The sequence below is a fragment of the Heptranchias perlo genome, chromosome 7 (assembly GCF_035084215.1).
Source record: "Heptranchias perlo isolate sHepPer1 chromosome 7, sHepPer1.hap1, whole genome shotgun sequence".
NCBI lineage: Eukaryota > Metazoa > Chordata > Chondrichthyes > Hexanchiformes > Hexanchidae > Heptranchias > Heptranchias perlo.
In genome coordinates this window covers 88227526-89380958 of record NC_090331.1, presented here as the reverse complement: position 1 = coordinate 89380958, position 1153433 = coordinate 88227526, and the positions used below count along the sequence as shown (strand labels likewise).

Here is a 1153433-nt window from a genome sequence, read left to right as displayed (position 1 = left end):
ACCATTTCGTTCCGGGTGGGCCTGTGATGTGGAGTTGAGGGGGAAGGATGGAGCGGGGGGGTGGGGGAGGGGCGTTAGGGAAGAGACTGTGTCCTCGACACCCGGCCAGAGGGAAGCTCAGCTCACAAGTTTCTATTTCTATGTGGGATTTAGAGGGAAGAATCCCAGAGCTCCCATGGAATTGGGAGATTTGGGATTTGCTCTCAGCTTCTTGGGATATTCATACAACTCCCTTTATCCCAAATCATTTCCACGGGTTGTAAATACAGCCGGCATTTATTGCCCATCCCGGGTTGCCCTTGAGAAGGTGATGGTTGGGCCTTCTTGAGATGGCCAATAAATGCCAGCCGTCCATTCCCATTTCCAAACATTTGGGGGGAAATTATTGTTTGTACGTTCGCTCTCACCTCCCTCAGCATTCTGGGACGTATACCACCCGGGTCTGGTGCCATTCCTACTTTTATTCTCATTAGTTTTATTAATTACAGGGTTGCCTTTTTCAATATCGATCTCTTGTAGTAGCTTTTTCCTACCCTGCTCAATTCTACTTTCACCGTCTTTCGTAAAAACGCAAACATTTCTCCCATTGCCTCACTCAAGTATCAGATGGCCTCTTGAGTGGCCCCACCCTTTCTCTGGCTATCTTTTTACTTACGTGCTTATAAAAGCCCTCACTATTTCCCTTTGACGTTGACCATGAATCACTTCTCATACTTAGTTTTTGGACACTAAGGGAATCGAGGGCTATAGGGATTGGGCAGGAAAGTGGAGTTGAGGTAGAAGATCAGCCATGATCTTATTGAATGGCGGAGCAGGCTCGAGGGTCCATATGGCCTACTCCTGCTCCTATTTCTTATGTTCTTATGTTCTCCTTACTAGCCTTCATAACCCCCCTTTTTGTTTCCTTTTAATATTTATCATAATTTTCTTTATATATTTATCATGGGCCTCTTTTTTAAAACTTACTTCGACCCTAACCATTGTATCATCTGGAGACCCCCCCCCACGACCCTGCCTCTGACACACCACCATTAATCCTGTCAGAATGTGTTTAACCTGTACCGTAACCAGTACTTATTTAGACATCTTCCATTGCTGTTCGCCATTCATTTCCACCCCCCCCCCACAAGCAATCAGTCAGGGTTCATTCACTGAAGTCAGCTAAATTCCCTCCTTCCTCTTTATCTATTTATGATGTGGAGATGCCGGTGATGGACTGGGGTTGACAATTGTAAACAATTTTACAACACCAAGTTATAGTCCAGCAATTTTATTTTAAATTCACAAGCTTTCGGAGGCTACCTCCTTCCTCAGGTGAACGATTTCCACATCGTTCACCTGAGGAAGGAGGAAGCCTCCGAAAGCTTGTGAATTTAAAATAAAATTGCTGGACTATAACTTGGTGTTGTAAAATTCTTTACAATTTATCTATTTAGGTTATGGTCACTATGATGTTTCAGGACTTTTCACCATTTTACCAGGGTGTAATTTAATTATGCTTTTAAGTTCAATTTTGCTCTCATGAAATTAGATTTTCAGAATAGCAGCACGGTGAGAATGCAGATCAGAGGGCAGATGAAGTGTCTTTCTAGGTACCTGAGACAATGAAGGTTCATTTACAATAAAAACCATCCCACTGAGCAATCCCGTCCTGGAGACTGGAATGTCTTATCCTATTGAGCTCCTCAGGAGTTAGTTTATGGATCAGCCACCTGGACAATTGGCAGCTTCACTGGCCAACCCCTGGGCGGGTGGGTCGGTGTTCAAGGTTTCAACTTCCTGTCAAGAGAAGAAACAAGAGAAAAAAGGAAGCACAGGTCCTGGGTAAGATCCAACAAGGCTGCTAGGTGAGGCGAGGAGGAGGTTAGCCTCACTTAAGAAGAAAGCCTACCTAGGCTTAGATAGCTGGACAGATTTCAGAGTAAAGGCTTTCCAAGAAAAGTTGGCTTTTTAGCTCACTAAGAGAGCTACGTGTGCTGTATTTGATTTAGTTGTTACAGGCGGGAGGATACAGAATCATCATCCAAGATTTACTTCAAATATTTCTCTACTTATTCACTTAACAATTGCAAAATAAACTAATTTGTGGATTCGGATTCAATCTCATGGTGTTTAATTAGTGCACCCTTCAAAAGCTTGGAGAAACGCACATAACACACACACGTACAGAGAATGATGGTGTGCAGTCCGTATAGCAAGGTGGGGGGGGTCCCACTCTTACATTTGTAGGTCACCACTATTATGCAGCTAGATATCAGGCGGGGAAAATAAGATCCTAATCCTGGACTAATAATCCGGAGTCATGAGTTCAAATCCCGCCACGGCAGCTGGGGAATTTAAATTGAATTAATTAAATTCAATTAATTAAATAAAAATCTGGAATTAAATACTAGTATCAGTAATGGTGGCCATGAAACTACCGGATTGTTGTAAAAACCCATCTGGTTCACTAATGTCCTTTAGGGAAGGAAACCTGCCGTCCTTACCCGGTCTGGCCTATATGTGACTCCAGACCCACAGCAATGTGGTTGATTCTTAATTGCTCTCTGAAATGGCCTAGCAAGCCACTCAGTTGTAAAATCTCGCTACTAAAAGTCACCACACGGACTGCAGTGGTTCAAGAAGGCGGCTCACCACCACCTTCTCAAGGGCAATTAGGGATGGGCAATAAATGCTGGCCTCACCAGCGACGTCCACATCCCATGAATGAATTAAAAAAACCAAGGGATGTGGGGTCTCCTAATGGGAGAGGTCAGTGATGCCTAACCTGAGAGAATATCTAATGCACACCTGAAATTTGCAATGGTCACTATTTCCCCAATTACTCACTTGCCCTCCTTCATTATCCAGAGCCAGATCTGTCCCTTCGTTAGACACACAACATGAAGCAATCCTGAAAACATTCGAACGACCCTCTCCATCTGGACCGCAAACTTTAGTCTTAATCCAGTCTACCTGAGGACAGTTAACGTCCCTGATTATTGCAGCTCTTACTGCTGCAGAGATTGCTTCCAAATTTCATGCTCAATTTCTATCCCATTATTCGATAAAATAGTTATAACACAGTAACAGATTCCTTATTATTTCTGGCCTCTACCAAGACTGCCACCTCACAGTCAATGAGAATATTCCTTCCTATGACTGTCATCAGATAATAAGATTATCCCTCCTCTCTTTCCACCCTCTTCTCCATGAAATGTTTAGTCTTGCCCCATCAGAAACCACCAGATGTCGAATGCTCCACCATCGTGCCCCTCCATTCCAACCAGTGCCTCTATTTCCCCAGATTTATTTCCAATTCTCTTCACATATAAATATTGAAACCCTAATGCATTCAAAACTTCTCAGAATACTGTTCACTACTATTCTGTTATGTATGGCTTCTCCTCAGCCTCTACCAGCCCTAAGGTATGTCTGCATTACCTCCCGTTGAAGTTACTATGACTGTTTTTACCCCTTTGCTACATTTATTCTTAACCCCTCCCCCATGTGCTTTACAATTTGCACTTCACCCCTTCCCCCACCTCAGAACTCATCCCAATTTGTTAGAAATCTGAAACCCTCCCTTCTGTACCATCGATCAAGCAAGTGTTCCTGCTTTTTAATCCAATATCTAACTCCTCAAACCGCCATTGCAGGTACACCATCCTGATCTTCCTTGTGTCAGAGGTTCCAACATGGACAACAAAATCAGCCCGCATACTCTCCCTTTCCAGAATCTTCTCTACTGGCACCTCCTGCAATGGGCATCCCAGGAACCCCGTCCCACACCCCTCCCCCTCCCTTGCCACCTTCCAGAAACTTCAGCACATAATCCAGGCTGACACTCCCGGTGAGGGAGTGCTGCACAGTTGGAGGTGCCGACTTTCGGAGGAGATGTTAAACCGAGGCCCCGTCTGCCCTCTCAGGTGGACGTTAAAGATCCCATAGCACTGTTCAAAGATGAGCCGAAGAGCTCTCCCTGGCGTCCTGGACGATATTTATCCCTCAACCAATTGAACTAATTGAAGCTGCTGAGCGCAGAATTGATTTATATTTGCCTGACAGTCAGGAGTCCGAGCCCTTTGGGAGCACTATCAGAGCCCCCCACCCCGTGTGGGATCCACGTCATTGTCTCTCCCTCTCTTTGTGCACCACTTGCTATCTAACTTTTCCTCATTGCAGTTTTTGAACGGAGAGATAATCTTCACCGACTTGCTTTGTGCGGTGTGATTTAGAAAAGAAAGAAAACCATAGCTGGAGAAACTGGGATTCAAAGGGATCGGAATTATTTTGAGTTATTTACTTTTCTTTGTGGTTTTGCTGGACGGATAATCATAGTTTCCACAGGGAAAAATGACATCACATCCTGTGTTATTAAAGGATTTTTTTTGTGTATTGTTTTTCACAGCCCAGAAAAAGTATTTAATCTTTGGTGTCTGTCTGTTTCTGTTTTGGTCCTTGTTCTATTTTTGGTTTTCAGCCCTCCCTATTGAGCAATTCAGTAAACTTCATCCAGTCATCTTCATTCCTGTGGGTCCCAACTGAAGATCCATAATCTTGACATTCTAAAATTCCCTCTACACATAAGTGTGGACTTGAACTGTTTGATGTGGCAGAACTGGTCAGTGCCTCCTCGAACCTTTTAATCTAGTTCTGTAAGAAACTGTTTTGGCGGAGTTTGTCTATGATTTAAAAAAAAGACTTGTGTTTATATACCACCTCTCCCAGAGCGAGTTACTGCGAATGTGGCAGCTATTTAGCACAAAGCAAGATCCCACAAACAGCAATGAGATGAAGGACCAGTTCTTTTTTTATTGGGTGAAGTTGGTCGAGGGAGGAATGGTGATTTTTTTTTCCATATTTAATGTCCAGCTGAACAGGCTTAATGTCTCACCTAAAGACAGCCCCTTCCTCAGCACTGCACTGGAGTTCAGCCTGGATTGTGTGCTCAAGTCCTGGAGTAGGGCCTGAACCCACAACCTGCTGGGTCAGAGGTGAGAGCGTTACCTTAAGCTCGAATACTGTAACGTCTTCAAGTATTGTCTAATAGACATTGCCCCCACTCCAGGGACTTGAGCACAAAATCTAGGCTGACACCCTAGTGTACTGAGGGAGTGCAGCACTGTCTTTTCTCATTTGAGACATTAAATCAAGGCCCCGTCTGCCCTCACAGGTGAATGTAAAACATTCCATGGCGTTATTGGAAGAAGAGCAGGGGAGTTCTCCCCGCTGTCCTGGCCAATATTTGTCCCTCAACCAACATCACTAAAAAACATTACCTCATTGCTGTTTGTGGGATCTTGCTGTGCACAAATTGGCTGCTGCGTTTCCTACATTACAACAGTGACTACACTTCAGAAAGTACTACATTGGTTGTAAAGTGCTTTAGGACATCCTAAGGTGGTGAAAGGCGCTATATAAATGCAAGTTCTTTCCTTCTGTTTACTTGCAGCTCGACGTTTAAACAGGGAAAGTTGCTGTCTTATCCTGGTGGAACTTATCTGGTTGTGATTACAAAACCACCAGCAGATTTTGTTATGTAATGTAGTGACTCTTAGATTGGAACCAGGCTAAAACTACAAACAAGAAAGTCCGATCTTCGATAATGACGGAGCTTAAAAACTGTGTGAAGTGAACTTTTTTTTGAACATGAGTATATTTCATTGCTTGGAAAAATACCAAGGTATGTTTTTTTGGACAGCCAGGATGGTGGGATTATTGAGAGACCACATAGCAGTCGACAATTCCACTCCATCAGGGGGGCTGGAACTGACCTCCCTCCAATTTGGAACACATGGGAATGAAAACTAGAACATTCCCAACGTTTGGCAACATATATTTTAATCCATTTGTTGCATACACACAATTAAACCCACACGAACTGCCCAGCCACAAGCCAAAATATGGTATATCGCAAATCCCGGGGGTTTAAAATGATTTCTTTAATAACACATTTATGAATTGCACATTTGTCACAAGATGACATCAAACGTAGCTGCTTTTTTCGATTCCATATTGAACTTCCCTTCTTCTGGTGGACTCCTACTTTTCTATATAAGAATATATGTCTGGACACAGGACAACGTAAGGGCTGTTCAGAATGAAATTAAAAGCTTGATGTGAAATTCTGAAAAAAAAGTAGGAAGTAGCTACAAGGGAACAGCACTTGTTGCCTGTGAATCGTTTGAGCGTTTAACCCATTACCCGTCTGACTGAGAAGGTCTCAAGTTATAATGTGGGGTTTTTCTAAAAATATATATATAATTTCAGTGGATTATGGTTTAATCACAGTTAATCATGGTTGTTTTATGTTGTCAATAGGGCTCATTTAGATTCCAGTGCATTAAAAAGGGGAAGGAACGAGATGGCAAAGGAGATAGATATGCCATTTCAGAATGAGTTATTTGGACTTCAATCACTGTCCACTTCAAAGTGCTGGAAAACACACTAAAAAGTGTCAAACAATCTAATTTTTCAGGGGAGGGGGGCATGCTCCTAGACCCATGTCCCTAGAAATAAATTTTGAGCTAACAGAACGCACTTCCCCCCCTTCGAAAATTAATTGCAAAAATTCATTTTGGGAGTTTTTTGTCTTTTTCCTGATAATATAAGATGGAACAGTCGATGGAGGTGCAGCTTAAGTCATGTCCCGCTGCACTCGCACTGGAACTGAACCTTGTACTCTGAGGCACCTGCCTGACTTTACAGAACCAAGGCAGGTAAATGGAGTTAAGATACAGATCAGCCACGATCTGATTGAATGGCGGAACAGGTTCGAGGGGCTGAATGGCCTACTCCTGTTCCTATATTCCTCCAGTCATGAGCTGTCCGTTAAACTCTTATTGATCATTAATGTCAATCCTTATATTTCCCCCATGGATGCTGACATATATATATATATATATATATAGATGGTGACCACCTCTACTATCGATGGAGTGCCCTCCTTTCCTGATTACTCCAAAGGGCCTTGATCACATAAACAAATTCAAAAAAAGGTTAAGTTATAAACAGTTATAAAAAAAAGGCATCGTGTCTTTCACCCACCAACAAGTTAATGGTCCACATCACATATCACAGCAGTACACCGTTAGTAAACAATCAGGAAAGACTGAACAGGCTGGGGCTCTTTTCTTTAGAAAAGAGAAGGCTGAAGGGGTCACCTAATAAAGGTCTTTAAAATTATGAAAGGGTTTGATAGAATAGACGTAGAGAAGATGTTTCTACTTGTGGGGGAGACCAGAACTAGGGGCCATAAATATAACATAGTCACTAATAAATCCAATAATTCTTTACCCAGAGAGTGGTTAGACTGTAGAACTCGTTACCACAAAGAGTAGTTGAGGCGAATAGGATTGATGCATTTAAGGGGAATCTAGATAAGTACATGAGGGAGAAAGGAATAGAAGAATATGTAGATAGGATGAGATGAAGTCGGGAGGGAGGAGGCTCGTGTGGAGCATAAACATCAGTGTGTTTCTGTGCTGTAAATTCTATGTAATTCTATGTAATATTTTAAATATGGAAATCTCAATGTAATTTATTTAAATCAAATGAATGTCATCAACCCTTCTGCTCCACTTTTATCTCCAAACCTTGGCAACGCCAAAGGAATGCTCAATAAAACCAGTTAATGTATTCATATCAAAGAACATTCTCCTCATCTCAAAAAAGCAGTTGTAACGAGTCTTGTGAAGATATATCTTCATAGGTGCATTGCCAGTTCACGAATGGATGGGTGTTTTCAGAATGCCAACCCTAAATGTACATGTATGAGTGTGTGTGTATGTGAGTGTGTGTGTGAGTGTGAGTGAGTGTGTGTGTATGAGTGTGAGTGTGTGTGTGTATGAGTGTGTGTGTATGAGTGTGAGTATGGGAGTGTGTGTGTGTATGAGTGTGTGTGTATGAGTGTGTGCATATGTGAGTGTATGTATGTGAGTGTGTGTGCGTGTGTGTATGAGTGTGTGTGTATGAGTGTGTGTGTATGTGAGTGTATGAGTGTGTGTGTATGTGAGTGTATGAGTGTGTGTGTATGAGTGTGTGTGTATGTGAGTGTATGAGTGTGTGTGTGTATGAGTGTGTGTGTATGAGTGTGTGTGTGTGCATATGTGAATGTGTGTATGTGAGTGTGAGTGTGTGTGTGTGTATGAGTGTGTGCGTATGAGTGTGTGTATGTGAGTGTGTGTGCGTGTGTGTATGAGTGTGTGTGTATGAGTATGTATGTACGTGAGTGTGTGCATGAGTATGTGTGTATGAGTGTGTGTGTATGAGTGTGTGTGTATGAGTGTGTGTGTATGAGTGTGTGTGAGTGTGTGTGTGTATGAGTGTGTGTGTATGAGTGTGTGTGAGTGTGTATGTGAGTGTGTGTGAGTGTGTGTGAGTGTCTGTGTGTATGAGTGTGTGTGTGTGAGTGTGTGTGTGTATGAGTGTGTGTGTATGAGTGTGTGTGTATGAGTGTGTATGAGTGTGTGTGTATGAGTGTGTGTATGTGAGTGTATGAGTGTGTGTGTATGTGAGTGTATGAGTGTGTGTGTATGAGTGTGTGTGTATGTGAGTGTATGAGTGTGTGTGTGTATGAGTGTGTGTGTATGAGTGTGTGTGTGTGCATATGTGAATGTGTGTATGTGAGTGTGAGAGTGTGTGTGTGTATGAGTGTGTGCGTATGAGTGTGTGTATGTGAGTGTGTGTGCGTGTGTGTATGAGTGTGTGTGTATGAGTATGTATGTACGTGAGTGTGTGCATGAGTATGTGTGTATGAGTGTGTGTGTATGAGTGTGTGTGTATGAGTGTGTGTGAGTGTGTGTGTGTATGAGTGTGTGTGTATGAGTGTGTGTGAGTGTGTATGTGAGTGTGTGTGAGTGTGTGTGAGTGTCTGTGTGTATGAGTGTGTGTGTGTGAGTGTGTGTGTGTATGAGTGTGTGTGTATGAGTGTGTGTGTATGAGTGTGTGTGAGTGTGTATATGTGTGTGTGTGAGTGTGTATGTGTGTGTGTGTATGAGTGTCTGTGTGTATGAGTGTGTGTGTGTGTATGAGTGTGTGTGTATGAGTGTGTGTGAGTGTGTATATGTGTGTGTGTGAGTGTGTATGTGTGTGTGTGTATGAGTGTCTGTGTGTATGAGTGTGTGTGTATGTGAGTGTGTGTATGTGAGTGTGTGTGTATGAGTGCGTGTGTGTTTGAGTGTGTGTGTATGAATGTATGTGTGTGAGTGTGTGAGTGTGTGTGTGTTTGAGTGTGTGTGTATGAATGTATGTGTATGAGTGTGTGAGTGTGTGTGTGTTTGAGTGTGTGTATGTGAGTGTGTGTGTGTTTGAGTGCGTGTGTATGAATGTATGTGTATGAGTATGTGTATGTGAGTGTGTGTGTTTGAGTGTGTGTGTATGGGAGAGTGTGTGTGTATGTGAGTGTGTGTATTTTAGTGTGTATGTGAGTGTGTGTGTATGAGTGTGTGTGTGTTTGAGTGTGTGTGTATTAATGTGTGTGTACGTGAGTGTGTGTGTATGAGTGTGTGTGTTTGAGTGTGTGTGTGTGTGTGAGTGTGTGTGTGTGTATGAGTGTGTGTATGAGTGTGTGTGTGCGTATGAGTGTGTGTATGTGTGTGTGTATGTGAGTGTGTGTGTGTATGTGTGTGTATGTGTGTGTGTGTATGTGCGTGTGCATATGTGTATGTGTGTGTGTATGTGTGTGTGGTTTGAATGAGCTATCCAATTATTCCCACTGCCCAGCTCTTTCCCAAAGCCCTCCACTTTTTTCCTTTTCAAGTAAATATCCAATTCGGTTTTGAAAGTTACTATTCAATCTGTTTCCACCATGCTTTCGGGCAAAGCATTCCAGATCAGAACAACTCACTGCATAAAAAATGTCTCCTCATCTCCCCTCTGCTTCTTTTGCCAATTGCCTTCAATCTATATCCTCTGGTTACCGACCCTCCTGGCAGTAGAAACAGTTTCTCCTTGTTTACTCTATCAAAACTCACGGTTTTGAACACCTCTCTTAAATCTCTCCGTAACCTTCTCTGCTCTAAAGGGAACAACCCCAGCTTCTCCAGTCTCTCCACATAACAGAAGTCCCTCACCCCTGGTAAATCTCCTCTGCACCCTGTCCACATGTATGTTTTCTCTCATGTCCTGGCGATTACAACTGCACACACGTTCCACGTGAGTAGAAAGGGTATTTTAAAATAATGACATTTTAGAAACTCTCGTTTCCCTGCCCCCTCCCCCCTCCTACCCCGCCCACCCCTCCCCCACCACCCCCACCCCGCAAAGTGTAAACGTTCCCGAAACTAAGGGGGAAAAGAACAAGAAGTTACTGGATTCTAGTGATGGAGATTTATGACCATAAATGGAAGCAGAGTAGAGCGAGGGATACTTGATTTCAAGCACCTCCAGCAGTGAGAATCAGAGCCAGTATCAACGGGAATCTCGGAAGCTCTCACACGGGCAATTGAGAGGTGGCCTTTTCTTCATAATAGAAGCACAAAAGTTAAACGGGGCTTAACAGTGTTCGTCCTGTAAGGTAAATATTTCAAACAAAGGCCGACTGTCCCATCAGTCATAAAGACTGGGCTATTTACACCAATTTTCGTTTCCATGGCAGCCCATTCCAGGGATCTCTGCATCTGCTCAAAGGACATGAATAAGCTGTGGCTCAGTCGTAACACTCTTACTTTCTGACTCCAGTAATTCCAGTAACTTGAGCACAAAAATCTAGGCTGACACGTCAGTGTAGTACTGAGGGAGTGGGCAGAAGCCGAGGCCCCATCTGTCCCCTCAGGTGAATGTAAAAGACCCCAAGGCACTATTTGAAGAAGAGCAGGGGGGGTCTTCCTGGTGTCCTGGCTAATATTTATCCCTCGAACAATTCCACCAAAAACGATTAATTGGTCATTTATCTTTGGGGGACCTGCTGCGTTTCCTATATTACATCACTATACAACAGTGACTGCACTTCAGAAGTGTTTCATTGGCTTTCATTGCTTTGGGATGCCCTGAGGTCGTGGAAGGTGGCTCTATAAATGAAGAAAGACACAGAAACTCCATTTTAACTCCCTCCATCACCTGACGGAAGCTATTTAAAATGGAACATGGTCTTTAACCACTCCACTCCGCCCTTTCCCACCCCAATCTGGCCAATTCCAATTTTAAATTGCAGGCAGCAAAGACGCCCGCCCCGAGCAATGATCCTCTGGCCCCCACAAGCAAACCATGGGCCATCCCTGTCCCGGGTTTCTCCCCCTCCCCCCCCCCCCCACTTCCACCTTTGATGGGCGCACCAATAGACCTACCTTGTCCCGCCTGAATCTCCGCTCCCGCCCCTCAACCGGGATTCCTGCAGGTTCAGGCGGGAGTCCGATCTCCGCGGGCCTCAGCGTGGGAGCGTCTCGCTTGTCCTGCCCCCCACCCCACTCTCTCCACGCACTGATCCTGCCCCCTGTTAACATTGAGCCCTGAATCTCACTCACACAAGCAAGGAAGTTATGCAAAACCTTTATAAATCACTGGTTAGGCCTCAGCTGGAGTATTGTGTCCAATTCTGGGCACTGCACTTTAGGAAGGATGTGAAGGCCTTAGCGAGGGTGCAGAGGAGATTTACTAGAATGGTACCAGGGATGAGGGACTTCAGTTATGTGGAGAGACTGGAGAAGCTGGGGTTGTTCTCCTTAGAACAGAGAGGGTTAAGGGGAGATTTGATAGAGGTGGTCAAAATTATGACGGGGTGTTGATAGACTAAATAAGGAGAAACTGTTTCCAGTAGCAGGAGGGTCGGTAACCAGAGGACACAGATTTAAGGTAATTGGCAGAAGAACCAGAGAGGAGATGAGGAGAATTTCTTCATGCATTGAGTTATGATCTGGAATGCGCTGCCTGAAAGGGTGGTGGAAGCAGATTCAATAATAACTTTCAAAAGGGAATTGGATAAATACTTAAAAAGGAAAAATTTTGCAGGGTGATGGGGAAAGAGCAGGGAGGTGAGACTGATTGAATAGCTTTTTCAAAGAGCTGGCACAGGCACGATGGGCTGAATGGCTTCCTTCTGATTCTATGACAAATAACTCTGCTGCCACAGCCTGCAGAAGTAAATCTGAACATGTTTTCATTTCTCTTGGGTTTATCTCGTGACCTATTGGTGCGGTGCACAGAGCTGTACTTTTATGAGGTGGCCATCCACTGGTCCAGGATGGACACGGCCTGGGAAAGTGGGGGGGGTGGCGGTAGGGGTGCAGGGTCACTCTGGCCGCGCACCTCTCTGCCGCGGTCTTGACTGTGCCCGGGTGGCCCTGGAAAGGTAGCAATCTGTGGCCTCCACTTGGGGCCTAACACGCCAGGTGGGCACGGCTGGGTATAAAGTCTTTGGTGGGCACCGGAAATAATATTATAATTTAGTTTTATAAGTTTCTCTTTCTTTTGTTCAAAGTTATTCAAGAGAAAGTTAAAAAAAGATCTGAGAACGTTGATCTTTGATCAGTCTGTCACCGTTGCTCCACATTGGGCAGCTGATTTACTGATTGTCCACCTGAGGTTTAACCTTGTCTGAAGACAACATCAACATTTTTTTCTATCCTCAGTTCCTCAAACAACACCAGGTTCGGGAGAAAAAGGAGGAGATTCCACCGTTTCTCAGATGGAAGTAGTTAGTTGTCTTGCCTTGTTCTCTGGAATCATGTCCATGATGAAGCAATGTCCCAGCGGACAAGTGACAGTGGATTAGAGGAGCATGAACACGAGATTGGGCTTTAACGCACTCACTGTTCGAGGAGGCAGCAGACACTGTGCCCAGGATAACGTACACAGCATACTAACTATGCCCATGATCTGCTCAGCATACCAAATATCACGGTTTGAAACAAAACACTCCAGTGCTGCTGTGATTGAACCAGAATGTTAAATATCACAATGAATTCTCCTAAAATGTCCTCTTCCCGCCTGTTAATGTAACTTGTCATCATCTACAAACTTTGACAGCACCTCCCAAACCACCGAGAAGGACAAGGGCAGCAGGCGCATGGGAACACCCTCACCTTCCAGTTCCCCTCCAAGTCACACACCATCCCGACTTGGAAATATAATCCCTGTTCCTTCATCGTCACTGGATCAAAATCTTGGAACTCCCTTCCTAACAGCACTGTGGGAGAACCTTCACCACACGGACTGCAGCGGTTCAAGAAGGCGGCTCACCACCACCTTCTCAAGGGCAATTAGGGATGGGCAATAAATGCTGGCCTCGCCAGCGACACCCACGTCCCGAGAATTAATTTAAAAAAACTTAAACATTCTTAATACCTTCGCTGAGATGGTTGGTGTTATGGACAGAAATCTAAGTAGTGGACTCCTGCCGCCTGCTGTACAGCTCACTGTAGAAAGGAGAATCAGGTGGGGTGTATAACTGGTGGCTGATCCACTGCCGACAGTTTTTAAGAACATAAGAAATAGGAGCAGGAGTAGGCCACATGGCCCCTCGAGCCTGCTCCGCCATTCAATCAGATCAAGGCTGATCTTCAACCTCAACTCCATTTTCCCGCCTGATCCCCACATCCCTTGATTCCCCTAGAGACCAAAAATCTATCTATCTCAGCCTTGAATATATTCAACGACTCAGCATCCACAGCCCTCCGGGGTAGAGAATTCCAAAGATTCACAACCCTCTGAGTGAAGAAATTCCTCCTCATCTCAGTCTTGAATGGCCGACCCCTTATCCTGCGACTATGCCCCCTAGTTCTAGACTCTCTAGCCAGGGGAAACAATCTCTCGGCATCTACCCTGTCAAGCCCCCTCAGATTCATTCTTCTAAACTCCAGAGGGTATAGGCCCATTCTACTTAATCTCTCCTCATAGGACAATCCTCTCATCCCAGGAGTTAATCTAGTGAACCTTCATTGCACTGCCTCTAAGGCAAGTATATCCTTCCTTAGATAAGGAGACCAAAACTGTATGCAGTACTCCAGGTGTGGTCTCACCAAAGCCCAGTACAACTGTAGTAAGACTTCCTCACTCTTGTACACCAACCATCTTGCAATAAAGGTCAACATACCATTTGTTTTCCAAATTTTCTGTTGTACCTGCATACTAACTTTTTGTGTTTCTTGTACGAGGACACCCAAATCTCTCTGGACACCAGCATTTAATAGTTTCTCACCATTTAAAAATATTCTGTTTTTCTATTCTTCCTACCACATTTCCCCACATTATACTCCATCTGCCACCTTCTTGCCCACTCACTTAATGCGGGTGATTTTAGGGGGCAATTGTGGGTGCGTTGAGGGCGGGGAGGCTCTGAAAATCGTGGAAATCCTTTCAGGTTCAGGTTCAGAACTGGCTCCAACCCGCCGACTTCCGAGTTTCCCAGGGACCCACCTGTGTGCGCGCGAGCGACCCCAAAACGAATGTCCCTCTGGCAATTAAAGCCGGCGGGATGACAGTTAAAGAGCCAAATGTACCTCATTGAGGTACTTAGGGCACTTTACCTGTGATAGATGAAGTAATTAGAACGATTTTAAACTTACCTGGGCGGCTTGCCCAACGCTTCTGATTCAGGTCTGGTGAAACTGTTCCGATGTCCGATGTCTCCCTCTCCGATCTAATAATGGATTCCAGCATTTTCCCAACTACTGATGTCAGGCTAACTGGCCTGTAGTTCCCTGTTTTCTTTCTCCCTCCTTTCTTGAATAGTGAGGTTACATTTGCTGCCTTCCAATCCACTGGGACTGTTCTAGAATCTAGGGAATTTTGGAAGATCAAAACCAATGCATCCACTATCTCTGCTGCCACCTCTTTTAGAACCCTAGGATGTAGGCCATCAGGTCCAGGAGATTTGTTGGCTTTTAGTCCCATTAGTTTGTCCAGTACTTTTTCTCTAGTGATATTAATTGTTTTAAGTTCCTCGCTTTCATTTATCCCTTGGTTCCCCATTATTTTTGGTATGCTTTATGTGCCTTCTACTGTGTTTTCTGCAGGAATTGGGTTAGTGTATTGTGTACAGTTCTGGTTTCCATCTCACCAAAAGAATTTCGAGGCACTGGAGAAGGTGCAAAAAAGGATGATACTAGAACAGAGAGGTTATACTTATCAGGAAAGACTGAACAGGCTGGGCTCTTCTCTCTAGAAAAGAGAAGGCTGAGGGATGACCTGATAGAGGTCTTTAAAATTTTGAAGGGATTCAATAGGGTAGACATAGAGAAGATGTTTCTACTTGCAGGGAAGGCCAGAACTAGGGGCTATAAATATAAGATAATCACTAATAAATCCATTAGGGAATTCAGGAGAAACTTCTTTACCCAGAGAGTGGTTAGAATGTGGAACTCACTGCCACAAGGAGCAGTTGAGGCGAATAGTATAGACACATTTAAGGGGAAACTAGGTAAGTACATGAGGGAGAAGGGAATAAAAAGATATGCTGATAGGGTTAGATGAAAAGGGGTGGGAGGAGGCTCGTGTGCAGCATATACCAGTTGGTATATGGCCTGTTTCTGTGCTGTACATTGTAATTCTTTGTAATTCTCTGTTCTAACGGAATCGATCCAGGATACCGACTGTAGCACGGAATCGATCCAGGATACCGACTGTAGCACGGAATCGAACCAGGATACCGACTGTAGCACGGAATGGATCCAGGATACCGACTGTAGCACGGAATCGATCCAGGATACCGACTGTAGCACGGAATCGATCCAGGATACCGACTGTAGCACGGAATGGATCCAGGATACCGACTGTAGCACGGAATCGATCCAGGATACCGACTGTAGCACGGAATCGATCCAGGATACCGACTGTAGCACGGAATGGATCCAGGATACCGACTGTAGCACAGAATGGATCCAGGATACCGACTGTAGCACGGAATCGATCCAGGATACCGACTGTAGCACGGAATCGATCCAGGATACCGACTGTAGCACGGAATGGATCCAGGATACCGACTGTAGCACGGAATCGATCCAGGATACCGACTGTAGCACGGAATCGATCCAGGATACCGACTGTAGCACGGAATCGATCCAGGATACCGACTGTAGCATGGAATCGATCCAGGATACCGCCTGTAGCACGGAATCGATCCAGGATACCGACTGTAGCACGGAATGGATCCAGGATACCGACTGTAGCACGGAATGGATCCAGGATACCGACTGTAGCACGGAATGGATCCAGGATACCGACTGTAGCACGGAATCGATCCAGGATACTGACTATAGCACGGAATGGATCCAGGATACTGACTATAGCACGGAATCGATCCAGGATACTGACTGTAGCACGGAATCGATCCAGGATACTGACTGTAGCATGGAATCGATCCAGGATACCGACTGTAGCACGGAATCGATCCAGGATACCGACTGTAGCACGGAATCGATCCAGGATACCGACTGTAGCACGGAATCGATCCAGGATACTGACTGTAGTACTCTCGCAATGCTTGTGTGGTTTTTAAAGTGTGTCACGTGTCATTCTCTGATCACGTATCAAACTAAATCTTCTAAATATTCCTCATCGGGCGAGGAAATGATCCAGTTCAGATGCGATGCCCTCCATGACCAACAAGTCAGGTTTGTGGGCTGAATGGCCACTTGGGCAAGATACTGAAAGAAAGAGTTGCATTTATGCAGCGCCTTTCATAACCTCAGGACATCCCAAAGCACTTTACAGCCAATGAAGTACCAATCAGTCTTCACCAAGCAGGTCCCACGAAGAGCGGATGAGGGACAATGTCAGTTAATCTCCTGGCATTGAACTTTTCAACCTTGGCGGGAGGCATCTGAGAGGCGGTGGTGGTGGGGGGGGGGGGGGGGGGGTAATTTTAACTTAAGTGGCTGAGCGGGAATCCCATGGGATCAAGTGGAACGCCGATTGTAAACCCCTCCCAATATTACTCTCCAGTGACTGTAATGGAGAATAAAATTGGGCTGGGTGCAAAACCAGCATTGCACTCGATCCCAATGGGTGGGTTAGGTTATAATTGTTTTTTAGTGGTATATAAGATAAAGAGAATGGAGAAGGTAAAGCTGGAATACTCATTGAAATTAAATAGCTGGAGTAGGAGACGGGACACAGATTCAAACTAGTAAAAGGTAAATGTAAGGCCGCTAACAAGAAATTCTTCTTCACACGAAGAGTGAAGATCTGGAGTGGGCAAAACCATTGGACTCTGCAATGGGGCCACTTTGGGGTCTTTCTGAATAGTTACTTAAAATGGGCTGAATGGTCTTCCTCGTCCATAAGTATCTTCTGATTAGGCAAAGAGGGACCATGGTTCCCTGAGCCAGAGTTAGCACCTCCAACAATACAGCGCAGAAGGGCGCTTGGTGGATTAAGCTCTTAAATCTCAGTGTTGGGGTTTGGAAAAGAGTCTGAAATAAATATACGCCGAGACTGCAGAAATGAGAAGATATTTTGGATGCCCTCATGACGTGAATCATCATCAGCCAAGAGGCCTGATCCAAAAACTGTCCACCAACCTCCTGGAGAAGCAGTTATTGTCTCTCTGATGCTTCCTCCTTCTCAGAGCTGAGGTTAAGCGACTGCCCCATAACACCACATCCAAGATCGAAGAGTCAGTGCATGGAGCACCATAGACCTGACACTCAACATGTCCAACCAATGGAGAGGAGCAATCAAGAAAGCCAATAGAATGTTGAACTACACATTCTACACAGCCAAAACATGTTCATTATAAGTCAGGGGGAAGCCCTGACCAATCTGAATGGTCAGACCACACCTCGAGTTCTTGCTTCTAGTGTCTCGATTCTGTGCCCTTCCACGCCAGGGAACAGCGTTCAGTTGCTTCAGCACATTGTGCCATCGTAATGACAGCGAGGGCCAGTTACCTATCAAGTCCCACCCTACAGACGGTATTGGGGTGGGAGACCAGTGTGCTCACCAGTAAGTATTGATTGTGCTACTTGGACAGACTTTTAGATAGTAAGTGAGAGCTGGGCAATCTGAATGGGATCTCACAAACGATGAAGGGGTGAGGTTGAGAGTTTATAACTGAAAGGAAACACTTCCCATCTGGGCCTGAGGTTGAGCTGAGGAACTCTTCTGTTGCTGCCAGTTTCTCATTAAAAAGACGTTTATTACAGAGGGGAAATGTGTATCTATTACACTGCACTGGAACAGCATACATTATAAATGCAGGAACTACATGGTTAGGACATCAAAGGGAGAAGATTCCTCAGGGGTTCCGCTTGTCTCCCATTGTAATTCCATAACACTAGGAAATAAGAATCCCAGAAACTCAACCAAAACAAAAACAATTAGCTAATGGGAACTGGCTGGTGCAGTGAATTAGTACACTACCCTTTACCATCTGGGTTCAAATCCAATCCACACTGATAGGATGTAAGTCTCTTGTCTCAATGCTGAGAGTCAGTCTGAGACTGTCTCAATCCAGATGCCTGTGGGCCTGAGTCCACAGCACACAACTTCAAATTTGGCAATAATTAGAGTCAAATTGGTTGTATCGTTCAGAAAGGCCGCAAGGTTGGTTGATGTGGAGATGGAAATGCTACTCAGATGCAGTAGGGGATGTTTTAAAATGAGGTTTCGATAGATGGTTGTTGTGAAAGATTTATCCTATGTTTAGGCCATACTGTACCTGGCCTGGGGATGCTGAATGGAGCTACGTATTTTAACCCATGCCGTACTAACACTGGGATTGAAGAGCAGAATGTTTTCAAATCTCCGGCACAGACCCTGACAACCACAGACTCTGCTAAACCCTCGCTCACCGAGGAACACAGCAACAGGAGGAGGCCATTCAGCCCCTCGAGCCTGCTCTGCCATCCAATTAGATCAGGGCTAATCTGTATCTTAACTCAGTCTACCTGCTTTGATTCTGCAACCTTTAACACCCTTACCCAACAAAAATCTATCAATCTCAGTTTTGAAATTTTCAATTGACCCCCAGCCTCAACAGCTTTTAGGGGGAGAGAGTTCCAGATTTCCACTCCCCTTTGTGTGAAGAAGTGCTTCCTGACATCACCCCTGAACCACCTACCTCTAATTTTAAGGTTATGCCCCCTTGTTCCGGACTCCCCCACCAGAGGAAATAGTTTCTCTCCATCTTCCCTATCAAATCCTTTAATCATCTTAAACACCTCAATCAGATTTCCCCTCCATCATTTCTGGCAATCCCCACCTTTAGTTGTGTCCACCCAAACCTGGGTAGGCGTATCATGGTTGCATGCAAATTATGGAAATACATTGTACGATGTAGGTCCATCATTTGTGTGTGTTAGCAATGGACATGTTAAAAAAGACCCCGCCGGTTTTGGGTAGGTGTCCCTGCTGCCTGCTCAGGTGAGCAGGTGAAAATCACGGCAGGTCAGCTCCCAGCGGCTCCAGGGCAGCGAAGTGACCGGGGCGATTCTAATTGCCCACCAGGCCTGGTTTCCGCCAGGCGGCTAGGATTCAAATCCCCCCCACCCCCCTTGCCCCCGCCATGTCTTCTATTCACAGTATACTTAACAGCCTTTCTCTACCTGGTCGGCCCTTTATTTCTGCTTCATAAAACACACAACCTCAGTTCTCTGTCTGTGTCAATCCAGTCGTGTACTTTACTATGTTAATTTCTTGAACTCTTGAACTCTACCGAACCCGCGACCTCCAACACCTAGAAGGACAAGGGCAGCTGGTGCATGGGAACAACATCATCTCCAAGCTGCCCTCCGAGTCACACACCACCCTGACTTGGAAATATATCGCCGTTCCTTCATCGTCGCTGGGTCAAAATCCTGGAACTCCCTCCCTAACAGCACTGTGGGAGAACCTTCACCACACGGACTGCAGCGGTTCAAGAAGGCGGCTCACCACCACCTTCTCAAGGGCAATTAGGGATGGGCAACAAATGCCGGCCTTGCCAGCGACGCCCACATCCCAAAAATGATTTTTTTTTTTAAAGTTACACAGACCGAATCCAGATGCTTGACTGCTCTAATGTGCGCACTGTGCAATAATCACTGAAGCCGGTCTAGAGTTTGTCCTTGGCATTGAGAGACAAGGACCAACTTGTGAAGAACAAGGCACAATGGTTGACAGGATTGCATCCTTACATCCTTCTCCCTGAGGCCCACAATTGACTCAGACTGTTGAGTGAACTTCAGGCATCTTCACAACGACCACACTGTGACTTTAATTAGTGTGAATCTGAACAACTCCGAAGCCCGGCTCCCTCCGTCCGCTTGGCTTTGATACTTACATCCAGCTTATTACTGATTAAGCAAATGACAACCCTCTGGGACATTCCTGAATTGATTTCTCCAGAGGCAAAATGCGGGGGAGTTCAAATCAGACTGAGGAGGACTGACCTCCTTTATAAATCGTGGAAAGATTGGTTTACAGGAAACAGATCGCTCCCACTTATTGAATCAAACATTCCCGATATATTTTTCCAAGTATAGATCTTTTATTTTTCTCGTTTCTATCCAAGAGCTTATTTTTTCCATTCCTTCCCCTCATTAAAAAATCAGACTCTGCCACACGAGGCCCTTGAGGTTCAACAGCACGATTTCAGAGGTTTCTTCCTCCTTCAGTGAGAGTCACATTTTGTCATTACTAATGAGTGAACTTAACCAATTTCTATGATGGGTTTTCACTGGTTTTGCCATCTGTCATATCCCTTTTGTGACCCTGCTAATTCCGAATAGCCCACAACAACAACAACAACAACAACAACAACATCCATTTATACAGCACCTTTAATGTAGTAAAACATCCCAAGGTAATTCACAGGAACATAATCAGACAGAATCTGACACCGAGCCACATAAGGAGATATTAGGACAAGTGACCGAAAGCTTGGACAAAGAGGTAGGTTTTAAGGAGCATCTTAAAGGAAGAGAGAGGCAAAGAGGTTTAGGGAGGGGAATTCCAGGGCTCAGGGCCTGGGCAGCTGAAGGCACGGCCGCCAATGGTGGAGCGATGAGAATCAGGGATGGGAATTGGAGGAACGCCGAGGTCTCGTTAGGAACCACGCTTGATTTCAACTGAATGATCTTTCTCGTGCTGGTTACTAGGTCTTCTTGTTACTATTTCTTCCTCCCCCTTCACTCGTAAACATCCTTGAACTTCACATTTTCTCTCCCCATCCCCTGCCATTTTGGTTCCTCAGTTCTTTGTCCCAATTTTCTCCCTTGGTCTTCTCCAGCACTGCTCAAGGTGTTTGGAGGACTGCTCCAAATTGGAGGCAAACTGTACCCAATGGCAAGCCGATTGTTATAGGCCTGAACCCATTGATAGAACTGTGGGAAGTTAACTCCTCAGCAAATGAAAACCCCAGCATAGCCGCATTGCCAGTTCATGAATAGATGGATGTCTTTGGAATGCCGACACTAAATGTGTATGTGTGTGTGTGCTTATATATGTGCGTGTCGTGTGTATGCATGTGTGTGTGTGTGTGTATATGTGTTGTGGTTTGAAAGAGCTATCCAATTAGTCCCACTCCCCTGCTCTTTCCCCATAGCTCTCCAATTTTTTCCTTTTCAAGTATTTATCCAATTCTGTTTTGAAAGTCATTATTGAATCTGCTTCCATCACCCTTTCAGGCAGTGCATTCCAGATCACAACAACTTGATGCATAAAAAATGTCTCTTCTCCCCTCTGGTTCTTTTGCCAATTATCTTAAATCTGTGTCCTCTGGTTACCAATCCTCCTGACACTAGAAACGGTTTCTCCTTATTTACTCTATCAAAACCCCTTCTAATTTTGAACACCTCTATTAAATATCCCCTTAACACTTCTCTGCTCTAAGGAGAACAATTCCAGCTTCTCCAGTCTCTCCACACAACTGAAGTCCCTCATTGCTTACTGAAATTTATTTAAATATTGTTGCATGAAATCTGGGGCCTGATGAGGCCGAGGCATCAAACGGGTATAAATTCTCCCAGCGCACAAAACGTAACAGACCGCTGAGATTCCAGGCCAGTGGGCAAGGGGCCTGCTCTCAATTTATGCAGCCCCTTCCCTTTACCTGTGGTGTAACTGCTCTCCTGACAGGAGTTTCCCCCACTGAGTTAGGGGCATACAGAATGAAGGACAGAGGCAGATGGACAGACAGAAATATTGAATGAGAGGGACGTAGGTAGGTGGGTGAGATAGACTGTGGTATATAGAGGGAGGGATAGAGAGGGGGAGGGAGAGGTACAGAGAGACGGACAAAGACATATAGAGAGACAAACAGAAATATTGAACGACTGATAAAGGGAGGGAGTGATAGAGACAGACGAGGAATATAGACAGTCAGAGATATATAGAAAAAGAGCCAAACAGATGCATAGAGGGCAAACCAAGACATTTAGAGGCAGATAATGTGATGGCAAGTACCCAAAGCACCAATCAGCATCAGGCTCTGGTTCCCCATATTATCTGTCGGCCTTCTATGGACTCCATGGTGCGCTGTGATTCACCAAAACATTTGTGATGCTCAGAACCAGCACGTGCTTGGCCCAAATATGACACTAGAATAACTCCTTTATTCTTCTTCTTCCAATAGTGTCACAGGATCTTTTACATCCACCTAAGAGGGCAGACAGGGCCTCAGTTTAACATCTCAAACAGCAATGACCAGATCATTTTTTAGTGATATTGGTTGAGAGATAAGTATTGACCACAGCACCAGGGAGAACTCTGCCTGTTCTTCTTTGAATAGTGTCATGGGATCTTTTATGTCCACCAGAGAGCACAGTCAGGGCTTCAGTTTAACATCTCATCCGAAAGACCGCACCTCTGACAGTGTAGCACTCCCTCAGTATTGTATTGGAAGTATCAGCCTGGATTTTGTGCTCAAATCTCTGGAGGGGGGACTTGAACCTAGAGATTGTTTAGGCTCAGAGACGAGAGTGCTACCCACTGAGCCACAGCTGACACTTAAAGCATTGCCACAGAGTTACAGATAGAGAGGCAGACATCTGCAGAATGTAAATGGACCTGCAGACTGGCAGTGACCCAAATTGTTAATTTTTCACACAATAAAAATCTAAATGTAGACTAAAAAAACCCACTTCAGTGTGCAAATCTTCTCATTTGTACATGTTTATGATGAATTTTTTTATTGAGGCATTCATCATATGGAAATATCTCAATACTCTTCAGTAATGTATTCAGTTTCGAGAATAGCTGTATTCCTTTACAATGACTTTATTAAGACAGTATTTCAAATCTACAAGGAAAACAATCATTTGCGTCCTCACGGGAGGCTCAGTAATCTTGAGTCACTGCCATTATTCACCAACAGGCCATAAAAACTCGTCAACAACCGGAACTCAAAGAAGGCCCACTTGACAGAAGTCCCTACCCAAGGCCTGAAACACCTCCCAGGAGGGGAGGTGCGCCAGCAGTAGTGATCCACCCAAAACCAGGCAAGGACAGTGACCCCTCCCCATACCATCCAACAGGACTGCTAGTCCTCGCAGCCATTCACAAGATAGGAACAGGAGTAGTCCATTCAGCCCCTCGAGCCTGTCCCGCCATTCAATTAGATCATGGCTTACCTGTATCTTAACTCCGTCTACCCGTCTTGGTTCCATATCTTTTAATAACTTTACCTAACAAAAATCTATCAAATCACAGTTTGGAAATTTTCAGTTGACCCCCAGCCTCAACAGCTTTTTCGGGGGGAGAGAGTTCCAGATTTCCACTCCCCTTTGTGTGAAGAAGTGAACGGCTTAGCTCTAATTTTAAGATTATGCCCCCTTGTTCTGGACTCCCCCACCAGGGGAAATAGTTTCTCTCGATCAAATCCTTCAATCATCTTAAACACCTCGATTAGATCACCCCTTAACCTTCTATACTCACGGGAATACAAGCCTAGTCTATGCAACCTGTCCTCATCATTTAAACTAAATAAGTTGCCTCAAACACACACACTGTTGTCAGCACAGCCACAGACGATTACAAGAAAGTTCACGTGTCGATGTAGTCCACCATTGAGTGCTTGAATGTACGATGGCATCACAAAAATTCCGTACACCACCAAGTGGTAGGACACGAGTCCACACCCACTATTTCCCACTTGTTGAGCGGTGGGATACCATCTCAGCCAAGTGGGCACCTTGATCAACCTCTCGCCACTGACCGGGCCCGTACGCATGGTACGGGCACAAGATTCAGTGAGGTTAAATACCCAGACCACAAGTGGGGAATGTGCACCATGTAGTGTGCACCATAAGATATGGTGTGGTCACCATGTTTGTGTGTCGTGCACGATAGATGTGAAATGCCCACCACAGATATAAATTGTGCATCACAGACAAGACTTAGCCATCATGGATGTGTAACCGTACCATAGACATTCAAATATATATCATAGATGTGCCGTATATATATATATTTATATATATGTGTGTGTGTGAGATGTACACCATATAATACAACGTGTATTCCAGAGAAAGAAATGTGCCCAGTGCTGTACCTCTTCCAACCAACCTTGCTTATGATGCCCTCAAACTTGAAAAACTTTGGCCGGGAATTTCCTCGGAGCTGCTTCCGCTCTGTCACCGTAACTTCAGAGGAAGTGCGACAGAAACCCCATGTAAACAGGGGCAACACCTTAAGAGGAAACTGGCTGTTTACATACACTGTTTTGTGACAATAAAAAGTTGAGTGGGGGGCTGGGTGGCACTCTGGGACCTGGGTTCATATCCAGCCCACATCGATGGGAGGAATACTGATTTTATGGGTCCTATGTAACATGGGTTTGAATGTCTCAACCCAGCTCAAATGGGTTGAGTTCATTCCTTGACCTGGTACACACAGACTGGGAAGCTCCCTGGTTGAAATCTTGGCCATGCTGAGTCAGCTGATCTTAGCCAGCATGCTAGTTGAATTGTGTCCGGGCTCGGGAGGGAAAAAAATGGGACAAGGCTCCTGCTCCTGTTTGCTGTCCAGTGACTCATGCTGGTAACACCTCCAAACCCACAACCTCCACCACCTAGAAGGACAAGAGCAGCAGGCACATGGGAACAACGCCACCTGCATGTTCCTCTCCAAGTCACACACCATCCTGACTTGGAAATATATCGCCGTTCCTTCATCGTCGCTGGGTCAAAATCCTGGAACTCCCTACCTAACAGCACTGTGGGAGAACCTTCACCACACGGACTGCAGCGGTTCAAGAAGGCGGCTCACCACCACCTTCTCAAGGGCAACTAAGGATGAACAATAAATACTGGCCTCGCCAGCCATGCCCATATCCCAAGAATGAAGTAAAAAAAACTTGACGTTGAGATGACAGCATCAAGCTTGGCTTTGGTGCCTCCTTGATTAGATGGTCTTCCAACAGTCACTGTCCAGACCTCACCGATGAAGGCGGCCACTTGGATAAGGTATCTAAAGAGCTGCCGGTGCCTGTGGAACTGGACGGCTGCATGATTTCAGAAGGGGAGAGGAGAGAACATTGAGGGGGAAGGGGGGAAGGGAGCCAGATTTCAGAGAGACGTGAGGGGGATTTGACTATCAGCATTGCACCCAAAGAAGAACAAAAAGAAATAAAATATTGTAACAATAAAGACGTAAAAAAAAAAAAATAAGTAGAGGTACTGGGTCATCTGATGCTAATTCCCGTTCAAAAAACAAAAAACGTTGAAAGCTGTGAACTGCATCAGCTGAACCACTGCCAATTAACACTATTACAAAACCAGTATTCAAAAAGTGAGCATTTATTCTCACATTTCTTTAATTGTTGTTTTTTTAAGTCTTACTGGCTGGCTCAGCCTTTCCAGGCTTGGCGTCTGTTTCTTGCAATGGATGGTGGTGGGTTAAACAACTGGGCCCACTTTAAGAAGAAGTCCAGTGGAGGCCAGTGTCCAGAAAACTGTACCTTGAAACAATCTCCTTCTCACCTCGAAATACAGCCTTTGTCATTCAGTGTTTCCTTATACCTCTCATCCCATGACCCTCAACTAGAAAGAAAAATGTATTTTGCACCCCTCCCCCCAACCCCACGTCGGGAAAAACCCTGTCCGGAATGTCAACGCACTGTATATTAAATAATAATAGATAAAGTCCTCTGACATCAACAGACACTGCATAGGCCTCAAGACAGTGTCCAATAAAACGCTCTCTTCTGTCACAGACAGGAGACGTGTGAATACTACTTTGCCGTAGCTAATAGATCGCGCTTGTCCAAAGGCACTCTGCATATAGTCCATAGTTTCTTTTAAGCTCTGCTTAAATGGTTGAAGCTTGCTTCTCGCCAACGAACAATAAAGCTGTGGGCCTCGTTTTTCAATTTGGCCGACTAGCCCCCGAAGATAAAATTGTGACATCGGCCATCTTGAATTCTCCTGCGGTTTGGGACCCAGCAAACTGTTGTGGGCCTCAACTATTGGGTCAGCGATATGAAGGACAAAAAAATAACACGAGGAAGCTGCACGGCGCAGCATCACGGCCAGTTTGAAGGAGATAAGACTTCCCTTCACAGCACGGAACAGAATAACCCTTGTCATGGTCTCTGGAAGTAATGCCAATATGAAGCCTTAGTTGGCCTACTTTTACTTCATCCCAAAGTTCACAGTCAGGGCAGTAATGATGGCTCGTATCCTTGGGGTAATAGTCAAGTTAAGGCTCTTTAGTGCTGACTGCAAGAGGTTCTTAAATATCCTCCTCATTTAACTGGGGGAAAGTGTGACTGGTTCTGAATACACCAGAATGAAAATGGTTAAGATTTAAAGGCAATTCCCTACTTACTGCATCCTCTTGTTTGTTGCTTTCAAGTTACTGATAATAAAAAAGGCCTTTATCTATTTCCGTTATGATCATGCCTCTGAGCAGCATTTCTGCTGGTTCATCTTCACTTTGTGTTTGATCCCGTCGTACAGTTCAAAGTTGTAGTTCTCCAGGGTTGTGGAGCTCCGGCTTGAAAGGCCGGCATAGGAGCAGGTGCAATACAGTAAGAGCCCGGCACACACTGCCCCAAGAAGAACTCCTACGGAGCTCATGACGATGATAGTAACCAGAATTGGGTCCAGGGAGTAGAGCCAGTTCTTGTCTTTTCCAGTTGTTGGCGTGACTGACATCCCATCGGAGGGCACCACTGTACTTGAGTCTTCATCTTTCCCTGCATTCAAGTCAGATCCCACATCTGCAATCAATAAAAGTAATCGTTAAATCATTGCATTATATAGAAGACTGCTTTATACCTGAGTTTACACCCAATTTTGGTACAACTTGTATACTATCCAATAATGTGTACCATCCACAGGACGTACTGCAGCAACTCACCAAGGCTTCTTCAACAGCACTTCCCAAACCCGCGACCTCTACCACCTAGAAGGACAAGAGCAGCAGGCACACGGGAACAACACCACCTGCATGTTCCCCTCCAAATCACACACCATCCCAACTTGGAAATATATCGCCATTCCTTCATCGTCGCTGGGTCAAAATCCTGGCACTCCCTCCCTAACAGCACTGTGGGAGAACCTTCACCACACGGACTGCAGTTCAAGAAGAAGGCTCACCACCACCTTCTCAAGGGCAACTAGGGATGGGCAATAAATTAAAATTGCTAGTGACGCCCACATCCCAAGATTGAACAAGAAAAATTAAAGGTTAAAATTGCACCAAAATCTCCACTCTGCTTTCTTGTCTTTCACACCCTGTCTGTGATTCTGATGTTACCCTCATTCTTCTCTCTGACCAGGCAAATGAAGAATAACAGCTCCACAACAGAGGGGGAAACGATTCAGAAGAAGACTTTATCCAAATGGAAGGAACAATGAAGCGGGGGCATGTCACCCTGATCTATCTGAGAAGCTATGTGTGCAGCAAGGATCAGATTGGGCAGGGAGGACATCACCCAGGTATGAAGTCATTAGCTGTGGATCTCTTCACTGCTTCTGTGATTCCCCCCAGTCTACCTGCTCATAGGTGCCAGCTGTGGCTCAGTGGGTAGCACTCTCGCCTCCGAGTCGGAAGGTTCAAGTTCCACTCCAGGGACCTGAGTACGAATATCTAGGCTGAGACTCCAGTGCAGTACTCAGGGAGTGCTGCATTGTCGCAGGTGCTGCCTTTGGGATGAGACGTTAAACCGAGGCTCTGTCTGCCCTCTCAAGTGGATGTAATAGAATCCATGGCACTATTTCCAAGAAGAGCAGGGGAGTTCTTCCTGGTCAATATTTATCCCTCAACCAACAGTGACTACACTTCAAAAGTACTTCATTGACTGTAAAGTGCATTGGGATGTCCTGAGGTCATGAAAGACATGATATGAACGCAAGTCTTTCTTTCAAATTGACACTTGTGTAAAAACCCACTAGGTGGATCTTAAGATTGCTATTTAGAAAAATAAAAGCAGATAGAGTCTCAAAATCTGTTTACCTTTGTTGTAAATATAAGTGTTGGGTTCCTCATTGGGTTTGAATTGGGTCCCTTCAGCATCACTAGAGATCATTTCTCTCCCTGTAACAGAAATAGGGAAATAGAAGATTAAGTCAGGGTCAAGGTACGGCACATAAGCATTGCTACGGAAGAAAAGTCCAGTCTCCCATTTATGTTGTAACTCCTGACCGATTTTATGGGCACAGAGGGTGTTAAATAGCTGACATGTCCCAGTGACCCACGTTTTAAAGAGAGCATGTGTAAGTCAAATGAAATAGCCTGCTTTATCGATATTATCTGTGACCTTTAGTGTTTTTGAAGACCTTGATACAATCTTTTCCCCAATAAAAGAAAGTTCAACTCTGTGGAGGAACAGGAGGAGGCCATTCAGCCCCTCGAGCCTGTTCCACCATCCAATTAGATCATGGCTGATCTGAATCTCAACTCCATTTACCGCCTTGGTTCCATATCCCTCAATACCCTTAACTAACGAAAATGGGGACTGTGACATGTCTTTCCTCGTGACTCCCATTGCTAAGTTCTGGAATGCTCCGTGTCACTCCGTTCCTCAATCCTTTTCCAATGTATCGATGTCCTTTTGAAGGTAGGACCTTCAATTGTGAGCTGGAAAGCACGTGGGTGCAAATTCACAGGTTTGCCGTTGATGGACGCAGGGCCTTGTGTGTTAATGTGCGTTAGATAAGCTCAGTCCTGGGAGGATCTCTTGAGAACATGGGCCAAAATAATGCACCATTCATTTAATCATCAAATTACTACACATCAACACATACTCAGTGCATGAGTAAGCTCCAACACACTGAGTAATGTCACACCCTTGCATATTAGGTCAGAACTACGCAGCAAATGTGGTCTTGCCAGTGATTGAGGCGTCAGAATAACCTACTCCTGTTCATGGTCAAATACACTTGAGATGCATTCCCAAGGGCTTGGATTAGAGTTGTCGATAGCAGCTTCAGATTGACTGGAACCCTTCACCGACCCACAGACGGATCCTTTTCCTTCTCCACCCTTTGCTAGTGGACACCCCTCCGTGGTGTGCATAACACACACATCTGTTTTCCTGTCTCAAAATGCATTATTTTTGCATTTATCCACATTAAAATCCATCTGCCATTTCTCAGCCCATCTGCTTGATTGGGCCCGATCTCCTTGAATGCTGTTTATCTCCTCAATATTTAACACCCGGCCTTACATATAGCATGGTCTCATCGGCCAATGTGACAATACTGTTATAAGCAGTATTCTCTTGTTAATGAGTAGTGTAAACTTTACAATGTCTCCTGTTCTGATCTGTGTCGGGCCCTCTGGCCAGTCCCTCCACCACCTCAAAGTCACCCTTACAGTGGCCATCGTTAACACAATTGCAAGCTGGGAAGCACGTGGGTGCAAATTCGCAGGTTTGCCGTTGATGGACGCAGGGCCTTGTGTGTTAATGTGCGAGGAACTCTTGAGAACATGGGCCTAAATAATGCACCATTCATTTAACCATCAGTAGGCTCCAACACACTGAGTAACGTCACACCCTTGTGTATTAGGTCAGTCTGATCAGCTGAATTTGCACACATTTTGTACATGTAAAGATTCCCGCCTCTTCCCTTCCCCCAAAATTGGTAAGATACAGGCTCAGCCTCTATGATCTGCCGTCCAGGATCGTAGTAACGCCACTATGGGACAATACCTGTCGGAGGGCTGTCAGTTCCCATCAGGGAAAGAAATTGGAAGGGAAATTTCAGGCCGCACTTCCAGTGGACAGTGTCAAGTTACAGCGGCAAGGCCCTGGGATCAGTCCACCATCACGGCTGAGGGGGACACACGTTGCTGGAAGCTTTAGATAGGACAAGGTGAAAGAAAAGAATAATGAAGTAACTTAGTTAGGCCTCAGCTGGAGTTTTGTATCTAATTCTGGGCACCACATTTTAGGAAGGATGTCAAGGCCTTAGAGTGGGTGCAGAGGAGATTTACTCGAATGGTACCAGGGATGAGGGACTTCAGTTATGTGGGGAGATTGGAGAAGCTGGGGTTGTTCTCCTCAGAGCAGAGAAGGTTAAGGGCAGATTTAATAGAGGTGTTCAAAGTTACGAAGGGTTTTGATAGAGTAAATAAGGAGAAACTGTTTCCACTGGCAGAAGGGTCGGTAACCAGATGTCTTCAGGGAAGTGAGGGGAGAACATTTGGCGACCTCAGGATGTCCAAGGCGCTTCACAGCCAATGAAATGCTTTTGAAGTCTTGTAATGTAGGCAAAAGTACTTTAAATTCTGCACATATTCTTTGTGTTTAAACAATTAAAAACGCAGAAGTAATCCGTTTAAAATATTTGGAACAGTGGTACAGTAACGACAATCCAAAATGATACGGCTACAAAATGGCCGCCATGGTTAGTGGCATCATTGTGATCGAAACAGGAGTCCCCCCAAGGTTCCCCACACTGAGCACCTTCCACTAAATGCGGACCTGTAGCTCCGCGACTGGCGGCCTACGATAAGCGAGAGGGAGTTCTCCTGGCAGGAACAGGACACTGGAGTTTCCTGTGCCTGAGATGTTATTCCAGGTGGATCCTGTTGCTCTGATACTTCGCTGGACAGAGAGGAGTTAGTCAAATGTTTTTTTGGAAGGGCATGACAAGGGGAAGAGTGTGTGGGTTTGCCAAGAAATTCTACACTTGGATCAGGATTTCCGTGCCATGGGAACAAGTTGGAATGTTGCACAGGAGTTCCGTACCTGAGTCGGGAATTTTGTACAATGGGAACAAGTGGGAATGGTACACAGGAATTCCGTACCTGAGTCAGGATTTTTGGACAATGGGAACGGCGCATGGGAATTCAGATTTTTGTACAACAGGACCAACTGGGAATGGTACTTGGGAATTTCATGGCTGGGTTGGGATTTCTGTCCAACGCGATGGGATGAATAAATGAATGAGCAAGATAGAGTAGGTCTCGAGCATTGGCTCAGAGTAAGTAGAGTGAACCGAACGCAATTGGTATGTGGTCCATTTAATGATACCTGCTCCAACCTTTCAGGAGCCCACGTGGAGGACCCGAGGGAGGGGGAGATGGGGCAAGATTTATTTCCCAGGCCCGTAACTTCAAAGAGATTTTACACAGAAAGTCTTTTGTATAAAAAAATAGCATCTTTATTCCATTCCACACAGTACATCTCCAGGGCGGTCCATTTACATTCAGAACGCAACAAGCAGAGAGCTCCCTCGGTGGGTGCTAGCTGGTCCGAGTATTCGATGAGCCATGGTGCAGTGTACAGACCACCCCACTGTAACATTCACATTTACAAGCACGTAACAGTCAAACCGCATGAGCCCAATGCACTCAAAAGGACACAAGTGGCGGGGGGGGGGGGGGTGATGGATGCAGCATGGGGACAGGGGGAGGGGTCGGCATGCCGATCGCACACTGACTGCGGAGATTTTGGGGAGAAATCAAAATCCCAAATGGCTAAGATCCACGTTAAAAGGGGCACTTAACGTCACGGTTTTTGCAAATCCTCCCACTCCAAGCTACCCATTACACAGGCACCATTCAATTCTCCCTTTTTCTAAACAAAAATATAGCTTTGCAATGCCGTCCCTCTAAATGTTTGCTTGAAGACCAAGTGCCAAAGCATTTGAATGAGGGAAAGCCCAGTTAAAGAGATTGCCAGCCAGTGATATTAGCCTTGGCTCAGTGGGTAGCACTCTCGCCTCTGAGGCAGAAGGTTGTGGGTTTAAGTTCCACTCCAGAGACTTGAACACAAAATCTAAGCTGACCCTTCAGTGCAGTACTGAGGGAGTGCTGCACAGTCGGAGGTGGCGTCTTTTGGATGAGATGTTAGACCGAGGTGGACGTCTCAGGTGGATGTAAAAGATCCCACAACACTATTTCAAAGAAGAGCAGGGGAGTTCTCCCCAGCGTCCTGGCCAATATTTATCCCTCGACCAACATCACTGAAAACAGATTATCTGGTCATTATCACATTGCTGTTTGTGGGATCTTGCTGTGCACAATTCGGCTGCTGTGTTTCCTACATTACAACTGTGACCACCTTTTAAAAGTACTTAATTGGCTGCAAAGCGCTTTGGGACGTCCTGAGCTCGTCAAAGGCGCTATATAAATGCAAGTTCTTTCTTTTTCTTCTATTGCAGCCGACTGGCCTTTGCACCATCTCCTCGTTGGGCAGGAGGCCCTGAGGCTGCTCCTGAGGGCAGCAGACGGGATACATGCACTCATCCAGCTTCACTCGAGCGGAGAGACTGGGCATCTATAAAACACACCAAGTATCCGTCATGCCTCTGGGGTTTTTTTTCTCCCTCCAGCTTTTACTGTGCACCATTTACAAGGTTGAACACGGAGGACGGGACGGTGGGGGGGGGCTGGATTATCAATCAGTGGTAACAAGCTTAGCAACATCCAAGATTCTTGATTGGCTGGCCAGCAGTCCTTGCCTCCTGGTGACAGGTTTTTAATTGGAGGACGAGCTTGTAAGTTCTTCACACAGTCAACAATATTAGAGCAGAGAATCACCAGACTGAGGGAAAACTCCACATTCCAGATTAAATAACACTCTAGAAGAGCAAGCTCCACATTTTTAAAATTTCAACAGAAAACGGAAAACATGAAATTGCTTACCTAAAAAAAACATGATAAAAGTGACTATTTAAAGGGGAGTGATCGTCACGGCAAAAAGTGCTTGGCATTTTTATTTGCCAACAAAGACACACGATGCAATGACCGGACTCACACTGAAGACCATCGTTGCATCACTTGACTGCTGCATTACTTTTCACGAAGAGAGAGCCCCATTAATGGCCGTCGTGAGTGATCTAATAATACTGGAGTAGGACATAGGAACAGGAGGAGGCCATTCAGCCCCTCGAGCCTGTCCCGCAGTTCAATTAGATCATAGCTCATCTGTATCTGAACTCCATTTACCTGCCTCGATTCCATATTCATTAATACCCTTACCTAACAAAAATCTATCTGAGTTTTGAAATTTTCAATTGACCCCCAGCCTCAACAGCTTTTTGGGGGAGAGAGTTCCAGATTCCCACTCCCCTTTGTGTGAAGAAGTGCTTCCTGACATCACCCCTGAACGGCCTAGCTCTAATTTTAAGATTATGCCCCCTTGTTCTGGACTCTCCCACCAGAGGAAATAGTTTCTCTCCATTTACCCTAGCAAATCCTTTCATCATCTTAAACACTTCAATTAGATCACCCCTTAATCTTCTATACTCAAGGGAATACAAGCCCAGTCTATGCAACCTGTCCTCATCATTTAGGCCCAAGGGAAAAGACAGTATGAGGCAGGAACTGACTATGAGGTTACGAGTCGAAAATCAATGTTTGGATAACTGCTTGCGACATTCTTCCATCTGCTCTTCTAGCAGAGGCTAACTAATTAGCTTAAAGGCCGCATTAAAATAGCAGCGAGAGGAATGTCACACAAATGCGTTAAACATCATCCACTGGGATTGCCAGCAGGAAACTACAGGCTCTGGTGAACGATCGAGCAGCTTTTATGTTGGAATTAGGGGTCTCAGAATTAATGAACATGTTCAGCTCTCTTGTGGTGCTTCAATCAGCTCTCTGTTTCTCCATCCCAGCATAAACCCCTTCCAGATCGAACACTGCAGCCTGACATTTGAATCTAGTGTTATAATTAACTCTGCTCTCCCATTCCAGCAAAAAACCTGCTTTAAAAATTACACTCCACCCTTATGTAATGCGTTATCTATTTAGCCCCTATCCCAGCATTGGGGCTGGTCAGTCATTAATAGCAGGCTCTCCATTCACTGACTAACTATCTGTTAGCTGTGGTTTAGTGGGTAGCCTCTATATTGTTAATAGGTTGTGAGGTTCAAGTCCCACTCCTGAGACTTGAGCATAAAATTCAGGCTGATATTTCCTGGTGCAGTACTCAGGGAGTGCTGAACTGTCAGAAGGTGCTTTCATTCAGATGAGATGTTAAACTGAGGCCCTGTCTGCCCTCTCAGATGGATATAGAAAATTGCATGGCACTATTTTGAAGAAGAGCAGCAGAGTTCTCCCAAGCGTCCTGGCCAATATTTATCCCCCAACCAACATCACTAAAAGCGGATGATCTGGTCATCGTCACGTTGCTGTTTGTGGGACCTTGCTGTGCACAAATATCTGCCGTGTTTCTTACATCGCAACAATGACTAAACTTCAAGAGTATTTTGTCGGCTGTAAAGCACTTTGGGACGTCCTGAGGTTGTGAAAGGCTCTATATAAATGCAAGTCTTTCTTTCTTTTTAACACCCTGTACTTGCCTCATCAGCTTCCTGGCCTCTTCTTCTGTAACCACATCTTGATCCTACACAGCAGGGTCATGTGAATGAATAAAGGCAACAACCAATCACAGAGCTGCGATGGAGCCCCGTGTCATTGGTAGCCCCTCACACTCCCCACATTTTGCAATCCTTCAGGGAAATTTTCCTCCAGTCCTTTTGTGCTCCCAGCATCTGTTTCGTACACACTAGTGCCTGGAGTAAAGCATGCCCGGAATATTCCATCAGGAACAAGCTATGAAGAGCCTTTAATTGTCCCTGGGATAACAAGGTGTAACATTCACTGTTTTTCTTTATCTACAGCACACTTCTGTTTTCAAATTAAAATAATGTAAAAAATATAACTTTTGCGATCGCCCCACGAGGAAAATGGATGCAAAAGATGGTCACAGCTACTGACCAGAAACTTGTTAGGTCGACTGGCCTGTCACTCAAGCCTGCCTGCCACGGTTGGGTTGAGTTTTTTGGGGTGGTTTTTAGTCAGAGATGGAAAACCTCTTGACAACAGAGCGTTCCATTGTGAAGGAGGGAGAAGAACGAAAAAATCCCAAGATGCTTCACTCGAAGCACAACCCCTCACCCCCTGATTGGAACCAGTTGTGGAGAATTCCACAGACTAGACCAGAGGAGGCTCTTGAGAAATGAGGAACCCCCACACACAGCAAAAGACAAGATTTGCCTGGACCCACGCAGTCTTGTTCCTTGGGCTGTGAGTAACTCAGGTGATTAAAGTTACTGGAAAAGTCCATCAGTATCTATCAAGCTTCCTAAGCAAAGTCGACACGATACAGTGATGCACATTCAGGTCGACCAACTCTCCTGCACTGGGGAGAGGGGGAAGTCTTTGACCTCAGGACCCTGACCTCATGCTTGTGTGGACAGAGCTGGTAATTCTTAGCAACCGGCTTGCTTCTGTGCACTACAGAGCGAGAGAAAACACAAGGCAACTCAATGGACGTGGAGCTTTGCCAGCATGCACAGCGCCAGTGAAAGCTCTCTATTAAATCCACAGGGCCTGCAGATTCACCACCACTTGCTTCCTCCCAATCTCGAGCAGGACGGGGCAAAACAGGGGAAACACTTGGAAATTCTAACGGCAGACTGAGAAGAAAGAAGGAGCAATACAGAAAAGGGAGAGAAAGATGGGGAAAAGATGCCAATCAATCATTAGTAATCAATGATGTCTCAGGGAATAAGAACATAAGAAATAGGAGCAGGAGTAGGCCAATCAGCCCCTCGAATGTGGCTCACGACTACAAAATCTCAGCACCTAGGATTTGTCAACAGCTCAGTTCCTCACGTCAGAATCTGTTAAAACGTGTTGATAAAAGAAATGATAAATACCCCAGATAGCTGAAAATGTGAAAGAGCAACAGAAAACGGTGGAGAGAGCGAGCAGGCCAGATGACCTTTCCAGTGTAGCAGACCCTAACTAAGAACTTCTGAAGAAAGGTTCATAATGTTGTTATTTCTTGTGTCAACAAAACAAAATGATCTCAAGATCGACTTGAACGCTCTGCACATGGGACGAATCCATGGAAATAGAGCTGAATGAAAAGGAGGGGCTACAGTGGGGTCGCCAACCCTCCAGGATTGTCCTGGAGTCTCCAGGAATTGAAGATTAATCTCCGGCACGTTACTGCGAGCGAAAACCCCAGAGAAAAATCACAGGGGCGTTAAAAAAATGGTGTTCTTTAAAAAAAAATTTGAATACTTTCATTTATTAGTTACAAAACTTTGGAGATGGGGGAGAAAAGGCAGTTTGATTGGGCGGGGCGGTTGGAGGCGGGAGATCATGTAATGAAACCTCGAGCAATACGTCCGACCAATGTTGGCAACCCTGGGGTAAGCCCGCGACCTGGATGGAATATGATTCCAGTAGAGAGGTTTGGTGGGTGATTGACATTTACACAATTGGTAGACAAACAAGAAATTTAAAGTACACACACACAAAAAAGGTGTTTAGTATGAACATCTTATATCCTAGTGGAGAATGATAAATGTGCCATTTACATGCTCTCTATCACTGGGGCTTTTCCTTGCCACCTGTCTGGATCTGTGTAGACTAATGGATAGAGATTGTTTGTTATGATTAATCAACAACTCCATTATTGTTGTACCAGGCGATTACCAGGATGGTAGAAGGCCAACTAGATGGACCTTGGTCTTTTTTCCTCTAACAATTCCTATGTACTCCAATGAAGCAGTACAGTTAGGAAGGTTTGTCCACAATGCAAATATGATCTGGGATTCTCCCGGCTAGATTGGGAGAATTGTTGGGTATATACTTACTGCTGTCCCTTTAACTTTTTTCTTAACACTTCAAGCTTTCAGTGCTGTTGGTCAGGGGCAGGCTAGGGCCCAATCCTCCTCATCTTCAGTGACACCACATATCGAAAGTGCTGCCCATGGCTGCTCTGAACCATCCATGATATCACCGGAGCACTGCGATATCACCGGAGCACTGCGATATCACCGGAGCACTGCGATATCACCGGAACACTGTGAAATCACCAGAGCACTGCGATATCACCGGAGCACTGCGATATCACCGGAGCACTGCGATAACACTGGAGCACTGCGATATCACCGGAGCACTGCGATATCACCGGAGCACTGCGATAACACTGGAGCACTGCGATATCACCGGAGCACTGCAATATCACCGGAGCACTGTGAAATCACCGGAGCGCTGCGATATCACCGGAGCACTGCGATATCACCGGAGCACTGCGATATCACCGGAGCACTGCGATATCACTGGAGCACTGTGATATCACCGGAGCACTGCGATAACACTGGAGCACTGGGATATCACCGGAGCGCTGCGATATCACCGGAGCACAGGGATATCACCGGAGCACTGCGATATCACCAGAGCGCTGCGATAACACCGGAGCACTGCGATATCACCGGAGCACTGCGATGTCACCGGAGCACTGCGATATCACCGGAGCACTGTGATAACACCGGAGCACGGCGATATCACCGGAGCACTGCGATAACACCGGAGCACTGCGATGTCATCGGAGCACTGCGATATCACCGGAGCACTGCGATATCACCGGAGCACTGCGATAACACCGGAGCACTGCGATAACACCGGAGCACAGGGATATCACCGGAGCACTGAGATGTCACCGGAGCACTGCGATAACACCGGAGCACTGCGATAACACCGGAGCACGGCGATATCACCGGAGCACTGCGATATCACCGGAGCACTGCGATAACACCGGAGCGCTGCGATAACACCGGAGCACAGGGATATCACCGGAGCACTGCGATGTCACCGGAGCACTGCGATGTCACCGGAGCACTGCGATGTCACCGGAGCACTGCGATGTCACCGGAGCACTGTGATAACACCGGAGCACCGGGAGATCGAATCGGGCCAGGACCTACTCCGTTAATGGTAGGGCGTTGGGGAGAGTTATAGAACAAAGAGATCTAGGAGTACAGGTTCATAGCTCCTTGAAAGTGGAGTCACAGGTGGATAGGGTGGTGAAGAAGGCATTCGGCATGCTTGGTTTCATTGGTCAGAACATTGAATGCAGGAGTTGGGATGTCTTGTTGAAGTTGTACAGGGCATTGGTGAGGCCACACTTGGAGTACTGTGTACAGTTCTGGTCACCCTATTATAGAAAGGATATTATTAAACTAGAAAGAGTGCAGAAAAGATTTACTAGGATGCTACCGGGACTTGATGGTTTGACTTATAGGGAGAGGTTGGATAGACTGGGACTTTTTTCCCTGGAGAGTAGGAGATTTAGGGGTGATCTTATAGAAGTCTATAAAATAATGAGGGGCATAGATAAGGTAGATAGTCAAAATCTTTTCCCAAAGGTAGGGGAGTCTATAACGAGGGGACATAGATTTAAGGTGAGAGGGGAGAGATACAAAAGGGTCCAGAGGGGCAATTTTTTCACTCAAAGGGTGGTGAGTGTCTGAAACGAGCTGCCAGAGGCAGTAGTAGAGGCGGGTACAATTTTGTCTTTTAAAAAGCATTTGGACATTTACATGGGTAAGATGGGTATAGAGGGATATGGGCCAAGTGCAGGCAATTGGGACTAGCTTAGTGGTATAAACTGGGCGACATGGACATGTTGGGCCGAAGGGCCTGTTTCCATGTTGTAACTTCTATGATTCTATGATTCACTGCGATATCACTGGAGCACTTCGATAACACCGGAGCACCGTGATAACACCGGAGCACTGCGATATCACCGGAGCACTGCGATATCACCGGAGCACTGCGATATCACCGGAGCACCGTGATATTACCGGAGCACTGCGATATCACCGGAGCACCGTGATAACACCGGAGCACCGTGATAACACCGGAGCACCGTGATAACACCGGAGCACTGCGATATCACCGGAGCACTGCGATATCACCGGAGCACTGCGATATCACCGGAGCACCGTGATATTACCGGAGCACTGCGATATCACCGGAGCACCGTGATAACACCGGAGCACCGTGATAACACCGGAACACCGTGATAACACCGGAGCACTGCGATATCACCGGAGCACTGTGATATCACCGGAGCACTGTGATAACACCGGAGTACTGTGATGTCACTGGAGCACTGCCATAACACCGGAGCACTGTGATACCACCGGAGCACTGCGATATCACCGGAGCACCGTGATAACACCGGAGCACCGCGATATCACCGGAGCACTGCGATATCACCGGAGCACTGTGATATCACCGGAGCACCGTGATAACACCGGAGCACCGCGATATCACCGGAGCACTGCGATAACACCGGAGCACTGCGATATCACCGGAGCACTGCGATATCACCGGAGCACTGCGATATCACCGGAGCACCGTGATATTACCGGAGCACTGCGATATCACCGGAGCACCGTGATAACACCGGAGCACCGTGATAACACCGGAACACCGTGATAACACCGGAGCACTGCGATATCACCGGAGCACTGTGATAACACCGGAGTACTGTGATGTCACTGGAGCACTGCCATAACACCGGAGCACTGTGATACCACCGGAGCACTGCGATATCACCGGAGCACCGTGATAACACCGGAGCACCGCGATATCACCGGAGCACTGCGATATCACCGGAGCACTGTGATATCACCGGAGCACCGTGATAACACCGGAGCACTGCGATAACACCGGAGCACTGCGATATCACCGGAGTACTGTGATAACACCGGAGCACTGTGATATCACCGGAGCACTGCGATAACACCGGAGCACTGCGATATCACCGGAGCACTGCGATATCACCGGAGCACTGTGATATCACCGGAGCACCGTGATAACACCGGAGCACTGCGATAACACCGGAGCACTGCGATATCACCGGAGTACTGTGATAACACCGGAGCACTGTGATATCACCGGAGCACTGCGATATCACCGGAGCACTGTGATATCACCGGAGCACTGCGATAACACCGGAGCACTGCGATATCACCGGAGCACTGCGATATCACCGGAGCACTTCGATATCACCGGAGCACTGTGATAACACCGGAGCACCGTGATAACACCGGAGCACCGTGATAACACCGGAGCACCGTGATAACACCGGAGCACTGCAATAACACCGGAGCACCGTGATAACACCGGAGCACCGTGATAACACCAGAGCACTGCGATAACACCGGAGCACTGCGATATCACCGGAGCACTGCGATATCACCGGAGCACCGTGATAACACCGGAGTACTGTGATGTCACTGGAGCACTGCAATAACACCGGAGCACAGCGATATCACCGGAGCACCGTGATAACACCGGAGCACTGCGATATCACCGGAGCACTGCGATATCACCGGAGCACTGCGATATCACCGGAGCACCGTGATAACACCGGAGCACTGCGATATCACCGGAGCACTGCGATATCACCGGAGCACTGTGATATCACCGGAGCACCGTGATAACACCGGAGCACCGCGATATCACCGGAGCACTGCGATAACACCGGAGCACTGCGATATCACCGGAGCACTGCGATATCACCGGAGCACTGCGATAACACCGGAGCACTGCGATATCACCGGAGCACTGCGATAACACCGGAGCACTGCGATATCACCGGAGCACTGCGATAACACCGGAGCACTGCGATATCACCGGAGCACTGCGATGTCACCGGAGCACTGCGATATCACCGGAGCACTGCGATAACACCGGAGCACTGCGATAACACCGGAGCACTGCGATATCACCGGAGCACTGCGATGTCACCGGAGCACTGCGATATCACCGGAGCACTGCGATAACACCGGAGCACCGTGATAACACCGGAGCACTGCGATATCACCGGAGCACCGTGATAACACCGGAGCACTGCGATAACACCGGAGTACTGTGATAACACCGGAGCACTGTGATATCACCGGAGCACCGTGATATCACCGGAGCACTGCGATATCACCGGAGCACTGCGATAACACCGGAGCACCGTGATAACACCGGAGCACTGTGATATCACCGGAGCACCGTGATAACACCGGAGCACTGTGATGTCACCAGAGCACTATGATGTCACCAGAGCACTGTGATGTCACCAGAGCATTATGATGACACCAGAGCACTGCGATATTACCAGAGCACTGTGATGTCATCGGAGTACTGTGATGTCACCAGAGCACTGTGATGTCACCAGAGCACTGTGATGTCACCAGAGCACTATGATGTCACCAGAGTACTGTGATGTCACCAGAGCACTATGATGTCACCAGAGTACTGTGATGTCACCAGAGCACTATGATGTCACCAGAGCACTGTGATGTCACCAGAGCACTATGATGTCACCAGAGCACTATGATGTCACCAGAGCACTATGATGTCATCGGAGTACTGTGATGTCACTGGAGCACTGTGATATCACCAGAGTGCTGTGATGTCACCGGAGCACTGTGATATCACCAGAGTGCTGTGATGTCACCGGAGCTCTGTGATATCACTGGAGCGCTGTGATGTCACCGGAGCTCTGTGATATCACTGGAGCGCTGTGATGTCATGGAACGGGGGCAATCTACTCAAAATGGCTGCCTTTGCACAGCAGTTTTAAAGGTATATGATCCTTGTGGAAAAAAAATGTGCCTTGGTAAACATTTCTTTGCATTCAGGAGGAAGTGCTGTAGGTGCAATGGCACCATATGCAAGTAGTGTGAGATGTCCTTAGAACGTGGAAGCTTAAGGGGAGATTTATTACAGGTGTTCAAAATTATGAGGGGATTTGATAAGAGTAAATAATGAGAAATTGTTTCCACTGGCAGGAGGGTCGGTAACCAGAGGGCATCATTTTCCAATCCTCACTGGATACAGGCGTGGTGCTGGAGGATTGGAGGACTGCTAACATTGTACCATTGTTTAAAATGAGAGAGAGGGTAGACCGAGTAATTACAGGCCAGTCAATCTAACCTCAGTGGTGTGCAAATTATTGGAACTACTTCTGAGGGACAGGATAAACTGTCACTTAGAAAGACATGGATTAATCAAGGACAGTCAGCACGGGTTTGTTAAGGGGAGGTCGTGTCTGATTAATTGATTACATTTTTTGAGGAGGTAACAAGGAGGGTCGATGAGGGTAGTGCATTTGATGTAGTCTACATAGATTTTAGCAAAGTTTTTGACAAGGTCCCACATGGCAGACTGATCAAAAAAGTACAAGCCCATGGGATCCAAGGAAGATTGACAAGTTGGATCCAAAATTGGCTCAGTGGCAGGAAGCAAAGGGTAATGGTCGATGGGTGTTTTTGTGACTGGAAGGCTGTTTCCAGTCGGGTTCTGCAAGGCTCAGTACCGGGTCCCTTGCTTTTTGTAGTACATATTAATGATTTGGACTTAAATGTAGGAGGCATGATTAAGAAGTTTGCAGAAGTGTGAGGTAATGCATTTGGGGAGGGTAAACAAGGCAAGGGAGTACACAATAAATGGGAGGATACTGTGAGGTGTAGAGGAAGTGAGGGACCTTGGAGTGCATGTCCACAGATCCCTGAAGGTAGCAGGACAGGTCGATAAGGTGGTTAAGAAGGCATATGGAATACTTTCCTTTATTAGTCGAGGCATAAAATATAAGAGCATGGAGGTTATGCTAGAACTGTATAAATCACTAGTTAGGCCACAGCTTGAGTACTGTGTACTGTTCTGGTCACCACATTACAGGAAGGATGTAATTGCACTTGAGAGAGTACAAAGGAGATTTACAAGGATGTTGCCAGGACTGGAGAATTTTAGCTATGAGGAAAGATTGGATTGGCTGGGGTTGTTTTCTTTGGAACAGAGGAGGCTGAGGGGTGATTTAATTGAGGTGTACAAAATTATGAAGGGCCTGGATAGAGTGGATAGGAAGGATTATTTCCGTTAGCAGAGAGGTCAATAACCAGGGGGCATAGATTTAAAGTGATTGGTAGAAGGATTAGAGGGGAGCTGAGGAAAAAATTTTTCACCCAGAGGGTGGTGGGGGTCTGGAACTCACTGCCTGAAAGGGTGGTAGAGGCAGAAACCCTCAACTCATTTAAAAAGTACTTGGATATGCACTTCAAGTGCCGTAACCTACAAGGCTACGGACCAAGTGCTGGAAAGTAGGATTAGGCTGGGTTTCACTTTTTCAGCCGGCACGGACATGATGGGCCAAATGGCCTCCTTCTGTGCTGTAAATTTTCTATGATTTCTATGGTTCTATGACACAGATTTAAGGTAATTGGCAAAAGAACCAGAGGGGAGATGAGGAGAATTTTTTTTACACAGCAAGTTGTAATGATCTCGAATACATGGTATGAAAGGGTGGTGGAAGCAGATTCAATAATAACTTTCAAAAGGGAACTGGATATATAACATGAAAAGGAAAATGTGCAGGTCTGTGGGGAAGAGTAGGGGAGTGGGACTAATTGGATATTTCATTCAAAGAGCTGGCACAGGCACAATGGGCCAAATGGCCTCCATCTGTTCTGTAAGATTCCATGACCAGTGCGGTGATACGCACATTATAGTTCAGCACCTCCTGTGTTAGCTAAAAAAAAAGGTTTGCCAAACACTTTTTCATGAAGACAGTGCCTCTTTCACACAACAATAATGGAGGACTGAGGAACAGAAGCAAATGAACCAGTCATTTTAGCCTTCGTTGGAAAGTAAAATCATGCGGGGTGTGAGGAAAAGAAAGACTGACTTGCATTTATATAGCACCTTTCACAACCTCAGGACGTCCCAAAGCACTTTACACCCAATGAAGTATTTTTGAAGTGTAGTCACTGTTGTAATGTAGGAAACACGGCAGCCAATTTGTGCACAGCAAGATCCCACAAACAATGTGATAATGACCAGATCACCTGTTTTTAGTGATGTTGGTTGAGGGATAAATATTGGCCAGGACACCGGGGAGAACTCCCCTGCTCTTCTTCGAAATAGTGCCATGGGATTTTTTACAATCACCTCAGAGGGCAGATGGGGCCTTGGTTTAACATCTCATCTGAAAGATGGCACCTCCGACAGTGCAGCACTCCCTCAGTACTGCACTGGAGTGTCAGCCTGGATATTGTGCTCAAGTCTCTTGGGTGGGACTCACTGAGCCACGGCTGATGGGTGGGCAATCTGACTGCCTGGGTTTCGGTCAAAATTCTCCCTTCTCTAACGCCGACGATGATGTAGTAATTGTCAACGAGTTTATACGCTAAGAAAATGAATAAATGTGACATTTGGATTAAGACTGCTTCACAAAGCACGTTTCCAAGTGAAGGATCACCCACTTACTGATCGCTGGGCACATCATTAACAGCTTTTGTCACTGGATGGCGATGTCACGCTGCTCGCTGCAGACTCAAATTACACGGGAAATAAGGAGCTCTGAGCATTTGAAATTCTTTTCTTTCTCCTCTCCCCCGGAGTATGTGATTACAATTAGCACAGGGCGAACTCCTCTTCTGACTAATCACCGGCAAAATCCTGTTTCAATCAAATCTTTCCAAAGACCTTCTTCATGTTGACACTTATTTTTAGTGAGAAGTGGCAATCAGTGTGACATCATCATCTGGTGACAAAAGGCTACTAAATGATGTCGCCAAGGCAGCAAATGGCTGCTCTCAGCAAGCAGAAAACAACCACTTTTTAAGAGGAGACTTTTATGTGAGTGCGTGTATGTGTGTGTATATGTGTGTGTGTCTGTGCGAGCATATGTGGTGTGTGTGTGTGTGTGTGTGAGTGTGTGTGAATGAGGGATGTTAAGAGCTGGAGAATGAAGTCCTTTCCCATCTCAGGCACCAAGTATCAGCATTAAGTACTCTTGGGTCAGATGCACAGCCAACTGTGGAATTAAGATGCCTCTGCTCTGGTCCAAACCTCCCTTCTTGAGGAAGGTGGGAACAGAAGTAGGCCATTCAGCCCCTCGAGCCTGTTCTGTCATTCAATTAGATCATGGTTGACCTATATCTTAACTTCATTTACCCACCTTGACTCCATGTCCCTTAATACCCTTACCTAACAAAAATCTCAGTTTTGAAATTTTCAATTGACCCCCAGCCTCAACAGCTTTTTGGGGGAGAGAGTTCCAGATTTCCACTCCCCTTTGTGTGAAGAAGTGATTCCTGACATCACCCCTGAACGGCCTAGCTCTAATTTTAAGGTTATGTCCCCTTGTTCTGGACTCTCTCACCAGAGGAAATAGTTTCTCTCTATCTACCCTATCAAATCCTTTAATCATCTTAAACACCTCAATTAGATCACCCCTCAATCTTTTATATTCAAGGGAATACAAGCCTAGTCTATGCAACCCTGTCCTCGTAATTTAACCCTTTTAGCCCGGTATCATTCTAGTGAATCTGCGCTGCACCCCCTCCAAGGCCAATATATCCTTCCTGAGGTGCGGTGCCCAGGACTGAATGCAGTATTCTAAATGGGGTCTAACCAGTCTAACTGTGACATAACACCCACCCCTTAGTATCCCAGTCCCACTGAGGCTGTGACATTTTTTACATTAGTCTCCTATGGCCTTTCTGAGTGAGAATGGTCAATTTGGCAATCAGTGTACTGTGAGCCCTACAGATTATAAGATGGATTGAGATAACTGAAACTCATATCATGTAGGACCCTGATACCCAACACGGGGCGGGGGGGGGGGGAGGGGTGGAGCCTTACATTCCATCAATTTGGGCAGGATTCAAACAAATGTTTCAGACCACGTGCCAACCCACTTTGCCACTTAATGCTCTCTTTATGATCCAAAACAGTTAAATAAATTTCTTTCCTACAGAACCTCCAAGAACTCTGCGTTGCTCCTAACATCTCCTTCTTTGGCTCAGTGTGGATTTTCGTCTGATTACGCTCCTGTGAATCGCCTTGGGACGTTTTACCATGTTAAAGGCACTGTATAAATGCAAGTTGTTGTTTCCAATCAGATACCAGTGAAAAGTAATCATGGGGGAACGAGTAATCTCAAAAGAAACATTGAAGATTTAATCTGTCTTGTGGAAGGTGCTGGACCCTGAATCAAGGAGATCAAATAGGTCCAAAGGCCTTTATCTGATCCTACCTTGTGTTAATGTATGATGGAGAGTTGGAATTTTGCCTAGTTTACGGAACTTTACTGAGGAGATTAAATGAAAGACTCCATGATAGAGCAGGACAGACACGGTCTGTGGGTGAATAGGCTTTTCTTGTCTTGTGCTTTGCTACATTTGTGACTGGATTTTAAAATCTGATGAAGACATGTTTCAGATGGTTGGGGAAGATACACCTTCTTTCAGCTTCTCACGGAAAAAATAACAGAAAAATTTCATCTGTCCTATTTTAAGAATGTTCTGGAACGCAGAGATACGTTTGGCAGGTGTGTTCATTTGGCTCCTCAATTAGTACACAATTCAGCTTGATTTGCCTTTCAAAGATGTAATTTTCAGAACAATAAAGTGTGGGATAGACCTATTTTCAAAAATGAAACACGTTCTTTCACATTCACGGCAATTAAACGTGAATTATTGTCGCCCACAACACTCGAGTCCAAGTGTCATGTTTACCATACTTCCCTAGGGGAAAAACAAACTGAAACACCCCTCTCGGCCAGGAGCCAGCTGCTTTAATTTTGGCCCAGTATTTTTTTCTAGCAGTAGGGTTTCACTTTTTAAACAAAACTTGACAAACTGTTCCCAAAAAATATTTTACCGTGGTGCCTCACTAAATTGCATGCTGGGTTACCTCAGTTGTTTGAAGGACCAATTCCAAAATGGCCGCCCTGCCAATGTCAGGTCAGTACAATTAACAGATTTGCTCGGGCAGGATTTGGACATTGAATTGCTCAAATCCACTGAACTATTGCCGTACAGCTCCCCTGGACACGGAGACCTTCAGAAAGAAAGAGGCATTTACATAAGCAGCTCATCACGTCGCTCTGAAGCATCTCAGAGTGCTTTGAGTCGAATGAACTGCTTGCTTGCAAGCAGACTGTTGTCACGCAGGCAAAGTCGGTGCACAGCAAGATCCCACAAACAGCAATGAGATGACTGACCAGTTAAACTGTTTTTTTTTTTTTTGGTGTTGGACGTGGGAGGAGTGTTGGCTGGGAGACCAAGAACCACAATGCGGTTCCTTCTTCTTTCTGGTTGAAAGGTCTTTTTTCAACTGCCAATGTTAGAAAGCCGGAGTGGGTAGTTTGTAAAGGTTAGAGAAAGATCAAGACAGAAAGAGAGAATAAACACAGACAAACATGGAAGCCAGCATGTATTGCCTAGAACTATTCCACTTTAAAGCAACCATTTTGCCCGACCATCATTAAATGAAGTTTCAACCTGCCAGAAAAAAAGACCTTACTGGGCACTGTGACGGACTTCCTCGCATTTTTAAAAAATATTTCTGTGTTTGTGTGTCAAAAATCATGACTTGTCGATTTCTTTCCCACCCAGAATTACGTAAAGATATCAACAAATACAATCTTCACAAGCCGCTGCTTCCCGGAGAAACGCAGAAGGACCCCCTTCCTGGGCTGTTCTTCCAGTTTGCCTCGTACACTACCGCGAGGAGATCTTGCACAACCAATTCTCTCAGAAGAAGGGGAAGAAAATATGAAAAGACACGCAATGCGTGAGATCGTCACTTTTTTTTTTCTATTTATAATCCACAGGTGCGATGTTGAGTAGAGAGAGAACTAATAATAATAGCAGGTGTTCCCATGGCGATTGCAGTGGAGAGTGCAAGTAGAGCCAGCGATACCATTAACGTTTTCGATTGGTTTTTGTGTGTGTTTTTTTATTGCTAGCCGTGTGTTCTCTCAACAGTTTGAGCTGTAATCTTCCTTTCCAATTTTTATAGTAAGACCGGGCTCCACTCCCGTGACATAGCCGTTGGGGAACTGGACGTTTTTGAAATTGACCGAGTGAAGGCTCTTCTTGGCTGCAAATCCGTAGCGTTGGCGATACAGCACCATGCCCAGAGAGATACAGAGCAGCACTATCAGAGCACCTCCTCCAGCCATTATGTAATACCAGTAATTGGGGATGGGTTGCGCTGACACGGACTCCACTGTGGGTTCGCTCCCCGCAGGGCGTTCCCCTGGTGGAGAGACACAAAATAGCGCTGGGACGAGTCTCATTGATTGACAAGAACATGCTCAGCGGGCACGGTGCATCATGGGAGTATGCGTTCACCATCAACTGGATCCCTGCCCTCCCATCAGGCCTTGACGTGGAAACGCAAGGACAGGTGTAGGGTCGAGATTTAGAAGGATGAGTTCCCGCTATGTCGTGGCGATCTGATACCGCACGTGCTCGTTTTGTGTTTGCTGATGTATCAAAGGCGACAAATGCCACCCAGCCAATCCGATCAATCAAAATGGCCACCCTGGACTCGGCCTAGTTTCTACAGTGATGGCTGCAGTGAGGCAGGGAATCACCCAGAGTCCACCACAATCAAAACAGGAAGAGGGGTGGGGAGGAGGGGGGGGAGGGGAGCAGGATCCCATGATGCACCGTGGCTTGACTTTTTTTTGCAAGTGTGTGATGTGATGAATGACATTATAAAAAACACATCATCACTTACAACGACAAACTAAAGAGCAGTCAATCTACAGGTCATTTTATGAGATCAGATGCACAACTTTTAACACGATTGATTAAATAAAATGCAATTGGACAATCAATTTGGTTCTGGCATGCTAAAAGAAACCTTAAATGCTGAAACTATGCTGTGACACAACGAGCGTGAAAACACTTGGCGTGTTTCTCTGAATTTCCTCTCTTTGCTACTTTAGAGGAGATGTTAACCTGTTTAAAATAAATGGGAAATGGGTTAATCCTCTGTAAAAAAATATAACGAAGAGAGAAATTCCAGACCAATATGTCAAGTGCTCATCCCACAGAGTAATTTGAGGGCCTTCCTACTTTCTCAGCCCTCAAACTTCCAAATTATTGTTTGTCCTTTCAATTTTGTTGGACACCTAATCAAACCACCTGATACCTGTCCAGACAAATGCCAACTATTGATTTGTTGTGATCATCAGCATAGGTTGCAGGACGTTCACAGTGAAGATTTTTAATTATTGGCCCAAGGTTTCCTCGGTGTTGTTGGAGCTTAATCAATTCAGTCCATTTCAATCTTGACTTTCTAAAGGCCCACATTAATCGACCAAATTGTGCTAAAGTAATCACCATTCAACAAGCCTGAAGATAAGAAATCTCGGAAATCAGTGGGAACCTCCATTGTATGCAGAAACTCCCCTTATAGTACCCCACGTTTCCATATAGCTACGTATCTCTACCTGACCATTTTTTCTGATTATAGATGTCTAGCAGCCCCACATCTAGTACAACAAACTCACCTGTAGGTGTATCTCTAGTGTGGATCCCAGGAAAGGCACTGATGGGTTCTGCAAATAAAATGTAACAATTGTTAACTCTCTGAATACACTGCAACACTTTACCACAGTCTTGCCTCTTTGGTCCACACAACAGCAACATCTTGCATTTATTTAGCATCTTTAATGTAGTGAAACATCCCAAGGCTTCACTGGAGCGTTATCAGACAAAAATTGACACTGAGCTACAAAAGGAGAGGTGATCAAAAGCTTGATCAAAGAGGTAGGTTTTAAGGAGCGTTTTAAAGGAGGAGAGGAAAACCAAGTAGAGAGGCGGAGAGGTTTAGAGAGGCAATTCCAGAGTTCAGGGCTAGGTTGCTGAAGGCACGGCCGCCAATGAAGGGGCGAAGGGAGTGGGGGATGTACAAGAGGCCAGAATTCGAGCAGTGCAGAGATCTCGGAGGTTGTGGGGCTGGAGGAGGTTACAGAGTTAGGGAGGGGCGAGGCCATGGAGGGATTTGAACACAAGGATGAGAATTTTAAATTTGAGGTGTTGCTGGAACGGGAGCCAGTGTGGGTCAGCGAGCACAGGGGTGATGAGTGAACGGGACTTGGTGCGAGTTAGGATACGGGCAGCAGAGCTTTGGATGAGCTCAAGTTTACGGACTTTTTATTGGGCTGGCAAATTAGTGCCAGGTACAAAATGTCTATATTTTTTTTAAAATCCGTTTCCTTACTCCTGGCCTTTTTATTTCTCTCAGCTGGGGTTCCTCGGTTTGGGGACCTAGAACTGGCCTCTCATTACCCAACGGGCAAAGGAGAGGAGAGAGAGAGAAACATAAACAGCCGTGGGCTCCTGCTCTTGGTCACCATTTGCTTGGTCACTGCTGGAAGGTGCCCAAGGGCGGGCGTTGGATGAAAAAGAGGTCCGGGCTCCTGCTGAGGTTGAATTTCCCATCAGCATTCACTGTCTAGGCTCACACTTGAAGAATGGCCACCTTGGCTTCTGCTCCCTGCGGAACCACATCACAGTTCGTGTCAGCAACCTCATGGCAGAATAGTTTGTGCTCCAACTATGCAACAGTTCTATCTCGTCCTCTTCCCAAACACCGTTCTATCCTAAGATCCCCAATACAGAGCATAAGGCCTGCCACCATCACTAAAGGTTGCAATAGGGCAGGCATCCCTAGAAGGAGCATGTTGCAGAGTTCTTCATCATATTATGGAGATGAAAACCAGAAGTAAAGAGAAGAGCAAAAGATAGTGCATGAGATGGATGGATGTCCCATCACATGATGCAGAACTCCTGGGAATGACCTCAGAAGAGAGGTACTAATCAGCCAAGGATGGGGAGCATGAAGAGGCATGTGTTAGTCCTAGCTCATGCATAAATGAGTAGACAAATTTCTCGATAAGTTAACTTACATCCTTCACACCCACTAATCTTATTAAAAATGTTCAGATTTCCCTTTCTTACTCTTTCCGTCCTTCTTCATGTGTCGATATCGGCCTAAAGTTAAAGAGTGAGATTCCATGGAAATAATAATCTGCAGATGACGGGAATGTGGTACTTACGGATGCATTGGTCAAGGGACACATGTGATGCTATGGCGATGTCATCAATCGCGAGATTTCCACTAGCACCACTTCCTCCGATGCCTTCAATGATGACCTAGGAGCAGAGGGTCAACAGGAAAATGGCGTGTAAGAAACAGAGGAGCATTTACCATCAAAGCCTCTGGGAGGCAGAGAGGAATTGGCATTGTTCCGTAGCTGCAACATAGGCGACATGTTACCTGATAGTCAATGTTATATCCTGGTAGGATGATCTTTCCCTCTTTCCACTTGTTCCCCTGATCTCCCCTCAGTGACCACAGCATCACTTCGTCTGTTCTCTTCCTCAGCAGCACCTGTAAGGTGCCAATGTTGGCACCTCGCATTCGGTACCAGAACACCATACAACGGTGACTGTTAATGGGTGGCACCATGGGACTAAGCAGCCTGGCATGCTGTCCTTCCACCATCTTGTTGGCTTCAATGTGCAAGTAATTCCATTTATCTGAAAAAGGAGAGATATAAAGGGTTCCTGAGATGGAGGCTCTCTTATAACTAGCTCAACACTTGACCAGAAGGACTCCCATTGAATCCAAGCCAACCCCACAAATCAAATCAGAAACATTACCCACTCTGGGTCAAACATGCCAGCCAGAAATCCTTTCTCCTCACTGAAAAGATCGCAGGTTACCCAAACTTTATTTTAAGGGTAAATAACATACAGAGCGGTGTTAGTCGTAGCCAGCAACCCATTAAGGATTTAACTCTCAGTAACCCTTGGGGATTTTGTGGCAAAGCTGGATCAGCACTGGGACCTGGAATTGAATCAAGCCCAGACTGATGGGATGGATTCCTACTGTGTCTGCTGGCTGGAATAGTTATGTGAAGTTAACGCTGACCCTAACTTGACTGTCTGTTGGTTTTTATCTGTCTCAGCTATAAAGGTTAGTGAACCGTGCACTCTGCACTCTTCCATCTCCACACAGATGGTTTGTATTGGCCCACCTGCCCATTTGTTCCTTCCCTAAACCTCTAATCCTCTCTACCTCTCTCTCCTTCTTTAAGATGCTCCTTAAAACCTACTTCTTTGACCAAGCTTTTGGCCACCTGTCCTAATATCTCATTATGTGGCTCGGTGTCAAATTTTGTTTGATAATCGCTCCTGTGAAGCACCTTGGGACTTTTTACTATGTTAAAGGTGCTATATAAATGCAAGTTGCTGTTGTTGTTGCCTCATCTAGCGATGCTCCTCTTTACCCGCCTCTTGACCTTTGACACTAGTTTGACAATCTCACTTGAGGCCACATTATTGGCCGGTGTGAGAAATGGAGAAGACACACATGGTGCGGTGAGATTTGCTCTTCAATCACTGAAGTCAAGGTTCGTTCATTGGGTAGAAGAGAGGGAGCTTCACTCCCATCGAAGGGTGCTGCTCTTGACTACAGAGTGCTTGATCGCGGCACCTTGTCTCTGAAAATGGGCAAGTGTCCAATTCTAGTGCTGATATCTCTCACATTAATGAGAAAATCAGGAAACATCTCAAAATGAAGAGATAAATTCTGGCTGTACTTGAATAACAAATGAGTTGCTTGGCTGAACATAGCATCACTGATCATGACAGTAATCCCTAAAATAAACTCAAACAAACAGCAAAAAAAATTACTGTACTTTTATCATTGCAAGTAATGCATAGAATCATAGAATCTTACAGTACAGAAGGAGGCCATTCAGCCCGTTGTGCCTGTGCTGGCTCTTTGAACGAGCTGTCCAATTAGTCCCATCCCCCTACTCTTTCTCCATAAAATTCTTCCTTTGCAAGTTCAAGTTTCAAGTTTTCAAATTTTTCCTTTTCATGTATTTATCTAATTTCTCTTTGAAAGTTACTATTGAATCTGCTTCCACCGCCCTTTCAGGCAGTGCATTCCAGATCATTACAACTTGTCCCTTGAAAGAAATTCTCTTCATTTCCCCCCTGGTTCTTTTGTGAATTATCTTAATTCTGTGTCCTCTGGTTACCGGCCCTCCTGCCAATTGGAAACAGTTTCTCCTACTTTACTCTATCAAAACCCTCCATAATTTTGAAAAGCCTCTATTAAAGCTCCCCTTCACTTTCACAATCCCAGCTTCTCCAGTCTCTCCACAGATCCTATGCTGCTACATAGAATCCTGAAACACTAGCTGGTGTTGCTGACAGAATCTGGGGTGTGGTTGTGATATTGAGCAGCTGAGATGGAACGGTGTTAACCGGGCCTGTCCCTTTAAATGGTGCGATTCAGGTACTTCTTGTGGAGAAATGGGCTAAGAAGGCACATCCTGAGATCAACTGGAAACAAATCGAGGATTGGCGTTTGAGCAGAGCGGTAGCTGATAGTAAACCCTGCAGAACCTGCCCTCGGCAATGGGTCAGATTGTCAAAAAGTCAGAAAAACAGCAGGAAGTGACTGGTTTTCTTTCTCTTTTTTTTCTAACTGATGGTAGCAGATTGACTGCCCGTTATACACCCTGCCTGATTACACTGAAAATCATCGACATTTGAGCTGCCAACACTATTCTTTACGTAACGTACCAATAGAGACACACAGAGCCCGCCTCGGTTTATAGGATCTCTCAGGAGGATTGCAAATATTACACAATTATTCAATGCCCCTAGGATTTTTCTCCCGGGTTTTTGCTCGCAGCAGTGCCCTGGAGATTAATCTTTAATTCCTGGAGACTCCAGGACAATCCTGGAGGGTTGGCAACCCTATTTGTACATCCTCCTTCAAGTGGCACTCACCTATCCTCTCTGTGTTAAAAAAAACTGATTCCTCTCCTGCTCCTTGAGAGAGCGAGGGACTGTATGGGCTGCTTCTACACTCAGTGTCTGTGCTGCAATTTCCGCGAGCCATAAACAGATGTGTAACAACAGCCCCAGGAGTGACTGGGCCTCTGATTTTCCAATGCTATTCTCGCTCTCTGCACAGAGGTGCCTGGCCTTTGTTTGACAGCTTTCCCCTGACTGCACGCTCTACGATAGGGAACTTGCTGCGTGGAATACTGCGAATACGGCCATGTTCTGGCATAACTCCATTTCATAGTTGTCTCTTAAAGGGGAAGTAACATTCAGATTTACTTTAAATAAAAGATACTAACGGTCCGAGATTCAACAACAACTTGCATTTATATAGCGCCTTTAACATAGTGAAACGTCCCAAGGCGCTTCACAGGAGTGTTATCAGACAAAATTTGACATAAGGAGATATTAGGACAGGCGACCAAAAGCTTGGTCAAAGAGGTAGGTTTTAAGGACCGTCTTAAAGGAGGGGAGTGAGGTAGGGAGGGAACTCCAGAGCTTAGGGCCTAGGCAGTTGAAGGCACGGCCCCCAATGGTGTTGCGATGAAAATTAGGGATGCGCAAGAGGCCAGAACTGGAGGAGCACAGAGATCTCGGAGGGTTGTAGGGCTGGAGGAGGTTACAGAGATAGGGAGCGGCGAGGCTAGGAGGGATTTGAACACAGATTCAACCTGTAAGTCCGTGACTATGCCATGGTAGGAGCACTTAAGTTGGCCTCAGTGCCTCAGGGCTTGGGAGCGGAAAATTCAGCCAGACTTCCTGTTCCTGATCTCTTTCCAATGATGCTGGTGTAAGATGTACACGCTTGTAGGTCAGACAAGGACAGGATTGGGCTCAGCTGTGCTGCTTCCCCCACGCATTAGTGGAAAAGCCAACCGTCACTCACACTTCAAGAAAGTCAACCTGGGTGAGGTCAGAGGGCAACAGGCAACAGTTGAACTGTTGTCCAATATGAGTCATGAACTCAGGAAGGCCACATGTAAAACAGAACGACAAACAGAAACTAGGTAAACACGGAGGAAGAATGGAACTCCAGGTGAAGATAACTCCTTCCTCATTTTAATGCCATTTTACATTGACTTACCCGCGTTGTAGTCCTGGTTCAGTCCTACATCTTCGGACTTGGAGCTCCCAGAGTGGACCATCCACCTGGACGAGGCTGAAGGGTCATGTGACCATCCACAAAGCTCATTTTCTCGTGAGTCCCCAAAACTGCAGTTGAAGTCTTCGATGCTGGAGTTGATTTCTGTGCAGCGGGAAATCCATTTCTGATCAGGAAACATACTCATTCATTTTCTTTCTCCCCCTCCCCTCTTTAAGGTTCCATCCTTTTCCCCACAGCACTGCTGGGGAAGTGAGGCCTGGAAGGCGGACAATGATATTGGTATGCCAGATACCAATAGGCCCACCAGAAGAGCTTGACAAGACCTACCCCATCGCTTTTTTGCCATATTAATCTTCTCTTGCTGCCTACCGAGAGGAACAAGACAGATTAGAACGGCCATGGATTTATACGTTGATTGTTAGCACTGGGGAGGGGGAACATTTTCCCGCTCTGTGTACCCAGTGCAGCAATCCCAGGTCAGGTAGAAGGCAGTCAACTGGAGAGTAAAGCTCCCTCTACTCTACTCCAACAATGCATCTTAGTCCAACCTCAGAAAAGCACCTCCCTCCCCCCCCAAAAACTGCATTTTCACACCCACAATCTTTATGGCTTCTTTTGAATGAGTGCCAAATTCGAGTTGGTTTTGTCCTGTGGGCACCCTGCCCTCTAGGAACTGGTTTGAGGCTGCCCAGGAAAATTTCAAATGGAACCCTTACAACTTTCAGAGAGTGGAAACTTTCAACCAGGTCTCAAGATACAAAAGTACAATCTACTAACTAATCAATTAGCTTCTCGCGCCCATTTGTTTTATGATTAATTACTAAATAAAATGGAGAGAATCAAACCCTGCGCCGGGTTTTGTGGTCACTTCAATGCTGTTTGGGAAATATCTTAAGGTCAAACCTTTAAGCAGAGAGTCTCACCATCAGGAGCCCTTCTAAAGAACCAGACTCTCCAACGAGGCACCTTTTAAAAGGGAACGTAATCAAGAGGAGTCCTTAATGGTGAGACCACCTCTTTCAAAGAGGTCCTGGTCTCAGATAGAATTCATTTGTCAAAATTTAAGCGCGTCCTTTCATCCAACCCATATTTTCCTTAATAGCTATTGCACGTGCAATGCCTTCTAAATGTTTGCAAATACCTTTACATCAATCTTTAAGGTTTGACCTTAAATATACAACAGTGATCAAGCAATTATTACAGGATGTCTTGCATACAGATCTGATTAAAACAAACAGGGTCCATGCTTATGCATTGCGTATAAGTCAATAAAATACGATTTAGTCATTTGAAAGAGAGAAAAAGAGAGAGAAAAAAAAACAATGTTCAGCAGAAAAAAAAAGGGTGCAAGAGGGCAGACAGAAAGGTGTGAAATAGAATTTGAGAAGTAATACTCACGGAATGTGAGAGAGAGAGAAACCGTGGCAAAGCTCACTGCCTCCTGCTGTCACCATGGAAACAGGGACAGGAAAGGCAAGTATGGAGGAAAGAGATGCTGAACCTGAGTGATCTTGAGCTGGGGAGGGCCTCATCTAGTCAGCAACAAGATGAGAAAGTGGCGAGAGATGGAGTTAGTACAGAGAAAAATAAAAAGCCTTGAAGGAGAAAGGAACTAATCAAACCACAGACTGTCTCTTCACACCCACCAAGGACAGCTCTGCTCTAATAACTAATGGAGATAAGAGCCGAGAGAGTCAAATATTCACACCAAGTCGGGTTTTGAATCTAAGATCTTGCTTTTAACGGGGATGTGCCACCTTGCAGGAACATCTTGCAAGACAACTCACCCCATTTTGTATTATTTTTGAATTAACTAACTCGCCCACCCTCACTTCTAATATTTCAGGTCGTTCCTGCTTTCCGTCCCTGAGAGCAGTGATTCACGCTGGGTACAGTTCCACAGGCACTAACCTTTTTTTTAAAAGCAACCCAAACATTTGTAAAGGTATCTGACAGACATCTAGGTGGCCTATTAGACCCTGTGTTAGAGAGGAAGTAGTGCTGTCAATCTCCGGAAAACTGCACTACTTAAAAAAGGGGTAATGGAGTCACTCAAGTCTCTCTCACACTCCAGGCGAGTTCATTTATAGTTGTGGACACCAGAATTTCTCAGGAGAACACAAACTAAATTTACAGCACTTGACCGTTGACACTTGACCTCGTCTCAGTTATTTATTTAATCCCATAAGTTGTGTAGGTCTCACTACTTTCAAGTGCACTTTTGTTTGTGCACATTGTGTTGCGTTTTGAAGAACTTGAAAGCTGCTTTTTTTTGGAGGTGGCACTAACTGTGATTTATTTGTCTACTGGTCAGAAATCACAACCTTAGTTCTATTGACGCATCCACCAATGACAATTGATACACGGTTGAGTAAAACTGAAGGTTCTGGTTAACTACTCAAAAGCCGTCAGCTCAAGTCTGGCTACAAATGCAAAAAGTGTAGGCTACACACTCAGACTTGGCGTGAGACCACTCGAGTCATTCAGGATACCGCACAATGTGTCTGGGCCAATGATTCTCTCAATTGGATTACTGAGTCAGTGATTCTCTGGGATGACAGAATTATTGGCTAGAGTTTCTCTAGATTTTTAGCCTAGTGTTTTTTTAGATTGGCTATATTATTGGACTAGTGTTCCTCTGGGTTTTCTGGGTTATTGGCTAGTGTGTCCCTGAATTGACTGGGTTTTTGGGCCCAGTGTTTCAGTGGGTTTGTTGGGCTATTGGGCCCAGTGTTTCAGTGGGTTTGTTGGGCTATTGGGCCCAGTGTTTCAGTGGGTTTGTTGGGCTATTGGGCCCAGTGTTTCAGTGGGTTTGTTGGGCTATTGGGTCCAGTGTTTCAGTGGGTTTGTTGGGCTATTGGGCCCAGTGTTTCTCTGGGTTTGTTGGGCTATTGGGCCCAGTGTTTCTCTGGGTTTGTTGGGCTATTGGGCCCAGTGTTTCTCTGGGTTTGTTGGGCTATTGGGCCCAGTGTTTCAGTGGGTTTGTCGGGCTATTGGGCCCAGTGTTTCTCTGGGTTTGTTGGGCTATTGGGCCCAGTGTTTCTCTGGGTTTGTTGGGCTATTGGGCCCAGTGTTTCAGTGGGTTTGTTTGGCTATTGGGTCCAGTGTTTCTCTGGGTTTGTTGGGCTATTGGGCCCAGTGTTTCAGTGGGTTTGTCGGGCTATTGGGTCCAGTGTTTCAGTGGGTTTGTTGGGCTATTGGGCCCAGTGTTTCTCTGGGTTTGTTTGGCTATTGGGTCCAGTGTTTCTCTGGGTTTGTTGGGCTATTGGGCCCAGTGTTTCAGTGGGTTTGTCGGGCTATTGGGTCCAGTGTTTCTCTGGGTTTGTTGGGCTATTGGGTCCAGTGTTTCAGTGGGTTTGTTGAGCTATTGGGTCCAGTGTTTCTCTGGGTTTGTTGGGCTATTGGGTCCAGTGTTTCTCTGGGTTTGTTGGGCTATTGGGTCCAGTGTTTCTCTGGGTTTGTTGGGCTATTGGGCCCAGTGTTTCTCTGGGTTTGTTGGGCTATTGGGCCCAGTGTTTCAGTGGGTTTGTTGGGCTATTGGGTCCAGTGTTTCAGTGGGTTTGTCGGGCTATTGGGTCCAGTGTTTCTCTGGGTTTGTTGGGCTATTGGGTCCAGTGTTTCTCTGGGTTTGTTGGGCTATTGGGCCCAGTGTTTCTCTGGGTTTGTTGGGCTATTGGGTCCAGTGTTTCTCTGGGTTTGTTGGGCTATTGGGCCCAGTGTTTCTCTGGGTTTGTTGGGCTATTGGGCCCAGTGTTTCTCTGGGTTTGTTGGGCTATTGGGCCCAGTGTTTCTCTGGGTTTGTTGGGCTATTGGGCCCAGTGTTTCTCTGGGTTTGTTGGGCTATTGGGCCCAGTGTTTCAGTGGGTTTGTTGGGCTATTGGGTCCAGTGTTTCCCTGGGTTTGTTGGGCTATTGGGTCCAGTGTTTCTCTGGGCTTGTTGGGCTATTGGGTCCAGTGTTTCCCTGGGTTTGTTGGGCTATTGGGCCCAGTGTTTCAGTGGGTTTGTTGGGCTATTGGGCCCAGTGTTTCTCTGGGTTTGTTGGGCTATTGGGTCCAGTATTTCTCTGGGTTGGTTGGGCTATTGGGCCCAGTGTTTCTCTGGGTTTGTTGGGCTATTGGGTCCAGTGTTTCTCTGGGTTTGTTGGGCTATTGGGCCCAGTGTTTCAGCGGGTTTGTTGGGCTATTGGGCCCAGTGTTTCAGTGGGTTTGTTGGGCTATTGGGCCCAGTGTTTCAGTGGGTTTGTCGGGCTATTGGGCCCAGTGTTTCTCTGGGTTTGTTGGGCTATTGGATCCAGTGTTTCAGTGGGTTTGTCGGGCTATTGGGCCCAGTGTTTCTCTGGGTTTGTTGGGCTATTGGGCCCAGTGTTTCTCTGGGTTGGTTGGGCTATTGGGTCCAGTGTTTCTCTGGGTTTGTTGGGCTATTGGGTCCAGTGTTTCAGTGGGTTTGTCGGGCTATTGGGTCCAGTGTTTCAGTGGGTTTGTTGGGCTATTGGGCCCAGTGTTTCAGTGGGTTTGTCGTGCTATTGGGTCCAGTGTTTCAGTGGGTTTGTTGGGCTATTGGGTCCAGTGTTTCAGTGGGTTTGTTGGGCTATTGGGTCCAGTGTTTCAGTGGGTTTGTCGGGCTATTGGGTCCAGTGTTTCAGTGGATCATTGGCCAATGTTTCTCTGGATTATTGATCCATTATTTCTCTGGATTATTGGCCCATTATTTCTCTAGATTATTGGTCCAGTGTTTCTCTGGGTTATTTGTTATTGTCTCCCTGGTTTGTTTGGGTTACTTGCCCAGTGTTTCTCTGGATTATTGGCCAGTGTTTCTCTGGGTTGGTTGGGTTATTTGCTATTGCTTCCCTGGTTTGGTTGGGTTGCTTGCCCATTTCTCTGGATTACTGGGCACTGTTCCTCTCGATTATTGGCCCAGTCTTTCTCTGGGGTAGTTGGGTTATTGGCTCATTGTTTCTCTGGATATTGGCCAGTGTTTCGCTGGATTATTGGCCAGTATTTCACTGGATTATTGGCCGATTGTTGCTCTGGGTTGATTGGATTATAGGCCCAGTGTTTCTCTGGATTATTGGCTCATTGTTTCTCTGGATAATTGGTCATTGTTTCTCTGGGTTATTGGCCTGCATTTCTCTGAATTATTCACCATTGTTTCTCCGGATTATTGGCCAGTGTTTCTCTGGATTATTGGCCTGTGTTTCTCTGGGTTATTGGCCCATTGTTTCTCTGGATTATTGGCCTGTGTTTCTCTGGATCATTGTCAGTATTTCTCTGGATTATTAGCCCAGTGTTTCTCTGGGTTGGTTGGGTTATTAGCCATTATCTGTCTGAGTTGGTTCCGTGTTGGCCCATTGTTTCTCTGGATTATTGTCCAGTTTTTCTCTGGTTTGGTTGGTTAATTGGGCCCATTGTTTCTCTGGGTTGGTTGGGTTATTGGCCCAGTGTCTCTCTGGGTTGGTTGGGTTATTCACCAGTGTTTCCCTAGTTTGTGGGTTACTTGCTCAATGTTTCTCTGGATTATTGGGCAGTGTTTCTCTGGATTATTGGCCCATTGTTTCTCTGAATTATTGGCCAGGGTTTCTCTGGATTATTGGCCCATTGTTTCTCTGGATTATTGGCCCATTGTTTTTCTGGATTATTGGCCCATTGTTTCTCTGGATTATTGGTCAGTGTTTCTCTGGATTATTGGGCAGTGTTTTTCTGGATTATTGGCCCATTGTTTCTCTGAATTATTGGCTCGTTGATTATCTGGATTATTGGCCCATTGTTTCTCTGGATTATTGGTCAGTGTTTCTCTGGATTATTGGGCAGTGTTTTTCTGGATTATTGGCCCATTGTTTTTCTGGATTATTGGCTCGTTGATTATCTGGATTATCGGCCCATTGTATCACTGGATTATTGGCTAGTGTTTCTCTGGATTATTGGCCTATTGTATCACTGGATTATTGGCTCGTTGATTATCTGGATTATTGGCCCATTGTATCACTGGATTATTGGGCAGTGTTTCTCCGAATTATTGGCCAGTGTTTCTCTGGATTATTGGCCCATTGTTTCTCTGAATTATTGGCCAATGTTTCTCTGGATTATTGGCCCATTGTTTCTCCGGATTATTAGCCAGTGTTTCTCTGGATTATTGGCCCATTGTTTCTCCGGATTATTGGTCAGTGTTTCTCTGGATTATTGGGCAGTGTTTTTCTGGATTATTGGGCAGTGTTTTTCTGGATTATTGGCCCATTGTTTCTCTGGATTATTGGCCCATTGTTTCTCTGAATTATTGGTCAGTGTTTCTCTGGATTATTGGGCAGTGTTTTTCTGGATTATTGGGCAGTGTTTTTCTGGATTATTGGCTCATTGTTTCTCTGGATTATTGGGCAGTGTTTTTCTGGATTATTGGGAAGTGTTTTTCTGGATTATTGGCCCATTGTTTCTCTGGATTATTGGCCCATTGTTTCTCTGGATTATTGGCCCATTGTTTCTCTGAATTATTGGCCCATTGTTTCTCTGGATTATTGGCCCATTGTTTCTCTGGATTATTGGCCCATTGTTTCTCTGGATTATTGGCCCATTGTTTCTCTGGATTATTGGCCCATTGTTTCTCTGGATTATTGGGCAGTGTTTCTCTGGATTATTGGCCCATTGTTTCTCTGAATTATTGGCCCATTGTTTCTCTGGATTATTGGGCAGTGTTTTTCTGAATTATTGGGCAGTGTTTTTCTGGATTATTGGCCCATTGTTTCTCTGGATTATTGGTCAGTGTTTCTCTGGATTATTGGCTCGTTGATTATCTGGATTATTGGCCCATTGTTTTTCTGGATTATTGGCTCATTGATTATCTGGATTATTGGCCCATTTTATCACAGGATTATTGGCTAGTGTTTCTCTGGATTATTGGCCCATTGTATCACTGGATTATTGGCTAGTGTTTCTCTGGATTATTGGCCAGTGTTTTGCTGGATTATTGGCCCATTGTTTCTCTGGATTATTGGGCAGTGTTTCTCTGGATTATTGGCCCATTGTTTCGCTGGATTATTGGCCCATTGTTTCTCTGGATTATTGGCTCGTGTTTCTCTGGATTATAGGCCAGGGTTTCTCTGGATTATAGGCCCATTGTTTCTCTGGATTATTGACTCGTGTTTCTCTGGATTATTGGCCCATTGTTTCTCTGAATTATTGGGCAGTGTTTCTCTGGATTATTGGCTCGTGTTTCTCTGGATTATTGGCTAGTGTTTCTCTGGATTATTGGCTCGTGTTTCTCTGGATTATTGGCCCATTGTTTCTCTGAATTATTGGGCAGTGTTTCTCTGGATTATTGGCCCATTGTTTCTCTGGATTATTGGCTAGTGTTTCTCTGGATTATAGACCAGGGTTTCTCTGGATTATTGGCCCATTGTTTCTCTGGATTATTGGCTCAGTGTTTCTCTGGATTATTGGGCAGTGTTTCTCTGGATTATTGGCTCAGTGTTTCTCTGGATTATTGGCTAGTGTTTCTCTGGATTATTGGGTAGTGTTTCTCTGGATTATTGGCCCAGTGTTTACCTGACAAAAATGTTTTTCTGTAGACTGCAGCAAGAACAGCAATAATGAATGTAACTAGGAGAGGATCACATTCCTCATTTTCCTTTTCTATTTTTCTGGCATCTCCTCAAAATAGTTGAAGCTAATGAATTTATAACGAATGAAAAGCCGCAATTGTTTTTATGTTGCGAAGCTCACATGCCACTTAACTTACCAGGGACATTAGGGCTGACCAAGCAGGCAGGGTCGTCCTCATCGACACAGGGGGCCTCCGTGACATTCTCTCCACCCCACTGCGTGGACACGATGGTTGCAGCAGAAGTGGTGGTTGCTGGAAGGATAAAGTAGTTCCATTGAGGTCACACACCAAATTGGTAATTTAATGTCACATCACTTGACAATGTGCTACCTTGCACTGGAGGGTATACAATGGAGTGCAGCAGGTTAAAAAGATGTGCTATAATGGCTAAAGGGATAAAGAGGATTAGACCTTGCAGTTCTACAGCACCTTATCATGTCCTCAAGCCATCTCAAAGCACTTCACAACCAATTAATTACTTTTGCTAAAGGAGATGGGGTGTGGTGAACGGGTAGGAAGGGAGGAACTAAAGCAGCCTGCTGTTTTGATTCACAAATCAATAGCAACTTGCATTTATATAGTCCCCTTAACGTAGTAAAATATCCCAAGGTGTTTCACGGGAGCGTTATCAGAGAAAAAATTGACACAGAGCCAAAGGAGGAGATATTACGAGAGGTGACCAAAATCTTCGTCAAAGAGGGAGGTTTAAAGGAGAGTCTTAAAGGAGGAGAGAGAGGTTGAGAGGTCTAGGGAGGGAATTCCAGCACTTAGGCCCTAGACAGCTGAAGGGACAGCCACCAGTGGTGAGGCGAAGGGAATGGGGGATGCACAGGAGGCCAGAATTGGGAGGAACGCAGAGTTCTCAGAGGGTTGTAGGGCTGCAGAAGGTTACATCATTGGAGGAATATGGACTTCAGTGCATCAATATCTGCTGACACGGACCAATAGGATTTCACATTTTGCTTAACCTTTCTGAGACTGCATTTTATATAAAACTTTGCTTTGATATTATATTCATTTACATTAGAAACAGCTCCTGGACACATTGACAAATTGTCTTTACTTTGTAACTGAGAGAAATGAGTGCAAATCCATTCCATACAAATTCGCAAGTTATGAAAACAGACCTTCAAAAATGCAAATATTACCAGGAGACAATTATTCCACACACACACACACTCAAAATAAAATCTGTGACCAATTTAGAACACAATGAACTCTGTAAAACATCTAAATTTATTAAAAACAAAATGATGCCTGGTCTGTGTCTCAACTTAAAGACATGAAGGGAGCAGAGATTAAAATGACCAGTTAGTATTCTGGATAATGTTTACTATTTCATATTGGAACAAGGTTATTATAAATATGAATGAATCTCTCTTTTTTTCTTGGTCCAACTTGGCATGCATTCAAAAATTGTCTGAAGCAAATCATTTCTTGATCACAGTAGCTTTTTAAAATGCCTCAGAAGCTTTGCACTAAATCACTGCTAAAAGCAAACTCCTGCCAGTTTCCCAGAATATCTGATCCAATTGATCTGGGTTCAGTAACGCGCATTACACCTAATAAAGCAGTGAGAGAAAAAAAAACTACACAAGATTCAGCTGGCTGATTGAAAGAGCACATAACCTAGCCTGAAACTCCCAGTGCAGTACTGAGGGAGTGCTGCACTGTTGGAGGTGCCGTCTTTTAGCTGAGACATTAAACCAAAGCCCTGTCTGCCCCCTCAGGTGGATGTAAAAGATCCCACAGCACTATTTTGAAGAAGAGCAGGGGAGTTCTCCCCGGTGTCCTGGTCAATATTTATCCCCCAGCCAACATCACTAATACAAATTATCCGGTCATTATCACATTGCTGTTTGTGGGATCTTGCTGTGCGCAAATTGGTTGCCGTGTTTCCTACATTACAACAGTGACTACACTTCAAAAATACTTCATTGACTGTAAAGCACTTTGGGATGTCCTGAGGATGTGAAAGGCGCTATATAAATGCAAGTTCTTTCTTTTAATGTATTTCCATGGTAGAAACACATAAAATAAATATAGAAAATGGTTCCTTATCCAACAGTCTGCAAACCTGTTGACACCAATTAAGTTCCCACATTTGACCAAAGTACAGTTCCACATCCCACAGTTGTGATTGATTGACAGCACCAATAGTAAACAGTCATTGTCAGGTCTAGCAGATTAATTTTTTAAAAAATTCTTAAATAGGATCAGTTGGTGTTTTGTTCCAGTTTCTGGTTAGTTTGGGAAGTTCTTCAAAGCTGTGGCGGAATTTACAGCTTCAATTCGGATCCGCTGTACATTGACCGTCAAGTTGAATCTTGTGGTTAAAAAGGGTCAAAGGGCATCGTCGCTCCAGTCAACTGGCTCAAGTCAACTGGACAATCACTGATAGGTCCCACTGAATTACAACAGTGACTACACTTCTCAAAGTATTTCATTGGCTGTGAAGCACCTTGGGATGTCCTGAGTTTGGGAAAGGCCCTATATAAATGCAAGTTCATTCTTTAAATACGGTGGGAATAATTTCTGCAACTTGTCCACCTGCTCGGCACAAGGTAGAGCTAAGGAGACAACATACTTGAGTGCAGCAGAGAGGAATGCGTTCGGTGTTGCCTCACAGCTATAGTGCCAATAATGGACTCCAATGGGGGTTAAAGAGAGGAATTACATAGAATTTACAGCACAGAAACAGGCCATTCGGCCCAACAGGTCTATGCCAGCGTTTATGCTCCACACGAGCCTCCTCCCACCCTATTTCATCTCACCCTATCAGCATATCCTTCTATTCCTTTCACCTTCATGTGTTTATCTATCTTCCCTTTAAATGCATCTATGCTATTCGCCTCAACCACTCCATGTGGCCGTGTGTTCCACATTCCAACCACTCTCTGAGTAAAGAAGTTTCTCCTGAATTCCCTGTTGGATTTATTAGTGACTATCTTATATTTATGGCCCCTAGTTCTGATCTCCCTCACAAGTGGAAACATCTTCTCTACATCTACCATATCAAAACTCTTCATAATTTTAAAGACCTCTATCAGGTCTAGAGAAAAGAGCCCCAGCCTGTTGAGCCTTTCCTGACAATTATACCCTCTCAGTTCTGGTATCGTCCTTGTAAATCTGTTTTGCACTTTCTCCAGGGCTTCTATAATAGAGAAGAGAGGACTGTCTCAGTCTAGGTCCAGTCCTGAGTACTGAGCAGACACAATGCCCCTTTAAACGGGCTGGTTTGTGCAGGCTCTTAGTAACATTGCAAGATAGAGGACTCTTCAGTGGTAGAGCTCTCCAATTTGACTGGGGTGGAGGGAGTCGGGGTGGGGGGGGTGCAGGGGAGAGGGGAAGTTGAGGGAGGAAAGGATTAGAGAAAAAGGCAGTTAGATTGGTTCCACCACACAGATAATAACCTCCTACTCACCATTGCCGCCAAACAGGGAGCAGGCTGTGGCCTAGTCCTCTACTGACTATCGAAGGAATCTTGATTGTGAAGTGGTGAGGAGGGGGGGTGGGGACGGAGGGGGAGAGGAGGCCGCAGATGTGAACTAATGAGTGAGGATAAAAATAAATAAAAACAAACGGGGGGGAGGAAAAAAGGATGGAAGCTGATGGGGGGGAGAGGGTCACTCCAAGAGCTATTACTGGAGTCTCCCATTCAACCTCATATGCTGTTGGGCACTGTAACCATGAGCAGATGGCTGGGACATTTGTGCTGAAGGCTAATTGAATGAGACCACAAGGCATTGTGCGTGTGGTGTCGCATTCACATCCGTGCGCACGGATAAACAAACTGCCCTCCCAGCTGCTCCAGCGCGGTTCCCTTGTGAGGAAGCTTAGCCTGTTACAATGCCCCTTCAACACTCCGCTTTGCAGACTGCGCAGTGGGAAAACTGGCCCGAGGGGAGGGGAGGGGGGTGTCGGGTAGGTAAGGCTGATGGTTGGGTTGGGGGAGCGTGGGGTGGAGAGGGCTTGTTCGTGGAATGACTTAATCCACCTCTCCGTGGCTGATTAAGAACAGATCCTTTCACTTGACGACTTCCTGCACTGGGAACTTAAAGGCCAAGTATTTGAGATGTGGTTTTAGTAAGTACTTCCCCACACCCAAACATCTGGTGAACAGCCCCAGGCCTAAACTGCCTTTTAAAAGTTAAAAAAAAATGACAATTAGCAATTCATAAAGCAGTTAGTTGAACTGCAAACACAAATTACAGAGTTCAAGACACCCTCTTGCTCACTGAGTCCATCTCCGCCATATTTCAAACCGTCAAGAGATTAATTTCACACAATCCCTTTGAAAAGTCTTTACATTGATCAAAAAATAAACCCCACATCTGGGTTATTTCATAAGAATCATTAAACATTTTGAAGCATTTTTCACAAGATTGCTTGGAGTAAAGAGGGACAAAATATCGTGCGTGTGTGTGCAGAGTGAGGCATGGAGGCACCCACAAGTAAACCAAGCCCACAAGACATGCGAGTGAGTGAACAAGTGTGCATCTGGAAGTGGCACAGTGTATGTAGGGCTGTGTGCAAGTAGGAGAGTGAGACTGTGTAGGAATCGGAGGGCGAGGCTGAAAGAGAGAGAGGCCACGTAAGTATTACAGTGTGACTGAGTGAGTGGGAAAGTAAGACAAGTTTAAGAGAAAGAATGAGTGTGAGCACGAGAGAGAACACGATGGTCAGTGAGTGAGATTGTGTGTGTGTGTGAGTACTATAGTGAGTGAGATTGTGTGTGTGTGAGTACTATAGTGCGTGAGATTGTGTGTGAGTGTGAGTACTATAGTGAGTGAGATTGTGTGTGGGTGTGAGTACTATTGTGAGTGAGATTGTGTGAGTGTGAGTATTATAGTGAGTGAGATTGTGTGTGAGTGTGAGTACTATAGTGAGTGAAGTTGTGTGTGGGTGTGAGTACTATAGTGAGTGAGATTGTGTGTGGGTGTGAGTACTATTGTGAGTGAGATTGTGTGAGTGTGAATATTATAGTGAGTGAGATTGTGTGTGAGTGTGAGTACTATAGTGAGTGAGGTTGTGTGAGTGTGAGTACTATAGTGAGTGAGGTTGTGTGAGTGTGAGTACTATAGTGAGTGAGACTGTGTGAGTGTGAGTACTATAGTGAATGAGGTTGTGTGAGTGTGAGTACAATAGTGAGTGAGGTTGTGTGAGTGTGAGTATTATAGTGAGTGAGGTTGTGTGAGTGTGAGTACTATAGTGAGTGAGGTTGTGTGAGTGTGAGTACTATAGTGAGTGAGATTGTGAGTGTGAGTCCTATAGTGAGTGAGGTTGCATGAGTGTGAGTACTATAGTGAGTGAGGTTGTGTGTGAGTGTGAGTACTATAATGAGTGAGGTTGTGTGTGAGTGTGAGTACTATAGTGAGTGAGATTGTGTGTGTGTGAGTACTATAGTGAGTGATATTGTGTGAGTGTGATTACTATAGTGAGTGAGATTGTGTGAGAGTGAGTACTATAGTGAGAGGTTATGTGAGTGTGAGTACTATAGTGAGTGAGACTGTGTGAGTGTGAGTACTATAGTGAGTGAGACTGTGTGAGTGTGAGTACTATAGTGAGTGAGACTGTGTGAGTGTGAGTACTAGAGTGAGTGAGACTGTGTGAGTGTGAGTACTATAGTGCGTGAGGTTGTGTGAGTGTGAGTACTATAGTGAATGAGACTGTGTGAGTGAGACTGTGTGAGTGTGAGTACTGTAGTCAGTGAGGTTGTGTGAGTGTGAGTGCTATAGTGAGTGAGACTGTGCGAGTGTGAGTACTATAGTGAGTGAGACTGTGCGAGTGTGAGTACTATAGTGAGTGAGACTGTGCGAGTGTGAGTACTATAGTGAGTGAGGTTGTGTGTGTGAGTACTATAGTGAGTGAGACTATGTGAGTGTGAGTGCTATAGTGAGACTGTGTGTGAGTGTAAGTACTATAGTGAGTGAGGTTGTGTGAGTGTGAGTACTATAGTGAGTGAGGTTGTGTGAGTGTGAGTACTATAGTGAGTGAGGTTGTGTGAGTGTGAGTACTATAGTGAGTGAGACTGTGTGAGTGTGAGTGCTATAGTGAGTGAGACTGTGTGTGAGTGTGAGTACCATGGTGAGTGAGGTTGCGTGAGTGTGAGTACTATAGTGAGTGAGGTTGTGTGAGTGTGAGTACTATAGTGAGTGAGACTGTGTGAGTGCGAGGACTATAGTGAGTGAGACTGTGTGAGTGTGAGTGCTATAGTGAGACTGTGTGTGAGTGTAAGTACTATAGTGAGTGAGGTTGTGTGAGTGTGAGTACTATAGTGAGTGAGGTTGTGTGAGTGTGAGTCCTATAGTGAGTGAGGTTGCATGAGTGTGAGTACTATAGTGAGTGAGGTTGTGTGTGAGTGTGAGTACTATAATGAGTGAGGTTGTGTGTGAGTGTGAGTACTATAGTGAGTGAGATTGTGTGTGTGTGAGTACTATAGTGAGTGATATTGTGTGAGTGTGATTACTATAGTGAGTGAGATTGTGAGTGTGAGTCCTATAGTGAGTGAGGTTGCATGAGTGTGAGTACTATAGTGAGTGAGGTTGTGTGTGAGTGTGAGTACTATAATGAGTGAGTTTGTGTGTGAGTGTGAGTACTATAGTGAGTGAGATTGTGTGTGTGTGAGTACTATAGTGAGTGATATTGTGTGAGTGTGATTACTATAGTGAGTGAGATTGTGTGAGTGTGAGTACTATAGTGAGAGGTTATGTGAGTGTGAGTACTATAGTGAGTGAGACTGTGTGAGTGTGAGTACTATAGTGAGTGAGACTGTGTGAGTGTGAGTACTATAGTGAGTGAGACTGTGTGAGTGTGAGTACTAGAGTGAGTGAGACTGTGTGAGTGTGAGTAATATAGTGAGTGAGGTTGTGTGAGTGTGAGTACTATAGTGAATGAGACTGTGTGAGTGAGACTGTGTGAGTGTGAGTACTGTAGTCAGTGAGGTTGTGTGAGTGTGAGTGCTATAGTGAGTGAGACTGTGTGAGTGTGAGTACTATAGTGAGTGAGACTGTGCGAGTGTGAGTACTATAGTGAGTGAGACTGTGCGAGTGTGAGTACTATAGTGAGTGAGGTTGTGTGTGTGAGTACTATAGTGAGTGAGACTGTGTGAGTGAGTACTATAGTGAGTGAGGTTGTGTGAGTGAGACTGTGTGAGTGTGAGTACTGTAGTCAGTGAGGTTGTGTGAGTGTGAGTACTATAGTGAGTGAGGTTGTGTGTGTGAGTACTATAGTGAGTGAGACTGTGTGAGTGAGACTGTGTGAGTGTGAGTACTGTAGTCAGTGAGGTTGTGTGAGTGTGAGTACTATAGTGAGTGAGGTTGTGTGTGTGAGTACTATAGTGAGTGAGACTGTGTGAGTGAGACTGTGTGAGTGTGAGTACTGTAGTCAGTGAGGTTGTGTGAGTGTGAGTACTATAGTGAGTGAGACTGTGTGAGTGCGAGTACTATAGTGAGTGAGACTGTGTGAGTGTGAGTGCTATAGTGAGACTGTGTGTGAGTGTAAGTACTATAGTGAGTGAGGTTGTGTGAGTGTGAGTACTATAGTGAGTGAGGTTGTGTGAGTGTGAGTACTATAGTGAGTGAGACTGTGTGAGTGTGAGTGCTATAGTGAGTGAGACTGTGTGTGAGTGTGAGTACCATGGTGAGTGAGGTTGTGTGAGTGTGAGTACTATAGTGAGTGAGGTTGTGTGAGTGCGAGTACTATAGTGAGTGAGACTGTATGAGTGTGAGTGCTATAGTGAGTGAGGTTGTGTGAGTGTGAGTACCATGGTGAGTGAGGTTGTGTGAGTGTGAGTACTATAGTGAGTGAGGTTGTGTGAGTGTGAGTACTATAGTGAGTGAGACTGTGTGAGTGCGAGTACTATAGTGAGTGAGACTGTGTGAGTGTGAGTGCTATAGTGAGACTGTGTGTGAGTGTAAGTACTATAGTGAGTGAGGTTGTGTGAGTGTGAGTACTATAGTGAGTGAGGTTGTGTGAGTGCGAGTACTATAGTGAGTGAGACTGTGTGAGTGTGAGTGCTATAGTGAGTGAGGTTGTGTGAGTGTGAGTACCATGGTGAGTGAGGTTGTGTGAGTGTGAGTACTATAGTGAGTGAGGTTGTGTGAGTGCGAGTACTATAGTGAGTGAGACTGTATGAGTGTGAGTGCTATAGTGAGTGAGGTTGTGTGAGTGTGAGTACCATGGTGAGTGAGGTTGTGTGAGTGTGAGTACTATAGTGAGTGAGACTGTGTGAGTGTGAGTGCTATAGTGAGACTGTGTGTGAGTGTGAGTACCATGGTGAGTGAATGAGATTTTGTGCAAGAGAACTAGATTGTATAAGAGAGAATATTTGTATGAGTGAGTGAGACTGTGAATGAGTCAGAGTACATGAATGTCAATGAGATTTTGTGAATGCGTGACTGATAGCAATCGAGATTCTTGTCATCTTACATAGATGAAATCTGTCAAAGTTGCGAAATGTAATTTGCGAGTAAACGTGAGGTGTCTTTGATCTTGGCAGTGCCACTTTGCCAGGCAATTACAATTATCCGTTGCTCCGTTGTGGGCAGAAACTAAATACACACACACAGTGTGCGTTCATTCAGGGAGCGGAACTCACTATGGTTCTGATGACAGTTTTCGGAACGCACATACCCATTAAATCACAGCCCTGCAGCTCGAAACGCATTCCGATTCCGGCAGGAGACCATCTCTCCGGATAGACTCGGATATATCGCGCAGGCACAGGATCGAACCGCCGGATCTCTGGAGTGTCGTAGTTCATGTTCCCTTCAAACATCTAAGGAAGGGGAAGAGAGGCAGATGAAGGAAAAATGATCAAGAACCACCGCGGGTATCTATACAACACAAGAGACACTGCAAACCTGACACCTCTATTGAATTATACAGGGCAATTGGTAGATGCTTGGGTTGTAAAGAAAGACTTGCATTTATATAGCGCCTTTCAGAACCTCAGCATGTCCCAAAGCACTTTACAGTCAATCAAATACTTTTGAAGTGTAGTCACTGTTGTAATATGGGAAACGCGGTGGCCAATTTGAGCACAGCAAGATCCCACAAACAGCAGTGTTATAATGACCAGATAATCTGATTTAATGATGTTGGTTGAGGGATAAATATTGGCCAGGACACAGGGGAGAACTCTGCTCTTCCTCAAAATAGTGCCATGGGATCTTTTACGTCCACCTGAGAGGGCAGATGGGGCCTCGGTTTAACTTCTCATCCAAAAGCTGGCACCTCCGACAGTGCAGCACTCCCTCAGTACCGCACTGGGAGTGTCAGCCTGGATTTGTGCTCGAGTCTCTGCAGTGGAGCTTGAAACCTTCTGACTCAGACGCAAGAGTGCTACCCACAGAGCCACGACTGACACTTGTAGGCTCACATCCACCAGAACAAAGAGGATGACCATCTCTTCTACCTTATGGCTGATAAGGGTCCAAAGCAAGGTTACCTTTGGACAACTTCAACGCACTTGTGTTCACAGTGCAAATGCACCTCATACCCCTACCCCCTCTCCCTGTTTCAACACCAACAAACTTAATTCAGCAAACTCACTCAGAAATGCCATTAAACTATGTTTTGCAAAATGGGAAAGACAAGCTGAGGCATAAAGTATGTGTGACAGTCAATGGTCTATGATGCATCTTATAGAGGTGTCAACCGTGTGTAGCACTCTCACCTCCAAGCCAGAAGGTTGTGGATTAAGTCTCACTCCAGAGACTTAAGCACAAAATCTGGGCTGACACTCCCAGTGCAGTACTGAGGGAGTGCTGCACTGTCAGAGGTGCCGTCTTTCGGATGAGGCGTTAAACAGATGCCTCGTCTACTCTCTCAGGTGGACGTAACAGATCCTACGGCACTATTTTGAAGAAGAGCAGGGGAGTTCTCCCCAGTGTCCTGACCAATACTTAACCCTCAACCAACATCACGAAAACAAATTATCTGGTCATTATCACACTGCTGTTTTTGTGGGATCTTGCTGTGTGCAAATTGCCTGCTGCGTTTCCTACATTATAACAGTGACTACACTTCAAAAGTACTTCATTGGCTGTAAAGCGCTTTAGGACATCTTGAGGTCGTGAAAGGCGCTATATAAATGCAAGTCTTTCCTTCTTAAAAGCTCGTGAAGGAGCTGCAAATGTTATAACATGCTTTGGATATTGTACTTGCTGTGTAACCCTTAGCTAGAAGTTGGAAATTAAGTAAAATGAAAACAAATTCAGTAAATTATTAATTAGCACTAGGCCTTTTCCTTTCATTGTCTGATAATGTAGAACATCTTTCTTTGATGTGAAGAACCTTTGGTTTCTTCCCATTTGATTTTCCCCCTATTTCTCCCTTGGCTGTGTCCTTCTTGTACCACAGCCTCCCAGTTCCAATCATCTCCATCTATACCCTCTTATCAGCACAACCTCCAGACACAGCACCTCGACACCACTGTTGTGAGATTCTAAAGACAGCTGTCACTGTCCCCTTTTGTGTTACACAGACTTTAAAACCCGGCACATTAGTTAAATTTTTAGTCAGCAGTGAGAATCACTCAGGTTAAAATTTCAAGTCGCTTCTTCACTCAATGCTCAAATTACTTTTAAATTAATTTAATTATGAAGCGTTTTGATAGTGTAGATAGGGAGAAACTGTTTCCACTGGCAGGAGGGTCGGTAACCAGAGGACACAGATTTAAGATAATTAGCAAAAGAACCAGGGGGGAGATGAGGGGAATCTTTTTTACACAGCGAGTTGCTACGCACTGTCTGAAAGGGCGGTGGAAGCAGATTCAATAATAACTTTCAAAGGGGAATTGGATATATACTTGAAAAGGGAAAATTTGTCGGGCTATGGGGAAAGAGCAGGGGACTAATTGGATAGCTCTTTCAAGGAGCCAGCACAGGCATGATAGGCCGAATGGCCTCCTTCTGTGCTGTAAGATTCTATAACAGTGCAGAAACGGGCAGCTAAAGGGCAGCTTATCTCAAAGTCCCTTTAGCTCTCACGGTTTGACCCTCCCCCCTCAGCCGGGAGGCCTCAGTGCATAAATGAGCTGTATGGTATGATAAGTCACAAGGACAGTCCCGTGTTCCATCTCTGGTCTGTGCTGAGTTAGTTGATCGCAGCTAAAGTGATGGCCATTAGATGCCATATTTGACTTTGGTATTGTCAGGCTAAGGAAAAATAAATCAGTTAAGGTCCCCACTCCTATTCCTATCCAGTGATCACCAGCTGGAAAGTGTGTTGGCATCCAGTGAAGGGAGGGTCATGCTTAGCTGTGAAGGCACCTGTGGTCGAATAGTACGTCAACACTCACTGTCCGGATGGGAAAATGCCAGCTAAGGTTCCCACTCCCGATTCTATCCAGCGAGCCCAGCTGGAAAGCACGTGGGGTATCGGATAAGGGCAGGATCGCGCTTAGCTGCGTCAACCCCTGTGGTCGAATAGCTCGCCAAAACTCACTGTCTCTAAGACTTGCATATTAGACCATTCATTTTGTGTGAGATACTGGAGAACTGCTGCCATCTGTGGAACCAGTTCCCCCCTCTACCCTTAGCACTTTCAGGAAAGCAAGGAAGATGATTGCAATTACTTTCTCGGAGTGGGTATTGACACCACGGTGTCAACCAATGAGTTGGAGGTGGGGCAGGACTCACCGCAGACTCTAGTTTACTGCAGAGTCTATTCAAACAGAGTCCCTATGCACTACAGCAAACAGAGTCTATTCAGAGTCCCTATGCACTACAGCAAACAGAGTCTATTCAAACAGAGTCCCTATGCACTACAGCAAACAGAGTCTATTCAAACAGAGTCCCTATGCACTACAGCAAACAGAGTCTATTCAAACAGAGTCCCTATGCACTACAGCAAACAGAGACGATTTACTCAGCAACAGAGACGATTTACTCAGCAAACAGAGTCTATTCAAACAGAGTCTCTATGCACTACAGCAAACAAAGACTATTTACTCAGCAAACAGAGTTTATTTATTCAGCAAAGTCTAATTAAACATAGTCTCTAGGCATACAGCAGAGTCCATTTACCCAGCAAACCTTGTCTATTTAAACAGTCTCTACCTTCTAAAGCAAATAGAGTCTATTTACTCAGCAAACAGAGTCTATTTAAATAGACTCTCTATGAATTACAGCAAACAAACTCAAGACGGACAGTCTCCCCACGAAAGCAGGATTATTTCTCCAGCAAAATGCAGTGAGTGGAGGATAGTTAAATAATACAAATGATGTGTGTAAAATCAATCCCAGTCACTCACAGCAGTGCGGTCTCCAGGCGTGATTGACAGGGGAATTACCCAATCATCTCCATTCTGGCCAGGAATAGTGGTGTCACTATATGCAGCCTTATTTTTTTAAATGGGGATTTAAATATTCCATTTGTCGGTCAACCTTACTGAGCCCAAATACACTTTTAAAAATGAAACAAAATGAACAGGCTGTACCTTGTGCCGTGTTCCTCCTGATTCCTTCACGAACGTCCAGTTGACTCCGTTCATGCTGTAGGCCAATTTAAACTTCCGCACGAAAGCCTTGTTCTCCCCTGCCGTCCCGCCGTCCCCCACCGATGCTCCTCGCGCCCCCTGGATGATGATGGCGCTGACGGTCTTCGGGACGGGCAGGGCCACCTGGAGCCACTCTGTGCCAGGAGGAGGGTGGGGCTGCCGTGGGTACCAGCCGGAGCGGCTGGCAACCAGACGGGCACTGCCCGGCAACCAATGATAGTCCCTCGTGGAGGAGGCCGTGATCTGCGAGTCGGGGATGAGTCCGGAGAGCATTCCCAGCGTATCGGAGCAAGGCGCATCTGTTAGAAGAGAGAGAGTCAACACGTGGTATTGGGGATACCTTTTACTGGAACTTAAGAGGCCTATGTGGTCTGCACAGGCACGGCCAAATCTCCAACCAAACTACAGATATAAATCACTTCTAATCATGCCCCACTGTCCTTGCCACCACCCTCCCCACTTCTGTAACCTCCTCTTGCCCTACATCCCTCTGAGATCTCTGCGCTCCTCCAATTCTGACCTCTTGACCATCCCTGATTTGAATCGCTCCACCATAGGCAGCCGTGCCTTCAGCTGCCCAGGCCCTAAGCTCTACAGTTCCCTCCCTAACCCTCTCCGCCTTTCTACCTCCACGCTCTTCTGTCTCCACACAGATGGATTGCATCAGCCCACCTGCCCATTTGTTCCCTCCCTAAACCTCTCTACCTCTCTCTCCTCCTTTAAGACGCTCTTTAAAACCCACCTCAACTGTCCTAATATCTCCTTATGTGGTTCGGTGTCAAATTCTGTCTGATGATGCTCCTGTGAAGAACCTTGGGACGTTTTACTACACTAAAGGCGCTATATAAATGCAAGTTCTTTCTTTCTTAGTCAGGCTCCCTATTGGAAAAGTCCCCGTGTGAATGCCGAGTGAGCACAGGATGGGATTTGGCTGTGAGACCATTCACAGTTGAAGGGCCATCTAGTCTCAGGTGAGCGACGGCCCTTGGATGAGATACAATACCAGAACCCCTCGAAGGAGACGACATATTCGGGAGAGAAAGGGGATGACAGAAAATCAGCGGGGAGAATAAAAATGGCAAAAGAAACAAAAGAATATCACGGTCTATTTAAAATCCTGTCTGGGTCACAACATTTCATTGCACATTAGCTTTGCATTAATGAGGAACCAACTGCCACAGTGCAGGCCATTAACTCGTCTTGACGTTTGCTTTCCTGGTTGAAGGGTAGAGGGGGGGGAGACATACTTGTAATCTGGCAGCCGTAGAGCTCGAAACGCATCGATATTCCATTTGTCCAGACCTGAGGCCTAATCCGAACAAAGCGAGCCAGGACAGGTGGGGTCAGTGTGTTCAGGACCACCTCATTACCATCCGTGTTGGCTGGAAATAACTAGGGAAAGAAATCGCTACTTTAGTCAAAGGTTAACACGTGCGTGGATTTGTTTAAAGCTGCCTCTTGTCATCCCTTAATCTCTCCTCTCCCAGTTCTAAATGTGCTGCTGCTACTCTAAACCAGAAATAATGCAAGAAGCCAGATTTTCAGCTAGTTAGCGATCAGGAGTGGAAACTTTGGCTGATTTTACCCTGTCCCTAATCCAGTGAATCCCAGTCGCAGACCCTTAGCTGCTAACACTAGGCACGGTCAGCTTACCCAGCACATGGTGTTCCTGGTACTGGAACATTCGAGTGTGGGGAAGTTGTTGTTGGCAAAATTCTTGCACGAATACTTAACTCACTCAGCTCAAATATCTCTCTCCGCTAATTTAAACAGGTTAACGTCTCGATTAAAATGTCAGAGAATGTAACTCTGACTCTCTAAATAGATTATGTTTTAATAACTCTGTGCATCTCTGTGCACCTATCCATACGTGTGCATGCATCTGTGTTCGTGCGTGTGTATTTGTGTATGTATCTGTCTGTATTTGTGTATGTGTCTATATGAGTGTTTGTTCCTATATATGTGCACGTGCATGTATGTGTGTGCCTGTATATGTGTGCATGTGTGTGTGTGTGTCTGTATATGTGAGCTTGTATGTGTGTGTCTGTATATATGTGCATGTATGTGTGTGCACATGTGTGTGCAGATGAATGTGCATGTGGGTGCCCGTATGCATGTGCGTGCATGTGGGTGCACAGATGTGTTTGCATGTATGTGTATGTGTGTGCCCATATGTGTGTGCACGTATGCATTTGCATGTATGTGTATGCCTGTATGTGTGCGCACTTATGTATGTGTGTGCACTTGTATGTTATCTCAGCAGCCTCACTCACTCAAACTAATGTTGCTGCTCGGAGGCAGGAGTGAGTGGGTAATCCTTCGTCTTGACCACCTGCGCATTCAGCATCACCTGGGCAAAGTGCAGAAAGGAAAATGTGCCGGGGAGAATCACAAGCCGGTTACAGAGACCGCTGGAGTTTCCTTCCGTTACTTTCAATAGAAGGAATATCAGGCAGGTCCTGTTAACTGACCTGTGAAACAAACATGGACCCTAAACGGGAGCAGCAAACAAATTTAAAAGTTTGAGGTACGGCCTGTACAAATCTTGCAGGAGGGATAAAAAGAAGGGGCCCACTGGGAGAAATACAAGATATCGCAGAAACACAGTAAAAAAAAGGTGGGATGGATTAATCAGGTGAGCTAAATGGCCTTCCTCGTCTGTAACTATCTTGTGATCTTGCGAGTGGCTGATGCTCTGCTGCTTACAAGTGGATGGCGGATTTCGGACACTGTGCTCGAACAAATCCTGACATGATCGCAGCCTCTGATAATGAGCCTTTGTTTAGTTCACCCCCTCACCCCACTCCGCCCAGGTGACAAATATCCAAGCACACAGGGTCCAGGAGCAGGCCGTGATGGTCCGACCATCACTCTCAAGATGTTGCATGTCACCTCATGCAATGTGTAAGGGGTGTCCTGCCCTGTCAACCCATGCCCTGTCAGAGTTCAGCTTGCAATCTGAAAGAAGGAGGCCTACAGTCAATATAGATCGGTGAGCACAGAGGTGATGGGTGAACAGGGCTTGGTGCGAGTTAGGATACAGGCAACAGAGCTTTGGATGACCTGACGATTACAGAGGGTGGAAGGTCAGAGGACGGCCAGAAGACCATTGGAATTTTAACCGCTGGCCTGCTCTGTCCCCCTCCCAGCGGGGGCAGTTAAAATTCCACCCCCCTACCCCCACCCCCACAGCCTCCCTTCTAAAAACAGGTTCCTCGGAATGACAACTGGGGAGTTTATGCCCGGGGTGGCAAGTTGAAAATCTGCCGCTTAATCTTCAAACAGCTGAAGGTCATAGCACCGGTGAGTTGCCGAAATGTGGGGCACGAGTCTTTTGGCTGCCGTGAATATTCACCGCAGGGAGAAGCTGAGGAATTACAGCCGGTGGTCCCAGTTAAAATAAAAACTCTGCTCCGCTTTGAAGGAGCAGTTAATTTAGGCTGGATCTTAGCAAGACCGGCGAATATAAATGGACTAATTATGCATTTGAATGCCGCTGGAACTGATGGATTTCACTTACAACTCTAACCTTTACAGCACAGTGCCTCTGGGATCAAAAGAATTTTGAGGCTATCTGCTGGAACATTAGTCTTATTCAAGCTAGAACAGGACTGCAGTTACCCAGCAGCAGAGTTTTAGTGCAAGGAGATTTACTGACTTTTCTTTTTGGTTTAAAGTGTAACTAGAATTTGACGTGCTGGAATTTTCCATTAAAGGGGGCCCGTGCTTGTCCTCCTCGCACAGCACCCTTGCTCAGCTTTTATTCCTTGTAACCGGCCTTGGCTTTAACCCCCAAAAGCCCTGATACATTTGATCATTGCCATTGTTTCTCTGCGTGTTGAGTGATTGATTCCTGATGCCTCTTCGGTCTGAGCTCTGGAAGTACCTTGGAGGTTTAGTGTCGTCCAGTCATATATTCAAATCACCATAGGCAAGTCTATTTAAACAGAAGGGAGCCTGCCAGTAGGATTCCTAGTTAAAAAGAGGTGATCTCACCATCCGGACCCCCATTTAAAGGAATGATCCCACCATCTGGACCCCCATTTAAAGGAATGATCCCACCATCCGGACCCCCATTTAAAGGAATGATCCCAACATCCAGACCCCCATTTAAAGGAATGATCCCACCATCCGGACCCCCATTTAAAGGAATGATCCCAACATCCGGACCCCCATTTAAAGGAATGATCCCACCATCCGGACCCCCATTTAAAGGAATGATCCCACCATCCGGACCCCCATTTACTGAATAATATGTTATGATGATTTAATGGACTGTGGTGGGGGTGCGGGGGGGTGACGTTAGAATATTTCATTCTTGGAGACTGGCTGAGGAAGGTACTTTTCCTGTGTTTGGATTCTTGAATTTATATTTTGCAAGACAAGAGCTTTGAAGTGATGATTCAGCGATGCCTATCCATTTAAGTCGTTTAGTGCCTCTCATTCTTGTCTAGCCTGGGCCAGTCTAAATATAGTACAGGCTATTAATTCGGCTCCATGGGATTGGAGGTTGAAGTTTGCCACAGGGACCTATTTTTCAAGAGCACCTGCAGAAGCCAAGAGGTGTCAATGAAAACTGTGTCCTGAAGGAAACCTTCCTGCCGCATGTACAGAAGGTCCCCAGTTACAAGTTACCTGTGTTATTTCCATAAAACATCGCAAAGCATGCGCCAGAAAGCTTATTCAGCATCTGGCCTGATTCTTTCTTCAGGATCTTGTCCCAAGTCGTGTCTCAACTGGCAGTGTACTGATTTTATTTTTAAAATGACCTCTTCATATTCTACACTGCTCCCCCGCCCCGCCAACCCCCCCTCCGCTCCCACCTCCCCAACTCACAGATGTCTCAATCCAATTCACCTTAGCTAATTTCCGTACAAATCTCTACATCTCTCTCTTCCAATCCCATCCCACATATTGCAGTATAAATGGGTTGTCCACTAAATGCAACCTGGTTTCTTTAAATTAGGGTTGAGAAATGTTGGCAGGTTTGAGAGTATAGAATCCAAGCCAGACATTCCAAGGTGAGCAAGAGGAAACACTTACATTTATATAGCACCTTATCAATTCTCTCACAACTATTTCAAGCCCAATAAAATTCTGTAAGGATTGTTGTTATGTAGGCAAGCATGGCGGCCATTTTGCACGGCAATATAGTTAGGGTTGCCAACCCTCCAGGATTCCCTTGGAATCTCCAGGAATTAAAGTCTAATCTCCAAGGCGCTGCTGCGAGCAAAAACCCAGGAGAACAATCATAGGGGCTTTAAAAAGGAGTGTTTTTAAAAAGTTTTCTTTGAATACTTTTGTTTGCTACTTATAAAAATTTCGGACAAGGGAGAAAAAGGCTGTTTGACTGATTAATTCAATCGAGTATCAAAGAGTCTGTTCCCATTCCAATTGGCCGTGGGAGGGCCCTGAGCCTGACGGATGGACCAATGGCAGGAGTACGGGGGGGCGGGGCAGCTCCAGGCGGGAGGTCATGTGATGAAACCTCCAGGAATATGCCCAACCAGAGTTGGCAACCCTATGTCTCCCCCATGTGTAGCATTAGTTGTTCACAGAGTATTGAAAGGCCAGATGCATTCATGGGAGGAGGAGAGGGGAGTGGGGGAGGGGGGGAACCATCAGTCAGGGCACGTCCCCCGCCCCAGGTGGTCTCACTCGGTGTCGGGAACATTCTGTGCGACCAGCGGTATGAATAACCAGTGGAGTCTATTCATCAAACAGGTTGTTAGAGGTCACTTATGGGCTCTTTAGTTTCCCTTTGCTTAAACAATTGCAGCAATAACCCTGCTCTCTCCGTTCAATTTAATTGTGATGAATGGAGAACTGCTTTACCGATACATTTTAATGCCCTCTTTACAATACGGCAGTACATTGGAATTCTATACTTGAATCAGTGTAAATGCAGAATTAACAAGCCTCAAGATGACATGGGGATTAGAAGCAATCTCCCCCTCTTCCCCTGCAGAGTAACAGATGTAAGTGGAAGAGACTCCCAGGATTAGCCTTGATTGATTCATTCCTTCACATAAGAGCTGGGCTCCCTGCCCAGAGCAGAGAGGACCCAGGGTTGAGTAGGCTGATCCCTGTATGGGGCGCTACAGTACTCATTATCAGTGCTTCTAGGCTAGGGATGGGAGAGTCAGCCAGGATTCCCGCACCTGATAGCTACCTAGTGGAAGTGTGCGCAAGAAGGTGTTAGCTGAGATTAGAATCAGGTTTGATTATGATGCCCCCCACAGTGGATTAGCTTGACAACATTCACTGTCAAGGCTCTCACGTGAATAATGGTTACTTAAGTAAGTTGCTGTACCCATGACCTGCATGACAACCAGTAGTCAATGCCTCCAAGGGGCTGTCACTGATCAAGAGACTCGAGTAACTGTAAACTGGACAGTAAGTTCTCACTGATCAAGAGACTCGAGTAACTGTAAACTGGACAGTAAGTTCTCACTGATGAAGAGACTCGGTGAGCACTACCGAACACAGTGGGCATTAGGTAGAAAATAATTTTGTTTTAATGAGGCTTCATATCAAGAAATGAGGACCAGGAACCAGAAAAGCTGGTAGCACAGGTCCCAACCATCAGGTTCAAACGCCCTCTCCAGGATGTCCTGTTACACAGGCGTGCTTGTCAGATTCCAGCCAGGTCACTAGAGGGAGCTGCAGGAAGTGCTTTCCACTCCTAGTGATGACGGTTCTTGTGCAGTCATCTCTCTCAGTGGCTTCTCTCCAACCAAGTACAAAATTAACTCCTGAGGATTGCTTTGGAAGAGTAAGTAAGATAATGCTTCAAGTTGAATAGCCCCTCATCACATCGGAAACATGTCAAAGGCCTTCACACTATGAGCTACTTTAGAGTGCATTGACTGTTGCTACATAGGCAAATGCAGCAACCATTCTGTGGCAGCACCATCCCATAAACAGCAATGAGATGAATGACCAGTCAATCTGCTTTTAGCGATCATGGTTGAGGAAGGAATATTAATCAGGTCTTTTGAGGCAGATAGGGCCATGGCTTCGTATCTCATTCGACAGTCAGATTTCTTATGTAGCCCTTGAGTTCTGGACCATAGCTGGCCTGTTTTAGTCAACACATATCTCACACGGCCACCGTGCTCAGTGACACGTTGCCTTTTGTCAGCCGTGGCTCAGTGGGTAGCACTCTTGCCTCTGAGTGGGTTCAAGTCCCGCTCCAAAGACTTGAGCACAAAACCTAGGCTGAAACTCCAGTGTAGTAACTGAGGGAGTGCTGGACTGTCGGAGGTGTCCTCTTTAGGATGAGACGTTAAACCGAGACCCCGTCTACCCTCTCAGGTGTATGTAAAAGATCCCACAGCACTATTGAAGAAGAGTAGGGGAGTTCTCCCTGGAATCCTGGCCAATATTTATCACTCAACCAATATTCACTAAAAAACAGAAGATCTGGTCATTATCACATTGCTGTTTGTGGGAACTTGCTGTGCACAAATTGGCTGCCGTGTTTCCTACATTACAACAGTGACTACACTTCAAAAGCACTTTGGGTCGTCCTGAGGTCGTGAAAGGCACTCTATAAATGCAAGTTCTTTCTTTGTTATTGCTTCACTGGGCCAAAAGAAACGATTTTAACTTTCTTAGGGCTGAATAGGTTACTCAGGTTTTGTGTTTTAAACGTGGGGCTCTGTACCTTTAAACAGTCACCCAGCACCCCTCCCCCAACATCCCCACAACCCGCTACCTCTGTGATTTCCAGTAATTCAAACACTCGTCCTTCATTACTGCTCCGTGTACTTTACAGCTTCAAGGAAAGATTCGTCATGTCCCAAGTGTTTATTCTGAAGGCTACAATTTGCGAAGGTCAGTCAGTTTACATCCTCTCCCCTCTCCCAACTCAGCCTTCAGGCACTAAGACACCTGGGTGTGGACCAGAGGTGGACATCTGTATTAGTGAAATCAGAATCTACTGCCCAGGTTAGAGCAATCAGCCCCTGACATTACATCCTGCTGTCAGCAATCACGGCACAGGCAGGATGGGCCAAATGGCCTCCCTCCTGTGCTGTACCCACCATGAGATAGATTCTTGACAATGGGTGGGGGTGGCGGGAAGAGAAAGGAAGAGGAAAAAGAATGAGAGTAAAAAGGATAGAGAAAGAAAGAAGGAAGGAAAGAAAGCGAGAGAAGGGCAAACAAAAGGGAGGACTGTGAAAAGAAGTCGATTAGTCATTTTTATCCTAATTGTTTGGATACGACAAGGAATTGATCTTTAGGAGCTGTCTCTACACTGACTGGGGTCACTTTCTTCTTCAACAGAAAATGAGTAACTCGAGTAACTAAATTGGACGGGGAATTCTCACTTGTAGAACCGCGCGTTGTAGAACCCACCTGATTTCCATCCTATTTCCGTGTGCCAGTAGTGTTTGAAAGCAACCCCCTTTTCTCATTCCATTGGTATACTCCCCCCTTTTCTCATTCCATTGATATACTCCCCCCACTTTTCTCATTCCATTGATATACTCCCCCCACTTTTCTCATTCCATTGGTATACTCCCCCCTTTTCTCATTCCATTGATATACTCCCCCCACTTTTCTCATTCCATTGGTATACTCCCCCCTTTTCTCATTCCATTGATATACTCCCCCCACATTTCTCTTTCCATTGGTATACTCCCCCCTTTTCTCATTCCATTGGTATACTCCCCCCTTTTCTCATTCCATTGGTATACTCCCCCCTTTTCTCATTCCATTGATATACTCCCCCCACTTTTCTCATTCCATTGATATACTCCCCCCTTTTCTCATTCCATTGATATACTCCCCCCTTTTCTCATTCCATTGATATACTCCCCCCTTTTCTCATTCCATTGGTATACTCCCCCCTTTTCTCTTTCCATTGGTATACTCCCCCCTTTTCTCATTCCATTGGTATACTCCCCCCTTTTCTCATTCCATTGGTATACTCCCCCCTTTTCTCATTCCATTGATATACTCCCCCCACTTTTCTCATTCCATTGATATACTCCCCCCTTTTCTCATTCCATTGATATACTCCCCCCACTTTTCTCATTCCATTGATATACTCCCCCCACATTTCTCTTTCCATTGGTATACTCCCCCCTTTTCTCATTCCATTGGTATACTCCCCCCTTTTCTCATTCCATTGGTATACTCCCCCCTTTTCTCATTCCATTGATATACTCCCCCCTTTTCTCATTCCATTGATATACTCCCCCCTTTTCTCATTCCATTGGTATACTCCCCCTTTTCTCATTCCATTGGTATACTCCCCCCTTTTCTCATTCCATTGATATACTCCCCCCTTTTCTCATTCCATTGGTATACTCCCCCCTTTTCTCATTCCATTGATATACTCCCCCCTTTTCTCATTCCATTGGTATACTCCCCCCTTTTCTCATTCCATTGGTATACTCCCCCCTTTTCTCATTCCATTGATATACTCCCCCCACTTTTCTCATTCCATTGATATACTCCCCCCTTTTCTCATTCCATTGATATACTCCCCCCTTTTCTCATTCCATTGGTATACTCCCCCCTTTTCTCATTCCATTGATATACTCCCCCCACTTTTCTCATTCCATTGGTATACTCCCCCCACTTTTCTCATTCCATTGATATACTCCCCCCTTTTCTCATTCCATTGGTATACTCCCCCCTTTTCTCATTCCATTGGTATACTCCCCCCTTTTCTCATTCCATTGGTATACTCCCCCCACTTTTCTCATTCCATTGGTATACTCCCCCCTTTTCTCATTCCATTGATATACTCCCCCCACTTTTCTCATTCCATTGGTATACTCCCCCCTTTTCTCATTCCATTGATATACTCCCCCCACTTTTCTCATTCCATTGGTATACTCCCCCCTTTTCTCATTCCATTGGTATACTCCCCCCTTTTCTCATTCCATTGATATACTCCCCCCTTTTCTCATTCCATTGGTATACTCCCCCCTTTTCTCATTCCATTGATATACTCCCCCCTTTTCTCATTCCATTGATATACTCCCCCCTTTTCTCATTCCATTGATATACTCCCCCCTTTTCACATTTCATTGGTATACTCCCCCCTTTTCTCATTCCATTGATATACTCCCCCCTTTTCTCATTCCATTGATATACTCCCCCCTTTTCTCATTCCATTGGTATACTCCCCCCTTTTCTCATTCCATTGATATACTCCCCCCTTTTCTCATTCCATTGATATACTCCCCCCTTTTCTCAGTCCATTGATATACTCCCCCCTTTTCACATTTCATTGATATACTCCCCCCTTTTCTCATTCCATTGGTATACTCCCCCCTTTTCTCATTCCATTGATATACTCCCCCCTTTTCTCATTCCATTGATATACTCCCCCCTTTTCACATTTCATTGGTATACTCCCCCCTTTTCTCATTCCATTGGTATACTCCCCCCTTTTCTCATTCCATTGATATACTCCCCCCTTTTCTCATTCCATTGATATACTCCCCCCTTTTCACATTCCATTGGTATACTCCCCCCTTTTCTCATTCCATTGGTATACTCCCCCCTTTTCTCATTCCATTGGTATACTCCCCCCTTTTCTCATTCCATTGGTATACTCCCCCCTTTTCTCATTCCATTGATATACTCCCCCCTTTTCTCATTCCATTGATATACTCCCCCCTTTTCACATTTCATTGGTATACTCCCCCCTTTTCTCATTCCATTGGTATACTCCCCCCTTTTCTCATTCCATTGATATACTCCCCCCTTTTCTCATTCCATTGATATACTCCCCCCTTTTCACATTTCATTGGTATACTCCCCCCTTTTCTCATTCCATTGGTATACTCCCCCCTTTTCTCATTCCATTGATATACTCCCCCCTTTTCTCATTCCAGTGATATACTCCCCTTTGATTGCCAGCCGTTAAAGTGATCACAGTGAGTGTTTATAATTCAGGCAAGTTTATCTCTTCAGGGAAGTGTTAACAAGCTACTGGGCAATCTATCAGCAAGGAGTTTGAGGTGCTGAAGCTGGAGTTACTATGTTGGGGCAGGGAGCCAGCACAGTCACTGATCCATTGCCTAAGTATTTCCTGGAGCAAAGTTGGATATTACAAAAAAATAATCAACTTCGAAAAGTAACAAGGAAGAAGAAAAATAAAGAGTGCTCAGTAACTGTCACGTCCTGACTTTAAAATCAACTCCTTCCGGCAAAAAGGCAGCCGATAAAGGCACAGGTGCTTCCGAATCGCAAACATAAAACAAGGTTTTATGTCATGTCTCAGGCCCACTCCCAGCATTCAATTCCGTCACTGGGCGAGTTTCAGAGCATGAGAGGAGTGCACCGGGAGGGAGACACTGCGAGGGAGCTGGATTATTACAGACACTGAGGGAGCTGGATTGTTACAGACACTGAGGGAGCTGGATTGTCACAGACACGGAGGGAGCTGGATTGTTACAGACACTGAGGGAGCTGGATTGTTACAGACACTGAGGGAGCTGGATTGTTACAGACACTGCGAGGGAGCTGGATTGTCACAGGCATGGAGGGAGCTGGATTGTTACAGACACTGAGGGAGCTGGATTGTTACAGACACTGGGAGGGAGCTGGATTGTCACAGACACGGAGGGAGCTGCATTGTTACAGACACTGCGAGGGAGCTGGATTGTTACAGACACTGAGGGAGCTGGATTGTTACAGACACTGAGGGAGCTGGATTGTTACAGACACTGGGAGGGAGCTGGATTGTCACAGACACTGGGAGGGAGCTGGCTTGTCACAGACACTGCGAGGGAGCTGGATTGTTACAGACACTGCGAGGGAGCTGGATTGTCACAGACACTGGGAGGGAGCTGGATTGTTACAGCACACTGCGAGGGAGCTGGATTGTTACAGACACTGGGAGGGAGCTGGATTGTTACAGACACTGCGAGGGAGCTGGATTGTTACAGACACTGCGAGGGAGCTGGATTGTTACAGACACTGGGAGGGAGCTGGATTGTTACAGACACTGGGAGGGAGCTGGATTGTTACAGACACTGGGAGGGAGCTGGATTGTTACAGACACTGAGGGAGCTGGATTGTTACAGACACTGGGAGGGAGCTGGATTGTCACAGACACTGGGAGGGAGCTGGATTGTTACAGACACTGAGGGAGCTGGATTGTTACAGACACTGGGAGGGAGCTGGATTGTCACAGACACTGGGAGGGAGCTGGATTGTTACAGACACTGGGAGGGAGCTGGATTGTTCCAGACACTGTGAGGGAGCTGGATTGTTACAGACACTGGGAGGGAGCTGGATTGTTACAGACACTGAGGGAGCTGGATTGTCACAGACACTGAGGGAGCTGGATTGTTACAGACACTGGGAGGGAGCTGGATTGTCACAGACACTGGGAGGGAGCTGCATTGTTACAGACACTGAGGGAGCTGCATTGTTACAGACACTGAGGGAGCTGGATTGTCACAGACACTGGGAGGGAGCTGGATTGTTACAGACACTGGGAGGGAGCTGGATTGTCACAGACACTGGGAGGGAGCTGGATTGTTACAGACACTGGGAGGGAGCTGGATTGTTACAGACACTGGGAGGGAGCTGGATTGTCACAGACACTGCGAGGGAGCTGGATTGTTCCAGACACTGCGAGGGAGCTGGATTGTTACAGACACTGGGAGGGAGCTGGATTGTTCCAGACACTGCGAGGGAGCTGGATTGTTACAGACACTGGGAGGGAGCTGGATTGTTACAGACACTGGGAGGGAGCTGGATTGTTTCAGTCTCAGTACAGATAAAGACTGGCCAGGACACGAGGGAGAATTCTCCCGCTCATTTTCATAATAGTACTGTGGGACCTTTTACATCCACCTGAGAGGGCAGACCAGGCCTCGGTTCAACATCTCATCTGAAAGACAGTGCAGCGCTCCCTCAGTACTGACCCTCCGACAGTGCAGCGCTCCCTCAGTACTGACCCTCCGACAGTGCAGCGCTCCCTCAGTACTGACCCTCCGACAGTGCAGCGCTCCCTCAGTACTGACCCTCCGACAGTGCAGCGCTCCCTCAGTACTGACCCTCCGACAGTGCAGCGCTCCCTCAGTACTGACCCTCCGACAGTGCAGCGCTCCCTCAGTACTGACCCTCCGACAGTGCAGCGCTCCCTCAGTACTGACCCTCCGACAGTGCAGCGCTCCCTCAGTACTGCAGTGAGAACCAGTGAGTGGCTGCAGGGAGGTCACTTGTGCGAAATGAATGTTCCCTCAACCATCATCACTAAAATAGATGATCTGGTCATTATCACATTGCTGTGTGTGGGACCTTGCTGTGTGTGAATTGACTGCGGCGTGTCCTACATTACAACAGTGAACAAACTTCAAAAAAGCACTTATATTGTCTGTAAACGCTTTGGGACATCCTGAGGTCGTGAAAGGCGCCATATAAATGCAAATTCATTCTTTCTTTTGCTCGCTGTTGGTGGTTGCTGTTTCTTTCCTCCAAAGTCTCAACTGTCACAACATTATGACGTTGCCTCCCCAGCTGACAACTGCACATCAACAATAAAGCATGGTTCCCTTGGAGACAGCGGTGCCCACCCACAGGAAGCCCTGCTCTGAGAGTAATTGACCCAGCTGCCACTACCTGATCAGAGACTGTTATTACACGGAGCCTGGAGCAGGCCTCCTCTCCCTCCTCCCACCACCCCCACCCCAAACCCCAACCCCAATCCCAACCCTCCGTGACACTCCGCAAACTCCCGGCTTACTGCTGAATTCCCTCAAGTACCCTGACACTGAGCTGATACCCGGGCCTCCCAGATAACAATAGAGGGGGGTGGGGGTTAACTGAGAGAGTGGCATGTTGACAGGATTGATGCTGTAAGTGGGAATGTGAGAAAAGGGGCAGGTTTAGGGTCAGCACACCAAGTACTAACTTTCACATCCCTCAAACCATTTACTGAGCTCTATTTGGGCAAAGAAATCCACCTTGTCTTGACAAAAGATCGGCAGCACCAGCTTCTAATTCCTTCTTTCACTGCTGTGTTTTGATGATTGTAATTTAATCTGTGACCCTTCAGACCCAAGGAAAAATCTCATTAACAGCACTTTTCTCAAAAAGCAAACGGTTAAAAAGAATTCTAGCAAACTTTCCACATCCTTTTTATCTATTTATTTTTAATTTTCAAAAATTATTTTTGTTTCAGTGGTGAATGCTCATTGCAGGTACTGGTCTGTTGTTCCAGGCTCTCATGGAATAAGGGAGCTGGACCAACATCAGTAGAGATACAGTCAGTAACACAGGGAGCTGGAGGAGGGGATACTGAACGACAGTGTGAGGGAGCTGGACCAACATCAGTAGAGATACAGTCAGTAACACAGGGAGCTGGAGGAGGGGATACTGAGTGACAGTGTGAGGGAGCTGGATTAATATCAATAGAGATACAGTCAGTAACACAGGGAGCTGGAGGAGGGGATACTGAGCGACAGTGTGAGGGAGCTGGATTAATATCAATAGAGATACAGTCAGTAATACAGGGAGCTGGAGGAGGGGATACTGAGCGACAGTGTGAGGGAGCTGGACCAACATCAGTAGAGATACAGTCAGTAACACAGGGAGCTGGAGGAGGGGATACTGAGTGACAGTGTGAGGGAGCTGGATTAATATCAATAGAGATACAGTCAGTAATACAGGGAGCTGGAGGAGGGGATACTGAGCGACAGTGTGTGGGAGCTGGATTAATATCAATAGAGATACAGTCAGTAACACAGGGAGCTAGAGGAGGGGATACTGAGCGACAGTGTGAGGGAGCTGGATTAATATCAGTAGAGATACAGTCAGTAACACAGGGAGCTGGAGGAGGGGATACTGAGCGACAGTGTGAGGGAGCTGGATTAATATCAATAGAGATACAGTCAGTAACACAGGGAGCTGGAGGAGGGGATACTGAGCGACAGTGTGAGGGAGCTGGATTAATATCAATAGAGATACAGTCAGTAACACAGGGAGCTGGAGGAGGGGATACTGAGCGACAGTGTGAGGGAGCTGGATTAATATCAATAGAGATACAGTCAGTAACACAGGGAGCTGGAGGAGGGGATACTGAGCGACAGTGTGAGGGAGCTGGATTAATATCAATAGAGATACAGTCAGTAACACAGGGAGCTGGAGGAGGGGATACTGAGTGACAGTGTGAGGGAGCTGGATTAATATCAATAGAGATACAGTCAGTAACACAGGGAGCTGGAGGAGGGGATACTGAGCGACAGTGTGAGGGAGCTGGATTAATATCAATAGAGATACAGTCAGTAACACAGGGAGCTGGAGGAGGGGATACTGAGCGACAGTGTGAGGGAGCTGGATTAATATCAGTAGAGATACAGTCAGTAACACAGGGAGCTGGAGGAGGGGATACTGAGCGACAGTGTGAGGGAGCTGGATTAATATCAATAGGCCTATATTCACAAGAGTTTAGAAGAATGAGAGGTGATCTCATCGAAACATATAAAATTCTAACAGGACTAGACAGACTAGATGCAGGGAGGATGTTCCCGATGGCTGGGGAGTCCGGAACCAGGGGGTCACAATGGGAACAGGGTACTGAGTTAGACGATCAACCATGATCATTTTGAATGGCGGAGCAGGCCCGAAGGGCCGAATGGCCGACTCTTGTTCCTATTTTCTATGATTCTATGATTCTATGAGTAGTGATACAGTCAGTAAGAGGATGCAGGGGAGAGGGGTTACCGAGTGACAGTGTGAGGGAGCTGGATCAACATCAGTAGAGATATAGTCAGTAATAGGGTGCTGTGGGGAGCGGTTACTGAATGACAGTCTGAGAAAGTTTACATGTACAGGCACGTGTATATTGAAACAGTATAGATTTGATTGATGTTTTTGTCTCTCTTGATAAAACTACACATGTCTGTTCGGTGTGGATAGCTGAGATAGGGAGCTCAGGGAATCCCTAAAGAAATTACTGTGAACCAGCTTATTCATGGTTCCATAACTGACCGCCAATATAACAAAGGCTCCATCGCACTCAAACAATTACTTAAGCACTGGGTGGGGCAAAGTTTGGCACACGGTCCCATCACCTCTGGAACCTACATCTGCACCCGCCGCAGAGCGACAGATGAGAGTTCCCTCTCTCCAATTGGCTGTGTGGGGTGATCCATCCCTCCGTGCTTGTGCCATGTGGAGCAGTACCGGAGGAAATTTGAGGCCTAGGTCTAAAAGAAAAAGGAGATGTGTTCCAGTCCCCTCCCACGTCCTGAAGTGCCGGCTCAGCAAAAATGTCAAAGGTCAGAGCCGTCATGGGAATGTAGGAACAGGACTAGGCCATTCAGCCCCTCAAGCCTGTTCCGCCATTCAATTAGATCATGGCTGCTCTGTTTCTTAACTCCCGTCTACCCACCATGGTTCCATATCCCTTAATACTCTTACATAATGAAAATCTATCAGCCATTACCTTGTGGTTCTTCCCTTGTCGATAGGTCATCCAGTCCTCTCCATTAGAGCTCACCTCCAGCTTGTAGGTGCTAACAAAGTAAGTCTTGGACGTATCTACGGAGATTGCCCCCTGAGTGGCAACGCCAGTCAGGATTTTCAGTATCCCAAGGTCCACCTGCAGCAAGAAGAGGAGGAGAAGAAAACCATACTTTTAAAACAAAACAACACCTTTTCCCAAAAGTCAAATTAATTTAGGCATTTTGTTCTTCAAAAGCAGTTAATGGCCCCAGTCTTGGAGTCCAAGGCTGGGGGATGAACAACAACAACAACTTGCATTTATATAGCGCCTTTAATGTAGTCGTAAAACATCCCAAGTTGCATCACAGGAGCGTTATCAGACAAAATTTGACACCGAGCCACATAAGGAGATATTAGGGCAGGTGACCAAAAGCTTGGTCAAAGAGGTAGGTTTTAAGGAGAGATTGGTGGAAAGGTTTAGAGAGGGAATTCCAGAACTTAGGGCCTGGATGGCTGAAGGCACAATTGCCATTGGTGGATCGATGAAAATCGGCGATGAGCAAGAGGCCAGAATTGGAGGAACGCAGAAATCTTGGAGGGTTGTAGGGCTGGAGGAGGTTACAGAGATAGGGAAGGGTGAGGTTATAGAGGAATTTGAAAATGAAGGGGTACTATTACCTTTCTCTGCTCAAACTTTGCACTTTATCTGAATAATGACAAAGCTTGAATCGCTTTCTTGCCCCTGCTCCCCAATCAATCAAACCAACTACTTGTAAGGTCTTTAAAGTAACTCCTTCAAAACAAAAACGTTCCGGGGTTGATTACTTTAGTCTAGCGAAGGCTCGAGGCCTTCAGAAGGCTGCAAAGACACTTGGGCCGGGTCTTAATGGTGTGGGTTCCGCCAGCCTGAGGCCTTTCAAGGGCCTAAAGGGAGAAATCCCCAGGCTAGCCCAGGAACTCCCCCTGACATGCTGCCTTGATATGGCGAGTGGTGGGCAGGAGATCCACTCCGAGCCCTCCCCCCCACCAACCACCAGGATTTAAAAGGGATGGTCAAAATGGGGTAAAATCCTGGTGGGACTGGGTTGCGTCATATTCCCCCCCCATCCCCCCCCCGGGGGCTGAAATCAGGCTTCTGCCTTCTCCAGCTCCAAGAATTTGGGGGCCCTAGCGATTGTGAGATGGGGCAATGGTGGCACAGCCCATGCCATCTAGCTGTGCAGTCTTCCCCATTCCCCCCATCCCCCCGCTAACTCCAGTACTAAAGATGGAGGAAGATTATCCACACGCAGCGATGGGCAGTTAACGAGGCTGCAACTGGTTTAAAAATGATCTTCGCCATGATAGCCGAGAGCAGGAGTGCCACATGTCAGAATGTGAAAATGTAATGAATCCATCAGGAGCCAAAATGCTTACTCAGATAATCATTAGCAAACTGCCTCAGACGGACCACTCAAGCAAGACAGGACCTGAGCCCCGTTCCATAATTTAATCAATTCATCACCTGCTTGCTTAGTGCCGCATAAACAATTTTGTTTTAAATGCTGGTTGGGGGAGGGGTGGGATGTTAAACTTTTATCAAACTGAGGCAGTAACACTGCCCTTCCCGTGCATCTCATTCGTAAAGCCGCTCCTTTCTCTCTTGCCGTTAACCCTCAAAAGGTTCTGTATTCGAGATTGGGATACAGGTACATGAGTTAATTTGAGACGTGACATTTGGTAAGTGTAACATGCTTGGGAGGAACAGGTGACTTTGGACCTGTGGTTCCCTGAGCTCTCCACCACTGGGGCTTTTCCTCACCTTGTCCGGGTCTGTTGTAGACTCATTAACAGAGATTGATTGCTATGATTAGTCTATAACTCCATTATCATTGTATCATGCGGCTACCAGGATGGTATAAGGCCAACTCATTGGACATTGGTCTTTTCTCGCCCAGCAATTCCTGTGTTCCTATCAGTTCCTGACAAGCAGAATAAATTAGGACAAGCTCTGCTGGATCTGTGGTAAAACCAGAGCAAAGTTAACTGGTCTCTGTCCGGTTTGTAGGGTATTACATAGAATGCACTTAAAATTTACAGCACAGAATCAGGCTATGCCGGTGTTTATGCTCCACCTAAGCCTCCTCCCACCCTACTTTATTTAAACCTATCAGCATACCCTTCTATTCCTTTCTCCCTCATGTGTTTATCTAGCTTCCCCTTAACTGCATCTATGCTATTCACCTCAATTACTCCATGTGGTAACGAGTTCCACATTCTAATCACTCCCTGGGTAAAGAAGCTTCTCCTGAATTCCCTGTTGAATTTATTAGTGACTGTCTTCTATTTATGGCCCCTAGTTTTGGACTCCCCACAAGTGGAAACATCTTCTCTACATCTACCCTATCGAACCCCTAAACTCTGGAATTCCCTCCCTAAATCTCTCTACCTCTCTCTCCTCCTTTAAAACACTCCTTAAAACCGACCTCTCACCTGTCCTAATATCTCCATATGTGGCTCGATGTGAAATTTTGACTGATTACGCTCCTGTGAAGCTCCTTGGGATGTTTTACTCTATTAAAGGCACTACATAAATGCCAGTTGTTGTTGTTGAGTGTGTAACTGTCAGCAGAGGACAACACGAGCCTGGAAGTGATGCACTACATGGTTGAATAGTCTACCAACAATCACTGTGCAGGCACGGACTTTGTGTAATGGCCACTTCGGCTTCGTGCTGCATCACTAGAGCAGTATCCTGACACATTCAGGAGCAATCGGCTAAATTAATTTTAAAGAACACCTAAAGTTTAGTTTGTTTGCACCTTCAGCCAGTGTGACAGATTCGTGTTTAACCACACTTGCTGTTTCTCTGTATTCATAGGTTTTTTGCAGTCATTAGGCCTAAACTTCCATAATTCTCAGTGCCCTTAACAATCTACCGTCACTAGAGTGTGAATTCCTCTCACATCTTTTTTTTAAATTCATTCTCGGGATGTGGGTATTGCCGCCATTTATTGCCCACCCCTCAGTTGCCCTTGAGAAGGTGGTGGTGAGCCGCCTTCTTTTTGAACCGCTGGAGTCCGTGTGGTGAAGGTTCTCACACAGCTGTTGGGTCTGGAGTTCCAGGATTTTGACCCAGTGACGATGAAGGAACGGCGATATATTTCCAAGTCGGGATGGTGTGTGACTTGGAGGGGAACATGCAGGTGGTGTTGTTCCCATGTGCCTGCTGCTCTTGTCCTTCGAGGTGCTAGAGGTCGCGGGTTTGGGAGGTGCTGTCGAAGGAGCCTTGGCGAGTTGCTGCAGTGCATCCTGTGGATGGTACACGCTGCAGCCACGGTGCGCCGGTGGTGGAGGGACTGAATATTTAAGGCCCCAAGAGGGTCTGGGAGAAGCACGGGTTCACTGCCGCCATTTTTACTCTGCTCGCGACCAATCGCATTGTCCGTTTCTCATCAATTCGGGTGTATGGACTGCGAGCAGTTGTCGGGTCCCGGTGACTCACGGTGGTCCTGAATAGACAATATGAAGGGTGTTTGGGGGGGGGGGGGAGGCGGGAGAGGGGGGATGATGGGTGGGGGTGGAGAATAGGGTTGCCAACTCTGGTTGACTGTATTCCTGGAGGTTTGATCACATGACCTCCTGCCTCCAGCCGCCCCATTCCCACCCTTGGTTACCCAACAGGTCCTCGCAGTGCATCACTTTCCTACGACAATCAAAAAGTGAATAGAGTCTTCATTTCCCGATTCAATGATTCTTGACTGTCAGTCGAACAGCCTTTTTTCTCATGTCCAATATTTTTCTAACTAGTGAACAAAAATGTTCAAAGAAACTTTTTTTAGAAGCACAATTTTTTTAATGCCCGTATGATTTTTCTCCAGGTTTGCTCGCAGCAGTGTCCTGGAGATTAATCTTTAATTCCTGGAGACTCCAGGCCAATCCTGGAGGGGAAAGGAAGAGCAGAGAGAAGGTCTACCTGGTGCTACGACTCTCCCTGCCTCAGAATATTGTAATGACAATGAAATCAATAAGAGAGTGAATTCATTCAAACAATTCACTCAGTTTAAAAGCTGCCATCAATCCATTGCCAGTTAGAGCTAAATGCACTGTCGGCATTCCTGAGCACCATTGGCAAATGAAAGGGGATCAATGTTAATTCAGGTGCAGTTTAATAGATAAAACGTCCCACTTTCAGCCGGAGAGAAATTCAGGAGATCTTACTAAGACTGTTCATTAACCTGTAGCTTTTCTCGGCATGGAAGCATCAGTACAGTTGTTCGTGGTGTGTTAAGGTAAAGGAAGAAAGAAGGTGGTTTATACAGCACCTTTCATGGCCTCAGGACATCCCATAGCGCAACACGGCCAATGAAGTACTTTTGAGGTGATATCACTGTCGTAATGTACGAAACATGGCAGCCAATTTTCACACAGCAAGGTCCCACAAACAGCAGTGTGATAATGACCAGATAATCTGATCATTGTCTGATCATTGACTCCGAGGTGAGAATGCTACCAACGGCTGACAGCTTTTCCAACATGATCAAAAGTTAATTACCTCTGTGGGGTGTTGATGTGCTGGGATGGTTTAGAAGTGGACTCTTATCATTCTGATTGGGAACTCGGTGTGTGGGGAATTGCACAATCAGAGGGCGGGGAGCATTTAAGGAGGGTCTGAATGGATGTGATGGTCTCACTCCACAGGAGAGGGAAAAAGAGATGGGAAAAACAGTCAGTCAAAAATGACTGAGCGAGAAAGAGAGCAAAACTGAGCACTACAGGGGAGGCCCACTTCAAAAATGATGAATGGTTATCCTGGCTAGCCCTCTGATTGTTATAAGGCCACCTTCACTTTCGGGCCCACCTTTGACGAGGCCTCCAATGGCCAATCTTTCACTGGGGACTTTGTACCCCCCAAAAAAACGATGGCAGCACTGATTAGGCAGCCAGCAACCCTTTGATAGCTGCTGGTACCCAACATCCCTAGCCCCCAACATGCAAGTTCAGACATTTTGGGCACAGGCCGATGAGCAATATCCGCCCCTCTATCTGAACCCTACAGGCACATTTTGGCATCCTGCTCAACAGCCTGTTTCTAGTTTGGGATTCTTGACATACCTGGATCCACTCCCTGATCGTGTCCTCGTTAGGTGTCCAACCATTGATGTGGTAATTGAGTCGTCCTTGGCTTGCTTCCCAGTTTCCCAGAGAATAGGATGACGAAGCAGAGATCTGCATATTGCTGATCTGACCAGACTCCATTCCCAGCGGGCCATTGCACTGATAGGCTAGAAATACAATGGAACATATTAACGAGTTGTAACCTTTGACCCGGTGTGCAGCTAAAGTTGGGCTTTCACAAGGCAGCTGGATTGGTTAGAAATGCTTGAAGGATACTGAAAGGCTATTGGTAAATTATGGACAGCATGTCAGATGTTTGACAGTGATATACAAGGAGGTAAATGAATCAACAGGTATTCATTGTACCACATTTGTATTCACACTACAACGACAACAACCTGCATTTATATAGCACCTTTAACATAGTAAAACATCCCAAGGCGCTTCACATTTGACACCGAGCCACATAAGGAGATATTAGGGTAGGTGACCAAAAGCTTGGTCAAAGAGGTAGGTTTTAAGGAGCGTCTTAAAGGAGGAGAGAGGCGGAGAGGTTTAAGGAGGGAATTCCAGAGCTTAGGGCCTGGGCAACTAAAGGCACGGCCGCCAATGGTGGAGCGACGAAAATCGAGGATACGCAAGAGGCCAGAATTAGAGGAGCGCAGAGATCTCGGAGGGTTGTAGGGCTGGAGGAGGTTACAGAGATAGGGAGGGGCGAGGCCATGGAGGGAATTGAAAACAAGGATGAGAATTTTAAAATCGAGGCATTGCCGGACCGGGAGCCAATGTAGGTCAGTGAGCACAGGGGTGATAGGTGAACGGGACTTGGTGCAAACGGGACTAGGTAACATTATTAATTATTGAAGCTTGTTTCGAGTTGGATGCTGGGTTTGTGTCAGCGTTACTCTTCCCCAGCTTCTAAGGAGCAAAGTTAGTGAATGATAAAAGTGACCGGATAATTCGGGCAGGAGTGTTGCTCTCGCTGAAGGTGTGGCAGGTGTTGCAGTGAGACCGAACGTTGTGGGGTAGAAATTCGGCTCGGGGTGGCATCATAAAGTTGGCGGGGTCCCGCTGGCCATACACTTCAACAGAACTGAATATCGAGCGGGGCGTATAGCGAGCGGCTGATGCGATGTCATCCGCTTGACGCTGCCGCCCCAAGACGAATTTCTACCCCCCCCCCCCCCCCCGCCCCTGGGCGTGTCTGCATGTTACAGAGAAGCGGCGCATGTTACAAGTTAAAGATGGGCCGATTGGCCTCTTTCTGTACAGTTTGATTCTATGAAGACGGCAATTCAATAGGAATTGCTCAGATCGTGACATAAACTCCTTCACTCCGCAGAGTTTGTATTTGCAATAAAAGTCAGGGATGAGAAAAGGCCATTCGGCCCCTCTTTCTAGCACAGAGGTGTCCAAACCACAGCCTGCGGGCCAGATGTGGCTCCACCAAGCCTCGGAAATGTGGCCCTGGTAGCTCGGGCTCATATCTCTTATTGGCTGGTTTGTGCTGTCGGAATCTTGTGGGTCTGAAGGGCTTGGGCATGGGTCTGTCTTTAAACCCTGATGCACAGCAACAAAATCTGTTCATATTCGCAGCTCAAGGTGTGTGCAAGTTGACAGGACCATGCGTTGCTGGGAATTTCCTGCGGGAGCCCTCCCGATCGGCCCCTTTAACTGTGGTGGGAGATCGTCCAAAACCCCATTCATGTGGGATGGATCAGGCCATCGGATGTGGGATTGGCCAAAACCCCATCCCCATCTGGGATTTCTGCCGAAGTTACGCCAGGAAATCGGGAGAACCGCAATAAAATTCCTAGTGTACATGTGCCCCTCACATCCCGAGACTCCATTTGCAGCCACAAAGACAAAGCCTCGAGATACTATCCTCTGGTATATTAACTCCAGAATATTGCCTGCTTTGGTATCTATTCGAAACATTTAACGTTCCTTCAGTAAAGAAAGTTGAAGCCTGAGATTGAATTACTGCCTTAACTTTGGCAACATCCAATGTTATTTTTAATATGCAGAGGTCAATCAACTAGTTATACCCTGTTAACATTAAACTGGTGACTCTCCCGTGGCACTGCTCACTGCAGGTCAGGTGACGCACTGCCTTATCACAACAGGTGGGTCACATGATGAAGTGCGCGCGTATTATTCTGCTGCTGAGGCAGAGCTGTGTTAAAATTGGCCTGCCCCCATTGAAGGCAACAGAGTCTTAATTACTGTAAAGCCTGAGGTCAATCAGAGGTTAATTGCCACTCATGAGAGAAGTTTGCAGAGTCACAAATTTCTCGTGCCAGGTCAGAAGAAACCAGCGTAAAATTACTGGCTTTTTAAAAAATACTTTTGATGCTCTGTGCAAGTCTAAAATGTGATGGTCATTCACTAGTCACAAGTCTTGCACATATATAGGTAGACGTATTTATCAGGTAGTGCCTTGGGGGAAAGGGAGACGGAAGGAGACTCACTGGCCAGGTGCTGAACCAACACTGTCCTATTGGCTCAAGAGATACAACTGTGACAAGATATATGGGGTTTGCATGTATACTGGACCCAACAGCCTCCGAATATTGCACCAATGTGACATTTTCATGTCCCATACCAGCCATCCTTGCGAAATCGCTAAGTGAGGCCATCAATTTAGTGTTCATTAGGGTCCAGTTAGGTTGAAGTTTGTGCTATGGACCATCATTGGGTAGGAACTGAATTGAGTCTCGTTATAAATTCATTTCGCTTGAGGCCCTTATCATCGTGTCTGAACTTGAAGGTGAAAGGTCAATCCAGTGAGCCCTGCAGGTCACCCATTCCCCCGTGAAGCTCCAGATCCTACTTACAGTCTGAAGTTTCTTTCATTGTGATGTTGTACTCGGCAAAGAAGCCGTCTTTAGCCACGGCCATATCCGTGTGGAAGGTGAGCGACATGATTCCAGTATCAGAACGGATCACCGCTGGGATCTTTGAACCACAATAGCGTCCAATCAGAGGGCTCACTGCGAGGGAGGAGAAGAAATTCAGAGGAAATGTTTGAAATTGGAGCAGGTTCCAAAAGGCATTTCCTTTCCAATTTGAAACCTTCTCTAAAAACTAAAACATGCCGGATACACACAGCAGCTTGAACAGATAAACACATCCACATTTCAAGTGCGATCCTTCGAGGGCAACTCAATCTTCGGCATTTCTCTCGGTTCAGAGTTTGTGTTTGGAGGGCGGAGAGAGGTGACATTGAGTTCCTGCTCCACAAGAACCAAAATACAATACTGACTTCAAAAGTCAAAGAAAGAGCAAATTGAGGGAATCTCCGGGGCATTGTTAAAGAGGGAATCTCACCATCAGGGTCTTTGTTAAAGAGGGAATCTCACCATCAGGGTCTCTGTTAAAGAGGGACTGTCACCATCAGGGTCTCTGTTAAAGAGGGAATCTCACCATCAGGGTCTTTGTTAAAGAGGGAATCTCATCATCAGGGTCTCTGTTAAAGAGGGAATCTCACCATCAGGGTCTCTGTTAAAGAGGGAATCTCACCATCAGCGTCTCTGTTAAAGAGGGAATCTCACCATCAGGGTCTCTGTTAAAGAGGGAATCTCACCATCAGGGTCTCTGTTAAAGAGGGAATCTCACCATCAGGGTCTCTGTTAAAGAGGGAATCTCACCATCAGGGTCTCTGTTAAAGAGGGAATCTCACCATCAGGATCTCTGTTAAAGAGGGAATCTCACCATCAGGGTCTCTGTTAAAGAGGGAATCTCACCATCAGGGTCTCTGTTAAAGAGGGAATCTCACCATCAGGGTCTCTGTTAAAGAGGGAATCTCACCATCAGGGTCTCTGTTAAAGAGGGAATCTCACCGTCAGGGTCTCTGTTAAAGAGGGAATCTCACCATCAGGGTCTCTGTTGAAGAGGGAATCTCATTATCAGGGTCTCTGTTAAAGAGGGACTCTCACCATCAGGGTCTCTGTTAAAGAGGGAATCTCACCATCAGGGTCTCTGTTAAAGAGGGAATCTCACCATCAGGGTCTCTGTTAAAGAGGGAATCTCACCATCAGGGTCTCTGATAAAGAGGGAATCTCACCATCAGGGTCTCTGTCAAAGAGGGAATCTCACCATCAGGGTCTCTGTTAAAGAGGGAATCTCACCATCAGGGTCTCTGTTAAAGAGGGAATCTCATCATCAGGGTCTTTGTTAAAGAGGGACTCTCACCATCAGGGTCTCTGTTAAATAGGGAATCTCACCATCAGGGTCTCTGTTAAAGAGGGAATCTCACCATCAGGGTCTCTGTTAAAGAGGGAATCTCATCATCAGGGTCTCTGTTAAAGAGGGAATCTCACCATCAGGGTCTCTGTTAAAGAGGGAATCTCACCATCAGGGTCTCTGTTAAAGAGGGAATCTCATCATCAGGGTCTTTGTTAAATAGGGAATCTCATTATCAGGGTCTCTGTTAAAGAGGGAATCCCACCATCAGGGTCTTTGTTAAAGAGGGAATCTCATCATCAGCGTCTCTGTTAAAGAGGGAATCTCACCATCAGGGTCTTTGTTAAAGAGGGAATCTCACCATCAGGGTCTCTGTTAAAGAGGGAATCTCACCATCAGGGTCTTTGTGAAAGAGGGACTCTCACCATCAGCGTCTCTGTTAAAGAGGGAATCTCACCATCAGGGTCTTTGTTAAAGAGGGAATCTCATCATCAGCGTCTCTGTTAAAGAGGGAATCTCACCATCAGGGTCTTTGTTAAAGAGGGAATCTCACCATCAGGGTCTCTGTTAAAGAAGGAATCTCACCATCAGGGTCTCTGTTAAAGAGGGAATCTCACCATCAGGGTCTCTGTTAAAGAGGGAATCTCACCATCAGGGTCTCTGTTAAAGAGGGAATCTCACCGTCAGGGTCTCTGTTAAAGAGGGAATCTCACCATCAGGGTCTCTGTTAAAGAGGGAATCTCATCATCAGGGTCTTTTTTAAAGAGGGAATCTCACCATCAGGGTCTCTGTTAAAGAGGGAATCTCACCATCAGGGTCTCTGTTAAAGAGGGAATCTCATCATCAGGGTCTTTGTTAAAGAGGGAATCTCACCATCAGGGTCTTTGTTAAAGAGGGAATCTCATCATCAGGGTCTCTGTTAAAGAGGGAATCTCATCATCAGGGTCTTTGTTAAAGAGGGACTCTCACCATCAGGGTCTCTGTTAAATAGGGAATCTCACCATCAGGGTCTCTGTTAAAGAGGGAATCTCACCATCAGGGTCTCTGTTAAAGAGGGAATCTCATCATCAGGGTCTCTGTTAAAGAGGGAATCTCACCATCAGGGTCTCTGTTAAAGAGGGAATCTCACCATCAGGGTCTCCGTTAAAGAGGGAATCTCATCATCAGGGTCTTTGTTAAATAGGGAATCTCATTATCAGGGTCTCTGTTAAAGAGGGAATCCCACCATCAGGGTCTTTGTTAAAGAGGGAATCTCATCATCAGCGTCTCTGTTAAAGAGGGAATCTCACCATCAGGGTCTTTGTTAAAGAGGGAATCTCACCATCAGGGTCTCTGTTAAAGAGGGAATCTCACCATCAGGGTCTTTGTGAAAGAGGGACTCTCACCATCAGCGTCTCTGTTAAAGAGGGAATCTCACCATCAGGGTCTTTGTTAAAGAGGGAATCTCATCATCAGCGTCTCTGTTAAAGAGGGAATCTCACCATCAGGGTCTTTGTTAAAGAGGGAATCTCACCATCAGGGTCTCTGTTAAAGAAGGAATCTCACCATCAGGGTCTCTGTTAAAGAGGGAATCTCACCATCAGGGTCTTTGTTAAAGAGGGAATCTCACCATCAGGGTCTCTGTTAAAGAGGGAATCTCACCATCAGGGTCTCTGTTAAAGAGGGAATCTCACCGTCAGGGTCTCTGTTAAAGAGGGAATCTCACCATCAGGGTCTCTGTTAAAGAGGGAATCTCATCATCAGGGTCTTTTTTAAAGAGGGAATCTCACCATCAGGGTCTCTGTTAAAGAGGGAATCTCACCATCAGGGTCTCTGTTAAAGAGGGAATCTCATCATCAGGGTCTTTGTTAAAGAGGGAATCTCACCATCAGGGTCTTTGTTAAAGAGGGAATCTCATCATCAGGGTCTCTGTTAAAGAGGGAATCTCATCATCAGGGTCTTTTTTAAAGAGGGAATCTCACCATCAGGGTCTCTGTTAAAGAGGGAATCTCACCATCAGGGTCTCTGTTAAAGAGGGACTCTCACCATCAGGGTCTCTGTTAAAGAGGGACTGTCACCATCAGGGTCTTTGTTAAAGAGGGAATCTCACCATCAGGGTCTTTGTTAAAGAGGGAATCTCATCATCAGGGTCTCTGTTAAAGAGGGAATCTCATCATCAGGGTCTCTGTTAAAGAGGGAATCTCATCATCAGGGTCTCTGTTAAAGAGGGAATCTCATCATCAGGGTCTTTGTTAAAGAGGGACTCTCACCATCAGCGTCTCTGTTAAAGAGGGAATCTCACCATCAGGGTCTCTGTTAAAGAAGGAATCTCACCATCAGGGTCTTTGTTAAAGAGGGAATCTCATCATTAGGGTCTTTGTTAAAGAGGGAATCTCACCATCAGGGTCTTTGTTAAAGAGGGAATCTCATCATCAGGGTCTCTGTTAAAGAGGGAATCTCACCATCAGGGTCTTTGTTAAAGAGGGAATCTCACCGTCAGGGTCTCTGTTAAAGAGGGAATCTCACCATCAGGGTCTCTGTTAAAGAGGGAATCTCACCATCAGGGTCTCTGTTAAAGAGGGAATCTCACCGTCAGGGTCTCTGTTAAAGAGGGAATCTCATCATCAGGGTCTTTGTTAAAGAGGGACTCTCACCATCAGCGTCTCTGTTAAAGAGGGAATCTCACCATCAGGGTCTTTGTTAAAGAGGGAATCTCATCATCAGCGTCTCTGTTAAAGAGGGAATCTCACCATCAGGGTCTTTGTTAAAGAGGGAATCTCACCATCAGGGTCTCTGTTAAAGAAGGAATCTCACCATCAGGGTCTCTGTTAAAGAGGGAATCTCACCATCAGGGTCTTTGTTAAAGAGGGAATCTCACCATCAGGGTCTCTGTTAAAGAGGGAATCTCACCATCAGGGTCTCTGTTAAAGAGGGAATCTCACCGTCAGGGTCTCTGTTAAAGAGGGAATCTCACCATCAGGGTCTCTGTTAAAGAGGGAATCTCATCATCAGGGTCTTTTTTAAAGAGGGAATCTCACCATCAGGGTCTCTGTTAAAGAGGGAATCTCACCATCAGGGTCTCTGTTAAAGAGGGAATCTCACCATCAGGGTCTCTGTTAAAGAGGGAATCTCATCATCAGGGTCTTTGTTAAAGAGGGAATCTCACCATCAGGGTCTTTGTTAAAGAGGGAATCTCATCATCAGGGTCTCTGTTAAAGAGGGAATCTCATCATCAGGGTCTTTTTTAAAGAGGGAATCTCACCATCAGGGTCTCTGTTAAAGAGGGAATCTCACCATCAGGGTCTCTGTTAAAGAGGGACTCTCACCATCAGGGTCTCTGTTAAAGAGGGACTGTCACCATCAGGGTCTTTGTTAAAGAGGGAATCTCACCATCAGGGTCTTTGTTAAAGAGGGAATCTCATCATCAGGGTCTCTGTTAAAGAGGGAATCTCATCATCAGGGTCTCTGTTCAAGAGGGAATCTCATCATCAGGGTCTCTGTTAAAGAGGGAATCTCATCATCAGGGTCTTTGTTAAAGAGGGACTCTCACCATCAGCGTCTCTGTTAAAGAGGGAATCTCACCATCAGGGTCTCTGTTAAAGAAGGAATCTCACCATCAGGGTCTTTGTTAAAGAGGGAATCTCATCATTAGGGTCTTTGTTAAAGAGGGAATCTCACCATCAGGGTCTTTGTTAAAGAGGGAATCTCATCATCAGGGTCTCTGTTAAAGAGGGAATCTCACCATCAGGGTCTTTGTTAAAGAGGGAATCTCACCATCAGGGTCTCTGTTAAAGAGGGAATCTCACCATCAGGGTCTCTGTTAAAGAGGGAATCTCACCGTCAGGGTCTCTGTTAAAGAGGGAATCTCATCATCAGGGTCTTTGTTAAAGAGGGACTCTCACCATCAGGGTCTCTGTTAAAGAGGGAATCTCATCATCAGGGTCTCTGTTAAAGAGGGAATCTCACCATCAGGGTCTCTGTTAAAGAGGGAATCTCATCATCAGGGTCTTTGTTAAATAGGGAATCTCACCATCAGGGTCTTTGTTAAAGAGGGACTCTCACCATCAGGGTCTTTGTTAAAGAGGGAATCTCATCATCAGGGTCTTTGTTAAAGAGGGAATCTCACCATCAGGGTCTTTGTTAAAGAGGGACTCTCACCATCAGGGTCTTTGTTAAATAGGGAATCTCACCGTCAGGGTCTCTGTTAAAGAGGGAATCTCACCATCAGGGTCTTTGTTAAAGAGGGACTCTCACCATCAGGGTCTTTGTTAAATAGGGAATCTCACCGTCAGGGTCTCTGTTAAAGAGGGAATCTCACCATCAGGGTCTCTGTTAAAGAGGGAATCTCATCATCAGGGTCTTTGTTAAAGAGGGAATCTCACCATCAGGGTCTCTGTTAAAGAGGGACTCTCACCATCAGGGTCTTTGTTAAATAGGGAATCTCACCATCAGGGTCTCTGTTAAAGAGGGACTCTCACCATCAGGGTCTTTGTTAAAGAGGGAATCTCATCATCAGGGTCTTTGTTAAATAGGGAATCTCACCGTCAGGGTCCTTGTCACTGAAACAGATTATCTGGTCATTATCACATTATTTGTGGGATCTTGCTGTGTGTAAATTGGCTGCTGCATTTCCTACATTACAACAATGACTACACTTCAAAAATACTTCATTGGCTGTGAATCGCTTTGGGATGTCCTGAGATCGTGAAAGGCGCTATATAAATGCAAGTCTTTCTTTCTGTTGAGTGAGATTCTGCTCAAGGAGCGGAATCTCGAGATTTTGGACTTGCTCACTGGTTGAGATCGGTCCAGACTGTAGTGATTAGCCCACAGGGTGTTTCAGGGATTGTTTCTCTGGAGTGGATCATGTTTGTTCAGGGCCCCCTTTCCTGTGGCAAAGTTTCTTTACAAGACCAAAGAAAAAAAAATGAGGAAAAATTTGTTTTCGGAGACAAAATGGTTTCTAACAGTGACAGAACATTCCAGAGCTTCTGTACATCACAGGGCCACTGAGCGGCTCTGCCCTTCCCTGACATCTTGGTGAAAGGTAGGATTTATGTCAGCCCAATCGTAGGTTGCCAACCCTCCAGGATAGTCCTGAGGTCTCCAGGAATGAAAGATTAATCTCCTGGACACTGCTATGAGCAACGCCTGGAAGAAAAATCATTGTGGTATGAAAAAATTGTGGGTTTTTTTCATTTACTTTGTTTGTTAGTTATAAAAATTATTGGAAATGGGAAAAAAAGGCTGTTTGACTGGGTGGGGCAGTTGGAGGCGGGAGGTCAAGTGATGGAACCTCCAAGAATACGTCCAACCAGAGTTGGCAACCCTGCCCCAATCCAATGCCCGACTTAAATCTTAGAAAAGCATTCAGTTAAAAAAAACCACTGGGGGGTATTGGGTCAAAAGGTGACAGAACAAAGATTTTAAAAGTTAAATATTTAACAGAAGAAAATGAAGAGGTTTAGGTGAGCGATACAACATTTGGTCCCATTTCACCGAAAGGCAGTTGGCCTTGCAAATCTCCATGGCAACCCTTACCATCTGGAAGGCCGTCCCAGACATCGAGACGGTCGTATCTGCAGTCTGCTGGTCCGATCTGCAGGGGGTCATACTCCAGGTCAAAGGTCAGCATAGTGAGGGTCACCTCTGACCTGGGCGGTGCCAGAATGATGTAAGTGCAGTACAGATTGTGCGGGTATTTGTCGGGAAATCTGGGAGACTCGATCGTGCCACTGGGACCAGTGAAGTTCCTGGAGCAATCATCGGACCCTGCAAAGGGAAAAAGGTAGTGAGACAGCCAGTCAGAATGGCATTGTACCCAGTGTAAACAGGGCATGAACTCTGGCGCTTCCCAATAGACCCTGGGTCATTGCTTCCCGCACTCTAACTGCATCAGCACTGCCCTAACACTAAGGAACAATAGGACACTCTGGCCAGGTCACCAAGTTCAAATGTCCAGTTAAATAACTGAGAGACAATGACCTTCCTTATAATGGGCAAAAGATCAATGAGTGAACCATCATAGATCGCAACCTTGAAGACGTAATCACGCCCACATATTTTGCTCCAGAATTTTAACTTATTTATTCATTCTTGGGGTGTGGGCGTTGCTGGCAAGGCCAGCATTTATTGCCCATCCCTAGTTACCCTTGAGAAGGTGGTGGTGAGCCGCCTTCTTGAACCGCTGCAGTCCGTGTGTTGAAGGTTCTCTCACAGTGCTGTTAGGAAGGGAGTTCCAGGATTTTGACCCAGCAACGATGAAGGAACGGCGATATATTTCCAAGTCGGGATAGTGTGTGATTGGAGGGGAACTTGGAGGTGATGGTGTTCCCATGCACCTGCTACCCTTGTCCAGAGGGAATTCCAGAGCTTAAGGCCTAGGCAGCTGAAGGCACGGCCGCCAATGGTGGAGCGATGAACATCGGGGATGTGCAAGAGGCAAGAATTGGAGGAGCGCAGAGATCTCGGAGGGTTGTAGGGCTGGGGGAGGTCACAGATAGATGGAGGGGTGAGGCCATGGAGGGATTTGAACACACGGACGAGAATTTTAAAATCGAGCCACAAGTTAAATACAAAAGGCATCTGCCTGGGAGGCTCTACCTGCCCTGCAATCTTGTGTCTCACAGATTCCTCACAACACAAGAGTCTGTCCCATTATCACACCCTATCACTGTAATTGGCACTGACCCCTAGGGACTTACAGTTAAGTGTGTTTGAGTTGAACCATCACATAACACAAAGGAATGGTACACATCATAAATAACAGCAGCTGGCCTGGATCATGTGTTACAAGGAGTAATGCAATCTCCAACAGTTCAGATGACTTATAAACCTACTCGAGTTTCAGGCTTAAGGCCTGGATGTCATTCGACAAACTTTTGTTTTTTCTTTTGACAAACCGTCTCGATTGTGTTACAGCTCTGAAATCAACTCCAGGCCGGCTGTTAATCTGTACACTTGAAAGCAATACCCTCAGACTGCCCGCACAGACTGTTTTACCTCTCTGATTCATTACATCACCAAAGAAAAGGCAGAAGTATTTCCAAACGAGATCACTTTATTTACAAAAAGCCCTCACGCTCTGGAGGCACTGCTCCCAAGCTCTCAGTAGCTTGTGCTATATACATAGAAATGCACGGGTAATTGCTCAGCCTGTTCACCAGATGGTGCCGTTCTAGAACTCAGGGTTGCCAACACTCCAGGATTGGCCTGGAGTCTCCAGGAATTAAAGATTAATCTCCAGGACGCTGCTGTGAGCGACCCGGGAGAAAAATCATAGGGATATTAATAAACGTGCATTTTTTTTTCATTTGCTTTGAAGGCTTTTGTTTATTAGTTATAAAAGTATTGAAGATGGGGAAAAAGGCTGTTTGACTGACAGTCAAGAATCATCCAATTGGGTAACAAAGGGCGTGATTTTAGCTCGGAGCCGGGAACCCAGCGCGTCCGTAGATATTCGCGTGGGGAACCCGGAAACCAAATGGGTGCGTCACAATCTGTGAACGCAACTCAACTGAAGGTAAGTATTTGTGCTTCCGGGTTTCCCACATGCCAGGCAGCCAGACTGACGGGATGGCTGCCTGGTGGGACTGAAAGGTACCATGAAGCAGAAGGGGGGTGCGGGAGGGAGGGAGAGAAAGATCGTGGGCCATGGAAGAAATCAGAGGGGTGGGGGGAGGTGGACGACATCGGGTGGGCCTTGGAGAAGATCGGGGGGGGAGGGAGGTCCAGCATCGGGGGGTCGGCCAATTGTGGGGTCATGTCATGCCAGGTGAGCTTGTTGGGCCTGGATGAAGCACTCCTGCTCCTCCTGGCCCCCCAGCAGTGCAATAAGGGCACTCACCTCATGGATCCGGCCCTTACAGCCTGCTTTCACCTGACGTGAATCAGAAGAAATGGGAAACCCGAACAGATAAGGTAAAAATCATTTGTAATGCACAAAAAATTAAGTGCCTCAACAATCACAATGAGGTACATTGTCCCTTTAAGTATCGACCCGCTGGCTTTAAGTCGGAGCGGGACTTCCGGGTTTCTGTTGTGCAAGCGCATCCAAACGCGACTGGGTCAAACCCGGAAGATGTAGTCTCGCTCCAAAAACAAACCATTTCTACTGCCCAACCAACCCCCAACCCACCCGTTCTTGGGGGTTAACATTACCCCTAAAGAGTCTGTTCACTTTCCAATTGTCCGTGGGAGGGCGGGGCCCTGTGAAGATGGACGTGTCAGGCGACCAATAGCGGGAGGGTGGGTGGCGGGGCGGTTTTTGGTCATGTGATGAAACCTACAGGAATACGTCCAACCAGAGTTGGCAAGCAACACTACTAAGAATACAGAGAATATGACTGGGCAAGCAACTATCGCAATGATAGCCCCGGGGCTAACTCAGCAACAAGTGGAGAGATGGGCACACAAACTGGCCTGGAGGAACAGGCTCGAGGGGCTGAATGGGCCGTCTCCTGATTCTTTGACACACTCACAGCTCGAGCAAGCTTAGGAATTCCGGAAACCTGAGCGGGCTCTTTTAAGCTGACACCAGGCCTCTTCTTGGAATTTGTATCTTAAGCTAGTTGCCTCGCAGTACAGACCACCAAGAATGGGATTCTGACTGGGCTTGTTTGTGCGTGGGTCCCTCCCTTGACAACAGAAAAGGCCCAAGGCCAGAATGGGGACATTTTGCATTCATAACTTTTGAGTAACTGTACATGCACGCAGCCACAACATAAGGAGCATTTTTGCAATGTAAACAGGCCGTCAAAATAAAATGAGACCCCCCCCCCCTTCAGAAAGCATTTGTTAGTTATTAGCTCACGAAGAGGGTGGAAAAAGATCAGCCAGGGTTCCTGCTGCTGATCCCTGTCCAGTGACCGTTGCTGAAGTGTGCTTGTGTGGGTAGTGGATGAGGACAACAACAACTTACATTTATAACATAGTAAGATGTCCCACAGGAGACTTATCAGACAAAATTTGACACCGGGCCACATAAGGAGATATTAGGACAGATGACCAAAAGCTTGGTCAAAGAGGTAGGTTTTCAGCAGCGCCTTAAGGAGGAGAGAGAGGTAGAGAGGCGGAGAGGTTTAGGGGACAAATTCCAGAGCTTGGGCCCTAGGCAGCTGAAGGCACGGCCGCCAATGGGGCAGCGATGAAAATCAGGGATGCACAAGAGGCCAGAATTGGAGGAGTGCACAGATCTCAGAGGGTTGCAGGGCTGGAGGAGGTTACAGGGATAGGGAGGGGTGAGGCCATGGAGGGATTTGAACACGAGGGCGAGATCCTTAAATTCGAGGTGTTGCAGGACTGGGAGCCAATGTAGGTCAGCGAGCACAGGGGTGATGGGCGAACAGGACTTGGTGTGAGTTAGGACAGGATTAGGCTCGGTTGTGATGCTTCCCATGATAGAATAGCCTGTTGACATTTTCTGTGCAACTTCACACTTGGTCAAATGGCGGCCTTGGCTGGGTCCTGGAGGGGCGAGGGCTGCTGGTGACCCTTCACTGTTCTCTAGTCAGAGTCAGCACCCTCACGAGACAAACAGAGGAGACTGGAGGAGGGGAAGGGTTTACGCCATAATCTTTTCACATGTTATTGTAAAAAAATGTGGATTTGGCTTGAAAATTGCAAAGAACATTCGAGATGTCAAGGGATAAATGTGGGATCTCTCCTCCCTCACTCCGTCTTTCTGTCTCTCCAAATCTCTCTCTCTCTATATATATATATATATGTGTCTCTCTCTCACACTCTCTCTGACTTTATATTTTTCTCTCTCTCTCGCTCTCTCTTGCTGCCTCTCTGAATCTCTTTGATTTTCTCTCTATCATTCTGTCTCTCTGTATATAATCTGTTTCTCTCTCGCTCTGCCTTGCTGCCACCCTCCCTCTCTGTCTCTGACTTTATATCTTTCAGCCTCTCCATATGTATCTGTCTCTCTCTCTCCCCCCATGTCTGTCTCTCTCTCACTCCATCTGCCTTTCTGTCTCAGTCTCACTCTCTCTGTCTTTCCATCTCTTGCTCTTTTGGGTTGAATCAGAGCAGGGAAAAGTTTAGACATAAACATCTATTGATATTTCTTGGCTGCTGACTGCCTGCAGAATGTAAACACAGAAGTACAGAAAGTTGTAAGAGGAAGAAGCATGAGGTGAGATGGGTCACAAATCATCCACCCTCTCAGATCTCTGTTGCACTGATAAATAAACAGAAGCTTCATTCTTGGCCCAGAATCAACCAATAAACAAACCAATGGCAAGTAAAATCAGCACTCTGTAAATTCTCAAGGCCACTCCAGTTTGTTATTGCCTCTCACAGCATGCTGAGCTTTCCAAAAGTTTTCTGCCTGTTACCTCCCCCTCGGCCCCCAACCCTTCTTCCCCTCCCGTCCTGAAAGTGCTCACTCCTTACCCGGGTACAGTAGGGTTGCCAACCCTCCAGGATTGTCCTGGAGTCTCCAGGAGTTGAGGGTTAATCTCCAGGACACTGCTGCGAGCAAAAACCCCGGAGAAAAATCATTGGGGCCTTGAACAAAGTTGTGATTTTTCCATTTTCTTTGAACTCTTTCATTTATTAGTTATCAAAATATTGGAGATGGGGGAAAAAAAGGCTGTTTCATTAACAGTCAAGGTTAATCCAATCGGGTAACAAAGAGTCTGTTCCTTTTCTGATTGATGTGGAGATGCCGGTGATGGACTGGGGTTGACAATTGTAAACAATTTTACAACACCAAGTTATAGTCCAGCAATTTTATTTTAAATTCACAAGCTTTCGGAGGCTACCTCCTTCCTCAGGTGAACGATGGGAAGGCAGTGCGCCTGGGGGATGGACTAATAGCAGGAGTGTGGGGGCAGAGTGCTTTGAGGTGGGAGGTCATGTGATGAAACTTCCAGGAATACACCCAACCAGAGTTGGCAACCCTAGGGTACAGTCCCCATGGGCACCTGTTGCCCTCTGCCACCTGGCCACTGTTCATGCGCGAGCCTCAATCGTGGCAGTGTATAACTGAGGCAAGCAGACCAGGAAGGCCCAGAGTCGCCAACTCTGGTTGGACGTATTCTTGGAGGTGTGGTCACATGATCACCCCCTCCCCCACAACACACACACACTCCCGTCATTGGTCGCCCGACCCTTCGACAACACACCACTGTCCCACATTGATTGGATGATTCGTGACGGTCGCCCCCATGTCTGATATTTTTATAACCAATAAACAAAAGTGTTCAAAGAAAATTTTAAAAAACACAATTTTATTTAATGTCCCTATGGTTTTTCTCCTGGGATTTTCCTCGAAGCAGTGACCTGGAGACTCCAGGACAATCCTGGAGGGTTGGCGGCCCTAGGAAGGCCCCATTTTTGACCTGCCTAAATTAGCCCCTCCCAGCAAGACCCATTACAACTCTCAGCAACCTTGGACAAGGGAGTGCTGGTTGCCATTCGCTTTGCACAGTGCCTCCCGCTGGAGCCTCAGTGATGCTGTTTCAGACTCTGGACGTCCCCAGCGGTGTGCTCTTGGGTGTAGTCGAATGGCCACCTCAGAATTAGAAGTTGCATAGACGAGGCTTGTATTCCCTCGAGTATAGAAGGTTAAGGGGGGATCTGATTGAGATGTTTAAGATGATTAAAGGATTTGATAGGGTAGATGGAGAGAAACTATTTCCTCTGGTGGGGGAGTCCAGAACAAGGGGGCATAACCTCAAAATTAGAGCTGGGCCGTTCAGGGGTGATGTCAGAAAGCACTTCTTCACACAAAGGGGAGTGGAAATCTGGAACTCTCTCCCTCAAAAAGCTGTTGAGGCTGGGGGTCAATTGAAAATTTCAAAACTGAGATTGCTAGATTTTCGTTAAGGGTATTAAGGGAAACGGAACCAAGGTGGGTAGATGGAGTTAAGATACAAAACAACCATGATCTAACTGAAGGGTGGAACAGGCTCAAGGGGCTGAATGGCCTCCTCCTGTTCCTACCCAAGTCAGATCTTCACAGGCCAGTCGAAATGTGAGGGGCGCAACTTATGCGAGAGGTGTCGCGGAGAATGAGCTCCCCCCTGCTACAAATTCCCACCTTTCAGGAACTGTACAGCACGGGCGGGGGATGGGGAGGGAAGAGTGAAAATCTCCTCCAAGGTCTATGAGAGAGGGATTTACTATTTCACTCCAGCTAGCAGAGAGGAAGCCTCCCCTTCATGATTAGTGTGTGTCTAGGGGGTTTACTGTGTTGCCTCTGGAGCCTCTGGATCCGTCTTACTGTGAACGTTCTGCTCATTCAAAATGGTGTTTGCCAAAAAAAAGCCACTGGAAGTAGGTGTGACAAACACAAAGTTCAAGAATTATATGTATAAATATTTAAATTACATACTTTCCACACAAACACGATTCTGCGTGAAAGGAACGTAAGACCAACCTGTTCTAAAGATCTCGTAACGCAGTGAGAATCCCGCCCCCTGATGTGCGTAGTCCGACACGAACTTGATGTAAAGCACGGAGCCAGAAGAGACAATGGATGAGGGGGCGATGTTCCCACAGTGCTTGCCCAGCAGGTCCGCGCTCTCCCCGTCTCCGTCGCGGATTTCAATGTAGTCGTACCTAATGAAAAGGGGAAGGAGAGCACGGTAAGCCATACACAGCGTGAGGCAGTCCACCGCGCTGGCGTTCTGCGCAAAGGACACCCGCCATTTTCTCACTGAGAAGACAACAGGCAGCCATTTTGATTCTGGGCGGTGATGTGAAATGGGCGATGACTATTCACCATCTCTCAATGTCTCCTTTCCATCGACTTCAATCAAATGAAAGCCGGGAGAGACGTATGACGGGCGACTGATCCGATATCGCCCGTTTGACACAATCGCCCAAAGTCAAAATGGCCCCCAACACGCTCAGCTCCATCGATTCATCTTCCCTCGAGGAGCCTTCCTCGATCTGGGAATTCTTAAGGAATTTCCTCTTTTTTTTACTCATTCTCAGGATGTGGGCGTCGCTGGCGAGGCCAGCATTTATTGCCCATCCCTAATTGCCCTCGAGAAGGTGGTGGTGAGCCGCCTTCTTGAACCGCTGCAGTCCGTGTGGTGACGGTTCTCCCACAGTGCTGTTAGGAAGGGAGTTCCAGGATTTTGACCCAGTGACGATGAAGGAACGACGATATATTTCCAAGTCGGGATGGTGCGTGACTCGAAGGGGAACGTGCAGGTGGTGTTGTTCCCATGTGCCTGCTGCCCTTGTCCTTCTGGGTGGTGGAGGTGGTGGGTTTAGGAGGTGTATAGCTGTATATTTGCAGAGTTGATGATATTTGTATTTTGGCTGTCAGTATGTGATTGGACATTATGATGACAGATCCGGCCTCCTTTGCTGCTCAGTGTAGTACCGCATCACATCTTATGGTAATATTGAACCACAAAGAGCAGGAAAATCCTCGGCTCAGTCCCTAGTCCATACCGTTGGCTGATCTCAGCTGGGGCAGCAGTGTTTCTAGGTCAGGAAGGATCAAAATCAACCTCCGGATCGCTATCCAGTGACCCCTCCCCACCCAACTGGACCGTTCACGTATGTGGGATGTCAGGGAAAGACATGATCGGGCTCGGCAGTGATGCCCTCCACTGTCGAATAGCTTGCCCACACAACAAAGCTGAGGATCAAGTGTCAACCGTGGCTCAGTTGGTAGCACTCTCGCCTCTGAGTTAGAAGGTTGTGGATTCAAGTCCCACTCCAGAGACTTGAGCACAAAATCCAGTCTGACACTCTGAGGGAGTGCTGCACTGTCAGAGGTGCCGTCTTTTGGATGAGATGTTAAACCAAGGCCCTGTCAGCCCTCTCAGGTGAATGTAAATGATTTCATGGCACTATTTTGAAGAAGAGCATGAGAGTTCTCCCCAGTGTCCTGGCCAATATTTATCCCTCAACCAACATTGAAATCAGATTATCTGGTCATTTATTTCATTGCTGTTTGCGGGATCTTGCTGTGCTCAAAATGGCTGCCGCGTTTCCTATAACATTGACTACACTTCAAAAGTACTTCATTGGCTGTAAATTACTTTGGAGCATCCTGAGGTTGTGAAAAGCGCAGTATAAATGCAAGTCGTCCTTTCTCGCATGTGGAGAACACTCACTTGGGAACAGTTCCAATGTCCCCATGGCAACAAACCTCCAGTTAGGAGTCAGTACCTTCGGAAAAGGAAAGGCAGGAAAAACATGGGAAACGTCTAGGTTTCCTTTCTGCCGATAGATGCTGACTGTCCGTGTTCCAAGAACCCATCTCAGATTGAAAGCTACTCCAGGCACACCTGAAGGCAATGGTTGCCCGGTTAGAGAGTGAACCGGGCGAATGGAGGAAAGACTGACCTTTCTGAGCAGGGCCGCAGATCGAGCTGAGTCCTTTGATTGGCCCCATTGCTGATTTTTAAAGGATTTTTTGAGACCCTTTATGGGCTGGCTTTCAATGCAAGCCCACATGCTCGGTGTGGGATTGATGGCATTGGCACTATCGCTTCCGGCCTTAAAGGGAATTGACCAATAAATGTTTGCCAGAATATTCCGTGAGCAATACACAGTAAAACTGTTAAATTTCAGAGCGAGCGCTTGATCATTTTTTCGCTGATCCTTGCGTTCACATCTCTCCATGGCCTCGCCCCTCTCTATCTCTGTAACCTCCTCCATCCCCACAACCCTCCGAGATCTCTGCGCTCCTCCAATTCTGGCCTCTTGCGCATCCCCGATTTCCATCGCCCCACCATTGGCGGCCGTGCCTTCAGCTGCCTGGGCCCTAAGCTCTGAAACTCCCCCCCTAAACCTCTCCGCCTCTCTCTCCTCCTTTAAGATTCCCCTTAAAACCTACCTCTATGACCAAGCTTTTGGTCACCTGTCCTAATGTCTCCTTACGTAGCTCGGTGTTAAATGTTGATAACTCTCCTGTGAAGCGTCTTGGGACGTTTTACTACGTTAAAAGCGCTGTATAAATGCACGTTGTTGTTTTTGCTGTGTGACAGGCTATTTTAAAGCGGAGACATGTAACACTGACACTGCTGTCCCACTACAGGAACTGACTGTCCTTTCACTCGATAAAGAAGGTACAGTACCCTCCTGAAGGTCAGGTCCTTTCTGTCTCCCCCACCCCGCACCCCACCTCCCAACATAGGTCATCTTCTTTTGAGACTGAGCGTCAGATCAGGATGAATAGGGAATGTGACAGTTACATTCTCAATCTCATCCCGGGACAGGAAGCCTGAATCACAAGCCCCCTGCAGGCACACTTTGCGGTCAATAAACCCTTCCCCTCTCAGCAAGCACGCCTCACAAGGATAGTCACCTGCTGTAGGCTTAAATTACATAGAGTTACATAGAATGTACAGCACAAAAACAGGCCATTCGGCCCAATAGGCTCCACACGAACCCCCTCCCTCCCTTCTTCATCTAACCCTATCAACTTTCTATTCCTTTCCCCCTCATGTGCTTATCAAGCTTCCCCTTAAATGGTGGATTCACGAAAATAGAGCTGCTATGGCTAGCAAAACAGAGGAGCAGTTTGTGCTGAGGGAGTGCTGCACTGTCAGAGGTGCCGTCTCTCAGATGTCTGTCTGCCCTCTCAGGTGGATGTAAAAGATCTCACTGCACCATTCAAAGAAAAGCAGGGAGTTCTCCCCGGTGTCCTGGCCAATATTTATCCCTCAACCAACATCACTAAAACAGATTATCTGGTCATTATTTCATTGCTGTTTGTGGGATCTTGCTATGTGCAAATTGGCTGTCGCCTTTCCTACATTACAACAGTGACTGTACTTCAAAAGCACTTCATTGGCTGTAAATGGATTTGGGAGGTCCTGAGGTCGTGAAAGGCGCTATATAAATGTAAGTTCTTTTATACTGAGGGTGACAAGTACCTTGGGCACTTTAGACTGTCATTGATCCTGGGATTATGGGGAACCTGAGGTGTAATTCGCAACTCCCGCCAGCAGAGGACAGCAGAGACAAGTCAGTGTAACTCGGCTCTTGTCAGCTGGACTCTTACAGTCACATCCAATGGCGACTTGTGTGTGGGCCAATTTCCAACACAGTTAGAAACATACTTAATAGTTATACTAACGGGGCAGTTTATGGTGATAAAAGAGGTCAAAAGCACTTCTCTGAAATGTTGGACCCAGCTTCATTCATTAACCCAGCCTGGGCCGACTACTTCTTTTGGACATCGTTTCAACACACGCACTAAGCTGGGATGCGTTTGACTTCCCCTCTATCTGTTTCACACTGTCACTCCAGCCACACCTCACCCACGTGTAGGGTTCCCAACTCTGGTTGGACGTATTCCTGGAGGTTTCACCACTTGACCGCCTCCCTCCAATTGCCCCGCCCCCACATTCCCGCCATTGGTCGCCCGACATGTCCATCCTCGCGGTGCCCCACCTTCCCACACCCATCGGAAAGTGAACTGACTCTTCATTACCCGATTCTCACGGTGATTCTTCACCGTCAATTAACAGCCTTTTTCTCCCTGCCCGATATTTTTATATCTAATAAACAAAAGTGTTCAAAGAAATTTTTTTTTAAAAACACAATTTTTTTTAATGCCCCTATGATTTTTCTCCTGGGTTTTTTGCTCGCAGCAGTGTCCAGGAGATTAATCTTTAATTCCTGGAGACTCCAGGACATTCCTGGAGAGTTGGCAGCCCTACACATATGGCCACACAAGTGTGTGAAGCCAGTGAGCTATTCGTCCCAGGAGAATGTCATGAGCAAGCCTGACCCTGCACTGAGCTGACATCTTATCCACACATTGCAGGAGTCACTAGATAGCGATCGAGAGCAGGAACCCTGGCTGGTTTTCCTGCTCCCTTGCCCAGGGAGGCTTTGAGGTCAATTTTAGTACCCATCAGCTGTGGCACAGTGGGTAGCCCTCTCACCTCTGAGTCAGAAAGTTATGAGTTCAAGTCCCACTCCAAAGCACAAAATCCGTGCTCACACTCCAGTGCTGGAGGTGTTGTCTTTCAGATGAGATGTTAAACCGAGGCCCTGTCTGTCCTCTCAGGTAGGACATAAGAGATTCAATGACACTTTTTTGAAGAAGAGCAGGGGAGTTAACCTGGTCATTATTTCATTGCTGTTTGTGGGATCTTGCTGTGCACAAATTGGCTGCCGCATTTCCTACATTACAACAGTGACTACACTTCAAAAATACTTCATTGGGACGTCCTGAGGTCGAAAAGACGCTTTATAAATGCAAGTTCTTTCTTTCTTTCATTTATCAAAACCTAGCTGAGGTCATCTGACTGGGCACAGGCTGGGAATTGAATGCTCTGCAAGGCCCCAGTGCCACACCAGATGGTGCATGTTCCCACTGATCTATGTCCCCCAGGGGCTTGTTCATAAACACTGCCATGACAAGGGCGGTCGCAGATCTCAAGACAATAGCTCCTGGAGGTTAATGGGCCCCACCGGAATGTAACTGTACACTCTTGATTACAATTCGATAGTCACACGATTTTAGAATCGAGGAGTCAGATTAAACAATGAACAGAGCCACATAAAGAAAGAAAGAACTTGCATTTATATAGCACCTTTCATGATCTCAGGGCATCCCAAAGCGCTTTTCAATGCCAATGATTCACTTTTGAAGTGTAGTCACTGTTGTAATGTAGAAAACACAGCAGCCAATTCGCACACAGCAAGATCCCACAGATAGCAATGTGATAATGACCAGATAATCTGTTTTTAGTGATGTTGGTTGAGGGATAAATATTGGCCAGGACACCGGGCGGGGAGAACTCCCCTGCTCTTCTTCGAAATAGTGCCATAGGATCTTTTGCATCCACCTGAGAGGGCAGACGGGGCCTCAGTTTAACATCTCAACTGAAAGACAGCTCCTTCTGACAGTGCAGCATTCCCTCAATACTGCACTGGGCATGTCAACCTAGATTTTGTGCTCAAGTCTCTGGAGTGGGACTTGAACGTGCAACTTTCTAACTCAGAGGTGAGAGTACTGCCAAATCAACAGCAATGTTGTGGTGGAGAGGGCAATATGGATGACTAAACTATTTGCTTAACATCACTGCCATCTAATCTGCCCCTCCCAATTATTGGAAAGCCCAGGATTTTTGCAGATCCCTTCAGCCAACATTTTTTTCTTCAAAAAAAAACCCACAATTTACTTTCAAGAAAATGAACGTCACTCAGGGGGGCGGGGGTGAATGAAGTTAAGTGTTTCTCAGGCTGTGAGCGATTACAGCACATTTCCTGGCAGTCGGTTTGGGTAAAGTTGATATGTTGCAAGAGAGATTCAGACAGACAGGGTCTCATGTACTGGTTCCACAGCTGTGAAAATCAGCTGGAGGGGGTGCAGTGCAGATTCACCAGAATGATACCAGGGCTAAAAGGGTTAAATTATGAGGCCAGGTTGCATAGACCAGGCTTGTATTCCCTTGAGTTTAGAAGATTAAGGGGTGATCTAATTGAGGTGTTTAAGATGATTGAAGGATTTGATAGGGTGGATGGAGAGAAACTATTTCCTCTGGTGGGGGAGTCCAGAACAAGGAGGCATAATCTTAAAATACGAGCTAGGCCGTTCAGGAGTGATGTCAGGAAGCACTTCTTCACACAAAGGGTAGTGGAAATCTGGAACTCTCTCTCCAAAAAGCTTTTGAGGCTGAGGGTCAATTGAAAATTTCAAAACTAAGATTGATAGATTTTTGCTAGGTAAGGGTATTAAAGGTTACGGAACCAAGACAGGTAAATGGAGTTAAGATACAGATCAGCCATGATCTAATTGAATGGTGGGACAGGCTCAAGGGGCTGAATGGCCTCCTCCTTTTCCTACTCAAGTCAGATCTTCACAGCCCACTCGAAATGTGAGGGGCGCAACTTACCCAATAGGTGTGGCTGAGAATGAGTTCCCCCCCGCTACAAATTCCTGCCTTTCAGGAAACAGTACAGCATGGGGTGGGGAGAGAGTGAAAATCTTCTCCAAGGCCTATGAGAAATTTGCTACTTCACTACAGTTAGCACAGAGGAAGCCTCCTCCTGGTGATTAGTGTATGTCTAGGGGGTTTACTCTGGGGGCTCTGGGCGTATCAAACTGCTCATTCAAAATGGTGTTTGCTATAAAATACCGCTGGAAATGGGTGTGACAAACACAAAGAAATTTTGAATTCAAGAATTTTTATATATGACATAGATATTTACGGCATAGAAACAGGCCATTCACCCAACTGCTTTTTGCCCTGTTTATGCTCCACACGAGTCTCCTCCCACCCTACTTCATCTCACCCTATCAACATATCCTTCTGATCCTTTCTCCCTCATGATTCCCCTTAAATGTATCTATACTATTCACCTCAACCACTCCACGTGGTAACAAATTCCACCTTGTAACCACTCTCTGGTTAAAGGAGTTTCTTCTGAATTCCTTATTGGGTTTATTAGTGACTCTTAATAGTAGTTTTGGATTCCCCACAAGTGGAAACATCGTCTCTACATCTATATATATAGATAGGTAGATACTTTACACACAAGTCCGATTCCATGTTGGTTAAGTTTGTTAACTGTTACCTGCAGTCATGCTTTTCAAGTTCAAAGTGTGGGTTAAAGTTCAGCAGAATCTTCTGGTGGCTCTCAGGTGCGTGAATGACCCACTCACACCTCTGGTGCGCCGTGTAGTCTTGTGGGTATCCGGGAGACGTGATGTAACCCGCTTCTCTTGCGTTTAAACGTTTCCCGCAAGGCGTTTCTACAAGAGAAGGAACAGTTACTACTGTCGCCAGTGAGGAGATTCATGCCTTGAAATGAAACGCTTCGAATATTAGCGTTTGACCACTGTTTTAACGACTCTCTTATTTAACTGAACAGAACATCCCAGATTGGGTTGGCTACTGTTGGGAGGGAGGTTAGAGGAAGTGGCCAAAGGCACTGTGAAGAGGTGCATTTTAAGCGGGATTTTAAATTACATAGAATTTACAGCACAGAAACAGGCCATTCGGCCCAACTGGTCTGTGCCGGTGTTTATGCTCCACACAAGCCTCTTCCTACCTTACTTCATCTCATCCTATCAGCATATCCTTCTATTCCTTTCTCCCTCATGAACTTATCTAGCTTCCCCTTAAAGGCATCTATGCTATTCACCTCAACTACTCCATGTGGTAGCAAGTTCCACATTCTAACCACTCTCTGGTTAAAGAAGTTTCTCCTGAATTCCCTATTGGATTTATTAGTGACTGTCTTATATTTCTGGTCCCTAGTTTTGGTCTCCCTCACAAGTGGAAACATTTTCTCTACGTCTACCCTATCAAACCCCTTCATAATTTTAAAGACCCAGATCAGGTCACCTCTCAGTCTTCTCTTTTCTAGAGGAAAGAGCCCCAGCCTGTACAATCTTCCCTGATAGTTATAACCTCTCAGTTCTGGTATCATCCTTGTAAATTTTTTGCACCTTCTCCAGTGCCTCTATATATTTTTTATAATTTGGAGACCAGAACTGTTCACAGTGCTCCAAGTGTGGTCTAATCAAGGTTCTATACAAGTTTAACATAACTTCCCTGCTTTTCAATCCTATCCCTCGAGAAATGAACCCCAGTCCTTTGTTTACTTTTTTACGGCTTGTTAACCTGCATCGCTACTTTTAGTGATTTGTGTATCTGTACCCCCAGATCCCCCTGCTCCTCTATCCCATGTGGACTCTTATTTTCCAAGCAGTATGTGACCACCTTGTTCCTCCTACCAAAATGCACCACCTCACACTTATCTATATTGAAATTTATTTTCCATTGACACGTCCATTCGGCAAGTTTATTAATGTCTTAAAGGCAGGAGGAGATGTACAAGGTGGAGCTGTTGAGGGGGAAGAGTTTCATCGTGTCAGGGTGGGAAGGCCAAAGGCGCTAGAACAGAGCGGTGTCACCCATGGCTCACTGGCAGCACTCTCACCTTCTGAGTCAGCAAGTTGTGGGTTCGAGTCCCGCTCCAGAGACTTGAGCACAAAATCTAGGCTGATCATTCCCAGTGCAGCACTGAGGGAGCACTGCACTGTTGAAGGTGTCATCTTTCAGATGAGATGTTAAACTGAGGCCTAGTCTGCCATCTTAGATAAAAGATCCAATAGCACTATTTTGAAGAAGAGCAGGGGAGTTCTCCCCGGTGCCCTGGCCAATGTTTATCATTAAAACAGGTTATCTGCTCATTATCACATCGCTGTTTGTGGGATCTTGCTGTGCGCAAATTGGCTGCTGCGTTTCCTACATTACAACAGTGACTATACTTCAAAATTACTTCATTGGCTACAAACTTTTGGGACATCCTGAGGTGGTGAAAGGCGCTATATAAATGCAAGTCTTTCTTTCTTAAAAGGGAAGTGGATGAACATTTGAGAAAAAAGAATTGAAAGGGGGATGGGGAAAGGGCAGGGCATTAGGACGAAGCTCTTTCAAAGAGCTGGCACAGCCATGATGGGCTGAACGGCCTCCATCCATGCTGGAAAGTCTATGATTCCACAAAGGGAGCTGGTGTTGGGGTGGTCAATGCATAGCTGCTGTTCTCCCGTGATCACAACTGAACAAATGCCAACGTAAAGGAATTGGAGCACATTAGATCTACAGAAACCAGTGACCGACTACAAACCCAAACTGGGGGAGAGGGACGTGGAGAGGTCAGTCTGCCTGGAACGGAATAACACAAAAAGTATTTAAAAAACTGCCTCTTAAGTGAAAGGCCACGACAGAATATTTCCATGAAGTTTACTCTCAGAAAACAATGCATTTCCCTTCAATCGCAGTCCACAGTGAACGGGGCCCTGTGTTCACCTTTGCAAATGCTAATCTTTTTCAGTGAGGGTCTCTGCCTGTGTCAATGTTAACACCTCATTATTCATTAGCAGGCCTGCTGCAGCCTGTGTAAATGTCACACTCCCGTGTTCCTTAAAGGGCACGTTGCCACAGCAACGCCTCTCTTACAAGACACCGCCCCGCGTCTATACACAGGAGGACACACGGTCTGTGATGTGACGATATTGCGGCACCTGCTGACCGGTTGCCGTCATTCTACTATTTTCATTTTATGTTTCTCCGAGATCTCTGCGTTCCTCCAATTCTGGCCTCTTGCGCGTTCCCCACTCCCTTCGCCCCACCATTGACGGCCGTGCCTTCAGCTACCCAGGCTCTAGGCTCTGAAATTCCCTCCCTAAACCTCTCCACCTGTCTCCCATCCTTGAAGACGCTCCTTAAAACCTACCTCTTTGACCAAGCTTTTGCTCACCTGACTAATATCCCATTATGTGTCTCGGTGTCAAATGTTATCCTAATGAGACGTTAAACCAAAGCTCCATCTGCCCTCTCAGGTGGACATAAAAGATCCCATGGCACTATTTCGAAAAAGAGCAGGGGAGTTCTCCCCGGTGTCCTGGCCAAAATTTATCCATCAACCAACGTCATTAAAACAGATTAATTGGTCATTATCACATTGCTCTTTGTGGGACCTTGCTGTATACAAATTATCTACCGTGTTTCCTACATTACAACAGTGACTACATCTCCACATCATGACATTCAAAAGTACTCCATTGGTTGTAAAGCACTTTGGGTCGTCCTGGGGTCGTGAAAGGTGCTATATAAATGCAAGTTCTTTTTTTAAAATTAGTGATCTGGAGTAGGAACTCCTGTTCCTAATCTGGAGAGGAGCAGGCTGGGCTCAGTTGTGACACTTTCCTGCTTCCCTCACGGTTCCTTGACCTCTGGGCGCTCATCGTCAAAGGTCACAAAGAGTGATTAATGGCAACTGGGACGTATGACCTTCAGGGCCGACTGTTACTCCCCTATCAAAACCCTAACTCAGACCAGGCCGGGGATTCGAACCTTGGATTTTCTCAAGTCTCCTCTGACAGGATTGTCCTGGAGTCTCCAGGAATTAAAGATTGATCTCCCGCATACTGCCAGGAGAAAAATCATAGTGGCATTAAGAAAAAAAATGCTGTGTCACTTTTTAATTTGCTTTGAAGACTTTTGTTTATTAGTTATAAAATTATTGGGAGATGGGAGGAAAATAAAAGGGTTGTTAGACTAGGTGAGGCGGTTGGAGTTCACGGAGGCAACCCTAGTCTGACTCGGCTACTGACTGGGTGAACACGCCCAGCCAGCCTGGGAGCTCCGTCCTATTAGATCAGGACTGACGCACTTCCTACAGCCTCCTGTTTGCGCCTTGGCTCGTACTGTACGCAGACTCCGCGAATGTGCACTTAAGAGGGAAAGAGATTGGTTTCACATTTCAAAATCTGATGAGCTCAGCTCAGCCACCAGTTGCTCTTTGCTGTCTGCAGCTATTCTTCCTGGAACACTCAGTATGTGATGGGCAGATTCCAGTGCCGCCCCCTTCACTGGGGTTGCCAACTTTGGTTGGTCGTGTTTCCGGAAGGTTTCCTCACATGACTTCCCGCCATTGGTCGCCTAAAACGTTCATTCTCGCTGCTCACCGCCTCCCCCACCAATTGGAAAGCAAACAGACTCTGGATGATTCTGGACTGTCAGTCAAACTGCCTTTTTTCCCATTTCCAATACTTTTACAACTAATAAACAAAAGTGTTTAAAGAAAATGAAAAAAAAAACTTATTTTTTAATGCCCCTACGATTTTTTTCCAGGTGTCGCTCACAGGAATGTCCTTGAGATTAATCTTCAATTCCCGGAGACTCCAGGACAATCCTGGAGGGTTGGTGACCCCACCCTGCACCCCCAACACTTTAATAGGGCAGTTTCACTGGTGCTGAGGATCATGGGTAGGATCAAGTGCCATTCCTGAAGTCAGATGTGAAAGGAGTTCGTCACTCCAGGTGTGTGACGATCAGACACTTGGATTTGCTTTAAACTCACCACGATGCTTTGAACTGTAGCTTGCCTGCTGAGCACCAATTGTGACATTTAAATGAAGATCAAAAGTAAATGCAAAAGAGTCACTTACTTGTCCTTCCTCACTGCGAATTTTGTTTAAAATTAAAAGTGATCCTGTGAAGCACTTCTCATCCCAGGTGGTTCCACCTGTCCTTATCCTGCTCCTGGGGTTTCCAACCCTCCAGGATTGGCCTGGAATTAAAGATTAATCTCCAGGACACTGCTGCGAGCAAAAACCCAGGAGAAAAATCATAGGGGCATTAAAAAAAATTGTGTTTTTAAAAAACTTTCTTTGAACACTTTTGTTTTCTCGTTATAAAAATATTGGACGTGGGAAATGGTGCTGTTTGACTGACTGTCAAAAATCAACCAATCGGGAAATGAAGACTCTGTTCGCTTTCTGATTGGTGTGGGAAGACGAGGTTCTGTGAGGATGGATATGTCGGGCGACCAATGATGAGAGTGTGGGAGTGGGGCAGTTGGAGGCAGGAATACGTCTGACCAGAGTTGGCAACCCTAATCCCGACTGCGGGTCAGGCACAATTATAGACCCGCCCTGACCTTTCTCCTTATATTCCAAAATGCTTGGGATACAAGACCGGGCTGCAAGGGGGGCACAAAATTGCTTCTGAAGACCCCCTCAGCCAATGTGCAGACAAACACGGCCCTGGCAGAGCAGCAGGGACACTCTTCTCTAGCAATGCCGCCTTCTGACCTGCCAAGTCCACCCTGACAGGATATCAGTGGGGCCTGGGTTGGGCTGGTGAGTCTGTGTCCTGATGTTTACATTGCCATGAATGAAAATTCACTGAAAACTTTTAATAACTGATACCTGCTCCTCACGAGACAACAGGGTCTGGGACAACAGGACTTCTGTATTAAATGCCACGGTTTTGGTGTCTGGTTTAAGTTTTTGGACGGCCCAGTCTGAAATCAGATTGTCCGACTAAAACCAGACAGGTGGCAATCCCTAACTTTTTAAAAATTCGTTCACGGGATGTGGGCGTCGCTGGCAAGGCCGGCATTTATTGCCCATCCCTAATTGCCCTTGAGAAGGTGGTGGTGAGCCGCCTTCTTGAACCGCTGCAGTCCGTGTGGTGACGGTTCTCCCACAGTGCTGTTAGGAAGGGAGTTCCAGGATTTTGACCCAGCGACAATGAAGGAACGGCGATATATTTCCAAGTCGGGATGGTGTGTGACTTGGAGGGGAATGTGCAGGTGGTGTTGTTCCCATGCGCCTGCTGCCCTTGTCCTTCTAGGTGGTAGAGGTCGCGGGTTTGGGAGGTGCTGTCGAAGAAGCCTTGGCGAGTTGCTGCAGTGCATCCTGTGGATGGTACACACTGCAGCCACAGTGCGCCGGTGGTGAAGGGAGTGAATGTTTAGGGTGGTGGATGGGGTGCCAATCAAGCGGGCTGCTTTATCTTGGATGGTGTCGAGCTTCTTGAGTGTTGTTGGAGCTGCACTCATCCAGGCAAGTGGAGAGTATTCCATCACACTCCTGACTTGTGCCTTGTAGATGGTGGAAAGGCTTTGGGGAGTCAGGAGGTGAGTCACTCGCCGCAGAATACCCAGCCTCTGACCTGCTCTGAACTACATCTATTAGCATTAAAAAATGTTTACATTTCAGGTAGTTTAAAAATATGTGACTGTTGGACGGTGGTGGAGGGAGTTATAGTGTGTCTCACCACCCTGTACCTAAACTGTCAGTATCCGATGGACAGTGATGGAGGGAGTTATACTGCATCTCACCACTCTGTACCTAACCTATCAGTATCTGATGGGCAGTGATAGAGGGAGTTATACTGTATCTCACCACCCTGTACCTAAACTATCAGTATCTGATGGGCATTGATGGAGGGAGTTATACTGTATCTCACCACCCTGTACCTACCAAATGGCCAAGATGGGTCAGGAACAAAACTAATGGCAGGTGATTGGTGGATATGAGCAAGCACTATACCCTTCCATTGTAGCCCCTATAGAATAAAAGTATCCGTCACATTGAATTGCCCACCTCAATCCATATCAACGGGCAGTGTAGAGGGATCTTCATTCAGAGCCGAACTCACACTCTGCCTGATTTGGTAACACGTGCTGGGGCACTGTGGAAGGACATTAACTCTGCACATGGCTCAAGCTGTGAAGAAGCTACTTGCATTTATACGGTGCCATTCACAACATGAGCACATCCCAAAGTGCTTCACAGCCAATGAAGCATTGTCACTATTGTAACATAGGGAAATGCAGCAGCCAATCTGCACACAAGTAGCAGTGTGATAGTGAGCAGATGATATATTTTAGTGATAAATATTGGTCAGGACACCAGGGAGAACTCCTCTGCTCTTCTTCAAACAGTGTCGTGGAATCTTTTACATCCACCTGAGAGGGGCCTCGGTTTCACGTCTCATCTGAAAGACAGCACCTCCAACAGTGCAGTACTCCCTCAGTGCTGCACTGGAATGTCAGCCTGGATTATGTGATCAAGTCTCTGGAGTGGGACAATGAACCCACATCCTTCTGACTCAGAGGCGAGAGTGCTACCCACTGAGCCAAGTAGCTGATCTCGTTATGCTTTCTGTGGCAGTGAGTAGATTCCAACCAGCACTGCACCAATTTGTGAGTATTTGATGCTGGCAATGGGTATGAAAAATGGAAATACGTTATCCCTCATCTCACGAGTACAAAAAGAAACCTCCATAAAAGCAAGGCGAAAAAAATGTTTTAAAAAAAAGGCCTATTGAAAAGTGCATTGTTTCCAGAATCTCGAGGATCGATGTGATAGCGTTTTATTTATGATGCTGATAACTGTGTGTATCTTAGCTGAATGCAAACCAGCCTATCTCTGCATCGGCTTCATAGATAAGGGAGTTGAGCGATGACAGGAAGCATTTATGTGCTAAACAGCGTCCTTTAAACACAGAAAGGCCTTCTGTCCTCAGCGAGCTGTCTTGATGTAGAGATTGGCTTGCTGCAATCTGTGCCAGAATGGGCAGAGTTCAGGCAAGTGAGACACCATCAGCTCATTAAAACTCGATATTGTTCGCTGAGGCCCGCCTCTCTTCTTCTGAACCACAGGGGCCTGTGGTTATCTGTGTCTCCCTCCACGCTCCCCACCACCCCCCCCCCCCCTCATCCCCACCCGTCTGCTGTTCCTAGGAACCAATAAGCCTGACAGTAGGCCTTTGGCCGTGTTTTCACCCAGCAACAACTTGCATTGATATAGCGCCTTTAACATAGTAAAACATCCCAAGGTGCTTCACAGGAGCGTAATCAGACCAAAAGCTTGGTCAAAGAGGTAGGTTTTAAGGAGTGTCTAAAAGGAGGAGAGAGAGACGGAGAGGTTTAGGGAGGGAACTCCAGAGCTTAGGGCCCAGGCAGCTGAAGGCACGGCCGCCAATGGTGGAGTGATTAAAATCAGGGATGCACAAGAGGCCAGAAGTAGAGGAGCTCAGAGACATCGGAGGGTTGTAGGGTTGGAGGAGGTTACAGAGATAGGGAGGGGAGAGGCCATGGAGGGATTTGAAAACAAGGATGAGAATTTTAAATTTGAGACGTTGCAAGAAACTGGGCTAAAAATCAAAACAACTTTTTTGATGGGTAACTAAAAATGAGTAATAGACACCGATGATTTGTGTCATGTGATCTCAGCGCTCACAGTCGCACGCCTATGTATGGGTAATTTAATCTCCTTGTGCATTTGCTTGTAAAACGGTAAGAGAAAAAACAAAGTGTGTTAGTGCTGTGCGCTTTGGAGAGGAGAGCTGTCTTTGTGGTCAGCTCGACCAATCGGAATGATTAATCCAGGCCAGCAGAAGAAAGCAAACCCAACCAATGACGAGCAGCTCCAACAGGGCATGTCATGGCAACAGGGGAAGCAGCACCCAACCATGGTCTGGACAGAGAGCAGTGGGCGGGTCTGGGTGGAGAGCGGGGTGGGGGGGGTGGGTGGGGAGGGAGAGCGGTGGGGGGGGGTGTCTGGATGGAGAGTGGGGGGGGGGGTTCTGGACGGACCGGGGGGCAGGGGTTCTGGTGTGTCTTGTTGTGCGAGTCAACCTTCGCAGCAATCACTCTATTGAAGTCAAAGTACCGTCCTTCCTTTCTCGATTGGGTGGATTACAGGCCTCCCCTCCTTTCTGCCCCTCGATTGGGTGGATTATGGGCCTCCCCTCCTCTCTGCCCCTCGATTGGGTGGTTTACAGGCCTCCTCTCCTCTCTGCCCCTCGATTGGGTGGATTACAGGCCTCCTCTCCTCTCTGCCCCTGGATTGGGTGGATTACAGGCTTCCCCTCCTCTCTGCCCCTCGATTGGGTGGATTACAGGCCTCCTCTCCTCTCTGCCCCTCGATTGGGTGGTTTACAGGCCTCCCCTCCTCTCTGCCCCTCGATTGGGTGGATTACAGGCTTCCCCTCCTCTCTGCCCCTCGATTGAGTGGATTACAGGCTTCCCCTCCTCTCTGCCCCTCGATTGGGTGGATTACAGGCCTCCCCTCCTCTCTGCCCCTCGATTGAGTGGATTACAGGCCTCCCCTCCTCTCTGCCCCTCGATTGGGTGAATGACGGGCCTCCCCTCCTCTCTGCCCCTCGATTGGGTGAATGACGGGCCTCCCCTCCTCTCTGCCCCTCGATTGGGTGAATGACGGGCCTCCCCTCCTCTCTGCCCCTCGATTGGGTGAATGACAGGCCTCCCCTCCTCTCTGCCCCTCGATTGGGTGAATGACAGGCCTCCCCTCCTCTCTGCCCCTCGATTGGGTGGATGACAGGCCTCCCCTCCTCTCTGCCCCTCGATTGGGTGGATTACGGGCCTCCCCTCCTCTCTGCCCCTCGATTGGGTGAATGACGGGCCTCCCCTCCTCTCTGCCCCTCGATTGGGTGAATGACGGGCCTCCCCTCCTCTCTGCCCCTCGATTGGGTGAATGACGGGCCTCCCCTCCTCTCTGCCCCTCGATTGGGTGAATGACAGGCCTCCCCTCCTCTCTGCCCCTCGATTGGGTGGATGACAGGCCTCCCCTCCTCTCTGCCCCTCGATTGGGTGGATTACAGGCCTCCCCTCCTCTCTGCCCCTCGATTGGGTGAATGACGGGCCTCCCCTCCTCTCTGCCCCTCGATTGGGTGAATGACGGGCCTCCCCTCCTCTCTAGGGTTGCCTACGCTGCTGGAACAAATTCCGGGAGGCTTCTTCAGATGACCTCCCAACTCCAACCGCCCCCCTCCCCCCACTGGTTGCCCAACACGTCCCACCTCACGGGGCACCGCCTTCCTCCACCAACTGAAAAGCGAACAGTCCCTTAATTACCCGACTGGATGATTCTGACTGTCAGTCACACCAGCTCCTTTTCCATCTCCAATATTTTTTGTATCTATTAAACGAAAGTGTTCAATGAAAATGAATGAATCGCAATTTTTGCTCACAGCAGTGATTGGGAGATTAATCTTTAAATCCTGGAGACTCCAGGCCAATCCTGGAGGGTTGGCAACCTTATTCCTCTCTGCCCCATTTGCCTCGGTTGAGAAGATCCCAGGCCTGCTCTCCCCTCTAACTCTCTTGCCTACGTTCTGTAGGGAATATTTCCCAGTTCTTGGAAGTGATTCCTGGCAGGATTATGTGGGGAGACACAATATGTGCTCTTGTCACAATAGCAGGAAAAGCAGGCAGCGTCCAACAACAGTGACTAAACTTCAAATAGTACTTCATTGGCTGTAAAGCGCTTTGGGGCGTCCTGAGGTCATGAAATGCGCTGTATAAATGCAAGTCTTTCTTTTCTTTCTTTTTATTTCTAATTAGGCTGTCTGCATTCTTACATTTAAAGCAAAGGGGCAAGAGAGGATCTTCCACAGGACTGTGTTCATGGATGGATGGTAAAGACAGATAGCACCACATTAAGAGTGATTTATGATGCTTTATATATGCATATTGCAAACAAAATCATTGGGTTGAATTTAAGATTCGTCGAAATGCCAATCTTAAATAATTATTAAAAAGAATATTGCTGAGGCAGCACATCTGCGTCATGTGACCGCACAGTCGCAGCATCTGGAAAACCCATCTGTTTAGAAGCCCCTCAAAGGAAGCTCGGCCTCTGTCCTTTCAGAAATGTACATCAGGCACCAGAGCTACCACACATAACTCAGTCACAGCCCAAACATCAGCAGCAGAGAGCCCCGGGTTCACTGTACCTTACTCACCCCCGAGTGGGGAAGGAAGACACAAGATACTCACTCCAGACAGGGGAAACGGTGCTGAGACCTCACTGCAGACAGGGGAAACGGTGCTGAGATCTCACTACAGACAGGGGAAACGGTGCTGAGGTCTCACTGCAGACAGGGGAAACGGTGCTGAGACCTCACTACAGACAGGGGAAACGGTGCTGAGACCTCACTGCAGACAGGGGAAACGGTGCTGAGACCTCACTACAGACAGGGGAAACGGTGCTGAGACCTCACTGCAGACAGGGGAAACGGTGCTGAGACCTCACTACAGACAGGGGAAACGGTGCTGAGACCTCACTACAGACAGGGGAAACGGTGCTGAGACCTCACTGCAGACAGGGGAAACGGTGCTGAGACCTCACTACAGACAGGGGAAACGGTGCTGAGACCTCACTGCAGACAGGGGAAACGGTGCTGAGGTCTCACTACAGACAGGGGAAACGGTGCTGAGATCTCACTGCAGACAGGGGAAACGGTGCTGAGACCTCACTACAGACAGGGGAAACGGTGCTGAGACCTCACTACAGACAGGGGAAACGGTGCTGAGACCTCACTACAGACAGGGGAAACGGTGCTGAGATCTCACTACAGACAGGGGAAACGGTGCTGAGACCTCACTACAGACAGGGGAAACGGTGCTGAGACCTCACTACAGACAGGGGAAACGGTGCTGAGATCTCACTACAGACAGGGGAAACGGTGCTGAGGTCTCACTACAGACAGGGGAAACGGTGCTGAGATCTCACTGCAGACAGGGGAAACGGTGCTGAGACCTCACTACAGACAGGGGAAACAGTGCTGAGATCTCACTACAGACTGGGGAAACGGTGCTGAGACCTCACTACAGACAGGGGAAACGGTGCTGAGACCTCACTACAGACAGGGGAAACGGTGCTGAGACCTCACTACAGACAGGGGAAACGGTGCTGAGACCTCACTACAGACAGGGGAAACGGTGCTGAGATCTCACTACAGACAGGGGAAACGGTGCTGAGACCTCACTACAGACAGGGGAAACGGTGCTGAGACCTCACTACAGACAGGGGAAACGGTGCTGAGACCTCACTACAGACAGGGGAAACGGTGCTGAGACCTCACTACAGACAGGGGAAACGGTGCTGAGATCTCACTGCAGACTGGGGAAACGGTGCTGAGACCTCACTACAGACAGGGGAAACGGTGCTGAGGTCTCACTACAGACAGGGGAAACGGTGCTGAGGTCTCACTGCAGACAGGGGAAACGGTGCTGAGACCTCACTACAGACAGGGGAAACGGTGCTGAGGTCTCACTGCAGACAGGGGAAACGGTGCTGAGGTCTCACTGCAGACAGGGGAAACGGTGCTGAGGTCTCACTACAGACAGGGGAAACGGTGCTGAGGTCTCACTGCAGACAGGGGAAACGGTGCTGAGACCTCACTACAGACAGGGGAAACGGTGCTGAGGTCTCACTGCAGACAGGGGAAACGGTGCTGAGGTCTCACTGCAGACAGGGGAAACGGTGCTGAGGTCTCACTACAGACAGGGGAAACGGTGCTGAGGTCTCACTGCAGACAGGGGAAACGGTGCTGAGACCTCACTACAGACAGGGGAAACGGTGCTGAGACCTCACTACAGACAGGGGAAACGGTGCTGAGATCTCACTACAGACAGGGGAAACGGTGCTGAGGTCTCACTGCAGACAGGGGAAACGGTGCTGAGACCTCACTACAGACAGGGGAAACGGTGCTGAGATCTCACTACAGACAGGGGAAACGGTGCTGAGATCTCACTACAGACAGGGGAAACGGTGCTGAGATCTCACTACAGACAGGGGAAACGGTGCTGAGACCTCACTACAGACAGGGGAAACGGTGCTGAGATCTCACTACAGACTGGGGAAACGGTGCTGAGACCTCACTACAGACAGGGATATCAGTGCTGAGATCTCACTGCAGACAGGGATATCAGTGCTGAGATCTCACTACAGACAGGGCTATCAGTGCTGAGATCTCACTACAGACAGGGATATCAGTGCTGAGATCTCACTACAGACAGGGATATCAGTGCTGAGATCTCACTACAGACAGGGCTATCAGTACGGAGATCTCACTACAGACAGGGATATCAGTGCTGAGATCTCACTACAGACAGAAGTATGAGTACTGAGGGGCTCACTACAGACAGGGCTATCAGTGCTGTGGAGCTCACTACAGACAGGGAATCATAGAATCATATAGCACAGAAGGAGGCCATTCAGCCCATTGTGCTAGTGCCAGCTCTTTGAAAGAGCTGTCCAATTAGTCCCACTCCACTGATCTTTTCTGTAGCTCTGTAAATGTTTCCATTTCAAGTATTTATCCAATTCCCTTTTGAAAGTTACCACTGAATCTGCTTCCACCACTCTTTCAGGGAATGCATTCCAGATCATAACAACTCGCTGCTTAAAAACAATTCTCTTCATCTCCCCCCTGGTTCTTTTGCCAATTATTTTAAAACCGTGTCCACTGGTTACTGACTGTTCTGCCACTGGAAACAGTTCCTCCCTATCTACTCTATCAAAACCCTTCATAATTTTGAACACCTCTATTAAATCTCCCCTTAACCTTCTCTGCTCTCAGGAGAACAATCCCATCTTCTCCAGTCTCTCTACATAACTGAAGTTCCAGAAAGATGTATCTGATCAGACAAACGCATGCTCTCCTCCCTTAAGTAAGTGGAGCTTAAGTTGTCTTTAAATTGACCGCTGCAGTCAAACCCTGTCCCGCACATGTTATTCACTCCCCCAGGAATTCACACTGAAATGTTTGCACAACTTTTCCGATGCTCAGCTGCTCGTAACTGTGATGGAAGATTTGACAAAAATGTATAAATGGTTTCAGATGGCCCCAACTCACGGTCTGCTCTTATTTTGTTACATGCTTGAACTCAGAGACATCGCGCAGAACATTATTGGCAAAGGGGCTGACAGTAGGTGATGAAGACTGCTCAAAGGGAACAAGTGCTTATTGAACAACAAAAAACTCGCAGTTATACAGCGCCTATAACGTAGTAAAATGTCCCAAGGTGCATCACAAGAGCATAATCGGACTAAACAATTGACAGAGAAGCAAAGAAGGAGATATTAGGACGGGTGACCAAACGCTTTGTCAAAGAGGTGGGTTTTAAGGAGTGTCTTAAAGGAAGAGAGAGAGGTGGAGAGGTGTAGGGAGGGATTTCCAGAGCTTAGGACCTAGGCAGCCGAAGGTACGGCCGCCAATGGTGGAGGGAAGGAAGTGGGGGATGCACGACAGGTTAACAGTGGTTAGTTAAAGGGGCAGTGTCCTCGAACCGTGCTTGGCCAACTTTTTCTCTTTCGCTTTTTAAGAATCGAGCGGCATTCCCGTCACGAAATGGGTCGCACACAGGTCATGCATTTCGACTTGGCACGGCACTGAAATGCTGGCCATGTAGAACCCCAACCAGAAACATTATGACAATTTTGGCGTCCACAAAAAAAGAAAAAAAAACGGAGGGGGGAGACCTTTGGAATGAGCCGGGTAACGGGAGAGAACGAGTCAGGCAAGGACCAAGAAACACTTTGAGAGATTTTCCGTTTCTACTCACTCATCGAGCAAGAACTCTCCCAGTACTGTTAGATTCATTAGAACAAGGAAAAGGATGTTGGTTTGGGAACAGAAAACATTTCAGAAGGAATTTCTAAAAAAAACACATAGAAATTACAATTTAAGAAGTTGGAGCTGGATAACTGTGTATCAATGTGTTCTAATCATTCATAATGAATGACGGGGAGATGAGGATGCTTTTACTCAGTGAGTTGTTATGATCTGGAACGCACTGCCTGAAAGGGTGGTGGAAACAGGTTCAATAATAACTTTCAAAAGGGAATTGAATGTATACATGAAGGGCAAAATTTGCAGGGCTAAGGGGAAAAAGCAGGAGAGTGGGACTAATTGGATATCGCTTTCAAAGAGCCGGCATAGGCACAGTGGGCCGAATGGCCTCCTCCTGTGCTGTATCATTTCATGATGTTGATAGTTTACAAACATATGAAAATGACGGGCAGGAAAAGACCAACTGGTCCATCAAGCCTGCCCCACACTCATGCTGGCTGGAGCATCGTGACTAGACATTTCCCACCCCGCACTCCCCCCATTCCCCCCCCCCCCACCAGCCCCCGCCATGTAATCTCCTGGGAGAGGCAAAAAAAACAGAGAAAAACCCAGGGCCAATAAGGGTAAAAATAATCTGGAAAATTCCTCTCCGATCTTAAATATGATTGTAAATTTAACTAATAACAACAGAGTTAGGCCTATTTCAAGACTCTGGTAAGATTCACCCATCCTCCCCCAACCCCCTCCACCCAACTGCTGTTCCATTGGGGAGAGGCTGGTCGCTGAATGTTGCCAAGGTATTCAACCGTGGGGGGCACCACAGTCAGCTCTGATCCTCTGCCCCTCCAAGAAAAAGTGGCAACACCCGCCTCGGCTGAGAGCAACCGATGAGGGAAAGGACCTGGGCCCTTCCTGGTCTTTATCACACTGTCAGGGGAGCCCAAATGAGTTTAAGAGGGAGTCCAACTTGGCAGTCGACAAGTACTTTTTTTTGAAGAAGAAGTTTCCCCAACCTGGATCTGGACTGACATCACACAGGCTGGAGACAGACTGCAGCAGCTGTTAGAATGAAATATGTTTGTTTTCTCCTCGGGAAGGTGAAAGCATTTGCTTGATGGAAACTCCCAGACATCTTAAGAAGACTTCAAAGTAAAACCATGTGGATTTGGGAGTTTTAGCGAGGGACTGACTGCAGGAAGAGCCCCATAATTCATGTGGAGAATCTGCTGGCTGACATGGGAGAGGCTTTCAGCACTATCCAAAGGGGTTTCAGAAAAAGGCCCACGGCAGTGCCAACTGTGGCTCAGTTGGTAGCACTCTCACCTCTGAGTCAAAAGATCATAGGTTCAAGCCCCAACTCCAGAGACTAGAGTACATAATCCAGGCTGACACTCCCAGTGCAGTACTGAGGGAGCACAGCACTGTGAGAGTAGTGCTGTCTATCAGATGAGCTGCTAACACCAAGTCCCCGCCTGCCCTCTTAGGTGCTCTCTGGGACTATCAGAGCGACTGCTCTTCCTATCCAGATGAATTAGGGTCTTGGCAATATTAAAACCACCTCAGAACCCAAGGATATATCGGAAGACATTTGCATTCTTGGATGAATGTGACTGGTTCCCTTGTTCATGCAAAGTTATTCCCTGCACACTAAAGGAGTAGGGGTACAATTCTAATATTGGAAGATGGATAAAATCACACAGTACAGAAGAAGGCCATTTGGTCTATTATGCCGGCTCTTTGAAAGAGCTATCCAATCAGTCCCACTCCCTGCTCTTTCCCCATAGCCTAGCATTTTTTTCCTTTTCACGTATTTATACAATTCCCTTTTGAAAGTTATTATTGAATCTGCTTCCACCGCCCTTTCAGGCAGTGAATTCCAAATCAAAATAACTCACTGAGTAAAGAAATTTCTCCTCATCTCCCCTCTGCTTCTTTTGCCAATTATCTTAAATCTGTGTCCTCTGGTTACCGACCCTCCCACCAGTGGAAACAGTTCCACCCTATCGACTCGATCAAAACCCCACAGAATTTTGAACATCTCTATTAAATCTCCCTTTAACCTTCAAGCAGATTTAACAGTGTAAACACCTGGTCCCGGCTCACAGACACAGGTCTCCCTGAACACGAAACTGACACAGGACCAAACCAGCTTAAGACAAAGATAAACAATTCTACTGTTTACCCCCCTACCCCCACCACCACATTCTCTTCTGAAGGCTAGTTCTGGAATAAGGCTTCTCCACCCATCTGTACCTCACACAAGTGGCCATTCTTCGGGTATTTAACCTAGACGGCGAGTGACAGGCAGCTATTCGACTGATGCTGCCCTCACACTTTCCACTCGAGCAGTCGCTGGCAATCAGGGCTGATTATTCCCCTCCCTAGCCTATGTCAATTGTAACAACCCCCTAACTCCCCCTCAATTAGCTCGTTACAGGCTGGGGATCGCACCTGGGACTTTCCTGATCTGTATGGTTCAGTAGCATATTGTGTAGTGAATTTATTAGTTAAAGTATCAGGGGAGCCTCTCACTGATTGTTTAAATATAACTTTGAGTTACAGTTACCTATATATTAAAAAAAGGGGGATCCTTTTCACTTGTTTTGACCCTGGACGCTACAACAACAACTTGCATTTATATAGCGCCTTTAACGTAGTAAAACGTCCCAAGACACTTCACTGCAACATTATCAGACAAAATTTGACACTGAGTCACATAAGGAGATATTAGGACAGGTGACCAAAAGCTTGGTCAAAGAGGTCGGTTTTAAGGAGCGTCTTAAAGGAGGAGAGAGAGATGGAGAAGTTTAGGAAGGGAATTTCAGACCTTAGTGCCTAGGCACGGCCGCCAATGGTGGGGTGATGAAAATCAGGGATGCCCAAGAGGCCAGAATTGGAGGAGCGCAGAGATCTCGGAGGGTTGTAGGGCTGGAGGAGGTTACAGAGAAAGGGAGGGGCGAGGCCACGGGGGGATTTGAAAACAAGAATGTCATCTTGTGACATCGCAATCTTGGACTGCTCACCAATGGACATCATTTTGCCCAGTGTTAAGTTGCTGTTCCATTTTATGAACAAACCAGTGTGCTGAAGGAGGATTCTGCAGATTTCAATAGCAGCGGGGGGCAAAGTTAAGAGGCCGACGTAAAATCCTGGAGGATTAGTAAATCTGAGTCTGTGCTTTGTGATGTTACTTAGCAGCACTCTCCCTTCCACTGCCCACAGACGTCTGTTAGCAAGCCACAGTAAGCACTACTTGCTTGTGGCTCCCCGCAGTGGCTGAGTGGGCAACTACAATGCTAGATGTAATACTGAGCCATACAGATCAGGAGGTCCAGGTTCAATTTGTGCTGGGTTAGTTGATCTCAGCTTGGGTGGAGTGGATGCTACAGTGGACCTTGGTGTCGTTAGGCTAGGAGGTGGGTGGGGGAAGGTCGGGGGGGGCGGGGAATATCATCCAGTGATCCTGCTCTTGATCGCCACCCGGTGACACCTTCTGGGATGTGCATGTGTTGGACATTGCATTGGACCAGGCTGTGATGCCTCCACAACCGAGCAGCCTCTTAATGCTCACCCTCAAGGTTCAGGCACGAAGAGTGGACATTTGGCCCGAGTATCAGAGGATGGACGGTCATTGCCTTTTGAACCGGGTGAATCGGCGCCTTCGGGAGAGATGGGGAGAAAGATGGTCAGTCTCCATTAAGTGTTGGTTTCCGGGAGTGTCTGAACACAGATTTATGCACCGCACCCGATAGTTAAAAGAAGAAGTCTGCTTTACTTTAAATAGAGACTAAAGAATCCCGCCCTTTTTGTTGGGCGAATCTGACTTCAGACAAAGCTCGTCCATTCAGCAGGACAGCGTCCCTGCCCCCGCAGGTGACCCGATTTCCCCGTTTCCATGGTGCGAGGTGTAAAACCAAACATAATAAACTAACTGCCTCACCATATTTGGCATCGTACTTGACCCTGGATAACGTTGGACTGGCAGAGTCCAACTACCAAATAACATGTCAGGCAGGCCGTAGAGAGAACTATGGCCTTGTTCCCATGGCCACATTGTTCGTACTTAAAACACTTCTCTTATTTATTGCAGCTAATAACTGATTTCCAATCGCTTCCAGGAGTCCCAGTGATCTGATCTTTTAAATTGGGCGTTTGTTCTATTATAGGAATATAGGAACTGGAGTAGGCCATTCAGCCCTTCAAGCCTGTTCCACCATTCAATTAGATCATGGCTGATCTGTATCTTAACTCCATCTATCCTCCTTGCTGCCGTAACCCTTAATACCCTTGCCTAACAAAAATCTGTCAATCTCAGTTTTGAAATTTTCAATTGACCCCCAGCCTCAACAGCTTTTTTGGGGAGAGAGTTCCAGATTTTCATTACCCTTTGTGTGAAGAAGTGTTTCCTTCATTGTGTTGAAAAAGTTCCCAAGATACAGGGGTTTTCAAGCCTTCGCTGATACAACTTTCCTCCTTTTTAAAAGGCACCGTGTGGTGCCACAAGGTTGGAGTCAGGTACTGTGTTCCCCACTGCAGAAAGCCCTGCCAACACTCACTGCCTAAGCTCATACATAAAGAACGAAAGACTTGCATTTATAAAGTGTCTTTCACAACCTCAGGACATCCCAAAGCACTTTACAGCCAATGAAGTACTTTTGAAGTGTAGCCACCCGTTGTGATGTAGGAAACATGGCAGCCAATTTACACACAGCAAGGTCCCACAAACAGTGACAATGACCAGATAATTGTTTTTTTTAGTGATACTGGTCAAGGGATAAATATTGACCAGATCACTGGGTAAAACTCACCTGTTTTTCTTCAATATGGTGTCTTGGGCTCTTTTAAGTCCACCTGAAAGGGCAGACAGGGCCTCGGTTTAATGTTGCATCTGAAAGACGGCACCTCCAACAGTGCAGCACTGGGAGTATTGGCCTAGATTATGAGCTCAAGTCTCTGGAACCCACAATCTTTCTGACTCAGAGGTGAGAGTGCTACCCACTGAAAGATCATGAAAGAAACCCAGGGGTCATTTTTTTTCGAATAATTATGTTTGATTGGGCTGCAGGCTGGGAAGATGCTTGGATGTGACTCTGGCAAAGAGTCCTGTGGCCACAGAAGGATTTCCAAAACTGCAGACAGGTCGGCTATAGTTTTAAAAAGGAAAACAACTTACTGATCCCAATCTCTCCAGTGGTTACACTAGACTCACACACTATCGAATGACCATCAAACACATACACTGATCACTGCTGTGTGTGTGTGTGTGTGTGTGTGTGTCGGGGGGGAGAGGGAAAAGGAAGAGCAGGAAATGCTGCAATTAGAATCAGACAGTTTATACCATCCTGATTACAGCCCATTTGTTCAGGATCTGTTATTAACCGGCTTTCTGGGTCATTTGAATTTAAGACTGGAGTCATCAATGGCGTCATATACCATATTGACTCATATATAAGCCTCATCAGTTTGTGTTGTGGGTGCAGCTTATAGTGAAGTTTTTTTTCCTTGAAAGGGAAATACAGTGGCTAAAGTTTGGGGTGTGGCCTAAAGGCAGGGTGACTAACTTGTGCGTCAATATAACTCATTAAATTTGCATTGTAATGTGCTGGACCCCAATTTAAAAATTATTTCCTCACGATAATGAGCAGCTAGCACCATTCATTTGCCCAGCATCCCGTGCCTCCAACAACACTGAAGAAGCTCGACCTCATCCTTGATTGTCACCCCATTCACCACCATAAACATTCACTGCCTTCACCACCGGCGTACCGTGGCTGCAGTGTGCACCATCCACAGGATGCACTGCAGCAACTCGCCAAGACTTCTTCGACAGCGCCTCCCCAACCTGTGACCTCTACCACCCGGAAGGACAAGGGCAGCAGGCACATGGGAACAACACCACCTGCACGTTCCCCTCCAAGTCACACACCATCCAGACTTGGAAATATATCGCCGTTCCTCCATCGTCGCTGGGTCAAAATCCTGAAACTCCCTTCCTAACAGCACTGTGGGAGAACCTTCACCACACGGACACACATTATCCCTCAACCAACATCACTAAAACAGATTACCTGGTCATTATCACATTGCTGTTTGTGGGACCTTGCTGTGCACAACTTGGCTGCCAAATTTCCTACATTACAACAGTGACTATATTTCATAAGTACTTATATTGGCTGTAAAATGCTTTGAGACGTCCTGAGGTTATGAAAGGCACTATATAAATACAAGTCTGTCTTTCTAAGTTTTTCTTTATTATGGCAGCATAGAGCAAGCTTTAATCTGTGTCCGGCCTGTGCTATAACAGACCTGAGAGAACTTGGTGCCGACACTGAGTGTGAAAGTGTCTCATTTTGATGGGCCGGAGACTAAGCTTAAAAAATGCACTGATCCTGAGCCATGAACCCACTCACTTAGGCACAGCTCCCAGCAAATGACTGGTTTCGCACCAAAATATCCCTGTGCAGTTTTAAACATTTCCTTTGTAAACTAAACACAGCCCAAAAAAGGTAGCGGATCATTTCATCATTAGTGAGGAAATAGAGAGAGAGAAAAGAAGTCTCTTGTTTCATAACTTCTTTTTATTCACTGTTAAATTACACTGGAAGAAAAACAGCACCACCCTTCCATCGATAGCCCACCACTCCCAGGGTGGGGCAAATGCTGAGGGAGGTCTGCACAGCACTGGCAGGGATGGTAGCAAGTTGCCTGCTACGCTAAGGGTAACGACCTGCTCGGGCACTCCATGCTCTCTGAGTCAGAAGGTTGGTGGCTTCAGGTCCCAATCTAGAGACTTGGGCACAAAATCTAGGCCGACACTCCAGTGCAACACAGAGGGAGTGCCGTACTGTCAGAGGTGCCATCTTTCCAATGAGACGTTAAACCTGTCTGCCCTCTCAGGTGGACGTAAAAGATCCCATGGCACTATTCGAAGAAGAGCAGGGGAGTCCTCCAACATCACTAAAGCAGATTATCTGGTCATTATCACATTGCTGTTTGTGGGAGCTTGCTGTGAGCAAATTGGCTGCCATGTCTCCTTGCATTACAGCAGTGACTACACTTCAAAAGTACCTAATTGGCTGTAAAATTCTTTGGGATATCCTGAGGTCATGAAAGGTGCCATATAAATGCAAGTCTTTCTTTCTTATACGAAGAAACCTAACTGCAGCCTCCAGTGCAGGGCACCAGTAAGCTAGAAAAGAGTGAAGATGGTGTGAATCAGGAAGTGGTGATTAGGCACCACCAAGCGTGAGTTTTAAGAGCCTGAATAAAGGTAGGAAAAGTTAGAGGGAGGTAAGGAGCTCCACCGTTCTGTGACCCTGGGAAAGAAACAATGTGCGATGAGACTTGATTTCAAGGTGACAATGCACGGCGGATTAAGAATGCAAAGAACAGGGTAGCTGGAGCTTAGAAGGAACAAGAGAAGAAAATCCAGGGAAGCTAGTGCAGGTGAAACTACTGCCTAATGCTTATGAAGTGGTATCAGAGCTGAAGCAACTATCACATTAACTAAGAGGCGAATCCTCAAGGAACGCATGATGCCAACATGGAATGCACAAGAGTGACCAAACCACAGAGATGGATGGAAGGATACTCTCTAATTTAGGTTATGAATCACCTGGAAATGGAACTTCTTGGAATATTACAAATTAAGCGTGTTAATGATCTCATGTGCTACAGTTTATAAAGAGAACAGGGCATGCCATTGTTCAAGATGATGTCTGTATTTCTCCATGAATGCCAGTTTCCAGGCACATTAACAGGAGAGAACTCTGGCCTATGCTTAATCTTTGGATGCTAAAATGGACAACTCACCATGATGTCCTACACACTGTACAAGTGCTCACACAGCATCTCCACAGATACAAAGAACACATACACGACTATCCCCTTGGTTAAGCCACTGAGTAGCTGAGCCATACAGACCAGAAGGTCTCAGGGTAGATCGCTGGTCTATGATAAGTTGGTCTCAGCCACCATGAAACTGGCATGCTATAGTTGGCCTTGACACCCAAGGGCCAGAGAGAGGAAAATCAACAGATCGTCCAGCTCCAGTGACTGCTACTGGAAAGTGCCTTTGTATGTCAGGTGAGTACAGAATCAGTGATGCTTCCCTTGATTAGACTGACTACACTCACTATTTCCATTGTTTCCATATACAATGCATTCACCTCCTCCATACACTCACTGTATCCATCTCCTCCATATACACTGTATCTATCTCCTCCATACACACACTGTATCAATCTCCTCTTCTCTGTACACACATTGTATCCATCTCCTCCATATACACAGCATCCATTTCCTCCATATATACTGTATGCATCTCCTACATACACACATAGCATCCATATACACACTGCGTCCATCTCCTCCATACACATTGTGTCCATCTCCTCCATACACACTGTATCCATCTCCTCCATACACACTGTATCCATCTCCTCCATACACATTGTATCCATCTCCTCCATACACACTGTATCCATCTCCTCCATACACACTGCGTCCATCTCCTCCATACTCACTGTGTCCATCTCCTCCATACACACTGTATCCATCTCCTCCATAAACTCACTGTATCCATCTCCATCATACACACTGTATCCAACTCCATCATACACACTGTGTCCATCCCATCATACACACTGTATCCATCTCCTCCATATCCACACTGTATCCATCTCTGTATCCATCTCGTCCATACACACTATATCAATCTCCTCTCCTCCATACCCACACTGTATCAATCTCCTCTTCTCCATACACACATTGTATCCATCTCCATCATACACACTGTGTCCATCTCCTCCATACACACTGTGTCCATCTCCTCCATACACACTGTGTCCATCTCCTCCATACACACTGTGTCCATCTCCTCCATACACACTGTGTCCATCTCCTCCATACACACTGTGTCCATCTCCTCCATACACACTGTGTCCATCTCCTCCATACTCACTGTGTCCATCTCCTCCATACACACTGTGTCCATCCCATCATACACATTGTATCCATCTCCTCCATACACACTGCGTCCATCTCCTCCATACACACTGTGTCCATCTCCTCCATACACACTGTGTCCATCTCCTCCATACACACTGTGTCCATCTCCTCCATACACACTGTGTCCATCCCATCATACACATTGTATCCATCTCCATCATACACACTGTATCCATCTCCTCCATACACACTGCGTCCATCTCCTCCATACACACTGTGTCCATCTCCTCCATACACACTGTATCCATCTCCTCCATACACACTGTGTCCATCTCCTCCATACACACTGTGTCCATCTCCTCCATACACACTGTGTCCATCTCCTCCATACACACTGTATCCATCTCCTCCATACACACTGTATCCATCTCCTCCATACACATTGTATCCATCTCCTCCATACACATTGTATCCATCTCCTCCATACACACTGTGTCCATCTCCTCCATACACACTGTGTCCATCTCCTCCATACACACTGTGTCCATCTCCTCCATACACACTGTGTCCATCTCCTCCATACACACTGTGTCCATCTCCTCCATACACACTGTGTCCATCTCCTCCATACACACTGTGTCCATCCCATCATACACATTGTATCCATCTCCATCATACACACTGTATCCATCTCCTCCATACACACTGCGTCCATCTCCTCCATACACACTGTGTCCATCTCCTCCATACACACTGTGTCCATCTCCTCCATACACATTGTATCCATCTCCTCCATACACATTGTATCCATCTCCTCCATACACACTGTGTCCATCTCCTCCATACACACTGTGTCCATCTCCTCCATACACACTGTGTCCATCTCCTCCATACACACTGTGTCCATCTCCTCCATACACACTGTGTCCATCTCCTCCATACACACTGTGTCCATCCCATCATACACATTGTATCCATCTCCATCATACACACTGTATCCATCTCCTCCATACACACTGTGTCCATCTCCTCCATACACACTGTGTCCATCCCATCATACACATTGTATCCATCTCCATCATACACACTGTATCCATCTCCTCCATACACACTGTGTCCATCTCCTCCATACACACTGTGTCCATCCCATCATACACATTGTATCCATCTCCATCATACACACTGTATCCATCTCCTCCATACACACTGCGTCCATCTCCTCCATACACACTGTGTCCATCTCCTCCATACACACTGCGTCCATCTCCTCCATACACACTGTGTCCATCTCCTCCATACACACTGTATCCATCTCCTCCATACACACTGTGTCCATCTCCTCCATACACACTGTGTCCATCTCCTCCATACACACTGTGTCCATCTCCTCCATACACACTGTATCCATCTCCTCCATACACATTGTATCCATCTCCTCCATACACATTGTATCCATCTCCTCCATACACACTGTGTCCATCTCCTCCATACACATTGTATCCATCTCCTCCATACACACTGCGTCCATCTCCTCCATACACACTGTGTCCATCTCCTCCATACACACTGTGTCCATCTCCTCCATACACACTGTGTCCATCCCATCATACACATTGTATCCATCTCCATCATACACATTGTATCCATCTCCTCCATACACACTGCGTCCATCTCCTCCATACACACTGTGTCCATCTCCTCCATACACACTGTGTCCATCTCCTCCATACACACTGTGTCCATCCCATCATATACACTTTATCCATCTCCTCCATACACACTGTGTCCATCTCCTCCATACACACTGTGTCCATCCCATCATACACATTGTATCCATCTCCATCATACACATTGTATCCATCTCCTCCATACACACTGCGTCCATCTCCTCCATACACACTGTGTCCATCTCCTCCATACACACTGTGTCCATCTCCTCCATACACACTGTGTCCATCTCCTCCATACACACTGTATCCATCTCCTCCATACACACTGTGTCCATCTCCTCCATACACACTGTGTCCATCTCCTCCATACACTCTGTATCCATCTCCTCCATACACACTGTGTCCATCTCCTCCATACACACTGTATCCATCTCCTCCATACACACTGTGTCCATCTCCTCCATACACACTGTGTCCATCTCCTCCATACACACTGTGTCCATCTCCTCCATACACATTGTATCCATCTCCATCATACACATTGTATCCATCTCCTCCATACACATTGTATCCATCTCCTCCATACACACTGTGTCCATCTCCTCCATACACACTGTGTCCATCTCCTCCATACACATTGTATCCATCTCCATCATACACATTGTATCCATCTCCTCCATACACACTGTGTCCATCTCCTCCATACACACTGTGTCCATCTCCTCCATACACACTGTGTCCATCTCCTCCATACACATTGTATCCATCTCCATCATACACATTGTATCCATCTCCTCCATACACACTGTGTCCATCTCCTCCATACACACTGTGTCCATCTCCTCCATACACATTGTATCCATCTCCATCATACACATTGTATCCATCTCCTCCATACACATTGTATCCATCTCCTCCATACACACTGTGTCCATCTCCTCCATACACACTGTGTCCATCTCCTCCATACACACTGTGTCCATCTCCTCCATACACATTGTATCCATCTCCATCATACACATTGTATCCATCTCCTCCATACACACTGTGTCCATCTCCTCCATACACACACTATATCCATCTCCTCCATACACACTGTATCCATCTCCTCCATACACACACTATATCCATCTCCTCCATACACACTGTATCCATCTCCTTCATACACACTGTATCCATCTCCATCATATACACTTTATCCATCTCCTCCATACACACACTGAATCCATCTCATGTAGGCCAGACAGGGTAAGGACAACGGGCCTCCTTCCCTAAAGGACAGGAGGGCACCAGTTGGAGTTTTTACCACAATCCGAGAGCTTCATGGTCACCTATATTGGTTTTTACAATTTTTTAAAAAACTTAATTCAAATTCTCACGGGCTGATTTGAACTCAATACCCTGCCTGCACCCATCTGTCCAGTTTACTGTTGATTTCTCCACACTGGCTTCTGAAGTCAGAACCCGTGTAAATACTTGAGATGGCGCCGTTTAGGACCACACCAAAAGGTCGGAGTTAGCAATTGCAATATTAGTGGATTTAGAACTTATATTTTGAAAGACGAATGTGCTACGAGGCGATCAACTCTGAGGGATAGCGGGGATAGTTGTTTAAAAATGCCTACAATGGTGAAAAATACACGGACCTGTTGACCACTGCCCTGGTTAGACAGACAGGTGTACCTGTGAGATACCTTCACTCAAAGCCTGGAGATCCTATCTGCTTTCTGGACACGCGGATTAGAAATTAAATTAAACAAATTAAATTTCCCAGGCGCCAGTTAAGTTTTGTTAGATCTCAAACTGAACCAGCCTTCCAAATGCAAAGACAGGTAGATGGGACGTGAGTGGATTTAATGCATTAAAGTACAAATGAAGTTCAGAGGAGCAACGCACAGAGTTGTGTGTGTGAAGGACGGATATTAACGGGGGCTGGAACCAGTGTCTGGAACCGAACAGGGCTGGAACCCCGGGATGGTCAGTCTGGCGCTGGAACCCCGGGGATGGTCAGTCTGGCGCTGGAACCCCGGGATGGTCAGTCTGGCGCTGGAACCCGGGGATGGTCAGTCTGGCGCTGGAACCCCGGGCTGGTCAGTCTGGCGCTGGAACCCGGGGATGGTCAGTCTGGCGCTGGAACCCGGGGATGGTCAATCTGGCGCTGGAACCCCGGGCTGGTCAGTCTGGCGCTGGAACCCGGGGATGGTCAGTCTGGCGCTGGAACCCGGGGATGGTCAATCTGGCGCTGGAACCCGGGGATGGTCAGTCTGGGGCTGGAACCCGGGGATGGTCAGTCTGGGGCTGGAACCCGGGGATGGTCAGTCTGGGGCTGGAACCCAGGGATGGTCAGTCTGGGGCTGGAACCCAGGGATGGTCAGTCTGGCGCTGGAACCCCGGACTGGTCAGTCTGGCGCTGGAACCCCGGGATGGTCAATCTGGCGCTGGAACCCCGGGATGGTCAATCTGGCGCTGGAACCCCGGGATGGTCAATCTGGGGCTGGAACCCAGGGATGGTCAGTCTGGCGCTGGAACCCCGGGATGGTCAATCTGGCGCTGGAACCCCGGGATGGTCAATCTGGGGCTGGAACCCAGGGATGGTCAGTCTGGCGCTGGAACCCCGGACTGGTCAGTCTGGCGCTGGAACCCGGGGATGGTCAGTCTGGCGCTGGAACCCCGGACTGGTCAGTCTGGCGCTGGAACCCGGGGATGGTCAGTCTGGCGCTGGAACCTCTGACTGGTCAGTCTGGTGCTGGAACCTCGGACTGGTCAGTCTGGCACTGGAACCTCGGACTGGTCAGTCTGGCGCTGGAACCCCGGACTGGTCAGTCTCTCGGCTGGTCCCCGGGACGGTCACTCTCCCGGCTGGTTGGTCGGACTCTGCTCTTGGGGGCTGTGAGTGGTCGGAAGGGGCGCTGCTGCATCAGGATTGAGAGCGGGGAACGGTGACACTAACAGGCCGGGCGGGGAGAAGGAGCTCAGTCGCTGCACTGGAACAGGGGCATTTCTGTCCCTTTACACCGAGCTGGAGGAGGGGGGGGGGGGGAGGGATCCCAGTAATATTGGGATTAAAGAATGAATAGACGATTGGAACAGATTTAGACCCGGATTAAACATCATTGCCCGAAATAGCCGTGAGGGCGACCAATATCTGTTACAACAGACTGGTATCTCTGTGTGAAACTAACCTCACCGAGCCCCCGCTCCCCGACACACCGAGCCCCCGCTCCCCGACACACCGAGCCCCCGCTCCCCGACACACCGAGCCCCCGATAGCTCGTTCGGTACCGCGGTGCTCCGGTTCGATGAAAGAGCCACGGACACGGAAAGAATGTGAGATGTTCTTACTCATAACTTCCATCTCCCAACTCACCAACTGTACGTGATAGTGAAGTGAAGAACAGAACAGAGAGACAGAGTGAGAGACTGACGGACAGATAGAGACAGGGAGAGAGAGAGAGACAGACACAGAAAGAGAGACAGTGAGAGAGAAAGACATACAGAGTCAGAGAGAGAGTCAGACAGATTGTGAGAGGCAGAGAGAGAGAAACACAGACAGTGAGAGACGGAGAGGCAGTCAGAAAGATAGCGAGAGAAACAGGCTGATTGACAGAGACGAGAGACAGACAGATGGGCAGAGACACACAGAAAGAGAGATGGAGACAGGGAGAGACAGACAGTGAGAGAGAGAGTGAAAGAGAGTGAGAGTGAGTCAGAGAGAGCGAGACAGAGACACACACAGAGTCAGAGAGTGAGACAGAGACAGACAGAGAGAGGGGGCCGGGAGCCAGTCTCTTAGTTTTCCAACCCATTTATTCCCAAAATAAAATTCTGCGAAATTGGATTTTTTTTTCCTCATAAGAGGGAAACGTTGCCTTGTGCCGCCGGCCCATTCCTCCTCCTCCCTTCTTCAAGTCGCTTCTACCTGTAGCAGGAAACCAAGTCCCGCTCCCCTCTCCCGGGCTCGCCCGTGAAACAGTTACAAACACCGCCGACACGGACCGAGCTGTCCAGAAACGCATCTTGTTGTTTTGGATTTGAAGAGTCGGGGTAACCGCCCGTCTGATTTCTTTCCTATTCTGTTTTCTCTCTTTAAAAAACGCTTTTTATTTAATCCAGATGTGTTCTTAACACCCGCCAAATTCCACATCTGCCGCTTCTCTTTCTAGAGGTCGGCAGGGAGGGAACAGAAACGCTTTTATAGTAATGAAAAAAATTATAATGTGGTAATTTGTATAAACTCCTAATAAACACCTGATACCAGAATCCTGTGAAGTAGCGAATAGGAGACATTAAATGGTACAGAAGGAGAATTATTAAACATTAAATCCTTTCCCTGTTTGCAGGAACTCCTTTCAGTCGTGGAAAGTTTTTTTTTTGGGGGGGGGGGAGGAGGAGGAAATCATTCCTTACCGTTCTGTCCAACGCCAAGTTTGAAAAAGCAACAGCAAGTGATCCAAAGGAGCACGGTGGAGCCCATTTCCCCGAACATCTCCTGTCCTCGCCTCCCTCGCAAGCTCCTGTTTCCCCGGAGGGGCAGTTGTTTGTTTTGTAAATTCCACTTCTGATCTCTCCTGGTATAATTTTGTCCCGTTATGTTCCGTGCGCTCCCGGGCTGTCTCCTTGTCCCACTGTGCTGAGGTGAGCGATTTATCTCTCTCACACGCTTCTCTCTCCTCCTGCCTCTCGTCTTTTCTTTCCAGGCTACAATTTCTCTCTCTCTTCAAAAACAATTACAGAACGAAAAATGTGTCCTCTTGTCTTTAAGCCTGGGATGGTGTCACTTCCTCTCTGATAGCCGGTTTGAAGGTTTCCTGTCTCTCTCTCTCTCCCTGTTACATCCTTGGGGATGATCTAACACCAAATAAAACGCAGTCCAAACAACAAGGAAACACTCCCAAAGCTCTCAATAACAGAGAGAGACACAGAGAGACCCTACAAGTGGGGCTGGGTCGACAGTGCTACTGAAATTGACTGCACCTTTATAAATACAGAGTCCTCAGGAAACAACTCGCTCTCATCCACACAAACCTCCTTAAAACTCAGCTCTCAAGTACCAAAATAGACTCGGATTTCACAAGTTGAGAGAGTGAGAGAGAGTTCTCCCCTGAAAAGTGCGGTGCCCCACTTTTGTATTTCTTGGGGAGCGTTAACAGATCTATCGCATCTGCTCTCCTGCTCCTCTAAGCGCTCTCTCTCTCTCTCTCTTGCCTCTTCCCTTCCTTCCCTCGGACTGTTCTGCACGCATGGGGATGGCGAAAGCATAAAAAAAAACGGGGACTATCGCATTACACGCACACGCCCTCCCAGAGCCGCGATTAAAGCGAGCCCGACTATTACCGAGCAGAAAAATACGCTCCGGGTCACACACACCCACACCCACAATAAGAATCGTCACCCCTACACTTAAAAAAACCTGACCAAAATCTTCTAATAAAGTGGGTTTTTTCTGCCTTTAGCAAAGGATTCAGACCGCGAGGACTCACGTTTTTTGTGCAACAATTTGAATTTATTTTGTGTGTTTGCAGGTATTTGTTGTGCTTTTTTTTTGCAATAACACGCTCCCATTATCAGTAATAAAGTGACATAAAAGTTATTTGATTCCACACGGCAGGGGAGACGCAACAGACCGATCTCAGGAATCGGCCAATTTACACAGCAATTTCCATCATGTTCAGCGGCGAATCAAGATTCCTTTTTCTTTTCACAGGGGCTTTTGTAGCACAACGAGAGAAACTCGGATTGTAAAATGTGTTTCCGTTCAAATATATCAATAATTTAGGGATTAAAACACTTCGCGATCAAGTTAGTAGAAAAAGCTCTAAGTAAAAGGCAAACGCTGTACACTCACACACTACATACATATATGTATACATTCTCTATCTCTATATATATTTTCTCTCACTATATATTTTTCTCTATATATACGCACACACATCTCTCACTATATATATATACATACACATTTTAACTATATAAATACACATTCACGCTCTCACTATATATACACATTATATATACGCACATTCTTGCTATATGTACACACATTCTCTCGCTCGCTATAGGTATATATACACACATTCTCACTATATATACACATTCTTCGTATATATACATATTCTCTCTATATATTCTCTTGCTATATATACATTCTCTCACTATATACACACATTCTCTTATGATATACACACATTCTCACTATATATACTCTCACCATATACATACAAATATTCTCACTATACATACATACACATGCTCTCACTATGTATATGTACATTCTCAGACTAGTATAAATGCATTTAAGTGGAAGCTAGATAAACACATGAGGGAGAAAGGAATAGAAGGAAATGCTGATAGGGTTAGATGAAGAGGAGTGGGAGGAGACTCGTGTGGAGCATAAACACCAGCATGGACCAGTTGGGCCGAATGGCCAGTTTCTGTGCTGTACATTCTATGTAATATACATTCTCTCTCACTATATATATACATTCTTTATGTATACAAACATTCTCCCTCTCCCGCTATATATAAAAATACATTCTCACTATATATATATATATATATTCTCTCGTTATATATCTATATACATACAGATTCCCTCTCTCGCAGCATTATATATATCACAGAGAGAGGGGGCTATGCAATGCTGTACTGCCGTGCAACTGATGAAAGCGATCCTTATGCCGTGACATATGTAATCCGTGAGAAAAGGACGTCGCCGCGAACTGTATTCCTCACCAGAGTCACCCGCTAGAAACCGTGAAGCAAATCCCCAGTCAATGGTCCTGCGCGGATCAATTGGTCTGCGTTTCTCGAAATGCCCATTTGTTTATATTTTTGGGGATGGGAAGAGAGAGCGCGAAGAGTTAAAACAGAGAAACCGGCGCGTTGTGTGGCCTCGTGGATTTTTATTTTTTTTAAAAACATACACTGGGTCCCACCTTCTCCAGGGACAGTCCGGGAGCTACTAACTGGCGGGGCTCTCTTTCCGGCTCTCTCCTGGGCGGCGCTGGGAGGCAGATGGACCATGGGAGGCATCACACTATCCATCTCACGGTCGCAGTTACTGCGCAAACCGACCTGTTTAATGCAAACCCCAAGTCGATGTGTTTAAATAATTCCGGGTGGCACGTTCTGCCGTCGTGATGTTTTATTTGAACTCAATATTGCCAATATTAGTAGTGGCCTATGGACAGTGTGATATTCTCGCCCACATCTAAATCTCTCAGTGATGTAATCTCGCACTACACGGTAAACTGACCGAGGCCTGGAGCTGCTGGGGGTCTTAAAGGGACGTTCACCTGTAAATGGGGAATTTAAATAAAAACACAAAGATTTGCAAATGTACTGGTGCTCTGTAAATGGGTAGCCCATAATAACAAACGGAGATGTAAACTGTAGTTATACCCACCGATTTGGTACTGGATTTAATGCAAAACAGTTGTACACCTAGAATTAAACGGACAGTTTACCGTGATATACCTGGATTATAACACAGTGATATACCTGGACTATTTCACCGTGATTTACCTGGACTATAACACAGTGATTTACCTGGACTATAACACTGTGATATACCTGGACTATAACACCGTGATTTACCTGGACTATAACACAGTGATATACCTGGACTATAACACAGTGATTTACCTGGACTATAACACAGTGATTTACCTGGACTATAACACTGTGATATACCTGGACTATAACACCGTGATTTACCTGGACTATAACACTGTGATTTACCTGGACTATAACACAGTGATTTACCTGGACTATAACACAGTGATTTACCTGGACTATAACACAGTGATTTATCTGGACTATAACACCGTGATTTACCTGGACTATAACACCGTGATTTACCTGGACTATAACACAGTGATTTACCTGGACTATAACACAGTGATTTACCTGGACTATAACACCGTGATTTACCTGGACTATAACACCGTGATTTACCTGGACTATTACACAGTAATTTACCTGGACTATAACACAGTGATTTACCTGGACTATAACACCGTGATATACCTGGACTATAACACAGTGATTTACCTGGACTATAACACTGTGATATACCTGGACTATAACACCATGATTTACCTGGAGTATAACACCGTGATATACCTGGACTATAACACAGTGATTTACCTGGACTATAACACTGTGATATACCTGGACTATAACACAGTGATTTACCTGGACTATAACACTGTGATATACCTGGACTATAACACAGTGATTTACCTGGACTATAACACTGTGATATACCTGGACTATAACACAGTGATTTACCTGGACTATTTCACCGTGATATACCTGGACTATTTCACCGTGATATACCTGGACTATTTCACCGTGATTTACCTGGACTATAACACCGTGATATACCTGGACTATAACACCGTGATTTACCTGGACTATTTCACCGTGATTTACCTGGACTATAACACCGTGATATACCTGGACTATAACACCGTGATATACCTGGACTATAACACCGTGATTTACCTGGACTATAACACCGTGATTTACCTGGACTATAACACAGTGATTTACCTGAACTATTAAACCGTGATATACCTGAACTATTACACCGTGATTTACCTGGACTATAACACCGTGATTTACCTGGACTATAACACAGTGATTTACCTGAACTATTAAACCGTGATATACCTGAACTATTACACCGTGATATACCTGAACTATTACACCGTGATTTACCTGGACTATAACACCGTGATATACCTGGACTATTACACCGTGATTTACCTGGACTATAACACAGTGATTTACCTGAACTATTAAACCGTGATATACCTGAACTATTACACCGTGATTTACCTGGACTATTAAACCATGATATACCTGGACTATTACACAGTGATTTACCTGGACTATAACATAGTGATTTACCTGGACTATTAAACCGTGATATACCTGGACTATAACACCATGATTTACCTGGACTATAACACTGTGATATACCTGAACTATTAAACCGTGATATACCTGAACTATTACACCGTGATTTAACTGGACTATTACACCGTGATTTACCTGGACTATAACACCGTGATTTACCTGGACTATAACACAGTGATTTACCTGAACTATTAAACCGTGATATACCTGAACTATTACACCGTGATTTACCTGGACTATTAAACCATGATATACCTGGACTATTACACAGTGATTTACCTGGACTATAACATAGTGATTTACCTGGACTATTAAACCGTGATATACCTGGACTATAACACCGTGATTTACCTGGACTATTTCACCGTGATATACCTGGACTATAACATAGTGATTTACCTGGACTATAACACAGTGATATACCTGGACTATAACACTGTGATATACCTGGACTATAACACCGTGATTTACCTGGACTATAACACTGTGATATACCTGCGCTATAACACCGTGATTTACCTGGACTATTACACAGTGATTTACCTGGACTATAACACCGTGATATACCTGGACTATAACACCGTGATTTACCTGGACTATAACACCGTGATTTACCTGGACTATTAAACCGTGATATACCCGGACTATTACACCGTGATTTACCTGGACTATAACACAGTGATTTACCTGGACTATTACACCGTGATTTACCTGGACTATTACACCGTGATATACATGGACTATAACACAGTGATATACCTGGACTATAACACCGTGATTTACCTGGACTATTACACAGTGATTTACCTGGACTATAACACCGTGATATACCTGGACTATAACACCGTGATTTACCTGGACTATAACACCGTGATATACCTGGACTATTACACAGTGATTTACCTGGAGTATAACACCGTGATATACCTGGACCATAACACCGTGATTTACCTGGACTACAACACAGTGATATACCTGGACTATTACACCGTGATTTACCTGGACTATAACATAGTGATTCACCTGGACTATTACACCGTGATATGCCTGCACTATTACACCGTGATATAACTGGACTATAACAGAGTGATTTACCTGGACTATAACACAGTGATATACCTGGACTATTTCACCATGATATACCTGGACTATAACACAATGATTTACCTGGACTATTTCACTGTGATATACCTGGACTATAACACAGTGATAGAATCATAGAATCATAGAAGTTTACAACATGGAAACAGGCCCTTTGGCCCAACATGTCCATGTCGCCCAGTTTATACCACTAAGCTAGTCCCAATTGCCTGCACTTGGCCCATATCCCTCGATACCCATCTTACCCATGTAACTGTCCAAATGCTTTTTAAAAGACAAAATTGTACCCGCCTCTACTACTGCCTCTGGCAGCTCATTCCAGACACTCACCACCCTTTGAGTGAAAAAATTGCCCCTCTGGACCCTTTTGTATCTCTCCCCTCTCACCTTAAATCTATGTCCCCTCGTTATGGACTCCCCTACCTTTGGGAAAAGATTTTGACTATCTACCTTATCTATGTCCCTCATTATTTTATAGACTTCTATAAGATCACCCCGAAACCTCCTACTCTCCAGGGAAAAAAGTCTCAGCCTATCCAACCTCTCCCTATAAGTCAAACCATCAAGTCCCGGTAGCATCCTAGTAAATCTTTTCTGCACTCTTTCCAGTTTAATAATATCCTTTCTATAATAGGGTGATCCGAACTGTACACAGTATTCCAAGTGTGGCCTAACTAATGTCTTGTACAACTTCAACAAGACATCCCAACTCCTGTATTCAATGTTCTGACCAATGAAACCAAGCATGCTGAATGCCTTCTTCACCACCCTATCCACCTGTGACTCCACTTTCAAGGAGCTATGAACCTGTACTCCTAGATCTCTTTGTTCTATAACTCTCCCCAACGCCCTACCATTAACGGAGTAGGGCCTGGCTCGATTTGATCTACCAAAATGAATCACCTCACATTTATCTAAATTAAACTCCATCTGCCATTCATCGGCCCACTGGCCCAATTTATCAAGATCCCGTTGCAATCCTAGATAACCTTCTTCACTGTCCACAATGCCACCAATCTTGGTGTCATCTGCAAACTTACTAACCATGCCTCCTAAATTCTCATCCAAATCATTAATATAAATAACAAATAACAGCGGACCCAGCACCGATCCCTGAGGCACACCTCTGGTCACAGGCCTCCAGTTTGAAAAACAACCCTCTACAACCACCCTCTGTCTTCTGCCGTCAATCCAATTTTGTATCCAATTTGCTACCTCACCTTGGATCCCGTGAGATCTAACCTTATGTAACAACCTACCATGCGGTACCTTGTCAAAGGCTTTGCTAAAGTCCATGTAGACCACGTCTACTGCACAGCCCTCATCTATCTTCTTGGTTACCCCTTCAAAAAACTCAATCAAATTTGTGAGACATGATTTTCCTCTCACAAAACCATGCTGACTGTTCCTAATTTGTCCCTGCCTCTCCAAATGCCTGTAGATCCTGTCTCTCAGAATACCCTCTAACAACTTACCCACTACAGATGTCAGGCTCACCGGTCTGTAGTTCCCAGGCTTTTCCCTGCCACCCTTCTTAAACAAAGGCACAACATTTGCTACCCTCCAATCTTCAGGCACCTCACCTGTAGCTGTCGATGATTCAAATACCTCTGCTAGGGGACCCGCAATTTCCTCCCTAACCTCCCATAATGTACTGGGATACATTTCATCAGGTCCCGGAGATTTATCTACCTTGATGCGCGTTAAGACTTCCAGCACCTCCCTCTCTGTAATATGTACACTCCTCAAGACATCACTATTTATTTCCCCAAGTTCCCTAACATCCATGCCTTTCTCAACCGTAAATACCGATGCGAAATAGTCATTTAGGATCTCACCCATCTCTAGTGGTTCCGCACATAGATGACCTTGTTGATCCTTAAGTGGCCCTACTCGCTCCCTAGTTACTCTTTTGCCCTTTATGTATTTGTAGAAGCTCTTTGGATTCACCTTTGCCTTATCTGCCAAAGCAATCTCATATCCCCTTTTTGCCCTCCTGATTTCTCTCTTAACTCTACTCCGGCAATCTCTATACTCTTCAAGGGATCCACTTGATCCCAGCTGCCTATGCATGTCATATGCCTCCTTCTTCTTTCTGACTAGGGCCTCAATCTCCCGAGTCATCCAAGGTTCCCTACTTCTACCAGCCTTGCCCTTCACTTTATAAGGAATGTGCTTACCCTGAACCCTGGTTAACACACCTTTGAAGGCCTCCCACTTACCAGACGTCCCTTTGCCTGCCAACAGACTCTCACAATCAACTTCTGAAAGTTCCTGTCTAATACCATCAAAATTGGCCTTTCCCCAATTTAGAATTTTAACTTCTGGGCCAGACCTATCCTTCTCCATAGCTATCCTAATGGAATTATGATCACTGGTCCCAAAGTGATCCCTCACTTACACTTCTGTCACCTGCCCTTCCTTATTTCCCAAGAGGAGGTCAAGTTTTACCCCCTCTCTAGTCGGGCCATCCACATACTGAATGAGAAATTCCTCCTGAATACACTCAACAAATTTCTCTCCATGCAAGCCCCTAATGCTATGGCTGTCCCAGTCAATGTTGGGAAAGTTAAAGTCCCCGACTATTACCACCCTATTTTTCTTGCAGCTGTCTGTAATCTCCTTACATATTTGCTCCTCAATTTCCCGTTGACTATTTGGGGGTCTGTAGTACAATCCTATCAACGTGATCTCTCCCTTCTTATTTTTCAGTTCTACCCATATAGACTCAGTGGGCGAACCCTCGGATATATCCTCTCTCACTACTGCCGTGATGTTCTCCCTAATCAAGAACGCAACTCCTCCTCCTCTCTTACCTCCTGCTCTATCTTTCCTATAGCATCTGTACCCTGGAACATTGAGCTGCCAGTCCTGCCCCTCCCTTAGCCATGTTTCAGTAATAGCTATAACATCCCAGTCCCATGTGCCCATCCATGCCCTGAGTTCATCTGCCTTGCCCATCAGACTTCTTGCATTGAAATAAATGCAGTTTAATCTAGACTTCCCTTGGTCTTTGCCCTGCTTTCTCAGACCATCTGTCCGGTCATGTTTTGTACACTCTCCCTTACTGCCTTTTGTTTCTGTCACCACTTTACTTCCCACTGCATTGGTTCCCATCCCCCTGCCACTTTAGTTTAAACCCTCCCCAACAGCACTAGCAAACACTCCCCCTCGGACATTGGTTCCAGTCCTGCCCAGATGCAGACCATCCAATTTGTATTGGTCCCACCTCCCCCAGAACCGGTTCCAATGTCCCAGGAATTTGAATCCCTCCCTCTTGCACCATCTCTCAAGCCACGTATTCATCCTAGCTATCCTGTCATTCCTACTCTGACTAGCCCGTGGCACTGGTAGCAATCCTGAGATTACTACCTTTGAGGTCCTACTTTTTAGTTTAACTCCTAACTCCCTAAATTCAGCTTTTAGGACCTCATCCTGTTTTTTACCTATATCGTTGGTACCTATATGCACCACGACAACTGGCTGTTCACCCTCCCCCTCCAGAATGTTCTGCAGCCGCTCCGAGACATCCCTGACCCTTGCACCAGGGAGGCAACATACCATCCTGGAGTCTCGGTTGCGTCCGCAGAAATATACAGTGATATACCTGGACTATAACACCGTGATATACCTGGACTATTTCACCGTGATATACCTGGACTATAACATAGTGATTTACCTGGACTATTTCACCGTGATATACCTGGACTATAACACCGTGATATACCTGGACTATAACACCGTGATATACCTGGACTATAACACAGTGATATACCTGGACTATAACACAGTGATATACCTGGACTATAACACCGTGATATACCTGGACTATTTCACCATGATATACCTGGACTATAACACAGTGATTTACCTGGACTATAACACCGTGATATACCTGGACTATTTCACCGTGATATACCTGGACTATAACACAGTGATTTACCTGGACTATAACACCATGATATACCTGGACTATTAAACCATGATATACCTGGACTATAACACCGTGATATACCTGGACTATAACACCGTGATATACCTGGACTATTACACCGTGATATACCTGGACTATAACACCGTGATATACCTGGACTATTACACCGTGATATACCTGGACTATAACACCGTGATATACCTGGACTATAACACCGTGATATACCTGGAATGGAGGCTCCTACATTGCTTCACTCCAGAGGTCAGATAAGAAAGAACAATGGCCATAATGGATCCACCTTTCCCCTTCAGTTTTTGCCCGTTTTAAGGGCACTAACTTGCTGAGGTGTATCTCCTTTTCTATTCTCTCCCCCACCCCGTATCCTTTCCTGAAGTCAATGATTGGCGCTGGGGCAGTACAGGCTCTACCCTACTTGTCGCTACCACACCCAGGGTGGCCATTCTCTCCATGTGTGAGAAGGGCACTGGACCATGGGGAGGCATTACAGTCAGGTCCCATCCTGCCCTCACTCGGTGTGTACACAGGCATGTCCTTCAGCATCCAATGGATATGGGTAGGGAAGCGGAAATCCTATCCCCACCCCCCTCTCCTCCACTGCCTGGGGTATCTACGGCCACTTGTAGCTCCTCTACTCATGCCTGATCGTCCTTTACTAATGGAACCATAGCACAAGTGGAGTTATTTTTAAATGCATCATCAATTATATATATATTAAAAACGATCTAACTTCCTTCTCCCCCTTTTGAGAATTTCAGGCCAATGTTCCATTTCAACAAGTATTTTTTATATATAAACAGTTTGGGTGGATTAACTTTCATAGAAACTTAGGTTACCTCTCTGCTTTATATATAAAGTGATTCACATACCCCTCATCACCCCCACCCCCCACCCCCATCCTGCCCCGGCTAATGCAAAAACAGGAAATGCTGGAAATAGGCAGTGGGTCAAGTAACAACTGTAAATAGATCAGTAGAAGTGTCCGGTATAGCCCACCCTGTACAGGAGCTGGCCGACGGCTGCGTATTTCCAGCATCTTTTGTTATTACATCAGATTTCCAGCAGTTTTTTAAAAAGAAATATTTTATTGGGATATATCAGGCAATGAGAACCCAACGATTTCACATACCCGTATATCAATAGGATCAAAAATTTCACTCCCCCAAGGGAAAAAAAAGTGTTCTTTTGTCAACTGCCACTTAAAGGCCCATCAGAAACTCCAAGAACTAGGATTCAGGCCCTTGGGAGACAATGAGAAGGATGTTTCTCAGATTAATTTATAAATATCATACACCGGAGTCTGGCTAAAATCAGCTTCATACCAAATAAAATATTGCAGGAAATCAAATATACTCCGAGCTAATCCTGATCCTTTCAATGATTGGCTTCTATTGGCTGTTCCACCAATTGATATTACCCCAAAATTAAATACAGAGCAGGGGAGTTCTCCCCGGTGTCCTGGCCAATATTTATCCCCCAACCAACACCACTAAAAAACAGATTATTTGGTCATTATCACATTGCTGTTTGTGGGATCTTGCTGTGCACAAATTGGCCGCTGTGTTTCCTGCATTACAACAGTGACTACATGTCAAGAAGTACTTAATTGGCTGTAAAGCACTTTGGGGCGTCCAGAGATCATGAAAGGCACCAATACACTTTATATCAGTCTTCACTAGAGAAGAGGATGCTGCCAATGTAACAGTAAAAAGGGGGGTAGTAGCGATATTGGAGAGGATAAAAATAGATAGAGAGGAGGTATTTAAAAGATTGGCAGAACTCAAAGTAGAAAAGTCACCCGGTCCAGATGGGATGTATCCCAGGTTATTGAGGGAAACAAGGGTGGAAATTACGGAGGCTCTGGCCACAATCTTTCAATCCTCCTTAGATATGGGACAGTGCCAGAAGACTGGAGGATTGCAAATGTTACACCCCTGTTCAAAAAAGGGGAGAGGGATAAACCCGGCAATTACAGGCCAGACTGCCTAGTGTCGGTGGTGGGGAAACTTTTAGAGATAATAATTCAGGACAAAATTAATTGGCATTTGGAAAAGTATGGGCTAATAAATGAAAGTCAGCACAGATTTGTTAAAGGAAAATCGTGTTTACCTAACTTGATTGAGTTCTTTAATGAAGTAATGGAGATGGTTGATGAGGGTAGTACGGTTGATGTGCCTATGGACCTTCAAAAGGCATTTGATAAAGTACCAAATAATAGACTTGTTAGCAAAATTAAAGCCCATGGGATTAAAGGGACAGTGGCAGCATGGATACAAAATTGGCTAGGGGACAGAAAGCAGAGAGTAGTGGTGAATAGTTGTTTTTCGGACTGGAGGAAGGTATACAGTGATGTTCCCCAGGGGTTGGTACTAGGACCATTGCTCTTTTTGATATATATTAATGACCTGGACTTGGGTATACAGGGTTAATTTCAAAGTTTGCAGATGACACGAAACTCAGAAATATGGTAAACAATGTGGAGGATAGTAACAGACTTCAGGAGGACACAGACAGACTGGTGAAATGGGCAGACACATGGCAGCTGAAATTTAACACAGAGAAGTGTGAAATGATGCATTTTGGTAGGAAGAATGAGGAGCGGCAATATAAACTAAATGGTACAATTTTAAAGGGGGGTGCAGGAACAGAAAGAGCAGGGGTGTATGTACACAAATCTTTAAAGGTGGCAGGATAAGTTGAGAAGGCTGTCAAAAAAGCATATGGGATCCTGGTCTTTATCAATAGAGGCACAGAGTACAAAAGCAAGGAAGTTATGCTAAACCTTTATAAAACACTGGTTAGGCTTCAGCTGGAGTACTGTGTTCAATTCTGGGCACTACACTTTAGGAAAGATGTCAAGGCCATGTAGAGGGTGCAGAAGAGATTTACTAGAATGGTACCAGGGATGAAAGACTTCAGTTATGTGGAGAGACTGGAGAAGCTGGGATTGTTCTCCTTGGAACAGAGAAGGTTAAGGGGAGATTTGATAGAGGTATTCAAAATCATGAACAGTTTTGACAGAGTAAATAAGGAGAAACTGTTTCCAGTGGCAGAAGGGTCGGTAACCAGAGGACACAGATTTAGAGTGATCGGCAAAAGAGTCAGAGGCGACATGAGGAAACATTTTTTTAAGCAGTGAGTTGTGATGATCTGGAATGCACTGCCTGAAAGGGTGGTGGAAGCAGATTCAATAGTAACTTTCAAAAGGGAATTAGATAAATACTTGAAGGGGAAAAAATTACATGGTTATGGGGAAAGCGCAGAAGAATGGGACTAATTGGTTAGCTCTTTCAAAGAGCCGGCACACGCACGGTGGGCCAAATGGCCTCCTCCTGTGCAGTACCTACTATGATATGATACTATGATAAATGCAAGTCCTTCTTTTTATTGGATATTTCTGGGTGCAGTTACAGCACAGTTAAGCTAATGGCGAGGGTACTATTAGATGTGACAATTCTGTGGATCGATTCTTGGGACCAGCACCGAAAATGTGGGTCTGTTGCTGGGATAAGGGAACTGGTTTTAGCAAACACGGAGGGCCAGAGATCGGACACCCTCTCCCACTAAGGGTATTCTAGGAGGGGCCTAGTGGGAACACGGAGCCTAGGAGATAACTTTGGTGCATCACATTGATATAAATCCATTCCAAGCCTTCTGGGTAGTTTATATAGAGGATATCACTGAATGACAAATAATCCAATCAAAGTTGATCTGCTCGATTGGGTATAGAGAACACTGGATTATGGTCCTTCTATCTTAAGATCGTCTTTTACTGGGAGGCCAACTCTCCAACAACAGGACGACTGCCCTTGTAGATATTACAGGGATGACTAGACCAAAACTTTTCCCAATGTTGGAATGCGACTGGGTTTAGCATCTGTTGCTTCATTGGTGGACAAATCCTAAATGAGAACACCAAAATGTGTTGATAGGACATAGGCCAGATGTGTTTAAAATTAGGAGAGGGTGGGACAGGATAGATAGAAGCAAACTGTTTCCAGTAGTTGAGGGATCTCGAAGGAGGGACCACAGATACAATATTTAAATGTAAGCGATTTAGAACAGAGGGCAGGAGAAACTTCTTTAAACGCAGATAGATGTGAGGCTGTGGCATTCACTTCCAGAGTTAGTGGACGAGACTGAAACTATGGATCAAGATTAGATTGGATAGGTGGATGAAGGAAAACGAGTTGAAAGGATATGAGAAAAGAATTAAAGAAAGACTTACATTTATACAGCACCTTTCCTGACCTCAGGACGGCTCAAAGTGCTTTACAGCCAATGAAGTACTTTTAAAGTGTAGTTACTGTTGTAATTAGGAAATGCCAATTTGCACACAGCAAGATCCCACAAACAGCAATGAGATAATGACCAGATAATCTGTTTTTGGTGATGTTGGTTGAGGGATAAATATTGGCCAGGACACCTCATATGAGAGCAGTGTGTAGGACTACTTTATGCGGATAAGGCCTAGTTGGGTCGAATGGCCTTGTTTTCCTGTTGTATATATTCCCACCTATCTATTTCCAGGGGTAGCTTGAGATATAGGCGAATTACTGGGTGCATTCATTTCAATTACACGTGGTCCATCCAGAATATTGAGTGGCAGGGTCAGCAGTTCAATGACAGGGGTTCAAATGAAATGAGAAGCTGTGAGAGCACGGTGTCAATCCTGAGATTACAGTCTCCAATTCACTCAGAGCGACTAGGTCCCTTTTATAGTTACGCACATACTCAGGATAAGGCATATTTCACAATAACCTTCCTCTCCCCTTTCCCCTGTATACATGCCCATCAGTTGCTGTATTTTCATGGTTCACTCCAGGCTAAACAACGCAAACCCCAAGAACACCAGTCTGTAATTTGAGACTTCCAGTGTTAAAATGATTAGTTTTGGACTTGTCCATTGCACAGAGATTCATGTATACATAGAATTACATTGAATTAACAGCACAGAAATAAGCCATTCTGCCCAACTGGTCTATGCCTCCCTCCCACCTCTTCTTCTAACCCTATCAGCATATCCTTCTATTCCTTTCTCCCTCACGTGTTTATCTAGCTTCCCCTTAAATGCATCAATGTTATTCGCCTCAACTACTCCTTGTGGCAGTGAGTTCCACATTCTAACCACTCTCTGGGTAAAGAAGTTTCTCCTGAATTCCCTATTGGATTTATTAGTGACTATCTTATATTTCTGACCCCTAGTTCTGGTCTCCCCAACAAGTGGAAACATTTTCTCTACATCTACCCTATTGAACCCTTTCATAATTTTAAAGACCTCTATCAGGTCACCCCTCAGCCTTCTCTTTCCTAGAGAAAAGAACTCCAGCCTGTTCAGTCTCTCCTGATTTATCAAACCAGTATTATTAGAAATGGGTTAATTAAAACGGTTTTTAATCTTGCCGTGTGTGAACTAAGATTGGAACTCTGAACCTTCCTTGCTCATGTTCAGACACAGGATGGAGGAAGAGAGTCCATTATCTTTGATAAACTGTTTGAACTCCCAGTAAATAGTGTGATTAATTGGCGGGATAAAGATTGCTACTAATATTCTGGCTCCTTTCATTTACACTGTAGGTGCTTTGGGCCCCCCACTCCGTTACTTTATTTGGAGTAAATAAGATCGCAATGTGGACCTTATCTGTCGCTAGAATGGAGAGGGGGGGAAGGGGGCTTCTTAACAAAAGGAGCGTTGTAAAGGAAATATTTAGAAGGCATTCTGGCTTCAGTGTAGTGTGAGAGACAATGTCACAATATACCCGTACCCTGCTGTTATCTCACACTGCCGACTGAGAGAAAACAAGGGGCCTCCTTTGTTGATCTTATCTCTGGATGATCAGATAAGACACGACTCACCATCAAACACCTTTCCACATACTACCAGAGAGCTCAGTTTCTCACGATCTGTGCAAGGGCCGGATCCCTCACTCGTTTATTTAAAGCAACTTTCTCTGGAAGACGATATATCAAACTCAGCAGATCAATCGTGTTTATTTCGTCATGCCAAGGGGTTCTCTCTATTTCACAGCTGAAGAATGTAAGGTACAAATGGAGGGGAAAACCCTATCAACATATACTTTATAACTTGTACGCATCATCCCCATCCAAAATAAAATCTCCGAAATGTCCCAGTCCCCACTCTATTTAAATACTTTGCCTGTGTACTGCTGAGTGAATATAACTGCGTAATTATCTTTGTGTAAAATTACAATCTCACGTAATGAAAAACAACCATAGTCACAGTGTTTACTGTGATACCTCCTTCAGAGACAAGGTTTATGATTTATTCAGTTAATTAGACTCTTGCTTTGCAGAATACAAATATTTCTGGTGACAGTAACATTAATGAATATCGATATATAGAAATAGTGTGTTACAGCATTTAGGGAAAGCCAACAGCTATACACAATGCTTTTACATTTTTAAATCATTATTATTGTTACATGCACTCAGCCAGAGTAGGCCCCATTGAGTTGACATCGAATATCAGATTAGTGACTCTTGCTAAATAATCCCCCAGCCCTCTCTGTCCCATGACTAGCTGGTGCTATTCACAGAACCGTACAGCATAGAAGGAGGCCATTCGGCCCATTGTGCCTGTGCTGGCTCTTTGAAAGAGCTATCCAAATAGTCCCGCTCCCCTGCTTTTTCCCCATAACCCTGTGGATTTTTCCCTTTCATCCAATTCCCTTTGGAAAGTTTTAATTGAATCTGCTTCCACCACCCTTTGAGGCAGTGAATTCCAGATCATAACAACTCATTACATAAACAAATATATTTAATTGTTGTAAGTCAATGCACTCTGTTGTATAATTTATAATATGAAATACAATAGTCTTTTATTTAAAGTGGGAGCCTTCATGTTTAGGATAAGGGATGGTAGAAAGACAGACCATTTCATCTCAGTGGCCCCGCGATGCCTTCCCAACCAAACTGTGGGTCATTGCTCCATTTGTTTGGCAAACCAAAGAGAAAGGATTAAAAGAACATTTTTTTTGTTTAACCGCGGTGCCTTTTTAAAAATTGACTAAAAGAAACTTTACACTTGGTTGCGGCTCTGTTCAGTAAAGAGTTGGGGGAACATCAGGGGAGATTCCAGGATTTGGAAGGGGAGGGAAAGGAGGAATAACCTACGTCAATAAAGGTTGGTCAGAGTGGGACCCACTGCAGTTGGGTGGGGATTCCCTTCGCCCTCCATGCCAGTGTAGGCCCCATCTCAATATACAAGCAGATATTGTGCTGTAACACAGGTGTCAGCCATGGACCAGTGGTACCACTCTCACCTCTGAATCAGAAGGTTTTGGTTCAAGTCCCATTCCAGAGACTTGAGCACAAAATCTAGGCCGACAGTGCAGTACTGATGAAGTACTGCACTGTCAGAGGTGCTGTCTTTTGGATGAGATATTAAACCGAGGCCTTGTTTGCCCCCTCAGGTGGGCGTAAAAGATGGCCACTTCAGCATATATGCAGAGGTCTGTTCTGCCAGCTAATTTCTTTTTTTATTTTAGGAGAATGCAGGTGGGAACTGCGTCCTAAAAGAATTCCATTCAAAGTTCATAAAATTCTCAGGAAGCTCAATATCGTGCCAAGTGCCTTGGCACTTTTAATTTGTGGCTGATTTCTGGAGACCGGTGGCTATGAGCAAGCTCCCAGTACCTTCCTAAACCTCTCCACCTCTCTGCCTCTCCCTCCTCCTCTAAAATGCTCCTTAAAACCTATCTTTTTGACCAAGCTTTTGGTCACCTGTCCTAATATCTCCTTATGGGGCTCGGTGTCAAATTTTATCTGATAACTGCTCCTGTGAAGCACCTTGGGATGTTTTACTATGTTAAAGGTGCTATATAAATGCAAGTTGTTGTTGTAAATGACTAAATCCTTATCCCAGCAACAGACTTCCATTCTTTCCTTCAGTATAAAAGCAGCTTAATGATGTGGCTTTGTAACAGACATATGTTATAAGCAGTTTTTGCAAACTCAAGATGGTGTAAGGTAGCCTCTGGGAGGATGGGTGGGGTTTCTCACAGTACTTGGACCTGATATTACTGGATTAATACACGCCTAAAACTGCTTCCCAGTGATTAAAAATTGCAAAGTAACCACACCCTTAATGTGGCTGTCTTGTCGTAAGTCAACAACGCAAAAGTATGAAGAGTTCTCCTGAGGCATTGCGCTGACTGCGTCATGCTGGGCTAAATATTGATAGTACTGGTATTATGGCCTATCACCCACATGGCCCTTATCTTTGAGATACTGCAGGCATCGCACTGGTACAATGCTGAGAGTGAACAATCCATGCTGAGCTGTTCGAATGCCAGTTCGAAAAACAGCTCCTACTGGGTCCAGTAGACCCAAGAACCGAGCTTTTCAAATCACTTTTGCCCCCACTTCAACTCCCAGTACCTCAGGGCCCACAAACGAACGTTGCCATTTAGCAGACAAATTCATTTACAATGCTTTTTTTTTAACACACAGGTGACTGCAAAAACAGCCAGAATCATATATGTGTCCTAAAAGAAGCAAATAAAACTTCACAAGCAAGCAATGGGGTCAACTGAACTCCTTCAATGCACCAATGCCCCTTTTGAATTACGTAAAGTGGTCCCAGAGAAGATGTGCTCCAATAGAAAAAAAGGACTTGTATTTACACAGCACCGTTCACCACCTCAGGAAGTCCCAAAGTGCTTTGCAGAAAAATGAAGTACTTTTGAAATGTAGTCACTGTTGTAATGTAGGAAACGCAGCAGCCAATTTATGCACAGCAAGATCCCACAAACAGCAATGTGATAATGACCAGATAATCTGTTTCAGTGATGTTGGTTGAGGGATAAATATTGGCCAGAACATCAGGGAGAACTCCCCTGCTTTTCTTCTAAATAGTGTCATGGGATCTTTTACCGAGAGGGCAGACGGGGCTTTGGTGTAACATCTCCCCCCGAAAGAGGGATTTGACTTTTGTGCAGCCTTCTCACCTTATTTACTTCTCTTTCTAATGCCGTTCCTCAAAGGGCTTCGTTTTAACTGGTGTCACAACAACAGGTTACCAGGCCAATGAAAATGTGAACCTCTGATGCTGGGTCTGTAAAGGTCTGGCCATTTATATCACTTGTAAACAATTTTACAACACCAAGTTATAGTCCAGCAATTTTATTTTAAATTCACAAGCTTTCGGAGACTTCCTCCTTCCTCAGGTAAATGTTCAGGAGCTCCTTGAAGCCTACGCATTTATACATATAGAACAATACATGGTGTTTACAGAATGCCCCTGCAACTGCCCGTTGCCAAGGCAATCACCGTGTTCAGACAGAGAGGTGTCACCTGCAGAACCCCCGAATACACATTCAACAAAAATATAATGGGTCATTTTTAATATAATGGGTCATTTGCTGGCTTTCTCTGCCTTCCGGATGTTTCTGCCTCTCTCTGTTTTTTTTTCCTGTTTGTTTTTTTGTTGAATGTGTATTCGGGGGTTCTGCAGGTGACACCTCTCAGTCTGAACACGGTGATTGCCTTGGCAACAGGCAGTTGCAGGGGCATTCTGTAAACACCATGTATTGTTCTATATGTATAAATGCGTAGGCTTCAAGGAGCTCCTGAACATTTACCTGAGGAAGGAGGAAGTCTCCGAAAGCTTGTGAATTTAAAATAAAATTGCTGGACTATAACTTGGTGTTGTAAAATTGTTTACAATTGTCAACCCCAGTCCATCACCGGCATCTCCATATCATTTATATCACAGTGTAGTTGATGGTAGGAGTTCCAGGCACTCGGAATTAACTATATTTATTTAATGTAAAGCTGCCTGAAGAGAGTGTGTTCAGTTGGGACAGAGCACAGGGGTTAACTTGGTTGGGAAACCAAACACCAACATTATGGTCTTTGGGACATGGTCTATAGCAAGGGACCCTCCATAACTGCCATCTTTGTCACAAGAACGCAGACAGTAGCCTTTTGACTTCATCTTCCTTAAAGAAACAATGTATATGGAACATCTCCTCCTCACACACACACAAACACACATGTACAAACCAACTTGCATTTCTACAGCACCTTTAACATAGTAAAATGCCCCAAGGCGCTTCTCAGGAGCGTTATCAAACAAAATTTAACACCGAGCCACATAAGGAGATATTAAGGCAGATGACCAAAAGCTTGGTCAAAGAGATAGGTTTTAAGGAGCGTCTTAAAGGAGGAGAAAGAGAAGTAGAGAGGCAGACAGGTTTAGGGAGGGAATTCCAGAGCTTAGGGCCGAGGCAGCTGAAGGCACGGCCGCCAATGGTGGAGCGATGAAAATCGAGGATGCGCAAGAGGCAAGAATTGGAGGTGGGCAGAGATCTCGGAGGGTTTTTTTTAATTCATTCATGATGTAGGCATCACTGGTAAGGCCAGCATTTATTGCCCATTCCTAATTGCCCATGAGAAGGTGGTGGTGAGCTGCCTTCTTGAACCGCTGCAGTCCATGTGGTGAAGGTTCTCTCACAGTGCTGTTACGTAGGGAGTTCCAGGATTTTGACCCAGCGACAATGAAGGAAGGCAATATATTTCCAAATCGGGATGGTGTGTGACTTGGAGGGGAACGTGCAGGTGGTGTTGTTGTCATGCACCTGCTGCCCTTGTCCTTCTCGTTGGTAGAGGTCACGGGTTTGGGAGGTGCTGTCGAAGAAGCCTTGGCGAGTTGCTGCAGTGCATCCTGTGGATGGTATGCACTGCAGCCACAGTGCGCCGGTAGTGAAGTGAGTGAATGTTTAGGGTGGTGGATGGGGTGCCAATCAAGCGGGCTGCTTTGTCCTGGATGGTGTCGAGCTTCTTGAGTGTTGTTGGAGCTGCACACATTCCATCACACTCCTGACTTGTGCCTTGTAGATGGTGGAAAGGCTTTGGGGAGTCAGGTGATGAGTCACTCTCCGCAGAATACCCAGCCTCTGACCTGCTTTTGTAGCCACAGTATTTATGTGGCTGGTCCAGTTAAGTTTCTGCTCAATGGTGACCCCCAGGGTTTTGATGGTGGGGGATTTGGCCATGGTAATTCTGTTGAATGTCAAGGGGAGGTGGTTAGACTCTCTCTTGTTGGAGATGGTCATTGTCTGGCAGGAATGTTACTTGCCACTTATCAGCCCAAGCCTGGATGTTGTCCAGGTCTTGCTGCATGCGGGCACGAACTGCTTCAGTTGAGGGGTGCGAATGGAACTGAACACTGTACAATCATCAGCGAACATCCTCATTTCTGACCTTATGATGGGGAGAAGGTCATTGATGAAGCAGCTGAAGATGGTTGGGCCTAGGACACTGCCCTGAGGAACTCCTGCAGCAATGTCCTGGGGCTGAGATGATTGGCCTCCAACAACCACTACTATCTTCCTTTGTGCTAGGTATGTCTCCAGCCACTGGAGAGTTTTCCACCTGATTCCCATTGACTTCAATTTTACTAGGGCTCCTTGGTGCCACACTCGGTCAAATGCTGCCTTGATGTCAAGAGCAGTCACTCTCACCTCACCTCTGGAATTCAGCTCTTCTGTCCATGTTTGGACCAAGGCTGTAATGAGGTCTGGAGCTGAGTGGTCCTGTTGGAACCCAAGCTGAGCATCGGTGAGCAGGTTATTGGTGAGTAAGTGCCGCTTGATAGCACTGTCGACGACACCTTCCATCACTTTGCTGATGATCGAGAGTAGACTGATGGGGCAGTAATTGGTCGGATTGGATTGGGTTTTAGGGCTGGAGGAGGTTACAGAGATAGGGAGGGGCGAGGCCATGGAGGGATTTGAAAACAAGGATGAGAATTTTAAAATTGAGGCGTTCCCAGACCGGGATCCAATGTAGGTCAGCGAGCACAGGGGTGATGGGAGAACGAGACTTGGTGCGAGTTGCGATACGGGCAGCAAAGTTTTGGATGAGCTCAAGTTTATGGAGGGTGGAAGATGGGAGGCTTGCTGGAGAGCAATGGAATAGTCAAGTCTAGAGATAACAAAGGCACGGATGAGGGTGTCAGCAGCAGATGAGCTGCGGCAGGGGCAGAGGTGGGTGATGTTACGGAGGTGGGAATAGGCGGTCTTGGTGATGGAGAGGATATGTGGTCGGAACCTCATCTCAGGGTCAACTAGGATGCCAAGGATGCGAGCAGTCTGGTTCAGCCTCACACAGGGAGGTAGGTGGAGTCGGTGGCTAGGGAACGGAGTTTGTGATGGGGACCAAAGACAATGGCTTCGGTCTTCCCAATATTTAGTTGGAGGAAATTTTTGCTCGTCCAGTACTGGATGTCGGACAAGCAGCGTGACAAATGAGAGTCAGTGGAGGGGTCGAGGGAGGTGGTGGTGAGGTAGAGCTGGGTGTCGTCAGCGTACATGTCGAATCTGGCATCGTGTTTGCGGATAATGTCGCCAAGGGGCAGCAAGTAGTCGAGAAACCATTAAGTCAGTGAGTAATGAAGCCAGCCTGATCAGGAAAGTCCCTGGTTTGATCCCTGGTTTATCCTGAGCTAGCTGAACTCAGCGGGGGGAGGGGGGTGGTAATACATTTGGCTTCAGCACTCCTGCATTAGGAAGGGGAGAATTGGGCAGGAATCTTGTAACATTTTATAACCCTGCCGCTTTTATTTCGTATAAATATTAATCCTTGCCCCTTGCCCTCAACCAGAAAAATAATGTTGTAACCACTCTCCCCCCACCCCCCCACCAGCCTCCCCCCTCCTCCCCCCACCCTCTCAAAACACTCAATTGAATGAAAACTGCTTTTCTTCTCTGGCACGGCCAAGAGTTCACACTAGGAGGTAATGAACACTGTACACTAAGAACAGTAATCTCTCAAAGTGTAACAATAAAAGGTCAGGACTTTCAGTCTAAGCTAATGGATTTGATACTGTTAACACCCAGTGTGCAATTTGCTGCAAGAGATGTCCAGCAGTTTTCTAGCATTTCTACTGTAGAGGGGTCAAGTCAGCCTATGCGGCATAGAATACTGGCTTCTTTCACACACAGCAAGTTGCTTTTGCTAATTTTTCTTGAGGAGGTGGGAGAAGGGAAAGGTTATTTTTAAGAAAGCGATGTGGCTGATCTGTGTGCCAGTAGTCACAATTACCACTGTATAGATATATATAGCCCCATTGTACTAGTGTCAGTCCTGGCTCAGTTAATCACATTCTCGCCTCTGAGTCAGAAGGTTGTGGGTTTAAGTCCCACTCCAGAGACTTGAGCACGTAATCTAGGCTGACACTCCCAGTGCAGTACTGTCGGAGGTGCCGTCTTTCGGATGAGATGTTAAACCAAGCCTCCTCCCACCCTACTTCATCTAACCCTTTCAGCATATCCTTCTATTCCTTTCTCCCTCATGTGTTTATCTAACTTCCTTTTAAAGGCATCTATGCTATTCACCTCAACTACTCCTTGTGGTAGCATGTTCCACATTCTAACCACTCTCTGGTAAAGGAGTTTCTCCTGAATTACTTATTGGATTTATTAGTGACTATCTTCTATTTCATGGCCCCTAGTTTTGGTCTCCCCCACAAGTGGAAACATCTTCGTCACGTCTACCCTATCAAACCCCTTCTTAATTTTAAAGACCTCTATTAGGTCACCCCTCAGTCTTCTCTTTTTAAAGAGAAGAGCCCCAGTGTGTTCAGTCTTTCCTGATGGTTATATTCTGCAGTGTATCTCGATGGTTGCTTTTTGTAAATGTGATTATTCATTGGAAATTTGCACTCTTGGGGACTGGATATCCCAGTGGATGAGCATCCTCCCCTTTCAGCTCTGGGACCTCATCTTGAATTCACCCCTAGACTCATGGGATGGAAGTTTCCATGGGCTCCATTGCAAAATAAATCTGGAGAGCCTCAACTATCGAGTTTCTAGCAGATCTGGTCCCAAAATTGCCCTAATTTGGCACTAAATTGGGAATCCCCCTCTGCAAGATCATAAAGTATAGGGGGATTGAAATGTTACCCTGGTGCTTTGTTGGAGTTTTATTCCATATCTAACTGTGCCATACCAGACTGGGAGGGTTTGCTGACTCTTGGTGCCCAGAGTTGAACTAAGTTCTATTTTGCAGCACCACGCCCTCAATGTGAACGCAATGATAGCATGGAAAGAAATATCAGCCAAGACCAGCATTTACTTGGAGAGAGGATTAAAAAAGAAGCATCCGCTGGACTTAAAAGTTTGTTGACATAGAAGACACACCAAGCCTGCATTTGATGCAGAAGGTAATGGGGAAGTAATCAGTAGGGATTGAGTTGGATTGCGTCGTATGGGTGGAAAGTCAAAGAAAAGCCTGCGGGCAGTCATAAAACTGGGGCAGGCACCAGAAACCTTCAAAATCGGTGAAATGTGAAGAGTTGGAGCTTTTTTTAAAATCAAGTCTTCCTGACGGCCAACCTTAGCAAAAAGAAAGAAAAGAAAGACTTGCATTTATATAGCGCCTTTCATGACCTTAGGATGTCCCAAAGTGCTTTACAGCCATGGAAGTACTTAAGAAATGTAGTCACTGTTGTGATGTAGGAAACGTGGCAGCCAATTTGCTCACAGAAAGCTCCCACAAACAGCAATGTGATAATGACCAGATAATCTGTTTTAGTGATGTTGGTTGAGGGATAAATATTGGTCAGGACACCAGGGAGAACTCCCCTGCTCTTCTTCGAAATGGGATCTTTTATATCCTCCTGAGAGGGTGGACGGGGCCTCAGTTTAACGTCTTATCCAAAAGACGGCACCTCCAACAGTGCAGCACTCCCTCAGTACTGCACTGGAGTGTCAGCCTAGGTTTTGTGCTCAAGTCTCTGGTGGAACTTGAATCCCCAACCTTCTGACTCAGAGACAAGAGAGCTACCACTGATCTGGCAAGTTTACATTGGGGCCGGCACCAGCACTCCCCCTAAGGTCAAGATAAAAGCAATTTAAAAACTAAGACCGATTATACGCAAATCACGATTTAGTTAGTCACAATTTAATTTTAGGAATGTGATACATCAATGTAAGTTTATGTCTTTTGAACAAAAATCAGTTAGATCTGAGATGCCCGGTAGTCACAGCTTGAAATATTGAACTACAAGACGACTTCAAATATCTACAAGATGTTCAGAGGAGAATATTGTTCCTTTTTTAAAACTCAGAGAGAGAGAAAAGCCTGCCGCCAGAACTGAGGCATTTTTGGCACATGGTGTCTGAGTAATTACTTTGGAAATGTACCTCATTCCCTTTATCAAGTTGCTGATCAGAATTTCCTTGCTGAAGACAGCTGACTTCTTAATCCAGCCTCAGCCTCTGTGTCGAAAATAAATAAAGTGTAGCAGCTCGCACCTGGGAGGGAGGATTACAGTTAAAACCAGATGTCTGCGGGAGATGGTAGCTGCACAGTATTGTGTCTCCTGGAGCTGAAGGTTTGTTTCACAGCATTTATTTATATAATCAAAAAAAGTTGCTGTGAGGAATTTCTTGTGAGTAGTTGTTTGTGTATCCTAAGTTCCTTTAGACCCCTATATTTTCTGATATTGTGCCCATGTTATGCATGCTGCACTTACTTTCTGTTTTTTTCTTCCTTCACCATTGGATTCCCATTGTTCTCTTTCACCCCACATTCTCTCCACCACGAAGACCACCTACTCCCACCTCCGTAATATCGCCCGTCTCCACCCCTGCCTCAGCCCATCTGCTGCTCAAACCCTCATCCATGCTTTTATTACCTGACACTCAACTATTCTAATGCTCTCCTGGCCGGCCTCCCATCTTACACCCTCCATAAACTTGAGCTCATCCAAAACTCTGCTGCCTGTATCCTAACTCGCACCAAGTCCCATTCACCCATCACCCTTGTGCTCGCTGACCTACATCGGCTCCCGGTCCTGCAACATCTCAAATTTAAAATTCTCATCCTTGTTTTCAAATCCCTCTATGGCCTCACCCCTCCCTACCTCTGTAACCTCCTCCAGCCCTACACCCTCCAAAAATTCTGCGGTCCTCCAATTCTAGCCTCTTGTGCATCCCCGACTTCAGTTGTCCGACTCCATCTCTCTCTCTCCAGCCACTATCTGAGGCTGAACCAGACTGTTTGCAACCTAAGTGTCCCATTTGATCTAGAGATGAGCTTCCAATCCCATATCCTCTCCATCACCAAGACCACCTACATGGAGCTCGCTGACATCGCCCGTCTCCATCCCTGCCTCAGCTCACCTGCTGCTGAAACCCTCAACCATGCCTTTGTTAGATCCAGACTCAATTATTCCAAAGATCTCCTGGCCTCTTGCGCAGCCTCGATTTTAATCACTCCACCATTGACGGCCGTGCCTTTAGCTGCCTCGGCCCTAAGCTCTGGAATTCCCTCCTTAAACTTCTCCGCCTCTGTATCTCTCTTAAAGCCTACCTCTTTGACCAAGCTTTTAGCCATCTGTCCTAGTATAGCTCGGTGTCAAATTTTGTTTGATAATTGCTCCCGAGAAGCGCCATGGGGCTTTTTAGTACATTAATGGCGCGTTATAAATGCAAGTTATTGTTGTTGTTGAGACTTCTTTCCCTTTATCCCCTATCCATCCTGCAATGACAGTCGAGTATCTGTTATGTGTGGGATTATGGGTAAAAGAACTGAACCCTAACATTCAGTGTTTCCCAAATTTAGGTCACAACTGACCTTCCCCTGAGCTGCCCACTTCACCTTTTTCAGTTGCTCTCAGGATGTGGGTGACACTGGCGAAGAAGCATTTATTGCCCATCCCTAGGCAATGACCTTTTCCCTTTGGTTTCCTGAAAGCTCTTGTAAAGAGGAATCATCATCATCATAGTCTACAATTCAAACTTAGTCACATACTTTAGTTGTGAAAATATATGTGGTGGAGGGAACGTGCCAGTGCCAGAATGAAAGGAATATTAATATACTGTTCATTGTACACCTATTCTCCATACTCCCCCTCCCTAAATAATTGCAAATGGAAAAGAAAAAAGAAAGCCTTGCATTTATATAGCACCTTTCACGATCTCAGGATGTCCCAAAACATTTACAGCTAATGATGTACTTTTGAAATGTAGGAAACACAACAGCCAACAAGGTTCCACAGACAACAATGTGATTATGACCAGATAATCTGATTTTTAGTAATGTTGGTTGAGGGATTGATAGTGACCAGGACAGCAGGGAGAACTCCCCTGCTCTTCTTCGAAATAGTACAATGGGATCTTTTATGTCCACCCAAGACTTGGTTTAATATCTCATCCAAAAGACGGCATCTTCGACAATGCAGCATTCCCTCAGTATTGCACTGGAGTGTCAGCCTAGATTTTGTGCTCAAGTGTTTGGAGGGGACTTGAATCCACAACCTTCTGACTCAGAGGCAAGTGTTCTACCAACTGAGCCACGACTGACACCATGGAGTATTCTGGACTCATTATTTCAAATAGAAAAACAGAATATTTTTTAAGTGTTGAGAGAGATTTGGGGGTCCTCGTACTAGAAACACAAAAAGTTAGCATGCAGGTACAGCAAGCAATTAGGAAGGCAAATGGTATGATTGTCTTTATTGCAAGGGGATCGGAGTATAAAAGTAAGGAAGTCTTACTACAATTGTACAGAGCTTTGGTGAGACCTCATCTGGAGTACTGTGTACAGTTTTGGCCTCCTTAGATACAGTGCAACGAAGGTTCATTAGATTGATTTCTGGGATGAGAGGATTGTCCTATGAGCAGAGATTGAGTAGAATGGGCCTATACTCTCTGGAGTTTAGAAGAATGAGAGGTGATCTCATTGAAACAGACAAGATTCTGAGGGGGCTTGACAGGGTAGATGCTGAGAGGTTGTTTGCCCTGGCTGGAGAGTCTAGAACTAGGGGGCATAATCTCAGGATAAGGGGTCAGCCATTTAAGACTGAGATGAGGAGGAATTTCTCCACTCAGAGGGATGTGACTCTTTGGACTTCTCTACCCCAGAGGGCTGCGGATGCTGAGGCGTTGAGCATATTCAAGGCTGAGATCGATAGATTTTTGGCCTCTATGGGAATCAAGGGATATGGGGATTGGGCGGGAAAGTGGAGTTGAGGTTGAAGATCAACCATGATCTGAGTGAATGACGGAGCAGCTCGAGGGGCCCTATGGCCTACTCCTGCTCTTATTTCTTATGTTCTTATGTATTTGTCCTTCCCTTCCCTCCCCTCCCCTCCCCCAAAGACCACATCGAACTCTACAAAAAATCCTGCTTCGTTCCCCCTCCCCACTGCTCAGTCTTCACACGATTCAGAGCCCTTTAAGAGTAAAATTTCAGCTGTTTCCTGAAAAGTGTGTCACTCAAACATTGGTTTTCTGAAGGTCAAATATGATTTGCACTATTCCAGATCCCCTGTAAAAGGAAAGTCTTTTTTTTGACTGAGATTTCAGACAATCTTCAACATTGTACACTGCACACTCAATTCAATGCTTGTTGTATGTTTTATGTTTGTAAGGAAAAGGTTTTGTGTCCATTTCTCTCTGGTATAATACTGTGAATGGGATTTGCTGTCCGCAATGTTCTATATATTGCCAAACTGTCTCCTGTTGGGTGGGAAGGATGAAAAATAGTTCTAAAAAAAACTGTTTATTTTAATAGCCTGCACACACCTGGGCCCAAACAATATAAATTCATGAAGCAATAAAACTACCTTCTCGCTGGAGCAGGCCACTAGCAGGAACTAAGCAGCTTTCACCAGATTGCCCACACGAATTCAAACACAGGCCTCAGGCTCCACCAATGGCACATAGTAAAAAAGAAATAAAGAAAGAAAGGCTTGCATCTTACAGTGCCTTTCATGACCTCAGGACATCCCAAAGCGCTTTACAGCCAATGAAGTATTTTGAAGTGTAGTCACTGTTGTAATGTAGGGAAATGCGGCAGCCAATTTGTGCACAGCAAGCTCCCACAAACAGCAATATGATAATGGGCTGGATCAGGGCATCTCGTGGCATACGCCATTAGTTCGACTTTTTCCTGCACCCTTCAACTTGAATTTTTTTTGCGCCGTAACTTGCTGGAACTGCGAGCTGATAATAGCGCGGCAAGGGCAATGGGGCATCTGGGACCTCAGTGAATGACAGGAACAACAGTGTATCTCCTTAAACAATGAGATTTAAGGATTAAGAAAGAAACAGAGGAAGGATGGAGAAGGAGGGTGATTTAGAGTCAAATCAGGTACAGAAAGAGACATGAAAAGAGGGAAAGAAAGATTGGGTTAAGAGAGAGAGGAGAAAAGAGAAAGAAAGGAAAAGTAAAACAAAAAATTTAAAACTTAAAATTTGACATTTTCAAAATCTCTAACAACTATTTACTACCTGCAGGAATGAGACTCAACAGTTTAAATTGTTTCCTTTCTGGGCCAGAGAGCTTGATTGGCATTGCATTAACAATTGTCACCTCATTAAAAAGGTACTTACGCTGTTTAGCTCCAGCCCTAATTTTCTGCGGCAAGTTTAATGGGCAATTAATGTGAAAATCCAACAAGTTCTTAAAAATAACATGGAGGCTATGAGCGAGATGCCATTTGTGTGAAGCAAACGGTCAGAGCGGCGTAATCGACCAGCAAGTTCTGGAGATTCGCAACTCACGCTGTATCGCTGAAACCCCGATTTGCGCATTAATAGCGGCAAGCGACCAGGTAATCTGTTTTAGTGATGTTAGTTGAGGGACAAATATTGGCCAGGAAACTGGGGAGAACTCCCCTGCTCTTCTTTGAAATACTGCCACGGGATCTTTTACATCTCATCCGAGAGACTGTATCTCCGACAGTGCAGCACTCCCTCAGTACTGCACTGGGAATATCAGCCTAGATTTTGTGCCCAAGTCTCTGGAGTGGGACTTAAACCCACAACCCCATCTACCCCGTCTGCCCTCTCAGGTGGATGTAAAAGATCCCCTGGTGTTATTTCGAAGATAAGCAGGGGAGTTCTCCCCCAATGTCATGGCCAATATTTATCCCTCAACCAACATCACTAAAACAGATTATCTGGTCATTATCACATTGCTGTTTGTGGGAGCTTTCTGTGAGCAAATTGGCTGCCATGTTTCCTACATCACAACAGTGACTACATTTCTTAAGTACTTCCATGGCTGTAAAGCACTTTGGGACATCCTGAGGTCATGAAAGGCGCTATATAAATGCAAGTCTTTCTTTTCTTTCTTTTTGCTAAGGTTGGCCGTCAGGAAGACTTGATTTTAAAAAAAGCTCCAACTCTTCACATTTCACCGATTTTGAAGGTTTCTGGTGCCTGCCCCAGTTTTATGACTGCCCGCAGGCTTTTCTTTGACTTTCCACCCATACGACGCAATCCAACTCAATCCCTACTGATTACTTCCCCATTACCTTCTGCATCAAATGCAGGCTTGGTGTGTCTTCTATGTCAACAAACTTTTAAGTCCAGCGGATGCTTCTTTTTTAATCCTCTCTCCAAGTAAATGCTGGTCTTGGCTGATATTTCTTTCCATGCTATCATTGCGTTCACATTGAGGGCGTGGTGCTGCAAAATAGAACTTAGTTCAACTCTGGGCACCAAGAGTCAGCAAACCCTCCCAGTCTGGTATGGCACAGTTAGATATGGAATAAAACTCCAACAAAGTAAATTAAGCCCAAGGCTCAGAGAAATATGATCTATTGCACCAGGGTAACATTTCAATCCCCCTATACTTTATGATCTTGCAGAGGGGGATTCCCAATTTAGTGCCAAATTAGGGCAGTTTTGAGACCAGATCTGCTAGAAACTCGATAGTTGAGGCTCTCCAGATTTATTTCTCAATGGAGCCCATGGAAACTTCCATCCCATGAGTCTAGGGGCGAATTCAAGATGAGGTCCCAGAGCTGAAAGGGGAGGATGCTCATCCACTGGGATATCCAGTCCCCAAGAGTGCAAATTTCCAATGAATAATCACATTTACAAAATGCAACCATAGAGATACACTGCAGAATATAACCATCAGGAAAGACTGAACACACTGGGGCTCTTTTCTTTAAAAAGAGATGGCTGAGGGGTGACCTAATAGAGGTCTTTAAAATTAAGAAGGGGTTTGATAGGGTAGACGTGACGAAGATGTTTCCACTTGTGGGGGAGACCAAAACTAGGGGCCATGAAATAGAAGATAGTCACTAATAAATCCAATAAGTAATTCAGGAGAAACTTCTTTACCAGAGAGTGGTTAGAATGTGGAACTCGCTACCACAAGGAGTAGTTGAGGTGAATAGCATAGGTGCCTTTAAGGGAAAGCTAGATAAACACATGAGGGAGAAAGGAATAGAAGGGTATGCTGATAGGGTTAGATGAAGTAGGGTGGGAGGAGGCTTGGTTTAACATCTCATCCGAAAGACGGTACCTCCGACAGTACTGCACTGGGAGTGTCAGCCTAGATTATGTGCTCAAGTCCCTGGAGTGGGACTTAAACCCACAAGCTTCAGACTCAGAGATGAGAGGGCTACCACCTAGCCACGGCTGACACAAACTCCATAAACTCCCCCTGCCGTCAAAACCATTCTTTTTGACCAAGCTTTTGGTGAACTCTCCCACTGGGGCTTTGGAATCAGTTCTTTTTATTTTGTTTTTCCCTCTGTGAAGTATCTTGGGACATTTTTCCATGTTAAAGGTGCTACATAAATTTAAGCTGTTGTAAAGCTCAGAGACATGTTTCATGCGTGTGAGGAGCACTGTATAAACTTAAGTTGCTGTTGTACTACTGTGCAGGCGAATGCAGGGCAAGTCTGAGCTGTGCCTTGCTAAGTGTGGGTGGAGTGCTCTGTTAAACCCACTGAGAATAGCCACAAAGAGACTGAATACTTATTAATATATAATTGATTCAATCTTTTTTTGTCCTTTTCTCTCGACAACAAAACAGAGAGATTGCATCTTTGCAGCTCAAGAGACAACACAATGAACTAATTAGCTTCTGCATTTTTCAGGCTTGTGAGAAGCCACAGCTCTGGTTACAAAGCACTGAGGCGGGTGATGCGAACTTGAGATTCACTCTTAATATCATCAACAAGGCAGCTTTCTCCCCAACTCCACGCACCTCCAATTTCCCTTCAAACAGGAGATCAATGTTAGGTTGTTCAAGGAGAATACTGTAAACTGAAATCAATGATGGATTTGCCCAACATGTGCTGGGAGATGGTTCCTTTATTGCTGCTCTTGGTAACATGAGGCTGCACTTGCTTTGTTTCATTAAAGCATGCGGTGCTTCCTGGCTGCGAGAAAGGAAGGATAAAATAGTAACTGAAGGAGTGTCCAGTGCACAGAGCTGTCAAGGCCAATTACTGTCTTATATTGCACCAAGACTGGGGAAAAGCTTAGGGATGCTGACTACGGTTAACGTCTTAACTGTTAAAATTGTGCTACATCCAGCTAAGCCACTAGGGGATGCTGTGCATTTCTGACACAAGCCATTTACTGGAAAGTTGAGTCCTTGTTCGTCCCTCGTCACCACCCCCCCCCCCACTTTTGTTTTCATGTCAAGCTGTGCGATGACGTTCTTCATTTGAAGAGACAGCCTCATTAACCTGGATCATTTGAAGTGTAAAATATCACACTGTCACAGGAGGGTCTTGCATCCTTGTTTAAGGCACTTCAGTGAAGAGCTGCTTTACACTGGGTTCCTGTTAACTGAGAGGCTGCTTGCTTTCTCTTCTACATAAGTGACAAGGGAAACTACTTGGGCACAAGTTTACTGCATGTCTGTTTTTTTGACTGGGCAGTCCGTTTTCTGAATGAAGTCCACAGAAGTTTCTTGAATGTAAATCGCACATCAGAAGTCAATTGTTTTTAAACAGAAGCTATTGCTTTTTATTTTTTTTGCATTTCACGATGTGGAGAAATCAGCTTTTAAAATCAATTGGTTTTCAGCAGCAATGGTTTTCAGCAGAGTGGGAGGAGGCTCGCGTGGAATATAAACACCGGGATGAACCAGTTGGGCCGAATGGCCTGTTTCTGTGCTGTAAATTCTATGTAATAACGAAAACCTCACAGTGCCAACCTCCACCTTCTTTCTGCTTTGCTTTATCTCGAGTCATGTTTGGATTTGGACTTGAGCAAAAGTGAGAACCTCACCTCAAATCTTTTTCCATTACACACAGTACAGTAGGTGGTAATGGTTGCAAAGGCATTTGTGCACCCAGAATTTACAGTGGCAGGGTGGAGTGGGGAAATCAAATGGAATGCTTTCCAGGGTAAGGTTGGTCAAATGGACTTTGGCTAAGGCTTGCATATTTGCTGACTGTTCATTGATTTTCACCCATCGCTCCTACGCTCGCTGACCTACATTGGCTCCCGGTCCACCAACGCATCAAATTTAAAATTCTCATCCTCGTGTTCAAATCCCTCCGTGGCCTCACCCCTCCCTATCTCTGTAACCTCCTGCAGCCCTACAAACCTCAGAGAACTCTGCATTCGCCCACTTCCATGGCCCCACCATTGGTCGCTGTGCCTTCGGCCCTAAACTGTGGAATTCCCTCTCCAAACCTCTCCGCCTCTCTCTCCTCCTTTAAGATGCTGCTTGAAACCTACACCCTTCATCTGTCCTAAAGTCTCTTTCTTTGGCTTGGTGTCAATTTTTGTCTGATTATGCTCTTGTGAAGCGCCTTGGGACGTTTTACCGCATTAAAGGCGCTATATAAATGCACATCGTTGTTGGATATCATTCATGCAGTCCCATTTTCCACTTTTACTGCCAGTTTAGGAAAGTCTCCATTACTTTGTTTCCTGTGTTTGCTTTCAATCGTCAGTTTTGCAAAAAAAAAAATCTTGTTTTGAGAGTGACCTCTTCTCAGTTATTCTCTGGAATTATCCTGTGAGAACATTCCCTGCCCTCGCTGAAAGTCAAATTGGAAGAAAAAAGATTTGAGGAACAAAATCAATGAGTATATTTCCACACAGGGGTATTTTGACCCCATTTGACTATACTCTGAGCACAGGTATGTTGAGAGGAGAATAAAATCTGATTTCATTCACATAGCAGCGAAGTAGGTTGAGAAGAAAGACTTGCATTTATATAGCACCTTTCATGATCTCAGGCCATCCCAAAGTGCTTTACAGCCAATTTTGTACTTTTTAAAAAAAAAGTGTAATCACTGTTGTAACGTAGGAAATGTGGCAGCAAATTTGCGCACAGCAAGGTCCCACAAACAGCAGATAAATCTGTTTATAGCGACGTTGGTCGAGGGATTAATATTGGCCAGAACACCAGGGGAAACTCGTCTGCTCTTCTTTGAAATTGTGCAATGGGATCTTTTATGTCCACCTGAGAGGGCAGACAGGGCCTCGGTTTAACATCTCATCCGAAAGATCATCTTAATCACAGTCAGTCACAATCACTCTGCATATTTTCCAGTTGGAGGGGGCGTGGGAGGAAGCAGTGCTATATCCTTAATTTCTGTTGCGGCTAAAAATCAATGCTTCTGGTAGTTTATGCAATTAAATATTACCCTGCAGTATATTACCCTGCAGTATATCACCCTGCAGTATATCACCCTGCAGTATATCACCCTGCCCCCTTCCCTGTGTTTTTTGTTGATATAAAGGTGGTCCAGAAGACTTCAAACCAGTTTTCTTCCAGAGCAACTGGACTGACAGACAAGACAGTGAGTCAATCATGTGCGTCACTGTGTCAACACACCTCCCCGGGACACGGTCAGACAGCAGAGGAGTGATGGGAGGGAATGCTTTACTTACAGTCTGCTCAGCTGCCTGCAGTTAAATGGTTGCCCTGCTGGGCTGGGAGGAGTACGACTGTGCTTGACATTAATAGAGGAAAAGTTTTTGAAAGAAATTATATTTTTAATTGGCAGACTGTTGGTGGTAGAGATGCAATGTTGCTGATCCGACCTCCGAGCAAGGCCAATTAAGGAATACTGCTCCTTAAAGATGCCACCTCCTGACATGTCCATGGTCACAGAGAAATTAACCAGGTAGTACCCAAAGCAGAATGAACCAACACTTGATCATGTCAAAGCAATTGCTTTTATAGAACGTGTGTGTGGGAAAAAAATAACCCAGTCTGTTAATTAATAATAAATGTTTATAAAAGAGAAAACAGAAGCACACGAGAGCCGGGAGAAGGATTCTCAAAATCAATTCTAGCCCAAAAAATAATCTGTAATCCCGTTACATTTTTGGTTTTGTTGTTGAAATGCTCCAGCAGCTCTCAAGGTTGTCGTTAACATCGCAATTGTTACCTGCCAGGACTAGTACAAAATTTCAGTATTCAGACAGCCTTTAGAAGGTGCTCACCTATCATCATCATGGTGCAGTGGTGTTTTGAGCCCCTCGATGAAATGCCAACAAATAATGAATATCCAGAAGTGATTTACAAGGCAACGGTCACACTGAGAGGGGGTTTAGATAATACAATAATGTTTTAACCGTCAACTGAAACCATTTATTAGCTTATGGATTTGTGGTCACTCTGGGCTATCCATTGCTCTTTACCTTCAAAATAACAACACCTCAGTTAGATTCCAGGCTCTTTCTGAACGGAAACAGAAAGTCAGTCAACATCTGCAGAAAGAAAAGTCAGGTTGACATTTTGGGCAGAACCCTTCGTCAGAAACTTCTGAGGCCTTTGGTTAGATTACTTGTTCCTGATTATCCATTATTCTCTGTTTCAACTCTCCCTCTCTTGAGCGCTGCACTCTCAGACGTTCAACCGAAGTCAGTTTGCCCCCAACTGAGAAGAGCTTTGCGAGATCCTTAAACTGGGTGTCCATCACCACTTCGTCGCGCAGGCGACAATGGAGAGCTCACCGATTGTCTGAGCCCAGGTCACACTTTCAAAAAGCTGCAGAACACCCAACACACAAGGTAGTAGCTCGGAAAAGGAGTGTCAGCAGCTGCACTGGACTCTGTTTGTATCTGGGCACTGGCGGTAACTGAACCTAGAAGACAGGGCCCAACCGGTGCTCTTGTCCTCTGGATCATCTCCCCCAGCCTCAGCTCACCAAGCAGGAGGGGATGGAGCTCAGAGCTAGAGCACTTGCTTCACATATACAAGGTACAGGGTTCAAACCCTGGCATCTCCACACAGATATTTACCATAGATGGTGATTGAAGTGGAGACCATGTCAACATTTAATAATAAGACAGATAGTTGTAGGAAAGAGAGGGTAAAGGGATATGGGAACAGGGCAGGCACATGGGACTAAGACTGCTGTTCATGTGGCAGATAAAACACCAAAACAGTCCAGTTGGGCTGAAAGGCCCATTTCCATGTTGTAATTCTATGCAGATATAATACAGGGGGTTGCATAGACTAGGCTTGTATTCCCTTGAATATAGAAGATTAAGTGGTTGATCTAACTGAGGTGTTCAAGATGATTAAAGAATTTGATAGGGTAGATAGAGAGAAATATTTCCTCTGGTGGGAGAATCCAGAACAAGGGGGCATGACCATACAATTATAGTGAGGTGATGTCAGGAAGCACTTCTTCACACAAAGGGGAGTGGAAATCCCCTTTGTGTGAAGAAAGGGGATTTTCACTCCCCTCTCCCCCAAAAAGCTGTTGAGGCTGGGGATCAATTGAAAATTTCAAAACTGAGGTTGACAGATTTTTGTTTGGCAAAGGTATTGAAGGATATGGGACCAAGACAGGTAAATGGAGTTGAGATACAGATCAGCCATGATCAAATTGAATGGCAGAACAGGCTTGAGGGGCTGAATGGCCTACTCCTATTCCTATGATGTAGCCAGCTTTTGTGCTTATGCCAAATCCATCCAAAGCAGCCACAAATTTGATTACAGCCATCTATCCCCTCCCTCTCCCTCTCAATGCAGTGATTTAACTGCAGAAAACCACACGAATGAGATTCTAGAATGCTGAAACCACAAGCAATGGACTCCTAGTTAATCGGGGCTGTCGGGTCATCATAAAAAGATATCCAATCACAGACTGAAAGCTTCTAATGAACATAAATTGTTCCACTGCTGCACCATTCAAAGACCAATCAAATTGTCATGAAAACCTGTGCAATATGCCGAGGGAATGGATTCTCAAGTGGATGTTTTGTCACTTACAGAGAGCAATCACTGACTGCTGTGGGGGGGAGGGAGGTAAGAAAGCATTTCTCCCCCTCCCCTTTTCTACCAATTTTCTTGCCGCCTCCTCCTCTTGGTAAATTTCCACAGGTACCTGTCACGTCACCTCAGTGGCCATTCCTCATGTGTGGACCAAAACGCTGAGTGACGGAGGGCTATTGAACCATGGGGGAGAGGGGGGTTGACGTAGGGTGGGGGAAACATCAGCCAAACCTAATCTACCCTCACCAAACATGGCACGGGGATGGGAGCGTGAGAAGGGAGGCGAGGGTAGCTGGGTAACTTATCAGTAGCTGGAAGTCTAGCTGATTGTTCCCCTTTCCATACCCAGAGGTACCCTATCACCTCCCTGGGCAAGGCAGCACATACTGGCCATTGGATGTGGGACATTCCAAGTTCGTATGGCTCAGTCACACACCGCATAAAACTCACTTGAACTGTTAGCGTTGATGGGAGAGTGCGGTTAGCAACCCTTTGCCATCAGATCCTAATGTTGCCCTACTTGACACTAACTGAAATTACAGAGAGATCTGGGAGTTCATTTTTTTTCTCTCGAGTGCAGAATGCTTATTGAGATAGGGAAAACGCGTTTTCTATTTAATTACTGGTGAAAACCCGTTTTTAATTAAATTTAATTACAAAAGCCCTCTTAAATTGACATTTCTAGACTTCCTATATATTTGAAGCCAGCTGTGTGACATCATTACGTGGTGACAGGAAGCTGTTAATCTCTAGAACACACTAAATGGCATCTCTTAGCGGATGGAGAGCAGGCTTTGAGACTAGTTTTTGCTCTGAAATCACAAATTATATCTTGCTAAGAACCAGATATTGGAGGAGTATTTGACATATTAAAAGGGAAATTATGACTGGTCTGTGGAGAGATAATAAATTGAACAGCTGGGGATGAATAGGATGGGGAATGACGTCATGTGCAAGAGATGCAGAAGGAATTTTTATCTCGTGATGTTGCCAATAATGGAAACTGCTTTCTTGTGAGATTATAATATAATGGTGTGTGTTATAATACAAGTGGATTAACAACAAACATTGCCCAATCATCGCATCTTATAAGCTGGTCAAAATCTCTTGTTGCATTCATCACATCTTGTGTTGGTTAATACCTAAAAGAGCATCATTAAACAGGTAAGGTTAGCGTCACAATGCTAGAGTCTGTACCATGCTGGTTCTGAAAAGCTTTTCTCAACTCTTAGACTCTTGGTCATTTCAGCCTTGACTTGGCACTCAGACCGTCACTATAATGTACATTCCTTCACAAAACAGTTCAAGGTTGTCCCACATTTCTGAATGGAGGGACATCACAACGTGTAGCAAGCGAATACATGGAGAATACCTGGGAATCATTGCACGGTGATGATTGAATCAAGGGTTCAGATAAATGTCCCTTTGCTGGTTTATAATACTCAACTGAAGCTCGCGATTAAATTACTGCTCTGAAATTCCTGCCCCGGAATATTCCGTTAATATATTTAGAATGCGTGCTGGTTTTAATTTTATACAGGGCTCGATTCCCTTGCAGCTTCACCGTACTGGCTGCATGTTGACATTCGCAAAGAGGATTAATAATCGTGTTTTCTCGACTGCAGGCTTATTGGGAAAGGATCTGTGGATCTTTACTGGGGACAGTGTGTCCCCAGTGTATGGTCGATCTCAGTCAGATTCTCTCTCCTGCGACATTTGTAAACCTGATCACGGTGAAGGCAGTTCAATGATTTATTTTCATACTTGATTAGCGACACAGATAACTATTCATCGAGGGAGGCAAGATGATCATTTTTATCTGACTGGGGGAAGACCTTTTTTTAATAAAACATATTAGATGAACTTAGTCGAATTCAGATGTAGAATAAAGCAATTTCTTCCCCCCGTAAGTGATATTTTAACCTCTGCGAGACAGAGGGAGAGACCAGCAGTGGAAGACCATGTCTGTTGACATATTGCCTTTGTGCGTTAGCACAACGTTTTTGCATCGTCTCGCTGGCTTACGGCTAGACAGCTGCCGTCATGCCGTTCTTTTGTCTGGGGTCTTGGTGCCCATTATCCTGGTAGGGGTACCTGAATCGGTCCGGGCTGCTCTCCCGGTATGCCCTTTTGCCTTGGTCGTGATAGCGAGGCATTTTAAAAGTCTGTGTCGGGGAGGGTGGCACGTCGTGCCTGTGGGGTCCCTTGTTCTGGGCTGGTGGATTGTATGCAGCTTCCCGCAGTCTGGCATTGCTCAGGTAGTCTGGGATCCTGGGATCCAGGCGGCTGTCAGCAGTGCTCCGAGGATAATTCCCTCGATGCAGGTATCCTGCGGCGTGATGCTGGGCTCCCAGATACCGGGGTGGGTCTCGGTCACCGTAGGAGGCTCGCAGCTGGTATTCATCCGGATTCCCGGGAAAATGCCTAGAAAGAAAAAAAGCAATATTTACTTATAGCTGCATATAGTGACACCACTATTCTCGGCCAGAATGGAGATGATTGGGTAATTCCCCCGTCAAAAACGGTTGGAGTGAGTGACTGAGATTGATTTTACGTACATAATTTGTATTATGTAATCATCCTCCACGCACTGTATTTTGCTGGAGAAATAATCCTGCTTTTGTCGGGAGACAGTTGGTCATGAGTTCACTTTGCTGTAATTCGTAGAGACTCAGTTTAAACAGACTCTGTTTGCTGTAGTTCGTAGAGACTCTTTTTAAATCGACTGTTTGCTGTAAAATAGGCTGCTTGCCGTAAGCCCTGCCCCGCCTCCAATTCATTGGCTGACACATTGGTGTCAATAGACACCACTTATTTTTGATGCTTTATCCGTGGTAGGGGATGTCAGTGTTGGGGATGAACATTTCACCAGTTGTTGCGTTCAATGTCAGCACCAGAAGGTTGTGGGTTCAAATCCCACTCCAGGGACTTGAGCACAAAATCTAGGCTGACATTCCAGTGAAGTACTGAGGGAGTGCTGCACTGTCAGAGGTGCCGTATTTCAGATGAGACATTAATCCAAGGTCCCTTCTGCCCTCTCAGGTGGACGTAAAAGATCCCATGGGGCGATTTCGAAAAAGAGCAGGGGAGTTCTCCCTGGTTTTTGGCCAATATTTATCCCACAACTAACATCACTAATGAAAAATAAACTAAAGTTTATTTGGTCATTATCACATCGCTGTTTGTGGGACCTTGCTGTGCACAAATTGGCTGCTGCATTTCCTACATTACAACAGTGGCTACACTTCAAAAGTATTTCATTGGCTGTAAAGCGCTTTAAGGCATCCTGAAGTCATGAAAGGTGATATATAAATGCAAGTCTTTCTTTCTTCTTTCAAGCACTCCCAGGTCAAAGTATAATACAGTCTGCCTGCAGGTTAAATCTCTACCTACATTGCCACAGCAACATATTCCAACCACCACCTTAGAAAAACATCTCTTTCTGTACGTGTTATGACGTTTTAATTCCGCCCAACAGCTGCTGGGCAATCTTGACTGCATCTGGCAAATTTGGCAGCAACTAATGCAAAATGATTTTGTGGCATTTGGAAGGGAGTGAGAGCTTTCTACATATTACAATCACCTGCAACTTCTGCAGGTGAAAAATGCTTAATTTAGTTTCCATCTCCTAGTCCTGACCACCTGACTCAGAGTCCCATACAGTTGTTACACTCCTTTCCTGAAGGTGCTCTCTAAAACCTCAATTCCCCCCTTGACCAGTTTTGTTTCAATCCTCAAGAAGCAGACTCAATGTCCTGTGCAATTCTTCTCTCCTCCACTCCTGAAAGCAACGGCTCAAACGCAGGGGTTGAACTGCACGGCTGCACAGGCCTTTAGCATTTCTCCTGAATCGTCACTCTTTGCCTGCGTGTCCAGACAGCAACTTGGCATGGAAGGGCAGCCACAACAGAGCCAGATCCCGATCCCAATCTTGCCTGATATCGACACATACGAACCTTGGCTACATAATCAGGGTGACCCACGGCAGTAGCAAATTTGGGGTATTTTCCCCCCACCCCAAAAAAATTTCAGCTAATCCTGCAGTATTATTTTCTAAAGAGTATTTTGAATAAAATGTACTTCCAACACTTGGTCCGTGAGATCTCCTGGACTGGTTTTGATCGGTTGAGGGGGCCGGAGAGCAATTTTCCAGAGTATTCTTTCCCTTATTGGCCCTGGGTTTTCCTCTATTTTTTTGCCTCTCCCTGGAGATTACATAACGGGGGGGGGGGGGGGGGGGGAAAGAAGTGTTTAGTCATGAAGCTCCGGCCATCATGGTGTGTGGGGCAGGCCTGATGGGCCAGCTGGTCTTTACCTGCCTGACCATTTCCTATGTTCGTATAACTACCTCCCCAACACACATTCTCCTTTCCCTTTACAGCTAGCTGTATGTACACAATCAGATAAGCGACCCAAGCTGGTGTTGCAACAATGTTTAACATTTCTTTCTCATTCTCCGAAAATTTCAATAAAGGAGCTTTAAATAAAAAGCCTGTTGAATAGCTGATTTGGTTGCTGTCTTTCCCATTCCCAAGCCAGCTCCAGGAGCTTTCCGGGGTTGGGAGGGCAGGGCAAATCTCCATGGGAGTAAAACAATGATTCAATTAAACGAAAACTGAGAGATTATTTGGGACAGAATACCACGAGTTACTGAAATGTTGCACCGTTCTGTGAATTTCTCCAATTCACTCTCCCTTTTGTTTGAAGTTGTTACACGGTAGAAAAAGTGTTTGGAATCTGTTAGATGATTCCTACAAGTACAGGGCCAATTTGGGACTCTAACTACCCCTCCCCCATTCCTCCCCCACTTCCCCAGCTAATGGTGAAAGACTGCTGAGTACATAACTGAAGTCAGAGGTGGAAGGATTAACAATTGTCTTAAGCGAGAGAGGTTTCTGAAGCTGGGTGTGAGATGAGGTAATAGGGACGCTTTATACTGCATTTGTTTTTAAAATGGCGATATAATTGTAGCAGAAGTCCCGTGACATTGCTCACAGTGAGTTGAGGATACATTGTTTTACAACTAAGTGTGACAGGGAAAGTGTTACAGGAAGCGAATGTGATAGGAAGTGTACACTACACAAGGCATATATATATATATACATACACACATACAAATACATATAGATCTATATACACACACATCATGCCAGGACATCGTACTGCAAAAAGTGAGCCATTGATTGCAGCAACCACAGAAACCTTCATCTTCATCAACTGCAGATACAGATAGAAATAGATAGATAAATAGATGTATATATATATAAGATAGATGTATCAGTTGATGAAGATGAAGGTTTTGTGCTTGCTGCAATCACTGGCTCACTTTTCTTTTCCCTACACTATGTCCTGGCATGACAATCTATTATTGTAATGTCTCTGAAGGATGTTGTTTTCTCAATTCCTTCTGTTACATTTCCTACAGCAGATGTGATTCTTTGCAGAGTATGACAAACAACTGATCTATCATTTTGCCGTAGGATTTTTAAAAAAAAACTTTTAACATTTAGGTTTTTGAATACATGATTAAACCTCCATTTGTCATTGAAGTGCCCTGTTTAGAGGGGTGCTGAACTTTCCTCTCTTCCAGTCGATACCTCTGGTTTAGCTGTTTGGCCTGCGGTCCAGCAAGGAAATGGTTCTCACTATATGAACAGCTGGGGCCTCACCCACATGACTCACAACACACCTGCATGCTCCCTTGCTGTGACCGCTCCCTCTTACATAGAATTACACAGAACGTATAGCACAGAAACAGGACATTCGACCCAACTGGTCTATGCTGGTGTTTATGCTCCACATGAGCCTCTTTCTACCCCTCTTCATCTAACCCCTATCAGCATATCCTTCTATTGCTTTCTTAGCTTCTCCTTAAATGCATCTATGCTGTTCACCTCAACTAATCCTTGCAGTAGCAAGTTCCACATTCTAACCACTCCCTGGGTAAAGAAGTTTCTTCTGAATTCCGTATTGGATTTATTAATGACTATCTTATATTTCAGGTACGGGTACAGTCTAGCCACATTCCCACGAGGCAGAAAGGTAGGGCAACTAACGCCAGAGCTCCCTGAATGACAAAAGAGATAGTGAGTAAGATGAAATGGAAAAAAGGGGCGTATGACAGATGTCAGGTTGATAACACAAGTGAGAACCAGGCAGAATATAGAAAGTTCAGAGGAGAAGTGAGAAAGGAAATAAGAGGGGCAAAGAGAGAGTATGAGAATAGACTGGTGGCCAACATAAAAGGGAATCCAAAAGTCTTCTACAGGCATGTAAACAATAAATAGGTGGTAATAGGAGAGGTGGGGTCAATTAAGGAACATAAAAGAGATCTACTCATGGAGGCAGAGGGGATGGCTGAGGTACTAAATGAGTACTTTGCATCTGTCTTTACCAAGGAAGAAAATGCTGCCAGAGTCTCAGTAAAGGAAGATATAGTTGAGATTCTGGATGGGCTAAAAATTAATAAAGAGGTACTTGAAAGGCTAGCTGTACTTAAAGTAGATAAGTCACCCGGTCCAAATGGGATGCATCCTAGGTTGCTAAGGGAAGTAAGGGTAGAAATTGCAGAGGTACTGGCCATAATCTTCCAAACATCCGTAGATACAGGGGTGGTGCCAGAAGACTGGAGAATTGCAAATGTTACACTCTTGTTCAAAAAAGGGTGTAAGGATAAACCCAACAACTACAGGCCAGTCAGTTTAACTTTTAGAAACGATAATCCAGGACAGAATTAACAGTCACTTGGACGAGTGTGAATTGATTAGGGAAAGCCAGCATGGATTTGTTGAAGGCAAATCATGTTTAACTAACCTGATAAGAGTTTTTTGATGAGGTAACAGAGAGGGTAGATGACAGTAATGCAGTTGATGTGGTGTATATGGACTTTCAAAAGGCATTTGATAAAGTGCCGCATGGTAGGCTTATAATCAAGATTGAGGTCCATGGACTAAAGGGGGCAGTAGCAACATGGATACAAAATTGGCTAAGTGACAGGAAACAGAGCGTAGTGGTGAACAGTTGTTTTTCGGACAGGAGGGAGGGTGTTCCCCAGGGGTTGGTGCTGGGACTACTGCTTTTCTTGATATATATTAATGACTTGGACTTGGGTGTACAGGGCACAATTTCAAAATTTGCAGATGACACAAAACTTGGAAGGGTAGTAAACAGTGAGGAGGATAGTGATAGACTTCAAGAGGATATAGACAAGCTGGTGGCATGGGCGGACACGAGGCAGATGAAATTTAACACAGAAAAATGAGAAGTGATACATTTTGGCAGGAAGAATTAGGAGAGGCAACATAAACCAGAGGAAACAACTCTAAAAGGGGCACAGGAACAGAGAGATCTGGGGGGTATATGTGCACAAATCGTTGAAGGTGGCAGGGCAGATTGAGAAAGCGGTTAAAAAAGCATACGGGATCCTGGGCTTTACAAATAGAGGCATAGAGTACAAAAGTATGGAAGTCATGATGAACCTTTATAAAACACTGGTTCGGCCACAACTGGAGTATTGTGTCCAGTTCTGAGCACCGCACCTAAGGAAAGATATGAAGGCCTTAGAGAGTGGGCAGAAGAGATTTACTAGAATGATTCCAGGGATGAGACTTTAGTTATGTGGATAGATTGGAGAAGCTGGGGTTGTTCTCCTTGGAACAGAGACGGTTGAGAGGAGATTTGATAGAGGTATTCAAAATCATGAAGGGTCTAGACAGAGTAAATAGAGGGAAACTGTTCCCATTGGCAGAAGGGTCAAGAACCAGAGGACATAGATTTAAGGTAATTGGCAAAAGAACCAAAGGTGACACGAGGAAAGACTTTTTACACAGCGAGTAGTTAGGATCTGGAATGCACTGCCCGAGGGGGTGGTGGAGGCAGATTCAATCATGGCCTTCAAAAGGGAACTGCTTAAGTACTTGAAAGGAAAAAATTTGCAGAGCTATGGGGATAGGACGGGGGTTGGGACTAGCTGTGCTGCTCTTGCATGGAGCTGGCGTGCACTCGATGGGCCGAATGGCCTCCTTCCGTGCTGTGACCTTTCTATGATTCTATGATTCTAAGATTTATGGCCTCTAGTTTTGATCTCCCTATGAGTGGAAACATCTTCTCTACGTCTACCCCATCAAACCCTTTCATAATCTTAAAGACCTCTTTCTGGTTACCCCTCAGCCTTCTTTTTTCTAGAGAAAAGAGTCCCAGCCTGTTCAATCTTTCTTGATAGCTATAACCGCTCAGTTCGGGTATCATTCTTGTGAATCTTTTTTGCACTTTCCCCAGTGTCTCTATATCCTTTCTATAATATGGAGACCAGAACTGTGCACGGTATTCCAAGAGTGGTCTAACCAGGGTTCTACACAAGTTTAACATAACTTCTCGACTTTTCAAATCTATCCCTCTAGAAATGAACCCCAGTGCTTGGTTTCCATTTTTTATTGACTCACGAAGCTGTGTCTCTACTTTTAGTGATTTGTGTATCTGTACCCTTAGATCCCTTTACTCCTCCACCCCATTTAGACTCTTATATTGAAATTAATTTGACAATTACACACCCAATCTGCAAGTTTGTTAACATTTTCTTGTATTTTGTTGCAGTTCTCATCAGTATTAACTATACCCCACAATTTGGTGTCGTCCGCCAATTTTGAAATTGTACTTCCGATTCCAGAGTCCAAATTGTTTATGTAAATGGTGAACAGCAATGGTCTCAGCACCCGATCCCTGTGGATCACCACTTCCCACCTTCTCTTTTCTGGAGAAACTTGCATGATGGCTCATTGGGTTTTATCCAGTGAGGAGCTGAGATGTATAGACCAATCTAGTCCCAGGTTCAATCCCTAGTAAGCTATCTTATCGCAGCCAGGGCAATTGTAAGGTTGCAACAATTGGCTTTAGCAGTAAGAGTGGTAATGATAGTTTGATTGTAGTGTCAGCATCAGCTATTGGTGCCAATATTGAGGGTCAGTGCTTCATTGGAAGGGTATTCATAGAAAGGCACTAAATCCTCATTAATACAGGATTAAAGAATGAAAGTAGAAAGAAAGACTTGCATTTATATACTTCCTTTCACGACCTCAGAACATCCCAAAGCACTTTACAGAAGTACTTTTGAAGTGTAGTCACTGTTGTAATGTAGGAAGTGCAGCAGCCAATTTGCGCACATAAAGGTCCCACAAACAGCAATGTGATAATGACCAGATAATCTGTTTTTTTTATGTTGATTGAGGGATAAATGTTGGCCACCATCCTGCTCTACTTCAAAATAGTGCCATGGGATCTTTCACATCCACCTGAGGGCCTCGGTTTAAAGTCTCATCCGAAAGACGGCACCTCTGACAGTGCAGCACTACCTCAGTACTGCACTGCTAGTGTCAGCCTAGACTAATAATCTACAGTTGCTACAAGTAGAGCATGTACAAAATTCCTGTTATTTGCCCTGAGTAGACATGATTTTCTGTGGCAGAATAATTCAACGAAAGGCCTGTGTTTACAGAGCACTTGATCACATCTGTTGCAGTTCACAGTCAGTGAATGACTATGAACTGCAACAACTGCTGCTATGCAAGAAAATGCAGCAGCCATTTTATACCCAGCAAGATTCCACAAACAGCAATGAGATGAACGACCACTTCATCTTTTTAGTGTCGGATGAAGTAATGTTGCCTAGGACTTTGGGAGAACTCCTCACTCTTCTTCAATGTCAACTGGAACCAGGGGAATGGGCAGACAGAATGTTGATCCATCTGAAGGGCTGTATTTATGACAAGTGCTTCCTCAATCCTGCACTGGACTGTCAGCCTAAGATTATTACGCTCAAGTCCTGGAATGGGGTTTGAACTCACAAATGGTTATCTATCTGGGCTGCTGGGACATAATTGGGAGACACGACAGGGCAGAAATTGCTTGGAAAAGAACAGTGAGCTCAGTAGCACTCACTGTTGTTAGTGGTGAAATCGAGGAGCAAGTTCCTGCGTTCACACAGGCGCAGTGAAACGCAGAAATCCGGAACTTGCTCCTAGTGGTTCGCCGGTGATATGACAGCTTCGAATTAAGGTATATCGCCGGCTGCAATCAGTGAAATCATTGAAAAAGCCTCAACTTGCTCATCTGCCCAACTTGAAAGTGATTAATATCGCCACAAAATAGGTACGTTCAAAAATATAGGTCTAAACTAAGTTTTAACAGCACGGGAAGTCTTAATGATTGCAAAACAACTAAAAATTAACTTTTAAAAATGTGAAGTCTCATTACTCCTTATTTTAGTAATTTTTGGTCATTAAAATTTTTTGTTTTAAAAAATTTTTTTTTTTTAAAAAAAAACCTTTCCCTCTGTCTCTTTTCTTTAATTCAATTATTTTTTACCCTCTCTTTTCTTTGGCTATTTATAACTTTTTTTTACAATGATGTTAGTGTTGTATCTTTCACTTCCTGGTCTTTATGTTGCAGCTTACAGAAACAGTTTTGCAGCATGTCAAAAATGCTGTAACCTGATTGGTCGAGGGGACTGCGTGATCCTTTCACTTCTCCCATGGATCCTAGCCTCGCCGGAGCCAACGCTGGGCTCTTCTCCGCTTCCTAGTAGAGGAACTGCACCCAGTAAAGACTGCGGTAAGTTAGTGGGTTAGTATGAATCTATGGAGCGGCGGGCACTGTTGGTTCGCTACTCCGAGCAATTTCTGGGCCAACAACTTGCATTTAAGTAGCACCTGTAAGGTAGTAAAACGTCCCAAGGTGCTTCAAAGGAGCGTCATCAGACAAAATTTGACACCAATCCACATAAGGAGATATCAGGACAGATGACCAAAAGCTTGGTCAAAGAGTTGGGTTTTAAGGAGCGTCTTAAAGGTGGAGGAGAACGGTAGAGACGCGGAGAGGTTTAGGGAGGGAATTCCAGAGCTTAGGGCCTAGGCAGTGGAAGGCACGGCCGCCAATGGTGGGGCGATGAAAATTGAGGATGCACGAGAGGCCAGAATTGGAGGAGCGCAGAGATCTCGGAGGGTTCTAGGGCTGGAGGAGGTTACTGAGATAGGGAGGGGTGAGGCCATGAAGGGATTTGAACATAAGGACGAGAATTTTAAATTTGACTGCACAGAGTTAACAGTGTCTGAACAGTAGTTGTACAAGGATGCTGTACCGGTGTTCGTGCGTGTGCGTAGGCAGAGAGCTGGCATTGTGCATTATAAGGTAGGAGCTTGGCAGAAGCCCCAGGCCCTTTCAAAGGATAAGCCAAGATGAATTAGTAATATTCTTTCAATTCATTTAGCTGCAGTCAATAGCTGTGAAATCAGATAACGCTGCAATTTAATCCAATCATTGGCAATCTTGCACATAGCAATCTTGTGGACCACCCCTCCCCCAGTAATTGCTGCTCACCACCTCGTATGTCACCACTTTCCACTTGCAATATCTCCATCAGCAATACTAACTCTGGACTGCTCATATGATTTTTTAATATTTTAATCACATAATATATATTTTATAAACATTATAACTCTATTAGTCAATCTCCTGACAATGCACACAGAGAGTCAAGACCAAATGTGGTGAAGCGGAGTTAGAGTTACAGGGTGTTGGGGTGGGGGGGGGGGTGCCAGGGAAGAGTAATTGGAGCAGGGCACTTGCACAATTCCACCCCCATTTTAAAGTCATGTCCTTATTTTTAAATTTTCATTATAAACTCCTAGGTCCACGTTTATAATGGAAACTACCTATGTAAACTGGTCACGCTGTAATTGTGCCCTCCTGCCAGGGGTGGCGCTGTAACACTTCAATAGGAATGAGTTATTACGGCCTGACAAGATTTTCTGTTACTTGACGTCAGCAAGCAGAAAATTCTGAGCCATTTCCAAGATTGAGAGTGAAAATGCAGCTGTTCCTGGGCCCAATGGTGGAATAGAAGCTGATGGGATTTGCAGGGTCAGCTCTGTGTAACATATATGATAATGTCTACTATGTCCTATGTTATAGATGAAAAAAAAAATCAATGCTGGAAGTACATAATAATTCTGGCATTCTAGCAGACCTACTGTGCATTTCCAGTTTATATTTAACATTGCTAGCATTTGTATTCCCCCCCATTCCCTCTTTAGCCTTTGTATTTTAGTTACATTGCTTTACTTGTAAAAGTTACCTCGGATAGAATTCATACGATCTTGCTTTACCCTTCTATATTAAAAAAAAGAACTACTTTCAAGTGTACATTGGTAATCCTAATTAATGGACTTTAGAATTCGCAAGCCTTGCCAACAGTTGTAAACAGCAAGTTCTGGCATACTCTGTGAATGGCCAGTCTTGTTGTCAATGATATTTTAAAAAAAATCTGGGGCTCAATTTTAAACTTAAATTGCGGGTGCATTGGGGGCTGCGAAAATTGCAAAAATGCAGAGCAGGTTCGGACACCGGCTCCAATTTGCCGGCTTCCGAGTTCCCCACAGACGTACCTGTGTGCGCGCGGGCTTCCCGAATCTGGAAATCCCGCCGGCAATTAAAGCCGGTGGGACGATCGTTAAAGAACCAAATGTACCTCATTGAGGTACTTAAGGCACTTTACTTGTGACATAATAGGTAGTTGGAAGATTTGTAACTTACCTGGGCAGCTTTCCCACGGCTTCCAATTCACGCCCGAAACCAGGCGTGAAGGGCCGGATCAGGCAAAATTAAACAAAATTAATTAAATAAAAAACCACTGCACGAAGGTAAAACACAATGTACCTTTCCATCCTGCTCTGACGTCTCCCTCTCCGATCTCCCCCGCTTCCCCCCGATCTTCCCCTTTTCCGCCCCAGATCTTCCGCCCCCGATCTTCCCCCCCCCCCCCCCACCCCCACCCCCGATCTTCTGTTCCAGCACCGGATGACGTCTCGCTCTCTCTCTTTCCCTCCCCCCCTCAGCTCTCCCCCTCGGCGTTTCAGCTCCAGTCGGCAGCCAGCCTGTCAATCAGGGGCTGCCGGGCGTGAATCCCAGAAAGAACTTTAAGCACCATCAATTACATCGCGATCGCGTCAGAAGCGGTAAGTTTTTTTTTTAATTCGTGTTTGCCACGCGCAGCTTCACCACCCCCCCACCCCCGCTGCCAACCCACCACCGTTTCCAAATTGAGCCCCTGGTGTATTATGCATGCATCCAACTTAGTGCTAAAAATAATACAACTGCCCACCGTTCCCAAGCCTAACTAACCTGCAGAGCCCAGGGTCAAACACTGCCTTGACCTGCATTGCTCCCATTGCAGGCAGCCTGAGGCGATACTTTCCTCCCGCAGCCACCCTGCAATCAGGATTCGCAGTGACTTCATAAACTATGTATGGGAATGTTTATTCCCGTAATACCAGAACCGAGGAATTATAACTATCAGGAAAGACTGAACAGGCTGGGGTTCTTTTCTCTAGCAAAGAGAAGGCTGAGGGGTGACCTAATAGAGGTCTTTAAAATTACGATGGGTTTTCACAGGGTAGATGTGGAGAAGATGTTTCTGGAGGGGGGAGGTGGGGAGGAGTCCAAAACAGGGGACCATAGACAGTCACTAATAAATCCAATAATGCATTCAGGAGAAACTTATTTACCCAGAGAATGGTTAGGATGAGGAACTTGCTGCCACATGGAGTAGTTGTGGCAAATAGCATAGACACATTTAAGGGGAAGTTAGATAAACACAAGAGGGAGAAAGGAATAGAAGGTCATGCTGACAGGATTAGATGAAGTAGAGGAGGAGGAGGAGGTTTGTGCGGAGCATAAACACTGGCACAGACCCCGAGTTGGGCTGTACTGTAAATTCTATGCAAATACACCTCATAAGATATATATGTGAATGCACCTTTGATTGTATAATGGTTTCAGAAGTACACTTACGTGTATAACAGCTTCATAACATGTGTGTGAATGTACACCTATATTTACATAAAAATGCATCTGTACTTTGTTGAGTATCCAGTTATAAAAGAGATTAAAGATTTTCTGGGGGAAGCATGCCCGGGTACTCAATTTCGTCCTTTCAACGTGTGCATTTCCCTCTTCAGGCTTTTATATAACAATGTTTTTATCGCCCATGTAAGTGAAGGAAACGTTGGGTATGCCTACATAGTACATCACAAAAGCCCATGTAATTGCTTTCTTTCACACGTCATTGGCTGACAATCGGGGCTGTTCTTGAGTTCTGTTTCTTGGGGGCTGTTGGTCAGCTTTTGTTACTTTTCTACTTTGGCATGTGGGTTACTGATACAAATGAATAGAATACTGCTGAATAAAATACTGATTTTCTTTTGGCACTGTTACGACTACTACTATTAGCATCAATACTATTGGCAACATGAATAGTGAATACAGAATCAGTCTCATGCTTCCCACGACGGGCATGCAGACCCTTAAAGATTCCTGTCGCAATCGGCAACTGAAAATAGCATTTTCAACTATGTAAAAAATAAACCCATTCTGAATCAGTTCTTACTGGCCTATCTCCAAACTCATTCCTTCACATTCAGACCAGTCTGGTCCCTGACCCTCAGTGTGTGTCAACTGTGGCTCAGTGATAGCACTCTCACCTCTGAGTCAGAAGGTCGTGGGTTCAAGTTCCACTCTAGAGACTTGAGCACAAAATCTAGGCTGACACTCCAGTGCTGTAGTGAGGGATTGCTGCACTATCGGAGATGCCATCTTTCGGATGAGATGTTAAACTGACGTCTGCCCTCTCGGGTGAACATAAAATATCCCGTGGCACGATTTTGAAGAGCAGTGGAATTCTCCCCGGTGTCCTGGACAATATTTATCCCTCAACCAACATCACTAAAACAGATTATCTGGTCATTATCACACTTCTTTTTGTGAGACCTTGCTGCGTGCAAATTGACTGCTGCGTTTTCCACACTACAACAATGACTGCACTACAAAAAAAAAAGTACTTCATTGGCTGTAAAGCACATTGGGACATCCTGAGGTCGTGAAAGGCGCTGTATAAATGCAAGTCTTTCTTCTGTTCCCAAGACCATTATAAATACAATTAGTCTAAAGAAAATCTCAATAACCCCATGCGAATGGACTGATAATTATTTTCAGCCATCCCTGCACACAACTATCTGTCACAACAACTGAAAGAACACAACATCAAATTAAACAGTGATGAGAATGCAAGGGGCCACAGTTTCAAACTGGAGTCAGGCAGTTCTTCACACAGATGCCTGGGGTTTCCTCCGCATTTGCACCCAGAGACACCCGTAATCTGGGCGCAAACCAATTACGTGGCTTGAAAGGTCACGGAAGTTTGGCCATAAGTGAGTTACGAGCATAATTACAACGCAATCAAATTTCCTCCATCTTTTACACCCGTCTATCAAACCCTTTGCTGTATCAAATCTCCGCCCACAAAAGCTGGCCACACCCCCGACTCACAAATGCAAGTATCCTCCAATCGAGCTTGTTCAGTGGGGTCTCTCAACATAATGACCAGATTTTCTAGCACAGCTGGAATCAAAGTCATTTTTCTGATGTTTTTTCTTCAGTTATCCTCACTTGAGACCTACTCTGTATTTTCTGTTTCTTTGAATGGATTTTTATAGCACAAGTCACATTCAGAATTGAAAAGCAGGTTCCTACACATGCTGTGCCTGATAGGCGTGAATGTTAGCTAAATGAGTTGAAACTTAAATTTTCACACTTAAAAGAACTATATTGGCGTGAGTTTGGCGCTTTCTTTGGGCTCCCATTATTTCCGCTGATTTATGCCCATTTTAAGTTTGGGCGTATGCTATTGAGATTACGAGGATTCTTGGGCGTAAATTGGCATTCACATTGGGCACATGTTCTGGTCTAACTTCCCGGTCATGCCCAAAGAGGAAACTGGAGGCCCAAGGATGACCAATACATGGAATGGACTTCGTAGTGAAGTCATGGAGGCAAAACCCCTCGAATCATTTAAGGGATAGTTGGATGTCACGATGAGGGTGGGGGACTATAAGTTATTTCCTTGAGCTCGGATGACCTAAATGGCTGCCAGGTTTGTATCTATACGTGATTCCATTTTTGTGTCCGTAAAGCACATGTCTCCAGCCTGAGAAAACAGAATAAGGAAAACTATTCCTTTCAACTTCACCTGAGGCACGTTATACTCACCATGGTGATGGTGCCTATCAGCAAAAGAAAATGAAATTTTAACTTTATGCAGAGAACACACTGCAAGTTCAAAAACGCTCGAATGTTCTTTGGTATGCCAATAGTTTGTCAATAGGGACTTCAGCTCTGCGGAGAAACTAGAGAAGCTGGGGTTGTTCTCCTTAGAGCAAAAAAGGTTAAGGGGCGATTTAATAAAGGTGTGCAAAATTATGAGGAGTTCTGATAGAGTAGATAGGGAGAAACTTTTTCCACTGGCAGGTGGGTCGGTAACCAGAGGACACAGATTTAAGGTGACTGGCCAAAGAACCAGCGGGGGAGACGAGGAGACTTTTTTTTTTAAACACAGCAATTTGATATAATTTGGAATGCACGGCCTGAAAGGCTGCTGGAAGCAGATTCAATAGTAACTTTCAAAACAGAATTGGATATATACTTGAAAAGGAAAAATTTGTGGGGAAAGGGCAGGGGAGTGGGACGAATTGGATAGCTCTTTCAAAGAGCCGGCACAGGCATGATGCACCGAATGGCCTCCTTCTGTGCTGTATGATTCTAGTGAGCTTTCCAATGGCATCACACACATTTTTAAATCTGCGGGTGAAATTTAGTACTTGAAGGGTTAACATTGCCTTCTTTGAGCGTTTAGATACAATCCATCTTAAGCCTGCCAATTCGAGTAACCCTTCTAAAACGTTATGTGCAGCACATTATAGTGACTTAAGGCAAGGGAGGAGGAAGAGGGTTTAAAAACACTTTTAAAAAAAAAACTTCTTTGTCGCAAAACGTAATGCCCAATCAAAAATTCTCATTTTGCAAAATAATTATTAAGATTTGCAATGGTGCCATTAAGTGTTAATTTATTCACACAAAATAAGCTCCAGGCTCAACAAGACCAGCTTTTCATGCATTGAAAGGAAACAAAAAAATACTCAAGGATGTTGATTAAATGAGTGGGAGTGAGTTTATTTGACTGATTCTGAGGGGTCAGAGAAAAACAGCTTGTGTGAGGTGCTCTCACCGTACATAGAACAGTTTCAATTGCAATGTTTAAACTGTAATGATCTTTCGAGCAGAGGAAATGAAGCACACCCTGCAACTTGTGTTCATCCACTGAGGCAGATCATTTATTAAAGATCACGGCTATTGTGGAAACCGAATGTAAAATAGAAACACGGCCCGCGCAGAGAAGAGCAGGCTCCTGTGGAGAGCGGAACGGGGAGTGGGAATTAGATCACAGCTGGCCAGAGCAGGGAGCGAAGATCAGATCAAAGCCTCTGCCAGGCTGGGGAATGGGGTGCACAGCTCGAGCCAGAGCGGGCATTAAGAGTGCAGGCTGCCTGGATCTGGGAGTGGGCCGAAGGCCAGGAGTGGGCCACATCCTAGGCCCCAGCCACTAGCGCAGCGTGGATCAGACTGAAATAGGGTTGGCAATCCTCTAGGATTGCCCTGGGACGTCAGTGATGAAACCTCCAGGAATACGTCCAACCAGAGTTGGCAACCCTAGACTAAAACCTCCCACTACCCCTCACCAGAGTGCAACCTTAGCTGATTTTCCAAATCTGACAATTACCAAAACAGCGCTGTTCAAACTCGGTCCACTCAAAATCTTTACGAGAATGGAGGTGACAGCTGAAACCCATTGCCTGCAATTCCTGTACCACTTGAGAACTCCAGGGCACTTCAGGTGTCCTGGGTGACCATATCTGCAGGAAGTGTCTCCGGATGCTCGAGCTCGAGCTCAGACTTTCTGAGCTTGAGGTGCGGCTGGAATCACTGCAGGGCATACGGGAGGCTGAGAATTTCCTGGATCATACGTTCCAAGAGGTGGTCACCCCGCAGCCATAAACAGTTCAGGACAGTAAGTGGGTGGCCATCTGGCAGGGTAGGAAGAGGCAGCCAGTGCAGAAATCCTCCGGGAGTGTGTCGCTCACTAACTGGTTTTCAGTATTGAATACCAGTGAGGGTGATATCACCTCGAAGGAGTGCAGTCTGGAGCATGGCACAATGGAGCAAAGGACTGCACGGGGTGGGGGGGGGGCACAGCGAAGTGAAGGAATGCAGCAGTTACAGGGGATTCAATAGTCGGGGGGACAGACATGCGTTTCTGCAACCGCCGACTTGAGTCCCGCATGGTGTGTTGCCTCCCTAGTGCCAGGGTAAAGGACATCACTGAAGGGGTGCAGAACATTTTGAGGAGGGAAGAGGAACAGCCAGAAGTCGTGGTCCATGTGGGAACAAATGACATAGGAAGGAAAGGGGTTGTAGTACTGCAGTCAGAGTTTCAGGGGCTAGGGAGAACGTTAAAAAGCAGGACCTCAAAGGTATTGGATGACAAAAGAGATATAAGAGTAAGATGAAGCAGAGAAAAGGGGCGTATGACAGATGTCAGGTTGATAACACAAGTGAGAACCAGGCAGAATATAGAAAGTTCAGAGGGGAAGTGAGAAAGGAAATAAGAGGGGCAAAGAGAGAGCATGAGGATAGACTGGCGGCCAACATAAAAAGGGAATCCAAAAGTCTTCTGTGGGCATGTAAACAATAAACAGGTAGTTAGAGGATGGGTGGGGCTGATTAGGGTCCAAAAAGGAGGTCTACTCATGGAGGCAGAGGGGATGGCCGAGGTACTAAATGAGTACTTTGCATCTGTTTTTACCAAGGAAGAAAATGCTGCCAGAGTCTCAGTAAAGGAAGATATAGTTGAGATTCTGGATGGGCTGAAAATTGATAGAGGAGGTACTAGAAAGGCTGGCTGTACTTAAATTAGATGGTCCAGATGGGATGCATCCTAGGTTGCTGAGGGAAGGGTGGAAATTGCAGAGATACTGGCCATAATCTTCCAAACATCCTTAGATACGGGGGTGGTGCCAGAGGACTGGAGAATTGCAAATGTTACATCCTTGTTCAAAGAAGAAAGTAAAGATAAACCCAGCAACTACAGGCCAGTCAGTTTAACCTCGGTAGTGGGGAAACTTTTAGAAATGATAATCCGGGACAGAATTAGCAGTCATTTGGACAAGTGCGGATTGATTAGGGAAAGCCAGCACGGATTTGTTAAAGGCAAATTGTGTTCAACTAACTTGATAGAGTTTTTTGATGAGGTAACAGAGAGGGTAGATGAGGGCAATGCAGTTGATGTGGTGTATATGGACTTTGAAAAGGCATTTGATAAAGTGCCGCATAATAGGTTTGTCATCAAGATTGAAGCCCATGGAATAAAGGGGGCAGTAGCAGCATGGATACAGGAATCAGAGAGTAGTGATGAACGGCTGTTTTTCAGACTGGAGGGAGGTGTACAGTGGTGTTCCCCAGGGGTCGGTACGAGGACCACTGCTTTTCTTGATATATATTAATGACTTGGACTTGGGTGTACAGGGCACAATTTCAAAATCTGCAGATGACACAAATCTTGGAAGAGTAGTGAACAGTGAGAAGGATAGTGATAGGTTTCAAGGGGACATAGACAGGCTGATGGCATGAGCGGACACCTGGCAGGTGAAATTTAATACAGAAAAATGCGAAGTGATACAGGAGAGGCAATATAAACTAGAGGGCACATTTCTAAAAGGGGTGCAGGAACAGAGAGATCTGGGGTTATATGTGCACAAATCGTTGAAGGTGATAGGGCAGGTTGAGAAACCGGTTAAAAAAGCATATGGGATCCTGGGCTTTATATAGAGGCATAGAGGACAAAAGCAAGGAAGTCATAATGAACCTTTATAAAACACTGGTTTGGCCACAACTGGAGTACTGTGTGCAGTTCTGGGCACTGCACTTTAGGAAAGATGTGAAGGCCTTAGAGATGGTGCAGAAGAGATTTACTAGAATGATTCCAGGGATGAGGGACTTTAGTTACGTGGATAGACTGGAGAAGCTGGGGTTGTTCTCCTTGGAACAGAGACAGTTGCAAGGAGATTTGATAGAGGTATTCAAAATCATGAAGGGTCTAGACAGAGTAGATAGAGAGAAGCTGCTCCCATTGGTGGAAGGGACAAGAACCAGAGGGCATAAATTTAAGGTGATTGGCAAAAGAACTAAAGGTGGCATGAGGAAAAACTTCTTTACACAGTGAGTGGTTAGGATCTGGAATGCACTGCCTGAGGGGGTGGTGGAGGCAGATTCAATCATGGCCTTCAAAAGGGAACTGGATAAGTACTTGAAAGGAAAAAATTTGCAGGGCTACAGGGATAGTGCGGGGGAGTGGGACTAGCTGGATTGCTCTTGCATACAGCCGGCCCAGACTTGATGGGCTGAATGGCCTCCTTCCATTCTGTAACATTTCTATGATTCTAGTAATCTCTGGATTACTCGCAATGCCACGCACTAGTAAGTATAGGAATTGTAGGATAAGATAGGTTCATGTGTGGCTGGGGAAATGGTGCAGGAGGGAAGGCTTCAGATTCCTGGGGCATTGGAACCAGCTCTGGGGCAGGAGGGTGATGTTCAAGGTGGACAGGTTGCACCTCAACAGAGCTGGGACCAAGTTCTCGTGGGGAAGTTAACTAGTGGTGTGGAGGAGGGTTTAAGCTAATTTGGCAGGGAGATGGGCACCAGGATGAAACATTACATAAAGTTGTACAGAGGACTGGGAGAGACAAATAGCAGTGGAGTAAATAATAGTTGAGAAATAGGAGGGATCATTTAGGGGACAATTGAGAGGCCGTCAAAGATGAGTTTAGAGTGCATACACTTAAATGCATGGAGTGTGGTAAATAAGGTTAGTGAGCTGCAGCCATAAGTCACCACATGGGACTATGATATAGTGGCAATAAAAGAGATCTGGCTCAAAGAAGCAGAGAATTGGGTACTTGATATTCCTGGCTACAAAGTATTCAGGAAAGATAGGGAAGGAAAGAAAGAATGGAGGGGGGTGGCAGTATTGATCAAAGAAACTATTATAGCACTGGAAAGGGTGATGTAGTTGAGGGGTCAAAGACAGAATCTATTTGGTTAGAATTAAGGAACAATAGAGGAGCTATTACGCTACTGGGCGTATACTATAGGCCACCAAATAGGGGGAAGAAGATAGAGGAAAACATTTTCAGACAAATTACAGAAAGATGCAAGAACTATAGAGTAGTGATAATGAGGGACTTCAATTATCCCAACATAGATTGGGATAGTAACAATGTTAAGGGCAAAGAGGGGGAGGAATTCCTGAAATATATACAAGAGAATTTTCTTGATCAGTGTGTTTCCAGCCCAATGAGGAAGGAAGCCTCTAGATCTGAGTCCAGTTCTGGGGAATGAGGTGGAACAAGTGAAGTATGTTTCAGTGGGGGAGCATTTGGGGAACAGTGATCATAATATCATTAGGCTTAGAATAGTTATGGAAAAGGACAGGGAAAAATCAAGCATAGAAATACTTAACTGGAGGAGGGCTAATTTCAGTGAGCTAAAAAGGGATATTGCCCAGGTGGATTGGAATCAAAAATTGGTAGGCAAAACAGTAATTGAACAATGGGAGGCCTTCAAGAAGGAGATGGTTTGAGTACAGAGTAGACACATTCTCATGAGGGGGAAAGGAAGGGCATTCAAAGCTAAAGCTCCCTGGATGACTAAACATATAGAGATTAAAATGAAACAGAAAAAAAGAGGCTTATGAAAAATGTAAGTTTCATAATATAGCAGAGAACCATGCTGGATACAGAAAGTACAGAGGAGATCTAAAAAAGGAAATAGCAGGGGCAAAGAGAATGAGAATAGATTAGCGGCTAACATAAAAGAGAACAGAAGTGACTTTTGTAAGTGTATAAACTGTAAAAGGGTAGTCAAAGGAAGGGCGGACCGATGAGGGTCAAAAAAGATCATCTTGTGGAGGCAGAGGTACTAAATGAATATTTCACATCGGTCTTTACGAGAGAAGAGGATGCTGCCAATGTAGCTGAAAAGCAAGAGGTAGTGGAGATATTGGACAGGATAAAAATAGATAAAGAGGAGGTACTTAAAAGGTTGGCAATACTCAAAATAGAAAAGTCACCTGGGATGTATCATATATAAAAATAAAATATATATATACACACATATGTATATACTATATACATATATACACATACACACACATATATACACATACACACATATATACACATACACACATATATAATATTAAATGATACTATGCCAATATTATGTGGCAACTACAGAAATAAGAAAAACACTTGTAACATTGCCAGGCTGCACTAGAGCAATAAATATACATCTATTGATGTGTTGTGCTTATCTTCAACTCGTGCACACAGGTTTAAAAAGACAGACTGGATGCTGGCCTCTCAAGCTGTGGGTCTACTCTGGGGAGAGGATCCGGGCTGAATGCTGCGTTAATGAAACAGTCCTCATACACAGGATGAGCTGCTTTCCTGTTACTATGGCACCCAGCATCGCTGTGGATTGATGGCTGAGGATCTGTGTTGCTAGGATTTCGCTGCCATCACGACAGGGGTATGACAGGATGATGCAGCTGGCAAAGATACTATTCTCAGCCACTGCCCTCCATCTCTGGGGGGATCAGGGTTCAAAGCACCAGGCAGAAAGAGGACTGAGATAAAGTCCTGAGTTCCATCAATGGCCCTGGATGGAATTTGTCCAGTGTTTATTTCATTCTTATTGACCATCAATCAAAGACTGTTAAAGGAGAAAGTAACTCTGTGTATGTTGAAGGGGTAGACAGCCTAAGGGGCAAGTGTTTTGCCTGTTAAAGGGGTAGATAACTCTGGGACCAGAGGTGAGTGCAGTCATTCTTATACAGAAACGACAACAACTTGCATTTATATAGCGCCTTTAATGTAGTAAAACGTCCCAAGGCGCTTCACAGGAGCGATATCAAACAAAATTTGACACCGAGCCGCAAAAGGAGATATTAGGACAGATGACCAAAAGCTTAGTCAAAGAGGTAGGTTTTAAGGAGCATCTTAAAGGAGGAGAGAGAGGTAGAGAGGTTTAAGGAGGGACTTCCAGAGCTTTGGACCGAGGCAGCTGAGGGCACGGCCGCCCATGGTCAGGCGAAGGAAATCGGGGATGCACAAGAGCCCAGGATTAGAGGAGGGCAGACGTCTCGGAGGGTTATAGTGGTAGGTAATTCTAGGGGTTTGTTGTAGGGCTTGACAATTGAGAGTGGTGGGGGGGGGGGGGGGGGGTGGTGAAGAGGTAGAGTACTGTTCAGTACTTACCCTGAGATATATCACAAGTAGCTAATGCATTTGACATTGAAGAAGGTAAAAATTACCGTCAAAGATATTATCGTACAAATGGTGTGTGTGCGCACTCACGTATCAGCCATAGCTCAATGGGTAGCACTCTCGCATGTGAGTTAGAAGGTTGTGGGTTCAAGTCCCACTCCAGAGACTTGAGCACAAAATCCAGGCTGACACTCCCAGTGCAGTACTGAGGGAGTGCTTCACTGTTGGAGGTGCCAAATTTAAGATGAGACGTTAAATCAAGGCCCCGTTTGCCCTCCCAGGTGGACATAAAAGATCCCATGGCACTATTTCGAAGAAAAGCAGGGGAGTTCTCCCTGGTGTCCTGGTCAATATCTATCCCTCAATCAACATCACTAAAACAGATTATCAGGTCATTGCTGATTGTGGGACCTTGCCGTGCGCAAATTGGTTGCTGCATTTCCTACATTACGTGGCGATGCCGGTGATGGACAAATGTAAGGAATCTTACAACACCAGATTATAGTCCAACAATTTTATTTTAAAATCACAAGCTTTCGGAGATTATCTCCTTCATCAGGTGAATGAGTGAAAGGTTCTCAAATCGCATATCTTATATTAGGCTGGGACACGATCACACCAATCAAAAGGTGTCGTTGTTGTTCAAACAGGCCAGTCACGGAGAACAGCACGTCCCAGTACACTGGATATACATTGTGTCAATTACACAGACACAGAGAAAGAGACCCAAATGGCAGAGAGAGAGAGAGAGAGAATATTAAAAACCGATAACTTTTTTTTCCCTTTTGCTGGTGGGGTTACGTGTAGTGTGACATGAACCCAAGATCCCGGTTGAGGTCGTCCTCATGGATGCGGAACTTGGCTATCAACTTCTGCAAGTTCGAGCACGACTTCTTCAATACACAGGACCTCCAACCAACGCTATACACCAGATACATCGACGACATTTTCTTCCTATGGACCCAGGGCGAAGAATCACTGAAGAGACTATACGATAACATCAACAAGTTCCATCCCACCATCAAACTCACCATGGACTACTCCTCAGAATCGGTTTCTTTCTTGGACACACAAATCTCCATCAAAGACGGGCACCTCAGCACCTCATTCTACCGCAAGCCCACGGACACCACACGATGCTCCACTTTTCCAGCTTCCACCCTAACCACGTCAAAGAGGCCATCCCCTATGGACAGGCCCTGCGAATACACAGGGTCTGCTCAGACGAGGAGGAACGCGATGGACACCTACAGACGCTGAAAGACTCCCTCGTAAGAACGGGATATGACGCTCGACTTGCCGATCGACAGTTCCGACGGGCCACAGCGAAGAATCGCATAGACCTCCTCAGAAGACAAACACGGGACGCAACCAACAGAGTGCCCTTCGTCGTCCAGTACTTCCCCGGAGCGGAGAAACTACACCATGTTCTCCGCAGCCTTCAACATGTCGTCAATGATGATGAACACTTCGCTAAGGCCATCTCCACACCTCCACTACTCGCCTTCAAACAGCCACCCAACCTCAAACAGACCATCGTTCGCAGCAAATTACCTAGCTTTCAGGAGAACAGCGTCCACGACACCACACAACCCTGCTACGGCAACCTCTGCAAGACATGCCAGATCATCGACACAGATACCGCCATCACACGAGAGGACACCACCCACCAGGTACATGGTTCATACTCCTGTGACTCGGCCAACGTTGTCTACCTCATACGTTGCAAGAAAGGATGCCCCGGAGCATGGTACATTGGAGAGACCATGCAGACACTGCGACAACAGATGAACGGATACCGCGCAACAATCGCCAGACAGGAGGGTTCCCTCCCAGTGGGGGAACACTTCAGCAGTCAGGGACATTCAGCCACCGATCTTCAGGTAAGCGTTCTCCAAGGCGGCCTTCGAGACACACGACAACGCAAAATCGTCGAGCAGAAATTGATAGCCAAGTTCCGCACCCACGAGGACGGCCTCAACCGGGATCTTGGGTTCATGTCACGCTACACGTAACCCCACCAGCAAAAGGGAAAAAAAAGTTATCGGTTTTTAATATTCTCTCTCTGCCATTTGGGTCTCTTTCTCTCTGTCTGTATAATTGACACAATGTATATCCAGTGTACTGGGACGTACTGTTCTCCGTGACTGGCCTGTTTGAATAACAACGACACCTTTTGATTGGTGTGATGCTGTCCCAACATAGTATAAGATATGCGATTTGAGAACCTTTCACTCATTCACCTGACGAAGGGGATAATCTCCGAAAGCTTGTGATTTTAAAATAAAATTGTTGGACTATAATCTGGTGTTGTAAGATTCCTTATATTTCCTACATTACAACAGTGACTACACTTCAAAAGTACTTTGTAAAAAGTGTAAAGCGCTTTGCGACATCCTGAGGTTGTGAAAGGTCCTATATAAATGCAAGTCTTTTCTTTTTCTTTTGTTCCTAGTATGAAAGTAACGATATGTTGTTTTGCTGCATGACATACAAGTCTCCATTACTGAACCTCAGTATAAAGCCTCTCATCAGACGGCACTGCTGTCTCTTCTGCTTTCTGATGAGTTCTTGACCCCTATTATCTTGACAACGCACCAAATTTTTCAATTAATAAAATTAAGAGGCAAACAAAAATGGAAAAGCGGTGGCATTATTCTTTGACCTATATGCAATCATCATGTGACGTTTCTGCCTGATAACAGAATCTCAAACGTCTGTTAGAAAGACAGAAACTCTTTTGTTAGAACAAGACAAATGGTTCAAGACAGACCATTCAGATGCACAGCTTTCTCTTTCACAGTTATCAGCCGTCCCTCAATGATCTCATTATTTTAAGTCAATTTTCTAAAACAAAAAAATAAACAGTGTGTGACTGCATCGATCAGCCACGGATTCCCTTACTCTCAAGGGTTTGTTCATGAAAAATTGTTTTATTTTTCATTGCTACCCAAAGGTTTATATTTAAGTATTTTAACATTGATAGCATTCTCTTGCTGCTGGTCACCATCTTTCATTTTCTACCTGGACTAAGCACACAATAAGGATTTAGTTTTCAAGACGGGCACGGTGCATGCTCGATGTTGGTCAATGACGGTCGCTCCGTCTGACAGCGGTCAATGCCGATCCTCCGTCCGACAGCGGTCAATGCCGGTCGCTCCGTCCGACAGCGGACAATGCCGGTCGCTCCGTCCGACAGCGGTCAACGCCGGTCGCTCCGTCCGACAGCGGTCAATGACGGTCGCTCCGTCCGACAGCGGTCAATGCCGGTCGCTCCGTCCGACAGCGGTCAATGACGGTCGCTCCGTCCGACAGCGGACAATGACGGTCGCTCCGTCCGACAGCGGACAATGACGGTCGCTCCGTCCGACAGCGGTCAATGCCGGTCGCTCCGTCCGACAGCGGTCAATGCCGGTCGCTCCGTCCGACAGCGGTCAATGCCGGTCGCTCCGTCCGACAGCGGTCAATGACGGTCGCTCCGTCCGACAGCGGTCAATGACGGTCGCTCCGTCCGACAGCGGTCAATGACGGTCGCTCCGTCCGACAGCGGACAATGCCGGTCGCTCCGTCCGACAGCGGTCAATGCCGGTCGCTCCGTCCGACAGCGGTCAATGACGGTCGCTCCGTCCGACAGCGGTCAATGCCGGTCGCTCCGTCCGACAGCGGTCAATGCCGGTCGCTCCGTCCGACAGCGGTCAATGCCGGTCGCTCCGTCCGACAGCGGTCAATGCCGGTCGCTCCGTCCGACAGCGGACAATGCCGGTCGCTCCGTCCGACAGCGGTCAATGCCGGTCGCTCCGTCCGACAGCGGTCAATGCCGGTCGCTCCGTCCGACAGCGGTCAATGCCGGTCGCTCCGTCCGACAGCGGACAATGCCGGTCGCTCCGTCCGACAGCGGTCAATGCCGGTCGCTCCGTCCGACAGCGGTCAATGCCGGTCGCTCCGTCCGACAGCGGACAACGCCGGTCGCTCCGTCCGACAGCGGACAACGCCGGTCGCTCCGTCCGACAGCGGACAAGGCCGGTCGATGGGCCGAATGGCCTCCTCTGTGCTGTACCTACTCTGATATGATAATATGAATCATGTGCAGTATATCTGAGAATGGCCAATGCTGATCTATGATGTGTGCTATATCTGAGAGTGGTCTTTTTGATATATATTAATGCCCTGGACTTGGGTAAAGGCGGTAAAATTTCAAAGTTTGCAGATGACACGAAACTCAGAAATGTAGTAAACAATGTGGAGGGTAGTAACAGACTTCAGGAGGACACAGACAGACTGGTGAAATGGGCAGACACGTGGCAGATGATAGTTAACGCAGAGAAGTGTGAAGTGATGCATTTTGGTAGGGAGAATGAGGACAGGCAATATAAACTAAATGGTACAATTCTGAAGGGGATGCAGGAACAGAGAGACCTGGGGGTTCACATATACAAATCTTTGAAGGTGCAGAACAAGTTGAGAAGACTGTTAAAAAAGCATAAGGGATTTGGTGCTTTATAAATAGAGGCATAGATTACAAAAGTAAGGAAGTTATGCTAAACCTTTATAAGACACTGGTTAGGCCTCAGCTGGAGTACTGTGTTCAATTCTGGGCACCACACTTTAGGAAGGGTGTCAAGGCCTTAGAGAGGGTGCAGAAGAGATTTACTAGAATGGTACCAGGGATGAGGGACTTCAGTTATGTGGAGAGACTGGAGAAGCTGGGGTTGTTCTCCTTAGATTAGAGAAGGTTAACGGGAGATTTGATAGAGGTGTTCAAAATCATGAACAGTTTTGGCAGAGCAAATAAGGAGAAACTGTTTCCAGTGGCAGAAGGGTCAGTGACCAGAGGACACAGATTTAAGGTGATCAGCAAAAGAGCCAGAGGCGACATGAGGAAACCTTTTTTTTTAAACGCAGTTGTAATGATTTGGAATACGCTGCCTGAAAGGGTGGTGGAAGCAGATTCAATAGTAACTTTCAAAAGGGAATTGGATAAATACTTGAAGGGAAAAAAATTTACAGGGCTGCGGGGGAAAAGCAGGGAGGTGGGCCTAATCAGATAGCTCTTTCAAAGAGCTGGCACGGGCACGATGGGCCAAATGGCCTCCTCTGTGCTGTACCTACTCTGATATGATAATATGAATCATGTGCAGTATATCTGAGAATGGCCAATGCTCATCTGTGATGTGTGCTATATCTGAGAGTGGTCAATGATGTGTGCCACCTGTATACACCATAAACCTCTATGTATAGAATCACTCTCACTTTTGCTGTTGGTATGGGAACTCCGTTTAGAATGCAGTTAAGGAATCTGCTCTTTGTGGGACTTGGTGAAGGTTAGTGGCTTGTCACCTCTGGGATCTGGGTTTGAAGGGAGATTTGTTTTTTGATGAAATGAGTCCATCAGGTGCCAGGCTTGGCTCAAAATGTCCACGAACTAGCTCTTTGCTTCAGAGAGGAGCCGAGCCTGGCCACTGAGGGAAAAGCACCAGGTCAGGGGTCATTTCCTACTCCTGGATACAAAGGGGCTGACAATCCAGTTCATTTCCTTCCAATTTACATATTAATAAAAAATCTAGACCGACACTTCAGTGCAGTGCTGTCAGAAGTGCCATCTTTCGAATAAGACATTAAACCGAGACCCCATCTGGCCTCTCAGGAGGACGTAAAAGATCTCACGGCACTATTTCGAAGAAGAGCAAGAGAATTCTCCCTGGTGTCCTTATCCAATATTAATCCCTCAACCAACATCACTGAAACAGATCTTATCATTATCACGTTGATTTGTGGGACCTTGCTGTATGCATATTGGCTGCTGCCTTTCCTAGAATTATAACAGTGACTACACTTCAAAAGTGCTTCATTGGCTGTAAAGCATTTTGGGACATCCTGAGATTGTGAAAGGCGCTATATAAATACAAGTCTTCCTTTTTAATTGGTTGGTCTATATTTATAGCAACACATTGCCATAATTAAACCTGGTAAAGATTTAGTGATTTTATGTCTGTGCTGGTTAGTGCTGGGTTTTTAAAATAATTACAGCAACCCTCTCCCCATTTATTATCCACGCTCTCCTGAAGACAATGACTCATGATGGTGGTGGAAGCAGATTCAATAGTAACTTTCAAAAGAGAATTGGAAAAATACTTGAAGGGAAAAAGTTTGCAAGACCATGGGGAAAGAGCAGGAGAGTGGGATTAATTGGATAGCTCTACCAAAGAGCCGGCACAGGCACGATAAGCCGAATGGCCTCCTTCTGTGCCGTATCATACAATGATGCTATGATAATGGGATACGGGTTCCATGGACATCAGTAGCCCTCTGGTTTCATTCACTGATCAGCAAGCCACAGGGACACCATTCGGGAGAACTTGTACCTCCTCTCATGTGTCACGGTGACTCATGCTGGGGTTCAGTTGCTTGGGTTTCAATGGCACTTCATCCAAGTGGCCATTCCTCGTTCGTGAGCCAGAAGGATGAGTGCCAGCAAGCTGTTCCACCATGGGATGCATCACTGCAGACACAAAATCCTGTCCTAACGCGATGTCAACACACGTTCACTGGATGGCAATCAGAATCGAACATTCGGATTATTTGTTTGCTCCCTCCCTAACCCAGGGGCACCGAAACCAATTTTGGCAGCTTTGGTGCTGCCATGTCAGAGATCAGCTACCTCAGCACGGAACATGGGACCTTCCTGATCTCCAAGGGCGGTACCACCTCATGTGGTGCATTTACTCGAAAATTCGTCATGGGTTTTTCAATTTCTTGACCACTATCAGAAGGATGTACTTAGATGGTTTCGGCTCTTACCTTAAATAGCATTGACTTCAGTTAAGAGAGCTGAATGAGATTACATTTACGATAAGCAGACCCTCAATCCAGAAATCTGACCGGTTGTAAATTAGGTTGGTTCAATTCTGAAGCTGGTGAAGACCAGTGAACCAGACGAAGATGGACAGAGTCCATCCTCTGCATTGTCAGAGTGACGTAGCCTAGGTATTCATCCTCTGTAAAATGCAATTGGGCGGCAACGCAAGAGTTTCTGGCACGCAAGCGGCTGTACCTGAACATTCTGGAACAATCTGGAAATTCACGAGGAACACCAGCTGCAAAGTTTCCCGCACCAAGTTCTGCTGCCCATGAACCCTCCCTCAGACAGGGCCTGTCACCTGTCCCTTTCATACAGAAGTTCGAATTGCAAGTTAACCATCATTCACTGAGGTTATCGGTACGCGCAGCGGAACAGAACAATGGCACGACGGCCTAACCCCCACTTTGCTTCTGCTCCACATACATCCCATTCTTTGGGCCTTCTTGTGATTTCAAGGTTAAAAAAAAAATTAACATACACCACAATCGCCTTTGGCTTTATTATGTTGTGTTACCTAACCAATCCAGGCTGAAACTCCAGCGCAGTGCTGAGGGAGTGCTGCACTGTCGGAGGTGCTGTCTTTTAGATGAGACGTTAAACTGAGGCCCCATCTGTCCTCTCAGGTGGAGGTAAAAGATTCCACGGCGCTATTTCGAAGAAAAGCAGTGGAGTTCTTCCCAGTCTCGTGGTCAATATTTATCCCTCAAACAGCATCACTAAAAACAGATTATCCTGTCATTATCTTATTGCTGTTTGTGGGACCTTGCTGTGCACAAATCGACTCCGGACCCCACGAAATCTCATGGCATTATGTCAAACATGAGCAAGGAAACCTCCTGCTGATTACCACCTACCGTCCTCCCTCAGCTGATGACTCAGTCCTCCTCCATGTTGAGCACCACTTGGAGGAAGCATTGAGGGTAGCAAGGGCACAGAATGTACTCTGGGGTCTTCAATGTCCATCACCAAGAGTGGCTCAGTAGCACCACTACTGACCGAGCTGGCTGAGTCCTGAAGGATATAGCTGCCAGACTGCGCCTGCGGCAGCTGGTGAGCGAACCAACACGAGGGAAAAACTTACTTGACCTCGTCCTCACCAATCTACCTGTTGCAGATGCATCTGTCCATGACAGTATTGGTTGGAGTGACCACCGCACAGTCCTCGTGGAGATGAAGTCCCATCTTCACACTGAGGACACCATCCAACGTGTTGTGTGGCACTACCACCTTGCTAAAGGAGATAGATTCAGAACAGATCTAGCTGCTCAAAACTGGGCATCCATGAGGCGCTGTGGGCCATCAGCAGCAGCAGAATTGTATTCCAGCACAATCTGTAATCTCATGGCCCGGCATATTCCTCACTCTACCATTACCAACAAGCCAGGGGATCAATCCTGGTTCAATGAGGAGTGTAGAAGAGCACGCCAGGAGCAACACCAGGCGTACCTAAAAATGAGGTGCCAACCTGGTGAAGCTACAACTCAGGACTACATGCATGCTAAACAGCGGAAGCAACATGCTATAGACAGAGCTAAGCGATTCCACAACCAATGGATCAGATCAAAGCTCTGCAGTCCTGCCACATCCAGTCGTGAATGGTGATGGACAATTAAACAACTAACGGGAGGAGGAGGCTCTGTAAACATCCCCATCCTCAATGATGGTGGAGTCCAGCACGTGAGTGCAGAAGACAAGGCTGTAGCGTTTGCAACCATCTTCAGCCAGAAGTGCCGAGTGGATGATCCATCTCGGCCTCCTCCCGATATCCCCACCATCACAGAAGCCAGACTTCAGCCAATTCGATTCACTCCACGTGATATCAAGAAATGGCTAAGTGCACTGGATACAACAAAGACAACATCCCGGCTGTAGTACTGAAGATTTGAGCTCCAGAACTAGCCGCACCTCTAGCCAAACTGTTCCAGTACTGGCATCTACCCGACAATGTGGAAAATTGCCCAGGTATGCCCTGCCCACAAAAAGCAGGACAAATCCAATCTGGCCAATTACCGCCCCATCAGTCTACTCTCAATCATCAGCAAAGTGATGGAAGGTGTCGTCGACAGTGCTATCAAGCGGCACTTACTCACCAATAACCTGTTCACCGATGCTCAGTTTGGGTTCTGCCAGGACCACTCGGCTCCAGACCTCATTACAGCGTTGGTCCAAACATGCACAAAAGAGCTGAATTCCAGAGGTGAGGTGAGAGTGACTGCCCTTGACATCAAGGCAGCATTTGACCGAGTGTGGCACCAATGAGCCCTAGTAAAATTGAAGTCAATGGGAATCGGGGGAAAACTCTCCAGTGGCTGGAGTCGTACCTAGCACAAAGGAAGATGGTAATGGTTGTTGGAGGCCAATCATCTCAGCCCCAGGACATTGCTGCAGGAGTTCCTCAGGGCAGTGTCCTAGGCCCAACCATCTTCAGCTGCTTCATCAATGACCTTCCCTCCATCATAAGGTCAGAAATGGGGATGTTCGCTGATGATTGCACAGTGTTCAGTTCATTCGCAACCTCTCAAATAATGAAGAAGTCTGTGCCTGCAAGCAGCAAGACCTGGACAACATCCTGGCTTGGGCTGATAAGTGGCAAGTAACATTCTCACCAGACAAGTGCCAGGCAATGACCATCTCCAACAAGAGAGAGTCTAACCACCTCCCCTTGACATTCAACAGCATTACCATCACCGAATCCCCCACCATCAACATACTGGGGATCATCACTGATCAGAAACTTAACTGGACCAGCCACATTAATACTGTGGCTATAAGAGCAGGTCAGAGGCTCAGTATTCTGTGGTGAGTGACTCACCTCCTGACTCCCCAAAGCCTTTCCACCATCTACAAGGCACTCGTCAGGAGTGTGAAGGAATACTCTCCACTTGCCTGGATGAGTGCAGCTCCAACAACACTCAAGAAGCTCGACACCATCCAGGACAAAGCAGCCCGCTTGGTTGGCATCCCATCCACCGCCTTAAACATTCACTCCCTTCACCACCGGCTCACCAGGGATGCAGTGTGTACCATCTACAGAATGCATTGCAGCAACTCGCCAAGGTTTCTTCGACAGCACCTCCTAAACCTGCGACCTCTACCACCTAAAAGGACAAGGGCAGCAGGCAATTGGGAACAACACCACCTGCACATTCCCCTCCAAGTCACACACCATCCCGACTTGGAAATATAGCGCCGTTCCTTCATCGTCGTTGGGTCAAAATCCTGGAACTCCCTCCCTAACAGCAATGTGGGAGAACCTTCACCACACGGACTGCAGCGGTTCAAGAAGGCGGCTCACCACCACCTTCTCAAGGGCAATTAGGGATGGGCAATAAATGCTGGCCTCGCCAGCGATGCCCACATCCCATGAATGAATAAAAAAAAAATTGGCTGCCATAGTTCCTACATTGCAAGTGACTACACTTCAAAAATACTTTGTTAGCTGTGAAATGCTTTGGGACGTCCTGAGGTCCTGAAAAGTACTATATAAATGCGAACTCTTTCTTTCTTTACTTTCTCCCCTCAAATAGCGTTATTTTAGTGAGTTATACAAGGAAGTATATGTGCATCTTAGGTGATGAACGATGCAGAATAGCAGGCACGCTGCTTTTAAGCTACGTGCCATGAGCGGATAGGGTCCTGTACAGCGATACTTCTTCACTCTTGGACTGGGTTACTGTTTGGCAGAGTGATGGTCTTTTCTTAAATTGTTCTCTGTCCTAATTGTTTACAACTGTTTCATGGTTTAAAATGAACGACGAAGAGTAGCATGATACAAAATTCTGGGAAAGAGAAGATATCTGGAAGCGATTACTAGGCAGTAATCTCGAGGAGCGGTTCAATGACGCCTTAAACCATTAGATCGAAGCCCGAATTACTTCATTGGCTGTAAAGCACTTTGGGACGTCCCGAGGTTGTGAAAGGTGCTATATAAATGCAAGTCTTTCTTTCTATCTTTTTTATCCTAGCTTTAAAATATTAATAAAAGAGAGAGAAAATGTAGCTACGTTTCCTATGTAAGGGCATGTGTGCAAGCTGTCAAGTCTCCAAGCTTGACTCTATCGAGTGGTTTTTATCATAACTTAAACCACTTAAAAGAATCCTCAATTATTAAAATAAATTCCTGTCTCAATGCTGAGTGACGTATCTTTACGTATAAAATTAATTTTTCACAGCTGTAGATTGTATATATGTTAAATAAATAATTCTGTAAACACCTCACAAGTCAATGTCAGATTAGGGCAGCTGTGTTATGTTTGAAACTTTATCTTGGAAAAGTTAGCTAATTAAGAGGATTTCTGTCAAAGTGTATCACTGAAAGGATTCGGAGGACACTGGATACCTTCAAGTCAAACAGTCCGAGTCTCACACTCACTGAGTTACCAGCTGGCTGCTGCTCTTTCGGAGGGGACGTTAAACCAAGGCCCCTTCTGCCTGTTTCAATGGTTGTAGAGGATCCCACAGCGCCAAAGAAGGGCAAGAGTGTCCTTCTGGTTTCCCGGCCAACATTCCTACCATACACAACACCATCAAAAAAAACCCAGCAGATTACAACCATTCATCTCATTTGCTGTTTGTGGGATCTCGCTGTGCAAATCGACAACTTCAAAAAGTTAATCGATTGGTTGTGAAGCACTGTGGGGTGTCCTGAGGATGTGATAAGGGGGGAATGTACAAATAAACATTCTTCTTTCCTTCCCCACCTGGCATAGATCAGTGACACACTGAGTACTGATTTGGGAGCACAAAACCTTACTGGGATTCCAATGTTCCGTGTTGTGACTTTAAACTTGACTGCACTTATGTTTCAGCCGTGGCTCAGTGACAGCACTCTCACCTCTGAGTAAGAAGTCGTGGGTTCAAGTCGCACTCCAGAGATTTGAGCACTCTGGTGCAGTACTGAGGGAGTGCTAAACTGTCGGAGGTGCCGTCTCTCGGATGAGACGTTAAACCAAGGCCCCGTTTGCCCTCTCAGGTGGTCGTAATAGATCCCGCGGCACTATTCAAATAACAGCAGGGGAGTTCTCCCCGGTGTCCTGGCCAATATTTATCCCTCAACCAAAACGGATTACCCTGCTGTGCGCAAATTGCAACATTGCAAAAGTGACTACGCTTTGAAAGTACTTCATTGGCTGTAAAGTGTTTTGGCATGTCCTGAGGTCGTGAAAGACGCTATATAAATGCAAGTTCGTTCTTTCTTTTACCTCTGCCAGGGAACTAAATGGGAGAGAGAGAGCGTGAGAACATGTGCAGCTGCAAACTTCGCTGCTCACCAACTTGAAACCAGCATTCGTGGCAAGCTAACACATGTGTTTTTGTTTTTAAATGTTAAAATAAAATCATATTATTTTATTTCGAGGATTTTTGGTGATTGAATCCTTAGTAGCACTGATTATACCACCAACAGCGAATTGAAGTATATGCTTTTCTTTTTAAGATAAGAGTTTGTCTTTAGCCTTTAAAGTTCAGCCCCAATTTCCTGAGATAAGCATTCCACAGTAACATAGCTTAACATTATTTCCCCACAAATCCCCTAAGCTCAGTAACCCCATGAAAAATACGCATACTTCCTTCCCCTGCTTACAGCCCTTTGACTTTCTTTGGTAAGCCTACCCAGTTTGAAACATCTGTTTTCTCGGGTTTGTGCGAGAGTGGCGAGACAGATTATAATTCACTTGGCCGTGCTCAAGGTGAAATTTACATTACCTACACTGAAGGTTCCTCCCTCCCCCCAGATAGCTCAGGGACACAGCACGGAGCTCCTTTAAAATGGCCATTGGTGGGGGGGTGGGGGGTGGGGGGCTGCTCCTCAACCTTTGTGGGAAAATTGAGGACTATTTTATACTATCATTGGCTGGCAGACTGAATATGACAACGGGAACCCACTCTAACATTCGTCAGGTCCTGAGGAAACACCATCAGCAACTCTTGCAGCCCCACTTGCACCCTTCTCTCCCCATCATTCAATGGGGGATCGGGGACACAAACCTCAAAATGTCCACTGTTGAGCACTATTAAGTGGCTTGCAAGTTGCTGTATCACAGGTGCCTATAAAGGAATGTAAACAAGCAGCTGTTTGTTTCCTACATTACAACAGTGACTACACTTCAAAAGTACTTAATTGGCTGCAAAGCGCTTTGGGATGTCCCGAGGTCATGAAAAGCTCTATACAAAACTAATTGTAGAATCATAGAAAGGTTACAGCACAGAAGGAGGCCATTCCGCCCCTCGAGTCCGTGCAGCTCTATGCAAGAGCAATCCAGCTAGTCCCACTCCCCCGCCCTATCCCTGTAGCCCTGCAAATTTTTTCCCTTCAAGTACTTATCTAGTTCCCTTCTGAAGGCCATGATTGAATCTGCGTTCACCACCCCCTTGGGCAGTGCATTCCAGATCCTAACAACTCGCTGTGTAAAAAAGTTTTTCCTCATGTCACCTTTGGTTCTTTTGCCAATCACCTTAAATCTGTGTCCTTTGGTTCTTGACCCTTCCGCCAATGGGAACAATTTCTCTCTATCTACTCTGACTCGACCCTCCATGATTTTGAATACCTCTATCAAATCGCCTCGAAACCGTCTCTGTACAAAGGAGAATAACCCCAGATTCTCCACTCTATCCACGTAACTAAAGTCCCTCATCCCTGGAATCATCCTAGTAAATCTCTTCTGCACCCTCTATAATGTCTTCATATCATTCGTAATGTGCGGCGCCCAGAACTGGACACAATACTCCAGTTGTGGCCGAACCAGTGTTTTATAAAGGTTCATCATGACTTCCATATTTTTGTACTCTATGCCTCTATTTATAAAGCCCAGGATCCTGTATGCTTTTTTAACCACTTTCTCAAACTGCCCTGTCACCTTCAACGATTTGTGCATGTATACCCCCAGATCTCTCTGTTCCTGTACCCCTTTTAGAATTGTGCCCTCTAGTATATATTGTCTCTCCTCGATCTTCCTACTGAAATGTATCACTTCACATTTTTCTGTGTTAAATTTCATCTGGCACGTGTCCGCCCAAGCCACCAGCCTGCCTATATCCTCTTGAAGTCTATCACTATCCTCCTCACTGTTTACTACCCTTCCAAGTTTTGTGTCATCTGCAAATTTTGAAATTGTGCCCTGTATACCCAAGTCCATGTCATTAATATATATCAAGAAAAGCAGTGGTCCCAGCACCGACCCCTGGGGAACACTGCTGTACACCTCCCTCCAGTCCGATAAACAACCGTTCACCACTACACTCTGTTTCCTGTTACTTAGCCAATTTTGTATCCATGTTGCTACTGCCCCCTTTGTTCCATGGGCCTCAATCTTGATGATAAGCCTACCATGCTGCACTTTATCAAATGCCTTTTTAAAGTCCATATACACCACATCAACTGCATTGCTCTCATCTACCCTCTCTGTTACCTCATCAAAAAACTCTATCAGGTTAGTTAAACACAATTTGCCTTTAACAAAACTGTGCTGGCTTTCCCTAATCAATCCACACTCGTCCAAGTGGCTGTTAATTCTGTCCCAGATTATCATTTCTAAAAGTTTCCCCACCACTGAGGTTAAACTGACTAGCATATAGTTGCTGGGTTTATCCTTACACCCTTTTTTGAACAAGGGTGTAACATTTGCAATTCTCCAGTCCTCTGGCACCACCCCAGTATCTACGGATGTTTGGAAGATTATGACCAGTACCTCCGCAATTTCCACCCTTACTTCCCTCAGCAACCTAGGATGGATCCCATCCGGACCAGGTGACTTATCTACTTTAAGTGCAGGTAGCCTTTCTAGTACCTCTTCTTTATCAATTTTTAGCCATTCCAGTATCTCAATTATATCTTCCTTTACCGAGACTCTGGCTGCATCTTCTTCCTTGGTAAAGACAGATGCAAAGTACTCATTTAGTACCTCGGCCATCCCCTCTGCCTCGTTGAGTAGATCTCCTTTATGGTCCCTAATTGGCCCCACCCCTCCTCTTACTACCCGTTTACTGTTTACATGCCTGTGAAAGAGTTTTGGATTCCCTTTTATCTTGGCTGCCAGTCTATTCTCATACTCTGTCTTTGCCCCTCTTATTTCCTTTTTCACTTACCCTCTGAATTTTCTATATTCTGCCTACTTGAAGTGTTTAAGATGATTTGATAGGGTAGATGGAGAGAAACTATTTCCTCTGGTGGGGGAGTCTATAACAAGGGGGCATAACCTTAAAATTAGAGTTAGTCCGTTCAGGGGTGATGTCAGGAAGCACTTCTTCACACAAAGGGGAGTGGAAATCTGAAACTCCCTCCCCACAAAAAGCTGTTGAGGCTGGGGATCAATGAAAATGTCAAAACTGAGATAGATAGATTTTTTTTTTATTAAGCTAAGTGTATTAAGGGTTACAGAACCAAGGCAGGTGGATGGAGTTAAGATACAGATCAGCCATGATCTAACTGAATGGCGGAACAGGCTTGAGGGGCCAAATGGCCTACTCCTGTTCTTATGTTCCACACGCAACTAATGCTCACTTGGGCGAGTTATTGAAAGGCCACCAACATCCTTGAATCTATACATCAATTCATTTAGCTTGTTGGGGGGAGGGAAGAAGGTGGAAAGAAAGGAGAGGGAGGGAAAATATAAATCAGATGAGGAGAGGAGAGTAGAATATTAACATGTCAATGGAGCTACCTCACCACGAGAAACGGAGGCAGAAGAGGCTGAGGGGAAATGGCATCACAAATAAGGCTGACTCGATTCTCACCTGGCATCCATTCATACACAATTCCACCAGAGCCCACTGGATAACATTCAGGAGCTGGACTCTTGATTGATTTCTCCCCCCCCCCCCCATCGCCCAGGGCTATTGCTGCAAGTGTAGTGGCCCTTTAGGTGCCTTGGCTTAGCTCCGCAAACTCTGCATGTTCTTGGGTTCTGGCTGGCCTGTACCACACTACCTGATGCATTTACCCACTCAAGCCATTGGGAGGAGGGCCTGTCATGTTGACACTTTAAAAACATGCAAAAATCTCAGCTCCAATGTACAATGGCACACTATGCCCCAATAATACATACTGTGTTAGGAAATACTTTTGCTATTTTGAGATTTACTTAATGCAACAAAGCCATACAGTGAAACCTGGATTATGGAGATCAGCTTTCAAACCTGGGTCCTTAATGCACTGAACACAGAATTTCCTTTGCAAGCTATTAAATAAACACATATTTCCTGTCGTATAATATTTGCTGGAACAAGTTTGTGTGTGTGTGTTTGTACTTATCAAGGTGAGGGATTGCCGGGCAGGGAAATGGAACACATTCTTCCTTGTAGTCTGTGACAGTATTGAGCAATCCCTGGACGGATATATATATGGGTTATGTAAAATTCATAACTCCTTCTACACTGTCCCTACAGTGCACCTTTGCCCCAACCCCAAGGATCACTCTCTGTATTGTGTCACTTTGATATTCTCACATCAGGCAAGTCATACGGACTCACTGAAGGAAGCTGCCTAATTAGTGCCAAATTATGGGCTGTTTGAGGCTGTGCACTGAGATCCACGAGGAACTGAAGTTAACGCTGCCCAAACCCTTGGGAGGCTAAACAGCTGTCAAGGAGAAATGACTTGCCGACTAATCAGTTTGGAACAGATTCAAATCCAGGTCCAAGAGCAGAAAGAACAAAATTCTAATGTGTTGCACCATTCAGCTCTCCACTTCCGTGAAATTTTACAAAACAGAAATAATGTTTAAAAGAATTTAGATCACCGCCCATATTGATTTGCGTTGCAATGGCAGATGTACCATTGGAATCCTCAAAAGACCTTTTAATTCCCCTTTTATGCTACTGGGGCAGTTTCCATTATGTTGCATTTCAGTGGTGTGGCACTGACCTGTTCACAGGTTCAGCTGCTCAGAATCTCAGACGAGAGTGAGAAAGGAAGAAAGAGAAAAAGGGAAAGAGAAAAAGGGAGGAAGAAAGAAAGAGAGAAAGAAAGGAAGGCAGACAGACTTGCATTTATATAGCACTTTTCATGACCTCAGGATGTCCCAAAATGCTTTACAGCAAATGAAATACTTTTGAAGGGTAGTCACTGTTGTAATGTAGGAAACGTGGCAGACAATTTGTGCACAGCAAACTCCCACAAACATCAATGTGATAATGACGAGATAATCTGTTTTTTAAATGACGTTGGTTGAGGAATAAGTATTGGCCGGGACACTGGGGAGAACTCCCCTGCCCTTCTTTCAAATAGTGCTGTGGGATCTTTTACGATGATGGAAAATGTTTTGTTTTGCTGCTAGTGACACCACTCAGTCAGGGGTATCAGGTGACGCCCCCAAAAGTAGAGGGTTTTGCTGCTCGTGTCAGAAAGATCGCTCCTGCTGTTGGAAGCAGCCCTGCGGTATAAAGGGGGCAATGTGTAGCTAATCCACGGTGACAAATATCGCAATTTTGAATGGAAACCCTTTCAAACTGTAAGTCTAGGAGGAAAGAAATCAAAGTTGCTGGAAAATAAATGTTGTGTGTTTTTTTTTTGCTCTGCTACAGTTTAAGCCTCGACAAGTGATACCGACAAAATCGGCAACACGCAAGGATTCATTACAGCATAGTGCCCAAGAGCGGTTTAGTACAATTTATGTTGCACTAATATATGAAAATGACGAGCAGGAAAAGACCAGCTGGTCCATCAAGCCTGCCCCCAACTCACGATGGTCGGAGCATCATGACTGGACACTTCCTTACACCTGTCGCCGTCCCCTGCATCCCCCCCCCCGCCCTGACCCCCCCTACAGCAACAGCCATGGAATCTCCTGGGAGAGGCAGAAGAGAAACACCTAGGGCCAATAAGAAAGAAGAACGCATTTATACTGTGCTTTTCATGACCTCAGGACATCCCAAAGCACTTCACAGCCAATTAAGTACTTTTGAAGTGTAGTCACAAAATGCAGCAGCCAAGGTCCCACAAACAGCAATGATATTATGACCAGATAATCTGTTTTTAATTATGTTGGTTGAGGGATAAATATTGGCCAGGACACCAGGGAGAACTCCCCTGCTCTTCTTCGAAATAGCGCAATGGGATCTTTTACGTCCACCTGCGAGGGCGGATGGGACCTCGGTTCAATGTCTCATCTGAAAGACAATGGGCTCAATTTTAGGGGGCAATTGCAGGCGCCGAAAATCGCGGAAATCCTGTTCGGGTTCGGAAGCTGGCTCCAATCCGGCAACTTCCGAGTTTCTAAGGGATGCACCTGTGTGCGCGCAGGCAACCCAAAACTGGAAGTCCCGCCGGCAATTAAAGCCGGCAGGATGACAGTTAAAGAGCCAAATGTACCTCATTGAGGTACTTAAAGCATTTTATCTGTGACAGATTAAGTGATTGTAACGATTTTTAACTTACCTGGGTGGGTTGCCCATTGCTTCTGAATCACGCTTGGTGAAACCAGGCAATAAGGGCCGGATCAGGGAAAAAGAAACTAAATAAATTAAATAAAAAACCACAGACGGAAGTTAAAACACAAAATGAACCTACCTTTGCACCCTGGTCTGATGTCCGATGTCTCCCTCCCCGATATCCCGCTCTTCACCCCCCGCTCTCTCCCCCTCTCCCTTCCCCGATCTTCCACTCTCCCCCCCCATGATCTTCCGCTCTCTTCCCCCCCACCGATCTTCCGCTCTCCCCCCCCCCACGATCTTCCGCTCTCTTCCCCCCCACCGATCTTCCGCTCTCCCCCCCCCCACGATCTTCCACTCTCGCCGCCCCCCCGATCTTCCGCTCTCCGCCGCCCCCCCGATCTTCCGCTCTCCCCCCCCCCACCGATCTTCCACTCTCCCCCCCCCACCCCAACCTTCCGCTCTCCCCCCCCCACGATCTTCCACTCTCCCCCCCCCCCCCCAATCTTCCACTCTCCCCCCCCCCCAATCTTCCACTCTCCCCCCCCGAATCTTCCACTCTCCCCCCCCCCCAATCTTCCACTCTCCCCCCCCCCCCCCCCAATCTTCCACTCTCCCCCCCCCCCCCCAATCTTCCACTCTCCCCCCCCCCCCAATCTTCCACTCTCCGCCCCCGATCTTCCACTCTCGCCGCCCCCCCGATCTTCCACTCTCCCCCCACCCCAATCTTCCACTCTCCCCCCACCCCAATCTTCCACTCTCCCCCCCCCCCCCCGATCTTCCACTCTCGCCGCCCCCCCGATCTTCCACTCTCCCCCCACCCCAATCTTCCACTCTCCCCCCACCCCAATCTTCCACTCTCCCCCCCCCCCCCCAATCTTCCACTCTCCCCCCCCCCCCAATCTTCCACTCTCCCCCCCCCCAATCTTCCACTCTCCCCCCACCCCAATCTTCCACTCTCCCCCCCCCCCCCCAATCTTCCACTCTCCCCCCCCCCCCAATCTTCCACTCTCCCCCCGCCCAATCTTCCACTCTCCCCCCCCCCCCAATCTTCCACTCTCCCCCCACCCCCCAATCTTCCACTCTCCCCCCCCCCCCAATCTTCCACTCTCGCCGCCCCCCCGATCTTCCACTCTCCCCCCCCCCCCAATCTTCCACTCTCCGCCCCCGATCTTCCACTCTCGCCGCCCCCCCGATCTTCCACTCTGCCCCACCCCCCCGATCTTCCACTCTGCCCCCCCCCCGTTCTTCCACTCTCGCCGCCCCCCCCCCACCCCGATCTTCCACTCTCGCCGCCCCCCCGATCTTCCACTCTCGCCGCCCCCCCGATCTTCCACTCTCCCCCCACCCCCGATCTTCCACTCTGCCCCACCCCCCCGATCTTCCACTCTGCCCCCCCCCCCCCCGTTCTTCCACTCTCGCCGCCCCCCCCCCCCGTTCTTCCACTCTCGCCGCCCCCCCCACCCCGATCTTCCACTCTCGCCGCCCCCCCCCCCCCCGATCTTCCACTCTCAGACTGGCTGCCGGGCGCAAAACCCAGAGAGGAAGTTAATCATCAGCAATCACTATGCAATTGCGTCGGAAATGATAAGTTTTGTTCATGCGGATTTGCCATGCGCACCTTCACCCCCCCCCCCCCCCGCCCCGCTACCAACCCGCCACCATTGCAAATAGACTCCAATATCTCCAACAATGCAGCTCTCCCTCAGTAGTGGCACTGGGAGCGTCAGTCTAGACTATGTGGTTACATTTCTGGAGTGGGATTCGAACCCACAACCTTCTGACTCAGAGGCAAGAGTCCTGCCAACTGAGCCACGACTAACACCTAATAAGGGGAAAAATACTCTGTAAAATTCCTATCTGACCTCCTCAGGCGATCGAAACCAGTCCAGGAGATCGAGTGGACCAACGTAATTATACCTACATAAATGCTGTGGTTTTTGTTGCAACAGAGAAAAACAGTGCTAAATACTTTTCCAAAAATACAATGCCCTGTAATTTATATGATAACCTTCTCAGCTGTGATAAAAGCTGGTTAATTAAGACAGGTCAATATGGTCAGTTGAGATGACCAGAAGATCAGATTTCACATTATACCGGGACAGAAGTGCAGAGGTTACTGAAAGCAGCGTTGCAATGGCAGCCAAGCTTCAGGCAAGTCTGGCGATTTGAAGGAATTTGTTTACCACAGAGTGCAGACTCCCAGCAAGAGCAGTTAATGCTGCATCAACCAACTGGTTTAAAAAGCTGGATGAATAACTGGTTAGGAACAGGATGAGAACTGTAAGTACAGATAGAGATAATGGGCCCTGAGCCACTGGGTTCTTGGGAATATCAAGCCAAAGAAAGCAACCAATCAAGGAAGAATCATGTAGGATGAAAAGTTAGCGAAGCAATTTGATTTATTTTTAAGGTCTTAACAAACCCCTTGTTTAGAAGACTAAATGGGCTAGGTAGACTCTATTTATAGTGGGATTATATATAGCCTTTTTAATTGGCTTGATGGGCCAAATGGCTTTTTCGCTCTTCATGCTTTTTTGTTTTCTTGCATCACATCATATAATGTGGCTTTGCACAACGAATTGCAGGACATTGTTATTGGTGCAGGTCGCCTTACCTTGGTAGTGTGGTGTAGTGATGTTCCAGCTCTTCAAACCGGGGGCGACCATTTGGCCCTTTTACAGGAGCTTGTATCTGCAAACAAATGCAAGGAATATTAATGACAATACCCGACAGTATGTAGCATGACATCAGCTATGATTGTTTGATCAACATTCCTGCAAATAAATAAATCATCTAACCAATTCAACCTAGCTATCTAATCAATTCAGTTCAACCGATCCAGGCAACCAGGCAAAGTAGTCAGCTTGCCAAGTAACCAAACCCACTTAAACCACCTCAATCCTGCTTACCTTGCCAGCTAACTAAATCCAGTCAGCTCGCCAACCCATCAGCCCAACCCATCTTATCCTATGAGTAAACCCAGTCTTCACCAGTTAGCTATTCAAGCAATGAATCCAATTCAATGCACCGTGGCTGCAGTGTGTACTATCTACAGGATGCACTGCAGCAACTCGCCAAGGCTTCTTCGGCAGCACCTCCCAAACCCACGACCTCCACCAACTAGAAGAACAAGGGCAGCAGGCGCATGGGAACACCATCACCTAAGCTCCCCTCAAATCACACACCATCCCAACTTGGACATACATCGTCGGCTGGTCAAAATCCTGGAACTCCCTAACTAACAGCATTGTGGAAGCACCTTCACCACATGATCTGCAGCAGTTCAAGAAGGTGGCTCACCACCACCTTCTCAAGGGCAACTGATGATGGGCAATAAATGCCGGCCTTGCCAGTGACACTCACATCCCGAGAATGAATTTTTAAAAAATCCAACCCAGCCCAACTTAGTCACTTGGTCACCCAACCAACCCAACCCAGTCATCCAGCCAACAAATCCAATCACTCAATCAATTCAGCTCAATTGGCCATCCAACCCACAACAAAACATAAGTAGTTTTCCTCATCATTTGAATGTAGATGTATTTTTGAAGGTGGTGGACACTTTGGAGCAACTATGCACACTGTGATAGGGTGACAAGACAAGGCTTTGATTCCCACTGTAGAAAATCTACTTAACTACCCACAAGGAGAGCTATCACGCAGCCACTCACTGAATGCTGGTTCAGAGCAGGATAGGCAAAGCCTGGAACAGGTTGTCTACCCCTTTTCTATTAGATAGGCTCAAAGACCTTGGTTTATTTACTTCTGAGCAGCCTAGACTTAAAGGTGACCTGATAGAGGTCTATAATATAATTAAAGGGCTGGATAGTGTTCCTATTGATAGATTATTCTAGTTTAACGGATTGGGGAGGACCGGGGACACGAGTTTAAACTTTGCAAGGGTAGGAATGGACTGGATGTTAGGCGGTTCTTCTTTTACCCAACAGTCGTGAGGTTTTGGAAAACGTCGCCGGCTGGTGTGGTGTGTGCTGACTCTCTGCCTTCAAGAGGGAGCTGGGCCGGTTCTTGACTGGGGCAGCGATCGCATCATATAGAAGGTAAGTGTCTTTATAGATAACACTTGGTCCATGTGATCTCCTGGATTGGTTTTGAACGTCTGGGGTGGGGTGGGGGGTCGGAGAGGAATTTTCCAGAGTATTTTTTCCCTTATTGGCCCTGGGTTTTTCTGTCCCTTTCAGGAGATTACATGGCTGCGAGGGGCAGGGGGGGGGGTGGGGTGGTGGTAAGGAAGTGTTTAGTCATGATGCTCTAGGCATCGCAGTGTGCGGCAGGCTTGATGAACCAGCTGGTCTTTTCCTGCCCATCAATTTTGTATGTTTGTATTACAGTTGGTGAATGGTCTGGGAGAGAAGTATGGGGAGAGGGGGAGAAGATGATAAATACCTTCAACTTAAAATTTTCACTCGTGTTAAACATGAATTGGAGCTTCTTCCTAGTTAGTATGCATATTTTAATTAATTGTTTCTGTCTATGTGCACTGCTCTTTGGAAGCTAATAATACTGGGTTTCAAAAAGTAAGATACTGCTAACTTTTTGAACTATTTGGGGTCGGGTGGGAAGGTGGAGTTGAGGTCGAAGATCAGCCATGTTCTTATTGAATGGCCTACTCCTGCTCCTATTTCTTATGTTCTTATGTAATTGAGTAACTATTTTGTTACTGAGGCTTTTATTTTAAAAAAAACTTAGTGTCTTATTTAATCTTTGGAACCAAATAGATGTTGTAGTTGGCCAGAAAATTTTAAAAAGTCATAAGTTTAATCTCATAACTTTCAGCTATGTTTTAACCATCTAACCAATCCAACAACCCAATGCAGGCAACCAAGCACCAAGCCAAACTATTCATGGCACGTATACTCTGCTCTTGCAGGAAGGAAACTAGAAAGCAGTGTGACTGGGTCAACTGCACATAATTGGAGAGGAGGAACACAGGAACAGGAGTAGGCTATTCAGCCCCTCGAGCATGTTCCGCCATTCAATTAGATCACGGCTTATCTGTATCTTAACTCCATTTACCTTAGTCCCGTAACTGTTAATATTCTTGCTTAACAAAAGTCTAGTTTTAAAATTTTCAATTGACAACAGCTTTTTGGGAGAAGGGTGTCCAGATTTCCACTATCCTTTGTGTGAAAGGAGGGGAAACTATCTTGTCCCATCGACTATAAATGAACATCTAGAAGAAGAATAACCTCAATGGTACTCTGGGCTTGCCACAGGAAGTGGCACAGATGAATTTCCTAGCCACAGTTGTGAAGAAGTACAAAATGACACAACCAAGTGACAGAACCATCTGCATAATACTGACACCAGCAGGCTCAGCTCAATGAGAAGTAATTAAAGAGTGGCTTGTAAATACGAGACAGTTACATACACACGAACATACGAATTAAGAGCAGGAGTGGGCCATTCAGCCCCTCGAGCTTGCTCTGCCATTTGATACGATCATGGCTGATCTGATTGTGACCTCAACCCTACTTTCCTGTCTACCTACTATAACCTTTGACTCCCTTGTTAATCAGGAATCTATCTAACTCAGCCTTAAAAATATTCAATCCACCGCTCTCTGGGGAAGGGAGTTCCACAGACTCATGACCCTCAGAGAAAAAATGTCTCCTCGTCTCCGTCTTAAATGGGAGACCCCTTATTTTTAAACTGTGGCCCCTAGTTCTAGTCTCCACACAAGGAGAAACAGCCTCTCAGCATCTAACCCTTCTAGTCCTCTCAGGATCTTACATGTTTCAATAAGATCACCTCTCATTCTTCTAAACTCCAGTGTATACAGGCCCAACTTGTCCAGCCTTTCCTTATAAGATAACCCCCACATTCCAGGAATAAGTCGAATGAACTTTCTCTGAACTGCCTCCAAAGCAATTATGTCCTTTCTTAAATAAGGAGACCAAAACTGCATGCAGTCTTCCAGGTGTGGTCTCACCAATGCCCAGTACAACTGTAGCAAAACATCTCTACTTTTATATTCCATTCCCCTTGCAATAAATGCTGTACCTGCATACTAACTTTTTGTGATTCATGTACTAGGACACCCAGATCCCTCTGTACCTCAGAGTTCTGCAATCTCCATTTAAATAATATACTGCTTTTCTATTCCTCCTGCCAAAGTGGACAAGTTCACATTTTCCCACATTATACTCCATCTCCCAAATCTTTGCCCACTCACTTAACCTGTCTATATCCCGTTGCAGACTCCTTATGTCCTCTTCACAGCTTACTTTCCTACCTACCTTTGTGTCATCTCCAAATTTAGCAACCATACATTTGGTCCCTTCATCCGAGTCATTGATATAGATTGTAAATAGTTGAGGCCCAAGCACTGATCCCTGTGGCACTCCACTCGTTACATCTTGCCAACCTGAAAATGATCCGTTTATGCCTACTCTCTATTTCCTGTTAGCTAACCAATCCTTTATCCATGCTAATATGTTACCCCCTACACCATGAGCTTTTATTTTGTGTAGTAGCTTTTGATACGGCACCTTGTCTAAAGCCTTTTGGAAATCCAAGTACACCACATCCACAGGATCCCCTTTATCCACGTTGCTTGTTACTTCCTCAAAGGACGCTAATAAATTAGTCAAACATGATTTCCCTTTCACAAAGTCGTGCTGACTCTGCCTGATTGCATTGAGATTTTCTAAGTGCCCTGCTATAACCTCCTTAATAATAGATTCTAGCATTTTCTCTATGACAGATGTTAAGCTAACTGGCCTGTAGTTTTCTGCTTTCTGTCTCCCTCCTTTCTTGAATAGAGGAGTTATATTTGCTATTTTCCAATCTGATGGGACCTTTCCAGAATCTAGGGAATTTTGGAAAATTAATACCAATGCATCTAATATCTCTGCAGCCACTTCTTTTAAGACCCTAGGATGAAGTCCGTCAGGACCTGGGGACTTGTCAGCTTTTAGTTCTAATAATTTTTTCAGAACCCTTTCCCCTGTGATTGTAAATGTTTTAAGTTCCTCCCTCCCTTTCACCTGTTGATTCTCAATTATTTCTGGCATGATATTTGTATCCTCTACAGTGAAGACGGATACAAAATATCTGTTCAATTCTTTCGCCATTTCCTTATTCTCCATTATTAATTCCCCAGGCTCACTCTCTAGAGGACCAACGCTCACTTTACTTTTTAAATACCTGTAAAAACTCTTACTATCTGTTTTTCTAGTTTACAGTTGTCTGTTACACACAGTCACCGTGTTCACATTGCTAACTGGAGGCTCCCTGGCACACTCGCTCTGGTGAACAGTTTGCGATTTGAAGGATGGTAGCATAAGATTGCTTGTTGTTAATATTATCAACTGAGAGATCAAAGATTCGCTCTAACATCAGACCAAGCCTGCACTCAGTGCTTTTTGGAACTTACAGCAGGAATGCTTGGGGGAGGCAGGGTTTCTGTGCCAAGTGATTCTGGAGTTCGAGGCTATATCAGAATCACTCAAGACACAAAGTCAGCAGTAAAAATGGGTTGGAAGGAACATGCAATGTCCCAAGAAACCAAAGTTGGGGATCTTGACAGAAGACCAGTGCTGGTAGATTTGGTTATCATCACTTGTAATTTAACTTATGGACTGGGGTGGCCTCAGTTGATCCTATTGATTTTAGTAAGAAAAATAAAGAAAAATGCAAACAGTGCAAATAATAATATAAACTATGAATTATGAAGAGCTTATGCGCTGCGATTGATTTTCTTTTAAACATGAAAGAGATTTTGAATTATCATATAAAATAACTATTGAACGGACCTCTCCTGCTCTTACTGATTTTAATTGAAGAAGTGGGTAAGAACTAATTAAGCAATTATTTAGATGCAATGTATGCAGTGTCAGATTTAAAGGTCGGCAGTAAAATTAATTGTGTCAGGTGAGTGCTCAGTGCCAATGCATTTACTCTATAAATCTATTGAAGAATCACATGAAGCTTGGATTGGCTTGGAGCACAATTCTTCAAATTTTACTTCAAAATGTTTGATATATCCATAACTGTAAATAAAAAGATTGATTAATAACAGTCTCAGCACTTTTCTTTTGGGGAAATTACTCATCTCAATGCTATGGCCTATTTCTCTCGTTTACTTGTATGGGCAATAATGGCCTTTGGCCGTTTCCATTAATTAAGTTAATTAATTGATTGTGGGTGGACAATAACCTGAAGGGAGAAATTATTTTTTCTCATCAATTTTCTCCCCATCTCTTATGAGGACAGATTGCATTAACTTGGAAGGGAGTGCTGCACTGTTGGAGGTGCCGTCTTTTGGATGAGATGCTAAACCTCTTGGGAGGATGTAAAAGATCCCATGGCACTATTTCGAAGAAGAGAAGGTACTTAAAATATTAGTAGTACTCAATGTAAAAAGTCACTCCGTTCAGGTGGGATGCATCCTAGGTTATTGAGGGAAGTAAGGGTGGAAATTGCCGAGGCTCTGGCCACAATCTTCCAATCCTCCCTAGATATGGGGATGGTGCCAGAGGATTGGAAGATTGCAATTGTTACACCCCTGTTCAAAAAAGCGGAGAGGGACAAACCTGGCAATTACAGGGACAGGATAAACCATCACTTAGAAAGGCACGGATTAATCAAGGGCAGTCAGCACGGATTTGTTAAGGGGAGGTCGTGTCTGGCTAACTTTTGACAAGGTCCCACATGGCAGACTGGTCAAAAAAGTACAAGCCTATGGGATCCGAGGGAAAGTGGCGAGTTGGATCCAAAATTGGCTCAGTGGCAGGAAGCAAAGGTTAGTGGTCGACGGGTGTTTTTGTGATTGGAAGGCTGTTTCTAGTCGGGTTCTGCAGGGCTCAGTGCTAGGTCCCTTGCTTTTTGTGGTATGTATTAATGATTTGGACTTAAATGTAGGAGGCATGGTTAAGAAGTTTGCAGATGATATAAAAATTGGCCGTGTGGTTGATAGTGAGGAGGAAAGCTGTAGGCTGCAGGAAGATATCAATGGACTGGTCAGGTGGGCAGAAAAGTGGCAAATGGAATTCAATCCAGAGAAGTGTGAGGTAATGCTTTTGGGGAGGGCAAATAAGGCAAGGGAATATACAATAAATGGAAGGATACTGAGAGGTGTGGAGGAAGTGAGGGACCTTGGAGTGCATGTCCACAGATCCATGAAGGTAGCAGGACAGGTAGATAAGGTGGTTAAGAAGGCATACGGGATACTTTCCTTTATTCGCCGAGGCATAGAACATAAGAGCAGGGAGGTTATGCTGAAACTGTATAAAACACTAGTTAGGCCACAGCTTGAGTACTGCGCACAGTTCTGGTCACCACATTACAGGAAAGATGCAATTGCACTAGAGAGGGTACAGAGGAGATTTACAAGGATGTTGCCAGGACTGGAGAATTTTAGCTATGAGGAAAGATTGGATTGGCTGGGGTTGTTTTCTTTGGAACAGAAGAGGCTGAGGGGAGATTTAATTGAGGTGTACAAAATTATGAAGGGCCTGGATAGAGTGGATAGGAAGGATCTATTTCCCTTAGCAGAGAGGTCAATAACCAGGGGGCATAGATTTAAAGTGATTGGTAGAAGGATTAGAGGGGAGCTGAGGAAAAATTTTTTCACCCAGAGGGTGGTGGGGGTCTGGAACCCACTGCCTGAAAGGGTGGTAGAGGCAGAAACCCTCAACTCATTTAAAAAGTACTTGGATATGCACTTGAAGTGCCGTAACCTACAAGGCTACGGACCAAGTACTGGAAAGTGGGATTAGGCCGGCTGGCTCATTTTTGGTCGGTGCGGACACGATGGGCTGAATGGCCTCCTTCTGTGCTATAAATTTTCTATGATTCTATACAGGCCAGTCAGCCTAAGGTCGGTGGTGGGGAAACTTTCAGAGACAATAATCCAGGACAAAAATAATTGGCACTTGGAAAAGTATGGGCTAATAAATGAAAGTCAACACAGATTTATTAAAGGGAAATTGTGTTTGACTAACTTGATTGAGTTCTTTGATGAAGTAACGGAAAGGTTTGATGAGGGTAGTGCGGTTGATGTGTATACGGATTTTCAAAAGGCATTTGATGAAGTACCACATAATAGACTTGTTAGCAAACTTAAAACCCATGGGATTAAAGGGACAGTGGCAGCAAGGATACAAAATTGGCTAAGTGACAAAAAGCAGAGATTAGTGGTGAACAGTTGTTTTTCAGACTGGAGGAAGGTATACAGTGGTGTTCCCCAGGGGTCAGTACTGGGACCACTGCTCTTTTTGATAAATATTAATGACCTGGACTTGGGTATGGTTTCACAGTTTACAGATGAGGCTAAACTCGGAAATGTAGTAAACAATGTGGAGGATAGCCACAGACTTCAGGAGGCCATGGATAGACTGGTGAAAGGGGCATACACATGGCAGATGAAATTTAATGCAGAGAAGTGTGAAGTAATACATTTTGGTAGGAAGAATGAGGAAAGGCAATATAAACTAAACAGTACAATTTTAAAGGGAGTGCAGGAACTGAGAGACCTGGGGGTGTATGTACAAAGTCTTTGAAGGTGACAGGACAAATTGAGAAGGCGGTTAAAAAGGCACATGGAATCCTGGGCTTTATTAATAGAGGCATAGAGTACAAATGCAAGGAAGTTATGCTAAACATAAATGCAAGTTCTTTCTTTTATTTTCCGGTAAATCTACTACTGCCCGCTCAACAAAATAGTGCCTTTGATGCCACGTGACATGCTGCACCATTACAGATAGATACTGAAATATACTGGGCCCTATAAAATCATACGTCTCTACTCCAAGCCTTGTTAATTGGTCAACTTCAACACATGACAGAACTGGTTTCAAAAACAAAGGTATACAAATTAGTATCAACTTCAACAAGGTGGCAGTCTTGGTGATCTGGCAATTTAGTTGCTGATAGTCAGATTCATGAGGTGTGACTGCGTGCGTGTTACATAACTGCGACCGCTGATATCAAACCATCATCATGGCTGACTTTTATTCTCCAGTTAACCCCTATCCTGCTAGTAGAACTGAAATGAATCAATCTTTTCTTGGGTGTCGCCTGCTCCCTTCATCAGAACCCATTTTTGCTTACTGCTTTGCACTACCTGCCTTACCACAAGATCATACATGACTGATGATATCACCATCATCCTCACATAAAACTACTCTCCGCTTTATGAGAATCTCATTTAAATAATGAAAACGTGACAGTAAAGCAACTGTTATGTAAAAGGCTGAGCTATATGGCCATGGTCTGTGATGCTTTTTGAATTAATTCTTGGGATATGGGCACTGCGAGCAAGGCCGGCATTTATTGCCCATCCCTTGTTGCCCTTGAGAAGGTGGTGGTGAGCCTACTTCTTTTTGAACCACTGCAGTCCGTGTGGTGAAGGTTCTCCCACAATGCTGTTAGGTAGGGAGTTCCAGAATTTTGACCCAGTGACGATAAAGGAACGGCGATATATTTCTAAGTCGGGAAGGTGTGTGACTTGGAGGAGAACTTGGAGGTACTCGGATTCCCATGTGCCTGCTGCCCTCGTCCTTCTTGGTGGTAGAGGTCACGGATTTGGGAGGTGCTGTCGAAAAGGCATCTCCCAAAGAGTGGGGATTCCACCCCTCCTTCGGAGCCTGGCGGCTAAAACACTGGGCACTGGTCCCGCTCCTTCTCTTTGCGTTTCCGGCCCCGAATGGCAGAACTTTTGTGAGAATGCGAGTTCCTGCCTCAGTATACAGAGCTGGCAATCTGGACCATTAGCACTGGATGCGTGCAAAGGGGAGGTGGAGGGCATGTCCAAGTGCATTAGCCGGACTTGGGTACGAGCAGATGGAGGGGAAATAGATGCCAAGGGGTGGCAGTAGAATTAATGGCAAGAGGAAGAGTGCAGAATGCATAGCAAAGGGGGAAATGGGAGGGGAGAGGACAATTGGAAATTGCAAAGGGGAAAAGAGAGGGGGAATGAAAGGTAGTGATAAGGAGAGGGAATAGGGAAAATAAAGGGGTAAATGGCATGCAAATATAATATTTACCTATCATTTGGGTGTAGGGGTTAGGAGGAGGTGCTTTTCTCACAAATATGCAAGAGATTAAAGATCTTACCCAGGAGTATTCCTTGAAAACAGATTCTTTAGAACTTTTATTTGTTTGGTAAAAGACTTCGACACCCAGTATGGTTTAGTCATTTATAGTTTTATAGATTTATAGTTTCTGTCTAAGGTTTGAATATTGGATTCTGAATTGAAGGGGTAGAACACACTTAGAAGCAATTTTGATCGAAAGCTATATATTGTTTAGGTATTTATCATTATATCACCAAGATATTGAATATGACACACAGATGATTGTGGAGGAGATCGAGCTGAACGGAATGATATTGGTGTGAAATTGGGCTTGAAAAGTTAGTCACAGTGGAGGTAGCATTAAACTTTATGTTTAAGAAATTCTGATTGGGAGTGAATGGTGCAGTAGGTTAGCACATGATTTTTCTTCATCTCAGGGATCCTGGCTCAAAGCTAGCCCGGACTGATGGGGTGAAAGTGTCTTCTCTAGGCCTGACGGTGGTTGTACCATGGAAATGGGTATGGACAGTCAAACCACTTGCCAGTAGGTACAAGCCCATAGCATGAGTAGGCACTAATCTGACAGTCAGAACAGCCAAAGGACTGGTTGGTGTGGGAAATAGAAAATTCACATTGATGCATGAGGGAATGTTTCTTGGATGTTGAGAATAAGCGCACTGCTGGAGCAGTGTAGAGGAATGTTTACTCTGCAACTAACCTGTACAATAATATTTTACTTGAGAATGCTAAATGCCAACACAAGTGCCAGGGGTGGAAAATACTCCATTTCCCAGTGCTGACAATCTTCACCTCAATGAATGGAAAATTCTACTTTAATAACACTCCAATCATGTGAATATGAAAGTGGGTATTATCTTGCAGTATACCCACCTGTCTGTGCGTATCAAGAAAAGAGAACGAAAGGAGATATATGTCACCATGGCCTGCTTGTCCAATCTCCAGTATTGGATGAGCTGCAGTTTCCTCCAGTTAAACATTGGGAAGACCAAAGCCATCATGTTCAGTGCCCACCTTAATCTCCGTATCTCCACCACCAACTCCATAATCCTCCTCGGTCAGTGTCTCGGTTAAACTAGACTGTTTGCAACCTCGACATCTTACTCAACCCTGAGCTGAGCTTCCAACCCCATATTCTCTCCATCACAAAGACTGCCTATCATAGAATCATAGAGCACAGAAAGAGGCCATTCGGCCCATCGTGCCTGTGTCGGCTCTTTGAAAGAGCTACTAATTAGTCCCACTCACTTGCTCTTATCACATAGCCCTGCAAATTTCTTCTTTTCAAGTATATATACAATTTCCTTTTGAAAATTACTATTGAATCTGCTTCCACCACTATCCGGTAGTGCATTCCAGATCACAACAACTCGCTGCATAAAAACATTTCTCCTCCTTTCCCCTCTGATTTATCCTCAGTTTTCCCTGATGCCTACTTCCATCTTCATTACATTGCCCACATCTGTCCCTACCTTCAGGCCATCTACTACTGAAACTCTCATCCATGCCTTTGACACCTCCAGATGCGACTATTCCCATGTTCAGCCTCCCACCTTCCACCCTCCATAAACTTCAGCTTGTCCCAAATTCTGCTGCCCTTTTCCTATCCCACTCAAGTCCCTCACCCATCATGCCTCGCTGACCTACACTCGTTTACCCTTGTGTTTAAATGTTCCCACGACCTCACTCCTATCCCTGTGACCTTTTCCTATCCCACTCAAGTCCCACTCACCCATCATGCCTCGCTGACCTACACTCGTTTACCCTTGTGTTTAAATGTTCCCACGACCTCACTCCTATCCCTGTGACCTTTTCCAATGTTACACTGTTCCCACACCCCCCACCCCCGAATTCTCCGTTCCTCTAACTCCGGCCTCTTGATCATCTCCAACTCTCTTCGCCCCACCACTGGCAGCCACGCCTTCAGTTGCCTAGACCCCGTGCTCTGGAATTCCCTCCCTAAACTCCTTCACCTTTCCACCACTCTCTCCTCTTTTAAGATCCTCTGTAAAACCCACTCATCGCTCCTAATATCTCCCCCTTTGGCTCGGCATCATTTTTTGTTCCCCTATGCCTCTGTGATGTGCCTGGGGACATTTTTCTATTCTAAAGGTGCTACACAACAACAACTTGCACTTATACAGCACCTTTAACGTAGTAAAACGTCTCAAGGCACTTCACAGGAGCATTATCAAACAAGATTTGACCCTGAGCCACAGAAGGGATATTAGGACTGGTGACTAAAAGCTTGGTCAAAGAGGTAGGTTTTAAAGAGTGTCTTACAGGAGGAGAGGTGGAGCTGTGGCGAGGTTTAGGGAGGGAATTGCAGAGCTTAGGGCCTAAGCAGCTGAAGGCACAGCCGCCAATGGTGAAGCGAAGGAAATCAGGGATGCGCAAGAGGCCAGAATTGGAGGAGTGCAGAGATCTCGGAGGGCTGCTGGGCTGATATAAATGCAAGTTGTAGTTGCTGATGAAAATCAGGCCTAAGCTCCCTTAAGGCCTCAGTTTGTAACTCTATTGCCTGGTGTGGTACTGAGACATCCCAGGTTCAATCCCTGGTCTAGGTTGAACTAGGTACTCTAACAGAGGCAGCAGTGGAGGCAGTCCAGTTTGGCACAATGGCCTGGGTCAGGAAAAGAATATAGAACAGCCAGGGCTCCCATTACCAGCTAGCCCATGTGCGTGGATGTCAGGTGAGGGGAAGATCATGTTTAGCTACGGTACCTTCCGTGGTCAAATAGCCTGCTGGAAGTCCCTGTCAAGCTTCACACATGACAAATGGTTGGCCACGTGAGCAAGTTACCAAAAGGCTATTTTCAGCAGAGAGAGAAACAAAAGAGAGGGGAAAAAAATCCACTTTGCATTAAAACAGTAAAGGCAATTTTAGAATCATACAGCACAGAAGGAGGCCATTTGGCCCATCGTGCCTATGCTGGTTCTTTGAAAGAGCTATCCAATCAGCCCCACTCCCCTGCTCTTTCCCCATAGTCAAGGAAATTTCTCCTTTTCAAGTATTTATCCAATTCCCTTTTGAAAGATACTAATGAATCTTCTTCCACCACTCTTTCAGGCAATTCATTCCAAATCATAATAACTCGCCGTGCAAAAAATTTCTCATCTTCCCCATGGCTTTTTTGTCAATTACCTTAAATCTGTGTCCTCGGGTTACCGACCCTCCTACCAGTGGAAACAGTTTCTCCTGATTTACTCTATCAAAACCCTTCATGATTTTGAACACCTCTATTAAATCTCTCATTAATCTTCTCTGCTTGCAGGAGAACAATCTCAGCTTCTCTAGTCTCTCCACACGATCAAAAAAAGTGGTCTAAGACTTTTTTTATAAAAACTGAAGGAATTGTTGGAACTCTGAACCAGAACATTTACCAGCAGCAAAATCTATTTATGAAGGCTCACGACCCTCCTCATGAGGGAGGCCCTGCATCCTTTCGTCCTCCAGTTCTTTCCTCTTGCTGTCCCTGGTGGACCTAGTACTTCCTGCATCTGAAGACGACAGTGTCGGGCAGGCAGCTCCCATGCCAACGCCACGAGGTGCGGCTTCCATTTATCTCAAGCAGGGAAAAGCCTGACCTTTGCTTGCTGCCTCCCCACAGCACTGCAGCTGTCATCAGGAACTCACAGTACATAAAATTACGTAGAGTCTACAGCACAAAAACAGGCCATTCGGCCCAACTGGTCCATGCCTGCGTTTATGCTCCACACGAGCCTCCTCCGACCCCTCACCATCTCACCTTATCAGCATAATCTTCTATTCCTTTCTCCCTCATGTGTTTATCCAGCTTCCCTCTAAATGCATCTATGCTATTCGCCTCAACCACACAAACAAAAAGTCACAGTGTGTGTTTTTGAAGAAAGTAAATGAGTGCTGTTGCACTGAAGGTTTCAGGGGAGGGATAATGGCCCCGAAAATAATGGGGAGGTGGGGAGGGAGAGGGAGAGGCAGGGTACGGGGCGTTTCCCGAATCCTGGGAAACCCGGCCCACAGCTGTTAAAACTCAAAGTCTGTAAAAAAAAAAAATCTCAGGCACGCAGCCTCATTAAAATATTTAAATGATGGGCGCGCCTCTGGAGAGCAGGTTAGTTGCCCACCCCCGACCTGGCTCTGTTAAAACCGGAAGTGGAGGTGGGTTGGGGTCAGGTTTTCGATTTTTAAAATTTTAACCCCCTCCCCCGCCCATCCTGGGGTGTTAAAATTGTCCCCAATAGGTGGGTTAATAAATAAATGGAAGTTTTTCTCCTTCCATACATTTGTCCCTCTATCTCAAATCGCAGACTCGATCCCCAGGAACCAGCTCTGCTTGCTCTCACTTCCTGCTGCTTGCTGGGTGGCAAGCAGCTTAATCCAATAATTCCATACTGTGCTCCTGTTACTAGACTTCCCGGTTTCCACAAATAAGCTCCAGATTTAGCGTTTCCTCCCTACTCGTCCCCAAATCCTTCTCTCCCTCCCCACAGTTAAAAAGAAAAACCAATTTACTGACATGTGCACAGAAACAAACATCACTCCATTACAAACCACCCCTAAAATTCTGAGGTCAAAGTTCGGCAGAGCTTAGACAAGAGGGCTTCTGTGAATATTTTTCAACGCGACCTGCCAGCGTCCAGAACAATGGCCTCTTTCTGCACACTCACACGCCCTGACTGAAGGCTGTAACGCCATTCAGTGGAATATTTCAAGCCTCTTCTCAAAACAAATATAACCACGGGACACTCCCGCTTGGACCGGGTTTGCTACAATTCGCACTGGGACTACTCTTTCAGAGAGATACAATGCTCGACAAGTGTGGCGGCTGAACCTGAAAGCCCCTGTTCCCTGTTTGACAATGGGCTGACTGTGTAGAGGGATAATTAGGAAAACGCTGCGCCAATCCAAATTAAACTCCCTGCCACTGTTGCGTACGCCCAGCAGGCTTGGCACGTTCCTCAGAACCCTCAGTGCTGTGCGTGTGAAGGCAATTCTTGAATGTCTCTGACTACAGCAGCTCCAGATTGACTAATGACCTCTCAGATGTTTTAGGTATGTCGGAAACCACCATCAATAGACAAAGAGACCAAAGCAGGGCTGTCTGCACAGTGTCAGATATCACTCCCTAAACATGCCCACTGCTAACGACAGAGCCGTAACACCAATAGCCTCCCTGTTTTAAAGAGAGCATGTCAGAATTGGAGCCCCTCCTCTCTTAAAGAACGTCTCAATATCAAGATACTTTCCTTCTGGGTGAAGGCTATACAAAAGGTTAGTAATAGACACTTTTACTGCATAGAACGGATCTCTCATGCTCTCTTGCAACTTCCTTGCCATCCCAAGTACTTTTTAGTGTTTGCTAGAACAGTCCCTGCAGCAAACTATTTTAAGAGACTCAGGATCTCAGTCGAGACTCTAATCAAAACAAGTCCAACTCTTACTACACCAATGAATACATTATCAGACTCTATATCTTCTATGATGCCTTTCACACCTCAAGATGCTGAAGACTAAATAAAGGTTACTGTGTCGAGCCCAACAACTGTGCCACTTAACCACGGGCTGGTTTATAATGGTCAGATTTTAAAAAGATAAACGTGAGTCTCTTGAAGGTTTCTTCATAAGCCAGTCTTATTCACAAGCACTCCAGTATCTGCAGGTCCAGTCACACTTCCCCAACTTGCAACAGAAATCTTTTCAAGTGCTAATTGAAATGGATACTGGTACAGACAGGAATCACTGATGCCCATGCTCACAAGGTTAAACTGTGCACAATATAGATGGATAAGTACATGGCCGAATCTACATCCCTCTCTCTCTCTTATAGGCATGCACACAGACACACTACAGAATTCATATTGCATAAACAAAATACACATGGTTACAATACCCCCCATAACATTAAGTAAAACCTAGTATCACTAAAGTTCAAATGGTGTGCTGCTCAGCATTAAAATCACGATTCAATTCCGGGAGCCTATCGTCTATCACCGTGTCCACGATACTGAACTCTGCGAAAAGGACAGTATTAATATATAGAAGAATAGAAAATAAGGTGGAATGTGTTTCCAGAGTGCAATGTATCTTGGGGATCGGATGCAATTGATAAGCCATTCACGCATTGTTCCCATGGTTTATGTTATTTTCTGAAACTCAATGGTCCAGATTTTGCTGGAGCGGGGCATCTCGTGTCATGCCCCGTTAGTTAGATTTGTTCGCGCACATTTAGGTTTTAAAATTTTTTGCCCACAAAGTTGCTGGAAGTCTGAGCTGATAACGGTGTGGTGAGGGAAACATGGTATCTGGGACCTTAGTGAACAATGGGACAAACAGTCCATCTCCCTAATCAATGGATTGAGAAATAAATGGAGGAAGGACTGAGAAGGAGGGTGAATTAAAGTGGGTGAATTCAATATTAAATCAGGTACAGAAAGAGAAATAAAGAGAGGGAAAGAAAGATTGGATTGAGAGAGAGAAAGAAAAGACAAAAAGGAAAAGTAGGAAAAAATATTTAAAATTTAAAACTTGACATTTTTAAAATCTCCAAAAACAATTCACAACCCGAATGATTGAGACTCCACACTTACAGTTGTTCACTTTCTGGGCGAGAGGTTGATTGGCAGTCATTAACAATTATCACATTGTTAAAAGGGTACTTACGCTGTTAATTACTAGACTTAACTTTGTGTGGCAAGTTTAATGGGCATTAATGTGCAAGTACAACTTCATGAAACTCATGGGGAGGTTGAGGGCGAGCTGCCTTTTTCGCAACGCGAACAGCAGAGCGGCGTAAATCGGCCAGCAACTTGTGGCAATTTGCAATGCCGGTTTGCGCATTAATAATGGCGTGTATCGTTCAGATGCCGTTATTATTTCAGCATAAAGTGGTCCTATGTGTTCTTTTTGTCCAGTAACACACTCCAGCTTGCATGCTATCTTATGGTACATCTCGTGCGGTGCATGTTATCTCATTTCCACATAGATTACTGATACCATACCAGTTGATCTCCTGTGGTGTTTCCACTCAGGGAGTGAACACCGAGTGCTGTTTTCAGGTTGAGTGGGGTCAGAGTACAGGGGGGCAGGGGATGGATTAATTGGACCAGGGCTGAGGGAGGGCTGTCATATTGGAGGCCAGAAGAGACCAGAGGAGGGAACGTAAGGTGGGGTGGGAGGATGACAAAATAAAATGGGGTTTGAGGCCGGGGGGGGGAGGGGAGTAGGGAAGGGTTAGAGGATCTTGGGTAGGGGTAGGTAAGAGGGAACATAGAGCAGGGTTAGAGGTTTCAGAAAGGGAGAGCTGGGTTCGAGATTTGGGGAAGGGGGAAGGTGGAGCAGGGTTAGAGGCTGGGGCAGGGTGACAGGCAGAGCAGATTAGAGGCTGGGGAGGGGGGGGGGGTGGGGAGGGATAGAGTATGGTTAGAGCCTGGTTGGGGGGTGGGGGTAGGGGTTTGTGTTAAATAGGAAGAGTTTAGCTCTAAGGGGCTCCAGTCATTTCCTTCAGGAGGGGAAAGTTGAAGTGTGAAAGGGTTGGAAGGAGGAAAGAAGAGAAGGAAAGCAGTAAAAATGCAAAAGTAAACAAATGATTTTGAATTAAGAAAGAGGAAATGAAAAAAGTACAGCTCATGTTTGATTACACAGTATTTTCATTAATGTTGTAAATTTTTAATTAGCAAGGTTTCAGTAGTGCTTTGAAGGTGAGATATCATTTAAATATGGCAAATTAAAAATTGATTTTTTTTTGTTTGTTATCGGGATGTGTGCGCCGCTGGCAAAGCCACATTCATTGCCCTTTTCCTTGAACCGATGCGTTCCGAATGGTGACGGTGCTCCCACAACAGAGTTAGGTAGGGAATGATTCAATTATTTGAAGGGTTCAGTTTGTTCAGTGCAAATGTTATTTTGGAAATGTCCATTTTCTATAACATTTAATTGCACAGCAAAATGCCTACAGCTTGCATGCATGGAAACAATGGGAAAGTGGGAGGCCTTGTTTTGCCAAACACAGAAGTACAGCAGGAAACTATTATGTCGGGGAGCAGGCCAACAGGCCTTGGAAGCGGCATCTGAAGAGCAGGTAAGGATTGAACTGGGGAGTAGGCGAAGGTGCCTAATGGGAATAACGCCAAGGTCCCTGTTCCTATGTTTCAGCTGAATGCTTAAGAACCCATGATATTATTTGGAGAAGAGCACAGGCTTTTCTGGTGCCCTGGACAACGTGCTTCCTTTAAGCATCAACAAAGAAATCAACTGGTTATTCCTCTAATTGTGAGATCTTACTGTGCAACAAATTGGTTGCCGTGTTAGCCCAGATCACAACAATCACTCCACTTCAAAGCAATTTGTTGAACATGAAACATTTGGGGATTATTTGCCCATCTGAAAAATGCGAAGTCATAATATTGGGGGTAATTTTAACGTAACCCGCCCAGCGGACTTCAATGAAGAGTAAAATCGGGTGGGGTGTAAAACGGGTGGCCAACCCCATCCTGTCAGTTTCCCACTGGGCGGATTAGATTAAAATGACCTCCCCCCCCAACAAAATCACTCTGATGGGCACAAACTGCACCAAAGTAAGACGGCAGCTCTTCATTCCCCTGTCCCTTGTGTAAAGAAAGAAAGAAAGACTTGCTTTTCATGACCTCAGGATGTCCCCAAAGCGCTTTACAGCCAATGAAGAACTGTTCAAGTGCAGTCTCTAATGTAATGTAATGTAGGAAACGCAGCAGCCAATTTGTGCACAGCAAGGTCCCACAAATAGCAATGAGATATGGTTGAGGGATAAATATTGGCCAGGGCATTGGGGAGAACTCACCTGCTTTTCTTCCAATAGTACCGTGGGATCTTTTACACCCAATTGAGAAGGTAGACGGGTCCTTGGTTTAACATCTCATCTGAAAGATGGCACCTCCGACAGTGCAGCACTCCCTCAGCACTGCACTGAAATGTCAGCCTGGATTATAGGAACATAGGAACAGGAGTTGGCCATTCAGCCCCTCGTGCCTGCTCCGCCATTTGATAAAATCATGGCTGATCTGTGATCTAACTCCATATACCTGCCTTTGGCCCATATCCCTTAATACCTTTGGTTGCCAAAAAGCTATCTATCTCAGATTTAAATTTAGCAATTGAGCTGGTATCAATTACCGTTTGCGGAAGAGAGTTCCAAACTTCTACCACCCTTTGTGTGTAGAAATGTTTTCTAATCTCGCTCCTGATAGGTCTGGCTCTAATTTTTAGACTGTGCCCCCTAGTCCTAGAATCCCAACCAGCAGAAATAGTTTCTCTCTATCCACCCTATCCATTCCCCTTAATATCTTATAAACTACGATCAGATCACCCCCTAACCTTCGAAATTCAATTTGTGTAATCTCTCCTCGTAACTTAACCCTTGAAGTCCGGGTATCATTCTTGCACTCCCTCCAAGGCCAATATGTCCTTCCGAAGGTACGGTGCCCAGAACTGCTCACAGTACTCCAGGTGTGGTCTAACCAGGGTTTTGTGTAGCTGCAGCATGACATCTGCCCGCTTGTACTCCAGTCCTCGAGATATAAAGGCCAGCATTCCATTAGCCTGAGTGATTATTTTCTGCACCTGTTCATGACACTTCAATGATCTATGTACCTGAACCCCTAAGTCCCTTTGGACATCCACTGTTTTCAACTTTTTACCATTTAGAAAGTACCCTGTTCAATCCTTTTTTGATCCAAAGTGGATGACCTCACATTTGTCTACATTGAATTCCATTTGCCACAGTTTTGCCCATTCACCTAATCTATCAATATCGCTTTGTAATTTTATGTTTTTATCCACACTGCTTACAATGCCACCAATCTTTGTGTCATTGGCAAACTTAGATATGAGACTTTCTATGCCTTCATCTAAGTCGTTAATAAATATTGTGAATAATTGAGGCCCCAAGACAGATCCCTGCAGAACTCCACTAGTCACATCCTGCCAATGTGAGTACCTACCCATTATCCCTTCTCTCTGTCGCCTTTCGCTCAGCCAACTTTCTAACCAAGTCCGTACTTTTCCCTCGATTTCATGGGCTTCTATCTTAGCTAACAGTCTCTTATGTGGGACCTTATCAAATGCCTTCTGGAAGTCCATATAAATAACATCCATTGACATTCCCCTGTCCACTACTTTAGTCACCTCTTCAAAAAATTCAATCAGGTTTGTCAGGCACGACCTACCTTTCACAAATCCATGCTGGCTCTCTCTGATTAACTGAAAATTCTCGAGGTGTTCAGTCACCCTATCCTTAATAAAAGACTCCAGCATTTTCCCCACAACAGATGTTAGGCTAACTGGTCTATAATTCCCCGGTTTCCCTCTCTCTCCTTCCTTAAAAAGTGGAGTGATGTGCAATTTTCCAATCTAGAGGGACAGTTCCTGAATCTAGAGAACTTTGAAAGATTATAGTTAGGGCGTCTGCAATATTCTCACCTACTTCCATTAAAATCCTGGGATAGAAACCATCTGGTCCTGGGGATTTGTCACTCTTTAGTGCTATTATTTTCTTCATTACTGTTGCTTTACTTATGTTAATTTTATTGAGTCCCTGTCCCCGGTTCAATATTAGTTTTCTTGGGATTTCCGGCATGCTATCCTCTTTTTCTACTGTAAATACTGACGCAAAGTAATTGTTCAACATGTCCGCCATTTCCCCATTGTCAATGACAATATCCCCACTTTCAGTTTTTAAGGGGCCAACACTGCTCCTGACCACCCTCTTTTTCCTAATATAACTATAAAATTTCTTCGTATTGGTTTTGATATCCCTTGCAAGTTTCTTTTCATACTCTCTTTTTGTAGCTCTTACTATCTGTTTTGTGACCCTCTGTTGGTCTTCGTATCTTTTCCATTTGCCCATGTGCCATTTTTTGCCTTTTTGTATGCCCTTTCCTTATGTCTTATACTGTCCCTTACCTCTTTAGTTGTCCATGGCTTTTTTTTTGGCAAGTAGAATTCTTGTGGTTCAAGTCTCTGTGGGACTTGAACCTACGACCTTCTGACTCGAAGGCAGGAGTGCTACCAACTGAGCCAAGGCACGCATCTATTAGTAGGAGGTTGTCCTGTCCTCTAATACTTATCCATACTCTGCATCGGCTTCCACTTTCCGATTCATTGCTCTCCCACCAGGCTGCCCCACCACATTTACTGCTTAATTCTATATTTTCTTTTGTCATGGTGTTCATGAAAGCTAATGTACTTATTCAACTGGCATAGGTGAGTGGCACAGACTTATATCCATGTACCCAATTACTGCCTCTTTCATTTTATATTTGTGAGCAATTCCAGGGGTGATCCACTGGTTTTTAAAAAGATAACTGTTGTTAAGGGGAGATTTAACAGAGGTCCTTAAAGGATGAAAGTCTCCTTTCACTCATCCTCCCTCTGCTGACTATGGGGATTCGATGCAAAATTAGTTGAAGACAGTCTGATGGGATGGGGTCCTCATCACAAAACAGTCACTAAATTGGCAATCTGAGAGAGAGAGAGAGAGAACTCGAGAATGGTTACGGTGGGCAATGGACAATGACATAATTGTGCAGTATGGGTGCTCACCTAAGGTTGGAGTTAAGGCATGTTATTGCAGTAGGGTAGGGCAGAAGGAGTTTTGCTCAGCATCAAAAGCCCCTTGTATATCCGACCTGACAGTGCCCAATTCTGCTGAATGGAACTTGATGAGCACGAAAAGTGATCGAAGAGAGAAAACTGAGGTAACTCTTACAATAATATTTATAATATTTAGCTGACCTACATAAACTGCCGGTCCGGCAATGCCTCGATTTTAAAATTCTCATCCTTGTGTTCAAATCCATCCATGGCCTCTCCCCTCCTTATCTCTGTAACCGACTCCATAGAAACATAGAAAATAGGAGCAGGAGTAGGATATTCGGCCCTTCGAGTCTGCTCCACCATTCAATATGATCATGGCTGATCCTCTATCTCAATACCATATTCCCACTCTCTCCCCATACCCCTCGATGCCTTTTGTGTCTAGAAATCTATCTAGCTCCTTCTTAAATATATTCAGTGACTTGGGCTCCACAGCCTTCTGTGGTAGAGAATTCCACAGGTTCACCACCCTCTGAGTGAAGGAATTTCTCCTCATCTTAGTCCTAAATGTCCTACCCCATATCCTGAGACTGTGACCTCTCGTTCTGGAACACCCAGCCAGGGGAAACATCCTCCCTGCATCCAGTCTGTCTAGCCCTGTCAGAATTTTATATGTTTCAATGAGATCCCCTCTCATTCTTCTGAACTAGAGTGAATACAGGCTGACTCGACCCAATCTCTCCTCATATGACAGTCCAGCTACCCCAGGGATCAGTCTGGTGAACCTTCGCTGCACTCCCTCTATGGCATGTATATCCTTTCTTAGGTAAGGAGACCAAAACTGCACACAATACTCCAGGTGTGGTCTCACCATGGCCCTGTATAACTGCAGTAAGACATCCTTGCTCCTATACTCAAACCCTCTTGCAATGAAGGCCAACATACCATTTGCCTTCCTAACTACTTGCTGCACCTGCATGATTGCTTTCAGTGACTGGTGTACAAGGACATCCAGGTCCCTTTGCACGTCAACATTTCCCAATCTATCACCATTTAAATAATACTCTGCCTTTCTGTTTTTCCTTCCGAAGTGGATAACTTCACATTTATCCACATTATACTGCATCTGCCATGTATTTGCCCACTCACTCAACTTGTCTAAATCGTCTTGAAGCCTCTTTGCATCCTTCTCACAACTCACGATCCCACCTAGTTTTGTGTCATCAGCAAACTTGGAAATATTACATTTGATTCCTTCATCCAAATCATTGATATATATTGTGAATAGCTGGGGCCCAAGCACCGATCCCTGCGGTACCCCACTAGTCACTGCCTACCACCCCGAAAAAGACCCATTTATTCCTACTCTCTGTTTCCTGTCTGTTAACCAATTTTCAATCCATGCCAGTATATTACACTCAATCCTATGTGCTTTATTTTTGCACACTAACCTCTTATGTAGGACTTTATCAAAGGCCTTCTGAAAATCCAAATAAACCACATCCACTGGTTCTCCCTTATCTATTCTACCAGTTACATCCTCAAAAAAGTCCAGTAAGTTTGTCAAACACAATTTCCCTTTCATAAATCCATGTTGACTTTGTCTAATCCCGTGGATATTTTCTAAGTGTCCTGTTATCACATCCTTTATAATAGACTCTAGCATTCCCCTACTACAGATGTTAGGCTAACCAATCTGCAGTTCCCTGTTTTCTTTCTCCCTCCTTTTTTAAGAAGTGGGGTTACATTTGCCACCTTCCAATCTGCAGGAACTGTTCCATAATCTATAGAATTTTGGAAGATGACAATTAATGCATCCATTATTTCCATCTTTTAGTACTCTGGGATGCAGATTATCAGGCCCTGGGGATTTATTGGCTTTCAGTCCCATTAATTTCTCCAGCACTTTTTTTTTTACTAATACTAATTTCCTTTAATTCCTCCTTCTCACTAGTCCTTTGGTTCCCTAGCATTTCTGGGAAGCTATTTGTAATGAAGACAGAACCAAAGTATTTGTTTAATTGCTCTGCCAGCCCTACAACCCTCTGAGAACTCTGCGATCCTCCAATTCTGGCCTCTTGTGTATCCCCCAATTTCCTTTGACCCCACCATTGGTGGCTGTGTCCCTTCAGCAGTGTAGGCCTTAAGCTCTGGAATTCCCTCCCTAACCCTCTCTACCTCTCTCTTCTTTTAAGATGCTCCCTAAAACCTACCTCTTTGACCAAGCTTTTGGTCACTTAATATCTTAATATCTCCATATGTGGCTTGGTGTCAAATTTTGTTTGATAATGCTCTTGTGAAGTTCGTTGGGATGCTTTACTAAGTTAAAGGTGTTGTATAAATGAAAGTAGTTGTTGTTATAACGACAACTGCACGCACATGAATCTGTATGTAGACATTTTACATTTAATTGATCATTCGCTACTAATATTCTAATCATCCTTGTGGAAATTTAAATGAAAATGAAGTAAAGGTACACAGACGGTTGAGTGTAGCACTTTCTAATTGGCTTGAGATCATTCGGCTTCCCTAAAGCAGCCTGCATAAATCTGATCTGATAAAGACCCGCATCCCGAGAGGCCAGGCCAGCTAGAGTTACTATAACTATCCACAGTAGTTTCTGGAGTGATTACAAGGAACTGTAATCCTTAAAAGGATAACAAAAACTCATTAAGCTTTTGGCAGTGGCATGCATATGATTGAGAATGTGGCACATTAAGACAGAGACTCCATTTGGTGCACTGTATTATAAGCATGTTTGCCACAATTCATGTGGGAAGAAATGTACATAAGTATGTGTCAACAGTGGAGAAATTACCTATTGTATCTCTTGATTTATGTTGTCAGCTGAACTCATTATAAACTTGCAATGTTGAGAATAGGGTTGACAACTCTCCAGGATTGCCCCGGAGTCTCCAGGAATTAAAGATTAATCTCCAGGACATTGCTGCGAGCAACACCAGAGATAAATCATGGGTGGGCAATAAAAAATTATGTTTTTAAAAAAAACAAATATGGGAGATGGAAAAAAAATGCTGTTTGACTGACAGTCAAGTGTTATCCAATTGGGTAATGAAGAGTCTGTTCGCTTTACGATTGGAATGGGAAGGCGGGGCACCATGAGAATGGGCATCTCAGGTGACCAATGGCGGGAGTGTGGGGGCAGGGCAGTTGGAGGGAGGAGGTCATGTGATGAAATCTCCAGGAATATGCCCAACCAGAGTTGGCAATCCTAGTTGAGAATGGTCATCACTTGTATAAAAGTGGTTTCTCTTCATAGTTGGAGAGAGAGGGGAGAGATAGAAAGGGGGAAGGGTGAGACAGATTGGAGAGAGGCATGCAAACAGAAAGCAAGCTGCTTTTAAAGCAGCATTGATCTTTCTGACCTCTCACCAAGTCTGGATATTTGTGTTATTTTGTTAATCTTCTCCCCTCCTCTTTTGAAGGCGCCAACTCTTGAGGTATAGTTTCACTGACGCTGGTTGAACTCCTGTACCTCACCCAAGTAACCATTCTTCACACGTGGGCCTCAGCACAGAAGTGCTCCCAGAGCGCTTCACAGCCAATTAAGTACTTTTTCAAGTGTAGTCACTGTTGTAATGTAGGACACACGGCAGCCAACTTGCGCACAGCAAGGTCCCACAAACAGCAATGAGATAATGACCCTATAATCTGTTTTTAGTTATGTTGGTTGAGGGATAAATATTGACCAGGACACTGAGGAGAACTCCCTTCACCTTCTTCGAATAGTGCCACGGGATCTTTCGCATCCACCTGAGGTAGCAGACGGGGCCTCAGTTTAATGTCTCATTCAAAAGGCGGTGCTTCCAACAGTGCAGCACTCCCTCAGTACTGTACTGGAGTATCTGACTCAGAGGCAAGAGTGCTAATCACTGAGCCATGGATGCATCATTGTGAGAACTGCACACACCAGCTGTCGATGTTTTAACCCGACAATCAACTCATGTGAGCCTGCTTGCATTTCACAAGAAAATTAAGCATTTTACCGTGGGATTGGCCATAGAATCACAGAATGGTTACAGCACGGAAGGAGGCCATTCGGCCCTTCGAGTCTCTGCAAGAGAATCCAGCTAGTCCCACTCCCCTGCCCTATCCCTGTAACCCTACAAATGTTTTCCCTTCAAGTACTTATCCAATTCCCTTTTGAAAACCACGATTGAATCTGCCTCCACCACCCCCTCAGGCAATGCATTCCAGATCAATCAGTGTAAAAAACTTTTTCCTCATATCGCCTTTGGTTCTTTTGCCAATCACCTTAAATCTATGTCCTCTGGTTCTTGACCCTTCCGCCAATGGGAACAGTTTCTCTCTATCTACTCTGTCTAGACCCTTCATGATTTTGAATATCTCTATCAAATCTCCTCTCAACCTTCTCTGCTATAAGGAGAACAACCCCAGCCTCTCCAGTCTATCCACGTAACTGAAGTCCCTCATCCCTGGAATCATTCTAGTAAATCTCTTCTGCACCCTCTCTAACGCCTTCACATCTCTCCTAAAGTGTGGTGCTCAGAACTGGACACAATACTCCAGTTGTGGCCAAATCAGTGTTTTATAAAGGTTCATCATAACCTCCTTGCTTTTGTACTCTATGCCTCTCTTTATGAAGCCCAGGATCCCGTATGCTTTTTTAACCGCTTTCTCAACCTGCCCTGCCACCTTCAACGATTTGTGCACAAAAACCCCCAGATCTCCCTGTTCCTGTAAATAGTTGAGGCCCAAGCACTGATCCCTGTGGCACTCCACTCGTTACATCATGCCAACCTGAAAATGACCCATTTATGCCTACTCTGTTTCCTGTTAGCTAACCAATCCTTTATCCCTGCTAATATGTTACCACCTACACCATGAGCTCTTATTTTGTGTAGTAGCCTTTGATACGGCACCTTTTCAAAAGCCTGTTGGAAATCCAAGTACACCACATCCACAGGATCCCCTTTATCCATGTTGCTTGTTATTTCCTCAAAGAACTCTAATAAATTAGGCAAACACAATTTCCCTTTCACAAAACCGTGTTGACTCTGCCTGATTGCATTGAGATTTTCTAAGTGCCCTGCTATAACCTCCTTAATAATAGATTCTAGCATTTTCCCTATGACAGATGTCAAGCTAACTGGCCTGTAGTTTCCTGCTTTCTGTCTCCCCCCTTTCTTGAATAGAGGAGTTATATTTGCTATTTTCCAATCTGATGGGACCCTTCCAGAATCTAGGGAATTTTAGAAAATTAATACCAATGCATCCAATATCTCTGCAGCCACTTCTTTTAAGACCCTAGGATGAAGTCCGTCAGGACCTGGGGACTTGTCAGCTTTTAGTTCTAATATTTTTTTCAGAACCCTTTCCCTGGTGATTGTAAATGTTTTAAGTTCCTCCCTTCCTTTCACCTCTTGATTCAGAATTATTTCTGGCATGTTATTTGTATCCTCTACAGTGAAGACAGATGCAAAATATCTGTTCAATCCATCCACCATTTCCTTATTCTCCATTATTAATTCCATAGACTCACTCTCTGGAGGACCAACGCTCACTTTACTTACTATTTTCCTTTTTAAATACCTGTAGAAACTCTTACTATCTGTTTTTATATTTCTAGCTAGCTTTCTCTCTCTAGTTTTCTAAAAGTTTCCTCACCACCGAGGTTAAACTGACTGGCCTGCAGTTACTGGGTTTATCCCTATATGCTTTTTTGAACAAGAGTATAACATTTGCAATTCTCCAGTCCTCTGGCACCACCCCCGTGTCTACGGATGATTGGAAGATTATGGCCAGTACCTCCGTAATTTCCACCCTTACTTCCCTTAGCAACCTAGAATGTATCCCATCCGGACCAGGTGACTTATCTACTTTAAGTACAGCTAGCCTTTCCAGTACCTCCTCTATCAATTTTTAGCCCATCCAGTATCTCAACTACCTCCTCTTTTACTGTGACTTTGGCAGCATCTTCGTCCTTGGTAAAGATAGATGCAAAGTACTCATTTAGTACCTCATCCATGCCCTCTGCCTCCAAGCATAGATCTCATTTTTGGTCCCTAATCAGTCCCACCCCTCCTCTTACTATCCGTTTACTATTTACATGCCGATAGAAGACTTTCAGATTCCCTTTTAGGTTAGCAGCCAGTCTATTCTCATACTCTCTCTCTTTGCCTCTCATTTCCTTTTTTGCTTCACCTCTGTCCTTTCTATATCCAGCCTGGTTCTCACTTGTATTATCAGCCTATTATCTGTCATATGCCCTTTTTTTCTGCTTCATCTTCCAAGGAGCTCTGGCTTTAGTTGCCGTACCTTTCTCCCTCATGGGAATGTACCTAGACTGTACCTGAACCATCTCCTCTTTAAATGCCGCCCATTGTTCAATTACAGTTTTGCCTGCCAGTCTTTGATTCCAATTTACCCGGGCCAGATCCGGTCTCATCCCACTGAAATGGGCCCTCCTCCAATTGAGTATTTTTACTTTAGAGTGGTCCTTGTCCTTTTTCATAGCTAATCTAAACCTTATGATACTATGATCGCTGTTCCCTAAATGTTCCCCCACTGACACTTGCTCCATGTGGCTCGTCTCATTCCCAGAACCGAGTCCAGCAATGCCTCCTTCCTCATTGGGCTGGAAATTGTGCTGGTCAAGAAAGTTCTCCTGAACACACTTGAAAAATTCCTCCCCCTCTGTGTCCATTACACTATTACTATCCCAGTCTATATTAGGATAGTTGAAGTCTCCCGTCATCATTACTCTATGGCTCTTGCACATTTCTGTAATTTCCCTGCAAATTTGCTCCTCTATATCCTTCCCACTAGTTGGTGGCCTGTAGAATACACCCAGTAGTGTAATGACACCTCTACTGTTTCTTAACTCGAACCAAATAAATTCTGACCTTGACCCTCCAGGACATCCTCTCTCTCCAGCAGTGCAATATTACCCTTAATCAATACTGCCACCCACCCCCTCTCTTTCCTTCCCTATCTTTCCTGAACATCGTGTATCCAGGAATATTTAGCACCCAATCCCGCCCTTTTTTGAGCCAGGTCTCCGTTATTGCCACAACATCATATTCTCATGTGGCTAATTGCGCCTGCAGCTCACCAACCTTGTTTACCACACTTCGTGCATTAGACTTTCCACTCAAAAAATGTAAAAACCTAGACACGTAAGGGCAAGTTGCTGAAAGTGCGAGCTGATAATGTCGCAGCGAGGCAAACAAGGCATCTTGGACCTGAGTGAACAGGACAAGCAACTGTGTATCTCCTTAAACAATCAGATTGAAGGATTGAGAAATAAACAGCGCAAGGACTGAGAATGAAGCATAAATTAGAGTGGGTGAATTCAATGTCAAATCAGGTACAGAAAGAGAAATAAAGAGAGGGGAAGAAAGATTGGGTTGAGAGATAGAGAAAAAAAGACAAAGGAAAAATAACAATTAACACCTGAACACTTGTAATAGTTAATTTTTAGCACCAGAGAGGCTGATTCGCAGTATTTAATACTTATCACGTCATTAAAAGGGCACTTACACTTGAAATGATAAGACTTAACTTTCTATGGCGAGTTTAGTTCGTATCTACCACGCAAATACAGGAACTTCACGCCATTCAATGTATTTCAATGGTGAGGCAGACAGACGTTTTCGCGAAGCTAATGGCGGAGCGATGCAACTCGGACAGCAACTTTTGGATACCTGCGTTTGACCACGCATCTGTCCCTCACCTGAAGTTGCTGCATTAGCCTCACTATCATTTTGATAGAAAATTCTGGCCCAATAGTTAAATCAAAGAATGAACACAAAAGAATAGAAAGATTTAAGGGTAATTGAAAACTACCTCCGTGATGCTTCTACAGTAGCGATCGCAATGAGAAACACCAAGTAAATTCAACTGATTCAACAAAAACATCATCGATATACAACAACAACTTGCATTTATATAGCGCCTTTAACATGGTAAAACATCCCAAGACACTTCACAGAAACGTTATCAAACAAAATTTCACACCGAGCCACATAAGGAGATATTAGGATAGGTGACTAAAAGCTTGGTCAAAGAGGTAGGTTTTAAGGAGTGTCCTAAAGGAAGAGAGAGAGATAGAGAGGCGGAGAGGTTTGGGGAGGGAATTCCAGAGCTTAGGGCCCAGGCAGCTGAAGGCACGGCCGCCAATGGTGGAGCAATTAAAATCAGGGATGTGCAAGAGGCCAAAATTGGAGGAGCGCAGAGTCTTCGGTGGGTCGTAGGGTTGGAGGAGGTTACAGAGATAGGGAGGGGCGAAGCCATGGAGGGATTTGAAAACAAGGATGAGAATTTTAAATTCGAGGTGTTGCCGGACCAGGAGCCAACGTAGGTCAGCAAGCACAGGGGTGATGGGTGAACGGGACTTGGTGCAAGTTAGTTTACGGGCAGCAGAGTTTTGGATGAGCTCAAGTTTATGGAGGGTAGAAGATGGGAGGCCATAACTTCATAGATATGATTATATGAAATATAAGTAACTTCTAACTAAAGTTTTCGTACAATTTTATTATTTTCATAACTTGCTTGGTATTGTAAAAAGTAATAATTAAAATCAAATCTCATTCAATTCACAGACTCACACACCCCACTGTGGAAACCCAGCTTTGGGGAGGTGAGGCTCAGTCCTCAAGGAGAAGCACACGTTATACAACAGCGCACAACACGGGCTGACATGAACTGCCCCTTTCCCAACGGCCAGGTTGGTCCACCCAGGGTTTGCGGATGGTGGCTCCTCTCCATCCTTCCCTCCTTCAGTCACTGGAGACCAAGTCACATTTAAAGGGCACGTTCCCTTCTCACCCTGCTCTTACTAATCCTGATGGGCGGATCACGAATGTTGCAGGCTGGACTGGTTAGTAGACAGAGAAGAGAGTTGAATGTCTCAGATAGGGAATATGCGCTCCATGCCGTAACTTCGCTGGAAGCCCGAGGTCATGGGGCGGGATCAGCTATGAAGAGATTCCAGGCCGATTCGAAGAGGCGGAGAATGGCTGAGACAGCCTACTCAAGCATGTATGATGGGGGGAGGGGGCGGGAATCGCAAGTCGGGACAGCTGAGGCGAGCAGGCGTGAGTTTCTTCAATCTGTGGATGTAAAGTACCTTTCTCTCGGGTCGCTAGCAGCAGTGCCGAGGAGAGCAACCCTCAGTTCAAGGTGCAAACAAGATTTACAAGCATGATACCAGAACTGAGAGGTTATAACTATCAGGAAAGACTGAACAAGCTCTTTTCTCTAGAAAAAAGAAGGTTGATGGGTGACCTAATTTAAAATGCTAATTAAAATTATGAAGGCGTTCGATAGGGTTGACGTAGAGGGGATGTTTCCACTTGTGGGGAAGTCCAAAACTAGAAGTTATAAATATAAGATAGTCACTAATAAATTTAATAAGGAATTCAGGAGAAACTTCTTTACCCAGAGAGTGGTTAGAATGTGGAACTTGCTACCACATGGAGTGGAGGATATGTTGATAGGGTGAGATGAAGTAGGGTGGGAGGAGACTCTTGTGGAGCATAAACACCGGCATAGGCCAGTTGGGCTGAAAGGCCTGTTTCTGTGCGGTAAAGTCTACATAATTCTGGGAAATTCTCGGACAGTCTTGGAAGAAGGGTTGGCAACCGTAGTGGAAAGATCAAATTGTCAAGTTTGGTGAAAGCAGAGTTGGCAGGAAAATAAAGTAGAGTCAAAAGCTGCCTCACTAACATGGTAACTGAATTTATTTGGAGCAGGAATTCTTGTATTTAATAATATTTAATCCCTACTTATGTCATGTGACACAATCCTGGTTTTGATTTTAAATCCAGCCCCACAAACTCACACTTCCCTCACTTGAACTACAATCACAAACAAAATTAAATTTCTCCAGAAAGTTTCTTTATTAAATTTTCAAGTGTTTCTCCCGAGAGTTAGTTTTTATTGCCTCTGTTAATAAGGGACAGTTAATCAGGACATTGCTTTGCTGCTTTGTCTTTGTGCAGTGTCCTGACCAATATTTATTCCTCAACCAACACCCAAAAATAGATTCTCTAGTTATTATCACATTGCTGTTCGTGGGGCCTTGCTGTGCGCAAATTGGCTGCTGTGTTTCTTACATTACAAGTGACTACACTTCAAAAGTATTTTGTTGGCTGTAAAGCGCTTTGGGAAATCATAAGGTTATTAAAGGTGCTATATAAATGCAAGTCTTTCTTTCTTCTTCCTTAATACTCAATTCATATCATTTACATTGATCTTTTACACATTAAACTAATTTATAAATCTAACCTCCACCACTCCCCTTTGCACACTCTGAACTCCACAGTGGGTCCGGTGCAGAGTAGCGGCGGGCAAGACAATTGCCCCCAACCCCGACACATTTCCCAAAGTAGGGGTCATTCCCCATACGTGGTAGGCTCCTGGCAGATTCCCGCTGGCACAAGGCAACGCCCTAAGGAAAACGCTAGCCGTGTAAGGTTGCCAATGGTCCCTGGAGTCTCCAGGAATTAAAGATTGATCTCCAGGACATTGCTGCAAGCAACACGTCGAGAAAAATCATAGGGGCATTAAAAAAAATGGTGAGTTTTTTTCCCATTTTCTTTGAACACTTTTGTTTAATAGTTATAAAAATATTCGTGCTGGGGGAAAAAAGGGCCCTTTCACCAGGCAGGGTCGCTGGAGGCAAGTGGTATGTGTGATGAAACCTCCAGGAATACAGTCAATCAGAGTTGGGAACCCCAGGGCAGTGCACGAAGTGGGATCACCGCTGCAGTATCACAAGAGGCAGGAGGAGCGGCGAATCTTCACCGGAAGTGCGAACCGCGCAGGCAAGGGACCGTCTCTCCAGGGTCGCGAGGAGCAAGCGGCTGGGAGACCAAACGCTCGTTCCGGGAGACTCCCGAGCAAAACGGGAGGGTCGGCAACATGAACTGTTCCAGGCTGACTGTTACTGAGAAGCGCAGTTCCAGGTCTGTTTATTTGGGGTTTAATCCTCAAAAGACGTTATGTATAAAATCAATAAGCTACTGAACGGCAGCTTTTAAGAACTTTATATTTTCTTCAAAAGAACTTTCTGGAACGTGTCTCGCTGCTGTCTTATGTGAATTCTTGTTTTCTTCGCCACGAGTTGCAGCCAGCTTTTTGAGATGCAATTAGGATATCCCCAGGTTTTGGAAGTAAAATAGGGAGAGGGGTTGGATTAGCGAGAAGTTTAACTTAATTTTTAAAAAATTACATAGAGATTCTTATATTTAGAAGTTTATTTCAACACCATTGCACATGGGGTGAATACGTGGCCTGCTTGTACATGAGTTCGGTGCCTTGTGATGTTTGGTCACTTTGAAAACTGTTGTCAATTTGCTTCTACACTTGTGGTGAAGGTCTCTTCATTACTGTGCGAGTGAGAGAGAGAGAGAGAAAGTGGGAGAGTAGGAACTTGAACGTCAGCGGGCTCTAAGCTGTCAATATCCACACGAGAACACGAACAGCGACATTAATAAATCAATAAGAGCATAACATATTGAAAACCCTCAGACTAGAGGTCATCAGTCAGGTCCATGTGAGCGCATGAAATTCAGCTCCAATGCCTGTTCTGGCCAGCCATGTTTTGTTCACTTCAGTTTTTTTTTTCTTCTTAATGACTACAGTGGGCAATAGTTTTCATTTCCAGTATAAGAAAATAAACCTTTCTGGCAGGTTCAAAAAGAGTAATGTGTGTTTCAAGGTTTTAAAAACAGAAAAGGTTTGAAATGCACAGCAAGCTGATTAGAATCACAGAAAGTTACGGCAGAGAAGGAAGCCATTCGGCCCATCGTGTCCATGCCGGCCGAAAAAGGGCTATCCGACTTAATCCAACTTTCCAGCACTAGGTCCGTAGCCCTGTAGGTTACAGCACTTCAAGCACTTTTTAAATGAGTTGAGGGTTTCTGCCTGTACCATCCTTTCAGGCAGTGAGTTCCAGATCCCCACCACCCTCTGGATGAAAAAATTTCTCCTCAGCTCCCCTCTAATCCTTCTACCAATTACTTTAATATCTATGCTCCCTGGTCATTGACCTCTCTGCTAAGGGAGAAAGGTCATCCCTATCCACCCTAACTAATCCTGTCATAATTTTATATACCTCAATTAAATCTCCCCTCAGCCTCCTTTGTTCCAAAGAAAACAACCTCAGCCTATCCAATCTTTCCTCATAGCTAGAATTCTCCAGCCCTGGCAACATCCTCGTAAATCTCCTCTGTACCCTCTCTAATGCAATCACATCTCTCCTGTAACATGGTGACCAGGACTATACACAGTACTCAAGCTGTGGCCTAACCAATGTTTTATACAATTCTAGCATAACCTCCCTGCTCTTATATTCTATGCCTCGGCTAATAAGGGAAAGTATTCCATATGCCTTTTTAACCACCTTATCTACCTGTCCTGCTACCTTCAGGGATCTGTGGACATGCACTCCAAGGTCCCTTTGTTCCTCTACATCTCTCAGTATCCTCCCATTTATTGTGTATTAGTGGCTGAAAGGGACAAATTCACATTTTGGCTGATTCTTCAGCAGAACTGTTTTAAGGTTTTAACGATTGAGACAAACCCTTATCTATGCTGAAGTTACTTAAAAACAAAAAAAAAATTATTTACAATAGTGCAGTCATTATTCTCGCAAACCAGGTAACCCCTCACCTGAATCTGGGCTGCCACCAGGACAGCAGTTAGGGGCAGTTTTATTTTTATCTTAGACATAGGGAGGATGTTTCCACTTGTGGGGGAGTCCAAAACTAGGGGCCAGAAATATAAGATAGTCACTAATAAATCCAGTAAGGAATTCAGGAGAAACTTCTTTACCCAGAGAATGGTGAGAATGTGGATCTTGTTACCACAAGGAGTAGTTGAGGCGAATAGCATAGATGCATTTAATGGGAAGCTAGATAAACACATGACGGAGAAAGGAATAGAAGGATATGTTGATAGGTTGACATGAAGTAGGGTGGCAGGGGGCTTGTGTGGATCATAAACACCGATATAGGCCAGTAGGGCTGAACGGTGAGTTTAGAATGCCCTGTTGGTTTGGGATTATTGAAGGTGCATAGTGTAAAAGATTTCTGATCACGAATTAACATGGTGGTGTATGGGGTTAGATTCCTGATGAAAGTATCCGGACCCAGTAAAGTTGCACTGAATTTTGTTCAACTGCTTCATTTTCATCTTTAAAATATTATTTCGGCTTTAAAAGCAGAAGTACAATGTAAGAAAAAGAAAGACTTGCATTTATATTGCATCTTTCATGACATCAGAACGTCCCAAAGTGCTTTGCAACCAATGATGTACTTTTTTGGAGTGTAGTCACTGTCGTAACATAGGAGATGCGGGAGTCAATTTGCGCACAAGGTTCAACAAACAGCAATGAGATCATGGCCAAGTAATCTGTTTTTAGTTGTTGGTTGAGGGATAAATATTGGCCCAGGACAACGGGAAGAACTCCCCTGCTCTTCTTCGAAACAATGCCATGAGATCTTTTACAGCCACCTGAGAGGGCAGACGGAATCTCGGTTTAACATTTCACCTGAAAGACGGCACCTCCGACAGTGCAGCACTCCCTCAATACTGCACTGGGAGTGTCAGCCGAGATTATGTACTCAAGTCTCTGGAGTGGGAGTTGATCCCACAACCTTCAGACTCAGAAGTGAGTGTGCTACTCACTGAGCCATGGCTGACAGCTCGGCTCCAAAATATTAGAAAATGCACTAAAGTGTGAAACGTTAACATTTCTGGGGAAGGCGAGACTCTGGAATCCTCCAAAAAATAAATCTCATTAATCACATCCCTTTCCTTCAGTCTTCTCTAAATCCAGTACTGCTGCAAATGACACTTTTGTACTTAGGGTTTTTTTGCGTCATAACATATATTTTAAGTCATGTGACAAGCCTGCGCCCCGCTGCACTTTCAGTTTAACTCCTTGGGCACGATTTTGACCCCGAGCCCGGGAAGGGGGCAAGGTGTCAAATTGTGGAAGTACGGGATTCCCGGACGTGTGTACGATTTTGACTTAAGGATATCTTTTAATTATTTTGTTGGTTTGCCATCCGACTGACCAGGCTGGCCGCAGTCGGATGGGAGAGCAGCCAGGGAGAGGACGTATTCAGGTAAGTCTTTGATTGTATGGAATGGGGGGGGGGGGCATGGGGGGCATGGGGGAGTCAGTCATGGGGGAGGGATCGGGGGTCAGTCATGTGGCTGGGGTGGTGTGGGATTGGGGGTCATCGCGGGGGTCCGCGATCGTTGGGTGTCGGGATCGGGGGTCATCGCAGGGGTCCGCGATCGTTGTGGGGGGGGGGGGTGCGGGGGTCGGAGGTCCATGATCATTGGGGGAGGTTGTTGTGGGTAGGCTTGTTGGGCCTGGGGGAAGCACTCTTGCTCCTCCGGGTCCACAAGCTATGCCAGAAAGGCACTTACCTGTTAGTTTCAGGCCTTCTTGCCTTCTTTTACGTGGCGTAAAAGAGAAGGCCCAGGAATCCCGGCCCCCAGGGGTTGAAATTGGAAACTCTGCAAAAATGAAGGCCCGCAGCTTTCTTGTAAGATTTTAATCACTAACCCGCCTCCTGGGAGCGGGTTGATCACCCGCCCCTCGTCCCGCCTCTATGAAAACCGGAAGTGGGCGGGTTGGAGGCGGATCTGAAATGTTTGCGATTTTGAATGCCCCCCTTCCTCCCCGTCCCCAACCAACCTGTTTATCAATGTTAAAATCTCGCCCCTTGTGTTCACGTCATTGAGCTTATATTCAGGTCCGTTTCTGAGCGATCAGCTTTTTTTTAAATGAAGCTAATGGCAAGCTTTTTCTAGTTTCCTAAATTGACATATATGCCAGTCTAGGCACTGTCCTCTGCTGGCATCAGGAAGAATGAATTTGCATTTTTATAGCGCCTTTCACGACCTCAGGTCGTTACATCCAACGAAGCACTTTTGAAGCATAGTCACTGTTGTAATGTAGGAAACGCAGTGGCCAATTTGCCCACAGCAGAGTCCCACAAACAACAATGAGATAAATGGCCAGATCATCTGTTTTTAGTGATGCTGGTTGAAGGATAAATATTGGCCAGGACACCGGGGAGAACTCCCCTGCTCCTCTTTGAAATAGCGCCATGGGATCTTTTACGTCCACCTGAGGGGGCAGACGGGGCCTCGGTTTAACGTCTCATCTGAAAGACGGCACCTCCAACAGCGCAGTACTCCCTCAGTACTTCACTGGAGGCGTCAGCCTAGATTATGTGCTCAAGTCTCTGGAGAGGGGTTGAACCCACGACCTTCAGACTCTGAGGCCAGAGTGCTACAGGGAACAAGAGACTATCAGGATATGTGTGGAAGTGGCCAGAGTGTGACTGTTTCTTCCTTCACCTTCCCCCATGGTGGCCTGAGCAAGAGAAGGTACTTGCAGCAGGTAGGCGCTAACGAGCCTGTAAGATCTAGGATACAAACACCTTATGTTGCAACTCCGACGTGCTGCGGTCGAAGGGCTTGTTCAGAATCCAGTTATAGACTGGAACTTTGAAAGAGAATGACTCTGAAAGATAAATTGATTCTTTTCTCATGTGCAGGGGGAGGATTGAAGAACGGCACATACAATCTCAAATATAGATTAAGATGGCACATCATGTCATGCATATTGATTATACATAGAGTTGCAACTTTGACTGTGCAGTGACCCCTGCGATGCTCATTTGAATGTATAATCCATTTACACATAATGTGAAGGCTATCTAACCCATTTAAACGCACTTAACTGCATGCCGGATAATGCGACGGGCAAAACACAGCTGATGCCAGATGCACCAGACTGTGGAGTCCTATGACATGCACAGTGCAATCCAAATGTGATCACCGTAAGGGACAAGGACATTTGAATTTCAGATCTTGGTGTTGCAATTTGGATTTTAAAAAATCATTCCACTTAATTATTGATGAATTTACAGAACACAAGTCTGAAAACATCATCACGTTACTCCTTTTCTCCTCTCCCCCCATCCCAGTCCATGGCCATGTCATTATCAAATGCAAACGTTTATGGGAAATTAGCTTTTCTCTGCTACAAACTCTAACTTTGTCTACATGGCAGGGATAGGGTCACTGAGAGCCTTGCTGCACTGCGTACTGTTAGATAAACTATCTATTTGCGCCGTCCTGTTGTTCAAATGATCATGTGGAGAAAGCTTCATCTAAATGAAAAATCACATTTCTACAGATGGAGTAACATATTGCAAGGCAGCTGTGACTGATTTACAGCTTAAAAAAAAACTTATTTTAAAATTCAACACATCCCCTTTCAGGTAAAAGGGACCATTAAACCAATTATGTCCCCAACAACCATGCATGGCATTATGGTTATTTGTACCGATGGAGGTGTCAGCCATGGCTCAGAGGCAGCACTCTTGCAACCTCGTCAGAAAGTTGTGGGTTTAAGTCCCATTCCAGAGACTTGAGCTCAAAATCCAGACTGATACTGCCAGTGAAGTATTGAGGGAGTGCTGCACTGACGGAGGTGCCATCTTTCAGTCCTCCCTATCCACTCCATCCAGTCCCATCATAATTTTATATACCTCAATTAAATCTCCCCTCACCTCCTTTGTTCCAAAGAAAACAACACCAGCCTATCCAATTTTTCCTCATAGCTAAAATTCTCCAGCCCTGGCAACATCTTCATAAATCTCCTCTGTACCCTCTCTAGTGCAATCACATCTTCCCAGTAATGTGGTGACCAGAACTGTACACAGTACTCAAGCTGTGGCCTAACCAATGTTTTATACAGTTCCAGCATAACCTCCCTGCTCTTATATTCTATACGCTCTTATATGCCTCGGCTATATGCCTTTTTAACCACCTTATCTACCTGTCCTGCTACCTTCAGAGATCTGTGGACATGTACTCCAAGGTCCCTTTGTTCCTCTACACCTCTCAGTATCCTCCCATTTATTGTGTACTCCCTTGCCTTGTTTGCCTTCCCCAAATGCATTACCTCACACTTCTCTGGATTGAATTCCATTTGTCACTTTTCTGCCCATCTGACTAGTCCATTGATATCTTCCTGCAGTCTACAGCTTTCCTCCTCACTATCAACCACATGGCCAATCTTTGTATCATCTGCAAACTTCCTGATCAAGCCCCCCACTTTCAAGTCCAAATCATTAATACATACCACAAAAAGCAAGGGACCCGGTACTGAGCCTTGCGGGACCCCACTGGAAACAGCCTTCCAGTCACATAAACACCCATCGACCATTACCCTTTGCTTCCTGCCACTGAGCCAATTTTGAATCCAACTAGCCACTTTCCCTTAGGTCCCATGGGCTTTTACTTTTTTGACCAATCTGCCATGTGGGACCTTGTCAAAAGTCTTGCTAAAATCCATGTACACTACATCAAATGCGTTACCCTCATCGACCCTCCTTGTTACCTGCTCAAAAAATTCAATCAGGTTAGTCAGATACGCCCTTCCCATAACAAATCCATGCTGACTGTCCTTGATTAATCCGTGCCTTTCTAAATGATGATTTATGCTGTCCCTCAGAATCGATTCCAATAATTTGCCTAACACCGAGGTTAGCCCGACTGGCCTATAATTACTCGGTCTCTCTCTTTCTCCCTTTTTAAACAACGGTACAACGTTAGCAGTCCTCCAATCCTCCGACGCCACGCCTGTAGCCAGGGAGGTTTGGAAAATGATGGTCAGAGCCTCCGCTATTTCCTCCCTTGGTTCTCTTAACATTTCATTTCATCCGGGCATGGCAATTTATCTACTTTCAAAGATGCTAATCCTCTTAATACTTCCTCTCTCACTATGTTTATCCCATCCAATATTTCACACTCCTCCTCCTTAACTACAATCTCTGCATTGTCCCCCACTTTTGTGAAGACAGATGCAAAGTATTCATTAAGAACCACACCCACATCTTCCGCCTCCACACATAAGTTACCTTTTTGGTCTCTAATAGGCCCTATTCTTTCCTTAGTTATCCTTTTGCTCTTTACGTATTTGTGAAACATTTTTGGGTTTTCCTTAATTTTACTTGCCAGTATTTTTTTCATGCCCTCTCTTTGCTTTCCTAATTTCACCCTGCACTTTCTATACTCTTCTAGGCTTTCTGCAGTATTCAGTTCTCCCCGGTGTTATTTTTTTCAAAATATACTTTATTTCATAGAATTTAAGGATACCCACTGTTCAATGTAAATATCACAATTCAAATTCCAGTACAATTCAAACCAAAACACCACAGATTGTACACAAAGCGATCTCATTATTACAATTCAAACACAGTATTTCTTATGACTCATGGTGTACAATACAAGGTGGGGTGGCCTTACCCCATACAGCCTTTGCGTAGGTCGCACCGCGCCTCAGTGCTTCCCGCAGCACGTCCTCCTGAACCTTGGAGTGTGCCAGTCGGCAACACTCGGTCACGGACAGCTCCTTCAGCTGGAAGACCAGCAGGTTTCGGGTAGACCAGAGGGCCTCCTTCACTGAGTTGATGGTCTTCCAGCCGCAGGCGATATCTGTCTCGGTGTGCGTCCCGGGGAACAGCTGATAGAGCACAGCGTCCTGTGTTACTGAACTGTTGGGGATGAACCGGGACAGATACCAACACATCTCTCTCCACACCCTCTGCGCAAAGGGGCAGCCCATCAGGAGGTGGAAGATGGTCTTCTCCCCGCCACAGCCTCGAGGGCAGCTCGCGGAGGCGCTGAGGTTCCGTGCCTGTTGGAACGACCGCACTAGGAGGGCCTTTCTCACCACCATCCAGGCAATATCCTGGTGCCTGTTGGTCAGCTCCGGCAACAAGAAGTTCTGCCAAATGGCATCGATCGTGTGGTCGGGGAAGAAACCGATCGAGTCCACCCTCTCAGTTCCTTGCAGGACTCTGGGAATGTTTCGTGTTGACCACTGTCTGACGGCCTTGTTGTCGAAGGGGTTCCTCGTCAGGAACTTCTCCACCTGGGACAGGTTGGGGTGGGTGGGGTGGTGGGGGAACGGTCCAGCTGGAGGGGACGTCCTGCGCCTGCTGGGCAGCTGAAAGCATGGCCGCCAATGGTGGACCGATTAAAATCGGGGATGCGCAAGAGGCAAGAATTGGAGGAGTGCAGAGATCTCGGAGGATTGTAGGGCTAGAGGAGGTTACAGAGATAGGGAGGGACGAGGCCATGGAAGAATTTGAAAACAAGGATAAGAATTTTAAAATCGAGGCGTTCCCAGACCGGGAGCCAATGTAGGTCAGCGAGCACAGGGGTGATGGGAGAACGGGACTTGGTGCGAGTTAGGATACAGGCAGCAGAGTTTTGGATGAGCTCAAGTTTATGGAGGGTGGAGGATGGGAGGCCGGCCAGGAGATCATTGGAACAGTCGAGTCTAGAGGTAACAAAGGCATGGATGAGGGTTTCACCAGCAAATCAGTTGAGGCAGGGACGGAGACGGACAACGTTACGGAGGTAGAAGTAGGCGGTCTTGGTGATGGAGTGGATATGTGGTCGGAAGCTCATCTCAGGGTCAAATAGGAGGTCAAGGTTGCGAACGGTCTGGTTCACCCTTACACAGTGGCCAGGTAGGGGGATGGAGCCGGTGGCTGGGGAACGGAGTTTGCGGCGGGGACCAAAGAGAATGGCTTCGGTCTTCCCAATAACCCAAACCATTTAAGCAGGACATCCATTGAAATAACCCAATTAGTGTGCAAAATTTTGACTTCTGGGATTATTGCGCATGAAGTGTCATTTTTGTTCAACATAAATATATTTTAAAAAATATGCACTTCACTCATACAATATCATAGGTGAGGAAGCACAACTATTTCTTCCCAAAATATACGGAGCACTTAAAATGCTTGAATTGATGTTAACGTAAATAGTTAATGGTTATTGCATTTTGGCTGATATAAGTGACTACGCATTTTAAATGTGGACGTTTTAAGTGGTAGGGGCTGTATATATATATACTCCCAATAGAACGTCACGTTTGTGCAATGGGCCAGATCTGTCTTCATTTCTAAGTCAGCGCAGCCTTTATTCTGTGGTGCCAAAGAGATCAATTGTGGTCACTGCACCATCTCACTGTAGTGAAATCAGTCTCATGCCTGGAACTCGAGGACTTCAATTAGTTTCACAAACTCGCATATCGCTGTTGCACAAAGTTTGCTTATTTTTCAAACTCCTCAAACGCATGTTCAGAATTATTTTTTGTTTCGTGACCAATTGAAGCTCGCAGCATTTTAATTCGACTAAATTTCTCAGTCTTACGGAAACAGGGCCGTGGTCTGCCAAATATCAATTATTTTGAGATGCACAAGTCGCTTATTAAGGACTGGAATTTAAAGTTCAGCCTTCAAAATTGGCAGCAGGTTGAAACAGCAATGGAATGCTGAAAAATGCAGCCAAGAACTTGGTTTAAGTTTACATTCCATATGCATCCATTATATTCATTAGTGATGGATCAGACTCATACACCAAGTGGGCAAGCAAAGAAGGTAGTTTGGATGCACTCATATAGAAAGAATGAAAGATTTGCATTTATATGGTACCTTTAATGACCTCAGGAATTCCCAAAGCGCTTTATAGCCAATGAAGTACTTTTTGAACTGTAGTCACTGTTCTAATAAGCATACAACATGGCAAAGATTACTGGTAAGCCCGAAGATTGGGAAAACTTTAAAAACCAGCAAAGGAGGACGAAAAGAATAATAAAGAGGGAGAAAATAAATTATGAGAGTAAACTAGCAAGAAAAATAAAAACTGACAGTAAAAGCTTCTACAAGTATATAAAAAGGAAGAGGGTAGCTAAAGTAAACATTGGTCCCTTAGAGGATGAGACTGGGGAAATAATAATGGAAAACAAGGAAATGGTTGAGGAATTGAACAGATATTTTGCATCTGACTTCACAGTAGAAGATACTAATAATATACCAATAATAGTAGAAAATCAAGGGGCAAAGGGGAGGGAAGAACTAAAAACAATCACTATCACTAGGGAAAAAGTACTAGGTAAACTAATGGGTCTAAAGGCTGACAAGTCCCCTGGACCTGATGGCTTGCATCCGAGGGTCTTAAAGGAAGTGGCTACAGAGATAGTGAATGCATTGGTTGTAATCTTCCAGAATTCACTAGATTCTGGAAAGGTCCCAGAGGATTGGAAAACCGCAAACGTAACACCCCTATTCAAGAAGGGAGTGAGACAGAAAGCAGGTAACTATAGACCAGTTAGCCTAACATCTGTCATTGGGAAAATGCTAGAATCCATTATTATGGAAGTAGTAGCAGGACATTTGGAGACTCATAATACAATCAAGGAGAGTCAACATGATTTTATGAAGGGGAAATCATGTCTGACAAATTTGGCAGATGGAATATAATGAGGGAAAATGTGAAGTCATCCAGTTTGGGAGGAAAAATAAAAAAGCAAAATATTATTTGAATGGAGAAATACTACAAAATGCTGCGATACAGAGGGATCTGGGTGTCCTCGTACACGAAACACAAAAAGTCAACATACAAGTGCAGCAGGTAATCCGGAAGGCAAATGGAATATTGGCCTTTATTTCTAGGGGGATGGAGTATAAAAGCAGGGAAGTCATGCTACAACTGTACAGGGTGCTGGTAGACCACACCTGGAATACTGCGTACAGTTCTGGTGCCCTTATTTAAGGAAGGACATACTTGCATTGGAAGCAGTTCAGAGCAGGCTCACTAGGTTGATTCTGGGTATAGAAGGGTTGTCTTATGAGGAAAGATTCAACAGGTTGGGTCTATACTCATTGGAGTTTAGAAGAATGAGAGGAGATCTTATTGAAACATACAAGATTCTGAGGGGACTCGATAGGGTAGATGCTGAGAGGATGTTACCCCTCATGGGGGAATGTAAAACTAGGGGGCATAGTCTCAGAATAAGGGGTCGCCCGTTTAAGATGGAAATTAGGAGGAATTTCTTCTCCCAGAGGGTCGTGAATCTTTGGAATTCTTTACCCCAAAAAGCTGTGGAGGCTGAGTCATTGAATCCATTCAAGGCTGAGTTAGACAAATTTTTGATCAGCAAGGGAGTCAAAGGATATGGGGGAAAAGGCAGGAAAGTGGAGTTGAGGTAAAAATCAGATCAGCCATGATCTCAATGAATGGTGGCGCAGGTTCGAGGGGCTGAATGGCCTACTCCTGCTCCTATCTCTTATAGTCTTATGGTCTAATATAGGAAACGTGGCAGCCAATTTGAGTACAGCAAAATCCCACAAACAGCAATGTGATAATGACCAGATAATCATTTTTTTAAAAAATGATGTTGGTTGAGGGCTAAATATTGGCCAGGACACCAGGGAGAACTCCCCTACTCTTCTTCGAAAGAATGCCACGGGATCATTTATGTCCACCTGCGAGGGCAGACGTCTCGGTTTAATGTCTTGTCCAAAAGATGGCACCTCTGACATTGCAACCTCAGTATGGCACTGGAGTGTCAGCCTCGACTTTGTACTCAAGTCTCTGGAGTGGGACTTGAACCTACGACCTGCTGACTCTGGGGAGAGAGTGCCATCATTGAGCCACAGCTGACACTTGTGGTCACTTCTGCTCTGCAGTGACCAAAAGTCTCAATATAACTCAAGTTTTCACCTGAATCCTTGGAGGAGGCTGTCTCGCACTGTTTGAGTTGACACCATATGGAAAATAATGGGGCATTATATTCCCTTATACGGTATTTAAAAATGAAAGTTTCAAGTGTGTGGGAGCTTCCATTCACCTCTGAATCAGAAGATCGTGGGTTCAAGCCCCACCCTTGAGCACATAATCCAGGCTGACAATCCAGTGCAGTACTGAGGGAGTGTTGCACAGTCGGAGGTGCCGCCTTTCGGATGGGACGTTGAGCAGAGTTAAATCATTGTTTAGGCCTCAGCTGGAATATTCTGTCCAATTCTGGGCACCACACTTTAGGACGGATGTCACGGCATTGGAGAGAGTGCAGAGGAGATTTACCAGAATGGTACCAGGGATGAGGGACTTCAGTTATGTGGAGAGACTGGAGAAGCTGGGATTGTTCTATTAGAGCAGAGACGATTAAGGAAAGATTTAATAGAGGTGTTCAAAATTATGAAGGGTTTTGATAGAGTAAATAAGGAGAAACTGGCAGGAGGGTCAGTAACCAGAGGACACAGATTTAAAATAATTGGCAAAAGAACCAGAGGGGAGATGAGGAGGATTTCTTCATGCAGCGAGTTGTTATGACCTGGAATGCGCTGCCTGAAAGGGTGGGTGAAAGCAGAAAAATTCCCTTCGAAAGGGAATTGGATATATACTTGAAAAGGAAAAATTTGCAGGGCAATGGGGAAAGAGCAGGGATGTGGGACTAACTGAATAGCCCTTTCAAAGATCCGGCATAGGACATAAGAACACAAGAAACAAAAGAAATAGGAGCAGAAATAGGCCATCCGGCCCCTCGAGCCTGCTCCGTCATTCAACAAGATCATGGCTGATCTTCTACCTCAACGCCATTTTCCTGCACCATCCCCATATCCCTTGATGCCTTTAATATCTAGAAATCTATCGATCTCTGTTTTGAATGTAGTCAGTGACTGAGCCTCCACAGCCCTCTGGGGGTAGAGAATTCCAAAGATTCACCACGCTTTGAGTGAAGAAATTTCTCCTCATCTCAGTCCTAAATGGCCTACCCTTTATTCTGAGACTGTGACCCCTAGTTCTAGACTCCCCAGCCAGAGGAAACATCCTCCCTGCATCTACTCCGTTGAGAGCTGTAAGAATTTTGTATGTTTCAATGAGATCATCTCTCATTCTTCTAAACTCCAGAGAATACAGGCCTCGTCTACTCGATCTCTCCTCATACGACAATCCTGCCATCCCAGGAATCAGTCTGGTGAACCTTTGTTGCACTCCCAATGGGCCATATGGCCTCCTTCTGTGCCGCATGATTCCGTGATTCTATGTTCACAGCCGACAAAGTGGATACCTTTAAGCCTGGAATGAATCTTGGTCATGAAGATGAAAGAAAAATGTGCCAACTCACTTTGCAACCCAGTCCCTGAGACACTCTCTACATGATAGTCAGGATTATGGAGGCATTTAAGTGATTACTGTTCCTCTTTGTAGGTTCAAATTAAGATAGGTTTTGTTTTGCACTAAAAGAGAGTTTTATCACCTTAAGAGGAAACTTTCCCATGGTACTCATCTGATCTAGGATTGACAATGACCGTGGCTATTTACAGTGCACCTTGGGCACAGTTTTCTGAATGGGTCAACAACTTGGATTTATTTATACAGCTTATGTAATCTGATAAGAGGAATGGCTTGACACAGAAGTGAAAGCAGCTGATGAGGAAGAGCTCAAACTTTTTTTTGCTGTTGAAAGGGAATAAGCAGCCTGTTCTGAAACACAGGGACACTAAAATAGAAGCAAGACTTGGCCTAGAAAGTCCTGGGACACTTTCAGAATGAAAAAGGATTTGGGTGTATTTACAAAACAGGAACTCTTCTTAACATACATTATTATTATTGTGGCACTTGACCAATCTCACACCCACTTCCCCAACCCTTCAATCTCACACCCACTTCCCCAACCCTCCAATCTCACACCCACTTCCCCAACCCTCCAATCTCACACCCACTTCCCCAACCCTCCAATCTCACACCCACTTCCCCAACCCTCCAATCTCACACCCACTTCCCCAACCCTCCAATCTCACAACCACTTCCCCAACCCTCCAATCTCACACCCACGTCCCCAACCCTCCAATCTCACACCCACTTCCCCAACCCTTCAATCTCACACCCACTTCCCCAACCCTCCAATCTCACACCCACTTCCCCAACCCTCCAATCTCACACCCACTTCCCCAACCCTCCAATCTCACACCCACTTCCCCAACCCTCCAATCTCACACCCACTTCACCATCCCTCCAATCTCACACCCACTTCCCCAACCCTCCAGTGAACGGTCACAGGTGAAGGTGCTACCCACTGAGCCACAATGACATCTTAGGGAAGTAAACATTCGTAGACCTGTTTGCATTATGGCTAAGCCCTGTTCATTTCAATTCTCCCCCCCACCCCCACTAATGTTCCTTCCTTACTCCACCACTCCTGAAGGCAGAAATGCATGCTGGAGAAATGCTACTAGGGCAGTGGGACTGTTCCAGTACCTCAACCAACTTTCCACTCTTGTGTGAGCCTGAATGGTGACTGTCAGGGGCATACTGGATTGTGGAGGGATATCACAACTATGTCCAATGCTTCCTCAATCCATAGCCGCGTGCTCATGCTTCCAGCTGGATCATCAGTAGTGGGGAGGGCACAGACCACGGGATCAAAACTGGAACTTTCCTGGTCTATACAGCCCAATTCCACATCACTCACACGTAGGAACAGGAGTTGGCCATTCAGCTCCCTCGAGCCTGTTTTGTGCCATTCAATGAGAGATTGATAGGTTTTGTTGGATAAGGGTATTAAGGGATATGGAACCAAGGTGGGTAAATGGAGTTGAGATAGAGATCAACCAAGATCTAGTTGAATGGCGGAACAGACTCGAGGGGCTGAATGTTCCTATGTTCCTTCCTAATAAGATCATAGCTGATCAATGACCATTTGGGCAAGGTACTGGGGGGGCTTTAGGTCCCCGTGGGACAGTGCCCCAGCATGAGTCAGCACATTGTACAAAGAAGGGAGCAAATAAAATCAGTGGTCAATTTGGACCGGGAACGTCCGTGCTCAATTGGCATCCACCTGACGAGTATTTGGGAAGCAAGCAACTTGCACACAATCCGGTTTTCACATACGCCATTCAAACCCACCGCAGACGGAGTTGAAACCAAACCCACACCATTGTGGCACAATAAATATTATTCCATAAATGGTCCTGCACTTCACTAAGAATTCAATCTGACCAGCCTCGCTGTTCTCTACACAAAGCCCAACAAATGGTAATGTCAAATCTCTCTGAATGGCCCCTCTCCAAAAAGAAAATTATTTAAATTCACACTGAACGCCTATGTCCATGTGCCCCACCTCCATGTGTAGCATGCAAATTATAATTCCAATTTACCCTGTATGTCCTTCCCTTCTCTCCCATCTCCTCGCCCAGTTAGGGTTGCCAACTCTAGTTGGACATATGCCTGAAGGTTTCATCATATGACCTCCTGCCACCAACTGCCCCGCCCCCAGTCTCCCGCCATTGGTCACCTGACATGTCCATCCTCACGGTGCACCACCTTCCCACGCCAATCAGAAAGTGAATAGACTCTTCATAACCCAATTGGATGATTCTTCACTGGCAGTCAATAGCCTTTTTCCCCCATGTCTGATATTTTTATAACTAATAAACAAAAGTGTTCAAAGAATTTTTTTAAAAAAAAACAATTTTTAATTGCCATGATTTTTCTCCCGGGTTGCTCGCAGCAGTGTCCTGGAGATTAGTCTTTAATTCCTGGAATCTCCAGGGCAATCCTGGAGGGTTGGCAACCCTACTCCCAGTAGAATAGTTCAATCAGTTAATGGTGGTCCACAGTGAAGGCCCTTTCAGCTTGTGCCACTACAAAGAAAGAAAGGAACTTGCACTCACATCACACCTCATCACTGCTCTCGGAAACCAAAGTCCCAAAGTGCTTCACACACAATGAATCATTTCGAAGCACAGTCACTGTTGTTAGGTAGGAGCACATGCCGGCCATTTTGTGCACAGAAAATGTCCCACAAACAGCAATGAGGTGAACAGTCAGTTAAACCGTTTATCCTGTTTCAGGATCTAAGTGGCGTGCAGGCAATGTGTGTGCCAGAAATGTAAACATCGATTAAGAACACATTTTAATCATAGACAAAGGGAGGAGAAAAAAACCCCGCAAGGTCCTAGACACCTGGAGCTCACTGTAAATTGGTCAAGGTCCTAGACACCTGGAGCTCACTGTAAATTGGTCAAGGTTCTTTCCTCTCTTCTTGACACCACCCAGCACAAAGTGAACGGTCACAGGACTCCGAGAATCTAGCAACACTTGGCACAACACACTTCCTGGTCGGAAATCTTGAATAAGCCCTCTATTCACAGTTACAATAAATAAAAAAAACACTGAACATATAGTCTTTGAACACGTGGCAGGGATATGTAAGTTTAGCATAATTTTCAAGGGTCCCTCATTCCCTCCCAGAGAATAAAAAATGATGAAGCTCGAGCAGAGCACTTGTGGAAACTATCATGAGTTTCCACAAGGTGTTAACGCTCTTTGCTGCACAAGAAAGGAATGCTGAACTTTAGGTCAAAACAATTTTGGGATTTTAGAAAATTTCTGACTGAAATCTTGTGGTTTTGGTAAACCCCCAGTTTCTGCAAATGCCATTTCTTAATCAGTGGATTAGCAAGCTGTGTTGGATGTAAGCCGTGGCTCAGTTGGTAGCACTCTCGCCTCTGAGTCAGAAAGGCTTGGGTTCAAGTCCCATTCCAGAGACTTGAGCACAAAATCTAGGCTGACACTCCCAGTGCGTTACTGAGGGAGTGCTGCACTGTCGGAGGTGCTGTCTTTCGGATGAGACATAAAACCAAAGCCCTGTCTGCCCTCTCAGGTGGACGTGAAAGATCCCATGGCACTATTTGATGAACAGCAGGGGAGTTCTCTGCGGTGTCCTAGCCAATATCCATCCCTCAACCAACATCACTAAAAAACAGATTTTCTGGTCGTAATCATATCACTGTTTGTGGGACCTTGCTATGCGCAAATTGGCTGCCGTGTTTCTCTACATTACAACAGTGGCTACACTTAAACAAGTACTTAATTGGCTGTAAGGCACTTTGGGACGTCCTGAAGGCATGAAAGTCGCTGTATAACTGCAAGTTTTTCTTTTTTCTTTCAAGACCCTGCATTTCACCCTGTGCAGATTTCCGATGTATTACTAGTCCAGTGAACCTGTTGCTCATGTACAGCAAGCTGGTTGCCATGCACTTCAGTCCCTGGCGATGAGAAAGCAGCTGTGCCGGGAGGCCCCATAATATCCACTTTTATTGACAGATTGGTTTCAGGAATGAGGTTGTGGGTTTGGAGACTCACTCGAGTGCGAGTCATAAATTTAGCTTCGAATTGGAAGGGGGATATAATGCTGCACGTAACTCACAATGTCCCCTGACCTGGGAACATCTGAAATAAAAAGTCAACGTTTTGAAGAAAGAACTTTCGTTAGAACTGAGCTCTGAAAAGCTCACTTCCTGACTTGCAAACATTGCAACAGTGACTGCAACCAACATCACTGAAAAAAAAAGATTATCCGGTCATAATCACATTGCTGTTTGTGGGACCTTGCTGTGCACAAATTGGCTGCTGCCGTTTCTCTACATTACAACAGTGACTACACTTCAAAAAAGTACTTTGTTGGCTGTAAAGAGCTTTGGGACGTCCTGAGGTCGTGAAAGGCGTTATAGAAATAAAAGTCTTTTTTTTGGAAGAAGGGTCTCTACCTAAGATGTTAACCTGAATTGATGCTGACGGACCTGCGATGTAAATTTTGCCACTTAATGGTTTTAGTATTTCCTGTTTTATTTCCGATTTTCAGCCTTCACCGGGAATGCTTTATGCAGACACTTAAAGCTGCACCATCACTTTCAAAATCACCATGTCCAAGAAGCTCCTGCTCAACATCTGTAAATGGTGATGCAGCACCTCCACCACACGCTTGTTGGTTACAAATTGATGGGGAGAGGGTAAGTTGCCTCAACAGATGACAAATCCCTTTTCTCAAGTCTCACAATCAAGCTGCACACCGCAATAAAAATCACTGACCGTGGAAGCTAAAGGAGGTTGGGGGGGGGGGGCGGCTTTTTTTTTCGCTAATGATCTTACAGGTCTCACTAATTAAACCCTCTTTTACTTGTGCATTTCTTCACACAAAGGGTAGTGGCAATCTGGAACTCCCTCCCCTAAAAAGCTGTTGAGGCTGGGGGTCAATTGAAAATTCACAAACTGAGATTGATATAATTTTGTTAGGCAAGGCTATTAAGGGATATGGAACCAAGGCATGTAAATGGAGTTGAGATACAGATCAGCCATGATTTAATTGAATTGCGGAACAGGCTCAAGGGCTGAATGGCCCTAGGTTCCTAAAATTCCCTAATGAATTTATATGCACTAGGGTGCCAAGTTGCTGCTACTAGGACGCTCATTCGTTCTTCAGCCTAAGGCTGGAGCTGCGGGTTCCAGAGTGAGTTGGCTTTTCAATGACAGCAATATGATATAAAAGTATCACTTTTCATTGCATGAATTTATTTTGGTTTGACGTTATTTGATGTGAGCAGACGGGCAGCAGATGCATTAACTTGGATTAGCCACTAGACATAAACCAAGCGCGCACGCACACGTCCGCACACACACACCATTCCTCCTCAGAACAAAAATATACCAAAAACAAAGAGTATGCTTTCTCTTGGTTGCCTCCAAGCTTAAGAAAAACAAATCTCTGCCCCTCCCCCAGCTCAAATGTAAGGTTCCAGCTCCAACAGGCACAAGGACCATTTAAAGGTCTTTGTTAAAGGGGAACTCCGGTTATTTCATCAAACTAACTGATCGTCACTCACTAACTACCACCACACTTTTCCATTATAGCGTGACTGTCACTCATTGACTAACATTACATCTCCAGTTATAATGGGGCTGTCACCGAACAGGCCAAAGTTATACCTCCCCTTATAGTGGAATTGCCACTCAATGACCAACAGTACAACACCTGTTGCATTGGCCCTCAAGTGGAAAAGTAAATAGATTTTTTTAAAAATAGGAACAGAGGTAGTCATATAACTTGCATTGCCCAGCAGGCTAAGGTTACTATGGAAGTCAACTGTTTCAATTGCAATACAGAAGAATAAGAGTCACACAAAAGAATGGTTCTGTGGCAATGGGACCTGGACTTCTGATCATACCTAGCTCGGTGATTTCATCGTAATTGGTAGCACAACCTAAACTACTCACAAAGTGCTAATCAACAACAGGCATGACTCTATGACATTCTATGACCAATGTCAACAATGGGTAAATGAATAGGTTGAATAAATGAGGGGATAAACTACCGGGCTGTTGTTCTATTCATAGTTTGATACCATAAAGTGTCTTCCTGGAAGCAGAATTCAGTTCTTTTGAAAAACATTGGTAGCACAGAGACCATGTTGATACAACAAGGAACTTACACACCCACTAATCCACAGTACGAGGGATATTATACTCAGGATGTAACCCGACTTTCTTCCTTATTTATTTAATTTCCACGCACAAATGAATTATGTAAAGTTACTCAGAAGAGGCGGAAAGCTCCATGGCTAGATGCTGAGGTTGGCTTGCAGCATCTCAGCTTTGAGGTGTCAGCCGTGGTACAGTGCCAGCACTCTCACCTCTGAGTCAGAAGGTTGTGTGTTCAAGTCCCACTCCACAGACTTGAGTACATAATCTAGGCTGGCACTTCTGAGCAGTACCAAGGGAGGGCTGCACTGTTGGAGGTGCTGTCTTTAGCATGGGACGTTAAACCGAGGCCCCGTCTGCCCTCTCAGGTGGACGTGAAAGATTCCATGGCACTCTTTCAAAGAAGAGCAGGGGAGTTCTCCCCGGTGTCCTGGCCAATATTAATCCCTCAACCAACATCACTAAAACAGATTATCTGGTCATTCTCACATTGCTTTTTGTGGGATCTTGCTGTGCGCACGTTTGCTGCCATGTTCCCCTACATTACAACAGTGACTACACTTCAAAAGTACCTAATTGGCTGTAAAGTGCTTTGGGGCATCCTGAGATCGTGAAAGGCGCTGTATGAATGTAAATTTTTTCTTTTTTTCACAGCACCAAAATATTTGTTATCATGAGATGTCAAATCAAAGCAATAGTACTTTGGAAAAGCATGTAAATTACCTCTAGCTCTTTTTTCGTAGGTAGCTTTGTGAGAAACCATCTCACCCTGCGGAGTCTGTATCCAATGAATCAGACATTCACCGCAAGCCCTGCTGCTTAACCTGGAACTGGTAGGCACTTCTGGAAATCATGTGCAGCCTGTGAAAAATGCAAAAACTTTCCACAGGCATCAGTCACTTGAAAGGATTCATAGAGCAATGCACAGATCTTGAAACCGAACACCTCCATGGGCCAAAGTCAAGGACGAATCAACCAACACAAAGACACAGTCAACTGGAGTCTCAATCAATCAGCTTAAGCGTGAAAACAATAAATCATGCTTCAAAAACAGAAGTCAATGCCAATGACAGCGAAGCTGAAAATTAGTCCTTAGTTTGAAAGTGCAAAACAAAACCGGAATGTAAGGGTAGAAGTGCGAACTAATAAGGTAAAAAAAAATACCAAATATTGATGGTGAATTGTGCTGTGTTGACAACAAAGCGACTCTTGCTAATTGCAGGAGGAAAAAAATGCCCGGGATACTTTTTGAAGAACAAAGCCCAATACCCTTTAGCGGGGGGGGAGGACAACCACAAGATCACGATGGCTCCTGCATGGAGCCAAGCTTTGAGTGGCTTCTATATAGTGGGCCCCCCCGCAAATACTGATACGCTCCTGGGGATTGCCTGTAAATACTGATACACTCCTGGGAACTTCCTGTCCTCACTTCCAAAATACAGTATCAGCAACCTAACTGCATAAAATGTTTTTTTTATTATTACTATACAGCAACAGAAGTAATGTGCTAACATGTGAACAAATATGGAAACATATGGAGTGCAGAACTCTCAAGACACTGCTCACAACACAAGATATGTCAGCTCAACACGGACAAAGATCTGATGGCCTTGCATACACCCTATGGTCTATGGAGCACAGTTTGAAAATTAAACTTGAAGGGAGTTTTCCCTTGTTTGAATGATGCCCTATTCATTTGTCTGTGGGGGTTAAGGAAAAATTATTGCTTCTAGCACATTAGCAGGGCACGGGCTTTTATGGTGAAGAAAAAGATCAATTTTGTATTGAAAAACACTTAAGGAATTCCATTTTATACTAACGACAGTGGACAGTTGTGGATAAAGTTTCAATACTGCACTTCTGACACGTTTTCCTGGAGATTCCGCTCTAAGTTCAAACAAGCATATTTACTTACTATCTGGTCACTCTTGATGGCTACACTACTGACCATTAGATCTACACTGGTATTTTTTTCCCCGGGTAGTGCCCATACTACACTGACGATGCAATGAACTCTAATCTTTTACCCCAGCGATTAAGTACCACTGCTTTAGCCATTCACCCTAATGATAACTTCACCAACTATAATGACTGCCATTAACAGGAGCTGTTACGACCTTTCTGCTCACTCCAAAGCCCAGCTATCAAGAAAATGCCAGCCTGACGTCAGTCTCTGGAGATGTAATTATTCACCACCCAGTGTTTTGGTCAGAACAGTCTAAAATTTCTTTTAGGTTGTCAGCTCATGGTTTGTCTGGAAGAGAATGAGGGTTACAAATCTCCCATTGGGCTGCTTAGAGGCACAGTGGGCTGGTACATTCACATACCATGCCAAAGAGGGGTAGGAAGAGGCTGGTGGTTCATTCCAACGAGCCCTCACACTATTAACTCCTGGCCTTGACTGTGCCAGAAGGGAATGCACTAAGAGGTGACTAGAAAGGATAGGAAAAGAAAAGGATTTGAATTTATATTACACATCCTCAGTGTGTCCCAAAGCATTTCACAGCCAATGGGTTACTTTTGAAGCGCATTCCTGTTACGTAGGCAAACACGGCAGCCAAGGCCCCATGAACAGCAATGAGACTTGTGAAACTATTTTAATGATATTGGTTGAGGGATAAATATTGGACAGAACTACCCTGCTCCTCTTCAAAATAGTGCCATGGGATCTATTATGTTCATCTGAGGGGGCAGACTAGGTCTTGGTGTAAAATCTCATCCAAAAGACGGCACCTCCGACAGTGCAGCACTCCCTCAGAACTGCACTGGAGTCAGCCTAGATTATGTGCTCAAGTCTCTGGAATGGGGCTTGAATCCGCGACCTTCTGACTCACAGGCGAAAGATGGGAGTGAGGAGAAGAAAGGTCACTGCAAACTGTTCTTGGGCATCTCAGTCATTGATTATAAAGCAACGGACATCAATTCCTCACTGCATATCAGTTGCCCAAACCCTTTCTGTGGGGGAATGAAGCATGGCATAGTGGAGTATCCTACAAAAGAAAAAATTAAAAACTATCACAATAATAAAGATAAAACCTGTCCAATCATTTTGCCGCTGATTAGGAATTGTTACAACATGGTAGGTCGAGCACAACTTAGCTTCCCATGGGAATAAGGAACATTTACTCAAAAGGTGTCACCCATCACCCGTGCTCCCTGTCAGACAACGCCTCGATTTTAAAATTCTCACCCTGGAGCTCAAATCTCTCCATGCCCTTGCCCTGTCCCTATCTCTGTAACCTCCTCCAGCTCTACAACTCTCCAAAAACTCTGTGTTCCTCCAATTCTGGCTTCTTGTACATCCCCGATTTCCATCGCTCCATTATTGACGGCCGTGCCTTCAGTTGCCTAGGCCCTAAGCTCTGGAATTTCCTCCCTAAACCGCCCCTCCTTAAAATCTACCTTTGACCAAGCGTTTGGTCACCTGTCCGAATAACTCCTTATGTGGCTCGGTGTCAAATTTTGTCTGATAACGCTCCTGTGAAGCGTCTTGGGACGTTTTACTATGTTAAAGGCTCTGTATAAATGCAAGTTGTTGTCAAGACACAAATTGGAACTTCATAGCAAATAACAAAATACTCAGACAACAGAGATGGCTTGTGATCAGTCTGAAAACTGATTCAATCCACCAGCTACAATAGCAGGAAGCAGGCATGTTCTAAGGAAATCCCTTGGCTGATGTCACTGGAACGCACCATCATCATTGTTTTATTCGGGAACTAACAGGGTTCCATTGTGGAAACCTTGAGAAGTATTTTTTCTTTTTTAAAATTAAACTTCTTGGAGGGAAAGAAAAATTAAAAAGCGGGCCTCACTCGCTCAGAAGTATGTAGTTGATGCTCACAGTAATTACTCCCACAATTTATTTTTTCCCGTTAAAGAGCAGTACAACTTGAATGCCACAGCACACTTGGGTAAATGCCTGGTACCATAGATAACGTGGATATGGGTACAAAAAGAAAGAAAGACTCTCATTCCTATAGAGCATTTCACGATCTCAGGACGTCCCAAAGCGCTTTACAGCCAATTAAGTACTTTTGAACTGTAATCACTGTTGTAATGTAGGAAATGCGGCAGCCAATTTGTGCACAGCAAGGTCCCACAAACAGCGGTGTGATAATGACCAGGTAATCTGTTTTAGTGATGTTGGTTGAGGGATAAATATTGGCCAGGACACCGGGGAGAACTCCCCTGGTCTTCTTTGAAATAGTGCCGTGGGATCTTTTACGTCTATCTGAGAGGGCCTCGGCTTAACATCTCATCCAAAAGATAGGGCTGCAGGGTTTCAACCCGCTAAGTCGCCCAACTCACCTGTGCTGCTGTGAGGACTATTTAGACCAATATGTGGACTGAAGTGATTCCTGAAGAAACAATCTCATTAACAATCCGCAGTAATAAAATCATTAATCATTAATATTTAGATACTAAATATCTAGTATTTAGATAGTAATCTAAATACTATTTAGAATAATTAAAACAACTTAGCGAGGGAGTCGAGTGGGAAGGAAGCCGACTGGCTAGTTTATGCACCAAGTAAATGCTTCTTCAGCTGTGACATTTGGCTGGATCTGGGATACTGACTTTTCCAATAGCCGCCATTAATAACTTAACAGCAGGACCCACAGGTAAAGCATACATCCCCTCCAAATGTCTGATTTGTATCTATTTTCCCTACACCCTCCCCCATTAAGATTAAATGCTCCACTTTCATACAGTGCTGCATCTCACCGCCTGGTAAAGATCTAGTGAAACTCATCCAACCAAGGCAGGCCAGGTTGAGTGACGATCAGCATCACAACTTTTCAATTGTTAGCCAACATCCTGCGCTACTATAGATCCTGGGGCCTTCTCACAACAACATTTGTTATAGGGTATTGTAGCGTAGTGGTTATGTTGCTGGACGAGTAATTCAGAGGCTTGGACTAATAATCCAGAGAACATGAGTTCAAATCTCACCAAGGCTGTGTGAGAATTTGAATACAGTTAAACAAATCTGTAAAAGTGACCATGAAGCTATCGGATTGTTGTGAAAACCCAATTGGTTCATTAATGTCCTTTCGGGAAGGAAACTTCCCCTCTTTACCCGGTCTGGCCTATATGTGACTTCAGTCCCATACTAACATGGTTGACTCTTTCTTAGCCTCTGAAGCAGCCAAGCAAGGAAGTCAGTTGTATCAAAATCAGGGCAACTAGGGATTGGCAATAAATACCGCCTTTGCCAGCTATGCCCACATCCCAAGAATGAATATTTTTTTAAAAATTTGTCATCGATACTTAATACAAATCTAATTGTCACTTCAGATGTAAACTCCCATGATTTTTATGTTTTAGTCTTTCAAATTATACCTTCACTCCCTCCATTCTTTGAAAAATACCATTTCTGTCATTTCCACCTGGAGTAGGGTTGCCAACTCTCCAGTATTGGCCTGGAGTCTCCAGGAATTGAAGATTAATCTCCTGGAAACTGCGGCAAGCAACATAGGAGAAAGATCAAAGGGGCAATAAAAAAGTGTTTCTTTTCCATTTTCTTTGAACACTTCCATTTATTAGTGATGAAAAATATTGCAGCTGGGGGAAAAAAAGGCTGTTTCACTAACAGTAAAGAATCATCCAATCGGGTAATGAAGACCCTGTTCACTTCCCAATTGGCATGGGAAGGAGGGGTGGATGTGTTGGCCGACCAGTGTGGGGGTGGGGCAGTTGGAGGCAGGAGACCATGTGATGAAACCTTCAGGAATACATCCAACCAGAGTTGGCAACCCTAACTTGGAGATGCACAGAAGTGATGCAGATTAATGCTCTCTTCTTCTTTTAATGGGTGGATAGAATCCCTGATTGCAGTACAGGCTCTTGTCTCTCCCCCCTTCTCCCTACCCTTGACCAAGATCAGAAATGCACTGCTCCAACATGTCTGAGGAGCAAACACTTATTGTCCCACCCAACTTGCACAGAATGCCAACATGCCACGCAGCGTTAGCCTTTCACACTTTTGGTTCGAAGCCATGTATTCTATTAACAAAATACAATTAATTGAACGTGTGTTTTTTTGGTATAATCTTCCTGTCACCTCCACCCTCTATCAGTCAAATGGAAAGGGATGCCATCTCTGGTTGGACATATTCCTGGAGGTTACATCACATGGCCTCCAGTCTCCAACCACCCCGCCCGGTCAAATGACCCTTTTTCCCACCTCCAATATTTTTATAACTAATAAATAAATAACTAATAATTCAAAGAAAATACAAAAAACACACAATTCTGTTTTAATAGCCTAATGATTTTTCTCCAGAATTGCTGAAAGCAGTGCCCAGGAGATTAGTCTTCAATTCCTGGAGACTTCAGCACAATCCTGGAGGGTCAGAGACCCTACTCCGCAGCGAGGAATTAGTCACAGTGTCACTCCACAACACTGTGGTCATTTATATAGAAGCACACTGGGTTCTGAAACCACCCGACTGTTAACTTGCTGAAGTGATCGTGAGAAGGTAGATCAGCTGCTGTTTGTTTTCTTGGTGTCTGGGAAGCTGCATTTCTTTTTCTCGCTCAGTAAACCAAAATAAACTCATTTGAACTGCCTCCCCTGTACTTGGAGAGGTATGAAGTCCCTTATGGGGATAAACAAAAGTGCAACGCGGGACTCCCATATGCTAAATAAATCTAAAGTTAATGCACATAAAGAACATGGAGAAAGAATACAAAATTTTTCACCCAGGTATCAAAATAACCATCCAGCTGGGACAAGCCAAGAAAACATATGCTGGCACAAGTAAATATTTATTGCTGCCTACCACTGGCCAAAATGCATGAGAGATGTGCTATTCAGCTTTCAACATGCCCAGAAAGCACACATTCAAGACAGCTGTGATTGATATCAGTGCAGCTGGGATTTAACGGTTTAGGCCACTGCGGGTCTCTACCTTGCTTTGGATGTCTGGTCAGCTGCACCAGAGACAGGTCCGGTTGGACCGGGTGAAGGGCAGGTTTATTTACGGGGAATTAAATAGAAGACACCACCCCCCTCACCGAAAACTCACGCGACGAGACTTACCCAAGGTGGTTCGTAGTCACCAGGCCGCCACCTGCCTTCATGCTCTTCATAAGATGGAATGGCACCCTCCCTTCGGGCTTGATGGTACTCCTTCCTCAGTTGGTGGACTCGCTCGAAGTTAGTGGGTCTTGCACTGCATATAAGAAATGGGACAGGATTAGGTGTTAAGCCTTCTCACCTCAACTGTTACAGGCAACGCAATGACTCAGTGTTAACAATCACGGATGATTTTTTTTACACACATTTGGGACTTTTGGCTTCCAAATCAGATTTCTTTTCCGAATGCTACAACAGCCTACTCCCCACGACTGCTCGTATAAACTGCTTCAAAATTGGTACGAATAAATATTTCCTCCTATTAACGGTGCACCATTATATAGGGAGAAGGGCAGAATGATGTAATCGAGTCAACTCTAGGATTTGGTGCCATGAACATAGCATTTCCCATCACAGGTCAACATGGCAGCCCGAGAGAAGAGTCTCTTTGGAGCAGGTTGTTTCAGAAACTCATCCATCCCTTTTAATACTCCTTGGACAACTAAACTGACCCCACTTCTCTCAAAAAGAGAAGACCAAGAGGTGACCTGATGGTAGTCTTTAAAATTATGAAGGAGTTCGATAGGGTTCATGTAGAGAAAATATTTCCACTTGTAGGGGAGTCCAAAACTAGAAGTCATAAATATAAGACAGTCACGAATAAATCCAATATGGAATTCAGGAGTAACTTCTTTACCCAGAGAGTGGTTAGAAACATATCAGAAACATAGAAAATAGGAGCAAGAGTAGGCCATTCGGCCCTTCGGGCCTGCTCCGCCATTCAAAATGATCATGGCTGATCGTCTGACTCAGTACTGCTTTTTCCCCATATCCCTTGACCCCTTTAGCATTAGAATGTGGAACTCGGTACCACATGGAGTGGTTGAGGCAAACAGCATAGATGCATTTTAGGGGAAGCTTGATTAGGGTAAAAGGAATAGATGGATATTTCGATAGGGCGAGATGAAGTAAATAGAGTGGGAGGAGGCCCATGTGAAGCATAAACACCAAATGGCCTGTTTCTGTGCTATAAATTCTTTGTAATTCTATGTTAAGAGATGTCAATTCCTCTTCAAAGGAGGCAGTGTTCTGAGCTCCCTGATGGCTTAGCAGGTAAATGCACTGCACAGTACAGTACTAAGCCACACCAACCAGAAGGTGCCAGGTTTGATTCCCCAGTCTGTGCAGGAGTTGGTTACCTCAGCTGGGCAGCAGTTGGGGTCTTGTAATTGGCCTCACCGCCCCTGGGCTAGGAAGTGGGGACAGGGGGTAAATTCAACTATGGTTTCTATCCAATGAGGTGTGCATTCGTCAAAGAGGTAGGTTTTAAGCAACGTCTTAAAGGAGGAGGAAGAGGTTTAGGGAGAGAATTCCAGAGCTTAGGGGCTAGGCAGCTGAAGGCACGGCACAGCACGGCCAATGGGGGGGGTGGGTGCGTGAAGGAAGTGGGGGGATGCACAAGAGGCCCAAGTTGGAGCATCGCAGAGATCTCAGAGGGTTGTAGGGCTGGAGGAGGTTACAGAGATAGGGAGGAGCGAGACCATGGAAGGATTTGAACACAAAGATGAGAATTTTAAAATTGAGGCGATTGGTGCACCTTCCTCTATGTGAAGTAACTTTACGTTGTACTGTAAGATACTATCCCTTTTAAATTACAATACAGTGTAGCTTCACCCAATGATTGAATTTTTCTGCCATGAAATCACATCCTATTCACTATCAGTGTACAGATCTCAGGAACAAAGCTCAACTTTTCAAAGGATAATCCTGATCTAAGGATATCTGTCCGCACAACAACAGTCGTTTCACTTCAAAGTAAAGAGACGTTTTGGGACATTTCTGATAGACAACAACTTGCACTTCTACAGCGCATTTCATGTAGAAAATGTCTTGAGGCACTTCACAAAGGAAGGGAATTGAGAGAGGTGACCAAAAGCTTCGTAAAAGCAGGGTTTTAAAGTTGGGGAGAGAAACAGAAAGGAAGAGAATTTCAGAGATGCAGTTCTGGAGAAAAGGGTCGAGAGAGTGGACATTGCGCCACCATTCTGACAAAAAAGTGTCAGCGTGGCTCAGTGGCACTCTTGCCTCTGAGTCAGAAGGTTGTGGGTTCAAGTCCCACTCCAGAGACTTGAACACAAAATCTAGGCTGACACTCCAGTGCAGTACTGAGGGAGTGCTGCACTGTCGGAGGTGCCGTTAAACTGTCATCTCAGGTGGACTTAAAAGATTCCATGGCACTATTCGAAGAAAAGTAGGGGAGTTTTCTTCGATGTCCTGGACAATATTTACATTCAACCAACATCACTAAAACAGATTATCTGATTATCACATTGCTATTTGTGGAACCTTTCTGTGCATAAGTTGGCTGCTGCATTTCCTACATTACAACAGTGACTACACTTCAAAAAAGTATTTAATTGGCTGTCAAGCGCTTTGGGATGTCCTGAGGTCGTGAAAGGAGCTATATAAATGCAAGTCTTTCATTCTTTTTCATTGATTTGCTAGTCTTCAGGTTTTTATTTTATTAAGTAGATAGTTTAATTGTAGAAATTCTGAACTGTTCTGTATCTCGTGTCACATTCAGTATTCAGAATTAAACGATTATCACTTCCAGAGGCATTGTTTTGTGGAAAATACCAGCATATTCAGGAGCGGAAATAATAAATGAGTTTGTGCTGAATGCTGAAGATAGACCCAAAAATAACAAGGCCTTTTCTTATTTGCACTGCCCATAGGAACAAAGGTTCAACTCTAGTTTCTTAGCAAGCCAGTCACGGGCTCAGCAAGATTCAGGTATGACTTGTGGCCTTTTCTACTACAGGCTTTGCAGTTTTCAGATTTCATAGATGTTGTAATTCAAAGCACAGTGTTTACGCCTCACATCACATCACCCCTGCCACCAATCCAAACAATGGAAACCAAATTCACCAGAGACCACTGAGACAAGCCTACATACCAGATCAGGTCTCACTCCACTTAGGAGATGCCAAACAAGGAACGTCCTTAACCCCTAACCGTGTGGAGTACTACTCAAAAGTACGCAACTGACTAAAATATAGACAGACAGATATATAGCTAGAAAGATATAGATATTTATATATATATATATATATATATATATATTTTAGTCATAAAAATGAGCATGTTACAGTATTTGGAATCTGTCACCAATTTCATATCAAGTTCATCTTTTGTCTCAGTCTATTTGCTTTGGCCAACATCAGAATGGCTTTTCCAAGCTACCCTCCAGCATTTGGCCTTGGGCCCAGTGTGTCCTTTAACCATCTTCTTTTAGGCCTCAGGGTCTTCCCCCACTCCAACATTGGGTGTTAGGCCTCTGTTCAAGCTCCACTCCCTCCTAACCTTAAGTTCCATTCCACCCCAGCCCACCCCATATCCAGCCTAGCCTACCCCTTCAGTTTCTCTCTCAAATGTGCACATTTCAGTGTTTCAACTTCAGAATCATTCAGGGCCATGGTTCCACCACGAACGGGAATGCCTTCTAGTACGGGGTCAAGGTGCATTCAAAGGTCAGGCCCAAGCCCCCTGCTTCTTCCCACGGCAGACACTGGCACCCCAGTCACTCTCTGAGGGCGAGCGAGAAGGGGGGGAGGTGGGGAGGGCGAGCGAGGAAGGGGGGGGCGAGCGAGGAAGGGGGGGGCGAGCGAGGAAGGGGGGGCGAGCGAGGAAGGGGGGGGCGAGCGAGGAAGGGGGGGGCGAGCGAGGAAGGGGGGGGCGAGCGAGGAAGGGGGGGGCGAGCGAGGAAGGGGGGGGCGAGCGAGGAAGGGGGGGGCGAGCGAGGAAGGGGGGGGCGAGCGAGGAAGGGGGGGGCGAGCGAGGAAGGGGGGGGCGAGCGAGGAAGGGGGGGGCGAGCGAGGAAGGGGGGGGGCGAGCGAGGAAGGGGGGGGCGAGCGAGGAAGGGGGGGGCGAGCGAGGAAAGGGGGGGGCGAGCGAGGAAGGGGGGGGCGAGCGAGGAAGGGGGGGGGCGAGCGAGGAAGGGGGGGGCGAGCGAGGAAGGGGGGGGCGAGCGAGGAAGGGGGGGGCGAGCGAGGAAGGGGGGGGCGAGCGAGGAAGGGGGGGGCGAGCGAGGAGGGGGGGGGGCGAGCGAGGAAGGGGGGGCGAGTGCTTATGAGATAGAGTGAGAACGTGAGAGTCGGGGACAAACAGATAAACAAATGAAAGTGTGAGAGTTATATAAAGAGAGAGAGAGAACAGAAGACAAACAGGGAGAGAGAGGAGAGAGAACACTAGAAAATGAGGGAAAAGCAGAGGGCCAGTTACAGGAAGAGACAAACTCTTTACTTTTGTTTTCACCTGCAAGCACCGTTACAGGAGGCCAACAACTAAATGGAAATGCACAGGACCGGAAGACACCACTGCAGCTCAGCTGTTCCAGAAATATTTGACAGTACGCTCTGTCATCTCTGTGCATGTGTAGGTAAAGGCATTTATTATATTAAAAAAAAATGATTGCCACAGCTTCAAACCCAGGCCTGTCAAATACAGCTAGGAGGCAAATTCAAAAATAAATAGTTGTACGAATTGCAGTAGCTGACCAGTTAAGATAGCAGACATGAAGAGGAAAATAAGATACACACCACATAAAACAGCCATTACCCTCCACAGCCAATTACATGAATGGTAACCCTGATCACAGCATATCGAAATGTAAAACATCTGTTTTATAGAATTTTTAATAAAGCCACATTCATCACGGTAAGTACAAGCAATTGTTTTTTCAAATGCTTGGGACAGAAGGCATTTCTGTCATTATTACTTGCAGCCAAACCATGTCACGCATTTTTAATTTAGAATAGATGACCTCGAGCTACAATGACGGGGGTTCTTGCAGGCAGCCTTCTGTACATTTATTATCAGAAAGCAATTGCTGATACTCTGCAGTGCCCGGGACAACAGGAAGAGTTATGCAGGAGGGCATCTATTTCAAAGTTACAGTCTGACACAACTTGCTGTTAATTAGCTTCAAATAAACTCGCATTTATTTCCTCACGATCACCCCCAGATATTTCGTTCTCAGATGGGGGTAGGAGCAAAGGGCCATTATTGCAGGCAAATAGTTAGAAGTGTAATATCCGTGGGATACGCCAGGAGGGAATTACCTATGGAATACTGAATATGGTGGAGTGATTTACCTTTGGAATACTGAATATATTATAGTTAGTTACCTGTGGAATACTGAATATGGTGGAGTGAGTTACCTGTGGATAACTGAATATATTGTAGTTAGTTACCTGTGGACTACAAAATAAGGTGGAGTGAGTTACCTGTGGAATACAGAATATATTGTAGCGTGTTGCCTGTGGAATACTGAATGAGCTGGAGTGAGTTACCTGTAGAATCCTGCATATATAGTAGTGAATTACCTATGGACTACAAAATAAGGTGGAGGGAATTACCTGTAGAATACTGGATAGGGTGGAGGGAGTTACCTGTGGAATACTGAATATGGTGGAGTGTGCTACTTGTAGAATCCTTAATATATTGTAGTGAGTTATCTGTGCAATATTAAATAAGGCGGAGGGAAATACCTGTGGAATACTAAATAAGATGGAGTGTGTTATCCGTGGAATACTGAATATGGTGGAGTGGGTTACCTGTGGAATACTGAATATATTACAGTGAGTTACCTGTGGAATACTGAGTAAGGTGGAGTGAGTTACCTGTGGAATATTGAATATATTATAGTGAGTTACCTGAATAAGGTGGAGGGAGTTACCTGTAGAATACTGAATATGTGGAGTGACTTACCTGTAGAAGCTGAATCTATTGCAGTTAGTTAGCTGTGAAATACTAAATAAGGCGGAGGGAGATACATGTGGAATACTAAATAAGGTGGAGTGTGTTACCTATTGAATACTGAATAGGCTGGAGTGAGTTACCTGTAGAATACCAAAGATGATAGGGTTAGTTACCTATGAAATACTGTATAGGATGGAGTGAGTTCCCTGTAGAATACCGAATATGGTGGAGATAGCTGTGGCATGCTAAATAAGGTGTAGTGCGTTACCTGTGGAATACTGAATATGGTGGAGGTGGTTATCTGTGGATAACTGAATATGGTGGAGTGAGTTACATGTGGAATACCGAATATATTGTAGTGAGTTACTTGTGGAATACCGAATATGGTGGCTGGAGTTACCTGTAGAAAACTGAATAGGGTGGAGTGAGTTACCTGTGGAATACCGAATATATCGTAGTGATTTACCTGTGGAATACAGAATAGGGTGGAGTGTGATAACTGTAGAACACTGAATAGGGTGGAGTGAGTTACATGTATAATACTGAATAGGGTGGAGTGAGTTACATGTATAATACTGAATAGGGTGGAGTGAGTTACCTGTATAATACTGAATAGGGTGGAGTGAGTTACCTGTATAATACTGAATAGGGTGGAGTGAGTTACATGTATAATACTGAATAGGGTGGAGTGATTTACCTGTATAATACTGAATAGGGTGGAGTGAGTTACCTGTATAATACTGAATAGGGTGGAGTGAGTTACCTGTATAATACTGAATAGGGTGGAGTGAGTTACCTGTATAATACTGAATAGGGTGGAGTGAGTTACCTGTATAATACTGAATAGGGTGGAGTGAGTTACCTGTATAATACTGAATAGGGTGGAGTGAGTTACCTGTATAATACTGAATAGGGTGGAGTGAGTTACCTGTATAATACTGAATAGGGTGGAGTGAGTTACCTGTATAATACTGAATAGGGTGGAGTGAGTTACCTGTGGAATACTAAATATGGTGGAGTGAGTTACCTGTATAATACTGAATAGGGTGGAGTGAGTTACCTGTATAATACTGAATAGGGTGGAGTGAGTTACCTGTATAATACTGAATAGGGTGGAGTGAGTTACCTGTATAATACTGAATAGGGTGGAGTGAGTTACCTGTATAATACTGAATAGGGTGGAGTGAGTTACCTGTGGAATACTAAATATGGTGGAGTGAGTTACCTGTATAATACTGAATAGGGTGGAGTGAGTTACCTGTATAATACTGAATAGGGTGGAGTGAGTTACCTGTGGAATACTAAATATGGTGGAGCTAGTTGTGTGTGGAATGTGTTACTTGTGGAATAGTGAATATATTATAGAGTTACTTGTGGAATACTGAGTAAGGTGGAGGGATTACTTGTAGAATACTGAATATGGTGGAGTGTGTTACCTGTGGAATACTGAATATATTGTAGTGAGTTACCTGCAGAATACGGAATAGGGTGGAGTGTGTTACCTGTAGAATACTGAATAAGGTGGAGGGAGTTACCTATGGAATAGTGAAAACAGTGGAGTGAGTTACCGACATGATACTGAACGAGGCGGAGTGTGTTACCTGTGGAATACTAAATATGGTGGACTGTGTTATCTGTAGAATACTGAATATCGTGGAGTGTGTTACCTGTAGAATACTGAATATCATGGTGAGTTACCTGTAGAATACTGAATATCGTGGAGTGTGTTACCTGTAGAATACTGAATATCATGGTGAGTTACCTGTAGAATACTGAATATCGTGGAGTGAGTTACCTGTAGAATACTGAATATCATGGTGAGTTACCTGTAGAATACTGAATATCGTGGAGTGTGTTACCTGTAGAATACTGAATATCGTGGAGTGTGTTACCTGTGGAATACTGAATATCGTGGTGAGTTACCTGTAGAATACTGAATATCGTGGAGTGTGTTACCTGTAGAATACTGAATATCGTGGAGTGTGTTACCTGTAGAATACTGAATATCGTGGAGTGTGTTACCTGTAGAATACTGAATATCGTGGTGAGTTACCTGTAGAATACTGAATATCGTGGAGTGAGTTACCTGTGGAATACTGAATATCGTGGAGTGTGTTACCTGTGGAATACTGAATATCGTGGAGTGAGTTACCTGTAGAATACTGAATATCATGGTGAGTTACCTGTAGAATACTGAATATCGTGGAGTGTGTTACCTGTAGAATACTGAATATCGTGGAGTGTGTTACCTGTAGAATACTGAATATCGTGGAGTGTGTTACCTGTAGAATACTGAATATCGTGGTGAGTTACCTGTAGAATACTGAATATCGTGGAGTGAGTTACCTGTGGAATACTGAATATCGTGGAGTGTGTTACCTGTGGAATACTGAATATCGTGGAGTGTGTTACCTGTAGAATACTGAATATCGTGGAGTGTGTTACCTGTAGAATACTGAATATCGTGGAGTGTGTTACCTGTAGAATACTGAATATCGTGGTGAGTTACCTGTAGAATACTGAATATCGTGGAGTGAGTTACCTGTGGAATACTGAATATCGTGGAGTGTGTTACCTGTGGAATACTGAATATCGTGGAGTGTGTTACCTGTAGAATACTGAATATCGTGGAGTGAGTTACCTGTAGAATACTGAATATCGTGGAGTGAGTTACCTGTGGAATACTGAATATCGTGGAGTGAGTTACCTGTAGAATACTGAATATCATGGTGAGTTACCTGTAGAATACTGAATATCGTGGAGTGAGTTACCTGTGGAATACTGAATATCGTGGAGTGTGTTACCTATAGAATACTGAATATTGTGGAGTGAGTTACCTGTAGAATACTGAATATATTGTAGTGAGTTACCTGTGGAATACTGAATATATTGTAGTGAGTTACCTGTGGAATACTGAATATCGTGGAGTGAGTTACCTGTAGAATACTGAATATCGTGGAGCGTGTTACCTGTAGAATACTGAATATCATGGTGAGTTACCTGTAGAATACTGAATATCGTGGAGTGAGTTACCTGTGGAATACTGAATATCGTGGAGTGTGTTACCTATAGAATACTGAATATTGTGGAGTGAGTTACCTGTAGAATACTGAATATATTGTAGTGAGTTACCTGTGGAATACTGAATATATTGTAGTGAGTTACCTGTGGAATACTGAATATCGTGGAGTGAGTTACCTGTAGAATACTGAATATCGTGGAGTGAGTTACCTGTAGAATACTGAATATCGTGGAGTGTGTTACCTGTAGAATACTGAATATCGTGGAGTGAGTTACCTGTAGAATACTGAATATCGTGGAGTGTGTTACCTGTAGAATACTGAATATCGTGGAGTGAGTTACCTGTAGAATACTGAATATCGTGGAGCGTGTTACCTGTGGAATACTGAATATCGTGGAGTGAGTTACCTGTGGAATACTGAATATCGTGGAGTGAGTTACCTGTGGAATACTGAATATCGTGGAGTGAGTTACCTGTGGAATACTGAATAGGGTGGAGTGAGTTACCTGTAGAATACGGAATAGGGTGGAGTGAGTTACCTGTAGAATACTGAATAGGGTGGAGTGATTTACCTGTGGAATATTGAATAGAGTGGAGTGAGTTACCTGCAAAGTACTTAACCTGGTGGAGTTTGTTTCCTGTGAAATCAGAATATACCAATGTAGGAACAGGTGTAGGCTATTCAGCATCTCGAGCCTGTTCCACAATTCAATTAGATCATGGCTGATCTGTATCTTAACTCCATCGACCACCCTTGGTTCAGTAACCCTTAATACCCTTGCTATCAATCTATCAATCTCAGTTTTGAAATTTTCAATTGACCCCCAGCCTCAACAGCTTTTTGAGGGAGAGAGTTCCAGATTTCCACTCCCCTTTGTGTGAAGAAGTGCTTTCTGACATCACCTCTCAACGGTCTAGCTCTAATTTTAAGGTTATGCCCCATTGTTCTGGCCTCTCCCATCATTGGCGGCTGTGCCTTCAGCTGCCTAGGCCCTAAGCTCTGGAATTCCCCTCCCTAAACAACTCTGCCTCTCTCTCCTCCTTTAAGTTGCTGCTTAAAACCCACTTTTTTGACCAAGTTTTTGGTCACCTATCCTAATATCACCTTATGTGGCTTGGTGTCAAATTGTGTTTACTAACACTCCCGTGATGCGCCTTGGGACATTTTACAACGTTAATGATGTTACATAAATGCAAGTTGTTGTTAGTGGCAATAAAATTGAACCAATGTTCTTTGCTTTTTAGATTATGTTCACTGTAGATTCCAAAACACTGGAAAATGTACAGGTCAAAAATTTAATTTTGATATGGGTCATTTGCCAGAACCCCCGCTCCAGAAAAAAAAAGCTTGTGCCTTCAACACCTGTCTGTCCCTTCAGGCTTCTGTGTACTTCTGGTTTATTCACTCCGAGTTAAGAAATGTTGTTTATACCCACAGCTTAAGTTACTGTCCCACTGCAATTTCAGTGTAATTATTTGTTTGCACATGCCAGCGGCTTGCATTCAGGACTGTTTTTGCGTTGCCAGCATCTATTGAAGCTGCTGGTCAACTTCTGATCTTTTGCTAGGTTGGCATCTAGGAGGCACAACGGAATAGCACACGAGGCTCGTTGCTGGGTATGTACTGGGACACAGTTTCCATTTTTACTGTGCCCTACAGGAAGCATATTTAACATCACGGCACATCGAGAAGCCTGATCCATGGTGTAACTCTGGCACATTGACTCAGAGCAAATAACCTACCTGAGGCGCACACTATGTGCACCTCCCACAATACTAACTTGGAATGCTGCAGCCTGCCGAACACAACCTCCGCACTGAAACGGAGCTCCGCAGTAATTTGTGATCCTATTTCACGGACATTATGCCTTGAAAAGCACCATCATCGGCCTGCGACATGAATCCACGCACGACTGTCAAGTCTGATCCAAACTAGGCGTCGAGAGGGCACTGAACAAAAGCCACAGGGACACCAGGGGTGCATTAAGATAAGAAATTTAATAACTAATTGTAATGAAGTAACTAGAGGAGAAAGGGGCAGAAAATAGTATCTGCTGTCCTGGAGGGACAGGTCAGAGCGACATCCAGTAACTAAACTTCAAGCACCAAGCTGTAAAGATGGGATTATAGGGATAACATACGCTCCGTGTCACAAAAATATCTGAAGCCAAAGAAAATAGGCTGTCATGAATCTTTTAAGTGTAATAGAACTCCATTAGCTAAAGCTTGGGAGATAATTACGCCTGCCATTTTGATTAAGTAGGCACAAACAGCACTGACTAACAACACTATCAATATTAAATTAGATTTGAGCCAGTGTCTGACTGCTTGAGTGTTCAGTCTCTACTCTGCAGAGTGAAATGAACTGTGCTCTGCAATAAATTATCTTTCGCCGTCGTGCTTATTTATTGAATATATTTAAAAGCAGTAAACCAGGAAGATGAAGCATCTCATTCTATCGGCATGCTGCACTGCACAAAGTTTATATAAGCATTATTTTTCATGTTTTAAGTTATTTGGCATTTCTTTGTTTTCTTTCCCTTTTTCATATCCCTTTGCAGCACAGACCCAAGGCCTCGGCCAAAGTTACTGTATAGTCAGGTCAGCATGAGGGGCACGTGCACAGCTCAAGCAGAGTGAGAGGACTGCAAGGACTTCCCCTTTCCTTTCTTGCAGCAATGTACTCCACCTCTTCTCCGTACAACAACAAGTTGCATTTATATAGCGTCTGTATCATAGTAAAAACATCCTGTGGCGCTTCACAGGAGCGTTATCAATCAAAATTAGACACTGAGCCAAAGAAGGAGATATTAGGACAAGTGACCAAAAGCTTGGTCAAAGAGATGGGTTTTAAGCAGCTCCACTCACCTTCCCAATAACACAGAACAGGTCAGAAACCTGGCCTCTGCCAACTCACATCCAACCATTCTGCGACACTTCACCTCATTGGACAACTTATTTTCACCCCAATCTTTCATCCACACCACCACCCCCCCGCCCCCCGCCCCCCTCTTCTGAAGGCGCCAGCTCTCGCTATGGTAGGCAGGATTCCACGAATTCCAGCAGCCCTCCAGGACTTCATCCGAGTGGCCGGCCTTCGTGGGTGAGCTAATAAAGTAATTGAGCAACTGGGCCACGTAGGCCGGGAAATACCAGGGTTGATGTCCTCAGGTGCCTGATCTCAACTGGGACAGTGGCAGGGGTGACAATTTGCCAGGAAGTGAAAAATCATGGGGGGGGTTTCTGCTCCTGCTTGCTATCCAGTGGCTCTTTCTGGAAAGTGCTTGAGGGGACATCAGTCGGGGCGCAGGATTGGGCGCGACTGTAATTCCTCATTGAGTGCGAAAAGCTTAACGATGCTTACGCATGAAGGGCGATCACTCGATGACTGGTGCCTGCAAAATGCTACGCTGGCAATAGAATCATTAAATCCGATAGCACAGTGGGAGGCTGTTCTGCCCATGCCGGATCTTTGAAAGAGCTATCCGATTAGTCCCACTTGCCTGCTCTTTCCCCATAGCCCTGCAAATATTTCCTTTTCAAAGTATTTATCCAATTCCCTTTTGAAATTTACTATTGAATCTGCTTCCACCACCCTTCAGACAGTGCATTCCAGATCATAACAACTCGATGCATTAGAGAAAAATTCTCCTCCTCTTGCCTCTGGTTCTTTTGCCAATGATCTTAAATCTGTGTCCTCTGGTTACCGACCCTCAATAGATTGTGGCTTCTGAAGTGGAAGGTTAATATTTAGAAAAATATATGAATAAAATAAATCTTGAGGTCTCCGTCAGCATTTAAACACTAAAACGTAAACAAAAAGAAAGTTTTGCTTTCAATTTACTGCCAGTAAACAACTTTTGTGTATTACTCAATCTCTATTTTGTAATATCGTTACTGGAAATCTGTAGAGTTTGCTTTTCTGCAGCTGCAATATGAGTTTAAAAAAAGAGGTGGAGATTTAAGAAAGCTGAAAATGCACTCTGGTGACTTTAGTGTTAGCAGCAATCTTGTGACTTCCTCCAGCTTTCTCAGTTCCATTACCAGAAGTCCGCACTTCACGTGGCTTCAAGAGACCTTCTGAGTAATCAAATGGCCTCTGCGGCTTGCGGAACGTACACAGGCTTTTCAACCATGGGAAAGACCAAAAACAACAGTTCCTGCAAATGTCTCAGCAGTCACTGGGACCAATTTGGCCAGACAGATGGGAGCCAGATGAGTCAGCTGATTTCTGCTGGGTTGTTGCACGTTGTGCTGTTTTGTTGTGGGAAAAGGGGTGGGAGAGAAGGGAAAGATCTAACTTACCCTGTGTTGAGGTCACGGGACAGTATTTGGTGCTAAAAATAATGCCAAGAGGAGGTCATTCCTTCTCTGTCTACCACTGGTGTAGAAAGATACTCGTGAGTGGGGAGTTGGCCACACACTAGGGGCTCGATATTAGGAGGGCTGCGGGTTCACGGCGGCGGGGGGGGGGGGGGTAACACGCCCGGTGAAATCAGTCTGCCCCCCACGCGATCGCAGCCTAATTGGATCCACTGACCTGGTCTTCCGGGTTCCCCACTGCTGATCTGCGCGTCGGGGGGGCTGCGCATGCGCAGTAAGGTCTGTCAGCTGGAGGAGCTCTATTTAAAGGGGCAGTCCTCCACTGACAGATGCTGCAACAAATAGGAAAAATTACAGCATGGAGCAGCCCAGGGGGAAGGCTGCTCCCAGTTTAATGATGCCTCACTCCAGGTATCATTGGATGGGGTGAGGAGGAGGGGGAGGACAGAGATCTTCCCCCCGGCGGGCGGGAGGAAGCGGCCTGCCTCTGCCACCAGGAAGGCCTGGCTCAAGGTGGCAGAGGAGGTCTCCTGCACCACCAACATATCGCCCACCTGCATACAGTGCAGGAGGCGCTGCAATGACCTAAGTAGGTCAGCCAAAGTGAGCACATTTACTCATTCCCCTACACTCCGTCTGCCACATCACCGCCTCCACCCCACATCTCCTTCTGCACTGCCAACACTACTCTGTCACATCACCCCTCACACCCACTCAAAGCTCATCCTCACCTTACCTGCACTTACTCACCTCGCCAGTACTCATCCCACCACTACCACTCAACCCAATCCTCATACAGTCTCATGGCTCTATCTCATACTCACCCTCTCATGCATCTCTTTCACGGTCAGCCTCACTCAACCTGCCACTACCTGTGCTGCAGCCACTGGGCATGCATCACATATGTGCAGTAGGAAGCGTAAGGCAAACGTGTTGTGAGCATGAAGGGGATGCACAAGGGTGTTTGAGGGTTTGTCATGGTTTTTACTTATATTTAATTTCTGACCAACTCACATTACATATTATATTGGCACCACTACTGCCACGTCTTTGCAAATCTTGTCTGGTTTGTGCAATAATGCCCTTTCCTGAGGATCACTATGAAGACCCACACCTAATGCCACCCATTGTGTCACTGCAGAGTGGGTGTAGGTGTATTTGCAGGGCTCTTTTGTGCAGACGACTGAGAGACGTCGGCGATGTCCCCGGTTGCACCCTGGAAGGATGCGGAGGAGAAGTTGTTGAGGGCAGTGGTGACTTTGACAGCGACAGGTAAGAAGATGGTGCTCGGGCCAGCCGGGAGCAGCTCAGCATGAAAGAGGCTGCAGATGTCCACGACTACATGTCGAGTGACTCTGAGCCTCCATGTGCACTGCTGCTCAGAGAGGTCCAGGAAGCTGAGCCTCGGTCTGTGGACCCTGTGGCGAGGGTAGTGCCCTCTGCGAAGCATCTCTCTCTGCGGTTGCCCTCCCTCCTGCCTTGCAGGTGGATGTGTCACAGCACTGTGTTGTGGAGCTCCATGTGTCAGAGGTGGACGGCGTGGCCGGCGAGGCTGGTGATGCTGTTCACCCTCCGAGGAGGTCATGACTGCAGCTACGGCGGCCCCCAGGAAGATGTACATCTGAGGGGGTCCGCAAGGTAGGTACATGTCTCTGGACCCCGGGGTAAGTGTGCAAGTTGGTGAATTTAATTGTCAGGAGGAGGGTGGTGGAGGCCAAGTGACAGAGTGGCCTCCTGCAATGAGTGAGGGTCTCCCCCCCCCCCCCACCTGTCAAATGGACCTTTGCAGCTGCCACTGGCTGACAGCTGCAACACGTCCATTTCAACTAGGAGTGTTTCCCCCAGTACGGGAAACAGTCCCAGTTGTTTCTAAAATCCCACCCCTCCTGACATATTCCCTTAATCAGGTCTGTTAATGACCTGAAATAGCACAATAAATACTCTCAAATGGCACCCCGCTGGCTTTAATTGCCTGCGGGAGTCCCACCTGCGGGGGCTGCGCGCGCACACCAGCGCGTCTGTGGGGAACCTGGAAATGGGCGGGTTGGAGCCGGGCTCCCGACCCGCTCCGGGATTCCCCAATTTTCAGAGCTCCCCGCCAGGAGCGCACCCGATAGCGGGTGCTAATATCGGGCCCTAGATCTCCAACCTGCTGGGTGGAATTGCAAAGTGCTTCTCTTTGGTTGAGGACAGAGGGATACCTAGTTCATTAGATAAGATCATCCAAGATAGTTCAAACATCTTCTAACAGTTGGCTGAGGCTGAACCAGACTGTTCGCAACCTTGGCGTCCTATTTAACCCTGAGCTGAGCTTCTGACCCCATATCCTCTCCATCAGCAAGACCATCACATACTTCCACCTCTGTAACATCACCCGTCTCTGCCCCTACCTCAGCTTATCCGCTGCTGATACCCTCGTCCACGCCTTTGTTAACTCCAGGCTCAACTATTCCATTGCTCTCCTGGTCGGCCTCCCACCTTGCACCCTCCGTAAACTTGAGCTCATCCAAAACTCTGTTGCCCGTTTCTTAACTCGCACCAAGTCCCATTCTCCCATCACCCGGTGCTCGCTGACCTACATTTGCTCCCAGTCCAGGAACGTCCCGATTTTAAAATTCTCATCCTTGTTTTCAAATCCCCCCATGGCCTTGCCCCTCCCTATCTCTGTAACCTCATCCAGCCCTACAACACTCCGAGATCTTTGCACTACTCCAATTCTAGACTCTTTTGCATGCCCGATTTTCATCACTCCACTACTAGCAGCCATGCCTTCAGCTGTCTTGGCCCTAAGCTCTGGAATTCCCTCCCTAAATCTCTCCACTTCTCCCTCCTCCTTTAAGACGCTCCTTAAAATCTACCTCTTTGACCAACCTTTTGGTCACCTGTCCTAATATCTCCTCATATAGCTCGGTGTCAAATTTTGTCCAATGACGCTCCTGTGAAGCGCTTGGACACGTTTTACTACGTTGCAGGTGCTATATATTTCGCAAGTTGCTGTCTAGAGCAGAGTTAGCGGAGGTCTGGGAGCAAGTTGCCTACGCATGCAGCCGGGGGGGGGTGGGTGGGGGTGAAGGGACGGACAGGTAGGCAGGCAGAGGGGGTAGACTCCAAGGGGCTTGGTGGTAGAGGGAGTAAAGTTTAAGTCTGGAGAAATTATACAGTAAAAGAATGAACACAGTACAAAATGGGGTGTGGGAAACTTAGTACTGTAAAATCAAAATCTGAATAAACCAGTAAACTCTGGCAGCATTGCACTAATAATTGTTATTGAGTTCCTCAGGGCAGTGTCTTAAGCCCAACCATCTTCAGCTGCTTCATCAATGACCTTCCCCCCATCATAAGATCAGGAATGGGGATGTTCTCTGATGATTGCACAGTGTTCAGTTCCATTCGCAACCCCTCAGATAATGAAGCAGTCCGTGCCTGCATGCAGCAAGATCTGGACAACATCCAGGCTTGGGCTGATAAGTGGCAAGTAACATTCGCGCCACACGAGTGCCAGGCAATGACCATCTCCAACAAGAGAGAGTCTAACCACCTCCCTTGACATTCAACGGCATTACCATCGCCGAATCCCCCATCATCAACATCCTGGAGGTAACTACTGACCAGAAACTTAACTGGACCAGCCACATAAATACTGTGGCTACAAGAGCAGGTCGGAGGCTGGGTCTTCTGTGGCGAGTGACTCACCTTCTGACTCCCCAAAGCTTTACCACCATCTACAAGGCACAAGTCAGGAGTATGATGGAATACTCTCCACTTGCCTGGATGAGTGCAGCTCCAACAACACTCAAGAAGCTCGACACCATCCAGGGCAAAGCAGCCCGCTTGATTGGCACCTCATCCACCACCGGCGCACAGTGGCTGTAGTGTGTACCATTCACAAGATGCACTGCAGCAACTCGACGAGGCTTCTTCCACAGCACCTCCCAAAACCACGGCCTCTACCACCGAGAAGGACAAGGGCAGCCAGGTGCATGGGAACACCACCACCTGCACGTTCCCCTCCAAGTCACACACCATCCTGACTTGGAAATATATCACCGATTCTTCATCGTCGCTGGGTCAAAATCCTGGAACTCTCTACCTAACAGGACTGTGGGAGAACCTTCACCAAACGGACTGCAGCGGTTCAAGAAGGCGGCTCACCACCACCTTCTCAAGGACAATTAGGGATGGGCAAAAAATGCAGGCCTTGCCTACAATGACCACATCCCATGCATGAATAAAAAAAAATGTTCTGTTTAGGGCTCCCAAATGGATTTATTTTCCACAAAATGCAAACAAACTTAGTGAGCTGTTCAAGAGAATTAGATTAGTTTTATCCCACCCATGAATTCCTTGAATTTCAACCCTTTCCAATGGGAACAGGCCTGTTCCATTCTGTTAGCTACATAGTAGGCCCTGCACTTCTTAACCAAGCCAAAGTTCTTAACATTGGGCAAACTTCCTCCTGGTAACGGGTCACTGTGTCCCTGGAGGCGAACATCTGGAATGGGGCGTCCCGATTGTACAAGATAATGGTGGTGGGATCTAGACAATTAATTTAAATGGCAGGTTTAGAATCATAGAAATTTAAGGCACAGAAGGAGGCCATTTGGCCCATCATGTCTGTGCCAGCCAAAAAAGTGCCATCCAGCCTAATCCCACTTTCCAGCTCTTGGTCCGTAGCCTTGTAGGTTGTGGCACCTCAAGTGCATATCCAAGCACCTTTTAAATGCGATGAGGCTTTCTGCCTTTTCCAACCTTCCAGGCAGTGAGTTCCAGACCCCCACCACCCTCTGGGTAAAAAATAAATTCCTCAGCTCCCCTCTAATCCTTCTACCAATTACTTTATATCGTGCCCCCTGGTTATTGACCTCTCCGCTAAGGGAAATAGGTCATTCCTATCCACTCTATCCAGGCCCCTCATAATTTTATATACCTCAATTAAATCCCTCCACAGCCTCCTCTGTTCCAAAGAATACAACCCCAGCCTATCCAATCTTTCCTCATAGCAAAAATTCTCCAGTCCTGGCAACATCCTCGTAAATCTCCTCTGTACCCTCTCTACTGCAATCACATCGTTCCTGTAATGTGGTGACCAGAACTGTACGCTGTACTCAAGCTGTGGCCTAACTAGTGTTTTATACAGTTCTAGCATAACCTCCCTGCTCTTATATTCTATACCTCGGCTATAAAGGAAAGTATCCCGTATGCCGCCTTAACCATCTTATGTACCTATCCTGCTACCTTTAGGGATATGTGGACATGCACTCCAAGGTCCCTCGGTTCCTCCTTTCAATACCCTCCCATTTATTGTGTATTCCCTTGCCTTGATTGACCTTCCCAAATGCATTACCTCAAACTTCTCCGGATTGAATTCCATTTGCCACTTTTCTGCCCACCTGACCAATCCATTGATATCTTCCTGCAGTCTACAGCTTTCCTCCTCACTATCAACCACAGGGCCAATTTTTGTATCATCTGCAAACTTCTTAACCATCCCCCCTACAGTTAAGTCTAAATCATTGATATATACCGAATTGAAACCATTCACTGGAACGAGAACTATTTTCCTATTCAGCTGGCTCGTATTATGTCTGAGTGGCGTGACCGCATATCACACACACAACACCTGGACCACACGGAAAGATCAATGGTCCTGGGGGTTGGGGGTCAGGAAAGCAGAGGCCATTAATAAATTGGCTTGGATGCTGAGATTGTGCTGTCTCATGGATAGTGCTGCATTTTCCTCTTAGGAAATTAATTAACCGATTGATAGGCAATTTTAGCCAAACCCAGATTATTTCAGGCCCAATTCCGACTCGACTATTCCAATGCTCTCCTGGCCAGCCTCTCGCCTTGCACCTTACATAAACTTGAGCTCATCCAAAACACTGCTGCCCGTATCCTAACGCGCCCCACGTCCAGTTCACCCATCACCCCTGTGCTCGCTGATCTACACTGGTTCCTGGTCCATCAACGCCTCAATTTTAAAATTCTCATCCTTGTTTTCAAATTCCTCCATGGCCTCACCCCTCCCTATCTCTGTAAACTCTTCCTACCCTACAACCCTCCGAGATCTCTGCACACCTCCAATTCTGGCCTCTTGCGCATCCCCGATCCATCATTGGCGGCTGTGCCTTCAGCTGCCTAGGTCCTAAGCTCTGGAATTCCCGCCCTAAACCTCTCTGCTTCTCCGCCTCTCTCTCCTCCTTTAAGACGCTCTTTAAAAACTACCTCTTTGACCAAGCTTTTGGTCACCTGTCCTAATATCTCCTTATGTGGCTCGGTGTCAAATTTTTGGTGTCAAATTTTGTTTGATAACGCTCCTGTGAAGCGCCTTAAGATGGTTTACTATGATAAAGGTGCTGTATAAATGCAAGTTGTTGTTTTGAGCCTTCACAGGTAGAAGTGAGCCAGCATCCAGACCCAGGCATAGGGGCAACTCCACTCCAGTCAACAACACTGACAACGCATGCACGTTTCACAAGATCTGGTTGTGCAGGCAGATGGTGAGGGGGGTGGGGGCTGCGGGTCCTAGGACCATCCCTGTAAACCCCACGAATGGGGTGGAGAATGAAGAGTTGGACATGGCTGACTTAAGAAAGTCATAGCAATCCCAAGACTCCGTTGTCCGTTTAATTTTCCTGCTTTAGTTTTTAAAAGATTGGACTGCATTCAGCAGGCAGTTTTGTTGAGACATGAAGAATTCTTGCGTGAGATTACCAAATCAATGCAAGTAAGACTCGTTTATTGCTCAACAATGCATTTCATGTTTACACCGATTTTTCCAGGATTTATAGTTGCCGTACAATGCACTGATTGCTTTCTAATTAAATATTTAACAAATAAAATTGCTCCCGCTCAGTAAATTGTCCCACTTGTGTCATTTAGATCCCCCTCTGAGCAGGCATTACAATTTTGATTACATTTCCCTAATTCCCTTTTAAAAACATACAAGGTTTGAAAAAACAAACTTCTTTTTGTAGATACAGTGGGCTATGCATACTTTAAAATCTTGTAAATAAAATGATTCCTCAAAGGAACACTTTTTTTTTGTTATAAATACCCCAAATTTCAATAAATACTGCAGGTTCTCCACTTATCTGGTTCGTGAAATTCAATGAGCAGATATTTACACTTCATTTATATTGAAAACAATTTGAAAGAAATGCATTTAGTGAGTGCTTTCAAGGCATTTCATCTCCTCTCTTTAATTATCTTCACTCAATGCATCATTCCTCAGCCAAGTGGACATAAAGCTGCCCTACTGCCAGGTCTCTGCTATTATCTCTCTTGATTCAGTAGTCAGTCATAAAGGATCCTGAGTGAGATTAGGAACAGTTAAGCACACACAGAAGGAAAAAAAAGACTTGCATTTATATAACGCCTTTCACGACCTCAGGACGTCCCAAAGTGCTTTATAGCCAATGAAGTATTTTTTGAAGCGTAATCACTGTTGTAATGTAGGAAACGCTGCAGCCAATTTGCGCACAGCAAGGTCCCACAAACAGCAATGAGATAATGACCAGATAATCTGTTTTAGTGATGTTGGTTGATAGATAAATATTGGTCAGGACACCGGGGAGAACTCCCCTGCTTTTCTTCAAAGGGTGCAGTGGGATCTTTTACATCCACCCTGGGGCCTTAGTTTAATGTCTCATCTGAAAGATGGCATTTCCGATGGTGCAGCATTCCCTCAGTACTGCATTGGGAGTGTCAGCCTAGATAATGGGCTCAAGTCTCTGGAATGGGACTTGAAGCCACAACCACAACATTGAAGAAGTAATTATCCGCCCCTTCCACAAATTAAATCCATGCTCATAGCTGCTGACTTGTGCGAAACATTGATGGAACAGGACTGACAGGGGGACCTGTTTCAGCAGTGGCGTGCATTCATCAAAATCAGCAGATTCAAAGTCTTTGCATTGCAGGGAGCTGCCCATCAGTCACTGTGGTTTTCCGCAGCATGAGCAATGCGAATTTGACGATTTAACTGGCTGCAAATATAGACAAGTGGGCCAACTAGCCTGACACTCCAGTGCATTACTGAGGGAGATCTGCATTGTCGAAGGTGCCGTCTTTCAGATGAGGCATTAAACCGAGGCCCCATTAGCCCTCTCAGGTGGACGTAAAAGATCCCACGGCACTGTGTCGAGGAAGAGCAGTGTCCTGACAATATTTATCCTTCAACCAACGTAGATTATCTGGTTATTATCTCGTTGCTGTTTATAGGACCTTGTTGTGCGTAAATTGTCTGCTGCATTTCTTACAGCAGTGACAAAATTTCAAAAAGTACTTCATTGGGTGTAAAGCGCTTTGGGATGTCCTGATGTCGTGAAAGGCGCAGTATAAATCCATTCTTGCATTGCTGCGGCAAATTCCAGCAACGAGCCCCCCACCCATTGCTGGGACAATATCAAGAATGTTGTCATTTCCATTTTTTTTCCCCCAAAGTGGGACATACTTTGCAATATTTAGCATCAGAACATATCCAGTACCACTTTTATATTACTACAAAATTAATAATGCTTAATACTATAATATAAATTTTACAATAATTCATAGTTTAATACCTTTTCCTTGCTTACTTGCCTGTAATAATTTTGGGATCAGGATGCTACTTCTTCACTCACACACTGCACTGCTGATCTGCTCCAATTGCCCTGGCCTTGGTCAGGTCAGGACAGGCTCATTGCTGGAACAGGTGGGCAGAGACCCAGTTTAATCCCAGTTAACCTGACAGGACCAACCTCCCTGCCCTCCAGGAAGCTGTGAAGGTCGAAGGTGCACCAGGAGAGCTGCAAATTTGCACTGTCCGATTTAACTGATTAACAAGTTCTGGTAAAGAGCAACACTCCAATTGAGGCAAAGCCAACCATCTCAAACTGGGGTGCACTGGGGGGAGCTTCTATATCCATCCTTTCACTTACTCTACCCATTTTTTTTCCACAGGAAAAGATCTGCATGATGTCTCTCTACCCCCAAAGATAAATCAACACAGCTCTGGCATGTCTACATAACATTTCACCCTCCGTTATTTATCTTTGATGGGATGCCTGCCTATATTGGCATGGCAATTCCATGGTCCGCATAACTCAGGGACTATTATATTCCATTTCAATACCAGTCTGAGATACGAAAGAAATAATGGGCCCTGAAATTGCTCGTAAAATAATGGTGAGCCTAACAGCGCTCACCGTTATTAATGGGCAAATTGAACAACAAGTTCCAGCGACCGCCCATGTGCAGTCAAATGCGGAAATCCAGAACTTGCTCTTCTTGATTCACTGGTGATATGAAAGCTTTGCGTTGAAGGGACCTCGCAAGCTGCAATCAATGGACCAGTGCCAACTTGCTCTCCTGCCCGGCTAGAAACTAACTAAATCTCCCAACAAAAAAGGTATGCTGAGTTTTTTAGGTCTAAACTAAGTTTTAACAGCGTGGTAAGTATCAATGGCTGCCAAACAATCTCTCTCGCACTGAAAATTAACTCTTAAAAATGTGGCGTCTCATTACTCCTGATTTTAATAGTTTTTGGATGTTTAAAAAAAACTTTTAAATTAAAAAGTTAAAAAATTTTTTTAAACTTTTGCTTTCTGTCTCTTTTATCTTGGTCTTTAAATCTTACCCTCTCTTTATTTCGCTTTCTCTGTCTCATTTTATTGTACAATAACTAACCTTATCGGGCACTTCCTGGTTTTTAATCTGGTTTTTCAATTGAGTTTCACTTCCTGGTTCTCGCAGCGTGACTTGTTTCAAGCTGATTGGTTGAGGGGGCATAGTGATCCTTTCCCCACTCCCACAGCCCGGGAAAGAACGCTGCTGTTTTTTGAACTCGAATTTCAAGGAATTTGCCGCCAAAAAGAACACGGTAAACTTAGTTGGGTGAATTTAAATCTCATGAGCGGCGAGCACTGTTGGTTCGCTGCTCAGAGCAATTTACGGACCAATGAGTAAGGCTGCAAGATACATTCGAGTATAATTCATAGTTTAATCCATCTATAGAATCCTCAAACCCATTCCTCGCTGACGTGGGGAATCGTGGGAACAAATCCATGCCCTACCATCTTAAGAACATAAGAAATAGGAGCAGGAGTAGGCCATCCGGCCCCTCAAGCCTGCTCCACCATTCAACAAGATCATGGCTGATCTTTTATGTCAACACCATTTTCCTGCACCATCCCCATATCCCTTGATGACTTTAATATCTTGAAATCTGTCGATCTCTGTTTTGAATGTACTCAATGACTGAGCCTCCACAGCCCTCTGGGTTTGAGAATTCTAAAGATTCACCACCCTCTGAGTGAAGAAATTTCTCCTCATCTCAGTCCCAAATGGCCTATCCCTTATTCTGAGACTATGACCCCTGGTTCTAGACTCCCCAGCCAGGCGAAACATCCTTCTTGCATCTATCCTGTCGAGCCCTGTAAGAATTTTGTATGTTTCAATGAGATCACCTCTCATTCTTCCAAACTCTAGAGAATACAGGCCTGGTCTACTCAATCTCTCTCCATATGACAATTCCACTATCCCAGGAATCAGTCTGGTGAACCTTCGTTGCACTCCCTCTATGGCAAGTATATCCTTTCTTAGGTAAGGAGATCAAAATTGTACACAATACTCCAGGTGCGGTCTCACCAAGGCCCTATATAATTGCAGTAAGACATCTTTACTCCTGCATTCAAATCCTCTTGTAATAAAGGCCAACATACCATTTGCCTTCCTAATTGCTTGCTGCACCTGCATGTTAGCTTTCAGTGACTCATGTACAAGGACACCCAGGTCCTTTTGAACATTTCCCAATCTCTCACCATTTAAAAAATACTCTGCATTTCTGTTTTTCCTACCAAAGTGGATAACTTCATATTTTTCCACATTATATTCCATCTGCCATGTTCTTGCCCACTCACTTAGCCTGTCTATATCCCCTTGAAGCCTCTTTGCATCCTCCTCACAACTCACATTCCCACCTAGTTTTGTGTCATCAGCAAACTTGGAAATATTACATTTGGTCCCCTCATCCAAATCATTGATATATATTATGAATAGCTGGGGCCCAAGCACCGATCACTGCGGTACCCCACTAGTCACAGTCTGCCACCCCGAAAAAGGCCCGTTTATTCCTACTCTCTTGTGAGCAATATGCTAAAACACCGATAAGCCTCACTATACTACGGTGCCTAATCTAGACTGATACTTCAGTGTCATAGTGATGGAATGCTGCATTGTCAGAAGTGCCACTTTTCGGATGAGATGTTAAACCGAGGCCCTGTCAGCCCTCTCAGGTGGACGTAAAAGATCCTATGGCACTTTCCAAGGAACAGCAGGGGAGCTCTCCCGTGGTCCTGGCCAATATTCTGCCCTCAAACACCACCACCAGAACTGGTCATTTATCTCACTGCTGTTTGTGGGATCTTGCTGTGCATACATTGGCTGCCCCATTTGCCTACAGAACAACAGTGACTAGACTTCAAAAGTAATTAATTGGCTGTCAACTACTCTGGGATGTGGTAGGCATTATATAAATACTAGTTCTTTCTTTACCCTTTAGTGCAATTGATAGATTTTATTCTGTTACAAACGCAGCTAATAGCACAGACAGGGAGGTGTAGCTGAACAATACCAGAGGTTCTTAAAGCAAAAGCAGCAGATGGTGGAAAGCTAAGCAAAAAGAGAAATTGCTGGAAATACTCAGCAAGTCAGGCAGTATTTGTGGTGTGAACAGACAAGTTAACGTTCCAGGAAAGGACCATTCAAAGGGTCCACAACTGAAACATTAACTCCTCAATGCTCGAGGTTGATCCGCCAATCACTCTGATAATGACAAAGTCCCGAAGGACCTATCTAGAAGGGAACACTCCTTTAAGGGTTAAAACAAAAGGCAACTCCCAGGCAAGATTTGTGTATGCACTTCAGTTATGTGGAGAGATCAGAGAAGCTGGGAGTGTTCTCCTTAGAGCAGAAAAGGTTAAGGGGAGGTTTAATAGCTGTTCAAAATTACAAATGGTTTTGATAGAGCAAATAGGGAGAAACTGTTTCCACTGGCAGGAGGGTCGGTAACCAGAGGACACAGATTTAAGGTAACTGGCAAAAGAACCAGAGAGAAGATAAGAAGAAATCTGTTTACACAGCGAGTTGTTATGATCTGGAATGCACTGCCTGAAAGGGTGGTGGAAGCAGATTCAATAGTAACTTTCAAAAGGGATTTGGATATATACTTGAATAGGAAAAATTTGCAGGGCTGTGGGGAAAGAGCAGGGGGGAGTGGGACTAATTGAATTGCTGTCAAACAGCCGGCAGACACAGCCGGGAGGCCAAATGGCCTCCTTCGGTGCTGTGTGATCCTATGATTCTTAAGAGAATATAAATAAATCGTATCTTAAGCTTATTCACAGTTACTGCCGTTTTGGTTCAGGACAGTGGACATAGGAAACATTCAAATCTAGAAGTCTTTCTGTTCAAAAACCCAACAAAAATGCAGACATTAGTAAAGCATGTTTTATGGAAAAAAACATGGTGCTGGCAGCTTTAATGGGCATTAGATTAGACATTTGGAAAATCCTATTATAGATTTGTCACCAAAAAACACTTATGCTTTTAATTATTGCCAAACACACTGCAAGAAATATCATTTGTTGTCATGACATTGGGACTTCTGCTACTAAAGATATCATCTGATGTCAGGGAGGAGTGTGACAAGGACAGCGATTAGTGCAGCTGCCACAAAGCACCACATTTTCACAAGTACTCACACGGAAAGTGTTAGAGACAAGGCAACAAACGCACAAGGTAAAAATAAAAACAGAAAATGCTGTAAACACTCAGCACGTCAGGCAGTATCTGTGGAGGGAGAGAGACAGAGTTAATGTTTCAGATCGATAGCCTTTCATCAGAACTGAAAGAAGTTAAGAGACTTAACAGATTTTATGATGTGGAGATGCCGGTGATGGACTGGGGTTGACAATTGTAAACAATTTTACAACACCAAGTTATAGTCCAACAATTTTATTTTAAAATCCACAAGCTTTCGGAGGCTTCACCTGAGGAAGGAGGAAGCCTCCGAAAGCTTGTGGATTTTAAAATAAAATTGTTGGACTATAACTTGGTGTTGTAAAATTGTTTACAATTAACAGATTTCAAGCAGGTGCAGAGCCAGGGAAAAGGCAGTGGGGGGGGCGGGGGAGACCAAAAGGCTGTGATAGGGTGGAGTGCAGGAGCGATTAAATGACAAAAGGGACGATGGTGAAACACAAAAGCGGGTGGTAATGGGACAAGTAAAGAAACAAAAGATAGGGCCAGAGGAGGCGTAAATGGTTGCAGCAGAACTATTACCAGCACCTGTTGTCAAAGAAAATGGGAGTGGTGGTTATGATCTAAAGTTGTTGAATTCAACGTTGAGGCCCGAAGGCTGTAAAGTGCCTAATCGAAAGATGATTGGATCAGTGTAGGAGGCAGAGGACAGAGAGGTCAGAGCAGGAGTGGATGGAGAATTAAAGTGGCAAGTGACTGGAAGCTCAGGGTCACAGCTTGCGGACTGAACGGAGGTGTTCAGCAAAGTGATCACCCAATCTGCGTTTGGTCTCCCCGATGTAAAAATGTAAGTTTCATAGAGAACTAATCAATCTCTCCCTACGCAAACACACAGAAAAGGATGTTTTGTACTTGTCACTCCTCTACGCCCAGCAGGTCAGTCAGCATCGGCATAGAAAATAGACATGTTAACGCTATCTGCTGAGTTTGTCCTATTGGAATTTTATGGGCCTGGAGGTTTGGAAAGGGCTGTTCTTAACATTTGGTGGTTAAATTCTAAAGCAGAACACTTTAATATTCAAAGCTTGAGATAGATCCAAGCTAATGGGAGCAGGGATATAACTTTATTACTGGCCCCACGGTACCATATGAATTCAAAAGCTTGGACATCCCTATGCTAAAGCACACTCTTAAATAGGATTAAGTGTCAGAAAGCATTCAACAATCTCTCACATGCACAGAAAAAGAAATGCACTCACTAACAAAGGGCAAATGCCCAGTATCAGTAAACAGTCAGATACACACAGTAATGAGGCACAACAAACACACACACACAGTAACAACACAACACACAGTAACAACACAACACACACGGAGAACCCTTCCACAGTGTATTCTGTGTGATCCTTATTCAAAACTCTTGTTATTCTCCATCAGCTATTTTTCTAGAGGTGACTGACCGGCATTGTGACAACTTCCATAGCAGAAACTAATTAAATTAACAACACTAATCTCACCAGTGAGACACAGATCTGACATGAACTAGGTTTGCAACTTAACAAAAACCCAAAAATGTTTTAATAGATATTGATATTCATTGCTTAGACACCTTGCACTTCAATCCTACTTGGAAGACCTAAACTAAGATTGCAAACGCCAAGATATTCCTCATGGATTATCTTTGAAAAAATACAAGGCAAATTGACAATTGCTCTCTTTCCCCTCCCCACCCCCAATCATAAAAAAGATATTCTTCAAAATGACAGGCCTTCTCAGGAAACAAACAAAACTGAACAGAACAGACTCTGCTCTGTGGACAAATGTTGACCCAACTGTAATTGGATGACCACTGCCCATGAATACGGGCCCACAATATTGTCCCACCATGTCAAAATTCCTTGACAGACAAAGGATAATCTCTCAGATTCTCACCATCTGGCAAAGACAGAAAGAAACAAAAGGACTTCCATTTATATAACACCATTCAAAACCTCAGGAAGTCCCAAAGCGCTTTAGAGCCAGTGAAGTGTAGTCACCGTTGTAATGTAGGAAACACGGCATCCAATTTGCACACAGCAAGATCCCACAAACAGCAATGAGATAATGACCACACAATCTGTTTTAGTGACCATGATGTGGAGATGCCGGTGATGGACTGGGGTGGACAAATATAAGGAATCTTACAACACCAGGTTATAGTCCAACAGTTTTATTTGAAAATCACAAGCTTTCGGAGCTTACCTCCTTTGTCAGGTAAGCTCCGAAAGCTTGTGATTTTCAAATAAAACTGTTGGACTATAACCTGGTGTTGTAAGATTCCTTACATTTGTTTTAGTGACGTTGGTTGAGGGATCAATATTGGCCAGAACACCGGGGAGAGCTCCCCTGCTCTTCTTCAAAACAGTGCCATGGGATCTTTTACGTCCACCAGAGACGACAGACGGGGCCTCGGTTTAATGTCCCATCCGAAAGATGGCACCACTGACGGTGCAGCACTCCCTTGGTGCTGCACTGGGAGTGTCAGCTGAGATTACATGCCTAAGTCTCTGGAGTGGGGCTTGAACCCACGACCCTCTGACTCAGAGGTAAGTGTGTTATCACTGAGCCACGGCTGACACATTTACTCCATTCCCCAACAAAAAAGACTCAGTCCCTCCAAGTTATTGAACATTGTACACGATTACTTTCTGCAAGCGTCCGGCAGCCTGTAGGACCATCTCAAGTAGCTGTTTTCCAGTTTTTTCAATCGAAAGATAGAATATTACAGCGCAGAGGGCCTATCTTGCCTGTGCCGGCTCTCTAAAAGAGCTATCCAATTACTCCCACTCCCCTGCTTTTTCCCCATAGCCTTGCAATTTTCTCCCCTTCAAATATTTATCCAATTCCCTTTTGAAAGTAACTATTGAATCTGCTTCCACACTGAATTGTTTCACTTAAAAATTAAAGAGTTAAAGCAACAACTTGCATTTATATAGCACCTTTAACGTAGTAAAACGTCCCAAGGCATTTCACAGTAGTGTTATCAAACAAAAATGTGACACCGAGCCACACAGGGAGATATTAGGACAGGTGACCAAAGGGTAAGTCAAAGAGGTAGGTTTTAAGGAGCGTCTTAAAGGAGGAGAGAGAGGTAGAGGGGTTCAGGGAAAGAATTCCAGAGCTTAGGGCCTAGGTGGAAGGAACATGGAGATTTTGATAGTGAAAGGAAGGTCTGACCCTTGACTGGTGGGTCACTGGTGCCCCTGTAACTGTCTGAAATTAGGTGCAAATTAAACACATTCCACAGAAGGGCAGTGTAATCTAAACCGACGGTGATGTGAGGTGTGTGCAGGCCTTCAACCAGAGGTGCCGCGGGTATAAACAAGCTGTCACAGGAGGTTAGGGAGAGGACCAGCAGGCTGGCTGGCTGGCTGACTGGCAGCGAAGGGCTTTTCAATAGAAGCAGAGACCGCGCCAGCCAACACGCACCTCGGCAGCACACTCTCTGCAAACCGGAGCTGCCGAGCGTAAAAACATATCTCTACATATCGTAAATTACAATTTTAAAATTAGAAACTTTTCTTCCGTTCACATTATAAAATCGCGGCAAGAATCGCATGAGTAGCATAAGTTTAATCTCTTATTTTCATCCTAACTCGCATCAAGTCCCGTTCGCCCATCACTCCTGTGCTCGTTGACTAAATTGGCTCCTGCCTCGGTTTTAAAATTCTCATCCCTGTTTTCAAATCCCTCTATGGCCTCGCCATTCCTATCTCTGTGACCTCCAACAGCCCTACAACCCTCCAAGATCTCTATGCTCCTCCAATTCTGGCCTCTTGTGCATCCCCGATGCTCATCGCTCCACCATTGGCGGCCGTGTCTTCAGCTGCCTAGGTCCCCAGCTCTGGAATTCACTCCCGAAACCCCTACCCCTTTCCATCTCTCTCTGCTCCTTGAAGATGCTCCTTAAAACCTACCTCTTTGACCAAGCTTTTGGTCACCTGTCCAAATATCTCTTGTGGCTCTGTGTCAAGTTTTGTCTGATCACAATCCTGTGAAGGGCCTTGGGATGTTTTACTATGTTAAAGGTGTTATATAAATGCAAGTTGTTGTTATTTTTGATATAAATGGTCACTCAAAACTCAGAGCCCCACCATTAGGCCTGATGAAATTTTTCCCAAAATTTTTTTTATTCATTCATGTGATGTGGGCCTCGCTGGCAAGGCCAGCATTTATTGCCCGTCCCTAATTGCCCTTCGGAAGGTGGTGCTGAGCCGTCTTCTTGAACCGCTGCAGTCCGTGTGGTGAAAGTCCTTCCACAATACTGTTAGGAAGGGAGTTCCAGGATTTTGATTCAGCGACGATGAAGGAACGGCGATATATTTCCAAGTCGGGATGGTGTGTGACTTGGAGGGGAACGTCCAGGTGGTGCTGTTCCCATGTGCCTGCTGCCCTTGTCCTTCTAGGTGGCAGAGGTCGCGGGTTTGGGAGGTGCTGTCGAAGAAGCCTTGGCGAGTTGCTGCACTGCATCCTGTGGATGGTACACACTGCAGCCATGGTGCACCAGTGGTGAAGGGAGTGAATGTTTAGGTTGGTGGATGGGGTGCCAATCAAGCAGGCTGCTTTGTCCTGGATGGTGTCGAGCTTCTTGAGTGTTATTGGAGCTACACTCATCCAAGCAAATGGAGAGTATTCCATCACACTCCTTACTTGTGCCTTGTAGATGGTGGAAAGGCTTTGGGGAGTCAGGAGGTGAGTCACTCGCTGTAGAATACCCAGCCTCTGACCTGCTCTCGTAGCCACAGTATTTATATGGCTGGTCCAGTTAAGTTTCTGGTCAATGGTGACCCCCAGGATGTTGATCGTGGAGGATTTGGCGATGGTAATGCTGTTGAATGTCAAGGGGAGGTGGTTAGATTCTCTCTTGTTGGAGATGGTCATTGCCTGGCACTTGTCTGGCAAGAATGTTACTTGCCACTTATCAGCCCAAGCCTGGATGTTGTCCAGGTCTTGCTGCATGTGGGCTCGGACTGCTTCATTATCTGAGGGGTTGCGAGTGGAACTGAACACTGTGCAATCATCAGCGAACATCCCCATTTCTGACCTTATGATGGAGGGAAGGTCATTGATGAAGCAGCTGAAGATGGTTGGGCCTAGGACACTGCCCTGAGGAACTCCTGCAGCAATGTCCTGGGGCTGAGATGATTGGCCTCCAACAACCACTACCATCTTCTTTTGTGCTAGGTATGACTCCAGCCACTGGAGAGTTTTCCTCCGACTTCAATTTTATTAAGGCTCCTTGGTGCCACACTCGGTCAAATACTGCCTTGATGTCAAGGGCAGTCACTCTCACCTCACCTCTGGAATTCAGCTCTTTTGTCCATGTTTGAACCGAGGCTGTGATGAGGTCTGGAGCCGAGTGGTCCTGGCGGAACCCAAACTGAGCATCAGTGAGCAGATTATTGGTAAGTGCTGCTTGACAGCACTGTCGACGACACCTTCCGTCACTTTGCTGATGTTTGAGAGTAGACTGATGGGGCGGTAATTGGCCAGATTGGATTTGTCCTGCTTTTTGTGGATAGGACATACCTGGGCAATTTTCCACATTTTCGGGTAGATGCCAGTGTTGTAGCTGTACTGGAACAGCTTGGCTAAAGGCGCGGCTAGTTCTGGAGCACAAGTTTTCAGCACTACAGCCGGGATGTTGTCGGGGCCCATAGCCTTTGCTGTATCCAGTGAACTCAGCCGTTTCTTGATATCACGTGGAGTGAATCGAATTGGCTGAAGACTGGCTTCTGTGATGGTGGGGATATCGGGAGGAGGCCGAGATGGATTATCTATTCGGCACTTCTGGCTGAAGATGGTTGCAAACGCTTGTCGTTTGCACTCACGTGCTGGGCTCCGCCATCATTGAGGATGGGGATGTTTACAGAGCCTCCTCCTCCCGTTAGTTGTCCACCACCATTCACGACTGGATGTGGCAGGGCTGCAGAGCTTTGATCTGATCCGTTAGTTGTGGAATCGCTTAGCTCTGTCTATAGCATGTTGCCTCCGCTGTTTAGCATGCATGTCGTTCTGAGTTGTAGCTTCACCAGGTTGGCACCTCATTTTTAGGTACGCCTGGTGCTGCTCCTGGCATGCTCTTCTACACTCCTCATTGAACCAGGGTTGATCCCTTGGCTTGTTGGTAATGGTAGAGTGAGGAATATGCTGGGCCATGAGGTTACAGATTGTGCTGGAATACAATTCTGCTGCTGCTGATGGCCCACAGCGCCTCATGGATGCCCAGTTTTGGATTCTGAATCTATCCCATTTAGCACGGTGACAGTGCCACACAATACCCTCAGGCAATGCCTCAGGCCGAGTTATGATTTTACTGCTACTAGCAGCACTCCACGACCTCACCCCAGGCCATTCTTCACCTAACCATAGACAGTGATCGTCAGCGGGATTCTCAACCGTGGAAGACAGCGATGGACAAGGAGTCTGACAGCAGAGTGGTAGAGCTGGGTATCATCAACGTACATGTGAAAATTGACCCCGTGTCTGCAGATGATGTCGCTGAGGGGAAACAAGTAGATGAAGACAAGGACAGAGCAAAGGACAGATCCCTGGGGGAGTCCTGAAGTACTGGTCAAAGAGCTGGAAGAGAAGCAATCGTTGGAGATGCTCTGGCTACGATCGGATAAGTAAGAGTGGAACCAAGTGAGGGCTGTCCTACCGAGCTGGACAATGGAAGAGAAGTGTTGGAAGAGGATGGTGTGGTTGGCTGTGTTAAAGGTTAAGAAGGGATAATGCACCATAGTCACAGTCACAATGTTGTTTATGACTTTGGTTGGGGACATTTTGGTACTATGGGAGGAGTGGAAACTTGACTGGAGAGATTCAAACAGGCCATTGCTGGAGAGAATTTGGGCACAAGTTTGGGAGACAACACTTTCAAGGACTTGAGAGGAAAGGGAGGTTGGAGATAGGGTGGTAGTTTGCAAAAACAGATGAGTTGAGGGTAGACTTTTTGAGGAGATGTGATGATATCTGTTTTGAACCATTTACAATGACAGCTAGCATCAGGGCCAGGAATGCACATTTGGTAGTCAGCAGTTTAGTGGGAGTAAGGTCAAAGGAGCAGGAGGTGGTCTCATGGATAACATGAGCTCAGAGAGGGTATGGGTGAGAAACTAGAAAGAGAGAGATGGAGGGTCACAGCTAGAGCGAGAGGGGAGGAGGGGTCCAAGGGGAGGTTTAGCTTGGTGGGGAAGGGAAGCAGCAGAGGCAGCTGAAGAGAAGTTCATCAGCTCCTCACATTAATCACTGGAGACGAGGGTGAAGAAGGCAGGGGAGAGGGGTTTAAGGATACAGCAATATATTTATCAGCTGAACCATTGGGGACCTTCACAGTGTTGCTTTGTGACTGTCAATGCAGGTGCTCACTTTAGAATGCCTACCAGAGGCTCCCTCCTCCTCCCCATAACTGCAATGGCTCAACATGAAAATGTCGGGAGAAGGCACTCAGCACAGAGGCAAATTGCATTATTTAAATGTCTTATAAACTATCTATTTTCTAGAACTCTAACTCAAGAAAAAAAACCTTTTTAAAAGGTTTAATTCTTTTCTTGAAAAAGTAGCAAAATTGTTCTAATTTTCTTAGAAGTAAAGGCGTATTGCCGTGGTTACGAATGTACATTCCACATATCTTTCCTCTCATTGCAGAGCTTCCAACTCACTCTTATTTTGTATACTTCGCACCAAATGGAATAAAAAAAGGTTTGGGATAACCAAAAGTCGTGAGCTTGGCTCTGCCTCATACCTTCAGCCTTCACTTTCATAAAATTCCCCTGGAAAAGGTTGGAATGTCTTTAAATTACACTAAACAAGTTAAGCCAACACAGCAAGACCCAGTCTCTCTCCTTCAGCTACACTCTACAGTGTAACTTACAGAAGGGGAGGGGGAAGGAATTTGCACTTACACAACACTTTATCACACCCCTCAGTAAATGCAAGTGCGGTCAACTATATATTCTATAACCTTGCACAGCTAAATAGGACTCTCAAAAATAACCGTACACGGATGACTCCAGGTATATCTAAGTCAAGCAGTGAATTGCAAACCACTTCCCCAGTCAGCCCGATGATCAAGTGGACCAAATCGCTTCCTATTGATTCCTCTTACGCACATAAATACCAATTGCCGGCATTTTATGCGGACAGTCAACATTTTGGACCCAGTGATTGCCTGACCACATTTGTGGGCAATAAAATCAGTGGGCAAACATCCTGCTCTTCGCAGTGGTCACTTTACGAGCTACCGTGCTCCATCCTACAACGTTTGCCACTTTGCCCCCGCTACCACTCCATGCTCCAGATTACATTGCTGCTATTTTAGTTGGAGAACAAACTCTGCTGCATGTTGAAAGAAATAAAGACGGGAGCCTGAAGTGACACTGAAGAAACGTGATCATTCAACCTGTACTAAATTATAAAATAAGCTTTAACCCCTGACCCATTTGTGGGACCTTGCTGTGCGCAAATTAGTTGCCCTATTTCCTACATTACAACGGTGACTACACTTCAAAAAGTACATTGGCTGTAAAGCACTTTGGGACGACCTGAGGTCATGAAAGATGCTATATAAATGCAAATATTTCTTTCTTATAGATTATGTGGGAAGGCTCAGACTTTTTTTTCTCTTACCCTCCCTGCTCAATAATCCAGCACCATATGCCATGCATCATTTCCTGACTAGTAAGGAAAGCTAGCCTCTGTCAATGGCCCTCCAGGAGTCTGACCTTATAACACATGGGAAAACAGCAAGAGGAGCACCTGTGTACTATCTGTATGTAAATATGTACATACATATTAGAGCTCTCAATCTCAGTTGGGGCCTCACTGCGGGTGGGGGGGTGGAAGAGAGGTGTGGAAGGGAAAGAGAGGAGATATGTAAGGACAGGGGCATTTCCCTACCACGATGGAGCAAAAAAGAAAATGAATCAGTCAAGCACCACTGCTGACTTGTATATCCTAGCAGTCAGTTACTGAGCAGTTCTGGTAAGAGCTGGCTGTCTGGAAGATGCAGCAATCCTCTTGTTTTGGGAAGGATGGAGTGCAATAATTTTATAAAGGAAGGGAAAATACAAGGGATGACACGGGCACTATAAATGGCTTCAGTGCCAATGGGCTTGGGGAGAGGGGAAGGGGAAGGGGAGGGGTCTGTATTGAGGAACTGCCAGGATTCTCGCTCCTGAGCAGTGGTGGAAAGTGTACACGTGTTGATGTCTGGTGACAGCAGGCTCACCTTCAGCTCTCATGCTTCCCATGGGTTGAACGAAAACTAATCAAAAAAGGAATGTTGGTCTTTATCTCAAGGCGGCTGAATGCAAGGGTGTGGAAGTGATGCTTCAGTTGTACAGAGCCTTGGTCAGATCCCATCTGGAGTACTGTGTTCAGTTCTGGGGACCGCACCTCATGGAGGGGGTTCAGCATAGATTAACCAGAATGATACCAGGGGTTAAAGGGTTAAATTTTGAGGACAGTTTGCATAAACTTGGCTTGTATTCCCTTGAGTTTATAAGGTTGAGGGGTGATCTAATGGAGGTATTCAAAATGATTAAGGGATTCGATAGGGTAGATGCAAAGAAACTATTTCCTCTGGTGGGACAGTCCAGAACAAAGAAGCATCATCTTAAAATTAGAGCTTGACTATTTAGGAGTGAAATCAGGATGCACTTCTTCACACAAAGGGTAGCAGAAATCTGGAATTATTTCCCCCAAAAGGCAATGGGTGGTGAGTCAATTGAAATTTCCAAGACTAAGATTGATAGATTTTTGTTAGGTAAAGGTATCAAGGGATATGGAGTGAAAGTAGGTAGATTGGACTGAAGTGCAGATCAGCCATGATCTAACTGAATGGCAGAACAGGCTCAAAGGACTAAATGGCATACTCCTGTTCCTTTGTTTCCATGACAGACACGCTGTCTAAACTCACGCACAACGTTTAGGAGAGCTGCTGGGTCTGTACCCCAGCCTGAGTCACAGTCCTTGAGCCCCAGGAGCATAAAGGAAAATAGAAAAAGGGAGAAAACTGGGGGGGGACGGGGGGAGGTGGGAAAGATGGATAGTAATTATTATTAGAAAGATGTCGCACAGAGAGCCAATCTAATGCAACCCCTCATTGATTTCAATGCAAGCCATTTGCAAAAGTAATGAGGGAGGTGGCAGGAAATATGGTGTAGCATCATATTGCCATGATTTTATGACAGCAGCTACTCCATGCAGTTGTTACAATTAATCAAATTGATCCCTTAGTGCAAGTTTAGAAATGGCGAAGGATTGGCTATAGCCAAATTTTTGCTGATGGGTGATATTTTTATGATCCGATGTCGTGCTGAATCTATTACTTTCAAATTCTATAAGCATTCCTTGATTTGCCACCCGTGACTAACAGATGAAATTATAACCAAAGTCGTTCTAATGTAATGTATAGTTTAATTATCAATACTATAAAGTTCTATGTAGCGGAATGAAAGAATGATGTTGGTTACTTACTGATTAATGGGCTTCATAAAGCAGTAAACTCACCTGATGAGTAATTAAATAATGGAAATAGTGTGCATTATCTATCATCTGAAGTAACACATCTATGCAGCTCACTTATGTGTATTCATTTAGAAATTATATGCAGGAATTTTCTATCTAGTCAGTGAGGTACAGATAATATATATGAAGGAGAAAGGGGGTTGGGATAGCATGCTTCAACAACAACTTGCATTTATACAGCACCTTTAACATAGTAAAACGTCCCAAGGGGCGTCACAGGAACGTTATCAAACAAGACTTGACACCAAGCTATATAAGGAGATATTCGGCCAGGTGACCAAAAGCTTGGTCAAAGAGGTAGGTTCTAAGGAGTGTCTTAAAGGAGGAGAGATAGGTAGAGAGGTTTAGGGAGGCAATTCCAGAGCTTCGGGCCTAGACAGGTGAAGGCATGGCCGCCAATGGTGGGGCAATGAAAATCGAGGGTGCACAAGTGGTCAGAGTTGGAGGATCGCAGAGAACTTAGAGGGTTGTAGGGCTGGAGGAGGTTACAGAGATAGGAAGGGGTGAGGCCATGGAGAGATTTGAAAACAAGGATGAGAATTTTAGAATCGAGGCGTTGCAGGACCTGGAGCCAATGTAGGTCAGCGAGCACTTCAGGGGCTGGTTGTGTGGTGGCTATGGTACTGGGTGATCCTACCATGCCAAGGTGTGAAACTGGAATCGATAAAACTGGTAATTTGTGCACTGTTACCATAAAAACCCAAATGGTTCACTAATGTCCTGCAGGAAAGAGGACCCTACAAAGTCTGGCCTATAGGAGACTCTAGTCCACTCTATGCGGTTCACTCTTAATGCCCTCTGAAGTGACCTACCAAACCATTCACAGAATTACATAGAATATACAGCATAGAAGCAAGCCATTTGGCACAATTAGTCCTTGCCGGTGTTTATGCTGCATACAAGCCTCCTCCCACTTGATTTCATCTAACCCTATCAACGAATCCTTCTTTTTCTTTCTCACTCGTGTATATCTAGCTTCTCCTTAACTGCATCGACGCTATTCGCCTCAAATGCGCCTTGTGGTAGTGAGTTCCACATTCTAACCACTCTCTGTGTAAAGAAATTTCTCCTGAATTCCCTATTGGATCTATTAGTGACTATCTTATATTTATGGCCCCCAGTTTTGGTCTCCCCCACAAGTGGAAACATCTTCTCTACGCCTACCCTATCAAACCCTTTCATAATCTTAAAGACCTTTGTCGGGTCACCTCTCAGCCTTCTCTGAGGTTGTAAAAACAATCACTACAAAAATAGCCCACGACCACCCTCTCAGGGCAGTAGGGATGGGTAATCAATGCAGCCTTGTCAGCATCACCCACATCACGAAAACAAAAAAACTAATCTTTTCAGCCTGGGACCTAGTTCAAATCCACCTTAAGGCTAACAGGGTGACGGTCTTCTAACTCTGCTGGCTGTAAGAGTCCGTATATGAAGAAATTAGTTTGAGCAGTTCTTAAGTGGCTGTAACTGCACAGCACAAAATTCCTCAAATTTGGCGTCACATTGGCAATCTCATCTGGAGAGGCCACATGGGTGTTTGGATTAAAAAAACAGAAAAAAACTGAACATATCTGTCTTACTGCATTCCTCAGGAAAGTCTCAAAGTGAAAAAGATTTGCATTTATATAGCGCCTTTCACTACCTCAGGACGTCCCAACGGGCTTTACAATCCAAGTACTTTTGAAGTCTAGTCACTGTTGTAAAATAGGAAACGCTGCAGCCAATTTGTACACAGCAAGATCCCACAAACAGCAGTGAGGTAATGTCCAGATAATCTGTTTTAGTGATGTTGGTTGAGGGATAAATATTGGCCAGGACACCAGGGAGAACTCCCAGGCTCTTCTTCGAAATAGTGCCGTGGAATCTTTTGCATCCATCCGAGGGGGCAAACGGGGCCTCGAATTAACATCTCATCTGAAAGATGGCACCTCCTCAGTACTGCACTTGAATGTCAGCCTAGATTTTGTACTCAAGCCTTGAAGCGACTTGAACTCACGACCTTCTGACTCAGAGGCTAGAGTGCTACCCACTGAGCCACAGCTGACGCTCAATTACTTTTACATGCAGTGAATTCTGTAATGTAAGCAAAACATAATGAAAGATGTCACACCACTACAGTAAAAAAAAATCATCTTTTGATGTTGCTGCTAAATTTCATTGTTAGGGCATGCCGTGTGGGTGAGTTCTTGATGGTGCTCCAAAGTGGTAAAGTGTTCCATCTCCCAGTCAAGAACAACAACAATAATTTGTATTTATGTAGAGCCTTTAACGTAGTAAAACGTCCAAAGGCGCTTCACAGAAGCGTTAGCAGACAAAATTTGAGTTATCAGACAAAATTTGACACCAAGGCACATAAGGAGATATTAGGACAGGTGACCAAAAGCTTGATCAAAGAGGTAGGTTTTAAGGAGCATCTTAAAGGAGGAGAGAAAAGCGGAGAGGTTTAGGGAGGGAATTCCAGAGCTTCGGGTCTAGACAGCTGAAGGCACTGTCATCAATGGTAGGCGATGGAAATTGGGGATGCACAAGGGGCCAGAATTGGACGAACACAGAGTTTTTGGAGGGCTGTAGGAGGTTACAGAACGAGGGAGAGGCGAGGCCATGGAGGGATGTGAACAGTCCTAACATCCCTCACCTTATTAAGCAAAAAAAAAAATCACCAAAAATATTAGTAATGTTACACCCAGCAAGACAGGAGGATAGGTTTTCTGATAAAACAAGCCTGGTGCGCAGCCTCACCCGCTGGAGTGAAAATTGGGAAACCACGTGCACACAGCTCATAATATCCTGGCCGTTTATTTTAAATTGTCAGAAAATCATGGGCTGTGCATTTGTGATTTTCTGATTATGCACTCCAATTTGCCCAGGCTCTGAGTTGGGGATCACGCAATCAGAAAGTTTACCTTCAAGGGCATTCTCTAAAATTCCTCACTTTCTGAGAGGTAACCCATTATCACCCTAGTGTGGTCTATCTGGTGTAGAAGCAGCCTCTCCTTTTCTTACAACCGTAAACTTAATGACAGATATGGCAAGCTCAAGTAGTAGAACTCTTGATGGGAAAGCTCTGCATTCTAGATCATAACAACTCACCGAGTATCTTAAATCTGTCCCCTCTGGTTACCGACCCTCCTGACAGTGGAAATAGTTTCTCTTTATTTACTTTATCGAAACCCTTTATAATTTTGAACACCTCTATTAAATCTCCCCTTATCCTTCTCTGCTCCTCCAGTATCTAGACATAACTGAAACCCCTCATCCCTGGTACTAATTCTAGTGAATTTCTTCTGCACCCTCTCCAAGGCCTTGACGTCCTTTCTAAAGTGCGGTGCCCAGAATTGGACCCAATACTCCAGCTGAGGCCTAACCAGTGATATTTGAAGGTTTACCATAACTTTCTTGCCTCCATTTATAAAGTCACAGATCCAGTATGATTTTTTAACAGCTTTATCAACTAATAAAAGGAAAAGATATATATAGAGAGAGAAAGAGGGAGAGAGAGAGAGAGAGAAAAAGACAGAGAAATATGAGAGAAGTGAGATAAATATGTTAGCCATTTGTACGTGGTCCAAGTGATGGACTCCGCTTGTTAATTTTTAATGGTGTTTGTATTTTGGCATGAGATGATGCTTTTCATATTCTGCTCAGGATTGAAAATCTCATGCCTTGGATTTGTCCAATATTGACAGCACTGTATAAAAAGTAAATGATAGAGGCTGTGGCCAAGGGCACAACACACTCAGGCTTTGCATGGCTCTTACAAACTGCCTGAAGCTACGTTCTCCTGGCTTATGACATTGTTGCAACTCTACGAGTATCGCAACATGATCCCAGATGTCAGTTCCGGGTTTATTGGGAGATTAACCCATAGCAGTACGTTCTTCAGTTCACTCTTCCTGGGCGGGCAGAGGCTGGCCAAACTGCATGTGTACTGTACATGTGCACAAACGAATTAAAATCCGTTAAGGCCATCTTCTGACCAGCCAGATGTAGTATTAATAGCATGGGAAACAATTTCTTAACCTATCAAAGAGACATGGGGGATTTTTGTTAGCAACGGGAATTGTACCAATGCCTCACAGTTCTAGATAGTAAGTGCATGCTCAGACAGAAACTCTCAAAAGGTAAGACACGTACCACCATAAGATTAACTGAGAGAAAAGAGGATAACAAACAAGACAACAACAATAGCAATTTGCATTTATATAGCGCCTTTAACATTGTAAAGGTCCCAAGGTGCTTCACAGGAGCATTATCTGACAGCTAGCCACATGAGGGGATATCAGGGCAGGTGATCAAAAGCTTGGTCAAAGAGGTAGATTTTATGGAGCATCTTAAAGAAGGAGAGAGAGGTAGAGAGGCGGTGGGGTTTAGGGAGGGAATTCCAGAGCTCAGGGCCTAGACAGCAGAAGACACGACCGACAACGGAGGGTCAAAGAAAATCAGGAATGCTCAAGAGGTCAGTGCCAGATTATTAGGTGAGCTACGGTGAGTGATATCAAGAGTACAGGTGGGTAACAGGGAGTTGTCACGTTATTTAAAATTATGATGCCGCTATGGAAAATTATCTTGCAAAAGATAGGGGGGGGAAAAATAACTTTAAAGGAAGCAGAGAAAGGGCACACCTGATTGCTGGTTGAGCAAATGCACCATGGTGCAAGGCATCGAATCATGCAGATCAGGAAGGTCCCAGGTTCAATCCCTGATCTGTGCCAACTTGTCTGATCTCCGCAGGGATAACAGTGGGTGCACAATTGGCTGTTGGGTCCCTGTGCTGGGTAAGGGGGAATATCCAGGATTGGTGTCCAGTGACTCCCCTGCTAGAAAATGAACATGTAGACTTCAGGTGAGGCAAAGATCATTCCTGTGGGCGAATAATTGATCTACACTCATTATCCAGATTCACAGTAGAGAGTGAACTGGGAAAGGGACCCTAGGGTAGTCAGCGCTGCTGGAGTCGTTGCCCAAAATGACCTTCACTTTGAAAGAGGAGGTGAGAGATGTTGTATAAGAAATCACACTGAAGAAAAAATATTGTGGTTATAACCATAGGCGATAGCTCATAATCTAGGCTTCAGCACCACCACCTCCCACCATAGTGTTTAACAATTAAGTATTGAGATATTATGCGTCCAGAGTTTTTATGGTTCAATTCATAAATGGACTGTGAAGAGCCACCTAAGCACAGCTGTCAAACTAGAGTCCAATTGAAGGGAGCAAATTATCCCTAAGTTATGATGAAATGCACAACCCAAAGAGTGCAAATGAGGCACTACCATTACTGTGCCAGCTCCATCATTATAAAAGAGACATTGCTTCTCACAGGAAAGCTCTAATGATTTACAGTTAAGTGATTCATAAACCCTCACAGCACCACATGCTGGATTTAATTATTTAAAACAAAAAAAGATAAACTGAAAGGAGATGGGCTCTCCAGCTGCTGGATGCCAATGTGACCTTTGGATTTCTCATAGATTTAAAGTTATATTCCTCTCTGAAGAAGTCACTTTTAAAGTATTCCTCCAACCATCAGGCTCCCCTTTAAAGAATGACTCCACCCATTGGGCTCCCCTTTAAAAGATGACTCCACCCAATGGGCTCCCCTTTAAAGGATGACTCCACCCAATGGGCTCCCCTTTAAAGGATGACTCCACACAATGGGCTCCCCTTTAAAGGATGACTCCACCCAATGGGCTCCCCTTTAAAGGATGACTCCATCCAATGGGCTCCCCTTTAAAGGATGACTCCACCCAATGGGCTCCCCTTTAAAGGATGACTCCACCCAATGGGCTCCCCTTTAAAGGATGACTCCACCCAATGGGCTCCCCTTTAAAGAGGAAATCTTACCATTGGGGCAACTTTTATAAATAAAGTTTTCTTCCCCTTTTTTTTCTTCTCCTAAGATGATAAGTCTTGGTGGGACGCAGATCCACCAACACCACCTGTCCCCTGCTGCCTCACGAAATGCCCATTCTTCAAGTGTGAGCCAAGGCCATAGGTTTTTAAAAAGGTCCCTGACCCTAAGAAGTCTGAAGAGGATTACAGGGGACCCCAGGGTCATCTGACTTCGATCTGTTTATACTCAGATTTCAGTATTTGGCAACTTTACAGCACATTATTTCTGCTGCTGCATGCTAATAATAAAAAAATTAAATTATGCAATGAACTGTTTCCACTGGCAGGAGGGTTTGTAACCAGAGGACACGGATTTAAAATAATTGGCAAAGAATCCAGGGGGGAGATGAGGAGATTTTTTTTAACGCAACGAGTTGTTATGATCTGGAATGCACTGCCTGAAAGGGTGGTGGAAGCAGATTCAATAGTAACTCAAAAGGGAATTGGATCTCTACCTAAAAAGGAAAAATTTGCAGGGCTACGAAGAAAGACCAGAGGAGTGCGACTAACTGGATAGTTCTTTCAGAGAGCCGGCAGAGGCCGAATGGCCTCCTGCCAAGGATGATACCAGAACTCATCAGGAAAGGTTTAACAGGCTGGGGCTCTTTTTAGAAAAGAGATGACCAAGGAGTGACCTGATAGAGGTCCTTAAGATAATGATAGGGCTTGATAGGATAGACAGAGAAAATGTTTCTACTTGTGGGGGAGTCCAAAACTAGAGGTCATAAATATAAAATAGTCGCTAATAAATCCAATAGGTAATTCAGGAGAAACTTCTTTACCCAAAGAGTGGTAAGAATGTGGAACTCACTGCCACAAGGAGTTGTCGAGGTAAATAGCGTAGATGCACTTAAGGTGAAGCTAGATAAGCACATGAGGGAGAAAGGAATAGAAGGATATCCTGATAGGGTTAGATGAAATAGGGAGGGAGGAGGCTCGCGTGGAGCATAAACGCCGGCATTGACCTGTTAGGCCGAATGGCCTGTTTCTGAGCTGTACTTTCGATGTATGATTCTATGATTCTACTATACTGCTGTTTGACTTTTGGCAGCTGACATTGTCCTTTGAGATTAAGGTGAGGGGGGGTCCCTGGGAGTGCAACAATATTGGCAAGGAGCTCCCCAACATGGAAAAGGTTTGAAAAACACTGCAACAAGCTGCATTGTTGGGGACATCACGCTTGAGCCTGAGCCTGACACTGTGGTCTTACAGCGTGCTTGCACACATTCTCTTTCCGAACACTGAAGCCAATCATAGCATCCCAACCTCCGCCTTGCTCGAGACCAGCTAACACAGCACAGACCAGAGATCGAACATGGGATGTTGTGGTCTGTAGGGGCCGCCTGCCAGTGATCAAGGTTCCTTTTTAAGAATGAGTCTCGTCAAGAGGGCCTGTTTATAGGTACTCAGCTTCGGGGCCCCTTGTTAAAGAGACAATGAAACATCCTAAAAATGGAGATTAATAAACAAAGTCGAAAATTCATTAAAAAATTGAAAATTATAAAAACGTACAGTGGAAAACCTTCTTGGATAAATTCTGTTACCATGCCTCCCTAGATGAGACTGACTGATGGAGTCTGACTGACAAATGATTTGATGAAATGAATGAAGCAGGAAGCTCAAGTACAGTTACAGTACACAATCAGCTTGATGCAAAGCTGTCAGCCGTGGCTCAATGGTAGCACTCTTGCCTCGGAGTCAGAAGGTCATGGGTTCAAGTCACACTCAAGGGACTGGAGCACATAATCCAAGCTGACACTCCCAGTGCAGTACTGAGGGAGTGCTAAATTGTCAGACGTGCCGTCTTTCGCATGAGACGTTAAACTGAGGCTCCATCTGCCCTCTCAGATGGACACAGAAGATCCCACGGCACTATTCGAAGAAGAGCGGGGAACTTATCCACGGTGTCCTGGACAATATTTTTCCCTCAACCAACATCACTAAAAAAACAGATGATCTGGTCATCATCACATTGCTGTTTATGGGAACTTGCCGCCCGCAAATTGGCTACAGCATTTCCTGTATTACAACAGCGACTACACTTCAAAACTACTTAATTGGCTGTAAAGTGCTTTGGGACATCCTGAGGTTGTGGAAGGCGTTATAAAAATGCAAGTCTTTCTTTCTCTTTGAACTCTTGGGCCCGGAGATTCCTCCTGATTTGCGTACAGATCAATCTGGGTGGAAACCTGTCAACAGCGTAAAAGATTGCAGAAATTTGGGCATAAATGAGTTACGCCTGCGATTACAATACGCCCAAGTATCCGCCATCTTTTACGTCCATCCATTCAATCCCTCACCCGAGCAAGTCCCCGCCCACAAAACTGACCACGCCCCCAGGAAGGAAACGCGCGTTTCCTCCAATTGCGCTTGTTCTGGGGTGGGGAGTTCATTGAATTGATTTGATATTGACTCAAAGACCTCCTGAACCCAAAGATCATGCTGCGTTCTTAGCCTCTGACCTGAGCCTGACTTCACAATTTACACAAAATAATTATGTACATAAATTGTAATCCTGAAAATGACTGCAGCCTGCAGATGAATTGCAATGGATGCCGTTGAAGATTAATTAATTGAATGGATGGACAGTAACCCGAAGTGGGAAATAATTTTTTTCTTGCCAATTTTCTCTTCTCCTCAGGTTGCATAAACTTGGTTTCTATTCCCTTGAGTTTAGACGGTTGAGGTCTTTAAAATGATAAAGGGATTCGATAAATGATAAAAAATCAGAGGCGACATGAGGAATTTTTTTTTACGCAGTGAGTTGTTATGATCTGGAATGAAAGGGTGGTAGAAGCAGATTCAATAGTAACTTTCAAAAGGGAATTGGATAAATACTTGAAGGGGAAAAATTTGCAGGGCCATAGGGAAAGGGCAGGGAAGTGGGACTAATTGGATAGCTCTTACAAAGAGCCAGCACAGGCACAATTGTCCGAATGATCTCCTCCAATGCTGTATGATTCTATGATAGGGTAGATACAGAAAACACTATTGTTGGGAGAATCTTGAACAAGGGGCCACAATCTCAAAATTCAAGTTGGGTCAAATGGCAGTGAAATCAGGAAGCACTTTTTCACACAAAGGGTAGTGGAAATCTGGAACTCTCTCTCCAAAAGGGTGTGGACGCTGGGACAATTGACATTTTCAAGGCTGAGATTAATAGATTTTTGTTAGGTAAGGGTATCAAGGGATGTGGAGCAAAGGCAGGTAAATGAGGTGGAGGTACAGATCAGCCATGATCTAATTAAATGGCAGAACATGCTCGATGGGCCGCATGGCCTACTCCAGATCCTACGTTCCTTAAGACGTTGAATTCCGCTGGCTATGATTCCATGGGTGCTCGACTTCATCCTGTACCTTGTCCCTGTGTAAGCCTAAACAATGAGTGTAAACAGGCCATTCAACTGTGGGACTGTCACAGCCGAAACCAATCCTGTTTTCACTTGACATCGCCATACGATCACTCCCGATTCCTGATGGAAGTGCACAAGTGCGGCAATCCTAGGTGATGTTCCTCTCCGTGGCCCAGTTGCACTAATGGCACTGAAGTGCGCACTACTGCCACCACAGTTGAGATCAGAGTAGGAACCAAACCTGGGACCTCCTAGTCCGAATGGCTCAGTTACGCACTGTTCGTATCAACTGAGCACCACAGAGCAAAGGGAAGTGTATTTATTAAAAGGTTCAGTCAATGTATTGGGTTTAAAGGCATCCTCAAGGCACATGTAAATTATGTCAAAAAAACCCAATAAAAATGCCATTAAATCCATCTCTCCTGAGTCATCCCCTCAAACCAGATTTTATATGATAATGATAGCCTCTTGCAAATAATTCAGTGCTAAGGGGAGTGATTGCAAGGCTCCAGCAGTCTACCAAAGACTGTTCTGAGGAAATAATTCAGATGGGTAACCAGTGTAGATATGACCTGCACATAGTGCAAGTTTTTTTTTGACACCAGGAGCTAAACACATGAGACAAACACCAGACTCGTTTGGATTTCTGGCAAGTGCTATTTGAAAGCAAAGTCAGATGGAATACTAAACAAGTTTTAGGACTGGAAGCACCTCTTCCACTCATCTGTGAGGACTACATTTCACTGCCAAGATTACCTAAGAGCTTCAGTTTAAGGGGGCAGTAATTTCAAGAATGCTACCACTGAGCCAAGGTGTCAGCCGTGGCTTAGTTGATGGGACTCTTGCCTTTGAGTCAGAAGATTGAACTCCAGAAACTTGAACACACAATCCAGGCCAACCCTCCAGTGCAGTACTGATGGAGGTGCTGTTAAACGGAAGCCCCTTCTTCCCTCTCAGGCGGACGTAAAAGATCCCATGACACTATTTTGAAGAAGTACCGGTGAGTTCTCCTCAGTGTCCTGGCCAATATTTATCCCTCAATCAACATCACTAAAAAAAAAAGATTATCTGGTCATTATCACTTTGCTGTTTGTGGGACCTTGCTGTGCGCAAATTGGCTGCCACTTTTCCTACATTACAACAATGACTACACTTCAAAAAGTGCTTCATTGGCTGTAAAGCACTTTGGGACATTCTGAGGTTGTGAAAGGTGCTATATAAATGAAAATCTTTCTTTCAGGAGTTTTACTTTATTATAACCTATGTGGGAGTGTTATACCTTTGTAAAACAATAGCACATCATCATACCGGACAGCGTTACACAGATATTGTGGGACGCGGACAGAGAATGGGGAAAGGCCAACTTTACTAAACTGAGAAGTGATTTAGCAGAAGTAAACTGGAAACAGCTACTTGAAGGTAAATCAGTGTCAGAGCAGTGGGAGACATTCAAAGGGGTGATTCAAGGGGTTCAGGGTAAACATGTTCCCACAAAGAAAAAGGGAGGGGTTGCCAAATCTAGAGCCCCCTGGATGTCAAGAAGCATTCAGGGTAAGATAAGGCAGAAAAAGAAAACCTATGATAGACACCGGGAACTCAATACTACGGAAAGCTTAGAGGAGTATGCAAAGTGCAGGGTTGAAGTTAAAAAGTAAATTAGGAAAGCAAAGAGAGGGCACGAAAAAATATTAGCAGGCAAAATCAAAGAAAATCCAAAGATGTTTTATAAATACATTAAGAGCAAGAGGATAACTAAGGAAAGAGTAGGGCCTATCAGAGACCAAAAAGGTAAATTATGTGTGGAGGCGGAGGATGTGGGTATGGTTCTTAATGAATACTTTGCATCTGTCTTCACAAAGGAGAGGGATGATGCAGGGATTGAAGTTAAGGAGGAGGAGTGTGAAATATTGGACGGGATAAACATAGTGAGAGAGGAAGCATTAAGGGGATGAGCATCTTTGAAAGTGGATAAATCACCATGGCCGGATGAAATGTATCCCAGGCTGTTAAAAGAAGCCCAGGAGGAAATAGCGGAGGCTTTAACAATCAATTTCCAAACTTCACTGGATACAGGCGTAGTGCCAGAGGATTGGAGGACTGCTAACATTGTCCCGTTGAAAAGGAGCGAAGGATAGACCTTTTTTTTAAATTCGTTCATGGGATGTGGGCGACGCCCATCCCTAATTGCCCTTGAGAAGGTGGTGGTGAGCCGCCTTCTTGAACCGCTGCAGTCCGTGTGGTGAAGGTTCTCCCACAGTGCTGTTAGGAAGGGAGTGCCAGGATTTTGACTCAGCGACAATGAAGGATCGGCGATATATTTCCAAGTCGGGATGGTGCGTGAATTGGAGGGGAACGTGCAGGTGTGTTGTTCCCATGTACCTGCTGCTCTTGTCCTTCTAGGTGGTAGAGGTCGCGGGTTTGGGAGGTGCTGTCGAAGAAGCTTTGGCAAGTTGCTGCAGTGCATCCTGTAGATGGTACACACTGCAGCCACTGTGCGCTGGTGGTGAAGAGAGTGAATGTTTAGGGTGGTGGATGGGGTGCCAATCAAGCAGGCTGCTTTGTCCTGGATGGTGTCGAGCTTCTTCAGTGTTGTTGGAGCTGCACTCATCCAAGCAAGTGGAGAGTATTCCATCACACTCCTGAATTGCGCCTTGTAGATGGTGGAAAGGCTTTGGGGAGTCAGGAGGTGAGTCACTCGCCGCGGAATACCCAGCCTCTGACCTGCTCTTGTAGCTACAGTATTTATGTGGCTGGTCCTGTTAAGTTTCTGGTCAATGGTGACCCCCAGGATGTTGATGGTGGGGGATTCGGCGATGGTAATTCCGTTGAATGTCAAGGAGAGGTGGTTAGACTCTCTCTTGTTGGAGATGGTAATTGCCTGGCACTTGTCTGGCGCGAATGTTACTTGCCACTTATGAGCCCAAGCCTGGATGTTGTCCGGGTCTTGCTGCATGCGGGCTCGGACTGCTTGATTATTTGAGGGATTGAGAAAGGAACTGAACACTGTGCAATCATCAGCGAACATCCCCATTTCTGACCTTATGATGGAGGGAAGGTCATTGATGAAGCAGCTGAAGACGGTTGGGCCTAGGACACTGCCCTGAAGAACTTCTGCAGCAATGCCCTGGGGCTGAGATGATTGGCCTCCAACAACCACCACCATCTTCCTTTGTGCTAGCTATGACTCCAGCCACTGGAGAGTTTTCCACCTGATTCCCATTGACTTCAATTTTACTAGGGATCCTTGGTGCCACACTCGGTCAAATGCTGCCTTGATGTCAAGGGCAGTCACTCTCACCTCACCTCTGGAATTCAGCTCTTTTGTCCATGTTTGGACCAAGGCTGTAATGAGGTCTGGAGACGAGTGGTCCTGGCGGAACCCAAACTGAGCATCGGTGAGCAGGTTATTGGTGAGTAAGTGCCGCTTGATAGCACTGTCGATGACACCTTCCATCACTTTGCTGATGATTGAGAGTAGACTGATGGGGCGGTAATTGCCCGGATTGGATTTGTCCTGCTTTTTGTGGACAGGACATACCTGGGCAATTTTCCACATTCTCGGGTAGATGCCAATGTTGTAGCAGTACTGGAACAGCTTGGCTGGAGGCGCAGCTAATTCTGGAGCACAAGTCTTCAGCACGACAGCCGGGGTGTTGTCGGGGCCCATAGCCTTTGCTGTATCCAGTGCACTCAGCCGTTTCTTGATATCACGTGGAGTGAATCGAATTGGCTGAAGACTGGCTTCTGTGATGGTGGGGATATCGGGAGGAGGCTGAGATGGATCATCCACTCGGCACTTCTGGCTGAAGATGGTTGCAAACGCTTCAGCCTTGTCTTTTGCACTCACGTGCTGGACTCTGCCATCTTTGAGGATGGGGATGTTTACAGAGCCTCCTCCTCCCATTAGTTGTTTAATTGTCCACAACCATTCACGACTGGATGTGGCAGGACTGCAGAGCTTTGATCTGATCTGTTGGTTGTGGAATCATTTAGCTCTGTCTATAGCATGTTGCTTCCGCTGTTTAGCATGCATGTAGTCCTGAGTTGTAGCTTTGCCAGGTTGGCAACTCATTTTTAGGTCCGCCTGGTGCTGCTCCTGGCATGCTCTTCCACACTCCTCATTGAACCAGGGTTGATCCCCTGGCTTGTTGGTAATGGTAGAGTGAGGAATATGCCTGGCCATGAGGTTACAGATTGTGCTGGAATACAATTCTGCTGCTGCTGATGGCCCACAGCACCTCATGGATGCCCAGTTTTGAGCTGCTAGATCTGTTCTGAATCTATCCCATTTAGCACGGTGGTAGTGCCATACAACACGTTGGATGGTGTACCTCATTGCGAAGACGGGACTTTGTCTCCATGAGGACTGTGCGGTGGTCACAGACGGAGTAATTACAGGCCAGACAGCCTAACCTCGGTGGTGGGCAAATTATTGGAATCAATTCTGAGGGACAGGATAAACTGTCACTTCGAAAGGCACGGACCAATCAAGGACAGTCAGCACGGGTTTGTTAAGGGGAGGTCGTGTCTGACTAACTTGACTGAATTTTTTGAGGAGCTGACAAGGAGGATTGATGAGGGTAGCGCAATTGATGTAGTCTACATGGATTTTAGCAAGGCTTTTGACAAGGTCCCACATGGCAGATTGGTCAAAGATGTAAAGGCCCATGAGATCCAAGGGAATGTGGCAAAATGAATCCAAAATTGGCTCAGTGGCATGAAGCAAAGGGTAATGGTCGACGGGTGTTTTTGCGGCTGGAAGGCTGTTTCCAGTGGGGTGCCACCGGGCTGGGTACTAGGTCCCTTGCTTTTTGTGGTATACATTAACGATTTGGACTTAAACGTAGGGGGCATGATTAAGAAATTTGCAGATGACACAAAGATAGGCCGTGTGGTTGATAGTGAGGAGGAAAGCTGTAGACTGCAGGAAGATGTCAACAGACTGGTCAGATGGGCAGAAAAGTGGCAAATGGAGTTCAATCCGGAGAAGTGTGAGGTAATGCATTTGGGGAGAGCAAACAAGGCAAGGGAATACACAATAAATGGGAGGATACTGAGAGATGTAGAGGAAGTGAGGGACCTTGGAGTGCATGTCCACAGATCCCTGAAGGACAGGTAGATAAGGTGGTTAAGAAGGCATATGGAATGCTTTCCCTTATTAGCCGAGGCATAGACTATAAAAGCAGGGATGTTATGCTAGAACTGTATAAAACACTAGTTAGATCACAGCTTGAGTACTGCGCACAGTTCTGGTCACCACATTACAGAAAGGATATAATTGCACTGGAGAGGGTGCAGAGGAGATTTACGAGAACATTGCCAGGACTGGAGAATTTTAGCTATGATGGCAGATTGGATTGGCTGGGGTTGTTTTCCTTGGAACAGAGTAGGCTGAGGGGTGATTTGATTGAGGTGTACAAAATTATGAGGGACCTAGATAGAGTGGATAGGAAGGACCTATTTCCCTTAGCAGAGGGGTCAATAACCAGGAGGCATAGATTTAAAGTGATTGGTAGAAGGATTAGAGTGGAAATGAGGAAAAGTTTTTTCACCCAGAGGGTGGTGGGGGTCTGGAACTCACTGCTTGAGAGGGTGGTAGAGGCAGAAACCCTCAACTCATTTAAAAAATACCTGGATGTGCACCTGAAGAGCCGTGATCTGCAGGGCTGCGGACCAAAGGCCGGAAAGTGGGATTCGGCACGGACACGATGGGCCGAATGGTCTCCTTCTGTGCCATAATTTTCTATGATTCTGACCAAAAGGTGACATGAGGAAAAACTTTTTTAAGCAGTGAGTAATTATGATCTGGAATGCGCTGCCTGAAAGGGTAATGGAAGCAGACCCGATCATGGCTTTCAAAAAGGAATTGGATAAATACTTGAAGGGATTGCTCTTACAAAGAACAACAAGGGCTCGATGGCCTCCTTCTGTGCTGTAACCATTCTATGATTCTAATGCTATAATGCAATAAAGCAGCATGTATCATTTCTTTGCAAAAATCATGACAACTGACCCCATTAATGATCTGCAAAGCTTCACAGAAAACTCTTTAGCTACAACGCTGAGGAAAACTCAAAAGCCAAACTATACAAGCAAACCCAAATGAGAAGTATGATTCAGGGCTGAAAGTAAACATGTGAGGATCAGAAAATTCACAGTTTAAGACATCTACTGAATTCCGTCTAAGTCACAGCCATCATTGTTTATTCATAACGTGTTAAGAACAAGCCGCATCATATAGTCAAGTAAAAATTCAAAAAGTAGATCGAATCACCCCAGCTTACATCACATGGTCGGAGTCCATGCAATTAAATGGAGGCTGCACAATGGATAGTCAAAAAAAAAGAGCTTCCCAATGACTCAGTGGTCAACTGCATTGTCATAGAGTCATAGAGTTATACAGCACGGATAGAGGCCCTTCGGCCCATCGTGTCCGCGCCGGCCATCAGCCCTGTCTACTCTCATCCCATATTCCAGCATTTGGTCCGTAGCCTTGTATGCTATGGCATTTCAAGTGCTCATCCAAATGCTTCTTGAATGTTGTGAGGGTTCCTGCCTCCACAACCCTTTCAGGCAGTGAGTTCCAGACTCCAACCACCCTCTGGGTGAAAAAGTTCTTTCTCAAATCCCCTCTAAACCTCCCGCCTTTTACCTTGAATCTATGTCCCCTTGTTATAGTACCCTCAACGAAGGGAAAAAGCTCCTTAGTATCCATCCTATCTGTGCCCCTCATAATTTTGTACACCTCAATCATGTCCCCCCTCAGCCTCCTCTGCTCCAAGGAAAACAAACCCAATCTTCCCAGTCTCTCTTCATAGCTGAAGCGCTCCAGCCCTGGTAACATCCTGGTGAATCTCCTCTGCACCCTCTCCAAAGGTTATATGGCATTGAGTCTTGCTGACTGGGAAGGTCCCAGGTTCCTCGTCTGCGATGGTCCACCAACACCTTAGCTTTAAAATACTTAACCTCGTGTTCAAATCCCTCCATGGCCTCGCCCCTCCCGATCTCTGTAATCTCCTTCAACCCTACAACCATCCAAGATCTCTGTGTTCCTCCAATTCTGGCCTTTTGCGCATTCCCACTCCCTTCGCCCCCACCATTGGCGGCCGTGCCTTCAACCGTCTAGGCCCTGAGCTCTGGAATTCCCTCCCCAAAACTCTGCCTCTCCTCCATTAAGAGGCTGCTTAAAACCTACTTCTTTGACCAAGCATTTGGTCACCCGTCCTACTGTCTCCTTCTTTAGCTCGGTGTCAATCTTTGTCTGATTACGCTCCTGTGAAGCGCCTTGAGACATTTTACTACGTTAAAGGTGCTGTATAAAGGCAAGTTGTTGTGGTGAGTTAGATGATGTCAGTCAGTGATGATGGCGATAGGCCGATAGCCTGCTGATACATACTGTCTGGGATCCAACATGAAGAATGACTAATTAATTGAGGTACTGTAGGGGTGTTGGAGTTCCTAGAATGTACCGTAGCATGCGGCAGTGGCTTCAGGAGAGAAGGGGAGAAAATGGGGGTGGCGCAAATAAACTGAGTGCTATAAACCAAAAAATCTCGAGCGGTTCAGGTGCTCATAATATTTGCCATACCATAAATGATTTATACAACAAGCCCTTATATCATTCTCGCGACATGCCGAGAAAAGCTGACACAATCTGACACAATTTTGCTCCATTGGCATCACTCTTGCCTATGAGCAGGTTGTGGGTTCGAACCCCACTCTATACTCCAGCACATAATCTGGGCTAACAATTCAAGGCAGTACTGAGGGTGAGATGCATTGTCGGAGGTGCCAAACTTTGGATGAGGCTTTAAACCAGGGCACTATTTGAAGAAGAGCGTGGAGTTCTCCTGGTGTCCTGGCCAACATTCCTCCTTCATTTAAGCACTACCAAAAGCAGATCAGACAACTCATTACCATTTGTGGAACCTCACTATGCAAAATAGCTGCCACATTTGCCCCATAAAAGTGACTGAAATTCAAAAGTAAATTTATTGCACACAAAGCACTTTGGGGTGTCCTGAGAGACACAAGGAGCCGTTACAGGAATGCAAATTTTCTCTTTCTTAAAAATAATATTGTTCTTTGTTATTACTTTGAATATTTTTATCGTGCTCTGATGCTGTGTGGATGTGCAATGGCTCATTTACAAGACAGTAAATCACTGATTAGACCTCAGCTAGAGTATTATATCCAATTCTGGGCACCACCCTTTAGGAAGGATGTCACGGCCTTGGTGAGGGTGTAGAGGAGATTTTCGAGAACGATACCAGGGATGAGGGTCTTCAGTTATGTGGAGAGACGAGAAAAGCTGGGATTATTCTCCTCAGAGCAGAAAAGGTTATGGGGAGATTCAATAGAGGTGTTCACAATTATGAAAGGTTTTGATAGAGTAGAAAAGGAGAAATTGTTTCCACTGGCAGGAGGGTCAATAACCAGAGGACATAGATTTAAAATAACTGGCAAAAATGACAGGGGGAGATGAGGAGAAATGTTTTTACTCAACGAGTTATGATGATCTGGTATGCACTGCCTGAAAGGGTGGAGGGAGCAGATTCAATAGTAACATTCAAAAAGGAATTGGATGTCTACCTAAAAATTAAAAATTTGCAGAGCTACGGGGAAAGAGCAGGGGGGTAGGATTAATTGGTAGCACTTTCAGAGAGCTGGCACAGGCATGATAGGCCGAATGGCCGCCTTCTGTGCTGTATGATTCTATAACCTCATCAACATGCTCATGAGAGCAAACAAAGGGCCCCAGTTTGGGAACAGACTACATGGACAGCCAAAGTTGAAACTTTAATGACAAAGTCACAATGCAGACAAACAGTGGGAGGAGGCAAAAGGGAGAGTGCAACAGTGGGTATGTTGCAAATTGGTATTTTTTGTTGAATATGCCACCTAAAAATGCAAATTTGCAATATGGAGGGCGAGTGTCCATTAAAAAGAAGTCCAAAGGGCTTGAATTCTGCTGGCAGGGATTGTCGTACAAATGGTAGCCGGGGGTGGTGGGGAGAGGGGAGCCTTGTGCTGGGGGATTTTCCTTCTCTCCACCCATCTGAGCACCTCTTCCCGGGGCCACCGTGTGAAAGCAGTAGTAACTGTCTTGAGGGGTCCCCATGGAGGGAGAGGGCCTTGTAGCGGCCTCCTGTCCCTCCATCCTGTCCCCAATGACTTACTAATTGAAAGACCCCCGTTTCAGCTGAGGCCTTTGATGGGCCTTGGTTTCGATCTTGGGGGCACCTCAGCCCCTTTAAGGCCCCTCTGGAACCACATCATTGCCAGAGATTCCTCCTTTGCTCTGGCGGGCTTCATCGTGAAGGTGGGGATCCTGCCGGGAGCCCGCCATGCATATCTAATAGGCCCGACTTCCATCTGTTTCTCCACACCCGCCCCAGCCTTGAAAATAGGTCAAGGCTGGGGCGGGTGTGGAGGGACAGATGGAAGTCGGGCCTTGTTGGAGCTCCACCCCAAAGAGGACAATCTCCTCGTAGCTTGTGGTCCATTCCACCATGTATAAAAAGGATTTTGGTTTTGGGATGGTTTGGGTTGCACGTCCAGCCTAAGTGAACCCAACATATTTGTTCTGTGGTTTAAACATACAAATTGTTTTTTTTAATTATATACACCCTAGGGAGTCCTTTAATCTAACGACTAACTTTGGATCCAACTTTTGATTGAATCAAGTCGTTTGTTGCAGGAGATTTGGCTGCTTGAGCAGGCAAAAGTGGGAAGTTTTGAAAGTTTGCACATCAGGCTGTTTATTTTTTTTATTATTTGAACCAAGGAGACCTGTAGAGGAGGCTGAGAGAGCATGGGGGCCGAGGAGGTATAGATTGAATTCAGCATCCTAAAACCCTTGCGGGGTTTAATTTTTGCAACACTTCATTTTCAGCGCTCTCGCCTGTCCAAATAACCAGATGTGTGGTTGCAAGCAGAGACTTAAAAACGTACGGGTTTATTCAGCTGGCAGGCAGTCTGCCACATTGTGAACTCTGTGTTCAACCTCTGATTAGAGTGCTATTGTGCTGGGAAGCTGGGATTGTGCAGAAGAAGCCTTGGGGATCAAGCAAAGTCACCAACTCTGGTTGGACCTATTCCTGGAGGTTTCATCACATGAACTCCTGCCTCCAACCGTCCCACCCCCACACTCCCACCACTGGTCGCCCGACATGCCCACCCTCATGGTGCACCGCCTCCCCATACCAATCGGAAAGTGAACAGACTCTTTGTTACCCGATTGGGTGATTCTTGGCTGTCAGTCACACAGCCTTTTCCCCCACGTTTTATAACTAATAAAAAGTGTTCAAAGATTTTTTTTTTAAAAAGCACAATTTTTTTTATTGCCTCGATGAGTTTTCTCCCGGGTTGGTCTCAGCAGTGTCAGAGAGAATAGTTTTTAATTGCTGGGTTGGCACCCCGAGGATCAAGAGACGAACTACAAATCAGAATGAAGTTGGAGATGGGGGAAAATTTATACAATGGCAGAACCTTTGTCCAAACATAGGCTTTAGAAAAAACAGCATCACTTTGATCCAGGGCTTCAAGATTTCACACTGACAAAAGTGTTCCCACCCCTTCTATTGATGTCTGCACCCAGCCTGGTTAACTGAACCTGAATAAGGACAATGCTATTAAGAAGCAGAGATCTTCAGGTGATTCTGTTTCTTTGCCTGTCAGCTAACAGTGAACTCTGTGCATTTGCTGTGTAATGAGTTCTGGAATTAAATATTCGCCACAAGCAATTAGCAGATAATTATCCAGCTGGTATAGACAGTACTCTTCGAAATGGGACGTGCTGCTACCACCAATAATCCCAAATTAAGGAAATGTGTTTCTCCCATCAACAGTTAACTAAGTATCCGTTCAGAGAGGCAACAAACAGGCTCTGTGGAGTTTAAAGATAATCATCTCATCCACAAACAATCTGAACAGATAAGAACTCAATTCCAGTAAAATGGAAAGAGGTGGAATTGGTGCTTGATCATGACTGAATGGGCAGTGAAGATGACAAGAGAACGATAGGATTCCTTCACTCCATCTCTCAAGTCCATCAGATGATGCTTTTTTCTCGAGTGTTCATTATGCACAGAAATCCACTTCAGTTACATTCCACAAATCAGTTCTGACAAGAGCTCTCATTCACCTGAATAAAGGTTTCAGTTTCCTGGGATTAACCTTCTAACGAGATGAGACAACAACTGCCCCGGCACTGCCCCGTCCAAGACCTCGCTTGGGTGAGATGATTTGTTGCTTTGATTTAAATTACAAATTTTTTCACCTGGTACGAGAGGATTTATTTGCAGAAGCTAAAACAGGCGGCACTTGTCAGAAACCATCAGCTGGAACTAATCAGGGTGAGAACCTCGCATAGGGGTTGGCATAGATGACTGAATGAGTCCTGAAAGAGAAGGAACTCACTTACATATTTCTTACGTTAAATAACGATTATGAATTATTACATAGAATTAACAGCACAGAAACAGGCCATTCGGCCCAACTGGTCTATTCCGGTGTTTATGCTCCACACGAGCCTCCTCCCCCACTACTTCATCTAACCCTATCAGCATATCCTTCTGTTCCTTTCTCCCTCGTGTACAGGATCTGTGTTAACAGAATGGGAATCACCCCACCCCGCTCCTGTCTCCACTCTTAATTGAGAGTGAACTCTCCCCATAATCAAACCCATTTTTTTTCCCTGGACCTCATGCTGATTGTTTCCTGCCAATGCCATTCTGAGCTGGTCACAATATGCGTCATTATCTCACCGTCCTCTCCCTTTGCTATGGGAAGCACCCCTTTCCCCTATAATTGGTACCTGCCCACAGTGAAATGGCTGAGAATGGGACTGTATTTCAGTCTCAAGGGGACTGGAATACAAAGGGGAGGATGATATTTAAAGCTCTGGTTAGACCCCATTTAGAGTACTGCGTTCAGTTCTGGGCACCGCACCTCAGGAAAACATAGAAAATAGGAGCAGGAGTAGGTCATTCGGCCCTTCAAGCCTGCTCCGCCATTCAATGTGATCATTTTTTTTTATTCGTTCATAGGATGTGGGCATCGCTGGCGAGGCCGGCATTTATTGCCCATCCCGCAATGCCCTCGAGAAGGTGGTAGTGAGCCACCTTCTTGAACCGCTGCAGTCCGTGTGGTGAAGGTTCTCCCACAGTGCTGTTAGGGAGTTCCAGGATTTTGACCCAGCGACGATGAAGGAACAGCGATATATTTCCAAGTTGGGATGGTGTGTGACTTGGAGGGGAACGCGCAGGTGGTGTTCTTCCCATGTAACTGCTGCTCTTGTCCTTCTAGGTGGCAGAGGTCAGGGGTTTGGGAGGTGCTGTCGAAGAAGCCTTGGCGAGTTGCTGCAGTGCATCCTGTGGATGGTACACACTGCAGCCACTGTGCGCTGGGCTGCTATGTCCTGGATGGTGTAGAGCTTCTTGAGTGGTGTTGGAGCTGCAATCATCCAGGCAAGTGGAGAGTATTCCATCACACTCCTAACTTGTGCCTTGTAGATAGTGGAAAGGCTTTGGGGAGTCAGGAGGTGAATCACTCGCCACAGAATACCCAGCCTCTGACCTGCTCTTGTAGCCACAGTATTTATATGGCTGGTCCAGTTAAGTTTCTGGTCAATGGTGACCCCCAGGATGTTGATGGTGAGGGATTCGACAATGGTAATGCCGTTAAATATCAAGGGGACGTGGTTAGACTCTCTCTTGTTGGAGATGGTCATTGCCTGGCACTTGTCTGGCACGAATGTTACTTGCCACTTATGAGCCCAAGCCTGGATGTTGTCCAGGACTTGCTGCATGTGGGCAAGGACTGCTTCATTATTTGAGGGGTTGCGAAAGGAACTGAACACTTTGCAATCATCAGCGAACATCCCCATTTCTGATCTTATGATGGAGGGGAGGTCATTGATGAAGCAGCTAAAGATGGTTGGGCCAAGGTCACTGCCCTGAGGAACTCCTGCAGCAATGCCCTGGGGCTGAAATGAATGGCCTCCAACAACCACTACCATCTTCCTTTGTGCTAGGTATGACTCCAGCCACTGGAGAGTTTTCCACCTGATTCCCATTGACTTCAATTTTACTAGGGTTCCTTGGTGCCACACTCGGTCAAATGTTGCCTTCATGTCAAGGGCAGTCACTCTCACCTCACCTCTGGAATTCAGCTCTTTTGTCACGTTTGGACCAAGGCTATAATGAGGTCTGGAGATGAGTGGTCCTGGCGGAACCCAAACTGAGCATCGGTGAGCAGGTTATTGGTGAGTAAGTGCCGCTTGATAGCACTGTCGATGACACCTTCCATCACTTTGCTGATGATTGAGAGTAGACTGATGGGACAGTAATTGGCCGGATTGGATTTGTCCTGCTTTTTGTGGACAGGACATACCTGGGCAATTTTCCACATTGTCAGGTAGATGCCTGTGTTGTAGCTGTACTGGAACAGCTTGGCTAAAGGCGTGACTAGTTCTGGAGCACAAGTCCTACACTACAGCCGGGGTGTTGTCGGGGTCCATAACCTTTGCTGTATCCAGTGCACTCAGTTGTTTCTTGATATCACGTGGAGTGAATCGAATTGGCTGAAGACTGGCTCCTGTGATGGTGGGGATATCGTGGCTGATCGTCTAACTCAATACGATATTCCTGCCCTCTCCCCATACCCCTTGATGCCTTTTGTGTCTAGAAATCTATCTAGCTCCTTCTTAAAAATATTCAGAGACTTGACCTCCACAGCCTCCTGTGGTAGAGAATTCCACAGGTTCACCACCCTCTGAGTGAAGAAATTTCTCCTCATCTCAGTCCTAAATGTCCTACCCCATATCCTGAGACTGTGACCCCTCGTACTGGAACCCAGCCAGGGGAAACATCCTCCCTGCATCCAGCCTGTCTAGCCCTGTCAGAATTTTATATATTTCAATGAGATCCCCTCTCATTCTTCTAAACTCGAGTGAATACAGGCCAAGTTGACCCAATCTCTCCTCATACGACAGTCCTGCCATCCCAGGAATCAGTCTGATGAACCTTCGCTGCACTCCCTCTATGGCAAGTATATCCTTTCTTAGGTAAGGAGACCAAAACTGCACACAATACTCCAGGTGTGGTCTCACCAAGGCCCTGTATAACTGCAGTAAGACATCCTTGCTCTGCACTCAAATCCTCTTGCAATGAAGGCCAACATACCATTTGCCTTCCTAACTACTTGCTGCACCTGCATGTTTGCTTTCAGTGACTGGTGTACAAGGACACCCAGGTCCCTTTGTACATGAACATCGCCCAATCTATCACCATTTAAATAATACGCTGCCTTTCTGTTTTTCCTTCCGAAGTGGATAACTTCACATTTATCCATATTATACTGCATCTGCCATATATTTGCCCACTCACTCAACTTGTCTAAATCGCCTTGAAGCCTCTTTGCATCCTCCTCACAACTCACGATCCCACCTAGTTTTGTGATGTCAGCAAACTTGCAAATATTACATTTGGTGCCCTCATTCAAATCATTGATATATATTGTTAATAGCTGGGGCCCAAGCACCGATCCCTGCGGTACCCCACTAGTTACTGCCTGCAACCCCGAAAAAGACCCATTTATTCCTACTCTCTGTTTCCTGTCTCTTAACCAATTTTCAATCCATGCCAGTATATTACCCCCAATCCCATGTGCTTTAATTTTGCACACTAACCTCTTATGTGGGACTTTATCAAAGGCCTTCTGAAAATCCAAATAAACCACATCCATTGGTTCTCCCTTATCTATTCTACCAGTTACATCCTCAAAAAACTCCAGTAGGTTTGTCAAACATGATTTCCCTTTCATAAATCCATGTTGACTTTGTCTAATCCCAATGATATTTTCTAAGTGCCCTGTTATCACATTCTTTATAACAGACTCTAGCATTTTCCCTACTACTGATGTTAGGCTAACTGGTCTGTAGTTCCCGGTTTTCGCTCTCCCTCCTTTTTTAAATAGTGGGGTTACATTTGCCATCCTCCAATCTGCAGGAACTGTTCCATAAACTATAGAATTTTGGATGATGACAATCAGGAAGGATATATTGGCCTTGAAGAGTGTGCAGCGCAGATTCACCAGAATGATACTGGGGCTAAAATGGTTAAATTATGAGGACAGGTTGTATAAACTATGATTGTATTCCCTTGACTATAGAAGATTAAGGGGTGCAGAAGAGATTTACTGGAATAGTACCAGGGACGTGGGACTTCAGTTATGTGGAGAGATTGGAGGGATAGAACAGAGAAGGTTAAGGAGAGATTTGATAGAGGTGTTCAAAATCAAGAACGGTTTTGATAAGAGTAAATAAGGAGAAACTGTTTCTGTTGGCAGAAGGTTTGGTAATCAGAGGACACAGATTTAAGGTGATCAGCAAAAGAGCCAGAGGCGACATGAGGAAATTTATTTTAAGCAGAGAGTTAGAATGATCTGGAATGCACTGCCTGAAAGGGTGGTGGAAGCAGATTCAATAGTAACTCAAAAGAGAATTAGATAAATACTTGAAGGGAAAAAAATTACAGGGCTATGGGGAAAGAGCAGGGGAATGGAGCTAATTGGATAGCTCTTTCAAAGAGCTGGCACAGGCACAATGCGCCGAATGGCCTCCTCCTGTGCTGTACCTACTATGATACCATGATCTAATTGAGGTGTTTAAGATGATTAATGGAGTTGATAGGGTAGATAGAGAGAAACTATTTCCTCTGGTGGGGGAGTCCAGAACAAGGGGGCATAACCTTAAAATTAGAGCTAGGTGATTAGTGGTGATGTCAGGAAGCACTTCTTCACACAAAGGGTGGTGGAAATCTAGAACTCTCTCCCCCAAAAAGCTCCAGAGGCTGGGGGTCAATTGCAAATTTCAAAACTGAGATTGATAGATTTTTGTTAGGCATTAAGGGATACAGAGCAAAGGCAGGTAAATGGAGTTCAGATACAGAGCAGCCATGATCTAATTGAATGGCAGAACAGGCTCGAGGGACTGAATAGCCTACTCCTGTTCCTATGTTCCTGAGCCAGTAGATTTAACGATTATACTTACGTTCTGCGCTGCCACTTTTACTTTAACTATTTTACTAAACAGCACGTCTCATGAGATTAGGAATCTTCTTTTAAAATTGAACCAGCTACAGAGAATGATGACTAGCTTCAGCAATCCTTTTGGTTTGCCATTGCTATTTTTGTATATTGGTGATATCACCATAAAAACTTGCTTGGATGGGTTGCAAATGCCTGGAAGCTGATTTGATACTGGTCGAGATGTTTAGCAATTAATGTGGCAAGCTTCGATGGTGCTGTTATTTCAATTACATTTAACAGTTCGGCCTCTTCACACTATTTCAAAGTCACTTATCTCAGGTATTCTCTGAGCCAAGATACATAAAGAACAGGCATTTCAAATGTCGGAAATAAAATGACTGCATATTAGATCATGCAATCTTGTCAAGTTAAAACAAAACTACGAATGTTAAGCTGTGTTTCTCTTTCAGATGTTGTCCGACCTGCTGTGCACTTTCAACATCATCTGTTTTATATACTACAGAAACTCATAATAATAGAGCTCCTTTAATGAAGGAAAATGTCTCAAGCTGCTTTACAGAGGAGAAAAGGAGCAGGTGCTGAGCCTTTGTGGGAAGGACAGGAGGCAAGCTTTGTCAAAGAAGAGAAGAACTTGCATTTATGTAGCGCCTTTCACACCCTCAGGATGTCCCAAAGTGCTTTACAGCCAATTACGTACTTTTTGAAGTGTAGTCACTGTTGTAATGTAGGAAATGTGGCAGCCAATTTGCACACAGCAAGCTCCCACAAACAGCAATGATAATTTGTTGATTGTGGGATAAATAGTGGCCAGGATACTGGGGAGAACTCCCCTGCTCCTCTTCAAATAGTGCCATGGAATCTTTCACATCCACCTGTAAGGACAGACGGGGCCTCGGTTTAACGTCTCATCTGAAAGACGGTACCTCCAGCAGTGCAGCACTCCCTCAGTATTGCACTGAAGTGTCAGCTTGGATTACGTGCTCCAGTCTCGAGAGTGAGACTTGAACGCACAACCTTCTGACTCAGAGGTGAGAGTGCTACTAACTGAGCCACAGCTGACACCCTGACAAATAAGTTTTAACAATGGAGTTGTAATGGAGAGGCAGAAGAACTTGGGTAGACAAGAGTTGCAGAGTAGGGCTGAGGAAGCTGAAGCCTCTGTTACTGAAGGTGAAGTAGGGCGAAGGGAATGCATGGAGGCCAGAGTGGGAGGACTAAACAAATGTGGATTGTTATATAAGGCTGGAAAAAGTTGGTTGGAATGATATAATCCCATCAAGTAGGTGTACAATTTAAAATGTATTTCAATAAAAACTTGGATCAATTTTTTAAAAATTCATTCTTGGGATGTGGGCATTGATGGTATTTATTGCCCAACCCTCGTTGCCCTCAGAAGGTACGGAGGAACATAGGAACAGGAGTAGGCCATTCAGCTCCTTGAGCCTGCTCCACCATTTGATAAGATCATGGCTGATCTGTGATCTAACTCCACATACCGGCCTTTGGCCCATATCCCTTAATACCTTTAGTTGCCAAAAAGCTATCGATCTCACATTTAAATTTAGCAATTGAGCCAGCACCATGCATGTAGAAATGTTTTCTAATCTCACCCCTGAAAGGTCTGGCTCTAATTTTTAGACTGTGCCCCCTACTCCTAGAATCCCCAACCAGCGGAAATAGTTTCTCTCAATCCACTCGATCTGTTCCCCTGAATATCTAATAAACTTCGATCAGATCACCCCTTAACCTTCGAAACTCTGGAGAATACAACCCCAGTTTGTGTAATCTCTCCTCGTAACTTAACCCTTGAAGTCCGGGTATCATTCCAATAAACCTACGCTGCACTCCCTCCAAGGCCAATATGTCCTTCCGAAGGTGCGGTGCCCAGAACTGCTCACAGTACTCCAGGTGCAGTCTAACCAGGTTTTTGTACAGCTGCAGCATAACTTCTGCCCCCTTGTACTTCAGTCCTCGAGATATAAAGGCCAGCATTCCATTAGCCTTATTGATTATTTTCTGCACCTGTTCATGACACTTCAATGATCTATGTACCTGAACCCCTAAGTCCCTTTGGACATCCACTGTTTTTAACGTTTTACCATTTAGAAAGTACCCTGTTCTATCCTTTTTTGATCCAAAGTGGATGACCTCACATTTGTCGACATTGAATTCCATTTGCCACAGTTTTGCCCATTCACCTAATCTATCAATACCCCTTTGTAATTTTATGTTTTCATCTACACTGCTTACAATGCCACCAAACTTTGTGTCATCGGCAAACTTAGATATGAGACTTTCTATGCCTTCATCTAAGTCGTTAATAAATATTGTGAATAATTGAGGCCCCAAGACAGATCCCTGCGGGACTCCACTAGTCACATCCTGCCAATGTGAGTACCTACCCATTATCCCTACTCTCTGTTGCCTTTCACTCAGCCAACTTCCTAACCAAGTCCGTACTTTTCCCTCGATTCCATGGGCTTCTATCTTAGCTAACAGTCTCTTATGTGGGACCTTATCAAATGCCTTCTGGAAGTCCATATAAATAACATCCATTGACATTCCCCTGTCCACTACTTTAGTCACCTCTTCAAAAAATTCAATCAGGTTTGTCAGGCACGACCTACCTTTCACAAATCCATGCTGGCTCTCCCTGATTAACTGAAAATTCTCAAGGTGTTCAGTCACCCTATCCTCAATTATAGACTCCAGCATTATCCCCAGCAAATTCAATTAATTAAATAAAAATCTGGAATTAAAATACTAGTATCAGTAATGGTGGCCATGAAACTACCGGATTGTCGTAAAAACCCATCTGGTTCACTAATGTCCTTTAGGGAAGGAAACCTGCTGTCCTTACCCGGTCTGGCCGATATGTGACTCCAGACCCACAGCAATGTGGTTGATTCTTAATTGCCCTCTGAAATGGCCTAGCAAGCCACTCAGTTGTAAAATCTCGCTACGAAAAGTCATAATACGAATAAAACCGGACGGACCACCCGGCATCGGACCACTAGGCACCGGACACGACAACGGCAAAAAACCAAGCCCAGTCGACCCTGCAAAGTCCTCCTCACTAACATCTGGGGACTTGTGCCAAAATTGGGAGAGCTGTCCCACAGACATAGCCATACTCACAGAATCATACCTTTCAGCCAACGTCACAGACTCTTCCATCACCATCCCTGGGTATGTCCTGTCCCACCGGCAGGACAGACCCACCAGAGGTGGCGGGACACTGATATACAGTCAGGAGGGAGTGGCCCTGGGAGTCCTCAACATTGACTCTGGACCCCATGAAATCTCATGGCATCAGGTCAAACATGGGCAAGGAAACCTCCTGCTGATTACCACCAACCGCCCTCCCTCAGCTGATGAATCAGTCCTCCTCCATGTTGAGCACCACTTGAAGGAAGCACTGAGGGTAGCAAGGGCACAAAACGTACTCTGGGTGGGGGACTTCAATGTCCATCACCAAGAGTGGCTCGGTAGCACCACTACTGACCGAGCTGGCCGAGTCCTGAAGGACATAGCTGCCAGACTGGGCCTGCAGCAGCTGGTGAGCGAACCAACACGAGGGAAAAACTTAGTTGACCTCGTCCTCACCAATCTACCTGTCGCAAATGCATCTGTCCATGACAGTATTGGTAGGAGTGACCACCGCACAGTCCCGTCTTCGCACTGAGGATACCATCCAACGTGTTGTGTGGCGCTACCACCGTGCTAAATGGGATAGATTCAGAACAGATCTAGCAGCTCAAAACTGGGCATCCATGAGGCGCTGTGGGTCATCAGCAGCAGCAGAATTGTATTCCAGCACAATCTGTAACCTCATGGCCCGGCATATTCCTCACTCTACCATTACCAACAAGCCAGGGGATCAACCCTGGTTCAATGAGGAGTGTGGAAGAGCATGCCAGGAGCAGCACCAGGCGTACCTAAAAATTAGATGCCAACCTGGTGAAGCTACAACTCAGGACTACATATATGCTAAACAGCGGAAGCAACATGCTATAGACAGAGCGAAGCGATTCCACAACCAACGGATCAGATCAAAGCTCTGCAGTCCTGCCACATCCAGTAGTGAATGGTGGTGGACAATTAAGCAACTAACAGGAGGAGGAGGCTCTGCAAACATCCCCATCCTCAATGATGGCGGAGTCCAGCACATGAGTGCAAAAGACAAGGCTGAAGTGTTTGCAACCATCTTCAGCCAGAAGTGCCGAGTGGATGATCCATCTTGGCCTCCTCCCGATATCCCCACCATCACAGAAGCCAGTCTTCAGCCAATTCGATTCACTCCACGTGATATCAAGAAACGGCTGAGTTCACTGGATACAGCAAAGGCTATGGGCCCCGACAACATCCCGGCTGTAGTGCTGAAGACTTGTGCTCCAGAACTAGCTGAGCCTCTAGCCAAGCTGTTCCAGTAAAGCGACAACACTGGCCTCTACCCGACAATGTGGAAAATTGCCCAGGTATGTCCTGTCCACAAAAAGCAGGACAAATCCAATCTGGCCAATTACCGCCCCATCAGTCTACTTTCAATCATCAGCAAAGTGATGGAAGGCGTCATCGACAGTACTATCAAGCAGCACTTACTCACCAATAACCTGCTCACCGATGCTCAGTTTGGGTTCCGTCAGGACCACTCGGCTCCAGACCTCATTACAGCCTTAGTCCAAACATGGACAAAAGAGCTGAATTCCAGAGGTGAGGTGAGAGTGACTGCCCTTGACATCAAGGCAGCATTTGACCGAGTGTGGCACCAAGGAGCCCTAGTGAAATTGAAGTCAATGGGAATCAGGGGGAAAACTCTCCAGTGGTTGGAGTCCAACCAGCACAAGGAAGATGGTAGTGGTTGTTGGAGGCCAAACTTCTCAGCCCCAGGACATTGCTGCAGGAGTTCCTCAGGGCAGTGTCCAAGGCCCAACCATCTTCAGCTGCTTCATCAATGACCTTCCCTCCATCATAAGGTCAGAAATGGAGATGTTCGCTGTTGATTGCACAGTGTTCAGTTCCATTCGCAACCCCTCAAATAATCAAGCAGTCCTTGCCTGCATGCAGCAAGACCTGGACAACATCCAGGCTTGGGCTCATAAGTGGCAAGTAACATTCGCGCCAGATAAGTGCCAGTCAATGACCATCTCCAACAAGAAAGAGTCTAACCACGTCCCCTTGACATTTAACGGCATTACCATCGTCGAATCCCCCACCATCAACATCCTGGGGGTCACCATTGACCAGAAACTTAACTGGACCAGCCATATAAATACTGTGGCTACAAGAGCAGGTCAGAGGCGGGGTATTCTACGGCGAGTGACTCACCTCCTGACTCCCCAAAGCCTTTCCACCATCTACAAGGCACAAGTCAGGAGTGTGATGGAATACTCTTCACTTGCCTGGATGAGTGCAGCTCCAACAACACTCAAAAAGCTTGACACCATTCAAGATAAAGCAGCCCGCTTGATTGGCACCCCATCCACCACCCTAAACATTCACTCCCTTCACCACTGGCGCACCGTGGCTGCAGTGTGTACCATCCACAGGATGCACTGCAGCAACTCGCCAAGGCTTCTTCGACAGCACCTCCCAAACCCGCGACCTCTACAACCCAGAAGGACAAGAGCAGCAGGCACATGGCAACAACACCACCTGCATGTTCCCCTCCAAGTCACACACTATCCCGACTTGGAAATATATCGCCGTTCCTTCATCGTCGCTGGGTCAAAATCCTGGAACTCCCTTCCCAACAGCATTGTGGGAGAACCGTCACCACACAGACTGCAGTGGTTCAAGAAGGCGGCTCACCACCACCTTCTCAAGGGCAATTAGGGATGGGCAATAAATGCCGGCCTCGCCTGCAACGCCCACATCCCATGAACGAATAATAAAAAAAAAGGTGTTCGGCTAACTGGTCTATAATTCCCTGGTTTCCCTCTCTCTCCTTTCTTAAAAAGCGGAGTGCCATGTGCAATTTTCCAATCTCGAGTGTCAGTTCCTGAATCTAGAGAACTTTGAAAGATTACAGTTAGGGCATCTGCAATGTGCTCACCTATTTCCTTTAAAACCCTGGGATGGAAACCATCTGGTCCTGGGGATTTGTCACTCTTTAGTGCTATAATTTTCTTCATTACTGTTGTTTTACTTATGTTAATTTTATTTAGTCCCTGTCCCCCATTCAATATTAGTTTTCTTGGGATTTCTGGCATGCTATCCACTTTTTCGACTGTAAATACTGATGCAAAGTAATTATTCAACACGTTCGCCATTTCCCCATTGAAGGTAGTGGTGGGCCACCTTCTGGAACTGCCAGTAGTAGTTTGAGACAACTGAGTGGTTTGCTAAGCCTTGTCAGAGGCTAGTTAAGAGTCAACCATGTTGGTGTGGATTCACATATAGGCCAGACGGCAGGTTTCCCTCCCTAAAGAACATTAGTGAGCCAACTGGGTTTTTACAACAATCCAACAACTTCGTGGTCACTTTTTACTGATATCAGTTTTATTTTTTATTTCCAAATTTTTAAAAACGGATTCAAATTCTCAAACTATTACGATGGGATTTGAACTCACGATCTCTGGATTATTAGTCCAGACCTCTGGATTACTCATCCAGTAACATAACCATTGTATGACTGTAGCTATATCCAATGTGTTCAGTGGGCATTTTGTATTTATGAATAATATTTACAGCCATTTATTTTTGTACTAATGCAATTAAGATACCATCCATTAAACATAAATACAAACGCCCAAGAAAAGAATGTAATAAAACCTCAAGGCTCGAGTTGTATTGTTCTATCATTCTCAAAGTAAAACTTGTATCTTAAGTACTCAAGGTATCAGCTGTGGTCGAGTGCTCTCTTAGCTGGAGGCAAAAGATCCCGTGGCACTATATCGAAGAAGAGCAGGGGAGTTCTCCCCATTTCCTGGCCAATATTTATCCCTCAACCAACATTGCTAAACCAGATCATATGGTCATTATCACATTGCTGTTTTTGGGACTTTGTTGTGTGCAAATTGGCTGCCGCGTTTCCCACATTACAACAGTGACTACACTTCAAAAAGTACTTAATTGGCTGTAAAGTGCTTTGGGACGTCCTGAGGTTGTGAAAGGCGCTGTATAAATGCAAGTCCTTTCTTTCTTGCACTGCAATGGGAGTTCGGGGCAGTCAATACAATACGAGATCTATATTTATTAGGTAACTGGTAAGTTTTAATGTTTCAATAAAAATTCTGATTTATTTTGGTATGCCAAGGCAATGGGATGACACAAGGCTCTACCTTACACTATGAAATTCCAGAATTTTCTGTTGTACGTTTTCTTTTTGTTGAGTTTTTCTGATCAGGGCTTTCTGAAGTGTTTCAAGATAGTCTTGATTGTAGCACTGTGATCTTGTACGCAGCAACTGATTATAATTAAGTAAGTACTGATATTTTAAACCGTTACATCAACTATTTCAGCTAAAATAATAAAGAAAAAAGAAAAAGAAAGACAGACTTGCATTTATATAGTGCCTTTCATGACCTCAGGCCATCCCAAGGAGAAAAATCATAGCTGCATTAAAAAAATTATGGGGGTAAATTTGTTTTTTTCCTGATAGTGTAAATGAGGCTATATCGAATTGGACGCCCGTTATACACTTCTCCCGATTTTTGTTTCCTAATGAAAACTGAATACACTATTGCCAAATGTTAAAATTACCCTCTGTGTGGTTTTTTTTCATTTTCTTTAAACACTTTTGCTCATTAGTTCTAAAAATACTGGAGATGGGAACAAAGGCTGTTTGGGCGGAGCGGTTGGAAGCAGGGGGTGTCATGTGATGAAACGCCGAGGAATACGTCCAACCAGAGTTGACAATCCTCGTAGCAATGAGTGGGGCCAAGTTGCGATGGAGGTGTTCAGTTGGGGAGGTACGAGAGACTGGGACAGAGGGGTGGGAGCAGCAGAGAAAGGGCAGAGTGCAGGACAAAGAGGATGAGGGTGGAGAAGCAGGAGAACGTAGGTCTGGGCCAGCAGTCATTTGGTGTGCATAGTGGAGATGGGAGAACAAATAAGAACATAAGAAATAGAAAGAGTACGCCACACGACCCCTTGAGGCTGCTCCGTCATTCACTAAGATCACGGCTGATCTTCTTTCTCAACTCCACTTTCCCGCCCTATCCCCATATCCCTGGACTCCCTTAGAGTCCAAAAATCTAGTGATCTCAGTCTTGAATATAATCAATGACTGAGCACCCACAGCCCTTGGGATAGAGAATTCCAAAGATTCACAACCCTCAGTGAAGAAATTTCTCCTCATCTCAGTCCTAAATGGCTGCCCCCTTAACCTGAGACTATGCCCCTAGTTCTAGACTCTCCAGCCAGGGAAAACAGCTACTCAGCATCTACTCAAGGGCAATTAGGGATGGGCAATAAATGCTGGCCTCGCCAGCGATGCCCACATCCCATGAACGATAAAAAAAAGTGTCAAGCCCTCTCAGAATCTTACATGTTTCAATGAGATCATCTCTCATTCTTCTAAACTCCAGACAGTATAGGCCCATTCTACTCAATCTCTTCTCATAGGACAACCCTCTCATCCCAAGAATCAATTTAGTGAACCTTCGTTGTACTGCCTCTAAGGCAAGTATATCCTTCCTTAGGTAAGGAGACCAAAACTGCATACAGAACTCCAGTTGAGGTCTCACCAAAGCCCTATACAATTGAAGCAAGACTTTCTTATTCTTGTACTCCAACCCCCTTGCAATAAAGGCCAACGTACCATTTGCCTTCCTAATTGCTTGCTGTACCTGTATGTTAACTTTGTATTTTGTGTTTAAGGACACCCAAATCCCTCTGAAGATCAACACTTAAAAGTTTCTCACCATTTAAAAATATTCTGTTTTTCTACTCCTCCTACCAAAGAGAATAACCTCACATTTCCCCACATTATACTCCATCTGCCACCTTCTTGCCCACTCAATTAATCTGTCTGTATCCCTTTGCAGACTCTTTGTAACCTCCTCACAGCTTACTTTCCCACCTAGCTTTGTATCGTCTGCAAACTTGGATACATTGCACTCAGTCCCTTCATCTAAGTCACTAATATAGATTGTAAATAGCTGAGGCCCAAGCACTGATCCTTACGGCACCCCACTGGTTACAGCCTGCCAACCTGAAAATGACCCGTTTATTCCTATTCTCTGTCTGTTAACCAATCCTCTATCCATGCTAATATATTACCACCATGAGCCCTTATCTTGTGTAACAACTTTTTGTGTAGCACTTTATCAAATGCCTTTTGAAAATCCAAATATACTACATCCACTGGTTCCCCTTTATCTACCCTGCTAGTTACATCCTCAAAAAAACTCTAATAGATTCATCAAATACTATTTCCCTTTCATAAAACCATGTTGACTCCGCCGAATCATATTATGATTTTCTAAGAATCCCGTTACAACGTTCTTAATAATAGATTCCAGCATTTCCCTACTACTGATGTCAGGCTAACTGGCCTTTAGGTCCCTGTTTTCTCTCTCCCTTCTTTCTTGAATAGCCGTGTTACATTTGCTACCTTCCAATCCATTGGGACCATTCTAGATCACAACCAACGCATCCACCATCTCTGCAGCCACTTCTTTTAGAACCTTAGGATGTAGGCCATCGGGTCCAGGGGAATTGTCGGCTTTTAGTCCCATTAATTTCTCCAGTACTTTTTCTTTACTAATATTAATTACTTTAAGTTCCTCACTCTTATTAGCCCCTTGGTTCCCCACTATTTCTGGTATGTTTGTTGTGTCTTCTACTGTGAAGACAGAAACAAAACATTTGTTTAACGTCTCTGCCATTCCTCATTCCCCATTATAATTTCTCCTGTCTCAGCCTCGAAGGGACCCATGTTTACTTTCTCTACTCTCTTCCTTTTTACATACTTATAGAAGCTCTTACAATCTGTTTTTATATTTCTTGCTAAGTTTACTCTCATTCTATTTTCTCCCTCTTTAACAACTTTTTGGTCATCCTTTGCTGGTTTCTAAAATTCTCCCAATCCTCAGGCTTACTACTCCTCTTGGCAACATTATAAACCTCTTCTTTTAATCGAATACTATCCTTAACTTCTTTAGTTAGCCAGGGATGGATCACTTTTCCCGTGGAGTTTTTATTCCCCAATGGAATGTATATTCGCTGAGAATTATGAAATATTTCTTTAAATGTTCGCCATTGCTTATCTACAGTCATATCTTTAAATCTAATTTCCCAAACAACCTTAGCCAACTCGCCCCTCATACCCATGTAATTAGCTTTGTTTAAGTTTAAGACTCTAGTTTCGGACTTAAGTACGTCATTCTCGAACTCAATGTGAAATTCTATCATATTATGATCACTCTGCCCAAGAGGATCCCTTACTATGAGATTACTAATTAACCCTCTCTCATCACGCAAGACAAGATCTAAAATAGCCTGTACCCTGGTTGGTTCCACAACATATTGTTCTAGGAAACTGTCTAAATGCATTCTATGAACTCGTCCTTCAAACTGCTTTTGCCAATTTGATTTGCCCAGTCTATATGATAATTAAAGTCCCCCACGACTGTTGCATTACCCTTGTTACAAGCCCCTCTTATTTCTTGAATACTCTGTCCAACAGTATAACTACTTTTAGGGGGCCTATAAACTATCCCACCAGTGTTTTCTGCCCCTTGTTATTTCTTATCTCCACCCATACTGATTCTACCTCCTGATCTTCCGAGCCAATATCTTTTCTCACTATTGTCTTCATGTCACTCTTTATTATCAGGCTATTCCCCCTCCTTTTTCATTTTGTCTGTCTTTTTGAAAAGTTAAGTACCCTGGAATATTTTGTTACCAACCTTGGTCACCTTGCAACCACATCTCAGTAATGGCTACCAGATCAAACCCATTTATCTCTATTTGTGCCATTAATTTTCTATCTTGTTATGAATGCTTCATGCATTCAGATAAAGCACCTTTAATTTTAACTTTTTACTATTTTTCTCTGCTTTGACCTTATTCACTGATGTACTATTACCGTTAAACTCTCTGTCCCTTCCTGACACACTCCACTTATCTTTACCCAAATCGCTACACTGCTCGATGGCCTCAACTTTTCTCTTTAGATTTATAAATTTATCCTTACCGGAACCTTCCCCCCTCCCCCCTTTTTAAATTTAAAGCCCTATCTACCGCCCTAGTTATTCAGTTCACCAGCACACTGGTCCCAGCCTGGTTTAAGTGGAACCCGTCCCAATGGAACAGCTCCCTCTTTCCCCAGTACTGATGCCAGTGCCCCATGAATCAAAACCCCTGTCTCCCACACCACTCTATGAGCCACGCATTTAACTCTCTGATCTGTTTGTCCCGATGCCAATTTGCATGTGGCTCAGGTAGCAATCCAGAGATTACCACCTTTGAGGTTCTGCTTATTAATTTGGACCCCAGCTCCTCAAACTCCCTCAGCAGAACCTCATTCCTAATTCTACCTATGTTGTTGGTTCCTACGTGGACCACGATAACTGGATCCTCCACCTCATGCTCCAAGTTCTTCTGCAGTCACAAGGAGATATCCTTAACCCTGGTACCGGGCAGGCAACACAGCCTTTGAGACTCACGGTTGCAGCTGCAGAGAACAGTATCTATCCCCCGACTATATTATCCCCTACCACTATCACATTCCTTTTTACTCCCCCCCATTTGAATGGCCTCCTGTACCACGCCGTGGTCAATTTTCCCATAATCTCTGCAGTCTTTGTTCTCATCCAAGCAGGTAGCAAGTACCTCGTACCTGTTGGACAAGGTCAAAGGCTGAGGCTCCTCCACCAATGCATCCTGGGTCCCTTTACCTGCCTGACTCACAGTCACATCCACCTGTCCCTTACCACTGACCAAATCGAAACCACTACTTAACCTAAGGGGTGTGACTGCCTCAAGGTATCCAGATAACTCTCCCCCTCCCTGATGCATTTCAATGTTTGCAGCTCGGACTCCAGCTCAACAACTCTGAACCGAAGTTCCTCGAGTTGCAGACACTTGCTGCAGATGTGCTTGCTCGGGATCTCGCTGGTCTCCACCAACTCCCACATGCTGCAGTTACGACACACCACCTGCTCTGCCATCCCTATCTAACCCTGTTTTATATATTAATAAGAACATAAGAAATAGGAGCAGGAGTAGGCCAATCGGCCCCGCGAGCCTGCTCCGCCATTCAATAAGATCATGGCTGATCTGATCCTAACCTCAAATTTAAATTCATGTCCAATTTCCTGCCCGGTCCCCGTAACCCCTAATTCCCTTTACTTCTAGGAAACTGTCTATTTCTGTTTTAAATTTATTCAATGATGTAGCTTCCTGGGGCAGCAAATTCCACAGACCTACTACCCTCTGAGTGAAGAAGTTTCTCCTCATCTCAGTTTTGAAAGAGCCGCCCCTTATTCTAAGATTATGCCCCCTAGTTCTAGTTTCACCCATCCTTGGGAACATCCTTACCGCATCCACCCGATCAAGCCCCTTCACAATCTTATATGTTTCAATAAGATCGCCTCTCATTCTTCTGAACTCCAATGAGTAGAGTCCCAATCTACTCAACCTCTCCTCATATGTCCGCCCCCTCATCCCCGGGATTAACCGAGTGAACCTTCTTTGTACTGCCTCGAGAGCAAGTATGTCTTTTCTTAAGTATGGACACCAAAACTGCATGCAGTATTCCAGGTGCGGTCTCACCAATACCTTATATAACTGCAGCAATACCTCCCTGTTTTTATATTCTATCCCCCAGCAATAAAAGCCAACATTTCGTTGGCCTTCTTGATCACCTGCTGCACCTGCATACTAACTTTTTGATTTTCTTGCACTAGGACCCCCAGATCCCTTTGTACTGCAGTACTTTCCAGTTTCTCGCCATTAAGATAATAACTTGCTCTCTGATTTTTCCTGCCAAAGTGCATAACCTCACATTTTCCAATATTGTATTGCATCTGCCAAATCTCCACCCAATCACCCAGCCTGTCTATATCCCCTTTTAGGTTTTTTATGTCCTCCTCACTCTCTACTTTCCCTCCCATCTTTGTATCATCTGCAAACTTTGATATATTACACTCGGTCCCCTCCTCCAAATCGTTAATATAGATTGTAAAGAGTTGGGGACCCAGCACCGACCCCTGCGGAACACCACTGGCTACTGGTTGCCAGTCCGAGAATGAACCGTTTATCCCAACTCTCTGCTTCCTGTTAGATAACCAATCCTCCACCCATGCCAGAATATTACCCCCAATCCAGTGATTCTTTATCTTGAGCAATAATCTTTTATGTGGCATCTTGTCGAATGCCTTCTGGAAGTCTAAATACACTACGTCCACTGGTTCCCCTTTATCCACCCTGTACGTTATATCCTCAAAGAACTCGAGCAAATTTGTCAGACATGACTTCCCCTTCGTAAAGCCATGCTGACTTTGTCCTATTAAATTATGTTTATCCAAATGTTCTGCTACGGTCTCCTTAATAATAGACTCCAAAATTTTACCCACCACAGATGTTAGGCTAACTGGTCTATAATTTCCAGCCTTCTGCCTACTACCCTTTTTAAATAAGGGTGTTACATTAGCAGTTTTCCAATCTGCCGGGACCTTTGCCGAGTCCAGAGAATTTTGGAAAATTATTACCAAAGCATCCACAATCCCTACTGCCACTTCCCTCAAGACCCTTGGATGTAAGCCATCAGGTCCAGGGGATTTATCCGCCTTGAGTCCCATTAATTTACTGAGTACCAATTCCTTAGTGATTTTAATCGTATTTAGCTCCTCCCCCTCCTCGAGCCCCCTGTTTGTCCAGTGTTGGGATATTCTTAGTGTCCTCTACCGTAAAGACTGAAACAAAATATTTGTTCAGCATTTTTGCCATCTCCACCATTAATTTCCCGGTCTCATCCTCTAAGGGACCTACGTTTGCCTTAGCCACCCTTATTCTTTTTATATAACTGTAGAAACTCTTGCTATCTGTTTTTATATTTTTTGCTAATTTATTTTCATAATCTATCTTCCCTTTCTTAATCAATCCTTTTGTTACTTTTTGCTGTCTTTTGAAGACTTCCCAATCTTCTATCCTCCCACTCAGCTTGGCTACCTTATATGTCCTTGTTTTTAGTCGGATACTATCCTTAATTTCTTTACTTAGCCACGGATGGCTGTCATTTCTTTTACACCCTTTTTTCCTCAGTGGAGTATATTCTTTTTGAAAGTTGTAAAATAACTCCTTAAATGAACACCACTGCTCATGTACCGTCTTACCATTTAATCTATTTTCCCAGTCCACTTTAATCAATTCCGCTCTCATACCATCATAGTCTCCTTTATTCAAGCTCAGTACGCTTGTTTGAGAACCAACCTTCTCACCCTCTAATTGGATATGGAATGTAACCATGTTACGGTCACTCATTCCAAGGGGATCCTTAACTAGGACATTATTAATTAATCCTGGCTCATTACAAAGGACCAGGTCCAAGGTTGCTTGCCCCCTTGTAGGATCAGTTACGTACTGCTCAAGAAATCCATCCCTAATACACTCAATAAACTCTTCCTCAAGGCTGCCCTGCCCAATTTGATTTGTCCAGTTAATATGATAGTTAAAATCCCCCATAATTGTAGCTGTTCCCTTATTACATGCCCCGACTATTTCCTGATTAATACTTCTTCCAGCAGAGTTGCAACTATTAGGAGGCCTATATACTACGCCCACCAGTGTTTTTTTCCCCTTATTATTCCTTATCTCCACCCAAACTGTTTCATTATCCTGATCCTTTGTCCCAATATCATTTCTCTGTATTACAGTGATTCCTTCCTTTATCAACATAGCCACCCCACCTCCCCTTCCTTCCTGCCTGTCCTTCCTGATTGTTAAATACCCTGGCATATTTAATTCCCAGTCATTGTCACCCTGCAGCCATGTTTCTGTAATGGCCACAAGATCATACCCATACATAGTTATTTGTGCCGTTAACTCGTCCATTTTGTTACGAATGCTGCGTGCATTCAGATAAAGAACTTTCAAATATGTTTTGTGACACTTAGTTCCTGCTTTTTCCTTTTTTAACACTTTACCTTTTACTCCATACCTTCTGTCCCTTCCTGACACGCTTTCCTCTGTCTCCCTGCTCAGGTTCCTAACCCCCTGCCACAGCTTTGATGCTGGGTTAATCGCCTTACGCCTTCTAGTTTTTATTTTATCTGTCGTGCCTAAAGTACACTTTCTTTCCGCTGCTCAACACTTTTCCCTTTCACTTGTTCTTGAACAACCGTTTGTACTATTTGTATTGTAGATTTCCCCAGGGTCTTCCCCTCTCTTGTTGCTCTCAACTTTATTCCCTTCTGACTCCCCGCTCAGGTTCCCATCCCCCTGCCGCTCTAGTTTAAACCTTCCCCAACAGCACTAGCAAACACCCCTGCGAGGACATTGGTCCCGGTCCTGCTCGGGTGTAACCCGTCACGCTTGTACAGGTCCCACCTTCCCCAGAACCGGTCCCAATGTCCCAGGAATCTAGATCCTTCCCTCCTACACCATCCCTGCAGCCACGCATTCATCCTGTCTATTCTCCTGAGATCACTACCTTTGAATTCCTGCTTTTAAATTTATCTCCTAACTACTTAAATTCACCTTGCAGGACCTCATCCCTTTTTTTAACCTATGTCGTTGGTACCAATATGGACCACGACTACTGGCTGTTCAACCTCCCCCTCCAGAATGCCCTGCAGCCGCTCCGTGACATCCCTGACTTTAATTACTTAAAGTTTTTATTCACTCGATATTTTTAGTTTTATTAACTAATTAGTTTATCTAGTTTCAGTTATTAATTTAATAAAGTAATAGCAAGTTATAATTTCCCAGTTCTTTGTTTAAACCACTGTCCTAGCTTGGAGAGCAAAAAAATGGTAATACTCACCACCAATCACCTATCTGCTGTCCTGTGACGTCACGCTTTGATTATTCTTTTATTTGTTTTTTTTTGTTTTTGATTTCACCCTTTTATAGGGAGTGGTTCCTAGGCCTCCCGCTCAGGTCCGCTCTCTCGCGCTACTGTTTTAAGTATTGGCGGGCTTTTTAACAATGACGGGCATCGCAAAAAGCTTGGTCCAAATATCACCAAGACTCAACACGCTTTCCACCCAGAGTCACTGGCTAGTGATCAGGGAACCCAGGCTGAGTTACCTTCTCTAGCCCAGGAGAGCAGAGGCCAATGGCAACGCTGCCCAGTGAAATCAGGTAGCTCAGCACAGAGCAGAGCTTGGTACCTCCTGGTCTTGATACATTGGGCAGTGTCTGCACTCATCAGACCATTGAAGGAGATTATTACACAAATTCTGATGTACGAGAACAAGGGGGGAAAAATAGCTTCCGTGAAAAACATGCTCAAGGCATAATTTCCACTAAGTGACTGTTTAATTATGATACTTTAAAAAGAAACTAAAATCCAGCACTGAAGTCATTCATTACATTACAATATTCCATTTACAGTAACTCCTGAGAAGGTTTCTTAGCTATGGTTAGTACACATTTATTTAGGACACTTGGCTAGATTGTTGCCCTGCCTGCTGCAATTATAGGCAACTGATGTCACTGAGGGCTTGCAGTTGCTCGGACAACCCTTCCCCATCTTCTCACAACATTGGTTTCATTGATCAGGCAGGGGAGGCAAACTTTACATTGGAATGTGGAGTCCGCATAATTTACACACTATTATTGGCAAGAAGAGAGTAACAGTGGGAAGTCACCAGGAGGCTTAAATAAGTGACTACAGACAAGCTGACCAGAAGCATTGCAGAAACGCTCACACTGATTACATGTGTTGGAACAGTAAGCAATGTAATAAACAGAATGACTTCACTGTTGGGAGATTAGTTCTGTTTAATACTGTGCTGAATGATTTGCGGTGGGGATGATGGGGTCGGCTGCAGCATTAAAAAAGAACTCGCATTTATATACCGCCTTTCACGACCTCAGGACATCCCAAAGCGTTTTACAGCCAATTAAGTACTTTTTGAAGTGTCGTCACTGTTGTAATGTAGGAAATGTGACAGCCAGTTTATGCACAGCAAGGTCCCACAAACAGCAATGTGATAATGACCAGATAATCTGTGTTTAGGCATTGGTTGAGGGATAAAACTGGGACTGGGATGATCTGATTTTCCAGGTAACAGGGAACAGTTGTATTTGATCTGAGGATTCCGCAGGATGAGGGGCTTGTATTCAGGCTTCTGTTAATCCTCTGAACCCTGCCACTAGCCGGGTGTGTGAATGTGGCCTGATGAGTTTCCCTCGGGCTTTCCTTCCCTTCCAATCCGGGCACTCAGCTTCTGCTTGGCTGAGAACAAGAACTCAGGATGTGAGGAATTGCAGGTACAAATCCAATTCCTACCAACTCAACACACAACTCTTGGCATAATTTTCCACCAAAATTCTCCCCACTCGCATCGGGATATTGAATTCTTGCTGGGCTACAGTTCCACAGGCATTAGTGATGTTCTGGTACTTCCGTCAACTGGCCATTCTTCATTTGTGGGACTGCATAGAAAGTGTCGTCAAGTTATACTTCCATATATGGCATCACTGCTGAGCCTGATCCTGTCTGCACCTGACTTCCACACGCACGGTGTCCGCCGTGGCTCAGTGGGGCAGCACTCTCACCTCTGAGTCAGAAGGTTGTGAGTTCAAGTCACGCTCCAGAGACTTGAGCACAAAATCTAGGCTGACTCTCCAGTGCAGTACTGAGGGAGTGCTGCCCTGACGGAGATGCCATCTTTCGGATGAGACATTAAACTGAGGCCCCGTCTGCCCTCTCGGGGACGTAAAATATCTCATGGCACCATTCAAAGAGGAGCTGGGGAGTTCCGGCCAATATTTATCCCTCAACCAACATAATTAAAACAGGTCATTATCATATTGCTGTGTGCGGGACCTTGCTGTGTGCAAATTGGCTGCCGCATTTCTTACATTACAACAGCGACTTCACTTCAAGAAGTGATTGCAAAGCACTTTGGAACGTCCTGAGGTCATAAAAGGCGCTACACAAATGCAAGACTTTCTTTTCTTTTCTCTTGCACTTTCCATATGGATTGCTGGACAGAGATCAGGAGCAGAAACCTTGGCAAACCTTTCCTTCCCTAACCCAGGGCACAGAGGTCAATTGTAACGGCTCTCAGCTGAGGTCAGCTAACTCAGCAGAGACCTGAGATCGAAGCCAAGACATGTCTGGTCTGCACTGACACAGGTGCACATTGCCTCAACCAGTTGTGCCATCCAGAAGTCCCAATTCATGGTAGATTTTTGAAATACAGCACATTGTTATTTTTTAAGTAGAGAGATCCTCCAAAAGAGTTAAAAGCAAACCTAATAATGGAGATATCTTAAAGGAAATATCTTACTTAGCTGCAAGCTTTAATAAGGTTACTAAGTAATTCATCTTTGGTTAATGCAGCCTTTCATTTCCTGTTACCAGCATGGCTGTATTCTTAAAATTTAGTGAAGTTTACTTTTGCACTGATAAGCATGTTGCTAGGCAGCAGAAAACCCAGTGTCTTGAGAAGCTGAGGCAATGCTTTTTTTTCTTCCCGGGGAGGCTATTTAATTGCCTTGATGGGAAACAAATGACAAGGTTACTCAGGAGTATAGAAAGCCACTTCAGGCACAGAAACATGGCTCAGTCCACAGTGCCAGATGAAGGATCACACTCTCCATCTCTCTTAAATGAACCATGATAAATCTGTAAAAGGCACTCCAGCCAGAGATGTGCTGAATTTCCCAGTAATTTGTCCACTTCACAATCCTGAATGATTAGTAGCACTCCCTCAACTTAAGTCCATGCCTATTGCATTACAGAAATGGCTAGTGATTTCTGGAAGAAAAGAAATGCATTGACCAACACCCACCTCCCTTCATTATTACCAGAAAGATGCACACTCGCTCCACACTAGGGTTGCCAACCCTCCAGGAATTCCTGGAGACACCAGGAAGTGAAGATTAATCTCCAGAACATTGCTGGGAGCAAAAGCCCGGGAGAAAAATCATAGGGGCATTAAAAAAAAATTATTTCAACACCTTTGTTTATTATTTAAAAAATGATGGAGTTGGGAAAGAAAAGGAAGTTTGACTGACATTCCAGAATCATCCAATCAGGTAATGAAGAGTCTGTTCACTTTTCAATTGGTATGGGAAGGCCGTGAGGATGGACATGTTGGATGACCAATGGCGGGAGTGTGGGGCGGGGCAGCTGGACAGAGGAGGTCATGTGATGAAACCTCCAGGAATGTGTCTACCTCGAGTTGGCAACCTGACTGAACATTACCGAACAAATGTCATGCCGCAAAATATTTTTTAAAAAATATAACTGTTGATATCAATTTAAATTCTGCTCTTCCCCCCTCGCTCCTTTCTTTAAACAAAAAGATAATACTATCAATCAGCCGTCTTACATTTAGTCAAGGAACAAGCTCAAATGTTGGTCCAAAAGTTGAGGTCTATCATGAAGTTGATAATCCCATGAGAGATTACTGACCCAATATGTGATTTTTGCAATTTAGGGCAGATTTTGGACATAAATGACTTGAGCGGATTATGGCCAATCTGCCAGAGATCATGAAGCTTCATTCCAAATTAGTTATGTCCTCGTTTGTTTTTTTTAGATTTGTATTTTGTACACTGGGTGCCGGCATGGAGAACTCCCAGTTTGTTCATATCATGAGTTAGTTGCAGATTATAGCTCTCCCTGCTCTACTCTCGCAATATGCCTCAAGCCCAGCCTAAAAAGAGCAACCCCCTAAAGCACCCATGCCAATGTCAGGCATGGCTCAGTGGTAGCACTCTCGCCTCTGAGTCAGAAGGTTGTGAGTTCAAGTCCCACTTCAGGGACTTGAGCACAAAATCTAGGCTGACACTCCCAGTGCAGCCATGAGGGAGTGCTGCATTGTCGGAGGTGCCGTCTTTCGGATGAGATGTTAAACCAAGGCCCCGACTGCCCTCTCAGGTGGATGTAGAAGATCCCATGGCACTATTTTGAAAGAAGTGCAGGGGAGTTCTCCCGGGTGTCCTGGCCAATATTTATCCTTCAACCAACACCACTAAAATGCAGATTTTCTGGACATTATCATATTGCTGTTTGTGGAACCTTGCTGAGCGCAAATTGGCTGCTGCGTTTCCTACAGTACAACAGTGACTACACTTTAAAAGTGTTTCATCTGGTTGTAAAGCGCTTTGGGATGTCCAGAAGTAGTGAAAGGCACTGTATAAATGCAAGTTATTTCTTTCTTTCTTTGCATTTTCCACACCAACCTTTTGAATCCAACCTGCCAATTTAGATACTGCCACATTGTACCGATAAAGCCACATATGCCCGACACTGATGTTCCGCTCTAATTACTCAGCAAAAAGAGTTGAAAATTGCAATTCTACTTTTGATAACTTCTTCTAACTGCTGTACAATTTTTAATGCCTCTGGAATGGGAAATATTGCTGCAAGAAAGTGGTGTTTCTTCAAAAAAAAAACTTGATTTCCTAAGAACAGGAAAAGGTCGTTAGGCCCATTCCTTTTTCATAGATCAACCCTTTTCATCACATCACACTACCCCTTCCCAGAAATGCATCAAATTTCCTACATAGGAAATCAGGAAATATTGAGCAGGTTGGGGCTCTTTTCTCTAGAAAAGAGAAGACTGAGGGGTGACCTCATAGAGGTCTTTAAGATTATGAAATGGTTTGATAGTGTAGACGTAGAGAAGATGTTTTAACTTGTGGGTGAATCCAAAACTAGGGGCCATAAATATAAGATAGTCACTAATAAATCCAATTGGGAATTCTGGAGAAACGTCTTTACCCAGAGAGTGGTTAGAATGTGGAACTCGCTACCACAGGGAACAGTTGAGGCGAATAACATAAATACATTTAAGGGAAAGCTAGATAAACATATGAGAGAGAAAGGAATAGAAGGAAATGCTGATAAGGTTAGATGAATATGGATGGGAAGAGGCTTGTGTGGAGCATAAACACCGGCATGGACCAGTTGGGCCAAATAGTCTGTTTCTGTGCTGTAAATTTTATGTAATTCTATGTAGTTTTATTATTATTTGTGTGAAGAAGATCTGCCTGAATTTCTTTCTTACTCCTAACTTGCCAATTTTTAAACTGGTAGTGCCTGGTATTTCCACCGTTCACTGCAATTAATAAGGTTCCTCGATCAGTTTTGTCAGTTCCCTTCATAACCTTGAAAAATTTACTTAGATCATCTTAAGGTCTCCTCTTTTGCAAAGAAAAATAAGCCTGATTTTCTTAAACATTCCTCATTCTGTAAATTTCTGATCCCAGGTTCTTTTGATGGTTACCTCTGACCCCCTTGAGGGCATGAATATTTGTTTCTATTGCTCTCAGGATGTGGGTGACGAAGGCAAGGCCGTATTTATTGTGGCCCAGCTGCCCTGAGGTGGTGGGTGTTGGGCCACCTTTTCACTTCAAAGTGATTGCTTTTACAGCTGAGCAGTTTGTTCAGCCGTTTCACAAAGCATCAAGAGGCACCACGAGGTGTGGAAATAGAGTCACATGTAGGGGTGGCAGGTTCCTTACACTGAAGGAACCAGTTGGTTTCTTAGCGACAATCAGTCAGCTTTCATGGTCATACTTTCTGGTGCCAGCCCACAAATTACCAGATTTATTGGGTTCAATTTCACAACCTACCATCTTGGGATATGAACTCAAGACCTCTGGGTTGCTAGTCCAGTACCATAGCCAGTAATACTGCTGTGTGCATATCCTTCCATTCATAAAGTGACCAGAACTGTAAACACTATTTCAGTTGGGGGGGTCTCAGAAATGCCTCATACAGGATCAACATGGCCTCTTTTGATTTGTATTCTGTTCTTGTGTTAATGCAACCCCACAACTGATTTGCCTTTTTTAATTGCAAGTAAGAATTTTATCGAGCATATCTCCTAGATGTCTTTTATGCTGTATTGCTGTATTCAACACATATGTCCTCTTTCGGTTCTTTGCTCCCTTGCTAATTATTTTACACTAATTGATATTAAATTGCGTCTTTCACTTTTTGATCCCGTTACTTAAAAAAAAAAATCAAAATCCTTATTTAACTTTGTATTGCTCCTATTATTTTGGTATCATCTGAAAACTTGGGAGATTTTGTTTACTACACCAGCATCCAAATCATCAATGCTTATTAAAAATTGCAAGGGGCCCACAATTAATCCTTTAAACACCCTTGTATCTTCTTTCCGGCCCAAAAAGCTCCCATTTACAGGAACCTACTGTTTCCTGTATTTAAGCCAATTTTCCATACATCATCTCCGATGCCTAACTCCTTAGCTTAGCAATTAATTGCCAACATAGAACCACAGAATCAAAAGCTCTCTGAAAATTCCAAGATATTTTCTTTGCATTTCCTATGTCTACTAGGTCATTAATGTTTGCTTAAAAACTCTCAGGTTAATTAAACATGTCCTTCCCTTCCTGAATCCATGCTGACAATTCTTTAATAAAAGTTACACCTCCCCAAGCATTCACGCACTAAAATTCACAAGATTGTTTCAAAGATTTTCCTACAACAGGTGTTAAAACTTACTGGCCTATTGTCTAAAGTTGTGTCCCTGGACCCTTTTTAAATAATCAGGTTACGTTAGCTGTTTTTCAACCTTCAGAAATTTCTCAAATTTGGCAAGTATCTGTTTCACCAATTTCAGATCCCATTTCCTTTAAGACTCCTGAGTGCAAGTTGTCTGGACTCGGCACTTTGTCTATTTTAAGAGCATCTAACCCTTTTCTAATTACATTCAACATTACTTTCATACTGTCTGGCTACTCCTGTGCTATTCCTGGAAATACTTAGGTCACATTCCCTCCTCTTCCTGGATAACAATACTTTTTTTTCTTTATCCCTGGATTCCAGATTCCCACCATCATTTTTCAGTGGATCAATATTTTATTTCACTCTTCGTTGCTGTGTAGATATACTTTTAAAATAAAACCTTTACCTTGGCTAAGTAACAACTATTCATGAATGTTTTGTTGCAGAAATCTCAGGATCGCCTTTGACTTGAGTTCAGCATAGACCACAGATCAAATCTGGTCTATTTGGCTCATTACCACACCAACAGTGTATTTACCCAATGCTACTCATCTGAATGGGTCCCTGCCACACCAACATTGCACTTACCCAATGAACCTTCAGGGACCTACTTCAAAACACTGACAGGAAATAGTTTCCTGGAAATTTTTTTATCATAGAACATTACAAAATAGAGATTAGAAAAATGTGAAGATTACATAGAATTATATAGAATCTACAGCACAGAAACAGACCTTTCGGCCCAACAGGTCCATGCCAGTGTTTATGTTCCACACGGGCCTCCTTCCATTCCAATTACCTATTCCCACGATGCTCCCATGTCCCTCTATTCCCTTCTCCCTCATGTATGCAGCAAATCTCTCCATATACGTTGTCAATGCTATCTATCTGGACTGCACTGCCTGAAAGGGCAGTGGAAGCAGATTCAACAGTAACTTTCAAAAGGAAATTGGATAAATACTTGAAAGGGAGAAATTTTCAGGGCTATGGGGAAAGAGCAGGGGGAGTGGGACTAATTGGATAGCTCTTTCAAAGAGCCAGCACAGGCACGATGGGCCAAATAGCCTCCTTCTGTGCTGTACAGTTCTATGATTCTACTTCAACCATTTCATGTGGCAGCGAGTTCCACATTCTCACCACTCTCTTGTGTAAAAAAATTCTTACTAAATTCTTTATTTGATCTGTTAGTGGCTGTCTTATATTCATGTCCCCTGTTTCAGGACTCACCCACAAGTTTCTCTAGATCTACCCGATCAAACTCCTTCATAATTGTAAAGATTTACACAATAAATCTCAACTCATAGTCTCTGAAAAGACAGCATCAATAAGACAGTCTGGTTTTATTTATCTCTCACTCATCTCATTAGACCTCATGAGAAAGTCTGGGATGAATCCAACTGTAAAGGCATTTTTTGGCATTAAAACAGGCATGGTTTTCTTCATTCTAAAACTGATTGCATTTTGGGACAGAGCTACAGATAGCACAGCGAAGAAGTGGATGGTTCAATTTATGTAGTAAATCTGCACAGAATAATCAAATGCACATACAAACTACTTACATACACTCGAGCCATTCAGAGCTTGGCTAGACCACACTTAGAGTATTGTGCACAGTTCTGGTCTCCATATTATAAAAAAGATATGGAGGCACTGGAGAAGGTGCAAAAAAAATTTATAAGGATGATACCAGAACGGAGAGGATATACCTATCTTAAAGTCTGAAAGACTGGGGCTCTTTCCTCCAGAAAAGAGAAGGCTGAGGGGTGACCTAATAGAGGTCTTTAAAATTATGAAGGGGTTTGGTAAGATAGATGTAGACAAGGTGTTTCCACTTGTGGGGGAGATCAGAACTGGAGGCCATAAATATAAGATAGTCACCAATAAATCCAATAGGGAATTCAGGAGAAAAATCTTTACCTAAAGAGTGGTAAGAATGTGGAACTCGCTACCACAAGAGGTAGTTGAGGTAAATAGCAGACACATTTAAGGGGAAGCTAGATAAACATGAGGGAGAAAGGACATGCTGTTAGGGTTAGATAAAGAAGGGTGGGAGGAGGCTCACGTGAAGCATAAACGCCAGCACAGACCAGGGCTGAATGGCCTGCTTCTGTTCTGTAAATTATAGAATCATAGAATGGTTACAACACAGAAGGAGGTCATTCAGCTCGTCAAGCCTGTACCGGCTCTCTGCAAGAGCAATCCAGCTAGTCCCACTCCCCCGCCCTTTAATTTTTTTTCCTTCAAATACTTATCCAATTCCCTTTTGAAAGCCACGATTGAATCCACCTCCACCAACCTTTCTGGCAGTGCATTCCAGATCATAACCACTCGCTGCTTAAAAAAGCTTTTCCTCATGTCGCCTTTGGTTCTTTTGCTAATTACCTTAAATCTGTGCCCTCTGGTTCTTGACCTTTCCGCTAATGGGAACAGCTTTCTACTCTACTCTACTGTCTAGACCCCTCATGATTTTGAACACCTCTATCAAATCTCCTCTCAACCTTCTCTGCTCTAAGGAGAACAACCCCAGCTTCTCCGGTCTATCCAGGTAACTGAAGTCCGTCATCCCTGGAACCATTCTAGTAAATCTGTCCTGCACCCTCTCTAAGGCCTTCACATCCTTCCTAAAGTGCGGTGCCCAGAACTGGACACAATACACCAGTTGTGGCCAAACCAGTGTTTTATAAAGGTTCACCATAACTTCATTGCTTTTGTATTCTATGCCTCTATTTATAAAGGCCAGGATACTGTATGCTTTTTTAACTGCTTTCTCAACCTGCCCTGCTACCTTCAGCAATTTATGGACATAAACCCCCAGATCTCTCTGTTCCTGCACCCATTTCAGAATTGTACCCTTTAGTTTATATTGCCTCTCTTCATCCTTCCTACCAAAATGTATCACTTCACACTTCTCTGTGTTAAATTTCATCTGCCATGTGTCTGCCCATTCCACCAGCCTGTGTATGTCCTCTTGAAGTCTATCATTATCCTCCTCACTGTTCACCACACCTGCAAGTTTTGTGAGATCTGCAAATTTTGAAATTGTGCCCTGTATACCCAAGTCATTAATATATATCAAGAAATGCAGTGGTCCCAGTACTGACCCCTGGGGAACACCACTGCATAACTTCCTCCAGTCCAACCACTACTGTTTCCTGGCACGTAGCCAATTTCATATCTGTGCTGCCATTGCCCCTTTTATTCCATGGGCTTCAATGCCTTTTGGAAGTCTATATACACATCAACTGCATTGCCCTCATCAAAAAACTCAATCAAGTTAATTTAACACGATTTGCCTTTAACAAATTCGTGCTGGCTTTCCTTAATTAATCCACACTTCTCCAAGTGACTGTTAATTTTGTCGCAGATTATCGTTTCTAAAAGTTTCCTCACCACCAAGGTTTTTTTTATTCATTCATGGGATGTGGGCGTCGCTAGCAAGGTCAGCATTTATTGCCCATCCCTAATGGATAAGGTTAAACTGACTGACCTGTAGTTGCTGGGTTTATCCTTACATCCTTTTTTGAACAAGGGTGTAACATTTGCAATTCTCCAGTCCTCTGGCACCACCCCCCGTATCTAAGGATGATTGGAAGATTATGGCCAGTACCTCTGCAATTTCCACCCTTACTTTCCTATATTCTATGTAATACTACAGATAAGGCACTTTCACACTACAGGAATGCATTCACAAGACACCCAATGCTCCCTCCATAGTATAAAGGCGATACCATTCTGGGAGCCAACAGGAAGTCTCAAAACTATGGGTCTAAGAATGTTCTCTTAGATTAACAGAGCTGGCATCTGTGAAGTACATAGAGGGAGCTAGTCTCCACATTACACAGCAGAGTCCTGCAATGCTACAGAGACCAACTCTTGGTTCCCAGCCGAAAAACAGCACAGCAGTCTTGAAACATGATTTTGGAAAAAGTGCAAAAGTAAAGGCTTTAGGTGTCAACACCTTTTACACCTCACCCTATGGATTCTGGTGAGTATAAATTAATCATACTGCAGAAAGACACCATTTGTACTACTATGCAGGCAGGCAGCCATGGGGTAATTTGTTCATTAGTTAATAAATATGTCCAAGGATATAAGCTCTAAATTGAACTGGATATTTGAACTGAATGTGGCCCAGAAGAGTAGCTAGGAGTTCCACAGAGAGGCAAGACATTGGTTTTCTCCTGTTAAAATTCCCAACTCTCCTACATTGAGTTCCCAAAGTCAACTGACTACTTGGAAGAAGAAACGAGAGACATCTCTAAAATTCTCTCTAAGGGGATAGAGAGAAAAAGAATTATGCAGGACAAGTCAAATTGCTACCCTTCAGTGCCACACTTCCCAGGTTGTGATTTAAGTCCTACACACAACTTCAGTGCACAAACTAGGTTGCACTCAAATAGAATACAGAGGGAATGCTACATCATCAGAAGTGCCATCCTTTGGATGAGACATTACATCAAGGTCCTATCTGCCTGCTCAGGTGGACATTAACGATCCCATGGCACTAGGAGCAACAAAGAGCTCTCCCATTATCCTGACCAACATTCCTCCCTCAACCAAAACCAATAATAAAAAAACAGAACAGCCAGTTATTCATCTCATTGTCTACTTGTGGGATATTTGCCTCCATAACAACAGTCTTTGCACTAAGAAAGTAATTCCTTGTGTGAAGCACTTTGGGATATTTTATCAACCTGATGAAGTGTTATATAAGTGCAAGCTTTTTTTCTTTCTTATCCAGCCAGAGAATAGCACAGACACTGGAAGCAGGATACCCACAATCGTCCTCAGTGAATGAAAAAAAAGTACACAAATAAGAAGGATAAAGTAAAAACACCTGCATCAATCTATATTTCGTCAGTTCAAATAAATTCACATGAATATTAATATACTTCATTTGAACTTGGTGTGGTTTGGCACCAATCACATTGACACCATACTTTGTACAAAACAAAAAGCAGAAACCAGTGCAAATTGCATTAGCTTTAAGGATTTCCATTGTCCTAATTTCATTTGTCTGGATCTAAAACAGATGTCGTTCATCTCTGGTGGGTTATACGATCAAAGCCGTAAGATGGAAAATTAAAGCAACCGAATACATGCAGTTTCTGAAAGTCCAATTGATCGAGTTGACAGAGCAAGAGATGAAGACGACAGTAGAGTGAAAGAGGAAGGGCTTCAATCCTTACTAGATTTTTAATCACAGCTGTTTAGATCACATTTGGGAACCAAGGCTTCTTCCAGCTAAATGTCACCAAACTGCAGCCACCCTCTTTGGCTCCCGCTGACCCCTCCGTCCCACTGACCTCGATCCTTTCTGCATTTTGGGTTGCCCCCTCAGGCTAAGCTCATACGGGCGACACTGCGACCTTCTGCTCAATCCTGAGATCAGCTTCCTCTCCCGCATCCGATAAGTCACCAAGAGCATTTTCTTTCACCCGAGACATTACTTTCCTCTGACCCGCCACTCCCTCTCCGCTATTGAAACTCGTATCTGTGTCTTTATCACCTCAAGGACAGACTTTGCCAATTATTTCTTCACCGCCCTCCCTGCTTCTACCTTCCGTTAACTGCAAGTAGTCCAGGACACTACAGTCAATTTCTTATTTGGTGTCAGCCATGGCTCAGTGGGTGGCACTCTTGAGTGCAAAATCCAGTTTGCACTTCAGTGCAGTACTGAGGTAGTACTGACGGAGGTGTCGTCTTTTGGATAAGACATTAAACTGAGGCCCCGTCTGCCTTCTCAGGTAGACATAAAGGTGCAGGGGAGTTCTCCCCAGTGTTCTGGCCAATACCTATCCCTCAACCAACATCAATAAAACAGACGATCTGGTCTTTTCTCTTATTGCTGTTTGTGGGACCTTGCTGTGCAAATTGGTTGCCGCGTTTCCTACATTACAACAATCACTACACTTCAAAAGTACTTAATTGGCTGTAAAGTGCTTTGGGACATCCTGAGGTTGTGAAAGGCGCTATATAAATGCGAGTTCTTTCTTTCTTTTTACTCGAGAAACACTATAGATATGGAAGTAGTTGTTCCAATTTCTGAACACTGATGCAAAATGTATCACTGCGTGTGCATGCTCTGGAGTTCCCTCCCTAAATCTCTTCGCCTGTTCACCTCTCTCTTCTCCTTTAAAGCACTCCATAAAGCCTACCGTCAGCTGTCCTAATGCCTCCTTCTTTGGCTTGGTGTCAAATTTTATTTGATGATGCTCCTGTGAAGTGCCTTGGGACGTTTTACTACATTAAAGGCACTGTATAAAGGCAAGTTGTTGTTGCATGTACACACGTCAGGTGAGAATAGGACCAGACTCAACTGTGATGCCCATTGTTGCTGAACGGCCTTTCAACACTTGCTGCCTAGGTTCATAAAGGAAGATTGGAAGCAGTGCAACTCTACCCCGGCATGAGTCAGTGCACTTAGCGGAAAAGGGTGAACAACTGGGTCATGGGAGGAAGAAACAAAATGCTGCTACAGTCCTGAAGGAGTTAAACACGCTGTAGTGCAGCTGCCAAGGGCTTTCAGCCTAACCTATGCTCTGTTAAAAGTCTTGAGCTACAAAAAAGGTTAAATATATCCAACTGATTGATAAATGACCTACCACAGTAGCACGTAATTGCCCAGATGCTCCACTGAGTGTCCCGGGGGCTTGGATAAGTTAATTTTGTGAGACCTAAACCCTTTACATTTCCTTTTGTTTTACAGTAGTTGAGAGCCAAAGGCAAGCGATTTTTTTGTACTTTGTCAGCTGGCTGTCTACATGGAAAGGTGATCCATCCAAGTGAAGTGGCATTCCCATCGGCATCCAAATGCTATTACTCAATCAGATTCCATCACTGGTCGCCATTTCAATCTGTCTCATGACCTGCAGAATAGCACATGAAGTGTGCCAGCATATGTAGATAACACATGCACGGCTCACATGCAATGCAGAAGAAAATGCAATTCCACTTGAAGTAATGACCAAAATACTACTGGTTTCACCAGTTAACACGATCTCAGACACGGATTTATACCACAACGTCTCTCAGGTCCTCTTAAGTTACTAACAGGGAAAGAGGGCATGGATTAAAGCCACTTGTCCAAGGGCAGGGTGTTGTTTGCATGTTCACTCACATTGCTACCGATCTATATACGACAACACAAGTACCAGATTAAGTCTCCCGTGCAACTGATGCCTTGTTTTAAATTGCAGAGTAGCTTCCACTAAAAACAAATGCTTCTGGTTCTCTGCTCATTCTGTTAACTCTTGCACTCTCTCAATGCTCTCCTGGCTGGCCTCCCATCATCCAACCTCCGTAAACTTCAGCTCACCCAAAACTCTGCTGCCCGTATCCTAACTCGCACCAAGTCCCATTCACCTATCACCCTTGTGCTCGCTGACCTACACTGGCAACTGGTCTAGCAATGCCTCAAAATGAAAACTCTCATCCGTGTGCTCAAATCCCTCCATGGCCTTGCCCGTCCCTATCTCTGTAACTTCTTCCAGCCCCAACCCTCTGAGAACCCCGCGCTCCTACTATTCTGGCCTCTTGCGCATCCCCGATTTCCTTCACTCCACCATTGGCGGCCGTGACTTCAGCTGTCTAGGCCCAAAGCTCTGGAATTCCCTCCCTAAACCTCTCCATATCTCTAAGTCTCTCTCCTCCTTAAAACCTACCTCTTTGACCAAACCATTCTAATATTTCCATGTGTGGCTCAGTGTCAAATTTTACTTGATAGGACTCCTGTGAAGCACCTTGGGATGTTTTATTATGTTAAAGTCGCTATATAAATGCAAGCTGTTGTTGTGCTGTGGATTTCAGAGCAATAGTGGCAACACAGGAGCAGTTGTTCAAAAGTCACGAACATATCTTCCAAGTACCTGGCCACAAACATTCCTTGTGCAAGGGCAACGACGCAAAGAACAGATTGCTTGTCTGTGCATTCAGATTGAACGCTCAATTCGCCTACTGTCAGAACAAAATGGCAGCACGTGGCACTTATTTAAGTGTCAGCCATGGCTCAGTGAGTAGCACTCCCAACCTCTGAGTCAGGAGGTTTTGGGTTCATGTCCCACTCGAGACTTGAGCAAAAATCTAGGCTGACATTCCAGTGTAGTATTGAGGGAGTGCTGCACTGTTGGAGGTGCCGTCTTTCGGATGAGATGTTAAACCGAGGCCCAGACTGCCCTCTCAGCTGGACGTAAAAGATCCCTTGGCACTATTCGAAAAAGTGCAGGGGAGTTCTCCCCAGTGTCCCGGCCAATGTTTATTACTCACTTTTGTCAATCTGGAAAGTTTACTCTGGAAAATGGCACGAACTGCGTAAGAGCCGCATGTTGAGCGGCGGCAATGTGTTAAACCAATGTAAGAGCAACGATTAATGGGCGCAAATGCAAACAACAAAGTAAAAGAAAAGAAAGACTTTCATTTATACAGCGCCTATTATGACCTCAGGACATCCCAAAGTGCCTTACAGCCAATGAAGTATTTCGAAATGTAGTCACTGTTGTAATTGTAAGAAATGAGTCAGCCAATTTGCACACAAGGTCCCACAAACATCAGTGAGACGGTGACCAGATAATCTGCTTTAGTGGTGCTTATTGAGGGATAAATATTGGCCAGGACATGGAGAGAACTCCCCTGCTCTTCTTCGAAATAGTGCCTTAGGATCTTTTACGTGCACCTAAGAGGGCAGACATGGCCTCAGTTTAACGTCTTATCTGAAAGCACCCCCTCAGTACAGCCTAGATTTTGAGCTCAAGTCCCTGAGGTGAGATTGCTACCAACTGAGCCAAGGCTGACATCGATAATCAAACCCCACCCCCGTCCTTCCTTCTTTCCCCATAAAAATAAACTGAAACGAACAGAGGATAGGTTATATAAAAGGACAGATAATACATTTCAGAGCCACGGGTGGATCTCACTGGGCTTTGTTTTTATGATGCCGAAATTACATCTCAGCCAACAACTAGTTAAAATTACAAAGGATGTGAAGAGTTTGATAGTCAAGATATGAAAAAAAGTACAAGTAACACCACCTACAATGCAAATTTGATCCACACACTAATCTCACTTTAGTATAGAATTGCAATTACATAGAATTTACAGCACAGAAACAGGACATTCGGCCCAATAGGTCTGCGCCAGTGTTTATGTTCCACACAAGCCTCCTCCCACCCTACTTCATCGAACCCTGTCAAAATATCCTTCTATTCCTTACTTCCTTGTGTACTTATTGAGCTTCCCCTTAAATGCAGCTATGTTATTCGCCTCAATCACTCCAGGTGGTAGCAAGTTCCACATTCTCACTAACTTGTCAAACAACTCCTTATTCACTCCAGTAAATCCCAGTGAGCCAAACACTTTCTCTCAACTGCCAATGTGCAGAACTTCCATTTCAGGAACAACACTGAAATAATCCAAGTGTAAAAGGCTCTCAGATTATGTGCGTTTTAATTTCTCACTCACTGTACAGGGTCAGTCTAACGGTCACCTTTCAGATATGCACACACCCCCTTCATTGTGATATTGATAAGAAAATAAATTTCTTGGAACACCAAAAATTATTTTTCAGTATGAACAGCTCATCCCATTAACTGAGAAATGCACACATTTTCTCCCACTAAACATGCTCTTTCTTGTCACTTAACAAAGTTGTGTGCTTAGTAGCCATAACTGTAGTGATAGAAAAATTGGGAGAAATCATGCAATATACTGCCTGACAATGCACGATAGCGCAAAATGCCAATATTGAACAGGAAAGCTCTTTCCGTCCAGACCCGCCCACACGGAAAAAAAATTCTTAAAAAAATTCAAAATGCAGATTGGGCTGCACCACGATTAAATGTGTCAAATATGGGGGCATATTTCCTCTAGGTTATTTGTTAGCAAAGTTTCTAAACACATTTCTGATCTTGCTGCAAGTGGAGAGAGGAAACTTCCCCCACCCACCCTATATGTATCATATGGGCTTTACTCTCAATTTGTGATGGACAGAATCCCATTTATCTTTTGTTCTATGTGTTACAGATAATTGTTTTGTACAATATAAAGTCTTTGATGGGTTTTCTAGGGCAACGGAAAGAATGATCTCCCCCACAGGGAAAGGAAGGAGGCTGCCCATTCTGGCTTTTATTGCATACTTTTTAGACTTTATATAAAAAAACAGGTAATTTTTAAGAAGTACATTGGTGGTCAAATGTGCTATGTCATGAAATAATAAGAAGTTTAGTATCTACTGGTCCCTCACAAAGGGAAGCTCACAATCTCTTGACAGTACCATTAAATCATGCTCCTATTTCTTAAGAGGGAGCAAGAGGGAGTAGGCAAAGCGCATCCAAATGGAGTAGGGGGAAAAAAAATTGGATGCGAGTCACCCTCGGGTGTCAGTGTACCTGCTTGTGGCTTACTACAAAACAGTATTGGTAGAGATCAGGTCTGGATGGAGAGCAGTGGGGGGGGGGGGGCAGACTGATGAGTCAACGTTCTCAGCAATCACTCTGATGAAGTCAAAGTTCCACTCGCAACTGCTGGACAAAAGCCTGTAAATTCTGCATTTTACGATTGGAGCAATGGTCACCAGCTCACGATAGGCAGATGAAAGTACAAATATAGGAGACTAGCTCCATGCATTTACGCTGCTGAAACCGGCAGCTTGATTCTGAACCACATTTTTGTGGGCTTATGCTGCGGTTGATTCTCTGCAGGTCCTGCTACTGGGGATGCCAACCCTCCAGAAGTAAAGATGAGTCTTCTGGACACTACCGCGAGCAACCCAGGATAAAAATCATAGGGGCATTAAAATAAATTGTATGTTTTCTTCATTTTCTTTGAACACTTTCATTCATTCGTTATAAAAATATTGGAGACGGGGTGAAAAAGACTGTTTGGCCAGGCGGGGCGGTTGGAGGCAGGACATATGATGAAACCTCCAGGAATATGTCCAGAGTGGGTGACTTATACTTAAACTTGGCAGTGCAGCCAACGGTGGGAGAACTGGGCATGTGCAGTTGGCCGCCCTCCCCAAAAGTGAAAGCACAGGACCTTAAAGAGAGGTTGCAAATAATAATGTGGGGTCCTTGAACAAAAATCTTCCAGTCACTGTACAAATGATTGAATAAGCTCCACCACTGGTCCAAGCATTACACTTCCTGATGAACTAGTTATCAGGATGCGACTGTACTAAATCAACTTTATTTTCCTTGTATGATTGAGACCAGCCTGTGAAAACAAATGGAGCCAGGGATCAGAGGCCTGGCTACAAAAAAAAATTTACAGCAATTCCTTCAGTGTAGAATGTACATTTGCACAACTATTTATATTAGAGCCGCGAGGGCACTGTTTAAGGTAGGGTTCTGGATTCTGTTCAATGCTTTGAAGCATCAGGTCCCTGTATAACTGGGGTATAGCCCAAGTGATGAAAATCAGTGCACCGGGAAGCGACTGAGATCAGTCAAGTCAAGGTCATAATGAACAGCAGCAGGAGGAGGAGGAGGAGGAGGAGGAGGAGGAAGATTGGTGGGGGGAAGAGAAGGGAAAAACGAGAGAGAGAGAAAACTGGGCCAGAACAGAAGCTTCAAAGTCAAGATTGAAGCTTTGAAAGTGAGCAGAACAAGCAAAACTTTTGAGACTTTACAGGTCTGATTTTTTTTTAAACATGCTCCATATCCTTAAGAACTGCCACTAAATTTTGCAGTCAGATCACAGACACCCGAGCCTTAAATGCAATTAGCACACAGTTAAGTTCAGGCAAAACATTTAAAGAGTAAAAGCCAATTATGCTACAAAGCTAGGAACTTTCTTGAACTTCGAGGCTTTTCCACTGCTGTCAGCCGTGGCTCAGTGGGTAGCCCTCTCGCCTCTGAGTCAGAAGGTTGTGGGTTTAAGTCCCGCTACAGAGACTTGAGCAGAAAATCCAGGCTGACACTCCCAGTGTAGTACTGGGGGAGTGCTGCACTGTCAGAGGTGCTGTCTTTTGGACGAGATCTTAAACCGAGGCCCTGTCTCACGGCACTATTTCCGAGAAGAGCAGAGGAGTTCTCCCCGATGTCCTGGGAATATTTATCCCTCCCATCACTAAAACAGATTATCTGGTCATTATCGCATTGCTGTTTGTGGGACCTTGCTGTGCGCAAATTGGCTGCCGCGTTTCCTACATTACAACAGTGACCAAAAAGTACTTAATTGACTGTAAAGCGCTTTGGGACGTCCTGAGAGCGTGAAAGGTGCTTTATAAATGCAAATCTTTCTTTCTTGCCGCCTCCGTCTGTTGCTGCAGCGGCAGTCCTGCTGTTCCCATTGCGGCACAGGCGGGCTTCCTCTCGGAGAGGGGAATCCCCCTCAAGAACCCATCCTATATGCCAAATAATTCTATTTCCCCCAAATTTACTTCTTTAGTCTCCTGAAGATAATATCCCATGTTTGGGTATGGCTTGTCCACGATTGCTTGCCCAAGTGTTCACTCTTCAGTCTTAGGCCTGGATGGTGAGTATTTACAGACTATTCAAAGTGGGAGGGGCTAGAGATGAGGCAGATTGTGTCCACACAGGTGCATACTTCCAACAGGGATCGCCGGCCGGACAGCCATCGGTAGCGGAGCCCAGCATGGTTCTTCGCCTCTACAACCCCAGGGACGAGAGGACCCTGTGTAAAAACCCCACCACCTGAGATCAGCTAGCTCAATATGAGTAAACATCTACAAAAGAAGAAATTTACTGGGAGGAAACAAGAGATAAAATACATGCAGATAGATAAACAGATGTGAATGCCAATTCTTTGGTGACATTTTGAATTTTCATCTTGTTCTTGAGTCAATTCTTTAAGCACATGCACGAGAAATTGGTCTGGTTTACAAAGCTCTTGGGTGTCACCACCAACATCCAAAGGACAAGTTAATAGTGAAGACACAAAGCATACATGTCAAGTGAACACTATTAGCAGGGATATCCCGATTACCTGTCAGGAGGGGGAGGCCGCTGCTTGTTGATCTTGGCGTACAATCCATCCAGGTTCTCCTGCTCTGCTCCCAAGTCTCGAGGCGGGTTTATCGGGTGCAGCTGTGGGGAAGGAGGCTTGAATCCACCGGGCGGCGTGGGTGGCTCCCGGAAGTGGTTCACCCTGGCATAGTTGGGGTCCATGTCATCGTCTTCAATGTCAGGCACCGAGAGTCCAGTGGACGACGGCAGCTGATCATACCGTTCTCTCGCCTGCCTCTCTCTCAGCTCCTGGTGCTTGGCTTCAATCCTAGAAGTACAGAGGCACATGACATCAAATTAGAGATTAAAAACTAATTTGAAGTCCTACTGTGATGCCCTCGAGACTATCTCAGAGAAGATCTTGATTTTCTGGAGCATGCAAATACTGTCAAGAGCACGCACAATTTCCCTACTTAAATTTACCCTAATCAGTTCACAGCTGTTGAAAATTGAAGCGAAACATGGTATAATGTGGGAAATTTGGAATAATGGGCGCCTAACGTTGTTACACAAGGCAGAAAATCTACCTTATGGTTCAAACAAGGTCCTTCAGTGTTCAAGTGTCAGTTGTGGCTCAGTGGGTCGTGCTCTCGCCTCTGAGTCAGAAGGTTGTTGGTTTTAGTCCCACTCCAGGGACTTGAGCCCAAAATCCAGTCTGACATTCCACTGCAGTACTAAGGGAGTACTACACTGTCGGAGGTGCGTCTTTCGGATGAGACGTTAAACCAAGGCCATGTCTGCCCTCTCAGCTGGACGTAAAAGATCCCATGGCACTATTGGCCAAGCCTCATGGCCAATAATTACCCCTCAAACAACATGAATTTTTAAAAATCTGATCATTATCTCATTGCTGTTTGTGGGACCTTGCTGTGCGCAAATTGGCACTGTGTTTCCTTTTTACAACAGTGACTACACTTTAAAAGTACTTTGGCATGTCCTGAGATCATGAAAGGCACTATATAAATGCAAATTCTCCCTTTCTTTATGATACATTGCTGCCTTGAAACACTTTTTTTTGTTCTTTATACATCCTATAGTAAAAAGATGCCTCCTGGAATAAATCTCTATTCACAGGAGATAACAATCAACACCAACAAGGCAGGCGGGATTGCGGCAGCAAATGAGCCAAAAATCGAGCAGCTGGGCCTTCTGCCTTCTCTCCGCCCTGATCTCCATTTCGCCCGCTGCCCCTTCCCTGCCTGATGTATGTAGATTTTGCTCCGATCTGCCCCTCTTACTGCTGCTCCCTGGGACTATCTAGTGAAAGTTGGCAGTAGGCCCGGGTAGCAGCAGTAGAATCATAGAATGGTTACAGCAAAGAAGGAGGCCATTCGGCCCATCGAGCCCCTTATTTTGTAAAAGGAGGGAGAGGCCCAAGTAGAGGCCTTCTCTCTCATTCAGTCACCATACCCTTATCATTATCCCTGCTGAGGCGTACAAAGCTGGGGGACTTCCTTCATCTTCAAAGCTCTTCCACCCATTCGAGGTCCCTTGCCGCCTCTTGTGCTGCTGCTGCAGTGGCAGTCCTGCTGTAGCAGAGCCTCATTTCCCTCAGCGGCACTGGCGGGCTTCCTCTTGTAGGTGGGAATTCCGCCCGACACCCCCAGGAGCCCACTGTACATGCCAAATGTCCCCTGACCCAAGAAAATGTGTTGCGCTCAGGGCGGAGTTGGAAGGACAAGTAGAAGTCGTGCCCTACCAGCACTCTGCCCCAAAGAGGAGATTCCCACCAGGATGCTTTATTTCACCGTTTGATTTCAGGACCTGCTGTGACCCGTGGGTACAAATTACTTTTCTTTTCTCACCAACCTAGAGTCTGACATGCACAGAAACGCATCGCCACACTTAGGAGTCTCCAAACCAAATTACTGAGAAATCTACGTAAGTAAAGTTTCTATCTTTTTAAAAAAATCATTCTTGGGATGTGGGCATAGCTAGCAGGGCCAGCATTTATTGCCCATCCCTAATTGCCCTCGAGAAGGTGGTGGTGAGCCGCCTTCTTGAACCGCTGCAGTCCGTGTGGTGAAGGTTCTCCCACAGTGCTGTTTGGTAGGGAGTTCCAGGATTTTGACCCAGCGACGATGAAGGAACGGTGATATATCTCCAAGTCAAGATGGTGTGTGACTTGGAGAGGAACTTGGATGTGATGGTGTTCCAATGTGTCTGCTGCCTTTGTTTTTCTAGGTGGTAGAGGGAACGGGTTTGGGAGGTGCTGCCGAAGAAGCCTTGGCAAGTTGCTGCTGTAGATAATACACACTGCAGCCACGGTGTATCGGTGGTAGAGGGAGTGGACGGTTGTGGATGGGCTGCCGATCAAGCAGATTGGCCGACTCATCTGCCCAATATGGAACACACTTACCTAACCTCAAAGACTTTAGGAGCAGGTTAGCAGCAGCCAACGTGTAGGGATCCCCAAGGTCACACAAGGGCACTACTGGAGTTGAACTGGCTACAACAGTGCACTCTACCAGCACAGAGCACTAGTGAACTTCCTGCTGCTTGTTCAGTTCAGACCACGCTATCCATTACATTACCATTTTTTAGGGTGATTTGGAGCCGAGTGAGGAAGAATCTCAGCCTTCAGTGACAGGTTCCATCAATGAGATAGGCTGGCACGGTCAATCGACAGCATTAGAGTACTGCAACATGCCTAGCTCAAGTATCAGATTACCCAGAGGACTGACATGGTTCAAATCCCACCTCCCCAAGGGGGATTAGTCACTAGTTATTAATTTAGACAGCTGGCAACCATGGCATTGAGCTTCCGCTATATGGACAGCAGGTATCAGAAACTCTTCCCAAGCAGCACAACTCAATACAAAATGTGAGCGTCCATTGCCACTATCCTCCTGATCACAAGATGGAGGCACATCATACCCAAGACACTGGTCCACCAGTTGGAGATCTGGAGCCTCTTTGTAGCCTTGTGTTCACGTACCAGCCCCCAGGTAATGTCTTCCAGCAGCTGCTATTTTAAGAGTTTTCTCATCATTTAAGTGACAGTCAACTGCTTGCACCAAAAATGGATGAACCTACACAGGGCAGCTTTGTGACGTGCCAGCCACCTTGATGTTCTGGATGAAGTCCATCACCACAAGCCAGATTTATTTGCCACTCATCACTTAATCCAGGTCCTCTTGTTAAGGGGCTCTGGCAAACAGTTGTGCCTCCAGGAAGCAGACTCCCCTTCCAGTTTGCTAAGTGATGGATCTATGTAGGCTGCAGTTCTACTTCCCTCCAAGTGCTTCCCATTTTGCCACAAACCTATCTGGCAGCTTGGTCCAGGGATCTCACATATGGGCCAAATGAAGCCCTGCTGTGACATGCCTTGGAGCTCCAAACATTGACAGAGAACTGTTCAGATATATGTTTCATATGGCAAATTCTTAAAAAGCACTGGAAGTTGGCTGGTCATTGAAGACACAGACATAGAACTTATAGCACAGAAACAGGCCATTCGACCCAACAGGTCTATGCTGGTGTTTATGCTCCACAGAGACCCCATTCTCAGCACAGTTGTGTCCAAGCCAAAGGTATAATCCATTAGAACCTCCAAGCATCAATTAGAGGTTTACGTACAGAAATCACTAAAAGCTAGTGGGCAGGTATTAAAAATAATTGAAAAGACTAATGGAATGTTGGCCTTTATCTCAAGAGGTCTGGAATACAAAGGGGTGGAAATTATGTTACAGTTATATAAAGCTCTGGTTAGACCCCATTTAGTGTACTGTGTTCAGTTTTGGCACTGCACCTTAGGAAGGATATATTGGCCTTAGAGGGGGAACAGCCAGAATGATACCAGGGAAAAACAGGTTAAATGATGAGGACAGGTTGCATAGACTCAGCTTGTATTCCCTTGAGTGTAGAAGGTTAAGGGGTAATCAAATTGAGGTGTTTAAAATGATTAAAGGAGTTGATAGGGTAGATAGAGAGAAACTATTCCCTCTGGTGGGGGAGTCCAGAACAAGGAGACATAACTTTAAAATTAGAGCTTGGCCGTTCAGGGGTGATGTCAGGAAGAACTTCTTCACACAAAGGGTAGTGGAAATCTGGAAAACTCTCTCCCAAAAAGCTGTTGAGGCTGGGGGTCAATTGAAAATTTCAAAACTTTGATGTTAGGAAAGGGTAATAAGGGTTACGGAACCAAGGTGGGTGGATGGAGTTAAGATACAGATCATCCATGATCTAACTGAATGGTGGAACAGGGTCGAGGGGGAGAATGGTCTACTCCTGTTCCTATTAATCAACAACTAGCGCAGCCCTTTGTATTTTCCAATCAATACTTTTGATAACCCTTCTAGACCCATGCAAAGACATGTACCTCACTTATGGGCAGCTACTTTTGCACAGGACTACTGCAGACCAACTTGGGTCAGGAATCAGGTTACTACAGAGGGGTCCCTTGGTTTTGAGCTTCCATTGCCAGGCAGGCCACCTTGGAGCCACCTCAACTGCAAACAGACCATTATATTGATTTTGGAGCTGGATTATACATCCTGGATAAAGTCCAGTATGGATTATGTGCAATTAAGTATTTAATCAGTTGCTCCTGGATAATGTGTGAAACAAGATGACAGGATTTTGGCTGCACTACCTACCCTGTCCTTGCATATCATTCAATAGATGATAGAACTGAGAAAAATGGTTCCACATATCCCACCCTCCTAAATTCAGATACACCCGGAAATGTGTAGCCAACTCTTCCCCGTCCCCTCCTAAATGCCCAACTTCTGATGGGATATAGTTCTTGGGTGTTGGCCAGCTATCCAAGTGGTCATTTGTGAGTCTAGGCAGAGAGTGTTGGGAGGCTACTAGACTGAGGAATAGGCCCTGTTCTTAGCTGGCATCTATACCACATGCACTTTCCAACAGCATTAACGATCAGAGGGGGGGCTGATTTTTTTTCTCCCTACCACAAAATAGGAAAGAAAGAACTTGTATTTATATTGTACCTTTCATGACCTCAGGACATCCCAAAGCGCTTAACAGCCAATGAAGTGCTTTTGAAGTGTAGTCACTTGTAATGTCGGAAACAGGGCAGCCAATTTTCACACAGCAAGGTCCCACAAACAGCAATGTGATAATGACCAGATAATTTGTTTTTTTTAAAAAAGTGATGTTGGTTGAGGGATAAATATTGGCCAGAACTTCCCTGCTGTTCCTCGAAACATACCATGGGATCTTCTAGGTCCAATGAGGGAGCTGACGGGCTTCGGTTTAGCGTCTCATCCAAAAAATGGCACCTCTGACAGTGCAGCACTTCCTCAGTACTGCACTAGACTGTCGGCCTGGATTTTGTGCTCAAATCTCTAGTGAGACTTGAACCCACAACCTTCTGACTCAGGAGAGTGTGCTACCAACTAAGCCATGGCAAACTCAAAGCTGAGGCCAATTGTAACTTCCGTAGTGTTGTCTTGGCTCAAATATAACGCAAGTTCAGTGAGACTTGCCTGAATACTGGGCAAATGTGACTTTTCAGGTGGGTTCAGTTCCTGGATAAGCCAGAAACAGCCTGCCTTGTAATGATTTCAATGCATTTTCTCATTAAATCTAAGATTTTAAAAAGTACTGCAGCAGCAGATGAGGCACTACACCATCTCTATATATTAAAAAAATCAAATATTTCAAGAGACAACTATATCACTTTAAAACTTAAATATTTCCTCTCAAGGTTTCTGGTAGCTTTAAGTAATAAAACTTTGTACATAGTGAGGTTTCAAATTAAGTTGATAAGATTGCACATATTTACAGTCAGCTCAATTAAGGTTATGTGCCCTTTGAGGATGTTCTCTCTGGAGCTCCCCCTTCAGGATTGGAAGTTTTGAAGTTTTAAACTCATGAACAAGGGATGAAGAAGAGTTGCAGCAATTACAGTGGATGAGTGGGAGAAAGTTGGGCAAGAGTGAGACTGAGGGTAATGGTCATCAGAAGAGGAAGAGTGTGTGTGAGAAATACTATCAGCAGAGGAAGAGAGATTGAGCAGATAGATGATTGATGTGGGATGAAAAGACAATGCTTTAGAACTTGTGCCAATCAGTCATGGAAAATAAACCTCAAAATTCTTCTATATAAAAGTATTCACTTCTATTCTGCTGTGAACTATTTACCACAAGAAGTCCAAGGAAGGGAATCTTGTTCAGTGACTAACATGTTGCTCTCCATCTTCACAGATCCAAGTATGAGTGATGGTAGACGGCACAAACTGAATTTGCTTTGGCAATCGCAATATGCTCCTTGGCAGATGATTTCAGAGTGCTCAAGTGGCCCAAGTTTACAGCTAGCTTCATTCAACCTTTGGACCGAGAAATTGAAGAATGCAAATTGAAGACCAGCACAATTATCTCATGACTCATTTTGCCCATGAGTAGAAGTTGTACGTGTGGAAATAACCATGTAAGCATGGGGGATTTTCAAACAGCACCCAATGAGAATTTATCTCACACCAACCATGGAGGAGTTAACATTGATGCAGCAGCGCCAATCATTGTCATTGCTTTTCCTTTGCTACATTTTATTTGTTCAGTGGAAGGCTTTCTTTAAAAGAAAAACATTGGTCGGGATTTGTACGACTCTCAAAGTCATAATTCGCTTGCGATTCGGTGACAGCCTCGGCTCAGTGGTAGCACTCTCGCCTCTGAGTCAGAAGATTATGGGTTCAAATTTCACCCGAGGCTAGAGAACAAATATCTAGGCTGACATTCCAGTGCAGTACTGCACCGTTGGTGGTGTGTCTTTCGTATGAAACGTTAAACCGAGGCACCTTCTGTTGTCCTCTAACTCTGGCTTCCATGCATTCCCCTCTCCCTAAGCCAGCTTCAATAGCAGTCTTCAGCCACCTCGGCCTTACTCAAACTCTTGTCTACCTAGCCAAGCTCTTGTGCCTCTCCACTACAACTCGACCCTTAAAACACGTGTCACAGGTGTCAGCCTTGGCTCAGTGGGAGCACGCGCATCTGAGTCAGAAGGATGTGGGTTCAAGTCCCACTCCAGAGACTTGAACACATAATCTAGGGAGCACTGCACTATCGGAGGTGCCGTCGCTCAGATGAGATGTTAAACCGAAGTCCCGTCTGCCCTCTCAGGTGGACGTAAAAGATCTCATGGCACTATTTCGAAGAACGGGGGAGTTCTCCCCAGTGCCCTGGCCAATATTTATCCATCAATCAACATCACTAAAAACAGATTATCTGGTCATCATCTCATTGCTGTTTGTGGGACCTTGCTGGTGCGCAAATTGGCTGCCACGTTTCCTACATTACAACAGTAACTGCACTTCAAAAGTACTTCATTGGCTGTATAAAGCTTTGGGATGTCCTAAAGTCACAAAAGGCGCTATATAAATGCAAGTCTTTCTTTTCATCTCCCTCCTACACCAACCAGAGGCTTGGCTATACATACTCCAAAGACCCCAGCCTCCAGGTACTCGAATAACAGATTTCAGCTACGACAGACTCCACTCAGAACTTAGCCATACCTCAGCCAAAATGATCTCTGTCCCTTACACATTTCAATCAGTGATGCTTGCCCCCATTTACTCAAATAACAGACCCCAGCCCTCACCTACTCTACTCAGAGACCCTAGTCTCCACTGAGTAGTACAACGACCTCTGGCCCAACCTATTCCAATCAAATACTCTGGCCCCATTAGCCATCAGATACTTGACCCCCATCTACTCCAGCTAGATACTACAGATCCCCAAAACAACAATGTAAAAAAAAAGTGTCAATGTCTTTCACAGAAGGTATCTAGAAAAGAGACACAGCCAGAAAAGGAGAGATTAACCTTGGTCGAAGAGATGGGAAGTTATTTACCTCCAAAAAAGGAGAGTGAAGGGTTTATGAAGGGAATTCAAGACAGTTGGATTCAGGTGACTGAAGACTTTTCCACCTACTCCAAACAGAAACCTCTCACACTCTTCCCCCGCCCCCCACCACATGCTCCAGAGAACCTGACCGTCACCCATTCCAATGAACAGAATTACTGCTATTCACCTTAGCAGACTCCCTAAAATAAGAAAAAATGCAGTAACTAAGTTCAAGCCTCTGCTCTCTTCAGGCCTTACATTTCTGAGCAAATAGTAGCCTCAGTGCCCAAATTCAGTAAACTTTCACCCTGCTATTGTCACTAATGGTTAAGTGTCAAAAGAACCACAACTTCATAAAACAACTGACCACAATTATTGAAAACATACTGAAATATTATGAACATGAGAAACTGGAGCACAACATAAAATGTATATAAATTAGAAGAATGACTTCTGAGTTGCTGTAGCTCATCACCGAGCAGACAGATTGTAAATGTAATACAGAACACATTCCATTCCCTGGGATGGTCATCTGTTAATGATCACCCCTACATAGGGTTGCAAAGCACAATAACTTTTAGTTAGTCATTGTTTGAATTCCTGAGCCTCGGAAGAGAGTGTTATTTTTATAGTTGCAACAACAGTCTAACATGAAGCACATGTCAACTGTCAAGAAAGGAAAAACTGACACAAGTGTGCTGACCAAAATATAAAATAAAATTATTCCCCCCAACCAGCAATTTAAAATCCTTTGCCCAACATTTCTCTGGACTTCGAGAAATGGGCCACCGAAATTAATAAAATTAAGTAGAGAGAATGTTTAAGCATCAAAGTATCAATCTAATCTTTCCCAGCTCTACTAGCACCAAAAGTGGCTGACAACTTTCAGACGGAACAAAGTTGCAAGATCAAAGAGAATAAACGCATGATGTTTAGAAACAGGCAAGTGAACAAATAAAAAGTCTGGATGTCTTTTACGAGCACCGCAAACTCATTCCATTCCTCTATGCACGATAAGATTTCATGTTTTACTCCTATTGCTCATACTTGGAATAGCTCTGTTCTTTCTGAAGCACAGATTCATGATTTTGTATGAATTGTAATTGTCATCTTTAAAATTTATCATTTGTGACGTTCTTAACTTTAATACTACAACCATGCCCTACCCTCTCTCCTACGACATGGAACGTCAGGTGGCTCTCTCAAAAAATGCCTTTCTAACTAAAGACAATGATCATGGGGCAGTAGTTTACAGTGACTAAATTAGTCAAATTCTGTTTCTATTCCATGGGATTCTGGGATTGTTACCAGTGTTTTGGAGAATGCATTACCCACTACAATCCATTTTTCCTTGAAAGCTGCAAAGCAGCAGCTCTGACTATAATACATTCATGAAGGTTACATTGCATGCATTTCTAAGCTGTTTATTTTAGAACATCAGTTGAGGTCCCACTGCTATCTAATTTGCATTAACAGTCTAATTATCTAATTTAATTAGAGTAACTGAAGGGTTCTTTATATTCAACATGATTTTCCCAGTTTGCTCCTTTCTTTGTAAGATACTGACTTGTGGTGGGGGCTACTGTTCCAATAGGTACGAGCCGCCCTCTGCTATCTCCCCAGAATACCCGCTCTTTGAGGGTAAGTCCTCTCATCGAGTTGAAGGGGGCTGGTAGCATCACAGATGTTTGCACATGCATATTCTCCAATAGGAGCCACTGGATAGCAATGAGGAGCAGGTACGTGAGCTGCTTTTTCTCTTCCCTAGACTAGGAGGTGCTGAAGATAATTCCAACATTGCTACTGCTACCTTGGGTCAGATTGACATAACTCAGAACAGAATGGGGATGGAATCTGGGACCTTTGTGGTGTGTAGTAGTGAGCCTCTGGAATACATTGCCGGCTGGTGTGGTGGGTGCTGACTCTCCGATAGGGAGCTGGATCGGTTCTTGACTGGGGCAGAGATCACATCATATAGAAAGTAAGTGTCTTTATAGATAAAACTTGGTCCATGTGATCTCCTGGACTGGTTTTGATTGCCTGAGGGGGTTGGAGAGGAATTTTCCAGAGTATTTTTTCCCTTATTGGCCCTGGGTTTTTTCTGTTTTTTGCCTCTCCCAGGAAATTGCATGGCTGCAGTGGGCGGTGGCGGGGGGGGGGGGGGGGCGGCGGGGAGTGGAAAGAAATATTTAGTCACGGTGCTCTAGCTATCATGTGTGTGGGGCAGGCTTGATGGACCAGCTGGTCTTTTCCTGCCCATCAACTTCGTATGGCTCACACCAGGCAATGCTGTTAACAACTAAACAATCGGGGAAACCTGGGTTCAGAATAGGTGGTTTACCCACTAAACCACAGGGGGAAACTTGGTTCCTAATCAGAGTAAGGTGATGATCCTGGTTGCTTATTATTGAGTGGATGGGGGGGGGGGGGGCAGGGATAGATAATTAAAGCAGGTGGAAACAGGTTGACATTCACAGTGTCAAAGAGGCTAATATGGGGGATCCCAGAGTAAGCCAAAAAATCAGGGTTCTAATCGGGGAGGAAACCGATTCCTAATCATGATTGATGGGATCTGCAGTGCCTAATTAGCTACGGGTCACTACTTTAACTCAGAAAAGATGATCAATGAAGCTGAGAGTGTCCATGGGGAAATAAAACGAACTTCTGTGGTTTAATTACCTTTCAGAATGAGAACTACATTGTGAGGGAGGATAAGTGTTTACACTGAACTATTCTTCGACAGCACCTCCCAATATGTACCTTGCAAGATGGACAAGGTACATATTTCATCTATATAAAAGGGGAGGGGGCGATGGAAAGGGGGGAATGATGAAAAGGAGGGCTGCATTCCCTGTCACCTCTCTGGAGCTGTGTCCTGGATACAAATGGAGTCACTGAGCACGCGCCCTTGACATTGATGCACATGCTGGCAGTAGGAGTACCAACATCAGTATGAGATCACCTCATGGCTTGTTCTCATTATATCTTTTAACAATCGTTGGTAATGTACAGTAAAAAAAAACAAAATGTGATAAACCTTTTTTACCAAAGCAAAACCTAAGCGATGCTGTTCACTTATACCGAAACCATTCTTTATTTGGCTGGGGAGCACTTGATGCTGATACTGCACACAAAGAAACAAAAAAGTTCCATCCTTTTGCACTGGCATCCATCATCTTGAACTGCATTAAATATTCAACAAAGAAAAATGTTTCGCAGTTCTAAACTAAAAGAAATTACTTTGGGAGCCAGTAATAAATGTGGTCAGGCTTTTGACAGCAATATTGAAAATAGCTGCTGGTATTTAAATAAAATAATGGAATTCCTAAATACTGACCTTGCAGAATTTATAATGAACTTTGAAATAATAACACACTTCTCAAAATGACTGGAGCATTTTATAGAAAGCGCACTGTGTAGATTTGACAGGCAACAGCTCTGTGGTAGGAGGCTAAAGAAAAACAAATCTTCAACACCCACAGAAAGAAAAAAGGAATGAGTTTCAAAAACAGCTTGAGCTTTGTTTGAACATACTCTGGCACGGTTTCACAGCAGCGATGACGAAGACATCGGTTGGTCAAATTCGAGCTCCTTCCTTAACCGACAATTGAGCTAACGTGCACTTCTGGCTTTGTTTGTATCAAACAAGAAATGCTGACTCTTGCACTCGTGTCAGTGACTCATACGGATAATCTAAACATGCTTGATTCCCTTTTGATCACATCATTCCCTCTCAGTGTGTGAAAAAGGATTTCATGCGGGGGTTGAGATGACCAAGTGTTTACACTGGGCTTTATGTGGTGAAATGTCTGCAGAGCTGTTGCTATCTATATAAAGCGTGCTGCATAAGGAGAACCATGCCAAGTCCAGCTGGTCCTCAATGTCTGGCCTGGGGCATGAGATTGATTGTTGAATTCAAGGCTTGTCCGATAACCTCCTCGTGCCTTAACATGGCGGGTATTTGAAGTTTGATGGTCGTAACAGATGATCTTCCAAATTTTACATGCCATTTTTATTTACCATAACAGAAAGGGCAATGTAGCATTGCACTGTACTTAACAGGCAGTCTGCAGACAAGTGTCCCGATATCTGTACGGAATATTCTGCCTCTCTCCGACATTTTTTTTTAAAAAAGGAAAGGTCTAAAAATTCATTAATTTTACGGAACAGAAAAAGACAATGTGTAATTTTAATTCACAATCATCGCTCTGAGAGACCAATGCAACGCACTTTCCCCTCCCTCTTCCCACTCATCTTCAGCTGATCCTTGCTGGATTGTACCCCACAGTATCTCACCCAAGATAAAATTCATCATGTATGAGCCCAGATGATGTGTGTCATTAGACTATTACCACCATGGGGACATCAAAGTTAAACCCAGTTCTGTCCTCACAATTTACATACAACTTGGGGCAGAGTTTCTGCTTTGGGCGTAATCAGGGAATTGCACCCAAAGTGCGCCTGAAATTGCGCTGGTTAGGTTACAGTTCAAGTTGCTGCTAAAATGTATTCGCATAATCACAAACATTAAATCTTCCATCAGCCAGCGCAATCGGGCAGCGTAATAGAAAGTAATGCTTTTTGTTTCATTGCATTAAAAAATATTCATTGATTTAAGAGTGCTAACCTGGTCCAGTTTTATCAATACAGCTGAAAATGGGTTTATCACAAAAAATAAGCATTTTTAATAAGGAAGGATCCTCCAACTGTGAGTAATCTAATTTTATATTGCTGAAAATGACATAAAGAAAACTAAACTGAACCATTTACTGGTTTCATTTATGTACACTAGTCAGTTTCTTAGCAGATTAAATATTTTTTGATATGTAAAAACTTTTAAAACGTACCTATGAGAATGAAAATGAGTGTAACTTGAAGAGCCTTCCATAACCAGCGCAATTGGCAAAAGCTCACAATGTTGATCTCGGGGTGTGGCCAATCCGGGCGAATGGATTCTTAAAGCAGCATTAAAAGACCACGGAAAACATGAAAGTCAGTGGTTTTGGGCGTAACTCGTGTTTAAAATTGCCTGATCTTTTGCGCTGATTGCGCTGGAATCTGGGCGCAAAACTAGAAGAAATAAGTGGAAACTCTACCTTTTTTTAAAATTTGTTCATGGGATGTGGGCGTTGCTGACAAGGCCAGCATTTATTGCCCATCCCTAATTGCCCTAGAGAAGATGGTGGTGAGCCACCTTCTTGAACCGCTGCAGTCCGTTTGGTGAAGTTTCTCCCACAGTGCTATTGGGTAGGGAGTTTCGGGATTTTGACCCAGTGACGATAAAGGAACGGCGATATATTTCCAAGTCTGGATGGTGTGTGACTTGGAGGGGAACGTGCAGGTGGTGTTCTTCCCATGTGCCTGCTGCCCTTGTCCTTCTAGGTGGTAGAGCTTGCGGGTTTGGGAGGTGCTGTCGAAGAGGCCTTGGCGAGTTGCTGCACTGCATCCTGTAGATGGTACACGCTGAAGCCACGCTGCGCCAGTGGTGAAGGGAGTGAATGTTTAGGGTGGGCTGCTTTGTCCTGGATGGTGTCGAGCTTCTTCAGTGTTGTTGGAGCTGCACTCATCCAAGCAAGTGGAGAGTATTTCATCATACTTCTGACTTGTGCCTTGTAGATGGCGGAAAGGATTTGGGGGGTCAGGAGGTGAGTCACTTGCCACAGAATACCCAGCCTCTGACCTGCTCTTGTAGCCACAGTATTTATATGGCTGGTCCAGTTATGTTTCTAGTCAGTGGTGACCCCCAGGATGTCGATGGTGGGGGATTCGGCGATGGTAATGCCATTGAATGTCAAGGGGAGGTGGTTAGGCTCTCTCTTGTTGGAGATGGTCATTGCCTGGCACTTGTCTGGCGCAAATGTTACTTGCCACTTATCAGCCCAAGACTGGATATTGTCCAGGTCTTGCTGCATGCGGGCAAGGACTGCTTCATTATCTGAGGGGTTGCGAATGGAACTGAACACTGTGCAATCATCAGCGAACATCCCCATTTCTGACCTTATGATGGAGGGAAGGTCATTGATGAAGCAGCTGAAGATGGTTGGGCCAAGGACACTGCCTTGAGGAATTTCTGCAGCAATGTTCTGGGGGTGAGATGATTGGCCTCCAACAACCACTGCCATCTTCCTTTGTGCTAGGTATGACTCCAGCCACTGGAGAGTTTTCCCCGATTCCCATTGACTTCAATTTTACTAGGGTTCCTTGGTGCCACACTCGGTCAAATGCTGCCTTGATGTCAAGGGCAGTCACTCTCACCTCACCTCTGGAATTCAGCTCTTTGGTCCATGGTTGGACCAAGGCTGTAATGAGGTCTGGAGCTGAGTGGTCCTGGCGGAACCCAAACTGAGCATTGGTGAGCACGTTATTGGTGAATAAGTGCTGCTTGATAGCACTGTCGACGACACCTTCCATTACTTTGCTGATGATTGAGTGTAGACTGATGGGGCGGTAATTGGCCGGATTGGATTTGTCCTGCTTTTTGTGGACAGGACATACCTAGGCAATTTTCCACATTGTCGGGTAGATGCCAGTGTTGTAGCTGTACTGGAATAGTTTGGCTAGAGGCGCAGCTAGTTCTGGAGCACAAGTCTTCAGCACGACAGACTGGATGTTATCGGGGCCCATAGCCTTTGCTGTATCCAGTGCACTCAGCCGATTCTTGATATCACGTGGAGAGAATCGAATTGGCTGAAGACTGGCTTCTGTGATGGTGAGGATATCGGGAGGATATACCCACCAAGAGGTTTCACAAGAGATGAAATGGATAGCAAACAATACAAGAGGAGCAGTGACCAAAGGTGTGGTTGAACAGATAGGTTTTGAGGAATGGAAAGAGAGGCAACAAGGTGGGATGAGCTTAGGGAGAGTTGGGCCAAGATGATTGATGACTCTGCCGCTGATGGTGCAGCAGGGGAAGGAAGAAAGACAAAGAGAGAAAGAAAAAAGAAAACGAGAAAGAAAAAGAAATGTGCAGAAAGATGAAAAGAAAGACGTGCATTTATATAGTGCCTTTCACAACCTCAGGATGTCCTAAAGCGCTTTACAGCCAGTGAAGTACTTTTGGAGTGTGATCACTGTTGTAAGGTAGGAAACGCGGCAGCCAATTTGCGCACAGCAAGGTCCCACAAACAGCAATGAGATACTTGATTAGATGATCTGTTTTAGTGATGTTGGTCGAGGGACACTGGGAGAACTCCCCTGCTCTTCTTCAAATAGTGCCATGGGATCTTTTATGTCCACCTGAGAGGGCAGATGGGGCCTCGGTTTAACATCTCATCTGACAGACGGCACCTCCAACAGTGCAGTGCTCCCTAGTTTATGTGTTCAAGTGTCTGGAGTGAGACTTGAACCCACATTCTTCTGACTCAGGTGAGAGTGCTCCCACTGATCCAAGGCTGACTCCTGACAAATGTGAATTAAGAGTCAAGTTGTCGTGGAGAGGCACAAGAGTTTGGGTAGGTGAACAAGAGTTTCAGAGTAAGGTCGAGGTGGCTGAAGACCCTGCTATTGAAGGTGGCGTAGGGAAAGGGGAATGCATGGAAGCCAGAGTTGGACAGCAGAAGGTGCCTTGGTTTAACGTCTCATACAAAAAACACACTACCAACAGTGCAGCACTCCCTCAGCACTGCATTGGAGTGTTAGCCTAGATTTTGCGCTTAAGCCTCTGGAATGGGACCTGAACCCACAACCTATTGACTCAGAGGCGAAAGTGCTACCACTGAGCCACAGTTGACACCTCAGGTCAGAGAGGGATGCACAAGAGCTCAGCATTAAACGACAGCAGCTGGAACATAGGGCTGAAGGAAGTTGCAGAGTTAGGGATTGGAGGGGCCATAGACAGATTTGTAAGTAAGGGTGAGGATTTTGCATTTGATGTGTTGGAAGATTAGCGATGGGCAAGTGGGACTTGGTGTGGTACAGAATGAAGGTGGCAGGGTTTTGGACAAGTTGAGGCTTGTTTAGAATGTAGCATGGGAGACCATTGGAGAAGTCAAGTAATAACAACGACAACTTGCATTTATATAGTGCTTTTAACATAGTAAAACATCCCAAGGCACTTCACAGAAGCATTATCAAACAAAATCTGACATGATCCACATCAGAAGATATTAGGACAGGTGACCAAACACTTGGTCAAAGAAGGAGGTTTTAAGGAGTGTCTTAAAGGAGGAGAGAGGTAGAGAGGCAGTGGGGTTTAGGGAGGGAATTCCAGAGCTTGAGGCCCCATTCAGCTGAAGTGTGGATAAAGGTTTCAGCAGTGATGAAGATGAGGTAAACAAGGTAAACAAGGGAATCAGGGTGACGACATCTGGACTCCAATTGGATAACTTTCCCAGACACTTCCACCAATCCCATATCAGCTTGATTGATACCAAGAATATGTAGTGTGGGAAGCTTTAGCAATGAAGCTGTGTAGTATCAGTCCCTGGTTTGATGCATTGAAGCAATAGCACATTGTCACACCTCATCAATATCATCATTTATTTGATGCCTCAGTGTTATACAGCAACCTTGTGTACACAAGAGTACATAACAGTTATTAAAAAGTGACAAATTTCCCAACAGCTCATGAAAAAAAAATGTACTGAATTAACATTAGAATTCTTAGCAAAAGTATAAATTATTCAACCCATCTACTCTTTCTATTTAGAATGCTACAGCATTTTAAGCTATAGTACTTATTTGTTTTCCCTGCCCATTGTATTTTAAATCGCTCCATCATTGGCGGCTGTGCCTTCAGCTGTCCAGGCCCTAAGCTCTGGAATTCCATCCCTAAATCTCTCCCTCCTCCTTTAAGACTCTCCTTAAAACCTACCTCTTTGACCAAGCTTTTGGTCACCAGTCCTAATATCTTCTTATTGTCAAATTTTGTCTGATAACGCTCCAGTGAAGTGCCTTGGGACATTTTACTGCGTTAAAGGCTCTATAAATGCAAGTTGCTATTGTTGTATTGTCCAACCCTAAATCCTGGATTCTAGCTACGAACAGAAGAATGCATCTGTGACACCTGTTCTCCTCTGGCCTCAGTAGCCAAATATACTATGTGGCGCAGTAGTGAGCCATGCAGACCAGACCTCCAAGTTTGATTCCTGGTCTGTTGGAAGCTAGCTGACCTCAGTTGTGGCAGTGGTGGGGCATTACAATTGGACTCAATGGGACCAATTTTAATTTTAGGCACATAACACAACCTGCCCATTGTTACCGCCATGAGGTCTGAGCCATTTCAAGGGCTGGGCCATTTTGAGGCCCGAGACTCATTTGCATGTGATCTAAATGGGTTTTCTCTTAATCTTACCTTTTAAGATTTTAGCTTTAAGATGGAATAAAAATGCAGACTACAGTTTCATTATGGGATGTGACATTTCTCCACTGTGTAACCACACTCCTGGGAGTTCTGAATTAAAGAAGGCAACTCTCAGTGTAAGTATTGTTAATATTGAAGGGCAATGTGACTCAAGAGACAAGTACAGTGAGTGTTACGAACAGTTAAGTACTGTGAATATTAAGTACCCATCCAAGTATTTCCCCCCACAACCAAACATACAAAATTGATCTGAAAGTGGCATTTTCTATCCTGCAAGTCTTTCATTTGTTGAATGAGCATCAGTGGAAGAGTCATTAACCCTGGGCAATTCAGCAATTGTGAATTAATAAGAACTACTGAAGCAGACCCAGTGTGGGTCAATTGTACCTTCACTGATATTAATTCAGCTCCCTCATGCTGTTAACCTCCCCCTAGCCAGCACCACGTTAATGACTTTATCTCTAATGATATTAAGCCATCTTCCTCATACTGTCAGACTCCTCCCATCTATGCCCATGTTAATGGCTTCATCTCTATTGATATTAACCCAATGTCCTCACACTGTTGGGACTGTTAGGAGTAATTCCTCCAGCAACATGCATTGACAAATACACCTCCACTGATATGAGTCCTTTAACTGTGGGACTCCATAGTTCCTTCAAACTAGTTTGCCCGATGCCATCATTTAAACAAACACTTTGTAAAAATACAAATCTACTGGAAATCAGAAACAAAAGCAGGTTAACATTAATATTTTTTTGAAATTGTTTAATTATAATCCAGCCAACACTACCTTTAAATCTGCACGGCAACACCAGAACCATCTTGAATTTCTTAAAAATGTCCTTACATGAACAAAAAGACAGATGGAAAGAATTTACTCTGGCATTTTGCAGCATCTAGATAAAGCCTTTTGTGAATTTATACCCTTTTATTTAAGTGTGTGGACAGATCTGCAAATTAGAGATCTGTCTACGGATCTGAAGGATGACATGATCTTTTCCTGCCAAACAGGAACTCCAGACAGTTTACAGAGCATATCCTCTCTCTCTCTCTACTAAATAAACAATTCCATACAGTTGCATAATAACCCTTAACCTGCTTAGCAAACAGCAAATCTGTACAATTGCACAGTGAGTAACCCTTACTCTGCCCACAAAGCAACCACTGTGTAAATTCAACCTCATCTTGCTGAACAGCAACACCATACAGTTGGGCAGTGAGTAACTCAGACCCTGCTAAATAAAGACAACTTCAATTTATATAGCTCCAATAAATAAACAAACGTCCCAGGGCTTTGCATACGAGTGGGCTGTGCAGTAATTGGAGAACGAGGGGAGTTGACCAAAAAACACATGCAAAGTGATTGGTTTTGAGGGGGCTTTTTAGGACAGGGAAGGAAGTAGCAAGTCACAGAGATTCAAGGAGGGAGTTCCAAAGAAGAAGACCGAGACAATTCTGCCACTAAGTGAGGAAAACTACAGCCGGGGAGGGGAGGAAGGGGAGAGATGGACAGTAGGCCAGAGTTGGAGAACAATGCTGGGAAAGGGTTGACTAGGTTTGGAGAGGGAGGATGGGTCATGAATGGATTCGTAGATGAAGACAAGGATTTTGAATTAGGCGCTCTAGCGACTGGGAACCAGTGGAGGTTGGCAAGGGTAGGGGTGATAAAATTATTGGGGGGAAGGGAGGAGAAAACAGGATAAAATTAGAGGTGGGGTGGGGAACGGGATAAAATTAGTGGGGGGGGGGTGTGGGTGGAAATGTACAAAAACCAACAAACATTTACTAAACCGTGTAGGGATTTGTGAGTTTGAACCCTGACAAAAGTGTTGGCGAAATGAGGTTCATCAGCGTAAGTGTCAGCTGTGGCTCAGTGCTAGCACTCTTGCCTCGGAGTCAGAAGGTTACGGGCTCAAGGCCCACTTGAGACTTGAGCACATAAACTAGGCTGTCAGTACAGTGCTGAAGGAACGCTGGAGATGCCGGCCTTCAGATAAGACGTTAAACTGAGGCCCCGTCTGCCCTCTCAGGTGGACGTAAAAGATCCCATGGCACTATTCGAAGAAGAGCAGGGGAGTTCTCCCCTGTGTCCTGACCAATATTTATCACAACTAGCATCATTTTAAAAACAACTTACCTGGTCATTATCACGTTGCTGTTTGTGGGACCTTGCTGTGCCCAAATTGGCTGCCGTATTTCCTGCATTACAACAGTGACTACATTTCAAAAAAGTACTTAATTGGCTGTGAAGCGCTTTGGAACGTCCTGAGATCGTGAAAGACACTATAGAAATACAAATCTTTCTTTAGCCAGTCCACTAAGTGCAAACTGAGCACATGTTTAACTCTTCTCACTCCTTGTTTGGTATATATGCCACGTGTCTTGCACCATCCCACTATTCTGCTAGGCACTGAAGATTCTTTGTGGAGCTAACTCCACAGCAGTCTCCTCCTCCTCCCAAAAACATCAGGCAGCATCTGCACTTCCTATCGGTCTGTATGTCATAGTTATCTCATTGCACACAGGATAATGAACAGAGATATGGAACAATACGATGCACACTAAATATAGAGCTTTTCTGTAATCAGACAAATGATATGAACCATTTGCCGTTTCCATTGAATTCAATTACAAAAGGCATTAAGTGGCCCGGCTATTTGGGGCAATTCAATAAGCTTTTCGCACCTGGTTAAAGTGCGACTAAGTGCTGTTAACTATTTACCTGAGGAGCTGAGTGCCTCTGAGGGCTGTCCATCTCCTTTATCTGTTTTCAATGCTCCAGGAACAGCTGATTGAAGCTGCCCCAAGTCTCCACTCTCCGGCTGCCGTGGTTGTTAATTGTGCGAACAGCCGACGGGAGGCTTCGAGCAGCTTCAATCAGCTGTTGGCTAAATACAGGAGATCTGTTGGTTCCCGATTTTGGATCGATTTAGTATCATGCAATTCAGTCCCCACCACTTTTAAACGAGATTAGGGATCCTAGATCCTTACCTCTTCAAAACCTTAGGCACTAGGGAGTCCGATGGATTTAGCGTCCACCGCATTTTGCAGACAAATCATGTTAGCATGAACACGCCCGCTATATGCAGTGGGCACAGTACAAGCAAATCTCTTGCTGCACTGCTCATGTTAAATCAGAGGACGAACATTTTGTAAGGGCAGGAATATGACGCCATATAAAACATAGAGAGGGTGAATGTCCGCAGGGGTTTCACCAGATCGTCCTGACGTAACTTCAGCACGAGCAGTATTCATGCTGTCTTTTTTTTCCAGGGGTTTCCGCAGCTCTTCCGCCGAAGTTACAATCTGGGGAATCCCATAGGGAAATTAACCCACAATTCATTGCTTTTCTGCTAGGCGTATGTGTCTCTTTAAGGCCAACAGAGTTTAATTGCTATTAAATAAACAAAGTTCAGAGAGGTATCAATTAAGAAGCTGCAGACATTCTGACTCTGGTGTTTTGTATTTCTGAAGAGTTCTTTTGTTTCCTTATAACATTTTTTTTTGAAGTATAACAGAAATTTTAGTGCAACACAAGGGTTGACAAGGAAGTGCGACGGACAGGAGACAGTCTATATTTGTAATATCAATATACAATTTACACAGTAGTAACGATATTTACTGCATTATTTCCCATTAATTGTCAATTAGGAACATAGGAACAGGAGTAAACCATTCAGCCCCTCGTGCCTGCTCCGCCATTTGATAAGATCATGGCTGATCTGTGATCCAGCTCCATATACCTGCCTTTGGCCCATAATCCTTAATACCTTTGGTTGCCAAAAAGCTATCTATCTCAGATTTAAATTTAGCAATTGAGCTAGTATCAATTGCCGTTTGCAGAAGAGAGTTCCAAATTTCTACCACCCTTTGTGTGTAGAAATGTTTTCTAATCTTGCTCCTGAAAGGTCTGGCTCTAATTTTTAGACTGTGCCCCCTACTCCTAAAATCCCCAACCAGCAGAAATAGTTTCTCTCTATCCACCCTATCTGTTCCCCTTAATATCTTTTAAACTTCGATCAGATCACCCCTTAACCTATTTAGGTTTTGTATAGCTGCAGCATAACTTCTGCCCCCTTGTACTCTAGTCCTCTAGATATATAGGCCAGCATTCCATTAGCCTTATTGATTATTTTCTGCACCTTTTCATGACACTTCAATGATCTATGTACCTGAACCCCTAGGTCCCTTTGGACATCTACTGTTTTTAACTTTTTACCATTTACAAAGTACCCTGTTCTATCCTTTTTTGATCCAAAGTGGATGACCTCACATTTGTCTACACTGAATTCCATTTGCCACAGTTTTGCTCATTCATCTAATCTATCAATATCCCTTTGTAATTTTATGTTTTCATCTACACTGCTTACAATGCCACCAATCTTTGTGTCATCGGCAAACTTAGATATGAGACTTTCTATGCCTTCATCTAAGTCGTTAATAAATATTGTGAATAATTGAAGCCCCAAGACAGATCCCTGCGGGACTCCACTAGTCACATCCTGCCAATGTGAGTACCTACCCATTATCCCTACTCTCTGTCGCCTTTCGCTCAGCCAAATTCCTAACCAAGTCCGTACTTTTCCCTCGATTCCATGGGCTTCTATCTTAGCTAACAGTCTCTTATGTGGGACCTTATCAAATGCCTTCTGGAAGTCCATATAAATAACATCCATTGACATTCCCCTGTCCACTACTTTAGTCACCTCTTCAAAAAATTCAATCAGGTTTGTCAGGCACGACCTACCTTTCACAAATCCATGCTGGCTCTCTCTGATTAACTGAAAATTCTCGAGGTGTTCAGTCACCCTATCCTTAATTATAGACTCCAGCAATTTCCCCACAACAGATGTTAGGCTAACTGGTCTATAATTCCCTGGTTTCCCTCTCTCTCCTTTCTTAAAAAGCGGAGTGACATGTGCAATTTTCCAATCTAGAGGGACAGTTCCTGAATCTAGAGAACTTTGAAAGATTATAGTTAGGTCATCAGATATTTTTTAAAATTATAATCCTTATTTTTAGTGTTTCAGAAGAACTTAACATATATGTAGGGAACTACAGTGACGGTGCAGATGTACTTTAAATCAACTCAGCCAATTCCTGGGTCAGTGCATGGATACTGGTGATTGGAAGGTCATGTTAGACTTTTAGGGAATTACACAGAATGAACAACACAGAAACAGGCCATTCACCCCCACTGGTCTATGCCGGTGTTTCTGCTCCACAATATTTTGCTTGAATGATAAGCAGGCAATTGGGCAAAGCACTAGAGAGCTGCTGATGCCCATGGAACTGTACCCCGGAATGAAGCAGTGCCTTCAGGAGGTAAAGAGTGAAAGTCAAGGGGGGGGAAGAATAAAAAGCTTCTGAATATGTTGCACATGTAATTTCTCTTCAGCCTTGTACTTCTACCTCACGCATTCTCTGTGTGAATCAACTAGCCGACTGCATCCATCACAAAATGTGGAATGGGTGTGTATAACTACATTATTCCACCTCGCGCTCACAGAGACTATAACTGCAGGCCATCATCCCTGCAAAGTTGTGGGATCTTTGTAAACCACTGCGATTACTCAAAATGAGCAGTGGGACACTAGATTTTGGAGGGATTTAGTGCAGCTGAAAGAGGTAACTACATTACTAATGCACTCGGCTGGGCTGTGAAGTTGATGTAAATTTAGTGGATCTTTTTGGGAGTCTTGGACATACCTTTTGTCTGCGGTGCTGCTACTATATAAATGCGTCTCTTATGCAAAGCACGGGTCTCCTAAGCATGTGCTTTTATCACCATCAAATTCTTTAATTTAAAGATATGCCATTACTCATATCATTCACAGGAATTTTTCATTTAAAAAAAAATCCCTTGCAGTCCGTTTGAGTGTCTTGAATGTGTGCCATGTAATCACTTATTGAAGTTGGCTGCTATTGCGTTTTTAGCAATTAAATAAAAGCTTCAATAAATAATGTGAAAGGTAATAAAGTCCAATAGCCTCTTCAGTCTCTTAGGATATAGATTCAATGGATTTTATTTTACATTCATTCGAGTTCTATGAGAAAAAAGTAAGACATATTTATCCCCCGAAGCAACATTCTCAACTATCAAAAGCATATGTTCCATCTTAACTCTCAGCCAGCCAAAGAGCCCTCCTCATAAAAGACAAAATCCATTTCCAATCTTTTATGAAGGGCAGAGGAAACAATTTGCATCTTCAACTTCTCTCCTCCTCTTGTATGGACACAAGACTGAGGTTTTCCAAACAAACCACACAACTGCTCTGCGGGAGGTAAGAATTCATGCTGCTTCGAGAAAGAAAGAGAGAGAGAGGGCGAGAGAGAGAGAGAGAGAGAGATTGGTCTGGTTGGGATATTAAAACCAGCAGCAGTATTACATAAATCAGTGTAATACTGCAAGAACGGAAAGGACAGGATGCATGATGACAGCCACTATTCCACAGCCACTACATTTCTAATCCTGATTGTGCTTTTTAAGGAAGACGCAGGGCAAGAACGTGGGGTGATATGAGAACTTATTACCCTGACTGCTCTTGCACACCAACAGACAGCTGGCTGAAGAGCGAGACCTGGGACCAGGTTGTCTATCCAAATTCTTTGGGGGGACATCTGTGTGTCTGGGTGGGGGCAGGAAGGTTTGGAACCTAGTAATGGGTAGTTAAATAACTTTAGGGCAAAAATTCTAGTGGCCCAAATCTGGGCATCCATGAGGCACCGATTGCCATCAGCAGTAGTGGAATTGCATGCTACCAGAATCTGCAACCTCATGGCCCAGCACATCCCTCACCCCATGAACACCATCAAGACAGGAGGCGTACCTCGGTTCAGTGCAGAGTGTAGGAGGACATGCCAGGAGCAGTACCAAATATACCTTAGAATGAGTGAACCTCATGAAGCTGCTACACAACACTACCTTCATGCTTAACAGCAAAAGCAGAGATAAGTATTCCCACAATCAAACCATTAGAGCAAAGGTCTGTAGCCCTACCACATCCAATTGACAATGGTGGTGGGCAACCAAGCAACTAACAGGGCAAGGAAGCTACATGAACATCCCCATCCTCACCCCTGGTGGAGCCCAGCACGAGTACAAGAGACAAGGCTGAAGTCTATGCAAGTGTCGTCAGTCAAAAGTGCCGAATGGACGATCCTACTTGGCCTTTTCCACGGGTCCCCACCATCATAGGTACCAGTGTCCAGCCAATATGGTTCACTCCACATGACATTAAGAAGTGGCCGAGTGAACCAGACATAGCAAAGGCTTTACATAGGGTCTACTGCACAGAAACAGGCCATTAGGCCCAACTGGTCGAAGCCAGTGTTTATGTTCTACATAAGCTTCCTCTCACTCCTGTTCAGAGAACCCAATCAGCATATCCTTCTATTCCCTTCAACCTCATGTGCTTATCTAGCTCCACGTAAATGTATCTATGCTATTTGCCTGAACTACTCCTTGTGGTAGCGAGTTCCACATTCTTACCACTCTTTGGGTAAAGAAGTTTCTCCTGAATTCCTTATTGGATTTATTAGTGACTGTCTTATATTTATGGTCCCGAGTTCTGGTCTCCCCCACAAGCGGAATCTTCTCTACATCTATCCTATCGACCCCTTAATAATTTTAAAGACCTCTATCAGGTCGTCCCTCAGCCTTCTCTTCTCTAGATAAAAGAGGCTCAGCCTGTTCAGCCTTTCCTGATAAGTATATCCTCTCAGTTCTGGTATCATCCTTGTGAATCTTTTTTGCACGTTCCCCAGTGCCTCTATATCCTTTTTATAATATGGAGACTAGAACTGTTCACAGTACTTCAAGTGTGGTCTAACTAAGGTTCTATACAAGTTTAACATAACTTTTCTGCTTTTCCATTCTATCCCTCTAGAAATGAACCCCAGTGCTTGGTTTACTTTTTTATGGCTTTATTAGCATGCATCGCTATTTTTAGTGATTTGTATATCTGTACCCCTAGTTCCCTTTGCTCCTCTACACCATTTAGACTATTATCCAAGCAGTATGTATCCTCCTTATTCTTCCTACCAAAACATAACACCGCACAACTATCCATATTGAAATTCATTTGCCAATTACACGCCCATTCTTCAAGTTTATTAATATCTTCTTGTATTTTGTCGCAGTCTTCCTTAGTATTTACTACACCCCCAATTTGGTGTCGTCCACAAATTTTGAAATTGTACTTCCAATTCTCAAGTCCAAATCATTTGTGTAAATTGTGAACAACAGTGGTCCCAGCACCATTCCTTGTGGACCACCATTTCCTACCTTTTGCCATTCTGAGGAGGTACCTTTCACCCCTACTCTCTGTTTTCTGTTTTGTAGCCAGCTTGCTATCCATTCTGCTACTTGTCCCCTGACTCCACATGCTCTGACCTTAGTCATGAGTCTACTTTGCGGTACCTTATCCAAGGCCTTTTGAAAATCCAAATATATTACAGCTACTACATTACCCTTGTCTACTCTTCCAATTACTTCTTCAAAGAATTCAATAAGGTTGGTCAAGCATGATTTTACCTTTTGAAATCCATGCTGACTAGTTTATTATTATATTTTCGGTTTTAGTTGTTTCTGTATTACATCTTTGAGTGAAGATTTTATCTTTTATAACCGACATTAAGCTAACTGGTCTATAAGTTCTCCAGACTTGTTCTAAGTCCCTTTTCAAACATAGGAATCACATTAGCTGTCCACCAGTCCTCTGGCACTATTCCCTTTTCTAATGAATTTTTATGTATTTGTAATAGTGGCTCTGCTATCTCTTCCCTAACCTCTTTTAATATGCGCGGATGCAATCCATCCGGATCAGGGGTCTTAAACTCTCCAAGTTTGATTAGTTTATCAATTATCTCCACCCTTTCTATCTTAAATGTCTTCATATCTTTTTTGATATCTTCTTCCAATTTCATGTCCACCTTGTTAGTCTCCCTGGTAAATACTGAGGCAAAGAAACTATTCAATATTGCTGCCATTTTGCTGTCGTTACCTGTGAGTTTTTTGAGTGCATCCCTTAGTGGCCCTATACTTATCCTGATTTTTCTTTTGTTATTTATGCATCTGTAAATCACTTTACTATTCCTTTTTATATTCCTTGATAATTTAATTTTGTTGTTTCTCTTGGCTTTCTTAATTGTTTTATTGATTTCTTTCCTAACCTCTTCGTATTCCCTTTTTGTCATCCTCTCCTTTATTGTCTATATATTTAGAGTGTGCCTTTTTCTTTAGTTTCAATTTTGCCCTTATCTCTTTATTCATCCATGATGTTTCATTATTGGCTGGTTTGTTCTTGTTTTTTGGTAGAATATATTTCTCCTGAACTCTATTGATCACTGTTTTAAATATTTCTTACTGCTGTGTACCTCTTGTCTGTCAACATTTTTTCCAGTTTACCTTCCCGAGTTCCAATCTCATCTCCTCAAAATTAGCTTTTTTCCAATCTTTGGGCTCTGGCAACATCCCCAGGCTCTAGTGCTGAAGAACTGTGCACCAGAGCAAGCCGTTCCCCTAGCCAAGCTGTTCCAGGCCAGCTAGGACACTGGCACCTACTCGACAATGTGGAAGTTTGCCCAGATATGTTCCATCTACAAAAAACAGGACAAATCTAACCTGGCAAATTACTGCCCTATCAGGTTCCTCTCAATCATCAGTGAAGTGATGGAAGGAGTCATCCATAGTGCCATCACGTAACACCTACTCAGCAATAACCTCCTCACTGATACTCAGTTTGGGTTCTGCAAGAAATATTCCACTCCAGACCTCATCACAGCTTTGGTCTAGACATAGACTCAAGAGCTGAATGTCAGAGGGGAGGTGAGAGTAGCTGCCCTTGACATCAAGGCAGCATTCTACCAAATGTGGCACCAAGAGGCTCCAGCAAAACTGAAGTCAAAGGGGTCAAAGGGAAAACTCTCCAATGGTTGGAGTCATACCTGACACAAAGAAAGATGATCGTAGTTGTTAGGAGGCCAATCATCACAGCCCCAGGACATCACTGCAGGAGTTCCTCAGGAAAATGTCCTTGGCCCAACCATGTTCAGCTGCTTCATTAATGACAGTCCCTCCATCATAAAATCAGATGTAAGGTTGTTCTCTGACAATTCAACAGTGTTCAGCTCCATTCACAACTCCTCTGATAATGAAGCAGCCTATATCAGCCTGCAGCAGGACTGGATAATATCCAGACTTGGGCTGAAAAGTGGAAGTAACATTTGTGCGACATTAAGTGCCAGGCAATGACCATCTCAATTAAGAGAAAGCCCAGCCACCTCCCCACGTCCTTCAATGGCCCCACCATTACAGAGTCCTCTACCATTAATATCCTGGGGGGGTCACCTTTGACCAGAAACTGAACTGGACCAGCCATATAAACACCGTGGCTACAGGATCAGGACAGAGGCTTGTTACTCTGCGATGAATGGCTCACCTCCTGACTCTCCAAATCCTCTCCACCATCTATAAGGCTCAAGTCAGGAGTATGATGGAATACTCATCACTCTCCTGGATGGGTACAGCCGCAACAAGAAGCTTGACACCATCCAGGACAGCGCTGTTCACTTGATTGGTGCCCTTGCCACTGAAGTTAATATTCACCAATTCCACCAAAGTGGTTGCTGTAGGCATGATCTACAAGATGCACTGCAGCAACTCACCAAGGTTACTTCAACAGCACTGCCCTCCCCTGCAAGCTCCACCACCAGGAATAAGAGCAGCAATGTTGTGCGAACACCATCACCTCCACGTTCCCCTTCAAGTTACTCACTATCTTCATTTGGTCATTCCTTCATCGTTTTCTGGGTCAGAATCCTGGGATTTCCTACCTAACACTATTGTCACCGCAAGGACTGCAGGGGTTCAAGGAGAAGACCCAACACCACCTTCTTAGGACAACTATGCAATAAATCCGGCCTTGGCCACATCACCCATATCCCAAAAACAAATTTTTAAATATCGTAGCCAGGGTTAGATACAGCCTCATTCATTTCCTGTTCCATCATAAATGACTTACAAATTGATCAAATCAGCACTGGCAGGAGCTGCGGAATATGGTAATTACATAGAATTTACAGCACAGAAACAAGCCATTCGGCCCAACTGGTTCATGTCGGTGTTTATGCTTTACACAAGCTGCCTCCCACCCCACTTAAGTTCACCCTATCAGCATATCCTTCTATTCCTTTCTCCCTCATATGTTTATCTAGCTTCCCCTTAAATGCACCTATGCTATTCGCCTCAACGACAGATAAGGAAAAATGCACATTAGGGACAAAAATCTAAAGTTTCACTTTGAATGCATTTCGGAATTTATTGATACCAAATTTAATTTCAATTACGTATCATAAATTCAGAAGCAAGTATTGGTATTTGACCATGTGAAGCTGGTGTCAGAGAGGTCGACCCTACATGTAACATGACGATGAATACCAATGAAATTAGTTGTAAACAATTTTACAACACCAAGTTATAGTCCAACGATTTTATTTTTAATCCCACAAGCTTTCGGGGGCTTTCCCCTTCCTCAGGCGGTGTGGAAGGGGAAAGCCCCCGAAAGCTTGTGGGATTAAAAATAAAATCGTTGGACTATAACTTGGTGTTGTAAAATTGTTTACAATTGTTAACCCCAGTCCATCACCGGCATCTCCACATAATGAAATTAGTGGTCAAAGACACATCAAACATTTTACCATTGATTCATCTTATAAATTTTATAAAGCCTGTTATGATAAATCTTGACATTTAGTTGAAGAATGCCTTTAACAGCTTTTGATCTTACCCAGAACAATTCTACAGTGCTTTTGCTTATTTTAAAAGCTTCTACTGACATTTCAGAAACAAAGAATTCTCAAATATCAATCCATCATTAGCTGCATATTAAGGGAATACCATTGGGAGCCATACATAAGGTTGGGCACAATTATTCATAACCAGCACTGACCAACAAAAGGTGGATTCAGTAGCAATCGAAAGCTGTGCTTTAGGACCAGATTTTACCAGAGTCTGATTCAATGAAAGCGGGGTTTGAACCAACATATTAAAAAAAACCCTGCAAAGATCCAGGTTAATTAGAAGGTGCTTTGATTCATCATGTTTGGATTTGTTGGGGTTTAAGGAGATGAGCGTTGTCAGATGAGGAAAGTTCAGCAGTCTTTCTTGGGGAGGGGGGATTCTGAAACTGCCCTGGAGAGATTATACTGTGTGATGGAATTGGAAGTTTATTTCAGGATTCTACCATTGTTCCAATCCACAAACAAAGGAGAGAGGAGAATCCAGCCCAGTATGGATAAAACAAGGTACAAAATGCAAGTGTGGTCTACTATATATTCTACAACCTGTCGAGCCAAATGGGACTCTCAAAAATAACAGTACACAGATGACTCCAGATATATCTAAGCCAGGCAGTGTAAGCAGTGTAGATGAAAACATAAAATTACAAAGGGATATTGATAGATTAGGTGAATGGACAAAACTGTGGCAAATGGAATTCAATGCAGACAAATGTGAGGTCATCCACTTTGGATCAAAAAAGGATAGAACAGGGTACTTTCTAAATGGTAAAAAGTTAAGAACAGTGGATGTCCAAAGGGACTTAGGGGTTCAGGTACATAGATCATTGAAGTGTCATGAACAGGTGCAGAAAATAATCAATAAGGCTAATGGAATGCTGGCCTTTATATCGAGAGGACTGGAGTACAAGGGGGCAGAAGTTATGCTGCAGCTATACAAAACCCTGGTCAGTCCGTACCTGGAGTACTGTGAGCAGTTCTGGGCACCGCAGCTTCAGAAGGACATATTGGCCTTGGAGGGAGTGCAGCGTAGGTTTACTAGAATGATACCCGGACTTCAAGGGTTAAGATCAGAGGAGAGATTCCACAAATTGGGGTTGTATTCTCTCGAGTTTAGAAGGTTAAGGGGTGATCTGATCGAAGTTTATAAGATATTAAGGGGAACAGATAGGGTGGATAGAGAGAAACTATTTCCGCTGGTTGGGGATTCTAGGAGAAGGAGGCACAGTCTAAAAATTAGAGCCAGACCTTTCAGGAGTGAGATTAGAAAACATTTCTACACACAAAGGGTGGTAGAAGTTTGGAACTCTCTTCCGCAAATGGCAATTGATACAAGCTCAATTGCTAAATTTAAATCTGAGATAGATAGCTTTTTGGCAACCAAAGGTATTAAGGGATATGGGCCAAAGGCAGGTATATGGAGTTAGATCACAGATCAGCCATGATCTTATCAAATGGCGGAGCAGGCACGAGGGGCTGAATGGCCTACTCCTGTTCCTATGAGCTAAGCGATTCCACATCCAATGGATCAGATCAAAGCTCTGCAGTCCTGCCACATCCAGAGGTGAATGGTGGTGGACAATTAAACAACTAACGGGAGGAGGAGGTTCTGCACACATCCCCATCCTCAATGAAGGCGGAATCCAGCACGTGAGTGCAAAAGACAAGGCTGAAGCGTTTGCAACCATCTTCAGCCAGAAGTGCCGAGTGGATGATCTATCTCGGCCTCCTCCCGATATCCCCACCATCACAGAAGCCAGTCTTCAGCCAATTCGATTCACTCCACGTGATATCAAGAAACGGCTGAGTGCACTGGATACAGCAAAGGCTATGGGCCCCGACAACATCCCGGCTGTAGTGCTGAAGACTTGTGCTCCAGAACGAGCTACACCTCTAGCCAAGCTGTTCCAGTACAGCTACAACACTGGCCTCTACCCGACAATGTGGAAAATTGCTCAGGTATGTCCTGTCCACAAAAAGCAGGACAAATCCAATCCGGCCAATTACCGTCCCATCAGTCTACTATCAATCATCAGCAAAGTGATGGAAGGTGTCGTCGACAGTGCTATCAAGCAGCACTTACTCACCAATAGCCTGCTCACCGATGCTCAGTTTGGGTTCTGCCAGGACCACTCGGCTCCAGGCTTCATTACAGCCTTGGTCCAAACATGGACAAAAGAGCTGAATTCCAGAGGTGAGGTGAGAGTGACTGCCCTTGACATCAAGGCAGCATTTGACCGAGTGTAGCATGAAGGAGCCCTAGTGAAATTGAAGTCAATGGGAATCAGGGGGAAAACTCTCCAGTGGCTGGAGTCATACCTAGCACAAAGGAAGATGGTAGTGGTTGTTGGAGGCCAATCATCTCACCCCCAGGGCATTGCTGCAGGAGTTCCTCAGGGCAGTGACCTAGGCCCAACCATCTTCAGCTGCTTCATCAATGACCTTCCCTCCGTCATATGGTCAGAAATGGGGATGTTCGCTGATGATTGCACAGTGTTCAGTTCCATTCGCAACCCCTCAAATAATGAAGCAGTCCAAGCCTGCATGCAGCAAGACCTGGACAACATCCAGGCTTGGGCTCATAAGTGGCAAGTAACATTCGCACCAGACAAGTGCCAGGCAATGACCATTTCCAACAAGAGAATGTCTAACCACCTCCCCTTGACATTCAACGGCATCACCATCGCCAAATCCCCCACCATCAATATCCTGGGGGTCACCATTGACCAGAAACTTAACTGGACCAGCCACATAAATACTGTGGCTACAAGAGCAGGTCAGAGGCTGGGTATTCTGCGGCGAGTGACTCACCTCCTGACTCCCCAAAGCCTTTCCATCATCTACAAGGCACAAGTCAGGAGGGTGATGGAATACTCTCCACTTGCCTGGATGAGTGCAGCTCCAACAACACTCAAGAAGCTCGATACAATCCAGGACAAAGCAGCCCGCGTGATTGGTACCCCATCCACCACCCTACACATTCACCCCCTTCACCACCAGCGCACAGTGATTGCAGTGTGTACCATCCACAGGATGCATTGCAGCAACTCGCCAAGGCTTCTTCGACAGCACCTCCCAAACTCGCGACCTCTACCACCTGGAAGGACAAGAGCAGCAGGTACATGGGAACAACACCACCTGCACGTTCCCCTCCAAGTCACACACCATCCCGACTTGGAAATATATTGTCGTTGGGTCAAAATCCTGGAACTCCCTTCCTAACAGCACTGTGGGAGAACCTTCACCACATAAACTGCTGCGGTTCAAGAAGGCGGCTCACCACCACCTTCTCAAGGGAAATTAGGGATGGGCAATAAATGCCGGCCTCGCCAGCGACGCCCACATCCCATGGAACGAATAAAAAAAAATGTTCCTAATTGCAAACCACTTCCCCACATAAATACCAATTGCCGGCATTTTATGCAAACAGTCAACATTTTGGACCCAGTGATTGCCTGTCTATATTTGTGGGCAATAAAATCAGTGGGCAAACATCCTGCTCTTTGCAGTGGTCACTTTACGAGCTACCGTGCTCCGTCCTACAACGTTTGCCACTGCTCCCGCTACCACTCCAAGTCCCTCACTTTTCTGCTGTTCCTCCTACCAACTGCTGTGCCTTGTGCTCAGACCTCTCCTTTCCCTTTTCCTCTTGCCACTCTGAGCATCCCAACCACCAATTCCTTCCAGTTCTTTTCCCATTTCGCACTTCCTCCAAGTGTATCCAACCTCAAACACACGGAATACTCATGCATTCCTGCCTTTTGCCCTTGCCATCTCCCTCCAACCATCTTACACGAGTGACCCATTAAGTTTTGCAGTAAATCACTGATTAGCCCTCAGCTGGAGTGCCGTGTCCAATTCTGGGCAGCACACTTTAGGAAGGAGAGGCCTCGGAAATGGTGTGGAGGAGGTTTACGAGAATGGTACCAGGAATCAGGGACTTTTAAAAAAAATATTCATTCATGGGATGTGGGCAAGGCCAGCATTTATTGCCCATCCCTAATTGTCCTGGAGAAGGTGGTGGTGAGCCGCCTTCTTGAACCGCTGCAGTCCGTGTGGTGAAGGTTCTCCCACAGTGCTGTTGGGTAGGGAGTTCCAGGATTTTGACCCAGCGATGATGAAGGAACGGTGATATATTTCCAAGTCGGGATGGTGTGTGACTTGGAGGGGAACGTGCAGGTGGGTGTTGTTCCAATGCGCCTGCTGCCCTTGTCCTTCTCGGTGGTCGAGGTCACGGGTTTGGGAGGTGCTGTCGAAGAAGCTTTGGCGAGTTGCTGCACTGCATCCTGTGGATGGTACACACTGCAGCCACGGTGCGCGGTGGTGAAGGGAGTGAATGTTTAGGGTGGTGGATGGGGTATTAATCAAGTGGGCTGCTTTGTCCTGGATGTTGTCGAGCTTCTTGAGTGTTGTTGGAACTGCACTCATCCAGGCAAATGGAGAGTATTCCATCACACTCCTGACTTGAGCCTTGTAGATGGTGGAAAGGCTTTGGGGAGTCAGGAGGTGAGCCTCTGACCTGCTCTTGTAACCACAGTATTTATGTGGCTGGTCCAGTTATGTTTCTGGTCAATGGTGACCCCCAGGATGTTGATGGTGTGGGATTCGACAATGGTAATGCCGTTGAATGTCAAGGGGAGGTGGTTAGACTCTCACTTGTTGGAAATGGTCATTGTCCGGCACTTGTCTGGCGCGAATATTACTTGCCACTTACCAGCTCAAGCCTGGATGTTGTCCAGGTCTTGCTGCATGCGGGCTCGGACTGCTTCATTATCTGAGGGGTTGCGAATGGAACTGAACACTGTGCAATCATCAGCAAACATCCCCATTTCTGACCTTATGATGGAGGGAAGTTTTGTGGAGAGACTAGAGAAGCTGGGATTGTTCTTAGAGCAGAGAAAGTTAAGGGGAGATTTAATAGAGGTGTTCAAAATTATGAAGGGCTTTGATAGAATAAATAAGGTGAAACTGTTTCCAGTGACAGGAGGGTTGGTAACCAGAGGACACAGATTTAAGGTAATTGGCAAAAGAATAAAGGGGAGATGAGGAGAATATTTTTATGCAACGAGCTCTGATCTGGAATACACTGCCTGAAAGGGCGGTGGAAGCTGATTCAATAGTAACTTTCAAAAGGGAATTGGATAAATACTTGAAAAGGAAAAATGTGCAGGGCTATGGGGAAAGAGCAGGGGGAGTGAGACTAATTGGATAGCTCTTTCAAAGAGCTGGCACGGGCATGATGGCCGTAAGATGCTGTAAGATTCTATGAAAGAAAACAGAAAAGACAAACAAGGAAAAGGGGAGAGAGAACCAGAAGAGAAATATGTGCAATCAGAAGAGAAGAGAAAAAAAGATGTTTGAATAAAGAGACAGGTAAGTGAGAGAACATATCCTCTAACCTACCATGAGTAACTCTACAGGACATTTCATACATACAGGTAATTTAAAACACTTTAGAAAAAAAACTTTTTAATTGAAATCATGAGTCCTGAGGCATTCAGTGTTTCATTATGCAATAATCCCTGTGACAGGAACATTACCCACTGGAACAGAGTTAGATTTCACTCACTGTAATTTACTCCAGATTTGAAAGCCTGTTTTACTGTATCTATGTATATATGTGCATACAATCACACACACATTCTGTAACTCTAGGTTCTGAAGTCTGATACTGTGCGTGACCTCATTGTCTCCTGTGAACTGCAAAAGGCTGTTAATTGCCTTTGGATAGTCTGATGAAAATTACATTAAAGTATATAAATGCTTTCTTATAAATCTGAATTAAATATAGATGTGCAGTTTAAAAAAAACTCGTTGTTGCAATTAGCTTTTTCTGTATGCAACTTAAAATATGTGCACGTGGTATTAAATGTAGTTGAAAAATATTAACAGCTGCTCTAGTAATAACTGGTTAATTATTTCCTCCAGTTAGAGAATGGCTCTGAATTCAGATTGACAGAAAGCACTTAAATATTAATTTCCAAACTATTTGCGTGATATGTTTGTATAGTTGATTAAATGGTAGAAAGATTCCGCCCTATGCTGTGTGCCATGGTGTTAATGCTCTCTAATATATATAAGTGTATATCGGTGTGCGGATATTACACAGTGTGCTGAGAGTTCGGTAAGTGTGGGAGTTTGGTGAAGTGGGGGAAGGAGGTGCTGCTTTGCCTTGCTTTTCCAAACTTTTCCTGCAGAGCGGTACTGGACCTGAGAGTAGAAGACTGAGATTGTGGAATAAAAGCAGCAACAGACCTGCACCAAGAGACAACTACTGTGCGACATCACAGGGACTTAACTCCTGGACCTAAGATAAATAAGAAGCAAAAAGTAATCCAAGTGGGACGTCACCAAGGAAGAGGTAAGTGATTGGCTGGTGAGTATTTTCCTGCTGAATTTGTCTAAGGTTAGAGTTTGTGGATTCTCTGGTCTCTGTTGTGTAGTGGGGGACTGCTGTTCAGCAAGGGCCCTTGAGTATACCTTTTTAATTGAAGTGAAATTGGTGGGATTCATTTAATTTGAATTAATTAGTTAAAGGGTAAGTCATGTCAGGACAGCCCAGCCCCGTGTTATGCTCTTCCTGCTCTATGTGGGAAATCAGGGACCCTTCCGGTGTCCCTGACGACCATGTGTGCGGGAAATGTATCCAGCTGCAGCTACTGACAAACCGCATTGCGGCACTGGAGCTGCGGATGGATTCATTAAGGAGCATTCGCGATGCTGAGAACGTCGTGGATAGCACGTTTAGTGAGATGGTCACACCGCAGGTAAAGGTTGTACAGGCAGGAAGTAATTGGGTGACCACCAGGCAGAGTAAGAGGAGCAGGCAGGCAGTGCAGGGGTCCCCTGTGGCCGTCCCCCTCTCAAACAAATATACCGCTTTGGATATTGTTGAGGGGGATGACATATCAGGGGAAGGCAGCAGCAGCCAACTTCCTGGCACCAGGGGTAGCTCTGCTGCACAGGCTGGGAGGAAAAAGAGTGGAAGAGCTATAGTGGTAGGGGATTCTATCGTAAGGGGAACAGACAGGCGTTTCTGTGGCCGTAAACGTGACTCCAGGATGGTTTGTTGCCTCCCTGGTGCCAGGGTCATGGATGTCACTGAGCGGCTACAGGGCATTCTCAAGGGGGAGGGTGAGCAGGCAGAGGTCCTGGTCCACATTGGGACCAACGACATAGGTAGGAAGGGAGATGAGGTCCTGCATCAAGAATTTAGGGAGCTAGGTAGCAGATTAAAGAGCAGGACCTCAAAGGTTGTAATCTCTGGATTACTCCCAGTGCCACGGGCTAGTGAGTATAGAAATAGGAGGATAGAACAGATGAATGCGTGGCTAAAGAGTTGGTGCAGGAGGGAGGGTTTCAGTTTCCTGGATCACTGGGCCTGCTTCTGGGGAAGGTGGGACTTGTACAAGTCGGACGGGTTGCACCTGAACCAGAGCGGGACAAATATCCTTGCGGGGAGGTTTGCTAGCACTGTTGGGGGGGGTTTAAACTAACTTGGCAGGGGGATGGGATACAGAGTGGAGCTACAATAGGGGGTGATGTGCAGCCAAATATAGAGAAAAAAACAAGTCAGCTTGGAAGACAGGGCAAATATGTGAGGGCAAGGCTGGATGGCATCTATTTTAATGCAAGGAGTCTTGCGAATAAGGTGGATGAACTGAAGGTGTTGATAAACACATGGGAGTATGATATTGTTGCTGTCACAGAGACATGGTTGAGGGAGGGGCAAGACTGGCAGCTCAATATTCCGGGGTACAGAATCTTCAGGCGAGACAGAGGGGGAGGTATAAGAGGAGGGGGGGTCGCAATATTAATTAAAGAATCAATTACTGCCATAAGGAGGGATGATATATTAGCAGGTTCCTCTAATGAGGCCATATGGGTGGAGCTTAAAAACAAAAAGGGGGCAAGCACTTTGATGGGAGTGTACTATAGGCCCCCAAACAGTCAGGGGGAGATAGAGGAACAGATATGTAGGCAAATCTCAGAAAATTGTGCAAATAATAGGGTAATAATAGTGGGGGATTTCAACTTCCCCAATATTAACTGGGATACTCAGAGTGTAAAAGGCTTAGAGGGTACAAAATTCTTAACGTGCATCCAGGAGAGCTTTTTGAGCCAGCATGTAGAAAGTCCTACAAGAGAGGGGGCGGTACTGGACCTAATTCTAGGGAATGTGGCCGGCCAAGTGGAAGAAGTGCTAGTAGGTGAGCACTTTGGTGACAGTGACCATAATTCGGTGAGATTTAAGGTGGTCATGGAAAAGGACAGGGAGGGGCCGGAAATAAAGGTTCTAAATTGGGGGAAGGCCGATTTTAATAGGATAAGGCAGGATCTGGCCAAAATGGACTGGGATCAGCAGCTTGTAGGAAAATCCGCATCGGAGCAATGGAAGTCTTTCAGAAGGGAGATTGAGACCATACAATGGCAACATGTTCCCGTAAAGGTCAAGGGTGGTTCCAAGAACTCCAGGGAACCTTGGATGTCAGGGGATATACGAGAATGGATTTGGAAAAAAAGGAGGGCTTTTGGCAGATACAAAAGGCTAAAGACGGAGGAAGCCCTAGAGGAGTACAAAAAGTGCAGGGGGATACTTAAAAAAAGAAATTAGGAGATCAAGGAGGGGCCATGAAATAACACTGGCGAGCAAAATAAAGGAAAATCCTAAGATGTTTTATAAGTATATTAAGGGTAAGAGGATGACTAGGGAAAAAATAGGGCCCATTAGGGACAAAAATGGCAATCTGTGTGTGGAGCCGGCAGATGTAGGAGGGGTTCTAAATGAATTTTTTGCATCTGTTTTCACTATGGAGAAGGACGATGTAGACATAGAAATACGGCAGGGGGACTGTGATATACTCGAACATATTAACATCGAGCGGGAGGAGGTATTGGCGGTTTTAGCAGGCCTAAAAATGGATAAATACCCAGGCCCGGACGAAATGTATCCCAGGCTACTGTGTGAGGCAAAGGAGGAGATTGCGGGGGCTCTGACACATATATTCAGAACCTCTCTGGCCACAGGGGATGTGCCAGAGGACTGGAGAACCGCTAATGTAGTACCATTATTTAAGAAGGGGAGTAGGGAAAAACCGGGGAACTACAGGCCAGTGAGCCTAACATCAGTGGTAGGAAAATTATTGGAAAAAATTCTGAAGGACAAAATTAGTCTCCACTTGGAGAAGCAAGGATTAATCAGGGATAGTCAACATGGCTTTGTCAAGGGAAGATCATGTCTGACTAATTTGATTGAATTTTTTGAGGGGGTGACTAGGCGTGTGGATGAGGGTAACGCAGTGGATGTGGTATACATGGATTTCAGTAAGGCCTTCGATAAAGTCCCCCACAGGAGACTGGTCAAGAAGGTACGAGCCCATGGAATCCAGGGTGCCTTGGCACTTTGGATACAAAACTGGCTTAGTGGCAGAAGGCAGAGGGTGATGGTCGAAGGTTGTTTTTGTGACTGGAAGCCTGTGGCCAGTGGGGTACCACAGGGATCGGTGCTGGGTCCCTTGCTGTTTGTGGTCTACATTAATGACTTGGATATGAATGTAAAAGGTATGATCAGTAAGTTCGCTGATGATACAAAAATTGGTAGGGTGGTAAATAGCGAGGAGGATAGCCTCAGTCTGCAGGACGATATAGATGGGTTGGTCAGATGGGCGGAACAGTGGCAAATGGAATTTAACCCGGAAAAGTGCGAGGTGATGCACTTTGGAGGGACTAACAAGGCAAGGGAATACACAATGAATGGGAGGACCCTAGGCAAGACAGAGGGTCAGAGGGATCTTGGTGTGCAAGTTCACAGATCCCTGAAGGCGGCGGAACAGGTAGATAAGGTGGTAAAGAAGGCATATGGGATACTTGCCTTTATTAGCCGAGGCATAGAATACAAGAGCAAGGAGGTTATGATGGAGCTGTATAAAACACTGGTTAGGCCACAGCTGGAGTACTGTGTGCAGTTCTGGTCGCCACACTACAGGAAGGATGTGATTGCTTTGGAGAGGGTGCAGAGGAGATTCACCAGGATGTTACCAGGGCTGGAGAGCTTCAGCTATGAAGAGAGACTGGGAAGATTGGGTTTGTTTTCCTTGGAGCAGAGGAGGCTGAGGGGGTACATGATTGAGGTGTACAAAATTATGAGGGGGCACAGATAGGATGGATACTAAGGAGCTTTTTCCCTTCGTTGAGGGTTCTATAACAAGGGGACATAGATTCAAGGTAAAAGGCGGGAGGTTTAGAGGGGATTTGAGAAAGAACTTTTTCACCCAGAGGGTGGTTGGAGTCTGGAACTCACTGCCTGAAAGGGTTGTGGAGGCAGGAACCCTCACAACATTCAAGAAGCATTTGGATGAGCACTTGAAATGCCATAGCATACAAGGCTACGGACCAAATGCTGGAATATGGGATTAGAGTAGACAGGGCTTGATGGCCGGCGCGGACACGATGGGCCGAAGGGCCTCTATCCGTGCTGTATAACTCTATGACTCTAAGTGATGTAATATGGAGCATCACAAAGTGAAAACATTTCCGGTATTACTGGGCTTTCCAATGTAGTCGCTGCTGTGACCCCTTTTCCAGGTCACGCTATCCAAACTACTGCCATCTCAGAAGATTGAGACCCTCACAATGGAGTGGATAGTTTCATAGCCACTCAGAAGCTCGGTTGGTAGCACTCTCGATTCTGAATCAGAAGGATGTGGGTTCAAGTCCCACTCCAGGGACTTATGCAAAAAAAATCTAGGCCGACAGTTCCAGTGCAGTGCTGCATTGTCGGAGGTGTGGATGAGACATTAAACCGAGGCCCCGTCTGTCCTCTCTTGTGGACTTCGAAATAATGCCGTGGGATTTTTATGAAGAGCAGGGGAGTTCTCCCCGGTGTCCTGGCCAATATTTATCCCTCAATCAACATCATTAAAATACAAGATCTGGTCATTATCACAATGCTGTTTGTCGGACCTTGCTGTGCGCAAATTGGCTGTCCCGTTTCCTACATTACAACAGTGAATACATTAATTGACTGTACTTAATTGACTGTAAAGCGCTTTAGGATATCCTGGGGTCATGAAAGGCAAAATATAAATGCAAGTCTCTCTCTTTTTTATTGCATATAGTTTATCCTGCAAGTTGGACACTCCAGATATTTTGAGGCTATGAAAGAAAAACTGAAGGATTATAATGTCCACAGAAATCACGGGTGCAAAGTCATCAAAACCATGTCATGTTAAAGCCAGATGTGATGACAGCACCCCAACCATCCATTCCACCCGGTTTCTTGCTCTTTTGCACTTTTCCCCATCATACAACCAACCCACCTCAAACCCAGAAAGACAGAGACCTAAAACCTGAAAAAAACACAGGAGAAAAAACAGGTGACAGGACAAGTTGAACAAGCTGTTAAAATATATAGAGTACAAAAACAAAGAAGTAATGCTAAACCTTTATAAATTACTGGTTAGGCCTCAGCTGGAGTAATGTGACCAATTCTGGGCACTATATTTTAGGAAGGACTTCAAGGTCTTAGAGAGGGTGCAGAGGAGATTTACTAGAATGGTACCAGGGATGAGGGACCTCAGTTATGTGGAGAGACAAGACAAACCTCTCTCTTTCTCTCATCTTCTGATTGCAGATCTTTTCTCTTCTGGTTCTCTTTCCTCTTTTCATTGAAAGAGCTATCCAATTGGTTGCACTCACCTGCTCTTTCCCCATATCCCTGTGCATTTTTACTTTTCAATTAAATAGATAAGTGTGAGGTATTATACTTTGGTAAGAAGAATAAGGGGGCCACATACTGCTTGGATAATAAGAGTCTAATAAGGGGAAGAGGAGCAGAGGGATCGGGGGGGGTGGGGGGCACAAATACACAAATCACTAAAAGTAGCGACAGGTTAATAAGGTCATAAAAAAAGCATTTTTTTTTTTATTCGTTCACGGGATGTGGGCGTCGCTGGCAAGGCCGGCATTTATTGCCCATCCCTAATTGCCCTCGAGAAGGTGGTGGTGAGCCGCCTTCTTGAACCGCTGCAGTCCGTGTGGAGATGCCGGTGATGGACTGGGGTGGACAAATGTAAGGAATCTTACAACACCAGGTTATAGTCCAACAAATTTATTTTAAAATCACAAGCTTTCGGAGATTATCCCCTGACGAAAGCTTGTGATTTTAAAATAAATTTGTTGGACTATAACCTGGTGTTGTAAGATTCCTTACATAAAAAAAGCAAACCAAGCTCTTGGGTTCATTTCTAGAGGGATAGAATTGAAAAGCAGAGAAGTTATGTTAAACTTGTATAGAATCTTGGTTAGACCACACTTGGAGTACAGTGTACAGTTCTGGTCTCCATATTACAAAAAGGATATAGAGGCATTGGAGAAGGTACAAAAAGGACTTACTAGGATGATACCAGAACTGAGAGGTTACAACCATCAGGAAAGATCGAGCAGGCTGGAGCTCTTTTCTCTAGTAAAGAGAAGACTGAGGGGTGACTTGATCGAGGTGTTTAAGATTGTGAAAGGGTTTGATAAGGTAGACGTGAAGATGTTTCCACTTGCAGGGGAGACCAGAACTAGGGGTCATAAAAATAAGACAGCCACTAATAAATCCAATAGGGAACGCAGGAGAATCTCCTTTACCCAGAGTGGTTAGAATGTGGAACTCGCTCCCACAAGGAGTAGTTGTGGTGACTAGCATAGATACATTTAAGGGGAAGCTAGATAAAGGAATAGGAAAAAAGGAATAGAAGGGTATGCTGATAGGGTTAGATGAAATAGGGATGGAGGAGGCTCGTGTGGAACATAAATACTGGCATGGGCCTGTTGGGCCGAATGACCTGTTTCTGTACTGTACATTCTATGTAATTCTATGTAAGTAGATATCCAATTCCCTTTTTGAAAGTTACTATTGAATCGGCTTCCACCACCCTTTCAGGCAGTGCATTCCATTGTGTTTACCTCACAAACCTGGGTTCAACCAAAAAAAGCAATGTCTTGTCAGGAAACTGAAAGACTTACAAGTTTTAGCAATTTTAGTGATTTTCTAGGAGATACACGCACATCATAAAAAAAACTAGAAAATGACTTCAGCGCTGATTCAATCTCAGATTTAAAATGATGTTCTGAAACGCTGCTGTGCTTTTACCGTTTAAGGCATCTGAAAGCACTGAAGAAATTACGGCTTTACAACTCATTCCAAAGTAACTCCTGTTCCATACATAAACAACTTGATCAGATCAATCTCAATACAATTCTCTCTCAAATACTTTTATTTTCCTTTAGCTGAATTTATTTTACCAAAAACTCCAAGCATTACTCTATACGCAGAGGTCTTTTAGTAAGATCTTCCTCCTCTCTAGGCTAGTGTAAGTAAATTACGTGTGTCTGAATAGCTCCAACGCATATAGCAGGCTGGGGCGTGGCGAACTTCAAAATGGGCCACGAGCCAATCTGAAGCCACCTGACTAAGAAACCGTGGTACAGGTGGAGAGAAAAACCCAACAATAAATTACAGTTAAGTTCATCATTTTCTCCTATTAAAGGAGATAGTATTCTGAATAAAATGCATTTCCCCTTGGCATATCTTCCCATTTAATTCTGCCATCTTGGGGACAAAAGTCATTTCAAAGAGCAAGTTTCACAACCTATACTCCTTTACAAAGAAAATACCGTAATGAAAATTCTTCCAGCCCCTGTCCTTCAGTGTTCCCCCTTCTCGTGACATCTGTGACTCATGCTGACTCCTGTTCTATGGATACCGACAGGGTTCTCACACTTTACCCAAGTAGCCATTTTTCCTTTGTGAGCCTGAACAGTATGTGTCAACTAACCATTCAATCAAGGGGGGGACGGGGGACGGGGGGACATTCGGAGCTGAGCCCGATCCCATCCTCGTCCAATATCCACACCCAGTAGAGGACACGGAATAATTGGAACCCACCAAGTCACTGGATGAATCCCTGACTGGCATCCTTTTATCCCCCGTGTTTCGGTTGATCTCTACTTCATATTTTTTCTTTTGAATAGTGAGTGGTGACTATATCATCTGGGAAACTGGCTAGGAAGAGCGACTGAGCTCGACAGAGTGAGGGAGCTAAACTGCCACTAGTGGATAAAAATTATCCCAAGATACTTCAGTAATTGAGTCATAAGAACATAAGAACATAAGAAATTGGAGCAGGAGTAGGCCAATCGGCCCCTCGAGCCTGCTCCGCCATTCAATAAGATCATGGCTGATCTGATCCCAACCACAAATCTAAAGAACATAAGAAGTCGGAGCAGGACCCGGCCACATAGCCCCTGGGCTATGGAACTCATTAATCTGCACCCTGATATTGTTGGGCTCAATAACCTAACTGAGCAGGTTCACATAGTATTAGCACTCACTGATCAAAGTGTTTTAAAAATTCCAACTGTATCAAAAGCCCATTTCTTCATGAGGATAAAAATTCCCCAGAAAAAATGGTCAACAATTTCTGTTGATGTGAACTTGTTCAATCCCATTCTCTTATGGCTATAACTTCGAATGCAGTACAAAATGGTTAAAACAAGGAATAGATACTCACTTTGTTGTTTGGATACTTGTACAGGACTTGCTCAAACCATTTTTTCCCTACCTCTTCGTGACACATACCGATTCAACGGGATGTGGAAGAATGTACTAATCTGACCATCTCTATCCCTCAACCAAAACAGATTATCATTTCATTGACCCCATTGCTGTTTGTGGAACCATGAATGTATAAATTGGGTGCCACATTTGCCTACATAACAGTGACTGCACTTCAAAAATACTTCACTGGCTGTGAAGCGCTTTGGGACTTCCTGAGGACATGAAAGGCGTGATATAAATCCAAGTCAGTCTTGAATGTGTCAATTGAGTCCACCATCACTGCTGTAGATGGCAATCTGTTCCATATGTTAACTCGTGGAGTTACTCCTTAAAAATATCCAAGCTGTGAATGTATGACTTACTTCACGTTTTCCTTAATCGGATCAGTTTCAGAACCAAGAAGACAAGTCTGCTCCAACCTTCACTTGTGATATTTGCCATGCCATGACTCAGACACAAACTATCAACAGTGATGATTTTCTCACTGTGAAAACAACTTCACAACTTGGGCTTGTAACCTTCAAACTTAACAAGCCCTACGATGTCTTGGTAGCTTTGGAGCACTAGAGGACCATCATGCCTGACGTACGATACATCAATGTATCGATAAAATATGACACTCCACTTAATTACTAAAAGGACCATTTAAATGAGGCCTGGGCTTGCTGTCCTCCAAATTTTAAACAGGAAAAAATCTTATCTTTTATTTTGGTTAAAACTTTATCCAGTTACAGTAATTATGTTGAGTGATTTGGATGATATTGGAAATGTTTATGAACAGTACAAGATCTCCCAAGACTGAGTTATTGCTTGCACTTGGCCAACATTTTGATTCTTTTATACATATCCATGCACTTATATCCTACCTGTCACGTTCTTCTTTCATTCTCTCCAGCTCTTCCTCGTTCAGGACATCACTCTTCTGTTTAGTCTTTTGTTCCTTCCCTTTTTCTTCCTTCTTTTTACCAAACCTGTTTAAAAAGGTAACAATAATGCTTATTCAAAAAAAAAATCATAGGAACAAATGTAGAGCTGTTGGACTTACTATCTATTATTACAGCTCCTAGATTCGTTGACAACACACAATATTTTCAGTTTTGCTATTTGTTAGCCCCAATTTTTCTCCTCTCCTGTAGGCAGTAACTCATGTTCAGATATGGACCACAGGTGTTGGCACTCGTCTGGTACCTCATATGCACGTGCTGGACAATGGGCGTCAGCAGGCTGCTAGAGTGAAGGGGCAATGCAGCCAAGCCTGATCCAATCTCTACCTGACGTCCAACAGAGTGTGCTTCCAAGAGAGGTTGCCTGACAGCAATTAGGGGCAGGACTTCTTCTCCCTAACCCAGGAGCTCAGAGGCTAATCATATCACCCACACCACTGTCTCGACCGAAGTAAGCTAATTTAACATATACCAGGAATCAAACTTGGATCTTCTTGGTCAATAAGGATAAGCTAGTCACTTTCTCCAATCCATGCTCCCACATATGCTTAGAAAGTGTTGGAACCCATTCATCTACACAGGTATCGAATCTGAGTCCCATCCTATTCGCATTCGACATACACACAAGCTCACCTTCCAGCGGGGACTCATCTGGTACCAATTAGAATAGGGAACCTTGATGTTTTAGCTCCGTAAACCAGGAGCATTGAAGCCAATTATAGTGTCTCCAACATCACCCTTGACTGAGTCCAACTAACTCGGCACTGACCTGGAATTGAACTTAGAAAACTTCCTGTTCTGTGGCCTGGATCATACCACACAGTGCATTTACTTAGTGAGCCCAACAGTGTTCAGGGATCATTAATTATATGATCTAGAAGAGATTTTTGGTTAAAGCTATAATATGAATCCCAGCTCAGGATTGTTAAGGGTTAATATGTAAGTTGCAGCATCCATACGGTCACCTTGACAGATGAAGGCAGACTGGGGACCATTGGGACATTGAGGGGATTAGTATATTAATGAGCTCTCCTGAATGTTAATGAGTCAGCCATTGAAACGGTTACCCTTGACAATCATAGATAGATAATCACATTTCAGATACTTCCAATAGGCATTCCGACATGAGATGCTAAGTGAGATTGTAATTATGCAACCTGGGATTCCACTCTTGGGCAAGCAGAGGCTGAGCCCTGGATAGGGAGAGGGTCAGAGGTCAGTGCCCGCTATCAGACAAAATTTGCATTTATATAGCGCCTTTAATGCAGAAAAATGCTTCAAAGTATTTCTCAGTGGCGTAATTTAAAGTGATTGGCAAAAGAACCAAAGGTGACATGAGGAAAAACTTTTTTTTACATAGCGAGTGGTTAGGATCTGGACTGCACTGCCCAAGGAGGTGGTGGAGACAGATTCAATCATGGCCATCAGAAGGGAACTGGATAAGTACTTGAAAGGAAAAAAATTACAGGGCTACGGGGATAGGGCAGGGGAGTGGGACTAGCTAGATTGCGCTTGCATAGAGCCAGCGCGGACTCGACAGGCCGAATGGCCTCCTTCCGTGCTGTAACCTTTCTATGATTCTAATCAGAAAACATCCCTATTGGTAATGAACAGCTTGTCCTCTGACTCACTGTGAGCAACACTATGGGAGATCTGTTAGTATCATTCAATCAACAGCATAACACTATTGTAAGTGGACCATTCACCGCTATCTATATGTTATCCTCAGCGTCCCTGCACTGAGTTCTGATAAATTACCCTAGTGATGAATGATGTGGATTAGGTAAAAGGCAATCGTACTGTTGTGTAAAATGAACACTACCTTTCACGCTACACTTTGACAAACATGGAACATAGCTGGAAGTGTCAGTAGATGACTCATTTACATTACAGATCTGAAGGACTAATAATGTTAGCAGCAAGATCGGCTAATTGAATACGATGCATATGCTCGAGCAGATGATATCATGCAGCCCAAAATCTCTCAGCTTCACGCTGTCACTGTACAGTTATGTTGGGCATTAACAAAATTCATTTCAATGGATCTGTCAACGTCTGTGCAACCTTCAATGAGACATAGGCAGCCAAAATCTATCTGGCAAGGTCTCCATTTACAATGTTTGCAAACACAGCAATGTTCATTGATACAGTGGTGACAATGATGAGATCAACAATTGCAACTGCCCCAAGATTTTTTATATATATATTTTCTCCTGTCTTGCAATCAGAGGCAACTTTTTTTTTATTCGTTCATGGGATGTGGGCGTCGCTGGCAAGGCCATCAATTATTGCCCATCCCTAATTGCCCTCGAGAAGGTGGTGGTGAGCCGCCTTCTTGAACTGCTGCAGTCCATGGGGTGACGGTTCTCCCACTGTGCTGTGAGGAAGGGAGTTCCAGGATTTTGACCCAGCGACGATGAAGGAACGGCGATATATTTCCAAGTCGGGATGGTGTGTGACTTGGAGGGGAACCTGCAGGTGGTGTTGTTCCCATGTACCTGCTGCTCGTCCTTCGAGGTGGTAGAGGTCGCGGGTTTGGGAGGTGCTGTCGAAGAAGCCTTGGCGAGTTGCTGCAGTGCATCCTGTGGATGGTACACACTGCAGCCACTGTGCGCCGGTGGTGAAGGGAGTGAACGTTTAGGGTGGTGGATGGGGTGCCAATCATGCAGGCTGCTTTGTCCTGGATTGTGTCGAGCTTCTTGAGTGTTGTTGGAGCTGCACTCATCCAAGCAAGTGGAGAGTATTCCATCACACTCCTGACTTGTGCCTTGTAGATGGTGGAAAGGCTTTGGGGAGTCAGGAGGTGAGTCACTCGCCGCAGAATACCCAGCCTCTAACCTGCTCTTGTAGCCACAGTATTTATATGGTTGGTCCAGTTAAGTTTCTGGTCAATGGTGACCCCCAGGATGTTGATGGTGGGGGATTCGGCGATGGTAATGCCATTGAATGTCAAGGGGAGGTGGTTAGACTCTCTCTTGTTGGAGATGGTCATTGCCTGGCACTTAAATGGCAAGTAATATTTGCGCCAGACATGAGCCCAAGCCTGGATGTTGTTCAGGTCTTGCTGCATGCGAGCTCGGACTGCTTCATTATTTGAGGGGTTGCAAATGGAACTGAATACTGTGCAATCATCAGCGAACATCCCCATTTCCGACCTTATGATGGAGGGAAGGTCATTGATGAAGCAGCTGAAAATGATTGGGCCTAGGACACTGCCCTGAGGAACTCCTGCAGCAATGCCCTGGGGGTGAGATGATTGGCCTCCAACAACCACTACCATCTTCCTTTGTGCTAGGTATGACTCCAGCCACTGGAGAGCTTTCCCCCTGATTCACATTGACTTCAATTTTACTCGGGCTCCTTGGTGCCACACTCGGTCAAATGCTGCTTTGATGTCAAGGGCAGTCATTCTCACCTCACCTCTGGAATTCAGCTCTTTTGTCCATGTTTGGACCAAGGCTGTAATGAGGTCTGGAGTCGAGTGGTCCTGGTGGAACCCAAATTGAGCATCGGTGGGCAGGTTATTGGTGAGTAAGTGCCGCTTGAAAGCACTGTCGACGACACCTTCCATCACTTTGCTGATGATCGAGAGTAGTCTGATGGGGCGGTAATTGGCCGGATTGGATTTGTCCTGCTTTTTGTGGTCAGGACATACCTGGGCAATTTTACACATTGTCGGGTAGATGCCAGTGTTGTAGCTGTACTTGAACAGCTTGGCTAGAGGCGCAGCTAGTTCTGGAGCACAAGTCTTCAGCACTACAGCCGGGATGTTGTCGGGGCCCATAGCCTTTGCTGTATCCAGTGCACTCAGCCATTTCTTGATATCACGTGGAGTGAATCGAATTGGCTGAAGACTGGCTTCTGTGATGGTGGGGTTATCGGGAGGAGGCCGAGATGGATCATCCACTCGGCACTTCTGGCTGAAGATGGTTGCAAACGCTTCAGCCTTGTCTTTTGCACTCACGTGCTGGACTCCGCCATTATTGAGGATGGGGATGTTTGCAGAGCCTCCTCCTCCCGTTAGTTGTTTAATTGTCCACCACCTTTCACAACTGGATGTGGCAGGACTGCAGAGCTTTGATCTGATCCGTTGGTTGTGGAATCGCTTAGCTCTGTCTATAGCATGTTGCTTCCGCTGTTTAGCATGCAAGCAGTCCTGAGTTGTAGCTTCACCAGGTTGGCACCTCATTTTTAGGTATGCCTGGTGCTGCTCCTGGCATGCTCTTCTACACTCCTCATTGAACCAGGGTTGATCCCCTGGCTTGTTGGTATTGGTAGAGTGAGGAATATGCCGGGCCATGAGGCTACAGATTGTGCTGAAATACAATTCTGCTGCTGCTGATGGCCCACAGCGCCTCATGGATGCCCAGCTTTGAGCTGCTAGATCTGTTCCGAATCTATCCCATTTAGCACGGTGGTAGTGCCACACAACACGTTGGATGGTATCCTCAGTGCAAAGACGGGACTTCATCTCCATGAGGACTATGCGGTGGTCACTCCTACCAATACTGTCATGGACAGATGCATTTGCGACAGGTAGATTGGTGAGGTCAAGTAAGTTTTTCCCTCGTGTTGGTTCGCTCACCACCTGTCACAGGCCCAGTCTGGCAGCTATGTCCTTCAGGACTCAGCCAGCTCGGTCAGTAGTGGTGCTACCGAGCCACTCTTGGTGATGGACATTGAAGTCCCCCACCCAGATTACATTCTGTGCCCTTACTACCCTCAGTGCTTCCTCCAAGTGGTGCTCAACATGGAGGAGGATTGATTCATCAGCTGAGGGAGGACGGTTGGTGGTAATCAGGAGGTTTCCTTGCCCGTATTTGACCTGATGCCATGAGATTTCATGGGGTCCAGAGTCAATGTTGAGGACTCCCAGGGCCACTCTCTCCTGATTGTATATCACTGTACCGCCACCTCTGGTCGCTCTGTCCTGCCGGTGGGACAGGACATACCCAGGGATGGTGATAGAAGAGTCCAGGACGTTGGCTGGAAGGTGTGATTCTGTGAGTATGGCTATGTCAGGCTGTTGCTTGACTAGTCTGTGGGACAGCTCTCCCAATTTTAGCACAAGCCCCCAGATGTTAGTGAGGAGGACTTTGCAGGGTCGACTGGGCTTGGTTTGCCTTTGTCGTGTCCAGTGCCTAGTGGTCCGATGCCGGGTGGTCCGTCCGGTTTTATTCTTATTGTGACTTTTTTTAGCGAGATTTTACAACTGAGTGGCTTGCTAGGCCATTTCAGAGGGCAATTAAGAATCAACCACATTGCTGTGGGTCTGGAGTCACATATAGGCCAGACCGGGTAAGGACGGCAGGTTTCCTTGGTAAATGAGGTGTTAGAATCCTGTTACACAGATGCTGCAGGAGGACAATAAGATATGCCCTCACCAGAATTCATGAAATCATAAAGCACAGGAGGCCATTCAGCCCATCGTGCCTGTGCCGGATCTTTGAAAGAGCTATCAATTCGTCCCACTCCCCTGCTCTTTTCCCAAATGTCTGCAGATTATTGCTTTTCAAGTATATATGCAATTCCCTTTTGAAAGTTACTATTGAATCTGCTTCCACCACCCTTTCAGGCAGTGCATTCCAGATCATAACAACTCGCTGCGTAAAAACAATTTCTCCTCATCTCACCTCTGTTTCTTGTGCCAATTACCGTAAATGTGTCCCCTCTAGTTACCAGTGGAAACAGTTTGTCCTTATTTACACTATCAAAACCCATCATGATTTTGAACACCTGTATTTAATCTCCCCATAACCTTCTCTGCTTTAAAGAGAACAATCCCAGCTTCTCCAGTCTCTCCACAGTACTGTCTCCCTCAGATTGATCACAGTGTAAGAGTGTAATATGGCGTTTGAACACACAGCCTCTGTACTGGAACAGAGGACTGACAGCCAAGCATGAGGCTGAACAGCTAAGCTTTATTTCCAATGTGCCTGTTTTAAACAAATGAGCAACATTAGTGCAACAAAGAAAAATGTGTTGTTGGCAGGGGTCTACACCGTCTCAAACAGTGTTCCATTTCCCAAAGCTAACATCACTCAACTAGAACAGGACACACACACACATCATATAAAAAAAAGAGACACATACATGACAGTATATTTATACTTTTGCCACAGTGCGAAGCTATCACTTTCCCATCTGCTTTCATTAACAAATTCTACATCAGCTCTGAACTGCTACTGTAGCTGAATTAATTGCAAATGCACACGGTACATTTATTAAAAGTTAAAATTGCCATTTCTCAGTGGCGAGTGAAATTATTCCGCACTTCCAATTTTTTTTTTTTTTTTTTAACGGTCCCGCTTAAACATGCAAAGTGAAAGTTAATTAGCACAATTTCAGTCAACACGATTTCCCTGGCCGACAAAAGCATCATTTTCACACTAAGAAGTGCTGCAACAAAGCATGCTCTGATGCATTATATTAGTGCTATCATATTAGTGAAAATAGGAATTTGATAACACTTATTTTTCAAAAAAAAGTTCCAAATTGTAAAACCTGATTGAGCTATTTGTTCAAATGTGCATGATTTTGAGGTTTCTCAGATCAGTTAAGCAACCTGCATTCCATGGTTCATGAGTGCGCAGAAGGGCACTCGGTTTTGAGGGGTAATGTAAGTGGCGTTATGCTGTTGCTGGGTGCAGAGCAATGAGCTTTATTTCTCAGTGTTGTTATTTTTACTTACAGCACCAATGCAAAAATAACTCAACTAAGGACCGCGAGAACACGGACAGACTGTACTGCGCCCGAACCAGTGCAACGGAGCTCCCAGTGGCAGACAGCTCGTGGCCCCTTGAGCAGGTTCTGTAGCATTGCTTCAATCGGTTACCCCGGCATTCAGGAGCTGAACATTTTAACATTTGAGGACAGTCTATTCTATGTTCTTTGCCAAGGGCACAGACAACTTTTTATCAAAAAAGGAAAGCAACCATAGAATCTTACAGCACAGAAGGAGGCCATTCGGCCCATCGTGCCGGCTCTTTGAAAGAGCTATCCAATTGGTCCCACTCCTCCTGCTCTTCCCCCATAGTCCTGCAAATTTTTTCCTTTTCAGGTATTTATCTAATTCCCTTTTGAAAGTTACTGTTGAACTTGCTTCCACCACCCTTTCAGGCAGTGCATTCCAAATCACAACAACTCGCTGCGTAAAAAAATTTCTCCTCTTCTCTCCTCAGGAAAATATACACCGCACCCCAGTGAGAAATGTAGAAAATACACACTGCACCCAGTGAGAAATGTAGAAAATATACACTGCACTTCACTAAGAAACAAAAAATATACAGTCTATCTACTTTCTTTCTGTTAAAAAAGCCATTTTTACAAAGAGTGGCATGGATTGTTAACGGTTTAACTGTCTCCAAATGTCACGCACCTGGGGAGATAATACAGCTGTTACAGACACAGAGACAGACACACTGACAGGAAAAAGAATTTTTAGCAGTTGAGAACTTATAAATTGGGAAAGAAAGCAGGGCTAGCAATGCCAAAATTAGCTAAATGTTGCCTTGCCTTGGCAAGAATTTATTTTTGCATGACAGTAACCCTTACTGCTGGAAGTGGCTGATTCAGCACTTGTTACATCGGAGATATAGATGGATGTTGTCGCAAGTCTGTCCATTACCTCACAACCGGAAGGAGCCTCTGTCGTAAATTTAGAGTGGCTGATGGTCAGCTTGGAGTTGTAATACGATTAATAAGTGAGCCAGGCTTTTTAAGCAATAAAAGTTCAGATTAGTTTAGGCGTTAATGAATAACGTGCACCATATTAAAGACACAAGAGGGAAGCTTGCCATCTTGGCAGTAATTAATGAGACCTGGGTGTTATTTTAGTGACAGGAGTTTTAGAGCTTGGAGACTGTGCCGTCCCAGAGCAACCAGACAGCAGTGAGCTGGCTGACTTAAGGAATGTGCGTGACAGTGAAAAGCAGGTGACAAGAGAAGGCAGTATTTGAATTTGTAACACTCAGTTGAAGGCAGAACTCTGTGGACTCACTTTCTTTCCAGGTAAAAGAAAGAAAGAATTGCATTTATATAGCACCTTTCACAACCTCAGGAGGTCCCAAAGCGCTTTACAGCCAATGAACTACTTTTTGAAGTGTCGTCACTATTGTGACGTAGGAAACAGCAACCAATTTGTGCACAGCAAGGTCTCACAAACAGCAATGTGATAATGACAAGATAATCTGTTTAGTGATGTTGGTTGAGTGATAAATATCGGCCAAGACACCTGCTCTTCTTCGAAATATTGCCACGGGATCTTTCACGTGCACCCAAGAGGGCAGACACTATTTTGAACAGCAGAGGAGGTCTCCCCATGTCCTAGCCAATATTTATCCCTCAATCAACATCACTAAATCATATTATCTGGTCACAATGCTGTTTGTGGGACCTTGCTGTGCACAAATTGGCTGCCGTGTTTCCTATATTACAATAGCAACTACACTTCAAAAGCACTTTGGGACCTCTACATTTCTCATCCTAAAGACAGTACCTCCGACGGTGCAGCACTCCCTCAGTACTGCACTGAAGTGGCAGCCTGGATTATGCGCTCAAGTCTTCGGAATGGGACTTGATCCCACAACCTTCCGACTCAGAGGCGAGAGTGCTACCACTGAGCCACAGCTGACAGCTAATGAGCTGTAGAATCCTGTTCAGGGCTGGTCTATTTCACCAAATACATGCATGTAAGTGCTCAATGAGGCAAGGTGGAGGAAGTTTTACTCTGTCGTATGTGAAAGTGTTTGATAGGACAGCAGGGAGGGGCTTTATTCTGCATCTAACCTTATGTTGTTTCTGTCCTGGAGTGCTTGGTGTGGGAGTTTAGAGGCAGCTTTATCCTGTGTATAATCTATGCTGAAACTGGTCTGGGAGTGCCTGATAGGGCAGTGCTGAGAGAACATTACCCACACAAGAAGTGCCTCATTTTTGTTTTGATGCCTCTTGAGACAGTCCTCTTGAGAACAAGTAGATGATCATTTGGGTGGATTTGTCTTACCACTGTGGGACACAATGATCCAGCACATTTACACACTGCCATTGGAACACCAATTACAAATAGGTGCAAAGATGTGTGTTGGACAGCTCAAAGAAACCAGCACATAATCATTATTCCATAATAGTGCTGTCAAACTGTTTCCTTAGTGTGCTAAAAGTTACTAATACCGTTCATTCACCACTACACAGAACCAATCATCCTGAGAAGGATTGGTGGTTATGGACAAAATACGGACATGAAGTAGGCAGTGATCCATGAAGCAATGTAGAATAGATAACAAGGGTTACAAGGCTGTAATTCAATCGCGTGTTTCTGATGGTTAACATACAGAAGAGACAGCAAGGAGTGATTACAAGTCTACTATCTAATCAAAGGGCTCAAAAGGCAGCTTAAATTGTGAGACAGAAGCTGTGTTTGTGAATTGTTTTAGCCTCTTGATTAAATTAAGGACTTGTAACACACTCCATTATTCTCTGCATAATAATATACAGAAGCTATGGGATTCCCCTCAATGATACCACCTCTGGTACAATAACATATGCACAAGCAGGATTTGTCTCTTGGTCACTAACCACCATGACATTTATGCTGACATAAGGAACAAAAATGGGGGAAAAAAAGCATGTGTTCTACTGATTATGAAGACAATCTGGAGTACGTTACCAGGCAGTAATGCATCAATAGGCTAGGATTATGCGATTGCAGTTTCTGGTGTCATCTAACCTGCCAATGCATTACAGACTTGTAACATGCTTCACACTGTGCATTATCCTATATATAATCCATTTAAACCTCTCAATTAGATTCCAGCTTGTAACTTGATTTTGGGTATCCATTCTATTCTACTGTGCAGGTATATATAACCACCTGAACCCCTTGATTAAATTCCAGCCTGTAACTATTCTATATATAATCCACCTTAGCCATTCTATTGGATCCCAACTCATACCCTACTTCCAGGTATCCATTATATTCTAAATACATGGCAACTGAACCCCTTGATTAGATTCCAGACTGCAACTCGATCCTGAGTATCCATTTCATATTCTATATATGCCGCCTGAACCCCTCGATTAAATTCTACTGAGGTATCCATTATTCTATATATAAACCTTCTGAATCCCCTCGATTAGATTCCAGCCTGTAACTCACTCCCGGGTATCTGTAATTCTATATATGAACCACCTGAACCCCTTGATTAGATTCCAGCCTGTAACTCACTCCCGGGTATCTGTATTTCTATATGTAAACCACCTGAATCCCCTCGATCAGATTACAGCCTGTAATTCACCCCAGGTATCCATTATTTTATATATGGATCATCTGAATCCTAACTCCTACGTATCCATAAATTTCTAAACAACTCATGCCCGGGTATATCATTCTGTAAATATACATTTCATCACCTTTTAAAACCATTGTTAATTACAGACAATTTTAAAAATACTAACACTGTTCAATTTCTAAGGCACATTTCAGGACACTGTCAAATCTTAATAGAATTTGCCAGGAGAATTAACATTTTTTTAAAAATCACTGACAGTCACAGCACAGATCATCCCTCGATCAAGTGGCATGAAAAAGAATGAACTTGCATTTATATAGGGCCTTTTGTGACCTCAGGAAAGCTTTGCAGCAATTTAAGTACTTTTGAGGTGTGGTCACTGTTGTAATATGGGAATGGTGATAGTTCAAGACAACAAACCTTTACTGCACACTGTTATGAGGGTGGGAAAATCACCAGTCGCCACTGTTAACTTGCGGTTTTATTTTTGTGTCAGCTGACTTTGCTCAAATTCAAGCCAAGAAGGATCCTTAAACAAATCCAGCTACTACAAACTCTTAGTTCACACATTTAAAAGAAAAAGTATTTTACTTTCTCTGCTTTCTTTCGTCACCTGATGGGCATATGCCACCCCATGCAAAGGGCCAGGCAACCTGATCTCAGACTTGCACTGTATCCGGCTGTTAAAAGATGTAAAGCTGGGCCTTGGGAACAGGCTGCTGGCTCCTGCAGTGGACGCCGATTCGCTGAATCTCTTCAAGCGAGAGCTGAACCTGTTTCTGGCTGGGGCGGAGATCACCTCGTACAGAAGGTAGGTGCATAGAATTCAGCGTCAGAGTGATCTCCCGGATTAGTTTCAATTGCCAAAGGAATTTCACAGATTTTCCCCCCCAAATTGGCCTGGGTTTTTAATCTGGTTTTTCGCTTCTCCCAGGAATATCACATATCACATGGTTTCGGGTGGGGTGGGGAGCGTATATATTGCGATGCACATGGTATCGCGAGTTGTGTGAGAAAGGCTGAATGGGCCCGAGGGTCTTTTCTTGTCCATCATTGCTCGTATGTTCGTATTAGAACTCCTCCCATTTTGCTCGTTCACTTTGACGAGGGACCCAGTCTTCACACGGTGCCAGAAACTTATCAGGTCAGCGATTTTATTTTTTCCCCCCATGCCAATTGTTTCCCCCCTCCTTTCCTGAAGGCATTGTCTGCTTGTTGAGTACCTTCCAGCACTTCACCCAAGTGGCCATTATTCACATACCGGCCCGAGACATTCAATGTCAGCAGGAAATCTGACCACAGGAGCCATCAGGGCGGCCCAAATCTGACCACAGGAGCCATCAGGGCGGCCCAAATCTGACCACAGGAGCCATCAGGGCGGCCCAAATCTGACCACAGGAGCCATCAGGGCGGCCCAAATCTGACCACAGGAGCCATCAGGGCGGCCCAAATCTGACCACAGGAGCCATCAGGGCGGCCCAAATCTGTTCTCACCCAACGTGCACGCACTTTTCAGCACGTTATTAGATATAAGAACATAAGAAATGGGAGCAGGAGTAGGCCATACGGCCCCTTGAGACTGCTCCGTCATTCAATAAGATCATGGCTGATCTTAGACCTCAACTCCACTTTCTCGCCCAATCCCCATATCCCTTGATTCCCCGAAGAGTCCAAAAATCTATCCATCTCAGCCTTGAATATACTCAATGACTCAGCATCGACAGCCCTCGGGGTAGAGAATTCCAAAGATTCACAACCCTCTGAGTGAAGAAATTTCTCCTCATCTCAGTCTTAAATGGCCGACCCCTTATCCTGCGACTATGAAGTGTTGTGCTCCAGAACTAGCTGCGGCTCTAGCCAAGCTGTTCAAGTACAGCTACAACACTGGCATCTACCCGACAATGTGGAAAATTGCCCAGGTATGTCCTGTCCACAAAAAGCAGGACAAATCCAATCCAGCCAATTACCGCCCCATCAGTCTACTCTCAATCATCAACAAAGTGATGGAAGGTGTCGTCGACAGTGCTATCAAATAACCTGCTCACTGATGTTCAGTTTGGGTTCCGCCAGGACCACTCGGCTCCAGACCTCATTACAACCTTGGTCCAAACACGGACAAAAGAGCTGAATTCCAGAAGTGAGGTGAGAGTGACTGCCCTTGACATCAAGGCAGCATTTGACCAAGTGTGGCACCAAGGAGCCCTAGTAAAATTGAAGTCAATGGGAATCAGGGGGAAAACTCTCCAGTGGCTGGAGTCATACCTAACACAAAGGAAGATGGTAGTGGTTGCTGGAGGCCAATCATCTCAGCCCCTGGGCATTGCTGCAGGAGTTCATCAGGGCAGTGTCCTAGGCCCAACCATCTTCAGCTGCTTCATCAAATGGCCTTCCCTCCATCATAAGGTCAGAAATGGGGATGTTCGCTGATGATTGCACAGTGTTCAGTTCCAGTCACAACCCCTCAAATAATGAAACAGTCCGAGCTCGCATGCAGCAAGACCTGGACAACATCCAGGCTTGGGCTCATAAGTGGCAAGTAACATTCGCTCCAGATAAGTGCCAGGCAATGACCATCTCCAACAAGAGAGAGTCTAACCACCTCCCCTTGACATTCAACGGCATTACCATCGCCGAATCCCCCACCATCAATATCCTGGGGGTCACCATTGACCAGAAACTTAACTGGACCAGCCACATAAATACTGTGGCTACGAGAGCACGTCAGAGGCTGGGTATTCTGCAGCGAGTGACTCACCTCCTGACTCCCCAAAGCCTTTCCACCATCTACAAGGCACAAGTCAGGAGTGTGATGGAATACTCTCCACTTGCTTGGATGAGTGCAGCTCCAACAACACTCAAGAAGCTCGACATCATCCAAGATAAAGCAGCCCGCTTGATTAGCACCCCATCCACCACCCTAAACATTCACGCCCTTCACCACCGGCGCACAGTGGCTACAGTGTGCACCATCTACAGGATGTACTGCAGCAACTCACCAAGGCTTCTTCGACAGCACCTCCCAAACCCGCGACCTCTACCACCCAGAAGGACAAGAGTAGCAGGCAAATGGGAACAACACCACCTGCACGTTCCCCTCCAAGTCACACACCATCCCGACTTGGAAATATATCGCCGTTCCTTCATCGTCGCTGGGTCAAAATCCTGGAACTCCCTTCCTAACAGCACAGTGGGAGAACCGTCACCACACGGACTGCAGCGGTTCAAGAAGGTGGCTCACCACCACCTTCTCAAGGGCAATTAGGGATGGGCAATAATTGCCGGCCTCGCCAGCGATGCCCACATCCCATGAACGAATAAAAAAAAATGTCACCTAGTCCTAGACTCTCCAGCAGGGGAAATAATCTCTCAGCATTTATATTGATCTGGATTGGGATTTTTCCTCTTCAATAATGAAAGGGCTAATTGTAGAGCACAAAATCTAGGCTGACACTCCCAGTGCAGTACTGAGGGAGAGCTGCACTGGTGGAGCTGTCTTTCGGATGAGACGTTAAATTCAGATGTCTGCTTTCTCAGGTGGATGCAAAACATGCCATGACACTATTCAAAGAAAAGCAGAGGATACCCCCAGGGTCCTGGCCAATATTTATCCCTTAACCAACATCACTGAAACAGATTATCTGGTCATTATCTCGCTGCTGTTTGTGGGAGCTTGCTGCGCGCAAATTGGCTGCCGCGTTTCCTTCATTACAACAGTAACTGCACTTCAAAAAAAGTACTTCATTGGCTGTGAAGCGCTTTGGGACATCCTGAGGTTTTGAAAGGCGTTATATAAATGAAAGTCTTTCTTGATAACAGAACACTTGGAGGGCATTAACCGGATTGGACAAAGTCAGCATGGGTTTATGAAAGGGCTTAACAAATCTACTGGAGTTTTTTGAGGATGTAACTAGTAGAATAGATAGGGGAGAACCAGTGGATGTGGTGTATTTGGATTTTCAGAAGGCTTTTGATAAGGTCCCACACAAGAGGTTAGTGTGCAAAATTAAAGCACATGGGATTGGGAGGAATATACTGGCATGGATTGAGAATTGGTTGACAGACAGGAAACAGAGAGTAGGAATAAGCGGGACTTTTTCCGGGTGGCAGGCAGTGACTAGTGGGGTACCGCAGGGATCGGTGCTTGGGCCCCAGCTATTCACAATATATATCAATGATTTGGATGAGGGAACTGAATGTAACATTTCTAAGTTTGCAGACGACACAAAGCTGGGGTGGAATGCGAGCTGTGAGGAGGATGCAAAGAGGCTCCAATGTGATTTAGACAAGTTGGGTGAGTGGGCAAGAACATGGCAGATGCAGTATAACGTGGATAAATGTGAGGTTATCCACTTTGGTTGTAAAAACAGAAAGGCAGATTATCTGAATGGTGATAGATTGGGAAAAGGGGAGGTGCAACGAGACCTGGGTGTCCTTGCACACCAGTCGCTGAAAGCGAGCATTCAGGTGCAGCAAGCAGTTAGGAAGGCGAATGGTATGTTGGCCTTCATTGCAAGAGGATTTGAGTACAGCAGCAGGGATGTCTTACTGCAGTTATACAGGGTCTTGGTGAGACCACATCTGGAGTATTGTGTGCAGTTTTGGTCTCCTTATCTGAGGAAGGATGTCCTTGCCATGGAGGGAGTGCAACGAACTGATTCCTGGGATGGCAGGACTGACGTTTGAGGAGAGATTGGGTCGACTAGGCTGATATTCACTATAGTTTAGAAGAATGAGAGGTGACCTCATCGAAACATATAAAATTCTAACAGGACTAGACAGACTAGATGCAGGGAGGATGTTCCCGATGGCTGGGGAGTCCAGAATCAGGGGTCACAGTCTCAGGATACGGGGAATGCCATTTAGAACCGAGATGAGGAGAAATTTCTTCACTCAGAGGGTGGTGAACCTGTGGAATTCTCTACCACAGTGGAGGCCAAGTCATCAGATGTATTCAAGAAGGAGATAGATATATTTCTTAATGCTAAAGGGATCAAGGGATATGGGGAAAAAGCGGGAACAGGGTACTGAGTAAGACGATCAGCCATGATCATTTTGAATGGCGGAGCAGGCCCAAAGGGCCGAATGGACTACTCTTGCTCCTATTTTTCTATATTTTTTCTATGTTTCTTTCATTACTAACTTGGCTGAGACCAGTTAACTCTCAAGAATTGGGGATCAAGCCACACCACACAGGCACATAGTGATGAATTGGATCAAATTCATCATAAATACCTCGTTGTTTACTGAACGCGCATTGCGATTTTCCGGATATCGCACATTCCCATATTTGAAAATGGACAGTGACATTATCCTGGCCACTACCGGGAACTATTGAAAATTGGAAGTTGGCTGTGCAGTGCGTTCACCCACTGAAGCTATATGGGTCAGGACGTTTCCAGGTTTGATCATGCAGTCTGTGCCGAGTTTGGTGATCTCAGTTCGAGTGCTGGTGGGAATGCTGAAATTGACCTCAGTGCCGCTGTGCTAAGGACAGAAGAAAAATAAAACAACAGCATTCCTGCTCCTGACTACTACGCGGTGGCCCTTGCTGGAAAGCGAACTTTAGGCCACGGATCAGCCTGGGCTATGATGCCCGCCACATGTTTGCACATCTCATGGTCATCTAAGCTCACGCATAAAGAATGGCAGCTTCAGCAAGGGGCAAGGCGGAGAAAAATGGAGAAGGTTGGAAGGGATACCAGTATGAATAAAACATATGTTGTGACAACCGCAATAACCTGACTGCACAAGCTTGTAAAGAAAGAACAAAGAACTTAAATTTACATCGTGCCTTTCATGACCTCAGGACATCCCAAAGCACTTCAAAACCAATGAATTACTTTTGAAGTGTAGTTGCTGTTGTAATGTAGTAATAACCAATTTTGAGTGCAGGGACTGATGAAGGGCTGTTTCAATGTGCAATGTATGGGCCGAATGATTTATAAAACTTCTATCAATCTTATTGACTTCAACGGAAAACAAAGGAGTTGGGGGTATATTTTGCCCTTGGTGAAAAGTTGAAAAAAAAGAGTTTTTGTTTAATTTTACACCGAGAGCAAAATATGCCCAGTGGTTTTTTAAAAGAACAAAATAAAACAGTAACAGGTACCAATCTGCACTGGAGGAATGCTATACTCGAGCACAATAAGTTTCACGATTCAATGTTCTTTTCCATAACTAGCCTTTCTCATTCGAATCAAATGTCAAGTTGCGCTGCAGGTTTTTTTTTGCAATGAAATGTCCCAGATGCCAGCTCTCTGACACGACCCTGGAAACAACATGCTGCAGCCAGCTGAGGGGAAAAACACTTATCAGGGAGTCCTGCTTCCTGTGGCTTAGACAAGATAAATGGCACACACAAGAAAACCTCAGGCACGCTCACAAGTTTGTCATTCGTAGGGATGTGGGAGCAAAAACACTAGACTTGAGCCGAAAGAACAGCTGCGCCCTCTTACATTTCCTTCATCCCTTTGTACCGAAAGGTCCGCTCATTCACAGCCCATGACCTCCGCTGAGGAACAGTAAGAAATTAAAATTCTTCATAAATCATCCACCAACACTCTCGAAAAATCTGAAGCTCTGTTATTTTTCTTCCAAACCCCCAAAAGTCAGGGGACATTAAACCCATGGCGAGGAATGCCAGTAATGTACACACTCGGATCACTGTGTGCTCCATTGCCATGGCAACTCTCAGCACTCAAAGTTGGAACCAAGGCCCCTAGAAATAATAATTTTAATTACAGAATTTCCTCTCAATGCTTAATTCATTTACTGAATTAATTATTTTCAAATTAAATATTGAAAAATTGATCTTAGTTGTAATGGTACTCCTTACCCCTTTTAGCACTTGGAATGATTGTAATGATGCTGTAACGCCACACAATGCTATAATCCCGGCTCTCTCCAAACACCTAGGCAGCAGAGTTTTAGGGCAGCTTTCGGAAACCTCAGGAAATTCTCCACCCCCATGCAAAGGTATATCCCATTATACGGAGAATACAGTGTGGCTATGAGTGTGTTACAAGGCTGTTTAATCAGAGCTGGTGACATTGGCAAATCCTAGTTAGGAGATTAAGCCATGAGCCACATACTCGAGGCATCCACTCGCACTAAAAAGGGTCAATCTGCATGCATCACCTGGGCTGCCGCAGACAGCCAAGTGGCGCTCGAGTATTATTATTCATCTCCCTTATTTTACCCTTTCCTCGTCCTTCTCTTCTGTTCTCCCTCTCCCTTTTTATGTACTTTCCTCTCTTTTCCCTGGCTGTTGGGTTTGCTTTCTCACACTATTAACACTACAGAAACCACAGACAGCTATCTCCTGTGTGAAGTTCCCACCAAATGAAGCAGAGTTGGCAGGCCTGTGCTTTACACCACAGTGGAGCAGATATATCATAGACCCTCCGAGAATAACGCTCAAACAATTTCTATATACATTTAAACCCAGAGAACGCATTACAGGCTCTAACCGCATGATACCCAACCATCACAATACATGCAGCTTCACACTGGGTATTGTGCTGGAATGATCCCACTGGAAATTCACCATAGCTCATATCTACCACTGAGCTTTTCCTGTGTGGTCCTCAATCAGTGTCACAGCCGGGTGGAATTCTTAAAGCCCCGACCAGCGAGCTGCATAGGGACTGGCGTCCACACCTCACTTGTTTCAGTCAAAAGTGGCCCGATGTTGAATTTGGCTTGGGGCCTCTCGCCGATGCCTTCAGGTGCGTGCTCAGGCTGCACTGTCCATTTGGCACCCGAATCTGGCCTGATTTGAATTTCTGCCAAACCTGAAAATTCAGAACCAGTCCATTTAAGAACTACTCCATTTATAGGAGCAAAAAAAAAATAGCACCAGCTAACAAAATCCCTAGGGACAATGCAGAGAAGAGTCACAAGGCAATCCTTAGTGACAGAGGCCTAAATCACTGCAAAAACTTGGACTTTTCAACCTCTAAAGTGACCAGAAGGAGATCTGTAGGGGTCTCCAAGATAGTGGACAATATAGAAAAAAGGTAAATTCAAAACATTACTTCAAGTTAAATCATAGGACAAAGTGCACAGGTTCAAACAGCTGAAAGACAAATTTGGGACTGCTGCCAATAAGTTATTCACTCACAAAGTGATCAACTTGGGTAGGGTAATAGAGAGAAAGACCCTGTAATTAATTAAGAAATAGTGGGGTGATGGGGGGAACTGTCAGTCCTTCATTCATATCTATCTTGTGACCTACAGTTCAATGTGGTTTGTCGCAAGACTGGAACTTCTCACCATTCATTTTGATTGTGCTGAATTCCTGATAAGAGCCAGCTGGTCTTCTCACCTTGTTTGTTTAGCTGCAGTGCACCCTCGTTCAACCTAAACCTGGTCTATCAGCAAATACAAACGGGAGCTGAAGTGACTATAATAATTACAAGCTCAGTAGATCCAAAACTTAAGAAAATTTACCCCTTGGGTTTTTACAATTCTGATTTGTATAAATTGTTGCTTCCCCTCCAGTTAAATGTTGATGGACTCTACCTCTGAATTTGTATTAATCCAGAAACGTCGCCAGTACTTGTGATCTTCCCTCACATACACTAAAGTGTTTCTCCCCCCCTTCTCATTTAAAATTATTTTGAGTCACATTTGACATGGTTTAAAGCAATATGGCAGTACAAGTATTTATTACAAAAATCACCCCAAGGAAGGTCGTTATAGGGAGTGGCAAAGATTACCATGATTTTCTACCCTCTTGCATGGTGAAATTGGCCTGCACGATGAATAGTACAAGAAAGACTTGCATTTATATAACGCCTTTCAAGACCATAAGTCGTCCCTAAACACTTTAAAGCAAATGAAGTACTTTTGAAGTGTAGTCACTGTTGTAATGTAGCAAACATGGCAGCCAATTTGCACAAGGCAATCCTTAGTGACAGAGGCCTAAATCACTGCAAAAACTTGGACTTTTCAAAGTCCCACAAACAGCAATGCGATAATGACTGGATAATCTGTTTTTTTTTAAAGTGGTGTTTGTTGAGGGATTAATATTGGCCAGGATACCGGGGAGAACTCCCCTGCCCTTCTTCATAATAGTGCCATGGGATCTTTGACGTCCACCTGAGAGGGCAGATGGGGCCTCGGTTTAACGTCTCATCCGACAGATGTCACCTCCAACAGTGCAGCACTCCCTCAGTACTGGCACTGAAGTGTCAGCCTGGATTTTGTGTTAGATTTCCCGATTCAACAGGAGGTGCCTTTGGAATGCTTAAACTTGTAATCTGCTCTCCAGTTGAGCACACAGGTAAGGTGCAAGTTCATCTTTAACCTTCTGTTTTGCAATTTGCCTTCTTAATCAATGCTAATCAACCATCAAATGAAGTCTTAGAATTTTGCAATAACCTAATGATAAACAGTGAAAATAATCTGGTACATCACCTTGCTTTAATAGCACACATGGGTCTGGCTGCAGGAAATTCTGAATTCAGTGCATCAGCTACCATATAAAATTTGCTTTTCACTTTATTACTGCTCCGCGTTTTACTTTGTTTGACTTCAAAGCACATGAAGAGAAAATTACCGCAATGTGCGAAGTCTCAATCTGATTAGTGATGGTGGATCGGTTAGCATCTGATTGAAAGAGCAAGTACATTCACAGTGAGAACGTTCTATTTACTGCTCATAGGAATTTGACCCAAGGTGATCTATTGGAAGGCAAGGTTCTCCAATTGTCCCTTGCATTGGCCTGGATGCAGAATGGTACAGATAAGTGGCCTAGGAGCAGGCCATCTGCTTGCTCTTACACAGTGATGTGTGGCACAGGATCCAAGGGGAAAGGAGAGATGTGAAAAAGAAAAGAAAATAAGAAAACGGATGATGGGATAAAGCAACAACAACTTGCATTTACATAGCGTTTTTAACTTCGTAAAATGTCGCAAGGCGCTTCAAAGAAGTGTTATCAGACAGGTCCTAAGGAAATAGTAGGACAGGTGACCAAAAGCTTGGTCAAAGAGGTAGTTCTTAAGGAGTATCTTAAAGGAGGAGAGAGAGGTAGAGAGGTTTAGGGAGGGAATTCCAGAGCTTAGGGCCTAGGCAGCTGAAGGCACGACCACCAGTAGTGCGGCAAAGGAAATCGGGGGTGCACAAGAGGCCAGAATTGGAGGAACGCAGAGATCTCGGAGTGATGTAGGGCTGGAGGTTACAGAGATAGGGAGGAGTGAGGCCATGGACGGAGATGAACACAGGGATGAGAATTTTAAAATTGAGGCGTTGCCGGACCGGGAGCCAATGTAGGTCAGTGAACACAGGGGTTAAAAACAGCAAGTTAAAAACAGTGGAGTTCCGGAATGCAAAACACTGCTTTTTATCATCACTGATGTGAAAGGTTCCCCTCAGAGAACGAGAACGCCTGCCACGTAAAATGTAAGATGAACTGTGCAGCCTTCGCTGGAGCATCACGACATCCTGAGTTGCATCCGATTACACACCTAAAATTCTACCTTGACCTCAGAATTAATACAAGGTGCTAGACTGCCTGTAGGGACATCACTTCATAATTCAAGTCCTTAAAAGCACCAACCTGATGGGCTCTTAGGTAGAATAACATCAAGGCACTTTGTCCATGTAACCATAAATGTGCATGTTTGCCATCATGGTAAATAAATAAGTGGCATTTACATCCTCCCTAAGTACAGATATACACATCAAAGAAAGAAAGAACTTGCACTTATACAGTGCCTTTCACAAACTCAGGATGTCCCAAAGTGCTTTTGAGCCAATTAAGTATTTTTTGAAGTGTAGTCACTGTTGTAATGTAGGAAACGTGGCAGCCAATTTGCTCACAGCAAGGACCCACAAACAGCAAGGTGATAATAACCAGATAATCTGTTTTAATGATGTTGATTGAAAGATAAATATTGGCCAGGACACTGGGGAAAACTCCCCGATTTTCTTCGAAATAACGCCACAGGTTTTTTTTAGGTCCACCTGAGGGGCAGACGGGGCCTCGGTTTAATGTCTCATCTGATAGACGGCACCTCCCACAGTGCAGCACTCCTTCAGTACTGCACTGGAGTGTTAGCCTAGATGTAGGTTAACAATCTTCTTGCAAATTCATTGAAGACACTGTTGTATGAAGCCATATGAGGCAGAAAGAGACACAGATGGGAGACCAGAGGTGAGAGGAGAATCACTGAGCAGACCACATGCTTTTTCCCCCAAATAACTTTTCATGATCTGCAATTTAAAAAATTAACAAAAAGCTTTATTGAATTTAATTTTCCTGCTACCGAATACTTTCAGCCAGATTGGTGGTAAAAGGGAATGGAATGTTTTAATAATTGCTGAAAACAGGAACCTTGACTCCTGCATTCAAGAGATTAAACCAAAGTGATAGTCTACAGAATGCTAATATCTGTGCTTTAATTTCCTATATCCACTGATATTGTTAACTATAGTACAACAACAGTGCAGCACACCTCATGCGCTGAGCTAACAGCGAATATTACGTTAACGAGAGAGCACAGAGCTCAAACGGGGTACAGGGAAGAATTCAATGAAAGCAAAGAGCGCATACACTTCAGGTACTGCCATAAATTGCCTTTATACTGGCAGTAAAGACAGCACAGACTTGGAGTTCCGAGAGATTTATTTACTGAGGGAAAATTGCATGGATTCTGGCGATTGATAAAGAACGGTTTGGATTCTGACTATTGACAAGGGATAGATTTAGATTCTGACTATTGGTAGAGATGGGTTTAGATTCTAGCTATTGACAGAGAATTTGCAACTAGGAATTTGGTGAGTGTGGGAATGAGGAGCTAAGTGATTTAAACTAAGGGATAATAAACTAATATCAACTTTTAAAACTTGAATAAAAAATACATAACATTTTTAAAAAGACTAAATAATTACTAATTATTTTGAAATCAAGTTAAATCCATTTACTAAACATAATCTAGATCTCAAGTGATTCTATTAATCCTAGAAATAAATTACTGATTAAATAAATAAAAACTAGAAATGGCAGTACAGGGTGTTTGTCAGGACTATAACATGTGGGAGTTTGTGGACAGCGAGACTGCGAGATTGCCACATCTGCAGTAAATGTTTATGCCTAGAGACACTTCTGCTCAGAGTCTTTGAGCTGGAGTGCGAGTTAGAGACAGTCTAACACATAAGGGAGGGGGAAGTAGAGAAGGAGGTCCTGCAGACACTGGTCCTGTCCAACAGGTACCAGGTACTTGATATCTGTGAGGATAAGAGTGCAGGCTGCAGGGAGAATGCCCAGAATGCTTACCATGCTGCACGAAGCAGTCCAAGGATGGGAGGAGCAGAATAAAAAGATTGTAGTCATAGGGATTTCCATAATCGGGGGATAGATAGCGTCCTCTGCAGTTACAACCGAGAGTTCAGGAAGGTGTATTGTCTACCTGGTGCAAGGATACAGGACGTTTTGAAGCAACTGGAGAGCAACATGGAAAGGCCGGGGTGGGGGGGGGGGGGGTGGTGGAATCCAGTTGTCGTGGTCCATGTCAGCACCAACAACATATGGAAGAACAAGGAGGAGGCCCTGCTAAAAGAATATCAGAAGCTAGTAACTAAATTAAAAAGCAGGACCTCACTGGTGATAATCTCAGGTTTATTACCCGAGCCACGTGTTATTTGGCATAGGGATAGGCAGATCAGGAAGGTGGCTGAAAGAGTGGTGTGATAAAGAGGGGTTCCATTTCATGGGACACTGGCACCAGTACCGGGACAGGAAGGAGCTGTACCGCTGGGACGGGCTCCACATGAACCGGAATGGAACCAGAGTCCAAGTGGAAAGGATAAATAGGGCGGTGCATAAGGCTTTAAACTAGCAAGATGGGGGGAAGGATCTGGTAGCAATAACAAAAGCTTAAAGATAAAAGAAACAGGAGACGAGTGTAAAGGTCAGACCAGGGTAAGGAATAAAGATATAAACGGCCAAGGAACAAATACGGTTAAAAAACAGAAGTATAAAAGGAATGTGTGAGAGGAACTATTAACGATGAATTAAACTGCCTGAACAGCAATGTACACGGGAACTGGAGGTAATAATCCATAGCGAGAAACCAGATGTAGTGGGAATAAGTGAAACATGGCTACTTAAAGAACAGGACTGGCAACTAAATATTGCAGGTTATAACATAATCAGAAAGGATAGGGAATGAAGAAGGAGGGGTAGAGTAAGCTGTACTTATTAGAGATAACATAATGGTAGTAGAAAAAAGGGGCATAATTAACAGAATCCATATGAATTGAAATACAAGACAAGAAGGTATCGATCGCGCCAGTGGGGATATACTACAGACCACTTAATAGTGGAAAGGAGGTGGAGGAAGAAATATGTAAGCAAATATGTGAAATGAGTAAAGGACATAGAATAATAATCATGGGAGATTTTAACTATCCCCAAATGAACTGGCAAGAGGTAGGTAAAGGGGTACAGGGAATGGAGTTTTTACAATGTGTGCAGGATTCATTTCTTACCCAGTATGTGAAAAGCCCAAGAGAGGAAGTACTGCTGGATCTAGTAATGGGAAATGAACCAGAACAGATAAGAGAAATAAACATAGGGAAACATCTAGGCAAGATAAAGATTGAGAAGGACATAAGTAAGACAAAGACCAAAGTAATAAATTGGAAAAAAGCTGATTTTCAGGGGATGAGAATGGAACTAGGGAAAATAAACTGGAAAAATTTACTGATAAACAAAGAAATGGAACAGCAGTGGGAAACATTTAAAACAGGGATCAATAGAGTCCAGGAGAAATATATCCCTCTAAAAAGAACAAACTAGCCAGTAACACACTATGGATGAATAAAGAAATAAGGGTAAAATTGAAACTGAAGAAAAAGGCATACACTAAGTACATAGACAACAAAGGAGAGGATGGTAAAAGGGAATACAAAAAGGTTAGGAAAAATTTTAAAAAACAATTAGGGAGGCAAAGACAAACTACGAAATTAAATTATCAAGGTATATAAAAAGAAATAGTAAAGTATTCTACAGGCACTTAAATAACAAAAGAAAAATCAGGATAGGGATAGGACCACTATCTCACAGGTAATGACAGCGAAATGGCAGAAATATCAAATAATTACTTTGCCTCAGTATTTACCAGGGAGACTAACGTGGTGGGCATGACATTAGAAGAAGCGATCAAAAAAGATATAGACATTTAAGACAGAAAGGGAGAGATAATTGATAAACTAATCAGACTTAGAGAGAATAAAACCACTGGTCTGGATGGATTGCATCTGCACATATTAAACGACGTTAGGGAAGGGATAGCAGAGGCACCATTACATATATATAAAAATTCATTAGAAAAGGAAATAGTACCAGAGGACTGGCAGACAGCTAATGTGATTCCTATATATAAACGGGGAGGTAGAACCAGTCCAGGGAACTATAGACCAATTAGCTTAATGTCACTGGTAGGAAAGATAATGGAATCCTTACTCTAAGATGTAATGGAAAAACATCTAGAAACCGAAAATATAATAAAGAATAGTCAGCAGGGATTTCAAAAGGGAAGGTCATGTTTGACCAACTTTATTGAATTCTTTGAAGAAGTAACAGAAAGAGTAGACAAGGGTAATGGAGTAGCTGTAATATATTTGGATTTTCAAAAGGCCTTTGATAAGGTACAACATAGTAGACTCATGACTAAGGTCAGAGCATGTGGAGTCAGGGGACAAGTAGCAGAATGGAAAGCAAGCTGGCTACAAAACAGAAAACAGAGAGTAGGGCTTAAGGGTAACTACTCAGACTGGCGAAAAGTGGGAAGTGGTGTTCCACAAGGATCGGTGCTGGGACCACTGTTGTTCACCATTTACATAAACGATTTGGACTCGGGAATCGGAAGTACAATTTAAAAATTTGGGAAAACATCAAATTGGTAGCTATAGTTAATACAGAGGAGGACTGCGACAAAAATCCAGAAAGACATTAATAAACTTGCAGAGTGGGTGTGTAATTGGCAAATGAATTTCAATATAGATAAGTGTGAGGTCTTACATTTTGGCAGGAAGAATATGGGGGCCACAAACTGCTTGGATAATAAGAGTCTAAATGGGGTAGAGGAGCAGAGGAATCTGGGGGTACAGATACACAATGCAGGTTAATAAGGCCATAAAAATAGCAAACCAGGTGTTGGGTTCATTTCTAGAGGGATAGAATTGAAAAGCAGAAGTTATGTTAAACTGGTACAGAACTTTGGTTCGACCACACTTGGAGTACAGTGAACAGTTCTGTTCTCCATATAAAACGGATATAGAGGTACCGGAGAAGATGCACAAAAGATTTACTTGGATGATACCAGAACTGAGAGGTTATAGCTATCATCGTCGCTGGGTCAAAATCCTGGAACTCCCTTCCTAACAGCACTGTGGGAGAACCTTCACCACCCGGACTGCAGCAGTTCAAGAAGGTGGCTCACCACCACCTTCTCAAGGACAATTAGGGATGGGCAATAAATGTTGGCCTCGCCAGCGATGCCCACATCCCGTGAAAGAATAAAAAAAAGAAATATTGAGCAGGCTGGGGCTCTTTTCTCTAGAAAAGAGAAGGCTGAGTGGTGACCTGATGGAGGTCTTTAAGATTCTGAAAGAATTTGATAGGGTAGATGTAGAGAAGATGTTTCCATTTGCGGGGGAGACCAGGTCTAGGGGAGGGAGAAAGGAATAGAAGAATATCCTGATAGGATTAGATGAAGTAGGGAGGGAGGAGGCTCGTGTGGAGCATAAACACTGGCATGGACCTGTTGGGCTGAATTCCTGTGCTGTACATTCTATGTAATTCTATGTAAGATAGGTTTAGATTCTGGCTATTGATAGAGATGAGCTTACTTATGAAAGTTGCATGCAGATTTTTTTTTAAACTGACATGTTCACTGCTTGTATGTAATCTAGAATAATTACTTTTCTGCTCAAAATTTTGTCTTTTTCAATTCGATAATGGACCAGTTTGTTTCCGATTATAAAAGTGAGCCACGACCCATCTGTACCAATGTTTGCCAATATACACATGCAGCCACCACAGCATACAACAACTTGCATTTATATAGTGCCTTTAACATAGTAAAACACCCCAAGGCACTTCATAGGAGCGTAATCAAACAAAATTTGACACCGAGCCACATAAGGAGATATTAGGACTGGTGATCAAAAACTTGGTCAAAGAGGTAGGTTTTAAGGACGTCTTAAAGGAGGAGAGAAAGGAAGAGCGGCTAGGTCTAGGGAGGGAATTTCAGAACTTAGGGCCTAGGTAGCTGAAGGCACAACCGCCAATCATGGAGCGATGAAAATCGGGGATGCGCAAGAGGCCAGAATTGGAGTGCTGTTGGAGGTTACAGAGATGGGAAGGGCGAGGCCATGGAGGGATTTGAAAACAAGGATGAGAATTTTAAATTCGAGGCATTGTTGGACCGGAAGCCAATGTAGGTCAGTGAGCACAAGGGTGATGGGTGAATGGGACTTGCCCCCCCAATTCTTTTATGGCACGAGCTGCAATCTGGAATAACGCTCCCTCTGCTTTACCTCAGAAAAGCACTTTCATGATTGCACAATTGTCATTCTTTTCCATCTCCCAGTCATCTCTTAAGTGAGACTATTAAAAAAATTCATTCTAGGGTTATGGGTGATGCTAGCATCGGGATGACTGTCAAATCAGTACTAATTGCACCAGATTCAGTGAATTCTTATGCTAGAGACTGGCGCCAGCTGGGAACTGGGCTAACATCACTGGACTCTTGTGTCCAGCATAATGGCAAATACTCAAATCCATAATAAGCATCAAATCAGAATTGGATTTAGGAATTTCAGGATGGTAATGATGAAACGTTCCTCAGCAAATACCAGACATGCAATTGAATACATAGAACACAAAGAATTTACAGCACAGAAACAAGCACAGTGTTTATACTTCACACGAGCCTCCTTCCACTCCATTTACTTCATCTTACTCCATCATATATCCTTCTATTCCCTTCTCCCTCATGTACTTATCTAGCTTCCCCTTAAATGCATCTATGTTGTTCGCCTCCACCAATCCATGTGGTAGCAAGTTCCACATTCTAACCACTCTCTGAATAAAGAAGTTTCTCCTGAATTCCTTATTGGATTTATTAGTGACTATCTTATATTTATGGCCCATAGTTTCGGACTCCCTACATCTACCCTATTGAATAATTGGAAAGTGCCATTTCAAATCATATGTGTTAGATTCCAGTTTGCAGCAAACATCAATATGCATTCAAGGTGTTAGAAAGATTTCTAACTCTGCCATGCTTGCAACTCAAATGGCATGATTTGGCAGCTGGAGAAATATCAAAAACGTATATGGGGGAAGCCTTAAAAATGAAGACAAAATTAAATTCCAAAGCAAGAAAAAGACAACAAAGGAAACAAGGGGGGAGGATGTGATAGTTTCTAATTTGTTCTGGTCATGTTGTGTAACCGCGTCGTTTAGAAATTATAGTTCAGTAATATTGATTGATTCACTGACTTAAGCAGCCTTTCAGTTTCAATGGTCTATTTCCATATACATAGGCAACTCAATGGCTAAAATTCCTATTTTGTACACTTAAAAATCACTAACAGTAACCAATCCATATCCAGACCATGAATTTAATGGTTAATGCGATTCAGTTAAGCATTGAATTTAAACATTTCAAACCATCTTTCCACTCTAGACAATTCCAACAGATCCAATCCCTTACCATTTGCTAACAATTTATAAAATGTCATTGGGTCAAACACCTTCCTATTCACTCCAACTGCAGGCGATTCCAAGGAGCCAAACTCACTCAGTGTACAGAATTACTGATCCAAATACAACACCGATGCAAGTGTAAAATGTTATATTATCTAGTTCTTAATGTTAAGTGCATTAAACACAGCAAATCCTGTGCCAAATTCCACTAAAGACAGCCAGAGCACACTCTGGAAGTCTAATCTCTTATGTAAAATATTCTTTGTTAAGTGCTTTTCATTATTTTTTGTTGCTGAATAAGTGATTAAATGGGCTGCATTTCAAAGATTTGCCATGTGGGCAAATGTAATCTTTAGTTCATAGAATCCCTGATCCAAGCATAAAATTTCTTGGCAAACTGTTTATGCTGCTAAGTCAGGATTTGACTGCATCAGCAAATTTGTCGTTTAAGCAAATGGTTACCCTAGGGCCCGATTTATTCCCAACTTCAGAGCTGGTGCAGCCATTACAATTTATGGGATTCTGACATTACTTTTTTTGGGGTCTTCTGACATATTGCATAAAACAATACAGGCAAGGTAATGAACAACCCAAAATCTCACTTCAACATCAGAACAGTTGTCTTGTAGTATATTACACGAGTGCTACACAATTGACAGGTTCATTTGATGGTGCAAACTGCAAAAGCCCAGCCTGAGTGATTTATATACAGAATAAAAACCTTGCATTTATATAGTGCCTTTCAGGCTGAAACGTCTCAAAGCACTTCACAGAACGAATTACTTTTTGAAGTGCAGTAACTGTGCTCACTGACCTATATTGTCTCCCGGTTCGGCAACACCTCGAATTTAAAATTCTCATCCTTGTGTTCAAATCCCTCTCTGGCCTGGCCCCATCCTATCTCTGTAACCTCTTCCAGCCCTATAATCCTCTGAGATCTCCGTGCTCCTCCAATTCTGGTCTCTTATGCATCCCCAATTTCCATCGCCCCACCATTGGCGACTGTCCCATCAGCTGTCTAGGCCCTAAGCTCTGGAATTCTAGTTATAAAATTCTCCGCCTTGCCTCCTTTAAGATGCTCCTTAAAACCTACCTCTTTGACCAACCTGTCCTAATATCTCTCTATATGGCTCAGTGTCAAATTTTTGTCTGATAACCTTCATAATCTTCCAAACATCCTTAGATGCAGGGGTGGTGCCAGAGGATTGGAGAATTGCAAATGTTACATCCTTGTTCAAAAAAGGGTTTAAGGATAAACCCAGCAACTACAGGCCAGTCAGTTTAATCTCGGTAGTGGGGAAACTTTTAGAAATGATAATCCAGGACAAAATTAACAATCACTTGGACAAGTGTGGATTAATAAAGGAAAGTCAGCACGGATTGGTTAAAGCCAAATTGTGTTCAACCAACTTGATAGAGTTTTTTGATGAGATAACAGAGAGGGTTGACGAGGGCAATGCGGTTGATGTGGTGTATATGGACTTCCAAAAGGCGTTTGATAAAGTGCCACATAATAGGCTTGTCATCAAAGTTGAAACCCATGGAATAAAAGGGTCAGTGGCAGCATGTATACAAAATTGGCTCAGTAATAGGAAACAGAGTAGTGGTGAACTGTTGTTTTTCAGACTGGAGGGAGGTAGGTATACAGTGGTGTTCCCCAGGGGTCAGTACTAGGACCACTGCTTTTTTTGATATATATTAATGACTTGGATTTGGGTGTACAGGGCACAATTTCAAAATTTGTAGATGATACAAAACTTGGAAGAGTAGTGAACAGTGAGGAGGACAGTGATAGACTTCAAGAGGACAGACAAGCTAGTGGAATGGGCAGACATGTGGCAGATGAAATTCAACGCAGAAAAGTGTGAAGTGATGCATTTCGGTAGGAAGAACGAGGAGAGGCAATATAAACTAAAGAGTACAATTCTAAAGTGGGTGCAGGAACAGAGAGATCTGGGAGTATATGTGCACAAATCGTTGAAGGTGGCAGGGCAGGTTGAGAAAGCGGTTAAGGAAGCATACAGGATCCTGGGCTTTATAAATAGAGGCATAGAGTACAAAGGCAAGGCAGTTATGATGAACCTTTACAAAACACTGGTTCGGCCACAACTGGAGTTTTGTGTCCAGTTCTGGGCACTGCACTTTAGGAAGGATGTGAATGCCTTAGAGAGGGTGCAGAAGAGATTTACTAGAATGGTTCCAGAGATGAGGGACTTCAGTTACATGCATAGACTGGAGAAGCTGGGATTGTTCTCCTTGGAGCAGAGAAGGTTGCGAGGAGACTGGATAGAGGTATTCAAAATCATGAAGGGTCTAGACAGAGTAGACAGAGAGAAACTGTTCCCATTAACGGAAGGGTCAAGAACCAGAGGACACAGATTTAAGGTGATTGGCAAAAGAACCAAAGGTGACATGAGGAAAAACTTTTTTACACAGCGAGTGGTTAGGATTTGGAATGCACTGCCTCCTCCAATATGTTGCTGGAAGCTCCAGGAAAGAAGTTAAGATGTGGAAAATAATTCTTCAATAAATATAGGCATTGTGGAACGTGATGCAGCTGATACTTGTCCAAGACACCAGTTGGATACATCCCCATATAATTGATCTTCAACTGTTAGGACAATGGAAGCTCTCAAATCATGAATGGAAAACCTCCATCGTGTTCTTCAATTGAGCAGCCTGTAACTGAGGTGTTTAAAAAGGAGGTGCTTACTTGAGAAGTAAAGGTATTAAGGGACAGGGAATGGATATGGAATCGGGATTAAAAAAAGAGCTGCCATATTGAAGGATCCTGATCAAGCCACAAACATGAGAATAGGTCTCAAATGGTTTATTGATATCTTTCGTATCCCGAGATGCATTATGGCCTATTGAAAAACACCCCCAGTTGTGTTAAAACAAATTTTGGGGTTCTGTTTTAGTTGGATATGCATCTCTTGTGATTGAATCAAACTGTAGTGGTGGTGGTACCCTCGTGATTCAGTCTGTAAAGTTTTATTTCACAGGAGGGAAATAAAGTTACTCTATTTAATTTCTTTGGCACACTCCTACACAACAACAACAACAACATGCATTTATATATAGCGCCATCAACGTAGTAAAACATCCAAAAGGCCCTTCACAGGAGCGTTATCATAGAATGGTTACAGCACGGTAACCTTGGAGTGCATGTCCACAGATCCCTGAAGGTAGCAGGACAGGTAGAAAAGGTGGTTAAGAAGGCATTCGGGATACTTTCCCTTATTAGCCAAAGCCTAGAATATAAGAGCAGGGAGGTTATGCTAGAACTGTATAAAACACTAGTTAGGCCACAGCTTGAGTACAGCGTAAAGTTCTGGTCACCACATTACAGGAAGGATGTGATTGCACTAGAGAGGATACAGAGGAGATTTACGAGGATGTTGCCAGGGCTGGAGAACTTTAGCTATGAGAAAAGATTGGATTGGCTGGGGTTGTTTTCTTTGGAACAAAGGAGGCTGAGGGGAGATTTAATTGAGGTATATAAAATTATGACGGGACTAGATAGATAGGGAGGACCTATTTCCCTTAGCAGAGGGGTCAATGACCAGGGGGCATAGATTTAAAGTAATTGGTAGAAGGATTAGAGGGGAGCTGAGGAGAAATTTTTTCACCCAGAGGGTGGTAGGGGTTTGGAACTCACTGCCTGAGAGGGTGGGAGAGGCAGAAACCCTCAACTCATTTAAAAAGTACTTTGATAAGCGCTTGAAGTGCTGTAACCTACAGGGCTACGGACCAAGCGCTGGAAAGTGGGATTAAGCTGGATAGCTCTTTTTCGGCCGGCACGGACACGATGGGCCGAATGACCTCCTTCTGTGCTGTAACTTTCTATGATTGTATGATTAGGCCAAATGCTCTACTCCTGTTCCTATGAAGAAGGGAGATGCTCATATCTGTCTCTCCAGGTTGACACTGCATCTCTCTTTTTCCATCAATGCACCAACATGTAAGATGGCACAAAACAATGAAATTGACAGTTATGCAGTTACCATGAACCATTCTGAGAGCAGGGTTTATGATAATATCGATTGGCTTTTAACACATTCCAACATGCATTATTCTATATACAAGTATTTACGAAGGTCATTTTCCCTGTAACGTTCAATGAAGGAAAAGTCCACACTACTGTAGTTTGAGTCACATTTTGTAGAAAGTGTATATGTTTGCAGAGAAAAACATAGGAATGTGAATGACAAGGAAGCAAAACATCATGGAATCAGGGTCACCAGAACCCTTTGACATTATCCTACAAGTAACACAGCGGTAGTTAAGTGTCACCCTCCATCTATTATGAACAGGATGTGCTGTTCCACTGTAACATGCAAAGAAACAAGATCCAAAATCATATTACACAACAGCCCAAGTCATATGGCTTGATCACAACAGCCTGCCACACATGACTGTCCATTGCGATGCTCACCAACAGCAAAAACAAAGGCCAAGGAGGAATAAACTTTCCCTCCATGTACTCTGCCTGTGCTTGCATATTGTGGAAAAAAAAGTTGCAGTGCATTTCTGTACCAGTCGAGTATCCTCTACATCACCTCAGCCTCTTGAAGCATTAATACTTTCGAATACAGTCTTAGCTCCATTAATCTGTATGTGAAGCACTCCAACCTATTTCTCTCTATCTAATGGACTGCAAGCTATGTTACACATTCCTAGCTATCTGTTCCTCTCTATGCAATGCACTCCAAGCTATCCACTATGCTCTACGTAAAGCATTTCTAACTATGTTGTCCTCTACGTGACACACTCCTTGCTATCACTTCTCTTCATGTAATGATTTCCTAGCTATCTATTGCCCTCTGTATAAAATCTTTGTCGCCATCTGGTACCCTGTATGTGAGGCATGGTTACAACTTGAGCAACATCCCAATACTCTATCCAAGCACACTGCAAAATTCAGCTTCCATAAGCAAACCCATTCTACCTATGATCTGAAGCTTGAGCTTATGCATGAAATATCTGGGATAGCTTTGCCACAAGGTGAGCATTGGAAAGAAAGAAAGACTTGCATTCACATAGCGCCTTTCACGACCTCAGGACTTCTCAAAGCGCTTTACAGCCAATGAAGTACTTTTTGAAGTGTGGTCATTGTTGTAATGTACGAAACGCGGCAGACAATTTGCACACAGCAAGGTCCCACAAACAGCAATGTGATAATGACTGGATAATCTGTTTTAATGGTGTTGGTTGAGGGATAAATATTGGCCAGGACAGCGGGGAGAACGCCCCTGCTCTTCTTCAAAATATTGCCATGGGATCTTTCATAGCCACGTCTCATCTGAAAGACGGCTCCTCTGACAGTACAGCACTCCATCAGTACTGCACTGAAGTGTCAGCCTTAATTTTGTGCTCAAGTCTCTGGAGTGACCTTCTGACTCTTCTGCAGTTGGGGCACACATCGGAAATAATGCGGCAAGCCCACTGTGTTCTCCTGACTCTCTACCAACCAGCAGTAAACGCCATATGACAAATGAAGTAATTTGGATGCGAAACTAATTTATATTTATTTAAAATTATATAGAGGCAAGAATAAATCACCAGATTTTTTTTTTAAAACTGCAGTTTCTTTATCCTCTCTTACTTGAAAAAATTTCTTGCTCTAACCAAAATAACAAAAGATTTTTGGAGGTGCTTTGAACCCAAATGCACTCATGGAGGCCTGCCTCATCACAGCAACCTGTACGTGTAATGGAACTGCATTGACCGATCTAATCGTCAGCAGCTGTCACGTTTGTTTCCACCTTGCACTGCCTCGGGAGACAGAACTGTCCATCAAAAATCAGGAGACACACACACACACACACACACACACACACACACACACTTGCAGGAGGTAGATAGAATGGCATTTGCTTTAATCGGAGATGCTAGATTCCGATAAAATGTGCACCCGACCAGCTTTGCAAACACAAAGCTTACTTTCCAATAGTTCCATCATTAGAGATGCAGATAGCACTTCTCCCTCCATAGCAACCTTATGTAACACGTCACTCGCCAAATCAATGTGGACATGATGAGGGACTGTTTGAAGACAAATAGGTAAACAAAGGGCAGAATCTTTATGTAATTTGTATGTTCTCTCTGTCACAGATATGTCCCCCAGAAAACAGTCACAGAACCTGTTTGAATTGTTAGTAGACATAGCTACAAGTGCCTGTAAGAAAAAGAGAATCTTAAGAACTGGAACATTTCATTGCAATCTGTTACCCTATGTAACACACTCCCTGGTGATCTGTAACCTCTTAATCTTCACTTCCAGTGAGAAAGGACATACTCCTCAGAACCTTTCTTCACAGATCAGTGCTGTAAAGAAGGCTGACCACCACCTTCTCAAGGGCAATTAAGGATGGGCAATAAATGCTGGCTTTGCTAGCGACGTCCATAGCCCGAGAGTGAGTTTTTTTTTACAAAACTGGAGTCGTCTAAGTTGTCCTTCTCTGAGTCCTTTTTTTCCTGTTTTCTGTAAATAAAAGATAGAATTCCACACGCAATGTGTTTAATAATATCTGCTTTCAAGATATAGGCACACTATATCTTGAAAGCAGATATTATTAAACACATTGCGTGTGGAATTCTATCTTTTATTTACAGAAAACAGGAAAAAATTTCTATCACAGTGTCAGACAAAGGTTACAATGGAGTGAGCCAAGAGTGTCAGCCGTGTAACACACAGATGAAGTACATTTTCAGTTTGTGTCTTTCCCCCTTCTCCTCCAACCCAAGGGGGAATCCAAAACTAGACTGAGAGGTGACCTGATAGAGGTCTTTAAAATTATGAAGGGGTTCAATAAGGTACACATAGAGAAGATGTTTCTACTTGTGGGGGAGTCTAAAACTAGGGGTCATAAATATAAGATAGTAACTAATAAATCCAATAAGGATTTCAGGAAAAAGGATTTCAGGAAAAACTTCCTTACGTAGAGAGTGGTTAGAATGTGGAACTTGCTACTACATGGAGTAGTTGAGGCAGATAGCATCAATGCATTTCAGGGGAAGCTAGATAAGTACATGATTGAGAAAGGAATAGAAGGATATGTTGATAGGGTGAGATGAAATAAGGTGGAAGGAGGCTTATGTGAAGCATTAATACCGGCATACACCAGTTTGGCCGAATGGCCTGTTTCTGTGCTGTAAATTCTGCTTCATTCTATATAAGACACCTTTCCAAGCCTAGAAGCAAAGCAGGTAACCAACTGCAGGCAGTCTGTAACAAGCCATGCGGGGAAACTCCTCAGAACCAACCATTCAGCACTCCATTCTGACACTTTTTCGAAGGTCGAGGATTCACTGAGAGTGGATTAATCTTACAATCCTTTATTCCATCATGCAGGTTCAACAACACTTAATTAGTGACGAAGTTTAATAAAACTTACTACTAAGCTACCGCCATACATCTGTGTTCGTCACCATGTTGGTGAATGAGTAGCAGAACTTGAAAGTTTAAAGATTGGTTTGAAAACTTTGACTTGCTGTGAAGAATACAACCTGGAAGCCTGACATTTATTTTGGTGGTTTTCAGTTATTTGTAACAGGGTAAAATTGTAACCCTACATAAAGTAGAGCTGCAACAGGCACCCATTAACCACAATAACAGTAACAACTGAGTTCATGCAGGGTGTCTGGATCACTGACCAGACCTGTTCTGGTACATAGATCAATGGTGATGTTACATGCTGAAGGAATACCGCATGTTTGAAATTAGAGACATATGGAGGGAATGAGACAGTACCAGTGAGGAAATAAAAAAGACTTCTGCTTATATAGCATTTAATCGAGAGAGAACGAGAGAAAGAGAAAGGAGAGGGCGGGCGGGCGAGAAAACAAGAACAAGAGAATGAGAGGATGCATGCAAATAGGTGCAGTACAGAATAAGAGAGCTATAAAGACAGGCATACAGAAGAAACAGAAAAACAATTCAAAGAAAGAGGTGCAGACGCAGAGAGGAAAGACACATACAACTTAACAAAGCTAAATAGAATATCTTGCGAGAAAAGCAAATATACAGAAACACACACAGCCACGAAGAGGGGGAAGGAAGAGATAGAGCTAGAGGGAAAGGCACATTGATCAGAGAAAGATGAAGAAACACACAGAAAATGGGTTCCATAGCCTGATATAGACAGAACATAACAGAATGGGATGAAGAGACATTCAGATATAACCCAGCTTGTCACGTTAAGAAAATTAAAAAGCAGGCACTGTTTGAAAAGAAATACTCGCAGCTTCAACACATTAGGGTGGAAGCTGCTTTTTGTTCCAAACACAGAGCTCAAACAACAAATATATTTGCTGGGTCATTTCTGACCCAAGACCCTGAAATTACTTTTCAAGTAGAGCCACACCGCAGAGATCCCCTGCAGGAAGAACAACAAATAAATAAATCACACAAAATAATCCCAGTCCGTCAGCTTCTCTTCTGCTGTCTGATGTGCTCATTAAAGGGTGTAAAGAGCAAGGCACAGCTGTAGCTATTTAGCTGCAAGAGATGCAACCAAAGGAAATGATGGCAGTTCAGAGAGTTAGTGAAATGTAAAAGGATTATTAACGTGTTTGAACTCCTTTTGTCCGCGGCTGGGTAATGATTCGGGGTCTGGTACTGCAACGCGGTTTTTATCTTTCCATGTCTCCATGTGTTTATTTCTAACTTTCAGAGCGTCTCTTGAGAGAATGTGCTAACGGACAGATCCGTTAATTAGCTGCAGCAAGTCCCCCTCCAGGGGCTGCAGGAAGAATAAAAGAACAGGAAATGTTTAGAAGGCAAACTGATCACAAACACTCTCCTCCCCTTCGCCCACCGTCATAATAATAAAATCCTGTAGCCGTTAATTGCACATAGATTTTCTTCCTAAGATTCCGTGTATCTTTATGCTCATCAAGGTGAGGGTTGAAAATGCCGTGGAGTGAACTTATCTTGCACCTAGGTTTAGTGACGGACATTATGCTTCAAGCAACACATGGGCTTAGACATAAATCCCTCAACCCCGTTTCATTTTCAGTTTCCACTGGACTCCGTCAGCAAGACTGGAGACTCAATTACTGCCATAATCTAAAAGGTGCCTTTTTTCTTCTTCCGGAGGACTTGTGATAACTGGGAACCTGACTTGGGTTGACACCCTCCCACCCCAACTCATTTCACTTGGGACCTTTAAAACTATCAAGAGAGATGACCGTCGTCTATTTTGTCTCAGCTGGATATAAAAGGCTCACGGAGGTGAAAGGTCAGTGCGCTAACTACCTCAGCTCCACGGGACTTTGCATTGTCCCTGTCTTTTATTAGCCAGCACAGAGGAACGAACGCAAAGGTAAATCACAACCTAGTTTGATTGTGTTAGAGAGATAGGCTTTACAGGACACAGTAGCCTCGATATTAATGGGTCGTGGTGGCCGGGAAACCCTGAAATGCGGGCAACGCGGAGGTCCTGCCGGATTTAACAGATTGAGAAGCTGGCCGTCTGGGGCGGGAGGGCCTGTGCTGGTAATGGAGTGAGGGAAGGAGAGGTCGCGGGGCGGGGGCCGGAGGTCGTGGGGCAAGGGGTCGTGGGGGCAGGAGGTCACGGGGCAGTGGGGGGGGGGCAAATCGTGTCAGGTTTGCTCGTGGGGCCGAGGGAAGGACTCCTGCTCCTCCTGGCCCACAAGCAGTGCTGGAAAAACACTTACCTGCCGGACGTCCTGCCATTCTCGCCTCCCTTCAGCTGCCGGGTTTCCTGAGCCAAGAGAAACCCAGACTGCAGCCGTTAAATGTAAAAGTCAGTTAAAATTTCAGACCTGCAGCCTCATTAACATGTTTGAATAAATGGCCTACCTGTGGAGAGCAGGTTAGTTGCCCACCCCCCCAACCCACCTCCGTTAGAACTAGAATTCGGGTTTCAGATTTTAAAAATTTTAAACCCCCACCCCTCACCCTGGGGGGATTAAAAATCCCCCACAATGTGTTTTGTGTTCATAACAATCTCATATCATAGAATTCAGCCCATCGTGCCTGTGCTGGCTCTTTGAAAGAGCAATCCAATTAGTCCCACTCCCCTGTTCATTCCCCATAGCCCTGCAAATTCTTTCCTTTTCAAGTATTTATCCAATTTCTTTTTGAAAGTTACTATTGAAATTGCTTCCACCACCCTTACCACTCATAACAACTCGCTGCGTTAAACTCATCTCCCCTCTGGTTCTTTTGCCAATTACCTTAAATCGGTGTCCACTGGTTATTGACCCTCCTGCCACTGGAAACAGTTTCTCCCTCTCTACTCTATCAAAACCCTTCATGATTTTGAACACCTCGAACAAAATCTTCCCTGAACCTTCTCTGTTCTAAGGAGAACAATCCCAGCTTCTCCAGTCTCTCCACATAACTGACGTCCCTCATCCCTGGTACCATTTTAGTAAATCTCCTCTGCACCCTCTCCAGGGCCTTGACATCCTCGTCATATATGGGGAACTACATGCCTTGTTGAAAGTGAAGTGAATTTCACTCCAGCGAACTCCGCTTACCTCCATGTCTGCACACTCGTGTAAAGGGTCCACAGGCTTTTCCATTGGTTTAATGGTGGGGAGGGGAGCATGGCTGGTATCTGGGCTCAGTACATCACCTATAATCTTTCTCTTGTGCTTTCAGGCAACAAGAGGCTTCAAATCAACAATGGGAAGTCAACAAATTGGGGCTCACCTGTCACACCGTGCATATAACCTGAATTTAGAAAGTCTGGGTCTGTTCTTGGAATGGCTCGGGTTTGATCCTTGGTTAAGAACACAAAAAAAACCAGGGCAAGGAAAGACCAGCCTGTTGGCCCTACTCCATTCAGAGTCCACATATGATTGTTCTTTCATGGACTCTTCCCCACACTATCTGCTGATCCCCAACTTTTAACAGACACTAATTTGCTTTTGCAACCTGCTTGAAACAAGTAGTATTATTAAACATCTCTATAACTATTATGTACCATCATCACCTTCACTGACAGTAGGGGCCCAAAACTTAACTTCAGCATCCCACATGGGTGATAGAGGGTGGGGCGGGTGAGACAGAGAGGAAGAAGGAGAAAAATAGCCAAGATTCCGCTCCTGATTATTATCCTATGTTTACGGCTGGAAGGTGCAGACATCAGATGGGACAGGGTTGGGATCTACTGTGATCTCCCTTCGCATCATATGGCAAAATAGTCAGCCAACACTCGCTGTCTAGATTCATGCATAAATAACAGTCACTTGGGAAAGGTATTGGAGGCAGCTGATGGCCGTGCAACCATGATGTTTATCTTATCATGACCGACAATGGCTGCAACAAATTGATGTCAACAACGTTCCTGATCTCTGAGTCCACCATGTGACAAACAAAGAAAAGAAAAAAGACTTGCATTTATATAGCGCCTTTCACGACCACAGGATGTCCTAAAGCGCTTTACAACCAATGAAGTATCATAATCATAGTATCATAGTAGGTACAGCACAGGAGGGGGCCATTTGGCCCTTCGTGTCTGTGCTTGCTCTTTGAAAGAGCTATCCAATTAGTCCCATTCCCCTGCTCTTTCCCCAGAACCCTGTAAATGTTTCCCTTCAAGTATTTATCCAATTCCCTTTTGAAAGTTATGATTGAATCTGCTTCCACCACCCTTTCAGGCAGTGCATTCCCGATCATTACAACTTGCTGCGAAAAAATGTTTCCTCATGTCGCCTCTGGCTCTTTTGCCGATCACCTTAGATCTGTCTCTTCTGGTAACCGACCCTTCTGCCATTGAAACAGTTTCTCTTTGTTTGCTCTATCAAAATTGTTCATGATCTTGAACATTTCCATCAAATCTCCCTTTAACCTTCCCTGTTCTAACTACTTTTGAAGTGTACTCACTGATATGATGCAGGAAATGTGGCAGCCAATTTGCGCAAAGCAAGGTCCCACAAACAGCAATGTGATAATGACCAGATAATCTGGTTTATCGGGTGTTGGTTGAGGGATAAATATTGGCCAGGACACCGGGGAGAACTCCCCTGCTCTTCTTCAAAATAATGCCACGAGATCTTTTACATCTACCTGTAAGGGCAGACAGGGCCTCGGTTTAACGTTTCATCTGAAAGACAGCACCTCCAGGAGCGCAGCGCTCCCTCAGTACTGCATTGGGACTGTCAGCCTGGATGATGTGTTCAAGTCTCTGGAGTGAGACTTGAACCCACAATCTTCTGACTCAGAGGCGAGAGCGCTACCGATTGAGCCACAGCTGACATGCACTCTGTATACAATAGATTGTTCAGAGGCTAGATTCGCTTTTAATTTGTTATTTTCTTCTTCCCCCCTCTTTTCTGTTTGATCACCTAAAAGCCACTCTTCAATTGAGCTCCGAGGCTCCTCTTCCACATTGCATGCCATTCCATGAGGTTTTTAAGCTAGGCTGTCCCAGGTTTGGATGAGATGCAGCAGCCCTTCAGCTTGCCTTTCACAGCATCCATGATACACATTCACTGGACGCCCCGTGTTAACTCACAAACCCGCAACCTCCACCACCCAGAAGGACAAGGGCAGCAGGCGCATGGGAACACCATCACCTCCAGGTTCCCCTCCAAGTCACACACCATCCCAACTTAGGCATATAACCGCCGTTCCTTCATCATCGCTGGGTCAAATTCCTGGAACTCCCTACTGAACAGCACTGTGTGAGCACCTTCACTACTCGGACTGCAGCGGTTCAAGGCGGCGGCTCGCCTTCTCAAAGGCAACTAGGGACAGGCAATAAATGTCAGCCTTGCCAGCGCCGCCCATATCCAGAGAATGAATTTTTGAAACTGTATACTTGGGATGTTTTTCTATGCTGCTTGAATGCAAGTTGCTGTTATCTCTGGGCAAGCCACCGACTCAAGGGGAGGGTAGAAAAAAAATGTGTAATCACAACGCGTTTATAAGAAGATACACCGCAGACAGTGAATTAGCATCTTAAGTAAGGCCAAAAGAGACTCACCAGGAAACCACACAAATGCAAGCAACAGAAGACAGTTCAGCAAGGTCACGGTGATTATTATAGTGCAGATAATGTGACAATGCGTCTGGAAGAAGCAACTATTGATATAATAATGGGCACTTTCCCCTGCTTTCAACTGGAAGATAATGAACGTGAGTAACCTTTGTCTATTGGTGACAAGATCTCAATACAACCACATTGTCAAGCAGTGGCAAAATTCTTTAATAATTGAAGTTATTTACTTTTAGTGCAGTGACCTATTTACCGATCAGGCTTTGACTGAATTCACTGATTACAAGGAGGCTCACGCTAAGTTGTGAGGGGATATACAAAATGTATTGGATCAATAACTGAAAGACAGATCCTGCAGCTTTCATGAAAATGTCATAATTTCTTCTGTGGTAATTAAGAGAGACCATTCCCTCTACGTACTCCTACACAGGTTTGATTGGTTAGTAACTGCCTGCATTTCCCCAATATAAACATCAATATATATCTTCCTTCCTTCCTCTCACGCTATGCCACTCACCTTTTCCCTGGCCATAAGAGCATGCTTCTATCTTTTCCTTTGCCACATTTTAAGATAATTAGCAAAAGAACCAGGGGAGAGATGAGGAGAATAATTTTTATTTAAAAACGCAGTGAGTTGTCACGATCTGGAATACATTGCTTGAAAGAGTGGTGGAAGCAGATTCAACAGTAACTTTCAAAAGGGAATTGGATAAATACTTGAAAAGGAAAAAAATGCAGGGCAATGGGGAGAGCAGAGGAGTGGGACTGATTGGATAGCTCTTTCAAAGAGCCGGCACAAGCAAGATGGGCTGAATGGCCTCCTTCTGTGCTGTGTGATTCTTGAGCTAGCCTCTGATGAAAGTAACCCCATCCTCATCTGATGTTACCCCATCCATTCCTCTATGGGAAGGAGCTGGTCTTTGCTAGGTGAATTTCATCCCCTCTCCCTTGTCCCCAATGGAGACCCGGCCACTATCAGAAGCCCATTGTTTTGGCAAGGGGTGGGGTTCATAACACACTTTCAGACAGTCGGACCTTTGTACAATGAACCCACACTTTTCTTTAAAACTGAAACCTTTGAAGGCCAACCGTGAGTGTTTTTTCTCTTCTCCCACTTAGTTGATCAGAATATCTCAGCCTGTGAGATTATTTACTCCGAGTACAGTGTATCACTTACATGCAGTCTTAATTAGCTTTAATGCACAATAAACAGATGCTGTCTTTTTAAAAATAAAGATCAAGGCAAAAATTGATCACATCAAGGGAAGTCGAGCACTAAAAGGAAATTGATCAGACTTCTTTTAGAAACACCCTCCCCCTAAAAAACTTTAATGGAAGATATTTTTGATGTACATGGTCTTAAAGTGGACTCTAGCATTCGATTGATCACGGCCGCATCCATTTCATGCAGTCGTTGAGGGAAATAGCACAGGATACACATTAGGAAACCCAGCTTCTTCCATAAGCGAAACAAAAAAATAAATAAAAAGACATTTTAGGAAATACAGCTGACATTCCACATTATCTCTAAACTCCAGGCACACACCATATTACACAGTTCTTACTTCCCCATATTAATATTGGCTAGACTGAGGGGACATCCTATTCAGTACCTACCAGTAACTGGAAACCTTCTTCTCCACTATTCACTCAGGCGGAGCTGGACAGTATTCAGCAACAGTTCACACTCCACATCCAGTCTATCATCAAGATGCCTACTTTTACACCTTTACATCATCGTTCATTTTCATCACTAACTCGCCCCTACCGCTGCCAAAATCCTCATCCATGCCTTCATCACCTCTTGGCTTGATTTCTTCAACACTGTCCTCGCTGGCATCCCAAGCTCTCCTTTACATAAAACATAACTCTTCCAGAAGTTGAACGCTCATATTCTATCCTGCACTCCTATCAACCCTGTCCTCACCAACCACCATTAGCTCCACAAACAATAAATATTTCAACTTTAGGATCCTCATCTTCAAATTCCACCAAGGCTTCATTCTTCCTCCTCTTCTCCAACACTATCCCAATACGAACCCTCCGCTCTTCCAAATTGATTTATTGTGCCTCCCTCCCTGCCCTCCTTTTCACTACTGATGCCAGAGTCTTCAGCATCACACATCTGCAGTGCGGAACTTGCTCCCAAAATCAATCCACCTTCCCCCTCTCCTCCCATTTTAAAAAGTCTCCTCAAAATCTATCTGATTGACTGTGCTTTCTGCCATCTCCCCTAACTGCCTCCCTTTTCCCGCTCAGGTACCTGGCAAGTTACCTTAGGAGATTACAACAACATAATGGTGCCTGTAACATGAGAAATGTCTCGAGGAATTTCACAATGGACGTAGCTAGAGAATGCCAAGTCATGGGAGGATAGATTTGACAGGGTAACCGAAAGCGCGGTCAAAAAGATGGGTTTTGAGTAGACTTTTGATCAAGAGAAAGAATAGGAAAGTGGAAGAGTTTAGGGAAGTAGTTCCAGAGGGTAGTGCCAAGGCAGCTAAAGGCTCTACCATGATAGGGGAGGAGTGGGAGGAAGGAATGTAGAAAAGGCCAGAGTTAGAGGACCCAAGTATGGGAAGGGATACAAGGCTGGTGAAGGTTGCAAACATAGGGTGGGTCAAGGCCAGGGAAGGAATTCAAGTCGAGGACGAGGCTCTTAAATTTAATGTGCTGGGGGGGGGGGGGGGGGGGGGGTCATGGAGCCAATGCAGCTCAGGCAAGGATGTGTGTGATGGGTGTAAGTGGTGAATGGGACTTCATGAAGGATAGGATATGGGCTGCTGCATTTTGGGCATGTTGAGGCTTATCGAATGTGGAAGATGGGAGACCAGAAAGGATTGCCTCAGAATGATCAAGCCTAGACACCAGAAAAGCATGGTTAAGGGTTTCAATGGTGGTGAGGCTGATGTGGAAGCGGAGATGAAAGACAGCAGTCTTTGTGGTTGGGGGGGGGGGGGGGGGCGAGGGGGGAAATGGACAAAACGTGGAGCTTGAAACTCAGCTTTAAATCAAACAGGACATCAAGGTTTCACAGAGTCTGATTCTGCCTGAGTGAGTGACTGAGGTGGAGATGGAGTCAATGACAAGGGAAAAGTCATGCATAAGCTGTTTTCCCCATTTGAAACCTATTTCATTGCCTTGTAAAAGCACATATTATACATACCCCATACATGGCAATCTTCTCATGGACATGATTAATTACTGAATAAGCTTGGTCTCATCACTACACTCCATCCCAGCTTTTCATCATACTATAAAACTATAGCATGCAAGTTAACAAGGCCATAAAAAATTCAAACATAGCACTGGGGTTCATTTCTGGAGAAATAGAATTGAAAAGCAGAGACGTTATGTTAAAATTGTATTGAACCTTGGTTAGACCACATTTGGAGTACTGTGCACAGTTCTGGTCTCTACATTACAAAAAGATATAGAGGCACTGGAGAAGGTGCAAGAAAGATTTACAAGGAAGATACCAGAACTGAGAGGTTATAACTATCAGGGAAGACTGTACAGGCTGGGGCTCTTTTCTCTACAAAAGAGAAGGCTGAGGGGTGACCTGATCGAGGTCTTTAAGATTATGAAAGGGTTCGATAGGGTAGACGTAGAGAAGATGTTTCCACTTGTGAGGGAGACCAAAACTAGGGGCTATAAATATAAGATAGTCACTAATAAATCCAATATGCAATTCAGGAGAAACCTCTTTAACCAGAGAGTGGTTAGAATGTGGAGCTCGCTACCACACGGAGTAGATGAGGTGAATAGCATAGATGCATTTAAGGGGAAGCTAGACAAGTACATGAGGGAGAAAGGAATAGAAGGATATGCTGATAGGGTTGGATGAAATAGGGTGGGAGGAGGCTCATTTGGAGCATAAACACCGCATAGACCAGTTGGGCCAAATGGCCTGTTTCTGTGCTGTAAATTCTACATAATTCTCTGCATCTGAACACCGCTGTTTAGCGTACAGACGTAATTTAGTGCTGCATTCCGCTTTCTCCATTTTATTCATATTTTACAGTACAGTAACTTATCAGTAAATCTGACTCGGGCCACTAATTCAAGTGTCAGTTGTTTCCATTTTATGTTGCAGCTTGTCGACAGCCGTTAATTAAAGGCAAGTATTTGGTAATGAGACAATTTAAGGGAAAAACTACAAGCTGTTAATGGGCAAATCAGAGTGTTGAAACTATTTCTCTCAGAATCCAACACCAAAGAACAGCTAATTAATTCCATGTAACTATCATCATTGACAGTTAACAAACTGATCAGTATTCATTTGACTTATCCCCATTCATCCCAAGGCTCATAAACTTCATTTCATTCCACCCAATTAGATGCAATCATAACCCTCGTGTGAGTAACATACGCCCCACAGCTTAAATAATGTGGGCCTGAAGAGCTGCATAGCCAGTTCAACAAGTACCAAGGCATTAGAGCCTTCAGAACCTTTTGGGTAATTAGCACGTGTCTCCCATCACAGTTACATAACCCAACGAACAGGAAGGCTGAATGCCAGTTACATTTAAATTCATTAAATGGGTATCTAGTTTAATTGGGTAGTGCTGGAAGCTCTGACTGAAAGTGAAAGTCAACCAAAAAGGAAATAATATCGAAGTTACTTCTTTCTCCCCTCATTTTGTAGGCCGTCCCCCTCCCCTGTGCCCATTTTGTTCTCCAGTTGACTCTGTGTATGCTTGTGGTCTGTTGCCAAGTATAAAGCAAACTGGTTACTGAGACACACGGGTGTGGCCTCAGGTTACCAACTCTGGTTGGACGTGTTCCGTGAGGTTTCATCACATGACCTCCAACTACCCCTACCCCTGCCCCCCCCTCCCCCCTCCCCCCTCCCCCCTCCCCCAACGTTCCTGCCATTGGGCATCCAGCACATCCATCATCACGGCGGACCGCCTTCCCAGCCAATAGGAAAGTGAATAGACTCCTTGTTACCCGATGGATGATTCTGGACTGTCAGTCAAACAGCCTTTTCTCACCCATCTCCAAATTTTATAGAACTAACAAAAAAAAGTATTCAAAGAAAAATTATAAAACACATTTCTAATGGGTACAATTCTAATGGGTGCTTTATAAATAGAGGCAGAGAGTACAAAAGCAAGGAAGCTATGATGAGCCTTTATAAAACACTGGTTCGGCCACAACTGGAGTATTGTGTCCAATTCTGGGCACTGCACTTTAGGAAGGATGTGAAGGCCTTAGAGAGGGTGCAGAAGAGATTTACTAGAACGGTTCCAGGGCTGAGGGACTTAGGTTACTTGGATAGACTGGAGAAGGTGGGGTTGTTCTCCTTGGAACAGAGAAGGTTGAGAGGAGATTTGATAGAATTGTTCAAAATCATGAGGGGTCTAGACAAAGTAGAAAGAGAGAAACTTTTCCCATTGGCGGAAGGGTCGTGAACCAGAGGACACAGATTTAAGGTGACTGGCAAAAGAACCGAAGGTGACATGAGGAAAAACTTTTTTACGCAGCGAGTGGTTATGATCTGGAATGCACTGCCTGAGGGGGTGGTGGAGGCAGATTCAATCGCTGCTTTCAAAAGGGAATTGGGTAAGTACTTGAAGGGAAAAAAATCTGCAGAGTAAAGGGGAAAGGGCCGGGGAGTGGGGACTAACTGGATTGCTCTGGCAGAGAGCTGGCATGAGATCAATGGGCCGAATGGCCTCCTTCCGTGTTGTAACTATTCTATGATTTGTTTTTTTTTAAATACATCAACAATTTTTCAATCTCTCAGCCATGTCTGAGAGATTGATCTGTAATTCCTGGAGACTCCAGGACAATCCTGAAGGGTTAGCAACCCTAGTGTTGCCCAGACTGACCTACCCCTCCCTATAGAAAACTGCACAAGCTCTGCTTAGTGCTTTTCCCTTCCATTTGCCACTTCTCCAATCAGGCCAAAATTGGTTGCTCACTACATGAAGGAAATCCATCGCCCATCATTTAACTCCACTACCCTGTGCCAGGTAGGTAGCTGAGCTCAGGAATCTGGGCTTGCAATTGTGTTTCATACAACCATACTATGACGATTAAGAGAAATTAGATTTTTCTATTCCTTCTAATTTTCTGGTCACCGCACCTTCGGAAGGACATATTGGCCTTGGAGGGAGTGCAGTGTGGGTTTACTAGAATGATACCCGGACTTCAAGGGTTAAGTTACGAGGAGAGATTACACAAATTGGGGTTGTATTCTCTGGAGTTTCGAAGGTTAAGGGGTGATCTGATCGAAGTTTATAAGATATTAAGGGGAACAGATAGGGTGGATAGAGAGAAACTATTTCCGCTGGTTGGGAATTCTAGGAGTAGGGGCACAGTCTAAAAATTAGAGCCAGACCTTTCAGGAGCGAGATTAGAAAACATTTCTACACACAAAGGGTGGTAGAAGTTTGGAACTCTCTTCAGCAAACGGCAATTGATACTAGCTCAATTGCTAAATTTAAATCTGAGATAGATAGCTTTTTGGCAACCAAAGGTATTAAGGGATATGGGCCAAAGGCAGGTATATGGAGTTAGATCACAGATCAGCCATGATCTTATCAAATGGCGGAGCAGGCACGAGGGGCTGAATGGCCTACTCCTGTTCCTATGTTCTTTCGCTCCTCCCTACCTCTGCCCACCTGCATTTTTTTTTTAAAAGTCCCTTTTCCTGCATTCCAAATGTTCTCCAGCTGGGAGGAGGGAGCCGACAGCGCAGAACCCTATTCAGAATTGAATTCCACCATCCGCCCGACGAAGGAGGAAGCCTCCGAAAGCTTGTGGAATTTAATTTAAAATAAATTTGTTGGACTATAACTTGGTGTTGTAAAATTGTTTACAACTATTCTGAATTGATTCATGAGAAGCCTTGAAGGATTGTCCTCCCGTTCGATAGCACTCTTGCCTCTAAGACAGAAGGTTGTGGGTTCCCACTCCAGACACTTGAGTGCAAAAACTAGGCTGATGCTCCAGTGCAGTACTGAGGGAGTGCTGCACTGTCAGAGATGCTGTCTTTCGGATGAGACATTAAACCCTTTCAGGTGGATGTAAAAGATCCCATGGCATTATTTCGAAGAGGGGCAGGGGAGTTCTCCCCGGTGTCCTGGCCAATATTTATCCCTCAACCAACATCACTAAAACAGATTATCTGGTCATTATCACATTGCTGTTTTGCTGTGCTCAAATTAGCTGCTGCGTTTCCTACATTACAACAGTGACTACACTTCAAAAGTACTTTATTAGCTGTTAATCGTTTTGGGACATCCTGAGGTCGTGAAAGGTGCTGTATCAATGAAAGTCTTTCGAGTCCTTCTTTTTCGACTACATCAACTGAAATCAGCTAAGGCTATATTTCAAATCTGGGTCTTCTTGGTCTGCACAGTTTTGTACCACAGCTCGCGGTGTATTGCAACAATCCTTCTGAACTGGGTCCAGCTTTCTACAATGAGAGTGCACGAGCTGACACACATGAGCTGCTTCAAGCGTCGTTTCACTGCCAGACAAAACATATCAAAAGCAGAACATAAGAAAATAGAAGGTTGAACACCAGGTGCGAGGATTTGCCACAGACCAGGGCATTGCAATGCACTAGGCCACCAAGTGGTCAGACGTGGATGTTCACCACAATCTTCACCCAGTTGAGTTCCCAATTTTTGCCTTATCATCAGAAGGCACGACCAAAGGTGAAGGGCTTTCCCGTGGGGTATCAGGGAACCTAATACCCCTCTGGCCTATGTGCTAAAGGAGAGGGAATGGAGTGTGGCACAGGGGAATCTATAGATGGCAACAAAAAAAAGATTGTGATGAGAGATACAAGTAAAAATGATTTGGTTGAAAAGCTCATTTTTTAAAATCACAATTTTTTAATACATCAAGTTTAGGCCTACTTAACCTTCTTGCCACCTACAACCACCCCTGGAAACATACCTGAGCACTTCCCATAATTATCTTCAGGTGCAAGGGCTTTCTCAGAGCAATACTTCATCTTAAAACAAAAATATAGGCATGAAGAGAGGAAACAACCTCCAAAGGGGGCTGTATAATGCCGAGATCAGACTCAGTACATTAACAAAATGTAAAACTCACACACGAGGGAGTCGTACACTTCAAGCATAAAAAAAAACTAGAGGAAAGCTATAAAAACCAAGCAGCAACAGACAACAGCTCCAGTGCAATACATCAGCATCAGGTTAGGAAACAAAATTACTCGATTATTGCAAAAGAACACATCTCTGCAGCAAAAGCAGGTGAGGCAGAGGAATCAAACTCAACTCGATATATTATCTTTCACTAGGTTACATGTATAATTACTTCATCATTCAGCACTGAGCTCTGGTCTTCACCAATGAGGTCTCCATTTGACTTCAAGGAAATGTGTGCAAGCAGCACACTCACATTTTATCATTTTGAACAGTCCCCAAAGCGTCTCATGCAATTAATTATTTTGAATTGCAGTGACTGTTGGGTAAGTAAAACCAACAGCTGTTCTGCCTCAGCAGCGTCACACCAACGGCAATGGGATGAGGAATGTGGGTCAGGACTCCAGGAGAATACCCTGCTTTTATTACCTTCAGACTCGACTATTCCAATGCACGCCTGGTTGGCCCTCCCATCTTCCACCCTCCGTAAACCGGAACTCAACCAAAACTCAGCTGCCCGTATCCTAACTCGCACCAAGTCCCGTTCACCTATCACCCCTGTGCTCGCTGACCTACGTTGGCTCCCGGTTCAGCAACGCCTCAAATTTAAAGTTCTTATCCTTGTGTTCAAATCCCAACATCGCCTCGCCCCTCCTTATATTGGTAACCTCTTTGAGCCCTACAACCTTGTGAGAACTCTGCGTTCCTCCAACTCTGGCCTCTTGCGCATCCCTGTTTTTCTTCACACCATCATTGGCGGACGTATAGCATTAGGCCCTAAATTCTGGAATTCCCTCCCTAAATCTCTCCACTTCTCTCTCCTCCTTTATGATGCTTCATAAAACTTACCTCTTTGACCAAGCTTTTGGTCACCTGTCCTAATATCTCCCTATGTGGCTCGGTATCAATTTTTGTCTGATAACGCTCCTGTGAAGCGCCTTGGGATGTTTCACTATGTTAAAGATGCTATATAAATGCAAGTTGTTGTTGCTTTAGTTTGAATAATACGGTGTGATCTTTAGTGTGTTTAGAAGGCAGGCAAGGCCTTCCTTTTAAGGTCTTTTTACCTAAAAGATGGCACTTCAGACAATGTAGCATTACTTACGTATAGCATTGGATCATCAGTCGAAAATATGAGCTCAAGCCTTGGTATGGGACTCGAACTCCAAAACTTCTAATCCACAGGCAAGAGTGACAAGTTGAAACTACTTCTTACTGTTTCACGGCACAGAGAGTCGCGGGTCGTTTCTAGTTAACATTGCCAATCACCCTCTGGCACCTTGACCAAATGACCATTATTAGCACGTGTCTTGACAGTTAGCACCAGCAGGCTATTCAGCTATGGCAGGAAGCAGGGGACAATACAGCCAAGCCTAATCCTGTTTTTACCTGATGTTCACACACGTGCAATTTCAGCAGAGGTTGCTGCAAGCTAGCAAGAGCAAGGACCCTGGTGGATCTTAGAAACAAAGGGACAGGAGTAGACCATTCAGCACCTCAAGCCTGTTCTGCCATTCAATTAGATCATGGCTGATCGGTACCTCAACTCCATTTACCCGCCTTTGTTCTATATCCCTTGATACCCTTATCAAACAAAAATCTAATAACGTCAGTCTTGAAAATTTCACTTGTTCCCCAGCATCCACAGCCTTTTGGGGGAAGGGTTTTCCAGATTTCCACTATCCTCTGGGTGAAAAAGTGCCTCCTGATTTCACTCCTGTATGGCCTTGTTCTAATTTTAAGATTATGCGCCCTTGTTCTGGATTCCACCACCAGAGGAAATAGTTTCTCTGTATCTACCTCGAATCCCTTAATCATTTTAAACACTACAATTAGATCGCTCCTCAAGCTTCTAAAGTCAAGGAAATACAAGTTTATTCAACCTGTCCTTATAATCTAGCCCTTTAAGGCTTGGTATCATTCTGGTGAATCTGTATTATATCCCTTCCTAGGCCAATGTATATTTCCTGAGGTTCGGTGCCCAGGACTGAACACAGTACTCCAGATGGGGCCTGACTTAAGGCTCTGTATTACTGAAGCATAACTTCCTCACATTTGAATTCCAATCTCCCTCTTCCTAATCCAAGGACGGATCCAAGGCAAGTTGCAGCAGCCCTTCTGAGATCAGCCAACTCAGCACAAAGCAACGATTGAACCTGGAATCATAGAATCTTACAGCACAGAGGCCATTCGGCCCATTGTGCCCGTGACGGCTCTTTGAAAGAGCTAGCCGCTCCCCTGCTCTTTCCCCATAGCCCTGCAAATTTGAAAGCTATGATTGAATCTGCTTCCACCAACGTTTCAGGCAGTGCATTCCAGGTCATAACAACTCGCTGCGTAATTTTTTTTCCTCCTCATCTCCCCTCTGGTTCTTTTGCCAATTATCTTAAATCTGTGTCCTTGGTTACCGACCCTTCTACCAATGGAAACTGTTTCTCCCTATCCACTCGATCAAAACCCTTCATAATTTTGAACACCTCGATCCCCATAACTTTCTCTGTTCTAAGGAGAACAATCTCAGCTTCTCCAGTCTCTCCACATAACTGAAGTCCCTCATCCCTGGTACCATTCTGGTAAATCTCCTCCGCACCCTCTCCAAGGCCTTGACATCCGTCCTAAAGTGTGGTGCCCAGAATTGGGCACAATACTCCAGCTGAGGCCTAACCAGTGATTTATAAAGGTTTAGCTTAACCTGGGACCTTGTTAGTCTGTATAATTTTGTTGCTCATCTGATGAACTTGCTGAGTCATTGGGGGGGGGAGTGCTTAGATGTACATTACAGACTGGAAACACGTTCCCAGGTTCAGATGACATTTATAAAACATTCAAATTTTACGGCCATTATTTATACCATCACACCTCGGGTATATTAATGCCTTGCAACACACTCACAGCCACTTAATTCATAACTTGTAGGAAAAGTCATATTTCAACAGATTTTGCACATGATTGTTTTCTTTTCTTTATGAAAACTCAGAGCAGAATCTCAGTGCCTAAGTATCATCATATTTTAAGCAATAACTGCCTGTCATCTCCACACTATTATTTTAACATTTGCCTTGGGATTCCTGACAATCCTGGTGGTGGTGTTCTTCAAAGGAGGCCAGAAATGGAAAAAAAAACACACCAGTTAAATGAGAATGCATGCATTGTATACTCCTACAGATCTGTTACACTATTCCTCCTCCCCAACTTTCTCTCTTCAAGGAGGCGAGTCCTGCTGGTTCCACAAGGCAGTCCTGATACAAATGGTTATTGTTATGTGTGAGAGCCTGGACAGTTGAGCGTCAACAACTATCGTATCGTAAAGGGCGCGGGGAGAAGAGACACAATAAGAGTTGAGCCCAATCCCAACAGTCGCACTTTCTGGCAGAAGTTACTGGATGCGGATCAGAAGCGGAAATCCTTGCTGATGTTTCTCTTCCTTATCCCCGAGGTGCTGAGCTGAACTGCAGTACGGACATGGGATTGAACCTGGGACCTTCTTGGTCTGCGTGGCTCAACGCCACATCTTGTGATACATATATCCACTGAGCAAAGAAAAAAACAATGAACTTGCATTTATACAGCGCCTTTCACGTCCGCAGGAAACCAATTAAGTACTTTTGAAATGCAGTCACTCTTTTATAATGTAGGAAACGCGGTAGCCAATTTGTGCACAGCAAGCTCCCACAAACAGCAATGAGATAATGACCAGTAAATCTGTTTTTATAGTGATTAGTTGAGGGATAAATATCGGCCAGGGAGAACTCCCCAGCTGCTCTTCAAAATAGTGCTATGGGATCTCTTATGTCCAGCTGAGGGGGCAGACGGGGCCTCGGTTTATCGTCTCATCCAAAAGAGGGCACTTCCTCAGTCCTGAACTGGAATGTCAACCTAGACTACATGCTCAAGTCTCTGGAGTGGGACTTGAGAGCATTCAGCAGAACTATAACAGGTACATTTTAAAGAGATATAATACAAAGCCATACAGACCAAAAGGTCCCAAGTTCAATTCTTAGCCTGTGATGAGTCAGCTGATCTCAGCCAAGGTGGAAGTAGAGGAGCTGCAATTGGCCTCAGCGTCCTAGTGCTAGGAAGGATGGAATGTTATCTCGCATCATTGAACTGGAAAAGGAGAGCGTGGATGTCATAGGAGAAGGCCTTGACTGTGAAGCCTTCCACAGTCAAATAGCATGCCTAACCAAGAACCAATGTCTTCATGAGACGAAAGGGATAGACGGAGACAAAAAAGCTTGGGGTAGCAGTGTGGGGGAACTGGAGCGCCACTGTACTGTGCTGTGGGTTTGGCAAGATGTAAATTCATAATTACCCGCATCCAGACACGGGCAGCTCGTGTTTTCAGTCTAACGCAGAGTGGAGGTCAGGCATTTACCCCACATGGCTGGCTGACCGGCAGTGACAGAGACCAGGAAGCAAGTTGCCCGCATGCCCACCAACCTGCTCAGCCAAGAAATGCTGAGTGGGATGGATTTGAGAATTACATTTCATGGTATCTACATGCAATGGTTCTTTTTTTTTAAACCGAGTTGACCCATCGAAGAGGCTCCTTTTACCCTCTGAGGACCAAAAGCCCTTTTGCACCCACAGTAAAACAGACTGCATTGATCATATATTTGAGTTGACCCAGAGAATACTGTAATTACACAGCTGCAGAAATATTCCGTAGTTCTGCAGTATTTTACTCTAAATTTACTTGATCAAAGATGACAGCTTCAGACTGGAGGCTTATTCATTTAACACAGCAGTTTTTTTGACCCCTCTTATCCACTTGAGCTCATCATGCATAACCACAGCAGGTGTGCTAATCCCCTGTCTGCCCCATTACCTCAGTGACACAAACAAGCCACAGTTGTTTCTATCATAGTGCCTGTAGCCTTCCATGGCACCGTCTGCTTGCAAAGAGCAATATTTTCTTACAATCCTACTTAAAAGGGGAGACAAATGGACAAAATCCTGGAAGAATTTTGTTAGTAAGTTACTGGATAATAAATAAGAGGGCAGTGGCTCTACTGTCATCCTTCACTCTCAATTATGCACTCAATTACAACAACAACTTGCATTTATATATAGCCTTTAATGCAGTGAAACGTCCCAAGTCGCTTCACAGGAGCATTATCAGATAAAATTTGACACCGAGCCACATACGGAGATATTAGGACAGGTGAGTAAACGCTTGGTCAAAGAGGTAGGTTTGAAGGAGCGTCTTAAAAGAGAAGAGAGAGAGGTGGAGAGGCGGAGAGAGGGCAGTCTAGAGCTTAGGGCTTAGATAGCTTAGACCAATGGTGGGGTGATGGAAATCCAAAGAGGCCAGAATTGGAGGAATCTCAGAGGGTTGTAGGAGGTTACAGAGATAGGGAGGGGCGATGCTATGGAGGGATTTGAACACAAGGATGTGAATTTTTAAATCTAAGCGTTGCCGGACCGGGAGCCAATGTAGAGGTGATGGGTGAACGGTTCGCCCCAAACCCCACACTTGCTTCCAACTCCTCTCCCTCCCCATAGGAATTTTGTTACACAGTCCATACATTGTTTGACCAGAAATACTGTCTGAAATCTTCCTGTGAAGGTAAGTCCATGGATGGCAGCATCAGTAAACATAGCTTTTCCGCTTTGCACCGACTGAGGGTGTATAGCTTTTGGGTGCGGCAAGGGTTTTTGATCACAACCATTCCATTGCTGGACAACTTTCATTCTCTACATGGTTACTGTTCTAACTAAAAAAACTGCAAATGTTGGAAACATTCAGCTGGTCAGCCACCATCTGTGGAGAGAACACGGACGAACTAACATTTCAGGTGCAACCCTTGATCAAAACTGTTTTGACGAAGAGTTATATCTGAAATGTTAACTTGTCTGTTCTCTCCACAGATGGTGATTGACCTACAGATGGCCACTGTCTTAGCCACCTTTCATAGCAGTGTTGCTAAAAGGTAGAAGGGTTGGTAACCAGATACCCTGCTCCTCCGTAAGCTTCGTGGGAACGGCATCTCACCGGCTGACTCACCGTTAAAATGAATACAACGGCGTGAAGTTCCTGCACTGACCTGATGGAGACGAAGTAATCTCGCCAAAAAAAGGTATGTCACATTTTTAAAATCTAAGCACATTTTTAACAGCGTGGTAAATCTTAATGACTGCCAAACAACCTCTCTGGCACTGAACATTAACTTTTACAAGTGTGGAATCTCATTCCTTCACATTTGAATTGTTGTTGGACAACAACAATTGAAATTTTAATTTTTAAAACTTTTTCTTTGTCTCTTTTATCTGTCTTTTAATTCAATCTTTCTTTCCCTCTCATTATTTCACTTTCTGTACCTGATTTGACATTGAACTCACTATTCCAACATACACTTCCTGGTTCTGACTGCGCTGCTTGTTACCATGCTTCGATCTGATTGGTTAAGGTGATAGACAGTTGCTTGCCCCGTTCACACAGGTCCCAGATGCCCAGGAGAGGGCACCGTGCTGGATTGAGAGCCCCACGAGAGGAACTTGCCGTGTAAAAGCCCATGAAAAGTCCTTGGGCCAATGCAAGTCCCGCTCGTTTGCTGCTCAGAGCAAAATCCAGTCCATTTTCTTTTGGAAGCAATAATATTTTTATGTGCAGCGTTTTGAATCTACTTCACCTATCAGACAAAGCAGAATTTATTTAAAAGAAAGAATAGAATTCATGCCAAAAAATAAAGCAAATAGAAGTAAAATATTCCTGCACCAAATAGTCTTTTGGTCAGATGGCAAAAGAACCTCACTGGACTCTCCTGAGCCCAAGTTAACTTCTGACCTCAAACAGAACTATGTCTTATCTCTACCTGGGCTGGATTTAAATTCACTCCTTCGAAGTGAAATGTGAAAGGTGTGTCAGCTGTGGCTCGGTGGATAGCACTGTTGCCTCAGAAGGGGTTCAAGTCCCACTTCAGAGACTTGAGCACAAAATCTAGGTTGACAATCCAGTGCAGTACTGAGGGAGTGCTGCATCGTCAGGGGGTGCCGTCCTTCGGATAAGATGTTAAACCGAGGCCCCGTCTGCCCTCTCAGGTGGACATAAAAGAGCCCATGACACTAGAGTTCTCCCAGTATCCTGGCCAATATTTATCCTTCAACCAACACCTAAAATAGATAATCTGGTAATTTATTTCTTTGCTGTTTGTCAGAGCTGGCTGTGCCCAAATTGGCTGCCGCATTTCCTACATTACAACAGTCACTACACTTCATTCAAAAGTACTTCATTCAAAAGTACTTCATTCAAAAGTACTTCATTGGCTTTAAAGCGCTTTGGGACGCCCTGAGGTCTGAAAGGCATCACTATAAATGCCAAGTTCTTTCTTTCATTGCATTAGCCAATCATTCCCCCCGCCCCCTGCTCCTATCACAAAGGGGAGGCCTTCATTCCATCAGTGTGGCCTGAATCTAGTGTATCAAGAGCAAAAACTTCTTTTGAATCAGAAGTTCTCCATCCACTGAAATAATCCCGCCCCCCCCCTCCCGAACAAGCCTAACTGAACCAATCCAAGGGCATTCTTCCCAGGCATTAGTTTAAAAGCCAAGTATTCATATTTCAATGTATTTTAGGCTGCGCCAGGGTTTGTAAGGCTAGATTAAATTTTATTTAGGATATAAGTGGTGCTGGGCAGGGGTTGAGGTACAGAAGTACACAGAGATTGTAGAACAGCCTATTTGATTTTTTCACTGTCATAGTAATTCTGCTGTATGAAGCTGATGAAAGTATCTTTGAGATTTGTGTAGGCGGATTCGTATGTTGCTTCCTGCTCTATGTCTGTCTGCTCCACCACTCACTAAGAATGGTACACACTGCCAAACTATTAGTCAAAAAGGCTGCAGTCGTCACAATTATTCATGGAGAACCTTTTAAACGTTATTACTCGAAGGGTTATGCGACAGGGCGAGCCACTTTACTTTGCTATTAGATGAAGGAAGATGGGACATCATCAGGGGCAACCCGATGAATTGATATGAACTTTAGTACAAGCTAAAATTGAAAAAAGTCAAAATAGAACCGCTTGGAAAATGCTACTCCCTGATGGATGCTAAACCAGCTGCAATGTAAACTCCAACATGGAGGCACAGCAACAAAGTCTCCCAAATGGGATGTTATTGAAGCAGAGGATGTCCCAAAACTCCCGTCTGAGGTGAAAATGCCCCAAAAAAATTAACATTCATTCACTGTTCATAGTTTACTCACTTAACCTACATATCCACAGGACATTTCTGCATCTGTCCTGTTCCAAGTTGCATGAGAAATCTTTGTGATTGGTTCAATGCTTCCAGCATTTGTGATTGCTGCCTGTAGTGTTATTTCTGAATGGTTCAGACATATGAACAACCTTAACTGATCACACTCTACCAAAAAAATTCTGTGCAAATAGGCAGAACACTATTTAATACCTAAGTTTCAGGGCTTTTTAAAAAAAAAAGTTAATAAGCTGCCCACAGAACTGAATTATAGCTAAGTTTGATATCCCAATCCATCTGTTCCTGGTTCCACCTGTCCATTCTCTCTGGTTCTTACTCTTCCCTCTTCAGCTGTGGCTCAGTAGGTAGCACACTCACCTCTGAGTCAGAAGGTTGTGGGTTCAAGACCCACTGAGCACATAATCTAGGCTGACACTCCAGTGTAGTACTGAGGGAGCCCTGCTTTGTAAACCAAGGTCCCGTTTGCCCTCTCAGGATGTCCCAAAGTGCTTTGCAGCCAATTAAGTACTTTTTTTTGTGGAAGTGTTATCATTATTGTAATGTAGGAAACATCAGAGAGAGCCAGCATGGATTTGTGAAAGGTAGGTCGTGCCTGACAAACCTGATTGAATTTTTTGAAGAGGTGACTAAAGTAGTGGACAGGGGAATGTCAATGGATGTTATTTATATGGACTTCCAGAAGGCATTTGATAAGGTCCCACGTAAGAGACTGTTAGCTAAGATAGAAGCCCATGGAATCGAGGGAAAAGTACGGACTTGGTTAGGAAGTTGGCTGAGCGAAAGGCGACAGAGAGTCGGGATAATGGGTAGGTACACACATTTTCAGGATGTGACTAGTGGAGTCCCGCAGGGATCTGTCTTGGGGCCTCAATTATTCACAATATTTATTAACGACTTAGATGAAGGCATAGAAAGTCTCATATCTAAGTTTGCCGATGACACAAAGATTGGTGGCATTGTAAGCAGTGTAGATGAAAACATAAAATTACAAAGCGATATTGATAGATTAGGTGAATGGGCAAAACTGTGGCAAATGGAATTCAATGTAGACAAATGTGAGGTCATCCACTTTGGATCAAAAAAGGATAGAACAGGGTACTTTGTAAATGGTAAAAAGTTAAAAACAGTGGATGTCCAAAGGGACTTAGGGGTTCAGGTACATAGATCATTGAAGTGTCATGAGCAGGTGCAGAAAATAATCAAGAAGGCTAATGGACTATTGGCCTTTATATCCAGAGGACTAGAGTACAAGGGGGCAGAAGTTATGCTGCAGCTATACAAAACCCTGGTTAGACCGCACCTGGAGTACTGTGAGCAGTTCTGGGCACCGCACCTTTGGAAGGACATATTGGCCTTGGAGGGAGTGCAGCGTAGGTTTACTCGAATGATACCCGGACTTCAAGGGTTAAGTTACGAGGAGAGATTACACAAACTGGGGTTGTATTCTCTAGAGTTTCGAAGGTTAAGGGGTGATCTGATCGAAGTTTATAAGATATTAAGGGGAACAGATAGGGTGGATAGAGAGAAACTATTTCCGCTGGTTGGGGATTTTAGGAGTCGGGGGCACAGTCTAAAAATTAGAGCCAGATCTTTCAGGAGCGAGATTAGAAAACATTTCTACACACAAAGGGTGGTAGAAGTTCGGAACTCTCTTCCGCAAACGGTAATTGATACCAGCTCAATTGCTAAATTTAAATGTGAGATAGCTTTTTGGCAACTAAAGCTATTAAGGGATGTGGGCCAACGGCAGGTACATGGAGTTAGATCACAGATCAGCCATGATCTTATCAAATGGCGGAGCAGGCACGAGGGGCTGAATGGCCTACTCCTGTTCCTATGGCAGCCAATTTTGCGCACAGCAATGAAATAATGACCATATAATCTGTTTTTTGTTAGTAGTGATGATTGAGGGATAAATACTGGCCTGGTATCTTTTACATCCTCCTGAAAGGGCAGACGGGGCCTCAGTTTAATGTCTCATCCGAGAGACGGCACCTCCGACAGTACAGCACTCCCTCAGTACTGCACTGGAGTGTCAGCCTAGATCTTGTGCTCATGTCTCTGGAGTGGGACTTGAACCCACATCCTTCTGACACAGAGGCCTCACTTCTCCCTATCTCTAATCTCCTCCAGCCCTACAACCCTCCGAGAGCTCTTGCACATCCCTGATTTCCTTTAACCCAACATTAGCGGTCGTGCCTTCAGCTGCCTCGGCCCTAAGCTCTGGAATGCCCTCCCTAAACCTCTCTCTTCTCCTTTAAGTCGCTCCTTAAAGTCGCTCCTTAAAACCTAGCTCTTTGACCGAGCTTTTGGTCACCTGTCCTAATATCTCTATGTGGCTCGGTGTCAAATCTTGCCTGATATGCTCGTGAAGAACCGTGGGACCTTGGCTCTATATAAATGCAAGTTTTTGTTGTTTGAAACTCCAACAGTAGGAGTTCCTGATCTCAACAATGAGTGGGAGATTACCCTCTACATAGACGGACTGAACACGGAAAAAAAATTAGGGGGGAAAATCACTCCCAGGGCTGCAGATGCAATGAAGTACCATTTGTAATAGGCCTGAATCAGGCAAAGCTGCCTGTCTGAGAAGTAATTGATATGGGGATAGCACAGGGCAAAACAGGCGAAAATAATAAATATGCTTTTGAAGAAAATATGCAATATTTATACTCAAACCGGTGCAGAGACAAGCTGTCCAGAGGTTTGCCTGTCCAGAACTAAGCTAAAGCATATGTGTATTAGCTTCCCAAAAAAATCTCAGCTCTTTGCTGCCGTTTCTCTCACCGTAGCTGGTTTCATGCTTCAACTATGTGTCTGACATTCTGTTTTCTTTCTAAAACTTCGTAATTTCTCGGTTGCTGTTGCAGTTGAGTGTTTATTGCAAACAGTGCAGATTTTCCATTAATTCAGATACTTCTTACTGGCAAATTGTGTTTTTTCAATTGCCATCTTCTCCCCCTCCATCCACCCACCAATAAACTAACATTTCCATTTAATTTTATGAGAATACCTGTGTGTATACCAGCCCACAGCATTCAATCGTTTCAAGTTAGAAAGCCAGCATGGAATATAGTTAATTATTCTTGTATTGCCACACATACTGGGACATCAAAACTGCTCCCAATTAAGGGATCACTTTCATGAGTTTATTGGAAATAGGTTTATGGCGTGTGGCAGGCAGGATGAAAGGTTGCCTGCACGTTTAACATGTGGCATCTGCAGGGACACAATTAGCATCAAGTGCGAGATGGACCAGGACTGAGTGACCCAGGAGTGATTGATGCAGCGGGAAAAATGGTGCTTTACCCTGCATCTAACAAATGGTATAAGTGGCCTACAAGTGATTGATGGGAACAGAACAGGAGAACTTTAGCCTGCATCTAACCTTGCTGTTGGTGATCTGGGAGTCGTTAATGGAATGGAGTTTTGCCCTGTATCTAACTCGTGGGGTAAGTAACATATGACTGACTGATGAAGCCCAACAGGGAGCTATACTCTGAACCTTTGAATGATTATGGGTGACTTGGGACGGATTGGCATGGCTGTATAAAAGGGGGTTACCCTACTTCTAAACCATGCGATACCTGGCAAAAAGAGTGTTTGAAGAAGCACCGTGGAGAGAGGTTAACCATGCATTTAGACCTATAGTGTAAATGACTTGGGAGCAGACAATTAAGAGAGCATTAACCCCGCATCTAGCCGGGCCTGGGAGTGAATAACACGGCATTGCAATGAGAACTTAAAACTGTTCATCTAATCCTCATTAATGTTGAGGGGGCAGTAGTGAAGAGGGGAGTTTTATACCCACGTGAGATTGCTTTATTTTCATGAATAATTTTCATATTTCATGGGCGTAAAATTATATCACTTTCTAACTACTGGTATAATTTTTCCTTTGAACAGTCACTTGAATAGAAATGTTCAAAACAAACATTTTAAAACCCACACCACACAAAAGCCTAATTAGCACTCTCACTGCCTCTTGCTGTATTCAAACGAGACCTCAAAGGAATACAGTGCACCATAATATCCATCTGATTAGTTTCTTTACCCAATTAATTTTACCCAGTTCTTTACTAGATTAATTTTTTTTAAAGATATGGTATAAGCACAATGCATTACATAATGACAGGTGGGATATGATTTATATCCCATTAGAGGCACTGACCATAACTCATAAGCAAGTTACCAGGTACTCTCTAACTACTCTGCACCTAAATCACGCTATACCTGATCTGGGAGTGCTCAGTCCTGACAAAAATAGGAAGCGGTTCCATTCCCAATTGAGGGATCACTTTCATGTGTTTAATGGAAATAGGTTTATGATGTGCAGCGGGCAGGATGAAAGGTTGCCTGTACGTTTAACATGTGGTATCTGCAGGGACACAATTAGCATCAAATGCGAGATTGAACAAGGAAGGGGGAATGAACATGGAAATTGAGCGAAACCACTGCTTGGTGAAGAAATAAAGAATAGTCGGGGAAGGGGTGTTCCTTAAAATGTTCCAGCCTGTTCAGGGCCAGCTTGTGACCACTCGCATGGATTATTTCTTCTTTGGAAGTCCAGGGAATAGTAAATTCTGAATCTGTCGATAGGGAATCGGTGAAAAATGTATATGTTTGTAGACACTTTCCCCACTACTGAGCCAATTGATTGGGGAGGGAAACCACTCACACTTTTCCAGGACAGTGCTATCTTCACTTGGCCTTATCTATAACATCCTTATAGATTCCAATCTTTGGCATCATAGAGCACAGGAGGCGGCCATTGGGCCCACCATGCCTGTACCAGCTCTTTGAAAGAGCTAACAGATTAGTCCCACTCCCTCTGGTCTTTTCCAATAGCCCTGCAAATTTTTTCTTTTCAAGTATTTAAAGTTACTATTGAATCTGCTTCCACCACCCTTTCGGGCAGTGCATTCCAGATCATAACAACTCGCTGCGTAAAAAAATTTCTCCTCATCTCCCCTCATCACGTTTTCCTAAATCCCCATCTCTACCTTGGGATAATCTTTCAAATGGTCATCACTACCCAATGCCCTATTCTAGTTAATCCCAAACCATGATTCCATTTAAAAAAAATTAAAACTCAGATGCCTCATTACATGCAATCACAAGCTACAGGTGTTTTTGGTTTATGTATATATACGCAAGTACGAATATAAGAAAATGACGGGAAGGAAAAGACCAGCTGGTTCATCAGGCCCACCCCAAGCTCATGCTGGCTGGAGCACCATGACTAAACACTTCTGTAGCCCCCCTCGCAGCCATGTGATTTCTTGGGAGAGGCAAAACCAGAGAAAAACCCAGCCACACATTCACAGTATCGCACCAAAAAGTTAAAAAAATTGAAACAAAGCAGCCAAGTCTCTAATTCCGGAGCACTTGAAAATTTTTAAAATCCATTTCATTTTCTTCAAATCCAATCCATTTTCCAAAAAAGAAATGATCAATCCTTTTTCTAATTCTCTGACCCAGTGTCTAAAGTAAAATTTCTAGCAAAGTGGGAAACAATCCCTAGCTCAGAAATTATGGGCTAAGAACAGTCCATTTACGGTCCCCCCAAAGGAATTTCCTTCCCATTAATTACTTCTCCCTCTTAAAGCAGTCTGCTTTAATTTTCCACCACAGACAGTATTAAACTCTCGTTTTTTTCCCTAAATTAGAAGCAGAATGCTATCTCCCTTGCTCATCCCCAAGGCGGTATTTTCAACATGTGCGGGAGGAGGACACTGTTTTGCTGGGCACTCCTGTCCAGCTGTGTTCTGACCCATTTCCTGTCAACGTGCTGTGAAGGGGCTCACTATCCTGTCCCTCGCTCTCTGACTCCGAGTGCCAGACCTGAAAGACCGGAGCACAGAGGCAGCAGCAACTGGGTTTTGCAGGACGACTCGCCGAATGTTTCCTCTCAAAACGATTTCGGAAGGTTTAAGTAGCCTCGGGGATGCGTGTGCGTGTGATATGCCTGGGTATTTAACATCCTCGCGCAAAGTTCTGTAACAGCCAGCTAGAACTTCTCACGTCCAAACCCACTTCTCGCACCCAGACCTGGGGGTGGTCACAATGTACAAACAACAAAACCCATGAGGTAAATTTCAATGTATGATTAGAGGTGGTTTGAATGAACGAGGAACAGGCTGTGTAACCTTTCCCACTGACCACATGAGGTCACATCCATGCACATGTCAGAATGGGAAAGAATTATGAATAAAATGTTTTCATTAGTTAATTATTAAAAATTATATCCATTTTGAATTTATATTTCTCCTTCTCTCACTTTCTGCCCCTCCTCATCCATGCCAACCATGACCGTTGAGAGTCAGCAGCTACCCAGGGGACTGTTATGTCTCCTGCCAATCTGGAACTCTCTTCCCCCAAAAAGCTGTTGAGGCTGGGGGTCAATTGAAGATTTCAAAACAGAAACTGATGGATGTTTGTTAGGCAAGGATATTAAGGTGGGAAGATGGAGTTAAGATACAGATCAACCCCCATGATCCAACTGTATGACCGTACAGGCTCATGGGGCTGAATGGCCTACTCCTGTTCCTATGACAGTGCCTCCAGCCTCCAGGAAGTTAATGAGCTGATTTGAGCACAGTGATTTCACTAGTTGATCCTGGACTGCCCTGACCACAACTGGGAATTTGCAATGTGGGAGAAGTCCCAGGCATGAATCTATGCCCTGCCGTTCGGTGGCAAAATGCAAACCTTGGCTCAGTGGGTAGCACTCCCGCCTGTGTGTCAGAAGGTTGCGGGTTCAAGTCCCACTCCAGAGGCTTGAACACATAATCTAGGTTGACACTTCAGTGAAGTACTGAGGGAGTGCTTCACTGTCAGAGGCCCCTTCTGCCCTTTCAAGTGGACGTAAAAATCCCATGGCACTATTTGAAGAAGAGCTGGGGAGTTCTCCCAGGTGTCCTGGTCAACATTTATCCCTCAACCAACACCTAAAACAGATGATCTGGTCATTACCTTATTGCTGTTTGTGGGACCTTGCTGTGTGCAAATTGGCTGCCCTGTTTCCTACATTACAACAACGACTACACTTCAAAAAGTACTTCATTGGCTGTAAAGCACTTTGAGGCATCCTGAGGTTGTGAAAGACGCTATAAAAATGCCAGTTCTTTCTTTTTCTTACATTGGTATGCCACCATTTTAATTTGTATATATTTCAAAGGTTTCTTATCATCTCTTTTTGTGCCACCTCCACTTTCCTCATTTCTTCATCCACTCCCACGTCTCAAATTTCACGCGCCTCTCTTGTGTTTTAATAAAAGGATTCTGTTTTACTGTAATTACTCACAGAACAGAGGAAAGCTATAAAAGTCATCACAGGATAACTGTAATTAGCATAACGGCCAGCAGTTATTGCCGCGACCTGACACAATCATTTATCGGTACCACCAGATAGATTATGGCCTCATTAAGGTCGCCGTGTATTGACTGTTAATGTTTGAGGAAAGGTTGGTGTCACAAATTCTGTTCTGAGTTAATTCTTTTCTTCCCCCATTAAATTACCAGTCGGGGGGAAAAAAAATTGAAAGACAGCACTTTTTTTTTGAAAATGCCACTTGATGAATTTCAGCATCTTCTTGTAATACTTGTTTCAGCCGTGGCTCAGTGGGTAGCACTCTTGCCTCTTGAGTCAGAAGGTTGTGGGTTCAAGTCCCACTCCAGAGACTTGAGCACAAAGTTGACACTGACACTCGAGGGCAGTAAAGAAAAAGAAAGACTTGCATTTATACAGCACCTTTCACGACCTCAGGACATCCCAAAGCGCTTTACAGCCAATGAAGTACTTTTGGAGTGTAGTCATTGTTGTAATGTAGGAAACGCGGCAGCCAATTTGCACATAGCAAGGTCCCACAAACAGCAATCTGATAATGATCAGATCACCTGTTTTAGTGATGTTGGTTGAGGGATAAACGTTGGCCAGGACACCGGGGAAAATTCCCCTGCTCGTCTTCGAAATGGGATCTTTTACATCTAGCTGAGGGGGCAGACGGGACCTCGTTTTAACGTCTCATCTGAAAAGCGGCACCTCCGACAGTGCAGCACTCCCCCAGTACTGCACTGGAGTGTGTGCACTATTCAGAAGAGTTTTTTCTTAAACGAGAAAGAGTCCCCATAGAAAACCTTCCCCTTTCCTGCAATGATATATCGAGACAAGTTTGCATGATTGCAGAGTTTGATCGATTCTCAGAATACAGACGACATGGGTACTCGTACTTTATAACATTACGACCAACATTTGAAATTTGATGAAGATTGGCTGGTGTTTTATAGAAAGTGCCCAAGAGGCTAAGTTTTAATGGCAACAAGGCAACAAAATACAAATGTACGTTTTCACTAGTCAGCACTGCAGTTTAACCAGGGAGATGCAGAACTCCACATGTCAACGCCCAAGTAACACATTCCAGTCTTTACATTTTTTTTTTAAATGGTCATAAAGAATATTTTGTTTTTAAAGTAGATAGGGAGAAACTGTTTCCACTAGCAAGAGGGTCGGTAACCAAAGGACACAGATTTAAGATAATTGGCAAAAAAGCCAGAGGGGAGATGAGAATTTTTTTTTAATGCAGCATTATGGTGATCTGGAATGGATTGCCTGAAAGGGCGGTGGAAGCAGATTCAATAGTGACTTTCAAAAGGGAATTGGATAAATACTTGGAAAGGAAAAAATCGCAGGGCCACGGGAAAAGAGCAGGGGATTGGGACTAATTGGAAAGCTCTTTCAAAGAGCCGGCACAGGCACAATGGGCTGAATGGCCTCCTTCTGTATTGTATGATTCTATGAATACCAAAAGTAAACCTGCGTAGGCCAATATTTGCTTTGTATTCAAATGAAAGTCATGAGCCAAGCTCAATTTTAAACCTGGGAATTTAAGACGAGTGGAAACATTTTGCCAGATAAACCAATAGGAATAGAAAAATAAAAAAAATATTAGCATACATTAGTAAATGGCTGGTTGTGCAAGAACCCTCCCTCACCCCTTGGTTGGCTTTATGCCACAGGAGAAGGAATGCTTATAAAAGATGAATGCTGTAGGTTTGGGGAACATGGGGAAAAATCTCTGTCACTCCTGGGTTTTCAATGAAGAGAATGCTTGAACAAAACCATTTGCACCTCTTCCTGCACTGTAATAGCTTTGACATTTCAAACAGGGGGACTGCCAGCAGAGTTTGGATTAAGTTTATAGAGAGGTAGTCATTTCTGTAAAATGTCGGTGAGTGTTTTTGCGGTGGAGTGGGGTGGGGTGGGGTGGGGTGGGGGAGGGGGGAGAGGAGTCGGTAAGTCACTGAACGGAACAGCAAAGAAGTCATTTATGGAAATCACAGGGTGAAGTTCAAAACGATTTCAGTCCAAGAAAGCCTTTACCTAAAGGCTGAACTATTTAGAGAACTTAATTCATAAAATAGACAAAACCGCAGGTACAGCTAGGAAAAAATTGCCCCTCAGGCTCGGAGTGGATTCCAAGTTATTATTACTTCAGTGTGCTTCCTTGCTCACACAGTTCATTAGTAATGAAGCTGGTGAAGCAGACATTTCAATTGATTTTTAAAAAATAATAATTTTGGTGAATTTCTCGTGCTCATCATCAACAACAACTTACATTTATATAGCGCCTTTAACGTAGTAAAGCATCTCAAGGCGCTTCACAGGAATGTAATCAGCCAAAAATTTGACACCGAGCCACATAAGGAGATATCAGGTCAGGTGACCTAAAGCTTGGTCAAAGAGGTAGGTTTTAAGGATTGACTTATGGGAGTAAAGAGAGGTGGAGAGACAGAGGGGTTTAGGGAGGGAATTCCACAGCTTAGGGCCTAGGCAGCTGAAGGCATGGTCATGGTGGAGCAATGAAAATCGGGGATGCGCAGGAGGCCAGAATTGGAGGAGGGCAGAGATCTCAGAGGGTTGTTGGGCTGGAGGAGATCACAGGGATAGGGAGGGGCGATTAAGTGAAACAGAACACTTTCCATTTGAGACATGCAAGACCCAATTTTAATGTAATGCGCCTGGCAGGAGGAGGCAGACACCAGTTTTGCCCCCCTTTGTTGATTGAAGTCGGAGAGTAAAATCGGGTGGGGTGTAAAACGGGCGCCCGACCTGAACCCGCCTCATTCACACCGGGTGGGTTAGTTTAAAATTGGGGTTATGGTGTCAGAATCGAGCGTTGCCAGGTCAGGCATGACTACATGCACAGAAAAGCTCCTTCTGCTCTTCCCCGAAATGATTTGGCCCAGCTTCAAAGGAGCACCACCAGCACAAATGTGACATTTTCATTTCTGACACCAGCCATTCATGTGAAATTACCAAGTTAGCTCCAGTTTAGTACCATGTGTTCAAGCCCTCCCAAAACTTGGCAGACCACTGCTCAAACTGATTTTGTGTAGGGCCTTTGCACAGGAAACTTTTATCTAATCAGTTGGAGCTGGATTCAAAAACCAGATGCAAGAACACTGTCTAACACATCTTACCACATGGTCCTCACTTTCACAAAGCAACTTCATCTGGACAAATTAAATCCATACGCCGTGGTCCTGGACGAGTGAACTCTGCATCGAGGTTAGAAGCAGCACTGCGGGGACGCCAATCATCTTTCCATCCTTGGGTTCAAACCATGTTTTACACTCCAAACAAACTCCTTTGACAGGGGAGGGGGGAAAAGGAGTATTTTCTGAGGAAAGTGTCATTGATGGCAAAGAATAAAGATAAACCTGTATCTACATAGAAACCTAGATTTTCATCCCCGAGTAGAAGTTAGGGAGGAGTGCAGTTTGCACCCACACGATGTGGTGAGGTGATCCGATCCTGCCAACAGTTTCAGGAGTCTAGGGGAAGCGGGAATGACTCTAATTTGGGCACCATCTATTGGCAGGGCAGGAACTGGCACACTGCTGAATGACTTAAAGGTCTTCAGCAGTTTCAAGGGCTGGGGGTACAGCGAAACGGATTTATAGCAGAGCAGAAGGCTCTAGTGGAGCAAGTTCTCCGATGCAGCTCTGGAAGTGCTGCTGGAAGAAGTCAGGCAAAGGAGGGAGGCCCAATTCGGCATAATGTCCCGGGAGGGACAGACATACCAACAGACAGGCAGGGGCAGGGCGAGCCTGCGCGCGCGCGCTGGAGGGGCAGGGCACGCGGGAAGGGAAGGGGGGAGAGAGAGAGAGGGGGTGAGAGAGAAGTAGAGCAAGCACTGTGACAGGTTTCACTACCTATGAGTAAGCATGTCAAACCCTGGGGAGGGAGGCCATGCAGGGCGCCACAGATAGAAGGACAGATGCCAGCTGCAGATTTGTCATGAAGCTCTGCTTCTCTTCCTTCCAATCCCTCCATACTCCACCGTGACAAAACTGATGTTATTTTTGACTAGTTTTTAGCAACTGTTTCTTTTAAACTCAGTCACTCAGTCAGGGCAGGGCGAGCGTGCGCGCACGCGCGCGTGCTGGAGGGGCATGGCACGCGGGAAGGGAAGTGGGGGTGGTGGGGAAGAGAGAGAGGGAGAGAGAGAGAAGTGGAGCAGCCAGTTAGACCAGCATGTGCACCAGGTCTGTCCCAATTACGAAGCAGGGTTTGTTGTTTGTTTACCCAGGTACGTAACTGTCAGCTCACCTAGTTCTCAAGGCAAGGAGAGTCACTCCAGAAGGTCTGGGGAGTTGGAACTCATTGGGAGTAATCTAACATAGAACAGCCAAAATAAGCTAGGGTAAGAAGGTTAGAAAAGATCCAATAAACATTACCCCCAGATTATCCATCGGAAAATTATATCCTGAAATAGGCACAGGTCAGGAGTGTGACGGAATACTCTCCACTTGCCTGGATGAGTGCAGCTCCAACAACACTCAAGAAGCTTGACACCATCCGGGACAAAGCAGCCTGCTTGATTTGCACCCCATCCACCACCCTAAACATTCACTCCCTTCACCACCGGTGCACTGTGGCTGCTGTGTGTACCATCCACAGGATGCAGTGCAGCAACTCGCCAAGGCTTCTTCGACAGCACCTCCCAAACCCGCGACCTCTACCACCTAGAAGGACAAGGGCAGCAGGCACATGGGAACAACACCACCTGCACGTTCCCCTCCAAGTCACACACCATCCTGACTTGGAAATATATCGCTGTTCCTTCATCATTGCTGGGTCAAAATCCTGGAACTCCCTACCTAACAGCACTGTGGGAGAACTGTCACCACACGGACTGCAGCGGTTCAAGGCGGCGGCTCACCACTACCTTCTCAAGGGCAATTAGGGATGGGCAATAAATGCCGGCCTCGCCAGCGACGCCCACATCCCATGAACGAATTAAAAAAAGAAACCTTTCTGAGGCTCCTTTCACTCAGTGACATCTGAATTCTGGTACTCAACAGCCCATTCTGATTGTTCTTCCTCCCAAAGAATCAGGTCCAAGCCCCAGGGCATCCAGCCATGCCAGCACTTCACAACATGTGCCATCACCCAGGGGAATGAGTAAGGAAGAAAGAAAAATTTGCATTTACATAGCACCTTTCACGATCTCAGTACGTCCCAAAACACTTTACAGGTAATGTAAAGTATCCAGACTGATACTCCAGTGCAGTACTGAGGGAGTACTGCACTGTCAGTGGGTCAGTATTGAGGGAGTGCTGCACGGTCGGAGGTGCCGTCTTTCGGATGAGACGTTAAACCGAAGCCCCATCTGCCCTCTCAGGTGAACGTAAAAGATCCCACTGGCCAATATTTATCCTTCAACCAACATCACTAAAAAACACATTATCTGGTCATTATCACATTGCTATTTATGGTATCTTGCTGTGTGCAAATTGGCTGCCGCGATACCCTACATTACAACAGTAAGTACATTTCAAATGAAGTACTACATTGGCTATAAAGCACTTTGGGACATCCTGAAGTTGTGAAAGGCAGTACGTAATTGCAAGTTCTTTCTTTCTTTTATCAGACCCGCTGATGGATTTGGTCTTTGTGCAGCATGTGTCCTAAATCTGTGATGGCTTCCTTTGGAAAGCCAAGCCTTGAGAGGCACTGTGACTCAATCATATGGATGTAGAAGTGCTTCTAACTGTATGCTTAGATGTTGTATTGCTCACTTACCTGTTCTCCTCCTCTTCCTCCCAGAAACAAGTGTAGAGGAGAATTCCTGGGGAATTACTAATTGAAAAACAATTGTGCACCACCTGAAGAGAGGTGGGGTAAAAGACAGTCCCTCAACACATGCATGGCAAGTAGTTGGCAACAGCAAAAAAAAAAGAAAAAAAGATTTTAACTGCACCTGTTAAAATAAAATTTTGGCCATTAAAAATTGGGACTGGTGCTACAGTGGCAGAGATCCTGTATTATGGATGTTGTTCTCATTCCCCACTGCCTCATTGACCAGTGTCTGATTTTGTAGCATCACTGGAAAATCTAGGCTAGTGGAGAGTGATAAGAAGCAAATGCGACCCATATGCCTTTGTCTATAATTTGGTCTGCCCGAAAAAGAGGCCGTTTTTGAAGATTTCTCAATCTGCCCATTACCTCCCTCCACCTTCATTTTCTCCCCATGTCTCCTGAAGATGGAGAGTTATGATGAAGTGAAGTCCACAAGCCTGGCCAACCTCCGAGGATCTGATCCAAGTAGCTCTCTTTCATCATGGATATTCATGTATAGTGGACATCACGGCCAAACTCAATCTTGTTCTTCCGAAACATCCACATACATGCATTTTCCAATGGGGGTCACTGGGGAATAAATCAGGAAACTTCAGCTGCCCGTATCCTAACTTGCACCAAGTCCATTTACCCATCACCCCTATACTCGCTGACCTATATGGGCTCCCGATCTAGCAATGCCCCAAATTTAAAATTCACATCCTTGTTTTCAAATCCCTCCATGGCCTCTCCCCTCCCTATCTCTGTAACCTCCTCCAACCCTACAACACTCCGAGAACTCTGCACTCCTCCAATTCTGGCCACTTGCACACCCTCGATTTTAATCGCTCCACCAGTGGCAGCTGTGCCTTCAGCTGCCTAGGCCATAAGCTCTGGAATTCCCTCCCTAACCATCTCTGCCTCGCTACCCCTCTCTCCTCCTTAAAACTACCTCTTTGATCAAGCTTTTAGTCGCAATTCCTACTATCTCCTTATATGGCTCGGTGTCAAATTTTGCCTGATAACAATCCTGTGAACAGCCTTGGGATGTTTCAGTACGTTAAATGTAAGTTGTTATTGTTGAATGGAAACCCATTAATTTCCCCCTTCCCAGCTGGAACTTCCAAGTCAAAATGTAGCATATCCACTAGCAAGCAGGTTCAGAATTGCTCAGCACGAGGTCAGGATCGATCCGTGGGCCTCCAGCACCCAAGACTTTTTAAAAAATCATAAAGGGCCGCCTTACTGCCAGAAAACCTGGGTGAGCTAGTGGAAAACCAGCTGGGTGGAGACTCTTAACAGCCAGTCTAGAGAAACTTGCACAAAGTTCTGTGTTACCAGAATGGGTTGGTTTCACGAACTCTCAAATCCAAAGGTCTCGGAGCCCAAATTCCAAATGTGGGTACTTGATCACCAATAAACACCTGAAGGCACAAATGTCTTTCATATCTATAAAACCTTTTACAGCTCAACAGATCAATGCTGATATCACCATCATCATCAAACCCATACCAATTCTAACCTTGTATCAGAATTATGGGGAAAAGCTCCTGTTTATCCTATAGCATTAGCTGGAAGTTAGAACATATAGGAACATAGCAACAGGAGTAGGCCATTCAGCCCTTTGAGCCTGTTCCACCATTCAATTAGATCATGTCTTATCAGTATCTTAACTCGATCTACCCGCCTTGGTTCCCTAACCATTAATACCCTTACCCAACAAAAATCTATCAATCTCAGTTTTGAAATTTTCAATTGTCCCCCAGCCACAACAGCTTTTTGGGAGAGCGAGTTCCAGATTCCCATTATCCTTTGTATGAAGTAGTGCTTTCTGATATCACCCTGAACAGTATAAATTAGGCCATAAAATGTATAAAACCAGGTCAGTTCATGCACTGATAATTCCATTAAATACCTAAGCATTGCTCCGAATCCTTTCTTCTTAGCTTTCTTTTCTTGACTCTCATTTTCTTTCTTCTTCTCTTTGTCTTTCACTTTTCCTTTTGTTTTCACCTTCTTTTTCTTGTCTTTCTTCTTTTTCTCTTTCTTTGTCTTACCATCTGAACTCTCCACGTCCTCAAGCTCCGCGGTCCCTTGTAATGCGGATTCACTGCCTGGAGTCTCATGGCCTGACTGGGAGCTGTCTTCAGAATCCGCTGCAGTAGATTAAAAAAATACATAGACATGTTAAAAAAAAAAATCATCAGTGCATAGCCGTTTGTATTTTTTTCCTTTGAGGATAAGAACGCTTTTTTAAAAAAGTGTATTTTTCCACTCTTCTCCAGTTCTCCCATCACTTGCATCATTCTCCATCCAACACATATTGAGAGGCAAACTCCTCTTAAGCTTCTTCCACCAATGTTCTGAAACGAATTACTAGGAATGAGTGAGAGTAATGTAGGGTAATTAATTTTTCTCCAATTTTCCTATTTATGAGTGTGAAGGTTGTGGGTTCAAATCCCACTCCAGCGACTTGAGCGCAATATCCAGTGCGGTACTGAGGGAGTGCTGCACTGTCGGAGGTGCCGTCTTTTGGATGAGGCATTAAACAGAGGCCCTGTCTGCACTCGCAGATGGACACAAGAGATCCCATAGCACTATTTTGAAGATGATCAGGGGAGTTCTCCCCGGTATCCTAGCAAATATTTATCCCTCAACCAACATAATTAAAAAACAGATTATCTGGGTCATCAAATTGCTGTTTGTGGGAGCTTGCTACGCGCAAAATGCACATCAGCTCCAGACCCGATTTTTGGTAAGGAAACAAAGGGGAATTTCAGGGGGTGGGGGTGCCCCTCAAATTTGGCAAGGATTTTTTTTTAAAAACTGATTCACCACCCAAACAAAACACAAATTTATTGATGGAAATTTGTAAAAAAAACTGTTTGACGGTCCCCAAGTATTTTTCATAACAGAGCAGCATTTTGCGACCTCTCCCCTCAATACTTGCTATTTTGTGGTAATGGTTATTGTCCGTACCCTGTTTAAATAATTTAAGGATTAGTAATGGAAGGGCATTGACATGGGATTTGTATTTCCACAATAAGCTTTACTTGGCCTCACAAGTGGGAATAAAACTCCTATTTCCTTGTCATCCAGAATGTTTTCTGTTTATAATAGCTGTTGAAGCTTTATAAATAAGTAATTGGGTTTGTTTATATTTTATTTTAAAGAGGAGTATTACAAACGCAGAGGGACATTTAATATTCCCATTTATGTCATGTGAGCTACCGGTCACCTCTCTTCAGAGGGACCTGCCGTAAATGGCCTTAAAGTAGGCATTAGCAACAGAATTTATGCAATTCCTATCATCGACAGGTCACAGCGCTAATATGAGCCTGCAGTTCTGTAACTTGAGGACGCATCAGAAATTCCAACGGCTTTTGTTTTTAAATCATTAATTGGAAAGAAAATCCACTGCCTCAGTTCCACAGCTATTAGCACATCTGCGCCCATGAGGGGCTGTATACGTGACTGAGAAGCCAAGGCAGGGCACATTTGATTACTGGACAGGTAGTCTTTGAGGGAGAATCTAGTGGACAGGTGCAAAAAAATTATTTAAAAGGCTAATAGAATATTGGTCTTTATCTCAAGGGGACTGGAATAGAAATGGGTGGAAGTTATGTTGCAGCTGTACAAAGCTCTGGTTAGACTCCATTTAGAGCACCGTGTTCAGTTCTGGGCATTGTACCTCAGGAAGGACATATTGGCCTTCGAGGGGGTGCAGCACAGATTCACCAGGATGATACCCGGGCTAAAGGGTTAAATTATGAAGCCAGGTTGCATAGACTAGGCTTGTATTCCCTCGTGTAAAAAAGATTAAGAGGTGATCTAATTGAGGTGTTTATTAAAGGATTCGATAGGGTAGACAGACAGAAACTATTTCCTCTGGCGGGGGAGTCCAGAACAAGGGAAGCATAACCTGTAAATTAGAGCTAGGCTGTTCAGGGGTGATGTCAGGAAGCACTTCTTCACACAAAGGGTAGTGGGAATCTGGAACACTCTCCCCCAAAAAGTTGTTGAGGAAGGCGGTCAATTGAAAATTTCAAAACTGGGATTGATAGGGTTTTAAGTAAGGGTATTAAGAGTTACGGAACCAAGGTGGGTGAATAGAGTTAAGATACAGATCAGCCATGATCTAATTGAATGGTGGAACAGGGTCAAGGGGGTGAATGGCCTACTCCTGCTCCTATGTTCCCATGGATTGGGTCGCTGCACCAATCTGCGGTAACAAGCAGCCAACAGAAAGCGCAGAACTAGCCGTGTTTTTCTTTTTTTTTATATCACGAGGAAAGGACTCAGGAGAATCATAAACGGCACCAAGAAAAAAAAATCATTGTATATTAGCTCTGCTCCGAAAAATTAATTTGCTGTGACCTTGTCTATAGATGAAAAAAATGAATTTAATAATAGCAATGTGGAGTTGGAGTCATTGTGTCTGTCACATAAACAAATGTTGGCTATTACACCACAAGCGGTTTATTATAGGAGTGATTTTCATGAATATTGAAAACCTACAACTCAAAGAAATGAAACTGCTCATGAGATACCAGTTTCTTCTCATGCGTGAAATAAGCCAGTAATCAACTGCTAGCGATATGAGGGAGGAAAGGAATGGTAAGATAAACCATCTCTATAACTCTGTCTTCAGTGACCCAAAGTGTCTTTATGATATATACACTTGCCACCTCAATAACATAAAGATTTGGCTCTGCAACTGAAAAATAGTTTTCATGTTACAATATATCTAGTGAATGATAGACAAATTAATCACTAGAATAATACAGGAACTGCAAACAGTCCCCAATAAACCCCTGAGCCTGACCCCAGTCATATCCTGCAACCATTGTCACAAACCATTTCCCCAACATTCACCCTAGCCCTAAACTGCAAATTATTAATACCAGTATTCAAACTTACACAGTCTCTAATCACATTGAAATGTCTGAAAGTGTTTCACATGGTGAATTGTTTTTGGAGTGCTGTCACTGTTGTTATGTAGGCAAACATGGCAGCCAATTCTGCACCACCAACATCCCACAAACAATGAGGTGAACGACCAGACAATTCTCTCCTCACCCAGCAGTAGTGTTCAGGAAGGAATGTTTAAGCAGGGTACTGGGAGAATAATAGAATGATACAGCACAGAAGGAGGCCATTTAGCCCATTGTGCCTGTGCTGGTTCTTTGAAAGAGCTATCAATTAGTCCCACTCCCCCGTTCTTTCCCCATCGCCCTTTAAATTCTTCCTTTTCAAGTATATCCAATTCCCTTTTGAAAGTTACTATTGAATCTGCTTCCATCACTTTCAAGCAATGGGTTCCAGATCATAACAATTCACTGAGTAAAAAAAATTCTTCTAATTTCCCACCTGGCTTTTTTGCCAATTATCTTAAATCTGTGTCCTCCGGTTACTGACCTTCCTGCCAGTAGAAACAGTTTCTCCCGATCTACCCTATCGAAACCTCTCATAATTTTGAACACCTCTATTAAATCTCCACTTAACCTTCTTTGCTCTAAGGAGAACAATTCCAGCTTCTCTAGTCTCTCTACATAACTGAATTCCCTCATCACTGGTACCATTCTGGTAAATACCTTTTGCTCCCTCTCCAAGGCCTTGACATCCTTTCTAAAGTGTGGTGCCCAGATTGGACATAACACTCTAGCCAAGGTCTAACTAGTGATTTATAAAGGTTCACCATCACTTCCTTGCTTTTGTACTGTATGCCTCTATTAATAAACTCAAGTGTCCAATATGCTTTATTAGTAGCCGTGTCGACGTGTCCTGACACCTTCAAAGATTTGTGTAAGTGAACCCCCAGGTCTCTCTATTCCTGCACCCACTTTACAATTTTAACATTTAGTTTATATTGCCTCTCATCATTTTCCTTCCAAAATGCATCAACAAGCTCTCTTCTCTTATTCGAACAGTGGCATTGGATCGTTTAACACCCACCAGAACAGACAAACCGGACCATGGTTTAACGTCTCATTCCCTTTCAATTTTACCTTGCTCTAAATAGACTGATTGAATGATCCTGTTGGTTGAATCTCAAGCACAGTCTCTGCACCAGCTCTAGATACATGCCATTGTTAAGTATGGCAATTTCAAATGAAGATGGACAACAAGATAATAAAAAGTTTGAAGCTTAGTGGAGAAATGCTGAATACTGAGTTTTAATAGGGACATGTTGTATTCCAATTTCATAATCCATTCCAACATTTTTGTGATTGCAATCATGTTTTATAATCCTTCATTACAACAAAAAAGTAATGGGCTAAGAGTGATGACCTGGGAGCACCAGAGAAAGGAAAAGCAAATGTGAGATTGTCAGGAAGATTTGAGAGGATGAGATGGCAAGTGCACCTGGAAATCTGGGACTCTCTTCCCCCAAAAAGCTGTTGTGGCTGGGGGGGGGGGGTCAATTGAAAATGTCAAAACTGAGATTGATAGATTTTTGTTAAGTGTTATGGATCCAAGGTGGATAAATGGAGTTAAGAAACAGATCAGCCATGATCTAACTGAATGGCAGAGCAGGCTTGAGGGGCTGAATGGCCTCTTCCTGAATGATGGAGTCTGTGTAATGAGGAGTATGAACAGAAACCTATGCTGTGGTTTTCATTAATTACAAAATCAATTTGCTGTCACAATTTAGGAAGCATGCTGCTAAAGAAAGTTTATGATCTAAGGTGTTAAGTTTTCCTACGTTAAAGGGTTGCTGATCTATAATCTGACACCCCAAAGGTAAACAAGATACAGTGCATTAAGAGTCAGATTTGATGTTCAAGTAAAGGAACTAGAAAGGTGACAAAATGGTCTACTGCCTTCCTGTCAGTTTGGGAACCTCATTGGAACAACCTCAGCTGGCATCATGGACCATGAAGAGGCCAAGGGAAAACATACAGGGGGGAAAAAAATCCTAGGATTCTTTTTCTACAATGTGAAACCAGCCCAAAATAAAACATTCAAACCATTAAAAAAAAGTGTGCATCACAGAATACTTACCATCGTCTGGAATTTCTGGTCCATCATAGGACTTGTCAATTGCAGCCCTGAAGCTCTCGTTGCAACCCCGACCTCGGACCATGTGAGGTCGGGGTCGATGGAAGGGAAGCTCGTTCTTCCTGACCTCAGCAACGGCTGTTTGCAAACTCTCAAGAGAGCTAGACTTCTTCAAGCCCAGCATGGGGCCGACATCTTTCCCCGAGGAATCTGGTTGGGAAAAAAAAGGATACTGAACATGTGACCCAAGATAGAGTGTCTATTGACAGCACTGTGTCAGCCAAGGAGTTGGAGGCAGGGCAGGGCTCACAGCAAATAGTCTATTTTTACAGCAAACAAAGTATTTTTACTCAGCAAACAAGAGTCTATTTAAACAGAGCACTACAGTAAACAGTCTGTAGTCTATTTAAAGAGAGTCTCTATGAACTACAACAAACAGAACTCATGACCGAAACTACAACAACATCTCCCGATAAAAGCAGGTTGATTTCTCAAGCAAAATGCAGTGAATGGAAGATAGTTGCATACAAATTATGTGCATAAAATCAATCCCAGTCTCCAGGTATCTTTTGGATGAGACGAGGTCCCGTCTGCCCTCTGAGGTGGACACAAAAGATCCCATGGCACTATTTCAAAGAAGAGCAGGGGACTTCTTCCCGGTGTCCTGGCCAATATTTATCCCTCAATCAACACCACTAAAACAGATTGCCTGGTCATTATCACATTGCTGTTTGTGGGAGTTTGCTGTGGGTAATTTGGTTGTCGTGTTTCCTACATTACAACATTGCCTACACTTCAAATGTACTTAATTGGCTATAAAGTGCTTTGGGACTGCCGGAAACCAAGAAAAGACACACTAGCCTCCAACTGGTCAGTAGGCAACAGTAGGTAACACAAGGTGGGGTACCATAGCCATCTTAATTTCAGAACCAGTCCGTTTTTAGTTAGCTGATCTCAGCTGGAACAGTAGGGTGGGAGTGGGGGGGGGGGGGGAGAATTTCCCATTCCTGATTGTTACCTAGTGACCATTGCTGGAAAGTTTATACACGTGGACAGGACTTGGCTGTGATGCTTTCCATGCTGGAATAACCTGCCAACACTCGCACACTAAGGAAAGTCACTTGGGTGATGCAACTCGGGGTGTGCCCCCATGGAACCATAAGCTGGTATGAGTAAGAACGGTTTAGGAGGGATGGTGGGAGATGGGAGATTGCACAAAAACACAAAACATAGGGGAAAACTGTTTTTTATTCTGTTTTGTCCTTTTAGCACAACATGTATAAAATAAAGAAAACTTTTTTGAAATATTGTAAATGTGGTATATCAGGTTAAACACGAAGATTTTGGGACTAATCTATTTATTCCAGCAGTCAGCAGCATCAAAGAACATCTCTACCAGAGATTAAGTCTGTAGCAAATTAAATGAACATATAATTATACTGCGGTTTACTGAGGTTAGTCAATAAAATAGTCTACCCCAGTCTACAAATCGTGATATAGGACAGCAACAATCATACACAGATTGCAAGACACTTTAGCTGCTTGTCACAGCTCGGGAATAATGATCCACTATCCACTCCATTAGAGAAGCCTACAGAAACTGTAATTACATATAGGTTTAGTGTTGCCCATCTTAGTGAGTTATTCCTACTCACTCCTTTCTCTCTGTCCTGTTAATACAACACTTATTACTTGGTGGGTGGGGAGTTATATGTCTTTGTCGCCAGCAAAATCCCTGATAATTCGACGAGGAAGAGCTGGATGGCATGAGCACACATTTGGAAGCTGACCCCACTGTCGTGGGGGGATAGCATGTAAACAAAGGGAGGTGACTACGCAAACAGAAGAGGAAAAGCCTTCAGTGGCAATGTAACATCTGCACTGTAACAGGTAAGAAAGAGTCCTGGTGCAAATGTTTCTAGAAAATTGCATAAAATTTCGAGACCAGTAGATAGACAGGTGTAGACCCTTACCAATGTAAACACAGACAGACTCACAACATAATTAATGCTACATGGTCTCCGGTATAGGTATTAGCCGATGAGTCAGAAGGTTGTGGGTTCAAGTCCGACTCCAGAGACTTGAGCGCAAAATCGAGGCTGATACCCTAGTACAGCTTTTTAAAAAATATATATACAAATAAACTTTGCTGAGTTTTTCCCCCTTCTCCCCATCTTTAGGTTTTCACCTTTTTGCTTTTGTTCCCCCTTTTAGCTCTGCATTCCCAGCACCCCCGCCTCCTCCTGAGGAAATTCCCAGTTAAGGACCAACTTAAGAATGAAAGCTCTGGGAACAGAACAACAGGCAAGTCCCAGCCTCCTGAAAAAGGGGATTGTGCAGGAGAACATTGTTTGGGCTATTGGAAGATGGAATCATAGGTAACTTGTTGAACTTTTTCCAGAACTGTTGAATTTTTTGTGTGTATTTATCATATCGTACAAAAAATGTTTTAAGAGCGTATGGATAGATGGGATAACTAACATAGCCGCTTAAAGGACTTGTAATTTCTCTCTCTCGCTCCCTCCCCCCGATGCAATTGGCACCTTTTTTCGTGAATGGGAATATTTTGAGAGATTGCAGAATACATGTGTATATGTGTTTTCTGATTGGTTGCTTTTGAGCGAGTCAAATTTGAGCCAGTCAGCATGCTTCACGGACCGTGGGCACATCAGACGCACACATTTTAATTAACTCGATGTACGCTGCAGAACAGTTTAAACCTACAGTAAGATTATTGACATTCTTCGCAGAGGCATTTGGCCATTGAAAATAGTGGGAACGGATCTTGCTGGAAAAAGAACAGCGTGTTAACGACGCACGCCATTATTAACGTGCAAACCGGGCAGCAAGTTCCGGGGATCGAGAGATACGCCATGAGTTGTGAATCTCCAGAATTTGCTGGTCAATTTACGCCACACTGCCATTTGCTACACACAAAATGCATCTCACTCTTAGCCCTCCCATTATTTTTAATAACTTGTTGAATTTGCACATTAATTACCCATTAAACGCGTCACAGAAAATTTAGTCTGGTAATTAGCAGCATAAGTACCTTTTTAACGAAGTTATAATTGTTAATGCAATGCCAATCAACCTCTCTGGCCCAAAAAGGGAACGATTTAAACTGTGGCATCTCATTCCTTTAGGTGGTAAATTGTTCTTAAAGATTTAACAAATGTCAAATTTAAAATTATTGCATTTATTTCTTACTTTTCCTTTGTCTCTTTATTCTCTCTCTCTTAACCCAATCTTTCTTTCCCTCTCTTCATTGCTCTTTCTGTACCGGATTGGACTCTAATTCACCCCCCTTCTCAGTCGCTCCTCTGTTTCTTTCTCAATCCTTAAATGTCATTGGTTAATGAGATGGACTGTTAGTCTCACTGAGGTCCCAGATGCCCCATTGCCCTCACCGCACCATTATCACTCGCACTTCCAGCAAGCTACAGCGCAAAGAATTTTTGAGCTGAAGGGTGCAGTAAAAAGTCTAATTAACGGGACACCCTGCAAGATGCCCCACTCCAGCAAGATCCGGCCCATTACTGCAGAACTAAACTAAGGGAGGGAATGTATAGTGCGATTTTAAATTTCCTGCAGAAATGAGAGCTTTGCCCACTCAAAGTTTATAATACACAAATATAATCAATTCTACAGTAATTTAACATTGGTGACAGTTGTAATTTTTTTTTTGCCCCTTCTGTGTCCCACAAAAGACAATCAATGGCCAGGATGCTCCATCCAGTCACTGTGCAACGATGTTTTCACCAAAGGTTAAACAATCACTGAAACTTTATCTGAATTTAATCTGTAATTTATTACCAACACATAACATAGGCAGTATAATACACATTTAAACTTCATAATAACTTCCCCAAAAATAAGTACATTTTGTTATGTAACTTTTCCTTAAACTCTTGTTGTAATATTCCACCATCTCCCTTCCTGAAGGTTCCTTTACTATAATCGAAGTTTCACACAGAAATTGAGAAGATGGAGATAAAAAGTCACTCAAATAAATGTCAATTACTTTCCTTTACAATCATCACCATGCAGTCAATACTCCCTTATCTCCTCCACAATGTCCTAATGCTCGTTCATATAAACAGGAAAAAATGGCAAGTTATTTTTCCCCTCTCTGAAAGTTGCTGATTGATTCACTTAGCTGGCTGATTTCTATAAAATTCTTGGAGAGGATATATGACAGAGTAGGAGCAGGAGCAAGCAGAAGGGGAAGGGAGCGCGCGCGCAAAGTGGGGCACGGCGAGGCGGGGGAGATTGACAGGGGGAACAAGGGGTGGGGCGGTAAGTGGGGGCAAGGGGGGAGGGGGAGTCGAAGGAGGCGGGGAAGAAAGAGTGATAGAAAAAAAATTGGAAAAATAGGAAGAGAGAAAGAATAAGTGAAAGAAAGAATGAAAAAGAGGGAAGGGAATAAGCAAGGATGAAAGACAGAGTAATTAAGTAATAGTGAGACTGGCTGTTAGAAAGTGCAGTAAGACCGGGAGATAGGAACCGAAGGAATTGGCAGGGCTTGGGATAAGGAGGGGGCGAATAAGTCAGAGAGACAAGAGTTTCACTCACATTTGTGCTCTGGTATCACACAGTCAGCCTCACTGGTTTTAGAATAACTGCCAAGTCAAAAGAAACTTTCTCTCCCCCCCCCCCACCACCCTCCACCATCGACCATCGAAAAATCTATAAAACTTGATGAATACTTAAGTAAGTAATCGATACCTGGAAGAATTACAACATGGTTATATCAGAAACATCATCTGAATCCTAGTAATGAGACCACAGATTTGTTATTTCATTGTATCTAATATAAAAATACAGATACCCCAAAGCTCACATTCAGCTCTGTGCTTTTTTTGCAGCCTGTATTCATTGACGATTTTCACACAATTGCTCAGAGCTGGACAAGTAATAAATTACTGGGAAATAACGCACCTGGTATAGATTAGGCAGAAACACGATCACTTTGGGTTATGTACACATTAAGAAAGTACTGCTTCTTTTCCTTTTCTTCTGGCCATAGCATTGATGACAGTGGGTCAACTGAAGACAGAGCTGACCTGGACAAGACACCACCACAGAGCTAAACAACTCCAAACGAAACAAACATTTAGCATCAGGAGTCATGAACTTAGTCGTCGCTGGTTCCAAATCCTGGAACTCCCTCCCTAACAGCACTGTGGGAGAACCTTCACCATACGGACTGCAACGGATCAAGAAGAAGCCTCACCACCACCTTCTCAAGGGCAACTGGGGTTGGGCAATAAATGCCGGCTTTGCCATATCACAAGAATTTTAACAAATGGCCTAAGTCAGTAAAATTAGCTTCTTAGTGCAGAGTGAAAGTTGGGAATGAAAGTGGGAAACTAACTCATATACATCTCTTAGATAATTTTTCCTTTCATTGGCAATCAAACAAACATTGATGGAACACATGAGCACTACTCCTAGTGCAAGGAATCAACTGAGTTTGGCATTGAGCTATGAAATGGATTCCCCGTGCAATCCAATGCATTAAAAAGGATGGACCACCCACAGGGAGAGAAGAAAAAAACCCAAGCAATAAAGGTGAATGTCTTTCAAGTGGCTGTGGAGTTTGACTCAAAACCAAAATCGGTACCTGCTCAACTGTGAGCCACATTGTCCACAGACTTCTGGGGGAAGGGGGATATTCTGTACTCAGCAGGGGACAATGGAAAAGCAGAGCAATGCAGATGATTTACATTCCAGCCTCAAAAAAAAAACCCAAATCATGTCTTATTTAGCACTAACACGTCTTGGAAACCTTATCCCTCTTTGTGCTGGGATTGAACTTGGCGACATTTCAAAACCCGTTGAAAATCAACACTGAACAACAATAACTTTGAACATATGTTGGTGTGGAACAGATGTCTGCCATAACAAGTTCCACAGTCGCTTTGGGCAGCACAAAACTTATGAGGAAGGCTAACAGGCACAGATGTTTGAGGGGTTTTGTTATTCTCATCGCAGCACTTGCTTTAAGTTAATCGCAAAACCGTTAACAATCGCACGTGTGCTGGTGCTTGTGACGCACAGAATCGTGGAATGATAGAAACCCTTGGGCTTCTGCCTGCAATTCTTCACACGCTGAGTTTACAATCCTGGCAATGGGAATAGGAGAAGGCCCCCAATGCAACAGGCAAGTACAGAGCGGGATTTAAAAAAAACAGCAGATAAGCTCTACACAATGTCAACAATTTTACAACACCAAGTTATAGTCCAGCAATTTTATTTTAAATTTTACACAATGTCAGCTGTGGCTCACTGGGTGGCATTCTCGCCTTTGAGACAGAAGGTTGTGGATTCAAATCCCACTCCAGATATTTAAACACAAAATCTAGGCTGACATTCAGTGCAGTACTGAGGGAGTGCTGCACTGTCGGAGGTGCTGTTTTTTGGATGAAACATTAAACCGTGTGCCTTCTCAGGTGGATGTAAAAGATCCCACGGCACTATTTCAAAGAAGAGCAGGGGAGTTCTCCCTGGTGTCCTAGCCAATGTTCACCCCCCAACCAACTCCACTAAAAACAGATTATCTAGTCATTATCACATTGCTGTGCGCAAATTGGCTGCTGTGTTTCCTATACTACAACAATGACTACACTTCAAAAATTCTTCATTGGCTGTTAAGCGCTTTTGGACGTCCTGCGGCCGTGAAAGGCGCTATATAAATGCAAGTTGTTATTTAATAGAAAAAACACACTGAAAACTTATCAGGCCACATTTACACACCCGGCTAGTGGCAGGTTTCAAAGGATTGTCAGAGGCCTGAACACATGTCCCTCATCCTGCAGAGTCCTCGGGTGAAATCAGATTGTCCCAGTCCCAGTATTATCCCTCGACCAATGTCTAAATACAGATTATGCGGTCATTGACACATTGCTGTTTGTGGGACCTTGCTGTGCACTGTTGTAATGCATTTCTTCCATTACAACAGTGACAACACTTCAAAAAAATTTATTGCTCTTAATCTGATAAGGCCTGTGTACCATCAGAAACGATACCAGCCTTCCATGAGTGTGCCAAAACACAAATAAACTAGGAAAATCCAGCTTTACTGTCTGTAAGCATAATTTACTTAAGGAGGTACTTTCACCATCAGGAAATCAGTTAAAAGGAAAAAACAGCTTATTAATAATTAATAAGATTCACATTCCTTTGTTTTGTTCCATCCATTCATGAATAATTTTTGCTTAGGTAATAAAGCTGATGATATCAGGGAACTGGCTTAAAGGCTTACTGAGTCTATTGGTGTAAAGGAACTGAATTATCATCAGTCTGGGAGTCATTAACCTCAGCATCAGTGGTGTGTGTTAATTCAGCTTCCTTACAATTTCGGCTCAATAACCCAGAAAATGTCATCAACCCTTGCTCTTTAAATAACAATGAACCAAAATGAACTAAACAAAAGGATGTGAGAGATGATTAGAATTTGTGCTGAATGGTTGAGTTTTCAGAAGAATTTTTATGACAAGGATTCTCTTTTCATTCCCCAATCTCTCTTCAATGGCTCCCTCATCATCACCACACATCTTTCTTCAGTTAAATGGCGAGCTAACCAGGATTGTGAACATCTTCATGCCATTAACAAGAGTCATGATTCAAGTAGATTAAGCTGATCGATATTAATTCTTCCTCCTCCTCTTCCTCAAAGAGAGAATATTCTGCTTCTGCATGGCTTCCCTGCCTACCCCTCAAAACTCAAGAAATGCACCCAAACTGAGGCAACTAAAGCCAGGCAAACCTTCTGATTGGGAGTTCAATGCACAAGCACTGTAGCCGATTAACTACCCCGCAGCATGAAGAAGTAGTTTTATTATTTAAAAAAAATCAAACCACAAAACTTTTAATGAGACAGCTGTGTTGTTTCAGTCATGCAGTTCCCTTATATTGCCTTGCAACTTGAGTCTTCTTTGAGAAGTAGGTGTCAGCTGAGGCTCAGTGCTAGAACTCATGCTTCTGAGTCAGAAGGTCGTGGGTTCAAGTCCCATTCCACAGACTTGAGCACAAAATCTAGGCTGACACTCCAGTGCAGTAGTGAGGGAGTGCTACACTGTTGGAGGTGCTGTCTTTCGGATGAAACGTTAAACCGTCTGCCCCTTCAGGTGGACGTAAAAGATCTCATGGCACTATTTCAAAGAAGAGCAGGGGAGTTCTTCCCCCGGTGACCTGGCCAATATTTATCCCCCAACCAACATCACTAAAAAAAAATTATCTGGTCATTATTACATTGCTGTTTGTGAGACCTTGCTGTGTGCAAATTGGCTGCCACATTACCTACATTGCAAGAGTGACTACACTTGAAAAGTACTTCAATGGCTGTAATGCGCATTGGGACGTCCTGAGATCATGAAAGGCGCTATATAAGTGCATGTCTTTCTTTCTTTCACTGGGGAATTTTACAACACAAGGCACATAAAGGAGATTCCTAGCACCCTGTTGCTTTCCTGCATCCGAAATTGTTTTTAAGCTTCTTTCTCCTTCATCACCAAGCCTGCTGAATCAGGAATTTGTCCCAGTAGCTTTTTTTTTTGACTGAGATTACATTTACGGCACCTGCTGACAATTTCTTCCATAAGAATAAGGAAACGGTTAGTCCTTGGAGAGTTTAGAAGAGAGGATTTATTACAGTGTGCAATGGGAATGGTTTAATGCATTCTCTCGCTTCTCTATTTTATAAAAAATGTGCAACAACAACTGGGTAAAGCTAGAGATAAAAAGAATATTAGCAGGGCATATGTCTCAAAAGACAAAGCCTGGTGATCGCCAGAAACACGAGAAATTGTGCCGATCAGGCTAATAGATTTCAATATGTTTCAGCTACCCTCGTTCAGCAAATGATGACCAGCTCCTTCATTTAGATAACAACTTTGCTGAACACCTGTTTGCCACACATGGCACACACCATCCCGACTTGGACATGTATCACCGTTCCTTCACTGTCGCTGGGTCTAAATCCTGGAACTCCCTACTGAACAGCACCTTCACCACATGGACTGCAATGGCGTCTCACCATCACCTTCTCAAGGGCAACTAGGGATGGGCAATAATTGCCCGCCTTGCTAGCGACACCCATATCTCGAGAATTAATATATTAAAAAAAAACGCTTGCCACTTTAATTCCTCCATTAACTGTTCCCAATCTGACTTGTCTGCCATTGGCCTTGCACACTGTTCCAATGAAGTCCAATGCAAATTTCAGGAACAATATCTCATCTTTCTCCTAGGCACCCGCAACCCTCCGGTCTAAACATCGACTTCAGACTAAGCTATAGACTCGTTTTCAATTTCATACTTGACCCCCAAGATTTCCATCTCTTCCTTTTCCTTCAGGCCTTTCAATTTTTAGCTATTCACTTGGCCTTTTGTTTCTTTAATGTCTTATTTCTGAATCATGAAAGGCGCTATATAAATGCAAGTCTTTCTTTTACTGGGGAATCTTACTATTAATTCACTGACATGGTCTGTTACATCATTCCATTGATGCTTCCTTTCTCTGGTCGCTTTTTTTAATATACATTCCCTCCTTTTTCTGAGCATCATAACATGTCTATTCATTTTCGTTCTGAAGAAGAGTGCACATCAGTGATGTTAACACTGTTCTCGCCACAGATGCTGATTAACCTGATGTGTTTCTGCTTTTTCCTGCCTTTGTATTGTTGATACAAAGCTTAGAGCTCCAGGTAGTGACACTGTTTGGAAAGAGAACTCAAGGCACAGGAGAAGCAGTGCATGAAGCTCCGTTGCTGGTAATCTGTGCTGATACAGAATTTTGGCTCTTTTGTTCTGGGGAAATACTGAAGCTTAATGACTAGCAACTTTTATATAAAAAAAATTGCTGCTTAGTCATTATGAGTTTGAAAATTCATTCTTAAGATATGAGCGTCGCTGGCAAGGCCAGCATTTATTGCCCATCCCTGGGTGCCCTTGAGAAGGTGGTGGTGAGCCTTCTTCTTGAACCGCTGCAGTCCGTGTGGTGAAGGTTCTCTCACAGTGCTGTTAGGAAGGGAGTTCCAGGATTTTGATCCAGTGACGATGCAGGAACGGCGATCAAATCGGGGTGGTCTGTGACTTGGAGGGGAACTTGGGGGCGATGGTGTTCCCATGCACCTGCTGCCCTTGTCCTCCTCGATGGTACAGGTCATGGTTTTAGGAAGTTGCCTGAGCTGTATTGTTTTAAGGGGTGCACTCTGGCATGAAGTAAGCCACTTTCATCAAGTGCAAAGGCTTTGGACAGAGTTCAGCAGCATGCTGAACATTGGGTACATACAGGTTTTTTAATAAAAAATCAAGACTACTAATAATGCCGATTAGGCTTGTTCCTTTTAAAGGACTGCCATTCTCCCATTCATGTCATCTTGGCCCTTTTTTGCTCAGCAACAAATGGATGTGTCAGCTGTGGTTCAGTGGGTAGCAATCAGGCCTCTGAGTCAGAAGGCCATGGGGTCAAGTCCCACTCCAGAGACTTGAGCACAAAATCTAAACTGACACTCCCAGTGCAGTACTGAGGGAGTGCTGCACTGTTGGAGGTGCCGTCTTTCGGATGAGACTTTAAACTGAGGCCCCATCTGCCCTCTCATGTGGACATATGGCACCTTTCGAAGAAGAGCAGGGGAGTAGTATCCGTGTCAATATTTATCCCTCAACCAACAGCACTAAAAACAGATTATCTGGTCATTATCATATTGCTGTTTGTGGGACCTTGCTATGCACAAATTGGCTGCTGCATTTTCTACATTACAACAGTGACTACGCTTCAATGGCTGTGAAGTGCTTTGAAACATCCTGAGATCATGAAAGCAGTTATATAAATGCAAGACTTTCCTTTATTTACTAAGCCAAGGAGCTGAACATAGTACTGAAAAGTGTGTTTACTTCCCTGACACAGTAGAAATGGGTGCACAACAACGCAGTCAATCTTTCTTGAGTGTTACTGACTTGGGTCTTCCCAGCGCTGAAGCCAGCACACTATTCACCTGCCTACTCTCCAACTCTGTCTATATCTTCCTGCACCAGTCCAGTCACGACTCACCTAGAGGTGATGAGTTAAGCACTCTGTGGACGATAGTGTCATCGGAAATGAAGCTGATTGTTGCTGAGCCTCTGAAGAGATCAGCGATGAGCTTTTATTGCAGTTGGAAACTGTTTGGGTAACTTTATGACTAGCTTACCAAATACAATTCTTCTGCTGTGAGCCATTCCAGTGTGAGCTAGGGCTGTAATTTATGATGAGAAGCTGGCTTTTTTAATGTGCTATTTAAAACCTGCAATACTTTCCTCGATGCAGTTAGGGCTGGCATGATTAAGAAACCAATAAAATAAAAATGTGCTTTATTTTTTTTTGAAATGTTAGGTCTTGAGCACAAAACAAAATTCCTTCACAATTGCTTCATGCAACTCATTATTTTAACAAGTGTTGTGCAAAATGAATGCAGCCAGGGGCGGTGGAGACTGTCTGGGAAGGTCAAGCAGTCTTCTAAATGTATCTGACGACTGTTTCTCAGTGTGAAGTGCGTTATTGCAGAGGTGTCAAACTTGAGAGAAAAATATTAATTCTTTTCATCATAAAGTTTACAGCCACAGTCAAAGGCAACCTGCAGAGATAGGATTCACACTGTCAACTAGCACAAGTTCGACTTTGTTGCATTTATATCAATCTCAGCTCTAGTCAATCAAAAGACAACAGCTCGTCTTGTAACATAGCAGTTTGAGAACTTAATTCATTGCCAAAAATGTAGATCATGTGATTAGGCTTAGGACATACAGGAATCAGTCACTAAACACAAGGTCACCTGATGAGAATTTAACCAGCGCTATGATTATTTAGTTCCTGTAATGTAATTTAGGATACGTTTACATAATAGCGAAGGTATCAGCTGACAAAATAAGAGTGTTGCATCTCATACTAACTCGTGCAAAAGAAAAGCTCAACACACTTGCCCCTCCCTATCTCTGTTACCTCCTCCAGCCCGACAACCCTCCGAGACCACTGCGCTCCTCCAATTCTGGCCTTTTGTGCATCGATTTTCATCACTCCACCATTGGCGGCCGTGCCTTCAGCTGTCTAGCTCTGGAATTCTCTCCCTAAGCCTCGCCGCCTCTCTCTCCTCCTTTAAGACGCTCCTTAAAACCTACCTCTTTCCTGGCTTAACATCTCCTTACACGGCACGGTGTCAAATTTTGTTTGATATCACTCCTGTCAAGAGCCTTGGGACATCTTACTATGTTAAAGGCGGTATATATATGCAAGTTGTCGTTGTTGATGCTCCGTTAGAAAAGAAAGCTTTTTTAAAAAAATAATTGAGCCTGCAAAAGAAAGAACTTGTATTTATATAGCACCTTATTGTATCACTCAGGACATCCCAGAGCACGTCACATCCAATCATTTACTTTTTGAGGTACAGTTCCTGTTGTTATGCAGGCAAATGCAGCAGCCATTTTTCACAACCCAGAGTCCCACAAAGAGCAATGAGATGAATGACCAGTTAATCTGTTTTTGGTGGTGTTGGTTGAAGGACACCAGGACAATTCCCTGCTCGACTTCAAATAGTGTCGTAGGATCTTTCACAACCACCTGAACAGATGGCTGGGGCCTCCTTAATATCTCTTCTGAAGGAGGGCACCTCTGACAATGCAGCACACTCAGTTGCACTGAAGTGCCAGCTAGATTATGTGCTCAAGTTCTAAAGCAAGGCTTGATCCCACAAACTTCTGACTCAGAGGTGAGAATGAAACCAATTGAGATAAGCTAACACTGAACTGTAGCCTTGACAGAAATGCATTCAATCCCAAAACAAAAGATCCTGGGTTAGAATCATAGCTTCAGATTTCATTTAAACTCACATGCCTACATTACTCTACCTGAAAGAAAGAGTGACCAGGAGCATTAGCCTTACCCTGCAGAATAAGCAGTTACACAGTGAGTAATCCTTCAACCCTTACCACCCTATTGAATAAACAGAAAATGCACAGACACACATCCAATAATCCTTACCTTGCTGAATAAACAGCAATTCCATTCAATTAAAAGCCCTCACCTTACTGAATAAACAGCAATTGCATATAACTACATAGTGAGTTACTACAGACAGAGTGACTGAGCACTTGGATAAATATGAGCTGATCAGAGAGAGCCAGCGCGGATTTGTAAAGGATAAGTCATGTCTAATGAATCTAGTTGAATTTTTTGAGGAGGTAACTGACATGGTAGATAACAGAGTGTCTATGAATGTTACTTATGTGGAATGTCTTATTGAATGTCTTCTGGAAGTCCATATAAGAGAATGTTACCAAAAATGAGAGCGCATGGAATTAGAAGCAAACTATTGGCTTGGATATGAAATTGGTTAGGAGGTAGGAGATAGAGAGTAGGGATAATGGGTATCTACACAAATTGGCAGGTTGTGACTAGTGGTGTCCCCCAGGGATCTATACTGGGGCCTCAGCTTTTCATTATATTTGTAAATGATTTGGATGAAGGAATAGAGAGCCGTACATCTAAGTTTGCTGATGACACTAAGTTAGGTGGCACAGTAAATAGTGTAGATGGGAGCAGAAAGCTGCAAAGGGACATTCATAGATTAAGTGAGTGGGCAAAACTGTGGCAGATGGAGTTTAATGTGGGGAGGTGCAAGGCCATCCACTTTGAACCTAAGATAGATCAAAGTATTTTTTTTAAATGGTGAGAAGCTAGGAACTGTGGATAAGCAGAGAGATTTAGTGGTCCAAGTACAGAAATCACTAAAAGCTAATAGACAGGTACAAAAAATTAATTAAAAATGGAATGTTGGCCTTTATCTCAAGGGGGCTGGAATACAAAAAGTTATATCACAGCTGTACAGAGCTCTGGTTAGACCCCATCTGTAGAACTGCATTCAGTTCTCGGCACCATATCCCGCGAAGGATTATACTGGTCTTGGAAGTGGTGCAGCTCTGTTTCACCAGAATGATACCAGGGCTAAAAAGGTTAAATTATGAGGACAGGTTGCATAGACTAGGCTTGTATTCCCTTGAATATAGAAGATCATGGGGTGATCTAATTAAAGTGATTAAGATGATCAAAGGAGTTGATAGAGTAGACAGAGAGAAACTATTTCCTCTGGTGGGGGAGTCCAGAACAAGGGGGCATAACCTTAAAATTAGAGCTAAGCCATTCAGGGGTAATGTCAGAAAACATTTCTTCACACAAAAATAATGGAAATCTAGAACTCTTCCCACCCGCACCCCCCTCCCCCCCAAAAAAAGCTGTTGAGGCTGGGGGTCAATTGAAAATTTCAAAACTGAGATTGATAGATTTTTGTTGGGCAAGAGTATTAAGGCTTACAGAACCAAGGTGGAGTGGATGGAGTTAAGATATAGGTCAGCCATGATCTAATTGTATAGATGTAAACAATTTTACAACACCAAGTTATAGTCCAGCAATTTTATTTTAAATTCACAAGCTTTCGGAGGCTTCCTCCTTCCTCAGGTGAACGTTTGTTGGAAAACGTTCACCTGAGGAAGGAGGAAGCCTCCGAAAGCTTGTGAATTTAAAATAAAATTGCTGGACTATAACTTGGTGTTGTAAAATTGTTTACAATTGTCAACCCCAGTCCATCACCGGCATCTCCACATCATAATTGTATAGTGGAACAGATTCGAGGGACTGAATGGCCTACTCCTGATCCTATGTTCCAATGAGTAATCCTTACCCTGCTGAATAACAACAATTTACATTTATATAGCGCCTTTAATGTAGGAAAACGTCCCCAGGCATTTCGCAGGAACACAAGACAAAAATTAGGGCAGGTGACTAAAAGCTTGGTCACAAAAGTAAATGGAATTCCAGAGCTTAGGGCCTAAATGGCTAAAGGCATGGCCTCCTATGGTGGGCGATGTACAAGAAGCTGGAGGAGCTCAGATTTCTCAGAGGGTTGTAGGGCTGGAGGAGGATAGAGATAGGGAGGGGCAAGGCCATGGAGGGATTTGAACACAAGGATGAGAACTTTAAAATTGAGGCATTGCTGGACCAATGTAGATCAGCGAGCGCAGGGGTGATGGGTGAACGGGACTTGGTGCGAGTTAGGATACGGGCAGCAGAGTTTTGGATGAGCTCAAGTTTATGGAGAGTGGGAGGCCATCCAGGAGAGCATTGGAATAGTCCAGTCTGAAGGTAACAAAAGCATGGATGAGAGTTTCAGCAGCAAATGAGTTGAAGCAGGTGTATAGACAAAAGTCTTTGTGATGGAGAATAAACAGGAACTCTAGTTATTCAGCAAATGAACCATACTCCATTCAATAAACAAGAACGCCACACAGTCACCCTTACCTGGATGAATACACAGAATCCACATAATTACACACTAAAAAATACGCTGATAAACAGGAACCCCACGCACAGTGAGTAATCCTTGTCCTGATGACTGCAGGGGAACTCCACATGACTGCACAATACATGCAGTGATGAGCACTTTAAAATACTGAAGAACTGAAAATAGACTTCAACTTTGTTATTCTTGACATGGGGCATGATTTGTTTAAAGCTTTCAAACTCCCATCATTAACCAGTGAAAAATACGCCTTTACTTAATGCCAGAACTTACGAGATTGCTCCCTGTAGGACACTGCAGCTGTAAGATGCATCAATTTGATGCAAATTGAACCCACAGACCAGATGTAAATAAGGGCCGACTGCAGTATACCATACTGGCAAGAATAAAAAGGAAGGGGAAGTAAGCCTTCTATTTCTCAATAATTTGATATTCATGTTCTGAAGCACTCGTTAATTTTGGGTTGAAACGAAGGCTTTCTAGCTCACATCATGATCAAATTTATTCCGTCGCACTGTACATTATTCACAATGATAATCATTCATTAGCGTCTGATTTAATCATAGGACAGGCACAAGGCTCAGTTTTGATTGGCTTGCAATGGTCTATTTTTTTTTTGAGGTCCAGTCAACATCAGGCAAATTGAACGCAGAGCTCAGAGCCCAAAGCATCAACTCGAATTTGCAGCAGAGATTAAAAAAAACCCCAGGCAATTTTATTATGTCAATAAAATACAAGAAAATGAATAATTAGCAATAATGTAGCTGGCTTATATTGCAGTTGCTGGCACTGACAACTATATTACTTGAGCCTTTAATATTATAACTGCACCATGATTACACCAAGGGATATTCTGTCTCCACAGTAGCAAGCAAGATTTTTTTTTGAAAATGTTTAAACTTACAAAATCCTTTCGCTTTACTTAAGAAAACTATAAATGAATTGGGCTGAAAATAATAGGTTTCCTCATCAGAAGTTATTAAACTTTCATGTAAAATAAAAGCCCTTTCACTTTCTGAAGTGCACACTTTCTGTCACTAAAATAAGTCTTGTTGATAAGCTTTTAATGATCTATGTTATGCAGTAGGGAGAGAATAGAAGGCAACAACACCAACTTGCAGTTATATAGCGTCTTTAATGCAGTTAGCCTGACATCAGATGTCGGGAAAATGCTGGAATCCATTATTAAGAATGTGGTAACAGGTTACTTAGAAAATCATATGATTAGGCAGAGTCAACATGGTTTTATGAAAGGGAAATCATGTTTGACAAATTTAGAGTTTTTTGAGGATGTAACTAGCAGGGTAGATAAAGGGGAACCAGTGGATGTTGTACATTTGGATTTTTAAAAGGCATTCGATAAGGTGCCACACAAAAGATTGTTACATAAGATAAGTGCTCATGGGGTTGGGGGTAATATATTAGTATGGATAGAAGATTGGTTAAAGGACAGAAAACAGAGAGGAGGGATAAACGGGTCATTTTCAGGTTGGCAGGCTGTAACTAGTGGGGTACCACAAGGATCAGCGCTTGGGCCTCAGCTATTTACAATCTATATTAATGACTTAGGTGAAGGGACCGAGTGTAATGTATCCAAGTTTACTGACTATACAAAGCTAGGTGGGATAGTAAGCTGTGAGGAGGACACAGGGTCTGCAGATTAAGTCAGTGGGCAAGAAGGTGGCAGGTGGAGTATAATGTGGGGAAATGTGAGGTTATTCACTTTGGTAAGAATAATAGAAAAACAGAATATTTTTTAAATGGCGAGAAACTATTAAATGTTGGTGTCCAAAGAGATTTGGGTGTCCTGGTACAAGAAACACAAAAAGTTAGTATGCAGGTACAGAAGGCAATTAGGAAAACAAATGGCATGTTGGCCTTTATTGCAAGGGGGTTGGAGTACAAGAGTAAGGAAGTCTTACTACAGTTGTTCAGGGCTTTAGTGAGACCTCACCTGGAGTATTGCATACAGTTTTGGTCTCCTTATCTAAGGCAGGATATACTTGCCTTGGAGGCGGTACAACGAAGGTTCACCAGATTAATTCCTGGGATGAGAGGGTTGTCCATGAGGAGAGGTTGAGTAGAATGGGCCTATTCTGTCTGAAGTTTAGAAGAATGAGAGGTGATCTCATTGAAACATAAAATTATTAGGGGGCTTAACAGGGTAGATGCCGAGAGATTGTTTCCCCTAGCTGGAGAGTCTAGAACTAGGGGGCATAGTCGCAGGATAAGGGGTTGGCCATTCAAGACTGAGATGAGGAGGAATTTCTTCACTCAGAGGGTTGTGAATCTTTGGAATTCTCCACCTCAGAGGGCTGTGGATGCTCAGTCATTGAATATATTCAAGCTGAGATGGATAGATTTTTGGACTCTGGGGGAATCAAGGGATATGGGATCGGGCGGTTTAAGAAGGCGGCTCACCACCACCTTCTCAAGGGCAATTATTAGAGATGGGCAATAAATGCCGGCCTTGCCAGGGACGCCCACATCCCATGAACGAATTTTTAAAAAGTGGAGTTGAGGTCGAAGCCATGATCTGACTGAATGGCGGAGCAGGCTTGAGGGGCCAAATGGCCTACTCCTGCTTATATTTCTTATGTTCTTATGTGGTAAAACATCCCAAGGTGCTACACAGGAGCGTTATCAGACAAAATTTGACACCGAACCCCGTAAGGAGATATTAAGACAGGCTTGGTTAAAGAGGTAAGTTTTAAAGAGCGACTTAAAGGAGGAGAGGGGGATAGAGAGGCAGAGAGGTTTAGGGAGAGAATTCCAGAGCTTAGAGCCCAGGCAGCTGAAGGCACGGCTGTCAATGGTGAAGTGATGAAAATTGAACACTAACATTTAGTAGTGCAAGAGGCCAGAATTGGAGGAACGCGGAGATCTCGGAAGGTTGTAGGGCTGGAGGAGATTAGAGATAGGGAGAAGTGAGGCCACAGAGGGATTTGAAAACAAGGATGAGAATTTTTTTTAAATCGAAGCATTGTCAAACCTGGAGCCAATGTAGGTCAGCAAGCACATGGGTGATGGGTGTACGGGGCTTAGTGCAAGTTAGGATGCGGGCAGCAGAGCTTTGGATGAGCTCAAGTTTACAGACAGTGCAATTACCCAGGGCATTGGTAGACCCAAGGAATGGTATGACCGAAGTAGGGGGTAGAAAGTGGCAACCGTCAACAATTCCTCAATGTCAGCCACACCAGCAAGTGGAGATTAGATGTTTCATAACAGCGAGGGGGGACAAAAACTTATTTAAAAACGTAATCAGCACTAAACCATAGAAATGTCCCTAGCTACTCCCTATACCGTGCTCAGCTAGTTAACCTCAGCTGGCATGGTAGTTGTTGCTGGGAGTGAATGCTACACTTGACCTCAGCATCCAGAGAGAGGGTTCCTATTCTATCAATATCCAGTGACCCCCTGCTGCAAAGGGCAAGGGTGTGAACATTGGTTGAGGACAGCAGCAAGGCTCCTTTCCCCACAACTGCCTACAATCACTGTGGAGGCTCTTACAAGAAGATTGGCCGCAGCTACCCTAACGGTCCAGTGAGTAACTGATCACAGAAAGGACTCCGATTTGATTGTGCAGAATTAACTGATCTCAACTAGGCAGCAGTGAAGATGATACAATTGGTCTTGGGGGTCGCTAGGTTAGGCTGGCGGGGAGCCGGGAGAGTAGCAAGGTTCCCAATCTTGAATGCTGGCCTCTGACCCATGCTGGAAGGGCACCCTCATGGCCAAGACTTTGTTTGCTTGTGATTGTTGGCCAATACTCAGTCAAGGTTCACACGTGTATAACGGTCGTTTGGGTGAGGTACTTCAGGGTGACCTGCAATTCTGGAACCTCATCCAGCAGGGAGTCAAACCTTCAAGAGAGAAGGTAAGGGTAGAAAACTGTCAAGAAAAGAAACAAAATGGCGGCCACTTAGCCAATGCAAGCCTTTCAGCAACTGCACAACCAGCAAGAGTCAGCACCTCTTGGCACGAAATTAAGAGAAACAAATCAGCTATCTGGTCACCACTGAATGGCTCTAATGCAATTGCTAGCAGTCATATTGTTTTAAAGCAACACCAGCACAGGACTGCGTACACTGGTTAACTGAATGTGATCCTGGCCAGGAAACAGAGAAGTGGTGGTGGGGAAGGGAAGCGCCTGAATGAAAAAAAATGGAGGTAAAGGAGAAAACAAGAAGAGAACTGATTGAAAGGTACAACCTGCCCGTAGATTGACATCCTACACCATGGAGTGGCAAGATTGTAGTCCCTCATAATCCTCCATATAATTTTCAGCTTGGGGGGGGTGGGGAGTCACAGAATTATGGGGAATGCGGGAATGCAAATAATGCTGAATAATCCAGAAGGAGGGAAAATCTCAGACTGAGCCAACACGCAATGATATTATAATTCACATTTAAAAAAAAATAAAACTGTAGTTTTTTTTTTAAAAACACGAGATGTAATGGTCCAGATTTTGCTGGAGCGGGGCACCTTGTGTTGTGTCCCGTTTGCTAAACTTGTTCGTGCATGATTATGTTTTAACATTTTTTGCCCACAAAGTTGCTGGAAGTCTGAGCTGATAACGGTGTGGTGAGGGAAACATGGTATCTGGGACCTTAGTGAACAATGGGACAAACAGTTTATCCCCTTAATCAATGGGGTTTAAGGATTGAGAAATAAACAGAGGAAGGACTGAGAAGGAGGGTGAATTAGAGTGGGTGAATTCAATATCAAATCAGGTACAGCAAGAGAAATAGAGAGAGGGAAAGAAAGATTGGATTGAGAGAGAAAAAACGAGACAGAAAGGAAAAGTAAGAAAAAAAATTAAAGAAATTAAAATTTGACATTTTTAAAATCTCCGAAACCAATTCACAACTTGAAGGAATAAGACTCCACACTTATAATTGTTCACTTTCAGGGCAAGAGAGGTTGATTGGTAGTCATTAACAATCATCATGCCATTAAAAAGGTACTTATGCTGTTAATTACTTGACTTAACTTTGTGGCGCATTTAATGGGCAATTAATGTGCAAATGCAGCAATTTCATGAAAATCAAGGGGCGGTTAAGCGCGCGATGTTGTTTTCACAAAGCTAACGGCGGAGCGGGGCAAATTGTCCAGCAACTTGTGGCGATTCGTAATTCATGGGGTGTCTCTTCCTCGCCACAAGTTGCTGGCTGCATTAATAACGGCGTGCGTCGTTCAGGGATGAGGGGGTTATCTTATGAAGAAAGGTTGGAGGAGTTGTGCCTGTATACACTGGAGTTTAGAAGAATGAGAGATGATCTTATTGAAACATGCAATCCTGAGAGGATGTTTCCCCTTGTGGAAGAGACTAGAACTAGGGGCCACAGTTTAAAAATAAGGGGTCTCCCATTTAAGACAGAGATGAGGAGAATTTTTTTCTCTGAGGGTCACGAGTCTGTGGAACTCCCTTCCCCAGAGAGCAGTGGAGGCAGGGTCATTGAATATTTTTAAGGCTGAGTTAGATAGATTCCTGATTAACAAGGGAGTCAAAGGTTATAGTAGGTAGATGGGAAAGTAGGGTTGAGGTCATAATCAGATCAGCCATGATTTTATCAAATGGCAGAGCAAGTTTGAGGGGCCGAATGGCCTACTCCTGCTCTTAATAACGTATGTTGATATGTAGATACTATTATTGTTTCAGCAAAATCTGGCCCAGTAAATCTCAGCCTGGCAAGATATTTGAATTAAATAATTCTGACAAGAATGAGATTCCCACTCTCAATTCTAATGGAAGATGCAACAGTGAGTCTTATTCTATTTGTCTTTGCAGTCTGTACAGTCTTGGGAGTTGGAACTTACGAAACATCCATGTAACAGTATCGCACGACCCAACAGCTTTACAGTCCTATTAGAAAGGTCCAACTGACAGCAGCATGCAATCCGTACAGAGTATTGGTCCAACAGTTTAATCATCCCCTTCCTCCCCCACCAACAGGCTCCACTCCATCAACTGCTGACAGATGCATGTGTCAACCGATTAGTACCCAAGGAACCTCAGCGGATCCTGACACAGGGGTGCAGCAAATCCAGCAGCAAGATTCAAAATAAATTACATTTCTACAGTGCTTACTGCGAAACATTGAGACACGGCAGAGAGCTTTACAGGACAGTGGATGGCATAGAGTTTACAGCACAGAAATAGGCCATTCGGCCCAACCGGTCTATGCCGGTGTTTATGCTCCACAAGATGACACTGAGCAAATGGCAGAAAGGGAAGAGGGTCAGGAGGGAAACACAGTCAAAAAGGATCTTAAGGAGGCTTTTGAAGGCAGGAAGGTGTTGCGGCAGAGATACTGAGAGGAGGAGGGTAGGGCCATGGCTCCTCATTCATTTCGTTTAGATCGTAATTTAGAGAAGAATTGCATATGCCCACATATAAAGAGACCCACACATTAAAATAGCCCCCATCCCCCCAAAATATCGCTAACTCTAGTACAATGAGAGCCGACGTTTCAAAGCTTCTATCCTCCAAAATGTTCCCCTTCGTCTCGGCTGCCATTTCTCATCTGTTCATCCTCATTTCACTCAGCACATTCCCATCCACTGTTGCTCTGCTCTCCCACTGGTGTGATGCATAAAACAGCAGCGCTCTCCCTTCAGAGTTGAGCCCTTACAGAGGTAGCATACAATGATTTGACAGAAATAGATGCAACAGTGCCTCTATGAAAATGTTGGCCCCAGTAAAACATGTAGAAACAGAAGGCTCTAGTGTCCATGTAAGATTTAACGAACTCTGTTCAGCACTGCATCTTCAGCAGTAGAATCCATGAAAACGAAACTCAGTTTACCTGGACATCCGCCTCATCTCTCGTCCCTTATGCTTTAGCCCGACAATACACTTCTTTCTCCACTTGGCTCTTTTTCGACGAGGATTGCTCCCCCTCCCTCCCTCCTAAAAGCACTGGCCCTTGCCAGGGAATAGTTCCAATGGCTACTGGCAGCAACCGGTACCTGGCCCAATTAGCCAGCATCTATGTGTGAGTCCAGCCAATGTATGCCAGCAGCTTATTCAAACATGGGGTGGGGGTGGGGGGAGAACATTATGATTACGCCTGTAACTGTGTGCATTCTACAATGCACTATTTGGGAAGTGGGAACCTTAGCTTGGTGACCGTCAAGTTAAATGTGGCACCCGAATTTCACTCCTTGATTAAGGTCACCTTACTCAGCATAGATCATGGTGCTTTCCTGGTCTAATTGGCTCAGCACCATGCTTCACACCTAACAGCACTCCAGTCACACAGTCTAGTCTAAAATAGCTTGTTGAAAAACATCCCATTAAGGAGCTAAAAGAACATTTTAAAAATGTGCTGCATTCCCTGAGCAAATTAGGTAATTTTGCATTAAGAATAAATTTGGTTAATATGAAAAATATTTGAAGGCAATTGCAATTTTTTTTCAAAAATCATGACCAGCTGGGCAGAGCCAAGCAGAGTAACAGCTGAAATCCTTGTGTTTTACGGCCACAAGGGGGGTAAAAATGATATTAGCAACAGAACGAGAAGCAGCAGCAACCACAACTATCCCTCTCCCACAGGTCTGGCTGTACAAAGACGCAAGAAAGGCATATGACTTCCCTCGTGTTTGGGAAAAGCTCCAAGAAAAGCTCCAACAGTCCAGTACATACACAGCACGTTAAACACATTAGTGTACCTTTTTCTGGATGGGTTGCGTTATACAGGCCATACATAATTTAGATATAAAGAATGAACTTGCATTTATATAGTGCCTTTCACGACCTCAGGGCACCCCAAAGTGCTTTACAGTTAATGAAATACTTTTGAAGTGTAGTCACTGTTGTAATATAGGAAACAGGCAGCCAATTTGCACACAGCAAGATCCCACAAACAGCAATGTGATAATGACCAGATCATCTGTTTTTATGTGTTGGCTGAGGGATAAATATTGGCCAGGAAGCCAGGGACAACTCCCCTGCTCTTCTTCGAAATAGTGCCATGGGATTTTTTACATCCACCTGAGAGGGTAAGGGCGGGGCTTCAGTTTAACATCTCATCTGAAAAATTGCAGCTCCAGCAGTGCAGCCCTCCCTCAGTACTGCGCTGGAATGTCTGCCTAGATTTTGTGCTCAAGTCTCTGGAGTGAAACTCGAACCTACAACCTTCTGACATCAGCAAGAATGCTACCCACTGAGCCACGGCTGTCACAACGATGAATCATAAAATGATTGACAGAATTAGATCTAAGATTGGTACAAAAACGATATGCAGCCAGCAGACGCACAATACAATTTAAATCCCAGGGCTCCTCATGCATTCTGTTTATATCACTTTCAGTTTATATCGCAATTTAGAACAGATAAGAGAAGTAAGCGTAGGGGAACATCTAGGCAATAGAGATAATACAATAAGGTTTAAAATAATGATTGAGAAAGACACAAGTAAGACAAAGACCAAAGTAATAGACTGGAAAAAAGATAATTTTGAGGGGGTGAGAATGGAACTAGGGCAGGTAAACTAGAAAAACATTTTGACAGACAATGAAATAGAACAGCAGTGAGTATTATTTAAAACAGTGATAGAGTGCTCAGGAGAAATATATTCCTCTAAAAAGCAAGAACAAACTAGCCAATAATGAAGCACTATGGATGAATAAAGAGATAAGGATAAAATTGAAACTAAAGAAAAAGGCCCACTCTACGTACATAGGGAAACAGTCAAAAAACAATTAGGAAAGAAAAGAGGAACTATGAGATTAAATTATCAAGGAATATAAAAAGAAATAATAAAGTATTCTACAGACACATAAATGACAAAAGAAAAATCAGAGTAGGGATAGGGCCACGAAGGGATACACACGATAAACTCACAGGTAACGACAGCAAAATAGCAGAAATATTGACTAGTTACTTTGCCTCCGTATTTACCAGGGAGAATAACAAGGTGGGCAGGACGTCAGGAGAGGTCGAAAAATATATTAAAACATTTAAGATAGAAAGGGGTGAGATAAATAAAAAACTAACTAAACTTAGGTTCAAGAAGGTGGCTCACCACCACCTTCTCAAGGGCAATTAGGAATGGGCAATAAATGCTGGCCTTGCCAGCGAAGCCCACATCCCATGAACGAATAAAAAAAAGACCGTGGACCAGATGGATTGCATCTGTGGATATTAAAAGTTAGGGAAGAGATAGCAGAGGCACTATTACATAGATATAAAAATTCACTAGAAAAGGGAATAGTGCCAGAGGACTGGCTGATAGCTAATGTGATTCCTATATTTAAAAAGGAAGATGGAACAAGTCCAGGGAATTATAGACCAGTTAACTTAATGTTGGTGATAGGAAAGATAATGGAATCTTTACTCAAAAATGTAATGGAAAGACATCTAGAGAACAAAAATATAATAAAGAATAGTCAGCACAGATTTCAGAAGGGAAGGTCATGCATGAGCAACCTTATTGAATTCTTTGGAGAAGTATCAAAGAGTTGCCAGGGTAATGCAGTAGATGGAATATATTAGGATTTTCAAAAGGCCTGTAGACTCATGGCTAAGATTAGAGCATGTGGAGTCAGGGGATAGTTCGCAGAATGGATAGCAAGTTGGCTACAAAACAGAAAACAGGGAGTAGGGGTTAAGGGTAGCTACTCAGACTGGCAAAAGGTGGGAAGTGGTGTTTCATAGGGAACGGTGCTGGGGCCAATGTTGTTCACAATTTACATTACGATTTGGATTCAAGAACCGGAAGTACAATTTCAAAATTTGCAGACAACACCAAATTGGGGGGTATAATTAATACAAAGGAAGAATGCGTCAAAATGCAAGAGGACATTAATAAACTTGCAAAATGGGTGTGTAATTGGCAAATTAATTTCAATAAGTGTGCGATGGTGCATTTTGGTAGGAAGAATGAGGAGGCCACATACTGCTTCACTAATAAGAGTCTAAACAGGATAATGAAGCAAAGAGATCTGGGGGTACAGATACGCAAATCACTAAAAGTAGCGACGCAGGTTAATGAGGCCATAAAAAAGGCAAATCAAGCACTGGGGTTCATTTCTGGAGGGAAAGAAATGAGAAGCAAAGAAGTTATATGTTAAACTTGTATAGAACCTTGGTTAGACCACACAGAGTATTGTGCGCAGTTCTGGTCTCTACATTATAAAGGCATTGGAGAGGGTGCAAAAAAGATTCACAAGGATGATACCAGAACTGAGAGGATATACTTATCAGGAAAGATTGAACAGGCTGGAACTCTTTTCTCTAGAAAAGAGAAGGCTGAGGGTTGATCTGGTAGAGGTCTTTATGATAATGATATGGTTTGATAGGATAGACGTGGAGAAAATGTTTCCACCTGTGGATGAGTCCAAAACTAGAGGTCATAAATATAAAATAGTTGCTAATTTAGAGAATTCAGGAGAAACGCCTTTACCCAAAGAGTGGTTAGTATGTGGAACGTGCTACTACAAGGATTGGTTGAGGCAAATAACAGATTAATTTAAGGGGAAGCTAGATAAGCACGAGGGAGAAAGAAATAGAAAGGTATCCTGATAGGGTTAGATGAAGTAGGGAGGGAGGAAGCTCATATGGAGGATAAATGCCGGCATAGACCAGTTGGGCCGAATGGCCTGTTTGTGCTGTAGTTTCGATGTAACTCGATATAACTATTGTATATGCACAAATATAAGGGGACCCACATGTCGAAAGCTCCACCCAAATTATTGCTAATCTCGTACAAGATGACAGTTAATATTACATTGAATTTACAGCACAGAAACGGGCCATTCGGCCTAACTGGTCTGTGCCGGTGTTTATGCTCCACACGAGCCTCTACCTCATCTAACCCTATCAGCATAGCCTTCCATTCCTTGGTCCCTCATGTACTTATCTAGTTTCCCCTTAAATGCATCTATGCTATTCACCTCAACTACTCCTTGTGGTAGTGAGTTCCATATTCTAACCACTATCTAGTAAAGAAGTTTCTCCTAAATTCTTTACTGGATTTATTAGTGACTATTTTATATTTATGACCCCTAGTTTTGGTCTCTGCCACAAGTGGAAACAACATCTCTACGTCTACCTTATCAAATCCCTTCATAATTTTAAAGACCTCTATCAGGTCATCCCTCAGCCTTTTCTTTTCCAGAGAAAAGACCCCCAGTCTGTTCAGTCTTTCCTGATATTAGAAAGTTTCTGCCAAAATGTTTCCCCTTCATGTCGGCTGGCATGAGTTGATGCATTTCTTGTCACTTCTTCCTCATTTAACCCAGCACATCTCTATCCACTGTTGCTCTGTCTCCCCAGTGGTCTGATAATTAAACAGCAACTCCCTTCAGAGTTCAGCCCTGCCTGGAGCCAATCTGGAACACTCTCGCTGTATCAACCCTCCATGCATTATCTCCGATTTCAAATCGGCAGTGAAGTCAACAGCCTGGAGTGAAAGCTGCCATTAAAATGACACGGTCCTGAAGGAGCAGAGTGGAGTAAACAGCTGAAAGGAGCGCACTGGCCATCTCAAGTCTCACTCATTTGGACTGAACGTCGCACATTTTGGCTTAAATACATCTCATTCTTAGAAGTAAATAAAAGCTGTATGTTGAAACTGGTTTGCCATTGGTATCACTCTCTTTGATCATAAAGCTGATTGCTGCTATTCCCCAGTGTTGACCATTTTATCACGCATATTGATACCATCTCCATGGAATCAGAATCATTTTCATATTTTGTGGAGACTGTGCCACAGTAATCATAGAATCATACAGCACAGAAGGAAGCCATTCGGCCCATCGTGCCTTTGCCGGCTCTTTGAAAGAGCTATCCAAATAGTCCCACTCCCCGCTGCTCTTTCCCCTTAGCTCTGCAAATTTTTCCTTTTCAAGCATATTTCCAATTCCCTTTTGAAAGTTACAATTGAATCTGCTTCCACCACCCTTTCAGGCAGCGCATTCCAAATCATACTCGCACGTAAAAAAATTCTCATCTCCCTCCTGCTTCTTTTGCCAGTTATCTTAAATCTGTGTCTTCTGGTTACTGACCCTCCTGCCAGTGGAAACAGTTCCTCCCTATCTACTCTATCAAAACCTCTCATAATTTTGAACACCTCTATCACATCTCCCCTTAATCTCCTCTGCTCTAAGGAGAACAATCCCAACTTCTCTTGTCTCTCCACATAACTGAAGTTCCTCATCCCTGGTATCATTCTAGTAAATCTCATCTGCACCCTCTGCAAGGCCTGGACATCCTTATGAAAAGGTTAAAAGTACAGAATGAAGAAATGGTACAGGATTCCTAGAATTATAACAGTGGTGATGTATAAACTAACCTCTTAGCAACAAGTTCAGGGACAGCACACTTTCTACCCATCAGTAGGTCTACCACACGTACACAATTAATGTCAATAATGTCAACAGTGCTAAATTTCTGCTGAGAGCAAGCTATTCCAATTCTTCACTGCATCTCAACTTAATAAAATTAAGTTGAATGATTTGGCCCATTCATCAAAGGTGAAATTTTGAGCCACTAACTTAAGTTTATTTTTAAATCTTACTGCAATGAAGTGCGTTCTACATATTGCTCTTATTAACCCTTCCATACAACAACAACTACTTGCATTTATATGGCGTCTTTAACATAGTAAAACGTCCCAAGGCGCGTTATAGGAGTGTTATTAAACAAAATTTGACACCGAGCCATTTAAGGAGATATTAGGACAGGTGACCAAGAGCTTGGTCGAAGAGCTAGATTTTAAGGAATGTCTTATAGGAGGAGCGAGAGATAGCGATGCGAAGAGATTTAGGGAGGGAATTCCAGAGCTTAGGGCCTAGGCAGCTGAAGGCATGGCCGTCAATGGTGGAGCCATTAAAATTGGGGATGTGCAAGAGGCAAGAATTGGAGGAGCACAGAGAACACGGAAGGTTATAGGGCTGGAGGAGGTTGCAGAGATAGGGAGGAGCGAGGCCATGGAGGGATTTGAAAACAAAGATGAGAATTTTAAAATTGAGGTGTTCCCAGACCGGGAATCAATGTAGGTCAGCGAGTACAGGGGAGATGGGAGACCGAGACTTGGTGCGAGTTACGATGAGGGCAGCAGAGTTTTGGATGAGCTCACGTTTATGGAGGGTGGAAGATGGGAGGCCAGCCAGGAGAGCACTGGAATAGTCAAGTCTAGTGGTAACAAAGGCGTGAATGAGGGTTTCAGCAGCAGATGAGCTGAGTTAGGGATGGAGACAGGCGATGTTACGGAGGTGGAAATAGGCGGCCTCAACAAGACAGGAGCAGGTTCATCAGTACCTGACTCCCTGCATTCCAAACAGTTCCAAGCAAAATTGGCAATTGGGGTCCTATTTACGTCCATATTAAAACGGGCCTATCGCCCGAAACAGACGGACACCCAGCAGTAGGCCCCTTTCAAAATGGAGCCAGCTACATCTCCACTGTTAAGGGGTGGTAAGGCTACCGACCCCATTTTGAGGCCATTACCGCCTTGTTAACCCCAGGCGACAGCAGTGAATATCAACACCAACATGTTGCTTACTCTTTACACAAAGAACTTCCCAACATCAGTCCTAAATTTACCTTTTGTTAGGGATCAATTTCAAGACTTTTTTTTTGCAGGAAGGCGAGCTGAGATCAGTGGTAGCACTCTCACCTCTCAGGTCAGAGGTCGAGCATTCAAGCCCCACTTCAGGACTTGAGCAAATAATCTAGTGCCGATCTGAGAGAGTGCTGCATTGTCAGGTCTTTCAGATGAGATATTTAACTGAGGTCCAGTCCAGTGGACATAAATGGCTTTACTCAAAGAAGAGCAGAGGAGTTATCTCAGTGTCCCGACCAACATTTGTCCCTCAACTAATACCACTAAAAAATAGATCAATTGATCATCTCATTGCTGTTTACTAGATGTTGCTATGCGCAAATTGGCTGCCGTGTTTGTCTACATAACAGTGGCTACATTTCAAAAATACTTCATTGGCTGTGAAGTGCTTTGGAATGTCCTTAGGTCATGAAAGAGACTACATAAATTTAGTTTCTTTCTTTCATATCCAGGGCTTGAAAACCTCTTTATATGACTTGGGACCAGAGCATGACAACAACAGCAACTTGCATTTATATAGCCTCTTTAACGTAGTAAATCATCCCAAAGCACTTCACAGGAGTGTTAACAAACAAAATTTGACACCAAGCCACATCAGGAGATATTAGGCCAGGTGATCAAAAGTTTGGTCAAAGTGGTAGGTTTTAAGGAGGGTCTTAAAGAAGGAGAAAGAGGTAGAGAACGGCGAGGTTTAGGGAGAGAATTCAGGAAGTTAGGGCCGAGACAGCTAAACGCATGGCCGGCAATGGTGGGTGAAGAAAATCCTCAATTCTATTCATTTGAAGTTGCTTAATTCGAATTATCTAATAATTTAAATTTGCTACATTAAATTACATTGCTTAATTTGAATTATTGGATAATCAATTTCTTTCACCCCCCATAAAATTTGAATTATCAGGAACAGGCTGTACTTAGTTTAAGCACAATTTCCTTTGTCTTGTACTTATCTACATAGCAAATATATTTGGCTATATTTAGTATCCTGAGGTCGTGAAAGCTTCTATATAAATGGAATTTTTTTTCTTTCTTTATAGTCTATTTAAGAACGTAAGAAATAGGAGCAGGAGTAGGCCAAACGGCCCCTCGAGCCTGCTCCACCATTCAATAAGATCAAGGCTGATCTTCTACCTCAACTCCACTTTCCCGCCCTCCATCGTTCTCAGTCTTGAATATATTCAACGACTAAGTATCCACAGCCCTCTGGAGTAGAGAATTCCAAAGATTCACAACACTCTGAGTGAAGAAATTTTTCCTCATCTCAGTCCTAAATGACCGACCCCTTATCTTGAGACTATGACCTTGAATTCTAGTCTCTCCATCCAGGGGAAACTGCCTCTTAGCATCTACACTGTCAAGCACTCTAAGAATTTTATATGTTTCAGTGAGATCACCTCTCATTCTTCTAAACTCCAAAGAACATAGGCCCATTCTACCCAATCTCTCCTCATAGGTCAACCCTCTCATCCCAGAAATCAACACAGTGAACCTTTGTTGCACCCTCTCTAAGGCAAGTATATCCTTCCTTAGGTAAGGACACCAAAACTGTACACAGTACTCCAGGTGTGCTCTCACCAGAGCCCTATATAATTGCAGCTAGATCTCCTTACTCTTATACTCCAACCCCCTTGCAATAAAGGCCAACATACTATTTGCCTTCCTAATTGCTTGTTGTACTTGCATGTTAACTTTGTGATTCAGGTACAAGGACACCCAAATCCCTCTGACTACCAATATTTCTTATTCTCTCACCTCTTAAAAAAATATTCTGCTTTTCTATTCTTCCTACCAAAGTGGATAATTTCACATTTCCCCACATAATACTCCATCTGCTACCTTCTCGCCCACTCACTTAACCTGTCTATATCATTTGCAGCCTCTTTGCGTTCTCCTCACAGCTTACTTTCCCACCTAGCTTTGTATCGTCAGCAAACTTGGATACATTACACTCGATCCCCTCATCTAAGTCATTGATATATATTGTAAACAGCTAAGGCCCAAGCACCGATTTGCCTCAAAGCAGGAGCAAAATGTTTGAAATTTTTCAAGTAAGTTTTTTTTTAAGTATATATGTTTTAGTAGTGCAACGTTATTATCGTAATAAAGTTTCTCTGGACCCTGATTTGGACTATTAGGGAATTTTTCCAGTATCGCAGCGTTTCAAGTTGAAATCTTTAAAACCAAGAAATGGCTGACCAATGAGTACAGATTTCCCTGGAGCTGCCAGCAGTCTAAAGGTTACAAGCAAATGCCTAAAAGCAGCTTACCAAACGCTGTAACAGATTAACCCAGCAACAAATGTGTCACTTTATTGGCACGTAGCCCTCTCCCTTTCCCAAACTGTACACTCGGGGCCCCAAGCTATTGGCAACGCAAAAGGGCACATTATTGGGAACAGCAGTTTCAAAAATGTAAACCCCTCATCAGACTGGTTGCCAAGTTCAAGGTAACCCATTACAGAATGTGCTTCATACGGAGTAATTGCATCAATATTAATGGTGGAAGCATGAATTGCTGTTCAGTGGTGGGGGTGGGGGGGCACCTTTTTTTGTTGTTTGTACTGGAAACTCTTGCTTTCACTGGAGAAATTGACAGCAACTTGTCTTTTTGTAACTTCATATCGAAGCCATCTTTAACTCCATTGCTGAAGAGTTAGCACTAGTGTTGGGACAGCAGAAACCTTCATCCAACAGACTACATAAATGTCAATCAGATGCCTAAGAAGGTGTTGGTTTTTAACCTTCCTATTTCTCATACTTCGACGTTGGCTTGCACCAGCAAGAGAATGATGAAAAAAAATCCTACATCTCATCATTTTTAAAAAAAACACCTTTCTTTTATTTTCTATCTTCATTGACTGTGAAGCGCTTTGGGACGAACTGAGGTCATGAAAGGCACTGTATAAATGAAAGATTTTCTGTCTCTCTCGCTTTCTGTCCCTCTTTTGAATTGATTATGAAGGGGATCATTTTGGAGCATATTGTAGTGCAAAATTGAACCCAACAAGGTTTTTGGCAAGAGAACTCTTACAGTTTCAAGACATGGCTGTTGCTGAACGAGAGAAGCAGCTGGTGATTATCTGATTGAGCCTCAGTACCTTCCAACTCGTATTTCCCGTCCTGTCTCCCCTCCTTTTGCAGCCACTGCAAGATGTCAGGGATGTACATACCTAGATACACCTCTTCAACCCAACAATTCATGACGTCAATTTAATTCCACTGTCTCAACACAAATCTCCTTTGCACAAGTATGTGAAAAGGAGCCTTTACATTACTGCGCTGTGTTGGAAGAACTTTTATCTTCATGTCTCCCTTTGTAAAGACCTCCCTGGCACTTGAAATGCAGAATAAAAGGGGAATTATAAACACAATGATCCCTGATGCTGACTTCTGTTTATCTGATGGTGTGTGTATATATATATATATATATATATATATATATAAATAACTAAGACCTAAATCAGATTATCTGGTCGTTTACCTCATTGCTTCTTTGTGGGACCTTGCCGTGCGCAAATTGGCTGCCGTGTTTCCGACATTACAACAGTGACTACATTGGCTGTAGAGTGCTTCGAAATGTCTTGAGATCATGAAAGGTGCAATATAAATGCAAGTCTTTCTTTCTGTTGTAAATACCACAGGTGTGACTGACCATGAACAAGGGGCCTAGTCACAGGAAAGCAAGAGTGCTCCTGACAGACTTTCCCATCCAGCCCGAAGACAGGAGCACTCTGCTGCTATCAGCATCCCCAGCTATAAATGCCCGAGGACAGGTTGTAATTTCGAGCATCAGGTGAAGCTGGGATTTGAACTCTTGCGTTTGAACTTTGGGTTCAAAGCCCAAACAATAAAACTACTGGTGCATCTGGTTTGCTCCCTTGCTTTCAGTTCCAAATTGAAAGGGGCGAGATCACTGTATTGAGGAACTTTCAAACCAGGCTCAATCCTTAGAAGAGCCTGCTTTGAAAAGAAAATCCACTAAAGCTCTGTCAAGCCAGCTGCCATGCTAAATCAACAACACATTTCACCAGCATCAGTATCCCTTTAAGAAAGCTAAAATAACAAAATAAATGGGCAGATTTGTCAAGGTTCGACATCTGAAAAAATGTACAGCTGCTGGAAGAAAGCTGCTTGAGTGCCTTAATGGGGTGCAGTTTTCTGTTAATAAAAATGCGCAACTGTTAATCTGGAAGCGAAGACTAAATGACTGACTTTTTCCCTATTGGAAAGTCAAAGTGTAGAAGCACGTCAAAAAAAAAAACAGCTGGAACTGCTGAACAAGAGGCTGTTGCCATCTCCTGAACGACTGCATTCCGCACACACGCTGCCAAACATTAAGGTCTAATCTATCACGGGGAAGCTAGAGGAATCACCGGCATTAATAACAACGCTCTTCGCTCACAGGGATGGATTGGGTAACTGAATCCAGCTGCTGCTCACATACTGATCTAATTCCAATTCTTTTAGGTTTCCCTAACAAGACGTATTTCTGGAAAATACAGAATGGATGGCAGCAGGGAGTGAATTACAAGGCTGTAATCTAATTGAAGTGAGTTCAGATGGCATTGTAATCTGCAAGAGTGAAGCTTCAGCGCGGGTAATGAACCTCACCTGAACATATAACGATTAAATTGCTGCCCAGATATCCCTCCCAGCTTTCAGTTTTCTTCAACAAAAAAAATATACACTGGATAATGTAAAACAACAATTATATTTGTAATTCTTATGGTTTCCAGCTGAGCTATTCCTCATTTTTAACACATTCTGGGTCTCTGGGGTAAACGGACTCCTGAAAATCGACTCTCACTGAAGGATTCTACAGGACAGTTCCATCGAACGATAACACTCGAAGCGTTTGGCAGACACTGAAACAGAGGTCCCAGTGCTGGATCTCTGAATGGACTAAACACATTGACAGCAATGCTACTGAACAGATGTGCTGCAAGGGGATTCCCCCCCTACCCCATCTTGGCGTGTCCGTGAGATCACAGTGTGTTCACAGTGAGATAAACGGAATGCCTAGCTCCAAAACAGAGCCCAGCAAATGCAAGAAAGTATTCTGAAGAGTAAAACTGAAAAGCTAAATTATTGATGCAAGCGCACTGAAATAGCTTGCAGTTACATAGAATTAAATTCCATAGAATTTTACAGCACAGAAAACAGGCCATTCGGCCTAACTGGTCTATGCCGGTGTTTATGCTCCATACAAGCCTCCTCCCACCCTACTTCATCTCACCCTATCAACATATCCTTCTATTACATCCTCCCTCATGCGTTTATCTAGCTTCCCCTTAAATGCATTTATGCTATTCGCCTCAACTACTCCATGTGCTAGCAAGTATTAATGGCACTGGAGAAGGTGCAAAAAAAAAATTCATAAGGATGATACCAAAACTGAAAAGATTTTAACTACTAGGAAAGACTGAACAGGCTGGGGCCATTTCTCTAGCAAGAGGAGGCTGAGGGGTGACCTGATAGAGGTCTTCAAAATTATGAAGGGGTTCAATAGGGTAGACATCGTGAAGATGTTTCCACTTGTGGGGGAGACCAAAACTAGGAGTCATAAAGATAGTCACTAATAAATCCAATAGGGAATTCAGGAGAAACTTCTTTACCCAGAGAGTGGTGAGAAAGTGGAACTCGCTACAAGGAGTAATTGAGACGAATAGCATAGATGCATTTAAGGGGAAACTAGATAAACGTGAGGGAGAAAGGAATAGAAAGATATGCTGATAGGGTTAGATGAAGAGGGGTGGGGAGGAGGCTCATGTGGAGCATAAACACCAGCATGGACCAGTTGGGCCGAATGGCCTGTTTATTTGCTATAAATTCTATGCATTGGTGAAAGTTTCCTCCGGTGGTATTTCTAATAAAATCATAATGCATCTTGAAAGCCCACATCAATCAGACCAATTCTTCCCACTACATTAACATAAGCTAGAAGGTAAGATGCCCCCTTCCTTCCTAAAAGTGTATTATAATTACCCACACCACAGGAAGCCTCACTTCACGTCGTCATTTCATGGTGCAGAACCCATGGTCATAATCACGGTTGGAGGTCACCTGTGTGGGATGTTTGCACCTGGCTCACGTCCAACCTCATTGTTGGTACAAATGAATCATATAAGTTACGAATAAACTGGGACTTGGTAAATAATTCCTTCCTTCTGAGGCTTTTACTTATATTAAAATTGAACTTCCGACTGTTTCATGGACCAAATTAAGAATTGTCGCGCACTCCAGTTAAGTATATTATGATTTTACCTTTGCAAATAAATTAGGCGCTTATCATGAGATGTTATCCATGTGTAAAAATAAATCTATATAAAGTATGAAATACAAAAAAAACTGTTTGGCAAAATGAGTTTTTATGTTTGCAAAACAGGACAGGTTAACAGTATGATACCTATACTGGCTGAACTTCAGTCAGGAACTAATAATTACAAGAGTGTCGGCACCTTTTTGGGTAGGGAATTTTAATCGCTCTGTTCTGGAAGTCGAGTATCATTTTTGCATCACCCACAAGCAACACAACATGAAGTACGCTTATAAATAGATTAAAAACAGAAAAAGCTTGCCTAACAAAGTTACAGGGACAGTGATGTCCCTTTGATAGATTACGCTGTGCACTGATGAGAATGGGGAATATGGATCGCAACGTGATGCGCTATTAAATGGATATTACTGCCTCAATGGGGAGTTTGTGGCAGGATCACTTCCTAAAACAGCCTGATCCAAAATCTCAGCTGCTTCATCCTCATGTCGATCACCATGGGAAGTTTGTTCTGCAGCACAGATTTTTTAATTTTGCTAACGATTTTTCTATTTCCTTGAGGAACATGCTGGGGAGGAGGAATAATCTCGAATTAAATTAATAGTTTTTTTTTAAAACAGCAGAGGTGATGAAACACAAGTTACGTTACTGAGCTATCCTCTCACTTATTAACCTGGCAGATAATCTTTCGATAGTTCATTTAACACTTTTTAGCAAAAAAGCTTCAACAGACACGGATTGGGAGCCGATTTTGGCTCTAAGAAAATAACCACTTAACAGGTGCTCAAACAGACCATAATCAGCAATGATGCCACAACAAGGCACACCATCACAAGTCATAGCACAGTCTTCTGCAGAAGGAAGAATTATGTACCATAAAATCTGATGTAAAAGGTGCATCCCCTTTTTCACACTCGCATTGCCCTCCCCTCAAAAGACAAAACACTAAGTTAACGAGGTTCACATACACAAATCTTTGACGGTGGCAGGATATGTCAATAAGGCTGTTAAAAAAGCATATGGGATCCTGGGCACAGATGTAAGATAATTGGCAAAAAAGCTAGGAGGCAGATGAGGAGAATTTTTTTTGCACAACAAATTGTAATGACCTGGAATGCACTCCCTGAAAGGGTGGTGGAAACAGATTCAATAGTAACTTTCAAAAGGGAATTGAATATATACTTGAAAAGGAAAAATTTGCAGGGCTATGGGGAAAAAGCAGGGGAGTGGGACTAATTGGACTGCCCTCTCAAAGAGCCGGCACAGGCACGATGGGCCGAATGGCCTCCTTCTGTGCTGTGAGATTCTATCATTCTCTGCCCCAATATTAAGGAAAAAAATCTGACTGGAGGTTCAACTTACTCACCAGATTTTATGGGAAACAAAAAAACATTTCACAAAATTAAAAAAAAAATGAAGTGGGATGATGAATCAGGCTGATTTCGTGTGAACGTAGAGTAACCCAAACATTGAACCGATGGGAATGAATTTCTGCAAGAGAAACCTCCGAACATCTTACCGTATTGGTACATTGCCAGAGATCCAACGTTGCTTTCATCTGCCACTGCAACACACAAAGAAAAAATCATTTTTAAAATTCCCTCGGATTTCAATTGTTGGACTAAATGAACAGGCAATGGTACTCGCTCATTAATTTCCCTGCCACCTTCTACTTTTGCCTTCAGCCGTGGCTCAGTGGGTAGCACTCTCGCCGCTGAGTCAGAAGATCATGGGTTCAAGTCCCACTCCAGAGACTTGAGCACAAAATCTAGTCTGACCCTAGTACTGAGGGAGTGCTGTACAGTCGGAGGTGCCGTCTTTCGGATGAGACGTAAAACTGAGGTACCATCTGCCCTTTCAGGTGTAAAAGATTCCATGGCACTATTTCGAAGAGAAGCAGGGGAGTTCTCCCCAGTGTCCTGGCCAATATTTATCCCTCAACCAACATCACTTTAAAAAAAGAGATAATCTGGTCATTATCACATTGTTCTTTATGGGACCTTGCTGTGTGCAAATTGCCTACTACGTTTCATACATTTCAACAGTGACTACACTTCAAAAAAAAGTACTTCAGTGGCTTTAGGAAGTCCTGAGGTTTTGAAAGGTGCTATATAAATGCAAGTCTTTATTTTTTTCTTTCCTTCATGTTCTGCATCCCCCCCCCCCCCTCCATTCTAATAGCCCCCCATGTTTCGAATGCCTGATTCCATTACACCATGTCTCCAAGTGCCATCAACCCTTATTCCCCATTAACTCCAATCATCATCTTGCTCACTCCATGCTCCTTATATTTCACCTGTGCGCACCTTTGGCCACCCTACCAAAGTTGCATCTCAAATTTTCCCTATTTCTGGCCACAGTCTTACTGCTTCCACAGCAAGACAAGTATTCAAGGAACAATACTGGAAAGTGGCCAGTCACAGTTTCCCAAACATTATCTTTTATTAATCAACCAGTCATCTTTCTGATCGACTGGCCATTTTCACCATTGGAAAGGAAGGGAGGCAAATGGGTCAGGCTGGGCCTTCCCTTAAAGGTTCCAGGTGACCAATAACAGCAGCTGGGTACACCCAATCATCTGCTAATATTGAGTCTTTTGGGCAAACTAGACACAGCTTTTACACTTGTGCATAGCACACATACTTAAATATTAATATAAACAAACAAGTTCAGCGATATATATGTTAATCAGAACAAGTAACAGGTAACTTCATGAATTATTCAGTGTCTACAGATTACATTTTCACCTTGCTGCAGTGTTATTTAACACTGTTAAATGAGAAATTGTGTTTTGCAATTGCAACACAACATTCGGGGAACTGCTGTCAGGAAGGTTTAAAACTGCACACTGGACTCATGGATTCAACTATAAGCTCTCAAGTTCTTTGTTTTTGGTCTTCTTCCACTTTCATAGCATTACATAGAATTTACAGCACAGAAACAGGCCATTCGACCCAACTGGTCTATGCCGCTGTTTATGTTCTACACGAGCCTCCTTCCACCCTACTTCATCTAACCTCATCATCATAATCTTCTATTCCTTTCTCCCTCATGTACTTATCTAGCTTCCCCTTAAATGCATCTATGCTATTTACTACCATAGCATGTCACAGTACAGAAGGCGGCCATTCTGCCCATCGTGTCAGCTCTTTGAAAGAGCTATCCAATTATTCCCACCACTCCATGTGGTAGCAAGTTCCACATTCTAACGACTCTTTGGGTAAAGAAGTTTCTCCTGAATGCCTCATCTGATTCAGTAGTGACTATCTTATATTTATGACTCCTAGTTTTGGACTCCCCCACAAGTGGAAACATCTTCTCTACGTCTACCCTATCAAACCCCTTCATAATTTTGAAGACCTCCATCAGGTCACCCCTCAGCCTTCTCTTTTCTAGAGATAAGAGCTCTAGACTGCTCAGTCTTTCCTGATAGTTATAAGCTCTCAGTTCTGGTATAATTCTTGCAAATCTTTTTGCATCTTCTCCAGTGCCTCTATATACTTTTTGTAATATGAAGACCAGAACTGTGCACAGTATTCAAAGTGTGGTCTAACCAAGGTTCTATAGAAGTTTAACATAACTTCTGTGCTTTTCAAATCTATTCCTTTCGTTCCCTTCCCTTCTGAAAGCTGTGGCTGTTATCTGGACTATCACTTAAAATTGCCATTCTACACGCAAGACAGTGATTCTTGACTATGGACACCATCAAGCCTGACATTGTCCCCGCTCCATGTCCACGGGTGGATGTGAATAGGGATCAGGAACAAGAACCCAAGCTGATTTTTCTCTTGCCTAACATTGGGGTACCACCACAGCTGAATCAACTAGATCAGCACAGACAGCACATCGAGTCTGAAATTTTCCTAGTCACTAAATTCTGACAATTTTGAAGCACTAAATATCAATCACTAGTTCAAGAGATGGCTGAAAAGGCTGGGCCTCACGCTGCTTGCGTGGGTCTGTACAGGCACTGTGTATAGCTGAAATCTCATCGCAAGGAAGCTGCTCAGAGCTAAAGTTTCTGCTGATTCACTTTTACAACCCACAATGTTAAACTGACTAATTAGCATCTCCCTAAAATTCAACAGGCTGATAACAGAGAAAAATATTTTCTTTGCCCTGTCGGTGCTTTCAAGATAATGGGTGAATGCTAAACAGTGGAGGAGAGAAGAAGGAAAGTGTGAAACAAGGCAAAATGAGACAAATGATATCAACAGCTGCAAATCAAAATGGCAATGGTCTTATCAACCCCAATGAACAACAACATGCATTTATATAGTGTCTTTAAGGTAGTGAAACATCCCAAAGCGCGTCACAGGAGCGTTATCATTCGAAAATTGACACCGAGCCACAAAAGGAGGTATTAGGACAGATGACCAAAAGCTTGGTCAAAGAGATAAGAGTTTAAGGAGTGTCGTGAAGAAAGAGAGAGAGGTAGAGCGCCGGAGAGGTTTAGGGAGGGAATTCCAGAGCTCAGGGCCCGACAGCTGAAGGTACGGCTGCCAATGGGTGGGGCAAGGAAACCGGGGATGCGCAAGAAACCAGAATTGGAGGAACGCAGTGTTCTGTGAGGGTTGCAGAGCTGAAGGAGTTTACAGAGATGGGGAGGTGCGCAGCCATGAAGGGATTTGAACACACGGATGAGAATTTTAAATTCGAGGTGTTGTCGGACCGGGAGCCAACGTAGGTCAGTGAGCACAGGGATGATGGGTGAATGGACTTGGAGCTATTACATATGTTCGACCTGACTCCCCTAATTGCACATTGGTTAAAAGCATTGCATGCAATAGGACTAAGTCATGCAAATCAGAAGGTCACAGCTGAGTTAAGTAACATCAGCTCGGGGAGCAACAGGTGGTTTCAGTGTACTTGGCACCGAGGAGTGGTAGTACGAAAGAGAGGTTATCACCAGTGCAACTATACACCAACAGTATCACCAACTTCAGGTGAAAAAAGAGAAATTGAGGAGAGAAAGGAAAATATAAAGAAACTCATCTGTCAAATGATTGAGCCAACCTTACTGGAACAGGGCATCTTGCAGCATGCGCTATTACTTAAGACTTTTTCCTGCACCCTTCAGCACGAAAACTTTTTGCGCCATAACTTGCTGGAAGCTGATAATGGCGCAGCGAGGGCAATGGGGTATCTGGGACCTGAGTGAACAACGGGACCAACAGTGTATCTCCTTAACCAATGAGATTAAAGGATTGAGAAAGAAACAGTGGAGCGACTGAGAAGCAAATAGGGTGAATTAGAGTCAAATCAGGAACAGAAAGAGAAATAAAGAGAGGGAAAGAAAGATTGGATTGAGAGAGAAAAAAAGGGACAGAAAGGAAAAGTAAGAAAAAAAATTTACAACATTATTAAAATCTCTAACAATTTACTATATGCAGGAATTAAATTGAACAGTTCCCTTTCTGGGCCAGAGAGGTTGATTGACATTGCATTTATCATGTAGTTAACAAAACAGTTGGGAATCCCCATTTCATTATTTTCTCCCCTCTTCATGCTACATGCCATTATCCAGGCATATCCCAGAATAGGAACAGCACAAAAGAGGCCTAGGGCGACTTGGTCAGTTCTCCCAACTCATTTGTACTGATGTATTTCACATGCAGTGGTTAAAATAGAATTTGTTAAGAAGGGGGTACTCCTCCTATTTGTGCAAGGGGGGAGACAAAGAATTGTTGGCGTAAACCCATAACAGATCACCCCTCAATTTGGCATATTCACCGAGTATAGATTTTCTCTGTAAAACTAAATTAAGCCAATCATGAAATAAGCTCACCCGACTTTTCAAGATCACCCATAACCCCCAAGCCCAATCCTCAGACCTACGGTAACTCGAGAGATCTCAGTCCATTTATTTGGCGACATCTGCAGCAACAAGATCCAGAACAAGGCCAGCGGAAGGGCTTGGCAGCAACAATCTTTTAGAAGCCACCAAGTTGCTGAAGAAAACAGCCACAGTTCCCCGTAACCTCACCAGCCAAACTCAAACTGTGCAGCCCCACCTACTTAGTATAGATTTACTTCAGCTGAGAATTTACTTTTAACTGGAAGGACTGAATATCTGATCATGCAGAGATGATTAATTATCCTTTATTTAATGTTTGCTGTAAATCTAAATTTCTACATGCAATAAAGTGCTGGGACTGGTTTATAAACCAGAAATAAAGGAGTTCAGGGTCATTGCTGTTCCGGGAAATAATTACCACCCAAACTGATATAGAATATTAATATTAAAACCTAATTTTAACTCAGTGAACTATGTAGCCACCATGTAGTTAACACAAACTGAGTGGGTAAGATGATGTATCAAACAGAGCGTGGGAAATATTCGATTAATTTAAAACATATTATAGATTGGCATAGGCATTACTGAATACAAAGTTTAAAAATCCATATTGTGCTGCAGTCGTTTATAAATTATCGATGTGAGTGGGACATTGGTACTCTTCCACCCTCCGTAAACTTGAGCTCATCCAAAACTCTGCTGCCCATATCCTAACTCGCACCAAGTCCCGTTCACCCATCATCCCTGTGCTCGCTGACCTACATTGGCTCCTGGTCCAGCAACACCTCAAATTTAAAATTCTCATCCTTATTTTCAAATCCCTCCATGGCCTTGCCCCTCCCTATTATCTGTAACCTCCTCCAGCCCTACAATCCTGAGGTCTCTGCGCTCCTCCAATTCTGGCCTCTTGCGTATCCCCGATTTCCTTCACCCCTCTGTTGGCTGCCGTGCCTTCAGCTGTCTCATCCATAAGCTCCAGAATTCCCTCCCTAAACGTCTCCGTCCCTCCAACTCTCTCTCCTCCTTTAGAACGCTCCTCTTTGACCAAGCTTTTGGTCACCTGTCCTAATATCTCCTTGTGTGGCTCGGTGTCAAATTTTGTTTGGTAACGCTCCTGTGAAGCCCCTTGAGACTTTTTACGATGTTAAAGGTGCTATATAAATGCAAGCTGTTATAGAAAACAGTTCGGCATGTTAAAACTCAGTCATGCTGCATCATAGAGCAGTGGTGGTACAGTTCACATATATGACTTCCTGCATTCGGAGCTGCTGGTGTTAGCTGCACATGTGTAGGAAGCTGAGCAGAAGTCAGGCAGTTCCACACATGGAGGGAGGGAAAACCGGAGCATCTGTCATGCCCAAATTACTCTCTCACACGAGCCTCTCACTGGAAAGATAATGCAGGAACTTTGGCTGAGACCTGACCAGTAAGTTGAACAACCCATCCTTTTGGACAAGGCTTAGCATGAGCTATTGGAAGAGCAGAGTGATAGGGAAAAATATAAACCAGGAACAAAAAAAAGGGCAATTTTAACCTAATCCATTCGTTGGTGAAACTGATGGGATCAGGTGCATCAATAAAGTCAATGGAGAGTAATATTGGGTGGAGTGAAAAACCTGTTCTACCCGATCCTGTGGGTTTCCCACCTGACGAGTTAGGTTAAAATTGCCCCCAGACTCGCACAACGTGTCGCTTGCGCATCCAGACTGAACAACCCTGTTTGACTACTATTTGTTCTGGGTTCTCTCTAGTCAATTGGCTGCTTGTCGCCTAATATTTATTACCACCATTTTCACTTTTTGTTTTTTTTTTAAATCTGCAATTTTAAGATTGGATTTTACAAGAGTGTCACTATCACTGGCACTTCTGAGCACATAGGGGCCAATTCAAATTTTCGGAGCTTGCAAGTCAGAAAATTCCAATGGCAAAGCTCCTTCTAAACACTATGGTATGCATTTAGTAGCCGCAAACATTTCTGTATCAAATTGGACACGGAATATCGAATGAACTGCTTGCCCCAGTTTTGAGGTTTTGCACAGAGGGGTAATTTTCCTTTTTTTTACTCTTAACCAGGCACTCACTTGAAAGAAATGATTAGGAGAAAGCACTAGGTCATAAATCAATACCCAACTGCAAGAGTTCAATTGGAGAGTGCTGCCATAATGACTTGTAGCCATTATCCAAAATTCCAGCCCCTTGAACTAGACACTTGAACTTCCAAAGGAATGCCCCTGAACTACTCGATTTAAACGCTCTGAGTGGAGAAGAAAAAAACGGAAAGAAACCCGTGCGTTTAAAAAAAGAACAGATGTACAAACAGGGTCACAAAGCCAGTTATGCTCTTTCTTTAAAAAAATACTGTTAAAAACTAAATGTTTTCCTGTGCCTCGGTTGCATTTCCTTCAAGTATTTATATATCTAATTAAAAAAAAATTCAATGTGCAATTGAATCCACCTCAGAAAGGACATATTGGCCTTGGAGGGGATGTAGTGCAGATTCACTAGAAAGATACCAGGGCTAAAAGGGTTAAATGGCCGAACAGGCTCGTGGGGCTGAATGGCCTATTCTTATGTTCTTAATTCTCTCCCGCCCCCATTTATCTCTGCTGACCCTTTCTTTTTCTGAAAGGGGTACAGTTCTCACGGATATCAGCACATCCTCTAGGACCTCGCCCATCAAATAGAGTTACATCTATATTAACGATTTGGAGGAGGGGACCGAGTGCAACATATCAAAATTTGCAGATGATACAAAGATGGGAGGGAAAGTAGAGAGTGAGGAGGACATAAAAAACCTGCAGGGGGATATAGACAGGCTGGGTGAGTGGGCGGAGATTTGGCAGATGCAATATAATATTGGAAAATGTGAGGTTATGCACTTTGGCAGGAAAAATCAGACAGCAAGTTATTTTCTTAATGGCGAGAGACTGGAAAGTACTGCAGTACAAAGGGATCTGGGGGTCCGAGTGCAAGAAAATCAAAAAGTTGGTATGCAGGTGCAGCAGGTGATCAAGAAAGCCAACGGAATGTTGGCTTTTATTGCTAGGGGGATAGAATATAAAAACAGGGAGGTATTGCTGCAGTTATATAAGGTATTGGTGAGACCGCACCTGGAATACTGCATACAGTTTTGGTCTCCATACTTAAGAAAAGACATACTTGCTCTCGAGGCAGTACAAAGAAGGTTCACTTGGTTAATCCTGGGGATGAGGGGGCGGACATATGAGGAGAGGTTGAGTAGATTGGGACTCTACTCATTGGAGTTCAGAAGAATGAGAGGCGATCTTATTGAAACATATAAGATTGTGAAGGGGCTTGATCTGGTGGATGCAGTAAGGATGTTCCCAAAGATGGGTGAAACTAGAACTAGGGGGCATAATCTTAGAATAAGGGGCTGCTCTTTCAAAACTGAGATGAGGAGAAACTTCTTCACTCAGAGGGTGGTAGGTCTGTGGAATTTGCTGCCCCAGGAAGCTGTGGAAGCTACATCATTAGATAAATTTAAAACAGAAATAGACAGTTTTCTAGAAGTAAAGGGAATTAGGGGTTACGGGGAGCGGGCAGGAAATTGGACATGAAGCTGAGTTCGGATCGGTCAAGGCCCTGTGGGTGGCGGAGAGGGCCCAGGGGCTGTGTGGCCGGGTCCTGCTCCTATTTCTTGTGTCCTTTAGATTTGTGGTTGGGATCAGATCAGCCATGATCTTATTGAATGGCGGAGCAGGCTCGAGGGGCCGATTGGCCTACTCCTGCTCCAATTTCTTATGTTCTTATGTTCTTATGTACATCGAAACTACAGCACAGAAACAGACCATTCGGCCCAACTGGTATTTGCCGTGTTTATGCTCCACACGAGCCTCCTCCCTCCCTATTTCATCTAACCCTATCAGCATATCCTTCTATTCCGTTCTCCTTCATGTGTTTATCTAGCTTCACCTTAAATGCATCTATGCTATTTGCCTAGATCACTCCTTGTGGTAGCACATTCCACATTCTTACCATTCTCTGGGTAAAGAAGTTTCTGCTGAATTCCCTGTTGGATTTATTAGCGACTATTTTATATTTATGACCTCTAGTTTTGCATTCCCCTACGTTTGAAACATTTTCTCTGCATCTACCCTATCAAATCCTTTCATTGTCTTAAAGACCTCTATCAGGTCACCCCTCAGCCTTCTCTTTTCTAGAGAAAAGAGTCCCAGTTTGTTCAGCCTTTCCTGATAAGTATATCCTCTCAGTTCTGGTATCATCCTTATGAATCTTTTTTGCACACTCTCCAATGCCTCTATACCTAGTACATAGTATGGAGACCAGAACTGTGCACTGTACTCCAAGTGTGGTCTAACCAAGGTTCTCTACAAGTTTAACATAACTTCTCTGCTTTTCAATTCTATTCCTCTAGAATGAACCCAGTGCTTGATTTACCTTTTTTATGACCTTATTAACCTGCATCGCTACTTTTAGTGATTTGTGTATCTGTACCCCGAAATCCCTTTGCTCCTTTATCCCATTCAGACTCCTATTATTCAAACAGTATGTGGCCTCCTTATTCTTCCTACAAAAATGCACCATCTCACACTTACCTATATTGAAATTCATTTGCCAATTAAATGCCCATCCTGCAAGTTTATTGATGTTCCCTTGCATTTTGACGCATTCCTCCTTTACATTAACTACACCCCCCAATTTGGCATCATCCGATCAACTTTAAAATCACAATGGAACTTGCTGGCTCTACTCCTGATGCAGCCAGGACCTGCCTGTTTATTTGCTCCCCTGTGCCAGCAAGCACAGTGTATGCTGAACAGAACATCAACATGTCTGATTATGTTGGGAATGGGAACAGGCAGGGTTCTCCGATGATTTTGACAAGCTTTGGCAGCACCTCCCGAACCCGCACCTAGAAGGACAAGGGCCGCAGGTGCGTGGGAACACCATCACCTCTAAGTTCCCCTCCAAGTCACACACCATCTCGACTTGGATATATATCTTCATTCCTTCATCTTCGCTGGTCAAAGTCCTGGAACTTCCTACCTAACAGCATTGTGGGAGCACCTTCACCACACGGACTGCAGTAGTTCAAGGCGGCGGCTCACTACCACCTTCTCAAGGGTAACTAGGGACAGGCAATAAATTCAGGCCTTGCCAGCAACGCCCACATCCCCAAAATTAATTTTAAGAAAGGACAGCTCCAACTGGGATTGTTCTCCTTAGAGCAGAGAAGATTAAAGGGAGATTTAATAGAGGTGTTCAAAATAATGAGGGATTTTGATAGAGCAAATAATGAGAAACTGTTTCCACTGGCTGGAGGGTCGGCAACCAGAGGACATAGATTGAAGATAATTGGCAAAAAAGTCAGTTGTTCTGATCTGGAATGCACTGACTGAAAGGATGGTGGAAGCAGATTCAATAGTAACTTTCAAAAGGGAATTTGATAGTTACCTAAAAAGGAAAAATTTGCAGGGCTATAGGGAAGGCACAGGGAAGTGGAACTAATTGGATAGCTCTTTCAAAGAGCCGCCACAGGCAAGATGGGCCAAATGGCCTCCTTCTGTGCTTTATGATTCCATTAAAAAGGTCATCACTACAATGTATGATTTTAAACTTCTTTGAGAGATTAAATCGGGGGATGGACAACGAGGTATATATTAGAATCTGACCATAATGTCCATTTTAAATAACATTTTTTTGCATTAGCATAGCAAGCAGTGGTTTTGGCTTCTAGGTTCTGTCCAGTATGAGGATTGCCCATTATAATCACGTTCAATGTAAATAGAGCTCTCTAAATTCACAAGGTAATTACAGGGAATCAGCTTTTGCAGATTATATGAATTGTGGCTGCATTTGGAAGGAAGGAAGCTGAGAATCTGCCACTCAAAAGGTTAAAGCGGCAATGTGCAATGCGAACTGGGATGGAAGACCACAAATTATCCCAATAATTCACATCTCACAATTACTTCTCAACGCCATCCTCCATTTCCTAATCTTGCAGGGTTGCCATCTCACTGGAATTATCCTTTTTTTCTAAACTAAGACCTTATGCACTTGATGAAACCAATTGGTCGCCCTCAAGAAATTCCCTGCCATTGGCCAGACAAAAATCAACAAGAATTTTTATTTCATGTATTATCTGCCAGATCCCAAGTGCTTGGCAAAAGGAATGGGAAGAGAGGCAGTGTGGATTATTCTGTGAACAACCATAAGCTGCATTATGACCCAGCAGCATGCAACTCTATAGACTTGCTCAGTAGCTGCTTTTATATTGTGTTGTAGATGCAAGCTGCAAACCAAAAGTAAACTTGCCCAGATTCCTCAAGGTCAACAGCTGGGAAGACCCATTCTATCTACTGTAACCATCTGGTGGTCTTCGCAAATGGAAGATTTCATTTTAGGTTATAGGCAGCTGCGCGTGACCGGCAAGTTAGGGCCGGTACTACTAGCAGAGGCTCCGCCATTGGCGGCCGTGTTTTCAGCTACCTAGGCCCTAAGCTCTGGAATTCTATCCCTAAACCCCTCTCTCCTCATTTAAGACGTTCCTTAAAACCTACCTTTGACCAAGTGTTCTAATATCTCTTTATGTGGCTCGGTGTCAAATTTTGTCTGAGTATGTTCCTGTGAAGCCTTGGAAAGGTTTATTACGTTTAATGCGCTATATAGATGCAAATTGTTGTTGTCTTGTACAGCCAGTTTGCAGTACTTAATTTGTATTAAAGGCACCATTCAGCATGGAGTCGAGTGGTAATAAGTGCGAGCGGGAAGCATGATGGGAATCTTGCCAGGTTGGTGCAGTTAAACCTCCAAAATATGGAGCTCACTCATCATCACCCAGTTTTACTCCCCTGTGGATCATGAACAATCTCAGTTCGCAGTGATATCAATGCAGCCTCTCTCCATCTTCAATCAATGTCACTTCAGTGTTACTTTTAACCATCATTAACACTACTTTGATGTTATTAAGACCACAGTATAAATTACCAGAAAGCTACAGACAGCAAAGAGAGCACAAGGATCTAATTTAATTCTGGGGGTTCAGATGACATCTATAATCCACTCAGTTTTGACACATTAAATGACAATAGGGTGCAAACTATTTTTAATTTATCTCTGCTATATTCTGTTTATTTTAATTGGTTTGTGAGTGACAGGTTGGACACTTAGCCCTTACCCAAATCCATGCTCTTCGAACCGCTGATTTTGCCGGAAGACTGCCGCTTGACAGCGTTGCTGGGCTGACTTTCTGCAGTTCCAGCCATAGGCCTCTGTTGCAGCAACCGCAAAGCAGAATTGAGCTCAGGGCTGTGGAGAGCGCGAGAGAGGCAGAACAAAACAATATATCATTTTTTTTTAAAAAAGACACACATAATTGATAAACTTTTATCTCTCCACAGTTATTACATAGAATTAACAGCACAGAAACAGGCCATTCGGCCCAACTGGTCTATGTCGGTGTTTATGCTCCACACGAGCCTCCTCCCTCCCTGCTTCATCTCACCCTATCAGCATATCCTTCCATTCCTTTCTTCTACATGTACTTATCGAGCTTCTTCTTAAATGCATCTATGCTATTTGTCTCAACTACTCCTTGAGGCAAGTTCCACATTCTAACCATGCTCTGCGTAAAGAAGTTTCTCCAACAAACCTCATATCAGATGGCACCACTGTGGTGTCTATACACAGCACACGTGGGCCATAGTGCAGGACATTCATTGTTGGAGTGTATCGATAGTTATACTGTCAGCCGTGGCTGAGTGATAGCGCTATCGCCTCGGAGTCAGAAGGTTGTGGGTTCAAATCCCACTCCAGGAACTTCAGCGCATAATCCAGGGAGAAAATTAATGAAAGAAATGCCTGGCATATGTGCTATTATCAATAATAACAATCGCAGAGATGAAATAGATACTCAAATGATGCCCAGTGTCACGGGAGTTGGGCTATTGCTCTGGGATGTTTCTGACATTCAAAGGTACATTTCTAAGGATGCCCAAAACCAACCTCACAGCATAAATTATTAACACACAATCTAGAATACTTCCAGAAACACAACAGCGTATTAGTCACTCTGCAGAGACTTCAGATTGCGTGACATGGCTCATGACTGGTGTTTATTTCACTAATTTTCTCCCTCCTCAATTTTACCCCATTAAAGAGTGAATGACGACTTCGAAAGCAAACCTTCACCAATTATCAATATTTCACCCTGTGTCAAATTCTTAACTGCTTTCTTCTAAGCATTTGTGGCCAATATTTATCCCTCAAACAATGTCACTACAACAAATTATCTGGTCGTTATTACACTGCTGTTTGTGGGACCTTGCTGTGCGCAAACTGGCTGCCGCGTTTCCTGCATTACAACAGTGACAACACTTCAAAAGTACTTCATTGGCTGTAAAGTGCTTTGGAATATCCTGAGGTCATGAAAGGCACTATATAAATACAAGTTCTTTCTTTCTTCTAAAAGTGTGAGGATGCAAATTAACATCAGTAGCGATTCAGTCAGTACCTCCACCAATTTTCAACTTCAGCTACGTGCGTTACCAAGTTAACAAGTAGGGCTAATTTCTGGTTACGAACCTCTTATCTTCACGGAAAGACCACATTTTGTACACACCCGCGGCCTCCTCTTCATCTGGATGTGGCGGAACTGGAGGTGGAGTTTCAACCTCTCCCTCATCATTCGCTGAAAACATTACCAAACAAGACTGTCAAATAGTATACTGAAAACTGCAAGAAGCAATTTCACCGATTGGATTCTACACAATGGGAGTGAATGATGAGTGGATCAGTTCAATGGAGCAGGATGCTTTCAGTAAAAAGGGAGACACAAAATAATAGGTGTATGATCCTCACTGCTTGCACACATTGCACCATCCAAGAGGCTGGTGTCCAGAAAGTGCTTTGCCTTGAAAATCTCTTATCCCAAAATACCACTGTGGAAGGCTACAGGAGTAACAAAATGGAAAGAAATGGCCATGATCTTGAAAAACTTGGTTCCATCAGAACAACTTGTAGGCACTGACCTCGAACGAAAACAGTGACGTACCCTAAATCGAGTGAGAAGCTAGGGGTGGCAGAGAATGGTGACAATATGACCAAGTGGAAGCTGAGGAATAACCTCAGCTTCCACTTGGTCATATTGAGTGTGCAGAGCCTAGGCAAACACTTGAACCCTGACCTGATGCAGTGCCCCCTGTCAATATCCTGTGCTCTTGCGAGATAAATAACAACACTAGATCCTGGCTGGGTTTATGGTGCAATAAGCTATGATGATGATGATGATTGGAGTTCTGTGCTTGGTAAGGGAATGTGCTGCTGTGGAGTTCTCTATGTGAGGTTCACCTACATAACAGTGACTGCACTTCAAAAAGCAACTCATTGATCGTGAAGCATTTTAGGACATTCTGAGAACATGAAGCAACGGTATATAAATGCAAGCTCTTTCTTTACTTTCTTGCTGAATATCTGAAGCAGATATGGGTGAGAGAAGTAAGGGTGTAATTTACTCTAGGGCTCAGGATCTATGATGATGAGGACCGCAAGGAGTGGAGCAGCCTAGAAAAAAAGATAGGTTTTCTGGAGCTGAGAACTTGTTAAGTTTTCCGATATCCAACAGTGTGTCTCAACCGTAAACCTCAAAATGGGTGGTGGGGGTAAGAGAAAGAGAGAAGCAAAAAACACATAGGGAAGTCAAGCTGGTTTGGTCTTATGCCACTGTGCAGCCAGCAGAATGTGACTTGTAGATGCCTGGAAGCAAGGCTGCCTCTTTCAACAATCTGGTGATGGTGAGATAGTGCTGCAAGTTTGCTCTGTCCCTGAGGTTTGCCGATTGTTTTTGGAGGCACACCTCACCTCCCCTCAAAGTGCAAAGATAGGAACATAAGGAATGCAATAAAGCATGGAAGATGATGCAGCCATCTGGGCCAGCGAGCACGCTCCTTCCACAAGCTTCGTACAATCTACCCTTACCCTTGCCTCTACCCAACCTATTCTATTTCCAAGGAAAGGTCCTTGCGAGAATCTCCCTACCTTCATCCAAAGTCCAGAAATGTATGTAACCCTACATGCTACATCACATCCTTGACTGGCTACTTTTCTTAGCATATCATTTCTGTTGTCTCGGCAGCTCAGGAACGATGGTCTGACTGGGACCAGAAAGTTAACAAGTGTATGGAACCACAGATGCAAATTGTATCCAGCAATTTAACAACTTGCACCACCTATAAATGTTCCTCTTTATAAAACATTGGCCCGGAATTTGCTCCAAAAATAATGGAGAGCCGAACAGCGCTCACCGTTGTTTAAGGGCAAATGGAAGAGCAACTTCCGGCGAGGGCACATGTGCAGTCAAAGGCGGAAATATGGAAGTTGCTCTAGGAGATGCCCTGCTCCTCCAAAAGTTTTGCGGGAAGATGATCTCGCTGGTGAAATGAACGGACCAGCAAGAAATTGCTCTCCTGCCCAGCTGGAAACTAACTAATCTACACAGAAAAAGGTATGCTCAGTTTTTAGGTCTAAGCTAACTTTTAAGTACTAATAACTGACAAAAAACCTCTCTGGCACTGAAAATTAACTTTTAAAAATGTGGAGTCTCATTCCTTCCGATTTTAATTGTTGTTGGACATTTAAAAAAAATTAAAATTTTTGTGTTTTTTTGCTTTTTCTTTGTCTCTCTTATCTCTGTCTTTCAATTCAATATTTCTTACCCTCTCTTTATTTCACTTTATCTAACTTATTATATAATTGAATTAACGGTTGTGGCTTTCACTTCCTGGTTCTGACTGCGCGGCTTGTCAAGCATGCTTCAATCTGATTGGTTGAGTGGACAGAGCGATCCTTTCCCCGCTCACGGATTCCCAGGAGAGGACCCTGCACTTTTTGCAGCTCACCATTAGAGGAAATTCCCGCACTAAAGCCCGTGGATCATTTGTGGGTAAGTTTAAATCTAATGAGTGGTGGGCACCGTTCGTTCGCCGCTCAGAGCAAATTCCGGGCCATTGTATTTTAATCCAGGCATTAATTATTCAGATAATACTTTAATGTATCTTAAACTTGCAGTATAGGAATAGGAGTAGGCCATTCAGCCCCTCAAGCCTGTTCTGCCATGCAATTAGATCATGACTGATCTGTATCTTAATTCCATTTACCCGCCTTGGTTCCGTAACCCTTAATACCTTACCTATCAAAAATCTATCAATCTCAGTTTTGAAATGGGGGAAGAGGGTTCCAGATTTCCACTCCCCTTTGTGTGAAGAAGTGCTTCCTGACATCACCCCTGAATGACCCAACTCTAATTTCAATTGGACTCCCTCACCAGAGAAATAGGGTGGATAGAGAGAAACTATCAAATCCTTTAAACACCTCAAGTAGATCATCCCGTAATCTTCTATACTCAAGGGAATACAAGCCTAGCCTATGCATAATTTACCCCATTGGTTAAATAAATTACCTGTTGTCACCCTCTCTCGGGCACTAGGTGATTGGGTACGCCACTGGCTGGCACCATTACTGCTGCGAGCGTTGTGTGTCTGCACACCACCAACCTCCAGACGATCCTGAAAACACAAAACACATTTGTCAGGCTTTAATCAACTCACGTAGAGCAAATGTTTACTCAACATTGCTGTCTTTCTGACTAAACCTTTCTTGTATCCAACATTCATAATGTAAAAATTTGGCAACTGATAAATTACAACAGCATACGGACCAAGAGTGCCATTTTTCAAAGTCAGGAGAAGCCCCCAAAAGGCTGAGACACCTGGAGCTCACTTTATCAAGCAGATAGCATTGCGTTTCCATGGCAATTTTTAAGACCAGATTGCTGACTGTTGGATTCAAGAACTCAAGAAATGTTTTAAAAAATCTCTTCAAGAATGTCATTCAATGCATTGCTGAGCGTGTCCTCTCTTGATCCTCACTCCCCCTACGTGCTGGTACAGCGATACGTCTTAAGTTAATCTCAACAGGGAGGCACGCACTCTCATGAAACATGACAAGGAAATCCCAGTTCATTTTTATTTTAAGAAATTTTTTCTACTTGCTTCCTCGTGCTCTTCTGAAGATTCGGACACTTTAATGGACGGAGAATCCCAGGTTGGTGAGTGTGTAGCTGGAAAGCCTGGACCACTGCAGGTGCTAGCAAACCTCTGCTACCTCACCTGAACGGCCATTTTTTGCGTGTGAACCTAGACAGTGAATGTCAGCAATTCATTCAATCAGCTATGTCCAATCCCTCACCAATGCTCACCAATTTTCACATCGGTGTCACTGCGTTACAATTAGTGGGAATTTTAATCGATTTCCCTTTCCCGACCCGGGGCGGGGGGAATATCACAATTTCTGTCCCAGTTGAGATCAACTACCTCAGCACAGACCTGGAGCCAAACCGCTGAGTCAGCTGTGGCTCAATTGGTAGCACTCTCGCCTCTGTGTCAGAAGGTTGTGGGCTCAAGTCCCACTCCAGAGATTTGAGCACACAATCCAGGCTAACACTCCAGTGCAATTCTGAGGGGGTGCTGCACTGTCGGAGGTGCCGTCTTTTGGATGAGATATTAAACCGAGGTCCCGTCTGCCCTCTCAGGTGGAGTCCTGCAAGTTTAATTTGGTGTACAAGATTATACAAGGACCAATCAGCGGGAGCCAGCGTCACAACAACATTATTAAACCCGCTTTATAGTCCTCTTGCTTTGGAATTGAATCCATATCTCTCTACTCAGTTAAATTGATCTGTTTCCTTGTGCATGTGTCAACCAGGTTGATGCCAAGTGCCAACAAATCCCGTTAATTACCACTAATCGGTATAAATTACATTTATCTCTCAGTCGCAATCTCCTAGTTTTCTTGATTTGGCATATAAATAAATTCCTTAGGCCCACTCCCATCATGACGCCCTTCGTTTAATAACCTGCTGTAATTCAATTTCTGGTCTGACAGATGCAAAGCTGCCATTTGAGCAGGTTATCAGAGGCTACCGGCACTGATGGAGTTATACCCCAAGCACAAATCAATGGCTGCGGGGGGTTGGTGAAAAGTGGCAATTCATCTGTAGTATTAAAAAAAAACGACACTACATTAACTTCGACTGAAGTTATCTGAATTCACATGTACCCAAACAGAGTCAATTAATTCAGTTTTACAAGGATTCTGCATATTCTCTCCAGCCTATAAGGATCATTAAACTCAGCTTTTATTGCCAATTTAAAAACTCTGGTATTTTCACTCTGTGCCAATCACCCTGGCTGACATCACTGAAGTACGTCTGCTTTGCTGGTCAGACCCCACACGAAGCACCTACAGAGCTCCATGGACGAGTCCTATTCAGCTCAAAACTGGCAGACCATTGGAAATAAAAAAAACAAAGAGATACATACCAGAGACCAACCCACAGCAATATCTACCATTCATCGCACTTACTCCCAAGCAGTGAGTGTTAGAATGGGTCAGAGCTTGCTGGCCGATTTGCGCCGCTCCCCCGTCAGCCTGGTGAAAACCGGAGTTCACCCTCAACCTCACCGTGAGTCAAGAAATTGCTGCATTTGCGCTGTAAATACAAATTAAACTCGCCGGAGAAAGTTAAGGTTGGTATTTAATGGCATAAGGCCCCTATTAATGAAGAGATTTATGCTCCTGCAATGTCACTCAACCTCTCCAGCCCAGAAAGGGAACAACTGAAACTGTGCAGTCTCACTCCTGCAGTTTGTAAATTGTTCTTAGAGATTTGTTTTAAATTTTGAATTTTTTCTTCTTACTTTTCCTGTGTCTCCTTTTTCTCTCGCTCTTAATCCAACCTTCCTTTCCCCCCTCTCTATTTCTGTATCTAATTTGACACCAATTAACCCTATTGCCTTCTCTGTCGTTAACTCTGTTCCTTTCTCTATCCTTAAATTTCATCGTTAAGGAGATACACTGCTGGTTGCATCATTCACCAAGGTCCCAGGTGCCCTGTTGCTCACATTTCCAGCAATTTGCAGCACACAATTAATTGGAACTGAAGGGTAAGCGATAAAATCTAACCCACACCGCTCACCGCAAGATGCCCCACTCCAGCAAACTCTGGGTCAATGTGTTTTATGAGATTTTGCTATAAGAGAGGGAGGCATAAACAATTTGCTTATATCAAAGACTAAACACACCAGGACACGTTAGAATGAGGAGCTAACTCCAGGGAACAGGAAAGAATTAGCTTTTCTTTTATTTTAAAACTAAGCACAAGCACTGTGTGACCAATTATGATCCATCGCAAGGTTCTCAAGTGAGTTTAAAAAAAAATTATTCCAGTTATTCCCACTACCCAATAATCAAAACTTTTGTCCTGTTCCATCACTGGTCAATAAACATAAAGCTCGGTCACACGGGTGACCTTCAGTTCAACCCACAATCACTTGGTCAAAAACATCGTGGTCCACGCCCAAGTGATTATTCACGGGTGTTGCTGCTGGAATGCTGGGAACGAAGCACGAGGTCAGAAAAGATGTTGAAAATAGAATCTTGCAGCACAGGAGGAGGCCGCCCATCGGCTCATCTTGACTGTGCTGGCTCTCTGAAAGAGTTACCAATTAGTCCCACTCCCCTGCTCTTCTTCCACAGCCTTGAAAATGTCTCATTTTAGTATATATCCAGTTCCCTTTGGAAAGTTACTATTGAATCTGCTTTCACCATCCTTTCAGGATGTGCATTCCAGATCATAACAATTCGCTGACTAAAAAAAAAATACCACCTCCCTGGATTTTTTGCCAATTATCTTAAATCTGTGTCCTCTGGTTGAATAAAAAGGGAATTTTTTTCTTTTAAATGAAGAAAAACATCCAGTCCAACGGTCAGATCTCATTGAAAGTTAAGATGCTGTGTGCGACTTCACTCTTCTGTATCAGTCTTGTTGGGGATTCCTTTGCGAAAGCCTTTCTGGAATATTTTTATCGCATTGAAGCATTACCGCTTGCAATTTTCTTCTCCCTTTCCTCCAACCCCCACAATTTCCGTCTTGTCTCTCCTGAAGGCGGTAACATGTGATCGGGTATGGTTGCATGGGCATTGGCAGTCAGCATCACCCAGTCTTCATGTGGCAGCCCAGACAGTAACTCTGGCTGACCTTTTCGCTTACGAAGCCCAGAGGCAAACAGCAGCATTCCTCGTGACACCATGCTTGAGATCAGTTATCTCGGTATGACCGGGAACTGAACTGGGACCTTCCCAGTCTGCATGCTTCGGTACCACCCCCCAGGCAGTGTCTTTAGAAGCTACACCATAGAAGGGAAACAATTCACTAATGACGTTATGGTAATTGCTGTATCATCACAGCAACATCTTTGCGAAAACCCTACGCAACTTACCAGCCTCAAGTATTTCAAGCAACAAAATCTGTATACTTCTGAACTTTGGTAGCTAAATGGTTGGCAGCCTTGCAGCATAAATAGATGATATGCCAATAAGCAAGCATTTCACTGGGAAATACCACCCACACAACACCCTCATAACTCTGCCACCTGCAAGTTATATGAGATCATCCTCACTAGTGAAACCTAAAAAGAATTACATAGATTTAACAGCACAGAAACAGGCCATTCGGCCCAACTGGTCCATGCCAATGTTTGTGCTTCACACAAGCCTCCTCCCACCCTACCTCATCAAATTCTATCAGTATAACCTTCTATTCCTTTCTCCCTTATCTACTTATTTAGCTTCTCCTTAAATGCATCTATACTATTCGCCTCAACTACTCCTTGTGGTAGCAAGTTCCACATTCTAACCACTCTGGGTAAAGAAGTTCCTCCTGAATTCGCTATTGGATTTATTAGTGACTATCTTATATTTATGGCCCCTACTTTTGGAGTTCCCCACAAGTTGAAACATTTTCTCCACATCTACCCTGTCAAACCCTTTCATAATCTTAAAGACCTCTATCAGGTCACCTCTCAGCCTTCTCTTTTCTAGAGAAAAGGGCCCCAGCCTGTCTAGCCTTTCCTGACAAGAATATCCTCTCAGTTTTGGTATCATCCTTGTGAATCTTTTTTGCACCTTCTCCAGTGCCTCTATATCTTTTTTTATAAATGGAGACCAGAATTGTGCACAGTACTCCAAGTGTGGTCTAACCAAGATTCTATACAAGTTTAACATAACTTTGCTGCTTCTCAATTCTATCCCTCTAGAGCTGAACCTCAGTGCTTGGTTTGCTTTTTAAAAATTGGCATATTAACCTGTGAAGCTACTTTTAGTGATTTGTATATCTGTACCCCAAGGTCCCTTTGCTCCTCTATCCCATTCAGACCCTTATTATTCAAGCAATATGTGACCTCTTTATTCTTCCTAGCTGGGGCACATGTTCCATAATTCCGCCCATCTTTCGCAGAAACCACTAGCCTTGCCAGTAACCCTTGGTGCACACCACATCCATACAAGAATTAGCAACTGTGTTGCTTTTACGGCAAGATTAACAAGCAATATTCTGCAGCAGTTTATGGGTGGGGGGGATGGGGCAGAAATTATTTGTACTGTATAAAATTCCCACCACTATAAAGTCGGATTTATCAATAATACCTGTTTTTTTTGGTGTCAATTGGCAAAATTTATGGCTCCCTTCGGTGAAAAGTAAAGCAAATTGGTGCTATTTTAATTAATTTCCCAGGAGACCAACGCCTACCGTTTTTCAGTGCTAAATCCTGCTTCCCTCTCCCAGGAACGGATCCGTAGACCCACATGAATCGAAATGGCACCAACAGAAAAGCAGCTCAAGGTTGCGTGTCATAAAGACTTACTGCTCTTCGCGATGATAGGTAATTCCAGTGAATCCATTAGACGCTGCTTATTACCTCATTTAGTGACTACATTAGCAAGATCTGAGCTAGAAATGAAAGTATCCCATTTTTCACTTTATTCCAAGGAATCTGATTCAATGGTCCATTGCATTCTTTCACCTCTACTTCATTATATTTACGGCTTAAATTTTACAACTTTTTTTTTTGCTTGATAGAGAAATCAAGGACACATTTTTCAAAGCTGCAGAGGAAATTCAGCACTGGGAAGGTTTCAGTTATTTAACCTCCAGAGCAGCACAGGGATTTTGCAGTGCAGAGATGACAGAAGCAGGAAGATTTCCAAACGATAGAAATCAGAAGGGAAAATAAAGTAAAAAAAAGACAGTATTCCAAGTTTCTAATATTCCTAGGGAAATAGTTCATGGCTTCAAGGCCAGAGATGAATCCACCAGCATCAATAAGCTTAACTTCTTGTTGCTATTTTGGTGCACTGCTGTCTGGGCTGTATAGGCCCTAAGCTCTGGAATTCTTTCCCTAAACCTCTCACTCCTCATTTAAGATGCTCTTTAAAATCTACCTCTTCGACCAAGGTTTTGGTCACGTGTCCTAATATCTCTTTGTGGCTCGGTGTCAAATTTTGTCTGATTTACACTCCTGTAAAGTGCTTTAGGACATTTTTCTACGTTAAACTCGCTATATAAATGCGAGTTGTAGTTGCTGCTGTATTTAAAGAAAGAATAGTTTCTGCTATCTAAGAAACAACCCAAATACCAAAGCCAGCCAAAGCCTCCTTAGGCAATAATCTGTTCACCTCAACATTTGTTCATATTTTTATTATTCTAAAAATATTTCTATTGTACAGTTTCCTGTTGGTTTAAGTTGTGATGTGCAGACTTGTCTGAAATGTGAAGTTTCATTCTGTTACTGGTAAATTGTTGTAATGAAGCAGATTATTGCAAGAAGTGACGTATGTGCCAGCTTGGATCTAAATGGGGTCAAATGTTAAATATGGGCAAACAAAGTATTTGATAAACAACTACTACTTGCGTTTATATAGTGCCTTCAACGTAAAAAGAAATGTCCCAAGGTGTTTCACAGATAGGTGTATGGAACTAGGTTGCTGAGCCAGGAAAATTAGAGTGTAAGAGGAGTGACCAAAAGCTTGGCCAAAGGAATGGGTTTTGTGCAGTACTTTTTTTTAAACAAGGAGAGATGGAATTTATGTGTGAGAACAAGGATTTTATATTTAACATATTGGGGGCGATGAGGTCATCAGTCAATGATTACATGAGTGTTGTGCAATCAGGGATTGGTGCAAGGCAGGATAGACGTAGCAGAGTTTAGAGCTTATTGAGAGTGAAGAATGAGAGGCCAACTCCTCCTCCTGCAGCTCTTGGCTCTTCCTAGCTGGTGGTAAAGGCTGGTCCCCCATAATGGCGAAGCCGTGGAGCATGCAACAGATGACCACAAATCTGGTTACCCGCTAAGGAATGTACTGCAAAGCTCCTCCAGAACAGCCCAGGAATAGGAAGCGTTATTTGAGCACGTCGATTGTTTGCTCGATGATGCATCTTGTGGCAGCATGACTGTCATTGTAGGCCTGTTCTCCAGCTGTGCACAGGTTCCTAACAGGAGTCATGAGCCACGTCTGGAGAGGATAGCCGTTGTTGCCCAATAGACAGCCTGTAATTTGCGGGCCTGGTTGGAATAAAGGCGGCAGAGAGAACCGGCACAGGATGAGAGAGTCATGAATGCTGCCAGGATAGCGGGCTTAGATCTGTGGTCCCAACCAGCTGTACGTTGAGGGAGTGAAATCCCTTTCGATTGATAAAGATACCAGGCTGGTGATAGGGAGCATGCATGGCAATCTGTGTGCACTCAATGGCACTTTGCACCCTGGGGAGGCCTGCCTTATGGAAAATGACTCCCCCAGATGGTTGGGTTAATGCAACTGAGCATCATCTCAGCAAAGCATGGGGGCAGCAGGAGCACCAGCTATTATAGCTAGTTTAAAAAATAATAATTTAACCAGATTGTTAGTGGCAGAATCACAACATTAGCAATTCCACCAGCAGCTCTGCCAAATTAAAACATTACTCCTTTAAATGGTGTTCAGATACTTCCAAGCAATCCCGAGCAATAAGTATTGTCTTTCCAATTTGTAATTCCCTGTTTGCTGGGAGACAGAAGGCTCATTACGTTAAGAGGGAGAAAAAAAAATGAAATTTGTCTACTAAATAAGAACACTGAACAAGTTAAAGCATCTTTTCCAAAGGCTTTTATTCCATTAAGGCAAACTATTACTAAATTAAAACGCTGCCCAATGGGAGAATGGAAATGTGCAGAGCCAAGCAAGAGCACACTCACTTAAAATTCCTCATCATTCTCTGATAAATTACACGAATCAATACGATAGCGGCAAATCGGTACTCGCCCTAATTAAAGTATCTGGCTTGTAGAACAGATCAGTCACTGCCCTTTGCATTACTGTCTAAACCAATAAAACCGTAAAAGATTGTTTAATGGTGTAAGCTTCACAGACGGAGCTTGTGACGTAACTATAAAAGGTTGCAGTTTGCTCCCCCGACGCCACCGCCATCTGACGAACTGACCATCGGACATAAAAATACGTGCTTGATATAAAAAAAGAACTTTTATATTCACTCCTTAATGCAGAAAATGCAATAAATGAAAAGTCACAGGTGCATACAGACCAACATGGTCCGGACTATAAAATACTATCAAAACAAAACAAAAATCTCTGCGATTAGATTTTTGGCTCAAGTTTCCATTTAAAAAAAAATTGGAATCCAGGAGTTATCAACTAGAAAGGAGAATGGTTATTACATCTGGAGAAATTAGATAACGCAACAAAATATTAAAATGATAATAATGTACTACAGCACCCCAATTGAAACATCAACACCATGAAGACGTGAATCATTTGAAAAAGGTTTTTTAAGCTGCAATTTAATTTATTGTACCTCGCCAAACACCTGTTCATTCTACTGAGCCAGGAGTGAGCAGTGGCTTGAAAATAATTATCCCCAGTATAAGATTATGACATTTAAACTATGAAGTAAATGCTGTTTTAAAAAAAAACCACGTATTTACATGCAGCACTTTAGTTTACCCCCTACCTAAGCCCCTGTCCCAAGGTGCCATCTCCACCAATCAATTTTTGTTGTTGCCAGGTGGACCAGGCCAATTCGCACTACATGGATTCTGGTTTCTAGGAAGGTCTTTCACTGCGTTGACGTCACCTCCTGCTCCCAGGACAGTGCCATCTCTCACTATCTAATGAGTGAGCATCTCGATACAACTTTTTAAAATATGTCACATCAATCCTCAATTGTCCAGAGGGGTGAAATGTGGGGAGCCTGTGTGGGGTGGGGTATGTACAGTAAACGGTCTTGAGTTGACCCTCACGCGTTTTACTGCGGATGATCTTGAGACAATAGGGCGAATACACGATTAAAAACAACTTGCATTTATACAAGGGGAGGTGCAACGAGACCTGGGTGTCCTTGCACATCAGTCGCTGAAAGCAAGCATTCAGGTGCAGCAGGCAGTTAGGAAGGCGAATGGTATGTTGGCCTTCATTGCAAGAGGATTTGAGTACAGGAGCACGGATGTCTTACTGCAGTTATACAGGGCCTTGGTGAGACCACATCTGGAGCATCGTGCGCAGTTTTGGTCTCCTTATCTGAGGAAGGACGTCCTTGCCATGGAGGGAGTGCAACGAAGGTTTACCAGACTGATTCCTGGGATGGCAGGACTGACATATGAGGAGAGATTGGGTCGACAAGGCCTATATTCACTAGAGTTTAAAAGAATGAAAGGTGATCTCATCGAAACATATAAAATTCTAACAGGACTAGACAGACTAGATGCAGGGAGGATGTCCCCGATGGCTGGGGAGTCCGGAACCAGGGGTCACAGTCTCAGGATACGGGTATGATTTAGAACCGAGATGAGGAGAAATTTCTTCACTCAGAGGGTGGTGAACCTATGGAATTCTCTACCACAGAAGACAGTGGAGGCCAAGTCATTAGACCTCATTACAGCCTTGGTCCAAACATGGACAAAAGAGCTGAATTCCAGAGGTGAGGTGAGAGTGACTGCCCTTGACATCAAGGCAGCATTTGACCGAGTGTGGCACCAAGGAGATAGATATATTTCTTAATGCTAAAGGGATCAAGGAATATGGGGAAAAAGCGGGAACAGGGTACTGAGTTAGACGATCAGCCATGATCATTTTGAATGGCGGAGCAGGCCCGAAGGGCCGAATGGCCTACTCTTGCTCCTATTTTCTATGTTTCTATAACGCCTTTAAAAGTAAGAGCGATCAGGAAGAGCATTTGCTGTGTACATTCAAGTCAAGAGCCTACCTCTTGGTGTTTCTCCATCCTCCTGGCCACCATCACCTGGATCATTCCACGGATGTTTCCCTCCATTGACATGGATCGTCGTAATGTTTCCAAGGCCTCATGGTTAGATTTCTCCAGCAGTTGCTCGCCATTCACTGCAATCAGCTGATCGTTCGTCCGTAGGCGCCCATCCTGAAAAAGGAATTATACCAAATCCATGTGGCAATAATTTTGTCCCTGAATTTCCAGCTCAATTCAACAACAACTTGAATTTATATAGCGCCTTTAATGTTATAAAAATGTCCCAAACCCTTTACAGGAGCGTGATCAAACAAAATATGACACCGGGCTACATAACGAGATATTAGGACAGGTGACCAAAAGCTTGGACGAAGAGGTAGGTTTTACGGAGCATCTTGAAGGGGGAGAGACAGCTGAAGAGACGGAAAAGTTTAGGGAGGGAATTCCAGATCTTAGGGCCCAGACAGCTGAAGGCATGGCCATCACTGGTGGAGCAAAGGAAATCAGGGTTGCACAAGGGGCCAGAATTGGAGGAATGCAGAGTTCTCGAAGGGTTGGAAGAGGTTACAGAGATAGGGAGCAGCGAGTCCATTAAGGGATTTGAAAACAAGGATGAGAATCTGAAATTCGGGGTGTTGCTGGACCATTCCCATTCCTTCCACAGACCATGTATGATATATCCAAAAATGGCCTCCATCCTACCCTGTAAATGTCATGAAGAAAACTGCTTCAGTAAATATTTCCTGATCCCCAAAAGATCATCAAGACAAATTCCAGGATATCCATTGATGCTCAGTTTGGGTTCCACCAGGACCGTTCGGCTCCAGACCTCATTACAGCCTTGGTCCAAACATGGACAAAAGAGCTGAATTCCAGAGGTGAGGTGAGAGTGACTGCCCTTGACATCAAGGCAGCATTTGACCGAGTGTGGCACCAAGGAGCCCTAGTAAAATTGAAGTCAATGGGAATCAGGGGGAAAACTCTCCAGTGGCTGGAGTCATACCTAGCACAAAAGAAGATGGTAGTGGTTGTTGGAGGCCAATCATCTCAGCCCCAGGACATTGCTGCAGGAGTTCCTCAGGGTAGTGTCCTAGGCCAAACCATCTTCAGCTGCTTCATCAATGACCTTCCCCTCCAGCATAAGGTCAGAAATGGGGATGTTCGCTGATGATTGCACAGTGTTCAGTTCCATTTGGAACCCCTCAGATGATGAAGCAGTCCGTGCCCGCATGCAGCAAGATCTGGACAACATCCAGGCTTGGGCTGATAAGTGGCAAGTAACATTCGTGCCAGACAAGTGCCAGGCAATGACCATCTCCAACAAGAGAGAGTCCAACCACCTCCCCTTGATATTCAACAGCATTACCATTGTTGAATACCTCACCATCAACATCCTGGGGGTCACCGCTGACCAGAAACTTAACTGGACCAGCCACATAAATACTGTGGCTACAAGAGCAGGTCAGAGGCTGGGTATTCTGCGGCGAGTGACTCACCTCCTGACTCCCCAAAGCCTTTCCGCCATCTACAAGGCACAAGTCAGGAGTGTGATGGAATACTCTCCATTTGCCTGGATGAGTGCAGCTCCAACAACACTCAAGAAGCCCAACACCATCCAGGACAAAGCAGCCCGCTTGATTGGTACCCCATCCACCACCCTAAACATTCACTCCCTTCACCACTGGCGCACTGTGGCTGCAGTGTGTACCATCCACAGGATGCACTGCAGCAACTCGCCAAGGCTTCTTCGACAGCACCTCCCAAACACGTGATCTCTACCACCTAGAAGGACAAGAGCAGCAGACACATGGGAACACCACCACCTGCACGTTCCCCTCCAAGTCACACACCATCCCGACTTGGAAATATATCACCGTTCCTTCATTGTCGCTGGGTCAAAATCCTGGAATTCCCTACCTAACAGCACTGTGGGAGAACCTTCACCACACGGACTGCAGCGGTTCAAGAAGGCAGCTCACCACCACCTTCTCAAGGGCAATTAGGGATGGGCAATAAAAGCTAGCCTTGCCAGCGATGCCCACATCCCATGAACGAATAAAAAAAAATTAATCTCCAGCCAACTGCATTACCTTGAAAGCTGCCCCTCCATGAAGAATGGCTTTGATGAATATGCCGAGGTCAGCCCCAGTCTCTTTGGATTTGTTCCCTTTAAGGCTGATGCCCAATCCAGCAGAGCCAGAGTCGTTGAGTGGGATCTCGAAGGTCAGGTGTTCCTTTTTATCGTCTGCTGGGAGATTACAGATCTGTTCCCCCTTCTGAAACAAAATAAATCCATCAGGTAACTACAGAACTAATATCAACCCTACAGTTTACTGTCACGACTTTGAGAGATTTCAAGGATAGGCACCCAGCCTGCTGGTTTTAAAATTTTAAGCTTGTGCTGAGAACATAGATTTGGTTGCACTTTCATTCCAAGGTTGTGGGCTCATGTCCCACTCCAGAGACTTGAGCACATAATCTAGGCCGACGCTCTAGTGCAATACTGAGGGAGTGCTGCACTGTTGGAGGTGTCGTCTTTTGGATGAGACGGTAAACAGAGGCCCCGTCTGCCTTCTCAGGTGGATGTGAACGATGGCACGACACTATTCGAAGAAGAGCAGTGTCCTGGCCAATATTTATCCCTCAACCAACATCACTAAAAAATGAGACTATCTGGACATTATCACATTGCTGTTTGTGGGACCTTGCTGTGTGCAAATTGCCTGCCACATTTCCTACATTACAACATTGACTACACTTCAAACGTACTTCATTGGCTGTAAAGCACTTTGGGACATCCTGAGGTTGCGAAAGATGCTAAATAAACACAAGTCTTTCTTTCTTTCTTAAGCCCGATTCAAAAAACAGTTTTGTTTTATTATTAAGTTTGCAATTTCTAAAATTTCTAAATTGTGGTAACAGATTTTTATAACCACAAGAGAGAATAAAAGATACCCAAGAATGAAACCATCATAATACCTAGGCAAGATTACAAGGAGAATAACAAACAGATCTGTCCTCACATATGAACTTTCAAGTAACTATGAGCAGCACGACCCCGGCTGCTTTCCCCCCCTTCTACCCCAGGGACACTAATGCCAATTGTATAAGCCCTAGTGACATTCTGGTTGAGATCTCTTAGCTCATCACAGATAGGTACCAACTAGTTTGTGTAGCTTAGTAAAACAACTGCTAGGATAGCAACAGAACTCTTCAGTTCTCCATTTTCAACAGATACATCTGCTGGCCAAGTCAACAATACCAAAGAAAGCTTAAACGTTTGCACCAATGTCAAATATGCTCTTGGATAGATCGTATTAGGTGGGAGGGGGCTCATGTGGAGCAGAAACACTGGCATGGACCAGATGAGCCAAATGGCCCGCTTCTGTTCTGTAATTTCTATGTAATTCTATGTAATAAGACTTTCTACATTGCAGTACTGCTTCTAAACGAAAAAGAGAAATATAAAAATGGCTTCTGCTCATTTTAAAAAAAGGTAACTCACTTCTGAGAGTTGATTACATCACAACATTAGTACGGTAACGAAGACTGTGGCTTTATAGTATTTCTCCGTCAATTGAGAGTATACGTTTTACTACGTTAAAAGGCGCTATATAAATGCAAGGGCTTTACCAAGCAGGGGAGTTTAGTGGGTATTATTGACAGTTTCTCTGGTTTAATACGATAGCCACCAGTCATCAGGGAGAAAAATAGAGAATTCGAAAGCTTTTCTGGCTGGCGAAGAGCCAAGCTTAATTTACAGATACTAATTGCAAAGATAAACTGTTAAACACAGATCTATGTGAAACAGAGTTTATGCATTTAGAAGGAGAAGTCATTCAAGATTTAAGACAGATGCAAGACTGCATACCAGCATTAAAATGCTGTGCATCTACTGCCAGAAAACACAACCCACATATAACTACAAAGTTAAGTGCGAATCAAGCTGAAGTGTTTTCTTGCACAAATACCAAACATGAATCCCGCATGAGCCGGCAGCAATCTCAGGATAAACTGGTCGGATTTATTACAGGTGGTCACCAGGATAATTGGATTGAATAAAAAAAATAGCCCCGCGCGTTGGCATCCTGTAGCACTTCAATACTAATAAACCCAATATAGAAAACATCTTCTGGCTTCAAGCCCCCACTCCAGGATTTGAGCACTATCTAGGCTGACTCTTAGTGCAGCACTCCCTCAATACTGCATGGTCGGAGGTGCTAATAGAACAGGGAGGCTAGGTGATGCACATTGTGCCTTCACCTCTGTGATCTGGGTTTTAATCGAGACCCAAGCATATTTCAAATGGAACCCATACAGCCAGAGGAGACAGCGGAGACTTTGATCCCATTAGTGTCGCTGTATTAAAACCCAAGTCACAGAGACGAAAGTGTAACTTGCAAACTGACTGCGGCACCTCGTCTCTCTGTCCACATTAGATTCTGATTAAGGTGAATCTGGGCCAGCAATGAGCAGTGGAGAGACATTTCACCTGATGGTGCGAGAAAAATCAGAAGTCGGTCACAAAACAAAGCCACACTCTCACAAGCCGTAATAGTCAGCTGAAGATGGCATTTTTAAAATTCGTTCATGGGATGTGGGCGTCACTGGCAAGGCCAGCATTTATTGCCTATCCCTAACTGCCCATGAGAAGGTGGTGGTGAGCCGCCTTCTTGAACCATTGCAGTCCATGTGGTGAAGGTTCTCCCACAGTGCTGTTGGGTAGGGAGTTCCAGGAATTTGACCCAGCGACGAAGAAGGAACAGTGATATATTTCCAAGTTGGGGTGGTGTGTGACTTGGAGGGAAATGTGCAGGTGGTGGTGTTCCCATGTGTCTGCTGCTCTTGTCCTTCTAGGTGGTGGAGGTCATGGGTTTGGGAGGTGCTGTCGAAGTAACCTTGGTGAGTTGCTGCAGTGCATACTGTGGATGGTACACACTGCAGCAATGTGTGCCAATGGTGAAGGGAGTGAATGTTTAGGGTGGTGGATGGGGTGCCAATCAAGCGGACTGCTTTGTCCTGGATGGTGTTGGGCTTCTTGAGTGTTGTTGGAGCTGCACTCATCCAGGCAAGTGGCGGAAAGGCTCTGGGGAGTCAGGAGGTGAGTCACTCGCCACAGAATACCCAGCCTCTGACCTGCTCTTGTAGCCACACTATGTGTGCGGCTGATCCAGTTAAGTTTTGGTCAATGGTGACCCCCCAGGATGTTGATGGTGGGGGATTCGACGAAGGTAATGCTGTTGAATGTCAAGGGGAGGTGGTTAGACTCTCTCTTGTTGGAGATGGTCATTGCCTGGCACTTATCTGGCGCAAATGTTACTTGCCACTTATTAGCCCAAGCCTGGATGTTGTCCAGGTCTTGCTGCATGCGGGCACGGACTGCTTCATTATCTGAGGGGTTGCGAATGGAACTGAACACTGTGCAATCATCAGCGAACATCCCCATTTCTGACCTTATGATGGAGGGAAGGTCATTGATGAAGCAGCTGAAGATGGTTGGGCCTAGGACACTGTCCTGAGGAACTCCTGCAGCAATGTCCTGGGGCTGAGATGATTGGCCTCCAACAACCACTGCCATCTTCCTTTGTGCTAGGTATGACTCCAGCCACTGGAGAATTTTCCCCGATTCCCATTGACTTCAATTTTACTAGGGCTCCTTGGTGCCACACTCGGTCAAATGCTGCCTTGATGTCAAGGGCAGTCACTCTCACCTCACCTCTGGAATTTAGCTCTTTTGTCCATGTTTGGACCAAGGCTGTAATGAGGTCTGGAGCCGAGTGGTCCTGGCGGAACCCAAACTGAGCATCGGTGAGCAGGTTATTGGTGAGTAAGTGCTGCTTGATAGCACTATCGACGACACCTTCCATCACTTTGCTGATGATTGAGTAGACTGATGGGGCGGTCATTGGCCGAATTGGATTTGTCCAGCTTTGTGTGGCCAGGACATACCTGGCAATTTTCCACATTGTCGGGTAGATGTCAGTGTTGTAGCTGTGCTGGAACAGTTTGGCTAGAAATGCGGCTAGTTCTGGAGCACAAGACTTCAGCACTACAGCCGGGATGTTGTAGGATGGATACAGGATTGGGAGTGCAAGTCACCAATCTCAGTTGAATCTTCAGGCTGTAGTACAATACGCAGCCCTGGTAGAATTGCACTTCCTGGTGGATGAATCTCCGAGAACTGTGCGCTCCTCCAATTCTGGCCTCTTGCACATCCACCACTTCCTTCACCCCACCATCGGCGGCTGTGCCTTCAGCTGTCTAGGTCCTAAGCTCTAGAATTCCCTCCCTAAACCTCTCTGTCTCTCTCTCCTCCTTTAAGTCACTCCTAAAACCTACCTCTTTGACCAAGCTTTGGATCATCTGTCCTAATAACTCCCTATGTGGCTCGGTGTCAAATTTTGTTCGATAATGCTTCTGTTAAGTGCCCTGGGATGCTTTACTATGTTAAAAGGTGCTGTATAATTGCAAGTTGTTGATGTTGTTGAATACTGTGCAAGCATGGTTAGAAAACACAAAAGAAGTCCATGGTTCAAGTCATACCCCACCTTCAGGGCGAGTACTAAGTAAGAATTGAACTGCTTGAGCTCCAGGGCTAAATATCACTTACTCACCCCTCACCACCCAGCCTACTAAATAGGTGAATTGGCACATGAAAGCAAGATTAGGAGAAGATTATATTTTCTTTAAGTCAGTACACTTGGGAGCATCCAGGATAATTAATGGATACCAGGGATCTGAGGAAAAGCTGAGGAAGTTGGGTCCGTTCTAGTCTGAAAAATACTTCAAGCTGACCTAATGGAAATTTTCAGATTATGAAGGGAAGTGATAAAGTTGATTCAGCGTAGTTGTTTCCTATAGCACTGAGGGACACAAATTATGAACTATGAAGTTAGGAGTAGGTAAGGAAGTCAAATGATACTTTTTTTTCTTTGCCCAAAAGATCATGAGTTGTGGTATAAGCTACTGGGGAAGGGCAATGAAGCAAACAATGTAAATTGGCTCAAAAGGCAAAAGCATGAGTTTCTGGAGAGAGAAGGATTGAGGGATATAGTTGGGGTTGTACATTTTTCACGGGTTAGATTTGTTGCGTGGAGTCTAAAGTCAACAAGACCACATGAAATTGGTCAAATTTTAGTGCATCACAGCAGGCAGCTCTCGCTTAGTTAAGCTAGGTCAGCATTCTTGTCTAGTTTAGTAACACAACATATGGAGCATTCAATCACTGCTATCGAGAGAACTCCTTAATACTTAATTTTCAACAGATATATCTGCTGGCCAAGTCAACAATACTAAAGAAAGCTTAAGTGTTTGGACCAATGTTAAGCACTCTTAGATAGATCGCAGTAAGACTTTCCAGATTGCAGCACTGTTCCCAAACAAAAGAGGGAAATAGAAAACATGGCTTCCATTCATTTAAAAAAAGGATAATTCAGGCCTCAGAGTTAAATGCAACAACACGACATTAGTACAATAAAGACAAATGCAGCCTTAAGGTACTTTCCCAGTGAATCTTGAAACTTGCAAAGCCATTTACAAAACCTCAAGTGCTGGCCTCCACTCCTCACTTCACCTGATGGCACAGACAAGTCAACAACTGGCCAGGCAAAGGGGAATCCCAACTGCAATCCTTCGTCTCCTCACAGAACGTCAATGTACTGCCCTATTGAGCCAATGGCCGAATTAATCATAGCAGGAAAAATTCAGCCAGATGGTGCTACCTCAATTGATGTACAATTGGGAATTCTGCTCACTCTGGTGTCTATGAAATTTTATTATTTATTGTGAAGTTTAATAAAAGAAAATTGCTGTATCCTGTTTGGCAGATCATCTAGCTGTAAAAATAAAGAAATAAGATTTTCATCCAACATCCCCTTCTAGCTCTCCAGTGGTCTCACAAATTGGAAATTCTTACAAATAGAACCAATGCTGAATCAGTGACAATGAACATTGTGGATTTTGGAGGACAGTGTAACAAAAAGGACAATTTTAACAGGATGCTGAAAAGTTTTTGTTTGAAGCAAGAACGGTTAGCCATTTTGCCCAAAATACTTGAGAAAAAAAATAATCTGTCTTTCCCCAGACAACTGACCTATCACTAAACTCCTGACTATCACAAGGTCACTTTCAATTAAGCAAAAAACAGCTTTCTTCAGATAAGACTTTATTTACAAGAGGATACACAAAGCCCACATTAAAACTCTTGCTTTTACTAAACACATGTGTCATTAGCAACCATGGTACTGTAAATCTTCCTAGCAGGTAAGGCTTCTATGTCTCATAAAATAAAACCTGCATGCTATCATTTGTGCTTTTGAAGATTACAACTAATGTCAATGTGCTGTAATACACCAGGAAATGGTCAAACATTTTTATTTCAGCTGTTGAGTGTCAGATTCTTGCCTCACCAGACTTGTAACTCAAAATTTTAAACACAGTGTACGTTGAGTAAAGTATATTTATTCACAATGCATCAGCTATTTATATAAACAGAAATAAAATCTCAAGTAGTTTGTTTAAAACTCATCTTTAATGGTTCCCCAGTGTTCAGTAATAGCGGGAAAGATTATTTAAAAAGTTAGGCTCCCTCATGCATTACGTATCATTTATCAACTAACAGGTCATCTCAGGGGAGGGGGGTGTCTCCTCCCAAGTTTCAGCCAGCCATAGAATGTGGAGAGGGGGGGTGGGTGGGGGAAATTTTGCATGGTTATGTCAGGTGTTAGATGTCAGCTGTGGCTCAGTGGTAGCACTCTCGCTGCCGAATCAGCAGATTCAAGCCCCACTCCAGAGACTTGAGCACATAATCTCAGCTGACACTCCAGCGCGGTACTGAGGGAGTACTGCACTGTTGGAGGTGCCGTCTTTCAGCCAAGACGTTAAACCGAGACCCCGTCTGCCCTCTCAGGTGGTCATAAAAGATCCCATGGCACTACTGCGCAGAAGAGTTCTCCCCAGTATTTATCCCACAACCAACATCATTGAAACAGATTATTTCGTCATTATCACATTGCTATTTGTGGGACCTTTCTGTGCATAAATTGGCTGTCGCATTTCCTACATTACCACAATGACGACACGTCAAAAGTACTTCATTGGCTGTAAAGCGCTCTGGGGACTCGAGGTTGTGAAAGGCGCTGTGCAAATGCAAATTCTTTCTTTCTTGTTTTTTCTCCTTGGCTAGAAAATGCACCTTCACTGTACTGACCTGCAAGAAAATGTTAACTCAACCGGTGTGTAATCGGGGGGGAGATAGAACCCACATCTCAATGAAACCACGTCACTGCACTGCAATGCCTCAATACCATTTAAGGCACTTAATGTGTTTTCAAAATGAATGCATCTTAAATGTGACCGCTCTTATTTTGCAGCACTGCTTGCTTTTTCCTTTAAGCGACAGGGTAACGAAAAGCATCAGACCACACGATGTAATTTTGATATCCACATAAAGTCGCGCCTTTTTTAAGACTCAGACGAGACAGAATTTGTTAAAACTGTTTAGACTTCGCACGTCAATTTAAATGGATTTGTTTACTTTGGATTTGTTCTCCAAAAAGGCGCTGCGCTGTTACTTGCGAGATTTACAAGGATCTGAGACAGCTGATGCTGACGAACAGATTGTTTTTGTCATTCACAGTTGTCTGAACCAGTTGAAAGGTATCCGGCGTTAAAAGAATTTTTTGGGGAAAAAAAAACCTGTCAATCTCCTTGGGGAGCAGGGGCAGGAAGCTGCGTTTGTATAACACGTCGGGACCTTTTGGTACCTGCACATTGCCCTCGACTGCATCCCTGTCAAAATATCTCAACTGAGCTGCCTGGCCTTGTCTGACTGTTGCAGACCGATAAGAAACCGGGGGTCCCCGGAGTCCCATTTCCAGCCAGGAATTGGAGGCGGTATCCTGGAGACTTGATATTCAGTAAAGGAAATCAGTCAATTATACTCCGCTTCCATTACTTTTGGCACTCCGCACAGGGGTTACGCTCCACTAGGTGACTGTTGGAGTCATGCCATGGCCTCTGTTGTCTTCCAGCCATAGGGGTGGAGTTACAGTGCAAGGGTCAACCTCTCACCCTTGCTAGCACAGCAGGGCCAACCCATTGGCAACTTGTCAATGGCTATTTTCGGCTCTTCAATGTCTCAACTTCAAACAGCTCGGCTATGACTTTATGTCTTCGCACACTGTGAAATTCTTTCAGGATCAGAGAGACCCATTGCCTCATTATCACAAGGGGATAACAGTTTCCCTCAGAGCCGTTAAGAACAGGCACATTTGGCCTGCAAATCATTTATCTGGGGGGGTATGTCTTCCAGACTGTAGAACAAGCCAAAAAAATAAACTTGCTTCACACCTCTTCAGCACAGAATTTGATCACAGCTTTCTAGTTACACAGAAAATCAGTGGGTCACTTGGGAGAAGAATACAAAGCAGTAATCTGATCAGGAGCTTCAGAGGACATCCTAAACTGCAACAGTCAATCTCAAGCAGTTTAAAAGCTAACATGAGATTACAAGCTTGAGAAATCAATCCGGGATAGTTTTAGTTTTGGGTAAGTATTTTTTTTGGCATCCAAAGAGAAAATGAGAGAAATGCCGACAGCCACTGTATATCATTCATGTATAATGGTAAATTTGTCCTCTGTAAACTTGAGCTCATCCAAAATTCTGCTGCTCATATCTTAACTCGCACCAAGTCCCAATCACCCGTGCTCGCTGACCTATATTGGCTCCTGGTCCGGCAACATCTCGATTTTAAAATTCTCATCCTCGTGTTCAAATCCCTCCACAGCCTCGCCCCTCCCCATCTCTGTGATCCCTTCCAGCTCTACAACTCTCCAAGATCTCTATGTTCCCCCAATTCTGGCCTCTTGCGCATCCCCAATTTCCTTTGCTTCATCATTGGTGGCCGTGCCTTCAGCTGCCAAGTCCCTAGGCTCTGGAATTCCCTCCCTAAACCTCTCTGCCTCGCTCTCCACCTTTAAGATGCTCCTTAAAACCAAACCCTTATTCTTATAACCCTCAAACCCTCTAAACTAGATATTCATCCAGCTCCATATTACAAGTGTAAAGCAACCCAGTATTGACTGCTTTAAGTGGGAGCCTATCCCACTTACCTATTACTCCATGGTGAAAATTAACATGCTTCTAAATCCAGGTTCAAAGCCTGGAAATGAGAATTGAAAAGTGAGGAGGCTATCTACACTGAAGACTTCTGCTATGACAACAATTGTAAGCACATTGAATCCAGTACCCTGAAAACTGAATTTGCTTATCTGTCCTTGACATCACACCCTGTCTGGCTCGCATTCCTATGGGAAAATTTAGCAACACATTTTCTCAATATATTTCCAGTTATGCAAATAACGGTGAATTAAATTAGTTAAATCTCACCTGGAAAATGATTTCATTACTTAGTCCAAAGTGGCAAACGGGAGTCAAATCAACAAAATACTAATCGGGTTAACATGCTCCCACTTGCGTCGTGAATTTACAAGAGAATTCCCTTTTAGCAAAATATTGCAAATGCTGGAAATCTGAAACTAAAATAGAAAATGATGGAAACACAGAGCAGGTCAGTCAGCAACTGGGGAAAGAACAGACACATTTACATTTTAGATGCCGACCCTTCTTCAGAACGGGAAAAATAAGAGGTGGTCAGAGGTAGAGAGATACCTAGATACATGTACCGAGATACATGCAGAGATTGATGGAGAGATAGTGATATATATCAGATTCATGAGTGGAATGATATAAAAAAATCACCTCAGTCAAGTAACAGACAAAGCTTTAGGATGTTAAAGAAACAAAGGTGCATAAATAGCTGTGGAAGCAAGAAGCTTGGGGGAAATGGGAGAGATGGAAAACATGGAAGACCTGAGGGTCAGTAGTGAAATTGAAAATGATATCACTAAAGTCTGAAGTTACTGAAGTCAATGCTCAGACCAAAAGGTTACAGGGGGCCTAGGAGGAAGATGAGCTATTGTTCCCGAAGCTTGCATTGAGCGTCAACGATACAGTGACAAGACATCCAATGACAAGAGTGCTCAGAGTGGGAATGGGAGGGGGACTTAAAAGTGGCACAGCTCAGGTAGCTCGGGGTTGCACTTATGGAGAAGTGCAGACAGAGTTTTCAGCAAAGCAGTCAACTAATTTGTATTTTCCCCCACTGTAGAGGAGAGTGCACAGTGAACAACATTTAGCAGCTTTGTTTATTCTGAATCCTATGAAGTCAAGAGTCCCAGCACTGACACTCCTGACTGCATGCGCCAATTGCTGACTGTTAATCAACATGCTGCCATCAGCCAGAATCCCCACAGGCCACAAGTCCAGCAGTTTCAATAGGTTTTTTTTTTAGGAACCTAGGGTTTAGCTCCTTCAGGTGCAGTTCAAAGAAGTTTTTGGAAAACATCCATGCGTGTGTCAGCACATGCACATAATCCCCTCCAGCCTTTTTCAGCTCCCTATCTGCATCACCCAGGTCCTGCTGAATGTACATGAAGTGCAGCCAGACAGGAAACAGGAAATATTTTTCTACTGCCACCATTTGTTTTCTTCGACCTGTTAGCCGTAGTGTAAACAGGACAGTTTCATCAAGTCAGAGGTCACTTTCCAATGCGAGTATGCAGCATGAACAAGGCAAACACCCAATGGAAGGAAGAGTGGCACGTACACAGGAGACTTGTAATGCAAAAGATATCTTTTGAAGATCTATATAATTTTTCATTCCAAGTGCCATTAAAAAGCACTTTGGGACGTCCCGAACTTGTTTGGTCACTGTTGTAATGTAGGAAACGTGACAACCAATGATAATGACCACATAATCTTCAGCTGTTGGTTGAGGCATAAATATTGGCAAGGACACCAGGGAGATCTCTCCTGCTCTTCTTCGAATTAGCACCACGGGATTTTTTACGTCCCTCCAAGAGGGCAGACGGGCCTCGGTTTAACGTCTCATCTGAAATATGGCACCTCCGACAATGCAGCACTCCCTCAGTACTTCACTGGAGTGTCAGCCTAGATTTTGTGCTCAAGTCCCTGGAGTGGGATTTGAACCCACAACCTTCTGACTCCAAGGCGAGCCATGGGTGACACTCCATTAATGAATGCTGCCTGCCACCAATACCATTGCTAATGTAGTTGCATGACAAGAATTTTGTTTGATTTGTACCTTTCTGGACTACCTACCCCCAGCAGCATAACTGAGAACGTCAAGAATCATGGGAGGCACTGTGCCACTCTGAGGATCAATTTCTTCTCCTCTACCTCATGTTTTCTTCCTTCCTCTCCTGAAGGCATTAACTCAAGTTATGATGTGGCTCCAAGAGGGTCAGCAGGGAAGTACTGCAGGCAAGGACTTTAAACAACAACTTGCATTTATATAGCATCATTAACATAATAAAACATCCCAAGGTGCTTCACAGGAGTGTTATCAGACAAAATTTGACACCGAGCCACGTATGGAGATATTGGGACAGGTGATCAAAAGCTTGGCCAAAGAGGTAGGTTTGAAGGAGCATCTTAAGGGAGGAGAGAGAGGTAGCGAGGCAGAGGGATTTAGGGAAGGAATTCCAGAGCTTAGGGCCTAGACAGCTGAAGGTACGGCCACCAATGGTGGATTGGTGAAAATCAGGGATGCGCAAAAGGCGAGAATTTGAGGAGCGCAGAGATCTCGGCGGATTGTCGGGCTGCAGGAGGTTACAGAGAGAGGATGGGGCAAGGCCATGGAGATATTTGAAAACATACAAGACTTAGTTCAGGTGTTCCATATGATAGTTTCACTTGAATTTCATTTACATAGTTAGAAACCTCTACTCAAAGAGGCTTGAAAAATTGGGTCTTTTTTGTTAGAACACAGATTATAGGGCAATATGGCAAAAGTGTTTAAAATTATGGAATGATGGGACAGGGCAGATAGAAGCAAACTGTTTCCAGTAGTTGAGGGGTCAAGAACAAAGGGCCATAGATACAAGATTAAATGCAAGAGATTGAGAACAAAAGGCAGGAGAAACTTCTTATACACAGTATTGCAAGGCTGTGGAATTCACTTCCAGGGTTAATGGCCGAGGCAGAAACTATGTCAACATTCAAGATTAGATTAGATTGGATAGGTGGATGAAGGAAAAGGGGTGAAAGGGATAAGGGACCAGGGCTGGTAAATGTGATTAGGACTATTTGTTCATGTGGAGGGTAAACATCAACAAGGACTGGTTGGGCGAAATTGTCTGTTTCCTTGTTATAAGTTCTATGCATTTGCTCCCAAGGGGCTTTGCAGAAGTTAAGAGACTGAATGGAGGATAGATTATGAAGTGTGACTGAAAGCCTCGTTAGAAAGATGGATTAGAAAAGGTTTTAAAAGGAGGGAGAGAGGAGCGGAGAGATGAAGAGGAGTGTGGTGGAATACTCTCCACTTGCCTGGATGAGTGCAGCTCCAACAACTCAAGAAGCTCGAAACCATCCAGGACAAAGCAGCCCGCTTGATTGGCACCCCATCCACCACCCTAAACATTCACTCCCTTCACCACCGGCGCACAGTAGCTGCAGTGTGTACCATCTACAAGATGCACTGCAGCAACTCACCAAGACTTCTTCGACAGCACCTCCCAAACCCACGACCTCTACCACCTAGAAGGACAAGTGCAGCAGGTACATGGGAACAACACCACCTACACGTTCCCCTCCAAGTCACACACCATCCCAACTTGGAAATATATTGCCGTTCCTTCATCGTCGCTGGGTCAAAATCCTGGAACTCCCTTCCTAACAGCACTGTGGGAGAACCTTCACCACACGGACTGCAGCGGTTCAAGAAGGCGGCTCACCACCACCTTCTCAAGGGCAATTAGGGATGGGCAATAAATGCCGGCCTCGCCAGCGACGCCCACATCCCATGAATGATTAAAAAAAAGAGGTTTAGGAAGGAAGTTCCAGAGATTAGGGCCAAGACAGCTGAAGGCTCGGCCACCAATGGTGGAGGGAAAGGATAGAGTCATGCACAAAGGAAACAGTAATAATTGTGAAATTTGCACAGTGCAAGAAAAACAAGGCCCTCCCCACTGAAAAGAAAGTTACTCCCAACCACCGGATTGGACAGCAGAACAAGAGTCCACATCCACCCATCCCCACCCTAAGCAGAATATTGTTCCTCCCACACCCTCATTAAGCCGCACTTTAGACCTTTTCCCACTGAGTGGAATTCCCCCTTCTACGCACCACCACTGTGAAGATTTTCAGAAAGTTTACCCCCTATCTAATGAGCAACATCTGGTGTAACCCATGACCCTTGTCCTTGCTGTCCCCTCAATGAAGCAGTATTTGACCCTCGCACTAAGCAGTACTTCAGTCCCATTTCCCACCGAGCAGCATCAAGACCCCCAAAATCATGTGTATACATACGTACCTCAGCCCTGATTCTTCATTCCCTCCTCCCCTCCACCACACTGACCTGCTTTTTTTTAAGCTTTACAGCCTTTCCCCAGCTCCTCACAAGGAGCATTTCAGTCCTTGCTCCTCTCCCCTACTCTGCAGCAAATTTACTCCTGGTCCACTGCATATTCTCGTCCATGCTGCATGGAAACTGCCCTGGGAAACTGGCTTCCTCCATCACTGCCAATCACCCAAATATTCTCCACCCCGTCTTGCACCTCATCACCATTCCCCTGTCTCATTGTCTTCACTCTCCCTTCTCTCCCATCCACTCCCTCCATCTCCATGCCCTAACAGCTTCTCCCATCCTCCTATTACCTCCTTATCCCCTGTCCCCATTGCCCTCCCTCTCCTCTTCACCCCTCTCTGTCCACCTCCTCCCCTCGTCACTTTCTCTCCATCTCCCTTCCCCCTCTTCTCTCCATTCCCACCCCCCTTCGCCATTTGAGTCTAGTTATCCAAATGACCTGAATACTGCACTGCCCTTGACTCTCTGTCTACAATGCATGGAAGATTGATCAGTGTTGCAAATTTTGTAATGCACTTGTCGCATATCAGGTAAAACACATGCAAATTTCTGTTTTGCACTTAAAAAAAAATATAAAAATAAAGGCGGCCGTTCTTTTTCTTCTAGTTTGAGAAATTTCCCAATGACAGACTATATCCTCTAACATGCCCAAAGACAACTGGTTTCTAAAAAGCCAGGATGCCACTATTTCCAGTGGCAGAAGGGTCAGTAACGAGAGGACACAGATTTAAGGTGATTGGCAAAAGAACCAGAGGAGACATGTGCGAATTTTTTTTTTAAACGCAGTGAGTTGTTATGATCTGGAATGCTCTGCCTGAAAGGGTGGTGGAAGCAGATTCAATAGCAACTTTCAAAAGGGAATTGGATAAATTCTTGAAGGGAAAAAATTACAGGACTATGGGGAGAGTGCAGGGGAGTGGGGCTAATTGGATAGCTCTTTCAAAGAGCCGGCGCAGGCACGTTGGGCCGAATGGCCTCTTTCTGTGCTGTACCACTATGATACTATTTCTGATTTGTCAAGGGCATATGCTGTGTCATTCTATGATTCTATGAAGACCTTGTGGACTTAGAGATATAGGGTTACACATGGTTACACCTTCGTGGCAGAATAATACATTTTGCGCTGCATGGTATAATTCTCCTGCCTCTTTCAACTCACAGTAAGTAACGTCATGAGGGATCTGCTAGTTTTTATTAAATTCTTCACTTTCAGAAAACGGAGGTTTTCAAAATCTGCTTGCAACGAAAGGAGGCAGTGAAAGTTATTCCAGTCATTAAGTTGTTCACTGGGAAGTCTCTTAATGATTATTTCTGCTAGATGTACACATACATCCCAAAAGATCACAAGAACGAAGAGTAGAATTAGTGAAGCCAAATTGTCCAGTGAATCCTATTCCTTCCTCAGACAAATGCATAGTCCTTCACCGCGGTGTTAGCCGTGGCCCAGTGGCAGCGCTCTCGCCCGAGTCAGAAGGTCGTGGGTTTAAGTCCCACTCGAGACTTGAACACATAATCTAGACTGCAGTACTGAGGGAGTGCTGCACTGTTGGAGGTGCCGTCTTTTGGATGAGACATGAAACTGAGGCCCCGTCTGCCCTCTCAGGTGGACGCAAAAGATCCCACGACAATATTTCGATGAAGAGCAGGAGAGTTCTCCTCAGTGCCCTGGCCAATATTTATCCCCCAACCAACATCACTAAAACAGATCTTCTGATCATTATCACAATGCTGTTTGTGGGACCTTGCTGTGTGCAAATTGGCTGCTGCGTTTCCCACATTACAACGGTGACTTCAAAAGTACCTCATTGGCTGTAAAGTGCTTTGGGATGTCCTGAGCTCATGAAAGGCTCTATATGAATGCAAGTCTTTCTTTTTATCATGGTCTCCAGCAAACTTGTTTAATCTCCTGAGGGAAAGTTCCTCACAGTCTCTCCCTTCCTGCCAAAAAGGTTTATCAAGCAAAATTCCAGAATACCTATCCAACCTTACATCCCACATTACACGTTCTTGATCACATTTTAGTACTTCCAGCAATTTAAGAACCATCATGTTCCACACTGCATTCAATTATCTCTGCCCTTTATAACTTTCAATCATGCTCCTAACCAGATTTTAATCTGCCTTTTCTTTTAAAAAAAAGAGCATTAATTGCCACAGTACCAACTGCTTTATCAGAAACTCTATTTACACGTTCACTTATTGACTAAATACTCCCACTTGGGACATAGAAATACAAACCCAAGATCAATATTCATCACCGCCCCTTACTTTTCACCACTGTATGCTTCAATGTTGTTGACGTGGGTAAACAAACCAAAATTTACATTTATCTAAAGTGGTCTTCATGTGGCAGGATCTTAGAAGTGCTTTTCAAAAGTTAAAGGAGGAGCCCAAACAGGAATAAAGGGAGGGCAGGTAGGTGGGCAAAGGCATGGTTAAAGAGGTAGGTTTTTAAGGAGGCTTCTGGAGGCATGAAGAGAGGTAAACAAGGCAAAATACATGATTTTGGAAAAAAATTCCAGAGGGCTGGGGCACAGAAGCTGTAAGAATAGCCTCCAGTGAAGGTGTGGAGATGCCGGTGATGGACTGGGGTTGACAATTGTAAACAATTTTACAACACCAAGTTATAGTCCAGCAATTTTATTTTAAATTCACAAGCTTTCGGAGGCTTCCTCCTTCGTCAGGTGAACGATGTGAAGGGGCAGGGAATAAACAGCAATCCAAAGTCTGAACAGAGGGTCTTGACTGAGTTGGTAAAGCCATGGAAGGACACGAAAGGGAAAATGGGATCTTGAAATCAATTCACAGGGGCATTGGGATTAATGAAAGCTTGCAGATGGGGAGGAGAGATGCATGTGCAGACAAGAACTCAGTAAACAGAGTTCTGGAATAAATGTTCTCTTGGCTGGCCTCCCACCTTGCACCTTCCATCTACGTGAGCTCGTGCAAAGCTCTGCTGCCTATATCCTAACTTGGACCAAGTCCTGTTCACCCATCACCCCTGTGCTCACTGACCTTCGTTGGCTCATCCACGTTTTCAATTCCCTCCATAGCCTCACCCCTCCCTATCTCTGCAACCTCTGCCAGCCCTACAACCCTCAGAGATCTCCGTACTCCTCCAATTCTGGCCTCTTACCCATCCCCAATTTTCATCGCTGCATCATTGGCGGCCATGCCTTCAGCTGCCTAGGCCCGAAGCTCTGGAATTCCCTTCCCAAACCTTTCCGCTTCTCTACCTCTCTCTCCTCCTTTAAGATGCTCCTTAAAACCTGCCTCTTTGACCAAGCTTTTGGTCACCTGTCCTAATATCTCTTTATGGGACTCGGTGTCAAATTTTGTTTGATAATGCTCCCGTGAAGCACCTTGGGACGTTTTACTACATTAAAAGCGCTACATAAATGCAAGTTGTTGTTGGTAATTCCATTAAGGGTAGTATGTGCACACAGCTGCGGAATGATAAAGCTTTAGATGAATGGACCAAAATATTTGAGGACTTCTTGCAAGAAAACAATACAGTGGCCAACGTGTGCAGGCGTCGATCATGTCAAACCAACGGTTGGTGGGGGTTGGGGGTAAGGAGGAGACTCTGCCACCTTCCCTCTCATTAAAGCAGCGCTGATCCTTTCCGCTGGCTGACAAGAGGGCTATTCAACGAAAGGCTTTTGTTTTACGGTTGTCAGTGATAATTCGACAGCCCAGGAAGATGGTAATTAATTATCCTTTAATGGCCCACCCCACACAATATGTTTGAGAAAGCAAAGCATTAAAAAGCCGTTGTGTGTCCTCAGAATCCCTTTAACATCAGTTACAAAGAATTGGGATTAACTTAATATCCTTTTCTTTGTTTTGATCTGTTTCTATAGTCTTAATTTTCTTTTGGTTCATCTCACTATTTAAATAGCAATCTTCAATAAGATCAACAGGAATGGGGGAGGAACTGGATGGAAGACAGCCCGACAGTGTGAGGAAACTGAATTAGCGCGCGCGCACGCAGTTGAAATGCATGAGCGCAAAAGGTGCCCTTGTGTTATTAATTCTGCAAATGTAAGCACGTTGAAGCTGAATTGTCAGGTTCATTTCTCCTCAATGCTTTGTTTTTAAGAACACAAGGAGTACTCATTCATGGAAAAAAAAACCTCTCTCAAGCGTATACACAGAAATAATAGATCAACCCACAAGTTACAACTATTGTATCTAAAACTGACAAAACTTTATTAATGCACAACAAATCATACATGTTTCTATATCACAAGAAAGAAGCACAGTCTCAGTAGTTACTATTTATGAGTGAAAGATAAAAGTAGCCGTACATGGTTAGAAATGAATGTCTTGTCTGTATTAAAAGTTGTGCGTGTATAATGATGAATAATGAATAATGCATGATATATGATACAGCGTATGAGTCTGATGATCCAAAGTGGAGGGGGATGAATGGGCAGCGCGCGTAGGTGCATGATTGTAGACTTCAAAAGCAACAACTTGCATTCATTAAGAGTCTTTAACGTAGTAAAACGTCCCAAGGCACTTCGCAGGAGCATTATTAAACAAAATTTGACACCGAGCCACATAAGGAGATATTAGAACAGGTGACCAAAAGCTTGGTCAAAGAGGTAGGTTTTAAGGAACGTCTTAAAGGAGGAGAGAGGTAGAGAAGCGGAGAGGTTTAGGGAGGGAATTCCAGAGCTTAGGGCCTAGACAGCGGAAGGTACAGCTGCCAACGGTGGAGCAATGAAAATCGGGGATGCGCAGGAGTTCCATGCGATATTAAGTGGTCAGCTTGGCCAAGTCAGATTCCAAAACCAAAATCAGAAACCTGGTCATGGTGGTTCCCTGCGAATTTCACCCTACAGTCAGCCCCAGAAATGTATTAAAAATGGAGCTAAGCGCTATAAAACAGCTCTCCTATCAGCTCCACATATCCCACTGCAATCCTGCCTCCCACTTGCCCCTTCCTACCATCAGATCCTACCTGCTTCCCATAATTTATGGATGTACACACTCGGATGACACATTCTTGCCAACCAAACATCAACTGATCAATCCTCTGCTATTGCAGGACATAATCCAACAAAGCAGTCTTTGAGACATCAACAGGTGTGGATAGCAGATTGAGGGCTGCAGAACCCAATGTAATTTCAATCAGTCCTTAATTGATGTCACTTCCTTAATAAACTCAATATAAATTACAGACCCTCCCTCCTTCACTGGGGATATCTGCATGTGCCGCAAGGACAGAGTGCCCGTGCATCCAAACAGGTTTGGGCAAGCTTCAGTGTTTTATTTTAAATAAAGGTCATTCTCTTAATTGACCTCTGCCGGGGCAACAGCCAGGCTGCATTCCAGGGAATGTGGGGAATAAGAGCCCGAACTCCTGATCGCCATCCCTTAACTCCTGATGTGAAGTGTGCATATCTGGACACATGAGAGGAAAGAATCAAGCCCCAATGTGATGACCTCCATGGTCAAATAGCATGCCAACACTCCAGCTAGGGTCGCACATGAAGATTGGCCACCAGCACAAGATACCAGACTGCTGCCAGTGCTTTAAAAGAAAGAGGAAGGGAGAAGACGACAGGAGAAAATTAGGGCGGCATAAAAGAAAAATTTACCATTTTCCTCCTCTTATGTAGTTCTGCCCATTCATCATCCCCAGCCAAGAATGGGGTTGCCTTTCGGTTTGTAGCCCTCCATTGGTGTCAGCTGTGGCTCAGTGGTAGCACTCGCGTCTCTGGGTCAGAAGGTTATGGATTCAAACCCCACTCCAGAGACACAAAATCTAGGTTGACACTTCAGTGCAGTGCTGAGGGAGGTGCCATCTTTCAGATGAGACATTAAACTCAGACCTCGTCTGCTCTCTCAGGTAGATGTAAAAGATCCCATGGCACTACTTCGAAGAAGAGCAGGGGAGTTCTCCCACTGCCTAAAAGAGACTATCTGGTCATTATCACATTGCTGTTTGTGGGTGCTTGCTGTGCCCAAATTGGCTGCTGCATTCCCTACGTTACATAGGAACAGGAGTAGGCCATTCAGCCCCTCGTGCCTGCTCCGCCATTTGATAAGATCATGGCTGATCTGTGATCTAACTCCATATACCCGTCTTTGGCCCATATCCCTTAATACCTTTGGTTGCCAAAAAGCTATCTATCTCACATTTAAATTTAGCAATTGAGCTAGTATCAATTGCCGTTTGTGGAAGAGAGTTCCAAACTTCGACCACCCTTTGTGTGTAGAAATATTTTCTAATCTCGCTACTGAAAGGTCTGGCTCTAATTTTTAGACTGTGCCCCCGACTCCTGAAATCCCCAACCAGCGGAAATAGTTTCTCTCTATCCACCCTATCTGTTCCCCTTAATATCTTTTAAACTACGATCAGATCACCCCTTAACCTTCGAAACTCCAGAGAATACAACCCCAATTTGTGTAATCTCTCCTCGTAACTTAACCCTTGAAGTCCGGGTATCATTCTAGTAAACCTACGCTGCACTCCCTCCAAAGCCAATATGTCCTTCCGAAGGTACGGTGCCCAGAACTGCTCACAGTACTCCAGGTGCGGTCTAACCAGGGTTTTGTATAGCTGCAGCATAACTTCTGCCCCCTTATACTCTAGTCCTCTGGATATAAAGGCCAACATTCCATTTGCCTTTTTGATTATTTTCTGCACCTGTTACAGCAGTGACTTCACGTCAAAAGTACTTCATTGGGTGTAAAGCGCAAATGCAAGTCCTTCCTTCAACCAATGTCTAAAGACAGGTGAATTTTACATCACTGGATACTGACTAGGAGCAGAAGCCCTGACCGAGCTTTCCCTTTCTAGGCCCTACTTCAATTTTATGTAAAATGCAAGAGAGAGAATTCCATCCCATGAGTCTGGACTGGATTAAAGCCAAGGCTCCAAAGGTGAAAGGATGATAGCATACTAAGCCATTGTGCTTTTCACGCCCTCTCCAAAACTGGCATAAAATGAATCCCCAACAGAAAATATTCTTGATTGAGGCCTACAGAAATCCAAAATTTTCCAAATTCTGTGACCATCATCCTTCCCACTAATTTATCAGGGGCTTATTCTCTGCATCATATATCGCCCGCCTGCCCCACAGCCCCCCAGGACTTCTGGGTTAAAATTCTCTCTCCTGAATGCTGTAGGAAATTAAATTAGTTTGAGTCTCATTGGAGGAAATAATCTGGAGGACTCACAAATGTGAGGAGGCTGAATTAACATGAACACTTGGGAGATCTGTTGGAAGGTCCCAGTCGAACGCTGCTCTTGGCCCAGTAGGTAGAAGGGACACAAGATCAGCCCAGTTGAAGTGACTTGCTGCGTTAGGTAAAACCAGCATTCATGTGGGAGCAACAAGAAATATCAGCCTTCGTGCTCCTGACTCCTTTTATCCTCGCACTATTGAACGCAGCTGCACTAAACCTTGCCTCCTTACTTCTCAAAAAGAAACAGTCAAATAGCTCTGTGGTGAGCATATCATCCATCTACAAAGAAGTTTCACAATATTTTTTTTAAAATCATATTTAGACAAAAGCTTAGCAAGATAAAGAAAATGGATGTCGCAGCTTTCAAACCAAATATGTGTGCGGCCGGGAAAAGTGATAGCTCCGCAATACATTTTAAGGAGGGAGGCAAACAATGAAGGGGATGGGGGTGAGAGAGAGACTTTTTTTTAAAAAATGTTCTCCGCAGGAGATAATAAAAAAACAGCCAAACAAAAGTCGGAAATCCTTTCCTTCCTTCCTCATGCAGGATTTAGCGCAGAATAAGGTCACTCGTATCTGTTCACACAAATCAAACTTGGAAACAGAGCGGGAGAATCTGAAGTTTGTTTCAGGCGAGAGGGCGGGCGAGAGACGGCGAGCGCGGGCGAGAGGGCGGGCGAGAGACGGCGAGCGCGGGCGAGAGGGCGGGCGAGAGACGGCGAGCGCGGGCGAGAGACGGCGAGCGCGGGCGAGAGGGCGGGCGAGAGACGGCGAGCGCGGGACGGAGCGAGCGAGCGGGCAAGGGACGGAGCGAGCGAGCGGGCAAGGGACGGAGCGAGCGAGCGGGCAAGGGACGGAGCGAGCGAGCGGGCAAGGGACGGAGCGAGCGAGCGGGCAAGGGACGGAGCGAGCGAGCGGGCAAGGGACGGAGCGAGCGAGCGGGCAAGGGACGGAGCGAGCGAGCGGGCAAGGGACGGAGCGAGCGAGCGGGCAAGGGACGGAGCGAGCGAGCGAGCGGGCACGGGACAGAGAGAGCGAGCGAGCGGGCACGGGACAGAGAGAGCGAGCGAGCGGGCACGGGACAGAGTGAGCGAGCGAGCGGGCACGGGACAGAGTGAGCGAGCGAGCGGGCACGGGACAGAGAGAGCGAGCAAGCGGGCAAGGGACAGAGAGAGCGAGCGAGCGGGCAAGGGACAGAGAGAGCGAGCGGGCAAGGGACAGAGAGAGCGAGCGAGCGGGCAAGGGACAGAGAGAGCGAGCGAGCCGGCAAGAGACAGAGAGAGCGAGCGAGCAGGCAAGGGACAGAGAGAGCGAGCGAGCGGGCAAGGGACAGAGAGAGCGAGCGAGCGGGCACGGGACAGAGAGAGCGAGCGAGCGGGCAAGGGACAGAGAGAGCGAGCGAGCGGGCAAGGGACAGAGAGAGCGAGCGAGCGGGCAAGGGACAGAGAGAGCGAGCGAGCGGGCAAGGGACAGAGAGAGCGAGCGAGCGGGCAAGGGACAGAGAGAGCGAGCGAGCGGGCAAGGGACAGAGAGAGCGAGCGAGCGGGCAAGGGACAGAGAGAGCGAGCGAGCGGGCAAGGGACAGAGAGAGCGAGCGAGCGGGCAAGGGACAGAGAGAGCGAGCGAGCGGGCAAGGGACAGAGAGAGCGAGCGAGCGGGCAAGGGACAGAGAGAGCGAGCGAGCGGGCAAGGGACAGAGAGAGCGAGCTATGGATGTAGATAACGCACAAAAAGACAGAGATTCAGCAAACAGATAAGAGAATCAACATAACAGGAGGGACCCTGCTGGGCTGCTTCAGAACCCAAAGGCATCAAAGAAAAGTTTAGGGGGATAAAGGAGCGAGAGGGAGAAACAAATAAAAAAGTGGGGGGAGGATGGCAAAAGCGAAAGGAATGGGAGGATAAAGAGAGAGAAAAAAAGTGAAACATGCCTTGTCAATGCAACTAAATATACTTTGCTTTCATGAGCACCACATATTTTTAGCTCACTATATTTTCTAATAATGAACTTACCAGAAAATGCATTCAAGACACTGCATGTCAAACTGTGAAATAAGCAGAAGGTAATAGAATGTCTGGTAATAAGTTGCAAGGCAGTAATTCAATCAGCAGTTCAGATGACGTCATACATCACAAGAGCAAAGCTCAAGTAATTTAAAAATTTCAGCACAACTCGGAGATTGAATTACCTCCTGAAACTCCATCATCAAACATTTGGAATTCTACAGATTATATTGTAATTTTATCCATTATGGATAAGCAGAGCACAGTACAGAATATCAGGTCTAAGTGAAACATTCGTAGAGATAACTGTAGTGGGAGAGCTGAGGGTATTGGGCATTCGTTACGTGCTGTATACTGTCTGATTCTAGGTCACATTGCTGCATGACCCATGTTTTCCAGCAGCACACTGCTGAGAAATACACAACATTATGAAACATACTAGCCACACACATGTGCACATCATAGAGCTATCACTACGATTTGAGTCATAGGAACAGGAATAGTCCATTCAGCCCCTCGAGCCTGTTCTGCCATTCAATTAGATCATGGCTGATCTGTATCTTAACTCTATTTACCCACCTTGGTTCCATATCCCTTAATACCTTTGCCTAACAAAAATCTATCAATCCCAGTTTTGAAATTTTCAATTGACCCCCAGCTTCAACATCTTTTTGGGGAAGAGTGTTCCAGATTTTCACCACCCCGTGTGTGAAGAAGTGCTTCACACTTCTTGTGAGTCATGTGATTTGTGCAAAACTTGTGCTTTTTAAACCAAGAAGTGAATATATATTACCAATTCTCGAGGGACAAAGACATCCTCTTGACGTGCCACCACGAGAGAAACAGTTTCTCCATGTTTAGTACTGCGCAGCATAGCAACCAGCTCCTCCTGAGCCTTCCCCGTTATATCAATTCCATTCACCTGTTGGAACAGCAACAAAATCAGCATCAAACACAACACTTACAAACAAAAGAAAGTAGAGATAAGCACAAGAAAAACACGTCCCGAGGAAAGTGAAATGCCAGTAAACCAGATTAAGGTAGTTACATAAGATCATAACGTTCTGTATTTTGATCAAGGATATAAAAATTTTTTTTTTAAAACTTAATACTAAGCACTCAAATGGTTAGATGGGCCACAGGAAAGCAAACTTGGAAAATTCAGATGCTATTTGCCCAGGGGTCAATTTTATAGAAGTCATTCCTCATCAGTGAGTGACTGACGATGAGTGCATCACACAGTGCTTTGGTGCACCAACATGTTACACTTCACGATGTGAATTCCATGTGTACAGAAAAATTGAAACATACAACTAGTAACTTACATAAGTAATTCTCTAACCAAGTAGGGAGTTAAAGATATTGGGGTCAAGTTTCCACTTTGAGCGCAATCGAGAAATTGTGTCCAAAACGTGCTTGAAATTGCACTGGTTACAGTTCAAGTTTCTGATAAAATTAATTTGCATAATCACAAATATAAAATCGTCCATGAACCAGCGCAATCGGGCGGTGTAATAGAACATTATCGTTTTTTTTCCTTTTCATTAAGAAGTATTCCTTGATGTATTTGAGAGTGGTAACCTGATGCAGTTTTATTAAAACAGCTGAAAATGGGTTTATCAGCAAAAATAAGCATTTTTAATAAGAGTGCCCAGTCCTCCACCTGTGAGCAACCTGATTTAAAATCACTGAAAATGACTTTTAAAAAACTATACCAAATCATTTAATAGTTTCATTGGTGTACATTAGTCAGTTTCTTGGTAAATTAAACATTTTTTGATATGAAAATATTTTTAAAACGTGCCGACTGGTGCCTGGGTGCCTAAGAAAACGAGTACAGTTTGAAGAACATTCGCGAACCAGCGCAATCGGCAGAACCTCGCAACTTCGACCCAGTTTTGTGGGCGGGGCCTGATTCGGGTGAATTGAACGTTGAACCAGCGTAAAAGATTGCGGAAAACACAAGCGTAAGTGGTTTTGGGCGTAACTCACTCGCGTTTAAAATTCCCCAATCATTTGCGCTGCTTCGGCCGATTCCCCCCGGACTGTGCTGATATAACCAGCAGAAACTCGATCCCGTGTAACCTGTGAAAGAACACAATCTCTTCTTCGTGTTTCCCTCTTAGCAGACATGAACCTCAAATCATGTACCTTCTGCAGATAAACCACCCTTACCATTGTTGACTAGCCACTAGAAAAAGATGGCGCCCTATATAATTTTTCCTATTAGACCACTGCTTACACCTTCATGGGCTGCATCTTCATATAGAGGATTGAGTTATGAGGAAAGGTTGGGAAAACTTGTACTCTTCAGCCCTGAATAAGATAGGGACCTTGTAGAGGTGTGTATAAGATTAATCCTGAATATCATTTCAAGTTAAAACATAACTACAGGTCAAGGAGACATAGGTACAAATTGGTAAAAGACAAATGTCACAAAGGGTGTCTTCACACAAAGAGTGATTAATACTTGGGGTGGTCTTCCAGGTAGGGCAGTGAAGGTGAAAACTCTGGAATCTTTCAAGAGGCAGTTAGATGCTGTTTAGGGGGCCTGGGTGAATTATCGGTTTATGTGGGAAGATGAGCTGGATTGCCTCCCTCATCAGTACTTAACACTGTGATCTTCAATAGTTCTGCTACTTCCAGATTATTTCTGATTCTTTTTTTGTGGACATTCTTAATTTTCATCCTTGGTGGGTTCTTTCTTTCTCTCTTCGAATCGGACCATTTCTTAAGCTGAGAGGCCAAGCAGTCAACTTGCTCCCAAGCATCCACCTTAATATTCACCTTTCAGCTGACTCAGACCTAGCAACACAAGCCACGAAGGAAGATCTCCTTACCTATGCTTCTTAGTGTGGCATGAAACCACTCTATGAATAACCTGAATTGAGTACAAGGCAACTCAAAATGGCATATCTTACAAGAACTCCCTAGTGTACAAGAAACACCTCAACAATTTGATTCACTCCACGTGATATCAAGAAACGGCTGAATGCACTGGATACAGCAAAGGCTAAGGGCCCCGACAACATCCCGGCTGTAGTGCTGAAGACTTGTGCTCCAGAACTAGCTGAGCCTCTAGCCAAGCTGTTCCAGTACAGCTACAACACTGGCATCTACCCGACAATGTGGAAAATTGCCCAGGTATGTCCTATCCACAAAAAGCTGGACAAATCCAATCCAGCCAATTACCGCCCCATCTGTCTACTCTCAATCATCAGCAAAGTGATGGAAGGTGTCGTCGACAGTGCTATCAAGCGGCATTTACTCACCAATAACCTGCTCACCGATGCTCAGTTTGGGTTCTGCCAGGACCACTCGGCTCCAGACCTCATTATAGCCTTGGTCCAAACATGGATAAAAGAGCTAAATTCCAGAGGTGAGGTGAGAGTGACTGCCCTTGATGTCAAGGCAGCATTTGACTGAGTGTGGCACCAAGGAGCCCTAGTAAAATTGAGTCAATGGGAATCAGGGGGAAAACTCTCCAGTGGCTGGAGTCATACCTAGCACAAAGGAAGATGGTAGTGGTTGTTGGAGGCCAATCATCTCAGCCCCAGGGCACTGCTGCAGGAGTTCCTCAGGGCAGTGTCCTAGGCCCAACCATCTTCAGCTGCTTCATCAAATGGGGATGTTCGCTGATGACTGCACAGTGTTCAGTTCCATTCGCAACCCCTCAAATAACGAAGCAGTCCAAGTCTGCATGCAGCAAGACCTGGACAACATTCAGGCTTGGGCTGATAAGTGGCAAGTAACATTCACGCCAGACAAGTGCCAGGCAATGACTATCTCCAACAAGAGAGGGTCTAACCACCTCCCCTTGACATTCAACTGCATTACCATCGTCAAATCCCCCACCATCAACATCCTGGGGGTCACCATTGACCAGAAACTTAACTGGACCAACCATATAAATACTGTAGTTACAAAAGCAGGTCTGAGGCTGGGTATTCTGCAGCGAGTGACTCACCTCCTGACTCCACAAAGCCTTTCCGCTATCTACAAGGCACAAGTCAGGAGTGTGATGGAATACTCTCCACTTGCCTGGATGAGTGCAGCTCCAACAACACTCAAGAAGCTCGACACCACCCAGGACAAAGCAGCCCGCTTGATTGGTACCCCATCCACCGCCCTAAACATTCATTCCCTTCACCACCGGCGCACTGTGGCTGCAGTGTGTACCATCCACAGGATGCACTGCAGCAACTCGCCAAGGCTTCTTCGACAGCACCTCCCGAACCCGCGACCTCTTCTACCTAGAAGGACACGAGCAGCAGGCACATGGGAACACTGCCACCTGCACGTTCCCCTCCAAGTCACACACCATCCCGACTTGGAAATATATCACCGTTCCTTCATCGTCGCTGGGTTAAAATCCTGGAGCTCCCTTCATAAGAGCACTGTGGGAGAACCTTCACCACATGGACTGCAGCGGTTCAAGAAGACGGCTCACCACCACCTTCTCAAGGGCAATTAGGAACAGGCAATAAATGCTGGCCTTACCAGCGATGCCCACATCCCATGAACGAATAAAAAAACACAATTTGATTAGATGGTTTCTCAGACTTGGGTTGGAGTGTAAATGTCCACTTTTTGACTTCCGATACTTCAAAACACTAATAAACGGGTACGACAGTGCAGTAGTTATGTTACTTTACAAATAATCCAGAGAATTTGAGTTCAGATCCCATGATGGCAGTTTGAGAATTTGAATTCAGTTAAAAAAAAAATCTGGAAATAAAAGCTGGTAACAGTAAAATTGACCATGAAGCTGTCGGATTGTCGGAAAAACCCAACTGGATCACTAATGCCCTTTAGGGAAGGAATCATGTCGCCCTTACCCAGTCTGGCCTGTATATGACTCCAGTCCCACACCAGCGTGGTTGACTCTTAACGGCCCTCTAACTTGGCCTAGCGAGCCACTCAGTTATATCAAACCGCTACAAAGAATAACAAGAATCAGCAGGCAAACTGCAGAGATTCAAGGCGGCGGCTCGCCACCGCCTTCTCGGGGCAGCTCGGGACGGGCAATAAATACAGACTTTGCCAGTGATGCCCACAACACAAGAATGTATTAAAATAAAATTTGCACTTTATCGTGCACCCCCCGATTCTAACCAAGCCTCACTGTAACTCAAACGGGATCCCTTTAAAAGCATGTCAAGCATTGTGTCCAGTTGTCCTTTTTTTAAAAATTAAAAGGAGAGCACTTTGAACTGGGAGTGACATGCTGAAAAAAAAAACTAAATTTGCTAACTCATTTCCTCAGCAATGCATATGCTCCATAGGGCCTCAAGTCAACCTCCATCTCAGCCTGGATTAAACTGCAGTTCACTCATTCCTTGTAGCCTCCACCTTAGCTTTATCACACATGGAACATTTTACTTCCACCACTGACATAGCAATGATCGTCATGAGCATGTTCAGCCTGCTTTGGAAGACAGGGGAAGATATATAATTTTGGTCATCCGATGACAAAAACACTGAGGCTACCAATTTGACCCACATTTTACCCTCTTGACAAATGCTTTCTTTACATTTCTCAGCAAACTTCAGAGTTCTCAGTCTCTAGATTCTCCCCACACTCAAATTTCCAATAGATTTTGAATTGAAGATTTTAAAAAAATTTTTGCAATAAAATAAAAATTAACAGCATGTGAATGGCATAAAAGGCCAGTAAAAAATGGCAGAACATTAAGCAGATAGACAATATGACAAGACCAGCTGTGTAAATAATCCCCATGGTTCTTCAATTCAGCTCAGACTTATGCTTCCACTGTTAAGTCCTCAAGTTTCTGCCAGTGCTTTTTTAGCTCTGTGCCATGAGGCACGAGACACCACCCAAACAGAATGGCCCCACCAACCCTGCCATGGGGCATGCCATAGTCTCCATTTTGCATCTACCTGCTTGATGCAGATTAAGATCAGGAGCTCAGCACAGGTTTGTGGTGGTGATGGTGGAAAAAAAAACTTCCCGTCCAGTCCTGATCACCATCCATTAGCCCCCTCTGGAGAAGTAAATAAAAGACAGGGTCTAAGGTTAATCAAATGTCCCTCCCCACCCCCGTACCCCATGGTCAAATCAGTCTGCCAACAATCAATGAATAGGCTCAGAAATGCTTCTGAAGCAAATTATCAGGGAGTGATTGGTCCCTGAAAAAAAAACATACTCCAACTAGGATCACCACCTTCAGAAAAGGAAGTGAGAAATGGGGAAAAAAGAGGATGCACATTGTGGAAATACTGGGTTCACTAGCCAGCAGTGACAATTTGAGAGTGATTGTCATTCTCCAAAACTGATCTGGTGCTGCCACATCAAGTATAACAAAAAAGACTTGCATTTGTATAGTGCCTTTCATGACCTCAGGGTGACCCAAAGCACTTTACAGCCAACGAAGCACTTTATTGAAGTGTAGTCACTGTTGTAATGGAAACGCGGCAGCCAATTTTGCATGCAGCAAACTCCCATAAGCAGCAATGTGATAATGGCCACATAATCTGTTTCGTTTAGTAATGTTGGTTGAGGGATACATATTGGCCAGCACACCAGGGGGAACTCCCCTGCTCTTCTTCAAAATAGTGCTGTGGGATCTTTTACGTCCACTTGAGAGGATGGACAGCACCTCCAACAGTGCAGCACTCCTTCAGTACTGCACTGGGAGTGTCAGCCTGGATTTTGTGCTCAAGTCTCTGAAGTGGGACTTGAACCCACAACCTTCTGACTCAGAGGCGAGAATGCTATCCATTGAGCCACAGCTGACACTAACATCCAAAAATGATTGGTCCCTGAATAAACCATATTCCCAACAAGAGTCACCACCTTCAGAAAAGGAAGTGAGACTTGGAGGGAAAAAAAAGAGGGTGCACATTGTGGAAATACTGGCTAGCCTCCGAAAGCTTGTGGAATTTAAAATAAATTTGTTGGACTATAACTTGGTGTTGTAAAATTGTTTACAATTGTCAACCCCAGTCCATCACCAGCATCTCCACATCATGGCTCACTTGTCAGCAGCGAGAAGTTGAGTGTGATTTTTATTCTCCAAAACTGATCTGGTGCTGCCACATCCAAGTATCTGAAAAGGTTATGGGTCTCGAATCAAATCACCCCCCATGTCTGCGGTACACTAATCTTAACGTCACACCACTTAAATTGTGCCCTTTTCAATAAATAAATTCACGGTCAACAAGAGCACAAGTTCTCATTAAATACAGTGCTGCTCGTGTTTAGTGTAAATTTTCGTTAGGCCAAGAAGGCCAGCGTTTGCAGTGTTGGTGTCTCATCTGAACAGTCCTAGGCTTGAACCCTAGTGTACCCCCTCCCAAAACACTAACTCGTAATTGGAGGGGGAAGGGAAGGAATAGAAAAAAAAACAAGGACACTCCTTAATTTCACTCCACATGCCTGCTGACTATTGCTCCTCACAGTGCAGAACTTTTTCCTTCCAATTCCTTCCCCCAGAGTGTAGCTCCACGGACCCCGACAACTCTGCCGTACCTCACCCTGAGTGGGCAATCCTCACGTGTGAACTGGTACAGTGAGCAGTAAGGCTATTTCACCAGCGAGGGCATTACAGCCAAGCCCCAATCCTGTGCTCACGTAATACCGACTCACAGCCACTTACCAGAAAATTCCATTGGACAGCAATCAAGGGTGCGAACTCTGAATTTGCCCCTCTCCCTAGCCGAGTGACATTGAAACCAACTGTAATCACCCAAACTGGACCCTGAGTTCAGCTAACTCCACGTGAACAAGAGATCAAATTCGAAACACACAAGACTTTCTGGTGCATTTCCCAGTAAGACCACATGGGAGCTCACACAGAGCAGCATTAAATAGTTTTTAAGCAAATACGAACAATGACGGACAGGGAAACACCCTCTGGTCCATCCAGCCTGCCCCATACAATTGCGATGCCTCGTGCATCCTAATATCTACACTCCGCACCCCACCCGAAACCACGTGTTCTCCTGGGAGGGGCGATAAACCAGATGAAAACCAAATGTTTCGGTGGTGCTGGTTTTCCATCTGTTAATCAGGGATCAAACCCCACCTTGGCACGTCCATCTAACAAAGATTAGTACAGATGGGGGAGCTCATATGATCCACTAAGCTCATCCTTCCACAAAAATATACAATGTCCCCCTTCACAACACCTAGCTGCCTCTTGAACGACTTCAGAGTCCCTGCCTCCACCACCCCACCCAGATGACCATTCCAAGCACTGATCACTCTTCGTATAAATTAGTGCTTCCTAACATCAGTCCTGAACTGGCCTTTTACCAATTTGTACCGGTTTTCCCCTCTTCCGATCTTTTCTTATCTACTTAATCCTCTAAAAGGTGCCTTCTCATTCATCTGCTTTTAAAGCTTTCTAACCTTTCCTCATAACTTTAGTTCTCTCACCATTATCCTATCCATGGTCGAATGGAGGCAATAGGCCCCATCACTAGGAATATGCAGAAACATAAAATGAACAGGACAACGCTCAGACTTAATGGGCCAAAATTTGCTGTCAAAATAACGGTGAGGCTAATGGCGCTCGCTGTTATTTATGTGCAAATGCTACGGCAACTTCAGGCCAGGGGCAGATGCGCGGTTAAATATGGAAATCCAAAAGTTGTTGTCTGATATGTGCCACTCCGCTGTTAGCTTCACGAAAATGGCATCTTGCTATCTGCCTCGCCATTGAAATTCATTGATCGGCGTGAAGTAGCTGTATTTGCGCGGTAGATACAAACTAAACTCACCACAGAAAGTTAAGTCATGTCCATTTCAAGTCTTAACATTCTAACAATGCGATAAGTGTTAATTACTGCCAATCAACCTCTCTAGCACTGAAAATTAACTATTAGAAGTGTGGAGTCTCATTCCTTCAGGTTTTAATTTTTTGGGGAGATTTTAGAAATGTAAAATTTAAATTTTTAATTTTTTTTATTTTTCCTTTGTTTCTTCCCCCCCCCTCTTAATCCAATCTTTCCTTCCTTCTTTATTTCTCTTTCTGTACCCAATTTGACATTGAATTCACCCACTCTAATTTACACCTCCTTCTCAGTCCTTGCGCTGTTTATTTCATAATCCTTCAATCTGAATGGTTAAGGAGATACACAATTGCCGTTTGCGGAAGAGAGTTCCAAACTTCTACCACCCTTTGTGTGTAGAAATGTTTTCTAATCTCGCTCCTGAAAGGTCTGGCTCTAATTTTTAGACTGTGCCCCCGACTCCTAAAATCTCCAACCAGCGGAAATAGTTTCTCTCTATCCACCCTATCTGTTATCTTATAAACTTCGATCAGATCACCCCTTAACCTTCAAAACTCTAGCGAATACAACCCCAATTTGTGTAATCTCTCCTCGTAACTTAACCCTTGAAGTCCGGGTATCATTCTAAGGCGAGGCGATGGTGAATGGAGCAGTCTTTTATCCCCCCACACGGCCACAAAAGGAATGGTTCCCGAGTTACTTGCTGCAATGAAGAAATGTTCAAGGAATCTTCACTTTCAAGCACAAACAAGGATTTCAAAATCGGAACCAGTTCTGCTGAAAACAGGGACTACAGGACAAAATCGGAACAGTGCCAATTACAAACATACAAGGAGGTGCAGGGGAGGAACTTTGTTTGTTTTTTTTGCTGTTTATCCTTGCTCCATAAAATTTGGGTAACAAACGGGAGACATTGGAGGCTTGTTGCACCAGTGGGAATTTTTTAACGATGAACCTCTTTTGTTTCTGAGTGATCACGTAAACAAGCAATTATCCTGCCAACAGCTGCACTAACGCCAGCTTGATTTCCCCACCTGGTAACTTTGTCCTAAGCATGTTATTGCAATTATGTAGTCACAAATATCAAATTCACATCATCAGCTAATGAGAGCAAAAAAAAACATTTTTTCCTCCTCCCTGTTCCTGAAGATGCTGACTTATGCTGGACTATGATTTCACAAACAGCAGCAGCCATCTAGTATCTCACCAAAATGACCATCCTTCTCATACTAGCCTGAAGTGCATCAGCAGGCTTTCCAACACATCCAACATCAACATGCCTCTGAGTCAGAAGGTCGTCGGTTCAAGTCCCACTTCAGAGACTTGAGGATAAAAATCTAGGCTGACACTCCAGTGCAGCCCTGAGGGAGTGCTGCACTGTCGAAGGTGCCATCTGTCGGATGAGACGTTAAACCCAGGCCCCATTTACCCTCTCAGGGGCATGCAAAAGATCCCACGGCACTATTTCAAAGACGAGTAGGGGAGCTCTCCCCGGCGTCCTGGCTAATATTTATCCCTCAACCAACACCTAAAAACATTACTTGGTTACAATCACATTGCTGTTTGTGGGAGCTTGCTGTGCACAAATTGGCTGCCACGTTTCCTACGTTACATCACCTAAAAAAAATGTACTTCACTGGATGTCCTGAAATGCACGATATACATGCAAGTCCTTTTTTCCCCTTGTGCCTGCACACTTTCCAGCAGAGGTTTATGGGATAGCAATTGGGGGCGAGAATTCTACTTAATTTTGCCTCTCTGTATCCCATGACCAGTGCACAGCCTTCTATCATTGCCTGTGCGAAGGTCAACTAACTCAGCACAGACCAGGGATCAAACTTGGGCCCTTTCAGATCCGTACAGCTCGGCACCACACCAAATGATGCACTTACCCACCGAGCCAAGGGAGCCAAGAGCAAATTCATCAAATTTAAATTCCTTAAAATAAACTTTTAATATTAATGAGAGTTTTTTTTGGGAGGGGGGAAAGTTTTATTTTTTGGATAATCATTCTAGAATATTCCTTTTTGGACATAATTCTTTAGATTTGTCACTCACAACTCAAACCCCTATGGTTTTATTTAGTGAGTTGGTCCCTTAGGAAAGGTATAAACGTATTGAAGGAAAGGTTTAAACCTACCCATTCCATAACCATTTTAGAAAGTTTGTGAGGGAAAAGAGGAAAAAATATGCAGCATGGGAGCTCAAGAAACCTTCCAACACTCAAAGCAAAACAAAAAAAAAACAATTCCAACATTTATTTTACAAATATATTGAATACGGGGAAAGAGCAGGGAAATGGGATTACAGTAAATGACTCAAAATTTGCTGGATCAAACTCGCACAGCAATTACGTTAACATTTACGCCAGTTTCTATGCCAATCGTGCCAATTGGGAACTTATTCCAATTACTTTGCCTCAGTATTTACCAGGGAGACTAACATGGTGGGCATGACATTAGAAGAAGCGATCAAAAAAGATATAAAGACATTTAAGATAGAAAGGGGGACATAATTGATAAACTAATCAAACTTCGAGAAGATAAAACCCCTGGTCCGGATGGATTGCATCTGAGCACATTAAGAGAGGTTAGGGAAGAGATAGCAGAGGCACAACAACATATATATAAAAATTCATTGGAAAAGAAAATGGTGCCAGAGGACTGGCGGACAGCTAACGTGGTTCCTATATTTAAAAAGAGATAGAACCAGTCCAGGGAACTTTTAGACCAATTAGCTTAATGTCACTGGTAGGAAAGATAATGGAATCCTTACTCAAAGATGTAATAGAAAAATCTAGAAACTGAAAATATAATAAAGAATAGTCAGCACGGATTTCAAAAGGGAAGGTAATGCATGAGCAACTTTATTGAATTCTTTGAAGAAGTAACAGAAAGAGCAGCAAGGATAATGCTGTAATATATTTGGATTTTCAAAAGGCCTTCGATAGTAGACTCATGACAAAGGTCAGAGCATGTGGAGTCAGGGGGCAAGTAGCAGAATGGCTACAAAACAGGAAACAGTGGGGGTTCAGGGTAGCTACTCAAACTGGCATAAGTTGGGAAGTGGTATTCTACAGGGATCAGTGCTGGGACCACTGTTGTTCACCATTTACATAAAGGATTTGGACTTGGGAATCAAAAGTACAATTTCAAAATTTGCAGACGACACAAAATTGGGGGGGGTATAGTTAATACCGAGGAGGACTGCAACAAAATACAGGAAGATATTAATTAAACTTGAAAATGGGCGTGTAATTGGCAAATTAATTTCAATATAGATGTGTGAGGTGTTACATTTTGGTAGGAAGAATAAGGGGGCGACAAACTGCTTGGATAATAAGAATCTAATTGCAAGAGGAGCAAAGGAATCTGGGGGTTTTAGATACACAAATCACAAAGTAGCGACAGGTTAAAGAGGCCATTAAAAAAAAGCAAACCAAGCACTGGGGTTCATTCCTAGAGATAGAATTGAAAAGCAGGGAAGTTATGCTAAACTTGTACAGAACCTTGATTAGACCACACTTGGAGTACTGTGAACAGTTTTTTTTTTATTCGTTCATGGGATGTGGGCATAGCTGGTGAGGCCGGCATTTATTGCCCATCCCTAATTGCCCTTGAGAAGGTGGTGGTGAGCCACCTTCTTGAACTGTTGCAGTCCGTGTAGTGGAGGTTCTCACACAGTGCTGTTAGGTAGGGAGTTCCAGTATTTTGACCCAGCGGCGATAAAGGAACGACAATATATTTCCAAGTCGGATGGTGTGTGACTTGGAGGGGAACGTGCAGGTGGTGTTGTTCCCACGTGCCTGCTGCTCTTGTCCTTCTAGGTGGTAGAGGTTGCGGGTTTGGGAGGTGCTGTTAAAGAACCCTTGGCGAGTTGCTGCAGTGCATCCTGTGGATGGTACACACTGCAGCCACGGTGTGCCGGTGGTGAAGGGAGTGAATGTTTAGGGTGGTGGACGGGGTGCCAATCAAGTGGGCTGCTTTGTCCTGGATGGTGTCGAGCTTCTTGAGTGTTGTTGGAGCTGCACTCATCCAGGCAAGTGGAGAGTATTCCATGGTGGAAAAGCTTTGCGGAGTCAGGAGGTGAGTCACTCGCCGCAGAATACCCAGCCTCTGGACCTGCTCTTGTAGCCACAATATTTATATGGCTGGTCCAGTTATGTTTCTGCTCAATGATGACCCCCAGGATGTTGATGGTGGGGGATTCGGCGATGGCAATGCCGTTGAATGTCAAGGGGAGGTGGTTAGACTCCATATTATAAAAACAATATAGAGGCACTGGAGAAGGTACAAAAAAGATTTACTAGGATGATACCACAACTGAGAGGTTATACCCATCAGGAAAGATTGAGCAGGCTGGGGGTCTTTTCTCTAGAAAAAAGACTGAGGAGTGACCTTTTAGAGCTCTTTAAGATTATGAAAGGATTTGACAGGTTAGATGTAGAGAAGGTGTTTCCACTTGTGAGGGAGGGCAAAACTAGGGGCCATGAATATAAGACAGTCACTAATAAATCCAATAGGGAATTCAGGAGAAACTTCTTTACCCAGAGAGTGGTTAGAATGTGAAACTTGCTACCACATGGAGTGGTTGAGGTGACTAGTATAGGTACATTTAAGGGGAAGCTAGATAAACAGATGTGGGAGAAAGGAATAGAAGGATATGTTGGTAGAGTTAGATGAAATAGGGAGGGAGGAGGCTCGTGTGGAGCATAAACATTGGTATGGATCTGTTGGTCCAAATGGCCTGTTTCTGTGCTGTACGTTCTATGCAATTCTATGTATACCCAAATTTCCTGAGAACTGCATTAGCAGATGTCAGAATATAAATCTAACATAAAACAAGCGGAGCCCGAGGAAAGCACAGAACAAGAACCATCTTCCTTCTTCAAGTCCCTCTTTATCTTATTGATGTTATGAAAATTGAAGTTTGAAGCCATCAAGCCATCATTTATGCACATTAAGCACAGCATGTTTTAAGAAAATGCAATTGTGGAAGCTTTTCTCTTAACGTAACAGATTCTCAGGTTGTAAAAAAGTATCCACAGCTATAGAAAATACAGTGTGGGTCTCAGTATGGAGAAATAATAATAAAAAATAAAATCACTACAAACCATCAGAAATCGTGACTTTGGGTCCTGCTGCACCTAGAATTTTGGGCATAAATTTACAGCAATTCAGAACTGCCATAAATGCACAAAACGTCCGGTCTCTGGTCTATTGCTTGTGGTGCGGAGTTATGTTAATGAGCCAAGTGCGGTTTTGGCGCAAATGATTGAGCAAATCCGCAAGTAGCGATGTTTCGGCATTAAAACAGTTACGCACAAATTTTCTCAGGAAACAACAGCAAAACTCTTTCCAGGAAATTCCGGGCCGATAACTTGGTGTGGAGCTTGTACCAGCACAGGCACGATGGACGAATTGGCCTCCTATTGTGTTGAGATTTCTATGATTCTAATGTTGGCTGTCTGTCCAATTAGAATCAACTTCTCTTCTGCATTCTAAAGGTCGAGGTGTGCGAGTCTTAAACAAATGCTTGAGGTTATAAATCCAGGATGGTGCCTTGAAGGAGTTTGGATGCCAGCAATACAAATAAAGGAGGACTGGAGTATTGGGAAAGGGGGTGGAAGGAGAAAAGAGTCTTGCACACACTGAAGAGAAAGGGGGCCGGAGGGGAAAATAGTGTTTATTCACGTGGGAAAAGGTGCAAATGAATCTCAATTTGCAGTATAATACAAGAAGTCAAGGCATGAATCAAGTTTTTTTTGGTGTGTATGTGCCCTATTATCGGCCTGATCAAGCAGTAGTTAGCTACTACACAAAATGAGACAACAGGATGCTTTCAGTCCTCGTTGCAAGTGACAACCAACATCACATCACCTCTACGCTGTGAAAGAACAAAGTTGTGAGTATTTTACCTGTGTGTGTGCATCCTCCATTATCTCTATTTAGTGCCATTCATGCAGGCCTGCAGGAGATGCCTCTAGCACTATACTATACATCCTCAGGGACTGATTAGCCCAAATCTTCCAGACGAGTGATTGACATAACGAGCAGCAGTGCTCATTCCTTAATTCCCAAACCATGCACATTTTTTCGCATGATTCACTCTTGTCAGGAGCAATATCGTGTATAAACAAAATTACACTCTGCAGTACCTGTCTTTGCACCAGACTGCACTGTCTCCCATGAAGACACATCGGCTTTCTGATGGAGGTAGAATGCCACAATGTCTCTTCTTCTAAACTTCTCCTAAAAAGTCTAGTTATCTTATCAACAACAACTTGCATTTATGTAGGATAGCAAAAACATCCCAAGGCTCTTCACAGAAGTACAATCAGACAAAAATTGACTGAGCCAAAGGAGGAGATATTAGAAGGGGTGACTAAATGCTTGGTCAAAGAGATCACCAAGACCTATGTCAGGAGTTGTTCTCATCCCTTGGCTGGTTTCAGAAGTTTGCCATGGTCAACTGGCAGTCAGAGTCATCGGTCAGTTCTCCCTCCTGCACTGCCATACTTTACCCTCCAGCTATATTGATATACAATTCAAAATTGGAGCATGCACATCACTGAAGTATCTCACATCTCAATGTTTTTTTAAAAAAAAAATATACATAGTTTTATGAAATGCAGCAGGGATTAAGATACACAGAGTATGAGCAAGAATTCTTCTCAGTGTAGTCAGGTCAGCTCTAAAGAAACTAGAGGCATCAATTTTACATTCTTGAGTCCAGATGAGAGTTCTGGTGTAACATGACACCACCAGTACGCCTTCTTTAAAAAAAAATCAAAACAGTTCTAAAAAATGAATCAATGTTACAACCCCTTTTTATTTCCATGGTTTTGTATACTTTTCATTTAAACAGTGAGTGGCAATCATTAATTCCTTTTGATGAGGAGAGGGGGGGATAGAGAAGCTGGGAGTGTGGGAAGGAGGAGAGAAGAAATGGCATGGGAAAACAACAGAGTCCAGTGTATAAGGAAATCAAAACAACAAGACAGTTATAATTACACAATCACTGAACCAAGATGGGTTAATAACTATATTTGCTGTTAATTCAGCTCCTGTTCACCATCATAATTAACTGTTTCATGGTGGGGATCTTGAAACATTCCAGCTGTCAGAGATAATGTTCCTTACAAAGGATAACAGACAGGTAGGTAGAGAGGAAGAGAAACTGTACTTTACGGATGATTTTACCCCAAATCCTTACATACCATGAAAGGAGCCATAAATGAGTTAATATAGACACTGCCAGTGTCTCGGGTTGTGTGAAACCCTCACTTGCCCCTGTCCCTAACTCACCCTCACCACCTGTGAAACCCCCATGTCACATCCAGACTTAACTTCTTTTAAGTTCTACTCGTCAACCTCCATAAACCCCAACTTGTTCAAAACTCAACCATCTGTACCCTGTGTCGCACTAAGACCCGCTCGCCCATAACCCATCTTCCCTGGTCCTCCAAAGCATTCAGCTTAAAATACTCATCCTCAGATTCAAATCCTTCCACAGCCTTATCCCAACCTACGTCTGCAACCTCCCCTAGCCTTGTATGCCCTTCCAGACCTTTTGATCCTCTGACTCCAGCCTTTTGAGCACCTCCCCTCATTCCAGTATTGGTGGAGGATCAATCAGCCATATCAGCCCTACATTCTATGGAACTCACTCGCTAAATCCTTCCTGCTCTCTGCTTCTCTCTCCACCTTTAAAAACCTTCCCAAAACCCAGCCTTTTGACCAAGCTTCCAGTTATCTCTCCTGGTGTCTGTTTCTTGGTTCCTTTTTAGCTTTTGTTCCTTCTCCCCCCTATAAAATGCCTTGGGAATTTTTTTCCCCCATTAAAAGGCATATATAAACACAAGTTGTTGTTGTGATGCCATTCCTCATTGGTGTTTAGAGTTAACTTGTAAGCTCAGCTGGTTGAGCAATGAACTGGAAGCCAAAAGATTTTACAACAACTGGATTTACATAGCACCTTTAATGTAGCAAAATGTCCCAAGGCGTATTACAGAAGCATTATCCAACAAAATTTGACACCGAACCACATAAGGAGATATTAGGACAGGTGACCAAAAGCTTGGTTGAGGAGGTAGGTTTTAAGGAGAGTCTTAAAAGGAGGCAAAAAAGAGGAAGAGATGGAGAGGTTTAAGGTGGGAATTCCAGAGCTTGGGGCCCATGCAGCTGAAGGCATGTTCGCCAATGGTGGAGTGATGAAAATCAGAGGTACGATCCCAGTAGATTTCACTCAGGCTTTCATCTTTCCAAAGTACAAAAACTGAGTGGCATGCTTTAGGATGCGGAAGTACTTACCACAGTATTTGTCTTCAGATAGTCCCTGGCTGCTAATGCTGGAAATGGAGATCTACAGCACTCCCAGTAGCCAGACTTCAAACAGAGACTGAACTCCACAGGGATCCCCTCTTTCTTGCTGCAATACGTAACATTTAAAAACCCTTCTGGACAAGCACATACATTCCCACATGAGCTTTGGACATCAAGGTGAAGACTGGGGAATTAGATTCTTTCCCTCACTTCTGTTCACTCTAGCAGCAGCAAGAACTTCCACGCCAGGTCTAACATAGACTAGGTGCAGAGCAAAGTACACTCTGCACAGCCATAATTAGGCACTCACGTCGGGTATACAATGAGCTTAATGCAGTCTAAAGCTCCTATTACTGTCCCCAAAAGGTGCTGTAAGATGTAATTAGGCAAAAGTCCTTCTTTATTCCACCCCCATCCCCCAACAAAACCATCATCACTGCATCATTATCAACTTATTATTTCTATAACCACTTCCTGAAGAGGGCCAACACAAGGTCAAGCAATAGAGTTTGTGATAGGAACTCACCCTCATGGGTAAAGCACTGGTTTGCTTTCCATGTTAGATATAACATACCAGGGTAAACTGTCTCAACAATGTGCCTTAATGTTTATCTCTCAACCAACATCACTAAAAAACAGATGATCTGATCATTATCTCATTGCTGTTTGTGGGACCTTGATGTGCACAAATTGGTTGCTGCATTTCCTACATTACAACAGTGACTACACCTCAAAGTACTTCATTGACAAAAGCATTCTGGGATGTACTGAGGTCGTGAAAGGTGCTATATAAATGCAAATCTTTCTTTTTTTGTCCTCGGAATACTATTTCAACGACAATAATTTGCATTTATTCAGCACCTTTAATGTAGAAAAACATCCCATGGTGCTTCTCACAGGTGCAATCAGACAAAAAAGGACACCAAGACAAAGAAGATATTAGGAAGGGGTGAGATGAGGGTCTTAAAAAGGAGGAGAGGAAGGTGAAGAGGCGGAGGAGTTTAGGGAATAAATTCATGAGGGTGTGAGGTCCAGATGGCTGAACGCACAGCTGCCAGTGGTGGGGCGAAGGGAAGGGGGGAATGCACAAGAGGTCAGAGTCAGAGGAATGGAGAGTTATTTTGGAGGTTGGGGCGGGGGGCGGGGTGCGATTTTAAATTAGATGCTCTGGGGGACCGGGAGCCAACATAGCTCAGCAAGGACAGGGATGATAGGCGAGTGGAACCTGGTGTGGGATAGGAAACCTGATCGGAGAGATTCAAACAGTTGCGGGAAAGAGGAACACATATTTGGGAGGTGACAACATGTTCAAGAATTTGGGAGGAAGGGAGATTGGAGATGGGCAGTTTGCAATGACAGAGGGGTCAAAGGTGGGTTTTTCAGGGAAGAGGGGTGATGATGATGGTTTTGAAAGGGAGGAGGATAGTACCTGAGGAGAGGGAACCAGTTGGGAGGTCAACAATTTAGTGGGAATGGAATCAAGAGAGCAGGAGGTAGGCCAAGATCGGAGAGAGCATGAGGGGAGATAGGATAAACTACAGGAAAACTGAGATCAGAGTTAATTCAGGAGGGTTCATTGGTGGTGGTGGTGGTGGGGGTGGGGGTGGGAAAGAGTTTGGCTTGAGGGGAAAAGGGGCAGTTGTATGATTTCAATGGTCCGAAATAGAAATGTGTTCCTTTTATCCAGCTTATACATCACCTTGCTTCTAGTCCCCTTCTCCTCCACCCTCCATCCACACCTCCCATCCATTATAGTCTCCTCAAAGTATCTAACAGGATAGCAATGGGGTGTGGGAACTACCCCCAACAACATGCATTTACATAGAACAGAAATGGAGAAACGTCCCAAGGCACTCCACAGAGGTGTGATCAGACAGAAATGGTAACCGAAGCAAAAAAAATTAGGAGGGTGTCACAGAGGCATGTTTTAGGAGGGTCTTAAAGAAGGAAAGGGAGGTGGGAAGGTGGAGAGATGAAGGGGTTTTAGGAGGGAATTCCAGAGTGAGCGGTATAGATGGCTGAAGGCACGACCACCAATGGTGGGATGAAGAGAGTGGGGCGTGCTCAAAAGGCCAGAGTCAATGGAACAGAGTCTTCAAGGTGAACTGTAGGGCCGTAAGAGGTTACAGAACTAGGAAGGGGAAAGGACGTGAAGGGATTTAATCATAAGGCTGAGAATTTTAAATTGAAGGCACTGGGGGACCAGGAGCCATTGTACGTCAACAAGGGGCAATGGACATGGTGCAGGATAGGATACCGGCTGCAGAGTTTTGGATGAGCTCAAGTTGATAGAGGTTAGCGAATGGTTGGCCAGCCTGAAAAGCATTAGAATAGTCATGTGTTGAGATGACAAAGCAGAGCGGGCGACGTTATGGGGGTGGAAATAGGCAGTCTTTGTGACGAAAAGTATATGGGGTCTGAAACTCAGCTGGGGGTCGAATCGAATGCCAGGATTGCGCACAACCTTGTTCAGCCTGAGACAATGGCCGGGTAGGGAGATGGAATCAATGGCGAGGATAAGGACTTTGTGGTAGGGTCGAAAACAATGGCCTCAGTCTTCCTAATGTTTGAATGGAGGAAATTGTGGTTCATCCGAAACTGGATATTGGACAAGCAGTCTGACAACACTGAGGCAGTACAGGCATTGAGAGGTAGAGTGGGGCGTCGTCAGGGTACATGTGGAATGGCAGAGAAAGAGAGAGAATGGGGGGAGGGGGCAGAGAAAGAGAGAGAATGGGGGGAGGGGGCAGAGAAAGAGAGAGAATGGGGGGAGGGGGCAGAGAGAGAGAATGGGGGGAGGGGGCAGAGAAAGAGAGAGAATGGGGGGAGGGGGCAGAGAAAGAGAGAGAATGGGGGGAGGGGGCAGAGAGAGAGAATGGGGGAGGGGGCAGAGAAAGAGAGAGAATGGGGGGAGGGGGCAGAGAAAGAGAGAGAATGGGGGGAGGGGGCAGAGAAAGAGAATGGAGGGGGGCAGAGAAAGCAAGAGAATGGGGGGGGCAGAGAAAGCGAGGGACAGAGAGAATGTATACATTACAATATATGGGCACTGTAACAAAATGTCACAAAGATACTATGAGAGGGCGAATTACAGTCAATATGCCCATTTATTGCTCTAGCTCCAAATTACGGGTCGGAGAAGAATTTTCCAGAGTATTTTTTCGCTCATCGGTCCTGGGTTTTTCTCAGTCTTTTTTTGCCTCTCCCAGAGTACATGGATGCCGGTGGAGGGGGGAGGGGGCAGTAGGAATTGTCTAGTCATGATGCTCCGGCCATTATGGTGCGGGGCAGATTTGAAGCACCAGCTGGTCTTTTCCTGCCCGTTAATTTTGTTTAAATGTGGAGATCAAGGGGTAAAATTTCCACAGGAGTTCTCCCGCCACAACTTCAGCAGAAGATTGGCAGAAATGTTGGAGCAACAGCGTAAACTGCTGTTGACACCTTTCCTCCAGGGTTTCAGCTGATCCTCTGCCAAAGTTGGGCATTGGGACAATCCCCAACAGAAATTGTACCCCAGATCTACAGATTCCTCCCCAATTTGGATTTACTTGATGGTGGGATCAGGATGCAACGTTCGATTTGAACTTTAACAACCTGATGTCAACTTTAGCTAGGCACCAGGTTTGTATTAACCAACATTGTACTTCAAAAGTATTTCATTGGCTGTAAAGCACTTTGGGACGTCCTGAGGTCGTGAAAGGCGCTATATAAATGCAAGTTCTTTCTTTACTGTTGTAAATGAAATGTCACTCCTGAATGGTCTAAAATCATCTCAACTATGCCTAGTTCCAGCGAACTGGGTAACAAAAATACCAGTTCAGTAGGAAAAGAAAGACAAATTATATAAATCTAGGAGCAAGTGGCCAGAAAGAGTTTCAGCTGGGGTGGCCTGTTAGAATGGTAGCACAATCATGATAGAACAAATTCAGCTGGCCTTGGAGCTGCCAACTCTGGTTCGACATATTCCGGGAGGTTTCACCCCATCATCTCTTGCCTCCAACCGTCCCACTCCCAGTACTGACTGTTTGACATGTCCATCCTCCAGGCGCACTGCCTTCCCAGCCAATTGGAAAGTGAACAGACTCTTCATTGCCCAATTGGGTGACTCTTGACTGTCAGTCCAACAGTCTTCGCCCCCCGCCCCGCACCCCCCCCCCCCTTGCCAATATTTTTATAACTGATAAACAAAAGTGCTCAAAGAAAGTGGAAAATGGGAAAAAAAACATAGGGGCATGAAAAAAAAACAAGTTTTTTTTTAATGCCCCTATGATTTTTCTCCCGTGTTTTAACCCGTAAATGAATCTTTTATTCCTGGAGACTCCAAAGACGGAGTGTTGGCAACGCTAGCTGGTCTTGGGCAGAGGTTTGAGCCTACGATTCCCCACAGGATGCTTTTCTGACCACTGCCAAGCAGTGACCATTCATGGCAAAAAGGGAAGGAAACCGTCCACGTATATCATGCTCAACAGCCAAAGAGTAGATCGCATACATGCTCTCTCAAGTGGGAATGATACACAGTGCAGGGGGACCTAAAGAAGCGAAGGGTTAAAAAAATGTAATCGAACTTACATCATTTACAAAATACTAGAAACAACTAGCAAGCATCTGTGTGGGAAAATCTAGCGCATCTGGGTGAGTGTTTAATATTGCTAAAGTACAGCATAAAATGACAGGCATGTCATGTCAAATCATTCTGGGTAGTCATAAATTCTGCACTAAATCAATAAATCTGTGTAGCTGGTTAGAGGAACACAGATTCTGTCGTCTAGATCTTGCTTTCATCGTGTAGAAACAGAAGCGTTCTTTACCTCCAGGATTCTGTCTCCAGACTGCAGTCTACCATCTTTTACTGCTGCCCCTCTCTGTAGAATGTTTTTGACCAGGATGGGACCAGGTCCATGTACAGATGACTCTCTGGTGACTACCGTGAATCCAAGACCTTCTGAACCTGGACATAGGAAGAAATCAAGGGAAAATTGCTGGATTGAACTATTTAATGAACAGGACAAGTATTAACACTTTTCTATAAACTCAATCTATTGAAAGCCCGTTGTGTGTAGTAAAATACAGATACACTAGAGCTTCTCAATAGATACAAGTATATTGTAAAGAAAGCAGGTTATAGCTTTTAATTTAAAAATATGCAGCCAGAAATAATGCACAATATATCATGTAGCAGACATTGAGTTAACAGGGGGTAATGTTGAGGGGTATGGCAGAGAGAAACCAGTTGCATGGTTTCTGCATCATGGAGCCGCAAATAAAGTTACAGTGGCTGCAGTGTGTACTATCTACAGGACGCAATGCAGCAACTCGCCAAGGCTTTTTTGATGGCACCTCCCAAACCCAAGACCTCTACCACCTAGGACATGGGCAGAAGGTGCATGGGACACCATCACCTCCAAGTTCCCCTCAAGTCACACACCATCCTGACACGGGCATTTATTGTCGTTCCTTCATCGTCACTGGGTCAAAATCCTGGAACTCCCTACCTCACAGTATTGAGGGAGCACCTTCGCCACACGGACAGCAGCGGTTCAAGAAGAAGGCCGACCACCACCTTCTCAAGGGCAATTAGGGATGGGCAATAAATGCCGGCCTCGCCAGTGACACCCACATCCAGAGAATGATTTTTTTTTAAATTTATTAAAAACCTCTAATGCACAAATTATGTTCCATTTAGCTGGCAAGGTGCTACAGCACATTGGGTGTACCAATGCACCGTGATAAGGCATGTTTTGCTCAGTCATTCCACATGTGCTTAGGTCCCAGTTACAGTTGAGACATCAGTGGGAACAGGACAGACAGATGTTCAGCACTTTCCCCACAGGGGCAGAGTGGAAAAAAAGAACACGAGTAGAACCAACCTTTTCCATGCCCGCCTTTCATACAGCAATACTATGACTAGTACAGAGCTATTTCGCAACTGAATGGATTCAAAAGCAAAAAGAATACTGATCTGCTTTGAGTCGATGTAAATCAGAGTCTCTACCAATCCAATAGTAGCTCACTGTCAACATACTTCCTTTGAAAATTCATAATTCTAATTTGAAAGAGTCCCAATTGGGAGTCCCCCGTCCCTTTTTTTTTTAAAAAAAAGAAAGGGATCCTAATTGTAGAATGCAATATGCTTAGAAAGAGTTTTTGATGGCAGAATCACATATACTCTTGAAAAAAAGCAGCATCCCGCTACGAAAAGTGATAATCTCCTTAGAAAGGAATCCCAATACTCATTAGAAAGGGGTCTCAATGGCAAGACACCATACCCTTATATATTGTGTTGGGGTGAAATAAAAGCTGAATAGTGCATGCTTTATATGTTGAAGCATTAAGAAATGGCTTGGTGTTTTGAAACGGTAAGCTAACAAATGTATAACAACAGACGAGATAATGAGCAATCTTTGCCATTCTCGTGTATCAGCACACAAAGAAAATGCTGACCCCATGCTCTGGAGTGAAGTGACAGCTAAAAAACAGTTAATGAGAATGTTCATTTCCAAAGGGGAAATTTTCTTAGGCCCCAATTGATTTCCAATGCATAATACACTCCAGTTAATGGGCACCTAGATAATGGGAAATGTTCATTTAAAGAAAACATTTGTTTCAGTGGCAGTTCATTCCTCATATATTATCCGCCGTTTGCATTATAATAACTGAATAAATAAGTAACTTCCTTGCCAAAGGCTCTTACCGCATTGAAGTTTTGTTCTAAAGGGAAAGTTAATTCATCTAAATTTTCACACAAAAAAATCCGTAATCCTCGACATCATAAAAGGTGATACCAGTATATCTGCCTTTGACTGGGATTTTTCTGGTTTACACATACTCATCTGCATAACATATTAAAAATCCTGAGCATTCCTGTTTGATATGCCCATTTCCTGGTGTTACCTTTTATAACCTTCCATAGCGTCCAGAAGTAACGCCAAAAGACATGCATTTATATAGCGGCTTTCACAATCTCAGGATGTCCCAAAGCGCTTTACAGCCAATGAAGCACTTTTCAAGTATAATCACTGTTGTAACGTAGGAAATACGGCAGCCAATTTACACACAGCAAGTTCCCACGAACAGCAATGAGATAAATGACCAGATAATCATTTTTTTTTTAAAGTGCTGTTGGTTGAGGGATAAATATTGACCAGGACACCAGGGCGAACTCCCCTGCTCTTCTTCGAAATAGTGTCATGGGATAATTTACATCCACCCAAGAGGGCAGTCGGGGCATTGGTTTAATGAAAGCCAGCACCTCCGACAGCACAGCTCTCCCTCACTCCCTCACGAGAGTGTCAGTCTAGATTTTGTGCTCAAGTCTCCAGAGTGGGACTTGAACCCACAATCTTCTGACTTAGAGGTGTAACAGTAACTATTTAACAAGTAGCACTAAAACCCTGTTTTTTAGTCTTTTTATCAGTGATGGCAAAACGCACACTGCGGTGCTGCCCATTTTCTTTTTATATGTCTTCTCTGTCGATAATTTTTCCTTTTTCTAAACTTTTGACTACTTATTTTCATAGTTTTAACCTACTCTGCTGCCCTTACCACCTCTGTCACCGTTCCCATGCTCCTGCTACCTTATTTTCCTGGCAACGTGGCCCCTCTCACCTTCACCCCGTTGCTGCTGCTGCCTTCCATCTCTACCCCCTCTTCCACCCTACTGTCCTTCTGCCATAACTCCCAGCCTCACTCACCCCTTATTGTCCCTTCCGCCCCGCTCTGCGGCCCCATCTCTGAGCATCTACCTGTTCTACCCTGCCCTATTCAATAGAAGCCCTACGGTCCCTCAGCCTACCTGATCTCCTCTACCTGACTCACCTCCCTTTTTTCCTTTGGTCACCTGGCCTCCCCATGTGCCCCCCAGCTTCCTGTTCCCAGCTCCAAAACTGTCTTTTGCTGCTATTTCCGGCCTCAGGCGCCCAGCCTTACTCCACTCACTCGCTTAGAAAGAAACAAAAGCACATTTCCCAACTGTGAAACAGACTTTTTTTTTTTTAAAAGAAAACAATTTTGCATTGGAGAAACAAAGATGGGAAAAGGAGGAGACAGCATCAAGAACGGAGAGAGGGACACCAAGGGAGACAGCAAAAAACAGGCAGACAGGGAGGCAAGAGCGGGAATCGGGAGACAGAGAGGAGGAGGTGGGAAGAGAGCAGTCGACCGGTGGCGATAGAACGGAAAATGGTTGGAGATCACAAGATGCAGGCACAGCGGGGAGGCAGAGCGAGGAAGATATGAGAGATGAGACCATGACTCATGAGAGGGTGTAGGAATGGCATAAACAACGCAAAAATTCAAGGAGGGCATGCATGTCCTGAGTCTGGAGGTAACAAAGGCATGATGAGGGTTTCAGCAGCAATAGAATAGTGTGTGTAACACTCAATCAACATCACAAAGAGGAGGTTTATAATGTTTGCATGCAGTTTGCCACTGACAAGCACTCTTAAGCATAAAGCACAGGAAACAAAGGAAATATTGCAGTCACCAAGTATACAGCTATCTCCCTTTACAGCATTTAATCTAGTGGAGCTAGGACTGCTCTGAAAACTGTGCAGCAACATCTCAAGTTAGCAGTGAATAGACTTCAAAACTAATTCATTGGCTGTGAAGCGCTTTGGGATGTCCTGAGGACGCAAAAGGTGCCACATAAATGCAAGTTCTTCCTTTCCTTCTGGGTTGCAACAAAAAATACCTTTTTTCAAATCGATTTTGATCTTTTTCCCTTGTTTCTTGGTCCCAACTCCCCCAAGTGATGTTGGTGAGGATGTTTTCTTTGCCAGTATTGAGTGACTGTTGCTCCTCAACTGTTTGGGGCTGCTGATCTGCGTTGAAATCAACGGTGAGCTATTCTCGGAGTTACTGGGATAAACAAAATCCGTAGGTCTGCTGGTTGGTTTTGAACGCAATGGAGGTGGAAACTTGGTGTTTGAATCATCTTCGGGATTGGGGCTATTCAGGAGTCCAATTGCAGATCTCTCATACCGCTCCCTGTTACAACTTGGAACTATTTGGAGTTGGACGGCAGGAAATTGCATTGCGTTTCGAAAAACCTCCTGCGCCCTGTAATTAAAAAAAGAGTTTACAGTCAAACCGTGTCATTAAGACCTGTGTTTCCAACATTATTGTAATGTATCGTTTTGGCCCTCTACTTGGATTTCTGCCCCCTTCCTCACACTATCCAGACAGAAGGCATTCTGGTAGCCTGATCCCAGGCCTTCTCGATTCTAGAAGCGAGGTGCTGGGAGGTGCACAAGAGCAGCATGCGCTACAATGGTTTCCCTATTGGCTTTCCTTTTCTTCCTGATGAGGGGCTCATCACCTCTGCTTTGAGACATCCACCAAAGGTAGAACTGAGACTTGAAATTCAATGGCCGGAGATTGCTGAACATAAGTCCATGCTGTACCACCCCAGACCCCAAGTCAGTGAGTGTATTACTGTATTGGGGTATTCTAATTTTACATCTTTCTTCAGTACTAATCTTATGAGAGATGTTGTGACTGACTCATGATGAGTTGCACCAGAATGATATTGGGGCTAAAAGAGTTAAATTATGAGGACAGGTTGCATAGACTAGGCTTATATTCCCTCGTGTATAGAAGATTAAGGGGTGATCTAACGGAGGTGCTTAAGATGATTAAAGGATTTGATAGCTTGGATCGAGAGAAACTATTTCCTCTGGTGGGGAGAGTACAGAACAAGAGGGCATAACCTTAAAATTAGAGCTGGGCCATTCAAGGGTGATGTCAGGAAGCACTTCTTCACACAAAGGTATTGGAAATCTGGAACACTCTCCCCCAAAAAGCTGTTGAGGCTGGGGGTCAATTGAAAATTTCAAAATTGAGATTGATAAGATTTTTGTTAGGTTTGGGTATTAAGGGATATGAAAAGAAGCCGGGTAGATGGAGTTAAGACACAGATCAGCCATCATCTAATTGAATGGCGGAACATGCTCGAGGGACTGAATAGCCCATTCCTGCCCCATGTTCGTAATATCCAAGCGTACCTGGGATCCAACACAAAGATTGCGAGTCTCCAAGTTTACCATTCAAAGTCCATGAGATGGGACTGCTGGTATAGGAAACCGTTGTGATGAAATAAAAATTACAAAAGATAACTTTGTTTCATTTAAGGGGAGGCTTGATGCAGACATGAGGGAGAAGAGAATAGAGACATTCAGAGGTGAGGTGGGAAGAGGCAATTACAGCGAAAGGAGGTTCATGTGGAGTATAGTTGGGCCGAAAGAATCTACAGTACCGAAACAGGCCTATGTAATTCTATGATCCCTTCAGTATCAATTGAGGGCGACTGTCAAAAATGGCCACTCAAGCAAGGCAAAGTCTATCACAGTAATAATTTTTGGGTGTGTACTTTTTAATTCCTCTCTCCTCACACATATTACAGAAGATTTTTTTTAAAAAACGTTTTCAGTCGAACTCACATTAGGCAGTTTATACATCAGCTTGAAAAGGAGAAAGCCCCCTCCCAGCAGTTTATTGAGTGAAACAAAGTGGAGCTTTGAAAGAGCTCACGAGGAAAACGTAGCGTCGCGGGGGCTGAGAAAAGAACAGCCACACTTACTGAACGAACGTCCTGTCTGTTAAATCATTGTCATTAATTTTGACGATACACTCGTTGTCTTGGAACAGTCTCTCTCTTTTCGAACGGCTGTTTTCTTCAATGCCACGAATGCACAGACCGAGGAATCTGGAGGGCAAACAAAAAAAAAAGCATGTAACAGATCGTTTGACATTTTTTTAAAAATCACCCACCTGCCTGACAGAAAGGACCAAGTCAAAGTGGCAACAAGTTTAGAGAAGCTGTGGCGGTTTCTGATAAAGAAACTGCCCTGGTAATATTGAATCTGGCAGCCATTCAGCTGTCCATTGTGAGAGAAAGACAAGGGCAGACAGTCAGACAGAAAGAAAAAAGAAAAGAAAAGAAATAAAGAGCATTTATATAGCACCTTGCATGACCTCAGGTCGTCCCAAAGCACTTTACAGTCAATGAAGTACTTTTGAAGTGTGGTCACTGTTATAATGTAGGAATACTCATAGCCACAATACTTTTCAATAGTTTCAAAGGCAATTTCAGTATTCCACCACATTGTTTTGGAAGATGATACTGCACCATGTCAAGCATTTTGCTTTTATCTTTGCAACTGCCTGCATGTGTTTGTCACAGTTAAGATCAATATACCATAAACTCCACATAATCTGACTCAACCACTGCTCTAAAGCCCTTTCCATCACTTCTATTATATACAATATCAATAGATTCAATCACATCCCATTGTATAAAATTTCAATTGATTCGATTAATTCCCATTCACTCCCACTGTATAACGATTCCAACTTTCACTGTAGAGAATTTTTTGCACCCAAGCATAAAATATCCTTTAATTATCCGCAAAGCAGAATAAATATAGTCACTCCTCTACCAAATCTAATCCAGAGTCAGCGGGTCATTTTATAGGTGTAATCAGTTTTGTGTAAAATATGTTTCGGCTAAGTGTTTTTGGTTGCTTTTTGTTTAGATTGAATTGCTGAAACAAAAATGATTAAATGGGCTGAGGTACTAAGATTACAAATTGGCTGCACTGCATCAGTACTTTATAGAAACCCTGACACAAGCATAAAATGTAAGACTTATCATGCACTTTTAAAATTCAAATTTACAGTCAAAATTCCTGATGACAAACTTATTACAAATCATTCACTATTCCGGTTAAAGCTCATTTTAAGATGAAGATTGATTAAGAACTGCTGACGTCCACTGCCCCCTGCATCCCCACTGACCCCCCCCCTCCCCCAACCACCCCACCTCCACCCCATCAGTAATCTCCTCTTTTCTCTGAAGGAAGTGACTGAAAGCAAGGTACATTTCCATGGACATCAAATTCCCTCCAACAGCTCATCCAAACTGTCCTCCTTCATACAGTAAACCCCAACTTTTCTTCCCCTCATCTTCAGAAAGCAGTTCTGCTGGGCTGTAGTTTCACAGTAAGTTTCGGCAGACTTACAGCCATTGCCAATCCCATCCTCACCAAAGCAGCACATGGTCATTTTCCAGCAGTCATCACTGGATAGTGATTAGCAGCAGGTAGCCTGGCAGGTTTCCCCCATCCCCCACCCCTTCCCGAGCCCAGAGACCAATCACAAAACCCCCATCTGCCATGCCAGATGAGATCAGCTAGCGTAGCAGAAACCAGAGACCGAACCTGGTAATACTCTGTATGGCTCGGTATTGTACAGATATTCAGTGCATACATCAACTGAGCCATTGGGTGGAATTGTGAGATTCTGTTTTCAATGCACAGACGGAATCATTTTCTGAAAAAAATGCAAGCATTTCCCAGCTAATACAGTTTTTGCATTTTGAGTAGTGCGGCATTCAGCCATACTGGATTGTAAATTTTGAGGTTTACGATTGCTATTGATAAATATTTTGTTTTCTTTGGGGAAGGAAAAATCAATGCCATGCAGAGTACAGTGCCAAAGCAGACTATGATTTGTATTTCTTGGCTGAGCTCCGAAATTCAACTCTATGCTGAATGCGAGAATAATTCAAGTGACTACAAAGGCAACATTTCTTTTGGGCGGCTTAAAAAAAAAAATCAACCTTCTTAAGCCCCCAATCTAACAACACCCTTTTAAGATCTTAAAAAGTTAAGGCTATTATTAAAGCATAATGTCACAAAGTTACAAATTCTGATTCTAAGTTTATTGCAACCCACTCAAATGAAAAGAAGCACTGAACTGGCCAATGTCACAATTCAAATAAATGAATGGAAGGCATCTGACTACAATTCAACTTATATCATTGTTGGAAAATCTCTTAGATGTCCTGAACTGTCCAGGATATCACGATTTAGCAAAAAAGCCAAAGTTGTTCTCCCTGTATGCACGGCACTGGAAATGAGAAAATGAAATACAATGTTATGAAGACAAAGCATTCCTAGCACATCTAAAGGGGCTCTATTAATAAAGCTCAGTCAGTTGCCCAATGCATGCTGCGTTGGCCACCTTCATAGTGTCCACTTCCTTTTTCTCTCACTAGAGGCGGAAAAAAAGGGGACGAGGTAGAGATACCGTGCAAACGGTGAATAAAGGGGGAGAAAGAGGTGAGAAAAAGGAGAGAACAAGGTGGAAAAAGGGGAGAACGTGAAGATCAGAAAAAAGAAAGAGAATGTAAGATACAGAAAATAAGAAAAGGGAGGGGCGGCCGCAAACAGGGAATGAAGGGATTGAGAAAAAGAGAGGTGGAAAAGAAAGTTAAAAAAGTTCTGACAATAGGTCTTCGACCTGAAGCGTTAACTCTGTTTCTTTCTCCACAGATGCTGCCTGACTTGCTGAGCTTTTCCAGCATTTTCTGTTTTTATTTAAGTTAAAAAGGGAGTGGTTAGAAATTGAAGCTTAAGACTGGCTGGAGCTGGAAGCTTCAGTCAAAAACTGTTTGATATTGGTCATTTACCCCTGATTATTTTTTTAGGGCATGTCAAGCATCATGATCATTGATGGAGCACTAGTTTGGAAAAAAGGGCAACAGAGTGAATTGAAACAGCATCATTAAGGTCACTGAAGTGCTGCAAAGATTTTACGTTTGCTTAGGTGTGTATTTCTTCAAATAGGAGCCAGTTTCTTGCCAGAATCTTGAAAGGTTAGAGACTACTATAAGTTTACAACTCAGTAAACTTTTGTTCAGAAAGACTACTTAACGTGAACGCAATGGTTACGGTAAGCATCGACTTTTCCTATTTTAGAGGTACTTCCAGTTTTCTTCTCAACGAATATCATCACTTTTCATTCCCGACTTAAAAGGAGTTTTATGCCACAAATCTAGTCTAACAAAAGCCTTTTCATTAAAAGTAAAAAAATCACTGGAATGCTCATAACCCAGAGCTTATTCCAGCTGCAGGATCCACTTTATCCAGTGGCTTTATATACTTATTTCCCTTTCCTCTCCTCTCCTCTCCTCTCCTGGAGGCGCCGACTCAAGTTAGGGTTACGGTTCCCACAGCAACCAGCAGTCCTCCAGTACCTCGCCCAGTCGGTGCCATGTCTTAGATGGTAGCGCAAAACAGGCACCAACAGTCAGGCAGCCCACTTTGCACTCCGCCCGATTTGCTTGACGTCAATGGAAAAGAAAATCCAGGCGGAGTGGAAAACAGGCTGCTGCTTCTCTCTTTTTGCGCGACAGCCCAAGATGAGTCTATAAGAGTTTATACAGCCCTAACGACTCTATAGACGGTATGGGGTTGTCGGCTTCCTCAATCGCGGCAGGCAATCATAGCACGGCTGCTTCCTACAGGGGACTGCTGGCAGAGGCACAAGAGTAGATTGCCCACGTCGCTGTCTCAACTGCAGGTGCTGTGTAACGCAGGGAGGCCATATGGGGGGGGGAGGGAGGGAAGCAGAGAGGAAACACCCGTTTTTTGATAACAAAAAGGCACGATTTCAATCGTCGCAACTTCATCACTTTACGTTAATTTGCTCCTCAGAAGTCAAACTCATGCACAGGGCACTTCTTTGGCCTTCCACTGCTAGTTTTGACTTTTGTTTAGAAAAAGAGTTACAGCCATAATCAGCTCTTACTGACCTTTAAAATTTGCGAATGCAAAATGTGAAGAGTGGGCCACTGCATTCACAGAATCATACAGCACAGAAGGAGGCCACCCAGCCCATCATGCCTGTGCTGGCTCTTTGAAAAGGCTTTGCAATTAGTCCCACTCTCCTGCTCTTTCCCCATAGCTCTGCAAATTTCTCCTTTTCAAGTTTATATCCAATTCCCTTTTTAAGGTTACTATTGAATCTGCTTCCACCACCGTTTCAGGCAGTGCATTCCAGGTCTTAACAACTCGTTGCGGAAAAAAAATTCTCCTCATCTCCCCTCTGGCTCTTTCGCCAATTACCTTAAATCTGTGTCCTCCAGTTATCGACCCTCCTGTCAAACCAGTCATAATTTTGAACACCTCCATCAAATCTCCCCGTAACCTTCTCTGCTCTAAAGAGAACAATCCCAGCTTCTCTAGTCTCCCCACATAACTGAAGTCCCGCATCCCTGGTACCATTCTAGTAAATCTCCTTTGCACCCTAAGGCCTTGACATCCTTCCTAAAGTGTAGTGCCCAGAACTGGACACAATACTCCAGTGTTTTATAAAGGTTTAGCCTAACTTCCTTGCTTTTGTACTCTATGCCTCTATTTATGAAGCCAAGGATTCTGAATGCTTTTTTTAAACAGCATCAGTGAATTCATTCTCCTGACAATTTTGAAAGCTCACTTTTTCTTATTTTTAAATGAGGCTGCACAGCAGACAAATAGCTTCACAACAGTGCTCATTAGCTGCATCCACAACCAAGAAGCCAGCACGCCAACAACAAAATTAAGACAGTAAAATCAATGTAAGTTTCGGGTACCTTTGCAGGAGCCATAGGTTTAGGAGGTGGTTTTACTATGTAACACAGATGTGTAAATGTAATCATCGTGACCTTATTGCTTAATATTAATGTATTCCTGACAATGAAGCTTTAACCACATTGCCACATTCGCCAATGGAAGAAATTTAGAGTGAGAGGATCTATACGTAGCAGTAAAACAAAACCATTTTAGTCGAAACGTTAAATTGAACACAGTTCACGATAACAAACCTGAATACTTGGCCAAAGTCTGTTTTCTGAAAACAGCAATTGCGACTGTATTCACTAATGGTGCTAATGAATGTTCCAGCACGATGTGCACTTGATTATAGTATTTTAAACCATTCTTAGGTTTTCGTATCCCAGCACAAAATCCAATGGAAGATGCACTGTTACCATGAAGTCCAATCTTTCTAGGCTAAGTGATTATTGTTTGTTTACAATTCATTCAAAAACAAAAATGAAAACAGAGAGCTGGATTCATTTGATACTGAATGCCAGGATGCAGATAAAACACATCTATAAAGCTGAAAAACTGTTTTAGCAACTGTGCCTTACAAACCTCGAAAGTCTCAGGTTCTGTGTTTGGTCTGTGCCGAGTTAGCTGACTTTAACCAAAGAACAGTGAAAAGCACTACAAGTTGCCTCCAAGATTTCTGAGCGCAGGGGGAGGGGGAAAAAAGAGGAGGAACATCTGGTCCCGACTGCTAACTTGTGGGCACTGCTGAAAAACATGTTTAGACTCCCATGCTAGAATAGGCTGCAGACACTCACAGTTTAACTCCTAATTCAAGAACAGCCACTTCATGGAAGGATTGGAGGGCTGCCCACAACCGTGGCTCCGTACCTCAGCATGGGTCACCGACTTTAGAAGAGAGAACCTTCTGGCATATTGCTTCAGCGGTACGGAGCATCAGTAGTTGCAAACCCATTATTTAGGTGTGAGATTTAGAAACGCTGAGATTTGCTACCATGGTCGACTACAGAAGAAATTTGTCATGCCTGTAGTGTTACTGGAAAAGCATCACACATATGTCGGATTTTTACACACAGAAAAAAGGTAAATGATGACAACATCATCTTGCATTTATATAGCACTTTTAAAGTAATAAAACGTCCCAAGGCACTCCACAGGAGCGTTATCAGACAAAATTTGACACCGAGCCACATAGAGAAATATTAGTACAGGTGACCAAAAGCTTGGTCAAAGAGGTAGGTTTTAAGGAGCGTCTTATAGGAGAGAGAGGTAGAGAGGCGGAGAGGTTTAGGGAGGGAATTCCAGAGTTTAGGGCCTAGGCAGCTGAAGGCACGGCCGCCAATGGTGGGGTGACGGAAATCAGGGGAAAAACAAAAATGAAGTGGTAGGAAGAATCACACCCTGCCCTGATCTTCCCATCGACGGTCAGGCTTAGACCAGGAACTCCCTCTGAACCACTTAGTTGCAGGCACAATTCCGGGTCCCACTTCTGTGTTGCAGAATGTTAGTGTACTAAAACTCTGTCACTGGGGCCAACTAGTTCCATCAACATCTTGTTAAACGCTGAAATGAGCAATGTGCTTGAAAAGGTAATAAGTTCAATTCTCCACCGCTATCACTGCTGTTTTATAAAATGTATTTTTCTCCAAGTGCTTTGATAAAAATTTATACCTACATTTCCCTGGCAATTTGTAAATGTTACAAATATAAAATAAATAAAAAAGTCATCGAGTGCTGTAGCGGCTGCGGTATTTCAAATTCAGTCATTTATGGATGAACTTCTGTGATTATTATTGATCATCTGTTCATTCTGGTCTATTACTGATCCCTTAGTGCTTCACTACTTTACCCTCGTTCTCTCCAAGGAATTTAATGTCAAACCTTTACGGTCGATGTAAAGGCAGGGGCAGGAATTTTATCATGTTTAAAACATTATATATGTTCATCAGGGACTTTAAAAAAACACATTTGAAATATGTGGTTGACAAACTATTAAAATTTTCAATTTTCACTCCCATTAATAAGCAATGAGATTGGAGGTGAGCACCCAAAATTCCCCACAGTCCAGATGCCCTTGGCTGCCCAACTGCAGGAATTCAACTGGGTGGATCAAGGGGGCATAACCTTAAAATTAGAACTGGAGCGTTCAGGGGTGATGTCAGGAAGCACTTCTTCACACAAAGGGGAGTGGAAATCTGGAACTCTCTTCCCCCAAAAAGCTGTTGAGGCTGGGGTCAATTGAAAATGTCAAAATTGAGATTAATAGATTTTTATTGGTTAAGGCTAGTAGGGGATATGGAACCAAGACGGGTAAATGGGGTTAAGATACAGATCAGCCATGATCTAACTGAATGGTGGAACAGGCTAGAGGGGCTGAACGGCCTATTCCTGTTGACCAGTGACACACCGTGGTTGACTCATAATGCCTTCTTAAGTGGTTGAGCAAGCCATTCAGTTGTAAACAGTCGCTGCCTGATCCAAGTCACAGAAATCGTGAAAGGACACGTCACTAAGGTAAATCGCACTTTAACGAGGTGCAAACAGTTGCTTCAGCTGCCCGAAATAGTCGACGCACTTATTAAATTATAAGCAGCATCTTTGTAATTGATGCCTATGGTGATGGCAAATGGTTAGCGATATTTGCCAGATATAGTCAGCTGTCTGAGATATACGCAGACGGTGTTAGTGGTGAGGACTGTACTTACAGCTGAAACGTCTCTTTCCAACCTGAAGCCACGGTGCTTGCAGTCTGCTGACAAGGCACTTCCCTCGGAACAAAAGGAGCTCTGCTTGCCCTACTGCCCTATGTGCACAAATGCCTTTCACTTATAGGGATTTGCTTAAATTAGTTTGTCCCATTGAAAAAAACTCTGATTTGGTATCTTTCCTAGAACATTTTGTCCTGGTAACCCTGAAGAAAACTATTGTCTCACCAATGTCCTTAGCTTCTTTACTGACAGCATCACTAATCCCTTTAACTACTTCTTCGCACGATGGATAATGGAAATCTGGAACACTCTAACCCAAAAAGTTGTGGATTACATAGAATTTACAGCACAGAAGCAGGCCATTCAGCGCAACTGGTCTATGCCGGTGTTTATACTCCACACGAGCCTCCTCCCTCCCTATCAGCATAATCTTCCATTCCTTTCTACCTCATTTACTTATCTAGCTTACCCTTAAAGGCATCTATGCTATTCACCTCAACTACTCCATGTGGATGCTAGGTCAATTAAAAATTTCAAGACTGAGATCGATAGATTTTTGTTAGGTCAGTGTATCAAGGGATATGGAACCAAGGCAGGTAAATTGAGTTGTGATACAGATCAGCCATGACGTAAATGATTGGCAGAGCAGGCTCGAGGGGCCGAATGGCCTACTCCTGTTCCTATATTCCTAAGCTGCAATGGGGAATTTCTACCACACACTGTTCGCCCCATAATGCAATGCAGCTAGTCCGTTAGTACTCAAAATTAGCTCAGTACAATTAGTAAAGTGCCACTCTCAGGTATAGTAATTTGTATGGTGTAGAGTTCTGGCTGAGGTTATGGCAAAAGACATCACCAGTCCTCGTTTTAACGGAAAAGGTTCTCCTTGCAGTTTACACAAAATTTAAAGCTGACTCTCCACATGAATTCAACAGAAACCACAATTCCCAAACAGAAAAGTTAACTACTGGAACTTCTGAAATTCTTACAATAAAAAGCAGCAGTGTTGTTTACAGGATTGTTTCTTTACCACTAATGGAACTGTTAAAAATGCAAACCACAATGATGGAAAAAAAAAACAGCCAGTGGTGGGTGGCACGACGAGACTATACATGGCACAGAAAGGATCATGTCATGTGGTGTGATGATATGGCACGCATTTAAAATACAGTCATGCATGACGGTCCCATCCGTGGAGTTTGCTGGCTTATTTCCCATGGTCAATGTAGAAGAAAAATTAACCACTTGATGCACTTACATAGAATGTACAGCACAGAAACAGGCCATTCAGCCCAACTGGTCTGTGCTGGTGTTTATGCTCCACATGAGCCTCCTCCCACCTTACTTCATCTAATCTTATCAGCATATCCTTCTATTCCTTTCTCCCTCATGCATTTATCTAGCATCCCCTTAAACGTATCTATGCCATTCACCTCAACTGCTCCATGTGGTAGCAAGTTTCACATTCTAACCATTCTCTGAGTAAAGGGTTTTTCCTGAATTCCCTATTGGATTTATTAGTGACTATCTTATATTTATGGCCCCTAGTTTTGGACTCCCCTGCAAGTGGAAACGTCTCTACAGCTACGCTATTGAACCCTTTCGTAATTTTAAAAGACCTCTATTAGGTCATCCGTCAGCCTTCTTTTTACTAGAGAAAAGAGCCCTAGTCTGTTGAGTCTTTCGCCCATGTGATTTTAAAAAAATTGTTAAATCGAGATATTCACCTTTGCATAAAGGAAATAAAAATGGAAGTATGGCAATTGAGAAATGTTCTAGCTTCATTCGGCCTAAAGTTACCAATTTCACTCAATGACCTCCAGAGGTAATTGTATCAATACCAATCGCACTTGAGGCCAAATTGTTATGGACTGTAAACCTGTAACATTCTGTAAACACACATATTGACAGAGAAACAATGCTTTGTCAATAAGGCCTTCTTTCAAACCCACTTTATTGAACCAGTGCTCAGCTGGAGCAGCGCTCATGTCGGGAGTAGTATATCCACAGGCACCATATGGCACCTGATCTCAAGGGACGCAATCTCTCTGTAGTTTTAAGTATAGATGTACTTTTGGATACTTTACCTTCCACTCAGCGTAGAGTTAAAGGGCACTACATGGATTCCCAGGGGGCCACCGTCTCCAGAAAACTCCACCTTCTTTGTCAAATCACTGCCAAAAAGAGAGATAAGATGGATGAGGTTACACCCAACAACAGCTGGGACTCTACAAAACCACAGCTTTTTAACCCATTCTCCCAAATAAGTAAATAGTGTAGGATGACTGGATTATAATGCATCTGTCAGGGCCTTAAGGATATTTTTTAAAAGAAGCAAACAAGTCAAATGTAAATAAATAGAACAAAGGCATTGCATTTCTTCCTGCAGCTGGGTGTTTACAGCATAAATGGGTGCAATCAATACTGAGGTTTAGTCTTCAGAAGTCAAAGCACTCAAAAATACAATTGCTGAAACAAGAGAATAAAGTCTCCTCGTAATGCAGCACTGTGATAGAACACTAGTGCTCAAGCTACACGTGTATACATGGGTGTACACGTGCGCATACACACGTGCTTGTATACGTACGTATGTGCATGTGTGCGAGATCAGCTTAGCTGCTCAACTGTTAGCATTAGCAGCAAGCATGATGACTAGAACGTAAGAACATAAGAAATAGGAGCAGGAGTAGGCCATACGGCCCCTCGAGCCTGCTCCGCCATTCAATAAGATCATGGCTGATCTTTGACCTCAACTCAACTTTCCTGCCCGTTCCCCATATTCCTTGATTCCCCTAGAGTCCAAAAATCTATCTCTCTGAGCCTTGAATATACTCAACAACTCAGCAACCACAGAATTCCAAAAGTTCACAACTCTGAGTGAAGAAATTCCTTCTCATATCAGTCTTAAATGGCTGACCCCTTAGTTCTAGACTCTCCAGCCAGGGGAAACAACCTCTCAGTATCTACCCTGTCAAGCCCCCTCAGAATCCTATACGTTTCAATGAGATCACCTCTCATTCTTCTAAACTCCACAGTATATAGGGCCATTTTACTCAATCTCTTCTCATAGGACAACACTCTCACCCCAGGAATGAATCTAGTGAACCTTCGTTGGATCGCCTCGAAGGCATGTATACCCTTCCTTAGATAAGGAGACCAAAACCGTGCACAGTACTCCAGATGTGGTCCGAGCCCGCATGCAGCAAGACCTGGACAACATCCAGGCTTGGGCTCATAAGTGGCAAGTAACATTCGCGCCAGACAATGACCATCTCCAACAAGAGAGGGTCTAACCGCCTCCCCTTGACATTCAACGGCATTACCATCGCCGAATCCCCCACCATCAACATCCTGGGGGTCACCATTGACCAGAAACTTAACTGGACCAGCCATATAAATACTGTGGCAACAAGAGCAGGTCAGAGGCCGGGTATTCTGTGGCGAGTGACTCACCTCCTGACTGCCCAAAGCCGTTCCACCATCTACAAGGCACAAGTCAGGAGTGTGATGGAATACTCTCCACTTGCTTGGATGAGTGCAGCTCCAACAACACTCAAGAAGCTTGACACCATCCAGGACAAAGCAGCCCGCTTGATTGGCACCCCATCCACCACCGGCGCACTGTGGCTGCAGTGTGCACCATCCACAGGATGCACTGCAGCAACTCGCCAAGGCTTCTTCGACAGCACCTCCCAAACCCGCGACCTCTACCACTCAGAAGGACAAGAGCAGCAGGCACATGGGAACACCACCACCTGCACGTTCCCCTCCAAGTCACACACCATCCCGACTTGGAAATATATCGCCGTTCCTTCATCGTCACTGGGTCAAAATCATGGAACTCCTTTCCTAACAGCACTGTGGGAGAACCATCACCACACGGACTGCAGCGGTTCAAGAAGGCGGCTCACCACCATCTTCTCAAGGGCAACTAGGGATGGGCAATAAATGCCGGCCTCGCCAGCGACCACATCCCATGAACAAATTTTTAAAAAGCCTTGTAACAATTGCAGCAAGACTTCCTTACTCTTGTACTCCAACCCCCTTGCAATAAAGGCTTCCATTGGCCCTTCCATTTGCCTTCCTAATTGCTTGCTGTACCTGCATGCTAACTTTCTGTGTTTCTTGTATGAGGACATCCAGATCTCTCTGAACACCAACACTTAATTAGTTTCTCACCATTTAAAAAATATCCTGTTTTTCTATTCTTCCTACCAAAGTGAATAACTTCATATTTCCCCAAATTATACTCCATCGGCCACCTTCTTGCCCACTCAGTTAACCTGTCTATATCCCCTTGCAGACTCTTTCTGTCCTCCTCACAGCTTACTTTCCCAACTACCTTTATATCAGCAGCAAACTTGGATACATTACACTCGGTCCCTTCATCTAAGTCATTAATATAGATTGTAAATAGCTGAGGCCCAAGCGCTGATCCTTGAGGCACCCCACTAGTTACAGCCTACCTGAAAATGACCCGTTTATCCCTACTCTCTGTTTTCTGTTCATTAACCAATCCTCTATCTAGGCTAATATATTCCTCCAACCCAGGAGCCCTTATCTTGCGTAGCAACCTTTTATGTGGCACCTTATCGAATGCCTTTTGAAAATCCAAATATACTACCATCCACTGGTTCCCCTTTATCTACCCTGCTGTTACATCCTTAAAAAACTCTAATAAATTTGTCAAACACGATTTCCCTTTTATAAAACCATGTTAACTCTGCCTAATCATATGAATTTCTAAGTGCCCTGTTACCACTTCCTTAATAATGGATTCCAGCATTTTCCCCGACATCTGATGTCAGGCTAACTGGCCTGTAGTTCACTGATTTTCTCTCTCCCTCCTTTCTTGACTGATTTTTTAAAAAACATGTTTCAATACATGAAATGGTACCATGTCTAGAATGTTGCAAATCTTCCATCTTCTCTGACAGTGTGGGGAGGGGAAATCACCTAAACTGGAAAATTAAAATTTTCAGCGTGGATTATTGTTCTGCTTGGTCCTTGAGTGACTATTGATAAGCTGTTCAACCATGGAGGGCATCACAGCTGAGCCTGATTCTGTCTTCAGTTTTACACACACACACACACACACACACACACGTTTCTCTAGGAGTCACTGAATCCGATTTAAGAGTGCAAACTCTGGTCAATTTGTCCCCTCTTTAGTCCAGGAATGCAGAAGACAGTTGTTGCATACACTACCTGGGTTAACACAATAGACCAAAACAAGAACAGTAAAACCTTCTGGTCTTCATAGTGTAGTGCTGCATCAAACAGCACCTTGGTCCAACAGGACATTTGGCAGCATTTCCAGTGCGTTTACCACTGCACAGAGGCCGGAAATGGAGGACCGCAGAGATCTCGGGGGGTTGTAAGGCTGAAGGAGGTTACAGAGATAGGGAGGGGTGAGGCCATGGAGGGATTTGAAAACAAGGATGTGAATTTTAAAACTGAGGCGTAGCTGGACTGGAAGCCAATGTAGATCAGCGAACAGAGGGGTGATATGTGAACTGGACTTGATGCGAGTTAGGATATGGGCAGCAGAGTTTTGGATGAGCTCACTGACCCACAGTTGCTCCTGGTCTGGGAATGCCTCGATTTTAAAATTCTCATCCTTATTTTCAAATCCCTCCATGGCCTCGCCTCTCCCTATCTCTGTGACCTCCTCCAGCCCTACAACCCGCCGAGATCTCTGCGCTCCTCCAATTCTGGCCTCTTGCGCATCCCCAATTTTCATCGCTCCACCATTGGCGGCCGTGCCTTCAGCTGCCTAGGCCCAAAGCTCTGGAATTCCCTCCCTAAACCTCTCCGCCTTTCTACCTCTCCTCCTTTAAGGCGCTCCTTAAAACCTACGTCGGTCCTAATATTTCTTTATGTGACTCGGTGTCAAATTATGTCTGATGATGCTCCTGGGATGTTTTACAACGTTAAAGGTGCAAGTTGTTGTTATGTTCGGAGATGGTCTATTCTTGAACTGCACACACCTACGCAGTCTGTGCTGTTACACCTGTGAACCATGTTCTTTATTATCCTACCGCCTCCTCACCCATGGCAGTTAGCAGACACCGACTCTATGTTGGCCACAGGAGATTTTTTTTTAAAAAGCACGACGCACATTACATAAAACAACAGATGGTCAGAGGAAGGCTTACGGAATACGTATCCAGGGAGGGGGCAAGTTGCAAAACAATATCCTTTGACAATTTTCAGATTCTGGCGCTGTGGCTCAGTCACACGTTGTGCCTCAGACCCACACCTCTCCTCCTATTACATCCCTCCCTCAATCTTGCTGGTTTAATTTGCTGCTTCCATTTCTCCACCCCCCCCCTTAATTCTCCTCTCCTCTCGTCTCCTCTCCGCGGCCCACATGTAGCTCACTCACATGTGCATTCTTTAGAAAGAAAGAAAAAGACTTCTATTTATATAGCACCTTTCACAACCTTAGGATGTCCAAAGTGCTTTACAACCAATGATGTATTTTTTGAAGTGTAGTCACTGTTGTAATGTGGGAATCGCAGCTGCCAATTTGCGCACAGCAAGCTCCCACAAAAAAAAAATGTGATAATGGCCAGATAGTATGTTTTAATGATGTTGGTTGAGGGATAAATATTGGCCAAGACAGCGGGGAGAACTCTCCTGCTCTTCTTCAAAATAGCACCATGGGATCTTTTACGTTCACCTGAGAGGGCAGACGGAGCCTCAGTTTAACGTCTCATCTGAAAGATGGCAACTCCAACAATGCAGCACTCCCTCAGTACTGCACTGGGAGTGTCAGCCTGGATTTTGTGCTCAAGTCTCTGGAGTGGGACTTGAATCCACAACCTTCTGACTCAGAGGCAAGAATGCTACACACTGAGCCACAGCTGGCACCTTTACGGACGAGCCTGGTCAGCGAGTGCCAATGGACTATCCGACTATCAGGGTCACCACAACCAAGCCTGAACCGGATCTGACCAGATGTTCTCACATGCGCACAATTGACCGCGAACTAAGCGATTAACATGCTGCAGCAAGAACCTGGATCGATCTCTTCCATTCCCCAGCCCATGAACACTGAAGGCAATTTCAGGTTTCATTTTCATGCAAAAATCTTATTGAAGGCATCACAAAGAGTTAATCTGTCCAATTAATGTCTTTTGCAGCTTTCATAACTGCAGACAACAGCACGCAGATGTTTTGTGTCATTTGACATCTGGGAAAAGCAAATATCAATTTCTCATACAGCATGCAAAAATACCAGAGGGGAGATGAGATTTTTTTTTAAACGCAGAAAGTTATGATTTGGAATGCAATGACTGAAAGGGTGGTGGAAGCAGATCCAATAGTAACCTTTAAAAAGGGAATTGGATAAATACTTGAAAAGGAAAAATTTGCAGGGCGATGGGGAAAGAACAGGGGAGTGGGGCTAATGGGATAGCTCCTTCAAAGAGCCGGCATAGGCACGATGGGCCTTCTTCTCCGCTGTACAAGTCTATGATTCTAAGAGATACACAGAGCCATGTGATGTCTCCTCGTTATTCTATGGAAATATGCAAATGCATATATTATTATTCCACCTGGTTATACATTTTTTAAGACACTGCGGTGGATCTTAATTGGCTGTTACTATAAGGAATTTCTGGTTGCAACCCATAAATTCTTGCGTGTAAATAAATGGAAGGTTGATTCCATGGGGATGAGGGGATTGCAGAGAAGAGGGTTACCCAAAGTAGAGGTTGTATCGAGACTCCCATCGTAATTTTCACAGTAGACATTTTTTAAAAATCGAAAAATGTAAATATTTCCTACAACTTTTAATCCCTTCCTTTCTCCTCCTCCTCCCCCCCCCCACCCCCCAAAATAGAAATGGCTCCTGTTTGCATTAAGAAATTTTGGCATGCAAGCCAGAAATTCCTGAAATACCACAGTCACCCAAGGGAAGAGTGTACACGCTTTGGTCACGTCTCAAGACAAGTCTGTGGCATTCCAAATGTCCATCCAGTTTTGGGAGGAGGCAGGGAGGGAGCAGCGTCTGGGGTCAGCTTGCAAACTACTGACTTCATTCAAGCTGGAGTCAGGGAGAGGTAGGCCAAATGGCAGTAAGCTCTCTATCACACATTGAGGATGAGTCCCAAGGAGTGGAACAACTTGTGCGGCTCTCCGTCAGACAAGAAAACAAGACTGGACACACAAGCATTGCATGACAAACAATTTCCTCCACTTTACCCCCCTTCCCTCCCCTCCCCGAAATAGGCTGATTGATCAAGAAAGAGATACCTTTAACAACGCAGGAAAAGAAAACGGGAAGGATAGATTAACTAAGAAAAGACCTTGGATAAACTTTCACTGCCTCCCAGACACCATAACAGTTGTTCAGTGGGAATAGAAAGTAAATAATTCAAAGTTTTATGAGTAGGAGCAGTCAGAGGCAAAAAAAACCCACCACACAAGGGCTTTGGATGGAGGAGCAACTGTTAGCAGGAAATGTAAGTCACTAGTAACTTTATCAGGTTCTTTTCCTCACAAGGAAGTGGAGAAAGATAAGGAGAAATGCCACGCTTCCCTATGAGATAAAAGGTGCCATTTCCAAGGCTACATTGGGTGGGGGGGGTGGGGTGGGGGGGGGTGGGGGGGTGGGGGGAGGTGGGAAGAGTTGGGAGGAGAGAGAATTTGTAAAAGATGCATCTTTTAGTGTTTATGAATTCCTCAACATCGCTGTGAGCATCATTTTATAATAGTTTAGGTGAGCATGATAGCTTCCATTTTGTGAAGGAAATATAGAGGATAGATAGCCTTTCAGTTCAGTATTTTCTCCCCACCCCATTCTTTAGATGTCTTCCACTGCCACTGTAACGGACTGCTACAAGGTGCCGGGTTGAATGAGAGATAGAGATTCGGAGAAAGAGAGAGGGAGCAAAAGAGGGAGGAGGGAGGAGGAGGAGGCGGGGGGACCCGAGGAGGGAGGAGGAGGAGGAGGAGGCGGGGGGGCCCGAGGAGAGAGGAGGAGGAGGGGGAGCCCGAGGAGAGAGGAGGAGGAGGGGGAGCCCGAGGAGGGAGGAGGAGGAGGAGGAGGCGGCGGGGGGGCCCGAGGAGGAGGAGGCGGGGGGGCCCGAGGAGGAGGAGGCGGGGGGGCCCGAGGAGGAGGAGGCGGGGGGGCCCGAGGAGGGAGGAGGCGGGGGGGCCCGAGGAGGGAGGAGGCGGGGGGGCCCGAGGAGGGAGGAGGAGGAGGAGGCGGGGGGGGGGGGCCCGAGGAGGGAGGAGGAGGAGGAGGAGGAGGAGGCGGGGGGCCGGAGGAGGAGGAGGAGGAGGCGGGGGGGCCCGAGGAGGGAGGAGGTGGGACCACATATAGAAGGACGATCTCTCTGGTTTCTCACTTCACTATGGTGAAGCGTATCATCTCTACTTACTTTTCTTCACTTTTGCCTCCCCATTCTCCTCCCCCAATTACAAGGAGCTGAAGTCAAGAACTCGTGCTCTACCATTCCATGGTGTCACAGTACCAGCGCAGCACAACCGGCTCATGGAGGTTTGCTCCTAAATATCAGCAGATTGTTCTTAAAGAGGCCTTTTCTGTGAAACTCCGTATCAAATTGTGTTTTCCTACGCAACGTAGCAAAGAAAACAGTGGTGACAACTGGGTGCAATGTTTTTCCCTCCAAAGAAGAGAAACTGGAAACCACTTTAATAAATGGGGCTAGTAGAATGCATTGGAGAAGGAATTAGAACGATTAAACAAGCCAGCCTCAATGATGTAGAGTACTGATCTACCAATATAGTTTGCCATTGAGTGGTAGGTGGGGAGATAAGGCTTCCCCTCCCACCACCCCTAACCAGGGGAAAATAGAGCATTTACCCTGGGGTGCTCCGTATACCAGTTGGTCCGTACAGAAACAACTTTTAAATTTTGGAACTGCTAACATAGCTACACCCATTCAGAAAGTTAAGATAACGAATGGCAAGAGGACAAAACACAGAGAAAAAAAAAATCTCACACATCACAAAAAAAAGGAAGGATATTGGGACATCTTTCCTCCCACAGAGAGTACCAGTCACCGAGTTCAGCTCTCTGATACCAATTGTAGAATCTCGATTCACCATACCCAAAAGTGCATTTTGAATGCTTGTCCATCAGTCCTGAGCGGTCTGTTCTTCCATTGTCTGTAGGTGCCCAGTTCACTCCCTGTAAGATTAGGAGAGACAAACGGTTATACAAGAATTCCATCAGGAGATCGTTAGGGATTATGCGTCAATTTAGTTAATTTTGGTCAAGTTTTGTTAGTTCTCTTGGTTGGCATGTACGATTCACCGTGGTTCTGCTTTAAAATACATCTCTATGCTCCACCTTTTACACTTCCTAAATAAATGCAAAACTAACTGCTGAATTCAATCAAATATAAAAACAGGAATCTTAGAATCTCACATCTCAGGCACGTGTTTCAACATCAGGATTACTTAACCAAGACCAATAATTTCATTGGTTTAACTTTTAACATTTGGCAAATCTATACGTAGAACTTCCAAGAAATGCTTCATGTCCATTACTGGATTGCAAACTATTAATAGAATACTTTACAATATTTATTCTGCCTTTCTTTACAAGTATAGGCATAAAATAAAATCTGAAGATGTTATTAAGTTTATCTCACTGTGTCTTTGTTACAATAAGTTTTGAATTTCATGTAATGTTTAATCCTCAAGTGTATGGACCAGAACATAAAGCCAATTCTGACTGCACATTTCCTGTTCATTTCAACAAGGTGAACTAACCATAACCAATTTAAATATAGCTGAAACCAGAACAGCAAACAAGGAAGGAAAAATGTCCACCTTATTTAGGATTGGAAATTCAATGATTTTAGAAGCAAGCTAAAAAAAAATTTACAAATAGTATTTGTTCACAAACCTTGATGTTTCCTATTGGCCCCTTTGCAAATGTTAATCTGTTAACTGTGCTTCTGAGCTAGAAATCTTAAACCTCACTATTAATCTAATTAGTGGAAAGGTTTTTGTATGTATTAGACGGTATAACACCTGTGCAGCCAACAAGTGTACTAAGAATGCATCTCATGAAACTGATCCTACTAGTTGCAGAAAGCATAAAAAGACTTCGACACATTAATATACAAGGCACCAAAAGGGAACAGATTTCCCAAAGGCAAACACACAGTAAAGGAGTCCTAGTCAAGCAAGTGATTGGTAATTACATTTAAGCTTTGGCGTAACAACTTGCATTTATACAGCGCCTTTAATGTAGTAAAACATCCCAAGGCGCTTCACAGGAGCGTTATCAAACAAAATTTGACACTGAGCCACATAAGGAGATATTAGGGAAGGTGACCAAAAGCTTGATCAAAGAGGTAGGTTTTAAGGAGCGTCTTAAAGGATGTGGGGTTCAGGGAGGGAATTCCAGAGCTTAGGGCCTAGACAGCTGAAGGCACAGTCGGAAATGGTGGAGCGATGAAAATCAAGGATGCGCAAGAGGCCAGAATTGGAGGAGCGCAGAGATCTTGGCATACAAGGACTTACAGCCTGCTCACATCTTTGCAATGCTTGAGAGAGTAGAATCTGACATAGCATCGGCTACCCTCATTACAGGCAGTAGGGCTGAGCTTTCTTGAGAGTTCCCAAGATTCTACCAGCTTTTGCAGTCATTGTTGTCACTTGTTTGCCCCATCACTGATCAAATGCAATTTACAAGTCAAGGAGCTGAACAATTTTTAGTGATGGGAATTTACCAGCATTAGAGTAGAGAGGAATGATCAACATCACAGTCTATCTTTCTTGGTAGAGTTGTTTACTTGACCTCAGTGCTGAAAATAATAGAATTTTTCTGCACACCGTCGAATGCGGTCTATATTTGCCCGTTGTGATTTGGTCAATACTTGTTTTTCAACTAAGGCTTTGTCATATCGTGAGTTGGCAGAGAGATAAGACTTTCATCTCTACCAAAGCATTTCCCCTTTGTTTTGGAAAAACATAATAAACCAGACTGTAAGCCGATGCAAATGTGCAATTACTTGGATATTATATAATATATTATATAATGACTAGAGAAGCTGGGGTTGTTTTCCTGAGAGCAGAGAAGGTTAAGGGGAGATTTAATGGAGTGTTCAGAATCATTAAGAGTTTTGATAGAGTAAATAAGGATAAACTGTTTCCAGTGACAGAAGGGTCAGTAACCAAAGGACAGAGACTTAAGGTAATTGACAAAAGAACCAAAGGAGAGATGATGAGAATTGTTTTTATGCAGTGAGTTGTTATGATCTGGAATGCACCGCCTGAAAGGATGGTGGAAACAGATTCAATAATAAGTTTCAAAAGGGAATTGGATAAATACTTGAAGAGGAAAAATTTGCAGAGCCATGGGGAAAGAGCAGGGGAGTGGGACTAATTGGATAGCTCTTTCAAACAGCCGGCATGGACACGATTGTTGAATGGCCTCCTTCTGTGCTGTATCATTCTGTGATTCTATAATATATCTCAGTGCTGAATATGATCTGCTTATTCTGAGTACATATGAAATCTGATGAGTCAGTAAACTGAGGCCCCGTCTGCCCTCTCAGGTAGACATAAAAGATCTTATGGCACTATTTCGAAGAAGGGGAGTTCTCCCAGGTTCCTGGGCATTATCCAACATCATTAAAGCAGATTTTCTGGTCATTATCACATTGCTGTTTGTAGGACCTTTGCTGTGCGCAAATTGGCTGCCGCGTTTCCTACAGTGACTACGCTTCAAAAAGTACGTCATTGGCTATTAAGCGCTTTGGGACAACCCAAGGTCGTGAAAGTCGCGAATTAAATAAAAGTCTTTATTCTTTCTTGAAACGGTTCTGCACACAATCTAATGCTTAGAATTCCTTAAAACATAAACAAAAGGGAACTTGGTCACAGATTAAATATTGGTTAGATATACCAACTGGTATTTTGTTGAACACTTTCAGGGAACCTGGGAAGCTAGTCAACATTAAATCTCTAGTAGGAGACAAAACCTGGTGGGTGAAATCATTAACAGTTGTGCAGGGAAAAGCAACATAGTAGTGATGTTTCTTTTTGCTTTGCTTCCTAGCTAATCCTCATGTTCACAATTAAAGTCACCAATTAGGAGGAACAGTGCATCTAGAAATAAATGATTGAAGTTGATGGCCTTTGATGGATAGCAGAAAACTGAAGTCAGTACAGAGGACAGTAAACTTTAGGCAAAATGAGCATTCTAGCCTTGAAATGCATTGCTGCCAAAAGGGCTTCAAAAGGCACTTTGTTAAAAATATTGACCGTGGGAGGCTGCCAGGCCAAGCTTAAAATATTGGGCAACACTGTTGCCATTTGTAACATGATCCTACCAAGAGCCAATGACGGACATAGCTTCTCCTGCACGCAAAAAAAAGGACATCAGGATTAGCAGAAGTAGCAATACCAGCAAGAGGCAACAAGCTGGCCCAAAGACTATAGATGTTCTTTTAATGTAAATATAATACATGTGCACAAACAATTGCCAAAAGTCACAGCTGCCAGTGTCTGAAGCTAGATTCCAAATTGGCACTTCAGAGTGCTTGCGGTGCCCATTTCTTTCCTGGAAAAGTTGCACAGAATAGCCACCATGACTACACCTGAAAGATTTCTTCTGAGCTAATAATTTATTTTGAACACATACGGTTCCAGGAATACCCATTTGCATCATGAAAACTGGCCTCAGTGTGTTTTTAGGGAGCAGCAGAAGGATGCAGTGCAACAAGTCTATGAAACGCATAGCTCCTGTAAATTTCGTTGAAGGGGGAGGAAACGTATGGCTCACCTGTAACTCAACATTGCACAGTCATCACAAAAACTGCCCCCAGTATTGAATTACAGGTGAATACATATGTAGGTTCAATAACCTCCAAGATTGGCAATTCTAATTACAACTTGCATTTATATAGCATATTTAATGTGGTAAAATGTACCTGACACTTCGCAGGAGCGTTATCAAACAAAATTTGACACCGAGCCACATAAGGAGATATTAGGACTGGTGACCAAAAGCTTGGTCAAAGAGGTAGGTTTTAAGGAGCGTCTTAGAGGAGAGAGAGGTGGCAAGGCGGAGAGGTTTAGGGAGGGAATTCCAAAGCTTAGGGCCTAGGCAGCTGACGGCACGGCCACCAATAGTGGAGCGCTGCCAAAGGTGGGACAAAGGAAATTGGGGATGCACAAGAGGCCAGATCTGAAGAAGCGCAGAGATCTTGGAGGGTTGTAAGGCCGGAGGAGGTTCCAAAGATAGGGAGGGGCGAGGCTGTGGAGGGATTTCAACACAAGGATCTTTACAAATCAAGGTGTTGCCGGACCAGGAACTAATGTAGGTCAGCGAACACAGGGTATAGTATAGTATGAGTGTAATGCTTCATTTGACCTGAACAGAGGTGAGTAGACCAACATTTACTCAATGCTGATGCAGATCTGCGGATATTTTGGACATGCTTTATTACCAATTTGTTTCTCGAAATCAATAAACTACAGGAACCCTCCTTCACTACATTTAAGATACTTGAATGTTACTACCAGTCAATGATGAACCTCTAAACTCCTTTTTAATGACTTCAGCCAAAATTGGCAGTGTAGAAGAAATTCTAACACCTTGCTGTTTACATTCCGGACTGCTAGCCAGTATAAACATCGTAGTGTTAGAATAACAGAAAGTACTTCATTAAAAAGTGTATTGATGTGCTTTAAAACAGTTCTAATTACTCCTTGGGGGAAGGGGGGAATTCACTGATCATCAGCAATAGCCTACCAAAAGAACAGACAGCCGATCTGTTTGGCCTTGTATAATCCAGCTGTTGGTTAAGTAGAATGCTCACAGGGACATCACCTTCTGGCCTTGAAATATTTGAGCTGTGGCCAATCTTCCACTGTCTCAGCATTTCACTTCCCCACCTTAATTATACACAGAACAACAGGCAGGCAGTGTTACAGTGCAGTAATTCGACTGAGTCTATCCAATGCGGGGTGGGGGGGGGGTGGGGGGGAAGAGACAGAGAGAGGGAAAGACGACAATCGGAGAAAGGTAGAGAACAGAGAAGAGAGAGAGAGAGAGAGAGAGAAAGCAGAGGTGAGAGAGAGAGAGAAAAAGAGAGAGAGAGAGAGAAAAAGAGAGAGAGAAGAGAAGAGGAGAGAGAGAGAGAGAGAGAGAGTGCAGAGACAGACTAGGAAAGAAAAAGGAAGAATTCCAGAGAATGGCCCCTAGGCAGCTGAAGGCAAGCCAATGGCGGGGCAAAGTCGGGGGGTGGGGGAATGCACAAGAGGACAGAGTCTAAGTTATATCAAGTCTACAGCACAGAAGCAGAACATCCGGCCCAACTGGATCTATGCTCCACACGAGTCTCCTTACCTCATTTAACCCTATCTCCCTCATGTGTTTATCTAGCTTCCCCTTATATGTATCTATGCTATTTCTACTTCCTTGTGGTAGTGTGTTCCACATTCTTACTGCTCTTTGTGTAAAGAAGTTTCATGTTGAATTCCCTATTGGATTTATTAGTGACTATCTTATATTTATGACCACTAGTTTTGGACTCGCCCAAATTGGAAACATTTTCTCTCGGTCTACCCTCTCAAATCCATTCATTATCTTGAAGACCTCTATCAGGTCATACCTCTGCCTTCTCTTTTCTAGAGAAAAGAGCCCAGCTGTTCAGCCTTTCCTGATAAGTATATTCTCTCTGTTTTGGTATCATCAGTGTGAATCTTTTTTAGCAACTTCTCCTGTGCCTCTATATTCTTTTTATAATATGGAGACCAGAACTGTGCACAGTACTCTAAGTATGGTCCAACCAAGGTTCGATACAAGTTTAACATAACGTCTCTTCTTTTCAATTCTATCCCTCTAGAAATAAACCCCAGTTCTTGGTTTGCTTTATTAAATGGCCTTATTAACCTGCGTCGCTACTTTTAGTGATTTGTGTAGCTGTACCTTGAGATTCCTTTGTTCCTCTACCCCATTTAGATTATCCAAGCAGTACGTGGCCACCTTATTCTTGCTACCAAAACGTAATACTATCTATATTTATCTATACTGAACTTCATTTACCAATTACACGCCCATTCTGCAAGTTTATTAATGTCTTCCTGTATTTTGTCGCAGTCCTCCTTGGTATTAATTATAACCCCCAATTTGGTGTCCAATCGGAAATTGTACTTCCAATTCCCGAGTCCAAATCCTTTATGTAAATGGTGAACAAAAGTAGTCCCAGCACCGATCCTTGTGGAACACTACTTCCCAGTCTGAGTAACTACCTTTAACCCCTACTCTGTTTTCTATCCATTCTGCTACTTCTCCCATGACTCCACATGCCATAACCTTAGTCATGAATCTACTGTGTGGTACCTTATCAAGTCCTTTTGGAAATCCAAATATATTATATCTATTCCATTACCCTTATCTACCCTTTCTGTTACTTCTTCAAAGAATTCAATAAGGTTGGTCAAGCATGACCTTCCCTTTTGAAATCCGTGCTGACTATTCTTTATTATATTTTCAGTTTCTAGATGTTTTTCTATGATATCTTTGCGTAAGGATTCCATTATCTTTCCTACCACCAATGTTAAGCTAATTGGTCTATAGTTCCCTGGACTGGTTCTATCTCCTTTTTTAAATATAGGAATCACATTAGCTGTCTGCCAGTCTTCTGGCATTATTCCCTTTTCTAATGATTTTTTATATATATGTAATGGTGCCTCTGCTATCTCTTCCCTAACTTCTTTTAATATTCACAGATGCATTCCATCCAGACCAGGGGTTTTATCCTCTGTAAGTTTGATTAGTTGATCAATTATCTCCCCCCTTTCTGTCTTAAATGTCTTTATATCTTTCTTGATCTCTTCTTCTAAAGTCATGTCCACCATGTTAGCCTCCCTGGTAAATACTGAGGCAAAGTAATTATTTAATATTTCTGCCATTTCACTGTCATTACCTAAGAGTTTATCGGAGGTTTGCTAGTGCTGTTGGGGAGGGTTTAAATTAGCTTGGCAAGGGGATGGGAACCTGAGCGTAGATTCAGAAGGGAGAGAAGCAGAGCTGGAAATGGAAGACAGAAAATTAGTAAGTGAGTTTGGAAGGCAGAGGAAACAAAGGTTAAAAACTAGACAACAAAGGAGTGTGGCAGTGCTTAATGGTATATACCCCAATGCAAGGAGGCTAGTGAATAAGGCAGATGAGCTGAGGGACCAGATAGACACGTGGAAGTACGATATCTTAGCTATTACTGAAACATGGCTTAAGCAGAGGCAGGAATGGCAGCTCAACGTTCCTGGTTACAGGGTTTTCAGACGAGATAGAGAGGGAGATAAAAAAAAAAGGAGGGTGGGGTGGCAATATTGGTTAAAGAAGCAATTACGTCTGTGAGGAGGGATGATATGTTAGAAGGATCATCAAACGAGGCCATATGGAATGAGCTCAAGAACAAAAAAGGGGCAGTAACACTCCTGGAAGTGTACTAAAGACCCCCAGTCAGAGGGAGATAGAACAGCAAATATGTAAGCAAATTTCTGAGAAGTGCAAAAACAATAGGGCAGTAATAGTAGGGGATTTCAACTACCCTAATATTAACTGGGATACAATTAGTGCAAAAGGTATAGAGGGCGCAGGATTCTTAAATTGCTTTTAGGAGAACTTTTTTAGCCAGTACATAGCAAGCCCAAGAGGGGGGAGGGGGGAGTTCTGGATTTAGTTTTAGGGAATGAAGCTGGGCAGGTGGAAGGAGTAACAGTGGGAGAGCATTTTGGTGGTAATGATCATAAATTCAGTTAGATTTAGCATGGTTATAGAAAAGGACAAAGATAGAACAGGAGTAAAAGTTCTAAATTGGGGAAAGACCAATTTTACTAAGCTGAGAAGTGATTTAGCAAAAGTGGACTGGAAACAGCTACTTGAAGGTAAATCAGTGTCAGAACAGTGGGAGGCATTTAAGGGGAAGATTCAAGGGGTACAGAGTAAACATGTTCCCACAAAGAAAAAGGGTGGGACTGCCAAATCTAGAGCCCCTTGAATGACAAGGAGCATACAGGGTAAGATAAGGTAAAAAAGGGAAGCTTATGTCAAACTGCAGAAAGCCTAGAGGAGTATAGAAAGTGCTGGGGTGAAATTAAAAAGGAAATTAGGAAAGCAAAGAGAGAACATGAAAAAATACTGGCAAGTAAAATTAAGGAAAACCCAAAAATGTTTTGTAAATACATAAAGAGCAAGAGGATAACTAACAAACGAGTAGAGACCAAAAAGGTAACCTATGTATGGAGGCAGAAGATATGGATGTGGTTCTTAATGAATATTTTGCGTCTGTCTTCACAAAAGAGGGGGACGATGCAGAGACTCTAGTTAAGGAGGAGGAGTGTGAAATATTGGACGGGATAAACATTATCCTTTATTAGCCGAGGCATAGAATATAAAAACAAGGAGGTTATGCTAGAACTGTATAAAACATTGGTTAGGCCACAGCCAGAGTACTACGTACAGCTCTGGTCACCGCATTACAGGAAAGACGTGATTGCACTGGAGGGTACAGAGGAGATTTACGAGGATGTTGCCAGGGCTGGAGAAATTTCGCTGTGAGAAAAGGTTGGATAGGCTGGGCTGTTTTCTTTGGAACAAAGGAGGCTGAGGGGAGATTTAATTGAGGTATATAAAATTATGACGGGACTAGATAGAATGCAGAGGGGTAAAGTGAGCGGGGTGGGGGGGGGGGGGGGCATAGATTTGAAGTAATTGGTAGAAAGATTAGAGGGGAGCTGAGGAGAATTTTTTTCACCCAGAGGGTGGTGGGGGTCTGGAACTCACTGCCTGAAAGGGTGGTAGAGGCAGAAACCCTCAACTCATTTAAAAAGTACTTGGATGTGCACTTGAAGTGCCGTAACCTACAGGGCTACTGACCAAGTGCTGAAAAGTGGAATTAAGCTGGATAGCTCTTTTTCGGCCGGCATAGACACGATGGGCCGAATGGCCTCCTTCTGTGCTGTAACTTTTTAGGATTCTATATGGATTCTATTTCTATCCTTCTGTTAGTTATGTCCCTTTTTCTACTGCCATTATGTTATCTCTAATTAGTACAGCTGCTCCATCCCCATTCTTCCTTACCTATCCTTTCTGATTATGTTATAACCTGCAATATTTAGTTGCCAGTCCTGTTCTTTAAGTAGCCATGTTTCACTTATTCCTATTACATCTGGTTCCTCACTACGGATTATTGCCTCCAGTTCCCCTGTTTTATTTTGGACGCTGTGTACATTGCTGTACAGACAATTTAATTCATCTTTTAATAATTGATCCATTTACTTTATCTTTAAACAGTCCTTTTATACTTCTGTTTTGTAACCGTATTTGTTCCTTGACCATTGATGTTATCTTAAATCCGTAGCCTGGTCTGACCCTTACACTCATCTCCTTTTCTTTTATCTTTAAGCTTTTGTTATTGCTACCAGATCCTTCCCCCCATCTTGCTAGTTTAAAGCCTTATGCACCGCCCTATTTATCCTTTCCACTTGGACTCTGGTTCCATTCAGGTTCAAGTGGAGCCCGTCCCAGCGGTACAGCTCCTTCCTGTCCCGGTACTGGTGACAGTGTCCCATGAAATGGAACCTCTCCTTCCCATACCAGACTTTCAGCCACGCATTCACCTTTCTGATCCGCCTATCTTTATGCCAATTAGTATGTGGCTCGGGTAGTAAACCTGAGATGACTGGAACAAACAGCACTTTCACTGCTTCTTCCCTCCCCCTTGTCCCTTTGTTTTAAACGCAATTGTCACCATCCCAAAACACTCAGATCATGTTGTGCACTACACACTGCTGCTGGCAGTATGGGACATACTGACATCGAGGCAAGAGAGAGAAAAGCTCAATGCATTGATCCCTTATTTTCCTTTTACTTTCTTTCTTCTCTATATGAAATTTAATGGCAGCCAAATGTACGAACATCATTGCTTTGGTGCACATCATTTACATCAATACTTATTTGAAGATATATATCCAGGATAGCCTAGTGAGATTACGTGCCTCCTTTACAGGGAAACCCTGAGGGACGCTGGATCCTGGGAGTGGGGGAGTCCAGTGAGATTACCCATCTCATTCACAGTTCAGGAGAAGTTAGGTACAGGAGCAGAGGTAAAACGAATGACGTTACAGGTCACATGTACACTGGGACCCTAGAGTGTAGAAAAATGAATCGCTATACTGAAGCAACTAATATCTAGTTGAGAAGTAGATTCCCAGTACAGCACCATCTGATGTACAGGCTGAGTAGTTGCCTTTCCTGCACCTGTCCAGGAACAAAAGACTGTTATGAATAAAATGTGTTTGGAAATACAGCTTCTGACTTCTCCTTGATGATATTAAAAAGAGAGATAAACATAGAGGAAACTAGATACTAGAAGAGTTTACACAGAGGCCTGGAATGCAGGGTATTGGAAAATATGTTTATCCAGATTTGCATACCAGAGGATAATTAAATCATTATTAGGTGAGGACTAAAAAAAATTATGAGCATAAGGATTGTTAGTTAATACAGTAAAAACAAGTATCCAGGTCACAGCTGACACTAGCAGGCCATTAAAATCTAGGAGACAGTCCAAGTAAAGAAACTGGAACTGAATTTTATGGTGTTCAAAGAGAAAAATTTGGATTTGCAAAAGTCACGGCAATAGTGGGATTATTCTTTGCAAACTATGTGAGTTTGGCCATATATGAGATACCAGTTGGGAGCCTAAGTAAACGTCTCCTTTACAAGAACAACAATGGAGCAACGCAAAAAGAAAATTCTTCCACGCAGGTTTAAGAACAGGGAATGCTTGACAACAAGTGGCTATAGAGGCAGAGACAATAACATCTTTTAATAGGGAATTGGCTGAGTATTTGAAAAGGAAAAATATAAAAAGAAACATGGAAAGGCAGGGAAAGAAGATTGGAGTTGATTCACAGAATCGTACAGCACAGAAGGCAGCCATTCGGCACATCGTGCCTCGGCCGGCTCTTTGAAAGAACTATCCAATCAGTCCCACTCCCCTGCTCTTTCCGCATAGACCAGCATTTTTTTCCTTTTCCAGTATACATCTAATTCCCTTCTGAAAGTTACTATTGAATCTGCCAGTGGAAACAATTTCTCCTTATTTACTCTATCAAAACCCTTCATAAATTTGAACACCTCTAATAAATCTGCCCTTAACCTTCTCTGCTCTAAGGAGAATAATCCCAGCTTCTCCAGTCTCTCCATATAACTGAAGTCCCTCATCCCTAGTGCCATTCCGATAAATCTCCTCTGCAGCCTCTACAGGGCCTTGACATCCTCCCTAACGTGTGGTGCCCAGAATTGGACACAATACTCCAGTTGAGGCCTAACCAGTGATTTATGAAGATTTACCATAACTTCCTTTCTTGTTCCAATTGAAGAGTTAGCATCAGCCCAGACACAATGGAACAAATGTTTTTTCTTTCTTTAACTCTTAGGTGGCGAAGAATTTCCACGGGTGTAATTCAGTATTGCAGAGTAACACGAGATGGATGTTTTATTTGGTCATCCACAGAAAGGTTTATTTATCATGGATTCACCCAAGAGGAACTAACTATGCTAATGGCTGTTGACTTAAAGGGCATACTTTTATTTTGAAAAAGTAATATTGCAACTCAAGATAAAATTATGACCAAGTTGCCAATTTCATTTTGTTCAGTCAGCCCTTTCCCAACACCAACATTTTCTGGATTCACTGAGAAATTACTTTTTTGCAATGGAAAGCAAGCATGTCCTTGCATGAGTAGATGAACATTTGTTTGTGCATGAGCACAGAAGTAGGCCAAGCCTCCTGGAGTGTAATTCAGTATTCCAGTCACACTTTCACATCTGTTTTCATGTTCTCTTACTAGTGTCAGCTTGGTTGAGTTGGTAGCATTCTCATCTGGGGTTGAGCCCCACTCCAGGACTTGAGCTCAACATGTAGACTGACCCTCCAATGCAAGACTGAGCAAACTATTGTTGGCAATGTAGTCCCTTGGGTGAGGTATTGAACCAAATTCCCATCTGCCTGCACCAGTGGTTGAGGCGGATGTGAAAGATCCAATGGTGCGATTCGTAGCACATCAAGAAGTTCTCCACTACCGAAAACAAATTATCTGGTCCTGTGTCTCCTTGCTGTCTGTGAAATCTTGCTGTGTGAATAATGAATTCTTTGACTGCATATATAACGTGAATACTGCAAAGAAACGATTGCCTGAACTGCTCTGGTACATTTGACAAAGATGTGACAAGGCCCTAAATAAATCCAAACATTTCATTGCACAGAAGAACAATTTTTACCCTATAATTGGTATGCTTTTTTTAATGGCAGTGTTGTGAATTACATCCAGAATTCTTTTCTGGGGTTGAGTTTGAGGTTTTTTTTGCAACTTTAACCAAATATATAGATCAAGCAAGAACACAAATAGGAACGCTGGTAAGTTGCATTGCAGCTGCATTTATAGTAGAATTAAGGAGCAGAGGCTCAGATTGTAACAGTTACTAAATGTAAACACCTTTCTCCTCCCCCCTCCCTCAAACCTCTGCTAATTGCTTTGGGAATATTAATAACAGGTGTTTTCTTTCATCTAAAAATAATCTGCGCAGATTTATAAACTGATCCTTCAAGCTCTTTGAAAACCTGCTTTGTTTTGTAGGCCGCTGTATTGGACGTACTGGCTTTTTAACCATTAAGTGTGCTTTGTGAAACAGATACACTAAATGGTATGGTCACTGGTTAACAGATGCATGCTCAATACAGCAGGCAGCTGGCTGAAAGTGGTTTTTTTTGCTGCTAATACATGTCCAGGAGAAGCAAATTCAGCAAAATCCCTCGTAGTAGCTCAATTTTGGAGGCACCCTATAATGTACTGTGACTGTGCATATTAGGGCCAAGGCTTTTTCGTCAAAAGTGCCCAATGGAAACTGTGAATAGTGGCATCGATTTCACCATTGCCATTTTTAATTGATTGGAAAAAAAAGACTTGCATTTATATCGCTCCTTTCATGACCTCGGGACGTCCTAAAGCACTTTACAGCAAATGAAGTACTTCTGAAGCGTAGTCACTGTTGTACTGTAGGAAATGTTGTAAAGCCATCAGCTGAATCAACACCAGTTTCTGACCAAGAACCATTCTCAAGTCAAATGGAGCACGGACCAGATTTTGAGAAAATCTCCCTCTAATCTGCCCTAACAAATGCCTCAACTCCCACCACAGAACAGCATCCACTGTTAAACCACTGTAACAATCTGTTTCCCAATCCAGCCTATTCTACAGCCCAAAGTGAGGTTGCTCATTTCTGTTAAATTATGGGAAGGTCAGAGCTGGCTTTGGACCCTTCTGATGGAGAGAAAAAGTAAACTTTCTTTCAGCTGATTTGGGATGGATTCAAACCCAGGACCATTTGGAAGTGTCTGAACTTCAGGAGGGATGGTACTACAGATTTTATATTCGTACTTCTTTAATGTTCAGCAAAATTTTCACATTGTCGATATGCCATTTATGAAACAGCAAAAAATAAAAATCAAAAAATACAACTCACTCAGGCATTGTGAGGAAAGCACACAAGTGACCTTTCACCCCCTACAACCTGGGTTTGAATCCATCCCAAATCAACTGAAAGAAAGTTTACTTTTTCTCTCCATCAGGAGGGTCCAAAGCCAGCTCTGACCTTCCCATAATTTAACAGAAATGAGCAACCTCACTTTGATGGGCTGTAGAATAGGCTGGACTGGGAAACAGATTGTTACAGTGGTTTAACAGTGGATGCTGTTCTGTGGTGGGAGTTGAGGCATTTGTTAGGGCAGATTAGAGGGAGATTTTCTCAAAATCTGGTCCATGCACCATTTGACTTGAGAATATTTCATGCTAACAATGCGCAATAAAAAGGTGGAAAACAGGCCATTCTCCAGTAATGATACCACTCATTGCAATCAGCAAAATAAAAGGAAAATATTACAAGAGCTTGCATTTATATAGCCCCTTTCACAATCGCAGAATATCCAAAAAGCACTTCAGAAGCAATTAATTAATTTTAAACCATAGTCACTGTTGTAATGTCAAGAAATGCAGGAGCCAATTTTGCACGCAGCAAGATCCCACAAACAACAATGAGATAAATCACGAAAGAATCTATTTTTCATGGCAATGGTTGAGCGATAAATGTTGGCTGGGAGAACTCCCCTGCTCTTCTTCAAATAAGGATCCTCAGAGGGACCTTTTACACCTTGGGGGCAGACAGGGCCTCGGTTTAACATCTCATCTGAAAGATGGCACCTCCAACAGTACTGCACTGGAGAGTCAGCCTAGATCATGTGCTCAAGTTTCTAGAGCGGGACTTGTACCCACAACCTTTTGCCTCAGAGGAGAGAGTGCTACCAACTAAACCACGGTTGGCACCTAAAGAATTTTAAGTCCTATGTTTGATCTGGGAGCCATTTTAGTTCTGAATAAATGAGCTAAGTGCCAGCTTGGCTAAATTAAGATCTCTCTCACCTCGAGTGTGAAGGTGTGTGTTTGAGCTGCACTCCGTGACTTAAGCACATAATCTAAGCTGACATTTTAATGCAGTGCTCAGGAAGGTGCCATCTTTTGAATGAGACCTTGAACTGAGGCCCTGTCTGCCTGTTCAGGTGATAGTAAAAGATTCTATGATACTATTTGAAGAGGAGCGGCAAGTTTTCCGTACGCCCAGGGCAACATTCCCCCCTCGGACCACCAACAACAGATCAACTGATCATTTGTTTGCTATTTGTGGGATCTTGCTGTGCACAAATTGGCTGCCACGTTGGCCTACATAAACAGAGGCTGCACTTCAAAAGTAATGCATTGGTTGTGAAGTACTTTAGGTGCATCTCAAGGATATGGATAAGGCATTATGTAAAGGCAAGCTTTCTAATTTTAATCCATTATAATTGCTCCAATGAATTGGCTCTGCTTCTCCTTACGGTTCTGATTTGGGGCTCACAGGATCAGTTCTACCCAGGAAAAAAAGCACACACACACAAGAAACAATCTGCAGCAAATGTTTACAGGAAACCAATTTGATTTCACACTGCATTGATTCCACTGTTAGCCCCTTATGACATTCACTGCAGGTAGCCCCGTGCATTAATTGATTATCTTGAAAATTTGCTGCAGTATAGAATCTCACTAGGTACTGTTTCGTGGTTGATTTGTTGATTGTCAAATATTTGCAACAGATAAAAGTAAACAAAGCAGTTTAAAATTGATGTCAAATAGTAATGGGAGGGTAGAAAAATGAAATAGGCAAATAAGTGACGAGATAAAATGCAGGCATGAAATAGAAACTGAAGTGAAGTTACATGGTGTTAAACCTTCGTCGTTGTCATTGTCAGAAAGCTCCTTTTCAACTGGCCACTAGTGGATTAGTTGGGCATTGTAGTAAATAGAGAACTCTGGAGGTGCTACGACAGGAATGCCTTAAAAGGTTATCAGTTTCGCTCCAAGTTACTTGATTACTGAATTTCTCCTAGTGAGGGTGGGGATTGCGGGGTCAAGAGAAAATGTGTCTGTTGATAGCCAGTGTGTGTGGCTGCCTTAGGGTGTGTGTAGAGCCCCAGTACGCAAACACCAAGTGTCACTACGTGCTAAGTTTCTACCTGTCCAATACACTGAGAAGGCTGGGTCTGGCCAAGCCCGTCCCGTCCAGCTGGACCATACCCCAGCACCTGTCCCAGGTGGAGAAGTTCCTGAGGAGGAACCCTTTCGACCACAAGGCTGTCAGATAGTGGTCGACACAGAACGTTCCATGAGTCCTGCAAGGAAAAAGAGGGTGGATCCGATCGGGCAGTTCCCTAACCAGACTGTCGATGCCATTTTGCAGAACATCTCAGTCAGAACTGACCAACAGGCACCAGGATGTAACCTGGATGATGGTGAGAAGGGTCCTCCCAGTACGGTCCTGCCAACACGCACGGAATCTCAGCGCCACCGCGAGCTGCCCTCGAGGCTGCAGCGGGGAGGAGACCATCGTCCACCTCCTGATGGACTGCCCCTTCACACAGAGGGTGTGGAGAAAGATGCATTCGTATCTGTCCCGGTTCATTCCCATCAGTTCGTTTACACAGGACGCTGTGCTCCACATGCAGTTCCCGGGACACACACCGAGACGGATATCAACTGTGGCTGGAAGACCATCAACTCAGTGAAGGAGGTCCTTTGGTCCGTCCAACACCTGCTGGTCTCCCAGCTGAAGGAGCTGTCCACAACCGAGTGTTGCTAACTGGCACACTCCAAGGTCCAGGAGTACGTGCTGCGGGACACACTGAAGCGAGGGTGCGACCTGCACAAAGGCTCTACGAGGAAAGGCCACCGTGTAAGGTCATCCCACCTTGTACTGTACAGCATGTATAAGATACGTACTAAATTGTAATATTGGAATCGTATTGTGTACGATTCGTGTTGTATTGTATCACCTTGGAATTGTGGTATCTTTAAATTTTATGAAATAAAGTATATTTTGAAATATGTTAGTCACCTGCTTCAAGATATTATGGATGTTACCAGTCCACAGAGTATATGCACTAAACTACAATGGGGTGGAAAAATTGCCTCATTACAGATGGGGCTGTGGCTGTGGCTTGAGATGGCCTAAATGACTGCTGGTGCACGTGGTGCCATGTGCATCTTGGCTCAGTTGGTAGCACTCTCGTCTGCGAGTCAGAAAGTAATGGGTTTGAGTCCCACTCCGGAGACTTGAGCACAAAATCCAGGCCGACACTCCAGTGCAGTACTGAGGGAGTGCTGTACTGTCGGAGGTACCATCTTTGGGATGAGATGATAAACCGAGGCCCTCTCTGCCATCTCAGGTGGACTTTACAGATCCTACAGCTCTATTTCGAAGAGAAGCAGGGGAGTTCTCCCCGGTGTCCTGGTTAATATTTATCCCTCAACCAACATTAAAAACAGATTATCTGGTCATTATCACATTGCTGTTTGTGGGAGCTTTTTCTTTCTTTCACTACCTACATTAAATACCATTAGTGACCCAAAAGCAGAAAACTATCACTGTCCTTGCTCCCTCCCCCCCCCACCCACCACCAAAATTCAAATGAACGTGTCATTCCCATTTCAGCACCTCCAAAGTTGAAATGGCACAGCCCGAATGATGAGCAAAAGCTAATTAGAATGCAGGACAACAACAGAAATGATACAATTGCCAATAAATTCAGCGCACTGATGAGTCCCCATTATTTCAAGGAAAGCATGGTACACAATGCTGTGTTTTTTTTTTAAATGCATCTTAATGCTTTTTAAAAATATAATAATGGCATTTTCACTTCTATCAAATAGGCAACTCTGATGGCAGGGATTATTTTACTTGCTAAAGTCAAAACTGGTTATTTCTAAAGGACCTTGTGTAAAATACAGTCGAGGATTTACTTCGGGAGACTTAATCCTGTGTAAATCGCACTGAAGTGAAACTCTTCAGGTCATCTAAACATGACTTAAGATTCCATTTGCCGACAACAAGACTCCCAACAGATCAAGTTAAAAGGCTGTCAGTTTTATGGATGGAAGAGGAGAATGGGACTGACTTTGATGGTCTTGAAGTCCCCAGCCTAAGAAAATACAACAGTCCTAGATTTATGGAGAATTGTGTGGGGGGGCGGGGAAATGAGTTTGAAGATGCTGTAGAAATGGGAGACTGGGTCCTATAGACCCTTGTGCACTATGCTACTGTGTTGGGAATGGCCCCATGCACTGTTAATTGACAAAAAGAACAAACATTGCTAATAATTATTAACCTGTGACCCCTAAATTTTGTTAAAGGCCTTATCTCCTCAGGAATTTCTTACAAGCATAGCGAGCAAGAAATTTCCAACGAGATAAAGTATGGAATGAGAAAAGGTCTTTCAACCCATCAAAGCCACTTATTCCTAAAAAACTATTGTGTACAATTTATATTCCTTAAGCAATTTAATCCTTTGAGAGAGGTTACCAACCACAAGGGGAGGGGGGGGGGGAAAGGGGGAGGAAATCAGTTATTCCTCTGTGACCCCCCCCCCCCAGAGAGAAGTGCTGAGCTGCACGTCAGGTAAACGTTTGCAAGAGACAACTGAGGAAAATGTAGTACCCACTTGAGACACAACCTACACACGGTGGGCCTTGCAAACGCCAACTTAGAAACAGAGAAATGAACATATGGAAACTTCACAAGACAGCTGAACAGCACTTGTAAGTATTACTTATTGAAACCTGAAAGTGCAGCTGGGGGAACTGACCCAGATACAATGCCTTGTTGATCAAAAACACAAGTTGCGCATTTTTTTTTAAAAAAATGTAATAAAAGCTTGTAGTTTATCTGAAATGCCTTCCCCCCAACCCCCCCCCCCCGCCCCATTCTGCAGAACAGTTCATTGTTAATATGTCACTTCCTGAGAGTGCACTGAAGTCCGAGAGCAGGCTCTGTACAGATGTTGCCCTTTCAGCCTGGAGGCAGCTCATTCCAATCTATCTCTGTTTGCCCCCATTATCTCCGCTGCTCCTCAGATAAGCGCATCTAAAAGCAGTTTAAATTTAACCATGACAGCATTCACTGCCGCGACATTGGCGTGACTGCATGCTCTCTCAGGATAAAGATATCAAATGTGACTCATTCCTCTTTTGTTTCGCTCTCAATACAGAAAAGAAAAATGCAGACGATTTGAAAGATACAGGCAAACGGTCGCGACTGAATTGGAAAATTGGATTTCACGGTGTGTTTTCTAATGCATGTGGCAGCTAGAAAGAAATCTAACGAGTGAAAAGGTAACAGAGAAAACACTCAAGAAGTCTGATTGTGCTCCAGGTATCATCACGATTGTTTTCTGGCCTCTCCCTGGTTTTGCTGTGGAACTTAAATCACATGTTGACTTCACAGCACTGGCTTATGCTCAGTGACTTCCGATATTGTGTGACAAGTCTGTAGGCACTTCTATAATGACTGCAGGCAGACCAGCCTCCCTTCACCTTCCAGTTAGAATATACTTTTATTTATTTTTTTGAATGGGTGTATATGGTAAATAATGTTGGGGCATACAGATTGGAGAGGTCTATAGAGGACAGTCTGTTTCATGGGAGGACACCAGGATCTAATGGGTGGTTTTCAAAATTACAAAAAGGTTTTCAAAACAAACAGCGAAAGGCTGCTTGCACTGGTTGGCGGATTGGTAACAAGAAAACATCAACTTAAAATTACATAGAATTTACAGCACAGAATCAGGCTGTTGATCTAAAAGAATCCAGATCAGCCATGATCTTATTAAATGGCGGAGCAGGCTCGAAGGGCCAATTGGCCTACTCCTGCTCCTATTTCTTATGTTAATGTGGAGAAAGGGCAGGGAAATGGAAAAAGAGTAGACAGCTCCAGTTGAAAAGCTAGTACTGGCACAGGCACAATGGCCAAATGGCCACTTTCTCTGCTAGAATTTCTACGATTCCACATATAATGACAAGTTCTACTTGCCAACCTGCAAACTAGCAAAAGCTGACAGTTCCAAATGGTGTTTATGCTCCACACGAGCCTCCTCCTACCATACTTCATCTAACCCTATCAGCATGTCCTTCTATTCCTTTCTCCCTCAGGTACTGGTCTATTATCACAAGAAGGACGAAGGAAAAGTTAAGAGGAAAGTGTTTCCACACACACTTATTAGAATATGGAAGGCTTTACCACAAGTGTCTATCGAGCCAGAATTGTATTATCATTTAAAGGTGAATTGCATGGGCGTTTGAAAAGGAAGGATCTAAAAGAATGTAGAGAAAGGGCAGGGAAATGGAAAAAGAGTAGACAGCTCCAGTTGAAAAGCTAGTACTGGCACAGGCACAATGGCCAAATGGCCACTTTCTCTGCTAGAATTTCTACGATTCCACATATAATGACAAGTTCTACATGCCAACCTGCAAACTAGCAAAAGCTGACAGTTCCAAAAAAAGCTAAGAAATCAAAAACAGACCTGAAGTTAGGACTATTCAAGTCCCTCCGTGACCTCACCCCTCCCAATCTTGGTAACCTCCTCCAGCCCTACAACCCACAGAGAACTCTGCATTCCTCCAGTTCTGGCCTCTTGTGCATCCCCCACTTCCTTCATCCCAACATTGGCAGCTGTGCCCTCAGCCGTCTAGGCCCTAAATCCTGGAATTCCTCTCCACCTCGTTCTCCTCCTTTAAACCTCTGTTAAATCCTACCTCCGACCAAGCATTTGATCACCTAGCCTAATGTCTCCTCCTTTATCCTGAGTGTCAATTTATGTCTGATTAAGATCCTGTGAAACGCATTGGGACGTTTTACTACATAATAGGCATTATATAAATGTAAGTTGTTGCTACTATTAAATAACAAAAACATGCAGTTACATCGAAAGTGCAATGGGACACATGCTGGGTACAATTTAAGCTGCAGATATACCCAACATTCTATCACTCGCATTGCAAGGAAAAAATGAAGTACACAAAAATGCAAAAGGAAGCTGCAAGTGTTCAAGGCTTCAAGATTAATGGTTCCCACCTCAAGATATTTTTGACCTAGGTTTGGTACATTTCCCAAACATTTTGGTGTTCACTGTAATTCTGCCCTTCAAGTCAGCCCGTGGCTCAGTGAGTAGCACTCTCGCCTCTGAGTCAGAAGGTTGTGGGTTCAAGTCCCACTCCAGAGACTTGAGTACAAAATCCAGGCCGACACTCCCAGTGCAGTACCGAGGGAGTGCTGCACTGTCTGAGGTGCTGTCTTGAGATAGAGGTTCAGCCATGATGATATTGAATGGCGGAGCAGACTCGAATGGCCTACTCCTGCTCCTATTTTTTTTTATTCGTTTACAGGATGTGGGCGTCGCAGGCGAGGCCGGCATTTATTGCCCATCCCTAATTGCCCTCGAGAAGGTGGTGGTGAGCCCCCTTCTTGAACCGCTGCAGTCAGTGTGGTGATGGTTCTCCCACAGTGCTGTTAGGAAGGGAGTTCCAGGATTTTGACCCAGCGACTATGAAGGAATGGCGATATATTTCCAAGTCGGGATGGTGTGTGACTTGGAGGGGAACGTGCAGGTGGTGTTGTTCCCATGTGCCTGCTGCTCTTGTCCTTCTAGGTGGTAGAGGTCGCGGGTTTGGGAGGTGCTGTCGAAGAAGCCTTGGCGAGTTGCTGCAGTGCATCCTGTGGATGGTACACACTGCAGCCACAGTGCGCCGGTGGTGAAGGGAGTGAATGTTTAGGGTGGTGGATGGGGTGCCAATCAAGCGGGCTGCTTTATCTTGGATGGTGTCAAGCTTCTTGAGTGTTGTTGGAGCTGCACTCATCCAAGCAAGTGGAGAGTATTCCATCACACTCCTGACTTGTGCCTTGTAGATGGTGGAAAGGCTTTGGGGAGTCAGGAGGTGAGTCACTCGCCACAGAATACCCAGCCTCTGACCTGCTCTTGTAGCCACAGTATTTATATGGCTGGTCCAGTTAAGTTTCTGGTCAATGGTGACCCCCAGGATGTTGATGGTGGGGGATTCGGCGATGGTAATGCCGTTGAATGTCAAGGGGAGGTGGTTAGACTCTCTCTTGTTGGAGATGGTCATTGCCTGGCACTTATCTGGCGCGAATGTTACTTACCACTTATGAGCCCAAGCCTGGATGTTGTCCAGGTCTTGCTGCATGCGGGCTCGGACTGCTTCATTATTTCAGGGGTTGCGAATGGAACTTAACACTGTACAGTCATCAGCGAACATCCCCATTTCTGACCTTATGATGGAGGGAAGGTCATTGATGAAGTAGCTGAAGATGGTTGGGCCTAGGACACTGCCCTGAGGAACTCCTGCAGCAGTGTCCTGGGGCTGAGATGATTGGCCTCCAACAACCACCACCATCTTCCTTTGTTTATGTTTTCTATGTTTAAAATAAATTAACAACAAAGCATCTGCCCAAACCTTGATACAACTTTACAGAGTCCGGTTCCTTCCATCTGAACTTAATCCCAGATATACAACATTGGTTGTTAAATCTTAATTGGTTCCTGAATTAATGAACATGTCATTTTATCATTAAGATTGGTTCTAAGCTCCTCTTTAATTCATCCCAACATATTGAACGAAACAGGATTCCACTGGATTTGATTCCTCTAATTATAAAGGAACCATCAAGGATTCCCTTACACACCAGTTGATTGCAAGGGGTGTTTAGAGTCCTCTTGATTGAACTCATTATTCATACCATGTGGTAGGATTCCTGCTCTAATGTATGTAGCCGAGAGAGTACTCTTCAGGTTACATACGAATTATACAGCAACGCTAACATAAGTCAAAGGCCCAACCACTTACAAGGGAGGGGTGGGAGGTTGGTAACATCAAGGACAATTTTGGAATTTGAAGCGGAGGGAGAATATAACCTAGGCAAAAAAGAAGTGCGTTGATGGGGAAAGGAGCATCAGAAAAAAAAACATGTCCCACTCATTTCCATCCCCAATGGTGATTGTGCCTGGAACAGAAACAGAAATTTCTCTGTAGCATTTTTAAACAAGTTAGTTAACTATCATCCCTCTACACCATTTTGCACTGTCCTGTTTTTTCAGAATTTTATTTTTCTACCTCATTAAACCTAGCCCTCCCCCAGAACCTTTTTAAAAACAAAACACTTATTTTCAACATTTCTACTTCCCTTCTTCCTCATCCAGCTATTGCTGTCCATTTTGGATCTGAGTGATTTTAATTTGCTGAAAGAAACGTTTTGTCATAGGTTGTTCTTTATCTCTCTGCCAATTGAAAGTCCAAGGAGATTGCGATACTCACATCATAGGTGCAACCAGGATAAACTTGCAGAATGGGCGTGTAATTGACAAATTAATTTCAATACTGAGGTCAGTGTGAGGTGGTACATTTTGGTGGGAAGAATAAGGAAGCCACGTACTGCTTAGAATAGAATGGTTACATCACAGAAGGTGCCCATCCTGGCTCTTTTACGAGCCCACTCCCACTCCCCAGCTCTTTCCCCGTAGCCCTGCAAATTTTTTTCCTTCAAGTATTTATCCAATTCCTTTTTGAAAGCCGCAATTGAATCTGCTTCCACCACCCTTTCAAGCAGCACATTCTAGATCATAACTACTCGCTGTATAAAAAAGATTTTCCTGATGTCGCCTTTGGTTCTTTTGCCAATCACCTTAATCATTATCTTAAAGACATCTATCAGGTCACCCCTCAGTCTTATCTTTTCTGCAGAAAACTGCCCCAGCCTGTTCAGCATTTCCTGATAATTATATCCTCTCAGTTCTGGTGTCATCCTTGTGAATCAATTTGCACCTTCTATAACATGAAGACCAGAACTGTGCAAAGTATTCCAAATGTCGTCTGACCAAGATTCTATACAAGTTTAACATGACTTCTCTGCTTTTCACTTCTATCCCTCTAGAAATGAATCCCAGTGCTTGGTTTGCCTTTATTATGGCCTTATTAACCTGTGTCGCTATTTTCAGCGATTTGTGTATATTTACCCCAGATCCCTTTGCTCCTCTACCACCTTTAGACTCTTATTATCCAAGCCGTATGTGGTCTCCTTATTCTTCCTACTAAAATGCACCACCTCACATTTATCTATATTGAAATTCATTTGCCAATTACACAGCCATTCTCCAGGTTTATTAACATCTTCTTGCATTTTGACTCATTCTTCCTTTGTATTAACTACACCCACCGTTAACCACACCGTCTGCAAATTTTGAAATTGTAATTCCGATTCCCGAGTCCAAATCGCTAATGTAAATTGTGAACAACAGTAGTCCCAGCATCGATCCCTGTGGAACACACTTCCCACCGTTTACCAGTCTGAGGAGGTACCTTTCACCCCTACTCTCTGTTTTCTGTTTTGTAGCCAGCTTGCTATCCATTCTGCTACTTGTCCCCTGACTCCACATGCTCTGACCTTAGTCATGAGTCTACGATGCGGTACCTTATCAAAGGCCTTTTGAAAATCCAAATAGATTACATTTACTCCATTAGTTTTGTCTACTTTCTCCGTTACTTCTTCAGAGAATTCAATAAGGTTGGTCAGGCATGACTTTCCCTTCTGAAATCCATGCTGACTACTCTGCATTATATTTTCGGTTTCTAGATGTTTTTCTATTACAACTTTGAGTAAAGATTCCATTACCTTTCCTACCACCGACGTTAAGCTAAAGGGTCTATAGTTCCCTGGACTTGTTCTATCTCCCTTTTCAAATATAGGAATCACATTAGCTGTACTCCAGTCCTCTGGCAATATTCCCTTTTCTAATGAATTTTTATATCTATGTATTAGTGCCTCTACTATCTCTTCCCTAACTTCTTTTAACATGCGCAGATGCAATCCATCTGGACCAGGGGTTTTATCTTCTCTAAGCTTGATTAGTTTATCAATTATCTCCCCCCTTTCTATTTTAAATGTCTTCATATCTTTTTTGATCTCTTCTTCTAATGTCATGCCCACCATGTTTGTCTCCCTGGTAAATACTGAGGCAATGTTCCAATATTTCTGCCATTTCACTGTCATTACCTGTGAGTTTATTTTGTGCATCCCTTAGTGGCCGAATCCTGTCCTGATTGTTATATTTTGTTATTTGTGTCTGTAGAATACTTTACCTTTTCTTTTTATATTCCTTGATAATTTAATTTCATAGTTCCATTTTGCTTTCCTAATTGTTTTTTTGACTTCTTTCCTAACCTCTTCGTATTCCCTTTTGTCATCCTCTCCTTTATTGTCTATGCTTGGTTAATAAGAGTCTGAAAGCATTAGAGAGCAGAGGGATCTGGGGGTACAGTTATACAAATCACTAACAGTAGCAAGGCAGGTTAATAAGACCATAAAAAAGCAAACCTAGCACTGGGGTTCATTTCTAGAGGGATAGAATTAGACCATAAGAGATAGGAGCAGGAGTAGGCCATTCGGCCCCTCGAGCCTGCTCCGCCATATAATGAGATCATGGCTGATCTGATTTTTACCTCAACTCCACTTTCCCACCCTTTCCCCATAACTCGAGTCAGTAGATGGGCAATTTATTCTTGGAAAACTGGGCCCCTCTGCACGTCTTGAGGACGTGTTGACTATAGTAAATTAGTAGATCTCCCGAGGTGTGGCTCAGTTAGTTTTATAAAGTACTTATAAACCCCTGCCTTCTCTCCAAAAAGTAAAAACGGGTCACTAGAGCTGCAAAACAAGTGCAACATGGTATGAAAGATGTTACGACCTAACTACAGTACAGGAGACTTATCAAAAAAGTGCAGTTGGCTTTTCTTCCACAGAATCTGCACAACATACCGTGGCTGGTGGGACAGGCAAGACACAGACTCCCACATTCCCTTTGTTCCATCTATAACTCTTCTAAAAAGATGCACAAGAGTTGCCTAGGAGGTCTGATCCTTTATTTTCTCTTCCTAGCCACCGAGTGATTCCATTCACCAATTACAGGGATCAAAAAAACTCACTGTTGGAACAATGGTTGCGACACTGTGTCCTACTTCTCCACGGCCGTCCTGCCTAGTTATCTATCCACCTCATGCCACAAAATTTAATGTAGATTAAAAAAAAAACTGCATGATAGTTTTGTTAGCTGCCACATCAACGTAGCCAATAAACATTTTTTTTTCAGTCTACTCAAAGAGTTCACAATGCAGCATCGGAAAGGTTAAAATATTGTGCAACTTACTCATGAAGGTCAATTATTTCTCCATTATTTCTAGGCTGGCGTGGAGCATCTTGGTGTTCAATTTTTGAATTGAATAGGACTCAATTGAATAGTGGCAACTTGACCATTCATTGTATCGCTGATCGGTTTAAGAGGTGAGGTGACAGATCTTTCAGTGGTCCAATTCTAAAACTTCTTTTTGGGTAAAAGAGCATCATTTGAAATACCATTAGAATCTACTTTGCGTTTTATAGCTCCAGGCTCCACCACTTGACGAATTTCCCTTGCAAAACCATCTTCATCATCGTCATCTTCTAAGAGTTCTGACAAAATATTTGTCAGCTTGCTTTCTGAGGATTTGTTGAAACCACAGAGCTGAAAGCAGAGAAGTTATATTAAACCTGTACAGAACCTTGTTTAGGCGACACTTGGAGTATTGTGAACAGTTCTGGTCTCCATGCTATAAAAAGGATATAGAGGCACTAGAGAAGGTGCAAATAAGATTTTCTAGGGTGATACCAGAGCTGAGAGGTTATAAGATTGAGCAGGCCGGGGCTTTTTTCTCCAGAAAAAAGGTCTTTACAATTATGAAAGGTTTGATAGGGTAGAGAAGATGTTTCCACTTGTAGGGGAGACCAGAACTAGGGGCCATAAATATAAGATAGTCACTCATAAATCCAATAGGGAGTGGTTAGAATGTGGAACTCACTACCACAAAGAGTAGTTGAGGCGAATAGCATAGATGCATTTAAGGGGAAGCTGGATAAACACATGAGGGAGAAAGGAAAGAAGGACATGTTGATAGGGTTAGATGAAATCGGGAGGGTGGAGGCTCATATAGAGCATAAATACCGATTTGCAGTTGTTGGGCCGAATGACGTGTTTCTGCGCTGTACATTCTATGTGACGTTTGATGCTTTTCATATTCTAATAACTCTCAGTGGAAACACTTGCCTCTAACATTTCCTTCATCCTCCTTGTGATAATTCTGATTCTATGTCATCTTGTTACCAATTGACCAACCAGTGCAAGCAGTCTTTCACTGTTTACGTTTTGAGAACCTTTCATATTTTGGAAAGCCTCCTATTAGATCCCAGCGTCCTCTCTTGAAACAGATTGTCCTCTACAGATCTCTCCGATCAGTGTACTCCAACATTGTTTACTATGTGCACCCATTCAAAAAAAAAGTATATTCTCAATAAAAGTAACAGGACAGGACGAGGCTCTATTGGCAAGCAAACTTGTAAGTAAACATATCCCCAGAGCTCAACGGTGCCCAGACTAGTAAATTTAGCCAAAGCACATTGAAGGGTTTTTTAAAAAATGAAATCCATAGGAGTATTACATAGAATTTTATAGCAGCTAAACTGGCCATTCAGCCCAACGGCCTATGCCAACGTTTATGCTCCACACGACCCGCCTTCCAGCTTACTTCATCTCACCCTATCAACATATACTTCTTTTTCCTTCTCCTCATGTACTTATCTAGCTTCCCCTTAAATGCATCTGCACTATTCACCTCAATCACTCCACATGGTAGTGAGTTCCACTCGACACTGGGAGTAGGATTCATATCTGATTCTGCACAAACCAAGTTGTGATCTGAGCTCAAGTGTGAAACTCCACAGCAGCAGGGATGGGCTTTAAATAAATAATATTTTGGAGCAGGGAGGGTCAATAAATCTTGGTCACCCAAAACTACCAATCTGGGGGAAAACTCCTTTCACTGGTCGGTGAGCTGTTAAACAGAGGCCATAAATTTATCACCACTGCCTCCACAGCAACAGCATACAGCCCATCCACCACCTTAAACATCCACTCCCTCCATCACCAGCGCATAGTGGCTGCAGTGTGTACTATCGACAGAATGCACTGCAGCAACTCGCCAGGGTTTCTTTGACAACACCCCATAAACCCCAATCTCTACCATCTAGAAGGACAAGGGCAGCAGGTGCACGGGAACATTATCACCTCCAAATTCCCCTCAAGTCACATGCCATCCCGATTTGGGCACATATCACCATTTCCTTATTGTCGCTGGGTCAATATCCTGGAACTCCATTCCCAACAGCATTGTGGGAGCACCGACACCACACGGACTGCAGTGGTTCAAGAAGGCCCACCACTACCTTGTAGGAATCCCATCACTAGGGATGGGCAATATATGCTGACCTTGCGAGCGACGCCCATTTCCCAAGAATGAATTCTTAACAAAATATTTATATAGCATCTTAATATAAAGAATGTTTCATGGTATTTCACAGATAAGCATGTGGAAAACAGACACAGATTCAGCATGGGGGAGCTTAGGAGGGGCGACGAAAAGCTCAGCTGGAGAGATGACATTTCAGGAGGTTTTTTTTTTAAAAAGTAGGGGGGGGGGGGTAAAAAGAGGTGTAGAGGGAATTACAAAGAGTAGAGCCTAGAAAGTTGAAGGCACTGCCACCAACGGTGGGACAAAGGGAACAGGAAGGTGCAGAAGCAGCTGGAGTTGGAGGCATTAAGTACCCCAGTGAGGGGATATAAGGCAGGAAGACAGTGCATAGATAGGGTGGGGCAAGGCAGCGGAGGGATTTGAAGACAAGGATTTTACATTTGAAGTGCTGGGGGATGGGGAGCTGGTGCAGGCCAATGGGGACGGTGGGGGTGGGCGCGGTGGTGGTGAGCGAGTGGGACTATAGTCTAGAGGCGATGAAAGCATGTATGAGTTTCAACAACTGGGGGAGAGGTGGTGGCGGGATGAAAGAAGAAAGACTTGCATTTGTATAGTGCCTTTAACGACCTCAGGACGACCGAAAGTGCAGTGTAGTCACTGTAGGAAACGTGACTGCCAATTTGCGCACAGCAAAATCCCGGAAACAGCAATGTGATAACGGCCAGATAATCTGTTTTAGTGATGTTGGTTGAGTGATAAATATTGGCCTCGACATCGGGGAGAACTCCCCTGCCCTTGGAAATAGCGCTGTGGGATCATTTCATAGGATTGTACTACAGGCCCCCAAATAGTCAACGGGAAATTGAGGAGCAAATATGTAAGGAGATGACAGACAGCTGCAAGAAAAATAGGGTGGTAATAGTAGGGGACTTTAACTTTCCCAACATTGACTGGGACAGCCATAGCATTAGGGGCTTGGATGAAGAGAAATTTGTTGAGTGTATTCAGGAGGAATTTCTCATTCAGTATGTGGATGGCCTGACTAGAGAGGGGGCAAAACTTGACCTCCTCTTGGGAAATAAGGAAGGGCAGGTGACAGAAGTGTTAGTGAGGGATCACTTTGGGACCAGTGATCATAATTCCATTAGTTTTAAGATAGCTATGGAGAATGATAGGTCTGGCCCAAAAGTTAAAATTCTAAATTGGGGAAAGGCCAATTTTGATTGTATTCGTCAGGAACTTTCAGAAGTTGATAGGGAGAGTCTGTTGGCAGGCAAAGAGACGTCTGGTAAGTGGGAGGCTTTCAAAAGTGTGCTAACCAGGGTTCAGAGTAAGCACATTCCTTATAAAGTGAAGGGCAAGGCTGGTAGAAGTAGGGAACCTTGGATGACTCGGGAGATTGAGGCCCTAATCAAAAAGAAGAAGGAGGCATATGACATGCATAGGCAGCTGGGATCAAGTGGATCCCTTGAAGAGTATAGAGATTGCCGGAGTAGAGTTAAGAGAGAAATCAGGAGGGCAAAAAGGGGACATGAGATTGCTTTGGCAGATAGAACATAAGAACATAAGAAATAGGAGCAGGAGTAGGCCAATCGGCCCCTCAAGCCTGCTCCGCCATTCAATAAGATCATGGCTGATCTGATCCCAACCACAAGGCAAAGGAGAATCCAAAGAGCTTCTACAAGTACATAAAGGGCAAAAGAGTAACTAGGGAGAGAGTAGGGCCTCTTAAGTATCAACAAGGTCATCTATGTGCGGAACCACAAGAGATGGGTGAGATCCTGAATGAATATTTCACATCGGTATTTACGGTTGAGAAAGGCATGGATGTTAGGGAACTTGGGGAAATAAATAGTGATGTCTTGAGGAGTGTACATATTACAGAGAGGGAGGTGCTGGAAGTCTTAACGCGCATCAAGGTAGATAAATCTCCGGGACCTGATGAAATGTATCCCAGGACGTTATGGGAGGTTAGGGAGGAAATTGCGGGTCCCCTAGCAGAGATATTTGAATCATCCACCGCTACAGGTGAGGTGCCTGAAGATTGGAGGGTAGCAAATGTTGTGCCTTTGTTTAAGAAGGGCGGCAGGGAAAAGCCTGGGAACTACAGACCAGTGAGCCTGACATCTGTAGTGGGTAAGTTGTGAGAGGGTATTCTGAGAGACAGGATCTACAGGCATTTGGAGAGGCAGGGACTGATTAGGAACAGTCAGCATGGTTTTGTGAGAGGAAAATCATGTCTCACGAATTTGATTGAGTTTTTTGAAGGGGTAACCAAGAAGATAGATGAGGGCTGTGCAGTAGACGTGGTCTACATGGACTTTAGCAAAGCCTTTGACAAGGTACCGCATGGTAGGTTGTTACATAAGGTTAGATCTCATGGGAGTTACATAAGGTTAGCCAATTGGATACAAAATTGGATTGACGACAGAAGACAGAGGGTGGTTGTAGAGGGTTGTGTTTCAAACTGGAGGCCTGTGACCAGCGGTGTGCCTCAGGGATCGGTGCTGGGTCCGCTGTTATTTGTTATTTATATGAATGATTTGGATGAGAATTTAGGAGGCATGGTTAGTAAGTTTGCAGATGACACCAAGATTGGTGGCAGTGTGGACAGTGAAGAAGGTTATCTAGGATTGCAACGGGATCTTGATAAATTGGGCCAGTGGGCCAATGAATGGCAGATGGAGTTTAATTTAGATAAATGTGAGGTGATGCATTTTGGGAGATCGAATCGGGCCAGGACCTACTCCGTTAATGGTAGGGCGTTGGGGAGAGTTATAGAACAAAGAGATCTAGGAGTACAGGTTCATAGCTCCTTGAAAGTGGAGTCACAGGTGGATAGGGTGGTGAAGAAGGCATTCAGCATGCTTGGTTTCATTGGTCAGAACACTGAATACAGGAGTTGGGATGTCTTGTTGAAGTTGTACAAGACATTAGTAAGGCCACACTTGGAATACTGTGTACAGTTCTGGTCACCCTATTATAGAAAGGATATTATTAAACTAGAAAGAGTGCAGAAAAGATTTACTAGGATGCTACCGGGACTTGATGGTTTGACTTATAGGGAGAGGTTGGATAGACTGAGACTTTTTTCCCTGGAGAGTAGGAGGTTTAGGGGTGATCTTATAGAAGTCTATAAAATAATGAGGGGCACAGATAAGGTAGATAGTCAAAATCTTTTCCCAAAGGTAGGGGAGTCTATAATGAGGGGGCATAGATTTAAGGTGAGAGGGGAGAGATACAAAAGGGTCCAGAGGGGCAATTTTTTCACTCAAAGGGTGGTGAGTGTCTGAAACGAGCTGCCAGAGGCAGTAGTAGAGGCGGGTACAATTTTGTCTTTTAAAATGCATTTGGACAGTTACATGGGTAAGATGGGTATAAAGGGATATGGGCCAAGTGCAGGCAATTGGGACTAGCTTAGTGGTATAAACTGGGCGACATGGACATGTTGGGCCGAAGGGCCTGTTTCCATGTTGTAAACTTCTATGATTCTATGATTTACGTCCACCTGAGAGGGTAGATGGGTCTCGGTTTAACATCGCATCCGAAAGATGGCACCTCCGGCAGTGCAGCATTCCCTCAGTATTGCATTGGAGTGTCAGCCTAGATTATGTGCTCAAGTCTCTGGAACAGGACTTGAACCCACAACCTCCTGACACAGAGGTGAGTGTGCTAGCAACTAAGCCACTGCTGACACCTAAAGAAGGAGCTGAGACAGGAAATGCTGCAGAGGTGGAAATATGCAGTCTTTGTCACAGAGAGGATATGGGGCCTGAAAAACAAAGAAAGAAATTAGGAAATGGGATCAAAAAGAACGAAGGGAGAGGTTCAGAGAAATTTTCTATCCGAAGAGTTGTTGGGACATGAAATACACTAATAGAAACAGTAGTGGAAGTAGAGTCCACAATAACTTTCAAAATGGAAGTGGATAAATATTTTAAAAAGGAAAAAAAATTAAATAGTACAAGTTAAGGGTGGGGGAATAGGACTAAATGATTGGCTCTTTCAGGCACAATGGCCTCTTTCTGTGCTGCAAAGTTCCATGATTCTACCCTGTATTGTTCTGCATTTACATCCAGTACAATATTGCAGGTCAGTGTTTGCATCACATGATGAGAAGTTTGATTTCTTTTCCAACATTTAAAAAATTTAGTGGCAGATTAAAGGGGCATTGCTACGGTTTCAGAGTGTTTGTGGACATATTTGGCTCGCAAAGAGGTTTCACTGAAAACCAGAGTCTGGAAGTATCACACCGAGCTCCTGCGAACGCTTAACCAGAATCCAGCCATCGTAGGCCCATGAACAACAATAACCTGCATTTATAAAGTGCTTTTCATGTCAGAAAACGTCCCAAGGCACTTCACAGGAACATAATCAGTCAAACATTTACACCGAATTAAAGGAGGCGATATTAGGACATGTGACCAAATACTTGATCAAAGAGGTAGGTTTTAAGCAGAGTCTTAAAGAAGGACAGAGCGGCAGAGAGGTTTTGTGAGGGCAGACGGGGCTTCTGTTTAACGTCTCATTCAAAAGATGGCACCCTCAACAGTGCAGCACTCCCTCAGTACTGCTGAGATCATGTGTTCAAGTCTCTGGAGTGAGACTTGAACTGACAACCTTCTGACTCAGGCGAGAGTGCTACCATTGAGTCACATTCATCAAATGCTCCCAAACTTTTTAAGAGGCAAACCAAAATTACATACAAAAACTACTGGGTCTCATTCACCTTTTGAAACTTTGGTCCTATCTGACAGAAGGTGGCAGGGCAGGTTGAGAAAGCAGTTAAAAGAGCATACGGGATCCTGGGCTTTATAAATAGAGGCGTAGAGTACAAAAGCAAGGATGTTATGTTGAAACTTTGTAAAACACCGGTTCAACCACAACTGGAGTATTGTGTCCAATTCTGGGCACTGCACTTTAGGAAGGATGTGAAGGCCTTAGAGAGGGTGCAGAAAAGGTTTACTAGAATGGTTCCAGGGATGAGGGACTTCAGTTACGTGAATAGACTGGAGCAGCTGGTGTTGTTCTCCTTACAGCAGAGAAGGTTGAGAGGAGATTTGATGGAAGTGTTCAAATTCACGAAGGGTTCAGATAAAGTAAATAAAGAGAAACTGTTCCCATTGGCGGAAGGGTCGAGAACCAGAGGACACAGATTTAAGGTGATTGGCAAAAGAACCAAAGCCAACATGAGAAAAAACTTTTTTACGCAGTGAGTAGTTATGATCTAGAATGTGCTGCCTGACAGGGTGGTGGAAGCAGATTCAACCATGGCTTTCAAAAAGGAACTGGATAAATATTTGAAGGGAAAAAAATCTACAGGGCTATGGGGAAACAGCGGGGGAGTGGGACTAACTGGATTGCTCTTACAAAGAGCCAGCATGGGCTCAAGGGGCCGAATGGCCTCCTTCTTTGTTGTAACCATTCTATGATACTATGTCAGATAGAAACAATTCACTAAGAGCAGCCTTCATTAATACAAAATAAAGCTTACCTGCCCCAAATGTATTTGCTCTCAACCTACACCACTATAAACTGAACTTCAAATATCTTCTCAGCACCCATCTGCAGAAGACTGCCCAGAATTCCTTTTCAAACAGTGAGAATAATCACGTTATTACAAAAAGAATAACTGAGCTAATTTTATAATAAAATAACCAACAAACCTTCATTTAAAACAAGCCGCAGGCTCCAAATTTAAATTGCAAGTCTTATTACTCCTTCCCGTTTTTAATCTGAAGGCTCCAGCTCATTCAAAATGGATGCTCGTGCATTTTTATTATAAAACCTGCCGATTTCTGTTTAATAAGTAATAGGTCTCCACTGATTGAGAATAAGAATTATTACTCTCAAACATGGACATTGAAACTCTGCCCCCAGGCTTTTGCTGAAGTTGACACAATGACTACTGATCCCAAAACAGGACCAAATCTGCAACCAAGCAGAATATCATTTGGCTCAAAACGCCACCCTCCCCCACCCCATAAAATAATAACTCAAACCAAGATACTGTTTCAAGAGCCTTACGGTACCTCGCTTGAGTGGGCATCTTCATGTGGACAGTCAGTCAAAGGTCAGCAGGTTGTTCAACCTTCCCAGCAAGCCAAAGCTGGTTCTCACCAGATGTACACTTTCCAGGGATGGGGGGGGGAAATCACTGTGCGCCTGGCTGATTATCCCCTCCCCCCTCCCGTTTCACTTGCCCGAGATCAGCTAATTGAAGACAGATCAGGTATCAAACTTGGACAACACTGGCATACATGGTTCAGTGCCACATCAGTAAGTCATCGGGGTGTTTTCAATTACAATGTTCAAAACATTGTTTTAAGATGGAGGAAGCAAACACATTTACGATTAAAAAGTTAAAACAAGTGATTTTAAAACTACATTACTTACCATTTTCTTGTCTTGAGAAATGCATCAAAGCAACATTTGGTACATAAGTAAGGACAGGGTAGTAAACTCTCATTGGCAGCTTAGTCTTTACAAATGATCGGATAGAAACACAAGCATGCCCAGGGTCTGGACATTGGGCACGCAAACAAAGAACAAAAGAATGAGAACTTGCATTCATACTGTGCCTTTCATGACCTCAAGACGTCCCAAAGCAATTCACAGCCAATTAATTACTTTTGAAGTGTAATCAGTGTTGTAAAATATGGAAATATATCAAGTATCCTGGCTATTCATGTGTACAGGTCTTGAACATATCCAAAACCCTAATACCAGATGTGTTTATGTACAAGTCTAGCTTTTAAACACATTCAGTCTCAAGGCTGCAACACGTACAGGTCTTGAACAAAATACAAGCAACAGCCTCGATACTGGGTATATACAGGTCCAGCACACAAATACACCTGTGTCAGGGCTGTTGGATGTATACAGATCCAATATGCAAACACATCCAGAATCGCTGCCGTTGGGTGTGGACAGATCTAACACACAAATGCATCAACTCATCAACTGTCGAGTGCCCACAGGTTTCCAAAATTCGCCACCCATTCCTCTACACTTACAGATGATTTTATCAATTTTACAAGAATAAGAATTTTTTTTATGGGGGGGTAGGGGGGGGAGGAAGAAAGGGACAAAAAAACATGAGGAGCGAAGGATCAAAATGGTAATAATGAATTATGGAAGGAGGCAGCAACCTTGGGGAAGACCTTTGGAAAGGAGAGAAATGAGGGGGTCTCGGAAAGGAAATTGGTTGCAGACTCAGGAAACAAGTATGGCTGCTTCAGAGTGGGGGCTGGTGGTCGTGACACTGGTCTGTAGCACGCAGCTGTTATTCCCAGGCAAACGTGTGTGGCTAAGAACAGAGAAAAAGGTCGAATCCTGATCGCTATGGAAATAAAAGCATTTTATGTGAAAAACCGAGGGCCTCTTTTATTATACAGTATTCATTTCACTTGCACTGGTCCCACCCTGGTACCGTTTATTCAATGCGACTCAACTTACAATGGAGTGGGGATCAGCTCAACAGCAAAGAAATGAAAATATTTCATAAGAAATCCCTGACCAGACTCGAGCAGAGGAATGCGTAAACCACTTCTAAATGCCTTTGCCTCTGTGGCTGCTCTATGAAGTGGTGGAAACGTTAGGTCAGAAATTCTGCAGCTAGAGATAAACAGACACTTATCAATGTGGCGCTGCTCTGCAGTGACACAAAAACATGTTTATTTTAAATCCACATTCACTGCAATCTTATCAACAGCCTTTACTCTAACAGTGCCCACGTAAGTGAGACAATCAAGGTCTCTCAAAAAAACAAGAACACCCAGAAGAAATATCACTTTTCTAGCGACCGCAGTGTTTCCATACAAGATTATTATTGTGTTACACCACATGAAAATGAAGAACGTTGACACTTTTTAAACATATGTTTAAGCGTGAAATCCTTCATGGCACATCTTCTGAAAGCTTCAGACATCAACTTCTTCAGTCAGCAAGAAGATAATCTCATCAGTTCTCCATTAAACGCTAAAGCCACTATTCCTTGGAGTTACCAGATTTGAGGTGCTGCTATTAGTACGCTTAATTAACCCTTGGGAGTACGAATGCTTCCTTCATGTTTTCTGAAATGCACCTCTCGAAACACAGTGGTGGAAATGAGTTGGAGCTGTAATGCGCAATGCTTTGGAGCACAAGGCTGTGGGTGCTATGATTTGGACTTGTTCCCAACGCTCATTACGCATGCTCACCACAAAAGGTAGCTACCACGGGCAGGCCCTTCTCTACAACAATTCAAAACGGTACCTTATACATGTAGCGAATGCAGTAGTGCTAGCCATGGCTCAACGGGTAGCACTCTTGCCTCTGATTCGGACGGTCGTGAGTTCAAGTCCGACTCCAGAGACTGGAGCACAAAAATCAAGGATGACGCTCCAGTGCAGTACTGAGGAGAGCCGCATTGTTGGAGGTGCGTCTTTTGGATGAGACATCTGCCCTCTCAGGTGGGCATAAAAGATCCCATGGCACTATTTCAAAGAAAAGCAGGGGAGCCCCCGGTGTCCTGGCCAATATTTATCCCTCAACCAACATCACAAAAAAAAGAGATTGTCTGGTCATTACCACATTACTGTTTGGTTGCCAAGTTTTCTTCATTACAACATTGACTACACTACAAAAGTACTTCACTGGCTGTAAAGTGCTTTGGGACACCGAGGTCATGAGAGGCGCTATTTAAATGCAAGTCTTTCTTTCTTTTACTGAATGGGTGCCTCAAGCTAACAATCGACTCTTTTTCTCTTGGTTATACCCGATCCCCCATAACAGGCAGAAAACTACCATACAAACATATATTTCAGGTTAAACTACAAATTTTTACTTAGCGTATGACATCAAATTAATCGGAAAACAAAAATCAATAGATAATAGTAATACAGCAGTCAACTTTCGCTGACACTGTAAACCATTTTCTGTGACCAAAATAACAGAGTTTCAAAATTCTTAAAAGTCTGTTTTCAGAGTCCTTATAATTGCACCGTAGAAATCTGTAAAATGGGTACTTCTAGCTCCATGGAGCTTCACCCTACTACTGTGACATGGACCTAAACTGTAGGGAAATATGAACTGAAAAAGTGGTCAATGTCCATCATAACTATACCTAAACCAGGCGGCTTTACACACCTCAGATCAAAAGAGTTTCTTCCTCTCACTGCACAAGTCTGTTCAAAGTAGTCCCGGTCCTTTTCTCAACATGCAAGTGCTTGCTATTAATTATTCCTATCAGTCGGCTGGAAGGGAACTGCAAACAACTGGCTGTCTGCTACAGTTGTCATACTATGTGGGGAGACTAGAGAAGTGGAATTGTTCTCCTTAAAGCAGAGGAGTTAAGGGGAGATTTAATAGAGGTGTTCAAAACTATGAAGGGTCTTGATTGAGTAAATAAGGAGAAACTATTTCCACTGGCAGGAGGGTCACTAACCAGAGGTCACAGATTTAAGATAATTGGCAAAAAAGCCAGCAAGGATTTGAGGAGAATTTTTTTTATACAGCTAGTTATGATCTGGAATGCACTGCATGAAAGGGCAGTGGAAGCAATTTAATAGTAAATTTCAAAGAGGAATTGGATATATTCTTGAAATAGAAAAATTTGCAGGGCTACAGGGAAAGAACAGGGGAGTGGGACTAATCAGATAGCTCTTTCAAAGAGCTGGCACATGCATGATGGGCCAAATGGCCTCCTTTTGTGCTGTATGATTCTGTAAGAGGCACACGACGAAGCTCAATCGAATTTTATGTCTGAGCATGCTGCCCTTGTTTGTGAAACAATAAGAGGCAACAAGCCATACCATCAAATATCACACAGACCAAAGAGAAATTCGGAGTAATCACATCTAATGCACCACATACCGACTCTCAAGCTAAAAGGACAAAGGAAGAGTCAACAGGAACACCAGCTGTGGCTTCCATAGAACCAAAGCAGGTTACACCACAGAGGCTATTCTGCCCATTGTATCTGTGCTGACTCTTCACACAAGTATTCTAGGGTTGCCAACTCAGGTCGGATGTATTCCTGGAAGTTTCAACACTTGTGCTTCCACCTCCAAATGCTCCGTCCCCTCACTCCCTCCATTGGTCACCCGACATGTCCAATCTTATCTTCAATTGGAAAGCACACAGACTCTTTGTTACCCAATTGGATGATTCTTGATTGTCAGCCTTTCTTCCCATTTCCAATATTTTTATAACTAATAAACAAGAGTGTGCAAAGAAAATGAATAAAAAAACAGTTTTTAATGCCCCTATGATTTTTCTCTCGGATTGCTCTCAGCTGTGTCCAGGTCTTGCATTGCTGGAGACTCCAGGACACTCCTGGAGGGTTGGTAACCCTAAAGTAATGCAATCTAATCCCACTGCCCTGTTCTCTCTCCAGAACCCTGTATCTTGCTACACCAACTGATTCTCCAACAAGAGGAAATAGCCTTTCCCTATTCACTATCAAAACCCTTCATAATTTACAAAAAATTCTATTTAAAAAAAAGGGTACAAGAAGATTTAAGTACAGTTTCCCATCCCTGCCATAATGCTGGTGAGTCTATGGTGTATGCTCTCTATGGCTTTGATGTTCCTCTCTATCCCTTTGATGTTCTCAAAGGGCAACTAGGTCAGAGGCTGGGTATTCTGCATCAAGTGACTCACCTCCTGACTCCCCAAAGCCTTTCCACCACCTACAAGGCACAAGTCAGGAGTGTGATGGAATACTCTCCACTTGCCTGGATGAGTGCAGCTCCAACAACACTCAAGAAACTCGACACCTCTGGTGTTGGTGTTGATCGGCAGCCCATCCACCTCCTTAAATGTTCACCAGCAATGCACTGTGGCTACAGGGTGTACTATCTATAGGATGCATTGCAGCAGGTCTCCAAGGCTTGTTTGACAGCACCTCCATCATTGAGAAGGACAATGGCAGCAGGTGCATGGGAACACCATCACCTCCAAGATCCCCTTCAAGTCACACACCATCCTGACTTGGAAATATATCGCCGTTCCTTCATCGTTGCTGGGTCAAAATCATGGAGTTTCCTACCTAACAGCACCATGGGAGAACCTTCACCACACGGATTGCAGCGGTTTAAAAGGCGGCCCACCACCACCTTCTCAAAGCGCACAATCAGTGATTGAAAGAAAGACAGACAGACAGACAGACTTGCATTTATACAGCACCTTTCATCACCTCAGGACGTCCCAAAGTGCTTTATAGAGAATGAAATACTTTTTCTTTTTGAAGTGTAGTTGTAATGTAGGAAACGTGACAGCCGATTTGCACACAGCAAGGTCCCACAAGAGGCAATGAGATAAAGACCAGATAATCTGTTTTCGTAATATTGGTTCAGGAATAAATATTGGCCAATATTGAACAACAACCTTCCGACTCAGAGGAGAGAGTGCTAGCACTGAACCAAGGCTGACACCTGTAGTGGGAAAACTGCAGAGTTGGCATTGAGAAAGGAGGAATTCAAATGCGCTGAAGGCCTTCTTCATCCAGACCTATATTCTGGCCTTGTAGTCTTATGAGATTCCTTGAAGAAATATGGACTTATGCTCTCATCCCTGATGTCAGAGGAGGGGGCTCCTTGCAAACTGGGAAAGCCAGGAGGAAAATGAAAGATATAATTTTAAAAAAAGGAATGGATTATGTGAAAGAGGTTTGGGAATTCTTTGTATACTGACTGACTACTATACAAAGATGTTACAACAACAATGATGTGGAGATGCCGGTGATGGACTGGGGTTGACAATTGTAAACAATTTTACAACACCAAGTTATAGTCCAACGATTTTATTTGAAATTTACAAGCTTCCGGAGGCTTCCTCCTTCCTCAGGTAAATGTCAGGAACTCCTCGAAGCCTACGCATTTATAAACCACAGAACAATACATGGTGATTACAGATAGTCTTTGCAACTGCCCGTTGCCAAGGCAATCACAGTGTTCAGACAGAGAGGTGTTACCTACAGAGCCCCCGAATATACAGTCAACAAAAAAAAACAAACAGAAAAAAAAAAGAGAGAGAGAGGCAGAAACATCCGGAAGGCAGAGAAAGCCAGCAAATGACCTGTTATATTAAAAACAGATAGCTTTTGTTCGCTGGTGGGGTTACGTGTAGCGTGACATGAACCCAAGATCCTGGTTGAGGCCGTCCTCATGGGTGCGGAACTTGGCTATCAATTTCTGCTCGACAATTTTGCGTTGTCGTGTGTCTCGAAGGCCGCCTTGGAGTACGCTTACCCAAGTTCCGCACCCATGAGGACGGCCTCAACCGGGATCTTGGGTTCATGTCACGCTACACGTAACCCCACCAGCGAACAAAAGCTATCTGTTTTTAATATAACAGGTCATTTGCTGGCTTTCTCTGCCTTCTGGATGTTTCTGCCTCTCTCTCTCTTTTTTTTTTCTGTTTGTTTTTTTTTGTTGACTGTATATTCGGGGGCTCTGTAGGTAACACCTCTCTGTCTGAACACTGTGATTGCCTTGGCAACGGGCAGTTGCAAAGACTATCTGTAATCACCATGTATTGTTCTGTGATTTATAAATGCGTAGGCTTCGAGGAGTTCCTGACAACAACACTGGCAGTTAATCCTCTCCCTTATAGCGTGTTCACGCTGCCGCCAACTCTTATGTTCGTTCCTGTGCCAGGCATCCTGCCATTAGGGCCTCAACGATATTTTAAAACCACTAGAGTTAAGTCATTTTAAAAATTCACATAAACGGGACCCAACATCATTTTAATGGCCAGATCAAAATAACCCATAGAAAACAGAAAAGAAAATGAAATGGACAGAGAAAATAAGAGAACAGAGATAGGATGCACTATGTCTGGCATCAGTCCAGCTTGTTTAATTTGGTGTAGTGAAAGCTCCTTCCAGTCGCTGTCCATTTGTTTTAATTCTGCACTCTCTCGGAACATGACTGGATGTCTCTCCATTATTCACCTCCATTGCTATGTGATACAGCACAGCCTGCATCATTTGCCACGGGGAATAGAGGAAGCTTAAACAAGAGAGACTGGCTATTTACAGACCGTGCCATAACTTCCTGCTTGTAAGCCTGGCCTACCTGCCCAGTATTGTATCATTAGAGGAGAAAGTGGTACCCTTCAGATGTAGGGTTCCCAACCCTCCCGCTTTCAGCTGGCCTGAGTTTCCCGGAATTGGGGATTCCTCCCCCGGGCACTGCTCAGAGAAGCCTTCAGCTCGGTGATGTCACCCGACCACCGCCACGGAGAGCTGTGACCAGCTGGTGCGTCGGGAACCGTCAGGAGGGAACTACTGGAGAGTCTGGAATCGCAGGGGGGAGGGCTCGGGAATAGGGGGGACTAGGAAAAATAGGGGCAGGGGAGGGGAGGAATTGGCTCTTCCCACCTGAGGATTTAATATCCAGTGCAATTGGGGTAATTGAAGATCCAGAAGCAGCAGGGTTTTGCATTCATCAAGTGCCTCTTCTAATTCTTATTATGTACTATTCAAGTATCCCATACCTTCATATTATAGCTTAGAAGCAGTTGAAGTCTAATCACTATCGTTTTCTGTTGTATTAGGAGAGAGAGAGAGAGAGAGAGAGAGAGAGAGAGAGAGAGAGAGAGAGAGAAGAGAGAGAGAAAAGAGAGAGAGAGAGAGAAAGAAAGAAAAGAGAGAGAGAAAGAAAAGAGACTAGGGAACGGGGGCTAGGGGGGAAAGAGATGCAGACTGGGGAATGGGGGCTCAGGGTGCGAGACTGGGGAATAGCGGCTCGGTGACTGGGAGATAGAGGGAGACAAAGGTACTAGAGGAGAGAAGGAGCACTGTCGGGGGATTGGGGCTCAAGCAGCAGGGGAGAATGGAGTGGGAGAGGGCATGGGGCCCAGCATTTCCTGCAGAGTCGGGAGGAGCAGCAGCAAGGTGGGGAGTGGGAGAGGCACCGAGAGAGGAGCAGCCGGTGAAGGGGTGAGTGAAACCTGGGGACCTTATCGTGGGTAAATAGTGAAAGATTGTGTCCATTGGTGGGCGAATGGGGAACAAGGGGACTGAGACGGATGATTCTCACTGGTGGAACCAGGGGGGAAGGGAGGAGGAAGGTTCTTGAACTGAGGGCTGTTAGACCGTGGGATCCTTCACCACATGTGGTGATTGAGGTAGAGACTAGAACTGCATCTAAAAGGGAAGGAGATAAATATTTGTACAGGAGGAACATAAAAGGATCTGGGGGGATGGGGTTACAGGAGAGAGCACTTGCATCAGGGGCCGAATGGCCTCCTCCTGTGCTGTAATTTCTATCATTCTATGAAAACTCTCCATTATCGAGACTGAGCCCAGGGAGTGGTTTCGAAATGTTGGTGCTGAGCTGGGTTCAGGGCGATGTGCCCTGTGAGAAGTGACCTGAACGCTGAGCCCACTGACCTTTGTACAATCTCTCGGTTTGGTCCAGGTCGGTCTGTGCCGGCCGGTTTTGATGTGTGAAGTTCAGGTTCAGATCAGCTCTGTCTGAGGTTCCCAGTTTGTCACCTTCACATGGAATCGGAGTCCAAGGAGATGGGGAGAGAGATCGGGCCTATTAAAAGTGGCATTGACTGGAGAGCCTGACCGCACCTTGTGTAGTGCAGGGGGATTCTGGCCATGGTTCCAGGATGAATATCAGTGTTACAGGATTACTATTAGTTACAGGTAGGATATCGAAGCGTTACACCTATTACTACCAGTTACATATAGACTATCAGTGAATTACCATTAATTACTAGTGGAATCAAAGTTCTCCCGCCCTCTGTTTCCCCCCCCACCACTTCCCCTGCCCTCGGTTCCTTCCCCCCACCACTTCCCCTGCCCTCGGTTCCTTCCCCCCACCACTTCCCCTGCCCTCGGTTCCTTCCCCCCCCAGGGGAGGCCTCCTGGTTCTTGGAACTTCTCGCACAACAGCCGTTGGTGCAAAACCACGAGCAAAAATCCTCAACAACAGGGGACGCAGCCTTTATAAAAGGTAAATGTAATAATATTTGTAGAGGCCATGTGATCGGATGTCACGTGATCAGGGCATCACATGGTCAGATGTCATGTGGTCAGAACATCACGTGATCAAACCTCCAGGAATGCTTCCCAACCAGAGTTGGCAACCCTATTCAGTTGTGATACAGTGGATCTGAGGGAATACAGAACTCAAGCTCAAATTTCAGAGAAGAGGTCGAACTCTGAAGGAAACTTCTTGGAGCCATTTTGAGCAAAGAATGGCTGATTTATGAGTTAACAGGGGTGTTTTTTCTCCCCCCTAAGAGTTATTCATTTTTAAGTGTTATCTATGTTATTTTTATGGCTGTATATATTCAGTTGGGTCAGAAATAAAAACGGCAGCTTTAGAAAACATAAGCGCATGCAATATGATTGGCAGAAATTGCAACTCTTTCAAGCATTTAGATTTCTGTGAGAACTTTGCCAGTCTACATTTCAGCCAATCAGTAGGCTGAAGTTGCTTATTTGAGCCAATGAAAAAAACGTGAGACACTCATTTTTTTTTCCTGCTGTGAACCATACATTTGTGCAACCCACTGTCGAATTACATAGAATGTACAGCACAGAAACAGGCCATTTGGCCCAAAATGTTCATGCCAGTGTTTATGTTCCACACTCGCCTCCTTCCACCCTTCATCTAACCCCATCAACATATCCTTCTATACCTTTCTCATTCATGTTTATCTAGCTTCCCCTTAAATGCATCTATGCTAATAGCCTCAACTACTCCTTGTGGTAGCAGGTTCCACATTCTAATCACTCTCTGGATAAAGAAGTTTCTCCTGAATTCCCTGTTGGATTTATTAGTGACTATCTTATATTTATGGCCTCTAGTTCTGATCTCCCCCACAAGTGGAAACATCTTCTCTACATCTCCCCTATCAAACCTTTCCTAATCTTAAAGACCTCTATCAGGTCACCCCTCAGTTTTCTCTTTTCTCGAGAAAAGAGCCCCAGCCTGTTCAATCTTTCCTGATAGATATAACCTCTGAGTTCTGGTATAATCCCAGTAAATATTTTTTATACCTTCTCCAATGCCTCCACCTCCTTTCTGTAATACGGAGGCCAGAACTGTGCACAATATTCCTCTGACCAAAGTACTCTACAAGTTTAACATAACTTTCCTGCTTTTCAATTCTATCCCTCTAGAAATGAACCCCAGTGCTTGGTTTGCATTTTTATGGCCTTATTAACCTTTTGCCAGTCTGAGTAACTATCTTTAACCCCTACTCTCTTTTCTGTTTTGTAGCCAGCTTGCTATCCATTCTGCTACTTGTCCCGACACCACATGATCTGACCTTATGCAAGACTTCTACTGCTATAAATAGACAGAGGCTAAGAATTTCCCTAGCCACTGTTTGTAGTGTCATTATATAGGTGTTTGTAAAGATTATCTCTGTTCAATGTATATATAAAAATCATTTTAAAAGGAGATTTTGCGAGATACACCAAAGAGAAAATCTTCACAAACGTATCTACAACATCACAATACAGTAACTAGAAAAATTCTTATTCCATTGAGAGCATTTTACTATGTTGAGAAAATTAAAACGGCTACCCCACCTTTTTTAGATGCTTAAAGTTAGATATGCTGTTCAGCCAAGTCATAGTTGCAGATTTATCAGTAAGTAAATAAATTAGGGAGAATTTTTACATATAATAATATATAAAAGGATAATAGATGGCAGGCAGTGTGTTTGAGGCTATAATGCAAATCAAGCGGATCTAACAACGTCCTAATCCCCAAGGATAAAACTCAAGTGGTTTGTGATCAATAGAACACTTCAGATTCAAATACTACGTTAAATTCACTGCCAATTACTGTATTTGATGCAATATATACTGAAAAAAAAATTAGCATTTTGAACCAGGAATGAAGCTCTCAGTTCTATAGAGTGGAAGGCTTTGATCATATTTTCTGCTCAATTTGAGATGTGAGCCAAGCCTCCAGGCCAAGGCTTAAGCGTAGTAATGTAGGAAATACTGCAGCCAATTTGGGCACAGCAAGGGCCCATAAGCAATGTGATAATGACCAGATAATTTGTTTTTTTATTGAATGTGTTTGGGGGATAAATATTGGCCAGGTCACCGGGGAGAACTGCCCTGCTCCTCTTCAAAATAATGCCATGAGAGCTTTTACGCCCACCTGGGGGGGCCTCGGTTTAACATCTCACCCAAAAGATGGCACCTCCAACAATGCAGTACTCCCTCAGTCCTGCACTGGGAGGGTCAGCCTGGATTTTGTGCTCAAGTCTCTGGAGTGGGACTTGAACCCGAGGCGAGTGCGCTACTACAGAGCCTCGGATGACACCCTGTAACTAGTCCTCATTTGAAAGGATCAGCTCTAGATCAATCCCAGCCAGTTTCTCTCTTAACTGGCACTTCAATTCAAACTCTTAACGTCAAACAGTGGCGGCCAGCAGACCTTTGTGTCCAGTCCGTACTACCAACTGTTAAGAGTAACCAGTCGGCGTCACTATGCTTACTGAATATTAATTTAGACTCTCATTTTTGAAGTAATAACCATGAGCAGAGCAAGTGTTGAGTCTGTTGGTCTTAGAGTCAGCAACTGATGGGCTTCATGCCATACACTGTCGCTTTAATTCAAGTTCTAATTTTAAACAGTGCAAGTGAACAAACGGTGCAGCACCTGCTGACTGTAAGACCAGCTGTTACAGTTAACAGCTAATATAGTAGGTGAAGAGAGGCAGAATACCAACAGTTTAAGATGCACTGCTGATAAAACTTGAAGTGTGGGTGAGGGGAGAAACTGGGGAAAGTTGCAGTCAGATGAAAATCATAATTTTCTTGTTGGAACATAGGAACAGGAGTAGGCGATTCAGCCCCTCGAGCTTGCTCCACCATTCGATTAGATCATGGCTGATCTGTACCTCAACTCCATTTACCCGCCGTATCCCTTGATGCACTTACCTAACAAAAAAACCTGTCGATCTCAGTCTTGAAAGCTAGAATTGTCCCAGCATCCATAGCCTTTTGGTGCACAGAATTCCAGATTTCTACTACCCTTTGTGTGAAAAAGTACTTCCTGATTTACCTCCGAAATGGGCTAGCTCTAATTTTAAGATTATGTCCTCTCGTTCTTGATTCCCCCCAGAGGGGATAGTTTCTCTGTATCTACCCTATCGAATCCTTTTAACATTTTAAACACCTTGATCAGATCACCTTTCAATCTCTTATACTCAAGGGAATACAAGCCAGGTTTATGTAACCAGTCTTCATAATTTAAACAATTTTAGCCCCGGTATCATTTTGGTGAATCTACACTGCACCCCCTCCAAGACCAAAATATCTATTCTAAAGTGTGGTGCTCAGATCTGAACACTCTATGCAACTGCAGCACAACTTCCACCCGTTTGTATTCCAGCCCCCTTGAGATAAAGGCCAACATTCCATTAGGTGTACGATGTTACACCGTAAGAAATCACTTGCCATAATTATCTGGTGGAGTATCAACAACTGTGGCCTGCAATTAATGCAGATTTCAGGCTTTAGTAAAACAACAACTTGCATTTATATTGCGCCGTTAACGTAGTACACGTTCCAAGGCGCTTCACAGGAGCGTTATCAAACAAAATTTGACACCGAGCCGCATAAGGAGATATTAGGACAGGTAGAGCTAAGTTTTAAGAAACGTCTTAAAGGAGGAGAGAGAGGTAGAGGGGCAGAGAGGTTTGGGGAGGGAATTCCAGAGCTTGGCATCTAGACGCCTGAAGGTACGGCCTACAGTGGTGGAGCGATGAAAAATCGGGGATGAGCAAGAGTCCAGCTATGGAGGAGTGCAGAGATCTGGGAGGGTTGTAGGGCTGGAGGAGGTTACAGAGATAGGAAGGGGTGAGGCCATGGAGGAATTTGAAGACAAGGATGAGAATTTTAACATCGAAGTGTTGCCAGACCAGGAGCCAATGTAGGTCAGTGAGCACAGGAGTGATGGGTGAATGGGACTTGGTGCAAGTTAGGATGCCGCAGCACAAATAACTAAAGTTTAGCCCTTTCAAAGACAAACTTCAAAGAATAGGAACACTTATTCTCATCAGATTTACTGTGGTCACTGAATTAGACATTGCTGTCACTTCTACCAAATCCCAAAAGAAATAAACGAAATACACAGAAATGATAGCTAGTCAATCCAGGATTTTTTTTAAAAACTCATTTTTGGGATATGGATGTCACTGGCAAGACCTGCAGTTATTGCTCATCCCTAGTTGCCCTTGAGAAGGTGGTGGTGAGCTTTCTTCTTGAATCGCTGCAGTCCGTATGGCGAAGGTTCTCCCACAGTGCTGTTAGATAGGGAATTCCAGTATTTCGACCCAGCGATGATGAAGGAAATGCAATATATGTCCAAGTTGGGACGGCATGTGACTTGGAAAGGAACTGGGAGGTGATGGTGTTCCCATACACCTGCTGCCCTTGTCCTTCTAGATGGTGGAGGTCGCAGGTTTGGGAGATGCTATAAAAGAAACCTTGACAAGTTGCTGCAGTGCATCTTGTTGATAGCACACACCACAGCCATGGTGCACGAGTGGCAGAGGGAGTGGATGTTTAAGATGGTGGATGGACTGCCGATCAAGCGGACTGCTTTGACCCGGATGGTGTCGAGCTTCTCGAGTGTTGTTGTGGCTGCACCAATCCAGGCAAGTGGAGAGCATTCCATCTCACTCCTGACTTGTGCCATGCATGTGATGGAGAGGCTTTGGGAATGCTGAAAAATCAGTGCTTTTTGCTTCAGTTGTAGGATCAACAGGATCAGTGAACATTTTACTGTACCTCTCCTCATCTGGTACCACTCTGTCACCTTCCCCCCGTTGGCCTGTTAAATGTGGCGACCCAGTTTTAGTGCATCAGCGTGCTTCTATCATGACGTAACATTAGGTCATGACATACTCAGCGGGGGTAACTGCAACCTAACTCACCAGGCGGGAATCCCACGGGATCGCATGGAATGCTGGATTTATACCCTGCCTAATATTGCTTTCTAACGACTTCAATGGAAAGTAAAATCAGATGGGGTGTAAAACCCGAACTCAGTACTTTCCTGACATTGCGGGTTAGGTTAAAATTGCCCCTAGCCACTCTTTTAGACTCATTCATCAATTTTTTTTTAAAACTAGTGAAGCAATTTTCTTTGAAATTGATGAAGACGAATCATCTGCATCATCAACCCTTGCCTCCACTCTGCCACAGGCCATTTGGAGGAGGCCAATTCTGTGGAGTTATAGAAGATCATGTCTCTCTTTCTTGAATTAGCCTCTAGTGGTTTCGTAGAAAAGTGGAGGCAAAAGGAAAGCGTAAGTGCGGAAGAGCAGCACACAAGAGCGGCCAGTGTTGGTCTGATTAAGCCAGATTCAGTCTAAAAACTCTTGGGTATACAGTGTGCATCAGTCAGTCACTGCTGGTTGCAACGTACATCAAGTGGACAAGGGCTCCCAGATAACTCAATAGTAGCCACGTTCTTTGACAGCTTTTAGAACACTCTCACATTAACACCAGCTGAAACGGTGAAAAGGGAAAAGCACATTGCGAACGATTGTGGCGGCACAAAGTACAAGTAGAGAAATATAAACACTGAACATTCTGCAGTTAAAGTGATTCTATAAGCAAACCAGGCATCTGCAAACTGAATCACATTTTCACGCAGAAATGATCCTGCTGTCCTCAAGAGGGTTGCAGACTTCAGTCTCATTAGTGTTGCATACCTGCATGGTCTCTATTAAGCCTTGGACACTAAAGGTTGAATGGATCCTAAAGTGCTTAACATCCTAAATAAACACACCTTGAGTTGATACTGTGCAACTCCCCCTCCCCGCAGCCATGGCTTACCGCTATGACAGGCTTCACGATCAGGTTCCTAATTGGGGGGTCATCAGATTGAGATGCACCTGGATGGAACCCAGCAGGTGGGACCAATGCTGGGTCACTGCTTCTCCGCACCAGGAGTGGTGTGCCTGTGGAGAACAGAGACAAAGGTCAGCAGGGAATCAAAGAAGTGTGCAGCAATAATCCAGCTAATCAAGAATGGATTAATGAATACCATTTTTCCCAAACAGCCTCAGATTAACAATAAAAACAAATAAGTTTTTAAAAGAAGTATTCAAAGCATTTGTATTTTCTTACACTTAAAACACGGCAATAAGTTAACAGAATTGGCTTTATTGTGCACAGAAATATTTGTGTGTTTAATTAAACACCAATTCTGGGATTCCCAGACAACAACTTGCATTTATATAGCGCCTTTAACGTAGTAAAACATTCCAAGGCGCTTCATAGGAGTGGTATCAAACAGAATTTGGTACCAAGCCACATTAAATGATATTAGGACAGGTGATCAAAAGTTTGGTCAAAGAGATTGTTTTTAAGGAGTGTCTTAAAAGGAGGAGAGAGAGGTGGAGAGGTTTAGGGAGGGAATTCCAGAGTAGGCAGCAGAAGGCATGGCTGCCAATGGTGGAGCAATGACAACCAGGGATGCGCAAGAGGCCAGAATTGGAGGATCGCAGAGATCTCTGAGGGTTGTTGGGATGGAGGAGGTTACAGAGATAGGGAGGAGTGAGGCCACAGAGGTATTTGAAAATAAGGATGAGAATTTTAAAATCTTTGCATTTCTGGACCGGGAGCCAATGTAGGTCAGTGAGCACAGGTGTGATGGGTGAACAGGGCTCAGTGTGAGTTAGGATACGGGCAGCAGAGTTTTGAATGAGCTCAAGGTTACGGAGGGTGCAAGATGGGAGGCCAGCCAGGAGAGCATTGGAATAGTCAACTCTTGAGGTGACAAAGGTTGAGGGTTTCAGCAGATGAGTTGACAAATCAAGATGACACCAGAAATGTTAGAGCTGTTAACTATTTACATGAGTAGGCTCTAAAGTTTCAGTGTACAGGGGTTCATCAATGACTTAGTAAATAAATACATCATCCAATGTGGTTCTGAGCCACAGACCACAAACAACCTAGGTTTAACCACCAGTCTGACAGCTGATCTCATCCAGCATGATGGGTAGGGGGCATTGCAACTGGCCTAAATGGCTAACCCCCACCAAAATTCATACATGGTTCTGGCACACAACTGATTTCGCCATCTATCACCAATCTGGTTGGATCACATTAAGCTGTATGGGGCCTAACACTCTCGCAACCTGGCCATTCCCCCTATTATGGCCCCCATCTTCACTCCCTTGAGCCAAGGGGGGCAGACTTGAGTATTTCTGGCACAGAACTGGTTTAAGCTATCCATTCATCACCAGATCTGGCTAGACCACATCGAGTCTCATTGGTCTCCAGATATGGCAGAGGAAAAAGATAACCTCCAGCTTCTTTACTCCACTTCCAATTGTCGTCTCAAACTCATCTGCTCTGCCCCCTCCATCATCACCTCCAACAAGTACGAGGAGCTCATGGATATCTTTGTCACTAGGATTGAGAACATCCGTTCAACTGTCAATGCCCCTTCCTCTTCCTCCCAAGCCAACTCTCCCCTCCAAAGTTACCCCCTGCCCTAGCCTCGATTTCAGTCTCTCTCCCATCTCCCCTCATGCCCTCACTGAGCTCAACTCCTACCTCCTGCTCCCTTGACTCCATTCCCACTAAATTTACGGTCCATTCAACTTCACTTCCTGGTCCCCCACCCTGTGCTAGTGGTCATTGTAAATGGTTCCCTCTCCTCAGGTACTGTTCTCCTCCCTTCCAAAACTACCATCATCCCTCCTCCCCAAAAAAAACCACCCTCGACCCCCCTATCCTGGCAAACTACTGCCCCATCTCCAATCTCCCTACCCCAAAATCCTTGAACATGTTGTCACCTCCCTAATCTGAGCTCGTCTTTCCCACAACTGTCTGAACCTCTCCGATCAGGTTTCCTATCCCACACCAAGTCCCGTTTACCCATCACCCCTGTCCTTGCTGACCTACTTTGGCTCCCGGTCCCCCAGAGGAAAATTCTCTTCCTCGAATTTAAAGCCCGACATGGCTTTTGCTCTTCTTCCAGCCCTACCAATCCACCCCACCACCCCCCACCCCCCGCATTACTCTGACTCTGGCCTCTTGTGCATTCCCCCCCTTCCCTTTGCCCCACCATTGACGGCTGTGCCTTCAGCCGTCCAGGCCCCTCACCGTGAAATTCCCTCCTAAAACCTCTCCACCTCCTTTAAGAATATCCCTGAAACCCACCTGTTTTGGTCATCTCTCCTAATATCTCCTTTTTTCTTGTCTTGGCGCCCATTAAACCTGTCTGATTAAACCTCTATGGAGTGCCTTAGGACACCTTGTAAATGCAAGTAGCTGCTGTTGTTGGGGGGTAGTTCCCACTCCCGATGGCTATCCTGCTGGAAAGTGTGCAATTATGGACAGGACTGGACCTAGCTGTGATCAAATAGATTCAGTGCCTAGGTTCACGCATGAAGAACAGCCATTTAAGTGAGATGCTGCAGAGCTGTCAACACCCACAGAACTATACTCCAACATGAGTCAGTACCTTCAGCGGAAGAGAATGAGAGAAAAGGGCTGTTTAACAGTTACTTGTTCTTTAAATAAAAAAACATTCTCCTAAGCATGCACAACTTTACTAATTAGGATGCACTAAAAGTCATCAATCTGAAAGTTACTTAACCAGCTGAACAATCAATGAAAAGGAAAAATAGGAAAACGTGCATTCATATAGTGCCTTTCACGACCTAAGGATGTCCCAAAGTGCTTTACATCCAAAGAATTACTTTTTGAAGAGTAGTTACTGTTGAAGACAAGGCTGAAGCATTTGCAACCATCTCCAGCCAGAAGTACCGAGTGGATGATCTATCTCGGCCTCCTCCCGATATCCCCACCATCACAGAAGCCAGTCTTCAGCCAATTCGATTCACTCCACATGGTATCAAGAAACGGCTGAGTGCACTGGATACAGCAAAGGCTATGGGCCCCGACAACATCCCAGCTGTAGTGCTGAAGGCTTGTGCTCCAGAACTAGCTGCGTCTCTAGCCAAGCTGTTCCAGTACAGCTACAACACTGGCATCTACCCGACAATGTGGAAAATTGCCCAGGTATGTCCTGTCCACAAAAAGCAGGACAAATCCAATCCGGCCAATTATCGCCCCCATCAGTCTACTCTCAATCATCAGCAAAGTGATGGAAGGTGTCGTCCACAGTGCTATCAAGCGGCACTTACTCACCAATAACCTGCTCACCGATGCTCAGTTTGGGTTCCAGCAGGAGCACTCGGCTCCAGACCTCATTACAGCCTTGGTCCAAACATGGACAAAAGAGCTGAATTCCAGAGGTGAGGTGAGAGTGACTGCCTTTGACATCAAGGCAGCATTTGACCGAGTGTGGCACCAAGGAACCCTAGTAAAATTGAAGTCAATGGGAATCAGGGGGAAAACTCTCCAGTGGCTGGAGTCATACCTAGCACAAAGGAAGGTGGTAGTGGTTGTTGGAGGCCAATCATCTCAGCCCCAGGGCACTGCTGCAGGAGTTCCTCAGGGCAGTGTCCTTGGCCCAACCATCTTCAGCTGCTTCATCAATGACCTTCCCTCCATCATAAGGTCAGAAATGGGGATGTTCGCTGATGATTGCACAGTGTTCAGTTCCATTCGCAACCCCTCAAATAATGAAGCAGTCCGAACCCGCATGCAGCAAGACCTGGACAACATCCAGGCTTGGGCTCATAAGTGGCAAGTCACATTCGCGCCATACAAGTGCCAGCCAATGACCATCTCCAACAAGAGAGAGTCTAACCACCTCCCCTTGACATTCAACGGCATTACCATCGCCGAATCCCCCACCATCAACATCCTGGGGGTCACCATTGACCAGAAACTTAACTGGACGAGCCATATAAATACTGCGGCTACAAGAGCAGGTCAGAGGCTGCGTATTCTGCGGCGAGTGACTCACCTCCTGACTCCACAAAGCCTTTCCACCATCTACAAGGCACAAGTCAGGAGTGTGATGGAATACTCTCCACTTGCTTGGATGAGTGCAGCTCCAACAACACTCATGAAAGCTCGACACCATCCAGGACAAAGCAGCCCACTTGATTGGCACCCCATCCACCACCCTAAACATTCACTCCCTTCACCACCGGCGCACTGTGGCTGCAGTGCGTACCATCCACAGGATGCATTGCAGCAACTTGCCAAGGCTTCTTTGACAGCACTTCCCAAACCCGCGACCTCTACCACCGAGAAGGACAAGAGCAGCAGGCACATGGGAACACCACCACCTGCACATTCCCCTTCAAGTCACACGTCATCCCGACTTGGAAATATATCGCCATTCCTTCATCGTTGCTGGGTCAAAATCCTGGAACTCCCTTCCTAACAGCACTGTGGGAGAACCGTCACCACATGGACTGCAGCAGTTCAACAAGGCGGCTCACCACCACCTTCTCAAGGGCAATTAGGGATGGGCAATAAATGCCGGCCTCGCCAGCAACGCCCACATCCCATGAACGAATAAAAAAAAGGTAGGAAACGCAGCAGCCAATTTGCGCACAGCAAGGTCCCACAAACAGCAATGTGATAATGACCAGATAATCTGTTTCAGTGATGTTGGTTTAGGGATAAATATTGGTCAGGACAATGGAGCAAACTCCCACATTCTTCTTCAAACTAGGGCCATAGGATCTATTACATCCACCTGAGAGCGCAGACAGGGCCACGGTTTAACGTCTCATTGAAAGACGGCACACCTGACTCAGTACAGCATTGGAGTGTCAGCCAAAATTTTGTGCATTAGATTTCATGGCATATTAAAAGTCACCAAACCGAAAGCTGCTTCGCCAGCTAAACAATCACTCAAGTATAAAAGACATTACGTGGGCCAAACCAGCTGTGGAAATGCACAATTTCAGGAAGAAATAGAGGAAGATCTGCAGGTCAGTGAATGGTGTGACGGTAAGGAGAAATGCTGTGTGTTGTGAAAAAGGGGCAACCCACCAATAACAAAATGGTCAAGTAGACTTAGGAGGCCAATATTAGGATGACCAAGAAAAAATGCTTCCTCCCAGACATGAAAATAGCCACTAAGAAAATAAAACAGTAGTAGATTTATGGGGGGGGGGGGGGGGGGAAGAAAGGAGTTTGAATATTCTGTGCAAGTGAGTCAGGGTCAAGTAGACCCTTCTGTACTGTGCTACTCTGTTGGGAGTGGCCTCTTGCACTGTTAATCGATCAAAACTGAAAACATTGCTAATAATTATTAGCCAGACAATGACCTCTCAAGCTGGTACAGGTATCAGATGGGTTTGTCTGAGTACATTGATACTTTTAATGAAAATAGATCCAGGAATCATTGCTATTGCAACGCAAAGGGAAATAACAAAGATGGTCAAGAACTAGTACAGCAGGCTAAAAAATAATAGCTTAGAACTTTTACAGCTGAGAACGACTGACGGCAAATCCATCATTATTCACACCTACATCTGACAATTACAAGGCACTCTTCGTTATCTGTGGGCAAAGTATGTTGCAATATGCTAAATGCATGGACCTAAAGCAATGGCAGCCCAAAATGCACAGACTATCCATTCAATATGCTTTTTTCTTCTCCATACTGAAAAAAGTACCAAAGTACAGATGGGCACAGAGTCTCAGTAGGCCAAACTCCTCATGATCTTTGAGGAGACTATAATGGACGACATTGGAAGATGGGCTGGGGGGGTGTCGGGGGGGGGGGGGGGGAAGAAAGATAGGGTGTGACATGGGTGATGTACAAGCTAGGCAAAAGGAACACATTCCTCGTTCAGACTATTGAAACCACACATCTCATCTGTACACTCGGGGATAACTTTCAACTTCAGTTGGGGGGGGGAGGGGGCGTCTAAAACTGGCGGCATCTGATCGGCCACACGTTATGCACCCGTCCAAATATCCTTTCTATTGAAGTCAAGTTGAAGATCACCCCTACTTACGACAAGACATCACCCCCTCAGTACCAAGTACTGCACTGAAGTGTGAGCCTACATTTTGTACTTAAGTCTCTGAAGCGGGGCTCAAACCCACGACCTTCCGACTCAGAGGCGAGAGTACTACCCAATGAGCCAAGCCTGACACCTCTAATTTGAGGCTGGAGAACCCCTACAGGTCCAGTGAGTAAAATGCATCTCTTGGGGAGGTACTCAGTTTAGGAAAGTTTAATCTTTGGCTTCTGGAATGCTACGATTTCAGCTGGGCCAGTCGAGGGGAGCACAATAACAGGCACAGTATCCCCTGGTTAGGGAGGGAAAAGTCAGCAGATCCTGCTCCTGATTACTGTCCAATAACCCCTGCATGGACATGCCACATCATTCCTCCATTATCAAATAGCCTGCCAACACACACTGGTTTGTCTTACACCTGAAGAATAGCTATCTGGCACCTTAGGGATGTTGGCACTTAACTTAAAATAGAGGACGACAAAAATACGGGGAGGGGCATGGGAAGAAGGAACAGTTAATAGTTTAGACTTTATTTGAGTGCCTATTCTCAAGCTGCTAGTTTTTTCAAGCTGCTTGTTTTATTAACATGCCTGCTACTGTTCGGATGGGTCTTTGTTCCGTTCTCAGATGAATCACTAGAAAAAAAGCATTGAATCTTGAAGGGAGGGAGAAATCTGTTTTAGTAATTTATTAGGAAGGGTCAATGACATCATCTCAGAGGATCCAGGATCACTTGTGCCAACTCCCAATGAAGCAGTCAGACCTCCCAAAGGCAACGCTCCAAATAGGAGGGAGGGAGGTTTGTCTGCACAGGTGTCCCGTGATCCACCTGGATACACCGCAGATTTGTAAGTTGCACAAGCAAAACCAATTTCGGGACAGGATAAAGTCCTAGGCATAGACCAGCCTGGCCTTCCAGTGAAAGAGAGAGAGGCTGATCAACACTGCTTGATTCCAGCAGAGTGATGCCACATGGACACCATTTGGGCAAACAGCAGGGGAAGGGCACCAATTAGCATCCTTGATGGTCAATGGAATGCTATTAATAACATGATAAGGAGGAAGGTCCCAATGCTATGCACTGCAGTGCTAAATTTGTGATCCTGTATGCACCTCACTGCCAATTTCAATCAGGTGCCTCCTCACAAGGAGGATGCAAAACCCAGAGGGAAAATGGGAACATAGGAAAGCAGTAGGGCATTCAGCCCCTCGAACCTGTTCCACCATTCAATCAGATCGTGGCTGATCTGTATCTTAACTCCATCCACCCGCCTTGGTTCCATATCCCTTAATACCCTTACCTAACAAAAATCTACCAATCTCAGTTTTGACATTTTCAACTGACCCCCAGCCTCAACAGCTTTTTGGGGGAGAAAGTTTCAGATTTCAAGTCACCTCCTTGGCACCCAGTTTTGAAGCAGCATTGGCAGAGTGCTGGGAGCAGGTCTCCCACCCGACCTCCCCAAACGGAAGAACAAAAAAGTAGAACAAACAGGGAATCTCACGGCTTGAAGAACAAACCTCGGCAACGCAACCGCAGATCTGGCAACATCAGGAAATACAAGGTTTGAGATTTATGATCAAGACGACAGGCAGCAGATCGCTAATTTGCTTTTTTCAAAAAAATAACAGAGCTGTGTTTATTTTTCAGTGAGACGGTTTGAAGTAGGCCACTTTTTGAACAAAAATGAAGGAGTCTCATTCCAGATGAGTCAAAATTTGATAGGTTAGACACCAGATGCTTTGCTGCACAGATGCACATGGAAACAGAAGTGCAAAAGAAAATAAAATCTTATCAAAACCATGCTACTCCCCCAGCCAAACCTTGAACAAGATGCTTGCAGATTTAATTTGCTGTCTTTGGAGGTGGGGGGGGGGGTCAATGTCATCAGCTGTAGTGCCAGGGTAAAATAGCTGCAAAGCTCCTAAATCAATTAGTAGCGTCTCAGTAAGGTTGTTAGCCACAATTTGGCCAAGCTAAGCACGCAGTCAACAGATAAGCACCTCTGATTGCCGGTAATCTGTTCGATCCCTGCTCAGGGAGGAACAGGTGGACTGGAAAATTCGTTTGATAGACGGAATCACTACCCGAGAGTAAATCCCCTTTAGATTACACTCTTGTTCTTTTTTAAAAAAAAATAAACCATTTCCAGTCCAAGGATGCCCTCTGAACCAAAGATCTGTCAAACAAGTTTGCCGGCATTTATGTGGTACCTTCGTCATCACAATTTATTATATTGGGTGTTAGCCATGGCTCTATTGCAGCACTCTCCCGAGTCTGAAAGTCGTGGGTTCAAACCCCACTCCAGAGACTTGAGCGCAAAATCTAGACCGACACTCCCAGTACAGTACTGAGAGAGAGTGATGTGCTGTGGGAGGTTCTGAGTTTCAGTTGAGATGTTAAACTGAGGCCCCGTATGACCCCTCAGTTGGACGTAAACAATCTCGTGGCACTGTTTTGAAGAAGAGCAGGGGAGTTCTCCCCGGGGTCCTGGCCAAGTTTTATTCCTCAACCAACACCACTGAAACAGAATACCTGGTCATTATCTCATTGCTGTGCACTAATTGGCTGCCGCGTTTCCTACCTTACAGCAGTGACTACATTTTAAAAGTACTTCAAGGGCTGTGAAGCGCTTTGGGACGCCCTGAAATTGTGAAGGGCACGATAGAAATGCAAGTTTTTTTTTTAATATACACAAGGACAGCAGGGCATTTCCTGGGATCAAACAGAAGTCAGTATCCTCACACGTCCAAGTCGCGTGCTTCATCATCAGTTACGCACAGAAACAAAGGGCAGGTTAACTATTTTCACATCCGATAACTCACGGCTCAACTTGGCCACCTCAAATTTTTATTTTTTTTTATTTATATTTTTGGATTGTAAGCAACTTGGTTAGCAGTATTGTTTCAAAGCACTGACTTTTAATAGGATGCTAGACCTGTACAAGTTTCTTTCTTGGGGGTTTAGGAAGCCTTTTTAAGTCCCTCAATCTGCTGCTAATTTGAAAACGCATTCCCTCCTAGCAGTTTCTAAAATAAGACTCGGTCAGATATTTGTGGCAGCAAATAGAAGATGTAAGCTAAAAATAGGAAAGTTCATTAATGGGAACCAGAGGAAAAAAAAGTTAAACAAACATGGTTTCCACTGAACCACTCAGAGTAAGGTGGCAGCGGCTGCCTCCCACAGTCTGTGCAGGTGCAAATTTTGATCCGGGCTAAGTTAGCTAATCTCATCCACATTGGGCTCAACAACCCGAAGAAAGGTGGGTTGGCTGGGGGCGGGGGGGTGAGAGGAGAAAAAAAAAAAAATCAGCCTAAGTTCCTGCTTCTGACTACGACCCACTGCCGGAAAGTGCGTGCATATGGTCAGCATCAGGCTCGGCTGTGATGCCCTCTACAGCCAAATAGGCCCTCACCACCATGAAGGATGAGCAGTTAGCTGAGGCAACAGTGGAGGGGGACACGAGAACATTAGGCCCAGAGTGGTGAGAGTGTCAGGGTTACGAAGTCAGACTTAAAACTATTTTACAAATCCCTCAAGTACAATTTGCAACAAATCCTCAACCACCTGTTACAGCTTTTTAAAGCTACATTTAGACCAAAGAAAATCTGCTTAAATTTCAATCAGGCCATAATGACCCAAGAAAGATCTAATGCTGTTCACACTCTCCTGCAGGGTTAATTGCAGTTTTAATTTGTAATAAAAAGTGGCAGAAGATTCACCATCAGACATTAACATGAACTGCAGCTTTCCTTCTGGCTCAGTGGTAGCACTCCCGTCTCTGAGACAGAAGATTGTGGATTCAAGTCTCACTCGAGACTTGGGCACAAAATCCAGGCTGACACGCCACAGTACTGAGGGAGTGCTGCACTGTTGGAGATGCTGTCTTTTGGATGAGGCATTAAACCAAGGCCCGGTCTGCCCCCTCTGGAGGGTGTAAAAGATCTCATGGTGCAGAGGAGCAGGGGCATTCTGTCCAGTGTCCTGGCCAATATTTATGCCTCAGTGGGACGTATTGAGGTCGTGAAAGGTGCTGTATAAATGCAAGTCTTTCTTCTCTGTCTGATGCAGAGCTGGACACCAACGTGCCGCTGCCAGCCATACTTCATGCAAGAGATCCCCTCTCCTCCTGATCCTCCCGTAAAAAGAAAGACTTGTATTTATATAGCACCTTTCACAACCTCATGACATCCCAAAGTGCTTCACAGCCATTGAAGTGCTTTTGAAGTATAGTCACAGTTGTAATATGGCAAACATGGCAGACAATTTGCCATCAGCACGGTCCCACAAACAGCAATGTGATAATGACCAGATCATGTGTTTTTAGTGATATTGGTTGAGGGATAAATATTGGCCAGTACACCGGGGAGAACTCCCCTGACCTTCTTTGAAATAGTGCCATGGGATCTTTTACGTCCACTGAGAGGGCAGATACGGCCTCAGTTTAACGTCTCATCCGAAAGGCGGCACCTCTGACAGTTCAGCACTCCCTCAGTACTGCACTGGAGTGTCAGCCTAGATTATGTGCTCAAGTCTCTGGAGTGAAAGAAGAAAGCGCCACATCGGTACAGTAGGTGATGCTCAGAGATTAGGATTGCAGCAGATTAGAGGAGATTTCACTCGTAGCTAGCTGGCTGTGCTACACCTGACCAGAGAGCATTCGATGCTGACACGGGACGCCTCAAAGCGAATTTTTTTTAAAATTCCCTAGCACTAACATCCTTCGCTTCATTGAACACAAATGTTTAACAATTTCTTTTAAAAAAAAATTGGGAGTGGAGACATGAACCAAATAATAATTTTAAAAAGATAGGTATCCTTTCATAGTGTTAATTTCAGACTAAAAACTGTTATTCTAATTTTTGTGTTAGTTCCAGAGTCTGGTATGTAATAATTACCTGCAGTAAAATTAATTTGACTTAACCGCTGCAAATGAGCAGTGAATAGTCCAGAATCCAGCACATTCAGAACAATGTTTAAATGAACATGTATGGGTGGACTTGCACTGCATCAGTGGAGTGGTGTAATCTGGGAAGGGGGAGGGAGGAGCAAGAAAGAGAGGAGTTCCCCTCCACAATTCTCCCACACGGTGAATCAGCGAATGTCTCAATCTAAATCAGATCATCGGAGAAGTGGTAAGCAGAGGTGAGAGCGAAAACTGCAGGGTAAGTCAACACACATCACTCCTAATGGACAGCTATAGAAACCTGGCAGAGGTCTGTGAACAGGTCATTTGGGAACATGAGCTAGGCTAAAAAGAGATGAAAAAGGGGAAAAAAAGTGCAAAACCACTTAAAACATCAACTAGTGGCAAGACCACTGTGAAAAAGAGCACATCAGGTTCTCGCCTTAATGTTACACGCAAGATTTATCCAATTATGTTTTTTTTCTTAAAACCTGTTTGCTACCCGATTTTTCTACTATTTTTTCATTCAAAAAAAAGGAAAAACACGAAAAATGCATTAAAAAAATCCTTCAGTGTTTTTGCCTGTGTGGGCACGGATTCCCTCCACGAATCGCAGGGTTCAAACTGTGCATGACATTCGGTGGATTTCTCCTGTACGTGGGCGTAAAGTATTTAATTGAAAGCAATGGTAGGCACTTTACTTTTGTAATTAAGTTATTGGCTCTGATGTACTGAAACCACTTTCTGGAGTACAAGGGATTACTGCCAATTTTACTTTCTTACCTTTTAACCATTTGGGGGGACTGCAGTCTCATTCTGGTGACAAACCAATCACATAATTCCGCACATAATTCTCGAAGTCCAGAATTAAATCAGCTGTAGCTCAGTGGTAGCATCTTACACATCTGAGTCAGAAGGGGTCCCCTGTGGCTCAAACGGTGGCACTCTCACCTCTAAGTCAAAAGGCTGTGGGTTGAAGTCCCACTCCAGAGAGTTGAGCACATAACCCAGGCTGACACTCCAGTGCAGTACTGAGGGAGTGCTGCACTGTCGGAGGTGCTGTCATTCAGATGCGACGTTAAACCGAGGCCTCGTCTGCCGTCTCAGGTGGACTACGGTATTATTCGAAGAAGAGCTGGGACGTTCTCCCCAGTGTCCTGGCCAATATTTATCCTCAACCAATGCCTAAAACAGATGATCTGGTCATTTATCTCATTGCTGTTTGTAGGAGTTTGCTGTGTGCAAATTGGCTGCCGCGTTCCCTATATTACAACAGTGACTACACTTCAAAAAGTACTTAATTTGCTATAAAGCACCTTGGGACACCAAGGTTGCGAAAGGCGCTACATAAATGCAAGTTCCATCCATCTATCTGTATACACACAGGACAGCAACAATGTAAAAGTACCAAAAAAAATTGCAAAATGATTGCGATGGTGAGTGGGATCAACTTGGTAATGCACACAGAACAGGAGGGCCCAAGGTCGATCACAGGTTGAGCAGCTTCTGCTGCAACATAATGAAGAAGCCTCAGCATCAGTACTCTACAATAAAAAGATGGGCTCGTAACATTTTTGACTCAACTTTTTGGTCACACTGTGAATTCTGATGACATGATTGGGAACTAACTTTGAAGAGTTAAGCGCACAGGGTGAGTGTGCTATATTAACTCAGAAAAACACACACACTCACATGAAATATTCCAGATTAATGACCTCTTAATTTTGTTTAGAAAACTAATCTGTGCACCTTAGAACTCAACCAGGAGAATCACATATCAACTGTGCTGGTTCCCAATGTTGCAGGTACGCCGCTCAAGCTAGGGCAATGGAGCGGTGCAAGTTCCATGGTGTGCCTTCAACACCAGGGGTCAGGATGTGTCATTTATAATGCTTCCGAATAGTTCAGGAGACGACGACGACGACAACTACTTGCATTTATATAATGCCTTTAACGTAGTAAAACGTCCCAAGGCGCTTCACAGGAGCGTATCAAACAAAATTTGACACCAAGCCACACAAGGAGATATTAGGAAAGGTGATCAAAAGCTTGGTCAAAGAGGTAGCTTTGAAGGAGCGTCTTAAAGGAAAGAGAGGTATAGAGACGGAGAGGTTTAGGGAGGGCATTCCAGAGCTTAGGGTCTAAGCAGCTGAAGGCACAGCCGCCAAAAGGTGGAGCGATTAAAATCGGGGATGCACAAGAGGCCAGAATTGGAGGAGCGCAGAGATCTCGGAGGGTTGTAGGTCTGGAAGAGGTTACAGAGATAGGGAGGAACGAAGCCATGGATGGATTTGAAAGCAAGATGAGAATTTTAAAATCGAGGCCTGTAGGTTGTAGAAGTGAACTTACATTAGTAGAATATGTTAGTCCAGAGGGGGAGACATCCTTTTAATAATATTATATTATTATATATATTAATTTCAGAAGACTTGATTTGGTAACCGTTACCAGATAGTAAACAAGAGAATTAAAACCAAAAACTGCAAGGACACGCTGTGGTCCTTGAACCTTTGTCATTAGTGATTTAGGCAAGTTATTCCCATTACAAGGGACATCTTTTGCTGCAACATTTTCCACTGATCAAGATAACATTTTTATCCTCCACTGACAGCAAGAACAGCTTCAAACATTTAGCTATCTCACTAATTGATTTTTCTTAAGAAGCCCACAATTGGCTGCCTCTGCCTGTCCTTCCTCCTGGTTGTTTACAGAGATCGAAACAGATAAAGGCCTTAGGTGAGGGTCAGGGGTCGTATCAACCTCCTGACCTTTCATCAATGGGTCAGGACAAGAGGTCCCCCGCAACACAAGAATGCACTGTTGTACAATGACACTATAAACACTGACAGATGTCAAAAAGCTGTAATGCACGGTAATTATTTATCAGTGTTGCAACCCCTGACACACAGAAACTGATGAACTCTGACTGAAGTGCAGATAAGTTCCACAAAATCAGTTTCTTTCAAAGCTGAATTGTCCCCTTTCACTGACACAAGACTAAGTTCTGCTCAAAATGACATAGATTTAATTAACTTTGTACAACTTTTCCCGAATACTCTCCCTTTCTCTTCTGAGGACAGTGTCTCATACTGGGAAATGGCTCCACTGGAGCGTGTAGCCCTCCGGTACCTCAACCAAGTCACCATTCTTCACGTGAGTGTCAACAGACGACTGACCATCATGAAAGGCACTATATAAGTGCAAGTCTTTCTTTACATTTAGGCTCTCAAAATGAAAAATGGCCAGTAAATACTGTGCTGTAGATTCTATGTAATTCCACACATATGATTCCTCATAACTATTGTTTCCCACACCTGGCATCATCCTGGTGAATCTATACTCCCTCTGGCTTAAATGAAGAAAAAAATAAAGACTTGCATTTAGCTAGCACCTTTCACAACCTCAGGATATCCCAAAGCGCTTTAAAGAAAATTAAGTACTTTTTTGAAGTGTAGTCACTGTTGTAATGTATGAAACGTGGCAGCCAATTTGCACATAGCAAGGTCCCACAAACAGCAATATGATAATGATCAGATAATCTGTTTTCTTAGTGATGTTGATTGAGGGACAAATATTGGCCAGAACACCTGGGAGAACTCCCCTGCCCTTCTTCAAATTAGTGCCACGGGATCTTTTACGTCTGGCTGAGAGGGCAGATGGGACCTCGGTTTAACGTCTCATCCAAAAGACGGCACCTCCAGCAGTGCAGCACTCCCTCAGTACTGCACTGAAGTGTCAGCCTAGATTTTGTGCTCAAGTCTCTGGACTGGGAATTGAACCCATAACCTTCTGACTCAGAGGCAAGTGCGCTACCAACTGAGCCACAGCTGTAAACCTCGGCAGGATATTCGATTGTACAATGTCCGCACTTTTCTTCAGCAGGGATCACAAGTTGGAAGTGGGAATCCTGGGTGATCTTTCCCTTTGAGCCCACAAGCGTCAGCCAACTGCAATGTCGATATTGTTGCTCCAACAGAACGTGATAACTCGGCAGAGACTGGGAATCGAGCCTGGGCAGTTCTGCACAGTTCAGTCAGACAACACTGACTTCAGTAGCTGAACCACGGAGGTAGGGAGGAATTTCTAATGCCGCCAGGACAGCACTTCTAAAGATGATGGCAGATGGCAAATCTGAACCAAAGTTTTTCAATAGCAGTTATTAACCTTCAGCCTCCAAGTAGAGCACCCTCGCTAGAGGTTTGGGAGCAGTTCTTCATCTGCAAGATGGTGGAATCATGAAATTGGAAAAAACTGGGTAACAGGTTTAAAAAAAAACAAGACGACAACAACTTCTTGTTCTTATTACTTTTCCAGTGATAGAACACTAATAGTGCAGCCTAAACCTGCACCCTTGCTCTCCACACCTGACATTAGCATTATCACGATATTGAGTCTGGGTCATTTCAACACCCGACCCTTGAAATAAGAGGTCAGGGGGTGGGGGGTGGGGGAAAGGAAATCATTCAGCAGAGTGACTCAGAACTTCAATCCTGCTCAGTGAAGTTTGTTGGAATATTGCACCCAATCAACGCAGTTAATGGCTGGCATGACCTTTTTTCTTTAAAAAGTCACATGTCACAGGATTTGGTGTCAACATTTCACAGCAGTGTTTATTTTCTTTTTAATTATGCACACATAGCAGGTCTGACGAAGGCAGACAAATAAAACCCCAGATGGTGCCCAGCAGGTACCAGCTTTAGTTCCAAACTCAACTGCAATCACTTCAACATGTTCACTGTTTCCCAACAGACGTGACCTACCTCTTCACAGCAGTGACCAGAACCAGACTTCACATCATGCTCAGCTCATTATATCCCACCCCCACCCCCCACCTCGGGTTACCAACCCTCCAGGATTGTCCTGGAGTCTCCTGCAATGTCCTGGAGACTCCAGGAATTCAAGATTAATCTCCTAGACTCTGCTGCAAGCAACACAGGGAGAAAAATAATAAGGGCGTTATAAAAAAATTTTTTTTGTTTCATTTTCTTTGAACAATTCCGTTTATAAGTAAGTTGGGGGGGTAGAGGGGGGGGGCAGAAAGGCAGTTTGACTAGGCGGGGCAGTAGGAGGCAGGAGTAATATGATGAAACCTCCAGGAATATGTCCAACCCAGAGTTGGCAACCCTACTTCCACCCCAAGGATTAAGCTTGCTGTAATAACTAGGCGTTCTCCTATGTTAACACCACGGGTCTCCAATCAGCATCCAGAATGAGGCTGTTCTCATTAGAGATACCAACTGACCCTCTGAGTGTTTCCAACATTCTCTGTTGTTTGTTTGTTTCAAATTTCCAGCTTCTGCAGCCTTTTGCCTTTTTGTTTTCCAGAATGATCGAGTCTACTGAGACATGAGTCACTGGACGTACTGGATATAATAGGGTTGCCAACTCTGGTTGGATGTATTCTTGGAGGTTTCATTACATGGCCTCCCACCTCCCAGCCCCCATGCTCCCATCATTGGTTGCCCAACACATCCATTGTCATGGCACACCATCTTCCCACACCAATTGGAAAGCTAACAGACTCATGGCTCAATTGGATGATTCTTCACTATCAAACAACCTTTTTTCCCCAACTCCTATGTTTTTATAACTCAAACAAAAGTGGTCAAAGAAAATGAAAAAATATATATATTTTTTTTAAATGCTATGATTTTTCTCCTGGGTGTTGCTTGCAGCAGTGTCCTGGAGATTAATCTTCAATTCCTGGAGACTCCAGGGCAATCCTGGAGGGCTGGCAACCCTATATAACTATATCAGAGTAATGTACAGGAATGAGGGCACTGTACATATTGAAGTGAATATGACAATGGGATAAGCTTGCATATCATGCATACCTGCATATCATCTCTTCCTGATGGTCGGAAGGGCAAGCAAAAGGATTGCAGGTCTCAAATCCCAATTTTAACCCAATGGGAATGAGTCGGGTTCGGGTGGGACATATGTTTCACACCCTGTCCGATTTTAATTTCCAATGAAGTCAAATGGAGAGTAAACTCAGGCAAAGTGTAAAATGGACGTCCAACTCAAAACTGCCCCGATCCCACCAGATGGGTTAGGTTAAAATCAGAGCTAGAGTATTTCTGGTCCTTCATCCACCATATCCTTACAACAGCAGGGACGTCGCTTAGCCTTCAGCACTCCTTTCTCCTGACTCAATTAATGGAGCGCTTACAAATGCAACATGCAAGTAGACTATGTTCCTCTGCTTTCTCTAATTTCCTCCCTTCCACCATTCCCCACTCCCATTACTGAACTGCAAAAATACATTATTCTGCTTGTACCTTCAAGGTTCCAATGAATGCACCATAGAAGGGAGCAGATAAAACCAAAGTTATGAACCTGAGAACTATAATACAGTGCACATAAATTTGGTGTCATACACTGGTGGGACTCAATCCTCCAACTATACTACATGCCCTATATCAGCTTTTATCCCCATATCAAAGGGTCTCCGACAAGTCTTTGTCACCTTTCTGCTCCAGCAACCCTTTTGGTACTACAATGGACTCTTTGGTTAGCATAGATCTCCTGTACTACTTAGAATCGTAGAATCATACAGCACAAAAGGAGGTCGTTCGGCTGAGAGAGATCCAATTAGTCCCTCTCTTTCCCCATAGCCCTGCAAATTTTTTCTTTTGAAGTATATATCCAATTCCCTTTTGAAAGTTACTACTGAATCTGCTTCCACCACCCTTTCAGGCAGTGTATTCCAGATCATAACTCGCTGCGTAAAAAAAAATTCTCATCTCCCCTCTGGTTCTTCTCAATTACCTTAAATCTGTGTCCTCTGGTCACCGACCCACCTGCCAGTAGAAACAGTTACCCCTTATCTACACTATCAAAACCCAAAATAATTTTGAACACCTCTATTAAATCGTCCCTTCACATTCTCTGCTCTAAGAAAAACAATTCCAGCTTCTCTAATCTCTCCATTTGACAGGAGAGTTCCCTCCCAGTCGGGGAACACTTCAGCAGCCACCGATCTTCGGGTAAGCGTTCTCCAAGGCGGCCTTCGAGACACACGACAACGCAAAATCGTCGAGCAGAAATTGATAGCCAAGTTCTGCACCCATGAGGACGGCCTCAACCGGGATCTTGGGTTCATGTCACGCTACACGTTACCCCACCAGTGAACAAAAGCTATTTGTTTTTAATATAATGGGTCATTTGCTGGCTTTCTCTGCCTTCCGAATGTTTCTGCCTCTCTCTGTTTTTTTTCCTGTTTGTTTTTTTGTTGAATGTGTATTCGGGGGTTCTGTGGGTGACACCTCTCTGTCTGAACACGGTGATTGCCTTGGCAACGGGCAGTTGCAGGGGCAGTCTGTAAACACCATGTATTGTTCTATATGTATAAATGCGTAGGCTTCGAGGAGCTCCTGAACATTTACCTGAGGAAGGAGGAAGCCTCCGAAAGCTTGTAGATTTCAAATAAAAATTGTTGGACTATAACTTGGTGTTGTAAAATTGTTTACAATTGTCAACCCCAGTCCATCACCGGCATCTCCACATCATTTGTACTTAGTCAAACAAGTTCAAAAGAGCTGTGCTGGACTCCCACCGTTATACATTGCCATTTCTAAATTGGCCACAATTTAAACAGGGTAACATAAGAATGATTGGGCAGCACAATGGTTGGAATAGTGCGTTGGAACTCTTGAAGCCAGCCCAAACTAACAGGTTGCAAATGTTCTTTTTTGTTATTGGAAATAAAACTCTTGTTTTTAAGATACAGTCATTCCTTCCATTCTCTTGGGTCTCTAACACTAGTTACTAGGAGGTGATCCAACACACTGTATTATCATAATGAGTTTGGTTAATCTTAACCCAGCTTCTAATGGTCGAGAGTTCAGGCACAAAACTGCCCATAATTTAACACTAAATTGGCAGTTTCTTTCAGAGGCCACAAGGCTAGCTGGTGTGGCAAGTCCAGATATCACAAGCTGATAGGGAGCTTCTGTAAGAGAAATTAGAGTAAACAAGGAGAAACTGTTTCCACTGGCAGGATTGGTAACCAGAGGACACAGAATTAATATAGTTGGCAAAACAACCAGAGGGGAGATGAGAATTTTTTTTAATGCAGCAAGTTGTAATGATCTTCATCGCACTGCCTGAAAGGGTATGGAATTAGATCCAATAGTAACTTTCAAACAAGAATTGGATACATACTTGAAAAGGAAAAATTTGCACAACTATGGGGAAAGAGCGGGGGGAATGGGACTAATTGGATAGCTCTTTCAAAGAGTCGGCACAGGTACAATGGGCCGAATGGCCTCTTTCTGAGCTGTATGATTCTGTCTTCAGGTTAGGATTGTATGGGAAGCTTTCCTCTGTGCCTAACAAGCTCTTGAAAATAACTCTCATTGAAAATGCAGTAATTTCTAAATATGAATCATTGTTCACTGCCAATGGTTAGAGCTGCCCAATTGGAATAGCTTGCTTCACTTTTCTTCTGGAGTACCAGCCAGAGCAGGATGTTGATGGTGCTATTTAGATAAGTGCTTTGTATCTGTCATGATTGAGGGCCTTTTATTTATGTATTTACTTATATTTTGCTCGTTGTGATTCTTGGCATGATTACGATCACACATTTGTAAATTGTACATAGATCTAAGCACTCACACACTGGCTTGTCTCCAATCAACAGTGCGGTCAGCAGCACTGCAGATTCTATGTACATCACAGGCCAGTCAATAGAGTGCTCATATTCAGCAGCGAGTTGCGAATACAGCAGGCACTGTATTTCATTCAATTGTCTCGGGTGGGGTGGGAGGGTGAGAGGGAGAGGAATTTCGCAATTTTTTGTTCTACCCCTAAATTGGCTTATGGCTTTTGTCATAAAAGACAGACAGACTTGTATTTGTATAGCGCCTTTCACGACCTCAGGACATCCCAAGCTGGTTTACAGCCAATGAAGTACTTCTTCTGTCGTAATGTAGGAAACGTGGTAGCCAATTTGCACACAGCAAGGTCCCACAAATTGCAATGTGATAATGACCAGATAATCTGTTAGTAATGGTTGAAGGATAAATATTGGCCAGGACAACGGGGAGAACTCCCCTACTCCTCTTCGAATAGTCTCACGGGATCTTTTACGTCCACCCAAGAGGGCAGACGGCACCACTGGCAGTATTGCACTGAAGTGTCGGTCCAGATTTTGTTCTCAAGTCTCTGGAGCGAGGCTTGAACCCACATCCTTCTGGCTCAGAAGAGAGAGTGCTACCACCTGAGCCACAGCTTATACCTAACATCTGTTTTTTTGCCTCTCCTTAGGGATTACAGGGCTGCTGGCGGGAGGGAACACGGTGGGTCATGATCCTTAGCTGCGTCATGACTGTTTGGGACAGTCTCGATGGACCAGCAGGTCTTTTCCTGTCCATCATTTCTTATGTTTGAATGAGGTGCCAAGATCTGATGAGATGACGAGTAGGGTATTAAGGCCCCCCTTCACTCATGTTATGTATTCTAAATCCTGCACTGTGGCGTATTCATCTTAAAGCAAATGTGTTAATGGAATAAAAGAACATAGAGGAACAAAGTTGCATTTATATAGCACTTTTCACAGCCTCAGGATCTTCCAAAGTGATTCATAGCCAATGAAGTACTTCTGAAGTGCAGTCACTGTTATGCAGACAAGCAAGGTTCCACAAACAGCAATAAAAAAAGACAGACAATCTGTTTTAGTGGTTTTGATTGATGGATAAATGTTGGCTAGGGCACCAGGGAGAACTCTCCTGCTCTTCTTCAAATAGTACCATGGGACCTTTTACATCAGATTGATTTGTTTAATCCAAAAGATGGCACCCCCGACAGTGCAGCACTCCCTCAACACCAAATTGAAGAGTCAGCCCAGATTATGTGTGAAAGTCCCTGGAGTGGAACTTGAAGTCATGATCTTCTGACTCCATGACAAGAATGCCAAGCTGACAAATGTTTTAATTTGGAATACACGACCATTGCTAAATTGGTGTTATAACCCAAAATTATCTGAGTGAAACTATGTCTACAAGTGTAAGAACATAAGAAATAGGAGCAGGAGTAGGCCGTACGGCCCCTCGAGCCTGCTCCACCATGCAATAAAATCATGGCTGATCTTCGACCTCAACTCCACTTCCTCACCCGATCCCCATATCCCTTGATTCCCCAAGAGTCCAAAAATCTACAAATCTCAGCCTTGAATATACTGAAAGACTGAGCATCCACAGTCCTCTGGGGTAGAGAATTCCAAAGATGAGTGAAGAAATTCCTCCTCATCTCAGTATTAAATGGCCGACCCCTTATCCTGAGACTATGCCCTCTAGTTCTAGACTCTCCAGCCAGGGGAAACAGTCTCTCAGCATCTACCCTGTCAAGCCCCCTCAGAATCCTGTATGTTTCAATGAGATCACCTCTCATTCTTCCAAACGCCAGAGAGAATAGGACCATTCTACTCAATCTCTCCTCATAGGACAACCCTCTCATCCCAGGAATCAATCTGGTGAACCTTTGTTGCACCCCTCTAAGGCAAGTACATCCTTCCTTAGGTAAGGATATCAAAACTGTACACAATACTTCGGGTGTGGTCTCATCAACGCGCTGTACAATTGTAGCAAGGCTTCCTCACTGTTGTGCAAGCTAATGACCATTTTCTCTACCATTCCCATTATTGCCCACATATAGCAATCACTGATCAGTATTCTAAAACTTCCACACTTAACCTTCCTTGTAGGAGTGTGAGGACCATTCTTCCAAATGTTGTGTTCCCAGGCCCTAGGAGTCATTCTTCAATGGGGAGCGTGAGCTATATCACAAAAACAAAAGAACTTTAACGCCATGAGTGCGGCTGCACAAACCAAGGGGTATCACCCTTTGTGAATGTCAGCAAACAAGGGGCCTTGTTAATGAATGAGAATATGGATCTGACCCCAGCACTGACTTGCACTGCTCAATGTTTCTGAAATAAGAACCTAATGGGAAATGGTAACATTACAATTTGGTGGTGGTGTCAATAAATGGAGTCTGACAGGACTCAGATGTATTCACCTACTGGATGATGCTCCAGTGCAGTACCGAGGGAGTGCTGCACTAAACTGAGGCCCTGTCCACCCCCTCAGGTGGATGTAAAAGATTCCATGGCACTATTTCGAAGAAAGGCACGGGAGTTCTCCCCGGTGTCCTGGCCAATATTTGTCCCTCAACCAATATCACTAGAACAGATTGTCTATTCATTATCTCTTTGCTGTTTGTGGGATCTTGCTGCGCACAAATTGGCTGCACGTTTTCTACATTACAATTGCTACTAAACTTCAAATGTTATTCATTGGCTATAAAGCACTTTGGAGGTCTTGAGGTAGTGAAAGGCGCAATATAAATGCAAGTCTTTCTTTCCAGTATATCCACTTTCAATTTCAGCCATGCTTAGAAGGAGATGGGGGTGGGGAGGAGAAAGAGAATCTTCACCAGGCCATTCATACAGACTCTCTGCCTTTTGGCCAAAGAGAAACAAAGGAGGTGCTATGGATCAAGACATGTCTTCTCTCTTTTGGCACCAATGGCACGCATCCCAGAAAGGACTTCTGAAAGGAGTGCAAGAAAAAAATATCAAAAATAGGCCCTTCATTGGATGAACACTTTAAAAAAAAAATTAAAGGATTTCATCTTCAATGGCCCATTTTTCCCTTTAAGGTAATTTGATTTTAAATAAAACACACTAATGAGCACAGGCTTCCTTAATGGTTCACCAAGTTCGCCCAGTTAAAGTGTATCCTCTTTTCTCCAATGCTTGCCATCATAGATGGCTCTCTTAGCTAAGACACTGTTCTTCTCCCCTTCAAAACTATCAACATTCTCCTCAAAATTCCACTCCCCCGCCAACATTCCAACCACTGTCCCATAATTAACCTTCACGTTCTCTCAAAAATTCTCAACCACATTGTTGCCATCCTGTTCCCAAAATTCCCTCTTTGAATCCAACAATCTGGTCTCCACCCGCCGACAGCAGCAAGTCACTAATGACATCGCCTCCAGCACCTTTCAGCAGTCCAAACCCTACCTTGACTATCCTCTTACTACTAATATGCCTATAGATAGCCTGTTTATTGCCCTTTAACACCTTTTGTTAATTATCTTCCCTATCACCCCCATTAGACTTTCTAATCCCCTTTTTGTAATTTTCCTATATTCATCTTGCTTTTCTTCATTATTGGCCCTGTAAATGTTAACTTCTTTTTAAGTTTCAAATTTGATCTCATCTCCCGATTAGGCACAATGGGCCAAATGGTCGTCTTTTATGCGGTAAAATAAATGCTATGATTCGTCCGTGGGACCCCAACCTTCAATACATTCCTTTTTTCCCCCCTCACTTAAATATATTGAATTTTTATGTACCCTTACTATCTCATGTTTAAGTACTTCCCTCTTTCCCATTGTTGACCTATGGTTCCACATGCCAATTTTTCTTTCCATTTAATCTGGACAAAGTCCCTTTTTATCTTGCTATAATTTTCCTTTTTCAACTCAAGCGTACTTTATCCTTGGATTTTTAAAATTCTTATACTTGACCTAATGATGTGGAGATGCCGGTGATGGACTGGGGTGGACAAATGTAAGGAATCTTACAACACCGGGTTATAGTCCAACTGTTTTATTTGAAAATCACAAGCTGTCGGATAACCTGGTGTTGTAAGATTCCTTACATTTGACCAAATGATGTTATGGGGAGGGTCATGATTTCCCAAATGATACCCGACATTTAGACCATGCACTTGCTCTGCTTCATTATCCCAGAAACAGGTCAATAAATGCTTCCTTCTCTTTTTTTTTCCCCCCCCAGAGTAGCAACACGTTAATTGAGAATAAGTCCTGAATGCATGCAATATTTTTTAAAATCCTCTTTCTCACCACAAAGATTTTCCCCTAACCCAGCTTATTTTTGGATAATTAAAGTATCCTACAATTGTAATGTCACTGTTATGTCTCTCTAATTTGTCTGGAATTATCATCCTTTGTTTACGTTCTACTGTTTAGCGGTCTACGGTATATAACTAATAACATGACTGATCCCTTGCTATTCCTCAGCTCAACCCAAAAGGGTTGTGTCGGGTCTGCCTGCCTTCACCTCTAGTTCACTCCCTCTGCTGGTGAAACCATAATCCATGCTCTTAATTGTTAAATCAAAGACAACATCTCAAATACCTTCCTTGCCAGAGCAAGGTACCCTGAGCCCCTTGCCACATCAATTCCAACTTGTCCAAATTCCACCTCCGACATCCCCCCCACACCAAATCCCATTCACGGATCACCCTACCTTCGCTGACCTTAACTGGCTTTCTGTCTCAAATCACTGAATTCAAAATACTAGCCATTGCTTAAAAATCTCAGAGGCCACACCTCCTCCATCTCTATGACCCAACCCGCACCCTATGGTCTTTCAACTTTGTGCTCTTATGCACCCCCCTCTCCTGATGTGCATCTTTTGGTGGTGGACCTTTCAGCCTTTGACATCTTAAGTTCTGGAACATCCTGCCTAAACCTCTACAGTGCTCCTTCCTCCCCACTCTTGATAACCTGCACAAAATTTACATTTTGATTCAAAATTTCAATGCAAATTGATTAAAATCACAGGTGTTACCAAATTAATGGGCAGTAGAGTCAGATGAAATCTGCAAGTGTTGGGGGGGAACATAGCAGATGAAATTGCACATGCTGAAGTGCATGGTGTTGCTCAAAGGAATAAAAAAAAATTGGGTATTGAATTGGCTCAGGATGAAATTGAAATAGACGATGTCAACTGTGGCTCAGTGGATAGCACTGTCGCCCCTGAGTCAGAAGGTTGTGGGCTCAAGTCCCACTCCAGGGGCTTGAGTACAAAATCTTGGCTGACACTCCCAGTGCAGTACTGAGGGAGTGCAAATACATATCAAAAGGGCAAATACATAAAGGGCAAAAGAGTAACTAGGGAGAGTAGGGCCTCTTAAGGATCAACAAGGTCATCTATGTGCGGAACCACAAGAGATGGGTGAGATCCTGAATGAATATTTCACATCGGTATTTATGGTTGAGAAAGGCATGGCTGTTAGGGAACTTGGGGAAATAAATAGTGATGTCTTGAGGAGTGTACATATTACAGAGAGGGAGGTGCTGGAAGTCTTAACGCGCATCAAGGTAGATAAATCTCCGGGACCTGATGAAATGTATCCCAGGACGTTATGGGAGGTTAGGGAGGAAATTGCGGGTCCCCTAGCAGAGATATTTGAATCATCCACCGCTACAGGTGAGGTGCCTGAAGATTGGAGGGTAGCAAATGTTGTGCCTTTGTTTAAGAAGGGCGGCAGGGAAAAGCCTGGGAACTACAGACCGGTGAGCCTGACATCTGTAGTGGGTAAGTTGTTAGAGGGTATTCTGAGGGACAGGATCTACAGGCATTTGGAGAGGCAGGGACTAATTAGGAACAGTCAGCATGGTTTTGTGAGAGGAAAATCATGTCTCACGAATTTGATTGAGTTTTTTGAAGGGGTAACCAAGAAGATAGATGAGGGCTGTGCAGTAGACGTGGTCTACATGGACTTCAGCAAAGCCTTTGACAAGGTACCGTATGGTAGGGTGTTACATAAGGTTAAATCTCATGGGATCCAAGGTGGGGTAGCCAATTGGATACAAAATTGGCTTGACGACAGAAGACAGAGGGTGGTTGTAGAGGGTTGTTTTTCAAACTGGATGCCTGTGTCCAGCGGTGTGCCTCAGGGATCGGTGCTGGGTCCGCTGTTATTTGTTATTTATATTAATGATTTGGATGAGAATTTAGGAGGCATGGTTAGTAAGTTTGCAGATGACACCAAGATTGGTGGCATTGTGGACAGTGAAGAAGGTTATCTAGGATTGCAACGGGATCTTGATAAATTGGGCCAGTGGGCCGATGAATGGCAGATGGAGTTTAATTTAGATAAATGTGAGGTGATGCATTTTGGTAGATCAAATCGGGCCAGGCCCTACTCCGTTAATGGTAGGGCGTTGGGGAGAGTTATTGAACAAAGAGATCTAGGAGTACAGGTTCATAGCTTCTTGAAAGTGGAGTCACAGGTGGATAGGGTGGTGAAGAAGGCATTCGGCATGCTTGGTTGCATTGGTCAGAACATTGAATGCAGGAGTTGGGATGTCTTGTTGAAGTTGTACAGGGCATTGGTGAGGCCACACTTGGAGTACTGTGTACAGTTCTGGTCACCCTATTATAGAAAAGATATTATTAAACTAGAAAGAGTGCAGAAAAGATTTACTAGGATGCTACCGGGACTTGATGGTTTGACTTATAGGGAGAGGTTAGATAGACTGGGACTTTTTTCCCTGGAGAGTAGGAGGTTAAGGGGTGATCTTATAGAAGTCTATAAAATAATGAGGGGCATAGATAAGGTAGATAGTCAAAATCTTTTCCCAAAGGTAGGGGAGTCTATAACGAGGGGGCATAGATTTAAGGTGAGAGGGGAGAGATACAAAAGGGTCCAGAGGGGCAATTTTTTCACTCAAAGGGTGGTGAGTGTCTGGAACGAGCTGCCAGAGGCAGTCGTGGAGGCGGGTACAATTTTGTCTTTTAAAAAGCATTTGGACATTTACATGGGTAAGATGGGTATAGAGGGATATGGGCCAAGTGCAGGAAATTGGGACTAGCTTAGTGGTATAAACTAGGCGACATGGACATGTTGGGCCGAAGGGCCTGTTTCCATGTTGTAACTTCTATGATTCTATGATTCTGTTAAACAGAGGCCCCGTCTACCCTCTCAGGTGAATGTAAGAGATCCCATGGCACTATTTCAAAGAAGAGCAAGTGAGTGCTCCACCGGTGTTCTGGCCAATATTTATCCCTCAACCAACATAACTAAAAACAGGTATTCTCGTCATTTATGGAACCTTACTGTGTGCAGTTGGCTGCTGCATTTCCTACATTATAACAGTGACTACACTTCAAAAGTACTTCATTGGCCATAAAGCTCCTTGCGAAATCCTGAGGTTGTGAAAGGCACTATATAAATGCAAGTCTTTCTTTCTTTGGGTGTTCGTAGACTCTACAGTTAACATGTCCAGTCCCTACAGAGTAGGGACCAACAAAGCAAATAGAATACTGAACTATATTGCTAAAAACAGTGGAACACAAGTCAGGGGATACTGGAAACAAAACAGTGCTCTGGTCAGACCACACAGTGTCCAATTTTGGTTACCAAAACACATGGGAAACATTTGAGCTCTGCTGACAGAGCAAAGAAGAGCCACAAGGCTGAGTGCCAGTGTCAAAATTGAGTTACGAGAAAAGCCTGGAAAACTTGAGCACTTCAGCCTTCAAAAGGAGGCTGCTGGAAGGGCACCTCATCGAGGTACATACGATACCAAGCGGTGTAGGAAAGGTAAATCCAGACCACTTCAAGTTAAATTATGACAGGAGGGCAAGAGGTCAATCTGGCAAAAAGCATATTTAGAACCGATGCCAGGAAGTTCATCCCACAACAAGTCATCAATACTCGGAACGGACTTCCAATGAATCTGGTGGGTGTCATTTGGAATCATTTAAAACACAGTTAAGGTGCTGTGATGATTGGTGGGTGGTGAGGAGGGGGTGGGTGGGTGGGGGAAGAGAAAGGGGGAAGAAAGAGGAACGACCGGCAATTTTTCTGGACGGATGGCCTTCCTCATTTACACTTACTTTGTGATATTAAAAGGGAGTCCCCATGTGAGGCACGTCTCAAACAGGGGTCCCCCGCAGTGAGGGTGCCTCTCAAACAGGGGTCCCCCGCAGTGAGGGTGCCTCTCAAACAGGGGTCCCCCGCAGTGAGGGTGCCTCTCAAACAGGGGTCCCCGCAGTGAGGGTGCCTCCCAAACAGGGGTCCCCCGCAGTGAGGGCGCCTCTCAAACAGGGGTCCCCCGCAGTGAGGGCGCCTCTCAAACAGGGGTCCCCCGCAGTGAGGGCGCCTCTCAAACAGGGGTCCCCCGCAGTGAGGGCGCCTCTCAAACAGGGGTCCCCCGCAGTGAGGGCGCCTCTCAAACAGGGGTCCCCCGCAGTGAGGGCGCCTCTCAAACAGGGGTCCCCCGCAGTGAGGGCGCCTCTCAAACAGGGGTCCCCCACAGTGAGAGCGCCTCTCAAACAGGGGTCCCCCGCAGTGAGGGCGCCTCTCAAACAGGGGTCCCCCGCAGTGAGGGCGCCTCTCAAACAGGGGTCCCCCGCAGTGAGGGCGCCTCTCAAACAGGGGTCCCCCGCAGTGAGGGTGCCTCTCAAACAGGGGTCCCCCGCAGTGAGGGTGCCTCTCAAACAGGGGTCCCCCGCAGTGAGGGTGCCTCTCAAACAGGGGTCCCCAGTGGAGATAGCCTGTTCAAAAATTTCAAGTATCCTGCAATGCGATGACTGTGCTTAAATGAGATCATCCCAGGAGAACACCAGGCAGCATAAAACAAGAGCAGAGCTGCTGACACAGCTTTGTAGATCACAATCTTTTGATATCATTCTTCAGGTATGAAAGCCATATCTGTATCTAATGCACAGATATTATCCCCTGGAGGAAGCTTCATATATTTTTTTTTAAATCCTGTTACAGTCACAGTATTAGGCACAAGTCTCTCTGGGATTTATAACTTTTCCTATTTCAATTCCTGGAATAATGGTCCCTGCTCATACAGTGTTTTGTCTCTCGTATTATAGACATTTTTAAGCTCAGGACTGATAAATGGCAGAGTCATCACCTTCCAGATATTTGTAGGTAAGGCCACACCTCCCCTTCCCCTAGAGAATTACACAGAATTAGAGAAATTACAGCACAGAAACAGGCCATTCTGCCCAACTAGTCTCTGCCAGTGTTTATGCTCCACGCAAGCCTCTTTCCACCTTACTGGATCTAACCCTATCAGCATATCCTTCTATTCCTTTCTCCCTCACTTGTTTATCTAGCTTCCCTTTAAATGCATCTATGCTATTCGCCTCAACTACTCCACATTCTAACCGCTCTCTGGGTAAAGAAGTTTCTCCTGAATTCCCTATTGGATTTATTAGTGACTATCTTATATTTATGGCCCCAAGTTTTGGACTCCCCCACAAGTGGAAACATCGTCTCTACATCCACTCTATCCAAGCCCTCAGCCTTCTCTTTTCTAGAGGAAAGAGCCCCAGCCTGTTCAGCCTTTCCTAATAGTTATAACCTCACAGTTCTGGTATTATCCTTGTAAATCTTTTTTTGCACCTTCTCCGGTGCCTCTATATCCTTGTTATAATATGGAGACCAGAACTGTACACAGTAGTCCAAGTGCGATCTAACCAAGATTCTATACCAGTTTAACATAACTTTTGTAAGTTGGGTTTGAGTACGGCATCCTATTTCTGTACACTGTCGCCACACCACATCCCCCCCACTCCGATCCGGTAAAGAATAATTCCATTTAGTGCTGAACAGAAAGCTAAAACACTGTACAATACAACATATTGTAGTTGGCAGCCTGAATGTCAGCCATTGTTCAGGCTCATCCCCCCTTGGCCACAGGAATGTACTTCCAGCATCCTGACCCTGTTGGACCACCTCTCTTGCCTACATTTATGGATCATTTTAAAATTGGCAAAGCGAAAGGAAATCTTTAGGACCGAAATATAAAGAAAGAACTTGTATTTATATGGCGCCTTTCACAACCTCAGGATGGACCAAAGCGCTTTACAGCCAATGAAATACATCTATTTTTGTAGTGTAGTCACTGTTGTAATGTGGGAAAAATATATATTTTTTAAAAAATAAGCTATATGTACAAAACCAAAATACCAAGTCCACATGATTAAAAGTCACCAGCTTTTTTTTCCCATTCAAATTCATAAGGGGTAAAACATATTGTGTCGTTAAAGTACATTAGCAGTTTCATAAAATGAGCATCAGCAATGGTCCTGTGGTCTCGGGAGTCACAGCCTTACAATTTCTGAACATAACCAACCCTTGTTCTGTAATGTAATCTTTCTGCAAATAATTGAGATCTGCAGTGTTATTTTCTCTGACTGATTTCACTGTTCTTTTGCCTCGGGCTGTGAATATTTTCCTTCTTGTTCATCATGATACTCAGCCTGGCTCCCTGCAATAAAGCATTGCCGGAAATGCCCAGAGCTTTATCGCAGCATTTTAAAAAATGGGCTTGCTCGTTCCTTCTCCCACCACCACCACCCTCTCCCCCCACCACTCCCCCATTCTGTTATCGCTATGCCCACCAAAAATCACTCCCCTGCTTCTGGTTAGTTTATCTGATCAGTAATTAGTATTCTGCAATAATTAATTGCCATAATTATAATTTATTTAAGGCGGTGTTTCATTTGAAGAAGTCAGTTTTGAGGTCATGCAAGTCCAGTGGGCGGGGGAAACAAAGGATAAGGATTTTTCTTCGTTAAAGATTTTACCTTGAACGTATGAATATTAACGATCCAAAAGATTATCCTCCATCTCCCAGGTTGGAATGCAGCACCATCATGGAACATGAACCTCACATACAAATATTAAAAGAAAAAAAGACTTGCATTTATATAGCCCCTTTCATGACCTCAGGATGTCCCAAAGCTCGTTACAGCCATTTAAGTACTTTTGAAGTGTAGTCACTGTTGTAATGTAGGAAACACAGCAGCCAATTTGTGCACAGCAAGCTCCCACAAACAGTAATGCAATAATGTCCAGATAATCTGTTTCGAGGTGTTGGTTGAGAGATAAATATTTGCCAGGACACCAGGGAGAGCTCCCCTCCTCTTCTTCAAAATTGTGCCATGGGATCTTTTACATCCAAACCTAAAAGGTTTAACGTCTCATTAGAAAGACAGCACCTCCAACAGTGCTGCACTGAAGTGGTCAGCCTAGATTTTGTGCTCAGGTTCTTGGAGTGGGACTTGAACCCACAACCTTCTGACTCAGAGGTGAGAGCGCTACCAACTGAGCCACCCATCCACATGCCAATTGGACAATTTACTAAACTCCAATCTATGTCAATCAACAAAAGTCTCACCCCTTTACCCCACCTGTCTTAAACAATCAGATGGAGTCTCTTCTAGTTCCGCTATTACAAGAACTTCCCAAATAACTAGAAGGAAATCGTAGCTGGATTTTCAGAGCACATGCTCAGCTTAAGAAATCACCTAATGGGGTCTTTGCAGTAAACTGTACTAATCAGATCCATTAGCATTTTTTTAAAAAAGACTTAAACTTGTCTGCCTCAACTGAAGGAATTGCAAACTTGGTCAGAGTGCCATGCAACAGCAAGCCTTTCCAATAGGTGGGAAAGAGAATGAAGTGGATATTCAGCTATCATACTTAAATTGCACCTCTTGTCATTGATCCTGTAAGAAGGAGAATGCCAAGTACCAATGCAAAATATCTCATTATACTGCAAGTGTGGGTTATTTGCAGTTTATTCTGTAACTTGTAAGTTCACACGACCATTGTATGTTATTGCTGCACACAAATGGGGGCATAAATGCAACTGCTAGGTTGGGTGTAGTGGGAGGCAGCAAAGTAATTCAACCCACACCATCAAGAAATACTATTTGTCCTTTGGGAAAAAGAGGCAAAAAAATTTGCATTTATACAGCATCTCTGGGAAATGTCCCAACATGCTTTACATACAATGAACTATTTTGAAAACTAATTATTGTTATGTGGGCAAGCAGTGGTAATTACTTCCCATATTCTTACCACTCCATCAGCAATTCACAGGAACACAGAAAGAGAGCCACACACCTTACACAGAAAGGGTAAAGGGGAAGAACTACCGATCTACCTTATGCTTCAGCATTACAGACCCACATTAGCCTCAGAAGAAACAAGTAAAGCAAAACACTGGAAACCACAGCTGGTTCCAGTTGTCCTCTTGTCCATTTTCCACTTGGAGAAAGCAGTTTTAATTCCTGTAGATTTTTCATCTTGGCAAAGATTATCGTCAACCGTACAGGATGGAATGAGGGGCCACAAGCAAACATTTTGGAGATTTTATTTTTCATTAACTTTTGTGCAGGTAAATTTGAAAATGTCTCTACTTTTCACATTTAATCAGGTGCAATTTCGATCAGATACAGTGTAAAGCTTTGTTTACTTTGCTGCAAGTAATTTAATTGCACCTCAACGTCAACCTCAAGGAGCACCCTTATTCCAGAGTGATTTGGTTTAACCAGTTAGCTCAAAGTCAAATTATACATAGTTTTTGCACATGCACTTGTTTCAGTTAGAAACTGGATAATGATTAGACATCACTTCGGTTGGTAAGATAGAGAGATGACTATGGTCTCATCAGTCTGGGCTAGCTCCAAACCCAGATCCCAGGCATAAAAAGACAATGTATTAATCACTCTGCTACAGTAATTCTTTTTTTAAGTTATACACTCTGGCCACAAGATGTTTCAGCAGTCAGCTACAAACTGGATATCCACAAACTTGCAGCAACGATATCACAATCATTAAACCGTTGGGTGTGACTGACATTGGGCATTGCTGTTTACACCCACGTAGAAATGTATCAAAAACTAAACAAAACTATCCAAATAAACCTCTCAGTGTACATTATAAACAGACACACTGGAGCAATTTCAACGCAGTAATACAACCCCTTGTGTTAAGAGTGATGGTTATTAACCTCTCTGCCTCCAGTCTTGTGACTGGTAGCGTCACCCAAATCCCTTCATTAAATTACTACCTTATAATTACTCCAATGTATCCATTATTCTCTTGAATATTTTAAACTGTGTGGTCCAAATACTATAGGTCACAGACAGCAGTGCGACACAGTAAATACTTCTCCATTCTTGAAACAGACCAGAGCTCACTTGTCTTGATGTTTATCATCTGTCACTACTGACCGTGGCAAGCCCTTCACACACAAAAGAGTGGCCACAAGAGAGGGAAGAAATAGGAATGAACGATTTATTTATTTAAGAGGGACTGATAGTTAAGGGGGAAGTGTTTCGAATGCAGAGTACCTCCCATTTTTTGGTTCTCCTCTATCCAAGTTAATTAAAATAAGCTAAACGTTAGAAGGTTTTTTTTTTAAAAAAATCAACACTGTACCACAATCCTGGGGAGACCTAATGTTTCAGGGCAGGTGGAGGTCCCAACAATGCTGGGCACACAGCTCGTACAAAGCTCTTAAACACAAGCTTCAGATGGGCAATCAGGAACAAAAAGGCTATCAATCCCCACAAAGTCAGTGTAGATATTCATTAGAATTAGTGGCCAACATCACTTCATGGCTCCCATCTGGCTGGAAACATTCAGTTTCCTCGGGCCGGGGGTGGGGGAATGCACTGTTTTTGATAAAGTTATTTTCCTAATTTAAAAAAATATTTGCCCCCAAGTTGTTCTCTCCGCTCTCAAAAGCAACATACCATGCCAAGTTTGAGCCATGGGCACTGGCAGCCCCCAAGTATCTAACCCAAATGGCCATTCTTCCCTAGCGAGCAAAGACAGCATGTCCCAGCAGGCTATTTCAACTGCTGGGGTCGGATTCAATTCTTACCCAGAGGCTGCACATGCATACTGCTGATTTGGCAGGGGCCGGGGGGGGGGGGGGGGGGGGGGTGCAAGAGAGAGGCTGCTGGATTACAAATCAGGAGCAGGAATACTGGTACAGAAACAGCAAGGCCAAGTGTAACCTGTTTTTAAAAACAAGATTTTTCATGATGCATTACAGGCAAATGCACATTACAATACAAATACTACTCCACAAAATATCCCTTCCTCCTTTCTTATATTTCATTGAGAAAGGTACTTCACACTTCAAGCAGATGTTGATATTTATTTCCCAACCCTTCTCCTACCGATGCTCTTGCTACAAACATTACTTGACCCTAAGCAACCTTTGTAGGACCCTTTCTGAGTAGAACAGGAGGCTGCATGGGCTTCTGGCTGGTGAATGATGATGTTAATTTAAACAATCTGGAGGACCTCATATAATGAAGACTGCAGACAGTGAATCTGATATTGCTCACATTTACTTTCACCCAAGGAAGTTATGGTTTATGGTGGGGGGGGGGGGGGTGGAGGAAAAGAGGTAGAGAGGATAGAAATAAGTTTGTCTAACTGTTAAGCAGATCGGACTCAGATGTTCTGAACTTCCTGAACTGGAGGAAAAGGACATGCTTCTGAGAGAGGCAGCTTACCCTGATCGGGGGATTCAGTGCCACTGAAATGAATGGCAGGAAATCCATACGCAGCACAAGCATGCTCTTAAGTGGAGCTGCCCTATAATGTGTAATGGATAGCATGTGGATCCCAGTGTGACGCTATGTTTCAACCACAAGTGGACCTCACCACATAACACACAAACAATGAAGGCTGATCAGATCTAAAAAGTTCTGTTTATGCAATAGACAAGCAACATCAGTTATTAACATTCCACCACCTTAAACATCCACTCCCTCCACCACCGGTGCACCTTGTCTGCAGTGTGTACTATCTACAGGATGCACTGCAGCAACTCGCCAATGCTTCCTTGACAGCATCTCCCAAAACCGCGACCTCCACCACCTCGGACAAGGGCAGAGGTGCATGGGAACATCACCACCTCCACATTCCCCTCCAAGTCACACACCATTCCAACATGGACATATATTGCTGTTCCTCAGTCGCTTGGTCAAAATCCTGGAGCTCCCTATCTAACAGCACTGTGACTGCAGCAGTTTAAGGCGGAGGCCCACCACCACCTTCTCAAGGGCAATTAGGGATGGGCAATAAATACTGACCTTGCCAGCGACACCCACATCCAGAGAATGAATCTCTCTTTAAATTTGGAAACGGCTCTCCCGATGGCTTAGCTGGTTAAGCCAGTAGCAAAGCCATCCAAACCAGAAGGTTCCTGGTCAAGCTTAGTTAGCTGATCTCAGCTAGGTCAGCGGTAGGAATGTCAATTGGCAACAAGATAAAAAAAGATACATTTAAAACAATCCACCAGGGTTCCTGCTCTCGACCATTATCCAGTGAACCATGCTAGAGAATGCAAACATGGAATGTTTCGTGAGGACATGACTGTGCTCAGTTATAAGACCTACTCACGTGCCCCTGCCCTATAGAATAAGAAAAATAGGAACACGAGTAGGCCATTCAACCCCTCAAGCATGTTTCGCCATTCAATTAGAACATGGTTGATCTCTAGCTTAACTCCATTTACTCACCTTGGTTCAGTAACCTTTAATACCCTTACCTAACAAAAATCTATCAATCTTTGTGTGAAGAAGTGCTTCCTGACATCACCCCTGAACCACCTACCTCTAATTTTAAGGTTATGCCCCCTTGTTCTGGACTCCCCCACCAGAGGAAATAGTTTCTCTCTATCCACTCTATCAAATCCTTCAATCATCTTAAAAACCTCAATTAGGTCACCCCCTTAACCTTCTATATTCAAGGGAATACAAGCCTAGTCTGTGCAACCTGTCCTTATAATTTAACCCTTTTAGCTCCCGGTGCCTGTTGACACTTACTAACTAGGCTCAAAGATTGGCTACTTCAGCAAAGTACAGGAGGGTGATCAGAGGTGTGAAACTGCACACCTTTAGGAAGAAAGTGGGTAGCTGGGGGGGGAGGGAGGTGGAGGAGGAGGTAGAAAGAGAAATTTGGTAGAAAAAGCAGGGGCGGGGGGTGTGGAAATAAGAAAAACTTGGTGGTAAATGCAGCAAAACAAAAGATTATTACTTTTGTGCAACATTACCAAGTATTGTAAATGTGAAACATGGTTTAGTTGGTTTAGGGTAGAGTCCTTCATCCTGTGCATGTTTCGCAGGTTGTAATTTTTTTTAAGAATGGGAGACATTTTTATGCAACATGTCCATAAATATGGCTTTATTGAAGTGTTTCTTGCAGTGTTAGTTATGCTCTGTTGCATAACTGACATGATCATCCTTCTCTTAACCAAAATGTGGTAAGCATGACAGCAGGCTTGTGAAAACTGGCCACATGGTGTTTAAAGGTTAAAAGCGCTCCAGATAAACTAATGATCACACTGATCTGGAGGGTACAGTAACAGTACGAAAATAAAATCCTCCTATTTAAACCTGTAGACCATCAATAGTCAGATAATTGTCTTATCGTTCTGCACGTGGATCGATATCTGATCTCTTCTCTACCCTAGTGAAACAAAGTCTGAAATTCTATAGAAGAAAAATTGAATTCACCACATTTAGCATTTCCCCCCTCCCCAAAAAGAATGCTTAGCAAAATAAAAATAAGCCGGAACAAATATCTGCAAAGTGAATACACAGCGTGAGATTTGTTGTGACACAACACAGTCCATGATTTTCAACCTCTATCACAACTTCCCTCACTGATGCTTGTATCTTAATCAGTACAGAAAGACTGCATTTATATAGCGCCTTTCACGACCTCAGAACGTCACAAAGCATTGTCTGAAGTGCAGTCACTGTTGTCATATAGGAAACATGACAGCAATGAGATGCTCCCCAGAGAGCGGTGGAGGCAGGGTTATTGAATTTTTTAAGGCTGAGTTAGATAGATTCCTGATTAACAAGGAAGTCAAAAGTTATAGTACGTAGACATGAAAGTAAGGTTGAGGTCACGATCAGGTCAGCCATGGCAGAGCAGGCTCAAGGGGCCAAATGGCCTACTCCTGCTCTTAATTCGTATGTTCGTATGAGATAATGACCAAGTTGTCTGTTTTGTAGTGATATTGATTGAGGGATAAATAATGGCCAAGACACCGGAGAGAACTCCCCTGCTCTTCAAAATATTGCCGTGGGACCTTTCACATCCACCTGAGAGGGCAGACGTGGCCTCGTTATGACATCTCATCTGAAAACCTGCATCTCCGACAGTGCAGCACTGGAGTGTCAGCCTGGTCTATGTGCTCAAGTCCCTGGAATGGAACTTGAACCCACCACCTTCTGACTCAGAGGCGGGAGTGCTACCAACTGAACCACAGCTGATTCCTGGACCAGTAGCGTGTTTCAAAATGGTTGCATGCTACCCTCTCCACCAGCCCAGCACTGAGAAGTTTCAACCTAGTTAATGTAACAACTGCTCTTGCAGTCCGTAAACACTCTGCTCCGCTCACGGGCACTTCAATTGCGGTTTTGAACAGCAGAGCGCATGCTGACTGTATAAACAGTTGTAATGGTGGCCAACTGGAACCTTCCTTCAATGATTTACGGACAGAGAAAGGCAGAATACGAGCACCTACAAAAGGAACATTCTTGGCAACAGTCCCATAATTTCATAGAATGATACAGTGCAGGAGGCCTCCATTCGGCCCATTGCACCTGTGCCAGCTTTTTGAAAGAGCTATCCAATTAGTCCCACTCCGCTGCTCTTTCTCCATAGCCTGCAAATAATTCTTTTTCAAGTATTTATCCAATTCCCTTTTGAAAGTTACTAGTGAATCTGCTTCCGCCGCCCTTTCAGGCAGAGCATTCCAGATCATACAACTCTGTGTAAAAAATTTCTCATCTCCCCTCTGGTTCTTTTGCCAATGACCTTAAATTGGCGTCCTCTGGTTACCAGCCCTTCAGCCAGTAGAAACAGTTTCTCCTCATTTACTTTATCAAAACCCAACCTGTCATAATTTGTGCTAATTGAATCACTTGCCTTACTTGTACACTGATGCCATTACTTGGGGTGTGCACTTTCAGCAGCCTCTCCCTGAACAGCTAAGTACCATCATTAATATACCTGATGTCCAATTACTAAAATTAACTTCTATTTCCAGACACCAGCACTTTTCCTTTGTTTTCTTTCATAACATTGGCCTCTTTGTTAGTTCCATTCGAATGTTAACGTTCCCAGGGCTGCCCTTGACATCAAGGCAGCATTTGACCGAGTGTGGCACCAAGGAGCCCTAATAAAATTGAAGTCAATGGGAATCAGAAGGAAAACTCTCCAGTGGCTGGAGTCATACCTAGCACAAAGGAAGATGGTAGTGGTTGTTGGAAGCCAATAATCTCAGCCCCAGGACATTGCTGCAGGAGTTCCTCAGGGCAGTGTCCTAGGCCCAACCATCTTCAGCTGCTTCATCAATGACCTTCCCTCCATCATAAGATCAGAAATGGGAATGTTCGCTGACGATTGCACAGTGTTCAGTTCCATTCGCAACCCCTCAGATAATGAAGCAGTCCGAGCCCACGTGCAGCAAGACCTGGACAACATCCAGGCTCGGGCTGATAGTAGCAAGTAACATTCGCGCCAGACAAGTGCCAGGCAATGACCACCTCCCCTTGACATTCAACGGCATTACCATCGCCGAATCTCCCACCATCAACATCCTGGGGGTCACCATTGACCAGAAGCTTAACTGGACCAGCCATATAAATACTGTGGCTACAACAGCAAGTCAGAGGCTGGGTATTCTGTGGTGAGTGACTCACCTCCTGACTCCACAAAGCCTTTCCACCATCCACAAGGCACAAGTCAGGAGTGTGATGGAGTACTCTCCACTTGCCTGGATGAGTGCAGCTCCAACAACACTCAAGAAGCTCGACACCATCCAGGACAAAGCAGCCCACTTGATTGGCACCCCATTCACCACCCTAAACATTCACTCCCTTCACCACAGGCACACAGTGGCTGCAGTGTGTACCATCTACAGGCTTCTTCGACAGCACCTCCCAAACCCGCGACCTCTACCACCTAGAAGGACAAGAGCAGCAGGCACAAGGGAACACCACCACCTGCACATTCCCCTCCAAGTCACACACTATCCCGACTTGGAAATATATCGCCGTTCCTTCATCGTCGCTGGGTCAAAATCCTGGAAATCCCTTCCCAACAACACTGTGGGAGAACCTTCATCACACGGACTGCAGCGGTTCAAGGCAGCAGCTCACCACCACCTTCTCAAGGGCAATTAGGGATGGGCAATAAATGCTGGCCTCGCCAGCGACACCCACATCCCATGAATGAATAAAAAAATAAATTTGAAGAAAAGAGCAGGGAGCTCTACCATTGTCCTGGCAAACATCACCCCAGCAACATTTAAAAAAACAGATTAACTGATCATCCGTCTCACATTGCTATTTGTGCGACAATACTGGCACAAAATACCTGTCACGTTTACCTGCACTGCAATTCATGTCAGCATGACATTAAAAATGCAAGTAACATTACATTTTTAAAGATTTGCACCCTAATAGGATTAACCACAGGTAAAGCTTGCAGCCAAAAACTCTAGAGTCTCTCAACACTTCACTCTGCTTTCTCCCCCCAACCTAAAGTAATCGAATTTAAAACAAAAACTCCAGGATATCAATATTACAAACTAAGTTTTCAGCAATGAGTGATAGCATTCTATTGATGACATTTTTATGGTCCCAATAGGACTTGAATTACAGTTCTGCAGAGTGGTTAATCATCCATGTCTATATTTATATCCTATATAATCTTCAAGCCTGTTCTTAATCAGATATTCTTCTGCATTTTTTTTAATTAAAGGACTTAATTGGCAGAGCAACAACTACTTTTGGTGAGAAGAAGCAACTCATCTTCCCTCCCCCCACTCACAAAGAAGGACCGAGGAAGAACCAAAACTTGGTGAGGGTGGGGGGGGGAAGAAGCAAAAGTTGGTGGGGGCAGAAACCACACCATGGCACCGCACTGGTTAAGAAGAAGGAGTTTGCCCTAAGCAATTAATCCACCTCACAACCTGAGTCACACTGAGATAACAAATATAAAAAAGAAACCAATGAAACGTTTGTGGGAAAAAAAATCACTTCCACAGATTCCAACATTGCATGAATTTGAAAGTTTGGATTTCAAAATAATTTCTGATCTCATTTCACACGAACTAATAAATATAGGTGTAACATATCTAACACTTCAGTAGAAGCTTCAGCTGGGCTTATTTTCCTTGTGATAGAGACTTGTATTCACTGTTCCCTAATGAAAATATTCAACTCATGATAACTATATCCAGCTTTACCCCTCTACCACTGTGCAGTTCGACTGCTTAACCGACGAACAGGAAATTGCTTCGACTCACCATCAAGACCAAAGTGTGGATGGCACCTAAATTTCACACTTTTAGTACCCAGCTCCTCCGCGCTCTTTAGCGGCTCCTTCAGAATGAGCCTGATGGCACAAAATTGCTGCCTTATTTGTCCCCAAGCACAGCTTCAAACATTACAACCGAACCACCACCTCAACAAATCGTCCTCCGTGGCTCTTAGTCAGAAGGTGGTGGGTTTGAGTCCCCCTCCCGAAACTTGAGCATATAATCCATGCTGACACTCCAGTGTAGTACTGAGGGAGTGCTGTACTGTCGGAGGTGCCGTCTTTCGGTTAAGACGTTAAATTGAGGCCTCGCCTGTCCTCTCTGATGAATCTAAACGATCCCATCGAAGGAGAGCAGATTAGTTCTCCCTGGCGTTGTGGCCAATGTTTATCCCTCAACCAATATCACTAAAAACAGATCATCTGGTCATCACGCTGTCTGTGAGACTTTGCTGTGCGCAAATTGGCTGCCACGTTTCCTACGTTACGACAGTGACTACAGCCAGTGAAGCACTTTTTGAAGTGTAAAGAGTTTTGGGACATCCTGAAGTTGTGAAAGGTGCTTTGTGAATGCAAATCTTTCTTTCTTTTTCGGCCCCCTCAATTCCCCGTTGTCACTTATCCACGCCTTTTGTCACCTCTAGACTCAATTACTTCAATGCTCTCCATGTCTGCCTCCTGCGTACTGCCATCCACAAACTGCAATTCACCCCTAAACTCTGCCGCTCACATCAAGTGGCAATTCCCCATCACTCTTGTGCTCACTAAACTTTCCTGGCTTTCTATCCTCCTATGTATCAATTTCAAAGTACTTGTCCTTCCACCTACAAATCCTTCCACTCGCTACTTCCACAACCTCACCCATCCCCATGCCCTGCACACCTTCCCCTCCCCTTCCAACTCTGGCCTCCTTTGCATCCATCCTCTCTCCACTTCATCGCCGGTGCCAGAGCCTACAGCCATTTCGACCAAACATTGTGGGGCATTCTACCTAAATCCCTCTTTCCCCCCCCACCCCGCTTCTTTCAAAAGCCTCAAAACCTCCCTTGCCTTATCTCACCCTTAATCCTCCTCCCATCACTGCTCAGTGACCAGTCATTTTCGCCTCTGTGAAGCGGTTGAGGACATTGTATCGCATTAAAAGCACTATACATGTGCAGGTTGTAGTTATAATGAAAACATTCGAACCCCATACTTCCTCCCACCCCGCCCCCCCAATCTTTTACGCCAAGGTACAAAAGCCCTTTTGGTAGTCCTCAAATCATTAAGTGCTCGACAAATGAAAAAGCAAAGGCACTTCAGATCTTCTGAAGAGAAAACACAGTTGGAAGTCTGGCAGATTCAAAAGAAAGCCTATTTGATGCATTTTACAAATTATACAGCAGCAAACTGTATGTTTATACCCACAAAATACAGTGCATCAATGCACCAGAAAAATAGAAGGAAATTAGGAAACTATTTTTTTTTTAAAAAGAATAAGCACTTCAAAAATTCTGAGGCACAACATACTGACACTTAAGAAAACATTAAAAAATTACATGCTCTTCACAAAAAGGAATGCAGGGAGTGTTTTGCCAAAATGTATTTAAATAAAAACCCAGTTATTCGCATGTACAACACTTGCCAAATTACAAGTTTGGGCTCTCTATGCGCTAGACAATGTTTCAAATTTTCGACTGAAAATCTGCACTTGGAAAGCTGATGGAGCTGTAATAGGACAGTTATTTTAGTGGATTATAAATAATGACAATTTTTTTTTCCACTGCGGCGAACAACATTTCAACCGAGGATCTGAACTTGTTTAATATGCCTCAAGAGGAGCCAGAACATGTTTCGAAGAGGCACGTGACCACACGCACGGTCTCAATGAAAAGTGAAACATAATTGGGACAATAATAGTAATCAAAATATTTTTAACGAATTAATATATTGATTTTTTTTTAAGATGGTTCAGGCGAAGTACTGAGCTAACCCAGGTCATGTGCACCTTTTGTCTATGATCACAAACCCATAAAACCTGCACACATCATAACTGCTATTCAACAACTGCATGCTCTATGTAACAGCACGTTCAACACATCGAAAGCCTCCCATTCCTGTTCTACCTACTCACTCCCTGCCTGCTCTTAATCTTGTTCTCCTTTATCTCAACCTTCTACTGGTTCCCCAAAGTCTTCCCTCTTCCTCCTTTCCCCATGGGAATCATTGGTTTAAGGTAGCTTAATACTCTTCCCTGTATCAACTGCCAATGTCTCCATCCAGAGGAAGGAATTTAACGCAGCTCTAAAACAAACCTGCTGGACTTATAAAAGTGCCCTAGGACACTCACTTTTTGTGGGGTGGGGCGGGGGGGGGGGGGGGGGGAAAGAGAGCGGCTTGGGGATTGAGAGGAGGAATTTCCTTTGTTTCCTATTGATAAATAGGGTTGCCAACTTTGGTTGTATGTATCCCTGGAGGTTTCATCATGTCAGCTCCAGTGTTCAATTGCCCCTCCCCCACACTCCCAGCATTGGTCACAACACATCCATCCTCACAGCACCCCACCCACCCATGCCAATTGGAAAGCCGATTGAATGGTTTTTGACTATCAGGCAAAACAACCATTTTTCCCCTATTTTCAATATTTTTATAACTAATAAACAAAAGTGTTCAAAGAAAATGAAAACAAAAAGGTTTGTTTTAATGCCCCTATGATTTTTCTCCTCAGTTGCTTGCAGCGGTGTCCTGCAGATTCATTAATTCCTGCAGACTCCAGGACAATCCTGGAGAGTTGGCAAACCCTATTCAGAAATGTGACACCAGCTATGTTGCTATACATAATTAACAGAGGAAAGCCCTTAGGGGAGCTCATCCTTCCTTTTGGAGAAGCATCATGTTCTGGATGGCATCCTTGCCAACAACAAATCAAGAGCTTCCTGTGTGGAGCAATACCAGTACAAGCTCATATTCTATCAGCCTGCAGCACGGTGCATCACAGTAGCAACAACTCACTGACCTGTCATGCTGAGCAGGTTTAATACTTAACACGATTTTAAAATTCTCATCCTTGTTTCCAAATCCCTCCATAGCCCCACCCCTCCCTCCAGCCCTACAACCCTCCAAGATCTGTGTTCATCCAATTCCGGTCTCTTGCGCATCCCCGATTTCCTTCGCCCCATCATTGGCGGCCATGCCTTCAGCTGCCCAGACCCTAAGCTCTGGAATTCCCTCCTTAAACCTCTCCACCTCTCTACCTCCTGGACCAAACTTTTGGTCCAAATATTTCATGTGGCTCAGTGTCAAATTTTGTCCAGATACACTCCTATGAAGCGCCTTGGGATGTTTTACTACATTATAGCCACTATATAAATGGCAAGTTGTTAACACGTGGGTTAATATAACTTTAAAAAATCTGCTCTGTCCGCCAACAGATTTTTCAATCACAAGAGAAGTAATAACAGTCTCAGCTAGTTTTAGTTTCTGAATATTGCTTGTTGAAAATAGTACAAATCTTGGTTCACACAAGGACTCATATGGGCAACCAGTCTTCTGTGACACATTTACATAGTGAGTTTATTGATTTATTTTCTTAAACTGAACTCCTCGAAGGTCATCCTATGCTCTCTTCGCTGAAGTCGAACACCAATAGAAAACATTGCTAACAATATTTAATACTGTTTTCTATTCCATTTAAGAATAAGTTCATTTTTTTTCTAAGAAAAAGTTACATTTATGCCTAAGTACAAAATGATTTGCTTCTTTTAATAATTTATTTTAGAACTATAAAAAGGACAACCGTTTGTGTGGGTTTTTTTAAACATAGTATTTACAGCGCAAAAACAGGCCATTCAGCCCAACAGGTCTATGCTCCACACGAGCCTCATCTCACCCTAACAAATTGGTAGCTTGTTGAAGTAGCTATTTTTTGGTGCAGAAATCTATAGACTGTCAGCAGAGTCTACAACCAATGGGGGACATCAGAGTCAACTCTGATTCTACCCTCACCCAAGGTACATGTACCAAAAAAAAATCAGGAGCAGAACCCTTGCAGACTCCACCTTGCAGATAAATGAAACCAACTGTGATGGGCCTCACTGCTGCCCTAACTCAAATACACCGAGCACAGATAACCTGGAGACTTCCCGATCTCTGACTCAGCCTAACACCATGTGATGTCTTGAGTTGCTAACCCTCCAGGATTGCTCTGGAGCCTCCAGGAATTAAAGGTTAATCTCCAGGACACTGCTGTGAGTAACCCAGGAGAAAAATGATAGGAATATTTTCCCCCATTTTCTTTGAAAACTTTCATTTCTTAGTTATAAAAATACTGGACATGGGAAAAAGGCTGTTTCACTGACTGTCAAGAATCATCTAATCGGGTTATGAAGAGTCTGTTCGTTTTCCAATTGGGGTGAGAAAGCAGTGAGACACAAGGATGGACATGTCGGGCGACCAATGGGGGGAGGGGGGGTGGGGAAAGAGCGTGAGGGCGGGGAGGTTGGAGGCGAGAGGTCATTCAATGAAACCTCCAGGAATATGTCTGAACCAGAGTTGGCAACCCTAGAGATGCATTTATCAACACCAATTAGTGCATTTTTTGCAAATTCTCTGCCGCACAAAAGTTATTCTGATGCCCCGAAAGTGAGCATACAGCTTAGTTCAGCAAGTGAGGCGGCATCTATGGAGAAAGAAACAGAGTTAACGTTTGAAATAGAGGATCTTTCGTCAGAACTCTGAGTTTCTCCAGCATTTTCTGTTTTTATTTCAGACTTCCAGCATCCGCAGTATTTTTGCTTTTGATACAGCTTAGTTCCTTCTATTGCATTTTTCTTTGTTCATTCTCTGGATGCGGGCGTCGCTGCCAAGACCGACATTTATTGCCCATCCCTAAAATTATGGCATGTTCAAAATCAAAATGAATGTAACATAACATCTATTTTCAACGTTACCCATAGAATTTTCACCTTGTGCTTACCAGACAATCCCTCCTAAATATAAGCTGTAGACGTTATGGCTCGAATATCCAAGTTTAAAATCAAACTCTTTGTGGTCACTGCAAAGCTGAGGCAGCAATTGGATATGTTTTTAAAGCAATGTATGGTTTACAGCTATTAAAACAAACAGTGAATAAAGGGGTGATAAACACAAAAATGGGGCGACATTTTGTTTTTTCACAAATCAACGCTGGAAATTTCCACTGATCTTCATGGACAGTCAAAGGTCAGTTCACACTCCCACGGAAAACAATGTGAGCTTTAACTTGCTGCTTTCCTTCTTATTCATTAGTCGACCTGTGTTTTCTTTACGTAGATAAACCAAGTGCTCTGGAGAGATTGTGAAACGTTAATGTGGCCCAGATGCTCCTTTTCTTCCCTCTCTGATATCCAATGTAGACAGCAAGACTGCAAGTTACCAGGGACCTGATCCTGAAAGTCTTGATTTTACAAGAGAAGGGAATAACTGTCGATATGATGGAGTCCACATCTTCCAAAACAGGATGATGAATAAATTGTGCACCCACCTTTCTGTTTTTTTTAATTTCCAATTCCTCCTCTGCTGAAGGTAGCGGTTCTTACTACAGTAGGGTGCAACAGGCACTGACACCTCTGGTACCTTGGACAAGTAGCCATTGTTCAAGTTTGTGGCTGACTATCAATAGGATACCATTAGTAACAGGGATATATATACACACACACACAATATCCAGTCGAAGTGAGGAGTTATTTAGTACCGGTTAATCTGAAATCATTCCACTTCATAAATGTAAACAAAGCTAATATCTACTCACTGGCTTTCAGTGCCGAGGAGGTGACTACGATTTCTCCTGTAATGGGCTGGAAAGCCGCAAGCTGAGCTGCCAGCTCGCTCTCGAACGTGTCCGGGCTATGCCTGTCCATCAGACTGCCATTGGCGACTTCATCCACACGGGGCGCCTCCTGCTCTTCATACACGGCAACGAGCTGCAGAACATGCAAACAAAAGTCAGGTTGCTAGTGGACTTGACAGACTATTTCACTCAATAACAACTTGCATTTACATAGCGCCTTTAAGGTAGTACAACTTCCCAAGCTTCACAGGAGTGTAACTGGTCAAAATTTGACACTGTTCCACATTAGGAGACCTGTTAGGACAGGTGACCAAAAGCTTGGTCAAAGAGGTAGGTTTTAAGGAGGGTCTTAAAGAAGAGACGTAGAGAGGTGGAGATGTTTAGGGAGGGAATTCCTGAGTTTAGGGCCTGGGCGGCTGAAGACACAGCCGCCAATAGTGGAGGAGCGCAGAGATCTTGGAGTATTCTAGGGATGGAGGAGGTTACAGAGATAGGGAGAGGTGAGGCCATGGTGGGGGATTTGAAAATAAGAAGAAAAATTTTAAAATTGAGGTTCGGGAACCAATGTAGGTCAGCGAGCACAAGGGTGGTGCGTGAATGGGATGGTGCAGAGTATTGGACGAGCTCAAGTTTACAGAGGGTTCAAGGTGGGCAGCCGGCAGTAGATATGCAATTCTTGAAAGAAATGTGGAAAGGCATATTTTGAAGTTTAATCCATTATTAGTATTTTGTTTCTAAAGAACAAGGTGGTTCTTACATCACACAACATTCCTCAACCAGGAGGTTGGGTAGGAAGCCAGCTCAAAACCCAAATCCTTATTCTAAGGTAAGGATGAGACACTAAACCAAGGCCCCGTCTGAGGTGGACGTAAAAGATCCCACGGCATTATTTTAAAGAGCAGCAGGGGAGTTCTCCCTGGTGTCCTGGCCAATATTTATCCCTCAACCAACATCACTAAAACACAGACTATCTAATCATTATCCAATTGCTGTTTGTGGGACCATGCTATGCGCAAACTGGCTGTCACGTTTTCTACATCACAACAACGACTACACTTCAGAAGTCCTTCATTGGTTGTAAGGCGTTTTGGGAAGACCTGAGGTCGTGAAAGGCACAATATGAATTCAAGTTTTTCTTTCCACCAAATCAGTTGTTGTACCATCTTTGTGAAGTTTTTTGTGCAGGGAATTCCAGAAGTTTTTAAAACCACAAGCTGTAATTTTAATGTCACTAAATACAGGTTAAAAATAAACCAGCTTAGCTTTTAAAGGTTTTTAGTCTTTATGTTCAAAATACTGCATGCCATTAACATGTTTGATGGCCATCTCTGGCGACACTAAGCCGATCCATGCAGTTTTCGACATTACTGCTGGGGTCGCCTCACTTCTTTCAAAACTGAATGTTTTCTGATTGAGATAACACGTAAAAAAATAGAAGGATGTCATTCATTAAACTGAAGTTTGTATTTAATCCGACCTGTTACTTTTTTTCCCCCCCTGTGCCTCTTTGGGTATCCATATTAAGGCTCGAGTTGATTTACTTGGTTGGTTAATGCTGAGAACAAAAGAAAATACAGCAGAGATTTGAGGGGGGGTGGGAAAGGAAGTGAGGGAACGAACGAACGCGCAAGAGCGCAAATGAGAAAGAGCAACAGAAAGAGCGAGAAGTGAAAGGAAAAGAGAGCGAAAGAAAAGAACAAATGAAAGAGAGAGAGAGAATGAGAGAGAACGAGAGAAACAAACCAACTTTAAAAGACCCGAGTCATAATGTTCGTTTAATCAGTTTAAGAAGTGAGATTTTCCATTTTAACAGTCATCTCTACATCAGACATATCGATTTGATTGAAAACATGGTACTGGTATAAATAAAAGCCAGTGTGCTGAGTACTACAACTGGAGTAATCGTTCGCCCCTGGGTCAAACTTTGTCTGCAAGGGAAATTCTACAAAGTTAGCATTTCCATGTCAGGGGGAACAAGTTCTACTCATGAGAAAGATAGAAAAACTTACTTCAAAAAAACCTGAACATAAAGCTATGTTCACATAGCAACTTATCAAGGTGTTATTTCTAGATGAACAAAGGAAATATTGCTTTCAAAACCTTGAATTTGCAGCAACTTTCTGCTGTTTTTGTACACCCGTCTTTTAAATCTCGCCACGTCACAGACCAATGCTCAACTTGGGGGTTGACACAAGATTCTGCACAAGGAGGACCTAAATCAATTCTGCCCGTGTTTTTCTCTCATGATGAGGAAGTGCCTTCTCTCTTTTCGGCTGCATTCCACAACAGTTCCAGAAGGTAATTCTTTTAAAGCTTCAATTTTTTATTATTTTTTTTTAAGTACAATTTTACTGGTGGTTACCAACTCTCGCCAAATCTCGAAATTCTGAAAGTGGGCAAGTGCAGGCTAATCAAATTTCAAAGACTCCAAACAAACCCAAAGGCTAGCTGGCAAATCGACCCAAAAGTACACGTAATAAAATAAAACAAACAAGACAATGTAGAAAGGGTGCATGGCGGGGACAGGACAGTGGCATACTGTATTGCAGTGCCAGTGAGTATCACCAGAGTAGTTGGAATGTAGACTTAACTCCCAGCTCTCAGATCCCAGGCTCAACATGCCATTGGAAACAAAGTCAGGGGCTGGCCATTGCATGATCTGTCATGTGCCTCCCAGTGGTCAATTGACTAGTAATACTGCCAGTGATGTGGGAGCATGTCCCCTATCCCAGTCGCCTTCTCAGTGAAACCCTACAAATAATAGTTGAAGCTCACACTATCGCTGAGTTACACAACAACAACTTGCATGTATATAGCGCCTTTAATGTAGCAAAACATCCCAAGGCGTTCCACAGGAGCGTTATTAAACAGAATTCGACACCGCACCACATCATGAGGTATTAGGACAGGTGACCAAAAGCTTGGTCAAAGTGGTAAGTTTTAAGGAGCGTCTTAAAGGAGAGAGAGGTAGAGAGGTGGAGAGGTTTAGGAAGGGAATTCCAGAGCTTAGGACCTAGACAGCTGAAGGCACGGCTGCCAATGGTGGAGCGATGAAAATCAGGGATGTGCAAGAGGCCAGAATTGAAGGAGCACAGAAATCTCGAAGAGTTGAAGGCTGGAGGAGGTTAGAGAGAGGGAATGGATTAGGTCTAACCTTAAAATTAGAGCTAGGTCATTCAGGGGTGATGTCAGGATAAAAGTCTGCACACAACGGGTAGTGGAAATCTGAAGCTCTCTCCCCCAAATAGCTGTTGAGGCTGGGGGTCAATTGAAAATGCCAAAACTGAGATTGATAGATTTTTTTCTATGTAAGAGTATTAAGGAATATGGAACCAAGGTGGGTAAATAGAGATCTTTAAGATTATGAAGGGGTTTGATAAGGTAGACGTAGAGAAAATGTTTCCACTTGTGGGGGTGTCAGAAAGTAAAGGTCATAAATATAAGACAGTCACTAATAAATCCAACGGGGAATTCAGGAGAAACTTCTTTACCCAAAGAGTGGCACGAGTGTGGAACTTGCTACCATAGGGAGTAGTTGAGGCAAATAGCGTAGATACATTTAAGGGGAAGCTAGATAAACACATGAGGGAGAAAGGAATAGAAGGATATGCTGATAGGGTTAGATGAAGTGGGATGGGAGGAGGCTTGTATGAAGCATAGACCAGTTGGGTTGAATGGCCTGTTTCTGTGCTGTTTTAAAGAACTTTATGCAAAACAAGGAACAGATAAGACTGTTAAGCTGATTTGTGCCTGTTCCTTCCTACCAATCATATACAGTTTGCATTGTCATGGACTTCCCCCAGTTTAATTGCCTGATTGAGGCAACTATCCATAGGTGAACCAAGGAAGCAGAAGAAACTATGCAATTTCTCTAACCACCCAAAGCAAAGAACTGAAACTCTTGGATACTAATTTAACCCTGTTTAATTCTGACCAGTTACATTCTTCTGCAAAGAACATATTTGTGGTCCCGAGACAGAAACCATAGCGTGAGTGCAGTATTTGATGATCTATGTCTGTATTTTTCCATTTGATCTTTATTCCCTTGCGTAACGAGATATTCATACACCACCTATCCAGATACAATCGTGGATAAATGTAATTTGCTTTTCCTGAAGAATTCCCCCCACCCCCCTCCTCCGCCGATAAGGTCAGTTTGCACCATTCCCTGAGCCAAGAGGGTTGGTGTCCTACCCCCTGTTTTTACTGCTTTGAGCTGCCCAAAAGAGGACGATGGTGTAAACATCCTTGGGCTGACTTGCTCTCCCTTTTTATGGAAGCTCCATTGCTTCGGTTTGTCATTGCCACGGTTCGGTTCGTCCCGTGCGACATATGGACTGCACTGCAATAGCAACCCGGATCTACGTAGGAACAGGAGTAGGCCTCGAGCCTGTTCTGCCATTCAATTATATCATGGCTGATATAATTCATCTAACCCTGTCAGCATATCCTTCTATTCCTTTCTCCCTCATGTGTTTATCTAGCTTCCCCTTAAATGTATCTACGCTATTTGCCTCAAATACTCCCTATGGTAGAAAGTTCCACACTCGTGCCACTCTTTGGGTAAAGGAGTTTCTCCTGAATTCCCCGTTGGATTTATTAGTGACTATCTTATATTTATGATCTTTAGTTTCTGACTCCCCCACAAGTGGAAACATTTTCTCTACGTCTACCTTATCAAACCCCTTCATAATCTTAAAGATCTCTATCAGGTCACCCCTTCAGTCTTCTCTTTTCCAGAGAAAACAGCCCCAGCCTGTTCAGCCTTTTCTGATAAATATATCCTCTCAGTTCTGGTATCATCCTTGTGAATTTTTTTTGCAACTTCTCCAGTGCCTCTACATCTTTTTTTTAATAATATGGAGACCAGAACTGTGCACAGTAATCCAAGTGTGGACTAACCAAGGTTCTATACAAGTTTAACATAACTTCACTGCTTTTCAAATCTATCCCTCTAGAAATGAACCCCAGTGCTTGTTTTTTTTAAATGGCTTTATTAACCTGTATGACTACTTTTAGTGATTTGTGTATCAGTATCCCTAGATCCCTTTGCTCCTCTACCTCATTTAGATTCTTATTATCCAAGTAGTATGTGGCCTCCTTATTCTTCCTACCAAAATGCACCACTTCACACTTATCCATACTGATATTCGCTTGCCAATTACACTCCCATTCTGCAGGTTTATTAATGTTTTCTTGTACTTTGTCACAGTCTTCCTCAATATTAATACCCCTCCAATTTGATGTCGTCCGCAAACTTTGAAATAGTACTTCCAATTCCTGAGACCAAATTGTAAAATGTGCACAACAATGGTCCCAGCACCGATCCCTGTGGAACACCACTTCCCACCTATCGCCAGTCTGAGTAGCTTTTTTTAAAACTCATTCATGAGAGGTGGGCGCGCTGGTAAGGCCAGCATTTATTGCCCATCCCTAATTGCCCTCAAGAAGGTGGTGGTGGTGGTGAGCCGCCTTCTTCAGCTACTACAGTCCATGTGAAGGTTCTCCCACAGTGCTGTTAGGTAGGGAGTTCCAGGATTTTGACCCAGCGATGAAGGAACGGAGATATATTTCCAAGTCAGGATGGTGTGTGACTTGGAGGGGACCATGCAGGTGGTGGTGTTCCCATGTACCCGCTGCCCTTGTCCTTCTAGGTGGTAAAGGTCGCAGGTTTGGGAGGTGCTGTCAAAGAAGCCTTGGTGAGTTGCTGCAGTGCATCTTGTGAATGGTACACATTGCAGCCAGGGTGCGCTGGTGGTGGAGAGTGTGAATGTTTAAGGTGGTGGATGGGGTGCCAATCAAGTGGGCTGCTTTATCTTGGATGGTGTCGAGCTTCTTGAGTGTTGCTGGAGCTGCACTCATCCAAGCAAGTGGAGAGTATTCCATCACACTCCTGACTTGTGCCTTGTAGATGGTGGAAAGGCTTTGGGGTGTCAGGAGGTGAGTCACCCACTGCAGAATACCCAGCCTCTGACCTGCTCTTAAGCTACCCTTAACCCCTACTCTTTTTGTTCCCTATTTTGTAGCCAGCTTGCAATTCCTTCTGCTACTTGTCCCGATTTCACAAGCTCTGACTTTAGTCATGAGTCTACTATGCAGTACCTTATCGAAGGTCTTTTGAAAATCCAAATATATTACACCCACTGCATTACCCTTTGTTACTTCTTCAAAGAATTCAATAAGGTTGGTGAAGCATGACCTCCCCTTTTTTGATCTGTGCTGACTACTGTATAATATTTTTGGTTTCATTGCAGCTATTTTCTTGGGATATTCCCAGATTTCCAGATAAACCTAATAGCCGTCCTTCAAATTCCCGAGAACTCCCTCAGAACAATTCCTAAAGTATCAAACGCGGTTTAAACTCTGCAATTTTCCACAACCCAGCTATGAAGCAATCAAAGATTTACATCACAGGTTTGTCATGGAGACTGCATTTATAGCAGTGTTAGAAAATTTATTCAACTGATGTCATGCATGATGTGTGGGCAGATTGAGCTCACTGTACATTTTGGATGTTTGGGAGACCATGCTGAAAAATCATTATGTTTAACAGTGCAAGTTACAGACGGGGTTTCATCAGCTTGTCACATATGCTTCTTTTTGGAGTATTTAGTTTTAAGTGCTGCTACTCTAGACATCCTTCGGGAGTAGATTTCTTTTAAAGAAAAATAGCTCCGTACAGTACCCTTCTAAAATAAACCGAAGGAGGGATGGAAAGAAAGAGGAAAGGAAGGATGGAAAAAAAGGAAGGATGAAGTACTTTTGATATGTAGGAAAACATGGCAGCCAATTTACGCCTAAGGTCCCACAAACAGCAATGAGATAAATGACCAATTAAATGTTTTTTGTGATGTTAGTTAATGGATAAACGATGGCCAGGACACCGGGGAGAACGCCCCTGCTTTTCTTCGACTCGTGCCATCGGATCTTTCATGTCTACCTGCGACGGCACCTCCGACAGTGCAGCACTCCCTCAGTACTGCACTGGAATGTCAGCCTAGATTACGTGTTCATTTCTCTGAAGTATTTATATAGCATTTTTCATTACCTCAGGATGTCCCAAAACACTTTACAGCCAATTAAATACTTTTGAAGTGTAGTCACTGTTGTAATGTAGGAAACACAGCAGCCAATTTACACACAGCAAGCTATGCTGACATGTTGCCTGAAATAGGAAAGTGTTTAATTTCCCAGCACCGACAGCCCCCAACGTTGATGTGCACAAACAGGCTTTAAATAATTATGATGGTTCTGAATATCCCCTGCGAAGTAGCTTTTTTCAGAGAGCCACAGCATTTTCCAACAGTTTTGTCCTTTTATAAAGATTACTTTCTCCTGTCCCCCCACCCCCGACCGTGGGTTTATCCACTTTCAATCCCAGAATGACTTGGGGCGCGGGGGGGGGGGGCTCGGAGAGGAGATATACTGTCAAGCCTCTGCCAATTTCCTGCTGTAACCAGCTAGTAGAAAGAATAGGAGAACGACCCAGGGTAGATTAGCCTCCATTTTCCCTTCCTCTGGGCAAGCAGCTAGCCTCTCACTCAATCCTCCCTTTCCCTATACCACCAATGATGGCCTGGCCCAAACAAGTAACATACAAGTGCAGACAGAAACTTGTCACAGACTTGGAGATATCCTCACATTATTGGTACTATCCAGTTAAAAAGGAAGAATCACAAGCCAAGAGCTACCAACATTCACTGTAGCAATATTTTTCAAAAATGAACACTTTCAGCTCCTGCTGTAATTTATGTGCATCTGTGTGGCTAACGCAGCACCATTAATTTAAAATACTCCGTGTCATACTCCTCGTCACATGAAGCTCGTCTGGTTTCTTTCCAATTTTATGCAGAAAAAAAATAATTCAGCAGGACAGCAATTTTAAAGGCAGCAACAAATAATTCGGATTCAGTAAATCTTCTGAAACAAGTTAAAAAGGGGCAGGTTAAAAATATATATTATATAGAAATAAAACTGGGGAAAAAATTGATAATTCCTAATCCAGGGAAATTCATAGAATTACATTGAAATAGGCCATTCGGCCCAGCTGTTCTATGCCGATGTTTTTGCTCCATACGATCCTCCTCCCACCCTACTTCATCTCACCCTATCAGCATATCCTTCTATTCTTTTCCCCTTCATGTGTTTATCTAGCTTCCCTTTAAATGCATCTATGCTATTCGCCTCAACCACTCCCTGTGGTAGCAAGTTCCACATTCTAACCACTCTCTTGGTAAAGAAGTTTTTCTGAATTCCCTATTGGATTTATTAGTGACTATCTAATGTTTATGGCCCCTAATTTTGGACTCCCGCACAAGTGGGAGCATCTTCTCTACGTCTACCCTATCAAACCCTTTCATAATTTGGAAGACCCCTATCAGGTCACCACTCAGTCTTCTCATTTCTAGAGCCTGTTCAGACTTTGAGTTGAGGAATTATAACCGATACATGCTCGTTGCAGACAGATCCGTTTGCTTAACAGGAAACTACTGCAATGAGAAAAAGCACTGTAATTAATAGTGAGGCCACTACCTTGCACTTCAAGCTGCTATATAGCATGTCCAACGGGCCTAACAATTTCCATTCGCTCCGAGGTTAATTAGCCTGACAATAAGGCGGCACACATTCCACAGACCCAGTGGTTTAACAGTGTTTGAAAGCGCTTAACTGCGGCCCTACTAGCACCGTCACTGACTCTGCACTAAATTCAGTCATGAGACTGCAGCTTCGAGGCCGCTGTGTGTTCCAGAGGCTGTTGACACACAACAGCAGATTGCACGTGCTCTCTCTTTCCAATCGTGCACCTCAATAACAATGCTGATTTACCGGAGGCACCCTCCCTCAGTTTTTAAACTGTATTTCATGAGAAAATTACCTGCAAGCTAGAAGGGAACATAAAGAAGTGATTGCAAGATCATTGGAAAACTTTCATAGCAGGACATTACAGGGCACATGAAGTAAACAGGAATGGCAATATGTATCTTCTACGAGGAGGTAATCAGGCATCAGCAAACTAACAAATTTCAATGTATTTTGTACACTGTGGCATATCTGAATGAATGAGGTTTGAAAGAAAAGATGGAAGAACTTACATTTATATGGCACCTTTCACAACCTCAGGACGACCAAAAACGCTTTAATTTAATGTGTAGTGTAGTCACTGTCGTAACGTAGGAAACGCAGCAACCAATTTGCGCACAGCAAGGTCCCATAAACAGCAATGAGATAAAGGCCAGATAATCTGTTTTGGTGATGTTGGTTGAGGGATAAATATTGGCAGAACATATTGGTAACTCCCCTGCTCTTCTTCGAAATAGCAGCTTAGGATCCTATACATCCACCTGAGGGGGCAGAAGGAGCCTCGGTTTAACGCCTCTCCGAAAGATGGCACCTCTGACAGTGTAGCACTCCCTCAGTACTGCACTGAAGTGTCAGCCTAGATTTTGTGCTCAAGTCTCTGGAGTGGGGCTTGAACCCACAGCCTTTTGACTCAGAGCTAAGAATGCCACCAATTGAGCCACAGGTGTTACCTTTGGATTCCACAGAGATCTTGCAGCCAGGCTGCCCAGTGGTTTTACAGAGCGTTTGAAAGCTCTTAACTGTGGCCCTACTCATGCTGCCACTGACTAGGCACTAAATTCAGTCATGAGACTGCAGCTTCAAGTCCAAGTGGAAAAAGATGCCAGTGCTCCCACAAGACAACACATTAAATAAGCCACCTTATAGTCCTGTGACCTTGCGGCTAAGGTCTTGCAATATTTGCACCTTTTTGTGTCAAAGTTTGCAGTTTGCTGGACTTTAATGCAGTTCAATGGTTCCCCCTGCCAATCTTGAAACACAGCAAAGAGGCATACTGCGGCAATCTGCCACTGATCACCCACACGATGACCCAGTCTCCAGGGCAGCACATGAGTCTATTGCCTCTGCAAGTCTACCAACATTTATGGTGGACAACTTATTTAGCCATTCGTCGGCAGATCTGGCTGGACCACATAAAGCACGATCTGGCATTGTTGGCAAGACCGGCATCTACTGCCCATCCCGAGTGTCCCTGAGAAGGTGGTGGTGAGCCGCCTTCTGGAACCAGTGCAGTCTATGTGGTGAATGTGCTCCCACTCTGCTGTTAGGTGAGGAGTTCCAGGATTTTGACCCAACAACGATGAAGGAACAATATATGTCCGATGGTTCTATGCATTGCTATAGTTTATGGGCGCTCACAATTCACAGAATCAGTTTGGCAAAAAATGCAGCTCCATTTCTCCCAGGCAAAAATAAATTCAGTCCATGCCTATTGCTGCCATGAACTGTTTTACCTGCTCCCAATCGCAATCCAGTGAGCCCCTACGAGAAAGCCAGTGCGTGATAGCCACTGGGCAAAGGCAGAATCAGGCTTGGCTGTGATGCCCTTTGTTGTCAAATAGCCAACTGACATTCCCCAAATCAAGTTTGGGCTAGCCGGCTACTTGGCACCGGTGGAACTGTACCCCAAGTTTGAGTCGTGCCTTCAACAGAGGAGGGACAGAAAAGTAGGGGAAAAAACACAGCTGCATTTTTAAAACATTACTAGGGAAGTGGGGGCCTCAAAGAGTTAAATAAAGCAGCTTTAATGAGCTGGTTGGGATATGAAAAACTGTCTTGTAATGAAAGATAAATCAATGTGACATTACTAATCTTCTAATGTTTTGATCTGGGAAAATTAAGGAGTAATTGGAGAATGATTTGTTTTTTTCCCTTCCTGCTTGTGAAAAACAGCACTGTGCAGATTTAGATCCACAGTAAGATGAGAGACTAAGCCCACATTAATTATTAGCCATTCCACTAACACGTACAATGGCACCAAACCTGGTTTACAATTTTTCCAATTGGCATTTAAAAAAAAAATTACATTTTTTGTTGTTCTGATCAAGGTTGTTAATAATAGGGAATGGTGGAAAATGGGAACACTTTTCCCCCTTTTCTGCACTTCAAGTATAGCAGAATAATATTCCCTGCACTGCCCCCCTCAACAATGTTCCTTAACCACAGAACTTAAAAGCGATCCCAAATGGTGACTTGCTTCCTCTACTTCCCTCACCAGCAATCTTCGGGCCTGTCTGACCAAGGTCGTCAATGTTATAGCCTTATAGTCTGCAGCTCTTGGATACACTGGAAACCAATCCAGTTGTGAGAGAAAGACGAAACATGTCTCATAGCGGAAGGGATTGTTCTCCTTCGAGCACAGAAGGTTAAGGGGAGATTGAATGGAGGTGTTCAAAATTATGATAGAGCAAATAGGGAGAAACTGTTTCCACTGGCAGGAGGGTCGGTAACCAGAGGACACAGATTTAAGATAATTGGCAAAAGAACCAGAGGGGAGATGAAAAATTTCTTTAAGCAGTGAGTTGTTATGATCTGGAATGCACTGCCTGAAAGGGTGCTGTAAGCAGATTTAATAATAACTTTCAAAAGGGAATTGTATGTATATGTGAAAAGGAAAAATTTGCAGGGCTATGGGACTAATTGGATAGCTCTTTCTAAAAGCCAGCACAGGCACGATGGGCCGAATGGCCTCCTTCTGTGCTGTAACCTTTCTATGATTCTATGATTATCTATAACACAGCAGAACAATAGACCCTATTGTAAACCATGCTTGTTTTAAAGTTGCAGTTCAACATTTTCATTTGGAATGAAATCAGTGGAATATAAAAATGGAACAGGTACATTTGAGGCTCCAATGATCAATTTAAACTACTTTGTGATATAACCCAAAGAAATAATTTTTTTTTATGACCGCACATTTATTTCTTGTGCTCTGTATATCTCCTCATGCTATTGCACCAAGCTCTGGGCAGGTATGTAACCCTGGTGCTTGGAATCTGCCAAGTTGCTAAGAGGTACTTCAGGTGGGTTACTCGGTTGCTTGTTTTCTCTCTCTCTCTCTCTCTCTCTCTCTCTCTCTCCTCCCTTCCAATAGAGAAGCGCTTAGCCTCCTCTGTTCACCCCCTCCCTACAGTGGCATGCTCCAGATGTGAAATGTGATGAGAAATAATGGGCCAGGTTTTGCTGTCAAAATAACGGCGAGTTTAATGGCGCTCGGCGTTATTAATGTATAAATCGTCCAGCAACTTGTGGCAAGGAAGAGATACCCCGTGAATTACGAATCACAAGTTGCCGCACAATTTGCACCACACTGCCATTAGTTTCACAAAAACGGTAGCTCGCCTCAACCTCCCTGTTATTTTGAAGAACTTGCTTAAATTGCACATTAAACTCAAATTAAACTCGCAGAAAGTTAGGGCTTGTACTTAACAGCATAAGTACCCTTTTAACAATGTGATAATTGTTGATACAATGCCAAACAACATCTCTGACCCAGAAATGGAATAATTTAAACTGTTGAGTCTCATTCGTGCAGGTAGTAAATTCTTCTTAGAGATTTAAAAACATTTTAAATTTTTTTCTTACTTTTCCTTTGTCTCTTATTTTCTCTCTCAATACAATCTTTCTTCGCCTCTCTCTAGATCTCTTTCTGTACCTGATTTGACTCTAATTCACCCTCCTTCTCAGTCCTTCCAGTTTCTTTCCCTATCCTTAAACCTCTCAAGATCTCAGAAGCCCCTTTAGCAACTCACACTTCCAGCAAATTGCAGCACAAAATTTTTTTGAGCTGAAGGGGGAGGGAAACTAACGGGGCACGCTGCAAGATGCCCCACTCCAGCAAATACTGGGCCATCGAGAAACAGGTCCACATCCTACCACTCTGGGGACAGGTTATGTGCAATGCCGCAGAAGTAGGATTATTACACTATTTACACGATTGCCCCACAGATGTGTTGTTAGTGTATTTTCTGGTTGTTCCTTACTTGTCAAAATAAGAAAGAGGAGAAGAAAAAAAAACTTCATCTGGTTCTTTGGAGGGCAACACCAGTAATCTGGATAGACGTATGACCAGTTAACCTATAACCGGCCCTTTAGTAATTGAAGACTGGAGCTCATGTCTTCTACCTGCCTGAAATGATTTGCTGCTGCCACGAACAGGTGGACCGCTGGGGGTGGCGGGGGGGAATCTCTCACACTCGCGCATAAACCATGGCATAAAATAAGGGAATCTGATTAGCCGTAAATTGTATCTGACAAGGGAATCAAAATGCTGTCAAATGCAATGACACGGCTACGGCATCTGTTCGTAAAGAGCTTACCCCACTGGCAAGGTGACAAGCAGATGTATAATGGCGTGCGCATGGTAAATTAATTCATTTACTTATGATTTTAAAAAATCAAAGGCTTCCACACCACAATTCCCATTTAAAATCTTGTCAATCTCTCAGCGAATCAAGACAGCATGTAACACGGCTGATATTGGGGATTGGAGACACTTTAAATCACCTGTATTAGTTTACTTAATTTAATGTATGCCACATTTAGTTTATTCTCTGGGTGCCACTGCATTGAAGTAATAATTAATTATGACTGATCGGCATCACAAATGACCAGTGCTAGCCAGAAACAATCCACGGTTTTTGTTTTAGGGCCTGACTTGTCTCCTGTTAATTGAAAAATTTTGGTATAATTATTCACAGTCTTAATGAGGCGGTTTTTTTTTATTTGGCCCTCTTAAAATTGGTGTTTTATTTTTCTCGCTTTTTGCTGTCCCTTACTGTCAATGCAGACTGAAAACAGGTCAATTTGTTGCTAAGCCCTTGCCTTTACTGATCCAGCCATTAGATGTCGCTGGAATTAGTCCTGTTGTGAGAAAAGTTTCTACCCTCGAATCAATGCCTTTTTCCCCCACTTCCCATCCCCTCCAAACCTGATCAGGAAGTTGTCCTACAAGGGTCTGGGGGTGGGGGGGGGGTGGATAATTTACATTAGAACCCCAGCTGTCTACCCTGTCACACCCACCCCCAACAAACAACTGAACCTCTCAACCTGTGAACACCAAGTGTTACCAATAGAGTTACCTACACTCTCCCAAGCTGTGCAATTTGTTCTTAAAAAACAATTTATTTACACGGATCACAGTGCAATTTAAAATATAATGAAGTCATTGAAATTTTTTTCCTCCAATTATTAAAAATCAGTTGTGTTTTTGCAATCCCGAGTGTCCGATCGGAGAATATGCATTTACTGTTCGCCTGCAAAATACTACATTCCCTATCCACCGGGCTAGGTAGGTGTCTACTAAGCCTCTGCCAGTTCTGCTTTAACAAGTTACTGCAAAGTGTAAAGGAGATGCTTGGATTTGTGCCCCCAATTATTTTTTTCTTAAAAACTTTCTCCTCCTCCTCCTCCCCACCATTTAAATGGGAGGAGGGTGAAGGTTGGGAGATAAAATGACTCACTGCCACTGAGAGCCTGCCTACCAATTTACAACACTGCAGGTTGATAAACCGAAGTGCCATTTCGGGATGCTCAAAGATCTCTTGAAAAGTACATCACTTCTCTACTTCCCCAGTTAATACAACCCCTGATGTATAAATTGCGTCTGGATCGAAAATGCACATTGTGTACTGCCAGTGACCAAAAACTTGCAAACTTTACAAAAAGCATGAAAGTACAAGTGGTTACTTAACATAAAACAAGTAACCCAAATACTTAATACGGAGAAAGCTGTTCAGTTTATTGCAGCTGAAATGCACAAAGGAGTAGAGATACATTTATAATTGTTAATATACCCTGATATCCTTGCTGTGAGACATCAGTGCAATTTGCATTCATATCATCTCCATACTAATAGGATCGATTATGACTGATGTATTGCCCTGTCACCAACTTTAAGCTAATCAAATTAAATGGAAGCACACAGATGGAGTGAGCCCATTAAAGTGTGTTGTTTTAATATAAACAGGCGTGCGAAAGCACATCACTGGGATTGAAATAACTAAAAGCCTGTCACAGTCAGGTATCGAGGCCAGCGAAAAACTGACAGCCTGCAGGACACAACTAACAATCAAGAAAATACAATTTCTTTTGATCGCCGTTTCACTGAACGTCAAATGCAATTTATCCCGTACGCCCACGAACAGATCTCTCAGTCTGGTTGAAGTGGAATCCTGTTATAAGCAATAGATCAGGATGGACAAAAGAAGCTTGTGATGAGAGGGCGGCTGTACCATTGGCTACTTACACACTGAGCAAAAGTGGAGCTTGGTACCAATTTTCACGCATCATGCCACTGCCAGAAATCTTTTTATATCAGAATTGCATAACTTGTGAATCCTGCTGTATTTATATAACCAAATTTCACTCCAAAAATCCTTTTTTGTTCATGCTTCAATACACAGCTTTCTGTTCTAATTTTGTATTCAGTTCCTTTCCATAAGTTTGAAATTCAGCTACTTCGTGATGACTCATTTCCAAAATAGATAAATATGGATGCAAGGCTGCATCGTTTGTCCATAAAGGAGCTTAATCAGAATTTCCCAACCAGTGAGTTATTTTTAAAAATATACATTTCTCCTCTTCTCTCCACCCCCCCCTCCCCTCCTTTTAGGATTTTGTTATGGATTAGCTGATTAAGGTACAGAGGCAGAGGCTTTTCAAACACTGCAAAGAGGAAGTCAGACCAAACCTTTTGTAAAGAGAAGATATGGCCTGCATGCAACAATATGGTATAAATAGCAAGAAGATAAAAAGGATAGCAGACAGACCAATGAGTTACAAGACAATGATAAACTTTGGCAAGGGGGTGGGAGTCAGATCATACTCCAACCCATTGTAATTATGGATCAAATCCTTCTCCCACCTCAACTCAAGGTTAGCAGTGAGGCATTACGGAGTAGTAGGGTGTGAGTTCATGGCACGATTCCTACAGCTGGTTGGAGGGGGGAGGGATGGAAAAAGGGCATGCAGAGGTTAGGAAAATACAGACCGTCAGTCATTCTGGCCAGCAATCGCAACAAGATACAACACAGTGCTGGTGGATAAAAGTTGTAGCCTTCATGGGAGTTTGCCAAGTGAATGGAGCTTCTCTAGCACAGGGGTAATAGGCCAAATGGCCTCCTCCCTCATGCTGTAATTTCTATGATTCCACTGTCAGATAGTTGGGTCCCAGGAGGTGCATTTTACCCTCAATAATTCCACTAAGTCTTCCCTCCCCACATTGGCACACACTAGTCTCCAAGATGTGGAGATGCCGGTGATGGACTGGGGTTAACAATTGTAAACAATTTTACAACACCAAGTTATAGTCCAACGATTTTATTTTTAATCCCACAAGCTTTCGGGGGCTTTCCCCTTCCTCAGGCGGTGTGGAAATGACATTTTCGAATCCTTCGCATTTTAAGATCACATAACAATGCCTGGTGATTACTGCCCGTTGCCAAGGCAATCACAGTGAGCAGACAGAGAGGTGTCACCTAAAAGGCCACCGAATATACAAACCCCCCAACAAAAAAGAGAGAGAGAGAGAGAGAGAGAAGGAAGACAGTCAATGACCCGTTATATTAAAAACAGATAACATTTGTTCGCTGGTGGGGTTACGTGTAGTGTGACATGAACCCAAGATCCCGGTTGAGGCCGTCCTCATGGGTGCGGAACTTGGCTATCAATTTCTGCTTGACGATTTTGCGTTGTCGTGTGTCTCGAAGGCCGCCTTGGAGTATGCTTACCCGAAGGTCGGTGGCTGAATGACCATGACTGCTACAGCAGACGCCACAACCTCGAAACTAAGATAGAGTCCATACTCTCAACCTGTACTCAGGACACAGCAGACCAGCTACGATATACCGCCAAACAGACGAGGCAACGGAACTACGCTGCCTACATGAAAACCAAGAGCAGGAAGCTTGAGAAACTCGGCATCACCACCAGCATCGACCAAGCTTCCCCTGGTACCACGGTTGCAACCACAGGGAAATCTATCGTCAATTTGTCCGACCACACCCTTCAACCAGACGAAATCGAAGTTCTCAGCCGAGGGCTCAATTTCTGCCCCACTAGTCTCGCGGCAGACACAGAGGAATTCATCAGGAGAATGAGGCTCTGGGAATTCTACCACAAACCACAAAATTTCAGCAGCGAACCCAATGAGACAATCAACGATCCGGAACAGCAGACAGAGGGATCCGCGATACAGCAACCGAAGAGGAAAGAGTCTCACTGGACTCCTCCAGAGGGTCGCTGCCCTCAGCTTGACATGTATGCTCAAGCTGTCAGGAAATGCGTCCATGCCAGATTCATCAGCCGCACTCGGAAGACAGTCCAGAATGTCACCCGAGCACAACGCAACGCCATCAAAGCTCTCAAGACCAACCGCAACATCGTCATCAAACCAGCGGACAAAGGAGGAGCCATCGTCATACAGAACAGAACGGACTATTGCAAAGAAGCATACCGACAACTGGACAACCAGGAACACTACAGACGGTTACCCGCAGACCCGACCAAAGAACACACCCATCAGCTCAACAAACTGATCAAGACCTTCGATCCAGACCTTCAAAACATCCTACGCACTCTCATCCCACGTACTCCCCGCATGGGAGACTTCTACTGCCTCCCAAAGATACACAAAGCCAACACACCCGGACGTCCTATCATATCAGGCAATGGAACCCTGTGTGAGAACCTCTCTGGATACATCGAGGGCATCCTGAAACCCATCGTGCAGGGAACCCCCAGCTTCTGTCGCGACACTACAGACTTTCTACAAAAACTCAGTACCCACGGACCTGTTGAACCAGGAACACTTCTCACCACGATGGACGTCTCGGCACTATACACCAGTATCCCCCACGATGACGGCATTGCTGCGACAGCATCAATACTCAACACCAACAACAGCCAATCTCCAGACGCCATCCTACAACTCATCCGCTTCATCCTGGATCACAATGTCTTCACCTTCAATAACCAGTTCTTTACCCAAACACACGGAACAGCCATGGGGACCAAATTCGCACCCCAATACACCAACATTTTCATGCACAAGTTCGAGCAGGACTTCTTCACTGCACAGGACCTCCAACCAACACTATACACCAGATACATCGACGACATTTTCTTTCTATGGACCCACGGTGAGGAATCACTGAAGAGACTATACGATAACATCAACAAGTTCCATCCCACCATCAAGCTCACCATGGACTACTCCTCAGAATCAGTTTCTTTCTTGGACACACGAATCTCCATCAAAGACGGGCACCTCAGCACCTCACTCTACCGCAAGCCCACGGACAACCTCACGATGCTCCACTTTTCCAGCTTCCACCCTAACCACGTCAAAGAGGCCATTCCCTATGGACAGGCCCTGCGAATACACAGGGTCTGCTCAGACGAGGAGGAACGCGATGGACAACTACAGACGCTGAAAGACGCCCTAGTAAGAACGGGATATGACGCTCGACTCATCGATCGACAGTTCCGACGGGCCACAGCAAAAAATCGCGTAGACCTCCTCAGGAGACTAACACGGGATGCAACCAACAGAGTACCCTTTGTCGTCCAGTACTTCCCCGGAGCGGAGAAACTACGCCATGTTCTCCGCAGCCTTCAACATGTCATCAATGATGACGAACACCTCGCTATGGCCATCCCCACACCTCCACTACTCGCCTTCAAACAGCCACCCAACCTCAAACAAACCATCGTTCGCAGCAAATTACCCAGCCTTCAGGAGAACAGCGTCCACGACACCACACAACCCTGCCACGGCAACCTCTGCAAGACATGCCAGATCATCGACACAGATACCACCATCACACGAGAGGACACCACCCACCAGGTGCACGGTTCATACTCCTGTAACTCGGCCAACGTTGTCTACCTCATACGTTGCAGGAAAGGATGCCCCAGAGCATGGTACATTGGCGAGACCATGCAGACGCTGCGACAACGGATGAACGGACACCGCGCAACAATCGCCAAACAGGAGGGTTCTCTCCCTGTCGGGGAACACTTCAGCAGTCATGGACATTCAGCCACCGATCTTCGGGTAAGCGTTCTCCAAGGCGGCCTTCGAGACACACGACAACGCAAAATCGTCGAGCAGAAATTGATAGCCAAGTTCCGCACCCATGAGGACGGCCTCAACCGGGATCTTGGGTTCATGTCACACTACACGTAACCCCACCAGCGAACAAATGTTATCTGTTTTTAATATAACGGGTCATTGACTGTCTTCCTTATCTCTCTCTCTCTCTCTCTCTTTTTTTGGGGGGGTTTGTATATTCGGTGGCCTTTTTAGGTGACACCTTTCTGTCTGCTCACTGTGATTGCCTTGGCAACGGGCAGTAATCACCAGGCATTGTTATGTGATCTTAAAATGCAAAGGATTCGAAAATGTCATTTCCACACCGCCTGAGGAAGGGGAAAGCCCCCGAAAGCTTGTGGGATTAAAAATAAAATCGTTGGACTATAACTTGGTGTTGTAAAATTGTTTACAACTAGTCTCCAAGTTAGAGAGAGAGTTGGCCAATCCCATGTTTACACTTGTATCATCAATGTTCATGAGTTGATGCAGAAACAACAATGAGTGAACTACCCTCTCCACCTGTGGGGTAAGCTTGGGTTGCCAACCTTCAAGGATTGTCCGGGAGTCTCCAGGAATTAAAGATCAACCTCCAGGACACTGCTGCAAACAACCCGGGAGAAAAATCATGGGGGCATGAAAAAATGTGTGGTTTTTAATTTTCTTCAAATACTTTTATTGGTTCTAAAAATATTGTAGATGGGGAGAAAATGCTGTTTGTTGGGTGGGACAGTCATACGTCAAAACCTCCAGGAATACGTCCATGCTGGGGTAAGCATGTTGTTGCCATTCAGTACACCCTAACCCCGATTAAATGGCCCAAAGAGGGAAGTTACATATTAAAAAGACATGTAGAGTAAAAATAAAAAGTATCCCCCAGCTACCATTATCATACCATGAATGTGCAACAAGTGTGTTTATGTGGTATTAGCACAAAGTGTGTATCGGTGACAGCAATAACAACTAATCAGAGTGTCAAGCTACATGTTAAGATTTCTCAGCTCTCTGCAAGGCAACTGAATGGGACTCTCCAACTCCTTTGGGAGGAATATTGCAATATCTTTCAATCAGCGACCATTTAATCCATTGTTTTCAACCCACCACAAATCAATTAAACAGGAGACAAAGCACTGCTAAGGATGCTTCTAATGTGCCAAATCCAAGATAAATGTTCAATTTTGTGTCCATTAAGTCACAGCTGATGTTTTTATAATTTATGTATTTCCATTACACAGTAGCTGAGATAAACTGGCCATTCATGCGTGGGTAGCGTTCAGCCACCAATCTACAGCCATGAATCTATAGCTAGGAGGACTTGCACAGCGACATCTCTGGAGGTTAACGGACATCAACCCATGAAGAAATAACATTGAAATCAAAAAAAGAGACTTGTGGGCACATGTGCAATGAGAAAGCACAATGGAAGTGGAGTGCAAAGGGTGGTATATATTAACAGGATGGGTATGGAAAGTTCCAGTGCCTAACTGGGGGTTACTTTCCACCTTTAGTCAAGTGGAGAAGACGTGCAAATTGCATTAGCATTTGTGTACCTACTACTGCAACCACAACAGGGGAAAGGAGGACACCGAACAGGAAACAGGAACAAATGGGGAGGGGCAACCAAACATTTAGTTGAAGAGATAGTTTTTGAAGGAACAGAGAGGTAGAAGACAAAAGTTGTTTTAATGGGAGGGTTTTAAGGTGTGACAAGACTTCAGAGGGACTTGAAAACAAGGACCAAGATGGTGGCATATTGTGATGGAGGATGGAACACCAGAGGAGAACATCTTTTATGACCTACTGCATTCCTTTCTATCTGGCTAGCCAGCTTCTCATCTATGCCAAGAGATATAATTTATCATTCCCATTGTTAATTGTATATTTCCTCTGGTTAAAATTCAAAAGTACTTCATTGGCTGTAAAGCGCTTTGGGACATCCCGAGGTCGTGAAAGGCGCAAGTCTTCCTTTCTTCAAAAAAATAAAAACACAAATTCCCCACCACCGATACAAGAGGGTGACTACCTCAGCAGCAGACCTGTATTAGCCACTTGATAGGCATCTAGGTCTGGCTATCAAAATGGACAGAAACCAAGAAGCAACAAACATTTACGCCAAAACCTTAAAATGGATTCCTATTGAAAAAAAACTTTTCACTGTCAATATTGTTCCCAATAAACATTATATTTATAAAGAGACCCAACGGTATCAATTTTTCACGACCAATACTTCCTTTCACCTCCACCAAAAAAAAGCATGTGCTGGTTGGAATGCTGTTAAAGAAACTTTTCCTCAACAATATTAACATTTCCTTCCCCAAATAATGCACACTCCAACAAAACTGATAGTGACTGCAGTCATGGCTGGGGGCTCCTTTTATCTTCATTATCCCTCTCCTATAGACACAGGCACTAGGTGAAATGTCCGGTAGCACTAGAGCTGGAGTTAAATCACTGTTGAAAAGCATGTCGAGAATAAGAAACCTCGCTACACCAAATATGTGAGCGATTAACAAAACGCTAAGTGCCTACTGGAGTCTCCGGAGAGATGTGAAAAAGCAACTGTTTAAAATCAGGAGGGCAGTGATAAATGTAACTACGAAAATGTAATTAAAATACAGAACCAGCCCAGAATGAGATTGGGAATTCACCGCATTAAGAAATCTTAGGGGAGAGCTGCAGCTCACCACTATGAGGCACAGTTGGGTTCCCACACCAGCAGAGTTCTGTTACCAGACTCATGCAATTTTTTTTTACTTCAGGGGCACTCATTAAAATAATGAGCTCATCAAATAATTTATTTTAAATGAGTCACTTTAATTTTGAAGATGTATGATTTTAAAAATTATAAAAGCACATAATTGTGTTTGATTTATGGATCCACTGATCTAGTCTTTCTGGACCATATGTAACAGCTTAACTTTGCGCAGAGCACACAGGAGGAAAGAAGAAACTAACACAAGGGGCCAAAAGTTGCTCTTCATCTTTATGCGATACATGCGCTAAATCCCACTACAAAACAATACATTGCAATATATGGAGGCATTTTGAAAAAAGATAAAATGGAGCGATATCCCCTGCATGATGAATTTTCTATGTTGATGGAGTGAGGGGGGGGGGGGCAGGCGAGGGGGCAGCAGAGAGAGACAAACAGAGAGAGGGTTACGGGGTGGGGGACCGAGGGAGGAGGTGTGGTGGGGTGGGGCGCTGAGAGGGAGTGGTCCGAATGGGAGGAGGCGGTCCAAGTGGGAGGAGATTTGGGGGGGGGGGGGGGGGGAGGGGGAGGGCGGAGAAGAGGGGGGTACGGTCCGAGTGGGAGGAGGCGAGAGCGTGCACGGAAGATGTTGCTCTAGGCTGGTCTTGCACATCTCTTCACATTGCTAGAAGAGCTTTATTGCGACAGGCATGGGCACAAATTGATTTCCCACAGTCTGTAGCCGGGGATTACTGTGTGGTACAGATACCCTGGAAGGGAAGGGAAAGAAAGGGAAAAAGAAAAAAAAAATAAAGCAGCCACACAAAAACAATTTTAAGTTACCATTACGACCTACGACCGTTGGGCGAAAAAAAAAAGCCATTCCTGTTTTCATTAAATCCACGTAAAGCAAACCAACTTTGTTTTGCAAAAAAGAGAGCCAGGCCAAATTGACAACTGCTGAGTCCACTTGTGTGTTCCATATGGTGCCCATCCTTGCAAGGCAATCTTCCTGCTCAACACTATTTGAGAGTTACATTATGTTCGCAATTGGCATGGTGCAGGTTTCTGTTGGGTAAACAAAGGTCACTCTCAGAATTGGTGTCTTCATCCCCTTTTCTGTTAATATTTTTGCATGATTTTTCATTTAAACATTCCCAATTCTGGTGCTGGGGATAATACTCCTGTAATATTGTACATCTTTGCAGATCGCACAGATTTTATACATTTGCAAGGAGCCGAGGCTCTGGACCAGGATTTAATTACCTTTTCTTCTTTTTTCATTCGTTCATGGGATGTGGGCGTCGCTGGCGAGGCCAGTATTTATTGCCCATCCCTAATTGCCCTCGAGAAAGTGGTGGTGAGTCGCCTTCTTGAACCACTGCAGTCCGTGTGGTGAAGGTTCTCCCGCTGTGCTGTTAGGAAGGGAGTTCAAAGATTTTGACCCAGCAACGATGAAGGAACGGCAATATATTTCCAAGTCAGGGTGGTGTGCGACTTGGAGGGTGGTGTTGTTCCCATGTGCCTGCTGCCTTTGTCCTTCTAGGTGGTAGAGGTCGTGGGTTTGGGAGGTGCTGTCGAAGAAGCCTTAGCGAGTTGCTGCAGTGCATCCTGTGGAGGTACACACTGCAGACACTGTGCGCCGATGGTAGAGGGAGTGAATGTATAGGGTGGTTGATGGGGTACCAATCAAGTGGGCCGCTTTGTCCTGGATGGTATCGAGCTTCATGAGTGTTGTTGGAGCTGCACTCATCCAGGCAAGTGGAAGGTATTCCATCTCACACTTGACTTGTGCCTTGTAGATGGTGGAAAGGCTTTGGGGAGTCAGGAGGTGAGTCACTCGCCACAGAATACCCAGCCTCTGACCTGCTCTTGTAGCCACAATATTTATGTGGCTCGTCCAGTTAAGTTTCTGGTCAATGGTGACCCCCAGGATGTTGATGGTGGGGGATTCGGCGATGGTAATGCCGTTGAATGTCAAGGGGAGGTGATTAGACTCTCTCTTGTTGGAGATGGTCATTGCCTGGCACTTGTCTGGTACGAATGTTATTTGTCACTTATGAGCCTAAGCCTGGATGTTGTCCAGGTCTTGCTGCATGCGAGCACGGACTGCTTCATTATCTGAGGGGTTGGGAATGGAACTGACACTGTGCAATCATCAGCGAACATCCCCATTTCTGACCTTATGATGGAGGGAAGGTCATTGATGAAGTAGCTGAAGATGGTTGGGCCTAGGACACTGCCCTGAGGAACTCCTGCAGCAGTGTCCTGGGGCTGAGATGATTGGCCTCCAACAACCACTACCATCTTCCTTTGTGCTAGGTATGACTCCAGCCACTGGAGACTTTTCCCCCTGATTCCCATTGACTTCAATTTTACTAGGGCTCCTTGGTGCCACACTTGGTCAAATGCTGGCTTGATGTCAAGGGCAGTCACTCTCACCTCAGGAATTCAGCTCTTTTGTCCATGTTTGGACCATGGCTGTAATGAGGTCTGGAGCCGAGTGGTCCTGGCGGAACCCAAACTGAGCATCAGTGAGCAGGTTATTGGTGAGTAAGTGCCGCTTGATGGTACTGTGGATGACACCTTCCATCACTTTGCTGATGATTGAGAGTAGACTGATGGGGTGGTAATTAGCCAGATTGGATTTGTCCGGCACTTATTTGTTCTGAAGGGCACAAGTTCTTCTCCAAGGTATATCAGCATGAGACACTCCATCCAGTTCAAACTCTTTTTTTTTAGAAAAAAAAAAGGAAATATCCATCTGTTTCTTCTTAATGGGAGGATTTTCATTCTCTCTCTTTACCTTCTCCATTTCCTCTTGCGCCACTCATTGTCTTCTCCTCCTCCAACTCCCGGAACTAAGAGTGGGCAAGCAACCTGATCCCAGCCAGGTCTCTTCACTGTAGCCAGACATCAAGAGGCCCAGTGATGACAGCAGCCCTGTGCTGCTTCTTTAGAAATCGTACAATGATTCTGTGGCATGGGTCTTGGGCACTCCACCAGCTCTTGCACTTCACCCAGTTAATAAAATGTGGAAAAAACAGCACTTTCATGCACAGTGCCCACTTCTAGAAGGTTCCTAGGGAGAAGAGGAACACTGCTCCCTTTTACTACATTAAGAAAGACATGCTCCTTTCAGGATGTCCCAAAGCGTTTTACAACCAAAGTACTTTTGAAGTGTAGTCACTGTTGTATGAAACGCAGCAGCCAATTTGAGTACAGCAAGATCCCACAAAAAGCAACGTGATAATGACCAGATAATCTGTTTTAGGTGTTGGTTGAGGGATAAATGTTGGCCAGGACACCGGGGAGAACACCATTGCTCTTCTTCGAAACAGTGCATCAACGTCCTTCAGCTTGGTGAGTACAGAAAATTCGTCAAAATAAAAAAAACTGTGTGATAGGTTTATGACACCAGACTTAATCCAATGCCATCATTTCATTGCACTCACGTGTGCATACGTGTGGGGCGGTTTGGGCCATTTATATGAATGTGCATCTCTCCACACCCTTCCAGCAATATGAAGCAGCTGAGACATTAAAGGTTTCCAGATATATTGGTAGAGAAATCATTGTTTTAGCCCCATCTCAACATAACTTTTTAAAAATTTTTGAATTTATTACTGACTTGCACGATTACTGGCTAATACCGAGCCTGTACCAGGACTTGTATTGCTTACTAACCAGTGACTATTTTGCAGCGAGAGAAGCACAATGAGGCACTTCGATGCAGTACTGAGGGAGTGCTGTACTGTCGGAGGTGCCGACTTTCGGATGAGACGTTAAACCGAGGCCCCCCATCTGCCCTCTCAGGTGCATGTAAAAGATCCAACGGCACTATTCGAAGAGCAGGGGAGTTCTCCCCTGGTGTCCTGGCCAATATTTATCCCTCAACCAACAACACTGAAACAGAAGATCTGGCCATTTATTTCATTGCTGTTTGTGGGACCTTGCTGTGTGCAAATTGGCTGCTTACATTTCCTACATTACAAGTGATTACACTTCAAGTGTACTTCATTGGCTATAAAGCACTTTGGGATGTCCTGATGTCATGAAAGGCACTATGTAAATGCAAGTCTTTCTTTCTTTCACTCAAATGTGATGAACACGCCACAGCAGGAAATCACTACTCTAAGAGCAGAACCAAAGACTACAGAAAAAGCAGGTGTGCGTTACTGGCGTTTACTTTGAGGAAAGCCACCAACAGCAGGAGAACTGGGCGTCAGCAGCCAATGGTATGCATAACAAGGCAAAAGGACCTTTAAAGGAGCATTGTCTTCAACAACAATTTGCATTTACAGAGTGCCTTTAACATTTTAAAATGTCCCAAGGCACTTCACAGCTATGTTATCAGACAAAATTTGACACCAAGTCACAGAAGGAGATATTAGGACAGTCAAAGAGGTAGGTTTTAAGGAGCTTCTTATAAAGGAGGAGAAAGAGGTGGAGAGGTTTAGGAAGGGAATTCCAGAGCATAGGGCCTAGGCAGCTGAATGCATGGCCACCCTTGGTGGGGTGATGAAAATCGGGGATGCACAAGAGGCCAGAATTGGAGGAACAGAGTTCTTGGAGTATTGAAGGTGGTTACAGAGATAGGGGGGGGCCAGAGCCATGGAGGGATTTGAACCAAGAGGATGAGAATTTTAACTTTGAGGCGTTGTCTGATTAAAACAAAAGTTTGGCTGTTTTATTTTCTCTATGTGGGAGTGAGAGAACATAGGAACAGAAGTAGGCCAGTCAGCTCCTCAAGCCAGTTCTGCCATTCAATTAGATCATTTATGATCTGTACCTCAATTGTTTTTACCCACCTTTGCTCCATATCCCTTAATACCCTTTACCTAACAAAAATCTATCGATCTGAGTCTTGAAAATTCCAATGGACCCCCAGCATCCAGCCTTTTGGGGTAGAGGGTTCCAGATTTCCACTATCCTGTGTGAAAAAGTGCTTCCTGATTTCCCTCCTGAACAGCCTAGCTCTAATTTTAAGATTATACCTCCTTGTTCTGGTTTTGCCCACCAGAGGAAATAGTTTCTTCTGTATCCAATCTATCTGATCCCTTTATCATTCTAAACACCTTGATTAGATCACCCCTGAACCTTATACACCCAAGGGTATACCAACCAAGTTCGTGCAACCTGTCCTTTTATGTAACCTGTCCTCATAATTTAACCCTTTTAGCCACACTTCATTGCATCATGACAACACGACATTCAAGTAATATAATAATTTACAACACTGTACCACGTTTGAAGACAAAGGAAGATTGGCCAAACACTTTCATTATATGTAGAAGATACCCACGTGTCTCAATACAATATCACGTTTAAACACCTCGACGACCCTAGTGGGCATAACACACTCATGGCTTTGCCGTTCAAGTCCAATCAGGTATCATTTCGACAGCACCTCCCATACCCGCAGCCTCCACCACCTAGAAGGACAAGGGCAGCAGGTGCATGGGAACAACACCACCTCCAAGTTCCCCTCCAAGTCACACACCATCCCAACTTGAACATATAATCGCCGTTCCTTCATTGTCGCTGGGTCAAAATTCTGGAACTCCCTACCTCACAATATTGTGGGAGCACCTTCATCACACAAGCTATAGCGGTTCAAGAAGGTGGCTCACCACCACCACCTTCTCAAGGGCAACTAGGGATGGGCAATAAATGCTGGCCTTGCTAGCGGTGCCTATCTCCCAAGAATGAATTAGAAAAAAAAGTTATGATGTTCACTTGCTCAATCCAAGGACCAGGTGCTATCTTTTTTAAAACAGTATTTAAGTAACTGTTAGATTTCTTCCCCCACCCCTCCCCCATCCATTTAAATGAAGATTTAGGAAAAATGGAGGACACATCTTATACTGTGCATATCATCCAGGAGGAATACGGCAACTGCATGCCATGATTATGGAGATAGGATTTGAGCACATAATCTAGGTTGACACTTCACTGGCGTGTTGTATTGTCGGAGGTGCCAAAATTTCAGAACTGGCGTTAAATCGTCTGCCTGCTCAGGTGTGGAGATGCCGGTGATGGACTGGGGTGTACAAATGTAAGGGATCTTACAACACCAGGTTATAGTCCAACTGTTTTATTTGAAAATCACAAGCTTTCGAAGGCTTTCTCCTTCGTCAGGTGAGTGTCGAGATTCATTGAAAATTACCGCATATATAGTCATAGAACAATGCCTGGTGATTACAGACAATCTTTCCAACTGCCCGTTATCAAGGCCATCAAATTAATTGAATAGTGTTCAGACAGAGAAACCTTAGATACCCCAGACAACTGAATATACAAACGGCCAGAACCAAAGAAAGAGAGGGAGAGAGAGAAACATCCGAAAGGAAGAGAAAGAGAGAGAATGACCAGTTGCTCAGGTGAATATAAAAGATCCCATGGAACTATTCCAAGAGGAGCAGGGGTGTGTCACCTGGCCAACACTTTTGAAGAAGGGTCTGCTGCTGAGAGATTAACTTTTCAGTTCTCTCCACAGATGCTGTGCTTTTCCACCGTTTTCTATTTTGAGTTATATATCCAGCATCTTCCATTATTTTTTTCCGTTTTATCATGTTCTTCAGATTTGTTGCCTGGTGTTGAATTGTTAAGTCTAAACAAATCCATTTTAACTTTCACCAACATGAAAAGCCAGGAGAAGAGGATTGTGGGCCAGTCAGAACCAATACCAGAGTTTGTCAGTAACCAACGGCAACATCCCTAAATCGCTCATTATTCTGACAATCCTAACACACATTTACTGCAGATGTTCCAGTCTCCTCTTTATTTTTTTTGTTGGTCAAAACATACGTGAAGTTAATTTTTTTTCCTCCCAATTCTAATTAGTGAGCGTTTCCTTACATTAGTGGTTTCCAGGTCTGCAATGCTTCCTGCTGAAGGATGACCCAGCCTCACTGCGTGAAGTCGCACATTGTTTCAGCAGTACATAAAGACCTCCTGATGGGATGCTGAGCGTCTATCCACTGCTGCAGGGGTCAAGGACAAGGACCTCAATCAGCAGCGGAGGTTTGATCTGGAAACCTTAGTGATTATCCTCACAAAACCTCTGCTTTTACAGGAACCACACACATACTGCGAATGGAATGATTAAACTGAGATTCTACCTACATTCACCACTATTCAAATAGAGCACATTATGCAGTTAAGTGCAAATCAAATTTACCACCGTCAACTCCTTAGAGCAGAAAAGGTTAAGAGAGATTTGAGATAAGTGTTCAAAATCATGAAGGGTTTACATAAAGTAAATAAAGAGAAACTGTTCCTATTGGCAAAAGGGTCGAGAACCAGAGGGCATGTATTTAAGATGATTGGCAAAAGAACCAAAGGCGACGACATGAGGATTTTTTTTTAAACACACACAGCAAGTAGTTAGGATCTGGAATGCACTGCCTCAAAGGGTGGTAGAAGTAGATTCAATCGTGGCTTTCAAAAAGGAACTGGATAAATACTTGAAAGGAAAAAATTTGCAGGACTGCAAGGAAAGAGTGGGGGAATGGGACTAACAGGATTGCTCTTACAAAGAGCTGGCATGGGCTTGATGGGCCGAACGGCCTCCTTCTGTGCTGTAACCAATCTATGATTCTACTGCACGTTAGCTCTAGATGTTGTGGGGAGAAGGCAGGCAGATTTAAAACTGGTGAAAAGAACAATTTAGGACAGATGACAACAACTTTTTCCAAGCAAATATTGATGGGCATTCAGAATGGTCTTTTTGGTTAGTGGAGACGCTGCATTATCCTGAGATCCTAAAACTTCAGGATTCATTATGACCTGAGGCAAGATGATGGATGCAACTGGGAAGGAGTGGACACAGATGAGTTTTCTTTCCTCAGAGCGATTTAGCTAAAATTGGCTTCCACCGTGTTTCTGATGAATCTCTCTCTTTCCATATCTACCTCTATCCATAATATCTTAAGTTTTGGTCTGTGCGCATTTCCTATTTGTCATACTTATTATATTATAAATATTGTGTCCTGGCCAATATTTATCCTTCAACCAACACTACTGAAACAGATTATCTGGTCACCATCACATTGCTGTTTATGGGATCTTGCTGTGCGCAAATTGGCTGCCCGTGTTTCCTACATTGTAGCAGTGACTACACTTCAAAAAGTACTTGATTGGCTGTAAAGTGCTTTGGGATGTCCTTAGGTCATGAAAGGCATCATATAAGTCTGAGGCTCTTTTTTTTACTTCCTTTTGTCATGCCTGCTGTCATGCTTTGCTCCCACCTGGTATCATGATTTTGTTAACTACTGTAACCTTTACATCACAAAACAGTAGAGCAAGACTCGTATACTTAGCTTTCTGCTTTCCAGAACCTAATTGACCCTGTGATCTACAATGTCACCTGCTTTCCTCTCTCCCATTGGCACCCCCTCTTGTAAAGCGCATCGCCTCCCTCTATGGTAGGCCTTGGTAATCAGACGTCTATCTCCTCTGGCTGCCTGACCTCTAACACTAACCCAGCCTCCTCTTTTGCTCCTATGACCTGGAGCGAACTCCTCACTCTGAACACAAGGACCAGGAGTAGGCTATTCCGCCCCTTGAGCCTGCACTGCCATTCAATTAGATCATGGCTGATCTGCACCTCAACTCCAGTTTTCTGCCTTTGCTCCATATCCCTTGATAGATTTTTGTTGGGTAAGGCTATCAACCTCAATTTTGAAAGCTCCAATTGTCCTAGCTGTAAGGTGGGCAACATGAACAGCAAACGCAGAGCATATACTGTGACTGCCATAGGAGATTTCACGAGTGTGTCAAAAGTTTTACGTACAGCATGATACAGGCACGATGGGCCAAATGGCCGCCCTCTGTCCTGCAAGATTCTATACTTCCATCACAACCTGAGTATTAGGTTTAAGGTGGTAAGGTTTAAACTTCTCACATACTTGTATTATTGGTTGTACACTGGTACAAGTACTTAGAGTATATTTAAAGGACATTAAAAAAAAGATGCAAGTACAGCCTCTTCGCTTAAAACACTCTCGGCTCTGATCCCTAGGCAGGTTTCCAATTTTGAAAACTGTGAAAATCACATCAAGGTCAGCAGATCTTTCCCAAAGGATTGCAAAAATTTGCAGCCTTTCAAAGTCATCAGATATTGGAATTAGCCAACAGGTTGGCAATATCTATTGCTGATCACTACGGGGGCAGGATAGGGGAATGAATTTACTTTGAAAAAAGTCAAAGGCAGTGGGGAGTTTCTTTTCAAAAGAGAGGAAAATACAAAAAGAATGTGAAATTTGAGCACAAGCCACCCTTCAGTCAATTCTTGCATATCCCCTGGTAATCGGCTCTAGGATGGCTTTAGCAGAGTCCTGGGAGTGGGCAACACACATGCACTGCCAGATAGAAGGGCAGCGAGATTGGGAGGAATATAAACTAAGACTTTCCCAGAACAGGTGCCCAACGTGTCAGCCCTGGCTCAGTGGGTAGCACACACGACGTCCACATCCCATGAACGAATAAAATAAAAACTCTCGTCTGAGTCGGAAGGTCGTGGGTTCAAGTCCCACTCCAGAGCCTTGAACATAAAATCCAGGCTGACAGTCCAGTGCAGTACCGAGGGAGTGCTGAACTGTCAGAGGTGCCGCCTTTCGGATGAGACGTTAAACTGAGGCCCCGTCTGCCCTCTCAGGTGGACGTATGAGATCCCATGGCACTAATTCGAAGAGCAGGGGAGTTCTCTCCGGTGTTCTGGCCAACATCTATCCCTCAACCAGCGTCACTAAAACAGATTATCTGGTCATTATCACATTACTATTTGTGGGAGCTTGCTGTGCGCAAATCAGCTGCGACGTTTCTCTACGTTACAACAATGACTACACTTCAAAAAGTATTCGATTGGCTGTAAAGCACTTTGGGACGTCCTGAGTTTGTGAAAGGCGCTATATAAATGCAAGTCCTTATGAGACCTGATTGACGCACATATCGTACTGTACTTTTTAGCCAGCTTTCCATTTTGGGGAACGGAAGGAGGGAGGATGAGGGGATGAGCAACAACGCATGTTTCAAAATAAAACAGCACACATCACGCACGCTGAAGGAGCACGAGATAGAAGGCCCAACCATGTACAATCAGAACCCTGCATCAATATCATGACTATTACTGGTTCATCTGAGATATCGCTAGAATGCATAATGCACTTTTTTAGGGGGATGGGACTAGGGTTGCCAACCCTCCAGGATTGTCCTGGAGTGTCCAGGAATTAACAGTTGATCTCCTGGTCACTGCTGCAAGCAAAAACCCAGGGGAAAAATCATTGGGGCATTAAAAAAAAGTTTTTTCCCCCCATTTTCTTTGAAGACCTCTGTTTATTAATTATAAAAATGTTGGAGATGGGAATAAAGACTGTTTGGCTGGGGGGGCGGGGGGGGGGGGGCAGTTGGGGGCAAGAGGTCACGTGATGAAACCTCCAGAGCTGGCAACCCTAGCTGGGACTGTCACCTCCATCCTGAAAATATTCACATTTCAGCAGAGTGGATCACGATGAGTAAAACATTAAGACCATTCCCCTCAAAGCTTTGAGGAATCAGTCCTCTAATACCATCAGGAAACCAAGAGAAGAGCAGGGCCCTTGATCTTTATCTGCTCCAAATGCACCATCTCCGAAGGGGCATCCTTTTTTTTTTAAGGTTCAAGTGATCTCAAATCAAAAATACTGACAGTGCCATCGTTTGGGAGGGGAAGGGAGAGAATTAAAAACACATGGCATCAACTTCACTTGAGAAGTCGCAGGTAATTTATTACAGCTTGCAAGTGGTCTACAGCTGAAACTGATCCAAACATTTCTGTCGTGCCGAATGGAATCAATTCAGATCCCTTCCTGTGGCCGTTGAGCTTTGATGCACCAAACAGAATTGGTTTTCCCGTATAAACTCGCACAGAAACAGCTAATTAAGGAGTCCGTAAATCTGACAAATCAAAAAAAAAAAATCACACGTTAGTTTAAAGCGCGGGGCCAGATGAGGCTGCTGTCGTACAATCTGGCAGCAGACCCTCGATTGACATTTGGAATGTGGTGCCACTCGCTACCTCAGGAAAACAGGTACCACGCTTCCTACTATGGGGAGAGGGGGAGCGAGTTATTCAGGACACGTGCCTTTCTTCTTACTCACCCCCTGCCTAACAACACCCTCCTTTGAAGAGGAATTGTTGCCACATTTTAGGAGCTTTCACTCAGCATCAGATCATTCTGAAACGCCCATAGGGAAGGTTTGAACAGGAGCAAGCACTCATTGCTGCTGCTGAACCGGCTATGCATTCCACTGACACTAATACCAATGCAAATAAAAAGGTTCAACAACCAGAAAGGACTTCACTCGGGTTGCCGACCCTCCAGGATTGTCCTGGAGTCTCCAAGAATTAAAAATGTATCTCCTGGACACTGCTGCAGGAAGAACAAAGTGCGTTTTTTTTTTCATTTTCTTTGAACACTTTCATTTATTAATTATAAAAATATTGGAGGTGGGAAAAAAGGCTGTTTGGGCGGGACGGGGCATGTGATGAAACCTCCAGGACTACGTCCAGAGTTGGCAGCCTGAGACTTGCTGTTTGCAGATGCAGGTACCATCACATTACCAATACCTTTATTTCAGACTGCTTTATATACGACAGATGGCGACGAGTCTTGCAGAGACTGCCATTCTAACAGTAGCCTCTTTTAAAAAGACACCTTTCTTAACTCTGCTCCACGTAACAATTAAGTATTACACAATTTTTCCCCTTTTAGCAAGCTTTGTGAAGAACCCAGAACAAACAATATCGCTGATTATCAGGCCACAAGAACTAGAGCAAAAATAATCGTGGACGGTGGAGATTGAATAACGCAAATTTCATTTTACTACATGAGATTACCACAAGTGCAGTAGGGCTCATATTCTGCAATTTGGGCTTTTCTTCTGTGAAAACTGCAAAGCCGTGGCCATGGAAATGATTAATGAAGCACATTCTCCTGCCCCCATCCACGCCCCACCCTCTGCAGTGAGGGGCCTGGAATAAGTAATAAACATTACAAGCCACTTTGAAAAAGAAACACACGGTGCAGCCCATTCCATTCCGCAGTCACTTTACTGACACGATGCGAAACGCTACACTCAGTGAGCATTACATCACCAGCGTGTCAGATCGAATGCCGTGCAAGCTGCTGCACAGAAAGAACAAGCTTGCGTTTATATAGCACCTTCCATGTCCTTAAGACTTCACAGCGAATGAATTATTTTGAAGTGCAGTCACTGTTGTAATGTAGGAAATGCAGTAGCCAATTTGTACACAAAGGCCCACAAACAGCAAAGAGATAAACAACCAAATATTCTTTTAAAATTAAGAAAGTGATTTTGGTTGAGGGATAAATGTTGGTCGGTAGACTGGGAAAGCTTCCCTAATCTACTTCAATCAATGCTATGGGATCTTTTATGTCCACCTGAGAGGGCAGCAGCTTTGGTTTAACGTCCCCTCCTTCTCAGTACTGCAATGAGGAGATTTGCTTCAATTTCCTTCGCCCCACCATTGGCGGCCGTGCCTAAAGCTGTCTCGGCCCTAAGCCCTCCCAAACCCCTCAATCTCTCTCTCCTCCTTTAAGATGCTCCTTAAAACCTACCTCTGCCAAGCTTTTGGTCCTCTGTCCCAATATCGCCTTATGAGGCTCGGTGTCAAATTTTGTCTGACAATGCTCCTGTGAGTCACCTTGGGACATTTTACTAAGTTAAAGGCGCTATTTAAATGCAAGTTGTTGTTGCACTGAAGTCCCAGCTTAGCGCTCATGTCTCTGGAATGGGTCTTGAACTCACAACCTTCTGACCACTGAGCCAGATCTAAACACATTTTGAGCACAGAACCTTCAGTATCATCCTGAGTTCCAAGATTCTATTTCATAATTAATTGCAAACGTTGCACCTGCCACTGTAAAAAGCAATGAGGCAGAATTAAACTTTGCTTTTGACAGGGCACGCTAAAGCTCAGTGCCGCAGAGCAGGGAGCAGCAGCAAGTTCATGTTGCGCTGTGAACTGTTTGGAGGGTAGAGTGCCGAGCAGAGGCCACAGCGTCCAACAGAAAGCGGGGGGGGGGTTTGTTAGTTAAGGCTAACCAAACAAAATTTGACACCGAGCCACATATTTGGGACAGGTGACCAAAAGCTTGGTCAAAGAGGTAGGTTTTAAGGGGCATCTCAAAGGGAGGAGAGGTAGAGATGTTTAGGGAAGGAATTCCAGAGCTTAGTGCCTAGGCTGCTGAAGGCACTGTCACCAAAGGTGGAGCGGTGAAAATCAGGGATGCACAAGAAGCCAGAATTGGAGGAGCACAGAGATCTCGGAGGACTGTAGGAGTTAAAGATAGGGAGATATAGGTGATCAAGGGATATGGAGCAATGGCGGGTCGATGGAGTTGACCATAAAAAGGGGCAAGAGCGAGCTTGTTTCTATGCATTCGATATATCGTGCAGATTTATTGTCATTAACTGGGTAATAGGAGTTTGTTACATCAACCAGAACATATATAACTGTTTCTAGGCAGAGTGTAGTTATACAGTTTACATGATGTATCAAAAGCAGCTTAGCCCATTTTGTTTGCCTACTTCTTAAAACCTTTTATCACATGGTAAGAAAGCACTATGATTAAGAGTCAAAAACAACACTGGTAAAGAACAGTTTTGCCTTTGCCCCTGAGTGTTGTTAAATGAAATAACTCATCAATGACAAACTAAACTAAAAGCAAACAAACCCTCAGGCAATCCAAACCTACATACATGCACATATATTTTTCAGTTGATTAACAAAATATCTTATTCTTAATGGGGTTCTCCTTTCAATGGACAAGGTGAACTGGGAAACTTGTAGACATTATGTAGTTCATCAGTCATTCTTAATGCTGGCATAAATCACTCCATCAACACCTCAATAGGAAATGTTTGTCCTTCAAAGATGGCAGTCAAGCGGGAAAAGAAGTTGCATTTATATAGCACCTTTCACATCCTTAGCATATCCCAAAGTACTTTACAGCTCATGAAGTATTTTCGAAGTGTAGTCACTCTTGTAATGTAGGAAATGCGGCAGCCAATTTGCACACAGCAAAGTCCCACAAACAGCAACATTTCATTTTACTACAAGAGATTACCACAAGTGCAGTAGGGCTCATATTCTGCAATTTGGGCTTTTCTTCTGTGAAAACTGCAAAGCCGTGGCCATGGAAATGATTAATGAAGCACATTCTCCTGCCCCCATCCACGCCCCACCCTCTGCAGAGAGGGGCCTGGAATAAGTAATAAACATTACAAGCCACATTTCCTACATTACAACAGTGGCTACACTTCGAAAATACTTCATGAGCTGTAAAGTACTTTGGGATATGCTAAGGATGTGAAAGGTGCTATATAAATGCAACTTCTTTTCCCGCTTGACTGTCATCTTTGAAGGACAAACATTTCCTATGTAAATGACCAGTTAATCTGTTTTAGTGGTGCTGACTGAGGGATAAATATTGGCCAAGGCACCAGGAGAATTCCCCAACTCTTTGAATAACGCCACGGGATCTTTTACACCTACCCGAGTGAGCACGTTAGGCCTTGGTTTAACTTCTCATCCAAAAGACGGCGCCTCAGACAGCGTAGCACTACTGCAGTACTGCCTTCAAGTGTCCGCCTAGATTATATACTCTGAAGTGAGGCTTGAACCCACGACCTCTGACTCCGAGTCAAGAGTACCACCACTGAGCCGAGACTGACACGCTAAGTTAAATTACGCAAAGTAATCAAGTTGAACTCCCTAGGTCTAACTTCCTCCTACACACCACCTCCAAGCCTTAATAATGTCATTCAGGATTTCTATGAAAGGTTGCAATTATTCTACCATCACATCATCATTCACCTTTACTGAGAGTGATGTGATTTTTTCCATCAAAGGGATGGATGTGACTGGCATCACCACACATATGCTGGCACAAAAATCTAGGGAGTGCTGCATTGTCGGAGGGGCCGTCTTTCGGATGAGTCGTTAAACCAAGGCCCCGCCTGCCCTCTCAGGTGGACGTAAAAGATCCCATGAGACGATTCGAGGAAAAGCAGGGGAGTTCGTCCTAGTGTACTGTTCAATATTTATTCCCTCAAACATCACTAAAAACAGATTATCTGGTCATTGCTGTTTGTGGGACCTTGCTGTGTGCAATTTGGCTACTGCATTTCCTACATTACAACAGCGACTACACCTCAAAAAGGTATTTAATTGGTTGTAAAGCGTTTTGGGTCGTCACGAAAGGCGCTACATAAATGCAAGTTTTTTCTTTCTTTTCTTTAGTATGAACAGATTAACTGCAAGGAGGGAGAGTAGCGCCAAATCCAGCGATGTTCCAACACCGAATATTCCACAGTATTAACCAAGACGCTTAATTAAGCACTGGTTCACTGATCTACAAGCAAATGTGAGAAGATCAGCAGACTCCATCCGCTGTTTGTCTCTGTAGATCAGCTAAGATGCTAGATCATTTTACAGTCGGTACTTCAATGAAACAAGTGATTAGAATTAGTTTTGCTGGAAGTTTAGAGTTGTTTCCTGTCATTCGATCCATTCAGGTCAATGCTAAATATAAATAAATGGGAGTAATTTCAAGCCTCGAATGGAAGCAGTTCTGGATCACACACAGCGGTACATTGCAGACACAATTGCATTAGTAATGAGTTAAAAGACTAGTGGTATATTAAGAATGGAAGACACTCCCAAGTACCACCCCCCCCCCCCCGCCCGACCTGAGCCAAACTGGTCCAGCAGGCAATACAGATTAAGCTTTCTCTGTTGGCAAGAAAGCTGTACACGCTCTGTAATTCCTCAGAAATTATAGGAAAGTATAAATGGGCGGGCGAGCGCAGACCGAGGGCGGGCGGGCGGGCGAGCGCAGACCGAGGGCGGGCGGGCGGGCGAGCGCAGACCGAGGGCGGGCGGGCGGGCGAGCGCAGACCGAGGGCGGGCGGGCGGGCGAGCGCAGACCGAGGGCGGGCGGGCGGGCGAGCGCAGACCGAGGGCGGGCGGGCGGGCGAGCGCAGACCGAGGGCGGGCGGGCGGGCGAGCGCAGACCGAGGGCGGGCGGGCGGGCGAGCGCAGACCGAGGGCGGGCGGGCGGGCGAGCGCAGACCGAGGGCGGGCGGGCGGGCGAGCGCAGACCGAGGGCGGGCGGGCGGGCGAGCGCAGACCGAGGGCGGGCGGGCGGGCGAGCGCAGACCGAGGGCGGGCGGGCGGGCGAGCGCAGACCGAGGGCGGGCGGGCGGGCGAGCGCAGACCGAGGGCGGGCGGGCGGGCGAGCGCAGACCGAGGGCGGGCGGGCGGGCGAGCGCAGACCGAGGGCGGGCGGGCGAGCGCAGACCGAGGGCGGGCGGGCGAGCGCAGACCGAGGGCGGGCGGGCGAGCGCAGACCGAGGGAGGGCGGGCGGGCGAGCGCGGGCGGGCGGGCGAGGGCGGGCGGGCGGGCGCAGACCGAGGGCGGGCGGGCGGGCGCAGACCGAGGGCGGGCGGGCGGGCGCAGACCGAGGGCGGGCGGGCGGGCGCAGACCGAGGGCGGGCGGGCGGGCGCAGACCGAGGGCGGGCGGGCGGGCGCAGACAGAGGGCGGGCGGGCGGGCGCAGACAGAGGGCGGGCGGGCGAGCGCAGACAGAGGGCGGGCGGGCGAGCGCAGACAGAGGGCGGGCGGGCGAGCGCAGACAGAGGGCGGGCGGGCGAGCGCAGACAGAGGGCGGGCGGGCGAGCGCAGACAGAGGGCGGGCGGGCGAGCGCAGACAGAGGGCGGGCGGGCGAGCGCAGACAGAGGGCGGGCGGGCGAGCGCAGACAGAGGGCGGGCGGGCGAGCGCAGACAGAGGGCGGGCGGGCGAGCGCAGACAGAGGGCGGGCGGGCGAGCGCAGACAGAGGGCGGGCGGGCGAGCGCAGACAGAGGGCGGGCGGGCGAGCGCAGACAGAGGGCGGGCGGGCGAGCGCAGACAGAGGGCGGGCGGGCGAGCGCAGACAGAGGGCGGGCGGGCGAGCGCAGACAGAGGGCGGGCGGGCGAGCAATAGAGAGCAAAGAAAAGTAAGACAGAAAGAATTATAATAGAGAACTGGTCTAGTGTCTAGTGCAGAACGGTTAATTCTTGCCATCTGCATTTTTTTTTTATAAACACATCAATTTAAGATCAGATTTATCTTCAGCTGTTGGAAACATGTTATTTTTTGTTTAGTACATGTATATCTAGGCTTTCTCCTCCCCCCCTCCAAGTCTTTGAGAATAAAGACAAGGGATTATCCTTAACGTTCCCTTTTTTTTTGTGAACCGCAACCCATCTACCATAATTACCTATAATCCGCCTGGATGGCTGCAGGGAATTCTATCAGCGTTGAGTCATTTCTGCGTCTCATTAAAGTGATACTGCTAGTGAAGTACTTTGAGTCCAATGTCGTTTCAGTAGCAGAGGGGTCACTGACCCCTATCCCACAGCACAATAAAGTATATGGTTCATATATCTGGAAAGCCTATTCATCTCGTCAAAATATTTGTAAATTCCATTATTCCCCAAACTGCATAAGGAAAGTGGATTGGCGTCACACCACAGCGGCCTGCAGTGTACATTATACTGTCTAGATTATGACACATTAATACTGACAATCCATCAGACTCTATAGATTAGCTGGCTCTAAACAAATACTGTGATACGGAGACACAACTTATTGACTGCTGCAAAGATTTGTGGCAGGGGCAGGGGTGAGGTGCAGCAAGAGGGCAGTCAGTGGAAACGGACCTCTGGTGACATTACCCAGGGCACAGACCTCTATGAAACCCTATAACCCGCAGTACTTATAAATCTTTCTACCCTTGCCATCCCCAACCCCCACCCACATATGGTGCGTTACTTCAGCGATCTTTGTGATTCTTTTTATATTTCACACACAAGTGCAATTATAGCCTCTTGTTTGAAGCAGTCTGTTGCAAGCAGACATTTGAAGATCAATGGAGCTGAAGAACAGGAGTATGCAATACGGGAAGGAACAGGCCTCATCAGCAAGCGCTCGGGAGCAACAGAAAAACGCAGTACTTCCCGGAGAGGACGAGGCACCGACAATACGCTAGAATTTCTTTAGGCCCGAGCTAGAGTTTCTCTACCTTCTTGAAGACTGTGCCGCCCACAATACTGTGGGGTTGCAGAATCCTTCACCATCAACGGTCCTCCCTGCAGGCTCGTCACCATAATGCAATCCAAAGCAGCCACTACACTTGCTAAAAAGTACATAGGTAGAAAGGAAGACTTGCATTTATATAGCGCCTTTCTCAACCTCAGGATGTACCAAAAGCGCTTTACAGCCAATGAAGTACTTTTTGAAGTGTAGTCACTGTTGTAACGAAGGAAACGTGGCAGCCAATTTGCACACAGCAAGGTCCCATAAACAGCAAAGTGATAATAACCAGATAATCTGTTTTAGTGATGTTGGTCGAGAGATAAATATTGGCCGGGTCACAGGGGAGAACTCCCCTGCTCTTCTTCAAAATAGTGCCACAGAATCATTTACGTCCACCTGAGGGGGCAGACAGGGTGTCGGTTTAACTCCCTCAGTACTGCACAAGAGTGTCAGCCTAGATCATGTGCTCAAGTCAGTGGGGTGGGACTTGAACCCATTACCTTCTGACTCAGAGGCTATGACTGAGCTACAGCTGGCACCAGGTAGCTTTAAGATTTATGAATTTTCTTAAAACGTTCCACTCTTGCTCTACACATAACGCCAGGATCCCTATAAACCAGAAACTTGACCTTTTATGCAACAAGGATCTAAGATGTAACTTGCCTGGGGTAAATAATGTACTCTTTTCTTTTAAACTGTTGGTTTGTTACTGGAAATAGTAAGGGTTATCCCATAATTCCCGACCTCTCTGAAATTGATGAAAACAGAGACACTCCCCGCAATCCCTGCTCTCCTCCCGCCCCCCAAATTTCTCAGCATGTGGGCGACACTAGCAAGGCCGTATTTATTGCCCATCTGTACTTACCCTGAGAAGGTGGTGATGGACTTGCTCCTTCAAATACTACAGTCCTTGTGGTGATGGTCCTCTCACAATGGTTTCAGGTCAGGAATTCCATTTTCCCCCCTATTTTTGAACTTTGTTTACAAGAGTGGCTTGCTGTGTCACTTCAAAGGGCATTAAGAGTCAGGCACATTGTGTGGGACTGGAGTCACGTGTAGGCCAGACTGGGAAAGGGAGACAGGCTCCCTTCCCTGCAGGACATTAGTGCCTCATATGACAGGCCACATGATGCAGGCTAGAAACTACACACCAGTATGTACTAAGACAAAAATAGCGCAGAAGAGAAAGGACGAGCAGAATGAGTACAGAATACTTGATTTTTCACCAGTACATCAAAACCGCTTAAAAACAATAAAAGCTCCAAAGTCTTAGTTACTCCCTGCAGTAACTATCATAACTTGGACCACCCGTCCATACCATAAAGCATTTATTTAAGACTGACCCCACGCCCCAGAATCTCTTGCTTCTGGCTTATCTCGCACCACAGCAAGAAGGGAACTGAAGAACATGTGTTGTCAGTCCCAGTTATGTGTCTCGTCCTTTTGATCCAGGTTGGAACGAAGATAGATATCGATAGTGGACATAATCAAATCAATGCTGCCAATCAAAGTAACGAAGAGTGGACTAAAAAACATGTCCAGTGACCAAAATCAAATCGTTTTATTACCTGGGTGGGCTGAACATCTTCTAACACTTGTTGAGCAGCAGAAATACCTCTGTCCTAAATGGTCATGCATGTCTGCTATAAATCAGGAGACGCCAATTCTGACACAATCTGGCTGACAGATGAGAAACATATTTTGATAATTCAGCCAGTACGGATAATTAAAGCATCTCCTCTCACAACAACAAGCTTACATATACTCCTGATAATGCAGTCTTTTTTTTGTATTCAAAAAAAATTAAATAATCCAATAATTTGAATTAAGCAACGTCAATTACACAGCACAGTGAGTGTTTAGTGCTAAAAAAAATTGAATCATAAGATAATTCAGAGTTGCTTAATTCAAATTAAGGGCAAACCTCAAGTGTTAGGCCAAACAATCTGGGCCTGATAAGAAAGTTTACAGAAAAATGTGTTTATTAAAAAGGGCAAACTGACACCCCCCCCCTTTGCTGCACCTCAATATATTCCCTCCCAGAAAGCATTCTCAATTTTAAAATCAAAACACACTGACCAGCCACAAGTTGCCAAAAAATAAGACATTTTTTTTTAATTCATTCGCAGGATGTGGGCATCACTGGAAATGCCAGCATTTATTGCCCATCCCTAATTGCCCTTGAGAAGATGGTGGTGAGCCGCCTTCTTGAACCTCTGAAGTCCGTGTGGTGAAGGTTCTCCCAGTGCTGTTCAGTAGGGAGTTCCAGGATTTTGACCCATCGACGATGAAGGAACGGCGATATAGTTCCAAGTCGGGATGGTGCTTGACTTGGAGGGGGAACTGGGAGGTGATGGTGTTGTTCCCATGCACCTGCTGCCCTTGTCCTTCTAGGTGGTGGAGGTCACAGGTTCAGAAAGTGCTGTCAAAGAAACCTTGCTGAGTTGCTGCAGTGCATCCTGTAGACAGTACACTCTATAGCCTCGATGCGCGGGTGGCAGAGGGAGTGGATGTTTAAGGTGGTGGATGGGCTGCCAATCAAGCGGATTGCTTTGTCCTGGATAATTTCAATCTTCTTGAGTGTTATTGTGGCTGCACCCATCCAGGCAAGTGGAGAGCATTCCACCACACTCCTGACTTGTACCTTGCACCTTGCACCTTGCACCTTGCAGGTGGTGAAGAGGCTTTGGGGAGTCAGGTGGTGAACCACTCACTGCAGAATACCCAGCCTCTGACCTGCTCTAGTAGCCACGTCATTTATGTGGCTGGTCCAGTCGAGTTTCTGTGCTTTTTCATAGCACAGATCTCCAATTCATCGGAGGCACCATGTAACTGTTTGCATTTAGAATTTAAATTCCAATTTTTAGTTCTAAAAAAAAGATTTTTTTTAAATGGTGGTGGTGGGGGGGGGGGGGGGGGGGGCAGGAGTGAATAAAATTCCCTGCACAAAGAATCTGTCAGTCTCAATTAAACACAAGTAGAAAATGACAATTACAATGACCCCTTTCTCTCCCAGGCCTCAATACAGTGGACATGTTTGGGGGGGGGTGGTGGGGGGCCTGGCACAATTACACACTTTAGTGACAGATCATTAACCTGTTGCCCGCAGAAATTTCTTTGCAGCATTTTCACGTACAATGTCAGCGGACAGAAATTTTTTTTTGCTCATGGCTTCTTCACAGAGAGGAACAATGTCTTCGTTAATTCCAAACAAATTCCAAGTGTAGGATTTTCAGCAGCAAGCTGTAAACTTGAGGTAATGCCCCAAACAGGGCTAAATGCAGCAAGGTGGGCTTCTACCTTGGGCAAAAGACTGGACATTGACCTATTTTCCTTTCCACTCTCTTTTTCTTGTCTTTTCCATCTCTTTCTCTTCACAACCCACTTAGCTGTGGGATCAGCAAGCATTTTATCTTGCTGTGTTTAATAGGGAGCTTTTAACAACATTATGAATTCTCATAAGCTCAATTCCATAACATTTCTCTAGCAACAGTGTCAAAATGTCAGGATTTTTTGACTATTTGGTTTTGGAGGCATTCCAGATCAGTTCATATTAATACGATACTATTAAATTCAATTAAACTCATCAAGTGAATTCCACAACACACAGCTTCTGGAAATGTGACTTAAATTGAGATGAAGTGTCTGTCCAGAATGGTGCTTCCTGCATACCACATCAGCTTGAAACATTGAAGGTTCATTGAAATGTTCCAGTCAACAATATGTTCGATTAGCTTCATTCACGTGAGCTAAGCAGGGGGTTAGCTGCCAAGAGTCCACATCTACAAGAGTGATAGCAGCTTTAATTGGCAGCTTGACTGGCAAATCCCTGGGCACAGAGACCTGAGGGAGAGTCAAAGGTCAAAGGTTTTGGCTTTATGTCCAGCCAAGAAAGGACAGTCAGCAGAAATCTGGAAAGGAAGTTGGACACTGAGCAAAAATTCCCTACTTAAGTTTAATACCGACTAGGTTCAGAGAATTTGTATTTAGTCCAAAGAACAGGGATAGTGGCAGGCTTTGCTGTTTAAGTTATGAAAAGTATTATGAAAGAGGATAAAGTTCACTGTAAATGTTATCGTCTCTGTTCTTGTGTGCAAAATAAATCAGCTTGTTAGTTTACAATTGGCCCAGTGTGTTCATCAATCCACCCAACATAAAATAGAAGAAACACACATTGGGGACATGTGCATGATTCGAGTATCCAGTCCACAGAAGGGGTTTCCTAGTTACAGTCAGATAGACTATTTACAACTAGCTATTGGGCAGTACACAGTAAACTCCTGATGATGGAGGATGAGAAACCAGTGACACAGAACTAAAGAAAGAACTTGCATTTATATAGCGCCTTTCACGACCTCAGAATGTCACAAAGCGCTTTGGAGCCAATATAGTACGTTTGAAGTGCCGTCACTGTTGCAATGTAGGAAATGCAGCAGCCAATTTGCGCACAGCAAGGTCCCACAAACAGCAATGTGATAATGACCAGATAATATGTTTCAGTGATGTTGGTTGAGGGATAAATATTGGCTAGGGCACCAAGGAGAACCCCCCACCCCTGCTCTTCTTCAAAACCGTGCCATGGACCCTTATGTCCAACTGAGGGGGCAGGCGGGGCCTCAGTTTAACATCTCATCTGAAAGAAGGCACCTTCTGACAGTGTAGCACTCCCTCAGTACCACATTGAAGTGTCAGCCTGGACTATGGGCTCATGTCTCTAAGAAATCTGTAACAGAACTAGATCACGATATTCAGATCGCCATTCAGTCCCGTGTGAACATGCTGCCAAATGTGGGAGGAATGCTGTCCAACTTTGTGTTTGATCGCAGACAAACATTATAGTGGAGATACTGAAAAGAGCCTTGGAATTTGGGGGGGCGGGGGGGGGCGGGGGGCAGTGGTGAAATATGACACTCAGGTGAATTTACGAGGGTGGGGATATACGAGCAATACCATTAGCAAGTTAAAAAAGAAATTAAAGTTATTAATTGGAAACTAAAATGTAAGCTATCAGCCTGATGGATGGGAAGCCTATAAAATACTCAAATTGAATAATTTATCTTTTTATTCCAGAGCAAACTCCTTTAATTTTCACAATCTCCCAACTCAATTAAAGTGTCTCCTGGTTATTCAACAGAATGAGATTCCATAGCATTACACAGTATTTACAGCACAGAAACAGGCCATTTGGCCGAACTGGTCTATGCCTTTGTTTATGCCCCACACGAGCCTCCTCCCACCCTACTTCATCGCACCCGATCAGCATATCCTTCTATTCCTTTCTCCCTCATGTACTTATCTAGCTTCCTATTAAAATGCATCAAATGAGATTAGCACTGCAATGCAGCTGGTGATAATCCCAAGTAATCCCTTTTATCAGAGAAATGGATAAGAGCAAGGTGATCACCATCCTCATTCACGCCCCCCCCCCCACACCCCTCCCCCCATTTCTGGAGATTCTAAATGTGTTTTTAAAAAAATAATCTCAAGACATGTCAGTCAGAATTAACAGATCAGAATGAATCAGTCAGGAAATCACACGGAATGGGCAGAGATTTGTTTATTTAATTATTGAAAAAAAGATAAAATTATACTGAAGAAATCAAGCTGAATGTTTCACTGCCAGCCCTCCGTCAGACTAATAGCAAGAATTTAACTTGAAATTCTGATTTGGAGACTCAGTGATTGCAGCACTGAGGGCATTGTCTGACAGACGCATTACCACGGTGACCAGGTGACCCTGAGCAGAAGCTGTAGAACAAGTTCATCCTCTTGGTCCTTCTGCGTATAATCTCTATGGTTACAGAGAGATGGCCGATGATGCGGCTGGAAGGTAGCAAGTGATGTCATCTTTCCCAAGAAACAATGCAATGAATGGTATACCTCCACATTGGATGAATACTCATTACTCCACAAATGGTACATTTGGTTCAAAGCACTTGACATCAAGTTTGCGTGTAAACCAAAATGTACTTCTTCAAAAAGAGTTCTTCTTTATTAATGAGTTCAGCACTTATATTTAAATCAAATTAACTTTGCCATTATTCCTAGCTTTCTGAAAGAAAACCTGCTATAATCGTGATGGATAAATGGCCTTCAGATCTCCGTTGGCAAAACTTAAATGCGTGCATCAAAACCGACTTCATCAGCTCCATAAATTTGAAAGAAACAACTGGATAATAATATTTAAATGTGAAATCCGTTCCAGTCAACACTTGGATTTAAAGCAAAAGTAGATTGGGTTTTTCTCTTATTAAATGCGGTCCGGCATGTTTGAAAGCTGGAAATGTAAATGTGATATTGAAAGTACTTAAATCAGCAATCAATGAAAGGGGTTACTGTCTCTCATGTTCATCCCCCATTACAAAAAAGCCAACACTGTAACTACAGATCTATTTTCTGCTACCTATGCTATGTGTATAAATGCATTATTTAACACTTATAATATTCAGCTGCAATTCATAACTACCTCACTATGCAAACCCAGGAAAGGTCCATTAACCATTTTTATTCTTTTTTCTCCCTCGAATATCATTCTCATCCACTTTAGTAATACCGTTGACCTGCAGCTCTCAAGAATTTAAAACATTAACTATAGTATTTAACTCCTTACTCCACCTGCTGCGCTGATAATCAAAAAGCTTTTATGCCAACAGTGCTGCGATTTTTATTTTAAGAGTATTTAAGGGCAAAGCTTTAGAGTACTTCTAAAACCGAGCAGGAGTATAGTCTAGACGCTCCCATTGCCCCAGTTTTCTGCCCCTTCATTGCCTGATGGCATTGACCCTGTTAGAGCAGGCTTCAACAGGCACAGGCACTGGCAACCTTCCATTATCTCTTTCAAATGGCCACTCTTCATGCGAGACCATAGACTGCAAGTATTCAAAGGCCATTCAACACACAGGATGCACCACAAACTTAGCCCAAACCCATTTTTACACAAGATCTGCAAAGGCACTTTTCCAGTAGGAAGCACCAGCTGGTCGTCAAGAGCCAGGATCGTGGTCGATTTCCCCCTCGCTCTGCCCCAAAGGAGAGAGGCTTGTTTTAGCACTCATTGTACCATTTGAGGGGAGATTAACTAATGCAGCATAGGCTGGAGATCAATCCAGGGTCTTTCCTGGTTTGTATGGCTGAGCTACTCACTGGACAGACCTCCAATGAATTCATTGAAGAAGTAGGTTGATTAACATATGAGGATTTGCAGAAGGCATTTGATAATGTTCCATATTTGAGGCTTTTAAAAGGTTAAAAGCTCAAGAAATAAACAAATTAGTTAGCTGGGATAAAAATGGTCTTAGCAATAGAAAATTGAAGGTGACATTAAATGGGCATGGGTCTGTTTAATGTGGATAAATTCAAGGTAATACACATTACGAGAGAAGAAACATTTGGGTGCGATTAGTGACTGTTCACTGAAAGCACTGAGTCATTGCAAAGCTGTCATCATCCAGACTAATCTAGTAATGAGATCCAAATGCATTTTGTTATAGGATTATTTTAATCGTATATAATTCACTGATGAAACCACATTTGGAATGTTCTGTGTCATTACAGGAACCTTACAGTCAATGGAGAAAGTTCAGAGAAAAGGAAGGAGGAAAATTCTGCAATTTAGGCCTACAATTTACAGAGAGGTTCACAAATCTGATCTGAGGAGGGAAGATTGAAAGCAGGCATTATGTAGGTCTTTATTTTTGCCTCAGCATTTTTAATGCACATGCAATCCAATTATTTCACTTCAACTCTGGTCACAGATCTATAGGGTACGAGTACAAAATTGGCAAGCTATGAGATTAAAATACTCTCTGGCCCTCCCACTAGAGTAACAAACATGTGAAATAGATTCCCATTAAAAGCAGTTGATGTCGTGTCAATTGGCTTCTTTAAAACGCAGTTCAATAACACCTGTTTAAGAATGGGATTGAAGGTACTAATGATAAGTAAAGACGTTTACAAAACACTGTGCAGGAAAATTGATTCACTTCTTGCTAGGTTGCTTATTAGAGTTTATCAGCAATAGTAATCGTTTTTATCCCCAAGGTAAGAGTTTTTTTTTGTGGGTTACATATCTCTCCATGGCCTCTGTAATCTTCTCCAGCCATGCAACCCAACGAGAACACGGTCTCTCCAGAATTGGCCTCTTGTACATGCCTGATTTCCTTTGCCCTAACGGCGGCCATGCCTTCAGCTGTCTAGGCCCTAAGCTCTGGAATTCCCTCCCTAAACCTCTCCGCCTCTCTACGTCTCTGTCCTTCTTTAAGATGCTCCTTAAAACCTACCTCATACCAACCTTTTGATCATCTGTCCTAATATCTCCTTGTGTGGCTCGGAGTCATATTTTGTTTGATAACGCTCCTGTGAAGCACCTTGGGACGTTTTACAACATTAAAGGCATTATATAAATGCAAATTGCTATTCTAGCTCACTGATGGTTCCCTTTTAAGAGCACAAACATGCTACAGAAGTCTCAGTGTTATGAAAAGAGATCCCCATTTTCTTATTAGTACATTGGATCTTCCAATTCCTGCCACAATCGATAGGTCACCCCCTCCCTTCAGCGGATAAGGGTCCCCAAATTAGTAACGTTTACATTTTCTAATTATTAGCGACGCGATTGTAATGGTAATCAAATCCGTTGTGTTGACCTGAAAAGCTTTCAAAATTCAATATTTCCTCATTAAAGTTTCCCATGCAATAAACCATTCCCACGGGTTTGAAAATGCCTGAAGTTACTGGTGTCAACGTTCGGACAGAATTCCAACCCAAAGCACATAGCTGCATTCTATTCCCTCATATTACAGGAAATGCAACATTAAGAACACCAGAGCGGCGTTGGGGTGGGACACGGAGAGAGATTGGATCACACTGATTTTCATCTGTTAACGCGGACAGTGACCTGAACGCAGACTGTTTGCATCGAACATGCAATTGGCATGTATACAAATTATTGGAGCAGAAATCGCTCCTGAAATAACAAAGAACTCAATAGCGCTCTCCATTGTTAGTGGCAAAATGGAGAAGCAAGTTCTGGCGTTGCACAGGTGCAGTGAAATGCGGAAATCTGGAGCTTGCACTTACTGGTTCGCCGATGATATGACAGCTTCAAATTAAAAGGTATCTCGCACGCTGCAATCAGAGAAATCATTGAAAAAGTGCAAACTTGCTTATGCGCCCAGCTGGAAAGTAACTTATTACAACACAGAACAGGCACACTTATAAATACAGGTCTAAACTAAGTTTTAAACAACACGCTAAGTCTTAATGATTACCAAACAACTAAAAATTAACTTTTAAAAATGTGGAGTCTCATTATTCCTTACTTTTATAGCTTTTGGTCATTAAACATTAAAAATATTATTTTCTTTTACTTTTCCCTTCTGTCTTTTATTTAATTCAATTGTTTCTTACCCTCTTTTTTCCCCCACTGTCTATAACTGTTTTTACAACAATTTTAATGTTGTACCTTTCACTTCCTGGTTTAACAATTCAAGCCTGCAGAGACAGTGAACGCAGCTTGTCAAAAATGCTGCAATCTGATTGGTCATGGGGAGAGTGTAATCCTCTTGCTTCTCCCATAGGTTCTAACTTCGCTTGAAGCGACGCTGGGCTCTTCCCCGCTTCCTATTAGAGGAAGCGGCTGACGAAAAGACCGCTGTAAGTTAACGGGTTCGTATAAATCTATGGAGCAGCGAGCACTGTTGGTTTGCCGCTCCAAGCAATTTCTGCCCCAATGACTTGCCAGTCAGTCAGGGAAAATGGCGCTCGTCAGAAAGACCCAAAGGAGAAACAGAATGCAACTTACGAGGAGAGGGGACAAGCTGCCCATTTCAGGTCTTCTGACCGTAGGCAGTATTGGCAGAACAGATAATGATGTCAAATTCTCCGCCCCCCCCCCCCCCCCCCCCCACCCCCACCCCCATTTCTCAGCCGTCAAATTTGGATTCGCCCAGGTTTTTAAAAAAGGTAGCGATAGGAAACTATGACCAGGTCTGATAGACTGTCAAACTTGCTCCGATCCACTTTACTAGTAGCTGCATTGAACAGCTTTCCCTGTCCTTTGTGCAAAAACTGCCAATCATTTATATGGTTTTGTTTTAGTCACCTCTCCTTCAATTGATATTCAGAGTGCAGTCTTTTTCTATGGGTGCACTTTATCTGAGGCAAACATACAAGTTCGCTGAGGAAAGAAAATACACAGGCGAGACAGCAAAGGACCAACAGGGACGAAGGAATTATCTACTGCAAGTCAGCACCAATTTGAAGGACTCTTATGAAAAACACTGCTCTTAATGCAGGCAGTAACTCTGTGGATGAGTAGTAATCATCCTAGGGGCCATTTTTCTTCTAAATGGCCATTTAAAAAAAAATGTATTTACAAGACCATCCATTTAATTCTTCAAACACTAATACCAAGCCAGATAAAAGAATTCCTTTGGACTGTGTTCACTCCCTAATAAGAGTGTCTTCGGGACTCGGGCGTCAGCCATGGTTCAGTGGCAGCACGCGCGACTGAGTCAGAAGGTTGTAGATTCCAGTCCCACTGAGCCCATATCTAGGCTGACACTCCAGTGCAGTACTGAGGAAGTGCTCCTCTGTCAGAGGTGCCGTCTTTCAGATGAGATGTTAAACCGAGGCCCCGTCTGCCCTCTCAGGTGGACACAACAGATCCCATGGCACTATTTCATTACATAGAATGTACAGCACAGAAACAGGCCATTCGGCCCAACTGGTCTGTGCCACTGTTTATGCTCCACACAAGCCTCCTCCCACCCCTCTTCATTTATCCCCATCAGCATAAACTTTTGTTCCTTTCTCCCTTGTGTTTATCGAAGAGCAGGAGAGTTCTCCCCGGTGTCTTGCCCAATATCTATCCCTCGACTAGCACCATTAAAACAGACTGCTAATTATTACATTGCTGTTTGTGCGACCTTGCTGTGTGCAAATTGGCCGCCGCGTTTCCTGCATTACAACAGTGACTGCACTTCAAAAAAAACTTCATTGATTGTAAAGCGCTTTGGGGCGTCCGGAGGACATAATATAAATGCAAGTCTTTCTATGTCATTTGCTTTGAAGCCAACCATGGGGCATTCTTCCTCTCATCCAAAATTTGCAGAATAAAAATTGAGTAGCTGTAGAGTTACTATCTCTTATGAATCAGTAGTCAAGGGATGCAGACTCAATTCCACTGTGTTGACAAGAGAACCCTGAACAATATTCCCCTCCCTAACCTCAGGCTACAGAAAACAACTGTTGCATCTCTATTGCTGATCTGGCTGAGATCAGCTAATTCAGAAGAGACAAGGAATCTAACCTGGTCCATGGCCTCAACGGTTCAGTAGCACGAGGTCAGATGGGATTTGAATAAATCAAGTTTCAATTTCATGTGGCAATAATCCTAAGAATAAAGACCCATAATGATGACAGTCCCCTGCATACACCCTTTGCTTTTTGCATTTTGCTCAAGTTGGCAGACAATCAAAAACCTAAGTTAGGTTCATTTCATTCACTTCCAAATACAAGCCATAAACATTTAGTAAAATACTAAAAACTGTATGTCTATTTCTCACCCCTTAATAAACACACACACACAACTAAGGAAACAGTAAGGCCTCCTAGGAGGATACAGGCACACAAGTGCAGGAAGTGCTTCTGATATTAAGCGTATGTAGTAGGAAGGCCCCTGCTTAATCAGCATTTATGCAACAAAAATAATACTTCAGTGCAAGATTTATGTAGGCAAATAATTTACAAACTATCATTGCCAAGCATGAACACATAGACCATGGCAGTATGCATTTTTTTTTAAACTTCATTCATGGGATATGGGCTTTGCAGCCAAGGCCAGCATTTATTGTCCTTGAATAGGTGGTGGTGAGCCGTCTTCTTGAATCACTGCAGTCTCTGTGGTGAAGCTACTCCCACAGTGCTGTTAGGTATGGAGTTCCAGGATTTTGACCTAGCAAGGAAGGAACGGCGATATATTTCCAAGTCAGGTTGTTGTGTGACTTGGAGGGGAACGTGCAGGTGGTGGTGTGCCCATGCGCCTGCATGTTAACGTAAAATATAATGTCTAGGTGGTAGAGGTCGTGGGTTTGGAAGATGCTGTCGAAGAAACCTTGGCGAGTTGCTGCAGTGCATCTTGTTGATGGTACATACTACAGCTGCGGCACGCCAGTGATGGAGGGAGTGAATGTTTAAGGTGGCGCATGGAGTGCCAATCAAGCGGGCTGCTTCATCCTAGATGGTGTTGAGCTTCTTGAGTGTTGTTGGAGTTGCACTCATCCAGACAAGTAGAGAGTATTCCATCACACTCCTGATTTATACATTGAATAGGGCACAATAACACAGTTGGCAACAGAATGTTGACACATTAGCAGCACATCAACATTATATTTTACGTTAACATGAACCTACGCTTAAGGAAGGCACCATTCTATTTTTATTATCCTTGTGCCAGCTAAAGTGATGGCAGACATTTTAGCTAGGTTACAAACTGATCTACACAGTTTGCCAAGCAAGAGATAATTTGCGAGGCTGAGGAAAGAAGAAAAAAAGTGTTTATACAGTGCCTTTCATGTCCTAAAGTGCTTCACAACTAATGGAGCACTTCTGAAGTACAGTCACGATTGTAATGTGAGCAAACACAGCAGCCAATATGTACATTGCAAGGTCCCATAAACAGCAATGAGATAAATGATCAGATAATCTGTTTGTGATGTTGGTTGAGGGATAAATGTCAGTCAGGACACCAGGAGAGCTCTCCTCTGAATAGTACCATGGGATCTTTCACATCCACCTGAGAAGGCAGATGGGGCCTCGGCTTAACATCTCATCCCAAAGACGGCACACCCATGACAGCGCAGCACTCTCAGTACTGCAAGGAAGTCTCGGGCTAAATTGTGCACTCAAGTCTTTGAAGCGGGGTTTGAACCCATAACTTTCTGACTCAAGAGGTGAGTGTGCCACCAGTGAGCCAAGGCTGACACTGGCAAGTAGCATGTATTACTTAGGCAGAGAAGAGTTTTCTCAAGATCGCCTTCAAAATTATTTTACACTAATGATATGGTTTTAGAATCAATAATAGTTTGCGTGAATTCTCGAGGAATTTAAGAGCTAGAGACCTTTTTTTATAACTCTAAATAAGATTGCATGGTATAAAAACTTTTGCATATGTTGGATGATAAACTATTTTTATTTTGATAGTACAGTTAAAAAAATTGAAAATTACAAAACACAAATTGTTTGATTCAGTGGGTTTTTTTTATATTTGTTCATGAGATGTGGGCGTCGCTGGCAAGACCAGCATTTATTGCCCATTCCCAATTGCCCTCGAGAAGGTGGTGGTGAGCCGCCTTCTTGAACCATTGCAATCCATGTGGTGAAGGTTCTCCCACAGTGCTGTTAGGTAGGGAATTCCAGGATTTTGACCCAGTGAGGATGAAGGAACGGCGATATATTTCCAAGTCGGGATAGTGTGTGACTTGGAGGGGAACGTACAGGTGGGTGTTGTTCCCATGTGCCTGTTGCCCTTGTCCTTGTCCTTGTCCTTCTAGGTGGTAGAGGTTGTGGGTTTGGGAGGTGCAGTCGAAGAAGCCTTGGCGAGTTGCTGCAGTGCATCCTGTGGATGGTACACACTGCAGCCACGGTGCGCCGGTGGTGAAGAGAGTGATTGTTTAGGGTGGTGGATGGGATGCCAATTAAGCGGGCTGCTTTGTCCTGGATGGTGTCGAGCTTCTTGAGTGTTGTTGGAGCTGCACTCATCCAGGCAAGTGGAGAGTATTCCATCACACTCCTGACTTGTGCCTTGTAGATGGTGGAAAGGCTTTGGGGAGTCAGGAGGTGAGTCATTCGCCACAGAATACCCAGCCTCCGACCTGCTGTTGTAGCCACAGTATTTATGTGGCTGGTCCAGTTAAATTTCTGGTCAATGGTGATCCCCAAGATGTTGATGGTGGGGGATTCGGCGATGGTTATGCATGAATACCTGTCTTTAGTAAAAGAAAAAAAGACTTGTATTTATGTAGTGCCTTTCACAACCTCTGGACATCCCAAAACGCTTTACAGCCAAAGAAGTACTTTTGACATGTATTCATTGTTGTAATGTAGAAAACGAGGCAGCCAACTGGCGCACAGCAAGGTCCCACAAATAGCAATGTGATCATGACCAGATCTTCTGTGTTTTTTTTTAAAAAGTGATGTTGGTTAAGGGATAAATATTAGCCAGGACACCGGGGAGAACTCCCCTGCTCTTCTTTGAAATTGTACCATGGGATCTTTAACCTCCACGATGGGGCAGATGGGGCCTCGGTTTAACGTCTCATCCAAAAGATGGCACCTCCGACAGTGCATCACTCTGTCAGCCTAGATTTTGTGCTCACCTCTTTGGAGTGGGATTTGAACTGATAACTTTGTGACACGAGAGTGCGATCACTGAGCTATGGCTGAGAGATTTGACCCGGGGCAGGGGGGGGGGGGGGGGGGGGGGGAAAGAGAGAACATTGCTTTTTATTACATTGTTTCTCATACATTTTAGTGGGAAAATATCAAAACTCTGCCCACCAAAGAGGCAATGTTTGAATATCTAATCCCATTCACTTACATTATATACTAGTTTTCTTTTAAAGGGCACCACGAAACTATCCACTTACCACGATTCAAATGTTATCAGTATTGTGCACCCCTTAAAAGTGCTTCCTTTCCATAGTCCAGGGCAACTTAAGTTTCGAGAAACCTCCAGTATCAGCCTTGAAAAAATGAATGCTTGTCACAGACGCCAATTCTGCAATTGTTGATAAGTGGTATAGTTCCATTAGAGAACTAAATCGTTTGGTTTGTGATTAAATTTTAATTTACTCTTTCCAAGAAGCACTTTGGGATTCCCCTCCCAATAGTGCCATCTAATCGTGCAGCCATGTATTTACAGAATGGCTGAGGTTTCTTTATGCAAGGAGAAATGGGGCATCACGGCAGCACACACTAAACTGCTGCATCGGCAAGTGCATTTAATTCATTACCGGTAATAAACCGGTTTTCAATCACACAAGAAAGGGCGGCAGTGTCTATACATCAAATCTAAAGACTGAACAGGTTGGGGCTTTAGAAAAAAGGCTAAGGGTTGACCTGATGGAGGTCTTTAATATTATGAAGGGGTCCAATAGGGTAGACGTAGAGAAGATATTTCCACTTGTGGGGAATCCAAAACTAGGGGTTTTAAAATATAAGAGTCAGTAATAAATCCAGTAAGGAATTCAGGAGAAGCCTCTTTACCCAGAGAGTGATTAGAATGTGGAACTTGCTACCACATGGAGTGGTTGGGGCGAATAGCAGAGATGCATATAAGGGGAAGCTAGATAAGCAAATAAGGGAGAAAGAAATAGAAGGTTATGCTGATAGGGTTAGATGAAGTAGGGTGGGAGGAGGCTCATCTGGAGCTTAAACACCGGCATAGACCAGTTGGGCCGAATGGCCTGTTTCTGTGCTGTAGATTCTATGTAATTCTAATGGATGATATTGTACAGCATATGGAGCACAGAGCTTGGATGCTTAACATTTTTAATTGTTCACGAAAAAGCCAGTGTGCTCTTGTCCATCGCACCCATCACTAAAGACGGAAAATTACTCATCTGTAACCTCCAGAGGCTGTAGGATGCAGCTGAGCTACAGTGTGATTGACAGCATACACTGTGATCCGATTGACAATGAAGCCCTCTCTCCTAACCTCGTTTCATGCAATCCCAATGGTCGACAGCATTCTGTGACCTGGCTGTAGCCCTGGGCGTGCGCTGCATCTTACAGCCCCTTTTAGTCCTGTGCTTTAATGCAGAAGAACTTTGTAGCATCTTGTTATCACTGCACTAATAGAGTAAGTGACTTGTCTTTTGTTTCTGTCATACTCACCACTGACTCAAAAGACTATAATATCACACCTGCAGCCAAACTGACAGCCTTTTTAAACTGAAAAACCAATGCAACGTCTACACTTGACATTTCCAACAGCAAGACAAGTCTATTTCAAACAACTTTACAATCTTCTTCTCCCCTCCTGGGAAAAAGGAAGAGAAGGTGGAGGAGGAGAGGAGCAGGAAGAACTAGGAGGCACAGAAGGCAAAAATCAAAGCTTCCAAAACAAAGGGTGAAAGCTGTGCCTGTCACATGGGCGCAGAAGATAGCCAGGTGCCAACAGCATGTTCTTTCCTCTGTCCATCTCGGTCGGTCTCCCCGTTTATTTATCTGTTTTTGTGATAGTTACATTTGCTGTGGAACTTGCAAATGTTTTTCTTTTGGTTTTTTTTGTCATTGGAGAGCAGAGAATGCAAAAGTCAGCTACAGAGGCAGGCCTTTCCCAGCATTTATGACGATAGCAAAAGTCCATTAGGGCCTATTGCTGTAATAGAGGACTTTCGCTGTCAGTATGAATGCTGGGATAGCCTCACTTCCATGGCAATCTCCTGGTGTGTATTGATTTCCAACAAAAAAAAACACGCAATTCCAGCACAGTGCAAACACAGGTAAATCTCCTGCTGACTGCGGGAGAGCTGATTGGCGCCAATATCCCATGTCTGGGTCCTGAATTAAAATCCAGTCATGACTGATGAGATGAAAGAAATTAATTTAGAAAGTCACAGCCCAGTTCCCCGTGGATACGAGCCATCAGGACAGATCTCCTCCTAATTCAACCCTAATTGGCAATCTCACTAGGCCACAATGATGGCTGTTATGGGAAATGGAAATATTGCTGGTGCAATAAGGGGTAGACTCCTGAGAAGGAGGTTAATGCACATTTTTGAAGGCAGAGTTGGAAATTTTCACTCAGCACCATGCCTTACTTGGGAGTGCATGATGCTGCCATCATAGGTTTACAAATGGGCAAGGCCACACTTCCCAGCCTCACACTCCTTAGTCTGATGAGCACAAACACAAGATGAGAGCTGATTTCATTGAAACATACAAAATTCTTACAGGGCTCGACAGGGTAGATGCAGGGAGGATGTTTCCCCTGGCTGGGGAGTCCAGAACCAGGGGTCACAGTCTCAGAATAAGGGGTAGGCCATTTAGGACTGAGATGAGGAGAAATTACTTCACTCAGGGGGTGGTGAATCTTTGGAATTCTCTACCCCAGAGGGCTGTGGAGGCTCAGTCATTGAGTACATTCAAAACAGAGATCGATAGATTTCTAGATATTAAAGGCATCAAGGGATATGGGGATGGTGCAGGAAAATGGTGTTGAGGTAGATGATTGGCCATGATCTTGTTGAATGGCGGAGCAGGCTCGAGGGGCCGGACGGCCTACTCCTGCTCCTATTTCTTATGTTCCAATGTTCTTAACTTCACACCCAAAAAAGATTGATTCTTTCTATTTCTGGAAATTAAGATTTACATTTATATAGCACCTTTCACAACCTCAGGACAACCCAAAGCACTTTACAACCAATGAAGTACTTTTGAAGTGTAGTCACTGTTGAAATGTAGGGAACGTGGCAGCCAATTTGCACACAGCAAGGTCCCACAGACAGAAATGTGGTACTAACCAGAAAAGGTTTTTTTTTAAAAAAGTGATGTTGATTGAGAAATAAATATTGGCCAGGACACCGGGGAGGACTCCCTTGCACCTCTTCGAAAAGTGCTGTGGGATTTATTACATCCACCTGAGGGAGCAGACGGGGCCTCAGTTTAACATCTCATCTGAAAGGTGGCACCTCTGACAGTTCAGCACTCCCTCAGTTCTGCACTGGAGTGTCGGCCTAGATTCTGCGCTCAAGTCTCTGGAGTGGGACTTCAATCCACAACGTTCTGACTCAGACGGGCGTGCTACCCAATGACACTTGTAGAAAAGAACATTATTGCAGTGCTGCTCCAAATACATAATGGGATAACCTAGCTAAATGGCATCAATAGTGGGGGACTAGGCCAGTTAGTGAAACTTTCAGCAAGGCTCTTTCCTTTTCAATCATCTATTCAGACAAGATCCAGACAATTAATTATGACTCAAAAGGATTTGTGCCAAAGTATATATTTGTCAATTTATGCCTGATTACGCTCCTGTGAAGCACCTTGGGATGATTTACTATGTTAAAAGTCGCTATATATATGCAACACACACACACACACACACACACACACACCCCTCAACTGGACAAAGTCGGTAACTGTGAGAGGCTGAAGAGAAAACATAGGCAGTGTGAGATCTATTCAGGAGGTGAAAAGAGGATGAGTGGCATTCAAATGCTTACAAGCAAGCGCAAGAGAATTTCTGGGGCTCTGCAATCCTCCCCTTCCCCCGCTGAGAGTGTTCACCAGCATTGCAACCACTAATATTTTAACAGCCTACCAATCCTGCCCGCCACCACCCCAAAACCCCAGTGAGTGAATGCCTGATAAACATTTAGGTATTGAGACTTGCCGATTGCAGGAAAATAGACTGCCAGCGAGTTGAGCTAAACTCACTTGAGTAGACGCCGAGATCACTGCAGTTGGTTTCTCACGGTGTATAAATAGAATATCCTTGCAATCAACTGACATATCATTTGTCAAAAGTTACTGTAATCAGAATAGCTAAGCCATCAGTGTGTTCATTATCAGAGTACACTGCTAACCACCGTCAGCACAGAACAGGCCAAAAACAGATGCACACGCACTTGGAGTGACTGCAACAACTTGCATTTACACAGCAACTTCAACATAGTAAAATATCCCAAGGTGCTCCACGGAGCGTTATCAGGCAAAATTTGACACCGAGCCACATAAGGAGATATTGGGACAGGTGACCAAAAGCTTGGTCAAAGAGATAGGTTTTAAGAACCGTCTTAAAGGAGGAGAGAGGGGGAGAAGTTTAGGGAGGGAATTCCAGAGCTTAGGGCCCAGGCAGCTTGGCACGGCCGCTAATGGTGGAGTGATTAAAATCAAGGATGCGCAAGACTGCAACATAGTAACCTAATCTCTGGTTTCAGACAGGTTATAAACTATTAACTTTGCCACTCTCAATGGGTTCAGATAACAGTTATAAACTTCAAAAGATTCAGATGATGTCATCAGCCACGAAAGCACAACACAAGCAATTTGCAAGGGCCACCCAAATAGTTAGTCTACAGTCTGAACTCGCTCTTAGATATTCATTATTTTCTATATTAAATTCTGATTCATACATGGGTCACTGAAAGCAAGGAATTAGATTTCCACCTTATTCCTATCCTTGGTACTATGTGAAATTCTTCCAGGACAATTTGACTCTCTGCCTGAACTAACCCTTAACCTTTGTTTAATTTAGATATTTAAAAGGCTTACTATGCATTAGTATTTCTAAATGACAGGACGTTGTTTATTATGTGTATCTTTGACTGATGGTTTCATTGTGCACGTCTTGTGGCTGCCTCGGCCTGAACAGGTCAACAAAAGCCCTTTTGTATAGGCAATTTGTCTCGGGGTGGAGAGCTGGTCATCATAGTGAGAGATGTCAGTGCTGGGGAATGAAACACTTTTTCCGCTTGGTCACTCCTAGGTCACAAATAAGAGGTTTTCAAAGTGGGATCCCTAGACCATAGAAGGTCTACAAGATACATTTCTGTCATTCTGTGCTTTCTGCACTTTTTGACTTACTAAGATGTTATTTCTATCACCATATACTAATGAGAACAATGTTTTCCTTCGAGTAGGTGGTTAGGATCCCTGGGTGCATTGTTAATTTTTCAGTGGGCTCCACACACAAAAAACCACTGACATATTGGTGAGATACACAACGAAGTACCCTTATCCCCAATCGCCAAAGAGCACTACCACTGCACAAATGTGAATCTCAGGTGGGCGTAAAAGAACCCATGGCACTATTTCGAAGAAAAGCAGGGGAGTTCTCCCTGGTGTCCTGGCCAATATTTATCCCTCAACCAACATCACTAAAACAGATGAACTGGTCATTATCTCATTGCTGTTTGCGGAACCTTGCTGAGCGCAAATTGGCTGCCGCATTTCCTACACTACAAGTGACTAAGTACTTCATTGGCTGTAAAGCGCTTTGGGACATCCCAAGGCCATGAAAAGCGCTGTATAAATGAAAGTTCTTTCTTTTATTTTCCCACTTCCCATCCTCTCGTATTTCTTCGACGGAAATTACCAAATTATAGGCAGTTTTGTGCCCTTTGGGAGCTGGGTAGAGAAACTTCCCAAAGCCATTTCACATACGTCCCTTAGAACCAGCACAGAGGAAAGATTTCCGCCGAATTAAATCCAGGTACCAGAGGTGAAGGGGCACTGCTGCACGATCCATATGCTTTTGTACAGGCTTTCTTAGGATTGATGTCTGGTTGCAAATTCTAAACTGGATGCTGAACTATGTTGATTCTTGTTTTATAACAGGAACCTCAGTCTAACACATCCTGGAAAAATTTCCACACAGCGCTGAAGATAGGAATGAGGAGGAAACATAACTCATCACTATATATACAGAAACTGAAGCCGGGCACATTACAGGAAACAATTTCAAGACAGTGAGGTCGTCCTAGTCACCACCTGCGCCAGAATGGTAGGACGCGAGTTCACTGCAACAATCTCTGTTAGGGCGGAGATGCAGCTGCAGAACGAAGGCCAGGTATTTTTCTATGGGGAAGGGGGGTGGCGGAAAGAGAGCAAGAGCACGAAAGAGAGACACACAGAGGCAGAGAGAGAATCACTCGGCTCCTGGAGGCTAGCTCAAGAGCAGTAATCACAGATGTCTGGGAACCGTTTGCTTATCCATCCTCTTGGCACTGGAAAGATGTGCAGTAGCCCAAGAACATCTTAAACAAAAGGCGAGCATTAAGAGTAAATTCAACTTTTGAAAGTGACAGAAAGAGCTATTAATACATCCCTGCAAACATGTGCTCTGATTGACTAATAGGGGAGGGAGGGAAAAGACAAGAGAGGAGAATGTAACAACAGAACACCTATATTAGTGGGAATGGGGAAATGTCTTGGCAAGATTTTTTTTCCCCCATTTCCGCTTGCATATTTTCAATGGAAGAAGTATGTAGTGACATCTGCCTCCCTCCTCGTCGTCTTACTGCACGGAGGGAGGGGGAGGGAGGGGGAGAGAGAGAGAGAGAGAGAGAGAGAGAGAGAGAGAGAGAGAGAGAGAAATGAACTTGCTACGGGGAAAGGGCAGGGGAGTGGGACTAGCTGGATTGCTCTTGCAGAGAGCCAGCATGGACTTGACAGGCTGAATGGCCTCCTTCTGTGCTATAACCATTCTATGATTCTATATAACACCTTTCATGACATCCCTGAGCACTTTACAGCAAATGAAGTACTTTTGAAATGCAGTCGCTGTTGCAATGTAGGAAATGTGGCAGCCAATTTGGGCACAGCAAGGTCCCACAACCAGCAATGTGATAATGACCAGATAATCTATTTTAGTGATGTTGGTTGAGGGATAAATATTGGCCACGACACTGGGGAGAGCTCCCATGCACTTCTTTGAAATAGTGTCATGGGATCTTTTACGTCCACCTGAGAGGGCAGAAGGGGCCTCGGTTTAATGTCTCATCCGAAAAACTGCACCTCTGACAGTGCAGAACTCCCTCAGTACTGCACTGGAGTGTTAGCTTAGATTTTGTGCTCAAGTCTCTGTAGTGGGACTTGAACATACACTTGGACCTTCTGACTCAGAGGCAAGAGTGCCACTCACTGAGCCATGGCTAAAACTGTCCTGGCATTCAGCCAGAGTAGCAATGGAGCATTAAAACTGACATGGGTAAACATTGGGCAAGGGTAGGGTCATGGTTGGCTGTGATGGCCGTCCATGGTCCAAATGTCTGCCAACATTCTTCACCAAGATTATGGAGGGGAAAATTACAAACAGAGTTGTTGCTTTGGGAACTCTGCCAGTTTAGATCTGCCCTTGGTCCCAAGAGTACATTTCAATCAACAATCTAGTTATCGATTTATACGTCTGGTGTTTGATGTGCCTTTCCATTTCAGGAGCCTCGCAGACAGATAAACTGCACCAGCGCACACATTAAAAACACAATTCTGATCAGAGCCTGAATATTAGGAGTCAGCACAAAACTTTGTGCTAAGTATTATCATCCTTTTTTGGCTTCAACTCAAGAGGACATCTGCTGCAAAGACTGATTAGGTTTCAAAATTACCACTCACTTGAAAACACGGGAGGAGAACATTGTGGATCCCGTAAATCTTTTATTTTTCGTGCTATCCGCACACACCATCAATTATTCCGTAATTATGCTACTACTGTAATACAGATCAACTCAAAAAAGAGTCTTCGGGAGCCAAGGAAGCAACTGTGTTACACAGAAGGGAACAGTGTACAGGGAGCTTCACATTAGATCAAAGGTGTTATAAATAATGGTGTTTTATATTTAGGGACTTTCAAAATCAGTTTTAAACTGAAATCTACAGATAAATTCCCAATTTTTTTTTGGGTGGTTAAAAACTGATTTCCTCCTGAATTTGAGGGGGGTGGGGTGGTGGTGGGGGGGGGGGAATTCCAACATTTCCCATCGTTTCCTCACCAAAGAAAAAATCAGGTCGAGAGATGCGTGCACATTGCATCCGTGATAGAATCATAGAATCATAGAAGTTTACAACATGGAAACAGGCCCTTCGGCCCAACATGTCCATGTCGCCCAGTTTATACCACTAAGCTAGTCCCAATTGCCTGCACTTGGCCCATATCCCTCTATACCCATCTTACCCATGTAACTGTCCAAATGCATTTTAAAAGACAAAATTGTACCCGCCTCTACTACTGCCTCTGGCAGCTCGTTCCAGACACTCACCACCCTTTGAGTGAAAAAATTGCCCCTCTGGACCCTTTTGTATCTCTCCCCTCTCACCTTAAATCTATGTCCCCTCGTTATAGACTCCCCTACCTTTGGGAAAAGATTTTGACTATCTACCTTATCTATGCCCCTCATTATTTTATAGACTTCTATAAGATCACCCCTTAACCTCCTACTCTCCAGGGAAAAAAGTCCCAGTCTATCTAACCTCTCCCTATAAGTCAAACCATCAAGTCCCGGTAGCATCCTAGTAAATCTTTTCTGCACTCTTTCTAGTTTAATAATATCCTTTCTATAATAGGGTGACCAGAACTGTACACAGTATTCCAAGTGTGGCCTTACTAATGTCTTGTACAACTTCAACAAGACATCCCAACTCCTGCATTCAATGTTCTGACCAATGAAACCAAGCATGCCGAATGCCTTCTTCACCACCCTATCCACCTGTGACTCCACTTTCAAGGAGCTATGAACCTGTACTCCTAGATCTCTTTGTTCTATAACTCTCCCCAACGCCCTACCATTAACGGAGTAGGTCCTGGTCTGATTCGATCTACCAAAATGCATCACCTCACATTTATCTAAATTAAACTCCATCTGCCATTCATCGGCCCACTGGCCCAATTTATCAAGATCCCGTTGCAATCCTAGATAACCTTCTTCACTGTCCACAATGCCACCAATCTTGGTGTCATCTGCAAACTTATTAACCTTGCCTCCTAAATTCTCATCCAAATCATTAATATAAATAACAAATAACAGCGGACCCAGCACCGATCCCTGAGGCACACCGCTGGTCACAGGCCTCCAGTTTGAAACACAACCCTCTACAACCACCCTCTGTCTTCTGTCGTCAATCCAATTTTGTATCCAATTGGCTACATCACCTTGGATCCCGTAGATCTAACCTTATGTAACAACCTACCATGCGGTACCTTGTCAAAGGCTTTGCTAAAGTCCATGTAGACCACGTCTACTGCACAGCCCTCATCTATCTTCTTGGTTACCCCTTCAAAAAACTCAATCAAATTCGTGAGACATGATTTTCCTCTCACAAAACCATGCTGACTGTTCCTAATCAGTCCCTGCCTCTCCAAATGCCTGTAGATCCTGTCTCTCAGAATACCCTCTAACAACTTACCCACTACAGATATTGGGACGCATGTCAAAGGGCCTCGATAAGGACATCAGCAACGTTATTAACATAATGGATACCCTGCACATGGTGACTGTAATGAACTATTCACGGCATGCTGCAAAATTAAACTTTATCAACTAATTTCATACTTCATTCAGACTCAAGGTTGCCATCTCTGGTTGGATGTATTCCTGGAGGTTTCATCACCTGACCTCCCGCCTCCAACTGCCCAGCCTGGTTTTTTTCCCCATCTCCCAAAATGTTTATAACTAATAAACTGAAGCTTTCAAAGAAAATGAAATTTTTTTTTTAAAAATCACAATTTTTTTTCATGCCCCTATGATTTTTCTCCCTGGGTTCCTTGCAGCAATGTCCAGGAGATTAATCTTTAATTCCTGGAGATTCCAGGACAATCCTGGAGGGTTGGCAATCCTAGCCAGACTTTAGGAACATTTGTGCTTCATGATACATGGCAGTGATGTGCTACAATTTTTAGCAATGTGCTACAATCAACACCTTGCAGCATACAGCCCATTTACAAATGCAATAATTGGGTTTTCTTGGTAAAATAGCTTGGCAGTATTTTATTAACATGAAAACTTACATTACTTTTGGAACGGTCATTGAGGCCCATAAAAGTGGTTTGTCAACAGTGTAAATAATTGCTGGCTGAGATTTAACTTGACTGTACCTGGCTAGTCTCTTGCTCATTTTCTTGAGGTTTAGTGAAGTTCATATTGAAAACTCACGATTGTCATTTATTTTTTCCAAATTTCCATTTTTGTTACTGCACTCAACTTTGTTTCCACCTGATTTTCTCCCAGATTTGATGTTAAAATAAAATAGTTTCTGTATTTACTGCATGAGCCTTGAACATGAATTACAGAACACGTCACATCAACAAGTCTATATTGGAATGGGAGCCATAAACACATCACACCAGCAATACAGATGAGAGGCAGGTGACAGACAGCATATTTTATTAGCTTATTTTGTTTATATATTAGCGAGAACACAGAAAATATTAGGACTAAGCAAAGAACTACAGCCTTGAAATTATGGTGCGAGAATATTAGCGTTATGCGATGATATTAAATTTCTTTATCTGCTAATTTAACAGAAGCTTTAACTATTTATTTTAATTCAAATTTTAAAATAAATTGGTTAGCTCCATTAAAAGAGCAAAGAAGTTTTATACAGACATATTAAGTTAATATATCAATATTCACACGGTGTAATTTCAAAGCCTAAATTCTTCATTAACCTGATTCAGGAAAAGCAACAAAAAATAAAATTTTTTAAAAACTTTAAATGAACAATTCTTAATCATGCTGATGGGCCACGGTGGAAAAACAGGGAACACTGTGGCCAGGTATCTGTCGTAACACTGGAACAGCTGGCTGAAGAGTGGAGCCCGCATTGGATGTCCCTTGCCTACCAAATCTCTACAAGGAGGGAAAAAAATGGGGGAGAGTTAAGAGTAAATGGGTGATGCTCGGATTGGAGAAGAGGCATACCCTAGGGGTCAGTGATGGTTCACTTTTATTCTCAGTGTACATAGATGATTTTGACTTGGGCATGGTCAACACAATCTCAAAAGCTTGTTGATGACAAACATTTGTATTTATATAGTACCTTCAACGTAGTAAAAACACCCCAATGCGTTTCACAGGAATGTTATCAAGGCAATTAGGGATGGGCAATAAATGCTGGCCTCGCCAGCGATGCCCACATCCCATGAATGAATTTTTAAAAAATCACCGAGCCACATAAGATGATATTAGGGTAGGTGACCAAAAGCTAGGTCAGAGGTAGGTTTTAAGGAGCTTCTTAAAAAGAGCGGTAGTGCGGCAGAGAGATGTAGGGAGAGAATTCCAGAGCTTAGGGCCGAGACAGTTGAAGACACATTCACAAATGGTAGTGTGATGAAAATCAGGCACGCGCAAGAAGCAAGAACTGGAGGAGCGCAGAGATCTCGGAGGGTTGTAAAGCTGGAGGAAGTCACAGAGATAGGGAGGAGCGAGGCCATGGAGCCATTTGAAAACAAGGATGAGGATTTTAAAATCAAGGCTTTGCCGGACTGGGAGGCAATGTAGATCAGCGAGCACAGGGGTGATGGGTGAATGGACTTAGTGAGAGTTAGGATAAGGGCAGCAGTGTTTTGGATGAGCTCAAGTTTACGGAGGGTGCAAGGTGAGGAGAGCATTGGAATAGTCAAGATTAGAGGTAACAAAGGCATGGATTAGGATTTCAGCAGATGAACTGAGGCAGGGGTAGAGATGGTACGATCTTACGGAGGTGGAAGTAGGCGGTCTTGGAGATGGAAAGGATATGGGGTAGGAAGTTCAGCTTAGGTTCAAATAGGACGCAAAAGCAGGAGGTTTGGAAAACAGCAAGGAGGACTGTAAAAGACTTCAGGAAGATGTCGACAAGGTTAGCAGAATGGGAAGACAGGTGGCAGATACAATTTAATGTGGGTAAGAATGAGAATATATTTTGGGGGAAAAAACAAGGAATGGGAATGTACACTTAAAGGAATGACACTGAGGGACACAGATGAACAGAGAAACCTAGGGGTTCAAATACATAGTTCCCTGAAAGTGCAAGTGCAGGCATTTAAAGCCATGAAAAAAAAGCCAACAACAATTTGTATTTGTAAACATGCACATATGGTACAAGAGTAAAGGGGTAATAATGAATTCATGCAAAACATTAGTTAGGTCAAGTTAAAGTACTGTGTGCATTTTTGCACATTTCATTATAAAAATATTACTAAAAATAGGGGTGGGAAGCTATAATTATGAAGAGACTTGAGATACTGGAGCTATTTCCATTGCAGCAGAGAAGGCTAAGAGGTTTAATACAGGTATTTAAAATTTTGATGAAGGTTTTGTTAAGAGTGAAGAGAGAAAAAAAAAATTTCCTCTGGTTAAGGAGTCAGTAACAAGTGGGTCATCAATTTAAAATCATCACTAAGAGAGGAGAGAGGTTGAGAGAAATTTCTTTACACAGACAGCTGTTGGAGCATGGAATACATTGCCACAGGCAGAGACTATTGCATCTTTTAAGGGAAAATTGGATAAGTACTTTAAGCAGTGCGAGAAAAAAAGGGCTATTCTGAGAATGTGCGGCAGTGGGACTAGTTTTGATTGCTCGATCAAAGGGCCAACACAGACACAAAGGGCCGACCGACCTATTTCTGGAGGAATTTCATAGATCTTTTGCAGAAAAAAAATGGCTCAGTTCATACTATAAAACGGTTGCTAGCCAACCCCATCATCAAAAGGGTACAGCAGCGTCTTCCTTCCTGTACACGTTCGGTGCTATTTTGGAGCTGAAGCCAACATGTACTCTGCATTCAGGGGTGGTGGAATGATTCAGAAGTCCTTTGCGATGTAGTGAATCGGAAAGAAGTTATGCAGGAGTCCCAGGATGTTACAGACACATTCGAAATGAATGGTGGACAACATTTATCGTTTATGGCCTAAAGAGGAAAGTGGGGATAATGAGTATTCTTTGCCAGCCATAGGATGCTCTTGCTCCAACGGGGTGGGGAAAAAGACAGGATGAGACCGAGCTCTATAAGCAATAGGATTCATGTCATAACAAAGAAAGGACAACAGCTTCAGGCATTACTCAATTTTCACCTCTTATTCACAGTTTTGATCCAACTGTCCCTTGACAGAAAATGGCCCCTTCCCAAGGGCCACCTGCCCTCCCCACTGGTCAGGTTGAGGGGTTGGTGCCAAATAGTTTTTCCTCCATGTAGAAATGTACTTCAACAAATCCCTGGAAGCCCCCTCAATGTGGGTAATTCAGCAGGTATATCAATCGTAGATAGAATCCTCGGTGCAATTGGTGCATGACATAGAACATTAGTATGCTGTGACCAGCAGCATTGCCTGCCAACGTGTACCTAGGTAGGATTGCCATCTCTGGTTGAGTGTATTCCGGGAAGCTTCATCACATGACTCCCTGCCTCTAACTGGCCTGACCTCACACTCCAGCGATTAGTCGCCCAACACGTCCATCCTCCTGGTGCACCGTCTTCTCACGCCAATTGGAAAGTGAAAAGACTCATTATCCAATTGGATGATTCTTGACTTGTTGGTCAAACAGCCTTCCCCCCCCCCCCACCCCACCGCCAATATTTTTTTATATAATAAACAGAAGTGTTCACTGAAAAAAAAATCTTTTCCATACCCCTGTGATTTTTCTCCTGGTTTGCTCGCAGCAGTGTCCTGGAGATTAGTCTTTAATTCCTGGAGATTCCAGGCCAATCTTGGATGGTTGGCAACCCTAATCCTTGGCTCAGATTTGGGGAATTGAAGAATGTTGTTGAAAAAGTACTCTCTCACAAGGAGGGATAATTATTCGGCACCACATTCTAGCACAGCTCAGTGTAGCCCCACATGGGATACATTAACCCAGTAGGCCAATGAGAAATCATTAACTAATATCCAAACATCAAGAATCAGGATGGTGTGGCAGTGTCAAAGCTGTGTTCCATGGAATGGTAAATAAGTTAACCTGTCAATTTTATAGACCAACAAAGGATGGATTTTGTGGATCAACAAACACATTCCAAAACCAATCAGCGCCATTATACCATGCTCCATGCACAGGGAATTTACAAGCTGTCTGTCAACAACATCCTGAGAAAATAAGGAACAACATTTATTTATATTTTTGAAGTGTCGGTGGACCAGTGACTTTGTCAGCTAGAAATCCTGCAGTCCAGTGACTCAACTCTGAAAAGGGTTTGTGTAATCATTGCTTTAGGGTGGATGAGGAGTAGGGTTGTCCTGGAGTCTCTAGGAATTAAAGATTAATCTCCAGGACACTGCTACAAATAACCCTGGAAAAGAAACATAAGGGCATTAAAAAAATAATCTCTTTTATAAAATGTTTTGAACATTTTTGTTTATTGGTTATAAAACAATATTGAAGATAGGGAAAGAAAGGCTGTTTGGCTGACAGTCAAGAATCATCCAATCGGGTAATGAAGAGTCAGTTCGCTTCTAATTGGCTGTGGGAATGCGGTGCACGAAGAGGATGGATGAGTCGGGTGACCAATGGCGGGAGCGTGGGAGCAGGGCAGTTGGAAGCCAGAGGTCATGTAGTGAAGCCAGAATTGCCAACCCTAATGAGGAACAAAATAGGTGTTCATACCACACTGCTCTAGTTGTGGACACGTGTCTGTGTTCAGTGATCCTGGAAGGCCAGTTTGCGAAAATACGTCCATCTTCCCTTGTGGTCCAGTGCAAAAAAAAACTTGATTTTTCATGTTACTCAGACATCTAAATCAGGTTTTACATACTGTAAAATACATTACTTTTACACTGAAGTGCAGTGATTGATGTTACATAGTCAGAGGTTGGGAGCTAGAGAATTCATTGGTGTTCACTAGGAGTCTTTGGGATGGAGTGAGGAACTAGGAATTCCCTTGGCTTGTTCTTGTTTCCCCAACAAAAATATTTTTTTTAAATCCACTCCACCAATTCTCATCAAAATTTTAAGAACTTGGATCAACTCCTCCTACCCACCCCCAAGTCTTTGTCCATCCAATGAGAACTTCCTTTTTTATACTTCACTTGAGACCACTGCAGACAGACACTCATGACCAGAAACATTAGCAATCCCTTCACATAATCACACTACTGCTCATGAGGTTTGGTGGGGGGGGGGTGGGGGCTTTACCAGAATTCCAACAAAATTTGGTATATTTCTAACCACATACATTTTAGACACTAGAATACAAAGAAAATCAAACTACCTTGTCTGTAGAGCACTGTCTTGGTCTCATGCCTTCTGAGTATTGTGTGCAAACAATGCACACAGATTGTGCAAGCTCTGTCCATAAGTAGGCTGGTTGATTAAATGTTCTGATGTGGAGATGCCGGTGATGGACTGGGGTTGACAATTGTAAACAATTTTACAACACCAAGTTATAGTCCAGCAATTTTATTTTAAATTCACAAGCTTTCGGAGACTTCCTCCTCAGGAAGGAGGAAGGAGGAAGTCTCCGAAAGCTTGTGAATTTAAAATAAAATTGCTGGACTATAACTTGGTGTTGTAAAATTGTTTACGATTAAATGTTCATTCATACTGAAGAGTCTAATGTAATTCCAATCAGATTTACCCATGTAGATAAGACAGTGGACCATTATCAACCTCAATTACAAACACAGACTCACACGTACACACTCTTCATAGTACAAAGGCCTGGAAACAAAAGATGCAATTCACCCAAAAAGTCCTGTTAATCTTGCAGCAACCCAGCCTGTCGGGGTGTGCTTGCGTGCTATTTTATGACGTGCACAATGCATCACAGAGTAATAAGTCTGATTCAGTTCTGAGCAGGAGATAACCCTGCAGGCAAGTTCTAAATGAGCTAATGTAGTATGTAGTAACTAACTGGAAGGAGGTGGTGGAAAGTGAACAGGTGGAAGGAAGTAAATCAGTTTCAGACTTAGCCCCTACCAGCTCCTCACCCAGGGCACAACAACAACAACAACAAGTTGCATTTATATAGCACCTTTAAAGTAGTAAAAGGTCCCAAGGCAATTCACAGGAGCACAATCAGACAGTAACTGACACCGAGCCACATAAGGAGATATTATTCGGACAGGTGACCAAAAGCTGTGTCAAAGAGGTTGGTTTAAGGAGTGTCTTAAGGAGGGGAGAGAGGCGGAGGTTTGGGGAGGGAACTGCATAGCTTAGGGCCTAGGCAGCTGAAGGCACGACCACCAATGGTGGGGTGAAGGAAGGGGGGAGGATACACAAGAGGACAGAATTGAAGAAACACATTTCTCGGGGAGTTGCAGGGCTGGAGGAGGTTGCAGAGACAGGGAGGGGAAAGGCCACAGAGGGATTTGAACACAAGGATGAGAATTTTAAAATCGAGCCAATGGTGGGCGAGTCTAAGTTAGCAAGCACAGGAGTGATGGGGGAAAACGAGTAAACGGCAATACAGTTTTGAATGAGCTCAAGTTTATGGAGGGTGGAAGATGGGAGGCCGGCCAGGAGAGCATTGGAATAGTCAAGTCTGGAAGTAACAAAAGCATGAACAAGGGTTTCAACAGCAGATGGGCTGAGGCAGGGGCAGAGACGGGCGCTATTACGGAGATGGAAGTAGGCTGACTTGTTTAGGCTGTGGGGGTTGAAAGCTCACCTCGGTCAAATCGGACACCACAGTTGTGGACAATCTGGTTCAACCTCAGACAATGGTCAGGGAGATGGATGGAGTCAGTGGCTAGGGAATGGAATTTTTGGCGGTGACCAAAGACCATGGCTTCGGTCTTTCCCGTGCTTAATTGGAGGACATTCGGCTTATCCAGAACTGAATGTCAGAGAAGCAGTCTGACAACACAGAAGCAGTGGAGGGGTCGAGGGAGCTGGTGGTGAGGTACAGCTGGGTGTTGTCAGCATACATGTGGAATCTGACATGTTTTCAGATGATGTCACCAAGGTGCAGCATGTAGATGAGAAATAGGAGGGGGTCATGGATAGATCCATGGGTGGGGGGGGGGGGGTGGGAAACTAGATGCAACGGTGCAGGAATGGGAAGAAAAGCCATAGCAGGAGATTCTTTGGCTATGACTGGATGGGTAAGAGTAGAATCAGGTGAGGGAAATCCCACTAAGATGGACAACGGAGGAGAGGCGTTGGAGGAGGATGGGGGTGTGGTCAACTATGTCAAAGGCTGCAGACAGGTCGAGAAGGATGAGGAGGGATAGTTTACCTCAGTCACATAGGATGTCATTTGTGACTTTGATAAGGGCTGTTTCATTGCTGTGGTTAGGGAGGAAACCTGATTGGAGGGGTTCAAACATGGAGTTGCGGGAAAGATGGGCATGGATTTGGGAGGCAACCACACGTTCAAGAACATTGGAGAGGAAAGAGGGGTTGGAGATGAGGTGGTAATTTTCAAGGACAGTGTGGTCAAGAGTGGATTTTTTGAGAAGATTTGAAAGGGAGGGGGACAGTACTTGAGGAGAGGGAACCATTAACAATATCAGCTAGCATTGGGGCCAAGAAAAGAACTTAAGAAATAGAAGCAGGAGTAGGCCATACAGCCCCTCAAGCCTGCTCTGCCATTGAATCAGATCATGGCTGATCTTCTACCTCAACTCCACTTTTCCTTTAGTGCCCTAATATCCATCGATTTCAGTCTTGAATATGAGCATCCACAGCCCTTTTGGGGTAGAGAATTCCAAAGATTCACAACCCTCAGTGAAGAAATTTTTCCTCATCTCTGACCTAAACGGCCGACCCCTTATCTTGAGATTATGACCTCTAGTTCTAGACTCTCCAGCCAGGGGAAACAGCCTGTCAGCATCTACCCTGTCAAGTCCTCTTTTATACTTTTCAATGAGATCGTCTGTCATTTGTCTAAACTCCAGAGAGTATAGGCCCATTCTACTCAATCTCTCTTCACAGGGCAACCCTCTCATCCCTGGAATTAATCTAATGAACCTTTGTTGCACCCCCTCTAAAGACAAGTATATCCTTCCTTAGATAAGACAACCAAAACTGTACACAGTACTCCAGGTGTGGTCTCACCAGAGCCCTATATAATTGCAGCAAGACCTCCTTACTCTTATACTCCAACCCCCTTGCAATAAAGGCCAACATACCATTTGCCTTCCTAATTGCTTGCTGTACCTGCATGTTAACACTGATTCATTTACAAGGACACCCAAATCCCTCTGACTACCAACATTTCTTAGTGTCTCACCTTTTAAAAAAAATATTCTGCTTTTCTAATCTTCCTACCGAAGTGGATAATTTCACATTTCCCCACATTATAGTCTGCCACCTTCTCGCCCACTCACTGTCTATACCCCTTTGCAGCCTTTTTACGACCTCCTCACAGCTTACTTTCCCACCTAGCTTTGTATCATCAGCAAACTTGGATACATTACCCTCTGTCTCCTCAGCTAAGTCATTGTTATATATTGCAAATAGCTGAGGCCCAAGCACGGATTCTTGTGGCACCCCACTAGTTACAATCTGTCAACGTGAAAGTGACCCATTTATTCCTACTCTTTGTTTTCTGTCCATTAACCATAATATATTAACCCCAATCCCATGAGCCCTAATCTTGTGGAACAAACCAGTCATGTGGCATATTATCGAACACCTTTTGTTGGGAAGTTGGGTGGTCAGCAGTTTAGTGGGAATAGGGTCGAAGGAGCAGGAGATGGGCCTCATGGACAAAATGAGCTCGGAGAGGGCATGAGGAAAGAGAGAAACTAGAGAAAGATGAGAGTTCAGGGCTAGGGCAGGGGGAAGGGAGGGTAGCAGAGGCAGCTAAATGGATGGTCTCAATCTTAGTGACAAAAAAGTATTGGTAGGGTATGGGAACAGACAACTCCAAGCCGATCCTCATATTTGAGAAAGCAGGGGTTATAAATAGGCAAATACACACATCTGGAAAAAAAATCCTGGAGAAAATAAATAAAAAAAACCTAAATAAAGAAATCACAAATTTTAATCATGACTTGGTGCATTCCTGCAGCTGGGAAAATTACTCACGCACTGGGTAATGGCAGAGATAGATGCTGAGCCCAGCACTGTAAACATTGTTGAGAGTTCTGTAGATTCCTTTATCCAACTCCACAGACACACACTACCCAGTGAAGGAAAGCAGAGAAAATCTTGCTATCTTGGATCTCCATTAAGAGAATGTCACACATACTCTGTAAATATGTTCTGCAAATTTACAGCTAGTGGTGTGGAAATGGCACTACACACCTTTGGCCTGATAGACAAACAGCCAGTAAGTTTACATTGTTAGTGTCCTCAGTTATTTATCCTCCTACACATTAAAGGCTGCATTTTCACAAAATCCGTACAAACACATCAAACAGTACCAAATGGCATCTGTCCAAAACATCTTTTAGTGCAACACTGATCACAAAACACATCTAAGGCAAGACTAGAATCAAACCTCAATACTTGGTTCAATACATTGGCCTTTGAGGCCAAAACCTGAGCTACAGCTTCCAATCAAACACATTTCCACTTCCCTTTATACTACTCTACCATCTCCTTTCCAATCACTGCCACCGCCCGCACCCGCCCCCCCCCCCCCGCCAGCCGAGAACAACTTTTGTCAGTCTAAACTTTAGTTCTGTGGAAATGAACATTATAGCATTCAAAACAAAAGCTACAATTTTTGTTAAATGCTCTAACAATTCAAACTTAAAATGCAATGTAATTGCAAATTCCCGGAGTGCGGGTCATTAACTTCCGTATACAAACTGCTGTCCATCTTGAAGCATGAAAGATCAAAGAGTGGGTGTCCAAAACTAAACAAAATGCAAATTGTTTCGTGTTCCATTGCCATATTTGATTGTCCTGGCTGCTAACTATGAAGCCAAAACCACATACTTCTCATGGATGAAATGACTTGGACTCTGCAAAGGAAAATTACTCTCAGGACTAACATTTCCATATTGATGTATGCAAGATAACATACATGCGGAAATGCATGACATTGACCAGATAACATTACCTTTCTTTAGGCAGTATCTGATACTACTTACATACTGCTTACTGGCAAACAATCCTTAGTGAAGTTAAGTTGTTAGATGGCAGATAGCAGGTACTTGCAAATGGTGATATGAATTATTTCACTTAATACTGCAGGCAAATAACATTTTGTGCATTATTAAGCAAGAATTTAGGAGGCATGCTCAAATAGCCTGTAGTCTAGTACATGCACAGAACTGTGGTACAATTTGAATAGTACCTTCAAAAATGAAAGCAAAAAAACCCTCTCCTTTAATGAGACAAGGGAATACCATGGAGCATTTGCAGACAAAAGTGTGCTAGTTTTGTCTCAGGGCAGAAAAAGATCTGTGTGTGGTGTGGCTGTGCCTCACCAAATTTCAAAGCGTTTGGCAGAACGATTCAGGAAGTGAGAATATCTACAGGTCGCGCTGAACATGTTTGTTGAAAATGCAATTTTTAAATCTACATCAAAGTGCAAAAAAAAAGGGTACCACACTTTAGGAAGGATGTCAAGGCCTCAGGGTATGCAAAGAAGATTTACTAGAATAGTACCAGGGTTGTCATCTTTAGAGCAGAGAAGGTTCAGGGGAGATTTAATAGAGGTGCTCAAAATTAACCTCCCAGTATCAGAAGGAAAAAAAACCCTCCTCCACTTATACTATAGAAGCAGTAGGTTTTTCACAAATGATGTCCCTTTCATTAACAATCCCTTGTGAGCGTAGAAAGAACAAATACTCCATTTAAACTGCATTGCTGCCTCTGATAAATAAGGTGGTATACATGCCTCTGATAGGATGTTAAGCAGATAGACAACTGCCCTCTCAGATGGACGTAAAAGATCCCTGGGCACTATTTCAAAGAAAAGCAGGGGAGTTCTTCCCGGTGTCCTGGCCAATATTTATCCTTCAACCAACATCACATTATCACTGGTCATTATCACTGTTTGTGGGACCTTGCTGTGCTCAAATTGGCTGCTGCGGTTCCTACATTACAACAGTGACAGCACTTCAAAAAGTACTTCATTGGCTGTAAAGAGCTTTCAGATGTCCCCAAGTCATGAAAGGCGCTATATAAACGCAAGTTTTTCATGTCTGGAGGCAGGGAGCACCACCTCAGAAGGCTGTTTGGTTCCCTGCCAGAGGAAGCAAAGCAGCAGTTGCCACCAGTTTCAGTCAAGGCCTCCATTTCATTTTGGCCTCTGTTGGCCTAAAGGTCAGCAATGCACTTTTGGCCCCTTTCCACTAACGGTGGGGAAAGTCCATGGGCAGAATCTTGTAGGAACTGCATACGTGTTAAGATGACACGTGCATTTAAGTCATGTCCAATCCTGCACATATTCAGTTGTTCCATTGTCATCAAATCTTCCCTGCAGTAAAAGTGAGACAAATGCAGCAAAAAGGGAACCGAATTATATCGGAGAACCACTTCCAACGGGACACTAGTCTGTATCGGTTATGCTTGAACTGGTAATTGTAAATTATGTTTCTAAGTGTGAAAGAATGGCAGGTATGAAACTGTCACAGCATCAGAGTAAACAACATTGAGCAGAAGAGAAAATTTCATGGAAAGGCTTATTTGAAACATAAAAATGTTTTTTTTCAGAAAAAGGGGTGAAGGTTATTTTCATGAAATTACATTATCTGTCACTCGCTTTGCACGTTAAACTAATTACTTTGACCCAGAATATTATAATTCTACAGGAAGCACATTAGTTACCCCATTGCAGTACCAAACTGAAACATAGTCAACGCTCCTAAATACAATGTAATGCTGCCCTCTACAGCACATGAACCAACAGCAAGGAAACTAGTGTAGCAACGCAGCAGTGTCAAAAGCTGCTTTTCGAAGAAAGACTTGCATTTATATAGTGCTTTTCACCACCTCAGGACGTTACAAAGCGCTTTACAGTCAATGAAGTACTTTTTCCGATGGTAGTCAATATTGTAACGCAAGAAACGCGGCAGCCAATTTGCACACAGCAAGGTCCCACAAACAGCAATGCGATCATGACCAGATCATCTGTTTTTAGTGATGTTGATTGAGGGATAAATACTGGCCAGGACACTAGCTGGGGGGGGGGCGGGGGGGAGGAAGGGTACTCCCCTGTTCTTCTTTGAAATAGTGGCATGAGATCTTTTACAGCCATCTGAGGGGCCAGACAGGACCTCGGTTTAACGTCTCCTCCAAAAGACAGCTCCTCCGACAGTGCAGCACTCCCTTCATACTGCAATGGGAGCATCAGCGTAGGTTATGTGCTCAAATCTCTGGAGTGGGACTTGAACCCTTGACCTCCTGACTCTGAGGAGAGAGTGCTACTAGTGAGCTACGGCCGGCACCATCGCAGCCAGTGTCTCAGGGGGATGCAACAGCCCACGACAAATCCTGCAAACTTCTACACTTACCACATGTAGTGTGATTGGCTGCCAGAGTAACACAAATTTGCATCAAAAGGTCCTGGAGGCAGTGAAAATAATGGCTTTTATGCATAGCCGCAGCCTTTAGCATGAAAGGTTATTTCTCACGGGCCTGGAAAGAATGAACCAGGAGGGAGTCACTTAAGAGGGTAAACAGGTCCCCGCAAGTATGACACCAAGAAAGCAGAGTAACAAATACTTAGCATCATGTCACCCTAAGGAAAATAACCAAAAGAGTTGCAATTATAATGTATTCAAGAGGTTCAGATGATATTATGCACAATATTCACACAAAGGACTTTATGCTGATTATGAGGAGATTACCAAATAAAGACATTTCCCATATGCAGATTATTGAGTCAAGCAGCACGTCATTGTAAACAAGTTGCACTGGTTAGAGGTTTCTAAGTGATAACACATCACTTGCCCTACACAAGTAAATAGATGGGAGGTGTATATGGGGGTAGTGCTTTTTTTTTCAGTTTTCCTTTTTTGTGCCAAAACCAGCTCTCAGTGGAGACAACAAGCTGTGCACTCTGTCCAGCTGATGCACAGTCACATCACCTCAAGTTCATGCAAGAAATCATCTGTATTCCATTGCCAGCAGTATGGCCAGCACACACAATTACACTGTGATCAGTAATCTGCTGAATAACCCAAAAACATTGGTATCATTCTAGTACCAGTCATGTGGTTGTCAACTGCAAGTCACTAACTGTTTCATTACACCTTGCACAGTCACCCCATCCTTACTGTGCCCAGTGTGTTGCTAGATACCAGCAAGAAAAGAAAACACAATCCCATGTATAATAAGGAACAAACATCTGTCAACACATTTAAGGCAGTAATTCTATCTCTCAGTTTATAAACTGCTCTCAGGGTTTATGTGGTCATCAGAACCACCCAAGTATTGCTTTGTAACTCTCTCTGTCATCCATCAGAGTGGATGCACACTCATGCACATGTGGTTCATATTAACTAATTTATTCAAAGGTTTTTTAAAAAAATGAAGACATTTATTTGCATTTACATGTGTATGCATTTTATTAATCAAAACAACATAGTCATTCCTACAGTGTTGACTTGATAGGAGGGGAAAAAAAACACAGCACATTTTTGTTCTGTTGAGTGCCAGGGAAACTCAATAGACCTAATAATCAAGAGAACAGTCATCGCACATCTATAAACAGATTTGGAAGGCCTAGAGTCAGTATGTGTCATCAGAACGAGTATTAAAAAAGAATGCGAGAGACTTGCTGACAAGTCCTTTATTGCCAAGTGTCCCCTTTCAGTAGTTTGATGTCGATTTTGTAGCAGAACATCTTGCAGCAGTAATGTTTTAGCCTAGTAATAAACTTTAAAATAAATTTAAAAGAGGAAAAAAAAAGTTGTTTATCAGTCGTCTGGCTTTGCTCTGGAAAGCTGCAACTGTTATTCATTGCCACACTTGTGATTTCATTCCTGTGTGGATACAATTGCACAGGTTAACCACTAATTCAATATCTTGCAGTTAATTTATTGCAACAGTTATTCTCTGTAGAACCTCAGCTCTCATTGCTGTACCCACTTTGCAACTCTGCGATGTTTTCACAACGGGTGTACAATCTGAATTTTAAAATTATTGTACTGAAGCAATGCTTTCTGGCCCATTGGGTCGGTTGGGCTTGCTCTGGCTAGTATAACATTTTACTGGAACAAAATAAGGGCTTTGAAGCTTGGCGCAATTTTAAGTGTGCAAAGTTATTTCTCCCGAGAGCTGGAGAGAATAAATCAAGAGGGAGTCACTCACACAAGAGGGTAAATGGGTACCCGCAAGTATGACAAGAAAGTGGAGTAACAAATACTTAGCATCAAGTTACCCTAAGGAAAATAACTATAAGAGTTGCAGTTATAATGTATTCAAGAGGTTCAGATATTATGCACAATATTCACATAAAGAACTTCATGTTGATTATGAGATTACCAACTAAAGCCATTTCCCATAGGTTACTACAGATTATTGAGTTAAACACATCGTAAACAAGTTGCACTGTGCATTTATTATACTATTTAAAACTAAATGTATAACCTATATTAAATTAGTTAACTGAGCTAAAGAGGGAACAGTAAAATCTAAGTGAATAGGCAAGCCTGTGGCAAGTTTACACCACCAACTACAAGTGCATTAGCAGCTCCATAAATTCTGAAAATGGACAATTCTTTCCTTTGAAGCTTCAGCTGCTTTTAATTCCAAATTTGGGAGTTGCAGAGGAGGGAAGAATGAGAGAATGAAGGTAGCACAGTAAGGCCAGAGAAATGAAAGCAAGATGAATAGTCTGTCAGCGAGGCTTTAAAACCTGGAAATCAGTATTAAGCCCTTTCGAAACTCCAAACCATGCATTATAATCCTAGCCAAGACATTCACAATTATGTTTGCTAGTACTGTCCAAACCCTTTTATTCTATGGGTTATTTCCTCTTCTGTTTTTCATTCAGATGTACTCTCATGTTCTCAGATAAAGTGAGAATCAACTTGTAATGAATTAGAACAGTCTATGGCATTGATTGCCATCTAGTCGTAAGAAAAGCCTTCATAATTCAGCGTCTTGTGGCTGCAGTGCCCTTGCATTGCTATTGGTTCTTTTGCACTTTATGGTGGTATTGCACCATCATCATGCCCTACAACATATAAAACTGGCCTCATATGTTCCATTCAAATTAGCATTTGGAAACTAAAGCACTTGGGTTTCCTATGATCAGCAAAGGCAATATCTGATTGCCCACCAACAACAACTTGTAGCGTCTTTAAGGTAGTAAAATAAGCCAAGGTGCTTCACAGGAGTGTTATCAGACAAAATTTGACATCAAGCCAGATAAGGAGATATTGGGATTAGGTTTTAAGGAACATCTTAAGGGAGAGAGGTAGAAAGGCGGAGAGGTTTAGGAAGCTTACTCCAGAGTTTAGGGCCTAGACAGCTGCAGGTACGGCTGCCAATGGTGGGGCGAAGTAAAGTGATGATGCACAAGAGGCCGCAATTGGAGGAATGCAGACTTCTCGAAGGGTTGTATGGCTGGAGGAGGTTACAGGGATAGGGAGGATCAAGGCCATGGAGGGATTTGAAAACTAGTCTATGGTTGCAATTACCCATATGCCCTTCCACTTCCTTCTCCCTGAAAATTTATGATTCCCACTCAGCCCTTAATTTAAAGATAGAAGGTTTGGGAACACTACATACTAAAATTAACAAAAAACTCAAAAACAAAAACAGTGCAAATTAAATTTATTGTGTGAAGAAAATTAAAATAAGAGGGCTTACCTCATACTTGAACTGCACTAGTCGTTAAGGACCCAGCCAAGTATTTCTGTAGTTCAAAAATATCCTCCACAAAGTTGAAGTTTCCATGGCTACCAAGCAAATTAACCACCAGGCCTGTGACCAGCTCCTAATAGAAAAAAAGCTGCAACCTCTCCACACTGTCACCACTGAATAGATTTTTATGTTAACATGTTTGAAAAAAAATCCTTGAAAATATTTTTTAAATCTTTTTATATCCATTATCTCAGTCAGTATGGGAGCTTATGCTTTGATTTTAAGGTTCAATCTGATGCCCTCCCTGCCCCCAATCTTCCTTATTAGAAGCACTCAAGTTTCATTTTCTGAACAAATCACTTGAATGCAAACAGCCGTATTGTCATCGACTCAAGTGCAGAGGGACAAAAAAAATCTAAACACTAAATCAGAGGTTCTCAGTACAGATTTCAAGTTGTAAGTTGATACTGTTTTGTATAATCATCAATGGACTAAATGTACTTTCTGCATGCTACAAATTGGACTGGGGAGGGGGGCGGGTCGGGCAGAGGAGCTAACAAAAATAAAATCGAAGGATAAGATGACATCTCTATATACTATAAGCCCACCAAGGAAGCAGCCAAGCAACATGTCCCTGAAAATGGTGCCTTTTACCCAGCCACAAGCCATTGCACAAGTACTGCCCAAGGGAACATTTGCAATTTCTCCAAAGACATTACACATCTAACTAACGTACATACAAAAATGGCAGGCAGGAAAAGACCAGCTGGTTCATCAGGCCTGCCCCACATTCATGATGGCCGGAGCATCATGATTAGACACTCTCTCCTCTCTTTCCCCCCCCCCAACTTGTCAAGGCTTCAACAGCACTTCCCAAATCCGCAACCTCCACCACCTAGAAGGACAAGGGCAGCAGGTGCATGGGAACACCATCACCTCCCAAGTTCCCCTCCAAGTCACACACTATCCCGACTTGGGCATATATCGCCGTTCCTTCATCGTCGCTGGGTCAAAACCCTGGAACTCCCTACCTAACGGCACTGTGGGAGCACCTTCATCACACAGACTGCAGCGGTTCAAGAAGGCAGCTCACCACCACCTTCTCAAGGGCAACTGGGGATACGGGCAGTAAAGCTGGCCTTGCTAGTGACAACCATATCCCACGAGGAACAGAACACATTTTATCCGAATCAATGGCCCAAGAATAAGGACACATTTGGTACTGAGGAGCTAATCTGTAGAGTACAGAAGAACAGTTCAGAGAGGATTTTTCTCCCGGGTAAAAAAGTTTTGGATTTTTTTTTAAAAATCAAGTACTGATGACATCACCAGGTTAACTGACTTGGACAAGTTACTGAGCGACGGAGCTGAATTACAGTCAGTGGCGACAGTCAGTAGCCTGGGCAGCATCAGCATCACTGGATGGATTTTGCTGTGAGCAGCGAGCAAACGGCACTTGTTGTTAGGTAGAAAGTTTATGGGCAAGTGTAAGTCTATGAGCTTTTGCACAGCAACTTCCTCTAAATTAGAGAGCCAAAAAGAACAGGGCATCTGCGACCTGTGTGAACAGGGCAAGCAACTGTCCATCCCCTTAACCAATCAGATTGAAGTATGTTAATAATCCACACAGAGACTGAACCAGGAAGTGTAAGTTAGAATAGTGAATGCAATGTCAAATCAGATACAGAAAGCGAAATAGAGGGGGCAAGAAAGATTGAATTGAGAGACAGATAGAAGAGACAAAGTAAAAAAGAAATCTATTTAATTTATTTTTAAATGTCCAACAATTAAAATGTGACGGAATGAGACTCCACACTTGTAAAAGTTAATTTTCAGTGCCAGAGGGGTTGTTTGGCAGTCATTAAGACTTACCATGCCATTAAAAGGGTACTAACACTGGAATGGACAAGCCCTAACTTTTTCTGGCGAGTTTAGTCCGTATCTACAATGTCAGTGCAGGAACTTCACACTGTTCCATTCATTTGAATGGGGAGCCAGACGGTGAGATGCCGTCTTCACGGAGCTTACAGAGAAGGGCATCTGGAACAGCAACTTCTGGATTTCCACGATTAACTGTAAATGTGGTCGTCGGAAGTTGCTGTACGATTTGCACAGAAATAACGGTGAGCACTGTTAGCCTCACCGTTATTTTCACAGCAAAGTCCAGCCCAATAGCTTTCAATCTAATTCAAAAATGCAAGAGAAGCAATTTAAAAAAATGTTAATTCAATTATAATTCTTCAGAACAAATACATTTTTAACAAATAGCAAGATTCCTTGTTTAAATACAGGGCTGTGCTACTGAAAGAGTTAACCCTACTGATGACATTTTTTTTTAAATGTGAAAGTTATCTTGCAATAAGCTGCAATTATGCCGCACTTAATGCTGTGTGGCACAGAACCCCCTGATTATAGCCTTGAGACGCATTTCCTGGTACCCAAGTCAATATGCCCTGCCATACCTATTCACAGCTGACTTCCACTGAGCACAGCCTTTAGAAAGGGTCTAAATTGGAGCCCCAGTGGCAAGAGGGAACAGGAAGCGGCGACAAAGAGCAAAAGCTCATTTCCAAAAATTGCTCCACAAATTGCTCTAATTATTTTAATGGCCGTACACAAAGGGTGCATTGACAAGGCCCTCCTCCCTCCCCTCCAAAGTTCCCAATGTTATATAGAAACCACCAATTGATCAAGCTAATAATGTTCCATTTTTATTCCCCGCCCCCTCCCCCCCCCCCCCCACCGCCACCCCTCCCAACCTTCAAGCATTGGCTGGATGCAGTGCAAATAAAAGTTTGATTGATGCAATTTAAAATCCATTCGTTAAACAGTAGTGGCTTTCACAGACTCAAAATGACACATGCAGAGCTTTAAAAGGATGTTTTAACTCTTTCAATCATAGAATTCCTACATTACAACAGCAAAAGTACTTCATTGGCTGTAAAGAACTTTGGGACGTGCCAAAGTCCCTTGGCGCTACTTCGAAGAAAAGCAGCGTCTTTCTCCCCGGTGACCTGGCCAATATTTATCCCTCAACCAACATCACTTAAACATATTGGGCCATAATTTGCAGTGGCAGGGCATCTAACGGCATCTGTCGTTAGTTAAAGGGCAAGTCTAGGTTTTTATATTTTTTGCATGGCAAGTTGCTGAAAGTGCAAGGTGATAACGGCACAGCGAGGGAAACAGGGCACTTGGGACCTGAGTGAACAGGACAAGCATCGTCTATCTCCTTAACCAACCAGATTGAAGGATTGTGAAATTAACAGCACAAGGACTGAGAAGGAAGTGTAAATTAGAGTGGGTGAATTCAATGTCAAATCATGTACAGAATGAGAAATAAAGAGAGGGAAAGAAAGATTGGGTTAAGAGGGAGAAAAGTAGTAAAAAAAAATGTTAATTTATACATTTTTTAAAATCGACAACAATTAAAACCTGACTCCACACTTGTAATAGTTAATTTTCAGTGTCAGAGGTTGACTGGCAGTAATTAACACTTACCACATTTTTAAAATGGTACTTAGACTGAAATGGACAAGACCCAACTTTCTGTGGCGAGTTTAGTTTGTATCTACCATGCAAATACAGCAACTTCACGCCGTTCAATGCATTTCAATCGTGAGGAAGGCAGCGATCTCTGTTCCAGCCAGAAACAGGTCCAGCTGAGGGAGATGTCCAGAGTCCAGATTTTTTTTCCCCACTAACGCACAATTTCATTAAACTTTCAGACTTGGGGATCTCCCGTTACATTACTCAGAATGTCTTGCAATTGTGTGACTGCTAATTCTGGATAGCCTGTCCTCTGTCAGCAGAGCTAAGGATTGTCCCCAAGGAGGACTGCTAGTTACATGAACAAAGGAAGATAAGAACAGGAGGAGGCCATTCAGCCCCTCAAATCTGTTCTGCCATTGAATTAGATCATGGCTGACCTATACGTCAACTTCATTTACCCATCTTTGCTCCATGTCTCGATACCGTTACCTAGTTAAAAAAAAATGTCGATCTCAATCTTGAAAATTTCAATTGACCCAGCACCCAGCCTCTTGAGGGAGGGAATTCCATTTCATTCCTGAATGGCCTAGCTCTAATTTTTAAGATTGTGCCCCCTTGTTCTGGATTTCCCCCACCAAATGAAATAGTTTCTCTGTACCTACCCTATCGAATCGCTTTATCATTTTAAGGTCTCGAAGAACAGGACGTATTCCTTTACACGTGCGTTGCAGCCCAGTCTTGGAGTGTTGCGAGGTCCCCTTGGGTGTGTTTGTGCTATTGTTGAGTTGTTAGCACCATATTTATGGGCAAGCTTGTGACTTCTTTTTAATGTGTTTATCAATTTTATTTTTAGGGGTATATGGTTCATGAGCAAACTACCATGGTGGCTGTATCTTGGACAATGTGATTGACCAAAACACACAATTTCACCCAAATTCATTTTTTTTGATGGGGTGATTGAGAAAATGTTAATTGGAAGAAAGGTTTTGTACATTAGAATGCAGTAGCAAAAGTGGACAACAACCAAATCAGAAAAGAAAACAAAACAGAAGGGGAAGAAAATTGACAAGACAACAGATAAAACAAGACAGACACAAGAAACTCAATTCTAAAGGAGCATGTTGCGTTTTCTAAAATTAGCCTCAGTTACAAAGATTCCATCGAAGGATTAATAGTCTCAGGTAGGCATGTGAGAAAGGAATTAAGATCACTATGAATACAACATCAGCTTTTATTTTCACAATCTAACATCTGGACAGACAACACAGCTTTAATTAAGTATCCAGCAGACAGAGGGAACTCTCCCAAGTGAACATCTGGCTAAAACCAGAGGTTGGACATTTTGATGTGTCCAGTGACAATAATATTTTTCCCAATGGCAGTTTTTGAAAAAGAGAGGCTCCTATCTTTTCTCATGTGCAGCTTCAGTCAGATTTGTGCCCCCTGCCCCACCCCACCCTCCTCACCCACCCCCCTCAGTCTCTCCTGCTTTTATCCGTCCAAGAACAGCACCAACATTTGAAACATGCCTTGTACTTTTGCTGGTCCTTCCCAAGGGCTCCATCAAGAGAGGCACTCCCCCCACATGTCTTGTCTCAGAGACTCGGAGATTTAATCAGCAATATCTCCAAGTGCACATTTTATTTCACAATTAATTTTCCACGAAGTTCTCCTCAAGTCCCCTCATTCGGTCTCAATATTTTTGCCAAGCCATGCATAATTTCTTTTCCTTCATCTCTCCTCTCTAACACCCCCTTCCATGGTGTGAAATACAGCTAATTGCACAGTAGGAAAACCAGGATTAACCCCAACCAGGCCCTTGTTGAATTCCTGCAGCTAGTCAGTGAAATGACTGGCAAGTTTATGTTGTTCCAGTTCGCTAACCCCAACCAGTGGATTTCATCACAGTATTATTCCCCCTCCTGCTCCTCCTCCCCCACACCCCAAACACCCCAATCATCTGCTTAGCCTACAGCAAAACATTAACCATCATAGTGGACACTGAACAGGCCAATGTAAGACATTTGCAAGTTATCTTAAGATCCATTGTAACAGTTCCAAGTGCTTTCTGCAAGCACCAACTCTAGTGTCCATCGAACTGCAAACAGAGAAGGAAGTTGTGAAATCAGAAAAACTGGAAACTACAACCAAAGAAACTGAAGTTGGACCAAGACTTCCTTCTAAATCTGAATCCATGCAATGATTTTAAGTGTGGAGTGAATACGAAAGGAAAAAGTTCTTCAAAAACACTAGTAGCTCGGTAAATAGAATCACCGTGGTACTGCATGGCATACTACTACTACAACAACAACTACAACAACGACTTGTATTTATGCAGCGTCTTTAAACGTAGTAAATCATCCCAAGGCACTTCACAGGAGCACTATCAGACAGAATTTGATGCCGAGCCACATAAGGAGGTATTAGGACAGATCAACGAGGTAGGTTTTAAGGAGCGTCTTAAAGGAGGAGAGAGAGGTGGAGAGGCTGAGGGGTTTAGGGAGGGAATTCCAGAGCTTTGGGCCTAGGGAGCTGAAGGCACCAATGGTGCAGCGATGAAAATCAGGAATAAGCAAGAGGCCAGAATTGGAGGACTGCATAGATCTTGGCAGGTTGTAGGGCTGGAGGAGGTTACAGAGATAGGCCATGGAGGGATTTGAAAACAAGGATGAGAATTTTAAAATTGAGGCTTTGCCGGACAAGGAGCCAATGTAGGTCATGGGTGAACGGGACTTAGTGCAAGTTGGGATACAGGCAACAGAGTTTTGGATGAGCTGCAGATCCTAAAGTGGAGGAGGTGCAGGGTTGCAACCGCATCACCCCCGCGCCCCAAATGTTCAGGTTGAGGGGTCATGTTATTGAGAGTGTGATGTGAAGGAGTGGAGTACGTTCTTCTGCTCAATGTCAGCCGTGGCTCAGTTGATACCACTCTCTCCTCCAGATCAGAAGGTTGTGGGTTCAAGCCCCACATCAGAGTCTCGAGCATGTAATCCAGGCTCACACCTCAATGCGGCACCAAGGGAGCGCTATACTGTCGGAGGTGCCACCTTTTGGATGAGGTGCTAAACCTTAGGCTGACAGCCAGAGTGGGTTAGGTTGGTAACTGGTTACATCGGCACTATGTGTATCTCACAAACACGAAAGGAGGGAGGAAGAGAAGGAACAAGAATCAGTTGTTTACCCCCCCCAATCCAGCTGGCTTCTGGAGCAGTACATCACATGATGACACTAATTGACTATCTAATCCTTTAACAGGTGTAATGAAGCACTGGAATTAGACAGCCATAAGCTACAGGTTCATTTATGTTATTCTCTCCGTGTTAAGTGCCCGAACTTACCCTCGCCAGATGGTTGCCTTAAGGCATGAAAAGAAAAACCAATGTCCAGTGACTTCAGGGCATTTGTGAGCACCCCTTAAGCAGCCAGCTATGGAGTGATCCTGGCAACAAGTCAGCAGCAAGATCTCCAATAAGCTCACTGGACAAGGGAAGCTGTTGGAGACTGCAGGAGGGCAAAAAAAGGGGAATCAGAGCACAGAAGGATGCCATTCAGCCCACCGTGCCTGTGCCATCTCTTTGAAAGAGCCTTCCAATTAGTCCCATTCCCTTGCTCTTTCCCCATAACCCTGCAAATGTTTTTCTCCTCAAGTATTTATCCAGTTCCCTTTTGAAAGTTACTACTGAATCTGCTTCCACCACCCTTTTAGGCAGTGCGTTCCAGATCATAACACCTCAGAGTTTTTTTAAAAATTATCCTCATTTCCCTGTTTTTTTTTTGTCAATTACATTAAATCTGAATCCTCTGATTACTGACCCTGCTGTTCATGAAAACAGTTTCTCCATATGAGATAATATGTTATTTGACTACATTGCGTTAAATATTCTAATTTCACCGTTCAAATTTATTAGTGATTTTGAGTTAATAAAAGTGGCACATGGAATGGCTCCTTGTACAACCTGGTATAAATGTTCCATGCCTAATTGCATTAGACTGGCGCTAGCCATCTGTGGAAAGCAAGAATGATGTCCCTCTGCACTGGTGAAACTGCAGTGACCTCTCGCTTCCTGCTCAGAATTCCATTCTGTTTTCCTCCCCACCGGCAGCCTGGATCTCATCAACCCGTTAGCAACAGAACAGGCTGCAAGCTGTGCCTGCCGGGGCAGGATTGCACAACCCCTGCAGGGCCACTTTAACCATCTGCAGTGCCTGCTGACTCGGTTCCTGCTAACGGTGCTAATTCGGAATGCTTGGTTCCGTGCCATATTCTACACTTAAAAAATCAATTTAAAATATACAATGGGACCCCCTGCACAGAGATAAAATGAGCACATAAGAGGCCAGAGCAGATCACAAACAGAAAGGGAGTGTGCGCAGTGCTCTTGATAAACGAAATGTTTCCGCACTGCCCACCAGAGGGAGTGTGCTTCTGTGCAGATATCGCACACCACCCCTCAAAAAGACAAGGTACAACTTCAACAACAACTTGCATTCATATAGCGCCATTAATGTAGTAAAGCGTCCCAAGGCACTTCACAGGAGCGATATCAGATAAAGTCTTGCATTAAGCCACACAAGTAGATATTAGGACAGATATTTGGTCAAAGAGGTAGCATCTTAAAAAGGAGGGGCGGAGGGGTTTAGGGAGGGAATTCCAGAGCTTAGGGCCGAGGCAGCTGAAGGCTGAAAGTGGGGCGATGAAAATCGGGATGCGCAAGAGGTAAGAATTGGAGGAGCGCAAAGATCAGAGAGTTGTAGGGCTGGAGGAGGTTAGAGAGAGAGGGAGGGGCTAGACCATGGAGGGATTTGAAAACAAGGTGAGAATTTTAAAATTGAGGCATTGCTGGACCGGGAGCCAATGTAGGTCAGCGAGCACAGGGGTGACGGGTGAATGGGACTTGGTTGACAGTGAGGTTTTCCAGCAGTTTTCCCATGACACGTCCAGTCCCAAGTACTGATGGTCAAATGCTGCCTCAGCAATTTATTCCAGAGATAAATTACCATCTATACAGGCGACCGATTATCAAACTTATCAAGTGCATTTCTGGTCTGGCAGCCGCCCCATTTAATAAACAAAATGTTTAAGACAAGACTTTTTCCCTGGTTTTCTTTTTGCTGCATCATTAGATTAAATGAAAATGCACTTGATCATCAGCAACTGGCAGTCAGCCCAAATGATCCCGCTATACCTTACATAACACTGTACGTTTATTCTAAGGAATACATCAACCTAACTTTTTTTTGAAAAAACAGCACAGGAGGAGGCCATTAGGCCCATTGTGCCAATGCTGGCTCTTTGAAAGTGCTATTAAATTAGTCCCACTTCCATGCTCTTTCCCCATAGCCCTGCAATATTTTTCCTTTTCAAGTATTTATCCAATTGCCTATTGAAAGTTACTATTGAATCTGCTTCCACCACTCTTTCAGGCAGTGCATTCCAAATCAGAACGCAAAAAAAATTCTCCTCATCTCCCTCCTGGTTCTTTTGCCAATAACCTTAAATCTGTGTCCACTGGTTACCAACCCTCCTTCTACTGGAAGCAATTACACCCTATCTACTTTATCAAAACCTTCATAATTTTGAACATGTCTATTAAATCTCCGAGTTATATATTCATACTAAAAAGTCAATAAATTCCCTCTTGCCTGTTACAGAGCAGGTGGACCATCAGACTTACGATTCTGTTTGTGTAAATGCGAAGCTGCTGGGAACGATCCCTGTAAAAGTAAATCAGACCACCGTCCACATACACGGGTAGTAGCATCACAGGTGGGATATATTCATCGACATTGAGAGCACACATTTGTTGTGCATTTCCTACAGGTGATCACAATTCAAAAAGTACTTCATTGGTTGTAAAGCACTTTGAGACGTCCTGAGGTCATGAAAGGCACCATCAAAGGCAATGTGATAATGACCAGATAATAGATTGAGGGATAAATATTGCCCGGGATTGCTCGCTGACCTACACTAGCTTCCAGTCCAGCAACCCCTCGAGTTTAAAATTCTCATCCTTGTTTTCAAATCCCTCCATACCCAAACAGATTTTTTTTTTCGCTCCACCATTGGTGGCCGTGCCTTCAGCTGCCTAGGCCCTAAGCTCTGGAATTCCCTCCCTAAACCCCTCCGCCTCTCTACCTCTCCTCTTTTTAAGACGCTCCTTAAGAGCGGGGAGAACTCCGCCTGCTTTTCCTCAAGTAGTGCCATTGGGACCTTTTATTTCCACTTGAGGGGGCAGACAGGCCCTCGGTTTAACATCTCATTCAAAAGGCAGGTACTGCACTGGAGTGTCAGCCTAGATTTTGCGTACAAGTCTCTGGAGTGGGGCTTGAACCCACAATTGTCTCACTCAGAAATAAAAAGGTCTTGTGCTTCAGGCAGGTCTATCTTTAATTACACATTACACCACAACCCCTATTGATTAATTACAGGTTATCAGCCACAGCGATAACCAGAAGGAATATTTAGATTCAAAACATAGCCACACAGGACGAAGAAAAACACTGATAAACGGAAGGGAGGGTCAGAGGAAAAGCATTCTCCTTTCTGAACAAGCACTGTCGCAAAGATATCAACTAATTTCATCTTGCTTTCCCTTCCTCAGTCAGTCAGTGAACATCATTTTGCACAAATATTAAAATAATGAATCATTTTGCAAGGCTCATTTATATTAATTTATATCTTTGGGTAGCAAAACTCAATTGGCTGGTCCCACTGGCTTCCGCACTCAATTATCGCTGACACTGCACAGCCAAAAAGAACTGCTATGGGCAGCATCTTTGCCTCAGGCCCTCTGTGCAAGTTCAGTTTTAAGAACTAAGGTCAATCTGACAAAAAGCCAAGCAAACGTCCGATAGATATACATTTTTTTAAACTCAAGGATATATGTGCCTGTGATCCCAGCTTTGATCACAGCTCTCAACCAAGTTTCCAAGTTGGGAAGGGGGCAGAAGGAATATTTGCCATAATTCCCATTCCTGTCTGCTACCCAGAGAGCACCTACTGGAAATTTACACAAATGGGCATCGAGTGAGGATAAGATCAGACGTGGCTGTGATGTTGCACAAAGCTGAAGAACCCGTCAACGCTCTCTGGTTAGGCCCACAGGAGGTATGGCCATTCGGGCCAAGTTCAAGAGGGGGCCCGCCCTAACAACCATTAACCACATTCCAGCAGGAGTCCTTCAGAAGGAGGAGGGGTAAAAGGGACAAAATTGGATATGTGTATTTTGGTAAAATTAATTTATTTTAAGAAAGAAAACAGGATTTCTTTATGCTGCTAGTGATTCTGCTCCTAACAAGTCGATACTGACAAAACAGCTCATTAAAAGAGGAACAAAAAAAAACTGCAGATGAGTTAACACTTCAGGGGAGAAATCAGATGAAGGGTCCACACCCAAACCAAACTTGTCTGCGCTTTCTCCACAGAGGCTGATTGACCTGCTGAGTGTTTCCAGCATTTTCTGTTTTTGTTCCTTAAAAAGGAACAGATAGTTTAATTATTTTTTTCCCCCCCTTCCACTACGCTCAGCTCCAACGGTTGCCAGGTCATTTTTTTCTGTAGATCAGTTACATTGGCAGACTCGATGGAGTCTCTTCCCCAGAGGACACACTGGAACAGGCCGTCTATTATGTGCAGGTGCACCTCCCTCGGACCACCCACACTGAACAGGATGACCCTTGACTGAGTAGAAGCATTACTCTGCTTTTTATTCATTTTTTAATCAACTTGGTAGGGTAAATGGTGTCCAAACTACAGCCTGTGGACCATATGTGGCCCTTGAGCTCAGATAACCCAGTCCAGAAAAACCCAGGCAATTGAATACCTTGCATTATGGCACACACTTTTAACTTAACATCCCAAGGGCCCTCACAAATGGACATAGGTGGAGAAATAGATACTGAACCGTGGAGGAAGAAATTAGATTTGGGGGGGGGGGGGCACAGAGAGGGGAAGAAACTGAAAGCCTGACCAAACAGATGAATTTTGAGAAGTCTTTTAAAAGGATAAGTGGAGAGGCAGAAGGGTTTTGGGGAGGGAGTCCCAAAGCTGGAGAGTTCTGACATCAACAGTGGGGTGATCGGAAAGGTGGGGGGGGTGGAGAGACGAGCTCAGAAAAGGCCAGAATCGAAGGACCAAAAGGGTGCGGTGGGATGAATACAAGATTGGAGAAAGTTGCAGAGAAAGGGTGGAGCACAGCCATGGAGGAATGCCAAGACACGAGTTTAAATTTAATATGTTGGGGGACAAGGAGTTAGTGTAGTTCAGTGAACGCAGGAGCTAATGGACAAGTGGAATGTGATATGGGTGCCTGTGTGTTGGACAAGCTGGAGTTCATGAAGGATGAGAGGCCAGAAAGAAGGGCACTGTAATAAATTGAGTCCAGCAGCAATAAGAATTTCAGTGACAGAGGGGCTGAGGTCGGCAATGTTACGCAGATGGAAATAGATGGTCTTGCTGATGCTTAGGATGTGAGTTTTAAAGCTCAGCTCAGATTCAAACAGGACACTAAGCTTAAGCACGGTCTGGTTCAGTGGCTAGGGAAATGCATGGAATCTCTGGCAAGGGAGTTTATGGAGGTGGCCGTACACAATAGAGAGGAAATTGTGGCTCATCCAGGACTTTTATGTCGAACAGGCAGCCCAAAAGCGTGGAGGTGGCTATCAGGTATTGGTACTTTTATTTCTTGCACGCTCACTTGCCTTGTTTGAATTTTGTGGGCCAGGAGTCTGGAAAGAGTTGTTCTAAGTGCTGCTGATTGGATAAGAACATCAAGGTCTGTTGGTATTGGCAGCTTGAGATACATGATCATCAACGGGAACGCTGATTTAACGTTTTGTACGTGGCGCATGGTGCTCCATGATATGCACCTCAGTGATCTACCTTGGACATCCCTAAGGTAGGTACTCCCACTTACATCTGTGCACATCAATACACAACATAGGTTCTGCCTCCAAGCAAAGTCGCCAAAAATAATTACAATATTTTGTTTATTACAAACGTGCAGGTTCTGGATCCTCAAATATATATGTAGTAGTCGGGTACAAAAAGTAATCAAGAAGTCAAATTAGCCTTTATAACTAGAGGGCTTGAATATAAAGGAGGAAGTTTTGCTATAGCTATACAAAGCCCTGCTTAGACCACATCTGGAGCACAGTGTACAGTTCTGGGCACTGCAGAAAGGATACAAAGGCCTTGGAAGGAGTGCGGTGCAGATTTACCAGAATGTTACCAGGGATCCAAGGGTTAGATTATGAGGAGAGATTACATAAACTAGGCTTGTATTCCCTGGAATATAGAAGGTTAAGGGGTGATTTGATTGAGGTTTTTAGGATTTTGAAAGGAATTGATAAGGTATTTGGACAGAAACTTTTTCCATTGGTGGGGGAGTCTAGGACAAGGGGACAGAACCTTAAAATAAGAGCCAGACCATTCAGGAGAGAAGTTAGGAAAGGGTGATAGAAGTGTAGAACTCTCTCCCACAAAAAGCAGTAGATACCAGCTCAAATAATAGTTTAAATCAGATTGATAGTTTTTGCTAGCCAAGGGTATTACGGGAAATGAAGCCAAGGCGGGTGGATGGAGTTAGGATGCCGATCAGCCATTATCTCACAGAATGGTGAAAGAGACTCGAGGGGCTGAATGGCCTAGTCCTGTTCCTATATTTAAAAAACACAGATTTCACTCATGTTACATTGAAAAAGCTAATCTCCAAATTGTCTCCACTAAACCTTACTCAACAGCTAACGTTATCCCATGGGATCAGACTATCTTCATCCTGACACACACTCAACAGGCTCTGCTTTCATAAAAGACTTGCACTTCTAGTGTCTTTCATGACCTCAGGATGTCTCAAAGCACTTTACAGCCAATAAATACTTTTGAAGTGTAGTCATTGTTGTACTGAAGGAAACTCAGCAGTCAATTCGCACACAGCAAGGTCCCACAAACAGCAATGTGATAATGACCACATCAAATGTTTTAGGTGTTAGTTGAGGGATCAATGTTGGCCAGGATACTGCTCTTCTACTGCCATGGGATCTTTCACGTCCACCTGAGAGGGCAGACAGGGAGTCGGTTCAACATCTCATCTGAAAGATGGCACCTCCGACAGTGCGGCACTCCCTCGGTACTGATTGTCGAGATTTTGTGCTCAAGTCTACGGAGTGGGACTTGAACCCAAGACCATCACACTCAAGAGGAGAGAGCACTACCTGAGCCAAGGCTCAGAATCTTGGTGAATCCATCATAAGCGATAAATACTTGCATTTATAGCACCATATCACATTAAAAGCATCTCAAAAGTATTACACAGAATTTTTTTTTTCAGTTCATAGGCTATTCTGTAGCCAAACGTTGCAGCCAATCCTCTTCAGCAACTTCCCACAAAGAGTAACATGAATGATCAGTTAATCTGTGTTTCTTATTCTGATACTGGTTGGGGTGGAAGTTACTGAAAGAACGGCCCAATTATCTCTGACTACTACCATGGGATCTTTAACGGCAGATGGAACCTTGATTTAACCTCAGAAAACACAGCACTCCCTCAGTACTGTACTCTGCTAAACAGGGGGATAGATTCTTTCCCTGCGGCAACTCTACCAACATGTAAAAAGCCCTAAAATCACAAGCACAAGTGAAAGAACTTCTCAAATGTAGTGTCAACAAATCAGTGTGTTCTATTCCCTATGGGCACCATTGGAAGTGCTCCTGAGACAAGTCAGATGAGGCACAGTCAGGTGATCACCAACAGCAACTAGAGGCTGATTGCAAGGTCACTTAAGCTAATAATTGGCTTCCCTGCTATGAAACTATTACCCACCCCCAAACAATAAAAAGGGCGTTAAAGCAGCTGAAGGGAAGTTACTTTGCTAAGGTTAATTGATATCATTCCAGATGTCAATCAGTACAGTTAAGCCAGAGAAGTAGTTTCCCTCAGTTCTTTCCTGAAATGTGACTATTCCCACCAGGGGGAAGAGAGAGAAACAAGGAATAGGAGAGAGGGGGGCAAGAGGGAAGAGGATCCGGAGGGGGAAAAGGAGATTGTTTTGCTTTTTTTAAAAAAAAACATTAAAAATAATGCACTCTGGTTCATTTTAAACAGTTTCTTCACTTCACAATTGAGATTTATAAATCTAAAACAATTATAGGCATTAGTTACATTTCAGTTAATCCATTCCAAGAGACTAATCAGATCATCAGATCCCCCACCTTAACAGAGGCACTCCCAGCCTCTATCTCTCGAATTCATAGTTGCAGAGGGGAAAGAGTTCCTCCAACAGCATTCCCTCGAACCCGCTCCCCCAATTCGCAAAAAGTACCTCTCCCTTAAACCACCTCAATTTTTATTGGCACTCATCTTGCCTTAGTGCATGTGGCATGTTTCAATAACTTGCATCTATATAGAGCCTTTAATGAAGTAAAATGGCCCAAGGTGCTTCACAGGAGACACAAAGAGATATTAGGACAGGTGACCAAACGCTTGGTCGCATAGGTAGGTTTTAAGGAGCGTCTTAAAGAGGAGAGAGGGGTGGAGCAGTTTAGAGAGGGAATTCCAGAGCTTAGGACAGTAGGCAGCTGAAGGCACTGCCAGCAATGGTGGTACGAAGGCAATTGGGAATGCAAAAGAGGCCAGAACTGACGAGATCTCGGGGGATTGTAGGGCTGGAGGAGGTTACAGAGATAGGGAGGGGCAAGGCTGTGGAGGGATTTAAACACAAGGATAAGAACATAAGAAATAGGAGCAGGAGTAGGCCAATCAGCCCCTCGAGCCTGCTCCGCCATTCAATAAGATCATGGCTGATCTGATCCTAACCTCAAATCTAAATTCATGTCCAATTTCCTGCCCGCTCTCCGTAACCCCTAATTCCCTTTACTTCTAGAAAACTGTCTATTTCTGTTTTAAATTTATTCAATGATGTAGCTTCCACAGCTTGCTGGGGCAGCAAATTCCACAGACCTACTACCCTCTGAGTGAAGAAGTTTCTCCTCATCTCAGTTTTGAAAGAGCAGCCCCTTATTCTAAGCTTATGCCCTCTAGTTCTAGTTTCACCCATCCTTGGGAACATCCTTACCGCATCCACCCGATCAAGCCCCTTCACAATCTTATATGTTTCAATAAGATCGCCTCTCATTCTTCTGAACTCCAATGAGTAGAGTCCCAATCTACTCAACCTCTCCTCATATGTCCACCCCCTCATCCCCGGGATTAACCGAGTGAACCTTCTTTGTACTGCCTCGAGAGCAAGTATGTCTTTTCTTAAGTATGGACACCAAAACTGTATGCAGTTTTCCAGGTGCGGTCTCTCCAATACCTTATATAACTGCAGCAATACCTCCCTATTTTTATATTCTATCCCCCTAGCAATAAAAGCCAACATTCCGTTGGCCTTCTTGATCACTTGCTGCACCTGCAAACTAACCTTTTGATTTTCTTGCACTAGGACCCCCAGATCCCTTTGTACTGCAGTACTTTCCAGTTTCTCGCCATTAAGATAATAACTTGCTCTCTGATTTTCCCTGCCAAAGTGCATAACCTCACATTTTCCAATATTGTATTGCATCTGCCAAATCTCCGCCCAATCACCCAGCCTGTCCATATCCCCTTGTAGGTTTTTTATGTCCTCCACACTCTCTACTTTCCCTCCCATCTTTGTATCATCTGCGAACTTTGATATGTTACACTCGGTCCCCTCCTCCAAATCGTTAATACAGATTGTAAAGAGTTGGGGACCCAGCACCGACCCCTGCGGAACACCACTGGCTACTGGTTGCCAGTCCGAGAATGAACCGTTATTCCCAACTCTCTGCTTCCTGTTAGATAACCAATCCTCCACCCATGCCAGAATATTACCCCCAATCCAGTGATTCTTTTTCTTGAGCAATAATCTTTTATGTGGCACCTTGTCGAATGCCTTCTGGAAGTCTAAATACACTACGTCCACTGGTTCCCCTTTATCCACCCTGTACGTTATGTCCTCAAAGAACTCAAGCAAATTTGTCAGACATGACTTCCCCTTCATAAAGGATGAAAATTTTAAATTGAAGGTGTTGCTGGACTGGAAATCAATGTGGGTTGGCGAGCACGGGGGTGATGAGCAAACAGGTCGGTGCAAATTAGTTCCACCCTCCTTCCATGTCCCCCCTCCCTCTGGTACTTACACCCATCCCAATCCAACCTCCTGCAGTTGCTGGGATGAAACTGAATTTTTGCGACATTTCTGAGAGGTAAGGATTATCCAATTTTGCAGAACTACAGCAAGAATTCCTGCCCATGGCAACACTTCATTCCTAGAGCCACAGGATATGAGAAGAGGAGGGACAAATGGGGAGTGGAGCTAATTGTCCATGCTGTGGTTGTAAAGGGTATGCGAGTGCATGCACTGGCTATACTTACATGCACATTTATCTCCAAGCAGACACATGTTCTTCAGCACATTATTTTCGACTGCTTTTTGGTTGAAAATAAATTTTCCAAGTGAAAGGTCCTGCTGTAATTACGCTGGTTAGTGAATGAGTAAATGCATCATGCGATACATCACTAACCATACGGATCTTAATACGTCTCAGAAACGCAAAAGGCGAGGGGGGGGGGGGCGGAGGTGGGGGGAGAGCAAGGCGAGGGGAGAGCAAGGCGAGGAGGGGGTGGGGGGAGAGCAAGGCGAGGGGGGGGGCGTGGGGGAGAGCAAGAAGGCGAGGGGGGGGGGGGGTGGGGGAGAGCAAGAAGGCGGGGGGGGGGGGGGGGGGGGGAGAGCAAGAAGGCGAGGGGCGGGGGGGGGGGGGGGGGGAGAGCAAGGCGAGGGGGGGGGTGGGGGAGAGCAAGGCGAGGGGGGGGTGGCGGAAGAAGAGCAAGGGGGGGTGGCGGAAGAAGAGCAAGGCGAGGGGGGGGTGGCGGAAGAAGAGCAAGGCGAGGGGGGGGGTGGCGGAAGAAGAGCAAGGCGAGGGGGGGGTGGCGGAAGAAGAGCAAGGCGAGGGGGGGGGTGGCGGAAGAAGAGCAAGGCGAGGGGGGGGTGGCGGAAGAAGAGCAAGGCGAGGGGGGGGTGGCGGAAGAAGAGCAAGGCGAGGGGGGGGTGGCGGAAGAAGAGCAAGGCGAGGGGGGGGGTGGCGGAAGAAGAGCAAGGCGGGGGGGGGGGTGGCGGAAGAAGAGCAAGGCGGGGGGGGGGTGGCGGAAGAAGAGCAAGGCGAGGGGGGGGGGGTGGCGGAAGAAGAGCAAGGCGAGGGGGGGGGGGTGGCGGAAGAAGAGCAAGGCGAGGGGGGGGGGTGGCGGAAGAAGAGCAAGGCGAGGGGGGGGGGGCGGAAGAAGAGCAAGGCGAGGGGGGGGGGGTGGCGGAAGAAGAGCAAGGCGAGGGGGGGGGGGTGGCGGAAGAAGAGCAAGGCGAGGGGGGGGGTGGCGGAAGAAGAGCAAGGCAAAAGGGGGGGGGGGGGGAAGTAGAGGGAAGAGGAAGGGGGCAAAAAAGAGTGGCAAGGTTGGGAATATCACAGTTAGCCACTGCAGCTCCATGCTTGGAAGGGAAGAATCAGCCAGGGTTCCCATTCCTGCTGGAAAAGTATTTGAACCTCAGGGAAGTCAATGTAGCCATCCACTACTTCTCAAGTCCCTTTCGACATCTCCCTATTCGAATTTAATTCCATTTGTTGTATGATCAAGACACTTGCACAAGCTTAATTTTTCAACTGTTCTGTCACTTCACTCCCACTTGTTGTTTCTTAAGTTCTAACTTACTCATTTGCAATGGGATATTGAAAGAAACTTTTGGTAATATGCTGAAAACTTCAGTTGTCTCAGGTCCTCTTTGCACTTGAATATATCCCTTTTAACCCGCTTCAGCAAATTCCTACACTCCTCCCAGAGCTCCCTCCCTCTGCTCCTGTAGGCTCTATATAGTTTCTGGTTGTCCTTATTTAGTCTCATGATAATTGGCCTAGTTATCAATTTTGTAAATTACTTACTTATTTTTCTATGGTTGACACTTACAGTCTCAACATGTTAATATTTGTCCCTGCCATCCCGCCAAACTGAGATACCTTCCATCAATACATCTCAGCTCCTTAATCATTCCTTTGACATTTGCGCACACACACACACACACACACACTGTTGTTTTGGATCTTACAAGTGCTGGATCATCAGTATGCCTTAGCACATAGGATAACACAGTGATGGGGAGTGAACTGTTATCATGCTGTACGTGAACGGTGCCAGCTTTGCATAAATGTATGACCATGTGTTGTAACTGAGATCAACTGATTAAAAGTAAAGAAATAAATTCCACATTTTCTCGTCTTTGCAGTCTCCCAAAACAACGTATCCCGAACAAGAAGTTGGGGGACAATGGTAAGTAGGTAGCCACTTTTTTTTCAATATTTGTTCATGGGATGTGGGTGTCGCTGGCGAGGCCAGCATTTATTGCCCATCCCTAATTGCCCTTGAGAAGGTGGTGGTGAGCCGCCTTCTTGAACCGCTGCAGTCCGTGTGTTGAAGGTTCTCCCACAGTGCTGATAGGAAGGGAGTTCCAGGATTTTGACCCATCGACGATGAAGGAACGGCGATATATTTCCAAATCGGGATGGTGTGTGACTTGGAGGGGAACATGTAGGTGGTGTTGTTCCCATGTACCTGCTGCTCTTGTCCTACTAGGTCGTAAGGGTCGCGGGTTTGGGAGGTGCTGTCGAAAAAGCCTTGGCAAGTTGCTGCAGTGCATCCTGTGGATGGTACACACTGCAGCCACTGTGCGCCGGTGGTGGAGGGAGTGAATGTTTAGTGTGGTGGATGGGGTGCCAATCAAGTGGGCTGCTTTGTCCTCGATGGTGTCGAGCTTCTTGAGTGTTGTTGAAGCTGCACTCATCCAGGCAAGTGGAGAGTATTCCATCACACTCTTGACTTGTGCCTTGCAGATGGTGGAAAGGCTTTGGGGAGTCAGGAGGTGAGTCACTCGTCGCAGAATACCCAGCCTCTGACCTGCTCTTGTCGCCACAGTATTTATATGGCTGGTCCAGTTAAGTTTCTGGTCAATGGTGACCCCCAGGATGTTGATGGTGGGGGATTCGGCGATGGTAATGCCGTTGAATGTCAAGGAGAGGTGGTTAGACTCTCTCTTGTTGGAGATGGTCATTGCCTGGCACTTGTCTGGTGCGAATGTTACTTGCCACTTATCAGCCCAAGCCTGGATGTTGTCCAGGTCTTGCTGCATGCGGGCTCGGACTGCTTCATTATCTGAGGGGTTGCGAATGGAACTGAACACTCTGCAATCATCAGCGAACATCCCCATTTCTGACCTTATGATGGAGGGAAGGTCATTGATGAAGCAGCTGAAGATGGTTGGGCCAAGGACACTGTCCTGAGGAACTCCTGCAGCAATGTCCTGGGGCTGAGATGATTGGCTTCCAACAACCACTACCATCTTCCTTTGTGCTAGGTACGACTCCAGCCACTGGAGAGTTTTCCCCCTGATTCCCACTGACTTCAATTTTACTCGGGCTCCTTGGTGCCACACTCACTCAAATGCTGCCTTGATGTCAAGGGCAGTCACTCTCACCTCACCTCTGGAATTCAGCTCTTTTGTCCATGTTTCGACCAAGGCTGTAATGAGGTCTGGAGCCGAGTGGTCCTGGCGGAACCCAAACTGAGCATCGGTGAGCAGGTTTATTGGTGAGTAAGTGCCGCTTGATAGCACTGTCTACAACACCTTCCATCACTTTGCTGACGATAGAGAGTAGACTGATGGGGCGGTAATTGGCCGGATTGGATTTGTCCTTTTTATGGACAGGACATACCAGGGCAATTTTCCACATTGTCGGGTAGATGCCAGTGTTGTAGCTGCACTGGAACAGCTTGGCTAGAGGCGCAGCTAGTTCTGGAGCACAAGTCTTCAGCACGACAGCCGGGATGCTGTCGGGGCCCATAGCCTTTGGAGTATCCAGTGCACTCAGCCGTTTCTTGATATCACGTGGAGTGAATCGAATTGGCTGAAGACTGGCTTCTGTGATGGTGGGGATATCGGGAGGAGGCCGAGATGGATCATCCACTCGGCACTTCTGGCTGAAGATGGTTGCAAACGCTGCAGCCTTGTCTTTTGCACTCACATGCTGCACTCCGCCATCATTGAGGATGGGGATGTTTGCAGAGCCTCTTCCTCCCGTTAGTTGTTTAATTGTCCACCACCATTCACGACTGGATGTGGCAGGACTGCAGAGCTTTGATCTGATCCGTTGGTTGTGGAATCGCTTAGCTCTGTCAAAGCATGTTGCTTCCGCTTTTTAGCATGCATGTAGACCTGAGTTGTAGCTTCACTAGGTTGGCACCTCATTTTTAGGTACGCCTGGTGCTGCTCCTGGCATGCTCTTCTACACTCCTCATTGATCCAGGGTTGATCCCCTGGCTTGTTGGTAATGGTAGAGTGAGGAATATGCCAGGTCATGAGATTACAGATTGTGCTGGAATACAATTCTGCTGCTGCTGATGGCCCACAGCGCCTCATGGATGACCAGTTTTGAGCTGCTAGGTCTGTTCTGAATCTATCCCACTTAGCAAGGTGATAGTGCCACACAACACGTTGGATGGTGTCCTCAGTGCAAAGACGGGACTTCGTCTCCACGAGGACTGTGCGGTGGTCACTCCTACCAATACGGTCATGGACAGATGCATTTGCGACAGGTAGATTGGTGAGGACGAGGTCAACTAAGTTTTTCCCCTCGTGTTGGTTCGCTCACCACCTGCCGCAGGCCCAGTCTAGCAGCTATGTCCTTCAGGACTCTGCCAGCTTGGTCAGTAGTGGTGCTACCGAGCCACTCTTGGTGATAGACATTGCAATCCCCCACCCAGAGTACATTCTGTGCCCTTGCTACCCTCAGTGCTTCCTCCAAGTGGTGTTCAACATGGAGGAGGACTGATTCATCAGCTGAGGGAGGTTAGTAGGTGGTAATCAGCCGAAGGTTTCCTTGCCCATATTTGACCTGATGCCATGAGATTTCATGGGGTCCAGAGTCAATGTTGAGGACTCCCAGGGCCACTCCCTCCTGACTATATATCATTGTACCGCCACCTCTGGTCCATCTGTCCTGCCGGTGGGACAGGATATACCCAGGGATGGTGATGGAAGAGTCTGGGACGTTGGCTGAAAGGTATGATTCTGTGAGTATGGCTATGTCAGGCTGTTGCTTGACTGGACTGTGAGACAGCTCTCCCAATTTTGGCACAAGTCCCCAGATGTTAGTGAGGAGGACTTTGCAGAGTCAACTGGGCTTGGTTTGCCTTGCCTTTGTCGTGTCCGGTGTCTAGTGGTCCGATGCCGGGTGGTCTGTCCGGTTTTATTCTTATTGTGACTTTTTTTTAAGCAAGATTTTACAACTGAGTGGCTTGCTTGGCCATTTCAGAGGGCAATTAAGAATCAACCACATTGCTGTGGGTCTGGAGTCACAAATAGGCCAGACCGGGTAAGGACGGCAGGTTTCCTTCCCTAAAAGGACATTAGTGAACCAGATGGGTTTTTACGACAATCCGGTAGTTTCATGGCCACCATTACTGATACTAGTATTTTAATTCCAGATTTTATTTAATTAATTGAATTTAAATTCCCCAGCTGCTGTGGTGGGATTTTAACTCATGACTCTGGATTACCAGTCCAGGCCTCTGGGTTACCAGTCCAGTAACATAACCACTATGCTACCGTACCGTACTGCTACCTGCATAACTTCATCAATTGCATCTGTGACCAACTGGCAGTAGGTCGGAGGTGGAAATAAGACTTATCTTTTGTCCATTAGAAGAGTACTTCTAATACTTTTTCATCTGTCCAAAGGCTAATTTATTTACTTCCCGTTACTGGTGTCATGCATCCATGACTAAACAGGTCTTTTCTTGGTCTGTCTTTCTCCGAATTAGCTGGAGCAGCAGATACCTATAATTTATTAGTCACACAGTGCCTGAGAAACCAGCAAAAGGAGGACCCAGGTTAAACATGGGCAGGAGCGTGCAGCTGTGTTCCATGTAGCCAATCCCCGTGTTAAACGATGGATCTGTCAGAACGGCAGAGAGCAGCACTCTGCCTGAAATTGCTTTTTTCTTGAATAAAAAGTGTGTTTTCAAATCTATATATAGCTGCATTACAAGAGAGGCAGACGCCCAGCTGTACAGAAAAGCTCAATTTAAAATGCGCCTGCGTTTTACCAGTAGGGCATTACATAAAACAGTCAGCAGAACAAGAAACTGTCACACAGGAATGAATGCTTCATGCCACATGGAGAAGCGATCCATTTTCAGTTCTTTTGAAACCTGCAAATAATAGGATTGACATCAAAGTGCCTTGTATTTACTGGGGAGGGAGGGGGGGTCGATAGTCGGTGAGGGAACACATCAAAGAAAAAAAAACTTGCATTTATACAGCGCCTTTCACAATCTCAGGAAGTCCCAAAGAGCTTTACAGCCAATGAAGTATTTTTTGAAGTGTCGTCACTGTTGTAATGTAGGAATTGCTGTATTGCTTTTTTTCAAAAAACATTCTACAATCGTGCAGTTTCTCGCCTTCAAATGATTAACAATGATTATCTGGCTATAACTGGAATTGAGGATTATAACGATGAATTTATGTGCAGATAATTGAAAACTTTATGGAACGCTAAGATGCTCGTAATTCAGGGCATGACAGTATTACCATGAAGAAGGTTGCAACTTTGGTCTTTTGTAAGGTTTTAACTCATCATCACCACCACCACCACCACCGGGAAATTTTATTAGGAGTTTATGACAACGCAAATTGTCCATTAGAGAGAATAATACTCTATGAGGTAAACGGACGTTTCCTGATCTGCACAGTCTCCCTGTGATGCTAAAAGCTGCTTTTGGTAAGCAAGGATGGTAGATTTTGTTGCTATAGGAATAGAACAAAACTTGAGAGGTAGCATATAGTGGAGAATAATTCAGAAGACAACAGGAAGCAACTCATTCACCCTCTTTCCAGCATTGCATGATGGACTTTCCTATATACCTGATTTTTTGAGAGAGAGAAAGTCTGTTCCTATTAATAAATTGAACATTACATAGAATGTACAGCACAGAAACAGGCCATTCAGCCCAACTGGTCTATGCTGGTGTTTATGCTCTACACAAGCCTCCTACCACCCCTCTTCATTTAACCATACCAGCATAATCTTTTGTTCCTTTCTCCCATGTATTTATCTATCTTCCCCTTAAATGCATCTATGCTATTTACTTCCCATTATTGGCAAAGCTGGGTAACCCACATTACCCCGAGCCAGGTCCACCTTCTCAGGACTCCCAGACACCATAGGAATTTATGACTGTCACAGAAAATTAAATACTGCAAAAAGCCTAGAGGAGTATAAAAAGTACAGAGATGACGTAAAAAAGGAAATAAGGAAAGCAAAGAGACGGCATGAAAAAATATTAGCTAGTAAGATTGAAGAAAGCCTAAAGATGTTTTATCAGTATATTAAGAACAAGAGGATAGCTAAGGAAAAGGTGGGACCTATCAGGGATGATAAGGGTAACTTGTGTGTCGAAGCAGAGGACGTGGGTAGGGTTTTAAATGAATATTTTGTCTCCATATTCACAAAGGAAAGGGATGATCCAGACGTAGCAGTTAAAGAGGTGAGGTGTGAAATATTAGATAAGGTAAACATTACAAGAGAGGAAGTACTAGAGAGACTGGAATCCTTGAAAGTTGGTAAGTCACCAGGGCAGGATGGATTGTTTCCTAGGCTAATGAAGGAAGCCAGGGAGGCAATAGCAGATGCTCTGAGGATCATTTTCCAATCCTCACTAGATACAGGGGAGGTGCCGGAGGACTGGAAGACTGCAAACGTAGTATCATTGTTTAAAAAGGGTACGAGGGAAAGGCTGAACAATTATAGGCCGGTCAGTCTTACCTCGGTGGTGGGCAAACTATTAGAATTAATACTGAGAGATAGAATAATCAGTCACTTGCAAAGGCATGGTTTAATCAGGGATAGTCAGCATGGATTTGTTCAGGGAAGGTCATGCCTCACAAATCTGATTGAATTCTTTGAGGAATTGACAGAGGATTGATGAGGGTAGTGCAGTGGATGTTGTCTGCATGGATTTTAGTAAGGCATTTGACAAGGTCCCACATGGCAGACTGGTCAGAAAGGTAAAAGCCCATGGGATACAGGGAAATGTGGCGAATTGGATCCAAAATTGGCTCAGTAACAGGAAACAAAGGGTAAAAGTCGATGGATGTCTTTGCGAATGGCAATCCGTTTCCAGTGGTGTGCCACAGGGCTCAGTGTTGGGTCCCTTGCTGTTTGTGGTATATCCTAATGATTTGGACTTGAATGTAGGGGGCACAATTGGCAAATTTGCAGGTGACACAAAAATTGGCCGTGTAGTTGATAGTGAAGAGGATAGCTGTGGACTCCAAGAAGACATCAATGGGTTGGTGGAATGGGCGGAAAAGTGGCAAATGGAGTTCAACCCGGTGAAGTGTGAGGTCATGCACTCAGGGAGGGCAAACAGTAAAAGGGAATACGCAGTAAATGGGAATATACTGAGAGGGGTAGAGGAAGAGACATACCTTGGAGTGCATGTGCACAGGTCCCTGAAGGTGGCAGTACAGGTAGATAAGGTTGTGAAGAAGGCATACGGAATGCTCTCCATTATTAGCCGAGGTATAGAATACAAAAGCAGGGATGTAATGATGGAACTGTATAAAATGCTGGTAAGGCCACAGCTGGAGTATTGTGCGCAGTTCTGGTCACCACATTACAGGAAGGACGTAATTGCTCTGGAGAAAGTGCAGAGAAGATTTACAAGAATGTTGCCAGGGCTTGAAAATTGCAGCTATAAGGAGAGATTGGATCGGCTGGGGTTGTTTTCCTTGGAGCAGAGGAGGCTGAGGGGAGACTTGATTGAGGTGTACAAAATTATGAGGAGCCCAGATAGAGTAGACAGGAAGTACCTGCTTCCCCTAGCGGAGAGTTCAAGAACTGGAGGACATAGATTTAAGCTGATTGGCGGAAGGATTAGAGGGGACATGAGGAAAATCTTTTTTACCCAGAGGGTGGTGGGTGTATGGAATTCGCTGCCCGAATTGGTGGTAGAGGCAGGGACCCTCAACTCTTTTTAAAAAGTACCTGGACCTGCACCTAAAGTGCTGTAAGCTGCAGGGCTAAGGACCGGGTGCTGGAAGGTGGGATTAGAATGGGCACCTGGTTGTTCTTCGAGTCGGTGCGGACACGATGGCCCGAATAGCCTCCTCCTGTGCTGTATCTTTTCTATGGTTCTATGGAAATTCTCGAAGCACAGGAAAGACCCTGCTTAAAATTCATTCAAGGTCATCACTTCTCACTGTTGGTCTCACTCAACCTTCTCTCAAAGACAAGTATTCCAAACTCAAAAGCAATGGGACTCCACACAGACTGAAATGCATGGCAGCATGTGTTTTTTCTTTAAAACTATAAATTAGCTGAACAATAACAAGCCACAAAACAGACAGTATTTACTGAGCAAAATAACACAATTGGAATATTTAATATACTTTTTTTTTAAGGTTGTATTGAACTTTGACAAGAGATTTTAAAACTGCTGGAAAATTTTGATCACATGCTGGGAACGTTGCCAACTCAAGGCAGAGGCTTGAGCACAAAATCTAGGCTGACACTTCAGTGCCATACTGAGGAAGTTCTGTACCGTCAGAGGTGCCGTCTTTTGGATGAGACATTAAACCCTCTCAGGTGGAGGTAAAAGATCCCACGGCACTGTTCAAAGAAGAGCAGGGGAGTTCTCCCCAGTGTCTATATGTACCTCAACCAACATCACTAAAACATTTGGTCATTATCTCATTGCTGATTGTGCGAGCTTGCTGTGCGCAAATTGGCTGCTGCGTTTCCTACATAACAGTGATTGCACTTCAAAAAGAACTTAATTGTCTGTAAAGCACTTTAGAATGCCCTGAAGTCATGAAAAGCACTGCATCAATGCAAGTGTTTTTTTTAAGCTGCTGATCCAAACCAGTTGGTTAGTCGGAGATATTTAGTGACCAGCATCCTCCGATCAGCGTCTAGTATTGGAAAAAAAGAGCTCAAAAGATTCCCAGTCAGTGCCTGGCTTCAGCTGGAAGCAAGTTAGGGTCTCCAGCTTGGAAGGAGAGGTTTCTCACTCATTATGTTCCCCCCCCACCAATAACAACAACAATATTCCTACTTTAAAAAACATTTACTAAATGTAACAAGAATCTACTCTCCGTTAAACCATTAATATGTGGAATTAATATGGTGCTATATTTACAATTACTCTGCCAGTGGCATCCTGTTCTAATTGATGAAGTAGATTAAGGAGATATTTAATACAGGAGTTCAAAATTATGAAGGGTTCTGAAAGAATAGATCAGGAGAAAACTTCTCCACTGGCAGGAGGATCGGTAACCATAGGACATGGATTTAAGATAACTGACAAAAATGCCAGGTGGAAGGAGGAGAATTTTTTTTTTATAAACACTGAGTTATGATGATCTGGAATGCACTGCTTGAAAGGGTGGTGGAAGCAGATTCAATAGTAACTTTCAAAAGGGAACTGAATAAATACTTAAAGGAAAAATCTGTAGAGCTATTGGGACAGAGCAGGGGAGTGGGATTAATAGCTCTTTCAAAGAGTCGGCACAGAAACAATGGGCCGAATGGCTGTGCTGTATGAATCTATGAGTGTACTCAATTCTATGGTACAGTAAAAATTTAGTGCATTGCTGCTTAATGACTTCATATTTGGGTGAAATGGATAAAGTCAGATTGCCCCCAGCAGGAGAAGCAATACAAGGGAAAAAAAATGACAAGAGGGACAGGCTAGGGCCAGAATGGAGCAAAAGAAAAGGTGGGGAAACAGTTGGAATTAGAGGCAACGCCAAAGCTGAAGCGAAAAAGACATCCTTGTGCTTTTTGCCTAACAAGACAGGCAGCTGTCCGAGTTACATGTTCAGGTGCTGATTGGTATTTCTCAAAGTTAGGTCGCAGACAATAGGCATCCAGATTAGAGTAACTGGAAATGATTGTTCAGTAGAGCTAACTTGCACAAACACAGCAGATCTCCTTATCGGTGACTTGACGAGCAAAAATGGAGGGTGCGGGGGGGGGGGGGGGGGGGGGGGGGGAAGAATACAACTGGTGTAACCAGCCTGTGTTTTTCCCATCATGAAAAATATTTTATCTCAGGAAAAAAAAACATACTGCAGACTTCAGGAGCTGCCAACATTCCTCGGCACAGACCCAAAGCAGAATTCGGCCAGGAAACAATGAACTGGCATTCATTATTTAAATGGGCATTGTCATCCAGCAAAGTGTCTCGCAAGTTAATTTAACAGGTTAATAGAGAGAGCCCATAATCTTGTGATTGGCGAGGTCAGTGCACCTCCAATCGGGTCTCCCACAAAAAAAATAGTAAAAGCTGTATTTATACAAAAATACTACCCTGGAAAATGAAGAGAGATCGCCTCAGATTCAGTACCCGTTGCAATGTGAACTTTGCTCAACATGGCAATATTTCAGTTCCATTTTCTTAACGAAAACTCTCAGTTGAAGTAATTCTATCCCCTTCATCAACAAATATTTCTGGCTATGCGAGAGACAAATCATTCACTCAGACACCAGTGCTATTTTGTTTCAGCAGTGGCACAGGCAGACAGCAGAAAGTAGGCTCCTGTGACCCAATCAAACAATCTGAACTCAAGTGCTATTGCTTCACATGGACTTGAAATGCAATAATAAAAGCAAATAAAATGGAAGGGAGGAGAGTGGGGGTGGGGGAAGAGAAAAAAAAACAAGGCTGCCCTCCTCCCTTCTCACACATAACTACAGATTTCTCCCTTGTGTGGGATTCTACAAATAATTTTGTGTTTACTGCATTTCAAGAAGAACCCTGCCAATAGCTGAATTCCCCTTTGTCAAGTGCAAGTGAGATGCCAGATAATGTCAGAGCAGAAGAACATTGCTTTGCTCTATGATCGTAGTAGGGTTATGCCCCCTGTTGGTTTGTGTTGCATGTTAAGATCACTTGAGCGCAAAATCTAGGCTGAATCCAATGCAATGTTGCGGGAGCGCTGCACTGTCGGAGGCGCCGTCTTTCAGATGAAACATTAAACCAAGTCCCCGCCTGGCCTCGCAGGGTGGACCTAAAAGATCCCGTGGTACTATTTCGAAGAAGAGCAGGCGAGTTCTCCCCTGTGTCCTGGCCAATATTTATCCCTCAAGCAACGTCACTAAAACAGATTATCTGGTCGTGATCACATTGCCGTGTGTGGGAGCTTGCTGTGTGCAAATTGGCTGCCGTGTTGCCTACATTACAACAGTGACTACACTTCAAAAAAAAAAGTACTTCATTGGCTGTAAAGCACTTTGGGACGTCCAGAGGTCGTGAGATGCACTAGTATAAGTGCAAGTTTTTTCTTTCCTCACTTCCCCAAATTTTTGATTTGTATTTATTCTAGACCTCACACTTCCTTTCCCTCCCCCCACCCTTCTCCTTTAACCATGGTATTAAGCTATTGTTCAAATCTGTTTTGCATTTAAATAGCCCGTCTCTACAACAGAAAAATATAACATGGGCCTATAGTCTAAACTGCATCTATGGGAGAGTGCGTTTTTTTTAATTTACAATGGCACACTTAAAATAAACCATCCCATAATAGTTTATGTTATTACTCCAACACAAACATGAACTAAGTTTAAAGTACCTATTACGTGGAGCACTGCCACTTATATTTTTTTCTTCATTCCAATATTTATTTATATCTTTCCCGAAAACTATGTTAACTTCTCAACAACAGAGAGCTTACAGCGAGGGAGGTTTTGGTGAGGAAAAGAAAATCTGTGGCAATGCATGGTATGCGTGCGGAGTAAGGATTAAAGTCACTCGATAGTGTACACATGCATTAATTAGCACAGAAAACATTTCCAACAAAGATCAAGGATTGCACTGGTAGGAGGACCAACTCCTGACAAGCATAGAATAGTCCCTAGACATCTGATAGACCAATGCACTGGTGCGAAGACCAATGAACACAAAGAGATGGAGAGGGTAATAATAAAAAAATTTTATCCTCCAAAATTAAGATACAAGAGAAAAAGTAGATATAAAATTTAAACCCTGACAAAAAAATGCTAGCCAGTGGAAGAAGGGCGAGGGGTTTATTTGCAGCATAAAATTATCTCCATCCAATCAATACAATATTTGATCATTCATTGTCTTGTTAGAAGAAACCATACTTTTTAACCTGTGGCCTGCTACAGGCCCAACACATCAAAACAGAAGATAACTGGTCCAATGGTAGATGAAGTGAGCCCAGAAACAAGTGGTTCTCTTTGTGGGAGCCCAGAGCAGCATCCTTTCTGCTCCTGGCTGCTCCAAGTGATCCACAAAGTATTCTGAACCCAAAAATAATGATAGCTTTGTAAGTATTTATGCCCAGCAATGTACAAGTTTCCTTAAAAATTCCTGTCACATTGATTTCCAACATTCTTTTGTGTTACCATCTATGGTGGAAATGTCATTCTTCGGATGCACACAGTGTAATAGACAAAAGGCAGGCAAGCTGCTCTAACATTCCTTTGGTGGGAGAAGAAACTTTACTGAACCCATCAAAGCCTCTGCAAAATTTCTATAGAGTCCATGACAGGATGGATTGTACATGACCCTTGCAAGAAATAGGTTTCACGGGCTAAGTGGCCTTTTTCTCATTCCTCCTTTGCCATCTGTGGCATGAAAGGAAAATTAAAAAGTCCCAAAAATATTTGAGAGCAATGAACCCTTGAACGCCCAAATGCTATGAAAGAATAACCACAATGCAGGTCACCCATCAGCTCAGCAGGTTTATACGGTGAGTAGCTGAGCCACATGGACTAGGAAATCATTCCAGGTTCAATCCCTCATCCAATCTCAGGTGAAGCTATGGTCGAGGAGCTACAATGGACCTTATGACCTGCGAGTTATGGAAGGAACAGTGGGCCAGGATTCACCATCTGGTATCAACATTCACCAGCTGGAAGTGCACATGTAGACATTGGGTGAAGACAGCATTGGTCTTAGTTGTGATGCCTTCTTCTGATTGAACGCCCACCCGCACGCATCAAGTACAAACAAGTAATGGCCGTTTACTGAGTTGACTTCACTGCGGCATGGAACCAAATATCACAGGGTTTGGGGGGGGGGGGGGGGGGGGGTGGGAAGATGGGAAGGCGAGAGAACGGCTCATAAAAATTTCATTCGTTCATGGGATATGGGCGTCACTGGCAAGGCCGGCATTTATTGCCCATCCCTAGTTGCCTTGAGAAAGTGGTGGGCCTTCTCCTTGAACCGCTACAGTACAGATATTTGATGCAACTGAGTGGCTTGCTAGGCCACTTCAGAGGGCAGTTAAGAGTCAACCATGTTGGCATGGGACTGGTGTCACATATAGGCCAGACTGGATAAGGACGACAGGTTTCCTTCCCTAAAAAGGACATTAATGAACCAGTTGGGGTTTTCATGACAATCAGACAGCTTCATAGTCACTTTTACTGATACCAGCTTGTGTGTGTTTTTTCCCCCCGCTATAACCTGCAAAGCTTTTCTTCTGAACGTACGATAGGATTTTTTTTTTAAACTCTCCAAAACTTCAAAAGGCTGACTATAGGTCTTTCCACTGGCTCAGTGGGTAAATGTACTGTATGGTGCACAATCAAGGCAGATATCAGCAAGGTTGCCGGTTAAACCCCTGGCTTATGCCAAGTGAACCGATTGCTGGGAGGGATGTGCGTTACAGAGACGTACAAAAAAAATCAAATCAGGCTCAGCCGTAACAATTCCCCAAACTGCATGGTTGAACAGGCTGCCAAAACCCAGTGTGCAAGCTCACATATGAAAAGTGTCCACTGGGGCAAGGTACTGGAAGGCTACTGAACCCTACCGAGCCCCATCCCATGGAAAAGGAGAGAGAACTGTACGAGATGTGAACTAATTCACGAAGACTGAAAAAAAGGAAGATTTGCATTTACATAGGGCCTTTCACAGCCTCAGGACATCCCAAAGCACTTTACAGCCAATTAAATACTTTTGAACTGTAGTTACTGTTGTAATGTAGGAAAAGCAGCAGCCAATTTGTGCACAGCAAGGTCCCACAAACAGCAATGCCATAATGACCAAATCGTCTGTTTTAGTGATGTTAGTTGAGGAATAAATATTGGCTAGGACACCGGGGAGAACTCCTCTGCTCTTCTTCGAAATTGTGCAGTGGGATCTTTTACATCCACCTGAGGGCAGACAGGGCCTCGGTCTAACACCTCATCTGAAGGACGACTGATCAGACTTGAATGATTTAGAAGGTATTGAAAATGCTCAGTACCAAATATGAAGGATGTGCTTTAGCCAACAGTGAGCAATGTTTTAAAAAAAGTCTCTAAAAGGGAAAATTACTATCAACAATGTTTATTTCTACTCACTGCTGGGCACAATATTCTATTCATGCCACGTGATTGAACTGCAAATATAAAACAGGTTTTGCAAATTTTTATGATGTTGCAAGTAGGCAGTATTAGAACTATCTTTACAGTCCTTAGACCACAAATGTGACAGAACATGAAATATTTCAAGGTTTACAATGCTTAATAAAAGAAATGAAATACTTTGGGGGTTGCTATTTAAAAGAGGTGTTTCCAGCAACACTACAGATCCCTAAAGGGTTAAACAGACCCCAGTACTAATGTGTCAGTACATCATGGAGATAACTAGGCAATGTCCAATTCAACTAACTGTGTAAGAAATATAAACTCAGAGAGACACTTTGTTTAACAATGGATGCCAAGTAAAGCATGCCATAAAACTTCATACTGTCTGGAATGCACTGTCAATATTACAATTGCACCATCTAATGTAAAACAAAAAAATCTGTTTCAAACAATCTTTTCAGAGGGGATTTGGACAGAGTCAATAGTCCTATGTCATTGAGATGGAACAAAAGTGCACACTCAAGAATTAAACTGATTGTGAAATTTTCCCAGCGATAACCAGCTTCTTGTTAGCTTTACTGGGAACAAACTATAAAATGTGGTGTATAAATTGATTCTTAATTGTTTTAAGTGATTTCAAGTGTAAAGAAATCCTCATTCTGATGCTCCACGGTGTAATGCACTGGGGTACCAACACACTCCATTCATCATGGCAAGTCAGCAGGACCATGGGATTAGATAGGTGGCTCATGTGGACTTAATAGCCTAAATGGCTAACATCTGTGCCGGAATATTCCATGACTCCTATATTTTTTGGGGGGTCAGAGGGAAATAGCGTGCAAGTCAGTATGTGTTTTGGCAAGGGGGGGGAAAGAGAGGGAGAGGAGGAGGTGGTAAATGAGAACAGAATCATCCTCAAATCGCCCACTGCTGATGTTGCTCGTGTAGGCAAAAGCATGAAGAATAGTTGCTCGCTCTCACAAACTGTAACCAACATGGAATCTAGTTGTGCAATTCTTCGATGGGTTTTTAAAGTAAAAACTTAAAGGCTTAAAAGTGGAGACAAGGTGAATGTGAATGAATCATACATTTCAACAGCACACAATGAAAACAGTTACATCACAATGTGTGACCAATGCTTAGAGACCTATTTTAGTTATTTTGGGTCATTTCCACACCCCCCCCCAACCCCACCCCTTTCCTTCATTGGATTTTGTTTTTGCCATCCTACCCTATGCAAAACCCACTGAGAAAAGGTCAGTTTGATGCCACTAGGTTTTACCCTTGCTGAGTGAAGCATCTTGCTGCAACAAAGCTTGCAACGCTGCCTCCTGCAGTTACATTCAAAGGACGTCACTGCAAACTGATTAGACAGACAGACAGGAGCAAAAGATCCTACAGCTTTCAAAATATCCAGTACAGTCTGGCACATGGCCTAGAAAAATCCAAAACATACATTTGTTTCGGGTGGGTAATAGAAAAAGTTTTATACAAAGTTATGTTTTGAGTTTCCAGAAAGATTTATGTTCTAAAGACCAAAAACCATCTGTACAACAATGACTGCTGAGAAATTTAATACATTTGACTGTTATTGCATTAGTGGAATTGCTCCACAAGCAATAAGAGCTCCAAAATAGTCAGCTAGAATACCAGCCCTTATAAGGTAACAAGTCCTCCAAACAGTTACTCAGAAGTGCTAGCATACGGAACATTGCCCTTCTGCCGCAACATGCAGGGCTGGACTCCAAGAGTGATTGGTACATGTCACTACGAAGATCCTTTCTCCGTTGTCTTTTTTAAATTGTTTTGGCATCATTTTCTGCGCCCACAAAAGGCGCATATTTCATGCCAAGGAAAGGAACTATTGTCTTTGTTCTCAGTGTCAACATCGAGCACTTAATTAGCAGAGTGAAGCTCCTCAGCACTGTCCTGAAAGCCAAAGGAGAGAGGGCAGCATTCCAGCCCACTCCACACCCAGTCCCTCAAAATAAGTCTATTCTTGGATCCATTACTTGTTTTTTTTAAAATTCGTTCTCAGGATGTGGGTGGCACTAGCAACGCCGGCATTAAATGCCCATCCCGAGTTGCCCCAAGTTGGTGGTGGACCTTCTGATTACAATTGAGTGGCTCGCTAGGACACTTCAGAGGGCAGTTCAAAGTCAACCACGTTGGTGTGTGATTTGGAGTCATAAATAGGTCAGACTGGATAAAGACAGCAAGTTCCCTTCCCTAAAATTTTCCTTTTACTAATACCAGCTTTTTGCCTGAATTTTAAAAAAACTGAATTCAAATTCTCAAACTGCCACGGTAGGATTTGAACTCACATTCTCTGGATTATTAGTCCAGGCCTCTGGATTACTAGTCCAGTGATTTAACCACTACTCTCACTATGTATGCACTTTAGGCCCCAACAAATCAGATACTGCACCTCTATCACTGACCAGAAGGTAGCAGACCAAATCTGTTGCAGGCAACATTCAACCGCAAGAAATTCATTTTCTCAATACTCAAGGTCGTAGTATATTCCAGAATGTAAATTTCAGAAAAGTGATTTACAGAAAAATGCTCTAAGAACCCTGTAATACCACACAAGAAATTCGTATTCCTTGGAAGTCCTAAATTACGAGGAACCAAAAGCCAAACAGAAAACTACTATACTGGAGGTGAAAAATAAAACTTCTACATAAAGATATTTCCTTACCCACTTGTATATTCTTAGCCATTTTCTAATCGGCCACCCATTGACGGCCGTGCTTTCAGCTGCCTAGGCCCTAATCATAGAATCATAGAAGTTTACAACATGGAAACAGGCCCTTCGGCCCAACATGTCCATGTCGCCCAGTTTATACCACTAAGCTAGTCCCAATTGCCTGCACTTGACCCATATCCCTCTATACCCATCTTATCCATGTAACTGTCCAAATGCTTTTTAAAAGACAAAATTGTACCCGCCTCTACTACTGCCTCTGGCAGCTCGTTCCAGACACTCACTTGAGTGAAATAATTGCCCCTCTGGACCCTTTTGTATCTCTCCCCTCTCACCTTAAATCTGTGCCCCCTCGTTATAGACTCCCCTACCTTTGGGAAAAGATTTTGACTATCGACCTTATCTATGCCCCTCATTATTTTATAGACTTCTATAAGATCACCCCTTAACCTCCTACTCCGTTCTAGAATTCCCTCTCTCTTCTCTAAGGTGCTTCTTAAAACCTACCTGGTGCAACAAAAGTTCACTAGATTGATTGCTATGAGAAGAGGTGGAGTAGAATGGGCCTATACTCTCTGGAGTTTAGAAGAATGAGAGGTGATCTCTCAGCAGGCTTGACAGGGTAGAGGCGGAGAGGCTGCTTCCCCTGGCTGGAGAGTCTAGAACTAGGGGGCATAGTCTCAGGATAAAGGGTCAGCCATGTAGGACTGAGATGAGGAGGAATTTCTTCAATCACTCAGGGGGTTGTGAATCTTTGGAATTCTCCACCCCAGAGGGCTGTGGATGCTCAGTCATTGAGTATATTCAAGGCTGAGATCGATAGATTTTTGGACTCTATGGGGATCAGGCAGGAAAGTGGAGTTGAGGTCGAAGATCAGCCATGATCTTATTGGATGGCGGAGCAGGCTAGTGGGGCCGTACAGCCTACTTCTGCTCCTATTTCTTATGTTACCTCTTTGACCAAGCTTTTGGTCACCTGTCCTAATATCTCCTGATGTGGCTCAGTGTCAATTTTGTCTGATAACGCTCCTGTGAAATGCATTAGGACATTTTACTACGTTAAAGGCGCTGTATAAATGCAAGTTGTTGTTGTTTATATGTTGAACACATGATAAAGCTCGCTAAGTTTAATAATCAAATATCTGAATCCAAGTGGCAAGCTGAAGCTCTCAACTGGATTGGGGTCTTGGAATGCCAAACCAGCACTCTGTCCTCTTTAGCTTATACAACAACTTGCTAGAGTCCCCATTGTAGCCAAAATTTAGAAATAAACTAAACCATTGTGTGTCCATTTAACCTTTCCAGATTGATTTTCTATTCCAGTTGCCTTGAAATCAGAGTACTTAGCACCAAACTTACGCAGTGACATACATTACGTCTGAACTCCTCCTCCTCCTCCTCCTCCTCCTCCCCAAGCCAAGATTTTGTACCCTGGTGCACCCTGAGCACCACTCCCCCCACCCCACCACCCCCGCAACAAAATTGTTGTTTTCTAAATTGCAAAAGAGGGAGAAAAAGAAAAACAACCCAATGTGATTGCCTGAGACAACATAGCACATATACAAGATAAGTAGACAGATAAAGATTAGGCAAGATATCAGAACAGTTAAATTTTTTTTAAAAACATGAAAATCGATTACAAGACAACTGTGTCGAGGTATAATATGTATATATATCCGTTCATTATTATTCTATAAGCATATAAGTAGTCTTCTGTAGGCCTATAAAAAGTAAAAGGGTAGTAAGAGGAGGGGTGGAGCCGATTAGGAACAAAAAAGATCTACGCATGGAGGCAGAGGGCATGGCCGAGGTACTAAATGAGTACTTTGCATCTGCCTTTACCAAGGAAGAAGATGCTGCCAAAGTAAAAGAGGTAGTTGAGATACTGGATGGGCTAAAAGTTGATAAAGGGGAGGTACTAGAAAGGCTGGCTGTACTTTAAGTAGATAAGTCACCCAGTCCAGATGGGATGCATCCTAGGTTGCTGAGGGAAGTAAGGGTGGAAATTGCAGAGGTACTGGCCATAACCTTCCAACAGTTCTTAGATCCAGGAGTGGTGCCAGAGAAGTGCAAATCTTACACCCTTGTTCAACGAAGAGCATACGGATAAACCCGGCAACTACAAGCCAGTCAGTTTAACCTCAGTGGCGGGGAAGCTTTCAGCAATGATAATCCGGGACAAAATTAATAGTCACTTGGACGCCAGCACGGATTTGTTAAAGGCAAATCATGTTTAACTAACTTGATTGAGTTTTTTGATGGGGTAACAGAGATAGTTGATGAGGGCAATGTGTATCTGGACTTTCAAAAGGCGTTTGATAAAGAGCCACATAATAGGCTTGTCAGCAAAATTGAAGCCCATGGAATAAAAGGGGCAGTGGCAGCATAGATACGAAATTGGCTAAGTGACAGCAAACAGAGTAGTGGTGAACGGTTGTTTTTCGGACTGGAGGGAAGTAGTCAGTGGTGTTCCCCAGGGGTCGGTGCTAGCACCACTGCTTTTTTGATATATATTAATGACTTGGACATAAAGGGCACAATTTCAAAATCTGCAGATGACACAAAGCTTGGAAGTGTAAACAGTGAGGAGGATAGTGGTAGACTTCAAGAGGACAGACAGGCTGGTGGAATGGGCAGACACATGGCAGATGACATCGCACCCAGAGAAGTGTGAAGTGATTCATTTTGGCAGGAAGAACAAGGAGAGGCAATATAAACTAAATGGTACAATTCTAAAGGGGGTGCAGGAACAGAGAGATCTGTGGGTACACGTGCACAAATCTTTGAAGGTGGCAGGTCAGGTTGAGAAAGCGGTTAAAAAAGCATATGGGACCCTGGGCTTTATAAACAGAGGCACAAAGTACAAAAGCAAGGAGGTTATGTTGAACATTTATAAAACACCAGTTCGGCCACAACTGGGATACTGTGTCCAATTCTGGGCACCGCACTTTAGGAAGGATGTGAAGGTCTTAGAGAGGGTGCAGAAAAGATTTACTAGAATGATTCCAGGGATGAGGGACTTCAGATATGTGGATAGATTGGAGAAGCTGGGATTGTTCTCCTTAGAGCACAGAAAGTTAAGAGATTTGATAGAAGCGTTCAAAATCATGAAGGGTTTACATAAAATAAATAGAAAAACTGTTCCCATTGGCGGAAGAGTCGTGAACCAGAGGACTCATATTTAAGATGATTGGCAAAAGAACCAAAGGCAACATGGGAAAAACTTTCTTTACGCAGCGAGTGGTTATGATCTGGAACGTGCTGCCTGAAAGGATGGTGGAAGCAGATTCAATTGTGGCTTTCAAAAAGGAATTGTATAAATACATGAAGGGAAAAAAATTTGCAGGGCTACAGGGAAAGAACGGGGGAACGGGACTAACTGGATTGCTCTTACAAAGAGCCGCACAGACTCGATGGGCCAAATGGTCTCCTTCTGTGCTGTAACGATCCGATGATTCTATACATAAACTGAATCCCATTGTTACATTACACCTTGCTGCTCACTCCCAGGTACTCACTGTTCCTCCCCTGCCTACCATCCCAAACTAACAGGAAAATTAAAAATTGTGTTTGTGAAATCCCTGCCCTGATTCCAATTCTAACTATGAATGAACAACGAATCCTTTGTCTTACAATTCTTGTTACAATTAGTGGATCAACTAATTGTTTCAACCAAGTACAACCTCTGCTGGTTCCAGGAAAGTCAACAGGAACCCATTCAAAGCAGCACAGCCTCATCAGCCAAACCCCAGGAAGACACTTGGGTTAGGTTCACATTTCTTCTACGCCTACAGTTGCAATGTAATGACATTGATTCAGGAATCAAGCATTTCATAACCACCAAGATAAAAACAAAAAATCCTGCTGTGGTACACTGAAAATTGTGTTAACAGGACTGATTCTCACCATCAAAGTTACTAGTATCAAACCATTGCCAAGAATTTGGATAAAGGTTGAATCATCATCTGTTGTTTTCCTATCTCATTTTTTTTATTATATTAATTCTGTTTCAACAGAAATTGTTAACCTCATCAGTAATAAAATAAGCTCAGAGCAGTACCCACACTGACTGTGCAAGACAGCAAATATAACACACCTTTGGGAATACACAACACCAAAACAATCTTGGTTGATGCTAATACGTGGCATAATAGCTGCCTTCAGATCTACCATACCATGAAACACCCACGCCCTCCCGGCACCAACTGAAAGGGCAAACAGCAACCTGCACCCAAGCCTCTGTCTTTACCAAGCGCTAGAGGCTTGGACGACATCTCAGCCATCTAGGCCCTAAGCTCTGCCATACCCTCCCTAAACCTCTCCGCCTCTCTCTCCTCCTTTACGACGCTCCTTAAAACCTACCTCTTCGACCAAACTTTTAGTCATCTGTCCTAATATGGCCAAATGAGGCTCGGTGTCAAATTATGTTTGACTACGCTCTTGTGAAGCGCCTTGGGACGTTAAAAGGAGTTTGTTGTTGTTATTTCAGCTGTCAGAACCATCTCAAAGTGCTTTACATAAAATTAAGTGCAGTCTCTGCTGCTATGTTAAGTAATCGCAATGGCCATTTTGCAAAAAAGGATCCCACAGACAACAACGAAATGAATAACCAGTTCATTTGTAGAGGCATGAGAGAATGTCTGTGGGCTGATTCTCCCTGGCGGCCTTGCATACCTCTCAACCCACAGATAAAGCCTTCCATCCGATGGCACAATGAAGTCATGATCTCGATCTGTGGAGAACCACAGATATGGGCATCATTCCACAGTAGTCAGCCAGAGCTCCAGTGAACTGAACTTGCCCTATACTGCACTTCAAAGTGGTTTTAAGAAGGAGAAACACTGATGCTAACAGTAGAATATTCATGGATAACAGGTTCTGACTCTCAGTACTTTTGTTTTAAATTGGGAAAAAAAGAACACACACAAAAGGCAGCCACCCTGAAATACTGCTGAGTTAGTTGGGAAGTAACTGTTGTCTTAAATCAAATTCAAACGTTATTGAAATGAATGCATTATTCGTTGTTAAGAGGTACTTTTGGCAGCGAGCATACTCTTCTCAAGTTGCAGTGCAACTGGAAGATGCTGGTTGTGTTCAAAGCCCAATCTTGGATGTGCCGCTGTGAATTGACAAAGAATCCATCAACAGTCCTGATTGCATGACGCCGATTTAGGGTTCCGACACCGGGTTTATAACACCCAGGAGAGCTGATCCCAATTCAGACAAAATCACGCACCAGGAACGAAACCAGTTTGCCCATCGCGGAGAAATTCCGCGGCATCGGTTAAAAATGATGCCAGGCAGCATCAAGCGGATCGACAGTTCTGCCTGAATAACCAAGACAAAAAATTGCTGTTTCAGCAGCAGCAGGGCGGGGAAATGGTGGAAAATTATCTCTAATGCCAAAATTGCAGCAACGCTCGTGAAACTGACATCAGACATGTTTTATTTCATGGCAATTCAGCTGCATTCCAAGTACAATGAATGCTGCCAAACAACTTCCCTCCCACCCCCCCCCGTCCACTTTTGAAGGATTAAAAGTGGCGTAAAACAAATATAATTATTCATCTTGAAATCATGATATTTCAAGCCAATTTTTTTTGTTCCTTCTCCACCCCCACACTCCACAACTTTAAAATTTTAAACAATCCTTAGGCTGAATAATACCCATGGTAAAAGTAGGGAGAGATATGACTTGATTTATCACGAGTACCCAAATTGGAAGGAAGAGCGCCGAGGTCAACCATGAATAAACATGACTTCCTGCTGAGGTGAAGCATTTCTCAGGGCTGTCCAAACTATAGCCCGTGTGCTAAATGTGGCCTGTAAGCACCAGCCAACTAGTCCACAATGCCCAGGCAACACAATTATATTTCTTAAGTCACTTGTTTGTCGTGCTAGAATTTTGTGGGCAATATCAGTTAGTATCAAAAACTTGAAATGTATGCAAATAAACTTCAAATGTACCCTGTAAAGCATCAAAGTGGTCCACAAAAACAAATAGCCAGAACACTCCTGTCCTATTGGTTTCACTCACGCTTTTCGTTGCTAAAAATGTCATTACTAATTGCAGCTAACCCTATTAAGTCCACATTATCCCTCTCAAAATAGCCTGAATGCCATGCTGCATCTTGCAATACCTTCCTCAACAAAGAATCAGATATATTAAAGATTGCTGATTGAGAAAGAGTCAAACAGAAAACAAGAGCAGGCAAGAGCGAGCGATGGCAGGGGTGGGGGCGCGCGGCGACAGAGCGGGGCCGACAGAGTGGGCACGAGACACACAGATACTCCACCCTGCCCATTTTTCTTTCCTTCCTGTTGGGCTAGTACATAATCTCTGCTCAGCAGCCTTCTTCCCACCCCATTGTTGTGATCAGGAACTCGGGTAATAACAGGACACTTAACCTGTATCTTGTTGCACAGTTTACAAACCCATTGTATGATGACATCAATTAATCAAACAGTATTGGAGGCGGAATTAAATTTCCAAATGAGTTATAAAAAAAACCATACCTGCGTCACTTGGCGAGTGAACCACACAGGGTCATGCAGCACATGGAGGCGGCCATTTGGCCCACCGTGTCAGTGCCTGCTCTTTGAAACAGCTGTCCAAATCAGTCCCACTCCCCTTTCTCTTTCCCCAAAGCCCTGCAAATTTCAATATCAATTGTTTCACTAAGTTTTAAAAAAGAAAATAGACAAGCCCACAAAATAGTTAATTGCTGGGTTTGACAGTAGATTACGTCTGACAGTATTGCCTTCACCACCGGGTTTGGAAATTCACACCTTGTTCTACAGGGGACTGATAACACCGAATAGCTGAAACAAAAGAGGATAATTTAAGCATTTGACATCCACGGGATAACACACAATCTGAATTATATAGGGTTTATTCAATGCAACAGTACCACATTACCATGCAAATCTTTTTACCACTTCAGGGATTTGATTAAAAGTACGTTTGACTAATGATTTAGTATGGCGTGCTCAGCATCAACCTATGCATTCTTTGCTTCGACAAAAATTTTCCTTGATCAAATGACAATTGTAAAGAATCCAATACTCTATTAAAAGGAATGCTACAACAACCAACAATTGGGCCAAATGGCCTGTTCTGTGCTCCAAATTCTATGGAGAACCCATGCAACAGAACTACAGATAGAGTACTACATCAGCATACCGTACAGGGAGCAGAGTGCAGGTTCCCATATGTAATTCGCCCACATGCCAAGTTCCTGACCTCAGCCATTTGGTTAAGCAGAGGGGACAAGCAGAGATCAAGGCATTCCCCACAGGGGAGGGAAGGATGGAAGTTTTTTTTTAAAAAAAGAGTAGCAGTGGCAGAGACAGATAAGCAGTTTGTCTGCCCAATCTCTCAGTTAGTATAGGGGCCATGGCATAATGAGGCCTTAAAAATAGAAAAAAAGGGAAGAAAATTATTTCAAATGGAAAAAAAAAGGAACATCAAATCAAACCTGTTAACTGAATCATTCTTAACCCTTTACAGGGTTAACAGCCAAAAAGATAACATTCATTTTTTGTGCAGAAAAATGGGCTGTGACCGCAATCGACCACATAACACAGTGTTAATCAGGCAGCCTCTGGTATCTTACACACAATTACTGATAGACTACCATGCTTTAAGCCTTTTGACAGCCAGCTACAATCCTACAGAAGCTTTCAGCATGGCACGGGAGTGCTTGTTTAAGCATATTTGAAATGTTGCTTTTAATTTTCAGTTCATCATCAGCTATTACGTTAACAATTACAATGATGTTAAAATGCCACCTTCTACTCCAGATAAACTGCAGCCATTTCAGTTACACTGCTTTCCCAGTACATTGGTACAGGTGGGAAGCTTTAAAGATTGAATGAAAAATAGAAAAGTTAGCAGCGCTAACAGAAGCACAGCTTCTGTGGAGCAATTTGTTTGCATAAATTAGAGGATTCGATCAGTAAAGCAGCCTTGTCTCAAAGAATTTTTTTTTGCAAAAAGGTAATATTTTCTCAGTTTCCCATCTCTAGTTATCACAATGGCTAAGTCTGGAAATTTATTTTCAATTTCTTGAAGGAGCAAAATTGGCAATATTGCTATATTATGTCCAACTGTCTTTTGCCACTCCTTAAAAAATAAAAGAACTTGTATTTATATAGTGCCTTTCATGACCTCAGGACATCAAAAAGCGCTTAACAGCCAATGAAGTACTTTTAAATCAAGTGAAGTCACTGTTGTAATGTAGGAAACGCAGCAGATAATTTATGCACAGGAAGGTCCCACAAACAGCAATGTGAGAATGGCCAAATAATCTGCTTTAAGTGTCAGTTGAGAGATAATTATTAGCCAGGACACTGGGGAGAACTCACCTGCTTGCCTTCGAAATAGTGCCATGGGAACTCTTACATCCACCTGAGTTGGCAGATGGGGCCTCTGTTTAACGTCTCATCCAAAAGACAGCACCTCTGACTCTGACTTGAGTGCTACCCACTGAGCCATGGCTGACAATATGTGTGCGGATCTACAATGCTCCGTAACCCTCAGTGCCTTTCTTGTGTTGTTCAGTGCTGAACTGAGCCTTTACAGCCAATGAAGTACTTTTGAAGTGTTGTCACTGTTGTAATGTACATTATAACAACATTGTAATGTTGCAATACTTTCAAAGATGGCAGCCAATTTGCACACAGCAAGGTCCCACAAACAGCAAACAAAACGAATGACCAGTTCATCATGGGTGTTAAAGGATGTGCACTACTTACTGTCGCTCCTAACCTAGTGAAATTATTGAAAGTTTTAAATCATTCACGTTGACATTAGTACCCAAACAGCTGAATAAATCCTTACAGTTAAAAAAAATGCTTCCTTAAATAAAAGTCTACTAATCATCGAAACCACAGCACAGAAACAGGCCATTTGACCCAACTGGTCTAAGCCGGTGTTTATGCTCTACACGAGCCAGTTTTAAAATGCAAACCCCAGCAAGTTTACTTCAGGGTTGCAGCTGACTGCACAAGAGCTGCATGTTGGGAGCCAGCACCACTAGCTTAGCACAAAAAAAAAAATCAGCTATAGAGCCCAACAGTGCAAGGAAGCTGAATTATCAACAACTTACATTTATATAGCGCCTCTAACGTAGTAAAACATCCCAAGACACTTCACAGGAGCGTCAAACAAAATGACATCGGGCCACATAATGAGATATTAGGACAGGTGACCAAAAGCTTGGCCAAAGAGGTAGGTTTTAAGCAAAGTCTTAAAGAAGGAGGGAGAGGAAAGGTTGTGGAGAAGCTTAAAGAGGGAATTCCAGAACTTAGAGCCTGAGCAGCTGAAGGCATGGCCATCAATAGTGGGGTGAAGGACATCAAGGATGCACAAGAGGCCAGAATTGGAGCAGTGCAGAGATCCCGGAGAGTTGTAGGGCTGGAAGATGTTAGAGATGTGGGGGGTGGGGGGGGGGAGCGAGACCATAGCGAGATTTGAAAACAAGGATGAGAATTTTAAATTTGAGGTATTGGTGGACCGGAAGCCAATATAAGTCGCCAATCCACAAAGAGCTGATGCAGGTGTCTGCTGAATGACCACGAGTCCAACAGCTGCAGAATTTGCACGGAAACTCCAGCTAATGAGAAATATTGGTTCTCCTCAGGGTGCAGCAAGCAGCTGTTAAGGATTTAACAAAATAGGTGAGTAGAGGTTGATAAATTATGGACGAGACAAGAAGCAATGGAAATACTTCGTATTGAAGAGATTTCTCCATAAAGTATTCTATTCCTTTAAATTAGCAGCGTACTAATCAATTGGTTGTAAATATATACACAAGAGCAAGTTTCCAGATTTCTTTTGGCTCCATGGCAGTGGTCATATTTATTTCCATCGCATACAATCGCAGTACATGTGAAAGCCTATGGAGGGCAGCAGAGTGTGCCGTGAGCTTGCACTGCAACCCTGCTCAGAATCTCGATGCTAAAAATCAGAAGATGTGCTCTGGGATGGTAAAAGGGTACATTTTTAAATGGACAAAAAAAAAAATCTCTCACCCATTAGCTCATTTTTCTCTGGTGACCCACCAGACGCATTTAATCAAATTAAATGAAAGCTACTGAAAACTGAAGAAAGCCTCTCCCTACTCTGAGTCAGAAGGTTGTGGGTTCAAGTCACACTCCAGAGACTCAGGCACAAAATGTAGGCTGACACTCCAGTGCCAGTACAGAGGAAGTGCTGCACTGTCAGATGAGCCGTTAAACAGAGGCCCTGTCCACCCTCGCAGGTGGATGTAAAAGATCCCACACCACTATTTTGCAGAAGAGCAGGGGAGTTCTCCCTGGTATCTTGCTCAATATTTATCCCTCAACCAACATCACTAAAACAGATTATCTGGTCATTATCACATTGCTGTTTGTGGGACTTTGCTGTGCACAAATTAGCTGCCGCGTTTCCTACATTACAGCAGTGACTATACTTCAAAATACTTAGTTGGAGGCAAAGCACTTTGGGACGTCCTACGGTCATTGAAAGGTGCTATATAAATGTATGAAGTTACTCAGTAGATTCTTTATGAATTAGCCGAGTTGCTTCTTCTCCTGTTTGGATTCCTGGTTTGTAACGTTCAAAGACATTATAGAATCATACAACAGAGGAGACGGCCATTCAGCCCGTCGTGCCTGTGCCGACTCTTTGAAAGAGCTATCCGATTAGTCCCAATCCCTTGCTCTCTGTGTGTGTGTCCTTCAATACTCCCAATTCTAGACCTCTGGGCACCCCCACCCTCCTATCATACTATTGGTGACAGAACTTTCAACTGTCCCAGCTCGACTCTTGGAGCACCTTCCCGATGGTCCTCTCTGCCTGGCTGCTTCACTCCCACCTTTAATGTCTGTTCTTTATCGACCATGCTTTGACACCTCTACTAACTCTTACTTTTATGTTCAGCCTCCATTTGTCCTCCATGAAGTATCCTGGGATGTTTTACTACGTTAAAGGCACTATCAAAATATGACTGCTTGCATTTGCAAACAATCTGTGCCCATTTTATAGAACTTTGTGAACTTCCTATTTTGTGTACGCGTTCAGATTCCTTTTGTCTATACTGATGTTAGCCTCTCCTGTAGACTTTGAGGATTGTAGTTTTCCCCCCAATAATGGGGAAATTTAATAGAGGTGTTCAAAATTCTGAGGGATTTTGATGGGGTACATAGGGAGAAACTATTTCCACTAGCAAGAGGGTCGGTAACCAGATTTAATATAATTGGCAAAAAAGCCAAGGGGGTGGGGGGGGGGAAAGAGATGAGCAGAAGTTTTTCTATGCAGCGATTTGTAAAGGGTGGTGGAAGCAAATTCAATAGTAACAGGGAAAGAGCAGGGGATTGGGACTTATTGGATAGCTCTTTCAAAGTGCCGGCACAGGCACAATGGGCAGAATGGCCTCCTTCTGTGTTGTATGATTCTATAATGTCCTTGAACATTACAAACCAGGAATCCAAATTAGAAAAGGAAGAAACTCAGCTAACTCAAAGAATCTACCGAGTAACTTCATGCATTGTGAAATTCAGCAACAATTGTACTCCAAACTTAGTATCTAACCTTCACCTTTTGTCAATTCTCCAAAGTTAAGCTTTTGCTAGAAACTTAATGTCATAAATGATAATATTGTCCAGTCCCCTGCTACAATGTTGTCCAAGAGCTTCCAGTATTGTCTTTCTTAGTATTGCAGTTTTTACAATATTATCTGGTATCTTGACAGAACATCCATTGCACAATTGACTTTTTTTCCCCCCTTTCTTCCTTGTAACTCAGCTCCCCTGCCCCCATTTTCCCACGAACATGACCTGTCATTGATAATTCCTTTTCGCCTGACCCACAAAGTGACTCCAAACAGGTCAATGCCCAAACACAATGAACCATGAGCTTCCTCCTTGTTCTTATTAAAAAAAAATTGGTGCAGTGGATATTGGTGCGATGAATCAAACACAGTCCAAACTGATTATGGCTACACAAAATGTGAAATTTTCATCCAATCTCTCCAACAGCTGGAAGAATCATACATTAAATAAATCTAGGCAGTGTTAAAACTTAATTACTAGTGGGCATTAAAACTGCACATAATTCAACATCAATAGGCAGCAACATTTAGAAAGTCAACAAGGACAGATGGCACGAGAGATGGAAATATCACATTGATGTTCTCTTGAAATTCACGTTAAGGGGTATTGATGGGGATGAGTGGAGGGACTCTTCCAGCACCCAGCCTGTGCTATGGAGGGTCCATTCTTCATCATGAATATAGCTCATCCTTGATGATCACAAATGCAACCAAAAAGCAAACAACTCAATTCAATAAATGACTCCTGTTCTTATCATTATTCATTTTTTCTGGTGGGATTGAAAACTTGTCGACAAGTAGCTTACACATATGTACACACCACAGACCTCCAATTTGGAAACCTGCCAGTCATGTGCACCCTGATTTCCTTCACCCCACCATTGGCAGCCATACCTTCAGCTGTCTGGACCCCAAGCTCTGGAATTCCCTCCCTAAACGTCTCCGCCTCTCCCTCCTCCTTCGAGACGCTCCTTAAAACCTACCTCTTTGACCAAGCATTTGGTCACCTGTCCTAATATCTCATGTGGCTTGGTGTCAAATTTTGTCTGACACCACTCCCATGAAGTGGCTTGGAACCTTTTACTGCGTTAAAGGTGCTATATAAATGCAAGTTGTTGTAGTCAGAATCAACACGGCAGAAAAACAGCAATCGCTCCCAACATGTCCCCGAAAACATTGTTTCCCGGTCTGCATTCTTGCTACAAAACCAGAAGTTGGCATCTGGTAGATAGCTCATCAAGTAGTCTTGGCACATGTAATTTATTGCTACACAATTATTATTCTGCAGAAGATAATGGCATCACTATGAACCCAGAAAGACAGCAAATTAATTGATATGAAAAGAAAAATTAACTACAGTTAGCTATTAATGACTGACACTGCTAAAATATTTCAGTAAGCATTAAAAACTGAAGACCAACTAAAATTATTGATGGTACATCATCAACACTTCCTCATCTTTGCGCAGGACAGATTAATGTCACTAGCACCATTTTGACCCCTTATTACAATTTCGGGCTTTACAGAAATGCCTTCGTACTGTGGTGCCTGAAAGCTGATTTACATAGAATTTACAGTACAGAAACAGTCCATTCAGCCCAACAGGTCTATGCTGGTGATTATGCTCCATACAAGCCTCCTCCCACTCTACTGACTTCAATTCACCCTAAAATATCCTTCCATTCCTTCCTCCCTCATTAACTTATTTAGCTTCCCCTTAAGTGCATCTATGCTATTCACCTCAACCACTCCACGTGGTTACGAGGTCCACATTCTAATCACTCTCTAGGTAAAGAAGTTTCTCCTGAATTCCTTATTGGATTTATTAGTGACTATTTTATAGTTTTGTTCTCCACTCAAGTGGAAACATCTTTCCTATATCTACCATATCGAATTTTTAAAGAGTTCTATTTTGTTCCCTACAATCTGGAAGATATGCCTTTTGTATACTCTGACCTCACTTAGAAAACTGATAACTAGCTATTTTTCCCCCCACCTACAAATGAGTTATTCCACAGCAAGAACATTTACCATTAGTCTGGTGACCAGGTTCAGGTGGGCCCTCTGGTTTGGAAGAATTCAGAAAAGTAAGGAAGAAATATCATTTAAGTACAACCTTATCACATCCTTAGGCCATTCCAAAAGTTCCATAACCAATAGACAATTTTTGAAGTGCAGTCACCGTTATTATGTAGGAAACTGTGGAAGCCAATGTCTTCACAGCAAGGTCTAACAAATATTGAACTGAATGACCAGTAAATCTGATTTTGGTGATGGAAGAATATTGGCCAGGATACCAGGAGAATTCTCCAGTCCTCTTCAAATGGTGCAATGGGATCTTTTAGGTCCACCTGAACCAGGTCTTGGTTTAACATCTCATCCAAAAGAAAATCACCTCCAACAACACACCACTCCCATCAGTACTGCATCGATCATGTGCTCAAGTCCTGGAGTGGGACTTAATCCACCAAGTAAGCCAGCCTGACAATTAAGTTCGAGTTCTGTTCGAAGTGGAATTACACATTTAAGTGCAAAACATGCATTAACACTGATAATTAAATATGAATGTGTTTTCTTAAAATTTAACTTACCAGTTTTTTCCCACTCTTATTTCAAAAGGTAGTGACTTATGCTGGGGTAGAGGTCACAGAGCTCTTGGCCACTTCACTTAAATGGCAGCTGTGGTATGCTAGTCTGGATGGTGAAAATGTTGGCAGAATATTAAGTCACAGGGAATCAGTAGTCAAGGTTGATCTGGTCCTTTCCCAACATCGACACTTGGGCATTTTGATTTCTTAGCAGGAGGCATTCCGATCATGGGAGGGGACAGGCTGAGGCCTGAAGCCGAGAAGAACGAAACACTCAAGGACAATACTTGCATTAAAATGGTCCACAGCTCCCACCAAGGTCCCATTTCATTGTTAACATTCAATCTTACTATCCCCATCATTTTATCTCTACTGCTTTTAAAATTCCAGATTCCTCTTCACTAAACCAATTCCCCTGTATTGTTTAGTATTCTGATTATGCAACACACATTTCTTTCATGGTTCTATCTACATCAACTTCAGTTTCCTCAATGTTGTAAGCTCAACGCCAATTAGTCATATTATTGCTGAGTTGTGTTACTCTCAGTTGCTATTTTATATGAAGTTAGTTTCAATTCTAATTACAGTTATGATTTGGGTTCTACAGATAGCTTTTGTCACCAATTTATATTTCGATTTGATGTATCCCACTCTCCCGCAAATTTGTTTTAAAGTTGCCCAACTTTATCTGTCAGAGCACCACGGTATTAGCTTAGTGAAGGGAAGCAGCACTGGTGAAAAAGGAAGGGAAAATCAACTCCACTTGTTGAGAGATGATGCACTGTGGTGCAGTGGATCCAGGTGAGTGACAGGGCAGCTAGAGTAAAAGCCCAAGTAGGCCGAATACACGTTGGTGCCCATTTCCAAGTCTGTGAAGTTAACACAGACGTACTGCTCTTTAGTCTACGAGCTCAAAAAAAGTGCACGACAATCCATCAGTGATCTTACTTGGCAATAGTTTTCGTATTCAGATATAAAGCAATCCCTTTTTAATCCCATCAGACTCCCTCTTGCATTCCTGCACATACACAGCAATTATGTTGAGTCAAGGGGTCATTGTTAATCATGAATACATAGAATCATAGAAAGGTTACAGCACAGAAGGAGGCCATTTGGCCCATCAAGTCCGCACCAGCTCTATGCAAGAGTAATCCAGCTATTCCCACTCCCTGCCCTATCCCCATAGCTCTGCAAATATTTTCCTTTCAAGTACTTATCCAATTCCCTTTTGAAGGCCATGATTGAATCTGCCTCCACCACCCCCTCGGGCAGTGCACTCCAGATCCTAATCACTCGTTGTGTAAAATAGTTTTTCCACATGTCACCTTTAGTTTTTTTGCCAATCACCTTAAATCTATGTCCTCTGGTTCTTGACCCTTCCGCCAATGGGAACAGTTTCTCTATCTATTCTGTCTAGACCCTTGAATATCTCTATCAAATCTCCTCGCAACCGTCTCTGTTCCAAGGAGAACAACTCCAGTTTCTCCAGTCTATCCACGTAACTGAAGTCCCTCATCCCTGGAATCATTCCAGTAAATCTCTTCTGCACCCTCTCTAAGGCCTTCACATCTTTTCTAAAGTGTAGTGCCCAGAACTGGATTCTACGATTCTAGGGCAAGCTAAAGTTCTTTTAGCTACACGAAGGTGGAATGGATGAGTTTTTGGTTTATTTTCCCTAGAATTAACCATGTGTTCATTTTGCTATAAACTTAATTTTAGCAATATATACCAAGCATACAAAAAATAAACATGGCCACAGTGTGATTTGAACAATTTGACTGGTTGGGTTTGATATTTGCTGATTATTCATCGGTAGCTTTTTGGTGCCTACTAATTGTTCATCGGTAGCATTTTCCTATCTAGATAATCATCACCACTGAAACCGTAGTGTTCTCAACAGTATTCGATCACCCAGTGTTGTCACTGAAATCTCTGACGTGTAATGGCAGGCATGTGAATTTTCATACTTTCTCCATTTGTACGGTAGAAAAACAAACTGGAGGTGCATTTATATTGGGGTTGGTTGTGCGTCAATGCTGCTGGGTCCCATTGCTTAGGTCTCACGCCTTAGGCGACAGAAAGCCCCAAGCGAAGTTGCCGGATTTCCCAAGGCCAGCTGCCAAAGGGAATAGCGTAAAGCCAATATAAAAGCAGCTATAAGTTGTAGTCTGGAGAAAGAATTTTCAGCTATATAGGTAGCATCACTTACAAGCAATTTGAGGTGCATTGCATAGAATAAAAGTATATCGGCTTTAGTGCAAATTTTCACATGGCTTATGGGCAGCCACGAACTAAATAAGCCCAGTGACAACACAGTCACTTCTGCCTACACTTATCCATTCAATCTTCACTCCAAGCTGGTCATCCATATCATTTTTAAAGCAGTTAAACCCACAGAGAAGGAAGCACTTTTGATGCAAGTTCTCACTCCACAACTGCTGCTCCAGGAAAGAAGCAAGTTTTAAAAAATTTTTTATCTCTAGTTTCACTAGAGACTTGCTGATTTTGCGATCATGCCCTCTGATGCGGTGTTCACAATTTAACTTGAATACAGTCTTTTAGCTTGGTCTATGTACCCTCTTTCACCCCTCCTGTGAACACATGCACTATTTCATTAGCCTCATTAAACTTACCATAGAGTCGGAGAATCACCTCCGTTCATTTTCTCTGAACCATCTCCATCACATCAACATCCTTTTGAAACCAAGGCGTTCAAACTGCGCACAATATTCCGAACCAATGAATTATATGCAAAAGGTTTTCTCTCACCTTCAGTCTTAGCCACCCTAGCGCAAGGTACAATTCCACTAGGCCAAGCCTTCTAGCACCTCAACCAAGTAACTAATCTCCATATGCAAGGCTAGACAAACATGGAGTGCATCACCTCTGAACCCAATTCTTTCACACAGCGTCCCCCCTCCCCCCCGGGAGTTATAAAAAGGCTAAGATTACTTGTCATGTGGGTTCATGATCATCACAAAAGATTGGCAACAACTATCAACAGTCACAATCGCCAAGGCAACCAAAAACAAGCGACATATCCTTACCTTATCTTTGTCTTCTACAACATCAATCAGTATATCATCTGGATCCAGTATTCCTCCATCCATATATTCCAAATGGTGAATCTTAACTGAATATCCAGCATCCTATACAATGAAAAAAAAGAGCATATTTTGAGCGTAACCATTAAAAATGGAAGTTGTGTAGTGCCAATTGGACATCTATTGCCATTCCTACATCGTCCCTGGATCAAAATCCTGGAACTCCCCACCCAACAGCATTGTGGGAGCACCTTCACCACTCGGACTGCAGCGGTTCAAGATGGCTCACTGCCATCTTCTCAAGGGCAACTAGGGATTGGCAATAATTGCTGACCTTGCTAGTGATGCCCATATCTCAAAAATGAATTTTTAAAAAAGTAAAATTGAGGATTTATTTTATGAACTAGCTGGCAATATGGTTGGGCGTTTGACAACTTCTGCATATAACTTCACACCACACAGGTTAGCAACACTTTTTCCTCCCAGAAGCGAAAACAGCTTCTTTAAGCACTTTTCCTTGCATCTACAAAAGCACAATTAACGACACTTTTTTTTGGAAAAGACCTCCATGGGTTGAATGGAAGGACCCTTTTGCCATGTCTGTTCGTATTGTAGCGCAGCTTTTTAAACTGACTGCTCAGGAAGAAAAATACTAAAATCATTACAACCGTTGAAGATCGATCAATATACAAGTTATGACTAGTCGATCACAACTCAAGTGCCACGCAAGCATATTTCTGTGTCACACTTCAAATAAATGAATAAAAAGAGGACAAAAGAAAGCCAGTCATTTCCAACCTAGAGATAAACTAATCCACAACAGAAAATACCTTCCAATTGGCTTCAGGAAAGAATTTAAACTCAATCCGATCTTTAATTAATCCAAGAATCTCCCCAAGAGCAACTGGCTTCTAACCAGCCCCATGGCAAGATACAGAAATTACACTTGTGGCCTTAAAGTGACACCCTTTAAAGAACTTACATTTATATAGCGAATTTCACAACCTCAGGTCGTCCCAAAGCACTTTACAACCATTGAAGTACTTTTGAAGTGTAGTCACAGTTGTAATGTAGGAAACGCGGCAGTCAATTTGCACACAGCAAGATCCCACAAACAGCAATGAGATAATGACCAGATAATCTGATTTTTTTTTTTAAATAAAGGTGTTGGCTAGGACACCCGAGAGAACTACTCTGCTCTTCAATGAAAGTGTGCCATGGCACACTTTCGAAGTCCACCTGAGGGGGCAGACGGGGCCTCGGTTTAACATCTCATCATGACATGTACACAAACATAAAATCGAGGTTGATGGATAAAAGCACTACATAGTTTTGTACCAAGGCATACAGCAAAGGCAGAAAATGTGCCAGAGTTCATGCACCTGATCCCTATCCAGGTGCTCTCTGCTAGAAAATGCCCATGAGCAAGAATGGGATCAGGCTCTGTTTTCAGAAGGTTGCTACAGGCTGTAGAATGATCCCAGCATGACTCCACCTTCAAAATAGGATGGAAATTTTTTAAAAATAGAAATTAAAAAATTATATACATCTTTAATCATCAACATCTGCACACATTTTATAGTCCTGTATGTAATAACACAATTAAGAGAATATTACTTCTTCCAAACCATGGGACTCATCCGAAGCTGGTAATTAAACAAATGTTTTAATATCGCATTAGAATTTATAGCACATAAACAGGCCACGCAGCCCAACTGGCCTGTGCCGGTGTTTATGCTCCACACAAGCCTCCTCCCTCCGTACTTCAGCTAACTCTCAACATATCCTTCTATTCCTTTCTCCCTCATGTACTTATCTAGCTTTCCCTTAAATGTATCCATGCTATTTGCCTCCACCGCTCTGTGGTAGCAAGTTCCACATTCTTACTACTCTTAAAGAAGTTTTCCTGAATTCCCTTTAGGCTTTATTAGTGACTATCTTCTATTTATAGCCCCTAATTTTGGATTCCTCCACAAGCGGAAACATCTTCTCTACGTCCACCCTATCAAACCCCTCCATAATCTTAAAGACCTCTATCAGGTCACCCCTCAGCCTTCTCTTTTCTAGAGAAAAGAGCCCCAGCCTGTTCAATCTTCCCTGATAGTCATAACTTCTCAGTTCTTGTACCATCTTTGCAAATCATTTTTGCACCTTCTCCAGTGCCTCTATGTTGTGCTGTAATAGAGACCCGAACTGTGCAAAGTACTCGAAGTATGATCTAACCAAGGTTCTATACAAGTTTAACATAACTTCTCTGCTTTTTAATTCTATTCCTCCAGAATATTCTCAGTAAAGGAACTCAGTTTCGGTGGCAAGAAAAACAAAAGTAATGAAAGTTCTCACACACACACACAAACGCAAACACACTAGCAGCCGAACTATGTTGTGAATCATCATGAAACTGTGTCAATTGGTAGGGACCTTTTAGGTAATTACTGCAATTTGAAAGTATAGAACCATTAGTAAACGAAATGGAAGCTGAAACAAGGCTAGACAGTTACTAATTAGTTTGTGTGGGAGTGTGAACTAGTATGCAAAGCAATATGTTGCCATGGTGACTTTTTTTTAAAAAAAAACAAAACATTTTCTCCCACCACTGTGGTCTCCTCTGATCAATCCCTGTGGAGAACAAAAATACACAAATTGATTGTTCTCAAACTGCTTCAGGAAGGTTTTTTGTATTATCAATATCAACTCCTTCTGGAGTATGATTTCATGCGTGCAAACCACCATCCACCCGTTCCCCCACCTATGCTGTCAGCTGTGGCTCAGTGGGAGCACTCTTGCCTCTGGATCAGAAGTTTGTAGGTTCAAGTCCCACACCAGAGGGCTTGAGCACAAAGGAGTGCTGCACTGTCAGAGGTTCTGTCTTTCGAATGAGACATTAAACTGAGGCCCCAGTCTATCCCCTTAGGTGGACATAAAAGACTCGACTATTCAAAGGAGAGCAGGGGAGTTCTTTCTCCCCAGTGTCCTGGCCAATGGTTATCCCTCAACCCACATAATTAACAACAGATCTTCTGGGCATGATCTCACTGGTGTTTGTGGGACCTTGCTGTGCACAACTTGGCTGCAATGTTTCCTACATTGCAACCGTGACTTCACTTCAAAAAAGCACTTCATTGGCTGTAATGTGCTTTGGGATGTCCTGAGGTCATGAAAAGCACTATATAAATGCAAGTCTTTTTTTTTCAATTTCTATCTGTCTCACCGACAGCCAGAACATGAGCAAACACCAGAGCCATTTTCCAAAAGCCCTGATCAGTGCCACATGAACCCCACACAGGATCTGCCATAATGGCTTTGACTGCACTATGACCTCAACTAGGTTTGCTTCTGGGGAAGCAAATCTAGTTGAGAATAATAAATATGCAATTTTCTTTCTATATGTCTCCCAGTCTTGCAGGCGCAGGTGGGTCGCAATTTCAATGTGTGTTTTTTTTAAAAAGATAGAAACCTGCATGAATTTGTACATCTTAACTAGGGAGGGGGAGGGGGAGGGGGAGACACAGACTTGGATTTATATAGCGCCTTTCATGACCTCAGGACATCCAAAAGCGCTTTACAGCCAATGAAGTACTTTTGAAGTGTAGTCACTGTTGTAATGTAGGAAATGCAGTGGCCAATCTGCACACAGCAAGATCCCACAAACAGCAATGAGATAATGATCAGATAATCTGTTTTAGGTTCTGGTTGAAGAATAAGTATTGACCAAGGTACAGTGAGAACTCTCCTGCTCCTCTTTGAAATAGTAAGTGAGATCTTTTACATCCACCTGTTCACCCACAACAGCAAGACCCCAGAGAAGCCAGTCCCAAAAAGTCAACAATGAGTCACATCGCACAGGCCTGTCAAGACTCACCGACTTGAATGCAATTTGATTTCTAAATTTAAACTTTTCCCTTATGTTGAAGCTGTGCCATATCGGCTGGGCTGGGCTGGGCAGGGAGGAGGAGGAAAGAGAAAGTAGTGCAAGAGCAGATATGTTAATTGCATCCATGTGATTTATATCAATTAGTGTTAATTGTATTCAGGTGGTGCGAATCAATTGCAAACTCTCTTGTATTCATTTTTAAGAGAGCTGATCTCGAGGTGTGGTGGTGGTAATATGGAGCTCTGTGAATAAAGACTTGAAGCAACTGAAGACCAGGCTCTACTATTCTACCTTCACCACCTGGCTATCTAGTTTGTAACAGAGATAGCGTACAATCATATTCCACTACAAGCATATTGAGCGCATTTTTCATTAAAATGAAATTTAAGTGGAACATACTTTAGCAGGCAATAATATCCCTTCTAACGCCATTAATACTCAATCCAAATTCAACAGCTCCACAATACTCAGGCAGTGCTGGCAAGACCGAAAGCCTCCCTTGTTCAAGGCTGAAGCTCGCCCGGATTGCAATCTTTGAACGTAACATTTATCTTCAAAAGATAGCCGTCACTTCAACATAGATTATCATCGCTTCATTACAGTTTCTACAAGAATCATCTCTTTGCACATGTACCACAAGATATATCTTTAAAAAGAACAGTTTGCCTCATTACAACTGTTACAATGCTGTCTGCAAACTGTGCACATTAAATAAAATGTTCTTCAGATTACAAAAACTCATGGAAGACTTCCCTCCAGCCACCCCGGAACCCCCCCCCCCACCCCCCGACCCCGTGCCCCCAAACATACAGTTGATAATTACAATGTTGATTTAATTCTCCTGCAGATAATGGCGATGCTACTGCTCAGGAAAGCATCGTTTAAAGAGGAAAAACATAATGAAGAGAACAAATCATGAATTATGTTAGAAATTATGACGACATGGGTCCTTTGTATCCATTTTAAATCAACTGTTTACACAGCTTGATTGCCATGAAGGATTTAATTGCCATTAAGCAGTTAATCTAATTTAATTATTTGCAGGTCTTTCGCCATTATTCCTGTTGTAGCAGCGTAAATTAGCAGATCCCAGAGTTCTGGGAACATAGACACAGCGCTACTTCTGCAGGTGGCTTAATTCTAACCAGCCTTCTACAATAATAATTAGTGCAAGGGGAGGCAATAGCACATTATGACTTAGTGTGGCATAATATGAGGCCACACAATTAGCATAGGTGGATTAGGACCATTGCTTATAATAGGCTAGGATTGGGATTTCTTTTAAACCATCCTATTAATGAGTGTGTGCATGCATGTACGCACAAGGGGATTGGGAGGGCCTGATATATCAAAAATGACACCAGTTAGGGGTTCAGAGCCATGTTATAAAGAAAGGGGAGGGGGAAAAAGGGGAGAGAAGGAGGGGGGCAGGAAAAGAGGCAGAAGGGCACGTTTTAACCTTCAATGGCTCCATTACATTGTTAGGGCTTCTGGTGCAAAAAAGACTTGCATTTATATAGCGCCTTTCATGACCTCAGGACATCCCAAAGCACTTTACAACCAACGAAGTAATTTTTTGAAATGTCGTCACTGTTGTAATGTAGGAAACAAAACAACCAATTTATGCACAGCAAGGTCCCACAAGCAGTAATGTGATAATGACCAGATAATCTGATTTTAGGTTTTGGTTGAAGGGTAAATATTGATCACGACACTGGGGACACCTTTGAATAGTGCCATGGGATCTTTTACGTCCACCCGAGAGGGCAGAAGGGACCTCAGTTTAACGTCTCATCCGAAAGATGGCACCTCCGATAGTACAGCACTCCCTCAATGCTGCACTGGAGTGTCAGTCGACATTTTGTGCCCAATTCCCTGGAGTGGAACTTGAACCCACAACCTTCTTATTCAAGAGAGCACGCTACCCACTGAGCCACAGCTGACACCTTGTTGCAAACAAACACCAACTCGAAGGGGGCAGAGGACAACATTTTCTGGCCACAGGCAGGCTTAGCATTCAGCCCACCAATGCAGGTCAGCGGTGTGGTTTTCCCAATCACTAGCCTGCACAGTCCATCCCAGCCATTAGGGAAGATGTGATGGCAATTGTCTGCTAGTCTGTAGATGAGGAATCCATTCTGCAATATTAAAGAGACAGATTCCACAGCTCTAGGGACTTAAATGCAATACAGAAAGGCCTCCTCTGCCATTACACCACAAAATTTTCTTCACTGCCTCAGGACGATCCACTTTTTTTTAATTGAGTGTAGTCTTTCTCCTGAAGGTACCAGTTTACGCATATGGAGGACTTCATCAGTTGCCTGCCAGCATCTCCCCCAAGTATTCTGCACGTGTGAGCCTAGACTATGAATATCGGCAGGCTATTCAGATACTGGGTGCATCAGAATCAAGTGCAATCCTGTTCTCACCTCAAGACCTTGGTTATTGGTGGAGCATTAACACCGGCATAGACCAGTTGGGCCGAATGGCCAGTTTATGGGAACAACACCACCTGCACGTTCCCCTCCAAGTCACACACCATCCCGACTTGGAAATATATCGCCGTTCCTTCATTGTCGCTGGGTCAAAATCCTGGAACTCCCTTCCTAACAGCACTGTGGGAGAACCGTCACCACACGGACTGCAGCGGTTCAAGAAGGCGGCTCACCACCACCTTCTCGAGGGCAATTAGGGATGGACAATAAATGCCGGCCTTGCCAGCGACGCCCACATCCCGTGAACGAATTTTTAAAAAAGACCACAATTGGAGTATTGTGCAGAGTTCTGGTCTCCATATTATAAAAAAGGATATAGAGGCACTAGAGAAGGTGCACAGAAGGTTCACAAGGATGATACCAGAACTGAGAGGATATACCTATCAGGAAAGGTTGAACAGACTGGGGCTCTTATCTCTAGAAAAGACTGAGGGGGTGACCTAATAGAGATCTTTAAAATTATGAAAGAGTTCGATAGAGTAGACAGAAGATAGTTGCACTTGTGGGGGTAGTCCGAAACTAGGGGCCATAAATATAAAAGAGTCACTAATAAATCCAATAGTCCAGAGCGTGGTAAGAATGTGGAACTTGCTACCACACGGCATAGTGGAGGTGAATAGCATAGGTGCATTCAAGGGGAAGCTAGATAAGCACGAGGGAGAAAGAGATAAAAGGATGTGCTGATAAGGTTAGATGAGGAGGGGTAGGAGGAGGCTCGTGTGGAGCATTAACACCGACATAGACCAGTTGGGCCGAATGGCCAGTTTCTGTACTGTAGACTCCATGTAATTCTATGTAAGACCACGGACGCATACTTCCCAACAGGGTTCACTGAACAGCAGTTAAGAGCAGGAAACCATGCCATTTTTCCCCTTCCCAGCCCCAATTGATTTTGTACTGCATCAGATAGGCCATCAGGGCTATTTCTTCCAATCAGACTACCTGTAGTTAAAAACTTTCACTTCGCAGTTAGAAAGCAGCATACAGAAGCTGCCTCTTCAGTCTGTGTCTTTTTATATATTATACACATGAGCTTGTTTCTTTATTGATGTTCGTGAAAACATTTAAAAATTAGAATTTTATTTCTATCCAAATATATATTAAAACAAATCTTGTGTCTTGGAGGAAAAGCAGCAAACAAAAAGTGAAAAATAGGCACAAAATAGTTACCAAGTTGACAAATTAAATAGTTTAAAAAGTGAAATTGCCCAGATTAATTGGTATTAGGTCCTAGGCTGTTTGAGTTTGATGCCAACCACTTGTACTGCCTTGTAATGATTTTGCAAAGATGGTGTCTTTGATCAACTGTAAACCGTGAAAAGGACTTGTTGCTGAGGGAGATTTGAGTATTCAGAAGCAAAAAGATGGCAAACATCACCCACACACTACAAGAACAAAACCTGGTCAGAAGGGAGGGAAAACGCTCAACCAGTTTGCATAAGCTTTGCAAGCAGCTCTTCCAGTTTGCCAACACTTGCTCTGTTTGGCAGTATTCCCTCGCTCCATCATTTTCACATTACATGCAAAAATAGAGTGAGTGAATAAGAGGGAAGCAATGCTGTACCTTTCAATGCTATTGAACTGCTGCCACTCAATCTTTAGACATCAGAAGCACTTCCATCAATTTCTACCCTTTTCGGTTTAAGAATTTTTGTTCCTTTTCGCCAGCTCTGGAAATTCTGACTCTACCTGCCCCTATTACATAAAGAAGCCAAGGCAACAGTCATGAGACACACTATTTTTTCCCTATTTATGAGACGAGCAAACTGGAGCGCTTCCGGTTTCCAGCAAGTTCCAATTGTTATAAACAGCAATTGGCCCTGGAAGGCAACAGATATGAGTCACTGGCAGTCTATGGAATCCACTTTAGCCTGCACCAGCCTCATCTATTGCCATCAAGGATTCTATTTATGCAGCTGAAAAAGCTAGCCTCGCATTATGAAAGTTACAGTTAAAAAGTCTGACTTGCACCATTTGCATTTATTGCCAACTGCCAGTCTTTGGAACTATAAATGTTCCAGACAGATTGGAAGTTAATTCAAGTCATTTTCATTGCTAGAGTCATCCTTATCATCTGCTGGAGAACAAGAAAAGCGACAAAAAGACAAGAGCATATCAACAACAACTTGCATTTATATAGCACCTTTAACGTAATAAAATGTCCCAAGGTGCTTCACAGGAGACAAAATTTGACACTGAGCCACACAAGGAGACATGAGGACTGGTAACCAAAAGCTTGGTCAAAGAGGTAGCTTTTAAGGAGCATCTTAATGGAGGAGAGGTAGAGACACGGAGAGGTTTAGGGAGGGAATTCCAGGGCTTGGGGCCTAGACAACTGACGGCACGGCCGCCAACGATGGGGAAAAGGAAATCGGGGATGCACAACAGGCCAGAATTAAAAGAACGCAGAGTTGTCGGACTGGAAGAGGTTACAGAGGTAGCGGGGGGCGAGGCCATAAAGGGATTTGAACACAAGGAACAGAGTTTTAAATTTTAGGCATTGCTGGACCGGGAGCCAATGTAGATCAGCAAGTACAGGGGTGATAGGTAAGCAGGACTTGATGCCAGTTAGGATACGGGCAGTAGAGTTTTAGATGAGCTCAAGTTTACAGAGGATGGTAGATGCGAGACCAGCCAGGAGTGCATTGGAGTAGTCGAGTCTGGAGGTAACAAAAGGCACGGAGGAGGGTTGCAGCAGCAGATGGGCTGAGGCGGGGCAAAGCAGGGGAATGACAGCAATTGAAAGAGTCATATCAAGGACCGTACTGATAGTCAAGAAGCCTCCCCATCTCTACTGAAGGCGGCAACATGCTGGAATACAGTTTCAAGGGTAATGAGACCTTGCCTTCCCGAGGGGCAGGAGTTCCACCTGCTATCCACACAAATTACCTGGAGTTAAAATCGACACCACCCCCCCACCCCGACCCCCAACCTCCTCCTGAGTGTCAATAGACTATTCAACCATGGATGAGTGGGGAGAGTATTACTCGAGAGCCTGATCCCCCTCATCACCAGACAGCCACTAGACACTTTCCACTGCATGTCACTGGGTAGTGATCGGAAATAGGAATCCTGACTGCTTTCTTCTCCTTTACCGAGCTTGGGCACGGAGGTCAAATTTTAGCACCCCCACCAGTCACTGCTACAAGACAACTTCCTTCATAATGATGTTTGGGCTGACTAATCAAGAAAAACCACCACTGGATTCTAATACTTTTTATTGCAATAAATTAAGTATGATATTGTAGTGATTATGTTACTAGGCTAATAAACCCTTTTGTCATTTAATCATTCCTGCCCTCCACCCAAACACAGACCTTTCCCTTCTGTTTTTTCCCTGCCCTGCTTTTCTCTGGCTCTGCATTTTCTTAAAAAGCTGTTCATCAACAGCACCTTCCCAGTTATAATGAAACCGGTAAACGTTTCTCTCTCCACAGATGCTGCCTCACCTGCTGAGTATTTCCAGCATTTTCTGGTTTGATTTTAGTAATCCAGAGAACAAGTTCAAATCCTACCATGGCAGTTTGAGAATTTAAATTCAGTTTAAAAGAAAATCTGGAAAAAGCTAGGATCAGTAAAAGTGATCGGATTGTCATATAAAGCCCAACTGATTCACTAATGTACTTTAGGGAAGGAAACCTGCCGTCCTTACCCGGTGGGCCTATATGTAACTCCAGTCCCACACCATGACTACTCTCTGACATGGCCTAGAAAGCCACTCAGTTGTATCAAACTGCTTGCAGTAGGTGAAGGCGGCAGCAACATCAGGTTTAGTGTCATGACTGAAACTGGACGGAATCCAGGTGCATTCTTGGGATTCTTGAAAAGGGACTGGTATTTATAAAATCAGTACTACTTCCATGGAACTGCACCTGTTCTCTCTTATCTCGAAAGATTTCTCACAAGCTGAACTTTACAACAAGGTACTTACTGCAAATCATAATGGATTTAAAAATGAGTACAGTGGTAAATCAATATCCGAGAAATTTTCAACACTGGAAAATGGCTGTGCAATGATGTTTGCAAGTGTGTGTCAATATTATACTGTTCAGCAATAGAAGGGTATCATATCCTACTTGTTTGAGTTCTGATCACAGAAACAGGAGTCGGCCATTCAGCCCCTCGAGCCTGTGCTGCCATTGAATTAGATCTTGGCTTTTTTAAAAATTCGTTCATGGGGTGTGGGCGTCGCTGGCGAGGCCGGCATTAATTGCCTATCCCTAATTGCCCTTGAGAAGGTGGTGGTGAGCCGCCTTCTTGAACCGCTGCAGTCCGTGTGGTGAAGGTTCTCCCACAGTGCTGTTAGGAAGGGAGTTCCAGGATTTTGACCCAGCAACGATCATGTAACGGCGATATATTTCCAAGTCGGGATGGTGTGTGACTTGGAGGGTAACGTGCAGGTGGTGCTGTTCCCATGTACCTGCTGCTCTTGTCCTTCTAGGTGGTAGAGGTCGCGGGTTTGGGAAGTGCTGTCGAAGAAGCCTTGGCGAGTTGCTGCACTGCATCCTGTGCATGGTACACACTGCAACCACTGTGCACCGGTGGTGAAGGGAGTGAATGTTTAGGGTGGTGGATGGGGTGCCAATCAAGCGGGCTGCTTTGTCCTGGATAGTGTCGAGCTTCTTGAGTGTTGTTGAAGCTGCACTCATCCAAGCAAGTGAAGAGTATGCCATCACACTCCTGACTTGTGCCTTGTAGATGGTGGAAAGGCTTTGGGGTGTCAGGAGGTGAGTCACTCGCCACAGAACACCCAGCCTCTGACCTGCTCTTGTAGCCACAGTATTTATATGGCTGGTCCAGTTAGGTTTCAGGTCAATGGTGACCCCCAGGATGTTGATGGTGGGGGATTCGGCGATGGTGATGACGTTGAATGTCAAGGGGAGGTGGTTAGATTCTCTCTTGTTGGAGATGGTCATTGCCTGGCACTTGTCTGGTGCAAATGTTACTTGCCACTTATCAGCCCAAGCCTGGATGTTGTCCAGGTCTTGCTGCATGCAGGCTCGGACTGCTTCATTATTTCAGGGGTTGCGAATGGAACTGAACACTGTGCAATCATCAGCGAACATCCCCATTTCTGACCTTATGATGGAGGGAAGGTCATTGATGAAGCTGCTGAAGATGGTTGGGCTTAGGACACTGCCCTGAGGAACTCCTGCAGCAATGTCCTGGGCTGAGATGATTGGCCTCCAACAACCACTACCATCTTCCTTTGTGCTAGGTATGACTCCAGCCACTGGAGAATTTTCCCCCTGATTCCCATTAACTTCAATTTTATTAGGGCTCCTTGGTGCCCCACTCGGTCAAATGCTGCCTTGATGTCAAGGGCAGTCACTCTCACCTCACCTCTGGAATTCAGCTCTTTTGTCCATGTTTGGACCAAGGCTGTAATGAGGTCTGGAGACGAGTGGTCCTGGCGGAACCCAAACTGAGCATCGGTGAGCAGGTTATTGGTGAGTAAGTGCCGCTTGATAGCACTGTCGACAACACCTTCCATCACTTTGCTGATGATTGAGAGTAGACTGATGGGGCGGTAATTGGCCGGATTGGATTTGTCCTGCTTTTTATGGACAGGACATACCAGGGCAATTTTCCACATTGTCAGGTAGATGCCAGTGATGTAGCTGTACTGGAACAGCTTGGCTAGAGGTGCAGCTAGTTCTGGAGCACAAGTCTTCAGCACTACAGCCGGGATGTTGTCGGGGCCCATAGCCTTTGCTGTATCCAGTGCTCTCAGCTGTTTCTTGATATCACGTGGAGTGACTCGAATTGGCTGAAGACTGGCTTCTGTGATAGTGAGGATATCGGGAGGAGGCCGAGATGGATCATCCACTGGGCACTTCTGGCTGAAGATGGTTGCAAACGCTTCAGCCTTGTCTTTTGCACTCATGTGCTGGACTCAGCCATCATTGAGGATGGGGATGTTAGCAGAGTCTCCTCCTCCCGTTAGTTGTTCAATTGTCCACCACCATTCACGACTGGATGTGGCAGGACTGCAGAGCTTTGATCTGATCCGTTGGTTGTGGAATCGCTTAGCTCTGTCTATAGCATGTTGCTTCTGCTGTTTAGCATGCATGTAGTCCTGAGTTGTAGCTTCACCAGGTTGGCACCTCATTTTTAGGTACGCCTGGTGCTGCTCCCAGCATGCTCTTCTACATTCCTCATTGAACCTGGGTTGATCCCCTGGCTTGTTGGTAATGGTAGAGTGAGGAATATGCCAGGCCATGAGGTTACAGATTGTGGTGGAATACAATTCTGCTACTGCTGATGGCCCACAGCGCCTCATGGATGACCAGTTTTGAGCTGCTCGATCTGTTCTGAATCTATCCCATTTAGCACGGTGGTAGTGCCACACAACACGTTGGATGGTGTCCTCAGTGTGAAGTCAGGACTTCGTCTCCACGAAGACTGTGCGGTGGTCACTCCTACCAATACGGTCATGGACAGATGCATTTGCGACAGGTAGATTGGTGAGGACGAGGTCAAGTAAGTTTTTCCCTCGTGTTGGTTCGCTCACCACCTGCCGCAGGCCCAATCTGGCAGCTATGTCATTCAGGACTCTGCCAGCTCGCTCAGTAGTGGTGCTACCGAGCCACTCTTGGTGATGGACATTGAAGTCCCCCACCCAGAGTACATTCTGTGCCCTTGCTACCCTCAGTGCTTCCTCCAAGTGGTGTTCAACATGGAGGAGGACTGATTCATCAGCTGAGGAAGGGCGGTAGGTGGTAATCAGCAGGAGGTTTCCTTGCCCATGTTTGACCTGATGCTATGAGATTTCATGGTGTCCAGAGTCAATGTTGAGGACTCCCAGGGCCACTCGCTCCTGACTATATATCAAAGTACCGCCACCTCTGGTCCGTCTGTCCTGCCGGTGGGACAGGATATACCCAGGGATGGTGATGGAAGAGTCTGGGACGTTGGCTGAAAGGTATGATTCTGTGAGTATGGCTATGTCAGGCTGTTGCTTGACTAGTCTGTGGGACAGCTCTCCCAATTTTGGCACAAGTCCCCAGATGTCAGTGAGGAGGACCTTGCAGAGTCGACTGGGCTTGGTTTGCCATTGTCGTGTCAGGTGCCTAGTGGTCTGATGCCGGGTGGTCCGTCCGGTTTTATTTTTATTGTGACCTTTTTTAGCGAGATTTTACAACTGAGTGGCTTGTTAGGCCATTTCAGAGGGCAATTAAGAATCAACCACATCGCTGTGGGTCTGGAGTCACATATAGGCCAGACCGGGTAAGGACGGCAGGTTTCCTTCCCTAAAGGACATTAGTGAATCAGATGGGTTTTTACGACAATCCGCTAGCTTCATGGCCGCCATTACTGATACTAGTATTTTAATTCCAGATTTTATTTAATTAATTGAATTTAATTGATTGAATTTAAATTCCCCAGCTGCCGTGGCGGGATTTGAACTCATGATTCTGGATTATTAGTCCAGGCCTCTGGATTACTAGTCCAGTAACATAACCACTATGCTACCATACCCTGTATCTTAACTCAATTTATCCACCTTGGTTTCATTACCCTTACCTAACACAAATCTATCAATCTCAACAACTTTTTTTTTGGGGGGGGGGGGGGGGGGGGGTGAAATCCAGATTTCCACTACCCTTTGTGAGAAAAAGTGTTTTCTGACATACCCCTAAACGGCCTAGCTCTAATTTTAAGGTTATGCCCCCTTGTTCTGGATTCACCCACCAGGGGAAATGGTTGGACCTATTCCTGAAGATGTTATCACATGAACTCCTGCCCTCAACTGCCACGCCCCCACTCCTGTCATTGGTCACCCGACATGTCCATCCTCACCCCCAGCCAACTGGAAAGCACACAGACTCTTCAATACCTGATTGGATGATTCTTGACTTTGCCAAACAGCCTTTTTCTCACCCCCCCACCGCCCTCCATGTCCAGTATTTTTAGAATGAACAAAAGCATTCAAATGAAATTTTAAAAACTTTCGTTTTGAATGCGGCTATGATTTTTCTGCTGGGTTGCTCCCAGTCATGACTTGGAGATTAGTCTTTAATTCTTGGAGACTCCAGGGCAATCCTGGAGGATTGGAACCCTAATTGTGCCTCGCACCAATCTCCATCAAGGTATGCAAGCATGTCAACAGCTTTCAAGCCTTTGACAATATTGACCTTATATTGTGTGCAAGGAGAAGCAATAGAGAGACACACGCTCATTTGTGCTTCCATTCTTAATCACCTACATAAAACAAAGACTACATTTGTAAGTGGCTCACTGTACGTGAAGTGATATGGGAGGTTTTGGAGAGAGAAGGCATTATATAAATGCAAGTTCATTAAAAAGTGAATTGTAAACAATTTTACAACACCAAGTTATAGTCCAGCAATTTTATTTTAAATTCACAAGCTTTCGGAGGCTTCCTCCTTCGTCAGGTGAACGATGTGAAAATGAAATCCTCGAAATGAAATCGCATTTATAATTCACAGAACGTTCTGTGAATTATAAATGCGATTTCATTTGACGAAGGAGGAAGCCTCCGAAAGCTTGTGAATTTAAAATAAAATTGCTGGACTATAACTTGGTGTTGTAAAATTGTTTACAATTGTCAACCCCAGTCCATCACCGGCATCTCCACATCATTAAAAAGTGAAGGTGATTTACTAGACTGGTGGGAGGAAAGGACGAAGGGGAGGATGTCAAACAGATCAGCAAAATTCAAATATGCCAAGTCAAACTTAGGTGACAATTTTTGGTAAATAGCTCTGGTTAATTACGTAGAATTCACAGCATAGAAACCTGCCATTTGGCCCAACAACTCTATGCTCCACTCCAGCCTCCTCCCACCCCTCTTCACCTAATGCTTCCACATCCTTCTATTCCTTTTTTCCCTCATGTACTATTCTAGCTTCCCCTTAATTGCATCTATGCTATTCACCTCAATCACTCCACGTGGTAGCAAGTTCCACATTCTCACCACTCTCTAGGTAAAGAAGTTTCTCCTCAATTCTCCATTGGATTTATTAGTGACTATCTTATATTTATGGCCCCTAGTTTTGGACTCCCCCACAAGTGGAAACATCTTCTCTACGTCTACCCTATCAAGCTCCTTCATAATCTTAAAGACCTCGATCAGCTCACCCCTCAGACTTCACTTTTCTAGAGACAAGAGCCCCAACCTGCTAAGGCTTTCCTGATAGTTATAACCTCTCAGTTCTGGCATCATCCTTATAAATATTTTTGCACTTCCTCCAGTGCTTCTATGATAAAACTCCTGGAAGGCTGTAGCTTTCAACACATACACTTAAGCAATCCCTGTATTACATCCAGACATTGTTAGGTTCCTTCAGGATATCAATCCAAGAATTCATACACATCTATAATCCCCTCTCATCCTAGATGTTAACCTGCGGCCGCCATTCACTCCCCCATATGGCACCAACTGAGGGCTGGCTTCACTCAGCTGACATTGGATTGAGAAATGGGTGACAGTACTGGACCAATATCCAGAAACAAAAAGGGAATTGATCATTGTTTTGTGACTGTGGCAGCTTTAACAGACTAAAGTAGTGAATAACGAGAGTTGGATACATTTTAAGATTTCAATTTGACTTATACTGAGTTTCCACAGCAATGCTAGAGACATTGAGGTTCATTTTAACCTAACAAAGTATATCTGTGAGCCATTAAGGGGGAAGTACTTCATCTTAAAAGCACTTCTGTCTGCAGTACCATCCTCTTAAGTTTTATTTAGGGTGCTTTGGCTGTGGAACATGAACATGCCACAATCTGAAAGGATGCCAACATGACAAAAATAAGGTAGCTTCGTCCATAGTCTGTATTCTGCACTGCATTTTTAGCTTTCAGATGAGACATTAAACTGAGGCCCCATCTGCCCTCTCAGGTGGATGTAAAAGATCCACTATTTCAAAGACGAGCAGGGAGTTCCCCTTGGCATCCAGGCCAATATTTATCCCTCAACCAACATCACTGAAACAGATTATCTGGTCATTATCACATTGCTGTTTGTGGGACCTTGCTGTGTGTAAATTGGATGCTGCATTTCCTACATTACAACAGTGGCTACAATTCAAAAAGTACTTCGGAGCATCCTGAAGTTGTGAAAGGCGCTATTTACAATCAAGTCTTTCTTGAAAGCAGATGATGTTAAGATATTACCCTCAAAATGGTTTCTGCAACTGCTAGCTGAAAAATTAGCTTCTGTTCTTTCAAGTCTGCATGAGATAGATCAGAAAGAAGCCAATCAAGTCAATACTGTTGATTACTAATAGATGTACGCATCTGGAAAAACAATCAAGGAACACACCCAAATGCCAGAAACAATTAACATGCATCACTAGGCTACTAAAAAATGAGAATCTAATCTGGATTGCCCAAGCATCGATGGCACTTGTTAGACACATCAGGTGGCCATCAGCACACTTTTGTATATATATTATGGAGTTTACTGTTCAATATTCCAGGAAGTGCCTCTGTCGCCAATTGAATTCTCAAAGGCAATACCATTTCAAAAGGGAAATAAAGGATACAGAAATCAGACATTTGTACTTTACAGTTATTTACAGTTTTAACCTGGCTGCAACAGATGCAGAGGCAAGATATAACTTCATGGATAAGTGCCTACATAATTCCAAGAAGGACTAATCAGTAGGGTTGCTCTCAGAAGTACTTGTCTATAGTTCGTTAGAAAGATCTGCAAAGTAACCCATTCAAATGAATTCAATTGACTGGTTTATCTGTTTAATCATTTAATGAACTGGTTCAAAATTGCTGTGTTAATTGCTCAGTTACTGCTTGCTGCAATATATGTCTAAATCTATGATTAAACTAGTTTGGTAGATTAGTCTGACATCTAGATTCACTGATATTAATCTGCCTAAATGACAAGCCCCGGAGGATTGCTCTCACTTCGTTCCATCCCTGCAACCTGAATGTAGCCACGGCATCTCCAGCTATTGATTCTTCTCCTACTCTTGCATAGTCAACTCCGGAGTGCCCCAAGAATCTATACTTGGTCTCCTCCTCTTCCTCAACTACATGCTGCCCCTCCTCTACATCATCCACAGACATATGGTCAGTCTCCACATTGAACGCTGATGACACTAAGTTTCCCTCCAACACTTCTCTCGCCCCCTACGCTGCGTCAGTGCCATCAGGCTGCTTGACCAACGTTCAGTCTTCGCTGAGCCTAAACTTCATCCAGCTCAACATTGGGGAAGACCAAAGCATCATCTTCAGTCCCCGCAACAAACACCGCTCCCATGCCAATGATCCCATCCTCAGTCAGACTGTTCACAAACTTGGAGTGCTGTCCAATCCTGCACCAAGCTTCAGACGGCACATTCTCTCCACCATAAAAACTTCATACTTCCGCCTCCATCCCTACTTCATATCTTTGTGACCTCCAGACTCAATTGCTCCAATGCTCTCCTTGCTGGTCTCCCATCTTCCACCCTCCATAAACTCTAGATTCTCCAAAGCTTTGCCACACATATCTTGCTGCGCACCAAGTCTTGTTCAACCATCATCCTTATCCTCGCTGATCTATAATTGGCTCCATATTCCTCCAATGCATCACAATGAAAATCCTTGTTCTCTTCTTTAGATCCCTCCATAGCCTCACCCCCACCCTATCTCTAACTTCTTCCGGTCCTATATCCCTACCCCTCCCCACCTGAACACTGTTCCTGACTGTGGCCTCTCTTCACTTTACCGTTGGTGACCGTGCCTTCAGCCACCTGAATCCTATTCTCCAGAATTCCCTTTACCTCCCCTCCTTTAAAATACTCTTCAATCTCTTAGCAAGCTTTTGGTCACTCCTCTAAATCCCTCCTCCAGCACAAGTTTCTTTACACCTATCTGTGACGTGTCTTTTACATAGAAGTGCAACAGCACAGAACCAGGCCATTCGATCCAAATGGTCCATGCAGGTGTTTAAGCTCCACAGGAGCCTCCTCCCACCCTACTTTATCTAATCCTTATCAACATATCCTTCTATTCCTTTGTTCCTCATGTACTTATCTAGCTTTAAAGGAATCTTTGCTATTCACCTTAACTACTCCCTGTGGTAGCAAGTTCCACATTCTAACCACTCTCTGGGTAAAGTTTCTCCTGAATTCCCCATTGGATTTATTAGTGACTATCTTATATTTATGGCCTCTAGTTTTAGAATCCTCCAGAAACATCAAACCTCCTCATTATTTTAAAGACCTCTACTAGGTCCCCCTCAGTCTTTTTTTGATAAAAAAAAGAGCCCCAACCTGTTCAGTCATTCCTGATTGTTATAACTTCTCAGTTGGTACCATCCTTATAAATCTGTCTTGCGACAGACTTTAAGTTAAGATCACTAAATGAATACATTTGTAGTCACCCTTGTAATGGGGGCATGTATTGGAAATCCTGTATGTAATCTGGAGACAAAGATCTACTGTTCACCCAGGGCATGCCATTACAGATTACTTTGCATCAAAGGATGTCCATCAGTTTATAGGAAGCATAGGTTTACCTATGGGAGCTCGCTTTTGAGTTGGGCACAAGAAATGTATCTGGAGAAGCCTGAATCCTAACAGCGGGTTCAATCCACCTCTCTGGTCTGCTTCTAATCTCATCAAAGGAGGCGGTTGTATCTCCCTGCAGGGAGCTGGGAAATTTGAAGAGTGGTTGGTGATATTTGCATCAGATCACTATTGTATGTCTCCTGTATCATCACCGCAGATAAGCAGTTGCTATGTCCACGCCACAATAATTGTAGATATTCATTCCTCAGCTATCCCACAATGAGGAGGTCAATTGATTGCTACTGTTCTAGTACTAAGACATACATCTGTTTTCTGAGGTGAGATTATATTATTAAAAAGTTATTGTTCAAAGAGTCCATTATCTGGTGATCTGAAGGGAAACACTTCAAACGTTGCTTCTCTATTGACACGTTAAACGCCAGTTTTCTTGGTGTTTGGTCAGCTAAAAAAGTTTCTGGGTTGGACAATCAAAAGTTGTCCACGGGCAGTACATACTGGGGGAAAATGTGGGTTCTTTAATGGTTTAGGAATGTTTTCATGCCAGTCTTAAGTGCAACAAATACCAAAAGCTGTACAGGCCCCAAGACCTAAAAGACCTGAAAAACTGGAATGTTGCATCCATGTTGCCTACTCCCCATCATGAATTTATCTAAAGCACAACATCTCTAAGTAACGCCACATGCTGTACAAGACTTCAAATAAATCTAGATTTTTAAAAAAACCCGTTAGGCAACTCTTCCAGAATAGAAGATCCATCGTCCTGGATACTACACAAAAATGGAATGGATCATGTAAGTGGTCCTACAGTACATGTTAGAAGGTGGCTGCACCATAAAATCATATATCATCTAGTTACAACACTGTCATTTTAACACAGACCACTGAACCTACCATTCCTACACAACAGGTTAATACACAATTTTCTACAAATCAATTGGAGATTTTTAAAAATCATAGTTTATAAAACAAAAAAAATTCAGTTTAACTCCTGAAAGTCATCCAAATAATCTTTAATGTTTTGTAATCGGCAAAGTCAACAATTCAGTGGCTGACTTGATTGATGAGCAAATCAACTAGTTTAGTATTGCGATGCTTTGTTTTATACAAGTGTGAATTTTAACTTTTATTTGTCAAACATGACATACCCTTAAGCCACAAAGTGTTAAAGTAACTAATCAGTGCATAATTACTGTTTTACTGTTGCGTAAGAAATAAAAAAAATTTTGAGTGAGTGAATAAATAAGGAAGTGAAATTGGTTGTTAGAAGATCAGAGTGTTGAGGTTGAAAAACCAAGTCGGGTTTGTCTTTGCAATGAAATATTGCACTGCAGGATAAGACAGGCAGAGTTGGAAGTTGACAGGTTCTTAAGAATGAATAGTAACCAGACTTAAGGTTAGCAGATCCACATGGTTGCACAAAGATTGACTACAGGAAGAATCTGCCAGAGGGTAACTGGTACTTACAAATGATACAAGTTGCAATGATACCAGAGTGTGTTCATTCTGCAAAAAGGAACCTATCCTTAAATATAACAAACTTTCTTCATTGAAGAAATTATGTAAAGCCTGTGAGACAAAGGAAAGTTGCTGCTGGAGCAAGGATGCTGAGCGTCATGAATGTTGATAAAAAGGTATAAAATGAAAGGGTCTGCACCTAGACTGGGAGCAACAGTCAATCCTCCACAGAAGAAAAACATTGACTGGCCATATTCCCAGGATAAACATAACTTTGTATCCTGTAGGTTAAGGTTGCCTCATAGTAGAATGTGGTGCAATGTCCTCTCACTAATACAACAACTTGCATTAATGTAGCACCTTTAACGTAGTAAAATGTCCCAAGGTGCTTCACAGGAACGTAATCAGACAAAAATTGACACTTCGGTCAATGTTGCATGTTTTACTGGTATACATGAAGTCTATCATAAATAAAGGTTAAATTCATTTTCAAAATACACATATATGTAGTAGTGTCTGATTTGACAGGCCTGAACCTAAACTAAATTGAGAAGTATACATGATTATCTAACACGTTCAAAGACATGATCCTCTAGCAGTTTAGGATCTTTGTGCAATTGACAATTTTTTGCATTTAAACTTCAAGTATTGTTACTTGGTTAAAAATACTTAAAGCATTATTTGAGCTAATGCACTATTTCTGTATATATGGTCATGCTTCTCAAGTGTTTCAAACTGTGAGAGACATCCTGATTTGATGGCTAGAGCAAAGAACACCACCTAGCTCCCCCAGTGTTACAGGTGACTATGGCAGCCTTCTAGATAAAGAAGGATCCAGGTTCAATCCCTGATCTGTGCTGTGTTAGCTGGTCTCAGCTTGGGTTGCAAAGGGTACCATAATTTATCTCAGTACCCCAGGGTTAAAGGGTGGGGAGGGAGGATCAAATTGGAAAGAGAGAAAATTGGCAGGAAAGCATGAGAAGGAGGAAAGAAAGACTGATTTAGTCTCTTGCTCTTAATTTAGTTACTAAGACCTAGAAAGAAGATAAACAAACAGAAATTACACCCAATGCCAGACAAACTGATTACTGCATACACTATCATGGCACGCAGAAAAGAGTTTTATAAAAATGTTAGGTTAGAGCATGCAAAAAAAAATGGTAAACTACGAATTGCTTGTTTGGTTTGTGAATAAAACATTAAGATCACAATCAGAATCTGTCTTTTAGTAAAGCTCAACAGTAAGGCTTTTGCATGGTCAAAAGTAAAGTATGAAAAGGCATTAATATAAATTAAGGCTGGTAATTTAGAGGACCAGGAAAAATACAGAGAAAAGAAGCAAATAAAGGACTGAGAGTACAAGATAATAGCAAAGGCTTTTCAAACTACATCAAAAGCAAGGGGATAATCAAAGAAGTCAATCTTATACAGAAATTAAAAGGAATGACAGAAATATTTCAATGTTTTGCAGCATCATAAAACATCCAAGTCCATTCTGAAGAACTCAAAAAAAAACTAGAAAGGAAAGTGTATTAAAAGGTTAATGGAACTTCGAGTCGATGGGTCACTAAACCCAGATAGTCTGCACTCCAGATTGCTGAGGGAAGCTAATGATGAGAGAGCAGGACATAATAATAATCAATTTTTCCAACAGGAGAGTTACCAAAGGGCTAGAGGGTGGCGACTCATGCACTTTTGTTCAAGGATGGGATTGGTCAAGTAATTATGGACCAGTAAGCCACATGCTGGCAGGAGAAAAACTGCTAAGGGGATAATAATGAGCATCAGTGAACCCTCAAAGGGTATAATTAATCAGCGACAGTCGACACATATGCAGTAGGCAGGTCATACTTGACTAACTTAATTAAATTCTTTGAGGAAGTTGCAAAGCAAATGAACGTAACAGAATGCATTACAGGTCGTACATTTGGACTTTCTCAAAGCATTTGATGAAAGTGTCACACAGGAGACCATGCATAGATTAAGGATCACGATACTGAATGTAAACCGGTGCTGTGAATCCCCCTACACTCAAAAAGCTTGGCACCAACCACAACAAAACAATTTGCTTGATCACTGCCCCTGCCACTCAACTCAACACCCACCCCTTCCACCACCAGCACATCAAGGGCTGCAGTATGTAGAATTTTCAGGGTGCACTGCAACAACTCAAAGTTACTTCAACAGCACTTCCCTCCTCTGCAACCTCTACTACCAAGAATGGCAAGAGCATCAATGTCATGGTTGTCAGCTGTGGCTCAGTGGTAGCACTCCTGCCTTGGAGTCAAAAAGGTCGTGGGTTAAAGTCCCACTCAAGAGACTTGAGCACAAAAAGCTCGGCTGACAATCCAGTGCAGTATTGAGAGAGTGCTGCACTGTCGAAGGTGCCGTCTTTTGGATGAGACCCTCTCAAGTGGACGTAAAAGATCCACGACACTGACTACACTTAAAGTACTTAATTAGCTGTAAAGCGCTTTGGGACGTCCTGCGGTCGTTAAAGGTGCTCTATAAATGCAAGTCTTTCTTTCTATGGGAACACTATCACTTCCAAATTTCACCCCATCCTGACTAAGACATACATCGTTATTGCTTCATTGTTGCTGGGTTAATATCCTAGAATTCCATACCTAACACCATTGTGGGAGTACAAGAACTGCAGCAGTTCAAAAAGGTCCACTGCCACCACCTCAGGGCAACTGAGGATGGACAATAAATGCAGCCTTGCCAGCATCACCCATATCGCAAATTTTTTAAAAATGGAGAGAGATAGCCAAAAGATAGAAAGCAGAGAGCGTGGGGAATTGTCAAGAGTTCACATTGCAGGCAAGGACTCTTGCCCACTGGCTATGGAATGAATGCAAAATAGTTAGCAGAAATGCCTGCAATTTCCCAATATGCGTCGCCAGTAGCCAAGGTGTTCCACCAGCAAAGTCAACTTGAAAAACTGTCCCTTTGGGAGCAAATGAATGTTTCACATTGTTGAGATGTAGCAAGTAGCATGACCATGGAATCCATGTATAATACGTGCACTTCCTGTTGTCACTGTTTTTGGTAATGGCTTTATGTCAACATTTAAACAAAATTTCCTGTGTAAACATTTATAATGGGAATTTCCAATGTAAACACTTAATTATTGTGTAGCTACAGGATTTCCACCACTGGTAGCACTGTACCACCTCCCCATTCCAATCTTCCAGCACCTCTCCTTCACCCACTTCTCAAATCTCTGGCCCAAGGCTGTCCATGTTTCCCACTTTTCTGTCTTGTCCTCTGCCCTGCTCGGTCATTTGTGGCCTTCTCCTCTACCCCGTTGGGCTGTTCATGACATTCTCTTCCCCGCTCAGTCAGTCTCCTGTGGCCCACAACCTCTTCACTAATCCTGGCCACTTGCAACTTCTCCTGTGCCTCAGTGTTCCCAAACTTGTGTCATGCCCTAATTGGCCATTCCTTGGCCTCTTCTTCTGACCCTCTAATTTTTGTTTGCCCCCATTCGCCTTTTTCCTCTAGCTTCATCTTTTTCCAGTTTTCACAGCCTACACACCCCCCTCCTCCAACTATTTCATTTTTTCCCCCACCCCTTGCCGTTCTCCTCCAGTTTCATCTTTCTCTCTCCTTCCCCCAATTAATTTTTTAAGCCATCAATGGTATAAAAAGTGTGGTGGTGGGGGGGTAACATCAAGGGAGAAACACACACTCATTCAAAAGAGACAACATACAGGGAAACATAAATCACCAGACATTTATTGCAAACTATTTCATAAATAAATATCGACCAGCCATATATCCCAAAGAAAAAGAAATTCAACAGTGGATTATGACATGTATTACAGAAGGATATAAATCAGATGTATACAGACAAAAAAAATAAAGCAAACACTCAAATAAATCAATGCCACAGGTACACAGAAACATCATTCCCACAAACTTACAAACCAACAAGTTTACAATTACTCAAAACAGATTTACACAAGCAAACCAAAACAAGATACAAACATAAATGACAAAAAGACAGCAGTCAAGAGAGAAACTAGACAGTTTGACAAGACAAAAAAAAGTCAAGAAATCACAGAATAACAGACTGAGGGACGGACAAAAAAAGCCACATGTTAAGATGATTCAACATGAGCAATATCATAGAGATCCAATACTGATCCACTGTGATCTTTATGCCATCAGAACTGAAGTGCCAATTTACCAAAGATCAAAGGGAAGGCCTTGCGGAAGACAGTGGGACAAAAAAAAAACAGGCAGGAGGCAACACCTGACTGTGCAGGAGCATGGAGTGATCTGTGTCCAGTACATGAGCCTGCGAGTGATTGAGGTGGGGTGGGAAGGAGGAGGAAAGAGGGAGGACAGGCAAAAGGCAGTGGCCAAAAGTCACAGTGAAGAAGGCAGCAACTTTTAAACCGGGGGGGGGGGCGGTGGGTGTTGGAGACGAGGCACCCAACACCAGGCAAGACAGAGGTGAAGAAAAGGCACAACCGAAGAAAAAAAGGTGATGGGCAGGAGCGAGGAGTCAGGAGTTTATCTTTTTGGTTGCGATGCCTGCTAGGAAGGAAGAGCAGCCAGGACCAGAGGTTTAAATTCAATTCCAGTGAAGTAGAGCCAGCAGTAGTAGTGGAGTGAGTCACGGCTTTCAATCTTGGGCGAACAAAAAAGTTTGCTGGCCGCACCGGAACAAGGAACTGTGGAAGGCAGGACTGTTAAATCATAGAATCATGGAAAGGTTACAGCACGGAAGGAGCCCATTCGACCCATCAAATCCGTGCCGGCTCTATGCACGAGCAATCCAGCTAGTCCCACTCTCCCTTCCCTCCCCTCCCCTTTCCCCGTGGCACTGCAAATTTTTTCCTTTCAAGTACTTATCCAGTCCCCTTTTGAAAGCCATGATTGAAACTGCCTCCGCCACCCCCTCAGGCACTGCATTCCAGATCCTAGCGACTCACTGTGTAAAAAAGTTTTTCCTCATGTCACCTTTGGTTCTTTTACCAATCACTTAAATCATGTCCTCTGGTTCTTGACCCTTCCACCAATGGGAACAGTTTCTCTCTATCTACTCCGTCTAGGCCCTTCATGATTTTGAATACCTCTCAAATCTCCTCGCAACCATCTCTGTACCAAGGAGAACAACCCCAGCTTCTCCAGTCTATCCACATAATTGATGTCCCTGGAACCATTCTAGTAAATCTCTTCTACACCCTCTCTAAGGCCTTCACATCTTTCCTGAAGTGCAGTGCCGAGAACTGGATACAGTTGTGGCCAAACCAGTGTTTTATAAAGGTTCATCATGACTTCCATACTTTTGTACTCTATGCCTCTATTTATGAAGCCCAGGATCCCGAATGCTTTTTTAACCACTTTCTCAACCTGCCCTGCTACCTTCAACTATTTGCGCACATATACCCCCAGATCTCTCTTGATCCTGTACCCTTTTTAGAGTTGTGCCCTCTACTTTATATTGCCTCTCCTCGTTCTTCCTACCGAAATGTATCACTTCGCATTTTTCTGCATTAAATTTCATCTGACACGTGTCCGCCCATTCTACCAGCCTGTCTATATCCTCTTGAAGTCTGTCACTATCCTCCTCATTGTTTACTACCCTTCCAACTTTTGTGTCATCTGCAAATTTTGAAATTGTGCCCTGTACACCCAAGTCCATGTCATTAATATACATCAAGAAAAGCAGTGGTCCCAGCACTGACTCCTGGGGAACATCATTGTACACTTCCTCCAGTCCGAAAAACAACCACTGACCACTACTCTCTGTTTCCTGTCCCATAGCCAATTCTGTATCCATATTGCTATTGCTCCCATTATTCCATGGGCCACAATCTTGATGATAAGCCTACCATGCAAAAGAAACATGGAGACACTACAGCACCACCAATAATGGAAAACAAATGACCACTGTGTGAGAGGGGCAACCAATGACATTCAAAGACTATAAACTATTTATAAACGTCGACGTAAAAGCAGCGACCAAAATTCGTGACAATACGAAATAAGGCTGTCTAGGCCCTAAGATGTGGAATTGCCTCCCTAAACCACTCCACGTCTCTCTCCTCCTTTATGACACTCCTTAAAACCTACCTCTTTAACCAAGCTTTTGGTCACCCGTCCTAATGGCTCCTTCTTTAGTTCGGTGTCAATTTTGTCTCTGATTATGCTCCTGTGAAGGGCCTTGGGACGTTTTACTACATTAGAGGCACTGTATAAATGCAAGCTGTTGTTGTTTGTGGACACATGTGCGCCATATACAAGGTTTGCATAATATGCAGATATAGGCATAGCCGGATTGTCAAAATTCACCAGCGATATCAAATTAGCGGGCACAGCGAACAGTGGGGAAGAACACAGGAGTCTTCTGGAGACAGACAGCTTAGGAGAATGGGCAGATATGCGGCAATTGAAGTTCAACACATAAATTCAAAACAGTACATTTTAGGAAAAACAGAAAATGGAAATATGCTCTAAGTGCTAAAAAAAATTTCAAACGGAGTAATGGAAGAAAAAAATACTTCATTTAAATAGCACCTTTCATGACCATAGAATGTCCCAAAGCACTTTACAGCCAATTAAGTACCACTGAAGTGTAGTCACTGTTGTAATGTAGGAAATATGTTACCCACTGGCACACAGCAAGGTCCCACAAACAGCAATGTGATAATGATCAGATAATCTGTTTTAGTGGTGTTGGTTGAGGGATAAATATTGGCCAGGACACTGGAGAGAACTCCCCTGCTCTTCTTTGAAAGAGTGCCATGGGATCTTTTAGGTCCACCTAAGAGGGCAGATGGGGCCTCAGTTTAACATCTCATCTGAAAGATGGCATCTCCAACAGAGTAGCACTTTCTTAGCCTGGATATGTGCTCAAGTCTCTGCAGTGGGACTTGAACCACAACCTTCTAACTCAAAAGGCGAGAGTGCTACCAACTGAGCCATGTGGGTACAGATACACAGATCTATAAAAGTAAGATTGCAGGTCATAAAAAGGGTAAAATGGATTCTGGATTTTACACGAGTACAATAGCAAGGAGGTTATGAATCTGTACAAGATATTAATTAGTGCGCAACTACAGTCTTGAGCACCCCCATTTTAGGAAGGATACTGGAGTCAGAGAATATAGTTATGATGAAAGACTTTTAAAAAAATAAGGCTGCAATCACAGAGTACAGAAGATTAAGGGGAGATCCAATAAAAATGTTAAAACATTCAAGAAAGTAGTTGAAGATTAAATAAAAGCGATGAAGATTTTTTTTACACACGCAAAGAATTATTAAAATACGGAATGACTTACTGCAAGTGGCTATGGAAGCCCTGTCAATCAAGATTTAAGAGGGAATTAGATGGGCACTTGAAGAAAAATATTAAAGAACATAGACAAAAGAGCAGGAAAATGGAACTAAAGAAAGATAGTTCTGATGACAAACTAGCAATGGCACAGTGGCCTGAATTGACACTTCTAGGCTGAAATTTCTATGATGGAAATATATGGAATACAGTATAAAAGAATTACCTAAACCAACTGCAATTCAACAGTGCTGCTCTGACCGAATAGGCCATTTCCTCATCATCCCAAATTTTGCAGCATTTAGGAGGAAGAATAGGCAGTGGAAAATAGACTCTAAACGGGTAAACTTTAAAAGTAGCACATGAGCACAGAGGTTCAGATGCATAACCCTTGAAAAGAAAGGGGACAAATTGCTTTTGTTCTTTATCCCTATTTATAAAACCTAGGATCTAGTATTTTTTTTCAGTTTATCAAAGCAGATATTGCTGAACCCATACAAATCTTTGGTTAGGCCATAGTTAGAAAACCATGTCCAATTTTAGTCACCCTACCTCAGGCACAATGTCAGGCCCATAGAAAAGGTACAGAAAAGATTCACCGAGATGATACCAGGATTCAGAGCCTTTAGTTATGAGAAGAGACCAGAGAAACTGGAACTCTTCATTTGAGCGCAAAGTTAAGAGATCTGATAGAGGTATTTTGATATGGTAAATAGGGAAAAATTATTTGCATCAGTCAGAGAGTTAGTAACTAGACAGCATAAATTTATAAAGAACAAAAGGAGAGCTTGGAGAATCCATTTATTTTACACAAAGGATTGTTAGGACATGGAATTCTCTACCAGTGGAAGCTGAATCCACAATAGCTTTTAAAAATTTTTAAAAAGCAGGGCAATGTAATGAAGTGGTTTGCTTTGAGAGCTGGCAGAGGCAAAATGGGCCGAATGGCCCCATTTTATGCTTTAAAAGTCTTATGATTTTACCCAATTTTTGAAGGCTATGTTTCAGATTGATTGGTTCCAAAATTGGGACACATTATAGCTGCTTTGAACCAACATTGATTTTCAACTAAGAAGTTTTTGAAATTGCTCCAGGACACAAACAGGGTTGCTGAATTTAACACGGAACAATTAAAATACTGTATTGATGCCAGCATACACTTGTGTCAATGCTAATGCACAAACAATTGCATTATAGCCCATCAAGTTTTGCCTTGCAGATACTGATGCATCCTTTTAATTCACTATATTATACATTAACAAAAATTATAATTGCAATTCAATTTATAACAACTGCCATTAACTACAGATAAATACTAAACCATTGACAACATACCTGATTAGAAAAGCATTTAAAGAAATAACATTAGTGGATTGGTCTGCAGATTCATCATTTTGTCAATAGCCATTCTAACAACATACAATAACTGGATTAAACACAAGGTCTGAATATGTCAATATATACCAATATCAGTAAGACACGTGCATATAGGCACTTAACCTAGTTTAACCATTTGAGCATTTAGACACTTATTGTGGCCACATTGCCATTCTCCATATATGGATAAAAGGAAAGCTCATATTTACATAGCGCCTCAACAGGTCTCATCAAAAACATCCAAAACACTTCACCGTACCATAAGCTACTCTGAAGTAGAGCGACTTATTATATAGATAAACTCGCAGCCAATTTGGATGAATGACCAGTTAATGGCTTTGTCGGTAGTGGTTGAGAGGGGAATGTTGGAGAGGACACCAGGAGAACTCCCCGCCCATCTTCAAATAGTTCTGCGAGATCCTGGGCATCCACAGGAGGCGACAGATGGGGCCTCTCATGTTTCACATCTCATCTGAAGGATGATGCCTCAGACAACACTGTTCTGTGTTTGGCTTCTTAGAGGGGGCGGGGATGATTTTAACTCCCAGGCGGGAAGCTGGCAGAGCACAGGGGTCACCCGCCCAGGAGCTGCAGTGGAAGGCCCCGTCCATTTTAACAAGCGGGCCTCATTAACATCCCGCTGCCTGGCTGCTCGCCAATTTTGGGCCTACGGAGATCAGGTGGCCTGACGGGTGGGCCTTCTCCTTGAAGCAAGAATAATTGCATTTATATCGCGCATTTAACATAGTAAATTGGCCCAAAGTGCTTCAAGGAGCGTATCAAACAAAATTTGACACCAAGCCACATGAGATATTAGGTCAGGTGACCAAAAGATTGGTCAAAGAAGTAGGTTTTAAGGAATATCTTAAAAGGAGGAGAGGCGGCCGAGGTTTAGGGAGGGAATTCTAGAGCTTAGGGCCTAGGCAGCTGAATGCATGGCCACCAATGGTGGGGTGAAGGAAATCGGGGCTGCGTGAGGGGCTAGAATTGGAGCAGCACAGAGAACACAAAGGGTTGCAGGGCTGGAGCAGGTTACAGAGGTAGGAAGGGACAAGGCATGGTGGGATTTGAAAACAAGGATGAGAATTTTAAAATTGAGGAATTGCCAGATCAGTAAGCACAGGGGTGATAGGTGAACAGAACTTGGTGCAAGTTAGGATACGGCTAGCAGAGTCTTGAATGAGCTCAAGTTTACAGAAGGTGCAAGGTCTTTGTGACTATGGTGTTAGATAGGGAATTCCAGGATATCGGCCCAGCGACTTACCAACTTATGTTGGCTCCCTGTCCCACAATACACTCAAAATCTTAGTCTACAAATCTCTTTGTTCCACATATGCAATCAATTCCTCGGACTCCAGCCCATCGCTGCTTTGCTTCAATTGTCCATTAGTGCAGCACCTTCACCTGCCTTGCTCCTACTGTTCAGAATGGTCTTCTTAACATTGCTGTCTCTGCACCTCTCCCTTCACCTTGGAAAACCTCAAAACTCATTTCTATGACCTAGCCTTCAGTCACCTTTCCTAATCTCTTCCATGCTGGCTCAGCATCTGCTTGTGTTGCACTTGTTTATAATAAATGCAAGTTGTTGTTGTCATCTTGGCAAGCTTCAAAGCAAAAAAGACTCTTCCAGGAGCATGAGAGGGGTTTGGACAGCATCACTGAACAGATCCGATTGACAGCTTTCACAGATAATTAATAAAATGTAATAAACAGACAGACTTGCATTTATATAGCGCCTATGAAGTACTTTCAAAGCGTAGTCACTGTTGTAATGTAGGAAACGCAGCAGCCAAATTGCAAACAGCAAACTCCCACAACAGCAATGCGATAACAACCAGATAATCTTTTTTTCTTTAAAAAGTGGTGTTGGTTGAGGGATAAATATTGGCAACCAGGGAGAATTCCCCTGCTCTTCTTCAAATAGAGCGATGGGATCTTTTACGTCCACCAGATAGGGCCTCGGTTTAACATCGCATCCAAAAGTGTGTGTTTGTGGAGAAATTAATAAATAACTTTCTTTTTAAAAAACTATAAAACGAAAAAAGGTCAAAAAGTCACTTGAGAAACAGTTAACGAAACGAAACCCCGGGCTTGCTAACAAAAGATCTATTGTAGCCTCAAGCTATTGGTTCAGGACAACAAAATACAGGGCAACAAAGCTGGCTGTAATATGGAGGCAAGCCAAAAGTGTAAAACTACAAGGTTATTCCTTGCAAAATAACATCCACAAACACTCCAAGTAAACTCCCAAATTTGAAGAACAAACCAAAAGCAGGTGAATAGGGTTCAAGAGAACCTGCTCTACTAGATTCCTAAACCTTATACTGCTACGTAATGCGTCTCAGTTATTCCTGCATGAGGAATTAAAAGGAATCTCTACGTTCCAAACACAGCTTGTATATAATACGCAAGACACACCTGCAATATTAGCGACTTGTACTATTTTTTGTTTCCTTATCCATTCTGTAAAACAAGTTTCAAACTACATTTTTTCCCCCCACTTAGCAAGAAGATCCACTTATTCATTTAGACAGATGACGAGGTTGTTAGAGTATAAGTTTGTCACAAAAGGACAGGCTGCTCTCATATAGTAGTTTGTAGAATTGAACATGGTACCGTGAAAAAAAGAAAACCAAACATGAAAGGATTCCAAGTGATGGATTTTCAAAAGTCACAGTGCAGACGCTCTGCTTTTCATGCCATTATAAAGTACAAAGGCAGTGGAAACAAAATCAATAGTTGTTAACAATATGGCCGCAAGTTCCACTCTTTCCTTTTTCCTTTCCCCTTTCCCCTCCCCCCACCCCCCCCCCCCCCCCCCCCACAAACAACTGAATGAGATTATTTTTTCTAAAGGCCAAGTCACGTACACCGGGAACATCCCAGATTCACTCTTGATGAACCGATTAACTGGGGTGCGGAGAGAGGATCGCGGTGGGAGAGAGGGGCTTCACAGTCCTGAAAGTTAGGGAGGAGAGAGATGCCAGCGTTCCCATTCCTGATTGTTTTGCGCCAACTCCTGTTGTGAACGTGAGGACAGAATCAGGCTCGGTTGTGATGCCCCAGTGGTTGATTAGTCTGCCAGCACATCATCGGAGTGCACTTAGTGAATGGCCACTTGTACCAGGGGTCATAGGTTGGTTGCCATCCAAAGGAACATACCCAAGATGGAATCAGTTGGGCTGTGCATGTGGTAGAGGAGGAAACTGATTCTATGGCAGGGGGGGGGGGGGGGGAGGGGGGGCCCAAGGAAGTCTTTTTCCTTTCCCCCCTTACCTCCAGTGCATTTTGTAGCAGGTAAACACAAGAGCCATTGATCTATAATGCTAAACAGAGCAGCTGTACACTTGAGCAAGACAGATAGCAGAAAAAAAAGACTTGCATTTATATAGTGCCTTTCATGACCTCCGGATGTCCCAATGCACTATACAGCCAAAGAGGTAATTTTGAAGTGTAGTCACTGATGTAATGTATGAAATGCAGCAGCCAATTTGTGCACAGCAAGGTCCCACAAACAGCAATGAGATAATGACCAGATCATCTGTTTTAGTGATGTTGGTTGAGGGATAAATAAATCTAAATAATTAAATACACCCACATCCCATGAACGAATAATAAAAAAAATTGACCAGAACACCAGGGACAACTCCCCTGCTCTTCTTCAAAATAGTGCCACGGGCTCTTTTACGTCCACCTGAGAGGGCAGATGGGGCCTCGGTTTAACGTCTCATCTGAAAGACAGCACCTCCAACAGTGCAGCACTCCCTCAGTGCTGCACTGGAATGTCAGCCTGGATTATGTGCTCAAGTCTGTGGAGTGGGACTTGAACCCACAATCTTCTGACTCACGAGGCGAGAGTGCTACCCACTGAGCCACAGCTAACACCAAGGCTAATGTTTCCTACCTGCCAACCCAAAAAAAGTCAGTTTAGAGCAAGTGAAGGAATTCCTCACCTCCTCCCTCCATCTCCCTTGCCTCTTCCCCTCCCCCTCCCCCATCTCAACATTTTAGAATACAACAACATTTAAAATTCAAGTCTCTTGGGCTCATGTTTATGGCTGCATATAGTGACACCACAATTCCCGGCCAGAATGGAGACGATTGGGTAATTTCCCCCGTTAAACACGCCTGGAGACCGCACTGCTGTAAATGACTGGGATTGATTTGACACACGCAATTGGTATGTAACTCTCCTCCACTCACTGCATTTTGCACTGTTCCATGTTACATCTGTGACCAAGAGTGACAACCATACGCTCCCAGCATGCCAATGCCTCTGTGACGACTATGAAGGTAGCACTGGAATCCAAATTCCACCCCCACTATTATGAAAAAGTACAACCGATCACTGTTTTCATCCTTCCCAGCACCAACAGACCAGGTGAGGTAGATAAATAACTGGCATTAGTGACATCAATTTAGCTCAAATCAGAAGGTGGTGGCTTAATCCCTACATCAGGACTGGAGTGGATAATCTAGGCTGAAAACTCATTGCAATACTGAAGGAGTGCTACATTGTTGGAAGTGCTGTCCATCAGATAAGGTATTAAACCCAGATCCTGTCTGCCTGTTCTGGCAGTTAATGTGGACATTAAAGATCTCATGGCTCTATTCAAAGCTTAGGGTGATCCCATTGGCCTTGGAGGGGGTGCAAGATGGTAGTGGTTGTTGGAGGCCAATCATCTCAGTCCCAGGACATTGCTGCAAGAGTTCCTCAGGGCAGTGTCCTAGGCCCAACCATCTTCAGCTGCTTCATCAATGACCTTCCCTCCATCATAAGGTCAGAAGTGGGGATGTTCGCTGATGATTGCAGTGTTCAGTTCCATTCGCAACTCCTCAAATAATGAAGTAGTCCGAACCCGCATGCAGCAAGACCTGGACAACATCCAGGCTTGGGCTCATAAGTGGCAAGTAACATTTGCGCCAGACAAGTGCCAGGCAATGACCAGCTCCAACAAGAGTGTCTAACCACCTCCCCTTGACATTCAACGGCTACACCATCGCCAAATCCCCCACCATCAACATCCTGGGGATCACCATTGACCAGAAACTTAACTGGACCAGCCATATAAATACTGTAGCTACGAGAGCAGGTCAGAGGCTGGGTATTTTGTGGTAAGTGACTCATCTCCTGACTTCCCAAAGCCTTTCCACCATCTACAAGGCACAAGTCAGGAGTGTGATGGAATACTCTCCACTTGCTTGGATGAGTGCAGCTCCAACAACACTCAAGAAGCTCGACACCATCCAGGACAAAGCAGCCCGCTTGATTGGCACCTCATCCACTACCCTAAACATTCACTCCATTCACCATTGGCGCACTGTGACTGCAGTGTTTTCCATCTATAGGATGCACTGCAGCAACTCGCCAAGGCTTCTTTGACAGCACCTCCCAAACCCACGACCTCTACCATCTAGAAGGACAAGGTCAGCAGGCACATGGGAACAACACCACCTGCAAGTTCCCCTCCAAGTCACACACCATCCCGACTTGGAAATATATCGCCGTTCCTTCATCCTCGCTGGGCCAAAATCCTGGAACTCCATACCTAACAGCACTGTGGGAGAACCTTCACCACACGGACTGCAGCGGTTCAAGGCGGCGGCTCATCACCACCTTCTCAAGGTTAATTAGGGATGGGCAATAAATGCTGGCCTTGCCAGCGACGCCCATATCCCATGAACGAATAAACAAAAACGCAGATTCACCAGAACAGTACCAGGGCTACAAATGTTAAATTATGAGGCCAGGTTGCATAGACTAGGCTTGTATTCCTTTAGGTATAGAAGATTAAGGGGTGATCTAATTGAGGTGCTTAAGATGATTAAACACTTCTTCACAAAACACTGTCGAGGCTGGGGTCAATTGATAATTTCAAAGCTGAGATTGATAGATTTTTGTGAGCAAGGGTATTAAGGGTTAATGAACAAAGGCGGGTAGATGGAGTTAAGCTACAGATCAGCCATGATCTAAGTGAATGGTGGAACAGGCTCGAGGAGCTGAATGGCCTACTCCTGCCCAATATTCTTCCATCAACCAACACGATCAAAAAGTCAGATTAACTGGCCCTTCAGTTCCTTGCTGACTGAGCATATTTGCTGGTGCACAATGGCTGCCACATTTGCCTATGTAACGGAAGTAATTCACTCTCAGTCACCAGGAGACACCTCAAGACGATAAGGCGTAATATAAATGCAAGTATTTCCTCTTGCATAAATCCACGCTGCATTATTACAGGGAACAGAGCACACTGCTACTGTGGAAACTATGTGATTGCAACAATTTCCTTAACTAAAAAAAAGTGCCACCAACTGAGGTTCACAATAAACTCCACCATAGTAAATGAAAGAAAAACAGCACGTGTAATCTTGGTGCAATTTCAATAATTAACTGCCTCCCATCAAATTGACAGATAGCTTCCTGGAACAACAAACTGCAGCTTCCTCCTCTATGCTCACAGCACATGACAAACTATGCTTACGGCATCTGTGCTGTATCCACAAGGGACAAATATACATGATTATGATTCAGTTGGATCATGTAGCATTCATACCAGCATCACACTACACTTCAGGGTCACTGACACCTTCCAGTATGAACTTTGCATTTTGGGAGCATGCATACGAGCCGAAGAGTTCAAGAAACTAGATCATTCGTGGTTTGATGATTCTGCCATCCACTTGGCACCCTCACCACCACACCATAGAATAGAACCCTCCTACCCTCGAGGTCTTTAACCTTGCGCATGCTGTCAAAAGGTGACACTGAATAGAGCTTGTAACCAGCACAAGAGGGAGCACTGACAGAGGCCTCGGAGCAGACCAGATGCTCCATTTGGCCAGAAAATGATGCAATGCCAATGCAATAACCATGGAGTGAAAAAGGTACAGGACTATGTTTTCAGCCATTTGCTTGGGCCAGGGAGACGAGGAGCAATGGAACAGGTGGAAGGAAGGGACATATATTGAGCGTAAAGTACTTCGCTACAAGGAGGGAAGTAGTATCAGAGAACATTACCACAACTTATGCTCACACTTCTTCCACAGAGTAGACTCAAAGAAAGACTTACATTTCTATAGCGTCTTGCATGACCTCAGAATGTCCCAAAGTGCTTTACAGCCAATAAAGTACTTTTGAAGCGTAATCACTGTTGTAATGTAGGAAATGCGGCAGCGAACTTGCACACAGCAAGGTCCCACAAACAGCAACTTGATAATTTTAGTGATGTTGGTTGAGGGACAAATATTGGCCAGAACACCAGTGAGAACACCCTCAAAACAGTGCCATGGGATCTTTTATGTTCTCCCAAGAGGGCAGACAGGACCTCGGGTCAACGTCTCATCCGAAAGGCGATACTTCCGACAGTGCAATGCTCCCTCAGTATTGCACTGAAGTGTCAGCCTGAACTATGTGCTCAGATCTCTGGAGTGGGACTTAAACCATGACCTTCTGACTTAGAGGCAAAAGAGCTACCACTGAGCCAAGGCTGACACCATCTCGTACCAGTAATGGTGTAAGCATGGGAACAGGTTGCCTGTCTGCCCTTGGAGTAATGGAATTGTGCTAGAGTAAGGGTTCTCGGTAATGATGCTTGAATCTCGTGGTTTACTTAAATAAGAGGCAGAAAAGGATGCACTCCAGATCGTAGGGAGATAAGTGGTCCACTTAGAGGAATGGCCAGTGACTGACACCCCATAAACTATGTAGCTTAAAAAAGAAACAAAAAAGTCTTCTACAGAGTAGACTCAAAGAAAGACTTGCATTTCTTTAGCGTCTTGCATGACCTCAGGACGTCCCAAAGTGCTTTACAGCCAATAAAGTACTTTTGAAGTGTGGTCACTGTTGTAATGTAGAAAATGCAGTGGAGAATTTGCACATAGCAAGGTGCCACATACAGCAACGTGATAATTTTAGTGATGTTGGTTGAGGGACAATAAAAGAAAGCAAAAAGAGACTAATGTTTTAAACAGGTAATTGCACCAAATCATGTGGTACCAAGGCACATATATCAGGAAAAAAATCAAAGTTCAATCACTACTGTGTCAAGTTATGTTTGCAACTTGGATGATCTATTCTAATCCCAAGCTGATCTTCCAACCCCCTCTTCTCTCCATTACAAAGACTGCCTACTTCCATAACATCACCCACCTGCTAATGAGAATCCTTGCCTATGCCTTTTTCACCTCCAGACTCAACTAGTTCAATGCTCTCCTGGCAGGCCTCCCATTCCCCATGCCCTGTAAGCTCCACCAAAACTCTGGTACCCATGTCCTATGCCACACCACATTCCTGCTTACCCATCGTTGCTGACCCACATTGGCTCCTGTTGTAAATTCTCACACTTGTATAGAAATCACTTTATGGCCTTGCCCCTTCTTAGCATTGTAACCTCCGCCAACCCTACAATCTCACCTATAAAGAACATAAACACACCCCCTCTCTCTCTAACCACCCCTCCCCCATCATACACTGTGTCCTCTTCTAGGCATAAACATGGTATAAACCACGGCAACACAAGTGTTTATGGTTATGTAATATGCTTTGAAGTTTATGTTCCATCGAAACTGTAATTGTAAATTTGATGCAACAAAGCTCTGACATCATAAGCATGCTTAGTAGCAGGTTTCAAAAGGGAACACAAAGGAGACTATTGTTCACTGACCGGTCAGCTGGCAACGAAGCTCATGCTTCTGTTTATCAGTTATTTCACCTTGAGAGATAAAAGTTGGGCCGGTGTTACACTCCTCTATCCAGCCACAATCCCGTGGTGTGGGGGAGTGCACAGAAAGGGGGCATGTCTGGGCTGCAATTTTCACACTCCATGGCAAATTTAACAGATGACAAAAAGGGAAGAAAGGAAGATTTTTTTTTAAAATGACCCTTTAGCCACCTCTGCACAGGAAATAGCGTGTGATCATAAACAATGCTGCTCCTGTAAGATGGTGCTCCTCTGCACTCAAAAAACACGGAAGAGACTTTTCAAGAAAAGGGAGTGGAAGAGGCAGACAAAATCCACTAAGAAGACAGATGCAAAACCTGTGTGTAACTGATTGTGATCTTCATTTTTTTTTTAAAACGTCAAAAAAGTACAAGCCCATGGGATTCCAGGGAAAGTGGCAAGTTGGATCCAAAATTGGCTCAGCGGCAGGAAGCATAGGGTAATGGTCGATGGGTGTTTTTGTGACTGGAAGGCTGTTTCCAGTAGGGTTCCACAGGGCTCAGGACTAAGCCTCTTGCTTTTTGTGGTATATATTAATGATTTGGACTTAAATGTAGGGGGCATGATTAAGAAGTTTGCAGATGATATTAAAATTGGCCATGTGGTTGATAGTGAGAAGGAAAGCTGTAGACTGCAGGAAGATATCAATGGACTGGTCAGGTGGGCAGAAAAGTGGCAAATGGAATTCAATCCAGAGAAGTGTGAGGTAACGCGTTTGGGGAGGGCAAACACGACAAGAGAATACACAATATATGGGAGGGGACAGAGGTGTAGAGGAAGAGGGGGACCTTGCGGTGCATGTCCACAGATCCCTGAACATAGGTCAGGGAGATAAGGTGATTAAGAAGGCATACGGGATACTTGCCTTTATTAGCCGAGGGACAGAATATAAGAGCAGGGAGGTTATGCTAGAACTGTATAAAACACTGGTTAGGCCACAGCTTGAGTACTGTATATAGTTCTGGTCACCACATTACAGGAAGGATGTAATTACACTAGAGAGGGTACAAAGGAGAGTTACGAGAATGTTGCCAGGGCTGGAGAAGTTTAGCTATGAGAAAAGATTGGATAGGCTGGGGTTGTTTTCTTTGGAACAAAGGAGGCTGAGGGGTAATTTAATTGAGGTGCATAAAATAATGAGGGGCCCAGATGGAGTGGATAGGAAGGACCTATTTCCCTTAGCAGAGGGGTCAAAAACCAGGGGGCATAGATTTAAAGTGATTGGTAGAAGGATTAGAGGGGAGCCGAGGAATAATTTTTTTTACCCAGAGGGTGGTGGGGGTCTGGAACTCACTGCCTGAAAGGGTGGTAGAGGCAGAAACCCTCATCTCATTTAAAAAGTACTTGGATATGCACTTCAAGTGCCATAACCTACAAGGCGATGGACCAAGTTCTGGAAAGTAGGATTAGGCTGGGTGACTCATTTTCGGCCGGTGTGGACACGATGGGCCGAATGGCCTCCTTCTGTGCCGTAAATTTTCTATGATTCTATGAAAAACAATTACAGTTTAAAGATAGTTTTTACTTCAGAATAATTATCCACTGCATTTGAGAGAGGCTGTCACAATATTTTGATCCACAGATAACATTGGTTTACTTAAACCTGCACATTAGTGCCATTATATTGTTTTCCGCCTCCTCTAGTAATTGTAAAAGCATGGTAGCTGGAACAGGAGAGGAATTTGGGAGACCATAACAAGATAAGGTTGCCAACCCTCCAAGGTTGTCCTGGAGTCTCCAAGAATTAAAGACTAATCTCCAGGACAATGCTGCAAACATGGGTACGGTAGCATAGTGGTTATGTTATTGGATGAGTAATCCAGAAACCAGGATTAATAATCCGAAAAAATTCAAATCCTGCCACGGCAGCTGGGGAATTTAAATTCAATTAATTAAATTAAAAATCCAGCATATAAAAAACTAGCATCAGTAATGGTGGCCATGAAACTACCAGATTGTCGTAAAAAGCCATCTGGTTCACTAATGTCCTTTCGGGAAGGAAACCAGCCGTCCTTACCCGGTCTGGCCCATATCTGACTCCAGACCCACAGCAATGTGGTTGATTCTTAATCGCTCCAGCAAGTCATTCAGTTGTACAATCTCGCTACTAAAAGTCATAACAAGAATAAAACCAGACAGACCACCTGGCATTAGACACGATAAAGGCAAACCAAGCCCAGTCGACCCTGCAAAGTCCTCCTCACTAACATCTGGGGACTTGTGCCAAAATTAGGAGAGCTCTCCCACAGACTAGTCAAGCAACAGCCTGACATAGCCACACTCACAGATTCACACCTTTCAGCCAACGTCCCAGACTCTTCCATCACCATTCCTGGGTATGTCCTATCCGAACAGCAGGACAGACCCACCAGAGGTGGCAGTACACTGCTATACAGTCAGGAGGGAGTGGCCCTGGGAGTCCTCAACATTGACTCCGGACCCCATGAAATTTCATGGCATCAGGTCAAACATGGGCAAGGAAGCCTCTTCCTGATTACCACGTACCGCCCTCCCTCAGCTGATGGCTCAGTCCTCCTCAACGTTGAGCACCACTTGGAGGAAGCACTGAGGGTAGCAAGGGCACAGAATGTACTCTGGGTGGGGGACTTCAATATCCATCACCGAGTGGCTCAGTAGCTACCAGACTGGGCCTAGGGCAGGTGGTGAGCGAACCAACACGAAGGAAAAACCTACTTGACCTCGTCCTCACCAATCTATCTGTCGCAGGTGCATCAGTCCATGACAGTATTGGTAGGAGAGACCACCGCACAGTCCTTGAGGAGACAAAGTCCTGTCTTCACACTGAGGACACCATCCAACGTGTTGTGTGGCACTACCACCGTGCTAAATGAGATAGATTCAGAACAGATCTAGCAGCTCAAAACTGGGCATCCATGAGGTGCTGTGGGCCATCAGCAGCAGCAGAATTGTATTCCAGCACAATCTGTAACCTCATGGCCCGGCACATTCCTCACTCTACCATTACCAACAAGCCAGGGGATCAATGCGGAGTGTAGAAGAGCATGCCAGGAGCAGCACCAGGCGTACCTAAAAATTAGGAGCCAACCTGGTGAAGCTACAACACAGGACTACATGCATGCTAAACAGCGGAAGCAACATGCTATAGACAGAGCTAAGCGATTCCACAACCAACGGATCAGATCAAAGCTCTGCAGTCCTGCCACATCCAGTCGTGAATGGTGGTGGACAATTAAACAACTAACAGGAGGAGGAGGCTCTGTAAACATCCCCATCCTCAATGATGGCTGAGTCCAGCACGTGAGTGCAAAAGTCAAGGCTGAAGCGTTTGCAACCATCTTCAGCCAAAAGTGCCATCTCGGCCTCCTCCCAACATTCCCACCATCACAGAAGCCAGTCTTCAGCCAATTCGATTCACTCTCCACGTGATATCAAGAAACGGCTGAGTGCACTGGATACAGCAAAGGCTATGGGCCCCGACAAAATCCCGGCTGTAGTGCTGAAGGCTTGTGCTCCAGAACGAGCCAAACTGTTCCAGTACAGCTACAACACTGGCATCTACCCGACAATGTGGAAAATTGCGCAGATATGTCCTGTCCACAAAAATCCACAGCAGGACAAATCCATTCCGGCCAATTACTGCCCCATCAGTCTACTCTCCATCATCAGCAAAGTGATGGAAGGTGTCGTCGACAGTGTTATCAAGCGGCACTTACTCACCAATAACCTGCTCACCAATGCTCACTTTAGGTTCTGCCAGGACCACTCGGCTCCAGACCTCATTACAGCCCTGGTCCAAACATGGACAAAAGAGCTGAATTCCAGAGGTGAGGTGAGAGTGACTGCCCTTGACATCAAGGCAGCATTTGACCGGGTGTGGCACCAAAGAGCCCTAGTAAAATTGAAGTCAATGGGAATTAGGCGGAAAACTCTCCAATGGCTGGAGTCATAGCTAGCACAAAAGGAAGATGGAAGTGGTTGTTGGAGGCCAATCATCTCAGCCCCAGGACATTGCTGCAGGGGTTCCTCAGGGCAGTGTCCGAGGCCCAACCATCTTCAGCTGCTTCATCAATGACCTTCCCTCCATCATAAAGTCAGAAATGGGGATGTTTGCACCGTGTTCAGTACCATTCACAACCCCTCAGATAATGAAGCAGTCCGTGCCCGCATGCAGCAAAACCTGGACAACATCCAGGTTTGGGCTCATAAGTGGCAAGTGACATTTGCGCCAGACACGTGCCAGGCAATGACCACCTCCCCTTGATATTCAACAGCATTACCATCGCTGAATCCCCCACCATCATCATCATCATCCTGGGGGTCACCATTGACCAGGAACTTAACTGGACCAGCCACATAAATGCTGTGTCTACAAGAGCAAGTCAGAGGCTGGGTATTTTGCGGCAGGTGACTCACCTAAGCCTTTCCACCATCTACAAGGCACAAGTCAGGAGTGTGATGGAATTCTCTCCACTTGCCTGGACGAGTGCAGCTCCAACAACACTCAAGAAGCTCGACACCATTCAGGACAAAGCAGCCCGCTCGATTGGCACCCCACCCACCACCCTAAACATTCACTCCCTTCACCACCAGCGCACCATGGCTGCAGTGTGTACCATCCATAGGATGCACTGCAGCAACTTGCCAAGGCTTTTTCGACAGCACCTCCCAAACCCACAACCTCTACCATCTAGAAGGACAAGGGCAGCAGGCACATGAGAACAACACACCTGCACGTTCCCCTCCAAGTCATCCCGACTTGGAAATATATCGCTGTTCCTTCACCGTCGCTGGGTGCCTTCCTAACAGCACTGTGGGAGAACCTTCACCACACGGACTGCAGCGGTTCAAGGCGGCGGCTCACCACCACCTTCTCAAGGGCAATTAGGGATGGGCAATAAATGCTGGCCTTGCCAGCAACGCCCACATCCCATGAAGAAATTTAAAAAAACCAGGAGAAAAATCATAGGAGCATTAAAAAATGTTTTTTCATTTCCTTTCAAGACTTTTGTTTATTAGTTACAAAAACATTAGAGGCCGGGGTGGGAGAATGCTCTTGGACCAGTCAAGAATCATCCAATCGGGAAGCAAAGTGTTTGTTTTCCAATTGGCGTGGAAAGGTGATACACCTCAAGCAGGGACCTGTTGGGCAACTAATGGCATGAGTGTGGGGTGGGCAGGGCAGTTGGAGGCGGGAGGTTATGTAATAAAACCTCCTGGAATACCTCCAACCATCATTGGCAACCCTATAAACCAGACCATAACAATGGCAACTTGGGGACAGCTTTTGTGGTATAATATCCCCCGTCCACGTCTTTCTTCCCAGGGAAAAGCAAGAGATTTCTGACAGGAAGACTTCTGACTATTCCACTTCAATATTGGGGGATTTTAAATGAAACTAACACTATCGGGTGATAGATTTTTTTTTTTAAAAGGGTGCTTTTACAACACTCCTCACTCAGTTTGGATTGCAGGCATGTAGTATTCATGCATTTACATTGCTCCCACATCCCAGCAGTAGAATCATAGACCCACAACACAAGGCGGCTCAGCTCACATCAGTCGATATAGGCCTCAACTCAAAGGTCCTCAAGCAATCGTCTAACTTCAGCTACTGTATAAGACAGACAAACTTGCATTTATGTTGTGATATTCATGACCTCAGGATGTCCCAAAGCATTTCTCAACCAAAGTACTTTTGAAGTGTAGTCACTGTGGTAGTGTACGAAACGCGACAGCCAATTTGCACTTAGCAAGATCCCATAAACATAAATGACCAGAAAATCTGCTTTAGGTGTTGGTTGAGGGATAAATATTGGCCAGGACACCGGGGAGAACTCCCCTGCTCATTTTTGAATAGTGACGTGGGATCTTTTACATCCACCCAAGAGATATGATGTCTCATCCAAAGGACGGCAGCTCTGCCAGTGCACTGAAGTGTCAGCCTAGAATATGTGCTCAAGTCTCTAGAGTGGGACTTGAGCCCACGACCTTCTTTACAAAAACATTTGACAAACCCTTTGTTTATTTGCAACATGTCTCAATGATGTAAACTGCGCTAATAAGCATATTTCATAACCTGCGCTTGACAAAAAATGATCCAAGGCCATTCAAACTCTTCCTACCCAAAGTTTTGTCAAAACACTTTTCTTACCCCCTCCTCCCCAAGAAGACACTGTACCTCTAATTCATTGTCCTTGCATGAACAACACTCAGACCCTCCAACTCATTCTCCCCAGTGATATAATCCATGCCCATTCAAAAGAAAGTCAGATGCACATTAATAAGACCGAAGCCGATTCTAACCATTTTATATCCAAAATGTAATTTTAATAGGAATATTACTTTATTTCTCTTTAAAAAAGTGCAATTTTATTATGACACTGCTTTTACAATGAAGCACAATGTTCCTCGACCTTCAAAACGTACTTTTTTTTTGAGGGACAAACATACACAGCTAATCAAGATACTGCAGGCTACAACAGTGAACTGTCCACTTCAGCCTATGCTAGCATGGGCCAAGAAATGTCCCAGCACTCCTCGATCTCAGCAATGGGTAGAACGTATCCAAGTCATCGGTACCAATCGAAGGGAAGCACTTTCCTGTTGTGTAGGATGGGGAGGAATGAGATGGAAAGTTCACTTTGGTCAGCATGACTAAAGCAGCAAAGCTGTGCAGGGACTAGACTGTCAATTGTTGACACAAGAAAACAAAATAAAATGCATGACAAGCTTTGCTGGGCAACATCAAATACCAGCTTTGAAAATGTCTAAACCCGCAAGGCAAGTTAGCTGGACCTAGCTGTTAGGGTTAAAATGACGCAATCTGGAAACTGTGAATCTTTGCAAGTCAGTGCATGTGTATTTACAAAAGAGGAAGGAGCAGGCAAGAGCAGCACTGCAACGTCAGGCTTATAAAGGTGCTGGGCCAGTGATTGGCAAGACATGGAATTGTACCCACAGTTGCCCCTTGGGCTAGATTCCCAATCTCAACCTTCCTCTCAAGGGAATTTAGCAAGTAGAAACCAGGCATTTCCCCACAGGGGCAGAGAAAGAAAATTAAAATCAGAAGCCAGGTTATTCAAAGCTGAAAACCTCCCCACATCTGAATCAAAAGCACAGAATTACATAGAATTGACAGCACAGAAACTGGCCATTTGGCCCAACCTATGCCATTGTTTATGCTCCACAAGAGTTGCCTCCCATTCTATTTATTTTACCTCAACCTATCAACATATCCTTCTATTCCTTTCTCCCTCATGTGTTTATTTAGCTTCCCCTTAAATGCATCTATGTTATTCACCTCAACCACTACACATGGTAGTGAGTTCCACATTCTCACCACTATGAATAACGAAGTTCCTCCTAACTTCCTTATTGGATTTATTAATGACTATCTTATATTTATGGCCCCTAGTTTTGGACTTCACCACAAGTGAACACCTTCTCTATCCCTATCAGGTCACATCTCAGTCTTCTATTGATAAAGGCCCGGGAGCAAATCACCTGCCCACCCTCAAACTGGGATAGGGTACACGGTCCGAAGAAAATCAAACAAGGTGAAGAGAAGTAAACAATTGTGGCAAGTTTTGACTGTGGACAGCTGAAGGGCACCCAGACTTTGAACCAAAGGACACATTCTGATATGGGTTAGAAATCAAATTCATTTTACACTGGCCATTTGAGAAGGAGAAGGTAAGAGAGAGCAGTGGAATTAAGAAGCTTCCCTTTACTTGTCCTTTCTCTAGATATGGATGGAGATATGAGGAACTTGTTTTGTGGTGAGGAATGGTCTAACCGTGAAATACCAGAGTGAAATTAATCATTACTTATTTTCAACCCCTGCATCCAAAAAGTGAATTCTGAAATCATTCAGCTCATTTTGTGAAGTCTTCTGTTGCAATTCTTTCAGATACAGTCATAGAATTACATAAAATTTACAGCACAGAAACAGGTCATTCAGCCTAACTGGTCCATGCTGGTGCTTATGCTCCACTCGAGCCTCCTCCCACCCCTCTGCATCTAACCCGATCAGCATATCCCTCTACTCCTTTCTACCTCATGGCTCAGTCAAGGAAAATGTAGTTAAGACACTGGATGGGCTAAAAATTGATAAATAGGAGGCACTGGAAAGGTTAGCTGTACTTAAAGTAGATAAGTCGCCCCGTCCGGATGGGATGCATCCTAGTTTGCTGAGGGAAGTAAGGGTGGAAATTGCGGCCATAATCTTCCAAACATCATTAGATACGGGGGGCAGTGCCAGAGGACTGGAGAATTGCAAATGTTACACCCTTGTTCAAGAAAGGGTGTAAGGGTAAACCCAGCAACTATAGGCCAGTCAGTTTAACCTCGGTGGGATGGAAACTTTTAGAAACGATAATCCAGGACAGAATTAGCAGTCACTTGGACAAGTATGAATTCATTAAGGAAAGCCAGTAGGGATGTTAAAGGCAAATCGTGTTTAACTAACTTGATAGAGGTAACAGGGAGGGTCGATGAGGGCAATGCAATTGATGTGGTGTATATGGACTTCCAAAAGGCATTTGATAAAGTGCCGCATAACAGGCTTGTCATCAAAATTAAAGCCCATGGAATAAAAGGGGCAGTTGCAGCATGGATACAAAATTGGCTTAGTAACAGGAAACAGAGGATAGTGGTGAACGGTTGTTTTTCAGATTGGAGGGAGGTGTACAGTGGTGTTCCCCAGGGGTCAGTACTAGACCCACTGCTTTTCTTGATAGATATTAATGACTTGGACTTGGGCGTACGGGGCACAGTTTCAAAATTTGCAGATGACACGAAACTTGGAAATATAGTGAACAGTGAGGAGGATAGTGATAGACTTAAAGAGGATATAGACAGGCTGGTGCCATGGGCAGACACATGACGGATGAATTTAACCCAGAAAAATGCAAGGTGATATATTTCCGTAGAAAGAATGAGAGACAATATCAACTAGAGGGCACAATTCTAAAAAGGGTATAAGGAACAGAGAGATCTGGAGGTATATGTGCATAAATCGTTGAAGGTGATAGGGCAGGTTGAGAAAGTGGTTAAAAAAAGCATGAGATCTTGGGCTTTATAGAGGAAGAGAGTACAAAAACAAGGAAGTTATTATGAACCTTTATAAAACACTGGTTCAGCCACAACTGGAGTAGCGTGTCCAGTTCTGGGCACAGCACTTTAGGATGGATGTGAAGGCCTTAGAGAGGATGCAGAAGAGATTTACTAGAATGATTCCAGGGACGAGTGACTTTAGATACGTGGATAGACTGGGGAAGCTGGGGTTGTTCTCCTTGGAACAGAGACAGTTGAGAGGAGATTTGATAGAGGTATTTAAAACCATGAAGGATCGAGACAGAGTAGAGAGAAACTGTTCCCATTGGCAGAAGGGTCAAGAACCAGAGGACATAGATTTAAGGTGATTGGCAAAAGAACCAAAGGGGACATGAGGAAAACCTTTTTTTAAAAAAAAACACAGCGAGCAGTTAGGATCCGGAGTGCGCAGCCGGCGGTGGGGTGGGGTGGCGGCAGATTCAATTGTGGCGTTCAAAAGTACTTGAAGGGAAAGAAACTTGCAGGGCTACGGGAATAGGGCTGGGGGGTAGGACTAGCTGGAGTGCTCTTGCATAGAGCCGGCACAGACTCGATGGGCCGAATGGCCTTCATACATGCAGTAACCTTTATGAATCTATGCACTTATCTAGCTTCCCCTTAAATGCAGCATTTTTGGGTTTTGCTTAATTAGAGCGTGACAAAGTAACATTTGATTTTCAAGATGACAGTATGGCTTTGCCAGGTTAAATCTAAATTCAAAGTTTCATTCTTGGTTTTCCAATGTTGAGGCTGTCCTTTAGGTGTTGAGAGCATAAAATCATACAACTTTATTCCTTGGCTAGCAGGCTGGTTGCACCATAAGCCCGTTCTATGGTTCTCGGGTAAGTCTGTGAAGAGTCACTGTCACTCTTGGTTGTCGTCCTCTCATCCTGCTTTAGCTAACCTTGCACATATTGTATTTTCTCTGACTGTTAACAGAGCACTACTAACAAGAGATACACAAAACCTGTTTATGGGGGAAAGAGAGGGAAGGAAGGGTGGGGAATTTCCAAGCCTACAGGCTGCTCTCTATCACATTCAGGAAATTGGAAAATTGCAGGGATTTCCCTCATTTCCTGCAAAGAAATGGTGGTCGAATGTATGTATTTTTAGAGCTCTTCACTCTCCTTAATTCCCAGTTCACTGAGCCACTGTTCTCTTGCTTTCCCCTCCCCAGTTCATATAAGCAGGCTTCTCCCCTTTGCACCCCCATGCCCCCCGATTCACGTCAGCACACCTCTCTCCTTCCCCTCAGACCACCCCTCTCCCAAAGTTCATAAGAACATAAGAAATAGAAGTAGGCCATTCAGCCCTTCGAGCCTGCTCCACCATTCAATATGATCATGGCTGATCCTCTATCTCAATACCATATTCCCGCTCTCTCCCCATACCCCTTGTCTAGAAATCTATCTAGCTCCTTCTTAAATATATTCAGTGACTTGGCCTCCATAGCCTTCTGTGGTGGAGAATTCCACAGGTTCACCACCCTCTGAGTGAAGAAATTTCTCCTCATCTCAGTCCTAAATGTCCTACCCCGTATCCTGTGACTGTGACCCCTTGTTCTCGACCCCCCCCCAGCCAGGGGAAACATCCTCCCTGCATCCACCCTGTCGAGCCCTGTCAGAATTTTACATGTTTCAAATCAGCCTGCCAACTTGAAAATGACCCATTTATCCCGACTTTCTGTTTGTTAACCAATCCTCTATCCATGCTAATATGTTACCCCCAACCCCATCAGCCTTTACCTTGTGTAACAACCTTTTATATGGCACCTTATTGATTGCCTTTTGAAAATCCAAATATACTACATCCACTGGTTCCCCTTTATCGACCCTGCTAGTTACATCCTCAAAAAACTAAGATTTGTCAAACATGTTTTCACTTCCATAAAACCATGTTGACTCTGCCTAATCATATGATTTTTTTTAAGTGCCCGGTTACCACTTCCTTAATAATGAATTTCAGCATTTTCCGGATGAATAATGTCAAACTAACTGGTCTGTAGTTCCCTGTTTTCTCTCTCCCTCCTTCCTTGAATAGCGGGTTTACATTTGCTACCTTCCAAACCACAGGGTCCATTCTAGAATCTAGGGAATTTTGGAAGATCATAACCACTACATCCACCATCACTGCAGCCACCTCTTTTAGAACCCTCTAAAGAGGGTAGGCCATCAGGTCCAGGGGATTTATCGGCTTTTAGTCCCATTAGTTTCTGAAGTACTTTTTCTCTACTGAAAATAATTACTTCAAGTTCCTCACTCTCATTACCCCCTTGGTTCCCCACTATTTCTGGTATGCTTTTCGTGTCTTCTACTGTGACGCATCTGCCATTTCCTGATTCCCCATAATAATTTCTCCTGTCTCAGCATCTAAGGGACCAACATTTACTTTTGCTACTCTCTTTTTACATACTTGTAGGAGCTTTTACAATTTGTTTTTATATTTCTTGCTAGTTTACTTTCGTATTCTACTTTCTCCCTTTTTATCAATTTTTTGGTGTTCTATCCATAACTTCTTTAGTTAGCCACGGGAGGATCAATTTTCCCGTGGAGTTTTTATTTCTCAATGGAATGTATATTTGTTGAGAATATTGAAAAATTTCTTTAAATGTTTGCCATTGCTTTTCAACCATCATACCCTGAATTTAATTTCCCAATCTACCTTAGCCAACTCACCCCTCATACCTGTTTAGTTGGCTTCATTTACGTTTAAGACTCTAGTTTCAGACTTAAGTACGTCACTCTCAAACTCAATGTGAAATTCTATATGATGATGATCACTCTTCCCCAAGAGGATCCTTTACTATGAGTTTACTAATTAACCCTGTCTCATTACACAATACAAGATCTAAAATAGCCTGATCCCTGTTTGGTTCCATGACATATTGCTCTAGGAAACCATCTCGAATTCATTCCATGAACTCGTCCTCCAAACTACCTTTGCAATTTGATTTGCCCAGTCTATATGAAGATTAAAGTCCCCCATGATTACTGCATTACCTTTGTTACAAGCTCCTATTATTTCATGATTAATACTCTGTTCAACGGTATTGCTACTATTAGGGGACTTATAAACTACTCCCAGTGTTTTCTGACCCTTGTTATTTCTTATTTCCACCCATACTGATTCTATTCCCTGATCTTCCGAGCCAAGATCCTTTCTCACCACTGTCCTTATGTCACCCTTTATTGTTAGGGATACACCCCCTCCTTTTCCATTCTGCCTGTCCTTTCTAAACGTCATGTACACTGGAATATTTAGTTCCCAATCTTGGTCACTTTGCAACCATGTCTCTATCAGGCTATTAGATCAAACCCATTTATCTGTATTTGTGTAACTAATTCATCTGGCTTGTTACGAATGCTCCATGCATTCAGATAAAGAGCCTTTAATTTTGACTTTTAATAATTTTTTTCCTGCTTTGACCTTACTTGTTGATGCTCTATTATTGGTAAACTCTGTCCCTTCCTGCCACACTCCGCTTATATTTTTACCCAAATCACTACACTGATCTGCTCCCTTGACTTTTCTCATTAGATTTCTAAATTTCCCCTCACCTGACCCCTCCCCCCGCTTTTTAGTTTAAAGCCCTACCTACAGCCCTAGTTATTCGATTCGCCAGGATGCTGGTCCCAACGGAACAAGTTCCCTCTTTCCCCAGTACTGGTACTGGTGCCAGTGCCCCATGAATCATGCGTGCCCCTGCTCCCCAGAGTTCACACTGACATTATTCTTGCTTTCTGCCCCCATTTCCCACGAGCAGTTTTCTTCCTCTCTCTCTCGCAACTTTTCTCCCCCAGTTCATGTTAGCATTCTTCACCCTCCTTCCCCTCCCAGCTCCCACTGGCATTATACTCCCTTTCTTGCCCCCACCCCATCGGTCACACTAGCACTGTTTCCCCATCTGTTCTCCTGAAAAGCTTTAAGATCAGAAATTTCTGCCCTCAGCATTTAGCACACTTTGATCCCCTGGAGCAGGGATATCGGAAGGAGCTGGAAGTGGCAGTGAAGGGCAACTGGGAACAGGAAGAAAGACTTGCATTTACATAGCGCATTTCACGACCTCAGGACATCCCAAAGCGCTTTACAGCCAATGAACTACTTTTGAAGTGTGGTCACTGTTATAATGCAGCAGCCAATTTGCACACAGCAAGGTCACACAAACAGCAACATGATAATGAGCAGATAATCTGTTTTAGTGGTGTTGATTTGAGGGATAAATATTGGCCAGGACACCAGGGAGAACTCCCCTGCTCTTCTTCAAAATAGTGCCATGGTATCTTTTACGTCCACCTTGAAATGACATACGGGGCTTCGGTTTGAAGTCTCTTCGGAAAGACGGCACCTCGGACAGAGCAGCACTCCCTCAGTATTGCACTGAAATGTCAGCCTAGATTTTGTGCTCAAGGCTCCGGAGTGGGACTTAAACCCACGATCTTCTGACTCAGAGGTGAGAGTGCGACCACTGAGCCATGGCGGACAAAAAAGACCTTCACAAAGCAGCACAATTTTCACACATTGCACAATAAAAACACAGTTGCAAATTTCCAGTGGCCCTGCACCTAACTCACCGTTGGGAAAAGATGATAGAGTATGCCTACAGCAACAACTGTATGCTTGACACCAACATCATGACATTCGTTAATCTCAATCCCAGGCTGTGCCGAGTTGATCCTTGGTCAACACGGAATTAAGTGATCTCAATTGGTCTCAGAAACCTCGGGCTAGAGAGCAGGAAAAAAAGTTAATCATGTGTACTGCTCCTGATTGCTACTCAGTGACCCATGTTGAAAATTCATCTGTTGTGTCAGGATTGGGCTTGGCTTTGATGCCCCTTATTCGCCAACAGCCTACCAATGCTCACTGTCCAGGCTCATACATGAGGACTGACCACTTGATCTAGAGACCAGAGGGCTGGAATCTTAGCCGAGCAAGAGAGTCAATGCCTCAAGGGTCAATGCCTTGAGTAGAGAAAGGAGAGAAAAAGCCTTACGTATACCACTACAAGGTGGCCAAATTAGTTGTTTCAAATTAGTGCTCAAGTGAACTGAGGGGAAAGTGAATCCTTGGCAAAGGTGACGTTACTCCCATACATCACTTATATTACAACAATGACTACACTTAAAAAGTACTTATTGGCTGTAAAGTACTTTGGAACATAGGAACAGAAGGCAACTATTCAGCCCCTCAAACCTGTTCTATCATTCAATTTGATCATGGCTGATCTGTATTGTAACTCCATTGACTCAACTTGGTTCCATATCCCTTGATACCCATGCTGAACAAAAATCTATCAATCTCAGTTTAGAAATTTTCAATTGACCCCCCCAGCCTCAATTGCTTTTTGGGGGAAAGAGTTCCATATTTCCACTATCTTTTGTGTGAAGTAGTGCTTCCTGACACCATCCCTGAATGGCCTCGATCTAATTTTAAGGTTATGTCCCCTTGTTCTGGAATTCCACACCAATGGAAATAGTTTTTCTTTATCTACCCTATCAAATCCTTTAAATCATCTTAAACACCTCAATTAGTTCACCCCTTAAATCTTGTATATTCAAGGGAATATAAGACCAGTCTCTACAATCTGTCTTCATAATTTAACCCTTTTAGCCCCTGTATCATTCTGGTAGATCTGCACTGCACCCCCTCCAAAGCCAATATATCCTTCTTGAAGTCCAGTACTCTAAATGGGGTCTAACCAGAGCTTGTTTAACAAATATAACTTCCACCCCTTCGTATTCCAGCCCTCGAGATAAAGGCCAACATTCCATTAGGCTTTTAAGTTATTTTTTGTACCTGTTCACTAGCTTTTAGTGATTTCTGTGCTTGGACCCCTAAATCTCTCTGGTAAGAAGCTAAGAACTGTGGAGGAGCAAAGTAGATAACCTCAAATTTTTCCACATTGAACTCCATCTGCACAGTTTTGCCCACTCACTTAGTCTATCCCTTTGCAACTTTCTGCTCCCATCTACTGTAATTACTGTGCCACTTAACTTGGTGTCGTCAGCAAACTTGGATATATGGCTCTCTATTCCTTCATCTAAGTCATTTATAAATATAGTGAAAAGCTGAAGCACCAGATCCCTGGGGGACACCACTAGTCACATCCTGCCAATTGGAGTACATACCCATTATCCCTATTCTCTGCCTCCTACCTCCTAACCAATTGCCTACCCGTAATCAATAGGTTGCTTCCAATTCCATGTGCTCTCATTTTTGTTAGCACTATCTTATGTGGAACCTTATCGAATGCCTTCTGGAAGTCCATATAAATAACATCCATAGACACTCCCTTATCTATCACGTTAGTTACCTCCTCAAATAGTTCAAGTAGGTTCATTAGACATGACTTATCTTTTACAAATCATCTCTGGTCAGTTCATGTTTGTCCAAGTGCTCAGGCACTGTCCCCAATAACAGATTTGGGACGTACTGAGGTCATGAAAGCCACCATATAAATACCAGTCCTGCTTTATCGCCTATATCAAGAGCAGCATTGTGGAGTATTTCTTGGTACAAGTTTATTGGAGTCAACTTAATTATGGCTGTTAAAACTTCTCAAAATAATGGCTGCTTTCTTTAGTATTAAACTTCTACTTTGGGTCAATATCTATGTTGCTAAGTTTGTGTGTGAAATTAGTTATTCCAGCCACCCCAGTTCATTCGCTGCCAAACTAAGCAAAGGTTCGTGCAAGAAACATTGAAATTGGTGGGGCCACAATTATACCCACTCTTTACTTTCAACTCTGAACTGGAACAAAGAAAAATGTGAAAATTGGACATCATTCCCAATTAAACAACACTGTCAAAGTGGTGTTCAAAAGGCACAAAAACTGCCAGACATATTTTCCTGATAAGCGTTTTTTTTTAAATTGCAAAACAAAGCAATTCAGAGAATGATGGGCTGTCCAGCATCACTTTTTCAAGACACAGCCAAGGACACACTGATAGGTCAACTACAAAAGTTATAGACGTAAACCATCGACAGTCCAGTGATCAATATTCCTACAAATGGTCTTCGACCTGAAACATTAACTCTGTTTCTTTCTCCACAAATGCTGCCCGACTTGCTGAGCTTCTTCAGCATTTTCTGTTTTTATTTCAATATTTCTAATACCTGGTCATCTCTGCATCTTCCACTCACTAGGCTATCCGCCTAAAGAGAGGGGGCTCTTTGAAGCAGCAACTATACATACACAAGCCAGGGAACATAGACAGGCTGCTTCCAGTTGGGTTACAAGCAATTTTCAAGTGGCTATAATACCAGCTGATCTCCCATCAATTGAGTTGAAGACGCATTCCAGGCCTTGAGCACAAGGCAAGACTAACATTCCAATGCAATATTAAGCAAGTGTTGCATTACAAGAGGTGCCGTTCCTTGGATGACACATTAAACTGTGGTGCTGTCCACATGTTCTGCTGGTTCAGGTAAGAGGTAAAGGATGCCATGACACCGCTTGAAGAGCAAGTAGTTCTTCTGATGCCGTGGCAAACATTCTTCCCTCAACCAACACCACCAAAAGCAGATTAATGTGTCATTCATTTCAACAACAACTTGCATTTATATAGCACCTTTAGCATTGTAAAAGCATCCTAAAGGTGTTTCACAGGAGTATCAGACAAAATTTGACACCAAGCCACAGAGATATTTGGATAGGTGATCAAAGAGGTAGGTTTTAAGGAGCGTCTTAAAGAAGCAGAGACAGTAGCGAGGTAGAAAAGTTTAGGGAGAGAATTCCAGAGCTTAGGGCCTAGGCAGCTGAAGGCATGGCCGCCAATGGTGGATCAATGAAAATCGGGGATACGCAAGAGTTCTGTGGATAAAATAGCCATGCCTACATAACACTTCAAATCAATTTATTGCACGGGAAGCATTTTGGAAGATCAGCAGAGGTATGATAAGGCTCCATTTAAAGGTGCAAGTTCTTTCTTTCTCGCGAGTCTGCCTGTTGTTTACAAGTCACTCTCACTTCATTCTTGAGAAGACCTCCTGAAGAACTTCCAACAACTTGACAGCACTTCTGCCAGCCATCTATTCTACTATACTTAAAACCACACAGTGGGATGAGGTGGCCCCTATCGCGAAAACACCAGTGCAGACTTACTGGGCCAAGTGGCCTGTTTCTGTGCTGTAACAGTATTTATGATTCTACTGTTCACACATCCTGGCAAAGGCTTATATTACAACTTTGCATTCTGTGCACTGTGAAACTGCCAGTTACTTACCAGTTCAGAACACAAGTGTCAGCTGTGGTTCAGTGGGTAGCACTCTCGCCACAGAGTCGGAAGGTACTTGAACACAAAATCTAGGCTGACACTTGTGTAGTACTAAGGGAGTGCTACACTGTCGAAGTTGCTTTCTTTCAATTGAGAACATTAAACTGAGGCCCCATCTGCCCTCTCAGGTGGATATACAATTGAAGACGAAGAGGAGGAGGAGAGATCTCCCTGGTGGCCTGGCCAATATTTATCCTTCAACCAACATCACTAAAACAGATGATCTAGTCATTATCACATTGCTGCGTAAATTGGCTGCCACGTTTCCTACATTACAACAGTGACTACACTTCAAAAGTGCTTTAGGACATCCTGAGGTCGTGAAAGGCAATACTATAAGTGCGAGGCTTTCTTTATATGTTTATATACACCACGCAGGGATACACAAACAGAAAACGTGCATTTGCCCACAGGACATTGGCGGGAAGGGGGGGGGGGGGGGGGGGGCAAAAAAAGGAGAAATAAATCAGAGCAAGATTCATTGTCCACTTCCTCTCATGTACTGCCTAGAGGTTCCACCATCTAGAATACACAAAACACGCACTTTTTCTGACCTTCCCTCTTGCTGCCGATTGCACACTTCTCTCACAATCCCACCTCAGGTACGAAAAAATACTGGGACCCTCCATTACAATATTATATTGCAATTCCAATAAGGCAGAGATTTAGTAGAACATCAACATTATAAACAAATGACCTACTGACAGCTAAATAACTATCTGGAGGATTGAAAATAGCATTCATACGCTTCAAAAACCCTACCCAATCCCCAGTAGGACATTTTACAACAGGCCTTAAAAAGGAAGATAAGAGGCATCATTGGGGCTCCAATGCAGGGTGCAATGGAGAGCAAGTATCAGATTAAACCACACCTCGCAACACATTACACAACATAACATTTCAGTCATTTGGCATCATTGGTAACACAAGATGTACTTTTGAATTTTGTATCCCCACTTTTCCCTTCACCCTGAAAAAAGCACATACTTTCCCTGCCTTTTTTAGGTTCCCCTTCCCCTCTCAATTAGGGTTGCCAACTCTGGTTGGACATATACCTGGAGGTTTCATCACGTCCTCCCGCCAACCGCCTCGTGCGGCCAAACAGCTATTTTTCTTCCCCAACTTCAATATTTTTATAACTAATAAATGAAAGTGCTCAAAGAAAATGAAAATAACTTTTTTTAATGCCCCTATGATTTTTCTCCTGGGTTGCTCACAGCAGTGTCCTGGAGAATAATCTTTAATTCCTGGAGACTCCAGGACAATCCTGGAAGGTTGACAACGCTACTCTCGACCCAAGCAACAGATCACTACTGACCAAGAGACTGGGTGTAAATGAGCTTCCACCAATGGCTCAAGTGAGTAAAACATCCAGCTCGACACTTACACAAATTTGAACAGCAGTCAGAAAGATTTGAGTCTCTCAAGCCTTGTTGTGATCGCATATGATGTTGCAAACTTGTTCCAACTTCAAGCAAACAAGGGAAACAAGCGAGCATTTTATGGCAACTTACTCAACTGTTACTTCGACTTTTGTTGATGTTATACTTGTTAAGCTGTTTACAAACCTCAGAATGAAAGTAGGGGGAAACTCACCAATGCTGTTATTAACACGGCAGCTCACCGATTATTAACTGTTACAATTGTCATCTGTAGTTAAGAGGTTACAAAATAATTTTCCCATGTACTAATTGCATGGTTCTCACAGTGCTTTAATACAGCCTTTCAAAATAATCTCCAGGACACTGCTGTGAGCAATCCAGGAGAATGAATGCGCACAAACATGTGTCATCTCTCAGCTGAGGATACTCCTTGGGGATTCTCAGAGCTCCCAGTTCTTAAATGGTCTTATCAAAATGCTCCACATTATTTTCTTAAAACTAAACAGTCCGAAAAAAAAAAATCACAATTGTTGGTGCTATTTTGCTATGTAACATTCAATTTTATCACCCATTTCGTACCTTCAATGCCCACACCCCCTTTGCATAAATTAACAGAACACCGTTAGGACCTTAAAAGCAGCACAATGATCATCCTTAAAAAAAAGCTGGTGGGAAAGAAAGTTTATATAGAGCCTTTCACGACCTCAATGTCCTAAATCACATTACATCCAATGAAGTACTTTAAGACTAGTCACTGTTGTAATGGAAGAAATATAGCAGCCAATTTGCACACAGCAAGGTCCCACAAATAGCAATGAGATAATGACCAGATAATCTGTTTTAGTGACGTTGTTGGGGAATAAACATTGGCCAGGAAACCAGGCCACTCCTTCATTGGAGTGTCAGCCTGAATTTTGCGCTGGAGTGAGACTTGAACCCATGACATTCTGAGTCAAAGGCAAGAATGCTACCAACTGAGCCACAGCTGAACAGGCTTGTGGTTCTGCAAAATTTTAATTAGGGCTTTTCTGCACCTGAAACAGTCCCCTGGTACCTGGAAGCACCAAGTGACGCACATGTGCACTCTGGGGTCAGGATACCTCTACGGGGTTTCTGTGGAAACCAGTAACAAGGGGAATTTCTACATACTTATTCAACAGCAAGTTGCCAGCTCTCAGATCTCTTCCAAAGCTGCTGTGGAGCTGGTCGCTAAAAGAAACGGCAAACTCAAGAGGCCAACCTCAATCAGCTATCCTTGTAGGGAGGTATCTGCACTCCCTTCACCCATTGAAAGAACACAAGAATAGGGGTCAGAGAGGAGAAAACCAGTCACAAGTGCGTGTCACCATGAAATAGCACATTCTGGATCATCAATTTGCATAATCATTGCGTAACACCCGCTTAAAAACAGTGTATTGAGATCACCCCTTCTATTAGGGTGGGAGAATGTAAAGAAATGGGGAACTTGCTATTACAAAGTGGCTTTTTACATATTTCCCTTCACCCCGCCCCATGATTACACAGGTTCCTATTCGCAAGAGGAGAAAAAAAAAATCAAAGCGAAAAATTGAAAATTAAAGTAAAAAAAGCCACAAATGTCAGACAAGTAAAATATTAGTTCAAATTATTTTATAACCTAGAATTTGTGCCAACAAGGTCAGTGTTATTTTATTCCTCCATCCTTTTATTAAAAAAAATTCTTCGATCTTTTTTCCCCCCTCCCTCTTTTTCTTTCAGGTCCACTTACACTACACACCATTCAGCGAGGAAGCAGACAACAAGGCCTATTCTCAAACCTTGGATCATTTCTAAAAGCAAGGTCACATTCCCTGTAACTAGCCTGACTAACTGGCTAAAGATGAAAAACGAGCTAAAATTCAGCTCCTTCAGTTCCTCACAACATTTTAACATTTAAAAGGACTGGTCAGCCTTTGAAGCCTGGTTGATCACTTTCCTTACCCCAAAACGTTTTTCTTTCCAGTAAGCAACGATTTATTTTGTATTAAAAAAAGTTAATGCTGTAAATTGTACTTTATAAAAAAAGTGTAATTAAATACAGTATTATGACATTGCAGAAATATATATCTCTGCTACTATACACAATACTCTGATTAGAATTCACAATTGTGTCTATCACACAAACTCCACGCCAGTGACCGATGCCATTTCATGCAATCACAAATCTACAGGTGGTCAGCTGTCAATGGCTGCACTTCTCTTATTCACGCAGAACGGAAGTTTAAAAAGAGAAACTCTATCCACGTATTCATAATCATATCGCTTTAACGTCAAGAAAAAAACTGGTATGAAAAATTCCTTTCGTTGCAAACCCTTAGTATTCCTCCGATGTGCATTAGTCAGATGGCAATGCGCTGATATTGGAATATACTAATCAGAAATTTTTTTAAATCATCCATATCAAGAAGCAGGTTTAATAATCAAGTCAAAAATATGGGGTGAGTAGAGCCAACTTCACTGAATGAAATTAAACCACCACAAAGGAGAGCTGACAGATATCCAAACAAGTGTGTGTCATCCACAGAAACAAGAGTGTAATTTACAGCACAGGAGGGGGAGTGGAGGACAAGATCCCACACATCACACAAGAATGGCAGGGTACAAATTGGTACTATGCTGAAATATAAGTGACAAGAGGAGAGTCAAAAATGTATACATAAGCAATACAGTTTAGAATTAGGAAGCCCTAGACTCTTAAATCAAGGCCAAATCCTGAGCACTGAAATTGGATTATCGGACTATATTCTGTAGACCTGTTGCATTAAACTTTAAGATAATTACTTCCACCAATTAAATACTATTTATTCATTTTTTAGAACCAGGTTTACACACACATTTTTCAATTTTTAAAACACCTCCAAAGCAAAATTAAACATATTCTCTCAATGTAGGACTTCACCAAGGAATCCTTTAAACACAGGCATTTCAGAAAGCAAGACCCTGGAGTTATAGATATTTGTAGAAATGCAAAGGTAGTTCATATTTAATGAATAGAGTTATAGGTTACCGCCATCCCCACATGGCAGTTTGAGAATCTGGAAATAAAAAGCTGGTATCAGTAAAAGTGACCATGAAACTGTCAGATTGTCCTAAAATCCCAACTGGCTCATTAATGTCTCTTTAGGGAAAGAAACCTGCTGTCCTCACCCAGTTTGGCCTTTATGACTCCAATACTATGAGGTTGACTCTTAATTGCCCTCTGAAGTGGCCTAGCAAACCACTCAGTTTGGTAACCAGGGATGGGCAATAAATGCTGGCCTTGCCAGCAACACCCACATCTCAAGAATGAATATGTTGCTAGTACCATGAGATTCTATTACTGGATTAATGCTGCCAATTGGAGGTTGGAGCTGACCTAGGTTCTACCAAACACCAGCCTCCAACCACTAGCACCACAGTTATAGAATGTACAGCACAGAAACAGGCCATTCAACCCAACACATCTATGCCAGTGCTCATGCTCCACTTGAGCCTCCTCCTATTTTATCTAACCTTATCAGCATATCCTTTTATTCCTTTCTCCCTCATGTATTTATCTAGCTTGCCCTTAAAAGACATTTATACTATTCACCTCAACCACTCCCTGTGGTCACAAGTTCCACATTCTAACCACTCTCTGGTAAAGGTGTTTCTCCTGAATTCCTTATTGGATTTATTATAGTGATTAATTAAATAAATAAATACAAGTTACATTTATTTAAGCTTATGTGGAAAGAAAGTCACTTCAAATTACATATTCCCAGTATAAGGCAATCTGGCCTTGAAACTAATATGATATGACCAAACTACTGCTAAATTTATCTCTCAACTTTAGATTGTCAATTCCAAACAACCTGTAAACTCTATACATTAAATATGAACTATCTTTGCCATTTTCCTCCCTAAATCTCTCAGTCTCTCTCACTTCTCCTTTAATTTGCTCCTTAAAACCTACCTTTGACCAAGCTTTTGGTCACCTGTCCTAATATCTCCTTATGTGGCTTGGTGTCACATTTTGTTTGATAACACTCCTCTGAAGCGCCTTAGGACATTTTACTATGTTAAAGGCGCTGTATAAATGCAAGTTGTTGTTATATCTTTAAATCAAGAGCCTTACTTTCTAAAACGCCCATGTTTAAAGGATTCTTTGGTAAAGTCCTACATTTATTAACAGACCAAGTGGGCACACCAGAATAATGTAGGAGGCAAGAAGATATTCTTTTAGGGAGACCCAATCTATGTTTACATCTGCTCAGCCTCATTAAAGGCTTGTTCAATACCCTCCCAAATTTCCCTCAAAAACAGAATATATTTTTTGCTCAGTTAGAAGAGATCATGGTGTGAGAATATTTTCCTACATTACTTCCGACACTATTTTCCTACATTACAACAGTGACGACACTTCAAAAATGTAATTCACTGGCTGTGAAGTGCTTTGGGACATCCTGAAGTCATGAAAAGCACTATAGAAATGCAAGTCTTTCTTTATATAAAAGTGTACATTGTCAAGAACTCCCATCAGCCAAACACAGGGCATATTCTGTTGTATTGACAATAAAATGTTATACAACTTTTTAAACAACCATCATTCATCTAAACACTGTATTTAACTGGTCGACTTTTTAAGAATTTTTTACCCTTTCAAATGCTTTAACAGCAGCAACTTTGAATCATTACTTTTACGATAACCATCTCTGTGTAAAATAAGGCAGTATCTCAACTCCATCATACAAATCATGGCACTGTCAGGCATTCAGGAAAAGTCTATGAATACACTTCATATGTGAAAGCAAGTACATTTATAAAACTGTATTTACAAATCTGATAAGCAAGTTCCTGACCAAGTCCTACAAAGTGCATCTGTTCCTATCGCCGGTGACAATGCAGTCATTCCCATTACATTCCTGGCCTATTCGTGAACAAGTTTATTTTTGTCATCCTGACTTACAACATACAAGAGGGTTCCAGGGCGATTCCAAAAAGGGTTGGTGACTTTCCAAAAGGGAAGCATTTTCTTTTATTTTCATTGCAAACATGCAGTTGAATTTCAGTCACTATAAAAATGATGGTTGTTTACTCCCCTTGTCAATTTTCCCTGATTTTTATTCGTAATTGGCCTTGGGTTTTTATCTGGGTTTTTTTGCCTTTCCCAGGAGATAACATGGCGACTGGTGAGTAGGGGTGTCCAATCACAATGCTTCAGGAATCACGATTCTGTGGGGCTAGCTCGATGGACCAGATGGTCTTTTTCTGTCCATCATTTGCATGTTTGTAAAACATTATTTGAATGAAAAACTTGCATCTCTTGACCAACAAGTTGTTCTGACCAGCAATCCCCAATAACAAAACCTGTGGTCATATCATCTTCAGTTCTCCAGTGAGGTACATGTCCCACCCTCTCCTCAAAGAAATGTAACTTGTTTTGAAAACAAAACAGACTGATATAATAAGCAACTCTGTACCTCAACTAACTGTTTTAGAGAATAAAATTGACTATTTACATAGAATCAACATTTACTAGACACAAGAATCTAAGGGGCTGATAGTTAGGATTCAAGAGATGGGAGGGGGGGGGGTTCCTGCATGACCCCATGGGTGAATTATCTGTTCAATGCGTTCCATCGTAGCCAGGTTCTCTAGTCATTTCAGGCACAGCTAGTGATTACAACATGGAAACAGGCCATTCGGCCAACCAGTCCATGTTGCTGTTTATCTTCCATGTGAGCAGTAGTCTTAATCCCATGTGACCACTCAATTCCCATATCTCGTTCTCCCCCTTTCCTTCAACCACATATATAACCTATTCTTAAATGTTGGCAGTTTCAAATAGACGTTGGCAATGTATGCCTCAGAGTGCATAACTAATTATTAGACAAATGGGTTAGCCTGTTTTGTACCAACCAAATACAGTGTTGCAATTTGAGTTGGCTATCTCCCACAACTTGAACAGACTCTGGAAAGCTCAAACTATAAAACCCTGGGGGAAAACGGTGTTCTCTCCAGACCATCTGGTCCTAACGGAATCCAATCTCATGAAGCTTTAGGTACAAAAGGGTATCATATCATCAATCTGTTTAATTTATATACACAAGATGCAGAAACGGCTGAGGAAAAATATTCTTCGTTAAACATTCTTTCCTGTCCACTTTGCACAATTATCATTGGGCTAACATTATAACACCAGTCAAAAGTTCCAGTCGCATGAGACAGAACTATACGGAAGTATCAACAGCAATCGTATAACCTGCTCAACATTCACATCATGTATTGTGCGACGTGAGGCTCTGCTCCCCAAGTCTGAGAGTTACAATGTAGTAACACAATCAAAGTAATCATTTATTCTCCACAATGACACTTTTTGAAAAAAAAGTTAGCATGGTTTCAATGCATGATAACAACTTGCATATATACAGCACCTTTGACGTGGAAAAACACCCCAAGGTACTTCACAAAAACATAATCAGACAAAAATTAATCGTCACTGGGTCAAAATCCTAGAATTCCCTACCTAACAGTACTGTGGGAGTATCTTCACCACACGGACTGCAGCAGTTCAAGGCGGCAGCTCACCACCTCCTTCTCAAGGGCAACGAATGCCGGCCTTGCCAGCGACGCCCACATCCCAAGAATGAATAAACAACAAAAATTGATACCATTCAGCTCAGTGAGTTTATCCAGTGAGCAGCTATTTGCATGTGCTGCAATGCAAGCAAGGCGATACCCGGCTGAACACATTTTAATATTTAAACAGCTCAGTTTCTCAATCACCAGAGTCACAGTTAATTATCAAATAACTGGACTAGGCCTGTCTAGAACTGCAAAGTCAGGTTATTTAGGCATCCAGCTGACCATGCTCAATATGCAGGCAGCTATGCTTTGCAATCCACCAGAACTGCAGTTCAGCCTGGTCCTGCACTGACACTCATTAAGACCCAAGCCTAGCTTTGTGCACCTGTCAAACCAGCGTCTTCATTTGCACTAGAATCAAAAGTACAAATGGGCCGACCCACCGTTTCGATGGAAAAACTAAAGCAGACACACGAATAAAATGCTGCCATGTGCAGCTCACTGGTGCAAAACCTCTGCAAACAGCTTCCAAGTCAGGGGACAAAATAAGGAGGCACAATTTGGTATGGATTTCCCAAGCAAGTACAAATGCAGCTTTGTTTTCAAAGCCAGCACGAATACAAATCAACCACTGATAATTAGCAAATTATCAGACGACACCAGCAAGACCAGGTAATTGATACTAAGAACAATACAACAACTGCTTGCATTTATATAGCACCTTTAATGTAGTAAAACATCCCAAGGCGCTTCACAGAAGCATTACCAGACAAAATATGACACCAAGCCACAAAGATATATTAGGACAGGTGACCAAAAGCTTGGTCAAAGAGGTAGGTTTTAAGGTGCGTCTAAAAGGTGGAGAAGTTTAGGAATGGAATTAGAGAGCTTAGGACCAAGGCACTGAAGGCATGGCCACCAATGGATGGACAATCGATATCAGGGATGCACAAGAGGTCAGAATTGAAGGAACGCAGAGATCTTGGAAGTTTGTAGGGCTAGAGGAGGTTACAGATATGGAGGGATTTGAACACAAGGATAAGATGTGAGGTAAAAGCTATCCCCACAAGCTCAGTTGAGTTCACCCAGTGAGTAGCTGAGTCACACAGACCAGAAGGTCCCATGAGCACTTGCAGCTGCGATCGCTGGAGAGCAAATCGGAAGAAGAAACCCTGACTGATTTTTTTTTCCCTCACCAACCTCAGGGCATCAAGGCTAATTGCAGCACCCCCACCTGTCACTCTTGTGCAGAGACTGGGCCCCAGTTTCAATTTCTTGTCAGGCAGCAGAGCAACATTCTCTGTGAAGACTCGCACATGAACAACAGTCTTTGTGCAAGATAACGAGAGCAACCAGCAACTGTGCAACCATCCCCCAGCACGGGCCAATCATCAGTTTCATGGAAGGAGGGTTGGAGAGAAAACCGAAGAAAAAAATGTCCTGGCACGATCTGCTAATTAGATCAAGAACCCCTCCAGTCAATGGCCACAGCTCCTAGCCTGAACAGGATACATTTCCGCTGCCAACAATAAAGTATCTATTTGGTAGTATTCAATATCGAAGTAGATTACAAGCCAATTGCACTTATTTCAGGAGCACAATTTCTCAAGTGTTTAAAACAATGAGATTGACAAATATCATCTTCTGCAGGATAACACAATTTTTGGGAAAAAATTCTTCAAAGCCAGCTTTGAAAAGATTGTGATGGACTCTCAACCCTGCGCTATGTTGGAGCAATGTCAATGCTACTCAAAATCATTTTCCTGTTTTCACTGCCATTACTCATTTTTTCACCTAAAAAAGCACTATCCCTTCTGGTCATTATCACATTGCTGCCTGTGGGACCTTGCCCAAATTGGCTGCCACGTTTCCTACATTACAACAGTCACTACAGTTCAAAAGTACTTCATTGGCTGTAAAGGGCTTTGGGGAGACCTGAGGTCATGAAAGGCCCTATATACATGCAAGTCTTTCTTTCTTCGAACTTCTGATTTGCAACACCTACATTTATACTAATGATATCCTGCTGACCTGTACCGACCTTTGCAACCCACCTTAAACCTGCTGGCAACAGCCAACCCCATTCACTTTCACATGGATAGAGAATTTACCTGCTTGCAGCCAAGACCCAAATTTCCACTCGAGCAACAGGCTTGGGAGGAAGGCAAGGAAACAAACAACAAGGGCTTCCACTCCTGACCGCAATCAATGACCATCCACTGGTTTAGGGTGATTGATTGCCAAATTCAATTACTACTACTACTACTACTAATAATAATAATACTACTACAAGGGATTTTACTTGTGCTTTGGGGATCATATTCCTCAATTCATCCATGAAACTAGTACTCAACAACTTGCATTTATATAGTGTCTTTAACACAGTAAAAAGTCCCAAGGTGCTTCACAGGAGCGTTATCAAACAAAATTTGACACCGAGTCACAAAAGGAGTTTTAGGACAGATGACCAAAAGCTTAGTCAAAGAGATAGGTTTTAAGGAGCATCTTAAAGGAGATGGGGTTTAGGGAAGGAATTCCAGAGGTTCGGCCTAGGCAGCTGAAGGCACGGCCGCTAATGGTGGAGCGATGAAAATCGTGGATGTGCAAGAGACCAGAATGGAGAAGCGCAGAGATCTCGGAGAATTGTAGGGCTGGAGGAGGTTACAGAGATCAGGTGGGGCGAGGCCATGGAAGGATTTGAAAACAAGGATGAGAATTTTAAAAATCGAGGCATTGCCATGTATTCTATATTATGGAAAGTGGTTGCTGTTCCCAAAATCGGGGACATTGGTTTAAGGTGACCGAGTAAATCAAGTTCCATTTTATCACATGGGATTCCAGGATTTTTCCCAATGATTCTGCAATTTAGTCAGTTTTTCCCAACGCAGATTCAAAGTCCCTGCTGCAATTTTTTTTTAAATTGCGATTACAGCCATGCATGTGTAATGTTGCAAAAAATATATATAATGACAACATATTGTAATTGAGTAAGTACTTGAGTTGAAGAAAAAATTTTTTTGTTTGAAACTTGTAAAAGCTAAACAATCATCGACTACAAAATCCAGACATTTGAAAAAGGTGTTGAAAAAGACTGAGCTTACCTAAAAAAAAATAAACAACTTCATGCTAGAGTAAGAAAGAACTTGCATTTATATAGCGCCATTCAAGACCTCAGGACGTCCCAAAGTGCTTTACGGCCAATGAAGTACTTTCTGAACTGTAGTCACTGTTGTAATGTAACCAATTCGCAGCAGCCAATTTGCACACAGCAAGGAGATCATGACCAGATCATTTGTTTTTTTTTTAAATTGATGTTAGTTGAGTGATAAATATTGGCCAGGACACCCAGCAGAACTCCCCTGCTCTTCTTCGAAATAATGCTATGGGTTCTTTTGCATCCACCCGAGAGGGCAGACGCGGTCTTGGTTTAATGTCTCACCTGAAAGACGGCACTGAAGTGTCAGCCTAGATTTTGTGCTCAAGTCTCGAGTGGGATTTGGAACCCACAACCTTCTGACTCAGAGGCAAGAGTGCTACCAACTGAGCCAGAGTGGGTTCACCTTTTGCGAAGTCCAAAACCAAGTCAGGAGAAGGACTGCCTGATGACACTTACTTAGGCGACATTAGCAGGGGCCTACCAGTAACCATCAAACAAGATGGGATTCACCATATTTTCCTCTGATGATTAAATTAATTTTAGACCTTAATCATTATAAGATGCAAAAGTAATTGTGAGGAGAAATCTATTTCTAAAAAGGGTTTTGGGTGTCCAGTTAATATTTTAGAAGGTTCCAGACAGTGCAAATCAAAACCTAAAAGTCTATTCTAAAAATGGAGAGGAAGCTTAATATGTATTAAAAAACTGAAAACACAACTTTCCAAACATAAATATTTACATTGTAAACATGTTAAAGTACCATATTTTAAAAAATAAAGTGACATTGTGAGACTGACACCAAAAAACAGGCCTATCAATGTTAGGAATGCCTGGCTGTTTTGTTTTGGGGGGGGGGGGTTAAAAATGACATTTGTTTGACTATCACTTTTGGAAATAAATGTTAAAAGAGTTTACAGTCTCTAGATGAAGTAGGTGAAACAAATAACATTGATGCATTTTTGAGGAAGCTCGTTAAGTACATGAGGGAGAAAGGGATAGAAGGATATGCTGATAGGATGAAATGAAGATAGGTGGGAGGAGGCCCCTGTAGGGCATAAATACCAGCACAGACCAGTTGGGCCGAATGGCCTGTTTCTGTGCTGTGTTATATATAACAACTCTTGGTGACTGTTAATCTCCCTGTCCACAGTTGATATACTTATCACTTTCAGGGCCGCCATGTTGGATAGCAACCTGTCAACAGGTAGATAAACATTTACTTTCCCTTCTTTATCTCAGCTGTGTGTGTGTGTGTGTCCATCGGTCCCCATGTTCTTACCTTGGCGGTGTTCTTGCAGTACCTCTGCACGGCTTGCTGGATGAGCTGTTGGACGCTAAGGGTCCCATCACCACAAGGTACCACGATCCCGGTGCGGCCGAACTGCACCGTCACCTTCATGATGCCGGTGGTAATGATGATGGTGGTGGTGGTGGTGGTGATTGCTGGTGATGACCACAGGTGAGTGCCCGCGCGCCGCCGCCGCAGCACACCTGGGCGCGAGGAACCGCTTACAAAGGCTGGCTGGGGGTGCAGAGAGCAGGCAATTCCTCTCTCGAATAGCAATTAAATCCTCCTAATAAGTCACCATCCCCAGTCAGAGGGAGACAGGTGGAAGCAGCTCAGCTAAAACAATTTTTCAAAAATAAAAACAACCATCATAAGTGGAAATGATGGTTTAAATAGATTCATTAAAATATTTGATAATTGAGTTTTTCTCTCTCATTTGCTTCCAGAACGTCTGTGAATGAGATAAATCCACTTCCTTAAAAAAAAAATTCCAATTAAAGCCGAACTGAAATGTCCTTAGTTTTTTTTTTGTTGTTTAATTATTATTACTGCGGGTTTTTTTTTTCACCTCTACATTACAGGTGCTTTAAGCAGGCAGACCATTCACTCACTCACTCTTTCTCTCTCTCTCCCTCCCTACGTACGGCCGGAAGGAGCAGACTTCTTTCCTCAGGTGAAGCAAGGCGGGAGAAGGAGCAAAGGTCTTGACAGGAAAATGGGAAAACTTTCTCCGGCTGGCTTTAAATACAAAGCAAGATTCAACGCAGTTCGGTGTCCCCCCCCTGCCTCTCTCTCTCTTTTGCAGAAGGCTGTACGTTGTTTTCTGACGCTGTAAACCTTCCTTCCTTGTTTTTTTTTTGCCCCCTGCTAGTGACTCCTTTTCCTTTTTTTTCCTTCCTCTCAAGAGTTTCCGAACCCCCTCTTTTTAAAGGGCACCGCTGCTTCGGATCTGCTGTTAATGGATCTTCTTTGCCTTGAGAAAACCCGGCTGAAAGTTGTTCTTTTTTCCAAAACTCTTCTCCCCCCCCCCCCAAAATACTTTAATCAAACTTTCCCCCCCCCCCTCGTAGCGGCGGCGGCGGCGGCGGCGGCAGCAGACACACACCAGGCCTCGATCTCTCTTTCTCTCTCTGCTCTCAGCCAGAGGTTAACCCTCGCTTCGCCGGAACTCTCCCAACTGGAATCCTGCTACACAAACCATAATCGCTGCGCAAACTCTTGCCCCCGCAGTCTGCAAAATCGAAGGGTTGGAGCTAAAGTTACAAAAAGTGCTGAAGGACAAAATAAAACGCAGAGAGAGGAGTTATAATTGTGCGAATATATTTTTTTTTCATGGGAACATATATTTGTAGCTTTGTGGTACTTCAGTTAAGAGAAGCGAGGATAATCAATATCTACCAGTGAGTTAGATTATTGGCAAAAGAACCAGAGGGGAGATAAGGAGAATTTTTACGCAGTGAGTTATGATCTGGAATGCACTGCCTGAAAGGGTGGTGGAAGCAGATTCAATAGTAACTTTCAAAAGAGAATTGGATAAATACTTGAAGGTGGGGGAATTGCAGAGCCATGGGGAAAGATCAGGGTGCAGTGGGACTAATTGGATAGCTCATTCAATGAGCTGGCAGAGGCAGAGTGGGCTGAATGGCGGCCTCCTGTGCTGTATGATTCTATTGAATTTTAAAATATCTGGCACCTGGTAGTGATTATAAAGCAGTAATCTGATCGAGAGGTTCAGATGATGTCATAAACAGTAAGCGCGCAACTTAAAAAATTAGGTTACTCCCTAAATCACTCCAGGGAATGTTTCTTTTTCCATCTCTCTCCTCTTTGTAATAAAGCAGTGTTGTTTCCCACTAATCTGCAGCAGATTGAATTCCTGTAATCTTGCAGTGATTATGTTACAAATAACATATATATATATAATATATATGTGTGTGTGTGTCATTGGGTGGGTGAGAGTGATACAATAAAAAAGATTTATTTTAGGGTTGAAGCAATAAAATGCTTACATTTCATTTCTGTTAATTGTGTATATCATCTCAAGGCTTTTAAAAATTTGCACTAAATCCTACATATTCATAGCTGATTTTTTTTTTCACCTTCTCCATTTTTTTTCTACCCCCTGTTCAGAAGAATGAACTCACATTTATATAACCCCTTTTGCAACCTCAGGACGTTCTAAAGCGCTTCACGACCAATTAAGTACTTTTGAAGTGTAGTCACTGTTGTAACGTAGGAAACGCAGCAGCCAATTTGTGCACGGCAAGGTCCCACAAACAGCAATGAGAAAATGACCAGATAATCTTTTGTTTAGTGATGTTGGTTAAGGGATAAATGTTGGCCAGGATACCAGGGAGAACTCCTCTTCCTATCCTGATATGCTGGGGTACAGTTACCTGAGCAAAGGCAGGCCACCCCTACCTTGCTACAAGCAACCATTCTTCATGCCTGAGCCTGGCCAGTGAGTGTCAGCAGGCTATTCAACAATGTCAGCATCGCCAAGAAAAATATGCAACCATGTCCCGAGCGCAGGTGTATGTGCTTTCCAACAGCAGTCACTGAATAGTGATCAGGAGCAGAAACACTGTAGCCCACTATGATTGTAATACCACCACCACTGACCCTGGTTTAAATTGGGCGATTCGCCACGGAGTGGAAATTGAAACTGGTGCCTTCTGTCAGCCATGGATCATTCTCACCTCAACGGGGACTACACTTCAAAAGTACTTCATTGGCTGTACAGCGCTTTGGGACGTCCCTTTGCTCTCAGTTCCAGGCCACACCGTGCATTTATCCACGGAGCCATATGATTTTCCTTTTTGTAACCCCCAGACAGCAGCTTTCTGTACTGAAGCTGAAGGTTAGTGGCTCAGCGTAGTCCTTGTAAGACGATGTTCATGCTGAACGTTAGAAGATTGTTATTAAAGATTTTTTTTAGTTGCTTTATTTTCCTGATAAATGCATGGTTTTTGAAATCAATGTTGCACCTAAAAACAGACAAGACTTAACCAGCCCACACAATTTCCTGCAATCTGGTGATTACTATGAGTCTCAGGATATTTGATACTGTGTACTAATTTAAGCTGCATGTAGAGATAACACTACTGAGCATACGAGAAGCTTTCAATTGCTTGCTGTTCAGTACATTTTTTTTTAAGAAAAAACTTTGGCCGAAACAAAATAAATTCAGAATTTTTTTCAAACTACATAACTGGTAAAAGAGAGATAAATAAGTGTACATTTCTTTGCTGAATTCTTTTGCAACATTGAAATTTTCTCTCATCTAAATTCAAAAATGTTCACCTGCATTTCTTTCCAATGAGTGTCATCTGGCTCTTTTTTTTTCAAATTAGAAAAAATGGAAATGAAGAACCATGGAAGTTGTGAAATTATGACTGCAAGAAATAAGTTGGAATTGGTTAGTAGAGAGGCAACCTCTCTACCTCCTCTTTTAAGAAGCTCCTTAAAACCTACTTTGACCAAGCTTTTGTTCACTGTCCTAATATCATCTTATGTGGCTCGGTGTCAAATTCTGTCCAATAACGTTCATGTGAAGTGCCTTGAGACGATTTGCTATGTTAAAGGTGCCATATAAATTCAAATTGTTGTCAGTGTAAATTCCATCACCAGTATAATAACCCAATGTAGGGAAGGAACAACATCATAAATTTTGAGAGGTTTATAAAAAAAATACAAAAAGAACTTGCATTGAAATAGTGCCTTTCACAACCTCAGGACACCCCAAAGCGCTTTCAGCCAGTGAAGTACTTTTGAAGTGCAGTCACTGTTGTAATGCAAGCTATTCTAGATCTGGTAATGTGTGATGAGACAGGATTAATTAATGACCTCATTGTAAAGGAACCTCTAGGTAGCAGTGATCACAATATGATTAAATTTCGCATTCAGTTTGAGGGAGAGAAGAGTAGGTCTAAGACTAGTGTTTTAAACTTAAATAAGGGCACTTGTGAGGGCATAAAGATGGAGCTGGCTAAAGTGAACTGGGAAATTAGGTTAAGAACATAAGAACATAAGAAATAGGAGCAGGAGTAGGCCAATCGGCCCCTCGAGCCTGCTCCGCCATTCAATAAGATCATGGCTGATCTGATCCTAACCTCAAATCTAAATTCATGTCCAATTTCCTGCCCGCTCCCCGTAACCCCTAATTCCCTTTACTTCTAGGAAACTGTCTATTTCTGTTTTAAATTTATTTAATGATGTAGCTTCCACAGCTTCCTGGGGCAGCAAATTCCACAGACCTACCACCCTCTGAGTGAAGAAGTTTCTCCTCATCTCAGTTTTGAAAGAGCAGCCCCTTATTCTAAGATTATGCCCCCTCGTTCTAGTTTCACCCATCCTTGGGAACATCCTTACCGCATCCACCCGATCAAGCCCCTTCACAATCTTATATGTTTCAATAAGATCGCCTCTCATTCTTCTGAACTCCAATGAGTAGAGTCCCAATCTACTCATCCTCTCCTCATATGTCCACCCCCTCATCCCCGGGATTAACTGAGTGAACCTTCTTTGTACTGCCTCGAGAGCAAGTATGTTTTTTTCTTAAGTATGGACACCAAAACTGTATGCAGTATTCCAGGTGCGGTCTCACTAATACCTTATATAACTGCAGCAATACCTCCCTGTTTTTATATTCTATCCCCCTAGCAATAAAAGCCAACATTCCGTTGGCCTTCTTGATCACCTGCTGCACCTGCATACTAACCTTTTGATTTTCTTGCACGAGGACCCCCAGATCCCTTTGTACTGCAGTACTTTCCAGTTTCTCGCCATTGAGATAATAACTTGCTCTCCGATTTTTCCTGCCAAAGTGCATAACCTCACATTTTCCAATATTGTATTGCATCTGCCAAATCTCCGCCCACTCACCCAGCCTGTCTCTATCCCCTTGTAGGTTTTTTATGTCCTCCTCACTCTCTACTTTCCCTCCCATCTTTGTATCATCTGCAAACTTTGATATGTTCCACTCGGTCCCCTCCTCCAAATCAAAGGTAAACAATTTTACAACACCAAGTTATAGTCCAGCAATTTTATTTTAACTTCACAAGCTTTCGGAGGCTTCCTCCTTCCTCAGGTAAATGTTCAGGAGCTCTGAGGAACATTTACCTGAGGAAGGAGGAAGCCTCCGAAAGCTTGTGAAGTTAAAATAAAATTGCTGGACTATAACTTGGTGTTGTAAAATTGTTTACAATTGTCAACCCCAGTCCATCACCGGCATCTCCACACCAAATCAAAGGGATATGTCAGTAGAGATGCAGTGCCAGACATTTAATGAGATATTTCATAACACTCAACAAAGATACATTCCAGTGAAAGAGAAAGATTCTAGGGGAAGGATGTACCATCTGTGGCTAACTAAGGAAGTTAAAGATAGTATCAAATTTAAAGAAAAAGCATACAATTCTGCGAAGATTAATGGCAGGTCAGAAAATTGGACAGAATATAAAAAACAGCAAAGAATGACTAAAAGAATAATAAGGAGGGAGAAATTAGAGTACGAGAGAAAGCTAGATAGAAATATAAAAACAGATAGAAAGTTTCTACAGATAATTAAAAAGGAAAAGAGTAACTAAAGTGAGCATTAATCCTCTCGAGAGAGAGTCTGGGGAATTAATAATGGATTATAAGGAAATGGCGGATGAATTGAACAGATATTTTGTGACCGTCTTTACTGCAGAGGATACAAATAACATGCCAGAAATAATTGTGAATCAAGAGGTGGAAGGGAGGAAGGAACTTAAAACATTTACAATCACCAGGGAAAGGGTTCTGAAAAAATTATTAGAACTAAAGGCTGACAAGTCCCCAGGTCCTGACGGACTCCATCCTGGGGTCTTAAAAGAAGTGGCTGCAGAGATAATAGATACATTGGTATTAATTTCCCAAAATTCCCTAGATTCTGGAAGGGTCCCATCAGATTGTAAAATAGCAAATGTAACTCTATTCAAGAAAGGAGGGAGACAGAAAGCAGGAAACTACAGGCCAGTTAGCTTAACATCTGTCATGGGGAAAATGCTAGAATCTATTATTAAGGAGGTTATAGCAGGGCACTTAGAAAATCTCAATGCAATCAGGTAGAGTCAACACGGCTTTGTGAAAGGGAAATCGTGTTTGACTAATTTATTAGAGTTCTTTTGAAGAAGTAACAAGCAACGTGGATAAAGGGGATCCTGTGGATATGGTGTACTTAGATTTCCAGAAGGCTTTTGACAAGGTGCCACATCAAAGGCTACTACACAAAATAAGAGCTCATGGTGTAGGGAGTAACATATTAGCATGAAGGATAAAGGATTGGTTAGCTAACAGGAAACAGAGAGTAGGCATAAATGGGTCATTTTCAGGTTGGCAAGATGTAACGAGTGGAGTGCCACAGGGATCAGTGCTTGGGCCTCAACTACTGACAATCTATATCAACGACTTGGATGAAGGGACCAAATGTATGGTTGCTAAATTTGGAGATGACACAAAGGTAGGTAGGAAAGTAAATTGTGAAGAAAACATAAGGAGTCTGCAACGGGATATAGATAGGTTAAGTGAGTGGGCAAAAATTTAGCAGATGGAGTATAATGTGGGAAAATATGAACTTGTCCACTTTGGCAGGAGGAATAGAAAAGCAGTATATTATTTAAATGGAAAGAGATTGCAGAACTCTGAGGTACAGAGGGATGTGGATATCCTAGTACATGAATCACTAAAAGTTAGTATGCAGGTACAGCAAGTGATTAGGAAGGCAAATGGAATGTTGTCGTTTATTGCAAGGGGAATGGAATATAAAAGTAGAGATGTTTTGCTGCAGTTGTACAGGGCATTGGTGAGACCACATCTAGAATACTGTGTGTCGTTTTGGTCTCCTTATTTAAGAAAAGACATAATTGCTTTGGAGGCAGTTCAGAGAAGGTTCACTTGACTGATTCCTGGGATGAGAGGGTTATCTTATGAGGTATGGTTGGACAAGTTGGGCCTGAATACATTGGAGTTTAGAAGAATGAGAAGTGATTTTTTTTTTTATTCGTTCATGGGATGTGGGCATCGCTGGCAAGGCCAGCATTTATTGCCCATCCCTAATTGCCCTTGAGAAAGTGGTGGTGAGCCGCCTTCTTGAACCACTGCAGTCTGTGTGGTAAAGGTTCTCCCACAGTGCTGTTAGGAAGGGAGTTCCAGGAGTTTGACCCAGCGACGATGAAGGAATGGCGATATATTTCCAAGTCGGGATGGTGTGTGACTTGGAGGGGAATGTGCAGGTGGTGTTGTTCCCATGTACCTGCTGCCCTTGTCCTTCTAAGTGGTAGAGGTCGCGGGTTGGGAGGTACCGTCGAAGAAGCCTTGGCGAGTTGCTGCAGTGCATCCTGTGGATGGTACACACTGCAGCCAGGTTGTGCTGGTGGTGAAGGGAATGAATGTTTAGTGTGGTGGATGGGGTGCCAATCAAGTGGGCTGCTTTGACCATAACATGATAGAATTCTTCATCATTAAGATGGAAAGTGAAGTAGTCCAATCCAAAACTAGGGTCATAAATCTAAACAAAGGAAACTACGAAGGTACGAGGAGTGAGTTGGCAATGATAGATTGGGAAGCTTCATTAAAAGACATGAAGGTGGATAGGCAATGGCTAATATTTAAGGAACGAATGCATGAATTGCAACAATTATACATTCCACAAAAGGAAAAGCGGCCCAACCATGGCTAACAAAAGAAATTAAGGATAGTATTAGATCCAAAGAGGAATCATATAAAGTTGCCAGAAAAAGTAGCAAGCCTGAGGATTGGAAGCAGTTTAGAATTCAGCAAAAAAGGACCAAGAGATTGATTAAGAGGGGCAAAATAGAGTATGAGAGTAAACTTGCAAGGAACATAAAAGTGGACTGTAAAAGCTTCTACAAGCATGTAAAAAGAAAAAGATTAGTGAAGACAAATGTAGGTCCCTTACAGTGATGAAATGGGAGAATTTATAATGGGGAACAGGGAAATGGCAGAGCAATTAAACAAATACATTAGTTCTGTTAGTATTAGTATTAGTAAAAAAATAGTGCTGGAGAAATTCATGGGACTGAAAGCCGATAAATCCCCAGGGCCTGATAATCTGCATCCCAGAGTACTAAAAGAGGTAGCCATGGAAATAGTGGATGCATTAGTTGTCATTTTCCAAAATTCTATTGATTATGGAACAGTACCTACAGATTGGACGGTGGCAAATGTAAACCCACTATTTAAAAAAGGAGGGAGAGAGAAAACAGGGAACTACAGACCGGTTAGCCTAACAGCGGTATTAGGGAAAATGCTAGAGTCTATTATAAAGGATGTTATAACAGGACATTTAGAAAATATCAATGGGATTCGACAAAGTCAACATGGATTTATGAAAGGGAAATCATGTTTGACAAACCTACTGGAGTTTTTTGAGAATGTAACTGGTAGAATAGATAAAGGAGAACCAGTGTATGTAGTTTATTTGGATTTTCAGAAGGCCATTGATAAAGTCCCACATAAGAGGTTAGTGTGCAAAATTAAAGCACATGGGATCGGGGGTAATATACTGACATGGATTGGAAATTGGTTAACAGACAGGAAACAGAGAGTAGGAATAAATGGGTCTTTTACGGGGTGGCAGGCAGTGACTAGTGGGGTACCGCAGGGGTCAGTGCTTGGGCCCCAGCTATTCACAATATATATCAATGATTTGGATGAGGGAACCAAATGTAATATTTCCAAGTTTGCTGACGACACAAAACTAGGTGGGATCGTGAGTTGTGAGGAGGATGCAAAGAGGCTTCAAGGTGATTTAGACAAGTTGAGTGAGTGGGCAAATACATGGCAGATGAAGTATAATGTGGATAAGTGTGAAGTTATCCACTTCGGAAGGAAAAACAGAAAGGCAGTGTGTTATTTAAATAGTGATAGATTGGGTAATAGATTGATGTACAAAGGGACCTGGGTGTCCTTGTACACCACTCACTGAAAGCAAATATACAGGTGCAGCAAGCAGTTAGGAAGGCAAATGGTATGTTGGCCTTCATTGCAAGAGGATTTGAGTACAGAGCAAGGATGTCTTACTGCAGTTATACAGGGCCTTGGTGAGACCACACCTGGAGTATTGTGTGCAGTTTTGGTCTCCTTACCTAACAAAGGATGCACTTGTCAGAGAGGGAGTGCAGCAAAGGTTCACCAGACTGATTCCTGGGATGGCAGAACTGTCGTATGAGGAGAGATTGGGTCGACTCGGCCTGTATTCACTCGAGTTTAGAAGAATGAGAGGGGATCTCATTGAAACATACAAAATTCAGACAGGGCTAGACAGACTGGATGCAGGGAGGATGTTTCCCCTGGGTGGGGGGTCCAGAATGAGGGGTCACAATCTCAGGATACAGGGTAGGACATTTAGGACTGAAATGAGGAGAAACTTCTTCACTGAGGGTGGTGAACCTGTGGAATTCTCTACCACAGAAGGCTGTGGAGGCCAAGTCATTGAATGTATTTAAGAAGGAGCTGGATAGATTTCTAGACACAAAAGGCATCAAGGGGTATGGGGAGAGAGCGGGAATATGGTATTGAGATAGAGGATCAGCCATGATCATATTGAATGGCGGAGCAGGCTCGAAGGGCTGAATGGCCTACTCCTGCTCCTATTTTCTATGTTTCTATGTCCTGGATGGTGTCAAGCTTTTTGAGTGTTGTTGGAGCTGCACTCATCCAGGCAAGTGGAGAGTATTCCATCACACTCCTGACTTGTGTCTTCTAGATGGTGGAAAAGCTTTGGGGAGTCAGGAGGTGAGTCACTTGCTGCAGAATACCTACCTACTTATGTGTTTCTTATTGAAACATATAAGATCCTGAAGGGACTTGAAGGGGTAGTTGCTGAGAGGATGTTTCCCCTTGTGGGAGAGGCTAGAACTAGAGGACACAGTTTAAAAATAAGGGGTCTCCCATTTAAGACGAAGATGAGGAGAATTTTTTTCTCTGAGGGTCGTGAGTCTGTGGATCTCCCTTCCCCAGAGAGGCAGGGTCATTGAATATTTTTAAGGTTGAGTTGGATAGATTCCTGATTAACAAGGGAGTCAAAGGTTATAGTAGGTAGATGGGAAAGTAGGGTTGAGCTCACAATCCGATCAGCCATGATCTTATCAAATGACAGAGCAGGCTCGAGGGGCCGAATGGCCTACGCCTGCTCTTAATTCATATGTTCATAAATACAGTAGTCAACTTCCTCACAGCAAGGTCCAACAAACAGCAATGAGATAATGACCAGACAATTTGTTTTTAGTGATTTGGTTGAGAGATAAATGTTGCCCAGGACAGTGGGAGAACTCCCCTGCTCTTGTTCGAACAGTGGCATAGGATCTTTTACGTCCACCTGCAAGGGTTTAACATCTCTTCTGAAAGATGTCGCCTGCCAGAGTGCAACAATCCCAACAGTATTGCACTGGAATGTTAGCCTATATTGTGTTCAAATCTCTGGAATGGGACTTGAACCTACAACCTGCTGGTTCAAGTGTACTAATCCAAATCTAAATCTGAAATTGGAATTACTGGTTTATTAGATATACTTAGTAATTAATTAACATGAGTAATACAGTCGGGTGGGGTAGGATACTTAATATCTGAAGTATTTCCCCACCCCCTCCAAAAACATTCTTTTTTTTGACAAAGTTTTTTTTTCTTGCTTTTCGGGGGAAATTCCTAACATGCAGAGTCCTTGGTCAACCACAGTCCCACCAGGTCCCTTCCTCCAACTTTCAAAATGCATTCCTGGTTTGCTTTTCACCCTTTTGATATAGATCCACCGGAACAAAGCCTTTTGGTGTAGCTAGCTGGTAATTTCTGGTATGTTTGTCAATTTATCTGCCTTCTACCATTGGGCCCAACAATTCCCGCTTGCGAATACTTTAACAGCAACAACAACAACTTGCATTGATACATTGCCTTTAACATAGTAAAACGTCCTGAGGCACTTCACAGGAACGTTGTCAAACAAAATTTGACAGCGTGCCACGTGAAGAGGTATTAGGGCAGGTGATCAAAAGCTTGGTCAAACAGATAGGTTTGAAGGAGGGTTTAAAGGAGCATTTAAAGGAGGAGAGAGTGAGGTGGAGAAGTTTAAGGAGAGAATTCCACAGCTTAGGGCCTAGGCAGCTGAAAGCACGGCCGCCAATGGTGGAGCGAATAAAATCGGGGATACACAAGAGGCCAGAATTGGCTCGGAGAGATGTAGGGCTGGAGGAGGTTACAGTGATAGGGAGGGGCAAGGCCATGTAGGGGTTTGAAAATAGGGATGAGAATTTTAAAATCGAGGCATTGACGGACTGGGAGCCAATGTAGGTCAGCGAGCACAGGGGTGATGGGTGAACAGGACTAGGTGCGAGTTAGGATACGGGCAGCAGAGTTTTGGATGAGTTCAAATAAGCCACGGTAACACCCCTAGGCTACGAGAGGAAAAATTAGCCTGGGTGCCTGGGTTCCTGCTTGAGGTCAATATCAGGCAATCGTGTTGGAAGTGCCCTTGTGTGGGCATTGGGTGAGGGCAGCATGGGGCTTAGCTGGGACACTGCTGAGGTCAAATAGCTTCCCAAAATTCATAATCCAGGCTCAGACATGAAGAATGGCCACTTGAGTGAGGTTCTGGTAGGTGAGCACCGTGCACGGAGCCTATAAGGCGTTAATGCCTGCAGAAGATGAAGGGAGAAAATTGGTGGCAAAATAAGGAGGAAGAAAATAAAGTTAACTGTAATCTTTTTCAACTGGTTGATTATTCTAACAGGGGTCCTGATGCTGAGACTCCATAGTTAAGGTTTTAGTTTCATAGATGGCAGCCATGGCTCAATCGGTAGCTGAGTCAGCAGGTTATGGTTTCAAGTCCCACTCCAGAGACTTGAGTACAAAATCTAGGCCGGCACTTCGGTGGGGCACTGATGGAGTGCTACACTATCGGAGGTGCCTTCTTTTGGATGAGACGTTAAACCAAGGCCCCGTTACCCCTCTCAGGTGGATGTAAAAGATCCCAAGGCACTAGTCGAAGAAGAGCAGGTCTGTTCTCCCCAGTGTCCTGGCCAACATTCATCCCTCAACCAACATTATGAAAACAGATGATATGGTCATTTATTTCATTGCTGTTTGTGGGACCTTGTGTGCAAATTGGCTGCCGCATTTCCTACATTACAACAGTAATTCATGAATTAACTTCATGAATTTTGAAGTAATTCATTCAACAATGAATTACTTCAAAAGTACTTCATTGGCGGTAAAGCACTTTGGGACGTCATGAAAGGCACTATATAAATGCATTTCTTTCTTTCTAAATTGAATCAGATTATTCAAATTCTCCTTGTGCAAGATTGTGAGTTCAAGAGCCACACCAGGGCGTGAGCAGATAAATTAGTACTCCAGTGCGGTACTGAGGAAGCCCTGCATTGTCAGGGTGCCTTATTTTGGATGAGACATTATCTGAGGCACCACCTTCCTGTCCCAATGGTTCAGACTCCAAGGCATCATTCAGAGACGCCTACAAAGTTTGCCTACATAATAGCAGTTATTGAAAGTAATTCATTGTGTGTGAAACACTTTAAGGTATTTCTGAGAGATGCAATTATGTGCCATATAAATGCAAGTCTTTTTTCAGCTCCAATTTCAATCTCTGTCAATTGCATAAAACTACACTCTTTTTTTGGTGTTGTACCCCTCTACGTTCTGCTGTGTGTTCAATATTTAAAAGAAAAAGAAAGACTTGCATTTATATAGCACCTTTAGGACATCTCAAAGCACTTTACAGCCAATTGAGTATTTTTACAGTGTAGGTTGTAATGTAGGAAATGTGGCAGTCAATTTGCACATAGCAAAGTCCCACAAACAACAATGTGATAATGACGAGATAACCTGTTTTCAGTTGTTGGTTGAGGGATCAGTATTGGCCAGAACACTGAGGAGAACTCCCCAGCTCTTCTTTGAAATAGTGCTATGGGATTTTTTACTAAGAGGGCAGAAGCGGTTTAATATTGCATCTGAAAGACGGCACCTCCAACATTGCAGCACTCCCTCAGCACTGCACTGGAGTGTCAGCTTAAACTATGTGCTGAAGTTTCTGGAGTGGGATTTGAACCCACAACCTTCTGACTCAGAGGCAAGCATGTGAGCCATAGCTGGCACAATAGCCCAAACTACTGTAGGTCCATCCCTGCTTATTCTCACACTGCAACATTTTAAACGCTCAGCAACTTCATTAATATAGTGATGGTAAATGTTATTTTGTAATGGGAACAACTTTTTTTTTATCTCTGAGGATCAAAGCCCATAGACTGTTTTCAACACATTTGTAGATTTGGTGATTTCCCAAATTGATGATCTGGAGTTTTCTGTACTTAGTGTGATTGCAACTGAACATAGTCGATTGACTCCAGGCCCACTGCCAAGCTTGAATTATAAATCCCAATCAATAAAATATGTCTACTGTGATAGGTCACAGAAGTTCTTGTATGTACCAAATCATATTTCGAATAGAGAATTACATTGTCGACACACCAAGCAGTAAAAATTTAGCTGGTACAACAGGTCCTGCATCTGCAACTGGGAGCAACAATGAATCTAGTATTCGCCCATCTCCGCTCCTGCCTTAACCTGTCTGCTGCTAAAACCCTCATCCGTGCTTTTGTTACCACCAGACTTGACTATTCTAATGCCTTCTTGGCCAGCCTCCCATCTTCCACCCTTCATAAACTTGAGCTCACCCAAAACTCTGCTGCCCATATCCTAACTCGCACCAAGTACCGTTCACCCGTCACCCCCTGTACTCGCTGACCTACATCACTCCTGGTCCAGCAGCGCCTCAATTTTAAAATTCTCATCCTCGTGTTCAAATCCCTCTATGGCCTCGCCCCACCCTATCTCTGTAAACTCTTCCAGCCCTACAACCCTCCGAGAACTCTGCGTTCCTTCTACTATGTCCTCTTGTGCAACCCCGATTTCCTTCGCCCCTCCATTGGTGGCCGTGCTTTCAGTCGTCTACACCCTAAGCTCCAGAATATCCTCCCTAAATCTCTCCACCTCTCTATCATTCTCTTCTCCTTTAAGACGTTCCTTTAAACCTACCTCTTTGACCAAGCTTTTGGTCACCTGTCCTAATATAGAGTTATACAGCACGGATAGAGGCCCTTCGGCCCATCGTGTCCGCGCCGGCCATCAGCCCTGTTAAAATTCTCAAACTGCCATGGTGGGATTTGAACTCATGTTCTCAGGATTATTAATCCAGGCCTTTGCATTACTAGTCTAGTAACATAACCACTACACTAGCATACCCAATGTCTCCTTATGTGACTCGTTGTCCAATTTTGTTTGATAATGCTCCTGTGAAGTGCCTTGAGACATTTTACTACATTAAAGGTGCTATGTTTAGTTGTTGTTGATGTGCCAAGGCAATGCTGACTGGCGTTGTGGTTGGATGCTTGAGTTCCATTATTAACCGTTACTTTTTTTGGGATTGGTAAAACATGCACTACCTGAAATGCTGCAAAAGGAACCTGTTCCACGCCTTTACAAATGCAGTCTAAATGACTCATGTAAGTACATGAGAGTAATTTGGGGTGACTCATCACACAAGGTTGTGTTTTCCTCCTCTCCTGTAGAAAGCAACATCACTAAAACAGATTATCTGGTCATTGCTGTTTGTGGGACCTTGTAGTGTGCGAATTGGCTGCGGTGTTTCTTACATTGCAACAGTGACCACACTTCAGAAGTGCTTGATTGGCTGCAAAGCAATTTGGGACATCCTGAGGTCTTGAAAGGTGCTATATAAATGCAATTCTTTCTTTCTTTCTTTGTTTCTTGCTTTCTTTCTTTCTTTCTATCAATGTGTCTACTCCTCAACAACGTATTTCAGTGACATATGTTTTAAAGACCCACGGAATTGCTCCACTCGACGGTCACTGCCAAGATTACACTGTGGTCAATGTAGAGTTTAAACTACTGCATCATAGCTGAAGCATGTAAATATTACGACCCATTCCTTTCAGATGAATTAAAAGATCTAGTGATGGGTGAATTGAGGCATTCAGATCAGCACAGTCCCAGGACTGATCTGAGTCAAATAGTCTCAGCCAGAGTTGGGGGTGTAATAATTGCTCCTACATTAGGTAAGGGTGTCAAGTATTTACTGATATTAGTTGAGAGATAAATATTGGCCCAGACACTGGGGAGAAATTCCCTACTCTTCTTCAAAATAGTGCCATGAGATTTTTTGCATCCGCCTGAGAGGGCAGCCGGGGCATCAGTTTAACAGCTCATCCGAAAGACAGCACCTCCGACAGTGTCCTCCCTCAGAACTGCACTGCAGTGTCAGCTTACATTTTGTGCTCAAGTCTCTGGAGTGGGACTTAAACCCACAACCTTTTGACTCAGCGACAGTGCTACCAACTGAGCCAAGGCTGACACCCTTTGTACAGCTCAATAGCAGCATGGGCACTGAGTCACTGGGGATCCTGTCCATTCTGTCTTCCGGATCTTTTATTCAGAATTGTATGAACAGCATGGTGTGCAGGAGACAGTACTGGTTTTCAGCCAGTTCAGCCCTACTCCCTGGAACTCCCTCCCTAAACCTCTTAAGAAGATCACCAGATAATCATGGATGAGGGGAAGACCATTCAGCTCATCTTAACTCATCCATCCATAAAAGCTCAAGTCCCACACGACAGCATCCAATTGCTTCTAAAATGACTTGAGAATTTCTTCACCTTGGTACTTCTCCCCCGCTTTTAAAAGCTACCAGATAACCTTTTTGACTCTTTTTTTGGTCATATCCTCTGACTGTTCTACTGCCGCTAGGTGTCCACGGTCTCTTGCGTGAGGTGCTTTGGGACATTTTATTATGTTAAAGGCATTACAGAAATTCAAGTTGTTGCTGAGATAGTTTCATACCGCTTATGAGGCTGAGGCGGACTGCACTGGCAGGAGGTTTACAATAAAATGCTGCCTTTCTGTAGCACCTTTAACGTAGGAAAATGTCCCAAGATGTTTCACAGAGGCATAAAGAAATAAACGGACATCGAGCCAAAGAAGGAGATATTGGGAGGGGTGACTAAGGAGTGGTCGAAGAAGTGGGTTTTAAGGAGGGTCTTAAAGGAGGAGTGGCAGGTGGAAAGGCAGAAGGGTATAGAGAGGGAATTCCATAGTGTGGGGCCGAGATGGCCCATGGTTTATGTGGTTAGAGTTGCTCGTGGCATAAAAGCATCAGCCAGTTTCCACGCTACAGATGCAGGATTTCTCAGTAATTATCGTTCAATAACTTACACCGTTATATAGAAAGATCTTAGGACAACCCAAAGTGCTTTACACTCAATTAAGTGCTTTTTGAAGTGTAGTCACTGTTGTAATGTAGGAAATGCAGCAGCCAATTTGTGCACAGCAAGGTCCCACAAACAGCAATGAGATAATAACCAGATAAACTGTTTTTTTTTAAGGTGATGTTATTTGAGGGATAAATATTGGCCAGGACACCGGGGAGAACTCCCCTGCATTCATCACTCCTCCACAATGGCTACAAACAATAAAAAAAAGCAAAGTAGACTGGAACCACTCCTGTGAACGCTGCAATACACAATCAAAAATAATGGATACATTGGAGTGATTTCAAGATCATAATCTCAACAGAGGATGCAAATGGCAGTTGTAAACTACTTGAACTTTGCTCTTTTGCGTTATAATCACAGTCCTGTCTTGTAATCCCTCCCAGATATCCATAGAATACACACTGGGCTTAGATTCTTCCGGTACTTGGCCGGCCTCCCATCTTCCACCCTCCATAAACTTGAACTCATCCAAAACTCTGCTGCCCATATCCTAACTCGCACCGAGTCCTGTTCACCCATCGCTCCTACGCTCACTGACCTACATTGGCTCCCGGTCCACCACACCTCGAATTTAAAATTCTCATCTTCGTGTTCAAAGCCTCACCCCTCTCGATCTCTGTAACCTCCTCCAGCCCTACAAGCCTCCGAGAACTCTGCTTTCCTCCAACTCTGGCCTTTTGTGCATCCCCCACTTCCTTCGCTCCACCATGTGGCCGTGCATTCAGCTGTCTAGGCTCTTAGCTCTGGAAATCCCTCCTTAAACCCCTCTCTCCTCCTTTAAAACGCTGATTAAAACCTACTTCTTTGAACAAGCTTTTGGTCATATGTCTTAATATCTTCATCTTTGGCTTGATGTTAGTTTTTGTCTGATTACGTTCCTGTAAAGTGCCATGGGACATTTTACTATGTTAATGGTGGTATATAAATGCAAGGTGTTGTTGAAATTAAATAGGAACATCATTTGGTGAGGGGGAGGGGCCATATTTTCATGTCAAGCACCCATACTATAACAGTTTACAAGAGGTTGTGATTTATTTTCCTGCCTGTCAGGACACCCTTAGCAGTTACTGGCAAAATGCTGAAGAAAGGAAAAAAAGAAAGACTTGCAATTATATAGCACCTTTCACAACCTCAGGACGTCCCACTGCACTTTACAGCCAATGAAGTACTTTTGAAGTGTAGTCACTGTTGTAATGTAGGAAATGCAGCCAATTTGAGCACAGCAAGGTCCCACAAACAGCAATGAGATAATGACCAGATAATGTGCTTTAGTGATGTTGGTTGAGGGATAAATACTGGCCAGGACACCAGGGAGAACTCCCCTGCTCTTCTTCAAAATAGTGCCATGGGATCTTTTATGTCCACCTGGGAGGGTGGACAGGGCCTCGGTTTAACGTCTCATCCAAAAGACAACACCTCTGACAGTGCAGTACTCTCTCAGTACTGCACTAGAATGTTAGCCTAGATTTTGTGCTCAAGTCTCTGACATGGGACTTGAATCCACAACCTTCTGACTCAAAGGCAAGAGTGCTACCCACCAAGCCACGGCTGATACCATACAGCATGAGTATCAGGTCCATCTGTTAACTTGAGCATCAGTGAGTAACTTTCATCCATAATTCGGAGTCCTGGCGTTTCAAAATTATTTTAAAATATTGTTCCATTTGGGACTATTAGTAGTGGCACTAATCATCAGTTGTTGATTGAAGTATCATGAGGAACCTTGCCAAATGACCTACCTTAATCCATCCATTCAGAAGAAAACAAGCTCTCTTGTTTCCATCTACCATCTTGTTTCCAAAATGTGATTCCTCATCTCAAATGGTTCTGTGACAATAAAAGGAACATTTGTCTTTGGATTGGTATAGTCCAAACAGCTAAGGTTTAAAATAGAGGCTACTCCTTCACACAGGGTATGGTAGCATAGTGGTTATGTTACTGGACTAGTTATCGGGAGTCATGAGTTCACAATCCTGCTATGGCAGCTGGGGAATTTAAATTCAATTAGTTAAATAAAATCTGGAATTAAAATACCAGTATCAGTAATGATAGCCATGAAACTACCGGATTGTTGTAAAAACCCATCTGGTTGAGGGAAGAAAACCTGCTGTCCTTACCCAGTCTGGCCTATATGTGATTTCAGACCCACAGCAATGTGGTTGATTCTTACTTGCCCTCTGAAATGGCCTAGCAAACCACTCAGTTGTAAAATCTCGCTTAAAAAAAGTCATAATAAGAATAAAACCGGACACGACAAAGGCAAACCAAGCCCAGTCGACCCTGCAAAGTCCTCCTCACTAACATCCGGGGACTTGTGCCAAAATTGGGAGAGCTGTCCCACAGACTTGTCAAGCAACAGCCTGACATAGCCATGCTCACAGAATCATACCTTTCAGCCAATGTCCCAGACTCTTCCATCACCATCCCTAGGTATGTCCTGTCCCACCGGCAGGACAGACTGACCAGAGGTGGCGGTACAGTGATATACAGTCAGGAGGGAGTGGGCCTGGGAGTCCTCAACATTGACTCTGGACCCCATGAAATCTCCTGGCATCAGGTCAAACATGGGCAAGGAAACCTCCTGCTGATTACCACCTACCGCCCTCCCTCAGCTGATGAATTCAGTCCTCCTCCATGTTGAACACCACTTGCAGGTAGCAAGGGCACAGAATGTACTCTGGGTGGGGGACTTCAATGTCCATCACCAAGAGTGGCTCAGTAGCACCACAGCTGGCTGAGTCCTGAAGGACATAGCTCCCAGACTGGGCCTGCGGCAGGTGAGTGAGCGAACCAACACGAGGGAAAAACTTGCTTGACCTCATCCTCACCAATCTACCTCTCGCAAATGCATCACGGGAGGAGGAGGCTCTGTAAACATCCTCAACCTCAATGATGGTGGAGTCCAGCACGTGAGTGCAAAAGACAAGGCTGAAGTGTTTGCAACCATCTTCAGCCAGAAATGCCGAGTGGATGATCCATCTCGGCCTCCTCCCGATATCCCCACCATCACAGAAGCCAGTCTTCAGCCAATTCGATTCACTCCACGTGACATCAAGAAACGGCTGAGTGCACTGGATACAGCAAAGGCTATGGGCCCCGACAACATCCCAGCTGCAGTGCTGAAGACTTGTGCTCCAGAACTAGCTGCGCCTCTAGCCAAGCTGTCCCAATACAGCTACAACACTGGCATCTACCCGACAATGTGGAAAATTGCCCAGGTATGTCCTGTCCACAAAAAGCAGGACAAATCCAATCCGGCCAATTACCGCCCCATCAGTCTACTCTCAATCATCAGCAAAGTGATGGAAGGTGCCGTCGACAGTGCTATCAAGCGGCACCTGCTCACCGACGCTCAGTTTGGGTTCCGCCAGGACCACTCTGCTCCAGACCTCATTACAGCCTTGGTCCAAACATGGACAAAAGAGCTGAATTCCAGAGGTGAGGTGAGAGCGACTGCCTTTGACATCAAGGCAGCATTTGACCGAGTGTGGCACCAAGGAGCCCAAGTAAAATTGAAGTCAATGGGAATCAGAGGGAAAACTCTCCAGTGGCTGGAGTCATACCTAGCACAAAGGAAGATGGTAGTGGTTGTTGGAGGCCAATCATCTCAGCCCCAGGGCATTGCTGCAGGAGTTCCTCAGGGCAGTGTCCTAGGCCCAACCATCTTCAGTTGCTTCATCAATGACATTCCCTCCATCATAAGGTCAGAAATGGGGATGTTCGCTGATGATTGCACAGTGTTCAGTTCCATTCGCAACCCCTCAAATAATGAAGTAGTCCGAACCCGCATGCAGCAAGACCTGGACAACATCCAGGCTTGGGCTCATAAGTGGCAAGTAACATTCGCGCCAGACAAGTGCCAGGCAATGACCATCTCCAACAAGAGAGTGTCTAACCACCTCCCCTCGACATTCAACGGCATTACCATCGCCGAAACCCCCACCAGCAACATCCTGGGGGTCACCATTGACCTGAAACTTAACTGGACCAGCCATATAAATACTGTGGCTTCAAGAGCAGGTCAGAGGCTGGGTATTCTGCGACGAGTGACTCACCTCCTGACTGCCCAATGCCTTTCCACCATCTACAAGGCACAAGTCAGGAGTGTGATGGAATGCTCTCCACTTGCCTGGATGAGTGCAGCTCCAACAACACTCAAGAAGCTCAACACCATCCAGGGCAAAGCAGCCCGCTTGAATGGCACCCCATCCACCACCCTAAACATTCACTCCCTTCTCCACCGGCGCACAGTGGCTGCAGTGTGTACCATCTACAAGATGCACTGCAGCAACCCGCGACCTCTACCACCTAAAAGGACAAGGGCAGCAGGTACATGGGAACAACACCACCTGCACGTTCCTCTCCAAATCACACACCATCCTGACTTGGAAATATATCGCCGTTCCTTCATCGTCGCTGGGTCAAAATCCTGGAACTCCCTTCCTAACAGCACTGTGGGAGAACCTTCACCACGCGGACTGCAGCGGTTCAAGAAGGCGGCTCACCACCACCTTCTCAAGGGCAATTAGGGATGGGCAATAAATACCGGCCTCGCCAGCGATGCCCACATCCCATGAACGAATAAAAAAAAAAGTCCAAAATTTAAGAGTAGAGGCACTCCATCTGCATGAATTAACAACAACAACTTGCATTATATAGCACCTTAAGCGTAATCAATCAAAAGTTGACACCAAGCCAGTTCGGACAGGTGACCATTCTGCCATTTACTTTTATTTACTCTATCAAAACCTTTCATGATTTTGAACACCTCTATCAAATCTCCTCTTAACCTTCTTTGCTCCAAGGAGATTAACCCCAGCTTCTCCAAACTCTCCACACAACTGAAGTCCCTCATCCCTGGTACCGTTCTATAAATCTCTTCTGCACCCTCTTTAAGGTCTTGACATCCTTCCTAAGTGTGGTGCCCAGAATTGGCCACAATACTCCAGCTGGGACCTAACCAGTGTTTTTTTAAGGTTTAGCATAACTTCCTTGCTTTTGCACTCTATGCTTCTATTTATAAAGCCAAGAATCCCATATATCTTTTTAACAGCCTTCTCAACTTGTCCTGCCACTGTCAAAGATTTGTGTACATATATACAATCCAATTTCTTAGGCAGAGAAAGGCCTCATTCATGTAACTCACTTCCTCATTCATGTAACTGTGGCCAATCTTGATCTGAATTTAACCATTCTGAGAAGTTCATTAAAATCAATTTTACTTGAAGAAAAGAGGAAGCTGGGCCGAGCAACAGCTCAACCAGTTCCTCTGCCTCAATTAAAGGGCAATTCCAATTATTTTATCATGACATCTTATCTGCTATTTAGTAACCACAGTACAGGTCCCATGATAATAGTGGACCTTAAATGATTTTTATTCTTCAAGTTTTCTTCCCCAACCCCCTCCTTTTTTGAAGGCAGTGACTGCTGCTGACACAGGGTTCCAGGCCTGACTCAAGTAGCCTTTCTTCACATGCGAGCCTACAGGGCAAGTGTAGTCACTGCTGTATTGTAGGAAACGCTCTGCAACTCTCTGGTCTGATCATTGACTTTAATAACTTAGCTGTCTCCTCCACTCTCCAGCTGATTTTTACCAAAGTCACATTCCACTGCACTCCCTCCAGTTTGGAGCTGTTTAACTCATATTTTGCCATTCTCATCTCTTTTCCATCTGACTTTGTATATCATACAGCACTTTTCAACTCTTTCCAGCTCTTAAGGAAAAGAAATCTGTTCTCAAACAATTAAATGCATTAAGTATTTTGTCGTAATAATATTTAGTATGTTTGACTCGCCACCTTTACCGCTGTCTCAATCCCTCTTTGTTTTGATTAGTTCGATAAAGGGGCTGATCTATCTTCCATAGAACCATAGAAAAGATTCAGCACAGAAGGGGGCCATTTGGCCCATCGTGTCTGCGCCGGCTCTAAGAACAACCAGGTGCCCATTCTAATCCCACCTTCCAGCACCTGTAGCCCTGCAGCTTACAGCACTTTAGGTGCAGGTCCAGGTACTTTTTAAAAGAGTTGAGGGTCCCTGCCTCTACCACCAATTTGGGCAGCGAATTCCATACACCCACCACCCACTGGGTAAAAAAGTTTTTCCTCATGTCCCCTCTAATCCTTCCGCCAATCAGCTTAAATCTATGTCCTCTAGTTCTTGAACTCTACGCTAAGGGAAACAGGTACTTCCTGTCTACTCTATCTGGGCCCCTCATAATTTTGTACACCTCAATCAAGTCTCCCCTCAGCCTCCTCTGCTCCAAGGAAAACAACCCCAGCCTATCCAATCTCTCCTCGTAGCTGCAACTTTCAAGCCCTGGCAACATTCTTGTAAATCTTCTCAGCACTCTCTCCAGAGCAATTACGTCCTTCCTGTAATGTGGTGACCAGAACTGCGCACAATACTCCAGCTGTGGCCTTACAAGCGTTTTATACAGTTCCATCATTACATCCCTTTTGTATTCTGTACCTCGGCTAATAACGGAGAGCATTCCGTATGCCTTCTTCACAACCTTATCTACCTGTACTGCCACCTTCAGGGGCCTGTGCACATGCACTCCAAGGTCTCTCACTTCCTCTACCCCTCTCAATATATTCCCGTTTACTGCATATTCCCTTTTACTGTTTGCCCTCCCTAAGTGCATGACCTCACACTTCTCCGGGTTGAACTCCAATTGCCACTTTTCCGCCCACTCCACCAACCCCTTGATATGGAAACATAGAAAATAGGAGCAAGAGTAGGCCATTCGGCCCTTCGGGCCTGCTCCGCCATTCAAAATGATCATGGCTGATCGTCTAACTCAGTACCCTGTTCCCGCTTTTTCCCCATATCCCTTGATCCCTTTAGCATTAAGAAATATATCTATCTCCTTCTCGAATACATCGAATGACTTGGCCTCCACTGCCTTCTGTGGTAGAGAATTCCACAGGTTCACCACCCTCTGAGTGAAGAAATTTCTCCTCATCTCGGTTCTGAATGGCATACCCCGTATCCTGAGACTGTGACCCCTGGTTCTGGACTCCCCAGCCATCAGGAACATCCTCCCTGTATCTAGTCTGTCTAGTCCTGTTAGAATTTTATATGTTTCGATGAAATCACCTCTCATTCTTCTAAACTTTAGTGAATATAGGTCTAGTCGACCCAATCTCCCCTCATACGACAGTCCTGCCATCCCAGGAATCAGTCTGGTAAACCTTTGTTGCACTCCCTCCATGGCAAGGACATCCTTCCTCAGATAAGAAGACCAAAACTGCACACAATACTCCAGCTGTGGTCTCACCAAGGCCCTGTATAACCGCAGTAAGACATCCCTGCTCCTGTACTCAAATCATCTTGCAATGAAGGCCAACATACCATTCGCCTTCCTAACTGCTTGCTGCACCTGAATGCTCGCTTTCAGCGTCTGGTGTACAAGGACACCCAGGTCTCGTTGCACCTCCACTTTTTCCAATCTATCACCATTCAGATAATAATCTGCCTTTCTGTTTTTACATCCAAAGTGGATAGCCTCACATATATCCAAGTTATACTGCATCTGCCATGTTCTTGCCCACTCACCCAACTTGTCTAAATCACATTGGAGCCTCTTTGCATCCTCCTCACAGCTCACATTCCACCCCAGCTTTGTGTCATCTGCAAACTTGGAAATGTTACATTTAGTTCCCTCATCCAAATCATTGATATATATTGTGAATAGCTGGGGCCCAAGCACTGATCCCTGCAGTACCCCACTAGTCACTGCCTGCCACCCGGAAAAAGACCCGTTTATTCCTACTCTCCATTTCCTGTCTGTCAATCAATTCTCAATCCATGCCAATATATTCCCCCCAATCCCATGTGCTTTAATTTTGCACACTAACCTCTTGTGTGGAACATTATCAAAAGCCTTCTGAAAATCCAAGTACACCACATCCATTGGTTCTCCCCTATCTATTATACTAGTTACATCCTCAAAAAACTCCAGTAGATTTGTTAAGCATGATTTCCCTTTCATAAACCCATGCTGACTTTGTCCAATCCCGTTAATGCCTTCCAAGTGTTCTGTTGTCACATCTTTTATAATAGACTCCAGCATTTTCCCCACTACTGATGTTAGGCTAACTGGTCTGTAATTCCCTGTTTTTTCTCTCCCTCCTTTTTTAAATAGTGGGGTTACATTTGCCACCCTCCAATCTGTAGGAACTGTTCCAGAGTCTATAGAATTTTGGAAGATGATCACCAATGCATCCACTATTTCCAGGGCCACTTCCTTAATACTCTGGGATGTAGATTATCAGGCCCTGAGGATTTGTCAACCTTTAGCCCCATTAATTTCCCTAGCACTATTTTTTTTTTACTAATAGTGGTTTCCTTCAGTTCCTCCCTCTCACTGGACCCTTGGTTTCCTAACATGTCTGGGAGGTTATTTGTGTCCTCCTTTGTGAAGGCAGAACCAAAGTATGTGTTTAATTGTTCTGCCATATCTTTGTTCCCCATTATAATTTCCCCCATTTCTGACTGTAAGGGACCTACATTTGTCTTCACTAATCTTTTTCTCTTAACATATTTATAGAACCTTTTACAGTTAGTTTTTATGTTCCCTGCTCGTTTACTCTCATACTCTATTTTTCCCCTCTTAATCAATCTCTTTGTCCTCCTTTGCTGAATTCTGAACTGCTCCCAACCCTCAGGCTTGCTGCTTTTTCTGGCAATTTTATATGTCTCCTCTTTGGATCTAATATCTTCTTGGAGTCTACAGCTATCCTCTTCACTATCAACTACACGGCCAATTTTTGTGTCATCTGCAAATTTGCTAATCATGCCCCCTACATTCAGGTCCAAATCATTAATATATACCACAAACAACAAGGGAGCCAACACTGAGACCTGTGGCACACCACTGGAAATGGATTTCCATTCGCAAAGACATCCATCGACTTTTACCCTTTGTTTCCTGTTACTGAGCCAATTTTGGATCCAATTCGCCACATTTCCCTGTATCCCATGGGCTTTTACCTTTCTGACCAGTCTGCCATGTGGGACCTTGTCAAATGCCTTACTAAAATCCATGTAGACAACATTCACTGCACTACCCTCATCAATCCTCTTTGTCACTTCCTTAAAGAATTCAATCAGATTTGTAAGGCATGACCTTCCCTGAACAAATCCATGCTGACTATCCCTGATTAAACCATGCCTTTCCAAGTGACAGTTTATTCTATCTCTCAGTATTGATTCTAATAGTTTGCCCACCACCGAGGTAAGACTGACCGGCTTATAATTGTTCGGCCTTTCCCTCGTACCCTTTTTAAACAATGGTACAACGTTTGCAGTCTTCCAGTCCTCCGGCACCTCCCCTGTATCTATTGAGGATTGGAAAATGATCCTCAGAGCATCCGCTGTTTCCTCCCTGGCTTCCTTCAATAGCCTAGGAAAAAATCTATCCGGCCCCGGTGACTTATCAACTTTCAAGGATTCCAGTCCCTCTAGTACTTCCTCTCTCATTATGTTTATCTTATCCAATATTTCACACCTCTCCTCTTTAACTACTACGTCCGGATCATCCCTTTCCTTTGTGAATACGGAGACAAAATATTCATTTTTACGTCATCCCTGAACTTTCTATACTCCTCTCGGCTTTCTGCAGTATTTAGTTTTCTGTGACAGTCATAAGCTTTCTTTTTCTGCTTTATCTTGCCCCGTATACTTCTAGACAACCAGGGGGCTCTAAATTGGCAGTGCCACCCTTTTTCTTTGAGGGGACGTATCTACATTGTACCGTAGAATTTCACGTTTTAGTGCCTCCCACTGGCTTGCCACTGATTTTTCCTCAAGTAGTTGTGTCCAGTCCCCTTCTGCCAAATCACCTCTTAGTTCTGTAAAATTTGCCTTCCCCCAGTTTAAAAAGTTTACTCCTGATTTAACCCTGTCCTTTTCCATAATAAGGCTAAAACTAACTGAATTGTGGTCACTATCCCCAATATGGTCACCCACTGTCACTTCACCCACTTGCCCATCTTCATTTCCCAGGACTAAATCTAGAATTGCATCCCCTCTTGTTGGGCTTGTCACGTACTGGCTAAAAAAGTTCTCCTGGATACCGATCAAGAATTTTGCGCCCTCTGTGCCCCTCACACTGTTTGAATCCCAGTTGATGTTAGGGTAGTTGAAGTCCCCTACTATTATTGCCCTCTTATTTTTGCACTCAGAAATTTGCCTACATATTTGTTCTCCTATCTCCCTTTCGCTATTCAGGGGTGTATAGTACACTCCTAGTAGTGTGACTGCCCCTTTTTTGTTTCTTAGCTCAACCCATATGGCCTCGATTGATGCTCCATTTAGCATATCATCCCTTCTCACAACTGTAATTGATTCTTTAACCAATAATGTTACCCCCCTCCTTTTTTATCACCCACTCTATCCTGCCTGAAAACTCTATATCCCGGGATATTGAGCTGCCAATTATCCCCCTCTTTAAGCCAGGTTTCCGTTATAGCAATGATATCATACTGCCATGTGTCTATCTGTGCCCTTAGCTCATCTGCTTTGTTTGTAATACTCCTTGCATTGAAGTATATACCCTTTAACCCGTCAAATTCCTGTGCTGAACACTATTTAACCTTTGCTTCTTTTGCCTTTCAGAGTCGCTAACTACGTCACTAACTGCTTTTCTACTTCCCGTTTCCTGGTTTGAATTTGTCCTATCTGTACCTGCCCTTTGGTTCCTATCTCCCTGCCATACTAGATTAAACCCTCCCCAACAGAACTAGCAAATGCCCCCGCGAGGATATTGGTCCTGGTTCTGCTTGGGTGCAATCCATCCAGCTTGTATAGGTCCTGCCTTTCCCAGAATCGGTCCCAATGCCTCAGGGATTTAAACCCTTCCCTCCTACACCATCTCTCAAGCCACGCATTCATCTGGTCTATTCTCCTATTTCTGCTCTTGCTAGCACGTGGCACTGGGAGTAATCCTGAGATTACTACCTTAGAGGTCCTGCTTTTTATTTTATTTCCTAACTTCGTATATTCTGCTTGCAGGACCTCATCCCTTTTTTTACCGATGTCGTTGGTACCGATATGGACCACGATCTCTGGCTGTTCACTCTCCCCCTTCAGAATGTCCTGCAGCCGCTCCATGACATCCTTGACCCTAGCACCAGGGAGGCAACATATCATCCTGGAGTAAAGTCTATGGCCGCAGAAACGCCTGTCTGTTCCCCTTACGATGGAATCCCCTATCACTATTGCTCTCCTATTCTTTTTCCTCCCCTCCTGTGCAGCTGAGTCACTCATGGTGTCATGGTCTTGGCTCTTGCTGCATTCCCCTGATAAGCCATCTCCCCCAACAATATCCAAAGCAGAATATCTGTTTGAGAGGGAGATGGCCCCAGGGGACTCCTGCTCTACCTGCCTAGTCCTTTTACTCTGCCTGGCGGTCACCCATTTCCTTTCTGCCTGCGTAATCTTTACCTGCGGCGTGACCACCTCACTGAACGTGCTATCCACGATAATCTCAGCATCATGGATGCTCCACAGTGAATCCACCCGCAGCTCCAGCTCCGAAACGCGGTTAGCCAGTAGCTGCAGTTGGACACACTTCCTGCACACATGGTCGCCAGGGACACCGGTAGTGTCCATGACTTCCCACATAGCGCAGGAGGAGCATATTCCCAAGGATGGGTGAAACATAATGTTCCCAAGGATGGGTGAAACTAGAACTAGGAGGCATAATCTTAGAATAAGGGGCTGCTCTTTCAAAACTGAGATGAGGAGAAACTTCTTCACTCAGATGGTAGTAGGTCTGTGGAATTTGCTGCCCCAGGAAGCTGTGGAAGCCACATCATTAAATAAATTTAAAACAGAAATAGACAGTTTCCTAGAAGTAAAGGGAATTAGGGGTTACGGGGAGCGGGCAGGAAATTGGACATGAATTTAGATTTGAGGTTAGGATCAGATCAGCCATGATCTTATTGAATGGCGGAGCAGGCTCGAGGGGCCGATTGGCCTACTCCTGCTCCTATTTCTTATGTTCTTATGTTCATATCACGGGTGCGAGCTCTGCTTCCCTTTTCAGTTTTGATGAGGGGTATCCACCTGAAAGGTTAATCTGTATTTTCCCTTGTCAGTTGCAAATGCATCTTCTGTTTGAGGTGTTAGCGCTGGCTCATTGGTAGCACTCTCACCTCTGAGTTAGAAACTTGTGGGTTCAAGTCTCGCTCCAGAGACTTGAGCACATAATCTAGGCTGACCCTCCAGTGCCAGTACTGAGGGAGTCTTTTGGATGAGATGTTAAACCGATCTGCCCTCTCAGGTGGACGTAAGAGATCCCATGGCACTATTTCGAAGAAGAGCAGGGGGGGTTCTCCCCATTGTCCTGGCCAACATTTATCCCTCAACCAACATCAGTAAATACTTGATACCCTTACCTAACAAAAATCTATCAACCTCAGTCTTGAAAATTTCAATTGATCCAGCATCCACAGCCTTTTGGGGGAAGAGAGTTCCAGATTTCCACTACCTCTTGTGTGAAAGAGTGCTTCCTGATTTCATTTTTAAATGGACTAGTTCTCATTTTAAGATTATGTCCCTTTGTTCTGAATTCCCCCACCAGAGGAAATATTTTCCCTGTATTTACATTATCGAATCCCTTTATCATGTTAAAGATCTCCATTAGATCACCCCTCAACCTTCTAAACTCAAGGGAAAACAAACCAAGTTTATGCAACCTGTCCTCAATTTAAATGATACCTTTAAGCTCTGGTATCATTCTGGTGAAACTCTGCTGCACCCCCTCCAAAGACAATATATCTTTCCTGAGGTTCAGTGCCCAAAACTGAATGCAGTACTCCAGGTGGGGTCTGATCAAGGCTCTGTACAACTGAGGCATAACTTCCTTATATTTATATTCCAACCCCCTTGAGATAAAGCCCAACATTCTATTAGCCTTTTTGATTACATTTTGTACCTGTGCATTGGTATTTAGTGATTTGTGCACATGGACACCTAAATCCCTTCGCTCCTTTACAGCTCCCAGTCTCTCATCATTAAGAAAATATTCCAATTTGTCTTTCTCGGATCCAAAGTGGATGATCACATATTTCCCCATAATGAACTCCATCTGCCACAGTTTTGACCACTCTCTGAGTCTGCCTACATCTCTTTGTAAATTCCTGCTCCCATCTACACAACTTACTGTGTCTCCTAAGGATAAATGTTGCATAGGACACCAGGGGAACTCCCCTGCTGTTCTTTGAAATAGTGCCATGGGATCTTTTAGGTCCACCTGAGAGCGCAGATGGGACCTCAGTTTAACGTCTCATCTGAAAGACGGCACCTCCCACAGTGCAGCACTCCCTCAGTACAGCACTGGAGTGTCGGCCTAGATTTTGTGCTCAAGTCACTGGAACGGGACTTAAATCCATAATCTTCAGACTCAGAGGCAAGAGTGCTACCCACTGAGCCAAACACCCCCAAAATACACTAGTGTGACACATCCATTCTCCACACCAGCCATCCTTACAGCCTCCCTGAGTGATATGAACAATTTCATGCCAATTTGACCACATTACGAAACACAACATAGTCCTGAAAGACACTACTTGAAATATTAACGTCTTTTCTCTCTACAAATGCTGACTGACCTGTTGTGTATTTCCAGCATTTATAGACTTTCTCTTTTTCTTTAGCCACACTGTGGGTAGTTCTGCACTAAAAGAATTAGACTGCCCAAACTTATTTTATTTTAGGCCTGTTAGCTGTACTCAAACCCAAGTCCCAGGTGGGATTGTGCAGCATTCAGAACTGCTGTCAGCCCTGGCTCAGCGGTAGCACTCCCACCTCAGAGCCAGAAAGTTGTGGGTTTAAATCCCACTCCGGAGACTTGAGCACAATATCTAGGCTAACACTTCAGTGCAGTACTGAAGGAGTGCTGTACCGTCGGTGGTGCCATCTTTCGGATGAGATGTTAAACCGAGGCCCCATCTGCCCTCTCATGTAGATATAAAAGATCCCGTGACACTATTTCGAAGAACAGCAGAGCAGTTCTCCCCAGTGCCCTGGCCAATATTTATCCCTCAACCAACATCACTGAAAAAGATTATCTGGTCATTATCACATTGATGTTTGTGAGATCTTGCTGTGTGCAACCTTGCATTTCCTACATTAGAACATTGACAACACTTCAAAAGTACTCCATTGGCTGTAAAGCGTTTTGGGACATCCTAAGGTCCTGATAGGCGCTATATAAATGCAAGTCTTTATTTTTTTTCACTGTTACCCATTCCCTCTGCACTGACATGTTGTAAAATTTCATTACAGAAGTTTAAGGCTCCTACACATTTGTGACGCCACTTGTTTGGTTATTACAGCTGTGTTTTTATTGATTTTAATTATCTACCATGCAAGAGCTCCAACAGGAACGATGTCAGGAGAGAGGAACAGCAACATCGACAGGCATCCCTGGAATCTCAACTCCTTCACTCCGAACAGCTATTTTTTCTCGTGCGTCCCTTTTTGCCAATACCAGCTGAGTTTCCCCCACCCCAAAAAATCATAACTGTTATTTAGAAGTAGCGAAGAATACCATCGAAACAACAAGTTCATTAATACTAGATGGCCAAGTTATTGTCTGGAGTGGTTGGAGCTCGAAAGGTGGAGCATTTGTTGTGATAAATGGTCTCGCAAGTTGTTTTGCTCTTTGTGAGGCAGTGTGACACGCATCTTACCGTCCAGTGATGGATCCATGAGATGATCTCACTGCGACAACCACCACACTCTTTCAGTTTTATTCCTACTTCAGATTCCCGAATGATACTTTCCACTTCTTAGATTTGCCGCTGAGTCAGAAAGTTGTGGGTTCAAGTCCCACTCCAGAGACTTGAGCACAAAATCCAGGCTGACACACTAGTGCAGTACTGAGGGAATGCAGCATTGTCGGAGGTACCGTCAATTTGGATCCGACGTTAAATCGAGGCCACATCTGCCCTCTCAGGTGGACGCAAAAGATCCCATGACGCTATTTCGAAGAACAGGGAAGTTCTCTCCAGTGTCCTGGCCAATATTTATCCCTCAACCAACATCACTATAAAACAGATTATCTGGTCATTATTACATTACTGTTTGTGGGATCTTTCTGTGCACAAATTGGCTGCCGCATTTCCTACAATGCAACAGTGACTATACTTCAAAAAAGTACTTCTTTGGCTGTAAAGCGCTTTGGGATGGCCTGAGGTCATGAAAGGCGCTATATAAATGTACGTTGCTGCTCGTGGAGTGCTCTAATCAGCAGCTGCATTATTTATCTGCTTCTGCACCATCGAGGAACATGCTAGTCACATGATGTAGACTTTGTACAGCTGTTCCAGAATTGATCGTCCTCAGAAATTCACCTCACAAATAACCAAGCTGCTGAAACTGTAACTGGTGGGAAAATGAGCCTGTGAGTGTCGGCAGGTTGTCGGGGAAAATGACACGGAAGCTTGATCCTGTCTCACCGAACACCCACACACGTGCACGCTCCAGCAATCAGGAGCATGAACCCCAGCAAATGTCCCTGCCATGACCCGGATCGCCAGCTGCAGCCTGCTGACCCTGCTGAGATTAGCTAAATCTGGTGGAAGGGTGGTGGAAGCAGATTCAATGGGAACTTTCAAAAGGGAATTGGATAAATACTTGAAAAGGAGAAAGTTGCAATGCAATGGGGAAAGAGCAGGAGGAGTGGGACTAATTGGATAGCTCTTTCAAAGAGCCGGCACAGGCTGAATGGCCTCCTTCTGTGCTGTAAGATTCTATGATTCTATCAACACAGGCTATACTTCAAGAAGTACTTATTTGGCTGTGAAGCACTTTGGGACATCCTGAGGCCGTGAAACTTCCTGGTCTGCATGGCTGAGTAACATTATCGGCAGCCCAATTATCCACTAGACTATTGGGGTAGTTAAGGAACACAGGAACAGGAGGAGAACATTCAATCCCTCGAGCTTGTTCTGCCATTCAATTAGATCATGGCTGGTCTGTATCTTAACTCCGTCTACCTGCCTTGGTTCCATAATCCTTAATATCCTTACCCAACAAAAATCTACCTCAGTTTTAAAATTTTCAATTGTCCCACAGTCTCAACAGCTTTTTGGGGGAGAGAGTTCCAGATTTCCACTACCCTTTGTGTGAAGAAATACTTTCTGACATCACACCTGAACATCTTGCTCCAATTTTAAGGTTATGCCCCCTTGTTCTGGACTCCCCCACCAGAGGAAATAGTTTCTCTCTATTTACCCTATCAATCCTTTCATCATCTTAAACACCTCAATTATATACCCCTTAATCTTCTATATTCAAAGGAATACAAGCCTAGTCTATGAAACCTGTCCTCATAATTTAACCCTTTTAGCCCCAGTATCATTTTGGTGAATCTGCGCTGCACCCCCTCCAAGGCCAATATATCCTTCCTGAGATACAATGCCCAGAACTGAACACAGTATTCTAAATGGAGTCTAACCAGAGCTTTGTACAGCTGTAACATAACTTCCACCCTTTTGTATTCCAGCCCTCTTGAGATAAAGGCCAACATTCCATTAGCTTTTAAAATTATTTTTTGTACCTGTCCACTAGCTTTTAGTGATTTCTGAACTTTGACCCCTAAATCTCTTTGCTCACCCACAGTTCCTAGCTTCTCGCCATTTAGAAAATACTCTGATCTATCTTTCTTAGGTCCTAAGTGGATGACCTCACACTTTCCCACATTGAACTCCATCTGTCATAGTTTTGCCCACTCACTTAGTCTATCAATGTCCCTTTGCAACTTTCCACACTATTTACTGTGCCACTTAACTTGGTGTTGTCAGCAAACTTAGTCATATGACTCTCTATTCCTTCATCTAAGTGATTTATTAATATCCTTGGGTGTCACCACTAGTCACATCCCACCAATTCGAGTACATACCCATTATCCCTACTCTCCGTTTCCTACCTCCTAACCAATTTCCTAATGGATGCATTTAATTTTCCATAACTCAAATTTAGAACGTTGAAAACTCTGTGATTATATTAAAGAGTTCTGTTAGTTCGGCGAGAGCAGACCTGAACGGTCAATAAAGGAGGCGGTGAGAGCTGACCCGAACGGCCAATAAACGAGGCGGTGAGAGCAGACCCGAACGGCCAATAAACGAGGCGGTGAGAGCAGACCCGAACGGCCAATAAAAGAGACGGTGAGAGCGGACCTGAACGGCCAATAAACGAGGCGGTGAGAGCGGACCCTAACGGCCAATAAACGAGGCGGTGAGAGCAGACCCGAACGGCCAATAAACGAGGCGGTGAGAGCAGACCTGAACGGCCAATAAACGAGGGGGTGAGAGCGGACCCAAACGGCCAATAAACGAGGCGGTGAGAGCAGACCCGAACGGCCAATAAACGAGGCGGTGAGAGCAGACCTGAACGGCCAATAAACGAGGCGGTGAGAGCGGACCTGAACGGCCAATAAACGAGGCGGTGAGAGCAGACCTGAACGGCCAATAAACGAGACGGTGAGAGCGGACCCAAACGGCCAATAAACGAGGCGGTGAGAGCGGACCCAAACGGCCAATAAACGAGGCGGTGAGAGCAGACCCGAACGGCCAATAAAAGAGGCGGTGACAGCGGACCCAAACGGCCAATAAACGAGGCGGTGAGAGCAGACCCGAACGGCCAATAAACGAGGCGGTGAGAGCAGACCCGAACGGCCAATAAACGAGGCGGTGAGAGCAGACCCGAACGGCCAATAAACGAGGCGGTGAGAGCAGACCCGAACGGCCAATAAACGAGGCGGTGAGAGCAGACCCGAACGGCCAATAAACGAGGCGGTGAGAGCAGACCCGAACGGCCAATAAACGAGGCGGTGAGAGCAGACCCGAACGGCCAATAAACGAGGCGGTGAGAGCAGACCCGAACGGCCAATAAACGAGGCGGTGAGAGCGGACCCGAACGGCCAATAAACGAGGCGGTGAGAGCAGACCTGAACGGCCAATAAACGAGACGGTGAGAGCGGACCCAAACGGCCAATAAACGAGGCGGTGAGAGCGGACCCAAACGGCCAATAAACGAGGCGGTGAGAGCAGACCCGAACGGCCAATAAAAGAGGCGGTGAGAGCAGACCCGAACGGCCAATAAAAGAGGCGGTGACAGCGGACCCAAACGGCCAATAAACGAGGCGGTGAGAGCAGACCCGAACGGCCAATAAACGAGGCGGTGAGAGCAGACCTGAACGGCCAATAAACGAGGCGGTGAGAGCGGACCCGAACGGCCAATAAACGAGGCGGTGAGAGCAGACCCGAACGGCCAATAAACGAGGCGGTGAGAGCAGACCCGAACGGCCAATAAACGAGGCGGTGAGAGCAGACCCGAACGGCCAATAAACGAGGCGGTGAGAGCAGACCCGAACGGCCAATAAACGAGGCGGTGAGAGCAGACCCGAACGGCCAATAAAAGAGGCGGTGAGAGCAGACCTGAACGGCCAATAAACGAGGCGGTGAGAGCAGACCCGAACGGCCAATAAACGAGGCGGTGAGAGCGGACCTGAACGGCCAATAAACGAGGCGGTGAGAGCGGACCTGAACGGCCAATAAACGAGGCGGTGAGAGCGGACCTAAGCAGTGAAATCAAAAAAAATTGAGATAAAGACAGAAAGTGACATCACAGAGGATTGCTGAGGGTAAGTCAGTGGAAGTATTTAGTTTATTGGTCAGTGTTTTTAGTGGTTATTGTGTTTAGTAGTCAGTGTCTTTAGTGGTTAGTAGTGTTTTTAGTGGTTAGTATGTTAATATTAGTTAAAAAGCCTCAAAGCAAAAGTTAAAAAGAGCGGGAAACCAGAGCAATTAAACAAACCCAGGGAAAAATCTCAAAAGGTGACATCGTAGTCAGCAAGGGCAGGGAGGGGGAGAGGCAGAACAGGAGGAAATTCAACTGAGTCTTTAATTTACTACACACACTTCATCTTCAACTATAAACTATCAATAAATAATTAAATAAATCAATATTCAGAATAATGAATTCAAAATCAAGCTAAAATCCATCTACTAAATATAATCTAGACCGTAAGTGATTCTATTAGTTCTAGAATTAAATGAATACCAACAAATAAATAAAAATTAGAAATGACCATGCAGGTTGTGTGTCTGGACTGTGATGTGTGAGATTCTGTGGACAGTAAGACTGACCCGGATTGCCACATCTGCAGGAAATGTCTCTGTCTTTAGTCACTCCAACTCAGAATCCTTGAGCTGGAGTGCGAGTTAGAGACACTCTGACACATAGCTCAGCAGGGTAAGGGGAACCAAGGGGAGGTAGTGGTAGAGAAGGAGGTCCCGCAGCCACTGGTCCTATCCAAATAAATTATATCCTGCATTATCCAATGTACTTTCTGCCTGTGAGGATAAGGGTTCAGGCTGCAGGGAGGACAGCCAGAATATTAGCTATAGCACCATGGAACAGCAGGCAGTCCAAGGTGGGAGGAGCAGAATACAAAGATTGTAGCCATATGGGATTCGATAATTAGGGGGATAGATAGCGTCCTCTGTAGTCATGACCGACAGTCCATGCAGGTGTGCTGCCTACCTGGTGCAAGGGGTAAAAGATATCTTGGAGCAACTGGAGAGGAACTTGGAAAGGGAGGGGGATGATCCAGTTGTCATGGTCCATGGTCGGACCAATGACATAGGGAAGAAAAGGGAGGAGGCCCTGCTAAGGGAATACCAGAAGCTAGGAACTAAATTAAAAAGCAGGACCTCAAGGGTGGTAATTACTACCCAAGTCACGTGCTAATTGGCAAAGGGACAGGCAGTTCAGGAAGGTGAATGTGTGGCTGAAAGACTGGTGCGGGAAGGAGGGGTTCCATTTCATGGGATACTGACACCAGTACTGGGACAGGAAGGAGCTGTACCATTGAGACGGGCTCCATCTGAACTGGAATGGGACCAGTGTCCTAGTGGAAAGGATAAAAGGGCTGTCAATAGGACTTTAAACTAGTAAGACAGAGGGAGGGATCTGGGGAAGAGAACATAAGTCTGAAGAAAAAAGAAATGGGAAATAAGAGTAAAGGTCAGACCAAGTTAAGGAATAAGGGTAACGTAAACGGTCAGGGAACAAATACAGTGAACATAAGTGCAAAATGACTTAAAAACAAAGGATGAGGAACAATTACTAAAAACAAATTAAATTGCCTATACAGCAATGTGCACAGCCTCCGAAACAAAATGGAGGAACTGGAGGCAAATGTGGTAGGGATAACTGAAACATGGTTACATAAGGAACAGGACTGGCAGTTAAATATTGCAGGATATAATGCATTTAGAAAGGGGAGGAAAAAACATAGAAACATAGAAAATAGGATCAGAAGTAGGCCATTCGACCCTTCGAGCCTGCTCTGCCATTCAATGTGATCGTGGCTGAACCTCTATCTCAATACCATATTCCCGCTCTCTCCCCCTACCCCTTGATGCCTTTTGTGTCTAGAAATCTATCTAGCTCCTTCTTAAATATATTCAGTGACTTGGCCTCCATAGCCTTCTGTGGTAGAGAATTCCACAGGTTCACCACCCTCTGAGTGAAGAAATTTCTCCTCATCTCAGTCCTATATCGCCTACCCCGTATCCTGAGACTGTGACCACTCGTTCTGGACCCCCCAGCCAGGGGAAACATCCTCCCCGCATCCAGTCTGTCTAGCCCTGTCAGAATTTTATATGTTTCAATGAGATCCCCTCTCATTCTTCTAAACTCGAGTGAATACAGGCCGAGTCGACCCAATCTCTCCTCATACGACAGTCCCGCCATCCCAGAAATCAGTCTGGTGAACCTTTGCTGCACTCCCTCTATGGCAAGTATATCCTTTCTAAGGTAAGGAGATCAAAACTGCACACAATACTCCAGGTGTGGTCTCACCAAGGCCCTGTATAACTGCAGTAAGACATCCTTGCTCTGTACTCAAATCCTCTTGCAATGAAGGCCAACATAACATTTGCCTTCCTAACTGCTTGCTGTACCTGCATGTTTGCTTTCAGTGAGTGGTGTACAAGGACACCCAGGTCCCTTTGTACATCAACATTCCCCGATCTATCACCATTTACCTTCCAAAGTGGATAACTTCACATTTATCCACGTTATATTGCATCTGCCATGTATTTGCCCACTCACTCAACTTGTCTAAATCACCTTGAAGCCTCTTTGCATCCTCCTCACAACTCACGATCCCACCTAGTTTTGTGTTGTCAGCAAACTTGGAAATATTACATTTGGTTCCCTCATCCAAATCATTGATATATGTTGTGAATAGCTGGGGCCTCGGCACTGATCCCTGCCACCCCGAAAAAGACCATTTATTCCTACTCTCTGTTTCCTGTCTGTTAACCAATTTTCAATCCATGCCAGTATATTACCCCCAATCCCATGTGCTTTAATTTTTCACACTATCTTCTTATGTGGGACTTTATCAAAGGCCTTCTGAAAATCCAAATAAACTACATCCACTGGTTCTCCCTTATCTATTCCACCAGTTACATCCTCAAAAAACTCCAGTAGGTTTGTCAAACATGATTTCCATTTCATAAATCCATGTTGACTTTATCTAATCCCATTGATATTTTCTAAGTGTCTTGTTATCACATCCTTTATAATAGACTCTAGCATTTTCCATACTACTGATGTTAGGCTAACTAGTCTGTAGTTCCCTGTTTCCTCTATCCCTCCTTTTTTAAATAGTGGGGTTACATTTGGCACCCTCCAATCTGCAGGAACTGTTCCATAATCTATAGAATTTTGGACGATGACAACTAATGCATCCATTATTTCCATGGCTACCTCTTTTAGTACTCTGGGATGCAGATTATCAGGCCCTGGGGATTTATCAGCTTTTAGCCCATTAATTTCTCCAGCACTATTTTTTTACTAATACTAATTTCCTTTAATTCCTCCTGCTCACTAGTCCCTTGGTTCCCTAGCATGTCTGGGAAATTATTTGTGTCCTTTTCCGTGAAGACAGAACCAAAGTATTTGTTTAATTGCTCTGCCATTTCCTTGTTCCCCATTATAAATTCTCCCGTTTCTGACTGTAAGGGATCTACATTTGTCTTCACTAATCTTTTTCTTTTTATGTACTTGTAGAAGCTTTTACAGTCCACTTTTATGTTCCTTGCAAGTTTACACTCATACTCTATTTTTGCCCTATTAATCTATCTCTTGGTCCTTTTTTGCTGAATTCTAAACTGCTCCCAATCCTCAGGCTTGCTAATTTTTCTGGCAACTTTATATGACTCCTCTTTGGATCTAATACTATCTTTAATTTCTTTTGTTAGCCATGTTGGGCCACTTTTCCTTTTGTGTTTTTGCGCCAGAAAGAAGTGTATAATTGTTACATTTTATGCATTCGTTCCTTAAATGTTCGCCATTGCCTATCCATCATCGTGCCTTTTAATGAAGCTTCTCAATCTATCATAGCCAACTCATTCCTCATACCTTCATAGTTTCCTTTGATTAGATTTAGGACCCTAATTTCGGATTGGACTACTTCACTTTCCATCTTAATGAAAAATTCTATCATGTTATGGTCACTCTTCCCTAAAGGACCCCACACAACAAGATTATTAATTAACCCCTTCTCATTGCACAATACCCAATCCAGGATAGCCTGTTCCCTGGTTGGCTCCTCAACGTACTGGTCTAAAAAACCATCTCCTACACACTCCAGGAATTCATCCTCCACAGTATTGTTGCTAATTTGGTTTGGCCAAGAAGGGGGACGGTAGCTGTTCTGATTAGAGACAACATAATGGCAATAGAAAAAAGGGACAAAAGTAACATTAAGATAGAAATAGAATCCGTATGGATTGAGACAAAGAATAAGAAGGGATCAATCACGCTAATAGGTACTTTCTAGACCACCTAATAGTCGAAGGAAAGTGGAGGAAAAAATAAGTAGACAAATTTATGAAATGAGTAAAAAACATCGAATAATAATCATGGGAGATTTCAACTACCCCTAAATAAACTGGCAAGAAGAGGTAGGGAATGGAGAAAAGGGAATTGAGTTTTTACAGTGTGCAAATGACTCCTTTCTTACCCAGTATGTGAGAAGCCCAACAAGATCACTGCCAGATCTAGTAATGGAAAATGAACCAGAACAGATAAGAGAAGTAAGCACAGGGGAAGATATAGGCAATAGCGATCATAACATAATAAGCATTCGTTCCTTAAATAATGATGGAGGAAGACATAAGTAAGACAAAGACCAAAGTAATAGATAGGAAAAAAGTTAATTTTGAGGGGATGAGAGTGGCGGGTAAAATGGGAAAAAATTTTGACAAAGAAATAGAACACCAGTGAATAATATTTAAAACAGTGATCAATAGAGTTCAGGAGAAATATATTCCTCTAAAAAGCAATTATAAACTAGCCAATAATGAAACACCATGGATGAATAAAGAGATAAGGGTAAAATTGAAACTAAAGAAAAAGGCACACTCTAAATATATAGACAATAAAGGAGAGGATGACAAAAGGGAATACAAAGTGGTTCGGAAAGAAGTAAAAAAAATTAGGAAAGCAAAAAGGAACTACGAAATTAAATTATCAAGGAATATAAAAAGAAATAGTAAAGTATTCTACAGACATATAAATAACAAAAGAAAAATCAGAATCGGGATAGGGCCACTAAGGGATGCACATGATAAACTCACAGGTAACGTCAGCAAAATGGTAGCAATATTAAATTGTTAGTTTGCCTCTGTAGTTACCAGGGAGACTAACAAGGTGGGCAGGACATTAGAAGGAGAGGTCGAAAAAGTTGTTAAAACATTTAAGATAGAAAGGGGGGAGATAATTGAAAAACTGATCAAACTAAGGGAGGATAAGACCCTGGTCCAGCTGGATTGCATCTGCGAATATTAAAAGAAGTTAGGGAGGAGATAGCAGAGGCACTATTACATATATATAAAAATTCATTAGAAATCAGAGGGCTGGCGGACAGCTAATGTTATTCCTATATTTAAAAGGGAGATAGAACAAGTCCAGGGAACTATAGACCAGTTAGCTTAGTGTCGGTGATGGGAAAGATATTGGAATCTTTACTCAAAGATGTAATAGGAAGACATCTAGAGAACAAAAATATAATAAAGAATAGTCAGCACAGATTTCAGAAGAGAAGGTCATACTTGACCAACCTTATTGAATTCTTTGAAGAAGTAACAGGAAGAGTGGACAAGGGTAATGCAGTAGATATAATATATTTGGATTTTCAAAAGGCCTTTGATAAGGTACCACATTGTAGGGAGTCAGGGGACAAGTAGCTGAATGGATAGCAAGCTGGCTACAAAACAGAAAACAAAGAGTAGAGGTTAAGGGTAGCTACTCAGACTAGCAAAAGGTGGGAGGTGGTGTTCCACAGGGATTGATGCTGGGACCACTGTTGTTCACAATTTACCTTAAAGATTTGGATTCGTGAATCAGAAGTACAATTTCAAAATTTGCAGACGACACCAAATTGGGAGTGTAGTTAATACAAAGGAAGAATGCATCAAAATGCAAGAGGACATTAATAAACTTGCAGAATGGCCGTGTAATTGGCAAATGAATTTCAATATAGGTAAGTGTGAGATGGTGCATTTTGGTAGGAAGAATAAGGAGGCCACATACTGCTTGGATAATAAGAATCTAAACGGGATAGAGGAGCAAAGGGATCTCGGGGTACAGATACACAAATCACTAAAAGTAGCGACGCAAGTTAATAAGGGTATTAAAAAGGCAAATCAAGCATTAGGGTTCATTTCCAGAGGGATAGAATTGAAAAGCAAAGAAGTTAAGTTGAACTTTTATCGAACCTTGGTTAGACCACACTTGGAGTACAGTTCCAGTATCCATATCATAGAAAGGATGTAAAGGCATTGGAGAGGGTGCAAAAAAGATTCACAAGGAAGAAACCAGAACTGAGAGGATATCCTTATCAGGAAAGACTGGACAGGCTGGGGCTCTTTTCTCTAGAAAACAGATAGCTGAGGGATGACCTGATAGAGGTCTTTAAGATAATGATAGGGTAGACGTAGATAAAATGTTTCCACTTGTGGGGGAGTCCAAAATTAGAGGTCATAAATATAAGATTGTCACTAATAAATCCAATAGGGAATTCCGGAGAAACTTCTTTACCCAAAGAGTGGTTAGAATGTGGAACACGCTACCACAAGGGATAGTTGAGGCAAATAGCATTGATGCATTTAAAGGGAAGCTAGATAAGTACATGAGGGAGAAAGGAATAGAAGGGAATCCTAATAAGGTTAGATGACGCAGGGAGGGAGGAGGCTCAAGTGGAGTATAAGCGCCGGCATAGACCAGTTGGGCCGAATGGCCCGTGCCTGTGTTGTAGTTTCGATGAAACTTGATGTAATTGATCTGAAAACCACTTTCTTTGGCCCCATGAAAAGCTACGCAACATGACTTATACCTGTGTGATGTTTTACCTGGCAGAACATTGTACAGGTGGTGGTCCTGTGTGATGTTGCACCGTTGCAGATTGATGCTAACCTACCTTACTTCCCATCTTCAAAAGTCTCCTCCAAATCCCATCTTTGATCATGCCCTTCAGTCTCCTCCTGGGTCTATATAGATGCAACTCACCAGAGGGTTGTTCTGACTGGCTTCTCAATGCACACAGTAGCAGTCATATCTCAACTAATGACTAGCCATAATTAATCTTCCTTTTTCGAACAGTTGTCTGCCATTTTTGACTTCTTTAATTATTATTGGGATCACAAGATATTGGCCCAGATTTTGCTGGAGTGGGGCATCTTGCGGCATGCCCCATTTGTTAGATTCTTTTCTTCCCTCACCCTTCAGCTCTAAAATTTTTTGCCTTGCAAGTTGGTGGAAGTGCAAGCTGATAACAGTGCGGCGAGGGCAATGGTCATCTGGGACCTTGCTGAACAATGGGACAAACAATGTATCTCCTTATCCGAAGGATTGAGAAATAAACAGAGGAGCGACGGAGAAGGAAATAGAGTGAATTAGAGACAATTTAGATGCAGAAAGATAAATAAAGAGAGGGAAAGGAATAAAGAGAGAGTGGAAAAAAGAGACAGAAAGGAAAAGTAAGAAAAAAGTTTTAAATTAAAAATTCAAATAACCTCAAGGAACAATTTACTACCTGCAGGAGTGAGACTCCACGGTTTCAATTGTTTCTTTTCTGGGCTGGAGAGGTTGAGTGGCACTATAGGAACATAAATCTCGTCAATAAAAGGGTCCTTACGCTGTTAAGTACCAGCCCTAACTTTCTGAGGTGAATTTAATTGGTAATTCATGTGCAAATGCAGCAATTTCTTAACAGTCACAGAGAGGTTGAGGGCGAGCTGCCATTTTCCAGACGCTAATGGCGGAATGACGCAAATCGTTTCGATTCATGGGGCACGGGCACCAGTACTGGGGAAAGAGAGAGTTGATCCATTGGGACGGACTACACATGAACCATGCCAGGACCGGAGTTCTAGCGAATCGAATAACTAGGGAGGTAGATAGGACTTTAAACTAAATAAGAGGGGGGGTGGGGGGTGTCCCAGTCGAGAGAAATCTAGAATGCTAAAGAGAAAAGACGAAGAAGCAGTGCAGGAAAGTGATTGGGGTAAGGATAATCAGATTGGGTCAGGAAGGGACAGAGCGTACAAACAAAAGAATGCACTTACAAATAGGGTCCGGGTAAGAAAAAATGGTAATAAGACAAATAGGGCCATAGTACAAAACAACATTAACATGTCTAAAAATGTTAAAAAGATAAATCTAAAGGCACTGTATCTGAATGCACGTAGCATTCGTAATAAGGTAGATGAATTAACAGTGCAAATAGATGTCAACGGATATGATATAATTGCAATTACAGAGACATGGCTGCAGGGTGACCAAGGTTGGGAGCTGAATATCCAAGGGTATTCGATATTTAGGAAGGACAGGCAAAAAGGAAAAGGAGGTGGGGTGGCGTTAGTAAAGGATGAAATCAGAGCAATAGTGGGAAAGGATATTGGCTCAGAAAATCAAGGTGTAGAATCAGTCTGGGTGGAGTTAAGGAGCACCAAGGTGCAGAAAACATTGGTGGGAGTTGTCTACAGGCCTTCAAGCAGTAGTAGTAATGTAGGGGATGACATCAAACAGGAGATTAGAGATGCATGTAACAAGGGTACTACAGTAATCGTGGCTGACTTTAATCTACATATAGACTGGCCAAACCAAATTAGCAACAATACTGTGGAGGATGAATTCCTGAAGTGTGTATGAGATGGTTTTTTTAGACCAGTACGTTGAGGAGCCAACCAGGGAACAGGCTATCCTAGATTGGGTACTGTGCAATGAGAAGGGGTTAATTAATAATCTTGTTGTGCGGGGTCCTTTAGGAAGGAGTGACCATAACATGATAGAATTCTTCATTAAGATGGAAAGTGAAGTACTCCAACCTGAAACTAGGGTCCTAAATCTAAACAAAGGAAACTACGAAGGTTCGAGGAGTGAGTTGGCTATGATAGATTGGCAAGCTTCATTAAAAGGCATGACGGTGGATAGGCAATGGCTAACATTTAAGGAACAAATGCATGAATTGCAACAATTATACATCCTTTCTGACGCAAAAACACAAAAGGAAAAGCAGCCCAACCATGGCTAACAAAAGAAGTTAAGGATAGTATTAGATCCAAAGAGGAGTCACATAAAGTTGCCAGAAAAAGTAGCAAGCCTGAGGATTGGGAGCAGTTTGGAATTCAGCAAAAAAGGACCATGAGATTGATTAAGAGAGGAAAAATAGAGTATGAATGTAAACTTGCAAGAAACATAAAAGTGGACTGTAAAAGCTTCTACAAGTATGTAAAAAGAAAAAGATTAGTGAAGACAAATGTAGGTCCCTTACAGTTAGAAAAGGGAGAATTTATAACAGGGAACAAGGAAATGACAGATAAATTAAACAAATATTTTGGTTCTGTCTTCATGGAAGAGGACACAAATAACTTCCCAGAAATGCTAGGTGAACCGAGGGACTAGTGAGAAGGAGGAATTAAAGGAAATTGGTATTAGTAAAAAAATAGTGCTGGAGAAATTAATGGGATTGAAAGCCAATAAATCCCCAGGGCCTGATAATCTGCATCCCAGAGTACCAAAAGAGGAAATAGTGGATGCACTAGTTGTCATCCTCCAAAATTCTATAGATTATGGAAGTTCCTATAGATTGGAGGGTGGCAAATGTAACCTCACTATTTAAAAAAGGAGGGAGACAGAAAACAGGGAACTACAGACAGGTTAGCCTAACATCAGTAGTAGGGAAAATGTTAGAGTCTATTATAAAGGATGTGATAACAGGACACTTAGAAAATATCATTGGGATTAGACAAAGTCAACATGGATTTATGAAAGGGAAATCATGTTTGACAAACCTACTGGAGTTTTTTGAGGATGTAACTGGTGGACTAGATAAGGGAGAACCAATGGATGTGGTTTATTTGGATTTTCAGAAGGCCTTTGATAAAGTCCCACATAAGAGGTTAGTGTGCAAAATTAAAGCATATAGGATTGGGGGTAATATACTGGCATGGATTGAAAATTGGTTAACAGACAGGAAACAGAGAGTAGGAATAAATGTGTCTTTTTCGGGGTGGCAGGCAGTGACTAGTGGGGTACCGCAGGGATCAGTGCTTGGGCCTCAGCTATTCACAATATATATCAATGATTTGGATGAAGGAACCAAATGTAATATTTCCAAGTTTGCTGGCGACACAAAACTAGGTGGGATCGTGAGTTGTGAGGAGGATGCAAAGAGGCTTCAAGACGATTTAGACAAGTTGAGTGAGTGGGCAAATACGTGGTAGATGCAGTATAATGCGGATAAATGTGAAGTTATCCACTTCGGAAGGAAAAACAGAAAGGCAGAGTATTATTTAAATGGTGATAGATTGGGAAATGTTGATGTACAAAGGGACCTGGGTGTCCTTGTACACCACTCACTGAAAGCAAACATGCCGTTGCAGCAAGCAGTTAGGAAGGCAAATGGTATGTTGGTCTTCATTGCAAGAGGATTTGAGTACAGGATCAAGGATGTCTTACTGCAGTTATACTGGGCCTTGATGAGACCACACCTGGAGTATTGTGTGCAGTTTTGGTCTCCTTACCTTAGAAAGGATATACTTGCCATAGAGGGAGTGCAACGAAGGTTCACCAGACTGATTCCTGGGATGGCAGGACTGTCGTATGAGGAGAGATTGGGTCGACTCGGCCTGTATTCACTCGAGTTTCGAAGAATGAGAGGGGATCTCGTTGAAACATATAAAATTCTGACAGGGCTAGACAGACTGGATGCAGGGAGGATGTTTCCCCTGGCTGGGGGGTCCAGAACGAGGGGTCACAATCTCAGGATATGGGGTAGGACATTTAGGACTGAGATGAGGAGAAATTTCTTCACTCAGAGGGTGGTGAACCTGAGGAATTCTCTACCACAAGAGGCTGTGGAGGTCAAGTCACTGAATATATTTAAGAAGGAGCTAGATAGATTTCTAGACGCAAAAGGCATCAAGGGGTATGGGGAGAGAGCGGGAATATGGTATTGAGATAGAGGATCAGCCATGATCATATTGAATGATAGTGCAGGCTCGAAGGGCTGAATGGCCTACTGCTGCTCCTATTTTCTCTGTTTCTATCGTCCAGCAACTTGTGGCGATTCGCAACTCAGGCCATATCTCTTCCTCGCCACAAATTGCTGGGTTTTTTACACACCAATAACAATGTGCGATTTAACTCTCCGTTATTTTCCCAGCAAACTCTGGGCCATTAAATTTTAAAATAGTTGCCGTGAATGTGCACTCAGCTGAAGAGGAAGTGGACACTTCCCTGATTCAACAGGAAGTAGTGGGGTGTGGTTGCAATGCCTTGTAGGGATGGCAACTCTGATTGAATGTATTTCCTGGAGATTTCATTACATGACCTCCCACCTCGAACATCCCCACCCCCAGGCCCCAGTGACATGTCCATCCTCGCGGTGCATCGCGTTCCCACGCCCATTGTAGAGCAAACAGACTCTTTGTTACCCAACTGGATGATTGTTGACTGTCAGTCAAACAGCCTTTGCCCCCACCTCCAATATTTTTATAAATAATAAGTGATCATAAAAATTTAAAAATAAACTCAATGCCCCTATGATTTCTCTCCTGGGTTGCTCGCAGCAGGGTCCAGGAGATTAATCTTTAATTCCTTAATCTTTAATTAAGGAGATTAATCTTTAATTCCTGGAGACTCCAGGGCAAGCCTGGAGGGTTGGCAACTCTAATGCCATGATCAAGTGCAGTTAACCATCACCATCTGCACGGAAAAGGGTATTGTGGTTAACCCTGCAATTCAACAGTGCCTTGTTGAATTGCAGGGTTAACCATCACCTGCTGATCACAGTCTGTGGGCATTAGAGGGGCTGAAAGATGTTCAGGGGCTTGTGTTTAGAGGAACACAGTCTGTGATATTAAAGTGGGGGTACTCTGAGGGTCTGTATTTAGAGGAACACAGTCTGTCATATTAAAGTGGGGGTGCTCTGAGAGCCTGTGTTTAGAGGAACACAGTCTGTGATATTAAAGTGGGGGGTGCTCTGAGAGCCTGTGTTTAGAGGAACACAGTCTGTGATATTAAAGTGGGGGGTGCTCTGAGAGCCTGTGTTTAGAGGAACACAGTCTGTGATATTAAAGTGGGGGTGCTCTGAGAGCCTGTGTTTAGAGGAACACAGTCTGTCATATTAAAGTGGGGGGTGCTCTGAGAGCCTGTGTTTAGAGGAACACAGTCTGTGATATTAAAGTGGGGGTGCTCTGAGAGCCTGTGTTTAGAGGAACGCAGTCTGTCATATTAAAGTGGGGGTGCTCTGAGAGCCTGTGTTTAGAGGAACGCAGTCTGTGATATTAAAGTGGGGGGTGCTCTGAGAGCCTGTGTTTAGAGGAACACAGTCTGTGATATTAAAGTGGGGATGCTCTGAGAGTGTTTAGAGGAACACAGTCTGTCATATTAAAGTGGGGGTGCTCTGAGAGCCTGTGTTTAGAGGAACGCAGTCTGTGATATTAAAGTGGGGGTGCTCTGAGAGCCTGTGTTTAGAGGAACACAGTCTGTGATATTAAAGTGGGGGTGCTCTGAGAGTGTTTAGAGGAACACAGTCTGTCATATTAAAGTGGGGGTGCTCTGAGAGCCTGTGTTTAGAGGAACGCAGTCTGTGATATTAAAGTGGGGGTGCTCTGAGAGTGTTTAGAGGAACACAGTCTGTGATATTAAAGTGGGGGTGCTCTGAGAGTGTTTAGAGGAACACAGTCTGTCATATTAAAGTGGGGGTGCTCTGAGAGCCTGTGTTTAGAGGAACGCAGTCTGTGATATTAAAGTGGGGGGTGCTCTGAGAGCCTGTGTTTAGAGGAACGCAGTCTGTGATATTAAAGTGGGGGGTGCTCTGAGAGTGTTTAGAGGAACACAGTCTGTGATATTAAAGTGGGGGTGCTCTGAGAGCCTGTGTTTAGAGAATACACAGGCATGAATCGACGAGTAGTAGAATCACAGAAATTTCACCACAGAAGGAAGCCTTTCAGGCCATCCTACTTGTGCCAGTACTTGCTCCACATCAGCAATATCTACTCTTGACCCATTTTCCTACTTTTTACCTGTATATTTTAATATTGATCCTTTTCAGGTGTTTACCTAATTCTCTTTTAAATGTTGTGATTCAGTACTGCTCAGTCATACACTCCGTATTAATCCCCCCTTGCATGAAAAAAATCTTCTAATCTCTCTTTTATCCTTTTAATACTAATCTGAATTTGTATCTCATTGATACCAATTCACCAGCTATCAAAAAAAATCTTTCGCTGTTTACCCTCTCAAACTCTCAAAGCTTTGAACACCTTTATTGGATCCCCTTTTAACCTTCTTTGCAGTACCTTCTTGAAGAGGAGGCATTTCAAGGGGCCTGGATTTAAAGGGACCAGAGACACTAATCTGGCTGATACCTACAATCCCCCAAAATACATACACCAAAGAATCTTTAAAACCATGTGTATTATATACAGGACAGATGATGGGCATGAATGGGCAAGAAAGTGGCATATATAACATATAGCCATATATATTCATGTAGATGTCCATATCAAGAAGTATACAATATTTTTAAAAAGCAAGCATTCTGCAATGACTTGAATGAAAAGAAGTCGTGTCAGAGTCTGTAAATGGATGGGAAATGGTCTGCCCATCAATACAGAGCAGATACCCCTCAGAAAAGGGTTGGAAATGGTCTGAATCAAATACAGAGCAGATATTTATGTGAAATGGATGGGAAATGCTCTGCCCATCAATACAGAGCAGATATTTATGTGAAATGGATGGGAATTGCTCTGCCCATCAATACAGAGTAGATACCTGTCTGAAATATAGGGAAATGCTCTGACTAACAATACAGGGCAGATACCACTCTGAAATGGAAGAGAAATGGTCTTGGGAACAATACAGAGCAGATAACCCTCTGAGGGATCAGTCAGGGGGCAAGTGGAAGGCAGTCTACGATGGGTTTGGAATGCATGTGCGTAAATGCACTTAGTGTGGTAAATAAGGTTGGTGAGCTGTAGGCACATGTCACCACATTGGACTATGATATTGTGGCAATAACAGAGACTTGGTTCAAAGAAAGGAAGGATTGGGAACTTAATATTCCTGGCTGCAAAGTGTTCAGGAAAGATAGGAGGGAGAAAAAGGAGGACGGGTGGCAGTATTGATCAAAGAAACTATTGTAGCACTTAAAAAGGGATGATATCGTTCAGGGGTCAAAGACAGAATCTATTTGGTTAGAATTAAGGAACAATAGAGGAGCTATTACACTACTGGGTGCACACTATAGGCCACCAAATAGTGGGAAGAAGATAGAGCAGCAAATTTGCAGGCAAATTAATGAAAGATGCAAGAACTATAGAGTAGTGATAATGGGGGACTTCAATTATACCAATATAGACTGGGATAGTAACAGTGTAAAGGGGAAAGAGGGGGAGGAATTCCTGAAATACAAGAGAGCTTTCTAGGTCAGTGTCTTTCCAGCCCAACGAGGAAGGAAGCAGTGCTGGATCTAGTTCCGGGGAATGAAGTGGGGCAAGTGGAGCATGTTTCAGTCAGGGGCCATTTGGGGAACAGTGATCATAATATCATCAGGTTTAGAACAGTTATGGAAAAGGACAAGGAACAATGAAGTGTAAAAATAGTTAACTGACGGAGGGCTAATTTCTGTAAGTTGAAAAGGGATCTGGCCCAGGTGGATTGGAATCATAAATTGGTAGCCAAAACAGTAATTGAACAATGGGAGGTCCTCAAAGAAGAGGTGGTTTGGGTGCAGAGTAGACACATTCCCACAAAGGAGAAAGGAAGGACATCCAAAGCTAGAGCTCCCTGGATGGCTAAAGATATAGGGCGCTAAATTGGGCCATATAGCGCCCGTTGTTTTGGCGCTACATGGTCTATCTGACATCCAAGATGGCGTCTTGGATGCGCACGCACGTTTCCAGCATGACGTGCGCCGGACGCCATCTTGGTATAGGAGTTAGCGCAGGCGCAGTTAGCGAACGCTGGAATCATGTAAAGTAGGGAGAAAATGGCTTCAATCAGTGTGCAACGCTGATTTAAAGTGATACACACCATTTTGGCACTTAACGCTCAACTCAGTGCACAGTCTTAACCCCGACCATCTGAACATGTCTTACAGTATCTGAAGGACCCCCCTCCGGCGCTATTTAAAGGGACAATGCAGGATTTACAGGTTAGTGGCTAGATTATTGCTTCTGGCTGTCGAGACATTTGTAACTGTTTCTGGAGGTCTTCTGGACTTGAATACTAGGACGCGGGGACATAGCCTAACATTTAGAGCCAGGACATGCAGGAGTGGAGTTAGGAAATGCTTCTACGTGCAAAGGGTGGGAGACGTTTGGAACGCTCTTCTGCAGATGGCAGTTGATGCCAGCTCACTTGTGAATATTAAATCTCAGAGTGATAGATTTCTGTGAACCAAGGGTATTAAGGGATATGGGGCTAAGACGGGTATATGGAGTTAGGTCACTGGTCCACCATGATCCCATTGAATGGTGGAACAGCCTCGAGGGGCTAAATGCCACTGCCACTTGCTACCTCCTGATATATGCCAACTTCTCCTGCAAGAAGGCGGGACCTGTGTCTGGGTGATGTGCCTGTCATGGTTGAATAGCTAGTGTGCGTGGCCTGTGAGTTGTGGGTGGGCGGCTTGAAACAGTGGTAATGTGTAAGGGTGATAGGAAGCATCTGGTTAGAAGGGTTGAGTATTGATGTGGGTGATGGAGGGTGTGGTGCATAGTGCGTTGGTAGGAGACGCCACTTGACAGTTGACCTCACTCACCTTGACCACTCATGTCAAAGCATTGAACTTTTTCCTGCACTGCATCCATGTTCATGATGCTGTGTGCCTGCCATTGACTTCGTCCCCCGCTGCCTCCCACTACCTTTTGGATATATGTCCGGAGGGCCTCTTGCCCCACTCTTCCCCTATCTCTGCGGGTATAGGATGTCCCTCCTTCTGTCCAACTCTTGCACCAAGGTCTAGTGGATCAGCAGAGAACCTTGGTGCACGCACTCTCGCTGGCCTGGTACCAACTCAGATCGGCATGCAGATTGGAGGATGTGGGATTTAGTAGTGCACAACCTTTATTTAATGTTTTAACATAACTCACCAGTGTGTAAACATAGGGATGGGACCTGCATTTGTGTTTTACATGTGCGATGTCTGATCTCCGTTCAGACTCTATGCAGACAGTAGACTGTTATTTTCAGCAAACAACAGGTACCAGCTACCTTTAAGAGATTTCTAATAAACATCCTTTAAGAGATTGAGTTCCCTCTGGTGGTGGAAAGTGCGAATTGCATTGATTCCATGTGCAAGGCCTGGAATGGAATGCTGATTGCAGGTGAGTCCTCGGGCCGGCCGAAGCTTGCGTCCTGCCTGCGCAGGGGTCATTGGGTCTGGGGTAATAGCACATCATGCTACTTACGCCCAAAAACGGCCCTTATCCAATTTTTCCCCCATAGAAATTAAAATGAAACAGAAAAAGGAGGCTTATGACAAGTGTAAGGTTCATAATACAGTAGAGAACCATAAGAACATAAGAAATAGGAGCAGGAGTAGGCCATACGGCCCCTCGGGCCTGCTCCGCCATTCAATCAGATCATGGCTGATCTTCTACCTCAGCTCCACTTTCCCGCCCATTCCCCGTATCCCTTGATTCCTTTAGTGTTCAACTATCCATCGATCTCAGTCACAATGACTCAGATACTCAATGACTCAGCATCCACAGCTCTCTGGGTAGAGAATTCCGAAGGTTCACAACCCTCTGAGTGAAGAAATTTTTCCTCATCTCAGTCCTAAATGGCCGACCCCTTATCTTGAGACTATGACCCCTTGTTCTGGACTCTCCAGCCAGGGGAAACAACCTCTCAGCATCTACTCTGTCAGCCCTCTAAGAATTTTATATGTTTCAATGAGATCACTTCTTCTAAATTCCAAAGAATATAGGCCCATTCTACTCAGTCTCTCCTCATAGGAGAACCCTCTCATCCCAGGAATCAATCCAGTGAACCTTCATTGCACCCCCTCTAAGGCAAGTACATTCTTCCTTAAGTAAGGAGACGAAAACTGTACACTGTACTCCAGGTGTAGGCTTACCAGAGCCCCATATAATTGCAGCAAGACCTCCTTACTCTTATACTCCAACCCCCTTGCAATAAAGGCTATTTGCCTCCCTAATTGCTTGCCGCACCTGCATGTTAACTTTCTGTGATTCATGTACAACGACACCCAAATCCCTCTGACTTCCAATATTACTTAGTCTCTCACCTTATAAAAAATATTCTGCTTTTCTATTCTTCTTACTAAAGCGGATAATTTCACATTTCCCCACATTATGCTCCATCTGCCACCTTCTCGCCCATTCACTTAACCTGTCTATATCCATTTGCAGCCTCTTTGCATCCACCTCACAGCTTACTTTCCCACTTAGCTTTGTATCATCAGTAAACTTGGATACATTACACTTGGTCCCCTCATCTAAGTCATTGATATAGATTATAAACAGCTGAGGCCCAAGCACTGATCCATGTGGCACCCCACTAGTTACAACCTGCCAATCCAAAAATGACCCGTTTATTCCTACTCTCTGTTCTCTGTCCATTAACCATTCCTCTATCCATTCTAATATATTACCCCCAATCCTATGAGCCCTTATGTAACAACCTCTTGAGTGGCACCTTATCGAATTCCTTTTGAAAATCCAAATATACTACATCCATTGGTTCCCCTTATCTACCCTGCTAGTTACACCCTCAGAAAACTTTAATAGATTTGTCAAACACGATTTCCCCATCGTAACGATGCTAACTAAAGTACAGCGGAGATCTGAAAAAGGAATAAGAGGGGCAAAGATAGAGTATGAGAATAGATTAGCGGCTAACATAAAAGGGAATCCAAAAGTCTTTTATAAACATATAAATAGTAAATGGGTAGTCAGAGGAGGGGTGGGGCCGTTCAGGGACCAAAAATGAGATTTTCTTGTGGAGGTAGAGGGCATGGCTGAGGTACGAAATGAATACTTTGCATCCGTCTTCACTAGAGAAGAGGATGCTGCCAATGTAACAGTAAAGGAGGAGGTAGGGGTGATATTGGATAAGATAAATATAGACAGAGGAGGAACTTAAAAGGTTGGCAATACAATTATTGGCAATAAGTAGAAAAGTCACCAGGTCCAGATGGGATATCTCCTAGGTTACTAAGGGTGGAAATTGCGGAGGGTCTGGCCACAATCTTCCAATCCTCCTTCGATATGGGGGTGGTGCCAGAGGACAGAAGGATTGCAAATATTACATCCCTGTTCATAAAGGGGAGAGGGATTAATCCGGCAATTACAGGCCACTCAGCCTAACGTCGGTGGCGGGGAAACTTTTACAGACAATAATTGGGACAAAATTAATTGGCACTTGGAAAAGTATGGGCTAATAAATCAAAGTCAGATTTGTTAAAGGGAAATCGTGTTTCACTAATTTGATTGAGTTCTTTGTTGAAGTAATGGAGAGGGTTGGTGTTGAGTATATGGACTTTCAAAAGGCGTTTGATAAAGTACCACATAATAGATTTGTCAGCAAAATTGAAGCCAATGGGATCAAAAGGGCAGTGGCAGCCTGGATACGAAATTGGCTAAGGGACAGAAAGCAGAGTAGTGGTGAAGGGTTGTTTTTCAGACTGATGGGAAGAATACAGTGGTGTTCCCCACGGGTTGGTATTAGGACCACTGCTCTTTTTGATATATATTAACGACCTGGATTTGGGAAACGGGGTATAATTTCAAAATTTGCACATGAAGCAAAACTCAGAAATGTAGTAAACAATGTGGAGGATAGTAACAGACTTCAGGAGGACATAGATAGACTGGTGAAATGGGCAGGTACATGGCAGATTAAATTTAATGCAGAGAAGTGTGAAGTGATACATTTTGGTAGGAAAAATGAGGAGCGTCAATATAAACTAAATGGTACAATTTAAAGGGGGTGCAGGAACAGAGAGACCGGGGGGTGTATGTACACAAGTCTTTGAAGGTGGCAGGATAAGTTGAGAAGACTGTTAAAAAATCATATGAGATCCTGGTCTTTATAAATAGAGGCATAGAGTACAAAATCAAGGAAGTTATGCTAAAGGTTTATAAAACACTGGTTAGGCCCCAGCTGGAGTATTGTGTTCAATTCTGGGCACCACACTTTAGGAAGGATGTCAAGGCCTTAGAGAGGGTGCAGAAGAGATTTACTAGAATGGTACCAGGGATGAGAGACTTCAGTTATGTGGAGAGACTGGAGAAGCTGGGGTTGTTCTCCTTAGATTAGAGAAGGTTAAGGGGAGATTTGATAGAGGTGTTCAAAATCATTAACAGTTTACACAGAGTTAATAAGGAGAAACTGTATCCAGTGGTAGAAGGGTCGGTAACCAGAGGACACAGATTTAAGGTGATTGGCAAAAGAGCCAGAGGCGACATGAAGAAACACTTTGGAATGCTCTGCCTGAAAGGGTGGTGAAAGCAGATTCAATAGTAACTTTCAAAAGGGAATTGGATAAATACTTGAAGGGAAAAAAATACAGGGCTATGGGAAAAGAGCAGGGGAATGGGACTAATTGGATTGCTCTTTCAAAAAGCTGGCACAGGCACGATGGGCTGAATGGCCTCGTCCTGTGCTGTACCTACTATAATACTATGATACCGCCCGAAATGGATGGGAAATTCTCTGATATCCAATTGAAATGGATGAGAAATAACAATACAGGACAGATACTCCTCTATAATGGTAGGGTCATGCTCTGACTAACAATAGGCAAATACCCTTCTGAAATTAATGGGAAATGCTCTGTCCAACAATACAGCACAAATACCCATCTGAAATGGATGGGAAATGTTCTGTCCATCAATACAGAGCAGATACCCCTCTGAGATGGATGGGAAATGTTCTGTCCATCAATACAGAGCAGATACCCCTCTGAGATGGACAAGAAATTCAAGGCGCTAAATTGGGCTTCTAGCGTGATATGTCCCAGACGCCATCTTGGTAAAGGGTTTAGCACATGCGCAAATAACGAACGTCGGCATCATGTAAAATAGGGAGAATATGCTTTCGATTTAAAGTGACACACACCATTTTGGCACTTAACGTTCCACTCAACACACAGTCTTAACCGTGACAATCTAAACATGTCTTAGTGTGCCTCGGGGCCCCCCCCCCACCAGTGCTATTTAAAGGGACCATGCAGGATTTACAGGTTAGTTGCTGGATTATTGCTTCTGGCTGCTGATGCATTTGTACCTATTTTTGGAGGTCTCCTATACTTGAATACTGGGACCTGGGGACATAGCCTAACATTTAAAGCCAGGACGTGCAGGAGTGAAGTTAGGAAATGCTTCTAGATGCAAAGGGTGGTAGAAGTTTGGAACGCTCTTCTGCAAACAGCAGTTGATGCTAGCTCAATTGTGAATTTTAAATCTGACATTGATCGATTTCTGTGAACCAAGGGTATTAAGGGATATGGGGCTAAGAAGTTAGGTCACAGATCAACCATGATCCCACTGAATGGCGGAACAGGCTCGAGGGGCTAAATGCCATTGCCACATGCTGCCTCCTGATATGCGCCACCTTCTCCTGCAAGAAAGCGTGATGTGTGTCTGGGTGATTTGCCTGTCATGGTTGAATAGCTGCCAGTGTGTGTGGCCTGTGAGTTGTGGGTGGGTGGCTTGCAACAGTAGTAATGTGTAAGGGTGAAAGGAAGCATCTGATTGGAAGAGTTGAGTACTGATTGGAAGAGTTTGTTGGCATGTGGGTGATGGGGGGTGTAGTGTGTGGACCAGTGGATGCGGCTAGTGGTGCAGTTGGTAGGAGAAACCACTTGATAGTTGACCTCACTCACCTTGACCGCTCGTGTCAAAGCATTGAACTTCTTCCTGCACTGCATCCATGTTCGTGGTGCTGTGCACCTGGCATTGACTGAGTCCCCTACTGCCTCCCACTGCCTTTTGAGCATATGATTGGAGGGCCTCTTGCTCCCTGCCCCCCCATCGTGGATATAGGATGTCCCTCCTTCTGTCCACCTCTTGCACTAAGGCCTCTAGTGCATCAGCAGAGAACCTTGGTGCACGCACTCTCCCAAGCCTGGTACAAACTCAGATCGGCAGATTGGTGAGGTCTGGCATGCCGATTGGAGGATGTGGGATTTAGTGGTGCGAAACCTTTATTCAATGTTTTAAAATAACTCAACAGTTTGTAAACATAGGGACGGGACCTACACCTGTGTTTTACATGTGCGATGTCTGATCTCCGTTCAGACTCCATACCTTATTTTTTAGCCAAGAACAGATACCGGCTACCTTTAAGAGATTCGGGCTCCCCCTGCTGGGGGAAAGTGTGAATGTCCTTGAATCCTTGTGTCAACGCTGGTTTGGAATGCTTGGTTTAGGTAAGTGTTCAGGTAGGACAAATGCCTCGTCCTGCCTGCGACGGAAGCACCGGGCACAGGTTAGTCGCGGATCGCGATACCGCGCCCGGTTTCGGGGATTAACCAATTTAACCCCCACAATGTCCAAAAATACAGGACAGGTTACCCATCTAAAATGGATGGGAAATGCTCTGTATAACAATACAGAGCAGATACTCAACTCAAATTGATGGGAAATAGGTTGTCCATCAATACAGTGCAGATACACTTCTGAAATGGATGGAAAATACTCCGTCCAACAGTAGAGGACAGCTACCCACCTGAAATGGATGGGAAATGCTCTGACCAATAATAGAGAGCAGGTACGCCGTTGAAATGGATGGGAAATGGTCTGTCCATCAATACAAAGCAGATACCCGTCTATAATAGATGGGAAATACACTGTCCAACAATGCAGAGTAGATATCCATCTGAAATGCATGGGATATACTCTGTCCAACAATACAACACAGATACCCGTCTAAAATGGATTGGACATACTCTGTCCAACAGTACAGAGTGGACTGGTGACAGCAACTGGTGCCCTCCACTGGTGAAAGCAGGAAACTACAAAGAAATGAGGCAGCAATCGAGTATGAGGGAAAGAAGTGCAATAATCACAATAGTCTGCCTCTGTGAGACTTGCGGTTTCAATTCAAACTATAGTCTTTCGCATTGTTTTCTCTTTAATCACAACCATTAAGTGACTTGCCAGAATCCACACTTCTTTTCCCAGGCAGCCACATCCAGGGTCAGCAAGAATGAGACAAATTGAAAACTCTTGTCACATCAACGACAACAACAACTTGCATTTATACAACACCTTTAACGTGTTGCGATTTGAGAACCTTTTCACTCATTCATCTGACGAAGGGGATAATCTCCGAAAGCTTGTGATTTTAAAATAAATTTGTTGGACTATAACCTGGTGTTGTAAGATTCCTTACATTTGTCCACCCCAGTCCATCACCGGCATCTCCACATCATGGCCTTTAACGTAGTAAGATGTCCCAAGGCGCTTCACAGGAGCGTTACCAAACAAAATTTGTCAACCGAGCCACATAAAGGTATATTGTGACAGGTGAGCGAACTTCCCAAGCAGCGGGAGCCAATGTAGGTCAGCGAGCACAGGGGTGAACGAGACTTGGTGTGAGTTTTGGGTGAGCTGAAGTTTATGGAAGGTGGAAGGCCGGCCAGGAGACTATTGGAATAATCATCAAAAATACACAACATTTTTAAACCAAAATAAGTGATTTTCACCACTTCCTGATGAGCGTATAAAACAAATAATAAAATAATACTAGTATTTATTGCACTGAAACACCTCACACCACCCCATACGATGCATTACTTTTCAAGTGCAGTGGCCACTATGAGGGCAAATGTGGCAGCCATTTTGCACCAACAGCAGTGAGATAAAAAGAAAGAAAGATTTCATAGAATTATAGAAAGGTTACAGCACGGAAGGAGGCCATTTGGCCCATCAAGTCCTTGCCGGCTCTATGCAAGATCAATCCAGGTAGTCCCATTCCCCCACCCTATCCCCGTAGCCCTGCAAATTTTTTCCTTTTAAGTACTTATCATCACAAGTACACAGTGAGAGAGTTTACTCTGGACCCTGTATGTTAAAGAGACTGTAAACAATGTGGGAGAGTTTAATCTGGACCCTGTATGTTAGAGAGACTGTAAACAATGTGGGAGAGTTTAATCTGGACCCTGTATGTTAAAGAGACTGTAAACACAGTGAGAGAGTTTAATCTGGACCCTGTGTATTAGAGAGACTGTAAACACAGTGGGAGAGTTTACTCTGGACCCTGTGTATTAGAGAGACTGTAAACACTGTGGGGGAGTTCACTCCAGACCCTGTGTATTAGAGAGACTGTAAATACAGTGGGAGAGTTTACTCTGGTCCCTGTGTGTTAGAGAGACTGTAAACACTGTGGGGGAGTTTACTCTGGACTCTGTATGTTAAAGAGACTGTAAACACAGTGAGAGAGTTCACTCTGGACCTTGTGTGTTAGAGACACTGTAAACACAGTGGGAGCTTTACCCTGGTCTCTATGTGTTGGACAATTGTAAACAATTTTACAACACCAAGTTATAGTCCAACAATTTTTATTTGAAATCTCCACATCTATGTGTTGGAGACATTGTAAGCACAGTGGGAGAGTTTACTCTGGCCTCTGTATGTAAAAGAGACTAAACACAGTGGGAGAGTTTACTCTGATGCCTGTGTGTGAGAGAGACTGTAAACACAGTGGGAGAGTTTACTCTGGACCCTGTGTGTTAGAGAGACTGTAAACACAGTGGGAGAGTTTACTCTGGACCCTGTGTATTAGAGAGACTGTAAACACAGTGGGAGAGTTTACTCTGGACCCTGTGTGTTGGAGAGACTGTAAACACAGTGGGAGAGTTTACTCTGGACCCTGTGTGAGAGAGACTGTAAACACAGTGGGAGAGTTTACTCTGGACCCTGTGTGAGAGAGACTGTAAACACAGTGGGAGAGTTTAATCTGGACCCTGTGTATTAGAGAGACTGTAAACACAGTGGGAGAGTTTACTCTGGTCCCTGTGTATTAGAGAGATTGTAAACACAGTGGGAGAGTTTAATCTGGACCCTGTGTATTAGAGAGATTGTAAACACAGTGGGAGAGTTTACTCTGGACCCTGTGTATTAGAGAGACGGTAAACACAGTGGGAGAGTTTACTCTGGACCCTGTGTATTAGAGAGACTGTAAACACAGTGGGAGAGTTTACTCTGGACCCTGTGTATTAGAGAGACGGTAAACACAGTGGGAGAGTTTACTCTGGACCCTGTGTATTAGAGAGACTGTAAACACAGTGGGAGAGTTTACTCTGGACCCTGTGTATTAGAGAGATTGTAAACACAGTGGGAGAGTTTACTCTGGACCCTGTGTTAGAGAGACTGTAAACACAGTGGGAGAGTTTACTCTGGACCCTGTGTATTAGAGAGATTGTAAACACAGTGGGAGAGTTTACTCTGGACCCTGTGTTAGAGAGACTGTAAACACAGTGGGAGAGTTTACTCTGGACCCTGTGTGTTAGAGACACTGTAAACACAGTGGGAGCTTTACTCTGGACCCTGTGTATTAGAGAGACTGTAAACACAGTGGGAGGGTTTACTCTGGTCCCTGTGCGTGAGAGAGACTGTGAACATAGAATCATAGAAAGGTTACAGCACAGATGGAGGCCATTTGGCCAATTAAGTCCTTGCCGGCTCTATGCAAGAGCAATCCAGCTAGTCCCACTCTCCCGCCCTATCCCCGTAGCCCTGCAAATTTTTTCCTTTCAAGTACTTATCCAGTTCCCTTTTGAAGGCCATGATTGAATCTGCCTCCACTGCCCCCTCAGGCAGTGCATTCCAGATCCCAACATTCCCTGTGTAAAAAAAATTTTCCTCGTCACCTTTGGCTCTTTTGCCAATTACCTTAAATCTGTGTCCTCTGGTTCTTGACCCTTCCGCCAATGGGAACAGTTTCTCTCTATCTACTCTGTCTAGACCCTTCATGATTTTGAATACCTCTATCAAATCTCCTCTCAACCTTCGCCATTCAAAGGAGAACAACCCCAGCTTCTCCAGTCTATCCATGTAACTAAAGTCTCTCATCCCTGGAAACATTCTCGTAAATCTCTTCTGCACCCTTTCTTAGGCCTTCACATCTTTCCTAAAGTGTGGTGCCCAGAACTGGACACAATACTCCAGTTGTGGCCGAACCAGTGTTTTATAAAGGTTCATCATGACTTCCTTGCTTTTGCCTCTATTTATAAAGCCCAGGATCCCGTATGCTTTTTTAACCGCTGTCTCAACCTGCCCTGCCATCTTCAACAATTTGTGCGCATATACCCCCAGATGTCTCTGCCCCTGTACCCTTTTAGAATTGTGTCCTCTAGTTTATATTCCCTCTCCTTGTTCTTCCTGCCGAAATGTATCACTTCGCATTTTTCTGCGTTAAGTTTCCTCTGCCACGTGTTCGCCCATTTCATCAGCTTGTCTATATCCTCTTGAAGTCTATCACTGTTCACTACCCTTCCAAGTTTCTTGTCATCTGCAAATTTTGAAATTGTGCCCTGTACGCCCAAGTCCAAGTCATTAATATATATCAAGAAAAGCAGTAGTCCCAGCACCGACCCCTGGGGAACACCACTGTACACCTCCCTCCAGTCCGAAAAACAACCGTTCACCACTACTCTCTGTTTCCTGTCACTTAGCCATTTTTGTATCCGTGTTGCTACTGCCCCCTTTAATCGATGGGCTGCAACCTACCATGCGGTACTTTATCAAACGCTTTTTGAAAGTCCATATACATCACATCAACTGCATTGCTCTCATCAACCCTCTCTGTTACCTCATCAAAGAACTCTATCAGGTTTGTTAAACACGATTTGCCTTTAATAAATCCGTGCTGGCTTTCCCTAATCAATCCACACTCGTCCAAGTGAATGTTAATTCTGTCCCGGATTATCATTTCTAAAGGTTTCCCCACCACCGAGGTTAAACTGACTGGCCTGCAGTTGCTGGGTTTATCCTTACACCCTTTTTTGAACAAGGGTGTAACATTTGCAATTCTCCAATCCTCTGGCACTGCCCCCCGTATCTAAGGATGTTTGGAAGATTATGGCCAGTACCTCTGAAATTTCCATCCTCAGCAACCTAGGATGCATTCCATCCGGACCGGGTGACTTATCTACTTTAAGTGCAGGTAGCCTTTCTAGTAAATCTTCTTTATCAATTTTTAGCCCGTCCAGCATCTCAACTATATCTTCCTTTACTGAAATACTGGCAGGGTCTTCTTCTTTGGTAAAGACAAATGCACAGTACTCATTTAGTACTCCTTTATGGCCCCTGATTGGTTCCACCCCTACTCTTACTACCCGTTTACTGTTTACATGCCTGTAGATGACTTTTGGATTTCCTTTTATATTGGTGGCCAGTCTATTCTCATACTCTCTCTTTGCCCCTCTTAATTCATTTTTCACTTCCCCTCTGAACTTTCTATATTCTGCCTGGTTCTCACTTGTGTTATCAACCTGGCATCTGTCATACGCCCCTTTTTTCTGCTTCATCTTACTCTCTATCTCTTTTGTCATCCAGGGAGCTCTGGCTTTAGTTGCCCTACCTTTCTCCCTTGTGGGAATGTACCTAGACTGTACCCGAACCATCTCCTCTTTAAAGGCTGCCCACTGTTCAATTACAGTTTTGCCTGCCAATCTTTGAATTCAATTTACCTCTGACAGTGCAGCACTCCCTCAGTACTATAGTGGAGTATCAGCCTGGATTATGTGCTCAAGTCTCTGGAGTGGGGCTTGAAACCCACAACCTTCTGACTCAGAGGCGAGAGTGCTACCAACTGAGCCACGGCTGACACCTGAAGAACCAGTTGCCCTGGTTTTGTTTGGTTGAGGCAACGATGTTGGGCAGACCATTGACAGAACTCCCAGTTCTTTAGTTTTCGAACAGGGCCGTGGGATATATAACGCCCGCGTGATCCAGCAGAAGAAGCAGGACGGGGCCTCAGTTCAACACCTCCAACAATGCAGCATTTTTCTTAGCGCTGCATAGGGTTGCCAACAATGGCTGGACTTGTTCCTGGAGGTTTCATCACATGATCTCCCGCCTCCAACTGCCCCGCCCCACCACACTCCTGCCATTGGTCCCTGGACACGTCCATCCTCGCGATGCACCGCCTTCGCCCTCCAATCGGAAAGCAAACTGATTCTTCGTTACCCAATTGGATGATTCAGTCCAACAGCCTTTTTTCCCATCCCTGATATTTTTATAACTAATAAACAAAAGTGTTCAGAGAAAATGAGAAATACACAATTTTTTTGATATGAATTTTCTTCAGGGTTTTTGCTCGCAGCAGTGTCCAGGAGATTAATCTTCAATTCCTGGAGCCTCCAGGACAATCCTAGAGGTTTGGCGACCCTAGCACTGCACTGAGCGTCAGTCTAATTCAATGAGCTCAAACCCTGATTTTGGGGCTCAAACTCACCACTATCTGACCTGGCAGGGACAGGGTTACCAACTCAGCCAACTTGACATGTGTCAAAAACCCTAATATATTTTATTTTCATTTAATGCATTCCTCTCTTCCACTTAACACATTTGTTTCCTCGCTCTCAATTAGGTCTCCCTGCACCATACAAAATCTCTTTATCGAGTGACGTTGCTAAGCAACCTAATCCCAGGCCTCAGTCAATTTCAATGCAACTTTAACAGCAGGTTGTGCAAGGTTGGCCTGAGCTAACCCATTCTCCTGCATCTCCTTCCCTTTTCCCCTTTGGTGTCCACTCTCACCTCTGAGTCAGAAGGTTGTGGGTTTAAATCCCACTTCAGAGACTTGAGCACATAATCCCTGCTGACACTCCAGTGCAGTACTGAGGGAGTGCTGCACTGTCGGAGGTCCCGTCCTTCAGATAGGGTCGCCAACTCTGGTTGGAGGCATTCCTGGAGTTTTGATCACGTGACATTCTGACCATATGACATCTGATCACGTGACATTTTAGTCGCGTGACATCTGATCACATGACTTCTACAAATGTTACTGCATTTACCTTATAAAGTTCGGGTCCCCAGTACTTGAGTATTTTTGCTTGTGGTTTCATACCAGCAGCTGTTGTGCGAGACGTTCCAAGAATAAGGAAGCCAGCTGTGAGCAGGGGAAGAGGGGAAACAGAGGGTAGGGGAAGAGGGGAAACAGAGGGTAGGGGAAGAGGGGAAACAGAGGGTAGGGGAAGAGGGGAAACAGAGGGTGGGGAAAAAGGGCAACCGAGGGTGCGGAAGAGGGGAAACTGAGGGTGGGGAAGAGGGGAAACCAAGGGCAGGGGAAGAGGGGAAATTGAGGGCGGGGGAAGAGGGGAAATTGAGGGCGGGGAAGAGGGGAAATTGAGGGCGGGGAAGAGGGGAAACCGAGGGCTGGGGAAGAGGGGAAACCGAGGGCTGGAGAAGAGGGGAAACCGAGGGCTGCGGAAGAGGGGAAACCGAGGGCTGGGGAAGAGGGGAAACCGAGGGCTGGGGAAGAGGGGAAACCGAGGGCTGGGGAAGAGGGGAAACCGAGGGCGGGGGAAGAGGGGAAACCGAGGGCGGGGAAGAGGAGAAATTGAGGGCGGGGAAGAGGGGAATTTGAGGGCGGGGAAGAGGGAAAATTGAGGGCGGGGAAGAGGAGAAATTGAGGGCGGGGAAGAGGGGAATTTGAGGGCGGGGAAGAGGGAAAATTGAGGGCGGGGAAGAGGGGAAACTGAGGGCGGGGAAAAGGGGAAATTGAGAGCGGGGAAAAGGGGAAACCGAGGGCTGGAGAAGAGGGGAAACTGAGGGCGGGTAAGTGGGGAAACCGAGGGCAGGTAAGAGGGAAAACTGATGCTGGGTGAGCGATTCTCAGAGGGGAAACCAGAGATGGGAGGAACTTTGATTCCACAATGGTAACTCACTGAAATTGCTCTGATAACCAATCGTAAAGTGATAATGCTCAGGTTTCTCTCATAACCAACAGTAATACAATAATTCACTGATAGTCTATTTGTAACTGGTAGTAATAGGTGTAATGCCCCGATATCCAACCTGTAAGTAGTACTAATCCTATAACCCGCTGATATTCACCCTGAAACCATAGCCAGAATCCTCCTGCACTGCACAAGGCGCGGTCAGGCTCCCTGGGCACCTCAGACAGAGCTGATCTGTACTTGGACTTCACACATCAAAAACAGCCGACACAGACCGACCTGGACCAAACCGAGAGATTGTACAAAGGGCAGTGGGCTCAGCGTTTGGGACATTTCTCACAGGGCACATCGCCCTGAACCCAGCTCAGCACCAACATTTCAAAACCACTCCCTGGGCTCAGTCTCGATAAAGGAAAGTTTTCATAGAATGATAGAAACTACAGCACAGACTAACTTGATTGAATTTTTCGAAGAGGTGACAAGGAAGATCAATGAGGGTAGTGCGTTTGATGTAGTCTACATGGATTTTAGCGAGGCTTTTGACAAGGTCCCACATGGCAGACTGGTCAAAAAAGTAAAGGCCCATGGGATCCAAGGGAAAGTGGTAAATTGGATCCAAAATTGGCTCAGTGCAGGAAGCAAAGGGTAATGGTCGATGGGTGTATTTGCGACTGGAAGGCTGTTTCCAGTGGGGTGCCACAGGGCTCGGTACTAGGTCCTTTGCTTTTTGTGGTATACATTAACGATTTGGACTTAAACATAGGGGTCATGATTAAGAAATTTGTGGATAACACAAAGATAGGTCGTGTGGTTGATAGTGAGGAGGAAAGCTGTAGACTGCAGGAAGATATCAATGGACTGGTCAGATGGGCAGAAAAGTGGCAAATGGAGTTCAATCGAAGAAGTGTGAGGTAATGCATTTGGGGAGAGCAAACAAGGCAAGGGAATACACAATAAATGGGAGGATACTGAGAGGTGTAGAGGAAGAGAGGGACAGGTAGATAAGGTGGTTAAGAAGGCATATGGAATGCTTTCCTTTATTAGCCGAGGCATAGAATATAAAAGCAGGGATGTTATGCTGGCACTGTATAAAACACTAGTTAGATCACAGCTTGAGTACTGCGCACAGTTCTGGTCACCACATTACAGGAAGGATGCAATTGCACTAGAGAAGGTACAGAGGAGATTTTTGAGGATGTTACCAGGACTGGAGAATTTTAGCTATGAGGAAAGATTGGATAGGCTGGGGTTGTTTTCCTTGGAACAGAGGAGGCTGAGGGGTGATTTGATTGAAGTGTACAAAATTATGAGGGGCCCAGATAGAGTGGATAGGAAGGACCTATTTCCCTTAGCGAAGGGGTCAATAACCAGGGGGCATAGATTTAAAGTGATTGGTAGAAGGATTAGCGCGGAAATGAGGAAAAGTTTTTTCACCCAGAGGGTGGTGGGGGTCTGGAACCCACTGCCGGAGAGGGTGGTAGAGGCAGAAACCCTCAACTCATTTAAAAAATACCTGAATGTGCACCTGAAGAGCCGTGACCTACAGGGCTATGGAACAAATGCGGGAAAGTGGGATTAGGCTGGGTGGCTCGTTCCTCAGCCGGCACGGACACGATGGGCCGAATGACCTCCTTCTGTGCCATAAATTTTCTATGATTCAATGATTCTATGAAATTCCCCCCTTTCCTGCGAGAATCCTTGGTTTCCATTCCCTTGTTCCCCATTCGCCCACCAATGGACACAATCTTTCACTATTTACCCATAGTAAAGTCCCCAGGATTCACTCACCCCTTTACCGGCTGCTTCTCTCTCAGTGCCACTCCCACTCACCACTTTGCTGGCTCTGCAGGAAATGCTAGTCTCCATGCCCACCCCTAACCCATTTCCCCCCCCAACTTGAGCCCCAATCCCTAACCCCCTAGTCTTCTTCTCTTCCCGCTCCCCTTCTCTCCCTTCCCCTAATCCCCCATCCCCAGCCTCTCTCTTCCACTCCACTCTCGAGCTCCTTGATTTCAGAGCCCCCCCCCCCCCCGAGTTCAGAGCCCTCCTCTTGATTTCTGAGACTCCCTGATTGCTGTAAAACTCTCGATTGGTGACACTCACGATTCCTGAGCCCTCCCGAAACTCGACTCTCCACACGGTTGCGGATCTCTGCCGGAGGCTTCTCCAACAGCAGTCGGTAATGTCATGGAACGGGGGGGCGGGCGCACTGCGCAGGAAATTTAAATCGCTGATCCCCCAGGCTGCTGGAGGCAGCACTCGGTGGGGGGGGGGGTTGTATCCCCGATTCCGAGAACCCTACCTTGGGATGAGACGTTAAACCGAGGTCCCATCTGCCCTCTCAGGTGGACATAAGGCATCCCATGACACTATTTTGAAGAAGAGTAGGAGAGTTCTCCCCAGTGTCCCAGCCAATAACTATCCCTCAACCAGCATCACTAAAAAAACAGATGATCTGGTCATTATCTCATTTCTGTTTATGGGACCTTGCTGTGTGCAAATTGGCTGCCGCGTTTTCTACATTACAATAATGACTATATTTCAAAAGTACTTCATTGGCTGTAAAGCGCTTTGGGACATCCTGAGGTCGTGAAAGGCACTATATAAATTCATGTCTTTCTTTCTTTTAGCACCCCCCCACACTCATCAATAGCTCAGATGAGATTGAGAGCTCACCCTCCATATAATACATAAGTGAAAGCAGAATCCATAATAGCTTTTACAAGGGAAGTGAATCAATATTTGGAAAGGGAAAAAAATTTGAAGGACTTGGGGAAAGTGCAAGGGAATGAGACTAAGTAGATAGCTCTTTCAGAGAGCTGTCGCAGGCCTCCCTCTGTGCTGTAAAATTATATGATAGTGTGTGCAGTCAAGGATTCAATCAGTCTATGGCACAGTGTGTCAGAACACCCTCCCTACTGTGCCGACTACTGTTATGTATATAAAAACGTTATCACACACCTGACAGCACACGCCAGATGTCACCAGACATTACATTTCAAACTTTGTTACAGATGCAAAACAATCTCTTGAGAAAGAAAGCCGGTCACTGACCTGGAGCACCGAATTTACAAGCGGTTACAACTGGCCTCTGACCGACTATGGCAGTTTATTAGTAGCTGCAATTGGCTTTTGAGAATTTGCCCATTTTGAGAATTGGTCCTCAAGGCACATGGTGTATTTGCAGCTAAAGAAAGAGAAAGAAAGGCTTACATTTATATAGCGTCTTTAACAACCTCAGGCCGCCACAAAGCGCTTCACAGCCAATGAAGCACTTTTGAAGTGTAGTCACTGTAGTAATGTAGGAGACGCGGCAGCCAATTTATGCACAGCAAGGTCCCACAAACAGCAATGAAATAAGTGACCAGACCATCTGGTTTAGTGATGAATAATGGCCAGGATACCAGGGTAAATTCCCTGCTCTTTTTCAAAATAGTATCATGGGATCTTTTACGTCCATCTGAGAGGGCAGATGGGGCTTCTGTTTAATGTCTCATGCTAAAGACAGCACCTGCTAACATTGCAGTGCTCCCTAAGTCTTGCGCTAAAGTGTCAGCCTGGATTATGTGCTCAAGTCTCTGGAGTGGGACTTAAACCCACAACTTTCTAACTCAGAGGCAGGAGTGCTACCCACTGAGTCACAGCTGATTTGCTTCAGACTGGAGACAACCATGAACAATTGCAGAGGAGATCTACTGGAGGTTTTAAAAAAGAAATACAGGTACTGGGGGTTATATTTGACGTCGGCGGTGGCCCAAAATGGGCGAGAGCGAATCGGCAGCCCGATTACACCGTTGAATCAATGGAAAAGAAAATTGGACAACAACAACAACTTGCCTTTAACGTAGTAAAACATCCCAAGACACTTCACAGGAGCGTAATTAGACACTGAGCCACGTAAGGAGATATTGGGACAGGTGACCAAAACCTTGATCAAAGAGGTATGTTTTAAGAAGCGTCTTAGAGGAGAGAGAAGTAGACAGCTGCAGAGGTTTAAGGAAGGAATTCCAGGGCTTAGGGCTTGGCGTCCTATTTGACCCTGAGATGAGCTTCCTACCACATATCCCCTCCATCACCAAGACCACCTACTTCCACCTCCGTAACATCGCCCATCTCCACCTCTGCCTCAGCTCATCTGCTGCTGAAACCTTCACCCATGCCTTTGTTATCTCTAGACTGGACTATTCAAATGCTCTCCTGGCTGGCCACCCATCTTCCACCATTCATAAACTTGAGCTCATCCAAAGCTCTGCTGCCTGTATCATAACTCGCACCAAGTCCCGTTCTCCCATCACCCCTGTACTCGCTGACCTACATTGGCTCCCGGTCCGGGAACGCCTTGATTTTAAAATTCTTATCCTTGTTTTCAAATCCCTCCAAGGCCTCGTCCCTCCCTCTCTCTGTAACCTCCTCCAGCCCTACAAACCTTTGAGGTCTCTGCGCTTCTCCAATTCTGGCCTCTTGCGCATCCCCGATATTAATTGCTCCACCATTGGCGGCCGTGCCTTCAGCTGCCTAGGCCCTAAACTCTGGAATTCCCTCCCTAAACCTCTCTGCCTCTCTCTCCTCCTTTAAGATAATCCTTAAAACCTACCTCTTTGACCTAGCTTTTGGTCACCTGTCCTAATACCTCCTTATGTGGCTCAGTGTCAAATTTTGTTTGATAACGCTCCTGTGAAGTGCCTTGGATGTTTTACTACGTTAAAGGCGCTATATAAATACAAGTTGTTGTTGCTGTAGACAGCTGAAGGCACGACCGCCAGTGTTGAAAATTGGGGATGTGCAAGAGGCTGGAATTGGAGAAGTGCATAGATCTCGAAGGGTTATAGAGCTGGATGAGGTTACAAAGATAGGAAGGGGCGAGGCCATGGAGGGATTTGAACACAACGATGAGAATTTTAAATTCGAGGCGTTGCTGGACCTGGAGCCAATGTAGGTCAGCGAGCACAGGACAGAGTGTAAAACGGAACTGCTGATTCACTGTCACTCGAATTTCACTTCCATTATCGTGTCTCTCAAATGTTCCTGGGTCTTTAATGCTGAGCACATCAGGTGCAGTCAATAACCTGACAGTCTTCAAATATTGATGGCAATGCCATTGAGAAGTCCAATCCATTCTGTGTAAAATATAATCTTTCTTCAGGGCTTTCCGTTGTCTTTGATTAGACTGAGCTGTTGGATGGGTGATTAAATGAGTCGTGGTACAAAGATTTTGCAAATTGGCAGTTTTAATCCCTAGTTTATGGAAATTATGATTTGAGCTTAACATTTCCCAATAAATGAGTTATGGATTTATCAGGACTTGGCTGCTTTAGTACGTCAGACACCGTGCGCATTTAGAATCTAATTTGAAATAAATCGGGAGGCTGAGGGGGAAGTTTTGTAATATTCTCAACCTTTTATTATGCTGGTCTTAACCCTTTCTTTGCACTCTCCTCTCTCCACCATGAAGAACAGGCTACGCAGAATATAAAATGGCTCAGCTGGTTAAGGCAGTGAGTAATTAAGCCCTACAGAACAGGAAAGTTCAAACACTGATCCATGCTGTTAGCCATTCTTAGCTAATTTGCCTCAGCACCTCTAAAAGAAAAGAAAAACTTTCATTTCTACGGTGCCTTTCACGACATCCCAAAGTGCTTTACAGTCAATCAAGTACTTTTTGAAGTGTAGTTGTCACTGTTGTAATGTAGGAAACGTGGCAACCAATTTGCACACAGCAAGGTCCCACAAAGAGCAATGCGATAATGACCAGATCATCCCTTTTATTGATGTTGATTGAGGGATAAGCATTGGCCAGAATACTGGGGAGAACTCCCCTGATCTTCTTTGAAATAGTGCCATGGGTTCTTTTACGTCCACCTCAGAGAGCAGACGGGGCCTCGGTTTAGCATCTCATGCAAAAGACGGAACCTCTGACAGTACAGCACTCACCCAGTACTGCATTGGAGTTTCAGCCTAGATTTTGTGCTCAGGTCTCGGGAATGGGACTTGAACCCACAACCTTTGAACATTAGAGGCAAAAGTGCTACCAACTGAGCCAAGGCAACACCTGTATCAGATAATGGAATAATGGGCCACATTTCCTGCTCTCGATTGCGAGTTAATGGCTCCCTCTGGAAATTTGCAGGCGTGGACATTGAGTTAAAAAACAGAACGGGGAATGGCTGCAATACCTTCTGCGGTCCAATAGTGCACATCAGGAACGACCTCAAAGTACTGGACAATGCCCAGTGACCGTATAGCTGTACCCCAGCAAGGAGTCAATGCCTTCAGTGGATCAAACTGACAGGAGAGATCTCTTTCCGTTCTAAACTGGTCACTCCATCAAGGGGCTCCAAATGCATGACAACAATTCAACCTCCTGCCAGCCAGTGAAATGCTGCTCCCTGCAGCCCGCTTTCTGTCACTGCACAGGGTAGTGGGGTGGGAGTGGACTGGCTCTGTCTAAACATCAATCCTTTTGCTTGGGCATCTGATTAATGAAAACGTTGAATATTTAGCAGGTCGACTCAACTTGTTAGTCGTAAATAACATGCACTTAGCGGGAGGGCAAAGCTGCTTAATAAAGTGACAGACGAGACCCTGGGGATTTCAAATACTTACGTGTACCGTAAAATATGTTGGTCTAACACAGCAATAAAATGTTTAATTATTTGGCTGGCGATACCATTTCTGCCAGTGATAAAACGGGTCTGAAAATAAATTCATAGTGGTGGGGTGTGGGGGGGGCGGAGAATGGAAAGCTCCCTGTTGTTCAGAGCAGGAGGATAAACCAACAGAGTTCAAGGGTCAACTGTCCCCAAAAGGCTCTTCCAAAGCCCACATTGTAATTTAAAGGTTCACTTAACTCAGAGGCCACTCAGATTTTTTTTCTTTAAAAGTCCTCAAGAGGATGAGTTTAAAAAAGGAGAGGAAAAAAAAGGGGAGAGTAAGAAATAAAGGAAGTAGGAGACGTTGACCAGAAACACTGTCAAAGACCTTTGTGGGACTTGTGCAGAATAGGGGTTTTTTAGATGTTCTTCCTATCTTATCTTAAGTGAGAAGAATCAGAAATTCATCTGTACAAAGCGGCCAGCTGGTTTGGATAAGAGCAGTGACGGAACCATAAGCCCCACCAGAAACTTTTTGCAACAAAGCTTTCGTATAAGGCTCGTGGTTTTTTGAAATGCTCCAGCCGTTACTGATTTTGAGTTTGTTCCATTGGTTGTTATTGAAACTCTCCACTGCGGTTGGACCTGTGTGTATGTGTGTGTGGGACTGTTTTCCACGGATGTGCATATATAACTGTGCCTGCGCGTGTACGCGGTGTTAGATCTCTGCTATCATTAAAGAAAGAAAGAATGAACTTACATTTATATAGCGACTTTCACGACCTCAGGACGTCCCAAAGCGCTTTGCAGCCAATTAAGTACTTTTGAAGTGTGGTCACTGTTGTAATGTAGGAAACACCGCTGTCAATTTGTGCTATTGTTTAAGGGATAAATATTGGCCAGGGCACCGGGAAGAACTCCCCTGCTGTTCTTCGAAATAATGCCATGGGATCATTCACGTCCGCCTGAGAGGCAGACAGCGCCTCGGTTTAATGTCTCATCTGAAAGACGGACAGTGCAGCACTCCCTCAGTACTGCACTGGAGTGTCACCTAAGATTATGTGCTCAAGTCTCAAGAATGGGACTTAAACCTACAACCTTCTGATTCAGAGGTGAGAGTGCTACCCACTGATCCGCAGTTGACAATTGCTCATTCTTCACAAGTACACAAGAAGATATGCTGGTTTACAACAGGGGCCATTGAAGTCCAGACAGCAACCATCCCTCCTGCTCCCAGCACAGCAGCACCAGGCGTCTACCGCCTCCTCCCACAAAAGGCTTTCCCTCCCTTGCTCTTCTCACTTCAACCGTGGCTCAGTGGGTAGCACTCTCTCCTCTGAATCAGCAGGTTTTGGGTACATCCCAATCCAGAAACTTTTGAGCACATAATATAGGCTGACCCTCTAATGTAGTACTGAGGGAATGCCGTCTATGGGATGAGGCATTAAACCAAGGTCCTATCTGCCCTCTCAGGTGGACATAAAAGATCCCATGGCACTATTTGAATAAGAGCATGGAGTTCTCTCTGGTGTTCTGGCCAATATTTATCCCTCAACCAACATCACTAAACCAGATTGCTGTTTGTAGGACCTTGCTGTGCACAAATTGGCTGCCACGTTTCCTACATTACAACAGTGACTACACTTTAAAAGTACTTAATTGACTGTAAAGCGCTTTGGGACATCCCAGGGTTGTGAAAGGCGCTGTATAAATGCAAATCTTTCTTTTTTCCCCCAAATAGGTTCTCTCTGTCTCTCTCCCTCACCAACCTGGGTTTCTCTATTTACGTCTCTCTGCCCTCCACCCCAAAGCCAAAAAGGTATCACATTCCCTCTCCATTCCCTCCTAAGAGGGACCCTCTTCCAACCCCCACTCTCTCATGTCAGTGCATGTGGTGGAAAAGAATTTGGAACATCATTCACTCGTTTGTTGCCCTTTTGTCCGGAGGACAGGCACGTAAGCCAATGTCTGCAACAGCAACTTGCATTTACACAGTGCCTTTAACGTAGTAAAATGTCCCAAGGTGCTTCACAGGAGCATAATCAGGCAAAAAAAATTGACCCCGAGCCAAAGAAGGAGAGTTTAGGACAGGTGACCAAACGTTTAGTCAAAGAGGTAGGTTTTAAGGAGCGTCTTAAAGGAGGAGAGTTAGAGAGGCAAAAAGGTTTAAGGAGGAAATTCCAGAGCTTTGGGCCTAGACAGTTGAAGGCACGGCCATCAGTGGTGGGGCGAAGAAAGTGGGGGATGCATAAGAGGCCAGAATTGGTGGAGCGCAGAGTTCTTAGAGGGTTGTAGGGCTGGAGGAGGTTACGGAAATAGGGAGGAGCGAGGCCATGGAGGGATTTTAAAACAAGGATGAGAATTTTAAATTCAATGCGTTGGTGGACCAGGAGCCAATGTCGCTCAGCGAGCACAGGGGTTTTGGGTGAGTGGGACTTTGTTGTTGGCTGTAGTCAAGTCCCAAGCTTGATGAGGGCAGAGGGGGTACACAAACTTTAAATTGCTACATCCATGGCTATTCCTCCTATTATCCCTCCTTTCCTGTTGAGTAGTGCTCCTCGCAGCTGAGGTCAGGGACAACAGTGACTACACTTCAAAAGTACTTCATTGACCCTAAAGTGTCTTAGGACATCCCGAGGTCATCCCGAAATGCTGCAGGGACAAGGCTGTATCCTGCCTTACTGTGGCACAATTCATTTGGAGACTAGCCCTTCCGACCACCGTCCATTTGGAGACTAGCCCTACAGACCACCATCCATTTGGAGACTAGCCCTTCAGACCACTGTCCATTTGGAGACTAGCCCTTCAGACCACTGTCCATTTGGAGACTAGCCCTTCAGACCACCATCTATTTGGAGACTAGCCCTTTAGACCACCGTCCATTTGGAGACGAGCCTTTCAGACCACCGTCCATTTGGAGGCTAGCCCTTCAGACCACTGTCCATTTGGAGACTAGCCCTTCAGACCACTGTCCATTTGGAGACTAGCCCTTCAGACCACTGTCCATTTGGAGACTAGCCCTTCAGACCACTGTCCATTTGGAGACTAGCCCTTCAGACCACCATCTATTGGAGACTAGCCCTTTAGACCACCGTCCATTTGGAGACGAGCCTTTCAGACCACCGTCCATTTGGAGACTAGCCCTTCAGACCACCATCCATTTGGAGACTAGCCCTTCAGACCACTGTCCATTTGGAGACTAGCCCTTCAGACCACTGTCCATTTGGAGACTAGCCCTTCAGACCACCATCCATTTGGAGACTAGCCCTTCAGACCACTGTCCATTTGGAGACTAGCCCTTCAGAACACCATCCATTTGGAGACTAGCCCTTCAGACCACTGTCCATTTGGAGACTAGCCCTTCAGAACACCATCCATTTGGAGACTAGCCCTTCAGACCACTGTCCATTTGGAGACTAGCCCTTCCAACCACCGTCCATTTGGAGACTAGCCCTTCAGACCACTGTCCATTTGGACACTTGCTTCCAACCACCATCCATTTGAACACTAGCCCTTCGGACCACCATCCATTTGGAGACTAGCCCTTTGGACCACTGTCCATTTGGAGACGAGCCTTTCAGACCACCATCCATTTGGAGACTAGCCCTTCAGACCACTGTCCATTTGGAGACTAGCCCTTCAGACCACTGTCCATTTGGAGACTAGCCCTTCAGACCACTGTCCATTTGGAGACTAGCCCTTCAGACCACCGTCCATTTGGAGACTAGTCCTTCAGACCACTGTCCATTTGGAGACTAGCCCTTCAGACCACCGTCCATTTGGAGACTAGCCCTTCAGACCACCATCCATTTGGAGACTAGCCCTTCAGAACACCATCCATTTGGAGACTAGCCCTTCAGACCACTGTCCATTTGGAGACTAGCCCTTCAGACCACTGTCCATTTGGACACTTGCTTCCAACCACCGTCCATTTGAACACTAGCCCTTCGGACCACCATCCATTTGGAGACGAGCCCTTCAGACGACTGTCCATTTGGAGACTAGCCCTTCAGACCACTGTCCATTTGGAGACTAGCCCTTCAGACCACTGTCCATTTGGAGACTAGCCCTTCAGACCACTGTCCATTTGGAGACTAGCCCTTCAGACCACTGTCCATTTGGAGACTAGCCCTTCAGACCACTGTCCATTTGGAGACTAGCCCTTCAGACCACTGTCCATTTGGAGACTAGCCCTTCAGACCACTGTCCATTTGGAGACTAGCCCTTCAGAACACCGTCCATTTGGAGACTAGCCCTTCCAACCACTGTCCATTTGGAGACTAGCCCTTCAGAACACCGTCCATTTGGAGACTTGCCCTTCAGACCACTGTCCATTTGGAGATTAGCCCTTCAGACCACTGTCCATTTGGAGATTAGCCCTTCAGACCACCATCCATTTGGAGACTAGCCGTTCAGACCACCATCTATTTGGAGATTAGCCCTTCAGACCAATGTCCATTTGGAGACTAGCCCTTCAGACCACTGTCCATTTGGAGACTAGCCCTTCAGACCACTGTCCATTTGGAGACTAGCCCTTCAGAACACTGTCCATTTGGAGACTAGCCCTTCAGACCACTGACCATTTGGAGACTAGCCCTTCCGAACACCATTCCATTTGTATAAGCAGTGCCTGCCATTTCTCCCGGGTGCTTTTGGCAACATGTAGTAATTGCTGGCTCAATCAGGATTAGCTTTCCTTCAAATTCCAAACCACTCCTTGTGCAGAGCAGGAGATTAGTTGATCTTACCCATCTCTCGGAGGTTTAATAAATAAAGCAGTTTGCATGGATTGCTTTTATTTCTTGGTTCCATTTTCAGTGTATTATAGGCCGGTCCTTAATCTGAACAGCATTGGTCAGGAAGAAGCCGTGGTGTTTCTCCACTGGGGTGGGAGGGGAAAGCATCACTCCTGGTGGTCCCTGGCACCTCCTGGTGTTCAGTTATGGAGGATTGGGTGGGCAAGGGAAGTGGATGCGCCCAGCAGACAAAGAAAGACAGGAGAAAAATCACATTTGAGGGAGGGAATAGCTAGCCAGAAGAATATGCCCGTGGGAAAAATAAATTAAAAAGGATATACAGTCTGGTAGGTTTATACGCCTACCGAGTGTGGATATCCACCAGTCAATGCGAATGCCCTCCGCTTAGTGTGAATATTCACATGGGTAAAAACAGGCAGAGTGTGTCGGGAGGGGACAGAGAGTTTAATGAAGGCAATAGGGCATCAGTGACTAAGGTCACATCAGGGAAAAAAAGTAAAAAGTTAAAATTAAAGGTGCTGTATCTGAATGCACAAAGCATTTGTTACAAGATAGATGAATTAATAGCACAGAGGTAAATGGGTTTGATCTAGCAGCAGGGTGACCAAGGTTGGAAACTGAATAGTCCAGGGGACTGGACTTTTAGAAAAGATAGTCAAAATGAAAAAGGTGGGGGGCGGGGGGGGGGGGGGTTAGCCCTGATAGTAAAGGATGAGATAAAGACAGTAGCGAGAAAGGATCATAGCTCAGAAAATCAGGATGTACAATCAGTATGGGTGGAGCTAAGAAATAACAAAGGGCAGGGGTGGGGGGGAGTTTACAGGCCCCCTAACAGTAGTTACAGTGTTGAAGAGAGTATAAATCAGGAAATTAGAGGTGCATGTAATAAGGGTAATGCAATAATCATGGGAGACTTTAATTTTCATAGAGACTGGGCAAACCAAATTGGCAAATTTAGTTTGGAGGACGAGTTCATGGAATGCATCCGAGAAAGTTTTCTAGAACAATATGTCAAAGAACCAACTAGGGAACAGGCTATTTTAGATCTAGTATTGTGCAATGAGACAGGATTAATTAGTAATCTTATAATTAAAGGATCCTCTGGGGAAGAGTGATCATAATATGACAGAATTTCATATTGAATTTGAGTGATGTAGTTAAGTCCAAAACTAGAGTCTTAAATTTAAACAAGGCCATTTATGTAAGTATGAAGGGCGAGTTGGCTAAGAACATAAGAAATAGGAGCAGGAGTAGGCCATACGGCCCCTCGAGTCTGCTCCGCCTTTCAATCAGATCATGGCTGACCTTCAACCTCAACTCCACTTTCCTGCCCGATCCCCATATCCCTTAATTCGCCTAGAACCCAAAAATCTATCCATCTCAGCCCTGAATATACTCAATGCCTCAGCATCCACAGCCCTCTGGGGTAGAGAATTCCAAAGATTCACAACCCTCTGAGTGAAGAAATTTCTCCTCATCTCAGTCCTAAATGGCTGACCCCTTATCCTGCGACCATGCCTTCCACTTCTAGACTCTCCAGCCAGGGGAAACATCCTCTCAGATCTACCCTGTCAAGCCCCCTCAGAATCTTATATGTTTCAATGAGATCACCTCTCATTCTTCTAAACTCCAGAGAGTATAGGACCATTCTACACAACCTCTCCTCATAGGACAACCCTCTCATTCCAGGAATTAATCTAGTAAACCTCCGTTGCACCGCCTCGAAGGCAAGTATATCCTTCCTTAGATAAGGAGACCAAAACTGTACGCAGTACCCCAGGTGAGGTCTCACCAAAGCCCTGTACAATTGTAGCTAAGGTAGATTGGGAAATTAGATTAAAAGATATGACGGTAGATAAGCAATGGCGATCATTTAAAGAAATAATTCCCAGTGAATACACATACGGTTGAGGAACAAAAGCGCCACAGGAACGGTGATCCAACCGTGGCTAACTAGAGAAGTTAAGGATAGTATTAGATTAAAAGATGAGCTTACAATGTTGCCAAAAAGAGTAGTAAGCCTGAGGATTGGGAGGGTTTTTGAAATTAGCAAAGGATGACCAAGAAATTGATAAAGAGGGAGAAAATATGAGAGTAAACTAGCAAGAAATATAAAAAGATTGTAAGAGCTTCGAGAAGTATATAAAAAGGAAGAGATTAGCAAAAGTAAACGTGGGTCCCTTAGAGGCCGAGACAGGAGAAATTATAATGGGGAATAAGGAAATGACAGAGACGTTAAACAAATATTTTGTATCTGTCCTCACAGTAGAAGACAACAAAAACATAACAGAAATGATGGGGAACCAAGGGTTTAATGAGAGGGATGAACTTAAAGTAATTAAGATTAATTCTTCTCATTCTTCTAAACTCCAGAGAGTATAGGCCCATTCTGCTCAACCTCTCCTCATAGGACAGCCCTCGCATCCCAGGAATGAATCTAGTGAACCTCCATTGCACCTTTCCAAAGGTGAGGTGAGAGTGACTGCCCTTGACATCAGGGCAGCATTTGACTGAATATGGCACCAAGGAGCCCTAGTAAAATTGAAGTCAATGGGAATCAGGGGGAAAACTCTCCAGTGGCTGGAGACATACCTGGCACAAAGGAAGATGGTAGTGGTTGTTGGAGGCCAATTATCTCAGCCCCAGGACATTGCTGCAAGAGTTCCTCAGGGCAATGTCCTAGGCCCATCCACCTTTAGCTGCTTCATCAATGATCTTCCCTCCAGCATAAGGTCAGAAATGGGGATGTTCGCTGATGATTGCACAGTGTTCAGTTCCATTCACAACCCCTCAGATAATGAAGCAGTCCGTGCCCGCACGCAGCAAGACCTGGACAACATCCAGGCTTGGGCTCATAAGTGGCAAGTAACATTCGCCACAGACAAGTGCCAGGCAATGACCATCTCCAACGAGAGCGTCTAACCACCTCCCCTTGACATTCAACGGCATTACCATCGCCGAATCCCCCACCATCAACATCCTGCGGGTCACCATTGACCAGAAACTTAACTGGTCCAGCCACATAAATACTGTGGCTACAACAGCAGGTCAGAAGCTGGGTATTCTACGGCGAGTGACTCACCTCCTGACTCCCCAAAGCCTTTCCACCATCTACAAAGCACAAGTCAGGAGTGTGATGGAATACTCTCCACTTGCCTGGATGAGTGCAGCTCCAACAACACTCAAGAAGCTCGACACCATCCAGGACAAAGCAGCCCACTTGATTGGCACCCCATTCACCACCCTAAACATTCACTCCCTTCACCACCGGCGCACAGTGGCTGCAGTGTGTACCATCTACAAGATGCACTGCAGCAACTCACCAAGGCTTCTTCGACAGCACCTCCCAAACCCGTGACCTCTACCACCTAGAAGGACAAGGGCAGCAGGCACATGGGAACAACACCACCTACATGTTCCCCTCCAACTCACACACCATCCTGACTTGGAAATATATTGCTGTTCCTTCATCGTTGCAGGGTCAAAATCCTGGAACTCCCTACCTAAAAAGAACTGTGGGAGAACCTTCACCACACGGACTGCAGCGGTTCAAGAAGACGGCTCACCACTATCTTCTCAAGGGTAATTAGGGATGGGCAATAAATGCTGGCCTTGCCAGCGATGCCCACATCCCATGAACAAATTTTTAAAAATTAAGAAAAAGTATTCAAAAAATTAACGGGACTAAAAGCCGACAAATCCCGTGGACCTGATGGCCTACATCCTCGGGTTTTAAAAGAGGCGGCTGCAGAGATAGTGGACGCTTTGGTTTTGATCTTCCAGAATTTCACAGATTCGAGAACAGTCCCCATGGATTGGAAGGTAGCAAATGTAACCCTGCTATTCAAAAAAGGAGGGAGAGAGTAAACAGGGAACTACAGGCCAGTTAGCCTGACATCAGTAGCAGGGAAAATGCCAGAATCTATTATTAAGGACAAAGTAACAGGGCACTTAGAAAATCATAATATGATTAGGCAGAGTCAACACGGTTTTCTGAAAGGGAAATCGTGTTTGACAAATCTATTAGAGTTTTTTGAGGGTGTAACTAGCAGGGTAGAAAAGGGGGAACCAATGGATGTAGTATATTTGGATTTACAAAAGGCATTCGACAAGGTGCCGCACAAAGGCTCAAGGGATTGGGGGTAATATACTGGTATGTATTGAGAAATGGTTAACGGACAGAAAACAGAGAGTAGGAATAAACGGGTCATTTTCAGGTTGGCAGGCTGTAATTAGTGGGGTGCCACAAGGATCAGTGCTTGGGCCTCAGCTATTTACAATCTATCTTAATGACTGAGATGAAGGGACTGAGTGTAATGTATCCAAGTTTTTTTTTATGCGTTCATGGGGTGTGGGCATCACTGGTAAGGCCAGCTTTTATTGCCCATCCCTAATTGCCCTTGAGAAGATGGTGATGAGCCGCCTTGTTGAACCACTGCAGTCCGTGTGGTGAAGGTTCTCCCACAGTGCTGTTCGGGAGTTCCAGGATTTTGACCCAGCGACGATGAAGGAACGGCGATATATTTCCAAGTGTGTGACTTGGAGGGAACGTGCAGGTGGTGTTGTTCCCATGTGCCTGCTGCCGTTGACCTTCTAGGTGATAGAGGTCGCGGGTTTGGGAGGTGCTATCGAAGAAGCCTTAGTGAGTTGCTGCAGTGCATCCTGTGGATGGTACACACTGCAGCCATGGTGTGCTGGTGGTGAAGGGAGTGAATGTTTAGGGCGGTGGATGGGGTGCCAATCAAATGGGCTGCTTTGTCCTGGATGGTGTCTAGCTTCTTGAGTGTTGTTGGAGCTGCACTCATCCAGGCAAGTGGAGAGTATTCCATCACACTCCTGACTTGTGCCTTGTAGATGGTGGAAAAGCTTTGCGGAGTCAGGAGGTGAGTCACTTGCCGTAGAATACCCAGACTCCGATCTGCCCTTGTCGCCACTGTATTTATGTGGCTGGTCCAATACAAAGCCAGATGGGAAAGTAAGCTGTGAGGAGGACACAAAGAGTCTGCAAAGGGATGTAGACAGGTTAAGTGAGTGGGCAAGAAGGTGGAGTATAATGTGGGGAAATGGGAGGTTATTCACTTTGGTAGGAAGAATAGAAAAACAGAATATTTTTTAAATGATGAGAAGCTATTAAATGTTGGTGTGCAGAGAGATATGGGTGTCCTTGCACACGAAACATAGAAAGTTAACATGCAGGTACAGCAAGCAATTACAAAGCAAATGGAAGTCTTGCTGCATTTGTACAGGGCTTTGGTGAGACTACACCTGGAGTTTTGGTCTCCTAACCTAAGGAAGGATGTACTTGCCTTGGAGGCGGTGCAACAAAGGTTCACTAGATTGATTCCTGGGATAAGAGGGTTGTACTATGAGGAAATATTAAGTGGAATGGGCCGATACTCTCTGGAGTTTAGAAGGGAGAGAGGTGATCTCATTGAAACATATTAGATTCTAAGAGGGCTTGACAGAGTAGATGCCGAGAGGATGTTTCCCCTGGCTGGAGAGTCTAGAACTAAAGGACATAGTCTCAGGATAAGGGATCGGACATTTAAGACTGAGATGAGAAGGAATTTCTTCACTCAGAGGTTTGTGAATATTTGGAATTCTCTATACTCCAGAGGGCTGTGGATGCTGAGTCGTTGAATATATTCAAGACTGAGATCGATAGATTTTTGGACTCGAGGGGAATCAAGGGAAATGGGGATCAGGTGGGAAAGTGGAGTAGAGGTTGAAGGTCAGCCATGATCTGATTGAATGGTGGAACAGGCTCGAGGGGCCGTATGGCCTACTCTTTTTTTTTTATTCGTTCATGGGATGTGGGCGTCGCTGGCAATGCCAGCATTTATTGCCCATCCCTAATTGCCCTTGAAAAGATGGTGGTGAGCCGCCTTCTTGAACCGCTGCAGTCCGTGTGGTGAAGGTTCTCCCACAGTGCTGTTAGGTAGGGAGTTCCAGGATTTTGACCCAGCAACAATGAAGGAACGGCGATATATTTCCAAGTCGGGATCGTGTGTGACTTGGAGGGGAACGTGCAGGTGGTGTTGTTCTCATGCGCCTGCTGCTCTTGTCCTTCTAGGTGGTAGAGGTCGCGGATTTGGGAGGTGTTGTCGAAGAAGCCTTGGCAAGTTGCTGCAGTGCATCCTGTAGACGATACATACTGCAGCCACAGTGTGTCGATGATGAAGAGAGTGAATGTTTAGGGTGGTGGATGGGGTACCAATCAAATGGGCTGCTTTGTCCTGGATGGTGTCGAGCTTCTTGAATGTTGTTGGAGCTTCACTCATCCAGGCAAGCGGAGAGTATTCCATCACATTCCTCACTCGTGCCTTGTAGATGGTGGAAAGGCTTTGGGGAGTCAGGAGGTGAGTCACTCGCCGCAGAATACCCAGCCTCTGACCTGCTGTTGTAGCCACAGTATTTATGTGGCTGATCCAGTTAAGTTTCTGGTCAATGGTGACCCCCCAGGATGTTGATGGTGGGGGATTCGGCGATGGTAATGCTGTTGAATGTCAAGGGGAGATGGTTAGACTCTCTCTTGTTGGAGATGGTCATTGCCTGGCATTTGTCTGGCGCAAATGTTACTTGTCACTTATCAGCCCAAGCCTGGATGTTGTCCAGGTCTTGCTGCATGCGGGCTCGGACTGCTTCATTATCTGAGGGGTTGCGAATGGAACTGAACACTGCAGTCATCAGCGAACATCCCCATTTCTGACCTTATGATGGAGGGAAGGTCATTGATGAAGCAGCTGAAGATGGTTGGGCCTAGGACACTGCCCTGAGGAACTCCTGCAGCAATGTCCTGGGGCTGAGATGAGTGGCCTGCAACAGTCACTACCATCTTCCTTTGTGTTAGGTATGACTCCAGCCACTGGAGAGTTTTCCCCCTGATTCCCATTGACTTCAATTTTATTAGGGCCCCTTGGTGCCACATTCGATCAAATGCTGCCTTGATGTCAAGGGCAGTCACTCTCACCTCACCTCTGGAATTCAGCTCTTTTGTCCATGTTTGGACCAAGGCTGTAATGAGGTCTGGAGCCGAGTGGTCCTGGTGGAACCCAAACTGAGTATCGGTGAGCAGGTTATTGGTGAGTAAGTGCCGCTTGATAGCACTGTCGACGACATCTTCCATCACTTTGCTGATAATTGAGAGTAGACTGATGGGGCAGTAATTTGCCGGATTGGATTTGTCCTGCTTTTTGTGGACAGGACATACATGGGCAATTTTCCACATTGTCGGGTAGATGCCAGTGTTGTAGCTGTACTGGAACAGCTTGGCAAGAGGCGCGGCTTGTTCTGGAACACAAGTCTTCAGCACTACAGCCGGGATGTGTCGGGGCCCGTGGCCTTTGCTGTATCCAGTGCACTTAGCCATTTCTTGATATCACGTGAAGTGAATCGAATTGGCTGAAGACTGGCTTCTGTGATAGTGGGGATATTTGGAGGACGAGACGGATCATCCACTCGGCACTTCTGGCTGGAGATGGTTGTCTTTTGCACTCACGTGCTGGACTCCGCCATCATTGAGGATGGGGATGTTTACAGATCCTCCTCCTCCCATTAGTTGTTTAATTGTCCACCACCATTCACGACTGGATGTGGGAGGACTGCAGAGCTTTGATCTGATCCGTTGGTTGTGGAATCGCTTAGCTCTGTCTCCAGTATGTTGCTTCCGCTGTTTATCATGCATGTAGTCCTGTGTTGTAGCTTTGACAGGTTGGCACCTCATTTTTAGGTACATCTGGTGCTGCTCCTGGCATGCTCTTCTACACTCCTCATTGAACCAGGGTAGATCCCCTGGCTTGTTGGTAATGGTAGAGTGAGGAATATGCCGGACCATGAGGTTACAGATTGTGCTGGAATACAATTCTGCTGCTGCTGATGGCCCACAGTGCCTCATGGATGCCCAGTTTTGAGCTGCTAGATCTGTCCTGAATCTATCCCATTTAGCACGGTGGTAGTGCCACACAACACGTTGGATGGTGTCCTCAGTGTGAGGACGGGACTTCATCTCCACAAGGACTGTGCGGAGGTCACTCCAACCAATCCTGTCATAGACAGATGCATTTGCAACAGGAATATTGGTGAGGACGAGGTGAAGTAAGTTTTTCCCTCGTGTTGGTTCGCTCACCACCTGCCACAGGCCCAGTCTAGCAGCTATGTCCTTCAGGATTCAGCCAGCTCGGTCAGTAGTGGTGCTATCGAGCCACTCTTGGTGATGGACATTGAAGTCCCCCACCCAGAGTACATTCTGTGCCCTTGCTACCCTCAGTGCTTCCTCCAAGTGGTGCTCAACATGGAGGAGGACTGATTCATCAGCTGAGGGAGGATGGTGGATGGTAATCAGCAGGAGGTTTCCTTGCCCATGTTTGACCTGATGCCATGAGATTTCATGGGGTCCAGAGTCAATGTTGAGGACTCCCAGGGCCACTCCCTCCTCACTGTATACCACGGTACTGCCACCTCTGATGGGTCGGTCCTGCTGGTGGGACAGGATATACCCAAGGATAGCGATGGAAGAGTCTGGGACATTAGCTAAAAGGTATGATTCTGTGAGTATGGCTATGTCAGGATGTTGCTTGACTAGCCTGTGGGACAGCTCTCCCAATTTTGGCACACTTCCCCAGATGTTAGTAAGGAGGACTTTGCTGGGTCAACTGGGCTTGGTTTGCCTTTGTCGAGTCTGGTGCACAGTGGTCTGCTGCAGGCTGGTCCGTCCGGTTTTATTCTTATTGTGACTTTCTGGTGCGAGATTGTACAACTGAGTGGCTTGCTAGGCCATTTCAGAATCAACCACATTGCTGTGGGTCTGGAGTCACATATAGCCAGATCAGGTAAGGACGGCGGGTTTTCTTATCTAAAGGGCATTAGTGAACCAGATGGGTTTTTATGACAATCTTGTCGTTTCATGGCCACCATTCCTGATACTAGTTTTTTTTATTCCAGATTTTTATTTAATTAATTGAATTTAAATTCCCCAGCTGCTGTGGCAGGATTTAAATTCATGACTCCAGTCCAGGCCTCTGGATTACTGGTCCAGTAACGTGACCACTGTGCTACCGTACTCCTATTTTTTATGTTTCTTATGTTGAGTGTGAATGCCCTCCATTGAGTGTGATTGCCCTCCGTAGAGTGTGAATACCTACCGTTGAGTGTGAATGCCTTCCGTTGAGTGTGAATGCCCTCCAGTGAGTGTGGATGCCCTCCAGTGAGTGTGGATGCCCTCTGTTGAGTCTGAATGCCCCCCATTGAATATGAATGCCCTCCGTTGAGTGTGAAAATCCTCCATTGAAATTGAATGCCCTCCATTGATTGTGAATGCCCTTTGTTGAGTGTGAATGCCCTCCATTGAGTGTGAAAATCCTTCATTGAATATGAATGCCCTCTGTTGAGTGTGAATGCCCTCCATTGAGTGTGAATGCCTTTCACTGAGTATGACTGCCCTCTGTTGAGTGTGAATGCCCTCCATTTAGTGTGAATGCCCTCTGTTGAGTGTGAATGCCCTCCATTGAGTGTGAATCCTATCCATTGAGTGTGAAAATCCTCCATTGAAAATGAATGCCCTATTTTGAGTATGAATGCCCTCTGTTGAGTGTGAGTGCCCCCTGTTGAGTGTGAATGCCCTCTGTTGAGTGTGAATGCCCATTACTGAGTGTGAATGCCCTCAGTTCAGTGTGAATCCCATCCATTGAGTGTGAATCCGATCCATTGAGCGTGAGAATCCTCCATTGAATATGAATGCCCTCTGTTGAGTCTGAATGTCCTTCACTGAGTGTGAATGCCCTCCGGTGAGTGTGAATCCCATCCATTGAGTGTGAATCCCATCCATTGAGTGTGAGAATCCTCCATTGAATATGAATGCCCTCTGTTGCGTGTGAATGCCCTCTGTTGAGTCTGAATGTCCTTCACTGAGTGTGAATGCCCTCCGGTGAGTGTGAATGCCATTCGTTAAGTGTGAATATCCACCGTTGAGTGTGAATGCCCTCCGATTTGTGCAAATGCCATCCGTTGACTGTGAATGTCCTCTGTTGAGTGTGAATACCCTCTGTTGAATCTGAATTCCCTCCATTGAGTGTGAATGCCCTTCACTGAGTGTGAATGCCCTCCAATGAGTGTGAATGCCATTTGTTGAGCGTGAATATCCACTGTTGAGTGTGAATACCCTCCGATTTGTGTGAATGTCATCCGCTGAGTGTGAATCCCATCCATTGAGTGTGAAAATCCTCCATTGAATACGAATGCCCTCTGTTGAGTGTCAATGCTCTCCGTTGAATGTGAATGCCCTCTATTGAGTGTGAATGCCCTCTGTTGAGTGTGAATGGGTCAAGGCAGCCTACAAAGTGCTGTATCATGCAGTGATACTGCTTGGTTTTGTGGAGCATGATGTACCACACAGTGTCATGAAAGGACGATGTGCAGTGCAGATACTTGATAATTCCCCACGGGAGGGACAGTGCGACAAACGGAGTTGAGAATCACCCTGGGCTGCTTTCATACATCACCTGGTGGGTCAGTTGCATCGCGGCATTGACAGAAGGCCTGAAAGCAGGCCTGTCCTATCAGCTGGCAAAATATCGGAAACGTACTGCCCCTCCCCAGTGCAGTATGTGGTACTGAGTCATACAAACCAAGAAAGCCCTGGGTTTGGATCCCTGGTCTGTCTGGGTTTGCGGCCATCAATTAGTAGCAATAGTGAAGCTAGTAGAAATGAGTCAGATTTCCCGTTTCCCCGTTCACTGTCCAGTAACTTGTGCTGGAAAGATCACGTGTGTGGATATCAGACCAAGCTTGGCTGTGATGACCTCTGATGGAATTCCCTACCGACGCTTGTAATGTAAGCTCGCAAGTGAAGCATAACCACTTGGGCAAGGTCACTGGGCCACTTGGGCAAGGTCACTGGGCCACTTGGGCAAGGTCACTGGGCCACTTGGGCAAGGTCACTGGGCCATTTGAGGAAGGTCACAAGGCCACTTGGGCAAGGTCACTGGGCCATTTGAGGAAGGTCACAAGGCCACTTGGGCAAGGTCACTGGGCCATTTGAGGAAGGTAACAGGGCCACTTCGGCAAGGTCACTGGGCCATTTGAGGAAGGTCACAAGGCCACTTGGGCAAGGTCACGGGGCCACTTGGGTAAGGTCACTGGGTAACTTGTGGAACTGTATCCCAGCAAGGAGTTGGTCCCTTCAGGAAAAGTGGGTGGGAAGGGGTGCGGTGAGAATAGGGAGAAATGAAAAACATCTGGCTCAAAGGCAGGTTATATTTCATAACTCGACAGAGTTATTCTATTATTTCTTATGGAATTTGATAATGACCCACACATTCCTCAGCTGTTACAAATCTGTGAGACCCTATCGCTCCAGTGGGCCACATAAACCAAAATCGTGTCTGGTGGGAACTCGCTGGGCTTCAGCCTCCTTACGTGTTCCTAACAGGTCCCATTCTGCCTTATTATTGCACATAGAAAGTAACTGGTTCCTAAATAGACATTTTAATGCACCGTGTGGACTCATTAAAGAGCCCTGACTTAATGAGATAGGGTTTGGCAAATTCAGCCATTTTCAGGGCCTGAGGAACATAGGAGCAGGAGTAGGCCATTCAGCCTCTCGAGACTGTTAGCTAGGAACAGGAGTAGGCCATTCAGCCCCTCGAGCCTGTTACGTAGGAACAGGAGTAGGCCATTCAGCCCCTCGAGCCTGTTAGCTAGGAACAGGAGTAGGCCATTCAGCCCCTCGAGCCTGTTAGCTAGGAACAGGAGTCGGCAATTCAGCCCCTCGAGCCTGTTACATAGGAGCAGGAGTAGGCCATTCAGCCCCTCGAGCCTGTTAGCTAGGAACAGGAGTCGGCAATTCAGCCCCTCGAGCCTGTTACATAGGAGCAGGAGTCGGCCATTCAGCCTCTCGAGCCTGTTAGCTAGGAACAGGAGTCGGCAATTCAGCCCCTCGAGCCTGTTACATAGGAGCAGGAGTAGGCCATTCAGCCCCTCGAGCCTGTTAGCTAGGAACAGGAGTCGGCAATTCAGCCTCTCGAGCCTGTTACATAGGAACAGGAGTAGGCCATTCAGTCCCTCAAGCCTGTTACATAGGAGCAGGAGTAGGCCATTCAGCCCCTCGAGCCTGTTAGCTGGGAACAGGAGTCGGCAATTCAGCCTCTCGAGCCTGTTACATAGGAACAGGAGTAGGCCATTGAACCACTCAAGCTTGTTCCACCATTCAATTAGATCATGGCTGATCTGTATCTTAACTCCATTTACCCGTCTTGGTTCCATATCTCTTAATACCCTTATCTAACAAAAATCTCTCAATCTCAGTTTTGAAATTTGCAATTGACCCCAGCCTCAACGGCTTTTTGGGGGAAGTGAGTTCCAGATTTCCACTACCCTTTATGTGAAGAAGTGCTTAAGAACATAAGAACATAAGAAATAGGAGCAGGAGTAGGCCAATCGGCCCCTCGAGCCTGCTCCGCCATTCAATAAGATCATGGCTGATCTGATCCTAACCTCAAATCTAAAGAACACAAGAAGGAGGAGCAGGACCTGGCCACTCAGCCCCTGGGCCCGTTCCGCCACCCACAGGGCCTGAACCGATCCAGACTCAGCTTCATGTCCAATTTCCTGCCCGCTCCCCGTAACCCCTAATTCCCTTTACTTCTAGGAAACTGTCTATTTCTGTTTTAAATTTATTTAATGATGTAGCTTCCACAGCTTCCTGGGGCAGCAAATTCCACAGACCTACTACCCTCCGAGTGAAGAAGTTTCTCCTCATCTCAGTTTTGAAAGAGCAGCCCCTTATTCTAAGATTATGCCCCCTGTTCTAGTTTCACCCATCCTTGGGAACATCCTTACCGCATCCACCCGATCAAGCCCCTTCACAATCTTATATGTTTCAATAAGATTGCCTCTCATTCTTCTGAACTCCAATGAGTAGAGTCCCAATCTACTCAACCTCTCCTCATATGTCCACCCCCTCATCCCCGGGATTAACCGAGTGAACCTTCTTTGTACTGCCTCGAGAGCAAGTATGTCTTTTCTTAAGTATGGACTCCAAAACTGTATGCAGTATTCCAGGTGCCGTCTCACCAATACCTTATATAACTGCAGCAATACCTCCCTGTTTTTATATTCTATCCCCCTAGCTGCCTGACATCACCCCTGAATGGTCTAGCTCTAATTTTAAGATTATACTCCCTTGTACTGGACTTCCCCCACCAGAGGAAATAGTTTCTCTCTATCTACCCTATTGCATCCTTTAATCATCTTAAACACTTCAATTAGATCACCTTACAACATTTTCATCTCAACAACGTCACACACAGGTGAGTGAATGACGGATTTTCTCGAAGTTTACATATTTGCCAACATATCAGCAGTCAATGTACTTCAAGAGCAATTCACTGTGTAAAGGGCTTTACGACGTCTCATTGGTGTGAAAAGGCACTATATAATTGCGTGTCTGTTTTTATGTTGCCTTTGCCAAAAACTTCTTGTAAATGCAGTACTCGTTTAAAAAGTGTATACCATGACCAGAACTTTATTAATTCAGTGTCCTGCACCCTACTTTGTGAAAATATTTTCAAGAAAATAAAATCTACTTTATTGGCTGATTCTCTTCTGAACATTATAAACCAAAAATAGAAAATACTGGAAACACTCAGCGGGTCAGGCAGCATGAGTGTAAAGAGCAGAAAGGTTGACATTTCAGGTGGGGGCCCTTGGTGAGAACAGGTTCTGACAAAGAGCCAACACCTGGAACTTGCCTGTTCTTTTCACAGCAGCTGCCTGGCCTGAATAGAAAAACAGAAAGAATTGCATTTATATAGCGCCTTTCATGACTTCAAGACGTCCCAAAGCGCTTTACAGCCAATAAAGTACTTCTGTAGTGCATTTATATAGCACCTTTAACATAGTAAAATGTCCCAAGGTGCTTCACAAGAGCATAACCAAATGAACGTTTGACACCGAGCCACATAAGGAGGTATTAAGACAGGTGACCAAAAGCTTGGTCAAAGAGGTAGGTTTTAAGGAGCATCTTAAAGGAGGAGAGAGAGAGCTGGAGAGGCAGAGAGGTTTAAAAAGGGAATTCCAGAGCTTAGGGCCTAGACAGCTGAAGGCACGGCTGCCAGTGGTGGGGCGAAAGGGCGAAAGGAGTGGGGATACGCGAGAGGCCAGAATTGGTGGAACGCAGAGATCTCGGAGGGTTATAGGGCTGGAGGAGGTTACAGAGGTAGGGAGGGGGTGAGGCCATGGAGGGATTTAAACACAAAGATGATGAGTGAGCGGGATTTGGATTAGGATGTGGACAGCAGACTTTTGGATGAGCTGAAGTTGATGGAGGGTGGAAGATGGGAGGCCGGGGAAAGCAGAAGCCATTGTTCATATTTAAATTACGTTTTTTTCAATAAAAATGTTAAGTTTTGGTTAAAGTAACCCTTGCATTTATGTGACCCGGCTAACTATTTTCAGTAGATTGGCGATATTAATGGTTTCACCGCCAAGAATGCCAGTTTATAGAGTGGCATCGCTTACCAATGTACCACGATTGAGCAGCATTGCCAACTGTGGTTGGACATACTCCTGGAGGTTACATCACATGACCTCCCACCTCCACCCGACCCACCCAGTCAAACAGCTTTTATCCCCATCTCCAATATTTTTATAACAAATAACTTCCTTACTCAGAGAGTGGTTAGAATGTGGAACTCGCTACCACAAGGAGTAGTTGAGGCAAATAGCATAGATGCATTTAAGGGGAATCTAGATAAACACATGAGGGAGAAAGGAATAGAAGGATATGTTGATAGGGTTAGATGAAGTAGGAAGGGAGGAGGCTCGTGTTTTTTTATTCATTCCTGGGACGTGGGCATCGCTGGCAAGGCCAGCATTTATTGCCCATCCCTAATTGCCCTTGAGAAGGTGGTGGTGAGCCGCCTTCTTGAACCGCTGCAGTCCGTGTGGTGAAGGTTCTCCCACAGTGCTGCTAGGTAGGGAGTTCCAGGATTTTGACCCAGCGACGATGAAAGAACAGCGATATATTTCCAAGTCGGGATGGTGTGTGACTTGGAGGGGAACGTGCAGGTGGTGTTGTTCCCATGTGCCCACTTCCCTTGTCCTTCTAGCTGCTAGAGGTCGCGGGTTTGGGAGGTGCTGTCGAAGAAGTCTTGGCGAGTTGCTGCAGTGCATCCAGTGGATGGTGCACACTGCAGCCACTGTGCACCGGTGGTGAAGGGAGTGAATGTTTAGGGTGGTGGATGGGGTGCCATTCAAGCGGGCTGCTTTGCCCTGAATGGTGTCGAGCTTCTTGAGTGTTGTTGGAGCTGCACTCATCCAGGCAAGTGGAGAGTATTCCGTCACACTCCTGACTTGTGCCTTGTAGATGGTGGAAAGGCTTTGGGGAGTCAGGAGGTGCGTAACTCGCCGCAGAATACCCAGCCTCTGGCCTGCTGTTGTAGCCACAGTATTTATGTGGCTGGTCCAGTTAAATTTCTGGTCAGTGGTGACCCCCGGGATGTTGATGGTGGGGGATTCGGCAATGGTAATGCCATTGAATGTCAAGGGGAGGTGGTTAGATTCTCTCTTGTTGGAGATGGTCATTGCCTGGCACTTGTCTGGTGCAAATGTTACTTGCCACTTGTGTGGAGCATAAACCAGTTGGGTCGAATAGCCTGTTTCTGTGCTGCAAATTCTATGGGGCCGATTTTCGGATGGCCAAGCGGGTGTGTTGGGGCGGGGAGGGCTCCAAAAATGGCAGAATCCCGGAGTGGGTTCGGAGCCCGGCTCCAACCCGCTCACTTCCGGGTTCCCAAATGACGCGTTCGAGTGCGCACGCAGCGCCCGCATACGGGATTCCTACCGGCAATTAAAGCCGACGGGATGATAATTTAGATTGTTATTTAGGTTTATGAGGTACTTGACAGACCTCATTGACTGGAGATTTTGGCAGGGGTGCAAATTTGAAGGATCCTCAGCGTGTTTCAGCCAGCAGCCAGTGGGAGATGCAAAGGATTATTTCACAGGTGAGGGGAATACCTCATTTATTTGCCTGAGGAAGGAGAAAATCTCCGAAAGCTTGTGAATTTAAAATAAAATTGCTGGACTATAACTTGGTGTTGTAAAATTGTTTACAATTGTCAACCCCAGTCCATCACCGGCATCTCCACATCATTTATTGCAGCAGGGCACTCTGTCACTTCAGACAAAGTTTTGGCTGCAACACTTTTGTCTTTCCACTCAAAATTATTAATTTATACCCTAAACTCTGCTGTGCAAACACATTTACCTACTTTGCGGAACCCCTCAAACTCACACCGTCAGGATGGGGGGGCGCCATAGCTGCATTCACCACTTCATCCGAGGACAAGCAACATCACCAGCCTCACCAGGCACGCTGTCCACTTCTGCCACGTGGAGCTCCACAGCACAGTGCTGTGCCACAGGCACCTGCACAACAGCAGGGACGGCAACAACAGAGAGAGCGGCGTTGCAGGAGGCACTACCCTCGCCACAGGGTCTACAGACTGAGGCTCAGTTTCCTGGACCTCTCTGAGGAGCAGTGCATACAGAGCCTCAGAGTCAGTGGCCAGGTAGTTGCGGACATCTGCAGCCTCCTTCATGCTGAGCTGCTCCTGGCTGGCCCGAGCAGCATCTTCTTACCTGTCGCTGTCAAAGTCACCACTGCCCGCAACTTCTTGCCTCCGGATCGTTCCAGGCTGCCACCGGGGACATCACCGGGGTCTCTCAGTCGTCTGCTCACAAGTGCATAAGGCAGGTCACCGACGGCTTGTTTCGCAGGGCCTCCCACTATATAAACTTCCCCATGGATGACCTCAGCCAGACGGAGAGGGCAGTGGGATTCCACACTGTGGCTGGCTTCCCACGGTTGCAGGGTGTAATCGATTGCACCCATATAGCAATACGAGCACCTCCACATGAGCCAGGACTGTTCATCAACAGGAAGGGCTATCACTCCTTCAACACTCAGCTCATTTGTGACCACCGCAAGAGATTCCTTCATGTGTGCGCCAGATACCCTGGCAGCTGCGACGATTCCTTCATCCTCCGGGAGTCCAACATCCCGCCCCTCTTCCAAGCAAGGGCAGGCTCCTCGGGGACAAGGGATACCCCCTGCTCATGTGGCTCGTGACACCTCTGAGGAACCCCACCACCGAGCAACAGCGTCAATATAACGACAGCCACATCGCTACCAGGTGTACAATTGAGCATGCTATATGTTGGCCAGGGGATGCAGAAACTACTGAGTTTATTCCAAACTGCTGACACACAGGCAAAAGCAACTTTTGAACTGAAGTAACCTGAGTTCAGTCGCTGGCCTGAGCTGGCTGGAACCGGTTTGAATTAGCTAAGTTTTGTGAAAGACAAAAGAGATGTGATAAGACACAAGTCCTTATTTAGAAAAGGAGTAATGAGGTAATGCTACTTAAGTCCTTGGGACAGAGCCAATGAGGAGAAGACACAGACTAGGCGAGCAAGCCTAAACCAACGGGAGAGAGAGACAGCACAGCTTGAAGAGATAAGATTTGGAATAAGAATGAAGAATCTGGGGCGTTGAGCCAGAGCGAAGACTCCGGAGACCAACCATCGCGGAAGTGGAAGAACTTACGTCAGGGACGTTGAGAGAGAGAGAGAACGGAACGCCTGGCCAGCGTCAGCTCTCCTTTTCGGGTATTATCCTTTATATTCTGTGACCACTCAGGGAGTGTCAGAGAAACCTAGTGGGTGTGCGCTTAGATCCTAGTTTGGGTATAAAACTGTTCAACCTGGTGAAAACTGCATGTCTATATCCAACCAAACGTACAGCGTTTAGATCCTAGTTTGGGTATAAAACTGTATAACCTGGTGCAAACTGCATGTCTATATCTAACCAGACGTATAAGCTATATGTATATGATCTAACAACGTGAATGAAGCGAATTGAGAGTTAAGAGAGAATTGACTCTTCTCCTCTTTGTGCTAAGCCAAAACCGTAACCGGTGACCTCCGGTCATCATATAGGGCTGCTCAAGATGCGCTTCAGGTGCCTTGATCGTTCTGGGGGAGCGCTCCAATACGCTCCAGACAGAGTGGGACGCATTATAGTCGTCTGTTGTGCCCTGTACAACATGGCACAGCAGAGAGGGGTGCCGCTGGAGGAGGCCCCATCCACATCTGCCACCCATATTGAGGAGGAGGGGGAGGAGGATGAGGAGGAGGAGCAACCCATGGGCAGAACAGCAACTCACCTGGCTGCTCCTGAGGCCAGGGAGTCACTGATATGTGAACGGTTCTCCTAACATCAGACAGTGTGAAGAGTCCAGTCCTCACCACCTGGACAGAGGAGCGGCCGCACCAGCCCCCTCCCCCGCCCCCTGCACAAAATAGTCGTTCAACTACTCCTACACCCACTGTAAAGTGACCCAATGGATGGCATCAAGTGTGGGTGTTTGAGGTGAACCTCATGGAAGGGACTTATTACACAAGCCAGTCAAGAATGGCCAAGACGTGGCAGTAGTGGTGACAATAATAATATTTAATGTGCCATTAACAAAAATCAAATTTAAATAAAAAACATGACAAACCGTCAAACACCCTTGTGCATCCCCTTTGTGCTCACAAAACCTTTGCCTTTCGCTTCCAACTACTCCTACGTGGTGCTTCTCCTGTGGCTGCAGCAGAGGTAGTGGCAGGTTGCTCTTGTTCATGCCCTGACCGATTAGGTGCTTTGGGCCTACGCCCTCTGGGTTTCGGAGCCCGTGAGGGCCCCTCCAAAGACTGCTCCACCTGCACCTGTGCAGGGGCAGACTCGGCCACCTGGAGAGGAGGCAGCATTGCAGGTACTGATTGAGAGGGGGGGCAACGGGTGAGACGTGGGGGCAATTTCAGTGGCGTCCCCACTTCCATGTCCCCTTTCGCCATCATCCCTCCCCTGGGCCAGGTCCAAATCACTCCTACCACTCTGCTGGACGACAGTTTGGAGGACATGTGTGAAGCCTTGTAAGGCCAGTGCTAGTGTATCTGCCTGCCTGTTTAAGGAGGTAGAAAGTTGCTCGTCCTGAGTCCGAAGGGCCGTTGTCAGGGCCTCAGTGGATTCATTGGTGAGCCGTGCTTGAAGCTCGATGGAGGCTAGCCTTCCCTCCATCGCAGACGTTCCCGCCCTTACCAGTGGCACTATCTCAGAGATGCCCTCACGTCACTGTGACAGTATCTCAGAGATTCCCTCCTGTACCTGTGCCACCATTCCACTCATGCAGGAGTTGGACTCCTCCATCCTCTGCGCGATTGTGGAGAGTGCGTGTGGCACCTGTTCCAGCACCTCGCAAATGTGCTGCTGCCCCTCAATCATTCTCCTTTTAAAGGATGGCCTCCAGGGTTCAGCATCTGTGTCCAGCTGAGCAGAGCCTGGAGAAGAGTGCTCCCACCGAGGCGGACTCTCCACAGCTGCCCCTGCCACCAGTGTCTGCTCGTGCTCACATGTGTGTGGTGACTCACCATGTGAGGCAGGTCCTCTGAGGAATCGCCCTCCGCCGTCACGGCAGTCGCTGAAGGCCCTGTAAAAGAACAGAAGGCAATATTAAGCATGATGACAGATGTTGAGGTGCTGAAGATGGCAAGGCATGTCGTCATCATCTTCTATTGTGAGTGCTGAATGTTAAAGTTCTGTCACCAGCCGTTTGTCAGGTGGCAGTCTCGGTGTCCCCAATGGACAGGCACTCGAGGGTGCGGCTCACTTCAAGAGCCTCCTGCTCCGCATCCGTGAGGATGACCAGATGCTGCGGCCCCCGCCTCCGGTCTTCGCCCTCTCCCGTGCATTCTGGGCTCTCTTCTCCTATAAGGGGAGAAAGTAGAGAGGCGTGAGTGAGGGATGGTGACGTGGCCAACCGCTGAATGCATTGGTTTGGGTGAGGCTGACCGTGAAAGAGATGCATCAGAGGGTGAGTATGAGATAGAGCCATGACATTGTATGAGGATTGGGTTGAGTGGTAGTGGTGGGATGAGTACTGGGGAGGTGAGTAAGTGCAGGTAAGTTGAGGATGAGGTTTGAGTGTGTGTGAGGAGTGATGTGATAGAGTAGTGTTGGCAGTGTAGAAGGAGTTGTGGGGTGGGGGCGGTTATGTGGAAGACGGAGTGTAGGAGAATGAGTAAGTGTACTCACTTTTGCTGACCTGGTTAGGTCATTGAAGCGCTTCCTGCACTGTATCCAGGTGCGGGAGATGTTGCTGCTGCTGCTGACCTCCTCTGCCACCTCGAGCCAGGCCGTCTTGGTGGCAGAGGCAGGCCGCTTCCTCCCATCCTCCGGGTAGAAAATATCCCTCCTCCTCCTCACCCCATCCAGTAGGACCTGGAGTGAGGCATCAGTAAACCTGGGGGCAGCCTTTCTCCTGGTCTGCTCCATGCTGTACTGTTGGTTGTTTGCTGCAGGAGCAGCCATTGGAGGACAGCCCCTTTAAAAAGGGCTCCTCCAGCTGACAGCCTGTGATGCGGGTGCGCAGTCCGCCCGCTGCGCAGGTTGACGACGGGAAACCCGGAAGCCACGGTAAGTGCCTTCAATTTACCTGCAATCGCGTGGGGAACGGACGGATTTTACTGGGCGGGTTACCCACGGGCCCAGTCGCTCCCCCACTGCCATCCCACCTCCCTGGTAATATCGGGGCCTATGTGTTTAAAGAAAATGGAAAATAACAGATTCATTTTTTTAATGCCCCTATGATTTCACCCTCCCCCATCCCACTGCCCCGACATTGCTCATAGCAATGTCCAGGAGATTAAGCTTCGATTCCTCGGGGCTCCAGGATAATCCTGAGGATTATTGCTTAAATAAAGAACACAAGAAATTAGAGCAGTGGAAAAAAAAGAGAGGAAGGAATCGGTGGCTGGGCCTACTTTACCCAGTAGTCCCTTTCTGCTCGCCGCTGAATTTGATCGAACTTCACTGCATCCTACCAGCTTCCAGTCACTGCTCCCTGTCTCGGGATTATAAATTGTTGTGCTTCTCTCCACCTCAGCACTTTCATCGAGTGCCAAGAGATCAAAGAAAGACCTGAAAGAGCGCACACAGAAGGGAGTCGGGGGCGGGGGGGGGGAGGGCCTCTCAGTTTCCATATTGGGGGAGGAGGAGTGGGAGGAGGGAGGTGAAAAGGGGGAGAGGGAGTAGAAAACCAAACAGAGTTCCTTGGGGTGAATAAGGTAGAAAGTCAAACACAGCTGGAAATAACTGAAAGCTGTGTGGAGTCAATGCTAATTCTGTTCTATCCTGGCATCAATGCTGAGTACATTTGTCGTTCATTTTCCCAGGATATAAATAACTCTGGCGGGTTTTATTTAATTGACGTAAGGTGTACAGAAGCTGTGCTGTCACTGTATAAATGCAGCATTTAATTCTTGTTTCTCTAACTCAGGAACATTGTTGTCCTGCTGCTACATGAATATCGTTCTTTTATGTTATGCCTAGACTCAACCATTTTAATGCTCTCCTGGCTGGCCTCCTACCTTGCACCCTCTGTAAACTCGACCTCATCCAAAACTCCACTGTCCGTATCCTAACTCACACCAAGTCCTGTTCACCCATCACCTCTGTGCTCACTGACCTACGTTGGCTCCCAGTCCGGCAACACCTCGAATTTAAAATTCTCATCCTTGTTTTCAAATCCGTCCATGGCCTTGCCCCTCCCTATCTCTGTAATCTCCTCCAACCTTACAACCCTCTGAGATCTCTGCGTTCCTCCAATTCTGGCCTCTTGTGCATCCCCGATTTTCATCACTCCACTACTGGCGGCCGTGCCTTCAGCGCCTGGGTCCTAAGCTCTGGAATTCCCTCCCTAAACCTTTCCATCTCACTACCTCTCTCTCCTCCTTTGAGATACTCCTTAAAACCTACCTCTTTGACCAAGCTTTTGGTCACCTGTCCTAATATCTCCTTTTGTGGCTCGGTGTCAAATTTTGTTTGATTATGCTCCTGTGAAGCGCCTTGGGACGTTTTACTACGGTAACGTTGCATTATAAATGCAAGTTGTTGTTGTTACAGAAAGATTTCACTTTTTAAAAAAATCCTCATTTGCTTTAGGTTCCTCTCATTCAGTACTGAGAGAGTGCCGCACTGCTGGAGGTCCCGCCTTTCAGATGAGATGTTAAACCGAGGTTCGGTCTGCCCTCTCAGGTGGACGTAAAAGATCCCATGGCACTATTTCGAAGAAGAGCAGGGGAGTTCTTCCCGGTGTCCTGGCCAATATTTATTCCTCAACCAACACCACTAAAACAGATTATCAGGTCATTATCACATTGCTGTTTGTGGGACCTTGCTGTGTGTAAATTGGCTGCCGCGTTTCCTACATTACAACAATGACCACACTTCAAAGGTATTTAATTGGCTGTAAAGCGCGTTGGGACGTCCTGAGGTCGTGAAAGGTGCTATATAAATGCAATTTTCTTTTTTTCATGTTTTCTTTTATGGGGCATGTGCAGGGTAGAGGGTCTTTGTGCAACTCCAAAGCAGCACTGCGAGACACCAGAGAGAAATCCATCAACCTATCCTGTACTTTCAGTCTGGATATGGCTTGTGATGCATGGAGAGGAAAGGAGGGGGTGGGGGGAGGGGAGAGATGGCTGAAAGTCTAGAGGAGAAGTAAAATGAAAGAAAAGAAAAAAAAAAATCCTTCAAATAAAATGGGTTGCGGAGCATTTGCCAGAACAAGTCCTGTCTGCTTGTAATGCGAAGTGGTCCAAATTGTAGAGCCTGATCAGACACTGTGGAGTCAGGCGGGTACTGTACCTGCTGTGAGATGGAATTCCTTGAAAGCTTCCCGACTGTGTGCTGATTGTTGTGCTGGTAGGAGAACGGCTGGCTCTGCTTTCTTCAGTGCGCTGTAACCTGTCGTAATAAATAAAGCCTGTTTTTCTTCTTATCAAGAATGACAACTTTAACCAGCGCACATTTCTGTCCTATTTGCCGAACGAGAGCTCAGTCTCACGGAAGTAAATAGCTGTCAATGCAGCGACTGTGTACTGTTGAGAGTTTAGATACAAGTTTCCCACACAGCGGAATGCATTGTCACACTGGTACCCAAAACTCTTACTGATAAGTAATTCAAAGCCACAAGACCCCCACATATTTAGAAAACTTGTTTTAAAATGGGTACTCATTAACAGGCAGGCTTCTGAGATTAAATTACTGGGGGGTAAAAAGATCGAGTTTAGTTTTGAAGATGAAGCCTTATCGCAAATTGTGCTTTGATAGAGATGTTTAAAGTTATGAAGGGATGGTAAACAGTGGATAGAAACAGAATGTTTCCAGCGGTTGAGGGGACATAGATTTAAGTTTAAATGTAAGAGATTTAGGACAGAGAGCAGGGGGGCCTTTTTTTTTACACATAGTGTTGTGGGGCTGTGGGGCTGCTTCATCAATGACCTTCCCTCCATTATAAGGTTAGAATGGGGACGTTTGCTGATGATTGCACAGTATTTAGTTCCATTCGCAACCTTTCAGATAATGAAGCAGTCCGTGCCCACATGAAGCAAGACCTGGACAATATCCAGGCTTGGGCTGATAAGTGGCAAGTAACATTTGCGCCAGACAAGTGCCAGGCAATGACCATCTCCAAAAAGAGAGAGTCTAACCACCTCCCCTTGACATTCAACAGCATTACCATCGCTGATTCCCCACAATCAACATTCAAGGGGTCACCATTGACCAGAAACTTAACTGGACCAGCCACATAAATACTGTGGCTACAAGAGCAGGTCAGAGGCTGGGTATTCTGCGATGAGTGACTCACCTCCTGACTCCCCAAAGCCTTTCCACCATCTGCAAGGCACAAGTCAGGAGTGTGATGGAATACTCTCCACTTGTCTGGATGAGTGCAGCTCCAACAACACTCAAGAAGCTCAACACCATCCAGGACAAAGCAGCCAGCTTGATTGGCACCCTATCCACCACCCTAAACATTCACTCCCTTCACCACCGGCGCACAGTGGCTGCAGTGTGTACCATCCACAGGATGCACTGCAGCAGCTCGCCAAGGCTTCTTCGACAGCACCTCCCAAACCCGCAAGCTCTGCCACCTAGAAGGACAAGGGCAGCAGGCACTTGGGAACACTACCACCTGCACGTTCCCCTCCAAGTCACACACCATCCCGACTTGGAAATATATCGCCGTTCCTTCATCGTTGCTGGGTCAAAATCCTGGAACTCCCTTCCTAACAGCACTGTGGGAGAACCTTCACCACACGGACTGCAGCGGTTCAAGAAGGCGGCTCACCACCACCTTCTCGAGGGCAATTAGGGATGGGCAATAAATGCCGACCTTGCCAGTGACGCCCACATCCCAAGAATGAATTTTAAAAATGCAATACTGGAGTTAGTGATTGGAGCAGATACCAAGTCAACATTTAAGAATAGGTTAGATAGATGTTTGCAGAAAAGGGAAATAAATGGATAGGGGGAACAGGATGTGTGCATGGGATTATGATATCGCTCGTGTGTAGGATAAACACCAACATGGACTGGATTGGTGCTGAACGACCTGTTTCCGTGTTGTAATTTCTAGGTAATTCTAGGTGTTCTGCTTTCCTATCCTAACTCACGCTTTCCAAGAACTTCAAAACTGTGAAATCCTGATGTCCCTTGGTCTTTCCTTCCTCCTACAATCTTCAAACTTTTACAGTGTCAGCTGTGGCTCAGTGGGTAGCACTCTCACCTGAGTTAGAAGGTCATGGGTTCAAGTACCACTCCAGAGATGTAACCACAAAAGTTTAGGCTGACGCTTCAATGCAGTACTGAGGGAGTGCTGCACCATTAGAGGTGCTGTCTTTCAGATTAGATGTTAAACTGAGGTTCCATCTGCCCTCTCAAGTGGACATAAAAGATCCCATGGCACTATTTTGCAGGAGAGTTCTCCCCGATGTCCTGGCCAATATTTATCCCTCAACCAACATCACTAAAACAGATTAATCAATCATTATCACATTGCTGTTTGTGGGACCTTGCTGTGCACAAATTGGCTGCAGCGTTTCTTACATTATAACAGTGACTACACATCAAAAGCACTTCATTGGCTGTAAAGCGCTTAGGGGTGCCCTGAGGTCATGAAAGGTGCGATATAAATGCGCCTTTCTTTCTTTGGTCAATGGTTCCATAAAAAAAGAAGGCTCTTAATTATCCGATTGGATGATGCTTGACTGTCAGTCAAACAGCCTTTTTATCCTGTCTCCAATATTTCTATAACTAATAAATTAAAGTATTGAAAAAAATCACACTTTTTTTTAATGCCACTATAACTTTTTCTCCTGGGTTGCTTGTAGCAGTGTCCTGGGGATTTATCTGTAATTCTTGGAGACTCCAAGACAATCCTGAAATATTGGACACCCTACCCGTGTTAGCGTGAGCTGCACGAATTTCTGGACCATTGTGTCCATGTTTATTTTAGAGGCTGGGAAATAGGAAATGTCCCCTCTCTCTCTCTCTCAGTCCAACGCATTGAGGCAAACTTTTGGCTGTGTGATATAGAGAAAACCTTCAGGGTCGTCAAACATTCATTCCTACTCACAGGTGCCCCGTGCGTAACCTAGAATTTCTATGGTGCATATTTGTAATCTAATAGGCTTATTCCACTCATGTCTCCCCTTCCAGTCTGGAACCCCCTGACAGGTCAATACCCTTATGTTACAGAGTCATAGCCTGGTGCAACAAGACCTGATCAGGCTACACTGCCAGTCAGTCATGGGTTCCCAGCTTTGCGTGTCTCGGTGTGCAAAGATTTACAGCGCTTTGCCTCGTTAATCAAAAGGTATTATAGAAGGTCAGAGGGGACTGGCTCTTCCAACTCTCTGATTAATGGCAGGCGCAGGAGTTTAGGATTAAATTTTTTGCTTGATCTTTCCTTCAAGTCAGGGGGAAAACATTCCTCTCTGCAGAATCTCCTCAGCATTGCAGTTTCATGGACACCGGAAATAATCACAGCGCACTAGCCCAGTCTGTACTGCTGAAAACCGGGCCTCGGCGGTCGCCCCTGGCCTCATTCCCCCTGCAGTTTTCTCCTTTCCTAAAGGTGCCGGCCGTCAGCAGAAAAGCGATAGCTCTCCGTACCTCACCCATCTGTGAGCCAACTCTTGAACCATGGGGGGGATGCGGCGGGGGGGGGGGGGGGCGGTGGTTGCCATCACAGCAGAGCCCTATTCTGTTTCCATGCACTTTCTAGTAAGGATCATATGGACAGCGATCAGAAGCGGGAATCAAAGCTGATTTTTGTCTCGAGGTGTTGATTGTTGGGCCCTAACTAAGGTCTCAGCTGTTGCTCAGTTGGTAGCACTCTCACTTTTCAGTTAGAAGGTTGTGGGTTCAAGTCCCACTCCAGGAGCTTGAGTATAAAATCTAGGCTGACACTCCAGTGCTGCGTTGTTGGAGGTTCTGTCGTTTGGATAAGATATTCAACTGAGGCCCTGTCTGCCCTCTTAGGTGGACATAAAAGATCCCATTGTGCTATATCAAAAAAAAGCAGGAGAGTTCTCTCCCTGATGTCCTGGCCAACTCACACTTAAAAACATATTCAAAATCAAAATACTGTGGATGCTGGAAATCTGAAATAAAAACAGAAAACACTCAGCAAGTCAGGCAGCATCTGTGGAGAAAGAAACAGAGTTAACGTCTCAGGTCAATGACCCTTCGAAATGTTAACTCTGTTTCTTTCTCCACAGATGCTGCCTGGCTTGCTGAGTATTTCCAGCATTTTCTGTTTTTACTTAAAACAGATTATCTGGTCATTATCACATTCCTGTTGGTGGGACCTTGCTGTGCTTAAATTAGCTGCTATGTTTCCTACATTACAACAGTGACTGCACTTCAAAAGTAATTCATTGGCTGTAAAGTGTTTTGAGACGTTCTGAGGTCGTGAAAGGCTCTATAGAAATGCAAGTTCTTTCTTCTTTCTTTCTGAGAACAGTCAGGTCAGCACAGATCAGAAATGAAACCTGGGACATTTCTGGTCAGCGTGCAGTACTTTTACTCAATAGGGACAGTGGGAGGAATCAATCCTTCTGCTTATCGTACTGAAAGAAAAGAAACAGTAGTCTTATTCCAAAGAACGTCAAACTTTTCTGCTCCACAGCTGAATAACACGATCAACATTTCTCTGTCATCCTGATTTTTTGTGCGATGGTTCCACTGGCTTCTCCCCACTTCACGCTGAGCGTGTTGCTGCAGAAAGTTTAAATCCCCTCCCACCCACCCCCCTGCTCCCACCGCCCCAGGTTGTGTCAAGCAGATTGAATTGCAAATCACTGTTTATTTTAGCAATTCTGATCTGTGCCTTTCTTTTTTTTTTTGCCAGACTCGTTGAAAAATCATCGCTCCATCAGCAACGTCAATTTAAAGGGGCACACTCCCTTCACAAGCAAAGTGTTTGGAGAACCTCTTTTTGTTTGTTAACAAAAATTCATAATGTTCAATTCCAGTGACATCGTGGGAATTGGGAATTGGGAATTGTGAGTGACGTTCCTTCATCATGATGCCACTGGACCTGAACGTCGTGATGTCACAACAGAAGAAAGACTTGCATTTATATAGCGCTTTTCATGACCTCAGGACCTCCCAAAGTGCTCTACAGCCAATTAAGTACTTTTGAAATGTAGTCAGTGTTGAGGGATAAATATTGACCCGGACACATAGAAACTAGGAGCCATTCGGCCCTTCAATATGATCATGGCTGATCCTCTATCTCACTACCATATTCATGCTCTCTCCCCACACCTGGGAGATCTCCCCTGCTCTTCTTCGAAATAGCACCATGGGGTCTTTTATGTCCACCTGAGAGGGCAACGTGGCCTCAGTTTAACGTCACCTCTGAAAGACGGCACCTCGGACAGTGCAGCACTTCCTCCGTACTGCACTGGAGTGTCAGCCTAGATTTTGTGCTCAAGTCTCTGGAGTGGGACTTGAACCCACAACCTTCTGATTCAGAGGTGAGAGTGCTACCCACTGAGCAGGGAGAGTATTACACAAAATGGCTGCTCCCACCTGTCACTGACCAACAGATCTGGAATCAAAGATAAGACAACATTGGACTGTACTTCCTCTTTAAGTGCTCACAGGCAAAGTACTGACCCTTATGCCGCACACAGTGGGTTTGTCAGCAGGGTAGCTTCCTTTTGTAATCCAGCAGTTCCAATGCAGGTGTGCTGTGATGCCCTAAGCAAAGTGACCCTTAGGAATGTGCTCAGCAGCAAAGGCAATCTTTGTTTCTATAGTGTGTTTGCATTTACAAAAGCTGATGCAAATCAATTTCTCTTTTCCGAACCTGTTCCCTGCTAAAAATCTGCAAGTTTATGGGTTAGCTCCTTGGGTATCATTTTTTTTAAAGTGTCTGTTGACATATGTGATCTTTCACACGTATGTAGGGCAGATGGTACGTGCATATGTTAGAGGCTGCATGCATGCACATATTCCCTCGCTCTTACATTTATTATACGCGATGGATGAAAGGAATGGATCCGAGACAGCTGTGAATCCAATTTCTTGATACTGGGCCTGATTCAGAGACAGGATTTGCTGAATTTACACTGCCGTTTAAGAGGCTGGATTGAGGCAGATGCTGGGTCTGTCTCCACATCCAATTGCAAGAGTAAACAGAGTATTAAGAGATTAGAGTCTTTGCTAAAAGGGCGTCTTCATCTTTGTGAGAATCTTTGGGTCCTGATAGCTCAGTAGTTAAAAGCCTCGTCCAGTACTAAGCCATATGTATTTGAAAAGTCTCAGCTTCAATCCCTTGTTTATATTTAGTAAGCCAATCTCTGCACTAGGAGTGTTACAATTGGCCTCAGTGTTCCCAAGATAGAAGGCAAAAAAAAACAGCAAGGATTCCCATCTCTGAACGCATCCAGTGTCAGAAGGTTGTGCGCAGAAGTCCAACTCCAGAGATTTGAGCACATAATCTAGGTCGACACTCCCAGTGCAGTACAGGGGGTGCTGGGACGTAAAAGATCCCACTGCACTATTTCAAAAAAGAGCAGAGGAGTTCTCCCCAGTGTCCTGACCAAAATTTATCCTTTAACCAGTATCACTGAAACAGATGAGCTGGTCATTATCACATTGCTGTGGGTCCTTGCTGTGCGTAAATTGGCTGCTGCGTTTCCTACATTGCAACAGTGACTACACTTCAAAAGGAATTGGCTGTGAAGCGCTTTGGGACGTCCTGAGGTCGTGAAAGGCGCTATATAAATGCAAGTTCTTTCTTTCTTACAGTGACCTCCTGCTGGAAAGTGAGTGAGGATTGAGTGAGGAGCATCCCAACTCCTCTCCCTCTCTATTAGGTTAGTGCCCTTTCAACTGGCTGCGTTAAGATTTAATTTGTGGACTAGGGCACGAAGGCGGAAAAGACTTTTTGCTCAAGTTCCTCATGAGAGAGCCTGTGAGACTGGACATCGAAAGGTTTTTGTTTCTGTGCTGAACCAGGAGGACAGAATTAGGGAGTATGACAAGGAATCAGTGGGACCAATTTTGGTGTACGTTAGGGCCTGTGTGCACAAACTCATGGGGCAGAATATATTGGAAAAAGAGGTGGCGTTCTGTAACACGAATTCTCCACCTTATTTGCACCTGACGTGGGTCTGGGGCAGGAGCAAGAAACTCCCACCTGAATTGGCCTCAAGCTTCATTCAGACATTAAAATGACATCATGATACCTACCTTGTCTTTCAGATGAAACTTTAAACCAAGGTGCCGTCTGGCCTCTCAGGTGGATTTAAATGATCCCATGGCACTATTTGAAGAAGAGCAGGAGAGTTCTCCCTGGTGTCCTGGCCAATATTTATACTTCAACCAACATCACTAAAACAGATAATCTGGTCATTATCGCATTGTTGTTTGTGGCACCTTGCTGTGCGCAAATTGGCTGCCACGTTTCCTACATTACAACAGTGACTACACTTCAAATGTACTTCATTGGCTGTAAAGCATGAAAAGTGCTGTATAAATGCAAGTCTTTCTTTTCTTTCTTTCCGGCCTTTATGCGGGTAAGGTCTCGCCTATTATAAACGGGGCATCATGTGTTGCTAGGCTGCGGCTTTACCAGGGAAGAAATTTAAAGGGACACCGCTTCCAACAGCATTTGATTTTGCTTCTTATGAACTGGAAATTTGTTTCTAATTCTTTTTCACCAGAAGAACTCTGGGTGAAGAACAGCTTTTGGATTTTTATTGTCGCTCTCACCTATAACCCCTCGCATGGGTGTCCCTATGAGCATTATTCTTTATTTGTATTGCTTGGCAGAAAAAGAAGACAATGAGGAGGAACAGGGATGCGAAAGAAAACAGATTACATTATAGGAGGAGGATGCTTACTCACTGCATATATCATTATAACAGTCTTATCTGGACTTGACAGAAGAACAATGCATCTGAAGGCCTAGATTCACCAGGAAGGCGATAATAATTGTGCCGCTTGCTTCAAAATGACCTGTAATTAAACTCCAGCGCAGGCCTGATCCTACCAGTGGTTGTTAAGGTCACTTCAGCCCCAAACATGTTTGCCTCCAGCTCTTTTCAGTTGTCAGCCGTGGCTTAGTGATAGCACTCGCGCTTCTGTAAAGCACTTTTCATAGTATCATAGTAGGCACAGCACAGGAGGAGGTCATTTGGCCCATCATGCCTGTGCCGTCTCTTTGAAAGAGCTATCCAATTAGACCCATTCGGCGTCCAGAGGTTATGAAAGGCACTATATGCAAGACAGCACCATGTAACAGGAAAAGGAGAGCCAGAACTATATTAGAGTTCAGGAGTGTAATGGTTATGTTACTGGACTAGTAATCCAGAGGCCTAGACTAATATCCAGAAAACATGAGTTCAAATCCCACTATGCTGGTTTGAGAATTTGAATTCAGTTTTAAAAAGCTGGTATCAGTGAAAGAGACCATGAAGCTGTCGGATTGTTGCAAAAACCAACTGATTCATGAATGTCCATTATGGAAAGAAACCTGCCGTCCTTACCCAGTCTGAACTATATGTGACTCTAGTCCAGAAGCAAAGCGGTTGACTCTTAACTTCCTTCTGATGTGGCCGAGCAAGCCACTCAGTTGTATTACCACCTTCTCAAGGGCAACTAGGGATGGGCAATAAATGCCGGCCTTGCCAGCGACGCCCACACCCGAAAATGAATTTTAAAAGTTTTAACGTTTTGCTGCTGTGTTTTACCAGGATAGCTATGATCTTGTATTTTAACGGCGGGGGGGAGGGGGCAGAAGAGGAAGATAGAGAATGTGAAGAATGCCAAAATAGGGGGCAGATTAGGCCAGTCAATTAGAAAAAGAAATTGTGCTTTCGAATGAGCTGTACGAAGTTCTGAGTACCTTCATCTTTTGACATTGAAGAGTGAAGACATTTAGCTGATAGTGTTGTCATAGCTCACGGATCCTTATTGTGAAATCCTTGTGGTAAATTGGATGTCAGTGGATTACCTTCCTAATAATTGGTGGATTAACTCCCTTTGAACTGGGAATCTATCTGGAAAAGAGCAAAATAGGCAGCCAAAAGTCAGCAATCCTTACTTTATCCTGTCCTTATGCTGTGAAACTGAATAACACGCTTTCCATCAATACTAATGTGCTTATCAGCAATATTCCTTAAAAAGAATTGTGTTGAGTTTGGTGCTGGCTGATTAAAGAGGACAGTCACCCTTGGGATAAGTGTCAGGCATGGTGAGTAGTTGGCAACTTTCTTCCCCATCTCCCCCTCCTTCCCCTCCACCCCCTGTGTTGCTTTTAGTTTTTCTTTCTTGATCACTTCATTTTACGAACACTCACATTTACAGGGTTCCTCTGGAGTGTCTGGTTTGCATATGTTCCAGTAAAGTTGTCACTTTTTGCCAAGTCTAAAATTGGAAGGAGCAAGGTGGGGCAGAGGGTTGGGATCTGTGGCTTAGGTTCCGTGGTTAGCTTGGCTGAAGATAAAGATTGAGTAAAAAAAACTTTAAGAAGTAATGACTCCACATCACGAGACACCAGTGATAACTGAGGGAAAATGACTTAAAAAGACATATGTTGCTTCTGACTGAAAGGCATCGTTCTCCATTGAGTATTTTCCATGTTTTAGCACAAATGTGCACCAGACACCAGAGAATGGAAGGCTGTATGTTCAACTGCCCCATGCCATTGGGCTGCCAGAACAGCAGAAGGCACCAACTGGAGGCAAAGTTACCTGCCGAAGGAGAGGGTGTGAGAAGAAAGAAGGACTTGCATTTATATAGCACCTTTCACGTCAGGATGTCCCAATGTGCTTTACAGCGAATGAAGTACTTTTGAAGTGTAGGCACTGTTGTAATGTAGAAAACAGCCAGGACCCACAAACAGCAATGTGATAGTGACCAGATAATCCGTTTTTAGTGAGGGATAAATATTGGCCAAGACACAGGGAAGAACTCCCCTGATGTTCTTCGAAATAATGCCATGGGATCTTTTACATCCACCTGAGAGGGCAGATGGGGCCTCGGTTTAACATCTCATTCAAAAGATGGCACCTCTGACAGTGCAGCACTCCCTCAGTACTGCACTGAAATGTCAACCTGGAGTGGGACTCAAACACACAACCTTCTGACTCAAAGGTGAGAGTGCTACCACTGATCTGCAGCTGACACCAACCAGCGTATTGATAGCATCTGTGGAACCTGTGACTCAGCGTGAGCCAACGCCTTCAGGAGAGGTGGCAGAAAAACAACCCAAAGATGTTTAGAGAAACAGGGTTCAGCGTGTTTGCAAGTTGGGAGGCGGGAGGAGAAAGTTAGTACAGAAAACATATGTTCCTCCCAAAATATCTGACAATAGGGCCCCTAATATTAGTGCACTTAATATGACGTACCCTTTGCACCATTCACATGGCAGGGCTCCAGACTACGAGCTGCAGCAGGGGGGTGGTGGGCCCAGTCAGAATAATGAATTGTAAATTTCAATTAAAAATTTATTGTAAGAAATAACTGTACCGGGGAGGTTTGGTACACAGTAACAAAACAAGACTAGACGTCAGGAGGACATGAGGTCTGGAATGCCAGACTGGCAGCCAGATGGACTCACAATATTGTCAACATGGGGTCCATTAGAATAATTAAAAATTTATAAGGAACATCTGCCCAAGTTCCAGTTTAGTTCCCATAATTACGCAAAACATTGGAGTCCTTTTAACCCATCCCTATAGTCTTGCATCTCATGAAACTTCCAGTTGTAATCTCACCACAGGCTTCACACAATTTTTATTTAACAATATCTCTTAATTGCTTGCACAGATTCATTTTAATCCAGTCATTTACAACACACAAACAAGATCGAGCATGAACAACAACTTGCATTTATATAGCGCCTTTAAGGTAGTAAAACATCCTAAGGCGCTTCAAAGGAGCATTATCAGACAAATATTGACACCGAGCCACATAAGGAGATATTAGGACAGGTGACCAAAAGCTTGGTCAAAGAGGTAGGTTTTAAGCAGAGTCTTAAAGGAGAAGAGAGAGGCGGAGTGGTGGAGAGGTTTATGGAGGGAATTCCAGAGCTTAGGGCCAGACATCTGAAGTCACCGCCCCTCCTCATTTGAGTGTTGGTATATCCCATGTGTTCAGGCACAAGGAGCTCATGGGAGTTCCAACTTCTTTCAATTTCAAATACTGTTGATAGCCAATATCTCTAGTTAGGTGGTCTTTCTATTCAGGTGGTCTTTAAGAGGTTTAGTTATATTACTATAACCTGGTTTGTCAGATTACTTTTGCTGGGAAGGAGATTGCTTTTCCTAGGACACTGCATCCTAAATCAGTATCCAAGTTGAATTTATTTTTAATTCACTCACTTTATTTGTGAATTATTGAGGTTTAGTTTTAATACATCTTCCCGCTCTCCCTGCCCAGTTTCCTCCCCTCCATTCCAGAAAGCGGTGGTTTACAACAACTTCCACTGATACAGCGCCTTTGTCGTATTAAAATGTCCCAAGGCGCTTCACAGGAGCGTAATCAGATCGAATTTGACACCGAGCCACGTAAGGAGACATTAGGACAGGTGACCAAAAGCTTGGTCAGAGAGGTAGGTTTTAAGGAGCATCTTAAATGAGGAGAGAGATGGAGAGATTTAGGGAGGGAATTCCAGAGCTTAGGGCCTATACAACTGATTTCCACATCGTTCACCTGAGGAAGGAGGTAGCCTCCGAAAGCTTGTGAATTTAAAATAAAATTGCTGGACTATAACTTGGTGTTGTAAAATTGTTTACAATATACAACTGAAGGCAGGGCTGCCAATTGTGGGGCGAAGGAAATCAGGGATGCGCAAGAGGCCAGAATTAATGTAGAAAAATGTCCCAAAGCTAATCACAGAAGTGTAATTTTTTTTTAAATGGACTTTGAGCCAAAGGACGTATTAGGAGGCATGGCTGCCACATTTGCTACATCATACCAGTGACGACACTTCAAAAGTAGTTAATTGGCAGGAAAGGCTTTAGGACATTCTGAGGTCATGAAATGCGGTGTATAAATGCAAGTCTTTTTTTTCTTTTCCTGAGTTGGGTTATGGTTCTTGGGAATACATATTCGGGATCATACAGAGTTTAGTCCAATTTGTTACCAGAGAATTGAAGACTTTTCTTGATTGTGGGGGGAGGGGGCGGGGGGGATGCAGTCTTGGGTCAGGCAATGAGGGTGGGTTGGGAGACCTACTAGGCACTGGATTAGTGCAAGTGCATATACAGCAATAACCGGCATTTATATAGCCCCTTTAATGCAGTGTAATGTCCCAAGGTGCTTCACAGGCGTGTTATCAGACAAAATTTGACACCGAGCCACATAAGGAGATATTAGGACAAATGAACAAAAGCTTGGTCAAAGAGATAGGTTTTAAGGAGCGTTGTAAAGGAGGAGAGAGGGGGAGAGGTTTAAGGAGAGAATTCCAGAGCTTAGGGCCTAGGCAGCTGAAGGCACGGCCACAAATGGTGGAGTGATGAAAATCGGGGATGCACAAGAGGCCAGAATTGAAGGACCGCAGAGATCTCGGCGGGTTGTAGGGCTGAAGGAGGTTACAGAGATAGGGAGGGGTGAGGCCATGGAGGGATTTTGAAAATAATGATGAGAATTTTAAAATCGAGATGTCGCCGTGACGATCCGGATTCTTTCCCCTCAGTCTGGTTCAGTAAAAACTGAAGTCGAATACATTTTAAAGTTCAACACAACTTTAATAGCAGGGTTCTTAGTCTGCAGCATTGATTTGGACTCCTGATAGAGTCCCTCTATGCTGGCAGAGCAAGAACAAGAAACATACAGAAATCCACACGTTTTTATACAAATCAATAGGGTTGGAACATACTTAACGAGGGTCAACACCAATCATAAGCCGGGCATAGGTTGCCATGCGAGGTTACATTATTTCCGGCCAATCATAAATCGTCCATGTGCTGACCATGTTGCTGTTAGACATCAAAGGGGATACTTCCTCACCTTCCAACTTGGAATGTTCTTCCCTGTCCCTTCTGTTCCTTATCTCCCAACCTGGAATGTCTTTCAACTTTGGCTAAGCTCGTTACCTATATTGATCTTCCATAAACATGGAGACATTCAGACCAGTCCTTGAATCACATCAAAGACCTATCATTGATAAGACAATGCAAACCTGCTGACTACGCAAACATATGGCCCAGCAGGAGCCAGGCCACCTGTACCAATCTCAGTTACTAACTAATTAACCCTTTCTAACCATTTTGCATTCTGCTTCTTTGCCACGTAGACATCTTAATATTTTACCGAAAACTGACCACGTAGGGATTCTCAGCCGGACCAGGAGCCAATGTCAGTCAGCGAGCACAGGGGTGATGGGTGAACGGGACTTGGTGCAAGTTAAGATACGAGGTTTGGATGAGGTCAAGTTTATGGAGGGTGCAAGGTGGGAGGCCGGCCAGGAGATCATTGGAATAGTCAAGTCTGGAGGTAACAAAGGCATGGATGAGGATTTCAACAGCAGACGGGTTGAGGCAGGGTGGAGACGGGCAAAAGTAGCAGTTTGCTATTTTCTTGCCTGTAACAAAATTCCTGTTAAATATGGATGGCTGGATGGTGCAGAGGGTTAGCACATACCCTTTCTTCTGGGATCTGGATTCAAATTCAACCCAGACTGATGGATTGAAAGTCTCCTCCCTCTCCGATGGCTGCATAAAATGCGTTTGAACAGTCTCAACCCAGTTACTGGTTGTGTGTAGGGACTCTTTACCAAACCAGTACTAAATTACCAATCTCACCCAGAGAAGCAACGAGGATGCCTAATGTTGGAAATGTAAATGACGCCCTGGTGCAGTGGGGGACACACTTTAGAGATAGCGCTCATGCACGTCTTTGCAGCACAGCAGAGGGAGCTTTATAGAAGCAAAGAATCATGCAGCACAGGAGGCGGCCATTTGTCCCATTGTGTCTGTGCTGGCTCTTTGAAAGAGCTATCCAATTAATCCCATTCCCCCTACTCTTTCCCCATAGCCCTGCAAATTTTTGCTTTTCAAATATACATCCAATTTTGAAAGTTACTATTGAATCTGCTTCCATCACCTTTTCAGGCCGTGCATTCCAGATCATAACAACTCGCTGCATAAAAGATTTTCACCTCATCTCCCCTTCTGCTTCTTTTGCCAATTATCTTATATCTGTGTCCTCTGGTTATCGAAATCTCCTGCCAGTGGAAACAGTTTCTCCCTATCTACTCCATCAGAATTTTGATCACCTCTATTAAATCTCCCCTTAACCTTCTCTGCTCTCAGGAGAACAATCCCAGCTTCTCTCATCTCCCTGATGTAGGAACAGGATGAGCTATATCTGTCGCTCTGACCTGGAAGTACTTGATGCTAATACCAGGGGCATGATTTTAGCATGGAGCCGGGAATTGAGCGGCTGGGTAGATTTTCGTGTGGGAAACGTGGAAGCGAATTGAGTGCGTCGGACTCTGTGATCGCAACTCAATTGAAGGCAATTAATTTTGCTTCCGGGTTTCCCGCGCGACAGCCAGCCAAATTGACAGGCTAACTGCCCTGTTGGGAGGGAATGTAGCCAGGAATCGGAGAGGAGGGAGGGAGAGATCGTGGGCCTTACAGCACATTTGGGAGAGGGGGTGGGAGCTGCGAGGTGATCGGAGGTCAGGAGGAATCAGGGGTAGGGAGGGAGGTTGGCCATCAGGGAGCGTCTCCCACCTGGGTGGGGGTGTGTCAGACATTGGGGGGGGGAAGGGTTGGACATTAGGGGGGTCTCCCATCAGGGGGTGTCTCCCATCGAGGGGAGTGTCTCCCATCTGGGGGGGGTGGGGTCTCCCATCTGGGGGGGTGTTCTCCTATCAAGGGATGGTGAGCCGATCGTGGGGCTCCAATCGCAGCAGGTAAGCTTGTTGGGCCTGGAGGGAGCACTCATGCCCTCCTGGTCCACAAGCAGTGCTATAAAGGCACTTACCTCATGGATCCGGCCCTTCCAGCCTCCTTTCACCTGGCCTGATTCGAGAGCCGTGGGAAAGCCGACCTGGAGGCAATAAATTTAAAGGTGAGTAACATTCAATTAAAAAAAAACTACCGTAACTATATCACGAGGTAAATTGCCCCCTTAGCAATCCACCCGCCGGCATTAAGTGGCAACAGGACTTACGGGTTTCTGTTATGCGCGCGCATCCAAATGCGTCTGGGTTAAACACGGTCCCGCTCCAAAAACTAACTATTTTTACTGCCTACCCACCCCAACCCATTCATTCTTGGGGTTTAAAATTACCCCCCAGGTGCTTGGAATGGGAAGATGTCTGTTCCCCAGCATTGACACCCACCCTCACCTTGACTCTCATCCAAATTAAAAAGGGAATCCTTACAGCACTTGCCCCCATCAATTTATCTAACGTGCTGTAGGCAAATTGGCTCCAAGTCGTAACGAGATTTCTTACAGTCAGTGGATATCTGTTCCTATTTAATACTCTTGCAACAAACCAGATTCCGCTGAAGTTCTTAATCAGTATGCGTCACAGATTGCAAAGTTACTTGGGTATGAGGCGGGGGCGTGTGTGGAGGAGAATAAGACAGTGAGTTTCTAGATTTTTCTCACAGGTTTTAAGAGATGAAAGCTTGAAGTATTAAGTGATCAGGGTTTTGAGTGATTAAGACATTAGTACCGTGGCTGGGTGGAAGTCCCAGGTGCCTTTGATGTAAAGCCTTTGGAAGGAATATCATTTGCTGATTCTCTAATCTCCTTTGTGACATTGTTTATCCACAACGGCAGCAGTTAATACAGTAAAGAGGACAGACATAGGATTAACTGTTTTCGGAGAACTTCCATTAAAGGGACACATCGCCTTGTTGTAGAAGGTAAACCTTTATAAATCACAGGTTAGGCCACAGCTGGAGTATTGTGTCCAATTCTGGCCACCACACTTTAGGGAGGATGTCAAGGCCTTGGAGAGGGTGCAGAGGAGATTTATCAGAATCGTACCAGGGATGAGGGACTTCAGTTATTTGGAGAGACTGGAGAAGCTGGGGTTGTTCTCCCTGGAGCAGAGAAGGTTAAGGGGGGATTTAATAGAGGTGTTCAAAATTATGAAGGGTTTTGATCATGTAAATAAGGAGAAACTGTTTCCACTAGCAGGAGCGTCGTTAATCAGAGGATACACATTTAAGACAATTGGCTAAAAAGCCAGAGGGGAGATGAGGAGAATTTTTTACACAGCGAGTTGTTGTGATCTGCAATGCACGGCTTGATAGGGTGGTGGAAGCAGATTCAATAGTAACTTTCAAAAGGGAATTGGATATATACTTGAAAAGGACAAAATTTTGCAGGGCTATGGAGAAAGAGCAGGGGCATGGGACTAATTGGATAGCTCTTTCAAAGAGGCGGCACAGGCACGATGGGCCGAATGGCCTCCTTCTGTGCTGTATGATTCTAGGATTCTAAGTCAGTGATTATGGCTAATATGGGCCTAAGCTGTTGCTAATAGCAACACACTTGCTAACAATGGCAATGGACTATGTGTAGAATTTTTCTTTTAACCTCAAAATCTTGTCCCTTTTCCACCCCATCAGTCCTGAGGGTGGTGACTCATGCTGGGGTATGGTTCCATAGTTTTCAGTCAAACTGTACCCCACACAAACTGCTGCTCTTCATGTATTAATCTTGACATTTACCTGAGGAAGGAGGAAGCCTCCGAAAGCTTGTAGATTTCAAATAAAAATCGTTGGACTATAACTTGGTGTTGTAAAATTGTTTATATGTATTAATCTAGATAGTGAGTGTCGGCAAGCTATTCCACCATAGGGTGGGCAGCATGACCATGTGCTAACCTCAGCATCATCTAACAAACGCACACACACACTTTCTAACAGGAGTCACTGGCAAGTAGTCAAGAACCAGATCCCTGACTGAAATGTTTTCCCCTCTTTAATCCACTGGAACCACCTGTAGTGCCCTCACCACTTGCGCAAACCTTCCTTGCCAGTATGGCTCAGTGCCACAACATGTGGTGCATTTAGGAACATTAGGAACAGGAGTAGGCCGTTCAGCCCCTCGAGCCTGCTCATTTAGCTCATGGCTGACATGTACCTCAACTCCATTTACCCACTTTTGCTCCATATCCCTTGATAATCTTACCTAACAAAAAATCTATCGATCTTAGTTTTAAAAGCTCCAAATGACCCAGCATCCACAGCCTTTTGGGGGACCGAGTTCCAGACTTCCACCACCCTTTGCATGAAAAAGTGTTTCCTGATTTCCCTCCTAAATGGCCTAGCTCTAATTTTAAGATTATGACCCCTTTGTTCTGAATTCCCCCACCTATGGAAATCGTTTCTCTGTATCTACTCTGTCGAATCCTTTAATCATTTTAAATATCTCAATTAGATCACCCTTCAACCTTCCAAACTCAAGGGAATACAAGCCAAGTTTATGCAACCAGTCCTCATAAATGAACTCTTTACGCCCTGGTATCATTCTGCCATTCTGCACGAGCAGCAGATTTCTCATCCTCACTCCAGAGGTGAGCACCCAAAAGCTAGCATTAATAGTGCTGGCAGCTGCAGTTCATTAGTGTCATAAGGCTGTTCCCAGAAAGTCTGCTGGAGTCACACCTCAATGCACTTTTAACGCAACCGCAGCCAAATCAAAAAAAAAAAATCAGCCTTCTTGCAGTACAACATTTTGAAACTATACTGGCCACTTTAAGCATGTTGCTAATGTCCTCAGGCTCCAGTTACTTGACTTTAACAGCTACAAGTGTACATAATGGGCCGGAAATTGCTCGTAAAATAGCGGTGAACCTAACAGCGCTCACCATTATTAATGGGCAAATCGAAGAGCAAGTTGCGGCGACCACACGTGCGCAGTCAAACACGGAAATCCAGAACTTGCTCCTCCTGATTCACCGGTGATGTGAAAGCTTCGCGTTAAAGGCAACTTGCAGGACTTGCTCTCCTGCCCAGCTGCAAACTAATCTCGCCACAAAAAAGGTATGCTGAGTTTTTTAGGTCCAAACTAACTTTTAAGTGGTAAGTATTAATGACTGCCAAACGACCTCTCTGGCACTGAAAATTAACTTTTAAAAATGTGGAGTCTCATTACTCCCGATTTTAATAGTTTTTGACATTTAAAAAAAACATTTTCAAAACTCATTTTTTTACATTTTCTTTCTATTTCTTTTATCTTAGTCTTTAAATCTTACCCTCTCTTTATTTCACTTTCTCTGTCTCATTTTATTGTACAATAACTAACCTTTTCGGGCACTTCCTGGTTTTTAGTCTGCGCGGTTTGTCAATTGAGTTTCACTTCCTGGTTCTCGCAGGAAGACTTGCTTCAAGCTGATTGGTTGAGGGGACATAGTGATCCTTTCCCCGCTCCCACAGCCCGGGAAAGAACGCTGCTGTTTTTTGAACTCAAATTTCAAGGAATTTGCCGCCAAAAAGAACACGGTAAACTTAGTGGGTGAATATAAATCTCATGAGCGGCGAGCACTGTTGGTTCTCTGCTCAGAGCAATTTACGGACCAATGTTTCCCAAATGCTTGTCTGATTCCAATTATACCATCATTACAAGGAATTCCCCTTCCAGTTGTCTCACCTTGCCTCTGAGGAGAACGGCCTTGGCTTTTCTCACTTTTTCCCCGTAGATATGCTGTGTGGAGCACTCTGTGCCTACTACTTCATAGCACAGTGTACTGCTACGCCCATCTATCTCCCTCACTGGACTGCCTTCAGTCTATCTCCCTCACTGGACTGCCTTCAGTCTATCTCCCTCACTGGACTGCCTTCAGTCTATCTCCCTCACTGGACTGCCTTCTGTCTATCTCCGTCACTGGACTGCCTTCTGTCTATCTCCCTCACTGGACTGCCTTCTGTCTATCTCCCTCACTGGACTGCCTTCTGTCTATCTCCGTCACTGGACTGCCTTCTGTCTATCTCCCTCACTGGACTGTCTTCAGTCTATCTCCCTCACTGGACTGTCTTCTGTCTATCTCCCTCACTGGACTGTCTTCAGTCTCTCTCCCTCACTGGACTGCCTTCAGTCTATCTCCCTCACTGGACTGCCTTCAGTCTATCTCCTCACTGGACTGCCTTCAGTCTATCTCCCTCACTGGACTGCCTTCAGTCTATCTCCTCACTGGACTGCCTTCAGTCTATCTCCCTCACTGGACTGTCTTCAGTCCATCTCCCTCACTGGACTGTCTTCAGTCTATCTCCCTCACTGGACTGTCTTCAGTCTATCTCCCTCACTGGACTGCCTTCAGTCTATCTCCTCACTGGACTGCCTTCAATCTATCTCCCTCACTGGACTGCCTTCAGTCCATCTCCCTCACTGGGCTGCCTTCAGTCCATCTCCCTCACTGGGCTGTCTTCAGTCTATCTCCCTCACTGGACTGCCTTCAGTCTACTCCCTCACTGGACTGCCTTCAATCTATCTCCCTCACTGGACCGTCTTCAGTCCATCTCCCTCACTGGACTGCCTTCAGTCTATCTCCTCACTGGACTGCCTTCAATCTATCTCCCTCACTGGACTGCCTTCAGTCCATCTCCCTCACTGGGCTGCCTTCAGTCCATCTCCCTCACTGGGCTGTCTTCAGTCTATCTCCCTCACTAAGCTTTCTTCAGTCTACTCCCTCACTGGACTGTCTTCAGTCTACTCCCTCACTGGACTGCCTTCAATCTATCTCCCTCACTGGACCGTCTTCAGTCCATCTCCCTCACTGGACTGTCTTCAGTCTACTCCCTCACTGGACTGCCTTAAGTCTCTCTCCCTCACTGGACTGCCTTCAGTCTATCTCCCTCACTGGACCGTCTTTACTCCATCTCCCTCACTGGACTGTCTTCAGTCTACTCCCTCACTGGACTGCCTTCAGTCTATCTCCCTCACTGGACTGCCTTCAGTCTACTCCCTCACTGGACTGTCTTCAGTCTACTCCCTCACTGGACTGCCTTCAGTCTATCTCCCTCACTGGACTGTCTTCAGTCCATCTCCCTCACTGGACTGTCTTCAGTCTACTCCCTCACTGGACTGCCTTCAGTCTATTTCCCTCACTGGACCGTCTTCAGTCTATCTCCCTCACTGGACTGCGTTCAGTCTACTGCCTCACTGGACTGCCTTCAGTCTATCTCCCTCACTGGACTGCGTTCAGTCTCTCTCCCTCACTGGACTGACTTCAGTCTCTCTCCCTCACTGGATTGCCTTCAATCTATCTCCCTCACTGGACTGCCTTCAGTCTCTCTCCCTCACTGGACTACGTTCAGTCTACTGCCTCACTGGACTTCCTTCAGTCTATCTCCCTCACTGGACTTCCTTCAATCTCTCTCCCTCACTGGACTGTCTTCAGTCTACTCCCTCACTGGACTGCCTTCAGTCTATCTCCCTCATTGGACTATCTTCAGTCCATCTCCCTCACTGGACAGTCTTCAGTCTACTCCCTCACTGGACTGCCTTCAGTCTATCTCCCTCACTGGACCGTCTTCAGTCTATCTCCCTCACTGGACTGCGTTCAGTCTACTGCCTCACTGGACTGCCTTCAGTCTATCTCCCTCACTGGACTGCGTTCAGTCTCTCTCCCTCACTGGACTGCCTTCAGTCTATCTCCCTCACTGGACTACCTTCAGTCTATCTCCCTCACTGGACTGCCTTCAGTCTATCTCCCTCACTGGACCGTCTTCAGTCTATCTCCCTCACTGGACTGCGTTCAGTCTACTGCCTCACTGGACTGCCTTCAGTCTATCTCCCTCACTGGACTGCATTCAGTCTCTCTCCCTCACTGGACTGCCTTCAGTCTATCTCCCTCACTGGACTACCTTCAGTCTATCTCCCTCACTGGACTGCCTTCAGTCTATCTCCCTCACTGGACTGCCTTCAGTCTATCTCCCTCACTGGACTGCCTTCAGTCTATCTCCCTCACTGGACTGCCTTCAGTCTATCTCCCTCACAAGACTGTCTTCAATCTATCTCCCTCACTGGACTGCCTTCAGTCTATCTCCCTCACTGGACTGCCTTCAGTCTATCTCCCTCACAAGACTGCCTTCAGTCTATCTTGGGTGACTTGAGTGTCCAGATTAGCATGCAGGGACAGCAAGCAATTAGGAAGGCAAATGGTATGTTGGCCTTTATTGCAAGGGGGTTGGAGTACAAGAGTAAGGAAGTCTTACAACAACTGTACAGGGCTTTGGTGAGACCTCACCTGGAGTACTGTGTACAGTTTTGGTCTCCTTATCAAAGGAAGGATATACTTGCTTTAGAGGCGGTGCAACAAAGGTTCACTAGATTGATTCCTGGGATGAGAGCGTTGTCGTATGAGGAGAGGTTGAGTAAAATGGGCCTATACTCCCTGGAGTTCAGAAGGATGAGAGGTTACCTCATTGAAACATATAAAATTCTGAGGGGGCTTGACAGGATAGAGGCTGAGAGGTTGTTTCCCCTGGCTGGAGAGTCTAGAACTAGAGGGCATAGTCACAGGATAAGGGGTTGGCCATTCAAGACTGAGATGAGGAGGCATTTCTTCACTCAGAGGGTTGTGAATGATGAATCGTTGAGTATATTCAAGGCTGAGACAGATAAATTGTTGAACTCTAGGGGAATCAAGAGATACGGGGATCGGGCAGGAAAGTGAAATTGAGGTTGAAGATCAGCCATGATCTGATTGAATGGCGGAGTAGGCCCGAGGAGCCACATGTCCTACACTTGCTCCTATTTCTTATCTCCCTCACTGGGCTGCTTTCAGCACTGCGCTTTAACTAGACAAGCAACCAGGCTTCAGTCTGGTCATCTCATTTGCTATGAACCTAAACCGACCCAAGCTCATTGACCTGAACTCAGATATCAACCACTGAGCCAATGCAGCCAACTCCAAATAAATGGACGTCCAATCGAAACACAATTCCATTGTAAGCGTAATGCTTCTGTGAGCCAAAGTCCTTCCTACTCCCTCATACGGTCGAGATGCTTCCCTATCAGGTCAGGGAGGGGGAGGAAACTGGGGAAGATTTAATCTGGGCCTCCTCTCATAGAGTTCCCAACATGGGCAGACTTTCAGGAATCAGGTTTCAACATCAACAACTTGCATTTATGTAGTGCTTTTAGCATAGTAAAACGGCACAGCTGGTATAGATGGCATGTGGTGCAGGCGGGACCCAAATAAGGAAGAATGATTTGCATTTATATAGCATCTTTCACAACCTCAGAGCAAGCCAAAGCGCTTTACAGCCAATGTAGTACTTTTCTGAAGTGTAGTCACTGTTGTAATGTAGGAAAAATGGCAGCCAATTTGCGCACAGCAAAGTCCCACAAACAGCAATATGATAATAACCAGATAATCTGTTTTAGTGATGTTGCTTGAGGGATAAATATTAACCAGGACACTGGGGAGAACTCCCCTGCTCTTCTTCGAAATAATGCCATGGGATCTTTTACATCCACCTGAGAATGCAGACGGGGCCTCAGTTTAACGTCTCATCCAAAAGATAGCACCTCCAACAGTGCAGCACTCCCTCAGTACTGCACTGGGAGTGTCAGCCTAGATTTTGTGCTCAAGTCTCTGGAGTGGGACTTGAATCCACAATCTTCTGACTCAGAGGCAAGAGTACGAGCCACGACTGACAGCAAAAGAGGGAAAGAAAGAGGAGTTTTATATCCCACCCTCACACCCTTATCGTGAATAAATATCATCACAGAAAAGTTTGATTTAATATGATTTTTTTAAAATTAGGAATTATTGTTTTAAGAAACTCAAATGAAGAATCAGTTGTAATGAAAAGTGTTAGATATACAGCCTCCCTGGATAGAGGCACATCAGGAATAAATTACATTTTGTTACAATGCAGGGAACATGTGATGAAGATCCACATGATATACAACTGATTAAAGATCTTCCACCTCCGCCATGTCACTGAATTAAAACAAACTACTGCGCTAATTGGACTGTTCGAAGGAAGGGCAGTGGTGATCCAATAAAAGAGACTCTCTTATTACCACTATTGAGCAGTTAATCATACGGGGAGTATGATTTTGTGATTACTCCATTTGTCCCAAACAATTGCATTATCACTCAGATCAAAACCTACAAAATTAGACACTAATGAAAAAGACGAAGCCTCCCAGAGCTGGCCCCTTATATTGCTTTTCAAGCACGGTTGCACACTGAACAAGTGCTAAAATCTGAACGTTTATGCCTTCTTTTTCCACCAATCTTCCCTTCTTCCTCTCCCCAAAGCTGTTGACTCCTTGCTGGGATGCTGATCCTTGGGGCCCTCTGGTGCCTGGCCCAAATGGCCGTTCCTTGAACGTGCGGCCGTGAGAGGCATCACAGTCAAGTTGGATCCTGCCCACACCTGACGTCCACACGGGAGCAGCGGATAGTGATCAGGAGCGGGAGCCTTGGGCAACTTTACCTTCCCAGAGTGCTGAGGCCAACTGCAGCACTCTCCTTTACGCTCCTAGCACAGCGCAGACCAACTTCTCACTGCCTTGCCCTTCTGAGCCACTGCGAGACACCTAAAACTATTAGCTGGAGATAATTCCACCTCGATATGCAGTATATTCTCAAGTTCTCTCCTGTTACCAGAAATTATACAACATACATAGAGGCACAGGGCTCAAAAAATCACTAGACGGAAAAACAAATAGTTGGAAGGGAGTTATTTGGGAGAAATACTGGATAGACCAGATAATGAACAACTGCTGGCAATTTAGACACAGCGGGCTCGATATTAGCACCCGCTATCGGGTGCGTTCCTGGCAGGGAGGCTCCGAAAATCGGGGATTCCTGGGGCGGGTCGGGAGCCCGGCTCCAACCCGCCCACTTTCGGATTTCCCACAGACGCACTGACGTGCGCGCGCAGCCCCCGCATGTGGGACTCCCGCAGGCAATTAAAGCCAGCGGGGTGCCACTTAAAGTATTTATTTAGGTATTTCAGGTCGTTTAGAGACCTGATTAAGGAGATATTGTACATGGGGGGGAATTTTGCAAACAACTGGGACTGTTTCCCGTACTGGGGGAAACACTCCCAGTTCAAATGGACGTGTTGCAGCCATCAGCCTGTGGCAGCTGCAAAGGTCCATTTGACAGGTCGGGGGGTGGCGGGAGACCCTCACTCATTGCAGGAGGCCACTCTGTCACTTGCGACAAAGTTTGGCCTCCACCACCCTCCTCCTAACAATCAAATTCACCAACTTGCACACTTACCCCGGGGTCCAGACACATGTACCTACCTTGCGGACCCCCTCAGATGTACATCTTCCGGATGGGGGCCGCCGTAGCTGCAGTCATGACCTCCTCGAAGGCGAACAGCATCACCAGCCTTGCCGGCCACGCCATCTACCTCTGACACGTGGAGCTCCACAACACAGTGCTGTGACACATCCACCTGCACGGCAGGAGGGAGGGCAACCGCAGAGAGAGATGCGTTACAGAGGGCACTACCCTCGCCACAGGGTCTACAGACCGAGGCTCAGCTTCCTGGACCTCTCTGAGCAGCAGTGCACACGGAGGCTCAGAGTCACTCGACATGTAGTCGTGGACATCTGCAGCCTCCTTCATGCCGAGCTGCTCCCGACTGGCCCGAGCACCATCTTCTTACCTATCGCTGTCAAAGTCACCACTGCCCTCAACAACTTCTCCTCCGCATCCTTCCAGGGTGCCACCGGGGACATCGCCGATGTCTCTCAGTTGTCTGCACAAAAGAGCCCTGCAAATACACCTACACCCACTCTACAGTGACACAATGGGTGGCATCAGGTGTGGGTCTTCATTGTGACCCTCAGGAAAGGGCATTATTGCACAAACCAGACAAGATTCGCAAAGACGTGGCAGCAGTGGTGCCAATATAATATGTAATGTGAGTTGATCAGAAATTCAATATAAGTAAAAACCAAGACAAACCCTCAAACACCCTTGTGCATCCCCTTCATGCTCACGACACGTTTGCCTTACGCTGCCTACTGCACATATGTGATGCATGCCCTGTGGCTGCAGCACAGGTAGTGGCAGGTTGAGTGAGGCTGACCGTGAAAGAGATGCATGAGAGGGTGAGTATGAGATTGAGCCATGAGACTGTATGAGGATTGGGTTGAGTGGTAGTGGCGGGATGAGTACTGGCGAGGTGAGTAAGTGCAGGTAAGGTGAGGATGAGCTTTGAGTGGGTGTGAGGGGTGATGTGACAGAGTAGTGTTGGCAGCGCAGAAGGAGATGTGGGGTGGGGGTGGTGATGTGGCAGATGGAGTGTAGGGGAATGAGTAAGTGTACTCACTTTGGCTGACCTACTTAGGTCATTGCAGCGCCTCCTGCACTGTATGCAGGTACGCGATATGTTGATGGTGCAGGTGACCTCCTCTGCCACCTTGAGCCAGGCCTTCTTGGTGGCAGAGGCAGGCCGTTTCCTCCCGCCTGCCGGGGGGAAGATCTCTGTCCTCCCCCTCCTCCTCACCCCATCCAGTAAGAGCTGGAGTGAGGCATCATTAAACCTGGGAGCAGCCTTCCCCCTGGGCTGCTCCATGCTGTAATTTTTCCTATTTCTTGCAGCATCTGTCAGTGGAGGACTGCCCCTTTAAATAGAGCTCCTCCAGCTGACAGACCTTACTGCGCATGCGCAGCCGCCCCGACGCGCAGCTCAGCAGCGGGGCGCCCGGAAGACCAGGTAAGTGGATCCAATTAGCCTGCGATTGCACGCGGGGCAGACTGATTTCACCGGGCGCGTTACCCATGCGCCCAATAGACCCCCCGCCGTGAACCCGCTGCCCTGGTAATATTGAGCCCAGCATGTTGAATAGTTGCTAGTGAGCATTTTAGAGAATATAATTAATGTTGTGTAAGGAACCACATGTAGAATAATGGGTGTATGAGTGAGTTACCTAGGAAATAAGATAAGCAGCATTGAGATTTGGGGAGCATCAAGGATACTTGGAAGTCAGCAACATAAAGCTCAATGGATACCCGGGAGTGAGTTACAAGCTGGAATCTAATCGAGGGGTTCGGGTGGTTTATATATAGATTAATGGATACCCGGGAGTGAGTTACAGGCTGGAATCTAATCGAGGGGTTCGGGTGGTTTATATATAGAATAATGGATACCTGGGAGTGAGTTACAGGCTGGAATCTAATCGAGGGGTTCAGATAGTTTATATATAGAATAATGGATACCTGGGAGTGAGTTACAGGCTGGAATCTAATCGAGGGGTTCGGGTGGTTTATATATAGAATAATGGATACCTGGGAGTGAGTTACAGGCTGGAATCTAATCGAGGGGTTCAGGTGGTTTATATATAGAATAATGGATACCTGAGAGTGAGTTACAGGCTGGAATCTAATCGAGGGGTTCAGGTGGTTTATCTATAGAATAATGGATACCTGAGAGTGAGTTACAGGCTGGAATCTAATCGAGGGGTTCAGGTGGTTTATCTATAGAATAATGGATACCCGGGAGTGAGTTACAGGCTGGAATCTAATCGAGGGGTTCAGGTGGTTTATATATAGAATAATGGATACCTGGGAGTGAGTTACAGGCTGGAATCTAATCGAGGGGTTCGGGTGGTTTCTATATAGAATAATGGATACCTGGGAGGGAGTTACAGGCTGGAATCTAATCGAGGGGTTCGGGTGGTTTATATATAGAATAATGGATACCTGGGAGTGAGTTCCAGGCTGGAATCTAATCGAGGGGTTCAGGTGGTTTATATATAGAATAATGGATACCCGGGAGTGAACTACAAGAAATGATTCCACCGCTGACTGACCTGCTGTGTATTTCCAGTATTTTCTATTTCTGTTCCTGGGCTGTGCAAGTCCCTTTTTGTTCAGTAAATGTTATGAGGTTTGAAAGTGAAGCTCACCTAAGCCTGCATATGAGATTTTCATAACAACGACTTCCACCCACACAGTATTAAATATTAACAGTGATATTCATAACCAAAGGCTGACATGCCTGCGGAAGGCGGTTTTGAAACAGTGGCTGTTGCAATTGATATTAATTGCCAGGACATTGTTCTGTTGGCTTTGAGGATATTTTCATCAAAAGATTAAAATTGGTATCATGACCACTGCCAGATTACCGGAACTTAATGTGCAGGCTGAGAGTTCCCAGGCCCAGACTCCAAGGGTTCATTGCCATTCTGAATGAAACTGGCAATATAAGCAGGAGCGCTTTTAAAAATAAAATAAAAATAAGACTCGGCAAGTCTCGAAAGGAACTGGTGAGAGGAAGCTATTTCATTCTTGCACGCCCTTCCTGCCTGTTCCCTTTGGAGATGAGACAATTGAATTAAGTTATTAGTTTCTTTGTCTCTCTGTACAGCAGGATGATAGAAGGTGAAATGTGAGTCAGGCACTTCTGATTCTTAGGACTGAAAAAAATATATAGAGCTACTTATGGTAACCAAAGAATGTATTGCAGGAGACCAAAGGGCTAAGTTTAAATCAGTAAAAAAAAAGAAAGAATTGCATTTATATCGCACCTTTCACATCCTTAGGATGCTCCAAAGTACTTTGCAGCCAATGAAGCATTTTTGAAGTGTAGTTACTATTGTAATGTAGGGACCATGGCAATCAAATTGCACAGCAAGGTCCCACAAACATACAATTGGGGTTAGTACTAATTGAACTGTCAGCCATTTCTCATCCTGAATTATGACATAATTGCACCAACTCCAAACCACAGAGGAAAGCGGCACCTGCCAATTGGGACTTAAAAGAAACAAAGGAGAATTAAACACGCAACTTGCTGCTAGACTGCCCGGGTGCCTGCAATTACAGGGGATTGTCAAGCACATGCTGTCTGTCTGCAAGGCTGCCTGTCTTTTTTTTTAAAGAGAATGGAGGCTGAATTGGCCAGACATAAAGAAAAGAAAGACTTGCATTTATAAATCGCCTTTCACAACCTAAGGACATCCCAAAGCGCTTTACAGCTAATTAAGTATTTTTGAACTGTAGTCACTGTTGTAATATAGGAAACGCAACAGCCACAAACAGAAATGAGATAATGACCAGATAATCTATTTTTAGTGATGTTGGTTCAGGGATAAATATTGGCCAAGACAGAGGAAGATCTTCCCTGCTCTTCTTCAAAATAGTGCCATGGGATCCTTTACATCCACCTGAGAGGGCAGACGGGCCCTCGGTTTAACGTCGCATCCGAAAGACGGATCTCCCGCAGTGCAGCACCCCCTCAGTACTACACTGGAGTGTCAGCCTAGATTTTGTGTTCCAGTCTCTGGGGTGAAACTTGAATCCAGCACCATCAGACTGGAGGCGAGAATGTTACCCACTGAGCCACAGCTGACACACACACATAACATTTCACCATTTCCATTCAGTGTGTGGCATTGTATTTTGTACGTCCCTAAGCGGCCACAAACTCACAATTTTATTTTTCCAGTTTCCGTTCTTGTCCCTGAACAGGTCGACTCCCGCTGGGCTACTGCCAGCTCTCTGGTAACCCACACTCGACACGTGTGAGCCTCGAGAGCAAACTATTCAAGTACGGGGGTTCGTCGCATCCAAGACCAATCCTGACCAGAAGCAGCATCCGTACAGTGGCATTTTCCAGCAGGGATCACTGCACAGTGATCAGGACCAGGAGTCATGGCAGATTTACCCCTCCCTAGGCCAGGGGCACTGAGGGCAATTGGAGGAGTACTAGTACTGGGATGGGTTTTATCTGTTGAAGAGACATTCTCTGATTTTGTACATTTTTGAAGATTCAAATTGTGATCATATAGAATGCCGCGCTAAAGTACACCCAGTTGACATGATATGCATTCTAAAATAATTTGTTTCAATTGGGTCGATAACCAGAGGAAACAGATTTTGAGATAATTGGCAAAAGAACCCGGGGGGAGATGAGGAGAATTTCTTTTGTGCAACAAGTTGTTATGATCTGGAATGCGCTGCCTGAAAGGGTGGTGGAAGCAGATTCAATAGTAGCTTTCAAAAGGGAATTGGATACATACGTGAAAAGGAGAGATCTGCCGGGCTCTGGGAAAGGAGCACAGCAGCGGGTTTAATTGGACGGCCTCATTGCTGTCTATCGTCTGATCACAGTCGGTGGATTAGATGGCAGCACCAGGAAGGAAAGTTTAGGGAGGGAATTCCAGAACTTAGGGCCTAAGCAGCTGAAGGCATGGCCACCCGTGGTGGAGCGATGGAAATCAGGGATGCACAAGAGGCCAGAATTGGAGGAACTCATGGTTCTCGGAGGGATGTAGGGCTGATTCTTTTCTGGTGTTAAACATTTCACTGTTAGTTGATTACAAGTGAGGAGACCACTGGAACACGTACAAGTCTGCAGGTGCAGATGTGAGGGAGCAAATGAAGCAGCAATACTCGATGCAGTGTACTTGCTTGCTCGAAAAGCACTAGTGATTTCAAACCAGTAATTGCAGTGTACAGACACTATTAACTGCTCACTTTCTTTACTTTGCTGGGTTCCAGTATATTTGAAGTCTATGCTATTTTGAACTGAAGAAACCACTGAGTAATTGAAGAGCTGCAAACGGAAGAGTGATATGTTAAAATTAAATACACCAGGCTGATGACACCATGCTTAATCCAGACTTTCCAAATGGCTCGTGGTACTGTAACATTTCCGATTAGGAACGAGATGTCGCGGAGACACAAATAAAACTCTGAAATTTGGCCGCTGCGATCAGACTGAGCAAAAACCAAACATTCCCTGGCTGGGCTTCAGAAAGGGTTTGGATTGTTGAGAGGAGGCAATGGAGCCGCAGAGTGTGGAGGAATTCACTCCTGCTGAGCAGAAATACAAGAATGTCAAACCTCAAATGTAGCTCTCACGGTGTACGATGCCATCTCAAGCTCTTGATGTATCACAGCCTTTCAACATGGTCCAGATGTGCTTTATCCGATACCCTCTGTGTGTTATTGCCTGCTAACCAGGGAGAGAGAGAGAGAGAGAGAGAGAGAAAAAGAAAGAAAAATAAAGAAAAACTAACTCGCATTTATATAGCACCTTCCACCACCTCAGGATCTCCTAAAGTGCTTTACAGCCAATGAAGTGCTGTTGATGTGTAATCACTGTTGTAATGCAGGAAATCGCCAGTAAGTTTCTGGCTCTTCCCCTCGCCGGTACTTTCCCGTGTTCGCCAGCTGTAGTTTTCCGACTAAACGTGTGGCACCGTGGCTGACTCTTTGGCTCTCTCCGGCTACAGCATCACAAGGACAGCTGGCAAGTGCAGTGGGCAGGAGCCCAATACCGAGCTGGTTCCAGCCACAACATTGCAGCATATGTGCTCCAGTTCACGGGAACAGGTTGCTGGAGGGCGGTGTAAAGATCCAGTGTCTAGCACTAAAGGGGGGGAAGGGGGGGGGGGGGGGGTGATGGTTGGCAGATTGCAATGCATCTGAGTCAATCGGAAGGGTATGGAACTGATCCTGGATAGTTTGGCTGAATGGGTGAGAGTATAGGGGTCAGTGTTAGAATTTGTTCAATGAACCTTTCTGAATCCTAACTGGAATGCCCATTCCTCATAAAATCACAGCTTACTCATTTCCCTCCCTGAACACCTCCTCCTCCCCACCCTTAACAACCTTCCCAAAAATAAAAACAGAAATTGCAGGAAACCACTCAGGCAGCATCTGTGGAGAGAGAGAAACAGGGTTAACGTTTCAGGTCGATGACCTTACATCAGAACTGGAAGATGTTAGAGATGAACAGCTTTTAAGCAAATACAGAGCCAAGGAAAGGGGGGCAGGAAAAGAACAAAAGGAAAAGGTCTGTGACAGGGTGGAGGCCAGGAGTGATTGAATGACAAAAGTGATTATGGTGCACGAGAAAAGGAGCTGATAATGAGACAAGTAAGAAACAAAAAAGCTGGGTCCAGAGGAGGTGTAAATGGTTACAGCAGAAAAGCAGAGGAGGAGGGAAGCATGGAAAATCTGGCAGAGCGGAGAGGGTTACCGTGGCCTGGGAATGTGGCGGAGAAAGTCAGGTAGACCCCAGGTGTGCGGACCAGCCCACCGGCCGTGTACCGAGAGGGGATCACCAGCCCAAACACCAGTCCACGCCTCCTCCAATCCCAGTGGCTCTGGTGCAGCCGCCCTCCATTACCAGCACCTGCTGTCTGAGAGAAAATGGGAGATGTGGTTCAGACCTAAAGTTGTTAAACTCGATGTTACGACCAGAAGGCTGTAAAGTGCCTGGTAGAAAGATGAGGTGTTGTTCCTCGGGAACCGTCTTTCTGATGAGACGTTAAACTGAGGCCGCGTCTGCCCTCTCAGGTGGACGTAAAAGATCCCACAGTACTATTTGAAGAAGAGCAGGGGAGTTCTCCCCGGTGTCCTGGCCAATATTAACTAACATCACTAAAAACAGATTATCGGGTCATTATCTCATTGCTGTTTGCGGGACCTTGCTGTGCGCAAATTGGCTGCCGCGTTTCCTACAATTACAACAGTGACTACACTTCAAAAGGTACTTCATTGGCTGTAAAGCGCTTTGGGACATCCTCAGGTCGTGAAAGGCGAGCCTTTCTTTCTTTATGTCTGTCCAATTCAGCCACCATTCTCTTTAAAACAAAAAGACAGGCAGCCTTGCAGACAGACAGCATGTGCTTGACAATCCCCTGTAATTGCAGGCACCTGGGCAGTCTAGCAGCAAGTTGTGTGTTTAATTCTCCTTTGTTTCTCTAAGGTCCCAATTGGCAGGTGCCGCTTTCCTCTGTGGTTTACAGTTAAAGGAATTTTGTCATAATTCAGGATGAAAAATGGCTGACAGTTCAATTAGCACTAACCCTGATGTACGTGTAACAGGCAGACTGACCCCATCATTATCTTCTTTAAGGAGACACCATGGGGGCCTAAATGATATAAATTAGCCAAAGCAACGATTAGCTCAATCTGCAATATATTAGCTCAGTCATATTTTAATGTATTCAAATTACACTTTTTAATTGTTCTCACTGAATTGACACATTACTCTGACAAGTTGCCTTGGTCTTTGAAGGCATGGTCTTGTTTTTTTTACATCTACTCAAGGGAGCTTTAAAATCAGAAGTAACAACTGTAAGTTTCCATATGCACATTTTTAAATGGGCAGCACGAGCAGCACATTGTTCAAGAGTTGGCGAATCAAGCATGTGTCATCTGTGGCTCAGTGGGTAGCACTCTCGCCTCTGAGTCAGAAGATTGTGGGTCCAAACCCCACTCCAGAGACTTGAGCACATAATCCAGGCTAACACTCCAGTGTAGTACTGAGGGAGTGCTGTTCTGTTGGAAGTGCCGTCATTCGGATGAGACATTGAACCGTCTGCCCTCTCAGATGGATGTAAAACTTCCCATGGCACTATTTCGAAGAAGAGCAGGGGAGTTCTCCCCAGTGTCCTGGCCAATATTTATCCCCCAATCAACACCACTGAAACGGATGATCTGGTCATTATCACATCGCTGTTTGTGGGATCTTGCTGTGCACAAATTGGTTGCTGTGTTTCCTACATTACAACAGTGACTTCAAAAGTACTTCATTGGCTGTAAAGCGCTTGGGATGTCCTGCGGTCATGAAAGGCACGATATAAATGCAAGTCTTTCTTTCTTTCAAAGATAGCCCATCCCCTGCCCCACACAGATTTAGGTTTGCCACAATGTCAAAATAACAAATCATGAATAAAGAATTTCAGTGTGTTTTCTGTTCCTATAGAAGCTTCGGTGTAAATGTCGCAATGGTCTTGTATGAAGATCAGACCTTGGAAACAATCAGATTGTAAAGATCAAGGCATTCTCAAAATCGGCCGCCATTTTTGGATGGACTCAAGGTGATCCTGTTGCCATGTCAATTACCAGGAAAGATGGGTCACAACCCCCGACTTCATTTCAGCTGCAGCTTTCCCAATGGTTTATTGGGAAAATGCATGGAGTGGGATCATACTCGAGCCCTTGTAGACCAGACGGCCCAAGCTTGTTCCCTGCTCTGTGCTGAGTCTTCTGGGTTTCTAATGATTGGCCTCAGTGTCGTTTAGGCCGTCGGGCAACCAGCACCCATGGAGCTGTACACCCAGGGTCTTGTGCTTTGTAACGGCGCCTTGACTGGGGGCTGTGAGCACAGACTTATCCCAAAGGTGGCCATGTGGAACTCTTGGTGCAGCAGAAGATGTATGATGCAGGGGGAATACACACTGGTTGCACAACATGCACTTGCTGTAATTGCGCCCCTCTCTCTCGAGTCTAGTCCTGCTCGTTTGAGCGTGTCAAATAAGGGTCATTATTCACGTTAAACTTGCAGCAGGTACAGCAGCATATGTATTTTTAATCGCACGTCTTAATGACGATAAAAGTGCAGAGCAAATATTTGAATTTTGGCTATTATATCGACAGTTACAATTTTCAACCCGCAACCAGTGTCAATTTGGAGGAAAAAAACGGCTGTCGTGGTGAAAAATGGTTAAATGGAAACTCTAAAATGGCTTCTCACTAAAACACACACACACATCAGCAATCAATTTCTTCAGCCCTCTTTAGAAGATAAATGATAATTTTCAGTGATTTTAAGTGCATTTTTGAAGCACCCATCTTCACCGGCAATTTAAAAATTGATGCTGCTTAACATTATTGTTTAAAATTTCTGTTTTCTCTCTGAGTTTCTTTCAGACTCCCGGTGTCGCCATTGATATGGAAGGTACAAGGCTGACACCTAGTGGCAGGGAAGCACACAGCAACTACTAAAACAAAAGCAAAATACTGTAATGTACTGGAAATCTGAAATAAAAACAGAAAATGCTGGAAACACTCAGCAGGTTAGGCAGCAACTGTAGAGGGAGAAGCAGAGTTAATGTTTCAGGGGTGGACCCTTTATCTGAAGTCCATTTGTCTCTTTTACCCCGTTCACCTTCATTGTTATCTGTTTCCCTTCTCGTGTTTGATCGAGTGTCTGTTAAAACAGGCTTTCACAGCCACATCTCTTTCCTCAGCAACTGTCCGTCCGGCTCTGACTCATTCCACATGGGTTCCAACTTAAATTCCACCCTTCAGTTCTGATGAAAGGTCATCGGCCTGAAATGTTAACTCCGTTTCTCTCTCTCCTCAGATGCTGCCTGACCTGCTGAGCGTTTCCAGCATATTTACGACACGGCAACTATTACCTTCCAGAATTGTGTCTACTTGCAAGAAACATTCAAATTACTTAGTGGGCCCTTAAATTTGGAAAGCCTGCATACAGATACGAAGCCTGGACAAATCAAGTCACAGTATGATTGAGGCGTATCTCCTCTGGACTGCTAGGATAATCAGATTCGTACTCAGTGCATAAACCCATCACCCCTGTGCTCACTGACCTACATTGGCTCCCGGTCCGGCAACACCTTGATTTTAAAATTCTTATCCTTGTTTTCAAATCTATGGCATCGCCCCTCCCCGTCTCTGTAACCTTCTCCAGCCCTACAAGCCCCCGAGATCTCTGCGCTCCTCCAATTCTGGCCTCTTGCGCATCCCCGATTTCCATCGCTCCCCCATTGGTGGCCGTGCCTTCGGCTGTCTCGGCCCTAAGCTCTGGAATTCCCTCTATAAACCTCTCCGCCTCTCTCTGCTCCTTTAAGACACTCCTTAAAACCTAGGTCTTTGACCAAGCTTTTGGTCACCTGTCCTAATTTCTTCTTCTGTGGCTCGGTGTCAAATTTTGTCTGATAACGCTCCTGTGAAGCGCCTTGGGACGTTTTACTACATTAAAGGCCCTATATAAATGCAGGTGATGGGTTGTTGTTGTTGTTGTTGTGGCAGTAGTAGTATGACTACAAGGCTTGTCAGTAGCCTTATCAAGATGGTATGTGTGCGATATCATCCCACTTTAGTTTTAAACTGACAGTTGCCATAGTCTTTCTTGAACAACCGCACCACCACTACTTGCTCATAAATCACCAACACAACAGCTTGGAAGTTGTGTAGATGGGATCAGGAAGTTACAAAGAGACGTAGACAGAGAAAGTAAGTGGGCAAAACTGTGGCCGATGGAGTTCAATGTGTGGAAGTGAGAGGTAATCCACCTTGGATACGAGAAAGACAAATTGGAATATTTTCTTGATGGTGAGAGTCTAGGAGCTGTGGAGGAGGAATAGGATTCGGGTGTCCAAGTACACAAATCACTAACAGCTAGTACACAGGTACAAAAAGTAATCAAAAAGTCTAGTGGAATGTTGGCCTTTATCTCAAGGGGGCTGCAATACAAAGGGGAGAAGGATATGATTCAGTTGTACAGAGCCTTGGTCAGACCCCATCTGGTGTACTGTGTTAAGTTTTGGGCACCGCACCTCAGGAAGGATATATTGGCCTTGGAGGGGGTGCAGCGCAGATTCACCAGAATTATACCAGGGATTAAAGGGTGAAATTATGAGGACAGGTTGCATAGACTAGGCTTGTATTCCATTGAGTTTAAGGGGTGATCTAATGAAGGTCTTTAAAATGATAAAGGGATTTGATATAGTAGATAGAGAGAAGCTATTTCCTCTGGTGTGGAATCTAGAAAAAGGGGAAATAATCTTAAAATTAGAGCTAGACCATTTAGGTGAAATTAGGAAGCATTTTTCACACAGAGAGTGGTAGAAATCTATAAATCTCTCCTCCAATAGGCTGTGGATGCTGGGACAATTGAACTTTTCAAAACTGAAATTGATAGATTTTTGTTGGGAAAGGGTATCAAGAGATTATGGAGCAAAGGCGAGTAAATGGAGTTAAGGTACAGATCAGCCAAGATCTAATAGAATGGTGGAATAGGCTCGAGGGGCTGAATGGCCTACTCCTGTACCTATGTTGCCTCAAATAGAATGGCCCATACCAAAGTAAAACGCAGAACAAGAAAAGGCCATTCAGCCCACTGTTGCACTCCTTTCATAGTGTCAGTAACAAGTACTCCCAGATCAGTTACTGCACACAGCAGAGATACAGAGCAAAGCTCCCTGACAGCAGTGACTGGATTTCAGAGGCTGCATAGGCCATGCTCTATGTGTCGTGGTCCCTAGCCAAAATCATTTAATCTGTTACAGAAGGGTTTGCCAGTGTTTCCCCTCCCTCTCTCCAGAAAGTAAATTGAGCAAAACACCACAGCATCTATCTGATCTGACATAAAGAAAGAAGAAAGAAAGAACTTGCATTTATATAGCGCCTTTCAGGACCTTAGGATGGCCCAAAGTGCTTTACAGCCAATGAAGTACTTTTGAAGTGTAGTCACTGTTGTAATGTAGGAAACATGGCAGCCAATTTGTGCACAGTAAGATCCCACAAACAGCAATGTGATAATGACCAGATAATCTGATTTTTTAGGTGTTGGCTGAGGGATAAACATTGGCCAGGACACCGGGGAGAACTCGCCTGTTCATCTTTGAAATAGTGCCATGGGATCTTTGAGAGGACAGATGGGGCCTCAGTTTAACATCTCATCGAAAGACAGTGCAGCACTCCCTCAGTACTTCCTACTTTATACACCCTTGACTGGTTACCCTCTTTGGCATGACCTTACCATGGCTGCCATAGACCACTGAGCCCCTTCACAGATCAAAATCCAATTCCATTTTACGTGCTAAATTGGATCCACCTATTCTACTTTTCTGTGGAGTTCACCATTCCATGTGTGATTTTCTTATTAGACCAGGCATCACTCATGCTGTTCTGCTCAAGAATAAACGCGCCCACAGCTGCATTCATAACATCACCTGTGTCACTTATTTTGGGAGGCGTTGAAATTTAAGTGTCAGAGGAGTAGAACACTTTCCAGTTCAGGCGCCAGAGTCAGTATCAAGAACTCCCAAATCAGTTACTGCACACAGCAGAGATACAGAGCAAAGCTCCCTGACAGCAGTGACTGCATCTCAGAGGCTGCATGTAGTGACAGCACAAGTCCTGGCCGGAATGGAGATGATTGGGTAATACCCCCGTCAATCACGCCTAGAGACCGCAATGCTGTAAGTGACTGGGATTGATTTTACACAAATAATTTGGATTATGTAACTATCCTCCACTCACTGCATTTTGCTGGGGAAATAATCCTGCTGTACTCGGGAGACTCTGTTTGCTGTAGTTTCAGTCATGAGTTCGGAGACTCTGTAAATTGAAACTGCAAGTCCCGCCCCCGCCTCCAACTCACTGGCTGACACAGTGGTGTCAATATTCACTCCGGCTATATAAATGCAAGTTCTTTCTTTCCCTACTCTGTCCCAACAACGTGTCTGAATCCCAACCTCAGAAGGGCTCTCCATACTGCACAGTGTGACATTTACATGTTCCACATCCGGAATCCTTGTAGTCTTGCTTATGTTCTTGTTACACTTGTATCTTGCACCATGCACATACCACTATGATGGTAAATGCGGTGCAAAAATCCTGTCCTTAACAACAAGACAACTTGCATTTATACAACACCTCTAGTCCCAAGACACTTCACAGGAGTGTTATCAGACAAAAAATCTGATACTGAGCCACATAAGGAGATATTAGGACAGGTGACCAAAAGCTTGGTCAAAGAGGTAGGTTTTAAGTAGTGCCTTAAAGGAGGAGAGAGAGGCAGAGAGGTTTATGGAGGGAATTCCAGAGCTTAGGGCCTAGATGGCTGAAGGCACGGTCACCAATGGTGGAGCGAAGGAAGTGGGGCTGTGCAAGAGACCAGAATTGGAGGAGTGCAGAGATATTGAAAGGTTGTAGGGCTGAAGGAGGTTACAGAGGTAGGGAGGGAAGGGGCCATGGAGGGATTTGAACATGCTGATGAGAATTTTAAATTCGAGGTGTTGGTGGATCAGGAATCAATGTAGGTCAGTGAGCACAGGGATGAGTGGTGAATAGGCTTGGTGCGCGTCAGGATATGGGCAGCAGAGATTTAGATGAGCTGTCCTCACCAGACGTCTACAACACATATCGGGGGCAATTTTCCACTCCTTAGCGCAGGGATGCGGAAACCATCTGTAGCATCCCTACAGCAGTCTCGACCAAGATTAGACAACTCGGCACAGTCCTGGGAATGAACCAACGACTTTGCTGGTCTACTTACTGGATAAATCCACTCGGGCCCCAAAAGAGCAAATAATTAAATCAGACTACCAAATTAACACCAAATCATGGGCAGTTTTGGTTTGTGGATTTACTCCCATCAGGAGCTAAATTGACGCGATCCAAATTAATTTCACTTTGGAATTAAATAGCCATCAGGGAGAGAGGAGATTGTAATCTCATTAGTCTGGATTGGACTGATTTCAAATGCAACAACAGCGACCTGTAGTTATAAAGTATTTTTAAAGTAGTAAAACATCCCAAGGCGCTTCATAGGAGCATTATCAAACAAAATTTTGACACCAAGCCATGTAAGGAAATATTAGGACAGGGCTTGGTCAAAGAGGTAGGTTTTAAGGAGTGTCTTAAAGGAGGCGGGAGAACTGGAGAGGCAGAGAGGTTTAGGGAATGGATTGCAGAGCTTAGGGCTTGGGCAGCCAAAGGCACAGCCGCAAATGGTGGAGCGATGAAAATTGGGGACGTGCAAGAGGCCAGATTTGGAGGAGCAGAGGGATCTCGGAGGGTTGTAGGGCTGGGGGAGGTTACAGAGATAGGGAGGGGCGAGACCATGGAAGGATTTGGAAACAAGGATGAGAATTTTAAAATCGAATTTTAAAATGCACATCCAAAGCATAGAGTTGTGCAAAGCTCCTGTAAATTTCGGCCCATCCTTCTAGGCATCCTAGCTAGACATGGGGATCCTTAGAGCTGACACCTCAGACTGGGAGAAAAGCCTAATAACAGATGCGTTTCTACACTTTCCATTATTTCACTTGCAATTTCCCTACACGCGGGCAAATTATGCTTCGAGACAAAAATATTTGTCAAGTCTAAAGTAGGATTGAATTATTAACAATGATTAATCATTGTACAGGCGTATTGTAATACCAGAGAGAGCTGTGCCTTGAGCAGCCCTGAGAACAATCACAGCACAGCTCTGGAATGCACATTAACACCCGTCTAGAATCAAAGGCTAAAGGGAACTGGGCCAATTATCCTCACAGTTATGTATCCTCAGGGCTGGCAACCTTTGAGTCTCAGAGCCCTTCTGGGTATAAATATACCAAGTGAATAGTGACATCATTGTGTCAGCCAATGAGTCAGAGGCAGGGCGGGACTTGTGTTTTAATTTACTCATCATGAACGACAGCAAATAGAGTCTCCAAACTCATGACCAAAATGACAGCAAACAGAGTCTCCTGAATATGGCAGGATTATTTCCCCAGCAAAATGCAGTGGGTGGAGGATAGTTACATATAAATTATGTGCGTAAAATCAATCCCAGTCATTTACAGCAGTGCGGTCTCCAGGAGTGATTGATGAGGGAATTATCCAATCATCTCCATTCTGGCTGGGACTTGCGGTGTCACTGTATGCAGCCACGAATATATTAAGACTGAAACCTTTTTGAGCAATGGGGTGTCCAATTTAGTAGAGGAAGGCCTCACCCCATAGAAGATTTGACACCGATTAACTGCAGCTAAAGAAACCACAAACATGACTGTAAAATAATTAAACCTGCACGGGCGATATCGCTCCTTTAATGGGTCTTACAAGGAGAGATTTGTTAAGAGGTATTGCTGTGATGTGAAATCAATTCTTTAATTTTTAAAAATTGTTTTCCGATAATCAACTGTCTATTGTAATGCAATCACTTCAAGATTATCGATTGGCAATTATTAATCTTTCTATCTAGACGTCATTGTGCTTCGGGGGCACGAAGCTGCACAGGCCCTCTACGTCCCCACATAGAGATAGTCATGGATGTCCACCATGACATAAGAACATAGGAACGGGGCAGGCGATTCAGCCCCTCAAGCCTGTTCCACCATTCAATTAGTTCATGGCTGATTTGTATCTCAACTCCATGACAGGGTAGATGCTGAGAGATTGTTTCCTCTGGCTGGAGAGTCTAGAACTAGAGGGCATAGTCGCAGGATAAGGGGTTGGCCATTTAAGACTGTGTTGTGGGAAAATCACCACTCGGAGTCAGACTTAAAGATTCAACATGCAGTTTATTGGACAAAGTACTTTGGGAGAAGAACTGGACACTCCGCAGTGTACACAGCCACCTTCTCAACTTCAAAATGGTTGTCGCGCTTTTTTATACCTTTCAAGTACAGACTTTCAGCAGCTATTACATTATTAGTCTTGATTAGTTACACATTAGCCAATTAGGCCCCCACAGCAACAATTGACCTTCAATCACATTAAAACAACTGTTATCAATTTAAGACAGTATGGTCTTTGTCTATCCAGTCTGGTTCTGTAGTTTTTATCAGCTCGTTGTGAAATGTCTTTGTAACTCCAGACTGTAAGTCAGCTTTCCAAACACACAAGCTCAGCATTTTTTAATGTCTTCTCACACAGTCCATCTTGAGCAGAATCCATTTTGTTTAGTAGAGTCCATTTTGTTTAGTAGTACACTAATTTGTCATATGTTATGTTTAAGCTTTTAATTATGGTTAGTCTGGTCTGCGCAAAGCGCATTTCAGTGTGGTCTCGGGGCAGTGACCGCAGACATGCACACAATAGTCACTTCATCTTTGCCTTTAACCCAACAGCTTAAATTTTACTTTAACAACTGTGATGAGGAGGAATTTCTTCACTCAGAAGGTTGTGAATCTTTGGAATTCTCTACCCCAGAGTGCTGCGGATGCTCAGTCGTTGAGTATATTCAAGAAGGAGATCGATAGATTTTTGGACTCTAAGGGAATCAAGGGATATGGGGATCGGGCAGGAAAGTGGAGTTGAGACCATAAGAGCATAAGACCATAAGAGAAAGGAGCAGGAGTAGGCCATTCGGCCCCTCGAGCTGCTCCGCCATTCAATGAGATCATGGCTGATCTGATTTTTACCTCAACTCCACTTTCCCGCCTTTTCCCCATATCCTTTGACTCCCTTGCTGATCAAAAATTTGTCTAACTCAGCCTTGAATGTATTCAAGGACTCAGCCTCCACAGCTTTTTGGGGTAAAGAGTTCTAAAGATTCACGACCCTCTGGGAGAAGAAATTCCTCCTAATTTCCATCTTAAACCAGCGACCCCTTATTCTGAATCTATGCCCCCTAGTTTTAGATTCCCCCATGAGAGGTAACATCCTCTCAGCATCTACCCTATCGAGTCCCCTCAGAATCTTGTATGTTTCAATAAGGTCTCCTCTCTTTCTTCTAAACTCCAATGAGTATAGACCCAACCTGTTCAATCTTTCCCCATAAGACAACCCTTCCATACCCAGAAGCAACCTAGTGAACCTTCTCTGAACTGCCTCCAATGCAAGTATGTCTGTCCTTAAATAAGGGCACCAGAACTGTACGCAGTACTCCAGGTGTGGTCTCACCAGCACCCTGTACAGTTGTAGCGTGACTTCCCTGCTTTTATACTCCATCCCCCTAGAAATAAAGGCCAATATTCCGTTTGCCTTCCAAATTACCTGCTACACATGTATGTTGACTTTTTCTGTTTCATGTACGAGGACACCCAGATCCCTCTGTACCGCAGCATTTTGTAGTATTTCTCCATTCAAATAATATTTTGCTTTTTTATTTTTCCTCCCAAACTGGATGACTTCACATTTTCCCACATTATGTTCCATCTGCCAAATTTTTGCCCATTCACTTAACCTGTCAATATCCCTTTGCAGAGATCAGCCATGATCTTATTGAATGGTGGAGCAGGCTCAAGGGGCCGAATGGCCTACTCCTGCTCCTATTTCTTATGTTCTTATGTTAACACCCACAAAAACTGAATAAACAATGATCACCAATATTTTTTGGTGAACTGGTGTATGGAGTAATTAACTCTTAAAACCCTCAAGTGGAATGTTTTGTTGATCACTCTCTGTTAAGTATTAATTTCTGTAGTAGTGAGGCTCTGGAATGCATTGCCAGCTAGTGCGGTGGATGCTGCCTCTCTGCAAGCCTCTAAGTTCTTCACTGGGGCCGAAATGGCATCTTATAGAAGGTAAGTGGCTTTACAGGTAACACATGGTCAATGTGATCTCCTGGACTGGTTTTGATCGCCTGAGAGGGACAGAGGGGAATTTTCCAGTGTACTTCTTTTTCCCTTAATGAGACTACAGCACATAATCCAGGCTGACACTCCAGTGCAGTACTGAGGGAGTGCTGCACTGTTGGAGCTGCCGTCTTTCGGATGAGACGTTAAAAGCGAGGCCCTGTCCGCTCTCTCAGGTGGACGTAAATGATCCAATGGCACTATTTGGAAGAGAGAAAACTTTCTCTCTAGAAAACTATTAAGTGAACTCAAAGAAAAAAAAAACTGGGGGAGAGCAGAAAGGGCTCTGAGAACTCATGGCCCAAGGGTTCTCCAAATGAAGGGCTCACAGAGCAAGTCCGATAGAACTTATTAAAGGTACAGAAGCAAACCTGTAGCCCATTCGCGACATGGTACTATTTCTGTTACACACCATCCTCACTTCTGAGGGTTTCAGTTATAACACTACGTCCGTAGTAAAGTTTAAAAACCGCAACTCCTAATTATCCCCCTTCCCAGTTTCATTTTTGTTGTGCTGTTAACCATTGACATCTGGAACAGGCTGCCAGCTCGTGCGGTGAACGCCGATTCGCAGAATTCCTTCAAGCGAGAGCTGGATCTGTTTCTCGCTGGGGCGGAGATCACCTCTTACAAAAGGTAGTACTACATAGAATTATCAGGGCCAGAGTGATCTCCTAGGCTAGTTTCGATCGCATAAGGTGGTCAGAGAGGAATTTCCCAGATTTTGTTCCCCCAAATTGGCCAGGGATTTTTTTTTGGTTTCTCTCCTCTCCCAGGAGATCACATGGTTTCGGGTGGAGTGGGGAGTGTATATTTTGTAATGCACAAGGCATCGCAGTTGTGTGGGACAGGCTGGAGGGACCAGAGGGTCTTTTCCTGACCATCATTGTTCGTATCGAACAGGTCTTGTTATTAAAGCACGGTATGATTGCTGAGGACAACGCAGGACAGCCAGGTTGTAAATCTTAGAAAAAAATCAGAGAAGCAGCCCATGCTGAGGGATCTAACTTTCAATACGAGCGGGAAAGAATGAGATTCCAAACAAGCCTCGTTATGAAATAAAAACAGAAAATGCTGGAAACACTCAGCAGGTCAGGCAGCTTTTGTGGAGGGAGAAACAGAGTTAACGTTTCAGGTCGATGACCTTTCATCAGAACTGGAAAGAGGTTAAGAGATTTAACAGTTTATAAGCAAGTACAGAGCCAGAGAAAAGGGGAGGAGGGATGGGTGAAATGAAAAAAGGGAAGGCCTGTGATAGGGTGGAGGGCAGGAGTGATTAAATGACAAAAGTGATGAAAGTCCAAGACAAAAGGGGGTGGTAATGGGAACAAGTAAAGAAACAAAAGATGGGTCTAGAGGAGGTGTAAATGGTTACAACAGAACCATTAACAACACCTATTGTCTCAGAAAATGGGAGCGGTAGTTACGACCTAAAGTTGTTGAACTCAATGTTGAGTCCAGAAGACAGTAAAGTGCCTAATCGAAAGATGAGCTGCTGTTCCTCAAGCTTGCGTTGAGCTTCATTATGAGTCTGATAACCATTTCCAGTTAACCACCAGCCATATGACAAATGCCTGGAAATCTGAAGAACAAGTCGAGCTTGGATAAAGATTTTTTTGAAAATTAATTTCACAGCTCTGCAACTCTGCAGTAGTGGAAATATGGGGCACTTTTGAGGGGCATTTGATCATCAAAGCCAGGCTGGAGTATTTCTTTAAAAAACAAAATGATTTCTCTTTTCTTTTCCTCTCTCAGATCGACTTGTCAGAAGTGGTTGTTATGAGAGATGGAACCTGCTGCTGCCCCTATAGTGTTAATGAGCCTGGTGGCACATGAAAGAGGGAACGAGGGAGGAGAGAGAAAGCCTGCTTGCCCCTGAGGTGAACAGCTGCTAATGGTTTGACAAGACTGGTAATTATCCACTCTCTCAGCCATCGTCTCCTCGCTCTCCTGAATGCTCCGGTTAATTTCCAAAATGTCACTGAAGCCACCCGCTACCCACATCTCAATTCCTTTCTCCCAGGTAATCCAGCTCCAGCACAATGGTGTGATTAGCAGAGCAGAGCAGAGCAGGCAGGAAGCACGTGACAATGCTGAGGGTGATCGCGGGCAAGTGCACTGAGCCGCAGGCTAATTCCTGGTCTCCCGCACGGCTGGGGAGCAGTGGCTGATAGCAATCTTTCAGCACCTGCAAGGCCAGAGATAGAGAGCAAACTATGGCTCTAAGGTAGGTGGTCCAGTTGCTTCTGTCAACACCTTCTGACTTAAAACCTGGTACCACTTTGAAGTACAATGGAGGCTGCGTTCCTACAATACTATTCATCCCCAAGGACCGGAACTGTTATTTGATTCTCCAGTTAATGCGTAGCTGTGATATTTCTTGAGGAATTTTTATAACCATCTGTTCGTGTCATGTCAGCCGTGGCTAGTGGGTAGCCTGCCTCTCTCTGAGTCACAAAGGTGTGGGTTCAAGTCCCACTCCAGAGACTTGAGCAAATGATCTATGCTGACACTCCAGTGCAAAATTGAGGGAGTGCTACACTGTCAGAGGTGGTGTCTTTCAGATGAGATGTTAAACTAAGGCCCTGTCTGCCCTCTTAGGTGGACGTAAAAGATCCCATGGCACTATTTCAAAGAAGAGCAGGGGAATTCTCCCCTGTGTCCTGGCCAATATTTATCCCTCAATCAATATCACTAAAACAGATTATCTGTTCATTATCACATTCCTGTTTGTGGAATCTTGCTGTGTGGAAATTGGCTGCTGTGTTTCCTACATTACAACAGTGACTATACTTCAATGGCTGTAAAGTGCTTTGGGATGTCCTGAGGCTGTTAAAGGCACTATATAAATGCAGGTCTTTCTCTCTTAAAAATAGCATACAATTCAATATTACTGTACCTAAGAGCTGCACACTGTGATTCAGTGAATCGTTAGACACCCAGCAGGATTCCACTCATGAAGTAAAGGCATATGCTTTGATGGCTATGAGTGGATGTGCAACTCATTCACATGTGTCGACTATCATTTTATCAACTAACTAATTCATGGTCAGATATCTCTTGGTCTTGGGTTAGTGACAAATTCAGAAATGTTACATCTGAAACACTGGGTTAAGAGTGATTCACTCTATAGAGAACAAGCTGATGCAATGCTGAATCCTTAATGTAGTCTGTTATCGTTGGCATGAATAACTGTTATGGGCAAACACAGAACAAGGGTTGATCACGTTTTCCAGTTAGGCATTTGGTTTGGTTGGCATGTTGGATGCTAGTTATTGGATGTCTATCCTACTACATCATTAAATTCGCCATATGGGCAAGACTGGCAGCTCAATATTCCGGGGTACAGAATCTTCAGGCGAGACAGAGGGGGAGGTATAAGAGGAGGGGGGGTCGCAATATTAATTAAAGAATCAATTACTGCCATAAGGAGGGATGATATATTAGCAGGTTCCTCTAATGAGGCCATATGGGTGGAGCTTAAAAACAAAATAGGGGGCAAGCACTTTGATGGGAGTGTACTATAGGCCCCCAAACAGTCAGGGGGAGATCGAGGAACAGATATGTAGGCAAATCTCAGAAAATTGTGCAAATAATAGGGTAATAATAGTGGGGGATTTCAACTTCCCCAATATTAACTGGGATACTCAGAGTGTAAAAGGCTTAGAGGGTACAAAATTCTTAACGTGCATCCAGGAGAGCTTTTTGAGCCAGCATGTAGAAAGTCCTACAAGAGAGGGGGCGGTACTGGACCTAATTCTAGGGAATGTGGCCGGCCAAGTGGAAGAAGTGCTAATAGGTGAGCACTTTGGTGACAGTGACCATAATTCGGTGAGATTTAAGGTGGTCATGGAAAAGGACAGGGAGGGGCCGGAAATAAAGGTTCTAAATTGGGGGAAGGCCGATTTTAATAGGATAAGGCAGGATCTGGCCAAAATGGACTGGGATCAGCTGCTTGTAGGAAAATCCGCATCGGAGCAATGGGAGTCTTTCAGAAGGGAGATTGAGACCATACAATGGCAACATGTTCCCGTAAAGGTCAAGGGTGGTTCCAAGAACTCCAGGGAACCTTGGATGTCAGGGGATATACGAGAATGGATTAGGAAAAAAAGGAGGGCTTTTGGCAGATACAAAAGGCTAAAGACGGAGGAAGCCCTAGAGGAGTACAAAAAGTGCAGGGGGATACTTAAAAAAGAAATTAGGAGATCAAGGAGGGGCTATGAAATAACACTGGCGAGCAAAATAAAGGAAAATCCTAAGATGTTTTATAAGTATATTAAGGGTAAGAGGATGACTAGGGAAAAAATAGGGCCCATTAGGGACAAAAATGGCAATCTGTGTGTGGAGCCGGCAGATGTAGGAGGGGTTCTAAATGAATTTTTTGCATCTGTTTTCACTATGGAGAAGGACGATGTAGACATAGAAATACGGCAGGGGGACTGTGATATACTCGAACATATTAACATCGAGCGGGAGGAGGTATTGGCGGTTTTAGCAGGCCTAAAAATGGATAAATCCCCAGGCCCGGACGAAATGTATCCCAGGCTACTGTGTGAGGCAAAGGAGGAGATTGCGGGGGCTCTGACGCATATATTCAGAACCTCTCTGGCCACAGGGGATGTGCCAGAGGACTGGAGAACCGCTAATGTAATACCATTATTCAAGAAGGGGAGTAGGGAAAAACCGGGGAACTACAGGCCAGTGAGCCTAACATCAGTGGTAGGAAAATTATTGGAAAAAATTCTGAAGGACAAAATCAGTCTCCACTTGGAGAAGCAAGGATTAATCAGGGATAGTCAACATGGCTTTGTCAAGGGAAGATCATGTCTGACTAATTTGATTGAATTTTTTGAGGGGGTGACTAGGCGTGTGGATGAGGGTAACGCAGTGGATGTGGTATACATGGATTTCAGTAAGGCCTTCGATAAAGTCCCCCACAGGAGACTGGTCAAGAAGGTACGAGCCCATGGAATCCAGGGTGCCTTGGCACTTTGGATACAAAACTGGCTTAGTGGCAGAAGGCAGAGGGTGATGGTCGAAGGTTGTTTTTGTGACTGGAAGCCTGTGGCCAGTGGGGTACCACAGGGATCGGTGCTGGGTCCCTTGCTGTTTGTGGTCTACATTAATGACTTGGATATGAATGTAAAAGGTATGATCAGTAAGTTCGCTGATGATACAAAGATTGGTCGGGTGGTAAATAGTGAGGAGGATAGCCTCAGTCTGCAGGACGATATAGATGGGTTGGTCAGATGGGCGGAACAGTGGCAAATGGAATTTAACCCGGAAAAGTGCGAGGTGATGCACTTTGGAGGGACTAACAAGGCAAGGGAATACACAATGAATGGGAGGACCCTAGGCAAGACAGAGGGTCAGAGGGATCTTGGTGTGCAAGTTCACAGATCCCTGAAGGCGGCGGAACAGGTAGATAAGGTGGTAAAGAAGGCATATGGGATACTTGCCTTTATTAGCCGAGGCATAGAATATAAGAGCAAGGAGGTTATGATGGAGCTGTATAAAACACTGGTTAGGCCACAGCTGGAGTACTGTGTGCAGTTCTGGTCGCCGCACTACAGGAGGGATGTGATCGCTTTGGAGAGGGTGCAGAGGAGATTCACCAGGATGTTACCAGGGCTGGAGCGCTTCAGCTATGAAGAGAGACTGGGAAGATTGGGTTTGTTTTCCTTGGAGCAGAGGAGGCTGAGGGGGGACATGATTGAGGTGTACAAAATTATGAGGGGCACAGATAGGATGGATACTAAGGAGCTTTTTCCCTTCGTTGAGGGTTCTATGACAAGGGGACATAGATTCAAGGTAAAAGGCGGGAGGTTTAGAGGGGATTTGAGAAAGAACTTTTTCACCCAGAGGGTGGTTGGAGTCTGGAACTCACTGCCTGAAAGGGTTGTGGAGGCAGGAACCCTCACAACATTCAAGAAGCATTTGGATGAGCACTTGAAATGCCATAGCATACAAGGCTACGGACCAAATGCTGGAATATGGGATTAGAGTAGACAGGGCTGATGGCCGGCGCGGACACGATGGGCCGAAGGGCCTCTATCCGTGCTGTATGACTCTATGACTCTATAAAACTAGTTGAGAGTGCACCAGTAGCAAGATGGCATCTTCATGTGAATGGGGCCATTCATTTCATTGTTACCATGTTCCCCAATGCAAAGATTGATCAACAGAATTAATCCCTTCCACCAGAGCAATCCTTGAAAACAAGCATCTCATTTGAGATTGAGAACTAGGCTCCCCACTGAGGTGTCAACCAGTTCAATGGTTAGCACTCTCGCCTCTGAGTCAGAAGGTTGTGGGTTCATGTCCACTCCGACGAATTGAGCCCGTAATCTAGGTTGACACTTCAGCACAGTACTGAGGGAGTGCTGCACTGTCGGAGGTGCCATCTTTTGGATGAGACGTTAAACCAATGCCTCGTCTGCCCTCTCAGGTGGATGTAAATGATTCCATGGCACTATTTCGAAGAAGAGCAGGGAGTTCTCCCCGGTGTCCCGGCCAACATTTATCCCTCATCACTAAAAGCAGATTGTCTGGTCATTATCACATTGCTGTTTGTGGGACTTTGCTGTGTGCAAATTGGCTACTGCGCATCCTATATTACAACAGTGACTATACTTCAAAAGTACTTAATTAGCTGTAAATCAATTGAGAACTGGGTTACTCACTGAGAAGAGGACTGGAGGGTGAGAGGCATGGAGGTTGACCCCTTCATCGTCCTCCCTTAGCAACAGCGAGAGCCAGTGCAGAGAATCCCACAAACCAAAATTTCACCTCCCCTGGAAAATTGCCATGGGGGGAGATGAGGAGAAATTTTTTTATGCAGCGAGTTGTTGTGATCTGGAATGCACTGCCTGAAAGGGTGGTGGAAGCAGATTCAATAGTAACTTTCAAAAAGGAATTGGATAAATACTTAAAAAGGAGAAATTTGCAGGGCAATAGGGATAAAGCAGGGGTGTGGGACTAATTGGATAGCTCTTTCAAACAGGCACAGGCACGACGGGCCAAATGGCTCCTTCTGTGCTGTATGATTCTATGAGTGTCAGCATTGCTACAAGGGCTTGTATTCCCTTGAGTATAGAAGATTAAGGGGAGATCTAATTGAGGTGTTGAAGATGATTAAACGGTTTGATAAGGTAGATAGAGAGACACTATTTCCTCTGATGAGGGAGTCCAGAACAAGGGGGCATAACCTTAAAATTAGAGCCAGGCCGTTCAGGGTGCAATGTCAGGAAGCACTTCTTCACACAAAGGGTGGTGGAAATCTGGAACTCTCTCCAAAAAGCTGTCAATTGAAAATTTCAAAACTGAGTTTGATCGGCTTTTGTTAGGCAAGAGTATTAAGGGTTACTGAACCGAGGAGGGTAGATGGAATTAAGATACAGGTCAGCCATGATCTCAATGAATGGTGGAACAGGCTTGAGGAGCTGAATGGCCAACTCCTGTTCCTATGTTCCAATAATCTCCAAAAAAGCAGTTGCTACTTCTGTTCGCCATCCATTGATTCCACTCTGATGCTCCCCAGTGTGGACCCACATGTTGATACTTACGATTCATGTTAACACATGGAGAACAGCCAGTTGGGAGAGATATTGGAGGGTGGTTGGTGTCCATGGAACTGAACACCAGCAATAGTCAGCATCTTCAGAAGGGAGGGGGCGAAGAATCGGAGCAGAAGAAAAAGAGAATGTGCATCATGGATTGCTAACTTGATAAGATCTCCAATCATCCAAGCATTTGGATACAGCTGATTTTTTTTCTTGATGTTAGTGGGGAGCAATTCTGCCTGTAATATTCTATATATTCCAAGTTGTTTTATTCAGACTAAATTGACTACTTGCACCACTAGGCTTGACTACATCCGCCTTATTTGCTGGATCATTCAGTGGCTGGGCTTGCAGAAAACATTATTTAGTGGTAATTATTTGTGAATGCCTGGTGTGTGCATCCATAGCGGCCATCTGCTAGTGAAACAGAGCATCTTGGATTGGATGCCAACAGTGACAAGGGCCAAGGAAAGGATGCCAGCTGGTGACAAAGGCCAGGGAAAGGATGCCAGCCAGTGACAAGGACTAGGGAAAAGATGCCAGCTGGTGACAAGGGCCAGGGAAAGGATGCCAGCCAGTGACAAGGACTAGGGAAAGAGTGGCAGTACCAATTAGAACTTAGAAAGCTCAATGGAAGGCAGCAGTTGACTTGTGGTAAGTTACAGGGGCTGAGTCAGGTACAGGGTGCCTCATTAGTTTCCTTATACCAGAAAAGCAAGCTCAGCTGATGGACTCCAGTCTCCACTTGCGTTCAAGTGCTTATAATTCGCATGAGTCTTGATGGTGAGTATTGATTAGCTGTTCAACCACAAGGTCCTCACCCAAAGTCCACACACTCTGGCTTATTTTCCAAATTATATCCAAGGGTGTTGAGGCCAATTATAGCACCCCTAAAATGAAAGAAAGACTTGCATTTATATAGTGCTTTTCACAACCTCAGGATGTCCCAAAGCGCTTTACAGCCAATAAAGTACTTTTGAAGTATAGTCACTGTTGCAATGTAGGAATCACGGCAGCCAATTTGCACGCATCAAAGTCCCACAAACAGCAATGAGATAATGACCAGATATTTTGCTTTTTTGTGATATTGGTTGAGTGATAAATATTGGCCAGAACACCAGGGAGAACTCTCCTGCTCTTCTTCGAAATAATGCCATAGGATCTTTTACGTCCACCTGAGGGGGCAGATGGTGCCTCGGTTTAACGTCTCATCCAAAAGACAGTGCAGCACTGGAGTATCAACTAGGATTATGTACTTAAGTCTCTAGAGTGGGACTTGAACCCACAATCTTCTCACTCAAGAGGCAAGAGTGCTACCCACTGAGCCACAGCTGACACCAGCCAAGCTGAGAACAATTAAACTCACCATAGACATAATATCAAAACTGGGACATTCCTTGTCTGTATTGCTCAGTTAATTACTGATGAGCCATCTGGGGAGCCCATACTCAATACTCATGTGCAATAGCGTCTACAATGTAGGACTAATGATTGTGAATGCGATCACCACCAACTTTATTGAGAAGTCAGTAGCAGCTGATTAGCGGGAAGAAATCTCATCATTGAGCTTTATAATCTAACAAAATATTTGTATCTTAATGGAAGGAAAGTGGACGAACCATAAATAATTTACAGAACGCACACTACATATGGCATTGACTCTGCGGCAGGGTCAGAATGACTATAACTGATCAAATGGTAATATTAAGTCTTGCAGAACAGTAAAGCTCTCGTGTGGAGTCTGTGTCTGACTGGTTTATTACATTATCAAAATAAAGTACAGTACGGGGGAGGCAATGCCATCAAACATCTGCCTCAGGCATGGTATCGCATAATCTCATACACTGCCTCATCAGTGGAAAGGGCAATCCGCTCATTAACTGATGGTAGGATCAGCTCTCTCCAGTGTCTGGGGACTGCCCATTTTACTCTCATGAGATTGGATTAACCTCACTCGTAATGCTATTAATAATCTATTACCAGAAACTGTGTCCGATTGATTTGCACTCTTGCTGTCAGCAGGCAAGACTCTGAGAGGATGGATTTCTAGAGGGGATTTTCCCCCTACCTTGAATTATCATCAAGTATACCAAGACTACATATTATTACTGTAGATCACATTTCAGGAATTTTACCCCCTCCCTCTTTTACGGGTTAATTTTTTGTCTTAAAGGGTCCTGCAGATAAGCACGTTATGCTACGTGCCAACTCCTAACTTCTTTAGTATTTTGCTTTAAAACTCCCTCTGGTAAATAACAGGAAATGTTTACCTCCTGAAAGCACTGGTTGAGACAGGGAGAGAGACAGACAGAGTTAGTGAGATAGAGAGAGAGAGAGATAGAAAGAGAGAAAGAGAGAGAGAAAAAAAGAAAGAAAACAGTAACTTTCACTTCAGGATATCTTAAGCCCTTTACAGCCAATGAAGTGCTTTTGAAGTGTAGTCACTGTTGTAATGTAGTGAAACATGGTAGCCAATTTGCACACAGCAAGATTCCACAAACAGTAATGAGATAATGATCAGATGATTTGTTTTTTTATGATGTTGGTTGAGGGAGGAATGGTGGCCACAACACTGGAAGGCTGCCCTGATCTTCTTTGAATACTGCTCTGGGATTTCCAACATTCAACTGAGAGGGCATACGGGGCCTTAGTTTAATTCTCATCCAAAAGACAGATGGAGAGATTGAGATGGTAACTTGGTCAAAGAAGTGGGTATAAGGAGGGTCTTAAAAGAGAGGAGGTGGAAAGGTTTCATGCACAGGTACAGAAAATAATCAAAAAGGCTAATGGTATGCTGGCCTTTATATCTATAGACTAGAATACAAGGGTAGAAGTTATGCTACAGCTGTATAAAGCCCTGGTTAGACCATACCTGGAGTACTGTTTTCAGTTCTGGGCACCGCACCTTAGGAAAGATATATTGGCCCTGGAGGGGCGGCATAGATTTACTGGAATGATACCTGGATTCCAAGAGTTAAATAACAAGTAGCGATTACACAAACTAGGGTTGTATTCCCTAGAATTTAGAAGATTAAGGGGTGATTTGATCGAAGTTTTCAAGCTATTAAGAGGAACTGATAGGGTAGATAGTCAGAAACTATTTCTGCTGATTGGGGAGTCTAGGACTAGGGGACATAGCCTAAAAATTAGAGCCAGGACTTTCAGGAGTGAAGTTAGGAAACACTTCTACACGCAAAGGATGGTAGAAGTTTGGAACTCTCTTCCGCAAACGGCAGTTGATGCTAGCTCAATTGTTAATTTTAAATCTGAGATTGACAGATTTTTGTTAACCAAAGGTATTAAGGGATATGGGGCTACGGCTAATATGGAGTCAGGTCACAGATCAGCCATGATCTCATTGAATGGCAGAACAGGCTTGAGGGGCTAAATGGCCTTCTCCTGCTCTTATGTTCCTATGTTTAGGGAGGGAATTCGAACTCGTTTCGTGATGTCCTCGGTCGCCGCCGTGGAGAAGCCTCCAGCTCAATGCTGTCACCACCCACTCCACCCCCGCAGAGAACCAAAACTGGCTGCTGCTCCAGGAACAGTCGGGAGTCGGGGGGGGGGGGGGGGGGCTCGGGAGTCGGGAGGAGAAAGGGAGACTGGGGAATGGGGTTCCGGGATGGGGGATCAGGGGAGAGATGGAGACTGGGGATCGAGAGAGAGTGGGGAATGGGGGTCGGGTGACAGGGACACTGGGGAATATGGGGGACGGGGAGAGGGAGACTGGGGGTCAGGGAGATTGGGGTTCAAGCGGAGAGGAAAGTGGGAGATTGGGGACTGGGGGTCGGGGGGGAATAGGAACAAGGTTGGGGAGATAGGGGCTTGAGTGAAGAGGAGAGAGGGAGTCTGGGGAATGGTGGTGGGGGAGAGATGAAGACTGGAGTTTGGGGGATTGGGGGTTAAGCAAGGGGAAGAGAGGGAGATTGGGGTATGGGGTGGGCATGGGGACCACCGTTTTGTGCAGAGCCGGGAGCAGCATCAGCAGCAGCAATGTGGTGAATGGGAGCGGCACCATGAGAGGAGCAGTCAGTAAAGGGGTGAGTGAAACCTGGAGGCCTTACTGTAGGTAAATAGTGAAAGGTTCTTCCCACTGGTGGGCGAATGGGGAACACTGATTCATTCCACTGATTTCAATGGAATGAAAATGAGGTGGGTTCTATAAAGGGGAGACAGATTATCATCCTGGCAGTTAAGACAAAAATTAACCCCCTGTCTCTTCCTCCCACTTTAACACTCGGGTGTTCCCTCCCCCTCATTATCTGCCAACATCTTAAATCCGTTTCCAATTGTACGTAGAAATCTTATGTTGCTCCTCTTCCTCATCTCTGTTGTATCACATCAACCATTTTGCAACCTTTCAAGACTCTATATGTTGTCTACAACATGGATTTTCACAGTCCACTGGCATGATATATTTATCTATTGACCTGTCCATGAACCTTTCTCCTCCCTTATTTTCCTCAAACAATCCAACCCATTTTAAAGCAGGTTATCTATTCTTCAAACCAAATTATAATCTCTACATTTTATGTTTATAAAAAGCAACATTTTTCCAATGGACTGCAAATCCTCATGTAAATGCTGCAGTCTTCTAATTTGTTTCCATTTACTATGATTAACTACTGCTTTTCAACATTTCATGAATACCTCTCTCTAACTGAATATCTGATTAACACAAATGCAGCTCTGCTGCTCAGGACCCTGAGCTCAGATTATTAACAATACTTTACAGAGAGACCATCAGAATATAATTGCGTTTCAGTGGCTGGTTTTATTTAACATCCTATTACCACAAATCTGGAGCTGAGGGAGAATAATGAACATGCGAGAGTGAATTAGAGTGAAAATAATGGATATGCGAGTGTAAGAGTTTCATGCGGTATAATGGATACCCAGACTGGCTGTCCAACCATGACCTTCTTGAAGAAGTAACATCCAAATTGACCATGGGAATAGGGTTGCCAACTTTGAGTGGGTGTATTCCTGGAGATTTCATCATATGACCTCCTGCTGTGAACCACCCCTCCTGCCATTGGTCCATCCTCTGGGTGGACTGCGATCCCACGCCAATTGGGAAGGGAACACACTCTTTGTTACTCGACTGGATTCATCTTGACTGTTAGTGAAACAGCCTTTTTTCCCCATCTCCAATATTTTTATAACTAATAAATGAAAGGGTTCAAAGAAAATGAAAAAAACACAATTTTGTTTCATGATTTTTCTCCTGCTGTTGCTTGCAGCAGTGTCCTGGAGATTAATCTTCAATTCCAGGAGACTCCAGGACAATCCTGGAAAGTTGACAACCCTACATGGGAAGCCCTTATGAAAGTGAACTTAGATTGCAAAAAAGCTTTTCATAAAGTTCTGCATGAAAAGCTGCTACACCAGCTTAATGCAGTGAGTATTCACATCAAAAGCTTGTGGAAGTGGTTCAGGAAATGGTCAGAGAGGAAGCAATGGGTTCTAGTTAGTGCTGTTGGGTTGGAGTGATCACAAGATAATTATGATTGAGGAAGGCCATTTGCCCGATCTTAATTCATCCATTCAGAAAGAACGCTATATCCATTCCAAGTGTTGAATGCTCTTTGTGCGAAGAAGAACTGCCTGATATTAGGCCTAAATTGACACCACGTCCTTTCCAAGCCAAAAAGTCCACGTTTCCCCAGCCTTTCCTCAGAATTCAGACCCCTGACACTCAGGATTGACCTTGTGGCTCTTCTCTGCTTCCAGTTCCCTTGTCTCTGGACAACCAGACCTGGATACAATATTCAAGGTGTGGCCTGACCGGAGCACTGACTTATATACCACTATTTTGGGTATAACTCTGGCCTCTTGTGCATCTCGCACCCACCATTGGTGGCCGTGCCTTCATCCGATTAGGCCCGCAGTTCTGGAATTCCATCCCTAAATATCTCTACCTCTCTCCCTCCTTTAAGATGCTCCTTAAAACCTACCTCTTTGACCAAGCTTTTAGTCACCTATCCTAACATCTCCTTCTTTGGCTCGGCATCAATTTTTGTTTGATTACACTCCTGTGAAGCACCTTGGGACGTTCGACAAGTTGTGGTTGTTGTTTTATGTAGTTCAACATTCTATTGGCTTTGTTGATTGCAGATCTGCATTACATTCTTTAAATTGTTTTGCTCACATATACATTTTTCATAACTCATTCTGTAATTTCTGAACGGCCTTATCTGATTCCACTGCCCCTCCTTGTTTGGAATCAAGTTTAACCAATTTACAATGAGTTTCTGAATCCAAGAGCACAAAATGACCTAGGGTGCCTTCCCTTCTAATTTTGCCTCTGTCCCCATAGGAAAACACTGGGCACCTCTTCCCAGTGAGACAGTCAACACTGGGAACCTTGTGACACTGCACGAGGGAGCAATGGCCTGCTATGCTATTGGGTCAACTTAAATAATGGCATCTTTGGTGAGGTTACATTTTGTGTCTATTTTATCTTAAAATATGCCTATTTTAACTCTACAACACTCACACAATCGAGAAGATCAAGCACATGTGCTAAAACTAACGTTATCATTAAAAGTTCAAGCTGATTGCAGCCAAAATTGTTCACCTCCTCTCTCCCTTACAGGACAGCAATGGTCCTTGAAAAGCTATTCCACTCTTGTGTAGGGTCAGTTCATTTGCAAAACCTACTGGATTCATTTTTCTTGATGAACTGTTTATTGATTTTAGCTTTACAGAACACCCTGGAGAGCAACAATGTAAGAATATAGCACTCGACATTCATACATATCCTAAAAACATGGCTTGAAGGCCAAACCACTGGACCTTGCTGGTCTGATTACACTTAGGATTGTGCACAGGTTGTCCATACTAATCTCCTCCCTCCACAGAAAGCTTTACAAGGCAGTCCCTTTGCTGGGATGCTGTCACAAAATTGTGCAGTTTTATTCTCAGTGTACATGTAAAAGATAAACAGCAGTATTCTCCCAAATAATGGACAGATAACGGTGTTTTCTCAACTTTAAAGGAGGTTGCTTGTCCTTATTTATAAGGAAAACAAGGTTAGTTAATTAGGCTGAAGTGCTGCGTCCATTTAGATTTTGCAGATGTTAACAGGATGGGCCTTTGTAAATTGGTTCCATCCAGAATTTTTCTTTTAAATATGAATTTCATCATGGCGTAGCATCAGAGTAAAATGTGGTTTAAGGGGGGTTGTGTGTTAAAGCTAACTGGTCTGCATGGAGGTAACTGTGAGCTGAGCTAAAGCTACAAAGTGTTATTCCATTCCATTTTTGTTTGGTCATGCATATCAAAGTCATCTGTTGTCCTTCTTCAAAGAAATTAAATGAATAAAAACTGGGTCCATGTGCAGATTCTTTCGTTGTTTTACCCCGTTGAAGCTCTGGTCTCGAGGGAGCTGGACCGTTCTTAACTGGGGCAGAGATCACATCATATAGAAGGTAAGTGGTTTTACAGATAACACTTGTGTGATCTTGTGGACTGGTTTCAATCGCGTGAGGGGGTCTGAGAGAAATTTTCCAGTGCATTTTTTCCTTTACCGGCCCTGCGTTTTCCTTTTTTTTGCCTCTCCCAGGTGGTTACGGGGTGGGGGGGGCCGGGGGGCTAGGAAGTGTCTGGTCATGATGAGTGTAGGGTAAGCTTAATGGACCAGCTGGTCTTTTCCTGTCCGTCATTTTTGTATGTTCGCATCAATCTAAGGCGAGTGTGGGAGTGTAGCATGTGCTGCCCATAATCCAATAATGGTCCCACAATCAGGGCAATTGCTAATCCCCAGGAACCACACACTCTGGAGGTGGCAGAAAGTGAAAAAGGTGCAGATTTCAAATTGTAAGGAGGCAGCCTGCTTACAGGAACAGTCACTGTAGATAAATGCAAAGGACAGGAAAAGGCCAACTGGTCCAACCTGCCTTCCCATCCAGATGTGGTACCGCCAATCCTCTGGTCATACAATCTCCTGGAAGAAGCAAAAACAAATTGAGACCAATTTTTAAAAAAAATTATTCTGGGGATATGGGCATCGCTGGCAAGGCTGGCATTTATTGCCCATCCCTAGTTGCCCTTGAGAAGGTGGTGGTGGGCCTTCTTCTTGAACCACTGCGGTCTGTGTGGTGAAGGTTCTCCCGCAGTGCTGTTAGTGAGGAGTTCCAGGATTTTGACCCAGTGACGATGAAGGAATGGCGATATATGTCCAAGTCAGGATGGTCTGTGACTTGGAGGGGAACTCGGTGGTGACGCTGTTTCCATGCACCTGCTGCCCTCATCCTTCGAGGTCGTGAGTTCAGGAGGTGCTGTCGAAGAAGCCTTGGTGAGTTGTTGCGGTGTATCCTGTAGATAGTACACACTGCAGCCACGGTGCGCCGGTGGGGAGGGAGTGGATGTAAAATTTCTTTACTCAGAGAGTAATGAGAATATGTAACTTGCTACCACATGGAGTGGTTGAGGCGTATAGCATAGATGCATTTAAGGGGAAGCTAGATAAGTACATGAGGAAGAAAGGAATAGAAGGATATGTTGATAGGGTGAGATGAATTAAGGTGGGTGGAGGCTCGTGTGAAGCATAAACACTGGCATAGACCTGTTGGGCCGAATGGCCTGTTACTTTGCTGTAAATGCTATGTAATACTCTGTAAGATGGTGGATGAGCTGCTTTGTCCTGGATGGTGTCGAGCTTCTCGAGTGTTGTTGCAGCTGTAACAGATGCCTTTGCATGTAAAAGTTTATCAGCTGAGACATTTCTTATAGTAATTGGAGGAAATGCAAATTGATAAAAAAAACTCGATTGAACTCTGGCCTCACTTGCTGTCCTTGAAGCGTCTCTCAAATAATTTCTGTGTATTTTTGTACCAGGGTTGGACGGGACTTGCATAATATATAGAGTATGTGTGTGTGTGGGGGAAATTATAATACAGCTCTACCTGACCTGTAAATGTAAGCTGCTGTAAACTGATGATAGCCATCACTGTAGCTGGAGCTTTACCCTGCAGCAAGCCTGCATTATACCTGACATGAGAGTGCATGATGAGTGCCAAGAATGAAGAAATGCTCCATTTCCTAGCACTGCCATTCCTTAACATTTATCCGAAACATTTGTCGTTAAGTAAAGATTAAGAGAATCTTTCTATCGATATCTGCCTCTGCTGCCAGAAGGAAAGTTAAAATTGGACTCTCTACATGCCTAGTGGCTGCAGCGTGAGATACTTCTCTTCAGTATGCACAGCCTGGGCCACCTGGAAATGGTCATATCTGTCATTCATTGATGGTGTCTCCAGGGTTTCAGTCCAAAGGGGTTGCATCATCAGACAATTCCACGACATATGTAGCTGTGATCTCCAACAGGGTTCACTTGATCTGGCAATCATTCATTAGAAGCAGCATGGTGTCAAAATATGCCCTGCAAAGGATTTGGAACTGACTAAGGCACTGCTCGTGCATTAAAGCTACACTCCAACCCTCCTCAAAACCTCGATGACGATATTTGTGTGTGTGCTGCTGTTAAGGTAAGTCAAATGTTCTCAGGTGTCAGCCGTGACTCAGTGGTAGCACTCTCATCAGAAGGTTCAGGCCCCACTCCAGAGAGCAAATAATATAAACTCACACTTCAGTATTGGAGGAGTGCTGTACTGTCAGAGATGAGACATTAAAGACATGAAGCTCCATCTGCCCTCTCAGGTGGATGCAAAAGATCCCACAGCGCTATTTTGAAGAAGAGCAGGGGAGCTCTCCCCGAAGTCCTGGTCAATATTTATCCCTCAATAAATATCACTAAAACAGATTATCATGTAATTATCTCATTGCTGTTTGTGGGACCTTGCGGTGCAATTGGTTGCCATATTTTCTACATTGCAACAGTGACTACACTTCAAAAGTACTTAATTAGCTGTAAAGCGCGTTGGGACGTCCTGAGGTCGTGCTATATAAATGCAAGTTCTTCATTTCTACCAAAAGATTGAGCTGCACAGATCCTCTATAGGCAAAATTCTTAGCACTGATTTTAACCTAACCTTCAATGGAGCATAAAATCATGTGGGGTGAAAAACAGGCATCTGACCAGTAGGGCGGGTTAGAGTGTTATAGCACAGAAAATGGCCAATCCACTCATCAAATCTGCACCAGTGATTTCCTTCTCATGAATTACCTGGTCTAATCCCATTCACATGCCCACTCCCCATACTCTTTTTTAATATCCCTCTTTCTCAAGCAACTAGCCAATTCTCTCAACTTTGTCTGGGCTGTCTTTAAAGTGCACCCTTGGAGGAAAGGTGCCTGAGAGAAGAGGCCAGTTTATTGTTGTTGGTGTGGGATTCTTGCTACGGTAGCACCAATACTACTGAGAGCTTTGTGGTCGAATAGCAATATTAGTGATTGTACTGTCAAACACTAATTATGGAACACAACTCTTTCATTTCAGAACTGAAGACTCCCCACCCCCGCTCACCCCTCCCCCACCCATTTCTTCCAGTCCCACCTTCAACTGCAGAGTGAGGTGGGCAGAAGATTTACAAATTATGGATGATTTTTCAAACCATTAAAAGAGCAAACAAAAGCCTTGCACATTAATCCCAAGAATTAGATTGGATCAACCAGTATAAGGGTGAAATTAAAATTACTGAGGCAATATTTCACTCACCAAGAACAGCATTCTTGCTGCTTTTCTCAGCCGAGCTACTTGATGTTGGGGTGTTTTGATTGAAATGGGACAGCTGAGAGAATTACTGCAGCATTCTCACTGAGTTCTGGATAAGGAGTCCTTTGGTGTTACTCAGAAAGAAAGTTTCCCCAACTGTTTCCTCCAGGCTAGAGCAAACTAGTATAGGCCCTGAGAGGGCACAAGGTCAGATTGTTTAAGTATGGAGCCAAGGCAGTCTTAGCTATCAGCCTTGGCTCAGTGGGTAGCACTTTTACCTTGGAGTCAGAAGGTTGTGGGTTCAAGTCCAACTCCAGAGACTTAAGCACAAAATCTAGGCTGACACTCCTGAGCAAGTGCTGCGCTGTTGGAGGTGCCATCTTTTGCATGAGACGTTAAACCAAGGCCCTGTCTTCCCTCTTAGGTGGACATGAGAGATCCCATGGCACTGTTTCGAAGAAGAGCAGGGGAGTTCTCCTTGGTGTCCTGACAAATATTTATTACTCAACCAACACATAAAACAGATGATGTAGTCATTTATTTCTTTGCTGTTTGTGGGACCTTGTGCACAAATTGGCTGCCATGTTTCCTACATTACAAGTGACTACACTTCAAAAGTACTTCACTGGCTGTAAAGCACTTTAGGACGTCTTGAGGTCGTGAAAGGCATGCGGTCCTGAGGTATTAAATGCAAGTCTTTCTTTTTTCTTTTCCTCTTCCAGTCTATGGCAAACTAATATATGCTCTGACAGGGCACAAAGTCAGATCGTATAAGTATGGAACCAAGGCAGTCTCTGAATTCCAAAGTATTGTCCTCCCACAGTAAGTTTGAATACATAATTTTTAAGTGTGGAAGGGGAAGATAGGTAAGAGCTAACTGACCTGAGACAGTCTCCTATATGAGATAAACATCCCCAGTCACTCAGCTCCGTAGATGTACTGGATTCTGGAGGGTTAGTCATGCCCAGGGGCCAAGTAAAGTTTCCGTTCTGAAGGTGAGCCACTCCAGACAGTTGTTGCATGCTTCATGTTACCCAGCTCAAGAGTGGCAAAAGGAGAAACCTGCAAGTTTATCGTGGAACCAAAAAAAGGTATAACAATATCGATTATAAATGGTGTAAATAGCATCATTAGAATTTTTTTTAGAACACAGAGACAAAGCCCTTCCTCTCTGGCATCTGAGTTTGAATAAAGCCCACACCGATCAGATGAAAGTCTCCACTCTCCATTGGCAGTGAGGAAACTGAGTTTGGTCAAGTCTTAACCCTGGTCCTAGTGGGTGTGGAGTCCACAGCACAAAACTACCTAGTATTCAGGATGAGGTAGCCTCATGTTGCCAGTGTCACTCAGAGGTTCATAGTGTTATCTGGTGTGGGAAATGGCAAAATTGGCATGGGTACGGAAGAGGGTGCCCTTCTAAGGTTGGGTTTAAGGACCATTCTTAGGGCAGACGTTTATTGTGCAGTCCAGATGTTTTTTAATATGTGATCTGGGAATGTTTGATGCTGGCATTGTGTGTAATAAGAAAGAAAGACTTGCATTTATATAGCGCCTTTCACAACCTCAGGACGCCCCAAAGTGCTTTATAGCCAATGAAGTACTTTTTGAAGCTTGCTCACTGTTGTAAAGTAGGAAACACGGCAGCCAATTTGTGCACAGCAAGGTCCCACAAACAGCAATGTGATACTGATCAGATAATCTGTTTTTGTGATGTTGGTTGAGGGATAAATATTGGCCAGGACACCGGGGAGAACTCCCCTGCTCATCTTCAAAATAGTGGCATGGGATCTTTTATGCCACCTGAGAGGGCAGACGGGACCTAGTTTTGACATTCCATCCGAAAGATGGCACCTCCGACAGTGCAGCACTCCCTCAATACTGCGCTGGAAGAGTCAGCCTAGATTTTTGTCGTCAAGTCTCTGACGCAGAGGAGAGGGTGCAACGTAAGGGGAACCAAAGGGTTCCATTCCCCAGAACTGCAGTGCCTTGCCTTGTTGAGGTCAAGAATGTAACACCATCCCCTTCCCAAAATACAAAAAGACTTAAAAAGTTCCAAAGAACTTTATACAAGATATGTCCAGAGCACTAAGGCGACAGCAGTGTTCTGTGGATCACTGTCTCTTCTAAGTTATCGGTCACTCTCCCTGAACTAAAACCCAATGTAAAACAGTCATCCATTCAGTCTCCTCCATTTGTAAATTGCAATGTCTTTCTTTGCCCGAGGGAGTAGTTTGCAGCCATTGTTTATTTTCTGCCTTTAAAAACATTGTATTGATTCTGGTTTTTCCATTAACTTTAACAAATGCTGCTGAGAAAATTGAGCCAGGCGTTGAATTCCAAGAGCCTTCTGACTGAGTGCTAATGAGTCGGCAGTCATCATTATCTGCAGTTATTTTTCAACAATGCCGAAACAACTTAATGACTTGTTGCTCGGATTTAACCCTGAAAATGAAGGTCAGGGCAGGCAATTGCCTCCCTCCCCCACCACCCCTCCCGGTGTAATGTATTTTCTGTGTGTTTTTTTTAATGGATTTATAATCGCAACTCAAACTTAATCAAACTCTTCTGGGCTGAGGCAGGCGAGTTCACAGGTCAGGAATGAAAAGTAGTCCACCCCGTCAGGAACTAACTGTTCGAGTTACCGACATGTCAACACGTTGAAACTTTCCAGCAAGTAGGGAGTGCGGGCACATTCATCTCTAATGTCATGTGTGCAGACTTTCAATTAGAAAAGTGGTGCCATAGTAGTCACGTAGCTCAACATCCTATTTAGCTGTGTTCACTCCTGCTCTGCATTGGTTGGCCATGTTTGGCATCGAATCTATTAAGACTCCTAGTTCCCTTCCTTAGCTATTTCAGCGCCATACATGAAGTACACAAGTCATCTATTTTTCTTTCCTATAGGTAGCTGTCAGCCTTGGCTCAGTGGTGGCACTCGAGCCTCTGAGTCCAGGGACTTGAGCACATAATCAAGGCTGACACTCCAGTGCAGTACTGCAGGAGTGCTGCACTGTTGGAGGTGCTGTCTTTTGGCTGAGACATTAAACAGAGAACCCCATCTGCCCTCTCAGGTGGACGTAAAAGATCCCATGGCATTATTTTAAAGAAGAGCAGGGGAGTTCTGCCCGATGTCCTGGCCAACGTTTATCCCTCAACCAACACTTAAAAACAGATTACCTGGTCGTTACCTTATTGCTGTTAGTGGGAGCTCGCGATGCATAACTTGAACATAAGAACATAAGAAATAGGAGCAGGAGTAGGCCAATCGGCCCCTCGAGCCTGCTCCGCCATTCAATAAGATCATGGCTGATCTGATCCTAACCTCAAATCTAAATTCATGTCCAATTTCCTGCCCACTCCCCATAACCCCTAATTCCCCTTACTTCTAGGAAACTGTCTATTTCTGTTTTAAATTTATTTAATGATGTAGCTTCCACAGCTTCCTGGGGCAGCAAATTCCACAGCCCTACTACCCTCTGAGTGAAGAAGTTTCTCCTCATCTCAGTTTTGAAAGAGCAGCCCCTTATTCTAAGATTATGCCCCCTAGTTCTAGTTTCACCCATCCTTGGGAACATCCTCACCGCATCCACCCGATCAAGCCCCTTCACAATCTTATATGTTTCAATAAGATCGCCTCTCATTCTTCTGAACTCCAATGAGTAGAGTCCCAATCTACTCAACCTCTCCTCATATGTCCGCCCCCTCATCCCCGGAATTAACCGAGTGAACCTTCTTTGTACTGCCTCGAGAGCAAGTATGTCTTTTCTTAAGTATGGACACCAAAACTGTATGCAGTATTCCAGGTGCGGTCTCACCAATACCTTATATAACTGCAGCAATACCTCCCTATTTTTATATTCTATCCTCCTAGCAATAAAAGCCAACATTCCGTTGGCCTTCTTGATCACCTGCTGCACCTGCATGCTAACTTTTTGATTTTCTTGCACTAGGACCCCCAGATCGCTTTGTACTGCAGTACTTTCCAGTTTCTCGCCATTAAGATAATAACTTGCTCTCTGATTTTTCCTGCCAAAGTGCATAACCTCACATTTTCCAATATTGTATTGCATCTGCCAAATCTCCGCCCACTCACCCAGCCTGTCTATATCCCCCTGTAGGTTTTTTATGTCCTCCTCACTCTCTACTTTCCCTCCCATCTTTGTATCATCTGCAAACTTTGATATGTTACACTCGGTCCCCTCCTCCAAATCGTTAATATAGATTGTAAAGAGTTGGGGACCCAGCACCGACCCCTGCGGAACACCACTGGCTACTGGTTGCCAGTCCGAGAATGAACCATTTGTCCCAACTCTCTGCTTCCTGTTAGATAACCAATCCTCCACCCATGCCGCATTCCCTACATTACATCAGTGACGACACTTCAAAAGTATTTCAATGGCTGTAAAGCGCTTTGGGACATCCTGAGGTTCTGAAATGTGCTATATAAAGGCAAGTTCTTTCCTTCCTTCCCATTTTTTTTCTATTTCTTTCTTTGTGAAGCACTTTACACTTTTCTACATTAAATTTCATCTGCCATTGCTTTGCCCGCTTACATATATTGTCCAAATCATTCTTTAATTTTTGAGTTGCCTCCTCCCATTCCACTGCCCATCCTAGTTTGGTATCATCTGCAGATTTGATCACTTTGTATTGAGTTTCTGAATCCAGGTTGTTTATGTTGGGGTTCATTTCTAGAGGAATAGAATTGAAAAGCAGAGAAGTTATAATAAACTTGTATAGAACCTTGGTCAGACAACACTTGGAGTATTGTGAACTAGAGGCCATAAATATAAGATAATCACTAATAAATCCAATAGGGAATTCAGGAGAAACTTTTTTACCCAGAGAGTGGTTAGAATGTGGAACTCGCTACCACAAGGAGTAGTTGAGGTGACTAGCATTGATGCATTTAAGGGGAAGCTAGATAAACACATGTGGGAGAAAAGAATAGAAAGATATGTTGATGGGGTTAGATGAACACCGGTGGGAGGAGGCTCGGGTGCATCATAAACACCGGCATTGATCTGTTGGGCCAAGTGGCCTGTTTCTGTGCTGTACTTTATATATAATTCTATGTAATGTAAATTAGAAAGAGTGTTAATCCCAGCACCAAGCTCTGAGGCACCCCACTCAGTACTTACCCTCCCCCACCCCACTCCAAAAATCTCCTCTAACAAGAACTCATTGGGATAGATTTTTACTTTGGAAATAACAGCAACAACTTGCATTTATATAGCGTCTTTAACATAGTAAAACGTCCCACAGGAGTGTTATCAAACAAAATTTGACACCGAGCCACATAGGAGACATTAGGACAGGTGACCAAAAGCTTGGTCAAAGAGGTAGGTTAAAGGAGGAGAGAGAGGTAGAGAGGCAGAGAGATTTAGGGAGGGAATTACAGATCTTAGGGCTGAGGCAGCTGAAGGCACGGCCGCCAATGGTGGAGCGATGATAATGGGGGATGCGCAAGAAGCCAGAAATGGGGGAGTGCAGAGATCTCGGGGGGTTGTAAGACTGGAAGAGATTACAGAGATAGGGAGGGGCAAGGCCATGAAGGGATTTGAAAACAAGGATGTGAATTTTAAAATCAAGGCGTTGCCGGACTGGGAGCCAATGTAGGTCAGCGAGCACAGGGGTGATGGATGAACAGGACTTGGGGTGAGTTAGGATATGGGCAGCAGAGTTTTGGAATGAGCTCAAATTTATGGAGGGTGGAAGATGAGAGGCCAACCAGGAGACCATTGGAATAGTCAAGTCTAGGAATAACAAAGGCAAGGATGAGGGTTTCTGCAGCTGATAAGCTGAGGCAGGGGAGGAGACGGGCGATGTTATGGTGGAATTAAATGGTCTTAGTGATTGAGCAGATTATGGGGTCGGATGCTCATATCAGGGTCAAATAGGACGCCAAGGTTACAAACAGTCTGGTTTAGCCTCAGACAGTGGCCAGGGAGAGGGATGGAATCGGAGGCTAGGGAACGGATTTTGTGGCGGGGTCCGAAGACAATGGCTTCAAGCTTCCCAATATTTAGTTGGAGAAAATTTCTGCTCATCCAGTATTGGATGTCGGACAAGCAGCGTGACAAATCAAAGACAGTGGAGGGGTCGAGAGTGGTGGTGGTGGTGGTGGTGAGGTAGAGCTGAGTGTTATCAGCTTACATGTGGAACCTGACATTGTATGTTTGGATGATGTCGCTGAGGGGCAGTATGTAGATGAAAAATAGGAGAGGGCCAAGGATAGATCCTTGGGAGACTCCAGAGGTAATAGTGTGGGAGCGGGAAGAGAAGCCATTGCAGGTGATCCTCTGGCTAAGATAGATAAGAATGGAACCAGGCGAGCACAATCCCACCCAGCCTGATGATGGAGGAGAGGCGTTGGAGGAGGATGGAGTGGTTGTGGTGAATTATGATCCTAGCCCCTTGAGGACTATCCCAGATCAGGCATACTTCTCAGGCTTTCACTCTCAACCTAAAGTTGAGATAACTAATTCCTAGACACTGATTGGTCTGAAGGTCTGGTCCATCTCTCCCCAAGGGAAAGGGACAACCCGAGAATATTACATTCTCCAGATAGCGTTTTTAGCAAGTTCCAGCCAGATTGTAATATCCCGGATATTGTGAGGGTCCGGGGGTCTCTCCTTAGTAATATACCTCTTTACCAAAACAGTGTACAGAAATGGGGTTCATGAGTTAATAATACAGAAAACTATGAGAGACAATATAAAAACTATACAGAGGTTTATTGATTAAACAATTTGCAATCTACAACTGGTGAGACCGGCAATCGTAACATTAATAGTTCCTTAAAAAGGTAAAAAATTATAATCTTCCTTCTAGTAGAGAATTTAACCTTTGAATCTAAATTTCGTTACAGTAAATCAGTTTTCAAAATTATTTAAATAGGATATCCAACAATTATCAAGGTAGCTTTAACCTTAAATCCTCCAGTAGTAGAAGACTATAGAGCTGGCGAGATGTCTCCTTTCTTTTTAAGGTGAGGATTCAACTCACCTCACTCTGATAGCCAAGAAACGCTCCAGCCCATCTAAGCGAATCTAGAAAACCTAATCTGACCTCTCAGTATTTATACTATTCTTTCCCTGTTGCTTCATTTTGGCTGTGAGTGGTCTTGATGACAAAGTTCTTGTTCATCAGCTTGGTCACAATTCTTATTGATCAAATTAATCAAAATTAGTCATGTTTCAGCTGGCTGCTGTTTTTCAGCATATGTTCATTGTAAAGGGTTATCAAGCAATGGTCAAAGGTAGGTATCCTTGATCAAATCAGCCATGATTCACGTGACTGCTGTCATATGTCTGTTGTACCTTTGATCAAATCAGTCATGATTCAGATGACTACTGTCATATGTGTGTTGTAAAAGGTCATCAAATGATTATCAAGGACAGGTACCCCTTGACCCCAAATTCCTTCACATGGTCAACTGTGTCAAAGGCTGCAGACAGGTCGAGAAGGATGAGGAGGGATAGTTTATCACAATCACAGTCACATACGATGTCATTTGATACTTTGATAAGGCCGTTTCAGTGCTGTGGTTAGGGCAGAAACCTGATTGGAGGGGTTCAAACATGGAGTTGCAGGAAAGACGGGCACGGATTTGAGAGGCAACGTGTTCAAAGACTTTGGAGAGGAAAGGGAGGTTGGAGGTGGGGCGGTAGTTTGCAAAGAAAGAGGGGTCAAGAGGAGGTTGTTTGAGGAGGAGTGTGATAACAGCAGATTTGAAGGAGAGGGGGACACAACCTGAGGAGGGGGAACCATTAACAATATCAGCTAACATGGGGGCCAGGAAGGGAAGTTGGGTGGTCAGCAGTTTGGTGGGAATAGGGTTGAGGGAGCAGGAGGTGGGTCACATGGATAAGATGAGCTCGGAGAGGGCATGAGGGGAAATAGGAGAGAAACTAGAGAAAGATACGAGTTCAGGGCTAGGGCAGGGGGAATCTTGGGAGAAACTTGGATTGGTGGGCAAGGGGAAGGGAGGGATGTGGCAGAGGCAGCTGAACGGATAGTCTCAATCTTAGTGACAAAGAAGTCCATTAGCTCCTCGCACTTGTTGTTGGAGGTGAGAGTGGAGGGGCCAGGGGAGAGGGGTTTAAGAAGACAGTTTGTAGTGGAGATGAGAAGCCAGAGGTAATCTTTGCATTTGAGGATGAACCTGGAGTAGTTTTGCCAGAGGAGAGCATGACCTGATAGTGCTTTATGTGATCCAGGCAGATCTAGTGATGAATGGCTAAACCAATTGTCCGGCATAAACGTTCAAGTCTATTTCCTTTGGACTTAAGGGAGTGGATATGAGGGCCATACCAGGGGGAACGACCAGAGTGAGAGAGAGAGTAATGGTTTTAATGGGGAAGGGCATCAAAGGTGGAGGTGAGGGTGTGACTGAGTAGATCGGTAGCTGCAGAAATGTTGTGGTAAATGGAGAGCCAAAGGATAGACAGTTGGGAATTTGAAAGTGTCATTGTAAGTGACTTGGGGGAATGTTTTTTCCAGGGCCGGGCACAGAAGGAAGTGGGGTTGGGAGGGGAGAGGTGATTGGGAGGGGAGAGGGGGGGTGTGAGTGGAGAAGGATACGAGGAAGTGATCAGAGATGGCCTTATCTATGATTGACACAATGGGAATAGAGAGCCCACGTGAGAAGGCAAAGTCGAGGGGATGGCTGTGAAAATGGGTAGGGGAGTTTATATGGAGGGAGTGATTAAGAGAGGAGATGTCTGGGTGGGGCAAGTGGTGGAAGATATAGCCCAGGCGGTGAGGCTTCATTAAGGAGGAAGGTGTCATCACCCGTCAACCAAGTTTCCGTCAAGGCCACGATGTCGATGCAATCATCAACAATAAGCTCATGGATGGCAAAGGTCGTGTTCAGACATTCTGGAGTGAGATGCCGGGAGGAGTGGTGATAGCTGATCTGAAGACAGAGTCCATAGGGTCAGCGCTGGGTGGGGAGGGGAAGGATATTGGCAAGATTAGCCCCCATCGGGCGCGCTGGACGGAAGGGTCGTTGAGAGAGTAGGATGGGGCAGTTGGGGTTGCTGCTCATAAGGAGGCAGCGACGAATGCCGCCCTTCGGAGGATGCCAAGAGAGGCACAGAGGGAAGCTGTAGGCTTATCTAAAAGGAAGAGAAGCCTGAGTCGGCGGCTGAAGAGTAAGAAGGTCAAGGAGTGGTGAAGGATTGGAGTAGAGATTTTGGGGTGCAGAGTACCCAAGAGGGGAGAAATGAAAAGAGGCGTGACAACAGGAGAGAGGGGCAAAGAAAAAAAGGTAAAAGGGAAAATAGAAGTGATGGACTTGGGTCCGGAGTGGCAGCCAAAACACGCACGCGAATGGACACGGGGAAACCCAAGCTACCTGGGAATGGTTACATAGCAAGGTTAGGATAGGTCCTGGTAATAATCAGGGAATAGAGAGAAGGCAATAGGAGGGAATCCAAGGTTAAAGTCAGAGGTCCCATGGTGGGATAAAGTTGACGTATAGGATGGCGTCAGCTTGGAGCATCGACGAACTGATGTCCAGGGAGGCAGGTGTGGGGGTGAGTGAGTTCAGAAGCTATTTGAAGGCTAGAGTATCAGAGGATGCACTGCTGGGGGTATTTCCGTGGGAATGAAGAACCAGGAGGTGCGCAGAATTGATCGTGGGGCAGATGGCGAAGTTGAAGGTCACTATAAGGTCATGAAGTGGCAGAGAAATGGACTACGGCCCAGCAGAATGAATTTCTGGCCAAGAACCACAATGTAGCAAAATAAAGCTGAAAAACCAGTAGGACCAGTAGGACAGTCATAAGCTCAGCAGGTAACAGCAGCAGTGGGGGACGGACTGTAAAATTTAAGCAATGGAATAGAAGATCAGAGTCACAGCAGCTGAGTCTTACAGTGTAGTCCAGTGGAGTAACGTAGTCTTGATGACAGAGAAGTCCTGGAATTTGGCTGTAAAACAGGCTGCCGATTCGCTATCACCCGTTTTACACGATCGCTCAAAGTCAAAATCTACCCCAGTTCGAGGTCCATGTGTTTTAGTGATGTTGCTTGAGGGATAAATGTTGGCCAGGACACCAGGGAGAACTCCCCTGCACTTCTTTGAAATAGTGCATTGGGATCTTTTGCAGTTTAATGTCTCATCCAAAAGACTTTAAACTTGTAAATGGAGGCTGGGGGTGGGGGGGTGGGGGGAGCGGGGGGAGCTGGTGGAGGGCTCAGGTGGAAAACGTAGTATAAATAATAATTCTAAAACAAACGAGAAGGAAGAGAGTAGAGTAATCGTCAGAAATTATGCTTGAGGCACTACAGGAAAAGGGAAAACTAAAAGATGTAAAGTAATTAAATCAGGAGAGAGAAATGAAAAATGTGTGAGAAAAACAACATTAGAGTAGAAAGACAGGTTAGGGTACGTGGCACAAATTCAACTTAGGGGATACGACACGGTAGCCATTATTGAGACATGGCTGAGAACTGAATATTATAAGGTATACAGCAAGGATAGGGAAACTGATAGAGAGGGAGGAGTAGCCTTAGTGATTAAGGATGAAATTACTTCAATGATAAGAGAGGATATAATGAGAGGTAAACAGGCAGTGGAGATTTTATGAGTAGAATTTTAAAAATTGAAAAGGATTGAAGACTGAATATATTAATGACTTGGACTTGGGTGTACAGGGCACAATTTCAAAATTTGCAGATGACACAAAACTTGGAAGGGTAGTAAACAGTAAGGAGGATAGTGATGGACTTCAAGAGGATATAGACAGGCTGGTGGAATGGGCGGACACATGGCAGATGAAATTTAATGCAGAAAAATGCGATGTAATACATTTTGGTAGGAAAAACGAGGAGAGGCAATATAAACGAGAGGGCACAACTCTAAAAGGGATACAGGAACATTGAGATCTGGGGGTAAAGGTGTACAAATCGTTGAAGGTGGCAGGGCAGGTTGAGAAAGTGGTTAAAAAAGCATACGGGATCCTGGGCTTTATAAATAGAGGTATAGAACCTTTATAAAACACTGGTTCGGCCACAACTCGAGTATTGTGTCCAGTTCTGGGCACTGCACTTTAGGAAAGATGTGAAGGCCTTAGAGAGGGTGCAGAAGAGATTTACTAGAATGATTCCAGGGATGAGGGACTTTAGTTACGTGGATAGACTGGAGAAGCTGGGGTTGTTCGCTTTGGAACAGAGACGGTTGCAAGGAGATTTGATAGAGATATTCAAAATCATGAAGGGTCTAGACAGAGTAAATAGAGAGAAACTGTTCCCATTGGCAGAAGGCTCAAGAACCAGAGGACACAGATTTAAGATGATTGGCAAAAGAACTAAAGGTGGCATGAGGAAAAACTTTTTTACACAGCAAGTGGTTAGGATCTGGAATGCACTGCCCGAGGGGGTGGTGGAGGCAGATTCAATCATGGCCTTCAAAAGGGAACAGGATAAGTACTTGAAAGGAAAACATTTGCAGAGCTATGGGGATAGGGCGGGAGAGTGGGACTAGCTGGATTGCTCTTGCATAAAGACGGCGCGGACTTGATGGGCCGAATGGCCTCGTTCTGTGCTGTAACCTTTCTATGATTCTATGAAGACTGTAGTGGGAGTTGTGTATAGGCCCCCTGGTAGCAGCTGTGAAGTGGCAGAATGTACAAATGCAGAGGTTAGACAAACATGTAGCAAAGGCAGAGTGGTTTTAATGGGGGATTTTAACTTTCATGCAGATTGGGATAAGCAGACGAGCTCATGTCAGAAAGGTAATGAATTTCTTTAGTGTGTTCAGGTCAGCTTTCTGCAACAATATGTCCTAGAACCAACAAGGGGGCAGGCCATATTAGATTTAATAATGAGTAAAGAGCCAGATTTGGTTAACTGCCTAACGATGCACGAACATTTATCTAACAGCGATCATCATATGATCGAGTTCAACGTTGAGTTTGAAAGGGAGAATCCCGTAGCAGCTACTAAAATTCTAAATTTAGGTAAGGCCGAACTTCAACAGGATGAGACAGAGACTGTCCACAGTAAACTGGGCAGATCTGTTAATGGGTAAATGACCGAAGATCAGTGGGAGATGTTCAAAAAAGAATTTAACGTGATACAGAACCAGTTTATACCCCTAAAGGGGCAAGAGCTCTACTTGCCAAAATAATGGCCACGGATGACAAAAGAGGTAAGGTACAACATAAAACTAAAAGAAAAAGCAAAGAAAAAATTCAAAAAATAGCTCAGATCCTGGAGACTGGGAGAGATACAAAGAACAGCAAAGGGTGACAAAACAGATAGTAAGAGCTACAGAAAGGGAGCATGAAAAGAAACTTGCAAGGGATATCAAAATCAACACAAAAATTTTTTACAATTATATTAGGAAAAAGAGGGTAGTCAAGAGAAATCTTGGCCCCTTAAAAACTGATAATAGTAATGTTGTAAATGAAAATAAGGAAATGGCAGACATGTTAAATAATTACTTTGCATTAGTAGAGGAAGAGGCTAGCATGCCGGACACTCCAAGGAAACTAAGTTCGAATCAAGGACGGGGAATCACCATAATTAACGTAAGCAAATTAACAGTAATGAAGGAAATAATGACACTAAAGAGTGACAAATCCTCAGGACCAGATGGTTTCCATCCCAGGGTTTTAAAGGAAGTAGGTGAGAACATTGCAGATGCTCTAACTATAATCTTCCAAAGTTCTCTCGATTCAGGAAATATTCCTTTAGATTGGAAAATTGCACGTCATTCCGCTATTTAAGAAAGGTGAGAGAGATAAACCAGGGAATTATAGACCAGTTAGCCTAACATCTGTTGTCGGGAAATTACTAGAGTCTTTAATTAAGGATAGAATGATTGAACACCTTGAAAATTTTCAGCCGATCAGAGAAAGCCAGCATGGATTTGTAAAGGGTAGGTCATGCCTGACAAACCTAATTGAATTTTTTGAAGAGGTGACTAAAGTAATGGGCAGGGGAATGTCTGTGGATGTTGTTTATATGGACTTCCAGAAGGCATTCAATAAAATCCCTCATAAGAGACTGTTAGCTAAAGTTGAAGCTCATGGAATTGAGGGAAATTATTGACCTGGTTAGGAAATTGGCTGAGAGGCAGGAGACAGAGAGTAGGGATAATGGGCAGGTACTCAAATAGGCAGGCTGTGACTAGTGGTGTCCCACAGGGATCTGTGTTGGAGCCTCAACTATTCACTGTATTTATTAATGAATTAGATGACGGGATAGAGAGCCACATATCCAAGATTGCCGATGACACAAAGATAGGCAGCATTCTAAGCAGTGTAGATAGAAGCATAAAATTACAGAGATATATTAATAGATTAAGTGAATGGGCAAAACTGTGACAAATGGATTTCAATGTAGGTAAGTGTGAAGTCATCCACCTTGGACCTAAAAAGGATAGATCAGAGTACTTTCTAAATGTTGAAAAGCTCGAAACTGTGGAGGTCCAAAGAGACTTAGGGGTCATGGACAGGTACAGAAAATAATCAAAAAGGCTAATGGAATGCTAGCCTTTATATCTAGAGGACTAGAATACAAGGGGGTAGGAGTTATGCTATAGCTATACAAAGCCCTGGTTAGACCACACCTGGAGTACTGTGTTCAGTTCTGGGCACCATACTTTAGGAAGGATATACTGGCCTTGGAGGGAGTGCAGAGTAGATTTAGTAGAATGATACCTGGACTCCAAGGGTTAAATTACAAGGCGAGATTACATAAACTAGGGTTGTATAGCCTGGAATTTAGAAGGTTAAGGGGTGATTTGATCGAAGTTTTCAAGATATTAAGGGGAACCAATAGGGTAGATAGAGAGAAACTATTTCTGCTGGTTGAGGAGTCTAGGACTAGGGGACATAGCCTAGAAATTAGAGCCAGGACTTGCAGGAGTGAAGTTAGGAAACACTTCTACACACAAAGGATGGTAGAAGTTTGGAACACTCTTCTGCAAACAGCAATTGATGCGAACTCAATTGTGAATTTTAAATCTGAGTTTGATAGATTTTTGTTAACCAAAGACATTAAGGGATATGGGGCTAAGGTGAGTATATGTAGTTAGGTCACAAATCAGCCATGATCTCATTGAATGGCAGAACAGGCTTGAGGGTCTAAATGGCCTATTCCTGTTCTTATAAGACGGCACCTCTGACAGTACAGCAACCTCTCAGTATAGTACCGAAGTGTCAGCCTGAATTATGTGCTGAGGTCTCTGGAGTGGAGTTTGAACCCACAGCCTTCTGACTCAGGGACAAGGCTCCCATTGAAGTGTAAAACCTACATATCAGGAACGATAGATGCAAGCACCCCTTTAAGGCCAATGTAAAAGCAGCAGTGTAGAAGTCATCTATAACCACCTCTGCCACCATATTTCAGCAATGTGATAAGGAGTTATATAAATGTGAATATTTCTCTCATTCTTTTATTCCTCTGTATCAGCCAGACAAATAATTCAGGTAATTGATTCTGGCCTAATTGCCTGGTGATAGATTATTCAATTAAATAAAAAAAAATCTGGAATTAAAATACTAGTATCAGTAATGATGGCCATGAAACTACCGGATTGTCGTAAAAACCCATCTGGTTCACTAATGTCCTTTAGGGAAGGAAGCCTGCCGCCCTTACCCGGTCTGGCCTATATGTGACGCAAGACCCACAGCAATGTGGTTGATTCTTAATTGCCCTCTGAAATGGCCTAGCAAGCCACTCAGTTGTAAAATCTCGCTACGAAAATTCATAATAAGAATAAAACCGGACGGACCACCCGGCATCGGACCACTAGGCACCGGACACAACAACGGCAAAACACCAAGCCCAGTCGACCCTGCAAGGTCCTCCTTACTAACATCTGGGGACTTGTGCCAAAATTGGAGAGCTGTCCCACAGACTAGTCAAGCAACAGCCTGACATAGCCATACTCACAGAATCATACCTTTCAGCCAACGTCCCAGACTCTTCCATCACCATCCCTGGGTATGTCCTGTCCCACCGGCAGGACAGACCCACCAGAGGTGGCGGTACAGTGATATACAGTCAGGAGGGAGTGGCCCTGGGAGTCCTCAACATTGACTCTGGACCCCATGAAATCTCATGGCATCAGGTCAAACATGGGCAAGGAAACCTCCTGCTGATTACCACCTACCGTCCTCCCTCAGCTGATGAATCAGTCCTCCTCCATGTTGAACACCACTTGGAGGAAGCACTGAGGGTAGCAAGGGCACAAAATGTACTCTGGGTGGGGGACTTCAATGTCCATCACCAAGAGTGGCTCGGTAGCACCACTACTGACCGAGCTGGCCGAGTCCTGAAGGACATAGCTGCTAGACTGGGCCTGCGGCAGGTGGTGAGCGAACCAACACGAGGGAAAAACTTACTTGACCTCATCCTCACCAATCTACCTGTCGCAAATGCATCTGTCCATGACAGTATTGGTAGGAGTGACCACCGCACAGTCCTCGTGGAGATGAAATCCCGTCTTCACACTGAGGACACCATCCAACGTGTTGTGTGGCACTACCACCGTGCTAAATGGGATAGATTCAGAACAGATCTAGCAGCTCAAAACTGGGCATCCATGAGGCGCTGTGGGCCATCAGCAGCAGCAGAATTGTATTCCAGCACAATCTGTAACCTCATGGCCTGGCATATTCCTCACTCTACCATTACCAACAAGCCAGCGGATCAACCCTGGTTCAATGAGGAGTGTAGAAGAGCATGCCAGGAGCAGCACCAGGCGTACCTAAAAATGAGGTGCCAACCTGGTGAAGCTACAACTCAGGACTACATGCATGCTAAACAGCGGAAGCAACATGCTATAGACAGAGCTAAGTGATTCCACAACCAACGGATCAGATCAAAGCTCTGCAGTCCTGCCACATCCAGTCGTGAATGGTGGTGGACAATTAAACAACTAACGGGAGGAGGAGGCTCTGCAAACATCCCCATTCTCAATGATGGCGGAGTCCAGCACGTGAGTGCAAAAGACAAGGCTGAAGCGTTTGCAACCATCTTCAGCCAGAAGTGCCGAGTGGATAATCCATCTCAGCCTCCTCCCGATATCCCCACCATCACGGAAGCCAGTCTTCGGCCAATTCGATTCACTCCACGTGATATCAAGAAACGGCTGAGTGCACTGGATACAGCAAAGGCTATGGGCCCCGACAACATCCCAGCTGTAGTGCTGAAGACTTGTGCTCCAGAACTAGCTGCGCCTCTAGCCAAGCTGTTCCAGTACAGCTACAACACTGGCATCCACCCGACAATGTGGAAAATTGCCCAGGTATGTCCTGCCCACAAAAAGCAGGACAAATCCAATCCGGCCAATTACCGCCCCATCAGTCTACTCTCAATCATCAGCAAAGTGATGGAAGGTGTCGTCGACAGTGCTATCAAGCGGCACTTACTCACCAATAACCTGCTCACCGATGCTCAGTTTGGGTTCTGCCAGGGCCACTCAGCTCCAGACCTCATTACAGCCTTGGTCCAAACATGGACAAAAGAGCTGAATTCCAGAGGTGAGGTGAGAGTGACTGCCCTTGACATCAAGGCAGCATTTGACCGAATGTGGCACCAAGGAGCCCTAGTAAAATTGAAGTCAATGGGAATCAGGGGGAAAACTCTCCAGTGGCTGGAGTCATACCTTGCTGCAGGAGTTCCTCAGGGCAGTGTCCTAGGCCCAACCATCTTCAGCTGCTTCATCAATGACCTTCCCTCCATCATAAGGTCAGAAATGGGGATGTTCGCTGATGACTGCACAGTGTTCAGTTCCATTCGCAACCCCTCAGATAATGAAGCAGTCCGAGTCCGCATGCAGCAAGACCTGGACAACATCCAGGCTTGGGCTGATAAGTGGCAAGTAACATTCGCGCCAGATAAGTGCCAGGCAATGACCATCTCCAACAAGAGAGAGTCTAACCACCTCCCCTTGACATTCAACGGCATTACCATCGCCGAATCCCCCACCATCAACACCCTGGGGGTCACCATTGACCAGAAATTGAACTGGACCAGCCATATAAATACTGTGGCTACGAGAGCAGGTCAGAGGCTGGGTATTCTGCGGCGAGTGACTCACCTCCTGACTCCCCAAAGCCTTTCCACCATCTACAAGGCACAAGTCAGGAGTGTGATGGAATACTCTCCACTTGCCTGGATGAGTGCAGCTCCAACAACACTCAAGAAGCTCGACACCATCCAAGATAAAGCAGCCCGCTTGATTGGCACCCCATCCACCACCCTAAACATTCACTCCCTTCACCACCGGCGCACTGTGGCTGCAGTGTGCACCATCCACAGGATGCACTGCAGCAACTCGCCAAGGCTTCTTCGACAGCACCTCCCAAACCCGCGACCTCTACCACCTAGAAGGACAAGGGCAGCAGGCGCATGGGAACAACACCACCTGCACGTTCCCCTCCAAGTCACACACCATCCCGACTTGGAAATATATCGCCGTTCCTTCATTGTCACTGGGTCAAAGTCCTGGAACTCCCTTCCCAACAGCACTGTGGGAGAACCGTCACCACAAGGACTGCAGCGGTTCAAGAAGGCGGCTCACCACCACCTTCTCAAGGGCAATTAGGGATGGGCAATAAATGCCGGCCTTGCCAGCGACACCCACATCCCGTGAACGAATAAAAAAAAAAAATCTGTATGTTAACTCTATTTACCCACCTTGGTTCCATATCCCTTAATACTCTTGCCTAACAAAAATCTATCAATCTCAGTTTTGAAATTTTCAATTGACCCCCAGCCTCAACAACTTTTTGGGGGAGAGAGTTCCAGATTTCCACTCCCCTTTGTGTGAAGAAGTGTTTCCTGACATCACCCCTGAACGGCCTAGCTCTAATTTTAAGGTTATGCCCCCTTGTTCTGGACTGCCTCACCTGAGGAAATACTTTCTCTCTATCCACCCTATCAAATCCTTTAATCATCTTATACACCTCAATTAGATCACCCCTTAATCTTCTATACTCGAGGGAACACAAGCCTAGTCTATGCAACCAGTCCTCATAGTTTAACCCTTTTAGCCCCGGTATCGTTCTGATGACTCCGCGCTGCACCCCCTCCAAGACCAATATATCATTCTTGAGGTGCAGTGCCCAGAACTGAACGCAGTACAGTTAACTGAAGATGGAAAAAACGTAAGAAATCACCATAATTCCAAATATTATTAAAATAAAACGGCACACACACTGCAGTGAGCTTTGCGGGGTTGAGAAATGGGTACTCACTGCCATTGAGAAAAATCCAGTTATTAGTCTATCGGATTCCAAAGGTCTGAGACAGGCACAAGGGCAAAGGTCATGGCTTTAGAGGGGAAATCGAGACGAGCTGCGGAATGCGGGGTAAAAATTCCCAGCTCAATTGTTCCCCCAAATTCCCCCAGGAGTATAAGCAACCAAACTTCAACTGTTGGGAATGAGTAACCTATAAATCATCGACAAGACCAAAAAAAAAGTGCTTTAGTGTCAGTCTAAAGAGTTGTCAAAATGTATAATTACCTTTCATTTCTCTGAGGCGAGGTGGGGTTCATGAAGAAGCAAATTGCTTTTAGCTGAAATTGCTCCTCTGAGGATTCTAACTTTCCACCGGTCCTATTTGATCCACAGCCTGACGTTCTTAAGAGTCTGAAATCACTTCAGCAGAATGACCTGTAATTAATGACAACGTAAGACTTAAATGCACGACTGATCATAACAGATAAGCCGGAATGCCACAGTTATGCACGCAGGGCGATATTCCTCCTGCTGATAACTTTTACCAAAAATAGACAGTGCAAGATAGTAAGCGACATGGAAAGGCAAATCCAGGAAATTTCATCAAACTACAACAAGTTGCATTTATATCGTGCCTTTAGTGTAGTAAAATGTTCCGAGGCACTTCACAGGAGTGATTATCAAACAAAATTTCACACCGATAGGGCAGGTGACCAAAAGCTTGGTCAAAGAGGTAGGTTTCAAGGAACATCTTAAAGGAGGAGAGAGAGGTAGAGAAGCGGAGAGGTTTAGGGAGGGAATTTCAGATTTGAGGGCCTCGGCAGCGGAAGGCACTGCCGCCAATGGTAAGAGTGATGAAAATCAGGGACGTGCAAGTGGTCAGAATTGGAGGAGCGCCGAGATCTCGGAGGGTTGTAGGGCTGGAGGAGGTTACAGAGGTAGGGAGGGGTGAGGCCATGGAGAGATTTGAACACGAGAATGAGAATTTTAAAATCAAGGCTTTGGTGAACTGGAAGCCAATGTAGGTCAGCAAGCGTGGTATAACCTGAGTGTGTGATCGTCAAATATTACCATATGATTCATGAAAGAGGTAAGAGGCTATCACAATCTGAACAGTCTGGTAAATTGGAAATGCAGTGTAATTTTGAACACTCCCAGCGCAAATCAGGAATTCAGGCGGGGACCTCCCTTGATTTTCCATTCAATAATAACCAAGTTCCTCAGTGGCGCAGCCAGTGTAGAAGCATTAAGAACGAAAATTTACTCCACGGTTTCAAAGCACCATAGGCAGTCTTTGTGATGGAGAGGATATGGGGTCAGAAGCTCAGGGTCAAATAGGACAGCAACAAACTCCATTCTCTAGCCATCAACTCTATCCCTCTCCCTGACCACTGTCTGAGGCTGAACAGACTGATCACAACCGTGGCGTCCTATTTGACCCTGAGCTGAGCTTCCGACCCCGTATCTTCTCCATCCCCATGAACTGCCTACTTCAATCTCTGTTACATCGTCAGTCTCCGCCCCTGCTTCAGCTCATCTGCTGCTGAAACCCTCATTCATGCTTTTATTACCTCGAGACTCGACTATTCCAATGCACTCCTGGTCGGCCTCCCACCTTGCATCGTCCGTAAACCTGATCTCATCCAAAATTCTGCTGCGTGTATCCTAACTCACAGCAAGTCCCGTTCACCCATCACCCCTGGGCTCACTGACCTTCACTTGTTCCCGCCTCTGTACCGCTGTCTCCTCCTTTAAGATACTCACAGATTCACACCTTTCAGCCAACGTCCCAGACTCTTCCATCACCATCCCTGGGTATGTTCTGTCCCACCAGCAAGACAGACCCACCAGAGGTGGCGGTACAGTGATATACAGTCAGGACGGAGTGGCCCTGGGAGTCCTCAACATTGACTCTGGACCCCATGAAGTCTCATGGCATCAGGTCAAACATGGGCAAGGAAACCTCCTGCTGAATACCACCTACCGCCCTCCCTCAGCTGATGAATCAGTCCTCCTCCATGTTGAGCACCACTTGGAGGAAGCACTGAGGGTAGCAAGGGCACAGAATGTACTCTGGGTGGGGGACTTCAATGTCCATCACCAAGAGTGGCTCGTAGCACCACTACTGACGGAGCTGGCCGAGTCCTGAAGGACATAGCTGCCAGACTGGGCCTGCGGCAGGTGGTGAGAGAACTAATACGAGGAAAAACCTACTTGACCTCATCCGAAACGATCTACCTGTTGCAGGTGCATCTGTCCATGACAGTGTTGGTAGGAATAACCACCGCACAGTCCTCGTGGAGACGGAGTCCCATCTTCGCACTGAGTACACCGTCCATCGTGTTGTGTGGCACTACCACCGTGCTAAATGGGATAGATTCAGAACAGATCTAGCAGCTCAAAACTGGGCATCCATGAGGCACTGTGGGCCATCAGCAGCAGCAGAATTGTATTCCAGCACAATCTGTAACCTCATGGCCTGGCATATTCCTCACTCCACCATTACCATCAAGCCAGGGGATCAACCCTGGTTCAATGAGGAATGTAGAAGAGAATGCCAGGAGCAGCACCAAGCATACCTAAAAATGAGGTGCCAACCTGGTGAAATTACAACACAGGACTACATGCATGCTAAACAGCAGAAGCAACATGTGATAGACAGAGCTAAGCGATTCCACACCCAATGGATCAGATCAAAGCTCTGCAGTCTTGCCACATCCAGTCGTGAATGGTAGTGGACAATTAAACAACTAACGGGAAGAGGAGGATCCCTGAACATCCCCAGTCTCAATGATGGCAGAGTCCAGCACGTGAGTCCAAAAGACAAGGCTGAAGCATTTGCAACCACCTTCAGCCAGAAGTGCTGAGTGGATGATCCATCGCGGCCTCCTCCCGATATCCCCACCATCACAGAAGCCAGTCTTCAGCCAATTCGATTCACTCCATGTGATATCAAGAAACAGCTGAGTGCACTGGATACTCCAAAGGCTATGGGCCCTGACAATATCCCGGCTGTAGTGCTGAAGACTTGTGTTCCAGAACTAGGTGCGCCTCTAGCCAAACTGTTCCAGTGCAGCTATAACACTGGCATCTGCCCGACAATGTGGAAAATTGCCCAAGTATGTCCTGTCCACAAAAAGCAGGACAAATCCAATCCGGCCAATTACCGCCCCATCAGTCTACTCTCAATCATCAGCAAAGTGATGGAAGGTGTCATCGACAGTGCTATCAAGCAGCACTTACTCACCAATAACCTGCTCACCGATGCTCATTTTGGGTTCCGCCAGGACCACTCGGCTCCAGACCTCATTACAGCCTTGGTCCAAACATGGACAAAAGAGCTGAATTCCAGAGGTGAGGTGAGAATGACTGCCCTTGACATCAAGGCAGCATTTGACCGAGTGTGGCATCAAGGAGCCCGAGTAAAATTGAAGGCAATGGGAATCAGGGGCAAAACTGTCCAGTGGCTGGAGTCATACCTAGCACAAAGGAAGATGGTAGTGGTTGTTGGAGGCAAATCATCTCAGCCCCAGGACGTTGCTGCAGGAGTTCCTCAGGAAATCTTCAGCTGCTTCATCAATGGCCTTCCCCGAATCAAAGGGCAGAAGTGGGGATGTTTGCCGATGATTGCACAGTGTTCAGCTCCATTCGCAACCCCTCAGATAATGAAGCAGTCCGTGCCCGCATGCAGCAAGACCTGGATAACATTCAGGCTTGGGCTCATAAGTGGCAAGTAACATGCCAGGCAATGACCATCTCCAACAAGAGAGAGTCTAACCACCTCTCCTTGACATTCAACGGCATTACCATCACCGAATCCCCCACCATCAACATCTGGGGGTCACCATTGACCAGAAACTTAACTGGACCAGCCATATAAATACTGTAGCTACAAGAGCAGGTCAGAGGCTGGGTATTCTGCGGCAAGTGACTCACCACATGACTCCCCAAAGCCTTTTCACCATCTACAAGGCACAAGTCAAGAGCGTGATGGAATACTCTCCACTTCAACAAGATCATGGCCTCAACGTCATTTTCCTGCACCATCCCCATATCCCTTAATGCCTTTAATATCTAGAAATCTATCGATCTCTGTTTTGAATGTACCAATGACTGAGCCTCCACAGCCCTCTGGGATAGAGAATTCCAAAGATTCACCGCCCTCTGAGCGAAGAAATTTCTCCTCATCTCAGTCCTAAATGGCCTACCCCTTATTCTGAGACTGTGACTTCTGGTTCTAGACTCCCCAGCCAGGAGAAACATCCTCCTTGCATCTACCCTTTCGAGCCTTGTAAGAATTTTGTATGTTTCAATGATATCACCTTTCATTCTTCTAAACTCTAGAGAATTCAGGCCTAGTCTACTCAATCTCTCCTCATAAGACAATCCCGCCATCCCAGGAATCAGTCTGGTGAACCTTCATTGCACTCCCTCTATGGTAAGTATATCCTTTCTTAGGTAAGGAGACCAAAATTGTACACAATACTCCAAGGCTCTATATAATCGCAGTAAGACATCTTTACTCCTGTACTCAAATCCTCTTGTAATAAAGGCCAACATATCATTTGCCTTCCTAATTGTTTGCTGCACCTTCATGTTAGCTTTCAGTGACTCATTTACGAGGACACCCAGGTCCCTTTGAACATCAACATTTCCCAATCTCTCACCATTTAAAAAATACTCTACATTCCTACCAAAGTGAATAACTTCACATTTTTCCACATTATTTTTTATCTGCCACGTTCTTGCCCACTCACTTAGCCTGTCTATATCCCCCTGAAGCCTTCTCACAACTCACATTCCCACCTAGTTTTGTGTCATCAGCAAACTTGGAAATATTACATTTGGTCCCCTCATCCAAATCATTGATATAGATTGTGAATAGCTGGGGCCCAAGCACCGATCACTGCGGTACCCCACTAGTCACAGTCTGCCAACCTGAAAAAGACCCGTTTATTCCTATTCTCTGCTTTCTGTCTGTTAACCAATTCTCAATCCATCCCAGTCAATCCCCCACCATCGACATCCTGGGGGTCACCATTGACCAGAAACTTAACGCGACCAGCCACATAAATACTGTGGCTACAAGAGCAGATCAGAGGCTGGGTATTCTGCAGCGAGTGACTCACCTCCTGACTCCCCAAAGCATTTCCACCATCTACAAGGCACAAGTCAGGAGTGTGACGGAATACTCTCCACTTGCCTGGATGAGTGCAGCTCCAACAACACTCAAGAAGCTCGATACCATCCAGGATAAAGCAGCCCACTTGATTGGCACTCCATCCACCACCATAAACATTCACTCCCTCCACCACCAGAGCACTTTGGCTGCAGTGTGTACCACCTACAAGATGCACTGCAGCAACTCGCCAAGACTTCTTCGATAGCACCTTCCAAACCCACGACCTCTACCACCTAGAAGGACAAGGGCAGCAGGCACATGGGAACATCACCAACTGCATGTTCCCCTCCAAGTCACACATCATCCCGACTTGGAAATATATCGCCGTTCCTTCATCGTTGCTGGGTCAAAATCCTGGAACTCCTGACCTAACAGCACTGTGGGAGAACATTCACCACATGGACTGCAGCGGTTCAAGGATGCGGCTCACCACCTTCTCAAGGGCAATTAGGGATGGGCAATAAATGCTGTCCTTGCCAGTGACGCCCACATCCCATGAACGAATATATTAAAAAAATACTCCTTAAAACCTACCTCTTCGACCAAGCTTTTGGTCACCTGGCCTGATGTATTCTTACATGGCTCGGTGTCAAATTTTGTCTGATTATACTCTTGTGAAGTGCCTTGCGACGTTTTACTACGTTAAAGGCGCTATATAAACGCAAGTTGTTGTTGTTTTTGTATGAATGCAAGTCTTTCTTTCTGATGAGATCAGTTAACTTGGGGATGGAACCTGGGATGGTCGTACTTTGCATGGTTCAGTAAATTACTGGATAAAGTTGCTGAGCTGTTGAGGGGAGATAAGGATTCAGAATTTCATTTACCATTCTTTGCTATCAAAATACAACATGCATAAATCTCTCTTTTCATTAAGGATCCGATATCCCAGGAGCTCAGATCTCTTTTGGTGTACTATTGATGCAGTTGGCTGGTGTTTGGGGAAATGTAATACTTTTCAGTTGAGTATCTCACCCATAAAATGAAGAGTTTTTGCTGAGCCTGATTTATCTTCGGGTCAGTGACTCACTGGGGACACAGCAGTAAATCGTGGCTCCTCGCTGTCAGCTCAATGCTGTCGTCTGTCGTAACAACAAGAGAAAAAAATATATAGCTATAAATTACTTCCAAACTCTGAGCTTTTGCTACAAGCAATTGGCCTGTCCCTAACAGTGGATTATGGGAATAGTTTTTATTCGATCAATTCTCTTTGGCAAGTAAATACATGACAGGTTCCTTTGTCTTTCACAGACAATAAAAATGATCAAAGGGAGGTGTGCAAATGGGAATTTATCATCAGGAACAAGCACTGGTTGCCAAGTTGAATGCCACATACTGTATATTATCAGTGCCACTTGGTTGCTTTCCAGAGATAGAATCTTACAGCACAGGAGGAGGCCATTTGGCCCATCCTGCCTGTCCCAGCTCTTTGAAAGAGCTATCCAAATAGTCGCACTCCCCTGCTTTTTCCCCATAGTCCTGCAAACTTTTCCTTTTTAAGTATATATCCAATTCCCTTTTGAAAGTTACTAGTGAATCTGCTTCCACCACCCTTTCAGGTAGTATACTTGAGGGCATAACAACTCGATGTGTAAAAAAAATTCTCCTCATCTCCCCTCTGATTCTTTTGCTAACTATCTTAAATCTGTGTCCTCTGGTTACCAACCCTTCTGCCAGTAGAAACAGTTTCTCCCTGTTGACTCTATCAAAAATCCATCATAATTTTGAATCCCTCTATGAAACCTCCCCTTAACCTTCGCTGCTGTAAGAACAATCCCAGCTTCTCTAGTCTCCCCATATAACTGAAGTCCCTCATCCCTGGTACCTTTCTAGTCTTGACATCCTTCCTAAAGAGTGGTGCCCAGAATTGATTATTTATTTTAATTAACAAATCTATTACGATGCTTGCTCTGATAAATCAATAAATAGCTACCTAGCTCCATGGGGAAATGCACTATGTGATATGATGTTGAGCCATACAGACCAGAAAGGTCACAAGTTCGATCCCAGTCTATGCTGAATTAGCTGATGTCAATTGGAGTGGTGATAGGGGTGGTGGAACAATTGAGGGTCAGCACCCTTGGCTGGTGGGGGAATATTAACCAGAACTTCCCCCTCCTGATTGCTAACCAGTGATCCCTTGGTGGTAATTGTGCATGTAGGGAAGTCAGGTGTGACAGGATCAGGCTAAACTGTGATTAGTGTTGCCAACTCTGGCTGGACGTATTGCCGGAGGTTTTGTCACATGACCTCCTGTTGCCAACCACCCTGCCCCGTCAAACTGCCTTCCCCCACATCTCCAATATTTTTATAACTAATAAATAAAGCCATTTTTTTAATGCCCCAATGATTTTTCTCCCGGATTGCTCACTGTAGTGTCCAGGAGATTAATCTTTAATTTCTGGAGGGTTACCTCGCTGTGATGCCGACCACTTTCAAATAGGCTGCTGAAACACGAGGGCCCATTTTGTGACGGCGAAGAGAACATAAAAGTAACCAAATATGACCTGAGCTGACTGCCGGCAATTTTCCAGGGTCAGCTTTGAATAATAAGCACGAGCTACCAGCACAGCCTTACACCAGGAGTTAGCCTAATGGGAAGGCAGAGAATCTGGCTAGGAACTCAAGTGTAAAGGTAATTGGCTACGTACAATTAATAGCCCCCGATTTCCTGAAAAGGGCCCACTGGCACTTCTGAGATTTTCCACTGGGAGTGACAGCAGACAACAGGATTGAATGTATTCACACTAATATGGCCAGGTGTATTCATATGATATAAAATCATACAACACAGAAGGAGGCCATTCTACCCATCCTGCCTGAGCTGGCTCTTTGAAAGAGCTATCCAATTTTTAAAAATTAATTCATGGGATGTGGGCGTCGCTGGCAAGGCCAATAAATCTGTGATTAGGGTTGCCAACTCTGGCTGGACGTATTGCTGGAGGTTTCATCACATGACCTCCTGCCGCCAACCACCCCGCCCCGTCAAACAGCCTTCCCGCACCAAATTATACAATTAGTCCCATTTAGTCTCTATTAAATCTCCCTTTAACCTTCAGGTTCCGCAATGATGACACCCAGCTCTACCTCACCACCGCCTACCTCGACCTCTCCACCGTCTCTGATTTATCACACTGCTTGTCTGATGAGCAAAAATTTCCTCCAACTGAATATTGGGAAGACCGAAGCCATTGTGTTTGGTCCCCCCCAGAAACTCTGTTCCCTTGTCACCGATGCCCTCCCTCTCACTGGCCACTGTCTGAGGCTGAACCAGACCGTTCCCATCCTTGACGTCCTATATGACCCTGAGATGAGCTTCCGACCACATATCCACTCCATCACCAAGACTGTCTACTTCCACCTCCGTAACATCGTCCATCTCCGTCCCTGCTGCAGCTCATCTGCTGCTGAAACCCTCATCCAGGCTCAACTATTCCAATGCTGTTCTGGCTGGCCACTCATCTTCCACCCTCCATAAACTTGAGCTCGTCCAAAACTCAGCTGCCCGCACCCTAACTTGCACCAAGTCCCGCTCACCCACCACCTCTGTGCTCGCTGACCTACATTGGTTCCCGGTCCGGAAACGCTTCAATTTTAAAATTCTCATCTTTGTTTTCAAATGCCTCCATGGCCTTACCCTTCCCTATCTCTGTAACCTCCTCCAGTCCTACAACCCTCCGAGATCGCTGTGTTCCTCCAATTCTTGCCTCTTGCGCATCCCCAATTTTAACCGCTCCACCATTGGCGGCCGTGCCTTCAGCTGCCTAGGCCCAAAGCTCTGGAATTCCCTCCCTAAACCTCTCCGCCTCTCTCTCCTCCTTTAAGATGTTCCTTAAAACCTACCAAGCTTTTGGTCACCTGTCCTAATAGCTTCTTATGTGGCTGGGTGTCAAATTTTGTTTGATAATTGCTCCTGTGAAGCGCCTTGGGAGGTCTTACTACGTTAAAGGCGCTATATAAATGCAAGTTGTTGTTGTTGTTAACCTTCTCTGCTCTAAGGAGAACAATCCCAGCTTCTCTAGACTCTTCACACTAATGGCACGTTTTCACTCGTGTTACCCGCCATTTTACAGATAACCAATAAGCAGTAACCAAGGAAGTAAGCACGTACAACAATCAAAAGACATTCGCACACTCTGCTTCTCGTCTTACTATTTTACCAACAAACGCACAAAAAGGTTGAAGTTCACATGCATACACCGTGCAAATACAAGTACTGTGATCACACGCCAACGATGGTGTCTATTACTAATTTTTATTTGCCAAAAATGTGATTAGCCACATCTGGATTTCCAATTAGACACATGTGGCTCGTGTATTGAACAACATTGAACTAATCCATCCAACTGAACATTACATAGAATCAGGCCAACTAATCAGCTTAACAAAAGGAAATGAACCACTTGACCTTTGATAAGACGTAAATTATTCCCACTTTGGGATGCCAAAGTTCAAGTTGTGATAGGGCAGGGGTCACGGTCACGGATGGAGTGCTGAGATTGCATCAAATCCCTTAATAACTTTGATATCTAATGCCGTCGCATAGTGAGGCATAGAAGTGAAAAACAAATTGGTGCATTCAAATGGACACATGTAACCATACTTACCCAGCTTATCGTAGAAACATCCAGACAGCCTGCTCAAAATCTGCACCATCCAGTCTAAAAGCAATATTATTTCTGCTGAAGGGAGCAGAAACAAAAATCACGTCCAAAAACTGCATTGAGGAGTGAGTCACGTATTAGGGAGCATGAGCTTCATATTTAAATGAAAGAATTTTCTCAGGTACCAAGAAAAGTGGCCGTAACTACTGCATGGGCCTAAATTGTACCACAGAACTACTACAGCCACCGTGATTCCACCCAGCTTATTTTTTTTCCCTGAAAGAAAGAGTTTGAAATTGTTGGGAAAATTGTTTGCACCATGATGTGAAGTGATGGGTTTAAAATATACAGGAGATGCTTCACCTCATCCTTTCACAATATACAGGAGATGCTTCACCTCATCCTTTCACAATATACAGGAGGTGCTTCACCTCATCCTTTCACAATATACAGGGGATGCTTCACCTCATCCTTTCACAATATACAGGAGGTGCTTCACCTCATCCTTTCACAATATACAGGAGGTGCTTCACCTCATCCTTTCACAATATACAGGGGATGCTTCACCTCATCCTTTCACAATATACAGGAGGTGCTTCACCTCATCCTTTCACAATATACAGGAGGTGCTTCACCTCATCCTTTCACAATATACAGGAGATGCTTCACCTCATCCTTTCACAATATACAGGAGGTGCTTCACCTCATCCTTTCACAATATACAGGGGATGCTTCACCTCATCCTTTCACAATATACAGGAGATGCTTCACCTCATCCTTTCACAATATATAGGAGATGCTTCACCTCATCCTTTCACAATATACAGGAGGTGCTTCACCTCATCCTTTCACAATATACAGGGGATGCTTCACCTCATCCTTTCACAATATACAGGAGATGCTTCACCTCATCCTTTCACAATATATAGGAGATGCTTCACCTCATCCTTTCACAATATACAGGAGGTGCTTCACCTCATCCTTTCACAATATACAGGAGATGCTTCACCTCATCCTTTCACAATATACAGGAGGTGCTTCACCTCATCCTTTCACAATATACCGGAGATGCTTCACCTCATCCTTTCACAATATACCGGAGATGCTTCACCTCATCCTTTCACAATATATAGGAGGTGCTTCACCTCATCCTTTCACAATATACCGGAGGTGCTTCACCTCATCCTTTCACAATATACAGGAGGTGCTTCACCTCATCCTTTCACAATATACAGGGGATGCTTCACCTCATCCTTTCACAATATACAGGAGGTGCTTCACCTCATCCTTTCACAATATACAGGAGATGCTTCACCTCATCCTTTCACAATATACAGGGGATGCTTCACCTCATCCTTTCACAATATACAGGAGATGCTTCACCTCATCCTTTCACAATATATAGGAGATGCTTCACCTCATCCTTTCACAATATACAGGAGATGCTTCACCTCATCCTTTCACAATATATAGGAGATGCTTCACCTCATCCTTTCACAATATACAGGAGGTGCTTCACCTCATCCTTTCACAATATACCGGAGATGCTTCACCTCATCCTTTCACAATATACAGGAGGTGCTTCACCTCATCCTTTCACAATATACAGGAGGTGCTTCACCTCATCCTTTCACAATATACAGGAGGTGCTTCACCTCATCCTTTCACAATATACCAGAGATGCTTCACCTCATCCTTTCACAATATACAGGAGGTGCTTCACCTCATCCTTTCACAATATACAGGAGGTGCTTCACCTCATCCTTTCACAATATACCGGAGATGCTTCACCTCATCCTTTCACAATATACCGGAGATGCTTCACCTCATCCTTTCACAATATACAGGAGGTGCCTCACCTCATCCTTTCACAATATACCAGAGGTGCTTCACCTCATCCTTTCACAATATACAGGAGGTGCTTCACCTCATCCTTTCACAATATACAGGAGGTGCTTCACCTCATCCTTTCACAATATACAGGAGGTGCCTCACCTCATCCTTTCACAATATACCAGAGGTGCTTCACCTCATCCTTTCACAATATACAGGAGGTGCTTCACCTCATCCTTTCACAATATACAGGGGATGCTTCACCTCATCCTTTCACAATATACAGGGGATGCTTCACCTCATCCTTTCACAATATACAGGGGATGTTTCACCTCATCCTTTCACAATATACAGGGGATGCTTCACCTCATCCTTTCACAATATACAGGGGATGCTTCACCACATCCTTTCACAATATACAGGAGGTGCCTCACCTCATCCTTTCACAATATACAGGAGGTGCTTCACCTCATCCTTTCACAATATACAGGAGGTGCTTCACCTCATCCTTTCACAATATACAGGAGGTGCTTCACCTCATCCTTTCACAATATACAGGGGATGCTTCACCTCATCCTTTCACAATATACAGGGGATGCTTCACCTCATCCTTTCACAATACACAGGGGATGCTTCACCTCATCCTTTCACAATATACAGGAGATGCTTCACCTCATCCTTTCACAATATACAGGAGGTGCTTCACCTCATCCTTTCACAATATACAGGGGATGCTTCACCTCATCCTTTCACAATATACAGGAGGTGCTTCACCTCATCCTTTCACAATATACAGGGGATGTTTCACCTCATCCTTTCACAATATACAGGAGGTGCTTAACCTCATCCTTTCACAATATACAGGAGGTGCTTCACCTCATCCTTTCACAATATACAGGAGATGCCTCACCTCATCCTTTCACAATATACAGGAGATGCTTCACCTCATCCTTTCACAATATATAGGGGATGCTTCACCTCATCCTTTCACAATATACAGGAGGTGCTTCACCTCATCCTTTCACAATATACAGGGGATGCTTCACCTCATCCTTTCACAATATACAGGGGATGCTTCACCTCATCCTTTCACAATATACAGGGGATGTTTAACCTCATCCTTTCACAATATACCGGAGATGCTTCACCTCATCCTTTCACAATATACAGGGGATGTTTCACCACATCCTTTCACAATATACAGGAGGTGCTTCACCTCATCCTTTCACAATATACAGGAGGTGCTTCACCTCATCCTTTCACAATATACAGGAGGTGCTTCACCTCATCCTTTCACAATATACAGGAGGTGCTTCACCTCATCCTTTCACAATATACAGGAGGTGCTTCACCTCATCCTTTCACAATATACAGGAGGTGCCTCACCTCATCCTTTCACAATATACAGGGGATGCTTCACCTCATCCTTTCACAATATACAGGAGGTGCTTCACCTCATCCTTTCACAATATACAGGAGATGCTTCACCTCATCCTTTCACAATATACAGGGGATGTTTCACCACATCCTTTCACAATATACAGGAGGTGCTTCACCTCATCCTTTCACAATATACAGGAGATGCTTCACCTCATCCTTTCACAATATATAGGAGATGCTTCACCTCATCCTTTCACAATATACCAGAGGTGCTTCACCTCATCCTTTCACAATATACAGGAGGTGCTTCACCTCATCCTTTCACAATATACAGGAGGTGCTTCACCTCATCCTTTCACAATATACAGGAGGTGCTTCACCTCATCCTTTCACAATATACAGGGGATGCTTCACCTCATCCTTTCACAATATACAGGAGGTGCTTCACCTCATCCTTTCACAATATACAGGAGATGCTTCACCTCATCCTTTCACAATATACAGGAGGTGCTTCACCTCATCCTTTCACAATATACAGGAGATGCTTCACCTCATCCTTTCACAATATACAGGAGATGCTTCACCTCATCCTTTCACAATATACAGGAGGTGCCTCACCTCATCCTTTCACAATATACAGGAGGTGCTTCACCTCATCCTTTCACAATATACAGGAGGTGCTTCACCTCATCCTTTCACAATATACAGGAGGTGCCTCACCTCATCCTTTCACAATATACCAGAGGTGCTTCACCTCATCCTTTCACAATATACAGGAGGTGCTTCACCTCATCCTTTCACAATATACAGGAGGTGCTTCACCTCATCCTTTCACAATATACAGGGGATGCTTCACCTCATCCTTTCACAATATACAGGAGATGCTTCACCTCATCCTTTCACAATATACAGGAGGTGCCTCACCTCATCCTTTCACAATATACCAGAGGTGCTTCACCTCATCCTTTCACAATATACAGGAGGTGCTTCACCTCATCCTTTCACAATATACAGGAGGTGCTTCACCTCATCCTTTCACAATATACAGGGGATGCTTCACCTCATCCTTTCACAATATACAGGGGATGCTTCACCTCATCCTTTCACAATATACAGGGGATGTTTCACCTCATCCTTTCACAATATACAGGGGATGCTTCACCTCATCCTTTCACAATATACAGGGGATGCTTCACCTCATCCTTTCACAATATACAGGAGGTGCCTCACCTCATCCTTTCACAATATACAGGAGGTGCTTCACCTCATCCTTTCACAATATACAGGAGGTGCTTCACCTCATCCTTTCACAATATACAGGAGGTGCTTCACCTCATCCTTTCACAATATACAGGGGATGCTTCACCTCATCCTTTCACAATATACAGGGGATGCTTCACCTCATCCTTTCACAATACACAGGGGATGCTTCACCTCATCCTTTCACAATATACAGGAGATGCTTCACCTCATCCTTTCACAATATACAGGAGGTGCTTCACCTCATCCTTTCACAATATACAGGGGATGCTTCACCTCATCCTTTCACAATATACAGGAGGTGCTTCACCTCATCCTTTCACAATATACAGGGGATGTTTCACCTCATCCTTTCACAATATACAGGAGGTGCTTAACCTCATCCTTTCACAATATACAGGAGGTGCTTCACCTCATCCTTTCACAATATACAGGAGATGCCTCACCTCATCCTTTCACAATATACAGGAGATGCTTCACCTCATCCTTTCACAATATATACGGGATGCTTCACCTCATCCTTTCACAATATACAGGAGGTGCTTCACCTCATCCTTTCACAATATACAGGGGATGCTTCACCTCATCCTTTCACAATATACAGGGGATGCTTCACCTCATCCTTTCACAATATACAGGGGATGTTTAACCTCATCCTTTCACAATATACCGGAGATGCTTCACCTCATCCTTTCACAATATACAGGGGATGTTTCACCACATCCTTTCACAATATACAGGAGGTGCTTCACCTCATCCTTTCACAATATACAGGAGGTGCTTCACCTCATCCTTTCACAATATACAGGAGGTGCTTCACCTCATCCTTTCACAATATACAGGAGGTGCTTCACCTCATCCTTTCACAATATACAGGAGGTGCTTCACCTCATCCTTTCACAATATACAGGAGGTGCCTCACCTCATCCTTTCACAATATACAGGGGATGCTTCACCTCATCCTTTCACAATATACAGGAGGTGCTTCACCTCATCCTTTCACAATATACAGGAGATGCTTCACCTCATCCTTTCACAATATACAGGGGATGTTTCACCACATCCTTTCACAATATACAGGAGGTGCTTCACCTCATCCTTTCACAATATACAGGAGGTGCTTCACCTCATCCTTTCACAATATATAGGAGATGCTTCACCTCATCCTTTCACAATATACCAGAGGTGCTTCACCTCATCCTTTCACAATATACAGGAGGTGCTTCACCTCATCCTTTCACAATATACAGGAGGTGCTTCACCTCATCCTTTCACAATATACAGGAGGTGCTTCACCTCATCCTTTCACAATATACAGGGGATGCTTCACCTCATCCTTTCACAATATACAGGAGGTGCTTCACCTCATCCTTTCACAATATACAGGAGATGCTTCACCTCATCCTTTCACAATATACAGGAGGTGCTTCACCTCATCCTTTCACAATATACAGGAGATGCTTCACCTCATCCTTTCACAATATACAGGAGATGCTTCACCTCATCCTTTCACAATATACAGGAGGTGCCTCACCTCATCCTTTCACAATATACAGGAGGTGCTTCACCTCATCCTTTCACAATATACAGGAGGTGCTTCACCTCATCCTTTCACAATATACAGGAGGTGCCTCACCTCATCCTTTCACAATATACCAGAGGTGCTTCACCTCATCCTTTCACAATATACAGGAGGTGCTTCACCTCATCCTTTCACAATATACAGGAGGTGCTTCACCTCATCCTTTCACAATATACAGGGGATGCTTCACCTCATCCTTTCACAATATACAGGAGATGCTTCACCTCATCCTTTCACAATATACAGGAGGTGCCTCACCTCATCCTTTCACAATATACCAGAGGTGCTTCACCTCATCCTTTCACAATATACAGGAGGTGCTTCACCTCATCCTTTCACAATATACAGGAGGTGCTTCACCTCATCCTTTCACAATATACAGGAGGTGCTTCACCTCATCCTTTCACAATATACAGGAGGTGCCTCACCTCATCCTTTCACATTATACCAGAGGTGCTTCACCTCATCCTTTCACAATATACAGGAGGTGCTTCACCTCATCCTTTCACAATATACAGGAGGTGCTTCACCTCATCCTTTCACAATATACAGGAGGTGCTTCACCTCATCCTTTCACAATATACAGGAGGTGCTTCACCTCATCCTTTCACAATATACAGGGGATGCTTCACCTCATCCTTTCACAATATACAGGGGATGCTTCACCTCATCCTTTCACAATATACAGGAGGTGCCTCACCTCATCCTTTCACAATATACAGGAGGTGCTTCACCTCATCCTTTCACAATATACAGGAGATGCTTCACCTCATCCTTTCACAATATACAGGAGGTGCTTCACCTCATCCTTTCACAATATACAGGAGGTGCTTCACCTCATCCTTTCACAATATACAGGAGATGCTTCACCTCATCCTTTCACAATATACAGGAGATGCTTCACCTCATCCTTTCACAATATACAGGAGATGCTTCACCTCATCCTTTCACAATCTACAGGAGGTGCTTCACCTCATCCTTTCACAATATATAGGAGATGCTTCACCTCATCCTTTCACAATATACAGGAGGTGCTTCACCTCATCCTTTCACAATATACCGGAGATGCTTCACCTCATCCTTTCACAATATACAGGGGATGCTTCACCTCATCCTTTCACAATATACAGGGGATGCTTCACCTCATCCTTTCACAATATACAGGGGATGTTTCACCTCATCCTTTCACAATATACAGGAGGTGCTTCACCTCATCCTTTCACAATATACAGGAGGTGCTTCACCTCATCCTTTCACAATATACAGGAGATGCTTCACCTCATCCTTTCACAATATACAGGAGGTGCTTCACCTCATCCTTTCACAATATACAGGAGATGCTTCACCTCATCCTTTCACAATATACAGGAGGTGCTTCACCTCATCCTTTCACAATATACAGGAGATGCTTCACCTCATCCTTTCACAATATACAGGGGATGCTTCACCTCATCCTTTCACAATATACAGGAGGTGCTTCACCTCATCCTTTCACAATATACAGGAGATGCTTCACCTCATCCTTTCACAATATACAGGAGGTGCTTCACCTCATCCTTTCACAATATACAGGAGGTGCTTCACCTCATCCTTTCACAATATACAGGGGATGCTTCACCTCATCCTTTCACAATATACAGGAGGTGCCTCACCTCATCCTTTCACAATATACCAGAGGTGCTTCACCTCATCCTTTCACAATATACAGGAGGTGCTTCACCTCATCCTTTCACAATATACAGGAGGTGCTTCACCTCATCCTTTCACAATATACAGGAGATGCTTCACCTCATCCTTTCACAATATACAGGAGGTGCTTCACCTCATCCTTTCACAATATACAGGAGGTGCTTCACCTCATCCTTTCACAATATACAGGAGGTGCTTCACCTCATCCTTTCACAATATACAGGAGATGCTTCACCTCATCCTTTCACAATATACCAGGGGTGCTTCACCTCATCCTTTCACAATATACAGGGGATGCTTCACCTCATCCTTTCACAATATACAGGAGGTGCTTCACCTCATCCTTTCACAATATACAGGAGGTGCTTCACCTCATCCTTTCACAATATACAGGGGATGCTTCACCTCATCCTTTCACAATATACAGGAGGTGCTTCACCTCATCCTTTCACAATATACAGGAGGTGCTTCACCTCATCCTTTCACAATATACAGGGGATGCTTCACCTCATCCTTTCACAATATACAGGAGGTGCTTCACCTCATCCTTTCACAATATACAGGAGGTGCTTCACCTCATCCTTTCACAATATACAGGGGATGCTTCACCTCATCCTTTCACAATATACAGGAGATGCTTCACCTCATCCTTTCACAATATACAGGAGATGCTTCACCTCATCCTTTCACAATATACAGGGGATGCTTCACCTCATCCTTTCACAATATACAGGAGGTGCTTCACCTCATCCTTTCACAATATACAGGGGATGCTTCACCTCATCCTTTCACAATATACAGGAGGTGCTTCACCTCATCCTTTCACAATATCGCCCTCAGAGAGTTTTGGTCCATGGTTTCTATCCCCCCTTCCCTTCTCAATCAGGAATACTAAGCTCCCACACTGAGAAGAGTCAACCACAGTGGTGTGGGACTGAAGTCATATATAGGCCAGATCAGGTAAGGATGGCAGATTTCCTTCCCTAAAGAACATCAGTTGGATTTTTACAACAATCTGTCAGCTTCAAGGTTACTTTTACTGACACCAGTTTTCTATTTCCAGATATCTTAAACCGAATTCAAATGGTCATGGAGAGATCTGGTGACCCCCTCCAGGAAAGGGCACCTACACGAACGTCAAGAGAGTACAGGACTGGGCTTGGCAGCAACCTCCCCCTTCCCGCCATTGTTGACACTCAGTACCGAGGCGCTGGCACAAAGAATGATCACTCGGGGAGGTACCGGGGGGCATTGTGGTGCTTACGGAACCAGACCTCCCTCCCCCCGCCCCCAAGGATCACCATCTTCAACAACAACAACAACTTGCATTTATATAGTGCCGTTAACATAGTAAAATGTCCCAAGGCACTTCACAGGACCGTTATCAAACAAAATTTGACACCGAGTCACATAAGAAGATATTAAGCCAGGTGACCAAAAGTTTGGTCAGAGATAGGTATTAAGCAGCGTCATAAAGGAAGAGAGAGAGGTAGCGAGGCAGAGAGATTGAGGTAGAGAATTCCAGAGCTTAGGGCCTAGGCAGCTGAAGGCACGGCCGCCAATGGTGGAGCGAAGGAAATTGGGGATGCACAAGAGACCAGAATTGGAGGGGGGGGGGGGGAAATCTGATAGAGATTTTCAAAATTATGAAAGGCTTTGAGAGGGTAAAAAGTGATAGATTGCTTCCACTGGTTGGCGAATGAAGACAACACTTTTTAACACAAAGGGTAGTTAAAATCTGGAACTATCTCCCCCAAAAGGCTGTTGATGGGGGTCGATTGAAATCTTCAAGACTGGAATAGATGGTTTTTTGTTAGGTAAGGGTATCAAGGGATATGCAGTAAGGGCTAGTAAATGGGGTTGAGATACACATCAGCCATGATCTAATTGAATGGCGGAACAGGCTCGAGGGTTTGAATGGCCTACTCCTGCGCCTGTTTTCCATAGACTAAGGATTATTATTATAAATGCGAAGGGAGGAGTGTTTTCACATAGAACATGGAACACTTTACCACAATTGGCCATCAAGGCAGAGACTCTAGTGTCATTTAAAAGGGAATTGAATAAGTATTTGAATAGGAAGAATATAAAAGAATACAAAAGGCAAAAAGAAAAGAAAGACTTGCATTTATATAGCGCCTTTCACGACCTGTGGATGTCCGAAAGCACTTTATAGCCAATGAAGTACTTTTGAAGTATGGTCATTGTTGTAATGTAGGAAACGTGGTTGCCAATTTGCGCACAGCAAGGTCCCGCTAGCAGCAATGTGATAATGACCAGATAATTTGTTTTAGTGATGTTGGTTGAGGGATAAACATTGGCCAGGACATCGGGGAGAACTCCCCTGTTCTTCGAAATATAGGATCACTTTAACGTCTCATCTGAAAGACGACACCTCCGACAGTGCAGCATTCCCTTAGTACTGCACTTTAGTGTCAGCCTAGATTTTGTGCACAAGTAGAAAAAAGAGAGAAGTTAGAAGAAAGGTTTTCACACGGAACATGGAGTGCTTTACAAGTGGCCATCAAGACAGAGACTGGAACCTCAGTTAAAAGGGAGTTGGATAGTATTTGAAAAGGAAGACTATAAAAGAATACAGAGAAGGAAACGGGATTAGAGTAGATAGTTCCAGCTAAAGAGTTGGCGCCACCACAGGTGCAATGGATTAAATGGCTTCATTCGGTGCTGTAATTTCCGATTCTATAATCACAGGAGCCAGTTCATCGATAAATAACTCCAAAACAAAACAGAAATTTGGTATTGTTTTCATGAATCAAAAAATGTTAACAACCAGATGTGTTTTCCTTTGGGTGTAAAATTAAAGGGGAAAAGAGAGAGAGAGAGAGAGAGCTTGGCTCAGTTAGTAGCACTCTTGCTTCTGTGTCACAAGGTTGTGGGTTCAAACTCAACTCCATAACTCAAGCAAATCATCTCGCCTGATATTTAATTGACGTACTGAGCACTATTGAAAGTGCTGACCTTTGAATGAGATGTTAAACCATGAAAGGATCAAGAAGAGCAAGGTGATCTCCTGGTGTCCTGGCCAAACATTACTCCCTCAACCAAAATCACCAAAAAAGATTAACTGCTCATTTTATCTTATTGCTGGTCTGTGGGAAATGGCTGCTGCGTTTGCCTACGTAACACTGTACCTGAAGTGCTTCAAGATATTATGGAGAGTCTACACAGAATCATAGAGCACGGAAGGAGGCTATTCGACCCAATGTGCATGTGGCCGGCTCTTTGAAAGAGCTATCCAATTAGACCCACTCCCCTGCTCTTACCCCATAGCCCTGCAAATTTATAGAATGATAGAACTTACAGCACAGCAGGAGGCCATTCAGCCCATCAAAGGAGACCGCTCAGCCCTTCTTAATAAGATCTTAATAAGATGTTCTATGAATGAAAGTCTTTCTGGTTAACTAAACTCCTACATTACTCATGAGTTTGGAAAAATAAACTATCACATCATTCCCCCATGGGCTATGCCCTATATGAACAAATTTTGCCATGAGATAATACCAACCAATGTGCACTCAATCCAATCACGTATTCCTCTGTAAACCAACACCACCACTAACTAGCCATATATAATTGGGAGCTTCTAAAGTGTCTATGGGGCACAATAATTCTTTGACCTTAATGGCTGATAATTCTTTAGATTGCATTGGCCATTTCACAAAGGTTATTTTATACTTTGGATTTTCTGGAACATTCCCTGTGGAGCTGGTTAATTTTTAATCGTACACTCAGATCAATTCTCCCATGAGCCCAAAGAAGAAAAAAGGCAGATTGGTGTTTTCCACTTCCGTGATTTTAACTTCGCCCTGATTCGTTTGTTTGCCGGGGCTTGCACAGTACCCCGACGGTAGGCTCCCCACAAATATTACGCTCAGAGGGCGATTTAACAGATTCTTGCTCCCGGCGCAGAGCTCAGACCACTTGAGGGGGCATGCCAGGAATTTAGGCATGAGGCCCCTCTTCCTACGATTTTCCACCTGTTATTAATCTGTGCTCCCTGCACGGAGCTTCACTGTTAGTAACGGACAGAAGGTCACGGGTAATGGACCCAAATGACCGAAAAGCGTTTCTAGTGAGCAAAACCGAGAACTCCCTTGGCAAAAGAACCAGAGGGGAGGTGAGGAGAAATGTTTTTGTGCAGCGAGTTGTTATGATCTGGAATGCACTGGCTGAAAGGATGGTGGAAGCAGATTTAATGGTAACTTTCAAAAGCAAACTGGATATATACTTGAAAAAGAAAAATTTGCAGGGCAATGGGGAAAGAGCAGGGGTGTGGGACTAATTGGATGAGTAGAATGGGCCTCTACTCTCTTAAGTTTGGAAGAATGAGAGGTGATTTCATTGAAACATATAAGATTATGAGGGGGCTTGACAGGGTCAATGCTGAGAGATTGTTTCCCCTGGCTAGAGACTCTAGAACTAGGGGGCATAATTGCAGGATACGGGGTCAGCCATTCAAGACTGAGATGAGGAGGAATTTCTTCATGCAGAGGGATGTGAATCTTTGGAATTCTCTACCCCAGAGGGCTGTGGATGCTAAGTCATTGAATATATTCAAGGCTGAGATGGATAGATTTTTGGACTCTAGGGGAATCATGGGATATGGGGATCGGGCGGGAAAGTGGAGTTGAGGTCAAAGATCAGCCATGATCTGACTGAATGGCGGAGCAGGCTTGAGGGGCTGTGTGGCCTACCCCTGCTCCTATTTCTTATGTTCTTTGAAAGAGCTATCATAAGAGCCTGCACGGGCATGATGGGCCGAATGCTCTCCTGTGCTGTATCATTCTATGATTCTACAAACAGGGTTTTGCGAAACTACCCTAGCAGTATCAGCGACAGCAGATTTTTATACATTTGAAATGAACACCAATAGCCAGATCCCAACCTGACTTTTTATGCAAACTTACAATATTCGAGCAGCAAACTGCACCATAAGTGTAGCAACTTGCAGGAGTTATGGCCCTGTGCCAAATCAGAGAGACAGAGAGAGAGAGAGAAAAAGAGAGAGATAGCGAGAGAGAGAGAAAAACAAACTTGTATTTATATAGCTCCTTTCACACCTCAGGACATCCCAAAGCACCTTACAGCCAATGAAGTACTTTTGAAGTGTAGTCACTGTTGTAATGTAGGAAACACAGCAGCCAATTTGTGCACAGCAAGGTCCCACAAACAGCAATAAGGTAATGACCAGATAATCTGTGATGTTGGTCGAGGGATAAAGGTTGGCCAGGACACTGGGAAGAACTCCCCTGCTCTTCTTCATAATAGTACCATGGGATCTTTTACATCCTCCTGAGAGGACAGACGAGGCCTCGATTTAACGACTCATTTGAAAGATGGTACCTCAGACAGTGCAGCACTCCCTCAGTACTGCACTAGGGGTGTCAGGCTAGATTTTGTACAATCTGTAGAAGAGTGCAGGAGGCCAATCAACAGTACCATATGATGCTGAAAGCAAGATTGACAGACATGGCACGTCATCATATAGCTCAAATTCTAGATAGTGACGAGGTGGTGTCTGTGGAACTAGGTTATGTAGATGGCCAAAGCTGAGATGGTGGGAGTGTGTATGTGGCAACCTTAATATCAGAGCAACAACAGACGGCTGTAGGCACTGAGAGGAGATGGCTCATTGGCGATGTCTTGTTGCATCTATGACCAGCCCAGTTGCAACTACTAACTGACTATGTTTTCTTGTTAATGTAGCTCCACAGTTCCACGGCTGAAACTGTCACTGGGATTCTTGTTATTATGTGGAAACTGAAAAAAACAAACCACTACAATTTTCAACAATCTCGCTCTATCTTAAAAAATGTCAGTCTCTTCACAATCTGCTTGATCTTTCTCAAAGCATCGTCACCGTGTAGTGTAAAAATTCCCTTTATCTCGATGTTGGAACTGACACTAGAATAACTTGTTTAGATTTGGAAGCTGAAATGGGATCAGAGAGGAATCAGCCATTTTTTTAAAACCCGTTTTTGTTTATGTACTTTTCATTTATGCAAGGCAGTGACAGATCAAAAAGGGAACCAGAAACCACTGCCAAGTAAAACATCTGCAGCAGGACCAGACAGTTTCACACTCTGAAGATGAACATTTACAAAAAAATAAACAAACAGTGGCAAAACACATTTACAAAGTACAGGGATGCGGTCCACCCTTTATGGTTCAAGTGGTTAGAGTCATAGAGTCATAGAGTTATACAGCACGATTGGAGGCCCTTCGGCCCATCGTGTCCGCGCCGGCCATCAGCCCTGTCTACTCTAATCCCATATTCCAGCATTTGGTCCGTAGCCTTGTATGCTATGGCATTTCAAGTGCTCATCCAAATGCTTCTTGAATGTTGTGAGGGTTCCTGCCTCCACAACCCTTTCAGGCAGTGAGTTCCAGACTCCAACCACCCTCTGGGTGAAAAAGTTCTTTCTCAAATCCCCTCTAAACCTCCTGCCTTTTACCTTGAATCTATGTCCCCTTGTTATAGAACCCTCAACGAAGGGAAAAAGCTCCTTAGTATCCATCCTATCTGTGCCCCTCATAATTTTGTACACCTCACTTCTGTTAAGAAAGAAAAAACTTGTATTTATATAGTGCCTTTCATGACCTCAGGATGTCTCAAAGCGCTTTATAGCCAAAGGAGTATTTTTGAAGTGGAGTCACTGTTGTAATGTAGGGAAACGCGGCAACCATTTTGCCACAAGGTCCCACAAACAGCAATGTGATACAGATCAGATAATCTATTTTAGTGATGTTGGTTGAGCGATAAATATTGGCCAGAGCACCGGGGCGAACTCCTCTGCTCTTCTTCCAAATAGTGCCATGGCATCTCACAGACAGCACTCCCTCTGTACTGCAGTGGAGCATCAGCCTGGATCTTGCGCTCAGGTCTCTGGAGTGGGACTTGAACATATAACTTTCTGACTCAGAAGCAACAGTGCTACCACTGAGCCAAGGCTGACCACGTTAACGGAGGCAGATTGGTGACCAAGGTTGGAAGGCATGGAATGAGAAAGAACTTTATATGTCAATCAGAAGTTAGCTGAAACAGAGGGGGAAAGAAAATATATTAGTGTTCGGTACATTCGGTGTAATCTATCCACTGTTAAATGCTTTTTGGAGACAGCAGCACACATTAGAAGTCTAATCACTTTGGCTCAGTGTTTTCTACTGTATGAAGACAAATGACCAAAGTGAGCTGTGATCCAGAGATTTGCAGAATGGCTGTTTTTATTGGCATTTCACAGACATCCTGATCAAAGCAGTGACCCTGATTCATGCATAACTTTTCTTGGCAAACTAGTTATGCATTCACTGAGATTTGACTCTAATAGTCTAACATTATCAAATAACTAGGTGACGAAAAGGTTTCTGTGCCTCCTTTAGCTTATATCAACATCCGCTGGATGGAAACAATTAATGGTAATTTACAGTGCAACACTAGGGTTGCCAACTCTGGAGGTTTCGTCACATGACCTTCCCCTCCAACCCACCCACCCGGTGAAACAGCATATTTTCCCATCTCCAATATTTTTATAACTAACAAACAAAAATATTCAAAGAAAATGAAAAATCACACTTTTTTTCATGCCCTGATGATTTTTCTCCTGGGTTGCTTGTAGCAATGTCCTGGAGATTAATCTTTAATTCCTGGAGACACTAGGACAATCCTGGAGGGTTGTTAACCATAAGCAACACAGAAGCAAGGATTTTATTTTTGAATATTCTCTTGGAAGGTAGAGATTCACATAGAAGTACTGTTCCATATGTATTGTTCTCCTTAGAGCAGAGAAGGTTATGGGGAGATTTAATAGAGGTGTTCAAAATTATGAAGGGTTTTGATAGAGTAAATAAGGAGAAACTGTTTCCAGTGGCAGGAGGGTCGTCAACCAGAGGACACAGATTTAAGATAACTGGAAAAAGAACCAGAGGGGAGATGAGGAGACTTTTTTTTTTATGCAGCGAGTTGTTATGATCTGGAATACACTGGCTGAAAGGGTGGTGGAATCAGATTCAATAGTAACTTTCAAACGGAAAGGATAAAAAAAAATTGCAGGGCTATGGGGAAAGAGCAGGGGAATGGGACTAATCGGATAGCTCTTTCAAAGAGCTGGCACAGGCACGATGGGCCGAATGGCCTCCTTCTGTGCTATAAGATTCTATTCTAAGATGCGCTTGTGACTCTCAAGTACCTCACGCAAGTGGTAATTTGATGACCAGCAGCAGAAAATTCAACTGTGAGGGCAGAATAACTGGCCCTGACTTTAACTGGCAGAAACTGAGCGGCGGTGGAGGACAGTTAAAATGAGGGGAACGATTTAACCCCCTTCGATCCCACTGCATTCCCGACAGGTCCGCATATTAACCTGCTCTTTTGAGTGGGCGAGCAGCGGGATTCTGTTTAAATATGCAGATCAGGGCACTGTAAACCCCCCCCCCCAACAAACACCCGCCAAATTACAACAGGGCCCCTAAGTTCAATTCTGTTCTCATCTGAATATCACAAACATACACTTTCCATTGGACATCAATGAATAGCGTTCAGAATGTGAACCCTGGCTGAACTTTCCGCTGCATAACCCGGGTAAAACACAGCCAACTGGAGCACCCCGGCACTATCCCAGCTGGCATCAACCAACAGCACAGAACTGGGATCTTCCTGGTCTGCATGGCCAGTGCTGCACCACCTGGTGCATCTACCACTGAGGCAGGGTTCCAATTCCCTGTGGTCTGGCCGTTAGAAGTCTGATTTCTGGCAATAAAGAGAAAAGAAAGACTTGCATTTACATAGTGCCTTTCACGACCTCAGGACATCCCAAAGTGCTTTACGGCCAATGAAATACTTTTGAAGTGTAGTCACTGTTGTATTTAGGAAACGCGGCAGCCCATTTGCGCACAGCAAGTTCCCACAAACAGCAACGTAATAATGACCAGATAATCTGTTTTAGTGACGTTGAATGAGGGATAAATATTGGCTAGGATACTGGGTGGATCTCCCCTGCTCCTCTTCAAAATAGTGCCATGGGATTCTTTACGACCACCTGAGAGGGCAGACGAGGCTTCAGTTTAAAGTCTCATCCAAAAGACAGTGCAGCGCTCCCTCAGTACTGCACTGGGAGGGTCAGCCTAGATTTTGTACTCAAATCTCTGGAGTGAGACTTGAACGCACAACCTTCTGACTAAGAGACGAGAGTGCTACCGACTGAGCCACAACTGACATCTATTGTCCATTCCTTATGTCAGCTTTGGTGGGGTGTTTCTATGGTAAGGAAAGAGAGCAGAAACTTGCATTTATATAGCACCATTCACATTCTCAGGACATCTGGAAGCACTTCACAGCAAATAAATTACTTTTGAGTGCAGTCACTATTATGCAGGTAAATGCGGCAGCCAATTTGCCAAGGTCTCACAAACAGCAAGTGAGATCAATGGCCATTTAATCTGTTTTTGGTGGTCTTGGCTCAGGGAATGAATGCTGGCTGGGGCATCAAGAGAACTTCCTGTCATTCTTCAAACAGTGTCACGGGATCTTTTACATTCCTTTGAACAGAAGGGGCCTCAGTTTAACATTTCATCTCACAGGAGACACCTTTAGCAGTGCAGCGCTTCCTCAGTACGCCACTGAAGTGTCAGCCTAGATTTTATGCTCAAGTACTGGAGAGGGGCTTAAACCCACAACCTTCTAACACAGAGGAGAGAGTGCTACCCACTGAGCCATGCTGGTTTTTAGTGCAAAGTATATGGTCATTTTCAGCTGGGGTATAATGGAGGGATACCCCTACACTCCCTGCTAATCTGGAGAAACCTGTGTACAAGCCAGCAGACTGGAATTTGACCTTTTACTTTCTGATTTCCAGGTTTGAAAGTAAAAACAAAGATCAAAGCTACAAAAAAATCCACAAATTACACACATATGTACATATACACACACATTTTATATTATATATACACACACAGTAACACAGATATACATACATGCACACGCACGCACACACACACACACACACACACACACACAGGTCTACATCTCCATACACTACATTACAGCAGTGACTACACTTCAAAAGTACTTCATTGGCTGTGAAGCGCTTTGGAACATCCTGAAGTCTTAAAAGGCGCTGTATGAATGCAAGTTTTTCTTTTCTTTTAGAGGTGCTGAGGCCAATTAGCTAAGAATAGCTAAATCAGCACGGACCAGTGATTGAACATTGGACTATTCAATGGTGGCACTCTCGCCTGAGTCAGGAGTTTGTGGGTTCAAGTCCCACTTCAGAGACTTGAGCATAGAATCTAGGCTCATGCTCCAGTGCAGTACATTACAACAGTAACTACACTTCTAAAGTATTTCATCGGCTTTGGGAGGTCCTGAGGTCATGAAAGTCGCCACATAAATGCAACTCTTTCTTTCTATACACACACACATACAGGCATACACATATTAACACACTACAGCTTTTAATATTTGTTCTTTAAGTGCATTTATAAAAAAATAAAAATGACATTTTGGTTACCAATTGCCCCAAGAAGTGTTGGTGTCAGGTGCTTCACAGTGCACCTGATTAATGCTGCACAATCGTGTTCACAAGAACACACATTAATAATGCAGGAATAGCAATATCTGTTGTTTCATAAGAAAAGTGCACATCCTGACTATAATCTGCACACATTTTGCACAAATCCTTGTCCTCCACCCCATCACTCCCTCCCCTCAAAAGCTTTTGTAAAGACCTCACATTTCATACACTGATCCCAGTAGTTCATTTCAGAAGTCTGTGAATTGTATATGAAAAATTTCTCTTGGTGCAGTATTTGGGATTCCTTCACTAGCATTACTTCAATGCCAAGACCGTTTACCTGAATAGCATCTAGTTGAATTTGATAGGTCTTGCCAGAAAAACCTGAAAGATTACCACTTACGTTGTCTATCTCTGTGAACTTTGACACCATTACTTTGCAGATTGATGCCACAGTGAAATATCCTTCCTCACACACTTCATATCTGTAGCTAGACTTCCTCCATGCTGCACCCAATGACCTCCGCTCCATTTGGTTCTGCTGACTTTTTTTGACATGCAGCCACACTTGGAGGCCTTGATCTCCCGAACCCACGTATTCAAGAGCCAGGATGAGGAGAAAGCTGCAGGCCGACCTTTGCCCCAGCAACCGGAGAAAGGATAATGGGGGGCAGTGAATGGAGCAGTGAGGAAATGCTGATGTCTGAAGCCATTAAACATTCAGACACCAGACTATCCAGCCCTCGCTTCTTTTCACTGATGTGATAAAGGAGATTGATAAACTTGTAACCCCCCAGCATGTCCTGAATAAACATTGGGCCCGTGCATCATGTGGAACGAAAACATTTATTTAGATGACCCAATTATTGACACCTTATCAGAATCTTTGTAAAAAGAAGATTCTAACAGACTTATAGATTCCAGAAGGTTGTTCTCCTCGGACAGAGAAGATTAAGGGGAGATTTTAAAAAGGTGTTCAAAATTATGAAGGGTTTTGATACTGTAGATAGGGAGAAACAGTTTCCAGTAGCAGGAGGGTCGGTAACAAGACGACACAGATTTAAGGTAATTGGCAAAAGAACCAGAGGGGAGATGAGGAGAAATTTATTTACGCAGCGAGTTGTTATGATCTGGAATACACTGCCTGAAAGGGTGGTGGAAGCAGATACAATAGTAACTTTCAAAAGGGAATTGGATAAATACTTGAAAAGGACAAAATTCAACATGCTGACACACTGGGGTCGATAATGTGACCCCGTGCAGCATCACTGCTCCCCATACATTCCGTGCACCTGTGCCAAAATGAGCTCACCTCGCCCGATAATTATGATGGTCAGCTCATTTAAATGTTGCTCCCAGCACTTAGTACATGACGAATGGGAGGTTGGGAGCCAGACAGCTACTTGGGTCCCTTTGGTGGACTTGACAATTAAATTTTGAAGAAGAAAGCAGCAGCAATGAAGGGTGGCCCTTTATTAGAAAGAAAGAACTTGCATTTATATAGCACTTTTCACAACGTCAGGGTGTCCCAAAGCACTTTACAGCCAATGGAGTATTTTTGAAGTGTAGTCACTGTTGTAATGTAGGAAACGCGGCAGCTAATTGGCACACAGCAAGGACCCACAAACATCAATGTGATAATGGCAAGATAATTTGTTTTGATTGCTGTTGGTTAACGGATAAATATTGGCCAGGACACCGGGGAGAACTCCCCTGCGCTTCTTTGAATAGTGCTATGGGATCTTTTACATCCACCTTTTTTATATTTTAAAATATACCTTATTTCATAAAATTTAAAGATACACATCGTTCCATGTAAAAGGACACAATTTCAAGCAATATAGTTCGAACAAATACAATGCAGGTCGTACACACTATGATCTCATTATTACAATTCAAAACACAGTACATCCGCCTGAGAGGGCAGATGAGGCCTCGGTTTAACGTCTCATCTAAAAGACGGCACCTCCAACAGTGCAGCACTCCCTCAGAACTGCACTAATGTGTGAGCCTAGATTTAGTACTCAAGTCCTGGAGTGGGAATTGAACCCACAATCTCCTGACTCAGAGGTGAGTGCTCCCACTGAGACACAGCTGACTTTATTTAATTCAGCTGTGTCTCAGTGGGAGCACTCACCTCTGAGTCAGGCCACCCAGCAGCAAAATATTTTCCCTTCCAATTGCATTATGGGGAGGGCCTCCAATATTTTCTGGGGTGGGCCTCCAATATTTTCTGGGGTATTAATGGGGTTCCCCGGGTGCGGGGTAGGCCTCAGGCCTCAGGTCTCTGTGTCTGATAAGATGGGGCCTCTCCATCGCATTATCAGCCCTTCTATGTCACTGCACTGCCCGCCAGCATACTGTCAATTCAAGTATCGAATTAAATAAAGGCACCACCACGACTAAGCCACACAAACCAGTAGGCAGCAGGTTTGATCCTGATGTGGGCTGAATGCGCTGTAATACAATAGGGCTGTATAATTAGCCTCAGTACCCTTGTCCTTGGGAGAAAGAAAATCAGCCAGGGTTCCCCGTTTCGGACTGTAGTCCATTGACCTTTCCCCCCCACCTTGCTGGGAAAAGCAACTGTGGGGATATCAAGTCAGGATAGGATCGAGCTTGCTGCGAAGCCTTCTGCAGTCCATCAACCTGCTGATACTCACCGTCTAAGTTGCCATGTAAACAAAAAAAAATGGGCAAGGTACTGGATACTTGAAAAGGAAATTTTGCAGGGCAATGGGGAAAGAGCAGGGGAGCGGGACGAATTGGATAGCTTTTCCAAAGAGCCGGCACAGGCGTGATGGGCCGAATGGCCTCCTTCTGTGCTGTACGATTCTATAATCCTATACTGGAGGGTTGCCGGCTGCCGTGGAACTTGCCCAGCTAGGAATCAACGTCTTCGAAGAACGCGGGGGGGGGGTGCAGGAGAGGAGACAGGGGGGGGTGGGGGAAGAGGGAGATGGAGAAGGGAAGGGGGATGGAAAATAGAAAAGAAAAAGTATTCCAATGCTGCAAACCTCTTGTCATTTAGCCTGATTACAGAGCTGAACAGACAAGGCTCATTAAAGCAGTCAGTGCTCTGCCAAGTTTCATCTAGAGTTCGCAGCATAATTCAAGAGGATAATCATTCCTGTGTAAAGCGTTAAGTTCTTTTTTTGTTCAGTATTTTGTGCTGAGTTTAATTTTGATTGGATTCCTGATTAAGTGATTAAGCGCTGCTCTGGTGCGAAGATCTGCAAATTGGTTGTTTTCGTCTGAAGTTTTACTGAGATTCTGATCAAAGTGCAGACCTGATCCAAGTGTAAGAAAAGATTTGGCAAAGTAGTTCATCCATTTATCCGGAGTCAGCTGCTGGGTATTTCTCATGTTTTAAAGATGCAAAAATCAAGGGGAGAGATAGAGTGGGGCGGGGGGGAAACAGGAGCTTTAACTTTGTAAGTACTGGTGCTCCAGGACAGATCCTGAAACAAATACAGGAAATGCTGCATGGAGTCAGCCTTGGCTCAGTTGGCTCACTCTCACCTCTGAGTCAGAAGTTTGTGGGTTCAAGTTTCACTCCAGAGACTTGAGCACAAGAGCTAGGCTGACACTACGGTGCAGTACTGAGGGAGCGCTGCACTGTCGGAGGTGCCGTCTTTCGATGAGACGTTAAACCAAGGCCCCGTCTGCCCTCCCAGGTGGACGTAAAAGTTCCCATGGCACTATTTCAAAGAAGAGCAGGGGAGTTCTTCCCGGTGTCCTGGCCAATATGTATCCCTCAACCAACATCATCTGGTCATTATCACATTGCTGCTTGTAGGATCTTGACGTGTGCAATTGGCTGCCGCATTTCCTACATTACAGCAGCGACTGTACTTCATTTGCTGCAAAGCACGTTGGACGTTGTGAAAGGCTCTAAATAAATGCAAGTCTTGCTTTAATTGATCAGCTAACTGGCATCCATACCATGCTTACCTGGTTGATAATTGGAAAGCTTGGCATGACGTTATAATAATAATCATCATCATCAGTCGACTAAGGTCGGAGCTCCCATGACTGTCTCCGCATATGAACCCTGGTGCTGTGTTTGGGACTGTCCGTGGTTGCTCTTTCATTGACTTGTTCTGTACTGCGGCTGCATCAAGGTTTGCTGGTTGTGGAATTCAAGGATTAGCTCATCCACCTCTTGATGGCATTTCCTCTATCGAAGGTCCCGCTACCCTCCCCCAGGTGGTCATCCGCCCAAAGCCATTCGCAAGTTCTGGAGGAGGCCAGGTAACTTCCTCGCACCCCGGCATTCGTGGTTAACCAGTCGCAGCTGGGGAATTTAAATTCAATTAATTAAATTCAATTAATTAAATAAAATCTGGAATTAAAATACTAGTATCGCTACTGGTGGCTATGAAACTACCAGATTGTCATAAAAACCCATCTGGTTCACTAATGTCCTTTAGAGAAGGAAACCTGCCGTCCTTACCCGGTCTGGCCTATATGTGACTCCAGACCCACAGCAATGTGGTTGATTCTTAACTACCCTCTGAAATGGCCTAGCAAGCCACTCAGTTGTAAAAGCTCGCTAAAAAAAGTCAGAATAAAAATAAAACCGAACGGACCACTAGGCACCGGACACGACAAAGGCAAAACAAGCCCAGTCGACCCTGCAAAGTCCTCCTCACTAACATCTGAGGACTTGTGCCAAAATTGGGAGAGCTGTCCCACAGACTAGTCAAGCAACAGCCTGACATAACCATACTCACAGAATCATACCTTTCAGCCAACATCCCAGACTCTCCCATCACCATCCCTGGGTATGTCCTGTCCCACTGGCAGGACAGACCGACCAGAGGTGGTGGTACAGTAATATACAGTCAGGAGGGAGAGGCACTGGGATTCCTCAACATTGACTCTGGACCCCATGAAATCTCATGGCATCAGATCAAACATGAGCAAGGAAACAACCTGCTGATGACCACCTACCGCCCTCCCTCAGCTGATGAATCAGTCCTCCTCCATGTTGAGCACCACTTGGAGGAAGCATTGAGGGTAGCAGGGGCACAGAATGTACTCTGGGTGTCCAAGAGTGGCTCGATAGCACCACTACTGGCCGAGCTGGTCGAGTCCTGAAGGACATAGCTGCCAGAGTGGGCCTGCAGCAGGTGGTGAGCGAACCAACACGAGGGAAAAACTTACTTGACCTCGTCCTCACAATCTACCTGTCGGACAAATGCATTTGCATGATAGTATTGGTAGGAGTGACCACCGCACAGTCCTCGTGGAGATAAAGTCCCATACAACACATTGGATGGTGTCCTCATACTGAGGACACTACCAGCATGCAAAATGGGATAGATTCAGAACACACCTAGCAGCTCAAAACTGGGCATCCATGAGGCGCTGTCGGCCATCAGCAGCAGCAGAATTGTATTCCAACACAATCTGTAACCTCATGGCCTGGCATATTCCTCACTCTACCATTACCAACAAGCCAGGGTATCAACCCTGGTTCAATGAGGAGTGTAGAAGAGCATGCCAGGAGCAGCACCAGGCGTACCGAAAAATGAGGTGCCAACCTGGTGAAGCTACAACTCAGGACTACATGCATGCTAAACAGCGGAAGCAACATGCTATAGACACAGCTAACCGATTCCACAACCAACGGATCAGATCAAAGCTCTGAAGTCCTGCCACATCTAGTCGTGAATGGTGGTGGACAATTAAACAACTAACGGGAGGAGGAGGCTCTGCAAACATCCCCATCCTCAATGATGGCGGAGTCCAGCACGTGAGTGCAAAAGACAAAGCTGAAGTGTTTGCAACCATCTTCAGCCAGAAGTGCCAAGTGGACGATCCATCTCGGCCTCCTCCCGATATTCCCACCATCACAGAAGCCAGTCTTCAGCCAATTCGATTCGCTCCACGTGATATCAAGTGCACTGGATACAGCAAGGGCTATGGGCCCCGACAACATCCCGGCTGTAGTGCTGAAGACTTCTTATCCAGAACTAGCAGCGCCTCTAGCCAAACTGTTCCAGTACAGCTACAACACTGGCATCTAGCCGACAATGTGGAAAATTGCCCAGGTATGTCCTGCCCACAAAAAGCAGCACAAATCCAATCCAGCCAATTACCGCCCCATCAGTCTACTCTCAATCATCAGCAAAGTGATGGAAGGTGTCGTCGACAGTGCTTTCAAGCGGCACTTACTCACCAATAACCTGCTCACCGATGCTCAGTATGGGTTCCGCCAGGACCACTCGGCTCCAGACCACATTACAGCCTTGGTCCAAACATGGACAAAAGAGCTGAATTCCAGAGGTGAGGTGAGAGTGACTGCCCTGAACATCAAGGCAGCATTTGACCGAGTGTGGCACCATGGAGCCCTAGTAAAATTGAAGTCGATGGGAATCAGGGGGAAAACTCTCCAGTGGCTGGAATCATACCTAGCACAAAGGAAGATGGTAGTGGTTGTTGGAGGCCAATCATCTCAGCCCCAGGGCATTGCTGCAGGAGTTCCTCAAGGCAGTGTCCTCGGCTCAACCATCTTCAGCTGCTTCATCAATGACCTTCCCTCCATCATAAGGTCAGAAACGGAGATGTTCAGTGTTCAGTTCCATTCGCAACCCCTCAAATGATGAAGTAGTCCGAGCCCGCATGCAGAAAGACCTGGACAACATCCAGGCTCATAAGTAGCAAGTAACGTTCGCGCCAGACAAGTGCCAGGCAATGACCATCTCCAATGAGAGAGTCTAACCACCTCCCCTTGACATTCAACAGCATTACCATCGCTGAATCCCCCATCATCAACGTCCTGGGGGTCACCATTGATCAGAAACTGAACTGGACCAGCCATATAAATACTGTAGCTACAAGAGCAGGTCAGAGGCTGGGTATTCTGTGGCGAGTGACTCACCTCCTGACTCCCTAAAGCCTTTCCACCATCTACAAGGCACAAATCAGGAATGTGATGGAATACTCTCCACTTGCCTGGATGAGTGCAGCTCCAACAACACTCAAGAAGATCGACACCATCCAGAACAAAGCAGCCTGCTTGATTGGCACCCCATCCACCACCCTAAACATTCACACCCTTCACCACCGGCGCACTATGGCTGCAGTGTGTACCATCCACAGGATGCAGTGCAGCAACTCGCCAAGGCTTCTTCGACAGCTCCTCCCAAACCCGCGACCTCTACCACCTAGAAGGACAAGAGCAGCAGGTACATGGGAACAACACCACCTGCACGTTCCCCTCCAAGTCACACACCATCCCGACTTGGAAATATATCGCCGTTCCTTCATCGTCGCTGGATCAAAATCCTGGAACTCCCTTCCTAACAGCACTGTGGGAGAACCTTCACCACACGGACTGCCGCGGTTCAAGAAGGCGGCTCACCACCACCTTCTCAAGGGCAATTAGGGATGGGCAATAAATGCCGGCCTCGCCAGCTACGCCCACATCCCATGAACGAATTTTAAAAAAGGTCTCACCATCTACTGTCGTCACAGTTAGCTCCTCCAATTCTGGCCTCTTGCACATCCCCGATTTTCATCACTCCACCACTGGGGGCTGTGCCTTCAGTTGCCCAGGCCCTAAGCTCTGGAATTCTCTCCCTAAACCTCTCCGCCTCGCTCTCCTCCTTTAAGACTCAATTTAAAACCTACCTGTTTGACCAAGCTTTTGGTCATCTGCCCTAATGGCCCAGAAATTGCTCGGAGCGGCAAACCAACACTGCTCGCCGCTCCATAGATTTACACTAACCCACTAGCTCACCATGGTCTTTACTTCGGGCACTTCCTCTAATAAGAAGCTGAGAAAAGCCCAGGTTTATGTCCAGTGAAGCTAGGACCTGCAGGGGAAGCGAGAGGATCGATCTCTCCCCTCGGACAATCAGATTGTCCCATTTTTCACAAGCTGCGAATGGTTTCAGCAAGCTGCCATGTAAAATCCAGGAAGTGAAAAGGTACAATACTAAAATCATTTGTGAAAACTGTTATGGACAGCGAAAAAAGAGAGGGTATGAAATAATTGAATTAAATAAAATAAACAAAAGGAGAAAGTAAAACAAAAATGTTTTTTAATTTTTAAGAAATTTTTTTTAATGACTATTAAAGTAAGGAGTAATGAGACTCCACATTTTTAAAAGTTAATTTTTAGTTGTTTGGCAGTCATTAAGAATTACCGCGCTGTTAAAACTCAATTTAGACCTGGTATTTTTAAGCCTACCTGTTTTTTGTGGTGATATTACTTACTTTCCAGGTGGGCAGAAGAGCGAGTTGGCGCTGGTTCATTGATTCCACTGATTCCAGCATGCGATATCCCTTTAAGACGAAGCTGACAGATCGCCAGCGAACCAGGAGGAGCAAGTTGCGGATTTCCGCATTTCACTGCGCATGTACGAGCACCGGAACTTGCTCCTCCATTTCACCACTAACAACGGTGAGCGCTGTTGAGCTCCTCCATTTTTTTTAAAGCAATTTCCAATATCTCCTTGTGTGGCTCAGTGTCAAGTTTTGTCTGATTACGCTCCTATGAAGTGCCTTGGGACGTTTTACTGCGTTAAAGGCACTATATAAACGCAAGTAGTTGTTGCAGCTGGTTTTAACACCTGGCCTGGCGCAAGTTATAATAATACTGTAAAAAAAGAACCTGACCAGACTCCTTGAGGACTTATTGTGCATCCTCTCCTCTTCACACATGTGGTGCAAAGGTGTGGCCATTTTACTTTCTGCTGGAGAATGTAAGAGCTTTTTGATGGATGAATTTCAAGCTTTACCTTCCTTTGAAGCAAAATGTGTATTGTTGCCATACTTGAAGCTCGTGGGTGTGAGGACCTTGCTGTTAAACATTATGGAGATCTGTAACACAAAGAAAAGGGTTTCAGTTTTCTGATATACCAAAACTTGCGACCTCAACCACCTAGAAGGACAAGGACAACAGGTACATGGGAACACTATCACCTTCAAGTCACATACCATCCCGACTTGGAAATATATTGCCGTTCCTTCATTGTTGCTGGGTCAAAATCCTGGAACTCCCTACCTAACACACTGTGCCAGCACCTTCACCACATGGATTGCAGCATTCAAGAAGGCGGCTCACTAACACCTTCTCAAGGGCAACTAGGGATGGGCAATAAATGCCAGCCTTGCCAGTGATACCCATATCCCGAGAATGAATTTTTAAAAAAAAGTAACAAGAATTTTGGTCACAGGGCTGCCCAGTTGACAGCCAGTGGTATAAAGTCTCAAAGCTCACCTGTGGTAACAATTATGAGTTTCTAACTGTGCGAATTTCTCTCCACCTCAGTTGGAAGCACTAACTCTTGCTTCCCCCGACACTGGCGACACACCTGGCACCTCGTCTAAGTGACCAATCTTCAAGGCTGGACAGTTGGTTGTTCAGACAAGGAGTAATCAAGGACAGTCAGCATAAATTTGTTAAGGGGAAGGTCGTGTCTGACTAACTTGATTGAATTTTTTCAGGAGGTAACAAGGAGGGTCGATGAGGGTAGTGATTTGATGTAGTCTACATGGATTTTAGCAAGGCTTTTGACAAGGTCCCACATGGCAGACTGGTCAAAAAAAAGTGGCAAGTTGGATCCAAAATTGGCTCAGTGGCAGGAAGCAAAGGGTAATGGTCGACAGGTATTTTTGTGACTGGAAGGTTGTTTCCATTGGGGTTCCGCAGGGCTCAGTACTAGGTCCCTTGCTTTTTGTGCTATATATTAATGATTTGGACTTAAATGTAGGGGGCATGATTAAGAAGTTTGTAGATGATACAAAAATTGGCCGTGTGGTTGTTAGCGAGGAGGAAAGCTGTAGACTGCAAGAAGATATCAATGGACTGGTCAGGTGGGCAGAAAAGTGGCAAATAGAATTCAATCTGGAGAAGTGTGAGGTAATGCATTTGGGGAGGGCAAACAAGACAAGGGAATACACAATAAATCGGAGGATACTGAAAGTTGTAGAGGAAGTGAGGGACCTTGGAGTGCATGTCCACAGATCCCTGAAGGTAGCAGGACAGATAGATAAGGTGGTTAAAAAGGCATATGGAATACTTTCCTTTATTAGCCAAGGCATAGAATATAACAACAGGGAGGTTTTGCTAGAACTGTATAAAACACAGGTTAGGACACAGCTTGAGTACTGTGTACAGTTCTAGTCACCACATTACAGGAAGGATGTAATTGCACTAGAGAGGGTACAGAGGAGATTTACAAGGATGTTGCCAGGACTGGAGAATTTTAGCTATAAGGAAAGATTGGATAGGCTGGGGTTATTTTCTTTGGAACAAAGGAGGCTGAAGGGTGATTTAATTGAGGTGTACAAAATTATGAGGGACCTGGATAGAATGGATGGAAAGGACCTATTTCCCTTAGCAGAGGGGTCAGTGACCAGGGGACATAGATTTAAAGTGATTGGTAGAAGAATTAGAGGGGAGCTGAGGAATAATTTTTTCACCTAGAGGGTGGTGGGGGTCTGGAACTCACTGCCTGAAAGGGTGGTGGAGGCAGAAACCCTCAACTCTTTTAAAAAGTAACTGGATGTGCACCTGAAGTACCGTAACCTACAAGACTACGGACCAAGTGCTGGAAAGTGGGATTGGGCTGGGTGGCTCATTTTTGGCCGGAGCGGACACGATGGACTGAATGGCCTCCTTCTCTGCCATAAATTTTCTATGATTCTAAGGCATCACAGACAACCCCAATCCTGCTGTCATTTGACATCCACACACAAGCACTTTCCAGCACAGGTCATTGGATAATCCTCAGGAGCAGGAACCCTGGTTGATTTTCCCCTCCTTAACACAAATGCAACCAATTGTATCTCCTATTCCCCCCTCTCCCCTTGCTGAGATCAGCTAACTCAGCACAGACGGAACTAAACCTTGGACCTTAGGATCTGTACGGCGTAGTACTACACTGGGCAATGTGTGTACCCACCAGTCCATTAAAGTAGCTCTCTCTGATGCTTTTACTTGGAAATGGGCACATTGGTAGGCAGTATGAAGTGGGTGCAGTGAACACAATAGAATGGATAGAGGATCAAACTCAATCCACACTGCTCCATCAAGGGCTCCCAGGTCAGGTAGAGCATGAATTAAATACAAAAGGGACAGTTTAAACTAATTTGGCTGGGGGATGGGCACCAGGGTTAAATATTAGAGAGGAGAAACAAGGTGTACAGAGGACTGGGAGAGGCAAATAGCACTTGAGTAAAGAATAGTTCAGAAATAGGAGGGATTAGACAGGGGGCAAATGCCTGGCCGTCTAAAATGAGTTTTGAGTGCACGTGCATAATTTCAGGTAGCGTGGTAAATAAGGTTGGTGAGCTGCTGGTACAAATCGTCACATGGGACTTTGATTTCGTGGCAATAACAGAGATCTGGCTCAAAGAAGGGGAGGATTGGGAACCTAATATTCCTGGCTACAAGATATTCAGGAAAGATAGGGAAGGAAAGGAAGAAGGTGGGGAGGCAGTATTGATCAAAGTAACTATTATGGCACTTGAGAGGGTGATGTAGTTGAGGAGTCAAAGACAGAATCTGTTTGGTTAGAATTAAGGAATAGAGGAGCTATTACACTACTGTGTGTATACTATGGGTCACCAAATAGTGGGCAGGAGATAGAGGAGCAAACTTAAAGGCAAATTACAGAATTACAGCAAGAACTAAAAGGTAGTGACAATGGGAGACTTCAATTATCCCAATATAGACTCGGATAGTAACAGTGTAAAGGGATAAGAGGGGGAGGAAATCCTGAAACATGCACAAGAGAACTTTTTTGATCAGTGTGTTTCCAGCCCAACAAGGAAGGAAGCAGTGCTGGGTCTAGTTCTGAGGAATGAAGTGGGGCATACGGAGCATGTTTCAGTGGGGGAGGACTTGGGGATCAGTGATCATAATATCAGATTTAGAATAGTTATGGAAAAAGACGAAGAACAATCAAGCATGAAAATACTTATCTGATGGAGGGCTAATTTCAGTGAGTTGAAAAGGGATCTGGTCCAGGTGGATTGGAATCAAAAATTGGTAGGAATTGAACAATGGGAGGCCTTCAAAGAAGAGGTGGTTTGGGTGCAGAGTAGACACATTCCCACGAGGGGGAAAGGAAGGACATCCAAAGCTAGAGCTCCCTGAATGAATAAAGATATAGAGATTAAAATGAAACTGAAAAAGGAGGTTTATGATAAATGTAAGATTCATAATATAATACAGAACCATGCTGAATACAGAAAATACAGAGGAGGTCCATAAAAGGAAATAAGAGGGGCAAGGAGAGAGTATGAGAATAGATTAGCAGGTAACATAAAAGGGAACCCAAAAGTCTTTTATAAACATATAAATAGTAAAAGGGCAATCAAAGGAAGGGTGGGGCATATTAGGGACAACAAGAAAATCTTCTTGCGGAGGCAGAGGGCATGGCTGAGGTACTAAATGAATACTTCACATCGGTGTTTACGAGAGAAGAGGATGCTGCCAATGTAGCAGTAAAGGAGGAGGTAATAGCGCTAATGGAGAGGATAAAAATAGATAAAGAGGAGGTACTTAAAAGGTTGGCAGTACTCAAAGTAGAAAAATCACCCGGTCCTGATGGGATGCATCCTAGATTGCTGAGGGAAGTAAGGGTGGAAATTACGGGGAGCTCTGGCCACAATCTTTCAATCCTCATTAGATATGGGAGTGGTGTCAGAGGACAGGAGGATTGTAAATGTTACACCCTGTTCAAAAAAAAAGGGGACAGGGATAAACCTGGTACTTACAGGCCAGTCAGCCTAACGTTGATGGTGAGGAAACTTTTAGTGACAATAATCCGGGCCAAAATTAATTGGCACTTGGAAAAGTATGGGCTGGTAAATGAAAGTCAGCACAGATTTGTTAAATGAAAATTGTGTTTGACTAACTTGATTGAGTTCTTTGGTGAAGTAACGGAGAGCGGTGATGAGGGCAGTGCGGTCGATGTTGTGTATATGGACTTTCAAATGGCATTTGATAAAGAAATAATAGACTTGTTAGCAAAATTGAAGCCCATGAGATTAAAAGGGACAGCGGCAATGTGAATACAAAATTGACTAAGGGACAGAAAGCAGAGAGTAGTGGTGAACGTTTGTTTTTTAGACTGGAGGGAAGTATACAGTGGTGTTCCCCAGGAATCAGTATCAGGATCACTGCTCTTTTTGATATATATTAATGACCTAAACTCGTTCACTGAAATTGCAATCGCACCGGCAGGGGAAAAAACTCAAAACATTGGTTGTGATTTACAACCCGCACTTCCTGCTCACTCCGCACCCCCTCCCCCACCTCTGCTTCCATGATAGGCTGGATGAGTTACGAGATGTAATGACTGCTGCCTGGCAGGCAGCCTGATTGGACTGGCGCCAAATCCTCCGATTTATCATATGGAGGTCAGCTAGAGACAGCACCTACCCGTGGGGCTGATAAAGCACATCTCAAAATACATATTAATAAAGATGATGCAGGCACTCAATAAACAGCAGAAGAGAGCTGATGTCAGCATATTCCCACTGTACTCTGTGGGAGCCACAGCCTGCTATACATGATTACACTGTTCGTGTACTGTGGCTAGTGAGATTATATGCGAATGATTGGGAGGTTCTGTATTTTGGTCCATTGGAATTCTATTCAGTAAAGAAAGAACTTGCATTTATATAGCACCTTTCACTACCTCAGGACGGCCCAAAGCACTTTGCATTCAATGAAGTACTTTTTGAAGTGTATTCAGTGTTGAAATGTAGGAAATGCGGCAGCCAATTTGCACACAGCAAGGTCCCACAAACAACATGATAATGACCAGATAATCTGTTTTTAGTGATGTTGGTCGAGGGATAAATATTGGCCAGGACACTGGGGAGAACTCCCCTGCTCTTCTTCGAAATAGTGTCATGGGACCGTTCATGTCCACCTGAGAGGGCAGACATGAACGTTTAACATCTCATGAGAAAGACGGCGCATCCGACAATGCAGCACTCCCTCAGTACTGCACTGGAGTGTCAGTCTGAATTATGTGCTCAAATCTACGGAGTGGGACTAAGAGTGCTGCCAACTGAGCCACAGCCGACATTGGGAATAAATGGGACAAATTTTGGTCCATTTTGAACCCTATGCTCGACTCAGGTACACATACTTCGTTGGATTCACCCTTACTCCCTCCCCCTGATGTGATCATCTTGTCCAACAGCACTGGACTTTTAGGCTCATCGTTACTTCATTGACTTTATATTTTATCTCCTCTGCCTCCTCCTGTTGTCAAGATTCCCAGGCCACGATGGCAGGAAAGTGGCCAGCTCCTCTACCAATGCAGCGACTGAGGCAGCTATTCTGAGTTGTGATGTAGCCATTTTGAGTTGTGTGAGAGGTTCCTTGGCTAACTGACCCTGCTGATTCTCTCTCCTTTGGTGTGGCCAAGATGATAAACTCTCCCATAGGAACAGGAGTAGGCCATTCAGCCCCTCAAGCCTACTATCCTAATTCCATTTACCCACTTTGGCTCCATATCCCTTAATAGCTTTGCCTATCTACCCTATCAATTCCTTTCAAAATCCTAAAAACCTCAATCAAATCACTCCTTAACCTCCTATATTCCAGAGAATACAAGCCTAGATTTTATAATCTCTCCTCATAATTTAACCCTTAGAGCTCTGGTAACATTCTGGTGTATCTGCACTGCACTCCTTCCAAGGCCAATATATCCTCTCTAAGGTGCGGTGCCCAGAACTGTACACAGTATTCCAAATGTGGTCTGACCAGGGCTTTGTATAGCTGTAGCAAAACTTCCTCCCCTTTATATTCTAGCCCTCTACATATAAAGGCTAACATTCCATTATTTTTTTCCTTGACTACTACATTTTAGTGATCCACTTAATACATCCATTTTAGTACATGGACCCCTAAATCTATTTGGACCTCCACTGTTCCTAGCTTGTCACCATTTGAAAAATACTTGGATCTATCCTTTTTTGGTCCAAAATGGATGACCTCACACTTACTGCATTGAAATCCATCTGCCAGAGTTTTGCCTTCAATTCCATGTGCTTTAATTTTAGCTAACCTTAGCAGTGGAACCTTATCAAATGCCTTCTGGAAGTCCATATAAACTACATCCATAGGCATTCCCCTGTCTACTACTTTAGTTACTTCCTCAAAAAATTCAATTAGTCTTGTCAGACATGACCTACCCGTTACAAATCAATGTTGGTTCTCTCTAATCAGCTCAAATTTCTTTAAGTGCACAATCACTCTGTCCTTAATTATAGATTCCAATAATTTCCCCACAGCAGATGTTAGACTAACAGGTCTATAATTTCCTGGTTTCTCTCTCTCATCTTTCTTAAATAATGGAGTTACATTTGCAATATTCCAATCTGAAGGGGACAATTCCTGAATCGAGAGAGTTTTGGAAGATTATGGCTAAAGCATCTACAATTTCCTCATCTACTGCCTTTAAAAGCCTCCCCTTATGCTGCAAGGCAGTAGGCCGCCACCTACTGGTTGGAGGTACCTTACGCTGCATATAGTGGGAGTTTCAACTCTGGACTACCACTGCTTGAATTACGCTTATAGTAATCGCACCTCAACTTGTGGTGCAATCGATTAACAGGTGCCAATCCTGGCTTCACTCCTTCCCTCCCCTCCCCTCTCACCCCCTGCGCCCCCCCGCCCAGCTAGTCTGCACTCCTGATAATAGCTTGAACTTGTAACCTGGTGAAACTGCTTGGTTTTAGAGCACTTCCTACATTATAGCAGTAACAACACTTCAAAAGTACTTATATAGAATTACATAGAGTCTACGGCACAGAAACAGGCCATTTAGCCCACTGGTCTAAGCCAGTGTTTAGGCTCCACCCACTCCTCTTCATCTAACCCCATCAGCATATTCTTCTATTCCTTTCTCCCTCGTGTACTTATCTAGCTTCCCCTTAAATGCATCTATACTATTCGCCTCAACTACTCCTTGTAGAGGCGAGTTCCACATTCTTATGACTCTTTAGGTAAAGAAGTCTCTCTTGCATTCCCTATTGGATTTATTGGTGAGTTCTTGTATTTATGGCCCCTAGTGTTGGTCTCCCCCACAAGTGGAAACATCTACTTTACGTCTACCATATCAAACCCTTTCATAATCTTAAAAACCTCCATCTGGTCATACCTCAGCCTTCTCTTTACAAGAAAAAAGAGCACCAGCCTGTTCAGCCTTTCCTGATAAGGATATCCTCTCAGTTCTGGTATCATCCTTGTGAATCTGTTTTGCACCATCTTCAGTATCTCTACATCCTTTTTATAATATGAAAACCAGAACTGTGCACAGTAATCCAAGTGTGGTCTAGCCAAGATTCGATACAAGTTTAACATAACTTCTCTGCTCTTCAATTCTATCCCTCTGGAAATGAGCCTCAGTGCTTGGTTTGCATTTTTTTTAAATGGCCTTATTAACCTACGTCGCTACTTTTTTTGATTTGTGTATCTGTACCCTCAAGATCCTTTTTC

General features: G+C 44.4%; 3 protein-coding genes and 3 long non-coding RNA genes across 10 annotated transcripts; 4 read left to right on the top strand and 2 right to left on the bottom strand.

Moving 5' to 3' along the window:
* The first annotated feature begins 14392 nt into the window (after positions 1-14392).
* On the top strand, positions 14393-16542 carry LOC137324059 (clumping factor A-like). Its single transcript, XM_067988229.1, has 2 exons — positions 14393-14413; positions 15502-16542. The coding sequence occupies exons 1-2, from the start codon at positions 14393-14395 to the stop codon at positions 16540-16542; spliced, it is 1062 nt and encodes a 353-aa protein (XP_067844330.1).
* Positions 16543-25618: 9076 nt separating this feature from the next.
* On the bottom strand, positions 25619-150182 carry LOC137323948 (neuropilin-2-like). 3 transcript variants are annotated; one of them, XM_067988093.1, is made up of 17 exons: positions 149320-150175; positions 120180-120357; positions 113056-113237; positions 106209-106439; positions 99341-99496; positions 96501-96670; positions 91408-91563; positions 76226-76370; positions 74919-75277; positions 71108-71252; positions 62609-62725; positions 54862-55023; positions 51187-51449; positions 50966-51062; positions 49415-49462; positions 28297-28377; positions 25619-27058 (listed from the first exon to the last, which is right to left on the bottom strand). In XM_067988093.1, exons 1-17 carry the CDS (start codon positions 149396-149398, stop codon positions 26733-26735), a joined length of 2895 nt encoding a protein of 964 aa, XP_067844194.1. In that variant the 5' UTR covers positions 149399-150175; the 3' UTR covers positions 25619-26732. The 3 variants fall into 3 exon arrangements, 2 of the variants coding, with proteins under 2 accessions (XP_067844194.1, XP_067844195.1); XR_010963475.1 differs by lacking the exons at positions 25619-27058; positions 28297-28377 and adding exons at positions 30027-30142; positions 46801-48150 and having other exon boundaries at positions 149320-150182; XM_067988094.1 differs by lacking the exons at positions 25619-27058; positions 28297-28377 and adding an exon at positions 41424-48150 and having other exon boundaries at positions 149320-150182.
* LOC137323949 (uncharacterized) lies at positions 46045-48736 on the top strand. Its single transcript, XR_010963476.1, has 2 exons — positions 46045-46435; positions 47505-48736. It is a non-coding gene; the product is annotated as an uncharacterized lncRNA (long non-coding RNA).
* Positions 150183-183856: 33674 nt separating the features above from the next.
* On the bottom strand, positions 183857-933910 carry LOC137323945 (partitioning defective 3 homolog B-like). Of its 3 annotated transcripts, XM_067988088.1 has the most exons (23): positions 932905-933910; positions 865459-865560; positions 733623-733794; positions 687932-688056; positions 639423-639502; positions 631425-631511; positions 621817-621942; positions 619930-620297; positions 616049-616188; positions 594956-595084; positions 571597-571782; positions 569507-569677; positions 559814-559919; positions 556942-557047; positions 555536-555666; positions 544099-544143; positions 507407-507613; positions 502317-502557; positions 429867-429971; positions 385465-385752; positions 288159-288291; positions 229977-230053; positions 183857-188293 (listed from the first exon to the last, which is right to left on the bottom strand). In XM_067988088.1, exons 1-23 carry the CDS (start codon positions 933022-933024, stop codon positions 187897-187899), a joined length of 3642 nt encoding a protein of 1213 aa, XP_067844189.1. In that variant the 5' UTR covers positions 933025-933910; the 3' UTR covers positions 183857-187896. The 3 variants fall into 3 exon arrangements, with proteins under 3 accessions (XP_067844189.1, XP_067844193.1, XP_067844190.1); XM_067988092.1 differs by lacking the exons at positions 687932-688056; positions 733623-733794; positions 865459-865560; positions 932905-933910 and adding exons at positions 664980-665333; positions 672780-672860; XM_067988089.1 differs by lacking the exons at positions 687932-688056; positions 733623-733794; positions 865459-865560; positions 932905-933910 and adding an exon at positions 672780-672865.
* On the top strand, positions 484936-513375 carry LOC137323947 (uncharacterized). Its single transcript, XR_010963474.1, has 3 exons — positions 484936-485138; positions 509618-509781; positions 512433-513375. It is a non-coding gene; the product is annotated as an uncharacterized lncRNA (long non-coding RNA).
* On the top strand, positions 513384-534317 carry LOC137323946 (uncharacterized). Its single transcript, XR_010963473.1, has 2 exons — positions 513384-513569; positions 534020-534317. It is a non-coding gene; the product is annotated as an uncharacterized lncRNA (long non-coding RNA).
* Positions 933911-1153433: the final 219523 nt, after the last annotated feature.

Bases quoted from the DNA above. Each gene is read 5' to 3' on its own strand.
- LOC137324059 (XM_067988229.1), top strand. From the start codon at position 14,393: ATGACAGTTAAAGAGCCAAAT. The intron at 14,414-15,501 runs GTACCTCATTGA...GAATCGATCCAG, and splicing joins TGACAGTTAAAGAGCCAAAT to GATACCGACTGTAGCACGGA.
- LOC137323948 (XM_067988093.1), bottom strand. From the start codon at position 149,398: ATGTTCGGGGAAATGGGCTCCACCGTGCTCCTTTGGATCACTTGCTGT. The intron at 76,371-91,407 runs GTAATGGCTGAT...TTCTTTCCCTAG, and splicing joins GACAAGGGAAGAACCACAAG to TTATTTCCAGCCAACACGGA. The intron at 51,450-54,861 runs GTAAGTCAATGT...CTCCTTTTTCAG, and splicing joins GAACCAGGACTACAACGCGG to ATAAATGGAATTACTTGCAC.
- LOC137323945 (XM_067988088.1), bottom strand. From the start codon at position 933,024: ATGAAGGTGACGGTGCAGTTCGGCCGCACCGGGATCGTGGTACCTTGT. The intron at 639,503-687,931 runs GTAAGCCATGGC...CTAATCTTACAG, and splicing joins TCGTGAAGCCTGTCATAGCG to GGAGTGAACTGGGCACCTAC. The intron at 571,783-594,955 runs GTAATATATATT...ATTTTGTTTCAG, and splicing joins TCTTTGTCCCTCGAGAATTG to AAGGGGGAACAGATCTGTAA.